Below are 1,013,808 nucleotides of genomic sequence, written 5' to 3' on the forward strand. Positions count from 1 at the left end.
AACCCTAACCCTAACCCTAACCCTAACCCTAACCCTAACCCTAACCCTAACCCTAACCCAATGCTTTACACACTTGTCGTACTGAACCGCACTATCTCCGTTATCAAAGGTTTTCGCAAAGCGCGTAGTTGGGATAAGAATTGCAGGGGTATTATCGACATCATCTGTCACCGGTGGTGGGTAGTTATATGCTTTCAATAAGTCATCCTAAATACATAAGCTAATAACCTCTCGCCAAGCCGCTGCTTGAAAATTTGAGCAGATAGTGGATATTGTCAGTCTACTGGAGAATATATATATGATATCCCTGAAGTGCACATGTATAGCCACGAAGTATCGGCATTTAGAACCCTTATATTACTTAGGAAGATAAAGTACTAGTAAGCATATGCTATTCCAAGAGGTGGGTCAGATCGATCGATGTACTTGGCTAAGAAAAAAATAAAGTTTGTATCCTTGTTTATTTCGGAGGCTAAGGCGACCGAAACGATCTATCAATCGGCCTTCGCTATTCCTAGAATGTCCGAGACACTAGCGCTATAAAGAGATGCGAGATCAATCCTGCTTTGTTGGGTCTCATAACACTTGTGTAAATGATCAGGGTAATAGCACAAGTATCACCACATCCGATTTAACCTCTGCGTCAGACGTGGTATTCGCATTTACAGACCCGACCGCAAAGGCACCTAAAACAAGTGGGAATGAGACTACAAATAGCAATGAACATAATGTTGTGAGTATATAAGGATACGTATTGGATAGAAGAAAATAGAACCGGCTTTACATTACATCCAGACCCTGTGACTGCCGACATACTTGCGTGTGGAGCAGGGATCAGATACTGTTCTGAGTGATGAAGCCTTGGCATTGATTTTGGTGCAAGGGAGTATTCAGCCAAATTCCAAGATTTTGCTTATCCCAGCGTTCTAAGTTTTGCTTTACCAAGGTCGGTTCGACCCATCGTACAATTCTCGCCCGTCAATCTCGAAACCGGGGACCTTAACTACCTGGAAACTACCCGTTTTGCTGACATCAGCGTTGAAGATAATGTCAACCAGGCCATTAACGCTCTGTTCGACAGAGATATGCGCAGCCTGACTTCCTAGATCAGTCTTCACCCACTGTTTCGCTAGTCAGTCACAGGACGCAAGAGCAATGAAAGAGAACTTACACCTGGGCAAACAGCAATGACAGTAAAGTCTTCGCTTTTGAGTTCGTGTGCATATTGCACAGTAAGCATGTTAAGGGCAGCCTTAGCTACCTTGTAGGCAGGCGTGGGCTGAAACATAAAGTAGCCGGCCATACCGATGGAGCCAAGAGTGGTGGAGCTGCGATGTATGTCAGTACACAATGCAGATGCAGAGACAGAACTGTGACACTCACATATTGATAATCTTCTTCTGGCTTCCTCTCCTCAGCAACGGTAGGAAAGTGCTCGTGACGTTATGGACGCCTATAACGTTGATGTTGTAAGTTTCTGCAAGATCAGACCTAGATGTGTAAGATTAGTCATGAGGGCAACCCAATTGGAAGTATGATCATTACTCACATATGCTCAATGCCGTCCTTAGTGTGGTTCATGATGCCGGCGTTGTTGATGAGTACATCCAGTCCATTGCTGCCGAGGGCTTTCTTGACCGTTTCGAAGGCTTGCTTCACACTCTGCTCACTCGTAACCTCGATAGGGACAAACTCGACACGGCCGTTAGACCCTGCGATCAGTTTCTTCAATGCGTCGGTTTCCTTTCGAGCGCCAGCAAAGATCTTGCCAACTTCGGAAGTAGGCTTGGATGCAAGTAGACCGGCAAGCGCAAGGCCGATGCCTCGGGAACAACCAGTAATGAGGTAAGAAGACATTTTTTTTCAGCTTGATTTATGCAAAAGTCTTTAGTAGTGAGTTTGTGAATGTTGTAAGAAAGATGTTGATTTGATTTGTGAATGAGAAAAGAGACACACTGCATCCGATACTTATAGAAAGCATCTATTTCATCCTGCCACAGTCGTCTTAGTTGTAGACTTGGGAACTAGCTCAAGAGCGATAGATTACAAAGAAAAAACACTAGTCAACTATGTGAAAGTTTCAATCGCATGGTATTGACTAATCTCGCACTTCGCACTCGGGCTTTGTACTTTCCTAAGTCCGTAAACACCAGAGCGAGCTATTAGTACTCCACCTGATTTGAAATGGACGAGTCCAAATTAACTTTAAGTTTTTTAAAGTTAGGTATTTAGTGGAAGGTGGCCTAATTTAGCTCGGACTTACTACTAACGGCAGGATGCCCGATCATTCTTCCACTATCCCCTATCCACTTAAGATTAAGGTACAGAGCTCTAGATTACTCGTATCGACAGGAAAAAGCACGGGATGGGTTTGACTTCTAAATCCTTGTTCTAGGGAACTGGCTATGGATATGATCTGAATAGTGGCATAGTTCAATTCTCAAAAAGTCACAGACACCACTCGATGTAACCGCCCAATTGATATCACCATCATTATGCCTCAATCAATGAGTAGCGTTGTGGACGCATTGCGCAAAGCCATATATCAACTTGACTATTTACAACACGCTGCCTTAATCGCAGTAAAAACACAGTAAATAAAGCTGGTAAGTCGGACGTTCATCAACAGGGCCTCCAAATCAGCTGACCAGGAAGTAATGTCTTGATTCTGGTTCATTGTCCTTATATCATTCAGCCTCTATGGACGAATAAGTTATGTGTCTTGGAAGAGTCTTTGTCCCGGAAGGGTTTGAAAGATCTAGGCAATTGGGTCAAGCGCTTGAGTATTTACCCTTGAACATACCTAGGTCCCACAGGATCTTCAGACAATTGCATCATCACAATGTTTGTGGGGGGCTGGACGGGGCTGAAGTAATGCTAGCGGTCTGTGCTTTGCTCACAATAATAGCAAGCATCGTCCTTGGCCAGGATCTCGGTCTCGGTCTCGGTACTCTTAAGTTTGCCGACAAAAAGTCTACGCCATTTCATGCTAGTGGTCCGAGAGACATGGACTTTGAAAGTTTCCGGAACTTTTTATTTCCACAGCCACCTTCATCTTCGTCGCTACTACCGGCGAGCCGGCGTCCCAGTTTGAATCAGAGAGTGTGAGACATGCTTCCCACGCGTTGACAGACGCGCCTCCAACTCCAGCGAGCGACTTTGAAATAGTTTACGGGCCAAACAACATTACCGGACTCAAAATGGGTACTGCATTGATGCTGAAACCAAGAAAGAAACAGGTTATAATGCTAACTAACAATAATCTGACGATCTCTCGTGCCCTGGTAGATGATCCGTGTATCTCAAGAGCCCCAACCTTGTTCGAGAATCTTTTCAGCCGTTAAAGGCTCAATGTCAGGAAAAGCATCATTCAGTGTCTTCTTAGACTTAAAATCGAATTGGCCATTCTCAAACATAGTGCCAAAGTACGCCAGCATGGATTGAAGCACCTCCTTGGGGACAAAGTCATAGGCGTACTTATGGGCTGGGAGTTCAGTTATCTTCCCCTCCCGCAGCTGCTCAACGGAATCATACGTAACGTTGAATTTAGTCCCTAACGGCGTTAGTCGGGAAACAGAGAAGATCTGTGGGGTAAAAGCGGAATACCCTTTGCTTCCTCAGCAAGCTTGAGGAACTCATTCCAGGTCAGTTTATCGCCGATAACGTACGACTCTTTCTCCCACTTGTCTAGGCCTAGCAGTCTTGCTGTATACCTTGCAACATCAAAACTATGTGTAAAGACCACTGGTACATCCCCAGAACCGGGAATGCCAACAGAGTTGTTTGCAATATCTAGGACAAGGGTAGTGGGCTGGAGGTATGAAGTAACTTTAGGCATGCCAAAATAATCAAGGAAGAAGCCGTTCAAGACGGCAGTCCACTCTAGCGATTTAGTTGTTTCTAGTTCTTCTCGTGACAGAATCTTCCCCGTGGCAGGATAGAAGGAGGATTGTCTAGAGGTGGATCTATATCAGTAGTTGTTATTCGAGCAGGGTAGGGTGGCTAATTAGAATATCCAAACACTCACTCCTTCCCGTAGGTGGCGCCAAATACGCTGGCAATGAATCTCTTGGTGACAGACGACTGTTCGGCGGCTTGGATGAGGGGCAGCTCCGCGTCTGGAAGCGCCGATCCGCCCAGGCCGATCGCAGAGACGAGAGTATCGATGTTGTTTTTCTCGAGCACCTCGATAATGCTAGACACGCTGGAATAGTCCACAGGTACAATTCGGACCCCTAAGGTCTTCTCGAGCCCCGGGTTTTCCTATGGTCGGTCAGGAAAGAATATGGTCATTGAGGTGGAATGCGTACTTTTCTTGACAGAACAATGACCTCGTACTTGCCCAGTGCTACAATGGCTTCGGTGATAGCACGACCAAGGCTGGCAGTTCCACCAGAGACCGCAACGACGGAAGTCATGCTGGAGAGGGGAGGTGTGATAACGGGGTAAATGAGATGGAGGAGGAAGTCTATGCGTCGGGCCCAAGTCGGAGAAGATAGAATATGGATATTGTAAGGAAACTAGAGGATATATACGGATTTGACCGACGGGAGCGGCATCTGTATCCTGCGATTAGTCACTCGTATTTATGGACAATACTCCCACATCGTCCACCATTGCGTCAGACCAATAGTAAATGACGGGCCGTCCTTGGAGTACAAAAGCAGTGTACTATGACCCTGGACCAAGATCACATATGGCGAAGAAGCAAGTGGCTCGCAAGACCAGAGGCCGAACTAAGGCGGGCTCAGCTAGCCAACTGTGGTGATGAGGCTAGCACAGTGGTGTGAGTTTAACGATGGACTTTAGGACCGTGGCAATGACGCAAAGGATTTGCGTGTTGTCATGCTAGATCGGGTAGTAAAGCGTTTAGAGCGAAGAGTATAGTGTCCGCGATTCTTCAGCCACTTATAATTAAATGTGAAAATGGAGTGGGTGGGGTCCTCTGCAGTTTACTAGCAAGGCCTCTCTGGTGTCATCAACATCCTTTGTCCTCTTCATCAATTCTTGCTTATCTATATCTACGCTCAATATATGTATACAGTATAATACAACGCAAAGAGGACAATTCGACATTATTACGCCTATCCAGCCATTCTTGGTTAGCGCTAGCGCTCCGCTCGGCCCCACACGTAGCCATGCAAGTCGGACAGAAACGGACTTTTGAAATTGTCCAGAGGACGAGTACGGAGTAGCTCCACCAAAGTTAACCTTCCAGGCGGAATGAATTTCCCATGTTTACAAGCATGGATCAATAGGATGTTTTGGTATTCCCATAGTTCTTCCCTTTCATTTGCGAGTCCCTTCCCCCCTTCGACAGTATTGTGACTATGACTAGTTGGTCCCGTTATGATACCGCCGAGGAAAGGCTTCCCGATGGCATGATTTCTGTTGCGTATGACGCCGATACGGAGATATACACGTACTGTGATAGTGATGGTGGCATGTGGGAAAGTCCTCGCGGATGCCGGTATGGCCATCTAGCCCGTGTTTCTCCCGACGCTCCAACTCTGCCCTCGATCTGGCTTCCTACCGATGTCGACTACCCTGAACCAGATCTCCTCGACGATTATTCTGAAGGTGATGAAGCCGCTCCATCACACAGAATTGGAACACCTAGCCAGGAGACCTCGACGCTATCGCGCCCAACCGAGGCCAACGGGGCCGACAATCATCATGACAACAAAGTTTCCGACTGTCGAAAGTCCTTTACTCCACAGAAGGCGGAGGGTATACCAAGATCGGTACCGCGAAGCAGCGTTCTCTCTAAACTTTACTCGATCCTGCGGGTTTCGCCTTCAACTTCCCGAAAGATTAAGGGCAACGAACATGAACATGAAGGATCTCGAAGGGAGGTTAGTGGTTAGAAACAGCTGCCTCGCATGTCGTCATCGACTTAGCTGCGGAAGATTTAAACAGAGTTGATGGGGCAGTGAGAGATTCGATAATAGGAGTGGATGGAATGGGGTATGATTTCTGAGAAGTATACAGCTTCAGTGATCTCAGTCAGTCCAGTAATACATATTATGTCTTTAGTAAATTCGATCACCCGCGTACCAGATCTCAAAGTCTGGGTTCACTGTTGTCTCGATTGCTTGTATTTCTGCCCGCGGCGTCATCTTTGTTGATGGGTGCACATGGAATGATCAATGAACCTGGCTACACACATGTTGTCAAGGCCGAGTTTTAGAAATAGTACTATGTTTGTCGTGCAGGAAGGAGAGATGAAGTCAATCTGCGCCAAGATGGTAGAACAAAGGCAAAAAAGAGGTATCAGGGAGGGGAGGAAAACGAAAACAATGTGGGCTATAGGACAGAGTGCGGAGAAAGTAGCGCCGAGGACCAGAAGTGCAACAATGGCGACACAGTAAGCTGTATGCCTCAGTTCCATGTTCTCACCAGAACTAGCCAGCTCATACAATGCAGTTTCGCTTGTCATCGTTTGAATAAGGGGATCTGATTGCCTAGTCCAATTAGTGCACTTGTATATAGCCCGCCCAAGTCTGGGAGGCTCTGGGAACGAGAGCTGTCTTGTTGGCAAGTGACAAGGTTGACTCAACTGAGATGACCATGTCCCACGATGAGCCAGGTGTGTTGTTTTGGGTATCTTTGTATGGTGAGTTTGGATACAGATCCTTTTGGCCATCCGCCATACCATAATCCCTTGATAATGACTGGTACTTGAGGACTTGGCTTAGAGAAACGGCACGGTTAGTCTTTTTTTATCGTGGTCATCCCATGACACGCATTTCATATTAAGCCCTCAGCAAGGACTGCCTAGCTCATAGCCTGGAGTAAGTCAGGCGATCGGGTGCTACAATTCCAACTACTAGGACCCACAGTAATTCATAGCTATTGGCCCGGTATCCATGTACCCTTGCTGACAGCTGACATGCATGTTTAAAAAGCGTGATGCGGCTTCACGACAGATTGTCATCAATCCATAGTTTATTACCTCCAGATGCTGACCTTCCTTACAACACTCAGAAATGGACGCTATAGTCCAGTGGGGTGCGGGTCCAGCGTCAGTAAGCTGTCATTGTAATTATAGTTTTATTTCTAGAGCGCCATAAGCATCATGCTGCTGTTTTGACCGAGATACATAATAACCACCTCGACCCGTTTAAGTGGCACGAGGCAAAGTATGGCCGGCTTACAAGTGCTATGTTCCTGCATGGGGCTGATTATGTTTTCGTCACCATGACTGAATTGCTATAAAAACATCGAGGACAGTGCTCACCGTTCGCCACTCGGTACACCCCTCCATATGGTTCGTGCGCTGGAAATTGAAGAGAGTGCGTAAATGGACAACAGACTTCGATTTTTACTGTACATATGTTTACTTTATAGGCGGGTCTGATATCTATTTTAGGAGGTGAAAATTGCCTCCAAGGCATTTTTAGCTCATGGGAAATTGTATCTCTAAGTATACCGGCTAGTTCCTAGAATGTCCCAGTAGAGACTTTGCAGGGATTTGACACCCAGGATGTCTATCAACCTTTCCTTTCTAGAATACATCGGAATCCAGAATAAATATTGATTGTTGACTGATAAGACCGGCTCTATGACTCTCCGTATGGAATTCCGTCATATGCCATTATTCATACCCCTTGAATCCTGTAAACGATCTTCTACGGTGTACATATTTGTAGGATTCCCACATAGCTCATAGATACTGTGCGACAAACAGCTCAGGAGATTCGGAAGAACTAGTCTGTGGCAAGCCAGAAACCGGTACTCCCTGTGGCATCATGATGAGCGATGGCACATTCCCAAGCGCATTCTCTCTGTCCATAGCACCTGAGTAGGTCGGAGGCATAGTGGAGTAGTTTGTGTGATTCTGTCGTTGAGAATAGAACGCATTCAATGGTTGATTGATGTCCGACGACGAGAATTCGGCTCCTGACAGACTGGAATAGCCTGGAAATTGGAAATCCCCATCTGAGAAGCCTAGATTCGGCACGGATTGCGTTTGCTCGTCTTTTAGAAAGATTTCTCGTAAATTATTGATATAGATTCCGAGTTCGGGCATTGGCCAGATCTCAGTTATGGCTTCGACGAGTGTTATAGGTTTTTTAAGGTGTTTGCTCGCGTCCATATTAAAGTCCGGGTCGGAAGAAGTAGTCAAGTCCTCAATAACAGGTTAGTATAATTTCGTAATAACTGTATTTGGCTCCTTACCAAGTAAAGGGCTATGCAAGAGAGACTGCAATAAACGGAAAAACCAAGCCCCCCTTGCATGCACTGAAGTCCTGCCAGGCTGAATTTATCCACAGTGGCTTCTTGTAGGCGGCATAAAGCTTGGGCAGAGCTATGACAGATCTTCGCATGGTATTTCCACATCCCACTCTCATAGAAAGAATTAGGGGAGGCTAGCATGTAACGGTGATAGAGAAGCAAGGCTAGGTAATAGCAAGTATGCAGGTTACCAATGAAGTGCGAGGGGATGTCAGGGGGTGACCCGTCCAATGGAAATGGAACGACCAAATTGCGCGGTAAATGTTCCAACCAGGTAGTGAGGTTGGCTTCTATTTGCTGTGATTCGAGGTCGAAAACGCAATTATTTTGCTTCCGGAGTCTTGTGTGGACTTCACTCATCTCAGCGATGGACCGTGCCACCTGCGCAAGAAAGGTGAAATTATATGAGGTATAGCAGTCAGGGTCGCCCGATGGAGATACGAATGTTGGTGGAGATAAGTCTTTTAAATCATGTGTGACAGCGTGATCGTACCGACCTTGAGTTCGTATTCGTCAGCTATTATGTCGGCGACCTTTGTTTTCCAATCAATTACCTTGCGGAGCACCGACCATCACTTCACACACGAATATTACCCGCCAGATTTGTGTCCGAAGGCGGCAGTCAGGCAGAATGTGAGAGCATGGACGACCTGCTTGATGATGCTTGAAATGCTCGTCCAAGCCCAGATCTTTGCCCATCTGGATGCACTGAACGACTGTCGTCCAGGAGCGATAGTAGTATCCTTGTCGAGTTACAGCTTCGCGAGCCTTGAGTATCATGAGCAGAGCCTGCAGGGTGCTCAACCTTGGAGCGTCCATGAAATAATCTAGATGTTCTACAACACAGTTAGCTCTTTACATGATCAGTCACCAGTAACTGATGCCGTTTGGAGGAACGTACTGGAAAATAAGGCAAGCCATTGCTGGCCCTTGGTCGACTCCTCCGCTAGTCGTCCGCTGATGGCAAAGATAGCCTCCAGAATCAGCGGAGATATCGATTCTCTATCGGTATACCATTGTTGATAGAAAATCCCCTTGGATAAGACGGGTACATAGGGGTGCACGTGTGTAAAGTACAGATCAAAGTAACGGAGTGCCGTTTCTTCGTCCGGCATCATCTCGAGTGGTATACTAACCTTCCGGCCAGGTGTTGGCATTATAATTGGGAGTAAACTCTCGTGCTCGTCGAAGTCTTCGATAACGGGCACTTCTCCTTGCCTGGTATCTACGTTACTCCTAAGGTATGGAGCTACGTATCAGGATTAGGGTAGTTCTAGGAGCACGCGTGAGAAAAAGTGGGACTCACCTGTCCCTGTAACATCGATAGCGAATGGTCCTAAAACATGTGAAAGGGTAAAGGCAGTATCGCTTTCTTGTTGCATAAAGTTCCTGGAGGGAGCTAATTGCCAAAACTCATTTGTGCTGCCCTCAGCATCATGTATTGCAGCCTCCGAAGGCTCCTCGGCCATTGCGATTTGAGGCTGCGTATGCATCTCCAGAGACTGACCTGACGTATCATCAGCCGCAATGGTGGAAGCATTTGAGGTACCAGCGCCGTGAGGACTGCTCATTCTCCGGCAATGGACTTTGCGCCGGGTGCACGACGAACACGGCCAATTATTAGTCTTTACACCATCGCACTTGATCTTGCGTCTCCGACAGGCTTCGCAAGCCCGGATACCTAGGGTTTGCAGGTTAGTGCATAGATATACAAGATGTGACAGCGGAATGTGTTATCTCCTACCATGCCATCGCCTATGATGTGTCTCCCTACCGTTGACGAAGGTATATGCTGCATTGACTCGTCAGCATGGTTCAACCAAAACCTGTCAAGGTTGATCGTAGCATGAATATCATGCACTCGTCCATGTCTTACTGCGTTTCTCCCTAGTCTTCTCTGGCATGAGTGAAAATGAAGCCATGTTAAATCAGAAGATCATACAAAAAGGAGACGAAGAAGTTGACGTTGGTATGATGCCTGATGCACTCTGCACTTCGGGCCAGGAGATGAGGGTTATATAAGAATACTGGTGGTATCACCGTCAAACCTGAGCTTTGAACGTAGTGTCGTCGTACAAAAATAGCAATGGGTCGCTTTAAGGAAAGCTGAGTGTTTGCCTGAGGTGATGATGAGGGAATGCGCAATGAGAAGAAACAGATAGCGGTTGATAGGCGGCAACGAGATCGGAAAGGGGGGTGGAAGCGGCGTTTTAAATACTTGTAAGCTGACGGAGCAAACGAGGCCCAGACTAACCTAAAATTAGAAAGAAAGGATGTGAGCAGGGGAGACTGCTTGCCTTCCACTGTCCAGTATCGTTGCAGGTGTAGGGCCGCCCTTATCTATCAACTATCTACACTTCGTTTGCTTCGGGTAAAACGGCTGTAGAAATTTCCTGTTCTGTCAAGACTCTTGGTTCATGAGGCGCGCTTCTTATGGTACTATACTACTATAAAGCTGTATTCTAGCAACATAAGTAGGATTGACGATATATAACTATCTGTTGTGTTCTCTTTAAAGTCTCTCGCCGTGCAGAAATACATGAATATTGTAAGAAACAGATCATACTGACAAACGTGTAGTACAATTTATTGGCTGTATGTGGAAGATGTCTGTAGGACGATACCTCATATTTTATGGTAAAGCATTCAATTCGCTTGCTAGTTTATATCACTGGGACTTTTGGTTAAACCAGTACCGTTATGGCGATCGAGAAGAAACAGTCCAAGAATTAAGGAGTATGCATGTTGCCCTAAGTTATGCCTTGTTCTCGGGACTTGCCTATTAACTTTACTTTTGGTGCAGTCTCATACTAACTGTTTTCTCTACAATCAGTTCCATGAGTTACAATGCTTGCGTATCTGTGAGTCGAACAGGTCTTTATATAGCACTTACTAAGTAAGTAGAAGAGGACCGAGATAAGACGGTGATAAATATCAACCGAGGTCATTATCTTATCAAACTCTGAGCTCCTTTCCCTTTAGGTGGATGATTTGTTTTACTTCGTAAGGAAGAATCAAGTCTATCTAGTTATAATAATATAATATGTAGCTGGCTCCCTCCCTAAGCATATCAATCTACGTATAACTAATATAAAGGAAGTTTTAATAATAGACATCAGTACAGGGAATGATAACCATTTGTAAATGCACACGCGGAGAGTCAGCCAGGCATCGATTTTATCATGTTCTTAAGCTTTCCATCTTAAATCCCTTCCCAAGCCACCATTACAGTTTTGATCAGCAGGTTCAAAGCTTCATCAGAAACCAGGTGGGAAGCGGATTCGGAGCGTATCATATATCTATTCTTGCAGAATTATCATTAGATTCTTAATGGTATCTAGTTCAGGGTAATAAGGGAAATCCCTCCTCTCTATGCTCTTTTCTTTAGCCAGTCTTGTACAGTCTTCGATCGGAAGGTGCGGACGTTGTTATTCTGAAGGGTCTCTCCCTTCCCGATTGATTCTTGAAGTTACACATCCAGATATCCCCTGATATACCTTGCCATAACTCCCCTACATTGAGCGTCATTATCCCCGTCCAGAGAGACGATTTTAGACGGTTTTATATAGTTAATTGCGATAAGGAATACGGTAGGGTATCTTAAGGGTCGTCTGCGAGGATGGATCTTATCCTTATTAAGTCTCTCGCCCTATGGTACCATCAGAATAACCTTCTGAAATACAAACATACTGGTCTATAAAATATCCACTTGGTATAATTGCCGTCTCTACGGTCGATTAAAGGCTCGTCAGAAAAAACCACCAACTATACCATAATGTTAAGCATTTATTGCAATGTCTATCTATGAAGGATTTCCTTATTTCAGCGACTTTTACAGTAAGAAATAGCCGTCGAAGTGCGTTTCTATGTTGAATGCCCTACAACATATGATGATTGAAATGTGGGCCTGAGATTGAGGCGGTTGAGGTAGATCTGGAGAATGTCGCGACTTTTGCACGGAAGTGTAGAATTGATTCGGGCAAAGAGCTGGTACTTATCGTGAGCCTTACCTTGATGAGTTAGATACGTTTGGGAGACCCTGCTCTGTGCAGGTATTCACTGATGAGTTTGAACATAAATTGAACCACATAGCTTAAGATCTAACGAAGTATTCTCGCAACTAACAAGTAGTGTGCAGCAATAGTTGACTTGGAGAGTCCATAAAAGAATGTATGCATCGAGCACACAGAAAAGTTCATGCTTTTATTGATGAACCTCATATCTCATACCCTCTCATCTTTCCCTATGTATTTTATCGAATTCAGCGATCAATTTGTCACTTACTTCGGAATTATGCAGCCACATATTCTCTTGGCTGGGCCTGCCTTGGAACTCAATTAGGTACTTGGCCTCATCGCTGCCATGATGATCTTGTTCCAACAGTCTGATCCCACTGAAAAGACCGCCATGCATTGCATGATTCCTTTCAAACTCAATAACTAGCTCGGTACTAATGTCGTCTTGCTCCACCCAGGAATTCTCTTCTTGCGGGTAGCCCTTCCATTGAACGAGGTATTCATTCTTTGACCCTTTCCGCCGAGCTAGCAATGCTTCGACCTCAAATTCATCTTGATCCTCGGTAGTTGGACCTGTAAGCTTCGCTAATTTACTAAAGTACCTAGCCCTGATGGCTGCTTCGGTACGGTCTGGTAAGGCCTTAAAGATCTCGGGCCATCCCGCATTGCGTTGCTTTAAGGTCACTATTGTGCTGTCTTCGGATGAAGTCCAGCTTTTTCTTGGCCCGTTCGCTGATAGCCTGCCAGTTCGAGGTTTGCGCGAAGATAATTTCCGTCGCTTACCAGCCTTTTTAGATATGATATCAAAGGTAGCTAAGCTCAACTCGATTCGTGAGCGGTCGGTTGTATGGGGCGCAAGGTACGGAAGTGAGGTCTCTTCGCAGCGCCCGGTTACACAAAACGTCTTTCTTTCTCCAATTCGAACGTACTTGAGTATTGCTTGATGGATAGGGAATTCTTTGAATTCCGCGTATGATTGCTGACTCTCGTCAGGCTGATATGGGATGTGATACGTGGTGCCGCTATCCCCTCCAAGACTCCGTGGCGGGCAACTCGACCGCGTCGCGTGCTTCAGCTCAGTTCGTGCAGCTCCCCTGTCACTGGTCCTGGAGTCAATTCCAGCGACAGACTGGCAACGCTTACGACAGTGGGTGTGCTCATCGTAATCGTTGTCTCGACATGCAAGCAGACGATTAGCGGTAGAAGGTTTGCTTGACGTCGCAACGCCGCTTCCCTCGAGTGATGGCAATGTCTGTTCGGAAACATTCTTGCGGGCTTTGGAAGGGGCACTATTAATGTTTTGGCTGTAGTGCGACGAACTGGATTGTCTATCTTGATCCGCTGCGACTTCGACGTCAGGTCGGCCAATTATGGCCGTCTTGTCGATCCCTGAGGGCAAAGTACTGGGTTGCATAGCTTGGACCTGCTCTTCCGGTGGACTATGAGCATTTGAATTACCGGGATCCTTTGCTATCCTCTCTAGAAGTTGGTCTGTGGTTCTGTTGGGGTTTGCCAAGACCGGCGTATTTGACCTTGTGGTTTCTGGAATTTTAACTTGTAAAGCTGGCCTGGGTGGCAACGGATCTCTGAGAAATACGCTGTTACTATAACTAGTCGGAGCTGGGTTCCCTAACGTGGGATTTGGCGATGGGGGGATCGGTGATTTGGAGACATTCGTGACTACGGAGACATGACTGAGGCTGCTCTGATCATTCCCAGGGTTACAGGGGGGTTGGCATACTGTTTCTTTCGTTAGCCCTATGTTTTGCATCGATTTGAGAATTCAAACTCTGTCAAAACTCACTGGTCGGTCCCTGCCTCGGTTCTGAACTATGGCGCGTAGAATTGGGTGAGTCATGGGTTCGGAGAGGTACGTGTTGGGGGGGAAGTCCAACATCCGGATATCCTGCACCATGGCTGTCGATTGGCGGCCTGGCTTTGGGTAGAGCTGTAGTAACTCTGGCTGTTAAAGTATCCGCGTTTGTAGCATGGGGAAGCGGAATGCAGCTTGGGGTGGATAGCAACTCATGCGTTGTTCTCCCAAATCTTCCCCGAGGAAAGAGAGGTGATGTTGGTGCGGATTTTAGACTAGGAGGAGGAGGAAGACAAAGAGAAATAGTACGATCTTTGGGGGAGTGATGATGAATGGAGTGAACCGGCTTTTGCGGGAGGGTAGGCGGTTTTGGGGGAAGATGTTGTGTGGTAGAGGATGGCAGGGAGTGTGAAGGAGGGACTGGTGGTAACGAAGGGAGTTGATGTGAAGGGAGTAGGTGACTGAGAGTGCTCTGCTGGGGTTTTCCAGGAGTCGTGGGGGAGAAGAAGAAAACATTATCAAGGTTGATAGGTTTGTAACTACGCTGGCTCAAAGGCGCGAACATGATGCGAAAGCTGGGAGCAATGTATCGTCTGCTTGTCAAGATAAAAATGAGGAAGGAGTTCTGTGAACGCTGGTTACGAAGCGGTTTGATATACCAGTGCGGCAGGTCGACTTTATATAGTGCTGCTGAGCGACCGTCCCATGGCACATGGGCAAGATCGTCGAGTCCAGGTACAATGTTGCGTATGTCGTAACCTGCTTATCGGCACCACGACAGCTTTTGACGCGTAGCATATTCATGCATACCTAACGCGGGCAACACCTTGTTAAGGTAACCAACCTGTAAGAATATTCAGCGTCAAGGTTTTCGATCCTTGCCTTAGCGATTTATACAGTCTTTGTTGGTTCAAGACTTTGGTGGCACTTTTGCGCGGAGGCGTGCCATAAACGTCCACACTTCCGACAGGTAGAAGCCGGAGGAAATCCTACCTCAGAGGAACCAAGCTCCTGACGGTTCTTAAGTCAAGGTATTTCGGAATAATAGTATAACTTGACCATGAGTCTCCAGATAAAGGCGATGACGCAATTAACGGTCGGCATGGAGGGGGGTCAAGGCAGTACCTGATATTGGTACCATAGGCATACGAGAAGGGGCGACTTGACAGCCGCTCGGATCTCTTGAGCCGTGCCTCCCCCCTTACCCGTTCCCATACGTAGGTTCCTTGCGGTGAACCTAGCTCAACCTGTGTTACTGACTAATATGAGAACCTGAATAGTAACAGTGATGCATAAGTCGTCGGCCATCTCCCGCATATCCTCATCGTATATATCCGATACCCTGATACAGATGAGGGTGCCAAGCCATTGATAGTGGGGCCTCGCTCACAGCGCCCATACGGCGTGCAATGCGAAGGATAAGGCAAGTGTGACGGGTGGTGTTTCCAAGGTAATACACTAGTCCCTACTGGGTGTATGTTGGTAGGATTGTAGGATGCAGTCTGAGCGATAACGAAGATGTCACGTCTCTTAATAGTCAATAGAGCGGGTTAGGCGTATTGAGGTAAAGAAGTTGTATTGATAGCTGTTGAGTTAGAGTCTACGAAAGTACTAATGGGTGTTGTTAATATACGTGGTAAGTTATCTGAATGATCACGGTTGAGGACATGATCCTGTGGTTGCGATCACGGTTGGCATTGTGATCCAGCAACTGGGATCACGGTTCCAGTCGTGAGCGTGTGCATGCTTTCCTGCGATAAGATGGAAAGTGGTACACGTGATGTAACCGCTAGGGTCGTAACAGCAAGGCCTAGACTTGAAAATTGCGTATCATCCTCTCCCCACGATTCATACTTCGTCGGCGAGACGTACCGGTCTCTATGGAGAAAGCGCAGACAAACATGTGAACAAAGACTACCGTAGTAAAATTCGCACATCGCACATCCCATATCCCACATCCCACATTCCGCCCAATGGAGTATGGAGAAAAAAACAACCAATGGCGAGCTTGGAAAGGCGCATCAGCGCCGTCGCAGCGACGTCGCCGGTCGGGTTGAGCGTTTCCACCTTGCCCCACAAAGACAACGAGATACGAGCGGAAGCGGTACGCTTAAGTTGGCATGTGCGCTGCATACAGGTGCTACATGCGCAAGGCGAGAGGGAAAAAGACTGAGCGCGAGAGTCGACAGGGGCGAAGGTAGGTGAGATGGGTGGATAAGGAAAAGGAGAGAGAGGAAAGAATAGGCGAGTCTAGAAATAGATCGTTAGGCTGCTCTATAATGGGGCCAAAAGGGGCGGAAGCGCCGATGGGGGGTAAGAAGGGTGGCGCTAGGCCAAACAGGGAAGGCCGCAACACTGATATAATAAGTATAAATACCTTAGGGTTTATTACTATAGTTAAAGATATAATATTAAATAAAGTATTTAATTAATATTAAATAGTTAATATCTCTATATTACTACTTAAAGTAATAGCTAAATTAATTAATATTATAAATAAAATTCCTTATAATAGTTTTAATAGCTTTATTATTTCTATATTATATACTAATAGCCTATTATATAGTCCTAATAACTTTAACTCTATTTTACTATATTATAAGCCTTATATTATATTTAAAATCCTAGGACTAAGGGATAATAAGATTTTAATAGTAGAAGTAATAATATAATTATTAAAAGCTTATAACTAGCTTATAGGTTTTCTTTATATTAAATCTTAGATATACTTATCCCTAATAGTATTAGAGTTTATTAATTTAACTATAATATTTAAAGATAATTTAAGTAAGTTAAAAAAGCTTAAGTAAAAATATAACTTAAATAGGTTCTTTAAGTATATACTGCTTAAGCTAAAGTAATAGTAAAAGAAGTTAAAGGTTAATAGCTTAATAGCTTAATAAATTCTAATTAATTAAGTTTATCTAAGAGATTTCTTTTATAATACTATAGCAGTTAATATTATATATTTATATATCTTAAATAAGAAATACTTATAAGTTATAATACCTATAATTTAATTAACTTATATCTAGACTATTTATAACTTTTAATTATTATATATATAATTTAATTATTCTTTTAGCTATAGTTCCCTGCTTACTTATTATTAGAGCTAATTTTATAATTATTAATATAGTTATTAAGTACTTATCTATAATTAGTTATTATAAAAAGGAACTTTACCCTATTAAGTATTAACTAAGTTATAAAAGAATATTAAAGTCTTTTATTTAGCCCTTTAATATAGCTAGAGTAAGTTTTAAATCCAGTTTATAATTAATATAAATATTTTCATTAATAACTTTATAGGAGGTAATTACTTTTACGCTAGCCTAATTGCATAAGGATTACTAATATAATCTTATTATTTAATGTTTAAATTCTATATATTAGCTACCTAAAGGAGAGAGGCATTAGCGGTTAATTTAATACCTTATAATTAGTAGCGGGAACCGGGCAGTATCTATATCCCTAGGGAGTGCATATATATAGTTAAGTATAGAAGCAGGTCCTGGGAGTTATAAAATTGTGCTATCTACCTAGGATTAATCTTTCTTATAGAAGTTCTATAAGCCTCTCTTTAAGTCAGTTAAGGTAGTCCGAGATTTTAATGACAATGCTACCGACGTCGACTATGAAAAGCTTTACGATAATTATAAAATTTATAACAAAGATGATAAAGCCGCAATCTGGGTTCTGACCCAGGAGGAGATAAATAATAAATTAAGTATAGGTCCTTGACGAGAAAGACCCTTGAACGTTGCTCTTTTCTCAGCATCCGGATTTTTATTCATTCGTTATCCTCTTAAGCTCTTTAATCTCAGTCCCTGGTCTCATGGATAAAGAGTGCCGAAAAATAATCATGTTACCCAAATGTTGGGTAGACTGGTAAGCAAACTACATCCGACAGTGATAGAGTCAAACTTGGGCCTCGAGGGAAAACATACGAAACAGCCCGCCGGTGCTAGCAGTGTCGGCATGTGACTTTGACATCTAAGCCTACGGTGAGATTGTATTGTGGTAACTAAAAGATAATTGCAGCGCTAAGTCAGTTCCTCAGCCCTTTTATTGCTCTTCTTCCTTGAACACGTCATACTTGTACTGTGAACCGACGTGATCACTACGCAAACCAGCCTGACCCGCGCCATAGACCCTCTCACGCAAAGTATACTCCCCTCCACTAGGAACCTCATGATATAACCCTCTTCGTCGAAGCTCAGGAACCAAGAGCTCCACAAGATCCTCAAAAGTGCCAGGAGTTGTGACATATCCAATGTTGAAACCATCCAGGTCGCCCTCCTTGATCCAACGCTCCATCTCATCAGCAACCTTCTGAGGATTTCCAACCGCAACTGGTCCAAGTCCTCCAATAGCTGCTTTCTCTGCGATCACCCTAGGTGTCCACTTTGGAATGTCCTGACTCGTCACAGTAAATGCATCGAGAAGGCTTTGGACTCTATGGTGCTCAAGTGAGTCTGCAGAAGTGAGTTCCTGATCAAGCGGGACTCGCGACAGGTCGATGCCTGTCCAGCCGCTGACGAGCACCAAACCGCCAATAGTAGAGGCATACTTCTTAAGCTCGTCCAGTTTCTCCTGCGCTTCTTCATCGGTACGGCCGATAATGGGAGTGAATGTTGCAAAGAACTTTAGAGACTGAGGATCTCTGCCTAGCTTAGCAGCCTGTTCTCGAATGGCTTGGATTTTGGGCCTCAGAATTGCTGGTGAATGGGACGAGACAAAGATACCTTCGGCATGAGATGCAGCAAAAGTTTGGCCGGCTGACGAGGTGCCAGCTTGAAAGAGGAGAGGCGTTCGTTGAGGCGATGGGTCGACAATATGACGAGTATCCAAGTCGAAGAACTTTCCATGGTGATGGATAGTTCGGATCTTATCCGGATCTGCGTAGCTGTCATTCTCTGGATCAGGGGAGATAGCGTCGTCAGCCCAGGACCCTTCCCAGAGTCTGTATTCAGGTCAGTGGGCGGTTGATAGCCATGGAACTAAGAAGGCTCACTTATAGAGAACGCGTAGATACTCATCAGCCTGCTCATATCTCTCATCATGTGCGATGGGACTGTCCAGTCCAATTGCTTTGAAAGCTGCTTTCTTCCAGCTCGTAACGATATTCCAGCCTTGAAGTCACTGTCAGAACCAGGAACAGCTCGTACGAATGTCAGACTCACCAATCCTTCCCCGTGTGAAATGATCAAGCGACGAAAAGCGTTTGGCAAGGAGAAACGGCGGCTCAAACGAAGTTGAAGCAGTGATGGCAAACCCCAAATTCTTCGTCACGGCTGCCATAGCACTGATCGGGATAGTTGGATCAGTCATCGGCCATTGGGCAGCGCGACGAATGCAGTTATCGAGCTTTCCCTCATAAGTGTCATATCCGCCGTATGTGTCTGCAAGAAAGAGTGCGTTGATGCCTCCCTTTTCAAGCAGCTTAGCGAGGTCGATCCAATACTGAAGATCTCGCTTGGTTGCTGACTTGTCCACTGGGTTCTGCAGAAAGTTAGTTGCGTATCGTTAAGCTTCTATTAAAATACTTGCCTTCCATTGGCCGGGAGAAAGATGTCCAATGGTCGACATGTCAAATGCATTGATAATGATTTTCTTCTTGGGCTCATTGTTGCTTGCATTGACAGCACTACTGTTTGCGGGTTGAGTGGACGCCATAATAGCTATTGAATAGTTGGCTTAATTGTACTAGATGATGTTGTTCTGTCAATCTGCAAGATCTAGCAATAATGGTAGATGTTTTTCTAGGCCAGATGGATAGTTGAATCCTTATCAATACAGTCGCGGCATTATGACATTATATCATCCTGGTTCAACATTTTGCGAGGGGTAATCCCGCAAAACCAATCACGCCTTCAATAGTAGCTGGAAGCTGGTGTAGTCAGTTTCTGAGACTCTTGCGTGATCCCGATAACGGATATTACGCTGGAGGCATGATTCCTGCAGTTGTTGTTTTTGGCGTTTCAGGAAAACGATTTCCCGGCCGTTCACATATCGTCTCGACTACAGGTCATATTTACGGGATTAGCGAAAACTCGACGGCCGACGATCCACTAGACGGCACGGAAAGATAAGTTTGATGGAGGGGCTTCTCAAAGTCTAATCGATGCAGTGAGGACGGTATATCACGAAACATAGGGCTCCAAGAGCAACCTTATTCTCACACAACGGAAAGATAAGTCTTAATTTGGAACACAAGAGACAGAACGGTTGCGGTTAGCCCAAATTGGTTGCTAATCTCAAGGATTGACTTGCGACATAGCAGCACGCAATCAACCCCGCTTGTTAGAGCATATCTTAACTCTGGTACTGGGCCCAATAAGCCCTTATATCTAAAACATGCATCTTTTAATATTAATCTATTAAACAATTACATGATCCAAATTTTTGTTCTATTCCATAGTTGCCTAGAAAGGAAATTCTTCTAAATGTCAATTTCACATCTAGATGTGACTTGCAAATTGAAAAAAAAAAAAAAAACTAAGCAAACCATTGTGAATCCAGGTTTGACAAGTAATGTAATTTGTTAATCTGTACCACTTCCTTATCTATTCTTTCCCAAAATCGGCCGTCGCATCAACGTGACGTCAAATCATGCAATACGCCAAAGTAGCACTAGTTCTACGCGAGGCGATAAAGAACGCAAACCTAATGTAGTGGCGTTTCAAACGGGTCTCTCCAGGCTCGTGCTTCAGTTCGCATATCTTTAAAGTGTCTACCCTGCCGATCCTACGAGCTTGTGCAGTTCTTTTCCACGAACACTTCTGTCAAAATGCCTGTCGTTGAAAACAAGAAGAAGTGGTACCATATACAATGGTACTCCGACACCGATACCCCAGAAGAGCGCAAGTTCATCACCAAACTTGATCTCCTCATTGTCCCCTACGCGGTAATTGCATATTGGGTCAAGTATATCGATCAGTCCAACTTGAGTATGTCACAGGACTTATCTCCACCAACCTTCATCCGCTAACAATGCATAGACAATGCCTATGTTGCTGGTCTCAAGGAGGACCTCGGTTTTAAAGGCAATGAACTCGTCCAACTCCAGACATTTTACATCATCGGCGCTGTTACCGGCCAGATCCCCTTCTTTTTCCTTCTCACATACATCCCCATCCACTGGCTCCTACCATTTCTTGATGTCGCTTGGGGCGTCTTTACTCTTTTGCAATACCGAGTCACGAGCTTCGCCGAGCTAGCAACTTATCGATTCCTTGTCGGATGGTTTGAAGCTGCATTCTTCCCAATCATGCACTACCTCTTCGGCTCTTGGTATAAAGGAAACGAAATTGCCCGACGAGGTGGTATCTTCTATGTTGGCCTATCTCTTGGAACTCTTACAGCTAGCCTTATCCAAGCTGGGGCTTCCGCTCGACTTGATGGTGTGCATGGCTTGGAAGGATGGCGTTGGATGTACATCATCTGCTCACTCATCACCATCCCCGTCGGCCTCTTCGGCTTTCTCATTATCCCTGGCACGCCGGATCAACCAAACCGTCGAGTCTTGAATCAACATGATATCGATGTCGGAGAGAAAAGACTCAAACGTGCAGGACACCAATCTCATGGCAAAATGCAATGGGTTCATCTGAAGAAGGTACTTCTCAGTCCTCAATTTTGGGGAATTATTGCTGTTGATATACTCTTTTGGAACGCTGGTATCCACAGCAGCTCTGGATCATTCCTCTTGTGGATCAAGAGTTTGGAACGGTATTCGAAAGCAAAGGTCAATGAGCTAGGTACTATCGCACCGGCCCTTGGTATCTTCTACACGTTGTTCGTTTGTTTTGCATCAGATCTGGTCCTTGGTCCTGCGTGGGCTATCACAGTGTCGACTGTCTGGAACGCTCTTGGCCTTATTATCCTCACTATATGGAATGTTCCAGAGTCAGCACTTTGGTTCGCATATTCAACCATTTACGCATCAGTCGCTTTGTCTAGTGTTCTCCATGGCTGGGTCAATACGCAACTTCGAGCATCTCCAGCTGAACGATCTTTTACATTGGTCTTGATCAACGCCATTTCCCAATCTACAACAGCTTGGACTCCTTTGCTTGTCTTCCCTACGGTTGAGGGCCCCCGGTTTCCGAAAGGTTACCCATTCGCTTTGGGATGCGCGATTGGTCTTCTCATTGCTACGCATGCCCTTCATTTGTGGTTGAAACATCGAGAGTAAGTCAAAAGGCCCTTATATCAATTTAATATCTGACAGTTTGCAGTCCACAAGCAGAGAGACCTAGTCAGATTCTTTCAGAGGAAAGTGGTAACCTGACAGAAGAAAGTACTAACCCGACAGAAGAAGGAGGTGTCCAAACACAAAAGGCTGTTGATTCAAAATCCACATCTATTAACTAAACAGCTGCAATATTGAGTTAGGTGTACGATATTGCCGTCAAGTCAGGTTATTAGATGTACTAGTTCTATTCGTTTATCTATATTAATACTTTACATAAAGTTTACAAATTATCAAGCAACTTACCCACTAAATATTTCTTCGTGAGTATAACATGGTTTTCGAGCAGCAGTCAGACTATCGCTGGCGGGCCACTGGTAGTTAGCCAAAGATCGTGGAATTAACCGGTCTCGCTCCTCCATTTCACTATTTGCTTAAAATGAGCGTGGTAGAGTAACTGTAGCTCCCACTTTCTGAGGTCTTTATGCTCCCAGTGAGAACATTGATCAGGTCTATAGAGACGATGAAACTGATATAACTGCAAGTCTGCTGGAGGCAACTGAACTAATGTTATACGGAATGTGAGTGGGCGCCGCATTAGAGAGTCCAGTAATAGTGGTCTAGCTTTAAGTTTTGCATGCTATCGTGGTTACAATTGTAGTTAATTATATTGTCTGCTATACCGGTTAGCCTGCGCTCTAGACTGTTAAGTCTTTAGGGACTTGGCTAAGCTTCAACTTCAGTTTGCGCTGCTTGGCTAATAGGAGCGATAATGAGTTATTAGATTAACCTTCTGACTGTACTCCACAGTACTTCAGCTCTCGGGCCTCCATGACATCAGTGGCTCCCCGCGGCATATATCAACGACGCGTAAATCCACCTGTGCCAGCTCCCTTCTTCTCTTCACTATCAATCAAACACTGCATTACAATACATCACATCACATCCCACTACACCTAATTACGATATGAGCAACAACGTCAAGGAGGTCAATGGCACACTTGTGACCAATACCGATGTAGGCGTCCAATGTACACTCCGAGATATTATTCCACATGACTGACGTTGGAAAGGTCGCGCCCCCAAGTGACTGGACAAACAATTACGAAGACATGGGCGGGGATATGCAATGGGGCGAAGATGGCGATGTAGCCCAGCTGACCCAAGGATATGGTCTCGAAGGCACGGTCAAGCCCCTCTTTGCCATGCAATCTTACACTGGAGAGGCTATATCCCTTTTCGAGCTCGGCAGCAGCCACTACCTCTACAACGCCATCGAGGGATCTCTGTACCAGATCCATACACCCAATGACCTTCAGTCTATTGTGACTACGATTGACGACCCGGACAAGGGTATGGCTGCGCTTGAAATTGAGGCCCTCTAGATGGATCTACAGGTTATGGGGCTAGCTGGGGTACATGTGGATATTTGATGAATCAGATAATCAATGAGGAACACGGTGGTATTCTGTGGCTGGCTGAATAAAGTGACAGGGAACTTGCAGACAAATATTAAGCTAGTAGTTATTATGCATTTATCCACAATATGCACCAGATCGAGTGTTATAAAGGTAATGCCGAGAATGCAACCGCGACTGGTGGCCACTAGTGGCTTTGTGGCTATGTCTAGAGTGCGGACGTCCGTTAGGCATGTTGAGCAATAACTTCCCGGAATGGAAACACGCAATCAGCTGACGAATCAGGTCTCAAATAGGATTAGTCAGACATGCGGTTTTTGAAATGGGAAGATGGAATGAGTGGTTTGCAAAACATTGGAAGAGTATAACAAGCTCAATCTATATTATCCCAGTAGCTCAACACAGCTTGATTTTAGAATTCGACATATATATAATCTTAAAACTCAATGAGATTGCAGTATTAAAGCGAAACTAATTGGAAATGTTAATCTCAGGAGAGCTTGTCTAGTACCGTCTAAAATACCCTATACCAGACGATTATCGTTGTCTTCTAAGCGGTGGATACCTCTTACGTGGAGTATCACGTGCTGCCACAAGACCTTATACCGAGTTTCGAGCTTCTTGGTTTGAACCCCGCCCCTAGAAATGAATAGAGAATTATCCGTTTTCTACCATTTAACCTGATATGCATGCATTATATACTACCCTCCTTGTAGTGCACCTTGTTGAGATTTTTGTTTTAATTGACTGTAAATCATCGCAACTTTATAGAGTAGTCAATTAAGTATGTTTTTTTCCTTTATGCAAGAACTTACAGATTTCTTCTCCCGTCGTTGCCCTCGTCATCCTGTGGTGATTGGTGCTTGGAAGTTTTACGAGGGAACCAACTACATGTTGTCATCCCACGCCGACATGAAGATCATCAACCACGTAAGCTTGGACCTACCCATGAGTCGTGCACCTGAACCTGTCAGCCTGCCAATATCTCCGATGAAACGTCGGGTGAGGCGGGGCAGTGAGACGGGTCAATGCGGCTATGTGACAGGGTTCTTTTGATGTCTTTTCAGTGGGATGTCGTGTAACGAAGTACGGGAGGAATTGTAGACTCCATAAATTCAGTATTTTTTGTTCCATGCTTTCATCATTTACAACACTATTTCATCCTCGAAACCAACTCTGAATAAGTCAAAAGCCTACTTCACAATGGACAACCTTCGTGAAGTCCTGCTCAGTCATTCTCCAAAAGGCATATCTGAACACACTTTGTTAGAGAGCATGTCTCGGGATGAAGAAGATGTACGCCAATCCGTTGCCAGAGGAGAATTCGAAGAACTTCGAGGCATGGCACGTTATAATCGAACTTGGAACATGAGCAACCGTTACTGCAACATTGGTGATGGTATCGACTCTCTCGAAGGCAATCTTCATTCAATCTGGCACGTTTATTACCAACTGAGCCGACATGCGTCTCATGAAGCGGCCGAACATGACCGACTTGTTCTTGACATCGTCAGAATCCAAGGACTTGGTCCTTTGACCAGGCCCGTGTCGGGTCCCTATGGGATCGATATCGCTCGAACAACTCAAGGTACACTGTGGAACGATCTCCCCTTCTTGGTCTCTGATATGACCAAATTCTGGATCGATAATTGCGCAACACTCTCAGGTGCCCATCGCCTCAATTTTGCCTCATTCTTGGCCAAGTTGGCATCGACACGTGTTAGAAATGACAAAATGTGTCAGATTGCCCTCGTTCTCTTCCGCACTACCTTCGAAGACGCCCGAGATCTTGGCACGTCTGGGGAGTCAGATGATGAAGATAAAAAACGGGTCATCAAGGATCTCAAAATTGCCCACTTGCTTCCGTCAGCTTCAGTGTGGATCAAAGAAGCGGGATACAACATCGTTCAGCTGTCAGATGTGTCATGGAATGATTGTGCGAGCACTATTGGGCATGGGGGTTCTATGTTTGTCCAGTCAGATCTTGGGAAACGATCCCCCAATGGGTTTACGCCCTGGCGATGGATGTACTGGCTCAAGCGCTTGCATGAGATCCGGGATAAGGCGAAGGAAGCCAATGATAATCGCCTCGAAGAGTATGCCACTGACGCGATTGACACAATGGTATCCAATGTGGGGGAGCGGAACTCGGAGATTCTGAGGGGGTTTCAGAACGGTGGTGAGGATCTACAACAGGATCAGCATCTGTCTTGCTTGAAGGATTTGATCAAGGGATAGATAGATGCCAATGTCAACCAGTCGCCTCCCAAGAACGCTCTCGCTTTTTTCAAGTATTTTACGTATCTTAACTATCAGGACTTATCTTCTTATCTAACGTTTATGAACCCATTCATGGCAACGCAAGACTAAACCTTAATGCGTATCAGATGGTATTGAACTAATTAAACTCGAGGTGAAGCACTCATTTTAGGGAATAGGAGACTAGTTATAGCAATCATCCTTGCAAAGCATTGTCGACCTACTTTCATCCGTAATATCCAACATCGTTCTCAGTAACCATTTCAAAATGTAATAGTGAATTGCTTCGCGTATGTCACCCGTATCTAGTAATGAATACTCATGTCAGCTTCGTAAACGATTAACATATCAACAGACATATGTAAGTTGCATCTTTGACGGTTCGGATCGTCGGCATGAGTTTATAACCCGCTGTCCGTGCTTTAAAATCCGAGTAAGCTTACTCGCGGAGAGGTCCGAGCCCTATACATTCCCTGCAACGGAGATCCCTTGACAGAAAGAGTAATCCCCGAAACTTCTCCTGCCGTTTTGGTAGCAATATGATGTGTTTTCAGACAATTAGGCGGCTTCGCCGAGGCTCAGTTGCCAAAAAGGAACTGCCGTCCATTGTGACAGTGATATGGGTTTGAGTAAGCTGCATGGGAACCTTTAGTGCTTACTTCAAATGTCGGCAGTTGGATTTGGGTTTCCTGTAGTATCATTTGGACGTGGAATAGTGACAGGATGTATCTGAGGATGTAATACTTTCGCATTCTCTGTTGTACTATTGGTTTAGGCTTTTTCATAGCAGTGCACTTCGTTTTGCAATACAAGACCTGCTCAAAAGAATGTATACAAGAAACTATTGGCTGAACATACACGGCCTCAAAACCTGACGGTCAACTAGAAGGTGATTTAGACAACGACATGAAACCTACTATGCAACTAGTTTGGAATTGTGTTAGCCATGAGCGAATGGATATTTTGAACCTGACAGTATTGTCTCTCTACAAGAGGTTAGTTGCAAACACTGAGCGATGACTGATCTTCATCAACTCCACTCAGCTTGCTTACTTGCGCAAAGCATCGTCGTCTTCGTATATCAATCAGTCAGCTCATTTCATACGGTTGAGCCAATGAGAGGATGTGCCAAGTGAACGAAAAGCGCAACGATAGTCATCCAATATAGTCATCTTGTGGTCCTCCAGGTTATGTGTTAGTCCTAGGATCTGTTGCATTGCATACAGAGCAACTGAGACCCTTCCGTGATAACCAGCAAAGCATTGTGAAAAGAGAGATCAAGAATTCTCCGTTGTTGTTGCGAGGCAAGAATTTTTATAAGAACGAGTCCATGCCGCCACCAAGGTGAAGAATCAAACCAGATCAACCAGTATCACTCAGACATTCACATCAAGTTCCTAACCTGTGAAGCTCAAGAAGTCATCACTCTACATTCTTCAACATGCAGTTCTCAACTATCCTCCCTCTCTTCATTGCCGCCATGGGCGTAGTAGCTACTCCTATCGACGCTCCCGCTCAAGAACTTGACGCCAGAGGCAACCTGTTCCCTCGTCTGGAGTACTGGGGAGTGAGTTCATTCTCTTATGTCCTAGAGAAATACTGACTAACGGAATTCTAGAGCTGCACCAAGTCTGACAACCGATGCAAGTACAAGAACGACAAGGGCAACAGCGTTCTTCAGAACTGCCCCTCGTTTGATAACAAAAAGGTATACCTTAATACATCCTTAACCAGTACCCATACTAAACTGTCCAGTGTACGAAGGACGGCAACAGCTGCAAGTGGGACAGTGCCAAGAAAGAACTCACCTGCTACTAGATTTTTCGTCACTATGCATTGAGCGCCTTTCTCCTGTGGTGGTTCTCGAGGCCAACTTGTTCGCACACGATTTGGGTTAAGGCATATCAGGTTTCTGACAGATGATTGGAAGAAAGCTCCGGCTTCGTTCCAAAGGACCATTATCTGCAGCACACTCTTTTGTATTTAGCTAGATATGTTACTGATCAGAATGTGGATTTCCCTATCTCTTATAACTCGGATCTCCTGCATGTGATGTTTAACTATAAATTATGAATTGAAGTCTTTACAAGGTGGAATGATTAAAAACCTTCCAGTAAGGACCTATTCACTATCTAAGTTTGTCTGTGTTTACACTTACGCCCGGCGACTTCGTAATTGGGGATTTTGTTGTCGTGCCTTCATGGTGCTGGCCGAGGACGCCAAGAAACAAAAGGATTTGCGAAATGTGCTGGTGCACGTAAGGTGGAAACATTGCTTAAGAAGAAATAGTTGTCAGGGCAGACGTGATTTCAGACAGCGCGGGATTGTCCAAATATTGTTATTGATAATACATCGATTATTTCCAAGCATTCTTGAGTGAGATTTCTCTGATGGGCCTTGACAACCACAACAAACCAATTGACCTAACAGATAGGAAACGCATGAGAAAACTGAATAGGCAATCAACTTCCCCTAGGTGGGAGCAGAGAGATAGGGATCGTCGGTTCAGCTACCAAAGTCAGCTAGGTTGTGATCCTTCGGAGAGCCAAGTCCCTGTGCACCCAATACAAAACGCTGATCCAAGCGCCAAGTCAGCTTATACGCGAATGCCCAGGAGTATACAAAGCAAGGGAGACACGGCATGTTAATAAGAGGCCATGCTTCCCTCTTGAGTTCTTGTCGGTCAAAAAACAAAGAACTTCGGTATTTTCAACCATACAAAGAATGCTATTCTCTACCTTACTCATCCTTCTAACCTGCTGTCTAACAGCGGCAACCCCGACTCAATCATTCCATGAGCGATCCACCGAACAACATGGAGATGTAGTTTACAACAATTACTACCACGCAGCAACTCGGTCTAAACTATCCTTCGTCAAAAACTCGGGAATATGCGAAACCACACCTGGTGTCAATCAGTATTCAGGCTACCTCTCCGTCGGGGAAGATGCAAATATGTGGTTTTGGTTCTTTGAGTCCAGAAACGAGCCTCGTACAGCTCCTCTGGTAAGCTGGTTTGGTGGTGGACCAGGCAATTCAGCGCAGTATGGCATGTTTACTCAAAACGGACCTTGTGAGATTTTGAACAACAGCACTGAGCCCTCCTTGAGAGAGTTCAGTCTCAATAACCACGCCAATGTACTTTACATTGATCAGCCGATTGGTACTGGCTTCTCCTATGGTGATGGCGGAAATGTCAATTCAACGAAAGATTGCTCGCCCTACGTTTGGAAGTTTCTCCAGTTGTGGTTCGGGGCATTTACCGAGTATGAAAACCGGCAACTTTCTGTGTTCACTGAATCCTATGGTGGACATACCGGTCCAGAAATCGTCAATTACATCCTTGATAAGAACCAGCAAATCAAGGCTGGAGAGATCAGTGGCGACATAATCGACATCAAGGCTCTCAGCGCCAGCAATGCCTGGTTCGATGCCCGGATTCAAGAAAAAGCCAATATCGACTTCGCGCTTGACAACTCATACAGACCTCTTATCAACGAGTCATTGCACAAAGAACTCTTGACCAAGTACAATACTGAAGTCATCCCAAGTCTAGAAAAGTGTGATGGGACTGGAACCGCTGAAGATTGCTTTGCTGCGTATCTGAGCTACTGGACAGGGCTAGATCAACCTATCCTGGCCTCAGCGCTCGACATATCCGATGACTTTATCATGGCCGACATCCAACCTGGCGGTGTTCGTCCTCCTATGAACCATGTGGAGTATCTACAAAGAGCCGATGTGCAGAAAGCAGTTGGTGCCAGGATCAACTACACTGACAATGGAGGTGCAGTTGCTATTCGCACATCAGGCGATGGTAAGTCTATTCGCACAATCTACTAGTATTTAATATGATTAACCTCTATGATAGATGCCAAATCATTCCTAGATGAACTCTCACGCATTGTTCGGGATGGCGTTCAAGTTCTTATCTGGGCTGGAGATTCCGACTACGTCTGCAACTGGCTTGGAACCAAAAGAGTCGCAGATACAGTGGACTGGCCCAAAAAGGAAATATTTTTCCAAACAGAACTTCAGCCGTATACCGTAGACGGCGTCCAAAAGGCGACCTTCAAGTCCGTGGAGAATCTACACTTCGTAAGAGTTTTCAATGCCGGTCATAACGTTGGTTGGTATCGTAAGTACAAATTCCAACAAATAAGAGCCTTGACTCACCTTGATTAGAGCCCGACACTTCACAACAACTCATCACACAATTCATATCAGGAAAAGGTCTTTCTTCGACGTAAATAGGATTCCTCTAGACAAGATATCTTAGACATAGCGTTACAGAGTTTTTAGGAGTATACTAAATAAAGGTTAGAAGTTTTTAAACTTTTAGTAATAGATAAGTTCTGACTTTCTGTGACTTCGTAAATCTGTCGTCATCACTGGACACCATGACTAAAGGTAAGATGGTTAGAAATCATCGAGTCGGTGTTAGTCGGTGTGATGGTCCCATTGGTTCCCGGCTCAGGTGAGAGATCTACCATTGTATCTCAGCGAAGGCTCTTTACCGTTCGCGACTTGGATACCGAACAGTTCATGCCTTATTTCAAGATGCTAGAGTACAATACAAGGACGTCGCTTGTATACCAGACAACGTTCTCACGATTGGGGAGGCTCCTTTCCCTACTTCCGAATTTTTAATTGAAATGGCCCCCCACGACACTACCATGGCACAAATTCAAGAGGTCCGTAATAAGCTTATTGGCTCATGGTCTCTTATTTCCAGCCGAACAGAGCTTTACGACAGCCCGGGTGCTAAACCAACTATTCTGTACACCATCGGGAAAGATGCACACGGAATCATCATGTTCTCTCCCGATGGATACGTCTCCACACAACTTATGAGACCTGGAGCCATCAAGTGGGAAAGCAACAATTTACTGGACGGCACTGCCGAGGAACTGGGAGATGCAACTAGGCACTTCTTGGCTTACGCTGGCACGTTTGATGTTGCGGCCAGAGGAGACGAAACATTGATATACATCAGCGTGGCCCTTTGTTCTTTTCCAAACTGGCTAGGCGATAGACAAGAAAGAGTCGTCAGACTAGAGGGTGAGGTCTTGAAACTGACACCCCCATCGTTTATTATGCAAGTAGGTTTTCAGTTCGAAAGGCAATAATTTTCGAGTACATCAAGCTAATCAATTCATTCCTATTCTGCAGGGAAAGATAGCTCAGTCAATATTTGAATGGAAGAAGATGGGCAATAGGAATGATTTAGATTGAGGGGGGTTTATTCATAGTCGAATGTAAGCCATTGTACATTTCAATGCTTGTGAATTTCACAGGGCTTTATTCTGATATATAGTTTGTGATTGATAAGGCAGCCTTGTGGCCTTGTTTGAAACGCTTTTTTATACATTGTTGAACTACAGATACCGTACTGACAAGGGCATACTTCTTGGATAACTCGACATCACATACACTTTCAATTCAGCACTCACATATTCGCCACACTCCCTTTTCATGTACGTTAATAGAAGATATTGCTGTTTCAATTAAAGATAGATATTGATATTATTTGGATAGTCTAAATTTAGAAAGTGGCAAAAGAAGGCGTGTAGATCTGAGCCAATACATGTATCTATTTAGACATTTGAACCTTGTCTTTCAATGTGTGACACCGAGTGAATATGAGAAACTCTTCAACGACTATAAGTAGGCCACAGAAATATAAGAAATATTTGGTTCTCTGTGAATAGTACCTCGACTACCTGAGGAACGCCACCCTCACTTCTCCCCTAGGAAATAATGTGATCTCAGTGACCATTCGGGGTCGATTCTGCATGTACCTCTCCACAAGCTCGGGCTCGCCTGTTCTTCTGAGCCATGCATTTGCTTGCTTTTCAGCCGTCCCAACTTCATCCATCTGCAGCTCGAGTCGACTAAAACGTTGGAAAAGTCGGACCAAAGTATAGCTCATCTCTATCAACACCAGTTGCTGGCCGAGGCAAAAGCGAGGGCCGCCGTGAAATGGTACAAATGCCCATGGTTTTGGAAACCAATTGTTCCACCTTTTCGGACACCATTTATCAGCCGGAGGAAAACCCTCCGGGACAGTGGAATATGCCTCTGGATTTATATCTGATTTTTTAGACAGTTAGGCTTGGTTGAATTGAATGAACCGAAAAAGGTATACTGACGCAAAAGGTGATTGGAATAGATAATAACTGTTCCTTTGAGTACGCCGATAGGATCGTTCCCAAGTGGTCCTCCACCTCGGGGTAGTGAGATATCTTTCAGGCAAGCGCAAGTGTTGAGCGGAACTGGAGGATAGAGGCGAAGTGTTTCGTTGATGATGTTGGACAGTATTCTCATATGCTTCAGGGTCTTGTATCCGGGTCCACTGTTGAGACCGATTTGGGCGTCAATTTCCTGACGCAGATCCCTGACGACATCCGGGTGCCGTGCCAACTCGTAGAGCATCCAGGTGAATGCCATGGCTGTATTATCACGGCCGGCGAACAAGGAGGTAAGTACTTCGTCGCGCAGGAAGCGACGGTTGGTGGAAACCTCGGCGGACGCGCGAAGTAAGTTGAAGCCGGGATCTTTCTTGTGAGGCGTTTCTCCAGCTTCTTCCGCTTTGATTTCGTTGACGGTTTCCATGATGATAGGGTCCATGAAGGATTCAATTTAGTCCAAATCTGCCTGATACCGGCTTCTCGGCACGAGAAACTTGAAAGGCTTTGATCTCTCTCTCTGTATCTTCCAGTGTCGGAGTCGCTCAAAGCTCTCTGCAAATCTGTTCAAAGGTTTCTTCAATGTATCTAGATCTACGCCGAGCGTGAAGTCGGCGGAGACATCCAAAGTAAACCTTAGAAACAAGTCTTTTATTTCCACTGTTTGACCGTCCGTATCCAGTAGTGGAAGGAGATTTTGCACATGGCGTTCGAAGCACTCCAGGGCACTGATGCGCTCCCGATTAAACACTGGCCGAAGTCGTGTACGGGCTTCATGCCAGGCCTGACCATCTGAATTGAAGATGCCTGATTCCGAAAGCCTTGTTAACGGATGCCATTAATTATAAGGAAGTAGACCATACTGTGCCCGAGCATGTCAACCCAGTCATCTCTGAACTTCTTTCCCTTCCCGAAATCATGAAACTGTGTTGCGAGTATCGCCTTTACGTTTTCCTGATTCGCTGTGATGATAATTCTTTGGCCTGCTATTGTAGCCTCAGCAGTGTAAGGACTTTCATTGCTTTTACATAAACGCATAAAAGTGTCGTTCCAGAACTTAAGAGTCTCATCGCTGGTCACGGCGCTGCGGAAATCAACGAGGAATGATAGGTCTGCACCGCCTTGTCAGCAACTCATCAAGACACAGAAGGGTCCTTCTTCTTGTGCTGTGCATACCTAATGGAAGCCATCCTCCATATTGAGGTGCTCGACCTCCGTGTTGTTTGATTTTGGCTTCGTTACAAACATGGACAACATAGCCACGTGCCAGCAACAGCCCTACCACAACAAAGAAGAGCCATAACCAAGGTGGGTTGTAGAACAGGCGAATTGCACCAGAACAAATTGTGGAAAACATATCTTCAAGGTACACTACTCACACTATTCAGATGAAGTACGGTCTGTCACAAAGGGGGAAATGATCATATAGATAGAACCAAGATTTGCTTCCCCCTTCTAGATAGATGTCCAACTGACCCGAAGATTCATGCTGCCTGACAATGTTGGGAAATAATCTACCGGTCAAATTTCATCCAATACCGTACATTGAACCGTCTGGGTGCAAATCGGATGCAGAACTGTGGCACTTAGTCGGTGTTATTCGGTGTCGTTCAATGATTTGGCCACAATACGAAGAGGCATGTGCAGTCCAGCCTGTGAGCAATCTGAAGGGGGTATTTCCTTTTTGTGGACATCAAGTGGGCAGGGTGGGAGCGACTTCTTGATACTTTACAGCAAGTGGCGGCTTTGTATTTGTCTAGTGGTGATGACTGCAGATTTACATAAAGTGCGTACACTTTATGTATCGCTGTGAAACGTCACTCCTTACGATAACTCTGCCATAACCTGCCACATGTACAGCCTCTTTTTACGCCAGCCAAGAAATCCCCAAGCCGCCAGAAACGCCTCTGTTGGCATTATGGCTTTGGCTTCTGGTTTCTGCCAAAACATTCAAATGGGTAAAGTGTGCATCAAGGTTTCAAATAATGAGTTTAATTGAGGTCTGATTGAATGTCTTTATTGACAAACAAAAGTTAATAGAAGAGTTGTGCCAAACATTAACTACAGAGAGGGAGCTCATTCATGCGAGCCAAGTCAGGCCGGGGCGGTGCGGTGCGCTGTCCTCTGACAGTTGAGATGACTCCCATTGGATGTTCCGGTCACACTCGGTCTTACTTGTTGGCTGGGAAAACTGCCCTGCCGGCCTTCTTACTTGCCTCAAGGGCAGTCGAGAGCGCAAATTGCGTCGAAACTCCGTCGATGCGATGAACGCTGTTGATGTTCTTGACTAGAGTGATCTGGTAGCAGGTCGCAGAGCCTTGACGGGAGGCGATGGTGGCTGATGCGAGGAAATACTTCCAGATCTGGGCATCTGATTAGTTGCAGCTGCTACGACGGAAAACATTCAACTGACCTTGAACAATCTCAGTCCGTACTTGGCCGTGACGTCGGCTTCATTCGTCAGCCAGTTCCGGTACCAACGCCAAATTGTGGCCGAGTAGTGAACGCCAATGGTGTCCACGCTGAGCATCATTAGCACGTCTTCTTCACGTGTTGGATTCATCAACTGAGGCCTGCTGCTCACCTTTTGACTTCCCAGCCAGCCCTTTCGCAAAACCCGATGTAATACGCAAGTGGAGTAGATGCGTCTGCGCCTGGGAAAACATATTTGTTCATGAACAAGCCCCAAACCAGATCCTCATACTGCCAAGCTTGTCGGATGCCTGCAATCTGGAGATGCATGACGCCGTCATCCTCCAGCATATCGCGACACTGTCGAAGAAAGTTAGTAATCTTGAAAATGCCGACATGCTCGGCCATCTCCAGGCAAGTAATCTTGTTGTATTTGGCTTTAGGTATGTCGCGATAGTCCATGCAGTGAATTTGAGAGTCCGATACGCCAGCTCTGCGCAGGGATTCGTTCCCCCACTTAGTTTGGTTACGTCCGAGAGTGATTCCCGTCACTTTTGCGCCATAATTGACACTAGCAAACTTGGCAAACGTGCCCCAACCGCAACCAATATCCAACAAGGTTTCGCCAGGCTTCAGGGCAATCTTCTCGCACACGATGGCAAGCTTGTTGTCCTGTAGCTGTTCGAGAGACTCCTCCTTGGTCACATCGGAGATGATGCCGGATGTATAGACCATTCGCGGACCCAAGAACCAAGCGTAGAAGTCATCACCACGATCATAGTGGTCTCGCACTTGATCTTCATCCTGAGACCGGCTATGGACGAGAACGTCGGTAGCAAAGTTGACAATGATGAATCGAAATAGCTGCCATGTCAAACGGAAAGACGCCCAGTCATGACGGTACTCAAGCACTTCGAGGACGTCGCCATTAAAGTCTGCATCACCGTCGAAATATTTGCGCATGAACGTTTCCATCGGAACCTTGTTCCGTCCTCGGTACTTGAACCGATCTTCTTCCTTATGAAAAGTCAAGTAATGTTCCACAGGAAGACCTGGGCACTTGACTCTTTCGTTCGTGCGCGGGGCTGTGGCAGAGGTGATGGCCCAGAAGGTGATCAGAATCGGAAGAGTCGTGATGAGGGCGAAGAACACCGTGGTCTTGAACCCGCCACCCAACTTCCATGCCGTGCATGTCGGGACAAGAATCAAGAGGGAAATCAAGAGCCCGTTCGAGAAGGTCTCGTTACCAGGGCCATCGGCGGGCAGTGGAGGGTTATTGATCGCGGGAGACTTGAATAAATGAGCATCTGAACAGGAAGCGATACCATGGGGGACATAGTACTGACCGTGGTGATTTTGACGCCGCAGTCATGATCAATCTTGAGTGTTGCGGGCGCAGCCTTGGGCGTGGCCTTGAATGGGAAGTCTGGTCCTATTTCATCCATGATGAGATTGCGCTTGGAACCTATGCCGACGATGGAATTCTGTAGATTGTAGCTAGGAAGCATAGAACAGGAGGATGTGAGATTGAAAGAAGGGAAGACAAGCTCTCGAATTTAATATATCTCCCGAGGGAAGTGCGTGAGCCAAAACCTTATGTTAGGGCAAGGTCAGGGAGAGAGACGAAAAGGTCCCGTGTGACCATTAGAGTCATGGTGCTTAAAAAGTGTAATTCAAGATGGAGACCGTGCTATCAGGGGTGATGCGTGAGCGTAATATTAACCCTATGTGTCGTTTTTTTAAGCTTCCACTATTGTGTATATGTGCAAGTAACAGGCCTAGAGTTGGACCTTTTCTCCCTCGGTCAAGTACTCACCCCAGGACAGCCTGCAGTCTTCCTGATGGATTTGGAAGCTCCATTTCTCGCCAATATCACCGAAAAGCGGTTCAACTCCTTCAAACGTACTCTTTTTTCGGTTCAGGACGTCCCCTTTTGCTGGGTCACCGGGGCCTGCCAGATCGGTTGTAAGAACCCAGACTACGCGCTTGTCAACGGGATGGCCAGGAGCATCCGACAAGAGACCGGTATTGATTTGGTGACGTTCGAACTGGAGGTATTCGACGAAAGTGCATGGAGAGCACTGTCTGACCTTCTCGAGACGTTCCCGTCGCGAGTGACAGACAGCGAGGTTGATACTAACTTTGAGTCGGAGTATGCTTTCCATGCCGGCACGATTCAGGTCGGCCGAATGCACTGGATCAATGTCAACAGCGAACTTCAAGACAAAGGAACCGAATGCCGAATGGAGAGTCTGGTCATTAAAAAACCTGGAATTATTCGAACCCTTCACTGGAAACAGAAGACGTCGCCGGTCTTGGAGGCGGAGGATTGGGTACAGGTGGACACTCCAGCTGTCGGGCTCAATTTCAAGGTAACAGACACCCAGCGAAGACATGACAAGGTATATCATTTCTGACATTCAAAATAGGACGTCCTGATTGCCATGGGCATTGTTGAGGCCATCAATAACGGTTTAGCTGCCAGCGACTTTGGTTTCGAGGGCGCCGGCGTTGTCACTCGGGTTGGATCCGGTGTTCAGCACCTTGTTGTTGGCGATCGGGTTGCTTTCAGTTCCACGGGCTACTTTTCTACGTCACAGACCATACCTGAGATCTATTGTACCAATATCCCCGAGTCTGTGACCTTCGAAGAGGCGGCGACGATGCTATGCGTCTTTGGCACCGCCATGTACGGATTGGTGGACCTGGCGAGGTTGGAGGCAGAACAGGTAAGATTTGATGTCTCTACGACTCAAACAGACACTAGCTAAACACAATCTGTTTTAATTCATTCGGCCTGTGGTGGGGTTGGACAAGCCGCCATTCAGATAGCCAAGATGATCGGAGCAGAGGTTCGCACTCATTCCAAATCAAAGGATTTCTAAAAAGACAGCTCACTAACCTTTCGCGCTTTAGATTTTCTGTACTGTGGGCAGTGAGGAGAAGGTCGAGTACCTGACGAGTGTTTTTGGTATTCCCAGAGACCACATCTTTAACTCCAGAGACAGTTCTTTCCGGCAGGGGATCCTGAAAACAACTTACGGCCGAGGTGTCGATGTGGTTCTCAACTCGCTCTCGGGGGAGCTGCTTCACGAGTCGTGGAATTGCGTTGCCAAGTTTGGCAAAATGGTCGAAATCGGAAAGAGGGACTTCATCGGCAAGGCCGAGTTGGAGATGGACCGCTTCGAGAATAACCGAACATTCGTGGGCCTCGACCACACGGAGCTTTGGGCGTATAAACCTGAGGTGGCAAGCAGAGTCCTGAACAAAGTCATGGAGCTCTGCGAGCAGGGAAAGCTTGGGCCCATCAGACCAATCAATACATTCGAGGCCGCGAAAGTTGAGCAGGCGTTCCGGTACATGAAAAAGGGCCAGCATATAGGCAAGATCGTTGTCACAGTCCCGGAGAGCCAAGCAACTCATGCGCCCGAGGCAGAACAGGCACGCCGAGAGTTGAGTCTTCGAGGTGACTGGACCTACGTGTTTGCAGGTGGACTGGGTGGATTGGGCTAGTCCATTGCTACGTATCTGGCAGAAAAGGGAGCGCGCCATCTCCTATTTTTCTCCAGGTCGGCCACCCAGTTTGCTGAATCCAACCCAGCCTTCTTTGATGATCTGGAAAGCTTGTGTTGCTCGACCCAAGTCGTTAGTGGGAGCATTAACAACCGGGCGGACGTTGAGAGGGCCGTGGCCTCGGCGACTAACCCCGTCGCCGGCGTTTTACAGGCTGCAATGGTTTTACAGGTATGTTCCAAACAAAAATTTAACCCTAAACCTCTCGGAGCGAAATGCTGACCTCAAGACAGGATGCAAACTTTGTCGACATGAAGTTCGATGCATGGCAGACAGCAGTCCTTCCGACGGTGCTGGGAACGCGGAACTTCGAGGAGGCGTTGAAGAAGCAAGAGGAGCCGCTTAGCTTTTTCTTCCTCTTCAGTTCCGTGTCAGGAACAGCGAGACCAATTGGGCAAGCCAATTACGCAGCAGGCAACACATTCATGGATGCCTACGTCCAGTATCGGCATGGCCAAGGCCTGGCTTGCTCAACTTTAGCAATCGGCATTATGGAAGACGTTGGTTTGCTTTCCAGAGAGAGACACCTTCTTGAGGCGTTGCGTGCCAAATCACTGCACTTCTTACATGAGCAGGACCTCCTTGACACCCTGGAGCTTATGTTGGGTCCACGAGCGTCTCCTACAAACAGCACTTCTGAAAGGAGCACAACTGCCGAAGAGAAGAATGACGAATACACCAGGCTCACCAGGGGTTACATCAATTACAGCCATGTCGTCGTTGGCCTACGCTCAAAGCTGCCCCTCCTCTCGCCCATGAACCGCACGGGCTGGGAAAAAAGCCCAAGTTTGCTGGTGTACCGCAATATTGAAAACCGCGACGAGATCAAATCTGGCCCCGCCACAGAGGGTGGCCTGAAAGAGTTCCTTTCGTTGTGTGGAAAGACACCAGAGTTGCTCGAGGCCGATGCGACAGCTAACTTCCTGGCCCATGAGACTGGGGCCACTCTGTTCAACTTCATGATGCGAAGCGACGAGGAGCCCGACCTGACGGTGTCGCTGGCAAGCCCCGGTGTCGAGAAGCTAGCTCAGAAGTATAAGCAATAGTTATAATTAAATTAATACTGGCTAGACTTGTCTCCCTACTGCCATTCGAGGATGATACTATCCCAAAGGAACCCCCTCCACTTTGTGTATCGAGTAACGCTAAACCCAACAGTGTTCAATCCGTCCTTCAATGACTCGGGCTCAATTTCATATTGGAAGAAGCGCCACTCTCCACTAATCTTACCCGATCGATACAGCGCGGGATCACTCACCAAGGTGTCTTTGCTCAAAGAACCGATGACTTTACCATTAACGTCAATATCAAGAGCAGCACTTTGCGAGTATCCAGCGAATGATACACTGAGAAGTGCGGTCTTGTTAGCCGCAATATCTTTCTTGGAGAGATCGAACTCGACAGTCCATGTTCCGACAGCGGACGATGCGTAGTACCAATCCGAATCCTTAGACTTGCCCACTTCAAAGGTTAAGTTGGCAGGGCTCTCCTCCGTGACGCCATGCTGATAAGGCAATCCGCCGTTCTTAAATCCTCTTGCCGTCTTATCGAAGGCTCCAATTTGCCAAATACGGCTGGTTTTGTCACTGACTTTCCAAGACAGTTGACCCAAGTTGGAGGTCTTGTCTTTGGTGATCTGAATATCCGATTTGGTGTAGTTGGTGTAGACATCAGCGAGCTTACCCCCATTAGACCAGGCATAGAGACCGTATGAGCCGGTTCGGACGTCTTTGAATGAAAAACTCCCCTTGTCGTTGGTGTATGTGGTGTAGTAGTAGTTACTTCCTTGGACAGATGGGCGGATAGCGGTGTTGCTATCACCAAGGTAGACGGCTGCGTTTGAGGCAGGGCGACCATCAGACAAACGCAGTGTTCCCTGCAGGCCTCCCCTAGTGGCGTAGGCTTTGTTATCAAACCAGTTGTAGGGAAATTGTCTGAGCTCCTTCCGGCGTCTTTCCTCGACATCTTCAACGCTACCATCATTCTGCAAGAGGTTAGATCAGTCTACATGCCAAATGATCCATAAGGGCCTTACCAGGTACCATAACCAAGGGCCCCAGATTTTGCCAGCTGCTTGGGGTGTCTTCTGACCAACGCGAAAGTGGGAAGTATCCTGTACAACATTAAGCTGCACAGCATCACCTGTTTTACTCTCTCGGTGCACAGTCAAGGTCTGGCTCATATGGTCACTGTTGTAATATTCGGTCGATGGATGAATCCACCAGGATCCAACTTTGGAGCCGTATACTCCATAAAAGTCACGATCTCTCACGGCGTTTGACCAGTCATACTTTGTGATATAGGAACCATCGGACAGTTGCCATGTCTCGTCCTGGACGTTGGTACCAGTGGAGTAGAGATCGAAATCCGGAAGAGGCTCATCCTTCAGATGAGTTCGACCGTGAGTGAAGTACTCTGGAGCGAGCCTCCACAGTGTTCGAAGAATGCTGATATCAGGCAGAGCACGGTTGACAAAATATTGGTACGCTCCAGAGAGATCATCAAAGATAACCCAGTGGAAATCTCCGGCAGATGACTGAAAGCTGACGTCGATGAAGTGTGTTCCTTTGGCCGCGACTGTAGCGTTGGTGAACTTGAAATTGTTCTCTCCGTCTAGTAAGATATTAGCGAGAAGACTTTCCAGCGTTGAGGATCCATACCGTATCCCAGATAATGACCTGAAGCAGAACCAACCAAGTCGGCACCAGGAACACCCTTCCAGTAAAGATTCTTGGCGTAGACCGATCCTTGGGTTACATTCCACAGTTCATTGCCGATGACCCATGATCCATCGCCGTTATCTTCTAGAAATGGACCCCGGCTGGCGCTGACGGCCTGAAAAACAAGAGGTAAAAGAGAAAGCGACAGAGATCGCATGATTATGAAGAAGTTCTTGCACGAAAGTATCAAAACACTTGGCGATAGTGATGCAATACAGAAGAATGACTCGCACAATATATATTTCTTTACCGGCAACTCAAATTCATATCAACAAATGTTGCCATTTCATTACTATCTCAATTGACAGGAGTAAAATGACGATATCCGGATTAATTTCATCTGTTCTCTCGCCACGTTTTTACCGCGCCAATACCTGTCACTTGAAGCTCGGCTCTGATTCCAGAAAAAGTTAATTACCTCTAAAGATGCCGACTCGGCCGATCGCGCCATTGAGACAAGGATTATCGTTGGCCAAATGCCTTGTCACATTTAGTTTCGCCATAGTAGCATGTCTTGCATCATTTAGATACCCTGAGTATCTCGGTTCAATTAATAAAGATTAAAAAATAACCCTGACCTTCTGTGCTAATATCCGGAGCTAAATGGAATTAAATTGATATGCTATTATTTCTTTCTTTCACTTCCATCTTTCATACATCATACCTCTCTTCTTACTTCTTCTTACCAAGGCTTTGTTGTCGATGATATTGGAGTGCTGCTTAACGAATTCTTTCGTCCTTTTCTTCTTCCATTGAGCGTGTTGCGTTGCTTCAGCTCCCACCTACTTTATGTCTCTGGTTCAGCTTGCTTTCTTGCGTTCTTTCTTTCCCGAGCCATTTTTTCCTTCACCTCTAATAGCTTCTTAGCTTTGTCCTCTTTGAACTGCTTTGCTACCCTCTCTCTCTCTTCGGCGCGTTTCTTCGCCCTTTCCTCAGCTAAATGTCTCTCCGCTTCTTCTTTCATTTGCCCTCTCTCTCTCTCTTTCTCATCAGCCAACTTCTCTGCTGCGTTAAGGAAAATCGCCTGTGCCTCTTTCTGCTCAGCGTCCTTCTTTGCCTGTTTCTTGGCTAACCTCTCTTTCTCTTTTTGAAGTCGCTTTTCTTCCTCTTGCTTCTCTTCGGCTTCTCGTTTCTCCGCCTCTTCGGCGAGGATCCTTTCTGCAGCTTGTACCATTGCCTGCCGCTCGGCCTCTTTTCTCTCTTCGTCAATCTTCCGTCTCGCATAGTTCAGCAATACCTCCCGTGCAGCATCCTTGTCCTTCTTTTGTTTCTCATTGACTTCTTCCTTATGTTGCTTCTCCTCTAGAGTCCGATATCGACGTCTATTATCGGACGTAGAAGTACAGCTCTTTGCATTCAATAGGGCAGCCTTTGAGTCTCTGTGTGACTTGTGTTGCGTGGTTTTCGAGACCTGTCGATACTGCTCTTCAACCCTTCTCTCTTCCTCAGCTTGACGTACGGCTGTCCCTGCTACTCGTCGAACCCCTCTTGCTTGTTCTCTTATCCTTCTGTCGTCGCTTCGAATTCGTCGTTGATCATGACTATGCATGCTTCTGTCCCGAGTAGATGGTCTTTTTGCCTCTCTATGCTTCCGGCTATCGCGTTCTCGCTGGGTATCTTCGTGTTGGTAACCCGAAGGTCGAGCCTTAATCCGTAGAGCTTCTTGGCCTTCCTCTACCTCATATATGTGTTGAACATGTCGTTCTGCTCTTCGAGATTTGCTGTCCTCCTTCTTCTTTTCATTATGGTGAGGACGTGTAGAGCCTGTTTCTCTTCGCATTGACCCGATAATCCGACCATCGTCATTATGTCGGTGAGGCTCCTCTCTTGGTTCATTCTTGTGATGATCCTTTGAGCTCACCAAATGTCGCAAAAACCCAAAAACTCCACCAGCATCTTTATTCTCTGTCAGTTCCTCTTCTCTGGACTCGTGACGAATAGGCGTACGCCTTCTGTCCCTGGCCCGATCATCTGCGTTATATTGTGCATCATTCTTTCGGGGCCGTTGTGAAACTCTTTGAGACCGGCGCTCATTTTGCGCACGGCGTGCTTCTTCTTCTAATTGCTTAATTTTACAGTGTTCTGCAATGGCAGCTTGGTACAGAACGCGTTTGTTGATAGGTCGGGCTTGTGGTCTTTTGCGATGAGAAGGCGGTGGGACGTGCGGGACGCGATTAACGATGTTTTTAGCAGAACCAGCAGCGGAAGATTCAGCTGTGAAGGTCCTCAAGCTCAATACTTGCCGGATCTTTGAAGCTACGACCGCTGGGCTGTTGCTGCGACTTTTCTGCACCATCTCTCTGATAAAATCTAGAAGTGTACAGTAGAGGATTTAGAGAGTTCCATCGGATAAATGGTGAGATAATAATAGTGGAGTAACAACATTGCTCCCTGCAGATTCAAGATTTACTACATGATCTGGCGGTGTAGGCCCACTAGTTAAGGCGCTACTTTTTCAGCCTTGTTTTTCTACAGTAAATAGCTGGAAACTTTCCCTATTGTAGGCAAAGAAGTGCCTGCCAGACAACAAGATTGTGGTGTACTCTTTTATATATGAAGATAGTTATCTCAAAGATTATTGCCCTCTTATTGCAAGCTTGACAATGCTGTTTATTCAAGTACAAGGATAGCACTAGTCCGACAGTCCGTCGTGGGCCCACACTTGACCATTCCATTCCAATCACATGCCATTCAATTCCAATACTAACCAATAATGTCAATCTGCTGCTTGGCTCTAGTAGGGTAGCTAAACCATTAAAGCTTCACCAAATACATAATAAACCTCCTTGCCTCAGATTAGATAACAGTAAATATAACACGCAGATATATATATACATAGTAGACCTTACTAATAACATCAGCTGTAATCTGCCTGGGACTGTGTACAAATGATAGTTTCAAGACTGCACGGATGATAGAGATAAATTCTTTACCAGAAATGTATTTCTATTTTTTTATTCTCTCCGGTCTCTAACACTTCTATTCTAGCTGCATTTATATTTCTTATTAATATTATGGCTGTTCTGGCACTTGAGTCTCTTGCTAAAGTCCTTAGTGAAATATTTTCTGTTTAAAGATCCGTTAAGTCTATAAATAGCCAGTTCATGAGTGCTGCAATGGGCAAAGTGGTCCACATACTGACCTTGCATATTCTCGGTAGGAAGGATCCATTTTTTGACTTCAGAAAAGCTGTCGTCGAGCTTTGCAAATTAAGAAATGAGATGTTCTGGTTCTTGACGGAGGCTATGTCGTTCCTTGCTCAGAACATTGCATTCGCAAGATAGCTGTCCTTAAAGAAAGTCCGGTAGAACTTTCGAAGATAGACTTATAACTGATAATCGCTCTAGAGCTTCAGATAATATATAATTATTCTGTTAAATCTGGGTTATTATCTGTTTATTCTAATCCCCCACTATTATAAATAAATCCCTTCCATTCCTCTGTCTTAACCTAAACCCAATTGCTTAACTAAAAATAATGCATTGCTTTTTATAATCGATTACACAGCAGCCATGATTATACCACAAGCTTCCTTTGACTGGCTTGTTTATAGAGACGAGATCCAGAGTACATCCGAATGGCTATTTGAACTTTAATCTATGTCAAATAAACAGATACGGCATACTGTATACAGTCACTAATATGAACAGCCATACTACACTGACTGAACCTACCTTATCTCGCATAGATCCGTGTAGATAATTCATCTTTAGTGTAGTATGTTCAGATGGAGACTTCTCCCCGAAGTGCTGGATTTTCAGATACGTTTTACACAAGGAAATATTTGATTAGATCACTCCCTGTATATCTTCCAATAAACAGTTTGGTGCTATCATTGTTAGAAAGTCCGTGTAAAAAGGTTACTAGTCGCCAGCTTGCCATTAAACTGTCAGCGAGATCAAGTTGAAGACTTTCAAGCCTCGTGGACATCAAAGTGGCTTTCGGTATCCCGATGACACAGGGCAAGAGATTGATCAGTGCACCGCAGAGAATGGGTCATGCACATGTAGCGAGAGCTTTGGAAACTGTGGCTCTGTACATCTACAGACAGGATATATGCTTTGGGAAAACTAAGCAGCATTTTGAAAGCAGCAAAAGCCAACGTTCAATGTCCCCTCTATTTAATTTCCAAGTGAGTTCAGAGAAGCAGTGCGAGAAACATATCGGCAGTATCTTGAATACCCTGCTGTGTTATCATTGCCACATATAGGGGACAAGGGCAGTGACGACGCAGAGGACAAAGATCCCAGCACTAAAGATAAACATTATGAGGGTGAGGGTGAGATGAAAGATAAAAACGACAATGGAGATGAAGATGAGGACGGAGAAGACAGAGAGCCGACACTAGAAGCTTAAGACAAGCTGCGTTAATTCCAAGAGAGGAGAAGACATTAGTTGTTCAGGAGCAAAAGGAAGTTGAGGCTTAAATCCGAAGAGAAGCTGAAGATGGTTTCCATCGAATAATGAAAGACATGAGACTGACCCAAGAAGACGGTAAGAAGGAAATTGAAAGCGCGAGACTTGAGGCGGAGCGAGTGGCTACGGGAAGACGTGCAAGTAATGGAAGAGACTGAAAGGAAAGCCCGAGTCAACTTTGAAGCCAAGATGAAGGCTACCGAAGCCAGCAGAACGGTTGAAGATCATGAGTGAGAATTAAAGACAGCTGGTATTTCTGGCAAGAAGGAAGCCCAGCAGTGAGTTTGCCTTTAACTTTGGGGTTTCGTTTAAGAAGAAAAGAAGGGCCCGGGTTCCTGAGCTTCTAGTCTGGTATTATTGAATTTATCTACTTAGGAGTGATCGGATGATTTATCTTGAGTAGCAGTAGGTATCTCAGTCTCCAGATACATACCGCATTAGGTAGTTAACTAGCAATTTTTGTGATGTCTAATTAGGCAGCTGCTTTGCCCATCCCGTCCAATAAGCGACTTTCATCTCAGCCTTTATCTCTTGCCATTCGCGCCTTACGATGTTAGTGGCTAGAGATTATCGAATCGTTTGTGGAGCTGCCTTCCCCGCGATTGCAATCCGTTAGCGTCGGCGAACACGGCACGTGCTGTATCTATCAAGCCCGATATCGAGAGATAAGTATAAGTGTAAGCTTATCCCCAATTGATTGTTCTTTCTCAATACGATCTATCGTGTCAAAATGAGTATCAAAGCAACAACAAACATCGATGACTATCAACTCGCCCAGCTGGGCCACTCCCAGTCTTTCAAGCGCAACTTCAGTCGCTGGACAATGCTAGGCCTAGCCTTTGCAATCCTCAACTCCTGGACCGCTCTCGCAGCATCGCTTTCCCTCGCCCTCCCCTCTGGTGGGCCAGTCGCCGTGATCTGGGGTCTAGTCACAGCTGGTATCTGCAATTTATCCCTCGCAGCCAGTCTTGCTGAATTCCTATCCGCACAGCCTACTTCTGGAGGTCAATATCATTGGGTTGCTACCATTGCGCCTTCGTCGCTTAAGATTCCTCTGTCTTGGATCACTGGGTGGATAAATCTTAGTGGTTGGGCGTGTCTTGTTGCGACGAATTGTTCGTTATCGAGCACTCTTATCATCAACATCATTTCACTTCTTCATCCTGAATATACGTTTCAGAGATGGCATCAATTTTTGATCTATCTTGGTATTGCGTTTGTTGCTTTTACGACTAATGCTTTTATGCACTCCATCCTACCCAAGATCAATGGCCTGGCTCTCGTCTGGAGCATCGCTGGCTTCTTTATCATTTCAATCACTGTACTTGCCTGTGCAGCACCTGAGTACGCTACAGCCAAGTACGTGTTTGCGACTTTCATCAACACTACCGGCTGGCCTGACGGTATCGCTTGGTTGCTTGGCCTTCTTCAAGGCGGTCTTGGTCTCACTGGTTTCGACGCTGTAGCCCACATGATTGAGGAAATTCCGAACGCCGCCATGGAAGGCCCAAAGATTATGCTATACTGCCAGTACATCGGCATTTCCACGGGCTTTCTCTTCCTCATCGTGGTACTCTTTGTCTCAGGGGGTATTGGCAATGCAGACAGAATCATCGGATCGACTGCTGGACCTTTACTCGAGATCTTCTATCTCGCGACAGACAGCAAAGTCGGAGCTATTTGCCTCCTCATGTTCCCTCTTCTTTGCCTAGTATTCGCTGCCATCGCTGTCATGACGACCTCATCTCGTATGATGTTTGCTTTTGCCAGAGACGGTGGTCTTCCTGCGTCGCGCATCTGGTGGAAGATCCATCCTACGCTCGATGTTCCCATGAACGCGCTCTACTTGAATGTCGTTATTGTTATCGTGTTTGGTTGCATCTATCTTGGCTCCACTGTTGCATTCAACGCCATCATAGCCTCATCTGTGGTAGCCCTGGGCTTAAGTTATGGTATACCCATTGCTTTGCATCTTGCAAGAGGACGATCACAGTTGCCTGAAGGAGCGTTCAAGCTGCCTAATTGGCTTGGGTGGACGACAAATATTATTGGACTGATCTATACTATTGTCACGACGGTTCTTTTCTTATTTCCCCCTGCTTTGCCTGTGGATGGAACCACTATGAATTACTGTATTGTTGCGTTCGGCGTTATAATTATTATTTCGCTTATTCAGTGGATTGTTGATGGACGAAAGAACTTTAAAGGACCTAGAATTACGATTGGCGAAAGCGAGATACCTGAGGCCAATTATTAATTATCTAAATATTATTTAGTAACCCAGATATTACCTTCCATATTTCACTGTTTAATTTATATAGAGAACTGTTGAAAGTTATAGAGCAGGCCAGCGAGAGAGTCAATTTTATCATCACGTGACACTGCCTAATAACCAATCTCCTGCCGAGAGATCATAAAAGGTACAAGTGTAAAGGCCCCACAGACCTTTGGCATCGAATTAATATAATGAACGGCTGAGTCTTCTAGATAGGGTTATAGCATCTAAATGAACTCGAAGATTCCTACACTTCTGTATTACAAAGTTTAGAATTGCAAGAATATAAATATCGAGAGTGACCTTGACGCGTGAGTCGTAAGAAGATGGCACATGCTCCTAAATAGAAGACACGATAACCTTGAAGTCAGAAAGTAGATCATCGTAAATCAAGTCCGTCGCGTCGAGGCAACAACTTACAAGTATAAAAATCATTTCGTGTTGGATCTGCCACACTTTAAACAATCGTAGCTCAAATGCATCAGCTGCCTGCGAATATCTTAGCTGCAAAGGTTATCTTCATTGGTCGACTTGCTGCAGAAAAGGGATTGGCAATGTCTCAAGCGAGCAAGAACAATTTTACTAGGATTACACAATAACTCGTGCGAAGCTTCGGCGGCGAATATGAGACTGCACGTCATAAAACTATTTCACGTAGCTCTCACGTCTGTCACTAGTAGCGCATGTGGCGGCGTGCAGTTCGGCATAGGTCGTGCGTCTAGTTGTAACCAGCAGTGACGTTGCTAAGTCTAAAGAAAAGTTAAAGTCATGGGGGCAGAGCTTCAGCTTGCTTGAAACCGTCATCGTCCGATACTGCTGCATAGAGGGAAGCTTGGTAGGGATTGAAAGAAGACGCGACTTCCTCCTGCAACTGGTTCCTCTATTTCTTCAACAAGTCCACGCTCTTGGTGAGTAACTGATCAGCAACTTCAGTATCGTCGTAGAGAAGCTCGAACAAGAAAAGGAGGAACATGTTGATAAGAACACACTTTGATGAGATATGTTATTAAAATCGGAGAGACTTCTTTCATTAAGTTTTGCGATCGCTTGATTATTACATCGAATTGCATCTTGAAGCGTTTCTGGTCGTGGGTTCGCTATCGGTAACCCAGGTCTAGATTGTGGATTCAGGAAAACTTTCGTGAGCTCCTCTATACTCAGCATCGATGAGCCCACGCATTCGTCCCTCATGGACTCTCTGGGGATAACACGATTCCAGAATAAGGTGCATGGTGAATAAGCAAAATCTTGTTTTACTTAATGGTAGAAGAGTTTAAAGTAGATTACTTCTTTTCCATGTGAGGGCAATAGTTCAGGTTGACAGGACAGCGCAAATACCGATAATTGCCGTATTGTTGGATGCTGTACCTACTTTTATGGGTATATACTATGAGGATTAAGAAAGAGTGGTTATAATGATAGAGGCAGCATAGTATATAGATAAAGATCTAAAGCTAAAGAAAGCGATAATAAAGATAAAGTATAAATTAAGCCTAGGTATAACCACTTTATCTTTTATAATAGACTCCTTGGATATATCTCTAAGACTAGACCGATTAGTTTTCTTGCTTATAGCTATTAAAGCTAGGTTTTAAAGATTAATAGTATATAAGTTCTTAAAGAATTTCAATTAAATAAACTGCAAGATAATAGTTAGCAGGGTAGGAATTTACTTTTATCCCGATAGTCTTTTACTTGCAATTCTGCCTCCAAGCCAATGCTAAAATTAATATTCTTACTTATAATAAAGCTGTGATAGAAGACGGTTGCCTTGGCTATTGAGACTTAGTATCTTGCTTAAACCTAGGAATAAAATAAAATACTTTTGTATTTAAGATATTTGGTTGAAATATTATATTCTAACCTATTCCTAGACCTCAGAGTAGGAACCACCGCAGAAGTAAGGACTTAAGATAGTGATCCCCTGGTAAATCCGCGGAGGCTTAAGGTAGTAAGCCAGGACTACCTTTTGAGCCTAGATTAGACGAAGTATTGACAATGCTTGCTTCATCCTATAAATGGCGAAGCTCAGCACAGAGCAAATACACCATCGCTGTTTTACAATATGTCAGAATTACTTATGTGAGAATCGAGTGAATTTAAGTCGGGGGTGTGTGCTTTCCAATGTCAAGTGTTAGTACCCCCATCTCCAGCCAGAAACAAGGGTTCCAGGGCTCGTCAAATGGCACAGCGTTCCACTTAAACTGGATGCATTCTATTTCCATCTTTGTATCGACCTTTCTTCTATTTTACGAACAATCATGGCTCTATCCACTTACGCCCAGCCAGCCATGCACTCGCAATACGGTTAGTGCAAAGGTTTGCCAGTCTATACCTACATCAACATCTTGAAGGCGCCATAGAGTATACATATTGAATTCAAATATTAAATATCGTCCAGGCATGTATTAACTTGCTCTCATGAGACTTCGTTTACCTCCAGCGTAGTAACCCCTTGATATAGAGTCTCTTCTCCCCGCATACGGCGCGATAGCGACCAAGTAATCCCATAACAGAATCCAAGTACTGAGCCTCCTCTTGATCTCGACAAGACAGACGGTAGGACTTGATTAACGACAGTACTCCAGGCTGTCGTATGCCTTGTTGGAGTAGAAACTCAACAACCTGTAGTCTGTTGAAGTTTGAAGCTATCAGAGTATCTACCAAGGGTACGATTTGTGCTTTCGGTCCGAATATCGCTTGTTCCAACAGTGCTGTTGAGCGTTTAATTGGAACTTGATGGAAAAGGGAGGGGTTTTTATTGAATTTGTAACGGATGTAGGGAAGAATGGCGAATTGCGTGACTATCCCATCGAAAGTGTTCGCCTTTACAGTATCTATCTCCTCATCCCAATACGAGGCCCAAGGTATATTCCTCGCGGTATCATGACCATTTACACCGATAAAGTTCGCAAACTTCTTTGCTGAGGCGTCTTGAAACTGATCGAGTAATGTGGTCAATGATGCGTCAGAGACGACAGAACCATCGATTCGCGACGCATAGTGCAACGCCTTGGCGACATCTTGCCAGAATTCGGGAGGCCCGGGGAGAAAGTAACGTTCAGCTTTGTCTGAGTTCTGCATTTGAATGACTTCTGCTTGAAGGAGACAGGCGTTTGGATCGAACCCCCTAGGACTCGCGGATCGTATTCGTTCCCAGACACGTGGATGATTTACCCATTCCGCAGCGGTTCTATGTAGATACTCGACAGTCCTCGTTTTGGGCACGAGTTCCAGGATACCCCTTGTCCGGGCGCCGAGTCTGCGTTTGAGAGTAGCTTGTACTCTCGCCATGTCGAGGTCCTGTATTCGAGTCTGAGTGGCTGCTGGTGTGCCTCTAGCTTCGTCTGCTAACCATAACGTCACCCATTCGACGGGATGGAACGCTAGAGCATACAATTGCAGCATCACAGAAACTTCCGGAAGCAGTCTCTTCGGGATGGCTGCATAGATGGCATCATAGAGACTTTCAATCTCACTCGGCATTGTGTCAAGAATTTCCTGGAGGCGTGGTAGACCGGAGCCGTCAATCAGATTCTCTAGTAGTGTCTGTGTGACTAAAGCGGTCCAGAGAAAGACGCCTTTGGCCTTAGTGACAATATCCTCTAAAAGAGCTTCACCACCGCCCTGATAAAGGGCATTGAGTTCCTGGAAAGCCACAACTCCAAGGAAGTGACCTCGTACAAATGCTTGAATGTCTGTGTTGGTCAGGAGATGCATCTGAAGTCCTGGGCTAGCGGCGAAAGCGTCACTGAACTGTGGCCAAGGACGACTTGCAACGCAGACTTTGACAGTTTTGTACGAAGATATTTTCTGTATCCTCTTGCATAAGTCGACGGGCGCGGCGTCGAATTCATCTAGACCATCAATGAAGAGAGCCAGCAGAGGTGCGTTGTCTCCAAGACTTAGAAGACGACCGAACGACTCATCGAGTTCCCATGTAGTCCAAGGAGGGAATGCATTTGTCTCACGGACTGCGTGGAAAAGTGACCAACGCCGCGGACATAAATAGGGTATCATGTCAGGGTTGAGTCGAAGTATTTGATTGAGGAGGGTACGTAGCAAGCCATCTTCAGATCTTGCCATCTCTGCGCCCGGTCTCCAGGCGTAGTACTTGATTGTGTATATTGGTGACCCTCGAGACCAACTCTGTAAATGTTGGTTTAATCTTGGATGTTGAAGGATAAACTTCATCATGGTTGACTTGCCAGAGCCTGGCTTACCGGTAATCCAGTAGGGAAGACCAGAATCGCCCTCAAGCCAACCAGGCAGACTGGACCACATCTGCACCCCTTCAAGACAGACATGGGGGTCCTTGTCGAATACCCACTGAAAGGTGCAGTCGAAAGCTTTTGTGATTGCCTCTTCCCGGTTATCCATTGAGTCAAAACGAAGGCTGTCACAAATGAACGTGTTCAGGTCCTCGGAAGAAAGGTCTGTTTGCTGAGGGAACGAATCCAGAAGTTGTGGGTCAGGCTTCCAGTCGGCTCGCCATAAGCGATTTGTGATTTGATCAGTTACACGATTCTTGCGCATAGATTCCACGGCCGTTTCTTCCACAGTCTTTTGTCTGTTGGCTTGCTTGTCCTCTGGGCCAGAGTGCCCTACCGTCTCCAAGGATCGAGATAGCATTTCTATCATGGTGTCAAGTTTGCTGCTAAACTGATGCTCCCAGTTTTTGGTACTTTGCGAGTTGCGCCTAGTCGACGGCTGTGAGTTTCTTGTATAAAAAAGAGACAAACTTTAACCTTACCAGATGGAAAAAGTCGCTGCCGTCATCATTTCTTGACGCACTTTCTCAAGACGCTCATCAATCTTGGTGATCTCCTCTCGCTGCCACCATGATCTGAGTGCCGCTCGGAAGCATTGTCCAACCGATCTTGGTTCGTATATACCCATTCCATTCCGTTTAGACCGTTCAACTGCTTCTCTATCCGTAGCCAGTTCTATTTCAAATTGCCTACTGACCTTAGGCATAACCGTAAGAATTCTTGTCGCGATGTCATCGCATTCTCGACAAAGACGGAGCAACTCTTTATCTGGACCATCCAAGGCAGATGTGCCCTGTTTCTGGGCTCGGAAGGTCTCTTTCACATTGTCGGATAGCTGTGAGATGTCTGCCGAGACAGCTGAGAGGCTCTGCAGTTGTAGGGTTTGACCAGATGCTGAACGGTAGATTTGCCACGTCTCCGAGAATAGTCGTTGGCCAAAGTCGACGAACTGGACTGCGGCAGCCGTTACACCCACTATGGATAGGGGATCCATGGTCTTGAGAAGCAAAGATTGCGAAGGGATGAGGTTTTGAAATGCGGGGTTGACGTCCTCCCTCGTTCCTTATCTGTCTTCAGCCGCAATTTCCTGGCGGTTACTACGATATCAAGCTTAAGTAGGTCTTGTCTTTAAATTGATTTGTTGAAAATCACATATTATTTATGCAGATCGATGAATAAAGATTAGTCTTACTCAGATTTTCTTGCCTTATTGGCTAAATATCTTGCATATTGTGCAACCAAGTCACTCCCAGGCCACTCACAGCCTGATTCTCAATAACTTGGACCACACAATAATCTCTGAGCTTGCAATTCAATGGCTATTTCTCTTAGTCAGCAACAAGTGCGCATAATCAGCTGTCACAAGGACCATGCCAGCAGGATGTATTTAACCCTCAAATAAATAGTAGTTATTAATTCTCACCAGCTGACCCTGCGCAATAACGAATAATATATAATATCCATAGGGCATATTTAGGTATAAAATTCCTGCTTATAGATAGTTTTATCTTAATCTTTTTAATCTCGTAATATAATATACCTCTTGTCTATTACTTTTTAGAGTAAAAATGCCCTAAAGGACTAGCTATTAAGTTACTGTAAATACTAGAAATATTATAAAATTGTTTATAAAATTATAAATAAACTTGGAATTATTGCAATTTCGTCATATTTTCACATATAATTATATATGGATTCACGTGCTGAGTAACTCTACTATCTTTCCAATCACGCCATTGATATCACATCTTGCGAAGCCTCTTACCTAGCCCATCACAAGCTCTAAAACGCTCAAGTATCTTTCCCCGAAACATAAAGGATTAATAATGCAAATCCTGCAAGCATTATATCTTACTATGATTAGTATTTAAAAGAGCACCATGTCTTGAAGAAAATAAATTCGTAACATATACACCATGTCTAACCCATCAGCAGCCACGCCGCTGCTACATCCGCGACAAAGCTCATATAAGTCAACATCAAATGACTCATCATCTCCGCATCACGATGGCGAAACTGCTGGGGATGTTCAACCCAGCCGCGATGTAGAAGATGACGTCCTCCCAGAGACATCCACCATCGGTCGCAACCTCTCATGGCAGAGCGCCTACGTTCTCGTGATATCCCGTGTCGTTGGCAGTGGTATCTTTGCTACGCCCGGCACAATCGTGCAATCCGTCGGAAGCCCCGGTCTATCTCTATTACTCTGGCTCCTCGGCGCTTTTATCGCGGCGTGCGGCCTTGGTGTGTCTCTAGAGTTTGGCTGCATGCTACCCCGGTCGGGCGGCGATAAAGTCTACCTTGAGTTTGCATACCGCCGGCCCAGGTTGCTCGCTTCGACGCTGTTTGCTATGTATGCAGTGATTCTGGGATTTACGGCTAGTAATTGTGTTGTGTTTAGCCAGTATGCGTTATTTGCGCTCGGAGTTAATGAGCCGAGCGACGAGCTGAGGAAGAGTCTTGCTGTGGGATTGCTTACGTTTGTATGTGTTACGCACAGTATTTTCCCCAATGCTGGGATCAAGATACAGAATGTCCTGGGCTGGGTCAAGATTGGCATCATAGTCTTTATGATCATCTCGGGCTTCTACGTTGTCATTATCCGACCGGATATAAGCGCTGCTCCGACCGGTCAACTTTCGTGGGAGCATTTATGGGAGGACAGCAGCTGGAGTTGGGGTGTCATTGCAACGAGTCTCTTCAAAGTTTTCTACTCCTTCGCAGGTCTCGACAACGCTGCAAATGTCATGAACGAGGTCAAGCATCCTGTTCGGACATTGAGATCTGTCGCGTTGACTGCCCTGGCCACGTCATGCGGTTTGTACATGCTCATCAATGTGGCATACCTGTTGGTCGTGCCGATCGGGGAGATCAGAGAGAGTGGTGAACTTATCGCTGCGCTGTTTTTCGAGAGGTTATTTGGATCAAGTTTTGGGCGGATTGTTCTTCCTACTGCTGTGGCCCTGTCTGCGGTTGGGAATGTTATGGTTGTTGCTTTCGCTATGGTATGTTTTCACCGATAGAATCTACTGAGCGATGGTATACTAACCGTGGGTATTAGGCACGTATGAAGCAAGAGATTGCGCGACAAGGCTTCATTCCTTACTCTTCTATTCTATCATCATCTCGACCATTCAATTCACCCATGGGTGGCTTCTTCATACACTATATACCATCATTCCTCGTCATGGTCCTCCCACCGTCCAACACGATCTACTCATTCATTCTGGATATCGATGGCTACGCGGGGCAATTGATCGGCCTAGCCATAGCAATCGGCCTTCTCAAGCTTCGCCTGCAGCGTCCAGACCTCAAGCGACCGTTTAAAGCATGGATGGTCGCTGTGGGGTTGAGAATCGCCATGAGCTGCGCCTTGATAGTAGCTCCATTCTTCCCTCCGCTGGATTACGATGGGGACGTGTTTTACGCGACGTATGCTGTATTTTCATGGGTTATTCTGGTAGTCGGAGTGGTGTACTGGTATGTGTGGACAATAGGTGTACCGAGTTGGCGAGGGACGAGGTTGGAAGAGGAGACAGATGTTTTGGCCGACGGGACGACCATCACGAGACTACGATACAGATCATAGATACGGTAGTGAATATATTGTCGAGATATTGTTCTAGTATCCACAGTGATTCCTTGTGCTACCGTTATGAAGATGACGATTGTCGATTGTGAAATTTCAACATGTCAACATGCCATGCTCTAGCCTTTGGGCTTTCATTTCCCATATATGTTTCCTATATTATCTCATTCAATTCTAGGATACGTTCATTATAAGAAATCAGGTTGTAACTAGTAGTAGCGATTGGTGAACGAGAAGGTTGTCACGTGCTTAATCATGTGATCATATAAGCAGTCCTTCAACTTAGACCTTCAACCAGGCAATTCATCTCCTCATCTATCTCATACGTCAATAACCATCGACCAACAAATAATGATGATTTTAATACATAAGAACTCATATCGCAGACAGTCGGCATCTCTATATCCTCCCGCTCCGCCATTATTACCTTGATGAAAGTCAGTACAGTAATCTCAACAAAGGATTGTACTCACAAGACTTGTAATTTGCACGCATAAGACTGTAGCAGATCGACTGGGTCATTGGGTGACTGCTCCTCAAACTGGTTACAACCCTCTTTCCACGAAATCTTGTAGTTCAAGTGTGAAGGTTCAGCTATATCGATTGGATAACGCAATACAGCGTATCTTCTCAGCTACCAGCGCCCCTGTTATGATCCGGGACGACGAAGAAGGGAGCATTGACTGAACTTTAGAAAAGCTGGACAGATAAGAAGAAAGCCACTACAATTGACTCTCTGGTCAATGACTTGGCAACCACAGTTCATTACGAGGTATGGATAACCACATAACAGATTAACACACCAAAATGATAGAGTTGTTCAATTTCAACGCATTCGGTGGTCATAAAGACTTACCAGCTGATGATACTGGCGCGTATGGCTGGATGAACAATGTTGAGAACAAATTGAGGGACAACCCGGATCTGATGGCGATCCTAGCACTTATTTTTGACTTGAATCAAAACAGGAAGACTACTGTTAACAAGGGTAGAGAAATGAAGAAGTAATGCTGATTGCTAGAACAAGAGATACGGTTGCTCGCATCAGGTTGCAAGAAATGATTTTACTTGTAGGTAAAGTCTAGGTTCCTCGCTTTGTCACTGAATAGATCTTGTTGGCTTTTATCGTGAGAATCATAACTGATTGACTGGACGCAACGAACAGAAAAAATATCTAGAGCTGCGTTGGATTGAATTGATAAGCTACACTTCATATACCCTGTCGTTCTTAGCCCTTGCGATCCCTACTCAACCATTTAGCTAAGGAGCGCCGTGTTTCCATTACCTTTGCAACGTGAACCTCGGAGTATCAATTGTACCGAAACCTAACTCGAGATGAACATTGGTTACTGACGGTGGATTTTGCGCCATACGAATAGTTCTAATAAGATATATATTAGTACCCGAAGTAGTCGCGCAATTTGCTCCCACATACCTGTGTGTGCTAAAATGCACAAAGCGACTGAATCGCTCCATCTCAAAGACTGGCACTAAAGAAGGATGGAAACGATCACCTGACCCTCGGCGCCAAATCTTGAGAGGCGCGCTGTTAACAACATAACCATCTTCAACTCCGTTGTTGTCCTTGAGAGGAATGCTCATAGTGATATTCTTCACATGACTCAAAGGTGCCAATACCTCTTTGAGCGACTCAATGCGCAATTGAGCGATGTTGTAGGGACTCTGGTCGATATTGTTCGCTTCCGTGTCTAATAAAAGTACGGTGCAGCGTGCCGTTATCCAGATATCAAGAGTGTTGAGATTCTCTATACGATCCAGACGCAAACCGTGGAAGTCGAGACACCCATGGCGCTCTTTTGTCTCGGAAGTCATGATTGGCGATGAACAGGGCAACAACATCGGGAAGACAGGTTCTAGGGATAGCTCCAGGTGTCTGCCCAGAGTGCGAAACGCTGGTGGTGGAATGGCCACATCAAAGTCTCGTTGCTGAAACTCTGGCACTTTGCAGAAACCAACGAATAGATTAAGAGCGATGATATCTGTGAAAATGAAGGTTGTCGATTCATAGATTGACTTTATGCACTCAGAAGATCTAACATCATAATTAGCAAACAAGTCATATTTACACAGTTGGTGTTAGTGCTCCTACATGGCTTTACATGACAAGAGCATGCCCAAGTACGGACTCCATACAGATGAACTCTCCGTGTTCGGCTTGTTTTTCATCCAGCAGGACCCTCGAGAGGAACATGTGCCGACACCTGGACCTGCCTTTTCACCGTGCACCTCTGCGATACGTTCTCCGCAAGCAAAATGATTCTTCCAAGCAGAATAGAGCTGTAGGGCAGAAGTTTTATCATTAAAACTCACATTAGAAGCGATACCATGCTCTTGTCTCTTGGCATCCAGAGATGCTTGAAGCCTGTCCTGTACCTCAAAGGGTGTTGTACAGCGCCATCGGCAGAAGTGAGATTTGGTTATATCGTCCTTGTCATGGTGCCAAATGATATGTTGACGAAGACCACAAGAGCGCCAAATCTCAAGATAGGTTTTGTCGCGAACTTCACGAGGTAAACGCGTGATGAAAGCAGATTGAAGCTGAGGGTCTGGGGATTGATGGGACATTTTCACGGATTGTGAGGTGTAAAGGATAAGTTTCTTTGTTGTTGTTGGAATAGAAGATGACGCCCTTTTGAAGCAAACAATGTCAGCCCCCTCTTCCCGGGTAGCGAACAGGTATGCAAGACTGCCTGAGGTTTGTGGCGTTATTGTCTTTGCGTACGTTTATTGATAAGCCAATAAATAATTTAGATACTTAGACCATGATTGGCTAAATTTAACTGATTAAGTCCTCCAAGATCTGTCAATGAATAGCTTCAAATATACCAACTGGTAGATATAAAGTTGAATTCTCACCCTGCTGCGCCGTATCTATTGTTGGACTTCCGGAGTATTGCCGTAAGCTTAGATTAATAGTTGCCAACTATAGACGGAATACTGCCCCTCGCCCAAAGCAGTCAGCCGTAACAAATCAATCATTCACATGCATTCTAGCTACTTTCACTACCGAACGGCTATCAGATGCCAAGATGTGATAATACTCCCCTGCGACATCGCTTACCCAATTGGGCAGGTCCTCTACTCAGAATAACCCCTGCATTGTAACGACTCACCTGATGAGTTATTCCCACCACTTTACCACCGTTAGACGCCTTACCCCATTCCGCCTAGACGCAATCATATCGGATCGGCCTTTGCCGTCTTGACACTTTTAAGGGTCTAGATGAGCTTGGCTGTGTGACAGTTGGACCCCTATAGAGTGCCTTTGCTATTGATGTTTGAATTATGCTATACCTGACGTTATGGACTGATGGTAGCCAAGTCACCGTCAAGACAAACTCTATTTCGTATCCACCATCATCTTGAAGTGAGTATATCTTGAAGAAATTCGCTGTAAGATGTTGGGCTTCTCAATCCAACTCAGGCTCGCCTTGTCACTCATTCAGTAACTCACTCATTTCCACCATGAGAACTTCCTTCTCGTCCATTCTTTTCAGCCTTGGGCTGCTCTCCGTCGGTGTACTTGCCTCGCAGGAGATACACACCTCGATTGATGAATCATGTGGCTGCACAGTCAAGTACATTGTCGTTGAGATGCCTCCCCAGACGGCCTCTGCCAACACGGCCACTACTCTCACTACCGGTTTAGTCTCTGCCGCTCAAGAGACTGCCACTGTCAAAACAAAGACAACTCCTACTCGACCCAAGTCATCTCAAACCACAATCCACGCATCATCCACAGCCCACCACAACACCACCGCTACTTTTGTTCCCAAGACTCCCCCCAAGGTTGACTGCAGTAACCCTGAGAATGCCGTCCCGAAAAAGAAGATTGCCATGTCTTACGGTGACCTGAGCGATGACAAAGTTATTGACCAGAACAGTAACGCCCCGAAACCAGCTGACAAGCCTTCCAACGGTACCTTCTCCACTTTCAACGCCAACAAGAACACTACCTCCGAAAAGGGGCCTAGTGGATCAATCGATATGGATCTAGTCATGAACCATCCGGCTGTTGTACTAGACTACATTGATGCCATCACCTCTGTAGAGTGCACATCTGACTCTATTGAGGTCAAGTTTGGCAAGTCTACTGCGTTCAACACTGCTGTGAAGACATGGCTTGACACCTTTATCCTCATTACAAGCAACATGGGCAACTGTAAAGCTGCCAACGGCCAAGCTTTCTACCTTGTCGATCGCGTCACGGCGGACAAGGAGCAGAAGTCCATAACCTGTCATGCCTCAGAGCAGAAGTTGGAAGACATTGCTGGTACGTCTCCTTTTTAAGTTGAAGAATGAAGCTAACTTTGATAGAAACCTGCGAAATGTCATTCAACTCGATCCCTGCCACCAAGCTACAGAAGCGCCTCACCCTTAACCCCAGTCTATCTCTCGACTTCGGCACCGGCCTCGAAAAAGATACAGTCCTTTTCAGTGAAGAACCCTTTGTCAGCATCAAGGCTGAGCAAGCAGAGTTTTCTTCCACCGTTTCCTTCTCAGGACGTGCCAAGTACAACTTTTGGAAGTTCAAGGTCAGTAACAGTTTACAATTAGCAACAAACATTAACTAACATGATTAGATGGAACATCTTTACTTCGATCTCAACACTCGTTTCAATGCCGATGTTGCTCTATCAGCCGACGTAGCAGAAGCTTGGTCTCGATCCATCTTTTACGACCCCGATACCCTTACATTCAGCGTTGTCGAAGTCCCTGGTATTCTTTCCCTCGGACCAGGAATTGCTTTCGCGGTCGGAGTCGATGTTGATACTACAGCAGCTGTCGCAGTCCGTGCCGGCGCTGGCATCTCCATCCCTGCTGGAAACGTCCACCTTGACGCTCTTGATGGTAGCAAGAACAGCGCTACAGGATGGGAGCCACAGTACACCTCCTACGCCAACATCAGCCAGAGTGTGGAGGTTGGGTTGAACGCGAGTGCATCATTGACTGTTCAGCTTAGCTTCAAGCTACTCGGTGGTCTTGTTGATCTCAGCAGTGGACTTACAGCTACACCTGGGATTGTGAATAAGTTCAGTCTTGATGCAGTCCAGAATGGTCATGCTTCGAATGATGGCGTGGGTGGTTCAGTCAGTACTCCTCCTGGCGAATGTGGTGTGTCGCTCAAGTCAGACTTTGTGTTTGATCTTGATGGATTTGCGACTCGATGGGTGAAGGGTAACTTGTACCATGTGGAGGTGCCCATCACGGACATCTGTTATGCGTTCTAAGATTGAGTAACGATGAGGGGGCGTCGGGTTAAATAGTAGCGACGGCAGCAGTTACGGCGTGTTCTAGAACTGCTAGTCACGACTCAATATAATCTCATTAGTAATGAATCATGACTAGTTTAAACCATAGTGGCTTTTCGACGGAGGTACATGTCCCGCAATTAATCTCGTTGCATAAATTCAAATGGCGAAGTCGATCGCTTCTACCTCGCTCAACTTCGGTCAACCTCGTTTAGCCTCGGTCGGCACTAATACCCCACAAAGCCAAGTACCGACATGACAGACTCGTCATCGAATATGGGAAACTTTGATTGTGATCGATGTATCAAGGGCTGCCAAGCTTAGAAGCCGAGGCTGAGCATTGATGAGTTTTAGATCTAGTTACGTGACATGAAATCTTTGCAAAGTATATATAGTTAGGACGTCTCTAGAGTAATCTGAAGAAACACAACACTCTCATTCAGCTTTCTACTTCGAATACTTTCATTCAAACATTTAGCATTTCTTTCATTTTTACAAACCTTCACTCCAATGCATCCTCATGTTGCGGCAGCCTTGCTGCTTCAGACGAGTCACGTACTCTCCAAGTCAACCAACAACACTATCATTTACGGAAGTGACGATATCATCAATCTTTCCTCCGATGGCTCTAAGGCCGACATCGTGGTTCTTGACTATGGTCACAGTGTGGAGGGTCATCCCACGTTCAAAGTAGTTGCGGCATCAGGTGATACGTCTGGCTTCGAGCTTACCTTTGCTGAATCCAAAGCTGCTCTTAGCAGATATGCGGTACGTGAAACATTTCTTTACTGCAGCCACTACTGCAGCCACTACTTCATCCACTAACTCATCTTTCTAGAGCGATGGACCTCTTCCCCTTGCAGCGGCCATGGAAACCTATCGCGTCAACAAGTACAACATTTCCGAGCCTGGACTGATCGCCAATCGACTTGTTCAGGGTGCCTTTCGCTACGAAAAGTTGAACCTTTCCAGTGCTGGGAGCCTCCAACTTGAGCGTGTGGGAGTCAAGCCAACAGTCCATACAACACCCCTTACGGAACTCCCCGGATCATTCGAATGTTCTGACAAGGACTTGACCCGCATTTGGTACACAGGTGCCAGAACAGCCCAACTTACTGAGATCCCCAAGAACAGTGTTCCAGACTTCTGGCAAGTGACTGATGAAGGAGCTTTGGTGGAGAATGCAGCTCCTCAGGCTTTGAGTAACCCTGCTATAGCTCAGGCTACCAGTTACGAGATTGACTTTGAGGTTAAGCCTTTGACTGGCGAGTTTGTATTTTCTGTTCTTTCGGATACGCTGAACGAGGCTGTTCTGATCACCTGCAACGTCGAGACTGGTGTCATCTCATCTAGCACCTCCTCTTCTGGCGTCGTCCCCACTAAACTGAACATCGGCGAATGGGTTTCGGTCCACGCACGTGTCAACATAACTGACATCGAAGTGTCCATCAACAACCAGACAGCTCTCAAGTTCACACAAACAGAGAAGTTCTACGGCTCATTCGGTCTCGGTGCACCTCTTGGTCACTCCGCTTACTACCGTAACCTCCGCGCTACCACACTCGATGGCGTCGAGATCTATTCTTCTACTCTGAAAGACAGATCCTTCCTTGATGATTTCTTCATGGGCACCAACCCTTTGGACACCATTGTTGACGGTTCACGACGTGATCGAATTGCTTACTCTGGTGACCTCGATATCGCAATCTCATCCACCTTTGCCAGTACCTACGGAAAGTCATTCGTCGAAGGTTCTCTCGATCTTGTTGGATCATACCAGACAACCGCTGGGTTCTGGATCCCCAATGCCAAGATCCAGCAAGCACCTTTACCCAAACCCCTCGACATCAATATCACTGGTCTCATTGGCTACTCTTTCAATTTCCTCAATGGTCTTGCCACCAACTACGAGGTCCTCGGTAACGAGATATTTGCCAGGGAATGGGCTCCCCGAGCAGTTGCCATGTTGGAATGGGCTCATTCTCAGTTGAAGGATGGTGTTTTCACTATCGACGATGCTTCATTGACCGGTGACTGGAACTACTACGACCCTTCGCAGACAGGCGCCAGTACCAAGTTCAACGCTCTGTACGCCTACTCTCTCCAGCAAACAGAGACGTTCCTCAAGGCGGGTGGTGTAAGCACGGGCAAGTATCAGACTCGCCTCAAGAACCTTCGCAAGGCCATCCACAAGCAGCTCTGGAACGAGACAATGGGAGCTTATGTTCTCAGTAACGAGATCAAGACCGGATTCTCTCAAGATGCAAACGCTTTGGCTATTCTGGCTGGCATTCCCCAGAGCAATGGCATTTCTGCTGAATCGCTTCTGAAGACCATGGAAGCAGAGCTTCAGCTCCCCGCCGGACCTCTTGCTTTTAGCAATGGTACCGTCGAATCTGGCTTTGTTCAGAAGATCAGCCCTTTCTCATCCGCATACCATCTTCGAGCAGCCTTTGAGTCTGGTAATCAACGCACTGCTAAACAGCTACTCAAGACATTGTGGGCGCCTATGGCAAACCCCTCCAACGCGAATTATACGAACACTTTCTGGGAGACCCTTGACCCGGACGGTACACCTGGACTTGGTATCATGACATCTCTTTGCCACGGATGGGCAGCTGGACCTACCGCTGAATTGAGCAAGTGGGTTCTTGGAGTACAAGTTGTTAAGCCAGGATTCGCCGAGTGGAAAGTACAACCCACGCTTCTTGGCCTCGAATGGGCAAGGGGTCGTGTTCCGACCGACAAGGGTACCATTGAAGTTGAGTGGAAGCTGGTATCCGATCTTTTGCACATGAAGGTTCAAGTTGTGGGCGACAAGGGAACGCACGGTACTGTTTATCTTCCTGAGTTACTTCCTGTGTCTGCCAAGGACAGTGTGTTCAAGGTCAACGGAAAGATTGTCAAGAAGAACAAGTTCGCTGTTCGTGATGGTGAACAGATCGAGGTGGTCCAAATGAGGGAGTAGGGCTATTCATTATTTCTTCACTTCATCTACTAAGTTCAGAATGTATTTTTTACTAACTGTAGCTTTTATGCTTGAGAAGAATAGTAATAACATTGTTCTCAATAATATATGAAAGCACTTGCTCAAGTTTATTACCTTTGAGTGCTTGGAGGATAGCACCCGTTCGGTATTGATAGAAGGAGGCACGAAGCCAGAGAGAAATACTTTAGTCTCTGGCTCAGCATCGCCTAGCTTTAGTCTCCTGTCTATTGAATGATTGCATGTTCGTCCGCAATCACATAGAGCAAACAGAGTATGCAGACATTGACTGAGGATGATCGACTGTGAGCTTAGTGGATTAGTTCCTATCCTGGATGTGAAGACAATGTTAGATAACGCCATCGACGCATGCCCTTCCTGGGGAGATCACGATTATTCTCCCTCGATCGTCATAGCAGTCTTGTGAGAATATGCATATATAGTAGATTGTTAAGGCACCGCTAGACACGCCCAGCACTGCTTTGTCCCGTCGCATATCAAGCATAGCACTGTCGTTGAATACTTCTGAGCTCGTCCCATGGAGTACTTCACTAAGATGGGATAGAACTTGATGGCTGCTGAGTGGAATACTACATTTTCCATCGTCCAACATACAATCTCGGCTCCAAGGCGTATGCAGTGTTCCATTCAACATGTCTGCTCGCAGCCTGAGTTGGGTCGAGTCGTAACGCGCTTGGAGTAGCGCAAAAGTCGTATAAGAAAGAGTGAATTAGGGACTCACATTACTATATCCATCTCAATTAAAAGAGCCAGCGGTAAAATGTTCAAGGTGGCCAGCTTAGACAGTAGGTATAAGAAGTTTAGCAAATTTGCTGGTACACTGTCTGCATTTACATATCTTAGGAGGCTTAGATCACTTAGTCATATGGACATGTATATGTGTGTTTTTCAACTTTGTTTATTCTTTTCTTCCTTTTCTACTCTCTGGGGTTCGTGACGCGCGAAACATTCTAGTCACTTGAGAATCCCCATCCTGCTCTTCTCTTCTTCCCCTTCCTTGTTCTCTTCCATTTCCTCCTCTTCTTCTCTTTTTGAGTATCATCCTACAGCTTGAAGCTGTCGACAACTACTCGACGCCTCCAGTAATACTGTGAGGTGCTTACAGCACATCACATTTACTGATAGCGGTCGCTGCCAGAGCGACGCTGGTTGTAGCCCTGGCGGGGTTGGCCATAGCCCTCAGGAGCTTGACCTCGCCCCGGAAGAGGCTGAACGGCGTACCCTTGAGGGGCTTGGCCGTATCCCTGAGGAGCTTGGCCGTATCCCTGAGGGGCCCGGCCACGGGGCTGGGGAGCCATGACATAACCCGGAGGAGCCGCGCCGTAGGGAGGAGGCGCACCCAATTGACGATGGCCATGATCGTGGTGAGAAGCGCGACCACGATGGCGGTTATGATCGTGATGGTGATGGTGATCATGATGGATCGAATCATCGTCAGAGGATGAATCATCATCATCATGATCGTGGCTGTGGCTGTGGCCGTGTTGCTGACCATGAGCATGATGCTGACCATGAGCATGATGCTGACCATGAGCACGGTGTTGACCATGAGCAGGAGGGTGTCTACCATCGTCAGTGAAATCAGAGAGATCATCATCGTGGTGATGATGATGTCCGTGACCCTGATGTTGACCATGGGCATGGTGCTGGCCATGAGCATGATGGTGGTCATGATCACGGTGAAGAGTCCGACCACGGCTACGACCACGGCTACGTTCGCGGCGGTGTTCATGGTGAGGCTGCTGAGCAATTGGATATTGCACAGCAGGAGCCGGGGCGGCGCGACCACGCTGACTAGCCTGACGACTAAATTCGCGGGCGGTAAGGCTCGAGTAGACAGAGAGGGGCTCGTCATCTGGCTGATAACAAGCTTCATCCGATCTGTGCATGAAGCGACATCTCGGGCAAACTGACCAAAGTGCGGAAGACATTTTGACGGTTGCTGTAGGGTTTTGAGATTGAGTGCTTGGTTGTTGATTGAGTGCTTGGTTGTTGATTGAGTGTTGTTGATTGTGTTGTAAGCTGTTGTTGTTTCCGATTGTGGATGATGAGAAAGTTTGAATTCCATAGGGGAATCGTAGATGTTTTATACGACTTTCGAACATACACTCCAGTTTGCGCAGACTACAAGCGCTGAGGAATATGTCAATTGTTCATTCGAATAAGTGAGTCTTCTGTTCTGTGTTCGATAACTTCTTTGATCGCGTTACGCTGTTCAGACGAACAATGCTCAGTGTTCTCGTCCAACGTTGTTCTTTGCCTTTGAACAGCATGAACATAACTCTATACTTGTCATACAGTACCTTTTTCATGATTACTCTGGAAGTTTCCAATGTTTTGCGACAACGGTAGATTCGCCGAATTGTTCTAATCCTAATCCGTTGTTCTGATCAAAGAGTGTCATGGTTGATTTGAGCCTGTATTTTTCCACAGCAGTGCATGTGTCATAGCGTACTATAGGCCTTTCTAAATTAGCCCTTGGTGCATGATCAGGTATTGACTTGATCTGGCCGCCACAACTAAGAACTTTGACTGCGTAACACAGACTGCAGTCTGAGACCATGGGTAAACAATATCTGAGATCATCCTCCTACAGATACAAATAACAAAAACTCAATATGATGTTTTTTATGACTAGATTTCTGACGTTGGGACTATGTCGGGACTAGAATTCTTTACAAATGTCTCATTCATCACTACCCTAAAAATCCCCCAACTTACCAATACAGGCGTTGTCTCCAAGAAATTGTCAGAGCAAACTGTTGTTCCTTCCCTACCAACCCCACTAAAACCACCCTTGTACCCACCAAATAGCGACCCTTTTCCTTGTCTAAGACTTGTGCAATTGACCACCACAGTACCAGCTTCCAACCTCTTCGCAATGCGCGCGCCCTGTCAATGTTCCTGCTATATACAGTAGATACAACCCAAATTCCGTATTATTAGATTTATTAATTACCTTGGCTTCAGTCTTGGAAGTGTTAATATTCACGACATGTCCGAAGATTACTATTTCATAATCGTCGCCTATTCGTCAGTTTCAATGAAGATCGTGAGATGGATCAGATAACCGTTTAACGAATTGTCCGCAGCAATGCCCAAGATACGCTTACCAGATGCTTTACCTATGTCAATGTACGCGCGCACTTTGTTGTACTGGATCTATTCCGCCAGTGGGCCATGATTCTTGTTCTCGTCCATCGGGTCGCCAGCTACCGCAGCTTCAAAATTCGTCTTGAACAACCCAACAAATGCTTTTGCTGCACTTCATCCATCGCTTGTGTTCCAGATTGGGGTTGGTTGAACCCTTGTTCTTGCGGGGCTCTTGGGGTCAGAGGTCCAGCGCTAGGTCATGCTATTCAGGCGGTTCCACTTTACGGCACTGACTGTTCAATCAACCTCTAATGGGAAGAAGAAGAATACGTCTCCTTCGGCGACAGTGAGATTGACTCAATATTTCGTTGTTCATCTTTATAACATCCAGTAACATGTTGATGGAATGCTGTAGTTGTATCATCATCACACAATTGTTTTACGTTTAAGCTGTGCTTGACTTACCGTTGTCTGAGTGAAACCATGCAATATCTGTCGGGTTCCAGTTCCTTCATGGAATAACGCCAATTGCATCCCAAGCCCAATGTTTCCACCTTTTTCTAACCATTCTGGGTGCATTCTAGTATAATCATGGTAAGAATAACGTAGTTCTTTGTGATACTATAATCATGGATTATACCAGAGGATGAAGCGCTTCATACCAGTATCTGGCTGGAGTTTATCTGACTATTTTTATCCGCCGTTATATCCGTTATCGATAACGTTGGACATGATGAAGTATGCTTATCTTATCGGACTGGGGTTATTTTTACTGCAAGGCGCTCGGGCCACAAGCACAGTTAACTATACTTAGCTTTCCCATCTGAATTCCCATACCCTGGACCACTATGAATATAAGACTTAAATAGTCAAAAGCAAATAGTCCGCAGTAGTTTAAGTGTACAAGTTATTACCCACTCTTTAATAGCTTGGAACATCGAAGTGAAGTTGTTCGTTGTTCTTTTTCTAATCGGGGGGAAGTAACTATAAATAACAGTGAGAGAAATGTCTCTTGATGCATTCGTTCATCTATTAAATAATTTATATTGCACAGTATGCTTCACTAGACGAAGTAAAATAATGCTCTTGAGTCTGATATTCTACAATAACTTGTATATAAAGTAAGGATCTACGTAAATGCAAAGATGAATAACACCATTAGACTGCTTCCTATATCTAGGACGAGGGGGTGGGAGTAGGCTGGCCTGCAGGGGGAGTTCCACTGCCACCAGGAGGACCACCACCTTGACCACCACCACCACCACCACCAATACCACTGTCCAGGGCATGACCACCCTTACCATCCAAATATCCGGCAACACCATAGTATTCATCGGAAGAGTAGTCCACAGTGGTGTTGATACCAATCTGAATCCAAGCGAAGATTCCTTCCTGAACGGTGTCGCCAAGATAGACATATTGAGGGAAAGGATCATAAGACTCATCAGCCTGGAGAACCGACCACATATCCTCTTCGTTAGTGGTCACTTCAACCGTGTTGGTGTTGTAGGGCGCAAGAGCCTCAACCTCTTCGCGCAGGTCCTCGGGCCAAAAGAGCTGTCCAATGTGGGAAACAGGAGTATCCCAGTTCTGGATGGTGCCGTTGGAAGAAACCGATGCATTGGAGTGAGTGAGGAGATGGGTGTGGGTAGCGCGACCTTCGTAGTGTCCAGGGAAGATAGTCTCGAACTGGACTACACCATCGTGATCGGTGATCTGGATACCACGGAGGAAGGTAGTGTTGAGGCCAGCTTGGGAGCTCACGCCAGAGTAAACGCCTGTAGCATTACAGTTCCAGACATCCGTAGCCAGGTTGGGGACTCCGCCGCAAGTAGTCACATCGACGTATTGTACCTCGAGGAACACGGGAACACCATCACAGTGTTCTTCCTCGATGACGTTGGATCGTAGATATTCGCCGACGATGTAGTATGGGCCAGCAGTGATCTCAGGGGACAAGATACAGCTGGAGTTGGCGCCAAAGATTGTCTCGAGGGGAGTGAACATGTCGTACTTGGAAATACCGGTCTTGTTGTGGTTTACTGCCTCCCATGCAGCAAGGGCATCTTCATCGCGACGGTGCTTTTTGGGAGCTGTTGGGAAGTTAGCCAAATTTGAAGGACAGATCTAGCATCTGGAAAACTTACAAGACTTGATACCGAGTTTCTTTCGAAGCTCTTGCACCTTTTTGGCGCGACGCGAAATGGACCGAGCCTTGAGGGCATTCGCATGCTCAGAACCAGAGCATGCATTCAATGATCTCTGACCGAGGTTGGCCGCGACGTCTCGAGCCTGAATCTGTCTCTTGATGTGCTCATGGTCATGTTTTTCGCCAGGATGAGCTGTGGCAACGTTGGCCAGGAGGAGACCAGTAGAAACGAGAGTCTTGAGGGAAACCATGATGAGAAATGAATGGAGAGTAAGGAGGATTGGGAAACTGTTGATGAATTGTATGTTAAAGACGACATCTTGGACCTATATATAACAAAATGTCTGCTGCAGCGGTCCGATACTTGTTCATGCATGAATCTCAAATGCGTAAGCTGCAAGTGGCGGTAACTCCCTCGCGTCAAGTTCTCCACGATATTCGTGTCTCCGATATCCCACAACCCGAACAAAAAAGTCGTGTTCCCGGCATTCCAAGCGGGAGCTAGTCTAGCGCTAATCGAGGCTGCGCTTAGTTTTTCTCCTCGGACGCGTAATTGTTAACTGGGGGGATTTTACTGGTCAATGCTTTGTACCCACAGCATTGTATTGGGTTAGCAAAAAGGTGTTGGACAGGGGAAGGATTTGATAGAAGTGTAATTGATGTTTCATTGAAGCTCAAGATGGTCCCGTAATTTACTGCCCGAATCTACAACTTCTTGGAGTAAGCATAATAACAACACTTAGGAACTAGGAACAGGTAGAGAGAATCCGTCAAGAGTCCAATTCGATTTGTCTTTACTCAGTCGCAAGCTGACTAGAATTTAATTACCGAAGGTCCGGGAATCACATATTCTGCACTGCTCCACTCATCCACAAAAACATTATGCAACAAGCCCGGATCTTTAGAAAAATACAGGTCTGTAGCAAACACACCATCAGGCTGCACAGTACCATCTCCCTCAACAACAAGATTGACACACTGAGGATACATTTGTGTTGATCCTTCAGCGCCGCCAGCATGAAGTGCAATGACTTCATGTCTAAGAACATAGCTTCCAGGAGCTAGCTTGGCCGGGATTGTAATATTCCATGTGAAATTCGCATCTCGAAGTTTGTTGTTTGCCCAGTACCCTGGCGAACCAGGTACAGTTCCTCGCGTCAATTGACCCAGCTCGTCAATCTTGAAAAACTTCAATTTGGCTTTGTCAACTGTCGTGCAATCATTGTTCGGACAACGCGCCATGTAGTCCAACACAGGTCCCCAATGAGCTTGTGGCCAGTCCGACCAACGCACCGTGATAGTCGCGCCAGCAGTGACATTTGCTGTTAGATGCCCGTTGGTGGCATTGAGGTGGCATATGATGTCTAGGGAAGATAGCGCGTTGGCAGTGGAGGTTACAAAGCCGTTGTCTTTGGCACCGTTTGTCCAGGTGATACTCTCAGGTTGAGGTCCGTAGGGAACTTTGGTGGGGTCATGACCGTAGTAGCTTGTATTATCAATGATTACCTCGGATACATGGCCGTGAGACAAGACTCCAGGCATGAGAATGAGAGCGCCGAGACTGAAGGAACGAAACGTAGTAAAGACCATTTTGTACAATGTGGAAATTAGTCGGAACTGACCTTGTTTAGGTGTAACCAGCACCGAAGTTGATAATTCTTCCTTTTATAGATTTATGACTGTCTTCTATTGTCCCATATTGGTCTTTTAACGAGAATAGGCAGAATGGCTAATAGCCAGCAATTCCCTTCGGGAGGCTATGTTCCGCAAATCCCTTCTTGAAACGGAACAATCCGATCGGCAAATTTCCTTCCTGATGATCTATTTTAGAAACTCTGTGAATGATTTGAAACGATATCAATCCAGTTGACATGTTGAAGAGCCGGGAAATAACGTCTTACAATGAAGCAAATGCTATAGTGACACTGAGCATGAAATACTCGAATCATTGATAACTCTCGCCGGCGGTGCACTACTCGCAGAATCTCTTCACTCCGGAGCCTGTAAATCATCTTCAGCCACCCGGTTCCCCGTTAGAGGATGGTTGTAATGGAACGATGCAGCACGCACATTAGGCCACAGATCTACCACCTCCCATAACTCATGTGGTCTCAGCTTATTCGCGGGATAAGTATCATCGAAATGGAACAAAATAATCAGAATTATTTCATCCGTGCTTCAATGTGCCATGGTATGGTGAATGGTACCCTAGACGGAAGATCCTTCAAACGCCGCCTTCCCACCATTGCCGTTGGCCACCGGGATACAGTGTGGGTTCCAGCACTTATAATAGTTCTCCCACGATGTTGGTATATCAGGTAAGATCTGAAATGGGGAATTGCCTTTTCAGGCCAATCAGATTATAATAAAATCTTATGTTCTATAGTAACTACAACATGAGTAGCTAGAAGGCTCCACCGAGGGGGATACTATATGTATAAATGGCTCGGCTGTTAAATAAGAAGCGTTCTGGCCGAAATCTAGGGCAATGCAGAATTTCAGTACGTACAGGGAAATGTATATTGGTTTGTATATTCCTCTCCAGTCCAGGTTCCCCACCAGAACGTTATCTTCTGACTCTCATCAGTAACATATCAATGTGGAATTAGAACCTGTTCCAAAAGGCAACTCAACACCTCAAAGAAGAAGAATTGATGACTTACAGTTTCCTTGTGTATATATACGTATTGGACCTAATTTCATTTAGTAAGCGACGTAATTGTCTAATATTTACAAGACAGAACTTTGGTCTTAGTGTGTCCCTGTTCACTTTCAATAACGAGGAGCAGGCCTTGAATGTAGCGTGGTACGATCACGTGATCATATCATACATACATGTACATTTCTTTCTTGTCTGCAGTCCTTCAATTTAGAACTTAGATCTTCAATTAATTCATTCAGTCATCACTCTCACCTCTCAATTTTGAAGCTGGTTAGCGATACAAAGTACGGACTGTCAGCTTTGGTCTACACCAAGGATCTCAACAAAGCCTTTTCAATGGCGGAGAAGATTAGATCTGATGCTGTTCATATCAACTCTATGTCTGTCCATGACGAGTTTGCTTTGCCCCATGGTGGGGCCGGAAGCAGTGGGTTCGGGAGATTCAACGGCTACCAAGGATTGGATGAGTTTCTCTACTATGAGACAATTACATGGACACACTAACCGTGCTGAAATAAAACATGGCACATGTTGATAATTTATTCCTCACTGTATTTAAACTCAACTGAATCTTCAAGCTCTCTTGACTTATGCCGTATTGTTTACAAGAGGTATTCCTGTAACGTTGTCTATCTATATGGTGACTGGCGAAAGTATTCTAGCCACAAAGCTAGGTATCTCGACGACATAGCTTCGTCTTGCTTACGTCACTTAAAAGAGGCCTGTACCAGCGTGTATAGCTCGAGACAACAGCTTTCATTACTCCCCGGATTGGAGGAAGGGGATCTACTGAAGCGAGGGTTATTTCGAACTGCCGATCGGCCGGTAGAATAATTTTGGGCTGAGCTAATGTCTCTTAGTCTCGGCAAGCTACGCATCCGTGGACTTAGCCTGGTACTTTTCAGATTGCTATGTCTCAAAGCGGCAAAGCGGTAGTTTCGATCGGATATGGCTGTCTCCGAGATTGGAAATGCCTAGTGATGATGGGTTGGTGAAGTGCTAGCATTGCTATGCACAAGGGCCTTTATCACTAAAGTCTACCTACGAATTCTTCAAATTTTCGTTTTTGTTACTCATGTTCTCTTCTATAATTGCTAATCTCTAATCTTCATCATGCCTACATCATGGCTCTTAACAACGAATTCTCTTCCTGATAGCCAGGGACACGACTGCGGTGATGACCACGACAACGCTGAAAAAGGCTTACATAGCCCATCAAAAATTCTTACGACAAGACCACCCCTTGCTCACTTCGAATCCGAGCGACGAATTGCAGTCAAGGAAGTCGATTCCTCCTCTCCACGATTGCCAAGATACAAGGGGGAAAGCAGTCTCGTATTAAAACTCGAACCTGCCAAGGCAAAAGCAGTGCCCAGTACATCCGCAAATGGACTCATCGGTCGCTCGATACTATTACGCATATGGTTCAATACATACCGGAAGTTCTTCCTCCTGTGCACGTCGCTAAATCTGGTAGGGATTATATTGGCTGTACTTGGCCACTTTCCTTATGCCTTGCAACACTCTGGGGCGATGGTCCTTGGTAATCTCCTCTTTGCGGTCCTGGTGAGGAATGAGCTGTTCCTAAGGATTTTATACATGGCAGCTATATATGGACTGAGAAGTGTATGTCTATGCTTTCTTGTGCAGACAATGTGGGTGCTAATCTGCATGCCCTTTCTAGTGGGCTCCTTTGAAAGTTCGTTTAGCAGTAACTTCGGCTTTACAGCACATTGGGGGACTTCACTCCGGATGTGGTGTATCTGCAGCCAGGTAATAATGTGTCTGGGTCCTTTCGTGTCAGCTACTAATGACAAAGCATAACAGCTGGCTCATATTTAAAATCGTCAACATGATACGCCATCGTGTGATGCAAGATAGTGCCGTTATCGCTACGGGAGCTATCACAAGTATACTTATCTGTATATCTGTTCTCAGCGCCCTCCCATGGATTCGAAAGTAAGTTTCTGTTTAATCATCATGGCCCCGGTACCAGAGTTAACGAGACATCGATAGTAACCACCATAATACGTTCGAAATATACCACCGGTTCATCGGCTGGTTAGGTGTAGCAGTAAGTGTTTCTCAAGACTATCGTTCGAATTACACTGACTGTAGGTAGATGACCTGGGTCTTTGTTATCTTGGGTAGTATGAAAACCAAGAAACACGGCAAATGGGAATCGGATGCCCGCATTTTGCTGAGTGGACAAGAAGTATGGTTTGCCATCGCAATTACAATTCTGTGGGTTCAATATTTCCACTATCTAGTATTTTCTAACAACTCCCCGCAGCATTGCTCTCCCTTGGGTTACGCTCCGGAAAGTCTCAGTTGAAGTGGAATTTGTTAGTTTATTCTCAAACTTCATCAAACACTTGCTTACAATCGTGGTACAGCCTTCCCCTAAAGTCGCCATTCTGCGATTTGACCGCGGCATGCAACAAGGACTTACTAGTAGGATAAGTCGTACCGCTGTTAAAGAGTTTCATGCCTTCGGCATCATCAGTGAGGGTGTTCGGTCGCCGTACCACTACATGGTCTGCGGTGTTCAAGGTGACTTTACACGGAACCTTGTCTCGCACCCGCCCAAGACAGTGTGGACAAGAGAGCTCAAGTTTGGTAATACAAATACGTTCCTCTGTAAGGTACGCATGCTGACAGAGCCTGCAGCTGGCGTTGGCCATGCTTCCGCCATGTTCAAGAGGGGGATTCGGATTTGCACCGGAACCGGTATTGGGGCTGCGCTTTCTACTTGCATTCAAAGTCCAAACTGGTGAGTTTATATCAGGATACTGTGATTTGATCAGCTTCTGACTTGTCAAAACAGGTTCCTTATATGGATTGGATCCGATCAAGATAAAACATTCGGCCCAACAATATCCAACCTTATCCATAACAATATTGAACCAGAGCGGATGATTTTGTGGGATACGAAGCAGCATGGTGGAAGGCCTAACACTATGGAGATTCTTAAGGAGACTGGGCTAGCCTTTCGAGCTGAAGTTGTTTTCATTACATCAAACAAGCAGGGCAATGATGAAATAATGCAGGGGTGCTTTCGCGGTATGTTTTCTCTCAACCCTATACTCCGATCAATTCACTAACATGCCAGCTGGTATACCTGCCTTTGGAACTCTCCGGGACTACTAGCTATATAGTAGAAACTACCTTCGTCTAGTGTAAATATACTTGTACCGTGAAGTAGAACTAGAGATGCGTATGTTAAATAGACAAATTCGCAATAAATTCTACATGCTATTTAGTCATATAATACAGCTTATCTGAGGTTCTACTAGTTGCAGTATTCCTTCTGTTGACCCACCTCCACTTAAGGCTTATTTTACAATATAGAAGTAATAAATATTCATTAAAATGAAAATATTAAACAAGTGAATGCTGAAGTTAGCCTGTTGTAGATGCGGAAAGGACAACAACATTTCAAACAGAGTAGCTAGGATTATTTCGATTTAAAGATCACCCTACCGAGAAACGGTCCCAAGAAGCGATTATGCAGGTGGATCAATGGGACGAAATGGTAGGAAGCACAAGACAAGGAGTGCGAATACGCTCTGGAATCTGTCCACGCTTTGATGGAATAGAGAAGACGGGGAAACAAGTAGAGGAGTAGATGGGTGTCTAAACGGACATAACAGCAGCAGAGCATTGGGGACATTCCAGCAAGCCTCTCGCTTCTTGGAATCTTGTAAATGGTGCATCAGCCCGGCCTAGGCACAGTTGCCCGTCTAACCCTAGCTCTAGAGGTTATTAAACACGCTGCGATGAAGTTTGTTCTTGAGAATGGTAGTTGTCCAAACAGAACACAACATCTGTCTTTGAAGGCAGGACAGTCGTCCACTATTGACTCCCTCAGTTGCGAGAAACTTAGCAAGCACCACCGTTGGGATCCGCGCTAGTAGTTGGTTAGAGATTCTTACTATTGCAATAAAACTCGGTATGTTGGCAACATACACTGGGCTCTCAGTTGTCGTGAGCACGCCGGCCACCCTCGCAGCCGTTGATCTTACGGTTCAGGTAGGAGTAGCAATTGTACTAGATCAGGGTCATGGAATCTCCTTTGACACATTTAATCTAGAGCACAGCGTGCTTGCCGGAGCCAGGAACGGAGATGATGTTAGTCTTTAGATCGACCCCTCCTACTGATAGTATCTGGGTGATAAAGATTACACAGGCAGGTGAAAGGAATTAACATCTAACGTTATATATTATTCCCTGGTAGTAAGTCCAAGTTAACCCCCACATATTGGCATGGAATTGAATCCTTTCTAATTCATGCTTATAAATGGATGCTTATAAATGAATATTTCGATTATTAAGCTCCTATTATGACGTTTCAATGAGTATAATTAGATTGGTGAAATGACTTCTGCAGCTTTTGGCTCTAAACCTCGTCGAAAAAGGCTTTATTATTTCTTCTACGATTTTAAACTTAACTAAACTAGTAAGTTAAACTGAAGCTCGTCGACATGGCAGACTTTCAATCACCTCGAACTATTGTTGTCACCGGTGCCACCGGTAACCAAGGCAAGGGCACTATCCGTGCTCTATTAGCCGCCGACGAGGATTGGAATATTCGCGCCCTGACGCGAGACGTGAGCTCGTCCTGGGCCAAAGCACTCCTGGAAGAATGCTCCGACGACGTGAAGGCAGAACGCCTCAGTCTTGTCCAGGGCAGCACATATGACCTTGACAGCATCCGGTCGGCTTTTGTCAGGGCTTATGGTGTCTTCGCCGCCACATCAGAGATCTATCCTGGTAAGGTCTTAATCGAAGAGGCGGAGATGGCCCACGAGATCGTGGCAGGTCGCAATATTGTTCTTGCCGCTAAAGAAGCCGGCGTCAAACATTTTGTCTTTAGTAGCCTGCCTAATATGGACAAAGTGACGAAGGGCAAATTTCCCGGGATTCACCATATGAATAATAAGCATGCAATTGAAGAGTTTGCGAAAGAGCACTTGAGCGTTGTGACTTGCCTTATTCCAGGTTCGTTCATCCAAGAAACTCGTCGAAAGACTTTAACTCATCGCGCATTTCTTTACACAGGATTCTTTTACACGAATTTGAGTTGGGCTCATTACAGTCAACGTCGTTGTAAGTGAAAGTGATATCTACATAATGTATTGCAACAAGTATGGTTCATTGACTAACATTCATGATACTCTAGCGGATGGTGTGGTTGAGTTCCGTACTGCCATTCCTAGCGAGCAAGTTACGCAGTGGACTGACCCAAGCTACGATATGGGCACTTTTGCCGCTAGTAAGTCAACCTCTACAGAAGCAACCAACAAAATCGCTGATTCAGCTTTTCAGAGGTTCTTGAACTAGGCCCCGAAAAGACCGCCGGCAAGACATATCTTGTGTTAAGCGAGCCCATCAGTCCCAAGGAAATGGCCCGGGTATTTACAGAAGTCACTGGACAGCCTGCAGTGCACAAGCCTATCACTCCACAGAAGTTTGGCGAGATGGCAGCCCCCTTCATCGGCCCTGCCTTCCAGTTGGATGCACAGAAGATGATGGAGTGGGCGTCTGTGGTTCCAGCCGGCAAGGTCTGCTATGGAGCTATGGAGTACAAGAAAATGGACGACTCGCCTAGGGAATTGGGACTAAAGGCTAGTACATTCGAGGAGTGGCTGAGACGCAGCGGATGGAAGGGGCCTGAGTAGGGCTGTGGGGCTGTACCGTATCATTAGCAACAGCATGCATAGATATTTGCCAAACTTTTTACGGGCAGGAGATAATTTACTAGATAGGTATTACAATCACAAGAAGAATTGTTTGCGATTGACAATGTTAATGAACCTAGTGTGCAAGAAAACCAATACAAGGTAAGTGATTGTTGCGTGGCTAGACAGATGAGGTGAGGTCTATTGATAAGACTGCCATACTATAATCCCTCTTTTGGTTATTGTATGTCTTTTAGGTCCGTCTAAGGCAAAGCGGCGGCTACCACCTCTGGAAGGAGGGCGCATCAAAAAGGGAATCAGATGGCATTGTTAAACATGCCGTCAATCCTATGAAACAGAGTTCTGCTAGTATTTTCTTTATCTACTACCCAGTGACTGTGTTGCTTGTGGGGAAATAAGTACCTGTTTTAGAGTTGGTTGATGAACCTGTTGAAGGGGGTAACTAGACCATAGAGCGATGAGATGGGTACTAGGGTGAGAATATCACTCCGAAGATGTTTTTTACTGCAGTCCACTAAACGATGGCAATTGCTGATATTGTTGACATGCCTAAGACTTCACTATGATTTTCAACCATATTTGAGAGTGCAAACCGAAAGCATGATAGGCTGGTCTAAGATTGAGGCCTACTGTGGCTTGTGTAGATCACTGGTTGAAGACCAGCAGCAGGCGCATGAATAATTAAACGTACAAACAAATATTGATAACAACTATGAGACACTAATTCAGCATGCAATGGAAACGGCACGACTGATTCCAGCGATTTCCATGCTTCGTGGTCTGGATTTTTATCCCGAGACATGGCGCGGTAGTGAAGAGCTGAGACGTCAAGTCCAGGAGCGGGACTAGCCGCTAGAAGAGAACTAGCCAAACTATCAGATTGCAACGCATCGTAATTGGACGATAAACGAGGTATGTGCAGTGTTGCAGGACCTTTGGTGCCTACTACACGTTGGTTCCTCCTCCTGGCGAACCAACGAGTACTACAGATAGTCTATATCTCTAATTCCTTAGCTTCAAGTATTGTATATGAGCACCTACTATGCAATGCTAGCTTCACCTAATAGATACCGCAATAGCATGTGCTGAAAATGTTTAATCGTTGTTTTGCTTGACTAGTGAACTTGGACGAATTCATCCTTATCTGCATGTAATCCGACGCAGAGCCCTCTATTTACTCACCGCTGTATCAGCCATGTTCAATAGATCATTTGCCTCTTCACGCAGGTCTCACTTCAATGTGATAGAGCCATTCAGAACTCATTCCCCCGCCTCCCAAAATCGTAAGATATTCACTATGATGGAATGTAAGCGTAGGTTGACGTGGTGACTTTCAATTCCTGATGATCACTTTGATCACAAAATGTCCAGTTTCACGTCCCTTCCCATCACTGGCATCAAGGTCGATGGCCAAGTCCATCCACGGCCAGAAATCAATTCCTGGGCTAGCAGCAACCCCATCCAACTCTCCCTCTACATCAGGGCTTTGCAGATCTTCCAGGCCATTCCCTTCCAGGATGTCAAATCTTACTTCCAAGTTGCTGGCATCCATGGTCTTCCTGCAGTCCCTTGGGACAATGACCCAGTCCCCATGGAGGCAAGCAAATCGTACAACAGCAACTACGCAACATCAGATATAACCCCCGACTTCTATTGTCCCCATAACTCCATGCTGTTCCCCACCTGGCATCGCGTTTATGTTTTGTTGTTTGAGCAGCGGCTCTGGGAGATTATGGACTCAGAGATCGTGCCTCAAGTCACTGGCTCTCAAAAGGCTCAATGGCAGGAGGCGGCTAACAGCTGGCGATTGCCATACTGGGATTGGGCTGCGGACCCTAGCGTGCCAGCTGTTGTTCGAGGAGAGAGTGTCTCCATCGTGGAGTTTGATGGTAAGACCACGACAACTACTCCCAACCCACTATACCAGTTCAGTACGGGGGCAATTTCAACCTTCCAAAAGACGGGATCAACTCCTCTGTTCAATAATCGGTCTAGCCTCGGACAATGGACTATCTTCAACGGTCCGCCGGTGAGTTTTCTCCTATAGCATAATTTTCAGCGGCCATTGCTAATGACAAGCCGTTTAGATGGCTTACACCTCTAGTACCAGCAGGTGGGGTCTCAGTAACAGTCTTGACAACCAAGATGTCTTGACCACTGAGCAAACCGCAGGTATTCAAAACAACGACCTGGTTGACAAGGCACTCCAAGAGCCCAATTGGTCAGTGATTGAGGTGGGCCCTGACCAAAACATCCCCACTGGCTTCAATGGTTCAATCTTGGACCAAGTCAGTCGCCTCTTTGTTCCGAGCAACTTTGACAACTATGCCCAGTTTGCCACTACTGCTCATAGCGGCAATGAGCCAAATGGCTGGCTTTCTCTTGAGATGATCCATAACTACATCCACGTCTTGGTCGGTGGCCTAGGATGGAACTTGGACCCCTCTCAGACACCCAGTACCGGGCCAGCTCAATATTCCTATGGTCACATGTCTGATCTTGGCACCGCCGCCTATGATCCCATCTTTTGGCTGCATCACTGCAATGTTGATCGCCAGTTTGCTATTTACCAGACTAACAATGGAAAAGGACAGTGGTTCACTGGGGCTACATCGGGTACTGATCCGACCGCCCAGGATAACCTCTATCCATTCCATACCGATACCAAGTTTACTAATTGGAACTCTGACGGCGTTCAAGATTGGACGACGCTTGGATATACCTACCCCGATCTGGCACCTGAGACAGACTCCACGGGCAGAGCTCCTCTCGAGCTTGTTCAGAACACCTCACTGAGAAGTATGGAGTCCTTCGAAGAGTTCTCCACAAGGTTGGTTCTACACAGAATATTGAAGGCCTCGAAAATGATTATGTCATCAACGTCATCTACAATCGTTTTGCCTTGAATGGAATCAGCTACAGTATTCACTTTTTTATCGGCAAGGAGAGTGACATTCCCAAGTCTCCCGCCGATTACAAGCTCAGCCTTGATTACGTCGGCGGTATCCATACCTTTTCTTCCAACTACTGGACCCGCGGCAACAAGAACGGCGTCAACTGTGAGAACTGTCAGAAGCAGCAGAAGATTCACCAGTTGTCCAAGGGTCAGCTCCCTGTCACGCTTCAGCTCTTGCAGAGAGCTCTGAAGACGGATGAGAGATGGTCAGCCATCAGCCATCTTGGAAAGGACCATATCGTTGACTATATGAAGAAACATCTCCATTGGAGAGCTGTTGCTGTGAGTACTATTCCGTATTTAAATTAGTGTATGTCAAAACTAACAAGCTTTTACTTCAGGTTCCAAATCAACTACTTGATACGGCTGATCTGCCCGATCTCAAGGTTTTCTTCAAGGCTGGAAAGGCGGAGCATCCGGAAACTCCAAGCAAGCCATCCAAGTACTTCGGTTATGAGCATCAATGGGACGTAACTAAGGGCAAGGTTGGAGGCGCAAAGCCCGAGTAAAACCTGTAGGGTATCTAAATGTAGGTGACGTAAGGCAGTCTCAACATCTATCATAGTTTAATTGAGTTCGACATCCTGAAACCACTTCTTCATACGGTTCATATGTGTGGAATAAACTTTGTCCACTCCACCGTCTCATACGCACTTGGCGGCAATGCTCTCAATCCGATAAAGTCCTCCACGAAGATAAACACCCGAAGCACACAGTAAGCAACGCACAAGATAGACGTAACGATAATGAATCCAACCTGAACGCCCATATAAGGATCGTTACCGTGCGAAATATTGTGCGATCTTTTGAGAAAGTCAAAAACGCCTTGCGTCGGCGGTTGCTGCTCCAGATATTCGCCATCCCGATCTCTGCTTCCCTGTTTCTTGCCTTTTCGACTCTTCTTCCATTGTTGGAACCTATGATGCCAGTCTTGGACAGGATGAGGCCTCTGAGCTAGTTCTTGCTCGACAAGACTTGGCTCAAGGCCCTCGGCGAGACGGTTCTGCGGTATAAAGATCCACATACACAACTCCATCCAGAGAGACCCGACAAAGCCATACGCCAGCATGTAAATACTAGCCACGCGCCAAAAGTCACGCTCCACTATAGTAGGAAATGAAAAGTTCCATGCAGAAAGAAAGACAGCGCAGAAGACAAGGATGAATGCGACTCCCACGAGTTCTAAATCAAAGTCCATTCGGAGGAATATGTCGCCTGGGTTCCTATCCCATGGTACATGTTCGACGCGGCGTGAGAAGGGGGAGCAGAGTATTTTGCGTGATAATTCGTTGTAATATTGCCAAGCCAGGTTGAGCGCCGTTTCATCTCTGCTAACGAACTCCAGAGGTGTTTGATAGTATGGCTGATCTGGCTGGCGCCCCTCCTAAACATTTATTAGTACGAGTCCGGCAGTTCCTGGGATGAGTCGTTATTTACCCTTATGATTATGGTCTCTATACTGGTAGAGCTGTGAAGAGTGATGGTCGTGCCCACATCACTTGGCTTGTCTTTCCAACACCAGGCAGTCCCAAAAAGAATAACCACAAACGACACTGCCGTGAGCTCCATTGTAGTTACATGGAGCCCCTGAATCAACCGTGCAATGAAGCTAATGACGAACCAAGTCCCTTGCCATATGGTAATGAGCCTAGGGCTGTTAGCACAAGAGTCGTTGTGTTACTAAAGTTCGACCTTACCTAGCTAACCCATCCGACTTGTTCCTATCTTTGAGTTCTCCAGCGGTTATGTCGGGGCAATCGACATATTTGTTATCTACTAGATAAAATAGTTGTTCGGCGTTGAGGGGTATTGGTTGTGAAAGACCGTCAGCTGTGAGCACAAACCCACCCATATCCGCGAAGAACCCATGAGTGATAGTCCAATGATTATGTCCCGCTTGGTTGAACTTCTAAAAAGAATATTAGTTGCTAGGTGGTTAACAACATTCTAGTGACATACCACAACTGATCTTCGTGCCGAAGACTTTTGCCCAATGGCTAACACTATAATAAATTCGGGGCCAAGTAATCCTAGGCATGCAAGCCCAAATTTGTCCCTAATCGAAGTCCAAGTACTGTCTCCTGGTGCGGGTATGTTGGGGTACACAGAGGTCCAACAGCATAGAAATGTTGTGACCAGACATGTAAATATTATATCATAGGTACCTCTTCCATCTGGTGAGGACGTCCAGCCAACGAACTCGGTTTCGTTTGAGATCATGGGCAGAAATAGGACCTTCAAGATGAGTCAAATGAGATTGAGAAAGCTGAAATTGAGAATTGACAGAACCAACAGCCTATACCGGGGTACTTATGTCCACAGCAAAGTCACAACCAACACACGTCATATTTTTTCATGGGTGATAATGGAGGCCTGCTTGCATCCCCCTGCATAGATGTCTCAGAAGCTGTGCCCACAGCTATGGCTATGTCGGAGCCTGCTGGTCAAATAGTTATTGTTAATTAACCCATTGTACTTCAAGTAGCAATCCGGTGTTGTCATTAAATTGAGAGCAAAGAGAAAAATTGCTAGTCTAGATGTTCATATAGTAGTCAATGTTAGAAGATCTATATAGATCAAGATAGATTAAGTAGTTAGTAGCTGGTGATAAAGTCGAATATTCTGGTATTAATGTGGGTATGGGCGGTACTAGAACGCTTATGAATGGCTGTGTTTTAGGAACCATAACCAGGATGTGCTGTGTTGGTGGCCCCTGGTTACTCTGTTATCTATTTATATTGTCAAAGTATGATCTGATGTACAGGGGCCAGAGCGCGTCGATGCAGCCAAGGTTCTGTTACCGCACTGCCCTTTGCAACTGTCATTCAGCAACTTGCAGATGTGTGAAATTTTATCCAATTAAAGTCTACGATGATCAACTACTCAAGAATTTATTCAAGATATAAAAGTCAACCTAGGGTAGTTTTCGATTGAATGTAAATGTGAATACTGATTTAACCTACTTCTGTGTCCCTTATCATTGACTGAGACGCAGCCACTAAAAACTCATGCAGTTACGGTAAGTAGTAATATTTATTCATCAAATTCACTAAATATTATATTCTACACATTTGCTACAGATTACTAAAGATATCCATTACATCAATTCCAAAGAATGAATCATTCCCGTGATCCCATAATGTCTCAACTGGTGCGTAGAAAGGCGAAATTAGTGGACCAGTACCCTGGATCATCGCTTGGGGTATGTGAGGCTAGAGAATGATTAGAGAGATAAAGTCAAGCAGAACGAAAACAAAACATACAGTGATTGGTTGTGTTGTCTGTCCAGTATTTGGAGCCGCGAATGTAGGAATGCTGGTGGTTTCGGCTGTCCCTAGTGTAGGGAAGCTTTCATCATTCGGTCGATGTGCATTTTGCGATTCGTTGAGCATACCTCGAGATGTCAACTGATTGATGTACTCCCGTGCGATATATGTAAATTCGCTGATGAGAGACCCAGGAAGTGATCCTCCACTCGCAAACTCGATCCGGCTGAAATGTCCTCCTGCAATATCGAGAAGTGCGAGATTGCTTCTTGTATCGGGGGACTTGGGGTCGCTTATGACATGGTCAAACAGAACGAAAAGAGCACAGATCGGAATTCCTGCCAAGATCCTGAGTAGAAGGTTAGATTGATTCTTCTCATACGACCGGTCTAAAAACTCACCATAGAGGTGTGGAAGGCTCCACGTCAACGTATGTAGTTATCTCAAGAATACATCGAGAAATCACTATCAGCAGCTCCCTGTACGAAGGCTTTGCCAAGTCATTTTCGGAGTCCCCGTTGATTTGAAGTTTACTCCGTAAAAGAATGAGCTTGAAGCTGTAGTAGAGATAATTAACCCAAATAGCTATCGAGCCTTTGACTGGTCGACGATACAAATGGGGCTGATAAGAAGTTGCAGGTCGAAGGTCTTCCGAGATAGACATTCGCCATTGCTCCAGATCCTGTTCAAGTTGGCCAATAGTGCTAAGAAAGTAGCTTGGTCCCTTTCCGCAAATACCTGGGGAAAATAATGTCGCCAATGCCCGTGACAACAAGCGGCAATGTCGGGATATTGCGAGAGCCCAATTGAAGGTTCCAAAGTTGGATTCTGGCACGTGAGGTAAGGGTGTCACAATATTGGCGTCGATAAAAACCTGTGACCGTCAGTACAAAATGTCAATGTCAAACTTCAGATACCGCAACATACCGAGCTTCGTCCAAAGTGGAAGCTAGACAACTTCTCTATAGCATACAGAACCCAGAATACTCGATGAAAAGATTTGGCAAATGAACCTTTTGACAGAACAGGTGCCAAATCCTGGGCCATACGAGCTGATTCTGTCATAATCTTCTCCTCGATGGAGAGGCATGGGATTCCCAGTGCGTAGACAGCAGCAGCAGTCATGGCTTGAAGAGCTACCAACGACTTTCCGAATTTTTGTATATCAGGAAGGAGAGGTAATGCCACCGAGAATAATTCCCAGGCCTTTCCTTTACCAGGTTCAAAACTGCCGCCACCATCGTGCAAACAGCCCAAAGCCAGGACTGAGTGATAGAGCGCAGAGAAGGCTGAGTCATTGCTCAAGATGTTGGTGAGGTTGCCTGTAGCGATGGTTGTATCAAAGGATTCTCGGTCTAGATAAGGAAACAGAGGATGAACTCGTTCATAGTATACTAGAGAATATATTAGCAGGCTGAGGTGGAATAGTATGTAGTTTTGATGCACTCACTCATTATATACTTTGCTGCTGTTGCACGGTCGACCAATGGAAGACCTTGTTCTGGGATGTAAACAGCGGATATGCTACTCGTCGGCTTTATTTTGTTTTTGATAATTGATGATATCCTTCGCATTAAATCATCAATTTTGTTGTTTTGAAGTTTCGCAGCAAGAGTTTCCAGTCTGCTGTCGGAGAAAAATGTGACTCTTGAGGTACCGCCTAAGAAAATGTTAAAAAGTCAATTTTAGTGCGTCAAGTAATTTTACGTACTCAATAAGCCGATACCCTGTTCAATAATTAGCACAGGGTCAACACACGCAGTGGGTAATGGTTATGGATTCATGAGCTGTAAGACATGTCTGGCGACTTACCTTGAGAGAGAAGCGTTGCTCTATACCTAGCCCATCATTTGAAGGCATCCCGAAAAGGATACGATCGATGAAAATATCGCCTTCTGAAACGGGCAAAATCTCCTTGTTCTCGCGACATTGAGGCGTCTGATTGATTTAGTAACATGGTCTCAGATTGCTCACTAGAAGTACTCACAGCAACACTTTCCGATGAGAAGTCTGGCTTTGGGGGCTCAGCAGTATGGGCAGGAGTCGCATTGCTCAAGATTAAAGACTTATTGACTGGCAGAATGTTAGATGAGAGTCAAGGCAAGGTACATGCAAAAGTATACCATTCTTCCTCAGTGGGATCTTGCGATGTCCAAAGTGACACGCATCTTTCCGTACCTACTACAAGTCAGCCTCAACGTCACATTGCATCTCGGGACTGATACATACGTGACAACTTGAACAAGGTGGAGGATAACCTGCTTGCAATCAGAAAAGCCTGTCAGACATGGGTGTCGATCTTACCGGAACACCGGATCTTTCTGCTTTTGCAAGAATCACAAGCTTTGGATTTTTGAGGGCCACGGAGTCGGCGTTGGGTTAGGGGCGGAGTTTGTGACATGTTGGAAACCCGCTACTGGAGAAAGGTAGAAAGTTGACAATTCCCGAAGCTGGAGACGGCGTTTCTTTAAGGATGTGGACAAAACCTGTCAGGAGAAAATCTACGGCGCCGACATTCTTTATTGGGTTTAGCTTGAAGAGAAATGGATCTGACTTATCCTTGTATGGACTAGGGTCGGAATCGGGGATGGAAGTGCAGGCGTCGTGGAGATCGCAAAACATGCCTTCAACGCCGTTGAAAATACAACAAGAAGCATGGAAGATGACGTTTAAGAAATTGAAGGCTGACGCAGGCTCATAATTACGTCGGCTTGATAAGAATTGATGGCCATTCGTATAAAGGTATATTAGCTATGTCCATGCCGCCCATCAACCACATCTACCAAACACTACTACCTCACTCGTTTATCTCCAGCTTCCACCATTTCAGCCATGCCTAATCCAACCATGGCTGCCACTCCCAACAGCGAGAGTGAAACTTCGGTGGAAGAAACCACTGGGCCCATGGCTCAGCTGGCTCGAAGATTCTCTGCCACACGCACCTACTCGGCTATCTCCACCAACATCAACCCTTTTCTTTCCAAAGATGCCCGATTGGATCCCAAGTCCCCTGAATTCTCTCCTGAGTATTGGGTCAAGGCTATGCTTCATGCCTTTTCTCAAGACACAGAAAAATTTCCCCGTCACACTGCTGGTGTTTCTTGGCGGGGTCTGAATGTTCATGGGTTTGGTGACCCGACGGATTATCAGAAGGATGTATTCAACGTTGCATGGAGAGGTCCTCTCAAGGCGTTCAATTGGTTCGCTAATCGGCAGCAGAAGATCAACATCATCAATGATTTTGATGGGTTGGTCGAAAGTGGAGAGCTACTGCTTGTGCTTGGCCGTCCAGGAAGGTAAGCTACTAGTCACAATCCCAATCATTGCCTTTGTCTAACAAAAGACACAGTGGTGTTTCGACTCTACTCAAAACTATTGCAGGGCATACTCATGGCTTGCATCTGGATAAGTCTTCCGAGTTTAATTACCAGGGTAACTCAATCCACTCTGCCATCTTTCATCAACTAACTCTTTAGGTATCCCTTTCGATCTAATGCACAAGAACTTTCGAGGAGAAGTCATCTACCAGGCTGAAACAGACATCCACTTCCCTCAACTGACAGTAGGCGATACACTCTTGTTCGCCGCATTAGCACGCACACCTCAAGAGCGAGTTTCCAACATATCGCGCAAGGTCTACGCCGAACATCTCCGAGATGCCGTTATGGCCATGTTTGGTATCCTTAACACTGTCGACACTAGAGTGGGAGACGACTTTGTGAGAGGTGTTAGTGGAGGTGAACGAAAGCGAGTTAGTATCGCAGAAGCCACTCTCGTCCAAAGTACAACGCAATGTTGGGATAATAGCACTCGAGGTTTGGATAGTGCTACCGCTCTCGAGTTCGTCAAGAAGATTCGACTCAGCACTGAGTTAGGTGGTGCTAGTGCAATTGTTGCCCTATATCAAGCTAGTCAAGCAGCCTATGATGTACGTATCTTCGGATCCAGAACTCCAAACGTTCTCAGTTGCTAACTGTTTATCACAGGAATTCGACAAAGTCCTCTTACTATATGAGGGTCGACAGATTTACTTTGGTCCAACAAGCTACGCAACCAGATACTTCACCGACATGGGCTACGAATGTCCTGCACGTCAAACAACCGCCGACTTCTTGACGTCACTGACAAACCCCGCCGAACGTATTGTACGCCCTGGCTATGAACACCTAGTTCCTCGCAGCCCTGACGAATTTGCCGATCAATGGAGGATGAGCCAACAACGAGCAGCGCTACTCCAGGAGATCGCCTCTTTTCAACTTCGATATCCTCTTGATGGAAGGCATGTTGAGAATCTCAAAGATATCAGAAGAACTCAGAAAGCTCGATTCATGTACGTGATTTCCCATTATCGTCATCTCATACCACGCTAACTCTTTGCACAAGGTCCGATAACAGCCCTTTTACGATTTCTGTGCCCATGCAGATCCAGTTGTGCGTTGGCAGAGGAGTCAAGAGACTTCTCGGTGACAAGACGTTCTTCATTGTTACCATCTTGGGAAACTTCTTCATGTCTCTAGTTCTCGGAAGTGTCTATTTCGACTTACCTAGCACTGCCGAAAGTATGAACAGTCGATGTTCGGTTCTCTTCTTCGCCATCTTGTTCAACGGCTTGAGCAGCGCTCTGGAGGTACGTCAGTACACATTTCGTCTAGACCTGTCTAATGTTTTATAGATTCTCGCACTTTACAGTCAGCGACCGATTGTAGAGAAACATGCGAGATACGCTTTATATCGGCCTCTATCCGAAGCAGTCTCTTCCGTCTTTTGCGATCTACCCTCCAAGATCATCTCAACCCTCGCGTTCAACATTCCTCTCTACTTCATGGCACATCTCCGCCGGGACGCCTCATCTTTCTTCATCTTTTTACTCTTTGGCTTCACAACCACGCTGACCATGTCCATGATCCTGCGAACTATTGGTCAATCTTCAAAAACGATTCACCAAGCATTAGTTCCCGCCACCATTTTCATCATTGGCCTCGTCATCTATGCTGGGTTTGTTTTGCCGATTCGAAACATGAAAGGTTGGCTCAGATGGATCAACTACGTCAATCCCATCGCCTATGCTTACGAGGCCCTGGTTGCCAATGAGTTTTCGGGAAGAACATTTCAATGCCTGATGATGATACCGTCTGGTCCTGGGTATGAGGATGTTGAGTCAACGCAACAAGCGTGCTCTGTTGCCGGTGCTGCTCCAGGGCAAGATTTTGTTGATGGTGACTTCTACATTGGAAATGTCTACAAGTATTATGAATCTCATATCTGGAGGTATGTTCTCGAATCCGTCCTAATCTTACGACTTGACTAACTCATTAGAAACTTTGGTATCCTCATCGGCTTCATCATTTTCTTCACTTGCACCTACATCATTGCTGCAGAGTTCTTTTCGTCCAATCCCTCCAAGGGCGAAGTTCTTGTTTTTCGCAAGGCTGGTAAAGGCCGTCGTACAGAAGGGGTAGATGAGGAAGCCGCAAAGTCCGATATCCCAACACACCGAAGTGACAACCATGACATTTTCGACGCAAAAACCGACAAGACTCCCAACCCTGCCACATTCTGCTGGAAAGATCTCTGCTACGACATCAAAGTCAAGGGACAGACACGCCGTATCCTCGACGGGGTAAATGGTTGGGTACAGCCAGGAAAGATCACTGCTCTGATGGTAAGTAGCCTTTCAGAATTACAAAGGCATTTCTAACAGGTACAGGGAGCCACTGGAGCTGGCAAGACTACACTGCTCGACACACTGGCAGATCGCATTACCATGGGCGTCATCACTGGCGATATACTTGTCAACGGGCTTCCGCGAGGCAAATCATTCCAGAGAACTACCGGTTACGTGCAACAGCAGGATATTCATCTCGAAACATCAACGGTGAGAGAGGCACTTCGATTTAGTGCAGTTCTCAGACAGCCCTCGTCAGTTTCGAAGGAGGAGAAGTACCAGTATGTGGAGGAGGTCATCACCTTGCTAGAAATGGACCTGTACGCAGATGCAGTTGTTGGGGTTCATGGAAAAGGTATGCGATGGCTCTATTATACATGACAATGTCGGCTAACATTTCCAGGTCTCAACGTCGAGCAACGAAAGCGACTATCAATTGGTGTAGAGCTTGCCGCCAAACCCGACGTCCTCATCTTTCTCGACGAACCAACCTCTGGCCTTGACAGCCAGACAGCCTGGTCGATAGTGACTCTCATCAAGAAACTAGCGAATCATGGCCAGGCAATTCTTTGCACCATTCATCAACCATCTGCCCTCATCTTTCAACAATTTGACCGTCTTCTCTTACTTCAGAAGGGTGGGAAGACTGTCTACTTTGGAGATGTCGGTCAGAACGCTGCTATCATGACTCAGTACTTTCAGAGCTTTGGTGCAAAGCCATGCCGGTCGGATGAGAACCCAGCTGAATGGATGCTTCACGTTATTGGTGCTGCACCTGGTGCTCACACAGATCGTGATTGGGCGGATACTTGGAATACCAGTCCACAGTTTGACTCTGTTCAGAAAGAGTTGGCTGTTTTAAGTCAATCGAACCAGGCTGGTGTTTCCAATGACCATGATACTCCCTACGCTGCACCATTCTTGAAGCAGTTCCTGGCCTGTACCAGACGTGTCGCTGAACAATACTATCGAACACCTACTTACATTTATGCCAAGCTGTTACTTTGTTTGATCACGGTTAGTCTGATCCTTTTTCGAACACAATACACACTTACTGATTATATCTAGAGTCTTTTTATCGGCCTCTCATTCCAGAACTCGCCTCTATCACTACAAGGACTCCAAAACCAGTTATTCTCAATCTTCATGCTACTCGTCATCTTCGCATTCCTTGTCTACCAGACCATGCCCGGCTTTGTTGCTCAGCGAACACTTTACGAAGGTCGAGAGAGCTCGTCGAAAACCTATGCCTGGTACAACCTTGTATTGGCCAATACCGTTGTCGAAATGATGTGGAACTCTGTAGCGTCTTTGACACTTTACTTGCCATTCTATTTTCTAGTCGGCATGTACGACAATGGACGCGCGACAGATACTCAGGATGAACGTGGTGCTTTAATGTTTCTCCTTATCTGGGCGGTTATGGTGTACGAAGGTACCTTTGCACATATGTGCGTCGCTGGAGCACCGTCTGCCGAAGTTGGCGCGACGCTTTCATTACTGCTTTTCATGATGACACTTGTTTTCGCTGGGTAAGTTTTACTCTGATGCTTTGACTTGACTACTTTCTAACATTCAATTCATAGTGTTCTTGTTCCATACTCTGGACTTCCCGGATTCTGGACCTTCATGTACCGCATTTCCCCCATGACTTATATCATTGGTGCCATTGTCTCAGTTGGCGTGGGAAAGCAACAAGTCCAATGCTCCGATATTGAGTTTTTGCAGTTCCAAGCACCAGCGAACCTCACGTGTGAGAAATATGCTGGACCTTTTGTGGAAATGGCTGGAGGTTCATTCCAAAACCCCGACGCAAACCAGACCTGTTTGTACTGTCCGATTGCGTCAACAGACTCTTACCTCGCTACGCTCACCATCAACTACGACGAAAGGTGGAGGAATTTTGGATTAATCTGGGCTTTCATTATCTTTGACATTTTCGCTGCTTTAACTGCTTACTGGCTTATCAGAGTTCCTAAGACGAACTTCAAGCTTGCATTTTGGAAGAAGTAAGGGATATGGAGGATTTCATGTAATATTTTATTACCCTGTAACTTTCACTGGACCGTTGGTTGGTACAAGGGTGAGTTAGCCAGGGGTCGCCTGAGAGTGGCTTGTTGGACCCGCGACACCAAACTGGTCTCGGTATAACATCCACTGTCAGAAATCAATAGTTCACTTCAGTTTTCAATAGTTTAACCACTATTTAATTTTCCGCTTGGCATTGTAACCGACATTTCCGTCTTGACAGAAGAGTTTATTTAATTAAATGTCTCTCGAAATCCCCTTTTCTCTTTTTTCCTCTTCGTCTCTGTTTTTGAACTACCCAAACCTTGAACCTCTTTGCACATCATGGTCCGAGCTAAGATTATTGCTGCGGCTTTGGCTGCTTACCTTGTCGAAAGCGCCAATGCTGGTGCTTGCAAGCCCAGATCTTCAATGTCTACCGAGAGTCAATCAATCTTGAGCACTGTCTCTTCTGCCGCCACCAGCATTGCGACCGAAGCGTCAACCATCACGGATACATCCACAACTGATGAGACATCTATTGCCATCACCACCACCTCTCAGTTCGCCGAGCCATCGTCCACCACATCCGAAGCATCCACCACATCCGCTGCAGCGCCAGCTGATCCCGTTTGTGGTCAACATGGTACTTGCTCTCCCAGTAGCGATGGTTGCAGGTCTCGCATCGCCTCAAACTCTGCGCTCTATCTTGGAGAATGTCAAGATCGTTGCCACGCCGACGCCAATTGCAAGTCTATATTATATGACAACGTGAATGGGAATTGCTTTCTCAACTCCAATATCGCTCAAGACTCAGGATTCTACCAAGTTTCTTCTCCACAGTTTGAGTGGTACGACAACACTTGCAACATTGAGAAGCGTGAGCCTGACCCCGTCTGTGGTGCTTATGGAGACTGCAACCAGAGCAAATACCAGCCCATGGCCCAGTCAGGCTTCTATACGGCCGCAACCTGCGGTCAGTTGTGCGCCAGCGATCCCTCCTGCGGCTCTTTTGCGTATTTCCCTTCTTTTCAAGGGTGCTATTTTCTTGATAAGTCCCTTTTCAAGTCTGGTTTCTACGAGAAGCAAACATCTATAGGCATGTGGTTTGACCGAGACTGCCAAGTGTCGGATCCAGAAGATAGTTAGTTTTTCTTTGTCTTACTATATACTATTACCTCCAATACACACTCTACATTCCAATACTCCATCTCTACGAGGCAATTGTGACTCTATAAGTCAAGTTCAGATCCTATTATTTGCAATACGGACTTATCGTGTTGCTTATCCGTGCTCTCACCGATCTTTTCTGCCAAGTGTCTTATCTACCCTGTGGCTTATTCTTTTGGCCCGTAAATATCGCAACCCAACCGCACCACAATGGACAACCCACCCTGTGAACCCTTTCCATATCAGCCCCTCAAGCAAGATGAGATACGTCTACTCCATGTTCAGTATGGAAACTCAGACTTGATCTACCTTGACCTTCACACTGTTGCAACCCCAGCAAACCAAAGATTTTGGGCATTATCCTACGTGTGGGGTTCCATAGACAACCCTGCCACAGTTCTCCTCAATGAACAACCATTCAACATCACAAGAAATCTTTACAATGCTCTTTATGAGTATCGACGCCATATATTCACGAATGAATCAAATGTGACAAGTGCATGGTTGTGGGTCGATGCTATTTGCATCAACCAGAATGATCAAGTCGAAAAGTCCATCCAAGTTCCCCGCATGTCAGAGATTTACGGTAAATGCGAGCGCGTATTAGCATGGCTAGGTCCGGTTGACAATGAGGAGGAGACATCAATCTGCAAACTAGCAGAGAAGCTGACCCGTTTCGCATCATCGGTTAACCAAGACCATATCGAAGACAATCGAATCAAAACGTTCATGGAGCTTGGGAAGTCAAATACTGAAGTTGGCTTGGTACGAAGCGCATTGAAATCCATTGGTCATCGTCCATGGTTTCGACGAATCTGGATTCTTCAGGAAGCAGTCCTAGCCCAGAAATCGCCCATTTTGCTTTGCGGGCCGCATGAGCTTGGGTACGACATTTTCTTCAAGACTTGGGTTCTTATGCTCAATCCGTCTGAGGATGGACAACTTCTCTATTCATTCATGGCAGAGAACCCTGTCAGGTTTAAAGCTATCGAATTAGCATACAAGAAGATTTTGCAGAGCAGGAGCGGAACTGATCAAGAACGAAAGACAGACTTGGCCGTTCGAGAAAAGCATTGTGCGATTGACATCTTCAAGCTGTTGAACGAGGCGACCGAGTTGGAGGCTACTGTTCCTCACGACCGTTTGTATGCTCTGCTTGGTCTTTTAGCTTGCGATCCTTTGCCAAAGGCTCTTCAACCGGACTACACCAAGTCTTTTGAAACACTTTGCTACGATTTCGCGGTGTTTATTCTCGAACAAACGAAAGATGTTCGGGTCTTGAACCTAGGCACAGTCGGCTGCTTCAAAGACGTACCCTCTTGGGTACCAGATCTCCGAGAGAACTGGATGGCAAAGGCAAACCTCGCGCCCAGTCTTGCAAGTTCCTTTCGCATATCACCAAATGGAAGGATCCTTACATTGCCTGCAATTCTTCTTGGTGTATGTGTATCGGCCAGTAGTCCCGTCACTCCAGATGAAGAGTCTGCTATTGTGCCAACGTCAGCATTTTTACAGTTTGACGAATCTATCATCGTGCCAGCTGCAGCGATACGTAGAGTAACTCGTATGTCAGTCATGACTGAGTGGCTCAAGTATCACTTTTCAAGCATATATACCGATACTCAATTGGAACAAAATCCCGCAGTTTTGCAGCGAATTATGCTGGCTTACACATGCATGGTCCATAGTCAACCAATCTCGTCTCTTGGTACAAGATATGGTACTGAAGCACAGTTACGAGGTGCATTTGGCATGGTGACAGACCCAATCATCCAAAAGGCCTTGGTTGGTAGCAGTAATTTCGTTTTGCAAGATGGTACGGGGGGAAGGTTGCTTCACAATAGCGACATAGCCTCTGTTGGAGACAAGGTTTGCGTTTTCCAAGGTCTTTCTACTCCTTTCTTGATAAGATCGAATGACGCCGGGGATTGGAAGATCATTGGCCAAGTATCGAAGTGGGAAAGCAACGGGGCATATTTACCTGACGAAGTTCTGGAAGGATATCATCGTTCATTCGAACAATACCATTTGGGGAAAGAGACTGAGCATGATGTCAGAATGCTTGACCTTCAATGAGTAGTTCGAAGGGGCACACGTGAGCGGCATACTGGGGGCGGCAAATTGAGTTACTCTACTACTCGTATATGGGAATGAGTTGGAGATAAATGATCAAGTCTACTCTCCACGAGTGTGTCTGGTGATGGTTGGCCTCGGCCATAAATACAAAGTCCACCAACATCCAACATTTTAATTAGAATCGCTAGGGACACTATTTCCGTGCTAGCTTGTTCTACGGTGAATCGTTCCAGGGGCTAACCAATAACACCAACTCATTTTTGGACTAATATTTCAGCTTCATCCTCTTGAGGTTAGCCATTCTCTAGCTCTCACTGAAATGTCAGAGCACAACGGTGTCTCATTTCCCGAAGCTGTTCTAGCGCTGAAAACACCAGATAAATTTATCGTCCAAACTCAACGCCATGACGCATATTCCAGTCCGGCTACAAAAAACTTGTTTCAGGTTTATTACCATTTACACGAGAAACTAGCCAAGGTCTTTCAGCCTTCAATAGTCTGTATCGGCAACGATTACTTTACCCAATTGCGTATAGCCAACCTTGTTAGGAAACAAACATGATCCGAGAACACGGGGGCCCTCAGACACGAACACCTGAAGTGTGGAGTTATACTTTTGTCTTAGCACCATCGCAATTAAACGACGCCGAGTCAGTGGACTTGTACAGAGTACAGTTGAAGTAACTCGTGTTGTTACCATCTTTTATATAATGATCTGCACTCGCACGATCTGCACTCCCCTCAGATCTTTCATCCACTCTTTTACCACTAGTCACTCTTTACTATTCATTCGTTTACCATGCAGTCGATCATTACCTTTGCGGGCTTGGCCTTTGCCAACCTTGCTGTCGCTGGACCTTGCAAGCCTCTTCCCCAGACTACTGTCTCATCTGTAGAGATCGTTCCCACCACAACGGCTGAGCCGACTGTCGTTACCGCTACCGTTGTCCCTGTCCCTGGTACCTCTTCAAGCGCAGAGTCTTCTGTTGTTGTCTCTGAGAGCGAGACTGGATATGAGTCTAGCACAATTATCGAGAGCTCCACTCTCGCCACTGTTGTGATTCAAGAGACCAGCACTGCCGAGACCAGCACCGCCGAGACCAGCGCTGAGACCAGTGCTGCTGAAACCAGTGCTGTCGAGTCCACTGCTGCCGAGTCCACTGCTGCCGAGAGCAGCACTGAGACCAGTGCTGCTGAGACTACTGCTGCTGAGACTAGCGCTGAGACCAGTGCTGCTGAGACCAGTGCTGATACCACTGCTGCTGAGACCAGTGCCGAGACCAGTGCCGAGACCAGTGCCGAGACCAGTGCTGCTGATACCACTGCTGCTGATACCACTGCTGCTGATACCACTACTGCCGAGACCACTGTTGCCGAGACCACTGTTGCTGAGACCACTGCTGCTGAGACCAGCGCTGAGACCACTGCTGAGGCTGGTACTACTTCTGTCGAGGTTGAGACATCTGCCACCCAGACGACCACTGAGACAGCTGCTCCTACTGCCGACCAGTCTTGCGACAACGGTGGCCTGGACTATGCTATTTATAGCCACCAGTTCTATAACTCTGATCCTCCTCACTTCTCCTCCTTCGACGCCACCTACTTCCACGATGCCACCCCCAGCTACCAAGGCATCACCGAGCGTATCGGTATCCAGCCCAACACTGACTGGACCAAGCCCTTCACTATCTACGAGGGTAGCCCTAACCAGATGTACCAGTACAAGGCCGTCAACCACCGGGGTTTCCTTTACGCTCCCGAGTCCGGTACCTACGAGGTCACTGTCCCCAACTCTGACGAGATCACACTTGTTTGGTTCGGTGACAAGGCCATCAGCACATGGACACGTGCCAACGCCGATCTCGAGCAGGATTACCCCGGTGGCACATCCAAGCATTTTAGCATGCATCTCGAGGCTGGCACTTACACTCCCTTCCGTCTTCTCTGGGCTAACGCTCAGGGCGAGCTGAACTTTATCGCCGAGGTCAAGGCTCCTAGCGGTCACGTTATCGTTAACGGTGATGGGGCTGATAACAAGTACCTCGTCCGTTACTCTTGTGACGGAAACACCCCATCCTTCCCTGAATATTAAGCATAATAAAGTTGTAACCTATCTACTATCTCGATACCACATATTACTTCTTGTACCAAGATTCAATACTTGATAATTATAATATACCACATTCCAGCTTTCGAATTACTGTAACCAATTGTTATATAATTATCATTCAAATAACAAGTACTTATCTACCCATATAATGAAAGTGAACAATGACACAAAATGTGTTTCGCACTATCACATGCACGCCGAATCCCTTTCCTACACTAAGCCTTCCACAGTAACATTTGCGAGTAGATTTAGTGATATGGTAAATAAATTTAGATAACAAGAACCATCTAAACCTCAATACAATCTCAACCATTCGGTTCAATTCAATAGTGTGGGAAGAAACGCATATACAAATGCATATGGCTAGGGTTGCATCCGACTATACCCAAGTAGTACCATCGGCATGACTTACAGTAGTACTCACCCACCACTGCAGCTATGAACCGAGCTTCCTATCTAGACCATGACTGCAACATACCGGCTGTTCAGGGTGTCCCGGATGCAGAAATACTTACTTATGCCTTGTTTTTATAGTCGCTATGAATTGATTCTATCGGCATATCTCCTCAAATAGAATTGTTTGCAACCCCGCGATTGCCATCATACTGCAGGTGGTGTATTTCCCACGTAGCAGCGATCAATAAGGGAACCGGAATGGATCGCATTAGCTCGTTTCGGCAAACAGATCCGTGGAATGAAGCCAATAGTTCTTATAATCTTTGTTGTTATCGTTGAGCTGAAATGCAATGGGACTACTGAGGAGAACATATGTCCACATGACGAGAAATGGGAGATATGGCTATAAATACACAGTGTTCAAGCGATTTTGAAGGAAAATATTGTTTCGATTAACTTCATGACTCGCCTCGAGTCTTGAATAGTAACGATGCTCACTGCGACTTCTTCCAAATTTGTTCATGTACTGTTGACATACCTGACCTTGGGTACCGTTCTTGTTCAATTTGCAGCATGTTTGGCTCTTAACCATTTGCCTGGGGATGCCACTAATCGTCTCTCCAAGCGAGCTGACGATGTGTACTCTCTCGGAGTTGGCAAGGCCGACATCACTGGCCCTGTAGTCGAGTTGAACCTTATGGGATACGCTGAGTTATCCCAGACAGGAACTGGCTTGCGTCAACGACTCTACTCACGTGCCTTTATTATCGGAAACCCAGACAAACCCAAAGAAAGAATTGTTTACTTGGTACTTGATGCCCAGTCCGGTGACACGGCTATTCGACGAGGCATCCTCGAAGGAATTGCAGCTCTTGGATCTGAATATGCTGTCTACACAACCGATAACGTGGCCATCACGGGAACACACTCTCATGCTGGGCCAGCAGGCTGGAACAATTATCTCATGCCTCAGATATCTGCCTTGGGTCTGAACCAGCAGTCTTATCAAGCTATTGTCGACGGCGCGGTTCTATCAATCAAGCGAGCGCATGAAAAGCTCTCCAAGGGCCGTCTCAGCGTTGGCAAGATACGCATCAATGATGTCAACATTAACAGAAGTCTATATGCCTATCAAAAGAACCCAGAATCGGAGAGGCAGAAATACAAGGACGAGGTTGACAAAGAGTTAACTATGCTCATGTTTACTCGAGAACAAGACAAGAAAGTCACTGGGGTTTTGACCTGGCATTCCGTCCATGGTACAAGTCTTCACATGAACAACACTCTTGTCTCGGGCGACAACAAAGGCGTCAGTGCTTATCTTCTTGAAAATGCTGTCCAGGGCACTGAAGGAGCTACGGATGATTTCGTCGCGGGTTTCTCACAGGCTGCTGTGGCTGATACAACTCCCAACGTTGAAGGTGCTTGGTGTGAAGATGGCTCCGGAAAGCAATGCGACTTCAAGGATTCAACATGTGGTGGCAAAACAGAAACCTGCCACGGTCGAGGACCCTTTTGGGGATTAGATGATGGCGGTACTAAGTCTTGTTGGGAGATTGGTCGACGGGTATATGATCAAGCAATCAAACTCTACGATCAGATGAAAGATGGGAGCGGTGATGCAGTGTCTGGAAACAGTGTTTTGGGCTATCACTCATTCCACGACATGTCCGACTACACCTTCACACTCCCCAATGGAAAGTCAGCCAAGACATGTTCAGCAGCTTTTGGTTACTCATTCGCAGCTGGAACAACTGACGGGCCTGGGTACTTTGACTTTAAGCAGGGAGACTCTGGATCTCCAGATGCCAGTCCACTATGGGCCATAGTATCCAAGTTTCTACGCAACCCTACCAAAGAGCAAATCGCATGCCAATCACCAAAGCCGATTCTCATCGACGCTGGCGAGATCACTTTACCTTATGCCTGGGCCCCCAACATCGTCGACATTCAGATGTTGCGTGTTGGGAACTTTTTCATCATTGTATCTGCTTCTGAACTCACAACCATGTCTTCACGACGTTGGCGCGAGGGTATCAGTAACGAGATCCAAGACCGAGGCGGCCTTGGGAGTGGAGTTAAACCTGTTGTTGTGGCTGGTGGGCCCGGTAATACCTACGCTCATTATGTCACTACTCCTGAAGAGTATGATGCACAGCGTTATGAAGGTGCATCGACAGTTCACGGAAGACACAGTCTCGACGCTTACATCAACTTAACATCAACGTATCTCGACTATCTTCTCGGGGAAGATGGTGCAAAGAAGCCTCCAACTGGTCCAGCAGCCCCGGATAACCGCAAGAACTCGCTCTCTCTCGTTACAGGAGTTGTCTACGATAACCCTAAAGCTGGTACTAAATTCGGCGATATCATCAAGGACGTAGCAGAGTCCAAGTTCAATATTGGAGAGACTATCACTGCTACATTCGTGGGAGCCAATCCACGCAACAACTTGCACCTTGAAACTACTTATGCAGCCGTTGAGAAAAAGAATGGGTCTAAGTGGACTCAGGTTCGGTCGGATGAAGACTGGGATCTTATTTTTGAATGGAAGAGACTTGATGGTCTGCTTGGATCTAGTGAAGTTCAGATTTCTTGGGAAACAGGTTGGAAGGATGCCAAAGATGTCCAAGCTGGAATGTATAGGTTGAGTTATACTGGGGATAGCAAGCAGCCTGTTACTGGTAGAATTACTGGGTTTACTGGCAAGAGTGGTGAATTTGAAATCGCCTAGATTAGTACATCTACACTCTCATACATCCACTGCACTTACTGTCGCTCAATCGTATCTTTCAAATTTTGAAAAGATATCATTAAATATTCAGTGGTGATACTCTTCATTCCACAGTGGTTAGCGCTTCCGTTCCAGTACGGAGTTACCCATTGAATTGCGTGTTTGTCTCGCGCCACATACCTAACTTCTCTGGACAATCCCTATTTCTCAATTCCTGTCTTACTTTCAAGCTTTCCAAAATAGCCACAATTTTTAGAAGTGGGCTGGACCCAGTACTAGACTAGAGCAACTGCGCCGTCAACTACTTTTCAGCTCGGCGTTTTTGTCTTGTGGCGGCTGTTAACAGATCTGGGACTTGCGCCATTCCCCGCCCTTGTGGCTTGTTTATGCTATCGCTCATTGGTCTTTAAAATGCTGACTCTGTTTGTTAGGTTGTCAGCTACACTAGGCTAAGTCAGATGGTTGCACAGCATTTGGGCAGAGTTGTTATAATAGGTGGCCTCGTCTCCCTTGAGAATCTTTGCTGCTCTTCCAACTTTGCTCTCTCTGACTGCATCAGACAACAATGCGGGGTTTCATCTGTGCCCAGATCATCACGACCTTGGCCTTTTCAACAGTCGCCATTGCACAAACTCTTCCTGAAGACTTGGCTGGAGTTATCTCCAACTACTCATCCCTCTCTTTATTCCGATCCCTACTCAGCTCCGCTCCACAAGCTCTCATCACATCTCTATCTGAGAAAGATAGCAACGTCACTGTTCTGATCCCTACCAACAATGCCATCGAGAGTTATTTAAAAGCTTCCAGTGTCTCTGATGTAACAGAGCTCAATCAGACAGAACTACAAGTCTTCTTTTCATATCACGTTCTCTCGGCCTCCTTGAAATCCTCCGACTTTGACGACCCACGAGGATTGTCAGTTCCCACTCTACTACAAAACTCACAATTCAACAACAGAAGTGCGGGACCTCAAATTGAAAGTCAATTCGGAAAAGGCTCTGATGGTCAAGTTATTTTTGCCTCAAGGCAAGATCGAAACAACAAGCGAGCTGATGATGACCTTGGCGGACCGAATGTTATGTTACGAGCAGGCTTGGCTCAGGATGTTACGATGACTGCAGTTGATGGTTCTTGGGGCACTAATAACATCAACTCATTCCAAATTGTTGACAAGTAGGTATTAAGTCTCTTTAAGTTATTAATGCTAACGATGGTTTCTCTCAGGGTTCTTTCTCCTCCGAGATCTTGCTCCAACACTGTTCACACCATCAAAGATAGTCGACTTACTGGCCTGAATGTCGCTCTGGTCAAAGCGGGTCTTTGGCCTGCTCTTGATGCATCTCGGAATGTTACATGTCTGGCACCATCGACCCAAGCTTTCAAGGATGCAGGAAGCCCAGACGTCAAACTCTCCAAGCAAGACTTGGGTGGAGCGTTGCTGTAAGTTGTTAGACCTATTTCATTGTCCTTACTGACATACATGACAGAGCCCATACTTTGAAAGAAGTTACTTATTCCAACTATCTTCGAGATGGCCAGATCATTGGGACTCTGAACAACACCGAAGTCCGGGTTAGTATCAGAGGTGACGACATCTTCTTTAACAATGCCAAGGTTATCGAAGCAAACATTCTTACAAACAATGGTCTTATTCATATGTAAGTCAGTCCTTTACCATTTTGGTTCCGATTTCACTGACCTTGCCAGTCTTGATTCTGTCATTGAAGAAGGAGGTAAGCCTAGCAGTAATGAGACTAGCACTGCGACGAATGATTCTCCTACTGCGACATCGACAGGACAGGAACCGACTTCAACTTCTGGCGACAACTCGGCTGAGCAGGGAAACTCTGGAAGTCTTTTGTCTGTGGGGTTCTACAATTATCTTGTACCAGTTTTAGTCCTTTTCGGCTTGATATAGTTGCTACTCTAGACTGAGTTTCCTAGATTTCAACCCATATAAATTAACTATTGGTTGAATCTGCTCACTTCGTGTCATCCCTGCAATAAAACAACTGCCCACAAATTGATAATGATTATCTTTAGGCCGGATCACGGCTGTTTGGTCAAATCCACTCAGTAAACATATCAAGTCACCTTCCTGTATCTTCGGAGGAAACCTCCCAACATAACCCTTCTTTGTCTCTGCCATGGCATGGTTATAAGGCGTAGTCACTGCGCCAAGATTTGCGCAGTAGATTGTTTCGTCGTCGGGCTCGGAGGGATCCTAGGAAAGTAGGTTAAAATAAAAGGTAGGGAGACTGGACAGTTACAGGGACAGATCAGTCTGGGGTTAAAGCAGCATCGGCTCAGGAGCATGATCGAAGAAAGAAAAATGAAGGAATAGTTCTAATCATATTGTTACAGTACCTCTATCTATTCATACAGGCTCAAAATCTGTCGCATAATTACTCTTTGCTTTATTCGTTACCGTTGAACAAGTATTAAACTCTTGTATGATTAAATCCACAGTCATGTTTTTCATGCCCCGATTTAATCCGACCAACTTGGTAGACATAGCCAACTTTTGTGATACGGACTCTTGACGTTGATTGGGTTAAACGGAAAGTGGCTGCCGCTTGGTTATGCCAAGTAAATGCACAGCCTCACGTGAATCAGCTAAGCTAAGCTGACGCGCGAGGCCTCATTAAATCTCAGCATATCTTTCTCTCCAACTCATTCAACCAGCTATTCTAGGTCCCTTTGCCTTGTTCTTTCACTCATACTTTCATTTTCAGGCGTTATGGGTGATTCAGAAGAGGAAAAAGAGCGCAAGAGGGACAAGGTGGGAGAATTCATGTATGCGCTATTTCTTTACCCCGACGGCTTCGCATCCTTCCCGAGCCGGACCCTTGACACTGACACTGACATTGACATTAAATAGGAAAAAGAGCTTGAACAAGGGTGAACTCGCTCTGAAGCATGCTGTGGGTCTTGGGGGTCAACCAAATGTGGTCCCTGTGACGCAACCTGTCGTCCATGGACCACCTCGACCAGTTGAAGTTGGTTGGCATCCAGTTGGTGGTTTCGCGGGGAAGTGGTTCGCTGAAGAGACTGGATTGGGTAAAATGATTACTGAAAAGATTAACAAATATCCGGATCCGACACAACATTGGGCAGTCTTGGTTGGTGACTACGCTCATCAGCTGTGGATGGTAAGTATTTTATCAGCCATTTATCACAAGGTATGAACTAATGCTACAAAAGGACGAAAATTTTGATGTCATTTACACGAATGCCAAAGTTAATCGAGATGAGTGGCGCACTTTTCAAGTTGGAGAGACGCGGTTTAATGATGATGCGCTCAGAAGAGCTGGTAAGTCACCAGACTACCATAATTGTATCCATGCTGAGACTACAACCAGGCGAGTCTGTAATTCAAAGCATCAGGGAAAGACAGCCTACGTACAACCTCATCACCAACAACTGTCAGACATATGTGCTGCAACTACTCGATGCCATCAAGGTTGGTGTGAACAAAGAGTTCGGCACAACCCTAGCCGTCTACGAGAGGGTCTTTGGCCCAGGGAAGATTAAAGATCTATTCGACGGTGAAGAAGCAGAGGAACAACAACAACAGCAAATAGAGCCCGCATCAGAGGCAGGACCAGGGAGGTCGGATACGGTCAACCTAGCACAGGATGTCATGAACCAGAACACGACTCAGCTCGACACAGAGAGGGAGATGGAGAGACATGAGGATGAGAAGAAGGAGAAGAAGAAGGGTTTCTTCTCCCATTTCAAAGCTAGGTCGTGGTCTTCGAAAAGTTAATTAGTCGCATGACCTTTAATGGAGGAGGTTATTATACCCATTATTTTTGTTAAGGATAGATCACTCAAGTGGCACGTATCACGGTAATGAAGAGAATTATCAACAACCGGATTAAGCATGATCATTGCAAATGCAATAGATGTCTTTAACAGTTTATCATTAGACTAGGATTCTAAACCTATAGATAGAACTTAAAACTTCTATACCAACTTCAGCCCCAATATGCTAGACTAATATGCTTTCAACGCCTTTCTATTTTACAATTCCCAATTTACCACGAAAGATCCTTTCCAATCTTATCACACGAGAGTCCAGAACAAGAAGAAAATAAACTCTCATCCTGCTCGGTCTTAGTAGCAGACTTGTCAAGAATCTGCTGCGCAGGTCGAATTTCTCGTCCAGCGACACCCTCAAGCTTGCGGTGGTGTTCAACTAGTTGATAAACTTGGTTCTGGAACTGGAGAGGTGTCTGGTCAACGAGAACACCTGCTCGGAGGTTCTTTTCAGCAGGGGCTTCGTGTTCGCTGGCTGTTTGTTGGAGAATCTCTTCGACCTTGGAGAAGTCATCGCTGCTGGCGTTCTTGTGGCGGTAGACTTCGTATTGGAGTTGAGACTTGGTGGCTGATGTAGGGACACATCTCAAGAGGAAGAAGAAGTGGGGTCTGGTATTGTTAGTTATTCATCTTTGACATTATAGTTAAGCTTAGAACTTACGAGATAGTCATGGAAGCGTTGGGGAAGTAAAAGTCGGTAACAAGTGAAGTACCCTTCTCTTGGATCTCGGTAGCGGCGTTGCTGTTGGCACTAGACTTGTCGGCAAGAGTCTTCCAGTTGAAGCTGCTGGTATCCTGCTTGACATGATCGAAAGTGTAGTCCTCGAGGTTGAAAGAGCTGTAGCGGGCTGTTCGGTTGCTTTCATTCCAGGCATTCTCAGGTTGAGTCTTGGCATCCATGTTAATCCAGACAAAACCCTTCTCATCGACATGAGTGTGGAGAGGGAACAAGCCGTTCTTGGATCGGTCAAAGCCAGGAAGATCTTGGTAAAGAGGAGCCTTGGCAAGCTGTCCATTCATACCATAGGACCAGCCGTGGTACTTGCAAGACAAAACATTGTTCTGGCCATTATCCTTGACAACAACAGGGAAAGCTCGGTGACGGCAAATGTTGTGGAAGCCTCTGATAGAGCCCTCGGCATTGCGGATGAGGAAAAAGTCAAAGCCTGCTTCAGCGTAGCGAACCCAAGAGCCAGTCTGCTCGAATCGCATCTTGTGGGTAAGCAAGATCCATTTCTTGGAGAAGATGGCACGTCGTTCAAGTTCATAAATGTCGTCAGACTTGTACCAGGTTGACGGTAGAGGTTGTGTGAGGGGTGCGGCAGCGGGTATAGCTCTTGAAATAAGGCTTTCCTTTTGTGGTTTAGATAATGTTTTCTTTGCGATTAGAGCGATAGCCGCGGCTATGGCGAAGAAGATGAGAGCACCAAGAGGCAACATGACGATGGTGAGTTTCAGGAAGTTACTTTTCGGTAGCTTTGTCGATATGTTCAGTCGAAATTTCCTAGCGGGTGATCCAATCTATATATTCTTGTGCCTGTCCAGCTGACCATTGTCCTCATGCCAAACGCCACTCACCTTGAAACGATGATAGACTGACCAAAGATAGCGGACAAGTGGTGAGATTCCGGTCATGTGATCGGTGATAAGACAAGCAACTCTAGTTCCCACGACAAATAAAGACTACTGGATTGGACACTCACCAAGTGGACCAAGGAGTTTGTTTCCGTTCTCGAACGGTTCCATGCCGTCAAACCCCGGGTCACATCGATATCAAGCATTCATATCCATCAGCTGTCCGCGGTAGTTGTATGACTACTTCCTATCATGTTCTAGGTTATCTTTCCCCCGCATCCATTTATCTCCGCATTTCGCTTCACACGATACCGGACTTTTGTGTCCGTGCCCGTGTCCCGATGTTCGGTGCCCCGGTATCGTGACGCAACGCAACCTTGATCGGCATCGGTAAATCCCAGCCGCTTGCGGGGTTTTGGCTATCTATCGCCAACCACCTTGCTTGTCGATCATCAACGTGGCCCGCGACATGGCATTTGGACGTCTTCTAGATTTTTGACGTGGCATTTTATCTTTGCAACGACTTCTGTTATTGTTCTCGAAGTTCTGCCATGATAGAGTGTGAGCTCGCTTAGGGAATAGCAAAGTCTAGGCCCTGCTGTTGACACAACGAACGACAAATCCCATCCCCGGTCATGACATCCAACACCACCGGGCCGGAGTCGGTCAAGCCGCATCACGGGTAGAGTGTGGGGTAAAGTTGATGGACCAGACCGGTTTGAACTTTGTAGATACCGGACACGTCAAACCGATTCTCACGATTGATTCACAACGACCGTTACCACTATCAAGAACTAGCGCTTCCTCTCCACTCAAAAGCAACTCATTTCAAATGTATCGCATCGTAAACGGAAAAGAAGTAAATAAAAGTGATTGAGTTAATTCGGTGTCCCAATTCCGAGAGCCATTTGGCGAACTGCTCAATTGACGAAAGAGTCGAGATGCATACAGATGCTAATCCTTCTTGAGTCATGTCGTATCATTTTCGGATCATCTTCTTTAAAGTGTTCCAGACCGTTCTCTGTCCCAATTACTGACTAACGTGAATGGGGAATGGATAAGAAATGTCACATACCTACTCAATCTGTCGACACGTCAATATACAGAGTGCTGTAATGTTGATACCAACGCGTGACGTGTTTTCTTTCAACCTCCTTCAATGATTTATTACTAGTAGCGAACTAGTAAACTTAACCATATCTATCAGCACTTGGACAAGCTATAATGTAACTCTGTGTCCCCTGTCACTAAGCTAAATTAGAGATGCATGTTTAAGTAACCATTCAACCTATCAGGCTGATTCTATTTAATTGCAAGCAATGAAACACATACATGATGTGGCAATGCATTTTAGTCTTTGGAGAAAGGACTACAACTGTAACAATGTATCCAAGTAGTAATGAAATATATACATACCATTAATCCTTGGGAATTCAGTGGTGGTATGAATTGGCAAGTTACATCATCATTTCAAAAAGAAACAAGACGCTCAAAACAGTCGTTTTCAGTAGTTAAAATATCGTAGTTTATAAGGCTATGCTTTTAAATAGCGGGATATGATTTTGAAACCCCAATGCTGAGTTTATCCTCACTGGACACTTATTGAAAATAATAGATAGTAACTATAAGCTTATTTTTATGTTTAACCTTTACAATTATAGGCACTATTGGTTATTAATGTCCCAGAGCTTTATTATACCACTAGGTAGCATAAAACAATAGCTTCCTAAGTCTTAGGATACGAAAATAAGTAGTCTAAGAACTCTACACTAAGAAGCATAAAGTGTCTTACTATTTTCATCTCTTATGCTTCCAGCGGTCAGTTTTACTTAAACCCTAAGGTTCAAAGTATACTACTAGCAACGTCACAAGGGAATAGGCAAAGTGGAATGATATTACGAAGAGAATATATATGTGCTTGTATTCAATGTACTGAATGCTACCTCATCGGTAGACTTAAAAGTTGTCTAGTTATGTAAAGGCCAAATCAAATCTATGTTGGAAGTATAAAGGTCGTTAAGAGCATCGTCTTATCATAGCCAGCCGCTTATTTGGCGCAGATCTTGGCGTAGAGAGTAACGGGGTTAGGGCATCCGTAGTTTTTCTTTGATGAAGGTGTGCTGTAGCACTTGGCATCGCCAGCCTTGCAGTCGAACTTCTGGCAGCCATCACCAGGGTTGAGGATGTTGCGCTTGTTGGCGAAGGGGTTGCCGTACTGAGTGTTGAGCTCGTAGTAGACGTTGTTGGCGTCGGAAGAGTAGCCGAAGAAGAGAGGCTTGTTGAGAGTTCGGGTGTCGGCAATCTTGATGGTAGAGCCAGGAGTGCGGAGATCCTCAGAGAATCGCTGACCAGGCTTGACGGTGGTCAAGGGACCGGCAGCACCGCCGTTGAAGGGGACGGACTGGACGTAGATGGCGGTGTCACACTCGTTGATGACGACGGCCTTGTTGGCGGCAGAAGCAGCGCCGAAGAGGGCAGCAGCAGCGGTGATGACGGAGAACTTCATGTTGATGGTTGGTTTTGGTGTTGAGTGAGAAGTGTTGATGAAGAGAGTTGAGAGTTGATGTGAGAGTGTGATTAGATGAGATGAGATGAGATGAGATGATTTGAAATGAAAACAGCCGGACAAGAGATGCCTTTTATCATTCAAGACAGATGCTTGCCTGACAAGGCTGCTGACTTGATACGAACTTTAGTGCACCCACTAGCTGTGCCATAATGGCCGATACGAGGCACGATCCATCGTCTTGTCCGGAGAAATTCAACCTCGTGATATTTTTGCGGGGGGTACTAGACCAAGATTGAACAGGTTATTGACAAGAATTGTGTCTTGTCTGAGTGCCGGATGAACCGAATGCACGGTGCATTATTACAAGGGTCTTGTTTTTTATTATTATGCTTAGCTCGTATTCACGAGGCGGTCGAGTTATAATTAGATAAAAACTGGGCTATGCTGTGGATAATCCTGTCTGACGCTCGTTCTCGGCGCCACTCAATCGCTTTATCCGTCGATTACGCCCCCGCTATAGCCGTATAGTTAATAACAGTGGCATGTTTACTCTGTACCGAGTAATACATCATAGACACGGCTGAGATTATGAAATCCTGTCTTTTAGTAGCTTGGCAAACGGCTTTCGGCCGGAACATCGGACAACACAAACAAGTGACGACATTGTGCACCAGAAGTGCCGGAATAGAGAGCAACAATACGTCAATATTGAACTAACATGACAGCACTAGACAAGATGAAATTGCAGTCTAAGACACTCTCAGAATACTGTCAATGCAGTCTACTCTTTCGACACCGCCATCTCATCAGACACTCATTTCTGCATGTTTCTAAAGCATCAATGGAAGGACAACTCAACAAAAAAACCACCGAGCCAAACCTTTCTGGGAACACATAAATGGAACAGGAGCTAGAGCGGGCCCAGACGTCACTTCGTGGTCGCCGAGAGAAGCTAGCCTTAGTGCCGAATGTGGAACTGTCCCGTGTTCCTGCGCGAGCTACTCTCTACACAGATGTCACTGTTACCCTGGGGACTTTTCTAAGATTAAAATGTAACACATAGATTTGGGCCAGGTACCATTGTGAGAGAATGTTGAGTTGTTACATGGAAAGAACACCTGGTAATGGGTTTAACTTGAAGAAGGTTCCTGGGCTCGTATAGCGTGAATTACCTACACTGTAACGTTGTATCTCACCCTGTAATTTTAAACCAGATAATTCCGAGGTGACTGGAGATGGAATTTCGCAAATGAGGTCTTAATTGAGTGTTAGATGAAGTGAGGCAATGACGATGTATATCCGTAGGTGGCAAGTCTTGCTAAGGATAAGACTAAATAATGTACCCTAAAGCTAACCAGTAAATAGCAATAAAAAGATCGGTCTTATCTACGTATGTATTATATATCAAGCATAGTAATTCTGTGTTATTATTAGGTCTATAAACTGATGCTGTCTCTCTTTCTTTAAAGATAGCAATATAGAAATGTGAAAACACTAATATAGGGTAGCTTACGGCAATGTGTCCAGTCAAGATAAGCACTTATCGATAAGATACACTTTCCCAGCCACTGAAGTCAATGCTTGGAAAAGGCTACTGTTAGCCTCGGCTAGTCTCGTTGGGCTGAAATGCTGGGATGACCGCGATCTATGACGCGCTTGGACTCGTCTGAACACTTACGCTACGCGACTCAACTCGTATTCTTCCTGCAGGGGTAATTCATGCAATTGCTCTATTGTCTGCCCAAGGCGGTGAATGCTTTCTAGACCTCGGAAGATCTATCGTAGAACATCATCGCTCGTATAGCCTTCACCGCTGGGGATAGTACATATGACGGAATAACCTGGAACAGTATCTTGGCGGAACTCGCCACATCCGCCAAGAACCATGGACCATGAGGTAATTCTAGGGATTGCTCGGAGGCAAGAGAGATAAAACGTGTATTAACGCTCTCCCTTGCGTCATTCCGCGATGCTAAATAATCCGGCTCAGGATGTGCTGGTTCAATAGATACGTAATTTATACCTAAGAAAGGTGACTCGCCAATGCGTCCGATAGCAAAGCGTAGTTGAAGTAAAGAAATATTGTATTAATTTGAGCCCTTGTATGCCCTCAAGATACATTCCGTCGTAAATAAGAAAAGATAAAACACCCGATATTAATCCCGCACCTTTCTCACTCACTCATACCAGACCTTTTGCTGTCCTTTGCTCTTCATAACAGACACTTTCTTCCCATTTGGAAAGACAACAAGAGCATTCGGAGCATGGCTCACAGTAGACTCCAAAAGCAGTGGCTGCGTAAGTTGACCTTCTCTCCATTCCAGAGAAACCAGCCATCCTCCCATAACTCTTATGTTACTCAACTTCCCGTTGCTCCATGACGAAGGCAAACTCGGTAGCAGATAGATCATGACGACTTGACTCGACGACTCGTCAGGCCTGAGATTAGACTGTATCAAGCACTCCGTCACACCGGCACAGCCGCCAAAGTTGCCATCTATCTGGAATGGTGGATGATTGTCCAGCAGATTTGGCAACGTTGAAGTGCTCAGTAGTAAATCCATGTGTTCCTCGCATTTGACCGATTCTCTCAATCGTGCATAGAGATTCAAAAGCCACGCTCTACTCCAGCCCGTATGACCTCCTCCATGTTCAGCTCTCCTAGCAAGGGTCTTTCTTGCAGCTTCGACCAGCGCTGGAGAAGAATCCAAGCTGATAAAGTCATCAGGGTAGAGTCCGAAGAGATGCGATACATGACGATGCCCCGGCTCAGCTTCTTTATAGTCCTTCAAGCCCCATTCTTGTATCACGCCAATCTTGTTGATACGAAAGGGTGGTAATTTACCAAGGGTCGCCATGACATCCTTTTGAAGTGGATGCTCTTTGTTAAGAATACTTGTGCTCCAGATGAAGCTTTCAAGAGCGATTCTTACAATAGTCATGTCCATGACTGATCCTTCGCAGAATGTTCCAGTTTCTCCCGACTCAGTGATAAATGTGTTTTCTGGAGATAGCGAAGGATTTGTGACCAGATACTTCCCACATGCTGATGGAATCAGGAAATCGAGGAGAAATTGAATAGACCCTTCAAGCAAAGGAGCGATACGAATGTGGAGCATGTGATCATACTGATATATCAGCATTTTCACCACATCAATGCAGAGCCAGACTCCACCGAGAGGCCAGAGAGTTGCAGGCATCCACCGATCCTGAGGGTCAGTATCTGCCCAGATATCTGTGTTGTGATGCGCACACCAGCCTCTGCAGTTGTACATAATCTTGGCTGTCTTCTTTCCCTTCTCAGCCATTCTCTCAAGAAGGTCAATTAGTGGGAATGCACACTCGATGAGATTGCAAGATGCAGCTGGCCAGTAGTTCATTTGGAGGTTGATGTTGATTGTAAACTTGGATCCCCATGGTGGTGCAAACGAAGGATTCCATATGCCCTGCAATGTTGCCGGGAGAGCTTTTGCTGACTTGCGACTTGATGAGATGAGCAAGTACCGGCCGTAATTATGGTATAGAGCTACCAAGCCTGGATCTCTGTTGTTTTGTATTCTTTCATCGGTTGGGATATGGCTCGCGTCCGGCCACATTCGAAGTGAAGTTTTACCAAAGAGTCTACCATAGTCCTGGCGATGACGACTGACCAAAGTTTCCCAAGGTTCTCGAAGAGCTGAGTTGACGTCTCTGAGCGCAGATGCATCCGGGTTATAAGATCGATAAGTTGTATGCGCACCAATAGCAATGACACATTCCTCTGCGTTGACGATCAGACAGTTTCCCACTACCTTGACGGTCCCATTGCTGGACTTGCATGAAACACCAAGAGCAAGGGCCAGTCGATTACTGTTCTTTCCTCCTGGTGTAGCTTGAAGAATGATGTTGTTTTCCTGTGCACGGATACTGTCGAGATACTCATTGGTCTCCCATTCAACCTCACTCAGTCGATTTAATCGCACAACAAATCTTGTAGGTGCTGAAGCCTGGAATCGAAGAGCCAAGACATTGTTCGGGAAACTTGCGATTACATCGCGACGATAAGAAACTCCTTTGTAATCATACTTTGTCGTGCTTTGCGAAGTAGCCAAGTCAAGCTGTCGCTTATAATTGGTGACATCCTTCTCATCATGACCAAGCTCAATCGTGCACTGGCCCAAGGGCTCGTAGTGTCTCATACTAGCTGGTGTCGCGAAGAATGCCTCCCGTACAAGAGCTTCAGCCTCTTTGTGCTTTTCATCTCTGATGAGTTGTCTCAAGGTTTCCAGATTACTGTATGCATCCCGAGGTGTTCTGTCCTGTGGACCACCGTACCAAACAGAATCCTCGTTAAGCTGCAGTAGTTCAGTGGATGTTCGTCCATAGACCATTGCTCCAAGTCGTCCATTGCCGATCGGAAGGGCCTCGGACCATGAAGAAGCGGGGGTAGCGTAATGTAGGAGAAGGCCCTGGTCCGTATTGGTCATTGCAGAGTCATTGTCCATTGTAGCTGACTGGGACGCGTCAATGAAGCGTCATATATGGTTGAATGACTCAAAGTTGTACCAAAGGTCGTTCGGTTAATTGAAGATGATGCGATAAAATGGCTCAATTAATGAAATAGTGTCCAGGAGGTTAGCTCGTTTAATTTTGCCTGAAATAGACCCATTATGAGGTCATGTAGTCAGCGGAATTGCTCAATAAGGTTGGCAGGGTTCCCCACTACCCCAGGTTCCCCAGGACCTTAACGTGCTTAAGGGCAAGGAGAATGTGGGTTCAAGCAGGTCACAGTCAGTTGTTCCTGGTTACCTAATCATTGATTATTCATTTTAAGCGGCCCTGGCTCTTGACGCATAATATCATTGAAGAACCGTTGAGAGAGAGCTGTTCTCTCTTATCTTACAATTGAGGCTGTAGTTTGATGCATGTTGAATATTTCCCTCGGTCTACTCAAGGCTATAGGACTCGAGGATTGTTGAGAGTGCTTCAAAACCATTGTGTTCGTGTATGAGAACTGAGCCTAGACTCTGTTTAACAATTTCTCACTTTCATAAAGTCCCTCAATTTGAAAGTGGCTCACGAGCTGTCATCTACTTATAGATCTGGACCACTGCGCTAAGTTTACTGTCAAGAGGGCATTCAGGTACAGCAATCAATGAACCTAAATGGCGGTCCAGGCCTTTCCTCTCTTGGGGTCTCAAGATAAGTAGATCTTGCCCACTTCGTATTGATGCGAGCAAGCATTATTAATTATTGGCCCAAGTACAGGAATGAGAGATAATGGAATGGTGGCGTTTATTGGATTAACCGGAGATTAAGTATTGTCTGCAAGCGAACCACATTCCATAAACTCGAAATTCTAATCACCGCGGAGTACAATATGGTGCTGCTTTCAGGAACACTCTTTGTCAACTGAGTCTTAGTAGAGACATAACTCGACGTATTTATTCACTTTGTAGTGATGCAGAGTTCTGAGTACCACAGATGATCAATTTTAAGTATTCAAGCCTCCTTCACCTTAGTATCTAGCTGATTAGTTATCGTTCACACCGTATTGTCCATCAACTGGTATGGATGTATCATATCGTCTAGCCAATTTCGGCCAAGCAAAAAAGGTGTGTGCCGCGTCACTAGATTTCTGTCGCTTGCCAGATTCACTCTCCGACTCATCGTGGGCCCGACACGTTACTGCCTTTATTTCCACCCACGTCCCTTGCTCAAATGACCGACCGAGCTACAGGAAGCAGCTTACATCGCCAGTATCCTCACTTTAAACAATAACTATGGAACATGCTACCGCATTAATAGTATGCCTCTTACTTTTGAATGACCAAGTCCTTCACATAAAGCTAACCATTAGTAGGTTGTACAAGCAATACTCGTTATCTTGTCTCTCTGCGTTCTCATCCTTCGATGCTGGACGCGTCTATGCTTCGAAAGAAGAAAACTTACTGCGTCTGACTATTTTGCTTGGGTAGGATGGTTATTCGCCGTGGGGTGGTTTGTATCGTCGGCAATTGCTACGGATATAAAACAAAACAATCCCGCCACAGATGACGGGGGGTTGGTGTACGATGTCAAATACCTCAAGGCAAGTGAGAGGATTAGACATCTTAAGTGAACCATGATGAGCTCATGCTGAGAAATTCAGGCCGTTTTCATTGCCGAATATTGCTTCGATATTGGAATATACTGGCCAAAACTCTCGATTACTGCGTTTTACTGGCATCTGATACCTGATATCTTCCGATCCTTGAGGATAGCATTGTACACAATCACGACATATTTGGTCTGCTGTCTGATAGTCGCGTTCCTTCTCAATACACTAATTGCAGGAAACATTTCGAATAATTGGTAAAGTCCAACTTGGAATGTTAATCTCTACCTCGTTAACCAAAGAAATCGTCCAGGTCAATTGAGAATCAACTGCTTTCAGCATGGAACTCATTCCCAAACTTCATTACACAGTGGTGTATGAACTTCTCCACCGATCTACTTCGTAAGTCTCATGAAACTTTCCAGTCATTACAGAGTCTAATAGTTTCAGTGTTTTGTTTTCCGTTCTCCATTTTAAATCACTTGAAGCTCCGCAAAGAACAAAAGCTCGGCCTGATTGGAGTCTTTTCCCTCGGCGCAATCACGATAACCGTCAACCTCACCCGCTTCATCATCAACAATGCAGCTAGCTATCAACTTGACGATGCATCCGGTAATACGTTATGCACAGCTGAGATAACAACCGCTGTGATTGTTGTTTGCCTCCCAGGCTTGAAGAAGCTTATCAAGAGATCAAAGTTATCTACACAAACGGACAATTCATACCAATCTGGCTCGGGGGTGGCAACCGTTAGTAGCGCACCGCTCAAGTCACAGCAAACAACACAAAGCTATGCAGAATGGGGCGTGAAGGATAGTGAGATCGATATGGTTCCCGAAGGCGATGAGTATCTTCGCATGCCAGATCTGGTGGTATTAAAGAGCCAAGGCTTATAAAAGAAAGGTAAAGGTCTTTTTGATAGTAGAAAAGCATAAAATCATCAATAAAAATTTATTTATTCATCATCAGATGCGTGTCAGAATGCATATTGTAAATCATGATCGCGTCGTCGCATAGGTAGTTCAAGCAACCTTGGAAATCTTGAAGCCACCAGGAAAGCGCGTCTGGAAGACACCCTCCGGATCGTACTTCTTGGCAACATCCCGGATAAACTCGACATTCTCCGATCCATAAGTAGAGAGAGGGTCTTGGGTAAAGTCGGCGTAATTAAGGTACTCCCATTCCACAGCGGCATCTTCATCAGCACTAAACTGCTTCATCGTTTGACGGAATTTCACCATACGCTCGCGCGCAAGCTTCTCCTGCTCAACGCCGTTGACCATATGCTGTACCTGGAACATGACAGCGTTGTCCTGCTCGCGATCGAGACCGGCGACATTACCGCCTCTCTCAAGGGAGTGCTTGGAGAACACAGTGGGCATGGCCTGGAAAATGGCGTGGCAGATAAAGTCTCCATCTGGGGACTGGGCTTTCCAGTCACTGACGAATTGCTGGTGTAGTTCAAGAGCTTTCTGGTATAGGGAGAGCTTGTTCTTGAATGTGATGGCGAACCAGACATTTCTATCCTGGCTTAGTATCCTACTCTTGACACCAAAGGGACAAAATTACTTACCGGTATCCAGCAACGAGCTCGAGCTCGACAGTCATGTTGCGATGGGAATCCTTGCGCAAGTTGGAGGTCTCGTATGGGATCTCCCAGAATGCATCGAGAGCCTTTGGTGACGCAACACCGGTGGTATCCTCGTACGAAACAGTGATGCCTATTTTTCCAGCTTGAGGAGTATAGCTCCAGAATGGAATAACAGACCCATCTTGGTAATTCTCAATATTATCCGTCCAGTTCTTGTAGGCTTCGACATGTGCCTCTGTCGTTTCGGTCGTGTACGTGACAAGGCCACCCCAAAGAAGAGGAGCGTCGAACGCCTGTAGGTCGAAGCGGGTGACGATTCCAAAGTTGGTTGATCCACCTTTGAGGGCTTTCCAAAGATCGGCGTTCTCGGTCTTGTTGGCATTGACGATACGTCTAGTTAAATGTTAGTTGGGACACCATGGATAAAACTCGTAGTGCTTACCCGTCACCAAGGACAACCTCAAAGTTGACGACTTGATCACATCCGAAACCACGACGGGCAGTGTAAAAGGTGTTGCCACCACCTGTCAAGAAACCAGCGACACCAACAGTTGAGGTACGACCGCCAGCAGCGGTAACACCAAAAGGTTCGAGAGCTTCGTAAACATCCCGCCAAATGGATCCAGCTTGGACATGAGCAACCTTAGTCTCTTCAGTATAGGTGGTCTTGTTCATCAATCCTACATGTGGTCAGATGTTGTCTCAGGTAAACAAGACAGAAGTATACGTACCAAGATCAATGGTAACTCCATTGTTAACTGCCAGTGGTTAGACAAAACAAAGTTCAAATATAGACAAGGCGAAACCTACTGTTGTTGGCTGCCCAAACAGTGTGACCACCACTTCGCACCGCAAGGTTACAGGTAGTATCGGGTATCAAAGTCTTGATAATAGCAGACACATCCTCAGTACTCTCAGGCTGGACAATACAATAAGGTTGCAACTGCGACGACACGGAAAAGTAAGAGTCCGTTCGCGTCTTGTACCCTTCACTGCTGGGATAGTAAACGTGTTTCAAACCCGCAGCCTCAAGCAGAGCACACTGAAACAGAAATAATTAACCATCGACTCCCACACTAAAACACGTACGCTTACACAATTATCATTTTGCATGGCGGCAATCTCTGTAGCTGAGACGAGGAGCGTTGCAGCCCAACCTAGGACTGATGAAGTACTGGACCTCATATTAACATGGAACAGATGATATGACTCGATATTCGTAACGGCAAGAGGCGAGATGATCTGAAGAAAGGAGAAAAGAGCCTGTGCGGAAAACCTTTTTTCTTTTGTGATCGTCCACTCCGACCTTTGTTGCGGACATCCTTGCCTATTGTTGAAAGGGGGAGAGAAAATGGCGCAGTAAAGACCTGAATTTTTTGTCATTAGCTTTGTCGGATTGTGGGATGTTGCATTTTTACAGGGCCATTACAGTGACAGGTAATAATCTAGTTATGCAGGATTGTTTATCCCGGTCCGTGAAGTGTTGATCGCTGCCTTTATGGTGTTAATGAACCCGAGGCTGAGTCTACATGCTGTGCCGTGTCCTCGAAGGAACCGAGGATAATTCTTGGTGTTGGTTCACCAGGCAATGGCAATAAAGATGCCGTTCCAGCAATTACAATAGGACGAGATACGGAAAAACCTGTAACTTATTGTACATTTAACTTCCAGGTACTCTTGGCCTTCAAGGATCTGACTGGTGGTCCGATTTGCCCGCGAATAAGGTTTACAAGGGTAGTTCCTTCAAACAGGGGGAGACCAACAAGACAGTTCTGAATGCAATGCGTGAAGTGTTTCTACGGAATCTCTCTCAAAGCACAGTCTGAAGAATTGCATCATGGCATGAGATCTTACTAGATCAGTAGATAAAGCGACACGGCTACGTTGAGTTGAATTAAGCTTAAAACCTGACTACTCACTTTGCGCCGTGGAGGTTAGTGACTTTGCGGCTTTAGTAATAATTTGAACCCTTGTTGTTGCTACCTCGGTAGTTGAGGTTGGCAGGCCATAAGTGGAAAAGCTGATGGCAATCTTGAGTAGCCGAGCTACAACCCTTGTTTTCTCCTACGCCGCCATCAGTAACCTCCATGGGCATCTCGCATGAACTACTCTCTATTGGCCTCACTAGTTCCTCTTATGTACACAAATCCAGGATATGTGAAGCGGCATTGAAAGGGAACTCGGACGGCCCGTAGATTCAGGCTTTGTATCCGTACCCTTGCAAACCTTTTTATTTCCTTCTGTTGAATCTGTTCTCTTTCAGTTTCGGCTAGGATGTACAACATAATGAACAGGTTGCGTGTTTCCCCTTGTTACTCTCAAAGTTTATATTAGCGCAGACTTTGCTATGTAAGGCATTAGTGCCCGTTGCGACCTAACGTCAAAGTCAACTTTATCTTTTTTTTTTTTGTTTCCGTATGCGATGTCGAAGGTTCACCTTGTCTCGATGACAGTTTGACACCCGACCAAAAGCTTCCCGAACTCTCCGAACTCGATTTTGCAATGTCGTTCCCAGTCGTCAATGGTGTGGAGGTAGCGGTTCCACCACCTGCTGGATACCAGGTCAATTTTAACAACCCCGAGACGGATGAGTCGATGGTCAGGAATGCGTATTGGATATTTGGGTTGGAGTTTGCGCTTGCGACGGCGTTTTTGGGACAGCGCATGTATACCAATGGTGTAATTTTGCGCAAATTCATGATTGATGATTGTAAGTACATGATATTTATATTTGCGATAAAAGCTTACACGAGTCGCAGATTTGATCCTTTTTGCATGGGTAGGTTACTGAGGTACATGTGTTCAACAACGGTTTCTAACTGTCTTTAGATCCTTTCCATTGTCGCCCAATCATGTCTTCTCGATGCATATAGACGAAATCTACTTGGTGTTCATGCCTGGGAGATGCCCGTCGATAGCAACACTCAATCTGCTCTGGTATGTCTTTTCTTCAAGATCATGATATCAACACTTTGACTTACTGTCTATAGCTTGTTATGTGTACAACACTCACATATATCCCAACGACGATCCTATCGAAACTGACGCTTTGCTTCTTCTACTATCGCCTATCGCCCTCCTTGTGGTATCAATATTCGGTCTATTTTACAGGAATTATCTGCACAACTAGTCTGGTTGGCATCTGGTTCAGTGTTCTCTTCGCATGCAAACCGATTGCTGCAGGTTGGGATGTGAGACTGTCTGTCGATGCTGAATGCATCAATCGACCTCCCATTTACATAACACAAGCCGCCTTTGGCTGCATCACAGACGTGATGCTTCTGCTGTTACCTATCCCAACTGTCATTGGACTGCAAATGTCTACAAGGCAGAAGCTCGGAGTACTTGGGTTGTTTGCTATTGGCTCAATCACTCTTGTCACGTCGATCGTTCGATTAGTCTTACTGCTGCCAAGTTTGTCGAACCCAGACCAGAGTTGGTCGTTGGCAGAAGGTTGCCTATGGGTGTAAGATGTTCCCTTCAGATCTCCATTACAATAACTAACAGAATGCAGCATCATCGAGGCCAATCTGTTGATCATGTGTGGCTCCCTTCCCACTCTGCGGGTGTTTCTTAAAAACGTCGCTCCTCGTGTTCTCGGTGACAAAAGTCAAAACAAACCAAGCCAAGGAGATAGCGCAAGTTTTGGGTTGCATACGTTCGGCGGTTCAAACGGTCCGCGACGCAAGTTTGACACACTTGTGGAGCTGGAGCATGATACGCGTTTTAATAGAAGCAGCTTGAGGCCTGAACGTTTAGGCAAGACGGATGTGAAAGTCTTTAGTGGGCAGTCGGATGAGTCGCTGATGAATCAGGCTCCGGCTGGGGATGATAAAAGTGAAGATGGGATATTGCAGACGCGCACGACGACTGTTCAATATGAGTATTCATAGTTCGGGTTCAGATATACCATTAATCTCTAATGCAGGCCACTAGACCATATGCCCAAGACACTAATTGCTCCCTTGCATTAATTTCTTGTCTTTCTCAGATCGCCACTTGTTCAATTCTCTCCCTTGCCAAGTTTCTTCTTTTGGAACAGTGCTTTAAATGTTTTGTCATCCCTGTTGAGTCTTTTCTTTGCAATGATCAAAGAAACACGTCGGCAAAATGAAGTTATCAGCCTCTTGGTGGTCACTCATATTAAAAAGGCTGTTACCTGCTAGTGTGATCATCTTGTTTTTCTTTACGTTTTGCTACACTCTTCGTCCAATAGTAAGTCTTCCACCTTATCTACAATCCTTCAACTCTAATCGTAATCGCCTGTACTGTAGGATATTGTACGAGCTGCCCATTTTCGGAGACCGACAGACAACCACCTGCCTGCAAAGACATCCAGACCAGACTATGGCTATCACAGGCGGTAGTGTCCCGAATCTCAAAAGCACAAGAAAACTTCCACAATCCAGCAAATTTGGCACTCAACAAGCGGACTACCATATAACTGTCGATCACGAATCAGCCTTTACTTGCACCCAATGCGCCAATGTGGACTGGATGCGCAACATTGCGTTTGGCCGTCCTGGACACCGCAGCGTAGTAAAGAACAATATTCGAAAGAAGAAGCACCCTTTCAAGCCATTCACCATCCAGATGCCTGGTCTTGTCGTGAAAGCATTGACAAGACTATATGATGCCATCGATAATGATCAGGCTACTAGCCAGTGGATCAAGAGCGTAAAGCTAGGTACCAACATTGCTACTGGGCATATTTATCCCCTTCACCATGGGACCTGCAGAAAGAGCAACTTTATTAGTAGATATATGGACCTCTGGCTATATCCAATATCTAGAAAGCTGCTGGAAGCCGCTTCGAAGGCTCTAGAGGCCAAAGAACCGTTGTCAGAAGATATGATTGATGGGCGATATTGGATGTCTTCTCAGCATTATCCCAATGACGAAGGCGGTTTACAAAGTCTTGGGGGTATCTACACAGACTCTGAAGATAGCAGGGAAAATTTTATTCAGCTGACAGAGTTCTGTACTGAGTATTTGGAAGAGCTAGTACCTTGAATAAAGCTAGCATATTGTTATTTCAATTTCAAGTAATTGTCCTTACCTGGTATACTCCCACCTTGAAAGGATAAAAATAATTCATATTATTAACAGCGGCTACACTTACCAATTTACAAACGATAACCGTCCATTACTGATGCTAACTACCCGTATAGACTTATTGAGACCATTTGTATCCCATGAACATATCCTAGCCCTATGAGCAACGTCCCCATGCAAAACCCCTAGGCCCTTTTCCTCTGGCTACACCCGCAGGTTCCAACCAATCATCAATAGCCTTGGAGGCAGCCTCAAAATCAAAAGAATGCGGCCACCCGTGGTCGCGATAGATCTGCCTTACATACTGGATATCGAGATTCGTTCCCCATTTCTCGGTTTGGCCATTGACCTCATCTTCTGTGATTCTTTCATCGCAATCAGGGACATTCTCTGCTTCGATTGTGACCCTGCTCTTTCCAGGAATGAGCTTCAACGCCTTGTACTGTTCCTTGAGATTGGCAAAGAATTCTTCAACTGGGACTGAAGACAAGGCATCTGCCTCTAACAAGTCCTCAATGATTTCACAATCTTTGACAAGCAGCCATAGTCCGCGGCCATAACTCTCATATCCTTCAGCGATACAGATAACATCGCTAGGATCCTGCTCATCCTCCGATGACCAGAACTCCATGGCTTCATAGGTTTCTCTGTGCTTCTCGAAATTGTCGGGGGTCCAAGTGGTCAGGTCCCAGAGTTTGGATTTAAAGTGAATATGAGATTCGCATTTGCTGTCAAAGTAAGGCAGATGACGCATAACCTCGATAGCGTATTCGGACTTTATGCCTCCACAGGATTCCGATGTGATATCTGACCATCCAGTCCGTGGGGGAATCTTGAGATCAGATATATCGTAGTTCAGGGTTGCCATGAATGAGTAGAATTCGATAAAAAGAGCCCCGAGTTCTTGGGGTGTTAATCGTGGCTCGCGGGAGCTTTCAGAATCGTCTGATTCATAGTATTCATCATCAGATGGGGGCGTCGACAGTAAGTTCTCAGAAGCACACATGTTGAAAGATAATGTTTAAGTGTGAAAATATGGACGGATACAGGTAGGAGAGTAGCTAAGAGGAAGGGTATTTATAGCCAACGACGAACCGTCTCGCACACCTACTCCCGTCGTCAACACTAGGCAGAGCACCTTTTAGTGGAGCAAATGTGGATATTGGCCAATTACTCGGATGATTTAGAATAGAAGCACATTCATAGCAGCAACCGCTAGTCCTATTTCAGCTACCCACATACCCCTGTCATTCTGCTTTCCACCAGCAATGTTCATGACTTCTGTCGCAGAAGCAGCACCAGTGCCCGTGTAAGTCGACGCGGTGTCAGCAGTTGTAATTACCTCAAGATTCTCAATGGGCCTGTCTGTAGCGTGTGCGGAAGCATAACAGCCCGCAAAGGCAATTGTGTCATTTAACCAAACCGCACCGTAGGGTAAGGACGTCATGGCCCTGAACCATTGGTTCGGACAATACTCAGCATACCCTACAGCTTCAGAGCTATGTTCCCCCCACCAAGACGAAGCAGTACTGCCGTAAGACGAGTATGCATTCAAAAGGCTGGAAGGTGCGGACTTTGTAAAGGCACACCAGTCAGACTGAGGAGGAGCCGTGCAGGCTGGCATTCCCATGGCGTCAGTCAAAGTAGACTTGCAACCCTTCTGGATCGCATCGCCATGGTCCATTAAGGCATCGAGAAGTGCCCCAGTCGGTTTAGGTACGTCAAAGAACGACTCAAACGTGTAAGTAGCGCATTGCTACGGATCGCTGGTGATAGTTCCCTGGGTAGTCGGCAGAATTGTGTCAAAGATGGAAGCAGGGACAGCGCTGAGTTAGAGAATGAACACTGATGCCGGCTTCATGGTAAAATGAATGAAGGAAGTTTGGATTTTCGTAAAATTACAAGGCTGAAGCGATCTAACTAAGAAAGAGAAACAAGAAGGTGTAAATTGCTATGCGTTCTCAGGGGCATTTTCATGCGCGACTCACATTTAGAAGACTCATTGGGTGGCACAAAATTAATGTCCGTTCAGAGACCCACTAAGAATGTTCAAAGATGGGCCGAGTTTCCTCTGGTGTTGAAAATTGTTGGTTGTGAATTAGTTAGTAACCGTAATGAGAAGGCACGTTGGTAGACTAGTAACGAACCTTTGTTTTCAGACATGGGGGTACCAACACTGTGGAGAGCAGATGCCTCGGCAACAGCAGGCAGCCAATGTCTTAAAAAAGAAGAGATTTATGGTGCGAGTCATTTTATCCACATGATCGAATGTGTTATCTTAAAGTTTGAAACCCACACAGATACTCGCCCCAACTGTTGGAGTTGGATTGCATTGCATAGAAACATCCAGGAGTTTATCTTGATTCAAAAACGTAGATTCCTGTCCAACTCATGCATATAACTAACTCCATACTGAAACTGAAGGTACATGCATCTTTGTTTGTACAAGAGAAACGGAATTTCATCTATTGGTAGTTTCTCGTTCATAGGTATGGTCCACACCGTCATCCTCCCAATAGAAACGGTGTTCTGGAAGCTTTTCCATCAATTGGTCGACTGCGCGAAAAGCCTCGTCTTTCCTGAAAGCGTTGGGCCACCCGAATCCTCGATAAAGCTGTTTGATGTATTGTATGTCGAGATCTGTCTCCCACTCCTCTTCTTGCGCAATTACTTCTTCTTCGGTAATTATCTTACCCTCAGGCACCTCGTTGACATGGCTGGGCACCTCGATAGTGACTCTTCCTTGGCATGGTATAAGGTCGAGATTTATGTAGGCTTGTTTCAACCCTTCCAGGTACTCTTTGATATCCACCGGTTCGTGTGATTGAAACTTGTTTTCTTCTTCGGTTATCTCCCCATCTCTCACATTTAACCAGATATGCCGTCCACCAGTTTCGTTACCAAGTGCGAGGGGGAAAAAGTCGTCAAGATCAATGAAAGTGATGCGCCGGTTTGACCACAATTTCTCGTCCCCATCTAATTTCCAGTCCATAATATCAGGGAAATCCTTTTGTGGTAAGGTTGCGTAGTCAATAAGTCTGGACTTATAATGAACCCATGATACAGACTCCTTATCATCGAAGTAGGGTATTTGTTTCATCACTTTACCAACTTCATCTGACCTTGCAGTATAGTTCAGAAAAGGGTCCAACCCTGACCAGCCCTCAGGTGGTGGAGTCTTGAGGCAACGAACATCGAAGTGAAGGGTGGTTAAAAACGTATAGAAATCCAAGAGTATTGCGGAAATCTCTTTTGGAGAATATTTTATAGGCAGAAGATCCATGATCCTTTGTTGAATGGTAGTCAGGTGTAGATTGAATGTTGTGGGTTTGAACTTGTTGACATGTAAGGAATTCTTAACTATTCAGCCTAACACGTGTGACAGGGGGCTAAGCGAGAGGCTCTCTGTCGCTATGTGTGTTGTGTGTACTGTAGAGTAGAAACAACTCCAAGGCTTGTATATTCTAGGCCCTGTTGCCTAACTTGTGAGAAATTGACTGTTGGCTTGGCGCCTGTTAGTGCAGGGTTCCGTATACCCAGTGGCACAGGCAACAACCTGTTGGTCCAGGGGTTGAAGAAATTTCTATCTATGCTACTAGCTCAAACGGGACTTATGGCCTGTTACGATTTCCACATGACAATGAGGAACTGAGGGACTTCTCTTCCATCGTCATCCCATTTTATTACTCCGTCATCTCTTTTACAGCAAGAATCATTCAGAATCACATTACAACAGACAACGAAAATGAAATATTGCAGTGCAGTCTTTTTCCTGCAGATCTCAACTGTCAATGCTGCCATATATGATTCTCTCTTTCCAACTGCAAGACCGACTACTTCGGACAACGGCATCGATTGCATGTTCGAAGACTTCTACCCGATCTTCTCTGCCTTGACCCCAAACGGGAGCCTTTCAACAGCCCTTCTGTCTTACGGCGACGAACTGATCAAAGACTGTCCTTTGACTGACGTAGACGTGGTGGGCCTACCCACATGTCCTTATCCAGCGTTGTCAGACTGGTGCTCCTTCAGCGACCACGCACCTGCAACTTTACTGCCTGCTTGGTCATCCTACGGTAGCTCAGCGTCCTCGTGGTGGTCAGAACATAGCTCTTACGCTGTAAAATATGCCCATGTTTGCAAGAAGAAGTGGTTTAATCAGATGATTGGAGTTGTCTATGGTTCAGCTCGACTGAATAACACTATTCATTGGGGCGAGTGCTACGCCCAGGCCCATGCCACTGTGGATGGCAAGGTCACCGAAACACCGACATCAACCACGAAAGCAATAACTGGTATGAAGGTTACTTCAATGGTGCCTGAAGGAACCCGGGCAACTTCGGAGGAAATCGAAGAAACATCCAAAGAGGCTCAAGGCACTGTGAAGGCGGATCAGATAGAGGAATCAAACGGGAACCAGGTCAAGGTTCGAGGAGCTGATGTTTGGCTGATAGCTGGCGGTGGATTTGCAGCTGCTTTCGTCAATGATTTTATTTAAATCATGATACCATAATTTAATTATATCTGGGCGGCCCGAAACTATACCTTGATGATATTTCGATGTTAGAGTGCTCAGCATACGCTCGGCTGAGGCTTGTGCAGCAAGTCACTGGACATGGGTAGAATGTAGCAGCGGTAAAACGGACTCACCTCGGGAAGGGGAGTCAATTCGACATACTTCTTGTTTAGATAATGAAAACTACCTATACGCGTATAAAGCACAGTAACGTTAATATCTTAGTAAAGTCTCCGTAAAGGGACCCGGTAAGGTTGCATATCGATCGTGTGGGGTAATCGATTGCGGGGTGGCCGACGTTACTTTCCCCGCGTTATTAAGGCCGAAATAACTCCCAATCCTCGGGCTATTTCTGAGCGAGGACGATCAAGATGGTAATTCTAACGATAATCTGGCACGGGAGTTGACTTCGGCAATTCTATAGACGAATTCGATCATAATAATGTCGTCAACGTGAAACTACAGTAGGGCGTTCTAAAATCCATAAATAACCCCTCTGACGTTCTCAAAATTGGGTTTAATTCTACAGCATTAAAGCCAATGCTTTAACATGGCGTTGACAATTTCCCGAGTCTCATTTGAGCATCACCGTACTGCCCTGGGGATCGCTGAGACTGAACCAAGAATCTCGTGGAGATTTGATGGTCCCGTTGCGAACTGGGAACAGAGCTCATACGACATTGAAGTTACTCGGAGTGTTGACAATGAGCCCAGATCCTTTTCTTTCAATTCTTCCGACTCAATTTACCTTCCTTGGCCAGATGCACCCCTAGACGAAGCCGAAGTTGCGTCCGTTAGGGTTCGTGCGCATGGTCTTGCTGCAAGTCATCAACCCTCAACACCTTGGTCCGATTGGGTGTCTGTCGAAACTGGTCTGCTCAAAAAGAGCTGGGAGAATGTCAAGCCCATTGCTTCAATTATGAAGGTCAATGTGAGCGAACCGAAAAGGCCCGTATACTTCAGAAAAGACTTTGCAGTACCTGATAGTATCGAATCAGCGAGGCTTTACATCACTGCTTTGGGTATCTACGAAGCTGAGATTAACGGGAAGCGAGTTGGAGATCACGTCTTGGCTCCAGGATGGCAGTCGTACCATCACCGTCACGTCTATGACACATATGACGTTACCGACCTTATTACTCCAGGCGCGAACGTGATTGGAGCACTGGTTGGTGAAGGATGGTATGCTGGCCGCTTAGGGTTTGGCGGAGGGAACCGAAATATCTACGGGAACTCGACAGGTCTCTTGGCGCAACTTCACATCAAATCCAAGAATGGCACTGTATCCAAGGTGTATACCGACGCGACCTGGAAGTCAGGTTTTGGGCCAGTTGTCAACGGAGAGATTTATGATGGAGAATCTTACGACGGTACCCTTGAAGCTGAGATCGAAGGGTGGTCAGAGCCCGGATTCAACGACGCATCCTGGCATGACACTCGCGTGCTTCCTGCAGTCGACGGGGCACTCGTCCCTCCAGATCAGCCTCCTACCCGAAGAATTGAAGAGGTCAAACCAAAAGAGTTCTTCAAGTCACCATCTGGAAAACAGCTTGTCGACTTTGGCCAAAACTTGGTTGGTTGGCTACGAATAAAGGTTGATGGGCCTGCAAACACAACCATCACATTGAAGCATGCAGAAGTTTTGGAGAACGGGGAATTAGGTATCCGACCGCTTCGAAAAGCCAAGGCCACGGACACAATCAAGCTTAGCGGACAGGGCCCACTTGAGTGGGAGCCAAAGTTTACATTTCATGGTTTTCGCTATGCTCAGATTGATGGATGGCCTGAGGAGACACCATTTGATGAGAACAGTCTTACGGCAATTGTTGTCCATACTGATATGGAGGAAACGGGCTACTTCAACTGCTCACATGAACTGTTGAACAAGTTCCACTCCAACGTTCGCTGGTCGATGAAGGGTAACTTTCTTTCCATTCCCACAGACTGCCCCCAGCGAGATGAGCGTCTTGGATGGACTGGAGACGCCCATGCCTTTTGCCCAACATCCAACTATCTCTATGACACAGCATCATTCTGGAAGAGTTGGCACAAGGACGTGTGGTCTGAAATGTCTGTCAATGACACCATGGTTCCCCCTTTCTACATCCCTACCGTTCCCTCGGCATTTGGCGCGACACCAATGCCTGCTTCAGTATGGGGAGACGTCGTAGTCTCAAACCCATGGAACATCTATCAAGCCTTTGGCGACAAAGGGCTTTTGCAGGAGCATCTACCTCAGGCTCAAGGCTGGATAGATAAAGGAATTCCCAGGAATGAGGCTGGTCTATGGGATCGCAGCTCGTTTCAGTTTGGGGATTGGTTGGACCCCCTGGCCCCATCAGATGATCCCGGAGGTGCAACGACTAACAAGTATTTGGTGTCAGATGCGTACTTGATCAGGATGACTGAGATTCTCACACAAATTGTTACTGCCCTTGGGAAGTCAGATCTGGCTGAGAAATACAAGACACAACAGTCGGATCTCAAGGACGAGTTTGGAAACTCTTGGGCACCAGATGGAAAGTTGGCAAACAGGACTCAAACGGCGTATGCATTGTCTTTGGGATTCAACCTTTTGAAAGACGAAGGTCAGAGAGAAAAGGCAGCGGAAACATTGCGTGAGATTATCCGAGAGAATGACTATCTTGTCGGAACTGGATTCGCGGGTACAGCACCTCTCGGCTTCGCTTTGAAAGACGCCAACGCCACGGATGATTTTTACCGCATGCTCCTTCAGGAGAAGGTCCCATCATGGCTATACCAAGTCGTCATGGGTGGTACAACTACCTGGGAAAGATGGGACAGTCTCTTACCGAATGGCACAGTCAATCCAGGCGAGATGACTAGTTTCAATCATTACTCTTTTGGGTCTGTTGCCAACTGGATGCATCAAGTCATTGGAGGAATTGCGCCCCTTGAGCCGGGATACAAGACAGTTGCCATTGCGCCTATTCCGGGAGGGAATATTACACATGCAAGCGCGAAGCTTGTCACTGGGTATGGTACAATTTCGACGGATTGGAAGTTGACGGAAGAGGGTTTCCATTTGAATGTGAGGATTCCACCGAATACCAAGGCTAAGATTACCTTGCCTGGAAAAGATAAGACGGAAAGTGTTGGATCTGGATTGCATGAGTTTCACCAACCGACCTGAACTGTCTCTACATAGTTGATGTATCTAACCAAGTATGGTTCAAACTGAATCAAAATAAAGAAAGCAATAAGAGCAGGATATCAAATGCCCCATTAGCTTTGTGAACATGATTGACTGTATGGATAAAGGGAATTCGGTACCACATCTACTACTAGTAGCCTTTAATGTCATCTCCCTCTCGAGAACCATCAAGGTCCAGATGAGGACAATCCTTCGGATCAGCATAAAACGTCCCCCCAAGCTTCTCAATCATCTTGCATCGTTCCTCCATCGTGAATGCGTTGTCAATTCTCGCCAATCCCTTTCGTGCACATTGCGAGAAGTTGGTATCAAGGGTCCAAACACCGCCACTAGCAGGCCAACCGACAAATAGAAGAGGTGCATCTGGTTCCTTGTTTCGGTACTTCCGTCCAAAACGTAGTTTGTGGTCAGGGTCACGAAACCAATTGGCTCCTAGCTGACGCATCTTTGCGCAGTGAGCTTCCTCATTCTCGGGGTCGTCCGGTTTGTTGGACGGCTCGAATCGGTCAAGGCCCAAGAACTCAAGCTCCGCTACGGAGCAGAGACGGGAGTAGAAACCGCCTTTGGTTGGCCAGCCATGTACAATACCGCCTGGGCTACCGCCGAATTCAGAACGGGAAAACCAGGTTACGCCAAAATCACCGTACCACCCGCCTTCTGACAGCATTTAGGAAATATCTCCGTTAGGTGGACGGTATATCAAATGTTGTTTAGGCTCGTGAATAGCGCAAGAGGTTTGATGAAGGAAAGACGTCAGGACGAATAAGAAGTGTCTGAGCATTGAATCAGGTTGTAGAAGTGAAGAGGAAATGACATATGGTAGAGTTCCATGCAGGGGAAACGCCACATGAAGTTTGAGCGGAATAAGCCGTTCGCCGGCTGTACCGTCTTGGCGAGAAACACACTACGCGCTCGCTTAAATTAGTCTAGCCTATTTCCACTTAGCATCCCATCCCCTTAAGACTTGTCCACAACTGAACACACCACACACAATGCCCATCTCTGCCAATAGACGGTAAAACCACTCGCCGGTCAAAGTATACTGTTGTAGCTTGGTACGTTCTTCCTTCTTGTGCTCATATTATAGTCAATTAATAATATGAACTGTAGCTTTGAATGTCAATTCCAAGGTCAGTGAACTGATCGGACGCGTCTATCAACTTGACTCTGACAGGAAGTCTTAGTGTTCTGGGAAAAGTTAGTATGCTCTTTGTTGAGAACGAAGAGTTCGCTGCGTTTATCCCACACAGGGAAGACGACACTGTAGAACAGAGAGGGACTGCAACCACGATAAAGTAAGGGATTGACAACATTCTTGTTCACTATATGGTGACGGCTGCAACGCCAGATCTAAGATACGATGATTCATTCATGTAAAATATCTACTTTGATGAAGTATGCAAAATATTTACCGGAAGAGTAATTAGAACCAGTAAAAATGGGGAGAAATATAAATGCAGGCACTGCAAAGACATGATGGAATAACCCAAAAAATAACTTCACGGTCCAAACGATGGCTTATCCCTCGTCGAATTCGGCATCGTTTATACCAATTATTTCTTGGAGACCTAACCTCAGTGTTACTGCATTAAGTTTCCTCAGGGAGAGCAACAGCCTTTCCTCGAACCAGCGAAATGCCATCGAGGTAAAAGTTGTAATAAGCGGCGTCGATAACTTTGATGGTAACGCAAAGTGCCGTCTGCTCAACGCTTGGGCCGATGTATGAAAAGGTATCCGACACCTCGTTGAAGGTATTATAACCGAGAACGCCCAAGTCTCCCGAGTCGGATACTGCATCAATGGTCAATTGAATCTTGTTGGCATTGTCTTCGCAACTGACGATGTTTGAACCAAACGAGAAAATGCAGTTTTGAGCAACAGAGGCCTTGAAAGTGTACTCAAACCCTTGCTCAATGGCGACGCTTTGACAGATTTTGGCGGCGGAGTTGGTGAATTCTTGAGGCAACGAACTATACAATGTTAGTACGGGACAGCTTTCAGGGCTGATGGAATACGTACAGGCTCTTGCTTCCTTCGGAGCCAAAGTTGTCCTGAATATTTGGATTGGTTCCTGTCACCTCCCAGGGCTCGATGGTCGAATCTTCAAATCCGGCGTTTTGCACAATGTTGGTGTTCTCAGCTGGAGGGCTAGCAGTAGTCGTAGTTGCTTCAGTTGCTTCGCTTGTAGCATCGGCAGAAGTTGTAGAGGTTTCAAAGGTTGAGAGCGTTACTGAAGACGTGACGGCGGTGTCGAACTCAGTGGTAGTCAAAGAAGTCGAAACTGTAACAGAAGATTCAACGTCGGTTTGAGACTCGGTCACGATCGTCGTCTCTTCAGTGGTCAAGCCAGAAGTTGCTGTCGCGATGGTAGAGAAGGATTCAACATCGGTTGTAGTGTCGACGCCAGTGGCCGCTGTTGTTGTTGTTGTTGGTCGGGGATGGGGAGCACAAGCCTGGAACTAATGAGCTTTAGAAGGTTGTGGCATTCGATAACACTTACACGAGCGGCAACAAGGCTAGCGCTCAAAACTAGAGAGCCAAAGGTAGTATGGACACGCATTGCGACAGATTTACAGTATGTAAAGAGCGACTGAAGGACAAAATTGCGACAAACGAGTGTTGATGAATGCGGTAGAAAAGAGAAGAAGAAAAGGGGAAGAGAGGTAAACAGACGTTATTTTATCGTCAGTCAAAAGCTAAATAGCCCGGTTGAAACTATTGATTCGAAGATGCGCTAATTGAACAGAACTGGCTAGCAGTTCGATAGTTTCTATGCTCTGGCTGATAGGTACTAGAAAAAGTAACTTTCCAAATCTTGGGGTATAAAAATAAGTAGTCTAAGAGCCATGGTCTTAGAAGCGTAAAGTAACTAACTAATTTTATTTCTAACTACTAACTTTCTGTCACCCCTAGGCCCCTGTATCTACACTAATTAAACTATCGCTACAGGCACAGATCGTCGCTGATTCGTTACCTGACGACATCATGCCTCACTCTATTTGATAGCTATTTAGTTATTTATGTATTGGATATGAACCTAAGTCCACATTGCTAAACTTATCATCTCTCAACTGAGAATGTAATCGCCGTCTTACTAGACAGACAATATTGAAGGCTTACTATCGAAAGAAAGTAATACAATCAAGTGCGGGGTACTTTTTACACTTCTGATGGCCCCACTGTAGTCGCGTTATTAAAAGTGAGGTCTCACTGTAGGTTATCACGTCAAAACTCCTCCAAATTTTAATCATGACCGAACACTTGTGCTCGGATTGTCTATCATTCGAAGAATCTCTACAGAACTACAGCTCCAATTACAGTACCCGAATCTTGAAGTCGAGCATTACATCTCTCGAAGAGTCAGCTAAACAGGGTTGTCCACTATGTCGAGTGATCTACCAGTCATTCATCTATGATGAAGGTGTCTCATTTCAAGATGCCACTGCACCAATTGAAATCTCAACCAAGGATTCTTGTATCGACTCTGCCTCTGATGAAAGCCGTCTCGACATATTATCAGTCAAGGTTCGACAGCGAAGTTCCACAAATAGCATATACTTGTCCGTCTTATTTAATGATGAAGCGCAAGAACAAACATTTCAAGCATACAAGAAACTTGTCGGCCAGCTTCAAGATCCCACTTCTGAAGAGGGCATCGAACATCTCGCTCGCTTGACTTCAACATGGATCACGAACTGTCGAAACACACACAATCAGTGCGGACATCAAGATATCTCGAATAGCATCGATCATGTGCCCACTAGGCTCATTGATGTTGGGACAGATGACAACAGTCAGCCTCCAAAGCTCTTCCTTCCTAGCCAAGACCAAGCCTCTGAAAATATCGAGTACGTCGCCCTGAGCTATGCTTGGGGCCCAGTCAGCAACCACTTGACCAGAACAAGTGCATCTAACCTACAAGAAATGCTTCTGGGCTTCCCTTTTTCTCGACTACCTAAAACTATACGCGATGCGATCACCTTCACCCGTAAACTAGGCTTTAAATATCTGTGGGTCGACGCACTCTGCATTCTGCAAAGTGAGGGTCCTCATGATAGGATTCACCAAGAAGATTGGTCTCACGAGACTAGCCGTTTCGGATACTATTACCGAAATGCAGTCGTCACACTTGCAGCCACTGGAGCTCAATCATCGGACTGTGGATTGTTCCTGTCACGACCTGCCTTAGCATTTGATCCAAAGCCTGTAATCCTCCGAAGGAAAACGCCCACAGGCGATATCACAAACATGTCAATTCTGCCAAAAGTCCCCAGCTGGATCTCCGAGATCAAGAGAGCTCCTTTATACGAGAGAGGCTGGGCTATTCAAGAAAGAATCTTGTCTGCACGAGTTGTACACTTCGCTGCCAACATGGTCTTGTGGGAATGTCACGAATGTCGAGCCACAGAGATAGATACTACTGGAGCAAGCCTCCGGGATGCCAACAGTAGTATGGTTTACGAGGAAGTTTCAGACTTTATGCCCATATTTCGAAATCTTCAGAGAAACGGTGAAGGAGCCAACCAAGTGATACGCGAGTGGTATAGCTTTATTGAGGGCTATACTGCGGCCAAATTCACGTTTATGGGCGATAGACTCCCCGCTTTATCCGGAATTGCTGCTCTCATTCAGAAGTATATTCCTCAAAGATACGGAGCTGGCTTGTGGGAGTCGGCTATACCGGAAGGACTGGCTTGGTTGGTCGACGGCGAATTGACTGAGAACACATTGGATCTTACTAGTGCATCTGATCCAAGAGAAGACTTTCGCCTGATGTTGCCATCTTGGTCCTGGGCCACTAGCAGAGGACCAGTGCGATTCCTCTCATCGTTGGAATCTTGGGAACCACTGCTAAAGATGGAAGATTGGGAAGTCAGGTCGGCAGGAGTAGATACGTCTGGACAGATTCTGGGAGCACGGCTAAAAGTAAGGAGTAAGTTTAAAGTCTTCAGTGCTTTCGACTTAAGGATGAGGTTGGCAAATGGACTCGATTCAATGGAGGGACAAGACAGGAATAGTCCCACAGTTTCCATGGATGCAGGTTTCAGGACTCATGACACATACGCATGTATATTGGTAGGAACTGCGTATGTTCCCGGATTAGACCGTAAAGAGGGAGTGATGGGTTGCGCGCTCATCCTAGAAGCAACCGGTTGCTCAAGAGGAAACATCGAGGAGTACAGAAGGGTTGGGTTCTCTTATTTTTCTTTCCAGGATTGGTGGATGAAAGATGTGCAAGAGAAGACAATTGAGCTAGTCTAACAGATTAAGTTGGTTAAGTAAGCCATTCGTATTGAGGTCAGGGTACTATCCAGGCTCCAGAACGGTGGTCAGTAGCATCATAAGAGACGAAATTATTAAGTCAATTCAGGCTCCTTAGACGATACTTTAGACACTTGTTTGTATACCCTAAGACTTAGAAGATCAAGGTTTCCACTACCTATAAGGATGCCTAGTCTATACAACTAGAACCGTGCGTAACAACAGTCTATGCCTTCTCCTCAATCCTAACCTCGGAAGTGTATCTAACAACGTCATCATAGCCATCGAAAATGTATGCAATATCCTCTAGTGACGGACCCTTTGTCTCTGGAAAGACAAGCCAGACACCGGCAAACTCAATCATGACCCAGACGACAAAAACGACATAAAAACGCCAATTGATATCTTCAAGACCGATGGGTACACAGAAAGTTGAAAGCATCATGAAGCAAAACTGAACGAAATAGAAAAAAGACAAGCCCTTGGTCCTCATTCGATAGGGAAGAATCTCGGGGATGTAGAGACCCAAATTACCGTTAAAGCCGAGGTTGTAGGCTGGGGAGAAGAGGTAAAGGAATGCCACCACAGTGTAAGCAGCAGCCTTGTTGGTATTGTCTTTGGCAAACACGGCACTTCCTGCGGTAATGCAAATGTCAATGACCCAGATAGCGGCCAGAGACCATAGAAAGAGCTTGCGACGGCCAACCTTGGCGGGCAAAGTAGCGAAGTAGATAGCCGAGAACCAAGAGAGCATCTGGTTAGTGGCATTGATGAGAGTTTGCTGAAGATCCGACTTGAGTCCGACTGAGTGCAGAATGGGGGACAAGTAGTATGAGACAAAGGCATTTCCTGACATTTGAGAACAAATGGCGGCCCAGACCATGATGAACATTCGTTTGCGGTTACCAGCGGTACTTCCAAGATCTTTGAGGAATGAAAACATGTTGTGGTCTGAAGCTTCGGCACTTAAGGTTTGCAGAATCTCGGTATACTCGAACTGAACCACGGGGTCCAATTCGTCGCCTTCTCCATGGTACTTGGCCAGCATGGCCAAAGCATCCTGGTTGCGACCCTTACTGATAAGCCACCGAGGAGATTCGGGGACAAACCAGACGAAGAGGAGTTGAATGATCGATGGGAGACCCTGTAGAGCAGATGGGATGCGCCATGAGGCAGTGTTGTCGATTCGGAAGGTACCAAATGTGCACCAACCTGCGATAATGGAACCGATGGAGTAGAATGTCAGAAACAGAGCAGTCGCCGTGCTTCTCTGGTTGGGGTGGGCTATCTCAGTAATGTAGGGAGCGCCCACTCCAGCAACAACTACGCTTCCTGACCCAATGATGACTCGTGAGATGATGAACATGGCAATGTTAATGGAGGCGCCTTGGAGTGCAGCACCGACACAGCAGAGCGCAGCTCCAAGGGCAATTCCCCATCTCCTTCCATAGGTATCAGCCACAGGCGAAATGGCAAACGAGCCAAGGATACCACCGAGTGGGTAGGCAGCATTGAAGAAGCCCAGCAGAGCACCAGTTGGGGACCCGAAGTAAGTTTGCCAATGGGTCACGGACTGGAGACCATTCATCATACTTCCATCGAAGCTACAATTACTTAGTTAGTATGACCTTTGGGGTTGGTAGGTGGATAAACATACCCTTGCGAAAAGATCGACAGTAGCGGAATGATCATGAGTAGATTGAGAGTACGTAGGTTGGGAAATTTCCACCAACGGCTCGTATCCACACGCGATGTAGCATCAGCGTTGGCCATGTCTTTGGAGGGTTCTGGTGTAGACATTTTGAGTGAAAGACTGTTTGACAAGCCAGGTTGTGTCTAAATGGGTAGCTTATTTGCAATGATTGCCATATCCAAGGCCTATAAATATGCAGGGTCGTCCTTGTGTTTAAACAGTACATACCACATTCGGATGTGAATGGGCCGACGGTGTGTACCCCAGACTCCCACATTATGGGGAACCTGGGGAACGCTAGCTAACTCGGACATGACGGCGTAGTAAGCGGTCATGTTGGCCCGACATAAAAAGGTCAGAGTTCCCCATTATTACCGGCCACTAACCTGACATGCAACACAACACATCCGAAGAGCGGCGCAACATGGTCCGAAGCGCGGTATCGTACGTTCTAGACCCACGCTGCAACTTTGACAGCTGATTAACCTGTGGTTTTTGCAGATGTGAAAGGTGCAGGCAACGAAAAGCAAGATGCGGTCGCCAATTACCAGCCTGCGAGCGATGTGAGAGTGCACATGTCGATTGTGATTATGCAGGTCGTCGGAAGCCGGGGTTTCCAGCTGGCCATCGACAAGAGCTTGAAGGCAAGATTGGTTAGTTTTCTTTTTCGATGAAGTCCATTGTGATGCGGTTAGTGCTCGAGTCTGACAATGAATAGAGAGACTGGAAGCAGAGTTGCGCGCTCTTCGCAATACCTCGGGAACCAACAGTTCCAGTCAAGCTGTTGTACCAGTGGCCCACCACTCACCACTTTCGTCTTCAATTTCTTCCGCGCAACAAATCGCAGCTCCAACATTTGAGCGTACTCGCAGAGTCAAAGAATGTCGCCCTCCCGCTGACCTCGTCGTCTCTCTGACGTCCTTATACTTTCGCCACATCCATCCTTGGTTCCCATTCCTCGATGTGCAACGCGTCTTTGCCGATCTTGGTTCCACGGATGAACCATCGATGCTTCACCACGCTCTTTTCGGAGTCGCGTTACCATACTCTTTCGACTCTCGTCTAGACCAGATCTCGAGCGACTCATTTTGGAAGTACTCCAAGCGCAGAATCTTTGTTGATGTTCTCGAAGAGCCCTCTTATAGTTCTCTGGAAGTATTGGCTGTTCTTATCCTGGACCTCTCGAGCATGACTCACAGTGCACAAGTCTCTGGTCCTCTCGCTGTCGCTACGAGGCTGGCGGTTCAATTAAGAAACACCGATGGTTTAGTTTTCAGAACATCAGCTGAGTCGGAGACGCATGCAACGCTGAGTAAAAGGGAAGTCATCTTTAGACAACGATTATTCTGGGCCATCTACGCACTCGACTCGACTATCTGCATTACTACCAATTGTGTCTCCACACTTAGCGATATTCACGTCCAACATTTTCTACCGACCCGCGATGCAGTCTGGCGAGACAGCTTGCCTGAACTGGGCGAGTCTCCTATGACACCAGCCTTCATCTTCAGCTATCAGCTAGAACTCTATGACTTGGCCCGAACAGTTCACACAGTGGCCATGACCTATACTGATTTCTGTAATGGCCATGAAACAGTGTCTTCTTGGCAGCAAGACTTCGAAACAACCTCTACGAAACTTCAGGTTTGGATCGCGTCCATACCATCTGAACTACTGTGGAATGATAGAGATGGCGCTGCCAGCAACGTTCATAAGGCTATACAGCCAGCGGTCTTGATGCTGAATGGCTATTTCCACGCACTGACGATATACCTCAATGGCTACTTAGTCACGCCAGCACAGGGTATCGTCAATCTAGAGACAAATCCTGAGTGCCATCAACGATCCCAAGAACGCTGTCTTTCTAGTAGTAGAATCGTGGCCGAGATCATGGCTAAAGCTGGTCTACAGGCAGTCGACAAGCTTGGATGGCCCTTTTCATGGTCAGTATGGGTTGCTGCTCGCTTTCTCATCTCACGGAGATATAACACAGGTCACGATGAGCCAGAAATAAGGGACAGAATATCTGTCTTCTCACAGTTTCTTGATCGAATGAGCCGCTTCTCGCAGATTAGCTCCACCTATGCTCGGCTCCTCCATCAGAGTCTTGCCGAGATTGAAACTGGCAGCATCGAAGGTGGCACTACTATGAGGCAAAGCACTGTTCTCCACCTAGTCGCTGACTGGCGAGTCCCAACTTCTCGTTTAGAAGATCATGCTCGCTCAGATCCCATGCTACACGCTGTTGAGAGTCCGAGTCTGACAGACAATAACAGAAACTACACAGACATCCAGTCATTCAATGGATTGCTCCCAGTCTTTTCCAATGATGATTGGATGGATATATCTCAAAGTAGTTCGGACAATTGGTTTCGTGGTCCTTTGTTTGCTGCCTCTGCATATCAAAATTTTAACGAGACACGGTCGAATTGATTCTATTGGATAGATAGTTACAATCTAGCTTTTTCACCGCGGACAATAAAATACCCTCTCTTTACAGCCCACCATTATCTTTTCCGACTGTCCCTTGAGTTGTATGTGTACTGGGACTGGCTCGGCTGATCCTTCGATACGCAACTTAACAAGAGTCATTTCGCCATCTGATGGGCCCCAAGAAACCTTTGCCAAAGTAACTTTACCTTCTCTAACAAAAGGTACAGTTGCATTGAAGGAGGGATACAAACCGAGCCGCGGCGCGATTCTTATTTCTTCCCAGCCAGGCAGTTCAGGCTTCACACCCGCTACTTCTGCTAGTAACTCGTGAAGTGGAGCGCTACCCCAGGCATGACAGTCTGAGCGATGGGAAACGTCGTCTTCTTCCCATGTTGTCAAATTGAGAGCAAGTTGATTGCGCCATGGCTCCCAAAACTCGGTATATAGTTCATTATATAGGTTGCCTCCCGCAATGCTCATAGCGCGTAAGGTATAGAATGACATAGATATCGACGTTTTCACCAGCGTGTCCTTCGTATCTCGTGAGGTATTGAGTACGTCTCTTAGCAGGGTTTGAGCCTCCAATCCACTGATTGCGCCACTAAGAACTGCCCAAACCTGGCTGTGCTGACTGATGTCAGTCTTCCCGTCAGATTGAGAAGCCAGACTATCAGTGAAGTAACGACCATCAAAACAGTGAGCTTTTAATGTATTTAAAATGCGGTCTGCCCTATGAGAATATTCAATGGCCATATAATGTCGTCCTGCGCAAGCGCTTTGTAAACCTGAAGCGAGGCTTAACGTGTAGGAGTACAGACTGTTGGTATAGGTCGAGATACCTGTCTTTTCCACCGACGGCGGGATACCGTATGGACGCCATTGCTCTGCCCAATCATGGAAGTTCCAGATACCCTCCTCATTATTCAGAACTACCAAACCGGTCTTATGCTGAATGCGAGAGTGGAAGAAGTTGAGGATGGCATCGACAACTGGCAGAAAAGGCCGAATGAAGTCAGTGTCATTATAGAAGGTAACATGATCATGTAACATGCAGATCCAGTAGAGGGAAAATTTGGGAATAATCTGGAGTTGGTTCGACGGTGCTCGACTTGCTGTGAGTCCAAGCCGAGGTTGAAACGAGTTGTGTAGCTGGATGATGGCTTGCCTCGCTAAACGGTCGTCTCCGGATACGTAGTAGGTGAACAGACATGAGCTTCTCGTATCCATGGCGTATTGGAGCTGTTCGTAAAATGGACAATCCTCATAGCAGTCGTGCATGCAATTCTGTAGCGTTCGTATACTTGTGTCGTAGAGCTTTCCGAACTCATCGTCGCCTATGTTGGTACTGACATTTGACAGGACTTCCAGAGGATAGTGAACCACCTCGATATCGATGCTCAGTAATGTCAAGCCAGAGGAACCTGCCCATATACTGATTCTCAGGAATCGGAATGATCTCCAATGGAACGGCATGTAGATTTCATTCTCATCTTCGTCTTCGTAATAACCCAGGCCTAAGTTGCCTTCCTGGCCTCGAAAATTGTAGATATCTTGTGGTCCGATCAACAACTTGGTTGTATCAAGTCGATTGCCTTTGCGGCGGAGATATGGGATTAAGGTTGGAGTATCCTCATAACTCTCTGAGTATGCGACAACCATTTTTGCACCGGAGGACTCAGGGCGTTTGAATCGGAAACGGAGAAATGCAGTAGTATGTAACTCAACCTCCAGATCTATCTGGTGTTTGGTGTTAGGTGGTAGTATGATGCAAGTATCGTCGATTTCAGGGTTCATTAGGCCCTTCTCCCAAGCTTCAGAAACCAAGGAGCTCTCCACATTGTGAACAGCCTTGAATTGGGACTGGTAACTTTTCATGTGAGGAATAAGACGGGGCGATAACTTCCACGGAGCTGTGACACCTGTCGAGTTCTGATACTGCAGTAAAATAGCCGGCGACCACACCAAGGCTTCGGTATCGGCACTCCCCACCGACACCTTTTCGAAAACGTGAAGAAAATCATCTTCGGGTTCATCGATGCGCAAATCCGCAAAGGGATCTACTGTCGTCTCCCATAGGGTACTGCTTCGAAGCTGCGGTGACCAGACCGGATCATCGATAGTAGCTGCGATTCGAACACCACCAGATCCCAATCTTGGGAAACTTGTGCCATAAGAAGTCCCATGGAAGAGTCTCAGGACGTGGATCGCTATCTGGTTTTGTCCTAGGTGCAGATACGGACTGATGTCGATCTCGTCGTAAAACCAAAGATTTGCATCACCTTTGACAGGCCCATACGCAACAAAGTTGCTATTTATGTAGAGTTTATAGCGTGTATCAGCGGTGATGCTGATGGTCAGGGCTGATGGGATCTCTTTGTCGACAAAAAGTGATTTGCGGAAATGAACGAAACGTCCAGCGGTGTTGGGTGAATTCTCATGAAAATTTGCATTCCACATCCACGATGTGTCAACAGTTTCGGCAGCCATGTTCAAGTGTTGTGGCGTAACTCAACGATACACCAAAAAGACGGGTGGCAAGGTAGAAAATGAATGTCTCAACACTCGGCCATACGTTTATCTGTGCTCGTCATGAGCTTGATCGAGTACCATGTCAGCTGAAGGTCCCCTCCAGTTGGTCTGGAACTGATTTCCGAGGCCCCGCGCATGTTACGGACAAACATACACCGATCCTAGACTCATGGCTGGGTCTATTATTTCTTAGCTCGTTGGAAAACGAAGTTAAACGAGATTAAACGAGAGACGAAGCTAAACGAACTGCTTCGTTAGGAATGACCCCGCTGAACTCTCAAGCTAACGAATGGGTTCCCTGTTTAGTCTGCATTAGCGTAGTTGTCTCATTAGCCAGTTTACGGAATAGGATGTAAGCATAAGGGTACCGGAAAAGTTAACGGCTAGAAGCATGTGGGACGAAATTAGCGGGTCACTTCATGCTACTCAGGTTATGGTTCTTAGACTGCTTATTTTTATACTCTAAGAATTAGGAGGACATTGTTTCTGCTACTCAGTAGCCTATTGAACTTCACAAGACAGCCTTGAATAGACCAGACTTGACCAACTACCCTATGCTAGGTAATAATGAAGACACGAAATTGAATGGTAGTCGCATTGAATCTAGTCAATATCATACAACACCAGGTATAAGAATGACAATAGAAGTAATTGTGGAAAGCAAATTAATATGTATGGCGAAAGAGAATAGCACTTGTTTCAAGTAGGCTCAAATTAATTCATTCACCCCAAGACAAAGCAATTCAGTAATACTGGCCTCAGTCTACTTCAGAAGTGAATCGTCACAAACATTCGGTTCCGACGCGTCGGTTCCCATGGCATCTGTTACCCCAGATTACACTCCACGTTTGCTTTGCGGGGAAAAGTGAGACGGGGAAAGATATCGCGTCTTGGACTAGCTCTGCTGTTAGGACCCGTCCAGCAACACTTTGATACGCGACGGTGCTAGAGTTCCCGACTGGGGTCAATTGAGTTGATGGTCATGGCTAATCGACAATGGTGGAAGGCCTAGCCCATCTTTCACACAATCCCAGGCATTCTTTGAAGGATTTGCTGTAATTGCCCCCAATGCTGACTGCTTTCCTCGTGACAATACACTAGTAGCTTCGATGTCGTAGTTATTTAATAGACAAGATCCCTTCCGATATCTGACAGTCCAGCAAATCTTCAACACCCTCTACATTCAGTTTAAAGATCACTTTGAAAATGGGGCCCTCTCATTATTTACCACTTCTCGGTATGGTCAGCATTGTAGCTGCGGCTCCCAACTATGCTGTTCCTGGGACTCAGCCAGTCAACGCCGCCAAACTAGATGTCTCGCCAGTAGGAGCATCGTGAGACTCACAAACAGTCCAATAACATATACAACAACTGACTGAATTCACCAGGTTCGAATTCTTCATGTGGCCTTCGTACGCAACCAACATCTCCTTGACTCTTCCATGCTTGGATCATTTCAACAAGTTGTACGGCAAGAAAATTCCCATCCGCATTGGAGGCACAACCCAGGATAGAGCAACCTACGATCCTTTATTCAAGGGTTATGTTTCGTACAAGGTCGACGATCCACTTGATGCGCCAATGAGCCTTACCTATGGACCAAAGTTCTTCGATCTGATTAGTAAGTTTGCTCCTGGTCCGTCTTGCAAGACAAAATGCTGACTATTCACTCTTTTAGAGAGTTACGGAACGGAAACAATTCTCGGTACATTGACCTGCTGCGTTGTCTGGTGCGTGACTAATTTTCTGCAGGACTCAACCGTGGCTTGAACAACAGGACCAACACGTTTTCTGCGGCCTCTATGGCAAAAGCCAAGGCTAACGAGCAATTATGGGCACTGGAGCTTGGGAACGAGCCTGACTGTGAGTATTCAACCGATTAGCGCGAAACAGACCAACAGGGCCGCCTAGGCTGACCCAAACTTAGTGTTTTACAAGTACTGGCAGTATCCAGTTGCCCAAGCTCCGTGGAACGAGACACAAGAAGCATTTGATGCAGCTGATTGGGCGCAAGACTTTATCAACCACTGGAAGAGTCCTCTCCCCATCCTAGCCGGAGGTGGATATGCCATTCCCTTCCAGATAGAGCCTGGGTGGCCCAATATGCCATATCTGATCAACGAGGCCTACAACGCCACAGTCAAGGGCGCTACAAAAGTCTACAATGGACATTTGTATGCTTTCTCAAATGCATCTGCAGATGACTTGGATATCGAGATGTCACATCAGAGAACAGTGGATGACTTGGATCTTCTACCGATCTCGACTGCCAAGTCTGCCGGTAGGCCATACATCATCGGTGAGTACATATGATCTATTTAATGCCCTTCAGATGACTGATACGCCGATTGCAGGTGAAACTGGCTTTCATGGACTGGACTACGAAATGGATGCGACTTTTGGTTCTGCTATACAAACAGTTGACAAAACCTTGCGGGCTCTATCTATTGGCACTCAGCGACTATTCTACCACCAGGGTACCATCAATCAAGGTAAGCAAGCTCCACAAACAGTATGGAATAATACCTAGGAAAGCTAACGAATGTTCAGCCTTTTTCAACTGGTGGCGAAGTGATCAGCTGAACGCCGTTTTTTATGGTGCTTACTTCGGAGCTCTCGCTGTAGCGAATGGTGATCACATCGTGGCGAGCGACAATGGCAGTGACCGATACGCGCAGTATATCATCTATCGCAAGAACAAACCGTACAAAATTGTGTTTGTAAACACCGATTACTACTCGGGAAGTGGACTGCGCTCTACCACAACATTCACAGCCACTGGACTAAAGAACGGCAAAGCGAAAGCTCTGCGGATGACAGGGCCAAGCAGCGAGACTACTATTCCGCTCAAACAAACCAATCCTAGCCTTGAGCCCAATATCGGAGGTACGTACAAACTCTTAGCCATGTTTAATAATTTGCTAAGCTTTCACTGTAGGCCAATACTTTTCCAACCGTGACTGCAGTGTTCGAGGCAACCAGAAGTTTGAGATATTCAGCATCAAGGAGGGAAAGCTTGTTATATCTCTCAAAGCGTCAGAGGCTCTTATCATTTACTTATGAGAGATTAGGTAGTGACCTTGTAGATGATGGCGGGGAGGTCATTCTCGATCATGGGTGCAAAGAGGACTAGTCTTGTTAGCCAAGGTCGACGAATTTTGAGAAACTTGAAAGTTTTTTGTTGGAAGTCCTACCACCACTCAAATCTGAACTAACCGTTTCAGTCAAGGATGGATTGTTTGCAGGCATGTCAGAGAAACGATATTATTGGATAGAGCGCTACGTAAGCAATTGTCCTGCTGCTGAAAGCCTGTCAGCAGACAAACCCCTCTTCCCTTGGTCGCCTTGCTTTGACGTGCCTAAATCACCGCAACTGTCCATTTATCTCATTACCTCGTACTCTAAAGCACTGTATTGGTCTTTGAGGCAGAATATGGATCTAGGTGTTTCATTAAATTCGAATTCTTGCTCCTTTTGAGAACCATAGATGCATGCGACCTGTCGACGGGACTTTGTAAAGGATAGTAAGTAACTTGAGGAACATTCTCGAGAACCAGCTGATGACCATGCCAGTGCTCCTTTCATTTACCAGTGGAAATTTCAGATTATTAAAGTAAAGGACTATTTAATAAGCTAGGTTAAATCCAAGTAAGTAGTCTATGCGCAATTAGTAATATATCCAAGTCGGCCTATAAATATATATATATTTAACCTTGGATTATAACAATAAACTCCACTTTTAGATATAATTAGACCTATAGTATATACCCTAGACTCCTTAGGGATCCTATATTATAGGGAACCTAGGGAATGCTAGCTAACTCAGATATGACGGCGTAGTCAGCGGTCATGTTAGTCTAACATAAAAAGGTCAGCTTTATTTCATTGATAAACTTTTCATAACCTGGATTCGCAATGTAACCAAACTTAGGGCTTTAACGACAGTTCTTCAACCTGTCTCTACGGCACTTATCGTCTTCTCTCTCTTGGCTTTCACTGAAGTTCCATTTGTTTAATATTTTGTTAATACCCTAGCTATCTATCGTAAATAATATCCCGACGACAGATCACTACACTGCCTGGTATAGACTGTACATGGAGTATCTTAGGTAGCATTTTCATGGGTGGTTCTTGGATGATTACTAAAGAGACGCTGATAATTTTCTTTCAGTAAGCAGTATCTCTTGAGCGTTCCTTGCTTCCTGTCGTTGTTTGCTGCGTATCTCACGAAGATCCAACAATTCTCTGGCAATATTTTCCAATCATCCACACTCGCTTAAAGCTCGCCCATTCCACCGGAGCAAAACCCCAATCACAGCCCCATTCACAGCAATGATCGGCCCTACCGGCACAGGGAATCAATAAGAGTCAATAGCATCTCGGCGTCTCATACATCTAGCCCCGACACAGAAATCTCACCAGTCCATCTACGATATATATTTCCAAGACGGAGAAAGAGATCATTGTAAACAGACTATGGAATCGAATAAGCAACTATGTTTTCCAGCCAGAGCTCAAGGTCTAGCAGCAGCTGGATTCATTCACTTACGAGAACAAAGCAAGGAAACCCCTTTACCATCCAAATTGATGGACATTTCCCTTCCAAGATATATTCCTCTGGCTCACTAGTCTCGGGCCACACCACGATTACACTTCAGAGACCCTAGTTGATAACATCACGAATCTCTCACGATAGAAGCAGCGTTATTTGGTCAATTGACTAGATAATCCGCACCGAGATAGCCTTTAGCTTTAGGCTTCTTTATCTAGACTTCTTCCAGCAGGTTTAATACCCTATCCCTATAACTTAAAGGCTTTAGCCGCCGTTATTACCTGCCTCTTTAACCGGTTAAACTACTTATTATATAAGATAGTCTTATTAAATGCCTTAAGGAACTTATTTTACTATTTAAATAGTTTAACCTTTTCCTCTAAGATAACCTTTTTAAGCTATTATATTTCCTCTAGCTTTTTTCTTATTTTAACTTTTTTTTTCTTTTCCTTTTACTTATCCTTTTTATATAAAATTAGGAGATTTAATTTATAGGTAAAGGCTATTAGCTTAACCTTTATAAAGATATCCCTTTTTTTTATTATATAATAGTTTATTATCTTTATATATAGCTTAATAATTTTATTATAATTAATTATAGTCTTAATTATATTAAAATATAAGCTATTAAAATAATAACTAGAATTAATAGCCTTTAGCTTAATAATAGTAGTTAATATTATATATAAGAATTATAATAAGTTAGCTATATATAATAAGAGACTAGAATTAATTAACTTTAGCTTATTAATTAATTAAGGTTATAAGAGGAAAAAGTTATTATTATCTTTAATATAATAGAAGCTTCTTTTATAAGTTATAGCCTTTATTATAAGGTTTATATTAAAAGAGTTATACTATAGAAGAAACCTTATTTTAAGAGAACCTTAGATTTAATTATTATTAAAAATTTAATCTATATAAATAGATTAACCTTTATTAAAAACCTAGAGGAAATTAAGAAGGCCTAGGCAAAAGCTTAAGGATTATAAAAAAAATAACACTTCAGAGACAGAACTCTTTTAAGAGCGCCCATGTGTTTCTAAAAGGGACGACTTCGACACCCGGCCACGCATTCCAATACGGCATGGCTCGTAAAACGCATACTTTTATGTAAATCGAAATACTAATGCCATCGACTGCTGCACCTTTCAATCAAATGCTGCATCCTAGACAATCTTACAATGTCCCGTTTACCTTCGTCATTCCGTATCGGCTATCCAACGCAGCATGTAAGCATCAGGACGTGACAGTATAGGAACGGCATTTGCAGTTGCCCCCAGATATGGGGTCATGGGAACGTGACGATCATACTCGAGACTCTGTGTATGTTAACTATATGATTCTTGTACAAATAAAGTTGAGGAAAGGCAAAATAGAACACCACAGCATCTTAAGGGATATCACCATATCAAAGTGATCCCGGCGTTTCCTGAGCAGCCCCCTCTTCACATTGGCCCTACTGATTCAGCGTACGCCACCTTCAAATGCAAGACAATCCGAAAGAACTTGGTATTTGCTAAGGCATGTCTGTTGAAGGCTTCAATTGGCCAGCCACATCCAATATACTTTACGTGGATGGGCGCCAGGATTCCGAGTCTTACACACGGGTGAACCTGGAATTTGCTCCAGCTTCGCCGGAGCAGTTGCCGCCAAATTTACTTGTTAAATCTGCCGAAATCGATATATTTAACGATTCTTGGCTCGGTCCTGTTGGGTATTTACCCGACCACGAACGAAAGCGCACAAACAATCTTGCAGTAAAAGCACCGTGGTGGACCTCAAAAGCTGTAGTACTCGACAAGTCAGTGCTCGCAACGTGGAAAGACACCCGGCAGATGAATGCAACGAACGGTCCAGAGACAGCCAGTTTCGAAGTGGTCAGCTTCTCTCAGGAGAGGATGGGAAGTGAGACCTCGGAATCCTCGGAGTCAAACATCACCCGTTGTAACATAAACCCATCCGATGTGGACGCAATTTACAAAGGATACCTATTTGAGCAGTTCAAACCTCCAAGGGAATATTGCATGCTCCTTCCTACTTTTTATCCGTGTTTGGTTGGTCGAACCTACCGAATTCGAATCGTGCTGTCCGTAGGAAATTGCGGTACTAAGGTCTCACTTGCAGTACCCTTCCAGATAGCCGTCGAGGGTAATAGCACTGTGACAGACGCAGTTCTGCCGAGCTATGTAAGTGGAATTCTCATAGGAGTTGCAATGCAGTTATCACTGACCTGAAACAACACAGCATGATCGCATTATGGCAATTTCTGGAACATTCCTTCCTGCATATCACGGTTGAAAAAATGCAAATTGTGGTTGTAAATGTCCCTGCAGAGCGACCTCGACAACGCTCTGTCTGAGGCTATCGGGACTTAATTCTAGCTTATTTAAGCTACTATCTCCTAACTCGAGGAATTTGCTCTTACCAACGGACGCAGGAAGGTGAAAGCCGGTACTGCTATTCATCGGTGATAGAGTACTCTCTCGGTCAATATCATATACTAAACGACCGCGACGACGTATAAGAACGATAGTCTATTCAAGGGAACTAAGTGTCATCAAGTTTACTAGAAGTGTCTTTTTAGCCCTGTGGCTCCCAGTACCCTGCAGCTTACGTTCCTTGCACAAGAATGTACGACTACCGTGTAACCTATCTGTACTTCCTAGTATACCAAGTGCAATGTCTTTATAATTGTAGCTGGCTGTAAACGTCTTATTCTGACGAATGTAGTAATGATAAAAAATGGATGGAAGACTAAAATGATGGAACAACAGGTTTCGTCAAGAAACGACTGTATACGCAAGGGTTGCAGATTCAAACTTTACACTACACTGTATTACAAAGATGATTCGATTCTACGCATAGGAACGATCAGACTGCGCACAACTTAATCAGTATAGAGTGCCTCAGCCTAGAAACGCTTCCGGATCTGACGTTGAGATAACGATGTTCAGGGCAACCACTTTCCAGCTCAGAATTCCTATTGGTGACATTGCCGGAACGAGAAAGCCCTTACAGACCAGGTAGTTATATCTCAGCTTTGCGCAGTTGAAGAAGATGTACGGTTTGTTGTTTAACTGAGTCCTTGGAGCCTCTTTATACTTATGTACGGTATTTGGTAGCGGTAGCTGGATTGGCATCACCGGGATGACTTGGACGTTAGGGCCATTGACTTATCAGCTCAATGATGAGCCCACGTGCATAGTTCCTGCATGGGCAATCTGGTTATGCTTCGTCTCACTTCCGTTCGTCCCATCGGGTCAGGACGACACAGGCCCTTTAAGGCTTAGTGGATGCAATGTGAGCCATTCTTCTATGGCAATAGTCTTGAGGACACAAAGGCCTAGACCGCTGTCAACCCACATCCCGAATGTCCACAGCCAAAAGCTAACGCCCAGAATAAGAAGGTTATTGTATCCTAGCCCCTGACCGTCAGCTGCTCCTGTATAATCCACTCGATACGAAGAGGGATTTTATCAATCTGATAAAATATCGAAAACCATCTGATAATTCATAGCCAATTCAAAATCTCACGCTCTTCATTCGCGGAGTTTTATTATGACCCATCAAACCCACATTAGGGACAATTTCCGACCGTCCTAGTGCAACCCTAGACTGCTGTCAAAGCGGCCTCATGATCCATTTTAGGTCCTTGGGCCGGCTTTGATTCCCAGATTGGGAGACATTCTGAGGAAGTCCTGTGGAAAGAACACGGAAATCTCTGTCCGAAATCTCCATCCGAAATCTCTTCCCTTTCCTTAATTAATAACGATAAAAATGGCGACACTATCAACAGAAACTCTACTTCGCCCATTGACGAGTCGCGTTGTAAGTTCCGATAGTCCACTGCAAGCCTTCCTTACAGTTTTTGTCTGTCTTGAGTATCTTTGAAGATGAATATTTTGATTTCGTTCACCATCTGTCTAGGGTTCATAGCATTCGCTGATGGTCGTCAATACATCTGGCCATCAGAGTATGACGAGATTGAAGACATCTTTTCCTTGCAGAGCGGATACCTCGGTCGAAACTTTTCCAGTGGTAAGCATCTCTGTCAAGAGATAGAAAGATGGAACAAACAGTTAACATTCTTCGACTCAGGTGTCAATCCTTGCTCCCAGGGTGGTAACGTCAAAGGACGACAGAATGCGGCGGAATGGATCCGTACAGCCTTCCACGATGTAATCACTCACGAAGCCAGAAGCAAAACCGGGGGCCTGGACGCCTCCATCTTCTTTGAGACGACTCGTCCCGAGAACAATGCGCGAGCTTTCAACAATACCTTCAACTTCTTCAACTATCTCACCTCCACCAAAACCTCTGCTGCAGACCTCTTAGCCATGAGTGTCGTCGTCTCGCATAGCGCTTGCGGTGGGCAAACCAGGATTCCTTTCCGATATGGTCGTCTTGATGCCGGTGAAGCCGGTCCCATTGGTGTTCCCGAGGCCCATACCTCTCTCGATACTACGTTGAGCCGCTTCAAAGCTGCTGGATTTAACAAAGAGGAAATGATTACCCTTGTTGCCTGCGGCCATACGCTTGGAGGCGTCCACAGCAATGATTTCCCCCAGATTGTGCCTGGGTCACAGAACATGTATAACGACACTGTCGCACCGTTTGACAGTAGTCCGCATGTATTTGACAACAAGATTGCCACAGATTATGTCCAAGGCAGCACCAGCAACCCTCTTGTGATCGGAAATAACAGTACACTCAACTCAGATAAGCGTATTTTTAGCTCTGATCGCAACAAGACTATTCAGGCTTTTGCCAGAAAAGCATCTTTGTTTGAGTCTCGATGCGCCAAGTTGTTTGAGCAAATGATTGATACAGTTCCGAGAGAGTCGCGGCTGTCGAGTCCCCTTGAGAGTGTCGATATCAAGCCATATGTTGTGGAGTTATCACTCAATAAGGATTTTGATATCACTTTTGCGGGCCGCGTCCGTGTGCGAACAACAGAAGGTGCTCGTGCGGGCCGCGATCCGACTGATCTCGCTGTTCACCTCACTTACTCCGACCGACGCGGAAAGGGAAACAAGCGGGTTGAGACGACCTATGCTGGCGCCTCTGCTGGGCTTTACGGCGAGACCTTTGCATGGTACGAGTTCTCTACCATAGTCGACCAAACTGAGGGCATCAGTAACTTCAAGATCCACCTTGCTGTTCCTTCTAGAGGAAAAAAGACCGGCTTCAATAACCAAGGGAAAGGCTATCCTGTCGACGACTCGCTTCTGTATCAATCGACAGAGTCGTGTGTTGCTAGAACCAGCGTTGGAGGTTACAGAGCTATGACAGCGACTGTCGCAGTGATTAAAGAAAAGTCGACATTGCCTCTTACCATGGAGCTTGCACGTATCAAGAAACGACCTGGAACTCTGATGCAAACCAGGACCATCGAGAGTATAGATTTCGAGGCTACTAAAGAGGAGAGGGGCGGGTACATTATGTTCAAAGCACCTGTTCAACTTACCACTATCGGATGGAATACTGACTTCGACATTAAGCAAAGTGGAAAGAAGGCTTCAAGCATTACATTTCTAAAGACACAGGTGTGTAGTAGGGTATAGTTTTTAATTACCTAAATATAAAAGGACTTAGGGAATTTAATATAATAATATAAGCTCAAGATCATGCACCGCATAAACCAAGGTGTTTTCCATCGGAAACCAAGATAGATGTGTACAATAGTGGCGAGCGTGAACAGAGCCGCAAAGGATACATTGGCAGCGAGGGAAGGTCGGTAAGTATACACGCTCATTTCGACTGGACGAAGCTGAGTGGCTGGTTAGTACGAGATATAGGAAATCCAAGGGTGCAGCTCCAGCCGACGAGCTGTCAAGCGTCTGAAGAGTAAACCTACGTCCAAAGTACAGTCGGCCTTTGGCCCAAACATAATGAAATTCCCAGTATCGTTCATGTTGTGAGCATGTGTTTGAGATATCAAAGTAGGTGAGTCGTGTTTGAAAGTATGGAGAGATTGTGATGGGAATCTCATTGAAAAAGATTCATGAGATTCATCTGGTTCTTATAACACGCGTTGATCTACATAACACTGCCTCTTTCGCATTCGCATGGAATATCCAACACGTACATGCTAATCATCGTTACGCGCTAATAAGACGAAGGATTATTTTGCGTCAGCAGTGAAACATGGATACTCTAAGGGGTCGATCCCTTGAGACCTTATCACCAATATCATCTCGAAAGCAGCTGCACCCTGACGCATTATTGGTTGCATAGTAATTACTTGTGCGAACGTGGCTGGGTGATGAACAAGGGACTGTCGAGTTCCAGCATCGGATAGATCGACAACCGTGTAATACTACCTTGCGAGAATCAACAGAGATATTCCTGGGCTACTGGATCCATGAAGGAAGAGTGTACTGTGCCGTGTAGGTAGAAAATCCAGGATCCACGGGGCTGGTAGTATGGTAGGTAGAGCTTAGCTTTGCGAATTAGCCAATCATCATGGAGTTTGTTTCATGCGATTACCAAAAAGTAGAACAAATGCCAGTGGGGCGCAGAAGTACCTTGATCCAATATCACACGGAAGTTTTTTCCTGAATATTTCACTGATACAAGACAAGCGATCTTTGTTTACAGATCCAACAGGTAAGATATAGCTTCTTCTTTTTCAAGTTCCGACTATATAGAATATGCCTAGTAGAGACAAATTGCTTCATCAAGTAACAATATCTGGGAAATTCTGATAGCAATTAGAGTACTTGTTAGAAGAGCAAAGTTCACAGGCTGATAGGATCCGCCAAGGACGAAGACCAAGCTAACGATGTGCCACGACTGTGGATCAGATCTCTAGCCAATTAGAAGACACCGATGGCACTTAGCAAGGTTGATGCATCAGCTTAGACCCTGGTCGATGAATATCCTAACTGTATTGAGTTAGTCATGCGGTACAGCCAATGAGCAAAGCCAACGCGGATTCAGCCTTAGTTTAATAAGCTTAACTTAGGAATGCATGAGGGGGTTCAAGTTGGTTCGAGGGTAGGCCTTACCAACACCCAGTTTTAGTTTTTCGGAATTCATTCTCCTTGTCAAGACTCAATTGTTCACTGGTACTAAGCATAGACTTCTACATGGACAAGAAGAGTGTTAACATTCTGCATTGTGTCTAATTTGGGTGCCATTCTCCGAGTAAAAAGGTGTCTTCATTCGAAAACGCAAACCCCTTCGTATCCCTTTCTAGCAAATCAGCCATCGGCAAAGCTACCTGTAAGCCCATTCGTTTACCTATCTGACGGATGAAACCAGCCACCCATAACCTTTGATCTGTAGAAGAGGTCCTCTGAATAGCTGCAAAGAACAAAGGCCATAGAAGTAGAAAACCTCCAGGTGCTGGGTTATCCTATAAGCGAACAACATCTGGATGGCTTGTTATTGTATCATGGTGTTGGTGCCCTAAATGATATGCAACACTGTGGCAAATCCCATCCGCCATGTTCTTCAGTATTTTGAAAGAACTTTGTAAAGATTCCTTCTGTTCTTGGCTACCATGCTTTAGTGTGACTATGATGATTAACTCATGGATGAGCATTCGGGCATTGCGATAAGAGTTCCATATGCATGCAATCCAAGGATCATTGTAGATGTCGTACTGGAGATCATATCTACTCGAAGGAACCCCATTAGGTCCCATAGATCGATATGATTTATACTCCCATATAGGCGGAAGCTCCTTTGTCCATTGTCCCATCATTTCGTCAAATGGAAGGAGACTCTTGGAAATAATATCAGGGTTGGTAATGCGCTGGTATTTCAGCTCAGCTCGAGTATTAGCCAGAGCTTCGTTAATCTGCGAGAGCTTATTTATGGGAATAAACGCTTCAGGCTGGTACGGCTCAGCCCACTATGACCATTTTGACACTTCGAAAGGGAATGGTTCTTGAAGTTGATGGCATGTGGTGATCTAGCGATAGGTCAGCGGATTCGCCACCAGTCATTTAACTTACCATGTTTCGTCGCTATGCATGAATAGTTTCACCCCGACCGCCGTTCGTAATTGCTCTGGACCGTGCTGCCGCAATAGTATGTTGACTAAATGCCTTCATTGAGGTGGAGTCTGGAAATGCAATTGTCTAGGTTTGTTAGCGTCTGTCACCGTCATTCAGTACAGGGTAAGGTCTACCTCAAAAGTTCCCATCAACAGAACTGCTCCGAGCGTCTCATCTGAAACTCTTTGTACTGGATCTTGAAGGGCTTGTTGCATCTGGACAATTGCAATCTGATAAAGCCGAAATGATTCGGAGCGCCATTCTGCGACATTTCCAGCGTTGGAGAGGGCAGCATATCCAGCCGCTGCTAGAACTGTACTGAGTAAACCGAATGGAGACTCCTCTTTTTGAATCAAAATTGGAAGATATTCATGATTATCTTTCAGTGGAAACGAGTAGTTATTGGATGTGTCAAAAATATACTGTCGCATGAAGAAAGTCGTAGCTTTGTCTCTTGCTGGATAAGACAAAGGTCACTTCCATGTCTCGGGTTCCCTGGAACTACCATCCATCGGTATCATTACATTACTTCCAGCCGTCTTTCCTGCTGTATCTGCGGTAGTCTGATGACGGGAAAAAGCCCCTGGATTGGACGGGCCTGGACATGTCCATCCTGCTTTCTCGCATTGCGTGCATGTTGGCGTCAACTGATCGCACTAGGAGAAGTGAGTCCCATGTTACTGCTCATGAATGTGCCCAAACTTACTTTGATTTTTCGCTTCTTGCAAATAGCACAGCCTCTACTCGGTTGTCCTGGATTGACAATGTCTACTTACTGGCTAAGCGTCAAGTGAAGTTTGTCTGTCGCTGCTGGAATGCAACTCATGCCAATCGAGTATCATTATTCCGCTTCACGCTATAAATATCATTGTCGATAATAACGGTTATGACTGACATTTACGGATGCATTCTTTCCATGAAATAGGAATAACAGTTATAACCGAGACTAGTTCTAACCGTTTGACGTCGGGTTAATCATCACGGTTACAACCGACAGTCGTAACCGTGAAAAACTTGGGGTTTCGTGGTCTAACGGTTATGACTGCGGATTCTGATTCCGCCAGCGAGGGTTCGACTCCCTCCGAGACCTAATTTTTTAAAGATTTTAGAGGGGTCTCACTTCGGTAAAGAGCTTCATTAAAATTCATTAATCTTTTTTTTTCACTGCTAGCTTACTGTTTAGAGGTTATTAGATTAATACAATCTTTCTTTATAGTACAGGGACTTAGTATTCTATGCAGAGAGATTATAGGAAGAAAAAGGTACTCAGTAATAAATTATATTTACAAGGATGAATTATCTATAAACATGCCATAATAAACCAACATCGGCACAATGTCAAAGGCAATAATGTGTCTAGTTGCATCGTCCAAATCCCTTTTGACTAAAAGTTCAATTAGTATGAGTCTTTGATGTGGAGATGAAAAAACTTACCATCCAGATCCACAATGGGTTGTTGTGCCACACCAGCCTTGAGCACTACAGCATTGGCCATTGAAAGGACCACCAGCACAGGTGAGACCAGCCTTGCTACCACAAGAGCCATCTGTAGTAGGAATGTCCTTGGTCAGACACCCACTTGAGGCACCCTTCTGGCAACCTTGTCCACAGTGAGATCCTGTGCTTCCACAGTAACCATTGGAGGAACAACAGTTTCCAAGACCAGAGCCAGCACAGGTTCTACCATTCCTGGAACCACACTCCGAGTCGGCGGAGATACCGGGACAGAGACCATAAGCAAGCTGACATCCTGCGCGACAAAAGTCATCTCCCTTTCCACAGTATCCGTGCTGAGAACAGCAATCTCCAAACACGCTGCCCTTGCATGTTTTCCCGTTCTTACCACAGCTTCCGTCGGTAGAGATGTTGTCAGAACCGGCCTTGCAAGTGCCAAATTGGGGTTGGCAGCCTGCTTCACAGTGGTTTGTCTTACCACAGTAGCCTTGGGCAGAGCAGCAGTCACCATAAGTGCTTCCCTTGCAAGACTTGCCATTCTTGCCACAGAAGCCATCAGTGGAGATGTTGCTTGCTTCGGTGTTGCAAGTACCAAACTTGGACTGGCAGCCAGCGTCACAATGAGTAGTCTTGCCGCACCAATCTCCAATGGAACAGCAGTCACCAAAGGTACTACCCTTGCAAGTCTTGCCATTGAAGCCTCCGCAACGACCATCAGTGGAGACGGTGTCAGAACCAGCCTTGCAAGTACCAAATTTGGGCTGGCAGCCAGCGTCGCAGTGGTCTGTTTTACCACAGTAGCCTTGGGCAGAGCAGCAGTCACCATAAGTGCTTCCCTTGCAGGTTTTACCATTCTTACCACAGAAGCCATCGGTAGAAATGTTAGTCTCAGCATCGCAATCACCAAACTTGGATTGACAACCAGCAGTGCAGAAACCATCACCCTTGCCACAGTAGCCATCAGCAGAACAACAGTCTCCCCATGAGCTACCCTTGCAAATCTTGCCATTCTTTCCACAAGAGCCGTCGGTTGAGATATTCTCAGCATTGGTCAGAGTGCATTTTCCAAAGCCATTCTGGCAGCCAGCACCACAGAAGTCGTCCTTGCTACCACACCATCCAGTGCTAGAACAACAATCTCCGAAGCCAGAGCCAGGGCAGATCTTGCCGTTGGCACCGCACTCGCCGTTGGCAGTGATGTTTGAGGGAGGACCACAGGTACCAAAGGTAGGGAGACAGTCATTGCCGCAGTGGGCGGTTGAGTTACCACACCAGCCTTGGAGTGAGCAGCAATCTCCAAAGGTGCTTCCACCACAGACAAACTGGTTGGTACCACCACAAGAACCGTCCGGAGATACACTTCCAGGACCTGGAGGCTTTTCGGGGACGGGGGCAGCAGCGTTGCAGTTGCCAGCAATAGATTGGCTAGTAGACAATTAGCATAAAGTAGCATAGTAGAGAGGCGTGACTTACCATCCTTCGCCACAGAACTTGCTGGATCGACCGCATTGGCCATCTTTAGAGCAGCAAGCACCCCAGGAAGGACTGCAGACGAAGCCAGTGCTTCCTCCACAAGTACCATCAGGAGTGATTTCTCCGGTCTGCCATGGTGACAAAGTGACAGTTGCAGACTGGGATGCAGCAAGGGCGGGCAAAAGCCAGAAGAGTGCAGAGGCCTTCATAGTGAACGAATGATGAGAAACCAATGGGAGTCTCAGTAGAGAGGTGATAACGAGTGACTCAAAAAATGAAACTATTCTAGATCCTATATACTCTTCGGGTGTATACTGCAACATAAGCATAGTATTTACTTTTATGGGTCTAGATTCTTAGTTTACGGTAGGATCCGTAAGTGATCTAGAACTGAAAACGTTTTCCATCATCCTTGTCTTATTCTTCGGCATGTCGGTTCGTGCTCTAATAGGACAGGCTCGGAGGATAGTGTGCGCATAATCCCTGTCTCTCGGAGATATCTCCACTACCGTGGTATTGGGGGCTATGGGATCGGGCTATGCGAGTGGCCCGAGTTGACCATATGAGCTTAGTGTGAAGAATCTGATTCGGCGACATAGATCCTATGCAGAAGGTCACTTCATCCTTCAAGATTTAGCCCCGGCTCATGGGCTCATGTTGCAGCATGTGAATGAGCGGTTTAACTTGGGAACGTTCGGGATCCCTTCGCTTGAAGAACTCGATCTGGACTAGAACGACAAGCATTCAGATCCTATCGGTTCCTTCCAGGCACCGCCCGAGGTCTAGACCCGCTCGGGAGCCATATTTCTCACGGTCCTACTTTCCATAATTCGTGGATATAAGAGAATCTAGGCTATAATTCGATTTAAGATTAACTCGTATCCATCCTTTCACTTCCGGTGGCGGTATAGTAGCAGTAGCAAATTGAAATTTTTATCGCAAAGGATGATTTTTCTTTAGCCTTACCGTTTTGAAATGCGCTCTCCGAGGAAGGATTTAGCCTGGTAACGTAACATGATGGTGAGTCGGTGAGTTATGTAAAGAGAAACTACAAGGATAGTAGGACCATGAGACGAGTTGATTTCTACTTTGAGGAATTTTCAATGAGCATGTATATAGATACTCATGTCTAGTTCCCCTCTGATATTATCAGAATCACGGCAAATACGGTTCGCTGTTATTATCAGTGACTATGGTGCTGCGAATCGCGAGTTTCGCCTTTTGGGCGGTTGCTCTTTGTTTCTTATGTCTCGCAACCTTGACCAACGCCGACAACACTTTTCAACCACGTGGTAGTCGTGCCCACCTCCACCGTCGGGCCAATGTCATCAGTAAGATATCCTCATCAAGCCCAACGTTTAGTCTTGGAGGACCACTTCTAACTGAACAAAAGCCAAGGCACCTTCATGGACCAAGAAGATCACCCATAGCCCGGGTCACCAAAACCCTGCCAAAGCCCCGCCAAACCCCACTGAGGATCTTGAGCTCTCCAGCGACTCCGCTGTTAGCCTTGATCAGTACTACAAGGATGCTGCTAATGCTACCGAGTCTTCTGCTGGAGTCACTCCCAACAAGTCTGGTCTCTCGCGCCGTTCTCTTGAGAAGCGCGGTGACGGTCCCCTCTACTGCAAGGATAAGCCTTGCCCTGATGACAGGTGGGTTGACAGTATCATCCTATGATACCAATGACTAACTGTTAATAGCTGCTGTGGCCCCAAGGGAATTTGCGGCTACGGACCTGACTACTGTGGTGATGGATGTACATCCAACTGTGATGCTACGGCCATGTGTGGAGAGTACAGTGAAGAGGGTGAGATGCCTTGCGGTATGAACCTCTGCTGCTCTGCCACAGGATGGTGCGGTGTAAGTCTCCTTGTTGACGCTGTTGCTGAAATCTAGCTAACTTGATCTTTTAGACCACCGAGGTGTTCTGTGACAACGCTGATCCCCAACACAAAACCTTGCCCTGCCAAGCCGGCTACGGAGGTTGCAACATCGTCTCATCTCCTTCATGCGCCAAGGGAGGCGGCAGCACAAAGGGACGAACAATCGGATACTACCAGTCTTGGAACGTTCGTGCCCGTAAGTGTGACACCAAGACCCCCAAACAGCTCAACACTGAAGGCTACACTCACCTCTTCTACTCTTTTGCTTTTATCGATCCTGTTTCATTCAAGGTCACTCCAGCCCACAATGACGATATCGACCAAATGCGTGAGTTTACCGACCTCTCCAAAGGTGGCAAGCTCCAAACTTGGATTGCTATTGGTGGCTTTGATATGAGCAACGAGGAAGCTCCTACTCATACCACTTGGAGTGACATGGTCTCTACCAAGGCTAACAGAGCTGCTTTCATCGAGTCTGTTCGCAATTATATGGATGAGTATGGCTTTCAGGGTGTTGATCTTGATTGGGAGTATCCTGGTGAGCCCAAGCGTGGTGGTCGAAAGCTTGCTGATACTCGCAATTTCTCCATGCTTCTCAAGGAAATGCGAGCTGCCTATGGTAGCAAGTATGGCATCAGCTTGACCCTGGCTCCTGACTACTGGTATCTTCGCTGGTTTGATGCAAAGGCTATGGAGCCTTATGTGGATTTCTTTGGATTCATGGCCTACGGTAAGTTTGATCGGTATCATGTCTCTACTATATGCTAACATTTTCAACAGATTTGCACGGCTTCTGGGACGAAGATGTCAAGACTCTCGGCAAGATCATCCGTGGTCAAGCCGACATTCGCGAGATTGACAAGAACACCATCCCTCTCTGGTTCGGCGGTCTAGACCCCAAGAAGATCAACTTTGGTCTCGCCTTGTACGGACGTGGTTATACCGTCGCCGACAAGAGCTGCAATGATCTAGAATGCTCATTTGCCGGTCCTAGTAAAAAGGGAGAGTGCACTGACTCTGACGGTGTCATGTCACTTGGTGAGATCAAGAGACTGATCAAGCAGGGTACTGTCAAGTCTGTTTATAACAAGGAGACGATGATGAAGCAGATTACCTGGGATGATCAGTGGATTGGATACGATGGTAAGTTTCAAGTCAATCTGTCCTATTGCTGTATGGCTAACATTTCTCAGACGAGGAAACCTTTGCTGATAAAAAGGCTTGGGCTGATGGTTACTGCTTCGGAGGTACCATGGTATGGAGTATTGATTTCCAAGAGTATGTCATGTTCACCTTGATATTTCATCGCGATTGCTGACACACCACAGGTCTGATGGCGACGACGGCGGTTTCCCCATCAAACTCCCTGGCGATGCCAACACCGGGGGCCCCATCAAAGGCGGTGGCGGTACCGGCGGCGGCAAAGAAATGGCTGATGGTACCCATAAGAATACGCCGTTCACAGGATTTCGCGGTTGCACGGTTGACCAAAAGACAAACATCACCCAGAGCTGGTGGGATACTGTTGCATTGGTCAGAATGGGTATCGCTACTGACTTCAACAACAAGCCGGGGACATTAGAAAGCCGAGTCTTTGGTTTTGATGTGCACGAAAGAGACGGTGCTGGTAACCAAATCAACAGTAAGTCACCACAGTCCCATTGATTACAACGTGATATGCTAACTTTTGTCATCAGAGGTCTACGCAAATATCTTCAAGCTTTACACTGACAAGGTCTACGGAAAGATTCACATGAGCTGTGTGGACGTCAAACAGGAACACAGAACAAAGCAGACCTCCTGTGCCAGTGAAGTCCGCTTAGGCGAAGTTGGTGGATACGCCTTCTCATACAGTGAGAAGATGGAAGACCAATACATTGTCATGTGCAAGCCTTTCTTCCAGCCGGGCCAGGAACTGCTTGAACCCTTACGTAAGGAGATAGCAAGCAACGAGGGGTATAAGAAGGATCCGCATCAGATGAACGGCAAAACTAGGATGCTGCTCCACGAAATCTCGCATTTGGCTGCTATGTCTGAGACTGACGAGAGTAAGAGACTCCAAGTACCCCTACTATCATACATGTTACTGACCGAAGAACAGTTATTGTCAGGGACCAAGACCTACGACCAGAGGCCAACTCCCCCGAAAGGGTGTACGGACCGGTACTTGTTCAGAGAATGGGGATGCATAAATTGGAGTCTGTGCGAGATCGTACACAGTTAAACGGTATGTGGAGTTCCGGCCTGAAATATCTCTATACTAACATTGCTTCATAGCGGATTCTTACGCCTTGTACGCTTCATGGAAGTACTTCGAGGCCCTGTTCGGAACACCTAACGCCGTTGTGGTGCCAAGGGATGAAGACGATGGTGTATCCGATACACTCGTGTGCGCCCCAACCGACACCAATGGTCCAGTTCTAAGCCGCGACAACGCCAAAGCTGATATCGACAAGTGGTGTGACTCTTTGAACCAAGGAACACTGAGCCAAGATGACACCCGCGAGGAGTATGTCAAGTCTTACGGTAGTCCTGGAAAGAAACACACAGAACTTGTCTACAGCGCCAACTGGGTTAAAGACGTCAAAGGCGATGGATGCCCTGATAGAACCAGAGGAACAGAACCGAAGCACTGCAAGAAGGCTATGTACGAAGTGTTGGATTCGTGTGGTAAGAAAGATGGAATGGATGGCAAGTCGTCGAGATATGGTGGAAGCCAGCAGGGAGATGAGCAATGTGTGATTTGGAAGATTGAGATAATTGACCTTGGTATTCAGGGTTAACGGAGAGAGGCTCCGAATTAGTGGGAGTATTAGAGCAACTCGGTACTATATAAGTACATTTTCTGTGTTCGAACGTATCATGATAACCATATCTACTGGGTACGGGAAAGAATGTTCTTCTAAGTTTTAGGGTTTAAAAATAAGTAATTTGAGGACTATAAATTGACCTACTAATTTCGTCTCTTATGCTCCCAGTGGTCAGTTTCTTTAATATCCTGAAGCATATCTAAACGCTTACAGCAATAAACGCTGCTAAAGCCAATGTCCCGAGAGCTGTGATGCTCAGTGGGCGGCCTGTTACTGACGCTGCACTGCTTTCTTTTGCTGAGTATATCCAGACATCCGACATATTCATACCAGTCTCCTTAATCTGGCGGATAAAGTAATTGTCAAAGCTTTCGGACCCTGACTTTTCATAACCCGCTACGAATGTAGTTGGTAGTTCGCACCAAAGAGTGCATCCGTAGACGTTGACCATGTTTGGATAACAAACCTCAGTCATTGCCCCATATGTTTCGTTGTGCAGGGGGACCCATGCTGTTGGTACATCATCTCCGAGAGATGGAAGTCTGTTAGGCATGCTTCGTACATCGCATTTTCTAGTGACAATGTCGGTGAGGTTGGGAAGTGAGTTATTCGATGACATCTTGATAAGCTTGGGTGTTTGGCGATAAATGCAATTGGTGTTCAACGAATCTTATTTGAACGACGATAGCTGTGCTATATCGGAATGTGCCAAGAGAAATGGATAGTAAACAAGCTAATGGAGAGCTGATTATCAAAACTTAATTTGGCGGGGTTGTTCTCGAAGTTGAATAGCTTGATTCGCGCAAGGTAGGGATATCAGAACTTAAATAACCTTGGTGTCTTTAATGACTCTAGATAGAGCGGTACATAAACCCAAAATAGGAATAGGCCGAATGACATCACTAGAATAGGACAATCAAGGCTATAGCTCTTGGCGCCAGCTACGCCTCAGTAAGATCTACATCGAACACCAATAGTAATAGCTGATGACTGAAGAGGAGCTAAAAACATCAAGGTGAGGGAGGGGACAAGGCTGAAAAATGATCGATATGCAAATGGGGGAAGCCAAGGATGAAGACCAATAGTCTGTTTTAAAAGCAGCCCTCAGGGTATCAGAAACACTGACCGTTGGAGTCATAAGGGACGAAATTAGTAGGTCACTTTATGCTCCTCAGACCATATTTCTTAGACTACTTATTTTTATACCCGAAGACTCCAACTAGGCAGCCTAGAGACGACCCAATTATCAACAGCCCCAGTCTGCCATGTTCCTTGTCCAAGACCACCTCCATGACTATAGCCGGCATAGTCTCCAATCATTTCGGCAATCATTTCGGTAACGTTGACCAGAGCGTCTCTCGAAATGGTGGTCACCTAAATAGTGACCTCTTCATTCACTTCTTCAGTCTTCTGAGATGAATAGCAGGAACAGTGGTCCCTATGCATGGACCAGGCTCTCTCTTCTTTTTTCTGGTATACCAACATGTCTACCCCTGCCCCGGCCCCAGTCCATTTCGGATACCTTTCCATTGAAACCCATTTTGAGCTGGGTCCGACAATCGGCCCATACTTCCAACCCAATTGCGTGGCCCGACGCTTTTCAAAGCAGTACATAGGCTCAAGCCCATAAATGTCTTGTATAACAGGATCGCTGGCAGCCGCGGCTACAGGATCTGGCTGCGGACCGAAAACGGCGGCCTCGCGTAGCTCCATGAACATTATAAAGTCCGCGGCCACTTCCAATCTCGTTCTGACGCCGTGCATTCCACGGATGGTGACTCTTTCAACTTCATTCTCGATAGAATCGAAGGAAATGGGGCCGCTTAGTCCCACCGTTTCGCCGGTGAGAAGCATCAATACCGTCATGGTGGAAATGGTGGCAATGGAGCTACAGATGCAGTAGCTTTCAGCAGGTATAACAACGACAAGAGCCTCGAACAGGGCAGGTATGGTATAGAACGGCCTCGGCGGAATGCGGAATAGCTGTGCGTTTATTGTTGAGCGTATGGTCATAGCCACATCAACAGCGGTAGCTTCATCAATTGACTCGGGCTGGCCATGGACGTCAATAACCTTTGCGATAAATTGCCCCAGCTCAATATCCGAACGATACGGTCGGAACCACTTCTTGTAGAGATAGTTGTGAAGGGTAATTGATAGCATGTTAGTCAGTCCACGTTTGTTCTTGTCGCCTTCAAGCATATAGATGGGGACGGTCTTGTTGAAGAAACCAATAGCCTGGCCACGTTGTAGTCGTGGTAGATCAGTCATTGAGAAAGGGCGTTCGACCAGAGGGCCATACAATCGCGACCTATGATTCCATTCAACTATACCTCGAAGGTGATGCAAAATCTCGCGGGCCTCAAGCTGCATACCGACGTCAAGCTGGAATAAATGGTTATCGCTTGTTTGATACGGGGCAATGTGAGACTGATCTTGATCCGTCGAAGACGAGGCGGTAGGGGGGTAATGTTTTTGACGTCTTCGCGGCATGATGAAGTCGTGAATGTGTCAGCGTTGGGTGATGTGTGGAGAGAGAAATGCCACAGGGGATGGAGTGGCTTTTCTATAGCTGGTAGATGACGCATTAACTTCGAGGTGGTTCGGCATGAGTAAACTTTTACAATCGCGGTATGACTAACTACACAACACTAACTCTAATCCACTATCTTGGGGCTTAGAAGGTTTAACCTTATTCGTGTTATCATTTATGACTCTAGACAATTGTGCGGTCTCTTTGTTTTCTGTCATCTGGTCTGGAGCCCAGGTTGCACGGTATATATTTTACCAAACAATATTATCTACAATAAGAAAACTCTCAGGAGGTCTTGATGTTTCATCTATCCTAGCCTAGGGAGGTTGTTCCCACTTCCTCACAAAACCTCTTCACTTCAACGACGTTTATATCTGTTACTGGCCGGCGTTAAGTGATGGTGCCCAGCTAGCACTTGAATTATTCCCCAAAAACATCTCAAAATACATCTCACATGGCGCCCTCATTAAATATACATTTACTGCAACTCAGCCTATGCATTCTTATCAAAGGACAAAACAAGGATGGGTACTGTTTATTTTTCTATAACTAAGTGATCCGAGCTCATGATCTTCGTTGCAAGAATCACCTGTGCACCTCATTCAATTTGAGCTTGTGACAACATGCACTCAGTGATATCTGCCAACAACAGCCGTGTCTTTCTTTCTCCACCATGCTCAATTGGGTAGATCAAAAATAAATGGCTGCTGGGTACAGGGAAAATGGCTTATCTGTCAAGCTTCGAAAGCTCAATAAACTATGGGTGCCTTATGTAAACATGCAAAGTGCGTAGAACTATCATAAAGCAGTTTTATACTGGAAAATGCTATATTCAATGTGGCACTTGGGACGAGAGGAATCCGTTCATACACAGATAACCGTATAACCATTACTCGTATTACTTCTGGTGATGTCAGCTTTTCGAAGGTTGCAAGAATTGTCACTATGATTAGTCAAACACATCACAATCTCCAACAACTGTCAAATTCCGAAGATTTCTACTGAGGAACGATGCGGAGATTGACTCTAAGATACAAAGATAATCCTCTCGCTCCTTTTGATCTTGCCAAAACCGCATATGTAGGAACACAAGATTTCTATCGAATCTCATTCATCCAATTGCCAGAGCTATTGTCGAGAAGAGAGCGTTCGGCACCTCAAAGACCAGGGAATCGCAATTGCTTAATCCTCCAACGTTCTTCGATCTCCTCAATTGAACCGCAATACAGCCTCTCCAACTGCTGCTTCAAGGGTTCTCCTGCTCCCGGAGCGATATGGTCTGCAAAGCCTTTCCACGCGATTCCAGTCTCTTCTGTCGTATGCTATTTCAAGCATCTTGAATCAGCTGAATCCGGGGCTGACAATTGGTTTGTTCTGATTGACCTCTATGGAGGTGTTATAAATGAGCTAGCAGCAAAGGATACGTCGTATCCTCATCGTAATTTAGCTTAGTTTTTCGCCTTATACGCCACAAGTAAATCTACAACGACCCACACCACTCACAACTTTGTTGACAAGGCCGTTTCTATCTACCAAAATAACGAACCGGAGAAATTTCTATCCTATGCGGGGTACACCAACCTCCGAATCAAGGGCAACCCGCAGAAACAGTACTGGGGTCCCAATCTGGCGAGACTAGAAACAATCAAGGCCTCGGTTAACCCTAGCGACGTTTTTTCAACGCCCCAGGGCATCACGCCATGTTTATAGATACTATTAAGCAGTAAATAGATACCTATTGTATGATGTTGTTACAATACAGTATCGACCACTGCCAACTTCCTAATAAAGTAACTTATAAATAATCCTAAAGATATGCTCTATTAAACCGTAGCTACCCTGTACAAAGCGGTTCACAGCCTATTTTAGCAAAAGGAACTGCGTTTTAGCAGAATGGAGGTTATATAACTAAGAATAAGCTTAATTCGGGTCAGTTGATTCGAGGGCGCGCTGTTTCAGATCCCTGATGAATGATTGGCATGACGAAGTCGCGTCCGTCATTATTGCTCCAAAGAGCATCACATTTCCGGTGACTTCACTAGGTAGGTTGTCGAAACTGCCGCAGTCGTCACAATCCAAAATCTTCTGCGCCAGCTCCGCTGAATTGCGCTGTCTCATAACAAATTCTGATAGGTCTTGTGTGTTGATCCGGTTGTTCATATGCTTCCTGGTCAATTCCCCGCATTGACATTGTTTATTTGAGGTAGTACTGTCAGACGATTGTGATCTCCCGTCCATTTCACGGACGCCATCGGCTACGTGTGGATCTTGAGCCTGAGTCCGCACGATTTGGTTCTGGGACGTGGCATTAAGAGGATATGCAGCACTCATCATAGTGTCTAATGCGGACACTTCAAACCAGGAAAACTCATCTGGTGGAGTCGAAAACGTCGTTGGGGCACCCAGAGTATCGAACGTCATGGCCCCATTGAAATCCTCCTGTATATGGAAACCTTGAAACAGATCAAGGTCATTCCGATGGGCGGCAACAGAGCTATTTTGGCCTGAGTTGACGTTCAAGTCAGATGGCGGGGTGCTCCATCGTTTCGATGGGCGGCCAATAGGCCGAGTTGGAGAGTATCGACATGATAAGCCAAATCGATGACAACGAGCACATGGGTTCTCATTAGAACATTTGATCTTGCGTTTCCCTGTATCGGTGTTTAGTGATTAGTCATGAGCCACCCACTAGTGGTCTCTCGGAAGGGAATATGGGTGGACATACTGCAATGGTCGCACGTTTTCCGTAGGTCTTGAGGTGAGGATGGCGCTCTGGGAGATTCCATGACTTCTCTTGTTTTGTTTCTAAGACTCCGAAAGATGCCGTGCACTCGCGGGCGACCCCAAGACTCTGCTGTGTTAAGAAGGCGCCGCCCCTTGGTTGTCCGGATGGCCACACTGGTGGAGAAAGCGGTGACTTTAGAGCCAACCAGCAAGAGTCTTGACACATGAATTTCGTGTGCCTCACTCTCATTGGCCATCTGCATATCCACATCGCGGAGGCTTATTCCAGCGGTTCAAACCTTGTCGAGGCTGTGACAAGCAATCAAACTCCGGAAGCAGATCTTTGAGCAAATAGCAAGACAAAGAGTCAGGCACTATAATTCACTCAGTAGTATATTAGTATAAGTAAATAAGCCTTTATTAACTTTACTCTATTCTTTCTTTCCTATTGTTCAATACCTGAATAAAAGATTCTGTCAAGATATTAGAAACTGCTTATTGTAACCAAGGTATAAAATCTTACCTCCAGGCTTCTAACGAGTGCTAAACGTTTCAAGAGTAGATCGTAGCTCTTCCAAGTGCTCGCTCGTAAGGCCATTTACATATAGTTAACCCATTCTAATAGCAGCACCCTGCAAGCAGCATATGCCAAGAAAACACGGTCGGCTAGTATTGCTCCAACCTCTGCTGCACACAATCTCGGCCTCGGTATAAAATGTGCCGAATATTATATTGTATACGTATTGAACAGCAGAGCTTGTTATATTGTTACTATAAACGGATATTTGTGGATTATGCAGACAGGGAGCTACCGTTGTCGCCACCACGTCTTCCAACGACAAAGTCGACGCTCTCAAGAAGCTGGGAGCTTCGCACGTCATCAACTACCGCGAGATACCCAACTGGGGCGAAGCTGCACGAGGGCTGACTCCAAAGGGTCTTGGCTTTGACCACATTATTTAGATTGGCGGCGTAGCCAGTATTGCGCAGTCACTCAAGGGTATCAAGCTCGGCGGTGTCATCACCATCATTGGATTCCTCACGTCATCAGACGAGTAACCAGCGTTGATGGAAGCTCTCAATCATTTGTGCATTGTCCGTGGAATCTTCGTCGGTTCTAAGGTGCAGTTCGAGGAGATGAAACGCGCTATTGACTCGATCAAAATGCGGCCGGTGGTTGAAAGCAAGATCTTTTCTTTTGAGGAAGTTAAGGACGCCTACCAGTATCAGTGGGATAGGAAGAATTTTGGAAAGGTTGTCATTCAGGTTGGAAAGTGAGGGACTCAGTGTAACCTCCCACCTATATATTAAGAGTATATAGCTACATTTAACTCAAGTATAGATTAGCACTACTTGCAGCCAGCTCAGTACTAATTGTCTATATAATGTAAAAAGGAGTGTTGACTAGTAATACTGCTATTACTACTATTTGATAGTATACTATTTAATTCTAAGGATAGTTTAAAACTTACACCTAGGTTATGTTGACTTGTAATTCTCTTCTTTTCTAGACTGAGTAGCTACTAGTCTTTATAACCCGCTACCCTATATGTATAAATATATTAATACATCATTATACATGTAATTCTCAGAGGTTATACTGGAGGGTGATCCTGTTTCTTTATGTCAATGTCATCGCCATGTTACTCTTGTGAAAATGCGCGGTTGGCTAGGGCGATGCTACTTCTATTAAAAGTGGTATCTATATACACTCTTCGAGACTTCTAATACCATAATGACTAGGCGTCAATCCTCCAGGAGTCCTTCTAGCAGTTGTTGCAGTCATCTGGGTTGCCAAGCCTGCAGAAGCAAGATGAACCAATGGAGATATCGGCTTCTGCCTCTGCTGACTTGAGTAAACTCTTGATAATAACAGCCTCCGCATCTCTTCCCAGACTTAAAAGACATTCATGATATCCATGCAAAGCCTAAACATTCCTAGGATGCTGGTGGCCGCGGGTCAGGCCTTCACGAAGGCCAAGATCTTCAGCATAGGCATTTACATCTCTCCTCCTATACATTCCAGTAAAACCTTTGTTTCTTCTCGTATCTGTTTTACAATGTCCGCAGCCTTCTCCTTCTTCTGAAGCATTCCTACCCCAAGTCCCTGCCCAGATCGTATTCGTATCCCTTACAACAAATTCATTGCCTCCCTTACTGCTGCTTCGAGTGCTAAGGGCTAACTGAGCTTCCTGAATGCTCATGCCCGCTTCTTCTACATTATCATACATGGCATTTCGTATACACCTGCCATCATACATGTCGGGCCAGAGGTTCTGTCCCCAAATATCGTCAAAGACTCTGGAACGGACAGTAGCCTCACCTCCGTCACGGGCGGCAAGACATTCATCCACCACTTCATTAGCCACCTCAATTTCATGGCACGCCAGAAAGCGCGTACCCATAACAACACCTGAAGCGCCCAAGGCGATGGCTGCTGCCACACTCCGTTTATCCATGATGCCACCGGCAGCGATTAGGGGAATGCTAGATTGACCTTGCTCGCGCAGTGCGTCTGAGGCTTCAGGAATCAGGGTGATGATACTTGCTCCGTATTTATGACCGTGGCCGCCGGCATCACATCCCTGTAGTACTAGAGCGTCTGGTTCACAACTCGTTGCTGCCGCCAAAGCTGCTTTGACGCTTCCTACTTGAATCCATACTTTGGTATCGGGCGACACGGCGCGGATACTCTCAGACCATGATCTGAATTCTTTGTCTGTCCCGATAGATAGCCACACCATCGCTGGCCTGTACTTCGCAAACGCCTTGATCCAAGAGCTGGCATTTCCACCAATAGCAATGATACCAACTCCTACTGGAAGCACCTTGGACGTCTCATCGAATATCGAAGTCCCATGTAGCTTTTGTTTCGCTTGTTCTAGCTCCCTCTGCAACATCCCCGGACTGCCTGTAAAGCCAATCTGTCCAAGGCCTCCAGCTAGTGATACAGCTACGGCCAATTGATTCGTTGCGAAGCCGCTCATGGGTGCGTTTGAGATAAATGGATACTCAACCCATGGAAAAGATTCCAACAACCTGGCGCGACGTTCCTTAGAGGTACTCATGTTAGGGAAATAATGAAAGATATTGTGTAATTTGAGGAATGAATTTTGTTTCAAATGTCGTTTTTGCGTGATTCCGTCTGATGTGATAAGAGCGCAAATATGACAACTTTAACCAGCCAGAGTTCGGGTGTATTATCAAATCTACCGCCAAGTCTTCGTAATAATCCCGCTTTGCTTCGAGATCCCAGAATTAGGTGGCATGCCTAGTGGGTAGCAGAAAAGTTAGCCTCCTAAGTCTTAGGGTATAAAAATAAGTAGTCTAAGACTATAGCCTAAGGAGCATAAAGTGGCATGCTAATTTCGTCTCTTATGCTTCCAGCGGCCAACTTTTCTGGTACCCTGATGCATGCCTCTGTGATTAGTCATGATGTCAAGCCAGCGGTGGATACAGCGCAGTAAGATGACGGAGACTTTCTCGGATTGTTCCATGTTCAATGCGGCAGCATTTTTGGCCCTAAGTGAGATCCCGCCACACTCGAGAGCATCACTCGGCCAATCTGGGCTTGGCCCAATAACAAAAACTATGGTTGTTTCTGGGCGATGTTTCCCTGCGACTCGTGGATACGTAGTCAACAGGATTTGTGACCATACACTTGATTTATTCATCGATTTAATAGATATTGGTCCCGGTCGCTTTACCTGCCACTGCGTACTGTCCAGTAATAAAGCAAAGACAACTATATTTTAACTACCAATCATTATGGCATCCGACCCTTCGCCCGACCAAGTTTCCTCGAACCCTCCGGAGAAAATGCCAGAGGGAGACATTCATGATGGTTCTAGGAGTGTGTTTACCTCGACGGTTGTGCCTCCCATTGAATGTTCAGTCGACAGCCCTCCAAATGGAGGCTATAGATGGGTATGTACAGCCGCTGCAGCTATTATCAACATGCACTCATAGGGCTTCAGCTCGGCATACTCCGTATTCCTTGCCCATTATCTCGATATCGATAAATTTCCGGGAACAACAGATCTAGACTATGCATTCATCGGTGGCCTCAGTCTGACATGTCTATTCCTCGTTTCCCCTATCGCAACTCTTTGTGTCGGACGGTTTGGTATCAGGCCTACAATGTTGGCAGGCATGCTTCTTGAGTCTGCCGGCTTAGTTTGCGCTAGCTTCGCCTCGCAATCCTGGCACCTCTTCCTTACTCAAGGTGTCCTCTTTGGATTCGGACTTGGCTTGCTCTTTATCCCGACGGCTGCAGTCATTCCACAGTGGTTCGCAACCAAACGCTCTTTAGCTAGCGGATTTGCCTTGGCCGGTGCCGCATTCGGCGGAACAGTGTACTCATTAGCCGCAGGAGCTATGATTCGGAACCTTGGCCTTCACTGGGCTCTTCGAATTCTCGGCATTCTGGCCTTTGCAGTCAACACATCCATGATAATCCTCATCAGAGACCGTAACAAAGTTTCCGCGGGTATTACTCGCAACCCTTTTCAAGGCAAGCACTTCAAAATTGGAGGTTTCTGGCTCTTGCTTGGATTCGGCGGCTTTACCATGCTGGGTTATTTTATCCTCATCTTTACACTTGCCAGTTTTGCCAATCATCTCGGACTGAATTCTTCCCAAGCCTCTGTTGTCAGTGCCATATTTAACCTCGGTCAGACGGTTGGTCGACCTTTGGTTGGATATTTGAGCGATAGATTTGGACGCATCAACATGGCGGCAATCATGACCCTACTAGCAGGAATTTTGCCTCTCGCTATGTGGGTGTGCACCCAGACATACGCTACATTGGTCTCCTTTGCAATGCTAGAAGGCATCGTCGGAGGCGTGTTTTGGGCCGCAATTGCGCCCCTTACGGTTGAAGTCGTGGATATTAGAGATCTTGCTTCTGGCCTTACACCTATATGGCTCTCACTATCAATTCCTTGCACTTTCAGCGAAGCCATTGCTTTGGCGATTGTCAAAGACACGGGGTCTTACCTGGGAACACAATTGTTCACCGGGTTTATGTATATTGCTGCGGCAAGTTGCTTGTTTGTCTTACGGGGCTGGAAGATCAACCAGCTTGAAATAGAGCGTTCACTGGGCGAGGGCGAACCAACCAGCAGTAGTACATCTAGAGCTAAGGCCGAGGATTACAGAGCCGAATCGCCGAGCTTTTTATATTTATTATTGCTTAACTTGTCGAAAGCTGTCCGCATCGCCAAGGTATAGGACGATATAAGGAACTACTAAACTTTATAAACCCTGTATCAATTATTTATTGCATATATTTTAGATTGTGATTGAGACAGGATCGAAAGTCAGGGCCCCCAGGAAGGTCAACGTTGTGGGTTCCTGAGGCTGCCCATGTAAACATCTCAGTGAAATATATAGACACTGAGATGCTCCCGCAATCACCATCAGAAATCTCTGCAGTATGAGTCTCTACTGTGGTATCCTAGGCCGACTGTGTACCATCAGCGTTCAGCCGTATCCTAGACCCTGAAAGGCATCACCATACATTGCAGAAGACCGTAAGCGCGTCCACCCTCCAGAGGTTGCGGATCCGAGGAATGAATCCGCTTGAATATCTCTAGATGTCTAGTGTTATCAGTAATTGTTACAGCCATTGTGAAACATAGTATAAGGGTTCTATGCAATCGCATTTGATGTTACTGAACGATCCATATACTTAGCCCGTTCGAGAAATGAAGAACGCAATGACCATACAATTGCAAAAATGAAGTTCCCTAAGAACGTCTCGTTTCGAATCAAGGATCTGAGGAAGTAATTGCAGTGGTAATGTGAAGAACCAACACAATGGAAGTCAGTTGGTTGTACTAGCGCATCACCACGCTATCAGTGCACCAGGATTCTGACTGCACGCTAACGACTGAATAATACGCCAGAATGTAAGCTGCACTAAAGAACGTATCCTAACTGAGCTCCGTTGGACTGTTTCATCTACCAAAGATCTACAGGGTCTTTTCTCCACTTTCATATCTCTCTCTGTTCATCATCTTCTTTGTTTCATAGACACACAGACGTGCACTGTGCTGGACGGATGCCCTGTGCTTACACCGAAGCTCAGCCGCTCGCAGAGTTTTTAAGTCCGACATTGTGTTTGTTCCATCATCCTTGATTCTTCACTCTCTCAACTGCGCACTTCATTTCGAGACCTCGTCATTATCCTCTTCCATCTCAAACTTACCGCGACACTCATTAATCTCAATCGGCAACCATGGCAAATCCCGAGTATATTTATTGCACTATCTGCGGCATGACCTTGGGCGATGATAACTGCGTCGTCTATTCTGGCCCTCACTGGCCAGGAGCCGATTTCCATTCTCGGAAAGTCTCGGACCAAGAGCTTACCCGCTACGAAGCCGAGGCTGAAAGTCAATACGGCAAAGCAGCACTTCCTACTGGGCAAATTGTCTATCCTCCAGAGGCTTATGACGAACATGAACGGGATGAACATCTGCCAGACGGTGTCGCTCCAGCAAAGATGTATATTGCGGTCCATCCAGCTTGCGAAGATATGGCCAAACGCGTAATCGAGACTTCATCCATTGCCAAGGTTCATTCAATCGGTGATCTCTGGTTGGCTTTAGAACGCCGTTGTGCTGGTTATCTCCACTGGGCATGGCAACAGCAACCTAGAAGACGTGACGAAAGATTTATTCCTCCCATTCCCTACAACACGGTTGATGAGCCTGGCCTTCACGGCTATTATGCCCCTCTTCATTGCCTTGAACATTGGGGCGACGAGTGGGAAGGATGGGTACATATACTTTTCTGCACCAAACTTGGAAGACCTGGACTAATACAGTTATAATAGTGGGATGAGAATCCTGTCAACATACCCAACTTAACCACCGACTTGATGTCGAACCTCGAGAGAGTTGAACCCACCCTTGCCCCAAAGCTTAAAGAACTATTGGAACTTTCACCAAACGAGATCAAGAACCACATAAACACCTTTGTGCAGGACGGAGAATTCTCGCTTGATTGCAATTATCTCATGCCTCAGTCCATGTGGGCGGAAGTATTCTTCCACATTCCCTTCCTCTGGGATCTTAACATCGATACCGTGTACAAAAAGACAGGGTCAAGCAAGGATGACCTGGAAAGGTGGAACTGGGAGAAACTCACAAGGCAGGTTATGAGCCGCGCGGAGATATCGCACGATGTGAAGCCCTGGGTTGACGATGAGGAGGCGTGGGATTATTCGGATGTTGGACTCAATGTTCCTGGCGGTTTCGCAAATCGCCGCAGAATCTGGCAAATACTAGAGGAGCTGCATCCGGATGTTGCGCTGTGGAGGCATCAGGATTGTAGGTGGTGATTTGTTGAGAACCATGTTTTAAGAGCATAGCACATGATTCTATAGTGGCCTAAACATCCCTACAGTTTAAGTAGTTAAAGATGACCACGTTGTGTTTTTATATGTACCTAAGTCACTCCAAGATGCTATAACTTTTAAGAGTCAATATGGTCAGATCGTGAAACAAACTCTTTTCCACTCCGTGTTGTAAGCCCCGTTTTTCAATTATTGTGGCTTGTCGGTGATATCCGCGGCAATTGCAATGTTTCAGTCAAAACGTTTTTGTCGGGAAGATCCCTACCACTGAAGAATAGCGGCCGTTAGTTTGCGCCTGTTGGTTGCTGTCTTTTGTGAGTCAGTTGTCCGGTGTAGATTGTGTTTTTTTTTGTAATGGAACTAGCTGGGATCATGCTTAGTTGACGGACAAGGGACTTCCAGCCTTATGCGCACAGAAGATCTCCACAAGGTAGCCTAGAAGACACGCCGACCTAGAGAAGTAGTGCCGAAACCCCTCAGGCTGATCGCTGCACAAGCTTGTCTCCTACAAACCTCCACAACATATCATGAGCTACAGTCCGCGAAGTCCAAGCGCAGAGGGACAACAAAAGAAAGATGACGCTGCGCGGAAAGAGCGCGTACAGCAGCTTGTCAAATTACCCAACCCTAGACCACGAGCTTTGACGCCTGACGCTACGTGTTCAAAAGCTCCAGTGGCACGTTTTCAGGAGTCTTGGCAGTGGTTTAAGATACCACCAAATATACGCAGGGACATCCTTCGACAAGCATTTGGAGATGGACGTCTTCATCTTCAATTAGTCCATGGCTGCCAAGAAGATACTGCCGCTGAATCAGATCGACAAGGCTGGCGATGGAGAAGCTCGAGGTGTTATCGGTTGTCACAGGATGATATCACACAAAGACATGCAATGACAAATGGTGGTCTTCCCGGACCATGGTCGGATGAGTGTCATTTGGATAGCGCGCCTGTTGGTATAATGGGTTGGCTTCTATCTTGTCGTCAGAAGTAAGTCTAGCACCTCTTCGGAACTGACTTAGGTTGTTCCAACGATGTTGTGAGTATCAAGGTTGACAGACGCACAGCTACTCAGAGACGATAGATATACTCTATTCGACGAATGTGTTGATCTTGAACGGGCAGGCAATGATGATTCATCTCCATCAATTGATACCGACACAAAGGCTTGAGACCGTTACGTCTCTTGAGGTTAGATGGTATCTCAAAACACGCTTTACATCATGGGACGACACGATAGACAAATTGGATGGAGATCATCTAGACTGTGTCTTCAATCAGCTATCATCGCCCTACTTCCCAGCACTGCGCAACCTGTATATCACACTCGAAGATTCATCCCAAGCCCGTCTATCTATTGATGCAATAGAAGACTATAAGGATATTATTCTCAAACACCTTGACGACTTCTCACGACGAATGAACCACTTGAAACAGTTCTCCTGCGCGTTGCCCTCCACCTTCTTTGAGTATATCTACCACGAAGCGACGGAAGAAATTCGAGGAAGATCTGCTATAGAGTACGAGTCATACCGACAGGTCTGGCGTGACTCCTATGGTCAAATGACAGTTGTTCGGATACCGTACATTGATAACTATCCTGGCCCGCCGCATCATATACTTCAGGACAGTATGGTTCAGGACAGTATGGCTGGTGGCTATTGGATCCTTGAGATACCTGGTACGAACTGAGATAGTTGATGAAGTAGTCAGTGTCGTCATGGATAAAGATATTTTAATGAGACCTCTCCAAGGGGATGTAGAATCTTGCTAGAGTGATCATGACAGTTTGGTATATAAGCGAACAATGCAGCCTCAGCAGAAGTTGGACCTACTACTTCGGGCGAAATCGCTCAGTGTTGGGCCGAAAGGTCCCAGCCGGAGTATTATATACTATCTAGTGGGCAGGGCAGCAGAAAAATGGCCTCCCAAGTTTTGAGGTATAAAGATAAGTAGTCTGAGAACCATGATCTAAGGGGCGTGATCTTGCCGATCGTAATGCTAGTCGGCATTGTGTACGAGACCTTTGAAAGTGGTTAGTTATGTGCAGCAAGAGACCGGGATTAATTGACTAGTAGTCAGTCGTGGTAGGCTAGGTAATGGTAAGTAGATGTCTTTGACTTGTGTTTGGCTTGCCAGTTGACTGGGGTTGCAAGAGGAAGAAGTTGCTGCTCTAGAGAAAATGAGGAATCTAGGTATGAATTTATGGTCACTTAAGCTTTCGCCCAGGCCTTCTCAATTTCCTCTTAAGTTTTTAACAAAGGTTAATCTGTCCGCGCAGATCAAATTTTTAATATAATTCAAATTAAAGGTTCTCTCAAGACAAGGTTTCTTCCACGGCGTAACTCTTACGGCATGAACCTTATAATAGAGGTTATAAAGGAAGCTTCTGTCACGCTGAAGACAGCAGTAACTTCTTCCTCTTGCAACCTCAGTTAAAGTCAGTAGGAACCTAGGTATAACCTAAAGATAATTAAAATCATAAGGAATCTAAGCATAACCTAAAGATAAATAAAATCATCTAAGGAGCATAAAGTGGTCTAATAATTTTATCTCTTATAATTCTGTCTTCATTGGTAGCTACCTAGCGGCTATCTTGACTGCCTGCCTACAAGACCATTCTGTATTCGTAGCGTGTTATCACTTCTTGGCCTCTTGTTTCTTCTTAATATCGCTGGCAATAGTTTGGGCGATGTTATAATGGTCTCTTTTCAGCGCCCATGCGAGAGCGTTGTTCTGACTGTTATCTGCCCGTCGCGGGTCAACAGCGTCGAATTTGAGAAGCCGATCGACAATTTCCGAGTGCCCGTTCTTAGCAGCACATGAGATAGGGGTTCGGCCATATTGGTTCGGGGCATCGACCGTATCCTTGACCGTCTGAATTTCAATGAGCCAGTCGAACGCCTGGACATCACCAATTCTGCAAGCGTGGTGGAGAGCGGTGTTGCTGTAATCGTAAGGGTCTTTGAAGGCAGGGTCGAGTCTCCCGATCTCGACAAGCAGCTTGACGATTTCGAATTTACCGTGGCGGGCGGCGAGGTTGATGTAGCCGACGTCGACCGGTGAAGCATCTGTAGAGTCTTGTTAGCCCAAGTGTGTTGCGGTGCTCAAGAAAACTTGCCAGTTAAATTGAACCAATCGTCGCCGAAAGAGACAAGGGCCTTGACCATCGGAGCACTGGTATTGATGATTGCAGATTTCAAACACCTGTGCCCGAGCCGATCGACGTTCAGAGCGTCCTGAATTCCGGGGTTGCACAAGAGGAGAAGGAAAAAGTCACTGTCGTTATCAGAAGCGGCATTGAGAAGAAATTTTGGGTCTATTTCTAGCGGCGTCATGACGGCGGTCGCGAGTAAGTTGAGTGATGCTGGGTAGTATTGTTGTTGAAGCAAAGTTGGATGAAGAAGCAAAGTTGGATGGAGATGTCAGTAGAAGGAGGTGGGTAGGCAAGCTACTTAGAGCATAAGAGACAAAATTAGTAGGTTACTTTATGCCCCTTAGACTAGAGTTCTTGGACTACTTATTTTTGTAACCTAATACTTAGACTAGGGTGGCAGGAACGTTGGTCTCCTAAATCTTGGCACAGTCTCAGTAGCATAAACTGCCCTACCAATTTCGTCTCGTATTCTTCCAGCGGCCAATTTTCAATACCCCAGGGAAGGTGAGTGAACCCTCCTGACCTGATTAATCTGCATCAAGAATCCCAATCACAGTGTGGTCTCTTCATGCTCCAATCCCGCATCCTTCGCCTTCTTATCCGCCAGCTCACACAAGAACTTAAACTCATCACCACTGACTTGACTCACACTAAGTCTCGACTGCTTCAACAGCTGCATCGTTTCCAATGGACCACCAGCCTTTCCCAGCTCTTTCAACTCCTTGAGACCAATCTGCACGGCGAACTTCTTGCGGAACTCGACATGCACCAAATCCCAGATGGGCTTCTCCTTGGTCGACTTGGGATCGTAATATGGAGCGCTTGGTTTACGAGCGGAACCTGGAAAGAAATGTTAGAGGAACTACGAGACAACTTGTGAGATGGATACGTACGGTCTTCTGAGAATTCCTTGACGATTTCCATTATACCGACTATGCCTGGTTCCTTGCAGTTGCTGGCGTAGAAAAAAGCGAGATCACCAGCGTTCATTTTCCTCATGTTATTTCGCGCTATCAATTGTCAGTCTTCTTTCTCTTCTCGTTCAATCCAGTGATCGTACCAGCGTAGGCTCGAATTCCTACAGTCATGTTAGTACTTGACTTGTCAAAAGATCAGAGAGAAACTCACCATCCCATCCTTCAGGCTCTGTCTTGGCCCGCAAATCATCAATCGAAAACTTGACATCGACGCCATTTTCGATGCGCGTCTCGGGCTCAGCTTTCATGAGCCAGTACCACTGTCCATCATGTTTAGGCGCATCGGGATTTGTCGTGGGGATGGAGCCGATATCTGGGTCTTCGGATTCAGCGCGCGAACGAGATTGGTTGGGTTCTTGTTTCTTGGCGGGTTTCTTTGACTTCGCGACCTCTTTTTTGTCCGGTGTTTGTTGCTTTGGTGAAGGCTTTGGCTCGTCTTCTTGTATCTTTGTGGGCTTCTTTGGCTTTGGACTTTGTTTTACGTCCTGTTTCTGTTGCTTTGGCTTGTTGTCTTGCTTCTTTGCTGGTTTCTTTGTTGGAGCTGTCTTGGTCGCTGGAGCTGCTTCAGGTTCTGGTTGGCTTTTGGATGCAGCTTGTCGCAGAGATCGTCGCTTTGGCGCAGTTTCTTCGCTGGCCTCGGGGGCACTTCTTTTTCGGGGCGGCATGATGTAATGGGCGATATGTGCGTTGGGAAATGTGTTGGATGTTTTTGTCAGAGGTTCTACACGCGACGCGTCGGAGTTGGGGCGTACTGGTGCACAGCCACATATGTGATTCCGCCACAACCATGATGGTGAAGCAACGGCTGCAGGGTAATAGCATGATCAATTTCAGCGACTTTGAACACGATTTCCTGCATCACGGTTTCATAATGCGAAAAGTTTAAATCGATCATGTAATTTGAAAGATTTACTTTTCTCTGTCGATGCGCTTGGGCTGAATCTTTGCGTTTAGGTCCTTCAATCTGTTTACTTGGTGAAATTTGTAATGATGCCGACACTCAGATACAGACAAATTCATTTGGACTCAGGTTGTTCTTCAGTTATGATGTTATAAATCAATGCCATATTTATGCTTAAATAATATCTCTGCTGATATGCAATTCCAAAAATGCAAGTGATGTTTCAAATCGCTAGTCCATGCCCATTGTTGCGTCCTGCTCAAAATGCTGTCCACCATAATGCATCATTCTTCACCCACTCGTCTGTTTTATTCCCACGCTCTTTCATCTCGTTTAATGTTTCAACAGCCCGATTGTGTTGAGTTTTTGCAGTAATGTATTGTTGTCGGAGGACAAGATATGTGAGGCCATATGCAGCTGAATAATTTGTTAGTATTGGCTTTTGAGTGAGGAATGGATGGTGGGCAACATAACATACCTGCTGCTGTTGTGACAAGCGCTGCAGTGGGTAATGAGCGGGCCAGTCTCGCTGTGAATCTGGGAGCTGGGGGCTGATGGAAGTCAAAGCGGGGAAGAGCTGATCCGAATGAATTTGTTGTCATTGTGAAGGTATTGATTTGTTTGTGTGAATCAATTGAAGTGTGTTTGTTTGTTTGTTTGTTTGTGTGTTTGTATGATTGAATTGTGTCTGATATGGATGTCTAAGTAATGGTTGAACAGAGACTGTTATATACTCATCTCTGGTCGGGTCCTCCCGATAATTCATCACATCATGTTGTTCACAGGACGTTTTTAGTGGGGTCAACTCGAACGGTAACTCTGCTGAACATTTTGTCATGTGGCGTGATTCAACTGCTGACAATCCCCAGTAACAGTCAGGGGTACGTACCCCAGCCACTAAAGTACCCCAGAGGTTCAATCGGTAAACAACCCACTGGACTAAGCTTACTATTGAATTGTACAGATAAAAACGGTTAACTAAAATATTGACATGTCACCGGAAACAGGACGGTAATTTCCCTGTTGTATTTAATGAAACCTTTTGTAATGTGGCGTGATTCAACTGCTGACGATCCCCCGCCAAGAACTAAGCCTCGTCAAGTGCCGAAATGCAATCATACCATGGCCTGACTTTTTATCATTGCCGTCATTTATTTAAAGTTGGCACTATAATTGCAGATCTTCACACGATTGGCAGCAGCATAATGGCCCGAGCCGCGGTTGATTGCGCTACGTCTGAGCCTTGGTAGTACAAAGCAATGACCAGCCTTAAAGCGAAACAGATCCATCCCTGTCTGGAAATTTGATAACGATAGCTAAACACCCAGCCCTGAAATTCAACTCCACATGTTGAGCCAACCACTCAACAAAAATCTCCGAATTCTCCTGGAAGTACGTATATCCCCTCATCCTCAGCGTCCCATCCCACCGCAAGTCGCTGGCCATGCTTGATGCAGATAAACACCAGAAGTGCAGTCAGATGTTTCATATACCACCATACCTGCCAGAGAACTCGAGATCCTATCTGCTCTCTCTCCCATAGGTAAGCTAATAAGGTTCCCGATGATGGTTTACAAGGACCTGCGTATACGCGGAATGTGGCGAGGAAAATAGTCAACAAATGGTCCAAAGTACGAGGCACCATGTTTGAGTGTTATGCAAGATGAGCTGGAAGATAGCAGAGTCATTCACCGCGATCGGGGCATAGCAACATTTTGTACCAAGTTTCCGATTGACCATTCAATCTACACCAGCTCCTGAACTAGACCATTATTCTCCAGCTGAAGTTAAATACCAGCAAGCCAATTAGCGTTGCGTCCAATAGTTGCATACACTATTAAGAAAAAAAGAAACAACAAAAAAAAGCTCCACAACAGGGGCTTATTCAGACATACATACTCTACCATCAAGACTCCCAAAACCCTGAATCATGCCGTTCGCCATTAATTGAGAAGCGCTTGGGAAGAAAAAGCTCAGGCATCTTCACCGTCACAGTTGATGTCCTCTCACACGCACAAGCCGGCTTGGCCCAAATCATGCGTCCAACGATTCGACCCCCTTGAACAAGCACCGCCACTGCATCTTTCTGTATCAGATGATATTGCAGACTAGGAATACGATATGCCCTCGCTCCTCGCATCTCACTCGGCAGGACAAAGCCACCAACCTTGTAAGCGAATATTTCATGACAGCCTGTGCAGGTTATACCAACGGTGTAATCATGCGGATAGCAGTGTGAAGTCCCGTCGCCCGCATCATTCGCACCCAAGATACTTTGATCCCACCCAGGGTGAGGTTTGGAGAAGTACAAGGCGTCTGCAAGCCATTTGGCGTTGTACTCACCGTCCATTGGCCAGCGAGTTAACTCAGGCCAGTTGTAAAACTTTGTTAGAGCTTGCTGAAGAGGCTCTGCTTGGTTGGTTTCTTTTAGATGGTCCATGATCACCAACGGCCTTAGTCCATGTGTTCGTTCCATACCCGCGACGAAACGTTCAAGGTCTGGCCCTTCAATGCCCAGCACAAGCTTCGCGGCATGAGAGAACTTTGAGAAGACAACCCTGTCATACTCGGGTCTCCTGACGATTGATACAATCCCGATCTCCACGAGCGGCAGAGATATCAGATTGTTGGTAGTGTCAAAGTGGAGCTCTTCGCTGAAGTTGGAGGCGAAATCTCGTGCTCGAATTGCCAAGTAAAAACATCGCAATTGGCAAACTCAGACCAATGACTCGGCCCCCTAACCTCAATTGCTCCCAAATAAGGCGTCATCAGTAAGGGAGACATGTCTTTCCGCATCAAGCACTCCCAGGCAATCCGATAATACTCTCTCTTGAAGTCCGAACCCACCAGACTCGAATGACCTACTGGAACAACGATCCCTCTCAGAGCGTGCAGGAAGTCCATGCGGTCTCTGCAGCCTCTCTTGCAAAGGAGAACTGAACCCATGGCGAAGTTGACCATTCCGAGGGATTTGGCCAATCGCAATGTTGATAAACCCAGGCTACATGGGACACGAGTTTTCCCCATTTCTACCTTTCGCTCCAAGACGTGGACAGACCCATAATGCATTGTTTCTTCGACCCAGACTGAATAGAGACGGTCTATGAACGCCGCATCATTATTGTCGGCGAGATAATTGCCGGTGCCTACCATCATTCTTACGCGACCACTTCTGATAAGCTCCATTGCTGTCCAGATGCGTGAGAAGTATTTTGAGTTGCAAACTTTGACAATAGCGTTCAGTCGTTCAGTCGTCCGGCTTGCGGAGTAAAGATGCTGAATTGATTCTGGGCTTATGTCACCCAAGTGAAGAATGGTGGTTCCTGCCTATGCCAAATTCAGAAACTCAACACCGTTACACGGTATCGTCGATTGGTGGAATAAGTTCCACGGATCAGTCTAACTTATAATGTCGCGAGTGCTTCAAAGCCAGATAGAGTATGTCTCACTAAAAAGTTTGACAAAGAAAGTGGCGAGCTGAAATGTCGACACAAAGCAAAGATACGGTGAGGACTTTCTACCTGCTGTTCTATTAAAAACAGAATATCGTGCATTGGAGGCTGAGACAATCTTCCAAGAAGAGCATTTCCGTCACTGAGACGTGCATTTACAGGGGTTCAGGCGGGAGGGCCTCAATTATCGAGAGGGGTATATCGTTAGAATGGGCGCAGATAGCCTGAGAGACGAAATAGTTTGGTCACCTTATGCGAGTTTAGACTACCACTTAGCCTTTTTTTATTTTGGCGCACTGAGTCTTCCTTGTGTTACTCACCTGTAGATGGTGCAAGCTGAGCTTGATACTGAAATATGCAGATGAAGTTGGTGACTCCAATTGGAAAAGGCGGGGGGTTATCCTTTCTCTGTCGGGAGATATGAGCTCTATATAAGACCAGCGTGTAGTCATGTCCAGTACATCAGTTCCCACCTACACAAATTCCTCCACAGACTATATCAACCTTCAATATGCCAGGGTGCCTCGAAGGTCTCCACGCTATTGCCACTCATATCGTGAAAGGTGTCGAACAAGATGCGCTAGTCAAAGATATCGAGAAGCGAGCCAAAGATGTCTTCACCAGGGAGGTTGATTCTGCTCCCGAAACCCGCATCTTCTACAGCAGCAAAAACCCTACTCCAATCATCACCATGAAAGACGGAAAGTTCTCAACAGTTGAAGCAATGGCTATTGAAGCCGGAAAGATCTTGGAAGCTGGTACTCTCAAGGACGCCAAGGCTGCAGCACCCTCCGTCTCGAACCCAACTGACATCGGAGGCAATTGCATCGTGCCTGGCTTTGTGGAGCCTCACCTTCATATCATTACCTCAGCAATGTTGGATAAGTTCCTCTTGAACTGTGACCCGCTCAATCCAGAGATTGGCGGTACTTTCAAAGGTACAATTGAGTTTCTTCGAAAAGCCGTCGGGAATCTCGAAAAGGGTGCATGGCTGCTTGGATATGGCTATGATCCTTCTCGATTGGAACCACATGAAGGATCGTTCAGAGACTTGACACCGGATCTGTTTAAGAAGGAGAATCTGAATGATAACCCTATTCTGATCATTAATGCCTCTGGTCATATTGCCTACGCCAATTCCCTCGCCTTGTCTGCAGCCAATCAGCCCGAACCTGCTTCGGGAGTTCTTATCGAGCCAGCTGCGTTCCAACCCATCATCACCAAAGCACTACCAAGTCAATTGATAAAGTCCTTGGATATTATCGAAGGTCTATTCAATGTCTTGAAACAATGGAGCGCCAAGGGATTCACAACAGTCTTTGACGCCGGTGTCGGGCTCTCTATCCCCGAACTCGATGCTCTCATACTGAGCGCGTTGGCGGTATTTGCACCACTTCGAATTGCCGGAGCAGCTGCAAACATGACACCTGGTGAAGCTGAGAAGACTGTTGGAAAGGGAAATATGCCGCCAGGCGGCGCAACACCGTTAAAGATCAAGACCATCAAGCTCTGGATGGATGGATCAACTCAAGGCTTCACGGGTGCTCTTGAGGACCAATACAAGAACGAGCTGCTGCCGGAGTACTTCTGGGGGGCACCGTGGGGATGGGCGCGTTGGAAAGTCCACAAGACGTGCCATATCACACCTTTCACACAGTTCGACATTTTCGAGGAAATGAAGAAATGGGCAAACAAGGGTTACCAGTTGATGGTTCATGTCAATGGCGATTGCGCTTCTGAAGTGGTGCTCGATGCTTTTGAAAAACTCCAGGCTGACATGCCCGACTCCAAGGTTCGACATCGACTGGAACATTTCACCGTTACTCAATCAAAGCAAATCGAACGTGCTGCCAAGCTCAATCTCTATGCCAGCCACACAATCGGACATGTCAAGTACTGGGGCAATACCTTTGACAAATACATCCTTGGTCCCGAGCGAGCAGGTCGCATTGATCCACTCCAGGACGACGTCAAGCATGGCCTTGTCTACTCGATGCATAGTGACTCTCCTGTGTCTCAGGCTGATGGACTTTCGTATGTTAGAACTGCTACAACCAGACTGATGTACGAGAAATCACCCAAAGAGCACCCGGAGAGAGTACTTGGGGGTGATCAAAGGGTTACGGTGGAACAAGCTTTGGCAGGCATAACCATAAATCCAGCGCGTCAAATACTTCTTGACGAAGAGATTGGGACGCTTGAGGATGGGAAGGACGCTAATTTTGTTGTTTTGAGTCAGGACTTGACTTCATCCTCGCTCGATCTTAAAGATATTAGTAGTGATTGGGTGCTGGAAACTTGGTTTAAAGGACGTCTACGTTCACCACGTGGGTAATTGGGGCTCTATTTGGGACTTGACAAAACGAGTTTCATTAACTGTACTTGTCATTTTCAGAGTATAGTAGGTTGAATAGAGATGTTAGAGTCGTCGAAAATAGGCCACTTAGAGACCACAGAGAAAAACATTTAATACCCGTCTGGACCATATCAAAGCCACCTGAAGTTCTACTGCATATGAAGAGCCAGCCAATCTATAAATACGTCCGGATTCTCTTGAAAGTATGTATATCCCTTCATCCTCACCGTTCCGTCTACCCAATGTAGTTTCTTGTCTTCCACAGTCAGTGAATCATACATAGCCTGTACATCACTCTCTTTTGTCAAAATATCTTCGCGTACTGAATAAATAAACGTCGGAACATGAACATTCTTCATGATCGGAATAGGCGATAGTTCATCAACGGTGAAGCTCGTTTCCATCTTGATCATCTCGTTCACCTCTTCAAACCGATTATCGAGTCCGAACATACCAAGGGCTTTCTCAACGAATGGGCGGTATGAGAGAGGCTCTGGGACTAGAAGACAGCGTACATCTTTGAAGACTTCTGGTCGACGTTCCATGGCGAAGAATGTAGCGATACCGCCAAGACAACGACTGAAAAGGCCGATGGTCATGTTCTTGGTGTCTTCTCGACTGCGAACATAGTTCAATGACCCAACAACATCTCTTGATTCAAAACGACCAGTGCCAGTGATGCCGCCATTCGCTTGTCCACTGTTTCCAGAGTTCCTCATGTCGTAGGTGAGGACATTGTACCCAGAATCATGCAAGATCTTGAGATCAGGAATAAAATTGAGCTCAAAGTCATTTCCTGTGGCAGAACCACCGAGGAAAGCCTTCCATGGCTCTAGATGAGCGGGGTAACCCGATCGAGTACAGCGAAGGGGATGGTTGGCAATGATCAATTTGTCGGAGCCTGGCTTGGAGATGTACCATGCTTCGAGAGGAGTGCCGTCTTCAGAAGGGAAGAATACATCTTCGTACTCGAGACCTGCTTCACTTGGACGGTGGAGGAGAGGAGTGGGGATTTGATTGCGCAGGGGAGCGACTAGGCTTTTGAGAAAACCTTGTGTTTCTTCGGGAGTCATTGTGAGTTTTTCGTTCCGGGTTAAATTATTTGTAGTTTCGTGATATGCTTATGGGGGTACTGACGAGAGTGATTGAAACGATGTTTTGAGTGAAGACATTGGAGTCCGATACTGAGCAGTCTTTATATACTCATCTTTCGAGACCGAGACAAAGCAGACGCAAAATGGTAAACAATCTCGCTATATCCTCTTCTCCCGAATGTTGGGTAAGCTGACATGCATTTGGAAGGATGTGTAACAGACATTCTTCACAATCAGAATCTAAAGCAATTGGTCAGCGTGCCGCCAAAGCTCGATTAATTCGCTACTGTCACCCTAGGTGAGATAGCTGCAGAATCCATCGATCCTTTGCTGACAACGAACTTCCCCATTAGGCAAACAATCGAGAAAAGGGACTTAAGGATATAGAATCCCCGCATTCCCGTTATCTTAGTCATGATCATATTTTACTGTTAGAGCTATATTTTGATTGGGTATGTCGCTGTTGGGGGCTAGAGCTTGTAGAAGATAATGCATTTTCATAGGCTCGGTGTTTGGCAGATTTACCGAAGGGCTGGGCTTCAATTTCATGAATTTATTATGATTAACGAATCAATGATGACGTCAAAGTAGATTGAAACTAAACTGCGAGTAGTTTTGAGAACTCTCAATCGGCTTGTTGAAGATTCCAGCCCATGTGTTACTTGAACTCAAGATACTTAGATTTCCAAATTCCAATTATGTTCCGTTTTGTCCGAGTTGAAGGGAAGCCTTGAATGTTAAAGAATCCTCCCAGCCCTGATCGATGATAGAGTATATATTTGATTTCATATAAGCATCGTGCTCCTGTTCTTGCTCCCCATCAGGCCTCATTGGAATCTATTCCTTGAGGAAATCCTTGGCTATTTGCGAACTTTTAGTAGATATTCAACTGAATGAGATACCGTTGAACCTACTGATTCCACCGCCTATTTTGAGACCCTTCGGCCACGCTCGACGTTCAAGGTGTCCATGGCGCACAGCGCCGCCTACTTTTAGAGCAGTGCCAAACCAACCGCGAGATTCAAGGGACTCAGTGTTTGCCTGCCAGGTGTATTAGAAAACGGCTCAAGTGTAGTATTTTTAGACAAGTACTGACATGCTGAGTGGGAAGGGCAGATCCCACAGCAACGAGGGAGACGATGGCCAAGGACAGCTTCATGGTGTATAAAAAAGATGTTGATAGGATATTTGTGAGATAGTAGTTGTCGGAATATACATTATGAGAGATTTTATTGCCCTTTTATAATTATTATTTGAATCAGTAGGTTGGCTGAGTTAAGATAGGCCACGCTGTATGTTGAGTGACAGTCTATGTGGCTTGGCTGAATTGTCTTAGCAATATCAGCTTAGGCCAGCCTAGACCACGTTCAGCTAATGTGCGCGAAGCCACTGAGTAGTCGGTGTAAGGATGATTGGATGAAATGGATCTAGCGACCTTAAACTATTTCTCCACATGGGCTATATTTCGACACTATAGATTAGACTGGACCAAATAGCTAGACGCCAATGAAGGCGCATATGTCCTATAATTATGAGATAAGATTGCTTTGTCTATTATTTAGTACGTTGTCACTCTGAGTCTAGGATATGTGGCTCGTGTTAGCATTTGAATTGATTGGTTCACATCATGTTGGCTTGGTCAGGCGTTTTCACACCCAGCTGGAGTCGGTCTCTCCACAGACATAAAAACGGGATATCGAGCTCTTACCGTTCCCTTACATAGTTACTAGAATGACTAACATAAGCTATTGTTAGACTATTGAGGAACTATTCTTGCTAATTACAACATGCATTCGTACATTTTACTGTCACTGCCAAAGTAAGGCGGCTTCATTTTCACAAAGCTCAGGTTCTTAAGACATTTCATCGAATTTACCGTCGAATATTGGCTGAACTGGATCCTATCAGGCGCAAAGAAGATTGGTTTGTCTTTCCCTTAGACAGTCTGGAATTTCAGTTCCTGGGAGTTCAATAGACTCATGGCGACTCAAGCCCATAGCTCATAGGAGTGGAGATATTTCAATGACGAGTCAGGGGTTAAGAGGGTATATTCAAAAGGAATCTATAACTGTTGTACATATCTATAAGACTGACATAAAAAGATGTTACAAATGGTGAATGACGAAAACTGCGGTTGAAAACGACCGTTGTCCATCGGGTATCAGATCTGGGCTGAGGAAAAAGACAAAAACAAAGAAAAATATAAGACTATGGTAGCAAGCGACGTGGCCGATGAGTGGACTTAGTTGGTGTAATGAGCAACGTAAGCAACTTCCATCATGCTGCCATAGCCATCGCAAGTGTTTCCGTTGGGGTATCCAGGCTACACAATTTGTTAGTAAATGGTTAAGCATTTGCGGTACTTGATAGCTTACCCAAGTGCCTCCGACGGCAACATTGAGGATGAAGTACAAAGGACTGTGGCATAGAGAGTTCCAAACATTTTCGTCGTTGATCCTGGCACCGGTGATCTGGTGGAACTGTTGACCATCCATGAACCATGTAATGGTCTCATCGCGCCAGTTGCTCTTAGCTCGGTTGAACTCAACTCTCCAGGTATGCCAGCTCTGATCCGGGATGCCAATAGTATTGCCAATGCCAGTGCCTTCGTTGCAGATGCCACCGGGATAGACATGGCAGTGGACTGTTCCGTGTCCAGTGAGCTGACCATTGACTGTCTCCATCGCGTCGATCTCACCACAGGAAGGCCAGCTACCACCGTTGCGGAGGATATTACCAAGCATCCAGAAGGCGGGCCAGATACCTTGCTTGTTGTTGGTAGAGCATGTACCGAATCGGATGTTGGCTTCGGTACGGGTGATTTTGCCTGCTTGGGGAGTGAAAACATACTTGCTTTCAACACGACCAGAAGTCCAGCCGTTTTGAGCAGAAGCATCGCGCCATGGTACAAGCTGGAGAGTATCACCGCCACTTCGTTGGAGGTTGCGGGTAGATGAAGTGTAGACCTCAAGCTCTGCATTAACGTTGAGGTATCCTGTTATGATGTTCCATCTGCTTGTGTCAGGGAGAGTGCCGCTTGAGCCTGCAAAGGTATCCTGCCAGACTTTGGTGAAGCCACTATAGTTGGGGGCATCCCAGGCGACAGTGCCGAGAGAGAAGAGAGAAAAGAGAAGGTAGGATGGCTTAAACAACATGTTGACTATATTGGAGTAATTGGTAGAGTGTGTAAATGAGATGATAGTGGACTTGAACTAATTTGACGTCTTTTCAACTTTCATTTATATATAAATAGCGTAGGATTCTATTCCACTTTATCCTGGATATAGTCCGTGTCTTATGGTCTTGTCAGCAAGGATTATCAACAGCATGCGGCAATCTACAGGGCAATCTACAGAATTTTCCATCAGCCGAACCATGCCATCAGTTTAGAAATAAAGACCACGAGTTGATAAGCCAGGTTCATAATCTAACCATTGCGCTCGAACGGTAATTTTCGTACTCAAATTCGCGACTCATGGACTCTTTATGTGTCTAGAGATGACCAGAATCATAGTCACAGTCCAGTACTCGATGACCTATTGATCGAAAATACATCATTTTCCTGATCAAGTTGCGTGACCTATCACAGCGTTACATCGGAGCGTGCATGTCGCAGCTCAAAAAAATGTTTCTTTTTGAGCATTTGTCCGAAATTATTTAATGCGACAATTACCATTTCATCTAAAATTCAGCGAACCGAATTCCAACCTTATCTAGCATAAAGCCTCCGACAAATAATCCTACAATTTAACATCCTTGAGTTGATCCCCTGAAAAGGAAGCTAATTTGTGATTGCCGTTGAAGAGACCCAGATTAAATGTAACCTTCCATTCTGGACAGTCATATGGCCGCTTGATGTTCCGGTCCAATATAGACGATCCAATCACGGGGGAGGAATTAAAAAGTGACATGCTCATGAGTTTAAATGTGTTTGACTTCCGCGCGGGACTTTTCTAACATATTTCTTTGTGATCGCCCAAAAGAAGTATCGATCCATGCCAACTAAAACTTGCCCAAGGCCAAATCCAGAGAAATCAGACTAAGTCATGGTGTGATAGTGCAAAAAACACCAAAAACATACGACAGCGAGGATTCGCTGGTCATCACCGACCTAATTACTAATCCGCCCCTTACCAACTTATCTATATAGGAGAGCGAGCGGACGGGATCCCGTATTTTCCACTACGTTTGGTCATATGTGCTTTAAATATATTTAATATTATTCTACACGCTATGACCTTTTAAATCATATTTACTTTAATGTATTCTACTAACCTCAAGCTTCATAAGGAGGAAGATAACCTAAAGCAAGCTACTGCCTGAACATTGATTATTTGCTTTTGCATCAAGAATATAAACGTAATTAAATGCCAATTGATAAATTATCATCCCGCTATTATCCTAGTAATATGAGAGAGAGAGAAAGAGAGAGAGAGAGAGAGAGAGAGAGAAATTAATTATTTCTACAACAAACGTAATAAGACTTGGGGAGCTGAGCTATCATCCAACTCTTTTTCAAGGGCCATGCTTAATGCTGTTGATGTAAAGTCGGTAAGCGGTATGATTTTAAAATAGTCAGCTGCCTAATTTGTGAATAGCAACAATCAATGTCCATTCAATGATCTTTGAGATTTCTTGCACTTACAATCGCAATGCCAATAATATCCATTGTTGAGTATCTCTCACGTATCTCCTGGACCTCCCATTGCTGCCTTTTCTCTTTAATTGATCGTGTTTCTGAATTCTGAGCTTGCCGCCAATAGTCTGCCTCATGGAAGTTATCGAAGCATCCACAACAATCCATGACGTCTATCAGAGTCTTTGAACGAAACTTGAATTGCATTGTTATTGTGCATGCAGCAAAAGTGACATAAATGTGGCTTGCGATACTTACTTTTTTTTTTTTGTTAATTTCTATACTTTACTAGCAAATGCAAGCAAATGCAAGTCCAAGCCTCTCAATAACTCTAATATTCAATAAAATATCCATATAGATTATAAACTCATTATTTTAAAACAAGGTTCTCTTAATAACTGAATTTCCCACCAAGAATATACGTAACTATCAGGGCAATAACCAAACTCTATAATGAGGGTTATATAGAAGAAGCTTCCGAGCTGTACGCACAGTAGCTATTTCTTCCTCCTGCAATTATCAATCCACCAAAATCCAAAGAAAAGTCAGTGCAGTCAAAGCAAAGATAGTCAATGCACTCACTCACACAGTCAGTCAATCGTGGTCCCCTTTGATCCATAGCACTAATCGTGTCGCAGATGCGGTACATCTACCCCCCGGTCGTCCGGCTAGATCATTGCGATACTTACTGGAACCGGAATCGTATAGTCATCGCCATCTTTTCTGTTGTAGACTTGTTTAATGTAGTCTTGAATTAGAGGGAGCGCTGAGCAAAGAGCAGTGTCTAGACTCGTAAACCATTGAGCCTGGTTCTGGTCTCCAATCTCGGGTTATTTTTAAGGCTCTTCTTACCGACTTTAATAAGGACATTGTCTTCGCTCTGGACCTGTATCCTTCCTTCCTTTTGCCCACGCTTATCAATCACCAATTGAGCTTCGCCGCTGCTTGCCACAATGTCAACAAAGCTGCTACCATGACCTTCCAACAAAACCAGAATAGCAGTATGCCCACCTACGCCAACATGCTGGCGAGGGTAGGCCTGGCGACAAGCATACATAACACACAGAACTAAAAAGGACCGCCTATTTAGACACTACGTGAGATCATCATCAACATCAGAGACCATGTCACTATAGCCAATAACAGAGCGATGAGTCCCCGCAGCCTCTAGTCTCACATAGACCACGCAATCGCGCAAAGCAGCAATGAACATAGATAGAAGATCAAGGCAGTATCCTCCAATCAGATCAGGAGCGGCGACTTGAGTATCAAGACGGCCACTTCAGCGGACATGGTCGCGCTTAGACAGTTTGCAGAAGATTGGGAACAAAGTATCGGAAACGGTGCCACCGTACGCATTCCGACAAATCAGTCACCGGAAATCTGACTGTACCATTCCACAGCATCCCGCTTTTATTTTCATATGGAACCTGAATTTCAAACATCTGCAAAGAGGACGAATAGTCCAGCTTCCACAAATCCAATAAGTTTAAATTCGACTTGGCATAAGTGATACTTAAGAGGTTCAAGGCGTCGCTAACAAGGACCTTATTTCTAGACATTGCAGAATATAGTAATATTCTTCATTTCCACATTATTCTGAGACTGGGGCGTATGGATGTTGGGGTTAATCGGTCAAAGTCATAGGGCCCAAGTGTAATCCATCCATAATAGAGTATCATCAAAGGGTTAATTACTTTGCTCGCTCGTGTCCACTGATACCTAGAATTTTGACTAGACATTGGAGTGGCCGTTGCAGTTCCAGTGTCCTATCTTCGAACAAAATTAAGTCCACCAGATGTCCTAGCGTGGCTAAGGTGTGCGAGATGGGTAAAGACTGCGGTTATAAAACAAAAGAAGGGGAAGCGAATCTAACAGCAAGTCTAACTGCTCAAATATTCTGATCGTTTTAGAGTTGTACAATACGGACACTGGTATAAAAATAGATATTCCCATTCACGGAGTTATGTACTGTACGTCTGCCTCATATGATTAAACGAGCCACAAACTACTAATAAAACCATCATGAAAACCATTAGCTAAAACTCAGTGCGGAACTTCGAGCTGGTCCTGATTTTCCTTCCAAACTTATATAACAACCACGTGACAGGGGCTAGGGCGAGGGCTATAAATCCAAGAAGCGTGTTTCCCCATCCCAAGCCAAGCTCATTATAAAGGTTCAAGCCGCCCAAGGGCAACAAAGCCCCAAGCAAACTTCGCAACACAGCATTGGCAGCAGTCACTGAAGCTGCGTATTCAGTGAATGCATCCACCAGATAGGTTTGAGATATCATAAAAATGCCGATCATGCCAAAGCCAAGAATAGATGTTCCTATCATGGGCACGATCCAGTGCAATCGTTCTTCGGCTGTCCATCCGTATATGATTAGTCCAATTGGAAGACACAGCGCAGTAGGAACAGTTAGTCTCAAGTCAAGTCGTTGTTCCGGTGAGACTGGGATACCCTCAAGCTTGGCCTGTCTTATCAGCTTATCGGAAAAGAATCCCACGAAGAATAAACCCAGTAAGTTACCCACTCCACCAGCAATGAAGGAAAGACCTGCTCCTGTAGAGCCGAATCCGTATATATCCTTATATACGAACGTAAAGGTTGTAAAAAGCAGGTAGAGCATTCCGTAAAGTGTCGCAACGTACACGCAGACCATCATTACGATGGGCGAAAAGATGAACATCCTAACCGGCCGGGTGATAGTAGCGAGAAGCACTTCCCGAGGTGTAGCTTTTGTGTCTGTCGAACGATAGTTGTCGTTGCCGGTTGCCTTGCGTAATTTGGCCGCTTTGCGCTCAAGAAGGACAGGGGCATATGTTTCGCGAAGGATCAAGAATGATGCCAAAACAGCGACACCAGCCTAGAGACGCAAGTTAGCCACCAATGACACATTGTTATGCCAATAGTACAGAAGCTATTACATACCACAATAGTTGTGACCCAGAACACCCATCTCCAACCTTTAGCTTCAATCAAAAATCCAGCGCATACTGGACCAACGACAGGACCTAGCATTGGGCCTAAAGACCAAACTGCCATAGCTGCACCTCGTTCCTCGGCGGGTACCATGTCAGCTATAGAGCCGCTCCCGCATGTAACCACTGCAACGCCGACGAAACCGGATAAGAAACGGAATGCCATTAGCATTCCAACATCCTGGGATAAGGCACAGTCGACTGTGAATAAAACGAACAACGAATTACACACGTGATAAACGGGTGTCCGACCATAGATTTCGCTTAACGGGGCCATTAATAGTGGTCCGAATGCAAATCCGAGGACGAAAATCGATACTATGAATGTTGACGCTTCGGTGCTAGAATTCTTGAACTCGGTCATAATTTCTGGCACACCTGGTGCCATCATCGAGGATGCTAGAGGACTAAAGATTTATCAGTATGGTGTCTGAGACATTTAGAAGTGACTTACGTCAAAAAAGTGATGAAAGAGAGGATTCCAATAATGCTCCATTTGCGACCTTTCGACCAATTCATAGGGTTCTCGGGGTCTTCTTCAATGGGTTTTTCCCATCCTATTATGCAACGATGGTCGTCATCATTGTAGCTGCCATTGTCATTCGCTATGATCGTGTTTTCTGTGCCTTGGGATTCGTTGGATGTCATCGTGCTATCGCCTACCATTGTCGCAAAATCGGTGAAAGGAGCTAGCAGATAAGCTTGAATAGACTTAAGGTGGTGAGTTCTAATACTTCGACGTGCTTTTAGGGGTTTTTAGACGATTGATTGACGTCCTGCGGCTTGCTGTATGCCCCGGATTACCGGGACCGAAATCGAGACCGGGACCGAAACCGAGACCGAGATCGACATCGTGATCTGATGCATGGAAATTTCCGATCTACATAACATGCTGCGCAGGCTGCGTCATGAAAAAATATTGCACGACGACATTCTTTCATACATCGCCTTTATGAAGTTATATACTACATGTCCAATCAATGCGTAATATCGGAAGATACGTAGTAGCGTATGTAATTCTAACCATCCTAATTGAAACAATGTACACTTTGGAAGATAGAGTTCGTAGTATTTACAAGGATATACAAGGGCTGTATGCTATAAGCGCCACTGGTTCAAGGATAAAGACAGTAGATTTGTATCACGTTTGCACTTGTGAGCTCAAGAGCAGGCCTTGCTTTTAGCACTGAAGCGATTCCGATGTTATCAAAGCACCTACATCAGATATATGCTTGTATCGATGCGCAGCTATTATAAGATGCGTAACATATCTTAGCGGGCTAATGATCGACTGTCTTCCCGATCCACTTGGTAGTATTCAGCCTGTATACCAGGGCACTAGAACGAGAGACCGAAACCGAGCAAGACGTCAAGGCTTAGAGCTGACGTGGAAGCCACGTTCCATCCAACTACCGAGACATAGGAACTATTGCAACGAGAGAAGTACTTAGTCGTATGGCTTATTCAACTGTACGCCATATAAAGTCTAAGTATAGACAAGCTCAAACTTTCAAACGAGATTCCAATCTATAAAACGGCTGCTTTTCATGACCAGATGGTGATTCAATCCACTACCCACTCCACTATCCACTCAGTCTTTGCTTAGGTCTCTCAGCTCTTTGTTTAAGCTTATTGCCCAAGAACCAACACAATGGCACACGCAACTGTTGTCAAGACCAGCTTCTTGAGACGCGTTTTCCAACCCCAATACAAACTACCAATACATATTGTCGGTATCATTGCATCCCTGACAGTCTTGATTCTTGGCCTGGTACGTCTTGTGCTGCGCAATCGAAATGGTCCGAGAACCAGATCTGGCAGCATGGCTCTTGGCATGGTATGTGATCGTCTACCAACAAATTAACAATAATCCCCTAACATTCGACAAGGCTGCCAAATCGATTATCCTCATTCTTTATCAGGTCCTAAGTCAGCATACCAAGTACTTCCGAAAATGGATGAGCTTCAAGGCGAACCTGATCCTCAACATTCTTGAAATCGTGTTCTGGTCGGCTGTGGTATTTATGACCATGCAGGCAAACACAGCTTCATGCAGTGGAGTCACATGCGCTCTGGGATGGGTGATTTTCGCTCTGGGCATCGCCATGTGGTTAGTGCCTCCCCTAATGATAATTGCCGAGTTCTGTGTCTTCTGTGTCTACTTGTGGTATCACGCTGGGGACGACGAGATAGACGACGACTAACTCGCTGTATTTGTAGTAAACTCTCATCATTCGCAGCTGGGATTTCTTGGTTCGAGTTCAGGGATCACAAGACGGCAATGGCAAGGGCGCAAGATGACACAACCACTTCTTCTTCTACAGCCGTTCCGATGAGCGAGGAAGGTACCAAGAGACAGAGCCAGGCCTGATTTTTATGGTCGAAGACAGTTTGGGGGAGAATGTTTATGGTTCAATGGTTAGGGCATGATTAGTTGATCATCGCATAGGTGTCACAATTTGGTCAATTAAAGTTATTATTAACATTGTTATTTGTTGAGGTGCTCAAGTTGTACTGTTCTATTTATAGAGACGCCCGTTACTCACTTGAACTAAATATCTTTCAGGTTCGGTTTCGCTTTCGGTCTCGCTTCGTATCTGACCAGTTCACTGCTGCCCCATCAATCGTTATACTCTTATCTTATTCAACTATCTAATAAATAGCTTATTAAATACTTTTTCTCTAGTCTTAATTATATATATATTCAAAAGAGTATTACCGCTGTTAATAGTCAGATTATATCTCCTCATTGGCTGCTATCTTGCTTACTTATGTCTAAAATCGATGACCTAGATCTCCATTTTTGGAGACACAGGTTATAAAAGAAGGCTATTTTTGAACAGAAGATAAAAACTAGACCAGATCGCGGGTTCTCTGATAGGTATGGTCGTATGTGTTTGAGGAAGCCGTCAGTTGTGCCTATATTCCGAGTCCCAATACGGAGGAAATGAATTGCTGAGAGAATCACATGAGCGTACATCGAAGCAGAAAATTGAGAAAGCCCACGTGAGGGATCTCAGCCTACAAAGGTTTGAACAAAATAGCTAAATGACGAGTTTAATACAAACTGGCCGCTGATAACATTGACTGAAGGGTCGGAAGTATTAAGAAGAATTGAAACTGTGGTTTTTGTAACGTACACCATGTCTTGGGGGTAGGCCGTCACTAACGGCAAATGCATCGAGGGTCAGAAGCCTTATGCATTGTCGTTCGATTTGCCAGTATTGTAGATATTTTAACAGTTAAAGGAACATCAGTGCCTAACTTGGATAGTGAAAAGTTGATAAATGATAACTCCCATAAATGACACGCGTGCAAGCAGTTGGTCTTCAACCGATGAGGTCAATATATTGCCGGGATGAAATAACCATCACAGCCACATACCCAAATCCTCGAGGGGTAAAGCGAGTACTAAAAGAGTGATCAAGATATCACAAAGATCGGTGCCTCGTCAAGAGACATCTTACCCTCGAGCTCGTCACGATTCCAAGACTGAAGTGTGTGCAAAGAGAAGATCAACGCTCTGCCCACGAACTGCCATGTCACAACATCACCACGTTCCGGATCCAGATCCCGCTTCCTCAACACTAAAAGGCTCTCTTCATCTGGCGCTTGAACAATCAAATCGTCCATCTTGACACCTAGGGGCGCGATGCCCACCAGCCCCCCTGATAACGTACCAAAGAAGGCCACCCCGCCGCTCGTGGCCGTTGCGTTGTCTCGCAACCTTGTACAAGGTTGCAAAAACGCCTCTGCGTCATCAGCATCCACTTTCACTTTTCCCTCACACTGCATATCGAATGGTGTATCGCAGATGGTGGCCCAGAGTAAGCAAGCGGTCTTGATCACGTTGACCGTTGCGTCCTGCTCTGGCTTGATGATATTCGGGCCAGTCAATTGATAATACATAACTTGCTCCTCGCCCCCGTCCCCTAAGACTGTCATGGTGAGATTGGCCGCGGGTTTCGTTGCAATGGAGGAACAGGCGTTTAACCGGCGAGAGAGTCTTTCGTCATCATCTAGAAGCTCTCTGACTTGATCGGCTGTGATATGTGGCGTTAGCAGAGATGCAGCTGGAAGCGACACGTCGGGATGGTAGTCTCCAGAGGCTATTACTAGCTGCCTGGCCTTCAACACTGCATAAAGAGTGGGAATGACAACATTGAGGAACAAACCCCAAACAACTTCCTTCTCTTCGAGGCCTGTGGCTTCTCCAGGCAACTGAACAGGGAAGTGCGTGGCTATTGTGTCGAAGGGAACAGCTTTGATGCGTAGTTGACTACAGTCATCAGATAAGCTGCAACTCTTTTCAAGTTTATGTCTCCTTCGAGTCAGCTCAACATCTCCCCAGGAACCTTGCTGCCATTGCCCTCGTTCAGGGAAGTTAGCAAAGTCAATCGCCCACGATGGTAGCAATTTGCTCGTTTCACCATGACGCTCTTTCCAGGTTCCAGACTTGCTTTGTAATCCAGAATCTTCATCACGACGGGCTATGAGATCAACCATATCAAGCACTTGAAACGTAGTTTCGCTTCGGATCGCCGAGTAAGTTGCCTGGGCAAAAACCTTGTACGGATCCAAGTTGTAATTTACCGGGATTAGGGTCGCTTGATAAGGATCAATAAGGCCCAGCATTCCGTAAACCATGTCTTGGGGTTTATAGCACTTTTGGGTTCGGAACAAGTTTTGCAGTGCGCCTAGACATGTATAGTTCAAGCCTGACATGCCGTGGAGGCTTAGTCGGGTAGCTGCAAACTTGAAACCCATGGCCTGTTTGAACGAGTCGGTCGCCTCGCTTTTTGTCTTTGCCCAGTCTAAGAGGAGTGCAATATCGCATTCAATCCAGTGAAAGCCAAAGCCGAACTGCAACCGCTTAGCGAGTAGATATTCCTGGACGATCCAGAGACGCTCATGCCATGGCGAATTCTCCTCAATAGCAGCGGCGAGGGCGAGGTGCCGGCCGTGTAGATAGTGCCGAATGAAATCACGCTCAGATCGAGCACTAGAAATAGCCTCCTTGCAGGCAAGGCGTCTGGTTGTGGGTGCGTTGATTGCATCATCAGGCCCAATCGTTTTGGCAGTTACGTCCTTGTAAACCGCCCGCCAGGCCTTAGACCAAAGCCTAGAGTCGAACAAGCTGCCCATCCTAATACCTGGATCTGGGTTCATGCTTGTGCGCCCTAGCCAGACATTGACGACTGCGGCATATCTGTATACGTCGCCCATGAGTGGCACTTGAATGTCCTTCTCCGATTTATTTTCTTGATTGATACAAATAGAGTCTATCCATATCGTCCGTATCTTTCGGCGGAAGCGGAGGCTTTGCAAAGCGGCAAACGCGTTGGGGGTAATTAGAAGTTGATGAGCTTCATTGATGGTAACGGGCGCTGTTGGAGGATCCTGACCCCATGTATATGACAGGGCTTCATAGTAAGGCCTTGGGTGTGTGTTCAATGATACTACGCGGAGCCTTGTCTTGATCTTTCCATTCTTTGGGCCTGGTAAGAGGTCGAGAATTCGAATTGAGCTTGGGCAATTGTGGTTTAGCTGTAAATGAGGCTCGGAATAAAATCCATTTTTAGATTTGGAAGCCATGAAGTTCTGCGAGTAGGACGGCTTTCATCTATTCGAACATGTTAAGGTAGTAATGAGAAGGACATTTACGAGTTCAGGCTACTTATGTTAAAAACATGTGTTGATCTGCCTCGTATTGCTTTTTCCTTCAGCTTGTTAGTGGCTTGATTACCCTGCATGCAGCATTGCTCAGCCGCAGTCACTAGCTCCCTGAAAATGACATCATAGCCCTTTAGCCCAACGTCAATTACCAAAGTGATACCTACAAGGCTGAGTGAGCGAAGGCTTGTATAATTACCCGAGTTAGCCTACTACGTAGCGGGCTTGAGGCTATGTCAGGGGTCTGCTAATAAATGGATTCACGTGGGTTACTTAAATGACCTTCTTGCACGGCGTAGTAGTATAGCCCTTTTCACTGCTAAAGTAAGCTTATTTAATTTGCTATTTTATCACAAGGTGCGCCGACTTATATTAAAGCTTTATGTTAATATATCATCAATAAGTAGAATTTATTAGGCCAAGCCGCTTAAAAAGGTAATTTGCATTACGAATGTATATAGAAGTTCCTTCTGGCTTTACCTCTCTATAATAAGGTTAACCTCCTCTTAGCATTAGCTTCTACTTAGTCAGAAAGTGCAATTCAGCGTGCCATTACCGAGCGGAAAATACGCTAAAATAAGGTTAATGGAAAATAGACTACCCTATAAGCCACTAATGAAAAGAAGCTACACCTGAAGAAATCAACCTCTCTCTCTCTCTCGCTGCAGGCCCCCGGAAGATATAAGTTTAATTCCCCCTCTATGATAATTAAAAAGTGCAAAAGCTAAAGGCCTAAAAGGAAGAAGAGGCAAAGAAAGAAGAAGACCTATGCCTGCGCCTAGGATAACGAAGTCAGCATTAAGGATTTCCGCCTTAATGCCACCTACACAAAATGTGAACCAGAAGACATAATATCCATCTACACTCGCTAGTTCGCAAACTCATTGTTGCATAGAATTAACTGCAGACTGATCCTAATTTAGCCGCGGGACCAGAGTGGTGCTTGAGGTAGGCGGTCATCAGCGGCAGATGCATCAAGCTTCGGGCGCCTTATGCCATACCATTCAATCTGCATCCGCTTTCTCCAAACCTGCATCGCTCATCAAAAGGCGTCCAAGATGAATCCGTACGAAGCTGATCCTGCAAAAATCCCACAGCATGATCGATTCGTCGATGTTCCCTTTTATGGTCGATACCTCCCCACTTCGGATGATTTCCAGCCTGACCTAAAGCACGCCAACTCGGTTTCGGATGATTCGTTAGCGTACTGGGCGTCTGTACTCGAACTGTGCAATACTTCCAACAGGATATATCAAGGCCTAGAGGGGGCCAGGGATGTATTCGCTCTTGGTTCCATCATTGTCAAATCAAGTCATCTCCATACTGAGCTTGAAGGCAAACGCGCAAGCCGAGATTTCTCATATGCAGATGCAAACGAAGTCAAGGCAACTGATCTGGCAAGGACTGTATTGAAAGATGTCAAAGTCCCTAATATCTATTTTGCCAGTAAGATTGATGGTAGAGATGTCTTAGTACAAGAGAGGATTGCTGGAGTTGGCCTCAATATCGCATGGCAATACATCTCCGCCGAACAAAAGCAAAACTTCAAAGAACAAGCACGAGACATCTTGCAAAGCTTGAGCAAGGTAGAACCTCCTACTTCAGGCACGACCCGATCATACATCGTCGAGGACCCGGATCCGAAAACACACCGAGGTATCCAGGAACTAGAATACAACCTTATCTTCTCTGAGGATAACAACGATGAGGATGTCTCATTTACGCATAACGACTTCACTCAATCAAACTGCATTGTCGATGATGACAAGATTGTCGGGCTTGTTGATTGGGAAATGGCAGGTTACTTTGGATGGAAGACAGCTGGCCATGTGCATGTCCACATTCGAACACCTCGACGGCAGAACTTTGCGGCGCTGGATTTACCCGAGGATGTTCTCAACGATATCCTTTTCTGGAATGATTTGTATGAAGTTTGAATCTATTAGCTATGACGCTGAATTCAGCCCGAGAGGCGAGCCTATATATCACCATGAAATAGCTATTTATCAAGTATATCTATCACAAGGGCTCAACTTCGCAGCGGTGCCAGCATCTTTGGGAATAACGCCTGCAGCAACCGCAGACTGGTAGCACCACCGCCAGTCTTTCTTACCCAATGTACCATCACACTTCCAAGACCAAAAGAACCACCCATCACCCTTCTCAAAAGACTCTGCCTGTGCAGCCCAATAAGCTTTATACCATGTTTCTTGCCCATCAACTTTGAACTCGTCGGTATTCTTCAAAGTGCTGTTCACTGATAGAGACCATTCACCAACAAAGACATGTCTTCCCATGTCATCTTTGCACGCAGTTTCGATGTAGGCTTTCTTGTTACCCGCAATTCTGTTGTCGAAGCTCAAGTATCGGTGTGCATCGAAAAATATGTGCTCATCATCTGGAAGATTGGTTCTTGGGTCTCCTGAACCCCAGGACTTGCCCTACAAAACGTTGAAGTCAGTATCGCCATCGTCTTTGCTTTATTTGGAGACATACCATGAATTGAATGTGTAAACGGTCAGCACTAGCAACCTTCAGATAACCCTCCATGGCTGTGATGCGCTTGTATGCGCCCGGGTAGTAATTCTTGATCATATCTGCTGCTTCATCCTTCCACTTTGCTACATGGACAGGCTCGTTCAAGACCTCAAGCATCCCAACAGTGGTGTAGTTGCCGTTGGTATGAATGCGCTTTGTCATCCATTCCAAGAATCGATAAGCTCGCTCGTAGTTCTCTGGGGTATAGAATCCAGGGTCCGGTACAGACTTGAGGATCATCAGTAAGACATGTCTGATGAGATGGATTGGAGATACACACATGACCTGTAAACTGCTCGTTCGGAGAACTAATCCCGGGACCAGAGTGAAGACCGATAAGAACGTAGATACCGTATTTCTTGCACAAGCCTACGATTCGATCAAGATGCCAAATACCACCACGAGGCCAGTATTCACCGTCTTGGATAATGTCTTCGTACATCCAGTATCCAACAGGAATGCGGACGGCATTGAGACCAAGACTGGCAATCTCTTTGATGTCGGCCTCTGTGATCCAGGTCTCCCAGTGCTTCTTGAAGGCAGCGTTGGCTTTGGCCTGGCCGATACCCTTGACGCAGGCCCACTCATCATTGTAAGCACTGCAGCCCATGGTTTTCCATGACTCTTCGGCCATCCATCGTTCAATGATGAACTGCGAGCCGAGGTTGACGCCACGAATCTTTGTGTCGGCGGGTAACCTTCGCTCGGTGTGCTTTTCTCCGTTGGCCTTTGCAACCACTAATTGTCATGAGTATGTTACTTCTTGAGAGAAATGTCAAGATATTTACCTCTGGACTGTGGGGTCCAGGCACTTGCGGTGCCAAGGAACAGATATAATAAAGAATTGAAAAGCATCGTCGGACTAACAATGGTGTCGTGGCGACCAATGGAAAGTCTCGATAGAGTTTGGACGAGAAATGCTGAAACGTCTAATTTCCTGGCTACTTGCAATTAGGAACGTGAACGATATACTATTATATAGAGTTCGGCGGTTCCGTTATATGCACGGGAATCTTCCGCAAACTGATTCCGCAATGCCGATCAATCTCGTTAAGAATTCCTCTATTCTTCTACCGGCGGGTAACACCCCAGAATCTTTCCACTTCTCAGGCTAGCCGACCGTTGAGACTCCACGTCATGAAACAAAAGGTTCCCCATCCTGGCATCCTCACAATACCACCCTGTATCCACAACTCCCTCTCTTAGCGATACAGTTGGTTCATTCAAGCTAGGATTATAAGTGCGGCTGAACAATGTTGTTTGATACGACTCCACTTGTAAACCTGTTGATTGAATGATCCGATAATGATATGCAAGGAAGTGGGATTAACTTTGACTTGTAAATCAAAGTATCGTCCTAGATTAACCGAAACGTCTCTATTGGTATACCTCTCTTCTTCAATTCCTCCTCCGACATGCGCGGATCGTAAATCGTCTTGTTTTCCATGCTCTTCGTAACTGGCCCATTATAAAACCACATTTGGCGCTCTTCTCCATCATTCCCTATCGACAACGTGTGTCTGGTATAACCCTCAGGTAGCTGAACACCATCAAGCCGAGGATCCGACAGACGTACACCCTGTCCTTCTTTCCAAAATACAATTGATTGTGTAGTGGTAGACCAGAGCCTTTTCCAGCCATCGAAGTTATCGCCAAGTAAGGCTTGACCGTGGGACATGCCTGGATGATAGCATGGTCCGATAACCTTGAAATATCCACTTTGCCGTTGACGTCGAAGAACTAGGTTACATTGTAATCCCAGGAGAGTCACGATTATATCACCACTTCGACTCTCTATCGGCACACGGACAAGCGTCCCGTTGCGGGTTCTAGTGCAAGCTGGGATCTTGGAGGTGTCAACCAGTTTATCCACGAAACCACTGTCGTGAATGTTATGTGTTATGAACCGTCGAATAAAATCTCGTCCATTTTCTAATGAGATTAATAAACCTTCTGGGCGAGATTTAGTTCTCAATATGTCGTAATCCCATAGGACCCCAAGCTTTAGCATGGTTATCAACTCATCGAGGCATTGGTCGTCTTTGTAGAAGTGTTCACTCCCTGTAAGGCATCGTAAGAGTCGAATGATTGAGGCCATATACTCGTCGCTGGGTTGAAGGAGATCTGTATGGGGGAAATTGATTGGGGTGTTACATATCTCATCACAAGATCTTCCAGCCACTTGCAAAACATCAGACTGGACCGGAAAAGCGGAGGCTGCTGATGTTCCACTGGCGCTACTGCTAAGATTTAGCATGTCCAACCGTTTTCCAACGTCTGGTGTCCAGGTTGGAAGTGTATCTGAGTTACAGATTTCAAGAAATCGTAGATTTCTATTGCGGATCATGTGAGCAACACAAGCTGATGAAAGGATCTGCTTGGCAGATTTCGTATAGTCCACTGGGACCGATATAGCGACATCCGGTTTCAAAAACCCCCGAATTGAATACAATCTGTCGCGATCATCGGAGCAATCGTAGCGGCTCGTCAGGTGCAGCAGATGCACCCACTCCGTAACATTACCGAGGTCAACCATACTATTAATCCGGGCCTTGAACATAAATATTTCGATGTTCTTCATGACAGTGACCGGATCAAGGAAATAATGGCGTTTTGATTTCCAATAATGCATGCCTGTAAACAAAACAGCATTCTTGAATATATTCCATGATATTTCCTCGTTACCAATCCTTACAATCGATGTTTCTCGATTTGCGAATGCTACTTCTTGCAATGTCCAAAGCCTTCGGTGCCAGTCTATGTCCAAGAGCTTCTCAAATGCAATCACTTGATCATGAGTGACTGGAAGAGCCCGTGCTCTATTCAACCCATGACTATGATATAATCTGAACAAGTTGCCCTTGGGGAAATTGATTGTATCGGGTAATTTGTTTGCTAGCCCTCGTAGAGTCTCCATGATTGAATGACTCCAAGAAGTTGCGGGGCCCAGCCAGACAACGACTTTATTGGCCCATTGATACACATCTTGCATTCGTTGAACCTGGGAAGATCGTTCGGCAAGATTTATCTGATTGATGCAGATTGAGTCGCACCAAATCACACGACTCCGATCACGGTATCGAAGAGCCCTTAAAGCAGAGGCGAGATTTGGTCCGATATTGAGACATCCTGGCATCACGGGAATCTTTGATTGATGCTCAGTAGTAAGGTTAATACTGTCATGGTGAGACTGGTCGCCCCAGCAGTAAGATAGAGCCTCATAATCTGGTATCTTATGATTTTCGGGGACTAAATCTCTCTGCAAAATGGTGCCTGTGAGGGTGTCTTCGGGCAAACCAGGCTGCAGCTCCAATAGTCGTATCTCGAGAGGAAGTAATCCAGAATATTTGAAATGAGACATCTTGGTTCTATAAGGAATACAAAAAGGACGGATAGAGTGTAAAAGACTAAATGTAATTCTGTTGAGAAAATTGTGGATTCTTGCAAAAGAAAAGAGAGGGTTCAGTGTTGGACAACGAAGAAGAGGGAAATATAAGTCTTCATTATCGATTATGCCTCAGAGAAATAAGCACTCATTATTTTTTGAACAACACACCAAGTTCTGATATAACCAATCAGTAAGTGCCCTTTGAGGCCCGATGCGCTGCGGCTGAGACATGAAACAACAACCAAGCCAATGGTATCGAAGTGTAATTAGTTCCTAAGCCACCATCTGACGTAATCTGATGGATGTATAAAGTGAAAGGCAGATTTTACTCTGTCTCAACCTTGGCAGCCTGGCACGAGAATAAACTTCTATCAATAACGGAATTTGTCCTCTCACACACAAAGTGTATCCTTTTACTTAGGTTATGGACGCCTTTGGTAGTGTTGGGACAGCGACGTCGCTTCTAGTACAAGCGTTTCACCTATTCCGGCACGTGTCGTCAGCACGTAGTTTTGCAGATAGCGCAGGTACACACTCCAACCACAGAAGCATTCTCTTGAGGGCGTTCCGCTGACTTGGTGGGAGGAACACTTGCTGCACTAATCGCAATCGAATATTTCCGCTTTGAAACATGGCTTCAGCAAAGTGGTTTGCTGATAACCGATGCGGCGACTGGAGAGTTCGTTGTTAGCGAAAGCTCGCTGCGTCGGGCTATTCTTCTTGCTTCAGACGCACGATCGCTGACGATGGACTATGGTCGCGTCGAGCACCATGTCCTGTTGGTTATTGGCCAAGCACATCAATGTCTTTTGATGCTACAGGAACTTCGTGAGAAGTACTCTCTTCACAATGATGTCAGCCATGCCACCAATACCGAAACTCTCAAGTCTGCGGCAATCCAAGACAGTCATGAGATACCTACGGCAGCACCGCTGTTTCGGAACAACCAAGTAGCTGAAGGTATCAAAAGGAACACAAAACTTCACCAACATCGCGCAAAAACTGTCAGTTTCTTCCGCAAGGTCAACTTCTCCTGGTCGTTCAAAGACGATATCAGTGATCGCACCAAGGTCATGGAACATGTCCAAACCCTCAAGTCTTGCAATGACGCGCTTCTAGAATGTCTACCAATAACACAGCAGAGTACAGCTGATAGGGTCGTGAATATGAAGGCGCTCGCCCTGTCAGAATTGCCTTCGGACCTGAAGGGGCTTGGGAGTGCTGCCTCGACATTTGATGATCCGATGCACCGTCAAATCTACCAGGCAATGGTTGTCAAAGCTCGGAGAGTAGAGGAAAGTACTGAAGCAGTATCAAGCGAAGAACTTGAGCGGATCAAGCTGGATCCTGCAGACTTTCCTCTCCAGGACGGACAACCAACCGATTCCCGAATCATGTCTGAATACACAGAAAAGTCGTCAGTTATGTCAAAAGAGAAGATTGGCGTTATTTTGGAAGGTGTATCATTCCCAACCTCCCTTATCGAGGACGACCTTAATCTTCTCAAGGATCGTATTGCACACCTCTCCACTCTGCTCCGCAATGCTGGCCATCCTTACTTTCCAATACTCCCACTTGGTGTCGGCTTCTTCCATCGATCTAGGACTTCGTTCACCTTGGTTTACCGACTCCCCTCGTTCGCTCAACAGCAGGAACTTCCCCGCTCGCTTTATTCTCTCCTCCCACGGAATAAGTACTCGATCGAGAGTGAAAAGCCCACCGGGCCGAACAGATTCATGCCATCACTTGAGCAGCGTTATAAGCTGGCTTCAGCCCTTGCTGATGGTGTTCTGTCACTACTCAGCGTTGATTGGATGCACAAAAGTATCACGAGCCGCAACGTCGTTATTTATCGTGGTTCAGGACACTTGGAAATTACATATCCTCAGTTATTGGGATTTGGGTTCGCACGCCGTGAGCGACCTGACGAACGCAGTGTTGATGTACGCGACGCCATGCCCTCTCCGTGGCGCTTCTGGCAACACCCAGAACTGGTACGTACTCTCCAAGATTGTTCATAAGGACATCTGTAGAGATATAAACAAGTGGCTGACTAATTTTATAGCGATCTGCTGGACAAGAACATCGCCGATTCGAACGTCGCTTCGACATTTTTTCACTTGGTGTCGTTCTGTTTGAGATAGGTATGTGGCAGGACGCTCACTACTACAGCTCGTCTGGGTCTGCATCAGCGGGAGTAGCCAACGCCGACGATCTTCGCCGAAGGTTAGTTACTGTATGTTCACGTGAGATGGCTCATCGTATGGGCCAAGAGTACAAATCGGCTGTCATTGCGTGTCTAGATGGGGACGAGATATGGCTGGGAGACGCATGGGATGGTGCCGAGATGGAGGAAGATGCAGAAGAGGGGATACAAGATAGAGGCGCCGACGTGGCTGAACTATTTTATTTACATGTTTCCAGCGTTCTTAGTAATTGCTGTAAATAGATGTGGTCGGTTCTGGGTCTATACATCTGTTTCTACGAGTAACACATAAGATGAAAGGGCACAAGCTAATGTAAACAGAAGTGTGTTCATATGAGAGACTCTTAAAAATGTTCAACTTAAATTAAGACACGCCGTCGGGATGCTTCCATAACCTTCCTACTCAGTCATCCGCGTTAACCTCGCTTATATCCGATTCCATCTCGCTCTCATCATCATCACTAGGCTCGCCTGTAAACCTGACGAGGAACTGTGGGTTCAAGTCGGCTGGCAAATGTCTAGAACCCAAGATCCTCTCTAAGCTTGCTCTTGGAAGCGTGAAGCGACCTCCCAAAGCTTTTACCATTCGTATTGTGGCTAAATCTTGAGACTTCACAGAGTACCACGTCACGGACTGTCCTTCATGGTCTTGAGCGTTAACATCAGCTCTGCCATTTTTAACCAGAACATAGACCATTTCTGCTTTCCCAAGCCATGAAACCATATGTAGAAGTGAAAGGCCCTTTTTCGATCGGTAATTAGCATCAGCACCAAGCTTGAGAAGCAGGCGTGTTGTGCTGACATGACCCTCGGGTGCGGAGAGCCAGAGGAGATGGGTCAGTAAAAGACTGTAGTCAAAGTCCCCGTAGGAGGTGATTTTCATCTCATTCTTCACTGTTCGGAGGACTATGGCAAGGAGATGTGCCATCCCGTCTTGAGCAGCGAGAAGGCTAAGACGGAAAGCCAAACCTCTGTGCATGAGAAATCTGTCGGCACGGCGTGCACCATAGCGCTGGACTAAGTAGTTCGCGATATGGAAACGTCCCAGCAGAACATCCTCTCTAGTCCTCTCAAGTCCAAACTTATTCGTCAAGAGTTCGTTACTCTGTGTTGTATGTCGGTAACAAAGATCCAATGGCCTGGAGCGTCCTCTGTTACTCATATCCCTGTAACCTGATCTGGCGTTGACGTCTGCACCAGCTTGGCAGAGTTTCATGGCCACATCAACATGACCATTGAACACAGCATGGTGCAGCGCAGTCATTCCACCTTCACCTCGCTGATCTAGCAAGTCCTTTGAACTAAACTTGGAGAGTAGATAGTCTACTATCACTGGGTTTCCATCTTTGCACGCTATGTGGAGTACTGTTTCTTGTTGATCTGGGCCAAGAGTAAGTGGCGGGATTCTGTCTGTGAACGGATGGATCGGTTCGAGGAGATACTTAAGCGGAATAACATCAATATCGGTGTTGTTGACAGCGTACTCATATAGCATGTAGACTCGATGTCCATTTTGCATCCAGGTGCGATTTACATCAGCACCGTGCTCAAGGAGGTACGTAGCAATTTCGAAGTTACGCTCACGGACCGCATTCATCAATGGTGTGCGACCCATCTCGTCAGTGCAATCTATGCCGGAACAATCTTTCAGAATGCTATCCAATACTGTGGTGTCAGCGTGGAGCGACAAACAGTAGCTATGTAGCAGGGTATCTGCGTCGGCAAGACTAGGAGACGAATCTCTGACTTTGTCGATCACAAAATGAACCATACTGGGTAAACTGGTGCAAAGGATGTCTTCGAGGGCGGATCTCCAAAACGCTGCTGCAGATTCCGTATTGGGGTTCGGAAAGATATTTGTAGCGTCTATGATTTGCTGCATCATATCAGGTCCTAACGTTGCCGCGAAGCTGAGATGTCGGAACGTCTCGAGCCTAGTTTCGTTGTTCTCCTCAGACCATTCTGAGATTTGGCAATATTCATAAAGCACTTCGAGCGTCGATATTGCAGAGTATAGCCAGTACTCTCCGCAATAAACAATACGCTCGTGAAGAGGGTGGACTCCAACAGCTTGCATAATCAGGCTATCTTCATTCTGTTGACTTCCATTGATAGGATCCGTGCGGCCAGAGTCTTGCATGTTCATTACATCGTTCAGACTGCGTAGTGGTAACTCATCTATATCGTCTTTAACGAAGTCCATCAGAGTTTCCAGGATCTCCACTTGGTTCAACTGGATTGCAAGGTCAATGGATGACATGCCCTGGTGTTCAAGAAGAGGATCAGCTCCACAGTCAAGAAGCTTGGTGACCAATGTACTCATGCGCATATCAACAGCCCAATGCAGTGGTGTCCCCCCATGAGCAATACTGAACTGATTAATTCCTGAATTCTTTGCCGAAGCCAAACTGAGGAGACCCTCAGTATAGTCTAGCATTAGAGATGTTATATTTTGAATGTCGTCGTCTTCGAGAGATATAAGCCAATGCCACGGTGTTTCTCCGAGCTTATTCGCCAAAGAGGCATCAGCGCCATGTTCCAAGAGAGTCCAGGCATTGTCGACATTCCCAAATCGAAGAGCGAGATGCAAAGCCGTGTTCCCTGCATTGTCCTGCATATTGATAGTCTCTGTGTCGACCACGGCCATAGCATTGCGGAAGTGATCAGGATCAATACCCAAAGCCGCGCCAGCATGAAGATATGTGTTCATGGACCGGCTCATAAATGACGGCACCGAGCTCAAGATTCCGTTAATTGGAAGTTGTCCAGCACCAAGAAACATCCTAAGAACTTGCTGATTTGCTGGAAGGAACATTGTCTCGATATACTCGGCATCAGCTATCCCTTTGTCGTTCATCATCTTAGCCCCCGTAAACAGTCTTTCATATTGCTCAGCATCATACAAGGCTTTACGGTCTTCAGACAAAAGGAGAAGTTCTTTACGTGCTAAGAGACAGCCGTTTGTAATGGCTTTGAGCAACCACGGTTTCTGCTCGTTGTTGAAAGATTCATCGATTGTGTGCCCGGTCGCGAGCATCATTGGCCGAAAGATTGACGCAGCCACGGCTGAACCATGATCTCTTGCCTCTCTCAGATATTTTGTAGCGTCAAGTGAGTCACCGGATGTTCCAAATAAATCGATACTGGCATAACAAAGTTGCAGGTAGGCGTTTGCTCTAGCCTCAGCAGAAAGAGCTTTGTTCTCAGATACCTGTTTAAGTGATTCGGTGAACATATCCTGCGCCGTCCCAGGTATATCAAATAGTCTCAGGAACTCAACAGTAGACTTTTTCGACGCGTCAGATTTAAGTTCTAGTCATGACCTTCACAGGATGATAGTGATTACTCACCGACGACAATGCAGGGCCCACCTCGACAATATTTGGCTTACGTGACTTTGCAGTTCTGTAATCCAACTTGTTAGCATGATTTCTGGAAATAATAATATTTCCTTTGGCCACTTACCCGTGCACAGTTTCGAAGGACAGACTATCCATTGCGGCATCCAAGTCTCGATTCCACATCTCCGAAGATAATGTATATCGAAAGAACCTTTTCGGCATAGCTACACCACGCATATAGGAATGAGACCTGTCAGTACTAGAAACTGCACCTCGAAGGATTATGTTCCTGTCGTATTCATCCTCCACCGACAGTGAAGCATCCGAAACAATTAGGTCTTGTGCTTTTGTCTTATCTATCTCCTCCTGTTCTAGCCCTTCGAAAGGGTTCCGACCATTTAAGAGCACTCTCCAGACTAATAAGCCGAGTGAGTAGGTGTCGACATGTCGCAAGTGAGAGATCGGGACGTTTTTATACAGCTCAGGCGAATTCCATGGCTTTGTTCCCGCACTGATTTCGACCTTGTCTTCTTCATTTTCAGTGCCAGTTGTGATATAAGAACATCCAAAGTCGCAAACTTTGGCATGAATTTTTCCGTCTCTACCCTTGAACATCAAGATATTGTCAAGCTTGAGGTCGCCATGCATGATACCACAGGCATGAAGCGCTTGTAGGCCAGTTCCAACATCGCGTGCAATTTGCAGCTTGGAATCAATGCCCAACTTCTCCGTTGAAAGATACTCAGTGAGTGTTCCGAGATCTGCAAGCTCGAGGACGATCATCGGCATCCAAGCTGCACTACATGCATCCAGTCTAGTCCAGCCGATGGTTTTAATGTTGACAATGTTTTCGTGTTCCATAAGAGGCGGATGCGACAGAACACGTAGCTCATTTGCCAGGGCTTTGTAGCTCCGTTCCGATATTTGTTTCGACTCTGTGGCAAGGATAGGATACTTGGCGACGCCCAGACTCTTAGCGTAGCGCGTTTGAAAATATCCGCCTCTTGCAATCTGACGTGAGGGCCGAGCGGCAAAGTCATGATGTCCGAACCAGGTTGTAATGATGCTGCCGTTGAATTTGGCCTCGTTGATGAGTGTCATCAATTGGTACGTGATGGGGAGCTTATCTATTGATCTGCTTGGAATACGAGCCTGAGCTTGACCGAATAGAGCAGCCTGATGCTCATTTTCCGTACTCAGAGAGGGGAGAGTCAAGTTGGTGATAGCTTGTGTCAGCTCCTCCATTCCATTATCGCAAGTGTAAGAAGCATATTCTGCCTCGTACTCTCCACTATCATTGTTGTCGTTGGTAAAGGACTCCATTATCAAAAGCTAGAATTATTTGGTAACGGTTTAAGTAAACAGGCGATTTTGGATCAGCAATGAGAGGGGAAGGCCGAGATAACCCGGTCTGGATGATGGTAGCCTGCTTGACATTGACCCCTGTACCTTGTTTTCAGCTGAAAAGGCAGCCACACTGGCCCAACTCCAATGATATCTCTGATCGCTACACCATTGTCAGACACAGCCCCTCACATTTTCTCAAGGGCACCGTGTTCTTCTCTCATCTCCCGGTTAGATAGAATCATTCCCCCAACAAACCACATTGAGACCCAAACACGAGGAGTTTGATATTTGTAGAACAATGTCAGATTCGTTGTGGTCCAAGCAAGAAGACGTTGATGCGTTTTGGCGCGCGTCTTCCTGTGATAATCCATCCGGGGACAGCGTTCTGCACCTTGCTATTCGGAAAAATGATACGGAACTTGCTAGTCACCTACTTGATGCTGGGTACCCAGCAGACTCATTTAACGACGACGGAAAAACGCCGCTTCACCTCGCATCAGAGCTTGAACTAATTGGTATCAGCAAACTGTTGTTGCTCCAGGGCGCCGATATCTTTGCGCAAGAAACTCCTTCTAGCGACGAAGGTCAAGCAGTCAAGGCAGATCCTGCGTCCACTAATTCCGACGACAGTGCACCAAGCACACAAGAGACTAGACGTTTAGATTCCACACAGCTCCTCAAGGCATCGACCCCGTTTGAAGCTGCCATGGGACAAAATGCGGCCGAGCTTTCAATATTGTTCGTTGAGCATGCGCTATCCACAAATCTTAATCCAACGCATGAATACACTCTGCTCCAGACCATGGCAAGAGCGTTCATCTCTGAGAAACAGGACTTACTTGAGGCATTCCATCAGTCAGATTGGGGTATTGAACGAAATCACTCAAGATATCGGCGACCATTTCTTCATTACGTTTGTGAAGAGGCTGAACAACCTGATTCTATCAAGAGACTGAAGGAGCTTGGAGCTGAAGTGACCAAACTTGACATTGTCGGTTTCAGTGCCCTACATATTGCAGCCCAAAGAGGAAGATGTAGCGATGGGAGTGTCGTCAAGTACCTCATCCATGCTGGCGCCAAGATGGATGCGAAAGATAAATACTGGGGTGCGACTCCGCTGATTGCAGCCGTTCAAGGGAAGAAGCTAGCAAATGCTCGTATACTTCTCGAGGCTGGTTCAGATCCCAACGCGGTTGTAAAGCGCGGTGACATACGTCGGACAGTCCTACACTTGGCCGCTCAAGATGGAACTCCCGAGATGATAAAATTACTTCTGGAATATGGAGCGAATCCGAATGTCATTGATGAGTTGAATGGTACACCAGCTCAGTGGGCTATACGTAGTAAGTACATGGCAAAGGTTTTAGTGCCATTCTATCTAAGCCCCGGAATACTGACATTAAATGCTCACAGATAATCATATCGAGGCAGTAAGAGTGCTGTTGGAGGGAAATCTAAACCCGAATTTCGACAAAGGGCATTCGATGCAAATGGCCATACAAATGCGACGACTGGAAATAGTTGAGTTATTCGTGAAGCATGGAGCAACAATCAAACGTGACATGATTCATCTCGCTCGGGTATCTAACAAAGACAGCAACATGCGTTTGTTGGAGATGTGCGTTGAAAACCTGTCAATTGGCGATGAAGATACTACCAAGGATGTTACAGACCAGAATATCAAAGTTGGCCTCCACCTTAGCGGGTTTGACATCCCGAATATGATGAGATCTGATACATCTAATGATTACAGACTATGCGCACTTCTTATCGAACACGGCTACGGAGAGAACCTAGAGGCTCTTCAAGATTTCCCGAAAGGACTCTTAATCTGCATTTGCGCGGAACATGACCTCGCTAAAGCTGTATCACGACTACTGGAACTGGGCAGCATCAACAAGAAAATTCGAAGCTACAGTGTTAGACCATTTGGATGGACAGCATTACATGTTGCTGCTTACAAAGGCAACATGACTCTAGTTAAGGACCTCAGCTCTCACGGCTGGGACCTCGCTGATGAAGACGACTACGGTCGAACGGCGCTTGATCTTGCGGCATACTATGGATCAGTTGAACTGGTGCAAAGTTTGTTAGCCATGTATCCCAATGCTGAGTATAGGGATAAAGATGGCCAAACCCCTCTACACTACGCAGTGTCAAACAACAACCAAAAGGATATTCGTCTACTGGAGTGCCTTGTCGCAGCTGGATGCGACGTGTCCAAGGCTAGTGTCTCAGGTGAAACGGCGCTTCACAGGGCGGCCCAGTTCAATCTAAGTGAAGTTGTCGTTTGGTTGTTGGGAAAAGGTAGTAAGATCTCCGCAAAAGACGCGCAGTGGAAAACAGCGCTTCATGTTGCCGCTTCCTTCAACGCTGTCTTGGTAATTGAGAAGTTCCTCTCCCACGGGGCACAGTTGAACACTGTGACTATCGATGGTCGGACACCTCTGCATTGCGCAAGCCAAGCCGGTGCGGACAATTCCGTGATCACCCTACTCGATGCCGGCGCAGACCCTAATAAGACGGACGGTAATGGCTACACAGCCCTGGCAACAGCTATACACTGGGGTAAATGCAAATCGAGTATCACACATACGCTCCTGAAGCGTACAGAGGTAGACTGGAAGGCTCCACGAGCAACCCACTTGGTCTTTATCGCGGCATTAGCGGTCAAATCTCCAAGCCGTGCTTCGGTACTTGAAAGCGTTATTCAGGCTCTACACGCAAAGATGGGAGAGAAGAAAGCGGCTCGCATCATCAAACGGTTAATGCCGGAGATGGTTCCCGAGATACTTGTCAACGCTGATGATTCTGATCGGGGATCTCCAGCTGATGTGATCCCATCATTACTTAACTTCCTACCTGAAAACACAGAAACACGTCATCTTCTTCTCTTCCATATGCTTCTATCCATCATCAAACACGGCGGAGATGACGATGGAAATCTCACCCGCCGTCTTCTCCTACTAGACGACAGCAATGTTTCCCAAGAGATACCGAAGAACTGGGGCTTTCAGAGTCTATGCTGTCGTTATGGCAGACTCAAACAGCTCCGTGTGTTCTTGGGACGTGGATTGAACCCATGGGGCAGATCTATGGTTGACGGAGTTATGTGTACTGCCGAAGATATTGTAAAGCAGTTTTCGCCGGATTTGTTGGAGTTATTCCAACGTCTTACTGACGGCTCGGATGTGCTGAGGAGTGTCTGCATCAAGGACCCATCAATACTTCCCATGCTCGGCAGGATATATCCCGCCCTAGGATCTGAGTGACATTAAGGCGGGTTTCTGTGTCATCGATCCTAGTTGTAAGTCAGACTATGATACATTTGGTAGCATGGATGTGGGCGCCCCAGACATAGCAGACCCATCTCAAACATAGCTCGTCATAGCCTATCTGATGGTACCGATCAAGTCACGAAACCCATGATATTGAAATTCACAGCCATTACGTCTCAGTTCGGAGCAAAAGGTCGTCCGTCGGCTGTAGACGGTTGGCATTTCTCGCTTCGGAACTTACAGTGCGCCCGCCATCGGTGGCACAGTAGTCAACATCACGGTAATCCTTTATCCCAAAGAATACTGACTTACATTGTAGAGCATCGGAAGAACTCCGGTGGCTTTTACTGCGAGTTGAATTCAATATTTAATGCTCGTCTCTCCTTACCTTGACTGGTGACTAAGTCTACTTTTGTCTTATCATTTATCCACTTGAAGCTCACTTATAATTCATTGGCCTCTCACCATGTCTTCTACACAAACTCCCCCCAACCCCAAGATCAACGAACTGAAATCCGGCTTTGGCGTTGAAATCCACGGTCTTGACTTCTCGGAAGGTGTCACTGACAATGACCACTCCTTTATCGAGGAACTTGTCAAAATTGTAAGCTTCTATATCTCCAAGTCCAGTACGAACACTGTTTATTAACGATTGTCTTCAAGTACGGTGTAGTGGTTATTCGCAAGACCAAGCTAGACGATGGAGCCCATATCACCCTAGCACGCAAATTTGGGGACCTGGATGATGTCAAGCCATACAACAAAGCAGGGAGAATTCACCGCCTGGCCTACGACGAACTATTCGATGTCGGCAACATGGAGCATGATGGCTCTATTGTTGACTCTAGCAGTCCTCGAGCACAGGCCAATAGAGGAAACAGCCTATTCCATGTCGACTCAAGTTTCAACCCCCGTCGGGCTGGCTACTCCCTACTACTGTCTCATGAGTTGCCACCTCAAGGTACTGGCGGTAGTACCGAGTTCTGTGACACCCGAGCTGCATGGGACGACCTTGACGAAGCTACTAAACAAGAGCTGCTGTCAAAAGACTACATTGCCTGCCATTCCATCCTCCACTCTAAGAAGATTGCTGCGCCTGAGCACTTTTCTGATATGGATCCCGCCGACTACCCCATGGGTCGTCATCGTCTAGCTCAGAAACACGAGCGATCGAGTCGCATGAATTTATACCTCGCCAAGCACATCCATCATATTGAAGGCTTGTCAACCAAAGAGTCACAAGAGCTTTTCGATAAGCTCTTCGATCATGCCACGCAGGACAAGTATCGCCTTGAAGTGGAGTGGCGCAACGTGGGGGACCTGGTCATCTGGGACAATACCTGCACCATGCACCGAGCAGTTGGAGGGCCTTTTGCTTACAAGTATAAAAGGGATATGAGGCGTGCTACTGTTCATGACGATAGTACACAAGCTTGGGGATTGAACGAGCATAGCGATGTTCGTCAAGGTCTTCCCTGAACAGATCAATCACGTTATTGTCGGAATGAATTGTGATAGTCCTTATTTAGTTTATTCTATCTTTTACAATCCTAGACCGTAATAAGCAAGTTGAATGAATATCTCGATGAGTGATCTATTTCTTGTGGGTCATGGTTCTCCGTATGCTTAGCAGCCGACCGTTGCCGACCATTGCCGTCCGTCGCCGTCTCTTGCCGACAGAGCCGCCATATATACTAACAATACATCGGCATTGAATTTCCCTTCCGCTCTTCCCCCTAACCTTTCCCCCGTCCTTGGCCGGTCTATGACAGAATATCTGTAGAGATTGATACAGAGAGACATGACCCTCGGAACAGGCAAACGGTCATACCGGGCCTGTGTACGGTGCCGGCAACGCAAGACTAGATGTGACCTGTAACTACCCTTGCCGTCTCACTTGATCAGTACCGTATCGCTAATTTTAGTTAATTTTAGTGATGGCGTTGGTGTTCCCAAAAAGCCCCCCTGTGTAGGCTGTCATAATTCGGGAAGCGAATGTGTCCTCGCCGTATCGCGTCGAGGGCGGCATACCACGAGCGGGGTAGCTTTTGGTTTGAATAACATGACTATTACCCAAAGTAGTGAGTCTCTTGATGCAATCACAATCTCGCCGCAGGCACCAAACTATCCTTTAGATGCAGAAATGCAAGAATATGCGACAGAAAAACCTGAGCCTCCACGCATGACACTCAGGAATCCTTCCGATGCTCTACAGATTCTGGCGGGTTCGCAAGATGACTCCCCTGTTTCAACTCTTTCCTCAATCGCAAACTCCCATACTACTGGGCCCCAAGCATATTCTCCTGAACATAGCATGACCCATGGTAATCGGTCAACACCCAATTTTATTCTTGATAACTACGACCTAGTCAAGAGGGGGTTACTACATCCGAGTATTTTACCTGAACTCCTGCACATGTCAGTGACTCCAACCTGCTATTGCATTAGCAGCTGATTATGAAGTAGATACGCCCAGAACTATCATCCCTATTGTCCTATCGTGCCAGAATACTTTCTAGGCTCATCAGCCTTGGAGAAAGTTCAAAAGCCCGACTATTTTCTTCTCACCATTATTTTGACTATTGCCTCAAGAGACTCTCCGAATCATGTTCTAGTACATCGCTATTGCTGGGACCATACTCAACATCTCCTTCTCCAAGTACTCCTTGCACATCCATGGTCCCAGACTCCACGAACTGTCGAGGGCCTGATACTTCTATCGGAATGGTTACCACACATTCAGGCCAACCGAAGCACTGAAGCTAACAAGAGTTTGTCATGTGAGGACAGAACGGCTTGGTCTCTCGTTGGCCTCGCTGTACGTTTGGGCTATCTTCTTCGTTTAGATACGGCTGCTTTCCGCAATTTCGTTGACGACGAATCGAAAGATCAAGAGGAGCGAAAGCGGCTAGTGTGGATTTGTAAGGTCAAATGATCCAGTGATGCGAGAGGCATGATGTCTAATATTTGTCCTACAAGTTGTTTATCTTTTGGATAGACAGATATCCGTTCGTCTGGGTCATTCATTCTGGTCTCGAGGCCCAGCACTGTCGTCACACTTTACCGAAAAAGACTTTCCGAGTCTCAAGTCTACATCCGGCGTTAACCATCCGAGCTACGCAGCGGTTCTCGAAGCAAACCTCGAACTAACTCAACTAATCTACAATGCTCATCAGATTCTATATCCATCTACCGACAAAACAATCACCATGATACACAATGGCGACTACCCGATATACCTGGATGACTTTGACCGCTCCATCACAACGTGGTATTCCAAGTGGAAAGATATCGAAGCACCGATCAATGTAAAAACGACTCTCATGTTGACATACGAATACACACGTTTATATGTCAACGCCTTTTCCTTTCAGGCGGTCGTCATACGAAAGTCGACTCCGCGTTCTTCATCGCAGCCTGGAAACAGACAACCGCACCCTGACCAATTCGCCCATGGCATCATGTCACTTCCAGATGGTAGATATGTTTTTGACGCTACGCAAGCGGCGAAAAGCCTCTTGGGTCTCTTTACTCGTCTTGAGCCGCGGCGGGCATCTTGTTACCTGCCTTTACGTTTTCATTTGTAAGTTTCATACAGATCATCCGCTAAGTGTGCTGACAATATTAAACATACAGATACGGGGTGTACGCAGCTGTGTTCCTCCATAAAACAAAAAGTGCTGGAGTATTTCAGTCCGCTGCCGAGAAGCAAGAAGTGACCAATCTAGTGTTGCAGTTTATTTCCATCATGAAAGAAGCTCCACTTGTTGAAACACATGTCTGTCATGGGTACAGTGTCATGCTTAAAAGACTCTGGTGTCCAGATGACAGAGTCAACTCCTCGCAAGGCCAACATAGTCCTGGAATGGCTGAGCAGAGAGACATTGAGATTAATGTTTATTCTTCAAATACGTCACACGAACCCGAAATGCAACATGGGAGCGGTCAGGATAGCTTTTTTGACCATGGTGGGCTGGATTGTATCGGGGAGGAGTTCTGGTTGGGGAATAATGAGCAGCTCCCGTCAGTCGAGGAGTATCTTTTGGGATCGTTCTGGCCTGGTATCACAGGATTTGAGATTGACAATGAATCTCGGCCTGGTGATCAGAATGAGAGTCAACCCATGATGGGCGGCATTTAGAGGGTGATGATATTTAAGTAGCGGTGATTAGATAATAAAACATCACCGTCATCGTAAACTCCAAATCAGTGAAGTTCAGCCTTGACATCATCATGTCCAGATACAGCATCATGACGCTGAAATAATAGTCTATGATGTCATAATCATCCATCATGTCTATGTTAAGGTTAAAGATTGAACTGATGGACGGCATGTTAGTCCGATCCGTTAGTTATATAGCTTGGGTGTACATGTCGTGTACGTAGTCAGTCCTTCATCCTTACATCAATCAATCTCATCAATTACATTGCAGCAACATACCTCCAAATTGGTATTATCGCGATTTATCAAACCAAGGATTACACCAGCAACTTATCATTAAACTCATATTCACATCATGTCAATCCTTCGGTTCACCAACAGCCACAGCCGTTTGGCCTTTCGCCAGGTCATCGCGCGAAGCACGATTACCTCCCAAGCACCTCAGATCTTACAAAGAAGCACATTTGCAACCCAGGGCTACGGGGACAATGAGGGAGACCCGGTGGGTTCCAAGGAACCCAATTCGCAAGCAACACACGAAGCGGAGCACCCAGGCCCGACACCCCCAGCCGGCAAAGGAAAGCAGAACGAGACGGGAAAAAGTCCAGAGGATGCGAGCGCTCAATCAGGTGGATCAAGATCTAAGGATGCTGTTGAGAAGGGAAAGAGCCCAACCGCCGGGAGTATTGGGGGCAAGGAATAGTTAACTAGCCCATACTTACTTACCGAGCAATTGACTCTCACGGATCAACTCCATGGATCCATGCACATGAAACTTCTTTTTTTCTTATATTGAATATTGACAGGTGCAACTATTGCAGCGTTCTTAACTTTCAGATAGCGATGTGTACTGTAAATAATACTGTAAATAATATTGCAAGTTCCCAATTCCATTACAATGATGCTTTGTTCAATCAGACTCATTGTTTCTATTCAGTCATGAACTAAATACACCCAAACAGAAAACCAAAACGCCCCATATCCCAAACTCCTTTTCACTTAACTACCCAAGACTGACATGTTCGATCTGCCTACAACAGAATCCAGCATCTATTCAGGAATCAATAGCAATTGCCTCAAAAACTCAATAAGGCTATTGATAGCTTCGAGCATTCCACCACGTCCCAGCTGCTTACACTGATAATTCCGCACCTTCACCCACGAAAACAAGGCCCCATCCTCATCAGGCACCATATCAAGCTCATCCTTATGCGACTTGAGATGCAAATAGATGTCGTGAAGAATCTCACTATCCAGTTCTGAAAACTGTTGATACGTCAATCCGCCCTGAGCAGCCGTGTGCGAGTCTATCCACTCGGAAGGATTATTCGTCAGTGTCTTGGTGATGACATCAACGACCAAATCTGCTGAGTCGGTGACTGCGGGATCTATGATCCAATCGAAAGAAGGATCGGTGTCGAGCTCTTTGAGAAAGTAACTCATCGAGATGAGGCAATCTTTCAGATCGTAGAGCTCGTTGCGGATGCGGCTGACATTTGGATTCGGAGGTATACGACGACGTGGTCTCAGTACTGAGCCGGTGGTGGCAGGTTGAAATGGTATATTCTTCGTTGTATACGTGTCGAAATCCCTGTCGTTTATTAATAAAGACTCAACAAACACGCTGAGATAATGACTTACGCTCTCATGATGGGTAAAAAATCAGCAAGATAGTAGCTGACTTTACCCAAGCCTTCTCCACAACGCGCAAGTCTCAAATTGGCATCAATATCTATATCCTGAGGTTGCAAGATAACGCCCTTCTTAGGCTTGACTCCCTTCAACTCAGTTGCTGTTATCCAAAGCTGGCTTCGAAGCTCAGCTATAAGCTCCAAGAAATCGGGGCTGAGTGGGATATCACTCATAGACTCTTGGGTCATCCAGTGTTTTCTGTACACCTTGAGCATTGTCTTTGTCTCCTTTGTCTGTTCCAACAGTCGTTCGCATGTTTGACGGATCATGCTCGTTGTGGAAATTCGATGGCCACCGATTTCATGAGCTAGATTTGCGACATTGGTAAGGTCTGTTACAACATCGGTACAAGCCTCATGATATACCCTTGGGTTGTGCTCAAGGTCGAGACCTAGGTCGTTTTGATCTTGGTTGTCACCCGTCTCCATATCTTCATCTTCAGCTTCCCATCTCCATTCCGTGCCATTCCAGTACAATGGCAAGTCTCCTGGTTCCCTCATCTTCATGACAAGATCATGGGGCGCCGGTGATGTATCATCGTTTCGGGAGGATTGGGAGGAGCTAGACTCGCCAGATGTTACAGTAGTTGTCGAGGGCAGTTGTGAGTTAACACCGTTATCGTCTTTTGGTGGTAGTCGCATGTCGTTTGAAGGCCCTTGGACAGGTGGTGAGTTAACGGCCTTGTCCTCTTTCGGTCGTAGCACTAGCGATAGGTAGGGACTTAAAGACTCCTTTGCAGGGGTCTGTACCTCAAGCGGGGCTGGTGATGTTGGTCTGGATAAGCCATCGAAGGACATGACAGAGCCGACAGTATCGAGCTCTTCCCAGTCCTCACTGATGGAGTCGCGTCGTTCGCTTGACATTTTGGCGAGTTTTGTGATGCAAATTTGATGAAGTTTGTTGAGGAAAGGATGAGAGGGGGAAAATAATTTAGGCAGACACTGGGTTCAATGTGAGATACAGGCGATTTATGATCATTGGTGTGGCTGCATTAGGTCAGCAGACTTCATTGTCTTACGTGTCAGTGAGTCAAACATTCTATCTACGTTTAAGCCTCAAAGTATTATAGTTGCCTTGTTCAATCAACAAAGAGATGTCAACTTTACAGTAAATACCTTAATCGTGCGATAGTGTGTGTCAACAGCAGTAAAGGGAGAAACGCCACAGGGCTCAACATCAGTATAAAAGCTTACATCGGAATTTAATCAAGTCCTAGGCAACCAATCCCCTTGTTAGCTCGAACACGTCATCTTGTTGCTTTCCCAAAGAAACTCTACTTGGCATTTACTTTTGCTGGCCATTTGTTGAATGGTTGGCACATCAATAAGAGTTCTTTCCTCAAACTCTGTATCGCTCGCTATACGAATATTAACGATAGGGTATTGATAACAAATCGGCATGTAATTATCAAGATTTAGTAATGTTTACGTGTCACGCCTATGTTGGAAGACCTAGCCTGGAGAGAAGAATCTTAACTTGAAATTATGTGAAAAATCTAATCTACGCGGACAGATTAACCTTTGTTGAAAGACTTGGAGGAAATTGAGAAGGGCTGGGCGAGAGCTCAAGTCACCATTAAACACAATGGACTTGGAGATACGACATCAAGAGAGATGGAGATATTGAAAGAATTTCTGGGACGAGAGCCGAGTACTAAGAAGATTTTTGACGAGCTTAGCCGATAGTCAAAGAAGCCTAAACGTTGAGCAGCAAAAGCTGCATGTTGGTCATTGGAAACCTAACAGCAAGAAGAAACGCAGAAAGCGTACTTTGCAGAGTACTATCTACTACACGAGACAATCTGACATGACCACAAGAACTTATCAATAAGTTCAGTAATAGCCCGAATATGCCATCTTGTTGCGTACTCAAAGTCTACTTCACATATACTTTTACTACCATGTCTCTCTTAAACTCTCCGTCGCCATGCACACGGATATCAGCGAAGGGTATTGACAATAAATCAGCACGTGATTATTATGAGATTCAGTAATATTTACTCTCTAAGTTTTATGCAAACACATCCAAAAATATCTACACTAAAAGTTCCACCTCCTAGACACAACCCATCATGAGTATGATGCAGTAGCCGACATCTTAGACAGCTTAAAAGTGACGAGCGTGGCGACGAGCCTTCTTGGCGCCGCATCCAGCAGCCTTAGTAGCAGCGGCGGAAGCCTGAGCGGTAGGGGTGGCGACAATTGAGGTGACCAAGCTGGTAGGGGCAACAGGTGTAGGCGCAGGAGTGAAAGTGGGCACGGTGCCGTTGGTGGGAACAGTGGGAGGAACGACGGGCTTGGTTGAGCCGGAGCCGGAGCCGGAGCCGTACATGGCAGGGCCAGGAATCTCGTAGGCGGAACCCTTGTAAGGGTCGAAGAGAATACCGGGCTCAGAGTCACTGTAGAGCTCAGTGGTCAGAGTACCCTCAGGGCTGTCGGTACCGCTACCAGTGATATCAATGTTGAAGCACTGGGGGTAGTTCTGAGCTCCGTTCTTGGATCCAGCGCCGTGAAGGGCGATGATCTCGTGACGGAAGACGTAGCTTCCAGCAGCAAGGGTCTCGGGGACAGTGGTAGTCCAGGTGTTGTTGTTCTTGATGAGATCGGCAGCAGCCCAGGTTCCATCGAGGCCAGCAGCATCGATCTTGACCCACTTCAGAGTAGCAGGGTCGGCCTCAGTGCACTTTCCAGCACACTTGGCGACATAGGTCAGGACAGGACCCATGTGCGATTCGGGCCAAGCAGACCACTGGAACTCGACGGAACCACCAGCCTTGACGGACGCAGAGGTCTTACCGGGAGCAGACTTGATGTGGCAGGCAATGTCGGAGGTACCGAAAGCGTCGGGGGCGACAAAGCCGTTGTCGAGGTTCTCAGCAGACCAAGCGGCGATGACGGGGGCCTCTCCGCCGTTCTTGACGGCGTAGTAAGAGTCGAGGCTGTAACCAGGCTGGTAAACACCGTCGACCTTGATGCCGGTGACAGTTCCGTGGGCGAGGACGGCGGTGGCGAAAGCACTCGCGACGGTTGCGACGGTCTTGAAAGACATGATGATGATTGTTGGTTAAGAAGTGAGTGTGTACTGTGTAGTGAAGATAGTAAAAAAAGAGTGTGTGATAGACCAGCTTCTCACAGTAAAGAATGAATAAGAGAATAAAGAACGAAAGAGTGAATGCACTTAGAATGAGAGACCAAAGCTGAAGAAACAAAACTTTGATGTTTGCACATTCATGTTTATATATCTAATCGACTATCGGACATTTTCCCATACAGATAAGCTCGCCGATTCATGGATCAAAAATGGCATCATGCTGTGTAGTTTATTTGAACACCAGTGGTGGAAATGTATCGCGTCTCAGCTTCGGTGGGACACCTTCATTTTCACCGTGGTTTCAAACAAGGGACCCTTAGCAGTACCAGCCGCGCGGTTGTCGTCAAAGCTCGACGACGGGACGAAACAGCGGGGCACTTGTTACAGAATCAGTTCGGATGAAAGATCGTCTTTACTGCCAATTTTTATAGGCTAGACCGTCGTATAGGCATCGTATCAATGCGCGTAAAAACATCAAGGGTATCCTGGACTTGCAGGGTTGTTCGGGTATCCCACTCGGATACATCGGTGGCCTCGTGGGATTTGTTTCAAATATAGAGACAAACATATTACAGGACTGACTGATAACCAGGTATAGCTCACTATCGGTTTCAACCTCCGTATGCTATCAAATCAGAATGCTTGTCAAACATGGCAATACAATAGTTTTCGCTTTGAATTCGTTCCGCCAATGGAATAGTAACTTCGTTGCGTCAAGGCCAATGTATAAGGAAATCTGTAAATAGCTGCAATTGTAATAGTAGAACATTATACTACTCTCTTGTAAGTAACCACAAGACAACTTCGAGACTAATGTATATATGAGAGAAAAGAAATCTGGCACCACATGAATAAATGGAAATTACTGTTCCCCTGAAGACGTCCAAGGTATAGGATTGCACACTAACCAGGCGGATATAAACCGGTATTATCCCGCGCGTCTTGACGTAAAGCTAGCAAATCGGATGCATGAGCTTGTCCCGGATCTTAAGCACTATGCACTACTTCGGCTAGACAAGAAAGTTTGTTACTGTGATCGTCGAGACCCACACTAGATATTTCTCCGGACGGAAGAAATATAACAGCAGGAATTCAGCTTGATCTTATCTCCTAGGGTCGGCGTATGTATTATCGCTTTGGTCGAAACGGGTTATAGATAATCATAATAGGGAAGTGTTATTGCTGCGACTCTTTTGCGATAGAGTGGATTACTTTTCCCACATGCGTCGTGATTGTCTTTTAACCATGGTGGGCTCAATTGCTTCTACTTTTCAACGACTACAATTTGATGGAACTAGATGGAAACCTCGATGTAGAAAGATCATTTATTAATCAAACATCCATAGAGCAGAGAGTAAATATAAACTTAAAGTTATATATCTAAATTTTTTTTTATCACAGTAGATCTACTAAGAACTAACATGAAAAGACATAACGTAATTAAAATGTAACTTACCCTTGAGTAGCTTGAAGTACGATAAGGGATTTGCAGAATTGAGATGAAGATAAGATAAGATAAGAAATAACAAGAAACGGAAGCGCAGTTAAACACATGTTTAACGCTAGGTGATTTTAAGACTAGAACATTAGGTTGAGCATGGGTAATCCTGCAACTTTGAGAAAGAAGTTTCCATCTCTGAACGATACAGTATATCTATCAGGATTATACAAAAAAAAAGAAATGTAATCACTTGTCCAATAGGACGAACAGTCAAAAGATGAGGTTCTGCCCGGGCTCGAACCGGGGACCTTCTCGGTGTTAACGAGATGTCATAACCAACTAGACCACAGTACCTAAACTGTTTGTTGTTGGAAGGGGCTTCACAGTTAGCATCTATTTACAACACACGCTGAACGACTCCGTTGTTGAAAGTGAAGTTTTATCTTTTATTAGCTTGTAAATTGTCTCTTCATATTCAACGGACAACTCTTACTTACAAACCTTTAGCCAATGGTGCTTCTTGAGAATGTAAGCGTTAGTATTACAAGCAACTATTCCCATTAAGTGATTCTTCTTCAGCACCATTGCAACACTGCGGTAGTTTGAGCAAGTTACTACTTTACGCCACCAATCTCGATCTTCTATACAACTAGCAGTTGTGTCAGTTTACTCCACCTCACTCTCTTCTTCTCAAGTTAATTGAGTGTTTGTTCACCATCGTCTCAAGTGTATTCGCGGCTCTGCTGTTCATACGCACCTGTTAAGACAAGTCCTTGTACAACGGCAGCATGCAGCCTTGGCAAAGCCTCGCCTGCTTCGTGGTACTCGTGACCCAAGCTGCAGCGAGTGGTATAGAGGGCTACGGCCTCACCTCATACGATCCTCTCTGCGCCGAAACATGCCTACGGTCTCTGTCGTCTCTTTCGCTGTCTTGCAGCGAACACGGCGATGGTCATGGACACATGATGATGGCAATGATAACTACACCAGCTTGTCGCGCAAACGATACCGCTTTCCTCACGTCTACAGCTTGGTGTCTCAGTGTAAAATGCGCCGATCAGCATGCCTCCAAGCTCGAGGCTTACTGGGAAGGATGGGTCACGGGTAGTAAAGACGTTGTTCCAAAATGGACCTACTCTGAGGCTCTTGCCGAGATAGATACTCGACCACCAAGCTATCATATCGCAGACACAGACATGTCACTCAATGAGACTTCTGTCGTTAACCCAAATACGTACCTCAAGCAGTGGAATGTGTTGGGTCATGTTAAACGTGAGATAACTCTGGAATCCACATACGGGTAAGTGCGCCCAGAACCCCAAGGTTTCGCAGTAATCATCAGCTGATTTCCTTTCCAACCTGCAGAATCGCTCTTATAGCTGTTGCCGTTGGCCTCCCAGTGGTGATGACATGGCTGCGATACATGCCCTTTATGCCCGCCCTCTACGATCGACTCAAACCATATATCCTATATCCGAGCACGATCGGTACCTATTCTGTGCGCCCGCTTCCATTCCAGATTGGAAATGCCCCAACTGTTGGCCAAGGGCTTTACATTGCTATATTTGTTATACTCAATGTGGGTCTGACCGCTGTGGGCTATCGCACTGCCCAACCCAATGCCTGGTTTACAAGCTCTTGGCAGGAGCTTATTGCCTATCTTCTGTATCGAACAGGAGCCTTTGCCTTTACGCTTCTCCCCGTTCTGCTTTTATTTTCATCAAGAAATAACCTGCTGCTATGGATAACAAACTGGTCACATCCCACGTATCTGTTGCTGCATCGCTGGGTGGGTCGACTTTTCACTCTTTACGCTGTGCTGCATTCTATCTTTGGTCTTTTGGCCTATAGACACTATGAGAAAACGGCTTGGTGGGCATGGGGTGCCGCGGCCACTGTGTTCAGTGTCGTGCTCAGCGTTGGTAGCGGGTTATATGTTCGAAGGAAAAATTACGAAGTTTTCCTGCTGGTACACATCATCTTGAGCGTAATTATCATTGTTGGCTGCTGGTATCATTTGGTCTTGTGGTATGAGTCGATGGGTATGCATGTTCCAGATTACACGTCAGGCTACGAGGTTTGGCTCTACATTGCTTTTGCCGTCTGGGCCTTTGACCGAATAGTCCGGGTGGGTCGCCTTCTGGGTGCAGGAGTCAAGAGATCAAAGGTTACAGATCTTGGCAACGATTACGTACGTATCGACATTGCGGAAACTCGCTGGACCGACGAGCCGGGAAAACATTTATATGCATACTTCCCCACACTCAGCTTCTACCGGCCGTGGGAGAATCATCCTTTCTCTATTATACCCACAGGATTCTTGCAGACACGGGACGCATTTTTGGCAAGTTCGCCACTCCATGATAGCGGCGATGGAAAAGATCTTGAGAGCACGGCTCAAAATACGGTCCGACGTGTCTCTGCAAGCTCTGACGAGAAGCGCAACTCCGGAGGAGTGACTATTTTCGTCAAGAAGGCAAAGGGTATCACGAGATATCTTCAGCCAGCCGATAATCTGTTGACCCTCGTCGAAGGTCCCTACGGTAACAACAACAAGGACCAGATATTGCGTTGTGATCGTGTACTTCTAATTGGTGGCGGTATTGGCATCACAAGTCTTATCCCCTGGATTCTGTGTCACTGGAATGTCAAACTTGCCTGGAGCGTCAAGGCCTCCGCTCAATGTCTGGTTGATGAGCTTGAGCCATGCATCAACACACTGGACCAAACTCAAAGGGATATCCGGATTGGTTGCCGATTTGACATCTCTGCATTAATCGACGAAGAGATGGCTATGGGCTGGAAAAGGATCGGGGTAGTTGTGTCCGGACCAGGGTCGCTTTGTGATGATGTCAGAGCCAAGGTGGCAGAGGCGGGCAAGGCCAGTAAGACTGTATTTGAACTTGAGGTAGATGCTTATTCTTGGTGAGGATCTATTTGAGATCAAGAGCATAGTGGAAGAGACAAAAAATGGGTTGTCGACGGATATAACTGGTGATCTCGGGAAGCGAGCGAACATGTTCGGTGTCGGTAGAACGTAGTAAGCTGAAAATTCACCGGAATATAGTACTACAATTAAAAGCTTCAAGATCAGCAACTGACCCTGTATCTTCTTGGAGTAAGCCCGTGCCTTGCATAAGATTAAGACTGACCTTTTACGGCTATGTCATCTACTTAAGATTCAATAGAAAGCCGTGAACATTACAATTGTGAACATCTTAATATATTTATGCGTCATTTCGATCGAAGTGAGCGATTGATAAATGTAATAAATACACTATTATACACACTAACAAATATAATGTAATTTCATTTATCACCATTCTAATCTGTCATCGCAGATCAGTTGGACATTAGCATTATCGTTGCCTCTCCATGCCTCGCGGCCAGAATTGACACTGGCAACAGCTGTACGCATATCTGAGATCATACCTCCAGGTCCACTGGTAAACACTGCTGTACGACCACGAACGTTCTGCGATAGGAAAGCGGAAATGGCAGCCTCCGAGTTAGGACGTTGACCGTCGCGGAAGTCGGGCAAAGATAATATGTCTGTTGTGGCCTCATCCTTGGTTCCTGCATCCGCGGTGGTGCCCGGAGATGCATCTTCTCGAGTCACGTAGAGCTTGATATCGATATTGTGCGTGCTAGAGGCCAACTTTGCAAGCTCGGCACGGACCCAGTCAACATCATGGCGACGCCGAACACTCCAGACAAGACTGATTTGACGGTTTGCGATGGGAGACTGATTGGCGAGCCAGAGTAGTACAGGAAGAACGTAAGCTATACCAGTGCCCCCAGCGACGCAGAGTACGTTTACGTCTGGGGTCAAATGAGCAGTATGATCTTCACCATACGGGCCCTGGAGGACTACAGACGTTGCTGTATTGCCCTTGACAGCCATTTGTGCGATCTTGCGAGTTTCACCTCCGCGAGCTCGGAAAACGTAGGAATGCTTGACTGTACCATCGACCTCAACAGGCAGACTTAATGGAGTGAAGGGATGAGATTGCCAGACGCTTGACTTGGGGAAGCAAAGATAAAAGTGCTGGCCTGGCTTCCAGGGGTTTTGCGAGTGGACAAAGTCGAGACGGGTGATGTCGCCGAATTGTTCGTCGGGGAACAGGGTGATATCAGCAGATGCGGATTGGAATCCCATACTTCCATCTGGAAGATACTGGTAATGAATAAGCCAGGAGCGGGCAAGGCGAGCGCCGCGGTCGACAAGCCAGATAGCTAGACCAGGGACCATGAACACCTTCAAAGGCTGCCAATGTCCCCAGCAAGCGCCGATGTAAACCATAGCCAGCACGTAATGACTCTTACGGAAGAACTCATAGCCAGTAAGTCGGATACCCCAGGGAGTTGCAAGCAATACAAGCAAGAACAGTATAATCATAGCGACACAGCCCCAGATCATGTAGAGCTGCTTGATCCACTTGTCAGCTACTTCAGGCTGAGGCTGGTAGTGGTGGACCTCAATGACGGTCCAACCGATAGTATGGACAAGGGACTGCAGGAAGATGACCCAACCAAGCCAACGATGGAGGAAGTTGAAGCTCTGATAAGGTAAGCCTGTAAGTAGAGACAGAATAGACTCTCTCGAGGCCAGCATGACGGAAAAAGGTGTCAATGCATAGGCGAGGACACCGAGCCTGTCGGACCAAGAGCCCACCCATGAACGGCGCTGGAAAAGACCTTCATGACCCTTGACAGGTGTAACCCATTCCTTGTACATGATACCTACAAAGGTAAAGATGGCAAGGTAACCACACAATGTGGTCAAAATGATGACTTGTAGGCGGGTTGTGCGGCCGAAGATGAAGCCGAAAGACTCGGGGAGGGTGTAGTGTCGCGTAGTGGCGGAAATGGCATCAGTGAGACGACGGAAGAAGCCCCTTCGGTGGGTGTTTGCCTTGTTTTCCTGGTCGACCGACGACTCAGACGTCTCCTGCGCGGATAGACTGACTTGGGGCACACTGCTGAGGTACCAAAAGTGACGAGCAATAGCCCAGATGATGAGAATGCCACCAATGGTTGCCCATAGAATGCCAGTATAGAGCATACCACGTTTATGACCTCCATAGACGGACTCAAAGTATTCGCATGTTCCAGGGTCACTGGCGCATGGGACTACTCGAGCAGCATATCCCCAGTAGTCGACTACATGGGTTGTGTCGGAGATGTTTTGAGACTGATAGCCTTGTCGCCTTATTAGATGGGAAACAAAAGAAGAAGCGCCGTGATTATCCATAGTGATAGACCCAAGAAGAAGACAGTGAGAAATGACAGGGATTAATACATGGGTGGTGGTAGCTGAGGGGGTAACCAGCAAATTTACAGGAAGGACTTGAAAGCCTTAAGTAGAGATAAATGTCTCCTTACCGACTCTCTGCCAAGACCGATGGCAAAACTAATTCTCCATGTTTTTATCAATAGTATTAAAGTTTCGCATAACAGTCTGTGGTTAATCTCTCGTACTGAGCAGAATATCGGATGTTTTGTCTACAATAGGCTAATCCGAGACAAGGAGATCCATATTGGAGGATACCATTGAGCAAGTTATGATTCGCGTACATCATCTTGGCGAGCAAGTTATGACTTTATCAATGATTTTATTAGTGAGAATAAAAAAACATGGAAACAAAAGTGGAAAGAGAGAAATAAAAAAGGATAGCTGAGTTTAATTTGCTCTGTATTAATTATTGTATTTATATAACTCCTCTAGGTACGCAAGGTGGCCTTGCACAACTGCCATTGTTCGTTTCTTGAACGCCTCTTAATTCTTCTTGTTAGTTCACCCTTATCTATCCGACGCACAACGTCACTAACAAAGATATCCAAGGGTCCAAGGTCTCATAGTTACCTGCTTAAATCAACACAGCGACATTCGTTGTCCGCCACAGCAGCTACGATGGACCACGGTAGCGAGGAGATGGCTGAATGCCAGATGTCGGTACGTTTATCTCCAGTCCATTCTATTTTATTAACTAGTAACTGACACTTGTGACCAACAGATGTTATGGAACTGGAACACCGTCGACTCTTGCTTCATTGCCTCGTCCTGGCAAGTCACAAACAACGGCATGATGGCCGCATCATGCATTGGTGTCGGTCTCCTCGTCGTCCTCCTCGAAGTTCTTCGCTTGATGGGCAAGAAGTACGACATCCACATCGCTCAAGCAATGCGCCGACATGCTACTGTTCTATCGAAATCACACAGTCTGACGTCCGAGAAGAACGATTCTCTTCCTACAAATATGGTCTTGCGAGCATCTCCCCTCCAGCAGATTGTCCGAGCTATTCTCTACGCTGTAACTTTCGGCGTCGCATATTTCGTCATGTTACTCGCTATGTCTTTCAACGGTTACATAATCATCTCTCTTATTATCGGTGCTGGTCTTGGTAAATTCGTCACTGATTGGCCAACTCTTATTGTTGGAGAGCACGGCGAGGGTACGAAAACAACGGAGAATCAGGAGACAACATTTTGTTGCCAGTAGTGTCTCATGGCATTGAAGTCTTCAAGAGATACCGCAAGCAATTCAACTTGATAAGTGTAATTGTTCCTATTGATTCACATATCGTATCCCAGTGGCGGGATTAATTCACGCCATTGGAAAGTAGCTACATAAATAGAAACATTAGAAGCAACATGTTGCTAGCTTCGTTGCTCATACCAAGTACTTTCTCTGCAACTGATACCAGTTTTGCCGCTTTAATCTCGTCCCTCAACTGTCACAAGGTACAGGCTTCCAGTTGTAGAGTTGACATTCGATAGGCAAGCGCCGTGATCAATAAGCCAAACATCAAGACCTGGGATCATAAAGACTTTGAGAGGCTGCAAATGTCCCCAGAATTGTTCACAGAGAGACGCTATTCGACAAACTCTCGTTCAGGTAGCTGACAGACCAAAGGATTCTCATATGCCTGTCGTAGCTTGCCGAGCGAGGTAGATACATGCCATCGCTTCAATGTGGGCTTGATTTATTATCCATCTACGTGATGTATACGGCGACTTTGAAGATAACGTTATACACTAAGATCAAATGTTTTGTTTGACATGGAACGAAGTGACAAAGACTGATTGATCATCTAATAACACCTTTGCAAATACTAAGGTCTGTCGATGTATCTTCTAGAAATATTCCATCCCGAAGAAGCTGATAGTCAGGGTGAACAAATGCCTCGTCTGCGGCCTCGTCGATTTCAGTATCTTTCGGTACTGTAAATCAGGATCCTATGGACCGGTCGAATATTTGTCATACCAGGCAAGTTTAGCATGCAAACTTTAGAGACTCCCAACCATTCCCAATATCGAAACAGTCATGGAGATTGTTCTTTCTCTCAGATGTTCCTTGGCAATTCTCCTTCTTGAATTTAATCACTAAGAAGGAAACAGACAGTAAGTACGGGTATTAACATGTCAGGACAAAAGGAAGATACAACTTACTATAGCAGCCTGACTTCTTTTCCTGCATGCTGACACCAACATCTTTCTTGTTAAGACTCTTGATACAGTGTCCACGGTTGTACCACTTGTTGGATCTTGAAGTCTTGCATTTGGTAGTATCCCAAAACTTGACCCGTACGTCGCTAGCCCGAGACTGAAGGTGTGACTCCAGCCCAGGTACTTCAATTTCAATGGGGTTTCCTAAAGCCGGAGCGGCAAGGAGGGTGAAAGCAGTCAAAGCTGCATTGGTGAAGGTGGTGAAGAGCATGTTGAAGATGTAGGGGTGTTGGTATGATGTAGAGTAGGAGAAGTAAGCAATGGTGGATGAAGATATAGAGACAGCAAGACAGAGGAAGGAAACCGAGTATTTATAGTTTAGTGAAACTATATTTTGATAGTATACAAGTCGCTTGAAGGCATCGCCTTCCTGACCTGGTGTGTGCTATGTTACACTCTGTGCCGCTTGATGCTAAAACAGTAATATGGGGCGATTCCAAATGGCCCCCAAACATTCACACCTTAATAGGCCAGGAATCTTCCGGCTACGCTAAGCATAAAAGTTCCGAGCGGTGATTACCTAAAGGAGTTCCCGGCTGAGACCTTGCATGCTACAAGTTAACACCGCATTGCTGGTCAGACAACTATAACAAATTGTCAAGTCTGGATTTCCTTGGCTGTTTCCACTTCAGCCTGACCACTAACTACTTGGCATAAGCTTAGAGATTTAGCGTTGCTTATTCGTCTGAGATACGAATAAAAACTAGGCTATTCTTCCGGAATACAAACAAAGCCCGGGTATTAATCAAAGACAATTTGGGTTAAATCGCTCACCACAACGAGGTTTTGAGGTATGGTAATTCGGCTCGCATCGCTTAAAGCTCAGACATATCATGCAGCCAACTGACCCAAAACTTCACCTTGGCTGCTTGTGCGTAAGACATCGGCCGTCTACAAGAATGGCGCATACAACGTTTCAACAATGAGGGTCGAAGGCAGGTGTCTTCTACTGAGTATATAGTGCAGAGTGCACATGTTCTAAACGCATAAGATTCCTAATATAAGCCAGCACTTAAGCCCTGAAAAGTTGAAATCATACTATCAAAGAGTATCTGAACCAGAAGAGGATACCAATGAAACCAGGCACCGTCTCCACCACCAACATCAGTTGTGCCATTTCAATCTCGTCCACCAACAGTCATAAGATATAGGCTCCCAGTTGTGGAGTTGACATTTGTAGGGGATCCCAGGTACAAGACATCAGTTCCGCCACTCCTCATCACTGCCTGAAGACGTTGCACCTTCTTCCCAACCGTAGGCTCAAGAGCTGTGTTAGTCCATCCAGCACCACCATCATTCTCAAGCACATAGGCACTAGCTGAAGTTCGACAGTAGTAGATACGTGCACTCGTTCCATCATGTGTGATGCCAACGGTAGCACTAGTCTCACTATCCTGGTAGAGTATCTCCCGCTTCCAAGGATCCTGGGTTCCATACGTGCCAGTGGCACGACGAACTTGCCACGGACCTGCGTTGGATGTCTTGAAGCGATATGCATGCTGAATATGAAGAGATCCATCCTTCTCGTAGAGTGCCATCTTCGCACTTTGGAAGGCAGGGCCTGGTGAGGCATTGATATCGCCGCTGTATGTCTCACCTGACGTCAAGGGCTGATAGACAACATCGGCGCTGTTCTGTGTGATGGGAACCGAGACTGTGGTTCCAGAAGCTGACGTGAAGGCATTTGCCGATGGTTTGTAGCGCACGTAGCTTCCTTGGTGGCGTACAGCAGATGCAGGATACTTGCTCCATTCCCACTGGAGATGAACATCGCCGTCTGAAGAGAAAGCAATATCGTCTGGGTATACTGAGTATCCTTTGTTGTATGCCCAGATAGCAACACGTGACCACGATCCATCATTGGTCGCGTACTTGTAAAAGTAACCACCTTTTGCGTTGTTGTCGTTAGGTGCTTGTCCGCGAATGATCAACCATAAATTGCCATCAGCGTCACGTTTGATGACAGGGTATGTGAACTTGGTAGTTTGATCCGGCATTTCTGAACTAGCATCGACCAAAGTACTGCTGTATGGCGTGGCCGATCGGAAGTACTGCCACGGCTCATTGTGCATGCTGGTGAAGACATGGACATAACCATCGCCATCCACACTGATGCTCGGAGTGTTGTGTCCAAGGTCATCCAAGAAAACAGCACATTCGCCAGCTGAAGTCTTGAGACAGTCGCGGGAGATGGTGCCATCGGAAATGGACCGACGTGCTACCATCACATTGTTGTTGGCTGTGCTTCCACCAGGAGGGTTTCGCAGGTAGGCCAGCCAGTCGTAGCCGCCATATTCGTCCAAGGGATTCCACCAAGCAGCTTGGCTGTTGGCATCTACGGCGGTCGATATGGTGTTGAGACTACCAGGTGTAACTGTAGCATGTACTGTCGAAAGTGCAGCAAGATAGATGAGGGACTTGAGATTCGCCATGTTGATATGCCGGATGGAGTACTGCAGATTCATCCGAAATGGTGGATTTATGAGAGTTTATATGCGAAATTCTCTTCCTTTGCTACGCAGGGTTTATCTCAACGTTCAATGGTGTCTTTGATCGGGATTAATTCCGTTCTGGGGTTCCCCAGTTTCCCCGCGTTCTCGATCCTCTCCCCAGACAGGGGTTGAAGTTCTGGTCTGGGGTTACTCCATGAAGGAACCGCCGTGCCAGGTCGACACAGTCTCGGTACGCTAGGGAACACTAACTATGCAGGGGTCGAGGGCTGATGATGACTTTTTGATGAGGTTGAAAACCGCTGTCGGAAGGGCCGTGTTCTGCGCCTGTCGTCACCGGGGGTTCCGTCCCCTACCGGCTAATATGGGTCAGAAGATTGAGTATCTACATCGCTGCCGGTAAACTCGTGCCCATAACCTGAACTAAAGGAAGCAAGTAATCGCCCAAAAAACTACATGCCCAATGTATGTCGGCCTAGGCAGACTCTTGGACTGTTCATCCCCGCTGTGGTATCCCAACGTTGGGTCGAATTTTCTACCACCTCTGCTCGTTGTACTGCGATTCTAGCATTGAGTTGGCGACGCTACTGAGAAGCATAATATCCTGGCACATAATCGCTCTCCTCAGTACTATTACCTCCAATTTGAGGCAAGTGACTAAGATCCCCTTGAAAGTTGAGGATGCTGTTGTTCAGGGATTCATCAGGCCTGACGCCAGTGTTGAAGTTTGGTATGGCAGTATTTTCTATGCCCAGCATCGGAGCGGAGAAGTACGTCCAGAGATTTAACTCATCAGCGCCGGTCGTGATCTCAGATAAATCGAGCAGTGGCCAGAGTGTTTCTTCTGCCTCCAAGTTTGAGGTACTACTGACATCTTGCGATGCAAGTTCTGTATCTTGTTGCGGATGAGTTCCAGAGTCAGTCCAGCTCCATCCTGCTGGAATGTCTCGCGTATCTGTCACGTCCTGATCTTGACGTATGAGGTTATTGTTGTCATTGCGTACCTGTGTGGCACCTCTGTCAGACACTGCGTTTAAACAAGCTAAACCTGAACCCCGGTCTATAGCCTGACTTTGATCCTGCTGCGATAAATTTCGGAGTCTTTGTACGATAGAACGCCTTTGGCTACGTCGTGTTTCTCTCATGCTTTGTGATGGCCGTGGCTGAGAAACATCTCCTGTGGATCTTGACAGGCCCTTCTCCACAAGATCAACAGTAGCATCGGCCAATTTCGAAAGTACTTCGCGTGCTCGACCGATCCGTTCCCAGCGAGCTCCAAGTCTCTCCAATATGAGTTTCCACTGAAACAGGCTACTCTTAAGTGAGACCCAATCCTCTTGAGCCTTGTTTCTCGCTTCTACATTCTTCCATATGATTAGGATCATCGTGATACCACTCATGAATTGGAAGTGGAGGTCGATCCAAGTAAAGTCCGCGAGGCCTTCACTGATACGTAGGAATGACAGTTGTATGAGGTCTTTTGCGGCCATGTAACAAGATAAAGTCGCAGATGGACTAAGACTTGGTCGTAACAAAGATGGCCGATACAGAATAAGCAAAGCTGTTCTATGCCAATAGCTCCACCAATTGACGTCGTAACCACAAGTGTCAGCAAGAGTTTGAGCGAAGCTATTCCAATCTTTCAGACTTTGTGCCATGTCGTTAGTCCATTGAGACAGTTGGAGCTCTGGCTCTTCCGTATGATCCGTATCCATGACTTCCCGAGTGCTATGAAGCCTATGGACAATTTCGCTTTGCAGGCGTTGCAGGTCAAGCCAGTGTAATGTCTGTCGCCGTGTTGCAGGCGTCAGCGAGCAGCCAGGCAAGTTAATATCCACTGACAGATTGTCAAAGGTAACGGGCCGATTCAGCAGAATATTGAAGGTTCTGTCAAAACTGTACGCAATCCAAAAGAGTCTCCGCTTTATGTCTGCTTCTTCTTCTTTTTCTTCTTTGCGAGTTACAGTCGCACCCACTGAAGAAGACATAGCGATAGTCCTTTCCGAGTGATAACCTAGGTCAATGCACATTCTCATGCATAGACCTGATATATACCAGACAGGAGCGGGAGCGGAGTCCACTATCGACAGTAACAAGAGTAGCAGTAGACACTGAAGAGATTGTACATTCTTCGTCTGCATGATGTGGCTCACATCAGTCATGGCGTTGGCAGTGAACCCTTTTGACAGTTCATGGCTTTCTTCATGATCCCCTGCCATGGACATGAGGGGAATCGCAAGTACCATGTTGATCATGAAACGCACCCGTACATCAGCAGGCGACAGATTAGAAATATCGCTTCTGCGACCATGATGGTCGTAGAATTGTGACATGGTATCCTCGAATTGTTGCTGGTTGAGAATCGGATACTGAACTTGATAACAATTGAAGAATGTGTCTTTGAGGTTATTGGCCAACTCTCGTGGGGGTAATCCAACCCTTGGGTCATTCTTCTGTGGCTCTCGAGGTGTGGGTCGCGCTTCTGCAGAGTCTGATGGCGTTTCGAGATTTGAGTAATCCTGTTGGGCGCACTCGAGCGCTGATCGAACCAAGTGGATTCCTGGATGATGTCAGGAATGGATACCAAGACGAGAGAGGCTGCTTTACCACTTGAAGATCCGACAAAATTAGGTTGCTCTTCAACATTCCCAGTGAAAATCGGTGTGGAGTCATGGCCAGATTGCAGGTTCGAAATGGCTGGTGATGTTTCGGTCCTTGTATTCTCAACATCATGAATCTGTGCCTCCAAGCCCATGAGCTCTCTCTCAAGTTCATGAATGAAACTTCTCAGGTGAACTTTGCCTGAACGCCCATCGGTATATTCGCAGATCGACCCTGAGTTTTGACATGGTTGGCATGCTGGGATTTCTACGCTGATGTTAGTCGGTATAACACAGTATCAAGTCTCGATGAGTACCCGTATCGCATCGTGCCTTTCGCTTTCTACAGCGATTGCAGGCATTGATTGTCTGTCGACGACCCTACGGTCAGATGTATCATTTGAGGAGAAGGCTTGGGCGTACAAAACATTGAAGATCCATGTCTAGATGAAGTGCTAGACGAGGGATAGTAGTAGACTGGTAGATGTGGGTTTCCTTCCATTAAAGAAAGCTTAGTAAATGAAAATTATAAGTTTTATTGAACATTAACAAATTGATTCGTGAATATTGTGATGTTGTTTAGTCGGAGTATTGCCAGGTTGATCACGTCTGCAGAAATGCGGAGACAGTTGATGGAACTTATTCCGCATATTCGCTTAACGCTATTAAGGTATAGCGTTATTAGCAGGCTCGTCGATCGTTGCCTAAAGAGACTTAGAAGAAGGTCTTCACTATTGGTTGGGTCAGAAATGATTTTCGCTTAGTGCATCCTCCCTCAATCAATTAGCATTACAACGAGCCACAGGGTAGAAGAAACAGTTCCATTAAGTAGAATTTATTTTCCACATCAACTCTTAAAATCTCTTAATAAATTACCAAGATTAAATTTTAATATCTCTAGCCTTAAACAATCTCATGACACAGATTTAAATTACTTCAAGAGGTACAGTTTGCTCCTTGAACTATCAATCTACTAAGTTGACAAGATTTCCTCGAAGCCAATGCCAAACCACAACGACCATTCAATACCCAGTACGCTCATCCTCTGTCCCATAACCAAGACCTTCTCCACAGCACTACTTGGAACTCATTGTTTTGAGTGAATCAGATCGGCCTCCGGAAGGGGCTTTAGCTATCCTATCGATTTTAACATCGATCATAGTAGGGCCTTGCCTGGACAGGGCCTTTTCCAGAAGTTCCTCAAGCTCGTTCCCTGACGTAGCAGTGTATCCCTTACAACCTAAAGCTTGCGCATATTGAGCAAAATCAACAGATGTGATATCACAACAGGGCGGAGTATTGTCATATGTGGACAGGATCTGGTGACACATGTTGTATCTGCTGTCATTCATGACCAACCAAATAACAGAAGACTGATACTGGACGGCACTGCTGACTTCTGACTGCATGAGCATAGCTCCGTCGCCAACTATAGCAACAGCCGTGGTTCCGCTCAAACCGACCCCGACGGCGCCACAAGAACCGTGCCCCATTGCTGCAATATCAAGAGACAGGCGGTATTGACGTGGTTGTGTAAACTTGAGATAATGAGTCGCCCAACAAAGACTGTTTCCCACGTCTGCGAGAACACAGCAACTGTGCTTGTTGATAGCTATACTCTGCACGACAGACATAACAGTGACTGGGTGGACAAGAAAGGGATCTTTGGCTTGAATTCGTGGAATAAGCGGCAGCGGCAACTCTTTGCAGCACTTGCTGGGTCTGCTTGTGACCATCATATTAAGGAACTTGTCAATGTTCGCCTTGATAATAGTTGAGTTGGATGGCACGTTCCGATATACCTCTGATCGCGATAGATTGACACAAACAAGTTTGGTCTTGGACCACTTCATTTGCATATGGAGTGAGCTGAGCTCCCCAAGTCTAGTCCCAAGCACCAGCGCCCCATCGTAGATACCATCAACAGTTTGGCTCGAAATTGTAGAGCCAAGACCACTCACACCCAAGAACATGTCATGGTTCTCTGGAAATATCCCTTTGGCACGAGGTGTGCATATGACAGGCATACCGTACTCCTCACTCAATTGGCAAACAAGCTTGGATGCTCGTCGAGTTCCGTAGCCTATCCAGAGGACCCATTTCCCAATTCGAAGCCTCTCAGAGAGCGCCTGTGCCTGCTTCGAAAGGTACGTATAGTCTTCAACGGCAGCCAATCCATGGTGAGGTAAAATTGGAGGCATAACTTCTTGGCTCTTGAACAACACCGGCGACTCTTGTACGTCGAGGGCTAAGAAGATCCCAAGAACGAATCCTGAAGGATTTTCAGAAAGTTCAAGAAGGAGGCCTCGCATTTTAAGCAGGTCGTCTGCGTTCCTGACGATGATGGAGTGGCTGAGTGGATAATTGATCTGTTTCCCGACAAGACGGTCAACCATCGCTGGTGTTGTTTCTTGAACTCTGTAGGGCCCTTTGCTGTCTTCTGCTGTGATAGCTGAGAGGAAGACAAGTCGGGCACCACCCGCCCTAGCACTTTGAAGGCCTGAGACGGAGTTTGAGATGCCTGGCCCACTAGTAGCAAAAGCGATGGTGATCTTGTCAGTGTACAAAGAAGCCTCCATCGCTGCAAAGACTGCTCCAGTCTCGTGCCGGAAGTGGTAGACAGCGATGTCTGAGCTAGCGATTGATTTCCAAAGCGGGAAAATGTAGCCGCCGGATACCCCGAATGCTTTCTCGCAGCCTGCTTGAACCAGAATCTGAGTGATTTCTTGGGAGTAAGTTGCCATGATTTCGGTAGGTAGCTTAGAGACGATAAAAGTGGTAGATAAATGAATAGATGTAAAGTCAACTTGGATGTTGATAGCTATACAATTCCGGCAGAGTAGCGGTTAGTTGTCTGACTTTATATTGACGAACCTATAGATATAGGAACTTGGTCATTCCAGAAAGCAGTCAACCATCGAAGAAGGAGAATCTCCTGGGAAAGGAAAGTTGTTGCTAACCACCATCATTGAGAGCAGGATTTGCAAGTACTCGAATAAAGCTGACACTATTTCACAGACTGGAATGATTACAAAATGCAAGATAGCAGGTTTGTGTTTCTAAGCTCACAAGAAAAAAGTCATTACTGTCTCTGTAACCTCTCCGAGCGGTTAGATTCCTCAAAAAAAAAAAAAAAACCGATGCTTCGCCAGATCTCGATCCTTGTTTCAATCATTTCTTCATCGCCTTCTACAATACAGCAAATCTTAAGAGAAAATAGCGTCAGCCGGAGCAAATGGACCTTACGCTTCACTCCTGCACCCGACTGTCCATTAGAGACACGGAATCAATGCATTCCGAATTGTTGTATGTCTTGCCATACCGGATTTCCAGCGGTTGAAACTGCCAAGACTTGCAAGAATGAGTCGGAGGATTTAATACGGAAGTGTCAGTTGTGGCGTATTATACCCCAAAGTAACTCATTTCTATTTACTTGGTTAATCCAATTAACATCCAGCATACATCGTGCCGTGCGCCAGGTTCCACCTCCATCCCAATAAGCGGCACGAATGCGTCTTCAGCCCTTGGTGATTACAATTCCCGGTTTGGCGGAATTGCGTCACCCGGTACGTGTGCTAAAGGTGTTGGTGGGCCGTATCCAGATGCCAGTCTGTCGGGTTACTGTTCCTAAAATAGAAGTTGTTAAGATTGGTTCCGGACGTTTTCCTGGCGAAGAATGTTCGTGCGTTCCATGGAAAGTGAAGTTCTGCTCTTAAAATCGTTTCATCGGCGATGTCACTCAATGAGAACGACCGCAAGTGACTAGACAGAAAAACTAACAATAAAAGCAGTAGGGATCTTGATTCCTTAGGTGTACATGTCCCCCCATAGTCCTTCTTTCATGAGCCAATCCAGTCTCCGAAGTGCGTCTCTTCCAATATGGCTGTCAACACGTTGTTCCAGTTCTCCATCGTCAGCGCCTTTATGGAGGGACTCGGCGACGAAGAATTAACTGTCGAAGATCTCAAAGCTAAGGGAGATCATGGCATCGGTACATTCCAACAGCTGGACGGTGAAATGGTCATGCTGGACGGACGCGTCTTCCAGATCACTGCCAATGGTACTGTACGGATCAAAGAAGACAGTGCTATTCTTCCTTTCGCACAGGCGACCAGATTTCACCCGACAATCGTTCGAGACATAGGCCCTTTGAGTCTCGTTGTCCTACCTGGCGAGTTGGCCAATGCCCATCCTCAAGCTACCAATCTCTTCTTGTCTTTCAAAATCGTCGGTATCTTCCAAGAGATTACACTGCGAGCAATACCGCAACAACAGTACCCTGGACAGAAAGGATCTGACCTTCTGAAAACGCAGAGTTCGACAACAATCAACAATATAGACGGTGTTGCATTTGGGTTCAGGTCCCCGCAATATACCATGCACGGGTTATCTGTACCCGGGATACACTTGCACTTTGTCTCTTCTAATGAGAAGTTTGGAGGTCATGTATCTGGATTTGAACTAGTCAAGGGGACTATCAGCAGTGCCTGTATTACTGATGTTAATCTTAAGCTACCTACATCGGTAACTTTTAACAATGCACGTCTCGATACACCTTCGATTATGAAGAACTTATGTTAGATTATGTACTTAGTACTTTATTAAAGTGCTCTAGGGGACAATCTAAATTGCTCACATGATTGTTGGGATTTGAACTTTATGTATCAGTAACCTTGAATAAATCGTGTCGTAATGATACGGGTTATCTTATGCGAAGTTCTTTAAACCCAATAAATTGAATAGTAGATATTTTATCTCCGTAACAAGCTTTTGGTCAAAGTAGAGCAGGTTCGGATGCACGTTACTTGCTCCGCACTGGAAAAAGAAATCGTCCTCGATAGAAGAAAAACAAAACCCGTAAGTATTAGGCATTACGAGCTATCCTATCACTTCCAAAAACTGCAGTCACCAGTGAAAATACGTAATAATAGATGAATAGTATGGACTGGTCTCTAATACAAGTAGACAAGATACAGATAGTGTCAGTTTGGAGAAGAATCCCGCATTACTTAAATCCAGCACCACTCAAACGTCCTTGTTACGTGCCTCGATATGTTCCTCTTCCCCACCAAGCATCTGTTTAGGCGTAGCGACTTCCTCCGAATGAACATTGAGCGATCCGAAATGCGAATCAAGCTCCTCCAACGTCTTATTCTTTGTTTCGGGGTAGCATGAATAGACAAGAATCGCAGAGAAGACATTGAAGGACATGAAGATGAAATAAACACGCGGACCAATGCGAGAGACAGCAACAGGCCAGACTTGACCCACGATGATGGAGCCGAGAGATGCACCAGAGGAGGAAATACCAAGACCTTTGGAACGACAATTTGCTGGGAAGATCTCGGATGCGTAGATCCATGCGCACGGTCCGAAACCCATGCTGTCTGTTGGAGAGACTCGTTAGTATATATATCTCATTGGGGCACTGAATCGACAGCTTACATCCAACTGTGAAGAAAAAGATGAAAAAGATGTTGACGTAGTTGGCGTGTGAGTTTGTTTGACCGGGATAAGCGAGTTGTAGAGCGCCATTGATCTGCCAGTGTCAGTGATAAATGTTCCCGAGAAGAAAATCACAACTTACCATCAAACAAAAAGCCATGATTATGGCACCAACTCCAAGTGAGTGTCTTCGACCAAGCTTATCAATAAAAAACATGGCAGCAACAGTACAGGCAACTTGAACAGTTCCATCAATACCAGAAGCAAGTAGACTCAACTCCTCCGAGGTACCAGCAGCAATAAAATTTGTTGGTAGGTAATATCTGATACCAGCAGCACCACTCATTTGCTGAAGAAACGCGAGTGACCACGCACGCCAGAGTCGCGACCACAATGGCTTCTGCTGGACGAAAACTCGTGCAGATGTGATGGAGTTTTCTTGATGCCAGAGAATGTTGGCGCGGATCTCATCAAGCTCGGGTCGGACTTCGTCTTCGGACAGGCCACGTAATTTGGAGAGTGATTGACTTGCAGCTTCAATCTGATCTGACTCAACAAGCCATCGAGGACTAACACACATTTAGATGAGTATTGGAGATTGTAACTGTATGGGTTTCGGACATACCTCTCGGGAATTAAAGGAACACCAATCAAGAAGAGAATAGCGGGAACAAATTGCATGGCATTGGATAGACGCCACTCGAGATCAACACCGTTACCAGTTTTCCAGAAGGAGTATCCATATCCAACCCAGAACGCGATCGATATACTAGTATAATTAGAATCATATGATAATGGCTTCTGAAAATTGAAAGCTGACTCACCCTGACACAATACCGACCTGGTTCGCAGCAACGTAAAGTCCACGATTCTTGGCAGGCGAGATCTCGCTGAGGTAGAGCGGGACGGATGTAGAGACCACACCAGTACCAAGACCTGCAACGATTCTTCCAACCACCATCATAGCAAGGTGAACTGAACCGGTTTGTATGGCAGCGCCTACACAGAGAAGGCATACACCTCCAAAACCTGCCCAGCGTCGACCGTAGCGATTGTTCAAGGGACCTGCGAAAAATGCAAAGCCAACGAATTGACCTGCGTAGAAGATGGAAGTGATGAGTCCTTTGTCGCTTGAGGAAGGATGATCGAGAGCTTTGTTGAAGCCGGGAGATACATAGATAGTGCTCAAGATGCCAATGTCATAACTGGTATTTGTTAGTGATCTGGTTAACATGGTACTTGTAAACTTCTTACCCCCAAAAGATTGATCCCATTGAGATGACGACGATGCTGAAGAACAGCCATGCGCTCATCTTGGGCTGTGGTGTTCCCACAACTGTGGCCATTGTAATGATGTTCTTCTCAAATGATCTATTAGAATGATAGAATGGTTGTGCTTGAGATTCCCCACAAAGTATCCGGGGAAGTTATCATTTTTAACCTTATCAACACGGTTGTGATCTGATCTGGGGAAGCGCGGAGATGGAGGTTTGGTGGAGAGGCTAGGCTACTGGAACGATTCCGCTATGTGGGTATTCAATAGTTTGAAAGAGGGGATGGACGGAACCCCCGCTGCCCACTGTAATCCTTTGCGGCGGTTCCGTCTCACGCGGCTGAAGGGAGGGATGAATCAGCTACTGATGGTACGACTTGTTTAGCATGAGGCGATTGTGTGAACGTGACCCTTGACTATTTGAGGCTTGATCCCAATTGTCTGGCAGCAGCAAATCAAGTAGTCACATCATTTGTTATTGAGCCGAGATGCGTCTGGATAGCGTCAAATTCGACGCCAGCGGTGCCCGCTCGACACCAGACCTGGTCAAGCATGTTTCCTCCACCCGTTTAACACCCAGCCTTAGTGTCCATACCTTTGCTGTCGAAGCCAATCATTCCTTCAATCGGAGCTTCCGCCCTGGCCAACACTTGACTCTTCAATTGCCCCCAGATCTTGATCCCGTGTCTGGACCCCAGAACCTTTCAGAAGAGGACAGACGCCTGTCCTTTACCCCATACCATGTCGGATACGCAGATAATGGAGTGATCGAGAGCATCTCGCTTATGGCTCGGAATGGACGTGTCACGGGTTTACTTGGGTTACCTCGTCCACACTCTCCATTGGTTGCAACAATTGAGCAAGCTGCCGGTGGATTCCCACCTGCTATACTTGACAGTGACAAAAGACTTATCTGTATTGCTGGGGGCACTGGCATTGCCCCGTTTATCGCTATGGCGGTGGCAAAGAACCGGAGGAGCAACCCTGAGGACGGGGAGAGAAAGCCCGTTCTACTGTGCAGCATTCGCGGCAATGACTTTGGCACCATCGAGTATTTACTGACGCATCAGTTACTCCATCCAAGAGATTGGAGTATGGTGCGAATATTTATCACAAATGGGGAAGAAGAGGATGATATGATTGATGGTAAATCGTCTCAATGGTGGCACGAACGATTGAAGGGACTCTCGCAAAACGTTTGTGGTGATAGTGGCTTTTGTCTTCGCAGAATGGAGCTACGAGATCTTGAACCTATTATGGATGGAACGGATGACCCGGTGTTATTTTGTGGAAGCAAGCAGTTGGAATGGCAAGTCAAGATGTGGCTACTTGGGACACGGGATGTTCATTGTACAGAGAGATAGTTTGATGTAATCAATTTTTCAATAGTATAAGATAAATCTATTCGTATACGCGGACTTCGAAGATTCCACCAAGAACATTCTTACCCCCATTCAGCTCTAGGATCTCTACTCCAAGATCTGTCAACCTCCTGCTTGAGTCAAGGACCACCTCACGTCGCGACATGTGATTCTCATCTTCGACGTATAGTTCTCGTTCACCGTCAGAAAGGTCCAGCAGGCGCCATTTCTTAACACAGAATGGAATAGCTCTCTCTGGATGGCCTCGTAAGACGGATTCGAGGGCGTGATCATAGTCTGTATCGAAGCATACAACCACTTTGCTAACTTCAACCGGATTGGACCAATTGACTCTGAGCAGCTTTCTTCCAGACGTATCTACGCCAGGAACCCAGCAGTTAGTTCTCTTGGTCGGACGAGGAACACCATTGCGGATGTTCTCAACACCCCATGCCTTAAGTGGTGGCTCTAAACCCAAAGCAAGGTTATGGCCCATCGGTCTCCTAACAGGTGTCCATCGCTCGAATTCATCAACGCCAACATCACTCGGTGGACTTTGTGTGCACTCGTGCTCAACTGTCATGAGAGCCGAAATGCGGGTCTTGCTTGTACAAAGTGCGACAGCCTCATTCTGGATAAAAGCGAGGAAGACATATTGCGTTTGAGGGTTCTCCATCTCGAAGTCAATGACAATATCGTTGGCACCTGGATTGAGAGAGAACTTCTTCTCGACCAAGATAACCTCGGGTGTATAGTTGTAAGGTTTCTGGGACCCCCGAAGCTGGACGGTCAGCTCAGTAGCTACGACTGATATGGCAGTGATCGAAAACTTGGGGACTGGTCCCTGCGACATGGGCAGCATTTGTGCAAGGCTTCTGACCAAGACTTTGGGCGGGCCATCCGCTGGGAGTTTTGAGAGTTCAAAAGTGGACGATCCTTCGATCTTTGAAGCTGAACGGACAAGATCTTTCGAGTCCTCAAGCTTATATCCTGGAATGAACTGCCCAAAGCGCATGAGCTCCAGTTGGAAATTCTTCATTTCAGCCTTCTGGAGTAGGTGCAAAGGATCAAGGGCTTTCTTCTTGCATAGTGATGCTGCAATTCCTAAAGCGTTGGCGTTGGCTCCACACGTTGCCATCACTCGTGTAGAGGCGAAGGCAACATGAGATGCTGAGATGATGCGACCTCCATACATGAGATTCGGTATTTCAGAGCAAATCATAGAGGAAAACGCAATCTGGTAGACACCTGGGTATATGTTAGTTACCTGTAGTCTCTTGGGTACCTAACAAACTCACCTTTGGAGTGCCATTGGGTGCAGCCATCCACTTCAGAAAAGACACCGTCTGCAGGGTGTAGGTCGAGTGACCAGCCACCAAAAGAGACTGCATCAGAATGAAATCTCTGCTCCACTACATCCTGCTGAATCATCATCTTGGGGCCCACTGGAAAGGTTAGCATCAGACGAGTTGACACGGGTAGAAATACTGACCGAATCTCCTACTTTCTCTCTTTCCAGGGATAGTGCCAACCCACTCAAGTGTCAGATTTTCCGCCTCAGGGAAGCGACCCGAGTTCTTGAAGTAGTCCCAAACACCATAAACAACCTTCCACAGTTCCCACTTGATCTCCTCAGTGTCGTGAATGGTATCAAGTCTACCACCATACTCGATCCACCAAAGATTGCAGCCCATCTCCTTGGTGCTGAAGCTTTTGAACCGAGGGATTTCTGCCTCGACATCTTTGAGAGCGTAAGATGGAGCAACGAACTTGACAGGCTTACCGACATCTTTTGTGTAAAAGTAAATGGAGTGACCCAGTAGGTGACCATACTCTGAAGACGGGGCAAAGAGCTCTCCGAACTCGTCACGTTTCTCGGCGCCAATTCTGAATGGAGCTCCAGCTAGGAAAGAGAGTGTACCGTCACCTGTACAGTCGATAAACTGCTCAGCCCGGATATTGAACTTAAGTGATGATTGAGAAGCGAACGCGTTGACAGAGCTGATGCGTTCGCCATCCTTCTCGCACCCAACCAGTGCGGTGTTCAAGAATAGCTGAATATTAGGCTCAAGCCGGACCTTTTCTAGCAGAATAGTGTCCAGAATGAGAGGGTTGCCTTCAGGATTTCGATAAAGATTTTCCAAGAGTATCTCATCAACAAGACCACCCTCTCTAGCGTAGCGGTTATTATTGAACATGTGTGAAGTAGCTCCGAGGATCCACAACCGAACTTCGCTTGATGCATTACCTCCCAGGACAGGGCGGTCTTGGATGAGGATGACTTTGACATCGTTCCTTGCTGCAGAAATTGCCGCAATGGTACCAGCAAAGCCGCCACCACATACACAAAGATCTGCATCTAAGTTGCGGACTTGGAAGTCGCGACTTGAAGCTGCTGGTTCTCGGCGAAGAACCGGGTCGTGGGATACTCTTGCAGGGGCCATGTTTGTATATTGTGACAAGGGTTATTTGTCAAGTGAATAATAAGAGAGGGAACTGAGAACTTCTTTTCTAACGCTACCATTCTGCAAAGACACTCGATGTTTTAAATCTAGTAGTTATTGACATTGCTCAATCACATGATACATTCTTCCAAGAACTGGTACCGATTCTCATATCCGACACAGACGGAACCGCCGTTGGACTCGGTGCTGATTACCCCGGACCTAGGACGGGCTAGCACAACTGCCTATTTAGACCACGACGACCCACAAATTGCCGCGGAATGTAAGCCGTCGGCGGTTCCGTCACTTCTCGTGTTTCCCCGCATAGCTACTCACATTGTGGCTCTTGTTCTCAAGTGACTGAAGCTGTTGCGACATAGCTATCTGCTGAGCCCAATGACTTGCTCACGCTGAAATGGATCAAGCTGGATCTCATGACGCACGAGGCCCTTTGAGAAATGTATCGTTGAGAGTGTCACAAGTATTCTCGGCATGCAGCTTCTGCAAAAGCCGAAAGATCAAGGTTTGTCTAACTACATCTGTCCATCTTTCTCGTCCATATGTTGAAAGATCCATAGTGTGACGGGGCTACTCCAGCTTGCGACCGTTGTGTAAGATCTGGACGTCAAGATACTTGTTCTCTCCAGAATGACACATCAAGTCGTGGAAGAGATTACCACGCCTTCCTCTTACAAAAGATCACCAATGCTAAGCAACGACTGGCTCAAGCACAGACCAGGAAAGATGGTCCTTCGGCCCCATCATCAAGACCGCAAGCACAGGAGAGCTCAATGATCGACTCTCTCGTCAATGATATAGAAGCTCTTCCTATTATTCCATGCTCGTACACTTCAACTACAGGAGGTCCGACACTCTCAACGCTTGTTTTGGCTACTGCGGGAACTGATCAGATATCATCATCTATTCATCAATCCCAGCAAGATGACATGACGCCTTGCCTACCTAAGGAATCTACGGCTTTGAGTCTTGCAAAACATTACTTTGACAACGTATACCCTCGTCTTCCCTTCTTCTCCATCCAGGGATTCTGGGTCCAATTTCAACATGTCTTCTCCGGCGCCTCGGCTTCTGTACAAAACGGAGACAATCACCATCCACCGAACCCAATCAGCATCTTGTCGCCAAGTGTAGAAGACTTTGATCGTTCGTCCCTCAGCCACGGCTATAGTTATTTCACTGTCCTGCTAGTACTGGCAATATCAGCTTCCAGCCTATCGCGTAGTGCAGACAGCGTCATATCAGCACAGGCAGAAAGACTCTTCCGAAATGCACTGGCGTTTCGTGAATCTGCCATCATACCAAGCAACATCATCGGAGTACAGTCTATCTTGTTCCTCATACAATTTGCGACGTTGAATCCCTCACTGCTTGACGCATGGTATCTCATCGGTGTTGGCATACGTATGTGTGTTGACCTCGGGCTCCACCAAGATCCGAAACCTGCAGACTCCATCGAAGTGAGCTTGTTGGAAACGCGTCGTCGACTTTGGTGGAGTGTCTATGCGTTTGACCGATCGATGACTCTAGGATGTGGACGTCCTACGGAGATATCTGACTCTGCCATCAATGTGTCCCTACCAACGTTTAGGATTGAGATCCCGGCTACGCCTATTGAGATTCACGGGTACTTACAGCGATATCGTGCCCTACAGCTCCAGTCTGAGATTTATAATGCCCTCAATGACAGTACAAGCGTAAATACGCATATCGCACGAAATATCTTTATGAGGCTTTCCCAGAAGTTGACAGGGTGGAAAGATGCAAGCTCTCAGCTACCGACAAGGACTCTTTTGGAAAGTGAATGGCTTATGGGCCGTATGCTTCTACTGAGGCCATGTAGGTTACTTCCTGATCGAACAAGAGACGAGCTCAACGAGCTATGGCATTCCGCAATTGGGTTCATTGGGCTCTATCGCGGCTTGGTGGAGGCAAATTCCATATTTTACGTTCAGGTTGCATGCGAAAAAGTGTATTGGACAGGTCTTATGGCGTTGTACAGTTTCTGGCATCTTCGTGTAAGACGAGATGCGAGCCATGATGACTTACGCACACTGCACATATGGGTAATGGTGAGAGATATCATGTTCATCCTTCGGAGTCTGAGTGAGCGATGGGATCAAGGAAAACTACTCTGCTCAAGCTTTGACTCACTAACAACGAATATCCTTGAGATGGTGGGCTCGGATCAAGATGTTGATCTAACTCCTGCGATGCCTACACTGCTACGAAGCTTGGACCAGTACACAAGTCTTACTACGATCTGGGCTTCTAGTGCGCGGGAAGACAACTCAGTAAATAGTGTGTGCCAGGAAACAAATACTTTGAGAAAGTTGATAGTAGACATGATATAAATACATTTAGTATTTGCCTCTAAATTTCACTGCTGAGTTGAAATTTGTGGTTGAGATTCGGTAGCAAGCCGTCAACTTGACTCAATCTCTATACATCGTTTTCCCATATATCGTGATTCTGTAGAGACCTGACGACAAGTTCCCTTCAATTTCGCAAATGCTTACAAAGCGTTCAGAGACTCTCATTGGTTAGTGCCTGGACTCAGCCAGCCATTGCCTGTCATGTGGCTTATCGCGAAGCACTAATTCCAATACAAGTGAGACATTGAGACATGAGCTCAGGTCTGGATCGGTCCATGATCCCGTGGGCAACCAAGCGCTTGAGAATTGCTGTTAAATTACCTTGAATTCCAGTGGATAGTTTGATGAATACCTATATAAACCCATCCAGTTTCCTGAATATCCACCCTTCACTTCCTTATCACGATTATACTTCCAGAATCAAATCTGAATCCCCTATATGAAATTCTTTTTATTATAATTATTTTCTGAAAAAAATACACACTTTCGCAAATCAATCATCATGGTCGTTGAGTTGGGAAACAAGATCTTCATTCCTGTTGACCAGCTTACCAGCACTCAGGTCACGGTTGAGTGGGCTAAGAACTTTCTCAACCACTCTGAACAGTACTACACTGTTCCTTTTTTCAACACAGACAATAGTTAGTGTAGTATCAGTGCGACATTGGTGACTTCTGCTGACGGCAAGAATGTAGGTAATGAGGAGGGTGTTATTTTCATTCAGAGGAGCCGCCTCGATGCTCTGAAAGCCAAGCAGGGCCCCGGAGATGACTTGACCGTCATCGTTGATGATTCTTTCCAGTATGGCCAGAACAGAGACAAGACTAAGCGTTGGTTGGTGTTCCATGACAAGAACAACCAAGCATTCCAGGTCAGTAAAAATAAGTGTGGGTATTATGCGCCAAAGTATCGCTAACCTACCTATCATAGTTGCGTTTTATTGAAGCACTCATGTCCAAGCTAGGCCAGGAGACTTCAAAGTTTGCAAATGGTTTCTTTTCTATTGACGACTTGCGTATGCATAGTCCACTCCTTGGCGATTACCTCCGCAACTTCTAAAAGGCGGTATTTCTGAGACAGACCACTGGAAAGGATTGTCGGCGTTGGATTGGGGGTGAAATTGAGAGGTTGGAAAGATAAGACGAGTAGGGAGGGATTTTGTACACGATGATTTCCCCTATCCGAGCCAGTTTTGTCCAGACAATTATGTATTCTTTCCATAAAATGCAGATTAAATGGAACAATGTAGAGGAACAAAGACTGCCCAACAAGTATTGAATACAAAAAAGGATGAAAGGCTAATGTATGTGTATACGGCGAAGCATCTTTATGTTCTGCGTCATAATAGTAGTATATTCCCTATCAGTATGGAGTAACATAGTACTAATTGAAGCCCTATATCCTTTGGCACACATTTAACTCGCGATCTATATCGAAAAGTACGGATACCCTGAGTACCAAGGTTAAATACATACCCCCCGCCGGTTGGGTTATAACCTGCAGAAATGACAGGCAGTATAGGTCAGACATGTAATTTGGAAATAGTAGCATGGATGACTGCATAAGCGCCGAGGCTCGATAACATTTAGATCTCGTCTGTTTGAAACCTTGGGCTCTGCAGCGACTTCTGGATCATTCTTCTCTAACGCCTGAACCAGGTCGTGAATTTGTTTCGTCGTTACTTCATCTCAGAATACGTTTAGGTGGCTGTGTTCAGTCAATTGGAGTTTTTGGTGTTTTCGTATCACTGATAATACATTTCACTGTTGACATATTTCTACCTGGGATTTCTTACAAGTCGCGTGCTGGAACCTCCCTGAATACCATAGCTGTCGGTCGACAATCAACATGGTCAAGTTATTGAAGTGTGAGAGTGATGATTGAATGAATTGATTGAAGATCTAAGTTGAAGGACTGCAGACAGGAAAGAGATGTACATGTATGTATGATGTGATCACGTGATCGTACCCGTGATATCCTCCACGTTCAACACAAGTTGACATGAGAACCAACAAGCCTAAGCTTGTCCCAATGAAAAGCCAATCAGATGTGGTCTTCAGAAGCAAATGGTGTAAAATTATCGAAATAGATAGGAGCTTGTTGGTTATTTCAACTATTACGTAAATCGTATTCTGTGATATCCGAGCCAACAAATACCTCAACACCATCTGTTGTGGGATGACGAGAAGAGTGAAAAGGGCTGTAGCCACTTTATCGTACCATACATGTCGAACGGGGACACAACAACCAACATGCATATTCGTTACCTAAAAATTTGAACGTACCGACCAACATAGCCTGGTGAGCTCTGAGCCGTATTTATTATATCTTCGAGCCGATATTATTTGCAAAGAGCGCACTGACAAGGGACGTGTTTCCTGCCAGGAGCCTTCACATGCTATTCACGTGCTGTTACACTTGGCACGTGACGTATTCAAGATCATCCCACTCTCATGCGAAGCTTCGATTCTAGTCTTTTTTTCTACCCTTTGATTAACAGTCAATATCAACAACAAACACTTCGATAATCATGTGTCAATCAGGTTCAAACCACCAACAACCCGCAAGCTCTGAAGAAACTCAACAAGGCATTGCATACAAAGACCTTTCGCCAGAACAACAAGAAATGAGCGATATTCTACACAAAACGGAGAGCTATGACCTAGATCTCCTAGGTATTGCAGACCTTGGCCGTGATGGGGTTTTCCGCTTTCTCGATGCCGATCGCAATATTCTCCATGCAATCGCGTTGAGACCAGCATTAATAAAAGCTCTGTTGGACCGTTTGCCTTATGATCCGGAGGAGGAGAAGTTGTGGCGTGGAGTTGATGGAACAAAGGTTCCCAAAGAGCAGTGGTACAACCCGCCCCCAGGGATTCTCCCCCCACCATTGGCTGAGGAACATCGGAAAGAAGGACGAGAGATTAATGAAAAGCTGAAAGACAAGTTGGACGATATTCGCGAGGAGTCAAAAAACTACAAGGAACGTCTTGTTTTTTTAGAGTCAGACAACAAGCTTGAGTAGAGATGACCGCCTATCTTCAGGGTATCAGAAGCATAAGAGACCAGTTTATAAAACTTAGGCCATTGTCCTTGGGCTATTTATCTTTCCTCCCCTAGGACTTAGGAAGCTAAACCCACTAGCTAGTCTAGTCAATACAAAAACAAAGGGTATCTATTGTTCATTACATTATATCAAGGGTTCAATTTAACAAATGCCTTCCAGAAACTCAGCCACCCACGTTCGGAATTCTGTATCAGCCCATTTTCCAACGACTCTCAAAGCAGCCATAAGTTGATACATGCCAACGATACTGGCAGTATCACCAATGCGAAAAGTATGATCAACCAGTGTCTATAGTAATCACGTCAGTGGAATCAAACAACTTCTAAATAGAGAGAACTTACCACCTTGTCATTCTCGTTAAAGGCGAAAATGACATGCCAAATATTTCCGTATACCTGCACAAGTGGGATCGGTATAGCCTCTTTTGCTGAGCCTGCGGCTCGTAATCGCTGGAACCACGAAGCAGCCCATATCCCAAGCTGCACTTGACTTCTGCTCCCACTCCCGCTCGTCGTTTTTGTCTCGATAAATAGTGGCGCAGGCCTGTTGGCAAGCGCTGGATATGTCGTCTGGTTGATAGTCTCGTGGTGTTGTGTTCGGAGAAAAAGGTCGATTTTGGTCTGTAATTCCGCATCAGGGATTAAAGCAAGCGCAAAGTCGACCATCTTATGGGCCGAAGATGACACTGGCTCTGTCCACTGGCTCGAGTCACTTAGTAAGCTGGATGATGAAGCAGAGGAGTTCGGGATGCTATTTGATCTCGGACGGAAGTCTTTGACGATCTGTGCATTGGTGATTGTCTCAGGGCGGAGAGAAGGAAAGTCTGAAAAGGCGAGCTTTAAAAGGGGATAGTGGACTTGGGCGTTCCATGCTGATTCGCCTTTGGCTAGTCGACTTGCCTCGGCTGCCTCCTCGAGGATATCGAGTATTATGCGGTGTTCGTTTTTGATCTTTTGGTCATATGGTATGCCTTCTTCTTCTTCTCTCATCCACATGTGTGGTGAGATGACAAGGTCATCCATCTCGTCTTCCGTCATAATCTGTTTGAGGCCGAGTGGAAGAAATCCTGCATTGGTCGAGTGAATCTCTCTATATAGTCCGCGGATGCATTTTGGCACTGCTGAAAGTCCCGTCGTCGTCTGTACAATGTGTATAGGTGGGTCAAGCGTAAGCAGACTGGCTGTAGTATTGTGCTTCTTCGGGGAATGCCGTCTCCTCTTGGCGGATGGAGAGTCAGCTGCGTGCCTGAGTGACCCTTCAAATGACTGGGCATCTGATCTTGCGCGAGGAGTCGTCTCGAGATCAATGGGGACGACACGTTTAGAAGGGCTTGACATTGGGCTAGGATAGGCTATTTCGTCGTCGTCGTCGCGCTTCCTTTTGCGAGTTGGACTAGTTATTTGTGCTACTTCGTCGATCCAGGCTTTAATGACGGAATTGTGCATGATCAATTACTCATGTTGAATTGCATGATAGATGTGACTGGTGATACTGATGAAAGGAAACAAAGGTTGCAAGGCAACTGTTGAGGTGGAGCGGTCGGGTAACGAGCCAATGAGCGGACAATTGCTTTTCCGATCCCAACTGCTCCACCACGGCTCACTTGCTTGTCTAAAGCAGTCTAAGAAGCTTAGGGTAAGCAGCATAAAATGACGTGTATTTCGTCTCTTAAAATGCCAGCGGCTTACATTTTAAATGTTTCACAACGATAATCATTTAAAGGTAATAGCACCAAAGCCTCTCGCCAGGTTCTTCGCTGTCTGACTGAGCCGACCCTGCATAGTAACAATCATGAAGCGGTGCTGCCAACATTAGTAAGTCGATTCCAAGCAGAAATGGCAAACATACCTGGTAGGGCTTGTTATTCTTATCGTGGAGAGCAACCCAACGACCGTCTCCGTTCTTGTTCTTCTGGCCATACTGGAAACGATCGCTAATTTCGGCGACCCAGTTACCTAGTTTGAGATTTAGCAGATGGATAAAAGGAATTAGTTGGTAGCATACCGCCCTCCTGTCGTGCACCAGGAAGTTCTCCAATGAAGTTATTATTATTGGAGTCCTTGTAAAATTAATAATTAAAAGTCTATAGATACCCCACCCTATACTAACTTAATGCATTTAACTATAATAACTTTAATTAATTAAATAGTATATTAAATAAAGGTCAATTAAATTAATTTTTATACTATTAAAAAGCCTTAATTTTTCTCTTTAATATTTTATATATTAACCTTTTATATAAATATAGGCATTAAGTTATCAAGGGAAAGAATTAATTAAGGCATTTATTTAACTGGTTATTATTACTGCCTATACTAACTTAATATATTTAATTATTTTTACTCTATTAACTTTATTATTTTTTAAGAGATTTAATTAAGGAAATATCTTATAAATATTTAACTTTAATTGCTTTTAAATATATTTAATTAGGTTAAAATCTAGGCTATATACTGGCCAGTTAATCTATAGAATCCTATAAAAAAGCAGCTATTTTATTATAAACTTAGATATATATATATAGGCATTATCTTATTAAAAACTCCTTATACTATTAAATATAGGAAAGAATCCCTCTAATAATACCTCTTAATATAATTTTAAAGTATATCTTTTCTATTTAGCTATTTAATTATATATTATAATAATAATATCGGATTTCCTGCCTTTCTAGATTATTCCCTAGACTATAATTATTAATTTTAACTTTCTATATATTATAATATTTATAAGATTCTTTATAAACTTCTTATAAGGCTTCTAGAATACCTAGCTTTATTTATAGTTAAGTTAAAACTAAACTAATAACTTATTAGAAAAAATTATTTAAAGGTTACTGGAAATTAATTACTAATTCTTAAGTTAAAATAAGTTACTATCTTTAAAGTAATATACCTCTATTAATTTAATAATATCCTCTTTTTAATTTTAATACTATAAAAGTTACTAATAAGCTATTTCTTTTAATAGTAAAATCCTCTATATTACTTTCTATTTACAGCTATAATATCGGCGGATATATCAGTAAATAGTAATCTAAGAGACTTAAGTACTTAAGAAGTTAATAAGAGCTTTATATATAATATAGCGGTCCCTTTTAAGTAATATAAGTATATATTAAATCTGCTAAAATAAGAGTTTCTTTAGATACCTAGGTTAATATTTTTTATTTAAGGATTATTTTATTTTTTAGCATTAAATAATATTTAAGATAGCTTATAATAAGTATCTTGCCTTAGATATAATATTATAAAGTAATTAGCTATTCTCTATAGCCTGCACTATAAGAGCCTTAATAATAGGATTAAATTTATAGTTACTTTGGCATTTTATATATAAGATGGATAAAATCCTATTATTTTGCGATATCTTTTATCGAAGTTATATATAATTAAAGTTATAGGGTCAGTTTGACTTTTTGTGGTAGATTATATGTTAGCGGGGAGATATCCATAGACTTTTGATCCATAATTTTAGAAGCGATCCTGGATGTACATCAAAACATCCACACCGCCCGTGGATTGGTTGTGAGCATTGACGAGATAGTAGCGGACAGTACGAGTGCGGAAGGACTGGGACCACTGGAGTTCCATTGCGTTCTGCTCCGCCTCTTCAGTGTACTAGCAGACTTTAATGACCTTGTGAAGGGGATCCTTGGAACCACCCTAATCTTGCCTAATCGTCAAAACGTTTTCTCCTCCCTTGGTCCCTTTCTTCGAGGCGGCGTGTCTGCTGTTGAACAGATTGTTTCTGAGGCTGGAAATATTGCCGTGTCTGAGATTACGCCCAAGCTTCTGGAGAAATATAGTGGACTTGCCCCCGCACCTGGTGATATCGAAGCCACTCGTGTTCTCGTCCAGCGCGCTATCATGGCGGATGTCGCCTACCAGGCCCTCTCGACCCTTTCTCAGCAGAAGATCGAAGCTCTGAAGATCATACCTCTTGACGATGAGATTTCCAGTGCGATGTAATCTTTGACTTCATCAAGTTTGTCATTCAGAAGATTGCCCCTCCCAGTCTTCATGATGCCAAGCAGGCCGTTCACAAATTCATGCCTCTGCTTCAGGGTCCCTACATCAACACCGTTCAGCCCTCTTCTGCTGTCTCAGTTAAGTTTGGAAGCAGCAAACTTGCTCTTCGCGATTTCCTTAGTAGCAAGAAGGGCTCTGTTAAAACCATTTGAGCGACCTATTTTGGCTCACAACGGAACCGGCCGCATCCGGGAACGTCCCTTTGTCAATTTGCTTATTCATCTCAATTATTATAGCTACATTTACCTCTAATCAATTTCACTTACGTTTTATTGTATATCTTCACCTTGTATCTGCCTTATCCTGTAATTCTCGGCCAGTCTCTACAAAGACCAAAAAGCCTTCGACAAATCTTTCCATATTCCCCGGACAGATTGAAATGCTTCCACGATCCTGTGCCATGATGACATAATCTCGCCTCTGGGTCTGTCATAGGTTTCCTACCCATCCTTGCATTGCGACTTCCGTGACTTGGACTTTGTAGAATTAGCATTGACTGAATGTAGGTACTTTGAACTTACTGGAAGCCTGTTATAGGAAGGATAAGAATATCATTCACTAACTTGGGTCTGCCCCCATCCTTTATACCCGTCAAGCTTGTCCATCGAAATCCGACATGGTCTTCCAGCCAAGACTTTGTAGCAAGGGTGACAGCTGCAGGGCCAGTTCGCTTGAGCGGGTCACTGTTCAGAGCCGCTGTCTCGTTGTCTTTTGTATAGCTGCGCAGGTTGTCCATGTACCGTGAAACTACCGGGTGATGAGGTGCAGCTGCGAAGGCCCATTGCGATAGTTGTTGAGGGTATGTGTAGCTTTGACGCCAGTATGCATCCGTGCCCGGGTCATTATCAGCTTCCAAGCCCCAAAGAAGGTTGACTACTTGTATTTCGTCGTCTAGCATTATTGAATCGTTGTGATAACCGTAGTCCTTTCCTGTCTCGCCGTCTGTCCAGGCTACTATATCCGATGGGCCGATCCAGGTAGCTGGATGCCGTATAAGTTCGGTGTCGAGATCGCCATACTATTCAAGTTAGACAATACCATAAAACATCATTGGGAGTTCTTACTATCCCGCCAAAGTGCTTGCAGACTAGAATTCGAAACGCGTCGCTTCGCTCGACTGGTGTCAATATCGAGTCATAGGTCTCAAGAAAGTCATGCTCGAATTCTTCGATCAGGGAACGCATCCCGACATCATCCCAAAACAGGTATGCCATTGCAGGACCAAGTTCAACGTTGATCGAGGCCTCAAGCCATAATTCAACCCAAGGTAGGATTTTGGGATTCCAACCATGTGCCGCTGTCGTTTTCCAGGTTTGGTGAACAATTAGGGGAATATTCGAGGAAGGCAGCTGTCTCTCTTTCCTGGATAGAGCACTTTGAGAAGCTATACGTGCGGCATCGAGAATGTTTTGGGGGTGTTTGTGATTCGTATCAGTCCAAGAGGGGGGGATGTACCATGCTTAATTATAAAGTCAGACTGCATGGTATAGCATCATTCTGGAATGTCGACTTACCACCTCCAGTGCTATTAGACGAAGAGATATATCTATGGATCAAAGGATAGTCGGTCTCGACGTCGGCTTCACGAGCGCAAAGTGAAGGTAATTTGATTGCAATAAGCCATGATGCTGTGACAAAAAGTAAAGAAATGGTTAAAAGTCGTATGTATCGTGACGGACGAAGAAGAACACTATACAAAGTAAATTTGCGTGTCATGTTTGGAAGACTCAAAATGGAATAATTCAATGCAGGAAAGTAAAGTGCTGTGTCGTTTCAGTTGGTCCAATGTTCCGTGGCCGGATTTGATGTCTTTACAAGGCATGAGGGGATAAATTCTTCCAAAACTGTATTCAGTAGGAAGAATAAGCAATGGTGCGTGTTCTCTGCAGCCTCTTTAATATAGACTGAATAATGTGCAATACAATAGAGAAGCATAGCCCACCTTCAAATTGAGAACCTTACCATTGTAGGCAGGATAATCATATTTTTCGCTAACCGCAATTACGACAACTTTAGTGTGGTGCAAGGGTAAGTTGAGGGATGCCGGCGTTTTCCTGACTTGGTGTAGTTGAGAGATGCCGGCGTTTTCCTGACTTGGTGTAGTTAGGGGCTTTGTCAGGATAGAATTCCCAACATGACTAGACAACCTGGAGAAAAGGTCCAATGATACGGGCCCCTCTTTGCTTAGGCAGGACTTTTGGCTGGTATCTGTTTTGATGACCCGAAGGCAACACTGAAGTGTTTGAATCCGGACCCTGTCTGTGTCATGACGGCGGAACTGCGCCCCAGGTAATACACGTTGAACTTGTCTTGATATGGTAACTGGGTTATGGATGTTTATCGTAAAGAGACTCAGACATCAGGTTTAATTCCAAAAGCGCGGGTATTTCTCTTTAACCGTCCAGGCATAGCTAAGCAGTTACGTCCTCCACATTGATCACTGGGGTAGAAGATTTTGATGTTGCATAAAGAACTAGATAGTTGAGATATCATGACACTGCTAGTTAGAAGCTTGATAGCCTAATCTACTCTGTATATCCCCGTTTCATCGCCGAGAAAGATGTGAGTACTTTGTTGTTCTCTTGTTAGTATCATACGATGCGGTCTTTAGATTGGACGGGTCGTATAGCGGATCCTTATACGAATATAAACGGGGCTGGCCGGCTAAAGTGCCGGGGTCGAGCCCAATTAAAAGAGAGTATTGTAAACGTTACTCTTCCTCATGGTACGTGCCAAATAAGCTTAGTTCTTTGATGGATATCGTGAGAAATTTGTTGGACCTTTTCGTTCGATGCTTCAATGATATAACACCTTGTAGTCAGAAAAGCCTCTTTCCCTTACGACGGGAAGATTGGTTGTCAGCTTACGTGCGTCCATCTCAGTTCAATTACGCGAGGGTCTGGACCCCTGACTAGCGCAGAGAGCTAGCAGGGTCGTAAACGATCCTTGGAAGGATATATGAAACTCCGAAACATTTAGCCCAGCCACAATCCTGAGGTACATTATTAGTTAGCGTACTGGGATGGGCGGTCTGGAATCTTTACTCTGACGGCAAAATGGAACTCTAAACTTACGAATCAAATGAACGAGAGACAATTCAACTTCAGGCTGATGAATAAGGAAGTGAAAAAGATTATTATGAAATGTTATTGACGTCCTGGCCAGTCGCCTCAATATTCCACCACAGTCTTATCACAGATGTACCTCGATTGGAACACGTCGAACGAAATCTACCATGAAGCATGCGACTTACTCATATCTCAAACGCCAAACTGGGCTAGGCGACTACCAGTTGCTTCCCTCACAGGAGAACGGAGAATGTTGTCAAGTCGCATGCCACCCACCACCAAACGAGAAACAACATACAACAAGAGGTCGACAGAGCCAGTTCATATTCTGGGCTACTGCTATCTGTTGTATAACAACAATGATGCAGGTTCAATCCAGCCAATCCTATACGTGGTACAGATATCAAACAACGGCTGACATTGAAGACAGAGTACCTTTTTTCTTGCTGATTACTGTCCTGTTGCCAAATGCCCTTAACAGCTACGGAACATCATGCTCCATGTTCGAAAAACGATTCAATAGCCATGGAAACTCAAAATACAATGCTGCGATGTGGAGCGCAGAAATATCGTCACATGTTTTCCCAGTAACGTGCCACTCCCACAACGATTATTGGAGACCTCATCCTCTTCTCTCAGCTCTTGCAGTAGGCTGTGCAAGTGTTGAGGCGGATGTGTGGCTCAGTCCGAACGGAGAAGACCTCCTTGTCGGCCATGATAAACGATCACTTTCGTCAAGGAGAACACTAAGGTCTATGTATATCGACCCATTGTTACAGATTCTGAACTCAGTCAATCGGCCAGAGCTTCACAAAGGCTTCAATATTGCAGACCAACCCCATGGGGTCTATCTCACAGATCTCACAGAGCCAAATACAACATTGATATTGTTTATCGACGTGAAAGATGACCCAGAAAAGACATGGCCTCTAGTTCTTCAACAGCTAGAACCCTTACGTGATATGGGATATCTTTCTCGACACGACAAAACCATGAACAGAAACCAGTCCTTCTGGCCTGGGCCCATAACAGTAGTGGGCACAGGAAGCATTGTTCAAAGACGAGACATAAATATGGGCCCAGATCTCGAAGACTGGCTGCAGCGCCATGATGCTTTCCTTGATGCTCCTTTACATCTTCTCACCGAAACGGGATTTAGTCATGGTGACGAGTTTTACGGAGATTATGAATTGGAAAATGAGTTCTATAGCGCATCGGCACCTTTTAGTAAGGCTATTGGGAGTGTCAGAACCGGTTTCAACGATCATCAGATGGAAACTCTACGAAATCAACTTCGGATTGCAAAGGAACGGAACTTAAAGTCAAGATTGTGGGGATTACCTAGCTGGCCGATATCCTACACAGACTACGTGTGGGAGATACTTGAACGAGAGGGACTTGATTTGTTGAATGCAGATAATATCGCTAGTGCGGCCATGAAGTATTGAGAGTCGAGTTACATAAGACAAACTGTATAGATCAGTGTAACCTTAGCTTATCCGGTTTTCTATGGCCTTGGGGGTTTCTGGTTAACGAGGCGATTGATAGTTTGATAGGTCTCTGAAGCAAAAACGTATTCACTCTCTAGGAGACATACTCTGTTCTGATGCTTTATCGATATGATTTTGACAAGTACGTAGTGTTCATCACTCCTAGTGAACAATCATCATTGCATTCCATTGAATGTCCGACCGGAGTTTGCTCACGATGCCCATAGTAAAATACTAATGCTTCCTCATTCTTAACGTAGTCTGCTTGGCATTGTGTCAAAGGACATGTTGTAAGATTATCATCTCTACTTTCTCTGGGGTCATAGCGCCATCTCCAGCCCAGTTTGACTCAATATCTTGAGCCAATATCATGGCAGAGTCTGTGGCTGTACCTTGTCATACTCTGACCAGATGGCTTTGACAAGTCGGAGTAGACTATCACTGGCCTTGTAAGGAAGAGCTTGGCGAATCATGCTGAGTCTCGACCAAACAAAACGTCTTGCCTCGGCAACCTTGAGAATTGACTGGGGAATGAATGTAGCCAAGCCATTGAAGTCTGCCGCTGCATCGATTGTTGGGTTCAGACACCAATCCACTTGGGGCATGGAGATATCCAATGAACCATCGTTGACACCTTCGGAAAGTTCTGGTCCGTGGGAGTCGGATGCCTGTTTGTCGAATCTGAGACCAACAGCCGCGGAAAGATAGAGCATAGGATGGATGAACTTGGAGCCAGATTCAGCAGGGATGGTTTCCAGAATGGCCACAAGCTGTAATGTTAGATCATTAATTAATCGTCCACGAGAATCCTTATCTACTGCATCGCCTAGTCGTGCACCAGCAGTAGTTGGCCCATCTCGTCCCTCATCCGTGCTAACGTTCAAATCGTCAAATGCCAGGTACAGTTGTAGCAGTCCAGCTTTGCGATATGCCTCAGCCGTCTGTAATAGATGAGAAACAGGCGTCTTGTCGTCCTGAGTCTCGACGTAGTATCCTTCCACCTCTTCCAAAAGCACAATCGTATCGAAATCCATATTTAATAGCTCTGTCTTGAGCTCATTGGCAACTGCTATATCACAGAGGGTTCTGGTCGCCGTCTCAGTAGTACTAACAGTGTTACTTTGATTGTAGCCGCACGCACTGCGACAAAGAGCGAGTACCTGGCCAAAGACTTCAATCACCTCGTCTGAGATGCCACACCATGAGTTTGGCAAAGTTCCTACTATCTTGATACTTAGACTCGGAAAGGTGTTGTCGTCTTGTGTAAGGTTAGAGTTTTCAGGTTCCAATCCCATGGCACTGAGAAGGCGACCACGGTACAGTTGTCTTCGTTTCTCGACGGCCATGAAATTGGATCCATAGCCAACCACTGTCACAAGCATCTCCCAGTAAGTTAAAGCCTGGCAGAAGTAATTATATAACAGTGCTTCCGCCGCCGATAGCCTCAATCTCCACATGGATAATATCTCACGGGCAGATTCCAGCCAGGGTTGGCCTGATACTGTGGGTGTAATCCAGTGTGATGAGGTACCCAACGCGAATACTGCAAAGACCAGATCAGATGGAATTCGAGCCGTTTGCATCGTTCGAATCCGAGAAATTCTCTGGTCAATAGAAAAGATGGCTTGTTCTCTAAGTAATGGCAGAGTTTCACTTAGTTCAGGCATGACACCCATGAGACACATAGCCGACATGGCTTGCATGGTATAGAAAAGCGCCTCCGATGTTGTCCATGTGCCTTCAGCTAGGGACCGGTTGCTGTTGACCTTGGAAGCAAATGTGGATCTCCCGGGACATATGTGGCGAAACCAATATTCAATGAGGATGGTGGGTATGTGAAGAGGGTTCTCTATAATCCTGTAATCAGGTACAGTAGCTGGATCGAGTGGGACACTTGATAGTTCAAATGTCTCCAAATCGTGGGAGTGGCCCCAGAGAATCTCATCGGCGGTTGATATAGGATTGTGAGACGGCGTGGTTTGTAATAGTGACAAGGAGTCGATTGGCCAGGTTTGGTCAAAGCCATTATCTATTTCTATGGCATCGTATTGTGAGGTAACCGACACATGCTGTAAGCTGGCCGCTTGAAGTTGAGTATCCGGGTGATCAGCTCGGGTTGGACCAGCTACTGTCGGAGAAGGCTGGTATTTGTTGGACCAACGAATTTCTTTTTGATATCCGGGACACGGACATCCGAACTTGTGGCAGTTCTCACAACTAGGTTGTCTCTCATCACATCTTATCTATCAGCGAGTTAGAGTCGCGAATGGACTCAACTATTCAGCACCACTCACCCTTCTGGCCTTGCATTTCGTACAGCCATTTTTCGATTTCGGCACTCCTTTTCGCGTGCGCTTGATCTTTGACGTGTCGCTACGTCTAGGCGTTGCTGGTACTTGTTGATCCATGAGCAGGTAGTGGATGTTCGGGGATAATGCGGGGTCCCTACAAATAAAAATTGGTGATAAGGCATTTGAAGCCAATATCACGTGACGTTGGCAATGTTAAAAAGGTCAAGGTCAGGACTTTGTCTATCTCGCAGGGCGAACAATGAAGCAAACATATTAATGCTAATTCTATCTATAGCCGATATTCCAATCCTGGAGAGCACTTTGCCGTCCTTACATCTTACCAAACCTATTCTTCAACACACGCAACTGACTAAAGTACGAGTCTTTGTCGACATATGTTCCTCTCAACCATCTCGGCTTTCCAACATCAGCCGCCTCAAACGCCCTTCTAGAATGCAACGTTCGAGTATTATCAAACAAGACACAATCCCCCGAGTTCATCTTGCGCTCATATAGATACTCAGATCGTTGCAGCAGTGCATTGAACTTGAACGCAGCTTCGTGCCACTTGTCAACGTTTTCGTTCAATTCCATGAGGGGAGGTTGACTTGGTCCATCTTTCAGCATGGGGTCTTCATGATTCGAGAAGGGTGCGAAGAATGGAGGTCCCCAGTTAATCTTTTGCATGTGATCGACAAGGACAGCATCGCCACCCTGAACCACCGTTTCGGATGTTGAGTTCGTTCCAATCTTTGACGTAATCTTGAACACTAGCGTAGGGCTTATCACCAAGTCGGAGAGGTCGAAGATCAATGACTGGCTTTGTGGTACGGTACACGTTGGAGTCGGGATGGTTGTAGTGATAGTTCACAGGAACTGTCGCTAGTGTCTCGAATGCTTCTGGATCTGTGTGGAACAGGTCTATCGCAGCCTTGTATGCATCTGCAAAGACGATCGCTCCTCCGGCAGACGCAGACTGGACACAGTGGAGAAGCTGAACATGGGGAGGGTCGTAGAAGTAGAGCAAGTCGGTGTGAAAGCCCAGATCACTGGAGGTGTATGCAGCATTGATGGCTTCCGGGACGGTACGAACTGTCTGAATGTTAGATATAATATCGCAGCAAATATGTCAAGTCACACATACCATCCCATGTGTGTCCATAGAAAGTGTCTTTAACGGGACCAATGCGAGTAGCGATCTCAGCCACCGATTTCTCCACGCCAGGGACATTCGTGACAAAAGCCAACCCATCAGTTCTCAGCTGATGAATGAGCTTATAAACTGCCTTGTCATCTTTCATATACTCTTGATAATCGAAATCCTGTAGGTTTAGAGGCTCCTTTGTCCAAAGAACTTGCGCTGCATGATTGTCTTTTCCAAAGCCCAGAAGAGAGCCCGAGGTGCTAAGTTCTCGTAGCGTTGCCACACTCAAGTTTGTGACATGGTCTTTGCTGTGCCCAGGGACGTCTTTGTCCCATTTAATGTTGACCGATTCGGAAGAGGCGTCAATTTCGACCGAGCGGGCTTGGATATCGGCAGGGATGTCGGCCGTTGCGAAAAGTCGTTGGTTGGAGTGCTCGTGTACACATCAAGGACAGAAGCAAGAGTCGCGCAGGAGAATAGCAGAGAATTCGAGGGTTTTGCCGTCGACTTCTATCGGGACTCTGGATGGCTTTTTGTAGGTGGAAGTGGCCGCGCTGGCATTGCCTCGGGTACTCGTCGAAGTGAAGGAACGGCGCGGAGAGATAGCATTACTCGTGTTAGTTTTACACAATGGCTAAGAGAAGAATTGTCAGTTTCTATGAGAGTCGCTTCGGTTCGAGATGCTACTGACTTGTGTTTTTGTTATTCGCTGAATGTTCCCAGTCAAACAGCTCGTAGTAGAGAGAAGCCGACGGATCGGCACTGCGCGCGGGCCAAGCTGAGTCGAGCGAATCCGACTGGATATTCTAACGACATGCATCTTGAGAGTCGCAGAAGGTTATAATGTGATTAAACCCTAGTTAATAACATCACGAATCTCTTACGATAGAAGCAGCGTTATTTAGTTAATTAACTAGATAATCTGCACTAAGCCTTTAGCTTTAGGCTTCTTTATCTAGACTTCTTTTAGTTATATACTTATCGTCTTAGGCTATAATCAGTATAGTCTCTATAACTTAAAGGCTTTAGCTGCTATTATTACTTGCCTCTCTAACCGATTAAACTACTTATTATATAAGATAATCTTATTAAATGCCTTAAAGAACTTATTTTTATAATAGGTAAAGGTTCTTAAGGGATAAACTAGTCTATACTGGTTTATATTAGCAGAGTTATAGGGTATTATTACTAAGTAAAGGCAAAGTATTATATTTCTTAATAGTAAGTAGAATAGGTAAGGTATATTTAGGTAAAGAGGTTTTATTAATAGCTAGTAGGCTATTATATTAACTAATGCTAAAGGAATATATATATATATAAGGGTATATAGGTTAAATAAGGTCAGTTTAACTCTATTTAATAAATATATAAAGTAAATAAGATTAGTTTAACTTAGTTTATTATATAAGTTAAATAAGGTCTATTTAACTTATATAGAGTAGGTCTATTCTAAGTAGTAGAAAATATAGGGTATATTATCTTATATAGGTAGAGATTAGTTAAATTATAATATAATCTTTCCCCTCTCTAAGGTCTTATCCTTAAGACCTAGAAAGCAGTTAAGCGCTAATCCCTCTATATTAATTCCGACTTGCCCTTATAACTATTTTTCCTTGCTAACTGTTATATTTAATTAAATTACTAAATATATAAATTATCTAAAGGTAGCTGCTAAGTATTATAATAATATTTCTAATCTTATTTATAAATTTAGCTTTAAGATACCTTATTATTTTACTTATTTTAAGGTAAATTATCCTTAATATATTATATTTAAGGGGAAGTAATATTATAATTTCTATATATTAAAGCAGTATATAAACTGTAATTTTAGCGGTATAGCGGCTTAATCTTATAAGTTCTTAGTATTTAGATATATTTTTAATGTTTTTTACTTATTTATTTTTTTTTTTTTTTCTAGTTATATAAATCTCTTATAAAAAGGATTATATTAATAAGTAAAAGGAGTAGGCTAAAGCTAATCTTTAGGATACTTTAGCTTAGTTATAGTAATTATATTATTAGGAGAAATATCTTTATAAAAAGGCAGCTAAGATAATTTATTATAGTTATAAGGATTTAAATAAGTTAAAGGAGGTTAAGGCATAGGAGTTTTCTATTTCTTAGATTACTAAGTCTTTTATTTTAAAAGAGATTTAATTATTAGAGGATTATAGTATTATTAACTAGAGTTTAATACTTAACTTATTTTTCCTTAGTATTAGTAAAAGTTCTTTAGGAGTTACTAGGTATTAATTAAGTATTTTAATAATTCCTATATATTTTTATTTTCTAGGTAGTTTTTCTATTTAATTAAATATTTTATTTATCTATTTATTTTCCTTATCTCTCTAATTACTTTAGCTTTATAGGTTTCTAGTCTATTAATTTTATTTAGTTTATTACTAATTTTAACTTAAATTATATTAGCGGCTAATTTAAGTAAAGAAATATAAAAGATTAAATAGATTTTAACCTTTAATAATAGGTCTAGTTTATAGTTATTTTCTAAGATTTTTTATAGGATTTTATAGGGTCTAATAAACTTAAAGTTAAGTTTATATATTAACCGTTTTATTATAATATTTTTTATTAATAGGTAAATTATTTCTCCCTCCTTAAAGGTTAATCTCTTAATCCTTTTTATATTATAATATTTTATTATTTATTTTCTAATAAATTTAAGTTTATTTTTTATTTCTTTATATAAATTCTTTATATTTTCTGCCTTAATTTATATAGTAAAATTAATTATTAGGGTTTTATAGGCAATATAATAACTATTAAGTATAAATCTAAAGTTAATATATATTAGTATTAGTCTTATACTTTTATTATAAGCAGTATTATAAGCTAATTATATAATAGGTAGCTTTTTAACTTAATTATTCTATTTATAATTAATATAGTATTATAGATATTATTTTAAAACTTAGTTTATCTATTTAATCTATTTATCTACTTATAGTTAAAATACTATAATAAGTTAATAATTAAGTCCTAAGTAGGATATAAGTATTTATTAGAATTTAGCAGTAAATATTAGTCCTTTATCTAATAGGATCTCTTATAGTAAGCTATATATACTAATAATATACCTATAGAAGATATATATAAGTTCTTTTATATCTATTGCTTCTCTATAGGGTAGGTAATAGGAAAATTTTATAAAATAATCTATAATAATTATAATATTATTATAAAAGATTCTAGTTAAGGGTTCTTTTAATAAAGGTAGCTTAGTAATAAAGTCTATTATAATTAAATCCTAAGGTCTTTAAGTAATTAAGAGTATTTATAAGTTTCTATAAGGCTTATATTATTATACCTTAATTCTTATATAAATATTATATTATTTAATAATAGCTTTAATTATCCTTTTTATATTAGGCTAATTATAATAGCTTTATAAGTATTTAAGGGTTTTTATAATACCCTAGTATCTATATAGGGGATATTTATATATTTCCTATATTAACTATCTTTATTATTTATTTTCTATATAATCTTCTAAATCTAGGGTTCCTTATATTATTCTTATAATTATTTTTATTAATTAGGTAAACTAATATTCTCCCTTTATATTAAGCTCTAGGACTTATTCCTTAGCTTTTATTATACTAATATTATAATCTAGTCTTTAGCTAATAGCATTTATATAGCTATTATTTAATCCTTTGCAATATATAATTATAAAGTTAAATTTATAGAGATATTCTATATATTAGAGTTATTAGTAATTTAGCTCTTAAGTAATTATAAAATGCAAAATATTCTAGTAATTAATATATACCTTAATTTAATAGAGGCTTCCTATAAGATAGTATTAAAATTCCTTAAAGTAATTAATAATCGCTAGGAATTCTTTATTATAGATAGGGTAATTAAGCTTAGCTTTATATAGTTTATATAAATAAAAGGCTATTAAATATAGTATTCCTTTATTATCCTATTAACTAATTTACTCTCTTAAGGTAAAATCTAAGGAATTTATCTTTAGCTTAATTTCCTTAGTAGGGTTAAATATAATTAAGATTAATTCTCTAAGGATTATATTATATAATTATTTAAATATATCTTATATATCCTTAATTTAAATAAATTTATAGTCTTTCTTTATAAGTTCTATAAGTAGTTTTATAATCTTATTAAAGTCCTTAATAAATTATTAATAATAGTTAATAAAACCTAAGAAGCTTTATACTTCTTTAATAGTAGTAAATAATAGCTAATCTTTAACTGCAGTAATCTTTTTCTTATCTATTTAGATTTCTCCTAGTAAAATAGTATATCCTAGAAAGTTAACTTTAATAATATAAAAGTAGCTTTTCTCTGGTTTTACTAATAAATTAGTATTCTATAGTATATTTAAAACCTTATAGATATATTCCTTATATTCTTCTTTATTATCTAAGAAAATTAAAATATTATCTAAGTAATAAACTATAAAGATATTAAGGTATTATTATAAAATATTATTAATTATCCTTTAGAAGGTTATTAAGGTATTAGTAAGTTTAAAAGGTATAATTAAATACTTAAATAGTCTAAATTTTATTCTAAAGGCAATTTTCTATTTATTACTTTTCTTAATATAGATTAGGTTATAGGCTCCTTTAAGATTAAAGGTAATAAAAACTTATTTTCCCTATAAGCAGTCCTTAAGTTCTATAATAAATAGAAGTAATATTTAGTCCTTAATTATAAAGGCATTTAATCTTTTATAATCTATAATAAGTTATAGCTTTCTATTTTTCTTAAGTATAAATATAATAGGAAATCCTATAGTAAATATTAATTCTTATATATTACCCTTTTATAATTCCTTTTCTAGGTATTCCTTAAGTATTTTAAGTTTTATTTTATTAAGATTATAAATCTTTTAGAAAGGTAAGTTATTTAAAATAAGGTAAATCTTATAGTCTTAATATAAGTATTATAATACCTTAATATTAAATTCCTCTTTAAATAGCTTCTTATAAATATAATACTCTTATAGTATATTCTTAAGTCTATTTAATATATTTAGTAATTATTTTAGCTATTTATTTAGTATTTTTAACTAAGTCTTAAATAATATAAAGGTCCTTTTAACTCTTTTTACTTTACTTTATTTTTACTTATATTATATTCTATTTAGAGGTAAATAAATTCTTTATTTATATTAGACTTTACTATAAGTCTTAGTTAAAGTTTAAGATCTTAATTCTTTATTTATTTCTAAATCTATAGCTTTATTATTAAAGGTATTAGTAAAATTACTAATCTAGCTATTCCTCTAGTTAATATAGAGATTATAGTATTATAGCTATAAGTATCTTAATATTAAGTTATATCCTAGTATAAAGATAATATTAAGGTTAATATTTTATCTTTAAATTCTAATAAATATCTTAAGGTAATTAATCTTATAAGTAATAAGTCCTCTTTTATAGTTAAATAATTATCCCTCTAAGTTCTTTATTAGGTAAAGATAGGTCTTATCTATTTATAATAGCTTTAAGTAATTAACTATATAAGGGTTAATTATATTAATATTAGCTCTGCTATCTATAAGAGTAATTAGCTATATTCCTTTAATTTATACTTTTAGTTCTAGGCAGGTTTATTAACTATTTTTAGTTATTTATAGAGCTCTTAAAGGTATTATTATATTCCTTTTACTTTTTTTACTATACTATAACTCTAATAATATAGTAAGCTATTATCTTTTCCCAGTTAGCTAAGGTAATAAAGATTATATTCTTTATCTAGATATTATATATTAAATAAGTACCTATATTTATAGCTTAATTCTTCCTAATATTCTAAGGTAAGTTAATTATTTTAGGTATATTTCTATTCTTAGAATTATAATTTATAAGGGATAGGAGTAAAGTCTTAGTCTAGGTTTCTTTTTATATTCTGCCTCTATTTATAGATTAAGTATTTATTATCTAGTTCTTCTGCAGTATAGGCATTTTATTTCTATTAATTAACTTATTTTCCTTTCTTAATATAGTTTAATGCCTTATTTTTTATAATCCAGTTAACCTTTAGGTATATAACTTAGTAATTATTATAGTATTAATAAATATAATATCCTATTATACTAATAGAGGTATAGGCAGTTTATTATATATATTCTTTTACTGCAGTAAGGAAATAATTATAAATAATCTTATCTTATTTATAAATCTTATAGTAGTATATAGTATAAGAGATCTAAGAAATCTTAATATAGTCTAGGTTAGCTAAGTATCTCTAGAGTTCTCCTATAATAATAAGTCTTTCTATAGTATTTTAGCTACTTTTTACTTCCTTTCTTATTATAGCTTAAATATAGATATTAGTATTTTATCTTATTTTAGCTTTTCTTTTAGCCAGTTCTTAATATATTTAAGTCTTATTATCTTAATATTAAGTTCCTAATTTATTATATTATAGTATAATATTATTAAACTATAATTCTAGTTTAAGTTCTTTAAATTAGAATTAAGGTTCTTTAGCTAATTAGCTAAAATAAAGATTAGTATATAGTTATCCTCTGCTATTATATCCTATTATAGTATATTATTAGCTATAAGGTTTAATTATCGCTAGAGTATTTCCTATTAATTAATTCTAGCTATTTAAGTTACTAATTTATACTAGCTTAATAGCTTTTTTATTAGGGATATTATTATCTTTATAAGTTATTATAATCCTAAATCCTTTATATCTCTTAGTTAAATACTCTAGTATTAGCTATTAATCCTTTAGGATTTCTTATTAATTAATATTAATTTATTATATAATATAAATTACTATTTATAGTTTATAGTCTTATAAGTATATTCTTTATATAGTCTTACCTTTAGGTATATTCTTATATTATTAATTAGTTTTTATAGGGTTATAATAGTCTTATTTCTAATAGCCTTTTTTACTATAGTTCTAATATATTAATAGTAATTTATTAGGTTAAATAGCTTTAATAGTTATTAGGCTAGAGTAACTTTTATAGGAGGTATTATCTTAGTAGCTTTTCCTCTAGTTATTATTTTAAGATTTAGCTTATTAATTCCAGTAGTTATATTAATTATATTAATTAGGATAATATAGGTTATAGTTATTTCCCTTTCTATTAGCACTAATCTTCTCTTTTCTATATTTATACTATTATTTATTAATCTTAATAGCTATAGTAATATACTTTATAAGGTTATTAAGTCTATCTGCCTTATATAGTTTATCCTTAATTTCCTCTTTAATATTATAGTAATATATTTCTATAAAGGCTTTATTATCTTATTTAGTTTTAGCTATAAGCTATTTAAATTTAGCTAAGTAAGCTATATATAAGCTTTACTATTTAAAAGCTAGAATTTCTATAGCTACCTAGTATTCTTTATTAATAACTCTGAAATTATTTTTAAAGAGTATTTTAAAGTTAAGTTAATTTAAGAAGATATTCTAAGTTTCCTAGTCTTATTAATTATAATTATTTTTAAGGTAATCCTTTTAGATTAGTTTAAACTAATCTTTAATATCTCCCTAGATTAATAATATAGTATATAGTATCTTCTTGCCTATTATATTTAGTTTATAAGGAAATAGGCAGAAATATCTTTTTATTTATATAAAGAATAGTATAATATCTGCAGCCTTTTCTTTAAAGGGTTTAAGGGAAGTTAATTTAATAATTTCTTTAAAGTCCTGCTAATTATTTGCAATAGGTAAAGGTAATATTACTATAGGTATTTTATTAACTTATACTTATAGGGTATAGATAGTATTATAAAGTAGCTAGAGTTTAGCTATTATCTTAGTAATACTTAAAGGTAAATTAATATAAAAGGGAGCTAAAGTATTATTAGTATTATTATTAGATATCTTAATAGTATAAGTATCTTATATAAGGTATTACTTAGTATAAATATAGTATAATTTAAATAAAAGCTATTAATATATAATAAGTAAAGATTCTTAAAGGATAAACTAGTCTATACTAGTTTATATTAGTAGAATTATAAGGCATTATTACTAAGTAAAGGCAAAGTATTATATTTCTTAATAGTAAGTAGAATAAGTAAGGTATACTTAGGTAAAGAGGTTTTATTAATAGCTAATAAGCTATTATATTAATTAATACTAAGGGAATATATATATATATAAAGGTATATAGATTAAATAAGGTTAGTTTAACTCTATTTAATAAATATATAAGGCAAATAAGGTTAGTTTAACTTAGTTTATTATATAAGTTAAATAAGGTCTATTTAACTTATATAAGGTAAGTCTATTCTAAGTGATAGAAAATATAAGGTATATTATCTCATATAGATAGAGATTAGTTAAATTATAATAATTTTACTATTTAAATAGTTTAACCTTTTCCTTTAAAATAACCTTTTTAAGCTATTATATTTCTTTTAGCGTCTTTTTTATTTTAATTTTCTCTTTTTTCTCTTTTTACTTATCCTTTTTATATAAAATTAAGAAATTTAATTTATAAATAAAAGCTATTAGCCTAACCTTTATAAAAATATCCCTTTTCTTTATTATATAGAGATTTATTATCTTTATATATAGCTTAATATCTTTATTATAATTAACTATAGTCTTAATTATATTAAAATATAAGCTATTAAGATAATAATTAGGATTAATAGCCTTTAGCTTAATAATTAATATTATATATAAAAACTATAATAAGTTAACTATATATAATAAGACTAGGATTAATTAACTTATTATTAGCTTATTAATTAATTAAGGTTATAAAAGGAAAAAGTTATTGCTATTTTTAATATAATAAAAACTTCCTCTATAAGTTATAGCCTTTATTATAAGGTTTATATTAAAAGAGTTATACTATAGAAGAAACTTTATCTTAAGAGAACCTTAGATTTAATTATTATTAAAAATTTAATCTATATAGATAGATTAACCTTTATTAAAAACCTAGAAAAAATTAAAAAGGCCTAGGCAAAAGCTTAAGGATTATAAAAAAAAAATAAAAAAAAAAATAATATAATTAAAGAACCAGAAAATGATAACCGCCTCAAGTTCGACGGCGTCTATTAATATTGGATAGATGGCTGAGCTTGACATCTTTCAGTGCATCATACTGATAAGGGAACCTGCTACTTCCGTCCCAATTTGTACATCTTTTACGAGACCATGGAGACAACAATTGAAACTTGCTCTCTGCCTTGGAATGTTGTACATCTTTGCTGCGGGTTTTTCCACTGTCTTACAATTTATAAGGTATTCGGAAAGGTGAATCCACCAAGTGACAAACTAAAAGTGCGATATTTGATTGCAAACACCGATGATGTAACATGCTCGTGTTATTTTTCCAATCTCTGTGATTGCCTCCGTAAACTAAAGCCAAGTTGGTCAAATAATACGGCGTGTCTTGGTCAGAAATATTTCACCATGATGATTGGTCTGACTACTCTCGTATTGAATGACTAATCGTAATTCATTGCCATAAGCGGTTAAGTAGGTTTGAGTAGACTGCAATAGTAATCGCCATTGCCTTGATAAGAGCTGTGTTATAAACGAACAAATAGTGCAGTCCCCTCCCATAGAATTATACACCTAGTGGGAATTCTAAAGACATCAAGTCCACCATGACTCCCTCAGCACAAGTTGATGAACCTCCTAAGGATGTGGTGAAAAAGACACCCCTGCAGTTGTTATCCCAGGGTAAATGTCTACCTGGCATTCCGAAACACCCCACATTTGCAGCACACAGAAAATGGATGTTGGAGAAGATGGCCCTTGCCTTTCGGGTCTTTGCTCGTCTAGGTTACACAGATGGTCTGGCTGGCCATATTTCCATCCGAGACCCGGAGAACCCACACACATTCTGGACAGTGAGTATCATGCATGCAAAACAATTGATAATGAGAATATATACTAACACAGACCAGAACCCGTTGGCAGTGCATTTTGGCATGATGAAAGCCAGTGATATGATCCTTGTTGACTACGACGGTGTGCCAATTGGAGGTCAGTCAGCCAAATACATTCTTGCTGTTGATGTTAACAATCTCTTTTAGGAAACATGGATAGAACTGCCAATGCCGCAGGCTTCATGATTCATAGCGCTGTGCACAAGGCTAGGCCAGACGTCATTGCTGCATGCCACACCCATAGCGTGCACGGCATGGCATGGAGCGCATTTGGCCGACCGCTAGAAATGATAACTCAAGATACCGCATACCTCTATGGTGAAGCCCAGGCTGTATATAATGTTTGTCTCTCATGTCACTTTCTTCAAACATCCCTGCTAATAAATCTCAGGACTTTGGTGACGTTGTATTTACTCCAGAAGAAGGCGACAAAATCGCTGCCGCCATGGGTACGTTGGTTGGAATACCCAAATAGTGTCAGAATGGCTGCTAATAGGAATCTCAATAGGACCCAAAGGCAAGGGCATGATATTACAGAACCACGGCCTTTTCACAGTCGGAACTACAGTGGATGAGGCATGCTTCTTGATGACTCTAATGGAGAGAGCTTGCAAATGCCAATTGCTCGTCGAAGCTGCCGCGGCCAACGGTATCCCCAAAGTTCTCGTTCCGGACGCGAGTGCAAAGTACACATTTGAGAACTCAAGTGACCCAGAAACTTTGTACTGGGAGGGGCAACCGGATCTTGAATATGAAGAGTATATGTGCAAGGGAGAACACAAAGGTTAAGATGTCGGAATCTATACGATAATTATTCATTACAACACCTTACATCGATGTGTGCTCCTAAGGTTTGGGCTACATGTTATTTGAAATTGGATCGGATACAGACTGTGTTGGGAAAGTGAGCACTGATAATTTCGTAACAGTATGCCCTCAATTGTAGCATTGTTTCAAAATTGTAAGACTGTTATTGAGAAATAGAGTCGACAGTTTAACCGTTACCTACAATAAAGCTTATCAGTCTTCGGTAGAGTGGTAATCAATCGGTTTCCTTCAAGTTAACAAACTTGTTTATTGCTTACCCTATTTATGCCGATAATGGATGGTCAGAAATATGGGGTAAAGTAAATGAGCTAAAATTAATCCATGCTAGTGTAACGCAGAAAAGTTAACTTTTGAGTCTTAGGGTACAAAAATAAATAGCCTGAATAGCATGCTTCAAGTGACTTGAGGTGATTGCGTAATTCTGTACTCTATGCATTTGTCGGGCAACGTTTTTGGCACCCTGATGCCAAGACTGCGGGACAATGAATCGGACACAATGGTCCGTCAATGTGTTGACTTTGCCCGAAGGCCGCGCCAGATCCTCCGATGCTACAACGAGACGGATCATGTCAAACTTGAGGTCACATTAACAATCGGAACGATCGGCGACCTCATGATAATCCACTTGAGTAATTATAAGAGGCATTGTTTTCAGATCGCTATTTGGAATTGGACTTCAAATCTTCATTTATACTTTAGTTTTAAAATCACACGCTATCTACACATTGTCCCCATTGTTTTGAAGATTCCCCTGCTACAGCACAAATCCACTTGAAGGTCTCCTCATAAGCAGTTACCATGGGGTTTTCTAAAGAAAGTGCTTCGCCAGCATCTTCAGTAACAGATGAACACTCGGTTGAGAGTGAAACTTCCTGGTCCGAAGGCGCAGCAGACAACAAGGAACAGGATACTTATAACCTAAATCCTGGTCTACACAAAGTCTTGCCTGAGCTTTTTGAAGAAAACATCTTTGCCAAGCCTTACCGCACTGCGTCCCTAGGTCTGCAAAGGCTTGACCCAGCGCGCGATGGCTTCCCTGAAATTGTACCCCAACAAGGCCCAAAGCAAGGACAATGGGAATTCCGCGAACCCGAATTTTGGACTTGTGGTTTCTTCCCTGGAACCTTGTACGCTCTACTCGAACGATCTATTAAACACCCCGGATCTTTGGGGACAGAGGATACTGTACCCCGATGCGCTACAACTATCAGAAAACACCTTTTGCCTCTATGCAAATCCTGGTCTGAACCACTTCACGCCATGTCCCTTAGAACAGATACCCACGACATAGGCTTCATCATCATGCCTGGACTACGAAGAGACTGGGAGCTATTCGGTAATGAGCGCAGCCTTACTTCTATCATCCAAGCGGCCAACAGCTTGGCCACTCGTTACATCCCATCTGCTGGCGCCATTCGTAGTTGGGACTGTCTTTTGAAGAACGACATAACCGTCACTGATACTGAAAACAACCTTCTTGTCATCATCGACAGCATGTGCAATCTAGATCTGCTTTTTTACGCTGCGGCCCAAACCGGTGAGCAAAGACTGGCTGATATTGCTGCAACTCATGCGACAACGTTGTTAAAGACGCACCTTCGACCAGAAGGCGCGAAATCTCTAGTCAAAGATGGTTACAGTGGGCAGCTTTACTCGACATGCCACGTTGCGAATATTACTCCCCAGACAGGAGGTTTGAAGTGGCGATGGACGGCACAGGGCTATGCCAATGATTCAACATGGTCGAGAGGCCAAGCCTGGGCTATACTTGGCTATACACAATCTTACAATTGGACCAAAGATGAAAGTTTTCTTGACGCAGCGTGTGGAGCTGCTGAATACTTTATGTATCGGTTGGAAACATCACCTTCATGTGTGGAGTTTTCATCCGACACCAGCGACCACGTCCGAAAGGGTCGACATGTCCCGCTCTGGGATTTTGATGCACCGATAGAAAATCCTCAAGATCCATTACGAGATTCGTCTTCTGGTGTTATCGCGGCGAACGGAATGCTGCTGCTGTCTCAAGCCCTAACCTCTCTAGGTAGACACGCGCTATCTCGCCGTTTTTTCGACGCAGCTATTACGATCATCAGAGACACTCTAGATGTATCTCTTGCTACGGAGAAAACGAGGTTTACTAAGGATCGTGATGGAACGTCGCCTCTTGAAGTAGAGGATGTTGTCCTTCGAGAGACTTTCGATGCCCTGTTGAAACATGGGACAGCAAATAACAATGAGAATGCAAGGAGAAGGTATTCTAATCACGGGTTAGTGTATGGAGACTACTATCTTGTTGAATTTGGAAACCTTCTCTTGAGCATGGGATTAGTTTAGATATGAGTTGAACTAGGTAGTGATAGACTTTATTGCCCACATATGAAATAGACCTCGCTTTTTCCAACCGTCATCCTTCTTTAGCCCTAATATGTGAGACATTCCCAACATGACTGTAGCGTATAAGAATGTGACGTTCCTTGTAGTCTTTGGAGCCGATTCTGGCAAGTTCACAGCATGTGTATTAAGATATGAGTCGATCATTAACCTATGTCCAGGGGTACAAGGTATTCACTTGAATGAACCCATCACTCTCGGACAACACACAACATCTACTCAAAGGTTTTATTTTATGACTAGATAATTACTACACTAATGGCACCAGTGGAACCTGCATCAAGCTTCACCCCCGGCCGATTATTCCACAAAGCATATATATCTGTTTGATCTATGTTGTCACTGCTTACACCAAATACTGCAGTGGCAACAATGACTGACGACAGACGCGTTGACGTTGAGTTCGATGTACCTCCAATAGGAAATACATGAGAATATCGAATTGACGGGATGAAAGTTCTCTGCTCGATGAGATTGGTGTTGGGATCTGCTGCGATCAAATGTCCTTTGGCTTCAAGTCTTGGCTCAGCCCTACTGGCCACCCCCTTGAAGTCGATCTTTCTTGTCAGGTCAACAATACCACTCGCTCCGCCGCCGGATTTGACGAGAACACTTGACTGATCAACAATAGAGCCATCAGTGGACTTGATGACATCGGCGTTAGAGATGGGAGGAACGTGATAACCCTCGTTAGTCAGTGCCTTTACAGCAAAGGAACCATCCACAAGCTCGACGCTGTCGCACCATGGGATGCTACTAGCGTTTTCAAGGCCTATGATGCAATGAACGCGTACATGCCATCCTGGATAATACGAAGCCAAAGGAATCAGAGTTGTCCTGATCGCCATGTCTAGTTTCTTCCACGGTCTCCAGGTGCTTGTGATGGAAGGAAGGCTATGACGGGCTTGGTCAGACTCAATAAGTGTAGTTCCGATGACAACATCAACTGGTTCCCATCGAACCTTCCATGTCTCGCCACCATCAATGCTCAAAGCCAATGTACTATCTGGAGCCAATTGGTGAAGTTGAGGACCAGTTGGCACACTATATCCGAACGTGGAGGAATAGGCAAACTTGCCATATTTTGCCTCTCTGGCTTTGAACATTTTGGTAGTCATTTGGCCTGCCGATAAAAGGTAATGATGCTCTGGGCAGTTGCACACGATTTGAGAGGGCGGTCTGAAAACTTTGACAGCGTCCAAGGGCGATGCTAAACTCAATGCCATCGGATGGGGTTCTTCTTCAACAGTCCAGAAAGGGTGATCTTCTGGGAGTCCTAAAACCACGAAAGACTTCAAGCACCAGTAAACTGATTGTCTTGAGTTGTAGTCTTCCGACATGTACATGTTGGGGTAGGTAAAGCCGATATTCATGGTACCGTCCGAGTTGAAAATCTCTGGTTGTTTTGACCACCATCGTAAATGTCTTAAGAGGAGTCCTTTGACTGTTCCCAAGCTAATAAGAGAATTTGTAGATGTGATATCGGCGAAGACAAAAGCTGACCAAAATGCTCCACATGCGAACCGGTAGGTCATGCTCCGACCAAAAGGAATAGCAGCACCGTTTGTATCAAAGTATCTCCAATACTCAGACGCAAACTCAATTGCCTGTTGTTTGTATTTCGCAACCCTTTCATGGTCGTCATCAGCGTAAATCGTGTAAAGTAGCTGCGCAAATTGGATAGCAAAACTACCAGAGTAATAGTCCGCTTGCTTCCTGTCGTCGCCCCAAATACCATCAGAAGACCAGCCCTCACAGAGGTAAAATTGATCGAGAACTGCAAAGTCCGCATTCATTGCCTGTCCCGCTGCGTATTTGTCTGACCCAAGCACTTTTGTTAATGCCAAGTTGACAAGAACTCGAAACCATCGCCAGTTGTTTTGTGGCATCGTGTGATTATTGATCTGTTGCAGCCATTTTTCCAGATTCGTGATTGATTCGGAATTCAAGAGTGACAGCATTGTTTCGGGCTCTGTCAACAAGGCGAAAGATATGGATTCCATCTCAACCATTCGTTGGTCAAAAGATCCAAGCTGGCCCCAATATTCGGGATTACTTGGGTCTACTCCAGCTTCGATGCCCTTCAGCCAGGAGCGTAATGAAGGGTCAGCATCCTTGTCGAGAAGGGCTGATATAGCCCATAATGGCCGTGCGAAACCTTCAAGCTGAGCGGCAACATCGTCAAACCCTGCTGCAGTTGAAGGATATAGTTTAACGTGAGCTTTCGACGTAGATCTGTATGGGTCTAGTGGCTTGATGATAGCAGCTGCTGCTCGTAGGAGATCGGAACGGTCCCGAAAAGGGTTGTCGGTGAAACCAGTCAATCCGGACATGATGTTCTGCTGTTTGTAAAATACGATGATGATTCACAAGTTTGGATGTGACATGAAATCTTCGTAATAGTCGATATGGAGCTTGGGCAGGAAGAACAGATGGCATGTACTTCGGTCAGTCTGCATCCGATTACCAAAGCAATATCGGTTCAATGGAGTCATTTCGAGACCAGCCACCAGTCAGCACAATGATTATTTCCAGTTGAATTTTACCAGTAATACGCCAAGTATGCCAACCAATGAGACTGGGAAGCCATCTACCCCGGCTCCTTGCATGTGCGGGGTGCTCGGTATTTCGGGGTAATTGAAGCGGCATCCGGATCATCTAAGACGGGGTCAGTCGAACTCCTATCTTCTGCTCTGCCATAATCACATACGACTCGGATAGCGTATCCTTACTTCGTCCGGGGCATACAATGGATAACGACAGCCCTGAAAAGTCCGCTCAAGCGACCGATGTAGGCCTTGCTTGCAATTGCTGTCGGAGACGTAAGCTTCGATGTTCGCGAGAGACGCCAATCTGTGAGCATTGTCGTAAAACTGGTATGTCCACAACGATGCTCCACTTTGTTAAATAATATTGCTGATTGCAATTAGGGCAAGATTGCGTTTATGAAACGAAACGTGCGAAATCCGGCATGAAAGCCGGTGCTATTGAGAACGTACACAAACGACTTGGTAGGTAATAATAAGACATCCACTTTCTCTATTAACACGAGGATAGATGCATTGGAACGAACAATTGCGAAACAACAGACCACGTTGGAGAGCTTGCGCTCTGTGCAAACGTCGACAGGTCACACAAACCCACGCCAAGAGACCATAGATGGGCAAAGCTTATTGTTTTCTCTTGCAAAAGAATTATGTAAACTTGGCAACCCATCGTTTAGTGATGCTTCAAGTCGAAGCGACGAACCTATTTCTAAGCGCCGTCGGACAGAAAGCGACAGTGGGCAACGACCAAGGTCTCGCATCGTCAACCACCAGACCTTACCAAACGATGAGACTCTTGATCGAGTAGTTGATGCATACTTTCGACAGATCCATCCATGGATACCGATGATACATGAAGCTCGATTCAGGAAACGACTCCAAGATCATGGCGACGATGCAAATGTCCTACCACTTCTGAATGCCATAATCTTGACTGCATCTCATCATATACATGAAAGGGATATCGTGGAGAAAATGCAGGGAATCATTGGCGATCAAGACGACATGAGGGACTGGGTAATTTCCAAAGCTACTAGGAGTCTGTCAGTGGAGAACCTACAGGCTCTGATAATTATCTGTTTTCGCGATGTAAGTTCATATTCGTGCTCTCATGAAGCTCTGGCTAACAACTCAGCAAGATTGGCGACGGTGAAGAAATTCGAGCATGGCCTCTCATCGGTGCTCTAACCCGTATGGCTGAATATCTCCAGCTAACAATAGAATGTGAGGAAGTTGATCGGTCATCATTCTCTCGCCCATACACATCGTTAAATTCTTCGCATAGCTGGACAGAAGCTGAAGAAAGACGGAGGGTCTTTTGGTGTGTATTCAACCTCGATCGATACTGTTCAGTCACCACGGCTTGGAATACTAGTCTTACATCCGACGACGTTAATCGTCGTCTACCATGTGATGGAATAACTTGGCGAAAAGAAGAAACTGTTTCTACGCCATATTTTGGTATTTGGGATAAATCAGCTGGACGTATTGGAAATCCCATTACCTTTCTTCCATCACACTCCAGCGGTGCGCCAGCTACTGTGGAAGAAGACAACATGACCCCATCAGAGACGATGACATCTCCGGGAGCAGCGACTTCTGCCATCGATATGTCAACGGTTGGAGCTTTTGCTTATTGCATAGAAGCAACCGAGTCATTGAGTCGTGTCACGAGTTATTTTCTCCAACAAAAGGTCAATATTAAGGACCACAAGGATCTGAGCAGTTGGCTTACAAGATTCAAAGAACTTGATGTTCGATTAGTACATTGGAAGATGTTACTTCCTAAAAAGTGGAAAGTCAACATTGCCCAGCAGTCGTCCAGAATGGATCCAAACCTCACTCTCGCCCATATCACGCATAATGCGTCTATGATCTTGCTGCATCAACCCATTGCCTTTCCACCTTTGGACTGGAGTTTTAGAACGAGGCTTCCCAGTTTCTGCAGCCTTGACACTTGTCAAGCGGCTGCTATCGAGATTGCTACAATTACAAACAACTATCTCAAACCCGCCGCACATACAGGTCCTCTGAGCAATCAATTTGCGTTTTGTGTGTATCTTGCTGCCAGAGTCTTGCTTTTACATTGGAGGTATTGCGCAACAGAGTGTCTATTACCTGAGTTCTGGGTATTGACACAAAGCTTGGAGACTATGGCGAAGCGGTGGGCGGGACCTCATCAGCTTGGTTCTCGGGAGAACTTGGCTTCCAAGTATCAGGCTGTTCTCATCAATTTGCACACTCGTTGTATTCAAGACGAATCTTTTAGTATTGATCCTTCAGCTTATACTACTGAGGTGAAGCACTCGAAAGCAGCTTCACAGTCTTTAGGCGAGATACCCAGATCACAGGATCAACAGGCGATAAGATCTTTGGATCACGATAACAGACACCCGCCGCTTGCGAATGAGTATTTTGATGACCACAGCCAGCTGCTTCCGTTGTCACAGAATACGGGCGTTACTATTGTGCAAGGACCACAACCTCAGTACATACCGCAGAATGTAACAGCCAACGCGTACTTCCCTGATTCTACACCCAATGTAGTCAGTGGTCAAATAGGGCAACGAAGCGCTAGTATAGGTAGTGGAGGTTTAGGTATGATTCCACAAATGTTATTTGATGCAGAGTTTATAGATATGGATCGCGTCATAAGCTTTGATGATGGAATATTTGAGACTGAACAGGAAGCCGGGCATTTTTAATTAATCTTACAATTCATTATATTATTTGCTATTGACTACACTTGAGTTAGTCTGATGGAAGACACGTATGTGACAGACCAGCAGTTCACGTTTGACACAATTCCCCGAAAAACAAAAGTTAAAGAATCTTACTGCCTGTAATGGTTTCTTCGCTGTCTCGGTTTGATTACCACCGAGCATGGCTCGTGGCTGGGTGACAAAATTGAGCCTAAATGATTAAAGATGAGATAATTGTTGATGAACGTCTGGCTGGAATGTGAACCCAACTCTCCCTCCATAGCTATTCCCTGCTTATCAACAAACTCTCCATTTCTTCCGCACCCCGAGAACATTCCTCCGACATACTTACCCCGGATGGCTTTGGGTGACAGACCATGCTTAAACTAGGGTCACGCTAAGGGGGCGGGATTGCGGGGTAATGATACCCCAGATTTCTAGAGGATCTACAGATACAATAAGAGAGTCAAAAGAAGCTTTATTGTCAAGTCTCATCACCTCATGACTCGACTCTGGTGCAACACAATCAAGTTCAACACTGCCGTCGACCCAAGTCACTTTGAAATCCATCACCATGACTTCACAACAGAGGGACAATGGTCTCGAGATCCATCCTTCCAATCAACAACCCGAGAGTCGTCACGATATCGCTGGCAACCCCGAGGAAATCCCTGAGCCGTTGGTGAAGAATGGGGTTGTCGTAAGTTCGGCAACAAAGCCAGAGGCCAAAAGTGTCTGGCTCGCCTGGCTCTACATCTTCAATTGGTATCCTAGTCATTACAGCAAGGAAGAGAAACGACTGTTAATGAAACTTGATCGAACTATTCTACCACTTATGTAAGTTTGCCAACTTTTGTCTGGCACATCACTAATTCCTCGCAGCTGTTCCATGTGTAAGATTGTTCTTGAATGTTGAAAATGATTGAGGCCAAACTAACAGCTCCTAGACTTCATCAAGTGGCTTGACCAGTCCAACATCAACAATGCTTACAATTCAGGCATGAAAGAAGAACTCAACCTCAAAGGCATTGAGTAAGTTAATCTCCCATTCAACAGTTCTTCTTCTCATACAATACAGATACAATTTGTTCTCTACTTTCTACAACATTGGCTATCTGGTAATGGAAATCCCCTGCATGCTTCTCATCTCCCGACCCAAATATGCTCGCTGGGTTCTCCCCATCTGCGAAACTCTCTGGTCAATCATCACATTCATACAGTGCCGCAACAACAGCGCTCCAATGATCTATGGCATGCGATTCTTGATGGGCCTTTTCGAAACCCCAGCTGCTACGGGCTCTTTGTACATTCTGTCCTCCTGGTACCGATCGGACGAGGTGTTCAAGCGCGCCGGTGTCTGGTATGTCTCGAGTAACATTGGTGCCATGTTTGGGGGTTACATGCAGGCTGCTGCGCATGCTGGTCTGAATGGAAAGGGAGGCATGGCAGGATGGTATGTTAAAAGATCCCAATCCTCGCATAAGTAAAATTCGCTAATGGCTTTCTGCAGGCGTTGGGTGTTTATTATTGATGGTATCATCTCATTGCCTATCGCCATTGCTGGCTTCTTTTTTTATCCAGGCGTTCCTACCAGTAGCCCACGTGTCTGGTGGTTGAGCGAAGAAGACCAAAAGCTGGCTCAGGCCCGCATGCAAGATGATGGTATGAGGAAGAGTAAGAAGATTGGCAAGCAGATGCTCAAGCGCGTCTTCCGCAACTGGCACTTTTATATCGCTGTCAGCACTTACGTCTGGTAAGTCTTTATGAGTCATGAGTCAGCATAGATTTAAACATAACTAACACCCATAGCTTCCAACTGACCACCTGGGTTGCTGGTCAAATGATCGTCTGGGTAAAGTCGACTGGCCAATACTCCGTCGAGATGATCAATATCGTGCCAACTGGAGTCCAAGCCCTCGCAATTGTGGTCGGTATCGTAGTTCCGTCATTCGTTATGTGAGTTTCCAGAATTTGGCATTTGTCTCTTTACTCAAAGCTAATAATATTGTCTAGGGTCTATCCGATTTGGGTACCATTTTGTTTCGCAGGAACTGTCCTTCTTTTCTGCCATTCTACTCTTTTGGTCTGGAACATTCCTCTCGGTTTGCATTTCGCCGCGTACTTCCTCCTTGGAATGAGCTCCTGCATCACGCCTATGCTCTTCCCGTGGGTGCATTTAATCATGAAGGACGATAACGAAGCAAGAAGTTTCACTACTGGTGCCATGGTAAGCGGAAATATACCCAACCTCTATCTTGACTCTGAATTAACATGAGTCTCTAGATGACTGTTGGCTGGGCTTTCTTCACTTGGTATAATGTGGTCGCGTTTCCTATCACTGAGGGTCCTCGGTGGACCAAGGGTTTCTCGGCAAATGTTGCTCTCACCTGCTGCTACTTAACTCTGTTTATGATTGGGCAATTCCTTTGGAGACGCGATATCAAAGCTGGTCTGTACAAGAGAGCTATTGAAGAAGAGGAGAACGAAGAGGCAGCCAACGAGAAGCTAGGACCGAATGCTATCGACGACAAGGTTGGTGATCAGTTCATCGGACAGACTCATATCGAGGATAAGAATGTGGAGGACAACAGAATCAAGGAGATTAAGTAGCTTTACAGAGGTATTAGATTTCATAAGTAACAGTCAGAGAAATACTATCACGTGAGCGGGTTCTATGCTCCATCGTGGCAAAATCTCAGAATCGGTCCCACCCCCGCTTCTACCATTAACGACGACCATATTTATATCACCTCAGTTACAAAATGCAGGACACAGGACAGAGAAGAACACATCGCGCTTGCGCTCCTTGTCGGTATGTTGTAACATAGCATCAATCGGTCATTATAAACTAAATCTATAGACGTAAGAAGGTGAAATGCCCTGGAGAACATCCAGTGTGTTCGTTCTGTCAGCGCCTAGGGCAACCTTGCGAGTACAAGTCCGTCGAGCCTTTCTCAACCCAAGAGACCCAGGGTCAGATTTCAGGTATAGTAAGTATACAGATATGCTAGAGTGAAACTAGGCCCTAAGCTACTTTCATACAAGTGCCTCTGACAACATTAAAACCGTTTGACTACATGTGCTAACAATTTGTACAGCATGACCGAATTGATGCGCTAGAAACCAAAATGGACCAAATTCTACAAACGCTCAGGTAAACCAGTTCCATTGCACGGAGGAAAGTCGATCAGAATAACTTTCTTAATAGTCACCTCAACCCACCTGCCACATCCACTGGGTTTACCCCCTCTGTATCACCATTGGGGGCTTCCGGTCAGAATACCGTACAGGCACAATATGTCACGCCAGCACGTGAGAGAAGTGTCTCTGAACTGTAAGCTTACATCAACAAACACCGTTGATGATGGGTATCGTGAGCTTATCAGATGGAATAGATCGATCTCGGAAGATCAGGAACTACTCAGGGCAGGCCAGCTCTATCAGACGTGGTGTCATAATCAGCCAATGTACCTTTTTCGCCAAGACAACTTTCTTGGTACTCTTAAGGGTCGCGATAAGGAGCTCCGACTCGCCGTTCAAATGATCAGTTATCGGCTCCCTCCTGGACAGTTGATCTCCAACAAACAAGAGGCTTTAAATGTGTTATCTGCGTCATGTCGGAAGTTGGTAACAGACCGTATTTCCAAGGGCAAGATAAAGCTATCCACGCTACAAACTCTCTGTCTCCTCAGCATGATCAGCTTTTCAGGTAAGCTAAAAGTCCAAATCCCCGGCAACTCTCAGCAAGACAACTCACAGATGAGATTCTAGACGGGTATGTGATGCAGGCTGGACTTGACCTCGACATGGCCCATTACTTTGCCAGCGGACTACCGCTTGGTTCCAGCTTAGGAGATTCTTTTGATTACTCTCTGTGTATTCAAAACATCTCTCTATTGCAGAGCTTACAAGGATCTATTCCCGATGTTGCAAAACCTGCTAATATACAAGGCTTGTTCCAAAGTGCCAACCATCTTCTGGAACTGATCAACCACCGTGCCGAAAAGTTCACATTATCATACCAACCCAGCGCTGATACAGAATCGAATGGAAGTCGAGGTATCCTAGCTTACATGTCTCAAGCAGCCAAGGTCTGGCATTTGGCAAGGGCATATGCAGCGATGAGAGTTGGGTCGGACAGCCCTCCGCCTTGGAGCACCCAGTCTGACTATGCGCTAGTCAATCTGCGAAACCTGGAACTTGACTGCCGGTTTCCTCTTGTTTACCGCTTTGCTACAAATCACTTCGGCGAACTTCCCCCAGAGGTACTACAGCAGCGCAGAGATTATTGGGGACCATGGGTTTTTATCCAGTTCATCCACGCAGCTATGCCAACTCTATTAAACCATCCCTTCCTGTTATCCCTTCGACTCAAAAACTTCAGACATATGATCCCACAGACATTTATGTATCAGTCATTTGATCTGATCTCGAGACATACAGCCTGGATTATCTGTTACCTTGATCTGGTCGAAAAGAAACAATTTGAGCTAATTGACCCTACGATAGCGCATGCGGTTCTTAGACCGTATGGGTTCTAAATTACCGGTTGTCTTCACTATGGTGATTATCAAGCGTCAGAGAAATAATATCACTGCTGACAGTTGTAAGACTCAAAAACTCCGCAAATTGCAGGATAGCATTACCACTCTCCCAGCGAGTAGTGATCGGCGTGATAACAATTGGTCAATCGACGCGCAATTACTTTGGGAAATTCTCGTCTACGAAAAGTCAGGCCTCGATAAGGACTCTTCAGATAAATCCATGTATGATGATACAATCACCTTGGATGCTGAACATGGTGAGCAAGACGTGGGGGGAGACTTTGCTATAGTTGGCTCAGCAGGTATTTCCGGCCATAAGGGAGCGTTGAGAGAGATCTCGGCGTACGCACCTCAGGATAAAGATCCCTACGATGCTTTGGGTAACCTCGCTACTCCTGGTAGGAATAGAATGCAGGAGTCTAATATTTTTGGGTACCGAAATAGCGACAATCCACCAGACCTTGGTGCGGTAGATCAGGACGACTTTCTCTTGCAAGCTGAAGATTTTGGAAGAGCGATTAATGATTGGATGAACCTGGACATGATGGACACTCTATAGTATAAAAAACAACTTTTCCTAAATCTAGCTGCTGTTGCATGTTCCATACAGACCTCCAACTGCCTGACTACCGTGGCGCTTTGAGTCGGTGTTAGCGCATGAGCCATCTGCACACCAGGGCTTTTATGCGGTGCTCGGTAATTTAGCGCGTCTTGGCGGGTTTTGTAACTAGAATGGGTAAGTGAATTTGACAGGGAAGCAAAAATAAGAGCCCTATGTTTCGTGACATACCGTCTCATTGCATCGATTAGACTTTGAGAAGCCCCCCCTATTAAAAATTCCGATTATATTAATGTGGGGTGCTAGCGGCGGAGAGTTTAGAGTCTCTAATAACCCCAAGGGTTAAAGCATAGTTAGAAAGGCATGTCTAAGCCATTCAAATAGAGGCAAGACAGTGACAGAGGCTGCCTCTATCTATTTAGGCCTATGAAAACCTGCATATGTTAAAAACGCGCTACCGAGTTTCATGAGTTAATACGGTATCTGTATCGCTATTGGTGTAGACTAATGCAGACTAAAAGGTTCTATCCCGGATCCCAAAGAGATTAGCTTAATGTTGAAGCTGAAACATGGCGAAGCAATAACGATAATAGTTCTCGTATAGCCAACCTTCTAGTCTTAAAGTAGACTAGAGCATAGCATTAGCGTCGCAACCGTTGGATCTTTCAAATGGGGCAGTGACATTGACATGGCATATATTCCGTAGGATTTAGTTGCGCACATTACTTGAATGAACTTTTCGTCAGTCATTAGGTGAGCGATGACTATGTCCACTAAATGTGTTAGAGGAGATTAGACTGGGACAGGTTATGCGCAACGTAAGTGCGAGGCTGAGTATTCATCTCTCTACCGAGACTAACTTGCGACACGCCGTAGCTCTGGCATTAATGGACATAGAAACGTAACACTAGAAAAACATTTTATTAGTTCCTTAAATACCACTGCGTACCACGCTCTTTCTATAGAACACGTTCTCTGCACTGAGCAATCACTTCACTATCTTCAAAATGAATAAGCTCTCTCTGAGCACTACTCTCTGGCTTCGACAGACCCAAGCATTGACAAAGAAGATTCTGCTCATCACGGTCGTTCGCCACTGGTTATCAACATTAATTCGCTGCCTCGTCATACCAATCCTCGTTCTCTCGCTGGTACTGGGAGTCCAGAGTTTCACCTCCTCGAACAACAAGTACGGCATTGGCAATCCCAAACCCGCTCCGATCCTTTCCGAAGTCATTCCCAATGGCGCGAAACTCTTCATTATACAGCCCTCTGGTGCGGGAAGCGACGTCTCCGCTGTGATCGAAGACGTGGTCAAACCGCTTGAGAAAAAAGCCAAGATAGAAATACTCAAGGACGAGCAGAAATTGATGGAGAAGTGCCCCACCGACATTAATGGAAAAACAGACTGTTATGCCGCTGTCATCTTCAACGACTCTCCCCTGAGTGATGGCGGAAATAAACAGTGGAACTACACGATGCGGTGCGGGTCCTCCAACGTTGGACCCAGCTTCGACGTCTTCCAATCGGCCAAGGCGGCGACGAACCCCTATATCCCATTGCAACTCGTTATCGACCAGGCCATCACTAATTCGTCAGCAGTCCCTGACATGTACATGTTTACTCGCACTACCCAGGAACAGGCCAAGGCAGTGCACCGCCGTGAGTTTATCGATATGGTCTTAGGAGGGCTGAATCTCGTATGCTTTGCAAGCATGCTATCCCTTGTCTACCACGTTGTTGGCACTATAGCATCAGAGCGCGAGTCAGGTATGACGCAGCTGATTGATGTTATGGGCGGAGGTGCATTTTCTGCTCGAGTGCTGAGCTATGTTATCGCATTTGATATTATATACCTACCGTCCTGGATTATACTAGGAGGAAGTAAGAAAGGCGCTTTCTTATAATGTCTGGATTGTGCTAATTCTCGCAGTCTATTCTAGTCTGCTTCTTCCGACTTCTAGTGCCGGCATAACCATCCTCTGGCAAATCCTCACCGGATGGGCTCTGACTAGCGGCTGCGTCTTCGGCGCGACATTTGCCATCAGATACTCTGCCATCCTCGCCGTTATTGCCTTGATCGGCATGGCTGCATTCTCACAGCTTCTCGACAGCCAAACAGAACCGATAACCGCGAGCGTCGCCATGGCATTCTCCATCATGTTTCCCAGCTGCAGCTACGTCTTTGTTCTGAACTCTATGGCTCGATACGAAAAGGCAGGAAAAGCGACCAACATCTACGCCATACCCCCATCTCCTGGCTTCGAGGTACAGAACGCTACCATCGGGACGCTCTGGTTGTGCTTGTGCTTGAGCATCGTTGCTTTCCCCTTGGTCACCATCGCGATCGAACGATTTGTCCATGGGACCAGCCGCCGCGGGCGCAAATTCAAGACAGGCCCTAAAGCAGCCAACACTTCATTGGCCCTCCAAGTCATCGGGGTTACAAAGACATACAAAGCCAGTATATGGAAACGAATGTGCTGCTGCTTCGGCAATCGTCGTCCCGTCATTGCCGTTAATTCGATGACCTTTTCAAGCAGTAAGCAGCAGGTCCTCTGCCTGCTAGGTATTAATGGCTCTGGAAAGACGACGACAATGGATCTCATCACCGGAAGACAGAGACTGACGAGCGGGTCAATCCAGATCAATGCTCCGGCGTCCAAGATTGGTAAGGACCTTCTCCCATCCGAACTCCCTACGGCCACTTCTGACTCTCGGCAACAGGCTTTTGTCCGCAACGAAACATACAATGGGACGAACTGACGACTCTGGAGCATGTCAGAATATGGGATATGATCAAGGGAGGCAATTCAACTCGAGGACAGTTGGAAAGGCTTGTCGAGTCGTGCGATTTAAGTCTCAAGATGCACAGCCGGGTTGGAACACTCAGTGGTGGACAGAAGCGCAAGGTTCAGTTGGCATGCATGCTTGCTGGCGGAAGCTCTGTCTGCCTCATGGACGAGGTTACAACAGGAATGGTAGGGTCCAGTCAACGCAACCTGGCTACGAGACTAGTTACTGACCAATTATAGGACCCAGTGTCACGCCGAGCCATCTGGAATATCGTCCTGGCCGAGCGCTCGAAGCGATCCATTATCCTAACGACGCACTTCCTTGACGAATGCGATGTCCTGGCCGATCAGGTTGTCCTCATCTCCCGCGGCCATGTTAAGTGCCAGGGCTCACCTGCAGAGCTGAAGAACTTGTACGGAGGGGGATACCGCGTTCACGTGCCACAGATTGACGACATTCCCCAGACGCAATTTCCAGCAGTCGTCCACCGAGGCGAAACGGTCTTCAACACACCCGACTCGGTCTCTGCTACCAGGCTCCTCTCATCCTTGGAAGCGGCAGGGCTGTCCGATGCCGTGGTCTCGGGGCCGACAATCGAACATGTCTTTCTACAAGTCGCCAATGACACTGAGGAGTTGGAGAAGACGACTTCACCCAATTTGGAAGACGACTTGACACCCCTCACTGTGGTCGATCTAACGCCGGACGGAGAACTGTCCTCAGGCACCCGAACCACCTTCACCCAGCAGCTTGTAGCTCTGACAGTAAAACGCCTTACCATTTTTCGCAGCAACTTTTGGTGGTACATCGTAGCCATGACACTCCCTCTGGCTTTCTCACCAGCCGCCACTTCACTGTTAAAGGTTACGGAAGGCATTGACACATTCCCATTCGAGCTGCCTTTATGCGTCAGCTCTGAGCCATCCATCTTTGACGAACCATGGTCAGTTGACATTGCTGCATCGGGATACACCGACGAGATCGGCTCAGGCGTCATGTCAATGCTTGTAGGCCCGCAATCGACACGTAAGAGTGTGTTTGGCGTCATCGACACATTTCCCATCGGAAAGAGGTATAATTCCAAAAACTTCGATTCCGACTTCACCTTTCAAAACGGCTTCAAAGCCTTCCAAAACCGCATGCGCGAACCGGTGAAATTTACTCCAGGCGCCATCTACTTTGGTGATGACTTAGATAAGGCCACTATTGCCTACAATCCCGAGCACGGCTATGACACACCCGTCTTGATGCAAAACCTGTATAGCCAAGCCGCCAGCGGCGTTCCCATTACAGTTCAGCTGGCTTTCTTCAGCAACTCAACGCCCGTGAGTCTCAACTAGTCCGTCTTCCAACCAGTACTAACAGTACGTCTCTTAGGCTGACGCCGGCTCCGGCCTGATTGCTGCAATAGTGAGTCTTTTCTATACTTTCTCTGCCTCAAAGCTTTACTAATCGACATAGATACTTGCCTTCCTCCACTCTCTCTACCCTGCTTTCTTCGCCCTCTACCCGACCTACGAAAAGCTGCACAAGGTTCGAGCCCTTCAGTACTCCAACAACGTCCGCCCATACCCGCTGTGGGCCTCATACATGATCTTTGACATGATTTTCGTCACCATCATTGCTTCCTTGGGAACGCTCGCCCTTTCGGCTCATGTCGAGAATTGGTACTTTGCTGGCTACATGTTCCCAGTCATGTGGCTCTATGGAATTGCGAGCATGCTGTGGAGTTATATTATGTCTCTATATGCCAAATCTGAGTTGGCGGCCTTTGGCTTGACGGTTTGTTCGATGGTTGGTACCTTCACTATCACCATGATTGGTTTCTCGGTAAGTCCCGTCTGCTCAGTGACCTCCCTGAGATTCGTCAGCTAACTAGTCAGCTCGGCGCAACCAACCCGAGTCCCAACAGCCCTACCCTTACTCTGGACGCAGTATCCTTCTCTCTCGGCCTGTTGTTCCCCATCATGAATTTGTTCCGGGCCATGGCGGTTGGCCTTAACATCTGGCTCGTTAGCTGCCGTGACTACAAGCTACTTACTAACCCAGGGGACATCCATGCCTATGGCGGACCTATTATGCTGCTTGTTATCCAGATTGTTTACTTATTCCCTCTTCTTGTCTGGCTGGATGGTCAAAAGTCTTTCTCTTGGCCGTGGCGTCGAACGAAGCAGGTTAATGCTGAAGAGTCTATCTCAAACAATGACCATGGCATTGAGATGGATAATATCGGGAACGAGGGGTCCGTCTCGGATCTGCTTCGTGTAACACAAGTGACCAAGTCATTCGGAGAGAAACTTGCGGTCCAGAAGGTATCGCTAGCGATAGGCGAGAGCTCGGTTGTTGCGCTGCTCGGCCCCAATGGCGCTGGAAAGACGACGCTTACAAACATGATGCGTGGGGAGATCGTTCCAGACAAGGGCAGAATTTATGTGCAAGGAGTTGAAGTGCAAGGGAATCTTCAAATGGCGAGGGAATCCATTGGCGGTAAGTTTCAATTATTTCTCGAGCACATCTTTCCACCGGTTACTAAACATGATGACACAGTTTGTCCACAATTCGACGCTCTCGATAAGATCACTGTTAGACAGCAACTGAATTTCTATGCCCGGATCAAGGGCATCAGCAACATAAAGCAGAACGTTGAGCTGGTCATGTCCAAGGTTGGCCTGAAACCTTATGCCTCTCGCCTTACCCATGTCCTGTCAGGCGGCAATAAGAGGAAATTGAGCCTTGCGATTGCACTACTGGGTAAGCAGTACCTTGACTTCGGTCCTTTTTGAATTTATTGTTGACAAGTACGCAGGCAACCCCAGAGTCCTGATCCTTGATGAGCCAAGCTCCGCAATGGACGCCTTTGCGAAACGAGAGATGTGGAAGATGCTCTCTTCAATTAGCTCGGGGCGCTCCGTCTTACTGGTTGTAAGTCTGTTCCGCAGTCTGCTCAACTCATCGTTCACAATACACATGCTAATTTGTTGTCATTCAGACGCATTCTATGGAAGAAGCTGATGAGCTAGCAACCCAGGTAGCTATCATGTCTAAACGCATCCTGGCCATTGGCACAAGTCAGCAACTTCGAAAGCAATACAGCAATGTATACGACGTCCATTTAGTGCTTAAAACAGCACCGGGCTCCTCACGTACAGAGATGCAAGAACTCGAGTCCTGGGTTCGCGATGTCTTTCCGCAAGCCTCTTTCGATGCCATCAATCTAGGTGGACAAGTTCGTTTTGTTATGCCGGTTGCATCAAGCTTACCCGATGATGGGAAGAGCACTGTCCTGAGGTTAATGGAGACTTTGGAGCAACACTGGACAAGCCTTGGGCTTGCACACTACACGGTTGGGATGGGAACGCTAGAGATGGCATTTTTGAGGATTATGAAGAACTGTGATGTGCCAGAGAGTTAAAAGGCTAGAAGGAAGCGTTTTTTAGTAAATTTGAGTTAATAGAGCTTTTTCACTATCTAGAATTAAGTTTATATTAGGACATCGGAAACATACTATTTGTCCTCCAACACGACGTTATATTGAATACTAATAGAACCAGTGGTTTGAAACGTAGTCAAGAAACTCGCAAATAGATACACAAGAACTTGAATCTTCTCGAGCTTAGCATTCTTATCCTCCTTGTACCCATTAGATAACGGATATTTGTTAAGCATAGTGATAGGAGATTCATCTCCTTAATATTCAACTGCCAAGTACTGCATGAGCTTCCATATAGCATCGTAGGGTATGCAACTCACTAGGCAAAATAACATCCCGGTAAGTCCGCCATAGCTTCCTAGTCAAGACCCTCATCGAACAGGACTACCTGTTATTCTCGACGAGAGTATCATCACCGTAGTAGATCTTTTTGAGGCGCATGCAGTGGGTATCACTGGTGTTAATATCAGGCCGCCACGGGTCGGTGGACTTACTAAAGCCCGCCTGATTCGCGAGGCGGCTGTCGCGCTCGACAGGGTCATAAACTGCGATGATCCCGGGGGTTATGCTTTAACGACAGTTCAGAACCTTCTATTGGCTACTACTACACCAAGTCATCGTTTGCGCGCTGTGGATTTGTTTGCGGAATGGACGGAACCACTGATTGCCGATGTTCCACGGATGGAATCAGATGGTCGAATTGCTCCTAGCACTGAGCCTGGAAATAATTATACAACCTTCTATGCCGATATGCTCGGTGAGCCGCTGTTTCAGATTAAATCTAAGTAGTAGTCGATTAGGATTTCATGGGACACTAAATCTTTGCGTCGACGCTGTTTGCGCTTATTGCGCACCTACATTATGATGATTTGGAGATCGACCCTTAACCTCCTGCTTGGCAACAGATTGAAAATAGAAATGCTCATGCAATTGATGATTTGAAAGAGCCTTCTGTGAAATATGATGTTGATAGCATTGTGTTAATACATCATGCCCTTTGATGGAAGAAGAGTGTTGCAACCTGGATAGAAAAGTCTCGTGTATCTTGCGATGTACCGGTATTATGCTATAAGACTATGATGTTGGTAGTTGTCAGTGAATAATCGAATGCACAAGAGGTTCCCAAACTTCGCTAATAAATCGTTTTTATACATATTTCTTAACAAGTTTCTTCAATAGAATAGAGTAATCCAGAAATTTCAATAGAAGGAATAGGATAGAAAGCATAGACGTATGTATTCAGTAAGCTACATAATCCACCATTGATAACTCCGTCAGGCCTCACTGTTATCATAGTTTAGCTGAGGGATCCTTGAGGTTTTCCTTTGCCCATTCATCAAGATTACCATAAACGTGTAACCACAGAGACGTGTGGTCGAGATCCTAACACGAGGCAAGTCAGCTCCTGGTTTTCAAATGTCACTGATGGAATGGAAGTTGCACTTACATGGGTTCGAGGATCAGCATCAACTTCTTTGAATGCCTTAACAGCAGCCTCACCTGCTGTAGGTGCAATTCCAACCTTCTTTGCAGCATTGATACCGATAGTAAGGTCCTTCACGCTGAGTGCTGGCGCGAATGCTCTCTTGTACTTGTTGCTAGAAGGTGCCTCAGGGACAAGACCAGGCACTGGCTGTTCAAGTCCCATTACCCAAGAATTTGCAGTTCCCTCTGTGATGCACTTGAAGAGAGCTTTCTTATCAATGCCGTATTTGAGCCCGATTGCCATCCCCTCAGTTGCTACCAAATTGTTGGCGAGAGTGATATAGTTGTGCGCAATCTTGGCAACCTGGCCCATACCAAGGCCGCCACAGAAGGCAATGGTCCTAGGTACACCCACAAGGGATAGAGTATCGTAGATACGTTTACCAACCTTGTCATCTTCAGTTGGTTCAGCATGGCCGACCATGAAAGACAAAGTTCCAGCATTAGCACCCCACATACCACCTGATACAGTAGCTTCAACAAAGCTACCAAGTCCAGCGTCAATGATTGTCTTGCCAAGCTCCTGTGTGAACTCGATCTCAATGGTGCTACAATCGATGATGAGTCGCTCAGGGTTCTTGGTAGCTGCAATGACGCCGTTCTTGGGGTCAAGATAGACTTTTCGAACATGTGGACCTGCAGGGAGGCTGGAAAGGACGACTCCAGCGCCAACCTTGTTTACAAGATCTTTTGGTGAAGAGGAGACTTCGATCTTGCCATAGCTGCCAAACTCATTGATAAGTCGTTGAATGATGCTTTGGTCGAGGTCCAGAACGTGAAGAGTTGTGGTGGCAGGGATCTTCTTGCGCAGATTGCTGGCGATGCCGTAGCCAATGATACCAAGGCCTTAATGAATTAATTACTCATCTTGTCATGGTTGATTCGAACTCGGAAAACATACCGATAACACCGAAATCTGTGGCCATTGTTGCAAAGTCTGATGAATGTCGATAGGTATATTGTTCGAGACTCAATACTTATCTAATTAAGGAAGTGACAAGAGTATTCTTCTGGAGAAGTTGAGTGATCCCAAGACAGGAGGTTGATTGTTATTTATCATGCTCTTAGACATCAATTGCAGGGAATAAGGCTCTTAGTCGCCTGCATACATCACCCCGTCTTCACCCGCTCACGTGAACATTATTTCCATCACTGCCCTCTCAAATTCTACCTTGGTCTACTTGCAGTTGTCATGGTTCGTTCATTGACTCTGATGACTTGGTCTTCATGGTGGCGGGTACGGTCCGCGATGAGTAAGCGGGACTACATCTTTCGTAGGTTGTGGGGACGGGCCGTGCCAATCTTGTCCTTTGATTGGCACAAGACTTGGACAACGTTTCTTCCATAACCAATCTTTATTTTATGACTTTCCATCCAAGGTCAACTGTTCACTCCACACACCCAGATCAAAGACTAGGCTTCGCTCGATTGTTTTCAGCTTCAAGTCTCCATCTTCTGCCAAACTTCCATTGAATAGCCAAGCTTACCATGGCAAGGCCCTGCACCGCAACGCAAACAGTAAATGCCAACCCGACACCGATAGAGTTGATCATGGGCATGGCAACACTCGTTCCTCCTGCAGCGAACAGGCATCTGGCAAGGTTGAGACTGGCGCTAGCGGCGGCGCTGCGGTCGCTGTACACGTCGACGAGATATGTCATGACCACCGACTGCGTGGAAACAGCAGTCCAACCCGTGATAAATGTCGATACAATTGGTACGGCAATGTGAACCTTGTGGTGATATTGGATCGTCCAGCCGAAGAGTAGGATCGAAACACATTGGAGGAGAGAAAATAAGGGGACGAGGCGGAGGCGTGCTGTTTCGAGTGGGAAGTCACCTTCTTGAGCTTTCTGTACATCCATGGCTTCATTGTCCCCTTTTCCATTGCCCCGTACCGACTTAGCCTCATGTCTAGCCTTGACACGGCGATAGTCCTTGTTGAGTATCTTCCCGGTAACCAATGTTCCTATCATTGATCCCACACCATTTGCAATGAAGGTCAGTCCAATCTTAGTCTCGCTGAGGCCATATTTGTCCTCAAATAGACTAGACATAGCTGTAATACTCATTTGCGAAACAGCGTAATAGATTGCGAGAAAGACGATGATGGGAGCTGCCTGCTTGCTGAATAGAATGCGGAAAGGTCCTGTGATGTCGACATGATTCTTCGCAATGGGCACCGCGGGATCTCCATTGCGATTCCATTCTGTCGTGGTGATCTTTTGATAGAGTCGTAGCGGAAATCTAGCCATGGCCTGCTTTGGTGTCCGGCTTCCATTACCAACGATAGACCTCAGTGTCTCGGGTAAGAGCAAAAATAAGCAAATCAGGAAGACGCCACTGTAGATAACCAAGAACCAAAAGATTGATCTCCAACCAAGAGACCCAGCCAGAGCGCCACCAATGATTGGTCCTACTGCCACAGGTACCAGAAGTCCTGCCTGGAAGACACCCATGAACCCACCTCGGTCGTCTCGAGTCGTGATATCTCCAATGACACCTGAACCGATAGCGATCGTACTAGCACTGCCAGTGCTCTGGATGCATCTCATAACAACCATAGTCGCGTAGTTCTTAGCCACTGCCAAACCGATACATGCTCCGAGGAAGACGATAAAGGTAAGCATGTATGCCACGCGGCGGCCTTTGACATCTGATATCGGGCCCCATAGACTGGGAGCTAGTCCTTGGAAGATGAGGTAAGAAGTAACCGTGAGATTGATCAATTCGATCGAGACGTCGAGGTCATGAGCGATAGTAGGGAGGGAGGGAAAGTAGATGTTGGAAGCAAACCCTGAGACTGTGCCAGTGTCAGCGAGAGTGACTCAAACGGCGAAAGGGATGGTAACTTACATGTCGCGGCGACAGAGACAAGAGTAACAATAAAGGCTGTTTGGCGTCTGTCGAAGATACTATACGGCTCTTCAGAAGTGGATGGTGGGGAGTCTACAGGAGACTCAGTTGCCTCTGACAATTCGTCAGGCTTCGGGGTGGATAACATGGTCGGGTCTTGGTGGGCATTATTTGCCTGCGGGTTTTGGCTTGGTCCAGCTTTCATTTTGTTTTGCGATAGTGATTGTAGAAATACTGTCATGTAAAAAGATAAAGATAGATGGTTCTTTTTATACTATAATTTGATGGGGGTCTTCTCAAAGTCTAATTAATGCGATGAGGGCAGTTTGTCACGAAATATAGGGCTCCAAGAGCAACCTTATTCTCACATGTTTGAGCAAATGTGACGTAGCGTCAGGGTTTATTAGCGGAGTTCGGAGTTGAGCAAGCACATAATAAAGTAGCTTGTCGCTCAACTCCGAGGTCCGGCGACTAATAACCACCAAAGCTACGGATCATTGTCTCATAGCCTGTGGAATAATTCCATCATCATTTCAATGGCTTGACTTATTCATTTATTCTTTTTATTAATACGGGATTTCCTACGTTACTTATATTTACGTTTGTCTTCAATCCCAAAATGGTTTCGCAATTAGTTGCTCAAGCTTTGAGTTTTGGGGATAACTATGTTGTCCTGAATCTTGACTGATGGCTCTGTGCCACTGAGAATACACCTCAAGGACAGTTATTCATTCAATACTACACTCGGTGGAATGATGCTGTCCACGCACATCAACCTCAGCCAAGCACCATCTTCACCAGTCGTTGTTTCTCAAACATTTCACAGACAGAGCTACACCCTGATAACAGGAAGCCTTTTGCAGAAATCGTCCGTGGCTTTCACATGTTCGAAAAAGGCTTTCCAGGAGTACAAATTGATTCCCGTTTTACTGTCGGTGAGGCGGATATCGTCCTGTCCAAGACTCGATGGTACGCGGGTGCTGGCAACGTTTTAGAACAGATCCTAAAATCACGGAACTTGATACCGTTATCATTGTATGTTGTCCGTCTTCTGATACAACAATTCATTCACTGTAACACAATTGCTCGCAGTCTGGATTGACCCTCTCCGGTGTTGTTATGAGCACCATTTACCACTTGACGGACCTCGACTATGAGATCTATGTTATCTCGGACAATGTGATGGAATTACCAGTGACCGACATAGATCGGTTCTCTGACGTTTTGCTAGGCAGTCTGTTCGGAAAAATGAATGTGCAAGTTATGACCCTTCATGAGGCCCTTGAGGCGTTGATCCAGTCTTAGATCGGTTGATGAGTTTATTTAAAGTCCTTTTAGGATAATGTAGATAAATGACCGGCAATATAAAGAAATAGAAATTGACAAATCTTGGATTGTCTTCAAGCGAGTCTTGATGTGTAAAGACCTCTATCAGAAGTTAAGCATCGCCGATTTTTAATGAATAGTAGCTGCAATTTGGCTATGATTTACCAAATGCACATTACGGATTACGCGAGTAGACGCGACACGAATTTCCCGAACCTGGATCAAACGATAGGGGGGGATCCATGCAAGCTCTGAAGTGTTCCGATTGGTCCGGGATACTGCTCTAGTGTCGGGCTATCATTCTTCCGTCAGTCCCTCAATGTATCCTTCTTTGTACCAAGACTTTTGGAGTGATTGTTCATTCCTATCTCAACTCCTCCAGTTTAGCAGACAGCTCATGCCACCCACAAGATCATCAAGATACTCAACTTCTCGGCAAAAAGCTTGCCAGTCCTGTTCTTCTGCAAAAGCAAAATGTGATCGAAGGCCGGGAACGTGCAGGCGATGCGCACTCCGTGGTCTGAACTGTAACTACCCGGTAGCAAAGCCTGCCAGAGATGAACATGATACAAGCTTATTTGATGAGACACAAATGGACTATTCTAATCTGACACCCGACATAACTATCGATAGTGTTCAAGATTCACTTCTAAGAGAACGGACACAAAGCTCAACTCTTTCTTCTATAGAGATCATGACTGAGAGTACTCCTATCAGCTCATTTTCAGCCGCCGTACAAACGCTACTATCGAGTAGCACCAGACTAAACAGTCGTGGAAAAGAAACAGAACTTCTGGATTTTTCAAATCTCGCGCTTGTGTGTCCAATCAATAGCGACGACATCAAAAATCGCTGGTTAAACTCATATGTGCCCTTGCCCGGACAAACCGTTAAGGAATACTCCCCCAACATAATGAGTTTTGTCTACCGCATCCTCAAATCGTACGCATCCATGATGGTTCGAGGCCGCGGCATACCTCCGTTCATCCACTCGTCTCAAATCACCACAGAATTGATAACTCCACCTCTTTCAACATGTATGAGCCTTGTTCGGATATGCGAACAGTCCCTTCCAGGCAGCCAAGAAGTTGCCGCTGATGTCATACAACGCGAAATGAACAACCTCTACGACAAACACGCGACATACGACGACGCTAGTCTACTTGCAGCGTTCCAAGCACATCTGATATACTCAATGGTTCTGTTCTTCTATCTTACGCCCGGTGGTCCGGTTCCCTTCCTACGACAGGCTGTGATCAAGCTTCAAGAGATCGCTTGCGTCTGTTCGCGTCGAGGTCTCATGTCTGTCTCGGAGCAGCAAGGGATCCGTCCAAAGTGGGAAGACTGGATTGTAGCAGAAGCAAAACGACGGACGTTGTTCACCATGTACTTTTTCGACAATGTGCTGTCCGCTCAGGATGGGTTTTCAATCTATCTGGGGACTGAGTTGAAAGGCTTACCAGCACCGTCAAGTAAGGCGTTGTGGCAGTCAAGTGTCCGACAGGAGTGGGAAAAGATGTACAACATTCATCTGGCGGACTGGGTTGACAGTATATTTCGAATTGATGAACTATGGCCTATTCCCGATGATCTTGATGAGGATGGGGTTGTCGAAAGGCGCAAGAGAGTGGACAGATGGTTGGAAGCAGTAGATGAATATGGATCGATACTTTATGCAGTGACAAGCTGCACTCATGGGGGATAGTTATGTAATCAATACGTGGGGCATCCTCAAGAGGCTGTTGCCTGATTTCATCTCTTTAGACCACATATCGCTTGCGGGGCCTTTCCTTTTTTGCTCTTCGCTTTCAAGCCTCCATCTCTCAATCTCCTCTACCATATATTTGGCCACGAGACAAAATGGCACCTCGCACTCCTACCATCGCGGAAATACGAGCATCCACCCAAGTTCTCAGCCCCCCTGATGCATCAGCCAAAGTTGTGAAAGTGGGCACTTTTGCAATCAAGTTTGGCCACACTGTCTCCCTCCAAGAAGCCGATGCCCTCCGATTCGTATCTACCAACAGCAGGGTTCCTGTACCAGAACTCTTTGAGACAATAGTAGAGCCAGAGACCGGGGTTACCTTTATCATCATGGAGTATATCGATGGCAAAACCTTAGGAGATCTCTGGCCGTCACTTGAAGCATCTGACAAGCTCGAAATTACCAACCAACTCCGTGCTGCCTTACAGGAGTTGCGCAGCCTTGAGACACAGTCACCCTCTTATTTCGGCTCTGTCGATCGACAGCCACTTCTCGATGGAATCTTCTGGACCCCAGGTCAGGACCCATCTACATCAGGTCCTTTCAACACAGAAGAGGAACTTAATCAAGGTATACTCAAGCGGCTAGCGGAATATGAGCCTCAGGCACATCTTACACTACTACGGACACTTATGAATGCAACACTATGCAACCATCAAGTCAAATTCACACACGGGGATCTACAACCCAAAAATATTCTTGCTAAGAGGACTGGGTCAGATGGGTCACAAAGACAAAAATATGAGGTCATAATCATAGACTGGGAGATCTCAGGATGGTATCCAGAGTACTGGGAATTCTGTAACGCTACGGTCGCAGGTAAATTTCGACCAGAGTGGCTAGATGTAGTGCAGGACATCATGCACGTCTATACATCAGAGTACCTAATGCTCTATAAAATCCGCAGCCTTCTTTTCTATTGAAGAGGATGCGTACCTCTTGGTACTAGGTTCAAAGGGACGGACAGTTCTGTGGGACTTGGGCAGATCGAACCTCCACCACAATGACCGTATGTATCAGTGGTGTTGGGCTAACTTTGTATTGCAAATGTAGCGTATCCTACGAAGTCCAATAAAACGAAGTGTTATCTGTCGTAATGAAAGTCCGTGTACCCTACATCATGATCTAATCTGCCACTAATAAGGTGGCACCGAGATCACCGATCCAACCCCAGACACTACACTGCTGATTATAAATTTACAGATGAAAATCCAAACATCAATTTAGTAATTTCAGCCCACCGAGATTCAAAGTCTTCATTTCACTCTGGAGATACTCGATCGCGAGACGCAATGTTTCTTTACCCCCATAGCAAGCACCACTCTCAACATGCTGTACCAAACCGCTCACAGTCGAGAAGCTTTTTGGAGGTTTCCTTGCGTGGTTGCCCTTCGTCAGGGTCAATGGACAATGGAACGATATCTCATTCGGTATACCCCGACCCACAGTTAGGGGCATCTTGGAATGAACGTTTGACGATAAGTGTTGTCTCAGGGCCCCAGGACCGTACGTACGGGTACATCTGGGTGGGCAAAGGGGACATTGTGTAAACTCACTTGCAACACCCAGTCGCTGGTTAATTGCTTCAGTGAGGCCTGATATATCCGAAATACTTGAATTCGGACTTCGCATTGGCGATGGATAGGGTTCAAAGAATTCCGTAGACGTAGGAGTCAGCAGTGGACTGCTTGTCGACGATGTCGAAGTCTCAGACACGTCATCGTCCAATAGTCGTATGCTAGATCCTTGGGTTGTGATGATCCCTCTTACGTCGTTCTTGATAATGGCTGCATTTAACTGTGCCTTTCCTATCTTTGATGGACAAGTTCCACTTTCCAAGTGATGCAGCTGCGCCGACGGGCAATCAAATCTTTTATTACATTTACCACTCGCTAGACATTTGATGTGGCATAATGGCTTGTGTCGAATCGAGGCCTTGTGCTGTTTCAGTGCAGCCTTGCTGTGGAAGGTCTTTCCGCACATGTTGCATCCTGAACGCTTTTGGAATACTCTGTGTGGGTGTGCTGGGCTGTTCTCAAGATGCTGGTAAAGACTTTCTTCTGTATTGAAGTCACGGTTGCAGTCACAACAGCGAAACTGATTTGGGAGGGACGGCATTTTCAGAAAGAAGCGTTAGATAGCATAGGTCATTTAAGACAACAAAGGAGCAGAACATCAATAACAAGGAGGAGAGATCAATGGGAAATATTTGTATTCACAGGTTAGAGAGGGGGAAGACAAAGTCATGACGCTGGTATGACACGTTAAGTAGCATACGATACTTTTAGTTTATCTGTTGCTTTGCACCTACCGTGTAATATAACTAGCTTCTACTGTAGGGTGCAAGTCATGCACATACTAAAACTGGGAAGGTTTAGACACCAAATCTCAATAGAGACAGAATTAGTACAGTAGGAGCTAGTGTTACAGCCAAAGTTTATCTTTCAGCTGTGACGTATATGCACCACAAAAACTAAACCTCGCGTCATCACCAACCACACCAGGACCGAATGTTCATTTTCAGCCCTCGGTCAAAACAGTCAATTACGGTCAAACCAACAACGTTCAACAACTAGCCACTTACGGCCATTCAGGGATACGTACCGTGAGCCGCCAGTTACATCCGCGTCAACTCGCGATATCGAATCACGAATCACGACGATAACCCTCCAACTGCTCAAATCTCGTATGCCTAAACGTGTAGGCGGCCAAAATAAATACGTCATACACGCGTTAACCCGTTCAGGTCATTTAGATGGCATAAAGTCAAAACGCTTCAACAAGAAAAAAGCAAAATCAACAAATGAAATAGCTCGATCACCACTGCTGAAAAAACAGAAGTTTAAGAAGCTATAAACCGTATACGAGATACTTTCAGATCCTGAACAACGCAATCGTTACTTAGCTTCTGGACGCTTTAAAAGTAGATGAAGAAGAGAAACGATGTTATCTCAACTTAATCTTTGTCGACCAGAGGGCAGCGCAACTTGAACGACGAAGGTCGTATCTAAGAAACTTCATCAAGACTTAGTGATTCTGTTGAAGATTTCGGCTTTCAGCCCTACGATACTACATAAACGATGCTGATAGCAAACCACAAGTAGAAGGTCTGTGCAGGATAATCGAAGATGCTATTGGTCTAGAGTCCGGAGAGACATCAATAACTTACGCAAAAGATTCAATGACCGAGATTGATTACTTGGAAGTGGGTAGGGCACATAGGCGAATAACTACTCTCCGTTGATGGTTATTATTACAGCCTGATACTTAGGCAAGAGAATCTGGAAGACAGATGGAGGATAGTTGGACTCATAAATATCAGCAGGGAAGAAGATTAGTGCCAGTTGCGTAAAAATAGAAAACGGGAAGTCTTTCAAATCGTATGGAAAGGGTACTTCAAAATGCAAAGAGGTCATATTAATGAATCATGTTTCTTGTTTGGATAGTTACAGTTTGTTCTCATATATAAGGCAGAATTAGTCAAGTACCTGATAGGCCGCCCGGACACTTCATAGCGACCCTTTTCAACTTGAGTCAAAGACCCAATTCGAGGGAAGGTAGGTTTATAAAGCTCCAAGACAATAACAGCCATCTTTTGATGTAGCTTCCGAAGTGTGACCTCTTCAATACCTGGGTTCAGCACTGGGGTCTCCTCTGGGTCTTGATTGGGAATTGCGAAAGCATCCGACATGTCCCGAACACTTTTTATGTGTTGTAGGACTAAAGCAGGTCCAACATCTGATGATGAAGTATGGTAAAAGAGGATTGGAACCGGGATAATGGTATTATCGGCAAGATATGCCATGGCTGCCGCCTCGTAGAGGGTCTTCTCTTCTGGAAACTGGACAAGATCTGGGCAAGGTAGCCAAACAATAACATCGGAAGAATCTTGTTCAAACTTAATTCGATAGAGAACATTGAAACCACCAAAGAATATTGGTGACACAAGTGATGCCGATGTCTTCCCTAGAGCTTTCTCGGCCAAAGCCTCGACCTGGCGACAGGTAGATTTGAGTCTGAGCTTTTTCTGAGATTCTTCCCAATCTTTGTCATTCTTATCCCACGCCACATCATCGAAACTCTCTCTGGCTTTTGGCATTTTGGCAGCTGCAAAGAAATTGCTGTCAAACATTGAGAGACGTCAGGACGGCAAGCCAAGGAACAGATAGTTTCACAGAGTGTTCAGTGGCGGGGATCCTTGAGCTTTTATGGCCTGAGGCAGAACATACGAGGGTTCTGATCAATACCTGGTTCATGGCTGTTGGTTATTGGGTGTTAATTGTTACCTACATAAGTGAATAAACAATTCTCAATTCTGGTTAGTTTTCGGATCTTGATCTCAGGGAACTCGAGCAAGTAGCAAAGAATTCGAGCTGGTGACGAACTTCACGCGGCGCGAGATCGTATTAGAAGATATGTTCTAATGAAGGCCGAGTACTATAAACAATACATCGAAGTTGCGTGCAGATTGAAATACGCAAGTCAGGCACTACAATCGTAAACGGACTCGTTTAAGCGCTGACTGCTATGCGGATGGAAGCAAGATGCAACTTTTGGTAGAGAGTAGCTGGTCTGACATGTAAGCTGGAATGGTCTCCTTATCTCTTCATATTACCACACATAACAAGTTGACAACCAATTAACCAGAAACAACAACAATTCAATAATCTAATCATAAGGCCGATCCTATTTGGTCCGATTTGGGTAATGTGATGACAAGATTAACTTGATATGGACTAGAGCTGACATCAGGATTCTGTTCTTTGACTGATGGTATGGCACGGGCCATTTTATTTTACTTGCAATGCTTACTCTTTAATCTTCCAAGTATTATAAATTCTACACAAAACTGCACAGAAACTCGGCTCTTTACTGCTGCATGTCCGGCAATGGAGATGGAAAAGATTCCCGTTTCTTGGAGCGATCAGCCAAATCCAATACCAAACCTCCGTACACGAACCTTCTTTATCACCGACCATCCACTTGACGAAGAAGTACTAAAGGATGGGCTTGAAAGTTTAATCAAAAACCATTGGCAAAAGCTGGGTGCTGGTTTGGTCTTATCCGAAAAACAAGGATTGGAGTATCACCTCCCGCACGTATTCTCAGATGGTTATGAGATTTTCAGATGGTCGTCAGTCAGTGCTGGGTATTCCTACGGCGAAACACACGAAATGTCGAAGATCGTGCATCCTGGGGATAGTATCACGTTCCTGCCAGCTATGGATAGGATTGATAAGCTGGCTCGGCCTCAAGACTGGCCTTTTGAAAGCAAAGATGATCCGCCCAACTCCCCATTATTGTTTATCCATTTGACCAAGTTCAGCGATGGAGCAATCTTGGCGATCAGTGTTCCTCTCGTCCTTGCTGACCAGGGCGGAGTGGCCAATATCGTCAAGGCTTGGTTGTCCGTCATCGATGGTAAAACACCGCCAGAGATGGTGGGGCTCAAGGAGGATGTTTTGGGAAGCGAAAGACTCTCCAACGTCAAAGTTGAGCAGAAAGACAGAATTGGGAGAATGCGTATTCGCAGTAAGAAGGATCAAGCTTTGGTAGTAGGGAGGATTCTTCTCGATATGGCGAAGGAGAAGAAGGAAAAGTCTCATGTTATTTTCCTCCCTCTACGGGTGGTGAGCAATTTGAGAGAGAAAGTGAAGAAGTCGCTGGAGGGTAAACACATTCCAGCGGATGAGATCAGTAACGGTGACATTATCACGGCGATTTTTACAAAGGTACGTTTCCACCCATGATCAGCAACTATATGCTAATTAGAAGCAGCTTGCCAGAAGGAGTCTCAAGTCCGAATACACCGTATCTTTATCTTCAACAATTAACTGTAAGTTCAAAATCATATTTCCATGGGCATCAGCTAACAAGCCAAGTGCGAGATCGTATCCCAGAACTCAAGGGCGAAAAAGGCGAGGGATTCATCCATAATGCGGTACACTACGCAACAGCCAACTTTGCAGTCAACCCTTCAACCCCACTAAGTGAAATCGCGCTACAGAGCAGGATAGCTGTCAATAAGGCATTAGGACAAGAAGACATCCAAGCTGGAGTAAAGACTCTCCCAGAAGTTGCCAAGTCTGGACAGCTGATGCTCATATGTGAACCTCATCATAAGCTTTACAGCTCTTCAAACTGAAGTGGTGCATGGCAGGGAATTGACCTTTCAAAAGCGGCGCCCGAGTCTTATGACAAGACGAGCTATAGGAAGGAGATGGTAGTGCTTGGAGAGAGCAAGTCACGAAACGCTCTTGGAAGATGTACGCTTACAGTAATGTTGATGAGACACAAAGCTAACTGTGCGATAGATCGTGTGGTAATTATGTGTAGGACTAGTGAAGGCTTCTCGTGTGACTTTGCTGCTCCGATCAAAACGATGGCTATGATCAATGAGTTCATTAGGAGAGATCCTACGTTGAAGAGCATGTTGGAGAAAGCAGATGCTGAGAAGAAGCCATGAGTATCTATTATAATGGCATTACTTAGATTTCTAGTCTTCTCTATTGCTTACCTACACTAGTAAAACAATACTGCTGGTAGCATCAAAGCGTGATTATAGAACAGAATGCTTGGGTGCTACCCTAGATGATAATGCGAACATTCTCTATAACATGTTGGGATCATCGCTGTAACGACCAGCTATGGCACTGAAATCCAACATCAATTGAACACTTGAAAATTCTTGTTTTTTTACTTCGAGGAGGTACCTACGAGTCGAATGATGTCTTCATCAGAAGTAGTGGCCTCGTGTCTTGCGATCTCATCATTTTCATCTTATCTGCAAACTTTATGAATGTTATCTCCACTCTTATTTCCGTAGTCTAATACAAGCTGTTGTTGACTTATCTTATCTCTTATCTTATCTCAGTAAAATCGCTTCTAGGGATTTACTACTCATAGAGTGAACAAGTAAAAAGCATAATATTGATACGCTTCCCATTCATAGTCCGCTCATATCCCACAGACAAAATAATCAAGAGGACCTAATAATACAGCACTGAGTCTGTTTCATTCACGAATCCGGAACGACTGTCCATCTGCTCATTCAGCTGTCGCTCAAGTCTCCCTCTTCCAGCAAGCACCCCTGACCGAGCTTTGGCCTCCATACAGAGAATAAGCTCATCAGGGAACGGTTTGCGAATTGTCATAGTCTTAGTGGGACTAGTGAGAAGGACCTTGACAGATGCTCCAGGTCTTTGCTCATTTGAGATCCTCAGAAGAGTTATCAGAACGTCACCCATGCTCTGCATAAACTCTTCTCGCTCATAGTAGACAACACCATCGATTAAACAAACCAACAACGTATTCCTCGGTAGCTGGAATATGAGCCTTTTAAATAAGCAGCAAAGCTCATTGATATCGCTGTGACAAAGCAGGTCAGGTCTCACATCATTGACCAAAATGCAATTGCTAAAGTGATATTGGCAAAGAAGTTGACGGATGAAGCTTCGAATGATGACGAGACCCCCAGTGTGCTCATCGTGATCCTTGTTGGCATGTAGCCCGCAATAGAATACCAGATAGAGACATTTTGGAGATTTATCTGCGAGGGACTCGGCCAGAGAATTGCACAGAAGTGTTAATCCTGATAATCGACGTCTGATATCGTAGTTTCCGTGGATCAGAAGTTGTGCTGAGCTAGGAGACACAAGCCAGTCTCTCAATTGTGTAGTATTGACGAGCTGGTCGGCGCGTGCTCGTTCCGATGCAGGTACTTTGACAGATCTTGTAGTCTGGATAATTTCCATATCTCTGACTAGCAGGTCCGGGATGTTGATCCAGCCCAGAAGTTGGTGCGGGCTGATGTACTGTTCTGTAGGAGCTGCTTCATACGGGGGAATTGGCGAGCAGGGGCGAGAGTATTCGATTGTCACCCTTTCCCTCTCGTACGCTGCGATGCGGTTAACCTTCTGTATAAAAAGGCATCATTAAATCATTACCTCGTGAGTTCATATCATAGTCATGGAGGAAGCGCATGAACATTGTTTTCAAAAAGTGTTGGCTGTGACGTATATCTTCAATCTCTCCTGACAATGGCATGCCCAAGAAAAATCATGTAAGCTTCATAAACCCACCAAATCTTGCTACGGTGGTAGAAAATAAACATATTTCACTCACGATCCAGAATTGTTTGCAAGCCATTACTAGTCTCAAACTTCCCTGACATATCAGCTTGGGAGATGAGGTTTTCACCCTGAACTTTGATTGCACTGAGACTCTCCGTGATTGCTTCTTGGTAGCCTTCCTTATTGAAAGTGACAGATATCGCCTTTTTGCCTAGATGCCAAATGTGAGACCAGTCCCGTTATATATGAATGGAGTAACCTATCAGGGCTCTTTATAAAAAAACGAATAACACATTCAATGGCGTGGAAGACTGTAGCTATCAAATTGACAGCTGCCTTCTCGAGATTCTCATCATTGCTGTATATATGAAGGTATCCTTCCACTTGATTGAAAACCTTGTCGATATCGTCGAAAGCACTTAAAACTTCCTGTCGAACTTTTGCTGCCTTGATGGCTGCCTATGAATTGCAGGGTCTCGTGTTAAAACAGGACTAGTGACGATGTGTATTCACGATCGGGGCACCAACTTCAAGAAGAATCTGAACGGCTCCCAATATTGGAGTCACATAATCGATATTGGGAACAAACTTGGAGGCGCCAAGTAAAGGCTCAGCAGCGTTGTCAGTAACCTTTCTATATATCCGTGTGAGCTTTGCCTTGAAGCTTTTGTCCTTCTTGCAATACGACTCTTTAGCATTTTCAAGCTGATCAAATACCGAAGTACAATCCGTCTTATCGCGAATGCTGAATTCTTGTTTCGAACCAGGCTCAGTTGGATGGTTCTCTTTCAGTTGATTCATCGCGCGATGAAAGAGGCTATCCCAGAACTTGAGTGCTTCCATCGGTTCTGCCGCAAGCGGTCTTGAGGGAATTTGAACATTCCGCGATGTTAATGGGTTCGACTGCGATATGAGATCCCAATTTGATTCAGGCCTAGTCAGTGACTGGGATTGACCAAGGGGATCGCATATCATATAAGCCCCATGATTCGGACTGTATCGCGATGGTGGGGTCGCAAAGGCAGGATGTCGTGAATCCAGATGGTTATCGATAAAATCGACTTCCGGAGGCTGCAAGCTGATTCTTGGTACATGGGACGTTGACGGTTCCATTGTGGTGTGAGTGGTAATCAAATGAATGTGGAAAGCATGCAAAACTCAGTAGGTAGAGCTGATATGATGACACTTGTGTGCAAATGACCGACGTTCTATCTGGTAACTCGATCTTCAACTGACTGCCTGGTTGATGTTGTTTGACATCAGCTTGCTTACTACTAAGCGCCCGCTTGATGTGCGGCTGAGAAGGTCTTGTCATGGGATCCAAGGTACCCCCGTATATGATGAGACGCTGGCCCACAGTATAACACTGCCCGTCCATTATGACAAGGATTTGCGGATAAGGCGAAGCCTGATTCTTCTTCCAGTGTTCCTATTGAGTCATAATTGAAAACCAGTGGCTAAACATGGGAACCAAACCGTAGCAATGGCGACTGCATTTGCATTTATTCGTCATCTTACGAAGCAATGCGATGTTACATGAGGAGCAAGAACTCTTTGCTTTTGTTGAGGCATTTAACAATTACTTATCCACGAATGAAAATGCACTAGAGTGTTGATTACTCCACACAGGCCGCCTTAGCGAAGCTGCAGCTTACCCTCCATGGTAACGATAGGATGCCGAACCCGAAATGATACTTAGGTACGTTATTCTTACCATTCCAGTTGGTCTTTCGACATTCCAGTAACAAAACGGTTTTCTTCTCTATAACCTTTGAAGGCTTGAGAATTTACAGCATTCAGTCACATGCCAGTCAAAAAACATTGCCACCATGACAGCTGCAGCTACAGATACGCAGAAAGCCGAGCCTCCGACTTTAACAGATTCTGTTGAGGATGTCCCGAGCGTCACTAACACTTGCCTCGCTGAAAATGACAAGAGTGGCACTGGAGAAGATCGTTCATCCTTGGCCAATTCAGAGTCGAAAGCAAATGAGGGTGATCTAGCTTCTCCTCCAGAACTAGATCATGCCCAGGGATCTAGCGAGCCTCTTTCTGAATTGATGTTGGAACTGAAAAATTTGCGAGAAAGACTCCACTTCCTCGAAGGAAAAATGGGCGAATCGTCAGACAGCCGAGAGATGAGAAAACATCGTGACATGGAAGACGATGTACGACTGCGAAAGCGGATTCGTAGAGCTCGATACGCCAAAGACTGGGTTCAAAAGGCAGAAACCCTCGCCGAGGAGACCGAACAAGATCGAGTGTATCTTGGAAGTAACCCTCCTTATCTACATAGAATATCTGACACTGGTGCTGAGGACGGGGATGGTGGCACTTTTGGTGAAGGACGGACAAAAATTCAGAACCAAGAAGAACGGGAGTTCTGGGGTGACGTTCCCACTCAACCGCATCGTGGGTTACGTCCTCCAAGCTCACTTCGACCACACTACTCTCGAAAACTCGGTCCTCCCAATGAGTGGGACATGTCAGATAGCGAAGAATGGAGCAGCGATGCATCATTAGCTACGCGGGACTTTAACTATTTCCGCGCAAGGCTCCGAGGAGATTTCGAGTGGGAACTTGATCGTTTAAGTCATCAAAAGAGTAGATTCGAGAAACACAAAAAGAGGAAACAAGGCGAAGCAGAGAAGGAAGCAAAGAATCAGCAGCAGGCCGACGGGGTGGAAGAAACAGAAAAGGACAAGGCTCCCGTTATCGAACCCGGCCTAAATTGTGTGGAATGGGCCGAGTTCAAAGCCTGTGGCAAAACAGTTGCGAAGTCTTCCAGTGTCATTGACGTACTTGTCGGAGAGCCGCAAATCTTGGGTGGTTTCTTTCAGCATTATCACAGCAAGTCTTTCACATAAAAGGAAATTTTACATCGCTCAAAGTTGGCCGAAGTACACCAAACACAGAAAGGCGAAGGTGCAGCTCCAGGCTCTGGGCGTATGAATACTCCAGATGGAAGAGCAATTCTTCCTGAACGGATCAGGATTCACTCGAGAGAGATCATCAGAACCCTCAGCATCATCCATGGCTCCGAGATCATATCACAGGACGTGTCCGACGGCTCAATAGTTATGCTCCGTCCATACCGCATGTTGGTATACTATGAGAGCGAAATTCGACAATGGCATTCGCGTCTGGAAAAAAGATTTTCAAAAATTGAGTCAGGCGTTGAAACTAAAACCGTGACTGACATCGAGGCACCGCTAAGGGATGAGGAAAAAACCGAAAGTGAGTGTTTTCTTTTATTATCCTTTCTTCGTTCCTTCGCAAAGAAAAAACTATTAACTTCAAATTCTCAGACAACGGAAACGAGGAAAAAGACTCAACAAAACCAGATGCAACTGGAGTCGCAGATCCGGATGGCTTCAGCGAATCCAAGGCCGCTATGGAGCATCTGGCATGCTTGATCGAATTCATGGATGAATATATGCAGAAAAGGTTGCAATATCTAAACAGTCCAAGCTGTGACAAGATATTCTTTTCCGACATCTGGCACTTATTCAAACCAGGAGACCAAGTAATCTCTAATGATGGCAAGCAGGTTTACCAGGTTTTCAATTTAACCTCACCACCTCACATTGGCAAAGATCGTTGGTCAAAGTTTGCAAAGGAGAAGCATGAGCCTGATGAAGTACCTCCCAACGAAGACTATGTCATCCATTGTGTCTATGTTCACTTTGATGGCTATCAAATCGGCCCAGTGGTGAGAGATATTACCATTTCGAAGTTTGACGGCGAAAAGACAGTGACGTCTTTGAGCATCTATCCTTTGCGATGCCATGTTCGGATGAAACTGGAAAGGCAGATCATGACATTGAAACCGACGGGTGAACAAATTGATCAGGCTGTAACAGACGGCGTTACAGAGCTTCGTGACAGTCTTGTTAAGAGAGGCAAACTTTTCACCGAGGTGGCACATGTCAAGCACATGTACTACTCAGGTCTGACTGTTGACACTCGCGACGAGGTTCAGAGTCAGGTTATGATCGACTTTGAAGAAGCCTTCCTGGTAGAGAAAAATGACGATTGGAGACCGGAAGTGAAGCATTTAATCGGCATGATTGCAATGTCTGACTCTACGACTACCAATGCACCATGCGAAGCATTATGCTGTTCAAAGGATACGGTGCACAACGATGTGTATGTGGACAACAAGCGTCATCACGATTTCATGAAAGATATGTTGAGGAGGGTCGAAGATGGCATCGATGACTTGCCGCCAGCCTCTGTATATCCTCGTCCCATGGAGAACTCTAACACAGAAGGACTTTCACTGACGAGTGATGAGTTACTCATCATGTCGTATTCTGTTTTTGGATTTGTACTCCGTGATCGTTCTTGGGGTAAGTCAACCATTATTTCTCATCAAATTTACTGCTGGCCACGAGGTTGACAAGATTTATAGCCAAGTTAGATCTAGCACACCTCACACACGTCACGGACTCCACTGAAGATGCCCCTGTAGTTGATGATGAGACTGAAGATGACAAGACGGCTTTTGGTCAATTAGTTCTTCCATCAGGTCATAAGAACATGGTCCTCTCACTCATATCTCAACACTTTCGAAACAAAGCAATGCAGCGAGAAAGGGACAAAGATGAACAGGTTGACATTGTTCGTGGAAAAGGTAAGAGTCCCACGTAGTTGGTAACTACTTGTTATGAATATGTTCCTGATATCTGCATAGGAAAGGGACTTATCATTCTCCTTCACGGTGCCCCAGGAGTAGGAAAGACAACAACCGCCGGTAAGAAACAGACTATACCTTTACCTATGTCGCGAGTATGGCCTATGTTCGTTATACTAATAACCACGACAGAGGGTGTTGCCGAGAAGTTCAAGAAACCTCTTTTCCAGATAACGTGTGGTAAGTGCATATAAAAGTCCTTTCTGCATCCGGGATTGTCCTTACAGCGATGGCAGGTGACCTAGGATCGTCTCCTAAGGAAGTGGAAGAAGCCTTACAAACCAACTTCGCCCTCGCGAACAGATGGGGTTGCATCCTTCTTCTCGACGAAGCCGATGTGTTTCTGGCTGAAAGACGAAGAGATGACTTTAATCGAAACGGATTGGTTGCAGGTAGGTCTTGGTTGTCCTGGGATGCGCAGTCTTTTGATGCTGATATGACGATTCCTTATAACAGTGTTCCTCCGAGTTCTCGAGTATTACGCAGGTATCCTATTTCTCACCACAAATCGCATCGGGGACTTTGACGAAGCTTTCGCGTCCAGAATTCATATGAGTCTTCATTATCCACCTCTCAAGCTCCTTTCAACGTCAAAGATCTTCGATCTCAATCTCAAGATGATCAAGAAACGATATCAAGAGGCTGGCAGAAAGATAACGATTGATGTTGAACAAATACAAAGCTACGCCGAGGACTACTGGGAGCGAAACATTAACGCCCGTCTGAATGGTCGACAAATCCGAAATGCTTGTCAGACTGCGCTAGCTCTCGCAGAGTTTGATGCTCAGCCGGAAGGCAGCAAGTACGACCTGACAGTCAAGTCAGATGCCAAGGTCCACTTGACGGTCAAGCATATTCAGACCGTTTCAGATGCTTACCTTGAGTTCATCGAGTATCTCAAAGCAGTTCACGGTACTGATGCAGAAACACATGCGAATGAGGCAGGTCTTAGAGCCTTGGAGACAGCATACTTGGCGATGAGAGCGAACACTGGACATAGAGGGATGGGGTCTACTGGTAGAAGCTCAGAGGTACAGCGGAACCCACTTCACGACTTTAGAATCCAAGGCCATCCACAGCAATCTCATACGCAGATGCGTCCGGAACAAGGAAACCTTGGACAGCAACACCACCAAGGATCCTCATATGACACAAGACAGGCTTCGATGGGATCATACAGTACCCCACCACGAACTGGTGGTCCTCAGCCAGGTATGGGTCACTATGGACAGGCAGCTAATGTATCAAGTCCAACCTATCAGCGAACTCCAGAGAATGTGCAACTTTTTGAGCAGTATCGTTACTCCGGAGGTCAACAGCATCCATCAATGTATCAGCAGAGGTCGTATTCTCCTTCTCCATCTAGTTCAAACGCACAGTCTCAGCATATGACAGACCCTGCCACCCATGCAAACATGCCCTCGATGTACAATGAACCATTCAGACAACAGGATCCGAGGATAGGGGGTGTATAGTCTAGATTGCATACTCATTAGGGTCATCACTCCGAGTAATGAGAGCCTCAAAGGCTCAAAAGACGAGGATATCAGATGCGCTCCGAGTTGATACTCTTAGATGATTTGCGGTTTGCTTTAATCGCTTGACGTTGAGCATGGGTAGCTACTGGTGAATGGTATTCTCATAGTGATCTATCAAAGAGTCGAATTTATCAGCAGTTGTAAAGCGTCGTTGCTGCTCGATAAAGAACGGGCCGTCATGTATTGTCAATGTGCCTCTCGATATTGGCTGAAATAAATCGGAGTCCAGAGAGTATGAACACGGGAAGGTGAGTGTTTGGTGCATGTCTAGTTCTGTTGTAGGAGTATCTCTTGAGCATTTACGCTTGAGACGTCTATCCGCGAGTCAGTTGGGAAGATTGTTAGTTGAGACAGAACCACATAAGTACATACCTGCATACCTCGCATGACGTAAAAGCATTGGCTGGTGGCATATTGAGTATTGGACTCAATGGATATTAAAGGCAAAAGATTAGATATCCCAGCAAGAGTTGTCAGCAGTGGAATGTAAGCGCGGCGCGGGGTTCATGGAGAACCGTTTAGCTACGTATGATTGGGCAAGGTGGATAATACGGAGAGCTTAAAGCTAATAAATGCAGCCAACTGAATGACTAACATGTTAATATTTACCTGTACAGGAAACCTCATGGGCTGAGGAAGAGATAGCCACATAAGCGCTGCTGATCATGACGGGAATGAATATCACCAATCAAACTTGTCATTTTGGGGGAATTGTTGCAGTTGTTGGTGATTACATGTCGCGGCCGCATTGGTGGCCTAGTCTAGTTGTCTCTTCTAATTATGCGGGAGGCCTACCGTGACACCATAATCCCTGCAAGGCAATATCAAGCCCGTGTCAACTGTCGCAAACTGCAATCAAGGCTCGATATTAAAAGAGTACAAGCATCACATCACTAGATATAGACTATATCAGAAAGTGCAGTAATAATGGGACTTGGTCATATCGATATATTAGGACTTTTAGGAGGCGCAATATCACCATTGCCCATATGTATTGATCATGTGTGCTTTCCCTTTGTGTTACGACCAACAGCCCGACCTTATTTGCCAATCAACTGTACACACGATTCCAAAGTCCTGCATCTTCGACCTGTTCTTGACCGTTTCTCCACTCACCTTTCTTAGCACCCCCAAGAGCCAGTTGATTGACCTGGCTTGGTTGCACGTGCGACGCGAGCCATCATATTATTAACCTCACAGCCCGCGCCGAGCTCCGCTGTTACATTCTTTCTTTTCGCTATTTTAGTTGCCAACTGGCTATTCTACCTTGGGATTGTTGCTTCTTTGTCTTCACAGGTTGTAAAACCAGTCTTGTCGATGCTATCATATGGCCTAACCAGATTAATATTACTCCCAAATCCTTAGACGAAGCCAAACCATTTATTATGTCTTACAGTTACCAGACCCCAGCATGTCCAAGTCTAGAGGGCCGCATCATGATGTTGCCCAAATTATCAGAGATTGACGCGAGCTACACAACATCCCTACCTGTTGGAACCGGGATTTTCAACCACCCTGTTATTATCCTCTCCAAACAACTATATGACGGAAAAGTCGCGGTTTTTATTGTGAGTCTACATAGTCATTATACTGCATCGTACTCTTCCGTGCAACATTGCTAATAACGACTGCTATCTAGTTGACAAGCTTTGACAGCACACCAATTCAGAATCGCCATAGAAATCCCTCCCGCCGTAATTCCTACCTCCCAATACATCCAGCAACTCATCCAGATACCGGCTGCGTTCTCACTGTTGCTCATGGAAAGGTTATGAAAAAGCAGTCCTATGTTAACTTCAAGGAGATGCACGAAATTCCCTTCACAGTTCTTCGTCCCTGTTGGCGAGATTATGATCTTCACTTGGACGGGGTATCTTACAAGATGCTCGCCGTGGAGTTGTGGAAGAACAATGTTGGCGAATTATCCATTCAGCTCAGGGGACACGGTATATCGGAGCATAAAGCCCAGCCGACCTCTGCCCAAGCTCTCGCTTCTGCTTCTAACCGCATTCCTTGTCAAGGATGCATCCAACAGCCTGGACATGGAACGAGTCCAACGTGGATATCAGAGTCTTATGGGACGTTTGGACGAACCTCGACAGACGCTATCCAACCGCAATATTCAAACACATATCTGATTACTCCAACAACTACTGCCGCTAGAAATGCTGCGCGTGTTCATAACTATCCAGTTAGCGCACACCAAGTCCGGCAATCTAGGGTGGCGAGACCCAGTCATATTACACCACAACAAACCCAGTTTGGAATGGGCCAGCGGGCTTACTATCAGGGTAACAATGACGCGGATGGGCCCAGTTGGCTAGGAATAATTGTTATTTCATGCGTCATTGTAGCTGGCTTATACTATTTTGTCAAAATGTCGGAACAAATTGATCACTGGGTAGCAGGGAAAATGACCTCTTAAGTCTTGGAGTATAGAAATAAGTAGTCTAAGAACTATAGTCCAAGCAACATAAAGTGACCTCTCTTAAACTTCCAGCGGTCAACGTTTCTAATTCCCTAGCGTGTGGCTAGGACTTGAGCCTTTCCAACTCCCGCTTGATCGTCATTGTTTTTGTATTAAATTAATTGAGGTCATCACCCTTGGTGCTGTGAGTGAAAACTGTTTGTATACGTTTGTTCCAAGCTGGCTGGTTAGTTTTATCTACATCTTGTTCATCACTGTTTTGTATTAACGATATCCTGCTTTACTGTGTCCACTAATGTCTGGGTTTTCTCCTTGGTATTTCATCTTAGTTTTTAAATTTTCAACAAGATATCCATATAAGTTCGAAGTCCAGTGTTATTGCCATAGTTGTCCTCCACTATTATTCTTCCCGCGTTACATCAGCCACATTGACCTGGTTTTAACGATCACGACATTGGCTCCACAGATTGCTAATCGATGGCGCGACCAGCAAATCCAATGCATTAAACTAGAAGATCGAATTTTTATTATTATTCCCTGTATCTCCTCGGAGATTGATTGATCTTGGTTCGGGCAATTGCCTCATATTAACCTATATAGGCAATTTCCAAGTCGATGTTTGTCGCGATGTGCCACTCGATGACCCAGGCTACTACGTAGTGTGTAAGGGTCTTACCTAGCTTATTTGAACCCCATATATCGCAATTATCCCTTTTACAGGGTGTCAGAATGATCAACGGTTGTTTAAATATTGTGTGGTGACCCTGCATTCCAGTGATCAGTTCATCTTATTGTCAAGTTCTATCATCAATGCAGAGAGAACTGGCTGCATAATTCGACAATGTCGCCACAACCACCGCCTATCGTCCCTTCGTCTGGACAATCAGAGTCTCCCTCCGATGATAACAGCGTTAAAGGGAAAGGCAAGGTATACAACGATGGATTCACCGACGATTCTGTACCTCCTACAGCGCCGGCCTTGGCAACACAACAGGGTCAACGAATGGAAGCAGCAATGGGTGACGCCATTCTTCGATTTCTACGGATCAGAAAACCTCGAGAGGACAATGTCTACGACCTTGATACGGTACGAAACATATATAACCATGGTACGACGGCATGGCAAAGGTCCTAACTTGAACTAGATCGCTACGCAGCCAAGCATTTGGGACTCGCCAGACCTAGAGCGATACAAAGAACTCTACATCCACCCGCAGTGGGAGAATTGGTCAGCCTTTGATCCCAACTTCCGTTGGACGTGGCGTGAAGAGAATGAAGTGCGACGCAAGGTCGATTGGAAGATTATGGTAAGCAGAGTCTAAGGTTAGTTACGGAGTGGGACTGACGTTGATAGATCTGGGTTTGTGTTATGTTTGCAGCCTTGAATATCGACAGGAACAATATTCAGAACGCTGTATCCGACAACATGCTTGATGATTTGGGTATCACGCAAGCTGACTATGTGAGTTGCTCAATGGCACAGGAAGGATCCAAGACAAAGTGCTTACCTTCTACAGAACATTGGGCAAACCATCTCTCGTGTCGGCTTTCTCGTGGCTGAGTTACCTTCCCAGTTGATCTCGAAACGGTAAGTCACATACCCATCACGAATTCCTCAACTAAGCTCACTCCTTATCAGCATTGGTCCCGATATGTGGATCCCAATCCAGCTTTGCATCTTCAGTCTCATCTCAGCTATGCAATTCTTCTTAAAGGGCCGTGCATCCTTTCTTGCCACCCGCTACTTGATGTAAGCTTCTCCCGAGTCATGGCGATGAGCCTTGCTAACTTTTCAGTGCCACTTTTCAAGGTGGTTTTATTCCGTAGGTAACTTCTTTGCATGAAGCATCTGTCGCATGTCTAACAAGCTATAGCGACACGATTCTCTACCTTAGTTACTGGTATACTGGCACAAGAGTACGTTGCTTCGGACCAGAGCCCACTCGAATTGCCACTGACTGTTTTAGCTCCCAATCCGACTGGCCTGGTTCTGGATGTCATCTCAACTTGGTATGTAATGAGACTAATGTTGAAACCGGATACTTACAAGAATGATAGTGGATATAGGCGTTGGTTTTGCGGCCGTCGGCTTGTTGTCTATGCGTGGAATGCTTGGATATGAAGGCTGGAGATGGCTGTTCCTCATTGAGGGTGCCTTTACTTGTAAGCACTTGATTGATCTTTCGAGCTGACTTTTTCTAACATTACTATAGTCCTGATCGGAATTGCATCCTTCTTTCTCATGCCCCAGTCACCTGCCAGGACCACGAGCTTCTGGTGCCCCAAGGGTTACTTCAACAAAAAGGAACAAAAAATCATTGTCAACTCTGGTAAGTCGATTAACCCCCATGAGTAATGTCCTATTTTAATTCGCTCCAGTTATTCGAGATGACCCTCAAAAGGGAGGAATGTACAACAGGCAAGGTCTATCTATCCGACAAATCTGGGAGTGCACCAAAGACTACGACATGTGGCCTCTGTATGCTCTCGGTTTACTCTTTGGTCTGCCGAAGTATCCCGTCAACCAATACCTCACACTATCCTTCCGTGGTCTCGGCTTCAACGTCATCGAATCCAACCTGTTATCGATCCCGTACATCGTTGGATCTTGTATCACAATGCTGGCCATCACAGCCTTCAGTGAACTTGTTAACAACCGAAGCTTTGTGTCCATGGCAGAGGATGCATGGTTACTTCCGTGCTTCGTGGCACTCATCGCCCTGCCAGATCCGATTGGGCCTTGGGCTTACTTCGCAATCTCGACTGTTCTGCTGTCATTCCCTTAGTAAGTAATTTTAATGCTGAAGTTTGACTATTCACTAACAATATCTAGTACTCACCCGATTCAAGTCGCTTGGACCAGTAGGAACGCTGGGTCAGTGCAGAATAGGACAGTATCTGCATCGTAAGATAATCCTCCATTCTACTCACCACCGCTTCTAACGACCAACAGTCTTTACAACATGTGGGTTCAAGTCAGTGGAATGATAGGAGCCAATAGTAAGATTTGAATCTACCTTACGAAATTAAAAACTAACAATTTATAGTCTATCAACCTGGTGATTCACCCCGATACTTTAAAGCAAACAAGGGTCTACTTGTTATTTGCATCTGGATGTGTGTAAGTATTTTCCACTTCCGCTAGCGCATACCACGCGAGACCTAATCTGACATCATTTCAGCTTGTCCAATACCCAGGTACATTCTTCTACTATAGATGGCGGAATAACCAAAAGGCCAAGAAATGGGACGCAATGACGCCAGACGAACAACACCAATACAGGACAACCACTTCCGATCAAGGCAACAAGCGGTATGTATTCATTCCTTAATAACCTTGCCAGTTGACTAATTTTTGAAACCAGGCTCGACTTTCGCTTTGCTACCTAAGTGTCGGCTCAAGGGCTGCCTGGTGAGATCCGGCGGTGGCATCGTACAATGACCGTGCGATTGAAAGGGGACACAAGATAGTGGTGACCACTCACCACCAGACAAGCACAAGGCGTAGGAGGTGTTGGGACAAGAATTTTATTCCTGAGATACTGTAACACTGTTTCTAATTCCTACACTCACAACTTCACTCGCCGTGACACACCTAACTCTGCCCTCTCGGTATTCACCATTTCCGGTACCAGCTCCTCAACATTTGTAGCTCCCACCAATGCCATATTTGTTTCCACTTCTGCTCGGAGAATCTGAACCAGTCTATTCAAACCTTTATCCCCGTACCCCGCACACATAGAGTAGAGCACAGGACGCCCAATACCCACTGCCGTAGCACCCAAAGCCAGGGCCTTTATGACATCTGTCCCACGGCGAATACCGCCGTCGACAAACACCTGGAACTTGTGGCGAATACTTGGAGAGAGCAAATGCGGTGCATATCGACGTATCTCCAGCAGTGTAGTCATTGGAGACTGCGCCGTATCCTGTGAGCGACCCCCGTGGTTGGACAGCACAACACCATCTAGCCCATGGAGATGTGCAAGGACCACATCCTCCACCGTCTGGACGCCCTTGAGCACGAGCGGGAGTCCTGTAGCGTCTCGGATCCATTCAATGTCATCCCAAGACAGTAAAGGGTTGAGTAAGCCTTTTGAAGTAGCTTTGGCAACGCCGCCTGCAGAGGCAGTAACTGTATCCTGTCCATCCGCGGCTCGAATACGGTCGTCCCGCTCCCGTTTGCCAAGAACGGGGGAATCAACAGTGAGGAAGATAGCAGCAACCCCCAGTTTTTTCACTGAGCGTAGTACAGATTTCGTATGCTCTTTATCACGGCCTGTGTACAGCTGGAAAAATAAGGGCTGGTTTTCTACTGAGCGCGCATTGCACACCGATTCCCAAGACGAGCTTGTGGGCATACAGTAGATCAGTCTCTCTTTACCAGCGACAGCGGCCATGATGCACTCAGCGTTGCGGTGAGCATATCTCCCAATGCCTGTTGGACTGAAGTAGATGGGTAGAGAAACAGAGCAGCCGAGGATAGTAGTTTCAGTGGAGACAGGCTCAACCTGACGAAGCACACGGGGACGAAGGAGGATTTGCCGAAAACTGTGGAAGGCATCTTCAATACTGTATTCATCCTCGGCGCCAGAAGAATAGTATGCCCAGCCTGCCGGCGTCAAGAAGGACTGGGCAATTGTTTCAAAATCGGCAACATTGACGACTGTATTCAGCGCAGGGTATTTCGTTGTTTCCTGATTCTTGGCCTTGGACAACTTCTGGGGAGGCGTGGTGGCATCTACAGTACCGAGACACGCTTCTGGTGATAATATCCTTGTGATTAAATCTGGTTCATGGACCTCGTCATAGGAAGCAGTCGCGTCTTCCCCCGCCGACTTCAGAATAAGGGCCCTACCACCGGGGTGCTCGCTTAAAAAGTCTGTCGGCATGGTTAGCATACTGTTACAATATGGGTCAGAGAAGACTTACCAGTAACATCCCACACAGCACCGTGTATCACAATCCAGCAAGACTCTACTGTGTTGTGTTGGGCAACTTCATCCCCGGTTATAGTAGCCATTGCATTGAGTGTGGATTTAAAATAGATATATGTAAACTATTTTCTCCGATGTGCGTAAGGCCTGCTGGGTGTGTTAAATGGCTTCCATGGCAGACTTACCTCCGTTATCGGTTCCACACGCTTGGGTAACCCCCACGCCATATTTACGGCTTTCTATCCGACTAACAGGGAAAGCCACACATTCAAGCTAAAGTAGTGGAATCTGGGGTAATTGTGCCCCCCACGTTCTGATGCGTGAGAGACACTTAAACACCGAGTGCCGCAACTCAATATCCCAGCTTGACTGCCATCTTATTACCTTCGGGGAGAGTTCTATTGCCACGACTTAGCATTCTTGCCCACCGGTGGCAGTGTAGTCTAACGATAGGTATTTTACATAAATGCAGTTATTACCCTATTTTAATCTCAGATATCCGGCTTTAATGAACAGCAAGAAGTGGAAAACGGGTACTCGTCTGGTATAACTTCCTACATGTCGCGCTTCAAGAAAATACAATAGAAGAAACCCTCATGATTTTCAGTCACATGAGGGAGGAATAATTTACATATTCCAACACATCACTCACTACTTGATAATCTGGAGAGAGAGGGTTTATCTGGAACACTAAGCTCTATGTGGCAAAACGCGGTCGGGACATGAGACTCAAGACTCGAGACTTGGTGTATGACATCAACGACTTGCCTAGCGCGATTAAAATATTCATTTCGTAGCCGAAACAGTAACAAAAGTGATGGGCCTTGTCGATCGAATCCCTTATCTAAGTTCGGACGCAGCATAAAGTCCACCGTTAAAGTCCGAGGCAAGATTTCACATAACTCATGTCACCGGTTCACGGACTATTTTAAAAGTCCGTATCTTGATATAATTGCTTTCAATAATCTCAGCCAGGTGGTCAGTCTTCTAAGCTCTCATGCAAAATGTCAACATCTTTTGATTAACCCCAGATACTAAAATGCCCACCTTTACCGATGTGACCCAATTTCTGGGCGGCCAAATATTTGGCAGAACAACTCTTCCCGACGTCGACCTCTCTGGTCGCACTATAATTGTGACGGGTGCCAATACAGGCCTGGGCCTCGAGGCTGCCAAGCACATGTCAGTATATTCATCATCTAATCTGAAAAGACAATTTGTTTAACCAACGCCCTAGAGCAAAACTCAAAGCATCTAAGCTCATACTTGCTTGTCGAAATATTGAAAAGGCAAATAAGGCTGCATCTATTATTTACGACGAAACCAAGTGTAGAGGCCATACCGATATCCAAGTCTGGGAGCTAGATCTTGCCAAGTACGAATCAACTGTTTCATTTGCAAAGCGGCTTTCTAAAGACCTTTCACGATTGGATGGCTTCCTCGCTAATGCAGGTGTCGAGGTTGAGGAATTCGAACTCGCTGATGATCTAGAGCTTACGATAAAGGTGAATGTTGTCTCGACATTTTTGCTCGCTCTGGGAGTGTTGCCAAAATTGCAAGAAACGTCAGAGAAGTATGAAACCGATACGAGTCTGACAATTGTTGGATCTCTTATTCATACTTTTGCACCTGACGATCAGCTTGACATTGACGATGAAAAAGACATCTTTGAGGAGCTGAGTCGTCCTGAAACAGCCGACATGGCCCAAAGATACCCGTTGAGTAAGCTGATGAGCCACCAATGTGCCAGTCAACTTGCCAAGCACGTATCTGCCACAGCCAAACCGGGCAGACCTCGTGTAACGGTCAACTGGGCCAATCCTGGATGGTGCGCTACAGAACTCGTTCGAAGCAAAAAGAAGACTTTACCTGAGCTAGTACTGATGCCATTGATTGGCTGGTCAGCTGAATACGGAAGTCGAACGCTGGTGTATGCCTTGACGGCTGGAAATGAAACACATGGCTGCTACATCTCAGAAAGTCAGATTAAACAAGAATCCTCGTTTATTCAGAGCGAAAAAGGCAGGAAACTCGAGGAGAGATTATGGGGCAACCTTACTAAGAGACTTGGGGAAATTGAACCCGACGTACTGAAGGACGCTGGAATTTGAAAGATGGCTTAAATAATTCAAGAATTTGGATATTTCTAATTACTTAAATCCTGTGACCGGCCAGTAGGTTGAGATCGTTTAATCTCCTTATATATTAGAGTTATAAAACGCAGCTACTCAATTAATAGTACTCAGATCTGCTATGATTCCATGACTCGATGAAGTTGGAGAAGCCACTGCGAATGACATTTAATCCTTCCTGTAATAAAACCTTGTAAGAGGTTACCCGGTATTATTAATTGCTCATCTATATCTGTCAGTCCTCGTACGTCAACAGCTCGGCTATTTGAATTTAAAAGGAACATGATACTTTTTTAGTAATCAATACTTTAGAAATTGTAACCCAGCAAGGCATATGATAATCTTGTGATACGTCAGTTGTGTGCTAATTGGAAAGGTCACGTGAATCAGCTTAGATCACTGCGTGCGGAGATTCTAGCAGCTACGACTCTCACTGGGATGTATAAGCCTAGGAGAGGGTTAAAATTGCAGTGAAAAAATAGAACACTACCCCGTGTCCACCCTTAGTGTCATTTTAAAGCTGGTAAACCTAGGAGAGGGTTAAAATTGCAGTGTAGGGTCTGTTTTATACACTTCAAATTACATCACCATCGGCCGGTTTGTTCACAAGCTTTATGACTAAACAACCGAGTGGGATGAATGGGATAAATGCAGCTTTTTCACACCGTAGCTTGGACGGCTTCTCCGAGGCTCTCTACATCATAACAACACAATTCGGGTTAGATAACAATGGCGACTACGATGCTTCGAGTCGAAACCCGCATCAACCATGGCATTGCTCAAGATATGGTATCATCTTTGATTATAGGTAGTCAAGCAGCTGTACTCATTGATGTTCCCTTGACTATTCCTCAAGCAAAAGAGCTTGTCCCATGGATTCGCTCGCACACCAGTCTGCCATTAGTTGCCATCTTTGCCACACATTTCCATCCAGATCATTATCTTGCTGCTCACGTCATCTTGGAGAACTTTCCTCAGGCCAACTTGTACGCTACCAAGAAGACAGTGGCTTTGGTAAAGGAAATCATCGAGGGCAAAGTGTGTAATCACCCAAATTAAATAATTGACTAGCTAACTTTGAAATAGACTACATTCTGGAAGTCGGCGTTGGGTGATGAGAATATCGCAAACTCGCCAATAATCCCTCAAGTCTTTCCATCGACCTTCTTTTCGCTCCCAGGGGACGACATTGTGCATCTACTTGGACCTGTCAACGGAGACAGCCCTGAGCAGACTATGTTTTGGATCCCCTCCATCAAAACATTGGTTGCTGGCGATGTCGTATACGGTCATGGAATGCACATGTGGCTCGCTGACCTTGATGATCCGTTAATGACGAAAGCATGGCTTGATTCTTTGCGATTGATCGACTCTGTTGGCGCAGAGAGAATTATTCCAGGACATGCGCTTAGTGAAGGTTTCGATGGAACTGAAGACACTGACCACACACGAGCATATGTCAGCTTCTTTCAAAGGGAGATCGAGTCGAAACCGAAGGATGCATTTACGCCAGAAGAAATCATTGCCAAGTTTGATGATGCTTTCCCTGAGTTGGCAGATGCAGAAGAGGGCTCGACCTCAAAGCTTTTACTCCAGATCAACGCTCAGCATTTTGGCAAGGGAGGCCAGCGGCAAAAGCACGATGTTGATCTTGTTTCACTCCAAAAATCTTATGGCTCGACCTGCGATTTCAGCAAGAACTGACTTTCGATGACCCAACTCAACAGATCACCTGGCTGGCATGGATAAGTGTAAATAGACAATAGACCTATATTAGCCACAAGGATATCATGTTCTGTTACAGGACTTTCACTACAGCTGAGGCCAACCAGAAGCGCATGGCATCAAAACCAGTTAAGCCAAAAGTCAGCAATCTGCCCCTTGCCTCATAATATAGACAATTTTGTAACACCCCCGGCTTTTCAGTGTTGAATATTTATTTCCGGAGCGCAAGATTCTCCTTTTGGCTAGGTTCAAGCCAAGACAGGTACCCGAGGAAAGGAGAAAACCGACTATCCCGAATTGATCCTTCCCGGCAGCATGATCGATATACCCGTAATCGTGACTGAAAATGGGGGTTCATGCTGTTCAACATGTTGGCGAAAATGAATACTTGTGGCAAAAATGTGATGGCGTGGTGGTGTCCCGAAGGACTTCCTTTTTTTCAACCTCGGACTTTACACTCAAGTAAGTCCAGGGACTCGTTTGCCATAGGACCGGTTGGCTCATGTAATGATTAATCATTTCCTTAATTCCAGGACAACGAACTAAATTCTTTAAAATGGGTAACCAAATGTCGCTTTGTCTGTGGTGCTAGAAAGTGGCGGGCTGAGATGACATCCCTCCCTGCATAAGTGACACTCAACGACAGACCAACAGAGACATTATCATGTTATTGACCTATAGTTTGCAGACACGAAACATTTCCCGCCACCTCTAGACTTAAAAGCACATAAAGTTCCCTCTAATCATATCTGGCAGTTGCGCGGGACTCCGTCAAACTCAAGGGGGTCACGATTAAGAACCACGTCCATCATAACCCCAGTTTGAACGACAGCGATACAGCAGGTGAGAATACCGCAGAGCTGAGTTGTAAGCGGGTCATGATCTGCTTGGACAACGTAAATAGTGGGCATAGCTGCTAGAACCTGAGGCCCGATGTAACAGAATGGCAGGATTGGAAGCAAGAATACACTTCTCCACCCAGCGAACCAAGCTCGATAGCGATAAGAAATGGCAATGCCGAAGAAAATGCCTGACACATTGCAGAAGAGCCACCAACATGGAAATAGCTTGAATAAGACAAGGGGCTGATGGCCATAATAGGTGTAGATACCGCCGTATTGAAGCATGGTTTCCTCCAGGATGAAGTCGAAGAAGCCCGCCAGGCCCAATAGAATCCACAATGTTCCTGTCCGAACATTGCGCATCAGTGCACCAAAGATACCACAGCTCAATACAGCGCCAAAAGACCACCATATGATACCGACATAAGTATCGAACTCACGGCCCAACAACGTGAACAGAAGTTTGCTGGGGTCATGCGATTGCGTCCAGTAAACATTAGACAGATAGCAATTGACGGCTTCTGCCAAGACGCAGGAAGCTGCCCCGGCTGTCAGAGCTGCAGGTACAGTGCTGTTCCATCGCCTGCTTTCGGTGACGCTAATTCCCAGGAAAACAAGCGAGACGGCTAGGAGAATGCTCGACACAACCCGAATGTGGTCCGGGTCCTGTGCAAAGTTACCGATCGGCGGGGCAACTGTACGGTAGGTAGGATCTAGTTCGACTTTGGTGTGAGCATTCTGAGCCGCCGAAAATCCGGCAAAGCTGAGAACGACGGAAAAAACATAGGGTAGAAAGACGGATTTAAGAGACATGGCGGTGAGAGATGACCGGTAAGAAAGCAGAACGTATAGTTAGGAGACTTGATCTTATATGTGATTACATCATATGTTGTTGAGGTAGTGGTTAGACTTTATACTTATGGTCACTGCGCATATGTGACTTGATCTGTGCTGTCCGCTATTCGCGGCCGAGATTAAGTGTCGGCCATAACCACCGGATACAGAATGTCGGAGCCGAACTGAATTTTTTAACGGGCCGTTCAGAAAGTCCGGATAACAGTCAACTTGTCGAACATCGATTATGACGTCCGGCTCTACGATCCTGACACAATATCATCAAAGTCCCACTAAGTCTCTCCACTGCAACAAGCATTGCCTTGTCTTATATCTATAGCCCAATCTTGGTTACTGTCTAGCTTTTTGTGTTAAAATGGGTCGGCACAAGTCTGCACCGTTTAGTTAACTAGTACAAGAATGGCAGTTCGGCCCCGGTAGACTTTGGACTTTATATTAACTCTACTAGACAACATCTATTAACCATTCCACTGCTATAATACACTCTCAATGAATCGTCCTTGCACCATTAAGTATCCTTTCAAGCTCCGTTTCGTCCGTTACTCTCTCCCTCCTGTGCTCAATGCCCTTTTGCAAATGCTCCCGCAGCTTAGCACGAGTATCATACTTTTTGTCGCATTGATCACAGCGATAAGTGACATCCACTGCAAACCGTTCCCATTGCTCCGTCGCCGCACGTTGGCGTCTGATCTCCACTGCTTTCTTGGCAATCATATCAATGTAATCAATCACCTTCTTATCTTTGAGATATGTTTCTGTCTGCTGCTGTATAAAATCCAGGGTATCTTCTCCTGTGTTGGAGGGTCGCCAGTCGTCGAGGGGAATGGTATGAAGATCGCCTTCAACGTTGAGTCTGTATCGATGATCAGTCAGGCCAATGGCTCTGCAGTGCGCTCGCCAGCCATTTGTTCCGTTCATTCCCTCACAGTCCACCATCCATTTCTTCCATTGCCCCAGTATCTCAAAATACTTTTTTAAGAACTGCTTGCGTCTCACATCATCTTTTGTCACAGCCCTTCTGAGAGTTTTGATGTTAACATTTGCTTCTCTTGGTGCTCCGTTCGTTTGAGGAGCTGTAGACTTTTGATCTGCAACCTTCAGACCCGTTCCAATACTGACGAACAACGCTGGGACTCGGCCGTGAAGGTTATGAATCTCTCGAATAGCGATTAATGAGGGGTTGTTTGCTACCATTCCGCCGTCGAGGAACTTTCTTCCTCTGATTTTGATGGATTCAAAGTATACTGGTGCTGCAGTCGTAGCACGAGCAACCTCCCAAATTGCTGTTGTATGAGCAGGTCCTGCATTAGATGGAGTCCACGAGTTAGAGTCATTTGACGTGGGGCTGAAGTCATTGTCGTAACTCCTCCAAACGAACTCTTTACTAACACCGCTTTCCTTATTAATAACCCAAGAAATTGCAATACTAGATGAATAGAGTGTTAGCATTATAATTGATTGCCGATGTGGGTGTTGGATATCCTTACGTCCTGGTTCGATCTTCCCTGTACTTTAGTGGCTCGGTATCTGCCTCATCAGGAAGGCAATCGCGTGTGTTATAAGAACCACAGTTATGATTTCGCTCCAAGGCTTTGATGATCGCCTCTTGGAACGCCGCACGTGTTTTTCGACAAGAAAACTTTGCTCGCGGGTACCAGAGAAGTGAGCGCTCATGAAACCATCTGGGTCGGCCGAACACGGCGTTTCCAAATGATTTATACGTGTCCAATGCTTCATCGACCGACAAACGTAGTCTTCCCAGCATGATGCTACTCAGTCTAGTTACAGTTAGTTAAGATCATATAGAGAGTTTGTGGAAAACACGTACCCGCCGGTTGAAGTTCCTGCGACATAGTCGAAATAGTGGCACGGAAGATATTCATCAACACGTTCTGGATCTTCAGTCGCCCCAATAGAACCGTCATGGGAAGGTCCCATCCAGGAATAGAACCTGCTACTGAGAGCTGGTTCGGAGTGTTGACGTTCCAATGTGCGTATCGTATTCATGATACGCTTGAGTACCAGAAGACTTGCATAGCCACGAACACCGCCCCCATCTATAATATCATGGTTAGTAATAGTCTGAATTGTTTTGGGTAGATTATTACCGAATGTCAAGATTGTCTTCTGAGCCCACGGGCCTTCTTCATCGGAGATATGCTCAGGTCCCCGAATAGGAATTGAAGGGTCAATATCGACGCTGCTCGTCCCACTAGCCTGCTGCTGTAACGTAGGAAGAGTACTGGAACTTGGGGTGGCCATCTTGCTCCCATGATACAGAACACAAATTAGGAGCGTTGGCTAAGAACTTAAGGAATGATTCATAGAGCCTTGTGTCTGTCTAAGAACAGAATACCAACTATCAAGGACAGGTAGCTATCAGCCCGTTTTATGCCTCCTCAGACAAGGCTCTGGAAATGCATCAGAATCGGGCGCTTGATGGTGGGCTACGCATCCCGCAGCGGCAACCACTCAGCCTGTACAACTGTGATATTACAGCCACGGCTTCCAAATATGATACCATCTTGTTCATTTAGGAATGCAGGCTGGAGGATAGGTACTTCCTGATCAAGTTCCACATCGCTATTCTCTATAGCAGATTCGCCAACCTAGATGTATTAACAAGATTGTTTCTACAACAGCATAAGGTAATTCTTATCAAAGGCAAGAAAGCTTGGTTTGCTACTCAGCCATCACAGTGGACATCTTTGGGGCATACAGGTACCTTAGCCGCCCTCCGCTGATTTAACAATGATATGCATGCATTCAATATTGGACTTGAAATGTTGGCTGTCGTGCGACCAAACCTCACCCAACGAGCCTTGTGTAGGCTACCTGGAACTTCGTGACCCCATATCCCCTGCCTCTGTGGGTTCTTATTGGCTTTATTAACAAAGTGACTAATAACCGAATCTGGGGACCGTCAGCTCGTGTCGTAAGACAAAGATGGTGGAGATTATCACCTGTCAATATATTAAACGAACGGGTAGTTCTCGTGCGTTAAACTTGGTTGCAACCTCCACGTCTGTCATGATGCTTGTCAAGTCTAAAATGGAATATCTGACGGCTGACCCGGACCTTCGCCTGCTGACATGCATCGCCACCGACGGACGAATCACTATCTTCAACGATGAGAACCCTGTATTTACGAATTCTCCGGCTCCCCGAGCGATGTTTAAATACAATGAAATAACCGGAAATACCCAAAGTGGCGCACCCACCTCGTTCCAAAGGCCAAGAAAACAATATTGGACAATGAAATCACCTGCCCTTCATAATCATCACACCAATCCACAGTATCAAGTTCGTCATGCGTTCATTACATACAGCTGAGGTCCGTTACAAAGCAGTCTATGTAGATTGTACCGAACTCCCATACTCCACAGATTGACCTCCGCTATGAGCTCCCCCTTCGTTTCGTTCGATCGTGGAATGTAGATAGGGACGTTGCTCCTCAATCGGGGGATATCAACGGCGATGCAACCTTTGCCTGTCGCGTTTGTCAGTACGTAGTTTGAACGGTCTAGTCTAACAACATTTATACCTTCAATGTCAGATTTGTCGAATGGTTGGACCTGATCTGACTTCATGTCCAGGACAGCGACTGGGTTTCCGTGAAATCCCATACCACCAGCTCTTGGGCGAAGAGAAGAAATGGGTTTGGAGATACTCGATGTTGTAGACATGGTATGTTTCGATATTCTGCGGTATCAAGATTTGAAGAATACGAGTGTATTCTAGCGGTGAGCGTTTTCCAGAGCCTTGTTCTATATCCTCGATGAAAAGCGGGGGAACCTCCAAAGAAATAGGAGTGTTCATGCTGCCCTTAATCCTTCCATCTAAGACAGTGGCGTTGTTCAGTTGCCTGTCTTTATCCGTAAATGTAATTGCCAAAGCGTCTGATGAGTCCTCCCAAAGGTCACAACTTAGTTGACCGACTCGGAGACTGACATTTGTGACGCCTGATTGTTGCAGTTTTGACACAATTCCGAGTAAGAGAACTCGATTATGATCGCATGATCCGGTGAGGCGTTCTCTGTGTAACCACAACTTTATGTCTCGTTCGCTGGAGATAGGACTTTTTGGTAACTCCGCCCTGCTGAATGTCATTCAGCCGGTTTCGGAACCCATAGACTCAGCCGCACCAACCCTCCTTTACCCCGTGGCAGATTTGGTCATAAGTTTGTTTGCTTGGCGTTTTTTCATTGCCAGGTAATATCCGAGACAATGGCTGAGGCCCTTTTATTGCTGACCTGTACCACTGTGACAGCGCCACGAACTTCAGGCATAAAATTCTGCCTTCATCTGGAACAATTCGCTGTCAAGTGGTGTTGTCATCTTTTCAGCGGAATGATTTGATCTTATACAAGTTCAATATTTACGCCACTTCATTTCCTTGGTTCTTGATTTGCATTTCGCCCATGGGCCTCAAATGATTCATGGTCATAACATGGAGATCAAACCGCCCAGATGCAGACCTAATGCTAGTTTAAGCGCTTGGGATTCTAAAGTTACAAACACGTAGGCAAACGATTAGGTCCGAAACCCGTATACTTTGTTAGTTCGCTCAACGACTAACGACTCTAGCCTCTGATGTGATAAGTACAATTTGCCCTATAACTCTTTTGAGTCAGCTTTATGAGCATCTGTTCAACTCGTGAGTTTAACCGTCATTCCAATCAGGACCTTCTTTCGCTATAAAACCAGTAAACTTGTATATGGGAGAGTCTGACGTGGGGGGAGTGTGTTGTGTTATAAAGTGGACTATCATTAATGACTGGATTGTTGATCATCACTCAAGGTTTTTGACAATGGAATCAATGCGGATTTCAGATAAACGTACCTAGACTAAGCAGTCTTGTGTTTAATTGTAGATGCTATTATAACGTTATTTAATGAAGCTTAGTCGTCTGTCTTCTAAATATATTAGAGTTTCCAATCATTGTTTAGATAGTTGAAAGTCAACTACCCTATTCCGTAACAATTGTCGTCCTGTAGTGTGCAATCATTGTGGGGAACTTGAGATACTGTAGTCTACATGTAGTGCTCAGACCGCGTTCCATCCCTGATATAACTAAACTACTTTAGGAAATAATGCCCCAGCTAGCGCTTATCTGCTCTCAACTTTAATCCATTCCCCGTTAGCTCCAATTGTTATCATGATAATTACCACCTTCTAAATAGATAAATAAAGAAACGCAGCCCAAGCCACAGTTGGGAGACGAAAGATCATCAGAACAGGACGATAGACCATACACAACATATCGATATTGCTGGGTTGTCCTGGTAAGGCTTTGAACCATGTGTACTTTCCCCATTCAGAGGTAATACTCTGCTTTGTCGCGAGGGTAGGAGTAGATGTCTGAGAGTCATTCTGAGAATCAGTTCCAACGTCCCGTGACTCGTCTTCCCCGTGTGCCTTGTCTCTCATAGTTCCAGTGCGAACGGTACGACTTGGCTCTCAATCAACGTCCCGCGAGAGTACATTGTTTCTTCCATGAAGAAGAACATGACAACAAAACACACAGGACAGATGATAGCGCCGAAGTGCATTGTCCACCTCCAGCCGTATGTATCGTTGAACCAACCAGCGACAAGGGGTGCGAGGAAGTTGGACCCGAACTACATGGAAACGTAGAGTCCCATGTAGGTTCCACGGTTATGAGCGAAGAAGAGGTCGAATACAGTGGCCTCGCACAAGGACTCAATTGGTGATACGATGATACCGATTAAGACTCTGTGAGCAAACCAGACTCCAGCGGAAGAAGAGTAAGCAGTCCAGGTCATGATGGGAATTGCCAGCAGCATGGTCAAAAGATAGACACCGCGTCGCCCGTAGGTGAGGGCGATCGGTTGCCAGATCAGACAGGCCTATCCAAAGAACAGAAACATGATGCCGGTTCCTTGGACGAGATTTGCGGTAGATATGCCCGTGTCTTTAGTGATGTCTGCTAGTACCGAATATTGGAGGGAAGTCACAATGCCCGTTCTGAGGACGTAAAGGTATGCCATGCTAACGGCTAGAAGCTTTCGACGATATGTCCAGTTGAGGGGATCTTTGGGGTCGGAGCTTGGACGTGGAACAAAGACAATGTCTTTGTGTTGGGAGTCATGAGGTCCACCGGAGTTCATCCCACTGACATCAATGAGACGAACCGTGCCGGGGACATCATGGTGATGAATTGGAGAATGATCCATGTTGAGCTTATTGTAGTAATAATTAGTGCTTGAGAAACGACATTTGATGAAACAAGTTCGGTAACTGTGCCCAGGTTATAAGTTCAAAGGCTGCTATCAGTTGACGGGCATTCCCTTATAATCGGGATGGTTGCAATCTATGATGATACAGCCAAGGACGTTTTGACAAGGGTTAATTTTATTCGGCCACTAATGAGGGAACGAGATTGATATATGTCAACTCATGGCATACCCTTGGGGCGACGCCAAGGTCCGATTGAGAAGAGTGGCTTGACGACATGGGTCTTGACGCAGTTGTTTGGCCTTGCAAGACTGATGTAGGCAAGACCGACGCTGACATCAACGAAGAATCCGCCAAACATGCTTGGCTCAATGGAGTCTTGTACTCAAATGGCAACTGTGCTATACGACAATTCGGCATCCCAACTGTCAGTGTACCTATGGGTGTTATGACCGACATTGGAATGCCTGTGAATCTCACCTTTGCTTCCAAGGCATACAATGATAACAATTTATTTCGGTACGCGTATGCTTTTGAGAAGCATAGTCAGTTGCGCCAATCACAGTCACGAACACCAGAGCTGGAGACAGACACTATCTCACGACGGGGAAGTGCGTCGCAAATGGGTCTTTCAGCACCTCAATTGAGAATCGAAACATCAGCATCTATCATCGATGGACAGAAAGTCATCACCGTATCAGGCATGATTGGTGAGCAGGAAGTCTCTGAGCTGAAAGTCTATGTAGATGGTGAAGAGATGAAGAGTGTTAAGATTGTCGATGGGAGATGGGAGGTCAAGTCGAAGTTGGATGAACCGACTAGAGCTAGGCCAGAAGAGATCAGTGTGCCGGATTTTAAGTCGGCGATGGTCATTGTTGTAGCTACAGGCAAGAACAGAAGGTCAACTGCAAAGATGGCATTTGTTTAGCAATTCTTTCAGGGTCTTGCTTATTTCAGACAGAATTTAGTTTTGAATTAGAAGCCGATGACTTCAATAATTAGTAAAACTACGGTACTGTGGTCTAGTTGGTTATGACATCTCGTTAACACCGAGAAGGTCCCCGGTTCGAGCCCGGGCAGAACCTCACTTTTTGCGCTCATGGCGTGAAATATTAATAACAGCACTAAAGTACCCTAACCACGAGCTAGCTTTATTACCTTGATACCTTTTCCTTTCTTAGCCACACTATCAATCTTATCGTCATAGCAAGCTGAAAACTATTGATTCTAAAGAGGATCTCATTTAACGTAGCCACGCCTTGATATGTCTTAGGGGCTCTTTGTTAAATTTTCAACTTTAATATACGTAAATTTCATTTCTGTGAAGCCACCATGCCCTCTCATATTGTCCATAGCTTAATCGCCGTTACTTCGCTCTTGAGCGGTGCAGCGGCTGGACCTTGCAAGCCTTCAAGGACTCTCACGCTGTCCACCTCTACCACTGAAAAGTCCAGCACAAGCACTTCCGGAGTCACCTCGTCGATCGTTGTTGATACTACCTTGTCGCGAACGCTGGATACAACACTATCAAGTGTTACTGACGATGCTTTTCTATCAACTGCGTCTGAATACGTCATTACCTCGACCGATATTTCCTTGTCGATGTCAACTGATGATCCTTTGTCATCTACGACCGATGCTTCAAAGACTTGGACATCAACCACAAGTATTGCTGCATCGACTACTGAAACTACGAGCTCCATCGAAACCGCATCAAGCACTGGTGAATCTTCTACTACTATCAGCGAAGCGATAATGACCACTGAAATCTCTACAATAACCACCGAAGCCTTGACAATGACTACTGAAGCAACCACCACAAGTGACGTCCTCTCAGTCATACCTACATTTGCTCTTCAAGCTGCCAACTCCGCCCGGCAAAGCGTTAATGGACAAATGGTCCGCTACGTAAAGGGCTCTTCTTTCTCCAATATCTACCTTACTGCGGAGTCGAATAGTTTCTACGTAACAGGCGACTTTCACATTGAGATGTCTACGAACCGCCTCATGCTTGGCGACAAGCATGCTTCAGTTAGTACGTCAAGGTCAAACATCCTCGCGGCTCGAACTGCCACCAGCGTTACCACAACAACTATCTCTTTATTTCATGCACTCCGCCTGTTCAGTTTAGACAGAAGCTAGAATGTGTTGTTGAGGGCACATCCAGGACCTTGGTTTTAATCTCATCGTCCGAGGAAATATTTACATCTATACACCTAGTTGCACCAGAAGTCCCTCTAGATACCAGCTTTACTACTTTCAGCCTAATATTGGTTGAGGCGTAATAGCTTAGATATTTAAAGGTGAGACTCTCTCTTTGACCTCTTATTCATATACAAATGATTCGGCTTGTAGACCAGATGATCCACCTCAGTTGTGTTGAGGCAGCTTGGATCCGAGTCCTCCATCAGATTCTTAATGCCACATAGACGCATTGTGGTCTCTATCTCGTCCCGTAAAACTATTTCGTAATACTGTCAGTACTAGTAAGTTGTTGGTGGGTGGGCAATAGTCACTTACTGTTAACCGCGTGCTCTACGCCCGGCTGTCCGTAGTTGACGGCATACATAAACGGTCTACCAAGTCCAACCGCAGAAGCACCCAGACAAATAGCCTTGACAATGTCTGATCCTCTGCGGAAGCCGCCATCCACCAGAATCTCCAGATGTCCAAAGACCTCTGGGCAATGGACATGAAGTTCCAGTAAGGTAATTATCGCAGGGAGCGCGTTGTCGGCAGCTCGTCCACCATGATTACTTAATATGATGCCCTGGCACCCATGCTGCATAGCCAGCTTTGCATCTTCCCAGCGCTGGATACCCTTGACCACGATGGGCAGGTCAGTCATGCTCCGGATCCAGGCAATGTCGTCCCAATTCAACGAGGGGTCGATGAAAGCACCTGTTTGTCGAGCAAGTCCCGCACCCTTGGCGTCCGCTCCATTAGCATTCGATTTGACACGCTCATCAGCCTCGCGCTTGGATACAACTGGCAGATCTGCTGTGATAAATATGGCCTTGACTTTGCCTGTAGCAATTCCCAGTCGGAGCACCCTCTCCGTTTCTGCACGAGCCTTGTTGACGTAGACTTGGAAGAAGGCATGGTCAGCAGTGGCGTTGAGGATCTCTTGATGTGGATATGATGCAGGGGTTGCAATGCATTGGATGATCCCACTGTTAGACGCTGCTCTTGCCAACGCGAGCTCACCATCAGGGCCAGCTGTTCTTACTGCGCCAGTGGGTGCAATGAAAATGGGCAGATCTAATTGGCAGCCAAAGAGAGTTGTTTTGGTGTTGACATGCTGGACGTTGCGCATAACGGCTGGACGGAGCCATATCTTCTTGAGTATGGCAAGGTTGGCGTCGCGCGTAATGTTGTCATTAGATCCGCTGCTGATGTAGGCCCAAGACTTTTCTGGCAGTGTTTGGCTGGCTACACGTTCAAAGTCGTGAAGATTGATAATATCGCTCAAGTCCGGCTTGTCAGAAGAAACTGTGTGATGTCTCACGTTAGACAATTTCTAGTAAGGAGGTTGAGTTTGTTAGGTGGTAGACTGACTATTATTAACTTCCTTATCACTGAGGGTATTGGATATGGATACTTGTTTCGACATGACTAAAATATATTGTTCAGTAGACGATGATAGGTATAGAAGTGGATATGATGGAGTGTTAATATGATTCGGAAGATGAGAGCAAACTCGGTATGTTTTTTTAATGGGTGGTTTGAAACGCAAGCGGGAGGGGGCGGTAGAAGACACTAACTGCCGGGAACCTTGCTCAATTGACTACCCCAGATCATAACCTCGGGAAGACCAAGGCAAAACGCGGGGTTGTGTGGGCAATAAACAGGCCCGTTCTATCATCGTCACGGTATCATTCTAGAGTCGACGAATGTCGGATAATAGCCGAGAATCACGGAAAGGATCCGACCAGACAGGTCGGGACTAGCCCAAACTATTGTGTTAAATGGAATGCAAGCCAATTCGTCACGTGAGCAGTGAATGCGATCAACTCAACAAGATCGCATGTCAGTTTCCATCGCATAGGTAAAGAACTAACCGAGGACAAGCTCATCAATCATCGGCCGACAGATGGTTGAGATTGTTTGACATAGCATGATCTCGATTCTAAGTCTGCAACACGTACTGTGTCTGATAGTGGAAATGCTTCGTGCGTGACCTGAGGGACAATCTTCACTAACTAATACTATGAATAAATAATAGTCTCAAGTGTCATGATATTGGCCATTAATTGTTAACTGGACCAAATGCAGCTACCTCTGCGACGTTACTTCTCAACCTTTTCGGCAGTATGCTGCGCTCGGCTATAAGTCATGTCACAATTTCCTCAAACTTTCTTTTGTGCCCCTCAAGCTGAACAGCTACCTCGTATCATTCTCCCCATTTATGTATGACAGTGGAGTTCACCGCGTGTTGTCTTGAAAGGTTCCGAGCCAGCTCAATCCTTGTCGCAACCAATTAAATCAGTCCCCTTAAGACATTTGAACCGAGACCTCTGGAAAGCCTGCGGCTGGAATGCAGATCTTGACATCCACTCTACAACCTGGACGATGCTTCAGTTGGGGGCCATTCATGCCAGATGGAGTAAAAGTCCTATTCTATGCTAGCTTCATGTGCTTATAGATTATTTTTCAGCCTCGGGACCTTTTGATTGGGGGCCATATCAATGCAGGAAGCTGAATAATAAGTCATGTCGGTATGCTGCAAGATATTCATTTGTGATACAGCGGCGCAGAAACATTAGTTGGCGCTGCATATCACAAGTGGAACAACAAGAAACATTACGCTAGTTACACCTTCGTACCACTTCTCTGATCTATAAAAAGCTGGCTGAGTCTGCTTGTCTTCTAGTCTTTTTAACCCCGTTGACATCCTTCATCTTTCCTTTACGACAATTCCCATATCAGGCTTCTGTTCAATACTTTCATCATGCTTTCCAACATCTTCACTACCACTGCGATCGCAGTCTGCGCTGTTCTGGTGGCCCCGGTTCTCGGCAGTCCCATCGATACAATCCCCGATGGCCTCGAATCCCACCTCCAAACCCGGGCTAACGACGTTACGGTCAAGTTCTGGACCACCACTACATGCCACACTTCAAGATCTAGGAAGGGTTTCAACAGCGGTCATTGTATCAATGCTCTAGCTGGCAAAGACCACGCCGTCAGTATGCAAGAACGAAAGAGCACAAAGTGCCATAGTAAGTCGCAGCTGCCTCCTCTAGACTCGACATGGCTGGGCCTCTGCTGACCACCATTTTCCTTCTCAGTGATTCGATATCGAGAGAAGAACTGTCAGGGCTACTCTGAGAAAGGCCTTAACCTCCATGATTGCTTCAACATTGGAGACGAGTGGGAGTCTCTCAAGTTTCGGTGTTAAGCTCAATTGTTTCCGATTGCTTTTATTACCCCGCTGTAACTAGTTGAACAGGTAGTGTCGCATGATATTCTAGTACACCATAAGTTTTGGAATGGAATATAGCTTCTGCGCTTCGGTTCAAATTGGTTGAGTTCCATTAGTCACTATTTCGTTTAGATGAACCATATAGAATCACCCAATCACACCTAAGCATAATTGCATTATTCTATCATATTTAACAAGTCGTTTCACTATAATAGAGAATTGCTACTTCAATTTCAAGATGGCCGAATCCAGAACTCAGTAATGTAATACCAATGTCAATCTCTTCCAATTACAACAGTCCCTACCCCAACTTCTGTCCATTACTATTGATCTCCTATCCATCATGAGCAATACGTTCCTCCATATCTTCACTCTCACTCCCCACGTAGCCCATATTCCTCGGACTGTTCCTAGCCAGCCTTGCTCACTGCAGGCGTTTGGCGAACCCATATTGCCGGTTCAGTAGTAGCTACATCAGCAAGCCATCGTGCCAATAGACTCCTGTTGATTCCCGAAGTGTAACCGGGGGCTGCAACAGGTCCTGCAAATGCTTTGCCTTTTTCACGATCAGCCAACCACGCAGACTTGTCGCTCGTACCACCGAGCCAACCCAGCCGAAAAATAGTCCAGTCCATAGATGTATCATTTAGTTTCTCAAAATACTGTTGAATAGCTAGGATATTGTGGTATGCAGTGTTGACCATGACCTTGATGAGATTGCAAGTGAGAGCGCGGGTGATAGAACTTTGATCGTCGGGTTGGTAGATGGATGTCGTGCCGAGGGCCAGGATTCGAGAAACTTGGTGTTCTTTCATGAGTGACACGATGAGACTATAATAGTCGGCAAATTCAGTTGTCGAACTTGGCTTAGCAGTGCTGGGCCCCAGGAGTGAGATGATGGCCCGGGACTTGGAGATGGCTCTGGAGATGGCGTCTCGCTGGGTCATGTCTCCTTTCACAACCTTTCACCGTTGGTAAGCGATTGGGTAAAGTTCAGATGTTTTCTGGGTGACTCACTTCAAGTAAAGGATCATTAGAGATATCCTCGGGAATTTTCGAAGGGGTTCGGCAGTAAGCTAGGACTGAAAGTTTGCGATGAAGCAACTCTCGAAGAAGGAGAATGCCTGCAGGCCCAGTGGCGCCGAAAACGAGGATCTTGTCACCAGCCATCTTGTGGTTATTGTTAATCTACTGTTAAATGATGAAGTTTTTGTTGCAATATTTTGTCGATGTATGGGAGGATTGGCGTATTAATACTCGTTGAAGCTGAACAATCAGGTCCAACACTTACACAGTTAAATACATCGCGAGCCGAATCTTGCAATGTTTCAAGGTTGATTATTCACAAGGCTACTTTTTCATCATGACAAAGACCTCATTACCAAATCTTCATAACCTATCTGGTTCATGAGCGGACTTGCGGACTTGTGGTGCCCTAGATTTCTTGAATTGGCTAAAGATTAACACTACCGTTGTGCCCAATCTGTTTTGGGGTTAGCTAAGGTTGCGCTATGGCCAATCGGTATTAAAATGCTGCCGAGATCTAAGTGTCAGTCATCCCTGTCCATACCTCAATCTCTCCAGTCATTGTAATAATTTCAGCGACGGTATTATATACGACCCGAAATCATACCACTTACGAGTCAGTTATTGCGCTTTACAGTTATTACCATCGCTAAGTACGTATGGTCACAATTAAAACTGAGTTCTATGTGTCAGTAATACGAATACCCTATAGCCCCACCATTTTTACCATAACAGTAAAATGACAGAGGCGAACAATTTAGTAAATAAATGCTCAACAACAGTGTTTTACATATAACCAAGGTTTTTCCTTTATCGGCTGTAGGAAATTGAAATTAGACAAATGCCATCTCATAATTGATACTAGTTACAGACGGAGCTACATCTTGCTACTGACGCCTTGGCTTTAGGAGTGGATATCCACCAAGTCTACGAAAGAACTCTTCAAACATGTGGTTCTTCAAGTACCCACGGACCTCTGCTCGCAAGTCAGGTTGGTCGACGATTGGCAGTAGACGTTTAAGCCTTTTGTTTGTAGTCTTGGATTATATAGGCTTGCATTCAAACACGCACTAATATTCAGACACATATTAATGCTGCTTGATAAACAAGATCCACGATTTACTGTTAAAACTAGTTCCCGAAGCCACTTGACAAGTCAGATTAGCCACACTTTTTGTTTTATCTTTTTCGCTTATACCTTGAATAACTCCTGACTTTACCAGAAATCTCATGCCGAATTTCACAATCATCGGGCGACTCTTCTCCTTCAATTGATAGCATGTCTATCGACGATTATGAATCTTGTCGTAATTGCGGAATTTGTCGTTTTCTCACCATCACAACCAGTTGACCACGATCTACCACGGGGATTGCTTAAATTTATCTTGGCGGTTTCAGGGAGTTTTTGTAAGATCTTCTCAAGCAGCGTTGAATCTAACTGGATCCCTCAGACCAGTATCCTGGGTATAGAGACAGCTTTAGGGCCAAAAATAATTCGCTAGTTACTGTCTGCAGGGGTCGATCATGGCACAGCCACCATGAAGTATTGGAAACAGGTTCTCTGATTGGTCTATGCACAGCCATGCCTACGGCACTCGCTAAACAAGTCCGTTGGACACGGGAATGCAGGAATTTCTACAGAGTGCTACAGTTACATATACTTTCATATATCAGCTTCCTACAATTCAATTGTGCTTTCTTAAGAATATCAAATTCGAATTGATTAGATTTTAATCGTCACTGCCGTCATTTAAAATATCTATCATGGCGTTGATGCGCTGTATGAACACTACCACCTTTGACCTCCATACCAGCACACAAATCGACTTTAAACAACAAGGCTACGGCATCTTATCCCACCGATGGGGCTCAAGCGAAATTCTATTTGCTCAAATAAGTCAATTTTCCCATGAACTAAGGCAAACCAGAAATCGCCATGCCTTGCCGCAACTCGACAAAATACTAGGCGCTTGTATCACTGCTCGCCAACAGGGTTTGCAGTGGATGTGGATCGACAACTGCTGCATCAACAAATCAGACAATAGCGAGTTATCCGAGTCTATAAACTCCATGTTTAAATGGTACAGAGAGGCAGTTGTGTGCTTGACATATTTATCCGACGTCCGCAAGACAGTTGGCTCGCCTATCTTCCAAAGCTATGAGACTGGCGAGACATCGAAGTGGTTCTCCCGTGGATGGACATTGCAAGAACTCCTCGCACCGTCGAATTTACTTTTCTATGACACAGACTGGACCTATTTAGGATCTAAAATCGATTTGGCCCAGTCAATTGAGGATATTACTGGCATTGCGGCGCAGTATCTCAACGGTGAGAAGGACTTCCGCACGGCCTGCATCGCAGCCAAGATGAGCTGGGCATCACGTCGTGAGACAACAAAAGAAGAGGATTTGGCATATTGCCTGTTTGGAATTTTCAATCTCCAATTATCTATCCAATACGGAGAAGGCAAAGCCGCTTTCATCAGAGTTCAAGATGCTCTGATAGCCAAGAATGACGAATCATTATTCGCATGGAGGATGCCTCTTGAAGGACCAGGATCTGGTCTTGAGATAATACCGGACAACACAGTAGACCTCGGTCCCGAAGAATGGGGTCTTCTAGCCCCCTCGGCAAAATGGTATGAGCACTGTGGAAACATGACGACACAACACAAAAAGTCCGTGATGAGACAACGAGGAGGATTTACCCGAACGCCACAGGGTATAAGTGGGCCAATCGGCAAGCGGAATCACTTTGTAGCCGCATTTCTGACCGGGTTTACCATTGTCGGAGCAATCCCGTTCCAGATATGGCTGGCTGTACGACAGCGAACGACACTAAAGTATACACTCAACTGCTGGGAGCCAAATGAGGCAGGAGACATGAGGGCGGTCAGGTTACATTTACGGCCTGTTCGGAAGGACCCTCCAATGTGGATCAGAACTGCCAGTCGTGGATACGATCTGGTTAAAGACGCACCAGCAACTGATTATTCGGCTGTGGGGACGGTTTGGCAACCCCAAGTATATTGAGCATCCTTGGTTGACCAGGGTTCTCGGAACCGCTTCAATCTGATTGGATAATCCCAACTTGCAAGTATGTATATCATATATCATACTTCTCAGCGATAGATCAATCCTTGAGTACCCAGCAATACCCATATGAAAACACATTGTTAAACCTTTTCACAGCCATCCTTTACTCATAGTTTGCCTCACGTACTTTCTAGTGTTTTCAAACTAATCTTATTCCGAGCATTGTCTCTCTGCTTTGTTCCTAGGCTACGCTTGAGAATAAGAGCATGTTAGAGCTTTCGATGCCGTTTAGGTATAGCGCACTAGATTACGTTTCATCAGCTGCGAGACCGTCTACGATTCCATTTCTCTACTTTAATTGCAGCTTGGTGAAATCCACCGGGATCCCCATGTGGGTGAATAGACAGATGTGATAGGTTGTGCGACATATGCACACTCTGTCCTTGTGTATCTACTTGTCCACAACATTTATGACCACCTGTGATACCTCGGATCGCTGTCCAGAATATTAATAATGGCCCATACCCATGAATGTGCATGCCTAGTCAAACATATACATGTCAAGCAAGGTGAAATCCATTCAAGTCTGGGCAGCCTGCATTGCACTCTTTCCTTGTTCAATATGATGTGGCGGCTCTGAAGAGTCAGTCTAGTAACTCGTTCATTCATTAATAGCTTCTCTCTAAAAGATTTTAACCTTTGTTAATGAAGCAAACCAAAGATAACAAATATGGCCAGCCATGAATAGATACTTATAGCAGCTTTCGCAAACTTTAGTAAAGGGAAACGAACCATCGAATTAATACTGGAAAACATAACGCTGATGTGAAATTCTATCTGCGCCATTTTTGAAAAGCCCCAGCTGTATCTACTTGTGGCAAGAGGAAGTGAAATGCTTCCTCTAGATACATTATCCTGGAAGCTCGTATTTGAAGACCGTGGAGCTTAGAACCCAGGGCTACTTCAACGGCAACCTGGAACATCAGCCAAGACACACAATTAACTATGTGAGGATGCAACGTCAGTTGCCAGTTAGGTATCTCTTATTGGATGAATAAGATCTAGGAGAATAGAAAGTGCCGTTCCACATTTGCCCTACGGAGGTTTATCCTTAAACAGGAACCCTTGAGAGGTGTAATTGAAGACTAGCTAGTTATTCTGTCTGAAGGATTCCTGGGCTTAGATCATAAAGGCAAGTATAATATCCGGAGGATTCTGGACTAATAGCAATAAGGCAGGTTTTGAATATTGACCTATGTAAAGCAAGCTCGCTTAATTTACAATGGATATTCGGGTTAAGTAATTATGGGTAAAATCCACAACTTGAACGGCAAAGCAAAGACTTGACCAGGTTACTATAAGTGGGGGCCAAGATTCTCTTATGAGGACCATATACGATGAATAGAGATTCTGAGGGCCTCAACAATAGCTATAAATGAGAAGCCATTTCCCAGTGAAATATTCTTCTCGTCATTCAGACTTCAGTTCACAGTTCTTCTCTCTTTCAAGAACTCAACATGCATTTCCCATCAGTCACCGCCGTTGTCCTTGCCACTCTGTGCACTGGCACTCAGGCATGGCAAAGTAAGACTCCTCTATGAGAGGTTGTGTTTATAACGAACTAACAATCTGGACACAGTCACTGCCTACAACAATGTCAACAACTGTAACGCCAATCGCGACAGCTCATACCGCATCTACTCAGGTGCTACCAATAACAACGCCTGTATGACCATCGACGGGAACATGCCTGGCAGCAGCTGCCGTCAGTATTGGAACGGTGGTTCCAACAATGGCGGTTGTTCTGGCACTTTGACAGCTCGTTCTATCCTGCAGGAAGCTGGAAGATGTGTTGTCTATGACCAAGCCAACTGCCAGGGCAGATACCAAGACAGCGGTAATCTCAACGGCAGGTCATGCGCTTCTCTGGAGCGCTACAACTGGGGTCCCATCCGCTCCTTCTGGTGCAGTGGCTGTAAGTTCCTCGATAAATTATGTTCCAATATCTATGCTGACACACTCTTCCAGAAACAACATGTCAATCCTCGATTGACCTTGGGTGATATTAGAGAGGAGGGTAGGGGTCAGATCAGAGTATCATCTATGGGCTTGGACGGAAATGTTACAATATTGGCTTCTTTACTCTACCTAGTTATGAATATAGAAAACCATATTGTCAAGTGAATCTTTGTCTCTTCGTTACTTGCATCATTTACTTCCACGAACCGCCAAGCATCATCCCAATTTAAAAGTATTCTGTCATCTAGATAGAATCACTACCAATATACATATACATTCACATTACCACTAGATAAAACTTAGATGACCAGTTATGAATGAGACTTCTGTGGGTGGAAGAAATATCGACCAATGAAAGTAGGCCATGTCTTCGCACTGCTATAAGAAGCAATTGATATTCAATCTCGATTGAGTTATGGATAGAAATAAGACTTTTTTCAGCTCGCGACGTTTTAGTCTGCCTGCATAGGCAGCCAGAGCGGGGAAAGGCATCGAGAACGATCTGTCTCAGCCAAGACGTCGCATTAACGCAAAACGGTCTGACTGTTATTTGCTGATGGGGTGCTATGCCTTTAAAGCGCGGAGGGTTATGTTGATAGAAGGTGCAATTCGTTGAATATCCCTCGTCGATCTTGATTGAGTGTGCATCCTGAGACAAGCCAAAGTTGATCGTGGCAAGCTGAACCTCCAATGTGGTAAGCAGATTATTGCGGCTGACCGAAAGTACTCAAAAGGTGAAGGCAACTTCCGGTACAAAGCGGAGGTTTTGCAACAAAATCCCTAATATAAAACCCCACAGGTTTGTCCAAACAAGTCAGAAATACAACAGACAAGTTTACTACTGCAATCAAATTATCATACCACCTATCAGAATATCGTTTTCTATTCTTCAAACTGGCTGAACCAATTCGTCCTTGGTGCGGAGATATCAACAAACGCGCCGCTGCAGCTCTATCATCCGTCGGAATCAATCCTGCCGCTACCATGGATACCAACACCTCTGCCACAGGTTCTGAACTTCCCAAGTACTCCTGCCGTACCCAAGAGGAAACGGATCCAAGCTTTGGTCCCGCTCCTATCTCCAATCTCGCGGGTACTACTGGTGACAATGCACCTGATAAGCCCGATTCCCTCGTCCTCGGTTTCGGACCCATCATACCACGCTGGGACGTCACACCATCCAATGGAACAAACCTCCAGTACTTTTTGAGAGTGGACACTTTTCCAGATGAAGACAAGGGAAAGGTTGCAGCCAGAGAATTCCAAGCTGCTGCTGATTCCTGGGCCAAACTCAAAATCGGCCTCACCTTTTCTCAAACAACTGATCGAGAGAAGGCAAACTTCTACCTCGTGTATCAAGCCAACACGGAGTTTGATGCGGGATCTCTAGCTCAGGCATTCTTCCCGCACGAGGTTGATCAGGATGTGATTGTTTTCTCGGATGCCTTCAAGGGGAGTAACACATCTATCTTGAAAGAGATCTTCCAGCATGAAATCGGTCACATCCTCGGTCTTCGACATGAATTTGCCATTGTCGGTGATGACATGGGCAACAGACCCGAGGGGTTTGGTGCTGAGCAGTTCTTGGCCAAGAACCCCAAATCAGTCATGGGCTACAACATACCCCCCAAGATTCAAGATAGCGATCGCACTCAAACTGTTGAGTTCTACAAGTTGGCCAATGGATTTATGATTGGCACCAGCCCTGTTACGGATTTTCAGCCCAAGATTCGCAGGAAGGACCGATAGATGCTACAGCAAGGTAGTGGTGATTGAAGTTTTCATGCGAGGTGCGATGGAATCCTCTAAGATTGTTTCTTTCCTACCCTAGTCCGTATTGAAATACAAATTAAATACCACTATTGAATCCTCTTATCCTTATTAGTTCCCTATGTGTTCATGTTAGTTCTTCAATTGGCTTTGCAGACCTGATTAAGTAAGCTGTGCGTTATTGGCGCGCCGTCGACTTTACTGATGATGGAGAAATTACACTCCAGGTCGACTAGTATTTTTGCTGTAGCTGTTTCATTCTCCATATTGATTGTGATGGAGGAAAGCTGCAAAACAATAAGGTTAATTCGATGGAATCGTACGTGTTTGTCCCATCAAAGGAAATACAAAAGGAATAAGATTAGATCAAACCAGATTAGGTATGGACGCGGCTAGAATGGAAAGCACTTTAGTTGTCTGACCTCGGTTAACCTTTCCGAAACAGACCTTCGTTATTGCATGTATCACATGACGTGCTATACGAACGGCAGGATAACTTGAACAGCTCGAGAATCTTTCAGCCGGGTTTCTAGGGCGCCACAACGGGTTCCGCGATTCATACAGTTAACGCACTTTACCGGAACGAAAATACCGACTGGGCGTTACGCTCTAACTGGAAGCTGATTGGGATCAACGGCTACCGAGACCAAGGCTTGTCTAGCGTTCAAATATCGGACAGAGAAGTGTCTAGAGCTCGCATACATGAATGGGCAGAGCTTAGCGCAGAAAGGAGGTCCAGAGACAATCTTCAAGCAATCCACCTACCTCTATACGGTCTATATGGCATGACTGCAGTACCCATTACAACTTCTGGAAAATATATTCGGCTCGTGATGAGGTTAGCGCGGCTCATTTATCCTCCACATCCAGACAGTTCGTTCTAAACCAGAATTTTATCCGCAACGTTCTTGCAACTAGGCGCTTTTGATCAGTAGCTTGACGATGTGGCTTGGTCCGGGCCCGCACCACTAAGCTTAGACCGAATCTACCGATTGGACTATTTACTAGCTTGCGATGAAACGTTTGGTGCAATTTATTACAGTTCGTTAGCTACAAATGATACTGAAAAGGGGGATTACAGTGTGCAATCACTACAGTGTAAATTTCAATGACAGCTTACACACAGTACTAAACAGCGGAAAGGCTGAGACACGCATTTAATTGTCTTGAATGATGTCGTGCTGTGATGATTTCTGAAAGTTTGAAAGAAGAAAAGAACCCAAGGTATTTAATTTTATCTCTGAGATGGGAAATGACTGATCACTTAAATCGATCTCAATTTTCTCCGTAAAGATCCAGATTCCCGGTGTCCGATCGCCGGGACTGCATGACTCGGCCACCTACGGGGGTAGAATCCGATTTCCTTCGGCTGGCTAAACGCTAGCTGCACAATTTGGTTGAAAATCACTAGCAGGGAATGTTTTACATAATAGTTATGAAGCACTTTCTCGTCGTGATTTAATCAAGACAATTCGAAATCCCAGCCTCATGAAGTGACTACAGCATTTTATAACTCGAAAAGTATTCTCGGGAGGACAGAAAATAGGTGACGCGAAGGTGCATGGGATCTTCATGTGGCTTGTTTTCGATTCTCTCTAGAGTACCCAGCGTGGCAATCCCGTCCAGAATCACTTCACTTTGATTGGAAGCATTAGTTTCAGACCTATCTACTCCAGGATTAGCCTCTAGACTACAGCGGATGCTCCAATCTTACCGTGGAGACGACATTGTTAGTAAACCACTACGGAACACTCTTGTATTAGTGCATCCTCATGGAAAAGAGTCTAGGGGTGTTTCGCACTGCATAAAGGATGTCTCGTTCCCCGGTTCCAGGACGGAGAAAGATATCCTGCTATCCACATATTTCTTTCCTTTTGTCTTATTTTGCGAAACATGCCTGTCACCGAACACAGGCTGTCCTTCCTTATTGAGGCTTGGACCCTCTATGCCATTGGCACGTCCATCATCTTTGCCCGATTTGCAGTACGCTTCAAGACTGTCGGAATCCGTGGACTACAGGGCGATGACTTCTTCTCCATTCTTGTCTTGCTGTTCTATACAGTGGACGCAATTACAGTGCATTTAATTTGTATGCATATCAGCAGCTCTCACGACAACATGCGCTGACGCTTTCTAGATTTCCTGGGGACGAATATCGAAGGCGGAGCAGCAGCGCAGACACACAGTACGTCGATTCGATCAAAATAAGGAGTCCAAGAATGGGAACTAATGGTTGTTAAGCATTGACCGACGATGAGCTCGATCAGTATATCAGAGGTGGCAAACTACAACTTGCAGCCTGGTATGCCTACACGGCACTGATTTGGTCCCTTAAGGGCACCATGCTTTGCTTCTTTTCTCGTATGACGATTGGTACATGGCACAATGTTTTTGTCAAAACAGTCTCTATTATCTCCATTGTCTCATACGCCGCCGTATTCCTTACAGTATGTGTTATAACCATAACGTCGGAATGTTTGCTGACAGGATTCCAGATAACCTTTGGATGCTTTCCTTATCACAAGAACTGGCAGTAAGTTTAGATTCCTTCCGATATATACTCGCTTTTCTAACCTATTACAGGGTTCTGCCACCGCCTGGATGTACGTTCTATCATGTCTCGTATTTGGAAAGGAACTAACACACTACAGCACAATGCACCTTGAAGATGCAGAACTTCTTGGTCACAACTGTACTGAACGTCTTGTGAGTTATTGCCGTAAGGGAAAAAGTCTCGACCGCTAACCTTTCTAGGACTGACGGTCTCATTCTCTGTATTCCCTTGCCTCTACTCTGGAAACTTCAGGTCCCTCTACGCAAGTAAGTGTTGTAGTTGACCTCCTATTGTAGTTGAGCTATGCTGACAAAATGTAGGAAACTCGTTGTCGGACTTCTTCTCTCTTCGGGCGCATTCGTCATCGCAGCAGCCATTACTCGCGTCGTCCTCACCCTTTCCGCCAATCCGTCCGCTCTTACAATCAACTCATGGGGTGTACGCGAAACCATCGTCGGAATCCTCACAGTCAACATCCCTATCCTGCGACCATTGTTCTCCAAGGCGTTTTGGACTGGACAGTCTATCACCAACGTCAGCTCTTCATACCAAACAACAAGCCGAACCCGAGGTACTCGTGGCAACGGAACTACAGACTTGGGCCCTTACGAGCTTACACCAAGTATCAACGAAGGAGGCAAGCCAAGCGACCGAGGGAGCCAGGATTCTATCATACCGAGGAATATAAAACTCGCCGATATCGTTGTCTCCAAGACATACAATGTCACACACGACAATAACGTTGACAATGGATCGTGGTACGGTGATCAGAACGGAGCATCCAAGGCTTCTGTGCACGCCGAATCACATGTATAATAGTATTTTCCCTTATTTGATGTCACAGTAATATTAGTGATAAGATACCTATACAGATAAAATAGAGGAGAGATGTTATTGTCAAACTCCTCCCACTTGTAAGCACAGTCAATTAAAAATTACAATCTTGCCAGGCTAGGGGTATAAGCCTAATGAAGTTATCATGAAACTCTCTGAGAAAGGTTATGTTAAAAAGGCATGTAAGTTATTCAAGGCGGCTCGATGATGATTTAAAAAAAGATGAAAGCCTTCAGTCAATACAATATACCTAGTAATAGACATATAAAACCACATTGTCAAATAATTCTGTGTCTTTCTCATTCTTCGCATCCCGCTTCGTTCCTATAGCTTCCGTCATATACTTCCAGGCCTCATCAAGCAATTCTTTGGCCTCATCATCTTTACCCATCTTTTCCTTGACGAGAGACATATAAAACACAGATCGTGCCTTCTCTCTAGTCGCCATGAAGGACTGTTTGAAGATGTTGATAGCGTGTTCCAAAGTCTCAGAAGCTCCATCAAAGTCACCAGTCTGATAGAGAAGCACGCCAATTTTATGCAGCGAGATAGCCGTGACAAACTGTTCACCACAGACCTGCTGTCGGATTCGGAGAGCCCGTCTATGGAACTCAAAACCTCGGTCTATGTTTTGAGCACTTCCTGGGCTATCCTTGAGTGCAAGAGCAAGATAGGAGTTTCCGATGCCGTACAGGAACAGTGCACCTCGCTGCGAGTTCTCAACGATGAGACCATCAGCGAGTTCGTCGCCGTACTCAAACTGCAGCTTGATGGATTCTTCTGGGAGTCCCATCTGAGTGTATAGACGTGATAGGTTGTGAGATATATGCACACTCCAGTCTTTGTATGTATGCTTGTCCTTCACGCCTTTCATGACCACTAGTCCCTCCTTGAAAAGCTCTTCAGCACGATCATACTGGCCCATGCCCGTACATGCGCACCCCCAGTCCGAAAGAGATATGGCTAAAAGCCAGGTGTGAGTTCCTTCGGTCTCTGCTGCCTCCTTTTGCTCCTTCTCGTAGTTGGCTCGGTAAATTGTTACGACCTTAGAGAACCAATCGGCGGACTCTTCCAGTCTATCAGCCTCCAAACAAGTGCATCCGTAGGCAGTCATCAGTTTGGGGAACCAGGGGTCTGTGTCTCCGTTCTGAGCGCAGATTGATCTTGCTGTCTCTAGTAGAGGGAAGGCAAACTCAGATAGTCGTCTCTCAAATAAGTACCAAGAGGCGTGGAAGAAGAGTTGAATGAAGCCACTGGGAGGGTTAAGATATGAAGCATCTCTGCATCTGGCCTCCAGAGCAATTACATGTGGGAGATACAAGGAACACAAGGGCCAAAACGCATTCATCCTGAAGGGATTCTCCTTGTTGACTGGCCAGACCGCGAGTAGCATAGTTAACGCATCGGCTAGCAGATCGGCTTGTTCCTCCTCGCTCAGCTGGTGGAAAACTGTCTCTTGTACTAATCGGTGGACTGTTAGGCTTCTTGCTTTCGTGCTGGGTTGCCCTGCCACAGCCCCATACTCGGATTTGGTGATTAAACTTCGGGAGATGAGTTCTTGCACCGCAGTGTGATAGGTAAATCCAGGCTGGAGAAATGAAAGGGCTGGCAATTTTGACTTTTTGGCAGCATCCCAAAACAGAGATTCAGGAACACCATCGGGGTCGAAGTATGACATGAGACGGAGTAGCTTTAATGCATTTTTGCCAAGCATTACGATGGACACTCGCCACACAGTCGCGAGAGAATACTCATAGAAAAGGTTCGGAGATGACGTCTCCATGTCGGATATCCCCCCAGTTAAAGATACAGTTGAAGACACTTTATTACTCTCTGGTAGGGTAGATTAAGATGACGGGTCCGCACATAATCCAGATCAATTGCATAAATTCAGACTCTAGATTTGGCCCTGCTTTAATTTAACGTTATAAATTACCCTAATAAAACCCTAGATTAACCTTCAATTCTACCCTATTTTCTAGTTACCTCTATATATAGCACCTTTATAGTCTTATATTAATAACCTTAACCCTTCGGTTAAAGATATTAATAATATAAGTAATCTACTTTATTAGGCAGATTAGCTACTATTAGATATACCCTATATCTATAGCCGCAAGGAAATCTTCCTCCTTAGCCCCTAGTTCCTTGCCTAACTCTAGCTTCTTATATAGCCTTATTAAGGCACCTAGCTCTTTATAAAAATAATATCTCTTAGCCTCTTTTTTCTTTAATAAAAGTAAAAGAATTTAATAATTAAAGGCAGCTAGCCTAATAGTATTATTATAGTTAGAAAGGTTAAAATCCTAGCCTATTAAAAAGGCCTTCTTTATAAGACTAGAATCCCTTAATAATAGTATTATAATAGCCTTAATAGCCTTAGGCTTAAGGTTATAATTATTATTATAATAAAAGTCTATTCCTTCTATTAAGCTTTAATAGTATATATAATTTAGCTAGATAACTAGGGGATAAATATACTATATCTATAATATAATTAATATTATAAATTAAAGGGAATTATAATTAATTAACTATATAAATTTTAATAGATTAATAATTATAGGAAGAAAAAATAGCTATTATATATATAGCTTAAAAGCTTCTTTTATATAACCCTTATTATAGAGTTTAGTTATTACTTTAATATATATATTCTTAATAGGAAATTTAATTATTAAAAAAACCTTATTTTAAAATAATAAGTTTTTAATCTATATAGATATTTTATTAAATATTAGAGTTATTAAGAGGCTTAGACTTATATTTACTTGCATTTACTAGTAAAGTATAGAAATTAATAAATGTCGGATATCCCCTTATTAGCTTGATGAGATAAATGATAGAGTTCTTGGAACTCTTCCAAGGTGCAGTTGCATTCGAGAATAAAACTGGAAACTTGGACGATAGCCAGTGGCAGGTATCCTGGTATGTATTAGCTATCATAAATGGCACACGAGCTAGAATGGGCTTTACCTAGTTCTTTAATTATCTCCGAGATCTTTTCCTTATTGTGCGTGTCTGAACTGTGGATATTCGATCCACGCGACGTCAACAGAGTGACAAATAGCGTTTCTCCTTCCGAAGATGTCAGAGGAGAGATGAGTATTCCAGAATCTGCGATCCTTGTAGCGGCTGGGTTTCGACTCGTGATGATGATAGCACCTCGGTTACCCGGTGGCCAGAATGGCTTCAATACTTTGAGATCGTCTGCATTGTCAAATACCAGTAACCACTCAACGTCAGACTCACTCAGCCAAGTTTTAAGAACCGTAGAAATAGCATCAGCGTCTTTTTGTGAGTCCTCGGGCTCAATATGCAGACGCTTGGCTGCAGCGGCATACGACTCAGCAAGCTTTTGTTTATTATCAGCTTGCATCCAAAGGACAATTGGGTAGCGATCGAGGTTGTCATAAGTGAACTTGAGAGCAATCTGAGTCTTGCCTACTCCTCCGAGACCGGAAATTGCAAATGAAGCGCGCTTTTGTCGTGAAACAATCAGATGAGCTTTCAGCTTGTCTAGAGTCTCTTTGCGGCCGTGGAAGAGAGGGTTGGCCGAGTAAGGAATTACATGGCATGGGGTGGGGGATCTCGATTGTGGTTGATTCTGGATTTTCAAGTCTTGTAGGATTTCCCTGATTTCAGAATGCCGCTTCTTGTGAATAAGAAGGTTTGCGGCCTCAATCTGCTTCTCTACAACTTGTTTCTGATCCTGAATTGCGGTACCTGCTTTTGATAGCGCAATCGGTGCTGCTTCTATGCCGAGTTTGTGCGTCCCTTTATAATGTTAGCTTCTTCACATTCGAAGTGGCAATGCAACATACAGCGAGAAGATTGCTTCGTTTGTTCTAAAGCAGCCAAAAGAAACGTAATGACCCGAGAGTAAAACTCAACGATGCCACTTTCGACATCTCTCATTTCGGCAAAGACGTCATGGTAGGTGCCAAAATGTGGTACGGAAGAAGAGATACACTGCATAGTTTGATCAAAGATTTTCAGCGTCTCTGAGTTGACATTTTTGCGCTTGTTCAAGTCAGTCATGGTTCTCTTGAAGCTGGTATATAAATACCTCATTGAGGAGATAGACGCTGATCCAAATTGTAGTAGATACTTCCGGAAGCCATGAAGTAAATGTTGAGAGGAGCTGGATCAAATTTTTGATGTTGCTGATTGCCTCGGGCGACAGCGCAGCCTTGGCCGTTGACGGTCTACCTACCTTCCCGGGTGGAGGTTGTGTTAAAGCATTGACGATCTTCTCGATATCCTCAGGCTTTTGCTTGGCAAAAATAGCACGATCCTCGTTACTGAGATTTTGCTTGTAGTTTGCCACGGCTTGAAGCCATAGCTTTTGATGTTCTTGGTTACTCATTGCGATATGTTGTCGCGTTTGAGGTAACCAGATCGTTAAATACGATGCCGGTTCCGCTTGAAAAAGAGATTGCTTGTGAAATAATGCTTGGGGCACTCGACTGTAGATATGGATGACAGTGATGTGTTACTTTTCAGCTTACAGATTAGTTGTCAACAGGCAACAGATCAATCCAAATTTACTGCAATAGAATATGGATACAAATGGTTGGTAGTCTATGAATGTCATACATCGGTGACTTACAGGGTAACAGTTGGCGGGGTATAAGAACCTACCTGACAGACAAGAGGATGAGGCTCAAGTGGACCTACTGTCCTTGGTTCCTACATCTGACAAGAAATGGGTGGCCTATTGATTCTGCATTAGCGTTGATTTAGAAGAAGGTCAAGCTGAGAGAGTACATGTACATCAGCGTCTTTTGCCGCTGTAACCGGGCGTAAGTACTGCTGCACGCTGCTTAATAGGCAACAGGACAAGGCGGGGCCGTGGCACGATGCGGGCAATGGTCCAGTAATGTTACGTGAATATGGCAGGGATTTATATCCGATGACCCTGTCCACTGTGTCCAAGCTTCCTGTTGTCGTCCCCGCTTCACCGGTGGTTACAAAATCACAAAGCTTTGCTGCAATCCTTCCATCCATGCAGTTATTGTCACTTCTAGTACGTGGTATCTTATGTGCATTAAGCTTGTCACAGCATGGGAGGAATGGCCTGTGTCATATCATGTTCCAATGCTTCTGTATGCAGGCCATCAGACCTATGATCAAGTACCGCACACGCCACAAACTTGCCATTTACGTGACCATCCTCTCATAACTTGTCGAAATGTAGCGGCTCGATACCACCCTGCATGGCCCACGAAACATCCACAATCTCTTGTGACTTCTCCTTCCGGCTGAAAGCCAAAACAAATTGATCCCACTGAAACCAATCAATAAATTCTCTCAAGATAAGCTCTTCGCGTGAGGCTGGCAGAAAGCCTAGCTTATCCCCCGCAAAGTGTGTGAGCTTATGCTGTTGAGATGGTACGTCATTGAAGGTCAGTCTCAGGACTCCATCCTTGTCCTTTCTGATATCCAACGTCATCTTCAAACCTGTGTTGTGATACCTGCCAATGTAGTCTTCCAATGGAGCCTCATTCGACGACTCATGTTTCTTGCGCTCTTCATCGCGATGGTGTTCGAATTCTGCAGCAAGACGGTCGTATCTTTCGTATTCTGTCTTGGCTCTCGCCTTTGATGCTTCTGCAAAGTCAACGCGTGGTTGAAGATCAAACATGGCCTGTGCAAGAGCTTGTGCACTCCAATCAGGCCCATCACCGAGTCCGTATGAGTTTCCCAAAGCGACGATGGCCGAATTTGTTTCCGGGAATAGATAGAATGATGTCAAGTATCCAGATTGACCTCCATTGTGATACAAAACCAACCGAGGCTGTGACGTTCGACCAATGACATGCTCACGCTGAGGGCCGTTGAGAGAGATCATACCCAATTCTGTAGAGGGGATTGTGGCACGGGCAAAGCCGAGCCCATATGTGTTTTCCCCAATGGAACATGTGGTAATGTTGGTTTTGTGCGAGACAATTGTCGATACTTGCTTGAGGGGCGTTTCAATGTCACTGTGCATGGCTTTCAGGAGAGCCTTGGCCCATTTCATCATGTCTGTAACACATGACCAGACAGCCCCAGCGGGCCCCATCAGAGAATCATCAGAAGCCATGTCGACAGGTTTCTGCTTGTGGAGCGAATAATCGTCAAGAACAACATGAGGTGCCGCATAGTTATCATCCAGTAACTTCGTGCGGTTTGTTTTTGTGCGGCTCAAGTCCAGCGGGTCGAGGATCTTCTCCTTTAGGTATTCATACCATGGACGTCCAGACTGCTTTTCGATAACCGCACCAGCCACAGCAAACATGTAGTTGTTGTAGTGAAAACCACAGCGAAGGTCGTGAACAGGAGGCAGATAGCTGACAACGTCAAGCAAATCTTCCCTTTTCAGAAGGTATTCGCATTCCACGCCAAGCCAGGTGAGGTCCAAGTGCGCAAGCCCCGTATTGTGGGAAAGGGCATCCTGAACTGTTGCTCTTTGACCGATAACAGGGTCAATGTTGTTCTTGAAAGGGATGTATGACTGCATTGGTTCATTCCATTTCAGCTTCCTTTCATGGACTAGCAATCCGCAGCATGAAGCAGTGAATGCCTTGGAAACGGAGCATAACAGGTAGTTGGTGTCTGAATTGGCGGATTGCCCTGATTCCACGTCTCTGACACCTCTACTGCGTGTGTAGATGACCTCTCCTTGGTGAAGAACTCCAATGCTAATAGAGGCTGTACGAGTATTGTCCTGGATTGTATCGAGGATTGGAGCCAGGGCGGAGATCCTAATTTCTGTGTCAGCGGCCCTGAATAATTATTGTGACGAAGTGAATAACCTCGATTTCACGGCCTCGATTGACAAGTCCAGACTCATTGTTGATCAAAGGTAGCAAATATTGACTTGATAAGTGCAAAATAACAATACAGGGTCAGTGCCAAAAGATGTATTTTTGAACATCACATAATCTTGTAATGACGAGACTCACCGGGCGTTTTCAGGAACGGGATCAATGATTGGCTCAGTTTTGTTTCCCCTCACGGTGTGCTTTTTACGGAAGGGTTGACTCATCTTTCGCGGGTAGAGTCAGCGAGTTTCGTTTTCCAGAGCCAGAGCCTGTTCTTACCCATGTCTGCATGGCATCAAAAGAGGGGAAATGTCGAGGTTGGGTGTGGTTGCATGAAAGATACCCTGCCTGTACGGCTTCGACTCGAGGATGGTACCAAACCGCCCAACGCTCGTTGCTCATTCATGCGGCAACCAATACGGAAGAAACAAGTCTAAGTGGAGGAGAATAACCTTACTATAGAATTTATGGCATATGATTCTGTGAATGAAAGCTGATAACGCCCTATAAAAAGCTGGTTAGAGTGTTCTGTTGTGTTGCCGGATAATAAGCCAAATCAATTGAAACCTCTCAAGATGGAGAAGCCACAAAGTGTACAAGCCGCCATTGCGTACATGAAGCCCGACGATGAGCTTTTTAGCAAGGAAAAGCCTTACGTGTCGCTCGTTCCCTTTCTTGCAAAAGGCGCCAATTTCACAAACACAGTAGTCGATGAGCACATGATGGAAATAACAAACGTCCGCGGCAGGGAGTCAGAGTTTGATCTGGACAAAAACGGATTTGCCTATGTCCCTTACAAACCAAAAGAAACGCCTGGACACGACGTTCAGAGCCCCGACCATCCTTACATGAGAGAGATATCCGAATTCTTGAGAAATTATCTGGGGGCTACAGAGGTGACACCATATGACGCAAATGCAAGCTATGATCAAACATCACTCGCCTACAATGACTGTAAACTAACGTCAGGTAGACGAGGAAAGTCGGCGATCCCCAGTTTCTACAGGCATCGTTGTATGCCCATGTTGGTATGTACCTTATCAATCATCTAGTTGAACATGTTTTCTCACATATCTACAGATCATTCCATTCCCAACTGTAAATGGAGAGTCCAGCAGTTGATGGCCGAGAAAAAGAAAGAAATGCCCAAGCGATGGGAGTTGATCAAGTAAGGCCTACTTCAAAACACCAGCATGATGTAATGTAAATTAATATCAACAGCATCTGGGTGCCCATCAAGGGACCAGTCCGAGGTTCACCTCTTGCAGTTTGTGACTACCAAACCGTCCTTCGAGATGACCTTGTCGCTGTAGACTCCGTCTTTCCGCATCGGGTTATGGAAGTTTACCACGTGAAGCACAACCCTTCTCATCGATGGTACTACATGGAGGAGCAAGATATCGATGACTTACTCATTCTCAAGTCGTGGGATAGTGAGGAGGACAAAGCATGCTGTGAGTTGGCCCCGGCTACATATATAGAGCTGTTGCTAACTGATCTGACCAGGTTGTATACATACTGCTATCATTCCAGACCCCCAGGTCAAGACGATTCGGGAAAGCATTGAGATTAGGTTTATTGTCGAGTATTGAAAGTAGATCTTTATGGCATGGATTTTAGTAACAATTGGAGAATATTCATTCACACAAATAAAGTACAATTTACTCTGCAATCGATTCAATTTGATACTATCGTGAATTTCAACAACCAGGTTTGGAAACGAGTGACATCAACAGTTGCTTCCATCTTAAGAACCAGTCATGTGTCGAAAGTTGTCAACTCCAAACTCAACACTCCACCTGAGCCACGGCTTCTCAAAAGGTTTGTCTTCAGTTGGCTGCCATCCAGTCCATGGACGGTTGTTGCACTCGTTCTCTGCGGCGAGGAATTTCTTCCAAGGCTGTTCGCGACCGTCGGTCAGATCCGGCCCAGCACCTTGAAGGTCCTGGGGCAGAGAGGCGACAGGCTCCTTGCTGTTGCTTGAAGACATGTTTTTATCGTGAATGAACTGTAGTCGGTTAGTAAGAATTTTTATATGGCTCCTCCGCCAGTATCGTACCTTTTTTCAATGATGTTGTGTGATGTTGACCTAAGGAACACAAAGCCTGAGGGACGCAGAGATCATATTTGTACAGGATTCTGTATACACGTCAACAACAATCACACGTGAACAAACTCATCCTAATGCCTTATGAGGCTCTGAAAGTATTGTTGCATGGAACTCACAAAGGTGTGTCAGAAGACCATTGCCATCCCCGCATCTTGCAGCTTATCCACACACCGAGGATATGAAAGGGTGCACATGTAACGTGTTTTGCTTCATTGAACTACAAAAGGGATAGGTTTAACCCATGAACCTCTGTTGAGGACGTCAATTACCTCCCTATCTTCAAACACTAAAGCCACTAGCCATGGTACCTCTAGCGCCGATCCTTTTGCCAGGAAAGACACCTATCCCACACTTCGTTTACGGCACAGCATGGAAGTGGGACAAGACTGCGGACAATGTATTGGAGGCTCTTCATGCAGGCTTCCGTGCTATTGACACAGCACCCCAGAGTCAGAATTACAATGAGGCTCTGGTAGGCAAAGCACTCAGTACTTGGTTGACATTACATCCTGAGGAGGATGCGCCGGAGCGGAGAATCTTCCTCCAATCCAAGTTCACTGACGCGAGAGGATACAAGGATTTTCCCAAACCATTCGAAGACAATGATTCGCCCTCGGTGCAGGTCGAGAAAAGCCTCAATCAAACCCTTGCTTATCTGGGCCGTGGAGATGCGGGTCAGCAGCCACTTGATGCCCTCTTGCTGCATTCCCCGCTCGAGACCATCGACGAGACAATGGTGTATTGGGCGGCCATGGAGGCCCATGTTCCCAGCCGAGTTTCTTATCTTGGCATATGCAATGTGTCTTTGCCCACATTTAGCCAGCTTTACGAACGCGCAACCATCAAGCCTGTGATTGTGCAGAATGACTTCCGCCCCGCTCACGGATTCGACATCTCATTGCTGGAGTACTGTCGGAAGCGCGATATTGTCTACCAAGCTTACGCCGTTTTGAAAGGTAATATGACGTTGTTGGAGTCGCCGCTGGTACGTTGGCTGGCACATGAGAGAGGGATCAGCCAGCCAGAGGCTCTGTACTCCCTTCTTCTGTCATGCTGGGATGGTAGGCTGTGTATTTTGAATGGTACTAGAAAGGAAGAGGCTATGAGGAAAGATCTCGCTTTGCTTAAGAATATTGGAAAACTGGACAAGTACATCATTGATGGGTTTTGGGAAGCCATGTCTTCAACTGAGTCAATTGACTGGCCTTCCGATAAGTCGGTCTGAGGTCACACATTGTGAGATAGCCAGAGGAAGACTTGAATACAAATTGACAAAACATATCCGGCTCACGTCACGCCCCTACCAATTTTGCTGAGACATACCGTTCCAAAGCCTGAGAGCGCCGTTACCAGTGGTATAATCTGTCCTGCTGATCCTACAGAGTTTACGTCGCTAATTGAGTTCCACCTAAGAAAAAGCTCAATTATAACAACGAATATTCCGAGACATATCAATTGAACGATCATCAACAACCAGTTGCTTCTCCATCGCGGAACAGGAACTGCAGGGGATGTACTTTCGACCAGGAGCCAATGTTTGATCGCGCGACGATTAACCCAAACACCGAGCATCATGAATGCAAGACGAAAGGCATGAGCAGCCAAGACAACCGCAGACAGCACTTGGCTCATTCTAAGAAACCACCCAAACATGGATGTGGATGAAAAGAAAAAGACACGCCAATTACATGAAGATAGTAGCTGTTTATCGTTTGTTAGAAAGATTTTGTATCATCCGACATCTATGTCGATTGGAGTTGAGAAACCTACCAGTACATCACGGCCGCGGTACCAGAACCATACACTGAGTATACCGTAAGCAAGTAGCAGGAGGGCGCGAAGAAACTCAGCGAATTTAGTCGACCCAAATCCTGATGTTTTCTTTTCTATCAGCGTCTCGATCATGATGGCGAATCCTCCTCCTGCTCCGAAAAAGGTCATGAGAAACACCTCGCCTGTATGGGCAGTATGGGCAGCAATCTTGTATATAGTGGCGACTAGCAGTGAGAACTGCAGAATGCAGTTGACCATGAGCGAGTCGATCTAAACACTGTGTAAGTACCAACAAGGACTCTGAGGTTACATGACTGTCTCGGGTAACAGAACTTACTGTTTTGTCTGGCCATTTGTGATATGCAACAACAGTGGTGAACCATGATATGTACGATGCTATCCGAACGCCTAAACCGTAAAGATCGGCGTCACCTTTAGGTTCGCAGTCTGGTTGCATGACAGCATCAGTTGGGATGTTGAGCGACGAAGTACAAGATCAATCTAATCATGTCAAGACATTCTGTTTAGGCACGAGGGTAAATATCTAATCTTTCTCAATGGCAGGTCGTCTTTACATCCCATCATGTTGACAACAGGTTAGCGAGGCAACCACGGAAGAGCCAGAGGCCAAGAAAGATGGCTTGAAACATAGTGGTAGGGGAATTCTAACTTAAGCGCCGTCTTTTTCGCTCATGCAAAGAACCCGAAAGTGATTCCGAGCCTGATTATTCACGCGTGTGCTACATTTAGTAGGATGGTATGTAACCCTTACGAGCCTAGAAGGGTGGTGTGGGGGCTACCGTGCCATTTCATTGTGTCTGGCGGGGGTTGGGGATTGGGCGAAAGGTAGTCCTACCTTGTCATCTGAAGATGAGGTATCTTGTGCACGAGACTTAGGCTTGAAATGCGGCTGAGATAAGACACGTTTAACCCCGTATGCCTGTCATGCCTTGATACATTGGCCCTATGTATGAATTGGGTTCATCTTGCAGTTGGATTGATTGGGCAAGATCACGTATTTCAACCGCTCGGAGGCCTCAGAATTTAATGTCTCAATTAGGAAGATACATACTTGCACTAGTGCCAGCGGCGACACCCACCATCACCGCAACGCTGCACTTGACATCCTTCAGCGAGAGCCTACCTCGAGAGAAAACAAGGCGGGCGATTCAAGCTCAACGTCGTATTCCCATCGCAAGCCTTCAGCCGCATTTCCTTCCCCGCACTCGAATTCAATCAGGTAAGACACCCAAGGACGCGTCTGGAAACGTCCTTGCTTCGCTGTCTCATCATGCGACACGTTCCAGACGAAGGAGTTGTGGTGGTAGTGTCTAAGCTTGTACGATTCATCTCCCATGCTTTGGAACGTCATCCGTAGATCTCCATCGTCGTCGACACTGACGTCAATGTGAAAGTTATGAAGCTGATTCCAATATCTGCCTGTATAGGCTTTGAGTTCCAGTGGCTTGGTGTCTTTTTCTCGTCCCTTCTTCAGCTCATCGTTGATTCTATCCGCCAGCTCTGTGCCTGTCTTGGCAGCCTTGGTAGCCAGTCCCTTGAAGTCGATGAGTTTGCGTCCAGGTCCAGACAGTTCGTGGAGGATCAACTGAGGAATCCAGTCGCAAGCATCACAGAGCCCAGTCGAGTTTTGTAAAGTGATGATGGCTGTCTCTGTCTCAGGTAAAAGGTAAACACACGAAGTGAATCCCTGCATGCTGCCTCCATGGTAGATTGCGAGACGGTTCGGGCCTCCTTCACCAATCTGCGGCATGGCAGGAAGTAGGTGTTTATTGTAATTGAACGCTCCAAGGACAGCTGGTAGCTCTGCCCGACCCCAACCCAGGGCATATGACTGTTCACGAAGAGACACTAGGGTCAATTGGCTGTGAGGACGAAGAATGTGCTTTAGCTGCTTGAACGGAGATCCTGACGTGGAAGTGGTGTTATTGGCAAACTGATCGTTGGCCGCGTGCATGAAGTTGCTGTAGAACTTGACGAGATCGTCCGTGCAGCTTCGGACGGATCCAGCTGCTGCCATGAGAGTTTTCTCCGAGATGGTTGGAATCGGCACCTCGAACGGGGAGCCATCCTGAAGAGGGAAATAGGCCTTGGCTTCATTATCATTGTTCGGAAGGTCATAAGCGGATGTTCGCGTCATTTTCAATGGATCGAAGAGTTTCTCCTTGAAACAGGTCCCCAGGCTCTTCCCCTCTATTTTCTCAATTTATTAATTTCTATACTTTACTAGTAAATACAAGTAAATATAAGTCTAAGCCTCTTAATAACTCTAATATTTAATAAAATATTTATATAGATTAAAAACTTATTATTTTAAAATAAAGTTCTCTTAATAATTAAATTTCTTACTAAGAATATATACTATAACTATTAAGGTAATAACTAAACTTTATAATAAGGGTTATATAAAAGAAGCTTTTAAGCTATATATATAATAGCTATTTCTTCTTTTTATAATTATTAATCTACTAAAATTATATTAATACTAATATAATAGTTAATTAATTATAATTCCTTTTAATCTATAATACTAATTATATTATAAATATAGTATATTTACCCCTTAGTTATTTAGCTAGATTATATATATTATTAAAGCTTAATAGAAAAAATAGACTTTTATTATAATAATAATTATAACCTTAAGCCTAAGGCTATTAAGGCTATTATAGTATTATTATTAAGGGATTCTAGTCTTATAAAGGAGGCCTTTTTAATAGGCTAGGATTTTAACCTTTTTAACTATAATAATACTATTAGGCTAATTACCTTTAGTTATTAAATTCTTTTACTTAAGGAAAAAGAGGCTAAGAGATATTATCTCTATAAAGAGCTAGGCACTTTAATAAGGCTATATAAAAAGCTAAAGTTAAGTAAGGAACTAAGGGCTAAGGAAGAAGATTTCCTTGCAGCTATAGATATAGGGTATATCTAATAGTAGCTAATCTGCCTAATAAGGCAGGTTATTTATATTATTAATATCTTTAACTAAAGGGTTAAGGTTATTAATATAAGACTATAAGGGTTCTATCAGGGTAATTTATAATATTAAATTAAAGCAGGGCCGAATCCAGAGGCTGAATTCATACAATTGATCTGGATCACGTGCGGACCTGTCATCTCAATCTACCCTACCCTAGAGAGTAATAAAGTGTCTTCAACTGTGTCTTTAACTGGGCTATTTTCTCAATGGCTCTGCCGACCATGTCAAATCCGTAGTTACTGTAAAGGTAATCGGATCTAAAGTCGCGAACAAGAGGTTGGGACGTCCAAGTCTCTATGCCTGTCGACTTGTCGAGGAGAATGTTTCCTGCGCGCTGCAACCACAGACCATCACCTCTGGCGACTCCGGTGCGGTGCGACAAAAGGTCGGCGATGGTAATCTGAGAGCCGCGACCGCTGAAAGCATCTTCAAGTTCTGGGAGAATGGATGCAATGCGAGTGGACCACTCAAGCCTTCCGTCTTGGACAAGTATTCCTGCTGTAGCTGCTGTCATAGCCTTGGTCAAAGAGCCGATGAAATAAGTTGTGGAGCCATCTGGGGCCTTCTCGGCATTGACATCGCGAAAGCCAAAATGTTTGGTGTAAACTTCTTTCCCGTGGGCGATGACAGACAGTGATAAGCCGGGCGCGCCACCTACCTTGCAGATGCTAGAGAAATGAGACTCCAGACCTGCGAGTATTTCAGTTGTGGCGGTTTCCTTTTCCATGTTGACGTTGATGGACAAATGTTGTGTACAGGGTAATTAGTAGTGTAGTATGATGTTTGAGCTAACTTGAATGACAGGTGTTTGTCTCATCGAAGAGAACGTGAAAGGAGCAAAGACATAGATATCAGATCAGATCAGGTACAAATACGGTTCAATTGGAAAGACCTAGAATTCTGACGTCAGCTAACTCTTGCCGAGACAGACAAGGTAGCTTTACCATGCAGCCGCAACTATAACAGGGCGTGCTTCCCCCGACAGCGTTCTTGTACAGTGACTAGATACAGCGCAGTAAAAGTTTCACTTCCACTGTTTCTCACCGCATCAACTAAACTCACACCCCCGGAATGTCTTCCAACATGTACGACCCCGCGTTGCCATTGACGTGGAGTATACAGGGAATCTCAGACGACGGTTCAAACAACCTATTAATTGTCCCAAAAACTCACGATGGCCAAGATTTCCCTCCTCTTCATTTGTTTTGCATACTGGATGATGACAGCGAATCCCAAACTCTATCGCAGGCTTGGAAGGCCCACGATCACCCTGAGGCTACAAGCGCACGCGACAATATGCTAGAAATCATTGCAGCGCGACTGACCAACTGGAGTAATTCAAGAGCCTTTCGACAACTCTTGAAGGGAACCACAATGGGCTCTACGATTCACATATCGTCCATATCAGTCCCAGAAGAAGAAGCGACGATGTGGCTTGCGCCCAATCTGGCGTTGCAAGAACGATATTTGACTCTGCATCGTTTGTCTAGTCTATGGGCCTCTTATTCGCTAGATCTTCCACCAGTTCTTGGTATCCAACAGATACAAACAGTGAGAAGACTGCATGACTCGGTGTCCCTTGTTAAGGTTCCGAATGAGCCCCTCATGGTTTTCAAGGGAGCTGTTTCTGTGATATCTCGGATGTACCATGAGTTAAGGGAACTTCTTCGGATGCCACACCATCCCAACGTGATAGGGAAACCTCGATATATCGTGACCAGGGAAATAAAGGGAGTCGAAGAGTCAGTCGTTTGTGGGTTTATACTAGACTTTCACTCTGGAGGCACACTTCTCGATAGGCTATCGTATCCCTCACAATATCCCCCCATCACCATTAAAGACAAGCTCAAGTGGATTCGACAGATATTACAAGCTCTCCAACATATTCACTGCCCTGGCGGCAGTTTCTATCCTGAGCTGAGATTGGAGAATATCGTGTTATCGGACAATAACGACATCATTTTGGTAGACCTGGAGCAATTTGGAGGACCCGAACGGTGGCTTCATCCGCGTCTTGGAAGAATAAATGAAGCAACTCATGATACTTGGGAGCACAGTCGCGTCAATCCTTGTTCTATGTCACCAAGTATCTTCTACTCCAACCCAACGGCAGGCTACATGCTGCCTTTCGCTAGATCATCCGACTTGGAAAGACAGACGTTCGAAAACTACAGCCTTGCCAAGGTAATGTGGTGCATCTTTGAAGAGCAAACAAACTCATCGACAAGACTTGATGACTCTACTTTACATCCCGGTGTGACACAACTCATGTTTCCGCAGTTTATCAAGACGCCGGAAAAGATGAGATATTGGATCTGGCTCTGCACACGTTCGAGTCATGAATGGGGAGACATGATGTGCAGATGTGAAGCTCGGCAGTCAGATATTTGTGAACACCTGGGTGCGAAGCTTCAGAAAACCAACCTGGCTGAAATAAGTCTGAAGGAGACTGGGGAGTATTTACATTCCGTTTTCGACGATTTGGATACCTTGTGAAGGAACACAAGAGTAATGTTGCTTACAAGCCCAATGGCTGATGCCGCAGCGGATAAAGTATGCAAAGACATTAGAAAGATAAAGATAATTGAAAACATGGATTGAATCACAGTTGGGTATTTGGCGGGAACAACATTGTTTTCATCGCAGCCACCGCCCAAGAGTTGCGAGGCAGAACATGAAAGCCCAGCAAGCTTAATAGATATCCTTATCATTTAACTCGACGTAGGTACTTCAAAGCAATTCACTTTATGATGAAAGCTGGGAGGATGGTGACAGTCTTGATCACTGTCGCTGCGAATGAACCTTCCAGCAAGACTAGCAAAGCTACTTTATCACATGATGTAACTACATTTCGCAAGATACAATCACAAAGCTGCACGGAGACGTAAATGGTAGGGTTGTTATTGTCTATCAAGGTTTTGAGAATCCTTTACCAAAAGATAACTAGACAGCCAGACCCTTTCCTCTTTTAGAAACTGGAGAGGTACATCCAACATGAAGGAGAAAAACAACAGGTTTTCCCTCCTATCTTTGAGTACCTTCCAACAATTCGTGGACGAGAGATGCATAGCCTCTCGTCTTCCCTTGCATCAGCCAGCATTGTGCATGACTGAGTGGCAAGATGAAGCGAAGTTCCTTTACCTCCGCTTTTCAAAAGCTTTGCGGCCAGCTAAAGAAGTTAGTCACTGACAATGTCTAGTCTGCTGGATAACTTACGGTCTGGGTACCATTCGCCTCGAGCCTTGGCCGCTGCGATACCCTTGCCGAGCTCCTTGCCGAGCGCTACGTCCTTTTCCCTCTGCATGGCCTTTGTAGGGCGGTAGACCCAGCTGTACCCTGCTGGCCTGTACGTTTCAGCTATCGCCTTGCCGCGGGCGACTTGAGCTGCAGTCTTTCTGTTCTGCTCGTTCTTGGCCCGGGTCTTGCTTGCATCTGAACCACAGCACATGATGATAGGTTTTGGTGATGGGTTTGGGTGATGGGTTTGGGTGATGGGTTTGGGTGATGGGTTTGGGTGATGGTGCGATGTGAATCTTGGTTGAAGACTTGTAGAAGTGAAGTCGAAGGTTGGATGGACGAATGCAGATGGTGAATTGGTGAAGAAGAAATTTGAAAATCGTGGGATCACCCTGCCTTTTTATATTCATTCCGAGCCAGACTTTGGGAGACGTAGAGATTGCGGCCTTTGATAAACTTTTGCTGAAGTGATGCATCTGAGGGCATAAACAATGATTCTTCGAGGTTTATCTCATTGTAGGTTATCACTTACTTTCATAACTTGACATTAGGATTGGAATGAAATGGTAATGTTCAAAGTCAGTTAGTAAAGTTTGCACGTTGATGGGAAAACGAGAACATCACTACCATCTATACTAAGACTACGAACTGCAGGTATCGGCGACGTTCTAGTCTCCCGTGCAATATTTTGTCCTGGACTTTGCTATCAAGACTGGTCATTACCTTCTCTACCTGACTTGCCAAGCTGTAAACGTAAGTGAGGTATGTCTGGAGTCCTGGATTTGACGCTGTATGGCCTTTGTGCTGGATTAAACCTAGTCTAGTGAGGGTATTATGTCTGCATATTCTCTTATTTTTAGACTCGATTTCCGTTAGAGTTTTGGAATACATAGTCGTGAAATGAATAAAACGGAAAAAAACTTTTGGAGATTAGGCAGAATATCCCTCAGCAGCAACTTTCAGAGCTAGAGGATTTATATTGAAATATTGAGGTTATTAAATTCCCTGAAGTTAACTCAGTTTTCTAGAGCTTGTTTCACAGCTCGTGTTCTGTTGCTGTTCTACTATAAAATAAAACACAAATGAACGCTAATTCTATATGTATTAGGTTTGAGATTCCAGAGCTCAAGCAGCTGCCATGCAAGACACACGCTTGTTGCAAAACCTAGTCTTAAGAGAAGCTTTAATTTGAAGACCCATCGACAATTTCATCTGCGCGGATAAATTAAACTTTGAGAACTTTGAGGGAACTGAGAAGGTCCAGGCAAAAGTTAAGAGAGGAAAAAACGAAATTAGATTTGAAACACTTGTAGTCCACGGCGAATAGGGAACTAAATTTTGTAATTATCGAAACTTCAGTATGAATTAGCTAGCTGCCTGTAGTTTGAGTTTCAAACTCTGTCGTCAATTTGTTTGGCTTCAACTTCGTCTCAATATTTTGTTTCGTTTTCATTTTGCAACTATCGAGTGCTACAGGATTGTTACTGATTAAGTTTGTGTTGTGCAGACCATGTCCATCACTCTGAGCATATTCCAAGCACCAAATGTATGGCGCGGATTCAGTATGTTACCTTTGTGACTAACAGTCTTCAAACATGATCCGATGCCCCGCGCAATCATTGCACCGATAACGTTATCATCATGAAGCCAAAACTTTACTTGTTCAGCTTCCGTATCCACGGGCGAAATTAAAACGACGGGTTGATTGCTACCTTTGCTCAAAGGACCCAAGGGATGGGTTGTCGTGGTTAATGAGTTGATAGAAGACGCCTTCCATGACACTAGCCGTGTCGTCGCCTTGTTGACGAGTATGAAGTTAGGCGTCTGCTAGAGGCGCTACGGTGAAGTATGATTACAAAATGCGCTGCTGGTGTCTGAAAGTCATTGTGGGGTTAATAGCGATAGAAAAAATATGACTCTTGAAGACCCATGCCATTTGAAGGCTTCCTGATGTCTCGACATCACTGAGTGTTGGTAGACTGAACGCCATATCGTGATATGTGTTGAACGTGAGAGACGTCACGAGTAAGATCACGTGATCACATCATACCTACATGTACATCTCTTTCCTGTGTGCAGTCCTTCAACTTAGATGTTCAATCAGTTCATTCAATCATCGATCTCACATTTAAATTATATGGATGGTCCTGCCAAAAGACTAATTGTCTTGGACCCTCGTGCCAAATAACATCTTGATTTCCCTGCAAATGGAGAATATTCAAAGATTACACCAGAGTCACATGGGCAGCATATCAAAGACATATTCATTAAGCAGCACATTTGTTCTCAATAGACTATGTATGCACTCCTTATTAAGATATGTAGAGCAAATGCGGAGAACAGAGCAGGGAGATGTGCGACACGGTTTGGGCAATCGAGATCTTGAAGGAACAGATCTTCATGCCAGGACCCAGAATTGGTCAGGTGTCTTAGATTGCTAAGCGTATAAAACAATTCACAGGGTATATCTAGTAAACTCATTTAAATTATATTAGATACGTATAACGAGTCTCAGCTAGTACATTTGTTAATTTCTGTACTTACTAGCAAATGCAAGCAAATGCAAGTCCAAGTCTCTTAATAACTCTAATATTCAATAAAATATCTTCAGCTGGTACATTGTGTTCTTGAATGAGTTTGGAATACCACTAAAACAAGACATACGCTGGCTATTGAAATTACATACCATGGTGGCAGTAACGCCAAGGCAATATATTTGTATATATTGAAGCACAATATCGACATGAGGATTCTCAATGTATTAGAGAAGTAACGGAAGACTCGGTAACAGAGTAGTATATCCTAGTCACAATAGCCCTTCAGCTGGAACGTTTTGTTTGTTTCAAGTCGCCCAACCAAACAGGCCATATTCATCTTGTTAAATGTCGAGTTGCTCGAGGGTAGCATCTATTACAACAGCAAAGTCGTGATAGTGGGGACGACGCAAAGTCGCGTCCGATCTAGTGGAACGTTAACGCGAATCTATTCTAACTTGGGAAACATACTCGTAGGCGAGTCGGCCGGGACGGCTCGTGCGTGGCGTTCAGCTAGCCAAGAGGTTCCAGAAAAAGCAATTGTCTAACATTTTCATCTGCATTCGTACACCGGTAGTTGAGCCAAGACGCTTGCAAATCTCAAGCACGATGGATCGATCTTCGTTGTCTCAGTTAATATTATAAAACCTAGACATGCCCCAGCAAAAATGTCTGTCTTGTCCTTCTTTGCTTATACCCATATACCAGCCCGGGTCAGACCTTCTTAAGATGGCGCTCATTCGTTTCTTTGCCGTGGCACTGGCAGCTCTCACGAACGTCACCAACGCCGCTCCTACTGACGTAGGCAAACGCCAAGACAGTAGCTTGCCCTTCCCATTGTCTCACTTCACCAATACAGTGGCATCAGTGCAGAATACCTACTGCGGAGGAAGTGCAAACACACCTGGTGTCAAATTTGGTGATCAGACTTTGCTGCATGCCCTTGGCAACGGTGATACTGTGCAACGTACCAACATCTACCATTCCGAGAACTTGGGAATAATCGTCGCTGTCGAAGGAACAAATTTGTCAAGTCTTGTTTCCATCTCTCAAGACGTTCAGGCTCTTCCGATAATTCCGGACCCAAGACTGGGTCTGCCTGTCGGGTCATTGGTCTTTGCAGGCTGGCAAACCGCCTGGTTCAACGGCTGGGTTTCTGTCCGTACAGCGCTGGCTGAGACTATCAAGGAATTCCCCAACGACCAAATCATCGTCACGGGACATAGCCAGGGAGCCGCCATCGCACTTCTCACAGCGTTGTCAATCCAGAAAGAGTTTGGTACTGGTACTACCATCCGGGAAATCATTGCCTATGGTGTCCCACGTGTAGGAAACAAAAAGTTCGCCAACGCATTTGATGCGATATTCCCTGGAAAGTACACAGGCGTTGTCAATGGTGAAGATTGGGTGCCTTCTCTCCCATCGCAACCTATCTATCAGCACCCATCCGGCATGGTTTGGATCAACCCTGCCAACACAACATCATGGCAGTACTATGAGGGCCAAGAGAACCCCAACGGACCTCGCTCAAGAGTAGGAAAGATCTTTTACCCCAACACACTGCAGTTTTACTGGGGTGATCATCAGGGAATCTACATGCACAGCTCTATGGGTACGACTCTTGGGCCATGCCCAGCTCAGGTTGGAGGTTTTTAAGAGACTCCATTTATTTTTAGTACGCCCTTTGTTTGATAGTGTTTCGAAAAGCGTTAAGATTCGTGAACGCTGTGTTGTTATATCTAGAGAAATACGTAACTTTAATTAACTATTGACGGAGAATTATCAGCGGAAGAGAATAATCTAGTTATTACACAACGCATTGTCTATATCATTAGTCTGACAAAAGTGCACTAATAAGCTTGTTTTCATTAAGCTTTTCGTGGATGACGCCACTTTTATACACGCTGCGAGCAACCTTGGCATGCGAGTGTTTCTGCGAGACTGCAACACTGTACTAAGTAGACTCTACAAACCGTGGAATTCAGACATCATTAGATAGTAGGTTAACGAAACCGGTAAATCGCATCATTATATCATGATTCTTGATATCAACATCTTTAATTGCCCTGTCATGATGACAAAGCAGCTTTCTCAACATTCCTGTTCGGGTTTCTCACCGCGGCTCCCCTCAAAATGCGGGGGTTTAAATCGACGTCAACGCCAACATTCAACGTTGAACGCACCTTCAATTGCAAGCAAAACTTCAAAATGTCTACTAGACCATCATTTGACTCCCTTCCTCTACGGAAAGATGGCCCTCCCGGCAATGCATGGGGACTATTCGGAGAAAATGACGAATGCGGAATGCTGAACCTCTTGACTCCCGATGTAGTGGCAAAAGCTGCTTCCGAGATCCGTGATGGCGTTCGAGTCTCTACAGACTGGCCTCTAAACCGAATGTCACGGCCTTGCTTTGGTCGTGCACCTTTCAAGCATCAGATTACTACGAAATCGCCCCGCGCAGTGAATGATGATACTTTGACGTTTAATACGCAGAGTAGTTCGCAGTGGGATGGATTTCGGCATTATGCATATCAGAAAGAGAAACTATGGTTCAACGGGAAGAGCCTTGATGAGTTATTATCATCGGATGTTAATGGCATTCAAGGTAAATCTTCAGTTACTGTGGAGATTCAAGAGCTAATTCGTGCAGCTTGGGTTGAGCGTGGTGGCATTGTTGGACGTGGAGTACTCCTAGACTACGCATCTTGGGCTGATAAAAACAATGTCCCATTGACCCCCTTTGAAACAAAGTCAATCACAGTAACTACCCTGAAAGAAGTTGCCCAAAGTCAAGGCACAATCTTCCAACAAGGCGACATACTCTTTATCCGAACAGGATGGGTCCGAGCCTACGACAAGCTCTCTGACGATGAGTGCAAGACATTGGCAGATTACAAAGTCCCACCCGCTCATGGTATCGAGTCCTCGGAGGAAACCGTTAGATGGTTATGGGATCAGGGCTTCGCTGCAGTCGTTGGTGATCAACCTAGCATGGAAGCGTGGCCTTGTCAAAATACTGACTTCTTTTTGCATGAATGGCTTTTAGCGGGTTGGGGAATGCCGATCGGGGAGTTATTCGATCTGGAAACTTTGAGCAAAGAATGCGAGAAGAGAAAGAGATGGTCTTTCTTCTTCTCGAGTATGCCACTCAAGGTAAGTATTTATAACCTCTGTGTTGTTGGCTTAGCTTAATGGAAGATATCTACAGGTTCCGGGAGGCGTGGCCAGTCCGCCAAATGGCGTCGCAATTTTTTGATTCACTGGTGAGAAAATGTTGGTCTGTCAATTAGCAAACTATCTTAATTGAGAAAGAAATAAAGGAATTTATATAACGTTGCTCCAATCGTCGTTCGCCGAGGTTGCCATGAAGTTGACTCTAAAGGGGTTTCCCAAGTCTATGCTAAAGGACTATTACAAGGACTAGCGGATCTCGAAACGAACTTCCTTCAAATCATCACCCAAGTCATCCACTGTCTTAACCTTGTCCGTTGTCCAACCATTCATGTATACCTTACTAACATACTCGTACCATGTGTCATCATCGCTTGACTTTCTTCTTAGTAGAACAAAGTCTGGACAGCCTCCTACAATTGTCACTACCAAGTCTTCACACACTTCGCCGTTTAGTGCAAGGCCAAAGTATCCCTTGTCAGTGTAAATAAGATCGTGATAATAATGATGTCGTCTTTCCATGTCGTTGCAAATAGCGATGTCAAAATCTGCTTGTTCGTTTGACGATCTTTCACAGGCTTCGATCTCGTCTTGGAGGAATTCTGGAGGCGCCTTGAGGATTTCTGATATATCGTTGTCTGCCATGAGCTGCCATACCACGTATGCTACAAACTTCATGGTCTTGTCTGTTGAACAGCCACCGAGATTCATCAGCGTGCTCAGGAGAGCAGCTATGTTTGTTGTTGAAAACCCATTTTCAGTCTCTTCGCGAGTACAAAACTGCACCCCTTGTTTACCAATGTCCGGGCTTGGATCATAGACACCACGCCTCATGCCTTTCATGTATCGAACAACTATTTTAACGACATCCATAGTACTCTTATCCTTCGTAATAGGAACTCTGCAGTTGACTTCGTCAACGACGCATCCATTCACGTAAAGTGACGTCTGCGTCGTCATTTGGCGCCCACATACCAAAGTATTGTAATTGTACTCTGCATTGTCTCCAGTAAGTGGATTACGATGGCGAATTCGCGGTTTCCTGAAGTCGTATGCCCAAGAAGGAAGGATTTTCGTATCTCCAGTTCCAGTGGATGTGTTGATAGGATCAAGAAAATGCCATAGATCATAGTCCCCATAGCGGGAAATGATGAACCGGTTTACATTCATGTAAACTTCCTCGACAGACTTGGTGTAGTCTGCCTTTGGAATCGGGATAGAGTCCCAAGCTTGATGGTCTCTCCCATCTCCGAAAGCAAGTCCCAGAGCTGCAAACACTTTATCCCGAGGATCCCCTGCTTTGAAGCTTGACATTGCTCCTAGCGCGTCATCAAGTCTTAAAATTGGTTGCAAGCGAAAATTATCGTCGCTGGCCATGATTGCCTCCAGGCAGTCGACTTGATCCGTCTGCAGCATTTCACAATTTTCCATCTGCAATGCTCTAAATGTTTTTAGAGCCGCGTTGAATGCGTCCCAGGAACATTGACGAGTCCCACAAATGACTATGCCTCGTGGCCCTGCTAGGATAATCTCTTGGAAGATCCAGGCTCGCGTGAAGTAAGATCTTCGATATAAAGTATGCCATGCCATCCAAGTTTTCGAAGCCTTCTCCTGCCTGGTGAAATGCTGAATCTCCGGTAGTCCAAGAAGTATATCCATGTGTATGACATCTGGAGGTGTAAGAGCGGATTCTGGCGACATTTTCACCTCTTCAAAAGCACGAGAAAGAACTGGAACTGAATCAAAAGCCAGATCCGAGTTGCTTTCCTCTTCACCGATCCATATCAACACTGACGTAGCCTTTGAGTAGATCTCAGACATCATAGAGACTTGGATGCCACGCTCTGTATTATCTTGCTGATTAATGCATATAGCATCGATCCAAATAGTCCTTGTTCTAGTTTCAGACCGAAGGGCCTCTAGTGCTGCGTGACAGTTTGGAGTGATTAGGATACGTTCCCCGTCACAGCGAGTAGGGACTGTCCCTTCCTTGCCTTGCCATTCGTATGAGAGAGCTTCAAAGGAAGGTGACCTAGATAGTTTCTATGCCGTTCATGATTAGAAGCCCTCAGGGCACAAGAATAAGGAAGAATATGGACCATACCACGTGAACCAGGGAAAAGCAAATGATGTTTCCTTTTTGCCCTGGTTCAAGCACTAATACCCTGATGAACCCTTCGAGAATTGGCCGATACTCGAAAGATGTCTTGGGATTTTTTCGCTGTTCCTCAGCTTTCTCCACATACTGGCTATCACGGCGTAGCGTCTGAGCCTGGAGCAAGAGCTTCAAGGTAGATTTTCGGCCGTTTTCCTTGGCATATGACAGAGCCGTCCGGCCATTGTCGTCCCGGCCATCGAGATCAGCGCCCATATCAATAAGAGACTGAACTACTATGTCCTTGCCTAATTGAGCTGCGACAATCAGTGGGGTTTGGTCAGTTTCTTCTAGGTGGTTGATATCTGCACCATACTTCGCCAACAGTTCTACCATCGCTGCCTGTCCTGAGCTAATAGCCTCAAACATAGGGGAATGCTTAGAACCTGGTACAAAGTCATGTCCAGCTCCTGTCTTCAAAAGAGTTTCGGCGATACTCCATTTTCCTCGGTTCACAGCACAAAGCAAAGGGGTGTACCCTATTTCATTGACGTCTCGCACCTTTGCACCCTTTCTCACCAGGATTTCAATGACAGGCTCAGAGCCCCCCATAACAGCAACGTCCAATGAGTTGACTGGATTGTCATCTATTTTGGCACCTCGATCCAAAAGAATCTCCACTGCATCTGCGTGTCCGCTGAAGACCGCACGATTAAGTGGCGTTACTCCCCGCGCATCTTTATGCCCAATATTAGCATTGTGATTGCAAAGAAGGTCGATGATGGCATTATTTCCCCTGTGCGCAGCAACGCATAGGGCTGTCATTCCACTTTCATCGACCTTGTCGACCTGAGCACCGCTTTCGATCAATGCTTGCACTACGCGTTCTTGGGCGTTACGGGCGGCACTTATTAGTGGCACTGCCTTTCCATCCGTTCCATTGATGTTTGCTCCCGCTTTGATCAATCGGATCATCTCTGGAACAAGGCCATCGCAGGCCGCCGATATGAGCTGCTTAGCGTAGATCGGGTCGTCGAAGTCATCTGCAGAATTGGTTTCATCTTGCTGTGGTGGAAAGTTCTCATTGAATTCATCAAGATCATCGTCAAGGTCCAAATAGTCCTTTACGTGATCACGACCATAACGATCACAAAGGTACCGCGTGATGTTGGCGACACTGTTAGGTCCAATACCACCACTTTTAACAGTCTCGGCAATTTGATCAACAGTCGAGACACCTTTGTCGATAAGTAAGTCCACTACCTTCATATGGTTAGCATTTGCAGCCAAGAGTAACGGTGTCATGCCATAATTGGTTGTTGTTGTAGGGTCGCCTCCCGCTTCCAGCAAGCGCTCGGCAATGTCCACATGGTCTGTTTGGCACGCAACGCATAGCGGCGAGTTGCCATCTGAGTCTGACAAGTCAACTTGGGCTCCGAGATCCAAGAGTCTTTGTACCACTCCAATATGATTACATTGAGATGCCCACCAAAGGGCTGTCTCACCGTTGGAGTCTTGAAGGTCGAGAAGGGCACCTCTTTCGAGAATGAGATTGACCAAATGCTGATGGCCATGCTCTGCCGCTACAGATAGGGCGCTGCGACCAGAGGTGCTCAAGACATTTATATCCACTCCCTCGTCGAGAAAACGCGTCATTTGGGTCATATTTCCATGCCTGGCGCATGCAATCAGCTGGTCGTTGGAGGAGCGTCGCGAAATAGTGCCCTTTTCTTTCTCTTTGGCAATAGTGCTTGCTCCAAATTCCAGCGTGGAAGACACTATGCCTTCCCAGCCCTTTGCATTTGCGAATTCTAGTACCGTGCTACCAGACGGGAATTCTACTTCAATATCGACACCAAGCTCAAGTAGACAGCGAAGCAATAGGTTGTTTTCAGAGAGAGCAGCGTAGTGAAGCGCACAACGGCCGTTAGAGTCTTTCGCTTCTCGGTTGGCACCGTATTCTGCTAACAAGCGAACGACTCCAATATTCCCTTCCAACGCAGCCAATATAAAAGGTGTTTTCTGGTTGTTGTTCCTACTTTCGATGTTTGCGCCCTTCTCGAGAAGGAACCTCGCTATCTCAATATGGCCTCGTAGTGAAGCAGCATGAAGCGGTGTGTTCCCACGATTGTCAGTGACCTCGAGTAAAGCACCATTTTCGACCAGAAGACGGGCTATCTCCAAGCTTCCAGACATCGCAGCGGACATCAGTGGCACAATCACAGAATAGCGATCTTGTTGATTTACATCAACACCCTCTAACTGAACGATGAGGTTGACCACATCTCGAGCTTTGCCAAGCGCTGCTTTTGATAAGACGTTGCATCTGTACTTGTTGCTTGAAGTCAAATCACCCCCAAGCTCAATGAAATATTTCCTAAATCCACGTCAGCCGATCCTGGTATAGTAAGGTAAAGTGAAAGGCATTGGGGAGGATTAGTCTCGACTTGCACTTACATTATCTCGACGTGATCATGCTCGGCTGCGTAGTGCATAGGTGTATTGCCATATTTGTCCCGAAAGTTGATGCTGGCTCCCCGCTTCACTAAAAGCTGCACAGCCCCAATTCTCCCATTCTGGCTTGCAATCGAGAGAGTTGTCATCCCCTCATCATCACGAAAATCAACATCGACATTTCTATCGAGTAACAGTTGAATGGTCTCGCAGTGTCCAGCTTTTGCGGCGTAGTGAATTGGAGGGCTCCCACCATCACAGCGACTATTGGTATCAACCCCAAGATCACAAAGCAACTCAGCTACTTCAAACCTGCCACAATGTGCTGCAATATGAAGAGGAGTACCTCCTGTCACAGTCCTCCCCTCAAGACTTGCGCCTGCATCCTTGAGAATGGAGGTTATCTCGCAGGACCCGACAAAAGCAGCGATGTGTATAGCAGCATTTTGACTTGGATCGGTTCCGAGGTCAATGTTGACTCCATCTTCAACAATTGCCTTGATCAGTTCGATTTTTTCCTTGTTTATTGCCCAAGCTAAAGCTTTATCTTTGTCCAAAAAGTCGCCGTCCGCGCTGTATCCTTCTCGGCACAACGCTTGGCCTAAGTTCGAAGTGACAGCAAGGTTGGGGCATACCCACTTCTGAGTAGCGGATACCTGCTGCGGCTCCATAGAGATAGAGCTGCGGTTCTTTTATACCTCTATTCAAACGATGACGCGAAGAAGACAACAATCAGATTCAACGAAGTCGTTTTCAAAGTGGAAATGCGTTCATTGAGATCAACTTTTTCAGTAACAGGAAAAGATAGTAGAACATATTTTTGATCTACGGGCAAATAACGCACAGGTGGGGAACATGATCCGCAAGGCTGATCCTGATAGAGTGAACAGAGATTGATGCCTGATTACGGATACACATTTTCCATTAAGTCTTCCCGTCCGGCCCCAATTTTGAGGCATGCTCATACTAACGGGGCAACCAATCAATGCTGCGAAGCGCCTTACCTCTCTTCTCTGACAATTGGAAGGACATGAGCCACTTTAAGTATCTAAGTAACAATGTTTTCTCGGCACAGCCACAGGCAAAACGTCGCAAGGCCGATTTCAACCGCCCTGCGTGACGAGACATCTATATGACGATGGGGTTTGCTACTTCAGGGGTGTCACAGCCTGGTGGTACCAGTATATAACCCATGTGAATATCATGGGAATAACTACGTGTATTGACTTCTTCATCTCATCTTTCGAAATCCTTTGCTTCGACTATCCCGCTGAAAACGCCTTTCTTCCTTTTGGAAATGCAATGTAGGTCACCGTGGCTCGATACAGTTTGATCTTACCCTTGGCATCAATGTGTATGTTGAATTCTCGTGGTGGGATGATACACTTATGGCGATCGACTGTTTCCAATAAGATATCCTCGAATTCGGAGAATGACTTTAGAAGTCGAGTCAAATCGTTCTTGAATTCGACTGTCTCTTCAAGATAGGAGAAAGGCTGTTTTCCTGAGCGGTACCTCATGGTATCGAAGGTCCCTGTTTGAAGGACCAGAATGCCGATCAATGACAGATGCCGCAAGAGCTCTATTCTTAGGCCATGGTCCATCAGAACACCTGACCTACCATATGCACAGCCTTATTTCTGGATACCAGTGGGTGACATTGTTGTTCACCAATTGCAAGTGCTGGAAGACATCCATCTCCAAGGTTAACAGAGCTCAGTCTATTTAAATCTTAGTCTAGATCAGTTCTGGAAAAAGTAATTTTATGCAAACCAACCACCTTCCTCTACCGGGAATCAAGCCGGTGCATAAACCTATCAGTATTGGGGTCAAATCTATCTAACAAACGCCACAGAGTCTAGATCTTGGGGTTACTTGTTTCAGAGCTCAGCCGCACCACGCTCTGCCAGATGATTGGGTTCAGTGGCTGTAAGCACGGAGCAACTCTTGTTCAGCTTCTGCAACTAGTAGTACAGAGACTACTAAATCGAATTTAACATGGGACATCTTCATGCTGTTGATGTTTTGGTGGAGGGAACAGTCGGTCGGGGAGGGCTGCTACGATGTATATAAATGTTGATAGACCCTCGATTGAAGCTATAAACCTCTTGTCTATTTGCAGAAATTCCCCAAAGCCCGCCACTACCATTCAATTACAGATCTATCAACGAACATGAAACTCACTACCATTCTATCTCTGGGAGCTTCCCTTCTCGGTGCCTCACCCGTCGAGGCATCGCAGTGCAAGGGACCTCCATGCGGTCGATTCGAGAACAACACGCCCTGGACAGCCAAATGGGCGGATCTAGGAATGAAAGAACACATCTGTCAACTCAGTACTGTCGCTAAACCTGTCAAATGCCATCAATACAGCCTCGGGGCCAACTCCTCTCGTGGAGGCTACTTCCACAAACCTCGCACCGATGTTGACGCTTTCTGCTTCGCCGATCGAACATACTATGTCAAGCTTGGGCCAAGGGGCAGTGAGAAGGCTATCAAGAAGGGCGTGTGGATCAAGATCAACTCGGCGCAAACTGCCAAGTGTGTTGCGAAGAATGGAGTTCCGCATTGTACGGTAAACTGATCCGTGGCGAGGATGCAATCGCAAAGAGAGCAGAACGGCACAAGTAAAATTGAATGAACAAGTTATCTTCTATACCAAGACCACTCGCTTCGTAAACTTTCTTAAGTCCTGATCCACGTTTGGGCGTTGTGATCCTGCTGGAAGTTCTAATCGTATTTAGACGTGTCCAACACGTTGCCACTCCTCTCCACGCTTAGATGGAATCAGGCCTGGGTACGAAATACTCTTTCCGTCTAACAACAACACCACATATTCATCGCCAGTAGTCTATAAACAAATTAGCAAAAAGCAACATACGGCCATCTACAAGAAGAATAAGAAACAATTAACAACGGCAGGATCCGAACTCTACGTGCAAAATGCACATATGTACAGCAAGAACTGTTAGATACCTATATAAGGATCAACATGTGCGATTTGCTCCCAAATCAAGACCATATTATGCCCTCAAGATATTGTGATACGCCGGATATGTGTGGCGCATCACAAGCAGGCAGTTATTACAGGTAACCTTGTGGTGGAGTTGAGTCTTCCCCCCCTAGCTGTGAGACCAGCCAGCTTGGCACATGCCTATGCTAACCATGCTACCAACCAATGCTGCCAAGTAGATACCTGTCCAGACAATGAGCATTCTAGAGGACCTCATCGGCAATGTAGCCGCTATACTAAAATATTGAAAAGTGTTTAAGACAGCGTGAAGACTTGAGACAATTGAGTGAAACAAACAAAGCATAAAAGAGACAGTCCTACAACTGCACGTGACTACCCAAGCACATCAATACTCATCACTTACTGCGAAAGTCTGGAAAGGGTCATTCAGTATGTCAACTAGAAACAAGAATAAAGGTCGCTGCATAGACAAAGGTTTGGAGCCGGAATTGACTTAAGATTCAGTATATTATTCTAAGAAATTATTTATCGGGAAAGGTAATAATGTGCAGGTAATAGGTGCATAGCAACTATGCAACGTATATGTATGTCTCCAATCCGTCATATCCTCATTGCTCCTTCATGAGCATCAGAAGTGAAATTACAAAATAGTTGTTTGTTTACAGGAAGAAAGCGACGATACCAGCAGCGAAGAGAGCAGCCTGGATGCTACCACCGACACGTCCAGCAGCGTTGACAACCTCAACGGGCTCAGTGGGAGTGGAAGCAGGAGGGACAGGGTAAGTCTCAACAGGCTTGCTGGGAGAAGGAGGGACAACGGGGGCAGTCTCAACGGGCTTGGAAGGAGCGGGAGGAGCAGGAGGCTGAGCAACGGGCTGGGTCTCCTTAGGAGGCTGGGGCTGCTCGGGCTTCTCAGGCTGCTCGGGCTTCTCGGGTTGCTCGGGCTTCTCAGGCTGCTCAGGCTTCTCGGGTTGCTCGGGCTGAGGAGGAACGGGGTAGGTAGGGTGAGTCTCCTTGGGAGGCTGAACGACAGGCTTGGTCTCCTTGGGAGGCTGGGGCTTCTCAGGCTTCTCAGGCTGCTCGGGGTGCTCGGGCTGCTCAGGCTTGACAGGCTTGCTGGGAACGGGAACGGGGACAGGGTATGTCTCCTTGGGAGGCTGAGGCTTGGGAGGGTTGTAGGTACCGTTGCCAGGGTTGTGAGGAGGCTGAACGACGGGGTGAGTCTCCTTAGGGGGCTGAACAACGGGGTGAGTCTCCTTAGGGGGCTGGACGACAGGGTGGGTGTCCTTGGGAGGCTGAACAACGGGGTAGGTCTGCTTGGGAGGGACAGGGACGACATGAGTCTCAGTCACGGGGCAGACTGTGGTACCGACGACGACAGTCTCAGTTCGGGTGTGAGGCTTCTCAGGACAGTCGACAACATCAGGAGGGCACTGGGTGACAGTGGTGACCTTGGTGGTGTAGATGGTAGAGGTGGTCATGTGAGTGGTGGTCTCGTGCTCAACAGGAGCAGTGTGGACAGGCTTGCTGGGCTTGGGAACGTCGGTGTAGACGGGCATGGTCTCGACGTCAGTGGGGTGCTCCTCGGTGACGGGGCAGACAGTGGTGCCAATGACGACAGTCTCGGTGGTGACATGAGGCTTCTCGGGGCAGTTAGTAACCTCAGGAGGGCACTTGGTAACTGTGTAGGCAGTGGTGGTGTAGATGGTTGAGGTGGTCATCTCAGTGGTACCAGGGTAACCAGGCTTGGTGTAAGAAGGCTTGGTGTAGATTGGCTTGGTGTAAGAAGGCTTCGTGTAAGAGGGCTTGGTGTACGAAGACTTGGTCTCCTCAGGAGGAGGGTAGACACCAGTGGTAGACTCTACAGGAGGGACATAGTCGCTAGTAGTCTCCTCGGCGGGAGGAGTGTGAACCTTGGTGGTCTCTCCAGGAGGAGGGTAGACACCAGGCTTAGTCTCCTTGGGAGGAACCTCGCTGGTGGTCTCGCCGGGAGGAGGGTAGACGCCAGTGGGCTTGGTCTCCTTGGGAGGAGGAACCTCATCGGTGGTCTCGCCGGGAGGAGGGTAGACGCCAGTGGGCTTGGTCTCCTTGGGAGGAGGAACCTCATCGGTGGTCTCGCCGGGAGGAGGGTAGACGCCAGTAGGCTTGGTCTCCTTGGGAGGAGGAACCTCATCGGTGGTCTCGCCGGGGGGAGGGTAGACACCAGGCTTGGTCTCCTTGGGAGGAACCTCAGGCTGGGTCTCTTGGGGAGGAGGAACCTCCTTGCTAGGTCCAGGAGGAGGGTAAACACCAGGCTGAGTCTCCTGAGGAGGAACCACAGGCTTGGTCTCTTGAGGAGGAGGAACCTCCTTGCTAGGTCCAGGAGGAGGGTAAACACCAGGCTGAGTCTCCTGAGGAGGAACCTCAGGCTGGGTCTCTTGAGGAGGAACCTCAGGCTGGGTCTCTTGGGGAGGAGGAACCTCCTTGCTAGGTCCAGGAGGAGGGTAAACGCCAGGCTGGGTCTCCTGAGGAGGAACCACAGGCTTGGTCTCTTGAGGAGGAGGAACTACAGGCTTGGTCTCTTGAGGAGGAACCACAGGCTTGGTCTCTTGAGGAGGAGGAACCTCCTTGCTAGGTCCAGGAGGAGGGTACTCGTTGCTGGGAGGAGGGTACACGTTGTCGGGAGGAGTGTACTCGTTATCGGGAGGAGTATACTCGTTGCTGGGAGGAGTGTAGTTGTTGTCGGGAACGGAAGGGACATGCTCCTCTTGTCCAGGGACGGGGTAGTGCCTCTTCTCGACAGCGGCAGCGTTGGCGACGGCAACGGCCGCGCTGAAAATAACAAGACCACGCATATTGAATTAGATAGATCCGAGTTTAACGAGTGCTTATAAACGAGTGAAGCTGTTTGTGTTAAACGAAAGTTGGGTGAGGAGGGAAGAGAGATCGAAAACAGAGATCGTTGGGGAAGTCTTCTTATACATGTGCTGCTCCTCCAACCCCCAGACCGTACCAAGAGATCTTATCATCTCCTTATTCGTATGTCGGCCCAACTCCGCTCAAGTCCGGATGGTAAATACGGGCTGTCTCCATAGGTATCCTGGCAACGTGATGTCATCCTGGTAGAATTGCCAATGGGTGATGAACTGAAAAGAGGTTGGCCGTGGTGACGGTGGAGACGGAAGCTTCAGCCAGGCGACAGCATGGCAGAACAGGGTTGAGGGTTCAGGGCGAAAGGGGTTCCATAATAACCATGTTGAGAATCACGATGTTGCAACATAACATTTCGGATGTGACGGGATCCCTGGTACCTTCGCATCGTGTTCGTCTGGCACGGTTAATTTAGCTTGACAATGTTTGACGAACGGTTCAAACGGTGACTCGGGAGAGATGTGATTGGTCAATGCATCGTAAACGGCTTCTTTTTTAGGATAGACTTAATTAAAACGCCACTACCCAGTTGCAACCTCTCAGGTACAGGAACCGTATTGCCCGTACATACTAATTACTCACTACAAGAGTCTTCCGCGGGGTAAAGTTCTTGGTAGCATGAACCCCCTGCCTTAGACTGTTATCCTAGTGCAATATGATCTGACGCGGACAGTTGCTATAGGGGAGGAACTTTTTGCGATCTGCAGATACTAAAAGCCCCTGTAAAAGTAGAGCTGTTGGTTGTGACTACAGCGACTCGCACATTGGACAGTGTTTTCTTTCCATGATTCGATTCGTGGGGCTCTGTTGTTGACAAGGGTCATGCTAACAAATCATCTGTTGGCCTCGTATCAATTGGTGGTCCTTGGCCTGCCACTTGGCTACATACACGAGAAAACTTCCCTGCAACTTGATCATTGCTTTGTCGCTCCACTTTATCACCAAAATCTCGCGTGCCGACCGTCTAGCAAGTTTCTTCTCTCCTGTTCTTGATAGCGACTTGGCAGTGGAGAGTCGGGTCAAGTACCGTAAATGAGCAAAAAGAAAAGAAGGAGAAAAAGAAAGGCGATGGATGACATTTTACGTGTCGCAGTTCCTTCAGTCAGTCACGTTGTAATGAACCCCGGTCTTGTTGGTGATCATAACAATATGTGATGTTACGTCCGAGATGCAATCCTTGCTTCGAATCAGCCCGCTTAACAAACCGCTATACGACGCTGACTCAATCAGAAATGTTAACGATGTGATGCTACTCTCTATCGCTCAACATAATCGCACGGTATATCGGCATCTCGTAGTGGATTTTGGTTAAATTTAATTTTGTATTATTTTTAAGTTGATGCTGAAAAACTCAATCAATGCAAACAAAGCTTAAGCCTCTGTTCCTGCATGGGTCTCCATGTCTTGATGGGGTGGATGACATTCTGCACGTGTAATAATGAGTTGTTCAATTGAGTGAACGGCACTGCGAATGCAGAGAAATGCAGGAACTCATTCTGTCACTATTTTGTGGGTAGTTAGAATTTTCTATTGAATTATGAGCGTAGACAAAAAAGACTCAAATGCGATCATTCTGCAGATTCAACATTTCCACATGCAATCAAGACCAAACGATAACGTGATTAAAGATGAGCGACAAGCTTCAGGGTAGCATGTCCGTAGTAAACATTGCACCATGATTAACAAACATGAGTTAACCTTGACAATGCCTGCCACGGCCGGCCATTGTTGCCGAAGCCGAGCTTTCAAAGCTTGGCCTATGTTATAGTGGAGGCCTCAAATAATCACCACATCATGACGGGAATCGATCACAAAACCAAGGATAAATTATGGACCTGTCGTCTAGTACTGTGAGAAAATGGCTGTCGTCGGATCAATGCGATTCTTTGTCATTAGTAAACATCAAGCCAAGATCATCGTTCTTACGGTCGTAGAGTTGAGGCTTTTTTTCCCTCATGTCGTTGACGTCAAGTTACAGTAGTTATGCAGCCAACATGAGTCGGTGGAATACGAACTCTAGAGTTTAACTCTGAGCTTAGATTGAGTATCGCCGCTATCAATTCAACTCTTCCAAGACTTAATTCGTACTGCCGTATAGCAGAAAATAAATTCGGTAAATGAACCCGTCATCCACTGTCACGCTGTTTGCGCCCAAGTAAGGCTGCCTAGCTGTCAAAACCTAAGCTCGAGCCGCTGTGAGGCTCTCGTCAGTAGCGCAAGCTATTTATATCGAAATCAAACCGGGCGAAATCTAAACCGAAGCCAAAGACCCGGGAATGGTTGTAGTCAATCGTATTTCCATCATTTTTAATTCCAATAGCGGCATTGTATTTTCCGAAAGAGTCTGGTGCGCTGTCGGTGTCAATGTTATGTTTCCTCTCTGCCAAGGTGTAATCTGCAGTCCCCTATCTTACTTGCCACCACTGCAAACCCAATACTATGTACAGAAGTTCCCACACTCGCAAAATCTTACATCGAGAGACCACTGGATTTTCTCACAGATCCCCTTTTATTTTTCTTCTGGATGGGAAAGAGAACGGCGATCGACAGGGGTCAGTTTCATGTGTGGCTCTAGACTCGGAGAACCGCGAACAACTAAAAAGAGACTAGACCTCGTATTTTTCATCCGGACTAGATCGCATTTAGGTTAATGCGGAATACAATGAACCGAGGCTCAAAAGGTCAACTCGGCCGAGCCGTCTGCTTACGTACAAGATGAGTGAGCTGTGATATGAAATGAGATTTAATCTTGACTGAGACTCATTTCTTATCGCTTTTGAATGAGATTGTGATGAGCAAACTCATTTTCCGATGAGTGAATTTCGTCAAATTTACTCTGTACTGATCAGAATATAAAATATAAAATGCGCATTACCATAAGCAAACAGATACCAGAATTTGAACTAAATTTTACATAGGTACTCTGTACAGCATGGCGCAGATGCTGGATGAGTCCTTATGTACATACATATGCCAATGTCTCATATGAGACTTATCTCTATATTTCGCCAGGACAAGATGTCCTTCTTATCAGTTGATCGATGGCTTTCCTACAGCAAAATAGATCCGCCCACATCAGCTGAACTGGCCTCCCTCTCTGGAAAGTCATCACATTCATATTGACATTGGGAAACGGACCACTATCTGGAGCAAAAAGAAAATATAACCAAGCACATCACTGCTAACAAGGCCTACCTTTACCTTTGACAAAAAGTAACTCATGCAATATTGCGAGCAATGGCAAGTCACCATGTGCTGCAATGTCTACCCTACATGCTTCCCGACCGTACTGTCATTAAACACGCCAGATGAGACTTGATTTGCATTTCAAATTCTCATTCATATCGCTTGAACGATAAGCGATACTTCTTGTGCTCTGTGCCCTATTGGTCATCGTGAGATCTACTTCCTTCGAATGTAACAGCATATGTTGGTGCACTTGACATCTGCTATCTACAAAAGAGTTCAGACACTATACCTTGTTAATATGTGAAGAGTCAGGCTTCTCAAAACCTACAACAAGAAATGAGACATGGCGTCATGAAGATGAAACCCGGGTCAAAACTAAAATACAGGTACATAATATTCAACAGCCACGGAACTCCAGTACAAGCGACCACAAGCCACATACACCTTCAACCGTCGCTCTGAAACTGTAACAGAGTTCAGCCATTTGTGTTTCTGAGCTGAGCGATCCAGAATCGTACGATCAAGAGATAAAGGTTGTTACCACATGTCACTTACTGTCTAGGTAAACGCTTCCGACGTGAGGAATTAGTCCGTTGGGAAGTCACATGGACTCGAGATACTGAAAGGCGCTACTGCCAAGTTGTGTTAAGCACAAGACGTTCTTCTTGAAGCCATCTTTACTTGGTAGTCTAGTTCTTCGCATCTATTATTAGCTGTGGTCATTTGAACAATCACTAGTTGCCGCGGGATGTTAGTAACCGGAAATATCCCACCTGGCCAGAGACGTAAAAACCAATTAACAAGCTAAATTGATCAACGAGGCTGTGTGAATCAAGCTATTAGACTTTGAGGAACACCCACGTTAATTAACCCCATTCAAATGCGTGCCATCCACGTGGTAGAACCACCTTCATATCAAGCCACCATTCAAGACCCCTCAAACACTCAACATATCTTGCCCATTCCATCTGAGGTATTCTAGATTCTCATACAGTTTCATAAAGACTATTTCGCCACTGGAGTGTTGCCACCAACAGCGGACTTTCTAAAAATTGCTTGGATAAAGGATACCGATCAGTTCCAGATGTTAAGCTTAACTTCATAAGCTTGGCTGATGTCTGTACGCCACATGGTGTAACGTTATGCCTAGACTATACTACAAGACATCATTCCCAAACAAGGAACTCTACGAGACAGTTGATTGCTAATAGCCCGATCCAGAGCTATATATGGATCATAGGTAGGTTATGTTGCAGGACAAGAACAAATGTAGTAGTGACTTTGCATTTGGACTTTCCCCATATACTTGGGTAAAGCACAGTGTCTGTTCAAGTTTTTAATGATATCTTCCATTCTTTCACCCTTTCGATGCATCGATAAGCACCATTCTTCATTCTCAGCCTCGTTCTAGAACTCATAGGGTAATCATATCCGGATCGGCCGCTCTAACGGTCTGGAGGCTTTGGTGAAATGCTTGGTAAGATGTAGATCATTCTGACTCCGTCCAGTTCATCCTCACCAAGCCCAATAAGAAACGTCAAGGTCGAAAAGCTCCGCTGTGAAAGCAACCAAATAACCAATGGCCAGTACAAAGCAGGGCTGAGGTTGAATACCCCTGTTGCGGATTGAGGCTGAACTATGGTAATAGCAGTCCGGAAACATGGAGTCCGTCCACAGCAAGTCAAAGGGCCAGACTAAGTTCGTTCCGCTAGTTGCGACACCTTCATTCCAATAACAACTTTTAAAAGAGGCACATAACCAATAGCATGCGTGGAAGTCTGTTGGTAATCTTTAATTATCTTCACCTACCAGGATGTTGGGGGCGCCAGCTACGATAGTCTGACGGGAAACTAGGCTAGTTAAATGCGGTCAAAGTTGTTGCCGCTTAGCGAGGTGCTGTACAGATGCACCACTGTGAATCACATCTATGCGATGATCTATCATTAATTTATGTGTATAAACAGATAAATCTTGATAAGAATAAATACCAGATATATTGTTAAACGTGCATCTCGAATTTCTATTTATCCGGGGATATTCTTGATGTCTTGGATTAATCTCGTGTCGTTCCCCTGTCGCGGTGTGGCGTCCAGGAATGCGGTTTCATTCCAAGCATGCCCACAAAGCAAGCATGTTCAGCTGGGAGAGCATCATAGGGAGGCGGAATAACTTGACGCTATCTCCCTTTTCGGAGTACAAATCCTTGGGATTTGTGCCTGAATCCCTGTGTGATCGATCAATAATGAACCTAGAGTCTGCGTATATGCAGCCACTACCGATGTCAGCACCAACATGTCTCAGCTTTCCACAACACCATAGCGCTTCTAATAAGATACCATTCCACCCGACCCCCCATTCTCTTTTTAGCTTCTTTTCTCTCTGTTTTCACTCTTCCCCTCCATTATTCCATGTTAATGGAAAGTACATTCTTTTCGCCATGGGGCTGTTGAAGCGCCTCGTCTTTCTGGCGGCGCTGTTATTCAATGGTGTCGCCGCGGAGAGCTTTGCTTCCGTGCTCACGGAAGCACCTCAATGTGCTGTCAGTCACGAAACGTCGATCGAACGGATACAAACAAAATGCTGACGGGTGTTAGGCCGATTGCTTGGTTATGTTGTTCAGCCAGAAACCGTTTGCGGGAAAGGAGCAAAGCGCGATTTGCCACGACCAACAATTCGCCGATGCTATTGGAAATTGTCTGACGGCGAAATGCGAGGTACGACAGACATTGGGTACGCGCGCGACGGGAATCGAGACGGTAGAAAAACGAGTGCTGATGTTTGGGGGCAGATTTTATTAAGTTGTCATCAGCAGTATGCGGAATTAAACCGACCAACGATATCCTCCTGTATCGAACGTCAACCCTCACAATGTTCGGTTTGGCCATGATTTTCTTCGCCTTGCGAATAATAGCCACGATCAAGTTACGTCTTGGATGGGCTTTGGATGATGCAATGGCGATCGCCTCGGTTGTAAGTTAACAGACTACCAGGATTGATGGCGGGGATACTGACATCCAATAGATCTTTATGATACCAGTTGTTGTCATTATGCAATTCAGTGAGTATTGTCCAGCGGAATCGACAGTATGTGCATGGCTAACTCGACCTGTTCAACAGTGATGGAAAACGGTCTTGGTGTTGATCTATGGTACCTCTCAGATTACCAGATCACCCAGGGATTCAGGGTAAACAAATCACCTTTTCTCTCTGCCCTTATATGCACAGACAGCTGACTTTTGACTTGTCTCCAGCTCTTCTTCTTCCTCGAAATTCTCTACCTGGCCGCACGTATGCTAGTCAAATCCACGATTTTATGCTTCTTTTTACGAATATTCAGCAGCCCTAGATTCCGCCTTATAGTCAAGATCACAATAGCATTCAACGTTCTTATCGGTGTCGCATTCTTCATCTACGCCTTTTTCCAAACGACACCACTGAGCTTCTTCTGGGTTGGATGGCAAACCAAGGAAGCAGACAGAGTCATGTTAGGAATTATACGGCTGACGCTGCCACATGCGGTACTTGTCCTTTTATTGGATGTCTGGGTGCTTATATTACCGCTCACCCAGCTCTGGGAGTTGGGAATAAAGCTGAGGAAAAAGATTGGTGTCATGGCCATGTTTAGCTTTGGTATCTTGTGAGTCAAATAGGCGGACTTGTTTTGCTCTTCACTCGTATACTGATGATATATAGCCTTACAATTGTAGCTGCGATTCGAGTACACGAAGTAGTGCTCTTTGCCAAATCAAAAGACTTGACAGGTAAGCTTACCAAACACATTCAAAGACGTTTTAGCTAACAGAACAGTTATAAATGCACAGAAAGCCATGATATGGTCCGCCATCGAGCTATGTGTGGGTAACATGGTATCATGCATGCCTCACATCCGCAATTTAGTACGACACAGTAAATCACGAATACGCGAAAAGATAGGGAAGGAACAGGGACCTACCAACGAAGCAATATTTATTGAACGATCACTCGCACAAATATCAGTGGGTGATGCGACGTCAGAACCAGCGTTGTTTGACGCAGGAGGGTTATTGAAGGGAGATGCGACAATAACAGCAACAACTAATACCACTACAACTACTACGACGATAGGTGGTGGAAAGATGGAGAGCATAAATGGGAGATCAAGTAGTTATGCAAGCGATGCAGATACACAAGTTTAAATAATAAAATATAACAAAGCATTCTACATATTCCACACAGCATATAAGATGCCTCGAGTTCTGTCTGTCAATTGATGTCTGTCAATTGAATGTCATCGAGATGCCACTACGATCGACCACGCTACCCGCGACCATGATCAAATGTCAAGACTAGACTCATCACTGTAGCTCGGTAATTTTCTAGCTTCATCTGATAAACATCCACTAAAGCCACTAGTTTAGGTGCTGAAGCTACTGCAAGCACGCGCCAGGAACAGGTTCCACAGTGGATAATTAGTGGCAGAGACAGCGACAAGTGAGGAGATCATGTAATTGTTATTACTATATTATTTATTTTATTTAATTTTTGTTATCATCAAGGTCATTAAAAGATCTCGACATTTATCGGCAGGTGTAACCACCGTCAATGACAAGATCGCTACCAGTAGTGTAAGTGCTGGCATCAGACAGGAAGTAGACGTAAGCAGCCTTGAGCTCCTTGGCGTCACCGTTTCGGCCCATGGGGATCATGCTCCTCCAGAGCTCCTGAGTCTCGGCGTCGATAAAGTCAGAGAGACCAGTGTCGATGTATCCGGGGGAGATGGAGTTGACACGGGCAAAGTCGCGCCACTCGTTGGCGAGAGAGCGAGCCATGTGGATGCAGCCGGCCTTGGCCACGTTGTAAGAGGTCTGCTCTTGAGGGAAGTTGGCGATGTGGCCGGACATGGAGGCGGTGATAACGAAAGAACCGTGGCCCTGCTTTCGGAAGAGAGCACCGACGGCCTTGGCGCAGTAGGCGGTACCGTTAAGGTCGATCTGGATAACGTGGTCCCAGTCGGCAGCGGAGCCATCAATGACACCAGCATCGGCGGTAGCACCAGCGCTAGAGAGTGTTAGTATGATCAATTGAACATAGAACATCAATTGAAGAGAGAAACTTACTTGGCGACGAAACCGTCAATCTTGCCAAAGTCCTTGACAACCTCACCAACAAATCGCTCAACATCGTTGTAGTCGGCAGCGTTGAGCTTGTAGGCCTTGGCCTTGACACCGTACTCCTTGACGAGCTCCTCGACGTTCTTGTCGGCGCCCTCCTTGCGGGAAGCGTAGGTGATGGCGACGTCGGCACCCATCTCAGCAGCACCTCGGGCAGCCTCGATACCCATGCCTCGGGGACCGGAAGCGCCGGTGACGACGACAACCTTGCCCTTGAGGCTAAGGAGGTCGAGAATGTGGTTGGCCTTGGGGATTTGCTGAACCATGTTTGCGGTGGTGTAGTGGTGAGATGTAAAGAGGTAGAATTGGATGTGTGATGAAGAGTCAAGAGAAAGAGAAAAGAATAAAGGAGGAAGCTAGACTATTTGTACAAATTGAGGTCATGGCGTGAGTTGTTATCTAGACTACTACAAAGTAAAAGCAGCATCGCATCGCATGGATGGATGCATCCAAGCTATGGTGGGTGGGATGGATGGGTCTAGTGATGTCATGGAAGAAACAGCTCAAGACATGGCAAAGAAGACATCGGCGATTAAAGAGTAGAGATCCATAATAATTGATGGAGAATTGATCTAGTTTACTGATAATTGTCTACATTTCCCATACTACAGTATAGCTACTCGAACATTCCAAGGATGAGAGAAAAAAAAGAATTGCCCCTCCATTCTCTGACGAGACGCGTCGAGGGGTAATTTGTTGTGTTGGGTGTGTGTGTACCTTGAGAGAGGTCTGGTGGGACGAATGAGGCCATGGCTACAAGATCCAACGCTTTCTAGTCTCTCCCTTTCAATACTGTGAATCAATTGGCTGTTCATTTAATATACTTTTTAAATGGTGAGACGCGTGCATGCAAAAACACCACTGTCAGAACATGGCGGCGGGGTAATTGGCCATGGGTATTGCTTCACTCTTTTGTGTCTGTCGATGCGATCGAGACTGAGGTACATTTGGAGTTTATTTACTTTGATGGACCATTTCATCATTGATCCATAAAGTACCCAATTACTTTAGACATCAATTGCTGTACAACACTGACTCTCTAACAAAATACCACCGAGAACGCGCCCCGCGGGTGGATATCCTTGAGCGTCATTCTCCCGTCTCTCTTCCTTGCTTAGACTTGCTAAACCCCGCAGAACGGCCGGGCTTGACCGCTCTGTTTTTGGTCTAGTTTCGTTTCTTCTGTTGCATTAGGTCCGAAGCAGCCTTGGACGCGTTGACTTGGCTTCTGGCGCATCAGTCGATAATTAACTGGTTGGTGTCTAAGACTTGGTTAGTGGGGGCTTGGTAATCCCGGTCCGACAATAAAGCTACCCTGGACATGACAAGACAAGATAAATGATGAGTTAATACATCACCAATGCTTACTGAGTCTTGGTATAAATGAGTAATAGTAATTATCAGATATTAAGTAATTACAAGTCATCATTTGAAACAGTTTGTAATGCTTCATCATACAATTTAAAGACATAATGTGACCAAGGTAATTGTTCATCGCAAGAGGGGTATCACGACGGTCAATGTCTCACAAGCCACATGTTGAGATGCATTAAATTGACATTCAGTACATAACATTGCTTATTCATTAACTTGAACCCTGAATCATCTGTCGCCGCTTTAACTAAATAAGGTATCGGAAATCCCGCTTCATTCTCAAAGCCTCATCAGGACTGTCCATGACCTCAACCGCAGCCGTGTGCGCAGCCACATCCCCTCTCGTCTCCCAAGCAGTCGCCTCACCCCTCTCAAGCTTCTTGTTGAGGTCGATCAGCACCAGCCTGAAGATGTAGCATCCCAACACCGTCACACCAAACATGGACAACACAATGCCGTAACTCTTGCGGTATCCGTTCTCCTTGAGATCCCACACGTACGAACCAGCAACGTTACCCAATTGACTGAACGCGTTGATCATGGCGATCGCGACAGCGCGCTTGGCGGGTGGTCGGGGGAACGAAGACGAGATCCACGAGTAAAAGACGATGAAGCCGGCGTAGGAAGATGCTTGGAGGAAGAGAGCAAGGTAACGCGCTGCGACGGCTTCGGTGGCCATGCTGATGATGAAACCGATTGTTCCGACACCAATTGGGCCGACAATATGCCAGAACTAATTGATTAATTGTTAGTAAAATGTTCTCAATTGATGCGACAAAATTGAAGCGGTTGGAACTAACCTTTTCGGCAGTCTTGTCAGAGTGCCAAGCGTTGATGACTGAGACAATACAAGAAAAGACCCATGGGGGCGCGCTCATCAGAAGAGTGGGAACGTAACCGAATCCAAGCGTCTGGGTCAAACTGGGCTGTTTAATCTGTTAGCAACGTCGCGCAATTGATCTCAAGGCGCGATTGACTTACGAAAAAGGCATTGAACGAAAGTCCAACGACGTAGGCGGTAAAGGTAAGCATCATGATGTAAATCTTGACATCCTTCACAGCAAGCTTGAGACCGTAGAATGCACCCTCCTCACGAGAATCCTCATCGGCCTCACCAACATCTTCAACCATGCGCAATTGCGCAACCTGTCTCTCCTCCTCGGTGAAACCACGAGAGTTGTGAGGCAAGTCGGGAAGAATAAAGGCAGCAGAAATGGCAACACCCATAGTGATGGCGCCCTCAATCCAGAACAGCCATCGCCACGCAGCATGACCCAACACACCCTGCATGTTGGACAAAACACCCGCGCCGACGAGGGCAGAGAAGGCGTTGGAGATCAGGTTACCACAGAAGAGGATGGCATTGCGCTTGGTGAGCTCGCTTCGGGTGTACCATTTGGACAGAATAAGCAGCGCACCAGGCAAGAAAGCCGCCTCGACGAAACCAAGGAAGAATCGAATGCAGACCATTCCAGCAAAGTTGTGCACGCTACCACTGAGTGTAGAGATCAGACCCCAGAGCAACATGGCCGCAGCAATGTACAGCGAAGGACGCTGGATGCGGTTGATGAACATGTTGGAGGGGACCTGCATGAGAATGTACCCGACGTACAGAATACTCAAGCAGGTGGCATATTGGTTGTAGCTCAGGTTCAAGTCTTCTTGGAGACCCTTGAGACGGGCGGCAGCCATGTTATTGCGATCGAGGTAGTTCATGATGTAGATGAGGACGAAGAGGGCGCAACGGGCGTCGAGCTTGCGCTTCATGCTCTTTTCGACGGCAGCGCGATGCTGAGGGTCCATCGCGAGGGCTTGGGCTGTCGCGCCGCGGGATTGCGACTCGACGCTTGTTTTGGCCGTGGCCATGTGGTCGTCTGACTTCTGGTCTGCCATGATTAGAGGGTATTGAGAGACACAGCAAGATGGAGATGATTGATCAAGTGGTTGGGGGCATTGTCGCATTTATGAAGAAACCTGTAGTTATGTTACATCATCGCGTCGCGGAGAAAAAGAAGGCAGAGAAAAAATAAACATGGGGGACGAGAACTGGGGAAGGGGGTTTATCCGCTATGCTTAACCCGAATGGGTCAAGTTGATCCCCGGCTTCCCCCAGAGTTGGTTGACTGTCACCCTCTGGAAAGAAGATGCAAAATTCAGAGTGTCACACTTTTGAAGAGACAACCAATTAGTTGTGTTGTTCAAGGGGTTTGTGGAGGTGGTGTCTGTAGATCTTGTCCCTGTATAGATTGGATGATTAGTGGTAGACTGAAGTGCATGTTTCTCATATTCCCCGACAAAGAACAATAACTAACATTCAGTATCACGATTATAGAAACATTCTAGACTATTAATTACCGGTAGATCGATAGACAAATAAGAATTAACGTCTTACAATAACCGTCTAATGCCGAGATAACTCCAAGTTTGCCAACGTTGGAGAGAAAATGCGGAGACTCCGCAAAAAAGGAAAAGTGAGGGGAATCTGCCCATTCCAACCCTTACAGTGACAAATAGGCCCGAATACGAACCGGAGTTAACACTTCCAGCCAAGGAGGTCTTCCCCAGGAGTTTGTCAATGCTCAACACCCAAGCAGCAGAATTAAAATTTGGTTGCCCGTCTTTTTCAATGCCCGTGGGGAAATACTGAGAAACAGTGGAGATTAAGTTGGGGAAGAAAAGAATTGGAGACTAGAGGTTCGCTGGGGGATTTTGGGTTTAGCGATGCTAATAGTGGAGGAGGTTTAGCTAATGAGGGTGAGTGTCGACCGGACCTCGGGAATTGTCGGTCAACAAAGAGTCAATGCTCGAGTGGATTTGATATGGGTAAGAATAAATCCAGTACCATGGAATGGGTAACGAAGGCATTGTGTGAACACGTTTCTCTCTACAACTGTTATGCTAGTCATGTTGATGCAGTTCGGCAAAGGTGGGATGTGGGAGTTGCGACAAGTTGGTGGTTGTTGGAGATGGTTCGCCAAGATAATAAGGAGAACCCACGGCCCACTAGAAGATTTAGTCTTGATGACCTAGTCTCTGTGTCAAGTGACCTGATGTAGGATTGTTTCATTTAATGTTGGAGTCTAGTCCTTCTCAAGGATTAATCCATCACGGGATAGGAAACAACTTTTCTTTAGAAATCACAATTCATCCTCAACCATAATGTTCAACTCATAAATTATTTTTACAATCATCAATGAGGCAGAAGCGCTCACGAAACAGTCGCTAATATCTAAATCTAACTCTATCAAAATCACAATCACTTCTCCAACCGTCCAGCCTCACTCGTCTCATCCCTAGACTGTTTCAAAAACGGCACAAGCGTCGTTCCTCCAGTCCCCGTCAACTCTTCCTCTTTACCCTTCTTCAACGATGAACTCGCCAAGTTCTGTGGTCCCTTCATCGCATTTCCTTGTCTTGACGGCAAGATGATGTACCGTGTGACAATCTGGATATGCTTGTTTCTAAACACCGTCAACGCATCTGTTGCTGCGCTGAAAGTCTTTTGTAGACGCTCTTGTTCAACAGTGTGTGGTGTTTGAAGCGCGAGTTCGCGAATACTGCCCATTCGGGCAATGTGTGTTAGGAAACGACGGTGTGGTCCGGGCATGTAATCCTTGACGATGTCGTGGTAACTTCTCTCGCCCTTGACTTCGGTGTTGTTTCCACTTGTGATGTGTTCTACTCCCAACACGATATCGAAGAATTGGATAAGAGAGCTTTGGCCATTGCTTCCACCTCGTAAATGGCGCCATTCACCCTTTCCATTACCCTCATCGTAGAAAACACCATTGGGAAGACCAGCAGCTTCCATGTTTTTACTACCCGCCAAAAAGGGACGGATCTTGTAATAAAAGGTCATGGGGTCGCACTTTTCATACATTCTTTCTAACAAAGCACCGACACCGTCGATGCATGTTTTTAGGTCTTCAAGGGCTGAGATGATTGTGTTGTAGTCTCGGGTCTTGACGGCCTCGAGGGCTTCCATCATGCGAGGGATAATCTTTCCGGCGCGTGCCTCCATGGCGACGCTGATGAGGAGAAACCATGACTCTGACTCTGTGTCGGTAAAGGTGTGAAGAGTAGAGAGGTCATCGAGGTTGGAAAAGTCTGAGCCTGCGCAGGAAAAGTTCCAGAGGTTGGCTGCGGCATAAGACAGGACGGGAGGGAGTTCGAGATGTTTTGACACGGCGAGGAAGGGGACAGTAATCTGAGGGGGCAGTATCTATCAAAATATTAGCACATATACTAGAAGAGTAGACCCAATTGAACTCACCTCGGCTGGCTTCTCACCGCCCCAGACATAAGCATGCGTCAAAAAGGCAAGAACACTGTATGCCCTCCTCCACTCAGGCTCGGACTTTAGTCTATCAGTCCCCAACACGGGCATGGTATCAACAGCCCGTCTGATATCATTGTATTTAATCAATGCAGAAACATGCTGAATAACAAGTTCCCAAGGCTGGTAGTATAAATCGGGGAATTGTTTTAGAGGGCTGTGCTCAGGGAGGAAGGCGTTGCTTGTCACGGCAAACTGCTTTAGCTCGGCCGTGAGCTTGATACGGGGCAATTGGTGTGTAACGGCGTGTGGCGACATTGTGTAGATCAAAGAATAAACAATAACGGTTGGCTAAATTAATGGTTTGGGTCTGTAGATGAAAGAAGTGACATTTTCTAGAAAAGTCCAGATTAAAATAACAATTCCCCTAAAACCGCCAAGATGATTCCCTTCCAAGTTTTTCCTTCCATCCGTCTTCCGTGCATTCAATCCTCCGAACTATCCTCAACCTCCGAAATATCATGATACGGATGAGAATTGTGTTACCTCCCGAGTCTATCTTCCGCATCCGATGACAGGCATGTGACCAATCGCTAAACGTCACCATGTCAAAAATGGATAATGACGTCCACTATTTCGGATATCGGCGGACGGAACTTCGGATCTAACTAATAGTCCCGCGCTTCCGCTACTGGCATTACACAACTGCTATCGCCGGCACTGGCCGAGAGAGGGGTGAAGAGTCAAGCATAAAGTGATTTCGTGATCCCGCATCCCATCATACGACTTTTCTTACACACCAAATCACAAGCATCTTGACAGTCAGCATCTTATACACACAATGGAGTTGTCATCTTTTGTCGAGCGTCTACGAAGCGGCGCACCGCCCAAGTTCCCCAATGACGCTAACTCGCTTGAGTTTGCGCGCAATTTGGATTCGCAGGATAAGTTGAGCCATCTCAGAGATGAGTTTGTGCTTCCTACGAAAAAGTCTTTGAAGAAGAAGGCTCTTGATGGGTCAATTCGTAAGTCAAATATCTTTTTGTTAGGTCAAATTGAGACTAATGGCTGTGAAGCAAATGGTGTTGCGCAAAATGGAAGCGTCACCAATGGAAACGGAACAAATGGTCATGATGATGGTGACCAGCAATGTCTTTACTTTGTCGGTAACTCTCTTGGTGCTCAACCAAAAGCTGTTAGGGAACATCTCAACGCACAGCTCGAAACATGGGCTTCTATCGGTGTAAACGGTCACTTCAGTGCAATGGGCAACTCACCACTACCCGCATGGCAAGACCTTGCCGAGGACTGCGCTATCCGATCCGCTGATATTGTTGGCGCTTCTCCTCATGAGATTGTCATCATGAACACCCTCACAGCCAACTTGCATTTCCTCATGGCCAGTTTCTACAAGCCCAACGAGAAGCGCCACAAGGTCATTCTCGAATGGAAGCCTTTCCCCAGCGATCACTACGCTATTGAGAGTCAAGTAGTTTGGCACGGTCTTGACCCCGAGAAGAGCATGGTCAAGATTGAGCCCAATGAGGATCACATCATCACGACTGATCTCATCCTTTCCACCATTGACCAGCACGCCGACGACACCGCTCTTCTCCTTCTCCCTGGTATCCAGTACTACTCCGGCCAACTCTTCGACATTCCCCGTATCACAGCCTACGCACAAGCAAAGGGAATTGTCGTGGGCTGGGATCTCGCACACGCAGCTGGAAACGTTGAGCTCAAGCTTCACGACTGGAACGTTGACTTTGCATGCTGGTGCACATACAAGTACATCAACGCCGGTCCTGGTTCCATTGCCGGTGCTTATGTTCACGAGCGTCATGGAAAGGTTGAGGTGAACTCTGAGACAGGCAAAGCTAGCTACAGACCTCGTCTCATGGGTTGGTACGGAGGTGACAAGAGTGTGCGATTCAACATGGACAACAACTTTATTCCCACTGCTGGTGCAGGAGGATACCAGCTTTCCAACCCCTCCGCTATCGACCTAGCCAGTTTGTCTGGTGCTTTGAGTGTGTTTAACAAGACAACCATGCACGAACTCCGCTCAAAAGCTTTGGTTCTCACAGCATACGCCGAACATCTTCTCGACCAGATCCTTTCAGAATCCAATGACTCGGAACTATTCCGTATCATCACCCCACGAGATCCTCTGCAGCGCGGAACACAATTGAGTGTATTGCTGAAGGATGGCTTGTTGGATAATGTGAGTGCGGCGCTGGAGGAGAACGCTGTGATTTGTGATAAGAGAAAGCCTGGTGTTATCCGAGTTGCGCCTGTGCCGCTGTACACGAGGTTTGAGGATGTTTGGAAGTTTATGCAAATCTTGAGAGGGGCTTTGAAGAATTAGAATAAAATGGATTAGAACATGATATAATAAGCGTCAATTAATTTTATGTTTTTGATACCGATGTCTGTCTAGTCTAGAATTTGTTTTGTGTGTTGTTCGTGAGAACACTGGAGATTGTAGAAGTACACCACCTAATTTTGACCCTTGCTCGAATACTTTGTTGTGAAACAAAGATGGCCATGTGTTTTTCGGCTATAAGCCAAATGATTTATCACTTTTCTTTTACCTTTGCTTGCCGTATCCCATCATGCCGTGCTTACTGTCGGCTAGACATGGCCCTCTGGTATCTGACGACATCTGCAGACATGAGGCACGAGCAACACCGTCGGATACGATATCAAGAACATACCCGCAGCCACCTCCGAACTTCCGCATTTCCCATCAGTGCCGGTTCATTACATACATCGTACACTCGCCCATAAACAGGTTTCTGATCTACAAGTGATGCGTCAGATCAATCCCCCCACCACCATCCAAAAGCGCAAACAGGTTCAAAGCCGAGCCAGTGTCAGCTTCATTCCCTATTGTCCAATAGCTCGGATCAGGAGTCTGCATCATGGACTCACTTAGTCCCAGAAAGGCCGAGTCCAAATCACCAAAAAGAGGCGATGCAACATTCTGTAGACCATTGTGTTGAAGAAAAGATCTATCTAGCGATTCTCTTCCTCTGGTGGTAGAAGGGCTGAGCCCGGGCTGGCTTGTCTCTCTGCGGAATGTCGATGGCGAGTCTGTTGTATCAGAGGGTATCAGACCGAATAATTGGCTTGAGTTTTCTGTGCGTCGTTGACGTTCGGCAAGTTCGCGCTTTTCGAGATGTTCAAGAGATGTTGCAAGAAGAGATTGGGCGATAAGGGAATATTGACCCGCGTGGGTGTCGTGGTTGGAGCAATGGTCAAGAGCGTGGATGGCCATGCGGGTGTATTTCTCTAGGACTCTACCAAAGCCGCCAAGGAGACCAATCCCTAAAACAAGAGAACTAGCGAACAACCATGACCTGAAGAAATTAGAAAGACTCTGCGTATTAGAGGTTTGGATACTCACACTAGAATAGGAACATGTCCTACAAGGACACCCCTTTGGATTAGGTCAAGTATAGGATCAACCATCAAACTGGCCGCATCGATGCACGCATCAGCAAGCTTCGACTTTCCAGATGTCAAAGCAGATCGACCATTGGAAGCCGCTGAACCATCAGACAACCGTCTGCAGAGCTCATACATGAGGAATGGGCGGGATACTAGCATGACGGCATAGTAATACGTAGCCAAGATCTGACACGCTCCACTTGCTTGAGCTCTGTCTTGAATATCCGGATTGGCGACGATATCTTTGAGTTGTTTCAACCAGCGCGATGACCAGTCTCGTAGTTGGAGTGATATACCCTCTGTAAGCTGTAAAGAGATTTTACGTCGTGAGTAAATCTCTGTAACAACACCTTCCAGAACTAGGAATATTTGTACTGAAGCGTTGAGTAGATCAGGTGATTCATCGAGATTCTCATCGGGACTTTGATAAGGTACCGTGCAATCAACATCCGACGTTGCCGGCGGTCTTCCCATAGATGAACTCAAAAACAGATCAACAACACGCAAACTCTTCCACAGACGATCCCTTTGTCTGTGTATATCCGGTCCAAAACGCGCATTGACTTCTGTCCTATGGATACCGATAGAATAAGCTGCTCGGACAGCTGTGCCGAAGAATAAAAATGCGCCATTGATTTGACATGAGCAGAGCATGTATAGCGTGATAAGAGTAAACATCTGAACCGTTGTGACGCTCAGATTACCCGTGAGGTTAGAATATGCCTTTTCACGCGCATACTCGAAGTATTCCTGCGCGCGCTCCTCGTTATCAATCTTTGTTCCGATGGCCAGAACGAGTAGATTGACGATAGTAGTGGCATCGTCAGTTTTCTGACCCATGTTCGCCCAGAAGATAAGATCATCTTGTAATCGTCGATGATCGAATAAATCCACAAGCCCTGTCGCAATTGCTAAGTAATTTGACACAGCATGCGGAATATCGTCGGTGTTAACGCTTGGAATGCGGTTATCGCCAGGTGTTCGACGCGATTGATGCGCAGTAGCATTTTCAAGGACAGAATAACGGCTTGACTGTGGTGCAAAAGCATTCTGTCCAACTCTAGTGGTGACAAGTTGACGCACAGATTGAAAGAAGCTCAATGGCGCACAATCGCCCACAAAGATCAATTTCCCCTGGGCATCGCATACCAGCCTCGCTTCTCTAGGAACTTCAGTTTCATCCTCTGCGTCAATTGCTTGATTCTGTGTCGTTCCATTATTGATAGGCGTAGTAGCAGGACTATTCCTCCCTGTGGAAATTCTGCCTGTAGAAAGAGCTCTATCAAGTTCCGAAGCAGGAGGTGATCGTAGAGAAGACACAGATCCTTGAGGATTAGCTCTTCGTCGTCGGACTTGAGGTGAATAATGGCAATCGTGAGGCTTTTGACGACGTGCGCAGTAACTGCAAGGTAATTTTCCGTCGCATTTTACTTTGCGAGATTTACAACCATCGCAGGCGTTTGCGATGCGGCTGCGGATATAACGTTCTGTTGGTTCTTGCATTTGATGATGGGATTGAGGGAAGGGGAATTTTGTTGCTACGGAAGCACTGTGGAGATGGAGAGACGGAAAGGAGCGGATGTTCGGCTGAGAAATTGTTAGTGCAAGTCTTCGGCCCGCTCAACATTCCGAAGCTTGGCTGTGAGAATGAGACCTAAGATATATGCTGAATTGATGAGGTATTGTATAACAACTTATTTCTATATCTGGGATATGAGTTTTGATGTCTTCACTGTTAATAGTTGACTGATAGACTAATTATATGCACACTGGGCGGATGTGCACTTCGGATATGCAGAATGGCGGCTAAGTTCATGAGTATAACCACTAACATCAGCCTCGACATTACACGAGACAACCAGTCACCATTTGCGATAATAGAAATCTGAAAGTCATTGGAATTGAGAACTGACTTAGAATTGAGTCTCGAGATAATCAATTCTTAGGTTCCTAGGTGATTCGTAATCCGGTGGACGGACGCAGACAGGCATACTGTTACATCCGATGCTTCCGTTCAACTTTGTTAACGTCAGGTGATGACTTTTCCCCTGCCCTGTTGATAGTTTGCAAGCTTTTACTAATCTCCTAGATTTAGGGCACCGGTTGCACTTTCCAGTTGTACTGTGTCTTCATCTGGCGGGCCCGTCGAAGCAATTGATTCTCCGCCAGAACTGTTGATAGATGTTGAGCTGTTATTGTTGAACCGCAGGGTATCGGGAAAAGATGAATAGGTGTTCGAGTCTCTTGCCTTCCGCCTGACTTTCTTTTCTTTGAGTGTTTCTACCACATCTGCCCTTAGCCTCTGTGCAAGCTTACTTAGAAGGACATCTCGAGCTATGCCAAGGCTCTCTTCATCGTGGTACTCGGGAAGTCGCCAGTTTCGATACATGTTATTGTGAGACGAGCGAACACACGGCTTTTCACTCTCGAGGGTGTCAAAATAGTAGTGGCATAGTCGACACGTAGGCTTACTACTGCCGATGTAGCTCCATCGATTCCAATAACATTCTACCGCTGTCAATCCGTTCTTCAAAAGGTATTCGTGTACCAGGATTTCCGCATGCAAGAAGGGCCTAAACCTTCGGGACAGCTGAAAATCACGAATAATAATGTCGTCAATTCCCATTTGTTCGAGGTCCTCAGCCGCCTGTAAAAGCTGCGTATCTTGGATTTTGTCTTCCGCAACTATATGCTGCATGATGATTGAGCTCGTGAGGTCGGATTTTAGAATAGGGTTTGCAATGCGTGGACCAGATGGTATCATGGTAATCTCAAAATCCAAGAATAGATTGGGCCATCTTTCAGAAATTGCAACGATGCCGAGAGCTGCTTTGCGGTACGAAAGCCAGCGCCCAAGAAAGTGTCGGAGGTTGCACCATGGTTCGGATCTTGTCATTTCTCCATCTTTGGCCCTCTGCGAGATCATTTTGTTGATACCCGCTGGGTCTAGGGAGACGATCGCTTTGATCAACGTTTCACAGTCGCTGATTGCTAAGCCGGCGTGTTACTCTCATGCCGGTCGCATAATTCGACGAAGAAGAATACTTACATTTATCCTCTGTATTGGATTCTGACATGTCGAGTTGGAAATTGCATTTGTCCGCTAAAGACAAGAGACTCTGCATTGGCTCGGAAGCTTAAATAGTTCAGGGCGCGGTTTCACAGCTACACATTCGGGATATGACTTACTTTCATCTTCTTCCCGTCTTTTGCAATCTTCTAAGCACTCTTGCACGGCTTCGCTCAAATATCTCAAGTATTCTTTCAGCCGTGGAAAATTGAACGATAGTATGAACCAAAGCACTCGTTTTCCCAACGCGGCGGTCTGCAAACCCTTTGGGTTCTTGCCCACGAGATTCAACAACGCTTGGACGAAATCCTGCGTTGTTTGTAGGCCCCTTGTATCCTTTGAGTTGAAACCAAAAACATAGTTGGGGCCAAGGGAACCTTGGAGTATTGCAAGGGCACTGATTGTATCCCCACCACGCTCGTTGTCGCAGACCTGGGCTAGCTTGTTGACATAAAATTGGAATGCTTCAAAGTCCGGCATCTCCGCTTTGTATTTTACAATTGATTGTTTCTCGTGTGGATAAGTAGGATAGGCGCCAACTTTTTGCAACGCCAATTCAAGAACGATGGGTTCGTACAAGAGTCCAAGTTGGTGAGGGGTCAAGCCATCGAAGTTGTCTGACTGCCAAGCCCGTGATACAGACATGATTGCTTCTGGATAGAATGGCAGGAGATAGCAAGTTGGTAAGTGGGATCAAATACTTGCAGTCGGTAGAAGTGATCAAGGTCATATCAAACGAAGGAAAATGTGTAAGTGTAACTGGATTTCAGCTCCTTTCACGTCATCCTATATAAATGACGTAGGATATTTTTGTCATCGGAGGGGTAATAAAATGAAACATAAGGTTGGGTGTGATGTTGAGCCCTGTGGCGTTGCTGTCATCAATACTGTTCGCACACTATTCCATCATTGAAATCTGCCTACTGTTAATCGTGCGGCTCTTTCTAGAGTGCCAGCGGTTACATGACACATAAAATGAAATATACTCGGAATGCGCTCTAACACCAGGAAACCATAATGACGATGATGAGGGTGGCCTGGTGATAACCACCAGTGTCTAAACTCTGTTTCAATTGAATTGAATAGGACGGCTCTCTTAAAATGGGTTGCAATTATTACTGAATTTCACCCATGCCACACTCCTGTGCCTACAAAGCATGGACCACAAACCCAACTCCATTGGAGATCTGTCCTATCACAGCAATGTTCGCCATCATATTATAATTAAAGTCCGTAGATGTGTCGGTAAGAACATCTCCGGTGTCGGTACATGTAGTAGACGAGGTACAAGACATGGCTGGAACACTGCAGCTCAAGGTATCACCATCTTTAACGGGCGGCGTGCAAGTAATAGCAACCTCTGAGGAGTCCGGATCATCGGTGCATAAACTTAGCGAGGCAATGTCTTGACCTTGCCTGAAAAGTGCACAGACGGCAAGTGAGTTTCCAACCAAAAGGCGGCCACTTAGTGCTTCGATATTGAAGACGGTAGGCGAGTAGACCGTATTACTTCCAGGGAAAATCAGGTTGTTACCCCTGACGCGATTGGAAAAGAGGAATGCGCCTTCGACTGGGGCTCGTGATCCTTTCAGTTGGAATTCGGTAATGATTGGCATTTCTGCAGTGGTTGTTGTAGCTTCGGTTGTCGCAGTGGTCTCAATGGACGTTGGGGCCGTGGTCGTGTCGGCGACGCCAGCATCGGTGGAAGCAGTGGTCTCAGTGGCGATGGTCGACTCTATTGTGGAAGTCACTTCAATAGAAGCCGATAGCAAAGTGGTAGTTGTTTCGATTGCTGAGACTGGCTCAGTGGCTGCGTCCGTAGCGCTCGTGTCAACACCAGTTGTGACTTCTGAAATGATAATTGAACTGATCGCTGAAGATTCTAAAGCGAGACCAGTGCTGGTTATCTCCGATGGTATTAAAGTCGTCGATGCAATAGTTGAAAAGTCAGAGGCTGGACAGGATGTTATTAATTTTGCCCCAAAGCGTCGAACCGAGAGCTTACACAAAGACCGAGGTTTGCAAACACTTGCTCCAGCGACCTGTAAGCCAGCGAGGCTAAGCGCTACTGAATGGAGGATGCAAGGACGCATGGTAATCAGATGGAACACAACACGGACTCAGACAAAGTAGTGAAGGAAAAAAGAAGAGGAAAGTAAGAAGGAATACAGTCTGACTTATTTAAATTAAAGATAACTAGCAGAAGAAAACAAGAATCTAGAATTTCGAATCGCATATATCAATCCAATAGTTCGGATATGGTGACAAGGCTAGTGGCTAGTTTTCGAATTACTGATGTCTCTACAGCACCTGATTCGATGAATTGCACACTAAATTGGCGGACAGCGTGCCCTTGTAAGCCACTACCCCTGGAAATGTCACGCGAAGTCTTTCAACCCTCAGTCAAGGTTGTAAAGAGATCTTTACATCTCTTCATTAAGATCGCAAACAATTTCACTATGGTTCCAAAAATCTTTACCATATACCTTGCCTTGGCCGTTTCAGTTACAGCAGCGTCGGTTGAGCAACGTGCACCATCTGGCTGTTGGCCTGTTCCGCCTGATACCAATGCCGGTAGCACCTTGGTGCCTGTTAAAGCTGCTAAGACGGCCAATTGTTATTTCAACTACAGCCATCCGGATACACAGCTATATTACGATTCGCTGATCGACTTGTGGGCATCCTGGGGCGCTGATATGATCAAACTCGATTTCATTACTCCAGGATCTATCGTGGGATCCAAGCCTATACCGGATGATACTAGCGGTGCAGCTATTGCTATGCATAATGCTATCGCGAACAATGAAAAAAGGATTCGCCTCGATGTTTCTTCAAATGTTTGTCGCAACTCGCCATATATGGAAATCTGGGACAAGAACACTGATACTATGCGCGTTGCTGTGGACATTAACAATAACAATTCGAAAAGCTTCATTGGCATGTGGAAGGTTCAAGGAACTATTGAGCAATATCGGCTCTTTATCAACCAGATAGTGGAGGGGAAAAAGCTGATGCGGACACGACCAGACTTCGACAATCTCTTTGTTGCGAACCCAGAGGCCATTTCTGGTATCAACGATAATCAACGTCTGACAGTCATGAGTCATTGGATTGGCGCCTCTGCCAATCTGATTATGGGATCTGATCTGACAAACATTGATGACCTCGGAAGAAAGCTCCTTACCTCTCCTGGCACAATCCGTGCCAGAGACTTCTGCACGAAATGGCCCATGCAGCCTCGTAATCCGGGGACAGGCCGCAATACTGCCCAACAACTACAAGCTTGGGTTGCTGGCCCGAGTGATAATGGGCAAGCCTATCTTTTGATGACAAACCTGGGACCAAACCACGGCAGAGGAAATTTCGATACTGTTGGAGAAGGAGTACAAAGACTGTCGACCACACTCGGACAGCTTGGTTTTCGCAGCCCTAAGTACTCACTTACCCAAGTTTGGTCAGGCAATACCTCTACTAAAGGGCTAAATGATAAGATCACTCTTGACTTGGATAATGGTCAGTCGGTCTTCTTTCAGGTAGCTCCTATATAAGTGGACTATAGTTAAGTAGAAAGATACTCTATTTACTAGAGCCTCTAAGAAGAATACTTATTAAACTGAGTAGTTTCTAGCCTCTAGTTTAATTAGCTATTTACTTACTTAGTTATATCTAATATATCTTTCACTTAACCTTTAAGTTTAATACTTTATCTTTTAATTAAAGAAACTTTAACTATAGTATTAAGTATTATAGGAGTTATTTCTATAGGTTAATTTCTTTATATAACTATTAAAATTGACTAGTAATTAAATAATTAATATATTTTAAGAATCTAAACCTTGAGAAAACGGGCATGTTGCCACTCCTCTTGCCTTAATAACACTTAATGCTGTTACCATTTCTTCCGCGCCCTTTCCCTTTTGCGGATCAGGGCCAATAGTCATCAAGTCGTATCCTTGGGGTTGGTATTTTTCCTTGGACCAACTGGGCACTTTGCCACCGAAAGTTCTCAGCAGGAGTGCAACAGGACCCCATGACGCCCAGAAGCTTGGCTTTACATACCAAGGTTGAAAGCTAAGTTGGTCGAAGTTGAAAAGAGTAGTGCCTGGGTTTGGCTGGCTGGCAACGAGCTTGATAGGGTGAGAGCGTGGTAGAGCCATGTATCGCAAGTATGTAATCCGAAAAATGCGGATAAGCTTGATGAGTGCACTGAGAACAAATCCAGGGCGCTCAAGACTAGTAGTAGGCATTTCCTTTAGGTCTTGTACACACACTTGAGAACAGTTCTTCTTAGGGAGATTGACTTACCAGAGACTCGCCCGCATAGTGTCATCCAAACTTTCGGCCAAAATCTTTCGGATAGTGGCTGTCACGAATTTTGGCATCTTAGAAACAGCCGAATCAACATATACTCGAACGTACTGATCGTTAGTAGTAGTTGGTTGAGCGACTTCCTGCTCATACTGGTGTGTCCAGGTATTCAGCTCCTGGGCGAATTCAAGGCCGCTATTCCATCCCTCCTTGCTATGAGGAAGAGGATCAAATGGAATTTCCATATCGTCACCTAGATTCTTATGAAAGACACCGATTGCACATTTTTCGACATCAGTTAATTGCCTCCATTCCTCCCTTTGAATCACCTCGAATATTTCTCCAAGCCCATCACCAAGAGTGTGTAATAGATCTAGATCTGTGATCTTATTGGCGCGACGGTAGCGAGCGTGGCTAATGGTTTTAATAACTTATACTATCTTGGCGACTCTGGAAGTGGGTAACGAGGTCACGTACAGATAGTTCATTCGTGCGACGGCGGTGGCATAACGATCGGAGTCTCGAAGTTGAGACTGTGCTTCGCGAAGAAGAATTTGGGTATCGATGGCTCGCTTTCCTGCGTTTCTTTTGTTGTTCTGACCTGTCACGGCAAACAACTTAGACATGGTTGGTATACCGCCGGCCTAGTTTATAGTTAATCCCAAGGATGTCAATTTCACAGGGCAAGGTACTTCTTTCTTACCTTGAGCAAAGCCATCTTGCGAGCTTTTTCAAAGGCGTATGGGAACTCCAGCAGCTGCAGTTGGGTAATGATATTATAGGCTTCTTTTGCCGTCATACTTGATAGAGGTCTTTTGCCGCTAGCAAATGAAGCCTCAATCTGTGCTTTGCGACGGTATCGTAGGGCTTGTACTAGTACAGAATAGCACACGGCCAGTAATATAGCCATAAAGTGGATATAATTACTGCTATCAGTGATCCACGCTGATGCCTGAGCCATTATTTTTAGACTTGGTATAATTCTGTTTAGAAATCAAAGATATAAGAAAATAAGAACGATTTAGTCTAAATATCTTCTAGGCAATATCTTTCCTTATACTTATCCTTTTTACCTCGACAGGTTAATAGCCTTAGCATCCTTACAAAGCCCTGCTAGCTTATCTTCTTAGCGTTCCACTTATTACAAGCCTCGGTTCTTTGTGGGTCTACTATCTACTCTAATCTAAAACAGGAATAGGTTGCGACATATCACACACACATGATAATTATGTAAATACTTACTGTAATTGACCGAGGTTAAAGCTATGCTCTTATTCTTATTTGTCCGGAACCTACCTTGCCAAAGGTATATTAATCTAAATGCATTTTACTATAACCGGTGGCAACAGAGTTAAGAGCTATATATTTAACTTACTAATTAACTGTCCTATAATTAATTATAGGTTCGAACGTGTTGCCACCCCAATCGCTGTCGACTTGGCCGTCCATTGTTTGAGATTGTGTCTCCCTAACAGGCTGACCGACTTCAGTCTTTGGATAGCAATATCCGGGGTATTCAACAATCATGGGGATTGGTGTACTGTCAATCCAGCCCTTTTTATTTGGCGAACTAGGAGCTATAGTCCGTCGGTTGACCAAGGCGTAGAACATCAAGATGGCTCGATGAAGATCCTCCGTCGAGTACAAACCGCCAACTGTTTTGTCCGTTCCACCCCCGACGATTCCAGGAGTCGGAAAACGGTGTCGGTACTGAGTCCTATCTCGTGAGTAGACGCGGTCGGACTTCCAATCTTGGGGAGCGACTAGAAGGTTCTGCACAGCTTGAGCGAGTACAAATGCCTTGGGATGCAATGCGTTTGGTGGCGGAGGTGGGAAAGACCTTGACGGAATATGGCGATTCTGGACCGGTAGGGAGGTTGGTTAGGTACAATGCTTGAAAATTTGATCGATGAAATCACGGACGCATGGTACGCCTTTAGGACTGCAGTTGGACTTGGTTTGCTGAATTTCGCGAAAGGGAAGTCATGTGGTGAGGCATTGTAGAAGTCGTGCTTCTTGATAAAGTTCTGGAATTCCAGATCGTCCCCCACAGCCTCATCATCAGTCTTCTAAACTAGTGAACAAGGCCAGTCGCCACGTAGAATGTTGTCGGAAACATGTTGTTCACCGGATAAGAGAAGGGCAGCTTCATGGCCAACATCTGGCACTTGTCGAAGGGGCAAGTTTGATGTCGATAAGAAGCAATATATTGTTCCACTTACAGATTACATCAATATATGCAGCCATCTCCTTGAAATTGGTGAAACCACAATATTGAGCTATGTTATCCCGCTGCTCTGATACCACCGGCCAACAGGCGTTTATCAAGACGCCGATGTCTCTTTGAGATACCACGTCCTCTAGAACAGGAACCGGAACGGAAGGTCCTGGTTGTGGTGAACGTGAGAAAAGGCGGTGTAATCGTAGTACCATGTTGGCAAACTGCGACTAACGAATTCACCAGTATCATTGAAGAGACGCCTTACGCTCAGGAAGTTGTGATACGGTGCTTCAAACTCTTTTTCGTGGTTGTGGAGTCTTGAAGCCATTTTCATGATAGCCAGTGTTTGTTGAAGGTTCGATAAAAGTACTGAGATTGAAAGTTCCGTAGAACACTGGTCGAATGAATGCCAAACCCGAGCCTTCAGCTTGTGCTGAACGATGGGTTGGTGATGAACACGGCAGGCTACACCAGGTGAGCTGTCTCACACAATGGCCAAACACAAGCCAGTTGGATTATGTGGGTGACAGGTATCAGCGGGCCAGCAAGGACAGATGATGATGAAGAAAGAAGAAGGAAGAGAAGAGGGAACATGGGAGAAGAGAGATTATATAGTCTGAAAGCACGAGGATCAGCCGTAAGCCCTGAGCGATTGCAATTTTAATCAATATCCTCAATTGTTTATTAAGATGTTCTTCGAGATACTAATGTGTGTTGAAGGTCAAGGGTATCACGTGATCAAGAACTAGAATCTGCTCTTCAATTGCATTTGTTCGCTGATCTTCGCTATTCCATAATAGAGAGACCCACTGATATCTATTCTCAGTCTCCACTTTAAGTTTCCAAATAGTAAGATGCGAATCTCTCGTCATTCATAATTATCACTTATACTACTCTCTTTTTAATAACAACTTGTAGACTTTCTGACAATACTGCTGCAACCCACTCTTTACGTTCTGGAAGAGAAACTGCATTCCACGTTTCGTTATCAACGATAGGCTGCGATACGTTTCGCGGCTCAAAACGAAAGTTGCGGACAAATTGAGATATAGAAACATATAGCTCCAGGTGCGAGAAACTAAAGTTCGTTACTACTAGCACAACATAGTTTTGGAGCTTGACTCACTGGGCTCCCAAGCAGATATTGGCTCCTCGTGAAAATGGTATGTAAAAGCGATCACGAAGGCTATCTTGGATCAAAGACTTTCCGTCCTGAGACAACCATCGATACGGATTGTAAAGCTTGGGACTTGGATATGCCCCCGTGTCGTGGAGATACCAGATAGGCGAGGATGTGAGCACCGTCTACAACCACTTTGGTTAGTAACATTTTCTTGTATAGGGGAATTAGTGATACTCGCCCCTTCTGGGATAAAGGTACCATGTAACTCAATTCCTCCAGGCGGTACAATCCTAGGAAGCATGGCTGCTGCAGCACCAGCCCACCGAATACCCTCTTTGACACAAGCCTGCAGGCGAGGAATATTCTCGAGTGAAGTCATGTCTGTTGCAAAGGAGACATGGGCCAGATCTTGATACAAGGCATCTTGGTAACTGGGGTTGTGTGCCAGAGCCCAGATGATATGGGCAAGCGTTGCCGAAGTGGTGTCAGTCCCGGGACCAAGATTCTCACCTGCCTCGGACAAGGCGGTTTCGGCGTGTAGACCAGCATTGCACAAAGTTTGTATGAGATTCGGAGAGTTGACACTAGGCTGGCCAGATTGAAAGCTAGCCGAGAGAGCGGCTTGCCATGAATTTCGAGCCCACTAGATGCATTAATTCTGACTGACATTGAACCTTGGAATGTTGAACTTACGTTTTGGAAGTCAGTGAGGCCTTGAGAATATTGAGTTCGGAAACCCGTCAAGCCATAGAGACTTTCCCCAACCTTCTCCCATAATTCACATAAGAGAGGGAAGTTAGTGAGCTAAGAAAGGATGGGTAGTATCAGTATTTGTAGGGGACATTATCGTTTAAACACTCACCACAGGCATCCATGTAGCCTTCTCATCGTTCTTCTCAACCATTGCTAGCTGCTTCCCACCAGCCCAAGAGTCAATAGCGTTGATAGATGTTCCAAAGGAGAAGTCAGCTATGCTGAAGATTAGCAATAAATCGAGTGTAGGATGCTAAAGAGTTCCTACACATTATATCTGCTTCAAGAGCTCGTGATGCAACGCCCAAATCCACGACAGAATCTCCATCTCGAATCTTGTGGACAAATCTCTCAACATGGTGAGAGATCAATTTCTCCAGCTGGGGTACCTTACTCCGACTAAAGAGTTGAGACATGATCCTTCTACGCTTCGCATGCTCTACTGGATCTCTGTTACGCATTAGTCCAAAGACGAAAAGCATCTGGAACCGTTTCAAACTTACGTTATAGAGAACAGAGCCGGATGACCGCCTTGCACAAACTCACCATAGACTCTTGGATCTTTCTTGAACTTGCTTCCAACTTTATGCACCGTTTCATATGTATCTCGCGAGTAGAAGGATACTTCATTTGAGCCAATACGGATCAGAGGGCCTGGTAGTGTCAGGGTCTGGTTTTGAGATTATTACACTTTACCTACCGAGTTTTTTATGTAATTTGGGTAGACTGAGAGTAATTGTTCCATTGTATTCTTGTGGAAATTTCCAGGCAAGATTTGAGAAAGCTGCACCAAAGCCTGCGTTTGGAATCTTGGAAAGAGGGGACGTATATTCTGATATAAAACGCTACCAAATTGGTCAGCTTGTACAACCAAAAAAAGAAGTATTCATACATATATAATGAATGCGACAACAAATGCTGCACCAAGTTCAATGAAAGGTAAAGTCATCATTGAATGCGTTACCGTATTGTTGAATTGATGCCGGGGATCATGTCAATTTTGTTCAACCTCGGGATTGAGCAATACATATACCAATCACGTAATTCTTTGACAGGAACGCTAGATTTGTCTATAAATGGATTTTCAGCCGTCAAGGTGGGTTTTAATCATATTGGTGTCGGGTATAAAATCCCATTCTGGTCATTATCTGTCTCGATTGTTGTCACACAATTATAAAGCCGATGACGTGCTTTGGTGTTGCTATTACATCGGCAAGATAAAAGTGTAAACCGTTACGGGCTAGTATCTCAAATTAGTCCCTAGAAGCGAATACTAGTCTAGTCTATACGCCGGAATTGGCCTAATATATAAAGCACAAAGTAACTTTCTGGCCGCACAGATTATTCCCACATCATTATTCTTCCATTATCTCCGAAGCCGCACTGAAGCCGCATCAAACAAGAAGAAAACGGCCACAATGTCGACAACACCGGACGACAGAAACGGCGAAACAGGCGGGAAGGCCAATATTAAGGATACGACCGACAACGTGTCTGACAATATCGTTCTTGTTTGTTCTCCAGTCAATATCCCAAGTGTGAGACTAGAAGCTGACGCAAAGATCTAAGGAAAATCTAGGATACAAACCTGTAATAATAAGAGTTTTCCTTCTTTGAGCGAAAGCTAATTCGTCACAGGTTTTACAACGTAGCTTTAACCAGTTTCACAACTTTGCCACAACTTTTGGTCAGATCTTTCACTTGTGCATACCGGAGCTACAGAGACTAACCAGTATTTAGCCGCACTTTATTTCATTGGTGGCGTAAGAGTCACCTTTTCAACTGGTATTGCAGCTGGTGGTAACTTGGCATATTGGTGAGTTCTGCACCAGACAAAATATCAACGTGGGCTAATAACTTTCAAAAGGACGAGCTATATCATCACTTGTGTCTTCACATTCATTACCGCTGCTGTAATAGCCGAGACATGCTCGTCTTTACCTTTGGCTGGTTCAATCTACCTCTGGGCAGCTGAAGCCGGTGGTCCTCGCTTCGGTCGACTCTTTGGCTTTGTTGTGGCTTGGTGGTCTACCACTGCTTGGACTACCTTCTGTGCCAGTGAGTTCAGCGTTCTTCTCATGAATTTGATGTATTCAGTGTTTCTAACCGCATTTTGATATCTAGGTAATACACAAGCTGCTGTCAACTACATGCTCTCAGTATATACTACCCTCATAGATATTATGTTTCGATCAGGCTAACGTATACTAGGAAATAGTTGTGTTTGGCACAGACTTTCCGTCGGACTCATCCAGCGTTAAATTCCGCGCCGTGCAATGGATCCTCACCGAAATTATGCTTGCTCTAGCCTGTATCTGGAATTTGCTTCCTCGTGAGTCTCTATGTCGACTGCATGCCACTTGTCTAATGTCAATAGCCCGGTACTTCAAGTGGATCTTCACTCTATCTAGCAGTGTTGTCGTTCTTGACTTTGTTCTTAACCTAATTTGGCTCCCTATTGCCACAAGCAAGACTATTGGCTTTCGATCCACACACGATGCTTTTATGACGACTTACAACGGCACCGGTGCTCCTGCTGGATGGAACTGGTGCCTTTCTTACCTAGCCACGGCTGGAATCTTGATTGGTTTTGATGCATCAGGGCATGTTGCCGAAGAGACTAAGAATGCTTCGGTTGCAGCGGCCAGGGGCATCTTTTGGAGTACAGTTGTCAGCGGCATCGGTGGCTTTGCTGTTGTCATCCTGTTCTTATTCTGTGTGGTATTTCAACCTCTCTTCTAAAACTCATGGCGAATCACTGACGAGATAATAGCCCGATGCCGAAACGCTCTTCTCTTACGGGGGGCCACAACCTTTCGTCTCAGTTTATGCTGATATCCTAGGAGATGGTGGGCATATTGTGATGAATATTGTGTGTGTAATGGCGCTATGGTTTGTAAGTCTTCATCCTTGCTATCCGCTTTAGATTCATAGAGCTCACATATTTTCTAGAACACAGCAATTGCTGTTCTCGCAGCTTCTCGTCTGGTATTCGCCGTGGCACGAGACGGAGTCCTCCCATGGTCTTCCTGGGTTTCCAAGGTAGTAGCAGGGCAGCCTCGAAATGCTGTTCTAGTTGTCTGGGGAGTCTCTTCTATTATAACTTGTACTATACTTCCATCAGCAGTTGCTTTTACTTCCTTGGTATCTGCAGCTGGTGTGCCCTCGGCTGCTGCATACGGACTTATCTGCCTTGCTCGACTAACACTCACGCCCAAGAACTTCCCCAAGCCCGCCTGGAGTTTAGGACGACTGAGCAAGCCTTTTCAGTTTATTGCAGTCTTTTGGAATGGATGGGTTGTCGCTGTTTTATACTCGCCCTACATCTTTCCTGTTACTGCCGAATCTCTTAACTACGCGCCTATTATTATGGCTGGAACTACGATCCTTGCTCTGCTGACTTGGTGGTTTACTCCAGCCGATAAATGGTTGCCCAGCCAAAGGATACAGCGCACTTTAGATGCCGACACTCATGCTCATTGAAGACATGACGAGCCGAAAGAATATTGTAATCTGGGGCCTGGTTTAGTTGCAGTTAGTCTAGGTTAAGGTAGTATCGATCGGCCTGGGACCCAAGCGAAACCAGGCGATTTAACTAAAATTGAGACACTACTAAAACTAGAGCATAGTTTGTGATGACCAGCTATTTGCACCATATTTAGCATATAAACAAGGATTTTAGTATGCCTTGTTTTTCTATCTAGGAAGCAGGGTAAGCCTGTTTTAATAAGGGGATTGCTACCAACGGAGTTATCCCTGCTCGGATTAGCCTCGGGCCGCGCTTATCTTATCAGCTATCTTATCACCGGTCTTATCGCCGGTTGTCTCTTGCAGGGGCATTTCCAACACGTACAGATATGCTTTAAGAATGGCAAAACACGATCTAATTGTATGTCTATGTGCTCTGATTCTTCTACATCTAAAACATCAAACCGCAGCTGTCATTTGACCGCGTAACTCCAATACCGATCCAAACGACTTGTCCAGAATATCCAACCCTTGTTCAATCTCCTCAGCCGTGACAGTGACAGCGGGAGCCAAACGAAAAACTCCACCCATACCGGGTAAATTGACAACATTACAGGACAAACCCAACTCCATTGCCTTGTCAGAGATAGCCTGACCCAAATCAGCACCAGGAGCCTTTGTCTTGGGATCAGCAATAATCTCGATACCCTGTAAAAGGCCTCGGCCTCGGAGATCTCCAATGCACCAATACTTTTGTTGAAGCTTCTCGAGACCAGCGCGGAGTTGTTGACCTCTCTCGTTGGCCTTTTGACAAATGTTGTCACGTTCGACAATCTCAAGAACCTTGTCACCGACGGCAGCGGTAAGAGGATCGTTGAGATGGGTGGTGAGCCAAAGGAAACCAGCCTCCTTGCAGCCACGCTCAATTTCGGCTGTAGTGCTGACGGAGGCGAGGGGAAGACCACAACCCAGAGTTTTGGAGAGGGCCAGAATATCAGGGACTACGCCCTCTTCATGCTCAAAAGCGAACATCTTGCCGGTTCGGCCAACTCCAGTCTGAGCCTCGTCCATGATGATCAACATGTCGCGCTTACGGCATTCGTCTTGCATGCGCTTCAAGTAGCCCGTAGGCAGGTCAAGAATGCCACCGGTGGAAAGAATGGGCTCCATGATAAAGGCGGCAAGGGATCCAACGCTTTGGCGATCAATCAGGGACCAACCAAAGTCCATCTCAGTCTCCCAATCCCAAGATCCATCAGGCTTTCGGAAGGGAGATCGGTAACCGTATGGTGCAGGGAAAGCCAACGATCCTGGCATGGTCGGACCACCCCGTCTGCGACCAGCAGAGTATGTTGCAGAGCCAGAACCCTGAGTCAAACCATGATAACTGGCTGAGAAGGCCACAATCTCGAACTTGCCGGTGTAACACTTGGCGATCTTGATAGCAGCCTCGGTGGACTCGGAGCCAGTGTTTAGGAAGAAGGACTTTTGCAGAGGGCCAGGGAGAAATTTGGCTAATCTCTCAGCAAGATTGATAACGGGATGTGTGATCATGTTGCTGAGAAGATGATCCAATTCTGATACGTAGTGCTTGACAACCTCAACGACCTCTGGGTGAGAGTGACCGAGAAGGGAGCTCATCTGACCAGAAGTAAAGTCGAGAATTTGCTTGCCATTTGTGTCATAGAGTCGCGTTCCCAGGGCTTTCGAGATGATGACAGGCGAAAAGGGAACTCCTGTGGTCATCACATAACTGTCGGCCTTGGACCAGAACTCTGCGGTGGAAGATGCCATAATTGATAAATGAATGGAACGTGTGATGTGTGTTGACTGACATTGAAATCAGAGACAAAGGTTTCTTATTTATATGTTGTAAATTACTGAAGAAACGATAGATACTATTCTCCGCGGGAAACTTGTCTTGCGCTGTTGGAGATATGCAGCGAATACAACAACAATGCAGCCTGATAAGAGGAATTATTTCGGAAACAGCCGGTAAGTATTGGAAACCACATAAAAAATGGCCCAGTAATGTGAATCTTTCCGTGGCAAACGTGCGCGAATATATGTTTCCCTCGGAAAACTTGCGTCCATGCAATTATTTATGGGGTCAGTGGAGTCATGATCATGGTCATGATGGAGTACTGTGGGTTGTAATCATGTGGATAGCTAATGGCAATGTCTAATCTTAATGCTCTATCCGTAGATTAGATATCCATCAACATTTGTTGTTCTCAAGACAGGCCAGCGGTTATCCGAAATGTATGTTTCGAGACACTGATTTATTTCCACTCTGATTGAAATAGTTTAAGCATCAACAAGACATGATTTGCCAACTAGCTATTTTAACGGCAAACAGCTGTTTCCTAATCGAAGCCCTTGTTTTTATAAACGATCATGCTTTACGTCTCGTCATAAATAGATCAACATACTTATAACAATCTCTGATGACAAAGGGGCAACTTTTTGTTACAAAAAATGCAAATGTATACCTTAAAACAAAAGTCAATTCTTACTCCATGTTTTTGAGCTTTTCTCCAAATACAACACGCTCACAATGCGGAAGTTCGATAGCAGCGTAGACGCTGGCAACTTCATGTATGTAAAGAGTATTCTCCCAGGAAAGTAAGGCCAGAAGGGAGAAATGACGTGATGCGTTCACGATAGGAAACCAGACGCGCCTTTCAAGTCGGAAATGACTTGCTCAGATCTGATCTATTTGCGGTGTAAGTCTCACAGCGTCTTGTACTAGTCTAGCAAAGGTAGGTTTTCTATTTTTGATGTAAATCCCCCTTCCATCACTTGGATATTGAATGGGCGAAGACGAGAGCACTCACCTTCCATTTCGAATAGGTAAATATTCTATAGAGTTTCCAGGTAAACAGGCCAATGTACTTTGTCTCTACAAGCTCTCAGATCATAGGGGTTTGCTAAATATGTATTCTTACTACCGAATAATCACGAGTGAGCTGGAGATCTTTAGGTTCTTGAATCGATAGACTTCTTCTTTCCATTTCATTAAGCCATGTATAAGTTGAAGACTCTCCCTAACTTGGTACCGATGGCAATCATTGAGCCCGAAGTATACGTTGATCCCAAGGCATACTCTTTGCTTGGTCTATACTCCGGCGGTAGCCAAAGAACCTTCTCCTCACTTCTCACTATCCAATTACTATCGTCAGAAAGTTGCAATTCTCTTAACACATCGTGTCTAAGATGCCCATCAGGCCCGACGTGATCAAAGAGCACGTCGTAATCGACGAAGCTTCTAGCCAACCTATATTTGTCTGTCCGGCACCAACTTGAGAGTTTTCCTGTGTTTATGTCCCAAGCTTTTATATCTCCCGATGGACACATGCCCACAAGCCGCTTATTATCGAACCATAAAGAAGGAAAGAAGTATCGTCCAATATCTTTAATGCGTGTATGAAGCTTGCATGGTCTTGAAATCTGCCAAATCTCGATGGTGTCCTTGGTCGTAATGGCAATTTGTGATCCATCTGGTGCAAAGGCAATGTCGAGATGGCTCAACAGTGAAAATTCGAAGGTTTGTAGAAGCAGAGCAGTATTAACATCCCATAACTCGATCCTCTCTATCCGATGTTCATGGTGTAATGATGATATAGCAAGAAGCTGACCGTCTCCAGAAATGGCCCACGGGTCGATTGCAACACTGAATGGCCCATCCTCCCTTCGAAACGATTTGACTAGGCGCATTGGATTTGTATTCCAGATCTCAACACGGCGTTCTAGTCCCGTGGCGAAAAATGACCCGTCTTGAGTTGCGATGCGGAACATCAAGTTTGAATCACTGGAGGTATACAAGCACTGCCCCCGCGAAACATTCCAGCTCTTGACCTGATCCTTACAGGCAGATATTACCCTTCTGTTGTCTGATGTTATAGTTAGAAATTCCACAGGATTCGGATGAAAGTCCTCAATATTGGACGATTGCTTGGGGAAAAGGTTCCAAACTCTGACAGTACCGACTTCTGAAACCGTTGAAAGAAACTTCGAATCGGATGAGATTGCCAGATTACCTTCTGCAATCTTATTTATCTCGTGAGATACCCTCCCGCTTTTTAAATTGAATACCACGGCATGGCTCGAGATCGAAACTACTAGCCAATCCTGTGTCAAAGACAACCCACTAATTGACCCTGCGTAGGGGCATTGCAAAGTCCGTAAAAGCTGCTTCGATCCAGTCCGCCAAATCCTGACATACCCATACCACGAAGACAAAGCGAGTAAAGATCCATCCAACGAAAACTCAACGTAGGGGTTAGTGTATTTTTCAGCACCCAACTTGACCCATTTCGGGGCTTTCAACGAACCCCAAGATGAAAGCCAGATTGACTTATCTGCAACACATGCTAGCCAATGGCCTTTCATAGAGAAACATATTACACTATAGTCGTTCCGTATTTGAACTTCGAAGGTGCAATCTCCTGTACCAATGTTGTGAATGTGCAAAAGAGGCTCGTTATGCACTTCGGCAGAAGCCTTCGAGATGGAGCAAAGTCGCGTACCATCGTCCGAAAAAGCGACATTAAGAACCAACCTTCCCTTTAATGCCAGACGATTGATCATTGAATGCGAGTTGAAATCCCAGATCTCGATTCTCTCATCGGTGCCCATAGCGAGTAAATGTCCCTCGCAAAACAGTCCTATAGCAACAGGTTGAGAACCTCCTCTAAAGCCCTTGTCATCTTCCAGTGTCTGCAGACAGATACCAGAGGATACATTCCATATCTTCGCGTCACGATAGAGCCCCCATGAGATCACACGGTTATTGGATAAAAAAGCTAGCTGTATACCAATGGAGTTTTCCCCTATCTCGAAGGCCTGTAAGCTTTGCGGCCAGTCTGAATCAACGGTGGGTAGTCTCATGACTGATGTTGGACAGGGGCGGTCTTTCAAGGGCTGTGGCACGATGCTCGAGCGAGGGGAAAATATTGTTCCCGAGTGGTATAGTTGAAGAGGATATTCGTCGATTGCTGCCCTGAAAAAGCGAACGAACCGAATCGCATCCTGCACAAATCGTAACATCTCGTCTCCCTGTAAGTATGGTTAGCGAAGACAAGTGGTGAATCAGAGAACATAATAATTACGTTGATAATATCGAGCAGTGCTTGTAGAATGTTCATAGATTCGATGACCTTTCCTATCAAGCACAATACCTCAATCCAGTTTAGGAAAAATTCTTTCAAGAACTGATGCTCTTCATCATCGTCTCGTACTTGCTTGCCGGAACCGATGAGATGATGGACCCAATACAGAGACGCATATTCAGTTTCTTTGGTTACATGGTGATTGATTATGGCGGGGTCAATATCCGAACGACATTTACCGGGTGATTCAAGGCCACAAATGTCAATTCTTAGTTCTTTCTGGAGGTGTTTGATACATCTGCTTGCCAACTTGGAATGAGTCAAAGCTTCATCCACTTTCAGCTTCTCGGCTGAGTCGCTGAGAAGAAAGTCCCTGAACGAAAGATGGAATAGCTTGATGGGGCTTCCATCTCGCGAAATTTCGAGAACTGAACGGAGTGGATTGATCTGGGCAATGACATCGTGAGTTTCGACTCCAAGAAGAACAGCAAGAGATGCGATAGATAAAGGACTGGCCAGAAGGATGACTGAGCCGATGATGTAAGTGAACCTATCATGGGTTTCGAGCCGCGCCTCGTGTGGCGGACCGTTTGATATGAGATACAATACTGGATTGTATATCATTTCATAAGCGGAACTGACGTTGCTAGACTTTTCAATGATGAAATCAAGTTTAGAATCTAGACTTCCTGCCCAGTCGGTATCCACGATCATGCGAACAAAGGTTGCAGCGGCGATGAACAACGGAATTGACCTGTTGACAAGGGTTTGAAATCGATCATTACCCGGCCAGTCATCTTTAAGGCACAATGCCTTGTCCGTAAAACATGCATTGTGCTCCAAAAGTAGAATTCTGATATGGTACCTCAGAAATAGTTTGATGTCGCTCTGGATGTCGTCCAATTCGACTCGGTGAAGCACTATTTCTCGGTGGAATTGCTGGCGAGCAAAATATGCTTCAATCTTGAATTCTGGTCGGCTTGTAACAAAAACCTTCAGAACATCGGAACACTTCGTCAAAAGGGCCATTACAGTTTCTTGATCGACTTTAGCGCACTCGTCAAGTGCGTCAACAACCAAAACCACCTGTCGTAGAAACTCTTTATCTTGAACTTTGTCGAGCGGTTCCTGGATAAGCCTTCTCCATTGTTCATGCATAGAACCCGTCAATGGGGAGAGGTCTTCCTGGGCTGCATCAATGATGTGTTGGCGTACTGGTGGGATATTAAGAGCAAGCTGGTATGCAATGATGGGAAATATCGATCGCCCACCCGCTCGACTGCCAGCACTTTTCTTGAAGAAGAAACAACCTCCCAGTGATTGACCCTTCAAATCACGAGCGACCGTGCGCGAAATGGTGCTCTTTCCCGTACCGGCTAGTCCTGGCAACCAACATATAGTTGGGCTTCCAGCATCTTCAGTCCAATCGTAGATCTCACGAAGAACTTTTTGTCGAGTACCAGGAAGGCATAAGGAGTCTTCTGGGTGTTGAATATGATCAAATGCATCTTTCGGGTCAAGTAGAAGGTTTTTGAGTTTTGACCTTGCCTCTTGCTCCAATCTTTGACTAACAGTATGCGTTAGCTTTGAAACGAACATAAATTGTGAAGGCCAATAAGGTGCGAAGTACATACATGGAACCCTCCCTCATGGTGATGATGAGCTTGTGCAAGTCCTTAAGTAATTCTCGGCTTTGGGAATTTTGATACATCTCGCATGATAAGCCAGCATCATGGAGCTGGACTTTGACTTTATAGAGATCCTTCAAGTATCCCGAGAAGTCTTCCAAGCGAAAGACATCAGTTAGAGCTTTTGCACCAGCTTCTTGGCGGCGGATAGCGAAGGCAAGAAACCTGATACATTGCGAGAGAGCATCAACAATAGCGTCACGTAAACGTTTAACTGCAGACAGACGCTTAGGGACCGCTGTGGTCAGGTGAAGTTCATGATAAACACAACATTCAAACATCAGGATAAGTATTTCGGCGATGCCTTCGACAATCTTGCCTCTGATCTCTTCGCCAGCAGTGATGTTCTGTCAACAATTAGTATATCCAACGTAAAGAGAAGACAATACAAATGAGGGGAGATACCAGTAGAACAAATCGCACAGCAGCCCAAGGCAGCGCAGCAGGATTCGGATTAGCGCTAACGGCGATATCCCCGACAATTGCAAAGCGATTGAGATGAGGAACGACCTTGCCAATAGTATCGGCTATTTTACCTCTAATACCAACACGCTTCATCTCCCCTTCAAGTGCTTTGATGATCTTTACCAGTTCCACTTCCGAATTTGCCGTATCGATCTTTTTTTGAGTTTTTAAAACCTCACTCAGATTAACACCGTCTTGAGAGGCTTCAAATTTGTCCATCGCTTCTTTCCAGAGCTTCTGGAGCTCTTTTTGTTGTTCTCGGAGCGCATCATAGCTGTCGGACGGTTTAGAATTGATTGCACTATCTTGGGATTCGATGGCAGGTTGTATGGATGTTTCATCGTTCGGTTGAGGAATCGAGACTGGCGCTGTGTTTTCCGTAGGCTCGGTCCTCCGAGATATCTGGTCGGGTGGCAGGCCAGCTGATGCTCTGCCTACGGTGACGAGTCAGCCTTGATTCCTAATTGTAGTATTGAAAGTGTGTCGAACATGTTGACGTACCTTGAGGTATCGCTACATTCCTTAGTGGAATGTCTTCAGACTCCGTGACTGCCGCCGTGGAGCTTCCAGCGGCTACGCAACATAGCCCATGGCACCCGAGGCGGCTCCGCCAGGATGGCGTACCCGCTTCGGACATGGTTATGAGCGTCTCGGTTCGGTTTAAATTGACCACCAACTTATCGATAGTGGGAGATGGAGTCAACTAGTTTGTAAAAGGCAGGTTGACGATGAGGAGACGAAGAAAAGTGTAGGAGAAAGTTGGACGAGCTGGTTCTGTCAGCTGAAAAATATGGTTGAATGTGATTGGCTCAGGTTGAGTAAACGCCCCGAGACAAAACATGGAATATTGCCTGATTGCGAGTGACCAATCACAGCGGGAACAAGTAGATAGAGCCAACATATTTAATTCAGTGGCCCTAAGCAGTGTCAAAGGATCGCTGGGTAATTAGCATGCTTTTCACGTTTGTTTTTGTACGTTGTGTAAGAATCGCTAGTAAAAACGAGATTTAATTTTCACTGTAAATGAACGTAGCCAGATAAGATCGCTTCCTGTTGATAAATTCCGTCGACCGAATCATTGATTGTTGGCTTGAGTGTGGAGGTCCTTCTCTACCAAGGTGATGTATCATATCCTTACTGATGCTGCAGCAACTGAGCTCCTGGTCCAGTCAATTGCTCGACAGCCTCACCTTTCTGTCTTGGCACCAACGTAGATTGTTAGGGGAGAGTAAGAAGCGCCACAGAGTCTTTAATCCAATTATTATTGGCTCTCGACATGAGACGGCCCAAGGTGTAGAGTCGACCTGGAGTCGAATTGAGAATACAAAAGAGCATTTTAGCAACTTCAACAGCAGATTAGACAGATGAAGTCAAGGAAGTCAAATACATAAGATTACTTGGTTCTAAACTACAGCCTATGAGTCATAAGCTCAGCTTGACTAACAGTAATTAAATATCCTTTGCCCCCAAATCCGCTGTGACACCAGCGCCATCCTTGATATAAACCTCATGTTTCTGTTTCGACATCTTAACAGGGTTGGCACTCTTGAAGATCTCATCAATCTCCTCAAGAGATCGACCCTTTGTCTCCACAAGAGCAAAGTACATCAAACCCCATTCAACAAAATGCAAAATGAGAAAAATAGTATACGTCTTCCAACCAATTTTCTGTAGCGCAACCGGCGTGGCATAAGTGTTGATAAAACCGGAAATGCCGCTGAAGAAGCCCGAGGCCGCCATACCCTTGGCTCGAATATCGTTGCGGAGTATTTCACTTGGGTACAAGGACTGCAGAGGTGTCCAGCAGAAAGACCAAAAGATGCCATAAAGAAAGATCATGGCAATGAAAGCGTAACCCGTTGATGTGCTAACGTGACCTTTGGACACGGCTGCGATGACGTTGATAGGGATGTACACAAGACCTGTCAAGAACGTGCCTGGGAATGTCAGCTTTGATTGTATGTGCGATGGAGGATGACTTACCCCAAAGAAATAGACGTCGGCGACCGAATTTCTCAACGCCGAAAGAGCCGGCGACACCGCTGAAGAAGCCGAAAATAACGTTGACGCCATTGAGAAGAAGCTGTTGAGAAGAGCTGGTGATGCCAATATTCTCTAGAATGACGGGCATGTAATAGGTGATGACTGATCCACCGATGAACTGGGAGAAAATCGCAACGAGGAAAAGCAAGTACATTCGGCGCAGGTTCTCCTTGTTATCTACAAGCATGCGGTAGTCCCACCACTTCTGGCTGGCTTCGATTTCTGCCTGGTATTCGATGGATGCTCGCATCTCTTCGAGCTCTAATTGTACAACTGCTGAATCGGGGTTGCCGTCGCCGTGATACTTGGTAAGGACTGCTCGGGCCTGCTCTTCTTTGCCATGGCTCATGAGCCATCTTGGGCTTTCGGGGATGAACCATGCTCCGAGCAGGATGATTGCGCCGGGGACAACTTGGATCAAGATCGGAATTCTCCATGACCAGTTTGATGTCAGACGACCCGTTCCATAGGCAGTCCAAGTCGAGGCTGGCAGAATGTTAGTTAGATACCGGCAGAACCTGTAATCGGCACTTACTAAGAGATCCGATATACCAGCCAAAGACATTATAAAGTCCAGCCAGAGTTCCACGCCAAGAAGGGTAGGATATCTCGACTAGATAGATGGTAGCTGCTGTCACTGCAATGTTGCATCCAAATCCGAGGAACAGTCTGCCCGCCATGAACGTTCCAACATTCTGAGCAACGGCCTGAATGACGGTACCCACGATGACAAATACTGACCCGGCGATCATGCCATATCGTCGACCAAAGAAGTCAGACGCGGGAGCGGCAACGAGGCATCCCAGGATGTTTCCAACACTGTATAGGGCAAAGACAGCTCCAATTGAGGCACCTTGCATTTCGGTGTTGAAGAAAGCATGGAATGGGTCCATGGCATTGATAGAAGACATGATGGTTCCATCGAAACCATTGCCACAATTATCTGCAGATATCAACATAATGGACTATGTAATTATGGTATGGATTGGCATACTTAAGGTAACAAAGGCAACGATTGCGTAGAGTTTGAGCACCGATGGTGCTGTTCGCGAGAGGTTGTCTTTGGCAATGGCATCGCTGTAGGCAACATTCTGGACCTTTGCGGTCTTGGATGCCGCCAGGTCATCAGTTGCCGAGCCGGGAACTTGCTCCACGGTATGGATTTCTTCCTTCATTGCGTCTTGATATCAGGAATGTTAGAATGGAATAGTGGAGATGGTTGATCGACACTTTAACAGTATGCTGGGGACGATTGCAACTTAAGTATGCGTGATCGCCTGATACCATTCGCTTGTGTTAGTGTTGCCATGGCTTCAGCATCAAATGTGAATTTTCGCTCCGGAAAACAATGCCGAATGAAATGCGGGGGTTGCAGCCACTTCCCCGGATCGACCCCGTCTTGTCCTGAAGAGCGAGGATGATCCCGCGCCCAAATAGGATCACGGGCCGTTGCGGATTGGGAATGGCGTGATGCCTCCAACTACACTAACATCAATATGCCCCAAAAGATGGGCATCGTAAGATATCTCGGATTGAGAACTTCTACAATCACTAAGCTTTCTGTTTATACATAAAACACTACGTAAAATACCTTCAACGCAATCTACACCACAAGTTGCGTTAGTAACTGCCCATATGGATCCATCATACTCGGGACTCGTCGCCCAAGTCGCGTCTCTCCCTCCACCGCCACAACTGCTTCTCTTCGGGGACTCTATTACACAAGGCGCCATCTCACTTCAGACTGAGCTAACGAAACGCTATATTCGTCGCCTCGATGTTCTGAATCGCGGTTTCGGCGGGTACAACACCAACTCGGCCTTGGCTCTCCTCCCATCGTTCTTCCCAGCAGTGGCCCCCTCGAAAACTGTTCCTCGCATCGCGGCTATAACGGTGCACTTTGGCGCCAACGACTCTTGTAGTCCTGGTAAGCCTCAGCACTGTGATATCGACACGTTCAAATTGAATATCATGCGAATCCTAAACTGGGAGGGTGTAAGGCTCCATAGGACAAAAGTCATTCTTGTTACGCCCTCTCCAGTTGAAGAGTATCGGCTACCACACGACGGAAACGGCAGGGCAGAGAGAGTAGCCATTTATGCACAAATGATTCGGGATATCGGAGAGAGTGAAAACGTTCCTGTCGTTGACCTTTGGACAGCAATGATGCGTACAACTGGTTGGAAAGAAGGGGACACTTTGCCTGGGTCTTTAAAAACCGTGCCCAGTGTTGAACTGGGGCGGCTTTTCTATGATGGGCTTCATTTGAACCAGGATGGATATGAAATCTACACGAAGGAACTTTTACGCGTTTTAGAAGCGGAAGTGCCGGAGTGTCGAGTACATGAAACTGATGAATGGTATCCTGAATGGATTAGGTTTCATCCACCAACAGACTGAGGGGTTGAGACGAATGACTGCTGATTTGATCAATCTGGGGTGTAGAAAGTTTTATAATACAAATTCTTGGTCAATCCCATCTTGAAAAAAGTCTCAGAGAAATACAAACAACAAAGTTGATTTGGCCGGGCCAGCTCCATCGCATTGCTGTTTTATGTTCAAGTTCACAGACTATCACAGGATCTGCATTACTCGTCACATTCACCGTGGAAGTTATCGTGGGCAATAGTAAATATCCAATATCTTCATTGAGCGCAGAAGCCATAGATTATCTGTTTCGTTCAAAAAAGATTCCGGTAGAAGAAGAATAATGTTACAAGGAATGTGATGCCTTTCCAATCAGGCCAGTCAGAACATCTTAAAGAGGGTTAGCTCATGGCCAGTAAATCAGACAGCCTTTGCACTGATAGCCTTGGCATGGTCAATCACCACATCCTGATACTCCTGCGATCCATAGAAGATCGCATAAGCGTCATATGGATTCGCCCCGCTGGGAAGATTAGACGCGAATTGCCAGAAGCTGTCATACGCAATATCAGTGCTCAGGATGGTCTCTTGGTACTCCTTAAGCACAGCAGTGCGATTCGAGGTAGTGCTCTCAACACCATATTCTTCCATAACGATAGGTTTGCCGTACTTCTGTGCCAATGCTGCGTGGTCACGAATCCACTGGTTTCCCCAAGGATAGTTGTATCCCCAACCGATGGGATACATATGTACTGTCCCGTAGTCAAGTGTAGAGATCTTCAGATTGGCTTCGAAATCAATACCCTCGGAGCAAGAGTACGCGTAGCCGAGACTGCTATCGTCAGAGCAGAGCCAACCTTCATCACCCAGAGATACACGATGCTTTGAGTCTAGAGATTTGATGAAGCTGGATATCTCTGTGGCCCATTTGGTAAGCACACTGGTGTCGCAGTTCTGGCAGCGAGGCTCATTGCAGAGCTGCCAAGAAAAGATGGCTGGAGAGTCCTTGTACCGATTGACGATGAAAGAGACGTATTCCTTGTAGGCTTTCTGAGCCTCGGCGTGGGTCCAGAAGGTCTCGTGGGTGCATCCAAAGTAAGCGCAGTAGATGTTGATACCGCCCAGGTCATCCCAGTTGTTCAACATCGGAAGTACGAGCTGAACGTTGTGCTTTTCCGCGGCGGCGACAGCTGCATCGAGGCGAGCAATGCCGTTGGTGCCCTTGTTGATTGTGATGGTCTTCTTAGCCGTGTCGAGGAATTGGAAGTACACAGGCTGATCAGTGCCAGTGTTGGTGTTTCCGAAAGCCCAGACGCGTGTGACTTTCAGCCCGCTCTTGGCGATTTGGGACATGGCTTGCTCGACATCGGCGTCTGATGTGAGGTGGCTCATCCACCAGGTGTTGGTGCCGGCAAAGTATTGGGATTTTCCATCGATGTTGAATACCGGTGCCCCTGCCTGCCTTGGTTGGAGATTGCCGGGCAAGGCAGCGGCAAGGGTGGCCAGGCTGAGTGGAATGATTGCTTTCATATTGGAGATATTGGAAGGAGCAATCACCAAGGATGAAAGAATTGATCTATGGTAGTTGAAGGGTGGCACCCACTGGATTGTATTTATATGTGTAATGGAACAGTACAGGATTTACCACCAGGGTACTACGGACACAAGGGTCAGAGTATCAGAATAATTGACCGCTTATAACACAAGGGACGAAATTATGGGGTCAGTTTATGCGACTTGGACCAGACTATCAGGAGGTTTATTTTTGTAACATAAGTTCAAGGAGATAAACTTTCTACTACCCACTACACAAGAGTCGGAGTCAATCCCCAATAAGTATTTCATATTGATCCGAGCCTGAAGAGGGCAATTTTGATGCACATCACCACGGGGTATTTACAGAATGGAGTCGGGTTCAGTCCTATGATCCGTTGTTTAAATAGGTTGTTTCACAATTGCGATGTCCTAAAACCGATTGGAGGGAAATGTTGGCCGTCTTGTTTACTTGAGCAAGGTTTATCCTCGGTTGTTACTTGTCACTACATAGTACCTTAGTTCCAACCCCGCATTTAACTAACCTATTCAGGCACGGTTGAACTCGACCCGGCATTGAATTTGGTATCTTCGTGAACCAGCAGGTTAAGCACCTGGTGCTTTAGTACTGTACCAGCAACACATCGATGTGGAGCTACCGTATTAACTAATGAAATTCGGTGCGCCTGTGGAGTCAAGGCACCTGGAATATCAGCTTGCCATTGACTGGTTGGGATATAATACGGTGATAGAGACAGTTTCATGCTGACTTAGCAGACAGTCCACTTTATCTAACCTCTTAAAGCAAAGGGTCACGAGGGTTTCCACGGGCGCTACCGAATTTCATGAGTTAATACGGTATTTACCGAGTGGTACACAATCTGGATTCTTGACAGCTTTCAGTTGGCCAAGCTCTCTCACAAAGACGGCATGAATACGGAAATGCATAGTAAAAATGGGAACAATGAGCATGTTCAAAGATGCCGTAGTGTCTGGTGAAAAGTCAATATACTCAACAGCTGTCGTGTCTCATGGCCTAACCTATAGCAATTGCTGATGAGTTGATATATGCAGCACTGCCTACCTTTTTGGCAGACGCTCAACTTGGAAAACGATTTAGGATGATCACATCATCCGAATTAAAGGGTTGTTCTAGATTGGCCTCGAAGGGGCTGTGTCAATTCCTCTAGAAACGATGGCGCATTGCAGAAATACCTTAGTACCGAAAACGATCGGATCCAATTAAGCGTTAAGCAACCAGCCGTACATTTCAGATACAGGGACAAGCCTCCGCCACGAATGAGTGTAAAAGATGACGAAAAATAATATTGACATATCTTTAGTATACTGAATGCGAAGTAATTGTTACTGCTGTCCGATTTCAAGTGCGCAATAACTTGAGAGGGACATGCGTACAAACGAATGAAAAGCCGACATGCATGGTGAGCTGTACAATGCAATACAGTACCCTGTAAAGCGTCACGCGACAACGCAATGGCCTTTCTGTAGTCGCGCAGATCTAATGGGTCGAGGGCAGGCCTGCATTCACATTTCAGCTTTGATGGCTCAAGCTAATCTCACACTAGCTAAGTCTGGCCAATCAAATCTTGAGTGTATGATGCTCCCTTCATTACCCCTGAAGGCTGGACCGTGCTCCAAGTAGCATTAAAACGTAACTGCCACTTTCAGGTTACGGTGAAGCGTCAGGGACGAATGCATCTAGCTCAGTCAGTTCGAATGTTTGAATCAGGACAGATCAGCAGATAAATCGGTAGTGGCAGGATCATTCCAGCTATTAAATACAAACGTCTCTACAAGAGCGAAAAGATATTAAGGAGTTGACTGTAAAACCCTTGCGTTACTCTGGCATCTGTCTTGTTAAGCGCCTCTCCACTTCTACTCAGGGTCTCAGGTTCCCTCCCTCATTTAATCAAGCTTCGGCCTAGCCCATCTTGGCAAATGCTTATCTCTAAGCTTATTTCATGTCTCAATAGTCTGAACGCTAGTGCCCTCGCCATGGTGTGATTCTGATGATTGTTACCAAGTACTGGTGTTCTTTGAGGAATTTTATTACCCTTTCTAATTGGGTGGTGGTGTACTCCTTGGGTATATAACCTAGCTCCATTGCCCCTGGTAGTGAGTCCATCGTCACTCTTAACTCTGTATCCAAAATCGTGTTCAGTTGTTTTCTTCCACTCACATCTGTCACAATGTCCGACGCTGGTGATTGCGAGTCGCACTCCAAGCCTCATTCCATGTCCCAAGTCAGAGAGCGAATACCAGGTCCAACCCACTACACTTCTCCTCTTTCTCCTTCTGTCAATGCCACCCACCGACCCATACCTGACAATGGGGGAGATGACCTCAACTACTTCAGTGGCCCTCGGGATCTTCAACGACACTCCAAGTGGCCCCTCATCCTTCAGCTCCACGGCTCCATCATGCCGTCGCTGATCCTCCCGCTTTTGTTCGTTGCTTGTTGGGCAACCGCCATTACTGTCATCTCCAAAAAGGTTTATGATTTGAGTGTCAACTCTGTTCTTCTTACCATTCTTGGTTTTGTAGTTGGTCTGAGTCTTTCATTCCGATCATCTACTGCGTATGAACGCTACGGTGAGGGCCGTCGATACTGGGGAACGTTGGCCACTGCGTCTCAGACCCTTGGCCGTGTCATCTGGATTCATGCCGATGAGAGCGGTGCTGGCAACCAAGACCCCCGTGAGCTTCTGATTAAGAAGCTTGGGGCACTGAGACTTATCGCTGGCTATGCCGTTGCCCTCAAACACACCCTCCGTTTCGAGCACTGTGCTAGTCAACCAGACATGCAACCATATATTGCGCACCTGGCTACATTCTCTGGAAGGACAACCGCGCCGACGAAGCGGGCCACTTCATTTGGCAAGTTTGCTGGCCACTATCTTGGTCTCTCCTTCGCTCAAAGTGATCCTCGAAAGCATCTTAAGAGAGCTGAAGAGCACCAAGGAAACCTTCCTCTTGAGATCCTGAACCACTTAGCGATAGCCCTTGACTCTATCATCGGCAACAAACAGTTACCAGTTTCTATTCACCAGACCATCGCTTACAACCATCTTACATCGCTCAATGACGTCGCTGTCGGTTGCGATCGTGTCCTCAACACTCCTTTGCCTGTCGCATACACCATTGCCATCAGTCAGATTACCTTTGTGTATGTCATGCTATTGCCCTTCCAGCTGACAGGTCCACTTGGTTGGATTGCCATCCCAGCTACTATTACAGCGGCCTACATCATCTTTGGCTTGTTATTCATTGGCCAAGAGATTGAAAACCCCTTTGGGCATGATGTCAATGATCTACCCCTTGACGTTTTCTGTGAACAGATAGCAAACGATCTTGACATTACTGCCTCCTTTGATCGACGCGCAGCTGACCACTTCTTGCTTGGAGGGACGCCCTTATATCCTGTCAGTTCTGATGTGGGCCATACCTGGATGGAGTGTAGTGAGGAAAAGCTTAGAGAGTCTATCAGAAACAAACCTCATGTTCTGTTCAATTGGCGACGCCAGGGCGGAAGTAGGCCATCTCCTACAGGTGGCCAGACTAAGGAAAGTCACGGAGACATGGTTTGAACAGGATATCCCCAAAATGGGGAATGTACTATAATTAGTTCAGTGTCACAATTCGCATTTATAAACTCAACACTGCTTAACATTATGTTATATCCAATGCCTTCAGTATCTCGTACTTCAGCAACATCTCCTTCGCAGCTTGTAGTCCTCTTTTCCAACTTCGCAACTAAGAGACCCATGATCTACATCCCAAGGTATCTGTATTTGACACCTGTTGGGAATTGCTTGTTTCCTCTTGCTTTGATGCTCAAAGACTCGCCCGGGATAACATCTACACAGTTATCCTCCAAGGCGACACCTGCCACCTCTTCAAGCACCAAGCCTTTGGTAGGTTTTTCTACCGAGATTGAATATCCATCAGATGCTTTCTCAACCTTGACACCTCTATCAGAGAAGTCAAGATACTTGAGAGGCTGAGGCCAATCGACATCCTGAGAAACACAGACATCATTTTTCAGAACCCTGACTGATATAACATGAGGCTCATCTTTGGTGTTATCAATCTGCCCCTCCAAAACATCGGTAGTTCCATTTGGAACCAAGGTGACGTTCTTCACAACCTTATCCCTGATATCACTACCAGTTTTAATGGAAACAAAACGAACCTCAACAGTAACCTCAACTGCTTCTTGCTCGCTACTAGTGACCCAAACACTAAACGAGGATGTTTTCGCTGGTCTAGCATGAACAACACTCCAGTCATGATGTTGTCTCTGAACGCCCGCAGCAATAGGTTTCAGAGCTCGACGTATCGCGTAGTATGCCGGTTTCTTGAGGAGGAAGTAATCGACAATAGACCAGGAGATAGTAGGCCAGCAATCGTTCATCTGCCAGACGAGAACACCGCCGCAACGACGATCATCACCCCATTGGCGACGCCAGCTGCGGTAGGCAAAAGTCATGGCTTCGCTTTGGCAAAGCTGGGTGAGGTACAAATGAGACTACTTGTAGGTTAGTGGGAGCCGGTTTGAGTTTTGCTGGGGTTCTTGCGTACCTCTAGATCTGGCAGGGGACGGAAGTTTTCTACCACGTAAGTTGCAATGCGTCGCTCGTGGCCATCAGCCTTGTTGTGAAAGTCCATTGTCTGAGACTGTGGAAATCGTTCAGACTCGGTTGTTATGAACTGTTTTATCGTTGATAAAGCGGGGAAAGCCTCCATGCCGAACTCGCTGTTGAATCTGCCTCCCAGTCTATCAAAGACCTGGTATTTCTCCTGTGTACCATGCCAAACTACAAAATATTAGCAATGGAAAGCGAAAATAAGAAAGAAGCTATTACATACCATTCCATTGATGCATATCACCAACAGTCTTGTCTGCAGAGTTTTTACCATGAGAGAATGGAGACCCGGGCCAGTATATCGTCGATGGAGATATGTCCTTGACCACCTGAGGTAGAAGGTGCTCGTAGTAATATCTCGCAGGGAAGTTGGACTTGAGCCACGAATCAGGATCCGCATCTTCCGGGTCGTAGTCAAGGCCGCACGATTCCTGAACTTGGTAATCCTCATTGTTCCCCGCGTAGATGATAATGGACGGGTGATGATGTAGGCGTTGAACATTCTGGATTGCTTCTTGGCGGACAGATTTGATCAGAGATGGTCCTACGGGGTAGTTTCCGCAAGCAAACATAAAGTCCTGCCAGACGAGAATGCCCAGCTCATCGCAACAATCGTAGAAAGCGTCCTCTTCATAGATACCACCGCCCCAAACCCTGAATAATATCATGTCAGTGACGATAGACGAAGAGGCTACCAGCAATATCTTACCTCGTCATTATCTGATTTCCTTCGACCATGAGTTGAAGCCAATCACGATATTTGGCAGGGGTGATTCGAGGTAGAAAGCTATCCGCTGGAATCCAGCAGGAGCCACCGCAAAAGATGTCGATGTTGTTGACCCGGAAGAAGAACGATTGACCATGGGAATCGTGTTTTTGGATAAGTTCATTTTGGCGGAAACCAGTGTCTTTGCTTCTTTTGTCAAGTTGCTGACCGTCAAGAGCGATTGTGGCAGTCACATTGTATAGTGACTGAGGTCCATACCCGGCAGGGAACCAAAGCTTGGGATCATCTACCCGTGATCGTCAATATTGCGTAAGTATCAGGGACCCAGATGTACATACCGATATGAAAGGGCACCACAAGACGGCCATCTGAAGACCTGTCTACTGACGTGGTGAAAGTAGAGCTTCCCTCCAATGAGATACATATATCGGCCTTGTCGAATGTTCCTTCTACCTCGAGCTCTATCGTGCCCTGAATACTTTTGAGATCTTGTGAAACGTCGTATTTGATGAGCATGTCATTGATGGAAGCAGAAAACACCTCGAGATGAACAGGTCTCCAAGGGCCAGTAGTCATGAGAAATGGACCCCAGTCCCATCCCTGTCTTTGGTTAGCCAGAAACATTGCTCATCTCGTTTTCTGTTCTTACCCAGTGATATTGCGCTTTTCTCACAGCTAGGCGAGAAGCCTCCCCGTTGAATAGTTCCCATCGATGGTCTGGATACTGCTTCTGAAGTTCCCGTCCTTTGAGTAGGGCACTTTCAAAGTTAATAATAAGCGTGTTAGGTTCCTTGTTTTGGAGATTCTTTGTAATGTTGACTCGATGGCTAAGGAACATGTTGTCGCTCTCGAGAATGATTTTATCGTTGAGCGAGACTTGAGCAAATGTATCAAGACCTTCAAAGATCAAGTACGCAGCGGCACCATCGATTGATGGAGAGTCAAAAACTGTACGGTAGGTCCATGCTGTTTCTCCGACCCATTCGGCATCAAGTTCGTTCATGTCAAGAAATGGATCGGAAATTCTGCCGCATCAGGCAATCAGTATGTATTATAGCGCAATGTAATGGAAACATACAATCCATTATCCAGGAGATCTAGATGGGCGACAGTGGGCACCCGAGCCACGGGTTTCCACGAGTCGTCATCATCTGTCGTCTTTTTGAAAGACCATCCCTTGTCCAGAAGGGTTCGCTCGGCGGTTACAGGCATGGCCGACGGACTTTTCAAGATGTACCGCATATTAATTCGAGGTTTCCAGAAACTCAAACTTAACTGTGCGTGTATACTTGATTGACAGTTGAGATACCCAGGTGTAATATTGCCGAAGATTTCATTATTTCGTGTCTTATATTCGGACCACCTGGTAATACGCTATCACCAAATAGGCTCGGTCCGTCTTTTGAACTATTCCGTTTCTGGCTCGGGAACTGAGGACCCTGGCTCTTGGAACATCGACGGGAAATGACTACCCGTGACTGTCTTGGGCCTAGTTCAGGACCACTTTCTCCTCACTCCTCAGACCATTTTGACAAATCATGATATGAGCTTCAATCAGATGATGTTGTGTAACCTGTACACTTGAACGAAGATGTTTGATTGTATACGGCACATTTACCAAGTTTGATTCACTGATATAAGTCTTATCCGGATCGTCTGTGTGCAAGGAACATAAGTTTCCGTGATCATGCCAGTTATACCGCTATTTCACCCAACACAAGAATTAATGGCCAGCTTTGAGTACCTTTACGATTTCTGATAGATGTCTCCACCCTGTAAATTATTATATAAATTGCTCTCTATCTACGGTCTTTGCACAGTTTCACTCCTTACTATTTCCATTGTGTTATTTCGTCCACTTACCCTGTAGAACGCTTTACTGTACTGCCTTTTGCTTGTACTTGGATGTTTTCTATCTTCTTATCACCGTCGTTGAAACCTCGATCAAGTGCTCATAGCTTTGTTCAAGTACTATCTGACAGAGGAGGTTTTCACCCAGGTTTCATTTGTCATTTGCCGGTGCCTTGTTTGTTGCCAATATGTCAGAAATGAGCTAACACCTTGTCAATAGATAATATTCTTGTTCCTTTACTCAAAATGCATATGCCATTGTCTTAAATCCAGTATGTTTAATATTATATACCATCATCAATCACATAAATAAGTATTGCTTGACTCTAGACCCAGAGTTCTTGTTCGTAGATCCATGTTGTAGATCGTGCTGTTGCCGAGGATAAACAAATGTCGCTAGTCCTCATTAGATCACGGAAAGTCCCGAGCCGGTTTCTTTCGGGCTAGTACTATTTCCCCAGACTCAGTCAATGCGGGGGCAGAAAGAAGGTTCTTTCTCTCGGATTTGACAAGTCTGGGGAATCTCTGCACGTCTGCGGCATTCACGTGCATGCAGTCAGATCAGAACACGACAATTACTGCTTCTTCGTACATTGTACATAGTACACTGACTTTGACGACTCGTTTTCTGTCTCTGTGCTCATGCAATCAGACGAGACCAACTGCATAAACGCGTCCGCCATGTTTTATACTTGTAGGTCACGCCACCTTTCATCTCAAGCCTATCGACTGATCTCATGTGTTGCAAGTCCAAAGCACTGCCGATGAGCCTAGCTCACGCATCTCGAATGAGAAAAGAAGTCTACGCGCATGTGAAGAGTGCAAGCGCCGAAAGGTACGCTGTGATGGGCGACAGCCTTGCAACAGGTGTGACTATCGTGGGTCACGAGCGGCGTGTATCTACATCAAGCCCGTCCGGCGTCCTGTAGTTTCTAAACAGTTAGTGCTCTTATCAAAGGGAGATAAACATATTCTAATCCCGGACAGAACACTTGAAGACTTGTCCAGAAGTCTCGAGGAACGCGATTCCATTTTAGCTCGCCTTTTCCCCAACCGAGACATATCAGATCTTGTTTCATTATCGGACCAAGAACTTCGTGATATTGTTGTGAACTCTGGCCCTAGTCCCAATGGCACGACCTTGACCTTTCGTTCCGATCATACACCAAACGAATCGATTACTCAGGACTCGCAATGGGATGAGGATCGACGCGAACGCGATCCTCTACCCGCCGAAGCTGATGATGTCAACGCTTTATCCCTTCCGTTAGACCGTCAGGCTTCTTACCTTGGTATCTCATCTATCAGGGCTGCTCTTGGAGCTATACTTCAAATGCGGCCTCAGCTACGTGCTTCACTCGCATCTCGGCAGGAGACTTACAACGAAAGTTCTTCTTTAGGCGAAAACGGTATGCAGTGTAGTCAGATCGTTCAGTCTCCAACAGAGAATCCTTGTGTCAAGTGGAGTAGAAAGGGACAGGCACTTGTCGATGTATACTTCAAGCGAATACATATAATGACTCCATTGCTTGATGAAACATCCTTTCGGACAACCTACCTCAGCGGTAATCGGCATGACTCGCCTTGGCTTGCACTGCTGAACATGGTGCTTGCCATGGGAAGTATTGCAGCTAGCAAGTCAAGTGATCGAGAACACTTCAAATACTACACCAGTGCCATGCGATATCTAGATATTAGTGCCTTTGGCAGCAGTCAGATCGAAACGTTACAAGCACTTGCTATCGTCGGCGGCCACTATCTTCATTACATCAATCGACCTAACAGAGGTAATGCTATTCTCGGTGCAGCATTTCGTATGGCTAGTGCTCTTGGATTCCATCGCGAGCCATCAGAACAAGACAAAGAAGGCGACCAGCTCCAGGTCGTGGAATTGAGACGCCGTATCTGGTGGTGCTTAGTCTGTTTAGATACTTTAGCCTCCATGACCTTGGGTCGACCTTCTTTTGGCCGCTTTTGTCCCTCGATCGATATCCAACCGCCAAAGTTCAGCACCGGCGGGCATGGACAGCTGGACTCGGAGCCTGACATGGATATAATGCTACTCGCCGAGAATATTCGCTTTTGCAGGATCGCCACTGAGATTCAGGACAAGCTCACCGTTACTCCTTTTCTCAAACCTGCTGACCGGGATCGATTCGATGATATGTTGGTCAGTTGGTTCGACAGTCTGCCATCACTTCTTGGTGACGATCAAGAGTGCGATGAGCTGGTTCACCTTGGTCGATGTACCATGAGGTGGCAATACTGGAACTTACGTATGCTTCTATGTCGACCAGCATTACTGGATGCTGCATCAAAGCCTGGCGTGTACTCTCAGTCAGCCGACCAAGATGCCATTGAGAAATGCCAACTGCTTTCCAAAACAGCTGTCGAGGACATAGCTCAGAGTTGGAAGAACGACCAGATGTCAGGGTGGAATGCAGTGTGGCATCTTTACCAAGCAGTCATGATTCCTCTATTGAGTATGGTCTGGCAGCCCCAAAACCCTTCAGTTTCGGAATGGAAAAGCCAGATCGAAATGGTGCTTGGGCTGTTTGAAAGCATGCGTGATTGGTCTTTGACGGCGCGTTGTAGTAAGAGGGTTGTCAGCCAGATCTACGAAACAATCTGTGAGTCAATACGTAGAAGTGAGGGATCTTTCCCTGACATCAATATGAACCCGAACATGTTCTTAGATCAAGACCTGGATCAGTGGGCGGATGTACTGGATGTGGATGATATACTAAATATGCTGTGTCAAGACTGATTTGAATAGAACAGTAGTTATTGCGGCGTATGCGTAGTGTAGCGAAGCTATATGGGTCAAATAGCGAAATTGTATTATCAATGAATGGGTGATTTAATATGGATAGAACTAGCTATTTGAATGGTAACGTTCTTAACATGAAAGACTTATCGTCATTAACTAGCAATCTGGTAAGTTCCATCATGCTGGAGACCAAAGTGCTTGTTGTTGGTAATCGCCGGCAAAGCTTCATAGGGCTGAGCACTGTAAACTGGTGGAAGAGCGACAGGTATTCCTCCAGTTGAGCCGTTGGTTCCATTCGTGGATACAGTAGATGACTCAGAAACTGAGATATCAGCAGCTGCGACACTGAATGTTTCCAACTCGGCAGCTTTGACCTGTGTAGGAGCAAGAACATGATGAGGCTGTCCCACTCCGCGCAACACTGTGACTTGAGTCTTGTGGAAAGGGTCAAGTTCCTCTTCATCAACTTCAAATCCACCAAAGCCGAAGAACTTCCAGCGAAGATGGAGCTCGAGGTACTTCTCGACGTCATCGAATTTGGTGATGGGATGATCTCTCACGCAGTCAATGGTGTGATGGAGGAGTTGAATCGTGAGGGGAACTTGGGCGCACGATAGAACACCAGCGTCGGCTTGAGTCTTGCAGTTGGCACATGAGTCTCGAGTCTTGCGGGAACCACCGCCAAAGGTGTAAACACTTCCGACAAAGTTCTGAGGCTCAAAGTGAGTCACATCTTCATCAGTTGGACCACCAAGATAGAACTTGATAGTGTAAGACTGTCCGCCCAAGGCGTAGCGATCATACTTGACATTGATGATGTAATCCTTCCAAGAGTTCTCATCAATGTTGGGAATATCGGGGGTCAGTCCAGCGGGAATGTGGACATGTCGATTATCCTTGATATCGCGAAGCAGATGTTCGGTGCTAGGGTATGTCTTGTGGATGTATGCCTGAAGAAGCTTTTGAAATTTGGGCTCGTCGAGGTTTCCCTTTGCATCCAGGGCCTTCTGAGACAGGTCCATGAGATCATCGTACTGGTAGTTGAAAACAGTCCAATCGCGACACTTCTTTGCTGTCCAGACGTCGGTTTCTGGATTGCCGTTATCCTTGTCGTGGAATGGGTACAGTAGATCATCCTCGGTATCATCGGGAACGTTCTGTTCACTCGGTCGGGTAGGTTCCTTTTGATCCCACCAGAGTTTGGGGTAGAGACACTGCCAGATTGATAGCAGACGATCGATTTGACTGCGATAAGTGTTAGGCATGGTTATGAGTGATGGAGATATAGCTTACGTGTGATGGAGCCAAAAGATCGGATCAAATGCAGCGACAGGCACATCGCTCATATGGCCAACACCAGTGGCAAAGTCAGACCCGCCGACAATGTTCTGAAGATATTAGTAATGATAATTAAACTAAATGAAACCAGATGTACTCACATGAACATTGTTGTGGATGTACTCAAGAGACAAGAATCCATTCATGGAATTTCCGTAGCCCTCGTAAGTCCACTTAGTCGAGGCAAATTGTCCCCACGTGCTGTTGTACTTGGGCGAGAACATGCGGTTGACAGAGTCAGCGAGAGTTCCCGGGTTCCACTTTAGATAGAAATCCTTGTTGCTCTTCTTCGCTTGTGCTTTTTGCCTGTCTGTGATTGGGTACCATGTCATGTTGGAAAGATGGTTGTTGGCGACCCAGGCGTTATTCACACCCTCAAGGCCGATGAACTTCTTTGCACCTTTGTTGACAAAGATTCCGTATCTGCTGGTTCCGGTTGCTTCACTCCACTTATGCACGAGTTAGTGAATGAAGAAATAGTGGGAGCCGGTCGGGAACTTACAGGCATCCATGCGACATCCTCCTTGTCTCTTGGAGGTGCAGGGTTGTGCTTCACAGGGTCATCTTCGATGTTGTAGTCCCTCTTGCCCTTGGGCATGTCACCAAACGCAAGAGGGTTACCGTCGTCATCCTTCTCAGGATTCTCAAAGCTCCAGAATGGATTGGCGTAGAGTCCGCTGGGAGGATAATACTTCTTGATTGACTCGGGTGGGAAGATGCGAACTGGGCCTTGGACAAGGACTTGAGGATAGGCAAAGTCTTCATTGTAACTCTGCTGTCGAGCCCAATCCCAGTAGGGCATGCGCCAGGTATCTTTGGCTTCGTTCCATTGAGCAAGTTCTTCCTTGTCCTCGTTAAGTTTATGTTCTTTGACCCAGTGGTTAATGATGTCGCTCATGTTGTCCCAGACACATTGCTAAGCATGTTAACCGTTGTCATAATCATGAATAGTAACTGTGTAGCACATACCTCAAACAATGCCATATATGGGCGATGCCAAGTAGGAAAGTTCAGACCGTTATGATTGCAATAACCACCATAAGGCTGATCTCCCTTTTTGGGGTTCTTGGGATCTTCCCTTGGTGCTGGGGCGTTATCCCAAGCGCCTTCTGGATACCCATGCTGTAACATTGTTAGTATACATTAATTACTAGCCCTGTGACACAACTTACAATACCCGCGACTTGGAAGTAAGAGAGCTTCTCATTCACAGGCTTTAGCTTGAACTTTTCAAGGGCAAGGACGAAAAGAGTCCATTGTCTTCGGAGATGAGGGTCGGTGGAACTGGCGAGGACAGAGATTTCATATCGAACTGGCAGGTTCTCAACATAGGGAATACCACCCTCAGGGTGACGAGTGACGGCATTTTTGGGTCTTGGGAGACCCTTAATGCCGTATGTTCCGCTGTTGTCTGTCATGGCAATAATCTAAGTTTGTTCAAGGTGTAAGCAAGAGAGCGTTGCAGAAGGGCACTGTTGTGCGACCATTCGAGAGATCTCAGATTCTTTTATGACAATCCAAGGAGGGGAACAGGCAGTAAGTGGAGGTCTGTTGAAACGTATGTTCAGCCAGCCCATTTTGGTCTGGACTTGTGAAAGTGAAACCATTGATATGTGATATGTGTTAGGAAGAGGAAAGATAGCAAATGAGAATTGCAGTCATCCTCATATGTCTCAGTCAAACAGCACAGCTATGCCCAAGAGCGCTAAAAAAACAGTTCAGCTCCATGCAGTCAATAACTAGTGGTAAGCTGGAACGGCCGAATGCGGCCAAGGGTCCAATAGCTCTGGACTACGGTAAGAAAAAAGTGTTCTAGCCCGTTTGGAGTCTGACAATACTGGCGTATGAGTGGTTCTGAATGTTTCAATTGTTGTCAAATGTGTTTCCCCGCTCAGGCTATTGAGTGATAGTGGCTGGTTGCGTTGAAACAGTTAAAAGAAGCGGCCCGATCCCTGTTCCGATAACAGATATGGGAAAGCGTCCGGGACATCTGCGCTTCGGCAACCCCCGCCACAAAGTCAGAGAAAGATATTGCTGTATTTGCTAAATTGAGGCAAATTCATATCTATCATGCCTCTGATAGAGCAGCAGATTTAGACATTGGCGATCGCTTTGATGATTTCAATCGCTCTGCTGAACTGCTGCTTTTGATCCTCAGAAGCCTCTACGGAGCTGGACCCTCCACTGCACCCCTGAGGACCACCATTTCTCCACTCTAGGTCGTCGCTACCCCAAACAATACCAGTATCAAATCCGTATATGTCCTCAGAACCGGTAGGTTCCTCCGTGGGCAGTTCCTTTACGATACCATGCAGCTCATCGACGAGAGCCTCATAGGTCGCTACTGTCTCTGTCTTTGATGTCGAATCACGACATTCGACACCTTCATTAACATTTATCTGTAGAGAGCCACCATCTCCAGTTATCTCGATTATCAAATCTGGTGTAGGTGGGGCAAAGCCGCCAGTAATTCCTGATTAATAATATCAGCCATCTATTATTTGCCATTCAAAACGGTCGAGCTACCATGTTGAAGACGAAAGTAAAACTGTGAGGGCGCCATAATGGTAAAAGATAGATAGGTTCAAACCTGGATATTGAATCAGTGAAACTTGAATAAAAAAGATGTTTGGAGTTTAAAGAGAGACAGCAGACTTACTTGGATTTATAATTCAGTGACCAGTGACCGCAATGCATGCATGGAAGTGGAGATGGCTCGTCATACTGTATTCAGCTAGCAACTTACAGGGCTATCTAGTACCAATTTGGCGTGATCTACAGTCCCTTACTTCTCAAATATGCCTCAAGGCTCAAGCACAGAAATCATAGGCATCCTGATCTCATCTCACGTCCAACTTTCAGAAAGAGCCACGTAGGTCTTGGCTTGCGCCTCCCACGCACTTGGTTTTTCATTGGCATAAGATGTTGTCTGAAATTCGGCAGGCTCCGTCGATGACGGAATTGAAGAAAATAACGTTGAGGGTCTGGTTAGTAGCTACGGAGAACATATCGAAGCACATGAAGTCTGCGGTGTCAGAGGCATCTGGATTCTGCATCTTAAAACATCCATATCGCCATCGACCGAGAGGTGCTCCACCGTGACTGTACCGTTGTGATATCGGACAGGAGGATTGAGGTGCCGTGTAGCAGATTTATCTAGCGGAGTAAGGGCGCAATTGCTTCATGGATGTATTTGAGAGAAACAATAGTGAAAGACAATGGCAGTGAGAGATAATAAAAGAAAAAAAGTAAACGTAAGTCGAGGAATAATACAGCTCAAGGTTGGAGTAATTTCTATAACTGTATTAATACGACGTCCAACCTGATTGATAATTGTAACAAGAACTCTATCGATCTGCAACCTAAGCTATCCAGAACCAAATACGCTCAAGCCAATTGCGTGGCTGAACAATTGGCCAGGTTGACTCTAGGCGATCAATCTCCGCTTTTCCAGACCAAATATCCATCTCTGAGTATTTCACATATTTCGACTTCTTAATCCACTTATATCCGAAAATTAGAACAAGGAAGATGGGAATATTGATATACGGTGGCAGGAAGGTCTTTGCACTGATACGACCAGGGAAGAAACAGTCGAACCCATTGAAGACTGCAACAATAGTGCAGAAACAAAATGAAAAGTAGGCGAGAAATGGCTGCATTGGCGACTTGAAGGGTAAAGTGTTGCGATCGATGTTGTTGTACTTGAGGCAGTAGTAGAAGCGGAGATAAGTGAATGAGACACTGGCCCAGATGATGAGAGCTCCCACGCCACTCAGGTTACTGAACCAGAAGAAAACCTCGGACCCGCTGTTGCTAACATTGAGATAAACCAATAGTCCGAAGATTGTAGTGACACCGACGCAGAGATACGGTACACCAAACTTCTCATATGTGAGAATGCGAGGCGCTTTGCCATCGAGAGCCGCGGCATATAGCACCCGGGTTGCTGCGTAGAAGAGAGAATTTCCCGAAGACCAGGCCGAGGTGAGGATAACAGCATTGATGATTGACGGAAGAATTTTGATGCCGCCGTTACGAATCGCAATGACGAATGGGCTCGAGTTGGCACCAGGGGCGGACTTGTTGATGGCATTGAGAAGATCGGGGTCTTTGGACGAGACACAAAGTCCAACAAGAAAGATTGAAAGAACGTAGAAGATGAGAATCCTCCAGAACACTCGTCGAATGGCCTTGGGAATATTCCTGCGGGGGTTTTCTGTTTCTCCCGATGCCATGACCACCATCTCGCTGCCGCCATAAGAGAATGTGCATGTAATAAAGACTTTGAAAAATGCCAAGAACCTTCCCGTTGCGCCTGGTTGAAGATACTCGTTCATCGGTCCAGGATGGTTCCAGTATCGGAAACCGATAGCCTCGCCGTTAGGAGCACCTCCGACAGTGATAATGAACATGAGTATGATGAGACCGACGATAGTCAATAGCTTGATCGCACCAAAGATGAACTCTGCTTCGCCGTAAATCCGCACGGGCAGACAATTGAGTAACACCATGGAAAAGTAGAAGAGGGTTATAAGGCCGACCTGGGAGACGTTGTTGTGCCAGTAGTTGACGATGACAGCCGAGACGGTGACTTCAATAGGAACACCGATAGCGAATTGGTACCAGTAGTTCCAAGCCAGTGCAAAACCAAGAGCCGGGTCGACGAAACGTGATGCGAAAATGGGAACGGGGCCAGGGATTGGTAACCAAGCTGCCATCTCACCAACACTGTTGAGAACGCAAAAGATGTTGAAACCTGTGATGCTGTAGGCCAGAAATGCCGAGAGGGGACCAGCGAGCGATAGGACCTGTCCACTGCCGACAAAGAGCCCCGTGCCAATAGCGCCAGAGAGAGCAAGGAATTGTACGTGTCGAGACTTGAGCTTGCGGTTTAGAGTGCCGACATTGCGAGACTCAAAATCTGATTTGTTGTCGGCGGGTGAATCGTTATTAGCTGTTGGTTCGATCTCATCCGAATATCGCCTCGCCTCGATATCATCGGGGGTTTTCTTATTGATGTCCATATTATGAGCGCAAATGTAGGCGATGTTCAAGGCGAAAGTCTTCTAGTCACGTAGTAAAGGCCGAACTGGAAACAACCACCTGTATTTATAACGGAAAAAAGATACCGGTGAGCTTTTAAAAATGGACATCTTAGTTTCTTTTACCACACAACTTTGAACCAAGGTGGCTAACCTCGCCTGTTTGAAGACTTTTCGGTGCTGGCGCCGGCGAGATTGAGTCTCTTCCCCCACTCTATGACACAAGTTCAATAACGGTTCGCCAAGGGTTTGTCCAATCATTGTCACATTGTCTGAGAGAATTTTTATCAATCTAGCATCAGTTAGACGATCATACGATCTTAACAGATCAAGGCAGATTTGGGGCGCAAGTCTGGTCTGTTTGATAACGACATAACAATGGAGCATCATCCACTTTACGATTATCTGCAGCCATACGGCGCGGAGCGTTAACCTCAAGAGGAAGTTTGATCTTTTAGTTCCAAATAGCGACGATCCGAGCCGAAATATCCGTCTTGGCAAACTGTCCGAGGTCGGTGATCTGCTGATTGATAAGATCAGTCCACAAGAATCTTGATTCGAATATTCCCGTCAATCGGACTGCATCTACAAAAATCATCCCATCAGCCTCCGTTTTCCTCCGCTGTTCTTTTGCACTAAGCTGTATATTAGCCACCACTCTCCCAGTATTTACGTCACATGCAAGTCTAACAGCGATAAAGCCGAGGTAAAACGGATAGCCAATTGAGTTAGCCACTATAAATTCCTGGCTGAGCCAGTTCCCGCCGTACCGTACCGATATCAACTCATGAAATTCGGTAAAGTCTATGGAGTCAAGCCACCTAGAATGTCCTTGCTACGGATATTGACTGTTTGGGATATATAACACGGAGATGAAAATATCTGGATGCTGACTTAGCAGATAATCTATCCTTCTGACTCATCTAAGGTGCATAAGGTCATAAGGAATATCCACAGGCCTTACCGAATTTAATAAGATAAAACAGTAGTTAATTCAGTACTGCGATTATAATACCTGAACATATTAAAATTATTGATATGATAGTTTTGTGTAGTATAATGTCTCGTTTTGGCAACTTATTAGATAGTACCAATACTATTATTCGAGTCAATAGACCATTTCTTATTGATAGATTTGCCTAAACTATGTATAGTATAATAATGTACTAGAACGGTGCAATGCCCAATCTTAAAATCTGGCTCGAATTGCACCACGTTGACGTACCCTCTCAACACACTTAAGCACCGTTTCCGTTGTAGGCAATCAGGTTAGGACTGCCAGAAAGGGTACCAGTGATCTTTCCAGAAGTTCCAAGAGCCTTGATACGGCTTGCCACGGAGGCGGGGGTAGTGAGACCCTCGAGGACCTTAAGGTAAAGGGCAAGACCAGCAACATGGGGACAAGCCATGGAAGTTCCACTGATGGAGTTGGTGGCGCTGTTGGAGCCGATCCAAGCAGACAGAACGCCTTGACCAGGAGCAAAGATATCGACACCAGCACCTTTAAACAGTTAGTCTACTACTCATATATCCCAGGAAGGAAGTGAATCAACATACCGTAGTTGGTGAAGGAAGTGGGTCTCCAGGCAGAGGTGATAGCAGCAACAGTGATGGCGTTAGCTGCGTTGGCAGGGGACTGGCTAGATACGGGGAGAGGGTTTCCGTCGTCATCACCGTTGCCGGCAGCAACAACAGAGAGAACACCAGAGTTGTATGCAGCGTTGATAGCAGAGGTCCAGGCCTGGGAAGCCTCACCACCTAAACTAGCCGTTAGTGGAAGAACCTCATTACACAGAGAGATGTATCGTACCGAGAGACATGTTGATAACGGCCTTGCCAGCGCGGCCCTTGGAGGTGATGTCATTGACAGCCCAGTTGAAACCAGCGAGAACACCAGAGTCAGTTCCTTCAGCTCCCTGGAAAACCTTGACGGAAATAATGTTGGCCTATAGAGTTTAGCACATTCCCCTCAACATAGAGCTGCATGCACTGACCTTCTTAGCAACACCGTAGGTGGAGCCAGCAATAGTACCAGCAACGTGAGTACCGTGTCCAAGGGTGTCAGTGTTCGCTCCAGAAAAGATGCTGTATCCAGCAACAGCTCGGCCGCCAAACTGAGAGTGGGAGATCAGAACACCACTGTCGACGACGTAGGCGTAAGAGCCCTCGCCAGCAGAGGTATCATAGATGTAGCTGGTAGAGCCAGAGGTGCGGTGGGAGATCGTTCCAAGACCCCAGGGAGCTCCAGATTGGGTAGTCAGGGCCCTATCAGACAGCTCGTTGGGCTGCTCGTAGTTAAGCTTGACAATCTTGTCAGGCTCGACGAAAGCGACCTTTTTCATGTTAGTAGAAGTCTTTAAGTTTGATCACTGAAGTTTACCTCAGGGCTAGCTTCAATTTCCTTGATAGTCTCCTCATCGAACTGTCCTGCATAGGCATTCCAGTTCTTGATGTTGAACTTGCGCTCAATACCAGCAGTTTCGCGCTTTGAAAGGCTGCGGCGGTGAACATCGCCAACCCATTGGATATGGGATTCAACCTTGGCAGCAGAAGCAGAGGTCTTGAGGGTGACAATGTATTTGCCAGGAATCTCGTCTGAACGCTTGCTTGGCGCGGTGGGAGCAGCAAGAGCAGCAGGCAGGAAAGCTCCCAAGTAGAGAGCGAGACGAAGAAGGCTGGCCATCTTTGATAGATAGAGGTAATTGAAGAAGCGGTGATGAGATGGATGCCCAGAAGATAGATCGAGGGCTCTTGGCTATGATTTATACTCATCTTTGGATTATACTGAACGGCGTCTAAGTGCCGTTTACTCTTCTTGGCAAACTGACTCAATGAGGGGATGAATTGCGCGATAGTCTTGGAACTGGGTCTCTGAGATCGGACTTGGCACAGCTTCCTAAATGGTCCATGCCCGATGCACCCCAGAAAGGAAGGTTACAATTTGACAAGGGTTGACAGAGGAACTATTGCTGAAAGACCACGGAGAACTAAAATGGCATCAAGAATCACATTGATTATCACAGCTCTAGTCTTTAATGAGTTATACTATCGTGATGGGCAGGCGACTATTCGTTTATCTATCAATTAGAACGCTGAAATATCATCGTGATTGGTGGGGTGTCTGAGATAGGACTCTAACCGCCCTACCAGGGTAGACTGCAAATAAGCTTCGGGAGGCTAAATGCTCCTAGCGATAAGCCTTTAGTTATCTTTATTTGCATTTAACTAAATACTAGTAATAAGGTTAATAGATAACTAGACAAGATTGGAGGCTAGTACATACCAGGGTGTTTTACCACGATTTATCAAATACTTCTCAATAATCGTAGCATTAATATTCCTCATAATAAATTATTATCAAAAAACATCATTATAGGTCATATAGATATATATACAATTAAAATTGGGTAGATAATAATAAACGCCTCTGGATTGCACAGCCAAATTGAACCTCTTCCCTCAAGAATAGACTTGCTCTCTAAAGTTGGTCTAACCAAAAAGGGCAAATACTCCTTGAAGTTGCCATAGCTCTTGGATTTGACAACAAGTGGGTTGCTTTCTTCGGCTGTTATAAAGCTAACAATATACTTGGTAAGATCGTCATTCGTTCCTGGACAGACGTCAGAAGGGTCTACTTCGCCTTCCAGAAAAGGAATTGCTTACCGTTTAGCTGTGCGAAAGCAATATTGCCCGCGATTTCCTTGGACACCACTGTTTTGTCATCTTCCCCGCTATGTCGAACTAATCCGTGCTTCAGTAGCAAGTTGAGACCGGGATTGACCTTTCACCTCTTCGGCGACGGCCGATAAGGTCAGAGTATCCAAGAACTATTCTTCGGAACACACGTCGCTCTACGTAAATGCCATGTTAGGAAGGTAGGCTGAGAAAACTTGAATTTACAACTTACCCCAAATCCATTGGGACATTTGTATGGGATCCATTCGTAAAAGTTCCCATCGCTCTTGATACATCCCCATTCGCAATCGCAGCCATCAGGTTTACATAATGTGCCGCTGATTAGATAGGAACTGACATGGTAGCAACCAGCAGCTTGAGCATCTTTCTGCGCCTGGAGCCGTGTGTGGCATGTGCTAAGTTGATGGCGATTCTTGCCACTGCGTGAGTGTACGAGAACTGCAAAGCAGATGATGAGAATGTATTTTGAAATCATTACTGGGAGAATTGATGGAAGATGGGAGACGAAAGAAATCTCCAATCAAGGTAGGATATTAGTATGTAGATGAGAGATTACGATACGTCAATATAGCATCCCGTAAATTCCAATTGACGAGTTTTGAGAAATGTCTCGATGTTGATTGGGTTTGTGCTAATAACATTTATACGCCACAAGGGTTGTCGAGTCCATGAGGAATGCTGGTATGCTAAAATCTGTCATAAACTTTGTAAGTGACTGGGGTAGCAAGGGATGTTTGAAACATCATCAGGGCGTAGTTGATGAATCAGAAACACTACTGTAGTATTAAGTTAAAAACTCTCCCTTGAGATAAAATAGAGTTGCAGGATCACTGAGCCCGTTGTAATCAACTGGTTCGATTTGTACAACTTTTTGGAAACTAATCTATTTGGAAATAATAGTACCTTATCGAATTCTTCCAGTGCCTCTACCACTTCCTTGGCTGACACTAGAGCGTCAGCACGTTGTCCTTATTTTTAAAATGACGTGAGACATCCAAGCAACTAGGCAGTCACTTGTGCTGAGAACGTCTCTCCAAGCTAAAACATCGATAGACTTAGCATCAAGGCTGTAAACGTAGTTGAATCACATGGTTGCCTATCAAATTGGGTAGCGCCCGTGGAGTCAAGCCACCAAAAGTCCACCGAAAAGCCAGCTCGTCATTAGCTCGACAGGATATAGAGCAGTTATAGGGCCTGTAGGACGCTGACTCAGCAGCTTATCCGCTTTTTAGACCTCTCAGAGCTACAGAAAGCCTGAAGCGTACATTGCTGTAGGTGTGGTATCGTATTATTTATTGTAGATAAGTCAAAGTTTTAGATAATGCAACCACACTATAGCATGGCAATTAACTCCCATCTTCGCTCAGGGAGTTGTTTCCACAAGGTCAGAAATATTACAGTACTAGAGCAAGATGCCCGTATCCGAGCCTCATCTCGTTTCAACACTGGCCAACAATACAATCTGTACTGCCCTCTGAAATTTCTTGGCTTGGTCATCTGACCACTAAACACAGCCACGAGATCAATCTCCTCCAGATCCTTTGATTCGCTGTCTTTATCTTGTTCAACAATTCGGTGATAGGTATTTCCTATCTGTATCGAGAATGGGTATTGGAAACTTGTCATCTTGAGATCGCTGGGAACATCAAGCATGGACTCTGCTTTGAATCCCAATGAGGGATTGTACCTTATTGTTGCAACTTCTGTGTAAAAGATCAAAGCACTATATCTGATTGAGGGTGTCAAGTGTAGCTCTTGAGGGAGTTGTGCTTCTGTTACCTCCGTCGGTAACTCTGATTCACTCGTCAAGAGGTCTCGTAGGGAAGATGGCCACGTGAATTCGTCACAGACTTCCATTAGCTCAGTCGCTGAGTTAAAAACATAAAACCTTGGACTGTGGGGCTTTGGCTCGTCTCCTAAAAAGGTCTCAAGTTGCCCACCATCAGTCCAGCTCATCCATGACCAGCTAGGAAACGGGACTTTGACTATACTCCCGTCCCTCTGTCTGATAGGATGTGTACCTGTACGACGTCGTCGATCGTCCTGAGAATCACGTTCCCACATCATGAAAGACCCAAACGAGCCATGAGGTAAACCCCATGAGAACGTATGTCCACCCCATTTCTTGTCGAGGTAGTTCTGGGTACCAAGGTATGCACGTCCAATATCAGCCTCGTATGTAAGTCTTCGAGTTGAGAATGTGGTAGCGATTGCCAGATATTCTTGCGGGCTAAACGTGGAGTCCAGTCGGTTTCTGGGTACATGAGGAGATTCGTTGTTGCGAAAATACTCGGTGGTATCTTCACTTAATAATCCTTCCCGACAACTCCAGTAAACTTGTTCTGCGGTGAAAAAGAGCGATCTTCGCGAAACAAGAGCTTCTTGAAAGGTCCAAGCTCGTTGAGCCCATGGGGTGCTTGATATCCACCGGGGTTCCTGAAATGATCCCTGGAACCGAAACTGGCCAGTATCGACTGAGTCGATCAACTCAACACCTCTTATCACCAAAGGATGTTGCTCAAGAGATCTAGTTCCAGATCGGACGCCAGGAATACCACTGCGGGCGTCTAACCCTGACGCAGCCACGATAGTCAGGATACTCTCACGATAGATTGAATCCATCTTGTCAATAACTTGAATCATGTCCGACTCGTCGTCCTGGATGATACATAGACTATCGATCCATAGATGTCCAATCTGCAACTTGGCGCAAACAGAAATAGCGTCTCTTATTGTCGGCGGTAATTTCAGCTTTTCGAGTTGTCCTGGGGCTTGGAGATCCTTGATATTTGATTTGACGAGTCGTATGAATGGCTTAATGCCCCATACATAACTGAGAGTTGCGAAAGGGGGTCTTTTGGAAACGTCAACTTGCACAATGCATATCTTTTCAACATCGATTAATCGAAATTGTGGGATGTCAACGGGAGCTTCAGAGTGCTGACAAATAGTATGCTGTTGGTCGCAAGTTCGTATCCATTCCCGTACCATGGGAAAGTCGACTATAAGCGGCCTTGGCCTTCCCAACGCTGAGTCTAACTTGGCCACTTCTTTGTCTGGACGATCTTCCAAAAGGGACTGGTTTCCGGGTTGGTCAACACACCAGGTTCCGGGAGGTTGAAACGTGACACTATCACTGCCGAAACCGTCGGACGAGAACTCAACTGGGACACGACCTCCAGCACCAGATCTTTGAAGTATAATCTCCATGGGCTTTGTTCCGACAACTACGTGTATAGCCACAATCTTCCTTGTCGTAACGCCCTCGAAACCAAAGGACCAATTACGGACTTCCTTCGCTTCATGACAGATGTATAGCCTGGTATCTTCCAGGATCGAATCTTTGGGAGTAGTAACGCCATCGCCATTCATAAAAGCCAAATTACATCGTAGCTCGCGTTTGCTAAAAGCGACTTTTCGTGGCAGAATTCATCCTGGGTACTTGTAGTTTTATAAAATACGAACTTTGAGATACCAGATATATTAAAACTTTTCTAATACTTGTGGTATCTTGTTTGCACGATTAAATGAAGTTGTCATTTCAGCCACTCGAGTTTAGGGTTAGGGTAACTGCGTCGCGATCATCACACTAGCCCCCAAACTATCGATTTCTAGATAGGGGCTCACCAATCGCAAAAGTTGAAAGAAATTAATACACGGACTAAGTCAAGGATATCGCCGAGCTAGAACAAAAAAACAACTACAATAGAGCGAATATTTATTAAACATTGTTCCCGCGCCGCCGGAAATTCTGTCTCATCCCACTTATTGTCATTCTTTAGAGATTTCCAGTCGCTCGGTACTTAATTGTCTCCCCATTAACGGCACGATGAAGTCCAACGCTGTCATTGCCGTGCTTGTCTCACTCAGTGGTTCTGGCGTTTTTGCTGGCCCCTGTAAGCCTGTAACTTCACAGGCTACTCAGGTTCCGTTTGCAACCACAGAGGAGTCCACTTTCATCGACCTGACTACCACTATCCCGGCATCTGAGACCACCGCCGAATCCCTCATTCCCTCTACCGCCGACATGAGCTCAGAGACCACCGTGGACTCTGCTGTCGAGTTAACCACGACCACTGCGATTGCCGAAACCACATCCAAGGATACAGATGCAACCACTACAACCTCTGAACCGTCAACCACCACAACGAGCCCCCCTCAATGCCCTACTCCAGACACTTGCAATAATCTAGGCTTCGACTGGGCCTACTTCAGCAACCTTGCCGAGAACACGGATACCACGTACTCCAACTTTGACCCCACCACGTTCAAGCAAGATAATCCTTTGTACGTTGGAACCACCCACGAGATCGGCGGACTATACCAAAGTGGCAATGGCGCTTCAGGATCTATCTACGGTTCAAGCCAAGAGTTTCCTTTAGACTACTTCGCTCTTAACCACCATGGCTACCTCTATTCCTGCGAGGCTGGCACTTACAAGTTTGACATCCCGTATGCCAACGACGCTGTGTATCTTTGGGTTGGTACAAAGGCGTATGCTGGATGGACATCGAGCAATGCTGATGCCAAGGCTCTCTACAACCAGCCTGACCATATTGCTGGTAGTGCTTCTTTCGAAGTCAATTTGCCCGCCAGTGTATACATCCCTATCAGGTTGGTGTATGGACAAGCACAATATGGTGGTGGTTTCACGTTCAAGGTTACTGCCCCTAATGGACAGGTCCTCGTTGATGATGATGTTGATGATAGTCCATATGTTGTACGAAATTCCTGTGATGGAGTCTCTGCACCTCAGTACCCACCGTTTGGTCAGGAGGTTTGAGGTACCCAAGGGTTGGTAATAGGAAGGAAGATCGAGCATACCATATCCAGTTCACACTTTTTACTACTATTGATTCTAAATACAGATACCTAATTACCTGGTCTTGCAAAGAGGCTACAGGGTTCCGGTTCATACACGCATATAAACTTGAACCTCAGATACTTCTTGATCTTGCATTGTGGGATTCACTCACCCAAATAACCTCAACGATACCTTTACAAGCTCTCAACTCTGTCACCGCCTTATTTCATAAGTTAGCCACGTGATACACGCAGAACTAGGTATTGTCGCTCAAATCAATCACCGGTTTTTAACGCTGGACGCAGGTGCCACTTTTTATTATAATCGCGAAGCGGACTGCTATACTGGCCTTGGTGACTATATGATATGATGTCATGGAGTATCCGGGACCACTCGTTGCAGCTATGACGTCTTCGCGTTCGGCGAATGAAAGTTGTCGGTATACTATTGGGTGACAGCCTGCTTAGTATGGTCATAGCTTGCATCCTTCACCTATCCGAAGGAGACAGACCATGCATTGCGACTATCAGCTGAGCACTTGGCGCCCAAAACGCATGAAGGTGGAGATCTTACACTTTTCATTAGATACTTGCATCAACCGCTGAAGCTGATCTACACTTTTGCCAAGTCATTGTCCAGCCACTATACTAAGCCTTGACTGTGGGTAGTGTTCTTGGTGCCTTAACGCCCAACCGAGACATCTGTCTGTCCTTCGCATATATGTCGTCCCTTCAAACTACCACCTCTCCTCTCACATTAAATTCATATTACAATCTTGGCTGGTCTGACGTGTTTTGGTTATGATCCCGACCCCAAGAATAGTTCAAGGTGGAGGAGGATGCGATTTCGACGCAAATGTACAGCATCTTGTACCTCTACCTTCTCCCCCTGCCACGTATTTTACGCTTTCCACGCCTAATGACAACCCATCTATCGCGCAATCAATTCAAGACTGGCTGTCAAACTGCGACCGTAATCACAGCGATGCCTGTGCTAGATCATCTTCGGCGTCTAGTACAGAGCCGAAAACCTCTTGGCTGATTGATGTCAGGGATCACTGTATAGTGCCAGGTAATGTTTCAAGCGACTATCTGGCCCTTAGCTATACTTGGCAGAACAAGACAATTCAGATCGAAAAGGATGCCGAATTACAGCTATTCAGCAAGAACATCGACATATTAGCGACCGTTAATGCGCTGGAGCAGTATAAATCGAAACTGCCGAAAGTTATTCTGGATGCCATGGAGTTAACAAGCGCCATTGGCAAAAGGTACCTCTGGGTGGATAGACTCTGCATAGTTCAAGACAATCCAGACAAAGCAGCAGAGTTTTCATCAATGGATCGTGTTTATTCTGGTGCCTGTATGACGATTGTTGCTGCAGCCGAGTATGGGATGTTTTCTACCCCTAATACGACTATTCACAATCCAGAAATAAGGAAGTTAACGTCTATTCGCTGCTCAGAGTCAGATTTAAAAAATCCCACCAAGATAGCCAAGGCCGCCAAAGCAGATCGCATTAAGTCTTACTACGAGACATTGTGTCGGTCTAAGTGGGCACAAAGAGCTTGGACCTACCAAGAGCACATTCTCAGCAAACGGGTCGTCTTCTTTCTGGGCTCGCAGATATTCTGGCAGTGCGAATGCGCAGTCTGGGATTCAAGCCAACTTCGACCGCAACAGGATGACAAATCTTCATCTGAGACATTATCGGAAGTAGCACCTATGAGGCAGCTCTCTGTACCAACATGGCCTGACTTCAGTATTTACGCTGACCTGGTTTGCCCCTATAACGGACGGGAGTTATCGCATAAAGAAGACGGTCTCTCTGCATTCCTAGGAGTCTTAAACTATATGGCTCCTGCATTTCCTCAAGGCTTCTTATTTGGGTTACCCAGGCTTTATAACGACCATGCACTACTCTGGCAGCCATTGAAAGGAACCTATCGTTTTGCATGGAGCCCAGAAAGCGGTGGCCACAGGCCAAGCAGCCTCTCAACCCGAAGGCCCACTCTGCCCTCTTGGGCCTGGTGTGGATGGCAATGTTTTATTGACCCCGAGAGCTTTCGATCAGCTCTAAACATTGGTCCAGATGGCCACGATAAACCAAACATTGAGAGCTCCTGGAAACTGCGAAATACCGTCACTTGGGAACACATGGCTTCATCAGAAGAATCTGCGCACGACACATTATCCACATCAAATCACATTTCAGCTTCGGTAGCTCGCGCGTTTTTCCTTCCTGCGGCAACTTTGGGATTTCAATATGCGTCCACTATGAGAAGGTCTGGATTTTACTGGGCGTTCGCAAACCCGGTACTGGTTCATAACCCCCTGACTAGTATGTCCAAGGTGGTTGTTATTCGGGATACAGCGGGAAAGTTTTCAGGCATGATTCGTATCACAGGGGACGCGACGTGTAGACCAGGAGAACCCATTGAGCTTATTGCAATTTCACAAGGAAGTGTAAAGGGCAAATGTTTCCAGAACTGCTATGAGGAGAAGGTCCTACGAAGGAGTAGGTACGCAGATCCAAGGCGTTTCCACGCCGTATATGATCGTGATGGGCGATGGGTTGGTATCGAAGATAAAATATCCCGAGAAGACGGCCATAACTATCAAGTTATCACTGAAGGAGAGTATGAGGAGGTTTTGGATCTGCCGGAGTATGCAGATGATCAAGAATATCAATTCTTCAATGTTCTCTGGGTTCAACGCGGAGAAAATAATGTGGCATATCGGGCTGGCTGTGGACGCGTGTTGGCGGAAGCCTGGGAGAAAAGTAATCTGGAGAACATAAGAATAACGTTAGGTTAGAGGTTAATTTGTCTACTGGTTTTTCACAATACAAAGCGGGGCGTATGCGTCATCTGGCCCAATACTATTCATCGTTACACCCCTGATAGTCCCATTCAATTCCTCCACTGGTCTCCCCTGAGATGGGATCACTTGTTTCCAGGTCAAACTCAACTCTGTCAACTAATTGTAGGTCTACGGCTTGCGCAAGACCGTCCACGTATCCCTCTGTGGTGAAGCAAATCTTCGTCCCGAGAGCTTCCTCATCTGTGTCCAGCGAGGCGTCAATACCTAAGTTATGACTCCCATGGCTCAGCCGACACAGTGTCGCAATGATATTTAGAAAGTCGCGTGTATAGTCTTCGTCAGACCGGTCCTCTAGTACCTGAAGGTTGTCTATGAAAGCATGAATCAACCTCGGCCCCAATTTTCGCACATCACGTATCAGCTGCATCGTCTCACCCATACTCAAGGCACCCTGCTCAAGGGCAGCAAAGCGTGCAGGAGATAGGTGTACCTCAGAATAACCCTGATCAGGTATAAGTTGAACTAGTTGCGTGACAATAGAAGCAATCAAAGCGTAGAGATCGGATTTCTTAGACGTTTCCAAGGCGTTATGATTCGTGAATGTGCAAAAGTAAATGACACAAGGGATGTTATGGAATCGTGCTAGTGCTGCTAGGGATGCCGCCGTCATGGTGTTTTGGCTAGGACGTGAGACGTCGTGAGGGCCTTGAATCCACAGATTGCTTGAACTGAGGCCTCGTAACCACGTCGTCACCTGGTGATGCACGTCCTTATCGATTTGTAGAAGCGATGCCTGTTTGGTAGCCTGGACCAGATCCTCAACTTGATTCATCCAGTGCCTGGTGACAGTTTTCATCTCTGTCTGAATTTCTGCGCGACTATACCTGTAATGCGCTTGTTGATATTTGCCGACCTCTAGTCCAGGGGACGGTGATCTGCCTTCATCATCGGTAGAAACAGATGGCGTCTTTTCGGCAGTTACGTCAAGTAATCTGGTGACTGAGGTTGGTTGGAGTCGTTCTTCAATGAATGGTTGTCCTTGCTCTATTAACTGTTGGAGTACTTCGCCGAGTGATAAAAGTTGGCCTGGGACGCTCTTTTGTAGTCTCTCCTGACCTTCTGCGAGCCTCTCCAAGTACATCTTGGTGCGGTGGCGAAAGTTGAGGTTGACATCGCGATCCATTCGGCGCTCAATGACCATGATTCGGCTTTTCCTAGCCGTGAACAGCTTGTTGAATGAGCCGTCATCAAAGCTGGTGAGGAAGCGTTTCCAGCTGGACTTGCTCCATTTGTTAAAGATCTCAGTGAAGAATTCAAAGACAACCACATAAAGCTCCTGAATATAATGACGAAGCGAGGGGATATTTCCGTGTTCCCTCATCTGCCTGTTCCAGAAATCAATGTCATGGCTCAGATCGTCAAGGGTATCAGATACCCCTTCAGCGATCTGCTGGTGGTTGATGGTCGCCTGAGCAATGGCCGAGAGAGAACCTGTCAGCAAGGTGACATACTTGTCGTCCTTGGGAATGATAGACAGTAGTGAGCTGTGGTCATGGCATGTCTGGCAAAGACTCTGAAACTTGGATTTGAGCTTGCACAACTTGCTTCCCTCTCGATCTGACTGCCATGTCGCCGAAGCTTTGGCGACTGTAGCAACTAGATAATTGATGTCTGGCCGATCGTGCCCCTCAAGCTGCATCTGTTGGTCCTTGGGAAGACCGCGTCGGAATTTGCTCCATGCCTCGTGTAGTCGCCGACTCTGGTCAAGTAGAACGACCTCTTCGTCTGGAACAAGATCGTGGGCCAGTTTCTGACCATCGAGTAGTAATTCGTCCCATTCATCTCTTAATGGCCCCAAAAACTCTCGATTACGGTCGAAAGCCACCTTGGTCGCTAGAGCCCGACCGAGGGGCTCCCCTGGTGAGGAATGAGAGACATCACCGCTGAATCGTCGGATGAGTTCCCCGCTGGGTGGGGCTTGTTTATCTTTGTTCATGTCGTACGCGAGTCGTTGAGTCGATGGTTGATTAATGAGTCCCTGATCTTCTGTTATACAAAAACATTGATGGGTTGAGAACGTTGATCATCGCGTTATTGAGTCCTGCTTGGTTCCTTTTGGGACAGTTGGCCTCCTGGAAACTCCTTCCCACTGAAATGTACCTCAGCTATTGAGAGATTAGTTCCCCCGAATATCCGTTGCCTAGAGCACCTAATGACCTGCTGACGGGTAAGGTTGATTATGGTGGGGTGGGCCGGGCCGGGCCATCAATAGGCTGATTAATAGATAAACCCCTCCTGCTCTCTAACAATGTTATCCTGGAGCATCTATCAGGCAGCAAATACCCCGCTCACCTTTTGCCCATTTTTAACATTAACTTATATACTTCTCATTTGCAACATGAATTTCGATAGCAATTAGGCCCTAATGGATAACACGAAAGATTCCTCGGAATCGTCTTCAGAAGCCTCGAGGTCGTCTAAATTCAGAGACGAGCCCAGCCCCTCGCTTCCCTGGCCCATCAGACGAGAATATGCTCTCCCAAGACATCGCCATGATCTTCACTCGGAATTGGAGGATAAAAGAATCAATTTTGTCAGAAGATATGAGAGACGCCCCGTCATTGTGTTGTCCGAGCTCCGACAACGTCAGAGTCTGGACGCGGAGCACCCATCCCCAGTCGTCGGGCCAACCATCATTTGGAACCTTAAGGTCTACCAGAGTAAAGGTCGTGCTCGTGGCGATAACATTTACCTACATGAGCCAGATTTGACTTATGTCGACGATCGGCCTATCAACCTCTCTGTAGGTGATGGTCCGATTGAGCCACCATTGGACATGAAAAAGGACGTGGCAGATCCTACGGACTGGACCGGCCCCGTCATCATTATTGAACAATTTATAGAAGCGGATATTCAGGAGCACGAGCCATCTGAAACAGGGATTCCGCCGCATTTCGATGTGTCGAGCCCAAAGCATGTCTACAATCAGCATCTTGTGGTGAAATCCCCTTTCCTGGTTAAGGGCCTCAGTCACATCGTCCAGTATTATCCGTCATTCCATGAGTCTATTTTGGACGGATCAGAAGAAAAGCCACTGAGTATTCAAGAGCCTTTTGCCGTTTTATTCCATCACTATGATGCCATTGAAGCGATGGCCAATGGAACTACCGCTGGCAACATCTGTAAAAACGAGGATGGTGGTAACAATCAACATGCTGACCGGTTGAAGTTACATATGAAAGATCTATTGGAATTTCTCAGGCCCATCCACATGGAACGCAACCTGCTCTACCAACAGCATATTTGCAAATCTATCCCACAAGTCTCTTGTGACATGATCTGGTATCTTCTGAAACCCGGGACAGATGTCTATATCCAATCGGAAAGATCTACGCATGCAGCGGTTGTGGTGACGGTCAAGCCCTATAGTTCCCTTTCACCGAACGTCCGGGGGACTAGGAATAAAAGGTCGTGGCTCGTCGACATGTGGCTTCTTGTGACCGATGGCTCCAGATTACGACGAGCCTCCATGTCCGCAATTGTGTACGCTTACCCTGGGCTACGAGATGTCACAAGTCTTCCCGTATGCCCGATTTCCGATTGGGATGTGAAAGACGGTGGCGAGCGACGTAGACATATCTTACGCCGAAGCGCAATTTTCTTCAAGGCTCTTCGTCGAGGCAATCTCTTAGTGGATTACAATGGACCCATCAGAGGGACCAGCCAACATGTAAGGCCTATTTGAAAATAAATGACGAGCCAGTCACTGACTCTACAATAGTACAAGGGAAAGATGGTTATCGACTATCGGAGAGGGGTTGCCGTCTCCGAATACTCTAATGATGACTTCCCAGCCGTCCAGGACTTTTCAGACCGGTTCCAAACATACGATGAAATTCTTGTGAACACTGATAGGTCTTCGTACCCAAACCGAGATACCCGAGAAGGCCCTGTCATCGTTGAACCGGCTGATAGTAACAAAGCCGTTGTCGAAGGACATCGTTTTACGCGTAAATGGCTTGACTCCATTGACGTCCATGCAGCCAAGGACACGGAAGCATTTAATACGGACGCATTTAATACGGAGACCCATGGCCCCGTTGTTGACCAGCTCACTGAGCATCAACTGCTTTTGCTATACCCAAACGCCCCAGCATATGCCCTAAGACACAAAGCTTGGAGTACGTATCTATTCATTCCTTAACTAACGTCTAAATCATGCTTATCAATCATCAGTCCAGATCTCTTTCGACTACGTGCATGAGTCTGTCCAGTCGGATGAGAGTATTTCCAACCTCATTATTGCTCAGGACGAGCTGAAGACTATCCAGGCTCTTTCAAATCGCCAGAATACAAAGACTGAGCACTGGGCCGCCGATTTTATTGAGGGAAAGGGATCGGGGCAAATTATTTTACTACATGGTAATCCCATTCAACTTGCTTCTACCGATTAGGTCTGACTGATAACCCCTACTTAGGTCCACCGGGAGTTGGTAAAACCTACACAGTTGGTACGTAGCGCCGAGTATTTGGAGACAGCACTGGCTTATAGTAATTAGAAGCCATATCGGAATGGTTGCATCGTCCGCTCCTTGCGCTCACAGTGGCTGATATCGGCACGGTCGAGACGCTCGTAGAAGGTGAGCTCATGAAGTGGTTTGGCCTTGCCGAAGCCTGGAACGCTGTGCTCCTCGTTGATGAGGCAGACATTTTCCTCGAACGCCGGCAAAATCGAGACCTTGCCAGAAATGGACTTGTCTCTGGTAAGTTGCATTCCGACCTAACCACTAGCCAATAAATGGTAACACAATATTTGAAGCATTTCTACGACGGATGGAATACTTTAAAGGTCTTCTCTTCCTAACAACAAACCGAGTCGGACAAATTGACGATGCTTTCATCTCACGCGTCCACGTCGCAATAGGATATGAGGCCCTCGATGGAGTAACCCGGCAGAAGGTATGGTCTGGTTTTTTTCGGAAGCTGGTACGAGAACGCGCTGGTAAGATCCAGATTGCGCCAGACGCGAAGAAGTGGGTTCTCGATACCGCCGGCGAGACGAGTCTCAATGGGCGGGACATTCGCAATGCTCTGCAGACGGCGATAACTCTGGCCGAATTCGAGTGCCAAGAAGATCCAGACTATGACGCTTCATTGGTGACAGTTGTTACCAAGGCCCATTTCCAGAAGGTTCTAGAGATGTGTAATCGGTTCCGCAGTTATGTAACGAGTATCAGAAGGGAGGATGAGAAGAAGCGTGCACAGGGACGCGGAGATCGCAATGATTATACCAGCACGCCTTCTGTCATGATGGAGTAGTAAGGGAAATTTCATGCAAAGGTTTAGGATATTTTTGAGATGTTTTATTAAGTAGGAGCTGTCAGTCGTCAGTCATTCAATACAACGTCACCAAACCACGTGATACGCGCAGAAGCAGGTATCCTCATTTATATCAATCAGTGACATTTGATGCCAAACTTCATGGCTGAAACTACTCAGTACCCATCACATACAATTCAACGGCGAACTCAAGACTAGAACTGTAGATACGATATGTATGAATCAACAACTCTAAGCAAGAAACGAAGGAACCAATGTGTCAAAGGCCTCAGCTGTGACACGATGGTTATAGGCAAATGTCTTGACCGTGCTCCTCAATCGTTCTGCCTCCTCCCTTCTTGCGGCAGCCTCATCAACGTTACCCATATCCGCGAGGACCTCCGACATTCTGAACAAAGATCTCGCGACTCGAGGGTGAGGGTCAAAGCTGCGCTTCAATATCGGGATAGCCTGTTCTATACACTTCCTACCAAACGATTAGATAAAGACGAATCTTTCATAGTATCTGCAGCTATCACTTACAGTGCTTTATTTAGATTGCCCTCTCTATAATAGAATGACGCCACTTTGTGTAGTCCCAGTCCTGTTTTGAATTCGTTGGGTGTTTCCTTCTGACAAATCTTGAGAGACTCCTTGGCAGCTCTCTTGGCCTCCTTAAACCTTCCTTGCGATTCCCTGACTTGAGCCAGATAGTATAATCCCCTATATCATTCGTGAGTATATGATGTTTGAGGTATGTAAGGAAATCATACTGTCCGTATTTCAGTGAACTCTTGTCGGTTGTGAATTCATGGATTTCAAGACCTTTTTCGATGAACTTCGAGGCAAGATCAAACTTCTTCATCCTCCAATAACAAAGTCCCAGATCCAAATAGGCCATCGCTGTTGGGGAGCCGTCATGTTTCAACTTTTTCTGACAGTCTTCATGGATCTCTATCGCTCGTAAGTGCAATCTTAAGGATTCTTCAAAGTCGCCTGCCTCCATGTAGACAATACCGATAGAGTATAAAGTGTTGCCAAGGAGGGGATCATCCGGCTGAAGCATCTGCTCTCGAATTGTCAATACCTTTTTGCAAAGTTCTAGTGCTTCGGCTATCCGATTGCACTCAAATCGAACACCAGCCAGGTTGAACAATACAGTGGCGAGCGTCAGCGAAGCTTGACCCTGATCCGGGCACACAGCTTGAGCAATCAATATTAAAGGCTCTGCCTCTGTGAACAGGCAGCGTTCTACCAGATACCTGTCTGTTGTGAGCATTTCCAACACACCAGGCACGCAAAGAATCTTGACAAAGGATTTGGGAAGCCTACCAGGTGCAAGAACTCAACAGTTCAGCAAGTTGAGCATTGTTTCGACTGTCTTTGAACATCTCGTTGTATCGTTGACAAAGGAATTGGACATGCGGGACGTAGGCATTGCACTGAACCCAGTTTTCCCACATTGGCTTGCCAGCAATTTCACGGGGGAATTTCTGATAGAGTAGAGACAAAGTGTGGTCGAACATTGAGATCCTCTCTGCGTTCGTCATTCCCGTCAAGATGACTCGCTGTACGAATCTGTGGATAGCGATGTAATCATCGGTTTGAGTCACCAAACCGTCGTCGGAAAGGCTCGATATTGCTTCGTATAACCTGTAAAATGGATTAGATAGGCAAACTATTGTTGAGAATTTGTCACTGACTCGTATGCACTCGTTATTCTGGTCGCCGCTTGACCTGTATTAGATTCCCACAGAAGAATGTCGGTGGGGATACGGTCTGGATCTAGGAAACACAAGGATTGCAGTAGAAGTTTGTTGCTTCCTTCCACCTTGCTAACTGAGAATGCGGTTGCAATGCTGTGTGGATATTTGCTCTTGCCATAATTGGACTGATAAATCTTATAAGCATAGCCATGGTAGATCTTCAGAAAGCGATCGATACGCAGATGTCGGCTACTTATGTAACTGCCGATGTGGTTCAAAGCCAGCGGTACGCCTTCCCATTCTCTCATAACAGCATCCATATGTTGATTGTGTTGCCTGACCTTGTGTTTGCCACTGATGCTATAGAAGAGTTCTTTGCAGCACTCAGGACTCAGTGGAGGAATTTGAAGTGTCACCGCAGACCAACACTCAGCGGTGGTATGACTTCTGTTGGTAATGATGATGTGGCCGCTGCCGCCAGACGGCCAAAAGTCGTTGATCTCAGATGGATCGTCAAGATTGTCGAAAACGACGAGCCATTTTACCCCTAACTTGTGTTAGTCGGTTGAAGATAGATAGGCAATAGCATCCATACGGGTGGTTCGTAACCAAGATAACAGTAGCTGGACATTCTTGGGCTCATTATCCACTGAACTTCCTGCTAGTTGCAGCATCATGGTGTATCCAGACAGGGCGTTAATAATTTTGGCCTGCTTATCGGATGTCACCCAGAGAAACGCGCCGTACTTGTCTCTATACCTTTTGCAATATTGTGCCACTAGCTCGGTCTTACCTATACCTGGTAGGCCATGAATGCTCACTACACAGAGAAGTTCAGTAGAGGATTCAAGTTTGTAGCGAAGTATGCGCAAGTCGTCTTCACGCCCAACAAAATGCTCGTTGAGGATGATTGGTATCTGGTCGCTCGAAAGTTGAATAGGTCGTGATACTAATGAAGAACGGGATGAATCACAGGAGTTTAACCCTTTGACACGCTCAGCCCATAACTTGACCCTTTCTATGGCCTTGTTGTGCCCTTCTTCAAACTCGACAAACTTTGGTTGTTTCTTGTCGGGTGCTTTCAATATTGTTAGCCGAAGGTGCAATAAGGTAAATCTATTGTATGGCATACCTTGTGGATACTTCTGAAGAATCAAGGCCAGCTGCAATAGCCCAATTGCCAGTTCTGCAAATAGATGACGAACGAAACAGTTGAGGAACTTTGATCGAAATCCTGTAATGGTTGATGATGGCAATGCAGTAGAGATAATAAGGTCTTCGAGCATAAACAAAACCTTTTCATGCGTCGTCCTTCTCTCATATGCTTGCTACCGAAACATTAACATGAATAACAAAATGAGCAGGGCTTGAATTCTCACAGCCAAAATGTGAGCTGTACTCCCCCAAATCATAGGTTCATACTCCTGAGTTTTGTCCAGAATAGTATCGATTGTCTCCCTGACTACGTGAAGGAAACTATCCAAAGTCTCTATGATGCCATCGATCCTGATGCTGAAGGTCGACCTCCCATTTGGGGTGCTGTTAATCGAGTTCAGGTGATCATATACCGCCCGAGATGTATTGATTGACCATATTGAGCGAGCTGTGTCTGGTGTGTGTTTCAACAGGTTTTCGAACTCTTTCCTTATGTTTTCCATGTTTTATAAATCCTGTTTCAGTGGTTTGTTAGAGGATTCTGAACAACAGATTAGAGCAACTAGTTGTTGGAACTTCCTAGATTCCTTAATCCGGTCGATGCCCGAGTTCCGCAAATTCAACAATAGGCAGAGATTCCTACCTAAACACTGGATACCTGATCAAGAACATTTTCAGCCTCAATTCAGCCGCTCGTTCTATCCAACTAAGGCTTATGGTGGGCAGCCATTCGCTTTAGACCTGCCACGTCCTGACGATTTGCACAATGAACATATCAGTGTAAGTGGGGCGCCAGACCTTTCTTTAGACGGTCAACCTTTCAGACAATGTAGGTTGTATGCCTTGGGCTCAATAATATCTTTTGTTTCACACTACGACTGTTGCTTGAAGTATTATACTGTAAAATTGAGCTATTTAAAGGGGTAGACGGAACGCATCAAGCAAGCCCTAGATGATCTCATCTGGTATCTACCTCGACGCTTCCTTGGGCCTGGCAAAACTTTCACGATGGCGACTGGTCCGAATATACAACTGAAAACCCTTAGGAGACAACAGTCATGTCAATTCGGTAAGCTTCACATGTCTAATCAGAGTATCAGAACCTGTCGGCTCACTATGCATAAGACCCTTCTATTGAGGTTTGTGAGCTGCACCTTCAGGACCTCAATAACGTCATAGTAGGTGACGTTGTTCCATACTGCAAGCACCTCCTAGATAGCAGGTTTCTAGCATTCCGTATCCTTACATCCCTCAAGGAGTCTCAGACGCTTTGGGAAGATATCAGGCCTCAGCCTCAGCCTGCGTCATTGTCATGTTGGTATATGCAGGCTGCCATATCACTTTGCAGGTTCGCCTCAGAGTATGACACGTTAACACTGATGTCAGCTACAAGTTTCCTGCAGGAGAAGGGCCTCATCTTCGCTGAGGGGGGACGCACACTTCACCTGGCTCAATACTTTGTGTTTTGGATGATCGGTACATTGAGTTCCTTGTACAGTGCAGTTACACCAGATCAAAGTCACAGTTGCTGGTGGGAGAAATTCACCATTGTTACAAAATGCCAGGCCACCAGCCATTTATTTTGGTGTTACTTGACATCCGATCTGCATCGTCCGAGAGCTCAGGGAGTCGAGTGGTCAGTGTCACGGTTTCTTGCAGGCTTTGGCGAAATACTTCCGACAGTAGACCGCGAAGGTCGGACAAGAGTGGGCGATTTCTTTCGTTTAGATCCCGGCCGGCTAAATGTACACATACTTCAGAAGACTCTTGGCTTTAAAGTAGTGTGGACTGACATCTTGGGGTCACATTTGGATGTCGATATCAGTACTTCTACCCTCTTCCTTTTCAGGCAAGCTACACTGTGCCTCCAAGAGGCAGCGAATGATGCTGGTGACACCACATTATTACGGAGGTGAGTTCGGCTGCAAACTTCCCAAGCCCTTTGCGGCCCGGCCACTAATCTTTATATCTCTACTGGAACAGCTGTCTGGATGATGAAATCATGAGCCGAGATGAATCGAGAACGTTAATGAGAGAAATCTTGCTATCACTTCACATTCTCTATGGACAAAGTGCACATTCAAGAGGGCATTTCAACGAAGATGAGGCATTTAAAAATGTGCCGCAAAAGTGGCGAGATAGCCTACTGAAGAAGGTGTGTTGTGAGCCCTGGCCATTTGAGGGTTTCGACCAACAACCTAAGCGGATTTACAACCTTCAAACCGATTTTCCGATTCTGGGCTCAAAGTTGCGATTCTTAGCGCTGGAAATCCAGTCACAAGAACCAAAAAGCCTGCGACAACTTTGGAAAGATAAGCGCAATACGCTGCAGTGGTGGACGTTTTGGGCTGTGATTACGTTTGGGGGTGTTGCGACTCTTCTATCATTGATCCAAACAATCTTGGCTGGGCTTCAATTGAGGGATGTCTCAAACGAACGAAGTCGAGGTGGTCAGCCAACAAGCAGTCTATCCTGACTGCATTTGACCGGTGAGCAGACATTCCAATAAGACCACGTCTAGGGTTTCACAATATAGAATGTTTTCAGTCACGGGATCGTTTTCGGCTATCACAAGTCCTACTCAGGTATATTGGAAAATATGGGGCAGGTTCTGTTCAAAGCAACTGAAACAAGGCTTGTTGGCATGATGTAAGATCCAGCCTGATTCAGTACATGAGTACATCATACCTAATTGTAAGGTTAAAAAGCAGTGCTAGAAGAAGACCCACAGTCTTTTTTATTCCCCCTTCAATTCCATGCTTTTGGGCTACCAGGATTATTATTACCAGTCATTTTCTTAGGCCGCTTCGCCAATCTCCAGCAGCGTAAGTAGGGAGGCATTCCGCCGATGGTGTCGCACTAACAATATATATTGAAGCCTCATTTGCAAGATGAGTCAAGACGAGGCCAGATTGACACAGTCGAAGGACCCTTCCACCCGTGAAAATTCCTCTGATAAGCAGCAACCATGGCGAGAACTGTACCCCTGTCTTGAAGCAACACTTGTCAAGCACGGATCATTCCACATGGAGACATCAACCGGAAAGATCCCCGACCAATGGAACGATTTAGAGAGAGGCCGCCTCCCAGCAAATCACACGGAACTACTTTCTAAATTGGTTCGGGAGAGATTCAACGGGAAGCCGTGGTACAAGAAGGAGGGAGGGGGCAAACGTTGCGACAATTGTGGCTGTGATCCCTGCATTTGCACCGTTTTTGAGGGTGGCTAAAACTTCAAACTGTACTTTATGACAAGTCCAATATCAGATTCATTTATTTGATATCATGCAATTGAACACTATGTGCGTATCGGTGCTTCAATAGCTCGAAGCATCCAAGTTTCTTGTTCAATCGTACCATACTTTGTCAGTAATAATTGGGCTGGGCGGTGAGCAACCTCTGCTAACGCTCGATGATGCGCATGACACTGCAATAGGCTCAAAGAGTAAGTCTTATCACATTGCAAGGTAACAGCTACCCAATTGAAGAGCACCGTGGGATACGAGATATGCAGCATAAGGTTACGAGTTGAACCGCAGATTAGCAGTCTACAATAGCGGTACCTACTACCCTTGGCTATAACAAGGCTTTACTGCTACACGCACTGTCTAAAATCGCTACCCTGTATTGACTTTGCCCTTTTTATTGTTCCCTCCGTACGACACGACAACCGAAGATGGGAATTGACCGCAGTAAGTTGGACTGTTCAATTTATTGCATGCTATGCATATTGGCGTTTTTTCGTCAGACAATATACTCCCGTTCTTCGTATCGCTGAAACAAAACAGGCCTTGCCTCTTTTCGCAACCCAACTTCCACAGTACATGATGTTGAAGTGAAAAAGGAGGCTGAAGCAAGTTGGCAAAAACGTCCAAAAACGACAGGGACCGTGAGATTTCTCTCAAGGCATCCAAAATTCGAAACTGAGAAACCATTCATCCTAAGTATCCCCCTGCCAAAAGATCAGCCAAAGTCGAACGCAATTTATGATAAGCATGACATCGAGATCGGGGATGCAAGGGGTGATGAGATCTCCTTCTCCCTAGATCTACAAGGCTTTGCGTTCCTGGAAATCCCGTCGCATCAATCTGCAGTATCGAGTAAGGAGGCAATCGAAGGAGATTACTTGCCTCAAATGGAAGAATTTCTAAGGGGATATCTGAAAGCGAAACGAGTGATTGCTTTCGATCATGTGGTAAATTGCTAATCTTGGTTCTGAATTCCAATAGTCTAATGAGACAACACAGCTCCGTCAAGTCAAACCACTTGGCGTGCCACATCTCAGGGAGGACAAGAGGCCTCCAGCTAGGAATGCACATACTGGTAGGTCCTTCATCGTCATATTGCTTATTTTCTCCTTTCTTGCGTACCGGATTGTGACGTATCTTGTTTCAGATCAGACCCCGGAGGCTGCTATGAGTCGACTGCAACTGTACTTCAAGAATGAAACAAGTGGTCTTGTCAAAGATCGGGTACGCTTTCTCAAGTAAGTAAAGTCCTAGTACTAAGATGAGATTTCGCTTGAACTTTTGTCTAGTATTTGGCGTCCTTTGATTGAACCTCTTGAAGACACTCCTCTTACTGTTCTTGATGCTCGAACATTATCTACTGAGGACTTGGTTGCTCAAGATATGGTCTATTCTCATTACTTGGGTGAGAACTACCAGGTCAGATTCAATCCAAACCAACGATGGTACTATTGGAGTCGAATGAAGAAAAACGAATGTATTTTGATCAAGAACTTTGACTCTCAAATGGATGGCATCGCGCGAGGTACCGCACCTTCATACTCATCACTATTCTTTCAATCCTAACGTTGAGAAGTTTGTGCGCACGCAGCTTTCACCGATGCAAATAGTCCCCCAAACTCGATTGCAAGAGAGAGTATCGAAGCCAGGTTTATTGTTTTTGGCTAGAACCAAATGAATGAGATAGATAGAATACATGAGGAACAAAGAATGAAGGAAACGGAATAAATTGTTCAAAGGATCCTGAAAGCCTTGGTTGTTCAAGGGACCTTGAAAGCCTTGCACCCAGTTTTAACAGACTCTGGGAGACCGTTTTCAGTATTGTAACTGTGGATAAGGTTTATCAACTCAATGTCAAGATCTGAGATTCTTTAGTTATTTATCAGGTAAAATCAAATACGTCAAGGTTCCTACCCTTTGGTCCAATAACCGACACTGATACAGGAAAGAATTCCTCATTCCCTGTAACATGGGATTTGTATGGACATTGGCCAACTGTCATGGTACTTAGCGGTTTTCACATCTTCGCGAATCACGCGACTCTCATGTATTACCTGGAACAATAATGTTTGGGGTGCCAGAAAGGGATGCGTGCAAATTTGAATCCCAACCAGCATAATCGCGCTTTTCAGGGCTACTGAAGAAGTGTTAGACTATTCCTTTCACCGAGATGTGAATACTATACGCATACGGTAAATATTCATCTCTATAGTCAAGCGCATATCGCGGAGCTACAATGATGGTTTTCTGGTCATTGAGTATGTTCTTGAAGAACCAGGTGTTGTGCAAGACTATTTCATCTAACGCTTGTTGTATTTCTTCTGGAGATAGAGACTTGCCTAGGTCCCTTTTATCACATTAATAATGATCATTCTGTGAACGAACGTCTATAGTAACAGCCACGGACCAAAAAGGGACAGGTAAATCGCCATGTAACTTACCAGAGTGCCTGAAGAACTTTGCAGACGTACGGGTTCTCTTGGAATGTATCTCTGTAGTTGTGACGGAAGCTAGCCAAGTCTGTCCAAAATCCATGATATGTTAGAGTGATGAATGTCTAGAGGACATGATGTTCAGTTAGTGTTCTTATGTCTTCAACCAAGATTCAACAGACCTTTTTAAATGTTTCAAAGAAGCTTTCGGTTAAGGCAGCTGGCTTGGTCGCATCCCAGATGTCTTCGATGGAAACATCACACCTCTCAGCTTGAAGCCATGATGCTACTTTAGTGACCCATTCGTCTGCAACGGCTTGGGCGTTCGAATCTGTCAAGTGATACTCTTTGAAGAATAAGATTCTCGTTGGGTTCAGGCGCTACAGGATACGTCAGCCGCGTTTCTTCTACACTCGGGCTATGGTCGTACTTTGATATCTGGATGAGACCCAAGCCAATGCCGACCGAAGTGTAACATTTTTTCACTGCTTCTGGCTAAGAATCCTGGGGTGTGGAATGTACTGAAGGAATGTTAGATGAGGACTTTTTCCATGTAGTTGAAATCTCACCCGCATGGGAGGACCATGTCCGTCACCTCTCCGCCATCATGGGAGGGTCGAAAGCCATATATACCGTGTGCCACCGCTGGATCGCGGATACTTCCACCAGCTAGTTTAGAAGTTAGGAGTGAACGGATACTTGAACAAACGACTAATAAGAAACACTCACAATCAGTACCTAGCGTCACATCTAACCATCGATAGGCTGCTAGACTGGCGGCCGAGCCAGTACTACTTCCGGTTGATGCTAAATAACCATCGCCACGAGCATTAAATGCATAAAAGTAGTCGCACCAATCTCCAATGACCTCTTGGCTGCCGCCAAACTCGACAGTTTTTGTTTTCCCAACGATTATCCCACCGAGGTCGATGACTTTCTTGACTATTTCAGTCGAGTATTCTTGAGCTGGATGAAGTCTGCGATATGCTCTGTTCCCACAGCCTGTGTGGACACCCTTCAAGTGGAATAAATCTTTTACTCCTACTCGCAATCCAGCGAGTGGCTGCTTGCTGGAAGGCTGAAAGTTCATGCGAGAAGGAACAGCGATACAAAGCGATGATAAACCAAAGGCCGAAGCATTCATGTTCTCGTAGCTATTTGAACATAAGCATTACGCAGTAGGAAGATTTTATACGACAGCCATGTAAAATGACTTACGTTTCAAAATCCGTCTGAGAAGGAGTGGTGCTGAGTACAAAAGCATCATGGTCGTCGGGATAAAGCCTCCAAGCTGAGTAAATACCACGACTGGAAAAGAAGTAAGGTCCGGGACATATCTCCTTGGAACGAGACTGGAGAAATACGGTTGTGCAGCCCCACTCGCTAAGAATACCCTGCACAGACTCGCTGATGGACGTGTTGTCAGTTAAGATGAGAATAGTGTTTAAGAAGGCGTCACAGAACACGTCATCTTGCGTTGAGTATTTTAGGCGGGCGTCTATCAGGTCGTCTTCCATAGATTGGGTTTTGCCGAGGACAAAACATGTTAAAGGTGTGAAATGGGCTGAGTCTGTGAGTTTCAAGCTATACTATGATTCAAGTTAGATTATTTGGTTCGAAAAAAGATCAAATATTTACATCAACTTGGCTCCGGATCGCAAATGCCTTTTCTCCAATCAACACGACTGTGGTTGTGTGCAGCTGCAGTGAATTTGGACTTTCGCTTAATTTTTGGTATTTTCGAATGCCAGGCCGGCATGTTGATATCAGACAAGAAAAGAGATGCCTGCTCAACGATCTAAAGCGAGGCTCTTGGACAGCAGGAGGCGCCGCTATTGGAATCCTTCGAAGCACCATGTTGGAGGGGTCAAAGATGGCATAACCCTTGAAGAAAATCAGATCAGACGAGGGTCGCTAGAACTTATGTACTGTAAGCCCAGCCCAGCCTGGTCACTGCTCCCGTTTCACCAATGTGTACAGGTGCGACAAAACATGTCATCTTTGTTTGGTGGCTGGAATGCGGTGTGTGTTGCAGCAAATATTAATTTTTAGGCAGGTACTTGAGCTCTACATAGATGGTGTACCCTGTACTGTTTATGCCGCGATTAACACAGTACATCTATCTACTGAAACGAAATTCATATTAAACAGGGTACAGCGAGCTTTGACCATAAACAACCCTCCAAGGTAACATTAAAAAATATTGTCATAGTGACTTTGTAAGCTAATTAGATATAAATTATACAACGTATATTTACCATTACAAGTTTACTGATAGTCAAGTTCGCATACATTCACAGCTGTTCCTAATGTCTCAAGTTTATTCTCTTAAAGCTTTTGTACGTGCGATATATATGTATTCCTTATCCCAGCATTTCCGCATTTTGTTCAAGATATTTCTCGATACCGCTGTTCAGATACCGTCATCCATACCATTTAATGCCTGCAACTCCTTTTCAACTTTCTCCCACAAACCAGCGACCCGATACGCGCAGAACCATGTATTCTCATTCATATCTTTCCCGACAATGATGAAACCCTCAGGAAACTTGAACGGGACTTGACAATGCCCTATGTATGATGGATACAACGGAGTGTCTCGAGGATTTGCACAAGCCGCTGAGAAGTCAGCTGAAAATAAACCAGCCTTGGTCCAGTTCGAGTAGGAGATCTGATACGTGTTCCCATTTCCGAAAAACACAGGTAACGGTGCGACAGAGTCCAAAACCATAGCTTGATACGCCTCCACTTGCTCTCTTGTCCTTTGCTCGTTCACTGCCTTGCGCATCTGAAGCGCTGTTTCTGCCACTGGCTGTTGCTTAAGCTCTTTTGCCGAAAGTAACAAGTTTGTGAAACCGAAACAGTTGGAGACAAATGGTTTATCTGGCACGAGAAGGTCTTTTTCAAGTGACTTTCGGAGAGACATTCCAACTTGGATCGTCACAGGCCGATCGGAATTGGACGGAAGGTGGGAGATAGCGATGCGTGACCACCAAGCAACAAGTACGTCGTTCTCTGTAACGAAAGGGTTATTGACTCCAGCAGCGGTGAGTTCTTCTCGTGCAGTAGCACGAAGCTTTTTGAGAAACCAGCCTGGTATACAGACCATGCGTGTCTCTTTCTTTGCAAGCGCGAGGCTGTACCCGTTCCAGGCAGCATAAGTAAGCATTGAGGCTGCCGTCATACGTTGATCCGCAAGTTTATGAGCTTCTTTGGGATGTTTACCGAATTCTGCCAAAGGATCATAGTCGAAACCTTGCTGTTCGGGTATTTCTAATCCGTTCATCGCGTTAACCCATCCTTCAATCAAGTCCTTCATTCCGAGAGCATCGCATGCTATATGTAGCCAGTGTAGTGTAACAAGTGTTGCATCTTTGAACGAGACAATGTGAAGACCGAGAATTGGCTGGTCTGTGTAGAGATAATCGTCGATGGAAGTGGGACATCCTGGGCCACAAGCGAGGTCTACTGTTTCTTCGGGATCGCCAACGATTGCTGGGTGAGTCGATGGTTTGGGTAGTCTCGAAGCAATGGGATGGTCGTCTTTCCTGATGTCGGTAAGGTTAACGAAGGTGAAGCCGATGGCTGGTCGCTCTTTTGTAAACTGCACTGGGATATGGTATTCGAGATAACCATCGTCCTAATAATGTCAGCACGTAGGACACAGTATTGACACCACATGATTGGTACCTTTTTCCTCAGTCGTCCTCCCAATTTCCGCCAAGTCCTCTGCGAAACTAATGTCTCAAGACTACCACGCAACTTCTCCGGATCAAGGACATCGTCGAATACTTTGAGATTGTACAATGCAATCCTTCGGTATAAAGGACTCTCATCCCAGACGTGTAAGGGGATGACCTGATCAGACGCTATGCGAGCAGGTGCGACAGGGCTACTAAAGAACGACATTATCCGAACTTGAGACTGGGAAAATGGTTTTTGAATCAAAGGTGGAGGCTGAGGTATATAGAATGGAAAGGGTCCTCTCGCCAATGACCCGCTCAGACGGGGCGTTGTAACTCTAACTGATATGATTTCAACGGTCCCGAACTTCCGTGTTGTACCCCTGCCCAGGTTGTAACGACCTGAACTTTGCAGTCTATATCCTAGGCGATTGCAGAAAACTCGGTAGTTGTCAGTTGGTTGGCCCTGTTAACTGTTGGTTGTTTGCTTCCGGGGAACAGGGTATAATACCCCCCCGCTGCCGACATTGAACCAACACGAGCCGGGGGCTAACATGATGGGCCGTTTCATACCCAAACCAGTGACTCGACATTTACCTTGCACCTTTGTCGCTGGTGAATACGGTATGTTGGTCCTGCGCCTTTTGTAATTAATGTTTGGTAATGCGAAAATATTCACTCGTTTCCAGACCCACTTCTGGCTATCCCCTGTCAACATACGAATATTCGTTCATCTCTCCAGTCCGAATGTCACTCTACCCTGATTCATTGTCCCAGACGTCTTGCCGATCCACCCCTTTCGACAAACTCAAACCATATAGTCCACACACTTCTGTAGACCAGAGGACAACATGCGGAAACTTTTATCATTCTCAGAATGGTGAAGTCTTCAGAAGGCCTAACGGGCGAGGAAATCGCCGACATCGCTTACGCCCAAGATTCTATCCCACCTTCAGGCCTAGGTGCGATATGCGAGGTCCTCATCTACGTTTTCGGTGTTATTTGCACTATCGTGGTAGCACTCAGAGTCTACGTTCGGATGTTCAAGATCCAGAACGATGTCAAATGGCGACTCAATGATTACTTGGCCGTGATTGGATTTGTACGTTTCCCTTCTTCACTGAGTTCCCCCCTACTCTCCAGCATCCGCAGGGCCAAAGCTGATGCCAGTACTTCATAGCTTCCATACATTCCAGCAGCAGTTCTCGGAGCTTTATCCGTCCACTATGGCGTCGGCGCAACAGACGAGTACCTCGACAAGTTCGAAATGCGAAACTTTATCACCGTCCGTGGAATGGAATATCTCATTCTATATGAACTCATCTACTACGCGTCCTCGACAATAACGAAGTTCGCTATTGCGGTCACGATCCTGTACATCTGCGTCGACAGACGATATAAATACATCATGTACGGAATCATGTGTATCATGACTGTCACTGCTGCTATATGCGTAGTATGGTTCTTCGTCAACTGCGTTCCTTTCCAAGGGTATTGGAATCCTGGAGCAGGCGAATGCAAGTCTGCTGATGGGTTCTTGAACTTGAGTTACGTCGGTACATCTGCTCAGGTGGCCAGTGACTGGGCTTGTGCACTGACGCCATTCTTCATCGTCTATTCATTGCAGATGACGAGACGGAGTAAAATCGCGGTCGTAGGAATCCTCGGGCTTGGTGTGTTGGCTAGTATTGCTGCTCTTATGCGCATCATATCTTATAAGTACATTGATATACGGAAGTATCCCAAAGACCACATGGGTAAGGCCTCCGGAAGCTCTTCGAAGATCTAGTACTAACTAGTTTATCCAGTGTCCCAGAGTCGACTACTTCTATGGTCGATCCTAGAATCCAGTCTCGCAATTATTGCCTGTTCATTACCGGCGCTAAAAGTCTTTGGCGGATGTCTAGTCAAGTCGATGAATCGTTCCAAAGGAACGCCTAGACCAGTATGTACTCCGATCAATAACTTCAAAACAATAATGCTAAGTTTCAACAGAAGTTAGGATACAATGAACCGACTCCGATGAACTCACTTGGTCCAAGTGGCCATGCACGGACTACAGTGTCTGTAAGAGGAAATTGGGATAGACTCCATGATGACGACTCAAGTGCAAAGCATATCATGGTCGAGAGTCAGATTCACGTGGATAGCAGTTATCGACAAGGGTCTTCTAGAGCACCGAGTATCGCCTAGCATGGAGTTACAACCAATGATTGTAGATTAATATGGAAACAATGACACAGACTGTTCTCACTACCGATTTGTTCATGTAAGTGAAGCACATCATCCGACAAACAGGTTTGTTATTTGCTCACGGTAAGCGAACCGGTGGTTGCTATATACCATCGTGATAAACATATGTACATAAAGAATATCTCCACACTGTCAGACCCCATGTAATCCAATCGTAGCTGTGAGATTTACAAACCAACTAGACTTGGCTATTATGAGGTGTTGATTACTTAGCAAAGTCCAGCCTTTGAGGGCTCACAATCACCATTCTTCTTGTCACAGCCATTGTAGCCCTGGCATTGAACCTTGGGGTAGCAGTTGTTGGAGTAAGTAGCCTAAATTCATTAGCCATGCTCATTCCACATCATCAGAGATACACATACCTTGTCGCCGTAGTTGAGGTTAATTCCCATGAGTTCACCACCGTTGACAGCAGTGGTTCCCTCCATGTGCACGGTGCGTTTGCAGTTGCCACTGCAGTTACCACAAGATCGGTAGACCTTGCCGTAGTTATTGGCATAGAAGTTGACAATGTTGACGTGACCACAACCATTGTGCTGAATAATCTTGTCTGAGGCCTTGTATGCACCACCACCGATGATGTTGGCTGTGCCACTACCCTTGATGGAGATGGCATCCTCGCAGACGTCCTCAAACCAGACGAATTCAAGATTGCATGAACCCTTACAGTACACGCCTTCTATCTGGTTCGCACCGATGATGACGTTGCGTAGCGTGGCACCGTCTTCAAGAACAAACACAGTATCCTTCTCACCTAGACATATCGTCAGTATGTATTACAAGAGACAGATTTCCACAGAAGATACTTACCGCCTTCAACCTGGCCGGTACATTTTACACCACGATCGTATTTGACCCAGCCTGCATCAAAGGTCTGACCTTTGGGAATGTACTGAGGAGCGCTGAGGGACTTGGTATCAGTGGGCTTTGGGAGACCACCGCTGTAGCCGAGACACGCAAGTGTCGAGGGCACAGCAGAGAGGACAGCAGCGAGGGTGGAGAAATGCATGATGAATAGTATTGCGATGGACAATTCAAGATCTGAAGTGAGTCTGATACTTCAAAGTAGATTTTGACAGGAAATAATATGGCCTTTTATGATCTTCATCAACCACCCTTTGATAGCGTCCACGAGTCTTGGCATGGACTCCGGATTATATCCCTGCCATGCCAAGGCTATTCTCTCCAATCGACACTGAACGAGGGGTGCATATCTGGGGTTGCCATCCCGATGGTACCTTCCAAGAAATTCCTCCACTAACGTGCCGGTTGTATGTAGCATTTTCTACTGAGTGTGTCAGTTAGAATTGACAATTGGTGGAAACAATTGTGGGTTGACGGTCGGAGCTTGTTCTTATGCTTGAATTCACTCCGATGCTCCGACTTCTGGATCGGGCAGGTGATATGTGACTGGGACTATCAATCGATGGAGATAGGTGCGCTTGACTGCCGACTTAATCGTGGGGTAGCTTGCAGGGTTCCACATGGGTTTGATCATGCAATCACTTTACCCTCATGTCGGAACTCGGACTCATTTTTAGCTGACATAGTGTTCCTCAACTTGAGATTATATGGTTTTGTTAAGTTGTTTTGAGTATTGAAACCTATCAGATACTTTTCCGGTCATACTGAAAGACATTGCGTTGCAACGTCGGATAAGCACTGTCATCATTGATGCTTTGCCGTTGTTGTGAAAAGACATCTCGTGATGTCGCATGAATCAACTTTCGGAAGAGGCCTTGGCATACTTGGCGACAGTCCGAGAGATGTTATTGATTCGATCGTATATTATTAATTGAAAATGGAAATTAATCAAGCGGTGAAGACGTCTCATCATGGAACAAAACAAGCATGGTAGGCTCGTACGAAGACGAATTATATCTCTCAACGAGTTCTTATCTACATAGAAGATACGTTCGTATTATGAACTACCTTGTCATTAGTAAGTATTCCAGGCGTTCTCATCAAGAAAACATAATCTTCTGCACGGCTGGTCTTGTACTTATCCGCTCCCACCAAGCCTTCACAGCTGGCCTTTCAGTAATGACATTGCCAAACCCACAGACAAACAATCTTTGAACCAAAGGCACATAGTAAATATCCACAAGCGTGAACATATTTCCAGCCATATAGTCTTTGTCTGATAAAAGTCTTTCTGCGACATCGAAATATGCTTCAACAACCTTCAGGGCGTCCGTAACGACTTGTTCGTTGGGAGGTATACCAATGAACTTCTTAGCAAACTTTTCGAAGGCGATACGTCCAGCAGGTTCTGCAAAATATTGCATCTCTACTGATTGTGCTTGTTCAAAGAGTGCCATGGCTTCAATGTCGGACTCTGAAGGGAGGAGAAGGAAATTGTATTTCTTAGATAAATATTTACAAATGGCGCGGCTCTCGTAGAGGGTGAAGCCATTGGAGGATTGAATTGCTGGGACTTTGCCCCATGGGTGACGGTTGAAATGGTCAGTCGACTAGACAAAGTCGTGTTAGTCATGAAAATAATGAGACATGTACGAAACTGTGCGGAGACGTGGACCAACCACTTACCTTCTGTTGTCCCTTGGCAAGGTCAAGAAGAACAAATTCATAGTCTGTGAAACCGCCTTCGGCAAGTGTTAGGCGGACTCTATCAGTGTTGGTCGAGCCACGAGCGCCGTAGAGAGTAAAGGCAGTCATTTTTGATGTGGTGAACAGTCTTGTGGATTGTCTGAGATGAAACATGGCAGAAGAGGGTGATGATTCAGAACAACACAGAGCAATTGGCAATGCTTTATATATAAATATCAAAGTTAAAGCCAACAAAGAATTTGCTAGGTTCCTCGCTTACATATCTACCAAGTCCGAGCTATTCATGATTTCCAATGACTTATTTGAAATCTAAAACAAAATAATCCCTATCATCGTGAATCCAACTCAAGGGTAACTCACGGACCACAGGTGACAATTGGCCTGTTCGCTCTTTCAACTATATCGAGTTAGTGTGTCTTCGGATCTAGGATCCTCGAGTCAGCGCTAATTTAGCGCTGAGAATCCTTTTGTGGATAACTCAAGTCTGGCTTCTTATTCGTCTGTTCGCTCATCTTTCTCTTTACATCTTCTCAATCATGAAGACAGCCAAGTCAAACAATAAAAGAAACAGTGCTGGCGGAAGGAAGGTCAAGACGGGGTGCGCGACGTGCAGGTAAATTGGGGCTTAGTGACTCCAGTCAGGGGTCATCTGTGCTGACTTGATTAGGATCCGAAAGATTAAATGCGACGAAGCTAAGCCTTTCTGTCAAAAATGCGTCAAGACTGGTCGTACTTGTGATGGCTACGAGTCTGTCTTTAGACCCTTTTCAAGTCCACCCGCCAGTAGTAGCAACAAAACAAATGTGACAAAGGCATCTTCAGAGTCTACAAGCGATAGAGTTCTTCTAGACCCCACAACTCTCAGCCGCTACCTCTCAACCAAGACCATCTTTGGTGTGGATATCAATTGCAACCAAGAAGCTGAAGAGGTACTTTCACAAAGTTTGAACGACGTGTCTATCCGACATGCTCTTCTGTCTCTTAAAGCTCTTCGCAACGACCTTGACTCAATGACAGCTGGCCTCGCTTCACCAGAGCAGCAAAAGCTGAGCTATAACTATGGTCTTCAGCAGTATAGCAAGGCTTTGACAGGTCTGGCATTGAACTTGTCGGCACCAAGCCCAGAGACGCTCAAGTCTGCCCTACTATGCTGCCAAGTTTTGATCAGTGTTGAACAAGTCAGAGGGAATTTCTCGGCTATGGGTGTTCACATCATCCGAGGATTGAACATTATGCGAGAATATCGCGCGAGACCATATCTACTGAGTACGGGTGTGTTGATGCCGGGGAACCATAAAGACTTGCCATTGATAGATGTCTTCATCATCAAATTCTTTGTTGCGCCTTGCAAGTTCTCTGAACAGCCAGCAAATGATCTCAACACCATGTTGACGCCACCTGCTGAGGTCTCCACCGACCGAAAAATTGCTCCAAATATGAGGCAGGGGATAAGAGAAATCGCCAACTTTGTTATTGAGTTTCTCAACCAGGTTTCTCTCACCGAATCAGAGCAAAGAGCTGCTGAATTGCTTGGGGAAAAGGGAACGCTTCTCAATTTATTGGATGCATGGTACAAAGACTTCAAAGCGTCTCAGACACATGGAGAACCTGCGACGGTACATGGGTGTTTCTTGAGAATACTATCCATGGTTATCAGAGTTGTGCTTTTAGGAACTCTAGATTATGTGTCAGACACTGATGGAAAACTCAAGGCGGAGAATGAAAGGATCCAAGCTTTGACCGATCAGATCAATGAAAGGCTCAAGGATTATGATATGCGTCAAGGAATAGAAGGTGGACTCAGACAACAGTCCAAAGTCTGAAGGTGGCTTAGGAATAGTCGGCATCTAGATCCTGGGTATTATTTGAGCTGGACAACGCAAGCTATGAATTAATAATAGCTCAAATGAGTCACATGCCGACCAGATCCCATAAATAGTGAGGAATTTATAATCAGACTCTTGTGAGTGTCGTGTTTCGTGTCTAAGATTGCGCCGCTCTCATCTTTCAGCAACGGTAAATTGACCGAACACACCAATCAGCGTCTGGCTTTACTTCTAACTAGCGACAAGGATTGAGTAATGCCGCGATCCACACACGAAATTTGTGGCTCTTCTTAAGAATGGTAAGTTGACCGAACGGGCCAATCAGAGACTAGCTTTATCTCTGAACCTGTTAAGAAGACAAGATATTAAGAAGTCCTTCATCCGATACCTTTTTATCTTAAAAACATTCAACTTTAATTTAAATTACTTAAACTCATATAAATTTACTTTCTCCTATTGCCACTATTTCCATCCAGCAATTATGCACTTCCTTCTCCTAGGTGCAACAGGTTGCACTAGTAAGCTTGTTATCTCAGAATGTTATTAGCAGCTATTTTTACCAGATAAGGCCTAGAAAAGAGAATTAAAAGAGCCTTATTTTTTCTATAAAAGGAGGGGAATTAGCTTACTATTTTAGGTAATAGAGTAGCTAAATTATATAATATAAGCTTAGTTAATTAAGGCTATATAAATATTAATATATCCCTTATTTAAATATTAATATTATAGGTAATTAAATAAATAATAAAGCTTTAAAATACTTTAAAATATATTTAATAAAGTATTTAATTAGCTATAATATAAATAAAATAAGTATTTATTAAATAATAATAAAGTAAATAACCCTATAATTATAAAATATAATACTATAGTATAGCTATAAATATATATTTTTTATATAAAAAATTTCTCTTTTTTTTTTTTTAATTATATTTTTATAATAATAAGCCTATTATAATATCTTATATTACTTAATAAAGTATATATTTAATATTTATAATATTAATATATTATAGGCTAGAATTTAATTATTTACTTATACTTTTAATATTTTTATTACTTATTATTTTATAAATTAAAGCTTTTTAAGCTTATAATATCTTATAATAATTAACTCTTAAGTAGCTTAATAAGAAATAAAAGAATACTATATATATAGCTACTATATATACTATATAAATAGTATATTAATAGCTAATATAACTTATTAATATTTTTATTATTATTACTAAGACTATTATTACTACTATTACCTATAAGCTTTAATATTATAATTTAAGCTTAGTTTATATAATTTAATACTTTAAATAGCTTTTATTTCTTATCTATTATACCCTTTAAGGTATTAGCCTCTTATTAACTTTATTAGTAAATAGTTTTCTATACTTTATTTAAGGTATTTTTATAGTCTTTTTATAGGAATTAAAGAAGACCTGCTTTATTATTATACTATTTTTAATAGTTCTTAGCGCTATATATTATATTTTTTAAGTAATTATAATTATAAGGCTATATAAATATACTTTATTTTCTTTAATTAAGCTTCTTATTAATTTAAATTATACTCTTAAGCCTCTTTAACTTAGTCTTTTAATTTATTAGCTAGTTAATATAGCTAATAAGGTAAAGGATAATATATTTACCTTAAATAAGCTTAATAAGCTTAATAATATAAGTAGAATTTCCTTTTTTTCCTTTTTTATTTAATTAAGCTTACCTTATTAATATATAAGCTAACTTAATAATATAAAAAAAAAAAAAGCTTAAAAAGAGTATTAAAAGGCTTTTACTTTTATTTAAAGAGGGGTTTACCTTTTTATATTATTTTAATATAATAAAGTAAGCTTTTATTACTTTAAGCCTTTTAAGCTATAAAATTCTCTTTTTTTTTATTAAGGCTATTACCCTTATTATTTAAATATAAGTTTAATATTATATTCCCTAAGTATTATATATAAGCTAATATTATAAATAGCCTTATTAATAATATTACCTTTAGTATTTCTTTTTATATTATTATAGCTAAGGTTATAGCTTTACTATAACCTTAGCTATAGCTATAAATATCTATTAAATATATTAGTTTTTATTTTTTTATATACTTTAGCACTTAATTTTTATATATATATTATATTAAGGCATTTAGGCTATTTTTTCCCTTTAATATAAGAGAAATAAATAAATATATTTACTTATATATTTTAATGCTTTTTACCTTTTATTTCTTTACTTTATAATAATTTATAATATATTTAAAAGCTCTTTAAAATACTTAAATTATTATTATAATAGTATTTTTATAAGCCTATTTACTAGTATATTAGCTATTAGTAAATATATAACTTTAAATAACTTTTTTAAATACTTTTACCTTAATTATATACTTTAAATATTAATATAATAAAGCCTTATAGTTATTTAAAAGCTTTAATTAATTATAAGTTTAATAGTTTATTAGTTATTATATTTAATATTATAAGGTAACTCTAGATTAAAGTATAAATCTTAAAAAAGGCATTTTATTTTTATTATTTTCTTTACTATATACTTTAAAGTAAATAGCTTAGCTTTAGTAGTTAAAGTTATTATTATTAATTGCTTTAATACCTTTTAATAAATTATTCCTTTAAATAAGCTTATAAGATAGCCTTATAATAACTTTTATATACTTATATTATTAGTAAATAAAGTATTACTTATAATAATAAAAGCTTATAGCTTATTATATTTACTATAAATTAGGCTATTAAATCTTATAAGGTAAAGATAATAAATTACTTAGAGAGTAACTCTTTTATAATAAGCACTTAAATTAATAAGGAATTATAATAATAAGCTAGCTATAAAGGCAATATTAAGTTATAATATAATTACTATATAAAGCAGAGATTTAATAATTTCTTAATATTTCTTTATTTTATTAAGTAGTATTTAGTCTTTATAAGGTAAAAGCTTTACTTATAAGATTAAGGTTAAAGGGAAGTTATTCTAAGTATTTTAGCTAAATTTAATTATTATTTTCTTAATATATAAATTATAATATAGAGAGATAATATAATTTAGCTAATTTCTAATAATTTTAATACTAAGAAATTACTTAGCTTTTAAGTTATATATAAGTTTAAACCTTTTATTTTCTTTTAAGTATTTAATAAGCTTTAAAGTAATATTTAAGTTACTTTTATAATAGAAAATTAAGATATTATTAATAAAGAAAATTAAGTATATTTTTCTCTTTAAGTTATAGAAAAGGCAGGGTTTTTTTATATTTTATTTAAATTTAAATTTATATAATTTAATAGTAAATATATTAAACTAAAGCTTAAATAAGTCTTTAAGCCTATAGAGAGCTTAATTAATTTTAAGGATAAAATTATACTCTTTAAATCCTAAGGGAAAGTAATAAAATATATAAAAGCTATTTTATTACCTTTATATATTTATAAATATATTCTTAATATTTAATTACTTAATTTTAAAATTAAATTAAATAGCTAAAGCTATTATTAGATAAAAAAAGTATATTATAAGTATTACTATATATATACTTTTAAGTATTATATTTTAAAAATTTCTATATATTATAATCTATACTTTATAATATAATAAAAACCTATCTTAGTTATATTTATATATAAATATTTACTTTATTAATAAAGGCTTAATTATAGCTTTTTCCTATTTAATCTTTCTTTAAGTTTTCTTTTTAAAGAGCTTTATAATCTCTATATATACTGCTTATTTAAATAGTATAGTAAATTAGTATTTTTTAAGCTATTTTTATATCTTTAATATAAATAAAAGGCTATCTTAATAATATTTCTAGTTATCCTTAGGAATAGCTATTATTATAATCTCTACTTAAGGATTACTTTCCTTTCTATTAACTATATAAAGAATTATAATAAATATTATTATAAGCTTATTAAGATCTTTATATATTTCTTTTAGCTAATTAAATATAAAGAAAGTATTAAATAAGTCTTTATAAAGTTTATATAATTATTAATTAAAGGTAATATTATACCTTTACTCTTTAGCTTTTTAAATCTATATACTTTAATATATTAGTTTTTAAGTTAAAATATAATTTACCTTATTTTTTAATCCCCTTAATTAACCTTATAATTAGGCTAAAGGCTATTTTAAATAATTATAATTTATTTTTAAATTAAATATAATTTATACTTTAAAAGGCTTAATTAAATTATCTAGAGCTTATATTATTATTAATAGTAATAACTTTCTTATTATTATCTATAGGCTATACTTAATATTTAATAAAGACTTAGCTTTAGCTTTATCTACTTCTTAAGTATTTTTACTTAAATCTCTTACTTTTTTATAAGTAAATAAAATATTATTTACTTATAATAATAAGCCTATTATATTAGCTCTCTTATTTACTTGCTTATCCCTAAGGAAGTTATTATTTATTCTAGCTTATAATATATTTATTAATATTAAATACTACTTTAAAGAATTAACTTTTTTAATATTTTTACTTTTATAAGTATTACTTATATCCCTATACTATATACTAAGCTCTAAAGTTTATTAAGGTATTTAAAGTCTTATTAATATTTAATTTATTATATATATAAGTAAATAGTTTATACTTAGTTTAATAGTAATTATATTCTCTTTAAGCAGCTACTTATATAAATTATATATTTTTACTTTTAAGTTTAAGCCTATTAACTATTCTTAAATTAGCTAATTATATATATCTAAGAGGATATTATATTTTAATATTATAATTAATTTAATTTAATTTTCTAGTTTTATTAATAGAAACTTTATTATATTTAATTTATTAGGTTAATAAAAGGTTATTCTATTAAATATTATATTCCTTAATATAATTACCTTTTTAAGCTAAAGCACTTAAATTTAATATATATTATATATTATATAGCCTATAAGATATTTAATATATACTTTAAGGCTTATTTTAAATACTTTCTTTTACTTATTAGCTTTTTTTTCCTTTTTTAATAGATAGGCCTTATAACTATATATATAAATGCTTATTTAATTAAGGCAGAGGTTAGCTATATATTTCTTTATTAGTAATAAAGTATAATTTCTAAATTAAAACTTTAAAGCTTTTAATAAGGATATATTATTATTAGCTTATTAAAGGCTTTAATTAAGTAAATAAATTACTATTATAATATTCTTAAGCTATAGCTTTAATAAAAGCCTTACTCTATTTAATATAGTATTTAACTTTATTATTATAATCTTATTAGCTATTTTAATTACTCTATTTAGCTTATAAGTATATAATAGAGGATATTTAAGAATTATCTCTTTAAGATATATTTAAGCTTAAAATGCTATATTTCTTAATATATAAATTATAGCTATTTTATTATTATAGTAAATAATATAAATAATAAGGCTAAATTATTATTTAATTTACTTATTATAAAATTAAAATGCCTTAAGAATAAAAGCTATACTTTTATTTAAAAGAGGTAAAGTATATAAATAACTACTATATTTATCTTTAATTATTAGTAATTATTAACTTTTATTATAGCCTTTTTTATAGTCTTAAAGATTTTAAAAGATATATTAAAATAGTTTAAGTAAATATTATTTAAAGGGTTTTTTATTAATTATTTAAGTTACCTTTACTTAAATATAAATTTTATAGTTAATATCCTATATCCTATTAATCTAAATACTATAAGTATTATTTATAAGCTTCTTTAAAGTATTTTTATTAAGATAACCTGCTTTTAAGTATTAAAGTAAGCTTAAGTTAATATATAATTATATTTAATTTTATATATACTAGGTATAATTATATTATTAAGTATATATAATAGTAAAGAATATTAATAATTATATAATTAAAATATTATTATAAAGTACTATTTAGCTATTATTAAAATAAAAATAAATAGGTTTATATTAAAGGAATATTAAATTAAAATAATAATTAAAATTAATAATAATAATACTATTTTCTAGTATATTAAAGTATAGTATATAGTTAAATTCTATATATTAAAGCTTCTTTTTCTATAATAATACCTTTAATATAATATTTATATAAAATCTATTAATAACTTAAATATTTTTAAAAATAATACTCTTAGTATATTTTCTATTAATACTATTAAGCGCTTTAATAATTACTTTTTAATTATAATTAATAATTAGGAATAATAATACTTCTATTTAAATTATTTTACTTTTATTAAAAGGTATAAAAGTATAAGTAATAAACTTATTAATTAAGTTAATAAGATATATAAAGCTATAAGTATTAAAAATAATACTTTTAAAGAAAAATTTTTAATTATAGCTATTTAAATAAATAGAGAAATTATATTTTTTAAAGAGATTTAAATTAAAAGTAATAAAATATTAAGGTATTTTATTCTAATTAATACTACTTATAAAGCTAAATTAGCCTAAGTTATTACTTAAGCTAAGAATTATTATTTCTTTCCTTATAAGCTTTACTTTAAGGTTATAATATTTAATTAATATTACCTTTTAAATCTTAAGAGTTTTCTCTTTAATTATTTCTCTAGAGAGCCTTATTTTTTTATAGAAAAATGCCCTTTTTAAGATATTATAATCCTTTATATACTAAGAATAATCTTATAAGCAGAGGTATTTTATTTAAAATTAAAGCTTTTTATTTTTATTCTCTTTAAAGTTAAATATATTACTAAGTATAATAAATATAATATAATATATAGCACTTAAAGCTTATTTAATAATAATATTAAGCTTATTTATATATTAATTAATTAACTTAATATTAACTTTATTTTTATTAAAATTAATAATATAAAGTATTTATTATATTTAATTAAATATAATTTAAATTTAAATTACTATAAGAAAATTAAAAATAACTTAATCTCTTTAAACTTTAAAAGCTTTATATTATATAGTATAATAATAAACTATATATTAATTATTAAGCTATTTATTAGGATTAATATATATACTTTTTACTTCTTTTATATATATATTATATACTTTATAAGTATAAATAATAATACTTATAGCTTAAAGGGTAAAGTATTTCTTAAGTCTTTTTATAATATAATATAAAGTATAACCCTTAAAGTACTTTTCTTTTATTCTTTTAAATATAATATTAAGTATTTCTTTATTAACTATTAATTATAAAAAGGTATAAACCTTTTTATTTTTAATTTTCTAAGTAAAGTATTTATTTTACTTAAATATATTAATCTTTTAAAGTATAATATATTTATAATTAACTTTATTAAAAATAAACTTAAAAAGCTTTAAATTATTTTTAAGAAAATCTATATTATTTAAATAAATAGTATAAAGCTTTATAATATTAATAGCCTTTATTATATATTTAATAAAATATTTATTTTTATAATTAATAATTAAAATAGCCTTAAAAGGCTTTATTTAATTAACTTCTTTATTAAAAAAGCTTAAATTAATATATACCTAGGTATTAATAATATTAAATTTAATTTAAATATATTAAAGCTAATATTACTATTAAGTATTCTTTTTAAAGTATAATATTTCCTTAAGCTTAAAATTAAAAGTAATAAATTAAATAACTATAGTTAAAAATAGTAATATAAAGGAAAATTATATTTTATTAAGGGAAAAAGTAATAAAAAGAATAAATTTAATATTTAAAATAAGCTAAAAATAATAATTTATAATTAAATTAAAGGTTAAAGTAATATAAATTTCTAGAATTACTTTTACTTAGGCTTATAATTATTATTAATAGCTATTTTTACTAGATAAAGCCTAGAAAAGAGAATTAAAAAAGCCTTATTTTTTCTATAAAAGGAAAAGAATTAGCTTACTATTTTAGGTAATAGAGCAGCTAAATTATATAATGCAAGCTTAGCCAATCAGGGCTATGCAAATGTTAACACAGAACTCCTGGCTTAAAATCACACTGCAACAGCGCTAGTCCGAAACTCAACTAGCCTTGCTTCCCAACCTGGCATCACAATGGTCACTGGCTCTCCACTATCGAAAGATGATATACGCAAGGCCATTCACGCTACACCTGATATCCTCCCCTCGGCAGCAATTTTCACCCTCAACACAGTCCGGAAATCAGATAGCCCCTTCGCAGCCCAAGTCGGTCCTCCTCGCTTTCTGGCAGACTCATGCGCCAATGCGTGTGAAGTCTTGGAAGAAGCTGGCATTCATCGAATTATTGTCATGTCCACGGCTGGCGTCGGAGATACATGGAAAAACCTACCATTGATAAGCCGCGCTTTTATGGGGTTGACGAATATTAAATACGCCTTGGAAGATCACAATCTGTTGGATCAAGAAATCCGAACTACAAAGATGGAGTGGACCCTGGTCAGACCTGTGAGACTAGATCACGACAATAATAGCACGCTGGAGATCGAGACGCTGGGAAGTTCAGGTGTGGGAATGACAATGAAGGACAGTATCACTCCTGCTAGTGCGGCAAAGTTTCTGGTCCAGGTTGCAGTCGAAGGACTGTATAATAAAGAAGCAGTAGTGCTGAGAAACTGATTTCTACTGAAGAGGACATGTAGTGAGAAGAAGCTACAGAAGGAGCTGAGATAAAACACTTTAGAATATCATATTTACTAGTATAGTGTCATAAGCATAACCAGTGCAGTTGCAATACAGACGTAAATAGATGGGGCAGAATAGACCTTATTTATATAGAATACTAGTGTATTAATCACTGACATACCTACGATCATTTTGCTCTCTATATTCTAGATAAAAAGTTTAACTATTATGGGGAAGGGGAGGAATTGATACAGTGAAGAATTATTTACAATAAAAACTTGCATAAAATACAACTGTATAGATAAGTAGAAGAGAAGTGGAGATTAGATGCGAGCCAGATGTTCAAGAATTTAATCCGCATAGGGAACGACTTGAAGCTCAATGGCTTCCAAATCATCAGCTGTGGGAGGATTGATGCTTGATACCATGACAAGAGCAGGAGTGTTGATTATCCTACCATGGATTACATCAAACTGGTCCCAGGTACCAGGAACCGCATTGCAATAAGTAGTATCCGTCGCCTCGTCCAAGTGGCATTCACCAGCTGGTGCAGAGCACTTGAGCTTTCGGTCGCGAGTCTGTTCGCATGTGAGAGGTTCCATTCCAGCGTAGTGGTTATCAGGGTCGCAGAGGATATTCGAGTTTGGGAAACCATCGCCTCCGAAAGAAACACATAAGTATTTCCCGGTATTTATCTCTCGTACATAGTTGGTGCTGGCTTCGATAGAGAAAGTGAGAACTGGGGGAGAGGGCGTGTACCACCCGAGGTTGTTATATCGAACTGGATCGCCTCGCAGCAGTTGGCCATCGACATCTGAGCCTAGGGCCTTGATATTAAAGGTAGGAATAGGCACAAATGTGTCTTCAGTGGTGGTAGTCGTCAACGTCGTGATTGCTTCAGCAGATGTTGTTGTCTCAGCAGTTGTAGTAGGGATTTCAGTTGCAGTTGTCTCTGTAGCAGTGGAAGCTGAGAGCTCGATGCTAGCACTGCCTGACTCTGTCGCCTCGGTAGAAGTTACATCGTCGTCTGTAGATGTGGCACTGATAGATAATTCGACAGAAGCTGTAGTCGTTGTCACGATGTCTGTACTTGTAGTAAAGATAGCGACGGGTTCCGTCGAGGTTGCAGATGTGGGCTCGGTAGATACGCTGCCTAAATATGAGTGAATAAATAAATCGATGCTCTATTGATACATTCCACTTACCGGAGTCGGTCAGTGTTCGACTTCGAGGCTTGCAAACACTTGCAATTGCGATATTGGCACCAAGGCCTAAAGACAGGAACGCAGCGAAACGCATTTTCGCTGTAGAGAAGAGCGACAAGGGCAAGACTGAGTGAAGGGAGAATAAAACAGAAGAAAGATGAAGAACCCAGGGACATCTTAAATGTCAATTGTTTCACATCAGGAGTTTATTTTTTTTATTTTTTTTAGCGCTTGGCACTATTGACATACTACAGCCTCAGCTGTGCCAATAGTGCAGGTACTAGCTTCACATGCCAGGGTCAGTCTTTTGTGTTCTTATCGTAAATGTTATATTACTGGTCAATTAAACCACCTAGAGCTATACTAGTGATTCTAAAGTGCGCAAAGGAAAGATACTTAATTTGCTGCATTCCTCTCACCCTATGGCTGAAAAACAATTAAAGACTCAGCGAGGTTATTTAGCAGCCAGCCAGCCTCGATAAGTTAATAATGTAATAAAAGTGTCTTATATCTCAAGGCCTAGTTTATCATTAGGCTAGCTATATTAAATTAACTAAATGCGCTTAGCGCTGATATCTATGCATCTCTGCACACAATCCAGCAGACCAGTGCATAGCATCCTCCCAGCGCTGACAGTAACCTCTTGTGTATCGTCATTTTATACACAACGAATGGATCCACTATCGATTACCACGGCCTGTATAGGCCTCATAGGTGCCGTTGCAACAACGACGCTGTCGGTTACCAACTTTACGCGGGAGTGTCGCGAGGCCCGATCTGACCTCACATCTATAAACGGCGAAATGTCCCAGCTGCAACTTATTCTGGAGTTACTTAGAGATGATACAACTGCCAGTGATGACCGAATCTTACCAGAGTCTCTGCAGGAGCAGATTCTATCCATCATCGATAATTGCTCTGCCGTTGTCTCCAAGATTAACCTTGTTCTTGATAAACACTCTGGCAAGGTCGGGGCCCTGAAGTGGGCTACATTTGGCAAGAACGAGGTCATCGGGCTCCGTATATCGCTTGAAGCACATCGTGCATCGTTAAATCTGGCCCTGGAGCTAGTATCCGTTTCTCTGTCCAAGGCAATCAAAAACGATACCACAGCCATCAGAACCGATGTCCACGACATAAAACAGGATACCAGTCAGATTTCCCAAATAATGGACGAGCTGACTAGACTGAGGGCTATTGTTGCTGGTGGTGATGTTCCGGCGGCGACCATCGGGCAAAACTATGTTCTCCAGCAATATCTTGACGATCTCACTTCATATGCCGAGACAGTCTGTAACGATGTTGAGTGGGAGACGAACAGCAGTGTCCAGGCACTTTCTCATTCCTCAAGTCGATCAGGCCTGCAGAAAGAATCCCCGGCACCAGTCATTCAGATCGAGACAAGTGCCGATACCAGCTCCCAGGTTGCCTCTCTGCCAAATAGTCGAGCCTATGACGAGGGTGGGGATACATGTTTACAGCCCACTAGGAGTGTTAGCACCGGTGACACATCCCAAAATACGTCTCAGGTGAGAATTGATTATTACAATTATCGTTTTTAAGGCGAATATTTCTTATGTTCTCTTATGCAAGGCCAAGAAGAAAATCGTACTCGTTGGAGACACTTCGTGTGGGAAAACGGCTCTCTGTTAATAAGTATTTCACGGGAGCTTTGATCAATATTCGTTTCTTGTGAACATTACACTAAGTCTTAATCAATTCATTAGCTGTTTCTACAAAGGCGCTTTTTATGATGTGAGTTGTGTTCTACCCCTGAAAAAAACTCCTTTTAAGACCTTAGATCAATGTCCCCACTGTCATCGACCGTTATACTGCCAATATAAACGGCAATTATTTCTTACTCTGGGATACTTCAGGCTCCGAAGACTACGACGTCCTTAGAGAAATCTCGTACCGGGATATAGATGTGGCCTTGATCTGCTTCCAAATTGGCTCGCCCGATACACTCGTCAATGTGAAAGAAAAAGTAAGCTGTCCTGAATTGATATCTTAAGTAAGCTACTCACAAGCAGTTAGTGGATCTGTGAGGTTTCGCGTTTTATGTCTGATGTGCCTTTTATCCTTGTCGGTCTTAAGGAGGACCTTCGCTACGACCCAGAGACTATCAAGAAACCCAAGAACGAAAATCAGCAGCCGGTAAGCTGGGATCAGGTAATCCATCCTGTCAGGTACAGCACGAAAAGTATGACTGATCTTCTACCACAGGGAAATGACATGGCGAAAGATATAGGAGCCTTCAGATATCTTGAATGCTCGGCCAGAACGGGCGAAGGGGTAAGAGAGGTCTTCGAGATAGCCGTCAGGGAGATTTTCCCGGACGTTAAAAAGAAACCGAATGGCGTGAGACGCATGTTTAAGCGGTGGTCTGCAAGGTAGTGTGTGTTTAAGAAATATAAAGGTTATTCATATGGTGCTATGAATCGAATATCAGCAACTACCGGTTGCAGTAATTTCGACGCTTCTCATATGTTGCAATTCTGCCCGCTAGTCAGGGCGGTTGGCTTCCCAGTATTGGTCGTGAGGATGCCAGCATCAGATCATGGTGCATCTATGTACATAAGATTCTGTAGCTGAAAACACTACCTGACCTTAGCAGTGTGATAGGACAATAATAGAGCTCGTAGTAGCCTATCACAGCTTACACGGCCTTCAAGCAGGCTGCGCTGCGTCAAAATTTTGATTGGTGAGCAGAAGTTGAAAAACAACCTGGCCGAGATTGAGCCGTTTGACACGTCACCTTACGTGCAGCCACCAAATATTGATATTACTGGTGGCCTAATTCATGCCAGGCGGGGTCATTTGTGTCAGCATTGTATATACCTTCATGGTAACTGATATCCTTCGTGACTTTTGTTTCTCATGTTTTGTACACTGTTTGTTTATCAACATTAGAACACTAGTCTTTGGTGTCACACTCAGTCACAGAAAGGGCGTAATGAATTCCTCTCAGTCGGGAGGTAGTGGTCAGCAAACTTCCCACTACCTACTCATCGAGGAAAGGCACCTGGCTTTTCGAGATGTCGAACCTGGTGTATCACCAGTCGAAGCTTTTCTCAATGTCTGGCCTCGCCTAGAACCTCATTATGGAACCATGGTGGAACGATTGAAAGTCGCTCTAGAGGGTGCCTTGAACGTTCGCTGCACTATTTCTGCACGGGTGAAATCATTAATGTCGATCAAAAAGTCGATTGAGCGACGCCAAAGTCACCGACGAGAGTGTTATAAGGATGTTGGCGAGATTTTCGACGACCTACATGATCTCGCTGGTGTTCGTATTGTTGTTGATTACCCCTCGGGCATCCAAATTGCGACAGCCTTTATCAATCAAAACTTTCAACTGAAATCCACAAATATCTTCAAAGGCGATCGAAAAGTCAATGATGCTTGGAAACCCACCTTCGGCTCTTTCCAAAGTGCAAATCACCATGTGTTCTTGCACCCCAATTCCAAATACCCGCTTAGCCCGTTCTGTGGTATTTTGTTCGAAATACAGGTCTTGAGTCTCGCTGAAAGCTTATACAATAGGCTGGCACACCCACTTATATATAAACAATCTTCCGGCGAACTACCTGTCAAAGACCAGAAGATGATCGACGTCACACACGGACTTGCTCTTTGTTACTGGATTTGTCTTTCATGCATGGAAGATCGTCTTGAAGGCGGGAAAACGGAAGAGATACCTCGAACAATTAGGGAAGTCGCCCAAGTTGATGGAAGCCAGAGTGCGAATATGGACTCATTTGTGACAGCTATGCCCTATTCAATGCCTGAATTAGGTGCAGATGTTGCTATTGAGAAGTGCCGAGACGCAATTGAAAATTTCCGAACGCAGACCATGTCTTCTGATCAGCTTTATTGCAAACTTTCTGCAATGCTCAAGTAAGCCGACGATCTCAAAATTCATATCGATTGCTAACCATAGACCATAGGGCTCCAGTACAGTGTTCCACCACCAATGTAAACTCTGGATCGGGGCGCTCTATGCAGCACCACGGCTCTGGTAATCACACCATGTATAGTGCAGGTGGGAACATTACAATTGGTGAGGCCAGACCTAGTTAAACGCGTTCTAAAGAAGAAGAGTATAAAACAAAGAGAATTAAATGATACCGGTTGATACTAATTTCTCCATACTTCGCACATTCAAATCTCAGACTCATTATTTTGGAGTGATTGCTGACTCTTTCACGATTTAGGAAAACAGGACATTGACGATGAAATTCGAAACGCTTTCTGGGTTACCGATCCCCAGTTACAGAAAGCCGACATTGAAGACCGAAAGGGTGGGCTGATTAAAGATTCATACCGTTGGATTCTGGGGAATGACTATTTCAAACAATGGTACTATGGTGATCACCCACTGCTTTGGTTGAATGGTAATCCAGGTAAGGGCAAGACAATGTCAGTGTGCGGCATCATCAACTACATCAATTCCCAGTCGACAAACAAGGGACCGAAGATAAATCTATCACACTTCTTCTGCGAAGCTAGCGATTCAAATCTCAATAACGCCACTTCGGTCTTGCGTGGCATCGTCTATTCCCTCATTTTTCAAAACCATATAGCCTTATCCTATGTCCAAGAGCGATACAAGGAGATTAGCAAGCCACTCTCAGATCAAAGACTTGCATGGCCTGTACTGCAAAGGCTTTTGATTGGTATCCTCGGTGAAATAAAACATCAAAAGACCTACTTGGTTATTGATGCGCTCAATGAATGCAGTGAGGATCGAGACAAACTTCTAGAGTTTATCGTTCAGCAATCATCTTCGCTATCTCACAAATGGCTTCTTTCAAGCCGCAATTGGCCGCACATCAAAGAGGTCCTATTGACCTGTCCTGCATTGACGGAATTACCCTTGGAAAAACATCAGACGGATGTCTCTGAAGCAGTCGGCTTTTATATAACACACCAAGTGGAGATTCTCTCTACCATCAAACACTACGACCCGAAACGAAGAGAAGCAGTTGAACTTCAGTTGCGTTCGAAAGCAAATAGCACTTTCCTTTGGGTTTCTTTGGTTTGTCTAATGCTCAAGGAGATTCCCAGTTGGCAGACCATGAAAAAGCTGCACACCTTTCCGGACGGCCTCGATGCACTTTACGGGAGAATGTTGGAGCAAATTAAGCCCTTACCTGGGCAGAAACGAGACTTCGGGTTTGATGGTCTCTATGCTCGAATCATCTCTTTTGCGTTAAGTTCCTTCAGACCCTTGCATCTGTATGAGCTCTACCGTTTAGTCGACGATGAGGAGATCACTGTAGAGGAATTTGAGGACATCATCGCCCTTTGCGGCTCATTCTTGACAGTTCAACGTCGATTTGTTTACTTCATACATGATACGGCAAAGGACTACCTAATTGGCGACGCAAGTGGATTCGAATTTGATCAGGAACAACAACATGCTATACTGTTTTCACAATCACTGAATAATCTAACACATTCACTTCACGGCGATATCTTACATCTAGAGTCTGATCATCCACGAACAACAGAAGAAGCTCTTAGGTCCTTCTCGTATCAGTGTATTCACTGGATATCTCACTTGTCTAAGTGTGCATCCTCTGTGCTAGAAAGAGAATTGACGGATGGCGGCCGAATTGACGTTTTTCTACGCCGGAAATTCCTATTTTGGGTTGAAACCCTGGGCTATCAGAACTCTGTCTGGTTTGGAATAACTGCAATGTTAAAACTGGAAGAATTGCTCTATGTATGTGCTGCATATGAATTAGGTCTGAAGTTACTAATCATGGGCAGAATCACAACTCTCGTCTTAAAGATCTTGTACAAGACCAAGTGCGATTTATTCGCTTCCACAAGTTTGGGATCATGCAACGCCCTCTCCAGGTTTATCCTTTATTAAATTTCAGCCCACGTCATTGTCTGACGAGGATGATCTATGAATCAGAGGCGCCAAATTGGTTCACTTTGCGACAAGGTGTAGAGGACTATTGGAGTCCATGCATACTAACCATGGAGGGTCATAAGCAAGATGTGAAATGCGTCGCATTTTCTCATGATGGATGTTTGCTTGCTTCAGGATCCCAAGATAAAAAGATCAGAATCTGGGATGTGTTGACAGGCACGTGTTTGCAAACACTAGACAGTCAGAGCTGCATCCATACAGTGGCCTTCTCACCCAAGACCTACGAGCTTGCATCGGCATCTCTCGACAAGACGATCAAAATCTGGGATGCGAATAATGGCGCTTTGTTACAGACACTTGACCATGACGGTCACGTCCGCACATTGGCTTATAGCAAAAACGGTAGTGTCATTGTTTCGGGGTCAGCAGAAGGCACGATCACATTGTTTGACACCCTTAGCGGGGTGTGCATACGAACATTAGTAATCGATGACAGTTCCAAGGTCTTCTCTATCGTTTTTACTCATAATGACCAGATCCTGTCATGTCGCAGTCGTGATGCTCTGCTCATATGGGACTTACGGACCCAGGCGGACCCTCACCGGATTCAACAGATTAGCGATGCTTTTGCCTGTAGATCACTTGTATCATCACAGGCGAACGAGCTCTTTCTGATAAATGGAAATAAGGTTGAGGTTTGGGACCCCGCGTCTAAGACTTGTCTCCGAAAAACCAGATGGTGCACGTCCCATTCAATCTACCCGCACTCTTATGCACGATCAGTCATACTCTCCAGGCATGGAACACTACTTGGGCTGACTGGAGAATTAGTGGTTAAATTCATTGATCCTTCAACACTGAAGTGGGTGGACCCTATCAAAGAAGGGTCACTGACAAATTCAGTATCGCCAACAAATGATATTTTGGCACTAGCACCTGGTTCAGCGGTCAAGCTCTGGGATTTGACGATGGTGCCTCATTGGGGATATTCGCTACAAGAGGCTGATGGCTCTCCAGTATTCTCTAACGATGGCTCCATGATTGCCACGGAATCAGAGAAGTTAGAACAGTTAACCTTGTGGAGATCTTGTACAGGAGATTCCATTTTGAGATTCGACGCCCACGGTTGTACGGTGAACCCAGAGCCATACTTCTCCCCCGACAGTCGAATACTCGCACTGAGTGACATCCAGGCAATTCACATAAGGCATCTATTTGGAGATGCTGGATTCAAGACAATTGAGGTGACTTCATCTTCATATGATCGGGTTGAAGACTTAGCATTCTCTCACAACAATCGTTGGCTTGCAGTCACACTTTCGAATGGCTCCGTCAGCATCTGGGATATTGCGGGAAACCATTTAAGCGTCTTGGTTACGGACTCATCCGAATCTAGCTACCAGCGCCTGGCGCTTGCATTCTCTCACGACGATCAAAAACTCGCACTGTACGACGGGAAGTATCTCAAGTTGTATGAGAGCAACAAGTGGAGATGCAGTTCAACACTCTGCAACCCTGGTCCAGAGTCTCGCTCATTTCTTGCCGTTGTATTTTCCTCCGACGATAGATTAATAGCAACTACATCCCATGATTCATTCAACGGCTTGAAGGGCGACACCCAATTAAATCTGTGGAATCTGGAAACGGAAGTTTGCTCCAAAGTTTCACACATAAACGGCCGGTTTACAGCTCTCAGGCTGGACACCTCATCACCTTTGAGATTAGAGACTAATTTGGGCACATTCGAAATCATGAATCACAGGATCCAGTCGCTGGTCAGACCAAAATATATGATATCAAAAGATCGACAATGGATACTTCAAGGCACTAAGCGTCTGTTATGGCTTCCACCGGACTTTCGACCCAAGCACAGCATTTGTGCCGAAATCAAATTTTGCAAGGCTTGCTTCAAGTTCAAAGTCGCAATTGTCTCTTCTACCAAGCACGTCGTATTTTTAACACTACCATGATGGGAAGTGAAACTGCAATAGCTGAGTAGCAGTCTTTTCAGGTTGGGATTAGATACTCCATCAAAGAAACTCATATCGCTACGGAGTCCGGAGACCTGTCTCGCAGGATTTACAGCATGTAATTCGGATACTTTATTGTTACAGGTCTTTTGGACTTGGGAGATAACTTTGCTCAAGTGACATGGGAAGAATAATGTTATAGGGACACAAGGCCATGCTTTAAATAAATTCCAAGTATCTTCCATATTGTACACTTCTAGCAATGACATTCGTCTTCATCATCCAAGCGAGCCAGGTCCATGCGTGCCCTCCGTGATTCATCGGCGTCATTCAAGCTTTCCAAGTAGTTTTTAAAAGCTCCAGTCATTTCACAAACCTGTTGGAAATCTTCCCGCTCAAGACAAGCTTTATCGCCCTCTTCTTTATCCTCAGACATTGCAAACCGATACTCTGCCAATGCAACCGCAGTTTGAAAGGCTGGCTCCAAATTAGCTACTGAATAGAAATATGATTGTCAATACATACCATTTCTGATCTCTCTACCGTTCCAAGGAATACTTGTCATCTCCTTGTTCTTGGTGACGTATTTCTTTGCATCGTTTGATATTGTGATATATTTCCCGCGTTCTGCAGTGAGCTTTTTGAAGAACTGGTTCCAGATACGCTCTCGGGAGGTCACGTCGAAGTTATCATACTTGATGACAATATGGATGCGAGAAATGAAGGCATCGTCAAAATGCCCAACTCGGTTTGTAGTAAGGAAGAGGATTCCTCGATAGTACTCCATCGAACGAAGAAAAACTGCAACAGTGTAAGTTTTAATTCTTGGTAATATACCCAGCCAAGTTGTATACCTGATACCAAGCTGTTCCTCGCCAAATCTCCGCGGTTCCTCCTCTCCAGGAACACGTCCGCTTCGTCGAGTAGCATGACGGCCCCCCAGGTCTCAGCAAGACTGAACCAATCGGAAAGGCGCTCTTCAACTTCTCGGTCTTCAGTGCCTATATCAGCACATGTTAGGGAAAGAAGAGGCCTTCCTGTAGACTCGGCAATGCATTCTGCGTCACATTAATTTTTCGACCTCACAACTGATTGATCTTGACTTACCAGCGGTGAATGTCTTGCCTACTCCCGGTCCTCCATGAAGCAAAAATATCTGCCCTTCACCCTTATCACGGATGGTATCAGCCGCCCAAGGTGCTGGTACCTGTGGATCATGTCTGCTTTTGTCGGTGTAGCGATAAACGAGTGATTTGATCATTGTTTTCCTATCCTCACCTAATACCAGCGAATCGATTGCCTTGAAGTTGACTTGGGGCTGATGGCAACACTCAATGTCCAGGAGATCTAGTTAGTAGATGCATTAGTTATCATCTCCTCATTTGATGCATGGGACATAATTGATAAACATACCCCATCTTCGTGGCTTAAGAACGAATCCAATGACCTTTCTTGGACAAAGGAAATATCGGTGGTTTGCTGAGACCCCGGTTGCTGCCCCATCCAGGGCAAGTGTCTTAATGATCTTGGGATTAATATTATCATAGTTGGCCCATTTGAACGTTGGATCCTTTTGGCCATCAACCTCATCGTCGTCGTCGTCTTCACCGTCGCCATGAGTTCTATCTTTCACTCTACCGATCTGGGGTTTCCAAAACAGAGGCGATTCCACCGTGTTGTAATATGTAGCTATGTCGATCATGACACGGCCTTCATACTGAAACTGAAGTCAGCAACTAAGACTGTTATAGAAAAGTGGCGACTTACCCAACGTTTGTGTGGCCCAAGTGATTCCCCCTTGTACTCCATCTGAGCCCCGCCCAAGAGTTTGAAGAATTGTTTACCCCTCTCTTCAAGTCTCTTGCGAGTAGCTCCATTGTCTTTGTCGTCGATGAATGAACAAGGAAATATACCGAGTGTTGTGATGTCCTGTTCTCCTTCGTATGGTACAACATAATGGGAAGATTGAGTGCGGCCTAGTCGCCTTCCATCAAAGTCGAGATACCAGTAGTCGATGCGGTACCAACCTATCACGGCTGAAGATTCAGGGACATTTCTGAACTGTTTCGTGACAGATTTGACAACACCAGCCATTAGATCTCCATCAGCATCGATATAGACATCAGATCCAGGCTTGAACAGTAGCCAAAGCATCGGAAAAGTGGCCATGGGTACAGATCGACTCCAAAGTGCTTTCTCATTCTGGACTTGCTCCAGCAAAGACGGTTCAATCGATTCGAGTAGGAGACTCAGGTGTTGGTGTGTTTCTTCGTCGCAGGCCATGAAAGTGCTCCAATTTTGAAAAGTAGTCATAGAAGCCGATCCTTCTTGATAGTCTTTGTGGCCCGGGAATGTCTTCATATAAACATCGATAGCATCCCAGTGATGTATGATAAATGATTCTTGGATTGTGACAGGCTCAGATGACAAAATAACTCCTGGATGATAATCAACCAACTGCATCAAGGTTCGCAGAACGAGCTTAGAGTGTATGACAACTTGTGATTTCGAAATTGCCAGTCTGTATGCGGGATTGTTGAGGATGCCTGCCTCTAGTAGCCGGTCCATCTCGAAATCATATCTGCTCGAATCTCGTTTGATGCTAGTTTGCACGACAGTCTCGATTTCAACCACGAGATCACTGCTTTTGGTGATTTTCTTCCTTTCGGTATTTAGATCAAGACGTTCATGCCAAGGCTCGGTGGCAGCGTGGTATCCAGCTTCGTCCAAATACCTGATGCTGTATTGAACGCACGGTATAGCCTGTTCGTCATCATCATCGGATTCACTCATTGACTCTGACTGGTCAAGTGTTGACTCTGGTTCGTCAATCGCTTTAGTCTTCTCATTTCCTTTCACCTCCTCTTCAGGACGACGAAGGTCTTGTTCACAAGAAGGACACTTTAAAATATCCCACTCAGCCAAATGTGCATGGCTTCGACCATTCTTTGAGCACCATAAAGACGCTGGGAGAGGCTTTTCGGCCTCTCCGTGTCTAGTTTGGTCACCAGAAGTTTCTTTGTTCCCCTGGACGGTTACACCTGCTTCAGACGGCTCAGAGGTCGTCCTATTTACTGAAGGCTGTACTCGAGTCTCAGAATTCGTGTCAGCTCCATCACAGGGTGATGATTTCTGCGTTGGCCCCATCGCAGTCGGACCGCTCAAATCATCAATCCCTATAAGGGTTTCAACACTAGCCTGGGTTTCAGTTGCTGTATTCAGTGCCATAACTGATCAAGAATCGCAATTCAGAAGAAAAGAGAAGCTAGTGACTGGTAATAAAAGATAGTCATGCAGTGAGCAGTTTTTCTTGATGTTTTGTCACAGTAATCAGGCTGGCGCTTATTTGTGTGGGGCCTGAAAGCAGAACGGTACCCCTGCTAATAATCCTGGGTGTCAGCATAAGTAGGATGTGCAAATCGTAGACCAGTGTGAGAACGATTAGCATCAGCCGCAGCGGGGCTTGCAGATAATGTTGTGACGTGTCCATAAATCTGTAGACTCGCTTAGAGCTGGAGCTCACAAGAGAGCGGAGACACATGCAGCAGTAGGTCAGCAATCTTGGTGTTACCTTAGAAGCTCGGATGTGGATTTCTTTCCTCTTCCTCAGACAGTATTTTATATCGTATGGCATTGGTACAAGGACAAAAGCCTTCACCATCGATAACATTTCCATTCTGACAGTGCAAATGTCAAATCCCTCTAAAGAAATGAGCAAGCCATCCCTAATAAGGAGATGGAGCCTCAAATTCGGACGCGAAAATCCCAAAAACGAGCTTGCCCAGGCGGTCGGCAAGCATACGCAAACCCATTTAGCTTTAGAGGTAGCAGAGGAGAACGAAGATAAGGAGTGGGAACAATGGTTTTTACACGGTAGTTCGCAAGGGTAAATCAAACCACTTTCAAAATGTTGCTGTAGAGTTAATACGTTTTCTTTCCCCATCTAGATTTGAAGACACAAGAAGCCTACAGGAGCAAACAGAGGAACTCAAGGCGGCGTTGGATGAATTCCAGAAAAGCGTCCCTGAAGCAAAAAGAAGCGCATCAACAACACGCCGTCTCCCAACCATTGTTACGGCAAGATCGACTGCCCAGGCAATAGTTGAGGAGTGGGAGGCCAAGAAGGAAACCAAATTTGGAAAGGCAAAGGAAAATCTATCCAAGTTCTGCCAGACGCTCGATGCCTACAAAGCAATATTTTCAGTTATTCCTGACAGCGACATGTATACAGGTCTGCTTACTGGTGCAGTTAGCTGCATTGTTCAGGTGTGCGAAACCGAATACTCGATAGTCCTTGACTAACACCACCAACAAGGCCTTTGCACGTCATAATCAACTTGCCGAAGGGTTCTCCCAAGCTTTAGTTGATATCGGAACCGATATGGAATTCATCATTAAACAATGTACTATTCAGAATAAGGAAGAAATCAGGCCTCATAGCCTCGACTTTGCCACCGAGTACTTTAAGTTCTTGACTTACAGTATGACCTGGTTTCAGAGTAAATGGCTCAGAACGAAAAGCTCACTAGCCCCGGCATTCTATAACGATGAAATCCAAACTAGAGTTGGCAATATGAAACGAATAGTCAAAACTATCTCACGCGAGGCTAAGCTACAAACTCAAATGGACATCCAGGACATAAAGTCACAGGTTTCACGAATAATGAACGCCGATGGCATTCAATCTTGCTTTGATCATCAAAACGATTATATAGCGCATCAATTCCAACTGAGAGATGAAGTATCTCGAGCAACAAACGAAGAGACGCAGTCCAAGTTGCATATTCTTGGTTCATACATGGAATACATGTTCCTTCAAATGCAAGTAGTAAACAACCAGGCTTCAGGAAGAATTATGAATGGGGATATTAGACGTAAGTGTACATTCATCCTTGACATTGAGTATGCTGACCGAATTTCTGCGTAGACATACATGATCGTCAATCAAACAATGAACTGGAAATGTTTTCAGAAGGGCTTGACAGTACGTATGCCAGAAACAATGAAAAGTAAAATCCTGACAACTTCAAAAGCAATAACGCCGGCTTCGAGAACTATCAGCCGAGAAGAACTTGAGGTCGAGTCCCGACAGGTTGAAAAATACATAAGCGATAAGAAGAACCTATCTTTGGACAGAAACATACCCAATGTGCAAGTTCCTTCTGAAATCGCACTCAGGATCCAAACCTGGATTACAGCGTCGGATTCGCAGGCCCTATGGATCAACGGCCTTACTCATCCAACACACGGTCAAGTAGTGTCCACCACAGCTGCATACGTTGTAGCTCTCGCACATTCAACTCAAATTCCCTGTATCTCATTTTTCTGTCAGTCCCAAGGGCTCTCGAGCCAGAGAAATAATTTGCAACTCATCTCTCTTCTCTATTCTCTAATGAGACAGCTTTCGTTGCTGGTCCCTGAAACAATAAGCCCGTCATCGGATCTCCTTTCCGATCTCAAAAGCCTGGATGGCAACCACGAGAGCATACCATTGGCTATGAAGATCATCGAAGGTCTTTATGACGTTACCCCGCATCTGATGTTCTATGTTCTTGATGGATTACAGTTTCTAGGAAAAGGGGCGGACGCAGCGATCGGTCAACTTATTGATATTCTGCGAAAGCCTCAAGAAGGAAGGGTCACAAAGCTGCTTGTGACAACAAGGGGATTTGTTCCGCCTTGTTCTAAATTTGGGCCAGGAGAACGGTTGGATTGTGATCGGTTACCTACGAAGGGACCTGGAAGATCTCTGCTTACGAATCGATCTCTGTCCAGTATATCCCTTCCCTGGAAACGGGACGAGTGAGCATTCATATAGACTATGAGTACGTTACTTTCGGAGTTTGTACTGAATTGGAAATCGTAAGATTATCATCTGTTCACCGTGGCTGTGGTTTGAATCATTGTTATTTACGTCGGAAACTATGATCTGTCGGCTCCTAATTGAATATGGCTTGACCGTGTGATCAGTTTGAAGTCGGCAAAAGATACGCTTCGTCTCTAGGTATGTCTGAGGAAGAGAAATCCAAGGCTTAAGAATGGCCGAATGGTTGAAAACAGTCTGACGGCGTAGTTGATTGAGTTCGTTGTTGCATAGAGTTGAAGCCGCTGTGACAACCCCACTAACATCGTGACTAAGCCAATGGGGCCACTTCAAGTGTAGTGTATGAAGTAAGGTGTGAACGACTCTTTTATAAGCAGTTTCAGGTACTGTGGTCTAGTTGGTTATGACATCTCGTTAACACCGAGAAGGTCCCCGGTTCGAGCCCGGGCAGAACCTCATCTTTTGCACATTGCGTAGATTCTCTTTTTTGTCCACACTTCGAACACATAATTGCTATAGACACGTTGCGGACTCATCGCAATATTGAATGGTATTGTACGGTAGAAGATGTTGGGACATCAAGATCCACAAAGACGGGGAAAATAATACGACTGAGTAGCTAAGAAATGAGTTCAAGATTTTCCCTGACGAAATTCCATCTATCTATATAGACTACATCTCCCAATTCACCTGTTTCTGCCTATTTAGGCACCTTCTACCTGTCCAGACCTTTGCCATGTGTTTGTTCAATGTGACTGCGGTTTGTCCCCAGTTTTCAATGATCAGTCCTTGTCTAAATTACATGGAGTAAATTAACGAAATATAGGTTGCAAATCGATGTAAATAAGTCGTTCACTTTTATATGACTCTGGTTATCAATTGACAATGTGCTCTGCAATCGGAGGAAGCAAAGAAACCATTGTCACAGGCACTACCGAATGGGAACAGACTAAGACTTTTACCGCGTGATTGTTGGTTGTTCATTCATAACTGATAGTTACAGCTAAAACAAACAGTAGATCATCCCACACAAGTGAACGACACACCCAGTCTGACAATCTATCAATTTGCAATTCTGGGCTAATTGCCAGGAGATGTTTAGTTATTCTGGCATTTGATATTTCTTGGTTATAAAATCCTGAGGGTTTCCCTTTTCCTGATCAGAGGATACTTCAGACGAGTTAACAACAACGTCGACAAAAGTATTATCGTGGTCCTCAACAAAGTCCTTAGGCTCTAGCCATCCCGAGACCTTTGAAGTACTTTCATGGGGGAATATTACATTCACCAGCCAATAGCCACCAAACGCGATGAAAAGTCCGACGGGATACGCAACATAGTAGAATCTTTTGATTCCCAGCGGTGCCTGAACACCCACCTGGGAAAGGAATCCGTAGAAGTTTGGTGCAATGGCGATCAAATAAACCGCAAAAGCCCTAAGATTGAAGCCGTGTAAGAAGCGGTAAGTAGAAGCCTTGTGACCTGAGTAGAGCATGGGAATATCGAAGAGGCCGCGTCTCAGGAGGTAGTAGTCGCAGATCAGGATGCCAGTGATGGCACTTAGGAAGATCTGGTACGAGCTGAGGAAGTTGATAAAGACAGATGCAGACGAGAGCAAGTACCAAGGGCAGATTGCATACGACACAACTAGAGAGAAATTGCATCAGCGACGAGTTCCTTGCTATTGACTCTCTAGCCTAGAGAGGACGTGAATTCATACCTGCGCAGATGAAGAAACCACGCTTCACCGTGATGTACTTGGGCATAAGAGCTGCGATATCGTTGCCGGCACTGTGAGAGCAAGACGGTCAACAACAATTGACAAACGCTATTGAAGGATAGGAGATAGGCTGAACTAACGGGATAGAATTCTCAAAGATAGCTGAGAACACAGTAGAGTAGACATAAGCGAATGCGATCAAGGCACATCCCGCACGGTTGGCAGATGTATACCGATCACCGTCCATAAGCATGTCAAGGGTTGTAAGAGGGTTCCAGATGACCTGAACACGAGTTAGGAACAAGAATTGATTCACAACAGCGTTTGTACTGACCTCGCCAAAGATACTTTTACTTGCAGCCGCTATCAAGTTGCCAAAAACTCCGACCAAGAAATTAGACATTGGGAAGCTGAATACCTGACCGGCAATAACATCGTTGGGTTTACTTGCGTAGCGTTGCAGGTCAGCTGCATTTGTGATAAAGGTACCACAACTAGCAAGTCCCAAGAAGAAGAACTTGAGAATCATCCAGGACTTTTCCGAACCACTGACGGTGGAGGGTTCGGACACTGTTTTGCGAATGCTACCAGATAAGGATAGCGTCCAAGCCACGAAGGCGATGGTGGCACCGTAGTAGACACTGACCTTGATGTGAATCAATTTCTTCATGCGCGGTACGGGAACGAATAGAAAGGCGCAGTTGATAAGCCAGTAGAGAAAGAAGCAAAGCATTTGTGCCGAGTTGAGGGCAGATTTTGTGCCCATGATATCGGGAATGTTGGCAATAGAAGGGAAGATGGCATGGAGGAAGACACTATAGTAGAGATAATTGTTAGCAAACGGCCAGTGACACGAGTTCAGTAGAATTCAGCTTACTATAAACACTGAGCTCCCTGCACGGATGTCACTCCGTTCCAGACAATAGACATGATGGCACGGTTAAAGGTTGGTCACAGCGCACCCCATGTTCCAAAACTGGCTCTACAGGCGACGGGGAACGGGATTCGGTACAATGCACCAGCTCGACCATTGAGTGCCATGAGAAAACCGGCTAGCAACTGACCACCGAGTGAGCAGCCCAGAGCTTCCCACATACTGAGGCCAGCGGACTGTCCGGTGGAGGCTGCGTATAGATTGCTCACGTTTGCCGTGGTAGCAAACCAGAAGGCCGAGTATGTGATCGATGTCCAGGTGCGGTCCTTTACCGGGGTGGGACGGATAGAGTCATTGTCGAGGAAGTCGGCTGGTTGAGTGGTCCCGTCTGCTAAATGTTTCTTGACAAGCAGACGGTTGTGGACCTTTTGGACGAGAGAGGCCATGGTTATTCGTTCGCTGTGTTATTAGAGGAATCTCGTGGGCTGAGCTCGGCTCTGTAAAGAATGCGGGTCACGATTGATCTTTATAGAATACAGGTCAAGCTCAAACTGATTAAAGAATGAACTTCCGGCAAGCAGATATGGACCTCAGCGACTATGTCCTCGATAAGGGGCCCTGTTTTGGATACTTTGTCCGTCCTAGGGTTCCTGTGCAACAAAACTCCTTGATTCCCCGGACTCCAGAATTGATAGGATCGGATCCACTGAACCCCATATTTCAACATTCATCGCCTTATCGACGGCTATCGGTAGGGTGGATTGATACAAGCAGTAGGCTTGTGGGTCATTGCTAGTTAATATGCGCAGAGTTATCGGTCGTAGTAACTCTGTTATCTGCTCTAGCTTGTTTATGAGTAGAGATTGTATAGTCCTCAAGGGGGGACAAATCAGAACTACTTTTTTAATGGCTAATCTCCTATAATTCCCTTAAACACCAATCCAGTTTTATCTCTATCTCTATATTAAAATGGTTATCTCTCATTAAGCATTTTATCCTTCTGTGGCTAAAAGATACCTATCAGAGAGTAGAAATGCACATTTATTACCCCTGCGAATTGTAGATTGCGCTAGAATGGTTTGGGGTGTACCCATGCGTTTTCCGACGATACGCTGATAAGAGACAATAATCGGCAATCGTGGGCTACCGGCGATCTCCGCCTTGCGTCCGTTGGAGATATTACTTGGCACCAACGGCTCGAAGGTGTCGAAGCCTTTGCCTATCATTCTATATTAAGCGGCCACTTCCGTTGTAGATTTTCATGACATATTCTCAGTCATCACGAAACAAGTAGCACCGCTATTGTAGCAACTCCCTTCACTATTTGCTATCAGCCTTTCCTCGCTCTGGACCATTATCTGTAGCAGCCACAGCATCAACAATATCATTGTCATCATTACACCTGAATATTATAACGTTGACAACTGGAATTAATCACCATGGCTACTGCAATGGTCGAGACCACAGCTCCCGCCATCGAGTTTACAACGGTGCAGCTGTTAACACCGAATGGACTTGTCTCCCGTCGAGTGCGCTGTGGCACGCCACGCACTCCAACTCTCGGCGAGATGCCTATCATCGATCTCAGATCTATAGATGGAGATGAACCAGCGCGCAAAGCCCTTGCCACTCAGATTAAAGGAGCGGCTGAAAACACGGGATTTTTCTACGTTTCTAACCACGGCATTCCCCAGGATCTGATCGAGGAGGCTCTGGAACAAGTCAAGAACTTCTTCAATCAGTCGCAAGAAGACAAAGATCGGGTCGCTTTTACCAAGGCGGGCAAGTTTTGCGGTTACCACGGCGTTGGAAGCACACAAATCAACAACAAAGAAACAAAATGTAAACGAAACCCAATTCATGTGTTCAATTAGGTTACTCACAATATATCAGATAACAAAGAAACTTTCTCTATGCGATATGACACTCGTATCGATCCGAGCCATGACTTTGAGGATGACATTAATTCCAACTTTGATTCCATAGATTACGTTTGGAACGGAACAAGTCATCTCACAGAATTCCGCCCTGTCCTTACCGAGTTCTATCAAAGTCGGCTAACATTGGCACGCAAGCTGATTCGGTTATTCGCCCTTGCTCTTGAGTTACCCGAGGACTACTTTGACAGCATCATTACCACACCTGGTGCCGATGCAGTGCATCTTCATTACCTTGGCACTGACGAGACTGAGGATATAGACGTTGGCATTGGATCACACACCGACATCCAATGCGTGACTCTGCTATGGCAGGATATGTCGGGTGGGCTACAAGTTCTCTCGGCTGATGACGAGTGGCTGGACGCTCGACCCATCAAGGGAACTCTCGTCATCAATATTGGTGACTTCTTACAGAGGTTATCTAACAACCGTTTCAAATCGACTGTTCATCGTGTTTACAACCGTCAAAAAGCATCTCGTTACGCCATGCCGTTCTTCTTGGGCTTTAACCCAGATGCCGTCTGCGAGGTTGTGCCAACATGTACTGATGCAGAGCACCCTCCTCTCTATGAGCCGATTTCATGTGGTCAGGTAAGTCCCAACTACTACATATTCCCAACGAGATTATAACTAAGCACCTTGACAGTGGCGTAGCTCTCGTCTAAGATTAGCAGAGACTGGGAAGTTGAATTGAAAGATGAATTGCAGAGGGGAAACATTGCTGCAGGCATTCGGAGTGGGGGTGCGTTAGTCTTAAAAACCTTAACAATGTAAGGTCAGCCGCACGAGGCTAGAGCTTACAATGATGTTATGAAGGAAGGAGAAGGAAGCTCTCGCTACGAATGTTTTAGATCATGTGTGGGATCGGGAGCAAATATCAGTACTTTTCAGTTTCAGCCAGAGTATATAATATGATAGTATCTTGAAACGGGACACAAACTACATGTGTATGAGACGTTGAGATCCAAACCGATTAGCAAGACGAAAAACAGGGGATATAGAAAGTCCCATCCACTTTGAAGGTTCTCATGCTATAACGGAGGTTGAGCCGAACAAACATAATACACTTCCGATGGAGTATGTTCTCAGTCGTCCGTAGTCGGAGGTGTTGGGTATGTATATTTAAAAAGAACGGTCCTCAACGCCTCAGTCAGACCCTCATCCAGTCGAGCGGACATTGCGTTCTTGAATTTCCGCTTCAACATGACCCTCGTTAACAACTCGACTTTTTCGTCTTCGCTGAACCGTGTGTCGTCAAATTCTGGTCGCTTATGGGCATTGGTATTGAGAATCGACGATTCTATGGTTGCAGCGAGTTTCTCAATCTCATGTATTCCTAATTCTTGGTCAGCGTGACGACCTCTTAGTAGTATAATATAATTAGGTTTCTTTTTTCTACCGCAGTCTTTTATAGATCCTTGAATATCGTTACTTTGCATATCCTTGCGGTCAACAAGAGGTATCAGGTCTCACGTACCAGGCAGCTTGAGGGCAAAATTCCGTACAATAAAATAACGTTCACATTCTTCCATCCACGATGTTCTGTAACACCATCTATCGAGCTCGGGGTTCTGCTTCATGTTGATATCATTCTCGACGGTGGAGTATATGAGATGATTAATTTTATCTCTTCGGACCATAGTTTGAACTGAATTCGTGATGCAATTCGTTAGCCACTTGCTGTAACGATATTGATTGCTAAATACCTTTACTGAGAATGTCCTCTGGGCCTTCTCGGAAATTTGGGTCGGAGAAGAGTTCCACCACCGGCTGAACAGTGATAAAACTGTTTTCAATTTTCAGTTGCATCATTCGTATCCTTTTCATGTAGAGCCAAAACCTCGCAGGTGGCAGGAGCATGTACATCTGACGTAGTAAATTGCGATTCCTGTTTCGGATGACTTCATCCACACCATACTGATAGCTCCAAGAATCAATTTTGATTCGTAGATGTTGCATACGGCTAGCCTGTTCCCAATCTTTCAACCAAGTTCCAGCACCGCGAGCTACATAAATCAGCAAATGCAACTGAGGAGAGCATTTTTCGTAACTTACCGAAGGCTGTATATATGGCCAGAAAGCCATTGTCATGTTCGGGACTGCTCTTCATGTACTGATGATATGTAGTGAACTTTTCCTCGTGCTTCTCGCCACTGAACATGGGCGGACTAGGAATTTGAAACCATCGGGATTGTCTCTTTGAGCCCATTTCCTTCATCAGTTGATCCAGCTTCCGTAGCTGTACAACTATGGCGTCAGCATCGCAACCAGTGATACCCTTTGGCGCGGTCATGTAGTATTCAAGAGTGCGTAGGAATGAAGCTTGGCTCCCGAACACGATGCGAGAGCAATGTGATGAGTTTTCGAGGAGAATCTTATTGAGTTTGTTGACATGATCTCGCCCCACTGGAAATAGGCTGAAATAAAAATTGTCATCTTTCGTGAAGGAATCGTGCTCCATTTCAACCCGCCCGTTGACGACCTTTGAATAGCTGTTTCTCGCCTTTGTTATGGGAAGATCTTCCAGTGAAGACTTTTGGCCGACGCCAAAAGTATCATCAACGGAGGTATAGCGCATAGTCTCTCTCCATTCCCGAATTTCCGGGTCACGGTCTTCCTCTGGAACTGGCAAAAGGAAGTGGCGCAAGACGATCATCAATCTTGGCGAGACTGGAGCAAATTCGTGAAAGTTGGCATCGGCTACCCCGTGGACCTCCCCAGTGTGTATATCCTGTGCAAAGCGGCTGGGCCCTTCGAAAACATTATAGCTGTTATCGGTAAGCACAAACTCGTCATCAGGATTTGACGGTGTGCAGATAGCCATGTACATTTCTTGAACATGCATGATAAGCCAATCAGCATCATGGGAGTACATTTGTTGTTTAATCTTGTCCATCCACTCTTTTTCCGGATCCATCTCTAGAGTTATGATTGTTTTGAGACTCTCAAGCCACACCTGAATAGGGCGTGTAAAGCCATGATCTCGCATGTACTGTTTGAACATGACTTTATCGTTGGCCCCGTAGCTCTCAACTGTTTCGTGGTAGAATCTTTTATGGAATGTGGACCCACGAAATTTCAGAAGAAAGAGAAATTTGCGAATAAGATCTTTTTCTGATCTTGGGAGACATACAAATCTGTCGCCGTCTTCCAAGGCCTTGGTTATTTTCCGAAAGACTCTCTGGGCTTGGTTTTCCATCTTGCTGAACAATTCTTCTACCTCATGCTGCTCCTTTTTAGTGCCGCCATTCTTGTCCCTGTACATATCTGTCAATCCGAGAATTCGCTTGACCGGGCTCTCGTCAATGACATAAGGTGTTTGAAGCAGGTTAACGTTATTGACAACCTTGTCGCCTGGGTATCTTTTCAATTTTCCACTGTCGAGACTAGGGCGATTCTTCTGTTTCTTCTTCTTCTTTTTAGTCTCTCCTGATGCTTCAAACTCGGTACAGTCGTTGGGCTCAAAGTCGTGAGCAAAATTTCTCAATAGAAATTGAGGAACGAAATGATGATACTGAGACGTGTTGTCTCTAGCTAGGTCGATGGTCGCCATCTCAAGGGCTCGACAGGATAACAATTGATAAACTGGAGGGCTCTCAAGTACGATATCCTCTGTCCAAAACTAATGGAACAAGATGGTCAAAGCTAAGATGTTGACAACGATCAAAACCTGCGTATCTTGTAATCAGGCTGTGGAATGAGGCCTCCTCTGCATTGGTGCCTGACAGCCTGAAAGAGGCCTACAGTTGTGTGTGTAGACTTCCCCTTTCCGCCAATGAGGGGTGCATACCACGGTACGTCATTTTGGCAGAAGGTATTTGCTTGGAACACCGTATAGGAAGCTTGACTGATAAAACCCCGCAGAACCGCTTTCTTTTTCGTCCCTGCACTCCTTTTCTATCATCTTCTTCATTCATCCCTATTCTTCAGTATGCTTCAATTGGAAGCTGTCTCTGTGCAGCTTTAACCTTTGTGCCTGGAAGCATAATCAACTGTCAATCATTGTAGCATTGCTTCCAGGCACAACCGATATTCCATGCCTTTGAGATTGGAAACATATCATGTTATTTATTCACAAGCCTTTTTTCACTAACACATCGGTAAGGTTTTATTTGCCGTTTTTACCCACGAAGTAATTACTAATGCGACCGTGCTATGTAGAACCCCATACAAAGGACTACTAGACTGCGAGCATCGCGAATATCTTTCAAATTCAATTTTGGGTCCCAAACAGAATGTGTATCATATCACTAACAGTCCAAGAGGGTAGCAATTTGTTACGGAACCTCACTGGCTCTTCTGATGCCTTTATACACGTTCTGTTTGGGATCCAAAATTGAATTCGACAGATATTTAGTAATGTGTCGCGTCAGTCTTCGCGGGATTGTGAGGAAAGAGAATTCTATTTCAATGCAATGAGTGTCGACTCAGAAGGTACATGTCGTGACTCAGAGAGAGCGCGGCTTGATGCAGAACTTCCTCACTGACTGAAGCTTAGGATTCAAAAGATTGAGGACCCGGATTAAGTCGTTAAAAGGTGTCCAATCACTCGTCCAGTTACCAATACGACTGTCGAGGATTACTTGAAATTATTTTGCAGCCCCAACAACTTCCACATTTCTACGCAACGCAACCAACCAACAAACTCACAACCTCTGCCTCAACCGCAAAAGGCGGTCTACCATAAGTACAAATTTCAATAAGCCCTTGAATCAAGGATTAGCAAGTCTATACTCACAATGGACGATGAGTGGCAGTACAACCTCCTCGACGAGGATATGCCGTTATCTACAGACCTGAATGATCCTTTTGGGTCTATACCTCCTGAGATGGACCTCTCCCTCTTTGGCTCATACCAATCAGCAAAGTACACGGCATCGGCCATGGGAGATCCATCATTAGGTCTCGCTATAACATGCGACGAGTATCTACCTGATGAAGCATACACTGACTTTTTAGCCGACGTGACGAGCCGAACAGATAACAGTTCTTTCCAAAACACAGACTGTCTGACTACGTTTGATGAGCTGATTGTATCTGATGTGCTTGGTTCGTCACAAAATAGCATGGATCATGTAACATTTTCAAGTGGTTCATCACTATCACCTGACTTCGAGAGCACTATTATTTTCCCTTGCATCACAAGATCCCCCGCCCTATGGGACTCGCCAGAGCTGAATTACATGCGAAACAATATGTCTTCTTCCAGTTCTGCACATCAAGATTCACCTTTATCTTCGGCAATAATTTCAACATCTTCTCCATCAAAATCTATAAACGAATTCTCACTAGTGCAAAAGGGAAAGGCTATTAGGGGGAAGAAGTCACCGCTTCGAGCTCCGAGGTATATTTTTAGAAGCCATTGTATGAATAAACGCTAACATGTTTTTACTTCAGTCGCCAGCTTCGCCACGTTTTGAAGCCCGAAGTGTGTCAATTTTGTTTCAAGGGACATCCATTCAAACGAGAGTTGGAAGAACATATAAAGGTTCACCATCCAGTAGCAGCTTCCAGTTTGGGAATCGATATGTCTCGTCCAGTATGCAATGCCTGTGGAACGACGTTTTCTCGCAGGTGCAACTTGAAAAGGCATATGGATACTAGTTGCAAGGGCTTAGCGGGTAAAAGAGTAAACACAAGAGTAAATTATAAAAAGAATATAAGCTAATATTAATATTTCCCTTATTTCTATATTCTCTTTGCAGTCTATTAAACTGATAACAGATTTCACCCTTGAAGGAAATCTACTATGTTATGGTGCATGATGTGTATTAGAGCCTCGTCAGCAATTATGCCTCTACGGGACAGACCTGCTGACTCAGGAAGAGAAATACGGGTAAACTTCGGATCTGATATCTAGATCGGTCTTACGATGCCCTTACGCATTATTTTCCTTTCTACATTTAACTTTTTATTTAATTTATTAAATTTTAATTATTTAAATTGGTTTTTTTAAAAATATTATTAGTCTAAAATTTTAATATATTAATATAATATAAATAATATTTATTATAAAAAGAAATTTTACTTATTTATATTATAATAAAATATTTATAGTATATTTAATTCTTAATGTATACTAAAAATAAATTAAAATAATAACCTTTTATATTTATAAGCCTAGTACTTCTATCTTATTTATTTATATATTCCAGCGAGTAAAGCAAAGGAACACAGGCCCCACAAATCTTCATATCGTTATTTAACATATCTCATACAGCGGGGTAAGCAACGAAATTTCCCTCATACCACCCACTCCATTCAGTTCTGTCAAAGCTAATTGTTATACCAACACCAAGATACCGCAGAATGTCAGCCCCAACGAATTCAAACATGCAAACGCCACCTAAAGATGAGAGCGACTCTTGCAGTCGCCCAACGCATCATTTACAAGAGATCAAAGTCGGGGATAACAGCGTTCAGCTCTTGTTGTCGACAAAAGATCACCTCTATGACGCCAAAGACGTCGGTGCTGGAGTCAACTGTTATCAAGTTATCGGTTCTTGGGAAGATGGCTCAGTTCAGGAACTTACCAAGGTCTTGAGCCAACGCCAAGTCATCGAAAATCGGCAGTCATCTACATACGCTGAGGCATCTCGCTTTGAGAGACATGGCGCAGGAAAGTCTCTAGCAGAGGCCAGGCGAACAACATAATAGGGCCATGAACGGGCCGCAAAGAAGAGAATGAAACTATCTAGTTGATTGCGTATACCCTCCACTCACGCAAACCTCGTCTACCGTCCTTTCATTGCGCACATATTGCCGGCGGTTTTGGGATCTCAGCACCTCGTTGAGACTAGCCTCTGAAACAGACCCAAAGAACTGAAGCGATCCGTCACCAGCCTTAGCTCCCTTAATGTTGAATAGATCTCCTAGTGTAGACACGCATATTTGTTTTCCATCGTCCCCCATACTGATATCTTCAACCACGTGCACCCTTCCTGACGAAGCCCATTCCGATGCCCGATCACAGACACTTAAACACTGTTTCGTGCTTTCCAACTCATTTTGAAGTGTCTGTAAATTCGCACTAGGGTCGATTTCCTGATTCAAACCTTGAGCCAAAGACCTAAGCTGAAGATTCTCTTCGGTACTATCGCGGTGCGATTCAAGGCGGTCGATGGCGTCTGAGAGACTATAGCTGCATGATTTGAGTGTGGAAATAGTGAGAGAATCAGCGAGTGTCATGTTATTGGCTGAGATAGACATTGAAGCTGCATTCGGGACTGGTTCAGTAAGAATGGGTTGAAAACTCATCCCATTGATGTCTTCAAGGAGATGTTTCAAATAGTCGAGGCATCGTTCTGTACTTTCTTTTTCCTTTTCGAATTTCTGGAGATTGGTATGACCTTCGGTAGCTTCGGTGGTTGCGCCCTGAGATACTATGTCTTGCAATTTGGAGTCGATGTCTTTCAGATGCTTCTCCAGATCAAGTTTCGTATCGCAAATCAAGTTCTTGTAATCATTCAGAACCTCAAGAGTAACCTTGGAAGAGCGTCTGCGAGCAAGTTAGCGAAACCTTTTCTTTTAGGGCGAGAAACTAACAGGTTGGCGTCAGCCAGTGCTATGGATATGGTCCCTTTGTAACCGGCTAAAAGTTCTTTGAACGAAACAATATCGCCATTCATGTACATTAACTTGGCCCAATCTCTGAAGCTTGTCCTTCCCTCTCCCCGAGTGCGCCTGCTGTTCTTCTCGATTAGGGTTTGAAAATCTGCGCACGCCTGTCGGCATTGAATGAGGGGAACTTTGAGCGGCAAGAACGTGGTCTCGTCGGTGCGCACATGATCTTGCAGCGGCCTAAGAACCGATTCAAGATCTTTCAGTTCTCGAACAAGATCCAAAACTGCAGTGCGGTGGTTTCGGAAGTTTTGAATAGTCTCATAGAGTATCTTGCTTGATTGCAGTGTTGCAGTGACGATGGCAATGAGTCCTGACGCCACACTTAGCGGATCGCCCATGATGGGTCACCGCTTCGCGTACTAACTCTAAACTCTAAGGACGTTAGATATGAACGCTAAACAAAGTATATTTCCTTTAGTCTTTTGATTTCAATCTTGAAACGAATCGGGCTCGGTGAGGCATAAACAACCATCAGGCTGTCCGATGTGGGGTAAACACAAGGCACCAATTCTGCAAGCCCCACACTGTCTCGCAAGTATCAGAGCGGGTATAGATAGTAAGACTTTAATAAGGAGCAATATCTCGGAGAGTACCCTACAGTAGACACAGGGATAAGAATAACTTAAAATACATCAGCCATAAAGAAAATAGCAAATGCTTAGCGATAATGATATATAACTGTTTAGAACAGTGATAATACATCTTATCCTTCTACATTTTACTCCGCATATATATAATATATTATATACAATATATCCAACATTGCTTACACTTCTTACTCCAAAGTGCAAATTGGCATGTTGAGGTCACTTGAACTATAATACAAGATCCTCCTGTTGCTCTGGAATGTCAATCAGCCAGTCTGGAGCATCTTGAAATGAGAGAGCTTAGATCAGAGAGCTCAGTGCAATGCAAGGCAAAGCCATAATGATAAGACCGCCGCTTACCTGCAAGGTGTTAGATTCTTGGTAGGGTCTAACTTTCTCCACGTTCCATCTGTTACGACATTGAATCTTGCCGGTCAGATTTATGCAAAGGCGTTACGTTAGAGGTAATGAATTATTTGTGGGGATAGTAAAGGTCTCGTACTGAACATCTACTGATTGAGTAGTAATTAATTATTAGATGTACAGCTACAGTCAAAATCTGGGGACACCGTAGTGCTATTCTGGCTTGCGGCCGTATACATAGCGCACCACGAAATAACCATGAATCCTGCGGTTACTGAGAGCCTTTCGTGCCCTCATCAAAAACACCTGATACTTATCCTTTGGCCACTGCAGCACATCATTCCACAACAGTAGAGTGTATCCTTCACCAATCAGAAAATATAAAAGAACGAGGTTATCAACGACTTACCTTCCATGTCATTCTCCAACGTCAGCTTGACATATCGGCCAACTTCAGCCAACTTTGGATCTTTGGCCCAACCTCCAATTGGAATCTTCACATAGCACGTGGAATCAGCTTTGTACACGAACTCTGAGCGGTTGAATACTCACCTTATAGTCCACCGTTTTGATGTTTACAAGCCCTGCATCTGCCAACCCCTTTGGCTGCAGGTCATGCACGAAAAAGGTTCTACCAATCGCTTTACCACCCTCTTCATACAGCTTGTTGCATAGCTTGTAGACCTCTTCCTCTTCAGCAGTGCCATCGTCGCTGCGAAAATGAATGTCGGCTTCAACAGACTCAACCCAGCCTCCAGGCTTACAGACACGGTAGGCTTGCTGGTATAAAGCAGTCCAATCTTGGATAGCCCCAAAGAGATAACGCATGTGGACGAAATCAAATGTATCGTCTTTCCAGGTCCACGTTTCGGTGGCATCGTCAATCTCGAAACGCACATTTGGGGGAACCCATTTAGGCTGTGTGGGTGAGAGATCAGTCGCTGTTACTTCTGCTTGCGGGAACTGATCGGCAAAGTCTCTGCAAGTTTGTTAACATTATTTCTCTTGCCGAATTCTGTAATCATCGTACATTGCCCAAATTCCTAGTTAGTCTGTTAGCTTTGAGAGTCATTCGGTCGAATCTTATGGAGGCGTTTACCACTTCCTGTCCCAATGTCAAGCGCTTTCTAATCACCTGTTACCACCTAGAATTTTTAATACTTGTAGTGTCATCCCGCGCACCTGGACGTTGTTTCCGATCGGAGCAAGATATAGCTGACCGTCGAGTAGAACCGTCAAATAGTGATGGCTGGGACCCCAATGAGCAAAACGTAAAAGGCATTAGAGTATCAAATCTCACCTGATATCGACAGACTCTAATTGCTGTTCATCATTAGGAAAAGAGTATTCAGTGACGAACTTGTCGCTATGAAAGGTGCGGCCCTGAACACTTCTATAATGAAGGATGCTCGACGAAACCGAGGCAGTTGAGCTATTACTAAAATGTTGTCAGCATAGATTATACATGACTGTAACAAAACTCACGCATCTGTTTCTAGTGTTGAGTCGGCGTCGTCTTGAACATCCTTTTGAGCAGGTTAGCATCATTAGCGGGACAGAACATCTTTCAAACTCTCACGTCATCATTTTCTGCGGGTACAAGTTCAGCCTCTGGAGACGGCATTGATTTTGGCCCTGAGGCTGGGGATGATGACCCAGTTGGTGATTTATTTTTGGGTGACGGCATAAGGAAATACGGTCAGGCGATACTGGTTCAACTGTGTCAAAGTTCATACGAGAGATATTTTGTTGACAGTTCGAATTAAGGGAATATGAGTTGGAGAGGGGAACCCTGGGCTCGCGAATAGGCAGTATGCTGATGTTGCATCATGGTGGGCTGTGTGACGGCCACTTTTATCAGATCATATCTTGATCCGAGCATGGATCTTCTTATAAAGTGAAAAATAAAAATCCTCAAGGACGTACAGCACGCATTGAACATAGTGTGAATGTATTGAACTATAAGAGAAGGATAAAAAATTGTAGAGTTGAATAATATACTAAAAAAACTAGCAGAGCCAGGATACAAATAAATTAGAGAACTTGATAAAATGTCGCAGCATCCAAGTTAACCTCAGAGTTGATGCAGCTGAATCAGAACGAAAAAGCAATGTAGTCTTATTGAGACAAACTCCGCCTGGCGAATATACAAGTTATGTCAAGCAGGGTCCATTCCCCCTCAGGGATCTTCTGCTATAGTCGTGCTGCTAGTCGCCTCGGGAACTGTTGTTAAGCCGTCGGTAGTAGTAGCCGTTGTTGTCGTCATTATGGTAATATCACTGCTGGAAGCCATGGTGGTTGCAGTAGCTTCAGTATCCTCAATTGGCTTGAAATCGACAGAATCAAGGTAGGCACCAGCATTAGCGCAGTAAAATCCGAACAAGACATTTATGTCAAGATCATCATCCAGCATGGCTTTAGTGATTTTGCAAGTAGTAGCCAATTGATGCCAGTCACCAACTGATTCCTCAGCGCTCTCACGCATGACCGATTCACGGATAGGAATAAAATTCCCCATAGATCCCCTAATGCATGCCGTGATAATAGTACTGCAACCGTCGCCGTCTTCACTGAAGTAATCGACACGAGTGCGACCTTCAAGACTGTACGAGCCTTCTTTGAGTGCCTTCTTGTTGATCTTTTGAAGGATAAGGTTGGAGTATTGTTGGCCATCTTGGATACCAAACTCGACTTTTCCAGAGGATGGTCCGTCAAAGGCGTTACCAAGGACTAATATGTCGTCTCGTGGGGTGATTAATTCCCAAGGAGCAGTTGTTCCATCGTCGAAGCCGGCATTAGTAAGTAAAGGACCCTCGGCTGTCGTGGTCGGCACCCCAGTGCTGGAAGGGTCTGCAGTTGTCGTTGTCTCTGCCTCGCTGATGGAAAGGCTTGTCCCAATGGAAGACGATAAGGTGCCAGTTTCGGATAAAAAGCCAGCAGAGGTGGTTTCGGTTGTTGTAACAATTGCTGTGGCAGACGATGGCTTACAGGGGCTAGCATCGGCCACCGAAGCCAAGGCTGCTACAGCCCCAATAATGAGTGTTTTAGAAAGCATGTTGAGTAAACTGAGCAAAACAAAATGAATGAATAGAAGGATTGAAAGTAAAAACGAGATGGATGCGGGAATTTGGGAAATTTACATTTTCTACTCGATCTACTTAAAATGAAGATGGGGTCTAGATTCAATGGTTCCAGGACACAGACCGTAAAGACAGAACGCTATCGCGCTAGAGTTTATTTCATTTTCATACTATTGACTTTAAATTGATTTACCCGTTAATAGTCTCGAAATTCCACCATTGATAAAACAAAGTATTTATTTGTTTTGGCCCTTACCTTGGATAAGAGTTTCACAGTTTCAACAGTGCTTAATTTCCCTTAGAAGTACCTGGTGTGTTGTGAACTTTACTTGGGTATATCGAAGCAGCCACAACTGCCACAACTGCTGCTTCAAGCTCCTGTCACTAAACCTATTTCGGAAAGAATAATGCAGTTCGCTTACTAGGTCCTAAAAGGGTTAAATCAGCAATTGATTACACTTGATTGGTCCTTTTTAGACTACATGACTTTCTCCCCTACATCGTTCTCTTCACCGGTTGAGAAGTTAAATCCGACGAACAAGAGAAGTAAACCGTGTTTTTATTTTTTATTACCTTAGGAGTCATCTTGGCACCAATTAGGTCTGTTCAATGGTCTTCCCTGGTACCCTTAGCCAGGGCTGTCTCCGCTGCCGGAAGAGGAAAATCAAGGTATGTTGATCCAAACTGTCAGCGCACATCTCATGTTAATCCTCTCTTTCTTTTTTGTCAGTGCGATGGTAGACGCCCAGGTTGTGAAAAATGCGAGCGCTACAGGGCACCTTGTCCGGGCTATCATCGCCAATTAGCCGTTCGACACTGTGGAAAGCCTGGTCAGAGCCTTAAGCGCGACAGCAGCAATGGCTCGCGCACAGTCGCGATTGAGGAATGGTCTAACCGAGATTATGAAGCAGGCTCAAGGGCGACAGAGGTGCTCGTTCCTGTCCTTCGCCAACCGCAGCCGTCTCTTGACGACGAGTCCTTGAATTTCTTCATACATGAGTATTGCGTCTATCCTGGTCCAGGTGTCTTGCGAGGCCACCTTGATTTCCTTGAGAGCATGTACAGGAACTCTGACTGTGCATCATGCATACGTCCAACTACCCTTGCTGTAGCATACCTATCACTTTCCCGACATTATAAATCTTCAACGCTGTATTTCACGGCCAAGAAATATTACGGAGCTGCTTTAAAGTCGGTCAATAGAGAACTTTCTATATCAAATAGACAGACTCTAAAGGAGGAGACACTGACATCTCTCATGCTGCTAGGCATTATTGAAGTAAGTCACCGTCCTCCACAAACTACATGTCGCTAACAATGTCTCGAGGATCTTGAGTGCCAAGGCCAAGATATAAAAACTGTGCACATGAAAGGCATCGCGATGTTGTTCGAACGTGTCGGGCAGAAAGTCCTAAGTAATATTTCATCGTCGCTATATGGTTGGATCTTTGTGCATTTGGTAAGTAGATGTTGATGATTGATTCAAGATACTTATGCTGACACAAGAATAAGCAAGTCCCATCGCTTATATCTGAAGAAAAGATGGAATGCCTCATTATTCCCGAAAGTCAGATGGATACATCCAACCCTGTAATGCGTCTCGCCCTGGTCGTTGCTCACTGTGGCGATTTTTACAGGGCAGCTAAAAGGATTACAACTTTAAATGATCCACCAATCAACCCCCCAACTGAGCAGCGCGCCATGCTTACAAAACTCATCCAACAAGCCTTGGAAATAACTCGGCAACTCGCCTCAGCCGAACAGGAGACAATGCCGCCAAAGCTCAACCCGCAGACTGAAAAACGCCTAGTTGCTTCCGAAGACCAAACTATTGCTGCTTTCGACTCGCAATGGACAGCTTGCACTTGATGCTTCTTTTCGTCATGCCTGATCGTCTTCTTCACAATGGTACACAAATGCTCAATTTCATTGCTGGAACTTAGCCTATTGGATAGTCCTGAAAAAGAACTGGGCGAAACTGCGGCTGCTATTGCTGATATGTCTCTGAAGAAGACTATCCACATATTCTGCAGCGCGTTGCCCTATGTTTTCGGCGAAGTCGATGCAAGGGGACAACCCGTTGCTGTACCTCGACGGCAGATAGCCATTATGTACCATATGGTATGGCCGCTGTCAGTTGCTATTGCAAGTATACATAGCACGCGTCAACAGGTGGAAACCTGCCAGATGAGGCTTGATATGATTAGAGATTTCTATGGTTTGAAACTTGCCTGGTATTCTACTGGCTTGGCACGAGACTTGCTGTCATAAAAACATTGGTGTATAGCTTTTTAACGTCGCTCACTTAGACTACCATAAGATATAGATTTAAGAAAGTATAAATAATAAATTTATTATTAACCTTTAGGAATATGCATTCTAATAATTATGCAAGATAAGTATATCTTCCCTTTTAGCATAAGAATGAAGTAATATTAACGACTATATGTACAGCATTGGGTGATTAAGCAGGAAATCGTACTTTCTTATCGATGCGTAGGCCGTGAATGTCGGGCCGCTTCCGATGGTGCGTTTGCCGAGATCGACATCAACATTCTCCTAATCTGTAATAATTAGTCCCGAAATTCGCCCTGCAGCTCGACTTGCTCACTTCCCTTCAAAGCAAAGTCACTACACAATTAACTCAAGCTCATGTTCCTTTTCTTACATTAGCTAGACATAAATCTTCGTCAAATCAACTGCCCAATATGTTGTCTTTTCTACGGTCAGCACAGCCGCCACGCACCAACAATGCAAGGAATAACCCCATTACCTACGACTCTGGCCGCTCCTCAGTCAAATTTGACAAGCCAAATTCGGACTACATCATGACGCATCGCATTCCGCCAACAACAAAGGAACATGGCGTCTCAATTGTCGCTCCTCCTTTCCATTATCATATCCATCAGGATGAATATTTCAACGTGCAATCTGGCATAGGTCATTTCTACCGTGGCATCTCCAAGGAGCCATTCGCCGTTCTCTCCGACGAGCCTGGCGGGCAGCGTAAAGCATCCATCAAAGCAGGACGGTATCATCGCTTTGAGAATGCATCAGAGACGGAAGATCTGGTTGTTGATATCCAATTGGCGCCTGAGTCTTATGAGAATGAGCAGCGATTCTTTCGGAATTTCTTTGGATACTTGGACGATTGCAGAGAAGCACGAAAGCCACCGAGTTTCTTTCAATTAATGGTGTTTTTACATGATGGAGACACACCGCTGGCAGTACCAATGCCATGGGAGTGGCTGGGAAAGATTGCGAGTAGGTTGCTTCTTTGGAGCGCAGCGTTTTGGGGACGGTTTATTTTGGGATATAAGACGACATATCCCGAGTACTACGAGGAGACGAAGTCCAGATAGTTATTCAATTGAGCAATTCCATTCTTACGTCACCTCTAAACATGAATGGCTTGAGCCGTAGGTCCGGCTGGTGGCCAGATTCCGAGCACGCTTTCGCTGGCGGCTAACGCACCCTATACTCATTTCAACCCCGCACTCCGGTTATCATATTTCCGACGAGGTTCAATGGAATTTTAGAATACATAATCTCAAGACAGAGAACATGATCCCCTGCTGATTTTAAGTCATCTCATGCACGTCGCCATGGCTTCTCTAGTGTGGTCCTCGATTCCATGGGTTGATTCTGGTGTTAGCTGGCATAAACATCGAGCTTCATACGCAGCAAACGCAACTTACCTTCACACTTTCGATGTCTGGGTACCAAAAGCCGCAAACAACCACACTCTCCCGGTACCTGATTTTGTTCCTGGTAATCAAGGGCCTTGGGTCATCTATATCCATGGTGGTGCATGGCGTGACCCTCTAGTCGACTCCTCGTCCTTCGAAGCAGCAGCCCTTAAACTCTTGAGTGACACAGAGTCTCATATTTCGGGCATTGCTTCGATAAACTACCCGCTTTCAAGCCATCCTAACCATCCTACTCATCCTTCGCCACCTCGCGATCCTTCGCAACCTGTGGATACCGCTCGTACAGCCAAACACCCCGATCATGTCATCGCTGTACTCTCTGCTATTGCATATCTCCAAAACGAACTTGGCGTCGCTCACGATTACGTTTTGTCTGGTCATAGCTGTGGCGCAACGTTGACCTTCCAGACAATAATGAATCCGGATCGATGGGGGGCAGCTGCGCCCAAAGTGAAGAAACCCAAGGTCATCGCCCCTCTGAATGGGCTATATGACTTGACAACTTTCATCAACAATCCACCAGAGTCCCACAAGAAACTCCAGCCTCTTTACGTCGATTTTACGAAAAATGCATTTGGAAATGATGAGACTGTTTGGAGGGATATCTGCCCTACTATAGTTTCAGACTGGTCGGAAGAGTGGCCTGAAGGAAAGGTTGTCGTCATTGCCCAGAGCAAAAATGATGGTCTTGTCCCGTATTCTCAGACAGACCTCATGGAGGAGCATTTGAAGAAGAATTCCAAACTCGAGGTCATTGAGATGCCAGCCACTGGCGATCATAATGATCTTTGGAGACAAGCAGATGAAATTGTCGAGATTATAAAGAGGGCTGTTGCATATTATATTAAAGTTTAATAGAATTAAGTATTAAAGTGAGGTAATAAGATTAATTAATATAAGGATAAAGATCTAACTATAAATAGGATATATCCCTCTAAGCTATATATATATAATTAATAGATTAGACTATTTATATATTATTTATTATATTTAATCTTTAATCTTAATACTTTTACTTAATTTAAGATTATATATATAATATAATCTTATCTTCTTAATCTTATAATTATCTTAATAATAAAGTAAAAAACCTAAATAAAAATAAAATATTAACTTAAATAAAAAGCCTTAGGAAAACTTTATATTATTTAAGCAGTTATCTTATTAATTTACTTCTATTAGTTTTAAACTTATATTCTTAAATTTATTATAACTCTTAATTAAGGCTTATTTAAACTCTTTAAACCTTTAAATAGAAAATCCTTTTATTAATTTATTAGCTATTTATTTATATATTAATATATATATAAATTTAATATTTTCTATTTTTACCTATTCTTTATAATAATATTCTCTAATTACTATATATTTTATCTTTTTATAATATTATAGATTCTTTATAAGTATAATAGCTTTTTAATTATCCTTAAAGATAATAATTATAATTAAATTAGGCTATTTCTTTAACTTAGAGATTAAATCTTATAATAGTTTTTATAATTATATTATTTCCTTTATTATATATATCTAGGCTATAAATTTAACTTTATATATTAATAATATAACTATTATTTAATATTTTAAATATTAATTAATAATATTACTTTTAAGTTAAAAAATATATTTTATAGTTAATTTTCTTATATTTAAGTTTATTCCCTAGTCTATATTATAATATTTTAAAAGGTTTTTTAATTATCCTTTAAATATTAAAATATAGTTTTCTATTCCCTTAAAATAATATAAAACCCTTTTTACCCTAATAATATATTCTTCTATTAGGTTTTTAAAGTAATAATTAAATAATAAGACTATATATATAATATTTAATCTTATTCTTAATATTATATATATTAATAAACTAATTACTTTTATATACTAAGTTTTAATTTTATTTAAAGCTAGGTAATTTAGTCTTACTTCTTTAAACTTTATATCTAGAGATATTAATATCTTAATAGTATAATAGTTTTCTATTTTAAAGTTATAAAATACCTTTTTAATATATATCTTTTAACTAAAATATAGTCTTCTTTTTATATAATCTCTCTTAATTATAATTCCTAGGTAATAATAATATAGTTTAAAGTTAATTATTTAAAACTATTAAAATAATTATTTCTTAACTATTTTAATTTTATTTATATTTAATCTAATAATTAATAAGTTATTTATATAGATAATAATATATATTAAGTCTTTAATAAATATTCCTATATTAATATATACTAATTTAAAACCTAGTTTAATTAAATATTTTAATAATATTTAATATTAAATTCTTAGGAATTATTTAAGATTATATAATGCCTTATTTAATTTATATACTTATCTTAAATTATTATTAAACCTTTCTAGTTATTATATCTATATATCTTTATTAATCTTTCTATATAAGAATATAGTTTTTATATCTATTTATTTAATTTATTATAGCTATAATTATAAATATTACTTTATAGCTTATTAGTTTTATAATTAATATAAATATCTTATAATAATTAATACCTTCTTATTACTTAAAGCCTTAAATAATAAAGTATTTTTTATATTTAATAATTTATTTATTAGCTTTTTATTTAATTTTAAAAAGTTATTTCCCTTATAAAAGAGATATATTCTATAGTAAATAAGTAAAATACTATATATTATTATTTTTAATTAAAGCTATTTTTTTATTTATTACCTTCTTTTACTTATTCTATTTATTACTTTTTATTACTTACTTATATATCTTAGGTTTAAGATTATATACTAAGAGAGTATATAGTATTATAAAGCTAATAAATAAAAATCTATTATTTAGACTTAATAATTTAGCTATAAGTTTAAACCTTAATATTTATTATAATATTAATTAAAGTAAAGTAAATTTAAAATAATATTATATAGTTAAATAAGATATTTTATATATATCTATTATAATATTATCTTATTTCTTTAATTAAAATAGAGAGATAATAGTAATTAAGTTATAAATAATTTTATTATTTAATAGTATTAAGTAATAACTTATTAATATATTATCTTTTAATATTATATATAAAGATATCTTATATTATAATTAAATAGCTTAAATAAAGTTTAAGCTAATTAAACTTTATTATAATTATCTTATTTAATATATTATAGCTATATAAATATCTTTAAATAACTTAAAAATATTTAGCTTATATTTAAGCTAGATATTTTATATATTTTAATTATTTTCCTTTATTTTTTTTTTCTTAGTAGAAATCTTATTAAAAACTATATTATTTATAATAAAGATTTAATTATTATCTTTTAGCAGAATATAATTCTATAACCCTTAATATTTTAAGAGTCTATAAGGTCTTATTTTTTTATTTATTTTCTTTTATCTTATTAAAGGGATAAGTATATACCTTTTACTTTTAATAATTTAAAAATATCTTAAATCTAGCTTTTTATTAGTTTAAGCTTCTTAAGGAGTTTTATTTTTCTTAGCTATAAGACTTAAATTCTTAATATAATTATAAGTATATAAGATAAATAGCTACTATTTTAATAGTAATTTTAATAAGATTATAACTAGGTTTAATTTCTTTAAAATAATTTAATTTTTTACTTTAATAAGGCTATTTTATTAATATTATTTTATTATAATATATAGTATTCTAATATTTAAGTGTTTATAATATTATTAAAATAAATATAATATATTTTCTTTTTTTTTATTAAAATATAAAAATTTAAGTTATTTTATAATTATTTCTTTTAATTAAATTAACTTTTAGAAAGTATTTTATATTTCTAATTTCTCTTTTAATAGAAAAATTTATAATATTATAATATAATTATTAATAAAGAGGGCTTAATATCTATATTTATTTATTCCCTTAATTAAAAATAAACTAGCTATATCTATATAAAGACTTTTAAATATTCTTATACCCTTTTTAATATTATTTATATAAAGGACTTTTTTTATTTTCTTAAAACTATAGTTATTATACTTTAATCTTAGTATTATTAATTAAAGTCCTATAAATTATTTTTATAATTTCTTAATATTTCTTTTTTTAAGATATTTTAATTTATTATATTAAATTCTTAAGTTTAAATCTTATATTTTAAATAAAGTAAAGGCTATTTTTATTTCTTATTCTTTTTTATTAATAATATAAATTCTATTCTTTTAAATAGCTATTATTATTATTTATTTTTATTAAATAATAATTACCTTTTTATATTTAAATATAATAAATATTCCTTTAATTTTAAATATAAAGACTAATACTAGATTTATATATATATCTAAGATAAGAAGAGATTATTATAAGATAATTACTTTACTTACTTATATATTAATCTTATATATATTAATACCTCTTAATATAACTTTAATATCTATAATTTTATTAATTAAGTTCTTATAATAAGGTTTAAGATAGCTAAACTTTATTAGCTAATAGAATATATATAAGGATATATTATTATTAAGGATATAGATCTTTTAAAGTATTTATATAGTTTCTAATAGTCTAGCTAATAATAATATATTATTAAATACTATAAAGCCTATTCCTTATTTAAAGATTTTATTTATTATAACTATTATAATATAATTATTTCTAAAGTAATTTTATTAATTTTTAATTTTTAAATATTTATTCTTTTTATTTTAATTAATATAGAACTTTCTTTTTAAATATAAATATACTTATTAATATCCTTTAATATTATATCCTATTTAATTATATATTAGGTAAATTAGTTTATTTTTATTATTATCTTTAAGTCTATCTTTTAACCTTATTAAATTATTTCTTATAATTAATATAATCTATTAATTATTTTACTACTTTATTATTTATTCTTTTTATTTTACCTTTATAATTATATTATTAAATAATATAAGTTATTTTATAATTACTTTATTTATATTTTTTTCTAGAAATATATTATAGTTTTAATAGAATAAGGTTAAAAAGACTAAATAGGCTAGCTTTAATTTAATAAAGAATTTATTAATAAATTAAAAGTATTTAATAGTAAAGCTTTTATTTAATTTTAATAATATAATTCTAGCTTTTTAAAGTTTATTTATAAAATATATAATACTATTATAATTCTTAAAATAAAGTTTTTAATACTTTTAATTAAGTTATTAAAAATAAGTATTTCCTTTTAAATAAAAATAATTTTAAGTAAATTTAATAATCTTTTTAATTATCTTATTATTTATAATACTTTTCTTTATTATATTCCTATAGTTATAATTTAATTTATTTTTAATAGCTATAATTACTTTTTCTTATTTACTTTTTTATACTTTATCTTATATATTTAAGGTTTCTTAGTATAAATCTATAATAATTATAGCTAAAAATAGCTAAATTCTATTATAAATTAAAAGATCTTTATACTTTACTATAATAAGATAGTCCTTAATTTCTCTTATTTACTTAATAGCTTAATCTAAAGACTTTAGCTTATTAATCTAAGTAAAATAATTAAGACTATATTCCTTAAAAGATATATTATTAATAATTTATAATAATAATTATATTATTATTTTCTTTATTTAAACTTAATAAAATATATTAGGTTAATATAATTAAGTTTATTAATATTATATCTTTAAATTCTATATTTAAAAAAGAAGATTTTATTATAAATTTAAATAAATTTATTAAGCTTATAATAAAGAAAATATCTTTAAATACTAATAAATCTAAAAGAATAAGTAATAATATAAATAATAACTATATATAGGTTTTATTTATTTCTAGGTTAAAAGATATAATTCTTTTTATTTTAATAGTTAAGAATAAAAATTTCTCTTTATATAAATATTAAAAAAAAAAAAGTTTTTTTAATATTTTATATAAATATAAGTTATATTTATATCTCTTTATCTTTAAGTTTATTAGCTAATTAATATTTTAAATTATTTAATAATAAATTTATTTTAGCCTTAAAGGATTTTTTAATTTATTAAATAAAAATACTTTTTAAATAAATCTATAGTTATTTTATTATAATTAACTTAATAATTAATTATAAATATTAATAAAAATTATTTATATAGTAAAAGTTAAGTTATAAAACTTAAATTATAAAGTAAAAATAATAATAATAAATAAGAATAATTATATAATCTGCTATCTAGGCTTATAACCTATTAAAGTAAAGTAATAAGATTAATTAATATAAAAATAAAGATTTAACTATAAATAGAATATATCCCTCTAAGCTATATATATATAACTAATAGATTAGACTATCTATATACTATTTATTATATTTAATCTTTAACCTTAATATTAAGATAACTAGGATTAATCTATTAAATAGCCTACTTCTTTAATAAAAAATACCTATAAAGAATATTATTTACTATAGGAAGTAGGACTTGCGCATTAGGTTTATTAGCAATAACTTCTTAGTGCTTACTGTACTTAGAAGATATAACATTTTCTTAGGGGGCCTTAAATATCAACCGAGATAACGTTCTAATCCACAATCGAGTTTCAAGCCATTGCATGCCATGCCATCATGGCGTACGCGTGGTTCCACTTTTGCGATTAGTAATTTTCCAAAGGTGCATCAATTAGTTTAGAAAGCCCACCCAATTTACCCAGACTTGTCAGCACCGTTGTAACATTATAGTGGCAGTATTAGGTATAAAAGCCACAGTCTCATCGCACATGCGACTGCCGATGCTTTTCATCAAGAGAAAAATTCTTTCTATTATCGAAAACCTGCAAAGTTACATTATATCCAGTTACTATTGCTCTCCACTAGCACACCATTACTATGTGTGATAACGACAACGATTCGGATGTCACTATGGGAAAGATTTCTCGCGATCATGGAAAGTCTATTGTTGAACTTCTCTTAGACATCCAAAAGAGTCAAATTGGACAGAAAAAGTTTTTGCCCTTTGTCCAAAATCTGGAATGTTTAGCGCTAAATAAATATCCGCGCACTCTTTTATCTCGTCAAACGATTAATGCGTTCAACAACCATGAATATGTCGCTTTATCGTATACGTGGGATGCGTCTGAGGATGAAAAACGTACTTCCGGTGGCTACCAAGTTCAGATGCACGAAAATGAGAGAACCTTCGATCCTTCCAAAGTCAGAGATTGCGTTTTCGATCGCATCACCAAGTATATGCGGAAATTCAGGATCAAACTGCTGTGGATAGATCAACATAGTCTTCAGCAGGCTATTTGTGAGCGAGCAAGTTGCGACCATATTGAATGCTACCGAAACCGTCAAGGAATAGAGACTATGGACCTTGTTTACAAATTGAGTTCACACCCTGTCGCTTTGCTCACGACTCCTATTAAAATTGTCAGCGACCTGAAGCTCCTGGCAAGAATACTTCGCGGTGATCTGGTAAGATACAATAAGTCGAAGTTGATCTTTCAGCTATCAAGAGAGACTCATCTTCAAGAGGCGAGGAGGGCCTTGGGGCTGTTGAGAAGGTTGACAGAAGACAGTTGGTGGAAAAGAGGGTGGATATTCCAGGAGAATTACCGTGCCGGATGCGGGTTATGTCTTCTTGTTCCTCATTCCTCCAACTTGCAGCGTTACAAAGTGTCCTATGGCGCCACAATCTTCGCTGATATACCTGACGAGCTCTGTATCGATGCTACTGAATTCTCATACGAGGCTACCCGGCTCTGTTTAGCCTTTGACGCGATGTGCTCTTTGCCGCCTGAAGACAGTCAGGCGATAAGCCGGATTCTTGAAACTGCTGGGAGGTACACACTACTATTGGAAAAGAACATGTCTATGTCACCAACAATCTTCTTGGGTATCAGTAAACGGAATCTGAAGCGACACTGGGATCAGCTGGCGATAATCGCAAACTGCTGTCAGTATTCTACGCGCCTTGACGTTCAGAAGCTGAGCGACAAACGGAGCAGCTTCAGTCTCTCCAAATTGGCATTATTTTTGCTAAATGGAGAGTTACTGTGTAACGACACCCTTGTACACCAAGCATCACAGATGAATGTGTTGGATTTTATTGCTTCGCAGTCTTTTAAAAGGTTTTCTGCCCCCTGCGACCAGCCGAGTCTATCCTTCAACAAAGGTTGTCGTCTTACTGACGTCGAACTCACGAGTCAAGGCATATTGACAAAGGGGCATTTGTGGCGCCTTGGGAAGACAATTCACGCGTCTTCCATCAAACGCCGATCTGCTTGGGTTGAAAAACCGAAGGGAATACTGGATCTTCCAGCACGCAAACTGCTCACTCAGCTTGAAAATACGCTTGAAGATCTCGAAGATGACCTCGCGAATGACCTCGCGAATGACGTTCGGGAGTACCTCGACTGTGACGCGGCCAGTGCACTTTATCCAGAGTACTGTGATAATGTTACGACCTTTTATATGAGACAAATGGCTATAGAGCTCGCTGACGCGATTTACCTTGGCAAGACTTTGAGATTAGCTTGCAAGTGGGAGCCCTCATGGCGGCGTTCTCGCTCTCGTTCTCGGGCAATCTTCATCTGCCAAGACGAAAAGTATGAGGAGTTGAAGACAACCCGTTTAGTTAGGCGACGCAAGGTTCCTCTAGATAAATCATCTCTGGTCTTTACATCGTTTTCTGCCAGAAGGCAAAATACTACCAAGTACGGAGCTAACGATCTGGATCGCCACGTATCGCTGGAGGTAAATCTGGTGGATTCTGTGAATGGAACTGAACCATCACTTCCTTGCCTGGAAATCAAGTCTTGGATTCATGGATTGTGTTTTTTTAAAAATGTCAAGAGGGATAATGTTCTCCTTCCGTGGCCTCCTGGGTTTGAGCAAATCACAGATTAGTTTCTGAAATTTAAATTTCCGTAAATTTGCTTAACTACAGTCTTAGGATTTGCGTCAATCTATGCCCAAAGGTCTCCAGACGTAAGATCATTAACGTCCCAGGTTGAACATACAAACTGACAATGTAGAAGCTACGCCTCTGGCAATACAGCCAAATGATTTTATAAGTCTATGACGAAGGAACATATTTTAATAGGTCAATATACGATCCCAGAAGGATTTAGTAGTCGTTAGCGCTTCCATCGTGCCGTGGCTTAGATTACCGGCGACACATTGATCCACGTATTGGAGGTCTTGCTACTTTGTTCAATAAATAGTAGCAACACTTAAATGGCTCGTGGTCCTAGTTTCTTTTACAAAATGAAAGCATCTGTCCCTCTCGTAAAATGAGCATCTACCATGATTCACTAAGGTCAAACCATCTACGGCTTGCTACCATTCGTTTGTCAGTAACGCCTAACGATGCCGACCTCAAACTGCCTAGCGTAACGCTAAAGACTTACGAATTTGAGGAGAACGCAAAGCCAGAGTACTACGCGCTGTCGTATACTTGGGGAAAACCTCGAGAGGATGTTTCAGACTACACAGCAGAAAGCCGACGATCCATCGTATTAAATGGTGAATCGATCAACGCCTCACCTAATCTCTACGATGCCCTTCTTCAACTTCATCAGTAGTTCCCAGACAAACCAGTTTGGATCGACGCGCTATGCATCAACCAAGATGATATCGATGAGCGCCAGTGTCAAGTCTCTGCTATGGATAGGGTTTATGGTGGAGCAGATCGCGTTCTCATATGGCTTGGAGCACCCACACCTGACTTGATGGCAGGCCTCAAAGCTACAGAGCGCATAGCACAGGTCGCCACACGAGAGTCGAAACGTATCATCAAGAATCAGCAATTTGACTTCTGTTACCGAATGGAGGATATGGAGTCTCGATACGGCCTGGCACCATTGACCATGGAAGAGATTGATGGACTTGTCTCACTTTTCCAATACAGTTGGTTTTCTAGGGTGTGGATTATACAAGAAGTTTCTTTGGCCAAAGAAGCTGACATTTTTTGCGACGGTTTCACCATCTCATTCGACAAAATTGGCTATACGGCGGCTTTTTTACACTTGAGTGGCGTTATAGGGGCCATTTTCTCAAAGCTTTCAGGAGCTGGACGCAGTTTTCATCAATTGGACTGGTATCACCTTTACAGGGCAGAGAAGATACAGATGCTACGCGAGTGGTGTAAAGGCTCTCGTAGTACATGGACCGATGTGCTTTCATTAATCGACATGACAGCTGGTATTGAAGTCGAAAATATGCGTGGGTCGGCAGGGTTAATATCTACGATTTTGCTGAAACTGCTCATGTGGACTACTGGCTTTCAAGCTACAGATACAAGAGATTCCGTATACGGTCTTTGGGGAGTTTTTCAACATGTGGCCAACGAACAAGGCGTTACCATTCCTCAACATCCCATGCCAAATTACAACATACCAGCATCACAGGTACTTGAATCCATCGCGGCTGAGATACTTGAAGCTACTGGAGACTTGACTCTACTGGCTCTAGTCAAAGACCCAGTTCGACGTGTGACAGCAGACCTTCCGTCTTGGTGTCCAGACTTTGGTCCGTCTACAGGGATGAACTCAATATTTTCACCGGGCTTCAAATCAGTGACTCGACCGAATGCTAGTGGTACGGTACGATATGGTGCTACCCGGAGAGGCAAAGCTTTCAAAGTTCACGGTAGTTATCTCGGCACGGTGAGGCTTCTTGGCGGATCTTTCGAGAAGGTCATAACCGCGGGCGTACACGATTGGGTAGAAATACTACTCAAGATGGATCGTACCTATGCACATACAGGTCAATCGTCCATGGAGGCCTTCTGGCGAACATTGATCTGGGACCACGATTTTACCAACCGGCCAGCCAAGCTAGTTGATAGTAAAGCTTTCGAAAGCTTGGTACTTATGTGGATAGCCGGAGCCTTTCAGAAGACCTTACAAAAGGACGGATTAGCTGCCGCAGAAAGAAGCTTCGAAGCTTATCGTATACTCGACGATCTAGCTTCCCACATTCCTGACAGTGCCTTTCCAAGCCATGCAGAGCTTAAATCTCTATTGGTCAAGTTGAACCTACTGAGTGGGCCTTCAGAGGAAGTGCTTTCCATGTCAGAACAAGCGGCATGGATAGAGGATATCAGGAACACGGGGAAAACATGTTTTGCAGTTATTGGAGTGACGTCGCGGTATCGGCGTCCGTTTCTTACGGATAATGGGTATTTGGGTTCGTCTTGCGAGTCGACGCAAGCTGGAGACGAAGTGTGGGTAGTATCGGGATGTCCTGTGCCATTGGTATTGCGGAAGAGTGGTGATCATGAGGGGTGCTATACACTGATTGGGGAGAGTTATGTACATGGTGTGATGAATGGGGAGGCTGCTGAAGGGACTGTCGCGTGGAAAGAAATAGACTTGGTGTAAATACTGCATTCGAAGTTTTGAAAACTAACATCTGATAGTATTCTTAAATAATTGTGCCAATTGCTTTTTAGAGCCGCGTGTCTTGTTAAAAAAAGCACGCCGGTTAAACTGATCTCGAATAATATCAACATTAGCTCTGTGAAAAAGGATCAAGCTCCTAGGGGATTAGAACAATTGCCGAAATGCAAATTTAGTATCACCTGATTTTCTGTCAGTTTTTGAAGTTTGATATTAACCATGATAACAAATATATGTCTTCAATTCAGCAAGCCGAGGTTATACTTCAGGGTATATATAAAACTTCGGCAAACTCAATCTGGCGGTTAACGCGTGGCGCCATTTAAAGCTTTGACCGTTTGAAGACGTTACATTAATGTGGATCATGTTTAGTTTCATTTACTCTAGTGGCAAATTGCCTGACTAGTGGAGACGCAGCATTTTAAATCCTTCCATCTATCTTTTAAACTCAAACAAATTGATCAATCATTAATATATGGATTATATATGAAATCTGAACATCTGGTAGAGAATGCTGGAAATAGATTTCGGCATCTCGGCATATCGCAGGGCAATGTAACTCCCTTCATCATGATCAACGTACAGCATGGTCTTGATGCCTTAATAGCGGATTCCATTCCACAATTAAAACTAGACAACGGCCTCTTTGCAGTATCTAACCTAGCTCCGTTCAGCTGCGAATCCGCTTTTCGGCCAGCGTTTCAGGAGACGTGTTCACCGCTTCGGACTTATCTTGAAATAGCACCGGCGGATGAAACATCCGTTCCTAGTGTCTCCAAACATGTGACGGCATTGAGTTGTTTCCAGCTATAAGTACTAACCAACGTAACATCCACTGCAAGGAAATTTGGACTTGGAAATCATATTTTTATAATTGTTATCAAAATCAGTCAATATGGCCGCCGAATCTAACACAAAACTCAACTTCACCGAGTTCTTCAACGTCATCGACGGAAAGCTCGAAACTACCAAGGAGACCCTTCAGAACACCAACCCCTCTACTCTTGAGAAGAACCACCCAGTGCCTGTTGCAAGCCAAGAAGATGTCGACAGAGCTGTTGAAGCTGCCAAGAAGGCTTCTGAGACCTGGGCTGATGTTCCCTACAAGGAGCGACAGAACCTAGTGGCCAAATATGCCGAGGGTATTGATGCTATCAAGGATGACCTTGCTGTCTTGCTGGTCAAGGAGCAAGGAAAGTCTGTAAGTCTAATGGCTGTATTCTCATAATGAATTTGTTCTAATGAGGGAAAAGATGCAATTGGCCCAATACGAGATCATGTTGGCTGTTCAGTTCCTCAAGGGATATGCAGAGCTACCTGATCCTCAGGAATTGATTGAGGACAAGCCAGGCCGTAAAGTCGTTACAAAATACGTCCCTCTGGGTGCGTCCTCTCACAACTAATCTAGCATCTCGAACTAACCAGCAATAGGTGTTGCCGTCGGCATCGTTCCTTGGAACTGTAAGTCAACCCTCCTGAGAACACTTTGAACAAAGCTAACAAATCCAGTCCCTATTTTCTTAGGTAAAACCATCTTGTCTCGTTTATTTTCATAGTATTAACCTTTCCCACAGCCACTGCCAAGATCGGCCCGGCTCTGATTGCCGGTAACGCTTTCATTCTCAAGCCATCGTAAGTTCCATGATGATTTTATCGAAACAAGCATAATAACTCTTCTGAACAGTCCTTTCACTCCCTACTGTGGACTGAAGCTCGCTGAGCTGGCCCAACAGTATTTCCCCGCAGGTGTCGTTCAAGCACTCAGCGGTAACGATAGCCTTGGACCTTGGCTCACAGCGCATCCCGGCGTCGATAAGGTCAGCTTTACTGGATCTACAGCCACTGGAAAGAAGGTCATGCAGAGCGCTGCATCAACGCTTAAGCGCGTCACTCTCGAATTGTGAGTCGACTCTCGAAATTTAGTGATCAATGACTAACGTAGACAGGGGAGGAAACGATCCCGCCATTGTCTGCGATGATGTTGATGTTAAGGAGGTTGCTCCCAAGGTCAGTTCTTGAAAGGAAGACTTAAAGAGATGTACTGACTCTGTTACTTAGATTGCTTTCGGAGCTCTCATGAACTCTGGTCAGGTAAGTCACGGAACGTCCTCTGAACTGAGCTTGACTAATGAAGAAAATAGCTCTGCATGGCCATCAAGCGAATCTACGCCCACGAGTCTATCTACGACGAATTGGTGAAGGAGTTGGCCGCAGCCGTCAACAGCTTTACTGTCGGTGATGGTCTGGACAGTAGCACAGCTCTGGGTCCCGTACAGAACCACATGCAGTTCGATAGAGTGAAGGATCTGCTCTCCGATATCGAGACCAAGGGTTACAAGCTAGCCGCTGGTTCCACCAGTGCATCAACAGCCGGCAAGGGATACTTCATCACCCCTACCATTGTCGAGAACCCCCCTGATGATTCAAGAATTGTTGTCGAGGAGCCATTTGGTAAGTCACACTGTCATTTTAACCATATGGCACTAACATTTTGTAGGCCCTGTCTTCCCCGTGTTGAAGTGGACCGACGAAAAGGACGTCCTTCGACGTGCCAACGACAACCCTATGGGTCTCAGTGCCTCTGTCTGGACTAAGGATATGGAGAAGGCCGAGAGAATGGCCGGCAAGATCCAGGCGGGTACAGTCTGGATTAACGCACACCACGAGCTCAACTACAATGTTGCCTTTGGTGGTGCTAAGCAGAGTGGTCTTGGTGCTGAGCATGGAATCGAGGGTATCAAGGCGTACTGCACAACTAAGTCCCTGTACTTCAATGCGGCTTAGAGTGGAGACATCCTTCTCGCTTCTCACTATTAGCTTGAGACATAAAAATAAACATTCAATCTTGGCATCGTTTTAGCTCCAGCTTACAGCAACTAACCCTGACTGCCGAACAGAACACTCAAAGTAAAATGCCTATCTGATCAGGTGCGTAGGATTCTCATATCAGGTAGAATAAAAAACCAATTCAAGGTACCGCTTAATTACAGTCTCTTTTAATGTCCTCTCGAAACTCAGAATCACAAGTCCCTCGGATCTCCGACACTTCAAACTCCAAGCTCACATAAATCTGGCATCCTTCGCCGCCCATGACCCTCCCTGCCTCCTTGCTACCCCCATACTTAAGAACCCTCTGCGCCATACCCTCCGCAACAGCCTCATTTCTACTTGGATCATTCAATTCCACACCCTGTCCGTACTTTGCGAACCCAGCAACGGCAGCGTAGCCTAGGCGTCGAGCGTAGAGAAAGGCGATTTGTTCATCAATAATGTCAATGTATATTCTGGCACAGTAGAGCTCCTCGGTCGCGTTGGCGGAGCTGCACACTGATGCGACAGGGACTTCGGATAAGATATTGGGGTCGTAAGGAGAACCAGGCGACACCTTGGGGAAATTTTCAAGGGTTGCGTTCGAGGATGGTTGATAGCTGCAGAATGAGGTGCATGTTGCGAGGGCAGCGACTTCGAGAAGGAGGTAAGCTGTTGACAATAACGGCATATCTGGGCAATGTGGTTGTTGAAAAAGAAGCTGGAGTCGATCGTTTGAGTCAAAAGACAAGGTGGTATTCGATACAGATAGGAGATGAAATGGGGTATTTATAATTCTTTTAAGAGCTGCTTTGCCAACTGCCGATTGTCATACACGTCATTTGAAAGTTAAGTGAGCTTGTAACGGCGACGATTGCCGAAACTCTATTCGTACTCCACCGCGAACTCTAATCGCCGTAGTGATATCTATCTCAGCTCGTGTCTCTGCTCGACTGCAGGGAGTTCAACGGGGTTCTGAGTACTCGGCAATTCGTGAAGTGGCGGTGGTGATGTTGAATTTACGGGAGTTCTGTCGATTGGTGTCTTGTAACCGGCAAGCTGGGAATGGTCTCCCATAGGTGTGCTGTGACTAGCCATCGCCTCATCAGGTTTAGTAGGAATGCCACTGTTGCGTCTCTTACGTCGCCAGAGAAAGAATCCTAACAGCGCGAAGGCAAGAACGCCTAGTACGGCTCCTATTGCGATACCTGCAATCGCACCGCTCGAGAGGCTGCTAGAACCTGAATCGGAGGACGAGGACAAAGCGGAGTCTGTGGCTGCTTCGCTGGACGAATCTGTTGTCGTCCCTGCGTCACGTGTTGACTCGGGAGGGGGCTTGATATTGGTGAGCCATCAAGTTTGATATCCAAGTGCTGGAGGCAGACTTACGTTTGTGAAAACAGTGCTGTAGGCATCATCGTTAACGTTTTTGACACTGGTCATCAGCCAGCGCTGCCTTTTTTGGTATCCGTCAAGATTTGGGCTCATAAAGACGGCGGCACCAGGAATCACATCGAGATGATACTTGGTGCCATTTGCGACGTTTGTGAATAAATACGTTTCAGTCTTATTCGTCCCCCATAGAGACACATCCCATTGTTGCGACTCGGTTCCATCACTGTCGGTTAAACAGGCGCGTGTGCGTCGATTCTCGACCGATTCCCAATCTCGATAACATACAGCGAACTGTTTCCGTGTAGTCGTTTCGGAGCAGCGAAGGGAGTATCGGCCTGGTTTGTTACCGATGGGTTGCTGGGAGCTTTGTTAGAAAACTTGGACATGATATTGTGTCTTTGTGCATGGAACGTACAAATTGCCAGTATGTTTTCCTGTTGGCAACGGAAAAGACACGAAACCCATCCTCCCCACTATCCTCCTTTTGTGTTTGTAGCATGCTTTTGAAGTCTCCATCGTAATCGTCGACGTTCTCTTCGGTCAGATGGTACCAGACATTGGGGTCGATGTCGGTCGCCTTTTTTAGATGGTCAAAGTCGGACATGATGACAGCTTTTGGGATATTTTCGTGTTCTGTAAATTTGAGTGACTAGTCGATGATCGTAGAGAGATGCTCACGGAGAGCTTAGAAATTGTGGAAAACAAATGGGGGCCCGACTCCTTTTGCTTATTATTTTTATGGTCCGACTTTAAGATCAACATCTGCTTCGCCCCCAATGCTGACATGCTAGGATCTTTAGGTAATGATCTCCAATTATTTAATGAGACTCAGTAATAGTCACGCACTCTAAGAAAAGAGGCTCGGTCCAAGAGCTTGGTAATCTAAAGACGTACAGTGCTATCTAGTCTAACAAATAAATCGAGATCCGTCTAAGCGATATTGAAGCATAAAGTTAAAGTTCACAGCGGTAATGATCACACCACTATAAGCTAGCCGCCGTTATCCCTGCTGAGTCAGATGAGATCATAAGGCCGAAAATAAATCAGGGAGCAGTCCGATCAGTCCAATAAGAGGGCTGGGCTATTGTGATAATTCTTGTGAGGCACGCACAGAAGATGGCGAATAAGGATGATTCAAGCTTCTAATCCCTGTCTGATGGCTGAACTTGAGACACTGTTCTACAACTTTCAGAGGTGGAATATTGGGAAGGATGCAAATCCCTGGATGAAGCTGAAAGAGTTGCACACCACATTATCTACAATCAAGACCTGCGATAATGTTATTTAATTCTGCCAAGCCCATTTCCAGTTTCTTATTGACGCGGTCCCACACACTCGAAATGAAGGCCTATCTACGGTCCAACATTATTGTTCTTCTCCTTGTGTATCTGAACACAGTCGCTGCCAGGCGTGGCGGAGGTTCCTGGGGAGGTTCTGGTGGAGGCTCCAGTGGTGGTGGTTCCAGTGGCGGGGGCGGATCTGGAGGTGGCAGTGGAGGTGGCAGTGGAGGCGGTACAGCCGATAATCCTCCCCCAGGCTTTAATCCATGGTCTTACCAGAATAATGGTATCTTTGATGAGAGCGACACCGGCTGGAAATGCGACCCGAAATCCTGTGGATGTCAGCAATTGACTGAACGAGAAATTGTTTATGGTATCCCGGGGCTCTACTACAATGGCACCTTGACAATACAGCACCACATCACAAATAGCTCGGCGTGGCTAGACAAGGGCCCCGGAGCCTGTGGTATGGCTGATGATGAGTCAAACACGTACAAATACCCAGCTCTCTTCTTGGTCGCCCCAACAGGAAACAAAACAGATGCAAACCCTTTCCATTGGAGACTATTAGGGTTCCAACCAGCCGACCAGACTCTGGGGGCCACCGGGCCCTACATTGACATTTATCAACGATGGGTACACCTTAGATCGAGCGATTTCGTCGTGTCTGGAACGCCATACGGTGGCACCTATTTTTATGATACCTCCATAGGACGCTATACGCTTTCAGATGCCACAGACCGTCATAGAAATACCACTCCCTACTGGTCGACCAAAATCACCAATTCCGACATTGAGAATATTTCTGCCCGTGCCGTCTACAAGACAAAACCACCTCTGCTTGACTTGGATCCGGACACTGACAGAGTTGAGCCCGCCTCGAGCCAGTACATAACCTTTAGTGATGTATGCGCTTGGAACTCTGAACTTCCATCCTCCGACGAATACAAAACACTCCAACGCAGTAACTTTTCCAGCAATGACCATATCAACACGACGACGCCTACGGTTTGGCTAGAGCCTGGTGCAGTGGCTGAAATGAAGGGCATCGGCGCCTCAAAGATGACTTTTACTCTTCAATCGAGTCTTGATAGAGTAATGCCCTGGATGAATCTACGACAGGCATATTGCGGGGACGGTTACAAAGAAGGCACGCAAGATTACACGATTGACGATCCATTTGAACTCGGATACTTCCAATACCTGACGAATAACGACGAGTTAAACGTTTGGAGACTCGACATGTCCTTCAGTCTTTCCTTTGAAGGAAGCCTTGTGCGTGAGAATAGTACACGCATAAATGGAACAGGCAAAGACGGTTTGGTGTTTGATGCCACATATGAGACTCCTCCGCCGGATAATACATTGCCTTCGGAACATGATGGCTCGTCTAGTGGCTCGGGTAGTGACTCGGGTACGGCAAGTCTGTTGCTACAGAGCTCTAGTACTTTTGTCACAATCGTCAGCAGCTCTACGGTGTTATTGTTCTTGTTGGTTGGTTTGATGTGAGATACCGTGCTTACATAGTCAGACCAGTGAAAGAATACCCGCCTGCTTCTATCGCAAGTTATTGCATGTTGCACAATATCTACCACATGGAAGCAAGTGTGAAAAGCCCACCTTCTGTCCATTTTCTAGCTTGCGAGTCTTCATGTTGAGGCTTCGTCCCATTGAGTATGCGCTGAGTCAATTGACGCTAGTAGCGTGACCTTTGAGGTTTTTAACGATTGTCGGAAGCAGGGTACCATTTTAGTTTAGCTTGCGATGTGAGCCATTCTTACTCGGAAAGCATAACAAAGGTAACTCCACGCTTGTTCTGAAAGTATCCAATCATGTACATTGATCTTGTTAGTTTACTAATCGTCTGATTGATAGAAGGTCTAACCGCCTTACTGGAATTTAGATGATTTTGATGACGTGGAACATCTCGCAAGGCACATGCATATAAGGACAGAGAAAACGTTGAGGTTTTGATGTAGTATGATATGACGAAAGCAACATCTGCCGAACTTGAAGACTGGAACCCCTCCACCATCGCAAACCATTACCGAATAGGGTTTTATTGTGACTTGACGTACGGAAGATCTACAGAACCTCGGTAAGTTTTCACGAATTAATCATGGAAGTTGAGTTTAGTAACACGTGTGAAGGCTAGTAGCCAGATGGACAATTGTTAAACTGAACGACAGTTTGACAAGAGCATGCCCCACGAATAATTATATAAAACCTATGCCCGTCTTGCTCGGTGAAACATTCCAGCTCCTTTAAACTTCAACGATCTGACTCAAGCGAAATGACTTCCCGATCTGCAACCACTCTATGTGAGCCTAGCTCCTCATACCTTGAGTCAAGCTCCGCTATAACCTCAACCCCGAGGTCCAACCCAAAAGACTCCATGAAGTCCACCTGGCGTCATACCGATCGAAGAAACTGGACAACATCGCACTGGTTCTTCGAATATTTAGGCATTCACCACGTCTCCTTGGATAAGGACGTACCTGTACATCAGAAAGGAGATAAAGTGCCCTACACACCAGAGTGGCAGTTACATCGTTGGGTTCTTGTACATTCACTGATTCCGATGGCCATACATCACCTCTTTGTGAGATATACTGGTCAAAATCTCACCCCGATGCAAGCCTTTGTCTTTTACACACTTGCTTTCAAGGTCGCCGCCGTCCACGAACTCCATGCTTTGCGTCGCGTCGGACATCTGACGGGGTTTTTGGACGGCGATGTACATGCAAGGGATGGAGTACCCGATGTTGGAGTGACAAAAGTTATGAAGAGCCTCATTGCCACCTCGAGCTTCCGCCCAGTCTTTACGGTATTCCTCGCCTACCGTACCGCCCAATCACCCTCGAGTATGAATTGGCTGTGGCTACCATTGGAGATTGGTTTATACGGTATCGTACTGGACTTTTGGTTCTACTGGTACCACAGACTTATGCATGAGGTCGGTGGTCTATGGAAATATCATCGCACCCATCACTTGACCAAGCACCCGAACCCACTCCTGACACTATACGCCGATTTCGAACAAGAGGTTTTCGATATCGCCGTCATCCCGCTCATGACCTATTTCTCTCTGAAGATGTTAGGATGTCCAATGGGTTTTTATGAGTGGTGGATATGCCACCAGTATGTTATGTTTACAGAGCTGTCCGGTCATAGTGGCCTACGCGTGTGCTCTTCACCTCCTAGCACACTTACCTGGCTTTTGCGCATATTTGATGCTGAGCTTCTTATTGAGGATCATGATCTTCATCACCGCAAGGGTTGGAAGACAAGCGGCAATTATGGAAAACAAACTCGGTTGTGGGATAAGGTTTTTGGAACTTGTATTGACCGGATTGAGTTGCAGAGGGAGAACTTGGACTGGGAAACGCCTGTCGACCTGCCGATATTTTAACAGACAATTTTTCTCCAGATAATAGTTATGTCTGATCGGGGAATTGAGGGGGGATATCCAAGGGTTTTGTAATTATATGGCATTCAAACATCGCTACTTTGTCAATGTTGTGCTTGCGCGGGAGACACTTTATCTTGAAGTATGGGCACATACATGCCTGAGGAGATACATAGATAGTAATCTAGGCTAGCCTATGGCAAACGGCCCATTGACAAGTAAAAAGACATTCTTCAGTTCAAGCCCTAATCCCTTTCTTCCTGTTCCACAGTCGTGATCTTGTCACCTGGCTCTAGAACACCCTTGCGCATGACATCATGCACAGAGATGTCTATGTTAGAATGTTTGACGCCCTCGAAAATGATGTCGATCTCCTCCAGTGTCTTCTTCTCAGTGGACGGGAAGTAGAAGTACATGATGGGCAACTCAAACGCCAGGTTCCACATGGCGGTGATAAGATAGAAACCCCAACTAGACCATTCCATAGCATATGGAATAGCAAAAGTGTTGAGGAATGCGGTAGCGTAGACGACTCCGCTGTAGAAACCCAGACCATTACCTCGCATAGAGTAAGAAAGTACTTCAACTGGATACAAGGTCGCTAGAGGAGTCCACACAAAAGAGTATGTGCCGTAGAAGAGGAAAATTAAAGCAACCTGAGCTGCTGATGTTGACGTGGTGGGGCTGTTGCCGTATAGTTTTGTGAGAACGGCGATGATGATAAGCATGAACGAGATGATGGTCGTTGAACAAACTACATGAAGAAGTCAACTGGTTAGCGGGCATACTGACCAAGGGATGAATATACTTACGGAAACTCTTACGCCGTCCGATTGGATCAGCCAAGACTGCACCAGCACCTGCACAGAACAGGTTGAAGGCGCTCAAACCGATGTTGATTCCTAATTGGGTTTGTGTCTCTTTGATACCAATTGACGTGAGGACATCGCCGAGATAATATGAAACAATGTTGTTACCGCTTACTTGGCAGAAGACTGAAGAAGATACACGTCAGAATATTAAACACAGGATATATGTTCGAAATCATTGTAAGACTTACAGGCAACGGCAGCAGTGACACCTAGTCGCCATCTGTTTGATCTGGTCTTGTAGAGTGCGGCAAAGTTTGTCTTCTGTACTGTCTTCTCATATTCAAGGGTTTGGCAGATCTCATCATACTCGATAAGAACAACAGGGGAGTTTGTATCACCATCACCGTGATACTTGACAAGAATATCGCGTGCCTCCTCATGGCGGTCTTGGTAAACTAGCCATCTTGGGCTCTCTGGCAGAAAAGGCAGAGGGAGGATGCAGCAGATGGAGGGGATCAATTGCAGCTAGACGTGTAAACTTAGTACCAGTGCAGTATTAGAGTACTAGTCATAGTTACGTACCAGAGATGGAACTCGCCAAGACCAAGTTGAGTCAATGAACTGACTTCCGTATGTAATTCCGGCGGCCATCAAACTACCGACGTACCAGGAGGTACCGTATAGACCAGTAAGCATAGTACGATGCTTAGGATGAGCAACCTCAGAGATATACCTGTGATGAAAGATTTAGCAACTTGCGTGACATTAATTGGAGAGACATAAGCATACGCTGGAGCTGCCGTGGCACCAGTGGTGACAGAAAACCCCACAAGCAGTCTACCAATGCAAAACATGGCCTCGTGTACAGCTGCGCTCTGGATCACTGCGCCGACTATGGCGATGATGGAAGTAATTGCCATACCCCATTTTCGGCCATATTTATCGCTGATAGGGCCGGCGAAAGGCATGGCAAGTACAGAACCTGCAAAGACGATGGCGACATTGAGGGCAATGAGATGAGTGTTTAGATTAAAGTACTCGGTATATGAGGGCAAGATTTGCAGGCCGTTCTAAAGTCACGTCAGGTAAGATTAGCAGAGTCATGAGTTTCACAGTAAAGGTTACGCACCATCATGGATGAATCATATCCGATTGTGGCTGAATTGGCCGTAGCGACAAAACAACATATAGCTAAGAGATATGTGCCGCGGCCATCACGTTTGGTCGGCTCCGTAGAGAGGTTTGGAGTTGCAGAAGACATGGTGTATCCGATCCAGTGAAATAGTTACGTTGCGTCACTGTCACGAAGAAAGTTCACCGTTGGAGGAAGCACAGATTGAACTGGGTTGCATCAACTGGACCAAAATGCTGGGAATTCTGGGTCTATTAAACAGCCCATCGGATCTTTGGACTAACCCATTCCATCGGTCTCGGGTATGGTTGCAATCTTTCGACTGTTTTACGCCAAGGATGCTCATCCTTACACGAGTTGTTCCCTTTCCGCTTTCTTACACTCTTGTTCCCTTGGGGCGGGACCCAATCAACCATGATCTCAAAGCCAACTGTCGGCCAAGATACGGCTAAAGCTAGGCTTCACTGTCATATTTGAATCCTATCTCCATTAGTGGGAAAAGAAGAAATGCGATATTAATCCTATAGGCTAAGCTGCGAGCTGTGGAGCTGTCTTTAAAGCAAGGATTTGATAAGGTGGCTGGGATGGGTGCATATCATAGGTTCAACGTTAACTATCAATTGATATTCCTAACTTAATGACCCGGACATTGGATCAAGGACAAAGATACCCCGTCGATTGACTCCTAGCTCGGTCCATAACGTGCTTAGTGATATGAACTATCCTGTTCCCAGTATCGTGCTCCCCATCCCCCCCGGGGCCCCTCGACTTATGTGGGTAAGTCTCGAATCGCGGAAGGCAACCCAATCGGAATCACTAGATATGGCCCCGCTGTGGCTCTGTTCAACTTCTTTTAGGAACTCCAGGTCTGCGGGATTAAAAGTAAAGGTCGGTTCGGCCAACTATTATTCTGTCCAGTTTATTCAGGTGTTTCGTCACCCTCTAACAGAGAAGCCATTCTCATCGTAGCTGAAACTAAACAACCTGAATAACTATCGTAACTTAATCTGCCATAATAAAAGCAACTCGCGGTTCGTGAAGCGCTTTATTAGGGTTCAGAGGTTATCTTTAGGATGGAAATACCCACAAGTTTATGTGCAAGCTGTAGGCCCGAATAACCAATGAGTGACTTATCTCTCGCCTCTATCACCCGCATCCACTATACGGATATCCTCGGGTTGAACGCCGAACGTTAGGTGGGTCATAATGAAGTTGGGGACAACGCCAAGCGAGCTACCGACTGGGAACAGCCCAGTAGTCACTGTAGAAGGCTAGGTAGGATCATCCGTGAATTTGCCATAGTTTACCCTCCTCGCTTCGAGGCTCTGTGTCGTCTTACCCCAGGTGTAGTTTAGCTCAGCCCTCAACTGGCCAAAGTGATAAGTACTATCTTTCCATTTGTTCCATGGTGTGACTGCTTAAACTTTTACATCAGCAAAAGAAAATGGAGTCCTCTGTCTCTAAGCATGAGCTGGTTGCAAAACTGACACTTGAAGAAAAGGTGTCGTTGCTTGCCGGAGCTGACATATGGCACACTCAAGAAATCGCTAGGCTTGGGATTGGGTCAATCAAGGTAGGCATAGATAAACAGATTTATTACGAGTGTCATACTAACAATCATTTACAAGACAACGGATGGTCCATCTGGCGCTCGAGGTAAATTCGTTGCTGATGGAGCCAAAGCTGCTTTTGTCCCTGGCCCTGTTTGCCAGGCCGCTACATGGTCCAAATCACATATGAGAGATCTAGGTCGTCTTCTCTGCAAAGAGGCAAAGACAAAATCTGCACACGTCTTACTGGCTCCTACCATTTGTTGCGCACGGAACCCATTGGGCGGTCGCAATTTCGAGTGCTTTGGTGAAGATCCTTTCCTCAGCGGTTGTCTTGCGATTGAGTATATACAAGGAGTTCAAGAGACGGGTGAAGTAGCTGCCACCCCCAAACACTTGTAAGTGATATTCCACGGTCTCAACTGTATCAGTATCAGAACCAATGTATTCCAGCGTGGCAAATGAGCAGGAATATGAAAGATTCAGCATCGACGCCAAGATCTCAGAGAAAGCCCTGCGAGAGATCTATCTGCGTCCATTTGAAATGGTCGTTCGAGGTCCATCACCTCCAGAATGTCTAATGACATCCTACAATTCTGTTAATGGTTATCACGCAGACATGAGTCAATATCTACTCGTCGATGTTCTTCGAAAGGAATGGGGCTTCAAAGGTCTAGTTATGAGCGATTGGGGCGGCACAAATTCCACGCTTGAAAGCCTTCTAGTCGGCCTGGATCTTGAAATGCCGGGGCCACCAGAAAGACGAGGCAAGACGCTTCTGCAACTTGCGCAAAAAACCCCACCAAACCCGAATCTTCTTGAAGCGATAGATGTATCTTGTTCTCGCATTCTAAACTTGGCGGAGAAACACGGTCTTACTGGACTGACGCCCGAAGCTGCGCGTCTCACTAGAGAATCTTCAGAGACTTCTTCGACGAGCACGGAAGATATAAAGCTGATGCGAGATATTGCAGCCAATGGTATTGTTTTGTTGAAGAACACAAAGTCCACTCTACCTCTCAGCGCTAAGGTATTGGACGGAAAACAGGTTGCTTTTATTGGCCCCAATTCTTTCGTTGGTACACCAGGAGGAGGCGGTTCTGCCAGCATGAACCCTCAATATCTGAGTCATCCCATGAAATCTTTCAAAGCAGCTGCCTCGGATCTCGGATTCGATGTCTCTGTGAAACACGCTTTGGGTGCAAACGGGCGAAAATGGTTGCCTTTGTTTTCTAAGACACAATGGTCTGCCGCCGGTCTCGTTGATGATGGTAACACTAGTGGAAAGACACTCTTGCGCGTCGATTATTTTGCCTCTCAGGATCTCACGGGACTAGTTCAAGAGACACAACTACGCGATGATTCAACCGTCGATATGTCTGACAGCGCACCCTTAGCCTTCCAGGTCGACCCTGTACCGCCATACTCATATCGCATAACTTCTATTCTCACACCATCTACGAGTGGACTGCACTCTTTCAGTATCTCTAGCGTTGGCGATGCGACCCTTCACGTTGATGGCGAGCTTGTTATTGACAACCGTAGCTGGACACAGCCTGGAGAAACCTTTTACGCATTTGGTAGCGCTGAGGTTATTGGCAAGAAGACTCTCGAAGCGGGTAAAGAATACAAAGTTTTGGCAGAGGGATGGGTACGAAAAGAACCTCGGCCTGACGCAGGCTTCTCAGCGGAGGCCAACCACGTCTTTGCAGCTCACCCATCAATTCGCCTTGGTTACCAGGAACAGCTTCCTGGCGATGAAGCTCTCATCACTGAAGCTGTTGATCTGGCGAACGAGAGCGAGGCTGTAGTTGTTGTGTTGGGACTCAGCGATGAGTGGGAGAGCGAAGGATATGATCGCCAATCCATGAAATTACCAGGGAAACAAGATGAACTCGTCCAAGCTCTTGTACAAAGAGTCAGCCGACCCGAAAAGCTCATCTTTGTTAACCAATCCGGTTCACCTGTAGAATTTCCCTGGATCGATGACATATCGACTATGTTGCAGGCGTGGTATGGTGGTCAAGAAGCTGGTAACGCTCTGGCGGATGTGCTTCTTGGAACTGTCAACCCTTCTGGCAGGTTGCCTATAACTTGGCCCAAACGCTACGCTGACCTTCCTTTCGCATCTGATCCAGAATCATGGCCAGGTGTCGATGGAACTGTTACATACAAAGAGGAACATCATGTCGGTTATCGTTGGTATTGCCAGAACCGGCCAGTATCGCCGCAGTGGTGGTTTGGATATGGCCTGAGTTATACGCAATTCACCTCTAACATCACAGCAGTCGATGATAAGAAGAGCGAGTGGAAGGTCCAAGTCTCAGTCACAAACAAGGGAACTCTCTCAGGTGCTGAAGTTGTTCAAGTGTATTTCTGGCCTCTTCATCGGAAACAAGACCTGATGTTAGTTGGTTTTGAAAAGACTGAGATTCTCGAGCCAGGGCAGAGTGTCCAAGTGGAGGTGCATGTTAAGAAACGTGATGCAGCACGCTGGTTAAGGAATAAGTGGCGGCTTGAGTCAAACGAATATGCCTTTGGCATTGATATGGGTGGGGACAAATCGCCTTGGGCAATCAGCCATTCAGAGTTAACGTGGGAAGCATAAAGGATAGAATGATATATACTGTAAGGAATAATTTGCTAGATTTATCTTCGGAAAACGGCTATCTAAACCATTATAAGGTAGAGATATATATTCCAATAAACAATAGAGTTCTTGTTAAATCCACTTTAGTCTTATTTCTTAAGTCTTTAGGGTAAGTTAAAGACATAAACAACCAGCACGCTCGGATATTTCTTCTTTTCCAGATTTGGCATAGACTATAAAAATAGTCTATGACGTATAATAATGCTCGTTTAAACTAAGTCACGAGATCCACAAGCTGTCGAAATCAAATGGAAACATTATTGAAGATGTCCTCCCTTACCTTCGCATAGATTAGAAGGTAGCTTTACCATTCAAATCTTAAGCTGTCATCGCAATTCCAGCCAATCAAATACTCCCTGGCACGAGACGGTTCTCGAGTCTCGGCAATACGTCACAGGCACTAGATTCCGCATTAATCTAGAGAGATGACGATCGACTACAATGACATTACGCATAGATAAATGTCGGCTGTTGATTAGTTGATACGCCCAACAAAGTTTCCTCGTGTTTTACCTTCATTCGTATAATGTCCTCGGAAAATTCATAACTCATCGGACCCCGACTGAGACAGCATTATATACGTCATTTACATACCGACAAAAGTTCGATAGTAACCCGAGATGCCATTTTTATATGACATCATTAATCAAATCCAGACTCGGGCCAAAGTTAACCCGTTCTGGTCAAGCTGGATTTCAATCTATTTTTGTCCCGGTCCCTTGATCTGGACCTGAAGGGCCAGCCTGGACCCTTCTAGAATCCTGCAGCGAACATATACCATTTCGTTTAATTCAATTGAGCTGCTGAAAGTAGTCTGCATTGAGCAATGGCCTCGCACCCAACAAAACTGCTGTGGGACACCCCTGGGAAGCCGAGTTCCGTTCGGCACGTAGAATACGAGGTCTGGGGCATCGTGACGCTCATTGTTCCCCACAAACAACAACACTTTGAGGGTGGATCTGCTAGTGATCGACAAATGAGGCAATGAACGGATGTTTCGGTGATGGCGGCCTCACTACATAATGACGATGTGATACCCTCTTTGGACCTTCTATCATTATCTTATACCACTCAATCTCTCAACAACACTTTTACCAAACCACTACAAACATATTCTTCCTTTACCACATCAACAACATGAAGTTCTTCACCACCGCTCTTGTCTCCGCCGCTGCCGTCTCGGCCTCTTCTGTCTTTGAGGTCAAGGACTTCTCTGCCGGCTGCATTCCTCACAGCTCTCAGTGCCGGTTAGTTTCTTTACCTCGATACTCTCACAAATTTCTCTAACATTCTCTCAGATATGCTTTCCACGTTATCCAGCCCGGCACCATGGAGACATGGAAGAACCCTGTCCACTGCGTTGCCCTGGTTCAGTCCAACGACGGTCTCCTGCCCAACGTCAAGGAGGCTGCGTGCGACGAGTCATCCCGAACCTTCGATATTACCCGTGGCAAGAAGGGTCTGACCTTCACCGTCTCTCAGCCCGTTACTCCCTCCAGCAACCAGACTGGCAAGCACTTCATTCCCAACAAGGAGCTCTGGGTTTCTAAGCAGCCCAACGCCGAGGTCCAGGCCTACAAGGGCCCTAAGAAGTTTAGCCTTAACTATTAAATTAGTGTTTTAGGGGATTGCAAGCGCGTTATACCATTGTATCATCAATAGACTCATAGAATACCTTTGAAACAATCAACCTTTTAAATATTATATTGTTGCCGCGTGAATGAGAACACTTTCTTCTTTTAACAGCTGACTTTTTTGGAATCATCAATTAGTATTTACCATTTGCGGGATCTTGGCTGAGAAGAGTAACCTGTAATCGAAGCGACCATTCGTAGCTGTTAATACCCATAGGTTATGACACTTATATACGTTCTTGTTCGATGTGTTTGTATGTACTGGCTTCTCTATTACTTGCATATATAATGAAACGTATACATTAGATGGCACTTATATACTTCTTCTGTATATAAAAGTAGTTTAAATATTAAGGTGGATACGATTGTATGCCGAATTATTAAAGCATAGAATGGTGGGATTAGACACATTAGATCTATGAGAATTTATTAACTATACTATTGTGAAAAATCTATCTAATAATTGAATGAAAATTTGGTCACCCTCGTCACATCCAAGTTACCTCAGATCACTGCTTGCACAGTTTACCAGTGTTCAGATCATAATCCCAGGCATCACTCCCCACTCCAGAAAGAACCCACAGGCTGTTAGTAGGGTCATACTTGTTCTTAACCTGCACCAACTGATCGTAATAGCGTCCATAGAAATCCTTCTTGAAATTGGAGATGAAAGGGTTTCCCTCATTCATATAGGAGCCTGTCTCAGGAGCCCACTCCCGCCACAAACTCTCAGTACCTTCCTCAAGCTGTTCCGCGGCATCTTTCAACATGTCCTGCGGCGCAAGAGATTTGTTGAACTTTGCGCCATAGCTCATGACGTGGAGGTAGCTGGAGCGCCACGCTGGGAGAAGAGAGCCGCGCATACTCTTATCGACCTTGGCAGGTCCAGGTCCTCCTTGAAGACCAATTACAACAAGTCCATGGCTAAGAAGACGTTTCGCATAGCCAACGAGCTTGTCCTGACTTAGGTCTGATAGCTCTGGGCGTCCGAGAAGACGGCTGGAGATCATCGACATGGCACCAGCTGTATGGGAGCCCCCAGCATTCATATCGTTGAAAAAAGATAAATAGCTGGACTCAGAAAGCTCGCTAGGAACAACAGTGATGAGACTGTTGTTTCGTCCTCCACTGACAGTCAAGAGACGATTCATGGTTGAGTTGATGAGATTTCGAACAGCTGATGGTGATTTGTTGTAAGCGTAAAAGCCCTGGCTAATGGTCACACCGGTCTTGGGGCTGCCTGAAAGAATTGTTGCACCAGCCAAACCCACGTCCATGAGAGAAGGATGATCTTGCAGAAGAGCAGCCAGCGCTTTGAAGCTGGCTTCAACAGCAATAGAACTGTTGCTAGCAAGGCTAACAGAGAAGCCGGCATTGACGACTCTGGGTGCAGCATGAGTCTTGATAACGTATTCTGTCACGATACCGTACTGGCCTGCGCCACCGCCGCGAATTGCCCACAAGAGATCCTGGTTTTGGGTGGCATCGGCTACGATGATCTGACCCTCGGATGTGATGACTCGAACTTGGTAGATGTTGTCGGCTGCAAGACCGAAAGTACTGGACAACGGACCATGGCCTCCTCCTTGGATGTGGCCACCAAGACCGACGGTGCCGTCGTTGCCGCTCACGATAACACGGCCGTATTTCAGAGCGTGGCCAACGGCTTCGAAATAGTTGAGACCGCTTCCTGCAATCAAGACAGTATCTGTCTTATTCGATCCCGGTATCTTCCAATCTCGCACAAGCTTTTTATTCTTCAAGTTATGAGTCCAGATAGATAGAGAATGAGCACCAGCAGATCTATTCTCGCATGTTAGTCTCTGAAGTGGTTGGTAATTACTTTCAAACTTACCGTCCAAACAAATCATGACCAGTTCCCTTTACCACAATACGCATGTTTCTCTGGGATGCCCAGCGAGTAGCCATGGCGATTTGTTCATCGCTGGTGGCATTGACAACATGGTTCGGATATCCACCCAGATGGCATCCACGGGCCTCGTTATAACCATCGGCACCGGGTGGTAAACACGAGTTGTTCGCATATAGTGGAGAAGCAATTGACTCGGGTAGATCAGCATGAAAGGTGGCGGCAGTCCAGTTGCCCTCGACGGTGCGGCAAGATAAGGGCGAGTCTAGAGGGTTACCCTCATAGCATGAAGAAGCGGCTGGATGGGTTTTGAGTAGTGCGCCGCTGATAGTTCGATTAAGTTCTCCCCATTCTTCGACAGAAGGCCACTTCTGATCAAATGGGGAGAGTTTGCAGGCTGGGGATACTGAGGCTAGGACCGAGCCTGCGAAAGCGAAAGCGTAAAGCAGCATCATGTTGAGGACTGTGTTGTCGAATGGATGATACGATGTTGTGAAGAGGAGTGTCCAAACCTTATATATAGTCATTGAAGGAGAGAATAAGTGATTGACTTGACGTCACATCGTTTCTTTGCATTAAAATTCTCCGTTGAAAGGGCATAGGGGACAAACAGTTTAGTGTAACCCGTTGTTTGATATACGCGTATAGCTCAATCCCACCTTATACCCACATCGCACTTTATCTCGTCTCTTTTTCGTCTCAAGGGACTATGAACGCACTTTCTGATTAGTTGCCCATCACAGCCACGGCATCTCCGGACAGATTTACTTGGTTTAATCACACCAAGATATAGAGACGCGTCAGTTATGGTCCACTTGATTGAGGTCCAGGCGTTAGCGGTGAAATTAGGCGGGTTTCAAGCTGGTCTAGTTTGAAGCGAATGCGTAAAAGATTCGATTGGTCAATGAGTAGCTTCCGGCAAATGCGACTTTTCGCATTATCTCGTATTATTAAAAACCCCGAGATAGTTAAGAAGCCTGACCGGAGCGGACTTATTCGCAATGGATGACTAACTACACGCTGGTAATTAATGGTCACAATGAGATATCGCACCCATGCTCATGGCATCGGTATTATGCTTTAGGGTATTTTCAGGTGTTTTGAACTACAGGTGAAGAGCAACGATTAATATATTAACCACCATGTTTAACTCACCATTCACAAGTGTCTGTAACATAATATAATGGATTTCTTTGGTTTAACTCCTTGATCCTGATATCAAGCCAGCGCGATGCCACTCCATCTACTCGTCGGCAGTCCCCCATGGTAAGATCATTAGAATGAACTTCGATTGCAATGTGACCCCGCGCCCCAAAAACGAAACGACGTCTGAGGCGAGAAAGCCTTGTCAATTAATCTTAACCACATCCACTTCAAAATCGTTGGGCCCGTCTACCCACGACGTGAGTACAGGCAGAGGACCGACGGCCAGTATAACCCACTCCAAGATCGTTCTAATCTGCCCATCTAATACTACTTAGTACTACTAGTATTTATACTTGTTGTTTCCTAAATATCTTTGATTCCAATCTCTCCATTTTCCTTAACCTGACAGCATGACATAAGTTCCAGATAAACACATAACCCATTACCCCCGCTACCAATACTGCAACAGCCGCGGCAGGTCCAACAATAGCCAGCACAGTAAAGCACATGGACACGCCCTGAAACGCATCGCTCTCTTGTAGCCTCGTAGTAGCTAGTCCGACCTGCATTGCGGCCAAGATGAGTGCAAAATAAACAGTAGCCACCGTAATTGGCGCCACCATCTGGTTGAAGAAATTGCGATAACTCGAGTATGGGTTCAGATATCCATTGACGAATGCGTGCACACCCCCGGTACGGGATCGAAAACGCCATATCCATTGAATCCGGTTAAGGCGAAGATTGCCGTATTTGAATCGTGGATTGACATCAAAACCTTGTGCTTCAAGGTGACTGGTAAAAGAAGAAACGAAGGCTGTCCAGCGCTCCCAGGTGATGGATTCCGAAAGGATGCCCTCTGCTTGTGCAACCTTCCAGTCGGATTTGTCCTGGATGAGCCACGTATACGACTGAAGCACACCGGCAGCCGTCTCCCATAGACTGACGTTGCCACAGCACAGATAACGATCCCAAAATCCATACGACAGTAGATAATCTGGGCACGGTTTGACAAAGATCCGAGAGTCATCCCACAATAGGTGAAGGTCAGCCTGTTCTGAGCACACAATCTTCCGACCATACATGGGGTGTTGATGTAAAGGCCGTCCAGGCATCGGTTTCCCGACCATCCAGAGGTGGTCATGGATCTCGTTCAGCCTGGACACGTCCAGCTGGGCTTGTAGGTATGTTTCGACACCATATTCGAAATTGAGTCTATGGAGCTTTCCTTTCTTTGCGTAAACGGCTGGTAGAATGAGGGTGTCTGCGTTAGACTCTTCGAACGAACTCGTAGCTTTGGGGATGTGAAAGAGTGATACGGATGCATCGAATGGGACGGGTCTAATATCACTCAGAGTTTGTTGACGAGAGACGTCGTGCATTGTGAGCTAATAAAGAGCGGCCAGTTGTTGGCGTTCAATGCTCGAAAATACAAGATGGCGGGACAAGAATAAGAATAAGCGCACGGCCAGCCATAAGACCGGGAGCAGCAGACAAGACAACTGACGTCAGAACAGCCCTTGTCTGTTCATGGGAACTGAGGTAACTAGTCTAACTTGATACCGTTATTTGAGCCGCTCTGTAGGGCTCTCCAGAGTATTAGGAAATAAATGGGAGGGCTGCTTCTCGATACTGTACTAGGTACTACGCAGTAAAAAGTCCTGTTTGTCACAGGCCATGCATGATTGACGGATCAAGAATTGAATCTTGGTGCGTGAGACGAAGCAAGATGATGTCACTGTGCTGCTTAAAGGTTCCAGACTAACGGTATTCTGTCTGGCTGATTTGAAAAGTGCTGGGGCAGGGGTCATGTTCAGCACTTCAAATGGCTGGAAGCATATGTGTTGGTGATGTGACCAGCTGTGCCGCAGGGACAAGGGTGGCATCCTAAGGCTCAGTGACGACCACGAATCTGCAATGCATGCTTACCCATTGATTGCCCAATTCAGTCAACAGATTCGATACATTAGAAAGGTGGCATTTCTTTTCACGTTGGTGAGCTCCACCTCTTCATATTCATCATGGCCGTCATAAGTACTCTCGAGGCCAAGGCCCGCGCCAAAGACGAGGCGCACAGAAAAAAACTCCAAGAAGAGGTTGAGCGACGCAAAGCCCAGGAGCAGGACAAAAGTAAAGGCGAAAACGTGTGGTTCTCTCGTCGGATCAAAGACGGTCATTTATATCACTGGGCGCTGTTTGTCTACGGCAAGAAATACGAACTGAGGCTTCCGTCACGGCAGGATTTCAAGAAGCTACCAAATGGACATTTTGTCGGGTCTATAATCCCTTCGATCAATTATGAGAGCAATATTGCGCCTTGGTCGATGCAAGACGAGATGATGCGGCTTCGACAGGAAAGCCTTGACAACGAGGGCAAGCCTTATGCTCAGGACTACTATATCTGTCAAATTGGTTGGACTAAGTTAACCGAAAAGGATGTTGATGAGCAATGCGAGGCTGCTCAGAAATCTTTTGGTCTATATGTCCTCGGTTTCAATGATTGTCAGAGTTTCCTGCGGAGATTTGCAAAGCTCATTATTCAACAGCCGGAGGATTGCGCTCTTGATTTCCCATGGTTCGAGAAAAACATACAAACACCCTATCACCAACTACAGCTTGTCGATGCCGATGAAAACATTAAAAGGTTCCAGTTTTACATGCAAATGACCTTATATGGGGCTGCAGCTGCGACAGTTGGAGCAGCCGTGGAGACGTATGATCACCAATATCAATCGCAACAGCCGATGACCAGGACAAACAATAAGGAGGGCGCGAATTCAAAGTCAAATGATAAGAATGATGGATGTTGTGACTGTGATGGTGGATGCTTCTAGAATAAATCTTCTGGAAGAATTCATATAATAAAGGAGAAAGAAATGTTTTCCGGTTATGTTATGACTTAAAGTGCTGTTAAGCGAACTTTTATATGTATTGCGGACTTGAGATGATCCAGATCAGAGCAGATAATTTTCCGAAATTTCCAATCAGCCTCTACTGTAGACCAGTCAGTCTTTCAGTCGAATCTTACTACCACAACTGCTTCAGTCCTGGATGCACCAAGTCAACTTACTTAGCACATCCATGACGAATTCGACCCAGTCAGGTCCCCTCCAGAAATAAACACAGCTTGATTTGTCATGGGAAGAAGCCAGTAAGACTTGATAATATTGACTCTTCTGGCTTCGACGTATGTACTCAAGTCAGGTATTGAACGACTAGTTGATCGCGAACTAACTTCAACTTCTTTAGGTAATCCCGTTCCATGACGCTACAAAGTTTACAGCCTACTCAATTTTCGTCTAACAAGAGCCAAGACTGCACTAGCATATGTGGTAGTGCACGTGACATATAGGAGGATAAAAAGTTACTAGACACAACTCAAGTCTATTGAGTTTCGCACGGATTGGACCCATTTACAACACAACGAGTTCGAAGAACAGTCTCCTACTATTGCCATTGCAGTCATAATGCTGACTTCCACACAATAATAGACCACAATTGTGAGCTGCAATATTCGCAATGCTAGTATAGGCTCACTCATCGTTAGTAATCATTCCAACAGAAATGTGAAGCAAACTCCTTGGAACATTTCATTAGTTTCCTAATCATTTCGTTTCGAGCAACACGTCGACGCTGTTATCCCTTTGCCAAAGTCGTTGAATTCTTCTATCAAGAATTGTATCACGACGTTCCTGTCAAGACCTACGCTACCGAAGATCAAATTGCATGATATACATACAGTCATTATGTTCAATATTATCGAAGACGACCTCAAAAGCACGCAGTCAAGGGAAATAGTCGCTCTCCATCTAGCTGGCATGAATGAAAGCGTTCCGCAAGGAGCTATCTTTCTCGATCTGACCGATCTGCAGCGGCCTGAAGTAACTGTTTGGAGCGCATGGGAAGATTCAAGAATCGCTAGCGTTGGGGCGTTGAAGATATTACCAGATTGAACGGGAGAGATTAAGTCAATGCGGACACATCCTGATTTTGTTGGACGCGGAGCCGGTGCACTCATTCTTAAAACCATTATTGCTGCGGCCACAGAGCGAGGCCTACGTCGTCTTAGCCTTGGGACTGGCAGTGGAAAGACATTCGAGGCTGCTCTTGGCTTTTACCAAAAGTATGGTTTCAAGAAAGGTGCTGCATACTCGACGTATCAGCAAACAGAGTTCAATCACTTTCTGCATCTGGATCTTATTTAGGCAAGGGGCAAATTCTAGTTGAGATTGATTACAACCTGCATTTGTATTAATGCAGGTTTGTTTATTTTTATTCGCTTTAGATATTATTGTGCAAGCTGTGGTAATAATCTAGCTAATGCAAATGAAAATACCGGCTTTGTCTTTCTGTTATTAGTTCCGTCTAAGTGACAGTGTCGATCGCTTCAGAATGTAATATAAGGATATAAACTTCGACCAATTAAGAATAACGTAGCTCATCGTGTGCTTCGGACACGTTCCAATCATCTACCTCGACAGGTTCCATAGTGCAACCCAGGACTACCAACCATCCTACAATTATAGGAAATCAGCGAGCTGGAAGCCTTGGATCTTCTCCTCCACTGCAAGTGTCAGAGGATCGATGAGGTCCTTTAAGCAACAGTCGTGTCGAGTTATCTTCTGGGGTGCACCCCTGTCGTCGCTTGTTTGAGATTGAGAAGCCGCGGCAGCACCACTGCCAAATGAACTGCTATTACCAAACAAACCAACAGGCCGGGGAGTCGAAGTCGTCTGAGGAGCAGCACCGCCACCGAATAGTCCACCAGGGGTTGCAGTTGTAGTATTGGCTTGAGGCACCGCGGGAGTAAAACCACCACTTCGAGGTTCAGGCCTACCACCAAAAAGACCACCAGGGACCGTATTCGTCGCAGGCGGACTTTGGACTGAGGGGGAAGGGCCGGATGGCCAGCCAGAAGCTGGTTTGGGATTAGGATTGTGTTGGGGGTGGTAGAATTGATCAGAGCTCAGTCCAAAAAGGGTTGGTTTGACTGGGGCAACGGGCAGAGCAGTTGGCTGTTCTTGCATGTGCCATAAACCCGAACGCTTTCCAGCAGGACATTCGCCAAAAGTGCCGAAGTACCTAGGCGACTGTGCATTGCGCAAAGTTTCGATGGCCGAGTCCAGGGTCAAGGAAGAAAATGGTGGCTCGGGTGGTGGGTACAACTTGGAGGCTTTCATCGCTTGTAGCAAAGTTCCCAGAAGCATAGCTCTGCAGCCTTGACTACAGCCTAATCGCCCTTCGAGGAGATCATCCTGGAGCTTGTCGAGTTTGTGTACTAGGTCTTGTAGGATGCGTACTCTGCTGTCCTCGATCCGATCTGCTTTGTAAGCCCAGGCTATCAAAACAATGTCAAGGGAAGACTCACTGATAACATCTGCACGAATTGGGAGATCAAACGATGGCACAATACCGCTGCTGTATCGAATAGCTGCTTCGGTACTCTTGCAAAAGAGGATGTTACCCTCCAAAACAAACGAGATGAGAATGAGTTGCGTAAAAGTCTTGTCGATAGTTTTTGGGAGGTTGTAAAATATGCCAAACGGCACGAGCCACCTGTAGCCGTAGCTTAGAATAACGTTGCTGCATTGTAGGTCATCGACAATAGAAGCAATTTCGGCCAAGGCGTCGATTCCAAGGGTTGAGGGAACGGCACGTGATTTCCCATGAATGACATTCAAAACAATCGCGAAAGCGTCGAGGTTGAATGCGCTGCCGAAGTTCCAATGATAGAGTCCATCGTCTTGTTTTGAGGATTCCTTGAAGTTGCTTGAGAATACCCTCGCAGCACGGCGCGATGCGAAAGTGAGATGCTTTTTGGAGCAGAGAAAGTGTTTCGTAGTCTTGGTGGCGGCTTTTTCTGAATCTGTGGATGCGGTAAGGTACTGGTTAATTGAAAGTATGAGCAGAGTATCGCCCTCGGGGTCAATGTCGACACGCATCGTTGGGATAAGTGACATGTTAGCTGGGTCGATTCGATTGTGAAAGAGTTTAAGTCGCTGGGAAGTTAAGTGGGCGCCCGTTATGCCACATACTCCAGCTTTCCTGACTAATCAAGTTAAGACACACAGCACCACAGCGCGTAGTAGACCATTGCGAATTCGAAATATAAGAAATGTAAAAATTGAACAGTTCCGAGTATCATTGATAAGTGCCATTTTATAATTCGCCCCTCTAGAGACACTCAAAGTTAAGCCTGTGCTGCAGCCTCAATCGCCTCCACCAGTGTAGGCGTAATCTTGGGATTCAAATGTATGCAATGACCAGCCGCAACCCTTACAATACTGACATCGCTCAGGGCATTGATCATTCCTTCTTGTGCTACTGGAGGTAGAGCGTGGTCATCTTCGGCAAGAACATAGGTCTTGGGGACAGCCACATCCACTGCGGCGAACGTTTGCGGTGTCTCGAAACTAGCTGTGCTCTGGTAGCCTCCTGCAGCAAGAAGCTGGTTTGCAAGTTCGGGCTCAGTATCATTGTAAAGAGCATCCTTGGCACCATCGCCCAAGGCAATCACATCGCCCTTGGTCTTTGTCAGCAGTTTGATCTTGAAACATTTATCACGTGTTATTCTTTGTTGAGGTACTAACCTTATTGTTCATGAATGGAGCATAGTCTCCACCAAGGGCCATAAGAAGGGAGAGTTCCCTAGCTGGAAAAGCAAACGCTGCAAGATAAACTATGTGCTTGATTCCTCCGGACAGTCCACGTGCCCGACGTTCGTGAACCTGGTAGCCCTCTGCAACTGCAGAGGCCGGAACACCTCCGTAACTGTGGCAGACGACAACAATTTCTTTGCTAGCTGCAAGGTGCGGTTCAATGGCGGAGTGGATGATTGATACGTCGTCTCGGTAAGTCTTGCCGCGGATGGCTGCAACATCTGTGCCGCTGGTGGCATTTTGAGGCTGCAAGACAGTGAAACCGTCGCTGGTTAAGACTTTTGCTAGAGGCTGCCATTGGGCGGCTGTTTGCCATGCGCCATGAACAAGAACGATGATAGGCTTAGTTTCAGCCATAATGTGTAGATGGGTAGGTGCGGTGTGATAATTGCAGATGTTTTGGACATTCCAAGACTTTGTCGACTGTGCGCTGGATTGATCCTTTTATAGGCGTGTTCCTACATAAAGCCAATCTCTAGCCTACGTTCTACGCATCATAATGACAAATCGCGAGGTTCGTTCCGTTCCGTCACTTACTCGACTACAGTTAAAGTTTAATTCGTAAGCTTGAACGTGTCGGATTAATAATACGAAAATTTGAAGTGTATGGCAATGAAATACTAGCCTCATGCCTCGATTGATTTGACCAAGTGCCCGCTTCATGCCGCTCTCTAAGCCGCAAATTGCGGCATTGTATGCACGTCTGTCTCCGTGAGATTAAGCCGCTGTTTCTGCCGCAACCTAAAAGATGAAGATCTTTGACATTTTTATTTCCATCGGGCCGAGAAATTACATACTGCCTAACTTCTACTAGAAAACATGGGTCTCTTTATGAAATGGTTCATTTTATTGAGAATAGTGGCTTTCGAAGTGCTAATCTAGCTATTATGGGTTTAACACATTTGCCCTAAACTTATACAAGCTAAACTTAAGTATACTGATTAACAAACACGCCAAATACGCGAAATACACTTAACACGCCAAACACGCTTAACACGCCGGATGTGGGGTTGTTGCACGTCATAAAGCAATAAGGCTATTTACAGTGCTTTTTCTACCAGATACTCCCAATACCAATCACAGTCGGTCGCATATATAAGTAGAGTATTTATAGTTGCCAACGTTCAAGTTATCATTGACTCCAATTGATCTTACAACACTATTTCATCCCTCTGTTCACATCCCCTTATAATCATCTCTCACTTAACTATGTCTTCCACCTTCAAGCAGTATTGGCTTCCTGAGAAGAAGGGATTTGACTCTCTTCAGCTTCGTAATGTCCCAAAGGAAACACCAAGACTCGGTCAGATCTTGGTTCGGCTCAAGGCTGTTTCCTTGAACTGGAGAGATGGTATTGTGGCTATTGGCACATACCCATTTCCTGGTCCCGATGCCGTCGTCCCGGGGAGTGATGGTGCCGGTTAGTTTCTAAACTCTACTCAAATCCCTTTGGCTAACTGACCTATCTATGAAGGTATTGTCGAAGAAGTAGGAGAAGGTGTAACTGAATGGAAAGTAGGGGATCGTGTCTTGGCCAATTTTACCCAAGATCACATTGCCGGACGTCTTACCCGCGACATCGGTTTGACCCAGCTTGGAGGCGAACAGCAAGGTCTTTTGGGTGAATTCTTCATCTTTCCAAAGACTGGAGTGGTCAAGATACCCGATTACTTGTCTTTTGAAGAGGCATCCTGTCTTCCTTGCGCTGCTTTAACGGCCTGGAATGCCTTGTACGGTCTGACGCCACTTCGACCTGGTCAGACAGTTCTTCTCCAAGGCACTGGAGGCGTTTCTACCTTTGCGCTGCAGATTGCCCACGTCGCTGGAGCAAAGACGATTGTTACATCATCATCTGACGAGAAACTGGAAAAGGCAAAGGCCCTCGGTGCAACATTTGGGATCAATTACAGAAAGACAGCAGATTGGGCGGCAGAAGCCATGCGAATCACTGGTGGTAAGGGTGTTGATTACATCATCGAAGTTGGAGGAACATTGACCCTACAAGCGTCTTTTGACGCTATTGGGTTCAACGGGCAGATAAATTGTATCGGTCATATCACAAACCCTGATCCATTGGGAGCCGGTAAAGATCTTCGTGGTCCAGACGCGTCGTTCCTTGCCTTGGACCGTCTTTGTGTTGTTCGCGGTGTTGTGGTGGGATCTCGAGAGCAGTTGCAAGATATGTTGGATTGTTTCGAAGCAAAGAAGATTCGACCAGTCATTGATAGTGTGTTTTCATTCGACAAGACCAGAGAGGCATATGACCACCTTTGGAGCTCAACACACACAGGCAAGATTGTGATTCAAATTCCATAGAATGACCATTGAGTCACAGATATCAGTATTGTCTTCTCATTTTTGAAATGTCCTCATAATGGTTCAATACCGTAATTTTACTTTTTTATTTATGTATCTTGCTATACGTTCTAAAACTGTTTGATGGTAGCCAACCTGTTTCCTTCTAAGTCGTAGATGTATAATATGGTAGGCGTGATTGTTTCTATTATTTCTGACTTGCTAACCAGCTGTTTTGTACTGATATAAAACAGCAAAGGAATATGATCATTAACTTCAAGCAAACACGCGCGGCATCTAAGATTAGACTAAAGCACTGCGGATATATGTTTTTCCATATCTCTCTCTCACCCCCCGCTTCAATCCGCCACTCATAGCATCAATCCATCAAAAAAACCACATACGATGGAACAAGGCCAAATAAGGAGAAGAAAAGGGTTCAAACAAGACAGGTCAGGTTGTTTAACTTGTCGCTACAGGTAAATCAGGACAGATTGGTCATCAATGGACCAGCAGCTTATGAAAACACTAGGAGGAAGAGATGTACGCAAAACACATTTCCTACATGCGGCACATGCGCTCGACTCAACTTGGAATGCGTTAGAGACCCTATCCGTCAAGTCGTTCCAAAACCGCATCAAGATAAGCCTCAGCTGGAAGGATTCGAGAATCAACCGCAGCTTCCGCCTACAGTCTTCTCGTCACAGTTTTCTCCACCATCGCTGGATTTGAGCTCGCCCAAAAGACGCCAGGCGATGAATTATTACATCAGAGTTCTTTCTGGACTCTTGACTATTAGTCAAAGTAGCAATTCGTTTCTTTGCCGTAAGAACCTTCCATGGCTCCTGTCAAAATGTAGGCTAACGAGAAGAAGACTTCCTCCCCCTAGCTATGGAATCACCTGCAGTAGCTGAGGCTTTGATCGCATATTCATCTGGTCACATGTCATACTTGGACGCGAGTTATCTTACCATCTCTCTAGAGGCAAGATCAAAAGCTTTAAGAGAACTATCAATGGTAGTCGGTGTCCCGGCTCACAATACAAGTCTCATTGAGACCGCGGCATCTACTTGCCTCATCCTGTTAACTTCCGAAGTATGCCTGGGGAGCCACCAGAGTTGGTACAATCATCTCGTTGGAACAAAACACCTTATTTCGCGTGCATGGAGCCGGTGCAGTGTAAGCGGTTTACTCGTACAAGGCACTGAAGTATTGAGTCTGACTCCGGAGGGACGTTGGATTCTCCGCAATTTTGCCTACCACGATATCATTGGGAGTATTACGCTAGGCACTCAGCCCCTACTCGACCCTGAATATCTAAGAGGCATCACTTATGAGCTTGACTCATATCTTGGCGTTGCTTCTGGGCTGCTTATTCTTATAGCAGAAACTGCACAGTTGAGCTTCAACTCTGTAGAAGATGAATCTCGACCCCGTCCCTCAGAAAATTGCCTCACCATTGAGTACAGCATCAAAAATTGGCAATGCCCTAATGGCACACCGTCGAACTTGGAGGCGGTAGCCTATGCTTACCGTGGAGCTGCACTTATCTATCTATATCGAAAGATGCGCCAGCATCCACTATCTGACAATAGTTTATGGCCTTATTGTCGATCGGAGGACATGTGGGAGGACAATATCCAGGAAGCAGTGGCGAGTACCTTGAGTTGTATCGTCCTAATATCCGAGGGCGACATATCCGAATCCTGTCTTCTGTTTCCATTGTTCATAGCAGGCGGGGAAGCCATATGCCAAGAGCAGATTGAGCTGATCCGAGCGAGGTTGAAAAGCTTATATATGAAACGCAAGTTTCGCAATATCTCACGAGCACTTGAGGTACTTGAAGAGCTATGGGCTAACCACCAGCTAATGTCGGGCGGTAGCGGGTTAAACTGGGAATACATATTAAGGTCTAGTGAAGAACCACTTCTTCTAACCTGAGCTGCTGAAGTATATAACCTTAGATTGCTATTGAGATAATAGTGTAAGAATCTGTATAGCAACTCTACTACTCCCTCTTATAATGCTCAAAATGACGAGCTGAAATCTTTTTCTCAAACATAATGTCGAGCTCATGAAATGTCCTGCCCTTGGTGCCAGGGACGTCGAAATAGACAGCCACCATCGTCAAAACCGTCATACCAAAGAAGACCCAACCAATGTGCCCGCCCATGTTTCCTTCATCCTTGTTGAACATATAGGGAAGGACAGTCACCCATACAGTACTGGCTATAGCCTGGAATCCAAACGCAATTCCTTGCGATTTGGCCCTCAACCTGGATGCAGAAACCTCGCCAGCAACAGCAAGACTTGACCCAACAGCTGGACCATATGCAAGGCATGTGCACTGCATGACAATTCCAATAGCCAACAGAGTCTTTTCGGATTGAGGACAGGATGCTGCCACACCCATGATCAGATAGATGATGGCACAAATGGACATGCCGACAAACATGAGTGGTCTATGTCTGAAGAGACTCATCATGTAGATATTGACCAGCGATGACAGGATGGAAACCACGAGGCCAATCTGCATGAGCTTGATGATCAAACCGCTGCTAAGGCCTGTCTGGCTAAGGAAGTACGGGGCATTAGAAGACAAACTGGCACCTACGATCTGTGGCATATACATGCAGATCAAGATAATTCGCGTGCGGCGCCAGTTGCTCCCCTTGAAACATTCAAGAAAAGAGGCTTTCTCGCAGTTGATGAGTCGTTCCGCCTCGACGGTTTCTTCCATGTGTCTGAGACGAGCTTCAAGATCTTCATCCGCTGAGCAGAGCTTGGCCAAATGTTTCAAAGCTTGGTCGGGCTTGTTCTTCATGATGAGATAGTATGGTGACTCGGGGAGGAATGGAAGACCGAGGGCGAGAATTCCGGGAAAGGCCCAGGCTGCGGCGAATACGACTCGGAATGCGGATTCGTCCATGATTGTGACTCTCGCGTAGGTTGTGGATATTGCAATGAGAAAACCGACGTTCTATAGCTTAAGTTAGCAAGGGAATAGATAGCTTAAGCCAAGCCATACTTACCATCATGAGAATGTTGAGAGATAGTGCAATCCCACGTAACGGTAAAGGGGTTATCTCAGAAACATAAGTCTGTGTAGTCGACTGGAACGCACCAACAGCAAATCCCGAGATAATCTTGGCCCCCATGAACTGCGCCGGTGTTTCAGCCACATACGCAAGAGCGATTCCACAAGAGACAATTATGACACCAAGAAGGAAGACCGCCCGTCGACCGATCCTGTCTTGGATGAAGCCAGCTGAGATCGAACCGAAGAGTTGCATGATGTTGTAAGTCGCGTTCCAGAGGGACTGCCAGTAAGCGGGGATAATCAGATGTCCGTCAACCTCGCTGGCAAACTTCATCCTTTATTGCTGTTAGCATAAACAACTCAAGTTGTGTGGTTGTTCACTTACTGGAATGCGGGCAAAGCCAAACAGACGGCGAGTGCAAGATTCTCATAGCCGACCAAAGTGGCTCCCACTATATCGAATGTAAGCCGAAATTACTCTCCTTTTGACAATTAGACGTACAGTTTGCATAAAGAGCCCATAGTATTGCTTTTGGGTTCTTCCGAGCACATTCCCACGTCGTAGTCTGGTGATCCTGGATAGCAATAGCATCTTCAGTATGTTTCACTTCAGCCTTCTCAAGCCCAGTAGCATTGTCGAAGTCTCGATGATTGGTCATCTTGGTAGGAGGAAAGAAAGAAAAGAAAGAAAAGTGACTATGTTGAATGGTCCACTGTAAGGTGGGTGGATGTTGAGATGAGAAGAACAAACAGGCATCTCCCGGGATGGGCGACATCCTTTATCAATTTCGCTTTCGTTACCGTAAACATCACACCTGACCGGAAGACTTACTCCCTAATTACCACGCTACCATGTTCCCCAATGGTCTGGACTCCATAGTCACAATGTATGGGGTCCCCGCGTTTTCGTCCCCGCGTTTCGGTATACATGATCTCGGGAATTCCGATGCCGTCCGGATATCCCGAGTTGAGTGGACTCGGCTATCCGAATAGTGTTGAAAGTTCGCTGTATTACACACCGAGAGTAGATTTACGTCTAAGTTCGATTGGAATATCAAAAGCAACCCATATTAACGCTATACAAAGTTACAAATTTCGAAATCTTACCGATAGCTTTGGTTACCATTCAGAATGCAAGACTCTATGATATCCCCTAAAACCATGCCCATCATAACCCCAACAAGGGCTTTCAGAACAGCTGGGGATGTGCAATTCAGCAATGATCTATCATACTTCACTTTGAAGAACCTAGGATCTGGTTTAAACGCGGAGGTTGTCCTGGACTATAGCCGTTGCGAAGGCGGATTACCGATCTTTTCTATCATTTCTGCATCAACGCCTAAAGGCCAGCAACAAGTCGCATTTCAAGTCACTTACAGTGAGACTGTTGAGGGAATCGATAATGAAAATGGTAAGAATTCCGTGTCTATTCATTTTGTTATAGTTTTGTTGACGATGTTTGAACAGGCGATGGCCCATTCTTCCTTTTCTCCAATGCTATGGATAGCTACAGAGTCTGCCACCACCAGGCCGCCGTTACCGACGACATTCAGGTAATCAAGTCTAGATTCACTCAAGCATCGCAAAGGTATCAGAGAATTACTTTGATCGAACCAGATACCACCATTGCATTTTCCATGATCGGATTTGAACCCAGCCGTCCTAAAGCATCGATCCGAGCTACATTCCACTGTTCCGATGAAACCATCAATCGAATTTGGACAGATGGAGTTCGCACAGTTGACATGTGTACGGTGGCTTCTGAAGAGACAGTTCCAGCCTGGGACATTACCGACCAGGGAACTCGGGTTTACGGTGGTCACTGGGCCCCTTGCAGGCTGGGAACAAGGTGGTCCGATACAAAGACAACATTCCAGACAAAGGTTGAGAAATATGGAGCTAGTTGGGCCGTACGTATGATCACCAACGGGCTCATCTTTTGCTTGGATGTCAGAAGCAAAACTTTGTCACTCGTTGAGGGCCTATCAAACCAATCATCCATTATCCCCTCCGTCGAAAAAGGATCATGGCCGTTGCCAGAAAATTTAGATCTGTCTCAATGGCTCACAGTTGAGACTATTACGGCTGGGGACAAGGTGACCGTTACTATTGATGGTCAAGAGGTGGTTGATATCACAGGCGTCCACGTGAAGTCTATGCTGGGCGACAACCTTATCAATACAGGTTCTGTGGCATTTGGTGGACCACCTGGTTGGATCACACTGTACCGCGACTTGTCAATCAAATCTCTCAATAATGAGGTCTTGTACGAGAACCCTCTTTTGCAACAGGACGCCACGCGAACATTCGCCGATTTTCAAGTGGGAACAAACAAATTGGCATGTATCATCGACGGAGCAAAGCGCGACAGAGCGTCATTTGGTGGCGATGCCTTCGTTACTGGACGGTCAATTGCATATTCCACTGCTGACTTCGAAGCATGGAAAGGAACGATCCAGCTTTTAATCAGTCACCAGACCAAAGAAGGCTACCTTGGGAATCTCTGCCCTATACAAGCCCCAACGCATGATAGCGAAGACGAGCCCCCATGCTATGGTCACTATTCCCTGACATATGCGTTGCTTGTTGTAGTATCTATCAAAGATTACTGGCTACACTCGGGCGATCGAAACCTTGTGGACATGTCGTTGCATCAACTTGGACGTCAAATGAAGTTCACAAGACAATTCTTGAACAATGATGGGTTGGTTGAGGCTCCGCCATACCTTTCAAGTAAGTTGAAGGCCATACTATTATTGTTTTTGGGTACTAACTATGAAAGTGACTTGGTTTCCTATGGGAGGGCCTGTATTTGGTGTATCCACGGGCTTGAACCTTGCCTATTACGATGCACTTAACGCCATGGCATTTATGTCAACAGACAATGACACCATGCGCCAGTATCAATCGCAGGCTTCTCTCTTGAGGGAATCTTTAATCCGGCTTCTTTGGAACAACAAACAAGGCACAATGCGACCAGCTCTGTCATTAGCTGCCGATGGTGTGTTCCAAGACGTGAATGGTTATGCGGCTACTCTAGGAATCTCCCCAGAGCATTCCGAAGCTGCAAAGGGCATATTTCCATCTCACTCGACTTTGCCGCAAGCTTTCCGAGGTATTGATAGATGGGATAAGTTTGCATTGACAAGTCCCTACGCGTCAGGATTTGCACTCGAGGGTCTTTTTGCTATGGGCGAGGGTACAAAAGCCATGGCCCTTTTGTCGCAGGTATGGGGTGCGATGGCCAATCAAGAGAGTCCTAACTACTCGGGAGCTCACTGGGAAGCTATGAAAACAGACGGTACACCATATAATCACGACGTGTCTTTGACTCACGGATGGTCGACTTGGCCTGTTTTTCTCCTCCCTAGATATCTTGCTGGTGTTTATCCTCTTGAGGCTGGTTGGAATCGGATCGGGGTCGAGCCCGTTCTTACAGGTCTTGAGACAGTGGAATATTCGCTTGAGTCTCCACATGGGTACCTTTCAGTTAAGATATACACAAAAGAGCAACAGGAGACTGTGTTGATGAGAATACTGGTACCTAAAGGTATCACGGCTGTAGTGAAGGCCCCAATGGGCTGGTCACTCGCTCAACCTGGGGTTTTAGAAGGGAGTGGGAAGGAAATATCTTTGACGTTTTTAAGGGAGTATAGATAAGATGATTGGTTGTTTGAATCAAGACCGGCATATAAGATCCAGAGATATTCGGTGAGCACAAACTATTTTCGTATAAAAATAACTTAAATTAACTCTTCCTCTTTCTAAACTTATTCTGAGGGGCACAACTTAAACTCTTGGAAAGTAACAACTTCCTGTTTCGCCTGCTCCAATACTGTCTGGGTAAAAACACCAATTAACGGACCAGTAAAATCTCTAGCATCAACTGCTGTAGTTTCTACAGATCCGACTTCAGTCCAGCCTTTGTCTGCGTCATCTTCTGTTTCCTGAAGAATCTCCTTCACTTGAAAGCTATAACGCGTTGGAGTAGCTGTAATTTGAAGGTGAATGTCGATAGATGCCGAGGACAGCTTGCGAGAGATGGTACCAGAAAGGCCAATAGCAGAGTTGCAAACTTCAAACACGGCAGTAGTGTTGTCAAAGTCGTAAGCTAGGCTGGCAAAGCGTATGGGATCTTTGTACAAACAGATACCAGCTCGAATACCTTTCCCAATCATCCCCTGGTCTACTGCGATGCGTGTAGACCCTGTGCCAGTCAAGAAGCGTTGGCGTCGGCCTAGGAATGTGGGACTCTCGATAGCTGAATCAAGTCCATGTTCGCTTGGAATGAGTTGTAAGGTTTCTTCATCGTCTAGATACCGATAGTTTCCTTCGTCATGATCTCGAATGTAAACGTCTTCGATATGAGCAGGAGTCGGGAGGGGCTTTTGAGGATTAAGCGATGGCACAGCCTCCCTCTTGAAGCTCATCCTGGGCTGACGGACAGTGGGCCATCCCCCTTCTGACCAGTCGACGGGTGAAAGAAACGACTCCCTACCGAGGCCCAGAGTACCATTCGGCTGCTTTCGCACTCCAAGTACAGCAGCCCACCATCTCCCGTCGCCGTCCTGGAACAGTGAGCCGTGTCCAATGTTCTGGATATACTCGTCCTTGCCATCAGCCGTCATTATAGGATTCTGTTCATATGATTCGTAAGGTCCCCAAATATCCTTGGACCTTGCGATTGTCAACATGTGATGTTCGAATGTTCCACCCTCCGCAGCCAGGAGGTAGAAATATTCCCCAACTTTGTAGATGTGTGGCCCCTCCGTGTCATATTTGGCCCAGCCAGACCATATCTCTGTCGTTTCAGAAAGTAACTTTCCAGTGTTGATGTCAATTTGGACCTGTTTGATGGTGTTCGTTGGCTGTCTATCGTCTCTGATGTGCCAAGCTCCCTGCACGAAAACCCGTCCATCATCGTGGAAAAAGAGGCTGGTGTCAATGCCATGATAGTCGAAATAGACAGGGTCGCTCCAGTTATTGCTCCAAATGTCGTGACATTTGATAATGAAATTGTGCCTCTCGTAATCCTCGCCGTTGAAGGTTTGATTCGTAGTGACGATGTAGAATACTCCTTCATGGTAATGTATACTAGGAGCAACGATCCCCGTGGTTGCAACCATAGTAAAGCCCGTATCCAACGGCACATGAATGGTGTTTGCATCTCTCAAGCTCAGCTGTGAATGTTTACTTAGAGCATTACCTATAAGCAGAATGGAAATGTAAGTCCCTGGACTTCCGAAGAATGGCTTTACTGAAGGTTAATACTAACCAATGTGAGTCCATTGTCTAAGGTCCTTCGAAGCGTAGATAGGAAGACCAGGGAATACATGGAAGGAGGAGGTGCATAGGAAGAATGTACCATCGACGAAGACGACGGAGGGGTCTGGTGCAAATCCAGGTACAATCGGATTTGAGTAGAGAAGTTCCGCGACAGGAGGCTCCATGATGGTCATGGCAGGTTTCTCGGCAAATAAATACAATACGGTTAAGAACTAAACGGACTCTGGCAGTATTTTATACGTATAATCTTATGATATTAGTCTGCTATAGGGTATACGAGTTTGAGTGTATACTGACTATGTTTACTCATTATCAAATGAAATCGGCTAAATTGTGGCACTAGCCCCTCATTCATTGATCGAAATAATGTTACATAATGTAGAGCCATGACTGTAACCTCTGTCTATGATAACTGTTGAGGTTAGGCTTTGTGTTGGCGTCGTGCAATAGGAATTTGCCCGAGTCCCCTTTGCCACATCCTCACAATTACCCCATCTGCACACTTCTTGTATTTGTCCGGCGTTGTGGGTACCCTACACTCCACATAATATTTTTACCATTTTAGTCCTAGTTTGGCTTCGGCTTAATTGCGGGGAGTACAGCCTCCTTGTGTGTCATGTTCTAGGATGTTTGGTGCTGCATCAGAAACCTCTCTCGGATTTATTGGAAATGTTATTTATCAAACATGTTTTCCCTCTAAGGATATTACTACTAATGCAAAGGATACTACTGCGAATTATCTTGTTAACGACTTATCAAATCTCACCATGCCTGTTCTCGTAGATGTCGGTCATGCTTTGAAGGAGCTTACGATCGAGGAGAAGGTCAAGCTTCTTTCGGGTAAAGACAATTGGTCTACCTACCCTGTTGAGCGCCTAAACATTCCCTCTATTACGGTACGTATTGTCATGCATGAGCCAGAGGTGGCGTGTCAGGCTTACGTCCTTTGAACAGGTTACAGATGGCCCACACGGGGCGAGAGGCGCGTCCTTCTTCAATGGTGTAAGCCATCCTTTTCCACCCAGCGTGACAAGATGATATAGCTGACCCCGATAAGCCGCTCGGTGCTCTGCTTCCATCAGCAACGGCAATGGGGGCGACTTTTGATACTGAGTTGATGCGGTCTGTTGGTAATATGCTGGCAGCAGAAACCATAGAGAAGGGCTCTCAGGTTTTACTTGCTCCAACCGTCTGTCTTCAACGTTCGCCCCTTATAGGACGTGGCTTTGAAGCCTTTGGAGAAGATCCGATTCTCAGTGGTATGATGGCCTCCCAGTATATCAATGGTGTACAGGAGAAAGGGGTTGCAACTTCCATCAAACACTATGCAGCACATGACCGGTCTTATATGTCCCCAGAGGACGACTTGCAAGTTGCTGAAAGGACACTACGAGAGTTGCACCTTTTGCCTTTCCAGTTAGCCGTAAAACACGCCAACCCCTGGTCATTCATGACTTCATATCACCGTATCAACGGCGTTCACACTTCAGAAAACGAATGGCTTAATACACAAGTCCTGCGCAAGGAATGGGGATGGGACGGGCTTCTGATGAGCGATTGGGGTGGTGTCTATAGTACATCTGAGGCCTTGAATGCTGGCATGGACCTAGAGATGCCGGGTCCTTCAAGGTGGAGAGGTGACCTTTTGCATCTTGCCCTTTTTTCTCGAAAGGTGAAGAAATCGATGATTGATGAAAGAGTTCGGAATGTGGTCAATCTTGTGAATAGGGTGCGACCGGCTATTGAGAGAGAAACGCCAAAGGAAGAGGCCGGCGATACACCTGCAAAGAGGGCGTTATGTCGAGAGGTAGCTCGAAGCTCTATCGTCCTACTCAAGAATGAAAGAAAGATACTGCCTCTCGAACCATCAGCGCAGCAAACCTACGGTCTGATCGGCCCTGGATTTGTGTATCCCGCCGTCAGTGGCGGCGGATCTGCCGATTTGCGACCATACTACGTCCGAAAGCCGCTTGAAGCCATCCAAGATGTTGTCGGCAAGGAGAAAGTGAGGACGGCCGTTGGCTGTTACTGTAGGTTCACTTCTGCTTGGTACTGAACCCGCTAACCTCTTCCTCAAATAGCTCACATATTCACGCCTCCGCTGTCCGAAGGTGTTACAGTTCCAGGAACAGATGAAGAGGGCTTTCAACTCTTTTGGTACGGTGAAGACCCAGAAACCAACCCCAAGGCCGAACCACTTCACTCTACAACTACGACCCAGGCCACGATGTATTTTGCAGACTATCACCCATCCGGCGTTCCAGATGTGTATTGGCTTCGCGTTGTGACATCATACAAAGCACCCAAGACAGCAACTATGCTTATAGGTCTTTGTGTGATGGGCAAGGGATGTCTTTATATTGATGGAAAATTGGCAGTCGATCTTTGGTCAAGCCATCCCAAGAAAACTCTCCAGACACCCATGTTTAACCAAGCGAGCATGGAGTTGACAGCCGATCTGGAAGCTCGGGAAGGACAAACTTACGAGATCTCTGTTATATTGAAGAATGAATCTCTGTCTACTACCGTGGGTGGACCCTACGTCGGAACGTCATGCATTGGTGGTGTTCGGATCGGGTGCTGCGAAAAGATCGACTCCGCTGTCGCTTTAAATGAAGCTGTTGAACTAGCGAGGAATATAGACGTGCCTATTGTTATTGCTGGTCTGAATGCCGATTATGAAACCGAAGCGGTGGATAGGCACGATCTAGAGCTGCCGCCTGGGATCAACGACCTTATTCAGAGGGTAATCGAAGCGAACCCTAAGACTGTGAGTTTATTGAAAACGTCATCCAGACTACCATGGCCTCTAGCTAATGTCGATTTAGATCATTGTCAACCAGTCCGGCTGTCCAGTGACCATGCCCTGGGCCAACCATGTTTCGACTCTTGTCCAAGCGTGGTTTGGTGGCCAAGAAACAGGCAACGCTATCGCCGATGTACTCTTCGGCCGCTACAACCCGTCTGGACGTCTGTCTATCACGTTCCCGCGCCGACTTGAAGACACGCCATCCTTCCTTAGCTTCGGCAGAGGCGTCCGCCAGATGTATTATGGAGAAGGCGTATTCATTGGCCACAGATACTACGAGAAGCTTGGCAACAATCCGCTCTTTTACTTCGGATTCGGTCTTTCATATACGACCTTTGAGTACTCGAACCTCGAGGTCCCAGAAGTTGTCGACTTGGGCGATGATGGGGAGCAAACCTTTAACGTGTCGGTTGATGTTACCAACACCGGTGATAAAGATGGACACGAGATCGTACAATTCTGGGTCTCTGATGTCGAATGCGCCACTCTACGACCACGCAAAGAATTGAAGGGGTTCGCCAAGATATGGGTGCCCAGCAGTGAGAAAGTCAAGGCAGAAATCAGCTTGGACAAGTATGCCGTGTCATACTGGGACGAAGAAGAGGAGAAGTGGCTTGCTGAAAAGGGCTCTTTCAGGGTGGTGATATCGCGAAGCGCAGATCCTGAAGACGAAGTGTTGCAACGCGAGTTCAAATTAGAGAGGGATCTTTACTGGCGCGGGGTATAGACGAGCGTAACAAGATGGAGGTAGCTGATGGGGAAGTACATTAGTTTGTCTAATATTTTCATTTATCAAGTATCACTAGATTATGGAGGAAGGAATAGACAATGTAAAATATCTCATGTTTCCAAGTGTGCATAGGTCGTTTTGGCTGTAATAGCGAAGACCAATTTGGTAGGGTGCTGAGAGTCTTCGATCGTACACTTTAGAATAGTTAACACGTCTAAGAGTGTATTTATCGCCATTTATGAGATGATACTTTTAAAAATATTGATCTTTACCAATGTATCTAAATACTGATCTATGCCACTGTAATGTCTAGATATCTAACCTTGACTTGGTCATTGCTAGTTGCAAACACACCAATAACAGGCCCCACAAAGTCATGTCCAGTCATATCTAGGGAGTCAATTGCGCCCATCTCTCGTCTCTCCCCGTCCTCCCCAAGAGAATACCAAAATACAAGATCGAGCTCTGTGTAGTTTACCCCAAATACTATCCTCTTATCGTTGGCCGACGCGCCAATGCTTTGAGATGATGTTCGTTCGATGCAACGGGCCTTATTGACAATCTCAAAGACAACATTCTTGGAGTCGACGTCAATAAAGACACGAGCATATCGGTGCTCGTCTTTATAATAGCATAAACCTGTCTTTAGTCGGGAGTCTTTTGTACGGCAGCTATGCAGAGCCTCGAGCGTTGCGGAAGACGTGCCGTCAAGACTCCTTTGACGCTTTCCAATGAACGTCACCGGCTCGTCGTCCTGGTTTAGGTCCGCTTTGCTGGATGTCAAAGTGACACTGCTTCCATCATGTTCATAATGTTCCATCACGGGGTCGCGGATTTGGAGGTACGCGACGTCAGGACGTTCAAGCTTTCTCGTGACAGGAAGCTTGGATGGGCATAGACTTTGGTTTGTTGGAAGGGGCACGTCGACCTGAACGGCGTCAATGACCGGGAATTCCCCTTGGTTCCATGAGACCGTAGTAAGGACAGACTCGCGTCCCATGATGAAACGACCGTTATTCTTGCGTACACCGAGGCATGCAAAGTACCATTGTCCCGAAGGATGCTGGAAGAGATCTCCATGGCCTGTGTACTGGATGTATCCATCAGGGTCCGCTTTCGGTAGCACCGGGTTCGCTGGGTTGACTTCATACGGACCCCAGATATCTCGCGACCGAGCCATAATGACATGGTGGTCTGCAAAACAGCCGCCTTCAGCGATGAGAAGATAGTACCATCCATCCCTCTTATACATGTGTGGACCTTCGGGGTAAACCTTGGTAATACCTTCCCAGAGCAACTTCCTTTCGGAGAGATCTTTTCCCGTCTTGACGTCGATTTCGAACTGCCAGATTTGCGATGCAGGAGCTGGAGATCGAGCGCCGATGAGATACGCTCGGTTGTCGTCGTCCCAAAATAAGCTAGTGTCGATTCCATAAAAGTCATAAAAGACCGGGTCGCTCCATTCGTCAGCCCAAATATCAGTCGTTGATAAAATGAAGTTTTGAACCCCTGTTTCTCCTTGCAGGTCTTTATGAGAAATATTGGTGCAGACGATGTAGAAAGTGCCCTTATGGTATCTGATCGACGGAGCCATAAGTCCTCCCTGCGCGGCGATGTTAACACCATCCTCATCAGGGTCCACCAATTTAGTCATTGAGCGCTGAAAGGACATCAAGCCCGGTCGACTGAGTGCATTTCCTGAGTGTAGAGGTAAGCATGACGGTGGTAACGGCGAGAGATGGCAGAGATAGCAGAGATGTAAGACATACCAATGTGGTTCCATTCCTTCAAGTCTCTAGATGCATATACTGGTAGACCAGGGAACATGTGAAAGCTTGAGTTGACGAGAAAGTATGTGCCATCCACGTAGATGACGGAAGGGTCCGGGGCAAAGCCAGGGATAATCGGGTTCACTTTGACACGCTCCATTTTTGGGGATTTTGGAATGATTGATGAGAACCATGACTCCCCGAAGTACTATACAGGCTTATTATACCTTTGTGGGACTCGCTAAGCGCCATCACGCTGTTTCAAGCTCAAGAAAAGACTTGCGACTTATTGTCCTACACTTCGCGTAACCTTGTTCGGCGACAAATCCCCTCCCGGGAAATAGCCATGGAGATCAGTATGATCGCGGGGACTTTTCTTGGGCTGTCTCGGTGATATTGAAATGGCCGGGATGCCCGGGCCATTCTTTGTATCCACAGCATTAGCTTGTCGGGCAAATGTCTTGACCGCTCTGGCCCCGGTCTCTGCATTAGCCTATGTACCTCTAGTCCGTCCCACACCGAAGTATTTGTCCGGGAACGAGCAAGCGACTCGTTGCTGGCCTGAAGCGACGACCCTATTCCCGTGTACCAATCTCATGGTTCATAGCTTCAAAAAGGGACCTCCAATCTTTACAACACAGCTTATTGCTAAAGCCTCACCCTCCAACCTCTATAGACCAAAGTTTGTAGAGGGATGCCGTTTTCCTCTTAGATGAATCTCCATGTGTCAATCAAACAATAACGGAGACAATGACTTTTAGGACCGCATGTAAGTCGCATTATATTTCGTTATCACGTCGTATGGCTATCATTGATGAACTCGAAGAACGTAGAGGAGAGCAGTGTCCCGCTCATTGGGTCACTTTACATGTTGTTTCTCTTCATTGTTTAGATTCAAGTAGTGCCAATGAAAATGTCAGGTGAAAGAACTTTTGATCGCAAAGCCATAATGGGCGGAATTTGTATGTCTAATACATCAAACATCGGCAAGCTAAGTATTAAATCACTAAAATAGAACAACCTTTCCAAGCCTAAAACTTCTCCAGTCTGACACATGAGGGTTGTCATTGATTCCCCGATCGATATGGTCATCGCCGTAGTTGCGTTCCCACATTACTCCATGTTATCTTGTCGACTAACCCCACCATCTCACATAACACAATACTACAGCTCCTTCTCTTCAGGAGTGACTCTGCTCTTGTGGTCGACCTCGGGAATTCCTTCAGCCTTGATGTCGAGGGTTCTGTCCAGCACTTGTCTCCCATCAAAGACCTGAGCGACCTCTTCGAGGGACAAACCTCGAGTCTCAGGGTAAGTGAAGTAGATGATGGTAAGCCACAGACATTGAGCTACAACAAACACGATGTAGTACTTCCACCTCAAGGACTTTAGTGCTACTGGATTAACAAAGCCGTTGAAGAGGCCACTGCAAATCTGTGCCAAGTTGAAAATGCTGAGACCCTTGGACCGAAGAGAATACGGCAACACCTCGAGAAGGTAGGCAATAGGCAGAGGAGACATGGCGATATTGTAAAAGGTAAAGAAGACAAAAATCAGAATGACGATGCCAATGCCAAATCCCTTATTGGAGCCATCTTCCATCTGGCTTCGTGCCGCCAAGATGGTCCAGACAGTAAATGTAGATAGCATGCCGATAATGGACGTCAGCAGTAGGGGCCGTCTACCAACTCGGTCAATAAGGGTAGCAGCACTACATGCGATGATGAAGTTGTAGATCTGAAGACCGCCGTTAATGAGGTTCTGGGTTTCGCCGTCGGTGATTCCAATATCAGAAAGGACGAGAGCGAGATAAGGACCGATAAGCTGGTTACCACACCACTGGATGATGAAGCCCAAGGATGCGACAACTACTGTACGGTGACGGTTTCCCCCTATGAATAGGCCAAGGATTAGTATCGCAACCTTCGAGCTCAGGATACCTTCTTGCATGTACACAGGACTTACTTGTTCTGAAAAACTGGAGGTACGAGACGGACTCCAGAGAGCGTTCGAATTCGATGGCACTGGTGATTTCGGCAATCTGAAGGCGAACAAGCTCAGTCGTCTCCTCGGTGCCACTATGATACTTGTTCAGGACTTTGGCGGCCTCCGCCGATCGATCGTTGGCAACAAGCCACCTAGGACTCTCAGGTAGAGAGTAGATAAAAGCCACCTGAAAGATGGATACTAGTGCCTGGAGAAGTGAAGGGATTCTCCAGCTCCAGTTGTTATCCATGTGGAACGTACCATAAGTGGCCCAGGCAGCAACAATGGCGCCAGTATACTGTATGTATCGCTTGATTAGGATGTGGATTCGCAAGGTCAGGGGATAGCCTACTTACCCAGGTGGTATTGTAAATGCCGGTAATGATAGGTCGATGAGTGGGATATGCCAGTTCTCCAAGGAGCGGAGGAGCAGCGCATGAAATGAACATGCCACCGAGGCCGATAAAAAAGCGCCCAGATAAGAACATGGCCATGTTGTTAGCACATCCCTGCAGGATTGCAGCACCAATGATGATGCAGGACCCGAGAAAGATGGGATGGCGTCGCCCATACTTGTCCGCCATCCAAGGGGCGATAGGCAAAGCAACTACGCCACCGATGGTTTGGATATTGACCAACAGGCCAAGTACGCCGCCAGAGGGGTGATCGAATTCTGCAAGGCACAATGAGTCAGTCCAAGTACCAGAACACGGCTCTGTAAACTTACCAGTTTTCCAATGCTCAAGAGTCTGCATTCCATTCAGCACACTGCCATCGTAACCGCCTATATAGGCCGACATGAATGGAATTGCAAGCATGAGGTTCAACCTCACCAAATGCGGCACATTCCACCATGACTCTTTAGTGCAGAGGTCGTGAACCCGTACTTCATCATGCTCGCCATTCTCGTTGGTTCCCATGATTGAATTGAACAAGGTGAGGCAAGAGTAAGAAGTAAGCAAGACGATATTGAAGGAGTTGTGGTAGGAATCTTGATGTTCTTGGGGACAGAAAGATGAGAGATTGAGGTTATATACAACAAAAAGAGGCAACAGGCTAGTTAGTCTCTACTGATGGAAGTGCGGAGTGGATCAAAGCTTCATTACCCCATACATCACCCCATGGGGGGCACGAGACTAGTGGTACCAGCGATGGGGTTCGAGTGCTAGACTAGCTCCTCTCCCCGCTAAGACATTCCCAGAGGCTGTACTAATTGCGGTCGAGGCCTGGAAGTCATCGGCCGTGTGTTCCACTACTGTACAAACTCATGAAATTGGGTACCATGTGTAGGTAAGTTTGGCTACTTTTGATTGGCTTGTATCTGGAGAACGATCTGTCATTAAAACCTTGATCGCCATGATACTAATCGCTAAGCCTCCAGGACACCCTTCCTCATGAAAACGAGAACATCGATACAGAAGAACTGATAAAGCTGTATAATTTGGCCGTGACCCTGCTGCTTGCCAATCGATTGATTGTAATTCGGAAGAACTCGTATTGTCAAAGCGGAACCGAGGAACGCCACTAAGTTGAACACTTGAGTTGCCTAACAAACAAATATCGTATTTGTCCGAGCAGGGATCCACAGTATGTTGAAATTTGGCCGAGTACGACAAGGTAATGCGAAATCACAACACAGCTCGGGATGTTAGATCGACTAACTTAAGATCGATATTAACTAGCTTGAGCACCAGGAAGGGTAGTTTAAGCATCGGATTTTGCCGACTGGACTGTAATGGGCTGAGATGAACTATTCTGTCAATTTGGCTGAATTGCAAATCGATCGGGCATCTTCGGTGTAATTGTAAGATTGTCCGCGAGTGCCAATAGATGAGAGTGGCTTCTCGATTCCTATCCTTGTTTTACTCGTGGAAAAGAGGAGGTCACATTGTCCGGATATAGATGTATATCAAGCAACAATTCAATTTGTTATGATAAACTACCAATACTATCGGAAGCCTTTGAATCTAGCCGGACAAGTAGGTTGACTGAGCGCTGTACACACTGACTTGCCCGCGACGTAACTATTTCCTCGTCGTAGTTATGTGCAATCTCAAGCAGTAAACTGCCAACACGTCTTATCTTTTCGGCCTATTCCATTCTGTAAGCTCGTGTAAATAATCAGACCAGCACATTTATAGCAGCTCGTCTATTATAAAATCACTAGTTATCACTTACGCATTGCTCCCCCTCAGCCTGTAGATGAAGGAACGGAATTGTTTCAAGAACGTTGAAGAAATCTTGAGCTAGCTCTATTAGCCTCATTGCGAGAGAAAGTGGTTCTGCACTAAGGCCCAGGATCTGGGTCATATTGCATGACATAGCAGAGTTTAGCACAAAGAGCTTAACCGAATGTAAAGAAATAAGATAGCTGGTTTTTTGCCGTTGCAGGAGTTCATCTAAGCCTGTTTCTGACTCTCGGCTGTCGGTGTCGGGTGATAATGCGGCCGGCGAGAGATCCCAGCAAGGGAAACAGTTTGTTAGTGTGATAATCTCGAAGTATGCTCTGGATAGCTCAGCCGTATCTTCTTGGTAAAGCTCAGTGAATTTATCCGTATGCCCGGTAGATCTTGACTCCATCCCACGGATGACTCGTGCAGCCATGGCCCATAGACGACGTATGATATGGAAACCCTCCAATAGTCGACCTTCTATCTCGGCGCCGTTGAATTCTGGGCCATGTTCAAAGAGCGTCACTGGACTTGATGAACTTGACTTTAGACTTAGCTGGGTGTCAAACAAAGTTTCGTGGATTGCGACGGGACGGCCTCCCATTACTAAAACCGTCTTGTCACACACATATAACTGCCAGAACGCATTTCGGAGGATTTGCTGCTCGATCCGGTCTCTTCCCTCAAGAGAGGTCTCACAATAGAGATGCATCCTCATCGCAATTAGGCCCGCTTCGCTCAAGATATGAAAGGCCACACCGTTAGTGCCCGTAGATATCTGTATAGCCGATGACAAGAACATGCGAATATTGAGCGACGAGGAGTCAGGGTGCTCAAGATCGTAGTCATGGTATATATGAAGCAGCTCTCGCGTTGTTTTCAGGAATAGTGGCGCTGCGAGGTACTTGGTGGGTAACAGAGACTCGGGAACAGCATATGACACCGCCGCACACAGGGCTAGGAGAAGTGTCAGGCTCCTAAGGTTGTCAATCTCACTATGCCAATCTCCAGGTGAGAAGCAGTTCAGTGCCCAGCTGTAAGTGTCGCGAGGCGAGTGCTGTTGTGTGTTGAAGAATCGACTGACTGTTGCTCGCAGTGAGGCTTCATGGCAAAGAGGGACAGAACCGAAAACATAACGAGTATATAAAAAGATGCAACGATTGACAATAGATGCCGGAGTCTCGTCTGACGCAAGAGTTTGCAGCCCTGCCAGGAAGTCAAGATAGGTTCTGACAGCAGATTCAGTCTGATTATCTGACACTGATACCCCTTGGCTGCTGCTGATATCGCTGTGCTGGGCCTGGCTCACAGCCGTGGTTGGTTCTAAGCAGGTCGCTGGAGAGGGGAGTGAAGGATCGTCCTGAATCTCGGACAGATTGGTGACAGGTGATATCGGAGTTGGCGCATCGTCTGAGATACTGCCACAGTATCGAACAGGCTTGGGACCTCTTTTCCTCGGAGAGGCATACTGACAAGGTGTCCCTGCGGCTCGACAATTGCTGCAAGTCGGAAACCCATCACACTGCGTTGTATCAGCAACAAGACTGTTTGACTCGCTAGCTAAGAAAGAGATTGACCGAGGACGGAACCTCGGCATTACGAACCTTGACCTTGCGGCGGCGACATAGCTTGCAAGCCCGCCGTGGACCTGAAGAAAATGCCATTCCCTTGTCGTGTGGATAAGATGAGGAGGAGAGAGGAACTCGGACAAAATGCAGCAGAAGGGTCGGGTAATTAGTTATACTTCGGTGGGCCAGACAGGGGTTCGAGACTAAGGGAGACAGAGCGAGTCCACAGATCGCCCGAGAGGTCGACATTGGTTGCTACACTCAAGACTAGTTCTTGTCTCCACCCTGCTGCATCGGTGGGGTTTGTGGGTGAAAGGTCATAGTGTCCGATATCGAAGCTTGAGGTACTCCAATATCTCCAAATTACAATAATGATGCTCGACGATAAAAGAACCAAACTACCTCAACATGAGGCATCTACCAGCCCAACGGATCTCCCTAGAGACGTCTATAACGCAAAAAGAGAGGAACGAAAACCATGACACGCGAATTTACCACTGTGCCCCCACCAAAGGGACTCCCTGCGGACTTTGAATGGGGGTTTGCCACCGCTTCCTATCAGATTGAGGGTGGCGTAAAAGATGGCGGGCGGGGCCCTTCCATCTGGGACACATTTACTCACCTCGAACCATCACGTACCAACGGTGACAACGGCGATATCGCTTGTGATCACTATCATCGATATGAGGAGGACCTTGACCTCCTTGCTAGATACGGTGCCAAGGCCTATCGATTCTCCCTGTCATGGTCGCGAGTCATCCCCCTGGGTGGACGACACGATCCTGTGAATGAGGAAGGCATCGCTTTTTATAACAAAATCATCGATGGCCTCATCAGTCGAGGCATCACACCTTGGATAACTCTCTATCACTGGGATCTCCCTTTAGCATTGCAGGACCGATACGGAGGTTGGCTCGACGAGGAGTCACAACTCGACTTTGAGCACTATGCCAGGCTTTGTTACACACGCTTTGGTGATAGAGTCAAAAATTGGATCACGTTCAATGAGCCGTGGGTCGTGTCTATCAAAGTGAGTACGCCTAATAGAATTCCGAAACATGTTGCATTGGCAGATATTTACAGACGTCAGGGTTACTCTTTGGGCTGCTTTGCCCCCGGACGAAGCAGTACGAACCCAGACTGCGATGCTGGTGACTCGACGACAGAACCTTGGATCGTCGCCCATAACCTGATCCTAGCCCATGCGAGAGCAGCGAAGCTATATAATAAGGAGTTCAAATCGGAAGAGGCTGGCAACATCGGTATCTCCCTCAGCGGCGATTATTTCGAGCCCTGGGATGCTACCGACCCCAGGGACCAGGAAGCTGCCGAGAGGAGAATGTTGTTCTGGTACGGCTGGTTCGCCAATCCTACTATGTAAGGCACCATATATAATTCTGTCTTCTTCGACCAGCCTGCTAACTTTTGATGCCGCCCAGGCTTGCACAAGACTACCCTCTCGTCATGCGCGAACAGCTTGGATCCCGTCTCCCCGCATTTACAGAAGACGACTTCGCTCTGCTACGCGAGGCTGATATCGACTTTTGCGGAATGAACTACTATACTGCCCAGTTCGCCCGCCACCGTACTGCGCCGCCGCCAGACACGGACTTTGAAGGCAATGTAGATGAGTTGCCGGTGAATAAGGAAGGTATCCCAATTGGCGAGCTGAGCGGTTGTGACTGGCTTCGCTCCTCACCCAACAGCTTCCGGAAGCACCTTGTGAGGCTGTATAGGATGTATGGGAAGCCCATATGTATCACTGAGAACGGGTGCCCATGCCCTGGTGAGGATAAAATGACTAAGGAAGAGGCTGTCGAAGATGAATTTCGTCAGAGATACTTCAGCGATCATTTGGACGCCTTGGTCGGCGCCATAAGTGATGGTGCAAAGGTCTCGGGATACTTTGGATGGTCTTTGATGGATAACTTAGGTAAGTTCATTCCACTCACAATTCTGAAGAGTGGTAGTGTGCTTCAAAACAAGTCTCAATACTGACCAAGTCAACAGAATGGTCTGATGGATATGGTATCAGGTTCGGCGTGACTTTTACAGACTACGATACACTTGAAAGGACGCCCAAGAAGTCGGCATTGATGATCAAGGATATGATCAAGGAAAGAACAATTTAACATCGTGTCCGTCAATGTAATGACTGTATGTACTTTGTGGTTTTATTACTTTAAAAAGTCAACCTTTATATATATTACTTGGCGGTGTACCCTGTTTAATCCCAATACGATGTAATCTTTCTACACTACGACATATTTCGTCCTCGTTCCACTCTAGATTATGAGATTCATTCTGTTTACGCGCTTTATAACCCGTACATGGACAATAAAAGCTTTATCACGATGTGTCGTGAGTCACGGACTTGACAGTTGAATGGCTGGATCATTAGACACACAACATACTAACTCGCGAATCAATGCTTGAACCAATCATGTATGTAGAGTGACAAAATAGAAATCTTTGATCAACTGGGACGTGCCACCAAATGGGATTAGTGCAGGCTAGTAGTGGTAAGGTTAAACGATACTAAACGAGGATAAACGATACTAAACGAGATACATATGTATCCCCACTTCTTCGTTCTTCGTTCCTCGTTTTTCGTTCTTCATCGTACATCGTTCACAATTCCAGTCGCCCCGTTTTCCAGCTTCAAGTTCTGTCTTTGTCTTACCAAGCTGCTAAGCCCCATTACGCATTTTGGGGACCGGGTTGCAAATCATGGAGTCGTCATTGAGACCTTGGACACAGAGGCCACACTTCAAGTCTAAGAGAGACTGCTTCGACTGCGAAAAACGCCGAGTGAGTTTATGTCCATGTACGTACGGTTTCTTGCGTCACGGCAAGGAATAGAAATATCTTAGAAACATTGAATATAATAATATTTAATAATTTAATAACTAGCTTCCCTCCTCTAGGGTATACACTTCAACCTCAGCAATACCAGTGCGAGCCGGTACACATGTTGCAATGGGAACATCGCCATAGTCAGGTTCTTGGTTAGGCATGACTAAAGCCATACCACCCCTTGTTTCATCGCCGTTCAACATGCGTAGCGGACGGAGATCCCCTTCCTGGGTGGCTTCCAATTCTTTGGCTGTAAGGAGTCCCGTAAAGATAATTCCTTTTTTCACGCTCTTGAATCTCGCCTGGAATCCGTAGCCGACACAGAGAAACTTGTGCTCTGCTAATCTGATAATCATACCTCCACCAGGACCCTGTTTGCCAAACACAAAGGCTCTCTCGATCGTGACTTGCATGTCTCCGAATATCCTAAGCCATGGCACTTCAATCTTTGGGGGATCCTGCATCTCATCGAAGTAGAAACCGAAGCGGTCCTCTGGGGAGGCTCCCAAGACAAAATCCTTGACTTGGCTTAGTAGCCGGTACTCTCTCCCAATATCTTCAGGGCCTGTATCAATACCGAACGGGCTTACGCCTAACGCGCTATATGTTCCGTAGGCAAGCCAGGCCCGCCGAGCGCCATGCTGATCGCGTCTTTGTTCAGGAATAAAGACCGGGTTTCCCATATGACTATAGTCGTGGCAGACCATATCATAGTCATTAAAGTAGTTATCTGGGGAAAGGAAGTCTAATGAAGGAGCCCCAAACCGCCAAATATCGAAGACATGTTGGCAAGGTCCACCAGATGGATACATCCCTGGCTTGTCACCACCGGCCACGATAGCGCTAGTCACTATGGATGGAGGGTTTGAGCGATCCATAGTTTCAATGTCGAGTTTGAGCCAGGCATTGGCATAGAAGGGTAGCGGGTACGAAGTCTTGCCCTCTGCAGCGACCTGTTCAAAGTATCTCGAGAAATGGAAAGCCATGAAGGCTTCGTCAGCGAGCGGGCCAGGACCAAACGCTTCTTCCCAAGTGTGTTTTCCGTCTTTCGGGATGTTGGGGAACTGTTTCGCGAATCTTGGGTGTTGTTGGTTGTTGGCTAGGTATCGGAGTAGAGACTCGGGGACGGGTTCCTTGAATGCTGCTTCAGCGAGAGGAGATCTATCCCTCGAGTCGCCGAGTATACCTGGCTCATTCTCAATCTGAACCATAAGCACCGTCGAGTGGTCTGAATCAAAGTCCCTGACATGTGCCAACAACTTGCCAAATGCCTTCGCATCGGCTTTGACACACTCCAAAGAAAAGGGCGTCACGGCATCGAGAACATTCCGGCCGCCGCCGGCCTCGATACTCTGTACCCGCGGAAAACGTTTGACATCCTTTTTTACCCACGAGGGTGAATAAATGCTTGAGGCATTCTTATACGCCCCGAACCATAAGAGTACAAGATGTATATCATGTTGCCGGGCGCTGAGGATGGCCTCGTCTAGCGCCGAGAAGTCGAATACACCTTCGACAGGCTCAATCTGCTCCCAGCCAACAGAACCGAGAAGGGTATTGATGCACTCCTTCCTCATTGTCGGCCATATATCTGCCATATAGGAAGCCGAGCTTAGAGATGAGTTGTGTAGTTCTCCGGCCAACATCAGGAAAGGTTTGCCCTCGACAATAAGGCGAGTCACATTACCATCGCGCTGGAGGTGGGGATGCAATGCAGGCTCGCGTTGAGAATTTGTCGCCATGGCGAAGATTGAGAGTGTATTGGGGTTGAAGGTAGACCTTAACGGAATCCAGCAGGGGAATTCTCTGTCACCTGTTATATCTGGAAATATTTACTTCACCGACTTCTCGGCTATATTGGTATAACGCAACAACGGACTATCCGAAGAAATCGGAGAAATTGATTAAAGTTAAATTGGCCGAGTACCGCTGTACCATTGATGCAGCATGAATATGACGCTAGGCCAAGAGGTAAATAATCAAGGAAGCATCGTAAGTTATTTGATACTCGGGGTAATTGCGGATTCGCCGTAGTGGTACAAGGCACTTCCCGGCTTGGTTCGTGCTAGACCACACTTGACAGAAAGTATTTTCCCATGCAACCATGAGTTAGGATCTTCCTAGGGTTAGAGGCGCTACCTTTAGTACCCAAGGGATGGGATCAGATTCATCAGTATCCCCAAACATCATCAATACAGATAAAGGTCAGAAAGGTATTGGAGAATCTTACTTCAAAGCTGGGTTTGACCAACTTTTTCTTATCGAAACATCAGAAGATGCCACCATCAACCTCTTAGGGCTATGGGCAAGGATGTGGTGCAAGTGTACATTTGCCCACCACAAGAGACCGCTGAATGGAGGCCATCCAGAAAGTTGAAGGAATTTACCAAGGTTGATCTATCACTCGGTGAGACAAAGGGCATATCCATTGACTTGGATATCACGACTTTCAATAGTCATTGGAGCGAACCCCTGCGTACGTGGGTTGTTGGCAGTGGAAAGTATAGTGTTGAAGTTGGTGGCTGACGCGCTACCTTTGTTATTTACTTCAACCCCGTTTCGTCAAATACAAAAGTTGTTTCCTATATGATCGATACCTTTGGGACGTGTATACCGGGCCTAGAGTACTGTCATAGGTTTGAACTTCCACATCGTTACTAAACTTGGCCTGTAAATCTCCCACACCACGACACGACTGTATTAGCGTTAACAAGCCCCGCGTTTTATTCCGAATCCCCAGTACCACGTCTCTAGCTCAAAAACGGGTCTCGGAAAAGCCGAACGCCGAAACGCGGCTACTTTCTGAACCCTGAACATTAACACACGAGACAAATATCAACCGACGGAACCTACATCGTACAGTTTCCGACGTCGAATATCCTCTGGTACTTTGGGACTCTGGGACTTTGGAAGATACAAAAGAAGACAGAGACCCATCCGAATTTCTTCCAGGTTTTGGACAAACACATTGAAGCTTATGTGATTACTGACATTCAATTGACATTTCCAAACATCAGTGAAGGGTTCAGGCACTCAAGATTGTGTATGGTCTTCAAATCATAGAGCTATTAAAACCACCAGACCTCTTTAACATAACGTGTGGGCGAAAGAATATATACAAAGTATAGCACATTGCCAAAAGAATTCAACATATAATACGGGGTCTCCCAACCTTGACGCAGCATCAGCTACTCAGTGCCGGGTCTTGTTCAAGTTGCTAGTTATGGCTTCAGATAAGGTTAACCCTGGCATAAATGACTGGATTAACTCAATCTCCCCTGGCGCAAACACCATTGATACAAACGCAGAGGTTCAACAAACCGTCCAAGCACAAATCAGGGTCATTGTTAGCACAGTCATCACTGGAACTGCATTCAACGCTTCCACTCCCACTCTCAGGAGCACAAACCCCGTTACCGCAAGTGCAGATGTTCAATAAACCGTCCAAGCACAAGTCAGGGTAGGCGGTGCAGTCTTCATTGTCACTACAGGGAAGGTCCATAGACCCTGCAGCGGTGGTGGTGGTGCTTGGGGCTTCAGTGGTGGTAGATCCTTCAATGATAGCCGTGGTTGTGGTAGGTTGTTCAATGACAGTTGGGATGGTGCAAACGGCGTCGACGCAAATGCACTTGTTTAATAAACCGTCCAAGCACATGTCAAGGTCGGCGAGACAGTCGTCATCAGTGGAACAAGGCACGGGCTCAGTCCCAGCAGCGGTGGTGGTGGTGCTTGAGGCCTCCGTGGTAGTAGATCCTTCAATGACAACCGTGGTAGTGGTAGGTTCTTCTTCAGCGGCAGTAGTAGATGTAGGTTCCTCGACGACAGCAGTGGTGGTGGGAACATCAGTTGTCTCAGTCTCTGTGGCACTCTCGACAATGGTAGATGAGAGTTCAATGGTGCTATCAATGACAGTTGCGGTCGAAGTAGCTTCGATGGTGGTGCCTGGTGAAGTGGTAGTTGGGCGGCAAGGGCCTGCATTTGCAGCAGCAGCAAAGAGTGCAAAAGCACGGATAACGTCGGAAGACAACATAGTAAGGGACTGGTATAAACGAGTGACAGTCAAGATAATGAAAACGAGTGAATGAAAGAAAAACTCAGAGGAGAGAGAAACGTAGTGGGATATTAGTTTATCTACCCTATATTGAGTGACTATTTCCCCTGAATATTCGTTATTTGCTTGTTTTTAACCTAATAAATAGTGTATAGAACTAGTGGTAACTATTTACTTAGCTTCTTCGAATTGCGCTGGCGGTTAATAGGGTTATTCTATTAATATAAGGTAATGAGATTAATTAATATAAGGATAAAGATTTAACTCTAGATAGGATATATTCCTTTAAGCTATATATATATAACTAATAGATTAGACTATTTATATACTATTTATTATATTTAATCTTTAACCTTAATATTCTTACTTAATTTAAGGTTATATATATAATATAGTCTTATCTTTTTAATTTTATAACTATCTTAGTCTTTATTAAAATTATTAATAGTATAATTATATAAGGATTAAGATAATTATATAATATAATAAGAGGTCTAATTATATAATTTAATTTAATTAACTATAGTATTAAATAAATTTATTTTACTTTAATATTTTAACTTTATATTAAACTCTTAACTATATATATAAATTTCTTTCTTTAACTTTAACTTAAATAGAGTTTCCTATTACTTAAAATACTTATACTTATCTTTAATAGTTTAAATAAGTATCCCTAGTTTTATTAACTATAGCTTATATTAATTTATTATATTATAAAATATAGTCTTTCTTATTATAAAGGTATTCTTTTTCTTAATCTTATAATATAATATATAAAGCTATTACCTTTTTTATTAAATTTATTATAAATCCCTTTAAAGAATAAAAATACTAAGGAATTATAAGACCTTATAGCTAAATATAGCTAATATTATATTATCTTTAATTAAAGGTTTTTAGCCTATAGAGATATATTTTAACTTTATTATTATAAGGTTATATAAATCTTAAAATAAGGCTAGGCTAATATATAATACCTTAATAATCTTATTATATATATAATAAAATTACTTTATATATTACTTAGCTATAAAGCTATAGTTATAAGGTTAAATAGTATAATAATATAATATTAATATTATAATTATAATCTAGGTTAATTTAATATATTAAATATTAAAGGTAAAATAATTTACTTTTTTATCATTATTCTTACCTTTCTTTATTAATAGTTTTATTATATAAAGAAAAAGAAAGTATTTATTATTATCTTATTATTTTATATAGCTTTATTTTAATATAGAGTTTTATTAAAAGCTTATTTAAAAGTATAGCCTTATAGCCTTATAATATTATTAAATTATTAGATATTTACTATTTAAGCTATTTTATTTCTTTATAAAATAATTAAAAGTCTTAAAGATATAAATAATTATCTTAATAATAAAGTAAAAAACTTAAATAATAGTAAAATACCTTCTTAAGTAAAAAGCCTTAAGAAAATTCTATATTATTTAAGCAGTTATCTTATTAATTTATTTCTATTAGTTTTAAATTTATATTTTTAAGTCTATTATAACTCCTAGGGCTTATTTAAATTTTTTAAACTTTTAAATAAAAAGTCCTTTTATTAATTTATTAGCTACTTATTTATATATTAATATATATATAAATTTAATATCTTTTATTTTTATCTATTTTTTATAATAATATTCTCTAATTACTATATATTTTATTCTTTTATAATATTATAAATTCTTTATAAGTATAATAGCTTTTTAATTATCTTTAAAGATAATAATTATAATTAAATTAAATTATTTTTTTAACTTAAAGATTAAATCTTATAGTAGCTTTTATAGCTATATTATTTTTTTTATTATATATATCTAGGCTATAAGTTTAGCTTTATATATTAATAATATAATTATTATTTAATATTTTAAATATTAATTAATAATATTACTTTTAAGTTAAAAAATATATTCTATAGTTAATTTTCTTATATCTAGGTCTATTCTTTAATCTATATTATAATATTTTAAGAGGTTTTTTAATTATCCTTTAAATATTAAAATATAGTTTTTTATTCCCTTAAGATAATATAAAACTTATTTTACTTTAATAATATATTTTTCTATTAAGTTTTTAAGGTAATAATTAAATAATAAAACTATATATATAATATCTAGTCTTATTTTTAATATTATATATATTAATAAATTAATTACTCTTATATATTAATTCTTAGTCTTATTTAAGGCTAAATAATTTAATTTTATTCCTTTAAACTTTATATCTAAAGATATTAATATTTTAATAGTATAATAATCTTTTATTCTAAGGTTATAAAGTACCTTTTTAATATATATTTTCTAGCTAAAATATAATCTTTTTCTTATATAATCTTTTTTAATTATAATTCCTAGGTAATAATAATATAGTCTAAGGTTAATTATTTAAAATTATTAAAATAATTATATTTTAATTATTTTAATTTTATTTATATTTAATTTAATAATTAATAAGTTATTTATATAAATAGTAATATATATTAAGTCTTTAATAAATATTTTAATATTAATATATATTAATTTAAAACTTAATTTAATTAAATATTTTAATAATATTTAATATTAAATTCTTAGGGATTATTTAAGATTATATAATACCTTATTTAATTTATATACTTATTTTAAATTATTATTAAACCCTTTTAATTATTATATTTATATATCTTTATTAATCTTTTTATATAAAAATATAATTTTTATATTTATTTATTTAATATAATAGTTTATTATAGCTATAATTATAAATATTACTTTATAGCTTATTAATTTTATAATTAATATAAATATTTTATAATAATTAATACTTTTCTATTACTTAAAGCCTTAGATAATAAAATATCTTTTATATTTAATAATTTATTTATTTACTTTTTATTTAATCTTAAAGACTTATTTTTCTTATAAAAGAAATATATTCTATAGTAAATATATAAAATACTATATATTATTATTTTTAATTAAAGATATTTCTTTATTTATTACTTTCTTTTACTTATTTTATTTATTACTTTTTATAGCTTATTTATATATCTTAAGTTTAAAATTATATATTATAAAAATATATATTATTATAAGGCTAATAAGTAAAAATCTATTATTTAAACTTAATAATTTAGCTATAAGTTTAAACCTTAATATTTATTATAATATTATTTTATTTCTTTAACTAGAAAAGAGAAATAATAATAATTAAGTTATAAATAACTTTATTATTTAATAGTATTAAATAATAATCTATTAATATATTATTTTTTAATATTATATATAAGAATATCTTATATTAAGATTAAATAGCTTAAGTAAAGTTTAAACTAATTAAACTTTATTATAATTATTTTACTTATTATATTATAGTTATATAAATATCCTTAAATAACTTAGAAATATTTAATTTATATTTAAGCTAGATATTTTATATATTTTAATTATTTTTTTTAATCTTTTTTTTCTTAATAAAAGTTTTATTAAAAATTATATTATTTATAATAAAGACTTAATTATTATCTTTTAATAAGATATAATTCTATAATCCTTAATATTCTAAGAGTTTATAAGGTTTTATGTTTTTTTCTATTTTTTTTTATTATATTAAAAGGATAAATATATACTTTTTACTTTTAATAATTTAAAGATATCTTAAATCTAGCTTTTTACTAATTTAAATTTCTTAAAGAGTTTTATTCTTTTTAATTATAAGACTTAAGTTTTTAATATAATTATAAGTATATAAAATAAATAGCTATTATTTTAATAGCAGTCTTAATAAGATTATAATTAGATTTAATTTCTTTAAAATAATATAATTCTTAACTTTAATAAGGCTATTTTATTAATATTATTCTATTACTATATATAATATCTTAATACCTAGGTTCTTATAATATTATTAAAATAAATATAATATATTCTTTTTTTTTATTAAAATATAAAAATCTAAGTTATTTTATAATTATCTCTTTTAATTAAATTAATTTTTAAAAAATACTTTTTATTTTTAATTTTTCTTTTAATAAGAAATTTATAATATTATAATATAATTATTAATAAAAAAGGCCTAATATTTATACTTATTTATTTCTTTAATTAGAAATAAATTAGCTATATTTATATAAAGACTTTTAAATAGTTTTATACTTTTCTTAATATTATTAATATAAAGGATTTCTTTTATTTTCTTAAAACTATAGCTATTATACTTTAATTTTAATATTATTAATTAAAATCCTATAAATTATTTCTATAATTTCTTAATATTTCTTTCTTTAAAATATCTTAATTTATTATATTAAATTCTTAAGTTTAAATCTTATATTTTAAATAAAATAAAAGCTATTTTTATTTTTTATTCTTTCTTATTAATAATATAAATCCTATTCTTTTAAATAGCTATTATTACTATTTATTCTTATTAAGTAATAATTACTTTTTTATATTTAAATATAATAAATACTCTTTTAATTTTAAATATAAAAATTAATATTAAATTTATATATATATTTAAAATAAGGAGAAATTATTATAGGATAATTATTTTACTTACTTATATATTAATCTTATATATATTAATACCTTTTAATATAACTTTTATATTTATAATTTTATTAATTAAGTTTTTATAATAAGGTTTAAAATAGCTAAATTTTAATAATTAATAGAATATATATAAAAATATATTATTATTAAAAATATAAATTTTTTAAAGTATTTATATAGTTTATAATAGTTTAGCTAATAATAATATATTATTAAATACTATAAATCCTATTCCCTATTTAAAGATCTTATTTATTATAACTATTATAATATAGCTATTATTAAAGTAATCCTATTAATTCTTAGTCTTTAAGTATTTATTTTTCTTATTTTAATTAATATAAAACTTTCTTTTTAAATATAAGTATATTTTCTAATAATCTTTAGTATTATATCCTATTTAATTATAAATTAAATATATTAATTTATTCTTAATATTATCCCTAGGTTTATCTTTTAATTTTATCAGATTATTTCGTATACTTATAGTAATTTATTAATTATTTTATTACTTTATTATTTATTCTTTTTATTTTACCTTTATAATTATATTATTAAATAATACTAGTTATTTAATAATAACCCTATTTATATTTTTCTCTAGAAGTATATTATAGTTTTAATAAAATAAGATTAAAAAGATAAAGTAAATTAACTTTAATTTAATTAAGAATTTATTAATAAACTAAAGGTATTTAATAATATAGCTTTTATTTAATTCTAGTAATATAATTTTAGCTTTTTAAAGTTTATTTATAAAATATATAATATTAATATAATTCTTAAAATAGAGTTCTTAATATTTTTAATTAAGTTATTAAAAATAAGTATTTACTTTTAAATACAAATAATTTTAAATAATTTTAATAATTTTCTTAACTATTTTATTTTTTATAATACTTTTTTTAATTATATTCTTATAATTATAGCTTAATTAATTCTTAATAGCTATAATTACTTTTTTTTATTTACTTTTTTATATTTTATTTTATATATTTAAGATTTCCTAGTTTTATTTTATAATAATTATAGTTAAAAATAACTAAACCTTATTATAAGTTAAAAGGTCTTTATATTTTATTATAATAAAATAATCTTTAATTTCTTTTATTTATTTAATAATTTAATTTAAAGACTTTAATTTATTAATTTAAATAAAATAACTAAGATTATATTCCTTAGAAGATATATTATTAAAGATTTATAGTAATTATTATTAAATTATTATTTTCTTTATTTAAATTTAATAAGGTATATTATATTAATATAATTAAATCTATTAATATTATATTTTTAAGTTTTATATTTAAAGAAAAAGACTTTATAGTAAATTTAAATAAATTTATTAAGCTTATAATAAAAAAAGTATTTTTAAATACTACTAAATTTAAAAGGATAAGTAATAATATAGGTAATATCTATATATAGGTTTTATTTATCTCTAGGTTAAAAGGTATAATCCTCTTTATTTTAATAGTTAAAAATAGGAAATTCTTTTTATATAAATATTAAAAAAAAAAAGGTTTTTTTAATATTTTATATAAATATAAGTTATATTTATATCCCTTTATTTCTAAGTTTACTAATTAATTAATATCTTAAATTATTTAATAGTAAATTTATTTTAGCTTTAAGGAATTTCTTAATTTATTAAATAAAAATACTTTCTAAATAAGTCTATAGTTATTTTATTATAATTATTTTAGCAATTAATTATAATTATTAATAAGGATTATTAATATAGTAAAAAATAAATTATAAGACTTAAATTTTAAAAGGTAAATAATAGTTAATAAGTAAGAATAATTATATAACCTACTATCTAGGCTTATAACCTATTAATATAAAGTAATAAGATTAATTAATATAAGGATAAAGATTTAACTCTAGATAGGATATATCTCTCTAAGCTATATATATATAACTAATAGATTAGACTATCTATATACTATCTATTATATTTAATCTTTAACCTTAACATGTTTAGCCACATCAGGGGCTAAGATGTTTAGTTGAAAATCTGGGAAATTATAGCGAAAACAAACGAAAAAAACAATGTAGGACTCCAGTACAGCGAATCAAGGCTGGACTCTGGTCTGGGGAAAATAAGATGTCGGACGCTTGTAGGGCGAATTTAGGCGTCTGGCGTCCGACGTTTTATTCCCCCCCAAGCTCCATAGTACTAATTTTTCGAGCTATGGAAACGTGAAATGATTTTGTATGTCACTCTTCAGATCACAGCCCATTCTAGTTAGCAAGAAATTGGTTCTGTTTATTAGCATCTGTATCTGCATACACAATGTCTAATATTTTGTCAACTCCGCCCACAAAGCCTTTGTCCATCCTGGCAGAGCCTCTGACGTGGGATTGGAATTGCCAGCGATCTCGACCACGATATTCTTGTAGAGGAACAAATCCAAGTGATAGGTTCCAAATATCGTAGCGCGTGAGTCACCCATGGCCTGAGTCTGCTTTTCCTTGAAGTTGATCAAACTCTCCTTCTCCCATTTTGTGGGCAGGGTAAAAGCCGCGAATCTCGTCTTCAGTCCGCCCACAGCATCGGCGAGACCGCCAGAGAATACCGAAATCTGAAAAGAGATAAAGGCCGGGGTGTCGCCTACTACTTGTCCTGCCACACTAACCCTAGTGGTGGAAGCAACTGGGAGAATAGTGGAATCGTTGAGAATAGTGTCGATATCTGACTGGGGATCCAAGACAATACCAGAACTTTTGTCGGTGTTTGACAAAATGGGATCTAAGATTGCATTGATAACATTCTGAGCATTGAAAGCGTTCGATACCGAGGGACTGCCCGCGAATGCTGTGCTGAGATTTGAAACCACCGTAGGCACAGAAACAGTCGTATCTCCGTGGTAGTGTTCAAGCTTGTAGTTGAGAGTATTACCCTCTTGTTCACCCATCGTCGATGTAACTCCATCCCATATTTTTGGATCCACGTGGCGACCATTGAGCAAAAGCTGGATCCCGTTTTGGAGAGCCTTGTCTTGTAGATACTCAGTGTAGGTCAGATCACCCGCAACTGGTCCAGCACATGCGTCCACCACCATGGACGCACTCTGAACATAGTTGTCAGTGGCTGATATGGTGATGAAAACATGAGATCGGAATGGAGTTCGCATGGGATCCGCAACGTTTTTGAATTGTATGTTTTGTTTATCGCCTTCGAAGAATGGACTGTTGGTAGTACCCCAGCCAGTAAGGTCTTCATTGATATATCCGAACGGTGCCACAACCTCCCAGTGTAGACGAGTGTTTGAGAGGCCAAGGCTGAGGGCAGTTTCGACGATGGCAGCTTGGTCGAAGCAGTTGACAAGTCTTAAGGTCTTTGTAGAATCGTTTTGGTGATCCTTGTATGTGTTCAGCCAGCCCATCAGTGAGAATAATCCACCACTCTGGTCAATGAAAGAAAACTGTCCATCCCAGACATTGTATCGAAGCTAATGTTGAGTGGAGTTGGGGCGAAGTTGTCCGGGTACTGCCTTGGGGTCTTGCCTGCCATGGCAGACATTAGTAACCCAACTGATCCAATCCTGCTCAGTCTGCAGCTTCGCAATTGAACCAGTGGTTACATTGGGGATGAACAGTCTCAAAAGGTCAATTGGAATGCCCTCTTTCAGAAAGAATTGAGGCTGTATCGGTTAGATAGCGTAAACTTCGAGCTGTGCTGTGCCCGATGCTGTCGACCAGCCCGCTGCTGGAGAATGGACGTTGAACCTCAGTTCATCGTTGAAACACCATGGAGTCTGACCGCTGGCATACTGGAACCCGGTTGAAAAAGGAAATCCCACCAACTTTCGGTCATTCTTGAAAATGCTCACATAACTCTCTTTGTTAATTAGACCATAGTTATTGCAAGCCATGTAAAGACCATCAGGTGCACTTTCTTCGAAAGTGATCCAGACGATGAAATTGATCTGAGACTGAAGTGGGCAGGTGAAAGGGACAGTGGATCCTGATGCGGCATCCCAAATAAGGGGTTTTGGGTCAGAACCGTCGTAGACATGCAGTCTACCAGTATTGTCACCGAGTTCGTAAAAGATTGTATTAGTGCTTGAACTTGGCTGCCAATCGCCTGTGATTGAGTGGAGTGATGCAGTCATGATGGATTGGTTTTGTTGAAGAGATGGAATAAGAAACAAAGATATCAAGAGGATTTGAGTGCTTGGTGAAAGTGCTGCTTGATCTTGAGAAATTCTACCTCAGTTTGTGGGAACTACTCTCTTATTTATCGTTTCCGCGATACAAAGTTAGAAGCAAGGGGATTAGTTATTATGTATCCATAATGGGATAAAATCCAATAGTCTGTATTGGTTTATGATAGCTGATCTCTATGGCTTGTGACATTTGCTGAAAGCTCCCAATCGCCAAGTCAACATTCCTATTGGCTAACAAGTCAGCTTAGGCATGTCAGTGCTAGCAACTTTTACAGGCTCATACAGTATCTATGCTCAACTGGAAACGGCCATTGCGTTACGGAGACTAAATATGATTCGTCAAAGGTGGCCAATAATGGGCCCAGTTGTATGCAAGCTAGTTAGTTGCGGTTTTCAGCTGGGTCCTAAAGAATCTAGACTGTCTTGTGGCAATGAGTCAACAGCTGATATCTTGGACCAGAACATCGGCTATCTTTTCTAATATGGAATAAATGTCTGACCATTTTAATGATTAGTGAAGAGTCTATTGGATGGCTGCAGAACTATATACGCGAGATCTCTTTTCGACAGCTTTTTAGACTTCATCAATAAAATAGAGAGGTAGCCAGAAGACAGAAGACAGTAATTAAGTTTCTACCCAGTCAGCATTTTATCACAGTTTTTCCGCCATATATTATCATGCCGAATGCTTGCACTGAAATTGAAGACTTCGCATCAGAAATGGCTTGTCACATGCTATCGACAGAAACATATATCAAGCCATTGCCGCCTCTTCAGAAGTGGCGGGCTGCATGTATGCACATCCATCACATGTTTAATGTGACCAAGAGCAGTATCTGAAATCACATTCCAATTGGAGGCTTTTCGTCAGCTAGCCACTTTAAAATAACGAGATTCTAGACTGCTTTGTCTCACGTTTAGTCACTTTTGCAAAGAGATGGTAGGGAGACTTATCATGGGTAATTGTATGAGGGATTAGTATTCTGTCAGTGTTAGCTGTGAAGGGCCTCACGTTTATGATTACGTGATTGCGTCTAGAAATAAGTCCCGGGTAGAATACGTTTATTTCCAATACACATTTGTTTACTGCCTAAGAATTAGTAATAAAAACAAATTACTTTTCCTAACTGAATTGTAATTACTTTGTCATTACTTTCAAATTTCTTTGATGCAAATATATGGCGTTGTTTAAACATTGTTATGAGATGAAAAATAGAGACTGTTTTCACTCCGACGTTCTCAAAATTGATGATTCACCAGAGCGACTCCAGGGCTCAGTCGATTGTTTCTCAAAAATTAGAATTTAAGGCTTGATACTCCAGCAAATCTATTCGTGATAGCCACCTCATTACATTTAATTTAGCATATGGGCGAAAGTTGTCAGTAAGCCTTGTTTTCCTATCTAAAACGTAGGGATTTCTAGCTGTGAACGAGATGATGGCAACTGACGACAGCATCCTCGCTCGGAGTAGCTAGGCCCGCGTTATCTTATCAGCTATCTAATCGTCAGAATTATCTCCGTACGTTATAGCCGGGGTCTCATCCAGCAGCTGTCAGTATACCAGAGGCTTGCCAGACAATAATATTGATCACAATAAATTAAAGCAATATTACCATTATCTAATGGCGAGGTCCTTTCACCACTAATCTAACAACAGTACACTAATTATAATTGCGCCACTTCTGACTCTTGATACAGTCAGAACAATCCCAACAGCCCTTATCACTCCAGCTCAACATTGTACTACCAAACTGCTGCCACTGGATACCCTTCAGTTGGAACCCTGCCAGTGCACATTTACCATACTCCTCAGACCAACCAGATGACATACAATCGGGGTTCGAGTTACAAAGAGCCGCACATCGCTCCTCAGAATCTTGATGAGGAAACTTGGAAGGCGCCTCGTCCCAACCCCAAGGGAAGTAACCTGTATGCTGACAAACCACATTACCATCATCAACCTGTCTGAGCTCACAAACGGCATCCTCGCTTGTGATACTAGGAGCGCAAGTCGCAGTGGGTAGTGAAGTTCGTAGTGACGCGGAATAGTCATCACGTTCGAAGTCGTGGCAGAAACAGAGGTAGCAACTCTGGTCACTCCAGTCTAGTGAACCGTCATCATTACCGGGGGTGAATGAGGAGCTAAAGACTGAGTTGGAAGAGAAGACACATTGTTGGAGGTTTTGATCCCAGGCGGAAGCCTTGCAGCGGCCACCCATCTGATTGCACATAGCTGGACAGTTCTGATACATGTTGATGTTGAGTAGTTGCCAGGCATATTCACCATCTTTAAGTGTGAAACTCTTTCTCATGGTTCCGGCTTTGTTGCACTGAGAGTACTCGTAGTTATTTTGATCAAATTGGCATCCATCGGATAGGGCGAGCGTGCATTCAGGCATGGATGAATAGGTGGTGGTTGGGGCGTAAGACGAAATGAAAGTTGTAAGAGGCTCAGTGCGAGTTGGGGTCATTGTAGTCTGCTCGACGGTCTGTTGTGCAGTACTGGGAGCTTGGCTCGTAGTTTCATCCTTGGCTGAACAGTCATTAGAGCAAGACCAGCAACCCTTGGAACTCCATGGGAGAACGTAAGCAAAGGGGTTTTGGTCTTGAGCCTCTTGGAACTCGCTGCTCGCAAGAGCGGTGTCGGTAAAGATACACCTCTTTCGCGCGTAATCATAGGCCGAGGCAGAGCAATCCTTGAGTGTGAAACAGATGGTCGCGCACTGTTCTGAGGTTGTCTGCATGGTAGCCTTGTCAAAGTCGTTGTTGGCATAAGGCTGGAGATCAACAGAGCCAAGGTTACCGATCTTCTCGCAAACAAGGTCTGAAGATGGAGAGCTCCGTAGATGACAGTGAGGGCAGGCGGTTGCGATGGAGGGAGTAGCAGAGGTGGTGATGTCCGGAATAGGGGCTGTTGATGGCGCAACAGAAGTTGTCTCGACATCCGCTGGATTCCTAATATCACAATCCTGACACTCGAAGCAATCAAAGTCATTCCACATCAAAGAATACTGCGCATTAAGATTGATACCAGCCATGCCAAGTGTATCAGACAGGAACCGGCAGGAACTGGGTTGGTTAGAGTTATCCCATGCAAAAGCCTTGCAAGCAGAACCTTCTTTCTTGCATAGCAGGGCACAGTCTTCAATGGACTTTTGTCGAGGGTTGCTTTCTGTTGTGCGACCCCATGTACCAGACTTTGCTCTACCAAATGCCCAGCAGGCTCGAGGGGCGGTAGGTCGTTCGTTCTCTGACTCTTGTGGGATGCCGGGTAGGGACACTAGCTGTGTTACTTCTGGCTTGATGGGTGTGCAGTAGCCGGGAGGTGGGGCTCCAACGGGGCAGACGCGTGAGCCAGTTGGTAGAGAACTGGCAGTGGACAGATAACTTGCTGTGGCAGGGTTCAAAGTAAGAGTGGGAACATGACTCTCTGACTCAGTTGATGGGTTATGAGAGACAGGCTCAGAGGCGGTCGATGGGCCTTGGGTAGCAGGCTGAGAGGCAGTTGATGGGCCCTGAGTGGCAGGCTCGGATGCAGTTGATACTCCAGCTGTATGCACGTTGGTCTGAGTCTCAGCAGAACTTTGAGTCTGAGGCTCAGACTCAGTTGATGGACTGAGAGTGTTGACATCGGAGTTGGTGAAGGAGCCAGATGTCGGGTGCGCAGCATCCGAAGTGAAGACCTGAGACTCGGTGGAAGGCTCGGTCTCTGTTGATGGTCTATCGGTGTTTGCAGCACTGCTTGATCCCTCCGCTGCGGTAGATACGACCAGTGAAGCACTTGTAGTAGCGGCACTACCTTCATTGCCAAAGCCAATCGCAACATCATCGATCGTCTCAGGAGTAACCTGGTTGGACATAAAGATGGAGTCAACGTAGATACCTGCAATCCCACCAACCGCGCAGTTCACTGCAATGGAGAAAGCACCCTCAGTGTTGGGAACATCGGTTTGTTCAAGAACAGTGTTCCAGTCCATGGCAGCTCCAATGCTCAGAATCGTTGACGTGTAGAAGACATGGCCAGCAATGGAAGCGCTAAGCGTGCAGACATTAATACTGCTAGCGGTGATGACAGCATAGAAGAACCGAATGGTGTACTTCTTCTTGGTGTCGAGGGAGTCGAGCTGCTGAGAGATACTGACGATGTTGCCAATGGCTCGCTTGCGGCTAGGAGATTGGTTCGATGCTTTCATCTCGACACAGCCCTTTTCTTTGCTGTTGTCGCCGGTATAGCCCTTGTTCTCAACAATTTGGCCATCGCCTTCGACGGTGTAGCTGGGGATGTTGCTTGGGTTGGTCGGGTCTCTGACGGCAAAGTTTCCGTTACCAATGACGTTCTTGACTACGAGGGGTCCCTTTGTCTCGGACGTCGCTGGGGCGGTTGTCGTTCCTGTTGCGGAGGTAACATGAGGCTTGCATGGGCCGGCGAGGGCAACATCGAAGTTGCCCAAGATAGCCAAGGCCGTTAAAGCAAAGACGGAACGCATAACGAGTGTAGTAGCCGGTACAGGCGTTGAACGATGTGGCGAGAAAATCGAGAAACGTGGGCACTGGGAACGGCATATCGGCTGTTTATGAGGATGTCTTGGACCCCTAATTCTACAAAGGAATTTCCGAAGAGAGTGGTCGAGACCTTTATTCTCACGCTATAGTGGAACTATTGACTTGAAGTCTCGATCGGTGTCTCGTACTTTTTTGGCGTCTGTGAAACTAAAGTGGTTAGACTGCTCTCAGCTTTCATGTCGTTGCATACCCAATATCTGTTCAGTATAAAATGGAAATTGTCATGATATTTACAAAAGCAAAGCCAACATGAGCCTAATATTTGCCAGAAGAGATCATTTCATTTCATTCTTGCCTTCCTTCATCTTTTTCTTTCTTTTTCACAACTATGAACCATGAGAAAAATGACCCCTGACTTCAGCTTGACACTAGTGAATTTACCCCTGCCCACCACAGATCCGTCAAAGGCTAGAAGCCTAGCGCAAGTGACTATTTAATCTTTCAAATATGTTTACCGTAGATACAAGCCACAGACCGTATTTGGACAAGCAAGCTGAATTAGCATAATGAACACAGGCAATTTCCACATGACCGTAAATTCTCGATCAGTAAACATCTCATCATCAACCACCAGCCATCGCAACGGCGCCGTCGCATGATCTTACTATATAGGTATGCCCCAGCGTTGGGGGAAATTCATTACGAACCACTCCATAGGCCATCTTGAGTATCTGATCCTCATATAATTGCTGCACCGCTTTATCCACTCATGAATTACATTGAACGTATGAGATTGATGTGCAGACTTGGGGTCCCGAAACCTCAGCCTTCACCAAGCAGCAGCTCATCTTGAAATGGCAGGAAATAAGCTGTGGGAGTGGAAATGAATTTTGGTGTAGATTAGTTTCGTCTCTGAATACAGTGGCATTATGTTGGGCGATGAGGATGTAGGCTTCGCAGCAGAGTCTCGTTAGCTCACTGCTTAATTCTGTTCCAATTGGTGGAATCGAAGGCGTCGGGATTGAAGGTGAGCAGCATGCGTTGATCGTAGGTGTGTATAGGTTTTGTGGTAAATAGCCACTGATTTGGTAGCTTTGATATGCAAGGGGAGACCCCGACTGAGATAGTGAAGGAAACATGACAGATTCAAGAATTGATAGTGCCAGGTCAGTGGACTCGATGTTCATCCCGGGTAAGTCATCGCCACTTGGGTCGTTTATTTCCCCAGCCTCTTCTGTACCGAAACCGGTAATTGGAAGTAGCAGATCGTCTGTATCAATAATGACTGGTGCTTCCGGGATGTCCATGCTTTCGGATCCTGCTCCGAGCGGCGACGAAGTTCGTCCACTATCCTGTTTCGATGCCTCTTCGAGCTCGGCAACCTGACTTTTCAAAGTTGAGATAGTCCTTTCTGCTTCATTGAGCCTTTCCTCCAGCGTGGTAATGTAGTCTTTTCTTCGAGCACGATGACGACGTTGGTTATTGCGGATGCGATCTCTCGTATGCTCAACGGTTACTCGCTTAGATCTAGGTGTCATGATGAAGTGTTTGAAGTCGATATGTCACCGATGGTGTTGCCATCGTTTGAGAAACGGGGTCTCAAAACGGTGACATATCGATTGGAGATCTTAGTAATCATTCAATACCTGATTGGACGCCCTTTTTTCTAGTGCTGTGATGTGCACCACGATGATGTGAGACAAAGGAATGTAATTGGCACGTGTGATTGATGTTGATGAACGGTGACATATCGGTATTTCTCGATTTTGTCAATATCTAATGTCTATATCTCAAGCAGACGGTAAACACATGAACATCCATCACAAAGAGATAGCGAGGTCCACTACACACCAAAAGTCAACATCATGGACGCGAAAGAAATCTACGAACAAGTTCACAAGCGCTATGGATCAGTCACCAAGAGTAGCACTGGTAAATATGAGCAGACTGTGGCTAAAGCATTTGGTTATACTGAAGAAGAGCTCGCTGGTATCCCCGAGGGGGCAAACCTTGGCTTGAGCTGCGGCAATCCCACAGCTTTGGCAAAACTAAGAGAGGTAGATTGTGAAATAAATTCCGCTCGGATACTCGACTGACTGGTTGCCAAGGGCGAGACTGTGATTGATCTGGGTTCTGGTGCTGGCTTTGATGTTCTAACGGCTGCCAAGAAAGTTGGCCCAGAGGGCAAGGCAATCGGCGTCGACATGAACAAGGTGAGCTCTACTATCATGGAACCTCTTGCGCATGAGTAAAACTGACATTCTTGGGAGAATATGATAGACAAGGCCAATGCGAACAAAGCATCCATGAACGTATCAAACGTCGAGTTCGTCGAAGGAACCATCACATCTGTACCACTGGGGAACGCTACAGCCGATTGTATCATCAGTAACTGCGTCATCAACCTTGTTCCTGCTTCTCAGAAACAAATCGTTTTTAACGAGATGTTCAGACTCCTCAAGCCAGGGGGACGTGTTGCTGTCAGTGATATACTAGCCCGCAAAGAATCTACCGACCAGATCAGAAACAATATTGCTCTATACGTTGGATGCATCTCTGGTGCTAGTCCTGTCGATGATTATGAAGCATTTCTGAAGAATGCGGGATTCAAAGGTGAGTCGAACGGTAGAAGAGGCAGTTAAGTCGAGCTGACTATTGGAAGATGTTCTTATCGTCGACACTAAAAGTGACCTGAACATCTACTTTACTGCCCACGAGAATGAGGGTTCGTACTGTGGCAATGAATGGACAGACTCGGCTTGTGGAGATGGTTTTTCCAGATGTGATCCACAGAATGTGCTTGAAGGATTGGGTAATTGTCAATATGTACTTAGTGACATTCTAGGGATCACTGACTTGAATGAGTGGGCAGGTAAGTGTACTCATCTCGCCGTTTGAACATAGAAACTAACCAAACATGCACAGGCTCATTTCAGGTGTATGCTGTTAAGCCTAGGTCGACATAATTTGACGGCGGAGTTTTGTAAACATATTTATGGTATAACGCTAATACCCCCAGTTAAAGATACAGTTAAAGATACTTTATTACTCTCTGGTAGATTAAGATAATAGATCTGTATATAATCTAGATTAATTGCATAAATTTAGCCTCTAGATTTAGCCTTACTTTAATTTAATATTATAAATTACTTTAATAAAACCTTAAATTAACCTTTAATTCTATCCTATTTTCTAATTACCTCTATATATAATATCTTTATAGTTTTATATTAATAACTTTAACCTTTTAATTAAAGATATTAATAATATAAGTAATCTGCCTTATTAAGTAAATTAGTTATTATTAAATATACCTTATATTTATAGCTATAAAAAAATCTTTTTTTTTAGCCTTTAGTTTTTTACTTAATTTTAGCTTATTATATAGCCTTATTAAAGTATTTAGCTCTTTATAATAATAATATCTTTTAGCCTCTTTTTCTTCATTAGACTTTTCTTTTTTAAATAAAAGAATTTAATAATTAAAAGTAGCTAGCTTAATAATATTATTATAATTAAAAAGGTTAAAATCCTAGCTTATTAAAAAGGCCTTTTTTATAAGACTAGAATTCTTTAATAATAATATTATAATAGCCTTAATAGCCTTAGACTTAAGGTTATAATTATTATTATAATAAAAGTTTATTTTTTCTATTAAGCTTTAATAGTATATATAATCTAATTAAATAATTAAGGAATAAATATATTATATTTATAATATAATTAATATTATAAATTAAAAAGAAAAAGGATTATAATTAATTAATTATATAAATTATAATAAATTAATAATTATAAAAGAAAGAAATAGCTATTATATATATAATTTAAAAGCTTTTTCTATATAATCTTTATTATAGAGTTTAATTATTATTTTAATATAATATATATTCTTAATAGAAAATTTAATTATTAAGAGAATTTTATTTTAAAATAATAAGTTTTTTATTTATATAAATATTTTATTAAATATTAAAATTATTAAGAGGCTTAGACTTATATTTACTTATATTTACTAGTAAAGTATAGAAATTAATAAATAAATAATGCTAATATAAAATCCCTAGCATCTTGCCTTTCTTAATACCTTCCAGAAATTAAAGGTATAGTCATCACTCAAGTATAAGTCAAGTTTGCAGTTAAGACATATGTGAAGACTTGACTGGGTATGTTACATGATTCACTTGCACATGCAACTATTTTGCAAAATCCTCATCATGTAGATCCTCGCCATTCGAATCATCGTCTCCAAAGTCGTCGAAAGGGGTCTCTGCATCAAGGTCCAACGTTATATCACCATCTGCTTCTCCGTCACCATCTCCGATATCAATAACACTGACCTCCTCTTCCTCAGGCTCATCGTGTTCGATCCATTCACCGCCACACGCAGTGAACGATGAATGAGCAGGATGTACCTTGAGAGCAGACATATGACACTTGTGACACAAATGGTAGTCGGAGCATAGTAAGCACTGGTAATAAATCCCGTAGACGTCAAGCAGGCAGCAGTCACAGAACTTTGCGCCATTGAGTTCATTACCCCGTTTCTTAGAGCGAACGTCGCCATCTGACATTCTGCCCATTACTGATATAACACTAGTATAGCAAGGATAATTAGTACACATGTCTACAGTTGATACAATTTCACTCACCTATCAGCATGGTAATAATATGCCACTTCTTGAACCGTCCAGTCTTGGTTCACTCCTTTCCCTTTGATATCAGGGTCAGCGCCATTCTCCAAAAGAAATGACACTACATCAATGATCGAGATACGTTCATTCTCATGTCGATACCAAATACGAGAAGCACGGATAGCCCACAAGAGTGGTGTCCACCCATCGTTGTCTCTGACGTTGATATCAACGCCGGCTCGCTCAGATCGCTCAAACACTACCTGTACAAGTCCAATGTTTCCACTCATGACAGCATAGTGCAAGGGCACTCGGCCGATTAAATCACGAGAAGAAAAATCAGAATCTGGCAAGTTCAATGCGTTGAGGACATCCAAGGAGTTATAACAGGCCAGATGGACTGGTTTGCGATCCAGGGAGTCATGGTCTGCAGGAGACGCATTTGAGTCCAGCAGTAGTTGGATTACGTCTGCAGGGCTTCCCAAACATGCAGAGATAAGTGGATATCGGAATATACCGCTCGGAATTCCCGGGTCGGCGCCATTGAAAAGAAGTAGAGCGATCACATCGCTCGCTAGACCATTACGCGAGGCACTTCGCCATCTGAGCGTCGCCGCAACCAGTGGAGTTCCGTAAAGCCATTCACAGCATGGGTTGACTTCCGCTTTGCAGCTGATCAACGATCGAACCATAAACAGTGAGCCCTTTATACAGGCCTCATGTAACGGCGTCAGTATCGTATTTGATAATGCAAGACCCCGATTCACAAGAGTTGGCTGCTTTCTGATCATATAAGAGAAGATGTCGTCGAGCTGAGCTCTGATAGCAAGCATCAGCGGTGTATCCTCGGAGTCGTTGAGGACGTCTAGCTTTGCACCGGAATTGACAATACGTCTTACAGTCTCTAGAACTGTGTAGTCGTTAATCCGATGAAGTGCCGTATTCTGTTTGTTGTCTCTGGCTGCCACATCGGGGTTGTACTCCAGGATCTTGCAGACCATGCCGCTTTCTGCATTATGCTTAACACCGAGCATCAAAAGTGACTCGCCATCCTCGTTAACAGTGTTCACATCGGCGCCAGCTTCGAGTAGAGCCCCCACAACATTGGTGGATCCGTTGACCACCGCTAAGCATAACTCCTGTCGGGTACTTTCTGTATTTAGGTCAAGCGTGTCTCTGCACTGTTCAAGTATTATTTGAACACTTTCCAGATTGTTCGAAAACATGGCAAGTTCTAGCGGTGTTTTTGAATCTGAATTAGTCTTCGTGATGTCAGCGCCATGCCGGAGAAGAACGCGGACCACTGCAGGATACGGGATAGCTTCATGTAGTGGTGTCGTGTCTCTATAGTGATACGTCAAATTTACAATGGCGCCTCTGTCAACAAGCCATTGTACCACGTCTGGGTCACCACTATCAGCCGCAGCACCGATGGCAGGCACACCATCTGAGTCGCAGGCATTAGGGTCTGCTCCCAGTCCAAGAAGATACTGTACAATTGCAGGCTTCTTCCAGTCCACAGCTGTATGCACTACTTGCTGTTAGTATTTGTAAGTTTATCTCAGCTTGGTAAAAACAAACTCGGTGTCCGTGACCATCCGGCATCCGGCGGCATTTCACGTTTGTCGATAGCGGCCTTGCATTCGACCAGCAGTTTGACCATATCAAGGTCATTCTCAAAAACTGCCTGGATGAGAGGTGTACGAGCGCCGTTGGCGGTCAGATCTGGGTCAGCGCCATGTTGCAGCAGCAGCTTGCAAAGGTCAATTCTTCCGTTCTCTATTGCTGTTTTTAGGGCAGTTTTGCCGCTCGAAGGGGTATTATTAGGACTGAACCCGTGATGAAGAATAAGCTCAAGGCATTTGTAGTTTCCATCATCGACGGCTACGTCCACGGGGTGGTTCTCTGGATCAATGACCAAGTATTCATGATAATCTCGAAATGAAAGGATGACCTTGGCTGCAGCAAAAGATCCAAATAGCATAGCGGTGTCCAAAGGCATATCTCCATTCTTGCCTATTTTGTGGACCATAGCGCCATTTTCAAGCAACAGTTGAATGATTTTGTCAGAGGACCACGCTATGGCGGTATTGAAAACATCCTTTCCGCTGTTATTTTCATATGTCAGGAGTGCACCTGCATCGATAAGTAACTTGGTACATTCGCAACGTGAGTTACTCGCCGTGGCATGAAGGTAGCTGTTATTGTCTGGTGTGATTCCTTTTGGCGTGTTTGGATTTACACCGAGGTCCAGCAGCTTAATCACGGCATCTTTCATGCCTGCCATGGCGGATCGGTACATTGGCATTACAAGCCATTGGAGTGGATCGGATTCATCTTGGTCTTGTCGAGTTTTGTTGTCGACGACTTGCACTTCGACGGGCGAATCCTCCATGGAATGGTCCCTTTGCAGATCTTCTTTAGCCTCGTAACTACTCCTCTGTTGTCCTGTTTCAATCTTCTGCACAGAACCATGGTCAAAGGTTGCAGGGAGGAGGTTGACCAGTTCCAATACCGCTTCTTCATTACCCAAATCACAAACCGCTGCCGCAGCTTCGTGTATCGCATGGTTGGAAAGGCTCAGAACAAATAGCTTTGAATTCATCAAAAGTCGAATTAGAGAAACATGACTTGCTCTGCAAGCCTCGATCAGAGCCTGGTTGAGTAGCGTTTCTTCATTCGAATGACCCTCTAAAAGCGCCTTGACAACTGTTATCAGGCCGAGATGGGAGGCCATAGGAAGGGGCCGGATGTGGTCCGGAAGAGGATTGAGGCGCCTGGTAGGGATTTCAACGAGGGCGTTAGCCCAACTTTGAAATATCGGCTCGTCCTTGAAGAGGCTTAGCACTAAGTCTTCTGATCCATCAACTAATTGTGAATGTTTGGACCAGAACTCGATGGCATATGGAAGCAAGCAAGCCCAGTCTTCGGTACCTGTAGTCGTGTCTTTCAAGTGGTCGATGCATGTGCGTAGAATCACCTCGTGGCAGACAACCTCAGTTACAGAGTACCACGCCGTTTTGTCGGAATTCAACTGCTCACAGAGCCACGAACGGGTGTCGGGATGTCGAAATCGAGTCTCTCCATTCAACAACATGAAAAAACCGCCGAACGTGTTTTGTATATCAAGTAAAGTAGGTGGTAAGGTTTTGCTTCCGTGTGCTCGAATCCACGTAAGATCAGAAACATGCAATAGTTCCTTGGTTCGAAGAGGTCTGTAGCTGGCTAGAAGCCACGCGAGAATTATCTTGGCCCATTCTCTGTGCGATTCTGGGATGCTTTCTAATATTTTGGTAAACATTATTCCTGGCGTCAGAGGGTTTCGAGAAAGTCCAGGGAGATGCTTGATGTGTTCTCTGTCCGATGATAGCCATTTTAGGGTCAATTCACAGAGATGATGATCTTCTGCACATGTGCTGAGTATGGTACGGATTTTATCACGCTGGGTTAACCCGATAAAACTCCAGTATTGATACACAAGTTTTGATGACTCCACGTTGATCGGGAAAGGAGGGAGATTCGTAGTGTAGTATTCCATGGTTTTGACGTTTTCTGGGGGGAAGTCAGACAAAGTAGATTTGATACGAAGGTCTCCGGGGCTGTCTTTCGTGGTGATAATCAATATCTTCACACGAAGTTCATTTCTGAGTAGCAAGTCTTTAATCTCTGAAAGAAACCAAATCGCCGAAGAATCGCACTCATCGAAACATCCGAGGACATGGATGCCAGATCTAAAGCCTGTGCGGGTGTGAGTTCTATAAGCGAAGCTACTTCATTGCGACTCACTTGAATTGTCGTTCAAAAGACCCTCCCATCTACCAAACAGCGGGTTGATGTCCCGGTAGTTGACGCTGGTAATACTTCGTGAATCTCTTGCCACAAAATCTCCACTCTGTAGTCTGTTACATGTAAAACGAGCGAGGAAGCTCCGCAACATTGCTTCGCAATTGTTAAATCGTACATCGTAGGCGTCGAATTTCATGAACAGCAATGGGTGAAAGATGTTCTTCTTGTGCTTGTCAAGGAAAAGGCTCGCATTCTCAGACACTTCCTCTGCTCTCCCAGTGCATCGCATATGCACGATGTAGTCTTTGTTCACCTTTTGTAGGTCCAATAGGTCTGGGTATTGCCAACTGGTGTCGACTTTTCGATATGGGAATACTGGTGAAGCTAGGTTGACGATTTTGCGAAAGGCGATATGCTGCTTGTCAGTAAGATCTCCATCTGTAGATACCGTCAGTCACGGCTTGAGACAATCTAGTAGCCTACTTACTGAGCCAGTCTGAATCTGCAATCTCATTGACTGGATGTGGGCCATCTGTTCCCTCAACGATCAAGTTACTGTGAGAGCTTTCCATCTTTACGACTCGCTCGAAAGGAGTACCCATAGTTGACATGGAAATTGGAAACACCTTTGTAGAACTAGTTAGAACATCGTAGATTAATCTTACTTTGAAATTTTCGCTGCACGAACCTGTTGTCCCGGATCCTGAACTGTAGAAACCACATTGACGAAATTGGCCTGCGTGAGTATCTGAGTCTGGAGGAAACTGTCATTCACTTCGAGTATGGTGTCAGTCAGGCTTCTCGCATAATGTAACGTGCTACCAGGCCAGTCCACAGGCTCTACAGCGAGTAGCCGTAGTACAGCCTCTTGTAGTATGCTTGGATTAGGACATCTGTGCGGATAACCGAAGAAGTACTAGCATAATTAGCAATACTTAAAACGCCTAAATGGACCTGCGGGTCTTACCACAGCACGAGTACATTCAAAAATATCGGCATATTTTTTTCCATGTTTCGAGGCTATCGACAATGCCTATATTTACAGTCAACACCTAGACTAAACGTTTGATCACAAAAGATCTCGGAATGACTCACCGCTTTAACTAGTGTCCCGCCTATATCATGAGAAAAGAAATATAGAGGACGTCTCGCTTCCTATAAAATATGTCAGTAGCTTGGTCGTAGTGACTACAGAATACCTAACCTTGATCTTGGATTTCCGTGAGTGGATAAGAAAATCGAGCAACTCCTCGGCTTCTTCGTAGACACCATCTGGCGTGTAGTATTTTCCACTGTCAATATTCGTGTCATATGTCCAAGTCAATACCCGACCGATACTTTCTCCTACGCCATTTAGGGCTTTTCGTAGGAAGGGTGCACTGATGTCCAGACTAGATCTAGCCGCACTTTGTGCGCTGATGCCATGGACAAAAACAGCACTGAGAAGCCGCCAGCGTTAGTGGCAGTTAAGATATCATCATGATGGCTTACTCATAGATATCATTATCAATCATTGGTTTCGATTCTTCGGCCGTAACAGCATCTCTGACTGGGGACGTCCCTTGGTCTTCGGGCTCAACCCCTGGTTGCCCTTGATTTGGCTGGTCATCGTCGATTGTCTTCGTGTCAAAGGCAGCGGTCTCGTCACCCGTAAACTCGTTCTCAGACATGATCAACAAGATCTCTTCAATTTAGCTGGCCAGGATCAGAATTTCGAGGCAGAGTAGAAAGAAACCACAAACTTGCACACCCAACTCTGTGGGCCAGGTGGATACCCATTGTTCTGTGTCAGAGTCTCATCACAGGTGGAGACGAGGCCTGGTCAGAGTGACAGCCAGGGCTAGGCTGCAGGGTTACTGAGTGGTAAGCGGCAGGCAATGGGAGTGCTGTTGTATCTTATAAGTACACGAAACCTTGAGCTATTTATCGAGTACACTCTGCAGAGGTCATGTTCCTCATTTTTTAGAAATATTTCTACTAGATAGGAATCAAAATATGTTCATCCATTTATGATATTTATAAATATTGCAGAGAGATCAGACAATAATACTAGCCATTAATTCACATCTCGATGGCCTTTCCTCAGCGCCACATCGTCATGATAAAGCCGAGTGTCTATTAATTCACTACTGTAACCCCTGCTGAGCGGTTCCAAAATATCATTTAACGGCGAACGGAGCCTCCACGGCGAATCTCACCTTGCATAAATCATACAATGGAATGCTGGCCAAGTTCTCCGCTTCTTGTGACCTTCCACTTTTCGTCTTTTCTCCTGCTGCTTTGGGATTGAATAGGATAGGATCATCCAAGGGTACCTTGGCAAATTTATTCTCCAATCCAGTGACCCAGTCGACTTCAGCCTCCAAAGTAACGACGGCATTAAAAGCCTCATCGTCTGACCGAAGCAGACGAATCGCAGTCGTTACCGAATCTGGAAGACCCGATTTGCGGCGTGAATTCTCCTGGAAGTTCCAAAATGCCACCGTCGAGTCGCCTGACTTCTTTCCTGTGCCCAGGTTGATACTGCCTGTCATGGTAGTCGCGTCGCTGATATCCCTGGTAATCGTTTTCTCCAGGTTTGCAGTTCCGCCAGCAGATACAAGTGGTATACCTGAAAGACCCAGGTTCAGCTGTACCCCACGCGTAGTTGATTCGGAGTCATTGGTCGGTACCACTGTCCACCGTTCCTCGGGGGCGATGGCTTCGACTGTAGGCGCCTCGCCGTTCTTACTCAGGAACTCTATTCCAACGGAAGCTCGTAAAACCCGTCGAGAGCTCTTCTGAGGGTCGAAGCGGAAGCGAAAGACCATCAGTGTCGCTTTGCCTTCTCCCTCACTAAAGGTTCCGTGGCTGACTGAAAGCAACTCGACCCGTGTATGGATATTGCCATCAGTTCGTTCTATTATATTGCGACGCTCCCAGTCTTCAAGTGAGGCATTTTCGGTGTGAACAGTGTCGTCTTCGCCGACTACCAGATATTCCAACGGCACCTCCAAGTCCAAGAGAGGCTGATCGTCATTCTCGTCGGTCGGATACATATCCATAGGAATATATGAGAAAGGTTGGCACTAGGACTTTGTGAGTAACAATCTTGTAACTTCTAGACTACGAAAGGCGTTTCTAGCCTAGAGACTCCCGGGTCTTATATCTCAACATACCCACTACTCAACAGGTCCTGGGCAGACTAGTCTCTAGACTGAAACGGGTTAAGCGTTACGTCGACAGTTTTATTCTCGGGCTCCAAATGATTTATCTAGCTTCTAGCGAAAGCGCGCATCTAGTATGTTCAGTTAGTCTACATATACTACCAGACGCGGCACTACGACGACTTCTGAAACAGAGGGTTTACGTTCAAAGCGATGGAAGATGCCGGTAATTACCCCGCTGCTGATCAGTATGTTGGACTTGGAGGATACTTCTCTACGTAGATAAGACTTGGTCAGATTAATCCCTGGACATCAAATAATGCAAGGTTCAAAGCGGTTACAGGGCCAATTATCGTAGGCTGTGTGGGTGCGGCTGGAAATTCTTGCACGGGTCCCTTGTCCTACCCGTAAAAGGACTTGATATGGATATTTGTATCAAATTAATCACCTACGAATCATGTCTGACTGAAAGGTCCTTCCCTCAATTCCACAGTTGTAGTTACGCTTGACTTTCTATCGGAGCTCCCCATCAATCAGTATGGATCCTAACAACGTCGACTTGGACAATGACAACGACATCAACATAGACGATGGAGACTTTGAGATCGATTCAGAGCCTGATCTGGATGAGGATCCTATCAAGGCAGTATTCGACCGAGATATTGATGATGCACGCCAATTAACAATTCAACAACGAAAGTCAAATTTGAATGACGCTGGCAAGAAGAAGGAGAAACTGGACTTTATCAATAAAAAGAAACATGAGTGGAAGAAGAATACACAAGACGGCCGAAACTTTCTGCATCATTTGGCCTACTACAACTACAAGCAGGATGTACAGCAAAAACCAAGTATCATCCTTCAATGGCTGATGGTTGGAGCCATTTCCCGCCTATCAGGCCTTGTAGGGTCTTTGGACAACGAGAAGCGAAGTCCTTTGTCCGCCGCGTTATCACGAGGAAATGAGATGTTTGTCCACTCTATGTGCAAGACTCTGCCAGCGGAAACACGCGAGAAGTTTCATAATCCTCTGCTCAAGGAATGCAACGGAGATAGCGAGTCTACGTGTCTCCATGCTGCTACAAGCTGTATTTTTGACAATGGACAAAAGAGACTTGAGTTCTTCAACAACCTTTGCACTTTTGTACCAAAGGAAATGTTTTCCGTCAGAGATAAACTAGGTCGTACGCCTCTTCACCTGGCAGTTGAGTATGATCGATGCTGCACTAGCCAGGTGCAGATTGTCGAACAACTACTGCGCTCCAATCCTAGTGCATTGGAAATGACAATACAGGACCCAAGAAGTCCTAGCCAGACCTTGTCAGCATATCAGTATCACCACTATACTCGAAAAAGAACAGAGAAAAAGATGGCGGAGGGCCAACAGAGATTTGTCGAAAACGTGGGCAGCCAAGACGATAGGATTGGAGCTTCCAAAAAGGTAGATACCTGGGAAGAAAAGAAATCTGATCCAAAGAAGGACTCCAGAAGAGTATCAGCAAGAGGGGAAAAGGCTGGAGCTTCGAAGACGAGTATGGGGCCTCCGCCACCAAGGGATATAAGCGATGCAAATTCGAAGCGAAGAAGCTCAATATCCCAAACTCCGCAAGGAGCGACCACTCCTGTTCGCACACCAATTTTGAACCCAATTCACCGCACCCAAACTGGAACTCAGCCGGATACAGTTAGCAAGTCTGTACAGAAGGCAAGGGAAACTGCAGAGACTGCAAATATGATCAGTAACCTGCTGAAGCTTGAATCATTGCGCAGGCAGAGTCCAGCAAAGGCGGCTGAGGATTTACAGCTACACAATGAGCCAGGTAAGTGGTAGTCCAACAGGACAAGCACAATACGTCGCCATCGGAGACTTGTAGCAACTGACGATTGTGGCAGTCAAGGAATTCTGGTTTGACTTTGGTCCCCCCAAGTCCCTTAGCGAAGAGGAATTTAAGAAACATTTCGATCATTTAAAATTCGACACAGCATTACAATATGTCGCGTTTCCACAGATCTGCACCAAGGACGATAGGGAACACGCAGATGTGAGATATCGTGGAAGAGAGGTAGGAATCAGGCTTAACTTTTGCTTTTAATGATATACCTGACTTATTTAGGATATGGTCTTCTTTTTTGATTGGCTTCGAAACAAGTCTGTTACTAAAATCGTCAAAGTATGACACTCTGGACAATTCCTGGTGCTCTGACTAATACAGAAAACAGGTTTTTGTTGAGGACATGGAACCTCCTTCTCATCGCGATGAAGCCATAGAAAGGTGTTTGAAGTACTTTGTGAGTTTCCAGTCTGACTATTGAAAACACCCGCTGATAGCTATACAGAAGGTCGAAGTGCTCGATTGGAAACGACTGGATCTGGATTCAGTTACACTTTGCGAGATTGGAGCTAATCTACGCGAGATTCATTTGCAATGGAGCGGTAGTAACAATACCCTTCGAGCGTGGTCAGAGCAAGAGGCCCTTCCCTCCCTACCTTCACTGGAGGTGATCCATCTGATTCAGAAAGAGGTATGGTTATGCCAGTATGTTTATTCCAGCCGATGGGTAACCACTAATTCATCTTCACTTAGGGTCTTGAGTCGCCTGAACGAACCTTCAAGAACCTTCAAGCCTTTGAAGAGCGCTTAAATAAGTTTTGGCCAGATGGCACCCCCCGACCCCGCGTGATCCGGCCTAAATCAGGTGGTGGCCGGCCCTTGGCGCGTGTTCGAACAGCAGAGGCGGCGACTCAACATCAGGAGCGGCCAATTGATCCACACAGATGGATCGAATGCATGCAAAACTTTTCGCAATGTTTCAGACAGATCAAAGCCCTCAGGGAAGCCACAGGAGTATCTCCATCGCCTGTGGAGGTGGCTCTTATTGACGATGGAGTCGATATCACTCACCCAGATCTCAACGATATCAAGGATCGGAGAATATTTGGCAAGAGTTTTGACTCTGAAGGCGGGAGCTCCAACAACCGTGTTCCACCATATTGGAGCTCGTCTTCCGGTCACGGTACATTGATGGCGAAATTTATCCACAAAGTTTGTCCCAGCGCCATCATCCATGTCATCAAGCTGGAGACAGTCTGGGCGGCAAATTCTAAGAAAGTTCAAATCAAACCAGAGAGTGCAATCAAGGTACCATCTGTCCCTTCGTATCTTTTGGTTCAACATATGTTCTAACTTCGACCAGGCTATCAACTATGCTGCGGAGAGGGGATCCCAGATTATTTGCATGTCATGGACGATCAAACCTCCAGAGGGAGAATTGAGAAACCGATTCAATGCCGCGGTACAAAACGCGGTTGATAATCACGGCATTCTCATGTTTTGTTCGACTAGTGACCAAGGGAAGTCGGCCGACATTAATTATCCCCATCAGAGCAACCGTCAATGCTTCCGGATTGGTGGTGCTAAAGCCACTGGAACCATGCTCGACACAGTTGGTGACCCTCATGCGGTGGACTTCATCTTTCCAGGGCACGAAGTGGTCATCAGCAGCAGAGAGGATGATAGCTCAGCGCAGAAATTTGAGCCTCACACGGGGAGCTCTGTCGCCAATGCTCTTGCAACAGGTCTAGCAGCACTTGTCATTGAGTGTGTGAGGTTGAGCGTCATATACAACCGAGAATTAGCAAAGCAGGGTCAACAGACTGTCGTCGCATTTGGGTATAGTCCTATTGTTGAAGACGATATCAACAAGATTCGAGAACGCGCACGAATGGAAGACGCATTTCACAGTATTGGCGTTAACCAAAACACAAATCATAAGTATATTGAGGTTTGGAATACGTTTGATGCAGTTGCTACGAACCTAAAGAGAAGTGGTACGGAGTATGAGAAGCTTCGGCATATCGCGACTCTCGCTGAGTATTTCTTGAAGAAGGGTGTCAAGTAAATAGGTCGCATCAGGACTAGTAGCAAGCATATAGCCCAGGTTATAATTCAATGTAAAATAATAACACGAGATACAAGGACGGCAGTAGCGTTCTTCAGTATCTCTACGGAGCTCAAGTTATAAAACGAACGTCCCCAGTCTATATGTCTTTCTAAACCCGTTGTCTGTAGTAAACCTTTCTATATGATCGCTTTTATATCGTCAAATCTAATTTTCTTGTCTCTTCATCTCTTTCGCTCTCTTCTCCTCTCGTTCACTGAATCGATCCCCGAAGAGATCGAAGTGAGGTCTCATGACAATTGTGTACTTGACGAGTTCTTCCATACAGTCAACAAGACGGTCACGGTTAGAACTAGGCATCATACGACTACCCTCTTCTTCGGGTGTGAACTGAGTATACGCCATGGGTACTGAACTCTGATTCGGGATGGCAAACATGCGCATCCAACGTCCCAGGATACGTAGGGAGTTCACAGAGTTGAAGGACTGAGATCCACCACTAACTTGGGCCACCGCCAGAGTTCTTCCTTGGGTTGGACGTACGGAACCTGTTGATAGAGGGATCCAATCAATTTGCTGCTTGAAGATGCCCGTCTTTGAGACATGTTAGCTCGGGTTAACTTCGTTTTGTCATCGGGAATGGCGTACCAAGTTGCCGTGTTGCTCTGGACTAATCCATACGTGGCCGTCACTCCATTTACTCAGCTCTCGTAGTTCCTGGACCTTTGCGTGGTTATGTTGAACATCGTCCTTCTGGGGTAGACCGGCTGGGTCATATACTCGCACATCACAACCCAGGCGGAAGAGAATACGCGAAGCTTCAAGGGCAAGAAGACGTGAGTATGACCTAGCAAATGTGAATTAGTATGATGGCCAAGACATCCCAATGCCAATATGTGAGTTTTATCGTAGGTACTTACCGACTTCTGAGACTCCCATAAAGAACAAGAATCCGGAGGCGATCAAGATTTTTGTCCATAATTTCCGACTGCACCATCTTTAGTGCTGTGCTTAGTTCCAGTTCAGCCACCCAATCGTCAGCAGCCATATCTCCGTCGAAAAGAAAGGGACGATATTGCTGGCGAACTGCAGCATCATCTTGGTCGCGGTCAATGGTGAGGGTCTTATTTTTAACCGACGGATCAACGGCAAATTCAACCGCTACTCTTCCAGCGTGGGAATTGTTCAAATCTCCGTGTCCGTTCATCTTGATGCCGAAATTATGAGTTGTTCGAAAGAATAAGCGTTGTTGATGGTTGAATGAGACGGGGATGATACGTGTTGAGGTGCGGCTTCTGATGGTGTTGTAGAAAAAACGCATTTTTCAGAGACAGCGTCATCAATAATAAGTGGCGGCTCACATATGTAAGGGATAATTTATACAACGATGGTGGATAGAGCTAGTTTACAAGCGGAACCTTCAGCCCTGAGACAACGTAAGCCTTAGCTTGGCTGTTCCACTGAACAAGAGGCCATTGGCTTGGAGTAGACTATTTGCGAACTTGATCTGATAAGACACTGAGATTTCGGATCGTGGCAAAGCCAGCCATCCATCCGAAGAAAGGCATGTGTCGGACTCGACTGGAGTTGAGAAGCAAAGAGCCTGTTTCAACAACATATGCACTAAGTTTATTCTTAATAATAATAGGAAGAACATCGTAGGATTGAAGAAAAAGACATGACATCGATGAGAGATAAGAGAGAAAGTTTCAAAGTAAACAGACAAGGGCCATGTCATGCCCATGCTGTGATTGGTTGGACCGTGATAGGATCGATGGTGTTTTCGGGACTCTGTCATGCTTGAGACTTGATTGGCTACTTTGTCTTCCAACGTTTTAATCGAGAAAATTATCTGTCGGCACTTGCACTACGTCAATGTTCTGTCTGTGTTCCAGATGAACCGGAAATAAGGTTAGACTTAGAGATCAAACTCTAAGAGTTGCTGCAGGATAATTTAAATTCCGTTTTGACACTTTGCCTCTATGTGTCAGCTACCCTATAGACATTATTCATTAAATATCTTTTTTAGTAGATACGCCGTCACACTGCCAAAATCCATAGTCTGCATATGATTATATAGCGGAATAGTTTAGTGGTGTGTCTTATTGTGATCTTTACTTTTATCGGAAGGTTGGAGTTTCTGAAATTGAAACGAATGTCTCTGCCGCTCGAACACAAAGCTGCTAGTGGGAAATTTGGTAGAAAACGGGCGGACTCCTTGCTCTTTTTATTAAGCCCAACACCATGCGAAGCCATCGCAATCCATGTCGCCAGTTTACATGATCATATTGCTAAAAGATTCACAATCCAAGAAGGTGTTGTTTCTTGGCCGAGGTATCCGGCTTTGACCAAAATCATACTCCAAGTCGGTCAAAATACTTAATCGAATCGGGAAATGATATTCCGTTTCCCCGCGTTCGGTGCATCTCTCCCCGAGATTAACCAACCCCTTCCCCGGACTTTGACAAATGAAGATCTTCCACAGTTCAACGTTACCTCTTGGCTCTTGTACTAAAACTCTAAGTCATTAAGCATGTTATTATCATAGGACCGCCTCGTGGCATTTGCATTGACTTGACATTTCCATCAATCGGTTCTCTCCGACACCCCAGTCCTAAAAGTGCCGGGCTGAACCCTGCAGTTTGAGATGGCTCGTTCTCTAACTGGTGGAAATGTTACCGTATCCTTGTCTACCGGGATAGCACAGACCGGACGAGACTCAAATCGGTATCCTCGGAGCATAGACTGGGGCATTCCTGTTTCGTGAAGATGAATGTTGCCATTCAGGGTTTTGATGATATGCGTTCCATGGAGTAGATATACAGGTCTGGGGACACCTCTCAGATCGCCAAGTTCTTGTGTACTATCTTCTGGAAGAGTAATCAGTCATCATGAAGTTCTCTGTTTCTTTCGCAGCTCTTGCTGCTGGAGCATTCCAGGCTGTGGCTGGCCAGACAGTCTACTTTGCTGGTAGGTCTCATCTCACCCATTCCTCCATAGCATATACTTACTGTTTGCAGGTGATTCCACCATGGCTAAGAGTGGCGCCAACGACGGTGTTACTGATGGCTGGGGTAACTACATTGGCAAGTACCTCAAGGTCACTGCTGTCAACAAGGCCATCGGCGGTCGATCCGCTCGTTCATACACCAACGAGGGTCGCTTCACGGAAATCATCAACCTCGTCAAGCCAGGCGATGTAGTTGTCATCGAATTCGGTCACAACGATGGCGGTTCACCCAACAACAACGACAACTTGCGCTCCGATTGTCCCGGTGCAGGCACAGAAGTCTGCATCTCTGACAAGACAGGCGAAAAGGTGTACACCTTTGTCTTTTACATCTCCCAAGCCGCCAAGGCCATTGCTGCAAAGGGTGCTCAAGTCGTTCTCAGCACTCAGACCCCCAACAACCAGTGGGAGACTGGCACTTTCCAGCCTGGTGCCCCTCGCTTCGTCGGCTATGTGTCGACTGCCCACAAGGCCCTGGGTAGTTCCAGCGTCACCTGGGTTGACCACTTTGCTGCTGTTACCAAGATGTACCAGAAGCTTGGTAACACAAAGGTCAACTCGTTGTACCCCAAGGACCACACCCACACCAGCCCCGAGGCTGCCGACCTCATTGCCAAGGCTTTTGTTCAGGCTATCAACGAGGAGACGAATGGAAAGACTAGTTTGAAGTCGCTCATCAAGACTCCTGTCACCAATGTCTACTAGACTAGAAAGTCTTGTCTTTGTTTTGGCATGAGTTGAAAAACTGTCCAAGATAGTTCGATAGTTTCTGTATATACCTAAACTTCATTACGAGTCTCAATACTCACCGCTATTGTGTTTTCTTTGTCTACTGCATTTTGGTACTTACCCACTACTGATGATGAGAGCGATGGGTAAGACTGTACCCTTTAAATATAAATAACCTTACATAACTAGTATGAATTCACGATGTCGCTGATACGTTCTACATCTTGAATATCTCGAATGGACTACCAGTCAACCTTTTGAAGCCTCATTGCAGCTGTGACCTAAAAACCTCAACCATATTTAGCGCACTGATCATATACACATTGCGCCTAGCGCGCATATAAGAATCACCATTAAACCCCGTAGAAAACCATATAAGGTTCAGTGCTTCAATTTGATCCACCAAACTATTGTGTATAGCGCGTACTAAACATCATCATTTCAGCTGTGGCGTCCAATCCTCAGTATTTATCAACTACTGCCCCTGACTAGGTAGCTATATAGATAAATAATTCTTGTAATTAAAAAGACATCCATTCCCCATTGTGATTTTCTTCAGGTTTAGTTCCGTTCAACCTGTCTTGTGATAATTTGTGTGCTGCTAGCACTGTCCATTCGTTACACTTCACAATGGCTCGTCATGGAATCGTCGCTCTTCTAGCGGCCACTATTATCGGTGTTGGTGTTAACGCTATCCCATGCAAGCCTTACTCCTCAGCTGTTTTGTCCTCAACCATTACAGTTGAGCCGACTGCAACAGGTTCCTCGACAATTACTGCCGACGTCACTGATACTACCGATGGGTTTGAGACAACTGTCACCGCCAATACTGAGGCAACCGACACCACTGAGATTCTTGAGACCACCGTGACTGAATCTGCAACCGAAACTACTGGAGGTTTGGAGACCACCGCCACCGGCACTACTGACCTTGTCGAGACTACAACCACCGAGGTCGCAATCGATACTACAGGTGCTTTGGAGCCAACCACAATCGAGACCACAGCTGCCGATACAACAAGCGTTGACGAAACTACCACCACCGAGGCCATCGTTGAGACAAGTGCTGCTGTCGAGCCAACAACAACTACCGCCGCTGGGCCTGTCTGTGTCCCAACTCAGATCCTCGAAAACACTGGCTTCGACGATAACAACAATGGTGACCCATGGACACTTGATGAAGGGGCGACCATTAGTCAAGTAAATCCCCGCTCAGCACCCAACTTTGTGTAAGTCCAAGCTTGATACCAGATTGCGTAAGACAACCAACACTGACCACCATGAATTAGTTACGCTACCATGAGCCAAGCTCGCACTTTCACGTCTATTGTTCAAGTCCTCCCCGCCCTTGGCCCTTTCACCTACCATTTGCAATACTCGTTCAACCTACAAACTGCCATCAATGGTCGTGGCTTTTCCTGTCAAGTTTACCCCAGCGTTAACCAACAGAGGCTTGACGCTAGCCAAGTACTAACCGATAGTGGTCCCTATGGGTTCAGGACAGGATCCAATACTTTCGTCCCCCAGGATCCTGATTCACCTGTCAGCTTGAGCCTTGCAGTCCAGTGTCTGGGTAGCTACAACAGTATCATTATTGGCATCGACGACGTTACGTTGACTCGTACGTGTGACGTTTCCGATTGAGCTGGCATACTATTCTTCAAGGCTCAGCAGTCATAGGCAGAGGCTAGCTTAAATGGATAAATATTTACATTCTCTTCATAATTCCCGGTAGCTTTAGCCAGCTTCAGCAGCGTATCTACCATGAATGACTTCCCACCTATAACACATTCATCTTAAATGCTAAATTGCATTACTTGGACTCCGCCAATTGATCCACGCCCCGACATTTTAGAAATATTCTCACACCATGCTAGCTCCCGTGACATATTTAACTGATAGTAGTGTTTCGTAACAACCCACGTTGCATAGATCATCGACTGATGGCCAACCAGCCCCAGTTCAACGCGGTACATATACTCAACACAGCGGCAAATCAACCAGGCGCATCTATTTGACTCTGCAATGATGAGCTGCAGCGTTGATTGGTGTTTGGAGTCGCTGAGACGAAAAAAGTCCCAAATTTTGTGGTACGATTCGCATACTCGACTGAACTCGTCGTTTGCATGATACTGACTGATTATCAGGTCAAGAGCCTGGACTGTTGCACCCCATAGAACGAGAAGGCACCGTGCAATCTTTAAAGACTGTAGTTGAAGGACATTTGGAAAAAGCTTAGACGTATATCCATCGTCTGCTGGATTGTGCATGGATGAAGGAACAAACACGAACAGAGGTTGGTGGCTTGTCAGATGAAAACGTCTCTCCCGATTTCGCATTCGTTCGAGCACTGCAGCCATCTCCACAAGTAACCGATCATGGGTTCCCTCGAGCTCAAAAACTCCTGGAAGCTGATGTGCGATATCTAGTACTTCGTCCAACTCATCAGATTCGGTATGACTGGTCAGGATGTTCCGCCATTGCTGTGGGGTCAAGCTTCCCGTACGATAATTGACCAAATCAGTAAGTACCGTAACCATTCTTGCCCTGGCGCATAGTCGCAACCAGTCCTGAGATCTATGTATGCTGTCCATATTGGTGTTGTGTAGTCGAAGGATCTCCGCAATACCTTGCGTGTGGGCGCGCCACCCCGAATCCGATGGGCACAAGAAAAGCTCGCAGGTTGAAAGATTAATAATTGACGCAATTAAATAGATTGGGGTTTTGTAGTCAACTTGTTGCAGTGCAACAGAAAGCTTCACCAGCCCGTCGCTGTAGATCCTAATTGCATTATCTAAGCTGACGGTGTGATAACCAGTGGCATGTAGTTGGGCGGCGGAGAATGCCAAGAGCGATATATCAAGTAGCAAGTCCGGATCTTGGAGCTTGCAAATTGATTCAAACCACAAAACAGCCGATACATCCGGGCTTGTAAGACTGTTGTTGGTTTTGAGTTGTGGCAGATACAGAACTTGGGAGATTGTTAGGGCTGCGAGACGAAAGATGGATGTTGAATAGGAAGATGATTCGATCATACGTGACATTGCTTGATACTCACTAACCACATTCACATCTCCTTCGAGGGAAACGCGGTCGTTTGAGAACTTGTTGGTACCAGTGGCATCTTGAACAGTGGTGGAGAGATTTCTCGATGTTCGGTTCACAAAAATGACCTCATTTCTCGAGTAGCCTTTGCATGTAAGTCCAGCTTTAGCACAACGAAGGCATCCTGGTTGTCCGAGATCGCATTTGACTCGGCGCTTCTTGCAATTGTGGCACGCTTTGGATTTACCGGCGACCCCGACCATGGTGATCACAGCCTTCCTGATTAGGGGTACGGTGTGTGGGTATGCAGGATAAGTTCAGCATCATAGGAGTTGCCATCTCATGTTGGAGCCAAAGATGAATTTTTTTTGATTCCAGGTATGAGTAATTACTAATGCAAAAATGATGCTAGGTTTAGAAACTGTCGTCACTTGACACGTGATACTCGAAAAATGCTACTTAGTTCGGATTAGCTTATAAAAAGTTCCCATCGAGTTGCTGCTCCAGCCAGTGGCAGACGTGCTAAAGTCACGATATTTAGAGCGAGAGTTTAACGGAATATACCAGCAAGTGGGTAGAGATCTTGCATATAAGAATCCTCAACATTCTCTTACTTTTCCATGTTCTTTACTCTTTTCATATCCAGCTGTACAATATTTATTAATCCTTTGATCCAAAGGAGACCAATTAAGCTTCAGCCCACCAAACAACGACCTTACTACTTTCGCCATGTCGACTGAAGCTACATCAACACAAATCTCAATCTCCCCTCATAATACAGGACTTTGGAGAATCGAACAAGATGACCTTGCTGCCCAGAAGACGGCGGAGTTGCTTGAGAAGGATCTCGCAGTAAGTGAATAACACCGTCGGGACAATACTATATGCAACCCGAACCACTAACAAATTGCCTAGCTCCATCATGTCTTTTTGAACAAAAGAGGGTTTCACGACCATGTGAGCATTAGAAAGGTATTTAGTTGTGTTCCACTAATGTGCTTCTAGATGCTTCATCATATACTTGCGCTCTATGGAACTGGCGCCAATGCTGCCCAAATCCAGAAAGCTTTTGATCTGCGCCACAAACTTCAGCGATCAGTTGAGCCTCGCAATGAATCTGTGATTTCTGATCTTTTGGGCTCGTGGCAGACTTCTGTTCAGTATCTCGGCAAAGAGGAACATTACCCTGACTTTCTCTCCTATTTCCAAAAGCAGATTGATGACCATGGGTACGAGTGGGTGGTAAAGGAATACCTACTCAAGGGTAACGCTTCTGCGAATGACTTACTGCTCCGTTTTCATGCCGGAGTCTTGCATCCCTTGATCCAACTGATGTACGGTTTGGAATGGGAGCAACCTGCCATTGTGGCTGAGGCGCTAGCACAAACTTGTGTCCACGACGTTGAAAGTCTAGACGCTTTGCTGTTGGCTAGTGAGGTTGGTGCCAAGGCAAACGGACCTACGCCTTCCATGCCAGCCCTGCTGGATATCTACGAACAAATCCAATCTGATTCAAGATTCGACGGAACTGTGCGATTCCAAGATGAGAGCAAGATTGAAGATGGAATCTTGAAGAGGGCCCAAGAGGCTATGGTTTCGCTACTCCAACAGGTCCATGTTGAGGATGCAGAATTGGAAGAACGTACTGCTGAGATGTTCCAAGCAGTCGTTGTTGTTGCATCAAGCGCTGCTATCCACCCACCTCATCATGTCAAATATGATTTCTTTCTCATGTCAGTATTTTCATCGTTTTGTTGCTCAAGTCATTAAACACTAACTATCATAGGCACCACGTGAACTCTGCAGTCATGTACCTGCAAAACATACAGAACGAATGGATGACTAGAGATGACAAGCGACGGCTATTGGAGTGGAAGATTCGAATGGATCTAATACAATATGTTGCGCGTGGACGTCCCCCAATCTCGGTCAAAGCCATTGCCTCCTACGAGCCCAAGATTCCATCGACGTCTTCTGTTCGCGGTAAGTTCTTTCAGTTGTCACTTGATGGTAGTTTATGTCGACTGATAGTTCGCCACAAAAGAAATTGGTAACCGACTACAAGACTTCGGAGACGATGGACATGGAATCAAGCAGGCAAGGGCCACTGCTCTATGTCATGAGGTTATGAAGAGTTGGGAGGATAAGTCATGGGCTGTTCTGAAAGGAGACACAATTTGGAAAAAGATCCAGCACATGGTTGTCGACGCTTTAGAAATCTCTGGGCCGTTGTACGTACGCTCTGCTGGTTTTGAAGAAGCCTGGGTAGTAAGTATTATAAACCATCTGACAGTTGGCCTTGAGACCTTCAGCTAACGTATCCATAAAGGGAATTCCTCTGTCAAACACACCACGTCAGTCAGATGCAGAGCTTCAAGCTCTTCAGACTGGAAGTGGCAACTCAGGGGTGGCTAAGGATGTTACCGATAACTAAGTGTTGTATAAGATATAAGATATGCTAGAGTTTTATTAGTAATCTATATTATAGAGAGAATCAATATTTTTAAAGGAATGTGTTAGTCTTCTTGGGAAATATATATTCTTATATCCATGGCCCATACGTTAGAACGTAAATATTATCCAATATTAATGATACGTTTAGCAACCACACCAGCTAGGGTACTAGCAGCAACCGGGGCCCCTAAATCCAGTCTTGGAAGCTGTTGTGACCCAGTGAGTGCCTCTAGTCCACCTGCCATTGAAAAACGCCTGGTTGTACATGTGCGCCAGTAATAATGAAATCACATTCAAGACAATGAAGAGTCTGGGTTAGGGGATAATAAGACATCTTTCTATTTCACTCAATCCTTTTTCTCAAAGTCAGGCAAAAGGCCAAGTCCGCTAACGATGGGATCCAACGCTGGATCGTACTTGTCTATACCCTCGATCGGTGCATATTTCTCACAGAGATAACACATGTTGTTATACGCCCTGCAGCAATAGTTAGAATCATTGTTAATAGAACAGAGTGATGAAACTTACGTATGTCGGGTAATGGACCCAGGGTGCCCAGCAGAGTAGTTGATAGTTGCCTTCAGACTATAAAGCCTGTTCCTGTCATAAAACTCCTCCTCCGGACCAGCAGCAGGAAAGTGACGCAGATAGCTTTCCACGTACGTTTCTAGATTTGGTCGTAGATGTTGGCAGAAGTTTGCTCTCCACAAGCCTAGATCCATCTCATTATGCCCCCAAAATGAACTGGCGTCAAAAAGGATGAGTTCACCGGTATTTTTTCTTTTGCCGATATTAGGCTCCCAGAGATCCCCATGAAGAATACATGGCATGATCGGTTTGCCGTCATTCGTAAGTCCTCCAAGCAAACGGGGAACCACCTTGTTAATGATTTGATCAGTAGCACGCTCAAACTCTGGCCAATGCCCATTTACTTTAGCGTCAATCTTGTAGATGCCTTTGAGAAGATTACCAAAGAATGTAGGCCAGTTGTCTTGCCAATCTACATTGTGAGGCATTCGTCCATCGCAAGTTTGGACATGGAACCCAAACTTTCCAGTGGTCTTTTGGCTTTCCTTGTGAAGCTCGGCGAGCTTTCTTCCAAGTTGATCTGGATCGGGCGCAGATTCTGTTTCCATATCGACGAACTCGGACAGGAAAAAGAAGGTTGGGGATGTTGCCTGCTCATACTGTCCAAAGGCTATCGGCTCCGGGATGAGGTGAGGTTTGATGGTGTGTATGATCTTTGACGATTCGAATTCGCCCCGGAGCATTACAGAGCCCTCGTCGCCGATGGCCGTCTAGATATGGTTAACAAAGGGAATATGAAAGAGTAGGACTGAAAAGGCGTGCTGACCTTGAGGAAGAAGAATGTATCGGATCCGTCATCCTTCTTTGCGTTTATCTTGCCCGTGAAAGTCCAAGCACTGGACCCGTAAGTCTCTGTGGAAATGGCTTTGACACCAGCAGGTAAAGCTAGTAATTGTCAGTAAGCTTTTGAGTTCTCCAATTGTTTCAATAAACATCAATATCGAGTTACCTTGAAGTACGGCGTTGTCGATGGGGAAGTTCCCAGTTACTAAGACAAGCTCACCCCCATCCTGCGATTCTTGATTCAATTGAATAGATACTCCACTGACATCTGTCATAGTGTCTCAAACATGCAAGACCTAATCTTGAGAAGAGGAACGGTAGGAATGGTGCTCTGATCGCTGCAGTACAAAATTGTACTCAAGTGTCAAGTTGATAATTTATTGATAACTGCGATATTTGAGATGATCTCTCTCGTTGTACTCTTTGGTGATGGTACAATAGATAATACTCTAACCCGTAACAAGTTGTTGGTCTTGTATTGTAATTTACAGACAAGGCTCTTTGCTGCTGACATAGACTTGCGGCTGGGCAACAGAGAGTGGTGGTTAGTGAGCTAAGCATTGAGAAATTGTCAACGGTGAAAGTCCTAGACAGTGAAAGGTTGCGGCTGTAAAGTGGCGTGAGACAGGCCGCGCGGATGAAACGTAGGGAGGCCTTGTGGTACAATTGGTGGCGGGATAGAGTATGCTGTGTAACGATATTAGGCTACGAGGCACATTTGTGATTGCAATGTAATTTCTGAGCCTGCAGCAAGCCTAAACCGTCAAGGTGTGACATCCCTTAGAAGCCTCGCATGATATGATTTGCACTGAATCGAAGACTGCCTTGCCTTGGTGTAAGCGAAGCCCTTGCATTCCGTGAATCTTTTTCGACGAATCGTGCTGGGCATTTCCTCTTGAACTAGCCAAGTAAGACATTGGGTAAATCCATACTACAACTATGCGGCTTAAATCGTGATTATCAGTAATAAAGAACAATGATGATCAGAAGCGGGGTAATATTGATGGTTGTCACTTATGCAGCAATATGCATATGCACAACCTGGTAATAGGCTGACTGCAGCTCAGCATCCATCATACAAACCGGGCGAAGAGAGAGGTGTCCCAACTGATACTCAAGGGGACGCCACAAGGCTCGCATACAGGGATGAAATGCCTCACCGTGTACCAACCAACGCTTCCAGCCTGTGAATCAGTTCAATGGTAGATAGTCAAGCTAACATGTCAGGCCACGCAGATGAATCTCAACTCCAGCTTTGAACTAGTTGTAAACAATTCTATAGAGATATTGGCCTCTTAATAAGAGATAGATCAGCTTGTTTATACTAACAATAAGTTTGTGATGATGGCTTTTAGTTTATATGCAAGGGATGTGTTCAGTGAGTAACTGGAGGCTGGAGCACACCGACATACCGTGATACACCCGCCCAAGTAGGAACGAAAGCGGGGTGTCTCACACTCAAGGCATTCTCTTTCATCATCCCACAGATTGTATCTACCCCACCTGAGATTGGCAGAATTAGAATCAGATTCTGTTTCTTGGTTTATCTGTAGTCATTCTTTCTCTAGACATCAATTAGTCACTGGCCTCGTTCGTGGGCCCTTTATTTATTTGTTCTAATAAGATACCGAATGCCGAAATGCTTTTTATACAAGAGGCAATGCTTTGGATTTGGTGCTTGATTGTTCAATGGTCAACTGTTGAATGCAAAATGGATGGACGTTCGTATCGAGGCGGCTCAAATGTAAGTTGTTCCTATCGTATATGTATGGTGGATCTAATCAGACGAATCTAGAAACTTAATTATGGCCAGATTGTGCTTTTTGGCGATTCAATCATTGAAAAGTCGATCGCGCAAGGGGACAAGATACCAATGACTTCCTGGCTACAAAACGGTAAGAACTTTATCGCAGATCTGGGTAATGAATATTGTTGACACACGACAAGAATATTTAGGAAAGCGAGACATCATCAATCGAGGGTTCAGGTACAGAATGATTCTTTTGTGACGACAACTTCGCTGATGGTAACCATTTACAGTGGCTACAACACGTCCCAAGCACTAAAATTACTCCCACACATACTTCCTGACCGTTCGTCACACACCGAAATAGAAATCATGGTAAGAAAAGAAACCCCTTCAACGGACATGGATGAACCAGGATATAGGTTGTATTGTTCGGGGCAAACGACGCAGGTTACGGAGAACGCAAGAATGGACCTAATCCCCATGTGCCCCTCGACCAATACAAAGACAACATGGCCAAGATCATTAATCAAGTCAAGGATAATTGCTCTCGAGTTATTCTAGTCACTCCACCACCAGTCGAGGAGAGACTCATGGCAGCCAGAGTCAAAGAAATAGAATTTGAGGATATGAAGTGGACAAACGATCATACTGGTACCTATGCGGAAGCGATTCGAGAGCTTTCGAGCAGTCACAAAGTTCCTTATCTAGATTTATTTCAAGATATAAGTGCTGCCGTTGGTTGGAAACCAGGAAATCCTATCCCAGGATCGGCTAGCGAGCCAGAAAGCCCCGAGTTCAGGAAGTTGATCATTGACGGTAAGGCTTACAGATACTTTCACATGCATACTGATTCTAACGTAAATAGGAATCCATCTTGGTGGACCAGCGTATGCGATATTCCAAAGCGGATTGATGAAGGTCATTGAACAGAATTGGCCGGATCAGATGCCTGAACGTCTGGAACCTGTTTTCCCAATCTGGGATGACGAAGATGCATGGAAGGCCCTTTGAAGACCACTATGCTACGATCTGAGACTATGATCTAAAGGAAGATGAGAAAGGAGGTTACACAGTCAAAAGTCCCAAGTTAGGGATTGTAACCCAGTACTTTAGACATAGCTAGGTAGTCATTGTAGATACTTATGAACAATTAATGTTTCTATCATCGAGTATAATTGTCTTCTGTTTTGTCTTGGAATAGTTAGTAACATGTCTTATTAGATCGAGGTTCTCATGTTGTCGTGGATTCTGAACCCTAAAGCTGCAACGTTGTTATCGTATGTGGAGGCCGCACTGACGTATTTCAATTCTCATTGGATATTTATCGTCCAGTAAAACACCGTGTTTGTGCCATCAATATGCGAGAGTGCTGAGGAAACCACACTTGCATCGAGGTCAAGTGTATCACCTGTCATTTAGCCGCTGCTGCAGACAGTGAAAAAGTACATATTCGCCACGCTGTGGCCTCGTTTCAAGGAGGGTACCTGTTGGCCAGCCCACCACTACGTCAACAAGTCCCTTCGCCGTAAACTGTCACACACCTGATCAAGCCACTACAGACCGTGCCGTCGTGAGTCTGACCAAGTAGTCTACAACCAATAGATAAAGCCATTTTTTTAAGCAGTGCAGCCATTGAAGACCACTCGCCGTGCTTCTGAGGCGGGCTTACTCTCTGCCTGGTTTCAGCTAAACGGCCACAGTCATATGAGACCATTGACATTATTGAGCCGCAGGCTTGGGAATTAGTATAAGACGGGAGAAAATACGCTTTTCCTCTTTTAAGTCATTCTCCACTGTATTTACTTTCGACCATAGTTAAGATTCAAAATGGATCCCTTGTCAATAATAGCGTCTTCTTTGACCCTTGCGACTGCTACACATTCAGCGCTGAACTTTCTAGTGCAACTGTACGGAGCACCACTGGAGCTTTGTGCTCTTTCAAACGAGGTCACTGACCTAACCGTCGTCTTGGAACAAGTACTCTTGTCTTCACATTCACAAAGGACATTGGCCAAGAACATAAGCCTTGACCATATCGCACATTCCATTACCACCAAGTTGATTGAGATCAATGAAAGTGTTGAGAAATGGAAAGATTTTCGACAAAAAAGAAATCTACGAAGTCTTGCTGTTACTCGTAAGATCAATGTGTTTCGTACTGCATTGCAAGATTTGCGAATGCAACTTGTTACCTATATTTCTGCATCATCGGCGTGAGTACAGAGACTACAAGCTTCGTCGCCGCAAACTAACATGAACCTAGGGTCTCGCTAGCAAGCGTTCAAATTGATATTCAAGGCATACATGCCGTTGTCAGTCAACTCGCAGTTCAACGACAAGGAATGCACATGAACCTCGCTACACACACGGATGGATTACTGGCGATATCGAATCGATTGAAATCAGTAGAAGACCTGCTCAAACAACCGGATTACAGATCACATAATCTCAACAAGGCTCGGAGCCCAGAAACAACATTACTCACCTGCATAACAGATGAGAAATCCGAAATCCAAGTAGACCGTTCCCGGAGTACTGACCTTTTGTTGTCAGCCTGTAATAGCTCAATGGTCAGTGCGATTTCCATCAGTACGACCAAGACCATATCAGGGACCAGCCAAGTCAGGTGCGCCTGTTCTTGTCATCGAATCAAGCTCTTCAGATCACCCATGCTTCTTGACTCCATAATCGGTGGCTTGTTTGTCGGTTATACTGGCAGGCCAAATATTCGTCAGCCGTGCAACGTTCCTCGATGCAAAGAGCATTGCTCGAGTCTAATTCAGGTTACTTACACGTTCCCACGATGGTTCGTCGCAAAGCTCATATCTGCAGCTCTCTTATTGAAGCCGGCGGCGGATCCTTCTATGACAGTTGCTGTTCATCGACTTGTTGCAAAAGACTCTAACGTTTTTTACTATTCTAAAATCGGCAATATCGAGAAATTGAAACAGTTATTCAGCAGTGGTGGCGCTTCTCCCAATGACGTCCACTGTTCATCAGGAGTCACCGCCCTAGATGTAAGGTCATCTTGTGTGGCTCAAAGCAAGTTGCTAATATTCGCTAGTTCGCAATATCATACAGAAAAATTGAAACAATCAAGTTTCTACTCCAAGCTGGTGCCAATCCTCTTATCAGAAGTAAGATCTGGGGTGCATGCCCCTCAGACAAAGCATGGAGTAAGATCTTGTCTGGGAGACTTTCCCCAGCAGATGAAAAAGCGTTCCGAGAACTATTCGACCATACCAAAGATATCGAGGGCCGGAATTTCACCAAGCTTCACAAGACAGTCCTCAAGCTTGAAAGTACAACCATTTCGGAGGAGTTGGAGATGACTTCTACTGAAATGATCAATGCTCGAGACTCTCTGGGCCAAACAGCGCTATGTTTGGCAGCCGAGCTTGGATCAACCGATGATCTGAGATTGCTCTTATCTCGGGGAGCTGACCCATCTATTCCTAGCTACTGCCAAAAAGATCCACTCATCTTCGCCGCAAGGTCTGCTAACCCGACCTGCGTGAAGCTTCTTCTGGAGGCTGGGTCGAGTGTAACGTATCGTACAGGGTACCATCACACCGCGTTGCACTATGCTGCCATCTGGTCACCAGGAGATGGTGTCGAGCATTTACTTAATGCTGGCATGGATATGAACTTCCCCGATAAGGACGGAAGAACACCGCTTGGGTTCACTACCCTTACCGACAACTTCGACGCTGCTGTCCATCTATTAGCCCATGGGGCAGAAATCCGTTCCCCAAGTGCACCGGCGGTCGATCCTCTTCTTTGTAGTATCAAGGAAAACAAGCATCGGTTTCTTGATCTATTCATCAGAAAGGGATTTGACATCCATGTGCCCCTTCCAAATGGGCAAACACTCCTTCACGTCATCGCCGAGTTCGCAGATGCTGATACTATGGCATTGTGTGTGCCACTGGCCTCCGAAATAATTGTCGGTCAAGTTGATAACGAAGGAAGAACAGCGATAGATATCATAAATGCTCGTGAAAACAGAGAACCGGGATCAAAACAGAACTTCTATGAGATGCTAGGTCACTGTTGGTTTATGGATGAGGACGTTGAAAGTGAGCATTGGGAAGATGCTGTGGAAATTATGATTGAAGTTTAACGTCCTTGAATAACACAAATCCAAATGTCTATGCTATATTCCTTCTCTTTACTCAACTTCGCCACAAAAAACCCAATATTGCTATATAATGTCCGCGATCAACGCGGATCTAAACTTGTGAAAAGGAATGCCAGCCGTGTTAGACTGAATGGTGCCAGAATAGTTATCCGCCAATCGAAAATCAGTCTTATCGAACAAAGTTAGCGAGAGCATCGTGAGTCGAATAGAAAGCGCTCTTGGGATAATAAGTCTCATTGAACATCAACGGCTTCGCGCCCGGGAGCCAGGTGTACAAGTGCTTATCCGTAAAACCCCAGAAACTGATATCAGTGATGCCTGCGTCGAGAGCTTCCTTGATAACGTCACCGTAGATCTCGGCTTGTTGAGTTGCATTGTACGTGTGGACATCCAATTCGGCAATAGAAACCTCAAGACCAAGAGCCTTGTAAGAGTTGACCATATCCCGAATAACACCAGGTACCAAAGGCTCAAGGGTGACATGCGTCTGTAATGCAATTCCATCGATAGGAACGCCCTTAGAAATGAGCTTGGCAACCATATCGTATAGTTCTTGACGCTTGTTTGGCATTGACTCAACAAGATTCTCATTGAGGAAGAGCTTGGCGTCTGGATCAGCCGCTCGAGCAATTCGAAAGGCCTCCTCGACCCAGTCAGGACCGAGGGTATCGTAAAAGTGGTTTGGGGCTAAACCACTGCCGTTTGTCTTGAGGGCTTCAGAGACGACATCCCATCGGTCCATCTTGCCCTTGTATCGGTGCATGACAGCCTCAAAGTGCTCGGTAATTTCAGCACGGAGGGCATCGGGGCTAGTTATGTCGAGGACATAATCTGGGTTGCAGCATGTCGAGAGAAGTCCATGACCCTTGACTACCATGTCATTGGCCTCGGCAAATTCGACGAGACGATCGAGTTTGTGCCAGTCGTACTCATCTTTGGCCGTATGGAAAAAGTTCCACTTCAGCTCATTCTCAGGGGAGAGACTGTTGAACTGCTTGGAGAGGACAGCTCTGAACTGGGCGTCGTCGAGGTAGGCTGGATTGATGGCGCCTGAACCAAAGAGAATATTCTTCTTGGCCGCCTCTTGTCTCAGTGAGGTAGTGCCGGTGGCGGGGACTTTGACTGCTTGTGCAGCGGCGGCGAGCGCTCCAACGAGGGTTGAGACTTTCATGTTTGTTTCGAGGTTTGTTGGAAGTGTAGTTGGCCGGTTGTTTGAATGTTGTAGTTCGATGGGTTGCATGATAGTTGTCTTTTGTAGATTTGATCTAGGTTTTATAGATTAAAGACATGGATTTGTTGGCCATAGCTTTGACTTGATTCCCATATTAATAGTTCTCGGACTTGAGAGCAACGTCATGGGCTCGTTCATGAGTCCCGGCAATAGTATCGGTGAACAATGGACCACACTTTTAGATTGCCATTGCCCTCACGAGACGAATCCAATGCTATGACAAGACAATCCATGGACCTCGGAGCCTGGCCATGAGTGGAGCAAGTAAGATGCTATGTCTATGACCCAACTCTACTATATTCAAGTATTGCGCTAATACAGTTTGGAGTTTATTACGATTTGTTCATCAATTTCTGATAGGCTAATGGTACGGCTATGGGTACTATTGCGAAGCTCACCCCTATCAGATTGGATGAGCCGTCCTTAATGGAGTTTCATCTTAGTGAGGCCGCGACGTCGCCCTTGCCTCGGTACCTTTTTTCGGATTTCTCAACGTTGAAGATTATGATCGGAATCAAGGCTGTGCCTCGAGTGGTCAAGAACGATAAACGAGGAACGAGGAACGAAGAACGAGAGAGCTAAAACTATGGACCTACGGACCCATGCTAGAGGCCATCAGTCAATCAGAATGAGGCAGACTGATGTGTACACCAACCGGGAAATTTGCCCAGTGCCCACCCAAAGCTATCTTTGCCTCATGCGGCTAGCATCGTATTTGAGTTTCCAGTAGTGGTAACCTTCGAACATGACATATCCAGTATCCAATTACGTCTGGTGACTTGACGAGATGTTAACGAGGTACGAGAGGAGAGCGAACCGGAAAAGTCCGTGCAACCAAAGCCACTGTCAGTACGTCAGTCTTTCGTTGATAGGGTTGAATCATTATGAAAAACTCATCTCTCTCATCCTACTTTTCCATATTATCCCCAAGTTTACTGCCAAGATACATTTAACCGCAGCGACAATGGGTGATAAAAAAAGAGACACGATTCGATACGAGCTCGCCGGCGACAACACTCCCTACCTGAGCCCAGCTACACCAGCGCCTCCCTACCATGACTTCCGACACGCCGCCAGCACAGGTGACCTGCCAAATGCTGTGGAAATGCCTGCCGAACCTGTCTTGACCAATTCCTCGTCATCAACATTCGCCAATTTTGTGGGAAGCCATGTGAAAACCAGAGGTATGTACAGCATCTAATTATTCAACGGTCTTCCTGCTAATCCCTCTAGACGACGCCCGTGTCGATATCGATTGTGACTCGAAGCTCGTTCGCACTTTTAGCCGCCTCTATCAACTGCCCGCCGAAAAGCACGATCAACCGGCCTCCCCGGCCCCAACCTACACCGAGACACAATCAGATAGCCAATCTTGGGCTACAAAACTCAACATTGTCATACAGGTCGTGGGCAGTCGTGGAGATGTACAGCCATTCATCGCTCTAGGCAACGAGCTCCAACGATACGGTCATCGCGTGCGTCTCGCGACACACGACATATTTGAGAATTTTGTGCGAGAATCAAACCTGGAGTTTTATCCCATTGGAGGAAACCCCGCTGAATTGATGTCCTACATGGTTAAGAATCCCGGCTTGATACCTAGCATGAAGAGCCTGGCGGCTGGAGAAATCCAGAAGAAGCGCTGGATGGTCCAAGAGATGCTAGAAAAGTTCTGGCACTCGTGTATAAGGCCGGATACTTTAACTGGGCTTCCTTTTGTAGCTGATGCAATAATCGCGAACCCTCCCAGCTTTGCACACGTACACTGCGCCCAAGCGCTAGGTATTCCTGTGCACTTGATGTTCACGATGCCTTGGAGTAGCACCAGGGCCTTCCCTCACCCACTTGCCAATTTGAAGAACGCCGGCAGTGATCCTCGGGTGGAAAACTATATCTCATACGGCATTGTTGAGTGGTTGACCTGGCAAGGGTGAGTTTGATGCTTTTGTTGACCATCATGGGTGACCTTTCAGCTGACCAAGAACGCGTTTAGACTGGGGGATCTGATCAACAAATGGAGACGATCAATAGATCTAGAGGAGGTGGCTATGTTTGATGGACCGATGATCACACAAACGTTAAAAATTCCTTTCACATACTGTTGGTCTCCAGCCTTAGTACCAAAGCCTACCGACTGGGCAGCACATATTGGTAAGACAGTCATCGCGCCAATAACAAGCATTGCACTAACATGGTAACGTAGACGTATGTGGCTTCTTCTTCCGCGACGCCCCCAAATTCTCTCCCCCTCAAGACCTTGCCGAATTCCTAAAGGCCGGTCCGCCACCAGTCTACATTGGGTTTGGAAGCATTGTTTTGGACAATCCGGAAAAGACCATCGGTATCATTCTGGATGCGGTCGAGTCAACTGGTGCTCGTGCCATCATCTCCAAAGGCTGGTCTGACCTTGCGGGCGCTGCGAACGAGAACGTGTATTGGATAGGAGATTGCCCTCACGAATGGCTTTTCCAAAACGTTGCAGCTGTTGTTCATCATGGAGGAGCAGGTACAACAGCATGCGGACTGAGAAATGGGAAGCCCACAACCATCATCCCATTCTTTGGCGAGTAAGTTATCCACAAAGAGATCAAGTTACGAATTTCCAGGCTGACCGTTTTGTAGCCAACCCTTTTGGGGTGAGATGGTGGCCAAGGCAGGTGCAGGGCCGTTTCCGATACCACATAAAGAACTCAGTGTAGAGAATCTTTCAGAAGCTATTCGTTACTGCCTTTCAGACAAGGCCGCTGCTGCTGCAATGCTCATAGCGAAGAAGATGGAATCTGAAGTGGGAGTTCGTGCTGCTGTGCAGTCGTTCCATAAGAACCTTCCCCTTGAGCGAATGAGGTGCGACCTGATTCCAACAGAGCCCGCAGTTTGGTCATACTCAAAGTCAAAGCGGCCTATCAAGCTTTCCAAGATGGCTGCCGAGATTATTCTTTCGAAAAGACCGGGCGACAGCAAGTATATAAAGGCGTAAGTATCCAGTTCCACAGGTCACGACCTCGAACATAGTGTGTATCGCATGCTGATTCACCCTTCATAGCTACCAAAGTAACACTATCTATATCGAAACTACGAGATGGGACCCGATTTCTGGAGGCGCTTCTGCAGTCATGGCCACAGCAACAGATATGACTACCTCTATTACCGGTATCGTCACGAAACCGATCGATGAGTACAGAGAGGAACAACACCGACGTGATTGGGAATCGAAAAAAGCTCAGAACAAGGCTACAGATGGCACTCATAGCCTGGCGAGCAGATCGTCTGGTGACACGTTACGACCAAACAGCGAACGGTCACACTCGCTTGCCGGAAGGATGGCAGGCGCATCAGCCAAGAGTATAGGGATGATAGGTCCCACCGCTCTTAAAGGAATGGTGGTCGATTTTCCTCTTGCCTTGACAGAAGGCCTCAAATCAGTGCCACAACACTACGGTGGCGGCGTGCGCGACCATGGGCCAGTGACTGACGCCAAAAGTGGCATGATAGTAGCAGGCAAGACGTTTGCTTGGGGCTTCGTTGATGGTCTGAGCGACGTTGTGGTACAGCCATATAAAGGTGCCAGAAAAGAGGGCGCTTTGGGGGCTGTCAAAGGTATTGGAAAGGGAGCTATGAGCCTTGTGACTAAAAGCGGAGCTGGTATGTTTGGTGTGTTTGCGTACCCTAGTGCGGGAATCAGTAAGAGTATTCGCACAGCGGTGCATAGCTCAACACGTAAGGCTATAGCTCGAGAACGTCACCAGGAAGGCGAGTGGATGATCAGGGGAGAGAGAGGGTTGCAAGTAGACCAGGACGATCTACTGAGTAGATTCCAACATCACTTGCTTGACCGGTAGATACCTATTTGCACTTTCCAGAAGGACTATGATCCTCATAATAGACATGTTTACTTTTCTTCAGATAATCTTGGTCTGTAAAATGGACAATAACTTGGTTGTGAAACGGTTATGGCGATGCCATGAGTCGTTACAAATAACCACTTGATTCACAATCAACTTCATCTTGACTATTTGTAGGTCTGTACACAACTTGAGTGTTAGTCCCTACCCTACATGTAAGTTTAAGTTTCTTCCAAATGACACTGCGCTTTGGTTACTGGAGCTAATGGATACAAGGTTTGCCGGGAATAAAGTCAATTGGTTGGCGCGTGCATAGAAGAACGGAACTAGACTCGTCAAGTAATGTCTCGTGTCAGCTAAACGAGGTTGAACGAGTAAGCTAAACGAGATACGAGTTATATCCACTTACTCCCCCTCCCTAAGTGGACTCATCACTCATTAAGCCGATTAATAACACAATTTTCCAATGTTCTCCTTGTTTTGTTCCATTTCCTTTCAGTTCAGTCTCTCGTTCATCGTTTATCGTTCCAGTAAACCTACATGCAAGCAGTTATCTCTTTTCCGGAACGATTCAAATAGACATTTTTAGCCATGGAGACGTCACGACAACCACAATCACGCCCGAAACGTAAGCCACACAAGAAATCGCGAACTGGTTGTTTGGACTGCCGAAAACGCCGAGTCAAAGTGAGCTCATCCACATACCACTTCCCCAACTAGAGGCTTATCTTCTTTTCTCAGTGTAATGAAGAACGCCCAAGATGCTGGTCTTGCAAGCGACGCGACATACCTTGCGAATACCCAGACAACACAACTGTTCCAGTCGTGCTTGTGCCACAGATACTCCCCTCTCCGGTATCGCCACTAGTGCTGTCTCAATCCCCATCCATCACATCGGTGCCAACACCAACACCAACCTTGTCGTCAACTGCAAACTCACTCTCGAGTTTTGATTATACCCCGACCGGGACTTTGGAGTTGACTCATCTACGTCTCCTTCATCATTGGACAGTATCTACCAGTGTAGACCTTTGCAAATGCCCCAAGACAGTTTGGATGTGGCAGGAAGCGTTTCCTCAAATGGGTTTCCAATACCCGTTCGTCTTACACGCTTTACTAGGCCTGGCAGCTCTACATATCGCTTACCACTCTCCATCAGAGCGAAAGGAAAGATGGCTGGATGGTATGTATCATCATGGAGAAGCCTTGACTGGATTCCAGAGACAAATCTCCAATATCACTGAAGAAAACAGTGAAGCATTATTCACATGGTCTATATGTAACGTTTTGTACGTTTTTGCCATGTCAAACCCTCTTCAGGATGCTGTTGAAGGTGCACCTACCTTGTCGACGTCGGCACGGAATGAAAAGGTTCTAGGTGCCGAATGGATTCCTATGATACGCGGAATCGACGCTGTGCTCGTGCCTACTCATAACCTCCTTCGATTTGGAAGGATGCAAAATATAATGAGTCTGGGCAACTGGGACGAACTCGATCCGGGTCAGGATAGTAACGGCTCTGATGATGACTACTTCTGTAGTATCCGCGAAACTTGGAGTGACTCTAGTTCTTCCGAAATCTACGAAGAGGCCCTTCATATTCTTCGAAAATGTCGTCTCTACTCGCAGCAATTTTCCAACATGGACTCCAAGACACGTGATGATTGGGGATACAATAAGGAGTGGTCTGGACCTCTCATCTTTATTCATTTTGCGCCCGAGTCCTATTTCACATTGCTGAAGCAAAGACAGCCACCGGCTTTAATCCTTTTTGCCCTATTTGGGGTGCTTTTACATGGGAATAATGGGTACTGGTTCATGCGAGGCTGGGGAAAAGCAATAGTGGAAGTAGTAGCGGATATACTCGGAAGTTTCTGGAAAGAATGGCTGTCTTGGCCATTGCAGGTTGTACAGAATGATGGATATAGATGAGGTTTATTTAACAATGACAGATAGCGTGGCAATCAAGAGACAGACGAATAACCTTAGCACACTCAATTAGTTCAAAATGTCATCCTGACCTTGAGTAAATCCTTCTCAACAATCTCATCCTTCTTCTCCATGAGCTCCTCCATATCCCATGGGCAGCTCACATATCTTCCGCCTAACCATTCGCGGCGCTCTGAAGCCAGCCATGCAATTGTATCCCCAGCTATATCTGGCCGATGAGGCAGTGAATTCCGCAGAGCCTCGGGCGCGAGCTCAGTGATCTTGGTCTTGATCGCACCCGGATTGACACAATATGTCAAAAGTCCCTCCGTCCCATATTCCAGCTGTATGGACTCAGTCCATCTTAATAGTGCAAGCTTTGAACTTCGATAACTTGCACTAGTTGGTCGAGCGCTCAAGGCGCCTGAGGAGGACACGTTGATCACTGTACACAAACCACCTTCGGTGGGGAGCTGCATCGGGAGGAACGCGCGCATCATGTTGATCAGTCCATGGACGTTGACTTCCCATGTACGCCAGTACACATCTGGGTCTATGTCAAGGAGTCGCTCGTATGGTTCCATGTGAGCCGCGTTATTGACGACAACGTCCAGGCGTCCAGAAAAGGCCTTCGCAACGTCTTCTTGCATTGCTTTGTCGCTTTCTTCCTTTGAAATATCAACCGTGTAGCTCAGCACTTTGGGTTCTGGACGACCAGCTTTTGTTGCAGCTGACTTTAACTTCGCTGTGAGATCTTCTGATACGCCGTGTAGATCAGCTACAGCTATCGCAGACGCTCCGGCGCGCGCAAATGCCGTAGCCGTAGCAAAGCCAACACCATCCTCCCATGCTGCGCCTGTGATCAAAACGTGTTTTCCAGATAAGTCAAGCTTAAGTGGGGAAATGTAATCGTAGGTTGTAGCGTGCTGCTTCTTTGTAAAGGAACCGCCGGGCAACTCTCTTCCGGTCGACATTGTTAACTGATAGAAGCAGTTGAAGACTTGTATGGAATTTTAATGGTCAAAGATATAGGTGAAGACTTGCTTTATATACACGGGATAAAAATACAGCGGGGATAAACGTCAAAATCGGAATATATCGGACCAAAGATGATTATTTCCCTGAGCCGGCCATGATGATTAAACAAATATTGAGTTGGCCCGACCCTTCCGTGATAGGCAGGACTTTATGCAACACGGTTATTTCTATGCCGTGTTTATTGCCGTAGGTATGCGCATAGCAATAATCGTTACATAAAATGTCTCGCTGCTTAACATTACATCACTCAATACATACTAGATATGTTTTCTTGGAATCCGTGGCCGCGTTTTACCTATTGGAGAACAATGAGTGACTAAAAGTACTTCATCTCCTCTTATCATTTCAGCAGTGTATCCTGCATACTCGTGTCGCCAAGATATGGTCATCCAGACATGTTGAATGATCGGACTCTGTTACGTCAAACCAGATCAACGGGCAACAATCTTGTATTTTGACACACGTCGAGCGTCGATCTTCTTCTTGCCTTCAGTTGGTCCAGAGAACCTTTCTTTATCGCTGTCGCTACTCAGTGTGGAGTCTTGTGAAAAAACAAAATACTACTTACTTTCCAAGATAAAGCCAAAGGTTAACAGCGTTGCGGCAGGTAAAAGACTGAATATTTCTAGATATAAAGTCAGTTATGAAGGTTGATATGTGTCTCTGGGTCATATTACGAAGTGCCCTCCAGAGGTTCCCAGGTGTTAAAGCTAGGGTGGGTTCAATAAAGATACTCTAGAATTGCAACTGGCATGATTCATACAGGAAATGCTCAATCTAGTTTCTTCGCCGATACAGGCATTGGCAAGATTCACATGAGATATCAACCATATCTTCTGAAACCATGACGTACAGAACAACTCATACCCGAAGTAGAGTTACTCTGTTTCGATGAGGCCCGTGTCTCATCTTTATGTAGATGTCTCAGTATCAGCCAGCGCGGCAAGAGGGAACAATGCCGTTAACAGAATAAACCAATATAAGTCTAACACAATGGCTCACATAGCGACATCGATATGCGATGCACCAAAACTCAAACTAGGAAAGATTAATCTGGCGGTGTGTCGCAAACCAATTGCTCATCGAGAAACGGCCACACTATATCAAAATCCAGATCGGTTTTGCTTTTGGCTTGGCTCCAATGCAGCAAACTTGAATTACGATGTCTCAGCACTCTGTACAGGCCCCATTTTATAATGCATACCTTGAAGGCCCGTTGCGTAGTCTTTGGCATCGATTGCTTGACAAAATCGACATTCCTAGGTTAAAAACTGTCTGATAAGAGTAATAGCATTGCCAAAGCTTTGTAGCTCAGAACCTATGTCAATAGTGATACTTGACATCTCTTCAAACAATCCTCTAGATGTGTAGATCTTGTGGCGTGCATAAGTAACTTATGAATATCAACGGTGATGGAAAGCAAGAGTCTTTGGAATCAGTAAGAATCCACAATGGCCTTTTTCCACAACCGCCGACCTGATTTGATCTACAAATGGCAATGGTCGGAAGCACGCCGTGGGCTGAAATGCACAAAAACGGGGACGAGCCCAGCAGTAAGACAAGTCACGAGCCGACCCAACCCTCCGTTATGTAACTAGGTTATGCGTGCCGTGCCATCTTCTTCGCGGCCGGCAGGTCCATTGGTTTATCAATTCTGTGCTTACTCTGATAACTACAAGTCCGAGCCTCTAAATCTAGTTCAGCTTTACCCACAGGCCCATAAAGGCCCCATATCCATACGTGTTGCTGATGCATGACATAAGACATAATGAGTTGGCAGGTGGATCACAATGTAAAACACAGCAAAGTTGGTTGACAGAAATTACATACATGACGATGACCTGAAGGTGATTAACTATTTTGACAGGCCTTACCTTTCCAGTATAGTGAAGGAGCTTTTGTTGTCAATGTTTTTCTGTTATCCACCTGGTTAGGTAGCTTGAGGGTGTCCTTGGACAGTAAGGCGACAATAAGGTCCCACTCTCTTGTACACTTGTAACTGCTGGAATACTCTTATCATCGTCAACGCAAGACATGCTACATCTCTTGATCGAGTACTTTACCAATGCCGGTTTCCCTCTTATAACTCAACTTCGAATCCATATGAAAACTCAACATCACCATTAAGTACTCTTTTCTTTCTATAATTCCTCTCTCCACAAATGATTTCGAAATGGCTCCCTTGAACCATGAATGGCCAGGTTGGCTGAAAAACACCTCTGACTCCGCTCGAGTCTGGGTTCGCGAAAGATTCTTGATTCCACTCTGTCAGAGGATCCAGAAGCAACATCCAGAATACACTCCTGCCACGTTGCTATCATCTACCGATCAAATCAAAGTCACAGCGCTTCGTCACTACAAGCAAACTTTCGCGCCTAGCCATGAAGCTGCTCGCATTGACATTCGTCTTGATCTTCCCAACAAACAGCCTCCGTTTCTAGATCTAAGCATCGTCTGTGACCGTACATCTGGAGATGCTGCGAAGGACAACAGACGTCTATTGATACCACTAGGCTATAAATATGAAGCTTTGGATAGGGCTGCTTTCTACAGCCCCAGAGAGGCCGATGAACAATTGTTGGAAGACAAAGCTGAAGAGCTTAGGTAAGAGCATCAACCTACTATGGACGATATTTTGTCTTTGAACTAACCATTCCAACAGCTACTCTAGTGTGGTTGTCAGCGGCCAGTACTTCAACATTCTGTTTCTTGCGTTTGTTTTGCAGACGCTGGGCTCTCACAATCCTCAGTATCATTTATACTCTACTATGTGCTACTGGTATGCTGGCTCAACTCTTGACTGTCTACATCTTGCTTTGAACAAGGCGAAGCAAGAAGCCGAGTCGCACATCACAGGAGGCGAGGCTCGCGAGAACAGTGACCATCGAGGCCGCGCGAAATTTGCAGAATTCTGGAAGTTCAAGTCCCCGGGTTTCTATAAAAGCCAAGTTCCTGATGTGTTCCACTCTTTCCCCGAGGACAACAACATCGAAGTGGAAAAGCCTACAGAAGAGTTCATGGGAGTGGTCACAGAAGCAGAGACAAAAACCAACACCTTCAGGGCTAGCCTCATTTTCGGTGACGAGGATCTAGCTCAGCCAGAAAGCCAAAAGCAATTTCTGAGACAGCACTTGGTTGTGGATGTTCCAATTGAAGTGGGCAAGAAAGGAGATGGATTCAGGCTGAGTCCAAAGCCCTCGCCTGGATTCATATTGATGGACGAGCTAGCTCTCGGTGCTGACAATGCAGGAATGGTAACTGAGGCCCGACAGTTGTTCTACGAAGAAAACCGATTCTTGGTTCCTCTGAAAGCACTCGATGCGTTTTGGAATGGAAGGTACCAAAGGTATGAGTTAGATGGCCTAGTGAGGTCATCAATTCGACACATCACCATCGCCATATCTAAGGATGACGCCTCGAACTTGTACTCTACTATGGACTTCCTAAAAGAGTTAGACCCCAGCGTCAATGTCAAAATTGTTTTGCTGGAATTCGGCGACTCACAGAAAACCAAGGCAGCTATGGCTCGAGTTTCTGAAGAGATTACGCCCTGGGTGACTGTTTTATTTCGTCGATTCACCAACTTCAAGTTACACAAGCAGCTGTTGCAGGAGACTGAAGACAGCGATGCAGACAACGATCTAGTTGCCCAGACTCTCAATTCTCTTTCAAGAATTTGACCGAGTCATAATAGTAGAAGATGAAAACGATGCGAACTCCATAATAAATTCACTTTTTTTCTTTCTTCCACAGCCTCGTGGCCTTGAGAAATACTCCCTACTATGTTTAACTCCAATGGCATGTTGCACAAACACCGCTCTAGGTATTCCATTGTTCACACCTCGGGAGAAAAGCTCCATAATTAAGATCGCCGGGCTAACTGGCTACCCTTTCTATGGCACCTTTGTTTCGTAGCAGTCGACAAATGTCCTCGTGGCCCCCAGAAGAAGCTCTGGTTAATGGACTATCTTCATCTGCGTGACCGTTTATGGGGGCTTGACTATCGATCAGAAGGCGACAGATTTCCAGATGCCCTCTTGCTGCAGCTTCAGTAAGCGGAGAGCTCGTATCATTGTCAGATTTCATGTGGTAACCAAACCACCTTCTCTGACCTATCGACAGTCGAGTTTCCCGCTTACCGTTGCCTCCCACTCGAGCTCCATGTTGAATCAGAAGGTTACAAACACCTGAATGTCCTCGTCGCGCGGCCGCAAGTAATGGAGTGCCCGCGTTACCGTCGCCGTCGACTTGCATTTTGGCATCGAGAAGTAGACGACAAATCTCCAGATATCCAGAACATGCAGCCATATAAAGTAATACCTTGCTTTTCGGATCTAGATGTATAGAGCAGCCGTTTTCGAGAAGGAGTTAGCAAATATTAGCATATTCTCTGTATTATTTTTATAATCCTTAAGCTTTTGCCTAGGCCTTTTTAATTTCCTTTAGGTTTTTAATAAAAATTAATTTATCTATATAAATTAACTTTTTAATAATAATTAAATCTAAGGTTTTCTTAAAATAAGGTTTCTTTTATAATATAACTCTTTTAATATAAACCTTATAATAGAGATTATAAAGGAAGCTTTTATTATATTAAAAATAATAATAACTTTTTTTTCTTATAACTTTAATTAACTAGTAAATTAATAATAATATAAGTTAAAGATATTTATTTACTATTACTTAATTAAATAAGATTAAAATTAATTAATCCTAGTCTCTTATTATATATAGCTAACTTATTATAATTCTTATATATAATATTATTTATTAAGCTAAAGGCTATTAGTCCTAGTTATTACTTTAATAGTAAATAGATAGTTAAAGGCAGGATAACTTACTTTTTTATTACTATTCTTGCCTTTCTTTACTAGTAGTTTTATTATATAAGGAAAAAGAAAGTATTTACTATTATCTTATTATTTTATATAGCTTTATTTTAATATAAAGTTTTATTAAAAGCTTATTTAAAAGTATAGCCTTATAGCCTTATAATATTATTAAATTATTAGATATTTACTATTTAAACTATTTTATTTCTTTATAAAATAATTAAAAGTCTTAAAGATATAAATTACCTTAATAGCTTATATTTTAATATAATTAAGACTATAATTAATTATAATAGAGATATTAAGCTATATATAATAATAGTAAATCTCTATATAATAAAAAAAAAGAATATCTTTTTAAAAATTAAATAAATAGTTTTTATTTATAAATTAAATCTTTTAATTTTATATAAAAAGGATAAGTAAAAAGAAAAAAAAGAGAAAATTAAAATAAAAAAAAGGCTAAAAAAAATATAATAGCTTAAAAAGGTTATTTTAAAGGAAAAGGTTAAACTATTTAAATAATAAAATAAATTCTTTAAGGTATTTAATAAGCTAATTATCTTATATAATAAGTAATTTAACTAGTTAAAGAGGCAGGTAATAATAGCAGCTAAAGCCTTTAAGTTATAGCTATTAAAAGAAGTCTAAATAAAGAAGCCTAAAGCTAAAGGCTTAATACAGATTATCTAGTTAATTAACTAAATAATGCTGCTTCTATTATAAGAGATTTGTAATATTATTAACTAGGACATTCTCCGTATAAGGCAAGAAAAAGCGGAGAGTTTCGGGCCATGTTTGCGATATTGACGTCGGCACCGTTGTGAATCAGCACCCTTACCATATGACGATAGCGTACGTAGTACGGTCCCAAAGTCAGTGTCAACGCGGTATCGCCATATTCATTTTGTGCGTTGATATTTGCTCTCTTTTGCAGCAATAATTGTACTAAATCGGTTCGTCCACCGTCTGCAGCCTGTAGGAGTGGTGTCATATGACCCCTCCGATCCCCTTCAATATTGGCGCCAGAGTCCAACAGTTGCTCTATGGCCTCCAACCTATTTTTCTTCACGGCGTGGAGAAGTGGAGTCCGATACCGTACGTCGACAGCATCAACCGTGGCACCAAGATTGATCAATAGCTGAATTGTACTCGAACGACCGTGCTCGGCAGCGTAAGAAAGTGGAATCCGGTCGTGAGAGTCCTTTTCATCCACTTGGTGACCGTTCCCAAGTAAAAATCGAGCCATTTGGTTCGAGCCAGTAATTGCCGCCGAATGGAGACATGTAAACCCCTTCAAAGTATTGGAAGCCAATTGGTAGTATCTTAGAAAGACTTGACCTGATGCCCGTATATTTAGGGGATTGCGAAGAAATCTGATCACTAATGCACTCTTCGTGAGTTTTAGCATCTCACTCTTAGTACATTCTAGATGATAGAGCCAGTAGCGAGCAGCATATTTATAGAATTTGTTAGAATTCACGCGTCTGAAGAATTCTCTCCTGCCTTTGCATGGTCCATCCTCGAAAGCATCAAATGAAAGATAGGTGATGCAAACCATAGTGAGATCTTCTTCAATGGAAATTCTGTTGGTAGCTTGTAGCTGGTCGATATTCATACCTCCATTCATTGATATTGAGAGTGAATCATTGCCCAGACGCATCAAACGCTCGAAATTACGGTCGAAATACTCGCGTGTCGTGTGATGAAGTAATCGGACAGTTCTATCGTCATCCACTGTCACAAGGCCTCTGCATACATTCACAATTAGGTTAATGGGACTTTGACTTGTCCTGTCAAAGAGTGCAGAGCTAATCTTGACAGAAACCGCTTCACGAAGTTCCGAAGTACTCAGTGGTCTCTGTGCACAGAATACCCATTTGAGGGTCTTGCTCGCTAATAAACGATGCTTAAGAGGCTGATCATGGATGCGGTCGATTGTTTTTCCATAAATCTCCTCATACGCGTTTGATGTTTCAGGGAAGTTCTGAATGCTGGTCCTGATATCCTGCTCTGATATCTGATAATCGACTTCATCCATATGAAATCGGAGGAGAAGAAACCTAAACCTGCGTCAGCCAGCTTGTAATATAAATTCGAAGTAAATATTCACATTCCACGAGAAGCACTTTTGATGCCCTCTTGTACATCCTGTACTAGTTTGTTCCTTTCTTCTGACGAATCGCATTCTTGAATGACAAGATTACGATTGATGCGTACTTCAAGATATTTTTGTACATCTTCATCGGCTGCCTCGATAGGAAGTGACAAATAGTTCGGAGCGAGATTTGTAAACATGTCTTTGATCCATTCTAGGCGGCGCGAAGTTGCTGCGATGTTGACTTTGGTCCGAATTTGGATCTTGAAGAGTTCACACATAATTCCTTTTTCCAAAGCACTCCCTTCACACTCGTCGAGAGCATCGATGACAATAAAGATTCTCGAGAAGGAAAGAGATATGTCAATGATCCCACTGATTAAGCTTTCCATGCTCAGTGATGCTGGGTCATTGTTCTTGTATCTTTCAAACCAATCCGTGGCGGCCTTTAGTAGTGAAGTTTGACTGCTTTCAATCAATTGTCTCATGAGACTCAGCATAAAGTAAGGAGGACCTTGCTGATTTCTATCTGCAGCGCTGAAATAGAAGAATACAACAGCTGTCGGACTTACGGCTGATTCGATACTGGCACGAGACTTGAGATGGTCGATCATGACGGATGCCATGACTGTTTTGCCAGCTCCTGGATCGCCCTGGCATAGCAACGTTTGCTGATGGCCAGCTTCCCATTTCTTGAAGTCCGGGTGGCTGAGAAACCATTGGCCAGTTCCAGGTTCATGTCTTGAGAAATGTGCCTGATGGGCATGTCTCCAATTGTTTTGCCCAATCCACTCCAGGAGTTTTTGTCGTTGTGATTCTATTATTATTATTATTTTTATAATCCTTAAGCTTTTGCCTAGGCCTTCTTAATTTCCTCTAGGTTTTTAATAAAGATTAATCTATTTATATAAATTAAATTTTTAATAATAATTAAATCTAAGGTTCTCTTAAGATAAGGTTTTTTCTATAGTGTAACTCTTTTAGTATAAACCTTATAATAGAGGCTATAACTTATAAAGGAAGCTTTTATTATACTAAAGATAGCAGTAACTTCTTCCTCTTATAACCTTAGTTAACTGGCAAGCTAATATCGCCTAATTAAGCAAGACTAACTAAGTCAGTTAATCCCAGTCTCTTATTGCATATAGCTAACCTATCGTAGTTCTTATATATAATGCCGATTATTAAGCTAAAGGCTATTAGTCCCGGTTACTACCCCGATAGCTTGTATTCTAATGCGATCAAGACTGCGGTCAGTTATAATAGAGATGCCAAGCTGTGTACGGAGGCAATAAACCTCTGTACAATAAAGAAGAGGGATGCCCTCGCAAAGGTCAGGCTAATAGCCTTTACCTGCGAGTTAGTCGTGGCCTGAGACTACAAGTATGCGACTGCAAAGGGCAGCTGGGTCAGCGTTGAGCTCGGGAGTGGAATATGGCAAGAGACGAAGGGGCTATATGGATGGGGTGTTAAACCTGCTGGAAGAAGTCTAGACGAAGAAGCCTGAAGCCAAAGGCTCGGTGCGGATTATCTAGTCAATTGACCAAATAACGCTGCTTCTATCGTGAGAGATTCGTGATGTTATCAACTAGGGATCGATGTGATTCTATGAACCAATTATTACTCGAGATTCTCACGAACGGCTTTGACAGTAATGCATCAACTGTACAAAATGGCTGGGAAATGATATATAAGGGCGAAAGAGAAGTCAAAATCAAGAAAAGGAAACCTAATTACCTTCTTTCACGTCATCAACCTTGCTCTCTATTCTCTTCATTCCTGACATCATGTCCTTCATAGTTGAGGTTTGACGCAGTTGGTCGCCACGAATCTTCATCAGAATGGCTCCACCATATGCGGCAGCAACAGCGGCAGCATAGTGATGCCATTCATCGCTCTTGTGGGTATCTGAATAGTCACAGATTCCTCGAATGACCAGACAAGGTATCTGGTCCATGATGCCCGCTGCCTCCATCTCATAACATATCGCTTGCTTGTTGCCGCGCCGTAACCGGTCTCGATCCTCCGGGTTCTTTATCACGCCTCCTCCTGAAAGTATAAGACCTCGATGAATGACAACATCTCTGTCGCGATGCTCTCGGTTGACAATCTGTTTTTGGTTAGAATTGTCGCAAGCGCTACAGTTTTTTCCGCCAGCATGATGGAAGGTGTCAGCGAAAAGAACATCACGACTAGGTCGAGAGAAATGACGGTTCTGTGTGACGCGCTGAAGCATCTCGTCCATTGGAAATTCGTCCTCCATCTCATCCATCTGTAAGGACATGTCTGCACTGATCAAAATCGGGGCCGGTTTATCGAGCGAGCCTTTCAAAACAAACTCTCCGTTCTGAGTGTATTTTCCATAGTCGTATTCGATCACACCAGGGTGATTATCTTGCGGTATGCTCACAGCAACATCTCCGAGCCTGATATCAGCATCTGCACCAGGAATACCCCCTCCAATTCCAATTAATAAAGCTAATCGAATGTTTGGGAACTGCTGGGCCACGACAGCAGCGCACTGGGATGCTTTCACTGTCCCCATTTGGTGAGGTACGGTGAGTACGATGTTGTGTTCACCGACTCGACCGTAAGAAGAGACATGCAATTGTTGGCCAGGAGCAACATCGCAATCGAATCGTTCGTCGAAGACGAGTCTGACCGCGACGGCCTCCTTTGGGAGGGCGCAGAAAATGGCGACAGTGATGTCATCTGATTGGATAAAAGCGTTCTTTGACTGCTTACTCATTTGTGGCGGAGTGACAATGAAACGCTGGAAGTCGTCTGTGCAATCGAATGTATTTTTCAAAGCGTACGAGGGACGATTAGAAGAGACAGTGAAAGGCGACGGATGGAAATAAAATGTGAGATCTACAAACAACAGGGCGAAGCCTTAGCAAGGAAGCGTGGGGAAAAGAAGAGAGGGATCCCTGCCATTATTAGGCAATTTGGTCCAACAGGATATGCAAGTTAGGCTGACTGTATGCGGGCGGCTTCATGGTGGAAGCCTTATTGTCTATGCAATATGCTGGATGCAATCAGGTGGGGTTTGTGATATAATGGCTGCATATTACAAGGCAGAACTGCATGAAAACAAGCCCCCTTCGGGTCAGGCTCTATTTTGGCACTGCAGCCCAGTCAAGCATTATTGGCAAGGCATAGCTACGTTCCCAAAGTCATCTGGCTAGTCTTCGAAGTTTCTCTGATAACGTGTCATCGCCAAATCTACTAGGATCCTGCCCATCACCGGATGACTTACCCGCCTCAAGGCCTAGGGTAAGCAAGTAACCACATCCCTGCCTCCTTTCGTAGTACTATCTATAGGAAAGGACAAGTTTATTCTAGCTAGGTACAATTGGCTTAGTGATGCAAGGCCCCACAGCGTGCTTATCCATAAGCGCTCGAAAATACAGTAGCATTTCCAATCCCACTCATACAAACAACATCAAGTCAAAATGCGTCTTTTAAACGTCGATACGCTAAAACTTGAGTGGTTCCCGGGCAACCTGAAACCACCATATGCTATTCTCTCTCATACATGGGGCTCTGAGGAGATCATGTTACAGGATGTTGCCTCTTTGCATATAGGACAGGGCGCGGGCTTCGCCAAGACGAGGGCTGCCTGTGCGGAGGCTAGCCGTCGCGGCTTCGACTACGTCTGGGTCGACACGTGTTGCATCGACAAAATGAGTAGTGCTGAGCTCTCAGAGGCTATCAACAGAATGTTCGAGTGGTATGAAAACTCGGAAATATGCTTTGCATACCTCGACGATGTACCTGCGGGCTCTGAGGATATCGGAAAGTCCATGAGCGGAAGTCGCTGGTTCACCCGTGGATGGACCTTGCAGGAACTACTGGCCCCAAAGGAACTGATATTTTTTGCCTCAGACTGGTCCGTGATTGGGACACGCCACGAGTACGCCTGGATTGTCAGTGACATAACCGGTATTGAACAAAAGTATCTTGAATCCCAAGATAATGTTAGTATCCAGGCGCGCCAGGTATTGATATCCAGCGCTACAGTGGCCCAAAGGATGGACTGGGCCTCCAAGAGAACGACAACGCGCGGAGAGGATATGTCGTACTGTCTCCTCGGTCTATTTGGTATTAACATACCGTTGTTATATGGGGAAGGTTCCGAACGAGCTTTTTTCCGTCTTCAAGAAGCTATCGTCAGAGATCCAACTGTCTTTGACGTTACACTTCTCGCCTGGAATATTGCGATGCCCAATACAATATCACCATCCAGGCAGGTAGAAAAACCATCTTATTGGACCCCAGCATTTCGTTTCCTCATCCAGACTGGCCATCCTTGGTATCATTTACAACAACCAAAACAGGAAAGTGATATACAAGGCCTCTTTGCTCGATCCATTCATTCTTTCTCGGGGTCCCAGGAGTTAGTACTGGTCGAGGCAGACATTGATAGGTCACTGACCGATCGAGGTCTAAGCATCAAACTTCCTGTATCTAGCGACAGCCATCCTCATCTCATTTTGCCCTGCCACATGAGAAACAACCCCTGGAGACTTCTCACTCTCCCGATTGTTCGCCAAGGGCCAAGCATGTACGCCCGAACTTCGCAGGAGACGTCTTTTATCGAGTACGATGCATGGAGTCGTTGGGCACGTCGCCAGTTGAACTTGATGACTCGCATTAAAGATCTTCCTTTTCGGCCGTTTGAAACTCTTCTAACAGCCACAAACACCGAACCGGCTCAGCTGTCTCTATCAATATCCAGCCAACGCTTGGATTTTGTTGGAATCCGAACCTCTACTGGATGGTCACGGCAATATCACCCAGGGAATACTTACTCAGTTCCGTATCACCCGAGGAAGAAGAACCATTGGTACATGTCTCAGGAAGCATTTTTCAAACGGCAGTCATTTGCAAAGAATACAAGTGGTACATTTCAATGTGTGACGGCCGTATTGCTGCAGATTCAGGGCACTGAGACTCGCGTCGCAGTATTCTTGGAGGCGCATGAGACTCACTGGTTGCTCAAGCTCTTCCAGGGACCAATTCACGTCTCTGTTTGCTTCCGGCCTGATTTATCAACCTTCGAAGAAGTTGATCGTGCAATACAAGATAGCTCGAGATCGGAAGAGTCTACTTATGACTGTTTCACCCAAGATGACTTGTTCATCTTCTCCTCCAGCTTTTCAAGCATCGTTGCAAGTCTGCCAACTGTCGGTGTCAAGATCGAGGTATCTCAATCCACCGGCTGGATGACTGCAGTCAGACTTATATGCTATGTTATTATTACGCTGTTCACCGAAGTTGTCTTGGTCATCTCATTTCCTGGGTGGCTCGGTCTCTTGATGCTATTCAAACAGACCACCGAGGGAGACTGGAACTCCATGATCCCCAGCATCTTTACAACTTACAGCCGCGCGGTGATACGCATACTATTTTGGTTTACGGCTCTGCGTCAAGATATGCCTCTTGTTTCTCAGCTCTTCCCTAGCACCTCGGATTTCATAAGACTCAATCAATCTTGGCTGTCCATTATCATCAACATAATCGGATTCAAAGCTACAACCTCCTCTTCTGCCTTCAATATAATATCTGCAGTTACGACAGCCAGGTTGTTCTTATATTACTATAAGCAGCCCCACCCCAAAATCTGGCATTATCATGCGGAGTTATCGAACAGCTTCATTTTCATGGTAGGATTGACAGTGGTTCTCTACACCGAGACGCAATTCTCCTCAGACATGGACATATTGGGTTTTATTTCATCATTAATCCTTCTCATAACCCATACCTGTTTATACGGTTTCTATTATATGACGTTTTCTCTTTGAACTTTATCTACAAAGCTGTCAAGGCAAAAGTAATAGCATAGGAGGGACTCTCTATGAAAGTTGATCGATTGCCCGGCTTGACACCAAGCATCATGGCACCCTCCCTGGCTTTGCGTAATGCCAAGGGGCAAATAGGGCCAGGGGAAAATACAGGGACACAAAGAGGGAGACAAGGTTTCAAATCCTCATCCATCCTACCCCACAAATTAGAAGTATTAGAAATGTTACTATTGTTAGCAGTATATACTGTTGATTAGTCCACAGTTAGATAGGAGATTATAAGAGAAACAAACTAATAGATACCTTTAGTATTAAGTGAGTAGCTATTGAATAATAATAGGACAAGTGTAGTATAACTAATATAATGAAATATCTTACACTAATAGTTTTATTTATATAAGGTCTATATTGTAAATATCGCTCTCTGCCTCCCATTGTTTACGCCTCAAAATATCATCATCAACGTCAAGATTATGTTGTCGACCTGTTGACACTGACTTCGCCCCTCTTTCATCTGCCCAATGACTGCCCAAACCGCTTTTAAGTCTTAGATGTCCCACCCTTTCGTACTTGCTTTTCTCAACTTCCAAAACAACAAGGACAAATACACCATCTGGATCAGATTCACTATCTGGATCCCTCTCATTCTGTCCACGCTCTATGAGTACGCCGAGAAGCTCGGGGGGTTCCTCTGTCCATGATTCTACTGCTTGCTCATCTAATGGGTGCAGTAGATCGACCGGAATCATATACTGCACATCTCCATACATTTCGTCTTGTTGCACCGGCCAGGCAAACAGTAATGGCTCTCCAAGCTCAGTGACATAAGCGGATGATTGTGCCGGAAATATCTTCGTCCTCAACTTGACAGCCTTACCGCTCAGTCGTAGTGTCCCCGAAAGATCCTGTAGCTTGTTAAGCTTAATGTTTTGATGGAACGCATCTTCCAGAGGCTTGAAACACCCATCCGTGTAGCCAATTGACACAGAAGCAGCCACTCGTTCGTGATATGTTACCCAATAGTTCATATACACCCTACACGACCAGCCAGTCCATGACCATGTCGGGAAACATAACCGCCGATGTGCTGTTTCTTTCGGGTACCAACAAAGAGATCCGAGAAAAGTATCTTGGAGGGAATAAGAGGATTCACGCAATGAGTATAATCGACGATCTAACTGTGGTGGTGCCATTGGCAATCCCCAGAAATGGAAGACAGGAACGCTCATCGCCGAATAAAGCTGCAATACCCCTAGAATTGCGTTTAAAGCATCGGAGTCATAGGTGAGCTGGCGTTGGGTGTACTCTTCGATGTGTTCATGTACCGATCTCAAGCCTCCCTCGTTTGTGTTTATATTCGCTTCATCGAGAATTCTGTATTTGTCCAAAGGCCACATATATTCGACAGTCTCGCGGCAACTCATTTCCTGGCATTCGAAGAATACCTGTTCGTCGGTGAAAAACAACCGCCTTCGAGAGCATATTGCTTCTTGGTAAGTCCACGCGCGACTGTACCATGCCGTGCCATGTATCAGCACTCGGGGCGATGCCATCGTCGAGACGAGCGTATATGTTCCAAAGTTTCCATGTGCCTGGCGTTTCCTTAGTGTTCCCTTCACACCTGGGAGGCCATTCTGAGGGCCTTCTCCCGCAGCCGCGATAATGGTAAGATCAGCGCCATGGTATATCTTGTCCATTTGCTTTATCTGACAATGCCTGTCCTTCGCATTACTTTTGCCTTGAGGAACACAGTACCGATCGACCCAAAGGAATTGAAACCCCAACTCTGCTACTACCATCATAGCATGCTCGATAGTTGCAGGAATGTCATTCGGGAGAGCGTTTGGATCCTCTTGTAATCTCTCGGTGTCGCATTTCGAAGAGTGAGGACGAGATTTTACATCCTCCGTCGTTTTTCCCCATACATAGCTAAGTGCGACGTAGCGGGTTGTTTTTTGTGCAGACTCTATTCTCTTAGTTTGAACATTGATTACCATCAAGCCATAAACTTCAGAGTAGCTTGTAAGAGCACACGATTGTTCGTGACAGTTCAAGCAAGTTGATAGCCACTTGCGAATGGTGTCAAAGTCAACATACTGGGGATCTAGAATTTTGATAGGTCGGGCTGTACTGGACTGTACAGAAAGACTCTGGTCAGGGATGGGACTATATTCCCGGCTGTCGTCATGCCAGTAGTGATTCCGGACAGCAAGAAGCGCACCCTCTTCCTTGAATTTTCCAATTATACGATTGGTATTTTTTGGATTGCGAAGCACAATGTTGCGCACCATGTGCCATTGTAGTAGATGTAATTTACCAGGATCATAGATAGTGATGAACAACTGGCACATAGGGCAAGATGGGCGTGACCGAGAGTCATCTGTAGTTTCCTTGCCTCTGCATATTGTTACATCCCAGTCTCGACGACGGCTTGTCAAGTGAGAATAGACCAAATTGCCCAAATTGATTCCGGAACATCGCGTGCAGAGGCTGCTTGATTCCATTTTGAGTAATTCTCCAAATTGTAGACGACAAGTTATAACATATATAGAAGAACACGGAAGTTTAACTGAATCCTGTTTCAATGGACTTGGGGTGACAGATAGAGGACTGTAAGAATATCATGGAGAGTATAATAAACGGAGAGCAGTAAGCAAAATGAAGGAATGAAAGATATAAAATACACGGAATAAAAGAGGGATTTGGTAGTATACACATTGACGACAAGAATGGGGCAATTTGTTGTTAAATCCTTAGCCAATCGTTGGTCGGCTACGTGGCGATCTGCCGATCTTAACTCAAAGTATACGGCCTTGCGAGAGCGGAACAATCCGCTTACCCTGGTAGCCTGGGTTTTCATCTCCCCACTCTGGGCTCTTCACTAGAACAACAACAGCATTAGCTAACAGTTTATCGAAGACGAGATAACTGATAAGAATAACAATGGATCGATTTGTACACGTCGACCTTCTTCTCATAAATCTCAAGATGTTCGTGGCACGCGCAGGGCCCCCTGCGTTCTTGTCCTACGAATCAGATCAGGGAGTTTAAGATCCGTAGAGATGATCGGTTCATTTGAGTATGTAACTATAAGTAATTTATTTCATGTCATTATTTCAGTACTATTAGCTATATCGTCGCATAGTCGGGTTATAATGCACCTGAGTTATCTTCCAGTCATGGTAAATAGTCAAGGCTGTTCACGATGCGTAAGTATAAAACGTCTGATACATCGAGCATCAATCTTAACCTTGTCTTCAGATGGCCTGGTAAACCCACTCTGCTAACCGTCAAGATAGATAGAGCTGGTGACATCGCTTTGATAGCTGAACAATCAGGTGTTTAAATTACAACACAGCGCAAAGTCTTGCAACATCTTTTACAGGATCATTATATTGCCGCTTCCTTATCCATTACCTGGCTATGAGGTGTCAGAAAACATGAGGCGTGAACTAGTGATTTAATAGCGAATTTTGGTATAGGCGTGTCTCATGCTTTCTGACTCCAGAGAGCCTGGCATGTTTGGTGCCTTTAAGCTAGTTGGCCGACTGGTTGGAGACAGTGGGACATTAGCCTCGGCAGTTGTAAGTGGCTGTGCAGGGGCTCGACTAAGGTCGTTTCTTCGGAGAGATTATGGCTGTACAGGGCCTCTGGTAGCGCTAGCTATAGTTGCAATTGTAAGCGTACTTATTCCTGGAGGAAGAAACATTCTCTCCGTCCTTAAGGCACGCCCAGCCCCAGTTTCCACATTAGTCACACAATTACCGACCGTTGCAATCGCATTTCCATAGTCGACGAGTAACGCATGCCAAGCAGCATACAGAGCTCGTCGTTTTCTGGTTATGGTAGGCAACGTTCCTTTCTCTTTTAGTGGTGGATACATAATTCTGTTGTTTACTTTTCATTTGCCGAAAGTAGAGAGACCAAAGACGTAGTGGGAATCGGAAAGGAAATGACTCGGAGGCAGCGGGATATGCAAGATTGATTTAGAGTTTAGATCGGCCGGCAAAACCAGTATTTCGAAAACCGAAACTTGAATTATTACCAACATAGGAAATAAATGAAGCTATCAACGGCAAGTGCGGCATTATCTGCGGCATAGTTGATCCCGCATAAGCCGATGTGTGGAAGACTATCCTGGTGCCAAATCAATGTGCCGAGTATTTAAACACAATCAATTGGTAAGCCGCTACATAGAAGTTGTTGTCAACATATCGTCAGTACAATACTCTCCCTACATTTAAAGTATTCTCTATTTCTCTGAAATATGTTCAATTTCGCCCGTTTCATGGCATGGCTGCCCATGATCCTTGCAGTTGGCGCCAAATCGCCATCCACTTCCTCGAAATTCCCGTCAGGGCCTCAAGGCCCTCCAACCGTGACCATCAAGAATGGCACATTGAGTGGCATTTTTAATAGCCACTACAACCAAGAGTTCTTTCTTGGTATACCCTATGCAGCGCCGCCTGTAAATGACCTCCGTCTGCGCAAACCCCAGCCTGCACAACCTTGGGCCGGCATTCGAAAGTCAGAATCATATGGAGCGCGCTGCCTTGGGAATGATATTGGACTGGCTTTATTCAGTCAAAACTTCACAGGTCCAGTCAGCGAAGATTGTCTCCATATCAACGTTGTACGCCCAGCAACCCAGCGTTCACCGCTTCCCGTGCTTGTATGGATACATGGTGGAGCATTCCAAGATGGAAGCGCTAGCGACGGCAGAACCAATGGAACCTTTCTCGTACAGACATCCGTGGAGATGGGAAAGCCAATTATTTTCGTCAGCTTCAATTATCGTCTCGGTGCTTTTGGCTTACTAAGCGGCTCGACAATAGAGACGGCTGGCCTATCCAACATCGCCCTTTATGACCAGCGGCAGGCACTCCATTGGATCCAAGAAAATATCGGATATTTTGGTGGAGATGCATCACGGGTTACCATAATGGGCGAGTCAGCTGGTGGCATGTCAGTTGGATTTCATCTCCTCGCCTTCGGAGGCCGAAACGATGGTCTCTTCTATGCCGCAATTGCACAAAGTGGAGGTCCTTATACGGCACCAGTTATCGGCCGTAACATATCAAATCGAGAAGCCGAATTCAATATGGTACTGAATAAAACTGGTTGCTTAACCTCGAGAGACTCGCTGAACTGTCTACGTGCAGCTCCCACTGAGTTATTGCGACAAGCTGGTTCTCATTTGACACCTTCATTCGTTATTGATGGCGAAATGATTACAGCACCTGGCGACGACCTTTTGAACTCGGGTCGCTTCGTAAAAGTACCTTTACTCATCGGCTCGACAAGAAATGAAGGAACATCTCTGTTACAGCAAATGTTGGGGAAAACGGGCTCATTTGATAACGAGGAGCACTTGAGCTCGTTTATCAAGACGTCTTGGTTAGAAGGTCCAATTAATGCTACAGTCGCTCAACGTTGGGCACAGTTGTACGCTCAAGAAATTAAAACCCCTTCGGCAGCAGGTCTAGGCACCGTGAAGCCAAACCCTGGTCCAAAGTACGGTACCTATTATGGCGCGGCAACTTTGTGGCTGGGTGACATGATGTTCACTGCCGGAAGGCGTTTTGCAACACACGCATGGGCAAGAGAAAAGGTCCCTAGCTATAGCTTCTTGCACGACGCTATACCAGCAAACGTCAATCCAGATACGCTTGGAGCTGCCTACTTTTCAGATGTGGCATACATGTTTAGGAACAAGGAAGCCTTTGGCTGGGAAACAAACCCATTCCCAGCTGAGTCCAATCTGAGGGAGAAACATGTCAAACTCGCCGAACTCATGAGCCGAATATGGATCAGTTTCGCAACCAAGCGGAACCCAAACTTTCACAATGGTCAGTTACATCACCTTCAGACACCGCCTTTCCTTGAATTTAACTTGTGATTTTTAGTTGCCGATTTTCATACGACCTGGCCGACTTATACTACCAAACACCCTGTCAACATGGTTTTCGAAACTACTCAGAGTCATTTGCAAGCTGATGACTGGCGAACTGAAGCGGTATCAACCTCATCTTTATACCCACGTATGTCGAGGGAAGAGCCGGGCAAATTCAAACTTTGACAAGGGAATTTGCGCCGGGTCGGCGCGAGATGAAACATGCCACATTCAGGCTATTAGCTATTATCGGCACCGCTTATTCCCTTTCGCCTTAGTAATGCGACAAAACATCTACAAAGTAGAACCGCGCCTAAGAATGCGAATTCGGGCGTCTGCAGACGCATATCATCAGTTTTCTAAATTAAGCCAGAATGGAAAACGTGCTCGACGAATGATAGAAATGGAACGAGGCTTGATGTCGAGCGAAGAGAAAGCGGGCCGCCAGCCCCCAGGTCCCTGCGCTTGAACATCCAGTCATAACCACGATAGCAACTGGGTCGTATTTGAAGCTCGAGAACCCAGTCGCCAATCAATCTGCTAGAAGTCAAGGAACTCCATGATGTCAAAAATAAACAGTTGGTGACTGGTTGTGATGAACTTTGTTTGGTCGCATAATTGGGGAGTGCTCAGACGCAGCCAGTTAAAATCGGGATGCCATTGGACGCCTTGCTAACAGAGGGCCCAAATGTGGTGCACAGCGGTAAAGGCGCAGGAAAGTCGGTTCAAAGAGCCTTGATTTTCTACGCATAAGAAAGTGGCGTTACAGCCAATTATAGCTAGAGAGCATATCCACAATAGGGGCGCAGCTCACCGAATCAGGGGATCCCTGATCTCAACACCAAAATCCCGTCCCGCTACAACTGATATTCCGACCCGATCCCGAAAGCAAGCAGCCGCCGTCACCGGTCACGGATGAATCTCCTTTGTTCTCATGTAAATCAAAACGCAAGAATGGCACCAAGTCCGACCGTTTCTTTAGCTTCTCTTCCCTCAGAGACAATTGTGATCTTTCAATACTCTTCTTTCTTCTCTCGAAATAATGGGCACCCGCTCCCCACCCTATCGGAAGTGCTAGCAACAAGTGCGGTTCAAAACTCCTCCGAAGATCGTGAGAAAGCCAACCCCCCACCTGTGTTTTTTGAGTCTCTGGGCCTTGCGGTCAAGTTTGGCCGGGACGAAACTGTCAGTGTCTCTGAAGGTCAATGCCTCTGGGCTCTTGGGCGACTGCTTCCGGAAGTACCGGTTCCGGAAATATACGGCTGGTCCTCTGAGGATGGCTACGTGCTTCTTTATATGGAGATGGTGAAAGGCGTCACCGTCGAGAAACGTTGGCCATCTATGACTGAGGATGAGAAGATGGGTTTCTGGGACACACTGAAGTCTGTAGTCTCGAATCTACGGACACTGTCTCAAGACCCTGATGATCAGTTTCTTGGTAAGTGACATGCTAGCATGTGTGGCGTGTCGAATTTAGACTAATTGTTACAAGGCCGAATCGATCGTAGCCCTTACTACGATATCTCTATTACCAATTCCAATAGGCCTCCAGCTGGCCCTTTCACCTCTGTCAAAGGTTTCCATGACTGGCTCTCGATAATGATCAGACAAGGCATTGAAGAGCATTGGCCAGGAATGAAGCCAGAAGATATCCCCGATCCCTATCGTCAAATGCTTCCAGATGACGCCCAAGTCGTCTTCACCCATGCCGATCTCCATCCCAGCAATATTATAGTCAACTCAGACTCTCCGTCTAGGATCGTGGCACTTATTGACTGGGAACAATCTGGATGGTATCCTGACTATTGGGAGTTCTGCAAGGCCGAATACACAGCCGAAATTGGGTCAGAATGGCATGGATACATGCTGAGATTCTTAGAAGAACCTAAAGCGCTAGATGGATTTATTGAGTATACTAGAGCACTGGGCTATTGAGCTACATTTTAGCCTTTAACATTACAGTTGGCGAAACAGAGAGCGCCGTTTGTTATGATATCGCGATAATCAACTTCGGGATCGAGAGATGACATCTGCTTGACGGAAAGCCATCAAGGCCAAAAATGTGCTAAAAGTTGTATGCTTCGTCTCTCCTCCTTTTTCCCTCTTTGGTTCCGAGTGGGGTAATAAAAACCCTGCGCTTTGGGGGCGCGGCAAGGCATCCTCCATAAAAGCGGCGTCGATATTCTTATTGCAAAACAGCAAGAATAGGTGTGATTGACAATTCATGTACCCGCTAGTAGGCTTGTGGTGACTTTAGCAATGTACTGACAGGACTACTGCGCAATACCCAGTCATGTTATCGGTCTTTGGACGAGGCGCTATATGGTGATGTCATCCCACGCGATGCTAGGTAGGAAAAAAAGAAAGAGACCCTTCGCCCCACCAAACATCAGTTCTGGATCGTTGGCATTATCGATATCCCTTTAAGTGTTATTAAGCTCTGCTAAGGATTTAGACCTATATGACCCTTATTGTCACTAAGGTATATAAGGGGAATCTATAATAACCTTAAAAATTATTTACTAGTAAAACCACATATTAATTATTTTCTTAAATATTATAAATTCCTAAGAAGTATTAAGCTAAATACTAGCTATTAATAAATATAATAATAGTATATTTATTAGTGCTGAAAATAGCAGCTATAAGCATAAGGGTAATAGTATATACTGACTTAACTTTCCCCTATAAGAGGCTAGAGGCTATGATTTTAAACCTTTTAACATAGAATATTATAATTTCAAGGTTAATATATTACCCCAGATGCCCTAGTTACTCTTCTAGGCCTTTATACTGTTATTTCTAGTTGAGAAATGGGTTAAGTATATAAATAAATAGGTTACTTACCTTATTGAGAACTTAATTATTATATGTAATAACTAACTACCTAATGCATTGTTAAGCGTGTTATATGAGATCTGGCGGTCTCTTTTTAAAAGGAGAAGTATATACTTAATATCAGTCTCTGAGACCTTATTTAGCCGCCCAGAGCGAGGCTTTTTAAGGTCTTGGAGTAGTCAATACATCTTTTAACAATCTTGTGGACAGTCGAAGGTGAAGTATTAAACTCTTGCGCGACATCGCGATAGCTTCTTCCCTTTGTTTTCTCATTAATTATAAGAGCACGCTGGATGTCGTCAAACTCATGATTTCGCTTGCGATTCCCGCTTAAGATAGTACCAAAAGGAACGTTAGTACTCATTTTTAACAAAAGTTGTGAAAGGTTGAAGTGGATGACCGTGTCGAGGCATAATGCGTCAAAATACGAGTGGCTGGGGTGTGTTCGCAGACTTTTGACCCCTTATTTATCTAACGCACCTGCGACGCGCTGTGCCCCAATTCAACAGTAGCGGGAGGCCCTGGCACGGACATGGAGGGAGCAAATGCCCTGCCTCTGAGGTCGACCAGTGGATGGACGACCGCGGGAGAGCTATCACTAGCAATCATTCCTACGCCAGCGTCGGCGAAGTTGCGGCCGAATGATAAAACAAGGTTATATTTCTTTTATTCTATCTCTGTGTTCTACTATGTCAATAACTTCTAACAGTTGGTTGGCTCGAGCTCCAGCACTAGACCTGATCAACCTTTGAGTTTAGTCGAGTACCGAACCTGGATTGTGCCCTGGGAACGATGTGGAAGGGCACGCTGGATCTCGGCCCAAGAACAGCCATCCCTTCTCATCCTGCGTACTATATCTTCCTCGTCTACTGTCCATGTATCACCGCTTGATCTGGCAGCTGAGGACACAGACTGTGGCAATCTCTGGCGCTTATGGGGGTTACACTCATGCGTGTTGGTATGTGGCTGGCTTGGACTGGTAATCCACTCGAACTGCAATTGGAATGTAGTCTTCCCGCCTTCAGTGATACGTTTTAATACAACATCTTTGAGAGGCCACTCCTCGAAGCTAGCAAGCAGAGTGTCAGCCTCGGATTGAACACTTCCTGTCTCGGATGGTGTTGAACGCAAGCCGAGTGTCGATGTGGCACTCTCTCTCAATGAGCGAGCGTCGCCTCTTGTAGGCCGCTTATATCGGCGAGAATTCCAGGCACTAGCGGGGGTGCTCCCAACCAAGCCTTGAGAAGATTGAGAAATCTTGCGACGCTTGCGACCATGATACTCTTCGTCATCGGAATCGTCTCCAGAGCTATGTCCGTCGTCTTTTGGAGGAGGATGATAATTTCGGTCATGCTTAAGCCCTGTGATGTCGAGGCCATCATCACTGTCAGAACCTTCAGTATCCGTGTCACTGTTCTCGTCTTGCACTATTTCATCCACTTGTGACCCGCAACCAGAAGGGCGTCTGGATAGGTCCTGACACAGAGGAGACTCTCGGGCTCTGTATGGTGATCCTAATTCAACCTCTGGGGACTTGAACTTAGCCTCGCCGAACCGGCTGCTGAGATAGTCGGTGGCTTGCTTTTATTGTAATTTAGGCGACAGCCTTACTGCTAAGGATAAAGTGGGAGATTTAGGAATAGTATCACCGTGCGATATGCTTGAAAATTCTTTACCATCGTCGTGCGATATGTGAGACATCTCCTCGAGGCTGGAAGCAATAGGACTGTTAGGAATTTCGTCGCTCATGATGATGTCCGGCTCGCCGGTCCCGATTGCTTCGGTTACCAGCTGTTGTTCGTCTGGAACCCCCAGATGTGAGTGACTTCCAGAGCTAGTAGGTGAAACTTGAGAGCTGGTGTCTTTCTCAAAATGACATTGTTGATTCGGTTTAATATCAGCAATAGGGCCAATGTGTAAGTTATATATCTATACTAGGTTGCCTGCCACTTGAGCTAGAGATACTGCTAGCGTAGTATCTATATTAATAGCGGTATTTAACTTAGTTAAACTGTATTTAATGCTTATATTATCTATAAATAGGCTATTAATATTTAATATTAAAAAGAATAAAAGGTTAAAATAATTTACTTAAATAGTTTATAATACTAATTATAAGTAATATAAATAATTAAGGATTATTAAAATCTTAACTCTTATTATTATTCTTATTTTTTATATTAATCTTACTATTAGAAATCTTAATAGTAATATCCTTAGATTTTCTAGTAGTTAAGATTATTTCCTTATTATATAGTAATATAGTCTTTACTTAAGAAGTAATAAAGGTAAAGTTTTTTAAAAATTCCTTTTACTTAATATTAAAGGCTATTAATATTATTTTAAAGTTATTATATAGTTAGAAATTAAAGGATAAAAAGGCTTATTTTAATAATATAATAAAGCAGAAGATAAATAAGTATTACCTAGCTAATATATTCCTAGCTAAACTATATAAATAATCTATAGAAATCTTACTTATATCTTCTAGCTATTTCCTTATTTTCTAAGATTAAACTAGGCTAAATAAAAGTAAATATATAATTACTTTTTTATTATATTAATTATTTTACTACTAGGCTATATTAATATAGCTATATAAAACTAATAATTCTTTTTTTACTTTATTTTTTATAAATTATTAAAGAATTTATATTATTTACTAGTAAGATAATAGTTTTATAAATATTATATATAGCTAGCTTTAATAGCTATTAGGCTATTTATATATAATATATAATCTTTAATTAGTTAAGCTGCCTTAAGATAAGAGCTTTTAGCAGTATTAATACTTTTATTTAATTATAATAAAGCTTAATACTATACTATTAATATTTATATAGCCTTAATTAGCTAAGCTTATATTATATAATTTAGCTACTCTATTACTTAAAATAGTAAGCTAATTCCTTTCTTTTTATAGAAAAAATAAGGCTCTTTTAATTCTCTTTTCTATGCCTTATTTAATAAAAATAGCTATTAATAATAATTATAAGCTTAAATAAAAGTAATTTTAAAAACTTATATTGCTTTAACCTTTAATTTAATTATAAATTATTATTTTTAACTTATTTTAAGTATTAAATTTATCCTTTTTAGCGCTTTTTCCTTTAATAGAGTATAATTTTCCCCTATATTACTATTTTTAATTATAGCTATTTAATTTATTACCCTTAATTTTAAGCTTAAGGAAGTATTATATTTTAAAAAGAGTACTTAATAGCAGTATTAGCTTTAATATATTTAAATTAAATTTAATACTGCTAATACCTAGGTATATATTAACTTAAGCCTCCTTAATAAAGAAGCTAATTAAATAAAGCCCCTTAAGGCTATTTTAATTGCTAATTATAAGGATAAATACTTTATTAAATATATAATAAAGGCTATTAATATTATAAAGCTTTATATTACCTATTTAAATAATATAGATTTTCTTAAAAATAATTTAAAGCTCTTTAAGCTTACTTTTAATAAAGTTAATTGCAAATATATTATATTTTAAAAGATTAATATACTTAAGTAAAATAAGTATTTTACCTAAAAGACTAAAGATAAGAAGGTTTATACCTTTTTATAATTAATAGTTAATAAAGGAATACTTAATATTATACTTAAAAGAGTAAAAGAAAAATACCCTAAGGGTTATACTTTATATTATATTATAAAGGGATTTAAGAAGCACTTTATCCCTTAAGCTATAAGTATTATTATTTATACTTATAAAGTATATAATATATATATAAAAGAGGTAAAGAGTATATATATTAATTCTAATAAATAGCTTAATAAATAATATATAGTTTATTATTATACTATATAATATAAAGCTTTTAAAGTCTAAGGAGATTAAATTACTTTTAATTTCCTTATAGTAATTTAAGCTTAAATTATATCTAATTAAATATAATAAATATTTTATATTATTAATTTTAATAAGGATAGAGTTAATATTAAGTTAATTAATTAATATATAAATAAGCTTAATATTATTATTAAGTAAGCTTTAAGTATTATATACTATATTATATTTATTATATTTAATAATATATTTAACCTTAAAGAGAATAAGAATAAAAAGCCTTAATTGTAAATAAAATGCCTCTGCTTATAAGATTATTCTTAGTATATAAAGGATTATAGTATTTTAAAAAAGGCATTTTCTTATAAGACAATAAGGCTTTTTAAAGAAATAATTAAAGAGAAAGCTTTTAAGATTTAAAAGGTAATATTAACTAGGTATTATAACCTTAAAGTAAAGCTTATAAGAAAAAGGATAATAATCCCTAGCCTAAGTAATAACTTAGGCTAATTTAGCTTTATAAGTAATATTAATTAGAATAAAATACTTTAATATTTTATTATTTTTAATTTAAATCTCTTTAAAGAGTATAACTTCTCTATTTACTTAAATAGCTATAGTTAAAGACCTCTCTTTAAGAGTATTATTTTTAATATTTATAGCTTTATATATCTTATTTACTTAATTAATAAGCTTATTACTTATATTTTTATACCTTTTAATAAAAGTAAAGTAATTTAAATAAGAGTATTATTATTCCTAATTATTAATTATAATTAAAAGGTAATTATTAAAGCGCTTAATAGTATTAATAGAAAATATACTAAGAGTATTATTTTTAAAAATATTTAAATTATTAATAGATTTTATATAAATATTATATTAAAGGTATTATTATAAAAGAAAAAGCTTTAATATATAGGCTTTAATTATATACTATACTTTAATATATTAAAAAATAGTATTATTATTATTAATCTTAATTACTACTTTAATTTAGTATTCTTTTAATATAAACCTATTTATTTTTATTTTAATAATAGCTAAATAGTACTTTATAATAATATTCTAATTATATAATTACTAGTATTGTTTATTATTATATATACTTAATAATATAATTATACTTAGTATATATAAAATTAAATATAATTATATATTAACTTAAGCTTACTTTAATATCTAAGAGTAGATTATTTTAATAAAAATACTTTAGAGAAGCTTATAAATAATACTTATAATATTTAAATTAATAAAATAAAAGATATTAACTATAAAATCTATACTTAAGTAAAAGTAATTTAAATAATTAATAAGAAACCTTTTAAATAATACTTACTTAGACTATTTTAATATATCTTTTAAGATCTTTAAGACTATAAAAAAGGCTATAATAAAAGTTAATAGCTATTAATAATTAAAAATAAATATAGTAGTTATTTATATACTTTATCTCTTTTAAATAAGAATATAGCTTTTATTCTTAAGGTATTTTAATTTTATAATAAGTAAATTAAATAATAATTTAGCCTTATTATTTATATTATTTACTATAATAATAAAATAGCTATAATTTATATATTAAAGAATATAATATTTTAAGCTTAAGTATATCTTAAAGGAATAATTCTTAAATATCCTTTATTATATACTTATAAGCTAAATAAAGCAATTAAAATAGCTAATAAGATTATAATAATAAAATTAAATACTATATTAAATAGAGTAAAGCTTTTATTAAAGCTATAGCCTAAGAGTATTATAATAGCAGTTTACCTGCTTAATTAAAGCCTTTAATAAGCTAATAATAATATATCTTTATTAAAAGCTTTAAAATTTTAATTTAAAAATTATACTTTATTATTAATAAGGGAATATATAGGTAACCTCTGCTTTAATTAAATAGGTATTTATATATATAGTTATAAGGCCTATTTATTAAAGAAAGAGAAGAAAGCTAGTAAATAAAGAAAAGTATTTAAAATAAGCCTTAGAGTATATATTAAGTATCTTATAGGCTATATAGTATATAATATATATTAAATTTAAATACTTTAGCTTAAAAAGGTAATTATATTAAGGAATATAATATTTAATAAAATAACCTTCTATTAATCTAATAAATTAAGTATAATAGAGCTTCTATTAATAAAATTAGAAAATTAAATTAAGTTAATTATAATATTAAAATATAATATCCTCTTAAATATATATAATTAGCTAATTTAAAAATAATTAATAGGCTTAAACTTAAGGGTAAAAATATATAATTTATATAAATAGCTACTTAAAGAGAGTATAATTACTATTAAACTAAGTATAAATTACTTATCTATATATATAATAAATTAAATACTAATAAGACTTTAAATATTTTAATAGACTTTAGAGCCTAGTATATAGTATAGTATTATTAGCAGCTATTTTCACTAGATAGGGCATAGAAAAGAGGATTAAAAGAGCCTTGTTTTTTCTATAAAAGGAAGGGAATTAGCTTGCTATTTTAGGTAATAGAGTAGTCAAATTATATAATATAAGCTTAGCTAATTAAGGCTATATAAATATTAATATACCCCCTATTTAAATACTAATATTATAGGCATTTAAATAAATAATAAAGCTTTAAAATGCTTTAAAATGCACTTAATAAAGTATCTAGCTAGCTATAATATAAATAAAATAGGTGCCTATTAAGTAATAATAAAGTAAATAACCCTGCAATTATAAAATGCAGCACTATAGTATAGCTATAAGTATATACTTTTTATATAAGAAATTCCTCCTTTTTTCTTTTTCTTTAATTATATTTTTATAATAATAAGCCTACTATAATGCCTTATACTGCTTAATAAAGTATATACTTAATATTTATAATATTAATATATTATAGGCTAGAATTTAATTATTTACTTATACCTTTAGCGCTTTTATTACTTATTACCCTATAAGTTAAAGCTCTTTAAGCTTATAATATCTTATAATAGCTAACTCTTAAGTAGCTTAGTAAGAAGCAGAGGAATATTATGCATATAGCTGCTATATATACTATATAAGCAGTATATTAATAGCTAGTGCAGCTTATTAATACTCCTACTGCCTATAAGCTTTAATACTATAATTTAAGCTTAATTTATATAATCTAATACTTTAAATAGCCTCTATTCCTTACCTACTATACCCTTTAAGGCATTAGCCCCTTATTAACTTTATTAGTAAGCAGTTTTCTATGCCCTATTTAAAGTGCCTCTGCAGTCTTTTTATAGGGATTAAAGAGGACCTGCTTTACTATTATACTATTTTTAGCAATTCCTAGTGCTATATATTATATTTTTTAAGTAATTATAGTTATAAGGCTATATAAATATATTATATTTTCTTTAATTAAGCTTCTTATTAACTTAGATTATACTTTTAGGCCTCTTTAGCTTAATCCTTTAGTTTATTAGCTAGCTAATATAGCTAATAGGGTAAAAGATAATATCCTTACTCTAGATAAGCTTATTAAGCTTAATAATATAAATAGAGCTTCTTTTTTCTCTTTCTTTACTTAATTAAGCTTACCTTATTAATATATAAGCTAATTTAATAATATAAGAGGAGAAAAAGCTTAAGAAGAGTATTAAAGGGCTTTTGCCTTTATTTAAAGAGAGGTCTGCCTTTTTATATTACTTTAATATAATAAAGCAGGCCTTTATTACTTTAAGCCCTTTAGGCTATAAAGTTCTTTTTTCCTCTGCTAAGGCTATTACCTCTGCTATTTAAATATAAGTTTAATATTATACTCTTTAAGTATTATATATAAGCTAATATTGCAAATAGCCTTACTAGTAATACTACTCTTAATACTTCTTTTTGCGCTATTATAGCTAGGGTTATAGCTTTATTATAACCTTAGCTATAGCTATAAATACCTATTAGGTATATTAGTTTTCCTTTTTTTATATACTTTAGCGCTTAATTTTTATATATATATTATATTAAGGCATTTAAGCTATTCTTTCCCCTTAATATAAAGGAAATAAATAAATATATCTTCTTATATACTTTAGCGCTTTTTACTTTCTATTTTCTTGCTTTATAATAACTTATAATATATTTAAAAGCTCTTTAAAGTGCTTAAATTATTATTATAATAATACTTTTATAAGCCTATCTACTAGTATATTAGCTATTAGTAAATATATAATTTTAAATAACTTATTTAAATACTTTTGCCTTAATTATATACTTTAAATATTAATATAATAAAGCCTTATAGTTATTTAAGAGCTCTAATTAATTATAAGTCTAATAGTTTATTAGTTATTATACTTAATATTATAAGGTAACTCTAGATTAAAGCGCAGATCTTAGAAAAGGCACTTTATTTTTATTATTTCCTTTACTATATACTCTAAAGCGAGTAACTTAGCTTTAATAGTTAAAGTTATTACTATTAATTGCCTTAATGCCTTCTAATAAATTACTCCTTTAAATAAGCTTATAAGATAGCTTTATAATAATTTCTATATACTTATATTATTAGTAAATAAAGTATTACTTATAATAATAAGAGCTTACAGCTTATTATATTTACTATAGGTTAAGCTATTAAATCTTATAAGGTAAAGATAATAGATTACTTAGAGAGTAGCTCTTTTATAATAAGTATTTAAATTAATAAGGAATTATAATAATAAGCTAGCTATAAAGATAGTATTAAGTTATAATATAACTGCTATATAGAGTAAGGATCTAATAATTTCTTAATACTTCTTTATCTTATTAAGTAGCGCTTAGTCTTTATAAGGTAAAAGCTCTATTTATAAGATTAGGGTTAAAGGGAAGCTATTTTAAGTATTTTAACTAAATTTAATTGCTATTTTCTTAATATATAAATTATAATATAGAGAAATAGTATAATTTAGCTAGTCTCTAATAATCTTAATACTAAGAAATTACTTAGCTTTTAAGTTATATATAAATTTAAATCCCTTACTTCTTTTTAAGTATTCAATAAGCTTTAAAGCAGTATTTAGGTTATTCTTATAATAGAAGATTAGGATATTATTAATAAAGAAGATTAAGTATATCTCCCTCTTTAGATTATAGAAGAGGCAGGGTTCTTTTATATTCTATTTAAGTTTAAATTTATATAATTTAATAGTAAATATATTAAACTAGAGCTTAGGTAAGTCTTTAAGCCTATAGAGAGCTTAGTTAATCTTAAGGATAAAATTATATTCCTTAAATCCTAGGGAAAAGCAATAAAATATATAAAAGCTACTCTATTACTTCTATATATTTATAAATATATTCTTAATATCTAGTTACTTAATTTTAAGATTAAACTAAATAGCTAAAGCTATTATTAGGTAAAAAGAGTATACTATAAGTATTACTATATATATACTTTTAAGTATTATTTCTTAGAAGTTTCTATATACTATAATCTATGCTTTATAGTATAGTAAAAACCTATCTTAGTTATATTTATATATAAATATTTACTTTATTAGTAGGGGCTTAATTATAGCTTCTTCCTGCTTAACCTTTCTCTAGGTTTTCTTCTTAAGGAGCTCTATAATCTCTATATATACTGCTTACTTAAATAGTATAGTAAATTAATACTTTTTAAGCTATTTCTATATCTTTAGTATAAATAAAAGGCTATCCTAATAATATTTCTAGTTATCCTTAGGAATAGCTATTATTATAATCCCTGCTTAAGGATTACCTTTTTTCCTATTAGCTATATAAAAAATTATAGTAAATACTATTTTAAGCTTATTAAGATCTTTATATATTTTTTCTAGCTAATTAGATATAAAAAAAGTATTAAATAAGTCTCTATAAAGCTTATATAATTATTAATTAAAGGTAATATTATACTTTTACTCCTTAGCTTTTTAAACCTATATACTCTAATATATTAGTTCTTAAGCTAGAGTATAATTTGCCTTATTTCTTAATCCCTTTAGCTAACCTTATAGTTAGGCTAAAGGCTACTTTAAGTAATTATAGTTTCCTTCTAAATTAAATATAACCTATACTTTAAAAGGCTTAATTAAATTATTTAAAGCTTATACTATTATTAATAATAATAACTTTCTTATTATTATCTGCAGGCTATACTTAATACTTAATAAAGACTTAGCTTTAGCTTTACTTACTTTTTAAATATTTCTATTTAAATCTCCTGCTTCTTTATAAGTAAATAAAATATTACTTACTTATAATAGTAAGCCTACTATATTAACTCCCTTATTTACTTACTTATCCCTAAGGAAGTTATTATTTATCCTAGCTTATAATATATCTATTAATATTAAATACTACTTTAAAAAGCTAACTTCTCTAGTATTTTTACTCTTATAAGTATTACTTATATCCCTATACTATATACTAGGCTCTAGGGTTTATTAAGGTATTTAAAGTCCTATTAATACTTAATTTATTATATATATAGGTAGGTAATTTATACTTAGTTTAATAATAACTATACTTTCTTTAAGCGGCTATTTATATAGATTATATACTTTTATCTTTAAGTTTAAGCCTATTAATTATTCTTAAATTAGCTAATTATATATATCTAAGAGGATATTATATTTTAGTGCTATAATTAATTTAATTTAATCTTCTAGTTCTATTAATAGAAGCTCTATTATACTTAATTTATTAGGTTAATAGAAGGTTATTTTATTAAATATTATATTCCTTAATATAATTACCTTTTTAAGCTAAGGCATTTAAATTTAGTATATATTATATACTATATAGCCTATAAGATATCTAATATATACTCTAGGGCTTATTTTAAATACTTTCTTTTACTTATTAGCTTTTCTTTTCTTTTTTAATAAATAGGCCTTATAACTATATATATAAATGCCTATTTAATTAAGGCAGAGGTTAACTATATATTCCCTTATTAGTAATAGAGTATAATTTCTAAACTAAAACTCTAAAGCTTTTAGCAGGAATATACTATTATTAGCTTACTAAGGGCTCTAATTAAGCAGGTAAACCGCTATTATAATACTCTTAAGCTATAGCTCTAGTAAAAGCCTTACTCTATTTAATATAGTATTTAACTTTATTATTATAATCTTATTAGCTATCTTAATTGCTCTATTTAGCTTATAAATATATAATAGAGGATATTTAAGAATTATCCCTTTAAGGTATACTTAAGCTTAAAATGCTATATTCCCTAATATATAGATTATAGCTATTTTATTATTATAGTAAATAATATAAATAATAAGGCTAAATTATTATTTAATTTACTTATTATAAAATTAAAATACCCTAAGAATAAAAGCTATACTTTTATCTAGAAAAGGTAAAGTATATAAATAACTACTATATTTATCTTTAATTATTAGCAGCTATTAACTTTTATTATAGCCTTTTTTATAGTCTTAAAGATCCTAAAAGATATATTAAAATAGTCTAGGTAAGTATTATTTAAGGGGTTTCTTACTAATTATTTAAGTTACCTTTACTTAAGTATAGATTTTATAGTTAATATTTTTTATCCTATTAATTTAAATACTATAAGTATTATTTATAAGCTTCTCTAGAGTATCTTTATTAAAATAACTTACTCTTAGATATTAAAGTAAGCTTAAGTTAATATATAATTATACTTAATCTTATATATACTAAGTATAATTATATTATTAGGTATATATAATAGTAAAGAATATTAGTAATTATATAATTAGAATATTATTATAAAATACTATTTAGCTATTATTAAGATAAAAGTAAATAGGTTTATATTAAAAGAATACTAGATTAAAGTAGTAATTAAGATTAGTAATAATAATACTATTTTCTAATATATTAAAGTATAGTATATAGTTAAATCCTATATATTAAAGCTTTTTTTTCTATAATAATACCTCTAATATAATATTTATATAAAATCTATTAATAATTTAAATATTTTTAAGAATAATACTTTTAGTATATTTCCTATTAGCGCTATTAAGTACTTTAATAATTACCCTTTAGCTATAACTAATAATTAGGAATAATAATACTCCTGCTTAAATTACTTTACCTTTATTAGAAGGTATAAAAGTATAAGTAATAAGCTTATTAACTGAATTAATAAGATATATAGAGCTATAAGTATTAAAAATAATACTCTTAAAGAGAGGTCTTTAGCTATAGCTATTTAAATAAATAAAGAAGTTATATTCTTTAAAGAGATCTAGATTAAAAGTAATAAAATATTAAAATACTTTATTCTAATTAATACCGCTTATAGAGCTAGATTAGCCTAGGTTATTACTTAGGCTAGGAATTATTATCCCTTTTCTTATAAGTTTTACTTTAAGGTTATAATACCTAGTTAATATTACCTTTTAAATCTTAAGAGCTTTCTCTTTAGTTATTCCTTTAAGGAGCCTTATTTTCTTATAAAAAAGTGCCTTTTTTAAGATATTATAATCCTCTATATATTAAGTATAATCTTATAAGTAAAGGTATTTTATTTAAGATTAAGGCTTTTTACCCTTATTCTCTTTAAGGTTAAGTATATTACTAAGTATAGTAAATATAGCTTAATATATAGCGCTTAAAGCTTACTTAATAATAATATTAAGCTTATCTATATATTAATTAATTAACTTAATATTAACTTTATCTTTACTAGAATTAATAATATAGAGTATTTATTATACCTAGCTAGGTATAATCTAAGCTTAGATTATAATAAGGAAGTTAAAAGTAGCTTAATTTCCTTAGACTTTAAGAGCTTTATATTATATAGTATAATAATAGACTATATACTATTTATTAAGCTATTTATTAGAATTAATATATATACTCTTTGCCTCTTTTATATATATATTATATACTTTATAAGTATAAATAATAATACTTATAGCTTAAGGGGTAAAGCGCTTCTTAAGTCCCTTTATAATATAATATAGGGTATAACCCTTAGGGTATTCTTCTTTTACTCTTTTAAATATAGTATTAAGTATTCTTTTATTAACTATTAACTATAAAAAGGTATAGACTTTCTTATCTTTAGTCTTTTAGGTAAAGTACTTATTTTATTTAAGTATATTAATCTTTTAAAGTATAATATATTTATAATTAACTTTATTAGAAGTAAGCTTAAGGAGCTCTGGATTATTCTTAAGAAAATCTATATTATCTGAATAAGTAATATAAAGCTTTATTATATTAGTAGCCTTTATTATATATTTAATAAAGCGTTTATCTTTATAATTAGCAATTAAAATAGCCTTAGGGGGCTCTATTTAGTTAGCTTCTTTATTAAGGAGGCTTAGGTTAATATATACCTAGGTATTAGCAGTATTAAATTTAATCTAAATATATTAAAGCTAATATTGCTATTAAATACCCTTTTTAAGGTATAGTATTTCCTTAAGCTTAGAATTAAGGGTAATAAATTAAATAGCTATAGTTAGAAATAGTAATATAGGGGAAAATTATACTCTATTAAGGGAAAAAGCGCTAAAAAGGATAAATTTAATACTTAAGATAAGCTAAAAATAATAATTTATAATTAAATTAAAGGTTAAGGCAATATAAGTTTCTAGAATTGCTTTTACTTAGGCTTATAACTGTTATTAGCAGCTATTTTCACTAGATAAGGCATAGAAAAGAGGATTAAAAGAGCCTTATTTTTTCTATAAAAGGAAGGGAATTAACTTACTATTTTAAGTAATAAAGTAGCTGAATTATATAATGCAAGCTCAGCTAATCAGGGCTATGCAAATATTAATATATAGGGATATAAGTAATACTTATAAAAATAAAAATACTAAAGAAGTTAACTCTTTAAAGTAATATTTAATATTAATAGATATATTATAAGCTAGGATAAATAATAATTTCCTTAAGGATAAATAAATAAATAAAAAAACTAATATAATAGGCTTATTATTATAAGTAAATAATATTTTATTTACTTATAAAAAAGCAGGAGATTTAAGTAGAAATACTTAAAGAATAAATAAAGCTAAAGCTAAGTCTTTATTAAATATTAAATATAGCCTATAGATAATAATAAGAGAGTTATTACTATTAATAATAATATAAGCTTTAAATAATTTAATTAAGCCTTTTAAAGTATAAATTATATTTAATTTAAAAGGAAATTATAATTACTTAAAGTAACCTTTAATTTAACTATAAGGTTAATTAAAAGGATTAAAAAATAAGGTAAATTATACTTTAGCTTACGAATTAATATATTAAAGTATATAAATTTAAAAAGCTAAAAAGTAAAGATATAATATTACCTTTAATTAATAATTATATAAGCTTTATAGAGACTTATTTAATACTTTCTTTATATTTAATTAATTAAAAGAAATATATAAAGATTTTAATAAGCTTAAAATAGTATTTATTATAATTCTTTATATAGCTAATAGGAAAAAAGGTAATCTTTAAGTAGAGATTATAATAATAGCTATTCCTAAGGATAATTAGAAATATTATTAGAATAGCCTTTTATTTATATTAAAGATATAGAAATAGCTTAAAAAGTATTAATTTATTATACTATTTAAGTAAATAGTATATATAGAGATTATAGAGCTCTTTAAAAAAAAGACCTAGAGGAAGGTTAAATAGGAAAAAGCTATAATTAAGCCTTTATTAATAAAGTAAATATTTATATATAAATATAATTAAAATAGGTTTTTACTATATTATAAAGTATAGATTATAATATATAAAAACTTCTAAGATATAATACTTAAAAGTATATATATAATAATACTTATAGTATATTCTTTTTACTTAATAATAGCTTTAGCTATTTAATTTAATCTTAAAATTAAGTAATTAAATATTAAGAATATATTTATAAATATATAAAGGTAATAAAGTAATTCTTATATATTTTATTACTTTCCCTTAGGATTTAAGGAATATAATTTTATTTTTAAAATTAATTAAGCTCTCTATAGGCTTAAAGACTTATTTAAGCTCTAGTTTAATATATTTACTATTAAATTATATAAATTTAAACTTAAATAGAATATAAAAAAACCCTGCTTTTTTTATAATTTAAAAAAGAAAATATACTTAATCTTCTTTATTAATAATATCTTAATCTTTTATTATAAAAGTAATTTAAATATTGCTTTAAAGCTTATTAAATATTTAAAAGGAAATAAAAGGTTTAAATTTATATATAATTTAAAAGCTAAATAGTTTTTTAATATTAAGATTATTAAAGATTAATTAAATTATATTATTTCTTTATATTATAATTTATATATTAAGAAAATAGTAATTAAATTTAATTAAAATACTTAAAATAATTTCCCTTTAACTTTAATCTTATAAGTAAAGCTTTTACTTTATAAAAATTAAATATTACTTAATAAGATAAAGAAATATTAAGAAATTATTAAATCCCTGCTCTATATAATAATTATATTATAACTTAATATTACCTTTATAGCTAGCTTATTATTATAATTCCTTATTAATTTAAGTACTTATTATAAAAAAGCTACTCTTTAAGTAATTTATTATTTTTACCTTATAAGATTTAATAGCTTAACTTATAGTAAATATAATAAGCTATAAGCTCTTATTATTATAAGTAATACTTTATTTACTAATAATATAAGTATATAAAAGTTATTATAAGGCTATCTTATAAGCTTATTTAAAGGAGTAATTTATTAGAAAGTATTAAAGCAATTAATAGTAATAACTTTAATTATTAAAGCTAAGCTATTTACTTTAAAGTATATAGTAAAGGAAATAATAGAAATAAAGTACTTTTTCTAAGATTTATACTTTAATCTAGAGTTACCTTATAATATTAAATATAATAATTAATAAACTATTAGACTTATAATTAATTAAAGCTTTTAAATAACTATAAGGCTTTATTATATTAATATTTAAAGTATATAATTAAAGTAAAAGTATTTAAAAAAAGTTATTTAAAGTTATATATTTACTAATAGCTAATATATTAGTAGATAGGCTTATAAAAGTATTATTATAATAATAGTTTAAGCACTTTAAAGAGCTTTTAAATATATTATAGGTTATTATAAAGTAGGGAAATAGAAAGTAAAAAGTGCTAAAGTATATAAAAAGATATATTTATTTATTTCCTTTATATTAAAGGGAAATAATAGCTTAAATGCCTTAATATAGTATATATATAAAAATTAAGCGCTAAAGTATATAAAAAAAAGAAAACTAATATACTTAATAGATATTTATAGCTATAGCTAAGGTTATAATAAAGCTATAACCTTAGCTATAATAATATAAAAAGAAATACTAAGGGTAATATTATTAGTAAGGCTATTTATAATATTAGCTTATATATAATACTTAGGGAATATAGTATTAAACTTATATTTAAATAATAAAGGTAATAGCTTTAGCAGAGAAAAAGAAAACTTTATAGCTTAAAAGGCTTAAAATAGTAAAGGCCTGCTTTACTATATTAAAGTAATATAAAAAGGTAAACCTCTCTTTAAATAAAGGTAAAAGCCTCTTAATACTTTTTTTAAGCTTTTTTTTCTTTTATATTACTAAGTTAGCTTATATATTAATAAGGTAAGCTTAATTAAGTAAAAAAAAAAAGAAAAAAAGCTCTATTTATATTATTAAGCTTATTAAGCTTATCTAAGGTAAGGATATTATCTCTTACTTTATTAGCTATATTAACTAGCTAATAAATTAAAAGATTAAGCTAAAGAGGCTTAAGAGTATAATTTAAGTTAATAAGAAGCTTAATTAAAGAAAATAAAGTATATTTATATAGCTTTATAACTATAGTTACTTAAAAAATATAGTATATAGTACTAAGAATTATTAAAAATAATATAATAGTAAAGTAAGTCCTTTTTAATCTCTATAAAGAGACTATAAAAATACCTTAAATAAGGTATAAAAAACTACTTATTAATAAAGTTAGCAGGGGATTAATACTTTAAAGGGTATAGTAAATAAGGAATAAAGGCTATTTAAAGTATTAAATTATATAAATTAAGCTTAAATTATAGTATTAAAGCTTATAAGTAGCAGAGGTATTAATAAGCTATATTAGCTATTAATATACTATTTATATAGTATATATAGTAGCTATATATATAGTATTTCTCTGCTTCTTATTAAGCTACTTAAGAGTTAATTATTATAAGATATTATAAGCTTAAAAAGCTTTAACTTATAGGGTAATAAATAATAAAAGTACTAGAGATATAAGTAAATAATTAAGTTCTAGCCTATAATATATTAGTATTATAAATATTAAGTATATACTTTATTAAGCAGTATAAGGTATTATAGTAGGCTTATTATTATAAAAATATAATTAAAAAAGAAGAAAAAGAGAGGAATTTCTTATATAAAAGGTATATACTTATAGCTATACTATAGCGCTATATTTTATAATTATAGGGTTATTTACTTTATTATTACCTAATAAATACTTATTTTATTTATATTATAGCTAGCTAAATATTTTAGTAAATATATTTTAAAGTATTTTAAAGCTTTATTATTTATTTAAATATTTATAATATTAGTATTTAAATTAAAGGTATATTAATATTTATATAGCCTTAATTAGCTAAGCTTATATTATATAATTTAGCTGCTTTATTACTTAAAATAATAAGCTAATTTCCCTTCTTTTATAGAAAAAATAAGGCTCTTTTAATTCTCTTTTTTATACCTTATCTAGTGAAAATAGCTACTAATAATATATACCTATATATATTAATTATTATAGCTAGGAATTCCTTAAGTTATTTAAAGAAATCTAAATGCTATTATAAATGCCTTATAGTTATACAGCAGTAAGATAACTGAGGTTATATATATGCACTATTAACTGGCTATATGCCCCTCCTTATCTCTTTATTACCTAGTTATCCCTCTAGGCATACTGGCTTGCCCCTATTTCTAAGGCTTCTATGCTAACATGGGCAATATAGAAACAGGTAAGCCGAGGACTAATAGGTGGTAACCGAGGGAACTTCTGCTTAAGCGATAAATAGTCTCGGCAACCCCTGAATAGAAAATTAACCACTCAAGCCTCCTCGAGTAACTCGCGAGGGTGCTAGTTTTAGGAGGCAAGTCTAAGATAGCACTATTTAATATTATATAGCAGGGGGGATTAATAAGCTATTGCGGCATTTCTGCTATTAGATAGATATTAATTAGAGGCCTTTAAGGGGAAAAAGTTATTAAGAGACTCTGCTAATATCTAAGAGGTATTATAGCTCTATAATATAGCCTAGCCTAGGGAATACTTTCTTAATTATTAGTATTATTAGATTTTAAAAGAAAGGCAAGTAGTAAAGCTATTTAGAATATAATAGAGTTTTTAATAGTATTAAAGAATAGAATAGAAAATAAATAGTAAAATACTTTTTATACTTTTTATAACCTAGTATTAAGGATAAGGCAAGTATTATAATAATTAATTAATCTTTTTAGCAGAAGGAATTTATTTAAGATAATAGTATAATATATAGGCTATAGGGGCTAGGCTTAAGATAATAAAGCTTATAAAATAAGGAGATTAGTAGATATTACTAGGCAGAGTATAAAAAGAAGTAGAGGTTAAAGATATAAGTTCTTATAGTTAAAGGAGGTTTATTCTTATATATAAAATAATTATATAATAAATAACTAGGGATACTTATAGTATATCTAGGATATATATACTATACTTAAATAAGTAATACTGCTAAACTAGAAGAGGTAATAGTATATTTGCAATTATTAAATATATTAAATTAAGGATTATAAAATTAAATAATTCCCTTATTATTTAATTAATATTAAAATAATATTAATTATTATAAGTTATTTTTAAGATTTCCTTTATTATAGCTTTTAAAATATATAGTCTTATAAAACTATTTATTATTTTATAATATAATAAACCATATTATAATATAAATAGTATATTTTACTTAAAAGTATTAATAATATCTTTACTATTAAGTCTTTTAACTATAACCTTAAGGTTTTTCTCTTTATTATTTAAAATTATATTAATAATTAGCTTATACTTTATATCTTTTAAATAACCTTATTAAAACTATAGCTTAGTCTTATTAAATAGTATTATTTTAATTAATATAAGTATATTATTAAATATAATATAATTAAGTTTATATTTTAATATATTAAGGTTAATTTTTAAAGTATTTAACTAATTAAAAGTATTAAAAATAAAGTTCTTAATATAAAGAATATAAAATACTTAGAGATTAAATTATAATAAATAAATAAAAGTATTAATTAGCTTTCTATTTATTTTATTAATATTAAATATTTTTAAGGATATTTATTTTATAATAGGCTTTATTATTAAGTAATTTATAAATATAATAAATAATCCTTTAGAAAAGCTAATATATACTTTAAGATATTTAATTATTTATATAAAGGCAATAACTTTAAGCTCTATTAGGCTATATTTAAATTTAACTTTAATTAAAGTCTTATTAATAAAGTATATAAATAATATTATATTAAGTAGAATTAATATTCTTTCTTTTTAAATATAGCCTTTTTTAATATAAAATAAAATAGCTTTAAATCCCTTTTAAAGATTACTATTAAACTATAAGAATAGTTATCTCTTAAGATTTAAATAATATAGTCTTTTACTTAAAGTAATCTCTAATTATATAGTATAAAATAATAGCTTTTTTTCTTTTATTAATTTATAATATATAGCCTTTATATAAGCTTTATATTAATTTAAATTTCTATTAATAACCTAGCCTTTCTTTTTATTAATAGCTAATAAAATAACTTTCTTTTTTTATAAAGGCTTAATAAGTTATATATAATATAAAATTAAATAATAAATATAATTAATTACTTTAATATATTACTCTAGAGCTAATAATTAGCTTAAAAAGTTAAGTTTTATAAATAATATTACTTATTTAGCTATAGTTAATAGTCTTAAAGTATTAACTTTAAAACTAAGTATTTATATATTAAAGTATTTAATTTAGCTTTTCTATAGGCTAATTAAAATATTTCTAGCTTTAAAGCTTTTTAAAATAACTTTTAAATAATATAAGTATTTATTTATTAACTTTAAAAAAATAATAATATTATTAATAAATATTTAATAAAAGTAATAAAATAGTTAAAGTAAATAATTTATATAATATTAAATATAAATAAGTAAATTATAAAATCTTATAAGGGTAATTATTAAGTATTTTAATTTATAATAACTTATAATTATAAAGTAATTATAAAATTTTAATAAAATATTAAATTAATAAAAAAATATAAAGGTATTAATAGTAGAAATATATATTACTTTATATAGTAATTTAATAATATCCTTTTAATATAAAAGAGAATAATAATTAAGTATTATTACTTTATTAAATATATATAAGTTTATAACTATATAACCTTTAAGCTTATTATTAATAGTTCTTTAAACTATAAAGATTAAAGTTAAAAAAAAAGTTAACTATTTAATTTATTTTATTTAGCCTTATTTATAAAGATTATTAAAGACTTTATTAATAAAATATTAATCCTTTAAGCTATATATATAAGGTCTTTAAGAGACCTTATATTTATACTAGTTTTTAATAAAAGGAATTATTATCTTTTTATTATTATTAACTATAATTAATCTTATATTAACTTAAACTGCAATATATTAATTAACTAATAAAGTAATTAATTTAATAAATACTTTATTAAAGGTATAAATATATATATTATTATCTAGTATAATTTCTATAAGGTTAAGTTAATATTATATTTATATTTAATATAGAATTATAATTAAAATAAGAAAAATATAATTATTAATATTATTAATATTTAAAGATATTATTTTTACTTTAATACCTTTATTAGCTAGAAAATAATATATATTAAATACTTTATAATACTTTTTCTATTTTTAAGGCTTTTTAATATTAATAATATTAATTAAAATAGTATTACTTATAATAGCTATTAAAGGTATTATATAAATAAAAGTAAGAGTTAATAAGATTTTAATTTCTTTATAAGTAATAATAATAATTTTAAGAATTAAATTAAAAGTAAATAATAAGCCTTAAAGGGTATTATTAATTAAGTAATTATTACTTTAAAGTTAAGTAAAATTTAATTTTTCTATTAAGCTAATAAAGCTTATAATAAAACTTAAAATAATAGCTTTAAGTATTACTTTCTAAGATATAAAAAAGTAAGTATTTTTTTTATTATATTCTTTAATATTTCCTAGCTTTTACTTTTATTAAATTTATATTTCCTTAGCTATATTATTAATAAATATTATATTAAAAGTAAATTTCCTATTTATTAAACTATTTATAGTTTTAGCTATAATTTTAAAAAAAGTAAAGCTATAACCTTTTAAAAGCTTTTTCTAAGAGGCTAATATAATTTAAGTTTATTCTAATAGAATAACTATTAGCTAAGCTATAATAATATAGTAAAAGACTTTTTATTTTACTTATATTATTTAAAAGGGAATATAGAAATTATTAAGTAATTTATAGTTTAATTAGCTCTTAGTATTTATAATATTAATTCTATATAGAATTATCTATATATTCTTAAGGAAAGTAAAGGGATTAAATAATAGAAATCTATCTTAGACTTAAGTATTATAAGAAAACTTAGCTATATTAATATTAAAGCTATCTCTATAAATCCTATTTATAAAGAAAGTAAAAGTAATTTATTTTATATATACTTTTCTAATAGTATTATTAATTTCTTTAATATAAATAAATAGTTTAATCTTAATTAAATATTATAAGGTTTTTAATTATTATTAGCTAATAATAAGTTTTCTATAGCTAATATTAATATATATTATAACTGCTAGGCTATTTTATATAAATTTAATTAAAAAGTATAAATAAATATAATTACTATTTATTATTTAAGAAAGTAGCTTAAATAATAATAAAGTATTAACTTTTTATTTTTATATAAAGACCTCTTTAATTATATTAATATTAAACTTATAATTTATTTTAATATATTTATAAAGCTTATTATAAAAAGTAAAGTCTTTAAAGTATATTTTATAATATTTAATCTTTAAAAAGTAAAATTTTTCTATTTTTAATTTAAATAGCTTAATATAACTATTAATATTATTATATTCCTATAGTAAAGTATAATTAAGGAAGTTATACTTATATTTATAGTAATTATATAAAGAAATAAAAGTAAATATTTCTTATTATAATTTATTAAGCCTTAAATTACTTAATACTATTAAGTAAATATCCTAAGAATTATAAAAATAAGTAAAGTAATAGTTAAACTTATATTTATAGTTATTATAATTTAAAGGCTCTCTTTCCTATAGATTTTAATCTTAGTATTCTTATTTTATAGTATAATAATTATATAAAGGCTATAAGGACTTTTATTAAAGAGCTTTAATAATAAAGTATTACTTTTTAAAGTATATTTTCTTTTCCTATTATTTATAATATATATAGTCTTTTTCTTTTAAAATATAATTATAATAATTATTATTATATAATAATACTTATTATCTGCCTTTATTTTAATTTTTATATTTATTATAATTATTTCTATAGTATTAATTATCTTAGTAATTATAAGAATTTAAGTAATAATAATTATTATTATAGCTCTAGTATTCTTATAAAGCTTAATTATCTTAAGAGTAATTATTATATAAAAATAATAAGTAATTATTATAATTATAACTATTAAAATTACTAAAGGAATTATATTTAATTATATTTTAAATTACTTAATAGTAATCTTTATATTACTTAATAAAGTTAATTAATTTAATATTATTATTAAAGTAATTAAGGAAATAAAAGATCTTTAGATTAATAAGGTTAAATAGTATATAAATAATAAATAACTTCTTTTATATTAATTACTTTATAATCCTAGATTTATATTAAGCTTATTATATTAAAGTAATATTATTCTTAATTTATTAAGGTATATATTAAGCTTAATATAATTCCTTTATAAATTCTATATTAATATATTTAAATTACTTAATAAAGATTTAATAAATTTAAAAATAAAAGTATTAAACACTTTATTTTAAGCTATATAGTTTAGTTTTAATATAAGCTATATACTAGTATTACTAGTTAATATACTAAGATAATAATTAATTAAAGTAAAGTTATTAAATTATTTAAGTAATTATACTTATTTATAGAATATATATATATTTATATAAATAACTTTTCTTAAGCTAATAATTATTATACCTTAGTTATTTATATTATTAAAATAGTTAAAATAAAAAATACTAATAAAATTCTTTTTAATTTTCTTTAATAAATTAAAATTAAATATATAGAAATAATTAATTAAACTAGTTAATTTATATTATTAATAATCTTTCTTTTCCTTCTCTTTAATATAGTAATATTATTTTTTAATTTCTTAATTAAATTCTTTATTATTAAACTTTAATTTTAAGGGAAATATTAATAACTTAATAAGGCAATATAATTTAAGTAATAAATAGTAATAAAATATAATAGGTTTTAAAATAAAGTTAAAAAGTATAGCTTTTTTCTATTAATTAATATAGTCTAAGTAAAAGATCTTAGCTTAAGGTATTTTTAATACTTTATTAATAAGTATACTTTAAAAATAAAATATAAAGATAAAAATATAAACTTAAACTATTATTTTTATATCCTAGGTAATAAAGTCTTTAAAAACCTTTTAAGTTTTATAGCTTTTAATAAGCTTATAAAACCTAATTACTTATTTAAATAGGTAATTATATTTCTCTAAGATTTAAATCTTATTAGCTAAGTTATTCTCTAGGTTATAAAGATTATTATAGTAATTTAATATAAGTAATTATTATTTATAATTAAATTCTTTATTATTAAAAGCTAGGCTTACTTTAAGCTTATTTATAGGGGATTATAGCTTAGTAAATAGTATTAACTTATTATTAAGCTAGGCTATTTTCTTTACTTTATTAATAGGTTATAAAGGTATATAAAGGATAAAAAGGAATTAATTATTATTAAATTAAAGATATAGCCTCTTTATATTATATTAATTTAATAGTAATAAGTATTACCTATTTAATTTTATAATAAAGAATAGTCTTATTATAATTCTATACTTTTAACTAGTAAAAGGGTATTCTTTTAATAAAAATAGGCTATATTTAATAATTTACTATTAATTAATATTAATAACTTTAATATTAAGAATAAGTAATAAATAATAATAATAATAAATAATAATATAATAGAATATAATAATAAATAATAGCAGTAAATATTAATAAATTTCTTAATTTCCTTTTATAATATAATATTTAAAGACTTATAATTAATTTACTATAAAATCTCTTTATATTTATTTTACTTTTCTCTTTTTAATCTTTTAATATTTTATAAAATTATACTTTTTAAGAATTACTTATAAGACCTAGCTATTTATAAGGAATTTCTTATCCTAGGTATTTAATACCTTAAGGAATACTTATAAGGCTAATTAACTTAAAAACCCTTTCGTTTTATAGAAATTAATATTATAAAGTTAAATTAAATTAAAGTAATATAATAAATAATTATAAAGTTAATTATTAAGGCAATTAAAAGGATAATATAAAAAGGTAATTATAAATATATAAAGTTAAGATTTTATATAAAGCTTTTAATTAAGAAAAGTTATTAAATAAAATATAAATTACTTTTTAATAATTTAATTTACTTAAAGTTAAAGTTTAATCCTTATAAAGGTATTTTTACTTTTTTTTAATTAATATAAAATAGTTAAAAAGGCTAAAATAAAGCTATTATAATTAGGGATATATTAAGGGAAATTTAAATAAAAGCTTATTATTAATATAATTAAGATTTTATAATATTAATAAGTATATAAAGCTAAGGTTAATATAATAAAATTAAATAAAGCTTATAAAAAAGCTTTAATAAATATATAAATAATAAAGCTTTTAAAAATAAGCTTATATAAATATAAATTAATATTTTATAATATTAATAATATTAATAAATTTAAATAAGCTATATTAATTAATATAAATAGTTTTTTTAATTAATTTATATATTTTTATTAATTATAAAAATACTTTAACTTAAGCTCTTTATAAGTATTTCTAGAGGTTATTTAATAGAGTTATTACTAGTAATTAAATTAATAATAATAAAGATAAAGCAATTAAATAGCTATAATAAAATAAAGAGTTATTATAGTAGTAATTACTACTATTTAATAGTAGATTTTACTTTTTTAAAGGAAATTTACTATATATAATATATAATATATATATTAAAGCCTTATTAATATTTATACCTCTAAGGTATAAACTTATTAATTATTATAAGCTTAAGCTATACTTATGCCTTAGTTTAATAAAAAGTTAAAGTAGCTTATCTTATCTCTATATAAAGAGAAAAGAGAGATAATTATCTAGAAATCCCTCTTTCTCTTTAAGCTAAATAATACTATTTATTAATGCCTATAAATAGCTACTTAAGTCTAATCTATTATAATTATTTAGCTTTTTCTAGTTTAAGGCTAAGAAAATCCCTTAATTAAAATATCCCTAGACTTTAATATAAAGAAAAAATAATAACTAGAGGTAATATTAAATATAATACTTAATTAAGCTAAACTTAAATATAGAAAGCTATTTAATAATATTTAAGCCCTTATAGTTAAATTAATATAAAATTAATAAAAAGCCTTTTATAATAATATAAATAACTTAAAGATATACCTTAAAGCCTTCTTATTATTATATTTATTAATATTAATACCTTAATATATAAACTTAATAGTTTTAATAATACCTTAAATTAATAAGATTTATTAATAAAAGTAATTACTTATAATTTATATCTTTAATAAAGATAAGAATATATAGTTAATATAAAGAATAATAATTAAGTATATAATTAATACTTTAGCTTATAAAATTAAAAACTATAAGGATGTTAATATTTATATAGCCTTGATTAGCTGAGCTTGCATTATATAATTTAGCTGCTTTATTACTTAAAATAGTAAGCTAATTTCTCTCCTTTTATAGAAAAAATAAGGCTTTTTTAATCCTCTTTTCTATACCCTATTTAATAAAAATAGCTGCTAATAATAGTTATAAGCCTAGGTAAAAGTAATTCTAGAAACTTATATTACTTTAACCTTTAATTTAATTATAAATTATTATTTTTAGCTTATTTTAAGTATTAAATTTATCCTTTTTAGCGCTTTTTCCTTTAATAGAGTATAATTTTCCCCTATATTACTATTTTTAATTATAGCTATTTAATTTATTACCCTTAATTTTAAGCTTAAGGAAGTATTATATTTTAAAAAGAGTACTTAATAGCAGTATTAGCTTTAATATATTTAAATTAAATTTAATACTGCTAATACCTAGGTATATATTAACTTAAGCCTCCTTAATAAAGAAGCTAATTAAATAAAGCCCCTTAAGGCTATTTTAATTGCTAATTATAAGGATAAATACTTTATTAAATATATAATAAAGGCTATTAATATTATAAAGCTTTATATTACCTATTTAAATAATATAGATTTTATTAAAAATAATTTAAAGCTCTTTAAGCTTACTTTTAATAAAGTTAATTGCAAATATATTATATTTTAAAAGATTAATATACTTAAGTAAAATAAGTATTTTACCTAAAAGACTAAAGATAAGAAGGTTTATACCTTTTTATAATTAATAGTTAATAAAGGAATACTTAATATTATACTTAAAAGAGTAAAAGAAAAATACCCTAAGGGTTATACTTTATATTATATTATAAAGGGATTTAAGAAGCACTTTATCCCTTAAGCTATAAGTATTATTATTTATACTTATAAAGTATATAATATATATATAAAAGAGGTAAAGAGTATATATATTAATTCTAATAAATAGCTTAATAAATAATATATAGTTTATTATTATACTATATAATATAAAGCTTTTAAAGTCTAAGGAGATTAAATTACTTTTAATTTCCTTATAGTAATTTAAGCTTAAATTATATCTAATTAAATATAATAAATATTTTATATTATTAATTTTAATAAGGATAGAGTTAATATTAAGTTAATTAATTAATATATAAATAAGCTTAGTATTATTATTAAGTAAGCTTTAAATACTATATATTATATTATATTTATTATACTTAATAATATATTTAACTTTAAAGAGAATAAGGGCAGAAAGCTATAATTTTAAATAAAATGCCTCTATTTATAAGATTATCCTTAGTATATAGAGGATTATAGTATTTTAAAAAGGGCATTTTCTTATAAGAAAATAAGGCTCCCTAGAGGAATAATTAAAGAGAAAGCTCTTAAGATTTAAAAGGTAATATTAACTAGGTATTATAACCTTAAAGTAAAGCTTATAAGGAAAAGGATAATAGTCCTTAGCCTAAGTAATAATTTAGGCTAATCTAGCTCTATAAGCAGTATTAATTAAAATAAAATGCCTTAATATTTTATTACTTTTAATTTAGATTTCTTTAAAGAGTATAATTTCTCTATTTATTTAAATAGCTATAGCTAAAGACCTCTTTCTAAGAGTATTATTTTTAATACTTATAGCTTTATATATCTTATTAATTTAATTAATAAGCTTATTACTTATACTTTTATACCTTTTAATAAAGGTAAAGTAGTTTAAGTAAGAATATTATTATTCTTAATTATTAGTTATAGCTAAAGGGTAATTATTAAAGTGCTTAATAGCGCTAATAAGAAATATACTAAGAGTATTATTTTTAAAAATATTTAGGTTATTAATAGATTTTATATAAATATTATATTAAAGGTATTATTATAAAAAAAAAAGCTTTAATATATAGAATTTAATTATATATTATACTTTAATATATTAGAAAATAATATTATTATTATTAATCTTAATTACTGCTTTAATTTAATATTCCTTTAATATAAACTTATTTATTTTTATCTTAATAATAATTAAATAATACTTTATAATAATATTCTAATTATATAATTATTAGTATTCTTTATTATTATATATACTTAATAATATAATTATACCTAGTATATATAAGATTAAGAATAAGTATATATTAATTTAAATTTACTTTAATACCTAAGAGTAGATTATTTTAATAAAGATACTCTAGAGAAGCTTATAAATAATATTTATAGTATTTAAATTAATAGGATAAAGGATATTAACTATAAAATCTATACTTAAGTAAAAGTAATTTAAATAATTAATAAAATACCCTTTAAATAATATTTACCTAGATTATTTTAATATATCTTTTAAGATCTTTAAGACTATAAAAAAGGCTATAATAGAAGTTAATAGCTACTAATAATTAAAGATAAATATAGCGGTTATTTATATACTTTGCCTCTTCTAGATAAGAGTATAGCTTTTATTTTTAAAGTGCTTTAATTTTATAATAAGTAAATTAAATAATAATTTAGCCTTATTATTTATATTATTTATTATAATAATAAAATAGCTATAATTTATATATTAAGGAATATAGTATTTTAAGCTTAAGTATACCTTAAAGGAATAATTCTTAAATATCCTTTATTATATATTTATAAGCTAAATAAAGTAATTAAAATAGCTAATAAGATTATAATAATAAAGTTAAATACTATATTAAATAGAGTAAGGCTTTTACTAGAGCTATAGCCTAAAAGTATTATAGCAGTAATTTATCTACTTAATTAAAGCCTTTAGTAAGTTAATAATAATATATTCTTATTAAAAGCTTTAGAGTTTTAATTTAGAAATTATACTTTATTACTAATAAAGGAGTATATAGCTAATCTCTGCCTTAATTAAATAGGCATTTATATATATAATTATAAGGCTTATTTATTAAAGAAGGAAAGGAAAGCCAGTAAGTAAAAGAAGGTATTTAAGATAAGCCCTAGAGTATATATTAGGTATCTTATAGGCTATATAGTATATAATATATATTAAATTTAAGTGCTTTAGCTTAAAAAGGTAATTATATTAAGGAATATAATATTTAATAAAATAACCTTTTATTAACCTAATAAATTAAGTATAATAAAGCTTCTATTAATAAAATTAAAAGATTAAATTAAGTTAATTATAATATTAAAATATAATATCCTCTTAGATATATATAATTAGCTAATTTAAGAATAGTTAATAGGCTTAAACTTAGAGGTAAAAGTATATAATCTATATAAATAGCTACTTAAAGAGAATATAATTACTATTAAACTAAGTATAAATTACTTATTTATATATATAATAAATTAAGTATTAATAGGACTTTAAATACCTTAATAGACCTTAAAGCCTAGTATATAATATAGGGATATAAGTAATACTTATAAAAGTAAAAATACTAAAGAAGTTAACTTTTTAAAGTAGTATTTAATATTAATAGATATATTATAAGCTAGGATAAATAATAATTTCCTTAGGGATAAGTAAATAAATAAGGAAGCTAATATAATAGGCTTACTATTATAAGTAAATAATATTTTACTTATTTATAAAGAAATAGGAGATTTAAATAAGAATACTTAAGGAATAAATAAAACTAAAGCTAAGTCTTTATTAAGTATTAAGTATAGCCTATAAATAATAATAAGAAAGTTATTATTATTAATAATAATATAAGCTTTAAATAACTTAATTAAGCTTTCTAAAATATAAATTATACTTAATTTAAAAGGAAACTATAATTACTTAAAGTAGCCTTTAGCTTAACTATAAGGTTAGCTAAAGGGATTAAGAAATAAAGTAAATTATACTTTAGCTTAAGAATTAATATATTAAAGTATATAGGTTTAAGAAGTTAAAGAGTAAAAGTATAATATTACCTTTAATTAATAATTATATAAGCTTTATAGAGACTTATTTAATACTTTCTTTATACTTAATTAACTAGAAAAAATATATAAAGATTTTAATAAGCTTATAATAGTATTTACTATAATTCTTTATATAGCTAATAGGAAAAAAGGTAATCCTTAAGTAGGGATTATAATAATAGCTATTCCTAAGGATAATTAGAAATATTATTAAGATAGCCTTCTATTTATATTAAAGATATAGAAATAGCTTAAGAAGTATTAATTTATTATATTATTTAAATAAGTAGTATATATAAAGATTATAAAGCTCTTTAAAAAGAAAACCTAGAGGAAGGTTAAGTAGAAAGAAGCTATAATTAAGCCTTTACTAATAAAGTAAATATTTATATATAAATATAATTAAAATAGGTTTTTAATATACTATAAAGTATAAATTATAATATATAGAAACTTTTAAGATATAATACTTAAAAGTATATATATAGTAATATATATAATATACTCTTTTTACTTAATAATAACTTTAGCTATTTAATTTAATCTTAAAATTAAATAACTAAATATTAAAAATATATTTATAAATATATAAAGGTAATAAAGTAGCTTTTATATATTTTATTACTTTCCCCTAGGATTTAAGGAATATAATTTTATCCTTAAGATTAATTAAGCTTTCTATAGGCTTAAAGATTTACTTAAGCTCTAGTTTAATATATTTACTGCTAAATTATATAAATTTAGATTTAAATAGAATATAAAAAAACCTTACCTTTTTTATAATTTAAAGAGGGAAATATACTTAATCTTCTTTATTAATAATATTCTAATCTTTTATTATAAAAGTAATTTAAATATTACTTTAAAGCTTATTAAATATTTAAAAGGAAATAAGGGGTTTAAACTTATATATAATTTAAAAGCTAAGTAATTTCTTAATATTAAGATTATTAGAGATTAGTTAAATTATATTATCTCTTTATATTATAATTTATATATTAAGAAAATAGCAATTAAATTTAGCTAAAATACTTAAAATAGCTTCTCTTTAACCTTAATCTTATAAGTAAAGCTTTTACTTTATAAAGATTAAGTATTACTTAATAAGATAAAAAAGTATTAAGAAATTATTAAATCCCTGCTCTATATAGCAGTTATATTATAACTTAATACTATCTTTATAGCTAGCTTATTATTATAATTCCTTATTAATTTAAATACTTATTATAAAAGAGCTACTCTTTAAGTAATTTATTATCTTTACCTTATAAGATTTAATAGCCTAACTTATAGTAAATATAATAAGCTATAAGCTCTTATTATTATAAGTAATACTTTATTTACTAATAATATAAATATATAGAAGTTATTATAAGGCTATCTTATAAGCTTATTTAAAGGAGTAATTTATTAGAAGGCATTAAGGCAATTAATAATAATAACTTTAATTACTAAAGCTAAGCTATTTACTTTAGAGTATATAGTAAAGGAAATAATAAAAATAAAATGCCTTTTTTAAGATTTATACTTTAATCTAGAGTTACCTTATAATATTAAATATAAGAATTAATAAACTATTAGACTTATAATTAATTAAAGCTTTTAAATAACTATAAGGCTTTATTATATTAATATTTAGAGTATATAATTAAGGTAGAAATATTTAAAAAAGTTATTTAAAGTTATATATTTACTAATAGCTAATATATTAGTAAATAGGCTTATAAAAGTATTATTATAATAATAATTTAAGTATTTTAAAGAGCTTTTAAATATATTATAAGTTATTATAAAATAAGGAAATAAAAAGTAAAAAGTATTAAAGTATATAAGAAGATATATTTATTTATTTCCCTTATATTAAGGGGAAAAGATAGCTTAAATACCTTAATATAGTATATATATAAAAACTAAGCGCTAAAGTATATAGAAAAAGGAAAACTAATATATTTAATAGGTATTTATAGCTATAGCTAAGGTTATAATAAAGCTATAACCCTAGTTATAATAATATAAAAAGAAATATTAAGGGCAATATTATTAGTAAAGCTATTTATAATATTAGCTTATATATAATACTTAAGGAATATAGTATTAAACTTATATTTAAGTAGTAAAGGCAATAGCCTTAGCAGAGAAAGAAAAAACTTTATAGCCTAGAAGGCTTAAAGCAGTAAAGGCTTACTTTACTATATTAAAGTAATATAGAGAGGTAAATCCCTTTTTAAATAAGGGTAAAAGCCCCTTAATACTTTTCTTAAGCTTTTTCTTTTCCTATATTATTAAATTAGCTTATATATTAATAAGGTAAGCTTAATTAAATAAGAAAAGAAAGAAAAAAAGCTCTATTTATATTATTAAGCTTATTAAGCTTATCTAAGGTAAAGATATTATCCCTTACCCTATTAGCTATATTAACTAGCTAATAGACTAAAGGATTAAGTTAAAAAGGCCTAAGAGTATAATTTAAGTTAATAAGAAGCTTAATTAAAGAAAATAAACTATACTTATATAGCCTTATAACTATAGTTACTTAAAAAATATAGTATATAGTACTAGGAATTACTAAAAATAGTATAATAGTAAAGCAGGTTCTCCTTAATCCTTATAAGAAGATTATAGAGGTACTTTAAATAAGGTATAAAAAACTGCTTATTAATAAAGTTAATAAAGGGCTAATGCCTTAAAGGGTATAATAGATAAAGAGTAAAGGCTATTTAAAGTATTAGATTATATAAATTAAGCTTAAATTATAATATTAAAGCTTATAGGCAGTAAGGGTATTAATAAGCTATATTAGCTATTAATATACTGCTTATATAGTATATATAGTAGCTATATATATAGTATTCCTTTACTTCTTATTAAGCTACTTAAGAGTTAATTATTATAAGATATTATAAGCTTAAAGAGCTTTAACTTATAGGGTAATAAGTAATAGAAATACTAGAGGTATAAGCAGATAATTAAGTTCTAGCCTATAATATATTAATATTGCAAATATTAAGTATATACTTTATTAAGCAGTATAAGGCATTATAGTAGGCTTATTATTATAAAAATATAATTAAAAAAAAAGAAGAAAAGAGGAATTTCTTATATAAAAGGCATATACTTATAGCTGCGCTATAGTGCTATATTTTATAATTATAGGGTTATTTACTTTATTATTACTTAATAGATACCTATTTTATTTATATTATAGCTAGCTAGATACTTTATTAAGTATATTTTAAAGTATTTTAAAGCTTTATTATTTATTTAAATGCCTATAATATTAGTATTTAAATAGGGGGTATATTAATATTTATATAGCCTTAATTAGCTAAGCTTATATTATATAATTTAGCTGCTCTATTACTTAAAATAGCAAGCTAATTCCTCTCCTTTTATAGAAAAAATAAGGCTCTTTTAATCCTCTTTTCTATGCCCTATCTAGTGAAAATAGCTGCTAATAATAAAGGATTAATAGTTTTATATTTTCTTTAACTTAAAGAAAAAAGTATAATAAAAGATAATAGCCTTCTTTAAAGATAGACTTTCTTAATATTATAATCCCTAGAAGTATTTTAATTACTTAGAAAATATATATAATAACTAATATTAATAAGAAATTATATAAATTAAACTTAAATATATTTAATAAGGCCTTAATAAAGAATTTATTAAATTCTATATTTACTTTAATTAAAAGCTTATAATAATAAAAAAATTTAATTAAAATAATAATATTAAGCTTATAAAGTTATATTATACTTTAAATAAGTAATTATATAACTATTTAATTAATTAAAGTATTCTTTATAATAATTATAATAAAGTAATATTTTAATATTAAGCTATTACTATTAAGCTAAAATTATATAAGCTTAAAGAGAAATTCTTTAATTATTATACTTTAACTTAAATACTATTTTAACCTAAGGTTAATAAGAATAATAATATTATTATATTAAGAATTAACTTAGCCTTTATTAAGGCTATTTATAATAAATAAAACCCTTATATTAAATATAATATAAATATTAAGCCTAAAGCTTAATAAATTTTAATAAAGATACTTTAATAGTAATATATATTAAGATTATATCTTTATTATAATTCCTAGGGCTATTTAATAGCTTTATATTATTTAAGCCTAGTATAATAATTAGTTAATTAAATATAAGTTTAAATACTTTAAATTAAAGACTAAGATAATAATAATACCTAGTTATAGGATAATTAAAGAAATTAAAGACCTTTAAATATAGTTTTATATAAAGGTTAATAATTAATTATAATAGCTTAATAAATATATATTAAATTAAAATAAGAATTTAATTCTAAGAAATAAATATAATTATAAATAGTCTTTTACTTATAATCTTTATTCTCTTAAATTTATATTTATTTATTAATATATAAATTAATAGCAGCTATAATTATTATAAAGCTATAAATAAATAATTAATATAATACTTTAAATTAAACTTAATTAAACTTATATACCCTTATAAAGTTAAAATAGCTATAGAAATATAATTATAAGGTTATTTAATATAAATAATAATACTATAAATTATATATATTATATAAATTATAATAAACTTAAATAGCTAATAATTCCTTATAGCTTTTTATATTATTTTAAATTTATTTTAAGAGATAATATTAAAATTACTATAATTAATATATTATAATATTATAATTTATATTAAAAAGTATAAGATTATAATTAATATTATAAATAATATAGTAATTTAAAGTATTAAAATAAAAATAATACTAAGATTAATTATACTTATTATAAGGTCTATTTTTATAGTATTTATAAAATAATAAATAAAAAGTATATAATAATTAAAAACCTTTATTATTATTAGCCTTAATAAAATAATTAAAATCTTTTATTTTATAATACTTATAGAATATATATTAAGGCTTTATCTAGAGAAGAATTAAACTTAATTACCCTTAGAATTATTAGATTATAAGGACTTATTTAATCCTAAGAAAATATTTACTTTATTATTATCTTAAGGTATATAAAATTATTATATTTAACTTAAGCTTAAATTAAATAAAAAGCCTTTAGATTTATTATAAGGACTATTATATAATATATTAAAAGACTATTTACTTAAACTCTATAAATAAGTTATAGACTTTATAAATAAAGGATAAATTAAAGCTAATTTATTATTAGCTATAATACTTATTTTATTAATAAAGAAATTAAAGGGAAAATAGTAATTTTATATAAACTATAGAGTATTTAATAAGGTTATATAATAAGACTAATACTTTTTATTCTTTATTAAGGAAATATTATAATTATTATTAGAAATAAAATAGCTTATAAAGCTAGATATTTATATAGTATTTTATAAAATATAAATTACTTTAAGCTAAAAATACTATATAGTATTTTAAATATATTTTAAGCTTTTTAAATAGCTAATAACTCTATTTAATTTAATAAATACCCTAGTTATATTCTAGAGATATATTAATAATACCTTAAATATATCCTTAAGTATTTTTACTATAATATATTTTAATAATATTCTTATTTATAATAAAGGGTTATAAAAAGACTATATATAGAAAGTTTATAAAATATTAAAATACTTATAATAAGTAAGGCTTAATTTAAACTTATAGAAATATAACTTTATAATAAATAAAATTAAATACTTAGAATATATTATTTAAATAAGAATTAAAATTAAATTTAACTTAAAAAAAGTTATTATTATTTAAAATTAAAAGCCTTTAATATACTTATAAGAATTATAAAGTTTTTTAAGATTTATTAATTTTTATTATAACTTTATTAATAATTTTATTACTATTATAATATTATTAAACTACTTAATAAAGAAAAATATAAAATTTAAATAAATAAAGGCTATTTAAAATATATTTTAATAGCTTAAGGAAATATTTATTATAGGCCTTATTTTAATATAATAAAGGCTAAATAAGAATATAATTATAAAAATAAATTATTTTAATATAGCTTTAAATAAATATTTATCTTAAAAGAATAGCTAAGGAATTTTATATTTAATAGCTTATTACTTAGTAATATTTAATTTAATATAATATAATTATATAATTTATAATAAAAAACTATTAGCTATTATTTTATATCTAATAGCTTAGTTTATAAAGCTTTATAGATTTTATTATCCTTTTATAATTTATATAAATTATAAAAACCTTAAGTATTTTATAAAAGCTTATAAAGTTTTAAAATAATAAATATATTAAGTTAAATTATTATTTTAATTTAACTTTTACTTTTAATATTAATTAAAGAAACTAGCTTTTAAATTTAATATATTTTTTTAAAGAGACTAGAATTACTTAAATATAGTATTATATAGAGGCTAAGTCTTATAATTAATTAATATTTTAATAATTATAATTAATTTACTAGGAATTAATAAAAAAGAAATATCTATATAGAATAGGCTAGCTATAAATAGAGATAATATTAATATTACTTAGGCAAGGCTATTATAAGGATTTATAATCTTTATTAATATATACTTATAATCTCTATAGGATTAAAAAGTAATAATATTATATATATATAAGGGTTAATTATAAGCTATTAAAAATTAAAAATAAAAGTTTTTAAAAACTATAAAAATAATTAAATAAATCTAAGACTACTTTATTAACTTATAAAAAGTATTTTTATATTAAGGATAAATATAATTACCTTTATATAAGCTACTTATAATAGTAATTATTTATAATATTTATAATAGCCTTATTATAAAATACCTAGAAAAAAATATAATTTTTAAGATAATTACTTATAATTACTATTAAGATAGTATATTATAAGCTATTAAGTAATTTTATAAGAATTACTATTATATTAAAGTATATAAAAATAAATAGAAATAATAAGGCTTATTATACTTATTACTTATTACTAATAAATATTTTATATATATTTTAATTAACTTTATAGTAAAATTATTAGGCTAAATAGAGGCTAATTTAATATTCTATATAATTATAATAAATAAATTATTAATATATATTTAACTAAAGGTATTATTAAGTATTTTAATAAAAGCTTATATTATATAATTTAAATACTATTAATAAAGATTTTATAGCTTTTTAAGATAAATTATAATTAATAAAGAATTAAATTAATTAAATAAGTTTTAAAAAAAACTCTATTAAATAATAAAAATAAAGTAGCTTTTATTTATTTCTTATTACCTTTAAATTAATAATAAAATTAAATAAGCTAATTAAAAAGTTTAAGCTATTTTATATATAATAATATCCTTTAAATAGTTTAATTAACTAGAATATCTCCTAGTAATATAATAAGCCTTAAATAATAAACTATCTATAGTAATAAGTTATAGCTTAAATAAACTACTATATAGATTTAACTTTAATATTATATAATAAGTTAAATAACTTTAATTATTAGCTATAAACCTTAAAGGATAAGCTGCCTTTTTTATTATTTAACTTTATAAAAGGTTAAAGATAATATAAGCTATTATTATATACTATTAATAATAAATATAAGACTTTTATAATTAATATTAATATTTAGCTAAAAGATTTTAAGTTAAAAACTAAGTCTAGCTTAATTTATATAATATTAAAATAAATTAATTAAATAAAAAGCTTAATTAAATAATAGCTAAATATAATATAATTAAAGTTTTAAATAAATTTAATATTTATTTTAATATTTTATTAGGGATTTATTTAAACTTTTATATTAATTTAATAGAATAAGTAGCCTTAAATCCCTTATTTTTATAAGTATAAGTAAATATAAAACTATTATTATAGCTAATTCTTTAAGAAAAAGAATTAAAACTCTAAGAAAAATATAAGGTTAAGGCTATTTTAATAATTAAAAATGCATTAAGATAAAAATAATACTATAATATACTAATTAAATAAAAAGGCTATATTAAACTATAATAATAGCTATTAAAGAATATATTAAATATATAGTTATTAAATAAGTATAAAGTAAAGTATAAAAATATATTTTATTTAAATAGCCTTAAATAGGCTAAAATACTACTTAAAATAATAAAGGATTATAATAGTATATTAGCTATAATAATAATATAAATAATAAGAATTAAAAATAAATTATATAAGATTAAAAATAAAATAACTTAAGTATAACCTAAGTATAATATAAATTTAATTAATATAATAATAATTAAACTTAAGCTACCTTAAAAAGTATAATAATAAATACTATTAATTAAAAACTAATTATTATTATAAAAAAAGTAAAAATAATTAAATTCTTTTAATTTAATAGGTTTATTATATTAATAATAATAAAAATAAAACTAATAGTAAGACTTATAAAGGGTATAAATAACTTTAATAAAAGTAATAATATTAATAATAAAAGTAAAAATAATTTAAGTATTTTAATTATATTATTTATAAATAAAGATATAGTTTACTTAAGCTAAGGCTTAAAAGTTAACCTAGGTTTACTATTAAAAAGTAATAATATTACTATAAGTAAAATAGATAATTAAATTAAAGTTAAAAGGTAATAAAATAATAGCTTAAAAGCTAAAAATAAATAAAATTAAATTAAACTTAAGAATTTAATAGGTATTAAAAAGAAAGTAAATAAGCTAAGTAAGGATTTAATTAATATAGGTAATAGTAAATAAATCTTTAAATTAATTAATATAATAATAAAATTCCTTAGTAATTTAAAGGTATTTCTTTTTTATATTAAAAATAATAATATATATATTATTCTTAGTAAAAGACTATAAATAATATAATTAGGCTTATAAAGTAAAATTAAAGATATAAAGTAAGTTTTCCTAGGAATATATTCCTTTTACCTTTAAATACTATTTATAAGTATAGCTATTACTTAATAAATAAAATTTAAAAATCCTAGACTTATATAATTTAATAATATATTAAATATAAAGTATAATAAAGGCTATAAGGACTTAAAACTCTTTATTATTACTATCTCTATTAATAATATATATACTAATAGTATAATGCCTAATAAGGCTATTCTTTTTATTATTAAAAGAAATAAAAAGATTATTAAAAAGACTAATAATAATAGCTATAGTAATAATAAAATCTAAAATAAATTAATAAAGGTTTATATTAATATAATATAAATATTAATAGGTATAAATATAGATATAATAAGATAATAAAAGGGAAAAAAGTAAAGTAAAATAAATATATAAAGAGATATAAAGCTAATTATAATAGGAAAATAAGATAAATAATAGCTAAATACTTATAGGTATAAAAAATATATAAATAAGAATATAAAAGAACTTAATAAAATAAAATAATAAATATAAAGAGAAATAATAAGAAATTATTTATAAATTTTAATAAAAGTAAATAGAAAAATAATAAGGCTAATTAAAGTATATAATGAAATATAAATAAAAATATCTTTAAGATAATAATTAGAATATATAGACTTAATAATACTTATAAAAAATAATATAATAAAAATTTAAAAATATAAAATAATATTTACTAGGATTTATTTTAAAGTTTTATTAAGTAATTCTAGAAAATAATTCTTAATATTAAAATATTAAAGGAAATTTAACTAGAACCCTACTTAGACTTTATTTAAATTAAATTTAAAAAATTCTTTACTTAAAGTAATATTAAAGAATATAAAAAGGAAGTATATTATAGGCTTAAGCTATACTTATACCTTAGTTTATTAAGGAATTTAAATAGCTTATCTTCTCTCTATATAAAGAGGAAGGAAGGGTAATTATTATAAGAGTATTAGCTAATAGGTTTTTAATAACTAATAAATAAGAGGTTACTAGTAAATTATTAATAGATTTCTATTTAAAACTAGATTTTATTAAACTTAATTTTTAAATTTAAAAGTTAAAGTTTATTAATATAATTAAACTTAATTATTATTAAAATTACTTTAATTTAACCTTTATAATCTTATAATTCTTTAATTTTTATACTTAGGAAGTTAATATAATTAAAATAATAAATAAATAAGAAATTCTAATTAAAAATAACTCTATTAAGTAATAATATATTACTAAAGGGAATATATTATATAACTTAATTATCCCCTTAAATAGCCCTTAGTTTACCTTATTAAGTAAGTATAATAGTAATAATACTATTTAATAGCTAATTAAAGAAGTATAAGGGAATCCTCTATATATTAAACCTAGAGGAAAACTACTTATTATAAACTACTTACTAAATAGTTACTATAGTAATTTAAATAATTAAAGGGATAACTTATAGGCTTATATAAAGTATTACTTTCTTCTAGATATTAAAGAAAAAAGCTATTAATTAAACTTATTATTAGTAAGATATAAAGAAAATAAAACCCTTAAATCCTTTATTATAATAATAAGATCCTTATTAAACTAGAACTATATATAAATGCAATTATTTATTAAATAATTTATATAATAAATAGAGATAAATTAACTATTATTTATTTAATTAGTAGATTATTTTATAATAGCCTCTTATAAAGAGTATAAAAAAGCCTTAAATTATAATTATAAAACCTTAGATAAGGATATAATATTAATCTAAGTAAATAATTAAATTAAGGCTATAGAAGCTATAAATAGTCTTTAATTAATTAATATAATTTAATAAAGAATTAAGTAATCCTTTTTTAAACTTAAATTTAAAAGGTAAATTAAATAGCAGTATTATATTATTAGCCTAGAAAAAGGTATATTTAAATAGAAAGACCTTATTAGTTTTATTAAATAAAAGTATATTAATTCTATATTATAAGAAAGATATATTTAGGACTAGATTATAAAGATTTAATTAAATTATAAAGAGTTATTACTTTACTATTATATTAAGTAAAAGGCACTTTATAACTCCTTAAGGATTATTAATATTAATAATAATACTACTTTAAGCTATTAATATTAATATAAATTACTTATATATATTAAAAAAGAGCTTAATAAAATAACTATAGATTTTAAGAGTATAAAAGATATTATATATAAGGTAAAGTATATTAGCTTATACTTTAATAATAAGTAGAATTTATAAAAAAGAAAATAATATTTATAATTAAAAGACTAGGCATATAAGTATAGCTCTAGCTTATAGAAATATACTTATAAGGGAGAATATAATACTTAAAACCCTTTAAAACTAAGGAAAATATATTCCTTTTATCCTTATTAAGATAGGAAATTAGGCAGGTAATTATTAAATATTCTGCAGAATTATACTATATTAACTACTAGTATTAAGTATTATAATTATAAATAAATAGGATATTATTCTATATTATACTTAAAGAAAAGTATACTTTAATAAGGCAATTTATACTTTATAAGATTAATTTAATTAACTATAAAGATTTAAGAAGTTATTATTTATATATAAAGTAATATTAAATATTTAATTAAAGAGTTTACTTATTTAAAAAATTAATAAGTATAATACTAAGAGTTAATAATATTATATTAGATTTATTACTATAGACTTAGAAAATTAAAACTATACCTATTAAGGATTATACTATTATATATATACTTACTCTTTAAAGGGGTATTAAAGAATTACTAAAAGTACTCCTAGATATAAGAATATAAACTAATATTATTAGCTAAGCTATAGTCTAATAGCTTAAGTTATAACCTATTATAAATTATTAACCTATTGCCTTAAAAGGGTTTTAAGGTAAGGTTTAAAAACTTAAGAGGGTATATTAATTAATAATCTTCCTTTTTAACTATTATAAGTTTCTATAGAAGATTTAATAAATCTTCTTTAAAGCTTAAATAAGGGCTAAAGGATTAAATATTATATTTTTAAGACTCTCTATAGGTATAAAAGGGATTATTATTAATATTACTATAAATACCTTTTATTATAATAAAGTTATAAAAATAAACCTTAAGTCTTTCTTATAAGATATTATTAAAGATAAAGAGAAAGTATATATTTAATATATTTTTATAATTTTAACTTTAAAAGAATTAAATTTTCTAATACTTAATAAAGGAATATTATAAGAAAACCTTAATAAAGCCTTATTAAAAGAACTTATAAGGTATAAAGTAATATTTAATAAATAGTTAATAAAGCTACTCCTTATATTTAATAAAGTATAATATTTAATTAATTTTAAAGAAGAAATAAAGCTACTATAAAGGCTATTATATTTATTAAATAAAAAATAATATAAGGTATTAAAAGATTATATCCTTAAAACCTTATAAATAGAATAATAAAGTATTTTAAAAGTAAAGTAAGTATATTAATCTTCTTTATATTAAAGAAAAATAATAGCCTATACCTATATATTAATTATAAAGGCTTAAATAAGATTATAGTAAAAAACTACTATCTTTTACTACTTATTAATAACCTATTAAATTGCTTTATTAAAGTAAAATAGATTTTAAAGATTAATATTTAAAATGCTTAATACTAGATTAATATAAAGGAAAATAATAAATAGAAAATAGTATTTTAAACTTAATATAATTACTTTAAGTATAATATTATACTATTTAAGCTTATAAATATACTAGTAATATTTTAAATATATATTTATTAAATAATCTTTAACCTATTTAATATATATTATATTATATATATAAATAATATACTAGTCTTTTTAAAGGATAAAGATTAATATATAAAAGACCTTAAAAAGGTACTTTAATAGCTATAAGCTATATAGTTATATATAAAATACTTTAAATATAAATTCTTTTAATAAAGAATAAAATTCCTTAGTTATATTATTACTGCTAAAGGTATAGAGATAAATTATAGTTATATTTAAGCTATTAAAGAATAGAAAACCCTAGAAATATATTAAAATATTTAAGTTTTCCTAGGCTTTTATAACTTTTATTAGAAGTTTATTTTAAAATACTTAGGTATTATATTATTACTTATAGTATTATTAAAAGGGAGTAAAAATAGTAAAAAGGCAAGGGAATTAACCTAGCTAAAGGAGGTAAAATAAGCCTTTTAAAACCTTAAAAAGGCCTTTTATTCTATAATTATTCTTTAATACTAAGACTTAATCTTACTTATAAAAGTTAAGATAAATACTTTTATAAAAGCTATTATAAGTATTTTAACCTAGCTAATAAATACCTAGTAGTAATTAGTTACTTATTAATTATAAAAGCTTATAGAGATAAAATAATAATAAGGTATAAGGTAATAAGAGCTTTTAGCTATTATTAAATCCCTAGAATATTAAAGATATTATCTCTAAGGATTATTAAATAAATTCCTTATCTTAATAGACTATTAGGCTTTAAAGAGTATTATTAAAGCTTTAATAAAAGACCTCTACAGTAGATTAGCCTAGTAAATATATTAATTATTTATATTTAATTTTAATATAAAATATTAACTAGGAAAAATTAACCTTATAAATAGGCTATTATATAGACTTAATTATATAATAGGTAAGATTACTTATAATAATATTATTTTAACTTTAAGTAAGAAATTTAAGTTAATAGTATAGCTTCTAGAGAATTTTTATAGAAAGATTATTACTTTAAAAGGCTAGTTAAAGGTAATATAAGTATATATTTAAGCTATATAACTTAATATTAAGGTTTTTTTACCTTAAGATAAAGGATTATAAATTTATAACCTTATTTAAGCTCTATAAGTAATTATTTTTATAATAATAACTTAAAGCTAAAGTAAGAGATTAAATAGGGTTAATAATCTATAAAATACTATATAAAAAGAGCTTAATAAATAAAGGCTTAAAGACTTATTATTAGCTAAGGTTATTATTCTAGATTAATATATCTTATATTAAATTATAAGAAAGCTTATAAAAAGTAAAATAGTAAATACTATAAACTCTTTATTAAAATTTAAAGTATTAATCTAAGAGCTATAAATTAAAGATTAATATTATTAAGAAGTTTTAATAAAATATTATATAGCTACTAGAGAATATAAGAAATATATAATTTTAAATAAGCTATTTTAATTTAAGGATTATTTAATAATCCTTAATAAAGGAATACTATAGCTAGAAATTCTTTATTAATATTATAATAACTTATAAGTAAGCTATATAAAACTTTAAAAGATATTAAACTTAATAAAAAGGAAATTTTATTAGTAAGGAATTATAAATAATATTTATAATTATATAGATATATATAAGATTTATTAAGGTATATAAATATTAAAGTATTACCCTTATAAATACCTTTAATCTTTATTATTACTATTATTCTTATTTTAAGAGATTAATTTAAAATTTATTATAAGGTTATTATAAAGTATTTAAAAGGATAATAAAATCTATAATACTATTTTAATTATTATTTATTAAATAATAAAATATATATTATTCTTTTTAATAAGGAAAACCTTAAGAGCTATAAAGCTTATTACTATTTTATATAAATAAATTAAATATAAGTTTAATATTCTAAAGGGTATTATTAATAATAAGAATAAGCTTATTATAAGTAAATTCTAAGTAAACCTTATAAAAAAATAAATAATATAATATTAACTATTAATAGTATATTATCTATAAATAAATAGCTAAATAAAAAAAAAATATTAAATATTAAAGAAATATCTATATATATATATTAATAATACTTTAAAGTATTAAGTAGCTTAATTAAATAAAGCTATATTTATATATAATAATAATAAATATTTTACTATTAAAGTCTTACCTATAGAAGTATTATATAAATATAACTTATACTATATTAAATATATCCTTTTTATACTAAAAATAAAAGTATAAAGTATATATAAAAGGATTATAATACTTAGCTATATATAGAAAATAGTTAAATAGTATTAATAAAAAGTAATAAAAGCTTAAGCTAAGTATTATAATATAAAATATATATTATAAAAATATAAAGCAAAGTAAACTATTAGTATATTAATATAAAATTAATATTTTAAAAATTATAAACTTATACCTTACTTTATTAAGGTAATAATTATAAACTATATTAAGAAATAAGTATATAAAATAAAATTCCCTAAGAAATATAAGAGAATTTATAATATATTCTATATATTACTATTAGAATTATAAAATATAAATAGTATAAGTAGTAACTATTTATTAACTATAGAGCTTAAGGATAAGTTAAATAAGTAGAAAATAAAAGAAGTAATTATATATAAAAGTAAAGGAAAAAATAAATTCTACCTTATTAAATAGGCTAAATAGCTAGTAAAATATAATATATAAGAATTATAATATTACTTAGAAAATATAAAGAAGATTATATTAAAATATCTAAAGGTTATAAAGAAATAATATAAAAAATAAGATAATTAAATAATAGTAAAAGACTATAAATCTATTTAATAAGTATTTTAATTAAAAATATAAAGATAAAGAAAAATAATTAAACTTAAACTATAGAATTAGCAGAGACTATATAGTAATAAAAATATAATTAATTAAAATTAAAGGATAAAGAAAATATAAAAGGCTTAAAAGTCTTAAAATTAAAATTATTATTATTATTAGTAATTACTATTAACTTATTACTATAAGGAATAACTTAACTAGTATTATAATAAATAAGACTTTAATTAAGAGTATAAATATAAATATTTAATATAAAAACCTTATTAAAAATAGCTATAATAATAATATTAATAAGGGATTATTTAAAACCTTAAGGAAAGTTATAGTAATAGCTTATTAACTTCTTACCTTTACCTAGACTATTAATATATTCCTTAAAGCTAATAAAAAGACTAGTAAAAATATTAGCCTTAGGATAAGAGAGACTATATATAGGTATAATTAATATAAGGTTAATAATTATCTTTATAAAGTAATAAGTCTTATTAGCCTAAGAAAAAAGAAAATATTAGTAATAATATAATAAAAAAAGATTATTAAACTTATAAGAATATAGTAAATAAAAGAGAGAATATCTTATTAAGTAAATAACTCTTAGGCCTAGATAGCTAAAGTAATCCTTATATAATTAAATACTAATATATAGCAGGGGTTAAATATAACCTTATAGGTTAAAGTAAAAGTAAAAAAATATTCTATAAAGTAAATAGTAATATACTAGTATTACTTAAATATAAACTTATTACTTATATCTAGCTTTAAAAAATAATAATACTTATTAATAATAAGTTAAATAGCCTTTAAAAGCTTATTAAAAATCTAGTAAATAGTTAATAATAGTTAATAAAGAGATAAAAAAACTTATTATATAATACTTTTAATACTAGTTAATATAAATAAGATACTAGCTAAGCTTATTAAATAAATTAATATAAATATAGTAAATATTATAGTATAGAGAAAAAATATAATAATAATAAGGCTTCTTATTAACCTTTTAATAAATAAATCTCTTAATAGGATTAAAGGGAAATTCCTTTAAAGTATTAATAATAACTTACTTTATAGATATAATAATAAATTAGGCAAGTAAATATAAAAGGATTAAAGTAAATAAAGTAAAGAAAATAGGCAAATAGATATAAAAAAAGCAGTAAAAAGTAAGTTAATATAAGCAGTAAAAGAGTATAAAAGAATTAATATAATATAAATAGGAAAATAATATAAAACTATAATAAAGAAGGATATTATAATTAATAAAAAAGAAAAAAAAAAGAAAGAAATTAAAGTAAATAATAAAAAAATACTTACTTAATAGCCTAAGTAAATATATATTTAAAATAATTTATAGTCTAGTAGTTAACTGCTAGTATTATAGTTAATTTTAAATATTCTATAGTAATATATTACTAGAGTAATATAATTTTAAGAAATATATATAATAAAATTTAAGTAACTTCTTTAATTAACTATATAATAGAAATTAAAGCTATTATAAGTAATTCTAAAGGCTAGAATTATAAGGAGAGAGGTAATTATAAGAGTATTAGCTAATAGGTTTTTAATAATTAATAAATAAGAGGTTATTAGTAAATTATTAGCAGATTTCTACTTAAAACTAAATTCTATTAAACTTAATTCTTAGATTTAAAAGTTAAAGTTTATTAATATAATTAGACTTAATTATTATTAAAATTACTTTAACTTAACCCTTATAATCTTATAACTATCTAGAAATCCCTCTTTCTCTTTAAATTAAATAATACTATTTATTAATACCTATAAGTAGCTACTTAAGTCTAGTTTATTATATTAACTTAGTAGAAAGAATCTAAGTAAACTCTAGATTTAATATCTAAATTAATCTCTTAATACCTTTATATATTAACTTTATATCTATAGCTATAAGGAAATCTTTTTCTTTAGCCTTTAATTTCTTACTTAACTCTAGCTTTTTATATAGCCTTATTAAGGCGCCTAGCTCTTTATAGAGATAATATCTCTTAGCCTCTTTTTTCTTTAATAAAAGTAAAAAAATTTAATAATTAAAGGCAGCTAGCTTAATAGTATTATTATAATTAAAAGGATTAAAATCTTAGCCTATTAAAAAGGCCTTTTTTATAAGATTAAAATCCTTTAATAATAATATTATAATAGCCTTAATAGCCTTAAGCTTAAAGTTATAATTATTATTATAATAAAAATCTATTTTTTCTATTAAGCTTTAATAATATATATAATCTAGTTAAATAACTAGGGGATAAATATATTATATTTATAATATAATTAATATTATAAATTAAAAGGAAAAAAGACTATAATTAATTAATTATATAAATTTTAATAGATTAATAATTATAAAAAGAAGAAACAATTACTATATATATAGCTTAAAAGCTTCTTTTATATAACTCTTATTATAGAGTTTAATTATTACTTTAATATATATATTCTTAATAAAAAATTTAATTATTAAGAAAACCTTATTTTAAAATAATAAGTTTTTAATCTATATAAATATTTTATTAAATATTAAAATTATTAAAAGGCTTAAACTTATATTTACTTATATTTACTAGTAAAGTATAGAAATTAATAAAGAAACCTATTTTCTATAGGTATAAAATATATAACTTCTTAAAATAATACTAAGTCTTAATTTTAAATAAAGTTTTTAAATAGAAATTCTTTTCCAGAAACGCTTTATATACATTAGAATTACTATTATTACATGCAGCCCCCTTAATACACATTAATTAGCATTATTAAGTGAATAGTATATTAGCTTATATTTACCCTGTAGTAGATGAGAAACAGTATTCCGGAAGTCCCGGAAGTGCTGGAGTCCACTAAATTCCAGGGCTTATGCGACTTGTAGCTGATATTCGTTACTGCCGGCCAGCTGTGTTGCTTATCATTGCCTTATTCATCTTACATCATTAGCCAATACTCCACCCAAGAGTACGCTACTCATTGTTGTGGGTATTTACGTATTGAACCTGGTATTTCGCTTTCGTATTTCTCTGTCAATGCTGTCAATATGTCAGTGTTCACCTTTTGTACTAGTTCAACCTCTAGGATATAAAGTAGACCTTCCAATTGATAATCAATCTTCTGTTCCTCGCCCTGTTATCTTCTACGTGATATTCCGACAGGACTCGAATACTATGCAGCTATCATATTCGCTTGCTATTGCAAGCTTTTTCCTTTCAAGTGCACTTGCCAAAGACCAATGTCGATGCGTAAGTCAACTATGGCCGTCCCAACCGCCTTGCTAACGTGATTTCCAGACTATTGGCGACTCTTGCTGGCCATCGACCCAAACCTGGACCACTCTAAACTCGACCATCGACGGCCACCTGATTCGCTACACACCTCCAGGAGCTGTTTGTTACAAGTCTCATCCTCGCTACGACGCTGCTTCTTGCGATTCCGTCATCAAGCAATGGCCAGAGTCAAAGTTCCACTCCAGTGATCCGGCGAGCCTTCACAGCGAGTGGTCGAATGCTGGTTGTATTCCGGTCTATAAGAACGGGACTAGTATCTACGGCAACCCCAAGGCCGGCGAACGAGGATGCTTAAACGGCGTGCTTCCTACTTATGTTGTGAACGCTACTAGCACAGATCATGTTGCAGCAGCCCTTAAGTTCGCCGCGGTGAACAACATCCGATTGGTTATCAAGAACACGGGACATGCTGGCGACGGAAGGTAAAGAATTTGAGTCAACGCTTTATGTGGATGATAATTGGTAACAACGCGTAGGAACTTGGGGACAAGCAGTCTCTCGTACGTGTAGTCACAACTAAATGTCGAGTTGAAGCTGACTTTTGTACTAGGATTTGGACTCACAACTTGAAGGGTATTGAACTCATTGAGGACTTCATCTCTACCTGTCCCAACTCTAAGGACGCTCCAAGCCCGCGCATGGCTGCCACTGTTGGCTCTGGCGTTCAGGATGGGGAAATGGTCGAAGCCTTGGCTGCCAGAAATGCTCTGGCAGTCAGTGGTACCAGTAACGTAAGTCCACTCATTCATAGTAACGATTTCATGATGACTGACTGGTAATAGGATGTCGGTGTCGCCGGTTGGTCTACTGGAGGTGGTCACGGATTCGCAACGGGCCACTACGGACAAGGCGCGGACAACATCCTCGAGGCAGAGATTGTTACTCAATCTGGCAAAGTCGTGATTGCAAACGAATGTCAAAATGAGGACCTCTACTGGGCCATCCGTGGCGGTGGTGGTGGCACATTTGGTGTTATCACAAAACTCACCGTCAAGGCCTATCCTGCACCGAAAATGATCATGGCAGGATTCGATATCAGTATCAAGAATGACACCTCGGAAGATGAGTGGTACAAGTTCATCGCAGAAACCCATGCTCTATTCCCCGCCATGCAGGATGCCGGTATTCACGGCTACTATACGATGGGGGGACCCCCGACGGCCAAAGCTCTCTCTTTCAGCGGCTCACTTATGATGTTTGAAGCCTCAAACAAAACCTACGAAGATGCCATCCAGCCATTTGAGAAGCTGTTAAGATCTTGCAACGACACAGTTACCTCATCCTTGTACAGGATTCCTGTGAACAATTGGCAAGAACTGCTTAATATTGTGCCTAATATCGGATCCGTCAGCGCAGGTCACGATATTCGAGCATCCCGCCTAATCTCACGACGTACCGTCATCGAGAAAACTGACGAGTTCGCCGCCGTTTACAAGAAGATTGGCCCTACGAAGAATGCACCATCGGTAAGGATTATAACCTGCACTCTTTAAGCTCTTTGACTAATAATGTTCAGAACGGGCTGCCAAATCTCTCAATTTCCGGAACTCTCACAATTAGCTCCAAATTTGTCGACAACTCTCTTCATCCTTCTTGGCGCAACGCAACTGTCCATCTCATCACCGGTCAAGCTTGGACGGATTCAACGAACGAAACGGAGATCCGAAGCATGATAAACGACATGACATACCGCAAGCTTGGGTTGTTAAGAGACCTCGACCCTGTCCAAGGTGCTTATCTGAATGAGGTAAGACATTGATCCTTTGTTGAAGCATAGAGACTTTACTAACGTATCAAAATAAGGCAAGCTCCATTGAACCTGACTGGCAGTCGTCATTTTGGGGACCAAACTACGCACGTCTTCGTGAAATCAAGGAAAAGCATGATCCTGATGGTCTTTTGTGGTGCCCTCAGTGTGTTGGAAGTGAGGATTGGGTGCAACGACAAGATGGTAAGCTTTGCCGAGCATTTGCCCCGTGGTAATGTTTTACCACCCGGGGGCTTGCCAAGGTTTAGAGCCATATCAGGAGCGTCACCAAGAATCCAGCTCGTCAGCCAATTGCAGTTCTCTATCTTTTTATCGATAGCTTCTGTTATCAATTGTGAAAGTTACCTAGCTCTGTAGCCATCCAATAGATACCTCAATAAATAAGAATGAGGCTGGTTAACTCGGAGACGATCTCCTTATTATTATTGGTCTCCAGATCTCTATATCACGTGCATGGTCCCCGCATTCTTGTACTACGCTTTATCACTTTATCTGGCGGTAGTCGACAACATTAATTCAACCGCTAACCTAGCGACTACAACTTGCTTCATCTTTCCCAACAAATAGACAAAGCGCGACGATGGACGTCATTGACCTGCTGACTCTCCCCTGGGCGCTCCAGGACGCGTCCGCCCGCCTTCTCACGGGAGACCCAGTCGTGCACGACATTGACCGCTGGTGTCATCGAAAAGCTGAGAAGGATGACATCAAGCCAATCATGGCTGTCATCTTCTTCAACACAGGTGCTGATGCAGTAGACTATGTCAAGATCAAGGCTCACGTTGCTGCACGGGTAAGTTGCCAGGTTCCCCATCCCTACCAGAAACAGAATTAACCCATTGTGGAATAGGCCGGCATCCGCTATTGGGTATACGAGATGCCCGTCGACGCGTCTACAAAACAGGTCAAAAGCCAAGTCGAGAAGCTCAACAAGAACCATCGAATCCACGGGATTCTTATACAGCGCCCGTTACCGGACCAGCTAAATGAACCAGAGGTCATGGCATCTATCAACCCCATCAAAAACATTGAGGAGTACACTGAAGGCCAACCTGACAACATCGCTGCAGATGCCTTGGTCCGCTTGTTGGCCAGGTATGAGCTACTACAATCAGCGCAGCAGGCTAAAATCCAAATTGTCGGTTTCGGCAATATCATTACAAAAGCATTCATTCAGCAGTTGAAGCAACAATTCCCCTATGTGAGCTGGTCTAGAGACTTCAACCCATCAATTGATGCTGGCGAAGAAGAACATGAAGCCAAGGCACCACGCGCTTCTATCATCATCTCGGAACTGCATCGCGGACCCGGTGTCATCAAGCCATCCATGGTCAAACCTGAAGTCAGTGTCTTGGTTGATCTTGGCTTCTATGTTACAGAAAAAGGCGTCATCGGCGATGTGAGCCACTCTCTCTTCGACAGAAGCGATCTAGCAATTGCCCCAACACCGGGAGGAGTCCTTCCCATCTTATTGTGGATTATGATGGAGCGAACAATCAAAGCAAAGCAAATACTTGCCAAGGAAGAGCAGCAAGGGTGCTGTTTCACTATGTGAGACTGATAGAGAGGACGGAATGAATCAATATCCTTGGTTCCTGAGTCTAGTAGTAACAATGAGACAATGATCAGACTCTCGGGCAAGAGGTAATACTTTTCATACTCACCAATTTTAATTCTGAAAATTCATGATAGATTTACTTAATAGTTTCATATGATTTTTCTATTTGGCATTGTTATATTTAAACTGAGGCTAGTAAATCCCACAAATGCCATTGGAGATAGGTTCTCCTTATTTCGAGACTACTCCTTGAGTAAGAAGTCAAGCGTTTCTCCAGGGGTGCGCTTAGGAGCACCAAGGTCTAGAACCTCTTTGCTAGTGGTGTTCGCAGCACATTTTCCTTCCCACATGGTCGACACCGCATACTTGATTGATGATAGGACAGTCTTCGACTCGCCAGGCCCGCCAAAACCACTGGCTACAAGCCCATCTATGAAACTGAGATCTTGGAAGTTCACATCGTTGACCTTGGTGCCAATGCGCTCCTCAATCATTTCCACGAGTCGTCGACCTGTTATGTCCTCAGGGCCGTTGAGAACATATTTCGCTCCATTGTGACGGCTTGGGTCATCAGCAGCTAGTAGACGGGCAGCAAAAGCCCCAACTTCTGCAGGGTCGACGGGTGCAAAAGGTGCATTCTCAGCGTTCATCAGGCTTAGGGGAGCTTGCTTGCCAGTCTCCTTGTATTGCTTGATAAATGCGGCAATAGGGGCGAAGATAAGGTCGACAAAGACGTTGGGTTGAAGAGATGTCCATTTCATGGCGCTAAACTCGTCCGACCCGAGCATAGATTCGATAGCCCAGTGAGATCGTGGATAGTATGCGCGACAGTCTGGTCGGACATTCGCTGCAGTAGTCGAGATACGTACAACGTACTCTACACCAGCGTTAAGTGCGGCGACATGGAAGGACGACTCTTCGGCAAATTGGTTTGGTTGGTTATGAGATGCGATAAAAGCGCGTACGACTTGATGCTCGCTCAACCATTCAGCAGTAATGTCGGTCCAGTTTTTCTCAATGACTTCAACGCCGGGGATCTGAGCTAGACGCTGAGCTGAATCGCTGTTGGCGGATCTGGTAAGAGCGATGACGCGATGACCGGAAAGGGTTCCGCTCTCTTGTAGTAGCTTGGGGAGGGTTTGAGTTACGCCTCGGCCAGTGTTGCCAGTTGCGCCGACGATGAGGATTGCGGGTGCCATGGTGGTGATGATTGACTTGTTAATTGAATTGTTGGAGTGATGACGGTTACTATTGGGTTATACAGCTTCCATCAGAATAAAGGAGAGTCTTATATCTTCGAAACTCAACATTACAAATTCTTTCTTACAAAGCATAATTAACGTTGAATAAAAATCTCCGCATATCCACCAAGTCCGCAAAGTCCGCTTTCATCTATTAAATTTCGCAATGAATGATTATTAATCATGGCTACTATCTAGACTAGTAAAGGTTGGCTAACAACTGCAGGTCATCGTCAAGAGTCTTGGAAGTATTTGAGTCAAATAATCCTCAAGTATCTCTTATTCCCTGAATAATAAAATAAACATTCTGTCTCAGCGACAAGATGCCACCAATCAAATACCTTATCACTGGCGCAACTGGTGGTCTTGGAAAGGAAGTCCTCCGCTATTTTAGCGAAAACGTTCCTTCAACTGACTTTGCCGCTGCGTCGTCTAAACCTGAGAGCAAATCCATCTTTGAGGACCGTGGTATTGCATTCCGACATGTGAATTACAACGATGCTGAGTCACTTGAGACAGGATTAGCAAATGTCGAGAACCTGCTCTTTGTTAGCTCTGCCGGTGCCACGCGCATGGAGCAACATAGCAGACTCATCGCTGCAGCGAAAAAGGCGGGAGTCAAGCATGTGCGTTACTTTTGTATTGACCACGTTTCGAGGTTTATGCTGACACCTACAGATATGGTACACGTCTCTCGCTTTTGGTGGTCTATCGAACAACTCGACATCTCCTGTACAAGTCGATCATGTTCACACAGAGCAGTTGCTGAAAGAGTACGTTATATGCAACCCAGTAAATTATTTCTTGAAGCTTCATCTAACAAGTTTCATCTTCTCAGGTCCGGTCTTGTCTATACCTCTATCCGTGAGGGTGTATACGCGGAAGCCTTTCCTGTCTTCCTCGACTGGAAGCCTGACTCAACAAAAGTCTTGCTACCTGCAGATGGAGAGATTGCATCCACATCGCGTCCAGAGCTTGGCGAAGCCACTGCTCGCATTATGATACGCGGTGGTTACAAAAATCAGATTGTGCTATTTACTGCACAAGAAACGATCAACGCCAAAGAAATTGTTGACGTCATTAACGAAACTACTGATCGGCAGGTCGATTTCGAAATTGTCTCGCCGGATGAGTATATCACAAGTTCTCTGCAGGATTCACAGGGAAATTTAAGGGAGTATTTCGAGTCAGTAGTGGAGCGTTGTGATGACATCGTCAACGGATCGTTGTCTACTGTCGATCTGCTAATGGCTGAAATTTTGGGGAGAGAGCCTACTAAGCCTCGAGAATCTATACGACAGTTGTTAGCCAAGAACAGGGATTATACATACCCGTAAAGTCTCGTTGACAATTATTGGTCTCATCAATCAATTACTGTTTTTTGAAAGTAGGACCCGTCATTGTTGAATTTTGAAATGGTTAAGAAAGAAATTTCGCCCCAAGTCCTGCGTTTATGCAACGGGCTAATTGACAAATCCAAAAGTGACGACTAGGAAACCTTGGAGGTACAATTGCTTCCGCACAGCAAACGGATGCTATCAGATGACGCATTGCCTACTATAGCGACTATTGGATATATGGATTCGTACTCTGTGTTTGGTGTTTATTAATGACCTCAATTACCCTACAGATGAAAATTGAATAGTGATCTCTTTCGAAAACAGCGCTATGTGTGCTAGTGGACACTAAGACGGGAGAATAATTTGCCAGACAGTGCATCAAACTGGGCTATGCCTTTAAAGTATTAGTTAAGTTACCTAGACCCTGGCCTTGTGATTCTATCAACATGATTGGATCCTGCCCCTGTCAGCAAGCATTGCTGTGCCTGAGCCAGAATTGTAGCTGAACCTTAGCTTTACTTTTTCTCGCTAGCCTACTGAGCTATTGGCAATAGTCTCTGCAAAGACCATCTCTAGTGTCAAAAATAGACAAGGAGACAGCTGAATTAAATAGGAGACATCTGCTACATGTTTCCATCTTTAATTCTTTCTTACAACATCTCACTATTGACATTCCTTTAATCGTACTGCGTTTTTGCAGCAGTCCTGTCACTCGTTTGAACATTCGTTTTATATCCAACAACAATGGTTCGCTTCTCCATCCTACCAGCTGCGGCTGTAACCTTGTTCCTTTTTGGAGCCGAGGCTAGCCCATGCAAGCCTTCTACCACTGCCGTGACAAGCATTGCTGAGAGCTCGTCAACTACTGTGCCCGATTCGACTGCTACCTCATTCGACTCCACAGCGATTACTACTCTTATCGATGCTACCACCGCCGTCCAGGAAGAAGAGACAGCGACCACGACCGAGACAAGCGATGCCGAAAGCGTATCAACGATTATTTCTGATACGACAATCGCCTTAGTAGTCTTGACTACGACTACTGCGGCTGCGGATCTTACCACCGCGGTCCAGGAGCCCACGACAACCACTAGAGCCCCAGATTGCGTTGAAACCCAGCTGTTCATCAACCCCAACTTCGACAATAACAATGACAACATTACACCCTGGACAAGCAATGGCGGAATAACCTATACTTCACCTCAAAGTGGCACCAATGCTGTGTATGTTACTACATGTTTTATTCTCACATGATCTGTACTAATCTATCGGCCATAGGTCCTTTACCTGGTACGAGAATGGTGTTGGCACTGGCAGCGTTCAGCAAAGTCTGAGGAATCTCTACGGCACCTACGAGTTTTCGTACTATTACCATTTCATCTATGCCAGTCCTGGTGCTGACTACACATGTGATATGGAACTCAAGGTGGGAAGTACTTCCCTCCAAGGTAATTTCGATTATTGGCAGAGCGGTTGGCAGTCAGGTAGCGTCATCTTCTATGATGTCAATGTCGCGCAGGCAGATGTGCAGCTTATCGCATCATGCGGTGGAGAGTTTCACCAAATTCAAGTTGCCGTCGACACTCTTGGATTCAGGCGCATTTGCAGCGTGTAGGATGTCATATGTATCAATAGAGATTTAGTTTTCAATGTATGGCTCTCATGTTGCAACTCCCAATCTCGTATCAACATATGTGTTTGAGCTTCTTCAAGAGACTATCCATTTTTACCCGCAACCTCATTCATCTATCTTTGAGAAGGTTATCCGGTCGTTCTTCTGGATTACCTTTGTTGGCTTATATTACACTTCAAGCTTATCGCCTCTGTCAGCATTAATTAGAGTAGTATAAACAGGGGATACTGTCCGAAATTTCCTTTCTTCGAGGACCGTTACATATTTTTGATAGCAGAAAAGAAAAAAGAGGTTCATATATATAAATACTTGATATCTCAAATACTACCTGTTACCTTTTCCAATACATCAACTACTTGTGCCCTGAAAGCTTGCTGTAGCTTGAGATCTTCCTTCGTATCATCTCTAATACCAAAGTCCCCTTCCAAGCACTTGAGAACGACACTTTTATATCTGTCCCCCATCTTAGACCCTAAGCGCTTCTCTGCTTGTTGAATCAATCGCCCCTTGATTGCCTCACGATCTTTCACTTTGGCGAAACCATACCTCTCCAAGCTCGTCGCAGGTTGCCAAAGCCCTAACGCTGTTAGATTTAGGATTGAATAATAAAATGACTCCACATACCTATCTCAAGCAGGACGACTCCCAAGGCATATATGTCATGGATCTTGCTGAAGACTTGCGTTGGGTTATGTTGTCTATTAGGATGTCGATAGATGTTCCTTGCCACACTGTTATCCTCAACACCATGAGAAAAATATGCTTCAGGTCGGCTGAACTCGAAACCGAAGACCCAAGGCTCTCCCAAATCTGGGTTTACCTCCGTTTGCGATTCGGCATCTGGTGTGTTGGCCTGGGGGAAGAAAAGGATGTTCTCGCTACGAAAGCTTTCATGAACCTATTTGCCATTGCATTAGCTTACAACTATTTTTTTGAGGACGTGACGATTGAAGAGCGTTGAATTTATACCCATTGAACAAGTTGAAGCTGTGAAATACAGCGAGATATTTTCGTAGCTAAGCAAAATCTTTCGCTCAGTGAAGGAGGCGTCGAACCCAGGACTTCCAATAGCGTGATAGGTTTTGGATCTACCGCATCTGGGATACTAAACAAATAAGCAACTCGGTTATGCTGAATTTGCCTTACCCAGCCCTGACAGCGCGGCGTGCGGAAAATGACTTCCTTTGGCTGATGGAGAAGGTTTGCTAGCTTGTCAACTAGATCCCGCGTACGATCGTCGAGATTGACAGGCACAGGTGAGTCCGAGGCATAAGACCGATACTCAGCGAGAATGGTGTTGCCCTCCCATTGAAATAATCCAAAGTTTTCCGCAATCGGCTGAACATCAACAAGTTGTTGGTGCAACTGGGGTCCGCTCATCTCCAGGCTCTGTGTAGTTCGCTTTTCTTGGGTGGTAGCCAGCTGTAACTTGGCGTCAACATCAAAACCCAGGACTCGAGAATTGATATCAGACCCGAGTCTCTCGAGATGCTGTAAGTTCACGCCTATAGAAGTCGCAAGGCACCACAGTTTGATGTTTTCATGAATGCGGCCATTGTAGTCACTGAAGTCGTGGACAATAGCCTCAACTCGTTTCTTGCTTGAAAACGACCACCGAAACCGCTGGACTGACCCAGGAGGCTTCGACTCCAAGTCACCGACAGTCCTCGGGTCGCTATTAAAGTTTCTGGAGACCATGAAAGATGAGCCTAATGTACGACCGAGCACACTGTAAGCTTGGTCCAGTATATCAGAGGCTTCCTCGAGAAAGATCTTTATCTGCTCTTGTACGTCATTGTCGAACAGGTCAAAAAGCGCGTTGCCTCCGTATGTCTTTACTCATGAGTTAGTAGTTTGTTCGTGTTGAAGATCAAGGATTACGCACGCTAGACTTGTCAAACAGAAGCTTTTGGAGAGCCCTGGTCCGGTTGTTCTCGTCGCGAATCTTACTCTCCAGCGTTTTCGTGTCCTTGATAAAGCATTAGAGATTTGAAGTCCCTTACCCGCAGGTTCTTTACTGACTGAATCGAAAGATCGGAAGTTGCCAACGAGCTCCGCTGTTCGGTCACCCAGTTTCCATAACTGATCGAGAACTGCAATGGTCAGTCCTGCAACGCTTAACGGGTCCATCTTAGGATTCAACAGTCATGCGTCAGGCCTCAGTACGCGCGAACGTTTTTTAGCCAGGAGTTGGGGGCGAATGATGTGGATGTACTGTTTATGATAACATGGCATCCCCCTAGGTAAAAGTGAGCCTCATTGAAGATATGATTAATAATGACGCAAATGAGCTTATGTTTGAGTCGATGGCATCTTGACCAATCATTTCTTTTTTATCAGTAATTGCGTGGCGCGACATGTCATACCACAGAAAGTCCATTTTGGACTATATGCTGCCTGTACTTGCGAGATACGCAACGCGTCTTAAAGGATACTATAGAATTCTTACCACCTGATAACTCCATCCTGTAAGTTCTAGGTATCTTGCTGACCAGCTGTTCCAAATGGGACAATGTGGCTGTGCCAGCACATCAGCATGGATATTATTGGTCTACTTATCCCTGTCTTCAGTCCCTCCTAAGTTATGGTACTACACAGTATGCAGGCTGTCAGTATATGACATATTAGATAGCTGTTTTGGTTCCATCTCGCATAGCCGCTACTACTGAAAAGGTATGTGGTCTCACTCACTTGAAGAAGAATAACTCTCAGTCAGCCCACTTTACATGATGCTTTTGATTTGCCATTGAAAGAGGGTTAAATCACCAAGTTCAAATGAGGATAAATACATGCGACACAAATTTATTCCACAGAAAGGAATCAGCAGTGAGGCTCTCTGAAAAATGTTAATGCGAAAGCCGAGACAGCATAAATACCCCGCTGCTCTGCCTAAATAAATGTGCATGGTGAGATTGGATTTCAACGTAAGATTCACATGCACGCTTATTCTGGACATCATTCACGTCATGGAAGCTGGTGCCTTCTCTGAAGCGTCAGCTTTGAGCTGGAATACGATACTCTCTCGGACCTCTGTCTCAAGTCTCAGTTATGCCAGATTCTCCGATCGCAGAGCCTCGTCAACTCACGGTTTTGAGGATCTCATAAGATCCCTCCGAAATCTCAGCCTTCGACACTACCGTTTGGAAGAGCTAGTGAGGGAAGAGGTGCTTGGCCACGGTGAAACATATGTGGTTGAAAGATGCACCGACAAAATTGGCAAGGTATTTGCAGTTAAGCATCTCAAGGTCAGTACTCAGGTCAACGATCATACATTTCGCCAACGACTGGAATCTGTCCTCTTTGAGGTCCAAATCATGAATCACCCACCATTGAAAGCGCACCCAAATATCCTTACTGCCTTTGGATATGGTTGGAACTCTCAAGGAAACCTCGTCATTCCCTACATATTGGTTGAATATGCCCCCCTCGGTACTATGAGAGAGTATGTCAGAAAACAGGAGCCGACACTTGGATATATTGAGATTCTTGTAGGCGACGTCGCGTCTGGACTCTCCAGCTTACACAGGTGTGGAATTATTCATGGCGATATCAAATTAGACAACATCCTGGTGTTTCCAAGTTTGGACCGTCCAGTGAAAGCTCTGGCAAAGATCGCGGATTTTGGACATGCTCTCATCCTCAACCAGGAGTCGTCCACGGCGGATGGCCCCTTGAGATATAAAGGAACCGCATTGCAAGTCGTATCTAAATGCTGTTAAAAACTCAAAGAACAATAATGTTGACCATGAATGGTAGGTATAATGCCCCCGAAGTTCAAACCCAAGATTTATTCCCCATCGACAAAGCAGGCTTGAGAAAATGCGATATCTGGGCTTTTGGCCTGATGATCTGGGAAGCATGCATCGCAGGCCAGGAATACTTATCACATCTCAAGAAAAACAATCTGATCCGGAATGACGAGAAAGGCCGGGTCTGTATAGACTACACAACCCTTGTTGAATGCGCTAAACGATCTATTTCTGGACCTTTCTTCGGACCGGCTATGTTTCTTCGCATAGCTCTTCACAAGACCATCCAACATCGTGCATCGGAACGTGTTAATGAAGTACAAGACATCTCTTTGTCCACGCAATGGAAGTAAGTCACTTAGAAATGTCCGTTTGGACCTTGCACTGAATATCTCTACGTAGTGCGCGCTGTCTCGTTGACCTTCAGTCAAATATGGCGCTTCATTTAGAGTCTCCAACACCAACCTATGAAGTTCGTATTATCTCATTGCTCTTTTCATGTTAATTGGAATAGTGATATCTAACAGTCAGGTAGATGTTTCGTCAGGATAATGGCCGTGAAATCTCCTGGGAACACCAAAAACAGATCTTCCAAGGGCTCAAAGAAACACATGCTAATCGATTAGTGAAGGAAATTGGTCCTATGCTTTGGCAAATCGCACTTTGCTACTTTATAGGGTTTGGTACCGACCAGGATCAAAAGAGCGCCTTTGACTACGCCGAAATGGCAAAGTCGGAAGACCATCCAGTCGCCAGAACCTTCTTCGGTTTGATGAATCCGAATAACGAAATTCCTCCTACAGGGCCCCAAGGACTGTATATCAAGCAAATGTCAAGTTTAATGTCGATCAACCCAACCCTATCAGACGGGATGCCGCCCCTGGTCAAGGCGTGCTTTCTAGGACAGTTCCAAGATGTGATGCATCATTTGTCAGATGGAGCTGTTTATTCCTCAACGCTAGATGGCTGCACTCTGTTTCACTGGCTGTTCATCTTCCAAGAACAGCCGCTTCTCGATGTTATCGTGAAGAAGGTCTCTGGAAGCTATGCTCGCCGTGTCGTCAACCTTCCATGTAGTGTAATTCGCCAACCTCATAAGCAATGGCCTTTACAGCTGATAGGGACTCCTTTGGCCACCGCCATATCGGTAAATTCCATCAGTACCGTTCGAGCGCTCCTTGACCTTGGAGCTGACCCATTCGCTCCTGTATATGATAGCACACAGTTTCCCATCGATGATAACCGATCACTATGGACAGCCTTCCACATGGCAGTCAAATATCATTGCAGCGATATTCTTCTTCTTCTGATAAATGATACGAGCTGGGAAGATCAATATCATCTCCTACCTCTGGCAGGCGCGCTGAGCTTTTCAAGCACTCTTGAGCGCATTGCAATTCACGGATCTGGCCACACTAAGCAGTTGGATCTGACAATATCCGCTATTCGGAAAATTCAATGCCTTTGTCAATTTTCAAAAAATGGTATGACGGGTCTGATGCAAGCAATCGACTTTCAGGATCTTGATGTTGTTTCAGCGTTGCTTCGAGCTGATCCCAGTCTTGCTCAGCTTCCATTTCGACTACCGATAAACCCAGGCGTATTCAATACACCAATCCACTTTGCCTCACAAATTGCTTCACGTCACGACACACCTCAGACAGTTCTCATCCCGCAGATAATGGACTCTTATGCTAACTGTTTCAACGTCAAACGGGTCCCTTTGTATGACAGTACACAAAAGACACCGCTACACATGGCCGTGACAGGTTGTTCAGACCGAGTCGCGAAATGGATACTTGATAAAGCAGCAAATCTCCTACATGTTGAAGACATCCTAGGAAGAACACCGCTACATTACTGTGGCTCTACAGCGAATTTCGAATTACTTCTAAACAGAGGATCCAATGTCAACCACACTGATCGTCATGGTATGACTTGCTTGCACCAAGTTTGCTTTCTCGGCTCTGTGGAGCTTGTTCAGTGTCTGTTGAAATGGAGGCCCATGCTGCATCTGAAAAATAATCTATACGGCCCCCCATTGCACTGTGGAGTAATAAGCGGCTCCCTAAAGGTTGTAATCAGTCTTCTGGACGCCGGTGCGATTGTGGATGAAAGAGACAATAGAGGAAACACTGCACTCCATGTTGCCGCGAGACTGGGTCGATACAACATCTTGCGTGTTCTTATGCAGTATGAAGCAAGTGTTTCCGCGTCAAACTACAATGGCCGAGATGCCAAAGTGATCGCTGGCGACGCTGGAAATATAGGAATTCTGAGTATACTGGACCGGGGATGGAAAAGTAGCGCGAACCAGACAATATTGGGCATGAAACCCTACCAGAATTACCAGAAACCACTGTTCAGATCAGCGTCAGGAAAGCCATTTCTGGGCCCTGACTTCCTTTGGGATCAAGACGTCTTAACCAACATTACGTCTGAGGATCCAAGCTTCGAGCCAGACCTCAGGAGGGCCACAGAGGCAGATGAGACGCCGGAACACACTCGTACCATGCGCGAGAGGCGAGAAGACGTCAATGAGCTCTTCAAAAAACTTGTTGATAACTATCTTGCACCTCTGAACATTACTGTTTCGTCCGCAAAATCTCTCAAGCAAATACTTTCCGTATATGTACATGGCCTGGTTTGGCGTCCGGTTCATGCCACACAACTCACCAACATTTGGACAAGGACTGCCCATGACCTGATCAAAATAATGCGTGATTCGCATACTCATGAGTGTTCAGATGGATCTTGTCAGTATAATGATGGATCGAGTGTTTGTGAAGCAGCACTTAGTGATCACCTTGAGCCCGAGTCGACTCAGGGTTCAAGCGCTGATCAACAGGCGAGGCGACAGGATGACGATTTATCCATAAGACCCGAATCATCAAATGAACAAACAAGCGAGGTAGTAGATAGCGCCTACTGTAAAGACTTACACACACCAACCAGCTCAGAGTCAACGGATAGCGACAAAATAATTTCCACAATAACAAATGAGACACAGGCAGCGATCGACTGTGTTTCTTACATAGTGGCCTCAACAAAGCCACGAGAAATCTTCCCTGGTAGAAACGTTGAAGACATTAGACACATGGTACGATGGGGGATAGAACAAATGACTTACCGCGATGCGTTCGTAGACTGCAAGGGCACTATTCTTCACTATTTTCTTGAACTTGACGAACTGCCAATTTCTTTGACGCAGGATTATGTTGAGGGGGCAGCAAGTGGCAGTGTTGGATCACGATCGACAACTGCTATGCAAAGAGTTTGGACCAGGAACGACTTTTCGAACGACTTTTCGAGTGATATCGATATGCCCCCAAGGATTCGATTGGCAATGGGCGATATCAAAAGGAACGATTCTCAGAGTCACATTATTATACCTGAAGAAGAGGAACCAATTGCTGATTCCGGGTTAGAGGATATACTGAGGCTCAGTTGGCCCTACCAACGGTTGAAAGGACGCCCATCGTGGGCTGGCTCACTTAATGATCTGTATAGCGGGTCACATATCGACAGAGAAGAGGAATCGAATTATGAAATGCAGTGGGATGATGTGCTGTGGAACACTGAGCTATGGCTAGGATTAAAGGAAACGCCGTCCCTCCATGTCTTACGTGGCAGTCTATACAGTGGCTCAAAGAACAGCGAAGCGGAGGAATCGGGGGTTGAAATAGATTGGGACGATGTGCCGGGGCACAGTATACCCCAGCACCGGGCAAGAAGACTGCTGAGAGATCAAGCGAACGAGAACAATTTGTATAGTAGGTCAGATACTTCTTGAGTTCAATCTTGGAATTTGATCGATGTATAAGATTTCCCACGTCTAATACTGATTCCATCCCTCGCTGTCTAGTTAAAAGTCGTCATGATACGAATAATTGACCAAGATGCTCAGGTTACACTTATCCGTCACGTTGCCTAACTTCGCCGGCTACTTTATCTCAGAATAGGTAGGTATTAGAAAAATCTATAGCACCCAGGCAGCAGCAATACTCCAGTGTAAATTATGCAGTCCATTGGGCTTACAATAGCTATAAGCAGATACAACTAGATACTAGGCTCAATAATGAAGAAAGATAAAAAAGAACACTTATAATAAGATTGACTGAATAGCAATAGTTAATGTGCAAAGGAGATTATGTGATACTTATATATGACACCCAATGCTTACTGCTGCTATTTCAATTGGCATACAAATGTACTTTCATGCATGCATGCCCGAGATGACAAAATGAGGCCTTCAACCCCGCTCTCTACAGCCTGATTTTTAACGTGACTCTTTCAATAACAAACAACACCTCGCGGCAGCATCGTGTTTACGAAAGGCAAGGCAACAAGAAATTTACCTCTTTCCCTAACCCTTCAACCGCAAAACAAAATGTCCCGTTGGCACCACCCCTCCTGCGATACCCCATCGGTGTTTGTGCAGGCTGGCCTACCGTATTGTAAATCATGCGGTGAGAGCCCAGACATCAACGAGCTCGTCACAGAACAAGCCAATGTCAAACCGCCCTGGACAATACCGCGAGACGAGAAACCTGGGGAATTACGTCTGCGTTGGCCCGCGTCTGTTATCCGCAACTCCCCCGCCGAAGTTAGTACTGAAACTTCGACCACGACGACGAGTAAACAATTCAACGTCGAGAGCTCCATCCATGCACACCCTTCGTTGGCACACCCCATCTACACAAGGCGGCTCGACGATACCGAATTTCGAGCCTTGAGCATTTCTCCAGCAATAGACGAGGATTGCCCAATTCATGCTGTGCTTGGAGACTACCAGATCGATAGCTGTCCCGAGTACGAGACTGTTTCCTACTGTTGGGGTGGCGAAGACGGAGACGCTAGGCAGAATCGTCCTGTTTATGTCGGTGACTACTGGGATGTTCTTTTGCAGACTAAGAATTGCTGGTCAATGCTTCAGTATATCCGCCTTGAATCACATACTCGACTCATCTGGATTGACGCGATTTGCATTAACCAAAACGATAACCTCGAAAAAGAAACTCAGGTGCCTTTAATGGGTCGGATCTACTGGAGATGCTTGAGGGCTATCATATACTTGGGAGAAGACGTTGTGAAACCCAAAGGCCTTTTTCCTACAAAGGGAAGGTTATATCCCAAGCGATATGATTTTACAGAATTTGAAGATTTGATACCGAATTCGATCATGAGTAGAGAACAGATTTTTGAGCTTGAATACTTTCAGCGATTGTGGGTGATCCAAGAGGTCATACTGGCCCCCTTAGCTGTGATTCCAGCTCATGGATATGAATTCAGAGTCAGAGCCGGGACAAACCTCCCACCGTGGAAAACACGCTCAGATGATATCAGTCATCCATGGATGGACTATGCCTGTACAGGATCTGTGTCTGAGAGTCTTTCATATTTATTACAACAGACCCGGTCTTCTGTAGCTACAGACCCTCGTGATAAAGTCTATGGCATACTTGGCCTCGGACTTCAAGTTGAAGGGTTCAAGCCCGATTATTCGATATCACGACTTCACACGTATATCGGAACCATCCTTCACCTTGTTGTTGTTGAACAATGCGTCGAGATCCTTACTGTAGTTAGTGACCATCAATCGGGCTCAAATTTCCCATCATGGCTCCCAGATTGGAGTCTAGAGGAGATGGGAAAACGGCTTTTGTCCGTTTCTCAAACCACTCGAAATATCTCAGAATGTATACCATCTGAGAGAGACAACACAACTTTTGGCAACCAAATTAACTACCTCGACAACGATTACTTTACTCTGTTGAATTCGGTTGATGACACAGTCCCGCCAAAACCAGGCTTCACAGCATCAGAGCTATGGGCTATCGAAAGGCCGTCTATAGATCCAACAACTCTCAAGCTAACTTTGCCTCTAATACATGTTTGCAAGTTTTCATCAGCGCTTGTAAAAGTTGGTCGGATCAAGAATTCGAAGTCTCGTTTTAATGAGCATTGTCATGTCTTTTCAATCGAGGCAGCTGGTTACAAGCTAGTTGTATGTATTCCAGACACTGCGGATGACATTTCTGTTGAAGCTGGAGATAATGAACTGTTTCTTCTCCAAAAGACACAACACGTTAATTTTGTTCTCTTCATGAGGCGCCTATCAGTGGATGGAGAGTATCGCATGCTGCGGTGTACTATTTGTTACGACTTGTTTCTTTCAAACCGGTCTTCTGGAGCTCCCGTGGAGAATCGCCTCGCAAAGCTCAGTGGTCGAACCCGTCGCTCCAACACTGGATCTTCAATTCTTGATGAAACAGTCACGAGAGTCCAGTATAGAATTGGCGCAAGGTTCAAACAGAAGAGTAACCAGAATAATGTCGAGCGCCATATCTTGAACTTGTTTAAGCAGGTGGTTTACGAGTCAGAAACATCATTACTGGATTCTTACGTGTCTTTTCTATTGTCATTTCATCGCTATGGTGTGGCATGGAGTGAGCCGGGTATGGCTTATATGGAACTCAGACCTAGCCAATTGATAAGCAGCTGTAAGTTTCTGGGCCTTATACCACATGAATTTGAAATCGAGGTCTTTGTCCCCTCTAAAACCGCTGTTGACGGTTCCGGGGTATGGAAGATGGGTTATCTTTCGGACAGTTGGATAAGAGAGGCAACTGGATATAAGGGTCATCTCAGTAACATTATGAGATTCAGAGTTTGTGCAGACAAACTACGCGGGTATCTCAGATGGAGTCATTACGTTCCAGATCATTTCTTGGAGTGGAACTGCAACCGGATTTTGCAAAACGCAGAATCAATATTAACTTCTACAGGTCCTTGGAATACTCCTGACGCTTTTTGTTATTACCCATGGCCGGAATCATTTTTTAAAGAGGGTCAGATCCCGGGTAGGATCTGTCAAGTAACTATCGTTTAGCAAAGAAGAATATTGAGATTGGTGGTCGTTGTAGCTGAGACTTATGCTGTAATAAATTTTAAAAAGCAATATTGTCCTTAAATATATTCAAGTGTTAAAGAACTGTTCGCTAGGAAGCTGTACAAGAACTAATGATACTCTGTCGCATAGTTCATGCCTTTATTCCCAGTACTTATATCAAGCGCTTTTGCAGCCTATAGTACATGTGAAATATTAATAGCCCCTAATCGATGGTCTTAATCAGCTGGTTGGAGAAGGGTTGTTCCGTTTAAGCCAGTCGCGCAGTGGAACCAATATCGTACCAGGGCTACCACTCCCAGCGGGGTAGTTGTTGCTACTACCATCCAGGATCATTATTAACCCACTTGGAAGAGGCTTCATCTTCTTCATGTTGAATAATATGTTCCCGGATTATGTTCCGTTCTGAGGGAGTAGTTAGTTGATGATCGAGAAATCTGGTTCTGCCACGTTTTGATCTTCGAATAAAACGCCCACTTCTATAAGCCATTACTTTTGATAGGCTGATTCGGCGTAATACCAATGCAATATCACGAGTGATATAAACATATATATGCTCGTTCTTCATGGGAACTCGCAAGTGTTTATACAAGCCGGCCTTTGCCGTCAAATATTAGTATATATCTAGTTAATGCCTTAGTCCATAATCTGATCTGACCCTACTTAAGCCTGAGTTTTAAAATGCTAGAAACAAACATATAGTTACCTAGCCGTTATTCCACTACCCTACCAGTCTAAGCTAGGTGATAAAGAGGAAAACATATCAATTGCCTCAGCCCTCCAAATGTCTTGTTGCAGTGAGACTCCATTCTCAGCGCTAAAAACCAGGTTTCTTGGATTCTCCCGCGAGTATACTGGCCAGTTGACTTTCAAATCAGACACTGCTTGACATTAGCCGGCTTCCTTTGAAAACAGGCGCTTTCTCCAAAGCACTCAATTGTAGGGTTGATCAACTATGACAGGGAACACTTACAATAGTGAAAGTTGGGTGATCCTGTAACCACGAAGCTGATCCACATACGACTCATGATTTCAGCTAGCTTTAAATACTTCTGCCTCGTTTTGGGATCAGAAGGAAAAGGGTCGGTATCCCAACCAACGGCTTTGGTATTAGCAAAGGTAAATGGGATTTCTTGAAAGTGAGCTACGCCGAGTGTTTCAGGGTCCAGGTTAGCAGGCGGAGTATCAAAGAAATAACTATAGCTTGGCGTGCAGTAATCAGCCCACTTCTGGTTGGCGAATCGTCGGCCAGCCGTAAAGAGAGCGTCTCCAAGCCAGAGACATGTCTTTCCATACTGGGATCCTAGCTGTGGGCCTGGATTAGACAGAATTGACCCTAAGCTTGCAGGAGAGGGCCTATCGATTTCCATCTGATACAACGTGGACCAATTGGCCAAGGCTGCTTCTTCCACGGGTCGCCCAAGAATTCCCTTGACGAACGCCAAAAACTCATCATCAGAGTTTACTGTTGAACCAAATAGCTGCATAAAAGACGTGCCTTCATTTCGGTTGGACCCAGTCAGTAGAGGAACCTTGACGAACGATCCCGACTCGAGAAGACGTGAGCTAGTTGACGTAAAAACCTCACCGTCGACGACCCAGGCCGTAGGAAGCATCTGACTGACTCTTCTCAGCGCCTCTCCGGGAACAGTACGCAGACATGATAGCTGATCTTTCGCCTCAGTACAGCCCGTTTCCTCTAGTACTTTATTCGAGTAGGCCTCCGTCTCAGTTGCGTTGCGATATGGAGACGATGATAGAGGACTTCCGCTTTGCGCAATAGCACCGCTGAAAAGCCCCTCATCCCGACCTCCATAAGCGATGAGATGCTGACCGACGGAAGAAGCTCCTGCAGATTCCCCGGCAATAGTGACTCGCGAAGCATTGCCGCCGAAATCAGCGATGTTTTCCTGTACCCATCGAAGCGCCTGGCGTTGGTCGTGGATAAAGACATTCGGTGGCCCGGCCTTTGCTGTAGCCGGCCCGTTCATCATACCAAAAACGCCTAGGCGGTAATTAAAGCTGACAAAGATGATAGGCGTGCCTATCTGAACTGACGTCTCGACTAAATATGAGGCATTGTATCTGGGATCCCCTGCGCTACCCTCAACCCAGCCGCCGCCGTGGATCCAGGCAAAGACCGGTAGCTTGCGAGACTTGTTGATGCCAGATGGACGAATGATGTTAATGTGGAGGCAATCCTCGCTCATGGGTGCAGACGTATTCTGACTGAACCCTACGAGTTTAGCAGAGTTGCCTAAACAGAACGGTCCATATGACTTGGCAGATTTGATCCCCTTCCAAGGCTTCGGTGGCTGAGGCAAGCTGAATCGAAGATTTCCGGTCGGGCATGCTGCGAACGGGACGCCGAGGAATGCGTCTTGATGTCGGACTGAGTCGTATGAGCCTGCTAATGTTCCATTTCTAATTTTGACAATGGGAGTGGAACTGTGTGTTGTTGGAGTAGCCCAAGAAAGTGTTGCGAGGAAAGGAAGAGCACAAAGCATGTGTAAAATGATCTTGAGAGCATAATACATTTTAGCAGTATTTAAACTGGTTAAAGTATATAGAGGTAGATACCCGAGAGTGACGAATTGAGGACCTTGACGTTAAGGAATCGTGCAGCATTTATATAATTACGGCGAGCTCAACTATGAAGTGATAAAAGCGGCAGAAGACAACGTACAACGGAAAAGCCTTACAAATCAGCCTCGATATGTAAAAATATGCGGTGGATCAATCAGGTCATGGGCATGCTGAGGGAGAAATTGTCAAGGACTCATCATCACGTATTGAATACGCTAAGGCGTCGATCTCGCTACATAAATTACAATCCTGATTAGTGGAAACTCCCCCTTGGACTGGAGAAAAAGACATGATGTGACCCCACGCAACTTCTAGTCTCGAGCGACACAAACTCTCCTCACACAAGCTTCTTGTTAATCTCTTCCTTCGGGTCAGAATACTTGTGGTGAATCCTACCAGTATCATTTGACCTATGCAAGGAACAGCTTCTATCAGGACAGTATTATGAACAAGTGAGGCGTGGACGCATGTAGAAGTGTATTCTCTTGCCCTTTTTGATAGAAAGAAAAACAAATTATAACATGGTCTATACCACCGTTGCTGTACTCATTCAGCCGGCAGCCAGCCGACTTGCTCCATAGGCCAGCTCAGCCAGAAACGTTTCGAAAGTGGCATGCAAGCGTAAATTTCTGACATGAGATGTGTAGGCCAATCATTTACCATCCAAGCACACTCTAACCCCTTGATCAACACCACAAAGTATGAGAAGATTAGCAGCGCCACTGGGTCCGTGGCCTGTACCAGTTCCAGGTAATCATCTGAGACACGATGTAACCAGCTGAAAATCGTGTAAGCCGAGGCTTGGGCTGGTTTTTTATGCACCATAATGTAGCACCTACGTAGAAGCGTGAGAGCTTCTACCAGGCTCTCGCATCGCTCGTCATCCTTCGTGACGTTGATATCTATGAAAGATGCTAAAGCCTCTAGAGCTTCTTGGACAGATGGATCGAGGGCTCTGACTGGGTCTTTATTCAACTCTGAGCCAGAGAGCGGGATTATTGGGCTTAGCTCCTCGTTCTGGGCTCTTGCGAAGTCACATGCTTGCTCGATTGACCGAAGTCCACAAAATAGTGTGAGCCAATGCGATGGGCCATTCTGATTGAATATAAGCAACTCTCCTGGGCATGGGCCGAGGGCAAATGTATGCAAGCAAGTTATTGTTGCAAAGAGATAGAGTGCGGCACAATTTGACTCAGTGACGCGTGAGAGAAGCGGTGAGGCAAGCCTCAGGGCCTCTTCCCAATGCACATTAGCCTTGTCCAACAGGCCGGTAGGCATGTCTCTCTCACGCTGGTAGTTCATGTGACGTAGGTGCAACGCGCCTAGAGTAATGACTGCATGGAGAAGAAACTGGTGTTTAAAAGACATCTTCGGGACTGTAACGCTCCAGAAGTATTGGACTGGTTGCTCGTTGCTGAAACTCTTAGATGTGACGAGGCAAAAATGATGAAACAACTCAAAATCCCCCACATCTAGATTGGTTGCAGAGCATCTGACAGATGCTGCCACACATGCCGTCGAAGCTGGGCTGGAAGCAGGGCTGTGGTTTGTGTCAAGGCTGCACACCAGCGATCGCCTGACGCAGTTGGTGCAAGCTGGCTTTTGCTCATCGCACTGGAGGTTTGGACCAAAGAATTAGCTTGAATTATTTTGGAAGGCAGGTCGACTAGACTGCCGGGTTAGGCGTTGGTTACCTTGATCCTCCTTTTTTTGCAGAATGTGCATCCATGACGTGACTTTCTATGGGCTTTTCGGTGGACGACTTTACCACCTTGGTCGGTAGGTGTGGTATCCTCATTCATGGGACTGAGAGCAGCGTGGAACAACTACAGGCTGTAGGTAGAGACAGACGTATCAAGGAAGAAGTAAGAGGGCTATACGAAGAATACGCTGTTCTTGGGTCCAATGCCTAGAATAAGTAATATTAGAATTAAGTTTGGGCTAAGGATGCCGCAAAATTAGACTAAGATAACTTAACCTTAAGCCAATCAAATAACGCTATCAGAGTTCAGAACCTATTAGAATCCACTATAATTTAGCGAATACGCTGTTCTTAGGTCCAATGCCTAGAATAAGTAATATTAGAATTAAGTTTAGGCTAAGGATGCCGTAAAATTGGACTAAGACAACTTAACCTTAAGCCAATCAAATGACGCTATCAGAGTTCAGAACCCGTTAGAACCTACTACAATTTGGCGAATACGCTGTTCTTGGGTCCAATGCCTAGAATAAGTAATATTAGAATTAAGTTTAGGCTAAGGATGCCGCAAAATTAGACTAAGATAACTTGACCTTAAGCCAATCAAATGACGCTGTCAGAGTTCAGAACCCGTTAGAACCTACTACAATTTGGCGAATACGCTGTTATACGCCTTATACCCGCAATATGCACCTAAGACTGTCCGTGCATGGTAGGTAGGAAACCAGATCGGCGAGTCCACACCTAGACTACCTATCTATATATATCTGCCGAATAAGCGTTCCCTCTTTTTAGTATAGCTCAGTGGTCCTCACAGCTGCTTATAGAGCCCTTACGGGGGACTAAGCTTTAAAAAGGGCTATAGCACAATTTGCCTTAACTGTGGCATATATAAGGGCCTGAAGAGGGATAAGAAGCTTGATAAATCAGGCATTGCGCCTATAGCTTTAATGAAGTTAAGACTATGCTAAGTAAGCAAGAAGCTGCAATATTTTGCTATGTATTTCTCTTACCAACTTGGATTGGCTCCTACTGATGGTGCCTAAGCCGCTGAGCGCCTTAATTGCAACCCTCAAAGATCTAAGATAACACATCTCTCAGAACTGATAGCCATATCACTAACCTCGGTATATCGAACTATAGATTTTGGCATCCATTCTTAACCTTGTAGTTCAACCTCGTTTCCAAGTAGACGCCCTACCTCTTCAGCGATGGCCATGACCCTCTCCTCAGTAAGTCGTCGTCCGATAATCTGAACTGCCACTGGCGCACCGTGATATGCACTCGGATCATCTATAAGGATGTCAGCTTTGAAAAACAAGAACAGTATTGTATTCTTACATTCTGCCTGTACCATCCGGTCCATTTCGTTAAGTGGCTTGAACTCATGATTGGGCTTATCGATATTTTTGTCGACAAATGTAACGGGTACTACGACGCTAGTAAAGTCGAGTACGTTTATAGCAGTAGAATATCCGTAGTATTTGAACTGGTCATGTCGGATGGCGGCTGTAGGAGTGATAGGAGCAATGACAGCATCAAACTCCTGACCAAGTTTCTCTTCGACCTCTCGGATCCTGGCTAGGTAATTCGACTGGTAATTCCACTTCTCAAGCTGGATATCCCAAAGCTCGTTGAGAGTTAACTTGGGTAGGTTCGGCTTGACAAGATCCGCAATGTTAGGAATTGCAGGCTCCCCAGAACTATCGAGAACTGAAAATATATCCTAGCGACAATAAGTAACAGTCATAATTGAGTAGGTATATCATAGTCTTACAGTCCCACCATCCGAGGCATAGATGCGGTTAGCCAGATCAACAGCATATGGATGGCGGTAAGGTTCCCAAGGTACAACGGTATGCCCAGCCTCGCCGAGTTTGTCAACAACCTTCTGCACAGCCCTTAGGACCGGGGGATGAGGCAGAACCTATTAATGTAAGAGAGACATTTCAAAGGTACAATCAAGGATGACTCACATTTCCATCACAGGAATAGTAGCCCAGATTCAACCCACGAGAGGAAATCTTTTCCTTGATAGCATTCTCTTCATCATATCTCCATGGCATTGGGATGACTTTGGAATCATAGTTCCATGGCTTTTGGCTGAGGATGGACGTCACAAAGAGTCTCATATCAGCAATAGAGTGACAGATCGGTCCGCAAACGCTATGGATGGTCTCTTGGCCTTCCATGCTGTTAGCCATCTTGGCGTATGGGAGTCTTCCATGGCTAGGCCGAAGACCGTAGAGGAAGTTGAAGGCGGCTGGAACGCGAATAGAGCCGCCTTTAACTTGATTAGCATGATCTCCCTAAAGGGGTCGGCAAACCCGGCTTACCAATGTCGGTGCCGACACCGATTACACTGCCACGGAACGCGACAATAGCACCCTCACCACCGGAACTTCCTCCACACGACCAATTCTTGCTTCGTGGGTTCGTGGTGCGGCCAAATATGTTGTTGATAGTCTCGCACACCATCAAGCTCTGAGGGACGGAGGTTTTTACATAGAGAACCGCGCCAGCACCGAGGAGCATGGTGGTGAGCACAGAGTCCTCGGTATCCTTCTTGCCGATCCAAGAAACATAACCCATGGTAGTTTCAAGTCCCTGTGATGGTTAACTGATATTCCAAGCTCCTCATCGTTAGGCAGACTTATAACTATCGATAAGATAGATCTGGGGAGTACTTATGACGACCTTTGTTTTGAAAGAACGTACCTTGATGCGAACTTGGTCTTTCACTGAGATAGGCAGTCCATGCAATGGCCCAATAGGTTTCTTATGTTCGGCAAGATAGTCATCTAGATACTTTGCTCTGGCCAGTGCCAGCTCTGGAAAGAACTCATGGCAGCAGTTCGTCTGCAGGATGTCAGCAATCACCCATAGCGGAGACAAGGAACGATCGGCTTACCAACTGCTGAGCCAAGGCAGCTCTCTTACAGAAAGCAGTGGTGACAGCAACCGAGGACAGCTTTCCAGAAGCTAGATCCTGAACTAGTCTAGTGGCCGGTGATGTAGTGATGTAGTGCTCTTCTAACTTTAGCATTCCACTCCTTCCGGGGAATGACATAACCGAGTCGTCAGTGGGAAGAGTCTTGATGCGCCATTCTGGAGGGATGGACGCCTCAAGCTGACTCTTCTTCTCTGCTGCCCGAGTTTTCCAGTCCATGTTGGAGTTGTAGATGTTCCGAAAGTAGGTAGATAGATACGACTACACCAAGGTTTACTGATAATGAGGGCAGGAGATTGATTAATAAAGTGGCTGATACCGAACGTGTGGAGTTTACCCCGCAACCGACCGGTTCGTCCTCAGTCAAGGAAAATGACTGATCTCTTGTGCACTGTCTCTTCCGATGTTCAGCCAGAGGTCCCGAGCTGGCCGATCTTGTTTGATTATTTATAATACTGCTTGGCGCCTGGCCCCTACGTACAGATACCAATAGTGTAATCATTACTTTAACTCGCCATTGCACTGCTTAGAGTTCATATGGGGGCTAGCGAATAAGGCTCGTAATGTGGGGGGTAGGTGGACGGCACTCTCTACCCGGCCGCCGATAACAGGAATCCCCGAGAATTTCGGCTGCGTTACGTCCTAAGGATTATTCAACAATTCACGAGATGAAGTTTGAGTTTGAAGATTTATTTGGGAAACTAAGGAAACAGTAGCCTACACGGCATACCTTCGTTCTATTGTTCTTGCGATAGCTGTAAGCGGATAAGGCTAATAAGTAGACTAAAGACTAAGCCAGCCGAACCTCAATGTTAATCTTATATGAAGTCCCCGAACCTCCAGAACATTTACTTGAAAAATCATATCCAGGCTGGACCAGTATCAATCGTGAAATACATGTCCAGAATTCCGCAATCTGGTTCGATCCCCACAAACACTGAAGTCCTAAAGGATATTCAGTAGCCGGGACAATCTTGCAAACCAGAGGAGGCGTCGCACTATTTACTGACTCACTCGACAAGACACGAACACTGCCATACTGGTTTGAACCATTGTAAATGTAGTAGGCTGTCTCTCCCGCAGAACTTCCAGGCCCGTTGTCGGCGACGAGCTCTCCTGTATGCGTATTCAGGACGAATCGTTGGTCAGAGCCAACATCAGCGGTAAAGTCGACAAAATAGTTTTTTAAGGAACCTTGCTGTGACTCAAGATTGACGAAACCGACGCCGCCGAGGGGGGCGAGATTGGGGTCACCGCTATCGTGTGCAATAAGATAGACTGTCTGAACCGGATCGATTTCCTTGGTTACAGTGCTCGTCTGGTAGACAGTTTGGGTAGCAACGAAATTATCTTCTGTGGCAGTTTCAACGATACGGGTGATGTGTTCGGTGGTGTATGTTTGGAGGACCGTCTCCGTCTTGACTGTCTTGGTTGCATAGGCAGTTTCGATAGTTGTCTTGATCGTTGATCGCCGAGGAATCTTGACGAGATGAATGACGGAAACGACGGTGGCTCGAGGAAGGGTAACAACTTTGCTGGTGACACCGACGCGGGAGCAAGCTGATGAGTATTTTGGAGAGTCGGTGCACCCCTTGCTAGCATAGGAAGGGATAGCAGGAGCGTTGGCAGCTCGCTTAAATGGCGGAGAGACATCTTGAGCTGCAGTTGTAATTATCTTTGTAGTCTGTTGGGTGACAATTTTTGTACGATCATTGACTTGAGTTGTAGTCGCATCGACAACGACAGTTTGGATGACTGAGTTGGTAGTAGTGGCAGTAGCGAATTTTGTGCTGGTTCCTGTGACGGACTTTTTTACTGTCGGGATGCTTGTCGTTGTCACGGTCCTATAAATAGTTCTACTGATTGTTAACCAGAGTTTTTTAGTTGCATTGTTTCAAGGGTCCTTACGCCTTCTTGGGTGTCACAGTTGTATACAGAAACGCCTTGCAGTCAGATACGTAGACCTTGCTGCTAACTCCAGTAACGGATGTCAGACAAGAGTCAGAGGGGACAGCGATACCCTCGACGCCAGCCAGCAACATGCCTAATGGCGCGAAATAGTTAAAAGTTCTCATTCCTAAGCGGGGCAGAAAGTGGGAGTGAATAAGAGAGGTATTTGGAAGTAGGGGCAGAGCGAGTAATTAAATAGTATAGCTCTTGGCGGGATTGCCGGCCACTTGCACTAATAGCTGTTCCAGACTCTTTCTCTATTAAAATCGCATTGCCCTCCTGACTTGCATATGGGGAAAGCACTTGAATCGGTTAAAATTCAGGGTCCAGACCATATACAACAAAGCTATCGTTATGTTTCTTTGGAACTATTGAAATAGTCTTAGCACTATTTAAAGCTAGGACTCGTGCTGATTGATGCATCCAGGCAATAGTACCTGATACCCTCTATAGCTTCGTGTCTAGATGCGAAGTCGATTTATTTCCATTCTGTTTGTGTACGTCTTGTAATTGCGGTCATTATTAAAACCGCCGCTCCAATCCTCCATCGACAGCACTGTTCAGAGGTTGCTTTACTCAACGCTCTCTCTAAAAACAGCCACGCTGTATTGTTTCAACGGACATTCTATGGAAAGATCATCAAACTCTATCGATACCTCCCGCTAGACTATTTCCTCAAGTATGATTTAATTGTCATTGGCTTGAAGGACACTGAGTGGACCAACCCAGTACTCGTTCTCGGTTTCAATGCCTTATGAGTTGCAAGGCCAAAGTGTATGAGAATCATTGCAATCATCGTTTGAAAGCTAAACTTGGTATATTCTTTATGATTAACGCCGAGAAAATAGGCAGTTGACCCAGGAGTTGTCCGGAATTTCTAAGCAAGTAACCGCGTTATCGATAGCGCGTTGAGCATCGGGGTCTCACGTGTGCCATCACGTGCTCACACAGTCATTTCAACTTAGTAGATAGAAGCTATGTCATGAATTCCGTAGTTCTGTCTCACTAATGACATATGGACAAGAACGTTCTCCTGAGTACTTTATTATTTATCTTGCATTCGCCTTTACGGAAAAATATAGTCCATCCAGTAATCCACCTGACCATCTCATAATGTAGAGGCAATGATCAACAAATGTTTCAGGTGATGGAGCAAAATCCACAATGTCATGAAATTGGCGCAAGCTTTCGCTTACGGAACGAAAAAGGCCGTTCCCGTTCGGGGAGAAAAGCTTGTTTTCTCATCTCTCATAAAGCTTGGCATCATATGAAAGTCCGTAGTTTCTTAGTGCTCTTCCGGAATCTCTTGGTTGTGGTTTGCGTCAGGAAACTATTGAATTTAAACATCGAATTAATACACTATAATTTATGACAGCTCAACAAACGCTAATAAGGTACAGTATTAGCCATTCGCGGCATAGACAACCTGAATGATACCAGTGATTGACTGTATCAATCCAAACAAGATAGTTAAAAATACAGCAGTAATCAACGCCCACCTTGTCCACCAAAGACTCAGGTCGCGATCATCGTACCAGATTCGTTTGATACCCATATTGGGTTGGTTCTTGGAGGCTTCAAGTACCCATGCCAGTCGCTGGTTCCATACTGGATAGGCTGTGTAGAGGCGAGAGACTGTTGGGTTATTTGGGCTGGGTAGAGACCTTTGCCAAATTTCAATCTTCCCATTCTTGTTTTTAAACCATGAAATATAGTCGATGTACCCATAGCCATGAGGGGGCTTAGGGAAGAACAAATGTGACGTTGCCAGTGTTTCGTCTATGAATTCTTCTGTAAAGAACTTGGAAGTACTTGATATCGTCAGCTCCTCCAATATACCAACGTTAAAACCCATAGATGAACCTACAACTCTTGCGCATTCTTGACATGCTTAAGAGCTCCAACATTGCTGAAAAGGTATAACGTATTATCTCGGACTGTAAGATGGTCGGTAATATAATGGGTCCAATCAATCCTCAACCCTGCCTTTCTCTCTAGATCGATGGCATTGAACCATGACGGAAATCCATCTATCGGGTTCCAGTATCCTAGAGATGGTGATGTCTGTATCGTATCAACAACCGACTTTAGACTCTCATTATCAGATATGTGCAGCATATACGACTGATCATTGCTGGACCCATTGGATTGCTTGACTTTGATCATGAGCAATACCCTGACGACAAACATGATCGCAGGGGAGATGGCCTCATCTGGTAAGGCCGCCGCTGTGAGTCGGTTTGCCACTATTTGACGTAGCTCGGCCAAATTAGTAGAGTCATTTTGCAAGATGGTGTCTCGTATGGTGAGGACATGATCGAATTCCAGACTGGATAGACCGGTGCGTTTGGTGTCTAACAGTGCTCTGACCTCATACTTTAAAAGCTCAAAATAAGCGGAAAACGCCTCAATATGTGCATCAAGTGGGCGGAGCCACATCTTCTCAACAAAAGTTTCCTTTTCTTTGTCATGGTTTTTGGATGGGTGATCAAGAAATATGCTGACGTCAAAAGTGTCGGACATTGTGAATGGTTGCAGTGAAAGAATCCCTTCAGGGAGGCACAGCCTTGTAAAGACGATGTTCGTTAGCTGATACTTGGGGGCCAAAACCGACAGCCTCACTTTCAACGGAAGCGATGTTGTGGTTGGATAGAAAACTGGGATAAAGAGAGGGGTAAGTAACTACATGGTGTCAGATCATCTTCAAGTTGAAAGATAGTTGATGAAAAGTGAGACTTTTTTGCTCGAAATATTTAGGACTTCTGCAACCTTTTGAATATACGAGAATTCCAATACAATATTGTCATTCTTGTGCTATTTCATTAATCACCATGACTTCCATTTTCGCTTCTGTGAACTGGAAGGGATGCTTTGGAAAATATACGTCCCCTTATTCCCTCTACAGGTACAAAGAGTGCTCTACCCCAAAGGACTACATTGGACAACATAACATCCAAGCTTTCAAGCTTAGCTACGATCGAGAATCGAATACAACAAGCCTGCAACACAAGCAGGAGACTCGAGATGGCACAGCCTTAGACTTCTCTAACACGGCCATTCCGCCCGAAGAGGCGGAAGTTGACACAACGATTGGCTGGTATTTTGATCAACATGGTCTGGCTAACTTTTACTGGGGTGATCTCAAATCAGGTACAGAGAATGAGGTTGAACGTAAGCTGGAGAAAAAAGAGAAGTTCCGATGGATAAGGGAAAAGGAAGGCCATCTTTTCGGAATCAATCGACTCTGGGTTATACGGGGATACTTTATCGGGCCTAATGAGAACAAGGCTCCGCCGTGTATCACAGTTCTTTGTGCCTATGAAGACGTGGCGCGGTTTTTGGTTGACCGTATCCACGACAAACTCCATCTTCATGAAGGCTGGGTAGCGACCAGACTACCTGGAGTCGAAGTGTTAACATTTGGCTCTAATCCTGGAAGTGATTATGAGTCAGACAGCTCGGATTACGTTGATAAGTCAGTCGTTTTCGCTGAAGATCCCTTTGGTGAAACTATGGTTGAAGCGGAGAATCATCTGATAAGGATTGAGATCGATTCCCCAGACAACCACACCATGCCAACCATGACAGATGGACATGTCTCTTCCTGGGCACTGAAACGTCATCGATGTGGCATTACCGTCGAAATTGTCAGAGGAACAGAAGTAATTGCAAAAGCGACCATTGGCGGTCTCATCACAATTGGAGGTGAAATATATGGCTTGACAGTTGGTCATCTTTTCTCGCCATCAGCAACACGGGATGCTGGAGAACTGCAGAGTCTATCTCCTGAGACAATCTCCAATATGAATGCATGGCAGGAAGGGCGAGCTTGTGGTATGGAATTCGATTGGGCGCTAGTGAAAATACCAAGCCTCCAGAATCAAGATGTCGAGTCTTGGATGGACGTTAACTTGGTCCAGACGGTGAGCGGTGAATTTCGTCCCGTTTTTATCGCCTTGGAGGAGCCACCTCTATTTATTCACGTGGTAATAGCCACTCCTGGATCGACACGTTGTCTCCGAGGTGTCCTGGTTGGCCCTGGCGCTTTTGTCAACATCCCAGGATCACCGATTCCCTACGCCACCTGGGTCTGTAGAATGGAATTGCCCTGGCTGATACAGCCAGGAGATAGTGGGTCTTGGGCTTTTGATGCTCAGAACGGTATGATGCTTGGAGTGTTAGTGGCTGGTTGCCCTGAATTACAAGAAGCATACATCATTCCCGCCCACGAAATCGTCGAGGACATAGAGCGACATTATTCAGACAACTCAGGTGACCCCAAGATGTCTGTCCATCTTCCAAATTGCCTTTCTCGCAGCCTACAACGCCAGATTTATGAATATGTATCTATTGTGAAGAGTGCCGAGAACCTCGTCTCGCTGAGAGACTTGGAGCAACTTGACAGCCGCATAAGGAGATGGTGGACTGGCAATAACGACAAATTTGCGTATGTTCCATCATCGTCAGATCACTCGGACTGTCGAACGTCACCATGGAGATCAGCTCTATCAGTCCTACAGTACGACAAATTGGAGAATAAACGGAAACCTGGTTATACAAAATCAAATTCCAACGACTATCGATTTTTCGTCAGAACTGCCATTCGTCGATCGCCATTACAATGTTACAACTTGATGAACGAAAAATTTGCGGCTCATCGACACCCATACGATATTGTTATGTTACCACGTATGTGGCGTTGTTTGATGTTGGGCCTCAGTAACTACTCGAGTAACGATAGCGGTATCCCTCGGACAACAAAATCTGCCTATGAACGCATTATTAAAGAAGAAGTCAGGTTGATGACATATAGTTCATCAAGCGACTATCCCAGATTTCGATCCTCGTGGGAAAAAAACTTGATTACATACAGCCCTGGTAGACGCAGCGGCCTCTTTCCATGGTACAAGCATGCTTTTGCATCTACATTGCGTGTTTTTGAACTTACATATAGTCTCAACACTTCTCGGAAATTGTACCCTTTGTCACGAGACTATTTATCAAGTAACAAAGCTTTACGAGACACTGGCTGGCCCCCATGGGATCGACTTGCTCCTAGAACAGTTCTTGACAGACTAAGCGACGATCTGTGGAACCTGATTCATATCCAACGCATTGGTGTTGCAATAAGTTTACCAGAAACAAAGAATATGTTGGGTAAGTTTGAGTTTGTTGGAATGCTTCATGAGATAGCCCTTAACGCATGGATAACAGGTTCACCCTTGGCATCTAAGAATTTGGACAACGACATGGTGCTCTTCTCTGCCAAGATAATAGACATGGACAATAAGTTCTTGGTTACTTTACCACAGCCCGTATCACGTCTCTGGAGGCTTCCATTCATTGTCACATACCGAAGCGTACCCGAAGAGGAGAATTTAAACCTACTGTTGACAACTCAGCATATCGACATTGGCGCTTTTCAACGGCGTCGGAAGCTAAATCTTCGGGATGAGCACTCTCGATTCTATTTGGAAGAACATAACCAGTACGTCGATGTTGTTATTTATGAAGGTCACATTGGGGATTATTGTTCTGCCTGGGAGAAGGATTCTCAAAGAGATTGGTGGACCATCCCGATGGTTAATCAACCGGAAGGAAATAAGTACCTGATGCCTCCATTTTCTGCTATTCTTGATTTACAGGGTTGATGTATCGATAATAATTACTATTGAATATTTGTTCGTAGATTCATTAGTTGTCCAACTAGAAACGCCAATTATGGACGAATTATTCACCAATCCCTTCATCACATGCTGTCACTCGTCACACTCCTACCGTAGAGCCTCCTCCCACCCCTTAATAAAATCCTTCCACGTGGAACGAAACGAGCTCACATTATCACATCAACTTTAACCTTTAGGAACAATTCAACCTCTAAAGATCCGCCAATCACATCACCGCAATTTGAAACTCTTAACGCCATGGGCGTCGTGCCGTTGGCGCGCTTGCATTTACAGGGATCATCTCAAACAGGCCCAGACCTTGTCCTTCTCCACCAGCCATGAGAGTTGCTTCTTTCAACCACAGAATCAAGAAACGGAAAAAAAGCATGATATCTAACCCTTGTATGACATACCTGGGCGGTAATTCTCCCGGAGGAGTACGTGTGACGACCAAATGTGGTTAACGCACCGGGATATTAAAGGTCTCCTGCATATGAGCCTCCCAATCGGTACTTGCTCGTCACATCATAGACTAGGATAGCAGAAACATATATATCACATACCACACCCATCATGTTGAGCCTCTTCAAGTCATCACTAACTTTGATCTTCATTTTACCACCGCAAGTACGGTGTTGTTTCTTCTTTCTACCGTTCGCGGTTTATTACATTCATTAAACGACCCTGGTGGTCTTCACATTCTCTATAAACACATTCTTTAACCGATCAAAATGCGTTTCACTCTCTCCTCTGCTGCAGCCCTTTTGGGTCTTGTTGCATCTTCCACCGCCCAGCGAACCACGGCCTACACCGACCCCAAGACAGGCATCGACTTCCAGCGTCTTGTCAACAAGGACTTTAGCGTCGGTATCGCTGTCCCCGAGACCCTGGGCACAGACCTGATCGCTCAGCTCGTTGTCCCCGTTGCGAAAGCAGGATGGGGAGGTATCTCTTTCCGAGGCGGTATGGTTAACAGTCTTCTCTTCGTCGCTTGGCCCAACGGAGAGGATATCGTCACCAGCTTCCGTTTGGCTGGCTCGTACGCCAACCCTGACACGTACACCGGCACTACTGTCAAGGCGACGCCTATTCCTGAGGGCACCTTCGTCAACAGTACTCATTTCTCCTACACCTTCCTCTGTGAGGGATGTGTTGTGGAAAAGGTTACTGGTCTCACTGGAGAGTCACCCGTTATTGGATGGGCTTACTCTACCGTTGCTGTCGACGCTCCTGCTGAGCCTGAGAGTGCCCTCTCTTACCACGGTGCTGGCTTCGGTCAGGGTGGTCTTGACATCAAGGCTGCTGCATCTGCCAAGTTTGCTGAATGGGCTGAGATGGCCAAGGAGACTACTCCTACACCTCCTGGTGGCGGTGGTGGTGGAAACGGTACCACCCCTGTTCCTGACACCCCTCCTACCACTTCCAACGCTACCTACGATGTGATCGTCGTCGGTGGTGGCCCAGCTGGTATCATCGCTGCTGAACGTCTCGCCGAGACAGGTGTCAGTGTTCTTCTCATCGAGCGTGGCCCCGCCAACACTGTCGCTCTCGGCAACACAGAGCAAGCCCTTCCCTGGAACAACACCCTCACTCCCTACGACATCCCCGCTCTCGGTAGCAGCATGGGTAGCATGTCTGGCACCAAGTTCTGCAGTGACACCGCTTCCACTGCCGGATGTCTCCTCGGAGGTTCCAGCTCCATCAACGGTCTCAACTTCATTCACCCTCCTGAGCGTGACTTCCAGCGCTGGCCTGCAGGCTGGAGCTGGGCTGATATGTCAGCTGCTGCTGAGCGTCTCTACGAGCGCAACCCTGGAACGACTTCTCCTTCTGACGATGGAGAGTACTACGATGACATGACTTTCCGCGTTCTCGAGGGTTACCTCAGTGCCAAGGGCTGGAAGGAGGTTGACTCTATTGAGCAGCCCAACGAGAAGCACGAGGTTTACTCCCGCTGCTCTTGGTCCATCAAGGATAACATGCGCGCTGGTCCTGCCCGTACTTACATGCCCTTTGCCAAGGCCCTTCCCAACTTTACCCTCAAGCTTGAGACAAAGGTCATCCAGCCTATTCGATCCGGCAGCATGATCACTGGTGTTCTTACTCAGGCCGCCGACGGTAGCAAGCAGATCATCAACGTCAAGGCTGGTGGCAAGGTTATTCTCGCCGCTGGTGCCATGTCCACTCCTCGTCTTCTCTGGAATGCTGGTATCGGCAAGTCTGATGCTCTTGCCATTGTCGAGGAGGGCGCTTCTCGAACTGGTGTCACTCTCCCTCCTGCTTCTGACTTTATTGATCTCCCCGTTGGTCACCACCTCCAGGACCACGCACAGGTCATGCTTCAGTTCAAGACCAAGAACAACTTTACCGCTTACAAGTTTAACGACATCGCTACCAAGCCCGTCCCCTCTGATCTGGACTTGTACATGCAAGGTTCCGGTCCCATCACTCAGGCTGCTCAGCGCATGCACCTCTGGACTTCCGCCGAGGGCGCCGATGGTCGCGTTCGTTACCTTCAAGGTACAGCTAGTGCCATGGCCGACGGTATCATCACTATCCGCACATTCTTGACTCACGGTACTTCTACCGTTGGAGAGCTTGGTATCGCTGCTGGTGGAAACACTCTTCTGAAGACAAAGCCCTGGTTGATCGACCAAGAGGATCGCAAGGCTATGGGAGACTTTGTCCAATACTGGCTGGACCTCGTCAGCAGCAGCAACTCTACCCTCTCTTACATCACCCCCGGTGCCACCGTTGATGACATCCTCGCAACCAAGATGATCAGCGGTGATCACTGGATGGGCAGCGCCAAGATGGGTGTTGACGATGGTCGCAAGTCCAACGGTAGCAGCGTCGTAGATCTCGACACCAAGGTCTACGGTACCGACAACCTCTTTGTTGTCGACGCAAGTCTGCACCCCGATCTCCCCACTGGAAACACTCAGTCCATCATCATGATTGCTGCTGAGCACGCTGCTGAGAAGATTGCTGCTCTCGAGGTTGTCGCTGGAGGTAGCAACTCTACCATTCCCGAGCCTATCTCGTCTGCTCCCACGCCTGTTCCCACCCCTTCAACAGGTACCAAGTCCAAGCGGGCTATCCGTCGTGCTGCTCGTAGGTCCATCGACTTTCGACGACGATCAGTTTACTGAGTTTAAATCTCTTGGCTGAGATTTGGAGATGAATATTTCTTGTGTATATTGTAGCCAGATAAGAATCTTTGGTAGCTGTAAATAAAATAGCAACATTATCGATCAATTGTCCAATCAATCGTTCCTTCTTTATCGCGTAAATGATGACGTTTCAGTAAGCTGTCGAGGTAGGAACGGGGAAGTGGATCCTTCCCTCCGTAAAGGCCCTGTAATTTAATGGGGGGGGCTTCTGAAAGTCTAATCGGTAAAGGCACTGTAATAATATCCTCCGTAGCGAGTCTTTGCAAAAATCAACGCCCCTCTTACATCTTACCGCGACTTTATCAGCATCAAAATACCCCAATTTTAACCCCAATTCGCCAGTCTTATTGGTCAGTTTACCTCGGTTTCGTGTTCGTCATCTTCGGGATCGGGCGGATTTATCTCTCCGTCAGTATCGTCGTCTAGTATTTTACTGCAGCTCATCCTCAATCATCGACATCCTCGGAACGAGTGCGAACTACCACAAACTGATACCTCACAATGACGGAGACGGACCAGAGGAAAAACACTCGCTTCGGGTACAAAAAGTCCCGAAATGGATGCGTTCGGTGTAAACAGCGGCGAGTCAAGGTATGTTAACAAACAATCCACCATGTTACACACGTCCGACTAATCATTCTATAGTGCGATGAAGAAGTCCCATGTACAGCTTGTATCAGGCACAAAGTCCCCTGCAGTCTTGAAATGACAGAAGCAGAGCAACAGAGGCTTGCGCCTGCTCACTCCAGTCCTGCCTCTGTACTATCGCCGGGCTCGTTATTATTGCATCCTCTTGGAGAATCCGACTGCTGGGTATCAACCGCTGAGCTGATGCTCCACTACACCACTGTCACATACAAGACCATATTCTTTTCCGAAAATGCAGTCGCAACGTTTCAAGAAATTATGCCGCGAGAAGCTCTCGCCTATCCATTCTTCCTCCGTCAAATATTAGCTTTTTCAGCCTATCACCTCGCCCACCTTGACCCCGACAAAAAACAAACCTATCTTTTACAAGCATCAAAGCACATCAACTCTTCACTTCGCGGTATCAGAGAGGCGCTCTCCGAGGAAGTCACCTCCAAAAACTGCCACGCTTTATACGGCAGCACCACATTCATAGTGGTCAACAAATTTGCTGCATTTCCCAACTGTGACGACTTTCGTAGTCACGATTGTTGTTTGCCAGTACAGAGTCTTATGGAGATTTTCTCTCTTGTTAACGGCATGGAAGCCGTATTGAAGATGCCAGGCGCTGCAGATCTCCCCAACGGTCCTTTGAAAGAACTCTTCTGCGAAACAGAAGAAATCCATGCGATCAGCCCTCTCCTTAGTAGTCTCTCCGAAAGACTACCCGAGCTTGCGCGCAGGATATCAACCGACTATATGGACGATCAGTGCCGCGCTACACTGACATCAGCCGTGCAGTCCATCACGAGTTGCGTGAACGATTCACTTGGAGAGCTCAACAAAGCGTCACCTCCAGAGTTGAGGATTATTTTCTGGTGGCCCATGACTGTGTCGAGGGATTTTTTGGATCTAGCATTGTCTGAAAATGCGCTGGCTCTTGTGATACTGGCGTATTATGATATTTTGCTGCACTGGGGTGAGTCGCAGTATTGGTTCTTTGAGAATTGGGCCGATCTTCTTATTACTGCCATTGTGGACAAGGTTAAGGGGTCGTCGTGGGAGGATTTGTTGAATTGGCCTATGGAAGTAATCCTTCATGAAAAGAACATGATAGATCCAGAGATCAGATAATACAGAGTAGACTCCACTGCATTGCAAACATTGATGCGGTCATCTCCGTGAACATTTCCGTACCCCACAGCTTCGGCGAAAGAGCCAAGCGACGATCTTCACTAGGATTATTAGTCTTGTTTCGAGACTATCAATTATATACCATCTTCTCTCTCTCATGCTTATTTTGGGCCGGCAGTATTCGGCAATTAGTGTGATACAAGTGTAGCATTTAATTTGACAGCTTCCGAGACATGTCATCAGACTTGTCATTGCCTGTAAGCGGTACCTGTCGCGCTGAATGTCATCATTCGTGTTCGGACTACTTATTCGGACAAGATAAAGCTGAGATTATGAGGTTACAGTTGCATTGAGCCGGTACACAAACATAGACCCGGTCCGATCTGTGTATTTATGCGTCTCCCTGATGACGATGACAGCTTACTGGCTGAAAACTAGTGTCTGCTTACGCCCAGACTAGATCCCACGCCATGGAACATCGGGAAATGAGCTTCAACTACTCCCTTCGGACTGTCGGGAAATGAGGATCAGCTGACTGTACTAGCAAGGGTTCAAGACCCTGAAAAAGTATTTATTCAAGTCTGTCCATCGCCTCTCGATTTCCTGGGTGACACACATTCATCTGTCCTCAATCACCATGTCGTCAACAACTGAAAAAGAGAAATCGGGCCCTCGCCCTCCTCCACTCTTGTGTCTTGGTGCTGCTCGCACAGGCACAGCATCTCTCATGGAAGCCCTTCGAATTCTAGGTCTCGAAAACGTTCACCACGGGTGGGAAGTTTCTGAGCGCGAAGATCAGCAATGGCAATGGCGCATTTTCGACCGTGCGGCTGACGCCACGTATCCCAACCTCCCTACATACAACGGCAAAGGCTTCTCACGTGCAGAATGGGATGAGGTTTTTGGAGGGTACGAAGCTGTATCCGATGTAGCTTCTTTCTTTGCAGAGTCTTTAATCCCAGCCTATCCCGACGCAAAAGTCATTCTCGTCGAACGCGACATTGAGAAATGGTACAAGAGCGTTCTCATGATTTTCGAACCTGCTCAAAACCCACGCTATCGAAAACTCGGTGAAACAGTTGGAAGATTAGCTGGTTATGACAATGCGAAAGCTAGTTTCAAGATGCATCAGGGCTGGACAAAGGCGCCTACTCCAGAGACTACAGTTGAGCATTTGAAGGAAGCGTATGTTCGACATAACAAGTACATAAGAGAGAATGTACCTGCGGATCAACTTTTGGATTTTCAGCTTTCACAAGGTTGGGAGCCTTTGTGTCAGTTTTTGGGAAAGCCTGTTCCTGATGTGCCGTTTCCGCATGCTAATGATACGGCGGCGTATAAGGCTAGGGGTAAGAAGTTGACCAGGAAGATGATGGGTAGGGCTGCGAGGAACTTTTTCTTTCCTTGTTTTAAGAAGACGGTTTGAGTAGCGGAAGCATGGACAGAGATTAGATGCTGTACATACTTTTACGTATTGTGGTATACGTAGAAAAGGCGGTGGATATATAACGAATAATGGCACATTAATACCTGGACAACTTTGTCACTATTTTATATCTTTCTGTTGGTTGTATTACTCTTCTAGGTAAAGGCTGCTCGTTGTGCTGCCCATTAAGGATAGCGTATGTGCTTGATTGAACCTCACCACCAATAATTCATGGGGCCGTTCTGGATCGAAACTTTTACCGATTGGCAAATAAGCGAACATGTAAGTCTCTAGACTTCTTTTCGGAAGCAAATGAGTTATTATCCAGAGTTTTGCCTTGGTTTAGCATTTTAGAGAACAAGATTGGATGATGGTGATGAGGATGACTACCCGGGATACGGCCCGACACTCCGGTAGCGGAGCATAATCACCATCAAGTCGATCAAGGATAACCTATATCATCACGGTCCCAATCACTCTGAGATCTCAGAATTTCTATCCAACTTCCCTTTTTTATCTTATACTACTTCTGACTTTGTCAATACATATTTGAACAATCAACAAAAATGGCTGCACCTAAAGATTACAACTGGCAACAGGTAAAGCCTGGAGTATGGCAACGTCCCATCGACGAGATTGAGCAATTCTATTCATCATTGGTTGTTCTCTACGAGGGAAGCGGCCGCATGTTCTTTGGTATCACCGGACACATCTCACTGTCTGTCCAAAGCCCCAAGGATGTATCGTCACAAGATGCTGAGCGCCACGTTGACGAAGCCTTACGCAAGGCATGGCTCGCTCTGAGATATGATCACCCTACACTAGCATCCCAAGCAACTCAAACCCCTGAAACGGGAGAATGGGTCAAAACATACAAGCACCTCGATGGAGATGCTGACAAAAATGGCTGGGTTGACAAGACTCTTGTTCACATCTCCAACGGTCAGACTGGAAACGAGTGGGCAAACTCGGATCCTCCGGCTCCCAAGATTCCTACAATGTTTATTCTTCATCTCCCCAATGAAGAAAAGGATGGCTCCCAAATTGTCCAACGAGATCTCGTTTTGCGCTCTCCACATGACATACTCGACGGCATCGGAACGCTTATGCTACTCAACAACTTTATCGCTCTCGCCGCAGACGCTTACGAAAAAGGAGATACCTACAATCCCCCAACCCTTGATGGAAGCGAGGTCTCAAACCTTAGTCCTTCCTATCGTATCGCCGCCAATATTCCAGATGAACTACCACAGCCTCAGATAATTAGGCTGGATGCAATGGCCGTTCAAAAAGCCGCAGTGGCTTCTGATCCAAACGTTGAAGTCCTTGCACTTCCTTTCCGAAAAGGAGAAGTCGTACCGGGTAGTCATCAACGCGTCTCACTCTTGTTTACTGAGAAAGAAACTCAACAGCTGTTGGCTGCTTGTAAGAACGTCAAAGCAACCCCAACACACGCCTTCCATGCAGCTGCGGCCATCGTCGTACGCGATCTCCAACATAAGCCGGCCGAGACAAAGAAAGTGCGGTACATCAACTACATTTTACGAAACGAGCGACCCAATTGCTCCGAGCCATATAGCTCTATGGATCACCCAGCTGCTGTTTATCATTCTGTGTCTGGTCAGAGTCTCGTGGTAGACATGGATCTTCACCCTTCAACTCACCAGTCTGATGCAGTCGTTCGTCAACAAGAGTTTGAGTCAGTATTGGAGACGATCAAGGACTTTTATCTCACCGTCAAACAAGACAAAGACTTTTATATCCTCGCACCAACGATGTTCTCTCAAGCCACCCCAGAGATACCCTCATCTCCACGTCCCCTCCCTATTCCTCCTCCCAAAGCTCATCCATCAGTATCCATCTCGAGCATGGGACGTGTCGAGGGTATGATAGCACCCGAGACAAAGGCAATTAGTGCTCGAGATCCATGGGTAACTGGAGAAGAGCTTGGGAATGGCCTGGGGTTGTTTTTGGGTACGTTTCGAGGAGAGTTGTGCTTGAGTGCTGCATACAATGATGCATGGCATACGGAAGAGGATGTGAGGAAGTATTTGGAGCGTTGTAAGGGGGTGGTTTTCTTCGGGCTTGGATTGAAGGCGTAATTCAATCGTTCAGGAATAGTGTATTCGTTTCGATGGGCAGACGTAACTATTCAGACAGTTTTCTGGGGAAGGTAAATGGATTTGTCAGTCATGTCTCGCACGGATACAAACGGCTAGATAGATATGTTGCCGATAAGAGTCAAGTCAGATATACCATCATCTCCAGATATCTGGCGTTTAGATTAGAAACCCTCTCATTATGTAAATCCTACCGATTCAAACATTGGTAACTGTCCCTCATGTGAAGCTGACAAGTAACGATATGGGGAAGGTGAACAAGGCTCACTACTGTGCCGCAAAGCAACAAATAAGTCCCTGAACCAACAAACCGGGAACTTCTGTGGCAAGAACAAGTCGTCTTTATCACAAGATCAAAGTCTCATTCCAGAATCAGTTAGAGAAATCGATCGGTTTATCAAGGTCTAAATTGACAACCCGCCACAACCCGCGCCTTGACCCAACAGACAAACACAAACATCAATATGCAGCGATCATCAGTAACGTTTCTGCATATCAAGCACAGCGGGGATGGGGCGAACAGCCAAAAGGCGAGGTCGCCGAAACTGTGTGTTGCCCCAAAGTGGAAGCTCCCTAGCCCACCCTAGGAACCTTTGACAGGCTGGGGTAAACTAGGATCATACAGCATGCAGTATCCACTTTGTATCAGCCAAACCATATTGGGAAGCTTTTTGGATGAAAGCTGAGAGTGATATGGGGATTTGGGTTTGATAGGGGCGAGGGTTGGGAGTGGGCGGAATTGGGTTATCGTCTGTTGGCTGACTGGGTTGTGTTGGCACGTGAATGGTTTTGTGCAAGGTGGGAAGCCGATTGATTACACGATGGTTCATTTGATCGGTTTGATATGGCCAACAGAGGGAATGGTGTTGGTTGGAGGTTATGGAGTGGCAATTGGGATGTCGCCGTCGACCAGTTGGTTGACACCATGAGTCAATGTCACTCTTGACATTGCCTATACAGCACTACGCAAGAGTCTGAAGCTCAGAATAATTCCAGTAAACCAATAAACACATTTACTCGCATCGCTCATTCAGATATGTCTCATCTACCGTAAAAAGGCACATCGTGTGAATCTCACGATCTCACCAGAGCACGCGATCCCGAGACCAATCACATAAGCTTAGTAAACCTTTACGCATCCGTATTCTAATCTCGAGATGATCTACGTACCATTTATCAGATAACAGGGATCTGAATCCTTGGTGGGTTTCCTCCAAAATAGACGTATTCTTCGCGCGGCAAACGAGCCACACCATTTTATAACGACTGCGACATTGTAAATTCGCATCTCTTGGTTTCGCTTGGCTCCATCGCCGAGATATCCAAGGTCGTGGTAGATAAACCGCTGATCTTTCTAGAAATAGATAATTCTCGGATGAAGGCGAGTTTCCAGAATTTATCGAACATGATCTACATGGGTAAATAAAATGCAGAATTTATTTATCTATACATGGGGCGATATCAAGGTTGCAGAATGTGACAACCATAGGGTAGGGAATGGATATCTTTTTGCCTCCCAGGTTTCATTTCACAGTTGATAGATAGCATCAAGATCATGACAGACCGATAAATGTCAAAAAATAAACTTATTCCCAAAATGGCTCGTCGTCGTGTAAAAGGCGTTATAACGTTTTACAAAAACAGGTATAGCGGTTGACAAAAGTCCGTCTTGTGGCCGTTTGCAGGCCATTTATTCCTACAAAAAGTACCTGAGCTAAGAATTAGGGAGCGGAGGAGCATGGGTAGGGCGTAAATATGCCTTGGCAGTCCTGACCTCGGTACTCCGTAGCGGAATGTGAGCCCTGCCAAGGGGTTGACAGATTGCGGGGGAGGCGAGATGGTTTGTCAATGCATTTATAGGATATAGATATTAATTGATCTGTATTTTTAGTGTATAGTACAGAGTAGATCAGTAATAATTGATGTTGTGGTATCAATGAGATGCTTGTGTATACAGACTCATCCTACAGAGTACATGATGGTGATATCCATCTTATCTAAACGAAATCCTATGACTCTATTCCGCTGTCGGAACCAACAAGAGCCCCACAAACTTCTCAATTGGAGAGAGAACAGCGTCTAACAAAAAGGCCCTTTCATTTTCTCCAACAGTCACAGTTGTCCAGCCACTAAAACAAAGGTCCCCGCAGAATGGATGCCAAGCATAACAAAGGTTCCCCGAGACGATAGCGGACAAAGACACTGTTTTAGGTTTAGTTCCGATAAAATGATAGGGAAGGTACTTTGATGACCTGTTGGTAGTCATCAGTAATGGGGATTGATATGATACTCCGGAGGCGTTATCGGACTTGTAATAAATCAGGAGAGGTTCATTCTAGACTTTGGAGTATCAGATGTTTGGATGAGGGAAATTTGTTGGCTTCTCTTGGCGGATGGATACAAGTAACTTGAAGATGTACATGGAGAGACTGGATCATCACCAATGTAACATAATTGTGCATCAAAGCAACCATCAAGATAACCATAGCATTAAATCAGTGGCGTTCTCTCTGCCCGTTTCCTCGGTGCCACCCGTCTTTCGTCTCTCTATCTGTGACTGTCTGGGGGTGGAGCCACTCACCCTCCATTTATCCCTCCCAATCATTGTCTCTAATCCCTGTTCATCCTAACAAAAGTTCAACAATGATACTCCCCATTCGGGCAGCTCCAATTTGTCTCACGACTCCAATTGGTTAAACACCCACAGATAAGGTCGCCAATCTAGTGTCTAGACCGTTGGTCAGGTCTGTTAGTTTTAGAGGAACGTTTGTATATCTCTCTTTCTTTTCTGGGAAACATACCGAAACCATAGACCGGGGGCGCACAATGATCATCAGTTCAAGTGTCGCATGGGCAAAGGAACCTTGTACTTTGACTAAATCGGGATGCATTGTCAAAAGTGCCACAGCACGATTTCAGCTCGCCACGACGGTTGTGATAGATAAATATCCCATCATGCCGCCCACTTCAACGTTTGTTTCCTACCAGCCAACCGGTGACCTCAAGATTCAAGTATTGAACTGAATCCATCAACCGCAAACATGGTCGCCGAAACTGTTGTCCCCGACCGTCAGCCCGCTGAGTCTTTCCAGCCTGGCTACGATGAGAAGGAGCCTCACAACATCGACATGGACCTCAAGTCCGAGGCTGATAGTGAGGATGATCGCATCACAGACTTGTTCTCCAGCTTCCCTCCCGCCAAGGGTGTTGAGCACGAGCCTAACCCATTGACTGCCCGTGCTGTCATTGTCGGTATCGTCCTCGGTTCTCTCGTCAACGCTTCCAACGTCTACCTTGGTATGTCATCTCATTCTATCACCAGTGACGCCACTCACTAACGATCTACAGGTCTCAAGACTGGTTTCACTTTCCCTGCTACCATGTTCGGCGCCATCTTCGGTTACGGTTTCATCCTCATGCTCACAAAGTCTCTCCCCAACGTCCCCCTCCTCGGAGGCAAGTTTGGTCCCCAGGAGAACTCCATCGTCCAGGCCGCTGCTACCGGTGCCGGTGGTATGTCCGGTGTTTTCGTCGCCGGTCTCCCCGCCATGTACCGTCTCGACCTCCTCTCCGACGACCCCAAGAAGGATTTCGGCCGCATTCTCACAATCACTCTCGTCTGCGCCTTCTTCGGTCTCTTCGCTGCTGTTCCTCTCCGACGATTCTTTATCATCAACGTCGCTCGTGAGCTGAACCTCGTCTTCCCTACTCCTACCGCCACCGCTATGACTATCCGATCCATGCACGCTGTGGGCTCTGGTGCCAACGATGCTATCCGCAAGATCAAGTCTCTTGGTATTGCTTTCATCATTGCCCTGCTCATCATCTGCGTTGGCCAGTACGCCGACGGTATCCTCCACAACTGGCACATCTTCACCTGGTTCTACGCCTGGTCTGGATTCAAGGCTACTGGTCTCCTCGAGCCCGAGAACTGGGGTTGGTACATCCAGCTTACTCCCGCCTTCTTCGGTTCCGGTATCCTCGTCGGTCTCAACGCTGCCATCTCTTGGTGGGGTGGTACCGTTGTCGCCTGGGGTCTCATCGGTCCTCTCCTGGTTCACTACGGCGAATGTATCGGTATCGAGGTTGGTGAGGGCAAGTGGGAAGGTCTCACTCGATTCAGCGTCATGACCGGTGTCGACCACCCTGACTACGTTCCCTCTCCCCGATACTGGATGCTCTGGCCCGGTGTCATGGTTCTCATGGTCTACTCTCTCATCGAGTTCTTCCTCCACGGAAAGGTTGTCGCCGATGGTTTCAAGTTTGCCATGCGCGAGTCTGCCCGCTCCATCAACAACCGCCTCGTCGCCCGTGGCACTCACAACTCCTGGTTCGCTGGCCAGGCTGCCAAGGCCGATGCCGATGGTGGTGTTGAGGATTTCGCTTCTGCCCAGGAGCAGGTCCCTACTTGGGTTTGGGTTTCTGGAACTCTCGCCGCTCTCATCCTCGCCATGATTGTCAGCGAGGTTCAGTTCCACATGAACGCTGGTCTCGCCCTCCTCGCCTGTATCCTCGGTGTTATCTTTGCTTTCATGTCCATCTACGGAGGTGCCGTCACTGATTGTGCTCCTCTCACTGCTTCCGCCAAGGCTTCTCAACTTGTCTACGGTGGTATCACCAAGGGCAACTTTGCCATCAAGGATGCTCAGCGAATCAACCTTATCGCCGGTAACATTGCTTCCGGTACTGCTGATGTCGCCAACTCTCTTGTCAGCGATTTCCGAGTTGGTTTCCTCCTCAAGACTCCCCCCAAGCTGCAGTTCTACGCCCAGGCCATGGGAACTGTCGTCTCCGTCTTCCTGGCCCCCGGTATCTTCGTCCTCTTCATGTCTGCTTACCCTTGTGTCTACAAGCCCAGCGACGACCCCGCTGATATCTGCCCCTTCGCTGCTCCCTCAGTTGCCGCTTGGCAAGCTGTTGCCACCGCTGTCACCATGCCCAGCATCCCCATCCCCAAGTCCTCTGCTTACTTCTCCATTGCCATGGGTATCCTCTGCGCTGTCCAGGCTATCGTCAAGCACTTCTGGCTCGTTGGATCTCGCGAGAAGTACCGTGACTGGCTCCCCAACTGGATGTCCGTCGGTGTTGCCTGGGTTCTCGGCCCTGACTCTGGCTACGCCAACGCTATCCTCTTTGGTTCTATCACTGCATGGTGGTGGCGCAAGTACTTCAACAACCACTTTGAAATGTACGCGTTCGCCATCGCTGCTGGATTGATCGCTGGAGAAGGTTTCGGCGGTGTTATCAACGCCGCCCTGGAACTTGGAAAGGTCTCCGGTTCTTTCAAGGGAACTGAGATTGCCCTGCCCGGCGCTGAGTGGTAGATACGAATCATATGATAGATAACTGTTAGTTAATGTGTTATGAGCGTTTTGAGGCGGTGGTTGAGAATGATAGCGATAGCAATACCAATACCATGATTTAGTTCTACATCAGATCTAGCATCGTCATCAACAGATACCCAATAGATCAATAATCCGATATTTATCCATACATATGCCGATAATTGTTTTGTGAATGAAACCTTCTCCAGCGATCAATCCAGCAGCGATGGCGAACGCGTACATTTCAAAGAAGCATGTTCCTTGGATAAATGGGATTTATCTGGTCGATTTGAGGGCCCTTACGAGAAGGTCTAGTGAGGAAGACGACATATACTTGCTCTGTAAAAGAAGTGCTGTGCTAACATGAGAATACTGTCAAGCAACCCAGCTCTCTTCGCCTCGTAGGTTGGTCATCACGGTCAACAGCTTGCACGGGAATAGCAGAAGTTGATATCTAATCTGTAGGATAGAGTACTATGATGAAAAACAAGAGTTTCCTCTGAAATAGCATAAACAGGCACATTCATTTCTTTTCTATACTTTCAGCAAACAAGTTGTATCCATGCCCTGATGCCACATATGTCCCGACCGATCCACGCATTCGCCGTAAGAAGTGGTAGTAGCCGGCTTCTTGGCTATGTTACCTCATCTACCACCCATTGCCTTGCTCTTGACGCCCTTTGGTGCAAGGACAACCCCTCTCCATCATCCGTTTCGCTGTCGTTATACTCCTCCTGCTTGAGAGCATCTGCTTCTTACTCCTCCTGGGCAATGTTGTCGATATCAGAGTTCTCTTCTTCGTCCTCTGAACCCTCTTCTTCCTCTGAGTCACTGTCGTGCAACTCATCGCCAAGAGGGGATCCATTCAACTGTCTCTTCGTGTTGTCGTTCATGCCTTCGAGACGGCTTCGTATTTCAGGATTCGTTTCGGCCTCGGTCTTGACATTTGCCATTTCCACCCCAAAAAGAGCATAGCAGGCAACCCACAACTTGCTAAGTAAAAACGTGGGTGACCGCTCGATCTGATCTGGAGTCTCCTAGTTTTCCATCATTTGTCGGCAAGCTTCGACAACGAAACTGATATTTGCACTCTAGCGCAGGAGTTGTAACCTGTGTGAGACGAGAGAAGTGTGTGTGAAGCAGGAAGCTAATTATGACCGGGTCAAGATGGTCTAAGAACAAGTGCATGTCAACTCTAGCCCACAGTTTCGTAGACTTTTTCCGTGACGTCTGGACTATCAGGTAGTCGTGTCGTGTCTATCTGGTACTTCATACCTAGGTACTACTAGGTACCCATGCACGTTAGCTCGGCAAGTCTGAAATGTGGATGCAACGGTGGCAGGTACAAACCCTGCTAGCGCCACGACAAGCAACACCACAATAAACCATAAGCACTGCAGTTATCAACTTTACGATAACTTCCTTAAGTGATCATAAAACATAACTTCAATTTCTAACTTATTCGATATGTGCAGAGTTTCGGAGCGAGCAGTGAATCATAGAGGGTTAGATCACGTGGAAGCGTAGGGCTCAGATTCATTTCTCAAGTATAAATTCCTCGCTCTCCTCCTGAACTCTTCTCTTCTTTCTATCTCATCCTTCAGCTCCTTCACAGCTGAGGCTCCATCACTCCGATCGAGCCACACCATTCAAGCGGTACCGTTTGGAATCCTCCTGCACCGCCCTACGCCAGCTTGCAACCTCTCCAGCTGAAGCACGTGACCAAATTTACGCAATTGTTCAAACGCTACCGTTTGAGACCCACCGTTAGCTTCCGTTCGAGCACAACGCTTCCAAATCATCAGTCAACATCTTCACTCCGCTCTTTTAAATCAGATTAAGGGAGGAAACGACGATTTCAAACACGACCGCTTGAAATCTTTGCTCAAGCGCCATCGTTTAGCTTCCTTGGATCCACTTGAGCGGCCGTCTCAGGCGGTACCGTTTGAGATCCTCGATCGGCAACCTCGGGCGCTACTACCTACCAAGCGCTATCGCTCGGTCACCTCGGATCAGTACGCTCAAACGATTTCCACCATGGAACCCAACGCACCAGACGGCCTACGTGGTCTAGATTCTGTGGACTTCAACACGATTCTGTTAAAATCAGTTCAGCCCTCGAAAATTCAGGCTAGTCATGACACTTCAAGAGACATGGCACCGCTTGCGGTTGCCAACTTTGAGTCCGAGATGAGGCTCCTCAAATGTCTTCACGACCAACCCAACTTTGACTCTATCCTGGACCGCACTCGACGTACCATCACGCCCATCGAAAAGTTTTTCCCAGACGGCGGCATTAATGCCTTTATCAACCATCAAAGCGCATCCGAACTGATTTCCGAGTTTGGTCGCAAGCATCCAGATCGGCTTGAGGAATTGTTCATATTCAGCCGTTAGCAACGCATTCTAGAGCATCCATTGGGTTCGATCCAACTTGTCCATAACCGCAACCTCGACGATCTTTGTAAGGAGCACAACATCACACCTTGGCCCGAACTGAAGCTCTACACTGGAGTTTTGGCATCGAAGGTCCAGGGGTTGAAGCCGCATCAAGTTGATGGTAAGTGATTATGACATGTTCTTCGTTGAGGGTACCGTTCGGACCCCGTCGGACCTATTAGCTAACAAGATTAGATGCTGCTGCAATTGTGGCTCGCGGATTCACTGATTACAGGCACACCTTTTTAGCCAGCGACATCGGCACCGGAAAGACCAAGACGTACTTGACAGCCATCGAGCTCACGCATCGAAAGAAGTTCAAACAGTACCAACGCGACATGGAAGAACACGGCAAATCAAATGTCAAGTTCCACCCTACTCTAATCTTGACACCAACCGATTCTATCTCTGAGATTTGGAAGGAGGGAAGCGTCCATTTTCCCAACATGCGCTTGCAGGTCTACTACGAGGCATTGCCATCTGAGTTCCCTGGCAAGTACGCCAGTGTTATCAAGACGACAGAATTACAAGCCCAACTACGTGCATGGTCTTTAGCGGATTATGACCCAGAGGTAAGTAAATTGACGCGGTACCGTTTGAGATCCTCGATGCTGACATCATGGCAGACTGGCTTAATTGTAATCATCTCGACATACCCGACATGGTCCGCTCGCAACATCATCAAACTCGAGCGCAATTTTTGCTTCAAGTCGGGCTCTGTACAGCAGAAGAAGACGTTCCAGCCGAGCGAAGACAAGGATCCAGACGGAGACACTGATATGGAACCTCCCACCGACCTGAAGAGATACGACAAGTCGGACTTGAACATGGATGACATCCAACTTCTGGCAAACGAGAACCAGCAAGCTGAAGAGGCAGACGGTTGCTTCGAAGAATACGCCAACAAGTACAATGCTCTCGACGAAATTGTATTTGAACAGATCATCGCTGATGAAGCACACCATACCATGGACTCCAGCGGCGCTTACAACGACATGCTAGGACTGTTGTCATGGAAGAAACTACTCTGGGTCACTAGAATACCAGTCTTGACTTCTTTCAAGGACTTAATTTCGCCATTGTCACTGATGTGGAAGGCCTATGGTATCAAGATCGATGTCAGCATGCCCCTTCTCGGCTAGTCACCGGGGTTGTATGTCGAAACTTATGATCCCTACCAGGAGAAGACCGTTTTCCAAAAGGGCACGACGGTGGGCATCTTCCACGACGATTTCTTGGCCGAATATCCAGACTGGAAGCCTTTGAAGGACATCTACGAAGCTTCTAACCGCAAGTGCAGACTGTGGATCGTCAACCCGACCATCTTCAAGCACGCTGGGGAGATGCTCGACTGGGTGGGAGATACTGGACATCTTATTGTGCAGCAAATCTACAAAGACATGTGTATTCATCGGACAATGAGTACACTACAGGAGCTTCCTGATGGTAGCACACATTATCCTGGAATTGACATCCCACCAATCACAATCGTGGTGGAGGAAACCCAGTACGATGATTTAGGACGTGAGGATTTTAATATCAGAGTTGAATCAGTCGGGCGCGCACATGTCCGTAATATTTTCAGCAGCCAGGTCAAGGAGCATTTTGCGGAGCTGGGTCTGGGATTCAACCTCGGTGAACACAGGAAAGGCGTCCTCACTGCCTTTGATTGGCGTAACGACAGGATCCTCTACCGAGAAAAACCTTACATTCATGCCACAGTTGATCAGCTGGAGTTGGTCATGAAATTTGCCGATGACCCTAGAGCAATGGCGAGGGCACCTCATCTAGTTAAAGCGGAACGGCTCTACGACTTGATTCACCAAGATACCCATGGCGGCCTAAGCTTTTTTTTCAACCAGGCAAAGCAAGATCCAGCTATCCGCCCGCCCAAAGATAGGGCTGCTTACATGTACTGGCTGGGCTATAAGAGCCCGATCATGACCCGAGCCCTTGATCTGGCATGGAAGTATGCCAGAGAGCAAAAGCAACAAGTGTTGGTCTATGTTGATGACCCATGGATTCAGTGGTAAGTCAATCCTTTGTCTACATTTCAAGCGCTATCGTGCCGTATCCTCGTGACTAACTTCTTTATAGCATGACGGTTGGCTGGTTCAGAATCGCTGGACTCAAGACCGTTACCGTGCGACCCGACGATAAATCTGAAGAGAAGGCAAAGGTCATTGCTGGGTGGAATGATCCAGACTCTCTAGACGAGATCTTTGTGGTCAACGTCAAAACCATGGAACCCGAAGTAGATGTGCACGGGCGCTGCTGCAAGGGAATGTTTCTCAACTGGATGTTCAGCGTAAAATCCATGCTTCAAGTTATCGGCCGCTTTTCACGCATCGATCAGACTAAGCAGGTCACGTTCCACCTTATCAAGTTAAAGAACTCCTACTACGACAATATTGAGCGAATCTCTTGCACCGATTGGGCAGCCCAGCTGTCAACTGAGATCGAACTACCGGATTGGATGACGGATCAACTTCGTGAGATCTGCATTTTCGAGCTGATCAAGACGGTATTGCATCAGCCGTTCAATCGCTATGCTTGGGTGGTCAACCTCGATGCACAGGGTATCGAGATGGAATACTATTCCGACGACACAATCCGCCTCGGCCACATGTTCTCTGTCGTCGCGAAACTCCTTCTCGCTGAAGAGGACCCGAACTTCTGGGTGGAAAACGCCGATGTCTTGGTTGAAGTCTGTCGCTGCATTATGCAGTACTGGGAAGATCCCGAGCAGATCGAGGAGCTCTTGGCTGATTCTTTCGATGAGTTGCTGGTAGTATTTGATGAGAAATTTGGACCGACAGTGGACGAAGTTCGATACACGATGGAGACAGATCTAGCAGTACAGGCGCGTATTGAGGCAGTAAAGAAGGGGGTCGAACGGCGAGCGGGCGGTAAGCCTCTAAGCGAAGAATTTGTCTTTGCCAGCATGAAGCATGCCGTTTAGATCGGACGGATGCTTGGGGCTACGGGGCAGGATGAACAATAGTTTTGGTAGGCACTGAAAGCATGGGGATGAAATTGACAAGTTGTTTTACACATTTCTAGAGCAGAGCTTATATCTTTGGCATCCACAGTGAAGTTTTTAAACGTAAGACGCACGAAGATATCTAAACAATGTCGGCAGTCGATTGAAGAGACTTTCGCTAAAAAAGAGTATATCTAAAATATCTAAGTACGGAAAACAAGTATTTCACTTCAAGAAATGGCCTAACCCAGATCTCTGTGAAGTAATCGGCCTGGCTGGCAGCCAGAGATACAGGTCCAGTCTGGGAGTACCGATGTCGGCAGAACCATACATGTCGAAGAAAAGATGGGTTCCATTCCATGCCTTCCAAGCGATTAGGCTTGATCGTCTTGAATGCGCGAGGGCAGAGCTGACTCTAAGAGAGCTGTGTGAAGTTCGGCAGAATCTATCTAAACCTTAGAGGTCCTAGCTCCTTGGGGTATGCGGGTACTTCGTTGAGTCGAAGAACATTGTAGTTTTCATTCTCGTTCTCCTCTTGGTACTGTCGAACGTATTCACGTCTCCGGCATCCGCGCTCTCGCTGCGAAAACAGCGCTCCATTCACCTCTTCAATCTGCTCAAGTCTTACCTACCCTCGGATATTCTCGTCAATCTTGGGAACATCGGCCAAGTGTATAAGAACAGGGCTAACGTAACCCTGGAATTTCAGAGGTCGCCTTCCTAGTACCAACAGCGCGCCCAATCCATGCTGTGCGCCCTTGTCTCCGTTGGATCAGTTGGTAGAACATGCATATGGCTCTATGCAAGTCTTCCATAGAGAAAAGGTTTGAGACACATTTCTCTATCCCACCGCCAATCTCAGTAGGCATGGCAAATCGATGCGGGTAGGCCGTTGCATGTCTGGAGTACTCTCGGGCATGATCCCAGGTCATTGGAGCAAACAGTAGGATCTGGACTGCATGAGCAAGGACAAATGCCTTTGGTGCAACTCCCTGCAACTCTCGGTTGTCCGATTGTTCAGATGCGACATGCTTGACCAACACTGGGATGAATGTCGGTTTGGTGTATAATCCTGCCACGCTGTCGACAAAGTCTCGTACCTGATTGTCTGTGGCGTATTCCTTCAGACAATCAAGTGGAGATGGCCTGTTGATGGCCTTCCCCAGGTTGGTGTCGTTCTCAAATTTGTCGAGCAACAATTCGAAATCTCCGTTGAATGCCTGAACAAATTCATTGAATGTCAAGTCGTCATGGCCGCTTGTTCGTTGGTGTGCTACACCTTCGAAACAACGGCGACGTCGTCAGGCATGTCGCTCAGAATAACCTTTGAAAGTGACCAGGGCTGACTGGTGGATAATACCGGCGACTATAAATAACGATCAGAAAATACCCTAGCCATGACGCTCAAATGAATGAAATTACCAATGACATCGATATACGAGTTCATCTCGAGAACTCCTTTGAATGACAGATAAGCTGCAAGCTCGTTGTTGGCTCCCATGGTGGACTTGAATACACAGTTGATCAGAACGCCATCAGGGTAGCCAAGCTTTTCGTGGTTCTTCGCCTGCTTGCCAGCTTTAACTTCGGAAACTGGAGGGCTCTCGTGTGAAACGAAGCTGTAATCATTCTTCTTGTCGAACCATGCTGGCCAGGTCAAGTCGGGGTGCTGGTTGTTCGAGTTGAAAATTCGCTTAACGCTGATGAAGTTGTGATGCCATTTGGCAAGTTGCTTGGCCCTTTCAACCTGTGCGGCATCGGTAGCCACGGCACGGTATTTGCCTTTGCCCTTTGGTGAACGCTTTGCTTGGTGAAAATCGCGGGGGCGTACTGTAGTGGACGTTAGCGATCCATTGCAACTGATCGGGCAGCAAGGGAGAGACAAACTGACCAGCAGGGGGGAGACCGAAAGATAGCGCGGTAGGACTCAAGAAGGTCTACTCATCCAAGCGAGCATTGGGCGAACACCTGGAAAGCGCCGGTCATCAGAGATCCAATGAGCAAAATGACTGAATGGCGCCTGTGTTGATGGTGAAGGGTTCACGCAGGTTGAGGTGGGCAAGGCACAAAAGACGAAATTAGTGGGTCAGTTTAGGTCACTTGATCGTACTCGTCATGCTGCTTATTTTTGTACTCGTACTCAAACCTTAGGTACCTGCCCGTCCTAAAGTTTAAGCCTATCTGCCTAAGTTACAGTGGGATTTTAGGGGACGGATAGTGGATCTGACTTGCTCATCGGCCGACGGGATCGTCTGACTTCCCAAACAAAAAGGCAAAGGTAATCAAGACCATGTATTCCCCAAGACGTGTCGTTAGAGAACCTCTCTGACACCCATAGCTCCATGCCAGATCAAGAATCCATAAAACAGCCAGTGCGACAGTTGAACGATCATCGCTGGTCTGGTTGTAAAGAAGGGACCATCTTAAACCTGTTTGCGAAGATAACACGGGTAGGACTTTCGGCACCTGGCGCTTCAAGTCGAGAGTACTTATGGCAAAGTGATGAACATTGTAGTTGCGACATTCAAATGAGATCAGGAAACCTATCCTGTGCTCGCCGAAGTTGAGCCTGTTGGGCCCAATGCCAATTTATCTTCATTTTCAAGTGCTAATTAATGAAGATACCGGCAAAGCAGCAGTGATGCATGTTCACTCCCACACTCACGGTGGTTGTATGCGCCACAAATACCCGTACCAGAGAAGGGATCGTTCCAGTCTTGGATGTTCTGGTGTCTTCAGGCCAGCTGGAGCCATTGCACCGCCACGAACGGGATGCTTGCAAGTTCCCGAAATGCCATCCCAAGGGTTCAGCAACAACCTCCTGGAGTTGTCTGTCCAGAGCTACTGTAGACATTCCCCGTCAGAGATAAAGATGACTCTGTGGAGATCTTCCATGGAGAACAGGTTTGCGACACACTTATCGGTGCCATTACCGATCTCAAGAAGTAGGAAAACGATAGGCGTACGCTGTCGTGTGTCTGGAATACTCATGGTGAAACCAAGTCTTGTAAGGAACTCAAGATAGGCGTCCCAGTGACCCAGAGTAGCTTGTTCAATTTTGCAGGTGGCAGCATGTGGTTGTCGCTTGGGTCCTTGCCATCACGCGCCTTATCAGAGGTCGCCTGCTCGAAAGTAACTTATGACTGCAATCATGATGTTCCGCTGAAGATCTGACCAGATATAATTGGCGCGTTGGTGTCAGCATGTACGGCCGCAACGACGCCGCCACGGACATGTTCAGGGGCAGGAACCATTGTTCTTGAATGAGTTTGTTCTTTTCCGTGCTACGTCTGATTCGCATTGAGTCGGTGGGCTTTCTTCATCGACGTAGAAGTTGGTTGAATTGAGCGACAGCAGTGTACTCTTGCGTCCGACCTCCCTGTGTTCGGGTTCCGGTTCTTCCTCGCCATTTGCTCCTCCTTGAGAATCTTCTTGACCTTAGGCCGAGCCTTCATCATGACATAGTGGGCCTTGTGGAATAGTTCCTGTTAGTTCTGGGCAGTATCCGTGCCACTGCTAGGCAAAGGACCAGAAATTTGCGGGTGCTGTTAACCACATGGTCCCACCTGAATTCGTGGTCTTTCATTTGCTGCTGAGTGGTTTCAAGTGCCCTTCATGTGTCATTGGTACATACTCTGCGTGCATCGAAATAAATATGACCTTTCCTCGCCTGGCTCGGATACCGTTTGTAAGCCTTTCTATCGCTCTTGAATGCAAGGTCTTGATATCTAGCCTGAGATCTTTAAGTCTACCCATCCTTTCGAGTAGTACAAGGAGCAAATCGACCAGGCGATCATACTGCGGCGAGGGTAACTCGCGTAGATTCTCCCATCCTTTTGGCTCTTGGAAGGGATAGACGATGATTGTAGCTTTTCTAGTGGTTATATATTACTATATATCTGTTGGCTTAGAACATTTACTGACTGGGTAGAACTTAGCCAACAGACAGGGCACAGTTGTCCACTCGTTGCTTCAGCTCACGTAGCTGAACTAGACAAGGTTAGCCAGGGCCATTTCAATCAAGTAGTAGGAACTTACATTGGCGGCAGTCTTATTCTGAGAGAATGCAATAACCGCGTCGCGCATTCGAAGCGCTAGTTCTAGGAGGCTCGGGTCCTCAATCTAGATATCCATGATTATCAGTCATCATTTGTACACAAGGGGTACACAAGGGTTCAATACGTACAGGCAGGCAGGGGAGGAGCTGTTGTTTGGGTAACTGTTCCAGTTCCCGTCTGGAGCTGGGCCAGTTTTGTATCTGTGTTTCTCTCAGATAGTTTCGCGCTAACACTAGGTGGATTTTTCCGGGGGTTCCAGACTCTGACCGTCTCACATGTTCGTCGATGGTCGGTAGGTTTGGCGAGCGGGCATCTGGACGATACTCCAGAGGCCTGAGTCGGTGCTGGGGAGGCGTTGGGCCGTTTATGGTGCTTTGCTGCGCGAACGATTGTCCGCTTGAGCGCAACTTGCTGTCAATGTCCAGGTTCAAACAGGAACGTCGACAATTGAGTGCGAAGTAAGCTCTAGGCCACCAGACGTGAAGTTGACATGTTGTCAAGGGCCGTTTACTTGTACATGCATCGGACAGGCAGCCGCCTGGACTTTCTCCCTCTTTCCATGGAGGCTGTTACCCTGCGGCCTAATGCGCCCGCGAAATATGTCTTCTCCGGATATAACGCCCGTGACATCGCGCTGAACCTCGACCGAGGACGGTATAGGAAAAAAACACCTTTCCGGTCTCGACGTAGTACTCTACGTTGAATGACCACGTTATGCCGGTATTGGCAGAAATACCTTGCTCCTTCATCACCATCCCGCCGAAAGGGGGGCAGTTAGTCCGTTGCTTACCCTGCCCACCTCATCGACAAAGTTGTGTGTTGGCTTAAAAGGGACCATCAATCCATAACAACCACATGATAAGATTCATGGGCGTTGATGCTTGAAGATAGGGGAATCCTTTGAATTGTGCCAATTCCAGTTCCTTGAGTCGAAGTCGCATGCCATATGCTGTCGTAGTCTGTCTCCCAATAGGGCTGCACATTGCCACGCAACCATAGAAATGCTACGCCTGTTAAATGATGCCTCATCCGATAGAAAGGGTGGGGTCATCAACGATCAATGGGTGGAGACCGCTGACGTCGCCGCCGACCGGATAACAAGGTGTATAATGGAAGGCTCATTCATATCTGTTTCCAAAGTTTTTGGGTCGTGCGATCCATAATCTTCTTCAATCCCTCTTCGAAAGTCGTCTTGGTAGTCCCAATATTTGGCGATTCCAGCATGCGTTGGGAACACCAGGCGAGGATCACTCTGGATTGTGACATTGACTTCCCTGATACTGTGCACAAACGATGTATCAAGGTGTGTAGTGAGGGGTTGTGGTCGTCGCTGCCTTGGGAGGGAAAAACGAAACAAGTGTCTGGCGATAATGGTTTGTTCGGATGATAAAAGTAGGCGCTGGATGGTGTTCATTTAAATGATCGGGCATTGTTTTCCCAGCGGAATTAAGATAGCTGGTTTCTGCACTGAGACCCGGAAGATGTCTGCTTGGATTGAATCGAAAGAGTGGCTGGCCTCCTTCGTTGGGCTCACCAGGGCATAACACCTGGGACCGGAGGTGCATCAAAATAACGGAGTATTGGGTTGTTGGCGTGATGGTCGGATCTCTTGGACGATCCATTCTTGACTTGTTGAGAAGCATATCGTGGTTGATGAATCTCTTTGACCAGCTTGGCTCCGTACGCCTGAATCGCTTGGCAAGGATGTGGCGGAATTCGGGTATAGAGTTGGGTACATTGACAAGGGAGCCATACAATTCTACCAACATTTTAGACAAGATATGCGGACAATAGCATGTGAACTTACTTCTGGGTCATCTGGCTGCACAGTCCAACCTCTCAGCTGGGGATATGATACCCCGCTCGATGTCGGTGCAGAAAGTTGGGACTACAATGGGATAGCTCTGGTCGAACGCGTAGGTGTTGATGGGCACCTCTGGAGGCAAGAGCATCATACAAAGGATGGCGTTGAAGGTGGGCAACCATTGAACGAGATTCTCATACGACTTTACGTTAGCTGTGATCTCTTCGAGTGTGTCCATGAGTTTACCGTGGCCATCAACGACTGCCATGTTGAAGTCGCGAAGACTCTGCTCTTGGAAGAGTTCAAGATCAAGACGCCAAGAGTCTGTCCTTGGGGGCCGATGAGGTCGGCAATAGCACATGAATGTAGCCCGCCACTAGATGTGAGCGTGAACTCGATCACCATGTCTCGGCGGGTGAGAATATTGCTGATACATGGAGATAAACGAAGGAGTACTGTATAATACAGCGTTGAAGTAGGATTCTCCGGGCTTGAAGGCCATGATGAAGATAGAATGAATTGAGTCAGGATGAGATGAGAAGGAGCGGAACTTTATACTCGTCAGCGGCGGGTCTTTCATCCGTGTTTGTGCTGCTTCACCCCCCTCCAGATACACAAGTCCTGTTGCTGTGAAGCATTCTTTTGCCTTTGATGCCTATTTTGTTGGAAACCGAGGTATGCTTGTGCCGCTTGTTGGGGAAGGTTGTGGCTTCAAGATGTGTTTGAGGAAGGTTAGCAGCTTGCATGCAAGATTGGGTCAAGAAAGCAGGGCCTGAAGGTTAAGGCATCTGACAAACGGTCGCTCACGTGCGGTGTAACAAGCAAGTCGCAATCTTGAGTTTATGGCCTCGTTTTATGATTGATGTTTGACAATCCCAGGTGATGGCGTCATTCATGCCAAAGTCACTGAAAACCTCCAAGCACGGCACGGGGAGACACATTACAGGGCAGCTTTGTGAAATCCACAGATCAAACACTACACAAATCAGAAGTGAAATCCAGTACTAAGCAGGCCCAGTCCAGACTTTGGTTCAGAAATCCATCCCTGGTAATTAAATGTGGTAGGAGTGGTATCTGGGCATAAATACAGAAATTCATCCATTGAAAGCATAAGGGGCGAAATCAGTGAGTCACCTTGGGCTATTTAGATCATACTTTGTAGGTTGTTTATTTTTGTACCCTAAAGCTTAGGAGACTTGGCATTTTTACTGGCCATCTATCCCGCGACGTGATAATTAGTGATGTTCCTCGTCCTGACTGGGCCCGCATGTCTCGTTGAACATGGATGGCCACTGATCTAGAACAGTGAGTGGTGTGTCGATGCACGTCGCCGTACCATTCCAATTTCTCCCAGTTTAGGCCTCCAAGTCCAGGGTGCCTGAAGACTTGCTCTTCAAGATCGGGACGGATTGGTGGGAGAGGTGGCAGGCTGTCAGGTATTTCTGTGGAAGACCATCGCGAAATATCTGGCGCGACAGAGCATAAACTGCAGCGCAGCAACGTCGTGATCAACTTGGGCAGAGGCGTTCGCAAGATGTACTCCGTTTTTTTTTTGTCTGCAGCGGGTCACTACAACAAAGATGATATGGTAGCCATTATCCGAACATTGGGAACTAGGCGCGAAAGATCAATCATTCCTGTGAGCCCAATGTTCACTTTGTTGAGATGCCAATCTCTGGGAAGTGGAGGGTAATGCTCAAGGCCACCAAGCCGATTGAGGCTGAGGAGATGATGTGTTGTGGTGGAATAGGTACCTAGGTTCCTTGTAGCTGCTGAGCTCCACTGAGCCCCAGTGCGGTTTTAGGGGACGGATAGTGGATCGCTCAGCGGCCGAGGCCCGCCCGGGATCATCCATGTTTAGTCCATGAACAGATTCCCCAGATCAACGTCCACATCAGAAAATATATTTTTTTGAGCATAGTAATGCACGCCAGAGTTCAATGCAAAACGCACAAAGATTTATACCCAGCGGTACAAAAGCAACAAGAAGCAACAAGACAAAGCTGTTGCCAAAAACCCACTTCTGCACATTATGTGAGAAGGCCTATACAAGTGCGATGGAACTTGAGAACCACAAGAACGAGAAGCGTCCTCGCGGTATGGAACGCGGATCGAAAGACTTCATTTACACACGTTGTGGGTGTGCATCCCCCAACAAAGTCCGTTATGGCAGACACATTGACACGAACAAACAACTCAACAGTTCAAGTAAATGAATGGAACCTTCTTTTGGCATTATCACGTGAATCCTTTTTATCCATGTAGTTGTCCATTGTTATTTTTGTTCATGTCGCTTTAGCCTTCATTTCAGACATACAGTTATTCCCATCATGTCTGCTCTCGCCAATGCTGCTGCCGCCGGAGGTGGTGGAGACGATCCCATCCATTCCTCCTCCCACTCCTGGTGGTCCCGCTGATCATCGATCAGAACGAGCCATGGGCGAGTTTCTCGTCGAAGGCGACTCCGATGATGAGTCCCTCGACCTCCCCGAGGACATGCACTGTCCCTGCTCCGAGTGCATTGCTCGCTTCACCACCAACGGTTCGTCAAGTGTCGCTAGGAAAGTCGCCTGTTTGAAACCTCTGCGCCAGCACCTTCCTTTGTCCTGGTGTTTGACTGTTGCAACTCAACTAGTCTCGACGTACTTCAGACTGTCACAATTCATCCCTCGGGGACGGCTTCATGGTATTGGTGGTTAATTCCAAGTTGCGCGGCTGCCCTCCGCATTTCCTCGAGAACTCGCTACACTCGACTCACGGAGCGGTGGTCCTTCACTTGGTCAAAAGATTGAGTATGCCTTTGGAGGACGATCGAGACTCATGGCCAGTTGCACTTGTGCCCTGGTAAAGAACGACTTGTCGGTGACAACCCAGACGGACGTCTATGGATTGCAACTCTCGGCCGCCATGAATCAACCTACAGCGGTATGTGTTTGCAAAGCCCTTGAATAGTACGAACTGATCAAATCAGGCAGTCTTGAAGCCTACGAATCGAATCATCGAGGGTGTCTTCTACAGATCACTACGAGCCAAACTAAGAAAACAGCTCCCAACCGGCAAGCAAACAGCTCCCGTTCCACCTGGATCCCGCCTGGCAATGCACGTCCGGCACCTGTGGAGAAACGTTCCTGAACGTTGGGCCACTTCGATCCCGTGGTCTTCCTAGTAGACTTGTCGATACCATCACCCCGACTTCCACACAACAATCGAGACTATCATTAGTGGCTTTACCCAACCAGCCCTACAACTGATGTCAGAGGGCAAGTTCACCCTGCGCGCTGCTCAGTCTTCCACCCATCACAGTATCCTATCCGACTAGGAATTTCCAAGGAATTTATTTTCGCGTCTATACAGACATTCAAGGCCTCGATCCAGAAATCGTCGGCGTTTACGCCGGTCAATCCCAAACCTCACTTTGGGGACGGCAAAACGACCATGATATCAACACCAGTAACTTGCGAAACAAGAGTCCACGTTACAACATTGCTCGGCGCACACCCGAAAGCTACCGCCACAGCGTGTCGATTATCTCGTTCGGCCGTAGTCAAACCCTTGACTCGATGCCTGATCTTTTTCATTTAGCAGAACAGACAGTGATTCTGCTTCTCAAATCTCATGAGAGCGACATGATGTCCGTTAACGAGAATATCGAGGGGGATCATGGGATGCACACCATGTTGAGATTTTGGGCGGTAATGCTCACAAGGCTTCCCACGCAGCATAGCTATACTCTGGGTGGACTCTGTTCTCGCCCACTGGATGCAACAGAACGAGCCCCTTATTTCTGTTTCACAGCGCAGACATCAAAGCTTTCCACTTCAAATCAGCTTTACCTGACGAGCGTGGCTACAGTATCTATAAGCAGCTGGTACAATTCAACGAGAACATCAAACGCAAAAACTTCAAGACGACCCTACAGATGCGGAGAACAGACGGGACTATAATTAGACTCTCATTCTCTATCGGAAAAGAAACACGAGATGCCCTGAGGCTCCCCAAGAGACTGGAAGCTTTTCTAGTCTTTGAAATCATGCACGATGGGGAATCTCATAACATCCCTTGGGTTCCGTGCCCAGCAGTTGGGCCATGCGAGAATTTTGAGCTACTCTCGTCCCTGGGTGTTCGTGTCGAGTATTGGGATTCCCTTCAAGGAAAGTTGCTCTCGATTCCACTGCAGTGCGCCCTTCGTACTGACAGCTGGAGTAAGTTGATGGAGGCCGACGACACATAGGACCTCCTCCTTCGCCAATACAAAACGTGGATGATGCTTCTCCAGGTACTCCAAGGAATCACCTTCACGGACGACTTGAACGGGTTTGAGAAGTCTCCGTACATGATTGCGTAACGGGTGGTTCAACTTGAACTCGACCATCCGGAGCAGACTTGTCGTTGGGTTGAACAGCCACGAATATTCCAGCCTGCTCCTGCTCTAGCACTCTGGCTGGACAATTGTGCCAAGATGAGGGATCTATTCAGTGGTCCTTTTACCATTATTGGACCCTCAGCGCCGCCGGTAGATGATCATGACTTCTGGACCCTGGAGCATTACGAGGAGGCCATGAAGAAACGCCTCCGTCAGTGTGACACCTGCACTCTGTCGAGTTTGAAGCGTGCCGCCTCGAACGTAACTGGCGAACGCGATCCAGAACGTACAGATGTCTGGGTCTGTTGACGTTGTTCTGTGTTGGGACGACTGTGCGTGCACCTTTACGCCCAGGTCGGTATTAAAGCAAAGTGGGGAGATAAACCCACATGAACAGTACAAGGCCCTCAGGGTAGCAGAATGATTAACCGTTGGAAGCATAAGAGACGAAATTGGTAAGTCACTTTATGACCCTTAGGCTATAGTTCTTAGACTAATTATTTTTACACCCTAAGACTTAGGCCATTCTTTCTGCTACCCAGTAGAAGGCCCAACGCCGCCAACTTTTCCAGGTACCCAGATGGCCCTTTTCGGCTCTTGGTATTTTGGCCAAACTTGACGCCTGAGCAACGACATGCAGTCACCGAGATTAGAGAACCTTTCGAGATGTTCGAGGACTGGGGTGAAGATGGCGAAGCGTCAAACGTCAGACTCGCAGTGGATGAAGATGCGATTGATGATGGTTTTCTTGACGACGGAGATATCGCTATGCCGGACATGGATGATACCGACAGTGATGGAAATGACAGCGATGGGGCACGAAGCAAAGCTGGGAGTGATGATAGCTACGTTGACTAGCTTACAGATAGAAGTCGATGCACCTTGTAGCTATGCAAAGAGGAATGGGATGGATGATACCCCAGAGTTACGGTTATTCAAGGCAAAATCAAGCCTTGTCAAATAATATGGAACCAGTCTATTAAATGCACAGTGTTTATGGACTAATAGCATGTCTTAAATAATGATTTGTTTTAATTTTATATCAAATAATCAATGAGTGTTGGCTCGTGAAACAATCTGACTGTGGCATCTTGAAGAACAAGACCAGTTTCTACTACTCCTATACGATCTGCAAGCTATCGACTGTGATCATTAAAACTAAGAGGAGTTGATTTCTTTGATACACTGAGGCCCGTCAAATGCTGCTGGAAGCACGCGGAGTCCAAAGGAAACGTCATGTTGCTATGAGCGTCCAAAGTTGTCTTTTCAGTACCCATATTAATTTGAAACAGAGCAACAACTGCCGGGAAGCTAGCAGGGAGCAAAACTTGGTTACATCAAGAAAGTGGCGACACTGAAGATATTAAGGTCAATGGTCCGACACCAGTCCCACGCGGACCAAGAGTCACGTGTATCCTAACATCACAACAACCTACGGCTACTATAATCTATTGCTACATACTTTACATTTATTAATCCCAAGCGATAATGATACTTATAAGTGGGTAGTATTCGTATTCACTTGGCGATTTTCACCTGGCAATCTTGATGCCGTGTTATGCAACGGAAAATGGGACGTTGTTACCTTGTACAAAAATACATTAGCCGAACCAACACCAGCATCAGCCTAATTCCTTATCCAAGCCTTGAACTTACCATACGAAGCTAGCAACCCGTCTCGTCCTCCCGCTAAGGTAGGATAAGTCCTGGAAACACCTAAACCCGAGACGGGGAGAGATACCGTACATTTCCAGGAAATTGGCCGACACGAGAATCAAGGCTAAGACAGGCTATCAGCCTTGTCATGTTGATCGCTTCTGCCGATCGTCTAGACTTGATGACTATAGAAAAGACTTTACTGGTGATTTGTTCAAGCCTCCGAAAAATCCCCATATATCTCTCAAACACGCTATTGTCGCCCAATTAATGACTTTTGGAACATTCGCTTCGTCGGAGGCTAACATCCGATTTTCAGTGTTCTTCTATGCCGTGTGCTGTAGTATGGACAGGGTAACATCGTTCATAGCAGTTGATGATTTTCCGGATGCTTAGACATCGACGATGGCCTTCCTTCTATCCATCATCGAGATATCTAGAAGTGATTTACACATTCAATTTCGTGGAATGTCACCGGCAAGCCAATCTAACGCGGCTTTAACCCCTGGAAATGATTCACTGATTACCAGTACAGATTCAGCTCGGGCCACGGTGCAACTGTCGAGGCATGTCGCGTGCTCTCAAATCTAGCGGGGTTTAATCTCTTGAAGGCTGAACTGATTTCAGTAGTGTCGTGTTAGTCGACAGTGTCTAAGCCTTACAGATCTCTGGTTCGTTAGTATCTCGCTTCATACGGAGTTTTTACTGGATATAGATAGGAAGTGTCTCACTAGAGAAAAGAAACGTAAAGGGGGATTTGAAATTGCAACTGAAATATAAAGTGGTAGTTACCGATTTGTATGTGGCTTCTGCAGATCACCAATAGTGGCCGGGTCCGTTCATTCTCGGATTCGATCCCCTTGTTCCGCAGCGACGCTAGTTCATGTACCCATCTAACGGTACCTACTTGAAAAATCAACTATAGAAGCTTAATGTATTAGCTGCCGCAGCGGGCCTGGTCTCAAGCACAATCTTCTCTCATGTTTCATAAACTGAGGCTCTCTGGATATCAAGCTGACAGGAAATAATATGCGTGACCTACAGACAGTATATACATGGCTTATTGCTTTTTTCGTACAGAAAGGGGTAGCATGGGGCTGACTCAGGTACTATGGCAATAAGGTTTGAAGGTTCAAGGGTTCAAGTGCGGCTACGTAAGGGTATGGTTCAAAAACTCCATCCGGATATTTGATAACCGGAAGTCATTAGATAATCTTGGAGGCATTAGGTTGCACGCCAACATCAACGACAGAGCCCCTAAAAGTAAAGTAAAACATCACATCCTAGTATCGGAAAATTCCAAGAGTATTTATTATTAACGATGACTCCCTCGGTTGTTAGCTCAATAGCACACGCGACACTTTTTTTACTCAGTCCCGAGGCCCGTATATACCCAATACTGAATCGATAAGAGTATACCGGCGCCATGGAAGAGATAAATCTCAAGCCCGTCATCATTGAGATGTGGATCGAGTATGCCATCGGTATAATCGTCCTTTTTCTCCGACTTTTCGCTCGACTTCAAAGGATCAAATTTACAAAGTTTCGGACTTGGGCGCTAGATGATTGGTTTACGATTCCAGCAATTATTCTATGGACTGTATGATTCAACGTCTCAAGTCAATTGACACACGTGGACTGACGCGCATTTAGTTTGAAGTCTCCATGTGCCAAATCATAACACAATTAGGTAGTATCACCGGCCTAACGAACGAAGTCGCATCGAAGTTCACACCTGAACAAGTCAAGAGCTTCGAGACGGGAAGTAAATGGTTGTTTGCAGCGTGGTATGTCTATGTCACAATGGTATGGACTCTCAAGGCCATGATGCTTTCGCTTCTATACAGAGTAACGTAAGTCTTTTACCTGGGCGCATTCATCGCAAGAGCTGACTCGATCCCTACTTTAGCAAGTCACTTCCTGAGGAGCGTCTCGTCAAACGGGCTTCGATCTTCGTTGCCATTTGCTATTTTATCACCATCGGTGTTGTTTCTGGTCATTGCTGGCCTACCTATCAACTATGGCAGGTTTATCCTGTTCCATCAGGTATGCGACACGATCATTATAAGCAAAGCCATGTCTAATTCTTTTCTATAGCCGACTGTTCCCAAAACCGAGCCAAATACTACGCCCTAGTTACGACCAACGTTGCGACCGACATTGTCATAATGGCTCTGCCTATTCCTTTGCTATGGAAGCTACAAGTCAACCTAAGGAAGAAGCTGGTCTTTGGCTTAATATTCTGCGGTGGAATCTTTATTATCATCTGCACCCTTCTTCGTTGTATTATCTGTCTGAGTATGCCAGAGCGACTGGATCTTGGCCTTAGTTGGTCCATCCGTGAGACAGTATGTCAAGATTCTTTCCATTCGAACCAAGCTAACAGTCAACAGGTTGTCGGAATCATCGTCACAAACGTCTCTTCGATCAAACCCCTCTTTACCGGTCGCAACTTCAGCACGAACGATAGCTCCAATCAAAAATCTAGTCATCTGGGTTTCTCGCATCCTGGTAATACACATAAGATGTCACGAATGGAAAGACTACCTGATGGAAATGGAAGCACTACTGGAAGTCAAGAGTGTATAGTTGGAGGCGGCGGCAAGAACCAGACTACGATTGTTGCAGATGATAATAGTTCAGATCACAAGTCTGATCACAAGTACAGCGGACGGATCCATGTCACGACAGACTTTCACGTTGCATAGGCTTGGAACTATTTCTTATGCTTACTGGCAACCTCTGGCACTGGTGCCCTTTATCATTTACTATGTTTATAATATTATCTACACCTTATAATAAACAAGAGAAATCATGTTGTGTATGTCAAGTGATTAAATGAAGATAAATAGGTCTATTGTGAAGTCTACGGATATAATCTTCAATTTAGCCTGTCATGGCGAGGCACTTAGGCACTGAAACAAAAATAGCATATATGGATCGACACTACATCGAAATACAGCAAAATGACACATCTTCGCAATACCTAGTCCAATTTAGACTTTTGTCGAGGTTTCAAACTTCCCTGGCACCGTTTCCATAACGTCTGAACCCGTCTCCTGAAAAGGTTGTCCTATTATAGCATCGAAATTCTAAAGCATGTCAGACATCTAATTCACAGCAAACTGTATGATCGGAAAAGTAAACTTACCGGTCCTTGAAAGTCTTTTCCGGCAGTAAACCAGTACAATGCAAGCAGCAAGTAAAAGCCACCTACTACAGGTGAAACGTAGTCTGTCCCATATCAGTCACTGTCTTTGTCACTAAGAAACAATACTTACTCATGGTATTGGCAGACACTGGGATTCCAGCAGGGAAGCAAAAGAACTAACCGATTAGCATCATAACAATCCAAGATGTATGTAGAACTTACGATAGAAGTGACGATAACAAACGCAGCACCAATACCATTGACAACGGCACCGACTCTCAAACCCATCTTTGCAGGTGTCTTGTTTGTCTGGTAGTCTGCAAGTAGTCTTCTACCCCTGACAAGCAACGCAATAATAGGACAAGCATACGAAACGTTGAGGAAGATGGTACAAGACGCGATGTACGCACTGAAGGCCACAGTAGGACCTAAGTACAAAAGGCCAAAGAGGAGATTAAAGATGTAGCAAAACATGATTGTGCGGACTGGAACATCGAGCTTGGGTTGGATATGAGCAAAGAATCTGTGGCAGACGATACCCTTGTCACGAGCCATGGAGTACAACAGACGACTGGCGCTGGTTATGCTTGCTGATGTGCCGTTGATGAAGCAGACGCTCAACATCAAAGCGAGGATCGTTGCGGCAGCGCGGGATTTGGTGCTTTGAAGGAACATTTCCACTATGGGCATACCAGTAGAGCTTGCGAGAACTGTTGCTGGGTCGGTGAGGCAGAAGAGGATGACTAGGATAAAGACGAATCCACTAAACGGTCAGTAACTGTTGGGGCCAAGAGACGGGGAGACTTACGTGACACCTCCAATAACAACAGCCAGTAGCATAGCTCTTGGTGCATCTCTCGAAGGGTTAGGCATCTCCTCGGTAAGATGCAACACGACATCAAACCCAATAAGTGAAAGGGCAGATTGTAACAAGCCAAGAATCCAAGCAACACCATCAGACCAACCAGTCTCGTTGTTGAAGTCTGTAAAGACTTGCTTGGCATCTGTCTTTTCAGACATGGAAAGAAGGATGATGCTGATGATGACAACAGACAAGATAGACCAATACACTGTCACTTGTTAGTTGGGTCCATTTGTGCCAAAGGCAACACTTACAAGCACAATCGTTCCAACGACCTAGTATTCTATTTCCCCAGACATTACCGACCGTTCCGAAGGTGAGGATGGCGACGAAGAAGAGATATGTCTTCCAGGCTGTGGCTTCGTAGGCGTTGTTCGAGGCGACGACTGCGGCGGCGGATATCAACTGGGCTGTGAAGGTTAGTATGAACAACAAGTATAAAAGATTAACATACCAGCGAAGAAGGCTTGGGTGGTTACGACAGTTAACCAACCGGCGATATTAGTCCATCCAACAAAGAAACTCTGTTGTTGGTCAGTATCAAACAGGGATAACGAAGAGGGGAGCATACCATAGATCGTTTCCATCGAGTGGTACACAAAGCGTACATGAAATGATACTGTCCTCCTATAACATCATTAGCAAAGTTCAGTCTACAAGAGATTGTTTGCTTACCAGCAGTAGGCCACAACGCAGCAAGTTCTCCCAAACTAGCAGCCAAAGCCAAGTTGCAAAAGACACAAACCAAGAACCCATAAATAAACGAAACAGCACCACCAGAAGGAAGAATATACGCCATAACACCAGCGAGAGCAATCCACGTACTGCGGGGTTAGTCAGTGCCACTGCTATCAAAAGAAATAACTAACTTGAGAATTGCAAACGCCATGGCAACCATGGTCAGCGTTGAAAGACGCTGCTGTAGCACGCCTTCTTGCGTATTAGAAGTCATCTTGTTGATTTTCGATATCTGTACTGCAGACACACAAATTTCTGAGGAGAAAGGGGTCGATTCATATAGTCTCGTTCTAAAGTTCAGGTCACACGGAAGAGGAGGTGTTTAGTCTGTACAAGCGTCGTACAGAGATAAGCCAAGACTCCAGTATGACAATCTTCAACTTCATGGATCACTCTTCCAATGACATATCATATCTATCTCAAACTGCCGAGATACCGATACAATAACAAGACTCTATCTTGATAAGTCTTACTCTACCCCAGGTTTTGAGAAAGTATCCACTAAATATACCGCAAACGGAAATATTTCGAGAGATTACAAGAGAGATGATTGGGTACCGAGATCTAGCGTCTTCAACACCAAGACTCATGTGGCAAAAGGGAAACACGATAGCAAGAGGCTCGTTATTCCTTGCTAGTGGATTGCGGGGGAAGCGATCTAGATGCTACATGGTCTGTTTTTTCTCGCAAAATTTCCTATTACGGTAAGATTGGAGGGAGATAACCGTTATCTAAGATCTTCGTTTGAGGCTGGGGTTGACGATAGCTTGATTTCTCGAATTATTTCCTTTCTGAGTAATTTCGTTTTCGGATAGTCAGTTGATTGGAGATATGATGGGATTACTCGATGGAAATGGGGAGGCAAGATATGGAACCCGGACCGAGGATAAAATGAGTTGCCGTCCTTGTTAACTTTCAATGAGTACTCTTTCTTCACATCGACTTTGGCTTGATTAATAGCTCTTCATTGCTGTCGGTTTGAGTGTGTTTGCGCCACTCTCTTTCCGGTTCTCACTATCGATCATACAGAATGTCATCCAAGGACGGCTACTCATGGACAGAGTCCCAAGGTCTCAAGTCCGGCGTTCCATGCATCGGCGCCATAAGTCCTCCTACGAACCTCAAAGACAACAACACAAAATACGATGTGATTGTTGTTGGAGCAGGATACTGTGGTTTGACTGCAGCTCGAGATGCAGCCATTGCAGGTATGTCTCATTTTCCAAACAAACAGAGCAACAGCTAACTAGTACAGGCCTCAAGGTGTTGCTCATCGAAGCCAGAGATCGCATCGGTGGCCGTTCCTGGTCATCAAACATAGAAGGCTATCCATACGAAATGGGCGGAACATGGGTATTCTGGGGTCAAGCTCACGTCTGGCGAGAGATCCAAAGATACAATATGCAGAGTGAACTTGAACTCTCATATGACTTCTCTCGAGGAATCAACAAATATCTTCTCGTCACACCTGAAGGAACTCAAAAGTTTACTCATGAGGAAGAGGTCAGTCACTCGTACCGGCATATAATTGCATTTAGCTAACAAAAGCCTAGGACCAACTAATGCAAAGCGGTCTTCAAAAACTCGTCAACGTAGACGGTCAAGACGGACGCGAAGCCATCGTCTTTCCTCACATAAGCAAACTCGACGCAGTGGCAGAAAAGTACGACCGCATGTCCATCGCAGACCGAATCACCGAGATAAAGAATGATCTAACATACAACGAACGCATCTGCTTAGAAGCATTCGTTCTTCTCTGCAGCGGCGGAACGCTCGAAACAACCAGTTTCTACGAATTCCTACACTGGTGGGCTATGAGCGGATACTCTTACCAAGGCTGTATAGAGTATCTCGTCAAGTACAAGTTCAAGGGTGGTCAATCAAGTTTTGCCATTAATTTCTTCAAAGAAGCCCTTGCAACGGGTAACTTGACATACTCTTTCAACACGCCTGTCGCTTCTATTAAGAACAGTCCCGCTGGGGTGGAAGTTACTTCTCGAAGTGGACAGACGTTCCGAGCACACAAGATGATTAGTGCCATTCCTCTCAACGTTCTCAATGATGTTACGTTTGATCCGCCTTTGGCACATGGCAAAAAGGCAGCTGCTGATATTGGACACGTCAACCAGTGTATCAAAGTCCACGCTGAAGTCTCGGATAAGGATCTGCGGTCTATGACGAGTATCAGTTATCCTCACAATAAACTGGCATACGGTTTCGGTGATGGTACTACGCCAGCGGGAAATACACACATTGTGGCTTTTGGAGGACAGAACAACCACTTCCACCCTGAGGAGAATATTCAAACTACGTTGGATGCTTTCCAAGGTTTTACTCCAATGAAGATTGAGCGTTTGGTAAGTTGAGCATGACACTGAAAGGAAACATGGCTAACAGTTTAGGTCTTCCATAACTGGTCCAAAGACGAATTTGCAAAGGGCGCATGGTTCTTCTCACGACCTGGTCTTTTGGCTGATCATCTAGGCGATATGAGAGCCAGTCAAGGAAACATCATCTTTGCATGCTCTGACTGGGCTCTCGGATGGCGTAGCTTTATTGATGGTGCTATTGAAGAGGGAACACGTGCAGCCATGGTTCTTCGATCTACTTTGTCTGAGAGAAGCCATCTGTAATATCATTCAATGTATTAGACAATTAATTATCTAGTTCTTTAGATATCGTTCGTATTATCATCCAATCATCTTTACATTTAAAGTTGAACCCGCCCCGTTATTATCTCCATCCAAGTAGCGGCGCAACATCTCTCTTGGGAAGTTGTACAGCGACCATCCTCGGCAATACCAAATTAGCTCTAGTCAATCTAGCGTACTCTACAACTCAAAATTTTGGATGAAGCTGTCAAATCTTTAATCTTACACAACCAGCAAACATGGCGATCACAAGCAAGCCTCAAAAGGCTTCAGGTTATCTCTTCATCTACAACACCCTCTTCGCCCTTGTCCGAATCGCTCTCCTCATTCGAACAACGTATCTATGGACAAAACAAGGCAACGGCGCTGTCTGGGATGAACTCAACGTCACAGCGCGATGGACAGAGACTCTTACAGTGATGGAAGTTCTTCACGCGGTAGCAAGTCTTGTCCGCGCAGCACCAGCTACAACAGCGCTGCAAGTCGCAGGACGCAACACCATTATCTGGGCCATTACGAGAAACTACCCTGAAGTTGGGTTTAGAGAGGATGCGTATAGCTTTATGCTCATGGCTTGGAACGCAGCTGATGCGGTGCGATATTTGTATTTCACGCTTCAAACTGGAACGGGATCTGTGCCAGCTTCTTTGACATGGTTGAGGTATGCAACAAAAACCATTAGATATAAGATGAAACTAACATGTCTAGATACAACATGTTTATCGTGCTTTACCCTATTGGTATTCTTTCAGAGATGAAGCTTGTTTACGAGGTCATTGTTCCTTCTCGGGCACGAAACCCAATGTATCAGTATTTGTTGTGGTTCGGATTGGCTATTTATGTTCCTGCGTTTTATATCCTTTTTGGGCACATGTTGGCTCAGAGGGCAAAGTTGAACCGATCTATTTCCAAGAAGCAGATTTGAAATTACTTCAACTTGGACCGCATGCCGATATAAGAATACTTTATGAAGGCCATACTATTGCTTGGCTGTCAGATATATGGAGGCTGTGATCTTGTATTTAGGAAAGATGCCTTTCTATTCAGAAACAAAATTCATATAATGATACCAAATTCAAATCCAAGGTTCATCAGATATCATATTTCTCAAGGGTAACCCTGCAATTCATGTCGAGCTGTAGTATGATCAATAGTCCTTGACAAATAGTCAGTTGACGGCATCAGGTCTCAGGCATGGAATAATTGAGTTTCTTGGCCAACTTGAAGAAAAGTCAATTCCTTTCTCCATGCATCAGATGAAGTATCCGATGTCATGATCAGTCCAACGAGACGAATGTGAAACCTCGTCTTTGTTTCATACCCATATCTGTTGCATTTATACTTTGTCCAATGCAACCCTAAATTGAATTGACATTGAACGGTGCATTCCAATGCGTCGTCGATATCAGATTATTCGTCTGAAGTGATGGAGAGGATAGATGGTCGCTCCTGAAATGAAAACCTCGACAGGAACCGCATATGCTGTCGGTGAGCACACATGATGCTAGACCGAGGGAGGTACTGGTGTCAGAGTTTAATCTGGCATGTTACATCGTCTTACCGTAAGCATGTTCACCGTAGTTATTGAAGCGTTTGAGAGACGTCGAAAGAGGACATCTTATCGCGTCGGAATGGTCAAACAGTCGAATATCTCAATCAATCCCGGGTATTATCTGCATTTCGGAAATAACAAGAATTCGCTCTCATCGGTAGAGGCCAAAGATGATATGGCAGTTCGGATCCTAGTTGTGAAACCCGTTGCCATGGGTACTGTATCCGGTCTCGGAGTCTCTCCAGTGAAGAAGCATGCGACATGTTGAATCGATAAGATGTCTTTGGATCAAATTGTACAACTCGTCACGCGTATTGGGTGGCTCGTTCGTTCACGTTGATCTGCGGCGGTAACTACGCGCGTATAATTTTTGAGCAGGGTTTCGAAGGGCGAGTACGACGGTGAAAAGCTCATCGTAATTAAATAGTGGCAGTGTATGAGCAAAGCTGGGCCACAGTCGCGTTGTCTTTAGTAGGCGCTTGGAAGTCAAGAGAGACACGACACGTGTATAAGCCAAGAAGAAGAGACTCGGTCTGTATAAGTAAACATCAGTCACAAACTTACTCAGTAGGCGGTAACAAATGCCAAGACAGACCCTTTATGCAGGAGTAGGTACACAGCCTACAAAGGACGCGCAATTGCCAAGACATAGCCTCTCAGTTAATCCCTGCAAATAAATTATGTGTGGAGTTGTGTCAAGACCCTTTGAAAGGGCATTAATTACGGTATGAGTACGGAGTATTAATGCCAAAAGATTAATTATGCTTTTGGACCACTACTATTTGCCGACTCGTAAAACGGAATACCCTGTCTAGTAGTGAATCAACCTGAACTAACGGGATTAAGCTCTTCAGCTTCACTTAAACAGTGCCTGACAGTGACTACAAGTGCCAAGACTACGGTTAACTCGGCCTCTGCTCACGGGGTTTCCGCGTTATTACGCCAAGGTAACAGTCAAGGAGCCGCCAAGAAAAGAGATATTACAAGTACAGATCATCAAAAAGTCTGTTCCTCTCGTTTTTTTACAGGTGCCATCCATTGTCTGAGCCCCCTACCCCCTGCAGTCTCTGGGGATCATTTCATTATATCTAACTTGTACTTCCCATCTTTTTCCTTCCCCCCAAACCTGACCCCAACGTTTACACACCTACCAAAATGTCTGCACCATACGATCCCAACCAAGGGTAAGCGTCTCTCAATAATAACAGAGGAATATTCGACTGACAATAATTAGTTACTACCCTCAGCAGGGTGGATATCCCCCTCAAGGCTACCCTCCTCCTGGCCAGGGCTACCCTCCCCCACAGCCTGTAAGTTTACCTGACAACACCATTGTCAACATCACTAACAAATACCAGATGCAATACCAGCAAGCGCCACCACCTCAAGAAGAAAAGAGCCACGGCTGCTTCTACACATGTATCGCCACACTCTGCTGTTGTTGGGTCTGCGGAGAGACCTGCGAGTGTTGTCTTGAGTGCCTCGACTGCTGCTGTTAATCAACCACCTACACAGCACTGCATTTCCCCTCGTCAAAGCGCTTGCGCATAATAAAGAATGCATGATTTTATTGCCTTTTTATCGTCACTACCCCCGAATTCCATAGCTACTGGGTCTCTACCAGGTTCTTTTTGTAGCTCTCAATAACGGCCTAAACACAATACCACACACATTTCGTCTACCAAATAAGTCTCCCAATTAAACATCTGCATGTGTGAAGTTTATTAGATTGAACTTGACGATCCTCCAACGCGACAGCTTCGGCAGTTGGGGTTGACCAAACACTGAGCGTACCTAAACACGTATAAGTAATCCATCCACCAAATACTGACAAAAACATACTCTTCACTCTGTTTATCCTTGAATTTTGTACAATCGCAACCAGGAGGACATGTAACGGTCGGTTTTGCTGAAGAAGTGATTTCAGGCTGTCTACACGGTCTACAGCGAGAGCTGGTCAAGCACTGAAAGTATCTATAACAACATCAGCCCGCCCCATGATGTGTCTCTAACAGACAAAAGTCAACTTACTCGGGACTTTGCTTGTCTTTTATTCCCGAGCAGTCACAATCTGCCGGACAAATCCCATTCGTTGTTGTGGGCGTGGGGTTGACCACGATGATCCTGACTAGGCCTGACGAAATGCTTTCGGTGTAAGTGCCAGGAGGCATTGTTCTGTAGTTTGTTGATGATGTGATTGGTATTCCGACATTATCGCTGACGGGTCCAAAGTGTCTTGGTTGGATTGCGAGTTCCCTCTGAGCCTCGTCGAGCGGGTTCCTTATATCATGTGGGATGGCCTGGCTGACGGCGCAGAGGAGGAGTACTGCGATGCCCTGTGAAGACAGCATGGTGAGAATAAGTATTTTCCTGTCAGATATAAATCGATCTCGGGTGACAGTTATCCTGTTTCCCATACAGCTAGTACAGATCCTCAATTATCAAACCCAGTGGCCTGGCTCTGGGTTTATGTAGTCACCCTCCAGGCAACGCCGACGGGCTGTATCACCACTATTCACCAGCCTCGAGAAACACACGCAATCTTTGACATCATGTTTTTTATTTGTATTTCTTCAAAATGTGCTTTTCAGCTGACACCGACCAGTCCCAAGGTGAACAAAGACGAAATGGTGGTGTTGTATCCACGATAAGCAGCGCCATCAAGAGCGATTGATGTCACAAGGCGACACTGGAGCCCAAAGCCGGGAGCGCGATTGGGATCATCTCACATCAGGCTTCAGGTAGGATGCTTCATCTCGTTTAACGCAGATCAAACCAGCACATCATCTCCCCTCCAGCCCCAGGCAAACATCCGTACAACCTCGCCTCGCGGCCCTAATCTTTGTACAACACCGTTACCATCAAAGATCAACAATGCCACCTCATCGACTTCTCAAACCGAACACTAGATCCGATAACCAAGACATCCATCGATCATCTATTCGCAACGCCTACTAAACACCATCGAAGATGCGATTGGTCTCATCATCAAAATGTCTCGGCCATGTCCAACAACATAATTCACCGACGGCAATCCCAAGCGAAACAACGGATGCAGACCGAAACAAAAACGCTTATCGTCTATTCAATAAACACATCAAGAACACCTCTATCTATCCCAGTTACTTCTTTGTGACATTTCTCTTCTCTCGTCTCCGAAGCACATAGTCCCACATCCTCTTAGCGTACGCATCAACATCAACACCACGACCTTCGAGATTCGAAAGCACAGCGTACAGCGCCACCCATACCATCACGCACACGTCCCAGATATGTGTGAACCACCAAAAGACCTGGTTTCCAAGCGGACACGTGGCGTACTCGAATTTCCACTCCCAAGTTTCTTGGTCGAACCATATACTCAACAAACCAGCATTTCCACCAAAGTCGCCCATCATGCTGCGGACTGTGATCTCGCGTCGGCCTGGAATACCTTCACTTCCTGGGATCTGCTGAGCCTCGGCGTCGGACCATCTAGCTACTTGCCATGATCGCTGCGAATGATCTGTTCCGTTTGTTTGGTTGATGTAGTGGTACGTGTCGCAACCTGCGTGGTCATGACCATTAAGCATCAGACCAGGACGACCATAGCCGTTGCCGGGAGCATTGCTCTTTGCGCTCATACCCCACATACCCTCCAAGAAACCCCTGGTGGCATCAACACTAAGCTGGTTCTGTTCCTTGAGACCGCCACCGTCGGCAGCAGTGTGAAAGTCAAAGAGCGGTGCATCAACACAAATACCCTCGGGCTTGTACATGGGAATGTGCGTGAGAATCAGCGTAAACTCTCCCTTGTACTGCACTGCACCTGAAGTCCCGATGACATCGTTGATGAAGCCGTACGTAGCATCCTGAAGGGGAAGAGACTTGGCCGGTGTATCGAGGTTCATATCGTTGACACCAATGATGCGCAGCTGAGGAATCACTCTTGTAGAATCGGGGTTCTCGTCAGAGTACAGAGTAGCTCTCGTCTCAGGATCGGTAATAGGCAGCTCAAAACGAAGCTCATAGTTGGTCTTTCCAAAGACTCGTTCAAAGCGCTCCAATCGCTCCTCTGTCAAGTCCCCAGCGTATCCAATATCATGGTTTCCTGCCACGTTGAGCATTCTCTTCTTCCAAGCCTTTTCTTCATCACTACCATCCAAAACTCCAGATACTGTGTAATTTTTACTCGGGTATTTCGCCAACTCGTCCGAAAGCCTCTCGGTTCCTTTAAACACACGGTTCCAGAACCGTTGGCCTCGCTTCTCAAACTCGTTGTCGTCGATCCATTGACTACCGACGAGGTCGCCGAGTACTGAAATATGGGTAGGGTTGGTCCACCAGTTTACTTGACGGTAGATATGCGCCAGGTAAAAGTCATTACCCCATAGATCGAACCGTTTGCGCTGCGACATGAGCCAGTAAGGAAGATCCTCCATGAAAACATCAACAATGTCATGAATAATCTGTCTGACTCGCTCACGAAAGCACCAATGACTCGTCTGAAAAGTCACCTTTTTGTAGGCAGACTTGATATGTGGGAACGTGCCCAAGTAATTTGTAATAATCGATGTATCGCCTTCTAACTGGGGATCGCCCAGCGCAAGCAGTCGAAAAGGCGCAAGCTTAGCATTATCGTCGGCGGTAGGCGTCGAAGGCCAGTGAAACTTTTTTGTAAGAGAATAAGCCTCTTGGCTATCGCGCGACTCGATGGGGAATGCGCATCCTTGGATGACGGGGAAGAGGTAGAGGTAGAGAGTGAAAGCTACCGAGAGCGGCACCAAAAGGCGCAGGCCATGGCGGAGAAAAGCCACGACGTTCATGTAGCCGACCTCATGCGCGAGCCACTTGGGGACTGTTTTGTACAGAAATTGGCCAACGAAAGTGTTGACGAGAACAGCGCAATAGTTGGTAAAAAGAAGATGTCGGTGATACCCCTGGAATGTCTAACGACACGTGAAGACAAAAATGGCTTAGTCATGCAGACCCCTTTTTAGGGAGAAGGGGCAGCATCGTTTGAAGGAGGTATCATTAGTTTCAAAATAGTGAGTTATTGTTTTGCTATATCCTGTCTATTATCGCTTTTATAATTAATTACAGAAAGACGTCGGACGTTGACGTTGTGTTGTTAATTGCAATGCCGTGATCCCTCGATTGATGTTACCCTGATTCGAGATCTACACTGCATCCTTGCTTGTCTGCAATGTTCAATTGGGTATCTACTTTGACTCGTTTTGTTTCCAGATTTTTGAAGAGTATGCCGCTTATTTGCGGTCCGGCATTGCTGTTTCGAATTGTTCTCTCGTAAGGAGTTCGTCAAGACACAACCATGTAAAGTTGTAGGTAAGCACCAACATGCAACAGAAACCACCAGACGTAATCAGTCCATGATGGCACATATAAGCTTCACCTCCTCATTCCTCATAAATCTCTTCTTCCTCTTGCGGCCACTCCACCTCAAACTTGGGATCATCCTTCTCATGCTTCGCCACAGCAAACACAAGCAAGCTATTATTCTTCAATCCCAACTTTGTAGGTGTGCTCTCTCCGTCCCCTGTCTTGAGCTTCACCCATCCCGACGAGAGATCATTCGGAATCTTCAATGCACCGTACACAATAATCGAGTTCTCGTCAACATGAGTGTTCTTGGGAGGTGAGATGGACGTTGTAAGACCCTGGGGGTATCGATCGCTTATGACGCTGGTAAGTTCGGCGGTGACGTTGGAGAAGGGTGCGAGGGCGTCGATAAAGAGGTAAATGGTATGGATGCCATGCTTGAAGCGCACAGAGATGTGTGCGTCATCGAGGTCGGTCTGAAGGTTTGTTAGTGGCGGTCAACAGGGCGGCTGGGATCTTACCATCTTGTCGATCTTGGGAGGTGTACGGTTTGGGAAAGACGTCAGAGTTCAAAGAGTCGTCTTCTCTTGTTCGATTCACGAGGCAAGCTGGCATTCAATTTGGTGGGGCTAATCGCGGCTTTGTCTGACACGACATCACGTGTTCCCGCGTAGAGTGATTCTTTGGGCGAGCAATTGAGTCTCCATCAATCACATACTTCATTAGCATGTGTAAAAGCATGGAAGACTTGTTATCGGATCCGCAAGCACGTCAAGCCAGGTAGTGGCTGGATTACCTTGTCTTGACGAACCAAGGAGATATCTTGGTTGTTATAGACTGGGCATCAACACGGGATCCAAAGAACAGGGTGCAGCATTGTTGATAGCGACCACACTATTGATACGTCACCTGTGTCAAGGATGGGATGACTCGGTGACATCTGATAGTCAGGTACCAGGCTGACAGTAAGACCCAATCCAAAGACAAGCTCAATAGAACATTTGCTAGAAGGGTTCTGTCCTCAAACTCACCACTACCCTGAACTAGACTTTCAGCGTTTGCTCAAGAATAAAAGCCGTGCATAAAACCGTACTAATGCACAAACGCACTGTCCATCATGACAAGACAGTTCGTAGAAGCATCCATCAATTCAATTCATATTACCTATTTAAATCTATCACGACGAGAAAAAAAGAGTCATCGGGCCTTTGCTGGTTGTCAGTCCAGTCCAGACTCAGCCCCTCTTTACTGCTTGGCTCAATTACCGACAACAAGCGCAAGCGAAGGCAACCTTTCTCCCCTCGCAAACAACACCAAGAAAAAAGAAAAAACCGCCAACACCGCCGGGATTGTAAACTCCGGGCCTTGTCGTTCTCCGCAATCACCGCCGAGCAGACAAAGATCCACAACTGAGAATCAGCCGTGCAGAAACAAGGCTAGGCACCGCAGAGCCTCACGTTAATCTTGGGTCTTTTACGAGTGAGAGAAAAGACAGTCAATTGCACTACATCAAAAACATCATGGCTGCTGCTCCGTCATCCCGGCCCGGTTTCACACCATCTGGCACCACCGCGATACCCTCACCACCATCCGACCTTGACTTGGCTTTCCCACAGGATGCCTTCCCCCGCCTATCCGTCGCAACACCCACGCGGCTGATGCTGGGCACAATCTCGTCAGCTCTCGTGGGATTCTCCCTCGGTGCGACGCAGGGTGGTCAGATGGCGCAGTTGCGGTTCCGGGCCGAGCACGCCCACAAGATGCCCGACACGACGACAGGGTGGTACTTTTACCACAAGAGCAAGAACTACCACGCCATGCAGGGCGGAATCCGTGAGGGCTTTCGCATGGGGTTCAAGACGGGGTTCTGGAGCTTCATGGCCTTGTCTCTTGAGAGCACGGTTGACCGTTATCGCGGGGCCAGCGACATGTTTTCCACCACGATAGCCACGCTTACAGTAGCTGGCGCGTTTTCTCTTTGGCGTAAGTTTACTTTTCTCTTTATCCCAGTTGTCATTCGTTTCTAGTCATACCTCGGCTGCATGCATTGACTAAGAGGATGGTAATTGCGCAAAAACCCCATACGGGGAATTCCCACACTAGGCATGGCACGCAGCCGAGATGGAAAGCGACGGGTAGATATTGCAAGCATGCATCCAAGATCAAGTCGACAAGTGGAACCCCAAATGAGAGATCAATGGGCTAACAAGCGCCGAACATCGGCGTGTGCAATCTAGATCGCCTGTCATTAACAACCGCCGCCCGGACCGCGCGATACGGGCTCATGTTTGGTCTCGCGTATGGTGGGATTCAAGACCTCGTTGGCTTAGCCCGAGGCAGACCGATCGGATATGTCGAGTTTCTACGACGTCGAGGATCAAAGGATGTTACTGATGCTCATTCAGCATTATAAGACATATCTTGTACAGTCACTGTAGATATTAATATCACGGAAACAATAAATGCTTCATATCCGCATTGATCAAACAGGGGATGGTTAGGCTCAAAGATCACCAGGAATAAAAAATAATTAGTGTCCTTTCGTTATCGGGGCAGTCCGAGTTTTTTTGCTGTCTAGGTGGACGCCTCTCCCGTGAACCAGCCCCAGAGAGGGGAGAGCGGCTTTGCTCGGTCTTTTATGGAGACCATGATCGATAAGCAGAACAGCTTCTAGCGAGATGGAACATTTTTCTTACGGATTGATTGGAAGTGACTGCATGCAGAGATAGACGGGTTATGATATGGTAGCAGAGCCCCATTCGTCACGTCCATCTCGGCATATCAGGCTTATCTACCGATTGCAACGATAGACACGTTGACGTTTTGACAGCTTCAACGTCTGTTGTCCCTTGCGTAATAGTGACTTGAATTGACCAACCCTGGGTCGAATCGTCATAACAAAAGTCACAAGACCCTTTTTCATTGTCTCATCTTAAAAGCACAAACCATCTGTGACCCCCAAATGTCTGTCCCTAAACAGTCAAGAGAATGCTTGTGATGCATCTCCAAGGTTTCCCCACAATGCTCTGTACTGTTGTTCACCAATTACATAACACGTAATTTGCTGGGATAGCGGCCTGTTGCGGCATCAAAAGAAACATTCACTGACCTTTTCTACCCCAGCTTCCCTTATTTTTGTGCTGAGTTGGTAGCAACCAATCATGTTGTTGATCGCCATCTATGACACTCCCCCACGCCCCTCAACGGCTACATTCGGTTCTCTTTTTTCCATGGTGATGCAAGACTAGCTTCATTTTTAGTTTGAGCGGTAGACCAGCAAAAACGGCCACGTGACGGCTGATAAGCTCCGTCGCCATCGTCAAGGATCTTGTCTGTCCCGGTAATCTGGGGCCTTTCTCTCTCTCGCCTTGTCTTTACTGCCCTGGTTTTGATGTCACGGGTCCGGGCTCGCTCGGCCTTTGCGGAGAAGAAACAAGGGGGTTCATTTAATGCGTAGCGTAAACATGACCATCAATCATGACTAGCAATGGCGAAAAAAAGAGATTGTCTAGGTTTTGGAATGGGGAAGCTCACGATAGCGCCACCTCCATCACACGCCCCTGGGGAGGTTAGGTCAGTGCTAGACAGATCCAGGCACCGCAGTCAACCGACAGTTTAGTGTCACTGCCAGACAGATACGAATATATTAAGCTCTCTTCCACCCGTTGCTCTTTACCACTCAACCCAGATAGAATTAACTTATCTTCCATCACCGCACCGACCATCTCTCTCCCGTAAAACACTTGCCTGGATCCCTCCATACTGATCCAGCTTCACCTTTCCATCACCACCTAGGACCTTTACCAAAAAACCACCACCACATCTCATATAATGAGCTCGGCCCTTCGGCGAGGGACTGCCCAGCCCCTTCGCTGGGCGACAGCATCTTCCGCCATCACCATCAACACTCTCCGACCATGCCTCGCTGCCCGCCGTCACATCCACTCTTCTGAGCGACGAACCAACACCATCGTCGAGCAGCGCCAGATCCGCGACCCTCTTCCTTCAGCCCCCAGCAAGGCTCCTCTCTCCGTTTTGCCTTTGATCATGATCCTTCGATCTCTGGCCACCATGACCGTCTCCTCCTCGCCTCTCCTCCTGCCTCCTTCTCTGCACGTCATGGGAATCCTGGCCAATACCTCCAACCCCATCCTCAACCCCGACAAGAACCCCCTCCTCCGATTTTTCTTGAAGAAGACTTTCTACGCTCAATTCTGCGCTGGCGAAAAGTCACCCGAGATTAAGAAGACTATCGACGGACTCAAGAACATTGGTTTCAACGGTGTTATTCTCAACTATGCCAAGGAGGTTGTTCTTACTAAGGCCGAGGGTGCCGATCTCAAGAACGCCGCCATCGAGACCGAAGAGGCTATCCAGAACGAGATCCTTCCCTGGGCCCGAGGCACCCTCGAGACTGTCCGACTCGCTGAGCCTGGTGACTTTGTCGCCCTCAAGTTCACTGGCGCCGGCAGCATCGCCCTCCACCAGCTCAAGGAGCGTATGCCTCCCAGCCCCTCCCTGTACAAGTCCATCGACTCCATCTGCCAGCTTGCCCACGAGCGAGGTGTCCGTCTTCTTTTCGACGCCGAGCAGGACATGCTCCAGGACGGTATCGATGACTGGACTCTCGAATTCATCCGCAAGTACAACAAGGGTCTCGGCGAGGCTGTCGTCTTTGGTACTTACCAAGCCTACAAGAAGAAGTGTCCCGAGGTTCTCTCCGCCCACCTCAAGCTCGCCCAGCAAGAGGGTTTTGCTCTCGGTGTCAAGCTTGTCCGTGGTGCCTACCTCAACTCCGACCCCCGCGAGCTCTTCCACGACACCAAGGAGGATACCGACGTCTGCTTCGACTCTCTGTCTGCCAGTGTCCTCACCCGCGAGTGGAACGCTGACGTCAAGGGTTCCGGTGTCTACCCCGTTGCCAGCCTGGTCGTTGCCTCTCACAACGCCGAGTCCGTCCGCAAGAGCCGTGCCATTATGGAGGCCGGCCGCGCCAAGTCCGACATTGCTTTTGCCCAGCTTCAGGGCATGGCTGACGAGGTTAGTTGCGAACTCGTCGAGGCCAACCAGCTGGACAAGACCATGAACCTTCCCGCCTACAAGTACCTCGTCTGGGGAACTACCGGAGAGTGCATGAAGTACCTCCTCCGCCGCGCGCACGAGAACAAGGATGCCGTGCAGCGCACCAAGGGCAGCCGAGATGCTCTTTGGTTCGAGCTTGTCCGACGATGCAAGAGCGTCGTTGGCCTTGCTTAAGGAATGAACAAAAAATAAAGTAAAGAAAAATGGGAAAGGGAAAGAGAAAAGAGCTTTATATCATTCATGTCTTTTGGGTTTCTTTTGTTTTGCATCATGGGTAGCGATTAGGAGTCCGGGGCGTCCAGCATCTCAATACCAGAGATAGATCATAGATGAAGAAATGACTTACAACAATTATCTGATTGACTTTTGTGAAATTTGAACTGTTTTTGTGACTCAAACACCTCGTAAAGCCATGGCGCCTATGACAAGCGACTCCATCTCCTTCTGTTTGACCTTTTCATCCTGGATATCATCCAACCACTTGAGTCCGTTCAACTTGTAGTACTTGCGTACTTTTGGTACATCAGTAGCGGTGGATATTTGCTCGTCAGTAATCGACACAGCCTCTCCCTCGACATTGGTCTTGAGATGCTCCCAGATTTGGTCCTGACTCAAAGGCTCAGCACCCTCTCCAGGGAATGTGACCTTGACAACGACAAGGTCCTTGGTAGATGGAGAAATGCCATAACGACGGTAGGCATCAGCAATCTGGACGCCAGTCAGTCTGGTAAAAGGACCGTAAAGCAAGGGTTATTACGTTATTAGAGGAGCTCATGTTGCACACAATCTCGGAGTGAACGTTGGGAGTCCTCAAAGCGCCATTCACAGCCGTCAACGTAGCTTTAAACACAGAAGACAACAATTGAAGCCTCGAAACAACCTGCTCAATAGAGAGACACCAGTCATTAGATGTCTAAGTCTAATCGGGTATCCCGAATGTGAACGGAACTCACCACTGAGGCATCAATAAAGGCGTACTCAAACTCGGAGTTCCGGGCGAGAAGCTGCTGATGCAGAAAGGCCGCATTCTTTACATCACGGAATAGGGCAACGTAGACCTTGTGCGATGCCGGTAGGTGTTCGAGAGTCACTGATTCGAGAGCCATTTTACTGTCCAAGCCGAGAGAGCCGTTAGATCTGACTTGGCAAAGCGTGATGTTAATTGGCAGGAGAATGCAAAACAAAAGTTCTTTGCTATGGTCGCTTACGAAATCTGCTGATTTTTCGTAACCTTATCGTAGCGCGACGGTTGAGATGATGGTTTGGGTGAGGTTTTGCAAGTTCTTGTTCTGATTCTTTGACAAGTTTAGTTTAGTGTGGAGGGGTAATTCTTGGTAGTAAAGTTCCCCTCATTCATCACATGCAGTTTTACTGTGTTCATACTGTATCCGATCTATAGAGGATCTCGAGACCTTTACTGCTGCACTCAGAATTAAATATTAAAGGTTATAACACGTCATTATAATGAGGAGAAGCCGTATTTGCATAATAATATGCCAGAAATTAAATGTCAGAGTCCTCATTTCCAAGGTGTTGTATGCACTTTGAAGCCATCTTTGATCGCCTCGCCCGTTCGTTACTGTTACACACGTGCCCATCGCTTTTCATCCATCAACAAAGATCTACCCGTTGACAATGTGTTCTTTGTCGAAATACCGCCGATGCTAGGCCGCGCCACAGCCATCAAGTGCCGTGGTGAGAATGCGAATGGTTGGCTGTCAACTTGCTCAGCTTGGCAGACTTGTGCAAGACAGGAAATGGTTTTACAGAATAAATAGAAACGAAAAATAACACGAACAGCATCATATTTGTTTAGGTATAGTTGGAGATTCTGGTAGGGTTGCATCATCTCATGTTACATGCAAATCATACGATGCCATCTAAAGAGCTTCCTCTCTAGTAATAAGATTTCTTGGTATTCATTCTTTTGGCTCCGCTATCCAGCTGTGCTTGCGTGTAACGAATCGTCATGGTTGTGTGACGGGACTTCCGAGTGTCTTCTTCAGCCACAGCATCATGACGCTTCGTACGGCACATTTATCTCGTGGCTTGGCTTTGTCTTGCCCAGAAATGGACCAAGGTCTAGACCATCATCACCAGTCTTTCGTAAGGCGATCCCCCTTGCGCTGTGCCACACAGGCTACAGTCCAGGGTCTTGCAAATCTCCAGGTAAACTTTGGTGCCCGCCTACGGAGAATTCTCAATCTCACATCCTGGCTTGGTGCAGTTTTGTACCGTGGCTGGCGCCCTTTCCACCGTTATGTCTTCTAGAAGGCATCTCCGTTGAGTCTTTAACAGTTATCTAGATCGATTGAGATGAGGCTTCTTCCATTATTCGATCTGGTATCTGTGCTTTTCGATTATACGGTCGTTCCGGGGTTTCAAGACTTCACGATGGACTTGTCTGCTGCACGCCAACCCCGGGCATTGCGGACTGTACTTGGAGTAAGTGTATCTATTTTAACTCATGAAGCTAAATGTCTAGTGGGATTATGGATGGATGGTTACCACTTGGCATGTAGACAATGCCCAGATACCATCATCTTGACTTGACTTATAAGACCGAGACATTGGCCAGCCTTATAACCCCTGTTTCTTGTCGTCAATCGAATCTATCCATTCATTTGCATCAACTGTTTTTGTTACTGCAACAACACATCATTCTATCATATCATAAATTATACAGCCACAAACTAGAGTCTATCTAGACCATTACAGTCTTATCCTCCCTTCATCTCGTCTCTTCCCTTGGTTACCCTCCAATTCCTCTGTACCGGGTTGTCGAGCCTCCACACAACCCTTCGCAGCCTTCAAGGCCGCTAATGCACAGCGCATTCCCCGCCAAATCAATCCCCTATACAGTGCCAGTCCCGGCCAAGACAGCTATCCAAGTCCACCAACTGCAGTTGCAGGCGCAGCAGCCACGGCTAGTGACTCGTAGAAGAGCCAATATGATGGAGGCCATATCCCAGCGCAACTTCAGTTCCTCTTCCATCGCCAACTTTTCCACTCCAACAGCGTTGCCGTCGCAGTCGCAGCCAGGTAGTTTATACTGGCCATTCGACGCGCGATCCTACTCCGCCCTCGCCTGGGCGCCTGATAACTTCGCTTACAACTGCAACCCTTCTATCGCTGTTGTAAAACCTTCTGCTGCGACTTTGACAAAACCCACTGGGCGGCGCCCGCGCCAGCCTGCCGCGATATCTCGTTGCACGGCCAGGACAAAGGCCAGAACCGCGTCTCCTGCGAGCGTCGGCTACCAGAGCGTAGGATACAGAAGTGCTCCCTCTTCAGCACCGTCTTCTGCGAGATCTTCACCTTCTTGCACGAGAAGCTTCTCCCCACGACCAAAGTCCAAGATGCCAGGTCGACCTCCGAAACGGGCCAACAGTGGTGAAGACGACCATCAAGCGCCTGGAAAAGTCAAGCAGCCCCGATTAGAACGTGGACCTGATGATTTTTCTACTGTCGTCAAAAACCGATTACAGTCTTATACACGAACTGGTCAAGCTTGCGACAGGTGCAAGGTACGTCATGGACAGACATTATGACAACACAACTAACGCGCAAACTATAGGTTCGCAAGATTCGATGCGATGCCCTCCCCGAAGGATGTTCCCACTGTGCCAACCAGAACCTCGAATGCTATGTCACGGATCGCGTGACTGGTCGCACAGAGCGAAGAGGATACATGCAGGAATTGGAGAGAGAGAAGAGCGACATGCTTTCCCACATCCGCGATCTCGAAAAGTTACTTGACAACAAAGGCGTCGAGGTCAAGCCTTGGGAGTGGTCGCCCTACGCGCAGTACCCCTCTGGCGTGAACTTTGACGATATCGGCAATCCAATCCCAGATCCAAGTACTGGCGAAACATGGTCACAGGTTGGCAGCGCATGGGTTAAGAATTCCGGTTCCAACTCGTCAAGTCCAACCTTTCCTCGTACGCTGGAATCTCGACCCCATGGCAATCATCTTGGTGTTGGATTCGACAGCGCTCCTTTGAGCTCAATCGGAGGAACCAAACTGTCAATTCTCGGCATGACAGTCGACCTCGCAAGGTTTGAAGACGACGAGCCACCAGTTGATGCAAAGCCCTCGGCGCCATTGTACAACAAGTCGTCGCAGTCTTTCCTCCAATCCGCCATGCGCATCAATCCTCCTATGCACGTCGACATGCCCTCTCGTGGAGATGCTTTTACCTACGCCGAGTGGTACTTTATGACCTTTTCCGCCTTTCTCCCAGTCCTCCACAAACCTTCATTCATGCGACTGGTAAGTTTACTCAAATTCTCACTGCACAAACACTAATCGCGATAGTTGACGCGCATGTACGACGAACCTAATTTTGAGCCTTCAGTGGCGGAGCTTGTTACCGTGCATATGCTTTTCGCCATCATCTGCTACCAGTATGGTACTCGGAATTGGCAAAACGTCGATCAGCGCACTCAAATGAATGACCTGTCCAATAAGCATTACCATTTCGCTTTGAGCAAATTCTTTGAATTGACATGCTCGCGGGATCTAGCCTCGGTCCAGGCGATGGCCATGATTGTCAAGCATACCAGAGCGTTTCCCAAGTCTGGTTGTGTTTCGATTATCGCCAATCTTGCGCTACAACGTGCGCTCGAATTGGACTTGCACCGAGAGTCGAGAAAACCAGGCGAAAGCACCAATCTTCAGCATGAACTCCGAAAGAGAATTTTCTGGGTCATCATGACTGTTTACATCGCTATCAATGGTCGTCGTGGCAGGCCCATGCCAATTACCATTGAGGAATTTGACGTCGGCTTCCCCGAGCCTATCGCAGACGAGCTTCTTTCAGATGAGGGCGTTGACACATCCCGCAACATTCCTTGCCCTTATTGGCCGGGCATTGCCAGTTTCAAGATCATTCCAATCTACTTGGAGATGTACTCGAACATTTACAGTGTGCGACGAGATGCGCGCAATTACATCAGTATTGTTAACTCACTTGAAGCCAAGATTGAGAAGTGGGAGGATGAGCTTCCTGGTTTTTTGAAGATGGACCATGCCGAGCAGATCGAGCAGACACGCATGGCAGCTGTTTACGCCAAAACATGGGCACTCGAGTTTCGACTCTGTCTGCGACATCCTTCAGTGGCCATGACAAGCGACAAGGCCAAGATGGCAGAGAACATGTCAATCTGCGAGGATGTCTCGCGCAAGATGCTACAATGTCAACTTGAGATTCAGAAATGCAAGTGTCTCGATACTACGTGGTATCAGACTTCAATGTACACTGCTGGTGTTTTCACCATGTTGGCTGCCATGTGGGAGAGAAGATTCGAGACGACACCAGAGGCCATTGCTGCCTTGCGGGAGGAGATGAACGGCTGGGTCGGCATTCTCGAGGAAGCCGGCTCACTACTCGGTAAGTCCCAGCAAATCGCATACGAATCTGACAGAGCTAACCTTGTTACAGGATCGGGATCCAGTGTTGGTGCCGAGATTGGAACCATCATTGATCGTACAATTGCGTGGATCGACCATGACATGCGCAGCAAGGAGCCAAAGAGCACCCAGCCGTCCATCACACCAGAGATCAAGCAGGAACAAGCTGCTCAATCCTCTGCCTACCCAACTCCCCAGGTCCCATCCACAGCGTCCAGTGGAAACACAGGTGAAGTCTCTGCAAAGAGCTACTTCCCAGAGCCCGAGATGAATGGACAGGCTCCTTATCCCACACTTGCCTACAACGAACCCACACCAAACAGCATGCCTGCGTACGCCACTGGCACCATGTTCTACAACACATCTCCGCAAGCCGCAGTCTCGACATCGGCCCTTTCTTCGTCTGTGGCGCAGGTGAACCCAATGCTCGCCTTTTCTCAATCGGCCCAGGTACCCCAGCCTGACATGCTCTGGCAGGGTCGCGGCAACACTTGGCACGACTGGACTTCGGCCATCGCTGACACCCAGGATCGGTTCAGTGCATCCACTCTTTTGACGCTCGGAGGCAATACACGAGATGCCTCAACCGGCGCAGGCGTCCCGGGCGTCACAGCCAGCCCAGCAAACGACATTAACAATATACAGAACGGAGGCCAGTGGCCCCTGATAATATTTGACCAAATGGCGCCAAACGGATCTTGATTTGAGGTGAATAGGGATCTGGAGCATTTATTGGGGCGTTCTTATAGTGGCGTTTCGGGAAGAATCGCCACGATTCAACAAAAGGATGGGTGGTTCCATTGAATGATATCTACGATTGAAGATATGGAAGTTTTGCATGGTTTGGAGTGTGTTTGTGATGCTGTCATCAGCTTTTCTAGTATATAGGTCCTTTTTTATAGACTGTACATTATATATAAAGAACAATTGTTTTACACTATTTAACCTTTAAACTCAAAGTGTCAGTAACTTTTCGCACTCGCATCGTGTCTGTCTCTGTGGTGTTGATGAACTTGTTGTTTACCCGAATCTTTACCGACCGAGCTACCCACTCTTTTCTTGTCGCGTTCAATTCCAAGCTCCACGTCTAAGATATTGCGAATCGACCTCTATCAGGAACTCTCTGCGCAGCCAAATTGCATCGCGCACGATCATTGAAGTATCATATATCGATTCTACAATCGCCGGCAAGATGGGAAAGAAACGGCGCGGTCATCCCGACATCGAGGAGGTGTTGCACCGTCCTTGGTGCTACTACTGTACGAAATCTTGCGCCGTGCACTCTTTCGTCTCAACGCTGACATTTTACATCGCAGGCGAACGTGATTTTGAAGATTTGAAGCTTCTCATCTCTCATCAAAAGGCGAAGCATTTCAAATGTGACCGCTGTGGTCGTCGTCTCAACACTGCAGGAGGTAAGTCTGACAATCCCAAATCTCAAGACAAAAACTGACGATTGTAGGTCTCTCCGTGCACATGAACCAAGTCCACAAGGAAAACCTCACGCAGGTCGAAAACGCGCTCCCCAACAGACAAGGTCTCGAGGTGGAGATTTTTGGCATGGAGGGTATTCCTCAGGACATGCTTGACCAGCACCGCAACCGTATCCTCCAGAACTTTCAGCAAGCCCAGAAGGATAGACAAATCGCGACAGGAAACCCCCTTCCGGGACAGGGTCATCAGCAGAAGAAGATCAAGACGGAGACGCCGGATGATTTGAAGCAGAGGTTGGCGGAGTTTAGACAGAAGAAGAAGGAGATTGCTGCCAATGGAGGCGTGGATCCAGCTGCTGCTGCTCCTGCGGCCGCTGAGCCACAAGTTTCCGTCGTGAGTATTTTTGGCATTGTTATGATTCGTTTGCTAATTTGTTTAGAACGCTCCTCCTGCTTATCCTTCACAAAACCCCTACGAACAACCAGTCTTCGCTCAAGCTCCCGCAGCCGCCGCGCCACCATACTCCTTCAGTGCCAACAATCTTCCTGCACGTCCATCATCCGGCGCCGCGCTTCCCACAGCTACAGGTCTACCTCAACGTCCTACACAAGGCGGCGCATGGAACGGCGCGCCTGCAGCGGGTGACGACATCGATAACTTGATTCGTATGGCCGAGGCGGGTATCAAGCCAGCAACACCAGTTGAGGAGGGCGACAAGAAGAAGAAGGAGAAGAAGGCGAGGATGTTTTACGATGATGCTGAGATTAGTCCTGAGGAGAGAATGGCTGCGCTGCCGAGGTATGCGTTTGTTCCAGAGGTTGGAGCTTAAGAGTGGTGGTTTATTCTTGAAAGGGAGAAATTGCTTGCATGGTTGGCGTTTGGTTGTAAACTAAATGGTTAATTTGATGGTGCTTTTGCGACACAGATGGCTTGACATGACGGGCTTGTTGTGAGGTGTCATTGGACCGATTGAAGTCTGTCAAATGAATGCTGTGCTGGAGAATCACACATGTTAGTTTGAAGAATCTCCGTAGAGAAAGTTCATGGTAGCATTCGCTTCACCGGAGTGCCAGCTTAAAACCACTGAGGTCTTGAGATGTTTGTATCGGACTTGGATCAATTGCTCTACCTACAATCGCACGCAATTTGCAACCAATTGCTGTATCGAACACGACTGATAGTCTCTTTTCTCCTAAAAACTACTGTTATTGTTCAGTTCTTCAAAGACATGCATCGTCGCCAAAAACGACACATCATAATAATGAAGCGATCTTGGGAAGCGTTAGTTCTGAGCTGAACGCCATCAGCGTTACCCTACAGCTCCGGATACATCAGCAGTAGTTCTCTATTCTGAGCTTCAACTTGTCTTGGGAAGGGACTATCGGACAATTCTTCCTTGCATGAGTTAATGTTTATTTTTTCTTGCTATGTTTATTTACTGTCATCGTCGTGGGTCGTCTCTTTTCTTTCTTATCCAATGGATTTTGGATGATCACCATTCCTTGCGCTGCCCAACCTCACAACCAAAACATCACCAGCCTCAAAAGCAACAAGACAACAAATAGCTCAATGCCTTGTCCGTGACCCATCGCTTTACTCAAGCCCCATACGTTTAATTGACTTGTCCGTCTTTGTTAGGCAGATCGATAGGGGTCAAGCACATGCATTGAAGTACGCACAGACTAACAGGGTCCCCTAGGATAATGGCCATAGCGCGTTTCTACAGCAACATTCCTCCCCGAAGCTGAAACTTCCACTAACATGAGAAAACAAACCAGACGTCACCCGCAACCGTGCTTCGCTTCAGCAGCTTTAAACTGCACTCACTCTTTTCAACAAACTGTCGACTATACTAACATACAACCAAACAGCAAAAGTCATATCTATTGTCTTGTCTAGACCCTTTATTTCGTTTTCCTTTTTGTTTGAGTCAATTTTATTCTCTCAAACATTTGTTTCCATGATCATTAGCTCGATCAAAGAGCGCGCCTCTCATTTCATCACTGTCCCGCTTTTGTTTACTTTGTAACGCCTTCCTCACCGATACTGCTGCACGCCACAAGAGAGCTCGAGGTGGTGACCTAAAGTTTCCGATTGCAATAACACCACATAAAGAGCAACGACGAAATCATGGCTATTACAGCCGCTCCAAGTGCCGCAGGGCAGTCTTCTATTACTGTTGCTGGTATGATGCGCCTTGCAGGTGAATCGCTGTGTCGCTAACTGTCGTTAGTTCGAGTTCGTCCATTCACCATTCGAGAAGCTTCGCAATTGTACGGTTGACGATTCGATAAGAGAAACCTTGTCGCTAACTATAATGCAGACAAAAGAATAATGACGGAACGGTTTTTCTCGGTGACGGTTCTTTGGCTGCTGCGCCCACACCAAAGCTACACCAACGAGGCATTCGAAACGTGATCAAGGTTGTCGACGACCGTTGTCTGTGTGTACTCTCGTATCGCAACTATCAATGCAAAGCTGACAATAAATAGAGTCTTTGATCCTCCCGAAGACAACCCCGTTCAAAAGTTTGGTCGCTCAGTCGTCCCCTCATCGAAGAAAGTCAAGGACCAAGTTTTCGCCTTTGACCGAGTATTTGACGACAACACCACCCAATCCGAAGTCTACGAAGGCACTACCCGAACTCTCCTCGATAGCGTACTGGACGGTTACAATGCAACAGTTTTCGCCTACGGTGCCACTGGCTGTGGAAAGACGCATACCATTACTGGTACAGCACAGCAGCCTGGCATTATTTTCATGACGATGCAGGAACTGTTTGAGAAGATCGGTGAGCGCAGTCAGGACAAGGTCACAGAATTGAGTCTGAGCTACCTCGAAATTTATAACGAGACCATTCGTGATTTACTGGTTCCTGGTGGAGGAGGCAAAGCTGGATTGACGCTCAGAGAGGACAGCAACGCTGCTGTTTCAGTATCGGGATTGACGAGCCACCACCCCAAAGATGTCCAAGAAGTCATGGACATGATTGTCCAAGGAAACGAATATCGAACAGTATCGCCTACCGAGGCCAACCTTACCTCTTCACGATCGCACGCCGTTCTCCAGATCAACGTTGCCCAGAAAGACCGTTCAGCCGGCACCAACGAGCCCCATACTATGGCCACCCTCAGCATCATCGATCTTGCTGGTTCCGAACGAGCGTCCGTCACAAAGAATCGCGGCGAGCGCCTTGTAGAAGGTGCCAACATCAACAAGTCCCTTCTCGCCCTCGGAAGCTGCATCAACGCCCTTTGCGACCGTCGACAGAAGCAGCACGTCCCCTACCGAAACAGCAAACTTACCCGATTGTTAAAATTCTCCCTCGGCGGCAATTGTAAGACCGTCATGATTGTCTGTGTCTCGCCATCGAGCGCGCATTTCGACGAGTCGCAAAACACCCTTCGATACGCAAATCGAGCCAAGAACATCCAAACCAAGGTGACGCGCAACGTTTTTAACGTCAACCGCCACGTCAAGGACTTCTTGGTCAAGATTGACGAGCAGATGGCCTTGATCAATGAGCTCAAGGCACAGCAGAAGAATGCTGAGGGCATGTTCTTTGCCAAGTTCCGAAAGCAAGCCGAGAAGCGAGATGCCCTTGCGCGAGAGGGAATTCAACGACTTCGAACAGCTTACGAGCACTCTGCTACTGAGCGTCATGAGCGTATCAATAACATGAAGCGACTCAAGGGTTTCGAGCGACGCATCGGTATGCTGTCAGGATGGATCGCTGCTTTCGACACTGTTTGCGACCAGCGCGGCGACGAAGACTCGATGCCTCAGAACCTTGTCGCTATTCGAAAGACAGCTCAGGGCATCCTCGTTGAGCTAGAGAATAGCCGACACCATATTCATCAAAAGCTGGAAAAGTCAGACTGGGAGCGAGCTATTGACACCGCTCTGTCGCACACCCTCCAGCAGCTCCAAGGAACCGATGGCGCCGACAGTGGCGAAACCGACAAATTGACGCGCGAAGCCGAGCTGCTCAAGGCTAACTTCAATCGTGAGGCGTACAGGGAGGTTCTTGAGCAGGACAAGGTTGGTGATGCTGCCATGGTCCAAATGCTTCTGACTGCCCAATTCGACATCCTCGCATCCCTTCACGATACTCTCGAGATGGGCGAAGAGGAAGCCGTCGCCCACGCCAAGGAGTCAATCAACCGTCTCCTCCAGACTGGCTTCACCGCTGCTGGTCAAGTCGTTAAGCCTGACGGCTCCATGCCTGTAGTCGAGGTCTTTTCGCCTCGAAAAAGAGGCACCCCCAAGCGTAAGAAGGCTATTGCCATGCACATCAAGCCTGTGTCGGCTCCAGTCTTTATGCCTGAGAATGCCCCTCTTAGCCCTACAAAGGGTTCTCCTCGACGTCGTAAGGTGATGGGAGCTTCCAAGAAGAGCATCAGCTTCACGCCAGTCAAGATGATGAAGAAGAAGGGCGGAGTTCGATGGAGGGACGATGAGACTGAGGAGGGTACACTGGTTGACTTTTCGAGGACGCCCCAAAAGTTCAACTCATCACCAGCGATGCCTTCACCCGAGAAAGATATCGTTGCGCCCCCGATGCCTTCCTACCTCGAACCCGACGAGTCAAAGATTGACGACCCTAAACTAGAAGACTCGAGTCCTAAACTTGAGGTTCCAGAAGTTTCTAGTCTTGGAGGCGCGAAGCCAAGCAGGTTTCAAGCTGGGTTCCTCTCCAAGGGAGCTAGACCATCCCTTGCTGGAGGTTCCCCTCAAGCACCAAGCCTGAGTCTTCGACTGGGTTCAGTCTCTCCCGACGTTCAACGAACACCACCCTTGCGATCATTAGATGTCACTAAGAGTGGCAACTTTTCGCCATCGCCATCAGGGCTAGGTATTCCACGACCGATTCGACACTTTAACAGAGTACACGACGAGAACAACCCTCCCGGTTCGGGATCGGATTCAGAGACGAGCACTATTGACGCGCGAAAGCTTCAGACCGCTCTCCGCACAGCCATGAAGGAAAAGGCTCGTAGGGCGAGCATCTTGGCTGGCACAGGCGCATCAAGCTCTAAGCGTGTTTCTTCTATGGGGATGCTACCTGAACGAAGCGCACCCAGACCTAGTCTCTCCGGACCTCTCGCCAGCACCACAAACGGCATCTCTCGACTCCGACGAGGTAGCGCCGAGAGGAGAAGAAGCCCACCAATGGCATGCTTCGCCAACGATTTCACCATTGACAGAGCCCTAACTCAAGGTCAAGCTAGACGCATGAACATGAGCACTACGCGAGCATCAGAAGTTAATGGTGGAAGTCCTCAGGGCGGTATGACTGGCGGCCCTGCACGTCGGATTACTATTGGTACCAACTCAGGAGCTGCTCATCGCCGCCAAGTTAGTTCCGGAGGTACATGGCGATAAAGAGGTTATGTGTATAATTAGCATGTGGATTAAATTGCCTTGATGATATCAGGCCTTGGATGGGAGTGTGTGCTTGATTTGTTTATTAGCCTGGCGTTTACGGCTTTGGCGTTTGGGCATTGCATGAATCTATGTAGATTGGAATGATGACATTCTTCTTTGTATCAACTGAGTTTAACAGTAATACCCCCGAATGTGAATGTCAGTATTCAAGGTCAACAACCACCTGACTAGACCTTGCACCCAAATATAGGCTCTGTAGAACATCCCATGACAATTGCACCACTACCCGTAGTCGAGATTGGCTACTGACCCGGCACATGACGGCTTCCCAACCTTTCCAAATTGTAGAAAGTCCTCCCTATTGGTAAAGAGGAATTTCACATGTCTGAAGAAGATTTGGTGTGAATCTTGAACTGAAGCCCAAGCGTCTTTGAGAAACAGCTGTCCAAAGAAAAACGGCATGCAACGGCGCCTCCAATCAACGTAAAAAAATGATATCACCAACTGTATCTCGACCAGTAGTTTCAACCAATCTTACGGGCTTTCACCATTTTCAAAGCATCATACTGTCATTTCCCCTCTTTTACAGAAGGTAGGGCTCAAAGGAGTGTCATGATTCTCACACAACATAAAAGCATAAGAACCCAGCAGTCCCCTTCTTCTTCCTTTAACAAACACCACTCTGAATCGAACATCGATCACCAAGCCACCACTTGTAAGCAACTTGTTTAGATACGCAGTGAGGTATAATGTGACTTACCACCTTTTAGAACTACCTATCGACTTACGATTGAGCACTCAGCTGCTAGAGATGGCTCGCCTTCTCGTCCGTTGGTTCGTTCTGGTCATGGTCATGGCCACCTTCATCAACGTGGCCATGTCATGCACGCCCAAAACACCACCTTGGCCCGAAAAAGATCCCAACATCAAGCCCGGCACAGAAGAGAACCCGGTTTGCAACAATCACCAATGGGACCCCCCTCCCAAGGGCGCAATTTGCGCCAAGCAAGGATGGATCTGGGACGGGAACAAGAATACCTTTAAGCACATTATAACCCATGGGACATTTTACGGTGGATTGTTCGACTGTTGGAAGCAATGCTTCAAAAAGCGAGCGCACAGCGGCGACTGCAAAATATTCGCCTGGGTTCCGGGTAGACAATGCAACAAGTACGAGAAAATTGTAACTGGTATTGATAACAAGAAGACTCCTTGGAAGTGGTATGAGCCTCGCTGTTTCTGTAATCTTACCAAGCCCGAGTGGTAGAGGGATATGATTTGAAGGAGTGGGATGTCGCACTGCTTCGTTGGAAGGGTGTCATGGGCTTGATGTTTGGACTAGGTTATGTCGGCGTTCAAGGAATTGTTTCAGTTCTTTGTACTGATTAAATCAACGATAGCCGTTTCAGTTCAATAATATCTGGCTGATGATATCTTTTTCTTGTGCAATTCCCAAGTTAAAGTGGAAGTGACTCTGTCCTGGTTAACAATGATATGGAACGTCAATCGTTGGAAATAACCTCGAGTTTTCCCGTGATTACGTGAGTGTCACTACTAACACGCAATTGGCTTTCGGCGACAAGTTCCCGCCTTTGTATGAGGTTAACTTTATCTTTAAATGAATTGCTTGTTGCTTGGGATTTATGTGATCGATCTGACTCGGCAAGCAGGTTGCATAAAAACCGGTACTAGTATGGTACTTTGCAGAAATATTAGATCAGATTTATTTGTAATGAAGCCCAAAAGAGCTCTAATACTTTCATCTATCCTTCTTGCTGTCCCTATTTTTTGCGACCTGGCTGATTTGCCTACCGTTTGAGGATCGACCCGTGTCCAGGCTAGTCCAGATTATTGAATACGCTTACCTCAAAAGCCTCCCAAAAGTTGCCAGTGCTATCAAGCTATTGATAGTTTCTTTTTAGACTTGTTTTTAAGCTCTTTTGACCTATTGAGGACAGCTATAATAAAATGAGATTCAGGGGAAACTAACAGAGATGGACTAAGTAAGGTCATAAGTTGTACGAAAATGCAGGGGGAAATAATTCTCATTAAAGAAGCATCTGCCTTGTGGTATTCGTGGGAGTTCATTCTCTTTGCATTTCTCAGCTGTAATAATTAATAGAGATGTCTCGTCATCTCGTTCGTTCGTTCATCTTGGCTTCGGTCTTTAGCCCTCTCGTTAATGCTGGACCATGTAAGCCATTGAGTAGTTCCACTGTTCTGGGCTTGACTACCATTGAGTCTACTGAGATTGGTATTGCCTCGTCGTCGACAGATGTTGCCGTTTTTACTAGTGAGACGTATACACTTACGTCGAGGTCTGAGGATGTAAGCACCACTACTACCGAGTTGCCTAGTAGTACCGTTAGTGAGAGTGTCTTGTTCACTACTACGGCTGAGACATCTGCTATTTCGAGCGATGATAATACCGTCAGCCAGAGCGAGACGGCTACTACAGTATCCTCCGAGGTCATTGTCACCGCGGCCGAAACATCTTCCATTTCAAGCGATGATACCACTGTCAGCCAAGGCGAGACAACCACTACGGCAGTATTTGAGGCTAGTACCACTGCTGCCAGCGATTTGGCTAGCGACACTACCACCGAGACGGCTGGTGATACCACCACTGAGATATCTGCTACTATCTCGAGCGACGAGACAAGTGTGGTTAGTCAGACAGCTACGACTACGACGTTTGAGTATACTACTACAACTGTCCCTGAATCATCGACTACCGAGGAAGTCTTGCCCACCACAACCGACATCACCACACTCACCAGCGAGGCGCCTACCACCACAACAACCGAAGACGTCACCCTCACCTCAACTGAGCCCTCTGAAACTACGACCGGGGAAGTCGCAGGATGTAAAGACGATAAAATAACACCCCCTCCTAAGAACTTGGTCTGCGGTGCAATGGGAGGCCGTACGACGAACGAAGGGTACATGGATTTAGGACGTGTTCCCGACTCAGAGCTTGACTGTGCAGAACAGTGCAGAAATACTCCGAACTGCAAGTTTTTCGCTGTTAAAGCGGGCCAGTTCGGTTTCTGTGAGTTCTGGTCCCAGGTCAATCCTACGTCAAACTTCCCGTCTCCATATAAGTGGTATGAGCCTGGGTGTTTTTGCGGGTTTGAAACCGAACCCGAGACTACAACAACTCAGGCATCTGAAGTCTTGCCCACCACAACCGACATGACCAGTGAGACCGGGTCACCTACCACGACAACCGAAGACGTTACTCTTACCTCGACTGAACCCGTCGAGACCACGACCGAGGCGGCCACAGTCTGCATAGACGATAAAAAGAGCCCCCCTCCTGAAGGTTTGGTCTGCAGCAAAATGGGATATAGCTCGAATACCGGCAACGCCGAGGTTGTGGGCATGGGTCGTTTCGGGTCGGAGCTCGAGTGTGCAGAAGACTGCCGAAACAAACCAAATTGCAAATGGATGGCCGTTAACGCGGGCCCAGGCGGTTTCTGTCAGCTCTGGTCCGGGGTCTTTTCACCGACAGACGATGAGAGCTCTTGGAGGTGGTATGAGCCTGATTGTTTCTGTGATTCGTCTGAACCTGAGCCCGAGGCTACGCAAGAACCTGAACCGTAAAGGGTCTGTGTTGAGGGGAGGTTTGTGTCATTGGCGGTGTTGTGATGGGGAGTGGCCGGATGTGTATAGTTTGTTTGGAGGAGGACTGTTGGAGGGAGGGAACAAGATGACGACAATTTCACTTCTTAATGTAACAAGGGACTCAGATAGGCGTTATTATGATCCAGTATATAGTCTGATTACACGATCTATTTTATGATTTTTACTCGCTTCCTAGCGGTAATGCTGGGTGATCAAGTTCCTCTTGTGAAAGACACGGGCATGGAATAGCGAGATGGCCTGGCTTACTCATAATGTCCGAAAGGTGATTAAGCATAAACTTTCCGTCATTTCTGCAAGGAGATGAATTCCCTGCCAATTATTGGAGATAACGTAGTAAGAAAGGCCGATGATTACGTAGGTGGCAGCACTAACATGATTGGTCTTCGGCGATAAGACCCCACTTTTGTCGTGATGCTTCGTCGGTTTCGGTGTTAGAGGGGTTCTGGTGTTTTCGGAGATAACTAGTTTTTGATCGATGATACATGGCTTTGAAGTTATATAAAGGTCTGATATATTCACCAAGAAGGCTGCATCATCACCATCACACTTCATTCACAGAAGCGCCTACACAACAACTACAAACACAAACACATTCATACAATACCCATCACATCATTTCACAAATATCATCAAAATGTCTTCACCAGTTTGGTTCATTACAGCAGCCTCATCAGGTTTCGGTCATGACATCGCTATTCACGCCCTCAACCTCGGCCACACAGTCATTGCCACAGCACGCAGCACATCTCGTGTCCAAGACCTAGCTGATGCAGGAGCCCACACACTCGCCTTTGATGTAACTTCCCCCATCTCAGACCTTGAAGCCATCGCCAAAGACGTCTATGCCAAACATGGCCGTGTTGACTATCTCATCAACGCTGCTGGGTACATCCTAGACGGTGCGGCCGAAGAGGTTTCTCAGGAGGAGCTGTATAACTCTTTCAACACCAACGTCTTTGGTATCTTCAACACTATTAAGGCTTTCCTCCCCGGTATGAGAGAGCAGAGTGTTGGCGAGAATGGACGTCGCGGAACGGTTGTTACTTTTGGAAGTATTGGCTCTTGGAGTGGCGGCGCAACATATTCTGTATACTCCATGGCCAAAGCCTGCGTATCCTCTCTCGCAGAGTCTCTTCGCGAAGAACTAGCGCCTTTCAACATTCTCGCTTTAGTCGTTGAACCAGGTTACTTCCGCACCAGCTTCCTCAACCCTGGTGTCAAGGTAGTCACCAAGAACCGGATGGATGTTTACAACGATGAGAACACACCCACGGGCAAGACGCGCAAGGCTTTGGAGAAGACGGATAACAACCAGCCCGGTGACGTCAAGAAGGGGACAAAGGTCATTGTGGAGATTTTGACGGGGACAGGCGTTGGAAAGGGAAGAGAAGTGCCTGTGAGAATCATTCTGGGCAGTGATGCGGATGTGTTTATTCGAGGGAAGATTGGTGAGGCGCTGAAGATTCTGGATGATTGGAAGAGTGTGACTGTGAGTACCGATATCACAGAGTAAGGATTGTGGAAGCTATATCAGGTAGACGTCAATATTAGGTTAGATTTAAACCATTCGATCGAGAACTAGGCCGGCAGGAACATAAGAGACGAAATAAGTAGATCACTTTACACTATTTAGACCATACTATTTAGGCTATTTACTTTTGTAACTTGGAACCCAAAAGTCATTCTTTTTGCTACCCACTAGCTTAGGTGAGCAAGCAGCCAGGCTGACAGGCTGTTTTTACATGCCACAGCACGTCATGTTGTACGTGGCCTCTTGCATCGATGCACAGCCAGGCTCGCATTGTTAAAGACACGACAAGTGACGTTCTGTTCCTTCGTCAGATCTGCCAAAGAAATAACATTCCATCCATGACAGTCTAAACGTTCTAGACCACATCTTGTTGCGTCATTTTCACATTTGACAACCACCAATTAGAGAACTGACCCCTGGAGAGCCCTAGCCGAATGATCAACGTTCTAGACCACGCCTTATTATGTCATTTGCCTATACTTAAGTGACAACTACCAATGAGAGAACTGCTTCCCGGAGACCCCTGGTCGAGTGATGCATCTTACAGCAGAGCTTTGCTGGGCAGAAACGAAAAGGCAGACTGATCCACACAAGAAAATGGTCGAGACTATTTGATCATCGCATAATATCAAACATAGAATTGTCCAGACCGTTTAAAAGAAGATCTTAAAGATATTGTCCAATGGAATAGATGAATTGCTGCAAACACCTGAGACCCTGTGAGATTCCCATGTTTGCGCTGATTTCATGAGTTGCTTGACGGAGAAAACAAGTTTGTCGAGTAAAGACATATATATATATGTAGATTGCGTCGATGAGAAGTTGGTTTTGGTATCAGAAATTTGGTTAGACAGCCCATCATATTTTATATCAATTGGAACCACAATCATATCAAAGTATTCATCCTCTTGCTGAGTAATATCATCATGGACTCTCTTCGCAGTAATACGTCTTCTCAATACAAGACTTCCTTCATTTCAAAAACCAATGACGATGGTCTGTTCAATAAGAAGCAAGGTTAGTTGAACGTTCGTGCTGTTTTACCCTTCTAATGAATATGGAAGCAGCAACGCCATTGCTGGACTGGCTGAACCAGAAAGAAAGAGATGACCCATGGCATGGGTTTACTGTCGTCTCTACCCAAAGTCAACAGCAAAAATGGCAAGACGGTCCTGCTAGTAACAATTTAGATGCATGGAGTACTAGAGCTGAAGTCGGATCTGATAAGGGAAAGTGACCCAACTGTATTATGTGGACGAGTTGGAAGTAAATGGATTGAAACACTAGTAGCCGTTGAGACTTATATTCTGATGCAATGGAATATAATAGAAGAAGTGCTAGATAGAAGCATGAATAGTTTCTAGAAATAATTTCTTACTGTTTCAAACCAACGTGGTGAATACCTGTCAGCGTAATACGCATGATCATAGTACCGGATTTGCAACAAATACCACAATAATCAGCAATTTATTTCCTATTTCGGACAACATCGGACCCCGAGATTGGACCGTCGGAAGTTCCGGACAGTAAGCACAGAAGAGGAGGATTAATAAAGAGGAATTACATACAATTTCAATAAGTTCAAATAAAGATAAAAGAGGTTTCTCTCGCAAGGTATCCAAGTCAATTCAATCCACCCCTCAATATCATACATACCATAACAACTTGTTACCAAACAAACACCATGCCATCACACTTATCGACAGGCCTTAAGGCATTTTCAATCTTTTCTATGGCTACAGGAACAGCGGATGTTATCGCTGGACACAAGCTTCTTATCCCACCCTCCGAACGAGCTCTGCTTCCAAAATCAACACTCTCTGTGGTTGACAACCAACTGCGTTTTCTAGGTGCGATGTGGGGAGGATACGGAGCGATTCTCTGGTGGGTCAGTAATGATCTACAAGAGAGGCAGGCTCCTTTGGCAGTACTTGGAGCTGTTGCCTTTATTGCCGGCATTGGTCGGACTGTCTCAGGGTTGAGTCTTGGTTGGGGTGCACCATGGCTCAAGGTCGCTGCGGGTATTGAGCTTGTTGTCCCACCTTTGATCTACTTGTTTGGTTTCTAAACAATATGTTTAGACGGAAGAAGAAGAAAAGGAGTAGAGGATTCACTTCATGTCAAGTGCCTTGCCGCGTCGAAATTGGAACTTAGAACATCCCACTCAGTCACTACTACTTAGATTCATCAGTCGTACATATGAGGTGTATGGCCAACCGGATTTTAGTCTCGCTCGTTGAAACAAGAACGTTGTTATGTGACACTGTGTATAACACGCATGAGACTCTGAGCGGAAGACTCAACATGTAGCAAAGGCTGTATGACAAGGTAAGACATGTATAACTGGTGAAAGATACACAGGTCAAGGCTGGTCTCTATGCAAGGTTCCAGCCAACCGACTTACTCCGTTGGCGAGCTACATATTGGTAACACCGTTCGTAGATATCACGAATCATTCTTGTGACACGAAGTCACAAGATACTGGACTGGGCACCGATTTCGAGTGCTGGCCGTGGTCTTACTTCACTCGAGTACCATCCCAAGTCTTTCTCTCACTTCCTTCACAAGTTCCCTTAACACCTTTGATACAAACCTTCTGATACTATCAGTCTCGAAGAGAACTCTGTATAAACTCCTTGCAAAACTCTTTGTCAACCCCCTTATCATGGAAGTAGGCGGCTTCACAGTAGGGGCCATCGCCCTTGTGAGTCTCTTGAAAGATTGTGTCGATCTGTACTCCATGTTCACGTCGGCACAGAACTTGGATAGAGATGCGATGATACTACAGACAAAGCTAAAGATCGAGGAGTTACTGTTTGTCAAGTGGTCTGAGCGAGTTGATTTATTTCAGCTACGCCAGGGCCAGAATGGAGTTATATCCACCGATGCATGCACCCGAAGTCTCATCAAGCGCACTTTGGAGCAAATGAGAGAGCTATTGAGTGATGGAAACGAATTGCAGAAAAAATATGGCCTGAAAAATATCACCCCTGCAAAAGAATCCTATTCAAGGATGGTACAAAATGATGACCTTGGATGTATTAGTACTCGTCGACGGCTGCAGCTTGCCACTGAGTTTGGGAAGATGAAGATTAAAGACGCCTTTCCAATTAACCGTTCACCAATGCTTGATAGCATAGCCAATAAAATCACATGGGTTATTGGCGATAAAGAAAAGTTCCATCGGCTGATCTCGGATCTCTCAGACTTCAACAGAAAACTCGTTGAGTTGACTCCTGGATCTAATCAAGCCCTGAGCGCGAACGACCTCAGCCATATTCGTAACATCGAAAGCCTCAACGTTATCGTGGAGGCATCGCAAGACAATCACTCCCAACAGGAAGCAGCCATCACAGCCCGGGCCAATGCCCTTGTACTAGATACTCTCTGGTTTCGATGGCATAACGACAGAAGACTTACAGTCAAGGACGCACACAAAAAGACATTCCACTGGACACTCAACCCGTCAACTGAAGACTGTAAATGGTCTCATCTTCCTTCCTGGTTGGAAGGCGACTCTGGTGTTTATTGGCTGTGTGGTAAGGCTGGAAGTGGGAAATCGACGCTTATGAAGTTCCTTCACGACGATGAGCGTACAAAACAGTATCTCAAAGTTTGGGTTGGTGACTCTGAGATCATATTCGCAAGCTTCTTCTTCTATGCACAAGGCCAACCTGAGCAGAAGTCGCAAGTTGGTCTGTTGAGGAGCCTTCTTTACCAGATACTGAGTCGTGATGCTACTTTGTCGGAAACAGTCCTTCCTAATGTCTGGAAAGAGGCATGCCGTGGCAATCAGGAAAAGCACGGAGATCTATCAGCCCCATCCATTGGGGAGATGGAGACAGCGTTGAAGGATATATGCAACTTGTACCGATCCACCAAGAAAATATTTTTCCTTATCGATGGCATCGATGAGTACGAAGGCAATGACTTCGAAGTTGCGGAGTTCATTTCAAAACTTGGAGAATTCGCAAATGTCAAGGTTCTTGTCTCGGGCAGGCCCCATCCAGCGTTTTTCAGGGCTTTCAAACAATCACCCCAGATGGACCTCCCAGATTTAACAGAACGAGACATTGTTTCCTATGTTGGAGATACCGTTGCCTCTAATCCAAACATGAAGGAACTTTCTGAAATGGACCCAAGAGCAGTAGAAGACATCATAAAGTCTCTTGTCGAAAGAGCTTCTGGCGTGTTCCTCTGGGTCATTCTGGTCTGTCGCTCCGTCATTGAGGGATGTGACGCTGGCGACACAACTGCAGAACTTCAAGCTCGCGTCGACGAGTCGCCCAAGGAAGTCGAGGACCTCCTAAGACGCATCATCGAAACCATTGACCCATGCTGGAAGGAAGAAGCGATGAAAATCATGTATTTGGTATACACAGATGAAAATTGCAAACTGACATGTCCCATGCCGACACTGGGCCTCTACCTTATTTGTGAGCAAGGTCTCAATTCAGACATATATTCATCAGAAATTCGTCCCATCAAGCCGCTGTCACCTGAGGGCATTCAGTTAAGAATTAAGAAAATGGAAATAAGACTACGAAGCAGATGTCTTGGTCTCGTCGAAAATCGACGAACTTATTACACGGATCCTTCAGGGGATCCGTCCAAGACTGCCTGTTGCTCCAGTGTTCATTTTATGCATCGGACCGTCAACGACCTTTTTTCGAACACACACGTCTTCGACCTTCATTTCGGGAATATCGTACAAAAAGGCTTCAACAGCTATTTTGTACTATGCAATCTCTGGTGCCATTTCATCACTATAAGCCAAGACCAAGAAGCCAAGCATCGACTAAGCTGTTTCTACATGGCCCTTAACATGGCAATTTACGCTGATCATCGTGGATGTGCACCGGATATCATTTTTCATTGTCTTTCCAGGGTTCAGTACATCAGTGGTATATTTCTGATCGGTGATGAGGATTCACTTCCCAAAGCGACAGAATATTTCCTGCATGACGCGAAATGCAGACAGTTCTACGACGACATCTCGGTTATACTTGCTCTAGCCTCAGAATTCTTTATGCACAGAACTATCAAATATGTGTACGAGAGCAATGCTCCTTTGAATCATCTTCTGTATCAACCGCTTAGTATACAATCACTATCAAGTTGCAAGGATGGGCAAAAAAAGACAGCCGAAGGACTCGAGTGTCAACAAAACACTCACTACTACGGAATCAATACTGCTCAAGGACCTCTGAGCACTAGATTCCCTCTAGCCCTTCATCTTTTATTAACCCCTTTCACTCGCGAAACTCGTTCTGGTCGGTCTGTAGAACATATGGGGGATTCGGGATTAATCGAGTTCTTAATTGAAAAGGACCGTGGCCCGATAGAAGAGTATCTCGGTGACGGTGACAAGCGGACTGAGCTTTTTCTGGACAGGATCGATTACTTCTGTAATCCAACTTTGCTTCGACAAAACTGTCAAAGGTGGAAAGATGTCAGACAGGCTATTCATTCCCTGCTACGGCAATAGTTCAATTATTGACTTGAGAGCGATGGCGTTTCTTTTTGGGACTTCTGATACAAATGATAGGATATTTGCTTGCCTTGTAGTATAAAACTTGGTTTTGAGCTTATTGTATCTCTTGTCGCTCATACATGTCCTCTGAACCCATTGTCGGTCTCCAGTCTAGAAGCCACAGGAGCAGAGACTCATGTTGAATCTGCGCTGGCCAAGTGCCACGAAGAAATTGCTATCGCGGCAGACTTGTCCACATTTGCCAGCACATTCGCCCTGTTAGATGTACAATGCGTATCCATTGTATGCTTGCGGCTGCTGGGTAACGGGGGTGTTTGTGTCTGGCTTTGTTATTGTCTGAGCTCCTTTGTCTGGATTCTTTTCTTGTGTGTCTTGAGTGGGCGGTCCTTTGGGAACTAGCTTCATGATGGAGTAGAATGGCACATTTAGGGCCAGATAAACAAACACCCCATCGGCACGATATTTGCTGCCTCAATTCACAGAATGTAACAAGCAGTTAAAAGACTGAGGATTATCCAAACTTGATCGAGGCATCGGGATATCAAAATAAATTTGGTATTAAAATGCAGTATCGATACATGCTTTTGGGTGATAATAGCTCTTAGTATGTGTAGTGAAACCTCGGGTTGTGCTCTCCCAATTCTTCAGCCTCTTCCTCAGTCAAACCCTGAACTCTCCAATCCTCCTTACCCTCATCCTTTCTCTTATTCTGTCTTCGGAACCAAGCCCAAAAGGCAAGATAGATGAGTGAAGACATAGCCACCATAGCCATAGACACTGCATGACCCTTGACGAATCGGGGTCCCTCGTGTGTTTTGTACAACTAAACAACGTCAGAGAGACTTCATTCGATGAGAAGGTGCGACTTACAAATGGAGCTGGGATACCTGCAGAGTTACCGATGGTAAGCTGTAATCCCGTTGCAACAGTTCGCTTTCCATAGCGAGGATTGTTGCTAGGAAGCCAAGCAAGAGGCAATCCAACAATAACATATAATCCCATAGCAGCTAGGAAACATCCAAAGTATCGTACTCCAGATGGGGCAGTGCTGACGAGGATGGCATATCCGACAGTACAAACAAGACCAAGGGCAACAGTAAAGACAGCTCTTCTCTGTGTTCTGTCAGAGAACCAAGCAACGACGATGTACGTGATAGCACCCATAGCGTAGCAAGGGATCGTAAGAGCTTGAACCTGCGCATTGTTCCAATCGCCGAGTCCGCGGATAATGGTAGGCAAGAAAGTACTGTAGCCGTAAAGAATGGTATCACCACCAAATTGACCAATACAGAAGAGCCAGATCTTCCAGTCTTTGAGACCAGCGTAGACGTCTTCTTTGTGCATCTGACTAGAAGATTTGGTGTGTCCAACTTGTCGTCGCATACGGGCATCGATGAGCTCACGTTCGGCGATGGTGAGATAGTGTGCCGAGTCAGGATCGTCTGCAAGCCAGAACCAGACAGCGATCCCGAGGATGAATGTGGGAATGCCTTCGATGATGATGATCCAGCGCCAGCCGCGAAGACCTGCGACGCCATCCATGTGGCCGATACCATAAGCCAGAAGTCCACCGAGGGATCCTGCTATGGCTGCACTGACGAAGAGATAACCGATTCGAAGTGCGTATTCCTTCTTAGTATAAAACACTGATCAAATTAGTTTCAGTAGCTTAAGTAGGACTGGGGGAGTTACTTGTGAGGTAGATAGCGAGACCAGGGAAAAGACCGCCTTCGAGAGCGCCCAAGAGAACACGGCATGCGATCAAACCCTTGAAATCTTTTACTATGCCGGTCAATGTGGCCACGATACCCCATGAAACAGTGATGAAAGAGATCCATCTCGAAGGCGTGAATTTCTTGATGACGAGGTTGGATGGCAACTCGCTTGCGATATATGTGACGAATCTACCAATAATTAGACAAGTCCTGAGTCAATATCATAATACGACTTACAAGACGGAAACTGCAAGTTGGTACTAAGTATCCAAGTTAGTTGGCTTCCTTCAAACGTGAGTGAAAACATACCTGATCACCAACCAACCCAAGATCCTCCTCCATACCATAGAGTCTTGCATTTCCAATATTTACACGATCCAGAAAACTGAGTAGATACAAAAGCATAACAGGTGGAACAATCCACATGTCAAGTTTTCTCAAGAGGGCTTTCTCAGCTTCTGGGTCGATATAGACGTCATCCTGTCCTGTAGTGCGCTGTTCTTCGATCTCCTTGTCAGGAAGGACATCAATAGGTTTGGAAGTCATTGTGGCGAATTATCTCACAAACCAAAAGAATGATGAGAAGGATGGAAGAAAAGAATACGAAAAAAGAAGAGGGTCTCGTCATTTAAGAACTCATGCAGATGTGCTTATCTCCGCACGCGGTCAAGTCTTGTTACTACCCCGGGAATTGTAGTATCTCTTGCTGATGACCCCAGAATCTGGAGATAATGCTAACAGGGTTTACGTAGGGATCGGCGAGGTGACTTGCCTAGTACAGTTTGAACCGGGATCGGCTTGTGAGGGGTTTACCGTTGAGTTTGCCGGTTGTGCATGAATCGCGTACTCGGCAACTCAAAACTTGCCGGGTGGGTTGTATAGGTTGATAACGTCTTGGCTGATGGAATGTCTTTGGACAAGCAAGCTCCTTGTTCGGCTGATATCTTGAGGAACAACTCGGCTATGGTTGAAAATTGCCGCATCGATTTCGGAAGAGAGATGAACATTTCGGGACCCTGGGTAGTCCCAATCGTCAGTTCAGTTTCGCTACAATGCTTGGATATTATTCATTGACTACATCATGACCTAACTACCTTGAAATATGTAGCATTATAAGACTCGCACTCATCGGTTCATGCTGATACTCTACCCTTCACACTTCTACTGTCTCTTTCCGGCCTTTAACCCATCAATGATTGCCGTCGCCTCGAAAATAATCATCGGCGACAGTGTAATTACATCACTGTTGGCAACAGTGACTGGCGGGAATAGTTCGTACTCGATAATGATACAAACTCGGTTCCCATGTCCTGGGATAAGAAGTTGAATCCCTTGGGTACCGGATATAGCAGCAAGGAAACTACTACCAATCGCGCTGGTGCTATTCAAGAAAGTCTTGCCGACAGCTGAATGTTCAAGATCATCAACTCCAACGTTAAGAATCGCGTGTCCCTCACTACCTTCGTCTTCACCAAAAACAAAAGTAGGTAGATCCCGATTTCGATGAGGATACAGAGTATGAGTGTAAGTAACCGACTGCAATCACCATTGATATGGCTTAACATTACAATAGCACATTCTCAGCTATGGAAACATTAGCCGTCGAGTTGCAAAGGTCGCTAAAGCTTTGGAAATATATGTTCATGCGTTCACTCGGACCTTGATCTACTTGTTATACTGCTTCCACTGATAGACTATATATAAAACATGATATTAGATAGGCACTTTTAACTGTTAAGCAATAAATAAAATATAGTTAACACAGAGCAAATATTATTAGTTATTTAAGATTTAGATAACCTAGAGTTTATTTATATCTTTGAGACTTTCGATCATTTTATGAAGAAATAAGATGGCCTAAACGGTAGATGTCTAATAATTTAATAATATTATAAGGCCACAAGGCTATGCTTTTAGACAAGCTTTCGACAAAACTCTATATCAGAATAAAGCTGTGTAAAATGACAAGACAATGGCAGACACTTTCTTCTTCTTTATACGACAAAACCACCAGCGAAGAAAGGCAAGAACAGTAGCAAAAAAGCAAGTCGTCCCGCCCCTGACTATCCATTTGACGTACTGAGCTAACCCAGATCATAGTCACGATGTCGATGCCGTATCGCTGTACCATCCGACCCCACGACCGTAGCCCTACGGCTAGGCAATACACAAAACCTAGAGTTTATAATAAATATATAAGTACTTGGATAATAAGTTCTTAATAACTAAACGAATTCTTTTTAAATTTAATAAACTCTACTATCCTTATACTTGCTAGTAATTATTATTTAGGTTTTTACTATTATTTACATCTACTTAATTAATAGACAGGCGACAGGACATAGTCATTACTTATACGGCACAGCTAAATTGGTTTAGTATAATTAGAATATTAAATACCTATTGATATAAATAACTGGGTATTTATAAGCAAGACTCTCAGTAACGTATTGTATATTTATAGCGCACTTACTCAGCCCTCTCTTACTCTCAATTGACTGCAGCCTAGGTAGATCTTTGGAATGAAGTCATAATTCGTCCCAGCGATTGGCATGCTAGAAGCCGAAGGATTATTTAGCGGGGTTTTGGTCAGAACTAAGGATCAAGACCAGACCAGAAGCTCACTAGATCTACAGCTCATTAACTGAATGGTAGCGATGGGCGGATGCTAGCTTGGTACGCTTACGAGTCCCATGTCTATCGATACGCTCAGACCCTCCTGAATTCCATTAAAGGGTGCCTACTGGTACGGAATTCGTGGTTTTCAACACCACTTTCTCTCTCGTATGTCGCATGCCATGGCTTCTAACGGCGGATACATTATCCCTTCGAATCGGTCCTCTGATGGATCCTCTAACCGAAGTTCTGATTCTAGTCCTGGTCCAAATATCGATATAAAAAAACACAGACGATGCTTAGCCAATGTCCGAAGACATTATCTCAAGTATATCATTCTTGTCTTGGTTTTTGGGTTCGTCTCTCTGTTCCAACTCTTACCTTGTCTAGACTGACAGATACAGATATATCGGTCAAACGGTATACTTGGTTTGGCTTCGGAATGGATTAGCTCGTATCGCAAATGATCCTTATGATAATCTGTTCTATAACCTCAACCGCAATAGCCCAGAAATTTGGGATGACCAACACCAAGCCTTCCTTCGCAATGTCGATCCAGTTCCTGTCCACTCACACAACGACGAAAACCGACACATTCCTCTTTTTGAAGCCCTCGGTTCTGGCTGCGTTAGTGTAGAGGCCGATGTCCACCTTAAAGACAATGACCTACTGGTTGGACATTCTGGAAATGGCTTACACAAAGACAACAATCTGTCGTCCATGTATCTGGACCCAATCAAGCGAATTTTAGAGATGCAGAATCCAGGCAACGACACCCATCGAGGAGTTTACAACCGTCATCCCGATCAGACACTTGTTCTTTTGATCGACCAGAAGAACGGAGGCCAGGCGCCTTTTGATAAGCTAAATGAGCTGCTACAGCCTCTACGAGATTCGGACTTCTTGACCTATTGGGACGGCAACGAGAGAATCATGCGGCCACTGACGGTGGTGGCTTCTGGCATGGCTCAATTTGAGTATGTCATGGGATTGAACGCAACCCACAGAGACATCTTCCTGGACGCACAGCTTTGTTGTCTTATCGGCATAGACGATGATTACAGCAAACCTACCTACCGCTATAATCAGTCTAATTCGTACTTTGCATCAACGCGGTTCAGCAATGCTCGGTTGCATTCCCAAAATAGTCATCTCAAAGACAAGTCAGCTGCTGATTTGGATATGTACGGCACTGATATTGACCGAGCTAAAGTGAGGGGCTTATTGACACGATACTGGGATAGCCCTGCAGAACCATCCAACCTCAGAGATGTTGCATGGAGATGGTTGGTAGATTCTGGGGTTGATGTATTGAATATGGATGACATGGGCATTGTAAGACAGAGAGCTAAGGGATGGGGAAGTATCAGACACTTGGACAACGACTTGAAGCCTGTAGACAAAGATTTGAAGTAGTTGTAATATTACTGACAAGTCAGCTACCAACATCAAGGGGACTACAGACCGAAAGCCCATTCCAGCCTTTACCCATACTTAGTTACCTTCACTGTGACGGTCACTGGGGAGGGCTTTATTACGTCGACGTTTGTAACGGTAACTTCAACTGTCTTGTAGTCAGTGACGGTATAATACTCCACGTCAGTGACAATCTCAGTTTCTAGATCGGTCTCCAACGAAGTAGCCACGTCAGTAGTATAGTCAGTGTTGTGGTTTGTAACCTGGACGTTATTAACATTGGTAACAGTCACCGTCTTGATATGAGTAACTGTGACAGTAACAGGCTGTGTGACTGTAGCAATCTGACGGTCGGTAACGGTCAGGGTATTGTAATCCGTCTTTATTTTTGTCTTGAAGTCGGTTAAATAACAGTCCTATGATGGGTGACAGTGATGTATTTCTTTGTCGTGATATCGCTTAGAGAATCATGCCGAGGTCGGAACCAAGACTATAACACTAACGACGACAAGCCATCGGGGTACTAGAAAATTAGCCGCCCAGAGCATAAAAGATTAAATTACTAGGCCACTTTATACTACCCAGGTACTTAGATACTTGGACTACATTTGGCTGTTTATTTTTATCGTCTAAAGCAGAGGTTAATCCTTGTGCTATCCCCTATCAAGACATAACTGCTATACGAATAAATCCCAAAAATAACATTCTACCTAAACAAAAACTGATCTTCAATCTCTGAAGCAAATTCTTTCAACGTTCCATCCTCTGCAAAAAGAATATCCAGCCACTGAACCTGGTTCCCATCCAAAAAGCTCCCAATAAGAGGGTTTCCCAGAACATCTACATTACCATAATCAACAACCCCAGTATTACACCCTGTATCCATGCTCATCGGTGTTTGAAACGGTTGGTTCTGTCCTGTAGATGGATCAAGGTTTTCGTTGGGTGAAGGTGGTCTTGTAGTAGGCGGTACACCATCTAAACGACCTGTTGCTCTGAGCGTTGAAACTCGAGTTTGGATGTGTGATAATCTCTCGCAAAAGTCCACGGCTGGAATATTCCCGTCGTTTTTTAGCGAGCGTAAAACGCTGAGTAATGTCTCGAGATGATCAGAGTTTACGGCTGTGGGTTTCATGACGGCTGACATTATGAGAATCATGGCTGCTGAAAAGATATGATGTGCGTCCCAGTATCCAAACGTAGCAATACTACCATCCAGAAATAACCCTTCGACGATGCGACTTGATGCCTGTGCAGCATTGACACAACTCTCTGCCAAAGCCAGTGTGATGGATGAAACGTTTTGTCGAGGTGGAGCGTCGTCTCTTGGTCTGGGGCCCAGTTGGAATTGTGTCTTGAATAGATGCAGTAGAACAGGACGAGTTGTTTGTATGATGCATTGGTTGTATGCAAGGTGAAGACTTGCTACGGGTCTGGGAGTCCCACGCTCTTTGACGCGCATATCAGGGCGTAATTCATCGTGCCATTCTCGAAGTTGTTTCAGTATACCATGTACCTGGTGAATATAGAGGCCGTTCGTAGCCTTTGGTATACCGTAGATATGCGTCACTGAAAGATATTAGTCAGACGCTTGCAAAGGTATGCGAAAAGCTCACAAATATTCCCAATAATCCTCGCCAGCTTAATATTCGTGATAAGACTTTGCGGATCCAAAAACTCGGCCATCTCATCCTTTGTCAAACCCTCCTGACTCGGCATCTCGACATCTATGTCTTCGTCTCTGACTGTAATGGGCTGGCCCAGCTTTGACGCTGAGAAACGATCGAAAAAGTATAGAACCCACCAAGTCCGTGTTCGGCTTTCTCGCTCGACTGGTGTGAGGGTTGTGTGTCGTGACGCAGATCTGTGCATACCGAGACTTTGCGCTAGACGCATGGCGATACCGCTGTAGCAGTACGCTGTTCGGATACGACCCAAAATATTAGAAGCCCAGGCCTGACGAGATGTTAGAGAGTGGACTTTGAAGGAAGAGGATACGTACTAATAGTGTAAGAACTTCCACTTGCATTAAAGATGGCTCTTCGTAGTAATCTTGATTCTCTTGCTGTAAGCTTACAGCTCTCACATAGTAATTGGTCCCCGGAACTCTATTGTTATCGCCAACGCCTCTTCTATGGGTGTATATCTCACCCAAAGCCATGAGAGCGTAGAACTTGCATAACCAGAGCGACGAAGGTACCATCTCTTTTCGATACATGGCATCAATCTCCTTCATAAAGGTGACTTCAAGAAACAGAGGGTGGTAATTCCCTATGAAGCGTCGCGCCACATTAAGGAGTAACTTGACATGCATCCGCTCTGGAAACTCCGAGCCCTGTGCCGCAGGTAACCTTGTGAATGTGCTGAGTCGGTGGTAGTTTGATAGACCAGCCGTCGAAGGAGTATATGTGTCGTCGAGACATGACAAGAGTCGGTTACTAAAGGCTGCACATGAAGCTTCGCCTATGAAACCTGGTTCGGATGAACGTTCTTGAATGGGCTTTTCGGGCTGTCTGTCGAAGAGCGGATTAAAGAGATTACTCTCTTCTTTCGATAGTGATGGCGGATCGTAATCATTTTGAGGATGTTGGCTGCTCAGGGGAGTAAAGGCTGGTTCGGTCTCTGGTGTTTGGTTGTGACTGGCAATGGCTTGTAGTTTTCGACTATCTTCTTCAAGCTTTTTTAGATAACTACCAAACATATTGTCAGCATAAATTTGGACTAAATTCATGATTACTCGAGGGCATCTACCTTTCGGAAACTGGAATCTTGCGCTCTTTATTGGCAGGGAACTCACATTCACCAGCCCTACCTGTTGAACTACAAGTCTGACACGGCTTGTCACCAGAACACTTGATCTTTTGTGAATGACACCTATGACAACTAATAACAATCAGATTTAATCACCACCGACAAAAGGATTCATTCTCACGCTGCTAAAAGTCTTCTTGGACGTCTTGTGCTCATTTCGTCCAGTCTCCCGGTAAAGTAATTGAGTAATGAAAATGATTCCCAAGGTCTGGGGACATGCGGGTCTGTCCGGGGTAACAAGGACTTATTTGGGAACGTTGATGATGCCGAGTGGAGATGTTATCGGCAAGTTCAAAGTTGCCGGTCGTGATAGTCGGCTGGACACAAATTTGCCGATGAGTAATCAATCTCGGGACCTGCCCGTGTTTGGTGGCAGGCACTGAATCCACCCACTTACACTACCCCAGACTCTTTACTATAATACAAACATCTTTAATCCAAACATCAAAATGCCATCCATTCAACTCATTCCTCATATTCTTTCTCCGATACCCCCTTAGCTTTTCTTCGCAATGTCATCTCAAGGTATCCGCATCGCTATTGACCGTGGCGGCACATTCACAGACGCTTGGGCTCAAGTACCTGGCCGACAAGAGCACATCGTCTTCAAGATTCTCTCCGTCTGTCCAGACGAATACGATGACGCACCTACAGAGTGTATCCGACAAATTCTAGAAAATGCGCTAGAAACTACGATACCAAAAGGTTCACTACTAGACCTTGACCCCATCGAGTCTATCCGCATGGGAACAACAGTCGCTACGAATGCACTCCTTGAAAGAAAGGGTGATCGCGTAGCTTTCCTCGCCACAAAGGGATTCAGAGATGTTCTCCTTATCGGCAATCAAGCGAGACCAGACCTGTTTGATCTGTCTGTCAGACGTCTCGAGCAACTCTACGAGACTGTTGTCGAGGTTGACGAGCGTGTTACGATTGAAGGCGCAAGCGAAGCGCCTTCAAATGGTCCAATCGATGTATCTTCAGATCCAGCTCTCGTCGTTGGTCAAACAGGCGAAGTCGTGAGGATCATGAAGAAGCCAGACCTTGCCGCTGTGCGCGCCGACCTCGACAACCTCAAAACCCAAGGCTTTAAGAATATTGCCATCGGTCTCATGCACTCCTACACATACCCCGACCACGAGCTACAAGTCGCCAAGCTCGCCGACGAAATGGGCTTCAAAGTCTCTGCCTCCTCGATTCTTCAGTCCATGGCCAAGTACGTGCCTCGAAGTCAATCCGCGGTCGCAGATGCGTACCTCACGCCAATGACGTTTGCATACCTCGATGGTTTCAGAAAGAACTTTAAGGGACAATTGGAAGATGAGAGTGCTAATAAGCTTCTCATCTGTCAGTCTGACGGTGGTCTCACAAGTTGGTCCAAGTTTACTGGACTAAGAGGTGTTCTCAGTGGACCTGCGGGAGGCGTTGTCGGTTTGGCTAGGACATGCTACGATGACGCCGACGGTACACCTGTGCTTGGCTTCGACATGGGCGGTACAAGTACAGATGTCGCTCGATACTCTGGTGCTTTGGAGCACATCTTTGAGAGCACCATCGCCGAAGTCACAATCCAGACTCCCCAGCTCGACATCAACACAGTCGCTGCAGGCGGTGGCTCCATTCTGGCCTGGGAGAATGGCCTTCTCAAAGTCGGACCAAGCAGCGCTGGCGCCAACCCTGGTCCTGCATGTTACGGTCGCGGAGGTCCCTTGACAGTCACAGACGCCAACTTTCTCCTTGGCCGAATCATCCCCGACTTTTTCCCTCGACGATTGGACCGCGAGATTGTACGACAGAAGTTTGCTGCTTTGACAGAGACAGTCAACAAGGAAAAGGATGGCGGCGAACCTTTTACACCCGAGACATTGGCCCTTGGGTTCCTCTCTATTGCCAACGCTACCATGACTCGACCCATCCGAACATTGAGTGAAGGTCGTGGATACGGTGCTTCAAGTCATAACCTTGGATCTTTCGGTGGCGCAGGTGGCCAACACGCTGTTTTCATTGCTCGAGACCTCGGTATCAAGCGAGCCATTATTCCATGCTACTCCAGCATTCTTTCTGCCTACGGCATGGCCCTCGCCGACGTCGTAGTAGAGAACCAAGAGCCCTCTGCCATTACTTTTTCTGAAAAGGTCATCCCCGAGATCAAAGCCCGTCTGGATTCTCTATCCTCCAAGGGTTCTCAAGGTCTTGAATCGCAAGGGTTCGATGCCGCGTCTACTCAGCATGAGTACTTCCTCAACATGCGCTACCAAGGAAGCGACACCTCTCTTATGATCCCTGTATCCGAGAATGTCGCTGATGCAGGCGTTGCTTTTACGGCGAGACATACACAAGAGTTTGGCTTCTCTCAATCTCGCGACATTCTTATCGACGATGTTCGTGTTCGAAGTGTCGGCAAGTCGCGCGTTCTCAACATCTCAAGTCCCTTCGAGGAACTGAAGAAGTACAAATCCGACGGTCTGACTCCCGTTCCTACGCCCATCTTTTCCCGAAAGATCTTCTTTGAGACACACGGTTGGACCGAGACTCCTGTTTACGAGCTCAAGTCTATGAGTCCTGGTGTACACATCACAGGCCCAGCCATGATCATTGACAAGACACAGACCATCGTGGTAGACCATCTCAGCAAGGGAGTTATTCTTCCCGAGCACGTCATTCTCGAGGTCGACAAGGCCGAGAAGCAGAATGTCGCAACCGAGACCGTCGATCCTGTTACACTTAGTGTCTTTGGCCATCGCTTCATGACTGTCGCCGAACAGATGGGTCACACCATGGAAAAGACATCCATTTCTGTCAACATCAAAGAGAGACTGGACTACTCATGCGCCATTTTCTCTTCTGACGGAGGTCTTGTCGCGAATGCACCACACGTTCCTAGCCATCTTGGCTCCATGAGCACTGCTATCGCGTACCAAGCGAAGCGATACAAGACTGGTGAGCTCAAGCCGGGCGATGTTATCATCAGCAACCATCCCCAAGCAGGCGGTACCCATCTCCCCGACATCACCACCATCACGCCCGTTTTCGATGACGAAGAGAACCCCAAGGAGATTATCTTTTTCGTTGCCAACCGTGGTCATCATGCCGATATTGGCGGTATCGTCCCTGGCTCTATGCCTCCCAACTCGACCGAACTCTGGCAAGAAGGTGCTGCTATTGAATCATTCAAGATGATCGACCAAGGCGTTTTTGATGAAGCTGGTCTTATTAAGCACCTCTACGAAGACCCTGCTTCGTTCCCCGGCTGCAGTGGCACACGTACTCTCACCGAGAACATTGCCGATCTCAAAGCTGCTGTGGCTTCCAACCAGAAGGGTATCGAACTGATTCGATCTCTGATCAAGGAGTTTACTTGGCCTGTTGTTCAGCTGTACATGCATGCTATCCAGGACAACGCCGCGCAGTCTGTTAGGGATCTGCTGAAGCAGATTGCTGCCAAGTACGATGGTGTTCTTGAGGCGACCGAGTACAACGACGATGGTATTCCGTTTAAGCTCAAGGTCACTATTGACAAAGAGACCGGTGAAGCAGTGTTTGACTTTACTGGTACTGGTCCTGAGCACTCTGGTAATTTGAATGCACCTCCTACCTGCTCATACTCTGTCATCATGGTACGTAACCCACGCATACTTCTAGAACAATAGCTAACAAATTCCAGTACTGTCTCCGATCAATGATCAGCACCGATATCCCCCTAAACCAAGGCTGTCTCAAGCCCATCAAAGTCATCTGCCCCGACAACACCATCCTCTCACCCTCCCCAACAGCAGCAACCGTAGGCTGCACGACTGAAACATCCCAAAAGGTAGCCGATCTCGTCCTCCGCGCTTTCAACGCCGCAGCCGCTTCCCAGGGAACGATGAACAACCTCAGTTTCGGCTGCGGTGGTACAGATCCTGTAACCGGCGAAGTAACAAAAGGCTTTGGTTACTACGAGACCATCTGCGGAGGCGCAGGTGCAGGATTAGGATGGCATGGTGCCAGTGCAGTACACACTCACATGACAAACACACGCATCACAGACCCCGAGATTCTCGAGAAGCGATACCCCGTTATTCTCCACGAATTTTCTATTCGCAAGGGAAGCGGCGGTGATGGCAAGTGGCGCGGAGGAGATGGCTGTGTTCGAGAAATGGAATTCCGCATGCCTCTTCAAGTGTCTGTTCTTACCGATCGAAGAGTTACAGCGCCGTATGGACTTGAGGGTGGAGGTGAGGGACAGAGAGGACAGAATATCTGGGTTCGAAAGGATCCTGTTACGGGTTCTACGAGACAAGTTTCGCTAGGGCCGAGAAAGACGTCGCATTTTGGAGTGGGTGATCGGGTGATTATTCTTACGCCTGGTGGTGGAGGTTATGGATCTGCTTTGGAGAGGGCGGATGAAGAAGTTGTGAAGAAGGATGCGAGATCGCTTTTGACGAATGGAAGTTTGGGAGTTAGACATAGTATTGCTACTGGTAATTAGGCTGTAAACAAGAAAAGAAGTAATTATTGTTATTGTTACATGGCCCTGTTGGTACTCGATCGGATCTCCTCGTAGGTCTGAAGATTGACCATTGGAAGCATAAGAGACGACATTAGTGGATCAGCTTATGCTTCTTAGGTCATAATTCTTAGGCTATTTATTTTTGTAGTCTATTAGTTGATGGTAATATTACAATATTCTAGATGCAGGTCATATCTAAACAGGACTGCTCCCAACACACTCCCCTCCAACTCTGCTTTTGACAGTCTTAAAACTTGTGAATCTGACTCTTCTCAAACCCAATCTCTCCCAAAACTCCCTTCCCCCTTCCTCCAACAAGCGCATCCTCCATTGCTTCAGGTCCACACACAAAAACCTTTGTGTCCCTCCCAACCTTTGACCCAAGCACCTCTTCCAACAACATCTTATCAATCCTTCCCTTCCTCAACTCTGACCCTTGTGCAGGATTGCTAACAGTATACTTGACCTCAAACCTCTCAGGAAACTCTTTCGCAAAACCATCAATTTCCTTTTTGAGTAAAACATCCTCATCTGACTTTGCTCCAAAGATGAGCGTCATGCGTGTCTTTTCCTGAGGGTCGCGAAGAATACCCTGGGCGAGTTGGAAAATTGGCGTGATGCCGCATCCACCTGCTATGAGGGTTATGTGTGGAAAGTCGTTGGTCTTCCATGCTGATTTCAGTGGGAGGGATGTGAAGGATAGTGTGTCGCCTGGTTGGAGGGAGTGCATGTAGTTGCTTCCTTTTCCGTTGGGGTATTTCTTGACGAGAAGGTCCATGTATCCTGGTTCATCTGGAGATGTTAGTTGTCTTACTTTATTGTGGATGGAGATCGTACCTGGTGGTGAGATGGGAGTATAAGGTCGAGGTGTGGGTAAATATGATCCCTTGGGCCAAGTAAGCGTCAACAAAGGCGCTATACAGCTAAATTAGCATCCAAATAATACCATATTATAGGGGCAACATACAAGCTAATGGAAGGCCAGTGACGGCAGTTTCTTGTGGTAGCTTGAATCGCAACCGTTTTGTATCGTGAGACTCATACTCGGAACTATGCAGCGGCAACTTGACCGAGGCAAATCCACCGAAAACCTTCTGGGGAGAATTCGACTCTGCGGCTGCTGTGCTGAACATCATTCTTGAAAGGACTCCCACTCCAATTGCGCTGGCTGTAACCGTCGCGATTAGAGGTACAGGCCGTGATAGAGATAAACGAAGAGCCATGTCTGTGTAAATGAGGAATTAAGTGTTTGAGTATAATTTGCTTATCCAGTTATCTCTTCATTCTTATATATTATTTTATTTGAATCGTTATGGGCTCATTTTCGGTGGTTTAATCGTATTGTTTTCCGGATGACGGTCTTCGGTCTTCGTAAATTGTCCGACGATCGGGACCCACTCCGGATCCGTCTTTCTTACAACGGCGCGGAGTCGGGAAATTCGTTCAAAACCCGGTCTATTCACCAGGCTACAAACATCAGCCTCGGGGTATTAGAAAGATTTCGCTGGAAGCATAAGAGACGAAATTAATAGGTCACTTTATGCTTCTTAGTCTATAGTTCTTAGACTACTTATTTTTATACCCTAAGACTTGGGAGGCTATTTTTCTGCTACCTAGTTAGTAGATCAGTTCTAGGCTACAAATGGCAATTTTCTCTTATTTATCTGATGCATAACATAACATGATATGAAAATAAACAATCCATCAAGTATTATTGCAATGCTCCTTCCAGCCTATATAGATGGTATCAGATCCAACTTCTCGTCAACATCCTTAGCAACACCAATCGCCCTCTTCAGCACATCCCTCTCTCCAGGAGTCAACTCACTGGCTATATTTCCAGCCATACAACTCATATCCTTCTTACTCCCACCCTTGTGCCAAGTCTGATCAATCATCCAATGTGTCGGGACTTCAAATTCTGTCTGATTGACGGCTTTGTTCTTGAGTAAACCGCCATTATACCAAAGCAATTTCTCGTTTTGGTCCACGTGCGCTATAACAAAGCTACACACGCGAACTTCCTCTTTCTTTTCGTCTTTCAACCAACCCACGATACCACCATAGTGTGGCGAAAATGAATACTTCGATCCTGTAGCCTCGAATCCAATCCACCAACTCTCTTTATCGCCATACGTAATCTTGTACGTAACTTCATTCCTCACTCTATCCGAGTTCTGCCATCCGATATGTATCAACCCAAGCAGGACATCAAGCCTGGACTTGTCAACTACCACAAGACCCGAATCCCCCTCTTCGGAATACCGTTCCGTCCATACAAGTGATTTGTCTGTTTCGGGGCTGGGATGTTTGATCTGATCGTGCCACCAATCTTGTCGATCAGGAAACCCATTCTTCCAGAGGAGTCTATCGTGAAAGAGTAACACTCCGGTTTCATTGAATCGGTCTTGTTGGAGAAGTCGTTGTGGATCTTGGAAGAAAACTGCGTCTGCGTCGAGAAGAATGACTTTTTCGTAATGACTTGCCAAGGCAGCGAACGGTTTTATCGCCCAGCCGCCCTCTGCAAGCTTGAGAGATGTATCGTTGAAAACAGTGAGGACGTCCAGCATCTCGATATGCACACCGTTGGCTGCTTGTTGAATCTTCTTTCTCCCTTGGGCTGACAAGTCATCGTCTCCGGCGTATACGACCTGGATAGGAAGGGATGTGTTGTGGACTTGTGTCAGAGATGCGATGAGATGACATGCGAATCGGAGGGTATTGTCGCCAGTAGGAATGACAATGCCAGCTGGTGCTGTATAGCCTTTTGCGCTCGTCTTTTTGTATGAGATACCGAGTCGGTCGTAGATATTAGCCAGGGGCGGCGAAACACCATTTATCGAGTTAAGCCAAGGGAATAGAGATTGGACCAAATGCCCAATAGTCTCTGCTGTCTCCTGCTTCTCGTTCGCTTCATGGTCCTCCAATTCCTCAATCCAAGTTCGTAGTAGTTGGGTTCTCTGTCCCAATTCTCCGAATATCTCTTTCGGCTTGTCTTTCAACGGATAATCCACAAAGTATTGTGCGCCAAGTCTAATAGAGTCTATACTTTTTAGTTTAGAGGTTTCGGAACTGCCTGTATATGTATTCCGCAAAGGTGTTGAACTCAAAAAGGAAACATCGCTGTAGTTGTAAAAGACAGCTATGAGAAGCCAGACGAAGAGTACAAGTGCTGTGATCTTTACAGATCTCGCACCGAGCGATTAAAAGGAAAACATGACGAGGAATGAATATAGAAGGACATGGTGATGATAGGAATAAACAATTGTATAGTTAATTGTTAACATTTGCATAGCCCTGATTGGCTGAGCTTGCATTATATAATTCGGCTGCTCTATTACCTAAAATAGCAAGCTAATTCCCCTCCTTTTATAGAAAAAATAAGGCTTTTTTAATTCTCTTTTTTATACTTTATTTAGTAAAAATAGCTGCTAATAATAATTATAAGCCTAAGTAAAAGTAATTCTAGAAACTTATACTACTTTAACCTTTAATTTAAATAAATTATTATTTTTAATTTATTTTAAGTATTAAATTTATCCTTTTTAATACTTTTTCTTTTAATAGAATATAATTTTCTCTATATTACTATTTTTAATTATAGCTATTTAATTTATTACTTTTAATTTTAAGCTTAAGGAAATATTATACTTTAAAAAGGGTATTTAATAGTAATATTAGCTTTAATATATTTAAATTAAATTTAATACTATTAATACCTAGGTATATATTAACTTAAGTTTCTTTAATAAAAAAGCTAATTAAATAAAGCCTCTTAAGGCTATTTTAATTATTAATTATAAAGATAAATACTTTATTAAGTATATAATAAAGGCTATTAATATTATAAAGCTTTATATTATTTATTTAAATAATATAGATTTTCTTAAGAATAATTTAAAGCTTTTTAAGCTTACTTTTAATAAAGTTAATTATAAATATATTATATTTTAAAAGATTAATATATTTAAATAAAATAAGTATTTTATTTAAAAGATTAAAAATAAAAAGGTCTATACTTTCTTATAGTTAATAATTAATAAAGGAATATTTAATATTATACTTAAAAAAGTAAAAGAAAAATATCTTAAGGGTTATATTCTATATTATATTATAAAAAGACTTAAAAAGTATTTTACTCCTTAAGCTATAAGTATTATTATTTATACTTATAAAGTATATAATATATATATAAAAAAGGTAAAAAGTATATATATTAATTCTAATAAATAGCTTAATAAATAGTATATAGTTTATTATTATATTATATAATATAAAGCTTTTAAAATCTAAGGAAATTAAATTACTTTTAATTTCCTTATAGTAATTTAAGCTTAAATTATACCTAGCTAAATATAATAAATACTTTATATTATTAATTTTAATAAAAATAAAGTTAATATTAAATTAATTAATTAATATATAAATAAGCTTAATATTATTATTAAGTAAGCTTTAAGTACTATATATTATATTATATTTATTATACTTAATAATATACTTAACCCTAAAGAGAATAAAATTAAAAAGCCTTAATTTTAAATAAAATGCCTTTACTTATAAAATTATCTTTAATATATAGAGAATTATAATATCTTAAAAAAAGTATTTTTTTATAAGAAAATAAAGCTCTTTAAAGGAATAATTAAAAAAGAAATTCTTAAGATTTAAAAGGTAATATTAACTAAGTATTATAACCTTAAAGTAAAGCTTATAAAGAAAAAGATAATAATCCCTAGCCTAAGTAATAACTTAAGCTAATCTAGCTTTATAAGTAATATTAATTAAAATAAAATACTTTAATATTTTATTACTTTTAATTTAAATCTCTTTAAAGAATATAACTTTTTTATTTATTTAAATAGCTATAGCTAAGGATCTTTCTCTAAGAATATTATTTTTAATACTTATAGCTTTATATATTTTATTAATTTAATTAATAAGCTTATTATTTATACTTTTATACCTTTTAATAAAAGTAAAGTAATTTAAGTAAAAGTATTATTATTCTTAATTATTAGTTATAGCTAAAAGGTAATTATTAAAATACTTAATAGTATTAATAAGAAATATATTAAGAGTATTATTTTTAAAAATATTTAAGTTATTAATAGATTTTATATAAATATTATATTAAAGGTATTATTATAGAAAAAAAAGCTTTAATATATAGACTTTAATTATATACTATACTTTAATATATTAAAAAATAGTATTATTATTATTAATCTTAATTATTATTTTAATTTAATATTCCTTTAATATAAACCTATTTACTCTTATTTTAATAATAATTAAATAATACTTTATAATAATATTCTAATTATATAATTACTAATATTCTTTATTATTATATATACCTAATAATATAATTATACTTAATATATATAAGATTAAGTATAACTATATATTAACTTAAACTTACTTTAATACTTAAAAGTAAATTATTTTAATAAAGATACTTTAAAGAAGCTTATAAATAATACTTATAGTATTTAAATTAATAAGATAAAGGATATTAATTATAAAATCTATACCTAAGTAAAAGTAATTTAAATAATTAATAAAAAATCCCTTAAATAATATTTACCTAGACTATTTTAATATATCTTTTAAGATCTTTAAGACTATAAAAAAGGCTATAATAGAAATTAATAGCTATTAATAATTAAAAATAAATATAGCAATTATTTATATACTTTGCCTTTTCTAAATAAGAGTATAGCTTTTATTCTTAAGGTATTTTAATTTTATAATAAGTAAGTTAAATAATAATTTAGCCTTATTATTTATATTATTTACTATAATAATAAAATAGCTATAATTTATATATTAGGGAATATAGTATTATAAGCTTAAATATACTTTAAAGGGATAATTTTTAAATATCCTCTATTATATACTTATAAGCTAAATAGAGTAATTAAGATAGCTAATAAAATTATAATAATAAAGTTAAATATTATATTAAATAGAGTAAGGCTTTTATTAAAGCTATAGCCTAAGAATATTATAGTAGCAGTTTATTTATTTAATTAAAGCCTTTAGTAAGCTAATAATAATATATTCTTATTAAAAGCTTTAGAGTTTTAATTTAGAAATTATACTCTATTACTAATAAAGGAGTATATAATTAACCTCTGCCTTAATTAAATAGGCATTTATATATATAATTATAAGGCCTATCTATTAAAGAAAAATAAGGAAGCTAATAAATAAAAAAAGGTATTTAAAATAAGCCCTAGAGTATATATTAAGTATTTTATAGGCTATATAGTATATAATATATACTGAATTTAAGTATTTTAGCTTAAAAAGGTAATTATATTAAGGAATATAATATTTAATAAAATAACCTTTTATTAACCTAATAAATTAAATATAATAAAGCTTTTATTAATAAAATTAAAAAATTAAATTAAATTAATTATAATATTAAAATATAATATCCTCTTAAATATATATAATTAGCTAATTTAAAAATAGTTAATAGGCTTAAACTTAAGGATAGAAATATATAATCTATATAAGTAGCTACTTAAAGAAAATATAATTACTATTAAACTAAATATAAATTACTTACTTATATATATAATAAATTAAATACTAATAAGACTTTAAATACCTTAATAAACCCTAGAGCCTAGTATATAGTATAGGGATATAAGTAATACTTATAAAAGTAAAAATACTAAAGAAATTAACTCTTTAAAGCAGTATTTAATATTAATAAATATATTATAAGCTAGAATAAATAATAATTTCCTTAAGAATAAATAAATAAATAAAGAAACTAATATAATAGGCTTATTATTATAAATAAGTAATATTTTATTTATTTATAAAGAAATAAGAGATTTAAATAGAAATACTTAAGGAATAGGTAAAGCTAAAGCTAAGTTTTTATTAAGTATTAAATATAGCCTATAGATAATAATAAGAAAGTTATTACTATTAATAATAATATAAGCTCTAGATAATTTAATTAAGCCTTTTAAAGTATAGATTATACTTAATTTAAAAGGAAATTATAATTACTTAAAGTAGCCTTTAGCCTAATTATAAGGTTAACTAAGGGGATTAAGAAATAAGGTAAATTATATTTTAGCTTAAGAATTAATATATTAAAATATATAAATTTAAGAAGCTAAAAAGTAAAGGTATAGTATTACCTTTAATTAATAATTATATAAGCTTTATAGAGATTTAGTTAATATTTTCTTTATACTTAATTAATTAAAAAAAGTATATAAAAATCTTAATAAGCTTAAAATAGTATTTATTATAATTCTTTATATAGCTAATAGGAAAAAAAGTAATCCTTAAGTAGGGATTATAATAATAGCTACTTTTAAGGATAACTAGAAATATTATTAGGATAGCCTTTTATTTATATTAAAGATATAAAAATAGCTTAAAAAGTATTAATTTACTATACTATTTAAGTAAGCAGTATATATAGAGATTATAAAGCTTCTTAAAAAGAAGACCTAGAGAAAGGTTAAGTAGGAAAAAGCTATAATTAAGCCTTTACTAATAAAGTAAATATTTATATATAAATATAATTAAAATAGGTTTTTACTATACTATAAAGTATAGATTATAGTATATAAAAACTTCTAAGATATAATACTTAAAAGTATATATATAGTAATACTTATAGTATACTCTTTTTACCTAATAATAGCTTTAATTATTTAATTTAATCTTAAAATTAAGTAATTAAATATTAAGAATATATTTATAAATATATAAAGATAATAAAGTAGTTTTTATATATTTTATTACTTTTCCCTAGGATTTAAAGAATATAATTTTATCCTTAAGATTAATTAAGCTTTCTATAAGTTTAAAGATTTACTTAAGCTCTAGTTTAATATATTTACTGCTAAATTATATAAATTTAGACTTAAATAAAGTATAAAAGAATCCTACTCTTTTTATAATTTAAAGAGAAAAGTATACTTAATTTTCTTTATTAATAATATCTTAATCTTTTATTATAAAAATAACTTAAATACTGCTTTAAAGCTTATTAAATACTTAAAAAGAAGTAAAAGATTTAAATTTATATATAACTTAAAAGCTAAGTAATTTCTTAGTATTAAGATTATTAGAGATTAGCTAAATTATATTATCTCTCTATATTATAATTTATATATTAAGAAAATAGTAATTAAATTTAATTAAAATACTTAGAATAGTTTCTCTTTAACCTTAATCTTATAGGTAAAGCTTTTACCTTATAAAAACTAAGTATTACCTAATAAGATAAAAAAATATTAAAAAATTATTAAATCCTTGCTTTATATAGCAGTTATATTATAACTTAATATTGCCTTTATAGCTAGCTTATTATTATAATTCCTTACTAATTTAAATGCTTATTATAAAAAAGCTACTCTTTAAGTAATTTATTATCTTTACTTTATAAGATTTAATAGCTTAATTTATAGTAAATATAATAAGCTATAAGCTCTTATTATTATAAGTAATACTTTATTTACTAATAATATAAATATATAGAAATTATTATAAGGCTATTTTATAAGCTTATTTAAAGGAATAATTTATTAAAAAGTATTAAAGTAATTAATAATAATAACTTTAACTATTAAAGCTAAACTATTTACTTTAAAATATATAGTAAAAGAAATAATAAAAATAAAGTGCCTTTTCTAAGATTTATATTTTAATTTAAAGTTACTTTATAATATTAAATATAATAATTAATAAACTATTAAACTTATAATTAATTAAAGCTTTTAAATAACTATAAGGTTTTATTATATTAATATTTAAAGTATATAGTTAAAGTAAAAGTATTTAAAAAAGTTATTTAAAGTTATATATTTACTAATAGCTAATATACTAGCAGATAGGCTTATAAAAGTATTATTATAATAATAATTTAAGCACTTTAAAGAGTTTTTAAATATATTATAGGTTATTATAAAGCAAGGAAATAAAAAGTAAAAAGTATTAAAATATATAAAAAGATATATTTATTTACTTTCCTTATATTAAAAGGAAAAAATAGCTTAAATACCTTAATATAATATATATATAAAAACTAAATGCTAAAGTATATAAAAAAAAGAAAATTAATATACTTAATAGATATTTATAGCTATAGCTAAGGTTATAATAAAGCTATAACTTTAGCTATAATAATATAAAAAAAAGTATTAAAGGTAATATTACTAGTAAGGCTATTTATAATATTAATTTATATATAATACTTAAGGAATATAATATTAAACTTATATTTAAATAGTAAAAGTAATAGCCTTAATAGAAAAAGAGAGAACTTTATAGCCTAGAAGGCCTAGAATAATAAAGGCTTACTTTATTATATTAAAGTAATATAAAGAGGTAAATCCCTCTTTAAATAAGGGTAAAAGCCTCTTAATACTTTTCTTAAGCTTTTTCTTTTCTTATATTATTAAGTTAGCTTATATATTAATAAGGTAAGCTTAATTAAGTAAAAAAAGAAAAAAAAGAAGCTTTATTTATATTATTAAGCTTATTAAGCTTATCTAAGGTAAGGATATTACTTTTTACCTTATTAGCTATATTAGCTAGCTAATAGATTAAAAGATTAAGTTAAAAAGGCTTAAAAGTATAATTTAAGTTAATAAGAAGCTTAATTAAAGAAAATAAAGTATATTTATATAGCCTTATAATTATAATTACTTAAGAAATATAGTATATAATACTAAGAACTATTAAAAATAGTATAATAGTAAAGCAGATCCTTTTTAATTTCTATAAAAAGACTATAGAAGTACCTTAAATAAGGCATAGAAAACTGCTTACTAATAAAATTAATAGGGGGCTAATGCCTTAAAAGGTATAATAGGCAAGGAATAGAGGCTATTTAAAGTATTAAATTATATAAATTAAGCTTAAATTATAGTATTAAAGCTTATAGGCAGAGGCAGCAGTAATAGTCTTAATAGTAGTAGCAGAGGTATTAATAAGCTGCGCTAATTACTAATATATTACTTATATAATATATATAGTAGCTATATATATAGTATTCCTTTACTTTTTATTAAATTACTTAAGAGTTAGCTATTATAAGATATTATAAGCTTAAAGAGCTTTAACTTATAAGGCAATAGGCAATAGAAATACTAAAGGTATAAGTAAATAATTAAATTCTAGCCTATAATATATTAATATTATAAATATTAAGTATATACTTTATTAAGTAATATAAGGCATTATAATAAGCTTATTATTATAAAAATATAATTAAAAAAAAAAAAAAAGAGGAATTTTTTATATAAAAAGTATATACTTATAGCTATATTATAGCGCTATATTTTATAATTATAAGGTTATTTACTTTATTATTATTTAATAAATATCTATTTTATTTATATTATAGCTAGCTAAATGCTTTATTAAATATATTTTAAAGTATTTTAAAGCTTTATTATTTATTTAAATGCCTATAATATTAGTATTTAAATAGGGGATATATTAATATTTATATAGCCTTAATTAGCTAAGCTTATATTATATAATTCGGCTACTTTATTACCTAAAATAATAAGCTAATTCCCCTCTTTTTATAGAAAAAATAAGGCTCTTTTAATCCTCTTTTCTATGCCCTATCTGGTGAAAATAGCTGCTGACAACATTAATACATTTATTAAAGATTCGTCATGCCGGTCAGACCTCATTCCTTTAATTGCTTCTTTAGTGCTGTGATTGACGACGATAGCGACTAGATAAGGGGCGTGATGCACTAAAATAGGTACCGGTCCAGGCACTGATCCACTATCGAATTTCAGGGGTCAAACAGCACCGGTTAGTGGGCAACAGAACCTAAAGTTAGTTCCTAAACTTTAGGGTGTCAAAATAAATGACCTAAGAGCATGGTCTAAATACCATAAACTGATCTACTAATTTTGTCTTTGATCTCGCGTTGGTATGGCTTGCGTATGTTAAGCCGTCAGCATGCAGACGCGCGTCGTATGATTAAATCCTGCTCGCTCACTACATCACAGTCTATGCCGGTCAAAGTTTGAAAGGATTCAGTGCCAAGAGATCAGGATCAAGGGATATTGTTGATCAAGTCATTATTACCACATAGATTGACGAGTAACTTTATTCAGCTTCTGTCGCAAGGGTCCTGCACCATCAGATAATGAAGCCATCATGAACTGAAGACAGAATATTATAAAAAACAATTCAAAGTCTGAATCTCTATCATTGATGTATTCACACCAAGACTCTTCTTTTCAAGTCCAATACTTGGCATCACCATCTCAAGTCATTCTCCCGTATAGCCAAGACGATGAAGACCATGCCCCGCCCCCGCTACACGTCAGAGCCTCAATCTCTCTTCACCACGACATCATCTCTCAACGTCAGGCAATCAATCTAAACTCTACCGACAACATCTTTGAACAAACTCACAATGCCCAACGATCTCGACAAGTCTCTCCTCGATCGCTTAGATGCCCTCCGAGGCAAAAGCGCAGGATCCGACAAACCCGTTTCAACAGAGTAAACTTATCCCCAACCTCATATCACTCTCAAACTAACATTATTCAGAATAAATGTCGATCTTATTGAGAGGAAGAAGACTCCTACTCGTGAAGATACACTAACCGCTCGTCTCAAGTCCTTGCGAGAACGCAGCGATGAACCATCTCCACCAGCTCAAAAGTCCTCAAAGCACAAACCTCAACCTGAGAGTACGACCCAAAAGGAACTCCCCAAAGATGATGAGGATGAATCCATGTTTCAGACAGATGATCAAACGCTAGAGGAACTTCTAGGCGACGTTAAGCCAGAAGAAGGTTTCAGCGCAGAACCAGACGATGCACAGGTCAAAGCCCTACTAGAACAACTTGCAGACGCGATACCAAAAGACACCGACGAAAAACAAGATGACTCGGATGATTCTGATGGAGAAGCCATGAACAAAGACGTCGATCAAGTCGTCGCTCGCTTTCGCGATGAGGTAGAAGTAGAAGCTGCTCTCGCCAAGACGAATCCAGAACCGACGTCTGACTCTGAACCCAACGATACAGAGACGGATATCGCACTTCCAGAAGTTCCCTCTGACCTCAACGAGATTCCTTCCTCGGCTCGTGCAGGCAGCGCAGATATAGACGACATAACCGCTCGTCTCGCTGCTTTGCGCGCCCCATCTCCGGATGCAGAATCATCCTTTGCTTTACCATCCGTCCCAACGTCCAAACCCTCAGGAAAACCGGTAAATCGTCTGACTACACGTACAAACTACGCCGACGACGATGTGGAAAGTTGGTGTACTGTTTGTCTTGAGGATGCAACACTACGATGTCCTGAGTGCGACGATGACGTTTACTGTACGCGATGTTGGTACGAGATGCATCGTGGACCACAGGCTGGATTCGACGAGAGAAGTCACAAAGCGGTGCAATTCACAAAAGATAAAAAGACGGAGAAGAAGGAAAAGAAAAAGGTAGCACTCGGAGCATAATAAATTCAGGTTCATAGCTATTCTTTCCCAAAACAAGTGCGTAAAGACAGATACCCAAGCCAATTAACAAACTCCAAAACATCAATGTTGTTGCGCTTAACAATACCTCCATCAATCTGAAAACTTAAACTATTTTATACGTAAAACCAATCAAGCAGCGGATTGTGATCCGTTGCCGTTATTTGTCGAGTCATTTCCTGAGCTGCCGACCTTTCCTCTGACGTCTTGCCATGTAGCACCAAAGCGTCTACCAGTAGACGCGAGGAGACTTTCTTCCTCATCTGCTTCGGCTTCCTCATCAATTTGAGAAAGGTCGAGCTTGGGTGTGCGGAAGAGCGCTGTGACGAAGACAACAAGGAATACACCAAGGAAGGCAAACTGGGCCCAGAAGTCAACCAGACCAAAGAATGGCCATGTGATGGTGATGCGGTTGAGGAACGTTGACATCACTGATGGGGTACAAACATCCTTGGCATGCTTGTACTTGAGTGCCTCGGAACAAGCGTGAATCATGTCTGAGTGGTCTCTACAGTCGGGTTGCTCTCCGGGATGAGCCGGCTCGTTGGTGCAGAAGGTCTGAGTTCCATAGGTAGAATATTGGGGTGCGACAAGCATGGCAATACCGTAGTTCATAGCCAAGATGATCAATCCCAACATAACAGTGGCAATCAAAAGAGCTTGAGGCGCTGTTCTACCCTTGCGAATCTGGAAGATGCGAACCCAGAGGAATCGGATTCCGACGGTCGCAATGCCCGAGATAGAGCTGCTGAAGAAGAAGAGCACAAGCAAAGCCATGAGGATATAGTCGACAGGGAAAGCCTTGGCAGCCTTGACAAAGATAAAGTTCATGGGCTGGAAAACATGAATCTGACCCAGAATGTAACCACACTTTTGCTTACAGACCGAGTTCTTGGCCTTGTCAATGCCGGTGATGAGCATAGACACCCAGATAAGAACAGAAAGGAGCAGTAGAAGGATTCCGCCGATAAGCTTGACAGGTCGAAAGACGGCGCACACCTTGAGCCAAGCCCGATAGACCTTGCTGTGGCCTTCACCCTGAGCTTCAGCTGCGAGTCTTTCACGTCGGACCAGTGTCTGTTCCTCTCTGACCAAAGCATCCAACTCGCGTTGATCCTTTCGGGACATTTCCTCTTGTCGGCCGGCGTTGCGCATCTCGATCTGTCGCTGACGTTCACGGTTCTGTTCCAGTTGAGAAGTGGTTGACTGATGAAGTTGAGGGGCCGAGATTGAAGGTGCAGCCTTGATGAAGGAAATTGGGAGAAGAGCGAGACCAGCACCGGTGTAGACAACGTAGAGTAAAGTACCCATCGTGAGTAACAAACCCAAGGCAAAAGTCAAGGCCTTTTCGCCATGGTTTTGAGCAACGAGCTTCTTGAAGTAGTCGAGATCCCAGTGGGACTGAGAGCTGTCGCCAGCTGCAGGGACGAAGAATCCTAACAAGAACAGAACCACGACGAATGCAACGAAGAAGAGGGTATACTTGGCTGCGGCCAGGAAGCGGCTGCCCAGTGTTCGGCCCTCCTCCTCTACCTCAATCTCGTCATACTCCTCATGCCAGAAGTAGGCAAAAGGAATAACGATCAGACAGAGAATCGCATCGAAGCTGTACAAGCTATAGTAGACGACCTTGAGAGTGTAGAGAATGCTATCGATACGTTCGGGAGTGGCCCAATCTTTCTTGGCACCAAGCGTTGCAGAGGCAGTGGCAGAAACGAGGGCGATATCGACGGGTAGTAGTAGGACCGTAGCGAGCAGGGAAGTCAAGCTGACAATAGCGACGATACTGACGACGGCGGATCGTTCACGGGGAGTTTGCCATGTGAATGTGGTGATGATGGCTGCAATCAGGCAAAGGCCTACAGCGACGGCATAAGCGACCCAGATCAAACTGGTCTGGACGAGGCCTGCGTGGGCCATGATGAATAGTAGCGACGCTGAATCTCTAACAAAGATCAACAATGCAGTTGTAGCTACTAAACTAGGTCGCGACCGTGGCGGATTTGGTGGCAGATCGCGGGGATTTAAAGGGAGATCTATCAAAACAAGGGTGACGTCGCTAAAGAAGCGGGATAAATCGGTGTAGCAACGTGATGAGTTTTACTCAATCAGAGAAGAGCAAGTTGATAGAAAACAAGATTCGATCGTATTGATTGTTAGCTCAAAGCTCGACCTTAAGCAGTTGTTTCGTGACGCAATCTATACGCTAGCGTTACTCAAGTGGGTTTACTCTGTACATACCTCCCTGTTGTTTTAGAGATCTCCACTGTATTACAGCGGACTATCCGGAGGACGGGTCACTGATAATCCGTCCTGAGCTTAAGCTCTACTCTTTTGGGTCAATTCAATACAAGCATCGCGAACCGTAACAACGGTCAACCCAATTCTTTTCTCTCGACCGCAATAGAATGGTCTCGCTGAAATGCAGGCCTACACCGAGCTCGCAGCTCCTTCAGCTGTCACGCACTCCTTAATCGTATCTCTTACTTCAGCTACAGCAAACAATCTTGTTGTCGCAAAAGGATCCCTACTCCAAATCTTTACAACAAAGACCATATCCGCCGAATTCGATCCCGAGAACCAACCTGCTCAACCTACAAAGCCTGAACCCGAATTCGATCACCGCGCAAACGATGATGATGGTCTTGAGTCGTCTTTTCTTGGCGGCGAGTCAATGATTGTCAAGACCGATCGAGCAAACAACACAAAGCTAGTCCTTGTCGCAGAGCTTCCACTTGCCGGAGCAATCACTGGTCTGGCCAAGGTCAAGACCAAACACTCAAAATGTGGTGGTGAAGCTCTATTGATAGCATACAAGGCTGCCAAGCTATGTATGGCTGTATGGGACCCTGAGAAGAGTACCCTGGAGACTATTTCTATCCACTACTACGAAAAAGAAGAGCTACATGGTGCGCCATGGGAAGTTTCCTTTGACGAGTATGCGAATTACCTTGAAGCAGATCCTAGCAGTCGATGCGCTGCCTTTCAATTCGGTTCGCGCAATATCGCTATTCTACCATTCCGGCAGGCGGAAGAAGATTTAGAGATGGATGATTGGGATGAGGATCTCGACGGGCCACGGCCTGTCAAGGAGACTGCTACAGTCGCCAATGGAGATAGCGACACATTAGAACCACCATATACACCATCTTTTGTCCTCCGTCTTCCGCTTCTTGATCCCAGTCTGCTTCATCCCGTGCACTTTGCTTTTTTGCATGAGTACAGAGAACCGACATTTGGTATCCTGTCGTCTAGTCAGGAACGAGCGCACTCCCTTGGGCAAAAAGATCATCTTACATACAAGGTGTTTACGCTAGACCTTCAACAACGAGCTTCAACGACTATCCTCTCTGTTACCGACCTTCCTCGAGATTTGTTCAAGATTCTCGCTTTGCCGGCGCCAGTTGGTGGTGCTTTGCTCATCGGAGAGAACGAGCTGATCCATGTTGATCAGTCGGGTAAAGCCAATGGTGTTGCTGTGAACTCAATGGCTCGACAGATTACATCTTTTAGTCTGACAGACCAAGCGGATTTGAACCTACGATTAGAGCACTGTGTTGTTGAGAAATTACATATCGAAAACGGCGAATTGTTACTCGTTCTCAACGATGGTCAAATTGCTATTGTGTCATTCCAAATCGATGGTCGAACAGTCTCTGGACTCAGCATCAAGATGGTCACAGACGAAAACGGAGGCAATGTCCTCAAGAGCCGAGCATCCACAGCATCCAAGCTTGGCAAGAATGCTTTCTTTATCGGTAGTGAGATGGGTGACTCTGTGGTGCTGGGCTGGACAAGGAAGATGGGACAAGAAAAGAGAAGGAAACCTCGTCTAATTGATACCGACATTGCGCTTGACGTGGACGAGCTGGATCTTGAAGATGACGACGATGAGGATGATGATCTTTACGGTACTGAGTCTGCGGCTACGAAACCAGCTCAGGCACTCAGCGGAGGAGGCAGATCAGGCGAATTGAGCTTCCGCATCCACGATACCCTTCTCAGCATTGCGCCAATTAAGGACCTAACTCCTGGAAAAGCATCATTTCTTCCTGACAGCGAAGAAATGACTCTTTCGGATGGTGTTGTGTCTGATCTTCACCTTGCGTGCATCGTTGGACGAGGAAAGGCTGGCTCACTAGCCATTCTCAACCGAAACATCCAACCCAAGATCATTGGACGATTCGAATTCCCAGAGGCTCGAGGATTCTGGACCATGTCTGTCAACAAACCACTGCCTAAAGCGCTTGGAGGAAACGCCGGTGTTGGCGATGAGTACGAGGCTTTTGCGCAACACGATAAATACATGATTGTGGCAAAGGTCGATCTCGACGGTTACGAGACATCAGACGTGTATGCCCTTACTGGCGCAGGATTCGAAACGCTAAAGGATACCGAGTTTGACCCTGCGGCTGGATTTACTGTGGAGGCTGGGACAATGGGCAAGCAGATGAGAATCATTCAGGTACTCAAGTCTGAAGTTCGATCCTACGATGGAGGTGAGTTGTTCTTCCAGTAATTGATACATATACTGACATTTCCAGATCTTGGGCTTACTCAGATTCTGCCTATGCTGGACGAGGAGACCGGCGCAGAACCAAGAGTCACAAGCGCCAGCATTGTTGATCCCTACCTACTCCTCATTCGTGATGACAGCAGTCTTATGCTAGCTCAAATCGACAGCAACAATGAGCTCGAAGAGGTGGAAAAGATGGATGCTACATTACAAAACACAAAGTGGCATGCTGGATGCCTGTACGCTGACACAAAGGGCGGTTTCCAACTCAATGCCAGCGATAAGGAGACCGAGAAGATCATGATGTTTTTGCTCAGCTCTACGGGTGCACTACATGTAAGTGTCGTCGTTCATCGCGTTAGCAGCTACTGACTTTATAGGTGTACGCTCTCCCTGATCTCTCAAAGCCCGTTTACGTTGCTGAAGGTCTCTCTTACGTGCCTCCTCACTTATCGGCTGATTACACACTTCGACGAGGTTTAGCAAAGGAGACTCTGCGTGAGATCTTGGTAGCTGACCTTGGCGACATCGTTTCTCAATCTCCATACCTCATCGTAAGTCCCCTCCACACTTGTTAGATCAATCTAACATCATTAGCTCCGCAACCAATCCGACGACCTCACCATCTACGAACCTATCCGTCATATAAGACCCGGTGAAAGCAACTTCTCTTCCGCACTCAGCTTCAAAAAGACGTCCAACGTAACATTAGCTACAACACCCGCCCAAACAGAACAAGACGACGATGTAGAGCAACCCCGTTTCATGCCCATGCGCAGATGCGCAAACATCAACGGCTACAGCACCGTTTTTATCCCTGGCTCCTCACCAAGCTTCGTCCTGAAGTCCAGCAAAAGTATTCCTCGCGTCATCGGCCTTCAAGGCCTCGGTATCCGCGGTATGAGCTCGTTTCACACAGAGGGTTGTGATCGTGGCTTCATTTACTCAGACGACAAGGGCATCGCGCGTGTCACTCAGTTCCCGTCGGACACCAACTTTACTGAACTCGGCATCTCGGTCAAGAAAGTCCCTCTGGGATCTGACGTTCGTGGTATCGCATATCATCAACCCACCGGTGCTTACATCGCAGGCTGTATGATAAGCGAACCTTTTGAGCTTCCCAAAGACGATGACTATCACAAGGAGTGGGCTAAGGAAACACTCTCTTTCCCTCCAACTATGCCCCGTGGTGTCTTGAAGCTTATTAGTCCCATCACCTGGACAGTCATTCACGACATTGAGCTTGAGTCTTGTGAATCAATCGAATGCATGAAGACTCTACACCTCGAAGTCTCAGAAGATACAAAAGAACGTCGCTTCCTCGTCGCAGTCGGTACGGCCGTGTCAAAGGGTGAAGATCTCCCTATCCGTGGTCGCGTACACGTCTTTGACATTGTAACCGTCATCCCCGAGCCCGGCAAGCCAGAAACAAACAGACGTCTCAAAGCCATCGCTCGCGAAGATATTCCCCGCGGTGGCGTGACTGCCATTTCAGAAATCGGTACTCAAGGTCTTATGCTCGTCGCCCAGGGTCAAAAGTGTATGGTTAGAGGTCTCAAGGAGGACGGATCCCTTCTTCCAGTCGCTTTTCTAGACATGAGCTGTCATGTATCCAGCGCGCGCGAACTTTCTCGCACTGGTCTTTGTCTTATGGCTGATGCTTTCAAGGGCGTGTGGTTTGCTGGTTATACCGAGGAACCTTATACTTTCAAGGTTCTGGGTAAAAGTCATGGGAGATTACCAGTTGTGGTGGCGGATTTTCTTCCTGATGGTGATGATCTTGCTATTGTTGCGGCGGATGTAGATGGTGATTTGCATATCCTCGAGTTCAACCCCGAGCGTAAGTTCTCCTACAACATTAACAAAAACATGCTAACATTGATACAGACCCCAAATCTCTTCAAGGACATCTTCTTCTCCACCGCACATCCTTCTCCGTCTCTCCAAACCCCCCATCAACAACTCTTCTCCTCCCACGAACAACACCCCCTAGCCAACCAACTTCTCAAGACCCCCCACACGTTCTTCTCCTCGCATCCTCCTCAGGCCACTTATCCAGCCTAATCTCTCTCCCCGAGACAGCATACCGCCGTCTCCTTTCCGTAACAAACCAGCTCCTTCCCGCACTGACACCACACGGTGGACTCAACGCCAAAGCGCATAGGTTGCCTGACGGAATACGACCTGTAGGCGTTGAAGCAGCGGGTGGAAGAGCGATTGTTGATGGAGCTGTTTTAGCGAGGTGGGCTGAGTTGAGCGCTGCAAAGAGGGCTGAGATTGCGGGCAAGGGTGGCTATGATGGTGTTGAGGAGTTGAGAGAGGAGTTGGAAGGTGTGTTGGGATGGAGTGGTTTGTCGTATTTTTAAATGGAGAGCATACATAGTTTATCGTAATATTGGGACAATAGAATACCTGTTACATTTCGAAATACCATGAATTTCTGAATACTTTCAAGGACTCAGTTCATCTGATGCCTGTATGGGATCAGTTGTCATCATCGTCCTTGTCATATTTCCCCCAGTACCCACGTTTTGAATGAGCACTCATATCAACGCTTTTCTGGTTTTGAAACCACATCTGATGAGGAAAGATTTGATCCTGAAGGGCGGGGGGTTTCTCGTTTATTTGTACTTTTCCTCACGTGATGATGATACGCAATCAACTCCAGCACTAACTTTTTACCAAACTTTCTCTCATACATTTGCAGCATAATAAATAACTTTGCTCCAACACCTTGATCTGATCAACCTTTTCACATGCCTTCACGCAAAACTATAGATCGTCATTCAGAGTCTCGGCGACCCTCGCCCCATCTTCAGCTTCCCTAAACTACCCCGATTATTAGCTTTATCTGGATGCTAAGGTTTTGTTGATGGAGGTTCCTCACGAAATAATTTTATCCCTTCTGGAATTAGAAGTTTTCTGGTTCAGATGAAGCAGCCTTATGTCTTTTTCAATTTTGGTTACTGATTCAAACTAACTACCTGGAGATCACCAGAGCCAGATTATTACATTAACCATTGTCTTTTACATCTCTTGCTGATGGAACATCAGTTTGATCTAGCATCATATAGGTAGGCAAGCCCATGGGCTTCCATCCATACCTGTTATGCAAGGTGTAACATACCTATTGTATGGCGTACGCTCAGGTGTCAAACTGCCTACTAGGGAAAGTGGTAAGGTCACTGTGAACTGATATAGCCCACCAAAGACGCATCAGGTCAAATGCAGCAATACCTTGATGTTCATTCATTACCTTTTGTGCTGTTCTATTCCATATGATACGCCTCCAGGCGTCAAAGGGTTTACGCGCCTACCCAAGGTACCTAGGTAGTATCTACAGCGAAACCTGGTGATGCCGCTTCAGACATCAAGGAAGGAACCACCAACATAAGACGCAACCCGCATCACCCACCTTCCATAATATGAGGACTAACCAGGGGTATATAAACCAAAATAACACAGGTTTTAGTAACGCCCAGGGATGAGCACTCATATTAACGTTCCCTAGCAGAAACGGCCATGTTAACAACATTGGTTTTATAACCACATCTGAGGGCTGACTGTACAGTGGGTTGGGTAGCAGTGCGGCAGTCATTTTTTGTATATTTTTACCAATTTTACTCGGCCAGATCTCTTCACTTCCATCAAGTCGTCGTGTGCGGGCGCCGTGCCTCTCAGACATCGCTGCTTCCCGGATGGTCCAGTGGTGACAACTTTTCTCAGTCACAGTCCCAATGGCATTGTTCAATTCTGAAAAGCTCGAATAACTTGAAGTTATCTTTCTTTAAAAGTAGAATGAGTAGACACTGGTGGCTCTAGCAAGATGTACGAGATTATTTTGGTGAATTTCTGACCATCGGTCGTTCCTCATCCCTTGTGGACATGGACTACCTTCGTTTATACACATAATAGGTGGGCGGGTAAGTACACCACGTCTAAAGCCATTTCTAGCATGGCCAAGGATACCGCAACTCTAATAGTTGATGCTGAGTTTACCACACAATGATATTTGACTTTGTTTTATGTCTCTTTATACTGACTCCCAAGGTGTAAGAATCCCACTTTTGCATTTAAACTACCGCTGATCTAATGTATGTCACGATATGGCCGCATGTGTTGTTGTTTATAAATATTACGGTTCATGACTCATGAATGCTACAGTAGGCAGGCAAAAGTTCTAACACATCCCGGGATAACACCAACTACCTCAGTTTAACCCTCCTACGTTAACCTTATATTTTATAGGCTATATTTATTTAATTAAGGTATTTTATATATTATTGTTTAGAGAATTAAAAGTAGATTCTATTTATATATATTAATATTTAGTATAATAGCTATTTATATTATAGTATATATTAACTTAATTAAGTATTAATTTTATTATATTTTTAATTACTTTATCTTTAATCTCTTACTATAATTCCTCTATAACCTTAATTAAATAGCTTAAAGCTATAGTAGACTTTAGATAAGTAGCTATTTTAGAGTATATATTATATATTTATTTTTTTAGGATTTTCTATAGATTTTTAATAAGATTAAGATTAAAACTATATAAAGGCTAGTTTATAAGATATATACTTTCTTTCCTTGCCTATAGTTATAGCTAATTCTAGACTTTTTAAGCTTTAAAAGTATAGGTATTATTATATTAAAATATCTCTTTATTTTTAATTAATCTTAGAAAATAAAATTATAAGTAACCTAGGATAATTTTATTAATTATATTACTTCTCTTAGAATTAGGATTATTAGTAAAAGGGATAATTATAGATAGTTTATTATAATTAATTCTACTAAAGAATATTTAACTATATCTTATAGCCAGTCTATAAGGTTAAACTTTATTAAGATAAAGTCTTTTGCCTTATAGTATAATTAAAATAGCTTTCTTTAAAGGGAAAGTTTAAATTAATTATTTAATAAAATAATTACTTAATATAATTATTATCTATATAGTTAATAGAAATCTTATTAATAAACTACTAATTATATTAAAAAGACTTATTTTTATAATAATATTTATTATATTAAGCTTTTTTAATTTTAGTAATTTCTTTACTAAGAAATAAGTATTAAAATATAAGACTATATTATATTCCCTTATTAATTAGCTAATAATAAATTATCTTTCTTTAATAATTTAATTATATACTATTAATAAGATCTATATATAAAATAAAAGTATTTTTTTTAATAAGTATTTTAATATATATTTTATTTAAATTAAATAACTTTAAAGGCTTTTTAAACTAAGGTAAATCTTTAATAGACTCTTAATATCTATATTATTAAATAATTCCTTATATTATATATTATAATAAACCTATATTAGCTATAATTTACTTAATAGAAATACTTAATTTATATATTATTATAAACCTTATTCTCTTATAAGGAAAATAATATATAATTTGCCTTTATTTAGGCATTTTTTACTGTTATTAGAATGCATTAAAGTTATTATATTAGTATTATAGTTAGAAGGAAGGCAGGGTCAGGTCCCCGGATATATCGGAACTTTTGCCCGGAACTGTACTAAGATGCACATATCACCTCGAAATCGTGCGATAGATGTTCGCTCTTAAGGGAATAACTCAGCTGTTCTAGACTTTACATGTCTATCTATCAGCATCTCAAAACAATAAGGTATAAATCATTCTTCTTTTCCCGAAACCCTTTTTACCAAAAGATATCATATCAGTGGTATTTCATCCGATACATATACAACACCCAATCCATCATGTCGTCTTGACAAGTGTATACATCATGATTCCATTCCCAGCATAAAACTGTCGCCAAATACATAAACCATAACGCCGATCCCAGGCTTAATAAAACAGAAAGATAACAGTCGTTTACTCAACTTCGCTAGCCTTCTTGCGTCGAATGCTGCCGAAGCGTTTTCGTAGACCGTCGCTCAATTTGTGACGGCCTGTAGAGTTGTTGCGACGAATGTCGGTGTCGTTGGAGAATTCGGGGGTTGTGCGGGGGTTCTCGCTGAAGCTTCGGTTGTGGGTGAAAGCTGGGCGCTGTCTGGTTCCCATGTTGGAAGAGAGTTCGTACTCGGCTGGTCCCCGACGGTTGCGCTTGTGTTCCTTGAGGTCCTTTTCATAGGTATAAGAAGGCTCACCCTTGCCCTTGAGATCATCAGGATGGTATTGCTGCAGAAGTTAGTAAAGGTTCGGAGTTTGTCATAGAAATACTTACAATACCGTCCCAACGCTTGTATGCACCACCAGTGGCGTCGGGTTCTCTCATAAGATCAGCACCCTCCTCATAGTTGATGGTGTTTCCACTAAAGTCGCGCTCGCCGTTGGGAATAGCGGCAGTGCCTTGCAGAGGCATCTTTTTCTTGAGGGAATCTTGAATGTTTTCTCTTGGTGTCGCGCGGAGAGCTTCTCGGTTAGACTCCTCTACAGCCGCGACGGGCGAGTACTTCTTGTTGCGATTGCGGCTTGCGAGAGTGGCGTCATAAGGACCGCCATGATGATAGGTTCCACCAATAGTATCGAGAGCATCAATGGTATCAGTCATGGGCATTTGCTTACGTCGCAGGTGAGGGGAACGATCAGCTGCGCGTGCCTCCTTTCTAAGGATGTCGAGAGGACGGTGAGACATGTCGCCTGGGTATCTTTGGTTCAGTGAACGTTGACGAGAGACTCCGCAGTTGTTGTCGCTGAAGCTGCGGTTGTGCTGGACTTGGGGTCGGCTGCGATGGGCAGGAACTCGTGCGCTGGCTGAACGGTTGACCGAAGAAATAGTGAATGGGTTGTTGCTTGGGCCAGGAGGAGAGTTTGGTGGAGAGATTGAGACTGAAGGAATAGATGATTCACGTCGCGAAGCTGCGGCGTCTGAAAATGGGTTTGAAGAGTGAAAGCTGTCGCGAGTTGGACTAGCAGAAGTGGGCGGAGTAGGATAACTTCCGTGATGTTTACGGCTTGATCGATGCTTGTTTTTGGTGTCGGAACGATCTTTGCTTGAAGTTGAGCTAGAGTTTTCTAGAGAATAACTGCGGAATTGAGCTGAAAGGTTGCCGATACCGGTGTCTTGGTTTGGTTCAGGTTCGTTTAAAGGATCAAGTAGATAAGCCTTGGCCTATGAATCAGTTAGAAATGAAGATTAAATAGTGGTGTGCTTTGAGGAACGTCATCGGGCTTGCGTGTACGCTGGGCTGTGGCATGACCCAAGTAAGCATGGTTGGTTACTTGGCTTGCATCAAGAAAATAGCCAAGCAGCCGTCAATCTTGGTGATCGACATTGACGCAACGCGACCAACGGTACGTAGCGATAAGGGTCTTTTTTCTCTTGGTACCTGACGTCTTTTTCCAACAGTATTGGGATGACGTTCATTTGGGCAGGGAGCGGACCCCAACGCTTGAACCAAGGAACAGACGGAAAAGAAAAGAATGGGCCATGATGGTGGGAGAACAAGGGTATTGATTTAGCTCAGGCAAGGGTCCAAAACTTACCCATTGCTTGTCACTTGTGTCTGTCATGGTGGCGACAAAGGGTTCTTCGAGTTGCGCAGAGTTGTCGGTTTGTTGGTGATTAGAATTGACCGTGAGTGAAGTGATTCGGTTGTAGGTGCGATGCGATGCGGTGATACTGGACAGATGTGATGATTGGTCTTTCAATGCAATTGATCTTTCGATGCAATATCTATTCGTCGTCGTGATTGTAGTTCGTTATGCGACAGAGATGATGTCTCTTTTATTGTTTGGTGTAAGACAGTATAGAGAGAAAAGGAACGGAATCAAAACAGTGGGATGGATGGGAGGACATGCAGCCTCTTTATTTAGGGAAGGCACAGCATGGCACCCACCAAATCCAAGAGAAGCTCTCCATTTTCTAAAGTACATACGTAAGGCACAGGTACCATAGCATGTGAGGTCCATGGATCTACGTCTGGAGCGGTCTCGTCCCCCCTCCATCCCATCATGCGCCCATTCACAGCCATAGCGGGGTGAGAAGAGTTCCCGTGATACGGTTGCTAATTCTAGCCGCTTCATCCGTTCCACTATCGACGCCTTTTTTTGACAAAAGGGACTTTTCAGGCGTTTTACTTTATTTATTTTGTCTCAATGGAGATACCGAAGTTGGTACTAAAACGTTACAGTACAGAGTAGCTTGTGGTGTGGTAGTTGTCACATCCACAACGACAGTTAGCTAGGTCTAGGTCCCGCATGTCAATCCCTCAGTCAATCAGTCATGTCTTGCACTTTATGAGCCGATCCCTTTTTCTTGTATCTTGTCTTCCAATCGCGGCAGACTCGGAAAGACAACGTCAGCTAACACGAGATTTAAGCTCAAGACAACTGGCGTGTATAGTAGACTATAGCATGAAGAAACTCAATTAAAAAAGACAAGGTGAACCTCGTTAGTCAGGTCAGCTGAGCATTTAATGCAGCAATGCACAGGGTCCAGGTCTAAGCTCTCTCGCTACTGCTTGTAGGGACCAGACCTGGACTATTTAGTCCGACGGCGTTGTTCTCCAATCGAGTGGCTTTTCTAGAGGCTACCTAAACAGTAACGCTCGCTTCAGAAACGGATGACAGCTGGCAGACCCTCAACTAGGCCACTTGAATCAATGCTCAGTGGAGATATATCAACAGACCGCTATTAAACCTCTATGCATTAAAGATGAAGATGAATCCAATTAACATTCATTATGAATCAATCATTTCATTGTCTGCTCTGATTCACATGTCTGCACAGCCAAGAAAACTTTGTTTGTGTGGCTCAGAAGTGACGCAACAATAAGCCATGACGTCCCATTGTTACCCTATTCCAATTGATCAGCAACAGATAGATATCGGATCTTGCCATGACAAACCTTTGACAGCAAAAATATCATAAGGCTAGTGATGGATATTTTTATCAGCAAATAGTATTAGACATGAAAACTAACGTGAACCCTATCGTCACTGGAGTTTCAGCCGCGACCACCGTTTATACTGACTGACCCCACTAAATAATGCCGCGTACTTTCAATGATCAACGCGCACTTCAGACACGCAAACACCAAAGGGCCGTTTACCCGTCAGGATAAGTTAGACTTTGATTCATTAAATTACGTCTATATGACGTACAACTATGGCTCTCGTCGATTATTCTTCATCCGAGTCCGGGTCCGAGTCGGATCCCGATAATCGCTGTGTCAAACGTCGTAAAGGCGTTGACGGTCAGAGTACAGACGGAGCTGTGGACACTTCTATGCCGCCTTTGCCTGATACCTTTCATGATCTATATGCTTCCACTGTTCGACAGAGTGTTGTTGATGATCCGAGTTTGCACCAGGGACGGAAGAGGCAGGTTCCTCATGTAGTCGGCAATTGGCCCAGTCATGTTTACACGGAGTGTGAGTTGTCTTACGCGTCCTTTCATGAGCGATAGCTAATCAATCCAGGGCATCCATCTACCGAACAGCATAAACTTCTCACTACTCTTATTGCCGACATTGAGGAACAGGTGTCGAGTGACACCAAGCTCTTTAATTTCCTGACAAGCGATCTGGGATCACCTCTACCACTACATATCAGTTTATCACGTCCACTATCACTCACAACAGGAACCAAGGATGAATTCCTAGATGAGATAACAGAATCCTTTAACAACAGCGGCATCGCATCCTTTGCCGTCAAACCACAGGGTCTGGCATGGTTCAGATCACCAGATTCAGACCGTACATTTCTCGTCCTGCGCGTCGCCAGTGATGCCGTCACCAAGGATGAATCAACACCTTTGAACTCAGAACTCACTAGCTTACTATCAAGGAGTAACTCGGTAGCAGCACAGTTTGATCAGCCGACGTTGTATCAGCGAGATCCAAAAGAACCTGTCGGAAGCGCTTTTCACGTTTCTATCGGGTGGACATTTCAATTACCAGGGGATGAAATGTCGCTCAAGACACTACGGTTGTTTAAACAGCCCAAGTTTGACGATATACGAAAGTGGGAGATTAGTGTGCCGGGAATCAAGGTCAAAATTGGAAATGTTGTGAATCACATTTCGCTCAAGGCTGGTCGAAGAGGTGCACCGTCAAAGCCGACGTCTTTTCTTGAGTCATGATTCGGGGTCCATTGTGTGTCATTGGCTGGAAAGGGTCGATAGAAGCAGACTGCCGGATCGTCCAAGTGAGCCGAGTTTGACTGAGATTAGATTCGTTTGTCTTTCCAGAGTGTCGGGGTCAATAAAACTTGCGGGTTGCTATGCTACCAACGATCATTCCGACTTGAAACCTTGTTAGGTACAAGAAAAAGCTAGGGCACAACGAGAGACTGTAGTGGGATCGAATCGGAACTTGTGGATAAAAGGTAAACATGCACATCAAAAGCAACGTCAGTCAACGGATTGTTCGGAGGTCAAAAGAAATACAGTGACATCATATGACGTGGTGACCTGGATCTTGTTGAAAAGACGAAGCTGAGAAGAGGGTACAGCAGCTGAACGTCATGGAATGCAAGATGAGGCCATTCTGGAGACTTTAATTATCCTTAAGAAACAAAAGCTCAGAGAAATTAGCTGCAAGAGAGACACGGGACCATGATAAGACAAGTGTGGGATCCACGTGCTTTGGTCTCAACGGTTTCTTTGCATTGGGTCAGAGAATTGGTATCAGGGAGAATGAAGAATGCAATATTATTTAATTTTACTTTATGCTTCTAGTGTACTTGATACTGTAAAACCGTAAATAAGTGTCACTGAATGGTCATATAAAATGCCTACTAATCAAGGATGTTGGGGATGAGGCTGATAACGGGTAGTTGTTTTGACGATCAAACGGTCGTTAGGGTCCCTGAAAACGGGAAATGAGATCCCTGCCTGCAAAATGAGGAATCATGCCGTCGATCAATGTTGCATTGGAGGGGTAAAGACGAAAGGCATGATAGTTTTATATAGAGTAAACAGAAGCTATGATTTGTTGTAGAATAAAAGGACAGAAGCCTCAAGATGTTGATTCAAGGGCAGCTTATCGAGACATTTGGGGGTCATTGGTTGTCCATGGATGTTATTAGACTTTGACCCCAAACTAAAGAATATTGTCTGACTTCTCATCAAATTTAGAAATCTCCAAACTCAAGGGATCGTTGCTTGGGAGGCCAGAGGTAGATCAATTTAGGTGATACAATAGAATCTTTTGTTTACTTTCGACTGCCCCTCCAAAACTCAATCTACCCCACTATATCGTCCACTAACCAATAATCGTCCACCGAATTAGGGATCCAGCCCAGTCTGGATAGGCTCCTTCCAGTGCTATCAGCCATCATCTCATCTCGTCTCATCCCATTGCTTTCCTCTGTCTTGCCTTGCCTTCCATTTCAGGTTGCCTTTGCAAAACAAAAGTCAAAGTCATCCTCAACACCATCACCAAAATTTCTATCTCCCCCCATCTTTCTCCTCTCTTCTTTTTTCTTCTCTCTCCATCTCCATCCTTCTTCCACCACACAAAGACGTCTTTTCCAAGATACAAACTTTGTCTTTTTTCTCAAAAGACTCTTGACTTTATTTTCCGTCGATTCTTTCGGCCGATCCCAAACCAAACCGCTTCTAGACGAACCCCTCGTCTCCATATCAAAGTTCCTTACCCCGGGAAATCTTTGACCGCCTCCGAAGACCCAACCCAACCTCGCGCTGCGCAAGATTTGAACTTTGCCGATCTCGCGTGATATTTCCAAAACAACAACTTATTACTTCGTCGACCCGAATCGCGCCTCTCTTGGACGTCGCGACATTGAGAGGAATCTTTATCCGACGGAACTGTTTTTGACCCGCCCTCACCAATCGATCGGCCGAGCTCTTGTGCCCCTCCCCGCACCCTCGACAATTTGGAGCTCTGTTCTCCCCTCCCTCAAATCTCGAATAAACAACAAAAAACGACCTCGCAGACACAGAAAAAATGCCTTTCGACATTGACACCACTCGCCGGAATAAGGCGCCTCGACCTCTCTCAGACTCGGAACGCGCCCGCGTAGAAGAGTTTATCGACTCGATTCACTACTCTGCCAGATACTCCGACAGTGAATATGAGTACCGTCACGTTCAACTCCCCAAAGCTATGCTCAAGGCCATTCCCAAAGATTACCACGACTCTTCAAAGGGAACTCTCAAGCTCTTGTGGGAGGAGGAATGGCGAGCTCTTGGCATTACTCAGGTACGACTCCCTTGCTCGTGTCATGAATGGAAATAACTAACAATCGCGCAGAGTCTAGGATGGGAACACTACGAAGTCCACGAGCCAGAACCACACATTCTTCTCTTCAAGTATGTTTAAGAATCAGCGGGTTCTACCTAATAGCTAACATGGTTTCTAGGCGACCGCTCAACTTCCAACCACCTCAGTAATCGACTAGATCCCCCACGACTCAGATTTCCCCCCTTAATGTACCATACATATTTATTGCACGGAACCCCCTTACATCGGTGCCGCACTCAAGCCTAGACACAAAGTTTCGCTCGTCTCGCGATTTTACCCACGTTGAGATACAAAAACAAAGAGACTTTTATGGTTCAACACGCTCGCAAACGTCCCTTTCAGTGCTCGATGGACCTTGGCATGTGCCTGCAATGCACCCCCTACCGAAATGTCAAGGGAGACCAGTCTCTTGGGTCGTGTATGACGTATAGACAGTGGGATTTGGTTCAGGGCGAGTGGAAAGGGGATCTTTTGCGAGTGATGGATTGAGTCGCAAAAAGTTGGATCCGCCCATGCATGTCCCCCAACAACCAAGACGTATGGGTACATTATAATATGGAGTTTGGATCTGGAACGATCCGGAAACGCGCCGCGTCGGTGTTTTGGTTTGGTTGGGCATTTCAACAAGTGTTTTTTTTGTCGCTGTTCTATTTTATCCAACGTGTTTGTTTCATGGAGACAGCTGGGGAACAAAAGATGAATTTCTGGGTGCGTGTGATTGAAAGGGAAGAAATGTGGCTCAGTGATACCCAGCGCATGATGGGGAAACGACAATGAAATGGGCTTAATAGGGGCCTGTTATAAACAGATAGATGCGAAAGAAAGAAATGATAAAAGAGCGTGCGTATAGAGATTGTGTTAAACTGATTTAGCATTCTGGTTTATCTTCAGCATGGCCTCATGTGGCTTGTTGAAGAACTGTGTTGAAGAGCGCCACAATTGTGAAACATCGAATGGAGAGAATGTCATACGAGGGTCTTGGTTGGATGTCTTGGGATATCATGATTTGTAAGTCAGATTACGAGTGATGCTAAAGACAGCTGTATTCTTCGGTAGATATTCTTAGACATGGGCAGATCAAATCGTCTGATGTTGGGGCTAGTGCTTTAAGCATGGCCTCGGGCCCTCGGATGACGGTGCAATTTGAATAGCTGTCATCTTTGACGGAGCATCTAAAAGTGGCGATGGTCAGTTCTAGATGCATTGCTTCGCCTCATATGTTACCCGCCAGCGTGGCATCTTTTATTTTATTTCTTCCGTTTTTATTATGAGATCTTTATATACCAACTTTTTCACTTGTACTCTCTTAATTCAAGATTAATTTCCTTGCATGAACTGTCTTTAAATGTATACTTAGAGAAAAGTGAAGCACTAAATTAAGGTACCGTTCGATAAATTGGCATCGAACCTTTCCCTTTTGAGAAAAGTGCTACAGTTCCATCGCCGCCCGCCGAAGCCGTCAACCCACTTTATCTTACCTTCATACGTCGCTTCTTCTTCAACAGCAAAGGAAAAACGTCAAGAAATTGCGCCTTTGTTTTCTTACTTTCTTTTTCTTTTTTTACTCTCTTTTGATTCGCCTTCACTCGCTGGCGATTCAATTTTTGTACCCAAGATTGTTACACTACCGTCTCACGTCGCATCGTTTGGGCGCTCAAGTTACAATGAAGTCTGCGAGCAGACTGTTTTATCTCTCCGTGTTTGCTCTATGGGCTGCACCGGGTTCTTGCGAGGTTTCGAACGATGAATGCCATGTAAGTTTGTTTATCTGCCACTAAAGTTAAATGCTGACATACCAGATCTCACCAAAGTCCATCGTTGGCGACGCCTGCGCTTCCTATTCCACTCTCGACAAACTAAACCTCTTGACTAAACCCGCCGTCGATGACCTTACCCGAAACACCGATTTCTTCTCCCACTACCGAGTTAACCTCTTCCACAAGAAATGTCCCTTTTGGGATGACGAGAATGGCATGTGCGGCAACATCGGATGCGCTGTCGAAACTCTGGATAACGAAGAAGACATCCCCGAGATCTGGCGTGCCCACGCTCTAGGTAAACTCGAAGGCCCTCGTGCTCAGCATCCCGGAAAGAAAGCCCAGCGCCAACACCCCCAGCGACCCCTCGGAGGTCTTTTGGGCGAAAATGTCGGCGAGAGCTGTGTTTTTGAGTACGATGACGAATGCGACGAGCGAGACTATTGTGTTCCTGAAGACGAGAGCGCTAGTTCAAAGGGCGATTACGTGAGCTTGGTCCGAAACCCCGAACGATTCACAGGATACGCTGGCGATGGTGCCAAACAAGTCTGGGACGCCGTCTACCGGGAGAATTGTTTTCAGAAGAGCTCTTTCCCCAAGTCTGCCGATCTCGGCCAGTCTGGATGGCAGCACGGTCCTGCTGCTCAAGACTTTAAACAGATTCTCGATGCAGCCGGTCGTCAGGCCCAGCTTGAGGAGCGTCGCCAGGAGAACCCCAACACGCCTTTTGTCGCAAACACTGGCTTCGAGGTTGAAGATGAATGTCTTGAGAAGCGTGTGTTTTACCGTGTCATGTCGGGAATGCACGCCAGTATCAGCACCCATCTTTGCTGGGATTTCCTCAACCAGACTACCGGAGAGTGGTCTCCCAACCTGAGCTGCTACGAACACCGTCTGCACAAGTTCCCCGACCGTATTGGAAACGTCTACTTTAACTACGCACTCATGACCCGCGCCATCGCCAAGCTCAGCCCATACCTCCAGAAGGAGGAGTACAAGTTTTGCCTGGGAGACCCCTCTGAGGATGCTGCTACCCGCGCAAAGGTCCTCGAAGTCACCGAGAAAGCTGCTAGCGTTCCTCAAATCTTTGACGAGAGCCTCATGTTTGTCAACGGTGAGGGTCCCTCTCTGAAGGAGGATTTCCGCAACCGTTTCCGCAACGTTAGCCGTCTTATGGACTGCGTTGGCTGCGACAAGTGCCGTCTCTGGGGTAAGCTCCAGACCGCTGGTTACGGAACAGCTCTCAAGATCCTTTTTGAGCTGGATAACAACAACGAGGATGTCCCTCATCTCCAGAGAACCGAGATTGTCGCTCTCTTCAACACATACGCTCGTATCAGCAGCACTCTCCACAACATTGGTGAATTCAAACAAATGATGGAAGCCAAGGATGAGAAGGAAAAGATCGCTGAAGAACTTGCCAAGGAGAAGCAGCGTATCGATGCTGAGAGGGAAAAGCATGCAAAAGAACTAGAGGCTCGCCAAAAAGAGGAAGAGCGTATCAAGGCTGAGAAGGCAAAGCGTGATGAGGAACGCAAGAAGGAAAAGACTCCTGACCAAAAGTTGGGCGACAAGTTTGAGGAGGTCAGAGAAGAGGACAGACTACGCGCAAAGCTTGAACCTGAGGTTGCAGCGAACGACCAGATGGACGATGCCATGAGGGACTTTATTCGGCTTCGCGCTAGAGGTCCCGAGGAGGAGTCCATGATGGGTCACTTCAAGCATGAACTCGCTCAGTTCATTGGCGTTTTGCGCGTTATCCTCAATGGGTGGGCACGCACCCCAAGAATGCTGTAAGTTTATACCCGTTCAACCTGAAGAAAAGTACTAACAATGGCAGATGGACCATTATTAAATACGAGGCTCGACGTGCATTCCGTAACTACGTTGGTCTTCCCGTTGGTCCACGAGTATGGAAGTTTGGATTACCCAACATCAACACGGACAGGGATGAGCTGTGATGAACCATTGCTTTTCTGTACACATGCGATTGCTTTTATTTGACTGTCTATATGATGAATACAACAAATTGGAGATGGCGTTTACTTTTGTTATGCATTGCTAGGCATTTCTTTGGCGTTTTTATGGGTAGATGTGACCTTAGCTTGGTCAATTACATAGTGAATACATAAAGTGTTTGTACAAATATGCTGAGTACGAGTGAATGGCGGTGTGTTGAAGTGTAAATGTTGTTATTGCCATGGCTTGTAGATCCCAACTCGAAGTCAACGGTGAGTTTCTCGCAAGCATTGCTTTTTGAAATGACGACCTAGGAAAGAGAAAAAGGCAGAATCATCTCATTTCAACCCTTAAATTACAATTCTCAAGTCACGACTCCAGTTACACTGCAACGTCTCGATATCCTTCTCCTTCAACATCTTCTGCCCCAATTGACATGTGGTGGTTGGGGGCTGAGAGCAAGGGATGGTTTAGACTTTGAGGCCCCCAAATGATGGGAGCAGGGATTATAGTGAGACCCGGGGGTTGAGATGTGTGTGAGTGGGTTGGGAAGGGAAGTGCAGATGCGAGTAAAAGGAGTTCTTGGGATGAGGTAAAGATGATAGACGGCGAGAGGAACAATCAAAATGAATCAGCTGTATGTCATTCAAAGAGCGTAAATAAGAGTAAAGTATCTCAATGGATAAAGTATCTCATCTATCTAGTTACAAGAGTCAATGCGGCATAGCAACAGTCATCACATCACAGCCTTGTGACAATCACATATCAACATAAACCCGATACCCATGTCCCCAAGCCAATTCCTGACATCAATATTCTCCCGTCATAAAAAGCAAACAAAATCACACATTTTCAAGGTCCTTTTGACCCAGACCTGCATCAATGAAACAAGCGGTGTTGGTTGTTGGTTCAAGACATTCTCGTATCAACCAATTACACCTTTAGTGTGGTACAGGCCCTACCAGGCTGGCGGGATTTTCGATCCACCCTTTCTTACCGACCTCTTGGATACTTCTTCCAGTCCGTTGGGATGGGTTTCCGAGAGAAGAAGGTAGTTGTAAGAATAGAGATTTGTATCTCGTTCATCTGCGAAGATAAAAGGCCCGTCTGACTTGAAGCGGGCTTACATACCCAAATGTCCAAGATGAGACATAATTCCCCAAAGACTGGGTTTACCGAGACCCTGGGATGAACGGCAAGACCGAGCGTAGAGACAACAACCCCAGACGCGGATGTGATTCCGGTGCAGATAATGGATCCCGTACTGCTGGGACGGAATAGGTGTGGTGGCCGTTTGACGAAAGTCAGCTAGTTTAGTTGCCTTGAACTAGAACCAGATACTCGGGTCGGTTCAGGTTCCTTTGTGTCGGTAACAGGATCCCTGTTTCATTGGAAGCCTTATAACTAGCTGTCAGCTCGCTTCTATGATATCAATTTCTCAAGACTTACAATTAACACCTTTTGTTACAATGGATCTCTTGTCTGGTATCGGTGGTTGTTGTGCTTCGACTGATAAAGTCGAGAGTGTGACTAGAAGGGATAGCAGTATTAGTCTTGAGGACGGTGCTTATAAAAGGTATGTCTTTGGTCTTGTTTGGGAAGCGAACTAACGTTGTGTAGACATACTCCTGAACCTGTCAAGTCTCCCCTCTCTTTTGATCTTGGGATATTTGAAGAACCGAGAGAGAGTCTTCAGTATGAACCTACCCTTCCTGCACCAAGTCCTGCATCGTCGCCTTCAGTTGTTGCACCGATGGATGTATATCTCCGATGCGATGAGAGCCACGAGTTGAGAATGATAAGACTCAGTGGAACAGCCTTGCAACAGGACAAACATATTGAGCTTGAGGATGTGTCGCCTGCAGAGACAAGCAGCTGGGAGTTTGTCCATCCAGCACAAATACCCAACACTCCAGTGCTACAGCCCGCACCCAGTCCCAAGTCAACAGATACCCCATCAGCCGACCCTTGTCGCCCAAGAGGACTCAAGGGTATCTCGTCGGGCTCGGATATGTCTGATCTCGCATTGTCTGTTGACTCACAACCTCTGAGTGACGACACAGAAGCGTACGAAGAGGCTATTGCCGAATACAAGCTCGCTTCCAAGCGATACCGGTATGGGTTCTGTGACTCTATTTAGTAAATTACTAACAATTGTAGACATGCCAGTCCGAGAACTTCCAAGAGACCTCGCGTCTATAAAGATCTACCAAGGCTTAGAGGAGGGAAGAGGGAAGCAGAGGACGGATGAGCAGAAGAGGGTAGTTACCATTGTTTCTTTTTATGTTATTATTAGTATTCTCTTATTGTATAAATCATTTCGCTCTCCCAAATAGTGTCGCGTGTCAAAGAGTTGCCGTAGTCATACACTCCCCTTGACAACATCAATACTAAGCAAAAAAGAGAAAAACACCAAAAGTAGCTTTACACGTTAGTCCATACACCTTCAAGGGGATTATAACATACCGCCATACTGCATATACCCAAAACATGAATCTCAAACCCTCCCACCAACGCTTTCCCACTCATCATGATCCTCTGATGCCTCCACGTCCGAATAGCCCCCAAAAGGATCGTTCCAATAGAGAACCCATAACAGGTCAAAGCCAGGGGTTTTCCAGTAACAAAATATCCAAAACTCTTTGCATGATATCCCTCGTGACTGAGAGTAAACAGCTGAGCTACCATTGTTCCCACCATGGACATCATAACCGAGGTACGCAGATACCCTAAAAAGGTCCTTTCGTTTGCTGTGTGTGTTAGCCAGGTTACTACCGATTAAACCAATCGGTACTACATCACGAGACCCCTTTTCAACGTGGATCAAGTTCTTCCTCCAATCTTGTACCTCCGGATGAAAACATACCCAGATGATCCCTTGATGCTGAGAGGTCTACCTCGCAGCTAACATAGTCTTTCCAGAACGTTCCCAGATTTGTTTTAGGAGTATCATCCTTTTGCGGCACTGCGGTAGGTGTCTCTCCGTTTCTGTTTCGGGGGGATTCATCTTGTTCGTTGCGTGAACAGGAGTGAGAATGGCGTAGACGGGAGCCTGGTCTAGCGAGGTCTTGGAGTGAGTATTCTGAGTTTGAGCGGGTTATGTTTGAGGGGCGTAGCATTTTGTGAGTAGGGGTAAGATACAAGTGTAATTGATGCTATAGAGCTATGTATTGTTATGAAAGTGATTCCTTTGAGATGTGAGGTTGAAGAGTGTCAATCGTGGATGACCATGTGCGGATATCGGCGTGTACAAGCGGAGGCTCCGAGCGCCGAGCCGGCCCCTCTTAGCCGGACGGGCACGGAGGGAGATCCATATCTTTTCGGAGATCTGAGACAGTTGTAAGTCAATTACTGATTGATCTTGTTTATTTCATCCCACTGTACTACAAGCCTGTTCTATCAGGCTTTAAGAAGACCCCCATCAAAAAAGTACTTCAAGCCTGTGGGTGTCTGCTTGTTGTCAACACAGAGGATGATAGAGTTCAATGGCCAACTCAACGGCATTCCATCCGATCATCCCACAACAGGGCATCTAAATGATCTACTTACATATGCATGCACAACTCCCCGGCACTTATTTCCAGAATATCCCCCTTTCAGCATCGGACATTCGTAAAAAGTCCCTCCTCTTTCAGCCCTTATACTCATCTACCGAACTTTCCACATCTGGCAACTGCAACGAAAGTACCACTTATCTTCTAAACCTTACAACTTTGTCGTAAAGTGGCTTCCAACGGCTCTCGCTCGTCTTGGCTCCGCCGGTACGCTCCGGCCGACAGACTGGATCACCGGCCCGTATAGCCGCACAGGTTTATTTCCCGATTCTGTCGCGTACTTGTAATCCATGTCATATTTCTTCCCAGGCTGTCGGGAGAATCCTTTCACAGCCGTTATTTATGATCGGTGAGAAACACTAGACGGAACTACAAAACAAGCGCTTATGTCTTTCACAATGAGAGTTTAGTTACTCTGTAGCTCATTCTATCTTTTTTATGCATTTATCTCCATCTCATTTCATCCAAGAAATGCCCCGGGAACCCCCGGTGTAGTTAATCTAATCCACGTCGCTCTCACGGTCCGTATATACCGGCCCAAGTTCCTCATCTGCACCTCGTCTCTCGTCATGAAACAAACACGCCAGGCGATAAAGACCTTGTCTTACATTATACTGGGCTTATTTCAGCCGGGCCGTTTAAATGCTCAAGCTAAAACCTCATTTGTTGATTATCCAGAAAAGCAAATGCCTTATCTTGAACCACGATCAACTTTACATCCTTGATCCTTGATCTTTCACTACTGTACAACATTATTCCCCCCGAGCCTTATGCTTATCCATCACCTAGTCTAGCAGATGACTTTATGTGCCGCTTGCCTACGTGATTGCGTTATCCCGTACAAGTGAAGCCAAGTTTGACTCGTCTTTCCACTCTTTCTGGTGCACTGTAACCTTGACCTCGCTTCGACTTGCCTTCTTTTACCTCTGTTCGTATTTATTCCTTTATAAGAGACCTGATCTCTATTGTATTTAGGCTATCACAAACAGTTCTATCATCAGCACAACATGAACGAATCAAACACCCCTTCAACTCCAGACACTGAGTTCTCTGCACCATGTAGTCCTCCGCAAAAGAGTCAGTATCTTCGAGATACTCGCTCTGCGGCAAAAGAGAAGTTATCACAGTTGACTTTGGAGGAAAAGGTATGTCTTGATCTAGTGTATATGCGTTGGCTAACACATATAGGTCTCTCTTCTTACAGCAGCCGACTTTTGGAGAACAAAAGCCATTCCTGAAAAAGGTATCCCTTCGATTAAAACAACCGACGGACCTAATGGCGCACGCGGTGGTATCTTTGTCGGCGGTACAAAGGTTAGTCTCCCTCTTGACACTAAGAGCGTAACTAAACATCCAGGCCGCACTGTTCCCCTGTGGTATCTCCCTTGCAGCTACATGGAACAAAGATCTCTTGTACCAAGTCGGACAACATCTAGCGCAAGAAGTTCGCGCTCGATCAGCAGAGATGCTTTTAGCCCCGACGGTCTGTATGCACCGTCATCCCCTCGGCGGTCGAAACTTTGAGTCTTTCTCAGAAGATCCGCTTCTCACTGGAAAGTTGGCAGCGCAGTACATCAAGGGTCTTCAGGATAGAGGCATCGCGGCTACTATCAAGCGTATGTATACTTAGTCGGCTGGTTGGATATGTGCTAACAGGTTGATAGACTTTGTTGGAAACGAACAAGAGACCAACAGACTCACGATAGACTCACTCGTCACCGAACGACCCCTCCGTGAGATTTACCTTAAGCCATTCGAGATTGCAGTTCGGGAGGCCAATCCTTGGGCTGTCATGTCGTCGTACAATCTCATCAATGGCGTCCACGCAGACATGAACAAGCACACGCTCAAGGATATCCTTCGTGGAGAATGGGGATACGAGGGGTAACAAACCCACACATAATCGCTGGACAATAGACTAACGTTCTGCAGAACCGTTGTGTCAGACTGGGGCGGTATAAACTCAATAATCGACTCCGTAGAAGCAGGTTGTGACATCGAATTCCCCTACTCTCCAAAATGGCGTCTCGATAAGCTCGTCGCAGCCGTCAACGAAGGGCGCATCTCAATCGACACCATCAACCAAGCAGCAGAGAATGTTCTCGCACTGGTAGAGAGACTCAAGGGAGGCGACATGTCACCGGAGCAGCCAGAGCGCGAAGACGACCGTGAAGAAACACGCCAGCTAATCAGAACAGCCGGTCACGAAGGACTTACCCTTCTCAAAAACGACAATGGCATTCTTCCCCTTTGTCCCAAGAGTACCAAAGTCGCTGTCATCGGACCCAACGCGAATCGTCACATTGCTGGTGGTGGTGGAAGCGCAAGTTTGAACCCATACTACAACACCATTCCGCTAGACAGCATACGAAAAGCATCACAACAAAAAGTATCATTTGCGCAAGGTTGCCATATCCATAAATGGCTCCCCGTCGCTTCAGAATACTGCACTGAACAGTCAGGCAAGCCAGGTGTTCACATAGACTGGTTCGCTGGTGATAAATTCGAGGGTAATCCCATTGTGACGCAGCGTCGAACAAACACAGATCTGTTCCTCTGGGATTCGGCGCCTTTGAACCAGGTCGGACCTGAGTGGTCTGCTGTTGCGACTACATATCTGACACCCAAGACGACTGGAAAGCACACCATCAGCTTCATGAGCGTGGGTCCCGGAAAACTCTTTGTTGATGGAAAAATGGTTCTCGATCTGTGGGACTGGACGGAGGAAGGCGAGGCTATGTTTGATGGGTCGATTGACTACCTTGTTGACGTCGACATGGAAGCTGACAAGGCTGTTGAGCTTCGTGTGGAGATGACCAACGAACTACGTCCCATATCCAAACAGAAGCAGTTTGGCATCACGCACAAGTACGGTGGCTGTCGCATTGGTTTCAAAGAGCAAGACAAGGTGGATTATATCCAACAAGCCGTCGAGACAGCTCGCGATGCAGATGTGGCGGTTGTCATTGTTGGTGTGGATGCTGAGTGGGAGTCTGAAGGATACGATCGTCAGACGATGGATCTTCCTGCTGATGGAAACCAAGACAGACTTATCGAAGCTGTTGTCAAAGCTAACCCACGTACAGTCGTTGTCAACCAGTCTGGTAGTCCGGTGCACATGCCCTGGGTTGATCGTGTGCCTGTCATTCTTCAGGGCTGGTACCAAGGTCAAGAAGCGGGCAATGCTTTGGCCGATGTGCTATTTGGCATTGAGAATCCGAGCGGCAAGCTCCCAGTAAGTAAAATCGTTTCAACCGCGAGAACAGTCGACTAATTACAACAGAGTACATTCCCCAAACGCATCGAGCATACTCCAGCATTGCACACCTGGCCCGGCGAAAACCACAAAGTTTTATACGGCGAAGGCCTCTACATAGGATACAAGCACTACGACCACGCCAAGATTGAACCTCTCTTCCCTTTCGGCCACGGTTTGTCCTACACAACATTCGAGTACGGCCGGCCAGAAATCTCAACAAAGACCCTCACTCCCAACGGAGAGATCAAAATCACCCTCGCCATCTCCAACACAGGATCGCGCGCCGGTTCAGAAATCGTACAAGTCTACGTCCACGATGAAAAGAGCCGATTACCAAGACCTGAGAAGGAGCTGGTGGCGTTTGAGAAGGTGTATCTTGAAGCTGATGAGACGAAACACATCAGCATCAAACTGGACAAGTATGCTGTTGGATACTATGACGAGACAGTTCCAGGGTGGATTGCTGAAGAGGGAGTTTTCGAGGTGTTGATTGGAGCGTCGAGTACTGATATCAGGTAAGTTTTCTGTGGTCTCGGTAAAGAGCGAATGCTAATCGGTGTAGACGATCGACGAGGTTTAGTGTGAAGGAGTCGTTTACTTGGGTATTCTAGACAACTTGAGGCTATTTGCGTGTTTGGCTGGGCAGAAGTAAGATATTATTAGATATCATCCATTGAGCGCGCTGGAATTGTGTGCGTTTTCCAAGACTATTATTATTGCTTGTGATCTGTACCTGTCAAGTCCTGCAACACCTACCAAACAACAATCTTCCATACGGAATGTAAGCATATCACGTAGGCAAAAGTCATGTATTTCGTTCCGCACTTTTGAGCCCCTGGAATAATCCACAGGCCAAGTGTCGCATTTCATTCTGGAAGATCTTGAGTACACGTTAGACCAGAACCGACACAAAACGCGGTCAAACATACCTCATGTATAAACATTACACTGCCAACGTGCTCTCACCCACTTGTACACGTCGGCGATTCTGCATGGCTTGGTCGTCATGACTTGATCTCATTTCTTTTTTATTTCTCTCAATCCCTCTCTTCACGCTCTTCACGTTCTTCCTTGCCCTCGGGGCTACGACTCCTGCTTCGTCCTCTGTTTCGTCCACCAGCGCCTCTTCCACGACCAGGTTTGCCGGGAGGAGGTCGCACGAAAGCAAAGTCCACCGAGATTGTCTGGTCGAGAAGTTTTTGGTCGTGCGCACCGTCGATGGCAGCTCGGGCTTCTTCTAGGGTTGTGTACTCGATAAGGGCGTATCCCTAAGCAATCCATCAGCAATTGTCTTTGTTCTGCTTTCGCGTTGGCTTACCTTGACGTAACCGCTTCTTCGGTCGAGGTTCAGATGCATGTTCTTGATCTCGCCATACTCTCCAAAGAGATCTTGTAGAGATTCCTCGTCGGCTTCTTCGTGGACATTTGTTACGATGATGATCCAGCCTTCAATGGAGCGGACGGCTGTGGCTTTGGTGTGTGTTTGCATGTCGGATTCGTTGCGCGCGGGGGGAGGGGGGGAGCCCGCCTCGACATCGACGTCCATTTCAACATCGGCCATTTTGACTGTGTTATTTGGTGTGTGATTAACTTGGGATTGGTGAGTGTAAAGTTGATGCTTTGGTGATGGAAGCTACCTGACAGAGTTCAGTATGGAAATCATATCACGTGACATGCATTGGAAACAAGCAATTCATCTGCAAATGACAGGCTTTCTATTGGAGATATAGCATTCGCGTTAGAAGCTATGTTTCAGTTACAGATTTAGATGCATCGTTTACGTGGAATCATATAGTGGCATTTGAACAAGGTTTGACATGGAGATCCTGAGGCACCAGAATCAAAGATGTCATCCATCGGCGTGAGTCACTCGCCGAAATTGCCCCAGAAATCCATCTACGACCAGAACCATTGAGCATATCCGACTCGGGGTATCAAGACAAATACCGACATTCACAGTCGCTTCACAGACACATCTGGTGCGAACAAATGTTTGTTGCATTGTGACAACTGACACCGGACGCCGAGTAGGGTCGTAGCGCTTCTTTGCCATTTCCTTTTTCATTTCATAAGGGGGCTCAGCCTATCCATGCGACCCGACCGACCCAATCCATCATCCCATTACTGAGTGAAGTCAACCATTGTTGTGGTCCGCAAGCCAACAATCCCGATTCCGCAAATCTTGTCGTTTTTAACCAATCGTTTAAGAGCCGGGGTTGGGGTTCATCTGTTTCCGTATCGTCAGTCGGCCGTTTCCCTATTATCTTGCTGCTGCTGCTGCTGCTGCTGCTCACCTTTCTCTTGCCACCAGTGAGGGTAACGTTGACGAATCGACGGGTGTACTTGAGGCGCTTGAGAGCACGGCCCTTGGGGACCTTGGTCTTCTCTTGCTTCTCGACCTGTTGTTTCGATGGTTAGTAATCGTAGTTCGTCGGAATCGATGGTTTGTTGAATTCGAGGAGTCGTCGTACCTTAGGAGTCTGAGACTTGACCTTGCCTGTAATAATGTTAGCGATCAGTAAAATAAAGCGACGACTTGGGCGAGGGCGACATACCGGCACGGGCGAGAGATCCGTGAACTTTACCCATGGTGAATGATTTGCTTGGTGATGTGGATGGTGAGTCGACGTCTGCGCGGTAAGATTTGGGGAATTTGGCAAATGCAGAAGTGTGGGCGGAAGTGCTCACGTGAAGTGATGCCCTCGGAATAACTGGGTCCGATTGGATGATTATGTAATGTGGGTGGGACTGATGGCCAAACTCATGATATTGAGGTGAGTGTAGTTTGGAGATGTCATAAAGAGGACTGAGTATTATGTAGCTTGGATATTTGAGGATTCACTTTGTATCACTTTCTTGAGAGTAGTTATTTGTTTGGTATTGGAAGAGCTGGGCGACGTCACTTGTGAATTACCTTGGTATTTTGTGTTGATGTGTATCTTGCATTGGTGTTGAGGCTGAACAGTCCAACATGGTAGAGCATCCTAGCATCGGTTGTCTTCATTCATAATCGCGTCTTACTGCTGTTCATGATTGAGTGAGTACTTGGAGCCGTTACATCGTTCTTCGGCCATGCAGGTACAAGATGTTCGCGTGATTGGGCGTCTTACAAGCATCTGCTCTTGGCCCGTATCAACTTTAACCTGGAGGCTGGCATTCTGTTATTGGGTGACTGTGATTACTCTCATTTCTCAATTATACTAGTTTTCGAGATATTGGCTCGAATTCACTAAGTGATGTTGAGAGTAAACGGTTCTTGATGCCGCCGTAATTTTTGAAGTGATGATTCATGCTTTGACTTGGCAACCGACTAACGTACAAAAACAGGTTATGCATAAGCTTGTTTATTGTAAATCTAACATTTATTGAGATATTATGCTTAGATTAATGTTCCAAGTAGTATCAGCTTTATTTAAGAGTCTATTTGCGACGTAAGTAATGAGATAATTGATCTTTTCATGCCCAATGTAGGGTAAGTTTCGCAGTGACTCCACCCCTACCAAAACTTCTCCACTTGTACTCACTTTCTCCACCAGCAAGCCATTGATCATATAGATTCATGGTCTGTTTGTGACTTATTTTCATCATGGCTAGAATTTCATGTCTTGCATCGTGTAGAGTGGGTGTTTGCTATATTTACTTTGAGACCCAGGTACTTGCAGGGTCTAGCCACGATGGACTTTTCACTGATGCGAAAATACGAGATCAAGATGAGACCATGGCGACAGGGACTGAACATGGGGACTGTGAACCCCGCCATGTCTCGAATTATTTATATCGCAGGGCTCGAAATGTAGGGCTGTTGCATTATTCTTATGGGTTGTAGTTTTTAGTGTTTCTTCGCAAGATTTAGAGATGGATTTAATCACTCTTTAATTGAAAGGGTAAATCACGTAATGTAAAATGAATCCCTTTGAGGCTATCATATTGGTTTGCCTCAGTCACATCACTAGTTATATCCGGTAAACCGTCTAGATCAAGCCCAAAATGCACAGACCCATTCTATTATCGTACACAATCTTGCTTGCAGAAACAGCACGTACCATACGATACCCCTCACAGATAATCACATCACTACGCATTTAACTAAAAGTGTAGAGTCAGTCTAGTCTAGACTATACTTTCAGCTACCGAGGTAAGAGGTTAGAAAGCATGTCATGAGATTCTCATCGTTTTACTTGAATGATGATCAAAAGGCTGGGACACCACTACAAACATCAGGGGAATAAGTGGCTTTTATGTTGTGCCACAATACACTTCAATCAAGAGAGTGCTAACAAAGTGAAAATGTCAACCTCCTCACTAGCGATCGTACCGTCCAGCCTCCCATGTTGCATAAGGTTGCGGTTCAAGCGCATCCGTCAGCCACTACGGTACTGCTTTGTTTCTTTTTTATTGCTTGCCGCTATCAAAGACTAAACGAGCTTCTGTGCAGACCGCTAAACCCCAGAGTAGAGAATGTGAGTTCGTATCCTTCCAGACTGAGACAGCGGGTAACCGTGTTACTATTCGCGTATCTTTGTTAGAGAGCTATTGGATGGGATGTTTTGTCTATTTTTGGCCTCCCCGCTGTCACCCTAAAGACTGAAGAAGACTGTAAGGTGATGGATGGACGGATGGATGCCCTGTCCGTGGATCACTCCCGCATCTGCCGGAGCGAACCAATGGGTTCCTCCGATTGACGGATGACACCTCAAGCCACGCACGTCTTTTTTTGGGTGGTGCCCACCTCAACAGTTCGTATTCAAGAACCCACAGAGAGTCGATATCCTTACGAGCTGAGTTTGGATTCAGGTGCAGTTGATAGACTCAAGGTTGTGAAGTAGGGGTAGCCGTTCAAGCAGTACTGTAGCATTCTATTATCATTGGGACAGGTCAATGCTGTAAATCCCTACGTTGTGGCTTTCAACCCCAGTCACGAGTGATGCCGCCATCCCGCAATCACGCATAACCCATTCTATCATGATCCATGGCCCATGCTAGTCTAGTTGTTAGTAAACCAGCCATGATGATGGATGTGATTATCATTATCGTCCCGCAACTCAGCTGGTTTGGGTTGGTCTACTGCAGCTAGTTTAAGCCCAGAAAAATAGAAGCTACCCAATTGAATGAATAAGTTATCGGCATCTTGCCTGCTTTGCTTGCTTTGTCCCTGATGAGAAGAAACAAGATTGCCAAGTGTCAGGCAATCAATCGACAAAGACAGCTAGAAAAAAAGAATTGTCTGGAATTGTCCATTTCCACTGATTCCACTTCTTACAATTAGATTCTCCCTCCCTCCCTTTCTCTCCCCATCTTTCTCTTACATATATCCATCCAAGGATACATGCTACTCGAGCCCAACGTTGAGTCAGGATATTACTACGTGCTACCATCCGATTACGCTTTGGTTCCTCTGACCTCTTTTTCGTGTCACCATACCTTTTGTTTCTTTCTCTGCCATCCTGTTCTTTTTACACTTGTACAACACTGGCAAAAAAAGAATCGTCAAGGCTTTCGCTTGTCTCGTCACATCACGAGATACTTGCCCACCGCCTTTGTAAACCACCTCATACACCACTACGCAAGCGTCAATCCACCGCTTTCGTTTATTTTTTCTTGAGTTATCGAGAGAAGGAAAAGAAGGGTTAAATTGTAATTGGAATGAATAATTTCCAATAACAAGACATCAGCCGAGACATCATCAAATATCACTCGCTTTGACTGTACCGAACGCAGTCAAGATAAATTCATTCTGAGCGCATTCGGTCAAAATATCTGCAGACCGACGCAAACGCCCGATACAAAGATAAACTCTTCAGATTTATTATTATTCCCGCTTACCTGCAGCAAACTCATCACCCCAACGACCTGTGCTCAGCTCTGTCCGACACTGACACAACTTATATTCTCCCGACATTTTGTTTCACATTTCGCATGTTCTAAAGCGCCTCTGCGCAGTCGCCAGTTTTAGGTCGACCATACAATGTTGCAGACCACTGCCCAGCCTCAAGGGCGCTCTCGCTCAAATAGCTTGCAGCAAATGCTTGATTTGGAGAAGAAGCTCAATGTAAGCATGCAAATAATCGTAAAAAAAAAACAAATCTGACTCTCACAGTTCCAGCGAACACATCAAGGCTCTGTGCCTCCATCTCAGGCATGCATTGATACCTCTCCTCCAAGTCCCGCCCAAACTCCCCGCCGATTCGAATTGGTGCCAAAGGACAGAAAAGTCCCTCTTCGAAACTATTCCGCTATTCCTCCGCCGCTTTTTTCGTCACATTCAGATCCTGTGCGGTCAGAGTCACCAAACATGATTTCTCGAAAACCTGTCGGGAAAGGCATGTCCCAACCAGCCTCGACAGAACAGCTCAAGGACTGTCCGCCCGCTCATAAGACGGTGGCATTTGTATTCCCTCCAGATATTGAAGAGAAGCGCGCTGTATGCCAATCGCCTACTTGGGAGGCGTACAATCGTCAAAAGAAGGAGAGGAAGGAAGAGAAACGAAGGGAGATTGAAAAGAAGGAAGAAGAGAGGCGAAAAGAAAAAGAGAAAGAAAGACTCCAGGTTATGGATCAGGCACTTGAAGAAGCCTGGAAGAATGCCCCTAAGCCCCGTGGAAGAAAGCTCAGCAAACCTCCTCCGCCTTCACCATCCGTCCTTGCTGCTCAAGGACGTAGTGTCACTGAGCCAGTTCCCACAACACAGAAGCGAAGATCGCGCTCGTCAAGTTTATTAGGATTCTCCATTGGTAGAAACAATGATGATCCCGAAGAACCCAAGCGAAGCAGTCGATCCAGCTCACTCTCATCTATATTCCGCAAGTCCTTTGAGATCAAGAGGGCGTCATTTGACGAGACGAGTTCTACCGGTTTCCTTGGGGGTGTCAAGCTTGAGAAGAAGAAGGAGGATTTCCATCAAAAGGTGCTTCAAGATCAGGCCAAAGGGGACAGCAAGGTTCATCCCGCTATGCGAAAGACGTTCCTGGGCCACGGCTCATTTACACCCCTCAAAGTCAACACCCAGCCAGATGCGCAGAAGAAATACCCGCCCATCTCGCTCAATACATCCGGCGCGAAAATGCCGTCGGCGAAGCCACAGAAATCACAGGGAAGAAGGGGTTCTGTGAATATTTATCTGTGGAGTGCTCGTGCGAGACGGGGTTCCGTTAGTGATGACTGTGCTGTTGATGATACCGAAGATGAGGATCAGAACAAAGTGCACACGCCCGATAGTGAGATTCTTTACCACAAGGCTCAAGGTCTGAATCGAAGAGGTGGTCTCTACGTCAAGAAGGATCAAAACGAGGACAAGCCGAACACAGAGGACAAGAACCCCAAGAATGCTGAGAAGCAAGCAACACCACGCACTTCAAACCAAAGTCTGAAGCAAACCCCGACAGTCAACGTCCCCAAGCCCGAAAACCCTCCCAAGCAAGACACCATCACAGTATCAAGACCACCAATCGCATCCGCACAACAACCAACCAGGAGATCATCCGCCGCGTCAGGTCTCTCCATCCCCCCCACACCTCCGCGAAGAAGCTCAAAGAGACGAGGTTCTCTTACCTTGTTAACCCGTCTCAACCACTCCCAACCTTCAGACGAACCATCAACCGCCAAGAGCGCACCAGCGGGTAAATCGTCAAAAGAGAAGTTGTTTAGGCATAACCCGCCGAGTATCCGCTACGAGCAGACTCAGCCAGGCACGCGCCCAAAACCCATCACCGCAGACCCTGAACCCGCCGTTACCACCAAATGGAACCTTAAGGAGGCTGCCAGAAGTGCGTTCGGTCGAGGTCATTCTGTTCAAGGGTCTGTTTCTTCGACGGCAAGTTCGTCTACTGTTGGACCTCCAGTGCCGCCAAAGAACGGCGCGCAGAGTCTTAGCTCTGCCAACGCTGCACCTATCCGTACTCAGCATGTTCATATCCCCAAACATCTCACCCCGCCAACATCGTGCTCTCCAACAGGTCGCAGACCCATGACGAGTTCTTCTGATTCATCATACTCTGACGCGATTCAATCTGTATCTCCCCTCAGCACACCGCGCTCAACCCCTCCTCAATCCGAGATGGGCCATTCTCCCAGAATAGTATCCGGAAAGCCCGCAAACTCTGGCGCGTACTGGTCCTACGCAAACTCACCTCAACTCGCGCCCATCGATAATTTGGACGCAGACGTTGACTCTATCCAAGAAGAAGCCAACAGAGTGATGGAAACATTTTCCAACGCCAACTCCACACCGCGGAGACAAACCCCTTCCGACGAACGAAGCTTTACGCACGCTCTCAAGCATAGCAGAGGTCCTGTCCGATCACCTGTTCAAGGCCATAGACCGACACTCTCAGATTCTGAATCAGTAAAGGCTGTTAAAACACTTCGTCGACAGTCCAATTTGGAACACCACCAGCATCACGGTGAACCCAGCGCCAAGATGTTTGTTGAATGCTGCGCTTGCAGCCGCTACCACGACATGCCTAGCAAACTCTACGAAGCAATGTCCAACCCAGATGGTGTGTTGAGCACTGGATCAACTGATTATGCGGGTAGCCTGAGCATGACTGTTAGGTGTGCTTGGTGTAGACATGAGATGAGCACTAAATGCTGTGCGGGATTCGCAGCCATGGTGTACATCAAGGAACGCTTTCATTGATATCTTTCCTTTTGTGTCATTTTGTTATCAGATATTTGCACGACGCTTCTTTTCTTTTTGTTTGATGGCGTAGATAGCGGAAAAAGAAGATGACAGAGTATCGGGTTCAGTACAGTCTGTCGAACAACCCTTCTATACCAGTGTTTTTAGTCTTTTATGAGATAATATAACGAGTCCATGATATGATGAAGACAGATTACCTTTTCTCTGCAATACTTTGTCTGTATCAAACTTTCTCAACGGATATTTCTTTGGACCCTGGTTTGACGTCACATCCACTACGGCGTCTCTCCACCAAGAGGTGAAAAAAGTCTAGCTCTTTCAATAGTAAGACTTGGCAATTGTTCTATCGCGAAACTAAAATTAACCTAGACTACCTTCCTGTATGAGAATAGTATTATGATCTAAGAAAACGATAGCGAATTAAATAGAAACGTGGTGGTGTGCATATTAATTACGTTGAGAAACTGTTGCTCGGTCGCATTCAACGCCAAGATGGTCCGTGACGACAATACAATGTACGCATAGTCTTTGACAAGAAAAACAAGTCTTTTCTGAGTATCGCAAGAACGAATAGATTATAGAGAATAACTTGTTGTGTTGAATTGAATTTCTTGTAATTAATTGGACAAATGTTAAAGATATCCTGCTTTTGAAATGGTTGCGCAGCGCTGACGTCAGGCCAAGCAGGGATTCTTCACATGAGACTGATGCCAGGTTTTGGAAGATGGAAATGCAAGAAATGGAGGCAGAATCTACGTCAGGTATTCATGATGAAGAGGGGATATCATATGTATTTTCTTGAAGACTTAATCTTCCCTCATCCAACCAGCAGACTACTATCGTGATAACATCAACCAACTAAACACCAACACCATCACAAAACACAAACAAACATCACAATGGGCGAAATCAAGAAAGGAACAATCAAGCACCGCAACAAGGAGGGAACTCTCGACGCCTCTGCCCTCCTCTGGCGAGCCCTCACTTCCGAAAAGCCAGAAGTCATGTGGAAGTACATCACCAAAGACGCCGTCATGGTCGAACCCGATCAAAAGGTCTACTCACCACGAAGCGAACCCGCCCTCGACGAATATCTCGAGGAGCAGTACGAACCTTGGACCGCATACAAGATCCACGACGAGCCCGAGTTTGTCGAGATTGATCTCATGGCTTCGGCTCTCAACTACCGCGTCACTTGCTGGAAGCTGCAGAACGGACAGATGAACGCGACCGATGCGTGGTGTCATAGTGTCTTTAGACAAGGACCTGGAGGAGATTGGAAGTGCTGTCTTCACCACATGGCAAAGATTTAGGAATGACGATAACGGTGCTTTGGGTGTTTGGGTCTGGCGAATTGGACTTTTGAGAATATTTTTGTTAATAAATGACGTTAACGTATCAACTTACTATGCTTTTCCCAAACTCTGTCCTTTGTCAACTGTCCTTCCCATTCAGCCTAAGCGAGCTTTCGCCAAGACGTTGGACTTCAGCCTCTAGCTTAATAGTCTAGGAGATAAGGTAATGGTCCGAGTTTCTAATTGTCAATATTTGCTCACTTGCTTCCTATTTTTCTTTGGTAAAACAAATGAACCCTTGTTTATTGATGGATAGTTTACCCGCGGGAACTGAGACGGCTGGGGAGACAGAGTTTCGTGCCAAGCTTCGAAATGAGGAGTTCCCACAGGCTCTAAAACGAGGGGGAGGGGGCCCTTTATTTCGTGCATCGTCAAAGACAAAAACTGTGTTGTCTCTTTTCTGAATATGGTCGCGTGCGTCTTTCCCCCACGCTGGTTAACAGTTGGCTGTTGGTGATCAGTGATATAGATTGGTGGCTGTCGCTTAATGGTTGAAAGTCAAGCCGTTTTCTCTGATCGGCAGCAAACAGACATCAACGTTGGACAAGGATCGAGTAGAGTTCGGTCTCTTGTTTGGGACGTTTAGTTTTAGGTCATCTTCTTTTCTCTTGGCAAGCCTGGGCGTTTTCGCCTCCCCAACCCAAGCGATGTGCCTCATCGAGAACAAGAAAACCATCGGGCAATCTGACCTGGGTGTGTCTCGAAAAAATCTTTTTCTTGGCATTTTTGGTCATAATGAGCATTTGTTGGTGTTGTGCCAGACCGGTCCCCTCAATAATCCCTTCTATCCGGTCGATGAATGTGGTCCGAGGTCATCAATGATCGCTTGATGCATTACATAGTACAATGTGGTCAACAGTTGTGTTGTTTGGTCACTATCCTACGAGTGTTGAGAGGTGACGTCGTTCGCTTACTGTCAATCCAAGTGCACTGGCTGCCTGGCAACTCCAGAAATAATCTCGCCTCTGATAACGAATGCGTGTCAATATTGCGATACTCATAATTCTCCAAGGATAATATTCGTTCATCTGGCCAAGCACCGGATTCCCGGCCTGGCAGCCGACCCTGTGGCCCGGTGACAATACCTAAATGTCTCAAGCCAATTGTTCAAGCCAAGGTCTTGTCAAATGCTTCTTCGACTCAAGATACCCTTGGCGAAAAGCATCGGGTGAGGATATGTGCGCAGTGACATGTCTATTATCCGTGCAGCAACCATTCCCAACTTCAGTCACTTCAGTCACATCCTCAGGCATGCCTCCGCTCCGTGGTCGGGTCGTCAGCGGAGGGCACGTGTCCTCCTCTTCTTTTCTCAACTGCGAATGGCTCCGCCGTGTCCACTCCGCTGCTTTATCCCTGCATTACCCTCGTAAGCCTAAGACACCCGCTTGCTTGGCAATGGGACCTCGGTGGGGCCGCCCACCGTTCCGCTCAGAGCCAATCTTGAGCGTTTCCGTTTCCGTTGCCGTTTCGCGGTTGCTTTTGTATGGCTGCCTGCAGTTGTCTGCAGATTGCGTTTGCAGCAATATTGTCACAGATAAACCATGGATGGTTGTAATATTAAGTTGTGTCGCACTCCAACATTTTGGGATTCACTATTATGTAATTGATTGCACTTGAAGCCTTGGCTTCCATCGCCAAGCAAAGAAAGATAGCGGCAGAATTGGATGGACCTTGACCCTAGGGTATATGCCACCCTGTAGTTTCGAGCTTGATAAAAGACATAGGCGAATGTACGCGTACGGAATATAGATGTATATCCGTTGTTTATGTAACTAGCCATAGATCTATCTCAATCTGCAACATGTTAGATAACAACCGAAAAGGCCCGAACAATACTCAACTAGTATCCGCCCAGTTATCGTGATACATATTCTTCAAACCAACATCTGCGGACCCCACAGGGATCGTCCTTGGAAAAAGGCTTGAAAGTTCTCTCAAAAGCTTGAGGCCCTCGATAATTCGAGGCCTAGACCGCGCTGCAATAGCAAGGAGGCTTGGCTGCATCCATGGCTGAAGCTGTATCTTTCACCCCAGGATTTGTTGAATGCAGCCATCGAAGCCTGGGGAAATCTGACGCTTATGTCAGGGCTCCAAAGCCAAGACATGTCCTTGAAATTATGGTACGATGGATAAAGAAACCAATCTCGGGTTGAGAGCTTTTCGGCCAAGTTCCATATCGCCAAGTTCTTGGTCAATAGGCATTCGGTAAATCATATTTCGTGCTTGAACATCTGCGGCTGATAACAAACGGATCCTTAATTGAGAATTGTGAATACACAACTCTGAATGGTCCGCGTCTGGGCTCGGCTTACCACTTCTGAGAATTAACATCCGGAGCATATGGTGTTGAATGTCCGTGGGATCATCACCGAGCCCGAGCGCACATCTGCCGTGTGTTAGGTGGTGTTGAACTCCCCGGCCTATAATCAGTCCGTGCCTGAGTCGTTGGATCCATGTGACTTGAAGACTCCCGATACCACTCCGTTCCCGGGCCTCGCTGGCTTTGACCGCCGTTCCGTAACAGGGAGACCGAACATCACAATCTTGGTGCCGAGAGTTGTAGAGTTCATTGTTCCGGTGCAAGATCACAACACTGCCATGTTCTACAACAGCAAACATGAAGCATAAACTTCAGTGGCATACATGCGGCTGCGATTGAATATGCTCGAGTACGGCGCAGTCATGCAGGTGAAAATTCTTTTCTTTTTCCAGATGGGCAGATGGCGGCCTTCTCTTTCATGGTGCTGCGATTTTGCAAAAGCAAAGCCCCCACACATGTCTCATATCAGTAGTGAAATGTGATTACTGTCGCAACGCCGACACATCCGGGTTTATCCCCATCTCTCGAAAGATATCTCCGCTGTTAAAGGCTCGCATTGGAGCCTCTTTCTGGAGACCGGGGCACCTCCGTGGGGAGTAGTCCCCGCTGTGTCCGCCCCGAGACAGTATCCGGAGGGCGGATCCAATAGCAGGAGATGAAGACCCGTTATTTTCCCCGTGAAAGCCTCACATGCGTCTGAAAGTCCAGTTAGTGGCCTGTAAGAGGACAGTATCCTTGTGGTAGCCATAAGCGCCCCGTCAAAGTGCCGTTTAGAGTGGACCGGGCGAATCCTTTTGCTGGCATACGGCGCTTCTTTGGTCTTCCTTGGTGTCAGCGTCTCCGCGTCCGGCGTCTCTTTTGATCTGCGTTCTCAGTCAGGAAATGATTAGCATTTGTTTCTGAACGGCATTGCACATTAGTAACCAAAACGGAGACTATCAAGGTTAGTGTATATGTGCGTGAGTCGTAGAGTGTTGCATCTTTTGGCAAGTTGTGTAATGGTAATGTGAAGCGAAGACTGTAGGTTATGTGATTCGCCATTTTTTTGAGTTGGAAATGCGGCTAAAGGGGGTAGTGCAAAGATTTGAAAAGCATTATCAATATTGTGGGCCATTTTGAGAAAAAAAGCCGACGATTTAAGCTTATTGTCACGTTCAAGGAGATCCCAGATGATCTGGTGGAGGAGAGATTACGTACCAAGTACCTTCCATGCTTGGATGGCTTCTAGAAGCAGTGGAGGCTAGTCACGTGAGTACTAAATCAATAACAGCATAGTGATACTTGTCGGTGTCCAACCGTTAGTGCGCTAACTTTCCACAAACTCGGCATGTTTGTGGACCCCTGTGAGACGGAAGGCGCTAACGGCCAGGTACATGCTTCCAGCTAAGGCTTCCTCCAAACTCTGGGCAAAGATAAGACTCTGTGACTAACAACAACAAGTCTTGCCAAGCGTGGCAGTGCCTGCACCTCGTGCTTGGCAAATACTCGCAATAACATTCGACGAGAGACTCTGCCTAACGCGCCAAACTCCTCAGCCAAACATCTCGAGATCTGATCGACCCCAAGATCTCCCCGGTCAGTAAATGGGAAGTTCTCTCTATCGGTGTTAGACCTCCGCGGACATTGTCTCTCGATAATGCGATAATACGGCTCTTCTGCGGTCATTCCTTGGTGCGATTGATATGAAAAGTTTGCCTCAGAATCGTTTCATTGATGCCTACGCTAGATTATCACTACGACATTTCGATGCAGAAAACAAGCCTCGTGCCATGGCATGGCAAGCATGGTTGAGACAAAGCAAGCGACAAACAGAAATGACCAAGCGACTCCCAATGACGTGACAACCAACGACAAAAATTATGTATGCCCAGACATGCCAATCTTGCTAAGTCGTCCGTCGACAAGAAAATTACCGAAAAGGTAGAGACGGAAATGGTGTGTAGAGGGAAGGGGGTGTGGCTCTCCCTCCATCCTTCATCAACCATACCAACACAACAGCTCGTCTAACGTCGGTTCATTTTATGGGCCAATGCGCTGAACTCAACTCGGTTGCAGGCGATCCACCATAAACAGCCTTGAGCCTCAGAGCCTCACCAGGTGACACTGAACAAGGCTTCAAGCAAGGCTTTGACTTTCTCAGATGCACTGACGATATTCTCTCATGACCGCTTATTTGGTCTTCCAAGGCTCGAGTTCGGGTTCGGTGGTTCCTAAGCAAGCAATGACTCTGGTGAGCTTCTTATCCTGGTCTCCCAAGAATACCAAGCCTCAGCCAAGCCCTGCGTCAACCACTAAGAAAACCCAATTGAGACCGAGCCCGCCACGCCGCGTCACACTTGCTGCCCAGTCCCCAATGACGTGCGAACGACCCAGGGCCCCCCAAGAACCCCGACTCCCAGCTCTCCAACACCGTACAGCACCGTTCTGTACGGTTGACTATAACCAATGAGGAGTCATCTCACCCCCTTGGGAAAACTGGGACCGGCGCTCCTCCACCGGGGTCGCACGGCCAAGCCCGGTGGTTGTTAGTGGAATTTGGGGTGGTTTCTCAACAACAACAACCAAGGTTTCGCCTCAAAGCCAAGAACTTCGCTCCCAGTTCAGACCCCGCCTTTAAGGAAGCAGAGAAGGAAAAAATGGAAACGTCTTGGCGATGTGGAGTTTACTGGAGTATCAGCGATGGTGACTTGAGCCAAGACTTTGAGAACACGAGATAAGCACTGCTCGAGATTGAGATGGACGTCTATAAGACTTCCCCATCTCCCCGCACGATATTCTTATTCTTTGGACTCTCTCCAAAGATCTTTCTTCTGATCTTCAACCCTACGCCAAACGAAAGGCCTTCCTGCTATATACTCCAGGAAACCCCAGACATAGGCGTATGGACCCAACCATTTAGTTCAACCCCGACCCGATTCCCCCTTCATACGAAAAACACCTTCAAGCTGGCGCCCGCTAGCTTTGACCTTTACCATGGCTAAGCAGGACGATTCTGTCGACAACCATGTCTCGGGCCAGAGCAACGAGCCCATGAGCCGCCCAGCTCACGCCTTGACTTTTGATCAAGTCGTTCAGGAGCTTCAGACGGATGCTATGCACGGTCTTACCTCTACTGAAGCCAAATCACGACATGAAAAGTTTGGCAACAACGATCTTGGTGACGCCGATGGTGTTCAGCCTCTCAAGATCATTATCGCCCAGGTCGCCAACGCTATGACACTGGTAAGTTTACTCTACGTCTATCTGCCCCCCACACACGGTTAAGCATATCTCCAATGGCTGAACCATATTCTTACCCGCCCACCATTACCCAATTGGGCAGTCCCATGACTACTTCCCTGCACTATCAATACTGACGTCTGCCAAGGTGCTTATTCTCGCTATGGCCGTTTCTTTCGGTATCAAGTCATGGATTGAGGGTGGTGTCGTCGCCTTCATTATTGGTCTCAACGTCACTGTCGGTTTCTTTCAGGAATACTCTGCGGAGAAGACTATGGATTCGCTCCGAAACATGTCTTCTCCCACTGCTAGTGTTGTCCGTGATGGAGACGCCAAGGTTATTCCCTCTGTTGAAGTCGTTCCCGGTGATCTTGTGGAAATCAAGACCGGTGACACTATTCCTGCTGATATCCGGTGAGTACAACTATCTGCTGGTTTTTGATTTACTTTATTGACCAATGTCTTCAGACTGATTGAGGCTGTCAACTTTGAGACCGATGAGGCCATGTTGACTGGCGAGTCTCTTCCCGTTCGAAAGAACGAGGATGATGTTTTCGAAGACAACTGCGGACCTGGTGACCGTATCAACGTCGCTTACAGCTCCTCTACTGTCACCAAGGGTCGCGCCAAGGGTATTGTCTTTGCTACTGCTACATCCACCGAGATTGGTGCTATCGCTGCTGCTCTCCGAAAGAAGGACAGCAAGGTCCGCCCTGTCAAGCGTAAGCCTGATGGTTCCGCCAAGCCTCACCGATACCTCGAAGCCTACACTCTTACTCTTACCGATGCTGTTGGTCGTTTCCTCGGTGTCAACGTCGGAACTCCCCTCCAAAAGAAGCTGTCCCGACTGGCAATCTACCTCTTTGGTACTGCCGTCGTTTGTGCTATCATCGTCCTTGCTGCCAACGAGTTCAACGCCTCCCAACAGGTTATTATCTACGCCGTCGCTACTGGTCTGTCCATGATTCCTGCCAGTTTGGTTGTCGTCTTGACCATCACCATGGCCGCCGGTACCAAGCGCATGGTTGAGCGTAACGTCATTGTTCGAAACCTCAAGGCCCTCGAGGCTCTTGGTGCTGTTACCGACATTTGCTCCGACAAGACTGGTACTCTTACCCAGGGTAAGATGGTTGCCCGTGGTGCCTGGACTCCTGGAAAGGGTACTTATCTCATTGAGAACGCTACCGAGGCCAACAACCCTACCATCGGTGAACTCCGCTGGTCCCGCAAGCAGCCTCATGAGCTTCCCCTCAAGGCTGGCGGTGATGAGTGCGGTGTTGTTACTTCCACCAACGATCTTCTGTCTCAAAGCAAGCACTCCTTGACCAAGTTCCTCGAAGTCTCTTCTCTTGCCAACCTTGCTACCGTCAACGAAAAGAACGGCGAGTGGCACGCCCGTGGTGACCCTACCGAGATTGCTATCCAGGTTTTCGCCTCTCGATTCGACTGGAACCGTCTCAAGCTCACCAGCCACGACTCCTCCAACCAGTTCAGTGAGATTGCTGAGCTTCCCTTCGACTCTGATGTCAAGCGCATGTCTGTTATCATGAAGGACAACCGAAGCAGCCAGCTCTTTGCTTACACCAAGGGTGCCGTTGAGCGTGTCATTGGTGCTTGTGCTACTTACTGCCCCGAGGATGATGAGGAGCAGGTCCCCATCACTGATGAGTTCCGTGAGGAGATTCTCCGCAACATGGAGTCTTTTGCTGGTATGGGTCTCCGTGTCCTTGCTCTCGCTTCCAAGCCCTACAACGTCGACATGAAGAAGGGTGACGAGATTGACCGTACTACCGTTGAGTGTGATCTCGTCTTCCGTGGTCTCGTTGGTCTTTACGATCCTCCCCGTCTTGAGTCTGCCCCTGCTGTCCGCGCCTGTCACCAGGCTGGTATTTCCGTTCACATGCTCACTGGTGACCACCCCGAGACTGCCAAGGCCATTGCTATTGAGGTCGGTATCCTGCCCACCCGCATGGACATGGTTGCCGAGGACACTGTCAACACCATGGTTATGACTGCTACTACTTTCGATGGTCTTACCGACGACGAAGTCGACCAGCTTCCTTTCCTCCCTCTTGTCATTGCTCGATGTGCTCCCCAGACCAAGGTCCGCATGATTGAAGCCCTTCACCGACGTGACAAGTTCTGCGCTATGGTATGTTTGTTCTCTTCACTTTTTCGATCATAACTAACGTCAACAGACTGGTGATGGTGTTAACGATTCCCCCTCGCTCCGCCGTGCTGATGTTGGTATTGCCATGGGTCAAGCCGGTTCCGATGTCGCCAAGGACGCCTCCGATATTGTTCTCAGTGATGACAACTTTGCTTCCATCGTCGCTGCCATCGAGGAAGGTCGCCGTATCTTTGACAACATCCAGAAATTCATTCTTCACGTCCTCGCCACCAACGTCGCTCAGGCCATCGTCTTGCTTGTCGGTCTCGTCTTCAAGGACAACACTGGTCTCTCCGTTTTCCCTATTGCCCCTGTCCAGATCATGTGGATTATCATGGCTACCTCTGGTCTTCCCGACATGGGTCTCGGTTTTGAGCGTGCCGTCGCCGGTATCATGGAGCGACCTCCCATCTCTCTCAAGACTGGTGTTTTCTCCCTGGAGTTTATCATCGATATGACTGTCTACGGTGTCTGGATCGCTGCTCTTTGTCTCAGCTCTTTCGTCCTCCGCATGTACGCCTTTGGCGATGGTGAGCTCGGTGTGGACTGTAACGACAAGTACAGTGACAGCTGTGAGACCGTCTTCAAGGCCCGTGCTACCACTTTCGCCTGTCTCACCTGGTTCTCTCTCTTCCTTGCCTGGGAGATGATTGACAAGCGACGATCTTTCTTCCGCATGCAGCCCAAGTCCAAGCTCTACTTTACCCAGTGGATGCACGACATCTGGCGCAACCAGTTCCTCTTCTGGGCCATTATTCTTGGAGTTGTCACCCTCTTCCCTATTCAGTACATTCCCGTCATCAGCGACACTGTGTTCAAGCACAAGGGTATCACCTGGGAGTGGGCTATTGTCTTTATCGCTGCCGGTCTCTTCTTTGGCGGTATCGAGGCTTGGAAGTTTGCCAAGCGTGTTTACTTCCGTCACCAAGCCTCCAAGTCCCAAGGCACCGACTGGAAGGACATGGATCTTGAGCAGCGCACTTTCGGCGAGTACCTCACTCCCGACTCTAGCGAGGCTAGCGTTCGCCATGACTCTGAGAAGGTCAACGCTGGTGCTGCTCAACGCCAAAACTCCAACAACGAGAAGAAGGCTTGAATGACTTGATGAAAGGCTACACTATGCTAGATGAAAGGGGACGAGCAGCTCAACGGCCGCGGGATGAATTTCGCTGGAATGCGAAAGTGGAAGGGTTCATAACCAAAGGTGGAAGAGAAGGAGAAATAAACTTGAGCTCACTGGAACGTGAGTTCTCTACCGGGGGACCCAAAAGCCGCAACGTTGGCTGTTAATGAGGAGGGATGGATATACCAGTTCCCGTTATTTTATCTACTAGCATAAGGAGTAGTCCTAATAATGAAGTTAAATGTTTAACAAATGAGTTTGCTTTGTGATGCGAATTGTCTTGAAATATTGATGGCGCCTAATTGAGTGTGATTCATCTTAAATTATTCTCGTCATTTGATTCAATTGACTGAGTGCAAATGTAGTTTATTTAATCACGTCCAACACGAGTACGAGTCTCATGATCTGAGATGTTCCTGATAGGATATCCGTGCCATAACCGAAGTCCCGTAGGATCGACACTTACAACAACTAGGGCTTACGCTTCAAGACTATATCTTGACGACAACATCTCACTCATTTACTCTTCACCTCCTCACCAGTAAAATGACAGACTCGACTACCAAAGAAAAGAGGGAAATGAAGGTTCTTTCCCTAGGCCTTCCCCGCACAGGCTCTGCCTCGATGGCAGAAGCCCTCACAATCCTAGGCTACAAAAACGTCTACCACGCCACCCAAGCCATCAACCGTCCAGAGGATTGGGAAATCCTAGAACGTGCATGCGACGCATCATTCCCAAATTTACCTTCTTATACGGGTAAACCGTTCACCCGTGAGGAATGGGATGAGATTTGGGGTCATTGCGAAGCTACTACTGATGTAGCATCCGTCTTTGCATCGCAGCTCATACAGACGTACCCCGATGCAAAAGTCATTCTAGCAATACGCGACTTTGACCCTTGGTTCAAGAGTGTCAATCAAAGCGTTTTACAAAACCTCTGGAACCCAATTGCGCAGTTTAGTATAAATGTACTCGAACCTATCCTCGGTTCCGCAACAGGTCGTTCAGCGCGAAAACAAATGCTAGGTTTATTCCAAGCATCAACAGTCGAAGAAGCACGCGCCAACGCAAGAGAAACTTATGAAAGACATCATCAGGTGATTAGAGAGATGGTTCCAGAGGGACAATTGTTGGAGTATCGCATGGGACAGGGTTGGGAACCTGTTTGTGAGTTTTTGGGGAAACCTGTGCCAGACAAAGAGTTTCCTTGGGTTAATGAGGCGGCGGAGTTGAAGAGGGCCATTACGGCAAAGATTAATAGGAATATCAAGGCGGCTGCGATGGTGGTTTTGCCTTGGGTTGGGGCGATTGGTGTTGTTGGGATTGGGGCTTGGATGGTGGTTAGACGGTGATTGAAGATGTCGTTGGAATTGTGTTTGTTAGTTGGTTGACGTGGTGGTTGCAAGTGCACATGGTATGTTACACGTTAGCCACAGAGCCTCCAACCAAGTTTTGATCCAATACCTTACGTAGTACAAGACGACTACTCTATTTAGCTCAACATGGACGGTCTATTTACACGGAAATATCTCATAATGATCCGCGGAATCCTCAACTTGACTTCCTAATCGGCGTCTTGGCATACCGCTCGATGATGTCTTGTGCCAGGGTACATCTTTAATCACGCAAATCTTAGCCTCGGAATTCTTAATCATTACCGTTTCCAGGAACCGGGACCGCCAAGAAAAAAGCCTAGCCACTAATTTTAGGGTTTAAAATATGCTTATCGCAAGTTGTCGATCGATCGACGTCATGGCTTGTTTCTCATGACGCATTTGTTTCGATGGCGAGGGATGGGCTTAGAGAAGAATGATGGAAGTGGCCGTTCGGGAGAGTATATAAGGGCGTCTAGATGCGACAGATACCAAGACCAAAACTGCAGCACTCATCATACTCATTCATAACTTTATACTCTTAAAATGGCGTCTATTTTCGAAAAGATCAAGGAGACTGTTGTTCCCTCCAACAATGACAACAATGAGGGTTACAACACCAACACCAACATCAACTCTAATGAGCCTCCCAGCTACAACGAGTCTACCCACGCCAATTCCCACACCAACTCTGGTTTATACAACTCTGTGACAGAGAACAACACCCAGCAACGAGAGTTCAGCTCTGGTACCTCTGCACCTTTGGAGTCAACTAGCACCCAGAACGAGGGTGTTCGAACCGGCGACCGAATCAACTCGCTGGTAGAGAACGTGCCCGGAGTTCCCTCTTCTACCCAGAAGCAGTCTACATTGTAAGTTACATCCTTGTATCGCATGGCTTTGACTAATGCGTGGTAGTGATACACCTTCATACCAAAACGAAATGCACCACGACACTTCTTCCCATACTCCCATCGATGCGGCTCGCGCGCCTCCTTCTGCTTTGAAGAAGCATCTTGGCGAACCTACAATTGAGCACGATTATCCTCATGAGAGTTCGACAAAGAGACACTCCTCTGTTAGTCACCAGGAGGAGCACTACAACCTTAACTAGGAAGACTGGTACAATTGGAGATTAGATCAGGATAGCGAATGAGAATTAATTATAATTTAATCGTCAAGAAAGAGTGTGCAGGCGTGAGATGTATTGTGTGATGACAGCTGTCCTGATAAGCTTCTCCAGCATTCGTACCCGGAGAACTCTCCGGTTTCCGCTCCGCCCCGGCTCCACCAACCGGGCGCTACTCTCAATCGAGCAACTCCGCGCCGGACCGCCGGTGATGGATCGCTAACTTTTTTTGAGACCTGATGCAGGAATAAAACATAATGCCGATGCCGGTATAGACTAGACTGTGGTTTTAGATGCTTTCTCCAACAAGGAATGTCAGATGAGATGATCAAGTGATCATTATTGGGTCCCGGATACCAACCGGAAGCGATTGAACAGAGACCGTCTCTGGGCGGGATTGTACCCGATGAATAGGATATGATCTGAGGTATTCTCATGGGTGTTTTGGAGGATTGAAGCTTCCAACACATCAGCCATTGGTACTGAATAATTACCATCATAAAGAAAAACTCTCCCATGATCCCATTCAACTCCTCATGCTGTACAGAGTAGTCCCGGTCTATTTCTGACCGATGGATCCCGCTCCACCAGATCCCCTCAATCTAACTGGTGCGGTTAAATACAATCTGTCTACTCTGGCTAAATTGAAGACAAGAAAATGTCAAGCGCTCCCGTCATGACAAGCTAGGCCAGCCTCTAGCGTGTTGAGTCTCAATATCATGGCTTCTTGATTGGCGAGGTTAAAAGTGAAGCTGAGATTATCATTGAAGCTCTACTCTAGTCGCACCCCCACGGCATGATGGACAATTGGACATGAGAAGAGAAAAGAAGAGAAAATTGTGAATGACCATGTGATCATGTCTGTTCATCCATGGGTATATAGACTTGTCTCCTCTTTATCAGCAGATTTTATTTGGAGATAGATCAACTCATGATTAACAACTTCAGGCTATTCTAATTATTTTTTTACTGTCGCGAACTTGGCTGTGGTGATATTGTTTATCGCAACTCCACATTGTGACACTTACGACGTTGGGATCCATATAAGAGAGAGGGACATCCCACCCGGACATACGATTGACGACTCTACTCTTCCATCAATCCTACAAACACAATCAATTCTCGCCTTTCCATCTTTTCCCCTTCAAAACCTCACAATACAGCAACAATGTCCAGCGTATGTTGTTACCCCGCCATGCCCCTCATGACGTCGAATATTGACCCCTCATAGAACCTCTCCTTCATCCTCAACAAACCAGGCGACGTCTCCTTCGAGGAACGTCCCAAACCATCCCTCGCAAGCCCTCACGATGTCCTCGTCGCCGTCAACTACACCGGTATCTGCGGTTCCGACGTCCACTACTGGGTCCACGGTTCCATCGGCAAGTTTGTCGTCGAGGACCCCATGGTTCTAGGCCACGAGTCTGCTGGAACAGTCGTTGAAGTCGGCGAAAAGGTCAAGAACCTCAAGGCCGGTGATCGCGTCGCTCTCGAGCCCGGATATCCATGCCGCCGCTGCCAGAACTGCCTCGCTGGCAAGTACAACCTTTGCCCTGATATGGTCTTTGCCGCTACACCACCTTATCACGGTACTTTGACTGGTTTCTGGTCTGCCCCCTCCGACTTTTGCTTCAAGCTTCCCGATAATGTGTCGCTTCAAGAGGGTGCTTTGATTGAGCCTCTCGCTGTCGCTGTTCACATCGTTAAGCAGGCGCGCGTCAAGCCTGGTGACTCTGTCGTTGTCATGGGTGCTGGTCCTGTTGGTCTTCTTTGTGCGGCTGTCGCAAAGGCCTACGGCGCTTCCAAGATTGTCAGCGTCGATATTGTTCAGAGCAAGCTCGACTTTGCCAAGGACTTTGCTTCCACACACGTTTACGCTTCTCAGCGCATTGCGCCCGAGGAGAATGCCAAGAACATTTGTGATCTGGCCGGTCTACCCGACGGTGCCGATATTGTTATCGATGCCAGCGGTGCTGAGCCTTCAATCCAGGCTTCTATCCACGTCCTCAAGAACGGTGGCAGCTACGTGCAGGGTGGTATGGGCAAGGCCGATATTACTTTCCCCATCATGGCTTTCTGCATCAAGGAGGCCACCGCCAGTGGATCGTTCCGATACGGTGCTGGTGATTATCCTCTTGCTGTTGAGCTTGTCGCTACTGGCAAGGTTGATGTCAAGAAGCTTATCACTGGTGTCGTCGACTTTAAGCAGGCTGAGGAGGCTTTCAAGAAGGTCAAGGAGGGCGAGGCGATCAAGGTTCTTATCAAGGGTCCCAATGAGCAGTAGATGCTAAAAGAGATGAGAGATGAATGAATGACTACGAAAAGTATATCTGGGGTGATGATGGGCGTTGGAATTGTTAGAGTCTTTAGACGTAATTATAGCATCAATTACATGCATTAATGGACTGGTCTGTCTCAGACTTATCTGTCTGTGAACCTTTGTGCAAGACTAATCTGTAGACTGATCATCACTTAAATGAGCCCAAGCTTTACCTAGTTCAGTCGATGCAAGGGAAGGATCATGCCGGTTATCCATGTCAAGTTACGAATAGCCTCATTCATCAATTTAATTCCGCATTTTGTCTCTTGTTCCGCCCACACACACTAGTTCAAACGGCTGACCAGCACAGCCGAAACATCCACTTCAGCTCCTACTCTCATATCGCTCCAACTCTTTATTAATAAGTTAAAATCCTTATCTTAATGTACGAAGGAGTACACAGACAGGCCTTTTGTTTGAGCTACTTACAAGTCTGCGTTTAACGCGGAACTACATACTACACATTGTATCAACATCTCATCAAGGGAGAGATTCCCTTGAGAAGTGATCGACACGACATGGGTCTTGAATCCTTCATGCATGCATATCAAAGATTTGTCTAACCAATCATCATCAACCAACTCGCGCAGCTTTCTCTTTTAGACATACTCACATTCCTCAATTTGAATCAGCCCACTTACACCGTCCATTGAGGTTACTCTCGTCAAGAGTCAGTTTTTAAGCTAGAAACATAACTGGTTTCTAAACGAAAACGCCTCGTCTATGTATCCCTTTGTCGCACAGCCCAAACACTTTACCAACTATCGATTCCAGACGCCATCCCGCTTGGTCTAATGTATGTATAGTCGGCAATTATCTCCCGTTGCCAGCCTTGTACAGGGGTTTGAGATGGGGTATGATTGGGCTTGTTTAGTCTCAAACATGAGTGTCAGTGCACAACGATCAAGTCCAATCTACAGAGTACTCAGTCTAGAGTACGAGAGCTATGAGAAGTCAACTATCCCTCAACATGTAAGATGTATCATCGTATTGTACAATTGAGGCCATTCAGGCACAAATCTCCCCTTCAAACGCCTTCTTCTTGATCCACCACACGTGTACGCCCAACGGCGCTGGTCAAACTTGTTCAATGGACAGCTGAGGTGCGGCTGAAGGACGCTAAGGCAAGCCATCCGCCAGGGGTCCTGGAACTTGAATCTGCCTTGTCTAGTAGTGATTTGGAGTGAGTCAAGTGTTTGAATGGGTATAAGGTTACCAAGCTGCTCTTTCTTTGGTCTTTCATTTTGCTCCAGGACTTGAAATATTATTGCGTTTATACTGCTGTCTGTCACGTATCGACTTACAAGATGACTCAACAACAACCAGTCGAGGGAGACCATGTTCTCCAAACACCACTATGGATTGTTATTATCCGTGGCTTTCAGTTCTTCGTCTCTGTCTTTATTGTCGGTCTCTGTGGCTGGATGATTCATGATGCCGGACTCCCAGAAAACTCCCTTTGCATTGCTATCGTAAGTCATTTACCTCGAGTCTCTCAACAGCACTAACATCTCACAGGCAGTTCTCACTTGGATAATAGTCCTCTACGCCCTCTTGACAGAAAAGATCCCCTCCCTTCGAAGCTTATACCACATCATCGCCGTCCTCTGCCTTGATGCTTTGATGCTCATTCTCTGGCTCGCCGCTTGGGCTGCTACTGCCGCTCGCCGAGCCAAGTATGTCGTGCCCGTCAACGTTGGTAACTGCTACGATGATGGCAGTCTTACGGATAGTAAGAACTGCAGTGTCTTTTACAAGCGTGATGGAGAGAATGTTATTCTTTTCAAGACTGGTTTGGCTATCTTGGCTGCCATTGCTGGTCTGGGAGCCTTGGTCTGGTAAGTTACCTCTACTCTATGTGTGATACAAACTAATTGAGATACAGGGTTCTGTTTATTGTCACTTTTGTCTGGAGTCTCGTCATGTTCCTTCGAGGACGTAAGCAGGGTCGTTTCGCTGTTGATCTCTCTGGTTCGACAAACAACTACCAAATGGAGCCCAAGACTGAAGCCCAGGTTAATGTCCAGCCTCAGCCTGTACCAGCTGCACCTCAATACCAGCAGCAACAGCAACCTGCTCCTGGTCAGTTCCAACAACAGCAACAATATCCTCCCCAGCAGCAGCAGCAGCAGCAGCAGCAATACCCTCCTCAACAACAACAGCAGTACCCCCCTCAAACAACACCCTCTCCATACCAACCTGCCCAGAGCCCATACCAACAACAAGGCGCTTACTCTCCTCCTCCCGTATCGCCTTATGATCCTCAACAAGGTCAGCAGTTCCAGGGTCAGCAGAATTATGCACAGTATCCTCCCCAGCAATATCATGAAGTCCCCGGTACTACATCGTCGCCACCTCCCCAGCAGCAACCTTATCCTGCCCAGGGTCACCCTCAGCAGTAGATGAAATGAGAAGGAAATAATGGGTTTATGAGATGGGGTTGAAGCGTGGTGGAGTTTTAGTCTTTCGTTTAGCTTTTGATACCAATGATACATATAACTTATGGAATACAACTAAGCTCTTCATATTGTCACTCGCTGAGAACATAAGACCGACGAGGGTTATCTGCAGAAAGCCAAGCTGCTTTGTTGATAGTGTTAGGATTAATCTTGAGTGGTAGGGTTCCAGTAATACACCCATTAAATGTAGGAAATGCATTACTTGTTGAAACAAGGAGAAGTCTAACAGCGTTTCTCTTTTAATTACTACATCCAAGTTTAGCAGCGCCTCCTTATTGCGGGCAGATTACCGCAGTGTATTGCAATAACCATCTTTCCATTCACATCCTATACTCAAGGCCAGAAGGAATTAGTGGGACAGCTATGCTATTTAAATTAGACTTGCGGTTCTGCCACTTTCACTCTCAGCGTCTAGAGTCATAGCCTCGACTTTTGGGTACGAAAATATACAAAGAAAATAGTCTAAACAACATAAAGTAAAAAAATGGTTCCATCTCTTTGGGAGCCGCATCACCCTCATTTCCAACGGCTACTTTGTAGCTCGTACTAGAAGCCCACCCAGGCAAGGATGACAAGAGCAGAGTCATACTCTTTGCTGGAAGTGTCCCTCTCGGCTACCGAGGTAATAGAAACGGAAAGCTCTCTCGGGGTCTTTTCGTTGGGAGCGTCGTTAAGCCACTCCACCTTCTCACGTGTAAACCCACCGATAACACTGACCGGGTCCGGGTGGTCTTGACAGTTGTCGCGATACCAATCTTGATACCATCTCGTCGCCCATACAGGCCTTGGATTTTTTTCGACACAAACCAAGTCTTCTCCCAAGGCCTCCTCGTCGGAATCCTCAGAAGGATTCTCGTCGTATTCCTCAGAGGAACAATATGAACTCGGACTCTCGGGGAGTTCCTCCATGCGTTGAAGCTCGCTGAGTTCAAGCTCGCTGTCCTTCAGGAGGCTTTCAAGCTCGCCGTCGTCCATGCGTTCAAGGTCGCTGTCGTACATGGGGTCAAAGTCGCCGTCCTCCTTCACGCGTTCGCGTTCGCGTTCACGTTCCTCTTTGATGTACTGCGAATCATCGAGTACCGCGCGAACACGGACTTTGCCCACGTTTCGTCTGAGGGCTTGGTAGACCATCATGTCCATGCCTTTAAGCATGAATTGGGTTTGTTCATAGGATGACCTGGAAGCGTGAGGATATCGATGAGTGCATGTGAAACCGACGATATATTCTAGCATAAACTGTTAGCTGTAAAGTCATGAATGACCGTGGGCTACTTACGTTTCCCAGTAGATCTCATCTTGTTAAGAAGCTTCACAAGACCAGCGTAGAAGTCAAGTGATTCCTGATCAAGAACTTCAAGTTGGGTTGCCATTAGAGCTGGGGCGCAGTCTGTCCAGATGAGGTTATAAGTCAACATCAACCTGTGACCCTCAGTAATTGGGAGGACTTTATGTTCGCAATGAGACATGAAAGCAGCCCATTGGATAGTGTCTGGATGTTGAGATGCCCAGTCGAATTCGACAAGTCGATCCCCATGTTGATGATCCTCATGTCGAATCGCAAGCTGTCCTCCTTTGTGTGGGACAGGGAGACAAATCATGAGAGTACCCATGTGACGATCCGATCTAGAGTCAACATGGGTCTCGGGCCTGTCTGAGGAAGCAGATTGTACCTGTAAAATGTGTCAGAAAATATAAAGATAGCAGTCGTGAGTAGGAAACTCACCTCCAGCTTGCACAGCTCAGCCTTGACTGCCGCACCAATTTCCGTCGAATATGCACTACAAGCCAAAGTCTGATTGATCGCTTCGAGGATCCCATGTACATAAGGATTGAAGTTGGTAAAAAAGTCGTCAGCATCCATCGTGGCAGGGGCATTCAGCAATTGAGTGAACGCGTTCTTGGAGGCATCACTGGCGGCCAAGGGAAATCTCAAAGTGTGAGATTGCCCATTCGTTTTGTCGGTCCATTGAACAGCGAGCTTGCCAAAGTCTTGAACATGTCCTCCGATGGCAAAGACATCCTCGCCCGACAATGAAGAGAACACATCGTGTAGAAGGTCCTTGACTGAAGCATCTTCGATTGAAGGGGCTTCCCGGTATGGGAGATCCATTTCCATTGGTTGATACATTGTTAGATCAGATATCTTGTTGTGTTTAGATGTTGATGTTTGGATGTGTACTGAAGATGTGATGGATGTGTAGAAGAGAGGAATGATTCACTGAAGACGGGATGGGATGCAGTCTTATATATTCTTCCGATTTCTTTAAGTTTTAGGTAAAGTCTTAGGTTTCTTATTGTTCTGTATTCTCACTTACAAAGTTGATCTCTGCAGACAGATTAGAAACTCAAATCATCAAAGTTGGAGGTTTAACTTTTCTAATTTTAACACAGGCGTGATTGATACAGCAGCTGCCTAAGTACATATAGCGCCTAAAGTTTAACATGGAAGTTTTATAGGCAGTTTGTAGAAGCCTATGATACTTCAACTGCGCACATATTTAATACTTAGGCTTTGGATTGACGACCATTTTATTCACGCTCTGCATAGATATACACACATATTCAATTGAACTCTAAGCCTCAGGGGACAAAAATAAACCTCCCAAAAAGTCTGATCTTAGTAGCATAAACTGACCTACTAAGTTTGTTATGCTTTTGTAGCCAAGTTGTCTGATGCTCCGAGGTTGTGGTCGGGACAGCCCACGCTCATTGTTGGCTGACTTGAGAGTCATCTTTCAAACACCATAGACAGTTTATTTACGTACGCGTACACAAGTTATAGTCTTTGTCGATCTCGGCAGCGGTTGTGAATGATTATATATACATTCACCATGCCGTCCGCCAATGCTTTTGAAGCAGCAACGGCTCGCTGACTTGAGTTGTGATTCAGAGACAGCACCACCAAACAACCACTTCTACCTAAATCTTCCTGAAAACACTCTATAGAATTCATCATGAAGAATAAATGCTGAACCTAGATGTTAATTGTCAGTTGTGATGCTGTGTACTTCATTCGGACATCCCAAAAATAGAAGGCGGTCAGCACGGTCAAAATCCATTCAATCATGGGCTCACTTCACCATCTCGGCATTCCGCGAGCTCCAGCTCCTCGTCCGATATAGCTCCAGTCACTTTCCCTAACGATTGTACCACGACCATTACGACTACCGACATAAATTACAGACCAATACTCGAACCCCTCCTCGTCTTCCTCCCAGGTCACAATGGCCACCTCAAACCCCCCAATGCCTCAAGAGAAGCTCGGCGTACCATCTCGAAACCCTCTACCTCTATCTGCGTCGCAAGAAGCACAAGTCCGAGATATCTTTTACCAAAAAGTCCGAAAAGAATGCGCCGAAGAGATTAAGGGTGCGTTCTCTACAGTGGCGGCAGCAGCACATCACGCATACCTGCAGTCACACTTTATAATCACATACTAACTTCCTCAGCATTTGCTGCATGCGCTCTAGGTCGAACCTTTACAGTATCATTCGCTTGCCGAGCCGAACACCGCGTCATGAACAATTGTATGAAGGTCCACGCCACACAAGCAGCACACGACGAAGCACGCGAGGAGTGGTTCGCTTTGAGGATAGAACGTCAGAAGGAGAGAGAAAAGAAAGCTAGAGTTGCACAAGCTCAAGAAGAGTTTATGCGCGAATGGTGGGGATTGCCAGAGCATGTGAGGTTGTCGAAACAAAAGGAGATGGAGCAGAGAGGGGAGAGGATACATGGACTTGCAGCAAAGGATCGACCGAGGGATTGATATGACAAAAAGAAATGGACACGAATGAAAGAAAGAGTGGTTAGCATCTGTGGCGTTTGGGTTGTTCACGGGACATTTACGCTGCTATGGGGGAATTGTACGAATATAAAAGGCGATGTGATGTACCAAGAATTGTACAATACAGGTTGATCCCTACAACGATGACATTCAACTGGACATGCCAGGGAGTAAAAAGCATGCAGCCAGTACTATTATCACCCAACATTGAAACGACTCTCCCTCAATACCCCGAGATCATCGTGGATACTTCTCAAGAGGGTAAGAAACAAATTGTGACGAGTTAATTACCGCCCAGCCTCTCTTGACAGTCTACAGGACTATAGTCTTAGTGGTTGATATGATGGTTCATGTATGCGACGATGGGGTTACATGCATCAAGCGGTCAACAATTGTTTCAATATCTCGACAATTAATTGTCCATCAACAAGACTTTCAGTCTCTTTAGTCTCTTTTCTTTTACGATTAATAACGACAAAAGAAGATACTCTCCATATTCTATAGCTTCTACTCTCATCTCTACTTCAATCCTCAGCTCCTACAAACTCAGACTGTCTTACTGCATTCCATCACATCAAATCACCCGCCCATCATCTTCCCAAACCCAATAAAATCCATCCCCGTCCAACCCAAGTCATTTATGCTTGCAACCAATTACACTTTTTCTTCCCCTCACTCCAGCGCGTCTCCAGGGCGCTTAGCATGACTGCTGCAGTGTGATTGTCCCGCCGATTGGTTGACAGGGGTAGTTAGAGGGGATGCTATTTTCGTGACCCCTTGTCGTTGTGTTAGTCGGAGCGCTTAAGAAACTGAATAGGAAGGCAATATAATATTGATCATATTCTTTTCGGTATTTTGTTTCTTGGTTTTTTTTTGTATTGTTGGTTGCTGTTCTGTTTGTTTTGAAACGTCTTTTGTGGATTGATCATGAAGCGGTAGCGGCAGCAGCATCAACAACAACTTTACACTGCCTTTGATACCCGGATTTATATCCCTCTTCTTTTGAGAAGAAGTCGCATTTTTAAGAAAAATACTGTTTGATACAGAAAATGTCTACTCCAACCCCAGGAGGGTTCTCGTTATTCCCGAGCCCAAACGCTTCCAAACCACCACCAACTTCACGCAATCAGACTCCTCGACCTCGTCGCTCTGAATCTCGTGAGAGAGATTTACGATCTGTTACACCACAGGCAATGGCTTCCGAAATAATTGAGCCTGTTTCGCCGCCGAGAAATGGACGACAGACGCCGCAGAATAGGTCCCAGACACCACAAAACAGGGCCCAGACGCCACAGAGATCTCAAACACCACAGAACAGGTCGCAAACACCCCAAAACAGATCACAGACGCCTCAGAGTACATCGCCACCACAGAATAGATCCCACACACCAATCGAGTTCGATTCTATTCGACAACAGGAACCAAAACCTGCTAAAGTCCAAAGACCAAGACCAACCGTCCAAATCCCAGGTCGCGCCGATACAGGCAACATCCAAGGCCCTGCACTCTTTCGAAGTAGCAGTGATCGATCACGAAGTTCTATAGCGAAACCTCCTCTGGGTGAATCCAATGCGCAACCTCTTCGGTCCATCTTTCCAGCGTATAACCCAGACTTGCCACTCAACCAGCAAAACTATGTTCCCACCGAGACTCGACCTGCCGAGATTCCACGAGCAGTTATTAGTCGACAGACATACCATGAAACACCAGCCGGAGCAGCACCTAGAAACCCCCCGGTTAGAAGTCCTGTTATTAGTCCCATGAGCATGCAATCTGCGCAGTCTTCTTGGCCTCATCGTGCTGTTCAACAACAAGAGCCACCTCTAATTCCCACGGTTAGTTCGAACGAACTTCTCAAGAATTACTGGAAGGTTGCGAATGGATGGCAGGCTTCAGCGTCTGAAGGAAGAGTGTACTGCATGAAGTTGACGCAGGAAAAAGATGCGCCTGTCTACAGTCTATCATCTGCGACGCAGCCTTTTTATAACTTGCGTCTGGATCCAACTTCGGCTTCGGCATATGTAACTCTTACAAGACACGACCCCAACAAGCCTTACAAAGCGCCCAAGCCTGAAGCAAGTTCTTCGGCGAGCAGTATCATAAGTGGTGTTGTTGGACATAGCAGCTCGGGTAGTAAAGTCACCGATACGAAGCATTGGCAAGAAGCTCTTACTACGACTTTGGAAGAAGAGACGCGAAGACATCCCCCGAATGATGGTCTCGTTGCACTTCTTATGCCTACACCAGCTACAAAGATGGCCATTGAGAGATCCCAAGACCCTGCGTCTGTCATGTTGGCGGAAAGAGAATGCGCACGTCTTGTGTGGGACGAAGACAGTTCCCATCACTTCCTCGTCCACCCCTCTCTCGCAACACCTTTCTGCGTCACCATTGAGCGATCCCCTTCATGGTCTCGCGTAGAGTATACCCTCGAACACAACGAATCACCTCAACATCTCGCCAAGCTTACCCGTGATGGTACTGGCAGCGGCTGGTTGGAGATTGACACCGGTATCGCCTCAAAGATAGAGTCGTACTTTATCGTTGATGTAGCTGTCACAGCACTTCTCCTCGTAGCCCAAGGCGACGAAAAGAACAATCCCATCACAGAAGCCTTTGAGCCTCCACCACCTCTGATCCTCACAGCCAAGCAGGAAAGGCGTTTCAGCAAGCTAGGCAAGCGTGAAGAAAAGAAGAGCAAGAAGCGCAACATGGAAGCTTTTGAGATTGACGTCGAAAGTCAAGATGAGAGTCTCGGCAAGGGCAAGAAAGAGAAGGAAGACAAACTTCCCTTTTTGATCAGAGTGATCGTCAAGATTGTCAAGGGTCTGTTTGCGTGCTTTATTTGGCTTCTGACGATAAGTTTCCGATGTGTTGGATTCGCGTTCAAAGGGTGTTATAAATGCATCGGGTCAAAGTATTAATGAAGGATCATGACGAGACGGACTTTTTACGGGCGCACTTTATTTTTATTCGAGCGCATGGAGGATTTAAACGTATTTTCATATTTTTTGTATCATATATCATACACCCAAGGCGTTCTTTTCGGGGGTATCTATTAGCTTTTTGCCATGAGCAAACGTAACGAATAAAACACGAAGGACATGATCTGAAACCAAACTGCAAATGAATTATCGCTGTTTATCGCTTTCTTGTCCGCACCATAATCTTCTTTCCTTTACGTGTGGTTCCTCCTGATGTCGCCGTCTTTGCCATTTTTGCCTTTTGGATCTCGAGTTCGCCTTCAGCGTCTGTGAGGACTTTGAGTTTCTTGCGGGCATTTTCGAGTTGGCGGCGAAGACGTCGTAGAGCCTTGGCACGCTCAAATTCTTCGTCTCCCTCCTTGATGTCCTTCTTTTCCTCTTTTTCCTCTTCGTCATTCAAGTCTAGGTGGTCTTGTAATGTTTGCTCGCGCTGTTCTTCGTCATCTGCAAAGACAATCTTTCTAGGCGCTTTGGGTGCGGTAGCAAAGTCGAATTCCGAATCGCTGTCTTGATCTTCGTCTTCGTCCTCGTCAAGCTTGTCGAATCCTCGGGTGAGGACTACCTGCTCCTCCAACTTGGCAACTTCCTTTGCAACAACCTGTCGCATCGTTCGAACGTATCCGAGATCTTGTGTCTTGAGGAGTCGTACTGTCTCAACGTCCATGACCTTGTTTCCTCGATCGCCCTGTACTTTTCCGGACCATGTCTTTCCATCCTTGAGTTTGGAGCCGGGTCCCTTGCGGGACATCATTCCAAAGTAGAATTCATCTTCGTTTCGCTCGGAGGCCTTATCGCGGAGGTTTTTGAGAGTCGCTTTCTTCTTGTTGAAGTCTTTGGCTCGAAGGGAGTAGTCCTGGAGATGTGAGAAGGTGATTGAAGTGATGGGGATGTTGACAAACCTTGTGTTTCTCGAGAAGACCGAGACGGCGGCGCTCTAATGGTTGAGCTCGCTCACGGTGAGGTCGCCTGGCGACGGCATTTCGCATAGACGACATGTTGGATGTGGTGCGTTGGGTTGTCGATGGCGTCGCAAAGAATTAATGGGTGGCCTGGGAAGAAGTGACAAGATATTTTTTCTTATCTTATCGCTTTCTCACCGATAAGATAAGACAACTGAGAGCCCACATTTGATGTTGAGTTAAACATAGAATACCGGAAGCTAGATTCAATTCCGCCGATTAAACACGGATAAGCCAGGCTTAAAAACGTATGGTTAATTTCGAATTGGTTGCGAAATAAAATCAAGCTTTTTCCATCTTGTTTTGTCGCTCGCCAGCTGAGAGTTCCCTTGATTAGGTGGCTTGTCCAGGGGTTTCAGCCCGTCAGCACCTTTGACATTGAGTTTCCAAGGCATGAGACAGCTAAATGCACTAATGCACTCCTGAAAACCCAATGCAAGTGCTGACTCTGATGATCTACAGAGGGGAGAACAAATGGTCAGATCTCAACAATTGTAGCTCACATGCTCTGTTGTCTGTCTATATCTCGTACTTGGTCAAGAGAGCGTACGAGCTTTCATCATGATCAAATCTCGCGTAATGTCTTTTCTTTACAGTAATACTAGTAACACAACCGTGCTCGCGTATGATCTCCCTGCACTCAATATGTCATAGTGTCTGCGGATCTCACGTTAATCTAGTTATTCTTAGAACCTAAGCTTGCGTGTCAAAGAGTGGAGAGCGTCAATCAATAACTGTTTTACATTGTCTAGGATCCTTGTTTTGCGGTGGCTTTCATCGTATAAGATCTGGCTTCCCCTTTCATGCTGTCAGCATTGAATCCTTCAAAGGTCTCAATGGACCTCAATTGAACTATATATCACTCCTTCCTTTCCTATTGTGTATTTTTCCTGTATTTCTTATTCAATTGTCTGTGTCGTAATCATGGGTGTTGCTTTACCTTTTCCAGCGTCGAGGGCGATCTTCTCACTCCTCATCGCAGGCCTCATATTCTATGGCCTTTTTCACGAAATACCAACTTACAAAACACCAAAGATCAATTTCATTCCTAGCAGTTATGACTGGAGTAGACATAAGCTACAAAATCCATTGGAATTGAGTAGCATGGTCAAACCTCCTCGTGGTTCACCTGTCAATCTCCCCCGAATTCAACACGACTTTTCCAACCCCGAATTGAGAAAGCGAGAGCTTGCAACAGCTGATCAACGACGGAAAGAAATTAAGCAAGCTTTCCAAAAGACATGGAAATCTTATGAAAAGCATGCTTGGGGACGTGACGAATTGAAGCCGTTGAGCTTGGAAGGTAGTGATCCTTTTGGTGGGTGGGCCGCTACCATCTGCGACAACCTCGACACGCTATGGCTCATGGGTATGAAGCGAGAGTTTTACAAGGCCGTCGACTACGTTTCCCGCATGGACTGGGATCTTCCAACTAGCAACGGTTTCAATATCTTTGAAACTACTATCCGACATCTTGGCGGTTTACTTTCGGCGTACGAGCTCAGTGGTGAGAGCGTCTTGCTGGCCAAGGCAATTGAGCTGGGAGATTTACTGTATGCCACTTTTGACAACACAGAACACATGCCACCGCATACCATTCATTTCAGAGACCTCAAAGAAGGAAAAGGTCATCCTGAACCGCGACAGAGTACGGCTAGTTTGGGTAGTATGAGTATGGAGTTTACTCGTCTTTCGCAGCAGACCGGCAATCCTAAGTACTACGACGCAATTGACTTTATCACCAAGGCATTCGAGAGGACGCAAAACGAGACCGCGATCCCTGGACTTTGGCCCATTCAGATTAATGCGCAGGACGGATTCCGAGTTGACGATGATACGTTTGGCTTGGGCGCGAATGGCGATTCGCTTTATGAGTACCTCATTAAGGAGTATGTTCTTCTGCAGGGTCTTGAACCCAAGTATGAGAAGATGTATCTCAAGGCCGCTGATGCGGCGATTGAGCATTTGATGTTCCGACCGATGCTGCCCGAGAAGGAAGATGTGCTCATGCTGGGCGAGGCATCCATTGCTCCTCGAACGAAAGAGGTTCGATTGAGGACAGACGTGGAGCATCTCACTTGTTTCGCAGGAGGCATGTATGCCCTTGGTGGAAGAGCCCTTGGACGAGACGACCACGTTATCGTCGGCGAGAAACTAGCCCGAGGCTGCGCAAAAGCATACTCTGCCTATCCAACAGGTCTCATGCCGGAAATCGTCCACGTTGAGCGCTGCCCAACTCTAGAGTCTTGCGACTTCACCCCAAGCTCCAACAAAGAACCGCTCGGATTCCGCGCCAGAGACTCGTCCTATCTCCTCCGCCCCGAGACCATCGAGAGTATCTTTTATCTCTACCGCATCACCGGAAAGGAAGAGTTTCGCGATATTGCGTGGGATATGTGGCTTGCGGTTCGCGCTGCTGCTGAGACGGACGAGGCGTTCGCGGCGGTGATGGATGTCAATGCGAAGGAGAAGATTAAGCATAAAAATTCCATGGAGAGTTTTTGGATGGCTGAGACGTTGAAGTATTTTTATCTTATTTTTGCGGATGAGGAGGTTGTTAGTTTGGATGAGTGGGTGTTTAACACTGAGGCTCATCCATTGAGACGGATGGTGAACTGAGTGCATTAGATCAGATTGATAGACTGTGTAAATGAAAGAACAAACTTAGCAATCTTCAGGTGTCCTGCGTGAGATGTTGCTGGGCCGGACTTGGCAGCGGCCAGAGGAGTCGGCTGGCTAGGCGGGGAAGACCCCGTGTCCAACTCAACGAAGGGAGAGCGACAAAGCTTCGTAATAGCTCCCAGGTGACATGATCTAGCAGACAATAAGCGCCCGTTGTGATCTGGGTAGAGGCCTGCCTTTCCGTCTTTCTGTTTTGCGAATATGTGTATGTTAGTTGCGGTTGTTTGCAAATGCACACATCTTGTCAACAGACACCAGTTTGACCTCAAAATGTTTCATTTCAATCTATCGAACGCCCTGCACAGCCGATATGCACTCTCCAAGCATCGCCACCTCTTCAATCGTCCCTCCGGAGCATTAAGGATACTGGTCCAATCTCACCGTCCCCCTACTGAACGGCGAATCAAAGTAGCTTGCATCCGCCACCACCAAATCCACCCCATGTTATTCCAGTTTGGCTTGTTGTAGACAAGTCGTCCGTCTTGTTGAAAACATCGATGTGTTACATACGTCAGAGTTTAAGGATTTCGTTGGTAATTTTGTCTTTTCTCATCGTAGGGAATGTAATTGCCCGCTCAGCTGACCAGAACTCGACGTGACTCGGCTCTTGTAACCAGCGAAGCATGTTGACTGTGTTGACTTGGTCTATACTGTCAGTCTCTGTTCAGTTCAAATTGAATGTACTGACTGACCTGTGTTGTTAAATCCGCCTTGGGTCGGGTTGTGTTTTTGTGTTTGCATCGTGTGTCGCAGCATTGTCTGTAATTTGAGAGTAGCCTTGTTTTCTTTGGGGATATGATGTACTTTTCACGTCTCAACATGTTTCCTTTTTGCTTCTACCTGGTAGACGAGCAGAGCCATGTTTAAATGCTCTTGCTACCTGCTCAAACTACGTATGCTTTGCTCATGAGCAGCGGCTTTCTGTGCTCATGAGCAAATGTCTCGGTCCACGCCTTGCTCACGAGTAGTCTGGGGCAGCTCTCGTAGCGCCTTTGGGGAACAAGACAAGGTTGACAGGGTCGGCCCTGTCGATCATCCTCCTTAGGGTTAGCAACACAATATCCCGAGCAATCCATGGCCAATGGCGTTTTGACATGATAGCCCAAGCTGTGAGCAAGGTAGTTTAAGCCTCTTGCTCGGGAGCTCTCAATCCATCATCAGTGAGCAAGGGTTTGAGTTGCAGCAGTCAGATAATGAGCCTGGCTACCTGGGACGGCCTCAAACCGATCTCACATAAATGCACATATATTCGGCGAACCACAACAATATGCTGATATATTCGAGATGCCTTTCCTTCGGTAGTCAATAAGGCAGCACCTCGTGTTTTCGTGTTTGAAAATAACCCAAAATGAGATCCTTTTCAACCCCTCCGTTTGCTGATCAACCCACAGTCTATGGCGCCACATGTGCTAGCATCGAGACTTTGGTACAATTCGATGGACTCTTTGCCGGAATCATTGTCTTGGACGAAACGGAACCCACCATTAATCGTTCAATAATTGGCGGGAACGGCTTTCAAGCCACTCATCATAGAGGAGCTTCCGTGACCAACACAGTAGGTGGACAATCTTACCGCGGCCACGAAAACCCCTGGGATTCTATCCGCGTCATTCGCGATGGAATGGAGCCTCTTTGGGTCCGTTTTGTCAACGTCGCGGTCAATTTGAACAACGTCGCCATCAACAGCATTCTCGACGACTATCAAGACGCTAATGGACTCCGACACACAGGTGCCATCGCTCTACGAAACGTCTTTAGTGGGCCTGTTCCCAACGATCTATGCAAAATCTTTGCTATTTGCTGCTTCTCGCATGTTGTTTCTCGTCTCTTGTGTGCGAGAAACAGGCTAGCCCAAGGCGATGTCCTTGCTGGTATTCATGTATGGCTGTACACTCTAGAGAGAGCACACGAGCGGGAGGCTTTCAAGCTGCTTGTTCAACATCTTTGGCCCGAAGCTCAGCACCATCTACATCCCATGGACCCGGTACCCCCTTTCCAATCCGGAACCATAAACCCTTCTCTAATCAGCATCCAACCAACAGTGATGTCTCCGACCAAAACCCAGAACTTGGCCAATCCACAACAAGGCTTCGGCTTTTTCCCCGAATTTTGGAATGATTCCAGCCGTGATCTGGGACCATCATCACCTCATTGGCAAGATTTCAGTCCGGAGCTATCATATGCCTTCATGAACTCATGGGCATCGACTTCGTTATCTACTACGTACGATTCGCCGATACCGTCACAATATGATGCACAACATGGCCAGTCGCCCCCAGTTGCATCAGCCGATCCCAACGCGTCGAGACACCTCCAGCAAACCTCTGTATTCACAGCTGTCGTACAGTATGTCCAAGAGAACGGTGGCTTTTGGTACAATCTTGCTGGTCGCGGACTGGTGTCAAAGGACTTTAGGGACTGTCTTGCTTGGAGCCAAGAGAGGTTGTCGCGAAAGAGAGAGATACAAGGATCTTTCATTCTCCCGCTTTCGTCAGAGAAGGCGACGCGCAACTTGGTATCTCGCAGCATAGTCACTGTTACCGAAGCTTTTGTCGAACGAGGATTGCTGCAAGAGCGGGAGGAGATCGAATTTTACATGAAATGGGTTGGAACGGTGCGTGAGACTCAGAAATACAAAAGTCTTGCTTGGCTAACTACTCCTAGTTGTTGTTCACTGATCAAGCTTCGTCCCGTGAGTTCCGTGACTGGATCGATAGCTTTCGTCAAAGTTCTACCGTCGAGTACGTTGTGTATATTGATGTCCTTCTTAAATAGATTCGCTAATATCTGATAGGAAACCCTTTTCATGTTCACATTCAAATTGCGACTACAGAACTGACCGATCCGGCAATCTGAAGAGACACGTGGGGCTTCAGCATGAGAATGACGGGAAAGGCAAACGAAAGAACAGAAAGTCTCGAAGAAGTTAGAGTTACTGTTGTATACACAGACATGCGGATTGCCATACAATTGTTGGGCAGCGAGGAACAGTATAAAAGTCCGGTAAACTGAACGGATGATATGGATCTCGAGGGACTATATGTATAAATAACAAAATAAATTTGACAAACACAATCTGAAACTATTTGTACCCAATCTTGATACCATGATTGGCATGTTTCCGTACTCGTGTAGCCAGATTTGAATCAAGACATTGGCTCTTTACATTATCAACACATGGTATCTTAAACTCCCTTTCAAAAATGATGCGTTGCCCCGCCTCTGTATTCTTCAATTCCGTTCAAAATCCATGCCGCCTTTGCTGCATTTTTGACCTTGAGGTTTTTGCGTCGTGACTTGGTGTGTTTCGCCTTGGGTCTCGGTCTGGCGATGGCTCGTTCAGACGACCAGACATCGGCAACAACAGTGCTCGGTTCGTTCAACCATATTTGCAGCATCGCAGGTTCTAATCACTGTTATTGAAGGTTCTCAAGAGAGGACATTTGGCGATTTTACGTTGGCTGTTGTCTTCCGCTTCCAACTGTCTAAGTTGCTCTTCCGTTGGCATATTGACGTATCGAACAAACACTTGTAAATAATTCGAAGTAAAATTTAGAAATATCGATATTTTCTCAACTCAACTTAATCTACAGTCTGTCATATATATATATTTATTTATTGTTACCTTTACAGCTTCTCCTGACCAGAAATGCACATTCACTCGGAGCAGATCAGAGGTACGCGGTGTCAATCAAACTGACAAAACGCCCCAACAGATAAATATGGTGACTGTTTAGTTTCGCTCGTTCGTTTCTGATTGGTCATTTATTCTCCTGGGAGCAGGTTTTTGGGAGAATTGTTGGAGACCAAACTCCAGAGCCGGGCTCTTGGAGACAGCTCCCTTTGGAGACATGCTGGAGAACAGACTCCAGAGTCTAAGGTGCGTCATTCGCTCAGCTTCTATCCCGGAGCGATCAGGTGGTCAAGTTAGTAATATATGCTTGAATAATTGGCCAGACCTTTGTCGACCACCCATGATCGGGATACCATCCCGAGTTCTCGGAAGTCGCCTCACGCCGACGCAGGTCAAACACGCAGCTATCATCAACTCTGACCTGTCTAGAAGACTCGTGACCGGAGACGTTGGCCGACAAAGACCGCGATAACGGCTCTAGACTTCTAGCCTGGCGTCATAGAATTCTAGCTTAACATTCACGTGGATTTTTTGGGGATTCTGGCAGGCGGCGTGTTTTGTAAAGACAAGATGGAGGTACTCGAATTTCTAGCCTCATTAGTATCCACCTATCTGCATCTCCCTCCACCTCTCTCCACGATCCAGAGCTTGCTACCATCGTGGGTACAACACCACGATAGAGCGAACTCTAGACAAATTGTGGGCATATTTCAGCCTCTGGACAAGATGCCTGTGCCCACATACCAATGCCACCTACTGAATATTCCTCTCTTATTCTTTATCGCCCAGGCACTTACTTATGGCCATCACCCACCCTACTCTTGTTGGGACGTTGTCGAGAGCCGAGGGCTTTCTTGCTTGTCTCATCTGGATTAACTCGACACGAGCAATTGTTGGCGATGACTTACATGCGAATCCTACCTTTTTCCAGGATGCCGAACAAGCGGCAGTTCTCCAGAAAGTCTATTCTCAGCTGGAAAAAACCCGTTTACGGTTGGTAGATGCAACACACAGCATCACCCTTGCATGCCGGGAAGACACCCTCAATTCTTTTGAGAATCCCACATCCTTCTACGAGACTGCCGTTAGTGGCTTTCACAACACTCTCTTGGGCCTACCACCCTCTGCTTTGGGCGACGTTGTTGCGCTTTGTGTTATGTCGCATGCCATTTCATGCTGTTTATATAGTACCCACAACTTTGTCGAATTTGAGCCCTTCTCCAATTTTGGTCCGTGGAGAAATGCGATCAGCAATCAAGAGCATCGCCAACCATTTGATGATCTGATCAAGGCTGCCTGTCTAGAGCCTTATTTGACTGACCTGGCCAAAATGTACCCTGTACCCCAGTGCAGCAATGACATGTTTGATGGTGCACTCGAGCTGTCCTGGGATTCCGATCTGATTCCTCTCAATTCTTTCCTCGCCAGTGAAAATGAAGACGGCAGTCGCAATGTTAGCGAGAGCAGCCAAGCTCCAGATCTGCAGAGCTTACAGGGGTCGTCAATCGTCGCCAATTTGTTCCATTTTCTGGAACAATGCGGAGGCCCTCTGTTTAAGCTCTTCAGTCGTGGGGCGATGGGAAATATGTGGCATTGTATCGGCACCTCTGTTTCCAGTCCGGCTGCGTCTGGAGATGAACATGATCTTGAACGCTTGTACATGCAAATTCTACGAGACGATGCGTCTCTCAAGGACCCGATTATCCAAGGAATCTTGTCTGTTGTAGATAGATTCGTCGATCTTGGCTATTTGCAAAGCGCGGATGAAATGCGAGATTACCTCTTGCTACTCGGAAAGGTACATTGCGCCTCCGACTTTCTGATTCGCTGTCTTAGCCTGTGAAGGAACTAACAGTGCCTACCAGGGGCTATTGGTATCCGATCAAATCTACTTGGATTTTATTCAATGGGTGCCAGATTCTATGACCGAAGCTGCGAATCGTATCTCTCCACCGTGAGTCCTACCCTAAATCGACAACTATTGGTCGCGTATGCTAACAGTATATCAGAACCGGAGTAAGATGTATTAGATGCGGAAGATCTGTTAAATATGAGAAGAATTTGAAGCGACACATGGCTACAGGAAGCTGCCAAAAGTCGCCGGGACCCGCAACTCGACGGCAGTCACCTGTTTGACAAGGGCGCCAACCTGGAGTAAAGGAGTATAGAAGACAATGGATAGAGACTGCTAGAGTCATGGATAACGATATAGAGAATGGGATACAGAATGGGGTTCTAGAATGATCAGATAACAAGATGGTGGCGTTTAATTTTAATGTCAATATTTTCCTAAACACGTTCTCGACGAGTGCATTAGATCTAGGCTGACTGAGCTCTGTGAGACCTGACTGCGCAACAAGTGACGACTGTGCCACACAAACACGCGGCGATATTCGCAAACAACCCGAAAATGTCCGTTAGTGTTCTACTGTGGCTTAGACGTTGCGACGTTTGCCTCTGGCCGTCGTCATAAGAGGTAGCACGTCGCGGGACGGGTAGACTTTAATGGCCTGGCGGCCTCCTGCCCCAGTCCTAGCGTGGCAATCTACCCATAGCAATTAAGCTTGCTTTTGTTAACGAGTATGGGGTAAAGTGGTTTAAAATTAAGGTACAGAGTATGAGTCAGCACCCTAGACACTGGACAGCACCTGCCCACAGAGTCTGGAGTAAAAGTTGGCATTGGCGATCGACAAGACGCGGGTATCGGCAAGAACAAAACGTGAAAGAAGCTTGGCTGACATACGACTGACGATGCGTGTAGTCTGTGGCTGGCACGACGTGTTACTCGAAATAGCTGCACCAGCCTATCTTAGCCAGGAACGAAACTGGAACTGGAATGACAACCATCGGCTGAAACGATAAATGAGGAAATGGTGGATCTGGGTGATGACATACTAGAGGCGTAGGCTTTAAAACAGGTTTAGATCTACGCAGGGGAAGGAGATTATCGGTGTCTCATTGGCTAGAATCAACTAGAAACAGGGGCCGACAGGTGGAACATGACGCAGTTCAGCCGTGGCATTCATGCAGGGCCTGACTTAGTCCCAACCTTGCTGTCAATGGGAAGCCACAGCGGTCTAGCTTGAGCTTGGGCGTACGAGGAAATTACAGAAATCTATATCAAGGGGAGGAGCTGCTGTTTCTACTCTTCTTTTCATCATCACAACAAACAATCTCATCAAATTTTTACCTCAACAACAACTCAACACACTACCTTAAAAACCTTCAACCTTTATCAACCACTTCCAACCTTCAAGATGCTCTTCACCAAGGTCGTTATTCTCGCCGCCGCTGGCCTCGTCGCCTCAGAGGCCGCCCCCCAAGTTACCCAACCCGCCGTCCTCCGTCGTGACCTTGGCGACGACCTCAAGAACTGGGCCGAAACCAAGGCCGGAGAGAAGGTCACCAACGTCGAAGAGTGGGCCAAGACCAACGCCGACAAGGTCCAGCAGTGGGCTTCCGAAGAGGGTGGTGATGCCAAGAGCTGGGTCCAAGACAACTACAGTGACGCCGGCAACTGGGTTTCCACAAAGGCCGATGCCGCCAGCACCAAGATCGAGGCTGCCATTAGTGGTGCTTCCGCCAGCGCCTCTGCCGCTGCCAACGACGACGACAACGCTGCTGCTAGCCTCAGTGGCCAGTCTGGTGTTGTTGCCATGATGGCTGCTATTGGTGTTACCGCCTTTGGCTTCTTCCTCGCTTAAGCGATTTGTTCTGCTTTTTTCGACGCAAAGATACCACGCAGCATGTACATTTCTTTCAAGCAGGAGTTTGGGACCCTAGGGCATAGAGTGTACCACATAGAATGCGGACCTGGCTCGGAGGGATAATGACTAGGACATCAATGAACTCATTTAAACTATTGTAAATTTCTCGCCGTGACATGAATGTGAATGTTGGTCATGCTGATGTATGTTTGTTGTACATATGTTTCTATAATACAGTTGTGATACAAGATCTATCCAAGGCATCTACACGAGAGCTACTCCCTCCTCAACTGCAACCCATAAGGCTCAAGTTGCTCATCCGTCAATCGACTAGGCGATTTAACAAAAGGATCTTCTCCCTTCATCGTCTTGGGAAACGCAATCACATCCCTCACTGTCGCCGTATCCGTCAACAACGCCACAAGTCGATCAAAGCCCAACGCAAAACCGGCATGTGGCGGACATCCAGATTCCAGCGCCTCAAACAGATGTGCAAAGTCACCAATTCGTTTGTCTGTCATTTGTAGAACATCGCTCATGATGAACTTTTGTACTGATGCAATGTGGATACGTTCGCTGCCGCCGCCGACTTCCACACCGTTGAGAACGAGATCGTAGGCTGCGCTCTTGGCTTGGAGGGGGTCTGTGAAGAGAAGTTCGAGGTCGGTTTTTGAGAGAGGTGCTGTGAAAGGGTGGTGTGATGCTGCAATACCTGCCGCGCCTTCTTGGCCTGGTTCTCCTTTCTCGGTGGGCTTGAACATGGGGAAATCTGTTACCCAGACAAACTGCAGCGATCCCGGGTCACCGAGACGAGGCGTCTCCATTTGGCCTTCTTCGACGAGGAATTTCCACAGCGCAATTCGAACGTCGCCTATCTTTGTGGAACCGGAACAGTATTGACCCTTGGGCTTCTCTCGGGCTTGGAAGACGACCAAGTCACCTTGCTCGACGCCTTCGTCTCCCGCCACAAGATCGACAACGTCCTGGAACTCGAAGCCCAGCGACGAGAAACCCTGGAGAGGCGCTTTTCTGTCGCATACCAAAATCTGAGGCTTTCCGTCGGGGTTGTCGGCTAGTGAGCTGGGTAGGTTGTCCATAAACTTTGTAACCAGCTTTCGCGCTTCGTTGGGGTCTTCTGTGGAAATGGGGAACGTAAAGGCTTCTATTAGGGGGTCTTCCAGATGGGTGATCATGCTGACGAATTGCTTGTATGGTTCGAGGTCCGGGAGTGCGTGGATCTAGAGAGTTAGCCATAGTACTGGAAGGCTGTGTACAACATACCTTGTTCGGGATGCGCAAATCTGGCTTGTCGCTTCCATACGACGAAATGCAGTCCTGGAATTTAAGACTTGTGAATGTATGCGCAACAGGCTCATCTGCTGGACGTTCGCCTTGCGGAATCTCGGACAGCACAGGAATACGCTCTCCACGGATCTCTTGGTAGCTATGCGCCGGTCGCAGCGCCTCAAGTGCGGAGAGAATAATGTCATTTACATCCTGTCTCACCTTTGACGCACCAGCGAACGACCACTCCATATCAAGCTGTGTAAACTCGGGTTGACGATCCGCTCGACTATCCTCATCACGGAAACATCGCGCCCATTGCATGTATCTTGAGATACCACTAGCCATGAGTGTCTGCTTATACTGCTGAGGACTCTGGTTCAGCGCATACGCCTTGCCGCGCTGACGAGTTGGCACCAGAAATTCCCTTGCACCTTCAGGCGTCGATTTGAACAGCGTTGGTGTTTCGATATCCGTGAATCCCTTCTCTTGCAAGCCCTTTGTCAACTCTCCCTTTAGCCATGACCTAAACTTGAGTCTCTCTTGTAGCTCTTGGTGGAATCGGATTTGGTAGTGGCGCTTCTTGGGAGGAAATTGGACTTCGGGTGTGACGATAAGGTTCTGGGGGACGGTATTTAAAGCTCGAATGTCTTTCAGGTAGACTGTCGTTTTGGATGCATTATCGGCTGGATCGGCCTGACCACTGACGCTGATGACAACAGGACTATATGGAGGAATCTGTGTAAAGAGGGCGTGCGCATTGGCGTCTTTCTTTGCGTCGGAGCATATTTGGATGGTTTCGCCTGAAGGTGTAGTAAGGTCTGCGAATGCGAGTTGTCTGTGGATCGTTCTTCGCTTGCTTAAGAAGCCGACGCATTTGTCACTGTTTTCGAGATCGAGAGGGATATCGGAGTTGCTGTCTGCGTGTGTCAATGAGGGATCAACAGCGATAAAGAGGAACGTACACTTATCCCAGGCGCTGAGAATGTCGCTACGTGCTGGAGCTGTAGCGATCGAGCTTTGGGTAAAGCTCCGGGGGCATTGTCGCGTGCGCAGGAAAGCCAAAGGCCTTGTACATACTCCATAGCGCAATGAAGCGCGACAGCGGGCGAGAGGGAGCACCATTGCAGCGAGTGTAGAGCTATGTCTGAGTCAATTGAGGCATTGAAGTAGGTGGGCCGATTGTTTGACAATTTCAAGAGTCTCGGTGAGCTTCGGTGAGGGAGGGGTACCCCACCAACCTACAGTACTAACCTAGGCCGGCATCAGGGAACCAGAAAAGTTGGCCGCCAGGAGCATAAGGGACTAAATTCGTAGGCCACTTTATGCTACTTAGACTACACTTCTTAGCCTATTTATTTTTGTCGCCTAAAGCTTAGAGGTCAATTCTTCTGCTACATGCCGGCTTACAATCGACCTCCTGTGAGTTTAAGACCTAGCTACCTCTTCTAAAACTTCAACAATCTGCAGTATTTTTTATAAAAGAGGCTTGTTAAAGCAGACAGAAAGTCAATTGCCCATTAGAAATAGATGTTTAAGCATTTGCTGAAATAACTTGGATATTAGTTAAAAACTCCCACTTACAGGGCCCATTGTTCATATTTACCTACAGTTGCACCGGTTGCTGCCTATCTATCGCTCCCTTGCAGTTGAAACACGATTACAATGCAACGCCTCCGGGCCATAGTCGCTTTATGATAATATTAGAACAAAGGTAGCAGCAGCAGGCATTTCTCAGAGTTTCTTCTCGTTTTGCCAGTTGCTTTGTGGCATGCACCTCGCAGGCCTTGGCGAAAGCATCCTGAATAAGACGGTCACGCCGTTTTTTAATCGGATTTTCATGGGCTTCCAGCTCAATGCCGTGTGTCTTGAGCAGATGATTCCGAAAGGTCGTTGAAACGATCGTGGAGTAAGTCGGACTTACACAATGCATGCAGTAGTCCCTGCATATCGATCACTGTAGTAGACGACTGGCCCAATGATGGAGCAACATATATTATGCTTGATTGTCTGGGTATAATTGGCTTGGATACTCCTGCGAGCACGAGCCGACAGGTCTGTCGTCAGGATGTGAGATGGACCCCAAGACGATTCTAAACGCAAAAGTCACTTATGGATACTTGTAGTCACTGAATCTGCATTCACAGTGCCCACGACTGATTCTGATCCCTGGAATAGACCAGACGAGGAAAACGATGACAAGGGAAAAGGCAGAGTGCCCAAGATTGGCATCGCACTCGTGGCTGTGTTCGCCGGCGGCGGACTTATCATCGCCGCTATCGTATTGGGAAACCACATCGGAAGATAGAAGCGGAGTCGAGCGAACCAGGTAGCCAGTCAAGGGGTTTCAATGGTTCCGGAGAAAGACTTGAGTCTTTATCTAGGCCGACTGTGGCTGTCTCGAGGGCGCGTAAGGCGAAAAAAGCCGGGAGGAGGCAGGAAAATCTAACAATGCAGCCCTCTGGAACCAACATGCCTCCTGCCGAGATGGAAGCTACATCGAAGAATAGCCCTGCCGAGATAGAAGTTAAGTCTCAGAACAGTCTTGCCGAGATGGAAGCTAGGACTGAAGGAAATCTTCAAGCAGAACTTGGAACTGGAAAAGATGCCAGGGTTGGGAACGAACGCAGTGCCATATGAATTAGACACAACCAACACCAGCCGACGCGAAGACTAAACAGAACAGGAATGTAGAGCCCTTTTGTGAAGTAGTTAAGAACAAAGAAATGGGTAGTGCGGATAGCCACGCCGGCCACAGACGCGTGTTTGTTAGTTTTCTAAGCGTTAAACACAGATATCATGGCCTAAAAAGTGTCTACTGAGTTGACTTGGATTAGTGATATTTTTCTGTCAACCTTGACCACCTTCTCTAAATTGTCTGGAAGTATATTGATCGGCTGTTCGGTGTAAGGTCACATGTTTCTCGATTTCTCTACTGCAGGTTGTCTTACACAACCAATGACTCACTGGATTGAATACGCATTGGCTTGTCATAACGGCTATAGTCCACATGCGATTGACTAAGTTGTCAGCCACGAGACAGTGAATATCTCCAATAGGAGTGGCGCCTTAGTGTTATTGGATATACCTAGACTCTCGCGAGGCATTTTGTTGCTTGCTGTTGTGAGATCAGCCCCCTTCTCTAGCAGTATCTTGACGACCTCAGCATGTCCACTATCTGAAGCCGAGTTTAGTCTCAGAATGGTCCTTAAAGACTAAATGAGAGGTAGATAACGAGTAGGTAGGAATAGACCCAGTGGAAAATAAGGGCAACTTTGATTGCTAGGTGTTTTACCAATTGATTGTGTGAAAAAGCTGCCTGTCCAGAAATATGACAAAATCACTCCACCACTTTTTCTGACTTATTCGTGCAGTACTGCACACTCCTGATTCTTCAAATGATCATAATCCTCATAGAACCCTTTCCACATAACTCGATCAGCGCACTTAGGCCGGTCTTCCCTGCTAGGTTCGTTCTCCGGACAGTCAGGAAGCGCATCGTCCCACTGCTTCTCGGTGCGATGTTTCCAGGGCTTTGGCAGCGGCCAGTCGCTAAAGTGCACGAGAAACGCCCGCGACACCTCAGCCATGGCATTCCAATCCTCGTCTACATCGGGAGCCAGGTACTTGGAGTGATCCTTGGCACGGAATTCGCCCGTCAGCAGCGCAAGGCGCCGGTGCGGGAGAATCATGGCCGAGTCGCGGAACATATGGTTGACAACCTCCATGTCAAAGTCGCCGGATTGAAGCGCCTCATTGATAATCTTGTCGTAGCGGGCCTTGCTGGGTTCAAGGAGCATTACATGGGAGCCAAGGATCTGCTTGGCAATATCGGTGTCTTTTTCATTAAGCCAGTACGCTCGCGGCACCGCGACAGGGGCCAGAGGGCTGAGAAAGTAGTGGTCCATGCTGTTCAAGACCAGAGAGTCCGAGTCGAAGGCGAGAACGCGAGACCATTCTGTGAGGGAGAAAGACTGGAACTTTGTGAGGCTATCTCGCCAAGTTGCGTCGCCCTTGGCCGTCGATATTACGTCCATGGGCCGCAGATGGATATGAGGGTGCTTGCTGCGAATATTTCCAATGGCCTTTGCTTCTTTGGATGTAGAAGTCTACACTGGGTTTTAGCAAAAATCATCAAAGGTGGCGGCGGGTAATACCTCTTCAGCCCAAGCTTTGGGGAAGATCAATACGAGATCATGTTTAGCTCCGTACGAGCGAAGAAGGGAAAAATTAATGACCTAAAGCCTCAGTAAGCTCAGCCTTCGATAGGCCTGTTTTGTGACAACTCTTACCGCATTGCATAGATAGTCCAGGCTCGTGGCATATTGCGCATAAGCGAATCTTGGCTCAAGCTGTTCGGTTGTCCACGACGGTTTCTGCTGTAGTAATGGGAACCATGTTCTGGGTCCCGGATCTGAGGACGGCAGGTTTGGAGGGTCTAGATGACGCGAGGGGATCAAGGACAAGATGCACACGACCAGGAGAGCGCTGGTGATAACGCATGCAAGCGCGATTCGCAGCAGTCTTGGAGTCAGATTGAGCCGCATTATGAGATTGGAGAATTTGTTGTTGGATTGAGAAGCTGAAGACCGATTTGAAGTGAAATTAGGAGAAGCAGGTGCTATTTTTAATTGCCTCACGTACCTCTCGTACTCCATTACCCGACTCCACAATACTACGGCGTAGCTGCCAATCTCGGAATGCCTTTAGCGCAACCGAACTTACGGAGGAATAAGCCATTGTCGAGCCGGGTCAAGATACGATACAATCTCTACTATGCATAGTAAACCAAGTTACTACAATATCTCTTTTTGAAATAATGCATGCTGGATGCTTGCCTGCAATGAGGCCGAAAACTACTTTAACAAGTGTAGTTGATAAGAGGTTCGGAATGTTATTGTTCAGGACCTGTATCAGGCTCCGGGGTTGTGGAGGCTTCGGCTCAAATATCCGTGGATTAATAACAAGCCAGGAATCGTTCGGTCCGAGGTGACGAACCAAGACAAGATATCATGTCACATTACTGGCGTGCATTAAAAAGACATCACAATTTCGAGTTTCAGCCTCTAGTGAGCTTCGTTCTCGTTACAGTAACTTTGACCTTATAAAACTCACGAGCCATGATAGCTATTTAAGCTACCCGTTTTCATGCATACCTACCTTCGGGACTGACGGTGTCTTAACAGCTACCTACATGTATCATGTGAATTGGATCTGCTTTGATAGGTTTGAACCAATCACGGCGTCACCGACAGGTCCATCCAGCACAGGCCACAAGGATCTATTTCCTTAGTTCATTCTATATCTTTAACACTGATGCTGGTCAATGCAGTATAAATATACAGATTATAGCAGTTAGTTTTCTCTAGCAGGCAATTAAATATTAGCTTTTTTAAGCCTTTATAATATTATAAATTTATTAATAATTATATTAGACTTAGTGCTTAAATCTAGGATTATTAAGGTCTTTAATCTCTTTTAATTATAAATTTAATATAAGGTTTAAAATATATTTTTAACCCTTAAAGTAAGTTTTAAGAATATTAATAAAATTACTTTAATATTTTTCTTTCTTTTTCCTTAATATAATATATTTAATAAGCAAGTAGATTAAATAAGTAAGTAAGTTAAATATTTTAACTTTCTTTATTATTTAAATAATATAATTAAGGCACTATTATAGTTTCTTTAAATTACAGGTAAATATAGTTAAGGAAAAGGCAAGGCAGCATTTTAGTTAAGTCCCTGAGACCTTATTTATTATAGAATATACTATCTCTTCTCCGAGTTTATCTGATACTTATTTGATCTGTTCAACCAAAGCCTCGAAATCAATCAAGTCCCAAACCTCTGCAAACTTGCCATCAACAACATGATAAAGAGTAAACTCTGTAGTTTCCACCCTGCGTCCAGTAGGTTTATATCCTCGAAATTCCCCCTTATTCGTTCCAGTGATTCTGAAATGCAGCGAAAGATAGTCACCTTCAATGACTAGACGTCGCAGTTCCCAGTTCCAGTCAGGAAACGCCACCACTAGAGGTCTGAATTGAGCAACAACATCGTCTGGGTCTAGAGGCTTGTCCATGACGTTGAGAGGGGACTTGTAGAAAGTCTTCATGCCTTCAAAGTCGTGTGCGTTGCAGCATTCGAGGTATTTTTGGTATAGAGATCGGTACTCTTCTGCTTTAGTGGTTGACTCTGACATTGTTGGGTGGAGATGTTGAGGCTTTGTTGTTCGTGATGGATGATGAGTGGTATTGGGCATACCACGGAGAGAAAAGCACGAGATGTACCGTTATTTATGCTTTGACTGGGTGCCATGTGATAACTATCTAAATGCAGATTACTCTCCACTTACACCTTGGCCAAGAACCACCTGCGCTGATAGATGATTAGATAAAGCTTACTGCACTGCTTACATCGGTTTGTCATCGGCTGAGTTGCAATGATAGGATAAACGTAGCATGTAAATATGATAGAAATCAGAAAGGAATGATCTAAGAGCATGGCGTTTCATAACCGGCGAAATGAATACAAATTTTCCTAGATGGATGTATTCCAGCGTTCGAGTACTGCGCTGCTAAGTATTTTGTATAATAAGTTCAGTCAATTTAAGAAATATCATTTGCCCTACTGATTTCATCAATTATTCGGTAGCTAATCTCAGAATGCCTTGGAATTAGGTCATACTGGTGCTATACTCTGGCTACAAAACATTAATAGGCGTATTCCATCCATGTTTTTGAGCGTCATCCGTTCTCCAAGCCAAGATTGGTAGCTCGGGTGGCCTTTTGTTGCCTTCATCACTTGTTCTCCACAAGAGCTGCGCTTGTTCACACCACTGGAAATGTTTCAAAAAGCCATCTCGAGAGTACACTTTATCTCGAGCATTGTGCAGCCATTCTTCGAAGTCGAGATTGCGTCTTTCAATAGAAAGCTGACACCCAGCACACGACACTCCATGTTCGATATCGCCAGTTGCTTTATCGTAATATGGAAGCGCACACGACCCCATGAAATTATGTTTCTTTATTCGTTCAAAATGGGTTTGACATCGTACAGGTAATGGTTGCCTGCAGATTAAACTGGCCTGGTGAATGGAGATGATAGAAACGCGGGATTTGAGCACTTTGTCAATCAGCGTATATTTTCCTGGTAAGGTCTTGAACGAATTTATTTGGGCCAATTCAGCTTTGGTGATGCGGAACTGTTTCTTGACGGAGGCAAGAGTTTGTACTCGGATCTCTGGAGCTTCCCTGAGGCAATCGAAGCAGCATCGTTTCCAGGTCAAGAGAGACATAAATCCGCCAAATTCGCCGCAAAGACTGCAGGCCTTGGTGCAGAGAGCGTCGTAAAAGTCGGTTAGAGAAACACCGAGGGCAAGTCGTGTTCGTAGCAAAGCACAGAAAAGGTTTAGTCCATAGGAGACTATCACCTGGTACTTCTTCAGTGAGTCTACCGTCTGTCTCGATCTCAGATTCGTTTGCCGAAGCTTGAGAAGAGAGTATAGATCAAGACGGAATATGATGTCGTGCAAGAGCTCGGCCGGTAGTCGGTCGAGTGAACCGAGTCCCGCATTCGAGATCCGTTGGAAGGGAGTTGCTATAAATGGACGAACACCATCATGTACTTTGGGTGCGAACCAGATGACGGAGGAGAAGAAGGGCCTGCGGTGGTAGGCAGCGGTTCGTATGATGGCATCGGCTTGTTCTTCGTTGAATTCATATTCTGTGGCGGAAAAATGTCCGCGAGGGATGGGGGAAGCCATCAGTGTCGTGATCGGTGCCAGTGGACGATGTTAGTGGGGTAGTGACGATCTGAATGTGGCGTTGTCGAGGTTGAGAATTAACGGGCGTTTATTCGACGCGCCTGTCACGTGGAAGAAACGCGGTTGGAGTGCTTCCAGGCAGCGCTGCGTTTAGTTTGTTTCTTCAGTTCGGTCGTGCTTTGGATGTAATTTGGTAGTATCCGTAGAAGAAACGTAAGAAAGGTTGACTTCAGAAAGGTACTCACCGGACAAACAAATAGGGCGATATTGGACAAACGAGTCTTGGGCTTATGATATTGAGCGAGTTTGTCTTGGTAGGTTGGTCGGTGACGAGTAGATGTCTTGGATGATTGATCGAGGTTGCAAGAGGAAAAAGTTACTGCTGTCTTCAGCGTGACAGAAGCTTCCTTTATAATCTCTATTATAGAGTCCAGGCCGTATAAGTCACGCCTTAGAAGAAACCTTGTCTTGAGAACCTTAGATTTGAATATCGTTAAAATTTGATCTGCGTGGACAGATTAACCTTTGTTAAAAACCTAGAGGAAATTGAGGAATCTGGGTATAACCTAAAGATAATCACAAACACACAGGACGTTCGTCTTCAAATACAGACATACGCTTACACGCTGCGAAAAGGAAACGTGTGGCAAGACATATTTGTATGATCGAGTTTGACGCCATCGCAGCATTATTGAAGCACTTGAATTGGTAAAAAAGAATGGAAGCTTGCGAGCTTGTGGTGGCATACAAGACATCTTGGATCAACTTGCAACGACCAAGAATGCCCGAGTTAGCTTCCGTTGAACAATTCAACAAGAAGGTTACCAGCAAAGCCAGAAGCAAGGTCAACAACAAGAAGCCCATATTAGAGGCTAAGACAGGGTCCAGTCTGATTCCGATGTGAGATTTGTTTATCTATATGTTACCGAGAAGAACAAGATGCAAGACCTTCCTATTCAAGAACTTCGCCTAGTCATACTAACGTGGATCTTTCTTGGCATCAAGACGATGCTACAAAGCAATGCAGCCTATTGCGTGATTACAGCGATCTTTTCCTGACAAAGTAGGTTATCAAGTCAAACTCCATATTTCATGCAACATACTTGTTACTTCCCTCGATCATTATTTCCATGTTTATCTTTCGGAGATAATAATGGTCTCCGGCAAAGGCGGGGTCAATCGAATCTGCAACTTATAAACCATCAACCACGTTCAAAATGGAAGAGCCTCAGAAACCACAAAAGTCTAAGATGAGTGAAGTAGCACATTCTAATGTTATCGTCATCGGCGGAGGCATAGTCGGAGCCTCCATCGCCTGGCACTTGTCATCCGAAACCAATGTCACCGTCATAGCTGAAGATATTGGTGGCGTGGCAACACCCAACTCATTCGCCTGGCTCAACGCCGCATCGACAGACAAAAAGTTCTATTATGACTTTCGTCTTCGTTCTATGAAGCGCTGGAGGGAAATCGAGCAATCCCTGGACTCGCTTCCGATTCAGTGGGAAGGCACAACCACATGGGATAAATCACCCGAGGAACTCGAAGCTGAAAAAGTTAACGCTTCAGCTTGGGGTTACGATGTTATTCGTGTAGAAAAGACGGAGATCTCTGAGATTGAACCTCATATCGAAGAGACTATTCTGCCGGAATGGGGTCTTGCGTATGCACAGGAGGGAGCTCTTGAAGCAGAGATAGCGGCTCGTCAGATGATTTCTCAAGTCGAAGAAAGAGGAGGAACAGTCATTGAAACAAAAGCAAAGGGTTTCACCAAGACTGATGGTCGTGTCAGCGGTGTTGTGTTGACTTCTGGAGAGACTCTTGCTGCTGACCATATCGTCGTGGCTGCTGGTCTGGGAAGCGTTGCATTGCTCGCAACAGAAAACATTAAACTGCCTCTCGACAGCTCCGAAGGTCTTTTGGTAAACACAAAGCCAACATCTAAAAGACTCATCAACGGCGTTATAAATGCTCCAGAACTTCACGTCCGTCAAACAGTCGAAGGCGCTCTTCGTTTCGGGACCAGCTACGCGGGTGGCGATTTGGGCGACGACGCGGAAAAGCAAGCCCGTGAGCTTTTTGCCAGACTTCAAAAGTCAGTTGTCGGCGGAGATGAACTTGAGTACAGTCACTATACCATCGGACACCGAGTTCTGCCGGAAGATGGTTTGCCTATTCTTGGAGAGACTGGGTTGGAGGGGTTGAGCGTTGCTGCTATGCACTCCGGGGTTACGAATGGTGCTCTTGTTGGTGAGCTTTTGAGTAAGCTGATTTTGACGGGAGAGAAGGATCCGATTTTAGACAACTTTGGACTTGATCGATTTCAGTGAAGGTGATATTTGTGTAGCCTGTGCAAGAATTTATGTATAGTTGACTTTCAAATCGAAGAGAAGGCAAATTTAAGAGCATCACTCAACTACCACCAAGCTGGCATCGTCAGCATAAAAGCTCAAATGCTCACATACCCCCTAACTAGAAGATCCATCATAGCAGAAGAGTTAGCCTCCCAAGTCGTTTTTATGGTACAGAAGTAGTCCGAGGTCCATGATCTAAGTAGCATACTAGGTAGCCTGGCTCACTGATTTCGTCCGAGGCAAACTTATTCGGGTCGGCTTGCCGTTTATCCGCCCGGTTCCCGGCATGACTTTCCCAACCATCACAAACCAGGTCAAGATCATGCTCAAGACCATGGCAATCTTTCCGCATATCCCAGGACTCAGCATCAACATTGGAGCCGGCAGAAAGGATGAAGAATTACATCCTCCCGGGTTAACCCTCTGCAGCGACACTGGCACCAAAAAACACCAAAAGTACACCATTTGTCGAGTACAACTTCCCTGAGTTGATCAAGGTGCTAATATAAGCTGAAGAAGCTCCAGAAGTGATTTCGCGTCGTCGACGGCGAGCCGGCAAAAGCGTTCACGCGACTAAAATCGGCCTTGATGGTTCTTGATACATACCTTGCCGCTTGGGACAGCTGAAGTCAACGGACCACTTCTTCGCCGCTGACTACGATGGCGAGTTCAAGGCATGTTCATTACGTGCGATATCATGACGAAAACCCCTAATGGTGACATAGGAGGCCATGACTGGCGAGGCGACCTTTCCGACGATGATGCCGTTGCCGTCAAAATGATGATTCGATACTTGTACACCGGATCCGAGTACCTCCAGAGATACCTATACCCAAGAAGAATGATTCGATCAAAAGACCGAGCTGGTGTCCGATTCAGCGAAAAGACACGTGAACTACGCTAGTTCAAACATTTCTTCAACTTCAACTTTCGATTCATCGCCAACCTCTGCTTGCACTCAATCCAGAGGCCAAGGTTCCGGTAGCGAGTCAAGGGAGGAAGCTGGCAATTAGAGATCGATCACGTTGTCAACGACGAGCTGATTGAAGAATTTATCCCACCACATGATCAACTCTGATGACCCTTGAGACATCTTGCCGCTTGGGATGGCGCGATTTAAACTCTTCCAACCCTCTAACAATACCGCCGTGTGCTTAAAAGACCTCAGCCATCGCTGATCAGGAGCCTGTTGACGTTCTCGCCATTCACAAAGACCAGCAGCAGGAGTAACGACAAAGAGAAAAACAACACAGCCACATCAGTATCCCTTCGGAGTTTATTGCACAACTGTTTGGATGAGATGAATTATAGTATTTATTGATTAGCTAGAAAATATTAACGTCTTGCGTTGAGTCGGTCATCAGGCTACCAGAAAAACTATGCTAGAAATAAAAATGACGAAAAACAGGTCAGTTTATGCTACTCATAGTTCTTAGGCTGTTTAGTTTTGTATAAACTTAGAGGCCAACCCTCCTACTACCATCTAGGTCTTCAACTGTTTGAATCAAGTTCTTTCCGCCTGTGATCAGCGCCAACGACTCTGGCATCCCTGGCATGCCATCCTGGACAGCCACAATGTCCGTCGGTGGATGGTTCAGACGAGACCAACCCTGCGCGAACCCCAAATAGCGGACTTCGATTTCATCCCCGCATTCGTGTTTCTCGACCTGTCGAAAGTAGTTTTCTCACTCCTCTCCGTCAAAGCTGAACATCGTCAAAGGCAGACGTTCGCTGATACTATCAAACATAGTATTCCATCTCAGCGTATGAACATACCAACCAGGTACAAGTGCGCTAAGACCTTGTGTATGTGACACAGGAGTCGACGCCTACTGACATCGTAGGTGCTGCCTCTTACTCTCTTCCAGTCCTGAAGGTTGACGCACCAGAACGAAAACTCGGGCTGTAGAACAAGACCGTGGGTGGCGGTGGCGTAGATGGAGGTTCAGGCTGGGAAGAGTTGTTATCTCCAGTATCCAGTCGAATTAACCTTGGTATATAATGGTAAGACATTTAACTGGGTGCCCGGGTGGAGTAAGAGGTCCCGAGAGAAGGGCGTCTCCTGCGGCGGCTCTGTGTTGGCTTGAATCTTCTGGATCTGATCCCTTGCGAATTTGCAAAGCTCTTGTGTAAGACTCTTCTTTGATATCCTCTGCTTTTGCACGATCAAAGCACGAAATATCTTGGGTGGTTACTTCAAACAGGACTTCCTTGGTCTCCGAGTCATCGAGAAAAGTTGGAAGACGCTCATGTCCTGCAGCGGCTTGCCTGTGGTGGCTTGCCTTGGCCGGCTATAGATGATTAGTTGCTATATCACTAAGTTCACCAGTGCAAGCCCAATTGACAAACTCTGAGAGTATGAAATCAATATAAATCCATCCGTTACGTACCTTTTATATATAATATACAACAACTCTCGTTGAGCTCCTGTTGGCGTCAGTAAGCAGAAGTTGCTTAAAAAGAATTAAAACTTACGCTTCATCTGTGGCTCTTCGAGAGGTATATCGCCAAACTTGTGATAGACTCCATAGACTTCAAGCAAATGTTCAGAGCCGCGTTCGTAGCAAGGCTCAGAAAGGTTCAGTCTGTTCGAGACTATCACCTGGTACTTCTAACGTCTATCTCTGAGTGTGTCTGTCGACACTCGAGTAGAGATATATATTGGGGGTGGCATAGTCGAGGAGATCGGTTGATAGTTGATCAAGTGAGCCGAGTCCGATATACGAAGTCCGCGGGAAAGGTGTTTCTAGTGACCCACTAACATCGACGGTTCGTGAGATGCGAAAAGATAACAGAAAGAGCAAACGCTTGAGGTACGGGGGAAGCCACCAGCGTGATGATCGGTACGTGTCCGAAAGAGGTGCAGGATCGAAGTACCTGAGAACGATTAGCCGCTGAAGAACAAGACACAAAGTCAGCGCTTAGATCACCTCCTCGACCGTTGATATAATATAATATATAACAGGCCAACGTTTCTACCACCCACTCGGGGCTGGTAAAGGTTGATGATGGTGATAATCTCAATGAGGCGTTGGGGATTTTATAAGACTGATGCCGGATGATTAGGTAAGATAGTCGTCCGTGTCAGAATGTGGTTTCAACCAATTAGACGGCTGTGACTTTGCATTCACAGGCTTCCAGGCTCTACAAGCACTAAAACGATGTTTTCAGTAAATATCTGTACCAATCAACATGGAATCAAGACAGGTGAATTTTTATATGCTGATCCCAAACAGGTGGAAACACAATAAGAAACCCAGGTCATTACAATCACTGTTGATTCCATTCCAGGCCATTTGCCGTTTTCATTTCAATCGATTTGGATGTTGTTGCAATCTACTCGTTGATGTTTTGGTAATCGATCTGCTGATTCCATTATAATCTATTTGCTGATTTCATCACAATCTACTTGCTCATGTTTTAGACATCTTGGTCAATCAATGATATGTAGTTGATTTGGCGTAGGCAAATAAAGTTGTGCATCCACCATTCATCTTCCAAACTCAGTGACAAAGTTAGAGTTTAATTAAACCAAGACGCGGTGAGACGTTGGCTTTTGCCAAGACAACCCATCGACATTCCTTGTGGTAACGCGGGGAAGCTAATGTTTGTCTGGCAGGTCGACATGCATGGAAACAATAAACGGAACGACTCCAGGTATGTTCCGATTCTTGGAATCAGGCATTTACAACCAGCCATACACATCTCACGAGAGACTTTGATTCAGATCTTGACTGGACTTGTTCCCAGTCTGTTCGATTCGCCTCACAAGGCTGGGTTACAGTACATATTGCCGCAGTGAACTAGTAGATCATTTCTTCAAATTGAAGTAGTTGCAGATGGCAAAGTCAATGTAACACTCGATCGACCAGTCTGTTGTTCTTTAGTAGGACAAGATGGTCGGTCGTGGAGCCAAGCCACAGACGGAACCAAGTACAGATTGGGCTACTAACGGATATAACGTTTTGGGTGGCACAACTCAATTGAACAGGTTCTTATCTATGGTCTGGGGGATACAAGACTAGCTTTTCGTTTCTACCCCAGACAAAACAAAAGAACCGGTGAGAAGATATGTATGGGTCCGACTAGTCAGTATCTAGATAAACGATTTATCGGTGGCAAGGCAGCGGGAACGAATAAGCTTGAATGATGCTTATTATTACACTTATAAGCTAATCAATCGCGTGCTATCAAAAAGACCCGCCAAGTCTATTGACCTGCCCGTTATCAACATAGTTCAGAGCGAGTCAAAAGTTCCCTGGTGAGGTGTGATTTGAGTCGGCGCTAGTTCCTGTAAGAGGCAGTTCCTGCGGGGGACAAGACCGGACGCCAAGATTCGATCGCCATATTAATCCCTGGAACTTCCTTTTTGGGGGGAGCGCCGTAATCGGAGTTTGGGGAATGATTGGTGCATTCGTTATTGTGCTATGCAGAAGTGCCGTGCAGTCATTTATCCTATCACCAAGAAGCACAGCCTGCTTGGTCTTGCCTGCCTCGACTCTCTACCTGCTTTGCCTCCTACCTGCCCAGACCTTGGTATGCAATTGCCAACAGAGACACAATGATCGACCTATAAATATCAATCCACTTCCACCGTCAACTTTCCCTCCTCACCTCTCTTCATCCCTCTCACTCTCGTTCGTCAACATGAAGTACTCTACCGTCCTCGCCTTGGCTGGCCTCGCCGCCGCTTCCACCAAGAAGCCGCTCGTCAACGAGCTCAAGCTCCAAAAGGACATCACCCTCAAGGGTCTCATGGCCGGCGCTCAGAAGCTTCAGGACATTGCGGAGGCCAACGACGACACCCGTGTCTTTGGAGGCAAGGGTCACAACGCCACCGTCGACTACCTCTACAACACCCTCAAGTCCCTCAACTACTACAATGTCAAGAAGCAGCCCTTCACTGAGCTGTACTCTGCCGGTACCGCCTCCCTCAAGGCCGACGGCGATGACATTGCCGCCGCCATCATGACTTACACCCCCGCTGGTGAGGCTTCTGGTGCTCTCGTTGTTGCCTCCAACCTCGGATGTGCGGCCAGCGATTTCCCCGCCGAGTCCACTGGCAAGGTTGTCCTTGTTAAGCGAGGAGAGTGTGCTTTCTCTGCCAAGTCTAGCAACGGAAAGGCTGCTGGCGCTGCTGCCGTCATCGTCTACAACAACGTTCCTGGTGAGCTGACCGGTACTCTTGGCGAGCCTTTCGGCAACTTTGCTCCCATTGTCGGCATCAGCCTCGAGGATGGTGAGGCTATCCTTGCCAAGACCAAGGCTGGCGAGGTCAACGTTGACCTCAATGTCGACGCTACTGTCGAGAACCGTGTCACCTTTAACGTCATTGCCGAGACCAAGGAGGGTGACCACGACAACGTTCTCGTCGTTGGAGGACACTCCGACTCTGTCGCTGCTGGTCCCGGTATCAAGTAAGTTACACGCTTTGAAATTTGAATCTTTACTAACAATTCCCAGCGACGATGGTTCTGGTATCATTGGTATCCTCAACGTTGCCAAGGCTCTTACCAAGTACCGAGTCAAGAACGCCGTTCGCTTCGGTTTCTGGAGTGCTGAGGAGTTTGGTCTTCTCGGATCTTACGCCTACATGAAGAGCATCAATAGCTCCGACACCGAGATCGCCAAGATCCGTGCCTACCTCAACTTCGACATGATTGCCAGCCCCAACTACATCTACGGTATCTACGACGGTGATGGTGATGCTTTCAACCTGACTGGCCCTGCTGGTTCCGACGCCATCGAGAAGGACTTTGAGAAGTTCTTCAAGACCAAGCGTCTCGCTTCGGTTCCTTCGGAGTTTAGTGGTCGCTCCGATTACGCCGCTTTCATCGAGAACGGTATTCCCTCCGGTGGTCTCTTTACCGGTGCTGAGCAGCTCAAGACTGAGGAGGAGGCCAAGAAGTTTGGTGGCCAGGCTGGTGTTGCATATGATATCAACTACCACAAGGCTGGCGACACCATCGACAACCTGAACAAGGAGGCTTTCCTCGTCAACACCCAGGCCATTGCCAACTCTGTTGCCAAGTACGCCAAGAGCTTCAAGGGTATTCCCCAGGTGAACCACCTCACCCGACGAAGGGACGCCGACCACGCTCAAATCTTCAAGCGCACTAGCGCTCACACCCACGCCCACGGTGGTCCTTGTGGTGCTGTTGAGGTCTAAACAGCTGTTATTAATTAATGTACTATGACGAGTAGTTGATTATTCCAGGTGAAAACCTGGTTTGTAGAGTATGAAAAGTATGAGAAGACGAGTAATGAGAATACAATACAAATTATGATTAACAATTATCTGAATATCGATCCTGTGAGCTTTAAATGCAATTAAAAAGTAGACTGGGCGACAAGGCTGGAAATGTTGACGCTGACATTATTTAAGCTGACACTTATAACTACGAGGACAAATTCTTGTTCGTGGATATACGTCGATGGGAAGTCGAAGAAACTTTAATCGCATTACCCAACGTGGTATTGTCTCGCAAAGTTTACAAGATTCTTTCCACGATTGAACTACTTTGCATCGGTTGTCTAGACACTTGACTATTGGAGGTTATACTAGCGTGATAAAGCATACATCTTCCTGAAGAAGCTGTTTGTTGGCGTCTCCTTCAAAGTCCCAGAGCTCACAGGGCCCTCTCAATTCCCATTCTTCCACATCGGTCCACGTCTCAGTTAATTCGCACGGTCGAAGGACTAGATAAACAGACAGACTACCAACTGTTGCAAAAACCATATCTTGCGTAGAGCACTCGAAATTGGCAAGGCTGAAACGACCGTCTTCCAGGGTGAAGAAACTTTGAGCGTGGCCTCCATGAAACGTGTCGGTTGGCTGCTCGTCCAGCTTTGAACATTCGTTATTCTTCCACTGCCGATAGCCTCTGGTCTCATAGAAATAGCAGTCTGTCAAAACCTGCTCTCTAAACAACTTATCTCTAGACTTGATAGGTTCTTCCGTTGACTCGTGGTCGGTAGGCAAACCAACCATTTCCCGGCAAGTACTTATTGCTCCAATGATGGCATCGCAGGACAGAGAAGTGTCAGTGGTCTTTTCAAGACCAAAATCGGATAGATCTAGGACCTTTTGAATATTACCAACAAATACCATGCTTAGGCGCAGTCGGTTTTTAGGCAAAAACTCAAAGACCTGGCGGCCGGGGTAACTTTTCGAAGACAGCGTCAGAGGTATTGACGCTTTCTCGGCCACGGTTAACGTTTGTGACCAGTCGGGTACCCAAGATGGCAAAGTCAATTTCTTATTTGGCTTGTTATATGCAAGGAGCGCCGTCGTATTCGTTTCCGTCATTGCTTTCCATGTCGCTGTCATGTACAATTCTTCAATACTTTGAGAATAATCTGGCGTGATTGGGTCGGCGAAGCGCCAGCTATGAACCAGCCCTAGCAGTCCATATATTCGGTCTCGAGGTTCTTGGCAGCGTCTGTTTCTAGTGGCTTCCAATAAAAGCACCAAATCAACATGATTGATTACTTGACTTTGGCCATTCTTTTGTGCCGAGTTGCGATGAAGGCTGAGGTCATACAAATGTCCGTCAACGTGGCCGATAGCAGGTGCACCCAAAGGCGGTAGTCGCTTCCAAGTCGACGCACAACAAGAAGGAGCCCTTGTTCCCACGAGAGGCAGGATTCTTTGTGATGCAAGTAACATCATGTCTAAAGGAAAGACGCAGACTCCAAAATGCACCGACACGGCCTTTGGAAGCACCGCTTCCTGGAATGTCCAGATCCTAGAGAACCACGGCTGCTCCACCATGAATGAGAAAGTGTGTATCGCAAAATCCCAAAATCCACTGATGGCCGTTATATCTTTCTCCAGCGAGCAGAAGTGGTCGCTAATGCATGTCAACAACCCGATCGCTACTATATCCATCATGATGTAGCTCAACGGCTGGTGGCCATATGTCGCAAGCAACGAAGAGAGATGGACGTCTCTTTTATCGCCATACCAATGGTATGGTTGATACTCGTCATCTTGGATCTCGTCTTCTTGTTGCTGCCGATTTGAGCCTGAGGTCTCGCAGAGATAAACCTGAGCTTCGGTAGTACGTTGATATATCTCACGCATCATGTTGACCTGATGTCCTTTCTCGACATTGTCGCTTTGGTTAATGCAGATAGAATCTGCTCAAACTGTGCGCGGACTTGCCTTGCGTCTTAATCGGCGGAGAAACCATGCCAGATCTGAGGGAACGTATATCGTGTCATCATCGACTATAACAGTGTCTCGAAGATCATTCCAGCAATATGACAGTGCTTCAAAGTGAGGTGATGGTTCGTCATCGAGCGAAACCGTCTTCAAGATGCACCTGAGTGGCTCACGAAAGATACCTGGTTGGATTACGAGGAGGCGGATCTCTCTGGCCGCAAGTGGTTTGTATATTGACGGCTTTGACCCTAGATCGGGAAGCAGAGGCTCTGGATTCAGGCTTTTCGATGCCATTGAAAATTGAAGATGGTATTTATGGATAGAACATAAGTAGCAACTGAATAGATTATGTATTGTGGCTGTGCAAGACTTCTAAAGCGGGGTATCAATCTTCAAGTAATATGTAAACCAATAGCCCTATAACCAAGGAAGAACAATGACCTGAGGTTTCGAGGAGGGACTTGGAGCATGAGGGCGGGCATCTGGGCTTCTACCCTCTGATATCGACAAGGCACATTCTATCCACCTACGTCTCTTGGATTGATGGGTGGGCCTCATTGTCCTTCTCTTCACAACCAAGGACCCCTATGAAGATTTTGCATGAAGTGGTCTTGTTCGTATTAAGAACCCGGCCAATGACATCGATCGAGACATTTGTTCGTATGATGATGGAACGTTATATGGCAGTTGCTGCAGGCATGTACGTCAGCGAAATTGACATCGAGGAGAGCAATACAACTAATTCTTTCAATATCTAGAATGGAAATGTGATCAAACCTGGTTTTTATAGTATCGAAAGCATAAGAAGATATGTAATAAGAATATAATACAAATAGTTAACATTAATTTGAAAATTGAGGTCGATGAACGAGACTTGTTTGAATGCGATTAATAAGCAGAATTGTTTAGGCAAGAGACAAACGTTGCCCACGCTGACATCATCCAAAGCTAACTCTCACAACTACCGACAATGGAGCAGTCGTTCTTTTTCGTGGATGGCTTACACGCCGACAGAAATTCGAAAAAACTGATGCGCCAACATGTCATGAAGGGCAAAAATGCAGGCAAAACGTTTCACCGACCATCACGAGCCGGCCAAGTTGTTCGATATCACGCCATGGAAAGAACAGCACGACCTACCGGTACTCCATTCTTGACCTTTCCGTTTCCTGTGCCGGTGACCAAAGTCGCCAGCAAAGCTTTGCATGATTGTGAGTTATACTTGCACCTACACTGCCGTCACTAACGCGTTAGTCTTCAACCTTACCGTCAACTTAATTTATCCAACGCAACTTGGATTTGATATTGAACAGTACACACTACGATGGCTAGAAATCATGTTTCTTAGCAAACCTGGTATTCACTCCCACAAACTCATTGTCGTGTACTAACCATCATAGCATACGACTGCTCTTTGGCGCTGATACAATCTTCCAACGAAACATACCTCGGCGCAGGCTACAGCTGTTTGAATTCTCTTTCGTGCCTATCGCAAACTCTGGACCAACTGGCAAGACGACTTGCAACGAACGAGGCTTTGTCCGACCAGACTCTTTCTCTTGTCATGGCGCTTATCAACCATGAGCAAGTATCCGGGCACTACGTCGAAGCAGAGGCTCATGTGAAGGGCATGAAAAAGATTGTCGACCTCCGCGGGGGTTTGGAGAAGATAGAAGATGGTGCCGTGGCTACCAAGATCTGCCGGTGAGTATTTTGTCCGAAAGCGATTGTGCGGACACTGACTGTTGAAGGACTGATATTTTATTCACTTTGCAAAAAGGCGACCACCCGCTTTTTTATCGCGATAGAATAGATACCATACGAAATTTGTTGTCATCCCGAGGCTTCACGTTACAGAGCGCAGAAACCAGCCACTTCCGACCGGATCAACCCGTCCTCGAACAAGCCTTTTCTGATCTCATGGGCGTCTGCAGTCTATTCAACAAGCACATCGACAGAAAGCCCCTCGATCTGATCGAATTTCAAGAGATCCCGATATCAATTTGCTACCGACTTTTGCAATTCAGAACACTGAATGAATCTAGGCTCATGGGAGATGCTGACTCAGTATATCATATTGGATTATTGGTATTCGTGATGTCAATATTCTGGAACAATCAGCAAAATCGACTTGCCAAGCCTGGGCTCATAGCAACTTGTATAAAAGAGGCTTTGGAGACGACAGATGATCTTGAAGATGAGTTTATGTTTTGGATGTTGGTTCTGGGAGGGATCTCTGTCTCGGACAAAGAGGATCTGGAGTGGATGGTGATATGATTGCATCAGAAGGCTAAAGAAATTGGCGTTGTAACGTGGGACGATGCACAGGATTTGTTGCTCAAGTTCCCCTGGATGAGCGTTATTCATGATATATCGGGACGAACGCTGTGGAATAAGGTTCGGGGTTTGGATATGGATTTAAACGACGGAGTTACGGCCGAAACATAGCCTTATTCTACATAATTCCGATAGAGTTCCTTGTCTACCGATAGATGTTATGATCAATCATAATGCAACCAATCAAGTCTCGGTATTATAGTGTATGATCATTAACCCAATTGAGTAGTAAGTCTCCCATTGGACAACATAGTCTTGGCTTGGCTGTGTTTCCAAATCGGGTAGCAAGTCTCTTATTGGTCCATGGATGTCGTACACTCAAATGCGTGGCTACGACACTATTGACAGGAGCATCAGATTCATACATAAATAGAGAGGTTTCCCGGCCCAAAAAGACTGCAAACCAGACACTCAAGACATACTTCTACTACTACTTCTTTGAGATACTGTCACCATGCCTTCTACTACATACTCTGAGTTTGAAGCTAATACCGAGGGTATTGATGTCGCCAAAGCTTTTGCTGACGGTATTCGTGGGAAGACCATTCTCATCACTGGTGTGAACCGTGGTGGTATTGGTTTCTCGACTGCCCATGCATTCGTAAGTTGGTGTCTATACAGTAGTTGCATATCTAACAGCTTCCAGTCCACTCAAGACCCAGCTCTTATCATCATCGCCACCCGTACCCGAATCAAAGCTCAAGACAGCATCGACGCCCTCAAAGCTGAATTTCCAAACGTCAACTATCGCTTTCTAGAGGTAGACCTCTCCAGCCAAGCGTCCGTTCGAAAGGCAGCCGAACATGCTCTATCATGGTCCGATGCCCCGACTATTGATCTAGTTATCAACAGTGCTGCCGTGATGGGTGTTCAAGAACGAACCCTGACACAAGACGGACTCGAGATGCATCTCGCAACCAACCACATCGGACACTGGATTCTCACCGGTCTCATCATGCCCAAGCTCATCAAGGCAGCAGAAGGCAAACCAAAAGGATCAGTCAGGATCGTCAACATTACTTCTGCTTCGCCGATGACGTCTCGTATGCGCTGGAGTGATATGAACTTTGATAGAAAGAACAAAGACCTTCCAGAGGCAGAACAGCCAGTGTACAAGGTTATGAAACTCTGGGGCTACGAAAATGTTGAGGATGCTAAATATCTTCCTTTGGATGGCTACGACCGCAGCAAAGTCGCCAACGTTCTTTTCAGTATCGGTGCTACCAAACGACTCTTCAACAAATACGGCATTCTGTCAGTTGCTGCCCACCCAGGTATTATCTGGGGTACGGAACTCGCAAGAAACTTCCCACAGGATACCATCGATGCTGTAAAGAAACTCGCTGAAGCTGGGATTTACAGTTTGAAATCATTGGGGGCGGGAGCTTCTACTGGTCTTGTCGCAGCTCTAGATCCAAAGTTGGCGGTGGGTTTTGGTGAGGAAGACGACAATCATGGAGCGTACCTTTCAGACTGCCAGATCAGCGACAAAGCAAACCCACTCGCTGTTTCTAGTAGTGAAGCTGAGAAATTGTGGGAGTTTTCTGAGAAGGTGACTGGAAGTGAGTTTAAGTGGTGAAGGGTTCTTTGTTAGGAGTCTGTACTCTGTTGTATTGTCCAAGCATTTAAACTCACCGATCTCTTTTCTTTCTCGGTAAAGGACAAAGAGGCAGCAACCAAGATGTCACCTATATCATCTCTGGTGTCCAGTGTGCAATGTGATAGTGGTTGCAGAACTTGAAACAGGTTTCCATCTGAAACGAACCCAACGTTTATTTTATCTGTTTCGTCTCAACTATCAGACGAAACTACTATTTAAAGCTACTTTAAAACCTTGTCTGTTTTATAGTGATAAAAATAGCAGAGTTGATGTTTTATTGCAATTATTTCTGATGAGTTAGTACTTGTCAGCTCGATAAGGGTCTTATCGATTGCAGATCAGGGTGCAGATCACCCTTCCACCTACTTTGTTGGGTTAGTTCTGACAACGTTGAAGACGGGTAATACACAACATACATACTCTCAAACCGGATATACAATAATAAAGTAAGACTATCTCATCTGATCTATTTACCTGTCTAACTAGACATCAAGTTCCTGATCCGCTGACCAATCACACTCTTAACCCTGGTGCTTGACAATCAACAAATATCCTTTCCCAACAGAAACCAGCCTCATCCTTGCAAAACTAGAGCAAAAAAGGTATAGAGCGAGTGTTGTACCCCGCGTTTCGACTGACGGTAGAAACTCACACACCCAAAGAGAAATTCAAACGCCTTTTTCATTCCTTTTTTTTCTTTCCGACTTGCCAAAAACTGACAGACAGTTACGAACCAACCAACCCATACAGAAACCTAATCTTGCTTAGTCTCGATTAAGACTCTCTACTCTTTTGGGTGTTGCCAAGTTTAGAGGGGTTTTTCAATATCAGTTCCTGGCCAGGTTGAAGAGACCCAGCTTTTTATTTAACTGGTCGACGTCGACGCGCCCCTTTTTTCACACTTGTTCCATTTCCTCACTCACTCAACCAAGCTTTTGTTCAGAACAGTGGATTATATCGACAGATACCTTTTTACCTCCCTTTTTGAGTCTATAGCAGGGTATTATGTCGGCATCTCCACCTAGCGGCTCTTCCAAGAGACGGGTTCGCACAGAGGCTCAAATGAGCCAGAAGCGACTAGCCGACCGCGTCAAACACAGAGAGAATCGACAAGAGCACAAGTTACGTATGGAGAGAATGGAAGCAGATATTGCGCAGATCAGAAGGAATCTCGATACTGTATCTGCGCAACTACGAACACTGCCTCAGATTGGTGCCGACTTGATGGCCTCACAGCAACAACAACAACAACAACAACAAAGACCTCAGCGACAAAATAGCAACTTTCCCGGACATCCCCCAGGTGAACCTTATGAGATGGACACTAGTACCACACGCGTCAACGAGACCCCGGGCTTCCCCGCGCGATCTGCACCCAACGGTCCGGGTAGAGTCTCGCCTCGCCCAGACCGCGACATGCCAATGCCACCTGCCGAGGTCATGTCAAGTTTATTCCCTGCGCCATCGCATGTCGATTGTCGATGTGGAGTGCAGCATCACTCGCAGGCCGATTGTCTAGAGTACCGGAGTTTCGCCATACTGTACGAAACCCATGCTGCGTTTCCCCAGGATCCTCTGCATGCGAGATCCCTGCCGAAGAACCCTTCGTTACCTAATATGACGCTTCATTCATACGGCGACAACGCTGTCACATGCTTTCTCACGTCTTTCCTCAAGGGTTTTGAGATGTCGAGTGTGGAGACTTTGTTTGGGATTTATTTCTTTGCCTATCGACTTATGAGGGTTTGTATTTCGTCTCGTTATCAGAAACAAACTAACGGTTTATAGTGGCGCTTACATCCTGATCCTATGACACTTAAAGACGTGCCGCCGTGGCTTCTCCCAACCGAGGTTCAAAACACATATCCTCATCCCGTGAGCATCGATTACATCCCTTGGCCCGATCTTCGCGACTTTCTCTGTACGAATCCACGTATCAAATCCCGGCATTCCGTCAAGATGTATCTCGAGTCTCTGCAGCTGAAATGGCCGCCAGGGTGTTCTCTTATGACCATGGAAGGAGGTCAGGTCTGCGTTAGTCCCGACTTTGAAGCTATCGCATGTGATTTGAATAATTGGAAACTAGGACCGCCTTGGTTAGACAATTTTCCACGTTTGGTTTCACTGGTGCATCCTTAGTTGGGATGGTAAGGGCTTGGAGTAGATCAGACAAATACCGGCACTATTGATAGTCTAATGCTGATCTAATATTTCCATCAACACTATTTATGCAATCCACGTATTGGAATAAAATAAATTCAGAAAGAGTGTTATATGTAGCATTTGTTAGCCAGTCAGCAACTATCGGCGGCTTGCGATGCTGAGTATGTGTTCGGAAGCGACTTCGTTCCAAAGGCGACAGACAAGGCGGACTCGGGCGATGTCATCAAGCCATTCATCACAAGGCCGAAGTTTTTGTTTTGGTGTTACGAGGTAGCTCAGGACCTCGCTCAGGAGCTCATTAAATTTGGATACATTTTGATGTCGAGGGAGAGGGTTGCGGAACACGCTGGCAACAGTCCATGAAGTCATATAAGGAGTTCTGCCGTTATTGACCGCTTCAGACAAGACATCAAATCCGCCCTTGAATCATACTTCTTGACCAATTGCCTTTCAGCTTCCTTTCATTATTGCTTGTTACAATGGTTCGGACAAAGACGCGGCCTCTAACAGTTGAGGAGAGATATCCCAATAGTCAAAAAGCAAATTACCTGCCACCTAAACACGTACGCACGTACAACAATAGGATTTTCACTGATCATAATGGCAATCAAGCTTTGATGTCATGGGCAAGCTTATCTCCCAATTGTCCCTTGCCTCCTCTTCCTTGCTGGGTGTTCTACATAGTCCACCCGCATACACCATCCGACTTTGATGGCTGTGCATTCTTCGAGAGACTAGAGAATGATCAAGGTCACGGTTTCACCTCCTGGTGTCGATACGAGTTCTTCTTCCTTCCTGGTGCCACGGCGGAGGAGTGTCATGCGCACTACATTGAGGAGATCAAGTCTCGTGGCACCATCTGGGATCAGATTGCCAAGACCAAAACAGCCATCGAGCTTTACGAAGAAGAAAACGGCAAAATAGAGCCAGGAAGACCGCCACTATTCGAATACTCGCCCTCTGACCGAGATGATGTCGGAAACGGCCAACTTCCTGGTTTGGTCGTACCAGAAGTTGACGACAACGAACACTGCTCATATGGCAACTGGTTCTTTATATATGCCGACGCAAATCCTGATTGTAGCGGTCTCGAAGGCCTGACACGTGAGATGTACGTTGTCGAATTTGGTCCTATCGTCGAGGAGGAAGGCGACGACGAGGGGTTTGACCACAGGGATCCCATTGATATCGAACGCGTGAAAGCCAGGGGAGAACCTGGGTGGGAGGGGGGCTTGACTGGTTATATGGGAAGAAGAAATAATTCACATTGGAAACGTGAGGCTATTGATGCGACTGGTCAGGCTTTTAAACTGGCTTGGAAGTCTTGGTAGCAGGAGTAAAATTGAGTTACTCTTGGGATCTATACAAGTCTAGAACTAATTGATCCAAGATGTCTTGTATGCCTTCACGAGCTCGCAACCTTTTTGAGTGCTTTCGCGATGGCGTTGATGCCAATCTGTCTTGCCATATTTCCTTTCCGTCGCGTGTAAGCGTACGTTTGTCTCTGAAGTCAAACATCCTGGATGAGGTGTGTTGCCACCATGCTTCCCCTTTCCACACGCTTCTATGCACCTCCAAAGGCTCGGAGTCCCACATGAGCCTCCATTCTTTTCGATTCGAGTGCTTTTAGGAGCAAAGATGGTACGATGGCGTTGAATTCGATAATACTAATCCAAATGTCGCAATACTGAGCACCAATTATCCGATGCGGTGAAACTGTCGGTCGAGGCGGGTTGCGATGTTGGCAGTGGCAAGAGAACGGAGAGAATTTTATCACTACAATAAGGTTAGTCAGATTCCTCTTCATCTTAGGTAGTAACTGTACGAGGATGATTCCAGTACCTTGCGGCAGGCCAACCTCGGCTCGTGAATTGTCATTAAAAGGCGAGTTGAGGGGATTGTTTCAGAATAGTTGACTGGAATTTCTTCTGAAGAACATTGAAGAGATGGCGACTGCGGCCGAAGCCTCCGAGGATGTTGTCTCTCTTTGGCTCAGCGTACGCTTGAGTTCCTTTGTAGGGTCAAATTTGGATTCTTCGAGAATCTTTCCTCCCGCAACGGATTGGTCGAGCCAGCGATCGCATTATATGACCGCTTTGACTTTCGATAAATTGATGTACTTTCGGTTTGATGTCGGCGGATGACCTTGCTCGCTTTGAAGGTGAGTTGCAAGATCATCCGCTGACTCGTTTTTTTTTTGTTGAATTAAAGATTTTCGTTGATGTGGTGGGGATTAATCAAGAGCATGGGAGGTGCCTGCCGAATTAGTCTAGTATTCAAAATGTTTGGTACTAGCAGCTGCGTACCTGCCTCTCACATGACAAATCAAACGGCCATTTCACGAACGCACAGAACACAATAGGGGACGGAAGAGTAATGCACGGCTTAACTCACAAAACGACATGAACGCGGCCTTGTTACTCATACCACTCGAAGGCATATATCCGGGCAAGAATCAGCTCAAGGAGGGCTAGAAGGTATTCGCAGTAGCAATTGTACAAGTCCCGTGACAAGGAGGGATCCAAACCAAAAAGGCATCATCTTTCACCATGTACCTGTACACTCTGGTCTATCAAATGCTTGAGAACGAGAATTTGACTTTTGCGCTAATACTTTTAGTAGCTATTCAATAATATGTCGCTGAATAGTAGAATCCCTATCTATCTAAATGGACTCATCGTCATCAGAATCCAAGTTATCAATCCATTCATGCGCACGAATTGCTCGCTCAGCAACAGGGAACCCATCTTCTCCGCGAAGCCAATCGAAGATGTTTCTCGTCACCGTTTCCGAAATGACGTCCGCTGATACCTAGTCATCATAATCGACGTCAATTTGTTGTCCAGCCTTGGCTCTCGTCGCGATTATTGGCGTTTCCGGTTCTTGTTTGATTTCTGTACCGTCGTTACAGCGCCAGGTCAAGCCGACGTATCTGAGGACATGATCTTTCCCACATAACAAATGCTCCCGAACATCAAGATTAGTGTCAAGGAAAGCGGTGTATCCGAACGGTGCAAAAGGAAACAATGGCGGCTTGCTATAGTTCAGGTCATGACAGAGGAACGATAGACGACACTCGTCTGCGCGTGTGATTGATGTCGCCCCTGGTGTAGGGCAAAGTACTGGTTCTTGGATGAAAGACACCAGTGTACCCGTCCAAGCAGCTGCCCCAAGGTCGATTTCAGACCAAGCGCCTCTGCTCTCACTTAGTATTCTATCACGACACCCTGTTATAAAAGCACCGACCCATAAGAACCCGAGCTCCGGGTCGCGTTTTATCATGGTCCGCAGGAGGTTGTCGGGATCTTTGATGGTGCGGAGGAATGAGAAAGAGCCTTGTAACCACATGCCGCAAATGTTGCTTTCCACGTCCGGTTCGAAGAATACGCTGGCAAGGAGAGTTTTGACTGCGCTAGGATTGCAACTGAGGGTCAGGAGCTTGTCCAGTTGGGGAGTGTCAATAGCTTCGAAATGATAGTCTGTTGGCCGCTTATCCTCTCCTCTATGCGGACCTTGGGCTGTCTCTGGGATCGGCATAGAAATCGTCCTAAGATTGTACTTGGTAGTCGGAATCAGCAAGGCTGCTGCGAGAGCTGCCAGGTTCACATCACCATCGATACCATGGTAGATGCAGTAGTCGGTCAGATAACGGCATGCTGTTACTATTAAAGTTAGACTGGTATTTAGTAATAATTAATCTTTTTTGCACTCTGCTAATACCAGTAAAGGGCGCTCTAATATAAGTGTTATAGACTATAGTAAATAGAGACGCTGGCCTTGCTTATTATAGATAGTTGCATCCTAGCCATTAATCAATAGAATAGCTTTCTACCACCTAATAGTATCTTTACTAACCGCCCCGATATTTATTATAGTAAAAGTTTACTCTTTCATTTCTGCCGGTATATTAACTTCCCCGTTAAACTGTATCTATATGCCTGGAATTAACTCGGCCTATCTTGCAGATAGGATATATATCCAAGCTTGGAGAAGGACTGGAATATAATAGCTGTTTTTACTAAAGATATCCGGCAGAGTTGCATTTACTTACTGTATATCTAATATTAGAACCACGCTTATTGCCTTCTCCTATGCAATATTAAAGCTGGTTTTGCCTTAGAATAATAGTAAATAGCCTACCTTATCGGCTAGAAGCTAAGAAACAATTCCTTTAATAAAAGCTCTATTTTTAAAAATTTTACTAATAGCAATATTATATAGGAACCAAGGTAAATTAGTGAAGGCTATTTGCAAGCACTATAGATAATCTCTTGGCAATAACATTTCTTAAGTTACGCTTTTGAATATCGTAGACTATATTCAGTACCTTTGCGCATATATAGCCCGAGCTGCATGCTTATTAGGGCGAACTGCATCTTCTATGAATATGTTTAGTTAAGTTCATTAATATTAGGGAATAATATTAATAAAGTGGGCATATCTTTGCTAAGGTTTGCAAGTTAGAAGTTAGAGTCAGGGAATGGATCTAGCCTGGTATAAATGATTAGGTTTTTGGCAGGGCTTGTTTAGATGGGCTTTATCCAGGCAGGAATGCAGAGGTAGAATGCAAATAGCTATCACAGTTCTAATCAACTAGCCAACTCTCCAACACAATAAAAAGCAGATATAGTTACTATAAGAAGATTTACTAGATTATATATCTATTCTATTAACCGCTAACTACACTCTTTTATTACTACGCTCCGTATCCAAGTCAGAAGTTATATCGTCAATTTCATTATCAAAGCGCACATGCTTCTTCTTTATCCTTCGATCTTCCATACACTGGGAGCAAACATTAATAGTGGAGGTTTCTCGTAGCTTCACTCCATCTATGCAATCTCCAGCTTTATCATTAAGTGCCGCCTCCTTACACCGTTCTAATACAGGAACTCTATTCCAAGTCCTGCCACAGGTGCATTCGCTATACGTTACCGTTCTAGTACACATTGTTGCGTGTTTGCCTTGAAAGGTGTTAAGTATAGTTAGTTGCTATACGGTGGGAAAGTAGTGAAATCGTTCTGTTTGACTCGAGCTATTTATACATGCTCGTACTAATGTGTACTGTGACTCAGCATGTCAGCCTACTGCTGGATTGTTAATCGGGTGTTACCTGCCTCAACAGAAAGCAACGTTCGTTACAGGCCTTGACTGTATACAAGGAAGGAACATTCTTCGGATTGCCTGAATGTTCTTCTTTACATCTCAACGCTGTCAGCTAACCAGACCATCACTTATTCATCACCGGCATTTGGATATCACTAATTTTATCTACGACATACACAAGCTTCTATTCACCGTCCAATTCCATTGTCCGGTTTTCCCCCGATCGTGTTACCCACGCCAACAAGGACCAGAGGCCCAAGACATGCCTCTTCCAGTAGTCAACGCACTAAGTCCTTATCACCGAATCGCACCTACCCACCGATCAGCCCTCTACGAATACCATCCACCGAATAATTGGCTTGGTTTTCACTAAATCATTAGATGACAACTGACGGCGGTGCTGTGGACCAAACACATCTAGATCTTGCAACGTGCATTGATCTTATTGGGGAGGCCTCTTTTTGGATCTTTGGTAAGATCGAATTGAAATATGATTGTTGATTAGCTGATTCAGTTGAGCTGAGTATATTGAAGTGAGGTAATAAGATTAATTGATATAAGGTTAAAGATCTAACTGCAGACAGGATATATCTTCCCTAGCTATATATATATAACTGACGGACCGGACTATCTATATACCATCCATCATGTTCAACCTCAACAGAGCAGACCCCTGCTTGGATGGATGCCTAGCCAAGATGCAACAATCACAGCCTCATTATCTGCAGTATAAATCTCTCCATAAGCAAGGCATTTTTACTTACAAAGCCTCTTTTATCTTGCCTTTCTGTCACGTATCACAAGTAAAACAAACATCTCCACAAACAATGTGCACTGAACAATACACGCACTTTTACTGCATCTACTGTAGATGCTGCATCAGAAAAGGCTACGAGTGGGAGATTTGCGAAAAAGCTCAGCAAACTGAACCAAAGTCGATGGGTTCGTGCGGTTACACTGATGATGGCGAGGTCGCCAGTGTTTCTGAATATTGTCCGCAATGTCCGCCAGATGAAAGGAAGTGGAGCAAGGTCAACCTGAGTTAAAGGACTGGATTGCCTGTTGGAAGGTCATGGAATGGGATGGAATATTGTTGGTTTGAGGTCGGCCTCCCCATCACCAACGCTCGGCACGTCTGTCACTACACTTTCTTGTGCGACTTGATCAAGCAACTCGGCTGTTCCTGAATCAAAGACGACAATGGAATTTCCAGTCAACAGACACAGATGATGACGATCAACTTCCTACATGTCTGAATATGTGTCGTTTATTTTATTCAAATTCTCTTGTTTCCTCGTTCGTTTCATTTCTCAGCTAAACTCTTTCCATCTTCCAAGATACCGACATCAAAAATACGCATCGACAAACCCACGAATTCAATATGTGCCACGACATCACCATCCACTACATGTGCAGCGTCTGCAGTCGCCGATACGATTTCGAGAAACATGGTCTGACATGCAACAAAGCGAGAAGAACACGACATCGAAGATTTGCGTCCTGCGGCAATGAGTATCCACAGATAATATGGAATCAGAGTGATATGTGTGAGGAGTGTGCGCCTCCGGATGTCATTGAGATTGTTTTTCAAAGATGATTAGATAAATGTTCACTTGGAGGCATTCACTGTCGTTTATAATGGTGGGATGAATTGTTTTATCCGGGGGCAAAGGGTGATTTACGTGCCAGAACGATCAATTTATTTAACACTCTCATATCGTCTAATGCAGTTTCAACTGCTTCATCGTTTATTGACTCCATAGTATGAAAGTCCTCTGATAGACACGATATATCATTTTATTGTGTACCTCTCCTCATACTGTGACTTGGTGCAGCCGAATGACATTGATTCGGGTCTATCGCCAGTCCACGATACACTCTAATAATGCCATTGAATCAGACGTCCATTCCAATACTATTTAAACGCCAAACGTAAACTCTCAACTCTCAAACTACACGACTTGCCTCCACAATAATCAAAATGTGCTATCGTATCTTGATACAGTATATGTGCGCTGTTTGTAACCAACGAATGGGTTATGAAAGCCACGACTGCCCATGCAACAATTCTAAACAGACTCGTACCAGAAAGCCATTTTCTTGCGGGATATCTAACTCGCACACAATATGGAATAACAAAGAAATCTGTGCTGACTGTTTAGAGCCTCCACCTCCCCTGGACCCTCCTGGTATTCATTACCCGTACACTTATCAGGGTGGTTATCAGTGATGTACTAAATCTGGGATTGTTTTACTGGGAAATTGCAGTTTATGTACATAAAAACGAGACTGTGCTTTGTGCTTCTTTAGATATAACTTCCAATATGATAATCCTTTTGATTTCACCAAAGAGGTGCTATTTATCGTGACTTTGTCTTTCACCATGGCTCCAAATTCTCTACAAGTTGTAAAATGTAACGACTACGTCTCTGGTTAAAGACGACTGTTCATGTCGATAAATCTTTGGCATAATACACGCCAACTGTAGTGCTTGAGCCTGACACCTTTTGGCAGTGCCAACTAAATCCCAAGAGTTGATTTCTCACTTGATCGCACTCAGTGCCCCGCTTATTTTGGGACCTCCCTGTTCAGCATCTGCTTGTTATTTTTTATTCAGTGCTCATCTCCTCTTCAATCTCTTTATCCCTTCATCATCTACCAAAATGATTCCTTACGTCCCCGACGAGATTTTGAGTGCGATATTCAGTCATCTCCTGACTCCAAGCCAAAGGCACCACTGCCGTGATGATTGGCATCACGATTCTACACAGGTCCGCCTTGTGTGCCGCAGGTGGAATGCCATCGCTACCAAGTGTCTCCTTGGGACCTTGGTACTTCGGCATAGTGGTATCACCATGAACGACAAGTTCAGGGCGTGGCATAAACTCGTGGACTCGAAGCGTCTAAGACCCGATGTCCGGCGCGTTGCCATTGAAACCGCAATCCTGGTCGAGGATCCGTCTTCGATTAACCATGGGACATGCGAAGTCTTCAGATGGCCTGAATCTTGGAGAGAAGGAGTATGGCCCGAGTTTGAATCTGCCATAAACAGGATCCGCCATCTCCCCAAGCTTGATGCGATAGAGGTGCGCTTTACAGCAGCCTGCATCGGTCGCGTAGGCGAGATTCAGCGAAACCATCAAATGAATCGGATGGGCGAATCCTTGGACACGACACCTGTCGAGGAGCCGACAAATACGCGGCTCCATACACTTCAAGCCCTCGCGAGGGCCATACAAGAGCGAAACAAACGCCCTAATGTGAGCACAGTTCGGGAACTGGTTCTGGAAAACCTACAGAACGTGCCTATACTGGACTCTGTTGCTACAGACCTCCTCCAGAATATTGAGCGTCTGCACATCAAGATCCTTTCTGAAGCTGACGATGAATCTTTTTATTTTACTCCGACTACTCCTATTGAGCGTATGTACAGAGAGGAAATCAGGTTATTTCCTAGATCTCTAGAAAACGATATCCTGGATTTGGTGCCAAATCTTGTCGAATTGACACTCGCCGGAAAGAACTGGGCTGCCATCCCTGGTGCGTTCTACGGCATGGATGTTATCCTCCCAAGGTTGAATACTCTAACTTTGGAGGGTTTTGAAATCTTGCATAAGTGGCATTTCGATTGGGTGCTGAGACATAAGTCTCTCAGAAGCTTAAACCTTCATCGATGCACTATCGCTACGCATTGTCTCGTACAACAACCCGAGTTTGGGTTCTGGGGAGTCAACCTCGATGGCTGGATTAGAGTCCAAGACGACACCCATGATCCCGATCATCTGCATCAAGTTCCCATCGCCTACACACCCATGCCAGATGATGATGAACCTGGTTGGTATGTTAGTCCTTTAAGGTGGGATACTTTATTTGACAGTATCTCCGAAAATCTACCTTTGCTGGAGTCCTTTACCTTTGACGCGAAGGAATGGGAAAACTACTTTCGACATGTCGATTATCCCTTTTCCTCCTTCCCTGAGATTGGATTTCGGTATTCCTGCTTTGCACACATTTGGTCTTTCCTGCAACGGTGGCCGTGGTGTTCGAAAGCATCCAGCGACTGTATTAACAATTGTCAATATGTCGAGGCCGGGGTGTTAGGCAGTCCAGAACTGCTGCCGGACTTAACTGAACAGGCTGATAGCCAGGCATTGGAGAAGTTACTTCAAACAGTTAAAGGCCGACGCAATGCAGGACGCTAGATCTGAGATCTAGCTGACATACACAAGCTGCCGCGGGCGTGCCCTCCAATTGGGCCTCTTGCTCCGCCAGACAGTTGGTTGTTGCCGCATTCAGGCCGCCTTGCTCAATGGCCACTACAAGGCCACAAGACTTTGCGAATTCGCAGGGGATCAAATACAGAAGATCCTTTGAAGGCCTCGTCACTCTCGTGCCTTCACTCGGGAACTCTTACTTCGACATGTTACAATGAGTATCCGGTCGCCACTGCAGCGTACCAGGGCTTCGCGGATTCGCGGCACCAGACCAGAAGATCCTACGAAGTCACTAGACCGACGGGGCTTTCTCCGGTGCTCGCGACGTTACTCTGACACCCTCACACGAAATTGGTAAGTCAGTTTACAACGCTCTTTAGACTACGTCTTAGAGTACTTATTTCTTACCCCAAGGCTTAGGAGGCTAACCTTTCTCTAGGGTCCCGACGACCATGAGTTGCACGAGATCCTGTGGTCTCAAGCCACAGCCACTTGCACTCATTGACAGCAACCTCTGAATTCGACCCCGCCACCTGTTTACGAAATCACCTAGACCCGATGAACAAAAGTTGGCAGGATTGATATCCATTTATGTCTCATACAACGGCATAAAACAGAGAGTGGCGTGTGGTCGGTGTTGGTTTGGCCTCAAAAGGCATCATCGGGGCAAGACATGTGAGGTGGAAGTGAATTCACGGGATGGCTGGGTAAACAGGCACAGCTCGTGTGGGTATACTAAGGGCTTATATTTGAAGCTGGTAAACAATACAATTGTTGATCTGGTGAATCCTAATCCGTTTTGTGCATTGAAGTATGTGGTGAACATCCCTCGCTGCGACAGAGCAACAGCAACGCAATTGAGAACGCTTTGCTTGTGGTCTTGAATACTTTCATGATCTCTAGAACGATGAAGAATATTGTGAGCAGTTTGAATGGTCCACCATGGCTTCCGAAGTAACTGAAACACCTTCAGCCTGGCCTTCTCGACCTTGTAGCATTTGATGGAAAGACGGCCGTAAATAAATTATAAATGCAACAACGCACCAGTCTGTCCTTCTAAATCTGTGGGTTGGCAGCGCCGGCAGGATTGCACTTGAGTGCCAGTGTCAAACGGCCAGTCTGCACCTGCGAAATAAACAAAAAACAAACGTAGCGGACTTCCACCTAACACAATTCAACTGTACTTTTAGGTACCTCAATAGCAAATACTCTCATTTCTTCAGCCGCAAAAGATATACACGAACAATCACACTCCAATCAAGCATCGCTTTCACACGCAATCATGTGCGAACAAAGAACAAAGAAATACGCCTGCAGCCGCTGCTCCAACTTCATGTTCATCGGTACCCCCATAGAAACCGATTGCCAGTGGAAGGGCGAGGGAAAATGCTGCGGCCAGCTTGAACACATCGATATTATCAAATGCGAGCCTGCCCTCTGCATTCGCTGCTCCTCATTCCCAGCCAACCCACTTCCGTTTGTCGATGAGCCCGATGTTCCTCCCCTTACGGAACACGATGCGCGACGCTCTTATTCGCTTCTGAACAAGAAGGAGCAAGACCACTACATTCGTGAATCGACTCTTCAAAAGACCAGAAAGACGTACTTGACTGGTGCCACCGATCCATTACAGGAGGAGTAGGTTTTCTTCTTCTTATTCATAGTAAAGTTGAATGCTAATGATCTTAGGCGCAACGCTGAACTCAATTGGTCACTGGCTCGCTGGCTAACCCGTCTTCCTGAATTGATGAAGATCAGAAACTCTACGGGCGAGGCCAAAGAAGAGGCCAAGAACGAATCTGAAGACAATTCCAATCACGAAACCAAGGAGGATCCCGAGGATACTGCCAACGAGCCGAAGCCAGAGTTCAGGGAGGAGACCGAAGAGGAAGCCGAAACAGGATCCGGAGACAATTTCAAGAAAGAGTCCAAGGAGCATAAGAAGTCCAACAAAAGGTCCAAGAAGGGGTCCAAGGCTAAGCCTAAGAGGAAATGAGTGTTGCTTCTGGGTTATCTGAGGTATGGACCATTGGATGAGAAATTCGGGCAACTACTCTGGTTTGGCTTGGCTTCGAGCGATGGATTCCAGGCAATGGGGAGCTGCTTGTTCAGCTTAACAGATTATTGTTGGACATGAACATGTTATTCTACAGTGTATTTCCAATATGGGACTTGAAAAGCGTGTCTATTCATACTTTCCTCTACCTTTTGCCCAATCGTGTGTCAATTGACCATCTACGCTCCCATTCGAACCACATCATCGAACAGAAGCACAAAGAATACTCAGCGCTCCCGAATCTTTAATGTTCTTGTATAAATAGTCTGTTCTCAATTTGTATCCGATTTCAAACCAGCAACAATTGCAAAGCAATTTGATACCACCACAAAGTAAATTCGGTATCCTGCTTCGAAGCACCTATTTCTAGCAATCAGCACATCGATTTTCATCATGTGTACCGTATTAGACATCACCCTGACCTGCTGCCGTTGCTGTAGAGTCGTCGGTAAAACAATGATGACCATTTCATGCACTGAGTCGCAGGCTGGAAGACGCTGCCTGAAGCGTACCCAGACCCAAACAAAGGCGGTCGATGTGTCACAATGCGTAGCTAAAGAATGAGTTCTGGGCGTGATCAAGCATTATCTTTTGAAAAGGTAACTTGATTATTGTCTTTGAATATTGGGGCTCTGAGAGTAGCTTAAACTAGTCTTTGGCATTGTCTCAGCAAGGAAGATGAGGGTTGGGACTATACTGACTCAGAGTATGTAGCATCAATTGAGATACTATTTGTTCCTGAATTAATGAAATTTAAATGTGAATTTGTAACGAAACAGTTATTAATAATGACTCAAATGTATGCGCCTGGTTGAGCGTTATTCAAGGTCGCAATGACCAACCAAGAGTAAGTGATGGTGTTCACCATGTTGAGAATCAATAGTGCTAGCTGTTCCAGGTCAATTTCTGTATGTTCGGCCGTACATAATCGACCGATGAGCTGAGATCATGTTTTGGATATTGTTCTGGTATTCGAGTATGAACATAGAAGCTACACGTGTATTTACCTCCGTTTGTTCAAGAGTAGACAGCTCTGATCTCTGGGCACCTATCTATTGTCCAAGTACCTACAACAAGATTTCCATTTGAACACTATTGAACAATATTTACAAACCATGTTTAACCCTCCTCTAATTTTCTTTAAATACCCGCACCCTGCCCTGAACCTAAATCTGATTCTAAACCAACAACTTGCTCAGCAATTTGACAACATCTGAAAATACCACCAAAACTTTCAGACTACAGCAAATTTCACGACACCACAAAGTCTAAACTACCACAGCTATTCAGTATGTGTACCTACACCTACTTCCAGACAATCTGTCAGGGTTGTGGCCGAGTGCTCGACTCCTACTTCACTTGGGAGCCATGTGAGCTTGCAGGAACTGGCGACTGCGAGGTTGTCAATGTTTCTGAATCCCAACATGCCTGCCATTCACGATGTTGGACTTGCAGTGGGGATGAGTAGAGGATGAGTTCTGGACATGATCAGATGATTCTTTCGAGAATACATCTGGTTACTGTCTTTGGACATGGGGCTCTGAGATGTAGCTAAAGCAAGTTTTTAGCTTCGTCTCAGAGCGAGGAAGACAAAGGGTCGGGACCGGACTCAAAGTATGTAAATCATCAATTGAATTACTTGTCCCTCAATTTATAATTGTGTATACAATAATAGTGAAAGTGAATGAGTTTCCAGATCCAATCGTGCATCAACGTCTGATCTAGTACTGCATCAGAAACAACTTATGGTATTCATAGCCATAGCCATATCTAATTCCAACGTCTTGTGGGACACATTCAGCTCGTAGGCTCAACTGGTGAGGAGATAAGCGATCATTCCCCTGGTCACAATTATAAAAGGCTCCCCAGCCCGTGTTTATTCCGCCTGACTTCCCACCGCTTATATCGTTATCCCACTTTGCATCAAACGCCTGCATACATAACAAATTTTCAACGCTTTCAACCATGTGCACAATCGTGGATATCAATTTGGCCTGCAGCAACTGCGGCAGAAACTGCGGTAAAACAATGAGTACTATACAATGCAGAGAAGCGAAAGAGGGGAAGCGTTGTCTGAAGAGCACCGTCCCCAGGACAAAGCTAGTCAGTAAGTCACGATGTAGCAATTGCAGGTCGTGATATCAGTATCAGAGTCCAGAATTCATTTGGTTAATCTAGTAGAAAAATACTATTCTACCGATTCGTCTTGAGATGGTATCGCAAGTAAGAAGTCACTGTCTGGCTTCTATGGCAGTCACTACGGGCGGTCACTCCCTCCTATGTGTTGCATTTATCAAACGGCAAGTCAATATTTTGTAGCTGCACTTGGACCATATCACGTTAAGAAAAGAAGGAATAATCCGCATTCAATAAACAAAATATCTTCTTCTTTCAACAACCCATCATCAACTCAAATCGTCAACATCATGTGTATTCTAATCGTTTTGAGACACCGCTGCAGAAGCTGCTTTGCCGTTTTCGATCCCATCTTCATTTCCTCTGACGTGGACAGCTGGCATGCCTTTTACGGTGACGTTAACAATGCCGACAAAATACGCACAAAGCAGTGTCTGAAAGCCAAAAACAACACAACATGCGAATTTATCGACAGAGTGCACTTCAAAGATGTCTACTGCAGTCCAGACGAATGTGTAGAGTGTCAGCGGAAGAATGAGGAACGTGACAAGACATTGAAGCGGAAGCGACCTATTGCTGACGCTGGAGACGAGGATTTCTCCGAGGAAATAGATTGAGTGTCTTTGGGGTATTGATGGCTAGTTTAAACAAAGCCGTGATACTGTGAAGCGTTTCTCTTACGGATGCATGGAATAGTTACATGAATACATTCCACCATTATCGACCATTGATACTGTCCCTTGTCCCCCTTTGTGCCGAAACCATGATGATCCGATGACGGCATAGAGAAATGTGCTTGAACATGTTATTATTTGTTCAGATCAATCTCTTTCATGAATCTAAATGTTTGCTGCGATGACTCTTTGGACCTTGTTCTAGTAGCCAAGCATGAACAAAAGGCAGAGAATCTAACTGTGGACAATCCCCTTGTTCAACCGCGGACAACTCTTTTCTTTACGCCACATTTTTGTTCTCTGCATGTCTTTGTTGTATTAAGCATTCCCTTTCGTCCCATAAATAGTTAAATTCCATCAAGCAATACCAAATTCCTCACCATCATCTTTTGACAACAGAAACACAAACAGTCAGCTTTACCGAAATCACTCACCAAACTCATCAAAATGTGTCAATTAACAACCACCGCCATGATCTGCGAGATCTGTCGCCGCTTGGTCACCTACACCTCTGCCAATTGTCTCTGTCGCTCAGAAGTATGTTTTCAACAGGATGTACAGGACAACTCCAAGTATGTTTCCTGCCTTGAATGCAACAAGTGCAACCCTTCTGGCAAGGGTCTGAGCATGGTGTAAGTCAGCCTAACCCCAGAAATTTGGTTGTCCAGTTTGGGTTTAGATCTAGTCCATGGTTCGCCGAGCCGGGAACTTGAGGCTAGCGAGTTCTTGGAAACCATGCCGAGGTTTGGTTCGGACGTCATAGAGGGAAAAGTTTACCCTGGAGGGTATTGTTTTTGAAGATTTTTCTGTTGTTTTACTATCTTATTCTGGTTGGATACCATGTCGTTCTTTTAAATAAAAGTCATTCTTTTTTCTCCAACTCAATTGATATCTGAACGTGATTCTTTGACAAAATCCGTGTTAATAGGTGCCCAGTTACAATCTTCTGTAAAGCCAATGGTTCGCGCTAAATTTACAGTGAACGTTTAGTGTAAGCACTCTGTTCGAGCCACGCTAAGTAAGTCATGCCATTGCTTCTGAATTAATGTCAAATTGCATTGATCAGATATCCATTGGAGATGACCTGCGTACGGTGTAATGGCCTCATCAATGCACCAACATTCATCCAGATCACAAGACTGAAATCAAACTCTGCATCTCAATGGAAGCCTAACCAGCCATTCCAACATTCATCCATAGAACCGTTAATTTCCGAGTCAATAAATGCGGAGAACTAATATCCACTCGAGTCAAGCATGCCACAACCCGTTGCATTCAACAGCCACGAGATTCATGAATTGAGTTTTTCTCGGATGCAAGCGTATATCCGAACATTTTGGTGCAGCCCATATGAATCGTTAAAGGACAAAAATCATGCACATCGAGTATTAAAGGTCCGAATACCCATCGTAAAGGATGGGAGACATTTACATACATTGAAAAAGACGGCAGATCTGAACGGCAGTCTCGCCATGTTAACGTAAACAAAAAACCAAAACCTCATGTGCTCATAGGAGGCCTGACAATCACGCCCAAAGTGACAAATCCTGGCCCAAGCGGTCTAAACAGCCCCAAAAGTAATGTCTCTGTCACTGTAACCTAGGGCGTCACCAGGCCACTGCACTGGGTCGATTCGCATGGCCGTGCTGTCCGATTACCGTAGGGTGATTTCGCGGGGGAGAAAACGGACAACAAGTAACAAGGGAAGAACCAAGGATTACGTGACAAAACCACTATTTTTCAAGTATTTTTTCTGTATATCGGGCGAGTTTGTCGTCGTCCGTTGAAAATACTCCGCATGGGAGTCCACAACAGGGCCGAATTCAATTGCGGAGAAGAAAAGTGAACCCCGGCTCTTCCCCCGGACTTGTCAACGATGCACTAAAACCCCGGCACTTTAGACCTCTTACTACGACGGAAGCAGAAGAGAAAGAGAAAAACTCATTTTTAATGTCTGGTTAATCTTCGGATTCTCGGTGGTATTGACGGCCGTATTATTAAACTTGTGGCTCCCTCGTGGAGTTGCTCTTCCCCAGGCTACAGACATCACCAGACCAACTCGAGTTAGCAGACAAAGCTGGGAACGGTCTTCTTCCAAACAATGACACCATCATACCCAAAATGCTTCTACTTTCTTCTCCTCATCTATTCTTATTGGACTGACAAAAAGTAGTATCGGTTAAGCCACGGCAGAAACTCACCAAAGTAAAGTTCCCCGATGGGACCCAGAATACAAGGGTACCACCTCGTAAACTGGGAATGCCATCACAAGACATTCAACTCTACTCCGCATCGCCATCCCCGCACAGCTCCTCTCGTCGGAGAACTCGCTCGTCGACGACGCTAAACTTTTCACAATGACGCACTTGTTGGGGTGACAATTCTTGCCAGCGCGGCCATGCGCCGAGGGACGGACCTGCTGTTACCGGACACTGGGATATATAAACTCAATCGATAGCCTACCATCAAAAAAGAGATCATCATCACAAGCCAATTCATCTCTTCTCCTCCTTCTTCCACAATGGCTAGCCTTCGATCTGTGCTGGTCTCCGGCCTGCTGGCCGCGAGTGTGAATGCTCAAGACTTTGGTGGTAGTGGTCGCGACGAAGAGGCCTTCAGCTGGGTTCAACCCAAGAACACCACCATTCTAGGACAATACGGTCACTCACCCGAGTTCCCTTCCAGTATGTTTAACTCTAGAGTCATCAATTCGTTGCTAACATCACAGCCTATGCCACTGGCAAGGGATGGGAACAGGGCTTCGCCAAAGCCAAGGAGTTCGTCTCCAAGCTGACCCTCGAAGAAAAGGCCGACATGGTTACTGGAACTCCCGGTCCTTGTGTCGGAAACATCATCGCCATTCCTCGTCTTGGTTTCAACGGTCTCTGTCTCCATGACGGCCCTCTCTCTATCCGAGTCGCCGACTACGCCAGTGTCTTCCCCGCCGGTGTCTCCGCCGCTTCCTCATGGGACAAGGAGCTTCTCTACCAGCGCGGTCTCGCAATGGGTCAAGAGTTCAAGGCCAAGGGTGCTCACGTCCTTCTCGGACCTGTCGCCGGTCCTCTTGGACGCTCTGCCTACTCTGGTCGCAACTGGGAGGGTTTCTCCCCTGACCCCTACCTGACTGGTGTCGCCATGGAACATACCATCAACGGTCACCAGGACGCCGGTGTTCAGGCCACTGCCAAGCACTTTATCGGTAACGAGCAGGAGGTTATGCGAAACCCCACCTTCAAGAAGGAGGGCTACGTCGGTGAGGTCGACGAGGAGGCCCTCTCCGCCAACATGGACGACCGAACCATGCACGAGCTTTACCTCTGGCCCTTTGCCAACGCCGCCCATGCCAAGGCTGCCAGCTTCATGTGCTCTTACCAGCGTCTTAACGGCTCATACGGCTGCCAAAACTCCAAGATTCTGAACGGTATCCTCCGCGACGAGCTTGGTTTCCAGGGTTATGTCATGTCCGATTGGGGTGCTACCCACGCCGGTGTTGCTGCCATCAACAGCGGTCTCGACATGGACATGCCCGGTGGTATCGGTTCCTACGGCATGAACTGGAAGGCCGGTTCTTTCTTCGGTGGTAACCTGACCAACGCCGTGACCAACGGCACCCTCGAGGAGGCCCGTGTCGATGACATGATCATGCGAATCATGGCTCCTTACTTCTGGCTCGGCCAGGACAGCGAGGAGTTCCCCTCTGTCGACGAGTCCAGCGGCGACCTCAACACCTTCTCTCCCCGAAGCACCTGGCTCAAGGAGTTCAACTTTACCGGCGAGCGCAGCCGTGACGTCCGTGGTGACCACGGCGACCTGATCCGCAAGCACGGCGCCGAGTCCACCGTCCTCCTCAAGAACGAGAAGAACGCACTTCCCCTCAAGAAGCCCAAGTCCATTGCTGTCTTTGGCAACGATGCTGGTGATATCACTGAGGGTTTCCTCAACCAGAAGGACTACGAGTTTGGTACTCTTGTCGCTGGTGGTGGTTCCGGAACTGGTCGTCTTACCTACCTCGTCTCTCCTCTTACTGCCATCAACGCTCGTGCTAAGCAGGACGGTACTCTTGTCCAGCAGTGGTTGAACAACACCCTCATTGCTACCTCCAACGTCACTGACCTCTGGATCCCTGCTGTTCCTGATGCCTGCCTTGTCTTCCTCAAGACTTGGGCTGAGGAGGGTGGTGATCGTGGACACCTCAGCGTTGACTGGGACGGTGACGATGTTGTCAGGTCTGTCGCCAAGTCTTGCAACAACACCATCGTTGTCACTCACTCTTCTGGTATCAACACCCTTCCTTGGGCCGACCACCCCAATGTTACTGCCATCCTCGCCGCCCACTTCCCCGGTCAGGAGTCTGGCAACTCTCTTGTCGACCTCCTCTACGGTGATGTCAACCCCTCCGGTCGTCTCCCATACACCATTGCTTTCAACGGCACCGACTACAACGCCCCTCCCACCACTGCCATCAACACCACCGGTACCGACGATTGGCAGTCGTGGTTCGAGGAGAAGCTCGAGATTGACTACCGATACTTTGACTCCCAGAACATCTCTGTCCGCTACGAGTTTGGTTTCGGTCTGTCTTACTCCACCTTTGAGCTCTCCGACATCTCCGCTGAGCCTCTCGCCGACGACATCACCGCCATGCCCGAGGCTCTCCCCGTCCAGCCCGGTGGCAACCCCGCCCTCTGGGAGACCGTCTACAACGTTACTGTCTCTGTCACCAACAGCGGCAAGGTTGATGGTGCTACCGTTCCTCAGCTCTACGTCACCTTCCCCGAGAGCGCTCCCAAGGGTACTCCTCCCAAGCAGCTCCGTGGTTTCGAGAAGGTCTTCCTTGAGGCTGGCGAGAGCAAGAATGTCAGCTTTGAGCTGATGCGCCGTGATCTCAGCTACTGGGATGTTGTTTCTCAGCAGTGGGTCATTCCTGAGGGAGAGTTTACCATTCGTGTTGGATTCAGCAGCAGAGACTTGAAGGAGGAGACCAAGGTTACCCTTGTTGAGGCTTAAGTGTGCTTTTACGATGTATGAGTTATGTTATACCTATTCCCTGTAGATATTAATTAGTACAATTACGATTACCATTATATTGTGTGCCTTTTTTATGTTTGTGGCGACGAGTCTATGTGCATGTGTTGCATCAATTGCTCGAGGAGGCAGCTCCAAGCCTTAGGGCATAAAAATAAATGGCCTAAATCCCTTGCCTAAACATCATAAACTGACGTGCTATTTTCTTCTCATTCCTTGACTGAGTGGTTGACTTTTTTATCATGAATAAATTTAGTTAGCATTGTTTGATGTGCATTTCCCTATTGTTAAATGCAGTTGGTGGGCCTGAATGTTTGGCGATGCTGGATTGCTGAGTGGCCTTCAGGCATATGGATAAGGCAACGCCCAACTGCATCAGAATTACCCTTCAAGCTTTTCATCTACAAGGCACAGACCGAGCATAGAGTCAGTAAGTCACTCGGTTTGTCACGATACAATTACTCACACCACCCAGCCTCACAATGTCAGCCCCTACCGAGATCACTCAAGATCGCGAGTCCCTCCGGACAATGGGCCTCGAAGGCCTCGTAGAGCTCTACGACGTAGTCATGCAAGACTGGAACTTTGGAGACCCCGTTGTCATGCCCACCCTCCAAACTCATACTTTCACCGACGCCTCCATTGAAGTCGGCAAAATCGCCCAAGACCTCCCCATCGAAGATGGCGGCGTTCTCTCCAACAACCGCAAGAAAAACGCCAAAGCCTACATCATGATCAAACGCATCGGCGACGGCGACCATGGTTTTCTGTGGTGCGATGCCGACGGCAAGCCAGTTCGACGAAGCTGGATAAAGAAGAAGCGCGGCCTCGCCATGTCTATTGTCAAAGAGGAGCTTGTGGAAGATTACAACAACCTCGAGGTCAGCTTTGTTGATGCGTACAATGCTGCGATTTGGCTTGCTCATGCGAGAACAAAGGTGAATGCGTATGTGGCGCGGGCTCGGGCTGGGTTGAATGACGGTACGCGGATTACCTTTGAGGGGGATCGGTTCAAGAAGAAGGAGTATGTCTTTTGTTTTGAGGAGGATCCTGAGATCAATGGGTCTCAATGATGGTGAGGTGAAGGTAGGCCGTGGAAGCATAGAGGGTTATATCAGAACTGAGTTGAAGTACCAGTGAGGATCTCACAGCATCGTATTGGATGGAAGATGGCTATTAGTAGCTGTTGCCTCTATCTCAACAATCTACTCCCCTTAGATTCAAAGCCACTGCAGAGTGCCATGATGCCCTTTCCAGTAGGTAGCAGAAAAGTCGGCTTCCTAATTCTTAGGGTACATAAATAAATGGCCTAAGGTTAGTCTGAATAGCATAAACTTACCTACTAATTTCGTCCGTTCCTTATGCTACTAGCGATCAATTGTTCTGATACCCTGAGATCTTGACTCGGTGATATGGTGGTGCATCTAAATGCTTCGTGATAGCTCCTTGACACTCGGCTGTGATATCCTATCTAACGAACATGTCTGTATATTATGTATATAAATACTGTCTTCCGCCGCTGCAGAATGCCACCCAGTCTCTTGAACAAACGAACAAACACCAGAACAAACACACGGTATCTTATCCATGCTAACAACTTAACCACAATGTGTATTCACTACGCTACAAGCATCCGCTGCAGGGATTGCAACAACCTCATTGACATCTTGCATTCTACTGAATATTGCCACATTTACAGGAACCACAAGCTGGCCACATGTAAGCGAAGGACGATACAGAACGTAAAAAGGGTCAGTTCGAGCCAGTGTGAGATATGCACGCCACCCAATCGTCCCACAGGGATGCGAATAGATCAAGCAGTTGTTGGTTGATTGACTTGTAATGGGGTCGTTTGTGAGGACATTTGACTTGGTTTTGGAATGAAGCTATCGTGAACTTTTACATGGAATGGTCAGTCGGCCTACCAGGTCGTTTTTAGCAGCGAAAAATCATGAGATATTTATAAAAATTAAATATTTTAACTGAATTGACAATGGGACTTTGTACTCTCTGCGAATTGGACCGTAAATGTGCAAATGCATTGTCAATTGGTGGTGTTGTAGGGTATCTCTCCACCCATGTAACAATTTCACACCTTATCACTCGTGCCTAGATCTTACGTGGGGCACGTTTAATGAGTCTTGAAGCTTGAAAGGAACGCGATAAATTGCACAAGTAGTCACCGTGACAAAATGAGATGACGAGTAGCGCGGACCGCATCGATCGAAGGGCGAACAAAGACATTCCAGAAGTCAGTCGCTATGGTGATTACTACAGCAACCTCAACCAAAGTGGTCAACGAGTGCCGATTAAGTCATTGACTTTTGGTCTTTATAAAATCGAATCCAATGACTAAATTGATTCAAAAACAAAATCGCAATGGTCCCATGAAGCAAAACTGATGTCAACTCGCTCCACGTAAAGACGGGATACTCCATGTAAAGCCCTAAACTAAATGGAGTACTCCTAGCTTGCGAGTTTAATATTACTTGCACAGGAACGAATAGAAATAATGCTAGGACATTTTCCGACTAAAGATTGGTCTGGAAGAGACGAGACGCGAACCTAGAGCAGTTTCAACAAAGAACCTGGGAATCTGTTGGTGGAGACGTGTTTAGAAGAAATTGGAGGTTTAAACGAGAGGTTGGCTTGCAGCAATTTGGTCCACTCTCACTCAACAAGATGAAAGAAAATATCATGATTAACATGATTAACTGGTATTAAAGGAACGCAATTAAAACACAATGTCTCAGAGAAAAGAAAAAAATAGCAACGGAATAAATTTGAGACATTCTCCTGTAATGCCAAGGATATTCCCAGTTTATAAAGCTCAAGCCTCAACGCAGCCACTATAACTCAGCGCGTCTAGTGGACGTCATCCTTATCGATAGCCCACCCACTCAACGCGGGCCTGAGTCGCGTAAAGTACCCCTATATTGTTCTGCACATCTCCGCTATAAGTTATGCTTGATCCTCTAATTTATAGAACCATCCCACTGAAGCACTGCACAAAAACGCCAACGCCAAAAATCACGGATGCGCGCAAAGTACACCTTTACGCTTGGCCGCGTTCCCGCGTGAGTGGAGCGGGTCACCTTAAATACCTCCCACCACCAAAAAGGCACACCACGCACACACACGACTCTTGCTCACTTCTTCGATCCGACTCTCCTACAAAAACATCTTTTCCTCGAAAAGTTGCTTACCACTTGTTTTCTCTATCTACGACCTCATCATCAAGCTCGTTCTATCACCTATTGCAACGAGTCTACTACTGATTAACTAGACCGCCTTTCGTGTCGTCATCCATCGTTCCACCGAGACTCGATCTTTCATCAAGACTTTTCGTCCAAGGAATAAGGAAGGAAAAAGGAAAGAGGGAAACACCAAGATTAACTCTTTATCTCGAATTGGAACCGATATTCCAATACAGATCCTTACGCGTGTTGGGTCTCTCGTCTTGACCCTTCTAGACGCGATCTAGTCCAATACTCGACCTTGAGATCATCGACCTTTCGATACGAATCACAATATGGACTCTCTCGGTTCATCACCACGAAAAGGCACTTCTGCCTCGCCTACTCTTCCAACAATGAGGTCCTGCTCGCTCGCTGGATCTAAGCGTTCCGCTCCGACTCTTCTCCCGCCCTTTGAGCCTCTATCGTCCTCACCACCAAACCTCCCACGACCCGTGAAGCGACAGAATCTGGGATCTGGCTCGGGAACCGGCCGTTCTCGTGCTCACCTCAAGTATCCTACTCCCGTCCCGACGTCGAGCACGGGTATCTTGTCGAGTTCCCCGCCTCAACGGGCCACATCCGCTTCCGAGCGAGCCCCGCTTGCTGCCGTCCCCGCCGTTGAACTGTCGGAAAACGGCGAGACTCTTGTCATGGGTCGATCCTCCAACTCGTCCCACTATCAGATTTCCGCCGACCGTCTTGTTTCACGTGTCCACGTCAAGGCTCGCTACGTTGCTGCCGCCAGTCTCGAGCCCAGCAAGATTGAGATTATCTGCAATGGCTGGAATGGTCTCAAGCTGCACAGCCAGGGCCGTACTTGGGAGCTTTTCAAGGGCGATAGTTTCACCAGCGAGACCGAGGGTTCCGAGATTATAATTGACGTCCAGAACTCACGTGTTCTTGTTCAATGGCCCAAGAAGGTTCATGACCATATTTCTGACGCCACTTGGGACTCTCCTCCCTGCCAATCTCGTGCTCAGGCTATTTTCCAGTCTTCTCCTCCCCGCCGAGCTTCTCGTATTGCATCGCCCGAGAGCCCCACGCCTGCCAGCCTCTCCAGCTCTCGTCGTCTCCAGGCCTTGCTACCCGGGCAGCGTGACATTGAAATCTACGAAGATGATGCCGATCATGGACTTTCAGATAAGCTCGATTCCTCCAGCATCAATGTCAGTATGTGCACCGACGTGACTGCCAGCTTCAGTAGTGAAGTCGGCGATGAAGTTGAAGAAGAGGACCCCGATGAGGAGAACGATCCCATCATCCACTCTTTCGGTCCCTTTGGCGCTGACATTTCTTGCCGGTTGGCTTCGATAACTACAAAGTCTCCCAAGCTCTTCAAGGGCGCCAAACGTGCTCTTCACAGCGACGTCGCTTCTGATCTATTCGCTCCTCGCCAGATTCCCACTGCTCCCCAATCTCCACGAAAGCAGCACGCCAGAACAGAGTCTCCTCTCTCTTCACCCCCTCGCGTCTCTTCTCCTACTCCTACCCCCGAGACCAAGATGTCTTTTGAGACCAACCCTGCCGTTGCCAACCATGTCGTCAACCAGCTTGCTTTCTCGCGTCTGTCTTCGACACCTCTGTCCACCATCATGGCCCATCTCCCTGTCGAGGAGAAGCGAGGTATCACTAGAGATGATCTCCGCGATGTCATTGAGAGCACACCCTGCATTGGCATCATCAAGCGCCAGGGCAAGGACGCAGCTGGCAAGCCTCTCGAGAGCGAGTACTACTACGTCCCCGAACACGACGACGACCAGCAGCGACGCCTTGCTGTTACTGATGGTCTACGCAAGCCCAGCCTCCGAGCTTGTCGCAAGCAGCACAAGGTTTGTACCCTCGCTTCACTTCACATTGATCTCCAAGCTAACAACGTAACAGCAATACTACTGGAAGCGACCCAAAACTCCTTAATTCACTCGCCCTTTACGTACATACGAATTTCACTCCGAGAAATGAGTTTACGCAGCTCTCGACGACAAAGTTTATTGTTCTTTTCTATTACACGGTGGTGGATGTCTTTTTTTGCTGTATACCCCCATTTTTATCCCTTCCCCAATTGTTTGTTGTTATTTTTCTTGATTCACAGTGGTCTCTATCAAACTGCATAGCATGGGCGTATAAAGTGTTTCTGCATGATGGAGTTGAAAGGGAAAGGGTTGGACCATCAAAAGGGAAGAAGTATGCTTTGTGTGGAAATGAGGCATATAGATAAATGTTTTGGAGCCTGTCAGAAAAGGCAAGGGTTAGCGTTTGTTTGTTTTGATGGTTGTATGACATTGTAACAAGAGGATAAGCCCAATGGAAACTATTACTATTACCCCTGTTGATCAGACACTTTTAACCATTCATGTGAAGATGTTGATGTCGTTGGTGGATGATCTGATGGATCATGAGGTCGAATTGGAGTCTAGATTTGATGTAGGGTGATGATGATTCCACCAACGAACGAGAGGCACTCGACCTGAAGATTGGGGTACCCCAGAGTGTCAACTGGCTCTGTAGTACTCCATAGTTGATTTGTTTGCAAGATGTGCTGCCTACTCCTAAGTTTTAGGGTATAAAAATAAGTAGTCTATGATCTATAGTCAAAAGAGCATAAAGTGACCTGCTAATTTCGTCTCTTATGCTTCCAGCAGTCAATTTCAGATACACCGGGACTGCATCTTGAGTACGCTTTTACCTGGAGTACTGATCAACCCCTCAACCCATACACATAATGCATTGTAACCACCTCGTTGCATCCATCCGTCCGCATAATCACTCGTTCACAGTGGTAAAGCACACGATCAACATCCCAATACTCGATCCCCAAACTCTAAAAACCCCAAAATTATCACGCCTCAACGTCACCTCAATTAAACAATTCCGCTCCCTCCATCAGGCCACTTTGTCGCCACCTCTAACCATGCATGTGAAGCTGAAGAGGGGTTACGATGATGAGCATGTGCATGAGCTTCCGACCGGTGGTGGTGCATGATGAGCTTTTGTTTATAAATATGAGCTTGGTCTCTTGAGGAAGGAGGGGTTTTAGTCCAAGACATTGACTTGAACTGTAGCAACACTCTTCATACCAACTACAACAAACAACCTATAAAGAGACACATCACCACCAAACACTATCATCATCAAAAAGTATCTGTTCAAAATAAGCTTCAACATGGATCGTCAACCAACAGCCATATCCACTACAACCCAAACTTCTCCCCCATCCGAAGGTACACAATACAAACTCGTCATTCTTTCCAAGCTGACGTCGGAATCTGCAGTTCCAACTTCCCCATCCGCTCAAGCTGGTGCCGACCGTTGCATGCGCCACACGAATAGCTGGACACCTTCATTTCAACGTCGACAGAGCTGGAGTCCTGAGGAACGAAAGCATAAGATGCACATGGACAAGATTGGGCAGGTCAATACGGGGCCCGGATTCACAGAGCGTGACAGTGCTTGAGTGATGGTATTGATGAAATGAGGACATAATGGCAAGGGACGGCAATGAGATCAAGGTGAAAATTGTACTACTAAAGCTGCAATGACAGCGCAAGAATGACGCAAGTAATAAACGAACGTGTTTGTATTCGTAACTATATAATGTGAAAATGATATGCCGAGGTATCTTGACTCCAAAGCTCCATGTTGTGCATGCGTACTTGCGCATCCCTAATTAACCCACAAAAGAAACAATCGCTCAAGGGTGATAGCAATCTCGTCCCCATATTCGCTACCCAACTCCAAAACAAAAAACAACCCGTAGACGCTTTCCTCGAGTTTACAACCCCGGAAACAATAGTCCTTGAAGCTGCCCATAAATAACACCATCGTCGGGGAACTAGACCTGTCGAGTCTGCTTAGTCTCCGGTCTTATCCCCTTCGTACTCAAATATTCCACCAAATTGGCCGTTGCAAAGGCTCCTCCTGCAATACCAACAGTTCCCACAAGAACTTTGCGACCAAATCCCATCTTCTTTTTGCGTTCGTCAGAGTTTCTTCGACGTCTGGAGCTCTGGGACATCTCTCCATCTGTGGTAGGAAAGACTCCGCCGTGACGGAGTAGCTCATCAAGGGGGTGAAAACTAGTATCCTCCGACGGTGGTCGTACTTCACGGAAAACGAGCATCTGGCGACCGCCTGAAACCACTTCATAGCCTTGTTTCTCGAGCGCTTGAACGAATGGGAAGAACTTGGCAGGCTCTGCTAAAAGGAGAAGTGCCGCAGGAAGGGACATTGGGGGTTTGTTGTCGTCAACGTTTGACTTGGTTTTCGCCACGTTCATCATCTTGGAAGCCGGATCGAAAGCAAGTATCGTGTATGAAGAAGCGTTGGACACCTCGGTCTTTGGTGATTCGGACTTAGGCTCGTAGTGTTTCTCCCAAACAGGCAGGGTCGATTTACCACATTCTTTTGAATAGCTGGTCTGTAACCCTTGGGGCTTGTATGAATAAGAGTCCTTGTGCGCATTGCCCGGCCGATCTAATGCGGGTTGAAGACGCGTTCCCTCCATTGGAAAGCTCTCGTCCATAGATGCAAGCTCCTCGTTGTCTTCAATGGCAGTTGTGATCTGTTCCCCAGATGACCCATTGTTGTTTGGTAACAGTGTTGATTTGGATGACGAGTTACTCTTGCTCCACGATGCCGCAAACTCATCTGGAAAGTCCCGAGCATAATTGCCGGTCAACGTACGCCCAGCTTTGAAATCGCTGGTCTCTTGGCTCCTGACCCGTTTGCTGTTTTGGTGAGCTCTACGTAGGACAGCAGCTCGGATCGTCTCGGCACTTCCAGAATCGTCCATTCGGACGTTAGTTTCCATAGAGTCTGGAATAGACCTGTTCGGGGTTCCACAATAAGCTTTTGATGTTGAGTCCGGGGATGTTTGGGAACCTGCCTTGGAATCGAACTCTCGGAGGCCGCGGGCGACTTCATCCAGAGGGATTGAGATATTACCATTTGGTTCATTGTGACGAACTGCAGTATACTTGTGCAAATCCTGGTAGACCTTGGAGGCTTCCTCGGGATGAACGGGGTATGCCTGAGCCTGTGAAACAAACTCGGTTGGTCTGTAGCTGCCAAGATCCGTGTAGGCCTTGGTCAACTCTTCAGGGTGGACATGCTGCCGGGTGGTCTCTTCGTATCCAGCAGAGGGATACTTGTGCGGATCCTTGTACTGCTTGGTTTCCTTGACCTGGGGCGCATCGTTCTCAAAAGAAGCATAAGCATCCAAATCAGCGTATTGCTTCGAGGCTTCCTCGGGGTGGATGCGGGGAGCAGCGTCAGCATTCGCATAGTGACGGTATCCTGGGAGGTCCTTATACGCCTTGGAAGCCTCCTCGGGATGAACGCGTGAGATTGGGGGGGATAAGTCCCGAGTTGCATAGAGCTGTGTATCCTTGTAGCTCTTGGACTTTTCCTCGGTGGTAGGGCGTCTCAGGCCGTCAGGCTCGTTCCATCTGACAGCACCATACAGGTGAAGGTCGTCATAGTTCTTTGATAGCTCTTCTGGGGTGAGCTTTCGGAGACCATCCGGTTCGTTCCAGCGAACAGGTCCATATAGATGGAGATCGTCGTACTTGCTTGCAAAGTCCTCGACAGGAGCATCGACCTTGGAGGCTAGAGGCTTACCTCGCATAGTAGTGTCAAGCTGGGCCTTCGCATGAGCCTTGAGGGCTGTTTTACTAGCCTCGAACGGGTTCTTGTAATTGTCCAAATCGTCGTACTTCTTAGACTCTTCCTCAGGAGTTAAACGACGCAGACCGTCAGGCTCGCTCCATTGGACCGGTCCATATGAACCAACATCCTTGTAATCCTTGGAAGCCTCTTCTGCTGTGCGCTCACGGAGACCATCTGGCTCGTTCCAGTAAACCGCCTTGTACTCGTTGAGGTCATCATAGTCTTTGGACAATTCTTCAGCAGACTGCGCTTTGAGGCCATCGGGTTCGTTCCAGTAGATTGGCTTGTACTGGTCCAAATCTTGGTAGGCCTTGAACTTTTCTTCCGCTGTCAATTGACGCTGAGCAAGGGGGCTGTCGATATTGGCTGAAGCGTACTTGTCAAGGTCGTTGTATTTCTTGGAATCTTCTTCAGTAGTCGGCTTTTGTTGACCATCGGGTTCATTGTGCTTGACAGGACCATATTTATCGAGGTCGTCATATTCGACAGCCTGCTCCTTTGTAGATGTCTCGTCGATCTCAGGTTTGTACTTGTCAAGATCATCGTACTTGGGTTCGGCAGTTTCTGGCTTCTTCACATCCTTAGTGGGCTTGTACTTGTCCAGATCGTCGTACTTGGGAGCAGAGTCAGCTTCCGCGGTCGCTTTGACAAAGTCGATCGGCTTATAGGCTTCCAGATCGTCATATCGTGGCTTCGGAGCCGTCTTGGGAGCGTTCGTCTTGGGAGCTTTGGGAACTCGCCGATTTGTAATCGGGTCGATAGTGGTGTCCTCGGTATATACACCGCCGGCTGTCTTCTCGTTTGGACGTAGGCCAGCGAAGTGGTGACCATTGGTTAATGTGGCTTTGCGAATATTGGCTTTGTCATCACCGCGCAGTAAGTGGTCGATAGCACTTCTTTCCACATCCTCGATACCTGCCCCAGGCCGAGCACCAGTAAGGTCGTCCAACCATGCCTTGACTTGTTCGGCACCAATAAACTTGCTTGGATTAGGCTGGTTGAAGCCCTTGATAGCTTTCCTGAATGCAACTCTTGATCGATGCTCCCAAGAGACATTGCGAGTCAACGAGGCAGGTTGTATAGAACCACGTGTGCTTCTATGTTCGGAAAGTGTGGGCGACTCAAACGCAGAAGAGAAGCTCCTGTGATTGCATCTTGATTGTAATGAGACAGTAGAGATAAACACGTTCGAGGTATGTGGTCGACTCTGGAGGAGCTTCTCACTCGTCCAGATACGCGTGGCGGCCAGCATCGTGAGTTTGAGATGTTGTTCTAATTAGCTGTCTCAAGGTCAGTATATTGCCGAGTAAGACAAGTGTGTATGCTGCTTGCGGGCATGCACAATACTCAACTCACCGGAAAGATATTGAGGGCAATCAACCCAGTGACGATCCTGGTGTTCCTACAAGAGCTCACAAGGCATACGATGTGTGATTGAAACTGAAGACGTCGTATCTTGTGAGACAGCGACTAACACGATGATAATTGAACGGATGCGAGCATGAGTTGAACCAAAGGATAATGTGAGACTAGGGAATGAAGAGAGAAACAAACAGGCTACATGAGGGGAACCAGCACCTTAAAACAACATGGATGGAACGGAAGCAGCAAACGACAACACACGATGAGGCAGGGACAACCTGAGGTTCAATAAGCCGGGGAGAAGATAAGTGGGGCCACTGTAAAGTTGGGGGAGTGGAGAGGACATGCCCAGGAAAAGAGGGGATTTAAGGGAAACGGCACTGTGAGATGTGATACAATTGGATAGAGCTTGGATGAGAGCTTCTTGGTGACGCCGTGATACAGTTACACGAGGAACTGTTGTGACTCGTGTCTAACGCCTCTTGTGGCCTGTAGTATTGTGTTTGTGCATTCAAACTTCACAAGCAAAGCATAAGTTAAACACCGCAAACGTGTCTCAAGCCGGCTCAGGCAAAGCATCCAAAGTCATGTCTTACCAGCCTGCAACAAACTGGAACCTGCCCTGTCCTGCCGGGGTTACAGAGCGTACAACGACCCACTAGCCGTCCATTTGCGGGGGAGTCAGCGTCAAACCCGAAGCGGCAAGTGGACGATGTCCCGCTCGTGCAACAGCCGTTGACGTCAAGCTCGCAGATGCCCCTAAGCCCCTGCTGAACAACCATGATGGGTACACTTCTCACCGAGAGATCTTGTACAACTTGGCTTGAGGATAAAGTTCAGCTTTGCTACAGTAACTTGTAGCTATCGTGAGTACCAGAAGCGGTTACTTTGTTGATCCTCTGGCGGACAATCTTCACTCATCAATGGCACAGATGAGGCAACAAGGATTGTGTCCTCGGCTTATCAGAGACTAGGGTCTTGTGGCTTTGAACCCCTAAGACATGCAGACTCAGGGCTAACGGAAGCAGGCATTGAACACAATGCGGCTATGTTGAAACGGAAAGGACAGAAGCGGACAAACAGTATCCGGCGTTGGCTAACTCGAAGAGATTGCTGTCCTTATCACGCCAGTCGGTGGTCTGGACCGTCTGATACGGTAAACTGAAGCCGTCTTTGTTTGTTGTCCTGGATTAAATGGCGCATGCGGCGGTGATCAAACAAGTCAATTATCCTCGTACCAGCGTGTCCAATCGCAGGATGTCCGGGCCTAGTTCACTGAAACGAGAGACACCAAGAGGGATACGTGACTCTCACATGCAGCGGCGATCAATTACCAAGTAGCTGAATGTCAAGCAGTCAGCATTCTTTACTTTCTTTTGTCAAGTGCGAAGCGGCAGAGGTCGACATTACACTGTTTGTTGAGCAGAAGTTTCTCTTGCATCGTTCCATTTCCTGGCACACGAGCAACTCTCACCATTTATCATTTATGGCTAAAGTGACTTCCGTGATGGAAGCGAGTGCTAGCGGAATCGCCAAACTTGGCGTCTGTATCCGTAAGTCGACGCTTTAAGAACCTGGGATAATTACAGGGGTTCAATCGGCTGATTAGACGTTAGCTTAATCGCTACTAGCAAAGTAAGATTGCATATAGGGTATGTAAAGAAGAGCCTGGTCAACAATACTCGAGCATTCTTTACCATTCTTTACCATTGTTTCGCATGGTTTGTCTGGTTGTTTCTGCCACACAGCTGGCTGTCTCGCATGGATGGTAAGATAGATTCAACACGTCACGACAGCTGAAATAAGGATACGGTCTCTGTGTTTGAACCTAAGTAATTGAGAAACGAACCGAAAAGAGATACCATTACTAACGTTGAGCGCTCAATGAACTTTGTCGTTTAAGGTTACATGTCTCAGCAAATGCTTCAATACACTCAGGGGACTGTGATTCTCAGATCGAACCACTTGTCTCAAAATAGGAATGTCAATGATTCTCAGGACCGTATTTTACTTGAGGTTTACTCTTCCCATAACCAGGTTCTCGACGTAAAACTCAGTGATTGCCCCATCTTCACGATCCGCAGTTGATGACTGGGGAAGCTCGGCGTGAGTCAAGTAAGCGGCAACAGTGTCTTCGGCGAAGGGCTCGATAAGCAAGGTTCACGATGCGCAATTCAAAATAAATGTGAAATTTCAATCACTATAAAACGAAACGATCTTCAATTGTCAAATCGCATCGTCATTCATTCTTTTCATCGAGTTTTAAGTGAGGCTCTTTCAAACGACACGATCCCCACTAAACCAACCACGGTCCGTGCTTCCATGTGACATCACTCGGTCCCTCACCACCAAATTTGATATCATCATCAGCCTTGCAAGCTTCTGCCAATTTAGAGCGCCATCAGCCGAGCGGCCGGACACGTACATTCTCCTTTTGTATTTGTTTCCCCAACATACTTGGACTGCATTTTACCGAGAATCATAACCATGAAGAAGTCACAAGGGAAATCTGCCGGCCGTGGTTTTGAAGGACCCCGCTCCGGCTTTGGAGGCTTTGGCACCGCAGCCTCCGGAACCTCCCTGTCGTACCTTGCCGAACCTCCGTCATTCTCAGCTGTCTCCGACCCAAATGTTGTTGTGTCATTGAAGAATGTGTTAAAGAAGGACAGCACCACCAAGGCCAAGGCACTCGAGGAGCTATTAGCTCATGTTCAAGCTCACCCATTTGAGAAGGATGGCGGGGTAGAAGAGGGCATCCTGGACGTTTGGGTTAGTAAGACACAAACCTAGAGATGGCAGTAACTTATACTCGACAGGTCCAAATATATCCTCGCACATCGATAGACAACTCACGTCGAGTCCGCGAGCTTACGCATAATCTTCAATTCGAGCTTATGAAGTCCGCGCGCAAGAGATTTGAGCGGCACCTACCAAAGATCGTCGGCGCATGGCTTGCTGGTTTGTATGATCGCGACCGCGTGGTAGCCAGAGCTGCTAGCGATGGTCTAACCCCATTTCTCAACACCCCTGAAAAGGTCATTGCGTTTTGGAACAAGTGCCAGGCCCAGATCCTTGACTACGCCATTGATGCTATTCAGGAAACACAAGATACCCTTAGCGACGAACGCTCTACGACAGCCGAAGACGCCGAGGCCAAGTACTTTCGAGTTGTTACTGCCAGTTTATCTCTTGTCTTGGGTCTATTGCAAAAAGTCGAGCAAAGTAACCTGGAGAAGCTACAATCACGATACGATGACTACTTCGCAGAGGAAAGCGTCTGGAAGACAATCACCTACAACGACTCAGCAGTCCGAAAGACTGTATGCCAACTTCTCTTTGCTTCGATCGAACGAAAGCTACCATACGCCGACGACACAAAGGTCAAGCAGGCCTTTATCACTGGGGGTCTCAAGACCAACCAAGCTGGTTCGGCTTTGGAGTATGTACGAGCCTTGACAAAAATGACACAAAAGTACCCCGATGTTTGGTCCACAGGAAAGGTCACCACCGGACCAAAGTCAGCTCTGGGTAGAATGCAAGCATTCATCTCCAAGGGATCGCAGGGAAGCCCACCGAAGTTCTGGGAGTATCTCGACCAATTGTTGATGGTTCTGCCATCTGACCTGATCACGCCCGAGGTTGCCTCACAACTTTTGTCATCTCTCAAGTCAGGAATTACACATCGCGAAGAACCACGAACGAACACCTCATTTGCATGGAAGTGCTTCATCGATACCGCTAAGCGACTGCTAAAGAATCTACCCGCCGACGACCAATTACCTTTTGTACAAGAACACCTGTTTCCTCTTATTGAGCAATTCCTTTTCTCAGTATCAGAAAAGACTGTCGCCATCCCAATGGGTCCGAATGCTATATCTGTGCTTGTGGAAGCATATATCGCCACTGTTCAAGCTTCTCCGTCTGTTGTGTCTGCCTCTGAAGAGGAATGGAACCGACTCGCCAGCATCTTTTGTGCCAAGATTTCTGGATCCCTACCTGAAGTGTCTCGAGAGTACCAACAGTCCCAGGAAAAGATTTCAGAGGAAGGCCGACGATGGTTTGGTCTTGTTGGTCAGATTGAGGACAAGATTGCCGAGTCAGATGCCGTCCCCGACCACACGGCTGAACCGTCTCTCAAGGCCATCAACCAGTGTATCACTCTTCTGGAGAGTCGCAACCTAAAACCTTTTGGCGCGGCGCGCACCATCGAGTACGCTCTAAGCATGTCCCCTCGCCTCTTTCATGATGATGGCATTACAAGACTCTCAGCATTCTTCACGTCAATGGCTCGAGACGATGCTGCCAAAGCAATCTCTTCCCCCTCTTCCCGCTACCTGCTCTCCTCTCTCCACCTACTTGGATCTGTATCTACTCAATTCGCGCCCATCTGGAACTCTTGGGTTGAGGCTGTGCTTGATCTACCATCCGAGCCAGCACGCGACGCTGCCCTTGCATCTCTCATTTCGAACGACAGAGGAGCCGTCCTTGCCAAGGGTAACATGGACTTGCAAAAGCACATTATCGGCCAGGCTGTACTACTCGCAGTTGGAAACAGCAACGATTGGGAACTATTGGAGGCTGCTGTTACATACCAGACTTTAACCGATAGCAATTACCGAGAGCTTGTGCAAGCACTTGTCGAAATTCTCGAGAAGGACCCCCAGAAGACAGAGTCCACACTTCAAGCTTTGGAGATTACCGCCAAGGGCCGACCCGAGTTGCTTTCTCGAGACGATCGCGTCCACACGACTCTGGTCGCACTGCTCCTGGGTCTATCTGAACTTGACGACTCTGCGATTTCTTCCAAGGCCACTGCTATCCGTACTCTGCTGGACGGTCATACGGATGGCAAGTTGCCTGTTGTTGCCGTCGTTCAAGCTAACCTCGAACGAGCGGGAACACAATCTCTGGAGTAGGTTGCTCGTATCGTACAGTCGACCAAGCTAACATGCTCATAGTATCGACACATTGGTTTCTCAAGCGCAAAGTGCCGCTTCGAGCGATATCCCATCCGAGGAACTCTTCCCAAGCACCAACGTGTGGATGAAGGAGCTGGCGCCGTTCCTGGAACTGTCTGTGAACCCTTCGCTATCCATCACCAACAGTACCGGTGGCGCTTCTACATTAGTAAAGGGAACACCTCGATCCACGCAACTCCGAGTTCACCGAGATAGAAAAGGACGTGCTATTCCCGCACGAATGGCCCTTTACGTGTCACGTCTATCCGAAAGACTCCCGCTATCACAACTGCCAAAGCCTTTCCAACTCGAACTTCTCTACCTTCAGTGCTTGACCGTGCAGCTCATTTCCGACCAAATCACTTGCATAGAGGAGAACCGATTATGGCAAACTCTCAAACATGCTGAATCAAGTGCTCAAGCTGAAGAATTTGTCTCCAAGACGCGTGGAGTCCTAAACGATCTGGCGGCTGACGCAAAAGTCTGGAGCGACTCGGCTGAGGAAAAGCCAATCATTCAAGAATTGATCGACCTGTTAACCGAGCACTCAAAAGACTTGACCCCCAGAGGCTTATACAGTGCAAGGGCACTCAGCGAGCTTGTGCAATTCTTGGCAGAGGCACACGGAGCATCATCCGGGTTCGAGGATGCTCTTCTAAAGCCCGACGTCCTCAAGGTTGGCCCCACGACAGTCCTACTTGCGTCTGCCATCATTGCCGGGTTTGGCGAGACTCTTCAACCCTCCAAGGCAGCCAACACCTTTTGCAATAGAGTTGTAAGCGAGATTGCAGGCGCCAAAGCGGAGAGCGACAAGACCCTGATGACTCTGGTCTTGCTTTCGTCTTGTGCTCAAATTTACGAAGCGGGTGAGCTGCCTGTGGCTAACAACCGAATCGTTTTTGCTGTCCGACAGATTACTTCATGGCTTGATGAGCCCGAGACCTTGAGCCCTGCCCTTTGCGCCGAGATTTGTCGGTCTCTCAACAAGCTACTCCCATGCATGAAAGACGTCTATGGTTCATACTGGGAAAAGGCAATCGAGTTTTGCATTTCGCTATGGAACCGCGCCCACGAGTTTGAGCTAGACGAGGCTCTCCCATTTATTCACTCTTCACTGAAGCTATACAAGGCTATTGAATCTCTTCCGGAACCCAACGACGATCTTGAAGATGCCCTCAAGGAGTTTGCAAGCGCTAAGCCTAGAGCTTTAATCGAGCTCCTACGACTCCCTCGGGAGACCACTTCTCAGCCTTTGGAGATTGTGGATGCTATGCTTTGTAGGGAAGTCGAGAAGATTTCTATCCGCCAAGTCCCTGATCTGTCCGATATCTTTGGCCTGGTGGCATCGGATTCGCGTGATATACAAACAGCTGCGTATAATCTGCTTCACAAGGCTCTTCCCGAGCAGCAACAGCAAAATTCGATTGACGCCATGCTGGACAAGACAGGTATGTTGAAGACTTGTGCAAATGATTCAACTACTAACATTTATAGATGCTCGACTACCCGACGAACTCCTGTCGCTTCTACTCGATGCTCCCACGCTCGAAAAGTACTCGGACGAAATGCTCGCAGAGTTTCCCTCATCCATCCGATCATACCTCCTATCCTGGAAGCTCGTATTCGACGCTTACTCGACGTCGTCGTTTAAGATCCGCAACGACTTTAACGAAAACCTCAAGCAAGACAACTACGTAGCACCGTTGCTGGACTTTATGTTTGATGTCCTCGGACACTCGGCCGCGCATCCTCTCAAGCTCGAAAAGATCAACCTTGCTTCCGAACATATTCAGGATTACGATGTCAAACTGGCAGAATCGGAACCGGAGGAGAAGAACATGCAATGGTTGTTGGTCCACATCTTTTATCTCCTACACAGGTACACTCCTGGCTTGTTTAGAGCGTGGTATATCGACTGTCGATCCAAGCAGACACGAATTGCCGTCGAATCCTGGACGACCAAATACTTTTCCCCTCTTATCATCGCAGATGCCCTTGACGAAGTGCAGCAGTGGGCTGACACACAAGAACCGCCCGCTATGGACGAGCAAGAACTTGTTGTGCGCGTCGCTCGCGCCGCCCGAGAAATCATAGCTGGCTACGAAGTTGACGAAAGCCAAGCCGCCATCTCCATCAAAATCCCACAAAACTACCCCATCGAGAATGTCGTCGTGCAGAGTCTCAACCGTGTCGCCGTCAACGAAAAGAAATGGCAGAGCTGGATAATGACTACGCAGGGTGTCATTACCTTTTCCAACGGCAACATTATCGATGGTCTACAAGTGTTCAAGCGAAACATTATCGGTGCTCTCAAGGGCCAGAGCGAGTGTGCTATTTGCTACAGTATTATTTCGACGGATAAGCGCATGCCGGATAAGCGATGCACGACATGCAAGAACTTGTTCCACAGGACTTGTTTATACAAATGGTTCCAGAGCAGTAACCAGAATACTTGCCCGCTGTGCCGAAACCCTATTGACTACTTGGGTGCGGATACTCAAAAGAGACGTCAGGGTTAACATGAGCTTTGGGCGATGACTTTGTTAGATCCTTATGGCGTCAGTTGGCCGCTTCAGGCATAAGGGACAACATTAGTAGGTCACTCTATGCTCCTTAGGCTAGGTATAAGTTATATAGTTTATTTTGTACCTAAACCCAAGAGACCATCTTACCTGCCGATATGAAGAGGAGGAAACAATGTAAACGGGAAGTCTGAACCAGAGCACTTTCCCATCCAATCTCAGAGCTACTACTTCCAATTTCCAAAACATCTCTGTCTTGATCTTCTTCCTCCATCATCCAAACATTCTTGTGAATCAACACTTTCATTTCGCTACAAACACAAATAACACAAAAAATCAGACACAATGTTTACTCTAGGTACTCTATACACTCCGTATAAACGAGCAAAACTGACATACTCGCTGGCTCCGATTCGGATTCTGACAGTTCCGCTGGGCCTGCAACACCCAACACCGTTGATGACACTGGTACCGTTGCAAGCAACTTTGCAAATATCGTCCTTTTTCATCCCCCGTCAAACAATATCGACGACGATAGTATCGACCGCCATGATTTGCTCAACTCTGTCGATATCAGCAGTGGCCTGCCTTTGTACCAACGCAACGACATATGGCGGAGCTGGTCTGCCCCTCCGTCATCCAGACCAACCCGCCGTGCCCCATCACCTCCTGTTGCGTATCAAGAGCCTGAAGGCTTTTGCGGTCAGTGCCATCGATTGTATTTGGACAACTACTTTCTGGGTCGTCATTTGCGGACCCATTGCAGGGGCGTCAAGATCCAAAGCGCCATGCATCGCCATAACCACACTCCTACCTGGGTACTGGCCACCAAAGAGTTTCCCAATCCAGCATTCCTCCCCTCTTCAACTCGCCTGCTTCAGCAATAGGAACGGGGGCTCGATGGTGTTACGAGGGAATGCCCCGTGATGAATGACCCGTTGATGAGTGACGACCCCGACAGAAATGGATATGCTTGCCTGCCTGCTATAACGACCCCTACGGACAGTTCTTCGGGCTGGGATACAGACATGGTTGCCGACGATGGCAGCAATCACTCAAAGGACGTTGAAGATGCGACCCAGGAGATGGAACGGATGAGTATCGACATTTCAAACTTTGAAGACAATGAGGAGATGGATATGACAGATTATGACGGCGACACGGAGATGTAGAAATGGATCAGCAGGCGTTTAGTTCAGTGGATTCTTACCCAGCATAGCTAAGCAAAGTAAAGCGACAATTCAAACGTTCTTTTATTATATAACCAAGGCTTTGTGTTCAAGGGCCTAAGACTGTTAATTATTGATACGATAAATCGAGAAAAGAACTTGCCTCTGTGGAAGTGAGTCTCTGACCATCATACCGTACAAGCGACGACACGAGATCTATCAAGTCGGGATGCACGCTGGGCAGGAGCTCCTCCCAACTCTGACCGGGGAAACTTGTCCAAAGTTCGAAAGGAGCGACCTTGAACTCTTTTGCTTCGGGCCATGTCTCGGGAGTGGGTGTTCCAATGGTTTTGAAGATGCTGAGAATGAGACCCAACTGGTTACCATCTTCGTGAACGGCACGAGACTCAAATATGGGGGTAGGAGGATCACGAAGGACTTCGGACAGCATAACTCCCAATCCCCACATGTCGACTTCCGGGCCATACGATTTATTACCAAAGAGGACATCTATCGCGCGGTAGGGACCCGTCCCAATGTCGAGGATCTTGTCGTCTGCTGGTTCTGAGGTAATTGACAGCTCAGGATGCCATGCTGTTCCAAAGTCGGAGAGATACGCTGGGCCTGTGGGAGAAGAGAGGAGAATGGCGGATGGTTTGATGTCTCGATGTATGATGCCTTGGGTGTGTATGTCCTTCAGACCTTGCAGGATGTCCCGAAAGATTAGACGCAGAGAGTCTAGAGGTAGAGGTCCTTGAGCGAGAACATCGGCTAGAGTATACGGCATGAAGGGAAAGACGAGAACGAATCGCTGTTCCTGGTCCCGAAAGGTGTCAAGAAGGGGAATACATGGTGATCGCAGAGTCTTGAGTATCTTTGCTTCGCGCTGAGGATTATGAGGTTCAATGTTTTCGTATGTCACGATAACCTTGAGAGCTCTGTCGCCTGACCGATAAACTTCCGAAGTGACACCTTCTGACACAGGTCGGCAGTTTCTGTATGACCCAATCCTAATGCCAGAGTCGATCTCACTCTCTTCTTCCTGCGGGGGTGTTGGAGTTGATGTCGGTTGGCAGGCGAGATTGTACTCTTCCTAGGCCTTGTCAGCGGTTCCATGAGTTTTGGATCGCTACATGCGCACCTCAGTAGAAGAGATTTGGTAAGCGGCCTGTTCAATGGCGATGGCCTCACTCATGCTAGAAGCAGAGAGGGAGGTTTGTCTAGGAGGTGTTAGTCATGTTGATAGATGCAAGGGTTTTAGTTACATCTTTTGGATTGTCTCATAACGTTGAGACATGGATAGAGCTGCTTTCCATTCTGGGAGTGACATGATGAGGTGTATCTGTGTACAACTTGCAGGGTTCTAATGTCAAAGGATTTGGAAGAGTCTGGAGCATGACGATCAAATTTCCGGTAAAGATCAGCCCTTTGACCAGGATGTCTCAGGTTCTTGGTTTTGGTTTCTGTTAGAGGCCCGCAATTTCATAATTCAGAAACAAGCATAACAAGAAGCAGGGGGTTATTTATGCCATGGAAAAGCAATCAATAAGATGGCAATGGATGTGACTTTAGAATATTTCTTTATATCACGATTGATCCATTAGTCTATATTTGACAGCTATTGACAGCTAATGAGGTCATGTTTATCTTGTCCTCGTGATTTTTGGCGGATACCTAAACCTCGGCCAACCACCAAACGTTGCTTATTGCCTTCTCCACCATCCCTAAATCGAGCTACCCCAGCCCAGTCCAACCCAATTCAGTGCCAACGCCAGCCCTGTCTTGTCTTGTCTTGTCTCTGCCAGCCTCTTCTCTCCTCTTTTTACTTTTAACTTGGTCCCTTTAGCCGTTGTCACCCCCAGCCAAGGCATTTGTTATTAGTGTCTTGTCGCAACGGTTTCTTCTCCCTCTTCAACTTTGAGTCCTCTTGGATCTGGACACTTTTGTCACTACCTCTCCGAATCATCCGATTACCTACCATCGTCATTGTTTACCTGACGTACTACGAGGCCTACGTACATAACAAGCTCCTACATTTTCGTCTCCGAATCTCGACCGAAACCCCTCTTGTTCAGCGACCGCAATGCGCAACACCTCTTGGAGCGTTTAATACCATCATTAATGCATTGCTCCCTCGTCCGCACATATATATAATTTTAATATCCTTTTGCGCCGTTCATCATGGAGGATATGGCCAGGGCCGAGTATCCCGCCATGCTGGTATGTTTCCATGAGCGACGGGAAGACCAATTGAGTTGTTGTTTGATTGAGCTCAACTGACTCCTTTTGCGCAATAGGCAGCTCTCCAGCCCAGCCAGGCGGTTCAAACTCTTACCGAACGAATGAAGCGCATGACCCGCGTCAACAACGAAGTCGCCGACTGGCTCCAGGTACGACAAACCAACAGTGCTACGCAGCGGCATAGCTCTCGTTGCGAGTCGTCGACATCCCGCTAATCAATTCCCACAGGAGCGCCGTCGCGTGGAGGATCAATACGTCCAGGGTCTAAAAAAGCTCACCCAATTCAAGGTGCCAAATGGTCAATCAGAGCTAGGGTAAATCCACCATTTCGTGGCATTGGGTCGCAATATGCTTACAGTTGTTGTAGTGTTTTCCAGGCGCCATGGAACCGAATTATCGACTCGACTGAGAGCATTGCTCACGCTCACCACCAACTCGCCGATCGCATTGAGAAAGACATCGAGCACCCGCTACGAAACTTGTCCAACCGAAAAGACTTTCAAAACATGAACACCATGTCCAACAACCTGTCAACCATGGCCAAAGATCTCGATGAATCGCAGAACGCTGTCGACAAGCTCACTAAGAAGGGGGGTCGAGCAAACACTTCCAAGGTCGAGAGTGCTACATCCAAGCTTGAGTCTGCTACTGGGCAATGGGAATCACAGGCACCTTTCATCTTTGAGTCTCTTCAAGCTCTCGACGAGTCGCGCGTCAACAACCTACGAGATCTCCTCACCCAATACCAGACGCACGAGTCCGATTCGGCCCAGCGTGTGCAGGAGAATGCTATGGAAACGTTGGCACTGATGCTCGAGATCAATACCGAAAAAGAAATCGAATCCTTTGTACATAGAGCTACTGCTGGCAAGGCAAAGCTTCCAACTCGGAGCTCGACGCGCCAGTCATCGTTTGCTGGCACCACACCTTCGACACCAGTACCTCCAAGCACTGCCGATAGCACCAATCTGCCAGCTCAAAGCGCTCACACAGCGTCTCCTGCTCCAGTTACAGCTCCGACGTCCTCCCACGCCGACGATGACATGAGCGAGACCTCGATGCCCCAAGAAAAGCCAGGTATGTCGATTGGCAGAGTAACAAGAAACCAACTAACAGAATACAGGAGGCAAATTGCGCCGTCTCGGTACCATGTTTGGTGGCCGTAGAAGACAGAGCATGCACGCCGGTTTCGGTCAGCTTTCTCCTGGAAAGTTGGGACCCAGCTTCGGAAGATTGGGAACGAGCCACAGCCAAAACGATCGGGGCCCTTCTCCCAGAGCATCGTCCAACAACCTCCAAGAGCACCAACGATTGTCTTCTCTAGCAGAAACCCCTGACATGCCGCGGGTACCCGATAGCGAAAACGATACGCCCAAGCCGGACGCGCACGAGAATACGAACGGAACGTCGCACAATGAAAATCTTATGGACAGCCCGATTCCACAGTCGGCTGGAGGCACCGTTAACGGCAATCACGAAATTGATCTGTCAAACGTCCAACCACCTCCCGGCCCTCCTCCGTCGCACAAGCAGGAGAACCCGGCACCGCAAAACGCAACCAAGGACTCTGACGGATTCAACGTTCCACCTCCCATGAACGATCCGATCTCGGAAGCTCAACGGGAGGCTAAGCAAGAGTCTGGCGAAGATCCTGATCAATTGCTCAAGGTTAACATCCAGCAGACACCTGTCGAGGATGAGGATCCTGATGCCAAATTGGCTGCACTTTCCAGCGTCGCCAACAGCCTCAAACTTGGACCGGCCACTCGTCGCAGTGGTACAGTTAGGGGACGTCGTGATGTGCGTCATACCATGTATGTGCCGCCTCCTAGTCTGCCAGAGAGTGGCACCGATTCCCCTATAAGTGGTCTAGCAGCATCTCCAACCCTTGCACCATCTACCTCCAAGGGAAGCGCAGTTGCTGCATTGGCGTCCGAAGCCAGCATTGCCGGTACTTCTGATACACAGTCAGTAAGATCTGGCAACTCATTGGGCGGTGGAAACCATCCTCAACACGCTCAAATGACTGCCCCTGGTCTCAACTCGTCCGTCATTGAGAGCGTGTCTGCTGTTTTTGAAGATGGCGTTCTCAAGTCGGCGTCTATTACTGGTGAAGTTGCATTCGTCAACAACCCAAGTGACTCCGGTGATGCTAAGAGTAAGTCGATATCTGCCATGTCTCGTTCGTCACTAACATATCCAGGCTATGAAACCATCCGTATCAACAACTTTTCGGCCCTCGAGCGCATTGGTCCTAACCGCATCTTTGTGCAAAACTCATCTCCCGACAACCATGATCAGTTCAATCTTGATGTATCTCACCTCACCAAGAATGCCACTGCATTTTCTTATCGGGTATTCTCCGAGGAGTCCGACGTTTCAACATTGGCCAAGCATGTTCCTCTGCTCCTAAAGCCCGCGTGGAAGCCTCAGGGAGACAAGCTTGGCTTGTTGCTACAATACCAGCTCAACCCAGCCGCCAAGATTACCGCCCCTGTATCACTGCACAACGTGGTCATTGTCGCAAAATACGAGGGTAAATCAAGTGGCGCCCAGACAAAGCCTGTAGGAATCCACCTCAAGGACAAGCACCTCGTCTACTGGCGCATCGGTGACCTCACCCTTACCACTGAACCTCAAAAGATTGTCTGTCGTATCGTTGGTGCAGAAGGTACAGAGCCCAAGCCAGGCCATATCGAAGCACGATGGGAACTCACAGCCTCGGGCGATCAACCCGTCGGAAGCGGCATCTCTATCTCTCGACTTGACGAAGGCAAGGGCAAAGGCAAGGAAATCTCTGATGATGATCCTTTCGCCGACGACAGCGCGAGCACAGAACAGAAGTGGGTAGACGTTCCTGTATCAAGGAAACTTGTCAGCGGCAAATACGAAGGACGATAAAATGGCGCTCTTGAATATACCACGTGCATGGATAGAAGCCAGAAATACGTTTCTGGCGGCGCATTGAATAGCGAGCGTAAATGGCTTGTTCGGGGTGAAACCTTTTCTCACTCTTTTTTTCTTCCCCTTTGTTCCTAATGTTTCCTTTTCTAGCTATATTTTCTTTGTACGCATTCGTATGTTTTGGACAAAATACAGGATATCTTGGAAAAGCGGTGCAAATCCGTAGCTATATAGGATCATCAAGGACATTATGTCCAATATTTTGTTCCATTGTGTATGTGCTGGTATTGTTTTTATTGAGAGTTGGCTAACATATCATCTTGAATGTGATGACAGTAACACAGTCTTCACAGCTCTAGTATCAAAATGGACTGAAAAGTCTAAATCTTCGTCCTTGTGCTCCTCAGCCATGCACCCTCTACATCAATCCCTGTAAAACTCATAGCTTGTCCCAATCAATGACGCATCTAAATGTTCCTGAAACTCTTCTCCAAGCTGCCAAGTTCCGAATCGTCCAGTGACGTAGCAGTTCCTGGAGGGGACCCTGTCCCGTTATGAAGCTTTTCTGTAATTGGTCATCCCACATTCCTTCTCGTGACCCACTTTGATCTATTTTCTACAGCTTCACAGCTAGGTTCGTCAGACCCGACGATCACCGAATTACCATTCGTGATTACAATATGCTCCACTGACGTCGATTCGATATCGGGTCTGTTGGGTTGCCATCGACTTGTATCGTCACTTGAGCCTCTGTCCCATCTTTTTACTCTTGCGAATGGAGCATTCCGGGTAGCTTCTACCAGCATTTTCAAGGCGACGTACCCTAGCTCTCAAGACTTTCACACATCAATAGCTATCATCAGAATACTCGACATCTTTGGCAACCGTACATCTCCAACCATGGCCTCAATTGGCCTCAGGGTAAGCTCCTTGTACCCTTCACATCCTCCCTCTAACAGCTTCAGTCCTCTCGAGCCATAACCCTTCGATCCCATTCTCTCCGTCGATTAAACGCAACACAATACATCTCCAACTCAAGATGGTACTCCGACTCGTCAAAACCCTCTACAAGCAGCTCGGCAAGCTCGGATGAATCCATCGCAAGCAGCGCATCCTCAGAACACAAAGACAGCAAACTCAACATCTTTAGCACAGAATGGGAAGATCTCGATACAAAGATCAGTAGCTTTTCTGACCTTCCCCACCGTCTCTTTGGCGCAAACCAACACATGGTCATCAACTACGAACTCAAAGAAGCTTTGCGCCTCATGCTGCGACAGTTTAACGCGCCTATTATGTACTCTTTCGCATACGGTTCTGGTGTCTTTCCCCAATCAGCTTCCAAAGCTAGTATATCCGAGTCCGACTTTCGAGCTGTTCATCCGAATCCTCCAGAGGCGCTCATCAAGTCGCAAAAGGGTACGCCGAAAGTGCTGGACTTTATCTTTGGTGTGTCGCATGTTGAGCATTGGCATTCGATCAATATGAAACAAAACCGACATCACTACTCTGGTCTTGCGTCTTTGGGCTCAGGCGTTGTATCGCGCGTGGGGAACTGGGGTGCTGGTGTTTACTTCAACCCGTTCGTAGAGGTCAACGGTATGCTTATCAAGTACGGCGTAACAAGTATCGACAATCTTGTTCATGATCTTTCTTCCTGGGATAGTTTGTATCTTGCTGGTCGTCTTCAAAAGCCCGTCAAGATTCTTCGCGATCATCCTCGTGTTCGACTCGCCAACCAGCACAACCTCATCGCCGCTCTTCGAACAGCTCTACTCCTGCTACCTCCCAACTTTACAGAAGTAGAGTTATACAGTACCATCGCAGGTCTCAGCTACCTAGGTGATCCCCGTATGGCTCTCCCTACAGAGAACAAGAGCAAGGTGACAAACATTGTCGACAACAACATCGTCCACTTCCGCCGTCTGTACGCACCACTCGTCAAGACGCTACCTAATGTCGACTTTACTGGACCCTGCCGCATCGACGATACAGATTGGATCATGAACCCTGATCCCGACAAGGGACTCCAACAGGACATGGATCCCATCCGTCGCGGCAACATGGTTAGACGCCTACCCCAGACTTTCCGATCACGACTATACTTTCAGTACCAAAAGCGATTCAGTATTCCCCGTGGAGAGTTCAACGAGCTCATGAAGGCGTCTACGGATAACGATGGCACCGCTGTGAAAAAGATGCAGGGCGGTGACTTTGAGCGTCGTATCGCCACCGATGAACCCCAGAAGCTTCACGAGACGGTGCGCATAGCCATTAAGCAGACAGTGAACTGGCCAAGTACAGTACAAAGTGCCAAGGGACTTTTGATGGGTGGTATCACAAGAACAATGCGGTATCTTGGTGAAAAGTACTCCAAGTACAAGAAGGATCAAATGAGCAAAAAGACAAAACAACTTTCTGAAAAGTCTGAAAAGTCTGAAAAGTCTGACTGAAACATACATCACAAGCGCATTTATATTTAGAGGAGCAAGCGTCATTTTGGAGTATTAGGTCAGAAAGAAGCATAAGAGACGAAACTTTATGCTTAGACACTTCTGGCTAGTATTTAGTTTATAAAATGTCCGTTTCGCTACCCAACCGTAAATCGTATTCAGCCGTGTTTAATAGCGATCCGAAGCTGACGATGGTATCTACCCTGCAACATCAACCTCATGATACATTTCATCCGCATCAATCCAACAAGAGAAAAAATAAAGCAAGATCAATTAATCTTTTAAGCAATGATATACATAAATAACCCATATCTTCTATGACGTGGAAGCCTCAGACTCAAGCTGCCGCGATATCACGTGACAGCGTAACACTGGTGATCTAAACAAACCATTCTGCGACCGCGATTTCATTCAATCAACTCCACCCAACCAACACAATGCGCTCGCACACGCCCAATGACAAAGATGGGCGTGGAAGTCGCAGAACTCCCATATCCAACAGATTCAGGGCCAGTACATCCAACCTCGATCGTCCGCAAACGTCGCTACGAAACTCCAGGGTAAGTCTATCCAAAACAAAACAAACAATACCTAACCACGCATCAGATATCCTTTCGCGCAAGCACTCAGCCATCCTACAATCTCCTGACCGGCGAATCCAGTCTCCCCCGTCCTGCCTCTCGAACAGAACCCGCCCGCCCCAGTTCGCGCGAAAGTCATAAGGAGAACATGCCGCCTCCTGAAGCGGACGAGTCTGAGAAGGGGAAACGTCAAATGGAGGCGTTGAAAGCAGAGATAGGAACTCTACAATATCGCCTGCAGACGACCGAGCAAGAGAAGGAGATTGCCCTCTCGACAAGCAACAGCAAGGTTGAGCAATCTCGTAGAGAAACACAAGATGAAATCCAGAAGCGCCAAGCTGCCGAAGCCGAACGCGAGAAAGCCGTCGAACAAGCCGAAGCTCTACGAAAAGAATTGGAAGAAATCAAAGAGTCAATCGACGATGATAAGAAGAAACTAGAGCGCAAGGCTCGTGACGCAGAGGATGAGGCCCGCTTGCTTCAGGACCAGCTTGAGGATCTATCCGCTGCCAAGGACGAAGCTGCACGAATCGCCGACCGCAAAGCTACCGATATGGAGATGCAGATTACAGCTGCGAAAAAGACTGTCAAAGAACTTGAAGAGGAGAGTGAGCAGCGAGAGAATGCTCTGCAGCAGACACAAGCTCAATTGGCTGAGAGGGATGGAGAGATTGCAAATCTGGAGGCTGATGTTTTGCGACTCAAGGCACAGAGTGGTGATGCAGAGACGATGGAGATTATCCGACAAGAACTCACAGAACAAGTCCAGCATATCCGAAACCTCGAGTCTACGAACCGGGAGCAGCTGTCCGAGCTGAAGCATCTACGATCATTAAGCAAAGCAGTCGAAGTTGTCGAAGAAGAGAAGCGAACCCTACAGCGAAGACTTGAATCTGCGGAGGTGATTGAAGCAGAGCTTGCTGAAGCCCGCATCCAGCGACAGCGACTTGAGGATGAGCGACTGGCCTGGTCTGCGTACCTTCAGAATGCCGCCGAGACCGACGAATCCCAATTCGACTCACCAGAAGCTGTCGCAAGGGCTTTGGTAGAGGAGCGCCTCAACAACGCATCTTACGTCGAGAAAGTGGGTGCGCTACAAGCCGAGATTACTTCTGCACAAAACACCATCCAGTCTCTGAATGACGAAAAGGTCCAATTGAAGAGCGAAGTCGAGAAATCCAAGACCGCAGCCAGCGCGACCAACACCGACAAGGCTCGCATGCGCATCGACCGACAACGTGTTATGGCTGTCAAGGAAGTGGAATACCTTCGCGCCCAACTCAAGACTTTCGACACCGAGGACGAGACGCTTCAACCCGAGCAATTCGACCAAGCCCGAGTACAACGAGTCCAAGAGCTTGAAGATCTTGTCGACCAGTACAAGAAGGAGGTCCAAACACTACACACCGAGTTGTCGTCTCTCGAGCCTTCGACAGGCCCTCAACCGGTTACAGGCAGCAAGCGATCGAGAGTGGAGGATGAAAGCACTCAAGAACAGCTTGGACAGCTCACAAGGAAGAAGCGCAAGCTGGAAGAAGAGTTGACCAAGGCCCGGAACAAGATTTCTCTGCTGGAAAAGGACTTGTCTACCAGTCGCGAGCAACTCAAGGCTGCCAAGCAGTCAACACAAACACGCGTTTTGTCGCTCAAGTCAAACCCAACATCAGACTTTGAAGCCATCAAGAGGTCGACACTCAAAGCTCTCAAGAAGGAGAATGAGGAACTCCTCGCCACACTACGGGGTAAATCATCATCACCCATGATTCCTACTTCTGTTCTTGCAGCAATGGAGCGTGAAATCACAGCTGCCAAGGCGGAAACAGCATCAGCCGAGAAGCGCACCCGTCGTCTGAAGGAAGTCTGGGGCTCCAAGTCTCAAGAGTTTAAAGAAGCCATCTTTTCCACGCTCGGCTGGACCGTGACGTTTATCCCCAACGGCAAGATGCGCGTCGAGAGTACCTTTTACCCATCGCAGACAGATGAGAATGAGAACTCGATTGTATTTGATGGTGAGCGCGGCACGATGAAGGTCGGTGGTGGTCCACGAAGTGATTTCGCGAGAAAGATAAGTGATCAGATTGGATTCTGGGTTAGAGAGAAGGGATGTATTCCTGGGTTCCTCGCTGCGTTGACGTTGGAGTTTTACGAGGAGCATAGTAGAGCGGCCCAAGCAAAGGCCGATGGGATGATGACTTAATACCCTTACATTATGGAGTTGTGGGCATGTACATAGAATGTTGAAGGTATCCAAGATATACTGGGAATGCCAAATAGCAGAATTGTTACCATCTGTTAATCATTCAAGTCTTATCTCGCCATACTTTGACGGGTGTCATCGCCATTAATTGTATGTAATCCACATGGTTCAATGGCACGGGAATAGCAGACCGAAAAGTCTCAAAGTCTAGTCTCCACCAGAGATCCGTTGAGCCGCTTTATTTACGTTAAAAGAACAGGGGTCTTGTTTGTTTAGTTATTGGAGTAACGTAATTGATGCGATAGGTATCTACTTGTCGAATCAATTGATGAGAATAAGTAATTGACAGTTGTAAATTACAGCATGTCGTTTTGAATCTACAGTGGCAAAATACTGTCGAACTACTACGGATGGCGATGAAAACGTTTGATCGGGCCGAAGCCTTGTTTGGGAGAGATCATTACTATCAATCAAGATCGACGTCTCTATTGCTGAAAAATGACTTTTTTGACCGTAGAAATATTATTCACCTGTTATTGGACCTTTTGGTTAGAAAAAGTCGTTCCTCTCCAATTCTCTTTGTGGAGGTCTCTCCAATTGTACCAGTTGGAGTCGTTCTCCGCACATGAATTCTGTAGATAACCTCACCAACACGTCCACACTTCCCCATGGAGATTTACGTAAAGAAACAAAATCAACACGGGGAAATAAAGCAACCCCCTTTTAGATCGTGGAGATTTTCTCTCGATAGCGAATTTATCCCATATCGTGAAAAATGCAAGAGTCAGAACCATGTAAAAAATCTGTGGAACCCACTTCACTAATGGCGTTTTTTTTACTATGGGGCGAAATAGAACCGGCTTGCATTCAACAAAGATCCTTTTTATAATGGGGCCACAGTAGCCAGACTTTTTTCTCCCTTTGTCCTTTTTATTTCGTTCATTCTGGCTTATATCCAGATTCATTGTAAAGATGGCTGTCGAAAAAGTCACTGATGCCCCCGTCGTGGGTGAAAAAGGTGTCGTGAGAGATGTTGACGAGAGAGCTCCCGTTGGCAAGGAGACGTTTACCGCTACGGGAGAAGAATATGAGCAGGATGATTTCATGACCAGGACAGGTCTCAATGCAAAGTCTTTTACGAGAAAGCATTATGGTTTGGGTCTTGTTGAGTTGGATCGCAAGATGAAGCCCAGGCATCTTCAGATGGTTGCTATCGGAGGATCAATCGGTGCTGGATTCTTTGTTGGTTCTGGTTCTGCTCTGAGCAAGGGTGTAAGTGATGAATCCCTCCTTCAAAACAATACTGACTGTTTCTAGGGCCCTGCTACCTTGTTCATCGACTTCTTCCTCGTCGGTGTCATGGTCTTTAACGTCGTCTACGCAATGGGCGAATTAGCCGTCATGTATCCCATCTCTGGGGGTTTCTACACCTACGCTGCACGCTTCATCGACCCTGCATTCGGCTTTGCAATGGCTTGGAACTACTGCCTTCAATGGGCTGCCACTCTTCCATTGGAACTAACAGTCTGCGCCATCACCATCCAGTACTGGGCCCCTGATTCGAATCCCGGTATCTGGATCGCCGTTTTTCTCGCTGCTATTACCATTCTCAACATGTTTGGCACCCTCGGTTATGCTGAAGAAGAATTTTGGGCTGCTTGCTTCAAACTTACGTCCATCTCCATCTTCATGATCATCGCTCTTGTGCTTGTCTGCGGCGGAGGACCTTCGAGCGGGAGTTACGACACGTATCAGGGATTCAAGCTTTGGCAGGACCCAGGCGCTTTCAAAAACGGCTTCAAAGGATTTTGCTCTGTTTTTGTTACAGCGGCGTTTTCTTTTGCAGGCTCTGAACTCGTTGGTCTCGCTGCAGCTGAGTCTCGAAACCCAACCGAATCAGTCCCCAAAGCGATCAAGCAGGTATTCTGGCGAATTTGCTTGTTCTACATTGTTGCATTGCTGTTCGTCGGTATGCTGGTCAGCTGCAACGACGAAAACCTCCTCAGCTCAAGTTCCTACTCCAACAGCGCCGCATCGCCTTTTGTTCTCGTCGGAAAATATTCTGGTCTCAAGGGTCTCGATCACTACATGAATGCCGTCATCTTGTCATCAGTCTTGTCTCTCGGTATCGCTTCAGTGTACGGAGGATCCCGCACCCTTCTTGCTCTCGCGCAGCAAGGTTTTGCGCCCAAGATTTTCACGTGGGTCGATCGCGCTGGTCGACCATTGCCATCTGTTGGATTTATCATTGCCTTTGGATGTCTTGCTTTCTTGAACCTCGACGCAGCTGGTCCTGTTATCTTCGATTGGCTCCTGGCTTTGTCTGGTTTGGCTATGCTTGTTTGCTGGGGCTCTATTTGTCTCGCGCACATCAGATTCCGAGCTGCGTGGAAGTACAATGGACACACCCTTGACGAAATCCCTTTCAAGGCTATTGGTGGCGTTTACGGGTCGTGGGTTGGTTTGATTTTTGTTGTCGTCATTCTCATTGCTCAGGTATGTTTTCCGTTTGATTCTTTGAACACTCTAACAAGCCACAGTTTTACGTCGCCATTGTTGCACCAGTAGGAGAGTCGGGTATGGGAACAGTTGAAGATTTTTTTATGCAGTATCTTGGACTGCCCATTGTTTTGGCTTTCTGGGCTGGAGGCGTCATATGGAAGCGAACGAGCTGGATCAGCATCGACAAGATTGATATCGACACCGGACGACGTGAACATGATTGGGACTCTATCAACGCTTGGAGAACGGAGCTTGCTACGTTCCCTTGGTGGAAGAGATTGATGTATACACTATTTTAGATTTACGTGGGAATATCATTGAAAGATTACAATTGACGAATGCGAAAAGTTTTGGATTTCAATACGACCATGAGAATTTGATACCTGGCTTCTGTCCATCTTGATGTGAACAATTGTCGAACGGAATGCTTGGGACAATTGGTTTGTTCCAGCCTTACTTCGCCTTTGTCTTGTGGGAGGATTCATGTGGTCAAGACAAAGAACATTTTCAAGTCTTCAAATACAGCGGGCTTAAGTTGGAGAACACGTTAACATTCAGAACACAAGCGCTGATTTCATTCAGCACAAATTGTATAAAAGTCATGAACCGTAGTCAAGGTCACTGGACAGCAAGACACAACATTTCACAGATTTCTCACAATAAACACTATTCCCACCAGAAAAAATGGACAGAGAAGGAGACACTATCATGGGAGGCTTGGAACCACCCCCATTCAGCCAAGAAAACGCAACCGTTCTAGTCCTCTACCTTCTCAAAGCCTCCAACATTCTCACTAACTTGTATCCACAGAATCCGTCAGCAGCCTACGAGGCAAAGGATCTTCAGGTAAGAACAGTGCTTGACACTATTAACGCTCAGGTTATGCAATATCATCAGATGGACGTGGAACAAGAGGTTGATGTTGGTGCGAGATGGGGTAAAAGCAAACGAGTCGAGAAGAACAGGGGACGGGATAAGAAACAAGAGGTGAGAAGACTGAGAAATATGACGGGTAAGTATTGTAACTATTGCAGGTTGTATTGAGAATTTAGCTGGTCTGGAATGTATTTGTAGGAATTGCTGGACCCACTTTAGTTTCATTTACCAGGTGATATTCAAAATATCAAAATACGCAGCAATCAACCACAACACTCACAACTTCATCAATCTCTCCCAGCCTCGCGCACCATCCCAGTAAGTTGCAACATCATAAAACTCATGTCATTCAGGCTAGTTCACTGAAATTTCCAGCATCATGTCTTCATCTCCATCTTTGGATGACGATCGCGCGTTCCTCGAATCGGAGCTGAGATATTTGTGCGAGTTTCCGGATTTCAAACAGGGCCAACCTAGAGCCCTGTTTGGGCACATCACAATACCGCCGTTTCGTGGAAGAAATATCCTTGACCAGATACGTTTGGCGTTTCCTGTGGACCCCAAGACCACAAGATTCTTCCTCGTCGGTAGCGATGAAGACCCGTCTGATGAAGTCGGCGAAGGGGAGTTGGCCCCAGAAAGACTGGACTTTGGCACCTTGGTAGAACTTCTCAGAGCCAACATGGAGTCGCCTGACATCGATCACACCTGGTGCCGACGCGGGTATTATACTAGGTTCAATCTCTCGACCAACCACCTTCGCCTTCCACGGGATGTTGTGTTCCTTTTACAACTGGATCCGCAATTTTCTGCTGAATGCGCCTTGGCATTAGCATTGATCGTTGACTGGGCATTGAGTATCTCCTCTGATGAGAGACTTGCCAAAATCAGGGTTATAACTCTGTCGCCGTATAGCAACTTCATATATCTTCACAGACTGCTACTACATGAGACTACAGTAGCAGTATTCGATATCGATTTGTCGACTCTAGAAGATCCTGTGGGAAGCTGCGATTTCAGTGGCGAGCAGACGACTGAGCGAATTGTTGAAAGATTGGTAGCCGTCACCAGGCGGCCGGATAAGAGTGCACGTCTCATCGTATCATTTGATGACTCCATTCAAGGACTCATTCGTCAAAGACTAGATAAGATCGAGTGGGAAGCCATTGAAGTTGATACCTTTTACTACAATGACAAGTGGAGCGATGCCATGATGTCAGCCATTGAAAATCTTAGTCGCCCCGGTGGTACAGTTCTGGTAACAATCTATGGCCAGCTGTCTGTCCGGCCCCGACCTATACTTGCGTTTAGCGAGGTCCATGTTGTCTTGGGTCACACCGATAATTGGTCTCCTGCCTGGGATAACAAGACTCTTCAAGTGATTCCATACCCGCATCTTACATCGCGGCAGGATCGCCAGTCTCAGCTATGGTGGGCTTATCATCCAAAAAGGCAAGTCACAGTTTATAATTGCCGAGAGGGTCCTGATGCCTTTGTTTTCCAAGGCGGTAAAAGCATTCATCTTATGCAAGGTGCCCATTTCGGCGCATTTATCGCCTCTATGATAGATTTCAGTCAATATGGCTTAAAGTCTGACGTTATCATTGAGAGACTTATCCCCTCTCCGTTGATAGTCAAGGAGATGATTGGAATGTTGACTGTGCAAGGTCTTGTGGCAAACGGCAGGCTTACATTGAGTGATCAAGAAGCCAAAGTATTCCATAAAGTAATGCCTGTCGTAAGGTATGACTACCGGCTTGCCATGTTTCTGGCGTTGGATTCGGATCCCACTCCCCGCCGTGTCAAGGCCCAATTTGCAGCAGCGGTCTTGATTGGTAACGAAAAATTTTGCGGATATCCCGAAGGGAAAACAAGAGCCGTAGTAATCGAAACGGTGTTCAAATGCTGTCACGGCTATGGGAGCAACCTCGCCAAACAGGGAAGTACATGGCTCGACCTGGGGCTCGCCAAGTACGGTCTTGAACGGCAATATAGCCTTTTTCCAATGCCTGACTCAATGAATGGCGCTGTCGATATCTGTATGCAGACCGCGGAGGCTTGGCGGCAACAGACCGGTCAAATCCTGGAACGTTTTCATTCGACGGGAATCGATATTAGCATAAATACTGATTGTTCAAGGGAAAGAGAAGAGCTGACCGCACATGAGCAATGGCAAATCCATTATGGCCTCTTCCGATCTTTCATGTATCAGGTTACATTGTGTCGTAACCCATCTGCCGAGGGAGGCGGTAGCCCCAACATCAGGCTTTTTCGATCCAATACTAGTTGCACATTGTTTCACACGGTACCAACTAAGTTCATTGACATCAAGTCTCTCTTGGAAGCTTCGTGCAGTAAGATGATTCTTGGTATTTCTTACAGCCTGACTAGATCATCTCCATCAAATGTTGAGATAAGGGATTGGGTGATGATCCCCGCGAATGTCATCGCGTTCTGGGAGAACGAGACCGGGTTGAAACTGCAAACAGCCATTCTTCCGAGCGTCGATCATGAGAAATCGAACGACAATGAAGTCCGTTCGAATTGATATACGTTAAACGTATATTATGGAATACCGGGCCTACGATCCCCGTAGTGTGCTGTTCTCTCGCGGCGGCGAGAATCTGTCAAGGCCGAGTTCGCGATTAGATCGGTCATCTCGATAGTTATAGCATCATGACCATCAATTTAGCTGAAATTTGAATTTCATTCTTGTCCCCATAATTGTCGTGTCCCCATTCGATTAAGTGATAATTTGTGCTCAAAGTTCCATCATAGCTTTTATAAGTAGGTACTGCAGGGTTAGAATCCATTTCAAATCTCTTCAGTATCTAAACAATTTAACATTGCATCCATTAATATAGTTTCCTTGTAGCTACGGTAAACATCTACTCCGAATGTATTCATATTGATTATCACTAAACCCCTCGAGAAGCCTACAATACCGAGATTACGTAGGAAAACACCGCCTAGGCTGCTTTCACAACGTGAAATCCAAAGGTAGATAGCCCAATAGATACAAAACGCCAGACAGGAGTCGGCTCTTACACTCTAATCAAATAAGGCAGGAGACTAAGACATAATAGACATAGTCGGAAACAGGACACACAAGACAAGGTATTGTTTGAGCTTGAGTGACTTTATTGAATTCTACCTCATGTTGTAACTCTGTTCTCACCACGTGTAGGAACATTGATATCAATGGTATCCATAGCGCCATATTGGCGGGTTTCATTCTCATGAGGTAACTAATCCAGCTCCGCTTGTCCCTCGTTGGCCTTTGACGAGATAACGGATTCATCATTACGGGAACCATGGATATGGTCCCTGTCATTAGTCCCCATTACGCTTGATGATTTGGTGGGGCTCATGTGCGCCACGTGTTGAACTCATGCTTCTTGTCACGGGTCTCGTCTGGAAAACCCATGTCAAGGGCATCAGGCTCCTGCTGAGCACTCATGACTTCACCACGGGGCATCGTCAACACCCAACTCTGGGCTTCGGCGCGCCCTATTAAAGGGAATTTTAATTTCATTAAATCCTTGTTGAATCTGCTTACTGTTAATCCAGTATAGCTGGCGACTTATATGCTTGCATATAATTATACCATCTGTATTTCGTCGCAGACCGATAAGAATTAATTCCAAGTAGGCAATTGACTCTGCAAGTGTAAATTCACTTGAGGGGTCTTGGTCATATGCAAATAAGGCTTGCACAAGCTGACCGACTAGAGCATTAGCATTATCAACAGCTTGTGTAAATAAAGTGCGTCCTTGTTCTGGCACAAGCAATTGGATTATCTGAGACATAGCAATCAAGTGCATTACATGCAAACGTTGGTCGCTTGCCGCATTGATAAAAGAGTCAATGAGTAAATAGAAGATACTCTTGACTATTTGCATTGATCTTTGTAACCCCTCCTTTAGGGCTTCAAGATGGCTTAGCAAGTGTTCAGTACTGGCTGTTTTGGCGTTCAGTATAGCCAAGACGTCAATAGCAATCATGTTTACGCTTTGAACATGATGGCGACTTGTCAATGGAGCACCAATGGAGCAGGAAGCAATATCCCAAGGCTTGTAGTGGATCCGAGGTCTAGCTACCTCGGAATCAGCCAGGACCTTTTGTATCATTATGTCCCAACCCTGGTAGTCAACACCGAGGGAAAGATGTTTCAATAATAAAGAGGCATTCTCAGCCTGGGACTGTATCCTTTTGTCTTTGGTTTGGATCTGTTGGTCCTTCTTCTTAAGCTTCCGGAACTGACTTTGAGCTGCTTTGTCCCTTTTTTGAAGCTCCTCTCTCATCTGATCCCTTGATTTCTCAAGGGATTCATGGTTTAAGAGGTGCACTCTAGCATCTTTCAGCTCACTTTGCAACTTGGATGTCTGAGACAAAAGATTATTCCTTTCATTCTCAAGTTCCATGCGAGCCTGCTCCCTTTCGGATAACTGCCGGCGGAGTTGGGAAATCTCAGCGTCAAATGCGTCTCTCTCTGAGGAGATTCTTTGACGTTGACTTTCACGTTGAACCTCAAGATCGGCTATCGTGGCAAATGCCTTGCGCAATTGAGATTTCGCCCAGGTAGCTGCACGAGATTCGTCGCTAGCCTCCTTAGCCTTTGCTGAATGCTTTTCCTGCCAGTCATTACATTCAGCCTCTTTGGCTGTCAGAGTCCGTTGTAGGGCTTCGGCCGTGGCTTCGGCTTTTTTTAGCTCGTCATGGCCGGTTTCAGCTTCATGCCGAAGAGCGACTAACTCTTCGCTGTGTGATGTTCCGCCTATGAGCCGGTCGGTTTGGGAATCCGACAGCCGGCCCAATACCTCTTGTAGAGCATTATCAAACTCTGCAGAGGTATCAATCCCTAGTCCACTCAAAAGAGTGCCAAAGTTGGCTGGATCATCTGTTAGAAACGCCAAGACTGCCTTGGCTACCTCCTTTCGAGTCTCCCGGTTCAGGGCCACATTGGGTGGGGGATCAGTTACGGCATTTAACTGATTGTAAGCCGTTATAGCAACCTTTGTGTCCTCTTCAAAGGCGGCAATCGTCCCTTTAAGGACTTGATACTTTCGGCTCAGACCCCTGATCTGACTGCGTTCTTCAGGATCGTACCCGGAATGGCTTGCAGTATCTTTGCCATCTGTACTGGGAACCACATCATGCCGCAGTGACACAGCAAGGCTTTTGAGCTCGGCCACCAATTGTTTGGTTCCATCGATATCGACCTTGGTATCGGTATTAAACCGAAACGGTTCGTATAGTGACGCTGGCGGCATTTTGGTGGCAATGTAATGTAAATTTGAAGATTGTTAGGTACTTGCTTTAGGTTTACAATGAATGAAAACTTCCCATTGTTGGCTCTCAAATTGTTTCTCATGGAAGGTGGGACGCAGGACCTGAGATGGGAAGGTTGCCAGAGAAGGAAGGCATACCCAATCTTTCTTGTCGCAAGGCAGAGGTCAGTGTCTATTATTACTCCAGCGGCCAATCCTTCTAATACCCTGCGGTTACACTCAATAGTATAGAATCCCATGGCAATTATTTTTAGCTAGCTGGTTATTAACGCGGATGATCTCGACGGCTTGACCACTAGTACTAGTTATCTGTACTGGGATTAATTGGTGTAATTACCTTATTCAGAAATAGCCTGCCTTATTATTGGTCTCTTATAGTGTTATCTGTGGTGGAGTCTGGTTGGAGACGGATGGTGAGCCGGTAAGCCGGTAAGCGCAAGTAGACAATTCAATCATATGAGCAAATTGTCAGCTTTCCTCTGAGACACAAGGGTTATCACGTAGTAGAATTCACGAGTTCAGTCGCGAACAATCTCATTTCCATTGATCTCTATAAACCCCCCTCTCCATTGACAGTTTAAACTAAGCCCCCAACTAATTCCAATCGTTAACACAGTCGAAAAACTGCTGGCACCAGGATTGCTAGGCTGAAATCGGTAATAGGCAAGGTGGGGTCGGGTTTCGGTTAACTAAATGATCTTAAAAAAGTTAGATTTGCAAATAAATGGGGTGAACAGGAACTTACAAGTGGCCGAAACCGTTGCGGTGGCTCAATGTGCCGACCAATTAATGTCTCAACGGCCCATTTAGGGCAGATATAAGAGGCATCTTAACCCTGACGGGTAAAGAAGCCTTTTGTTTCAAAGGGCTAGTATAGCCAGGAAGAGCTATATAATGTCGCCCTGCTATGGAGGGCTAACAAAAAGAGCCCAGTCATGGGCTCTGAGGAGAGGCAGACAGGATAGTGGGAGATGGACCTTTTACTGGCCCGGGGCGGGGTTAGGCTGTTCCTCATCCATGGGATCATGCTGTAGCCCGGTGCCGCGTATCAAGTCGTCGTAAGGACGACGCGGATCTGGCGCAGGGCAGATCGAGTCGTCGTAAGGACGGCGCGGATCTTCCTCAGGCAAAGGAGAAGTGTTAGCAGGAAATTGGCCATCCCTCGCTTGTCGCAAGCCTGAGGCAGGGGTGGGGTAGAGACGGCGACGCTGGTAGAGATTCAACACCTCTTCCCTAGAAGCATGCTTAGGATCCTTTGGCAGATCCTGCACGTTTCTATTCTCATCCCAGACTTCCTGTACCCTCGCGAGGGCAGCGGCATCATCTTCCTCAACCTTGGCAATTGCAAAGTCATCGGACCAGGGGAATTCCTCAGGCATGTCATTGCCGCCTTTCTGGATATAGTCCATGAGGTAGTCCCACCACATAATAGCGGTCTTTAATGCAGGCCGCCATTGTCGTTGATGAACAAGGGTTTTGACCTTGTTCTCCAAATTCATGTTGCCAAATTGTCGGCATGCGTCAGTCTTATGGGTATGGGTGTTGCAAAAGATACAACCCTCGATGTACCCATTGGGAGCATAGAGGCAGTCCTTCAAGGAGTGACTCGACAAGTCGCAGCCGATACACCTTATGCCTGGCACTGTGGACACGACATCGACAGGCCTTTGAAGAGCCCTGGTAGCCTCAGACGGCTCAAAAGAGGGCGTTACCTTCACCCTCGTAGTAGAAGCCTCTTTAAAGGCCCGGAGGTCACGGGGTATGCGCGACATTTGGAACGAGAGAAGGCTGTCTCTGCCGTTACCAATGACGTCTTCGGCAACCCGAGCAAGGTCCACAGCGCGGTTAGTCATTCCCATAGCCCCGGTTGGGGTCAGGGCTGCGAAACGACTTTGGTTGCCACCACCATAGGAGGTATTGACAACAGTTTGGCACATTCTTCCGTTTGTACCAGTGTACTCCCGCATCTCGGCCTTGTGGACCCAGCCGATGCGGTCGTTGGAGTTCTTGGAAACCCCAGAGTAGGTATTCTTCCCACTTTTACCTTGAGTGCTCGCTCGACTGAAGGTCGACGAGCTTCGGGAGGGTTGGCCATCACGGCCAGAGCGATTATCGCGGTTATCGCGGTTATCGCGGCCATCACGACGACTGTGATCGCGGTCATCACGACGACTGTGAACTCGGGCCTGACTGCGCCCACGGTGGGGGATAAAGTCTTCGTTTAGAAGACGAGCAAGCCGGCTTTGCGTCTGCGCGTTATCGCGCTGTAATCTTTCGATTTCGTGCCGCCGTTCGTCGTCTCTCAGGTCACGTCGGTTCGACGAGCGACCGGAGCCCGAGTTCTCGTCAGAACGAGCCATGGTGAGTGCAAGTTTTTGTGAATAAAAAGTAAAAAAATGTTTTTTTTTTTCACGAAAACAAATCGCACCAGTGTTGTTGTGTTGTGTAGAGTTCTGAAGATGAGGCTTGCGGGGGCTGTGGAGAGTGTGTTGCCAAGACCCACATTAATTTCATTCAGCGGCTGTATCAAGGCTAACTTTTCTACTACCCAAACTCATGTCAAATAACAAATCCGTAAATGCACAACACAACCACGAGCGCCCAAACAGACTTCTACATCATACCAGTAAGGGAAGATAACTATCATCACGGACTTGTTCTACCCATAGAACCCATGCAATAATGCCAACGGTGCTTTGTCAAAAACCTACTTTCCCTCAGTATCTCCATCCCGCAGCGCCTTGGCGAAACCGATCTGTTTATCTACAGAATCAGTGCTTAGAAAACCCATAAATTCCGGTAAGCCTGTTTAATTTCTTCTTTCTTACAACCTGCCTTTCCTAATAATTAATCTAGATGCACAGGAAGAGGCTGCGAATAGATTCGATCAGCAACCTTGCATACTTCCCTAGCCACTCAAACCAACAATCTGGGAGACCGAAGCATCGCTCAAACATCATCGCCCATGAAACTAGGTTGCTTGTCCATCAAACACGACGGTGAAAATGGCGCAAATAAACAGAGGATTGGGGCATTCATCTAGAATCAGTGATGCCTCACGTCCATGTTGTTTCAAAGAATAAGGCATCTTTCCCCTGGGGCATAAGATGCCTCCGACGTCTATCGGACTTCTACAGACTGTTGAGCTACTTCAATGGTTTCGCCTATCTCTAAGTTTCGATTTACCGCTTGTCGACTTAACTAACCTTTCCGAGATTCCCAACATCAAGTTGACTAAACCTCATTCCCGACTATATGATTGCCAATTCTAAGTCCTACATCTGTGGCTGCCGGAGCCTGACACTTAAATGCCGAACCTAGATATGACTCCATCATATGTTATCAATACCAATATGGCTATATCACTATAATGTGGTCAAGTCCTCAAATACGTGTTAAGGCCGAGTTAGTCTTGTGAGGAGGTTAGGGTCAAGGAAGCCAGAAGATCTCATTTTGGATTGGACAGTAGTTATCTCCCACAGTCACGCATGTTCTTATTGGGAAAGAACGTTGTTGAAAATTGAATTCCACCATTCCGTTGACATAGAACCCAAACATACCCTGAACATTCTATATTGCTATCCAATTACTCTTATAAGAAGGTAAAAAGAGTATTCTCAATATTTCTACAATGGCTACATTTATCTTTCACATTTTACAACATAGAATAGTCAACAGAATTGCAGTTTTATTAAATCTGTCGAATGTCCTTAATAGTTTCCTCATCCCTAGGTATATGGCTTGATATCAAGGTATTTATTGACCTGACAATAGAAAACCGAGGAATTTCTATGTCCGTACTGAGATTCAGGCTCAGTACGTCAGGAAGATCAACATCCATATCATGCTGAGAGTCATCCTCCCCATTCAACGACTGACAACCGGATCCACTGCCCGAGCGAGCAGGGATGGAGTCACTGGCCTCCCTGTGAGACTCGGCTAGTATCTCCTCCAATGACTGGTTACGGGGCTCGCGAGCAGGGGAAGTAGGGTGAGACTCATCCCCACTGCCGCTAGGAGAATGACTCAATGATTTGTCATTGTTAAAATGCATGCTCATGTCTTCGTTCGTGGGCCCTCCACGATGATCCATATCGATATCACTGGCATCGTGCTCGTCGCCATTGTCCATATCGATGTCAAGAGTATCCAGATTACCCGTATTGACATCAGGGATATCATCGGTGACGCCCAACTGGGGGCTGCGATGTGCATTAGGCGATGGGCTTTCAGACAAAGACCGGCCAAGTGACGGCCTCTTAGTTGAAGGCACGCCAGATGATGGCCTGGCTGATGATAGCCTCTTACGTGAATGCCCGCCAAATAAGGAGCTGGTCAGTGGCAGCCTCTCCGATGCTGGGCTGCTAGATAAAGACCTGGCTGGTGATGGCCTCTCGGGTGATGGCCTCTCGGGTAATGGCCTCTCGGGTGATGTCCTAGCAGATGATAGCCTAGCAGATGGTGACCTCTGCAATGGCGGCCTCTCTGATGGTGGCTTGGCAGGGAAAGTACCGGTGGCAGGGAAAGCACCGGTGGCAGGGAAAGCACCGGCGGCAGGGAAAGCACCGGTGGCAGGGACAATCCAAGCAGGGAAAGTCCCGGGAGGGAAAGTCCCGGGAAGGAAAGTCCCGGTAGGTGAAAGCCTGGCAGGTGGAGGCCTAGTAGGTGAATCTGGTGCTCTTTCCATGAGCCAGTCGATGCAGTCTGCCTGACGGTTGTTAGTCATGCATAAGTTGCTGATCACTCCAGATCTTTCTTGCAACTGTTCGTCTTGCAATGTCACTAACTCGGTCAAATCTTTAACCTGTTGTATAAGGTCCCACAGCTGTCTAGGAGTTGGACCAGATGATTCCTGTTGAGGTGCTACCAAGCGGCGCATCGATGATTGAGGAGTAGGCATATCACGGGTTCTCTGGTTCAGCGGAAGACTCCGATTTGCCATCCTTGCGCGTAACTGCAACGCTCTGTCGCGGTTAGACGGCCCCGAATCACTCTTCTCAATAGATTCTCTGGGTCGAAGGCTTAGAGAACGACGGCCGTTTTCTGGGAGACTACCCCTTGGTGATAGGCTCTGTTGATTAGTGCCAGGTTCCTCAGCAGGCTCGGGGCTGGGTTCCTCAGCAGGCTCGGGGCTGGGTTCCTCAGCAGGCTCGGGGCCGGGTTCCTCATCGGAGTCCCTGTCATCGCAAAGGCACCAGCGAATGGTTTCCTTATGGGCGCGCTCAAAGTATTCAAGCACGGAGTCTTTGTTAGGAAGATCACGCTTCCCTTTTTTGACGATACAGTAGCTTTGAAGAGCTTCAGTTGTTGTGCAAGCGTAATTGTCATTGCCCGCTGGCCATTGCATTGTGTCAATGGCACTCTGGATATTCTTCAAGTCCTCTAGTGTGAGCGGAAGGACCTCTCGACCTAGTTGGGGGACAATGCCCTCCCCTGAGGACAGGACTCTGCTTCCTGCAGCCAAGACTGTTTCACCGATGTGGTAGAACAATTCTGAAAGGAATCCAAGCGTTTTCCCGTTCGCCTGGGCTTTAGCCCTTTCTTCCTTATGAAGAGAATGCACGGATTGGATCCCGCCGGAGCTTCTGTCTGTATTGACCTTGCGCAGGGTTTCAGCGATCACAGGGGGTACCTTCATATTATGGTCTGTAAACGCCCAAAATGCGCAATCCTTTATGCCAGTTACAACCGCATAATGTAGCATCAGAGTGAAGTTGACGCTATTGACCTTCATCATACAGGGATGGACGATTATTGACGAAAGCGTCGCACAGAAGGATCTCGAGTAGAGATAATCGTATCCCGTTTCGTATGTCCCCGGTGGGAGGTACCGTAGCCCGTTCACCGGCGAGATGATTGTCATAGGGCTGCGCCTTTGAAGGCGAAGACAGATCTTCCACAAATTCAAAAGACAAGGTCGCGCCGTTCTCTGGAGAATGTCCTTTGCCACCTTCATATCTGATGCCTCCCATCTTCTATGGGTTTCAGCCTCATCTTCAGCGCTCCAGCCATCGCCTACAGGCTCATGGAGGTATCCGACAAGCCTGTCGACTTCGGTGTCCTTAATAGGCTTTCTCTTTGTAATCCAAAGTTCTGACGATCGCTCGGCAACTCGGTTTTGAGTGACTGTCGGCCTAGCAGGCCGTCCGGGTCTTTGTTGACTCATTGAAAGAACACGTTCCTGGATATTCGCAATGTTGATGGTGATGGTGCGGAAAAAGAAATTTAGAGACTGGATTGAAGATGTAGAGATACGGGATGAAAATTTTAGAGGCCTAGTGCTTTATGCTGCTAGCCGTCAGCAGCTGCCAGGCAACTATCACAAACGCTACTGATACTACAAAAGCGCAGGACTTCTCATTAGTTATTGGCTTATAATTACTGCATTTCATCGTAATATTAAAAATACATGGTCAAATATTTAAATCTTTTTACCTTTTCGTGGTCAGATAAAAAGACCACTGGAAGAGTGGGATGAAATTGTTAGAATAGGTAGCTTATGCTCCTGAGATCATAGTTAGTAGACCACCGAGCTTACACCTTAAAACCTGGGCTATATTTTCCAACGCCTATTAAATTCGCTAATATGTGTTGATCGAAGGTGATGTCAAAACTGGTTCAATGCAATTTTATAGCGACAAATAAATATATCTTTTCTTGGTTAAAATTAGATTTAATTGCAATTATTAAAGATTAGTAACTACCTACTGGGATAAGTAGCATTAGGCTTAGCGGAGCTAGCCATCGTTACTCGACAATACTCTGTTACTGAAATCAGCTAGATACACTTGCCCAATCTGAAAATAAGTCATCTGGCTATTGGCCTGTGTGGTAGTGTTAGATGCAGAGACAGACAGATTTATAACGGATGGTAAACCGGTGGAGTTATGGGGTCTGGCCAAAGTCAAATTGGACTGGGGCTTAAGTATGGACTTAAAAAGACTGTTTCTACATCACGGTAGTGGTCGTTTCACGGTTATGGCCTATTAAATATAATAATCTGAAGAAGTAGCGATCTAACTTTTTATCCATAAGGATTAAAATGATGCCAGATTCCCTCCGACATTTTAAAATCCCCATCGACTTATTTCCACAGTCTTTCATTGTCTCCAGAGGTGGGCCACGGACAGTGGGCTCTCGATCGGTAGTGGTATAACTAGGTAGGGTCGGGATTAGGTCGTTTTCATGCTTCAGGAGTAAAATGTAACTTACTAGACGCCGAAACCTTTTATATGGCCCACACAACCGACTCAACGGCCCGTAACAGTCCGCACGACTTCACTGGCAGCATTTGTGCTCAGCATACCCTGCATGAAGCGAAACTGTTGTACGATTCGCTTCATAACTTCCTCTCGTTAGGGAAATTGTGAACCTACACCCGTCGGAGGTCCGAGGGCCCGATCAATACATGCTCGCTGTAGCTGCATGATCGGAGCTTGTTGAACAACTGGCGATCTTTGATAATACATCGTTGGGCAAGTCGATAACTGCCTAGTTATCCTCGCGCAGTTGTTGCAGCTCTCTACGCAGATGCCGCACTTCTGTGGCGTAGTCTTGCAACGCCCCAGACTGGTCTTGTATCACCGTGTCCTGCCGTTGCACTGTTTGGGTCAAACTGTGTATTTGAGCCTCCATTTGAGGTACTCTGCGTACAAGTTCTTGTAACACCGCCGCGGTCGGGAACCCCTGTTGCACCGTAGCTGCATTTGGCGACGAGGGGCTTGATAAAACATGGCCTCCTGACTGTTGAAGGCTAAGGGTTTGGTGTACATCTTCAATTTCACCAGTAGCAGCATCGACTCCAGAGTGAATGTCCTCATCCTCGCTATTCATGTCAGGATCGGCTTCGTCCTTGGTCTCCATACGGCAATCGCGCATCACGTCTTTGTGACTTCTTTCAAAGTATTCCCCAAGCTCTGCCGCGGCAGGTTTTTCGTGGCGTTTGTGCATCAGCCTGTAACTTTGGAGGGCTTCGCCTGTGGTGCAGGCGAATTCCTCGCGCATACTTTCTGGCCACTCGAAAGTGTCAATAGCTTGCCGAACGTTGTTCAAGTCCTCTATGGTAATGGAAATGACTTGAAAGCCATACTGTTCATGGATGGCCTGGGTAGGGGTTGGAACATCGTGCTGTTGGCCTATGGCCACACTCCCAACTTTGTGCAGGAGCTTCGTCGTCGTCAACACTCTTTCCCCCTTCTCAACGGAGCGATCCATTGCTTCTTCGAGAATACTATGCGTGGATCTATCGAGCCCACTTCCCCGGGCGCTCTGTAGCCATCTCAAGGATCTTTTGAAGGCAGGACAATCGTTAAGCGCATCATCCGCATTAATGATGAACTTGCGATTATCTGTCCGACAGACAATTGCATATTGTAGGATCGCAATGATCCTTTATATGTTATTTTCCATGCAGGGATGAACGAGGATAGAAGAAAGTGCCTGACAGAAAGGCCTTGAGTAGATATATTTACTTATAAAGCTTTATGCCTCTGCTGCTGGCAAGAAGCGCAGATTGCTCATGGGAGAAATAAGGTATACCGGAGAGCATCTACGTACGCAAAGGCAGATTTTCCATAGAGATATAAATTCAGTGTAATTATGCTATTTGATATATTCTTTTACCTGCTTTATTTCTGACTTATCCCATTGTCGCTGGATTGCGTCCTCGTCTTGCTCTGTCCAGCCTTCGCCTGGAGGCTTGTGCAAAAAACCGACGAATTCATTGATATCATCAGACTCGATGCGATCATGCTGGAGCCAATTTTCTGCAGCTCGTTTCGCAACCAGATTCTGGCTACCACGTGCTGCAGAGCGTCCAGTGTTCTCTTGCGGCTGTCCACTCATTTCGTGAATGTTTTTGTGGTAGGTAATGTTGATGGTGGTAACGTTGATATTGTTTTAAAGAAATTTGTAGCGACTTGGCAAAAAGGTTGGGGCGCTAGGCTACAACTGTTAGCAGGTGCTGAAATGCGATTATCATAGACTGTTGGCCGCTAAATTCAGGTAATGAGTGTTGATTGAACGCCATATTTAGAAGCGTCCCATCAGTCAGCACACATCGATACAAGTAACGGTCAGTATTAATAAAAGATGATCTAGGTAATATAATCAGTTAGATGTATGCATTCAATGCGAAATTTAATCCACTGTTTTAATTTGGAGCGGTGTCACTAAAGTTGGTAGCAGGTCTTTGTAAGACGTACCTTCCTTAATCGAGCTTGACTTCAGTCCGCACTAAAATCTCGACCGTTTCTCGTCGCTCACAACAACACCATTAGTACTCATCAACATCAACAAAATGAGCGATCAAGGACGCAGACGAAGCGCTTCGGATCTGGAAGGCCCTATCAAGAAACGCGGTCGCCCGGCGAAGAATGCCAATACCAGCCAGAATCATATTGCCCGAAGGTGGGCGAAATCACTCCTCGGTCGTAACGATCCAATTGAGGACAGTGACTTGGCCAGGCTGTTGGCCCACCCTCCCGATGAACAATGGAGTGTTCAAGATGAGAATCGTATTACTCAGAAATGGGAGGAGTCAGAAGAAAAGCGAGCTATAGACAAGATCAAGCCAAACTCGCACCCTCACGTGTTGAAGTGGTGGAAGACTTGTCTTCGCGTTTTCAGAATCACGCCCGTGGAGCTTATATCTCCCCTGAATAATCTGCGGTACATTCCGATGACAGATGGCGACGTCACGGCTCGTCATTTGTACAATAAAGACTTCTGTGACATTTTGATGCCTATCGTCGTCCACCCGTTTATTCTGGGTAATCGGGCAAGGCTACTTGTAGTTTTGCAGTTCGCTGCTATCTGTCGAATCGACGACAGAGAAGTATGGAGGTCTGGCGTAAAGATTCGCGGCTCATGTCCTGCGATTAATGAGACAAATCGCTTGATTAAGGAGGATATCCACAATGGAATAAGCAAGTCTCTGGACTCAGTTCATGGCATCGCACGGCTGAATGTGGAGAGCCAGGAGCAGACTCCATCCAATCTCTCCGATTTCTTGCACCATCTTGGACGAATAGTTCTCGGCAAGATATACAGGCTCCCGATTGTCCCTGACGACTTTTCTCCTTATATGGGAAAGCTGGTTCTCCCGTTTTGCGAGATCGATGTGAAGAACATCCAGCAAGCCATTGATACAATGGAATGGAGGCACGAGGAATATGAATGTACCACAGAAGAAGCGTGGCAAAGCTATAATGCAAGATCTCAGATTCATGGCCTCCCTCGTGGACGCAATCTTGCGGCAACTTTCGAGTCGGCACAAAAAGTCCTATTGCGGAAGATCGATGAACAAGGACCCTCTCGTGCTAGACAAGTTAGTCACTCATCAATTGAAGGCCAATCCTTGAATGAAGGGGCTGTGGCCCCGGAAGGTCTCATTGTGGCATCAAGTCCATACGCGGAGTCTTACCTTGAAGAGGCTCATGGGTCTACCGAGGCCATCCTACAAGAAATGAGGGATATAAAAGCCCAATTTCAGGTATTCCGCGAGGAGAGAACTCAAGAAATAAAAATCTTAAAGGAACAGCATAACGCTGCTATTGATGCACTAAAGTCTCAGTTCGAGACCGAGACGGGAGCCTTGAAGGCACAGATCCACGCTGTTCTTGATGAGAATAGTCGTCTAGCCCAGCAAAGTCGTAGTCGGGGAGTTTCAGCCTCCGGGGCAACCGACAATGAGGACCAGGACGAACCTGAGCGACTGGATATCTCTGAGGCCACGATAGAGTGGCTTAGCGGCTAGATCTACATGGTTGGATTACCGGTAATGAGGCCTTTTTAGAAAATGGTAATATAGAATTCAATGATTTGCGCCTGTTGAATCTATGCGACTACGTGACTAATCCATTTGACATCTATTCCAATAAAAGCAAGGGCGCAAAAGACCGAATTGTGAATTAAAGTGTATTAGATTAGGCAATCTTATGTGTATTTGACGTCGAGAAAAAAAAACGAGCCCCATATCCAAATGCCAGTTCGAGTTGTACGCTGGTAAGAACAGTCTTGACTTTTGATACGACAACTGAGAGTCGGAACCTCCTTAGCTTGTTCCATGAGCGTGAATTAACCTTGAAGTTAGACATATTGAGACGGTGTGCACTTCAACGGACTGTGGATGCCAAATAGCATAGTGTGGTTTCGAAAAGCATGCAACGTCACAGGCAATTTGCCATATTGCAACGTGGTGCGATTCACTGAGCGGCCGATCGGGCCTCATCCAGACGGTTGGATTTCTGGCATCGGTTTTTTCCCAAGAGTTTTAGATTGGGCGCGTCTGCTTTCCTTCTGTAGCTTGGGTCGTGGCAGCACCGGGCGCCGCTCGTTGGCTGTCGTGTTCGTATGTTCCGAGATATCCCAGGTCGCTGACCACATGTAGCGCATTGTATCTCAAGACGAGACTGTGGGGACATTTCATCCTAGAAACAAGCATAGGCATCCATCCGTACTCCACGATCTGGATTGCAATGAATCCTGATTTTGGAGCCATGACCAAAGTGGTCAGGGTTGAAAAATGCCGTGGTGTCTGCAATCGGACCTCTTCCTAATGAGATACGTCTAAGCGTATAGTAGTGGATGTTCAACATTGAAGATACTTTTGTCCTGTGACTGACTTTCCGACTAGCTTCATTGATCACTCCTTGGCCTATTGGACAATCTTGGCGCGGATGGCCGTATTGTTTCATTCGTCTCGAAATCAACCTCGTCAAATGGCCAACCGGATAAGCTTCATTGACCGCTTCTTGGACTGTTGGACAATCGCGGCGCCGGGACTTGGGAGTGGTCCGGTTGCTTTGTTCCGTGTTGAAATTGGCGCGGGTAGTTGCAGAGTTGGTTTATTCCGTCTTGAAATTGGTATCATCAAATAACCAACCGGATAAGCTTCTTTGACTGATGTTTGACCTGTTGTACAATCGTGTGGGTAGTGGCCTGGTTGTTTTGATCCGTTTCGAAGTAACAGCCAACCGGATGAGCTTCCTTCATCGCTTGTTGACTTGTCGGGCAATCGTGACGCGGGTAGTGGCCGGGTCGTTTTATTTCGTCTCAACGTCAAACAGCCAAACGGATTAGCTTCATTGACGGCTTCTTGACCCGTTGGATAATGTTGAGGCGGGTTGTGACCCCGTTGTTTTGTTCGGCCTCCAAACTGGGTTAGTCAAACAGAAACAGCCAACCCGGCTTGATCGGGTCCATCACAGCTTCTGGATGTTGCCCAAGGTTGACTTGTTCGCAATAGCTTCCGTTTGGGCGCCTCTGTGTAATAGTTGTCCACAAATCACGGTAGATTCCCTTTCGTGCAACTCATCGGCAGTCGTAATCGTATTCTGAGGCATAATACTGGTTGGTGGTTGGGAATCTTGGATCTGTTGAAAGAGACTTGGTACTTCTGATCGGACTCTCCGAGATATGGTTTCGCGTTTTACCGCTTCTGGAGAATACGTCTGATGCTATTGGTCGGTAGAAGTCGCGACTGTCGTGATGTGTAGACTATCGACTGTAGTGCCTCGTGGCGCGGCTTGCGGGACGTTGGTAGATTTGGAAATTTCGAG

The 1,013,808-nt window shown here is 43.9% G+C and overlaps 374 protein-coding genes across 374 annotated transcripts; 202 read left to right on the top strand and 172 right to left on the bottom strand.

The window, feature by feature from the left end:
* Positions 1-938: 938 nt before the first annotated feature.
* FSST1_010149 (SDR family oxidoreductase) lies at positions 939-1,857 on the bottom strand (the record flags this gene model as incomplete). Its single annotated transcript, XM_083233152.1, has 4 exons — positions 939-1,121; positions 1,172-1,328; positions 1,384-1,491; positions 1,550-1,857. The coding sequence occupies 4 exons, from the start codon at positions 1,855-1,857 to the stop codon at positions 939-941; spliced, it is 756 nt and encodes a 251-aa protein (XP_083079845.1).
* A 1,445-nt stretch (positions 1,858-3,302) lies between these two features.
* FSST1_010150 (uncharacterized protein) lies at positions 3,303-4,418 on the bottom strand (the record flags this gene model as incomplete). Its single annotated transcript, XM_083233153.1, has 4 exons — positions 3,303-3,553; positions 3,607-3,953; positions 4,028-4,263; positions 4,311-4,418. The coding sequence occupies 4 exons, from the start codon at positions 4,416-4,418 to the stop codon at positions 3,303-3,305; spliced, it is 942 nt and encodes a 313-aa protein (XP_083079846.1).
* A 912-nt stretch (positions 4,419-5,330) lies between these two features.
* On the top strand, positions 5,331-5,867 carry FSST1_010151 (uncharacterized protein; the record flags this gene model as incomplete). Its single annotated transcript, XM_083233155.1, has 1 exon — positions 5,331-5,867. One exon carries the CDS (start codon positions 5,331-5,333, stop codon positions 5,865-5,867), a length of 537 nt encoding a protein of 178 aa, XP_083079847.1.
* A 1,799-nt stretch (positions 5,868-7,666) lies between these two features.
* Positions 7,667-9,809, bottom strand: FSST1_010152 (fungal specific transcription factor domain-containing protein; the record flags this gene model as incomplete). The annotated part of the gene is made up of 5 exons (XM_083233156.1): positions 7,667-8,131; positions 8,182-8,735; positions 8,793-9,074; positions 9,140-9,487; positions 9,545-9,809. 5 exons carry the CDS (start codon positions 9,807-9,809, stop codon positions 7,667-7,669), a joined length of 1,914 nt encoding a protein of 637 aa, XP_083079848.1.
* Positions 9,810-18,135: 8,326 nt separating this feature from the next.
* Positions 18,136-19,746, bottom strand: FSST1_010153 (luciferase-like domain-containing protein; the record flags this gene model as incomplete). The annotated part of the gene is made up of 4 exons (XM_083233157.1): positions 18,136-19,033; positions 19,085-19,202; positions 19,254-19,572; positions 19,621-19,746. 4 exons carry the CDS (start codon positions 19,744-19,746, stop codon positions 18,136-18,138), a joined length of 1,461 nt encoding a protein of 486 aa, XP_083079849.1.
* Positions 19,747-20,860: 1,114 nt separating this feature from the next.
* On the top strand, positions 20,861-22,446 carry FSST1_010154 (major facilitator superfamily domain-containing protein; the record flags this gene model as incomplete). The annotated part of the gene is made up of 3 exons (XM_083233158.1): positions 20,861-21,020; positions 21,072-22,263; positions 22,311-22,446. 3 exons carry the CDS (start codon positions 20,861-20,863, stop codon positions 22,444-22,446), a joined length of 1,488 nt encoding a protein of 495 aa, XP_083079850.1.
* A 785-nt stretch (positions 22,447-23,231) lies between these two features.
* Positions 23,232-23,649, top strand: FSST1_010155 (uncharacterized protein; the record flags this gene model as incomplete). Its single annotated transcript, XM_083223724.1, has 2 exons — positions 23,232-23,282; positions 23,338-23,649. 2 exons carry the CDS (start codon positions 23,232-23,234, stop codon positions 23,647-23,649), a joined length of 363 nt encoding a protein of 120 aa, XP_083079851.1.
* Positions 23,650-24,885: 1,236 nt separating this feature from the next.
* On the top strand, positions 24,886-25,920 carry FSST1_010156 (DUF3632 domain-containing protein; the record flags this gene model as incomplete). The annotated part of the gene is made up of 1 exon (XM_083233159.1): positions 24,886-25,920. The coding sequence occupies one exon, from the start codon at positions 24,886-24,888 to the stop codon at positions 25,918-25,920; it is 1,035 nt and encodes a 344-aa protein (XP_083079852.1).
* A 1,462-nt stretch (positions 25,921-27,382) lies between these two features.
* Positions 27,383-27,759, top strand: FSST1_010157 (uncharacterized protein; the record flags this gene model as incomplete). Its single annotated transcript, XM_083233160.1, has 3 exons — positions 27,383-27,508; positions 27,560-27,649; positions 27,697-27,759. 3 exons carry the CDS (start codon positions 27,383-27,385, stop codon positions 27,757-27,759), a joined length of 279 nt encoding a protein of 92 aa, XP_083079853.1.
* A 1,137-nt stretch (positions 27,760-28,896) lies between these two features.
* FSST1_010158 (uncharacterized protein) lies at positions 28,897-30,191 on the top strand (the record flags this gene model as incomplete). Its single annotated transcript, XM_083233161.1, has 3 exons — positions 28,897-29,758; positions 29,813-30,079; positions 30,127-30,191. The coding sequence occupies 3 exons, from the start codon at positions 28,897-28,899 to the stop codon at positions 30,189-30,191; spliced, it is 1,194 nt and encodes a 397-aa protein (XP_083079854.1).
* A 405-nt stretch (positions 30,192-30,596) lies between these two features.
* FSST1_010159 (uncharacterized protein) lies at positions 30,597-31,070 on the top strand (the record flags this gene model as incomplete). Its single annotated transcript, XM_083233162.1, has 1 exon — positions 30,597-31,070. One exon carries the CDS (start codon positions 30,597-30,599, stop codon positions 31,068-31,070), a length of 474 nt encoding a protein of 157 aa, XP_083079855.1.
* Positions 31,071-31,660: 590 nt separating this feature from the next.
* On the bottom strand, positions 31,661-32,556 carry FSST1_010160 (uncharacterized protein; the record flags this gene model as incomplete). Its single annotated transcript, XM_083233163.1, has 2 exons — positions 31,661-32,034; positions 32,094-32,556. The coding sequence occupies 2 exons, from the start codon at positions 32,554-32,556 to the stop codon at positions 31,661-31,663; spliced, it is 837 nt and encodes a 278-aa protein (XP_083079856.1).
* Positions 32,557-34,300: 1,744 nt separating this feature from the next.
* Positions 34,301-35,986, bottom strand: FSST1_010161 (uncharacterized protein; the record flags this gene model as incomplete). The annotated part of the gene is made up of 4 exons (XM_083233165.1): positions 34,301-34,492; positions 34,543-34,651; positions 34,714-35,831; positions 35,888-35,986. 4 exons carry the CDS (start codon positions 35,984-35,986, stop codon positions 34,301-34,303), a joined length of 1,518 nt encoding a protein of 505 aa, XP_083079857.1.
* A 233-nt stretch (positions 35,987-36,219) lies between these two features.
* On the top strand, positions 36,220-39,160 carry FSST1_010162 (MDR/SDR family oxidoreductase; the record flags this gene model as incomplete). The annotated part of the gene is made up of 7 exons (XM_083233166.1): positions 36,220-36,247; positions 36,318-36,913; positions 36,971-37,270; positions 37,370-37,393; positions 37,458-38,007; positions 38,077-38,285; positions 38,348-39,160. The coding sequence occupies 7 exons, from the start codon at positions 36,220-36,222 to the stop codon at positions 39,158-39,160; spliced, it is 2,520 nt and encodes an 839-aa protein (XP_083079858.1).
* A 35-nt stretch (positions 39,161-39,195) lies between these two features.
* FSST1_010163 (uncharacterized protein) lies at positions 39,196-40,991 on the bottom strand (the record flags this gene model as incomplete). Its single annotated transcript, XM_083233167.1, has 3 exons — positions 39,196-40,098; positions 40,150-40,727; positions 40,775-40,991. The coding sequence occupies 3 exons, from the start codon at positions 40,989-40,991 to the stop codon at positions 39,196-39,198; spliced, it is 1,698 nt and encodes a 565-aa protein (XP_083079859.1).
* Positions 40,992-41,621: 630 nt separating this feature from the next.
* Positions 41,622-43,130, bottom strand: FSST1_010164 (uncharacterized protein; the record flags this gene model as incomplete). The annotated part of the gene is made up of 1 exon (XM_083233168.1): positions 41,622-43,130. The coding sequence occupies one exon, from the start codon at positions 43,128-43,130 to the stop codon at positions 41,622-41,624; it is 1,509 nt and encodes a 502-aa protein (XP_083079860.1).
* Positions 43,131-45,980: 2,850 nt separating this feature from the next.
* On the top strand, positions 45,981-47,507 carry FSST1_010165 (amino acid/polyamine transporter I; the record flags this gene model as incomplete). The annotated part of the gene is made up of 1 exon (XM_083233169.1): positions 45,981-47,507. The coding sequence occupies one exon, from the start codon at positions 45,981-45,983 to the stop codon at positions 47,505-47,507; it is 1,527 nt and encodes a 508-aa protein (XP_083079861.1).
* A 2,451-nt stretch (positions 47,508-49,958) lies between these two features.
* On the bottom strand, positions 49,959-52,790 carry FSST1_010166 (ATP-binding protein; the record flags this gene model as incomplete). Its single annotated transcript, XM_083233170.1, has 2 exons — positions 49,959-52,224; positions 52,279-52,790. 2 exons carry the CDS (start codon positions 52,788-52,790, stop codon positions 49,959-49,961), a joined length of 2,778 nt encoding a protein of 925 aa, XP_083079862.1.
* A 922-nt stretch (positions 52,791-53,712) lies between these two features.
* Positions 53,713-55,385, top strand: FSST1_010167 (amino acid permease-domain-containing protein; the record flags this gene model as incomplete). Its single annotated transcript, XM_083233171.1, has 2 exons — positions 53,713-54,801; positions 54,858-55,385. 2 exons carry the CDS (start codon positions 53,713-53,715, stop codon positions 55,383-55,385), a joined length of 1,617 nt encoding a protein of 538 aa, XP_083079863.1.
* An 807-nt stretch (positions 55,386-56,192) lies between these two features.
* On the top strand, positions 56,193-56,393 carry FSST1_010168 (uncharacterized protein; the record flags this gene model as incomplete). The annotated part of the gene is made up of 1 exon (XM_083233172.1): positions 56,193-56,393. One exon carries the CDS (start codon positions 56,193-56,195, stop codon positions 56,391-56,393), a length of 201 nt encoding a protein of 66 aa, XP_083079864.1.
* A 273-nt stretch (positions 56,394-56,666) lies between these two features.
* On the bottom strand, positions 56,667-57,971 carry FSST1_010169 (uncharacterized protein; the record flags this gene model as incomplete). The annotated part of the gene is made up of 3 exons (XM_083233173.1): positions 56,667-56,766; positions 56,821-57,438; positions 57,496-57,971. The coding sequence occupies 3 exons, from the start codon at positions 57,969-57,971 to the stop codon at positions 56,667-56,669; spliced, it is 1,194 nt and encodes a 397-aa protein (XP_083079865.1).
* Positions 57,972-58,871: 900 nt separating this feature from the next.
* Positions 58,872-60,637, top strand: FSST1_010170 (uncharacterized protein; the record flags this gene model as incomplete). Its single annotated transcript, XM_083233174.1, has 3 exons — positions 58,872-59,679; positions 59,724-59,941; positions 59,990-60,637. 3 exons carry the CDS (start codon positions 58,872-58,874, stop codon positions 60,635-60,637), a joined length of 1,674 nt encoding a protein of 557 aa, XP_083079866.1.
* A 531-nt stretch (positions 60,638-61,168) lies between these two features.
* On the top strand, positions 61,169-63,626 carry FSST1_010171 (Six-hairpin glycosidase-like protein; the record flags this gene model as incomplete). Its single annotated transcript, XM_083233176.1, has 2 exons — positions 61,169-61,426; positions 61,497-63,626. The coding sequence occupies 2 exons, from the start codon at positions 61,169-61,171 to the stop codon at positions 63,624-63,626; spliced, it is 2,388 nt and encodes a 795-aa protein (XP_083079867.1).
* Positions 63,627-64,780: 1,154 nt separating this feature from the next.
* Positions 64,781-65,596, bottom strand: FSST1_010172 (uncharacterized protein; the record flags this gene model as incomplete). The annotated part of the gene is made up of 1 exon (XM_083233177.1): positions 64,781-65,596. The coding sequence occupies one exon, from the start codon at positions 65,594-65,596 to the stop codon at positions 64,781-64,783; it is 816 nt and encodes a 271-aa protein (XP_083079868.1).
* A 2,338-nt stretch (positions 65,597-67,934) lies between these two features.
* FSST1_010173 (Intradiol ring-cleavage dioxygenase) lies at positions 67,935-69,158 on the bottom strand (the record flags this gene model as incomplete). Its single annotated transcript, XM_083233178.1, has 2 exons — positions 67,935-68,851; positions 68,906-69,158. 2 exons carry the CDS (start codon positions 69,156-69,158, stop codon positions 67,935-67,937), a joined length of 1,170 nt encoding a protein of 389 aa, XP_083079869.1.
* A 562-nt stretch (positions 69,159-69,720) lies between these two features.
* FSST1_010174 (glycoside hydrolase) lies at positions 69,721-70,497 on the bottom strand (the record flags this gene model as incomplete). Its single annotated transcript, XM_083233179.1, has 1 exon — positions 69,721-70,497. The coding sequence occupies one exon, from the start codon at positions 70,495-70,497 to the stop codon at positions 69,721-69,723; it is 777 nt and encodes a 258-aa protein (XP_083079870.1).
* A 2,924-nt stretch (positions 70,498-73,421) lies between these two features.
* FSST1_010175 (uncharacterized protein) lies at positions 73,422-74,719 on the top strand (the record flags this gene model as incomplete). The annotated part of the gene is made up of 6 exons (XM_083233180.1): positions 73,422-73,528; positions 73,586-73,643; positions 73,692-73,813; positions 73,863-74,342; positions 74,397-74,632; positions 74,682-74,719. 6 exons carry the CDS (start codon positions 73,422-73,424, stop codon positions 74,717-74,719), a joined length of 1,041 nt encoding a protein of 346 aa, XP_083079871.1.
* A 1,334-nt stretch (positions 74,720-76,053) lies between these two features.
* On the top strand, positions 76,054-77,250 carry FSST1_010176 (uncharacterized protein; the record flags this gene model as incomplete). The annotated part of the gene is made up of 3 exons (XM_083233181.1): positions 76,054-76,570; positions 76,752-76,844; positions 76,898-77,250. The coding sequence occupies 3 exons, from the start codon at positions 76,054-76,056 to the stop codon at positions 77,248-77,250; spliced, it is 963 nt and encodes a 320-aa protein (XP_083079872.1).
* Positions 77,251-78,634: 1,384 nt separating this feature from the next.
* FSST1_010177 (uncharacterized protein) lies at positions 78,635-80,736 on the top strand (the record flags this gene model as incomplete). The annotated part of the gene is made up of 4 exons (XM_083233182.1): positions 78,635-79,300; positions 79,359-80,070; positions 80,127-80,509; positions 80,569-80,736. 4 exons carry the CDS (start codon positions 78,635-78,637, stop codon positions 80,734-80,736), a joined length of 1,929 nt encoding a protein of 642 aa, XP_083079873.1.
* A 98-nt stretch (positions 80,737-80,834) lies between these two features.
* Positions 80,835-82,447, bottom strand: FSST1_010178 (uncharacterized protein; the record flags this gene model as incomplete). The annotated part of the gene is made up of 4 exons (XM_083233183.1): positions 80,835-81,611; positions 81,665-81,875; positions 81,925-82,136; positions 82,187-82,447. 4 exons carry the CDS (start codon positions 82,445-82,447, stop codon positions 80,835-80,837), a joined length of 1,461 nt encoding a protein of 486 aa, XP_083079874.1.
* An 854-nt stretch (positions 82,448-83,301) lies between these two features.
* On the bottom strand, positions 83,302-85,894 carry FSST1_010179 (Zn(II)2Cys6 transcription factor; the record flags this gene model as incomplete). Its single annotated transcript, XM_083233184.1, has 9 exons — positions 83,302-83,439; positions 83,491-83,842; positions 83,895-84,367; positions 84,421-84,887; positions 84,944-85,153; positions 85,205-85,220; positions 85,306-85,431; positions 85,481-85,566; positions 85,798-85,894. 9 exons carry the CDS (start codon positions 85,892-85,894, stop codon positions 83,302-83,304), a joined length of 1,965 nt encoding a protein of 654 aa, XP_083079875.1.
* Positions 85,895-86,325: 431 nt separating this feature from the next.
* Positions 86,326-91,171, top strand: FSST1_010180 (ABC-2 type transporter-domain-containing protein; the record flags this gene model as incomplete). The annotated part of the gene is made up of 11 exons (XM_083233185.1): positions 86,326-86,789; positions 86,843-86,925; positions 86,970-87,421; positions 87,480-87,823; positions 87,877-88,120; positions 88,166-88,761; positions 88,810-89,155; positions 89,201-89,513; positions 89,562-90,175; positions 90,227-90,690; positions 90,745-91,171. 11 exons carry the CDS (start codon positions 86,326-86,328, stop codon positions 91,169-91,171), a joined length of 4,347 nt encoding a protein of 1,448 aa, XP_083079876.1.
* Positions 91,172-91,510: 339 nt separating this feature from the next.
* FSST1_010181 (PAN domain-containing protein) lies at positions 91,511-92,314 on the top strand (the record flags this gene model as incomplete). The annotated part of the gene is made up of 1 exon (XM_083233187.1): positions 91,511-92,314. The coding sequence occupies one exon, from the start codon at positions 91,511-91,513 to the stop codon at positions 92,312-92,314; it is 804 nt and encodes a 267-aa protein (XP_083079877.1).
* Positions 92,315-92,545: 231 nt separating this feature from the next.
* Positions 92,546-94,411, top strand: FSST1_010182 (heterokaryon incompatibility protein-domain-containing protein; the record flags this gene model as incomplete). Its single annotated transcript, XM_083233188.1, has 1 exon — positions 92,546-94,411. One exon carries the CDS (start codon positions 92,546-92,548, stop codon positions 94,409-94,411), a length of 1,866 nt encoding a protein of 621 aa, XP_083079878.1.
* Positions 94,412-95,210: 799 nt separating this feature from the next.
* Positions 95,211-96,503, top strand: FSST1_010183 (GLEYA domain-containing protein; the record flags this gene model as incomplete). The annotated part of the gene is made up of 1 exon (XM_083233189.1): positions 95,211-96,503. One exon carries the CDS (start codon positions 95,211-95,213, stop codon positions 96,501-96,503), a length of 1,293 nt encoding a protein of 430 aa, XP_083079879.1.
* Positions 96,504-97,407: 904 nt separating this feature from the next.
* On the top strand, positions 97,408-99,651 carry FSST1_010184 (Neutral/alkaline nonlysosomal ceramidase; the record flags this gene model as incomplete). The annotated part of the gene is made up of 1 exon (XM_083233190.1): positions 97,408-99,651. The coding sequence occupies one exon, from the start codon at positions 97,408-97,410 to the stop codon at positions 99,649-99,651; it is 2,244 nt and encodes a 747-aa protein (XP_083079880.1).
* Positions 99,652-100,216: 565 nt separating this feature from the next.
* Positions 100,217-101,569, top strand: FSST1_010185 (FAS1 domain-containing protein; the record flags this gene model as incomplete). The annotated part of the gene is made up of 4 exons (XM_083233191.1): positions 100,217-100,824; positions 100,876-101,091; positions 101,139-101,309; positions 101,359-101,569. 4 exons carry the CDS (start codon positions 100,217-100,219, stop codon positions 101,567-101,569), a joined length of 1,206 nt encoding a protein of 401 aa, XP_083079881.1.
* Positions 101,570-102,391: 822 nt separating this feature from the next.
* Positions 102,392-103,420, top strand: FSST1_010186 (uncharacterized protein; the record flags this gene model as incomplete). Its single annotated transcript, XM_083233192.1, has 4 exons — positions 102,392-102,447; positions 102,533-102,803; positions 102,856-102,964; positions 103,014-103,420. The coding sequence occupies 4 exons, from the start codon at positions 102,392-102,394 to the stop codon at positions 103,418-103,420; spliced, it is 843 nt and encodes a 280-aa protein (XP_083079882.1).
* A 271-nt stretch (positions 103,421-103,691) lies between these two features.
* Positions 103,692-105,108, bottom strand: FSST1_010187 (Rieske [2Fe-2S] iron-sulfur domain-containing protein; the record flags this gene model as incomplete). The annotated part of the gene is made up of 3 exons (XM_083233193.1): positions 103,692-104,082; positions 104,135-104,994; positions 105,052-105,108. The coding sequence occupies 3 exons, from the start codon at positions 105,106-105,108 to the stop codon at positions 103,692-103,694; spliced, it is 1,308 nt and encodes a 435-aa protein (XP_083079883.1).
* A 1,987-nt stretch (positions 105,109-107,095) lies between these two features.
* Positions 107,096-107,554, bottom strand: FSST1_010188 (uncharacterized protein; the record flags this gene model as incomplete). The annotated part of the gene is made up of 1 exon (XM_083233194.1): positions 107,096-107,554. One exon carries the CDS (start codon positions 107,552-107,554, stop codon positions 107,096-107,098), a length of 459 nt encoding a protein of 152 aa, XP_083079884.1.
* A 2,180-nt stretch (positions 107,555-109,734) lies between these two features.
* On the bottom strand, positions 109,735-112,041 carry FSST1_010189 (Six-hairpin glycosidase-like protein; the record flags this gene model as incomplete). The annotated part of the gene is made up of 1 exon (XM_083233195.1): positions 109,735-112,041. The coding sequence occupies one exon, from the start codon at positions 112,039-112,041 to the stop codon at positions 109,735-109,737; it is 2,307 nt and encodes a 768-aa protein (XP_083079885.1).
* Positions 112,042-114,655: 2,614 nt separating this feature from the next.
* FSST1_010190 (FAD-binding oxidoreductase) lies at positions 114,656-116,409 on the bottom strand (the record flags this gene model as incomplete). Its single annotated transcript, XM_083233196.1, has 6 exons — positions 114,656-115,154; positions 115,207-115,617; positions 115,667-115,904; positions 115,956-115,982; positions 116,035-116,266; positions 116,320-116,409. The coding sequence occupies 6 exons, from the start codon at positions 116,407-116,409 to the stop codon at positions 114,656-114,658; spliced, it is 1,497 nt and encodes a 498-aa protein (XP_083079886.1).
* A 1,317-nt stretch (positions 116,410-117,726) lies between these two features.
* On the top strand, positions 117,727-119,117 carry FSST1_010191 (uncharacterized protein; the record flags this gene model as incomplete). The annotated part of the gene is made up of 5 exons (XM_083233198.1): positions 117,727-117,934; positions 117,984-118,003; positions 118,054-118,161; positions 118,215-118,690; positions 118,739-119,117. The coding sequence occupies 5 exons, from the start codon at positions 117,727-117,729 to the stop codon at positions 119,115-119,117; spliced, it is 1,191 nt and encodes a 396-aa protein (XP_083079887.1).
* Positions 119,118-119,334: 217 nt separating this feature from the next.
* On the top strand, positions 119,335-120,237 carry FSST1_010192 (uncharacterized protein; the record flags this gene model as incomplete). The annotated part of the gene is made up of 1 exon (XM_083233199.1): positions 119,335-120,237. The coding sequence occupies one exon, from the start codon at positions 119,335-119,337 to the stop codon at positions 120,235-120,237; it is 903 nt and encodes a 300-aa protein (XP_083079888.1).
* A 199-nt stretch (positions 120,238-120,436) lies between these two features.
* On the bottom strand, positions 120,437-121,285 carry FSST1_010193 (uncharacterized protein; the record flags this gene model as incomplete). Its single annotated transcript, XM_083233200.1, has 1 exon — positions 120,437-121,285. The coding sequence occupies one exon, from the start codon at positions 121,283-121,285 to the stop codon at positions 120,437-120,439; it is 849 nt and encodes a 282-aa protein (XP_083079889.1).
* A 177-nt stretch (positions 121,286-121,462) lies between these two features.
* FSST1_010194 (uncharacterized protein) lies at positions 121,463-122,140 on the bottom strand (the record flags this gene model as incomplete). The annotated part of the gene is made up of 2 exons (XM_083233201.1): positions 121,463-122,035; positions 122,126-122,140. The coding sequence occupies 2 exons, from the start codon at positions 122,138-122,140 to the stop codon at positions 121,463-121,465; spliced, it is 588 nt and encodes a 195-aa protein (XP_083079890.1).
* Positions 122,141-122,740: 600 nt separating this feature from the next.
* FSST1_010195 (uncharacterized protein) lies at positions 122,741-123,624 on the bottom strand (the record flags this gene model as incomplete). The annotated part of the gene is made up of 1 exon (XM_083233202.1): positions 122,741-123,562. The coding sequence occupies one exon, from the start codon at positions 123,560-123,562 to the stop codon at positions 122,741-122,743; it is 822 nt and encodes a 273-aa protein (XP_083079891.1).
* Positions 123,625-124,024: 400 nt separating this feature from the next.
* Positions 124,025-124,777, top strand: FSST1_010196 (uncharacterized protein; the record flags this gene model as incomplete). The annotated part of the gene is made up of 1 exon (XM_083233203.1): positions 124,025-124,777. The coding sequence occupies one exon, from the start codon at positions 124,025-124,027 to the stop codon at positions 124,775-124,777; it is 753 nt and encodes a 250-aa protein (XP_083079892.1).
* A 568-nt stretch (positions 124,778-125,345) lies between these two features.
* Positions 125,346-127,949, top strand: FSST1_010197 (bacterial alpha-L-rhamnosidase; the record flags this gene model as incomplete). The annotated part of the gene is made up of 1 exon (XM_083233204.1): positions 125,346-127,949. The coding sequence occupies one exon, from the start codon at positions 125,346-125,348 to the stop codon at positions 127,947-127,949; it is 2,604 nt and encodes an 867-aa protein (XP_083079893.1).
* A 151-nt stretch (positions 127,950-128,100) lies between these two features.
* Positions 128,101-128,751, bottom strand: FSST1_010198 (uncharacterized protein; the record flags this gene model as incomplete). Its single annotated transcript, XM_083233205.1, has 2 exons — positions 128,101-128,566; positions 128,723-128,751. The coding sequence occupies 2 exons, from the start codon at positions 128,749-128,751 to the stop codon at positions 128,101-128,103; spliced, it is 495 nt and encodes a 164-aa protein (XP_083079894.1).
* An 807-nt stretch (positions 128,752-129,558) lies between these two features.
* Positions 129,559-130,530, bottom strand: FSST1_010199 (uncharacterized protein; the record flags this gene model as incomplete). Its single annotated transcript, XM_083233206.1, has 3 exons — positions 129,559-129,940; positions 129,990-130,423; positions 130,471-130,530. 3 exons carry the CDS (start codon positions 130,528-130,530, stop codon positions 129,559-129,561), a joined length of 876 nt encoding a protein of 291 aa, XP_083079895.1.
* A 689-nt stretch (positions 130,531-131,219) lies between these two features.
* On the top strand, positions 131,220-133,232 carry FSST1_010200 (HET domain-containing protein; the record flags this gene model as incomplete). The annotated part of the gene is made up of 1 exon (XM_083233207.1): positions 131,220-133,232. One exon carries the CDS (start codon positions 131,220-131,222, stop codon positions 133,230-133,232), a length of 2,013 nt encoding a protein of 670 aa, XP_083079896.1.
* Positions 133,233-133,458: 226 nt separating this feature from the next.
* Positions 133,459-135,032, bottom strand: FSST1_010201 (general substrate transporter; the record flags this gene model as incomplete). Its single annotated transcript, XM_083233209.1, has 2 exons — positions 133,459-134,836; positions 134,890-135,032. 2 exons carry the CDS (start codon positions 135,030-135,032, stop codon positions 133,459-133,461), a joined length of 1,521 nt encoding a protein of 506 aa, XP_083079897.1.
* Positions 135,033-135,349: 317 nt separating this feature from the next.
* FSST1_010202 (uncharacterized protein) lies at positions 135,350-137,358 on the top strand (the record flags this gene model as incomplete). The annotated part of the gene is made up of 3 exons (XM_083233210.1): positions 135,350-135,369; positions 135,427-135,578; positions 135,644-137,358. 3 exons carry the CDS (start codon positions 135,350-135,352, stop codon positions 137,356-137,358), a joined length of 1,887 nt encoding a protein of 628 aa, XP_083079898.1.
* A 33-nt stretch (positions 137,359-137,391) lies between these two features.
* FSST1_010203 (uncharacterized protein) lies at positions 137,392-139,845 on the bottom strand (the record flags this gene model as incomplete). The annotated part of the gene is made up of 1 exon (XM_083233211.1): positions 137,392-139,845. One exon carries the CDS (start codon positions 139,843-139,845, stop codon positions 137,392-137,394), a length of 2,454 nt encoding a protein of 817 aa, XP_083079899.1.
* Positions 139,846-141,093: 1,248 nt separating this feature from the next.
* FSST1_010204 (glycosyl hydrolase family 79 C-terminal domain-containing protein) lies at positions 141,094-142,950 on the top strand (the record flags this gene model as incomplete). Its single annotated transcript, XM_083233212.1, has 8 exons — positions 141,094-141,221; positions 141,276-141,508; positions 141,566-141,592; positions 141,640-141,750; positions 141,815-142,186; positions 142,242-142,379; positions 142,438-142,773; positions 142,826-142,950. The coding sequence occupies 8 exons, from the start codon at positions 141,094-141,096 to the stop codon at positions 142,948-142,950; spliced, it is 1,470 nt and encodes a 489-aa protein (XP_083079900.1).
* Positions 142,951-148,335: 5,385 nt separating this feature from the next.
* FSST1_010205 (uncharacterized protein) lies at positions 148,336-150,006 on the top strand (the record flags this gene model as incomplete). Its single annotated transcript, XM_083233213.1, has 1 exon — positions 148,336-150,006. One exon carries the CDS (start codon positions 148,336-148,338, stop codon positions 150,004-150,006), a length of 1,671 nt encoding a protein of 556 aa, XP_083079901.1.
* A 3,798-nt stretch (positions 150,007-153,804) lies between these two features.
* On the bottom strand, positions 153,805-155,585 carry FSST1_010206 (uncharacterized protein; the record flags this gene model as incomplete). The annotated part of the gene is made up of 3 exons (XM_083233214.1): positions 153,805-153,832; positions 153,883-155,328; positions 155,377-155,585. The coding sequence occupies 3 exons, from the start codon at positions 155,583-155,585 to the stop codon at positions 153,805-153,807; spliced, it is 1,683 nt and encodes a 560-aa protein (XP_083079902.1).
* Positions 155,586-156,568: 983 nt separating this feature from the next.
* FSST1_010207 (uncharacterized protein) lies at positions 156,569-160,045 on the top strand (the record flags this gene model as incomplete). The annotated part of the gene is made up of 10 exons (XM_083233215.1): positions 156,569-156,707; positions 156,770-157,031; positions 157,080-157,239; positions 157,293-157,992; positions 158,043-158,405; positions 158,456-158,540; positions 158,591-158,904; positions 158,960-159,310; positions 159,364-159,489; positions 159,540-160,045. 10 exons carry the CDS (start codon positions 156,569-156,571, stop codon positions 160,043-160,045), a joined length of 3,006 nt encoding a protein of 1,001 aa, XP_083079903.1.
* Positions 160,046-160,271: 226 nt separating this feature from the next.
* Positions 160,272-160,691, bottom strand: FSST1_010208 (uncharacterized protein; the record flags this gene model as incomplete). The annotated part of the gene is made up of 1 exon (XM_083233216.1): positions 160,272-160,691. One exon carries the CDS (start codon positions 160,689-160,691, stop codon positions 160,272-160,274), a length of 420 nt encoding a protein of 139 aa, XP_083079904.1.
* Positions 160,692-161,446: 755 nt separating this feature from the next.
* On the bottom strand, positions 161,447-162,343 carry FSST1_010209 (uncharacterized protein; the record flags this gene model as incomplete). Its single annotated transcript, XM_083233217.1, has 1 exon — positions 161,447-162,343. One exon carries the CDS (start codon positions 162,341-162,343, stop codon positions 161,447-161,449), a length of 897 nt encoding a protein of 298 aa, XP_083079905.1.
* Positions 162,344-167,257: 4,914 nt separating this feature from the next.
* On the bottom strand, positions 167,258-168,397 carry FSST1_010210 (nitronate monooxygenase; the record flags this gene model as incomplete). The annotated part of the gene is made up of 1 exon (XM_083233218.1): positions 167,258-168,397. The coding sequence occupies one exon, from the start codon at positions 168,395-168,397 to the stop codon at positions 167,258-167,260; it is 1,140 nt and encodes a 379-aa protein (XP_083079906.1).
* Positions 168,398-169,097: 700 nt separating this feature from the next.
* Positions 169,098-170,561, top strand: FSST1_010211 (uncharacterized protein; the record flags this gene model as incomplete). Its single annotated transcript, XM_083233221.1, has 2 exons — positions 169,098-169,256; positions 169,299-170,561. The coding sequence occupies 2 exons, from the start codon at positions 169,098-169,100 to the stop codon at positions 170,559-170,561; spliced, it is 1,422 nt and encodes a 473-aa protein (XP_083079907.1).
* Positions 170,562-171,570: 1,009 nt separating this feature from the next.
* FSST1_010212 (uncharacterized protein) lies at positions 171,571-172,677 on the top strand (the record flags this gene model as incomplete). Its single annotated transcript, XM_083233222.1, has 2 exons — positions 171,571-172,113; positions 172,171-172,677. 2 exons carry the CDS (start codon positions 171,571-171,573, stop codon positions 172,675-172,677), a joined length of 1,050 nt encoding a protein of 349 aa, XP_083079908.1.
* Positions 172,678-173,219: 542 nt separating this feature from the next.
* FSST1_010213 (uncharacterized protein) lies at positions 173,220-174,382 on the top strand (the record flags this gene model as incomplete). The annotated part of the gene is made up of 2 exons (XM_083233223.1): positions 173,220-173,680; positions 173,758-174,382. 2 exons carry the CDS (start codon positions 173,220-173,222, stop codon positions 174,380-174,382), a joined length of 1,086 nt encoding a protein of 361 aa, XP_083079909.1.
* A 948-nt stretch (positions 174,383-175,330) lies between these two features.
* Positions 175,331-176,028, bottom strand: FSST1_010214 (ankyrin repeat domain-containing protein; the record flags this gene model as incomplete). The annotated part of the gene is made up of 2 exons (XM_083233224.1): positions 175,331-175,761; positions 175,971-176,028. The coding sequence occupies 2 exons, from the start codon at positions 176,026-176,028 to the stop codon at positions 175,331-175,333; spliced, it is 489 nt and encodes a 162-aa protein (XP_083079910.1).
* Positions 176,029-176,397: 369 nt separating this feature from the next.
* Positions 176,398-177,489, bottom strand: FSST1_010215 (PUA-like domain-containing protein; the record flags this gene model as incomplete). Its single annotated transcript, XM_083233225.1, has 4 exons — positions 176,398-176,687; positions 176,741-176,857; positions 176,908-176,925; positions 176,976-177,489. The coding sequence occupies 4 exons, from the start codon at positions 177,487-177,489 to the stop codon at positions 176,398-176,400; spliced, it is 939 nt and encodes a 312-aa protein (XP_083079911.1).
* A 495-nt stretch (positions 177,490-177,984) lies between these two features.
* Positions 177,985-178,327, bottom strand: FSST1_010216 (uncharacterized protein; the record flags this gene model as incomplete). Its single annotated transcript, XM_083233226.1, has 2 exons — positions 177,985-178,142; positions 178,204-178,327. 2 exons carry the CDS (start codon positions 178,325-178,327, stop codon positions 177,985-177,987), a joined length of 282 nt encoding a protein of 93 aa, XP_083079912.1.
* Positions 178,328-181,688: 3,361 nt separating this feature from the next.
* Positions 181,689-183,512, top strand: FSST1_010217 (amidohydrolase; the record flags this gene model as incomplete). Its single annotated transcript, XM_083233227.1, has 1 exon — positions 181,689-183,512. The coding sequence occupies one exon, from the start codon at positions 181,689-181,691 to the stop codon at positions 183,510-183,512; it is 1,824 nt and encodes a 607-aa protein (XP_083079913.1).
* A 170-nt stretch (positions 183,513-183,682) lies between these two features.
* FSST1_010218 (alpha/beta hydrolase family protein) lies at positions 183,683-184,606 on the bottom strand (the record flags this gene model as incomplete). The annotated part of the gene is made up of 1 exon (XM_083233228.1): positions 183,683-184,606. The coding sequence occupies one exon, from the start codon at positions 184,604-184,606 to the stop codon at positions 183,683-183,685; it is 924 nt and encodes a 307-aa protein (XP_083079914.1).
* An 858-nt stretch (positions 184,607-185,464) lies between these two features.
* On the bottom strand, positions 185,465-185,786 carry FSST1_010219 (uncharacterized protein; the record flags this gene model as incomplete). The annotated part of the gene is made up of 3 exons (XM_083233229.1): positions 185,465-185,487; positions 185,542-185,668; positions 185,724-185,786. 3 exons carry the CDS (start codon positions 185,784-185,786, stop codon positions 185,465-185,467), a joined length of 213 nt encoding a protein of 70 aa, XP_083079915.1.
* Positions 185,787-186,869: 1,083 nt separating this feature from the next.
* Positions 186,870-187,782, bottom strand: FSST1_010220 (concanavalin A-like lectin/glucanase domain-containing protein; the record flags this gene model as incomplete). Its single annotated transcript, XM_083233230.1, has 2 exons — positions 186,870-186,950; positions 187,003-187,782. 2 exons carry the CDS (start codon positions 187,780-187,782, stop codon positions 186,870-186,872), a joined length of 861 nt encoding a protein of 286 aa, XP_083079916.1.
* A 3,520-nt stretch (positions 187,783-191,302) lies between these two features.
* On the bottom strand, positions 191,303-192,914 carry FSST1_010221 (MFS transporter; the record flags this gene model as incomplete). The annotated part of the gene is made up of 3 exons (XM_083233232.1): positions 191,303-192,133; positions 192,199-192,655; positions 192,703-192,914. 3 exons carry the CDS (start codon positions 192,912-192,914, stop codon positions 191,303-191,305), a joined length of 1,500 nt encoding a protein of 499 aa, XP_083079917.1.
* Positions 192,915-193,899: 985 nt separating this feature from the next.
* FSST1_010222 (uncharacterized protein) lies at positions 193,900-194,452 on the top strand (the record flags this gene model as incomplete). The annotated part of the gene is made up of 2 exons (XM_083233233.1): positions 193,900-194,085; positions 194,138-194,452. The coding sequence occupies 2 exons, from the start codon at positions 193,900-193,902 to the stop codon at positions 194,450-194,452; spliced, it is 501 nt and encodes a 166-aa protein (XP_083079918.1).
* A 1,219-nt stretch (positions 194,453-195,671) lies between these two features.
* FSST1_010223 (HET domain-containing protein) lies at positions 195,672-197,843 on the bottom strand (the record flags this gene model as incomplete). Its single annotated transcript, XM_083233234.1, has 1 exon — positions 195,672-197,843. One exon carries the CDS (start codon positions 197,841-197,843, stop codon positions 195,672-195,674), a length of 2,172 nt encoding a protein of 723 aa, XP_083079919.1.
* A 1,070-nt stretch (positions 197,844-198,913) lies between these two features.
* On the top strand, positions 198,914-199,858 carry FSST1_010224 (uncharacterized protein; the record flags this gene model as incomplete). The annotated part of the gene is made up of 1 exon (XM_083233235.1): positions 198,914-199,858. One exon carries the CDS (start codon positions 198,914-198,916, stop codon positions 199,856-199,858), a length of 945 nt encoding a protein of 314 aa, XP_083079920.1.
* A 69-nt stretch (positions 199,859-199,927) lies between these two features.
* FSST1_010225 (glycoside hydrolase superfamily) lies at positions 199,928-201,314 on the bottom strand (the record flags this gene model as incomplete). Its single annotated transcript, XM_083233236.1, has 4 exons — positions 199,928-200,362; positions 200,418-200,687; positions 200,740-201,197; positions 201,248-201,314. 4 exons carry the CDS (start codon positions 201,312-201,314, stop codon positions 199,928-199,930), a joined length of 1,230 nt encoding a protein of 409 aa, XP_083079921.1.
* A 502-nt stretch (positions 201,315-201,816) lies between these two features.
* FSST1_010226 (heterokaryon incompatibility protein-domain-containing protein) lies at positions 201,817-203,820 on the bottom strand (the record flags this gene model as incomplete). Its single annotated transcript, XM_083233237.1, has 1 exon — positions 201,817-203,820. The coding sequence occupies one exon, from the start codon at positions 203,818-203,820 to the stop codon at positions 201,817-201,819; it is 2,004 nt and encodes a 667-aa protein (XP_083079922.1).
* Positions 203,821-204,271: 451 nt separating this feature from the next.
* FSST1_010227 (uncharacterized protein) lies at positions 204,272-206,296 on the top strand (the record flags this gene model as incomplete). The annotated part of the gene is made up of 3 exons (XM_083233238.1): positions 204,272-204,374; positions 204,433-205,841; positions 205,913-206,296. 3 exons carry the CDS (start codon positions 204,272-204,274, stop codon positions 206,294-206,296), a joined length of 1,896 nt encoding a protein of 631 aa, XP_083079923.1.
* A 160-nt stretch (positions 206,297-206,456) lies between these two features.
* Positions 206,457-210,717, bottom strand: FSST1_010228 (uncharacterized protein; the record flags this gene model as incomplete). Its single annotated transcript, XM_083233239.1, has 3 exons — positions 206,457-209,339; positions 209,404-209,458; positions 209,519-210,717. 3 exons carry the CDS (start codon positions 210,715-210,717, stop codon positions 206,457-206,459), a joined length of 4,137 nt encoding a protein of 1,378 aa, XP_083079924.1.
* A 322-nt stretch (positions 210,718-211,039) lies between these two features.
* Positions 211,040-214,013, top strand: FSST1_010229 (uncharacterized protein; the record flags this gene model as incomplete). Its single annotated transcript, XM_083233240.1, has 2 exons — positions 211,040-212,084; positions 212,155-214,013. The coding sequence occupies 2 exons, from the start codon at positions 211,040-211,042 to the stop codon at positions 214,011-214,013; spliced, it is 2,904 nt and encodes a 967-aa protein (XP_083079925.1).
* Positions 214,014-214,485: 472 nt separating this feature from the next.
* On the top strand, positions 214,486-215,498 carry FSST1_010230 (TauD/TfdA dioxygenase family protein; the record flags this gene model as incomplete). The annotated part of the gene is made up of 2 exons (XM_083233241.1): positions 214,486-214,623; positions 214,683-215,498. 2 exons carry the CDS (start codon positions 214,486-214,488, stop codon positions 215,496-215,498), a joined length of 954 nt encoding a protein of 317 aa, XP_083079926.1.
* Positions 215,499-216,081: 583 nt separating this feature from the next.
* On the top strand, positions 216,082-218,160 carry FSST1_010231 (fungal specific transcription factor domain-containing protein; the record flags this gene model as incomplete). The annotated part of the gene is made up of 4 exons (XM_083223725.1): positions 216,082-216,437; positions 216,486-216,940; positions 216,999-217,602; positions 217,656-218,160. 4 exons carry the CDS (start codon positions 216,082-216,084, stop codon positions 218,158-218,160), a joined length of 1,920 nt encoding a protein of 639 aa, XP_083079927.1.
* A 376-nt stretch (positions 218,161-218,536) lies between these two features.
* FSST1_010232 (uncharacterized protein) lies at positions 218,537-218,884 on the top strand (the record flags this gene model as incomplete). Its single annotated transcript, XM_083233243.1, has 1 exon — positions 218,537-218,884. One exon carries the CDS (start codon positions 218,537-218,539, stop codon positions 218,882-218,884), a length of 348 nt encoding a protein of 115 aa, XP_083079928.1.
* A 347-nt stretch (positions 218,885-219,231) lies between these two features.
* On the bottom strand, positions 219,232-220,736 carry FSST1_010233 (uncharacterized protein; the record flags this gene model as incomplete). The annotated part of the gene is made up of 2 exons (XM_083233244.1): positions 219,232-219,772; positions 219,823-220,736. The coding sequence occupies 2 exons, from the start codon at positions 220,734-220,736 to the stop codon at positions 219,232-219,234; spliced, it is 1,455 nt and encodes a 484-aa protein (XP_083079929.1).
* A 1,243-nt stretch (positions 220,737-221,979) lies between these two features.
* On the bottom strand, positions 221,980-222,921 carry FSST1_010234 (AA9 family lytic polysaccharide monooxygenase; the record flags this gene model as incomplete). The annotated part of the gene is made up of 1 exon (XM_083233245.1): positions 221,980-222,921. One exon carries the CDS (start codon positions 222,919-222,921, stop codon positions 221,980-221,982), a length of 942 nt encoding a protein of 313 aa, XP_083079930.1.
* A 2,271-nt stretch (positions 222,922-225,192) lies between these two features.
* On the top strand, positions 225,193-227,333 carry FSST1_010235 (ferric reductase family protein; the record flags this gene model as incomplete). The annotated part of the gene is made up of 2 exons (XM_083233246.1): positions 225,193-225,704; positions 225,770-227,333. The coding sequence occupies 2 exons, from the start codon at positions 225,193-225,195 to the stop codon at positions 227,331-227,333; spliced, it is 2,076 nt and encodes a 691-aa protein (XP_083079931.1).
* A 387-nt stretch (positions 227,334-227,720) lies between these two features.
* Positions 227,721-229,658, bottom strand: FSST1_010236 (ferric reductase family protein; the record flags this gene model as incomplete). Its single annotated transcript, XM_083233247.1, has 1 exon — positions 227,721-229,658. One exon carries the CDS (start codon positions 229,656-229,658, stop codon positions 227,721-227,723), a length of 1,938 nt encoding a protein of 645 aa, XP_083079932.1.
* Positions 229,659-230,318: 660 nt separating this feature from the next.
* Positions 230,319-230,907, top strand: FSST1_010237 (copper transporter family protein; the record flags this gene model as incomplete). Its single annotated transcript, XM_083233248.1, has 2 exons — positions 230,319-230,360; positions 230,422-230,907. The coding sequence occupies 2 exons, from the start codon at positions 230,319-230,321 to the stop codon at positions 230,905-230,907; spliced, it is 528 nt and encodes a 175-aa protein (XP_083079933.1).
* A 774-nt stretch (positions 230,908-231,681) lies between these two features.
* Positions 231,682-232,125, bottom strand: FSST1_010238 (uncharacterized protein; the record flags this gene model as incomplete). Its single annotated transcript, XM_083233249.1, has 2 exons — positions 231,682-231,791; positions 231,858-232,125. The coding sequence occupies 2 exons, from the start codon at positions 232,123-232,125 to the stop codon at positions 231,682-231,684; spliced, it is 378 nt and encodes a 125-aa protein (XP_083079934.1).
* A 907-nt stretch (positions 232,126-233,032) lies between these two features.
* Positions 233,033-234,346, bottom strand: FSST1_010239 (uncharacterized protein; the record flags this gene model as incomplete). Its single annotated transcript, XM_083233250.1, has 1 exon — positions 233,033-234,346. The coding sequence occupies one exon, from the start codon at positions 234,344-234,346 to the stop codon at positions 233,033-233,035; it is 1,314 nt and encodes a 437-aa protein (XP_083079935.1).
* Positions 234,347-234,948: 602 nt separating this feature from the next.
* Positions 234,949-237,405, bottom strand: FSST1_010240 (transcription factor domain-containing protein; the record flags this gene model as incomplete). The annotated part of the gene is made up of 4 exons (XM_083233251.1): positions 234,949-236,924; positions 236,972-237,232; positions 237,282-237,345; positions 237,388-237,405. 4 exons carry the CDS (start codon positions 237,403-237,405, stop codon positions 234,949-234,951), a joined length of 2,319 nt encoding a protein of 772 aa, XP_083079936.1.
* Positions 237,406-238,040: 635 nt separating this feature from the next.
* On the bottom strand, positions 238,041-239,708 carry FSST1_010241 (thiamine diphosphate-binding protein; the record flags this gene model as incomplete). Its single annotated transcript, XM_083233253.1, has 1 exon — positions 238,041-239,708. The coding sequence occupies one exon, from the start codon at positions 239,706-239,708 to the stop codon at positions 238,041-238,043; it is 1,668 nt and encodes a 555-aa protein (XP_083079937.1).
* A 1,135-nt stretch (positions 239,709-240,843) lies between these two features.
* Positions 240,844-241,545, top strand: FSST1_010242 (uncharacterized protein; the record flags this gene model as incomplete). The annotated part of the gene is made up of 1 exon (XM_083233254.1): positions 240,844-241,545. One exon carries the CDS (start codon positions 240,844-240,846, stop codon positions 241,543-241,545), a length of 702 nt encoding a protein of 233 aa, XP_083079938.1.
* Positions 241,546-241,989: 444 nt separating this feature from the next.
* On the bottom strand, positions 241,990-243,755 carry FSST1_010243 (sugar porter family MFS transporter; the record flags this gene model as incomplete). Its single annotated transcript, XM_083233255.1, has 6 exons — positions 241,990-242,351; positions 242,410-242,503; positions 242,552-242,978; positions 243,035-243,178; positions 243,234-243,614; positions 243,664-243,755. 6 exons carry the CDS (start codon positions 243,753-243,755, stop codon positions 241,990-241,992), a joined length of 1,500 nt encoding a protein of 499 aa, XP_083079939.1.
* Positions 243,756-244,170: 415 nt separating this feature from the next.
* FSST1_010244 (uncharacterized protein) lies at positions 244,171-245,046 on the top strand (the record flags this gene model as incomplete). Its single annotated transcript, XM_083233256.1, has 1 exon — positions 244,171-245,046. One exon carries the CDS (start codon positions 244,171-244,173, stop codon positions 245,044-245,046), a length of 876 nt encoding a protein of 291 aa, XP_083079940.1.
* Positions 245,047-245,083: 37 nt separating this feature from the next.
* Positions 245,084-247,487, bottom strand: FSST1_010245 (FAD-dependent oxidoreductase; the record flags this gene model as incomplete). The annotated part of the gene is made up of 3 exons (XM_083233257.1): positions 245,084-246,291; positions 246,342-246,488; positions 246,536-247,487. 3 exons carry the CDS (start codon positions 247,485-247,487, stop codon positions 245,084-245,086), a joined length of 2,307 nt encoding a protein of 768 aa, XP_083079941.1.
* Positions 247,488-247,902: 415 nt separating this feature from the next.
* Positions 247,903-249,859, top strand: FSST1_010246 (transcription factor domain-containing protein; the record flags this gene model as incomplete). Its single annotated transcript, XM_083233258.1, has 2 exons — positions 247,903-248,010; positions 248,066-249,859. 2 exons carry the CDS (start codon positions 247,903-247,905, stop codon positions 249,857-249,859), a joined length of 1,902 nt encoding a protein of 633 aa, XP_083079942.1.
* Positions 249,860-250,382: 523 nt separating this feature from the next.
* Positions 250,383-250,939, top strand: FSST1_010247 (uncharacterized protein; the record flags this gene model as incomplete). The annotated part of the gene is made up of 3 exons (XM_083233259.1): positions 250,383-250,521; positions 250,576-250,751; positions 250,811-250,939. 3 exons carry the CDS (start codon positions 250,383-250,385, stop codon positions 250,937-250,939), a joined length of 444 nt encoding a protein of 147 aa, XP_083079943.1.
* Positions 250,940-252,410: 1,471 nt separating this feature from the next.
* On the top strand, positions 252,411-252,905 carry FSST1_010248 (uncharacterized protein; the record flags this gene model as incomplete). The annotated part of the gene is made up of 1 exon (XM_083233260.1): positions 252,411-252,905. One exon carries the CDS (start codon positions 252,411-252,413, stop codon positions 252,903-252,905), a length of 495 nt encoding a protein of 164 aa, XP_083079944.1.
* Positions 252,906-253,088: 183 nt separating this feature from the next.
* On the bottom strand, positions 253,089-254,392 carry FSST1_010249 (uncharacterized protein; the record flags this gene model as incomplete). Its single annotated transcript, XM_083233261.1, has 2 exons — positions 253,089-253,235; positions 253,289-254,392. The coding sequence occupies 2 exons, from the start codon at positions 254,390-254,392 to the stop codon at positions 253,089-253,091; spliced, it is 1,251 nt and encodes a 416-aa protein (XP_083079945.1).
* A 267-nt stretch (positions 254,393-254,659) lies between these two features.
* Positions 254,660-256,540, bottom strand: FSST1_010250 (uncharacterized protein; the record flags this gene model as incomplete). The annotated part of the gene is made up of 4 exons (XM_083233262.1): positions 254,660-254,749; positions 254,796-254,902; positions 254,952-255,006; positions 256,502-256,540. The coding sequence occupies 4 exons, from the start codon at positions 256,538-256,540 to the stop codon at positions 254,660-254,662; spliced, it is 291 nt and encodes a 96-aa protein (XP_083079946.1).
* Positions 256,541-256,816: 276 nt separating this feature from the next.
* On the top strand, positions 256,817-257,130 carry FSST1_010251 (uncharacterized protein; the record flags this gene model as incomplete). The annotated part of the gene is made up of 2 exons (XM_083233264.1): positions 256,817-256,914; positions 256,965-257,130. 2 exons carry the CDS (start codon positions 256,817-256,819, stop codon positions 257,128-257,130), a joined length of 264 nt encoding a protein of 87 aa, XP_083079947.1.
* Positions 257,131-257,495: 365 nt separating this feature from the next.
* On the bottom strand, positions 257,496-258,694 carry FSST1_010252 (uncharacterized protein; the record flags this gene model as incomplete). The annotated part of the gene is made up of 4 exons (XM_083233265.1): positions 257,496-257,996; positions 258,043-258,437; positions 258,493-258,606; positions 258,658-258,694. The coding sequence occupies 4 exons, from the start codon at positions 258,692-258,694 to the stop codon at positions 257,496-257,498; spliced, it is 1,047 nt and encodes a 348-aa protein (XP_083079948.1).
* A 1,519-nt stretch (positions 258,695-260,213) lies between these two features.
* On the top strand, positions 260,214-261,494 carry FSST1_010253 (uncharacterized protein; the record flags this gene model as incomplete). The annotated part of the gene is made up of 1 exon (XM_083233266.1): positions 260,214-261,494. One exon carries the CDS (start codon positions 260,214-260,216, stop codon positions 261,492-261,494), a length of 1,281 nt encoding a protein of 426 aa, XP_083079949.1.
* A 410-nt stretch (positions 261,495-261,904) lies between these two features.
* Positions 261,905-264,421, bottom strand: FSST1_010254 (Zn(II)2Cys6 transcription factor; the record flags this gene model as incomplete). The annotated part of the gene is made up of 3 exons (XM_083233267.1): positions 261,905-263,779; positions 263,831-263,981; positions 264,162-264,421. 3 exons carry the CDS (start codon positions 264,419-264,421, stop codon positions 261,905-261,907), a joined length of 2,286 nt encoding a protein of 761 aa, XP_083079950.1.
* Positions 264,422-264,500: 79 nt separating this feature from the next.
* Positions 264,501-265,791, bottom strand: FSST1_010255 (uncharacterized protein; the record flags this gene model as incomplete). Its single annotated transcript, XM_083233268.1, has 4 exons — positions 264,501-264,919; positions 264,972-265,404; positions 265,480-265,605; positions 265,663-265,791. The coding sequence occupies 4 exons, from the start codon at positions 265,789-265,791 to the stop codon at positions 264,501-264,503; spliced, it is 1,107 nt and encodes a 368-aa protein (XP_083079951.1).
* Positions 265,792-274,570: 8,779 nt separating this feature from the next.
* FSST1_010256 (uncharacterized protein) lies at positions 274,571-275,644 on the top strand (the record flags this gene model as incomplete). The annotated part of the gene is made up of 5 exons (XM_083233269.1): positions 274,571-274,816; positions 274,874-274,952; positions 275,003-275,196; positions 275,247-275,304; positions 275,364-275,644. 5 exons carry the CDS (start codon positions 274,571-274,573, stop codon positions 275,642-275,644), a joined length of 858 nt encoding a protein of 285 aa, XP_083079952.1.
* Positions 275,645-276,481: 837 nt separating this feature from the next.
* FSST1_010257 (Six-hairpin glycosidase-like protein) lies at positions 276,482-278,020 on the top strand (the record flags this gene model as incomplete). Its single annotated transcript, XM_083233270.1, has 1 exon — positions 276,482-278,020. The coding sequence occupies one exon, from the start codon at positions 276,482-276,484 to the stop codon at positions 278,018-278,020; it is 1,539 nt and encodes a 512-aa protein (XP_083079953.1).
* Positions 278,021-278,316: 296 nt separating this feature from the next.
* Positions 278,317-280,410, bottom strand: FSST1_010258 (DUF2264 domain-containing protein; the record flags this gene model as incomplete). Its single annotated transcript, XM_083233271.1, has 1 exon — positions 278,317-280,410. One exon carries the CDS (start codon positions 280,408-280,410, stop codon positions 278,317-278,319), a length of 2,094 nt encoding a protein of 697 aa, XP_083079954.1.
* Positions 280,411-280,826: 416 nt separating this feature from the next.
* FSST1_010259 (transcription factor domain-containing protein) lies at positions 280,827-283,328 on the top strand (the record flags this gene model as incomplete). The annotated part of the gene is made up of 4 exons (XM_083233272.1): positions 280,827-280,953; positions 281,008-281,088; positions 281,135-281,712; positions 281,763-283,328. The coding sequence occupies 4 exons, from the start codon at positions 280,827-280,829 to the stop codon at positions 283,326-283,328; spliced, it is 2,352 nt and encodes a 783-aa protein (XP_083079955.1).
* Positions 283,329-283,899: 571 nt separating this feature from the next.
* Positions 283,900-285,935, top strand: FSST1_010260 (major facilitator superfamily domain-containing protein; the record flags this gene model as incomplete). The annotated part of the gene is made up of 8 exons (XM_083233273.1): positions 283,900-284,162; positions 284,208-284,218; positions 284,273-284,357; positions 284,404-284,778; positions 284,836-285,078; positions 285,135-285,281; positions 285,339-285,552; positions 285,609-285,935. 8 exons carry the CDS (start codon positions 283,900-283,902, stop codon positions 285,933-285,935), a joined length of 1,665 nt encoding a protein of 554 aa, XP_083079956.1.
* Positions 285,936-286,087: 152 nt separating this feature from the next.
* On the top strand, positions 286,088-287,866 carry FSST1_010261 (Zn(II)2Cys6 transcription factor domain-containing protein; the record flags this gene model as incomplete). Its single annotated transcript, XM_083233275.1, has 6 exons — positions 286,088-286,137; positions 286,186-286,315; positions 286,424-286,479; positions 286,534-286,659; positions 286,721-287,034; positions 287,085-287,866. The coding sequence occupies 6 exons, from the start codon at positions 286,088-286,090 to the stop codon at positions 287,864-287,866; spliced, it is 1,458 nt and encodes a 485-aa protein (XP_083079957.1).
* Positions 287,867-287,885: 19 nt separating this feature from the next.
* Positions 287,886-288,428, top strand: FSST1_010262 (uncharacterized protein; the record flags this gene model as incomplete). The annotated part of the gene is made up of 1 exon (XM_083233276.1): positions 287,886-288,428. One exon carries the CDS (start codon positions 287,886-287,888, stop codon positions 288,426-288,428), a length of 543 nt encoding a protein of 180 aa, XP_083079958.1.
* Positions 288,429-289,435: 1,007 nt separating this feature from the next.
* FSST1_010263 (uncharacterized protein) lies at positions 289,436-294,636 on the top strand (the record flags this gene model as incomplete). The annotated part of the gene is made up of 11 exons (XM_083233277.1): positions 289,436-290,090; positions 290,181-290,312; positions 290,362-291,099; positions 291,156-291,409; positions 291,464-292,549; positions 292,602-292,634; positions 292,686-293,054; positions 293,108-293,711; positions 293,772-293,975; positions 294,031-294,146; positions 294,214-294,636. The coding sequence occupies 11 exons, from the start codon at positions 289,436-289,438 to the stop codon at positions 294,634-294,636; spliced, it is 4,614 nt and encodes a 1,537-aa protein (XP_083079959.1).
* A 1,308-nt stretch (positions 294,637-295,944) lies between these two features.
* Positions 295,945-297,065, bottom strand: FSST1_010264 (NAD binding domain of 6-phosphogluconate dehydrogenase-domain-containing protein; the record flags this gene model as incomplete). The annotated part of the gene is made up of 3 exons (XM_083233278.1): positions 295,945-296,037; positions 296,102-296,985; positions 297,041-297,065. The coding sequence occupies 3 exons, from the start codon at positions 297,063-297,065 to the stop codon at positions 295,945-295,947; spliced, it is 1,002 nt and encodes a 333-aa protein (XP_083079960.1).
* A 480-nt stretch (positions 297,066-297,545) lies between these two features.
* FSST1_010265 (major facilitator superfamily domain-containing protein) lies at positions 297,546-299,200 on the bottom strand (the record flags this gene model as incomplete). Its single annotated transcript, XM_083223726.1, has 2 exons — positions 297,546-298,942; positions 298,996-299,200. 2 exons carry the CDS (start codon positions 299,198-299,200, stop codon positions 297,546-297,548), a joined length of 1,602 nt encoding a protein of 533 aa, XP_083079961.1.
* Positions 299,201-300,913: 1,713 nt separating this feature from the next.
* FSST1_010266 (uncharacterized protein) lies at positions 300,914-302,026 on the top strand (the record flags this gene model as incomplete). Its single annotated transcript, XM_083233279.1, has 1 exon — positions 300,914-302,026. The coding sequence occupies one exon, from the start codon at positions 300,914-300,916 to the stop codon at positions 302,024-302,026; it is 1,113 nt and encodes a 370-aa protein (XP_083079962.1).
* Positions 302,027-302,181: 155 nt separating this feature from the next.
* FSST1_010267 (uncharacterized protein) lies at positions 302,182-303,009 on the top strand (the record flags this gene model as incomplete). The annotated part of the gene is made up of 1 exon (XM_083233280.1): positions 302,182-303,009. One exon carries the CDS (start codon positions 302,182-302,184, stop codon positions 303,007-303,009), a length of 828 nt encoding a protein of 275 aa, XP_083079963.1.
* A 2,489-nt stretch (positions 303,010-305,498) lies between these two features.
* On the bottom strand, positions 305,499-306,185 carry FSST1_010268 (uncharacterized protein; the record flags this gene model as incomplete). The annotated part of the gene is made up of 1 exon (XM_083233281.1): positions 305,499-306,185. One exon carries the CDS (start codon positions 306,183-306,185, stop codon positions 305,499-305,501), a length of 687 nt encoding a protein of 228 aa, XP_083079964.1.
* A 790-nt stretch (positions 306,186-306,975) lies between these two features.
* FSST1_010269 (uncharacterized protein) lies at positions 306,976-308,552 on the top strand (the record flags this gene model as incomplete). The annotated part of the gene is made up of 5 exons (XM_083233282.1): positions 306,976-307,818; positions 307,865-307,922; positions 307,969-308,193; positions 308,266-308,352; positions 308,401-308,552. 5 exons carry the CDS (start codon positions 306,976-306,978, stop codon positions 308,550-308,552), a joined length of 1,365 nt encoding a protein of 454 aa, XP_083079965.1.
* A 523-nt stretch (positions 308,553-309,075) lies between these two features.
* FSST1_010270 (uncharacterized protein) lies at positions 309,076-311,271 on the bottom strand (the record flags this gene model as incomplete). Its single annotated transcript, XM_083233283.1, has 5 exons — positions 309,076-309,983; positions 310,033-310,119; positions 310,211-310,369; positions 310,452-310,617; positions 310,687-311,271. The coding sequence occupies 5 exons, from the start codon at positions 311,269-311,271 to the stop codon at positions 309,076-309,078; spliced, it is 1,905 nt and encodes a 634-aa protein (XP_083079966.1).
* A 716-nt stretch (positions 311,272-311,987) lies between these two features.
* On the top strand, positions 311,988-316,329 carry FSST1_010271 (uncharacterized protein; the record flags this gene model as incomplete). Its single annotated transcript, XM_083233285.1, has 8 exons — positions 311,988-312,956; positions 313,050-313,395; positions 313,467-314,510; positions 314,573-314,794; positions 314,855-314,914; positions 314,987-315,034; positions 315,082-315,246; positions 315,311-316,329. The coding sequence occupies 8 exons, from the start codon at positions 311,988-311,990 to the stop codon at positions 316,327-316,329; spliced, it is 3,873 nt and encodes a 1,290-aa protein (XP_083079967.1).
* Positions 316,330-317,392: 1,063 nt separating this feature from the next.
* Positions 317,393-318,817, top strand: FSST1_010272 (uncharacterized protein; the record flags this gene model as incomplete). The annotated part of the gene is made up of 3 exons (XM_083233286.1): positions 317,393-317,550; positions 317,702-317,960; positions 318,032-318,817. The coding sequence occupies 3 exons, from the start codon at positions 317,393-317,395 to the stop codon at positions 318,815-318,817; spliced, it is 1,203 nt and encodes a 400-aa protein (XP_083079968.1).
* Positions 318,818-319,661: 844 nt separating this feature from the next.
* FSST1_010273 (major facilitator superfamily domain-containing protein) lies at positions 319,662-322,210 on the top strand (the record flags this gene model as incomplete). Its single annotated transcript, XM_083233287.1, has 16 exons — positions 319,662-319,907; positions 319,966-320,127; positions 320,175-320,282; positions 320,338-320,408; positions 320,460-320,570; positions 320,617-320,643; positions 320,695-320,737; positions 320,788-320,830; positions 320,879-320,983; positions 321,034-321,150; positions 321,200-321,605; positions 321,654-321,725; positions 321,774-321,820; positions 321,868-321,941; positions 322,003-322,133; positions 322,186-322,210. The coding sequence occupies 16 exons, from the start codon at positions 319,662-319,664 to the stop codon at positions 322,208-322,210; spliced, it is 1,788 nt and encodes a 595-aa protein (XP_083079969.1).
* Positions 322,211-322,389: 179 nt separating this feature from the next.
* FSST1_010274 (uncharacterized protein) lies at positions 322,390-323,843 on the bottom strand (the record flags this gene model as incomplete). The annotated part of the gene is made up of 2 exons (XM_083233288.1): positions 322,390-323,702; positions 323,753-323,843. The coding sequence occupies 2 exons, from the start codon at positions 323,841-323,843 to the stop codon at positions 322,390-322,392; spliced, it is 1,404 nt and encodes a 467-aa protein (XP_083079970.1).
* Positions 323,844-324,796: 953 nt separating this feature from the next.
* Positions 324,797-325,868, top strand: FSST1_010275 (uncharacterized protein; the record flags this gene model as incomplete). Its single annotated transcript, XM_083233289.1, has 2 exons — positions 324,797-324,939; positions 324,995-325,868. The coding sequence occupies 2 exons, from the start codon at positions 324,797-324,799 to the stop codon at positions 325,866-325,868; spliced, it is 1,017 nt and encodes a 338-aa protein (XP_083079971.1).
* Positions 325,869-326,618: 750 nt separating this feature from the next.
* Positions 326,619-327,593, top strand: FSST1_010276 (beta-lactamase-like protein; the record flags this gene model as incomplete). Its single annotated transcript, XM_083233290.1, has 2 exons — positions 326,619-326,927; positions 326,976-327,593. 2 exons carry the CDS (start codon positions 326,619-326,621, stop codon positions 327,591-327,593), a joined length of 927 nt encoding a protein of 308 aa, XP_083079972.1.
* A 764-nt stretch (positions 327,594-328,357) lies between these two features.
* FSST1_010277 (uncharacterized protein) lies at positions 328,358-329,269 on the bottom strand (the record flags this gene model as incomplete). The annotated part of the gene is made up of 1 exon (XM_083233291.1): positions 328,358-329,269. One exon carries the CDS (start codon positions 329,267-329,269, stop codon positions 328,358-328,360), a length of 912 nt encoding a protein of 303 aa, XP_083079973.1.
* Positions 329,270-329,797: 528 nt separating this feature from the next.
* Positions 329,798-331,573, bottom strand: FSST1_010278 (acyl transferase/acyl hydrolase/lysophospholipase; the record flags this gene model as incomplete). Its single annotated transcript, XM_083233292.1, has 4 exons — positions 329,798-330,737; positions 330,799-331,089; positions 331,140-331,368; positions 331,420-331,573. 4 exons carry the CDS (start codon positions 331,571-331,573, stop codon positions 329,798-329,800), a joined length of 1,614 nt encoding a protein of 537 aa, XP_083079974.1.
* Positions 331,574-334,933: 3,360 nt separating this feature from the next.
* FSST1_010279 (uncharacterized protein) lies at positions 334,934-335,509 on the bottom strand (the record flags this gene model as incomplete). The annotated part of the gene is made up of 2 exons (XM_083233293.1): positions 334,934-335,182; positions 335,270-335,509. The coding sequence occupies 2 exons, from the start codon at positions 335,507-335,509 to the stop codon at positions 334,934-334,936; spliced, it is 489 nt and encodes a 162-aa protein (XP_083079975.1).
* A 278-nt stretch (positions 335,510-335,787) lies between these two features.
* On the top strand, positions 335,788-336,438 carry FSST1_010280 (uncharacterized protein; the record flags this gene model as incomplete). The annotated part of the gene is made up of 1 exon (XM_083233294.1): positions 335,788-336,438. One exon carries the CDS (start codon positions 335,788-335,790, stop codon positions 336,436-336,438), a length of 651 nt encoding a protein of 216 aa, XP_083079976.1.
* Positions 336,439-336,842: 404 nt separating this feature from the next.
* On the top strand, positions 336,843-337,795 carry FSST1_010281 (uncharacterized protein; the record flags this gene model as incomplete). The annotated part of the gene is made up of 2 exons (XM_083233296.1): positions 336,843-337,545; positions 337,731-337,795. 2 exons carry the CDS (start codon positions 336,843-336,845, stop codon positions 337,793-337,795), a joined length of 768 nt encoding a protein of 255 aa, XP_083079977.1.
* A 12-nt stretch (positions 337,796-337,807) lies between these two features.
* On the bottom strand, positions 337,808-339,123 carry FSST1_010282 (uncharacterized protein; the record flags this gene model as incomplete). Its single annotated transcript, XM_083233297.1, has 3 exons — positions 337,808-337,971; positions 338,031-339,002; positions 339,069-339,123. The coding sequence occupies 3 exons, from the start codon at positions 339,121-339,123 to the stop codon at positions 337,808-337,810; spliced, it is 1,191 nt and encodes a 396-aa protein (XP_083079978.1).
* A 1,338-nt stretch (positions 339,124-340,461) lies between these two features.
* On the top strand, positions 340,462-340,911 carry FSST1_010283 (uncharacterized protein; the record flags this gene model as incomplete). Its single annotated transcript, XM_083233298.1, has 2 exons — positions 340,462-340,732; positions 340,802-340,911. 2 exons carry the CDS (start codon positions 340,462-340,464, stop codon positions 340,909-340,911), a joined length of 381 nt encoding a protein of 126 aa, XP_083079979.1.
* A 434-nt stretch (positions 340,912-341,345) lies between these two features.
* Positions 341,346-342,105, bottom strand: FSST1_010284 (NAD(P)-dependent oxidoreductase; the record flags this gene model as incomplete). Its single annotated transcript, XM_083233299.1, has 2 exons — positions 341,346-341,897; positions 341,953-342,105. The coding sequence occupies 2 exons, from the start codon at positions 342,103-342,105 to the stop codon at positions 341,346-341,348; spliced, it is 705 nt and encodes a 234-aa protein (XP_083079980.1).
* A 1,620-nt stretch (positions 342,106-343,725) lies between these two features.
* Positions 343,726-344,994, top strand: FSST1_010285 (heterokaryon incompatibility protein-domain-containing protein; the record flags this gene model as incomplete). Its single annotated transcript, XM_083233300.1, has 1 exon — positions 343,726-344,994. The coding sequence occupies one exon, from the start codon at positions 343,726-343,728 to the stop codon at positions 344,992-344,994; it is 1,269 nt and encodes a 422-aa protein (XP_083079981.1).
* A 1,520-nt stretch (positions 344,995-346,514) lies between these two features.
* FSST1_010286 (uncharacterized protein) lies at positions 346,515-347,181 on the top strand (the record flags this gene model as incomplete). Its single annotated transcript, XM_083233301.1, has 2 exons — positions 346,515-346,581; positions 346,637-347,181. The coding sequence occupies 2 exons, from the start codon at positions 346,515-346,517 to the stop codon at positions 347,179-347,181; spliced, it is 612 nt and encodes a 203-aa protein (XP_083079982.1).
* Positions 347,182-348,000: 819 nt separating this feature from the next.
* FSST1_010287 (uncharacterized protein) lies at positions 348,001-348,765 on the top strand (the record flags this gene model as incomplete). Its single annotated transcript, XM_083233302.1, has 1 exon — positions 348,001-348,765. One exon carries the CDS (start codon positions 348,001-348,003, stop codon positions 348,763-348,765), a length of 765 nt encoding a protein of 254 aa, XP_083079983.1.
* A 1,914-nt stretch (positions 348,766-350,679) lies between these two features.
* Positions 350,680-352,156, top strand: FSST1_010288 (uncharacterized protein; the record flags this gene model as incomplete). The annotated part of the gene is made up of 8 exons (XM_083233303.1): positions 350,680-350,875; positions 350,924-350,971; positions 351,028-351,233; positions 351,282-351,319; positions 351,370-351,389; positions 351,438-351,492; positions 351,541-351,606; positions 351,661-352,156. 8 exons carry the CDS (start codon positions 350,680-350,682, stop codon positions 352,154-352,156), a joined length of 1,125 nt encoding a protein of 374 aa, XP_083079984.1.
* A 268-nt stretch (positions 352,157-352,424) lies between these two features.
* On the bottom strand, positions 352,425-353,957 carry FSST1_010289 (tetratricopeptide repeat protein; the record flags this gene model as incomplete). Its single annotated transcript, XM_083233304.1, has 1 exon — positions 352,425-353,957. The coding sequence occupies one exon, from the start codon at positions 353,955-353,957 to the stop codon at positions 352,425-352,427; it is 1,533 nt and encodes a 510-aa protein (XP_083079985.1).
* A 1,014-nt stretch (positions 353,958-354,971) lies between these two features.
* On the bottom strand, positions 354,972-356,543 carry FSST1_010290 (uncharacterized protein; the record flags this gene model as incomplete). The annotated part of the gene is made up of 4 exons (XM_083233305.1): positions 354,972-355,099; positions 355,151-355,951; positions 355,999-356,197; positions 356,244-356,543. 4 exons carry the CDS (start codon positions 356,541-356,543, stop codon positions 354,972-354,974), a joined length of 1,428 nt encoding a protein of 475 aa, XP_083079986.1.
* Positions 356,544-357,353: 810 nt separating this feature from the next.
* On the bottom strand, positions 357,354-359,012 carry FSST1_010291 (uncharacterized protein; the record flags this gene model as incomplete). The annotated part of the gene is made up of 2 exons (XM_083233307.1): positions 357,354-358,923; positions 358,975-359,012. 2 exons carry the CDS (start codon positions 359,010-359,012, stop codon positions 357,354-357,356), a joined length of 1,608 nt encoding a protein of 535 aa, XP_083079987.1.
* A 546-nt stretch (positions 359,013-359,558) lies between these two features.
* On the top strand, positions 359,559-360,575 carry FSST1_010292 (uncharacterized protein; the record flags this gene model as incomplete). Its single annotated transcript, XM_083233308.1, has 5 exons — positions 359,559-359,900; positions 359,957-360,011; positions 360,064-360,151; positions 360,205-360,437; positions 360,490-360,575. 5 exons carry the CDS (start codon positions 359,559-359,561, stop codon positions 360,573-360,575), a joined length of 804 nt encoding a protein of 267 aa, XP_083079988.1.
* A 155-nt stretch (positions 360,576-360,730) lies between these two features.
* Positions 360,731-360,973, bottom strand: FSST1_010293 (uncharacterized protein; the record flags this gene model as incomplete). Its single annotated transcript, XM_083233309.1, has 1 exon — positions 360,731-360,973. The coding sequence occupies one exon, from the start codon at positions 360,971-360,973 to the stop codon at positions 360,731-360,733; it is 243 nt and encodes an 80-aa protein (XP_083079989.1).
* A 421-nt stretch (positions 360,974-361,394) lies between these two features.
* Positions 361,395-362,318, top strand: FSST1_010294 (uncharacterized protein; the record flags this gene model as incomplete). The annotated part of the gene is made up of 1 exon (XM_083233310.1): positions 361,395-362,318. One exon carries the CDS (start codon positions 361,395-361,397, stop codon positions 362,316-362,318), a length of 924 nt encoding a protein of 307 aa, XP_083079990.1.
* Positions 362,319-362,824: 506 nt separating this feature from the next.
* Positions 362,825-363,323, bottom strand: FSST1_010295 (uncharacterized protein; the record flags this gene model as incomplete). The annotated part of the gene is made up of 2 exons (XM_083233311.1): positions 362,825-363,136; positions 363,204-363,323. 2 exons carry the CDS (start codon positions 363,321-363,323, stop codon positions 362,825-362,827), a joined length of 432 nt encoding a protein of 143 aa, XP_083079991.1.
* A 672-nt stretch (positions 363,324-363,995) lies between these two features.
* FSST1_010296 (uncharacterized protein) lies at positions 363,996-365,024 on the bottom strand (the record flags this gene model as incomplete). Its single annotated transcript, XM_083233312.1, has 1 exon — positions 363,996-365,024. The coding sequence occupies one exon, from the start codon at positions 365,022-365,024 to the stop codon at positions 363,996-363,998; it is 1,029 nt and encodes a 342-aa protein (XP_083079992.1).
* A 991-nt stretch (positions 365,025-366,015) lies between these two features.
* Positions 366,016-366,594, bottom strand: FSST1_010297 (serine hydrolase domain-containing protein; the record flags this gene model as incomplete). Its single annotated transcript, XM_083233313.1, has 1 exon — positions 366,016-366,594. One exon carries the CDS (start codon positions 366,592-366,594, stop codon positions 366,016-366,018), a length of 579 nt encoding a protein of 192 aa, XP_083079993.1.
* Positions 366,595-366,950: 356 nt separating this feature from the next.
* Positions 366,951-368,363, top strand: FSST1_010298 (uncharacterized protein; the record flags this gene model as incomplete). The annotated part of the gene is made up of 1 exon (XM_083233314.1): positions 366,951-368,363. One exon carries the CDS (start codon positions 366,951-366,953, stop codon positions 368,361-368,363), a length of 1,413 nt encoding a protein of 470 aa, XP_083079994.1.
* Positions 368,364-369,004: 641 nt separating this feature from the next.
* Positions 369,005-369,315, bottom strand: FSST1_010299 (uncharacterized protein; the record flags this gene model as incomplete). Its single annotated transcript, XM_083233315.1, has 2 exons — positions 369,005-369,036; positions 369,084-369,315. The coding sequence occupies 2 exons, from the start codon at positions 369,313-369,315 to the stop codon at positions 369,005-369,007; spliced, it is 264 nt and encodes an 87-aa protein (XP_083079995.1).
* Positions 369,316-372,367: 3,052 nt separating this feature from the next.
* FSST1_010300 (lipase family protein) lies at positions 372,368-373,294 on the top strand (the record flags this gene model as incomplete). Its single annotated transcript, XM_083233316.1, has 1 exon — positions 372,368-373,294. The coding sequence occupies one exon, from the start codon at positions 372,368-372,370 to the stop codon at positions 373,292-373,294; it is 927 nt and encodes a 308-aa protein (XP_083079996.1).
* A 552-nt stretch (positions 373,295-373,846) lies between these two features.
* FSST1_010301 (putative cyclase-domain-containing protein) lies at positions 373,847-374,897 on the top strand (the record flags this gene model as incomplete). Its single annotated transcript, XM_083233318.1, has 2 exons — positions 373,847-374,794; positions 374,850-374,897. The coding sequence occupies 2 exons, from the start codon at positions 373,847-373,849 to the stop codon at positions 374,895-374,897; spliced, it is 996 nt and encodes a 331-aa protein (XP_083079997.1).
* Positions 374,898-375,061: 164 nt separating this feature from the next.
* Positions 375,062-380,032, bottom strand: FSST1_010302 (uncharacterized protein; the record flags this gene model as incomplete). The annotated part of the gene is made up of 3 exons (XM_083233319.1): positions 375,062-376,855; positions 376,917-379,284; positions 379,365-380,032. 3 exons carry the CDS (start codon positions 380,030-380,032, stop codon positions 375,062-375,064), a joined length of 4,830 nt encoding a protein of 1,609 aa, XP_083079998.1.
* A 1,502-nt stretch (positions 380,033-381,534) lies between these two features.
* Positions 381,535-381,945, top strand: FSST1_010303 (uncharacterized protein; the record flags this gene model as incomplete). The annotated part of the gene is made up of 1 exon (XM_083233320.1): positions 381,535-381,945. The coding sequence occupies one exon, from the start codon at positions 381,535-381,537 to the stop codon at positions 381,943-381,945; it is 411 nt and encodes a 136-aa protein (XP_083079999.1).
* Positions 381,946-382,994: 1,049 nt separating this feature from the next.
* On the bottom strand, positions 382,995-385,169 carry FSST1_010304 (uncharacterized protein; the record flags this gene model as incomplete). Its single annotated transcript, XM_083233321.1, has 1 exon — positions 382,995-385,169. The coding sequence occupies one exon, from the start codon at positions 385,167-385,169 to the stop codon at positions 382,995-382,997; it is 2,175 nt and encodes a 724-aa protein (XP_083080000.1).
* A 5,702-nt stretch (positions 385,170-390,871) lies between these two features.
* Positions 390,872-392,609, top strand: FSST1_010305 (CFEM domain-containing protein; the record flags this gene model as incomplete). The annotated part of the gene is made up of 8 exons (XM_083233322.1): positions 390,872-390,973; positions 391,029-391,164; positions 391,223-391,404; positions 391,456-391,492; positions 391,552-391,619; positions 391,686-392,071; positions 392,128-392,195; positions 392,242-392,609. The coding sequence occupies 8 exons, from the start codon at positions 390,872-390,874 to the stop codon at positions 392,607-392,609; spliced, it is 1,347 nt and encodes a 448-aa protein (XP_083080001.1).
* Positions 392,610-392,990: 381 nt separating this feature from the next.
* FSST1_010306 (SDR family oxidoreductase) lies at positions 392,991-393,850 on the bottom strand (the record flags this gene model as incomplete). Its single annotated transcript, XM_083233323.1, has 2 exons — positions 392,991-393,471; positions 393,531-393,850. The coding sequence occupies 2 exons, from the start codon at positions 393,848-393,850 to the stop codon at positions 392,991-392,993; spliced, it is 801 nt and encodes a 266-aa protein (XP_083080002.1).
* A 1,355-nt stretch (positions 393,851-395,205) lies between these two features.
* On the bottom strand, positions 395,206-396,920 carry FSST1_010307 (major facilitator superfamily domain-containing protein; the record flags this gene model as incomplete). The annotated part of the gene is made up of 3 exons (XM_083233324.1): positions 395,206-395,691; positions 395,759-395,884; positions 395,940-396,920. The coding sequence occupies 3 exons, from the start codon at positions 396,918-396,920 to the stop codon at positions 395,206-395,208; spliced, it is 1,593 nt and encodes a 530-aa protein (XP_083080003.1).
* Positions 396,921-398,214: 1,294 nt separating this feature from the next.
* FSST1_010308 (indoleamine 2,3-dioxygenase) lies at positions 398,215-399,552 on the bottom strand (the record flags this gene model as incomplete). The annotated part of the gene is made up of 2 exons (XM_083233325.1): positions 398,215-399,180; positions 399,232-399,552. The coding sequence occupies 2 exons, from the start codon at positions 399,550-399,552 to the stop codon at positions 398,215-398,217; spliced, it is 1,287 nt and encodes a 428-aa protein (XP_083080004.1).
* A 523-nt stretch (positions 399,553-400,075) lies between these two features.
* FSST1_010309 (kynureninase) lies at positions 400,076-401,602 on the top strand (the record flags this gene model as incomplete). Its single annotated transcript, XM_083233326.1, has 2 exons — positions 400,076-400,259; positions 400,311-401,602. The coding sequence occupies 2 exons, from the start codon at positions 400,076-400,078 to the stop codon at positions 401,600-401,602; spliced, it is 1,476 nt and encodes a 491-aa protein (XP_083080005.1).
* Positions 401,603-402,037: 435 nt separating this feature from the next.
* On the bottom strand, positions 402,038-404,190 carry FSST1_010310 (uncharacterized protein; the record flags this gene model as incomplete). Its single annotated transcript, XM_083233327.1, has 2 exons — positions 402,038-402,596; positions 402,644-404,190. The coding sequence occupies 2 exons, from the start codon at positions 404,188-404,190 to the stop codon at positions 402,038-402,040; spliced, it is 2,106 nt and encodes a 701-aa protein (XP_083080006.1).
* A 574-nt stretch (positions 404,191-404,764) lies between these two features.
* On the bottom strand, positions 404,765-406,402 carry FSST1_010311 (nucleic acid/nucleotide deaminase domain-containing protein; the record flags this gene model as incomplete). The annotated part of the gene is made up of 3 exons (XM_083233330.1): positions 404,765-405,678; positions 405,737-405,823; positions 405,877-406,402. The coding sequence occupies 3 exons, from the start codon at positions 406,400-406,402 to the stop codon at positions 404,765-404,767; spliced, it is 1,527 nt and encodes a 508-aa protein (XP_083080007.1).
* A 503-nt stretch (positions 406,403-406,905) lies between these two features.
* Positions 406,906-407,850, bottom strand: FSST1_010312 (uncharacterized protein; the record flags this gene model as incomplete). The annotated part of the gene is made up of 2 exons (XM_083233331.1): positions 406,906-407,711; positions 407,763-407,850. The coding sequence occupies 2 exons, from the start codon at positions 407,848-407,850 to the stop codon at positions 406,906-406,908; spliced, it is 894 nt and encodes a 297-aa protein (XP_083080008.1).
* Positions 407,851-408,216: 366 nt separating this feature from the next.
* Positions 408,217-409,305, top strand: FSST1_010313 (uncharacterized protein; the record flags this gene model as incomplete). The annotated part of the gene is made up of 1 exon (XM_083233332.1): positions 408,217-409,305. One exon carries the CDS (start codon positions 408,217-408,219, stop codon positions 409,303-409,305), a length of 1,089 nt encoding a protein of 362 aa, XP_083080009.1.
* Positions 409,306-409,578: 273 nt separating this feature from the next.
* FSST1_010314 (uncharacterized protein) lies at positions 409,579-411,026 on the bottom strand (the record flags this gene model as incomplete). The annotated part of the gene is made up of 4 exons (XM_083233333.1): positions 409,579-409,990; positions 410,063-410,479; positions 410,543-410,709; positions 410,769-411,026. The coding sequence occupies 4 exons, from the start codon at positions 411,024-411,026 to the stop codon at positions 409,579-409,581; spliced, it is 1,254 nt and encodes a 417-aa protein (XP_083080010.1).
* A 2,145-nt stretch (positions 411,027-413,171) lies between these two features.
* Positions 413,172-415,111, bottom strand: FSST1_010315 (cytochrome P450; the record flags this gene model as incomplete). The annotated part of the gene is made up of 9 exons (XM_083233334.1): positions 413,172-413,364; positions 413,413-413,591; positions 413,648-414,052; positions 414,103-414,213; positions 414,272-414,378; positions 414,431-414,612; positions 414,666-414,816; positions 414,863-415,007; positions 415,055-415,111. The coding sequence occupies 9 exons, from the start codon at positions 415,109-415,111 to the stop codon at positions 413,172-413,174; spliced, it is 1,530 nt and encodes a 509-aa protein (XP_083080011.1).
* Positions 415,112-415,580: 469 nt separating this feature from the next.
* FSST1_010316 (amino acid/polyamine transporter I) lies at positions 415,581-417,645 on the top strand (the record flags this gene model as incomplete). Its single annotated transcript, XM_083233335.1, has 8 exons — positions 415,581-415,700; positions 415,801-415,849; positions 415,903-415,978; positions 416,030-416,220; positions 416,381-416,494; positions 416,540-416,883; positions 416,936-417,058; positions 417,115-417,645. 8 exons carry the CDS (start codon positions 415,581-415,583, stop codon positions 417,643-417,645), a joined length of 1,548 nt encoding a protein of 515 aa, XP_083080012.1.
* Positions 417,646-418,089: 444 nt separating this feature from the next.
* Positions 418,090-419,424, bottom strand: FSST1_010317 (pyridoxal phosphate-dependent transferase; the record flags this gene model as incomplete). The annotated part of the gene is made up of 1 exon (XM_083233336.1): positions 418,090-419,424. One exon carries the CDS (start codon positions 419,422-419,424, stop codon positions 418,090-418,092), a length of 1,335 nt encoding a protein of 444 aa, XP_083080013.1.
* Positions 419,425-420,648: 1,224 nt separating this feature from the next.
* FSST1_010318 (uncharacterized protein) lies at positions 420,649-425,531 on the bottom strand (the record flags this gene model as incomplete). Its single annotated transcript, XM_083233337.1, has 5 exons — positions 420,649-422,688; positions 422,742-424,308; positions 424,376-424,776; positions 424,835-425,328; positions 425,396-425,531. The coding sequence occupies 5 exons, from the start codon at positions 425,529-425,531 to the stop codon at positions 420,649-420,651; spliced, it is 4,638 nt and encodes a 1,545-aa protein (XP_083080014.1).
* Positions 425,532-426,343: 812 nt separating this feature from the next.
* FSST1_010319 (general substrate transporter) lies at positions 426,344-428,112 on the bottom strand (the record flags this gene model as incomplete). The annotated part of the gene is made up of 4 exons (XM_083233338.1): positions 426,344-426,831; positions 426,878-427,423; positions 427,473-427,880; positions 427,932-428,112. The coding sequence occupies 4 exons, from the start codon at positions 428,110-428,112 to the stop codon at positions 426,344-426,346; spliced, it is 1,623 nt and encodes a 540-aa protein (XP_083080015.1).
* Positions 428,113-428,572: 460 nt separating this feature from the next.
* FSST1_010320 (SGNH hydrolase-type esterase domain-containing protein) lies at positions 428,573-429,337 on the top strand (the record flags this gene model as incomplete). Its single annotated transcript, XM_083233339.1, has 1 exon — positions 428,573-429,337. The coding sequence occupies one exon, from the start codon at positions 428,573-428,575 to the stop codon at positions 429,335-429,337; it is 765 nt and encodes a 254-aa protein (XP_083080016.1).
* A 387-nt stretch (positions 429,338-429,724) lies between these two features.
* Positions 429,725-430,834, bottom strand: FSST1_010321 (glycoside hydrolase superfamily; the record flags this gene model as incomplete). The annotated part of the gene is made up of 1 exon (XM_083233341.1): positions 429,725-430,834. One exon carries the CDS (start codon positions 430,832-430,834, stop codon positions 429,725-429,727), a length of 1,110 nt encoding a protein of 369 aa, XP_083080017.1.
* A 2,213-nt stretch (positions 430,835-433,047) lies between these two features.
* FSST1_010322 (Bestrophin, RFP-TM, chloride channel-domain-containing protein) lies at positions 433,048-434,445 on the top strand (the record flags this gene model as incomplete). Its single annotated transcript, XM_083233342.1, has 1 exon — positions 433,048-434,445. The coding sequence occupies one exon, from the start codon at positions 433,048-433,050 to the stop codon at positions 434,443-434,445; it is 1,398 nt and encodes a 465-aa protein (XP_083080018.1).
* Positions 434,446-434,627: 182 nt separating this feature from the next.
* On the bottom strand, positions 434,628-437,443 carry FSST1_010323 (beta-mannosidase; the record flags this gene model as incomplete). The annotated part of the gene is made up of 7 exons (XM_083233343.1): positions 434,628-435,386; positions 435,440-435,675; positions 435,728-436,158; positions 436,214-436,517; positions 436,570-436,831; positions 436,881-437,256; positions 437,310-437,443. 7 exons carry the CDS (start codon positions 437,441-437,443, stop codon positions 434,628-434,630), a joined length of 2,502 nt encoding a protein of 833 aa, XP_083080019.1.
* Positions 437,444-438,724: 1,281 nt separating this feature from the next.
* FSST1_010324 (transcription factor domain-containing protein) lies at positions 438,725-440,849 on the top strand (the record flags this gene model as incomplete). Its single annotated transcript, XM_083233344.1, has 3 exons — positions 438,725-438,776; positions 438,832-439,021; positions 439,070-440,849. The coding sequence occupies 3 exons, from the start codon at positions 438,725-438,727 to the stop codon at positions 440,847-440,849; spliced, it is 2,022 nt and encodes a 673-aa protein (XP_083080020.1).
* A 155-nt stretch (positions 440,850-441,004) lies between these two features.
* Positions 441,005-443,608, bottom strand: FSST1_010325 (uncharacterized protein; the record flags this gene model as incomplete). The annotated part of the gene is made up of 6 exons (XM_083233345.1): positions 441,005-442,097; positions 442,146-442,240; positions 442,292-442,639; positions 442,693-443,106; positions 443,160-443,312; positions 443,363-443,608. 6 exons carry the CDS (start codon positions 443,606-443,608, stop codon positions 441,005-441,007), a joined length of 2,349 nt encoding a protein of 782 aa, XP_083080021.1.
* A 675-nt stretch (positions 443,609-444,283) lies between these two features.
* FSST1_010326 (uncharacterized protein) lies at positions 444,284-444,753 on the bottom strand (the record flags this gene model as incomplete). The annotated part of the gene is made up of 2 exons (XM_083233346.1): positions 444,284-444,663; positions 444,717-444,753. The coding sequence occupies 2 exons, from the start codon at positions 444,751-444,753 to the stop codon at positions 444,284-444,286; spliced, it is 417 nt and encodes a 138-aa protein (XP_083080022.1).
* Positions 444,754-445,552: 799 nt separating this feature from the next.
* Positions 445,553-447,217, bottom strand: FSST1_010327 (amino acid permease/ SLC12A domain-containing protein; the record flags this gene model as incomplete). The annotated part of the gene is made up of 1 exon (XM_083233347.1): positions 445,553-447,217. The coding sequence occupies one exon, from the start codon at positions 447,215-447,217 to the stop codon at positions 445,553-445,555; it is 1,665 nt and encodes a 554-aa protein (XP_083080023.1).
* A 1,256-nt stretch (positions 447,218-448,473) lies between these two features.
* FSST1_010328 (S8 family peptidase) lies at positions 448,474-449,918 on the bottom strand (the record flags this gene model as incomplete). The annotated part of the gene is made up of 5 exons (XM_083233348.1): positions 448,474-448,736; positions 448,793-448,993; positions 449,046-449,181; positions 449,230-449,568; positions 449,616-449,918. The coding sequence occupies 5 exons, from the start codon at positions 449,916-449,918 to the stop codon at positions 448,474-448,476; spliced, it is 1,242 nt and encodes a 413-aa protein (XP_083080024.1).
* Positions 449,919-452,263: 2,345 nt separating this feature from the next.
* On the bottom strand, positions 452,264-454,303 carry FSST1_010329 (HET domain-containing protein; the record flags this gene model as incomplete). The annotated part of the gene is made up of 1 exon (XM_083233349.1): positions 452,264-454,303. The coding sequence occupies one exon, from the start codon at positions 454,301-454,303 to the stop codon at positions 452,264-452,266; it is 2,040 nt and encodes a 679-aa protein (XP_083080025.1).
* A 457-nt stretch (positions 454,304-454,760) lies between these two features.
* On the top strand, positions 454,761-455,714 carry FSST1_010330 (uncharacterized protein; the record flags this gene model as incomplete). Its single annotated transcript, XM_083233350.1, has 1 exon — positions 454,761-455,714. The coding sequence occupies one exon, from the start codon at positions 454,761-454,763 to the stop codon at positions 455,712-455,714; it is 954 nt and encodes a 317-aa protein (XP_083080026.1).
* Positions 455,715-458,011: 2,297 nt separating this feature from the next.
* FSST1_010331 (uncharacterized protein) lies at positions 458,012-458,551 on the top strand (the record flags this gene model as incomplete). Its single annotated transcript, XM_083233352.1, has 1 exon — positions 458,012-458,551. The coding sequence occupies one exon, from the start codon at positions 458,012-458,014 to the stop codon at positions 458,549-458,551; it is 540 nt and encodes a 179-aa protein (XP_083080027.1).
* A 64-nt stretch (positions 458,552-458,615) lies between these two features.
* On the bottom strand, positions 458,616-460,553 carry FSST1_010332 (uncharacterized protein; the record flags this gene model as incomplete). The annotated part of the gene is made up of 1 exon (XM_083233353.1): positions 458,616-460,553. One exon carries the CDS (start codon positions 460,551-460,553, stop codon positions 458,616-458,618), a length of 1,938 nt encoding a protein of 645 aa, XP_083080028.1.
* Positions 460,554-460,982: 429 nt separating this feature from the next.
* On the top strand, positions 460,983-463,876 carry FSST1_010333 (P-loop containing nucleoside triphosphate hydrolase protein; the record flags this gene model as incomplete). The annotated part of the gene is made up of 6 exons (XM_083233354.1): positions 460,983-462,287; positions 462,339-462,738; positions 462,794-462,979; positions 463,036-463,068; positions 463,117-463,320; positions 463,377-463,876. 6 exons carry the CDS (start codon positions 460,983-460,985, stop codon positions 463,874-463,876), a joined length of 2,628 nt encoding a protein of 875 aa, XP_083080029.1.
* Positions 463,877-464,128: 252 nt separating this feature from the next.
* On the bottom strand, positions 464,129-467,240 carry FSST1_010334 (tetratricopeptide repeat protein; the record flags this gene model as incomplete). The annotated part of the gene is made up of 8 exons (XM_083233355.1): positions 464,129-464,363; positions 464,420-464,599; positions 464,650-465,138; positions 465,209-465,529; positions 465,580-466,129; positions 466,178-466,660; positions 466,715-466,910; positions 466,962-467,240. 8 exons carry the CDS (start codon positions 467,238-467,240, stop codon positions 464,129-464,131), a joined length of 2,733 nt encoding a protein of 910 aa, XP_083080030.1.
* Positions 467,241-470,872: 3,632 nt separating this feature from the next.
* Positions 470,873-471,551, top strand: FSST1_010335 (uncharacterized protein; the record flags this gene model as incomplete). Its single annotated transcript, XM_083233356.1, has 4 exons — positions 470,873-470,932; positions 470,985-471,060; positions 471,133-471,223; positions 471,275-471,551. The coding sequence occupies 4 exons, from the start codon at positions 470,873-470,875 to the stop codon at positions 471,549-471,551; spliced, it is 504 nt and encodes a 167-aa protein (XP_083080031.1).
* Positions 471,552-472,133: 582 nt separating this feature from the next.
* On the bottom strand, positions 472,134-474,176 carry FSST1_010336 (uncharacterized protein; the record flags this gene model as incomplete). Its single annotated transcript, XM_083233357.1, has 8 exons — positions 472,134-472,332; positions 472,427-472,542; positions 472,600-472,797; positions 472,848-472,938; positions 472,987-473,086; positions 473,147-473,571; positions 473,636-473,987; positions 474,062-474,176. The coding sequence occupies 8 exons, from the start codon at positions 474,174-474,176 to the stop codon at positions 472,134-472,136; spliced, it is 1,596 nt and encodes a 531-aa protein (XP_083080032.1).
* Positions 474,177-474,830: 654 nt separating this feature from the next.
* On the bottom strand, positions 474,831-476,326 carry FSST1_010337 (uncharacterized protein; the record flags this gene model as incomplete). The annotated part of the gene is made up of 2 exons (XM_083233358.1): positions 474,831-476,057; positions 476,108-476,326. The coding sequence occupies 2 exons, from the start codon at positions 476,324-476,326 to the stop codon at positions 474,831-474,833; spliced, it is 1,446 nt and encodes a 481-aa protein (XP_083080033.1).
* Positions 476,327-476,977: 651 nt separating this feature from the next.
* FSST1_010338 (uncharacterized protein) lies at positions 476,978-478,293 on the top strand (the record flags this gene model as incomplete). The annotated part of the gene is made up of 4 exons (XM_083233359.1): positions 476,978-477,202; positions 477,281-477,857; positions 477,909-478,045; positions 478,096-478,293. The coding sequence occupies 4 exons, from the start codon at positions 476,978-476,980 to the stop codon at positions 478,291-478,293; spliced, it is 1,137 nt and encodes a 378-aa protein (XP_083080034.1).
* Positions 478,294-478,562: 269 nt separating this feature from the next.
* On the bottom strand, positions 478,563-479,362 carry FSST1_010339 (pectate lyase; the record flags this gene model as incomplete). Its single annotated transcript, XM_083233360.1, has 3 exons — positions 478,563-478,667; positions 478,716-479,107; positions 479,164-479,362. 3 exons carry the CDS (start codon positions 479,360-479,362, stop codon positions 478,563-478,565), a joined length of 696 nt encoding a protein of 231 aa, XP_083080035.1.
* A 955-nt stretch (positions 479,363-480,317) lies between these two features.
* FSST1_010340 (glutathione S-transferase family protein) lies at positions 480,318-481,032 on the bottom strand (the record flags this gene model as incomplete). The annotated part of the gene is made up of 2 exons (XM_083233361.1): positions 480,318-480,827; positions 480,904-481,032. The coding sequence occupies 2 exons, from the start codon at positions 481,030-481,032 to the stop codon at positions 480,318-480,320; spliced, it is 639 nt and encodes a 212-aa protein (XP_083080036.1).
* Positions 481,033-481,460: 428 nt separating this feature from the next.
* FSST1_010341 (Zn(II)2Cys6 transcription factor domain-containing protein) lies at positions 481,461-482,747 on the top strand (the record flags this gene model as incomplete). The annotated part of the gene is made up of 2 exons (XM_083233363.1): positions 481,461-481,537; positions 481,592-482,747. 2 exons carry the CDS (start codon positions 481,461-481,463, stop codon positions 482,745-482,747), a joined length of 1,233 nt encoding a protein of 410 aa, XP_083080037.1.
* Positions 482,748-490,742: 7,995 nt separating this feature from the next.
* Positions 490,743-491,285, top strand: FSST1_010342 (SDR family oxidoreductase; the record flags this gene model as incomplete). Its single annotated transcript, XM_083233364.1, has 1 exon — positions 490,743-491,285. The coding sequence occupies one exon, from the start codon at positions 490,743-490,745 to the stop codon at positions 491,283-491,285; it is 543 nt and encodes a 180-aa protein (XP_083080038.1).
* A 356-nt stretch (positions 491,286-491,641) lies between these two features.
* Positions 491,642-492,590, bottom strand: FSST1_010343 (uncharacterized protein; the record flags this gene model as incomplete). Its single annotated transcript, XM_083233365.1, has 2 exons — positions 491,642-492,444; positions 492,497-492,590. The coding sequence occupies 2 exons, from the start codon at positions 492,588-492,590 to the stop codon at positions 491,642-491,644; spliced, it is 897 nt and encodes a 298-aa protein (XP_083080039.1).
* Positions 492,591-493,167: 577 nt separating this feature from the next.
* Positions 493,168-494,893, top strand: FSST1_010344 (uncharacterized protein; the record flags this gene model as incomplete). Its single annotated transcript, XM_083233366.1, has 6 exons — positions 493,168-494,025; positions 494,090-494,124; positions 494,224-494,251; positions 494,298-494,483; positions 494,534-494,668; positions 494,723-494,893. The coding sequence occupies 6 exons, from the start codon at positions 493,168-493,170 to the stop codon at positions 494,891-494,893; spliced, it is 1,413 nt and encodes a 470-aa protein (XP_083080040.1).
* Positions 494,894-495,452: 559 nt separating this feature from the next.
* FSST1_010345 (uncharacterized protein) lies at positions 495,453-500,353 on the top strand (the record flags this gene model as incomplete). The annotated part of the gene is made up of 4 exons (XM_083233367.1): positions 495,453-496,396; positions 496,447-496,559; positions 496,714-498,227; positions 498,275-500,353. The coding sequence occupies 4 exons, from the start codon at positions 495,453-495,455 to the stop codon at positions 500,351-500,353; spliced, it is 4,650 nt and encodes a 1,549-aa protein (XP_083080041.1).
* A 256-nt stretch (positions 500,354-500,609) lies between these two features.
* FSST1_010346 (ATP-binding protein) lies at positions 500,610-503,581 on the bottom strand (the record flags this gene model as incomplete). The annotated part of the gene is made up of 6 exons (XM_083233368.1): positions 500,610-500,830; positions 500,879-501,154; positions 501,208-501,411; positions 501,461-501,700; positions 501,767-502,076; positions 502,121-503,581. 6 exons carry the CDS (start codon positions 503,579-503,581, stop codon positions 500,610-500,612), a joined length of 2,712 nt encoding a protein of 903 aa, XP_083080042.1.
* Positions 503,582-504,063: 482 nt separating this feature from the next.
* Positions 504,064-506,159, top strand: FSST1_010347 (uncharacterized protein; the record flags this gene model as incomplete). Its single annotated transcript, XM_083233369.1, has 5 exons — positions 504,064-504,239; positions 504,301-504,619; positions 504,669-505,227; positions 505,281-505,337; positions 505,387-506,159. The coding sequence occupies 5 exons, from the start codon at positions 504,064-504,066 to the stop codon at positions 506,157-506,159; spliced, it is 1,884 nt and encodes a 627-aa protein (XP_083080043.1).
* Positions 506,160-507,279: 1,120 nt separating this feature from the next.
* Positions 507,280-508,827, bottom strand: FSST1_010348 (uncharacterized protein; the record flags this gene model as incomplete). Its single annotated transcript, XM_083233370.1, has 5 exons — positions 507,280-507,824; positions 507,898-507,968; positions 508,038-508,180; positions 508,232-508,712; positions 508,775-508,827. The coding sequence occupies 5 exons, from the start codon at positions 508,825-508,827 to the stop codon at positions 507,280-507,282; spliced, it is 1,293 nt and encodes a 430-aa protein (XP_083080044.1).
* Positions 508,828-508,848: 21 nt separating this feature from the next.
* FSST1_010349 (uncharacterized protein) lies at positions 508,849-509,217 on the bottom strand (the record flags this gene model as incomplete). The annotated part of the gene is made up of 1 exon (XM_083233371.1): positions 508,849-509,217. The coding sequence occupies one exon, from the start codon at positions 509,215-509,217 to the stop codon at positions 508,849-508,851; it is 369 nt and encodes a 122-aa protein (XP_083080045.1).
* Positions 509,218-510,210: 993 nt separating this feature from the next.
* On the top strand, positions 510,211-511,405 carry FSST1_010350 (isopenicillin N synthase family dioxygenase; the record flags this gene model as incomplete). Its single annotated transcript, XM_083233372.1, has 3 exons — positions 510,211-510,613; positions 510,665-511,302; positions 511,358-511,405. The coding sequence occupies 3 exons, from the start codon at positions 510,211-510,213 to the stop codon at positions 511,403-511,405; spliced, it is 1,089 nt and encodes a 362-aa protein (XP_083080046.1).
* A 391-nt stretch (positions 511,406-511,796) lies between these two features.
* FSST1_010351 (DUF4238 domain-containing protein) lies at positions 511,797-514,264 on the bottom strand (the record flags this gene model as incomplete). The annotated part of the gene is made up of 4 exons (XM_083233374.1): positions 511,797-512,047; positions 512,189-512,359; positions 512,418-512,717; positions 512,767-514,264. 4 exons carry the CDS (start codon positions 514,262-514,264, stop codon positions 511,797-511,799), a joined length of 2,220 nt encoding a protein of 739 aa, XP_083080047.1.
* Positions 514,265-515,450: 1,186 nt separating this feature from the next.
* Positions 515,451-515,958, top strand: FSST1_010352 (uncharacterized protein; the record flags this gene model as incomplete). Its single annotated transcript, XM_083233375.1, has 2 exons — positions 515,451-515,760; positions 515,921-515,958. 2 exons carry the CDS (start codon positions 515,451-515,453, stop codon positions 515,956-515,958), a joined length of 348 nt encoding a protein of 115 aa, XP_083080048.1.
* Positions 515,959-516,093: 135 nt separating this feature from the next.
* Positions 516,094-516,315, top strand: FSST1_010353 (uncharacterized protein; the record flags this gene model as incomplete). Its single annotated transcript, XM_083233376.1, has 1 exon — positions 516,094-516,315. The coding sequence occupies one exon, from the start codon at positions 516,094-516,096 to the stop codon at positions 516,313-516,315; it is 222 nt and encodes a 73-aa protein (XP_083080049.1).
* Positions 516,316-517,020: 705 nt separating this feature from the next.
* FSST1_010354 (uncharacterized protein) lies at positions 517,021-517,365 on the top strand (the record flags this gene model as incomplete). Its single annotated transcript, XM_083233377.1, has 1 exon — positions 517,021-517,365. One exon carries the CDS (start codon positions 517,021-517,023, stop codon positions 517,363-517,365), a length of 345 nt encoding a protein of 114 aa, XP_083080050.1.
* Positions 517,366-517,401: 36 nt separating this feature from the next.
* FSST1_010355 (uncharacterized protein) lies at positions 517,402-518,672 on the bottom strand (the record flags this gene model as incomplete). The annotated part of the gene is made up of 2 exons (XM_083233378.1): positions 517,402-518,209; positions 518,257-518,672. 2 exons carry the CDS (start codon positions 518,670-518,672, stop codon positions 517,402-517,404), a joined length of 1,224 nt encoding a protein of 407 aa, XP_083080051.1.
* An 825-nt stretch (positions 518,673-519,497) lies between these two features.
* FSST1_010356 (class I SAM-dependent methyltransferase) lies at positions 519,498-520,908 on the bottom strand (the record flags this gene model as incomplete). Its single annotated transcript, XM_083233379.1, has 9 exons — positions 519,498-519,646; positions 519,694-519,778; positions 519,837-520,263; positions 520,315-520,327; positions 520,384-520,411; positions 520,467-520,533; positions 520,585-520,722; positions 520,770-520,810; positions 520,864-520,908. The coding sequence occupies 9 exons, from the start codon at positions 520,906-520,908 to the stop codon at positions 519,498-519,500; spliced, it is 993 nt and encodes a 330-aa protein (XP_083080052.1).
* Positions 520,909-521,463: 555 nt separating this feature from the next.
* Positions 521,464-522,339, bottom strand: FSST1_010357 (uncharacterized protein; the record flags this gene model as incomplete). The annotated part of the gene is made up of 1 exon (XM_083233380.1): positions 521,464-522,339. The coding sequence occupies one exon, from the start codon at positions 522,337-522,339 to the stop codon at positions 521,464-521,466; it is 876 nt and encodes a 291-aa protein (XP_083080053.1).
* A 634-nt stretch (positions 522,340-522,973) lies between these two features.
* On the top strand, positions 522,974-524,233 carry FSST1_010358 (Zn(II)2Cys6 transcription factor; the record flags this gene model as incomplete). The annotated part of the gene is made up of 4 exons (XM_083233381.1): positions 522,974-523,033; positions 523,095-523,643; positions 523,692-523,823; positions 523,871-524,233. 4 exons carry the CDS (start codon positions 522,974-522,976, stop codon positions 524,231-524,233), a joined length of 1,104 nt encoding a protein of 367 aa, XP_083080054.1.
* A 36-nt stretch (positions 524,234-524,269) lies between these two features.
* FSST1_010359 (uncharacterized protein) lies at positions 524,270-524,635 on the top strand (the record flags this gene model as incomplete). The annotated part of the gene is made up of 1 exon (XM_083233382.1): positions 524,270-524,635. The coding sequence occupies one exon, from the start codon at positions 524,270-524,272 to the stop codon at positions 524,633-524,635; it is 366 nt and encodes a 121-aa protein (XP_083080055.1).
* Positions 524,636-525,072: 437 nt separating this feature from the next.
* On the top strand, positions 525,073-525,726 carry FSST1_010360 (uncharacterized protein; the record flags this gene model as incomplete). The annotated part of the gene is made up of 1 exon (XM_083233383.1): positions 525,073-525,726. One exon carries the CDS (start codon positions 525,073-525,075, stop codon positions 525,724-525,726), a length of 654 nt encoding a protein of 217 aa, XP_083080056.1.
* A 243-nt stretch (positions 525,727-525,969) lies between these two features.
* FSST1_010361 (Alpha/Beta hydrolase protein) lies at positions 525,970-526,929 on the top strand (the record flags this gene model as incomplete). The annotated part of the gene is made up of 1 exon (XM_083233385.1): positions 525,970-526,929. One exon carries the CDS (start codon positions 525,970-525,972, stop codon positions 526,927-526,929), a length of 960 nt encoding a protein of 319 aa, XP_083080057.1.
* A 5,928-nt stretch (positions 526,930-532,857) lies between these two features.
* On the top strand, positions 532,858-534,879 carry FSST1_010362 (uncharacterized protein; the record flags this gene model as incomplete). The annotated part of the gene is made up of 1 exon (XM_083233386.1): positions 532,858-534,879. The coding sequence occupies one exon, from the start codon at positions 532,858-532,860 to the stop codon at positions 534,877-534,879; it is 2,022 nt and encodes a 673-aa protein (XP_083080058.1).
* Positions 534,880-535,265: 386 nt separating this feature from the next.
* Positions 535,266-537,207, top strand: FSST1_010363 (HET domain-containing protein; the record flags this gene model as incomplete). Its single annotated transcript, XM_083233387.1, has 3 exons — positions 535,266-535,497; positions 535,573-537,124; positions 537,177-537,207. The coding sequence occupies 3 exons, from the start codon at positions 535,266-535,268 to the stop codon at positions 537,205-537,207; spliced, it is 1,815 nt and encodes a 604-aa protein (XP_083080059.1).
* A 1,062-nt stretch (positions 537,208-538,269) lies between these two features.
* On the top strand, positions 538,270-540,158 carry FSST1_010364 (aldehyde dehydrogenase family protein; the record flags this gene model as incomplete). Its single annotated transcript, XM_083233388.1, has 10 exons — positions 538,270-538,575; positions 538,628-538,757; positions 538,806-538,835; positions 538,884-538,898; positions 538,949-539,006; positions 539,059-539,274; positions 539,321-539,381; positions 539,433-539,465; positions 539,516-539,825; positions 539,872-540,158. The coding sequence occupies 10 exons, from the start codon at positions 538,270-538,272 to the stop codon at positions 540,156-540,158; spliced, it is 1,446 nt and encodes a 481-aa protein (XP_083080060.1).
* Positions 540,159-540,354: 196 nt separating this feature from the next.
* Positions 540,355-540,873, bottom strand: FSST1_010365 (chorismate mutase; the record flags this gene model as incomplete). Its single annotated transcript, XM_083233389.1, has 1 exon — positions 540,355-540,873. One exon carries the CDS (start codon positions 540,871-540,873, stop codon positions 540,355-540,357), a length of 519 nt encoding a protein of 172 aa, XP_083080061.1.
* A 236-nt stretch (positions 540,874-541,109) lies between these two features.
* FSST1_010366 (uncharacterized protein) lies at positions 541,110-542,181 on the bottom strand (the record flags this gene model as incomplete). The annotated part of the gene is made up of 3 exons (XM_083233390.1): positions 541,110-541,517; positions 541,572-541,934; positions 541,993-542,181. 3 exons carry the CDS (start codon positions 542,179-542,181, stop codon positions 541,110-541,112), a joined length of 960 nt encoding a protein of 319 aa, XP_083080062.1.
* A 736-nt stretch (positions 542,182-542,917) lies between these two features.
* Positions 542,918-544,366, top strand: FSST1_010367 (uncharacterized protein; the record flags this gene model as incomplete). The annotated part of the gene is made up of 1 exon (XM_083233391.1): positions 542,918-544,366. One exon carries the CDS (start codon positions 542,918-542,920, stop codon positions 544,364-544,366), a length of 1,449 nt encoding a protein of 482 aa, XP_083080063.1.
* Positions 544,367-545,150: 784 nt separating this feature from the next.
* Positions 545,151-546,269, top strand: FSST1_010368 (sterol desaturase family protein; the record flags this gene model as incomplete). The annotated part of the gene is made up of 1 exon (XM_083233392.1): positions 545,151-546,269. The coding sequence occupies one exon, from the start codon at positions 545,151-545,153 to the stop codon at positions 546,267-546,269; it is 1,119 nt and encodes a 372-aa protein (XP_083080064.1).
* A 242-nt stretch (positions 546,270-546,511) lies between these two features.
* On the bottom strand, positions 546,512-548,339 carry FSST1_010369 (uncharacterized protein; the record flags this gene model as incomplete). The annotated part of the gene is made up of 6 exons (XM_083233393.1): positions 546,512-547,020; positions 547,079-547,261; positions 547,327-547,603; positions 547,661-547,811; positions 547,868-548,148; positions 548,208-548,339. The coding sequence occupies 6 exons, from the start codon at positions 548,337-548,339 to the stop codon at positions 546,512-546,514; spliced, it is 1,533 nt and encodes a 510-aa protein (XP_083080065.1).
* Positions 548,340-549,654: 1,315 nt separating this feature from the next.
* On the top strand, positions 549,655-552,368 carry FSST1_010370 (uncharacterized protein; the record flags this gene model as incomplete). Its single annotated transcript, XM_083233394.1, has 3 exons — positions 549,655-549,783; positions 549,839-550,158; positions 550,214-552,368. 3 exons carry the CDS (start codon positions 549,655-549,657, stop codon positions 552,366-552,368), a joined length of 2,604 nt encoding a protein of 867 aa, XP_083080066.1.
* Positions 552,369-553,547: 1,179 nt separating this feature from the next.
* On the top strand, positions 553,548-554,021 carry FSST1_010371 (uncharacterized protein; the record flags this gene model as incomplete). The annotated part of the gene is made up of 2 exons (XM_083233396.1): positions 553,548-553,657; positions 553,709-554,021. The coding sequence occupies 2 exons, from the start codon at positions 553,548-553,550 to the stop codon at positions 554,019-554,021; spliced, it is 423 nt and encodes a 140-aa protein (XP_083080067.1).
* Positions 554,022-554,553: 532 nt separating this feature from the next.
* On the bottom strand, positions 554,554-556,369 carry FSST1_010372 (putative isoamyl alcohol oxidase; the record flags this gene model as incomplete). The annotated part of the gene is made up of 2 exons (XM_083233397.1): positions 554,554-555,847; positions 555,900-556,369. 2 exons carry the CDS (start codon positions 556,367-556,369, stop codon positions 554,554-554,556), a joined length of 1,764 nt encoding a protein of 587 aa, XP_083080068.1.
* Positions 556,370-557,407: 1,038 nt separating this feature from the next.
* FSST1_010373 (uncharacterized protein) lies at positions 557,408-558,439 on the bottom strand (the record flags this gene model as incomplete). Its single annotated transcript, XM_083233398.1, has 1 exon — positions 557,408-558,439. One exon carries the CDS (start codon positions 558,437-558,439, stop codon positions 557,408-557,410), a length of 1,032 nt encoding a protein of 343 aa, XP_083080069.1.
* Positions 558,440-559,078: 639 nt separating this feature from the next.
* Positions 559,079-559,891, top strand: FSST1_010374 (uncharacterized protein; the record flags this gene model as incomplete). Its single annotated transcript, XM_083233399.1, has 1 exon — positions 559,079-559,891. The coding sequence occupies one exon, from the start codon at positions 559,079-559,081 to the stop codon at positions 559,889-559,891; it is 813 nt and encodes a 270-aa protein (XP_083080070.1).
* Positions 559,892-561,577: 1,686 nt separating this feature from the next.
* FSST1_010375 (uncharacterized protein) lies at positions 561,578-563,017 on the bottom strand (the record flags this gene model as incomplete). The annotated part of the gene is made up of 2 exons (XM_083233400.1): positions 561,578-562,377; positions 562,426-563,017. 2 exons carry the CDS (start codon positions 563,015-563,017, stop codon positions 561,578-561,580), a joined length of 1,392 nt encoding a protein of 463 aa, XP_083080071.1.
* A 230-nt stretch (positions 563,018-563,247) lies between these two features.
* FSST1_010376 (Alpha/beta hydrolase fold-1) lies at positions 563,248-564,073 on the bottom strand (the record flags this gene model as incomplete). The annotated part of the gene is made up of 2 exons (XM_083233401.1): positions 563,248-563,580; positions 563,648-564,073. The coding sequence occupies 2 exons, from the start codon at positions 564,071-564,073 to the stop codon at positions 563,248-563,250; spliced, it is 759 nt and encodes a 252-aa protein (XP_083080072.1).
* An 852-nt stretch (positions 564,074-564,925) lies between these two features.
* On the top strand, positions 564,926-566,032 carry FSST1_010377 (zinc-dependent alcohol dehydrogenase family protein; the record flags this gene model as incomplete). The annotated part of the gene is made up of 2 exons (XM_083233402.1): positions 564,926-565,136; positions 565,191-566,032. The coding sequence occupies 2 exons, from the start codon at positions 564,926-564,928 to the stop codon at positions 566,030-566,032; spliced, it is 1,053 nt and encodes a 350-aa protein (XP_083080073.1).
* A 1,987-nt stretch (positions 566,033-568,019) lies between these two features.
* Positions 568,020-569,710, bottom strand: FSST1_010378 (general substrate transporter; the record flags this gene model as incomplete). The annotated part of the gene is made up of 4 exons (XM_083233403.1): positions 568,020-568,991; positions 569,044-569,386; positions 569,437-569,503; positions 569,554-569,710. The coding sequence occupies 4 exons, from the start codon at positions 569,708-569,710 to the stop codon at positions 568,020-568,022; spliced, it is 1,539 nt and encodes a 512-aa protein (XP_083080074.1).
* Positions 569,711-570,182: 472 nt separating this feature from the next.
* FSST1_010379 (uncharacterized protein) lies at positions 570,183-572,711 on the top strand (the record flags this gene model as incomplete). The annotated part of the gene is made up of 3 exons (XM_083233404.1): positions 570,183-570,462; positions 570,519-571,784; positions 571,834-572,711. The coding sequence occupies 3 exons, from the start codon at positions 570,183-570,185 to the stop codon at positions 572,709-572,711; spliced, it is 2,424 nt and encodes an 807-aa protein (XP_083080075.1).
* A 110-nt stretch (positions 572,712-572,821) lies between these two features.
* On the bottom strand, positions 572,822-574,501 carry FSST1_010380 (xylosidase/arabinosidase; the record flags this gene model as incomplete). The annotated part of the gene is made up of 2 exons (XM_083233405.1): positions 572,822-574,257; positions 574,327-574,501. The coding sequence occupies 2 exons, from the start codon at positions 574,499-574,501 to the stop codon at positions 572,822-572,824; spliced, it is 1,611 nt and encodes a 536-aa protein (XP_083080076.1).
* A 603-nt stretch (positions 574,502-575,104) lies between these two features.
* On the top strand, positions 575,105-577,873 carry FSST1_010381 (glycoside hydrolase superfamily; the record flags this gene model as incomplete). The annotated part of the gene is made up of 5 exons (XM_083233407.1): positions 575,105-575,233; positions 575,292-575,339; positions 575,395-576,367; positions 576,419-577,107; positions 577,166-577,873. 5 exons carry the CDS (start codon positions 575,105-575,107, stop codon positions 577,871-577,873), a joined length of 2,547 nt encoding a protein of 848 aa, XP_083080077.1.
* A 295-nt stretch (positions 577,874-578,168) lies between these two features.
* Positions 578,169-579,805, bottom strand: FSST1_010382 (putative xylosidase/arabinosidase; the record flags this gene model as incomplete). Its single annotated transcript, XM_083233408.1, has 2 exons — positions 578,169-579,574; positions 579,646-579,805. The coding sequence occupies 2 exons, from the start codon at positions 579,803-579,805 to the stop codon at positions 578,169-578,171; spliced, it is 1,566 nt and encodes a 521-aa protein (XP_083080078.1).
* Positions 579,806-580,809: 1,004 nt separating this feature from the next.
* On the bottom strand, positions 580,810-582,551 carry FSST1_010383 (general substrate transporter; the record flags this gene model as incomplete). The annotated part of the gene is made up of 4 exons (XM_083233409.1): positions 580,810-581,537; positions 581,611-581,929; positions 581,988-582,304; positions 582,359-582,551. 4 exons carry the CDS (start codon positions 582,549-582,551, stop codon positions 580,810-580,812), a joined length of 1,557 nt encoding a protein of 518 aa, XP_083080079.1.
* A 1,243-nt stretch (positions 582,552-583,794) lies between these two features.
* Positions 583,795-585,466, bottom strand: FSST1_010384 (uncharacterized protein; the record flags this gene model as incomplete). The annotated part of the gene is made up of 2 exons (XM_083233410.1): positions 583,795-585,324; positions 585,380-585,466. 2 exons carry the CDS (start codon positions 585,464-585,466, stop codon positions 583,795-583,797), a joined length of 1,617 nt encoding a protein of 538 aa, XP_083080080.1.
* A 382-nt stretch (positions 585,467-585,848) lies between these two features.
* On the top strand, positions 585,849-587,502 carry FSST1_010385 (putative beta-glucosidase; the record flags this gene model as incomplete). The annotated part of the gene is made up of 4 exons (XM_083233411.1): positions 585,849-586,400; positions 586,461-586,747; positions 586,810-587,303; positions 587,381-587,502. The coding sequence occupies 4 exons, from the start codon at positions 585,849-585,851 to the stop codon at positions 587,500-587,502; spliced, it is 1,455 nt and encodes a 484-aa protein (XP_083080081.1).
* Positions 587,503-588,279: 777 nt separating this feature from the next.
* On the bottom strand, positions 588,280-589,968 carry FSST1_010386 (glycoside hydrolase superfamily; the record flags this gene model as incomplete). The annotated part of the gene is made up of 1 exon (XM_083233412.1): positions 588,280-589,968. The coding sequence occupies one exon, from the start codon at positions 589,966-589,968 to the stop codon at positions 588,280-588,282; it is 1,689 nt and encodes a 562-aa protein (XP_083080082.1).
* A 1,526-nt stretch (positions 589,969-591,494) lies between these two features.
* On the bottom strand, positions 591,495-592,256 carry FSST1_010387 (uncharacterized protein; the record flags this gene model as incomplete). The annotated part of the gene is made up of 1 exon (XM_083233413.1): positions 591,495-592,256. The coding sequence occupies one exon, from the start codon at positions 592,254-592,256 to the stop codon at positions 591,495-591,497; it is 762 nt and encodes a 253-aa protein (XP_083080083.1).
* Positions 592,257-599,130: 6,874 nt separating this feature from the next.
* FSST1_010388 (uncharacterized protein) lies at positions 599,131-600,219 on the bottom strand (the record flags this gene model as incomplete). The annotated part of the gene is made up of 1 exon (XM_083233414.1): positions 599,131-600,219. The coding sequence occupies one exon, from the start codon at positions 600,217-600,219 to the stop codon at positions 599,131-599,133; it is 1,089 nt and encodes a 362-aa protein (XP_083080084.1).
* Positions 600,220-600,486: 267 nt separating this feature from the next.
* On the bottom strand, positions 600,487-600,948 carry FSST1_010389 (uncharacterized protein; the record flags this gene model as incomplete). Its single annotated transcript, XM_083233415.1, has 1 exon — positions 600,487-600,948. One exon carries the CDS (start codon positions 600,946-600,948, stop codon positions 600,487-600,489), a length of 462 nt encoding a protein of 153 aa, XP_083080085.1.
* A 1,716-nt stretch (positions 600,949-602,664) lies between these two features.
* FSST1_010390 (uncharacterized protein) lies at positions 602,665-605,490 on the bottom strand (the record flags this gene model as incomplete). The annotated part of the gene is made up of 1 exon (XM_083233416.1): positions 602,665-605,490. The coding sequence occupies one exon, from the start codon at positions 605,488-605,490 to the stop codon at positions 602,665-602,667; it is 2,826 nt and encodes a 941-aa protein (XP_083080086.1).
* Positions 605,491-606,273: 783 nt separating this feature from the next.
* Positions 606,274-607,044, bottom strand: FSST1_010391 (bZIP transcription factor; the record flags this gene model as incomplete). The annotated part of the gene is made up of 1 exon (XM_083233418.1): positions 606,274-607,044. The coding sequence occupies one exon, from the start codon at positions 607,042-607,044 to the stop codon at positions 606,274-606,276; it is 771 nt and encodes a 256-aa protein (XP_083080087.1).
* Positions 607,045-607,371: 327 nt separating this feature from the next.
* Positions 607,372-608,472, top strand: FSST1_010392 (SAM-dependent methyltransferase UbiE/COQ5 family protein; the record flags this gene model as incomplete). The annotated part of the gene is made up of 5 exons (XM_083233419.1): positions 607,372-607,563; positions 607,615-607,719; positions 607,777-608,119; positions 608,169-608,378; positions 608,432-608,472. The coding sequence occupies 5 exons, from the start codon at positions 607,372-607,374 to the stop codon at positions 608,470-608,472; spliced, it is 891 nt and encodes a 296-aa protein (XP_083080088.1).
* A 1,230-nt stretch (positions 608,473-609,702) lies between these two features.
* On the bottom strand, positions 609,703-615,596 carry FSST1_010393 (ankyrin repeat-containing domain protein; the record flags this gene model as incomplete). Its single annotated transcript, XM_083233420.1, has 10 exons — positions 609,703-610,102; positions 610,159-611,671; positions 611,722-613,878; positions 613,927-614,364; positions 614,414-614,552; positions 614,615-614,842; positions 614,894-614,959; positions 615,022-615,081; positions 615,131-615,365; positions 615,418-615,596. 10 exons carry the CDS (start codon positions 615,594-615,596, stop codon positions 609,703-609,705), a joined length of 5,415 nt encoding a protein of 1,804 aa, XP_083080089.1.
* A 489-nt stretch (positions 615,597-616,085) lies between these two features.
* On the bottom strand, positions 616,086-616,970 carry FSST1_010394 (uncharacterized protein; the record flags this gene model as incomplete). The annotated part of the gene is made up of 1 exon (XM_083233421.1): positions 616,086-616,970. The coding sequence occupies one exon, from the start codon at positions 616,968-616,970 to the stop codon at positions 616,086-616,088; it is 885 nt and encodes a 294-aa protein (XP_083080090.1).
* A 640-nt stretch (positions 616,971-617,610) lies between these two features.
* Positions 617,611-620,972, top strand: FSST1_010395 (uncharacterized protein; the record flags this gene model as incomplete). The annotated part of the gene is made up of 8 exons (XM_083233422.1): positions 617,611-618,892; positions 618,966-619,135; positions 619,187-619,243; positions 619,293-619,361; positions 619,410-619,595; positions 619,658-620,212; positions 620,268-620,366; positions 620,457-620,972. 8 exons carry the CDS (start codon positions 617,611-617,613, stop codon positions 620,970-620,972), a joined length of 2,934 nt encoding a protein of 977 aa, XP_083080091.1.
* Positions 620,973-621,179: 207 nt separating this feature from the next.
* Positions 621,180-622,293, bottom strand: FSST1_010396 (uncharacterized protein; the record flags this gene model as incomplete). Its single annotated transcript, XM_083233423.1, has 3 exons — positions 621,180-621,566; positions 621,621-621,819; positions 621,893-622,293. 3 exons carry the CDS (start codon positions 622,291-622,293, stop codon positions 621,180-621,182), a joined length of 987 nt encoding a protein of 328 aa, XP_083080092.1.
* Positions 622,294-623,863: 1,570 nt separating this feature from the next.
* FSST1_010397 (SGNH hydrolase-type esterase domain-containing protein) lies at positions 623,864-624,687 on the top strand (the record flags this gene model as incomplete). The annotated part of the gene is made up of 2 exons (XM_083233424.1): positions 623,864-623,942; positions 623,993-624,687. 2 exons carry the CDS (start codon positions 623,864-623,866, stop codon positions 624,685-624,687), a joined length of 774 nt encoding a protein of 257 aa, XP_083080093.1.
* Positions 624,688-625,341: 654 nt separating this feature from the next.
* Positions 625,342-626,355, top strand: FSST1_010398 (uncharacterized protein; the record flags this gene model as incomplete). Its single annotated transcript, XM_083233425.1, has 2 exons — positions 625,342-625,940; positions 626,001-626,355. 2 exons carry the CDS (start codon positions 625,342-625,344, stop codon positions 626,353-626,355), a joined length of 954 nt encoding a protein of 317 aa, XP_083080094.1.
* A 152-nt stretch (positions 626,356-626,507) lies between these two features.
* Positions 626,508-628,019, bottom strand: FSST1_010399 (Zn(II)2Cys6 transcription factor domain-containing protein; the record flags this gene model as incomplete). Its single annotated transcript, XM_083233426.1, has 1 exon — positions 626,508-628,019. One exon carries the CDS (start codon positions 628,017-628,019, stop codon positions 626,508-626,510), a length of 1,512 nt encoding a protein of 503 aa, XP_083080095.1.
* Positions 628,020-628,485: 466 nt separating this feature from the next.
* FSST1_010400 (questin oxidase family protein) lies at positions 628,486-630,190 on the top strand (the record flags this gene model as incomplete). The annotated part of the gene is made up of 6 exons (XM_083233427.1): positions 628,486-628,608; positions 628,672-628,713; positions 628,762-629,489; positions 629,543-629,766; positions 629,822-629,991; positions 630,050-630,190. 6 exons carry the CDS (start codon positions 628,486-628,488, stop codon positions 630,188-630,190), a joined length of 1,428 nt encoding a protein of 475 aa, XP_083080096.1.
* A 367-nt stretch (positions 630,191-630,557) lies between these two features.
* FSST1_010401 (uncharacterized protein) lies at positions 630,558-631,856 on the bottom strand (the record flags this gene model as incomplete). The annotated part of the gene is made up of 4 exons (XM_083233429.1): positions 630,558-630,687; positions 630,739-631,508; positions 631,565-631,683; positions 631,748-631,856. The coding sequence occupies 4 exons, from the start codon at positions 631,854-631,856 to the stop codon at positions 630,558-630,560; spliced, it is 1,128 nt and encodes a 375-aa protein (XP_083080097.1).
* A 1,436-nt stretch (positions 631,857-633,292) lies between these two features.
* On the top strand, positions 633,293-634,342 carry FSST1_010402 (SGNH/GDSL hydrolase family protein; the record flags this gene model as incomplete). The annotated part of the gene is made up of 6 exons (XM_083233430.1): positions 633,293-633,325; positions 633,377-633,476; positions 633,529-633,568; positions 633,622-633,703; positions 633,751-634,147; positions 634,197-634,342. 6 exons carry the CDS (start codon positions 633,293-633,295, stop codon positions 634,340-634,342), a joined length of 798 nt encoding a protein of 265 aa, XP_083080098.1.
* An 816-nt stretch (positions 634,343-635,158) lies between these two features.
* FSST1_010403 (ankyrin repeat domain-containing protein) lies at positions 635,159-637,454 on the top strand (the record flags this gene model as incomplete). Its single annotated transcript, XM_083233431.1, has 3 exons — positions 635,159-635,544; positions 635,595-636,348; positions 636,396-637,454. The coding sequence occupies 3 exons, from the start codon at positions 635,159-635,161 to the stop codon at positions 637,452-637,454; spliced, it is 2,199 nt and encodes a 732-aa protein (XP_083080099.1).
* A 187-nt stretch (positions 637,455-637,641) lies between these two features.
* FSST1_010404 (endo-1,4-beta-xylanase) lies at positions 637,642-638,643 on the bottom strand (the record flags this gene model as incomplete). Its single annotated transcript, XM_083233432.1, has 1 exon — positions 637,642-638,643. One exon carries the CDS (start codon positions 638,641-638,643, stop codon positions 637,642-637,644), a length of 1,002 nt encoding a protein of 333 aa, XP_083080100.1.
* Positions 638,644-639,667: 1,024 nt separating this feature from the next.
* FSST1_010405 (glycosyltransferase) lies at positions 639,668-642,542 on the top strand (the record flags this gene model as incomplete). Its single annotated transcript, XM_083233433.1, has 6 exons — positions 639,668-639,887; positions 639,937-640,633; positions 640,697-640,854; positions 640,907-641,270; positions 641,326-641,676; positions 641,747-642,542. 6 exons carry the CDS (start codon positions 639,668-639,670, stop codon positions 642,540-642,542), a joined length of 2,586 nt encoding a protein of 861 aa, XP_083080101.1.
* A 594-nt stretch (positions 642,543-643,136) lies between these two features.
* FSST1_010406 (Zn(II)2Cys6 transcription factor domain-containing protein) lies at positions 643,137-644,477 on the top strand (the record flags this gene model as incomplete). The annotated part of the gene is made up of 2 exons (XM_083233434.1): positions 643,137-643,232; positions 643,287-644,477. The coding sequence occupies 2 exons, from the start codon at positions 643,137-643,139 to the stop codon at positions 644,475-644,477; spliced, it is 1,287 nt and encodes a 428-aa protein (XP_083080102.1).
* Positions 644,478-644,548: 71 nt separating this feature from the next.
* Positions 644,549-645,448, bottom strand: FSST1_010407 (SDR family NAD(P)-dependent oxidoreductase; the record flags this gene model as incomplete). Its single annotated transcript, XM_083233435.1, has 1 exon — positions 644,549-645,448. One exon carries the CDS (start codon positions 645,446-645,448, stop codon positions 644,549-644,551), a length of 900 nt encoding a protein of 299 aa, XP_083080103.1.
* A 2,237-nt stretch (positions 645,449-647,685) lies between these two features.
* On the top strand, positions 647,686-649,192 carry FSST1_010408 (uncharacterized protein; the record flags this gene model as incomplete). Its single annotated transcript, XM_083233436.1, has 2 exons — positions 647,686-648,116; positions 648,175-649,192. The coding sequence occupies 2 exons, from the start codon at positions 647,686-647,688 to the stop codon at positions 649,190-649,192; spliced, it is 1,449 nt and encodes a 482-aa protein (XP_083080104.1).
* A 1,894-nt stretch (positions 649,193-651,086) lies between these two features.
* FSST1_010409 (uncharacterized protein) lies at positions 651,087-655,191 on the bottom strand (the record flags this gene model as incomplete). Its single annotated transcript, XM_083233437.1, has 3 exons — positions 651,087-652,407; positions 652,458-653,259; positions 654,180-655,191. 3 exons carry the CDS (start codon positions 655,189-655,191, stop codon positions 651,087-651,089), a joined length of 3,135 nt encoding a protein of 1,044 aa, XP_083080105.1.
* A 706-nt stretch (positions 655,192-655,897) lies between these two features.
* FSST1_010410 (uncharacterized protein) lies at positions 655,898-658,249 on the top strand (the record flags this gene model as incomplete). Its single annotated transcript, XM_083233438.1, has 1 exon — positions 655,898-658,249. One exon carries the CDS (start codon positions 655,898-655,900, stop codon positions 658,247-658,249), a length of 2,352 nt encoding a protein of 783 aa, XP_083080106.1.
* A 392-nt stretch (positions 658,250-658,641) lies between these two features.
* FSST1_010411 (HET domain-containing protein) lies at positions 658,642-660,753 on the bottom strand (the record flags this gene model as incomplete). The annotated part of the gene is made up of 1 exon (XM_083233442.1): positions 658,642-660,753. One exon carries the CDS (start codon positions 660,751-660,753, stop codon positions 658,642-658,644), a length of 2,112 nt encoding a protein of 703 aa, XP_083080107.1.
* Positions 660,754-662,516: 1,763 nt separating this feature from the next.
* On the top strand, positions 662,517-664,328 carry FSST1_010412 (uncharacterized protein; the record flags this gene model as incomplete). Its single annotated transcript, XM_083233443.1, has 2 exons — positions 662,517-664,098; positions 664,156-664,328. The coding sequence occupies 2 exons, from the start codon at positions 662,517-662,519 to the stop codon at positions 664,326-664,328; spliced, it is 1,755 nt and encodes a 584-aa protein (XP_083080108.1).
* A 768-nt stretch (positions 664,329-665,096) lies between these two features.
* On the top strand, positions 665,097-666,077 carry FSST1_010413 (uncharacterized protein; the record flags this gene model as incomplete). Its single annotated transcript, XM_083233444.1, has 2 exons — positions 665,097-665,580; positions 665,635-666,077. 2 exons carry the CDS (start codon positions 665,097-665,099, stop codon positions 666,075-666,077), a joined length of 927 nt encoding a protein of 308 aa, XP_083080109.1.
* Positions 666,078-667,721: 1,644 nt separating this feature from the next.
* FSST1_010414 (uncharacterized protein) lies at positions 667,722-668,729 on the bottom strand (the record flags this gene model as incomplete). The annotated part of the gene is made up of 2 exons (XM_083233445.1): positions 667,722-668,561; positions 668,592-668,729. 2 exons carry the CDS (start codon positions 668,727-668,729, stop codon positions 667,722-667,724), a joined length of 978 nt encoding a protein of 325 aa, XP_083080110.1.
* A 46,477-nt stretch (positions 668,730-715,206) lies between these two features.
* On the top strand, positions 715,207-717,309 carry FSST1_010415 (FAD-dependent oxidoreductase; the record flags this gene model as incomplete). The annotated part of the gene is made up of 7 exons (XM_083233446.1): positions 715,207-715,281; positions 715,330-715,748; positions 715,803-715,826; positions 715,877-716,057; positions 716,109-716,792; positions 716,843-717,073; positions 717,130-717,309. 7 exons carry the CDS (start codon positions 715,207-715,209, stop codon positions 717,307-717,309), a joined length of 1,794 nt encoding a protein of 597 aa, XP_083080111.1.
* Positions 717,310-717,674: 365 nt separating this feature from the next.
* FSST1_010416 (uncharacterized protein) lies at positions 717,675-718,649 on the top strand (the record flags this gene model as incomplete). The annotated part of the gene is made up of 2 exons (XM_083233447.1): positions 717,675-717,887; positions 717,945-718,649. The coding sequence occupies 2 exons, from the start codon at positions 717,675-717,677 to the stop codon at positions 718,647-718,649; spliced, it is 918 nt and encodes a 305-aa protein (XP_083080112.1).
* A 245-nt stretch (positions 718,650-718,894) lies between these two features.
* Positions 718,895-719,851, bottom strand: FSST1_010417 (SDR family oxidoreductase; the record flags this gene model as incomplete). The annotated part of the gene is made up of 1 exon (XM_083233448.1): positions 718,895-719,851. The coding sequence occupies one exon, from the start codon at positions 719,849-719,851 to the stop codon at positions 718,895-718,897; it is 957 nt and encodes a 318-aa protein (XP_083080113.1).
* Positions 719,852-720,216: 365 nt separating this feature from the next.
* Positions 720,217-721,230, top strand: FSST1_010418 (uncharacterized protein; the record flags this gene model as incomplete). Its single annotated transcript, XM_083233449.1, has 3 exons — positions 720,217-720,519; positions 720,572-720,666; positions 720,732-721,230. The coding sequence occupies 3 exons, from the start codon at positions 720,217-720,219 to the stop codon at positions 721,228-721,230; spliced, it is 897 nt and encodes a 298-aa protein (XP_083080114.1).
* Positions 721,231-721,977: 747 nt separating this feature from the next.
* FSST1_010419 (uncharacterized protein) lies at positions 721,978-722,848 on the top strand (the record flags this gene model as incomplete). Its single annotated transcript, XM_083233450.1, has 2 exons — positions 721,978-722,456; positions 722,512-722,848. 2 exons carry the CDS (start codon positions 721,978-721,980, stop codon positions 722,846-722,848), a joined length of 816 nt encoding a protein of 271 aa, XP_083080115.1.
* A 335-nt stretch (positions 722,849-723,183) lies between these two features.
* FSST1_010420 (uncharacterized protein) lies at positions 723,184-724,996 on the bottom strand (the record flags this gene model as incomplete). Its single annotated transcript, XM_083233451.1, has 5 exons — positions 723,184-723,443; positions 723,491-723,764; positions 723,836-724,699; positions 724,752-724,835; positions 724,889-724,996. The coding sequence occupies 5 exons, from the start codon at positions 724,994-724,996 to the stop codon at positions 723,184-723,186; spliced, it is 1,590 nt and encodes a 529-aa protein (XP_083080116.1).
* An 836-nt stretch (positions 724,997-725,832) lies between these two features.
* On the top strand, positions 725,833-730,408 carry FSST1_010421 (ankyrin repeat and protein kinase domain-containing protein; the record flags this gene model as incomplete). Its single annotated transcript, XM_083233453.1, has 4 exons — positions 725,833-726,560; positions 726,623-726,964; positions 727,018-727,087; positions 727,151-730,408. The coding sequence occupies 4 exons, from the start codon at positions 725,833-725,835 to the stop codon at positions 730,406-730,408; spliced, it is 4,398 nt and encodes a 1,465-aa protein (XP_083080117.1).
* Positions 730,409-731,005: 597 nt separating this feature from the next.
* On the top strand, positions 731,006-733,394 carry FSST1_010422 (HET domain-containing protein; the record flags this gene model as incomplete). The annotated part of the gene is made up of 2 exons (XM_083233454.1): positions 731,006-733,073; positions 733,285-733,394. 2 exons carry the CDS (start codon positions 731,006-731,008, stop codon positions 733,392-733,394), a joined length of 2,178 nt encoding a protein of 725 aa, XP_083080118.1.
* Positions 733,395-734,251: 857 nt separating this feature from the next.
* Positions 734,252-736,062, bottom strand: FSST1_010423 (carboxylesterase/lipase family protein; the record flags this gene model as incomplete). Its single annotated transcript, XM_083233455.1, has 2 exons — positions 734,252-734,406; positions 734,499-736,062. The coding sequence occupies 2 exons, from the start codon at positions 736,060-736,062 to the stop codon at positions 734,252-734,254; spliced, it is 1,719 nt and encodes a 572-aa protein (XP_083080119.1).
* A 595-nt stretch (positions 736,063-736,657) lies between these two features.
* On the bottom strand, positions 736,658-737,479 carry FSST1_010424 (uncharacterized protein; the record flags this gene model as incomplete). Its single annotated transcript, XM_083233456.1, has 1 exon — positions 736,658-737,479. One exon carries the CDS (start codon positions 737,477-737,479, stop codon positions 736,658-736,660), a length of 822 nt encoding a protein of 273 aa, XP_083080120.1.
* Positions 737,480-738,969: 1,490 nt separating this feature from the next.
* Positions 738,970-740,979, bottom strand: FSST1_010425 (amidase; the record flags this gene model as incomplete). Its single annotated transcript, XM_083233457.1, has 7 exons — positions 738,970-739,103; positions 739,152-739,536; positions 739,588-739,737; positions 739,787-740,094; positions 740,147-740,417; positions 740,529-740,669; positions 740,722-740,979. 7 exons carry the CDS (start codon positions 740,977-740,979, stop codon positions 738,970-738,972), a joined length of 1,647 nt encoding a protein of 548 aa, XP_083080121.1.
* Positions 740,980-741,550: 571 nt separating this feature from the next.
* Positions 741,551-742,835, bottom strand: FSST1_010426 (uncharacterized protein; the record flags this gene model as incomplete). The annotated part of the gene is made up of 2 exons (XM_083233458.1): positions 741,551-742,616; positions 742,669-742,835. 2 exons carry the CDS (start codon positions 742,833-742,835, stop codon positions 741,551-741,553), a joined length of 1,233 nt encoding a protein of 410 aa, XP_083080122.1.
* A 1,277-nt stretch (positions 742,836-744,112) lies between these two features.
* On the bottom strand, positions 744,113-745,233 carry FSST1_010427 (uncharacterized protein; the record flags this gene model as incomplete). Its single annotated transcript, XM_083233459.1, has 2 exons — positions 744,113-744,521; positions 744,578-745,233. The coding sequence occupies 2 exons, from the start codon at positions 745,231-745,233 to the stop codon at positions 744,113-744,115; spliced, it is 1,065 nt and encodes a 354-aa protein (XP_083080123.1).
* Positions 745,234-745,541: 308 nt separating this feature from the next.
* Positions 745,542-748,361, top strand: FSST1_010428 (uncharacterized protein; the record flags this gene model as incomplete). Its single annotated transcript, XM_083233460.1, has 1 exon — positions 745,542-748,361. The coding sequence occupies one exon, from the start codon at positions 745,542-745,544 to the stop codon at positions 748,359-748,361; it is 2,820 nt and encodes a 939-aa protein (XP_083080124.1).
* Positions 748,362-749,107: 746 nt separating this feature from the next.
* On the top strand, positions 749,108-751,528 carry FSST1_010429 (uncharacterized protein; the record flags this gene model as incomplete). The annotated part of the gene is made up of 1 exon (XM_083233461.1): positions 749,108-751,528. The coding sequence occupies one exon, from the start codon at positions 749,108-749,110 to the stop codon at positions 751,526-751,528; it is 2,421 nt and encodes an 806-aa protein (XP_083080125.1).
* Positions 751,529-752,050: 522 nt separating this feature from the next.
* Positions 752,051-753,310, top strand: FSST1_010430 (uncharacterized protein; the record flags this gene model as incomplete). Its single annotated transcript, XM_083233462.1, has 2 exons — positions 752,051-752,140; positions 752,195-753,310. The coding sequence occupies 2 exons, from the start codon at positions 752,051-752,053 to the stop codon at positions 753,308-753,310; spliced, it is 1,206 nt and encodes a 401-aa protein (XP_083080126.1).
* A 637-nt stretch (positions 753,311-753,947) lies between these two features.
* FSST1_010431 (P-loop containing nucleoside triphosphate hydrolase protein) lies at positions 753,948-754,736 on the top strand (the record flags this gene model as incomplete). Its single annotated transcript, XM_083233464.1, has 1 exon — positions 753,948-754,736. One exon carries the CDS (start codon positions 753,948-753,950, stop codon positions 754,734-754,736), a length of 789 nt encoding a protein of 262 aa, XP_083080127.1.
* A 566-nt stretch (positions 754,737-755,302) lies between these two features.
* Positions 755,303-756,838, top strand: FSST1_010432 (uncharacterized protein; the record flags this gene model as incomplete). The annotated part of the gene is made up of 1 exon (XM_083233465.1): positions 755,303-756,838. One exon carries the CDS (start codon positions 755,303-755,305, stop codon positions 756,836-756,838), a length of 1,536 nt encoding a protein of 511 aa, XP_083080128.1.
* A 3,059-nt stretch (positions 756,839-759,897) lies between these two features.
* FSST1_010433 (OPT oligopeptide transporter protein-domain-containing protein) lies at positions 759,898-762,180 on the top strand (the record flags this gene model as incomplete). Its single annotated transcript, XM_083233466.1, has 2 exons — positions 759,898-760,153; positions 760,205-762,180. The coding sequence occupies 2 exons, from the start codon at positions 759,898-759,900 to the stop codon at positions 762,178-762,180; spliced, it is 2,232 nt and encodes a 743-aa protein (XP_083080129.1).
* A 2,037-nt stretch (positions 762,181-764,217) lies between these two features.
* On the top strand, positions 764,218-767,581 carry FSST1_010434 (uncharacterized protein; the record flags this gene model as incomplete). The annotated part of the gene is made up of 6 exons (XM_083233467.1): positions 764,218-764,527; positions 764,591-764,740; positions 764,815-765,191; positions 765,246-765,737; positions 765,801-766,648; positions 766,717-767,581. 6 exons carry the CDS (start codon positions 764,218-764,220, stop codon positions 767,579-767,581), a joined length of 3,042 nt encoding a protein of 1,013 aa, XP_083080130.1.
* A 707-nt stretch (positions 767,582-768,288) lies between these two features.
* FSST1_010435 (uncharacterized protein) lies at positions 768,289-769,719 on the bottom strand (the record flags this gene model as incomplete). Its single annotated transcript, XM_083233468.1, has 4 exons — positions 768,289-768,875; positions 768,927-768,968; positions 769,025-769,432; positions 769,713-769,719. The coding sequence occupies 4 exons, from the start codon at positions 769,717-769,719 to the stop codon at positions 768,289-768,291; spliced, it is 1,044 nt and encodes a 347-aa protein (XP_083080131.1).
* A 3,755-nt stretch (positions 769,720-773,474) lies between these two features.
* FSST1_010436 (uncharacterized protein) lies at positions 773,475-773,732 on the bottom strand (the record flags this gene model as incomplete). Its single annotated transcript, XM_083233469.1, has 1 exon — positions 773,475-773,732. The coding sequence occupies one exon, from the start codon at positions 773,730-773,732 to the stop codon at positions 773,475-773,477; it is 258 nt and encodes an 85-aa protein (XP_083080132.1).
* A 2,078-nt stretch (positions 773,733-775,810) lies between these two features.
* FSST1_010437 (uncharacterized protein) lies at positions 775,811-776,630 on the top strand (the record flags this gene model as incomplete). Its single annotated transcript, XM_083233470.1, has 3 exons — positions 775,811-776,006; positions 776,172-776,389; positions 776,436-776,630. 3 exons carry the CDS (start codon positions 775,811-775,813, stop codon positions 776,628-776,630), a joined length of 609 nt encoding a protein of 202 aa, XP_083080133.1.
* Positions 776,631-777,923: 1,293 nt separating this feature from the next.
* On the top strand, positions 777,924-778,685 carry FSST1_010438 (uncharacterized protein; the record flags this gene model as incomplete). Its single annotated transcript, XM_083233471.1, has 2 exons — positions 777,924-778,113; positions 778,468-778,685. 2 exons carry the CDS (start codon positions 777,924-777,926, stop codon positions 778,683-778,685), a joined length of 408 nt encoding a protein of 135 aa, XP_083080134.1.
* A 2,224-nt stretch (positions 778,686-780,909) lies between these two features.
* On the top strand, positions 780,910-782,191 carry FSST1_010439 (uncharacterized protein; the record flags this gene model as incomplete). Its single annotated transcript, XM_083233472.1, has 5 exons — positions 780,910-781,083; positions 781,137-781,336; positions 781,393-781,529; positions 781,581-781,831; positions 781,877-782,191. The coding sequence occupies 5 exons, from the start codon at positions 780,910-780,912 to the stop codon at positions 782,189-782,191; spliced, it is 1,077 nt and encodes a 358-aa protein (XP_083080135.1).
* A 288-nt stretch (positions 782,192-782,479) lies between these two features.
* On the bottom strand, positions 782,480-784,448 carry FSST1_010440 (amino acid/polyamine transporter I; the record flags this gene model as incomplete). Its single annotated transcript, XM_083233473.1, has 10 exons — positions 782,480-782,575; positions 782,635-782,717; positions 782,765-782,810; positions 782,857-783,397; positions 783,443-783,704; positions 783,751-783,906; positions 783,951-784,020; positions 784,068-784,123; positions 784,172-784,320; positions 784,366-784,448. The coding sequence occupies 10 exons, from the start codon at positions 784,446-784,448 to the stop codon at positions 782,480-782,482; spliced, it is 1,542 nt and encodes a 513-aa protein (XP_083080136.1).
* Positions 784,449-785,264: 816 nt separating this feature from the next.
* On the top strand, positions 785,265-786,867 carry FSST1_010441 (flavin monoamine oxidase family protein; the record flags this gene model as incomplete). The annotated part of the gene is made up of 4 exons (XM_083233475.1): positions 785,265-785,442; positions 785,490-785,737; positions 785,788-786,591; positions 786,637-786,867. 4 exons carry the CDS (start codon positions 785,265-785,267, stop codon positions 786,865-786,867), a joined length of 1,461 nt encoding a protein of 486 aa, XP_083080137.1.
* A 257-nt stretch (positions 786,868-787,124) lies between these two features.
* On the top strand, positions 787,125-787,810 carry FSST1_010442 (tyrosine phosphatase-like protein; the record flags this gene model as incomplete). The annotated part of the gene is made up of 2 exons (XM_083233476.1): positions 787,125-787,546; positions 787,594-787,810. The coding sequence occupies 2 exons, from the start codon at positions 787,125-787,127 to the stop codon at positions 787,808-787,810; spliced, it is 639 nt and encodes a 212-aa protein (XP_083080138.1).
* Positions 787,811-789,592: 1,782 nt separating this feature from the next.
* On the top strand, positions 789,593-789,936 carry FSST1_010443 (uncharacterized protein; the record flags this gene model as incomplete). The annotated part of the gene is made up of 3 exons (XM_083233477.1): positions 789,593-789,621; positions 789,672-789,747; positions 789,796-789,936. 3 exons carry the CDS (start codon positions 789,593-789,595, stop codon positions 789,934-789,936), a joined length of 246 nt encoding a protein of 81 aa, XP_083080139.1.
* Positions 789,937-791,559: 1,623 nt separating this feature from the next.
* Positions 791,560-793,400, bottom strand: FSST1_010444 (uncharacterized protein; the record flags this gene model as incomplete). Its single annotated transcript, XM_083233478.1, has 2 exons — positions 791,560-793,274; positions 793,355-793,400. The coding sequence occupies 2 exons, from the start codon at positions 793,398-793,400 to the stop codon at positions 791,560-791,562; spliced, it is 1,761 nt and encodes a 586-aa protein (XP_083080140.1).
* A 433-nt stretch (positions 793,401-793,833) lies between these two features.
* On the bottom strand, positions 793,834-794,280 carry FSST1_010445 (uncharacterized protein; the record flags this gene model as incomplete). Its single annotated transcript, XM_083233479.1, has 2 exons — positions 793,834-794,232; positions 794,278-794,280. 2 exons carry the CDS (start codon positions 794,278-794,280, stop codon positions 793,834-793,836), a joined length of 402 nt encoding a protein of 133 aa, XP_083080141.1.
* Positions 794,281-795,276: 996 nt separating this feature from the next.
* FSST1_010446 (uncharacterized protein) lies at positions 795,277-796,169 on the top strand (the record flags this gene model as incomplete). The annotated part of the gene is made up of 2 exons (XM_083233480.1): positions 795,277-795,739; positions 795,994-796,169. 2 exons carry the CDS (start codon positions 795,277-795,279, stop codon positions 796,167-796,169), a joined length of 639 nt encoding a protein of 212 aa, XP_083080142.1.
* Positions 796,170-797,587: 1,418 nt separating this feature from the next.
* On the top strand, positions 797,588-799,012 carry FSST1_010447 (FAD-linked oxidoreductase-like protein; the record flags this gene model as incomplete). The annotated part of the gene is made up of 1 exon (XM_083233481.1): positions 797,588-799,012. The coding sequence occupies one exon, from the start codon at positions 797,588-797,590 to the stop codon at positions 799,010-799,012; it is 1,425 nt and encodes a 474-aa protein (XP_083080143.1).
* Positions 799,013-799,231: 219 nt separating this feature from the next.
* Positions 799,232-799,944, bottom strand: FSST1_010448 (protein CGI121; the record flags this gene model as incomplete). The annotated part of the gene is made up of 3 exons (XM_083233482.1): positions 799,232-799,546; positions 799,596-799,718; positions 799,792-799,944. 3 exons carry the CDS (start codon positions 799,942-799,944, stop codon positions 799,232-799,234), a joined length of 591 nt encoding a protein of 196 aa, XP_083080144.1.
* A 1,288-nt stretch (positions 799,945-801,232) lies between these two features.
* Positions 801,233-804,953, top strand: FSST1_010449 (uncharacterized protein; the record flags this gene model as incomplete). The annotated part of the gene is made up of 5 exons (XM_083233483.1): positions 801,233-801,283; positions 801,547-802,365; positions 802,416-803,111; positions 803,157-804,231; positions 804,283-804,953. The coding sequence occupies 5 exons, from the start codon at positions 801,233-801,235 to the stop codon at positions 804,951-804,953; spliced, it is 3,312 nt and encodes a 1,103-aa protein (XP_083080145.1).
* A 490-nt stretch (positions 804,954-805,443) lies between these two features.
* Positions 805,444-806,514, top strand: FSST1_010450 (C2H2-type zinc finger protein; the record flags this gene model as incomplete). Its single annotated transcript, XM_083233484.1, has 4 exons — positions 805,444-805,510; positions 805,568-805,666; positions 805,714-806,078; positions 806,125-806,514. 4 exons carry the CDS (start codon positions 805,444-805,446, stop codon positions 806,512-806,514), a joined length of 921 nt encoding a protein of 306 aa, XP_083080146.1.
* A 1,301-nt stretch (positions 806,515-807,815) lies between these two features.
* FSST1_010451 (P-loop containing nucleoside triphosphate hydrolase protein) lies at positions 807,816-811,070 on the top strand (the record flags this gene model as incomplete). The annotated part of the gene is made up of 4 exons (XM_083233486.1): positions 807,816-807,870; positions 807,919-807,958; positions 808,009-808,128; positions 808,178-811,070. The coding sequence occupies 4 exons, from the start codon at positions 807,816-807,818 to the stop codon at positions 811,068-811,070; spliced, it is 3,108 nt and encodes a 1,035-aa protein (XP_083080147.1).
* An 814-nt stretch (positions 811,071-811,884) lies between these two features.
* Positions 811,885-812,340, top strand: FSST1_010452 (uncharacterized protein; the record flags this gene model as incomplete). Its single annotated transcript, XM_083233487.1, has 1 exon — positions 811,885-812,340. The coding sequence occupies one exon, from the start codon at positions 811,885-811,887 to the stop codon at positions 812,338-812,340; it is 456 nt and encodes a 151-aa protein (XP_083080148.1).
* An 857-nt stretch (positions 812,341-813,197) lies between these two features.
* On the top strand, positions 813,198-814,679 carry FSST1_010453 (uncharacterized protein; the record flags this gene model as incomplete). Its single annotated transcript, XM_083233488.1, has 1 exon — positions 813,198-814,679. One exon carries the CDS (start codon positions 813,198-813,200, stop codon positions 814,677-814,679), a length of 1,482 nt encoding a protein of 493 aa, XP_083080149.1.
* A 676-nt stretch (positions 814,680-815,355) lies between these two features.
* On the top strand, positions 815,356-816,234 carry FSST1_010454 (SDR family oxidoreductase; the record flags this gene model as incomplete). The annotated part of the gene is made up of 1 exon (XM_083233489.1): positions 815,356-816,234. One exon carries the CDS (start codon positions 815,356-815,358, stop codon positions 816,232-816,234), a length of 879 nt encoding a protein of 292 aa, XP_083080150.1.
* A 1,702-nt stretch (positions 816,235-817,936) lies between these two features.
* On the top strand, positions 817,937-818,320 carry FSST1_010455 (DUF4345 domain-containing protein; the record flags this gene model as incomplete). Its single annotated transcript, XM_083233490.1, has 1 exon — positions 817,937-818,320. The coding sequence occupies one exon, from the start codon at positions 817,937-817,939 to the stop codon at positions 818,318-818,320; it is 384 nt and encodes a 127-aa protein (XP_083080151.1).
* Positions 818,321-818,917: 597 nt separating this feature from the next.
* FSST1_010456 (uncharacterized protein) lies at positions 818,918-821,740 on the top strand (the record flags this gene model as incomplete). Its single annotated transcript, XM_083233491.1, has 1 exon — positions 818,918-821,740. One exon carries the CDS (start codon positions 818,918-818,920, stop codon positions 821,738-821,740), a length of 2,823 nt encoding a protein of 940 aa, XP_083080152.1.
* A 607-nt stretch (positions 821,741-822,347) lies between these two features.
* On the bottom strand, positions 822,348-824,007 carry FSST1_010457 (major facilitator superfamily domain-containing protein; the record flags this gene model as incomplete). Its single annotated transcript, XM_083233492.1, has 5 exons — positions 822,348-822,569; positions 822,617-823,392; positions 823,439-823,650; positions 823,699-823,721; positions 823,771-824,007. The coding sequence occupies 5 exons, from the start codon at positions 824,005-824,007 to the stop codon at positions 822,348-822,350; spliced, it is 1,470 nt and encodes a 489-aa protein (XP_083080153.1).
* A 2,252-nt stretch (positions 824,008-826,259) lies between these two features.
* On the top strand, positions 826,260-827,493 carry FSST1_010458 (uncharacterized protein; the record flags this gene model as incomplete). Its single annotated transcript, XM_083233493.1, has 2 exons — positions 826,260-826,432; positions 826,482-827,493. The coding sequence occupies 2 exons, from the start codon at positions 826,260-826,262 to the stop codon at positions 827,491-827,493; spliced, it is 1,185 nt and encodes a 394-aa protein (XP_083080154.1).
* Positions 827,494-828,199: 706 nt separating this feature from the next.
* FSST1_010459 (uncharacterized protein) lies at positions 828,200-830,460 on the bottom strand (the record flags this gene model as incomplete). The annotated part of the gene is made up of 5 exons (XM_083233494.1): positions 828,200-829,062; positions 829,110-829,449; positions 829,496-830,183; positions 830,245-830,367; positions 830,426-830,460. 5 exons carry the CDS (start codon positions 830,458-830,460, stop codon positions 828,200-828,202), a joined length of 2,049 nt encoding a protein of 682 aa, XP_083080155.1.
* A 356-nt stretch (positions 830,461-830,816) lies between these two features.
* FSST1_010460 (Hydantoinase B/oxoprolinase-domain-containing protein) lies at positions 830,817-834,775 on the top strand (the record flags this gene model as incomplete). Its single annotated transcript, XM_083233495.1, has 2 exons — positions 830,817-833,921; positions 833,969-834,775. The coding sequence occupies 2 exons, from the start codon at positions 830,817-830,819 to the stop codon at positions 834,773-834,775; spliced, it is 3,912 nt and encodes a 1,303-aa protein (XP_083080156.1).
* A 268-nt stretch (positions 834,776-835,043) lies between these two features.
* FSST1_010461 (cytochrome b5 reductase family protein) lies at positions 835,044-836,019 on the bottom strand (the record flags this gene model as incomplete). Its single annotated transcript, XM_083233497.1, has 3 exons — positions 835,044-835,588; positions 835,634-835,711; positions 835,764-836,019. The coding sequence occupies 3 exons, from the start codon at positions 836,017-836,019 to the stop codon at positions 835,044-835,046; spliced, it is 879 nt and encodes a 292-aa protein (XP_083080157.1).
* A 510-nt stretch (positions 836,020-836,529) lies between these two features.
* FSST1_010462 (mannosyltransferase putative-domain-containing protein) lies at positions 836,530-838,040 on the bottom strand (the record flags this gene model as incomplete). The annotated part of the gene is made up of 2 exons (XM_083233498.1): positions 836,530-837,839; positions 838,013-838,040. 2 exons carry the CDS (start codon positions 838,038-838,040, stop codon positions 836,530-836,532), a joined length of 1,338 nt encoding a protein of 445 aa, XP_083080158.1.
* Positions 838,041-846,230: 8,190 nt separating this feature from the next.
* Positions 846,231-847,283, top strand: FSST1_010463 (B-box zinc finger protein; the record flags this gene model as incomplete). The annotated part of the gene is made up of 2 exons (XM_083233499.1): positions 846,231-846,319; positions 846,368-847,283. 2 exons carry the CDS (start codon positions 846,231-846,233, stop codon positions 847,281-847,283), a joined length of 1,005 nt encoding a protein of 334 aa, XP_083080159.1.
* Positions 847,284-847,433: 150 nt separating this feature from the next.
* Positions 847,434-849,221, bottom strand: FSST1_010464 (uncharacterized protein; the record flags this gene model as incomplete). The annotated part of the gene is made up of 1 exon (XM_083233500.1): positions 847,434-849,221. One exon carries the CDS (start codon positions 849,219-849,221, stop codon positions 847,434-847,436), a length of 1,788 nt encoding a protein of 595 aa, XP_083080160.1.
* Positions 849,222-849,723: 502 nt separating this feature from the next.
* On the top strand, positions 849,724-854,183 carry FSST1_010465 (cleavage/polyadenylation factor CFT1; the record flags this gene model as incomplete). The annotated part of the gene is made up of 5 exons (XM_083233501.1): positions 849,724-851,800; positions 851,846-852,153; positions 852,198-852,371; positions 852,415-853,657; positions 853,705-854,183. 5 exons carry the CDS (start codon positions 849,724-849,726, stop codon positions 854,181-854,183), a joined length of 4,281 nt encoding a protein of 1,426 aa, XP_083080161.1.
* A 3,498-nt stretch (positions 854,184-857,681) lies between these two features.
* Positions 857,682-859,322, bottom strand: FSST1_010466 (uncharacterized protein; the record flags this gene model as incomplete). Its single annotated transcript, XM_083233502.1, has 3 exons — positions 857,682-857,987; positions 858,034-858,921; positions 859,296-859,322. The coding sequence occupies 3 exons, from the start codon at positions 859,320-859,322 to the stop codon at positions 857,682-857,684; spliced, it is 1,221 nt and encodes a 406-aa protein (XP_083080162.1).
* A 1,597-nt stretch (positions 859,323-860,919) lies between these two features.
* Positions 860,920-861,894, top strand: FSST1_010467 (phosphoric diester hydrolase; the record flags this gene model as incomplete). The annotated part of the gene is made up of 2 exons (XM_083233503.1): positions 860,920-861,184; positions 861,233-861,894. The coding sequence occupies 2 exons, from the start codon at positions 860,920-860,922 to the stop codon at positions 861,892-861,894; spliced, it is 927 nt and encodes a 308-aa protein (XP_083080163.1).
* Positions 861,895-863,722: 1,828 nt separating this feature from the next.
* Positions 863,723-864,168, top strand: FSST1_010468 (cyclin-dependent protein kinase regulatory subunit CKS1; the record flags this gene model as incomplete). The annotated part of the gene is made up of 3 exons (XM_083233504.1): positions 863,723-863,977; positions 864,029-864,087; positions 864,138-864,168. The coding sequence occupies 3 exons, from the start codon at positions 863,723-863,725 to the stop codon at positions 864,166-864,168; spliced, it is 345 nt and encodes a 114-aa protein (XP_083080164.1).
* Positions 864,169-865,683: 1,515 nt separating this feature from the next.
* FSST1_010469 (ER oxidoreductin) lies at positions 865,684-867,737 on the top strand (the record flags this gene model as incomplete). Its single annotated transcript, XM_083233505.1, has 3 exons — positions 865,684-865,773; positions 865,819-867,569; positions 867,617-867,737. 3 exons carry the CDS (start codon positions 865,684-865,686, stop codon positions 867,735-867,737), a joined length of 1,962 nt encoding a protein of 653 aa, XP_083080165.1.
* A 1,467-nt stretch (positions 867,738-869,204) lies between these two features.
* On the top strand, positions 869,205-869,986 carry FSST1_010470 (uncharacterized protein; the record flags this gene model as incomplete). Its single annotated transcript, XM_083233506.1, has 3 exons — positions 869,205-869,311; positions 869,356-869,850; positions 869,896-869,986. 3 exons carry the CDS (start codon positions 869,205-869,207, stop codon positions 869,984-869,986), a joined length of 693 nt encoding a protein of 230 aa, XP_083080166.1.
* A 2,310-nt stretch (positions 869,987-872,296) lies between these two features.
* Positions 872,297-875,159, top strand: FSST1_010471 (glycoside hydrolase superfamily; the record flags this gene model as incomplete). Its single annotated transcript, XM_083233508.1, has 7 exons — positions 872,297-872,434; positions 872,478-872,603; positions 872,647-872,905; positions 872,954-873,173; positions 873,222-874,524; positions 874,573-875,063; positions 875,111-875,159. The coding sequence occupies 7 exons, from the start codon at positions 872,297-872,299 to the stop codon at positions 875,157-875,159; spliced, it is 2,586 nt and encodes an 861-aa protein (XP_083080167.1).
* Positions 875,160-875,585: 426 nt separating this feature from the next.
* FSST1_010472 (RBM8 family RNA-binding protein) lies at positions 875,586-876,109 on the bottom strand (the record flags this gene model as incomplete). Its single annotated transcript, XM_083233509.1, has 2 exons — positions 875,586-875,816; positions 875,867-876,109. The coding sequence occupies 2 exons, from the start codon at positions 876,107-876,109 to the stop codon at positions 875,586-875,588; spliced, it is 474 nt and encodes a 157-aa protein (XP_083080168.1).
* Positions 876,110-876,751: 642 nt separating this feature from the next.
* FSST1_010473 (40S ribosomal protein eS30) lies at positions 876,752-877,137 on the bottom strand (the record flags this gene model as incomplete). The annotated part of the gene is made up of 4 exons (XM_083223727.1): positions 876,752-876,775; positions 876,843-876,947; positions 877,020-877,045; positions 877,104-877,137. 4 exons carry the CDS (start codon positions 877,135-877,137, stop codon positions 876,752-876,754), a joined length of 189 nt encoding a protein of 62 aa, XP_083080169.1.
* Positions 877,138-880,513: 3,376 nt separating this feature from the next.
* Positions 880,514-883,183, top strand: FSST1_010474 (uncharacterized protein; the record flags this gene model as incomplete). Its single annotated transcript, XM_083233510.1, has 2 exons — positions 880,514-880,597; positions 880,646-883,183. 2 exons carry the CDS (start codon positions 880,514-880,516, stop codon positions 883,181-883,183), a joined length of 2,622 nt encoding a protein of 873 aa, XP_083080170.1.
* Positions 883,184-884,085: 902 nt separating this feature from the next.
* Positions 884,086-884,499, top strand: FSST1_010475 (uncharacterized protein; the record flags this gene model as incomplete). The annotated part of the gene is made up of 1 exon (XM_083233511.1): positions 884,086-884,499. The coding sequence occupies one exon, from the start codon at positions 884,086-884,088 to the stop codon at positions 884,497-884,499; it is 414 nt and encodes a 137-aa protein (XP_083080171.1).
* A 5,335-nt stretch (positions 884,500-889,834) lies between these two features.
* FSST1_010476 (cation-translocating P-type ATPase) lies at positions 889,835-893,346 on the top strand (the record flags this gene model as incomplete). The annotated part of the gene is made up of 4 exons (XM_083233512.1): positions 889,835-890,083; positions 890,229-890,494; positions 890,549-892,232; positions 892,279-893,346. The coding sequence occupies 4 exons, from the start codon at positions 889,835-889,837 to the stop codon at positions 893,344-893,346; spliced, it is 3,267 nt and encodes a 1,088-aa protein (XP_083080172.1).
* A 573-nt stretch (positions 893,347-893,919) lies between these two features.
* Positions 893,920-894,726, top strand: FSST1_010477 (P-loop containing nucleoside triphosphate hydrolase protein; the record flags this gene model as incomplete). Its single annotated transcript, XM_083233513.1, has 1 exon — positions 893,920-894,726. The coding sequence occupies one exon, from the start codon at positions 893,920-893,922 to the stop codon at positions 894,724-894,726; it is 807 nt and encodes a 268-aa protein (XP_083080173.1).
* Positions 894,727-895,293: 567 nt separating this feature from the next.
* On the top strand, positions 895,294-895,861 carry FSST1_010478 (uncharacterized protein; the record flags this gene model as incomplete). Its single annotated transcript, XM_083233514.1, has 2 exons — positions 895,294-895,619; positions 895,666-895,861. The coding sequence occupies 2 exons, from the start codon at positions 895,294-895,296 to the stop codon at positions 895,859-895,861; spliced, it is 522 nt and encodes a 173-aa protein (XP_083080174.1).
* A 1,183-nt stretch (positions 895,862-897,044) lies between these two features.
* Positions 897,045-898,160, top strand: FSST1_010479 (chaperonin 10-like protein; the record flags this gene model as incomplete). The annotated part of the gene is made up of 2 exons (XM_083233515.1): positions 897,045-897,053; positions 897,108-898,160. The coding sequence occupies 2 exons, from the start codon at positions 897,045-897,047 to the stop codon at positions 898,158-898,160; spliced, it is 1,062 nt and encodes a 353-aa protein (XP_083080175.1).
* A 1,343-nt stretch (positions 898,161-899,503) lies between these two features.
* Positions 899,504-900,598, top strand: FSST1_010480 (uncharacterized protein; the record flags this gene model as incomplete). The annotated part of the gene is made up of 3 exons (XM_083233516.1): positions 899,504-899,668; positions 899,715-900,034; positions 900,082-900,598. 3 exons carry the CDS (start codon positions 899,504-899,506, stop codon positions 900,596-900,598), a joined length of 1,002 nt encoding a protein of 333 aa, XP_083080176.1.
* Positions 900,599-901,201: 603 nt separating this feature from the next.
* FSST1_010481 (uncharacterized protein) lies at positions 901,202-902,783 on the bottom strand (the record flags this gene model as incomplete). The annotated part of the gene is made up of 3 exons (XM_083233517.1): positions 901,202-901,881; positions 901,932-902,325; positions 902,379-902,783. 3 exons carry the CDS (start codon positions 902,781-902,783, stop codon positions 901,202-901,204), a joined length of 1,479 nt encoding a protein of 492 aa, XP_083080177.1.
* Positions 902,784-903,879: 1,096 nt separating this feature from the next.
* On the top strand, positions 903,880-904,421 carry FSST1_010482 (cytochrome c oxidase biogenesis protein Cmc1 like-domain-containing protein; the record flags this gene model as incomplete). Its single annotated transcript, XM_083233519.1, has 2 exons — positions 903,880-904,024; positions 904,105-904,421. The coding sequence occupies 2 exons, from the start codon at positions 903,880-903,882 to the stop codon at positions 904,419-904,421; spliced, it is 462 nt and encodes a 153-aa protein (XP_083080178.1).
* A 1,067-nt stretch (positions 904,422-905,488) lies between these two features.
* On the top strand, positions 905,489-907,363 carry FSST1_010483 (uncharacterized protein; the record flags this gene model as incomplete). Its single annotated transcript, XM_083233520.1, has 1 exon — positions 905,489-907,363. The coding sequence occupies one exon, from the start codon at positions 905,489-905,491 to the stop codon at positions 907,361-907,363; it is 1,875 nt and encodes a 624-aa protein (XP_083080179.1).
* Positions 907,364-907,580: 217 nt separating this feature from the next.
* Positions 907,581-908,418, bottom strand: FSST1_010484 (rRNA-processing protein UTP11; the record flags this gene model as incomplete). The annotated part of the gene is made up of 2 exons (XM_083233521.1): positions 907,581-908,276; positions 908,323-908,418. 2 exons carry the CDS (start codon positions 908,416-908,418, stop codon positions 907,581-907,583), a joined length of 792 nt encoding a protein of 263 aa, XP_083080180.1.
* Positions 908,419-909,306: 888 nt separating this feature from the next.
* Positions 909,307-911,001, top strand: FSST1_010485 (glycoside hydrolase; the record flags this gene model as incomplete). The annotated part of the gene is made up of 1 exon (XM_083233522.1): positions 909,307-911,001. One exon carries the CDS (start codon positions 909,307-909,309, stop codon positions 910,999-911,001), a length of 1,695 nt encoding a protein of 564 aa, XP_083080181.1.
* A 1,411-nt stretch (positions 911,002-912,412) lies between these two features.
* On the top strand, positions 912,413-913,994 carry FSST1_010486 (uncharacterized protein; the record flags this gene model as incomplete). The annotated part of the gene is made up of 3 exons (XM_083233523.1): positions 912,413-913,678; positions 913,729-913,805; positions 913,859-913,994. The coding sequence occupies 3 exons, from the start codon at positions 912,413-912,415 to the stop codon at positions 913,992-913,994; spliced, it is 1,479 nt and encodes a 492-aa protein (XP_083080182.1).
* Positions 913,995-915,497: 1,503 nt separating this feature from the next.
* FSST1_010487 (uncharacterized protein) lies at positions 915,498-916,856 on the top strand (the record flags this gene model as incomplete). Its single annotated transcript, XM_083233524.1, has 4 exons — positions 915,498-916,496; positions 916,564-916,652; positions 916,708-916,714; positions 916,782-916,856. The coding sequence occupies 4 exons, from the start codon at positions 915,498-915,500 to the stop codon at positions 916,854-916,856; spliced, it is 1,170 nt and encodes a 389-aa protein (XP_083080183.1).
* Positions 916,857-917,955: 1,099 nt separating this feature from the next.
* On the top strand, positions 917,956-918,402 carry FSST1_010488 (uncharacterized protein; the record flags this gene model as incomplete). Its single annotated transcript, XM_083233525.1, has 1 exon — positions 917,956-918,402. The coding sequence occupies one exon, from the start codon at positions 917,956-917,958 to the stop codon at positions 918,400-918,402; it is 447 nt and encodes a 148-aa protein (XP_083080184.1).
* A 278-nt stretch (positions 918,403-918,680) lies between these two features.
* On the bottom strand, positions 918,681-920,814 carry FSST1_010489 (aspartate--tRNA ligase MSD1; the record flags this gene model as incomplete). The annotated part of the gene is made up of 3 exons (XM_083233526.1): positions 918,681-919,643; positions 919,687-920,609; positions 920,655-920,814. The coding sequence occupies 3 exons, from the start codon at positions 920,812-920,814 to the stop codon at positions 918,681-918,683; spliced, it is 2,046 nt and encodes a 681-aa protein (XP_083080185.1).
* Positions 920,815-923,051: 2,237 nt separating this feature from the next.
* Positions 923,052-924,236, bottom strand: FSST1_010490 (uncharacterized protein; the record flags this gene model as incomplete). The annotated part of the gene is made up of 3 exons (XM_083233527.1): positions 923,052-923,798; positions 923,847-923,927; positions 923,982-924,236. 3 exons carry the CDS (start codon positions 924,234-924,236, stop codon positions 923,052-923,054), a joined length of 1,083 nt encoding a protein of 360 aa, XP_083080186.1.
* A 1,253-nt stretch (positions 924,237-925,489) lies between these two features.
* Positions 925,490-925,894, bottom strand: FSST1_010491 (ester cyclase; the record flags this gene model as incomplete). Its single annotated transcript, XM_083233528.1, has 1 exon — positions 925,490-925,894. One exon carries the CDS (start codon positions 925,892-925,894, stop codon positions 925,490-925,492), a length of 405 nt encoding a protein of 134 aa, XP_083080187.1.
* A 501-nt stretch (positions 925,895-926,395) lies between these two features.
* On the bottom strand, positions 926,396-927,457 carry FSST1_010492 (F-box protein; the record flags this gene model as incomplete). Its single annotated transcript, XM_083233530.1, has 1 exon — positions 926,396-927,457. One exon carries the CDS (start codon positions 927,455-927,457, stop codon positions 926,396-926,398), a length of 1,062 nt encoding a protein of 353 aa, XP_083080188.1.
* Positions 927,458-928,674: 1,217 nt separating this feature from the next.
* Positions 928,675-929,787, top strand: FSST1_010493 (FAD dependent oxidoreductase; the record flags this gene model as incomplete). The annotated part of the gene is made up of 1 exon (XM_083233531.1): positions 928,675-929,787. One exon carries the CDS (start codon positions 928,675-928,677, stop codon positions 929,785-929,787), a length of 1,113 nt encoding a protein of 370 aa, XP_083080189.1.
* A 4,671-nt stretch (positions 929,788-934,458) lies between these two features.
* On the top strand, positions 934,459-935,980 carry FSST1_010494 (M28 family metallopeptidase; the record flags this gene model as incomplete). The annotated part of the gene is made up of 2 exons (XM_083233532.1): positions 934,459-935,228; positions 935,275-935,980. The coding sequence occupies 2 exons, from the start codon at positions 934,459-934,461 to the stop codon at positions 935,978-935,980; spliced, it is 1,476 nt and encodes a 491-aa protein (XP_083080190.1).
* A 387-nt stretch (positions 935,981-936,367) lies between these two features.
* FSST1_010495 (uncharacterized protein) lies at positions 936,368-937,900 on the bottom strand (the record flags this gene model as incomplete). Its single annotated transcript, XM_083233533.1, has 1 exon — positions 936,368-937,900. One exon carries the CDS (start codon positions 937,898-937,900, stop codon positions 936,368-936,370), a length of 1,533 nt encoding a protein of 510 aa, XP_083080191.1.
* Positions 937,901-937,957: 57 nt separating this feature from the next.
* FSST1_010496 (uncharacterized protein) lies at positions 937,958-938,272 on the bottom strand (the record flags this gene model as incomplete). The annotated part of the gene is made up of 1 exon (XM_083233534.1): positions 937,958-938,272. The coding sequence occupies one exon, from the start codon at positions 938,270-938,272 to the stop codon at positions 937,958-937,960; it is 315 nt and encodes a 104-aa protein (XP_083080192.1).
* A 676-nt stretch (positions 938,273-938,948) lies between these two features.
* FSST1_010497 (uncharacterized protein) lies at positions 938,949-940,426 on the top strand (the record flags this gene model as incomplete). The annotated part of the gene is made up of 5 exons (XM_083233535.1): positions 938,949-939,189; positions 939,233-939,334; positions 939,379-939,682; positions 939,730-940,045; positions 940,265-940,426. 5 exons carry the CDS (start codon positions 938,949-938,951, stop codon positions 940,424-940,426), a joined length of 1,125 nt encoding a protein of 374 aa, XP_083080193.1.
* Positions 940,427-940,769: 343 nt separating this feature from the next.
* Positions 940,770-941,894, top strand: FSST1_010498 (uncharacterized protein; the record flags this gene model as incomplete). The annotated part of the gene is made up of 2 exons (XM_083233536.1): positions 940,770-940,916; positions 940,962-941,894. 2 exons carry the CDS (start codon positions 940,770-940,772, stop codon positions 941,892-941,894), a joined length of 1,080 nt encoding a protein of 359 aa, XP_083080194.1.
* A 1,026-nt stretch (positions 941,895-942,920) lies between these two features.
* On the top strand, positions 942,921-944,054 carry FSST1_010499 (DUF3425 domain-containing protein; the record flags this gene model as incomplete). Its single annotated transcript, XM_083233537.1, has 2 exons — positions 942,921-943,658; positions 943,704-944,054. 2 exons carry the CDS (start codon positions 942,921-942,923, stop codon positions 944,052-944,054), a joined length of 1,089 nt encoding a protein of 362 aa, XP_083080195.1.
* A 503-nt stretch (positions 944,055-944,557) lies between these two features.
* On the top strand, positions 944,558-945,409 carry FSST1_010500 (uncharacterized protein; the record flags this gene model as incomplete). The annotated part of the gene is made up of 1 exon (XM_083233538.1): positions 944,558-945,409. The coding sequence occupies one exon, from the start codon at positions 944,558-944,560 to the stop codon at positions 945,407-945,409; it is 852 nt and encodes a 283-aa protein (XP_083080196.1).
* A 1,480-nt stretch (positions 945,410-946,889) lies between these two features.
* FSST1_010501 (uncharacterized protein) lies at positions 946,890-947,615 on the bottom strand (the record flags this gene model as incomplete). Its single annotated transcript, XM_083233539.1, has 1 exon — positions 946,890-947,615. The coding sequence occupies one exon, from the start codon at positions 947,613-947,615 to the stop codon at positions 946,890-946,892; it is 726 nt and encodes a 241-aa protein (XP_083080197.1).
* Positions 947,616-951,847: 4,232 nt separating this feature from the next.
* Positions 951,848-953,386, top strand: FSST1_010502 (uncharacterized protein; the record flags this gene model as incomplete). Its single annotated transcript, XM_083223728.1, has 1 exon — positions 951,848-953,386. The coding sequence occupies one exon, from the start codon at positions 951,848-951,850 to the stop codon at positions 953,384-953,386; it is 1,539 nt and encodes a 512-aa protein (XP_083080198.1).
* Positions 953,387-954,680: 1,294 nt separating this feature from the next.
* On the top strand, positions 954,681-955,394 carry FSST1_010503 (uncharacterized protein; the record flags this gene model as incomplete). The annotated part of the gene is made up of 2 exons (XM_083233541.1): positions 954,681-955,036; positions 955,088-955,394. 2 exons carry the CDS (start codon positions 954,681-954,683, stop codon positions 955,392-955,394), a joined length of 663 nt encoding a protein of 220 aa, XP_083080199.1.
* A 2,486-nt stretch (positions 955,395-957,880) lies between these two features.
* Positions 957,881-958,207, top strand: FSST1_010504 (uncharacterized protein; the record flags this gene model as incomplete). Its single annotated transcript, XM_083233542.1, has 1 exon — positions 957,881-958,207. One exon carries the CDS (start codon positions 957,881-957,883, stop codon positions 958,205-958,207), a length of 327 nt encoding a protein of 108 aa, XP_083080200.1.
* A 2,578-nt stretch (positions 958,208-960,785) lies between these two features.
* Positions 960,786-963,271, top strand: FSST1_010505 (beta-glucosidase; the record flags this gene model as incomplete). The annotated part of the gene is made up of 2 exons (XM_083233543.1): positions 960,786-960,948; positions 960,993-963,271. The coding sequence occupies 2 exons, from the start codon at positions 960,786-960,788 to the stop codon at positions 963,269-963,271; spliced, it is 2,442 nt and encodes an 813-aa protein (XP_083080201.1).
* Positions 963,272-963,771: 500 nt separating this feature from the next.
* FSST1_010506 (uncharacterized protein) lies at positions 963,772-964,362 on the top strand (the record flags this gene model as incomplete). The annotated part of the gene is made up of 1 exon (XM_083233544.1): positions 963,772-964,362. The coding sequence occupies one exon, from the start codon at positions 963,772-963,774 to the stop codon at positions 964,360-964,362; it is 591 nt and encodes a 196-aa protein (XP_083080202.1).
* Positions 964,363-966,821: 2,459 nt separating this feature from the next.
* FSST1_010507 (uncharacterized protein) lies at positions 966,822-968,442 on the top strand (the record flags this gene model as incomplete). Its single annotated transcript, XM_083233545.1, has 2 exons — positions 966,822-968,357; positions 968,410-968,442. 2 exons carry the CDS (start codon positions 966,822-966,824, stop codon positions 968,440-968,442), a joined length of 1,569 nt encoding a protein of 522 aa, XP_083080203.1.
* Positions 968,443-969,688: 1,246 nt separating this feature from the next.
* Positions 969,689-969,979, top strand: FSST1_010508 (uncharacterized protein; the record flags this gene model as incomplete). Its single annotated transcript, XM_083233546.1, has 1 exon — positions 969,689-969,979. One exon carries the CDS (start codon positions 969,689-969,691, stop codon positions 969,977-969,979), a length of 291 nt encoding a protein of 96 aa, XP_083080204.1.
* A 378-nt stretch (positions 969,980-970,357) lies between these two features.
* FSST1_010509 (uncharacterized protein) lies at positions 970,358-973,444 on the bottom strand (the record flags this gene model as incomplete). Its single annotated transcript, XM_083233547.1, has 1 exon — positions 970,358-973,444. The coding sequence occupies one exon, from the start codon at positions 973,442-973,444 to the stop codon at positions 970,358-970,360; it is 3,087 nt and encodes a 1,028-aa protein (XP_083080205.1).
* Positions 973,445-976,041: 2,597 nt separating this feature from the next.
* FSST1_010510 (ubiquitin-protein ligase RKR1) lies at positions 976,042-981,031 on the top strand (the record flags this gene model as incomplete). The annotated part of the gene is made up of 4 exons (XM_083233548.1): positions 976,042-976,323; positions 976,371-978,466; positions 978,513-979,960; positions 980,007-981,031. 4 exons carry the CDS (start codon positions 976,042-976,044, stop codon positions 981,029-981,031), a joined length of 4,851 nt encoding a protein of 1,616 aa, XP_083080206.1.
* A 791-nt stretch (positions 981,032-981,822) lies between these two features.
* On the top strand, positions 981,823-982,206 carry FSST1_010511 (uncharacterized protein; the record flags this gene model as incomplete). Its single annotated transcript, XM_083233549.1, has 2 exons — positions 981,823-981,852; positions 981,922-982,206. The coding sequence occupies 2 exons, from the start codon at positions 981,823-981,825 to the stop codon at positions 982,204-982,206; spliced, it is 315 nt and encodes a 104-aa protein (XP_083080207.1).
* A 127-nt stretch (positions 982,207-982,333) lies between these two features.
* Positions 982,334-983,533, bottom strand: FSST1_010512 (div-4 protein kinase family protein; the record flags this gene model as incomplete). Its single annotated transcript, XM_083233552.1, has 3 exons — positions 982,334-983,296; positions 983,345-983,423; positions 983,469-983,533. 3 exons carry the CDS (start codon positions 983,531-983,533, stop codon positions 982,334-982,336), a joined length of 1,107 nt encoding a protein of 368 aa, XP_083080208.1.
* An 851-nt stretch (positions 983,534-984,384) lies between these two features.
* FSST1_010513 (Muniscin C-terminal mu homology domain-containing protein) lies at positions 984,385-987,345 on the top strand (the record flags this gene model as incomplete). The annotated part of the gene is made up of 6 exons (XM_083233553.1): positions 984,385-984,423; positions 984,501-984,593; positions 984,673-984,758; positions 984,812-985,521; positions 985,568-986,602; positions 986,648-987,345. The coding sequence occupies 6 exons, from the start codon at positions 984,385-984,387 to the stop codon at positions 987,343-987,345; spliced, it is 2,661 nt and encodes an 886-aa protein (XP_083080209.1).
* A 903-nt stretch (positions 987,346-988,248) lies between these two features.
* Positions 988,249-989,801, top strand: FSST1_010514 (mitochondrial matrix Mmp37-domain-containing protein; the record flags this gene model as incomplete). Its single annotated transcript, XM_083233554.1, has 2 exons — positions 988,249-988,269; positions 988,314-989,801. 2 exons carry the CDS (start codon positions 988,249-988,251, stop codon positions 989,799-989,801), a joined length of 1,509 nt encoding a protein of 502 aa, XP_083080210.1.
* A 437-nt stretch (positions 989,802-990,238) lies between these two features.
* On the top strand, positions 990,239-992,579 carry FSST1_010515 (coiled-coil domain-containing protein MAD1; the record flags this gene model as incomplete). The annotated part of the gene is made up of 2 exons (XM_083233555.1): positions 990,239-990,361; positions 990,408-992,579. The coding sequence occupies 2 exons, from the start codon at positions 990,239-990,241 to the stop codon at positions 992,577-992,579; spliced, it is 2,295 nt and encodes a 764-aa protein (XP_083080211.1).
* A 972-nt stretch (positions 992,580-993,551) lies between these two features.
* On the top strand, positions 993,552-995,380 carry FSST1_010516 (amino acid permease-domain-containing protein; the record flags this gene model as incomplete). Its single annotated transcript, XM_083233556.1, has 3 exons — positions 993,552-993,851; positions 993,897-995,075; positions 995,120-995,380. 3 exons carry the CDS (start codon positions 993,552-993,554, stop codon positions 995,378-995,380), a joined length of 1,740 nt encoding a protein of 579 aa, XP_083080212.1.
* A 385-nt stretch (positions 995,381-995,765) lies between these two features.
* On the top strand, positions 995,766-998,505 carry FSST1_010517 (uncharacterized protein; the record flags this gene model as incomplete). Its single annotated transcript, XM_083233557.1, has 3 exons — positions 995,766-996,093; positions 996,218-996,275; positions 996,333-998,505. The coding sequence occupies 3 exons, from the start codon at positions 995,766-995,768 to the stop codon at positions 998,503-998,505; spliced, it is 2,559 nt and encodes an 852-aa protein (XP_083080213.1).
* An 819-nt stretch (positions 998,506-999,324) lies between these two features.
* On the bottom strand, positions 999,325-1,001,230 carry FSST1_010518 (uncharacterized protein; the record flags this gene model as incomplete). Its single annotated transcript, XM_083233558.1, has 2 exons — positions 999,325-999,467; positions 999,517-1,001,230. The coding sequence occupies 2 exons, from the start codon at positions 1,001,228-1,001,230 to the stop codon at positions 999,325-999,327; spliced, it is 1,857 nt and encodes a 618-aa protein (XP_083080214.1).
* A 998-nt stretch (positions 1,001,231-1,002,228) lies between these two features.
* On the bottom strand, positions 1,002,229-1,003,608 carry FSST1_010519 (uncharacterized protein; the record flags this gene model as incomplete). Its single annotated transcript, XM_083233559.1, has 1 exon — positions 1,002,229-1,003,608. The coding sequence occupies one exon, from the start codon at positions 1,003,606-1,003,608 to the stop codon at positions 1,002,229-1,002,231; it is 1,380 nt and encodes a 459-aa protein (XP_083080215.1).
* A 1,331-nt stretch (positions 1,003,609-1,004,939) lies between these two features.
* Positions 1,004,940-1,007,414, bottom strand: FSST1_010520 (uncharacterized protein; the record flags this gene model as incomplete). The annotated part of the gene is made up of 1 exon (XM_083233560.1): positions 1,004,940-1,007,414. The coding sequence occupies one exon, from the start codon at positions 1,007,412-1,007,414 to the stop codon at positions 1,004,940-1,004,942; it is 2,475 nt and encodes an 824-aa protein (XP_083080216.1).
* Positions 1,007,415-1,008,739: 1,325 nt separating this feature from the next.
* Positions 1,008,740-1,010,092, bottom strand: FSST1_010521 (uncharacterized protein; the record flags this gene model as incomplete). The annotated part of the gene is made up of 2 exons (XM_083233561.1): positions 1,008,740-1,009,585; positions 1,009,871-1,010,092. 2 exons carry the CDS (start codon positions 1,010,090-1,010,092, stop codon positions 1,008,740-1,008,742), a joined length of 1,068 nt encoding a protein of 355 aa, XP_083080217.1.
* Positions 1,010,093-1,010,546: 454 nt separating this feature from the next.
* FSST1_010522 (uncharacterized protein) lies at positions 1,010,547-1,012,004 on the top strand (the record flags this gene model as incomplete). The annotated part of the gene is made up of 1 exon (XM_083233563.1): positions 1,010,547-1,012,004. The coding sequence occupies one exon, from the start codon at positions 1,010,547-1,010,549 to the stop codon at positions 1,012,002-1,012,004; it is 1,458 nt and encodes a 485-aa protein (XP_083080218.1).
* Positions 1,012,005-1,013,808: the final 1,804 nt, after the last annotated feature.

This window comes from Fusarium sambucinum, chromosome III (genome assembly GCF_050947815.1).
Source record: "Fusarium sambucinum isolate potato_lamoka chromosome III, whole genome shotgun sequence".
NCBI lineage: Eukaryota > Fungi > Ascomycota > Sordariomycetes > Hypocreales > Nectriaceae > Fusarium > Fusarium sambucinum.